The 1,128,529-nt window shown below is 30.3% G+C and overlaps 88 protein-coding genes, 31 long non-coding RNA genes and 3 other non-coding genes across 280 annotated transcripts; 54 read left to right on the forward strand and 68 right to left on the reverse strand.

Annotated features, from left to right (window-relative positions):
* Positions 1 to 7,398: 7,398 nt before the first annotated feature.
* LOC107992867 (uncharacterized) lies at positions 7,399 to 40,629 on the forward strand. Of its 2 annotated transcripts, XR_009832329.1 has the most exons (5): positions 7,399 to 7,500; positions 11,372 to 11,660; positions 34,529 to 34,762; positions 34,859 to 36,511; positions 36,603 to 40,629. It is a non-coding gene; the product is annotated as an uncharacterized LOC107992867 (long non-coding RNA). The 2 variants fall into 2 exon arrangements; XR_009832330.1 differs by lacking the exon at positions 34,529 to 34,762 and having other exon boundaries at positions 36,603 to 36,732.
* On the reverse strand, positions 9,712 to 30,721 carry LOC107992869 (uncharacterized). Of its 2 annotated transcripts, XM_062083519.1 has the most exons (4): positions 30,589 to 30,721; positions 13,740 to 13,853; positions 13,352 to 13,662; positions 9,712 to 11,830 (listed from the first exon to the last, which is right to left on the reverse strand). In XM_062083519.1, exons 3-4 carry the CDS (start codon positions 13,640 to 13,642, stop codon positions 11,324 to 11,326), a joined length of 798 nt encoding a protein of 265 aa, XP_061939503.1. In that variant the 5' UTR covers positions 13,643 to 13,662; positions 13,740 to 13,853; positions 30,589 to 30,721; the 3' UTR covers positions 9,712 to 11,323. The 2 variants fall into 2 exon arrangements, with proteins under 2 accessions (XP_061939503.1, XP_061939501.1); XM_062083517.1 differs by having other exon boundaries at positions 13,352 to 13,853.
* A 1,151-nt stretch (positions 40,630 to 41,780) lies between the features above and the next one.
* LOC133667154 (uncharacterized) lies at positions 41,781 to 62,617 on the reverse strand. The gene is made up of 2 exons (XR_009832345.1): positions 62,247 to 62,617; positions 41,781 to 42,277 (listed from the first exon to the last, which is right to left on the reverse strand). It is a non-coding gene; the product is annotated as an uncharacterized LOC133667154 (long non-coding RNA).
* Positions 62,618 to 62,633: 16 nt separating this feature from the next.
* Positions 62,634 to 199,767, forward strand: LOC107992818 (class A basic helix-loop-helix protein 15). Of its 2 annotated transcripts, XM_062083531.1 has the most exons (6): positions 177,825 to 177,966; positions 178,648 to 179,215; positions 189,747 to 189,905; positions 192,497 to 192,685; positions 194,407 to 194,543; positions 198,155 to 199,767. In XM_062083531.1, exons 3-6 carry the CDS (start codon positions 189,777 to 189,779, stop codon positions 198,309 to 198,311), a joined length of 612 nt encoding a protein of 203 aa, XP_061939515.1. In that variant the 5' UTR covers positions 177,825 to 177,966; positions 178,648 to 179,215; positions 189,747 to 189,776; the 3' UTR covers positions 198,312 to 199,767. The 2 variants fall into 2 exon arrangements, with proteins under 2 accessions (XP_028520139.1, XP_061939515.1); XM_028664338.2 differs by lacking the exons at positions 177,825 to 177,966; positions 178,648 to 179,215 and adding an exon at positions 62,634 to 63,033.
* Positions 65,279 to 69,960, reverse strand: LOC107992801 (uncharacterized). Its single transcript, XR_001764983.3, has 2 exons — positions 69,102 to 69,960; positions 65,279 to 66,037 (listed from the first exon to the last, which is right to left on the reverse strand). It is a non-coding gene; the product is annotated as an uncharacterized LOC107992801 (long non-coding RNA).
* LOC107992802 (uncharacterized) lies at positions 85,070 to 98,399 on the reverse strand. 2 transcript variants are annotated; one of them, XR_001764984.3, is made up of 2 exons: positions 97,946 to 98,399; positions 85,070 to 86,024 (listed from the first exon to the last, which is right to left on the reverse strand). It is a non-coding gene; the product is annotated as an uncharacterized LOC107992802 (long non-coding RNA). The 2 variants fall into 2 exon arrangements; XR_009832342.1 differs by lacking the exon at positions 85,070 to 86,024 and adding an exon at positions 92,214 to 92,641.
* On the reverse strand, positions 106,522 to 106,603 carry Trnas-cga (transfer RNA serine (anticodon CGA)). Its single transcript has one exon. It is a non-coding gene; the product is annotated as a tRNA-Ser (tRNA).
* LOC107992736 (uncharacterized) lies at positions 152,462 to 157,128 on the reverse strand. The gene is made up of 3 exons (XR_001764950.3): positions 153,846 to 157,128; positions 153,379 to 153,478; positions 152,462 to 153,254 (listed from the first exon to the last, which is right to left on the reverse strand). It is a non-coding gene; the product is annotated as an uncharacterized LOC107992736 (long non-coding RNA).
* On the reverse strand, positions 170,564 to 171,595 carry LOC107992821 (uncharacterized). The gene is made up of 2 exons (XR_009832346.1): positions 171,329 to 171,595; positions 170,564 to 171,171 (listed from the first exon to the last, which is right to left on the reverse strand). It is a non-coding gene; the product is annotated as an uncharacterized LOC107992821 (long non-coding RNA).
* LOC107992819 (uncharacterized) lies at positions 182,972 to 189,749 on the reverse strand. 2 transcript variants are annotated; one of them, XR_009832332.1, is made up of 6 exons: positions 189,505 to 189,749; positions 186,099 to 188,945; positions 185,893 to 185,993; positions 185,603 to 185,746; positions 183,671 to 183,890; positions 182,972 to 183,520 (listed from the first exon to the last, which is right to left on the reverse strand). It is a non-coding gene; the product is annotated as an uncharacterized LOC107992819 (long non-coding RNA). The 2 variants fall into 2 exon arrangements; XR_009832331.1 differs by lacking the exon at positions 185,603 to 185,746.
* Positions 196,923 to 198,209, reverse strand: LOC133667151 (uncharacterized). Its single transcript, XR_009832341.1, has 3 exons — positions 198,072 to 198,209; positions 197,718 to 197,993; positions 196,923 to 197,643 (listed from the first exon to the last, which is right to left on the reverse strand). It is a non-coding gene; the product is annotated as an uncharacterized LOC133667151 (long non-coding RNA).
* Positions 199,768 to 205,817: 6,050 nt separating the features above from the next.
* On the forward strand, positions 205,818 to 209,646 carry LOC107992872 (protein KRI1 homolog). Its single transcript, XM_017048988.3, has 7 exons — positions 205,818 to 206,356; positions 206,432 to 206,517; positions 206,658 to 207,047; positions 207,113 to 207,871; positions 207,935 to 208,195; positions 208,283 to 208,440; positions 208,530 to 209,646. Exons 1-7 carry the CDS (start codon positions 206,245 to 206,247, stop codon positions 209,146 to 209,148), a joined length of 2,385 nt encoding a protein of 794 aa, XP_016904477.2. The 5' UTR covers positions 205,818 to 206,244; the 3' UTR covers positions 209,149 to 209,646.
* An 814-nt stretch (positions 209,647 to 210,460) lies between these two features.
* Positions 210,461 to 214,427, forward strand: LOC107992731 (leucine-rich repeat-containing protein 40-like). Its single transcript, XM_017048776.3, has 5 exons — positions 210,461 to 210,625; positions 210,916 to 212,258; positions 212,418 to 212,590; positions 212,717 to 212,796; positions 213,122 to 214,427. The coding sequence occupies exons 2-5, from the start codon at positions 210,918 to 210,920 to the stop codon at positions 213,301 to 213,303; spliced, it is 1,776 nt and encodes a 591-aa protein (XP_016904265.2). The 5' UTR covers positions 210,461 to 210,625; positions 210,916 to 210,917; the 3' UTR covers positions 213,304 to 214,427.
* Positions 214,428 to 214,693: 266 nt separating this feature from the next.
* Positions 214,694 to 221,468, reverse strand: LOC107992841 (uncharacterized). 9 transcript variants are annotated; one of them, XM_062083652.1, is made up of 8 exons: positions 218,397 to 218,536; positions 217,495 to 218,292; positions 216,785 to 217,025; positions 216,289 to 216,595; positions 215,873 to 216,070; positions 215,186 to 215,494; positions 214,929 to 215,032; positions 214,694 to 214,851 (listed from the first exon to the last, which is right to left on the reverse strand). In XM_062083652.1, the coding sequence occupies exons 2-8, from the start codon at positions 217,546 to 217,548 to the stop codon at positions 214,715 to 214,717; spliced, it is 1,350 nt and encodes a 449-aa protein (XP_061939636.1). In that variant the 5' UTR covers positions 217,549 to 218,292; positions 218,397 to 218,536; the 3' UTR covers positions 214,694 to 214,714. The 9 variants fall into 9 exon arrangements, 8 of the variants coding, with proteins under 8 accessions (XP_061939636.1, XP_028520153.1, XP_016904428.1 ...); XM_028664352.2 differs by lacking the exons at positions 217,495 to 218,292; positions 218,397 to 218,536 and adding an exon at positions 221,339 to 221,468; XM_017048939.3 differs by lacking the exon at positions 217,495 to 218,292 and having other exon boundaries at positions 218,397 to 218,534.
* Positions 218,367 to 220,596, forward strand: LOC107992843 (uncharacterized). The gene is made up of 5 exons (XM_028664354.2): positions 218,367 to 218,510; positions 219,080 to 219,305; positions 219,822 to 219,892; positions 219,963 to 220,104; positions 220,189 to 220,596. Exons 2-5 carry the CDS (start codon positions 219,256 to 219,258, stop codon positions 220,421 to 220,423), a joined length of 498 nt encoding a protein of 165 aa, XP_028520155.2. The 5' UTR covers positions 218,367 to 218,510; positions 219,080 to 219,255; the 3' UTR covers positions 220,424 to 220,596.
* LOC107992708 (uncharacterized) lies at positions 220,871 to 222,605 on the forward strand. The gene is made up of 4 exons (XM_017048733.3): positions 220,871 to 221,081; positions 221,366 to 221,600; positions 222,057 to 222,215; positions 222,325 to 222,605. The coding sequence occupies exons 1-4, from the start codon at positions 220,871 to 220,873 to the stop codon at positions 222,455 to 222,457; spliced, it is 738 nt and encodes a 245-aa protein (XP_016904222.1). The 3' UTR covers positions 222,458 to 222,605.
* A 2,947-nt stretch (positions 222,606 to 225,552) lies between these two features.
* On the forward strand, positions 225,553 to 234,483 carry LOC107992824 (facilitated trehalose transporter Tret1-like). 6 transcript variants are annotated; one of them, XM_062083625.1, is made up of 8 exons: positions 225,714 to 225,771; positions 225,857 to 225,930; positions 226,794 to 226,862; positions 226,939 to 227,020; positions 231,251 to 231,443; positions 231,879 to 232,045; positions 232,628 to 233,076; positions 233,423 to 234,483. In XM_062083625.1, exons 5-8 carry the CDS (start codon positions 231,421 to 231,423, stop codon positions 234,266 to 234,268), a joined length of 1,485 nt encoding a protein of 494 aa, XP_061939609.1. In that variant the 5' UTR covers positions 225,714 to 225,771; positions 225,857 to 225,930; positions 226,794 to 226,862; positions 226,939 to 227,020; positions 231,251 to 231,420; the 3' UTR covers positions 234,269 to 234,483. The 6 variants fall into 6 exon arrangements, with proteins under 6 accessions (XP_061939600.1, XP_061939605.1, XP_061939616.1 ...); XM_062083623.1 differs by having other exon boundaries at positions 226,948 to 227,020; XM_062083629.1 differs by lacking the exons at positions 225,857 to 225,930; positions 226,794 to 226,862 and having other exon boundaries at positions 225,715 to 225,771; positions 226,948 to 227,020.
* Positions 227,751 to 230,446, reverse strand: LOC107992826 (globin). Of its 3 annotated transcripts, none has more exons than XM_017048904.3 (4): positions 230,064 to 230,440; positions 229,366 to 229,683; positions 228,535 to 228,760; positions 227,751 to 228,210 (listed from the first exon to the last, which is right to left on the reverse strand). In XM_017048904.3, the coding sequence occupies exons 2-4, from the start codon at positions 229,521 to 229,523 to the stop codon at positions 228,079 to 228,081; spliced, it is 516 nt and encodes a 171-aa protein (XP_016904393.2). In that variant the 5' UTR covers positions 229,524 to 229,683; positions 230,064 to 230,440; the 3' UTR covers positions 227,751 to 228,078. The 3 variants fall into 3 exon arrangements, with proteins under 3 accessions (XP_016904393.2, XP_016904392.2, XP_061939750.1); XM_017048903.3 differs by having other exon boundaries at positions 230,030 to 230,440; XM_062083766.1 differs by having other exon boundaries at positions 229,366 to 230,446.
* On the reverse strand, positions 233,849 to 237,805 carry LOC107992729 (deoxyhypusine hydroxylase). 4 transcript variants are annotated; one of them, XR_009832364.1, is made up of 5 exons: positions 237,526 to 237,805; positions 237,137 to 237,457; positions 235,595 to 237,018; positions 235,277 to 235,504; positions 233,849 to 234,818 (listed from the first exon to the last, which is right to left on the reverse strand). XR_009832364.1 is itself a non-coding variant. In XM_017048773.3 (3 exons), the coding sequence occupies exons 1-3, from the start codon at positions 237,803 to 237,805 to the stop codon at positions 236,708 to 236,710; spliced, it is 912 nt and encodes a 303-aa protein (XP_016904262.1). In that variant the 3' UTR covers positions 233,849 to 236,707. The 4 variants fall into 4 exon arrangements, 1 of the variants encoding a protein (XP_016904262.1); XR_009832361.1 differs by having other exon boundaries at positions 233,849 to 235,504; XR_009832362.1 differs by having other exon boundaries at positions 235,277 to 237,018.
* LOC107992825 (uncharacterized) lies at positions 234,560 to 236,307 on the reverse strand. The gene is made up of 5 exons (XM_062082501.1): positions 236,138 to 236,307; positions 235,837 to 236,053; positions 235,679 to 235,774; positions 234,752 to 234,818; positions 234,560 to 234,642 (listed from the first exon to the last, which is right to left on the reverse strand). The coding sequence occupies exons 1-5, from the start codon at positions 236,305 to 236,307 to the stop codon at positions 234,560 to 234,562; spliced, it is 633 nt and encodes a 210-aa protein (XP_061938485.1).
* Positions 237,806 to 238,027: 222 nt separating the features above from the next.
* LOC133667167 (small ribosomal subunit protein mS23) lies at positions 238,028 to 239,182 on the forward strand. The gene is made up of 4 exons (XM_062083788.1): positions 238,028 to 238,170; positions 238,511 to 238,672; positions 238,775 to 238,874; positions 238,995 to 239,182. Exons 1-4 carry the CDS (start codon positions 238,127 to 238,129, stop codon positions 239,079 to 239,081), a joined length of 393 nt encoding a protein of 130 aa, XP_061939772.1. The 5' UTR covers positions 238,028 to 238,126; the 3' UTR covers positions 239,082 to 239,182.
* Positions 239,183 to 239,636: 454 nt separating this feature from the next.
* Positions 239,637 to 241,780, forward strand: LOC107992813 (oxidized purine nucleoside triphosphate hydrolase-like). The gene is made up of 3 exons (XM_017048892.3): positions 239,637 to 240,023; positions 240,771 to 240,916; positions 241,272 to 241,780. The coding sequence occupies exons 1-3, from the start codon at positions 239,872 to 239,874 to the stop codon at positions 241,463 to 241,465; spliced, it is 492 nt and encodes a 163-aa protein (XP_016904381.1). The 5' UTR covers positions 239,637 to 239,871; the 3' UTR covers positions 241,466 to 241,780.
* Positions 240,142 to 249,840, reverse strand: LOC107992812 (leucine-rich repeat serine/threonine-protein kinase 1). Its single transcript, XM_017048891.3, has 2 exons — positions 249,701 to 249,840; positions 240,142 to 249,621 (listed from the first exon to the last, which is right to left on the reverse strand). Exon 2 carries the CDS (start codon positions 249,611 to 249,613, stop codon positions 242,231 to 242,233), a length of 7,383 nt encoding a protein of 2,460 aa, XP_016904380.1. The 5' UTR covers positions 249,614 to 249,621; positions 249,701 to 249,840; the 3' UTR covers positions 240,142 to 242,230.
* Positions 249,841 to 249,949: 109 nt separating this feature from the next.
* On the reverse strand, positions 249,950 to 255,974 carry LOC107992726 (nuclear pore complex protein Nup85). Of its 2 annotated transcripts, XM_017048770.3 has the most exons (8): positions 255,086 to 255,974; positions 254,359 to 254,785; positions 253,880 to 254,259; positions 253,404 to 253,723; positions 253,112 to 253,329; positions 252,756 to 252,974; positions 252,569 to 252,668; positions 249,950 to 252,501 (listed from the first exon to the last, which is right to left on the reverse strand). In XM_017048770.3, the coding sequence occupies exons 1-8, from the start codon at positions 255,113 to 255,115 to the stop codon at positions 252,297 to 252,299; spliced, it is 1,899 nt and encodes a 632-aa protein (XP_016904259.1). In that variant the 5' UTR covers positions 255,116 to 255,974; the 3' UTR covers positions 249,950 to 252,296. The 2 variants fall into 2 exon arrangements, with proteins under 2 accessions (XP_016904259.1, XP_061939590.1); XM_062083606.1 differs by lacking the exon at positions 252,756 to 252,974.
* Positions 255,975 to 255,992: 18 nt separating this feature from the next.
* Positions 255,993 to 314,237, forward strand: LOC114578270 (uncharacterized). 2 transcript variants are annotated; one of them, XM_062083706.1, is made up of 4 exons: positions 256,025 to 256,503; positions 302,361 to 302,553; positions 305,157 to 305,301; positions 307,528 to 314,237. In XM_062083706.1, exons 2-4 carry the CDS (start codon positions 302,362 to 302,364, stop codon positions 307,797 to 307,799), a joined length of 609 nt encoding a protein of 202 aa, XP_061939690.1. In that variant the 5' UTR covers positions 256,025 to 256,503; position 302,361; the 3' UTR covers positions 307,800 to 314,237. The 2 variants fall into 2 exon arrangements, with proteins under 2 accessions (XP_016904389.1, XP_061939690.1); XM_017048900.3 differs by lacking the exons at positions 302,361 to 302,553; positions 305,157 to 305,301; positions 307,528 to 314,237 and adding an exon at positions 283,846 to 288,123 and having other exon boundaries at positions 255,993 to 256,503.
* On the reverse strand, positions 291,552 to 294,277 carry LOC133667169 (uncharacterized). The gene is made up of 2 exons (XR_009832388.1): positions 292,309 to 294,277; positions 291,552 to 292,127 (listed from the first exon to the last, which is right to left on the reverse strand). It is a non-coding gene; the product is annotated as an uncharacterized LOC133667169 (long non-coding RNA).
* A 3,714-nt stretch (positions 314,238 to 317,951) lies between the features above and the next one.
* On the reverse strand, positions 317,952 to 327,370 carry LOC107992852 (uncharacterized). Its single transcript, XR_009832384.1, has 6 exons — positions 326,845 to 327,370; positions 325,777 to 326,477; positions 324,415 to 325,002; positions 324,212 to 324,338; positions 318,566 to 324,148; positions 317,952 to 318,478 (listed from the first exon to the last, which is right to left on the reverse strand). It is a non-coding gene; the product is annotated as an uncharacterized LOC107992852 (long non-coding RNA).
* On the forward strand, positions 322,964 to 346,180 carry LOC107992851 (uncharacterized). 12 transcript variants are annotated; one of them, XM_062083752.1, is made up of 8 exons: positions 322,964 to 323,103; positions 327,606 to 327,815; positions 327,895 to 328,281; positions 328,677 to 329,313; positions 330,110 to 330,793; positions 331,349 to 331,516; positions 337,114 to 337,373; positions 338,190 to 346,180. In XM_062083752.1, the coding sequence occupies exons 6-8, from the start codon at positions 331,349 to 331,351 to the stop codon at positions 338,287 to 338,289; spliced, it is 528 nt and encodes a 175-aa protein (XP_061939736.1). In that variant the 5' UTR covers positions 322,964 to 323,103; positions 327,606 to 327,815; positions 327,895 to 328,281; positions 328,677 to 329,313; positions 330,110 to 330,793; the 3' UTR covers positions 338,290 to 346,180. The 12 variants fall into 12 exon arrangements, 3 of the variants coding, with proteins under 3 accessions (XP_061939736.1, XP_061939714.1, XP_061939703.1); XM_062083730.1 differs by having other exon boundaries at positions 327,895 to 329,313; positions 330,110 to 330,710; XR_009832373.1 differs by lacking the exons at positions 327,606 to 327,815; positions 327,895 to 328,281; positions 328,677 to 329,313; positions 330,110 to 330,793 and having other exon boundaries at positions 322,967 to 323,103; positions 338,190 to 341,365; positions 341,456 to 341,647; positions 341,808 to 346,180.
* Positions 333,367 to 334,725, reverse strand: LOC114576860 (uncharacterized). Its single transcript, XR_003696334.2, has 2 exons — positions 334,166 to 334,725; positions 333,367 to 334,092 (listed from the first exon to the last, which is right to left on the reverse strand). It is a non-coding gene; the product is annotated as an uncharacterized LOC114576860 (long non-coding RNA).
* Positions 346,181 to 347,063: 883 nt separating the features above from the next.
* LOC107992810 (ubiquitin carboxyl-terminal hydrolase 36) lies at positions 347,064 to 352,563 on the forward strand. 2 transcript variants are annotated; one of them, XM_017048887.3, is made up of 8 exons: positions 347,064 to 347,242; positions 348,065 to 348,609; positions 348,717 to 348,824; positions 348,971 to 349,197; positions 349,295 to 349,693; positions 349,767 to 350,713; positions 350,796 to 350,932; positions 351,460 to 352,563. In XM_017048887.3, exons 2-8 carry the CDS (start codon positions 348,114 to 348,116, stop codon positions 351,798 to 351,800), a joined length of 2,655 nt encoding a protein of 884 aa, XP_016904376.2. In that variant the 5' UTR covers positions 347,064 to 347,242; positions 348,065 to 348,113; the 3' UTR covers positions 351,801 to 352,563. The 2 variants fall into 2 exon arrangements, with proteins under 2 accessions (XP_016904376.2, XP_016904377.2); XM_017048888.3 differs by lacking the exon at positions 347,064 to 347,242 and adding an exon at positions 347,252 to 347,482.
* A 1,269-nt stretch (positions 352,564 to 353,832) lies between these two features.
* LOC107992811 (uncharacterized) lies at positions 353,833 to 355,118 on the forward strand. Its single transcript, XM_017048890.3, has 4 exons — positions 353,833 to 353,898; positions 354,176 to 354,385; positions 354,534 to 354,743; positions 354,837 to 355,118. Exons 1-4 carry the CDS (start codon positions 353,833 to 353,835, stop codon positions 355,116 to 355,118), a joined length of 768 nt encoding a protein of 255 aa, XP_016904379.2.
* A 351-nt stretch (positions 355,119 to 355,469) lies between these two features.
* LOC107992809 (vacuolar protein sorting-associated protein 8 homolog) lies at positions 355,470 to 361,282 on the reverse strand. The gene is made up of 15 exons (XM_017048885.3): positions 361,126 to 361,282; positions 360,534 to 360,812; positions 360,159 to 360,452; positions 359,866 to 360,084; positions 359,611 to 359,790; positions 359,289 to 359,534; positions 359,068 to 359,208; positions 358,558 to 359,013; positions 357,705 to 358,450; positions 357,035 to 357,419; positions 356,780 to 356,947; positions 356,566 to 356,713; positions 356,154 to 356,394; positions 355,859 to 356,072; positions 355,470 to 355,760 (listed from the first exon to the last, which is right to left on the reverse strand). Exons 1-15 carry the CDS (start codon positions 361,204 to 361,206, stop codon positions 355,659 to 355,661), a joined length of 3,900 nt encoding a protein of 1,299 aa, XP_016904374.2. The 5' UTR covers positions 361,207 to 361,282; the 3' UTR covers positions 355,470 to 355,658.
* A 1,837-nt stretch (positions 361,283 to 363,119) lies between these two features.
* On the forward strand, positions 363,120 to 367,419 carry LOC107992866 (uncharacterized). Of its 2 annotated transcripts, none has more exons than XM_017048983.3 (3): positions 363,120 to 363,754; positions 364,503 to 364,691; positions 364,812 to 367,419. In XM_017048983.3, exons 1-3 carry the CDS (start codon positions 363,503 to 363,505, stop codon positions 365,046 to 365,048), a joined length of 678 nt encoding a protein of 225 aa, XP_016904472.1. In that variant the 5' UTR covers positions 363,120 to 363,502; the 3' UTR covers positions 365,049 to 367,419. The 2 variants fall into 2 exon arrangements, with proteins under 2 accessions (XP_016904472.1, XP_016904473.1); XM_017048984.3 differs by having other exon boundaries at positions 364,866 to 367,419.
* Positions 364,392 to 364,885, reverse strand: LOC133667191 (uncharacterized). The gene is made up of 2 exons (XR_009832445.1): positions 364,743 to 364,885; positions 364,392 to 364,674 (listed from the first exon to the last, which is right to left on the reverse strand). It is a non-coding gene; the product is annotated as an uncharacterized LOC133667191 (long non-coding RNA).
* Positions 367,420 to 367,788: 369 nt separating the features above from the next.
* Positions 367,789 to 369,080, forward strand: LOC107992767 (endonuclease III-like protein 1). Its single transcript, XM_017048823.3, has 2 exons — positions 367,789 to 368,439; positions 368,650 to 369,080. Exons 1-2 carry the CDS (start codon positions 367,789 to 367,791, stop codon positions 369,061 to 369,063), a joined length of 1,065 nt encoding a protein of 354 aa, XP_016904312.2. The 3' UTR covers positions 369,064 to 369,080.
* Positions 369,068 to 371,027, reverse strand: LOC107992707 (nucleolar protein 12). Of its 2 annotated transcripts, XM_028664364.2 has the most exons (5): positions 370,895 to 371,027; positions 370,344 to 370,380; positions 369,871 to 370,049; positions 369,676 to 369,781; positions 369,068 to 369,619 (listed from the first exon to the last, which is right to left on the reverse strand). In XM_028664364.2, the coding sequence occupies exons 3-5, from the start codon at positions 369,957 to 369,959 to the stop codon at positions 369,128 to 369,130; spliced, it is 687 nt and encodes a 228-aa protein (XP_028520165.1). In that variant the 5' UTR covers positions 369,960 to 370,049; positions 370,344 to 370,380; positions 370,895 to 371,027; the 3' UTR covers positions 369,068 to 369,127. The 2 variants fall into 2 exon arrangements, with proteins under 2 accessions (XP_028520165.1, XP_061939983.1); XM_062083999.1 differs by lacking the exon at positions 370,895 to 371,027 and having other exon boundaries at positions 370,344 to 370,699.
* A 162-nt stretch (positions 371,028 to 371,189) lies between these two features.
* Positions 371,190 to 382,411, forward strand: LOC107992766 (alkyldihydroxyacetonephosphate synthase). The gene is made up of 6 exons (XM_017048822.2): positions 371,190 to 371,332; positions 371,882 to 371,971; positions 377,570 to 377,850; positions 380,077 to 380,365; positions 380,813 to 381,122; positions 381,347 to 382,411. Exons 1-6 carry the CDS (start codon positions 371,244 to 371,246, stop codon positions 382,118 to 382,120), a joined length of 1,833 nt encoding a protein of 610 aa, XP_016904311.2. The 5' UTR covers positions 371,190 to 371,243; the 3' UTR covers positions 382,121 to 382,411.
* On the reverse strand, positions 382,146 to 390,742 carry LOC107992764 (TATA-binding protein-associated factor 172). 2 transcript variants are annotated; one of them, XM_028664363.2, is made up of 15 exons: positions 390,518 to 390,742; positions 389,933 to 389,982; positions 389,435 to 389,682; positions 389,011 to 389,360; positions 388,596 to 388,941; positions 387,903 to 388,525; positions 387,041 to 387,816; positions 386,403 to 386,973; positions 386,024 to 386,318; positions 385,641 to 385,942; positions 385,254 to 385,567; positions 384,406 to 385,156; positions 383,991 to 384,269; positions 383,270 to 383,908; positions 382,146 to 382,910 (listed from the first exon to the last, which is right to left on the reverse strand). In XM_028664363.2, exons 2-15 carry the CDS (start codon positions 389,941 to 389,943, stop codon positions 382,713 to 382,715), a joined length of 5,703 nt encoding a protein of 1,900 aa, XP_028520164.1. In that variant the 5' UTR covers positions 389,944 to 389,982; positions 390,518 to 390,742; the 3' UTR covers positions 382,146 to 382,712. The 2 variants fall into 2 exon arrangements, with proteins under 2 accessions (XP_028520164.1, XP_016904310.1); XM_017048821.3 differs by having other exon boundaries at positions 389,011 to 389,363; positions 390,518 to 390,739.
* Positions 390,743 to 391,424: 682 nt separating this feature from the next.
* Positions 391,425 to 394,006, reverse strand: LOC107992735 (putative ATP synthase subunit f, mitochondrial). 2 transcript variants are annotated; one of them, XM_017048786.3, is made up of 4 exons: positions 392,316 to 394,006; positions 392,140 to 392,238; positions 391,676 to 391,792; positions 391,425 to 391,590 (listed from the first exon to the last, which is right to left on the reverse strand). In XM_017048786.3, the coding sequence occupies exons 1-4, from the start codon at positions 392,434 to 392,436 to the stop codon at positions 391,562 to 391,564; spliced, it is 366 nt and encodes a 121-aa protein (XP_016904275.1). In that variant the 5' UTR covers positions 392,437 to 394,006; the 3' UTR covers positions 391,425 to 391,561. The 2 variants fall into 2 exon arrangements, with proteins under 2 accessions (XP_016904275.1, XP_061940010.1); XM_062084026.1 differs by having other exon boundaries at positions 391,425 to 391,792.
* Positions 394,007 to 394,234: 228 nt separating this feature from the next.
* Positions 394,235 to 402,471, reverse strand: LOC107992857 (divergent protein kinase domain 1C). Of its 2 annotated transcripts, XM_028664323.2 has the most exons (5): positions 398,361 to 398,689; positions 397,287 to 397,423; positions 396,127 to 396,287; positions 395,043 to 395,730; positions 394,235 to 394,800 (listed from the first exon to the last, which is right to left on the reverse strand). In XM_028664323.2, the coding sequence occupies exons 1-5, from the start codon at positions 398,392 to 398,394 to the stop codon at positions 394,570 to 394,572; spliced, it is 1,251 nt and encodes a 416-aa protein (XP_028520124.2). In that variant the 5' UTR covers positions 398,395 to 398,689; the 3' UTR covers positions 394,235 to 394,569. The 2 variants fall into 2 exon arrangements, with proteins under 2 accessions (XP_028520124.2, XP_016904460.1); XM_017048971.2 differs by lacking the exons at positions 397,287 to 397,423; positions 398,361 to 398,689 and adding an exon at positions 400,542 to 402,471.
* LOC114576858 (uncharacterized) lies at positions 396,171 to 396,929 on the forward strand. Its single transcript, XR_009832459.1, has 2 exons — positions 396,171 to 396,309; positions 396,463 to 396,929. It is a non-coding gene; the product is annotated as an uncharacterized LOC114576858 (long non-coding RNA).
* A 23-nt stretch (positions 402,472 to 402,494) lies between the features above and the next one.
* LOC107992741 (glycogen-binding subunit 76A) lies at positions 402,495 to 526,301 on the forward strand. 11 transcript variants are annotated; one of them, XM_062083898.1, is made up of 4 exons: positions 402,609 to 403,018; positions 461,420 to 461,841; positions 464,271 to 464,592; positions 469,633 to 482,351. In XM_062083898.1, the coding sequence occupies exons 2-4, from the start codon at positions 461,738 to 461,740 to the stop codon at positions 472,057 to 472,059; spliced, it is 2,853 nt and encodes a 950-aa protein (XP_061939882.1). In that variant the 5' UTR covers positions 402,609 to 403,018; positions 461,420 to 461,737; the 3' UTR covers positions 472,060 to 482,351. The 11 variants fall into 11 exon arrangements, 10 of the variants coding, with proteins under 10 accessions (XP_061939882.1, XP_061939909.1, XP_028520100.1 ...); XM_028664297.2 differs by lacking the exon at positions 402,609 to 403,018 and adding an exon at positions 426,571 to 428,668; XM_062083896.1 differs by lacking the exon at positions 402,609 to 403,018 and adding an exon at positions 456,508 to 456,803.
* On the reverse strand, positions 412,737 to 426,671 carry LOC133667204 (uncharacterized). The gene is made up of 3 exons (XR_009832474.1): positions 426,532 to 426,671; positions 422,244 to 426,451; positions 412,737 to 413,342 (listed from the first exon to the last, which is right to left on the reverse strand). It is a non-coding gene; the product is annotated as an uncharacterized LOC133667204 (long non-coding RNA).
* On the forward strand, positions 434,496 to 443,453 carry LOC114576846 (uncharacterized). 2 transcript variants are annotated; one of them, XR_009832446.1, is made up of 3 exons: positions 434,496 to 435,236; positions 435,415 to 435,600; positions 435,664 to 436,136. It is a non-coding gene; the product is annotated as an uncharacterized LOC114576846 (long non-coding RNA). The 2 variants fall into 2 exon arrangements; XR_003696321.2 differs by adding an exon at positions 440,791 to 443,453 and having other exon boundaries at positions 435,112 to 435,600; positions 435,664 to 435,990.
* LOC114576848 (uncharacterized) lies at positions 436,343 to 438,305 on the reverse strand. The gene is made up of 3 exons (XR_003696324.2): positions 438,151 to 438,305; positions 437,548 to 437,682; positions 436,343 to 437,369 (listed from the first exon to the last, which is right to left on the reverse strand). It is a non-coding gene; the product is annotated as an uncharacterized LOC114576848 (long non-coding RNA).
* On the reverse strand, positions 442,961 to 445,973 carry LOC133667194 (uncharacterized). The gene is made up of 2 exons (XR_009832449.1): positions 444,638 to 445,973; positions 442,961 to 444,151 (listed from the first exon to the last, which is right to left on the reverse strand). It is a non-coding gene; the product is annotated as an uncharacterized LOC133667194 (long non-coding RNA).
* Positions 452,170 to 458,710, reverse strand: LOC107992746 (uncharacterized). 4 transcript variants are annotated; one of them, XR_001764958.3, is made up of 5 exons: positions 456,235 to 456,472; positions 455,856 to 456,113; positions 454,384 to 454,501; positions 454,144 to 454,309; positions 453,699 to 453,984 (listed from the first exon to the last, which is right to left on the reverse strand). It is a non-coding gene; the product is annotated as an uncharacterized LOC107992746 (long non-coding RNA). The 4 variants fall into 4 exon arrangements; XR_009832463.1 differs by lacking the exon at positions 456,235 to 456,472 and adding an exon at positions 458,484 to 458,710 and having other exon boundaries at positions 453,782 to 453,984; XR_009832460.1 differs by lacking the exons at positions 453,699 to 453,984; positions 455,856 to 456,113; positions 456,235 to 456,472 and adding exons at positions 452,170 to 452,555; positions 458,484 to 458,710.
* LOC107992743 (heparan sulfate 2-O-sulfotransferase pipe) lies at positions 483,988 to 535,325 on the reverse strand. Of its 3 annotated transcripts, none has more exons than XM_028664304.2 (9): positions 534,975 to 535,324; positions 534,287 to 534,723; positions 524,861 to 525,009; positions 496,483 to 496,556; positions 487,596 to 487,802; positions 487,390 to 487,469; positions 486,491 to 486,772; positions 485,704 to 485,858; positions 483,988 to 485,382 (listed from the first exon to the last, which is right to left on the reverse strand). In XM_028664304.2, the coding sequence occupies exons 2-9, from the start codon at positions 534,343 to 534,345 to the stop codon at positions 485,186 to 485,188; spliced, it is 1,203 nt and encodes a 400-aa protein (XP_028520105.1). In that variant the 5' UTR covers positions 534,346 to 534,723; positions 534,975 to 535,324; the 3' UTR covers positions 483,988 to 485,185. The 3 variants fall into 3 exon arrangements, with proteins under 3 accessions (XP_028520105.1, XP_061939970.1, XP_028520106.1); XM_062083986.1 differs by lacking the exons at positions 534,287 to 534,723; positions 534,975 to 535,324 and adding exons at positions 527,673 to 527,937; positions 528,382 to 528,963; XM_028664305.2 differs by having other exon boundaries at positions 496,483 to 496,553; positions 534,287 to 535,325.
* LOC133667207 (uncharacterized) lies at positions 488,156 to 490,023 on the reverse strand. The gene is made up of 3 exons (XR_009832476.1): positions 489,460 to 490,023; positions 488,813 to 489,027; positions 488,156 to 488,580 (listed from the first exon to the last, which is right to left on the reverse strand). It is a non-coding gene; the product is annotated as an uncharacterized LOC133667207 (long non-coding RNA).
* On the reverse strand, positions 498,008 to 502,733 carry LOC133667196 (uncharacterized). The gene is made up of 4 exons (XR_009832453.1): positions 500,756 to 502,733; positions 500,027 to 500,274; positions 499,532 to 499,868; positions 498,008 to 499,202 (listed from the first exon to the last, which is right to left on the reverse strand). It is a non-coding gene; the product is annotated as an uncharacterized LOC133667196 (long non-coding RNA).
* On the reverse strand, positions 508,230 to 523,802 carry LOC133667193 (uncharacterized). Of its 2 annotated transcripts, none has more exons than XR_009832448.1 (4): positions 523,791 to 523,802; positions 510,078 to 510,153; positions 509,762 to 509,974; positions 508,230 to 509,680 (listed from the first exon to the last, which is right to left on the reverse strand). It is a non-coding gene; the product is annotated as an uncharacterized LOC133667193 (long non-coding RNA). The 2 variants fall into 2 exon arrangements; XR_009832447.1 differs by lacking the exon at positions 523,791 to 523,802 and adding an exon at positions 510,230 to 511,907.
* On the reverse strand, positions 514,974 to 520,141 carry LOC133667195 (uncharacterized). 3 transcript variants are annotated; one of them, XR_009832452.1, is made up of 3 exons: positions 519,910 to 520,141; positions 519,072 to 519,751; positions 518,836 to 519,009 (listed from the first exon to the last, which is right to left on the reverse strand). It is a non-coding gene; the product is annotated as an uncharacterized LOC133667195 (long non-coding RNA). The 3 variants fall into 3 exon arrangements; XR_009832451.1 differs by lacking the exons at positions 518,836 to 519,009; positions 519,910 to 520,141 and adding an exon at positions 514,974 to 518,780 and having other exon boundaries at positions 519,072 to 519,903; XR_009832450.1 differs by lacking the exon at positions 519,910 to 520,141 and having other exon boundaries at positions 519,072 to 519,903.
* On the forward strand, positions 529,011 to 544,369 carry LOC107992742 (protein artichoke-like). 3 transcript variants are annotated; one of them, XM_028664303.2, is made up of 3 exons: positions 529,035 to 529,149; positions 539,797 to 540,017; positions 542,114 to 544,369. In XM_028664303.2, the coding sequence occupies exon 3, from the start codon at positions 542,123 to 542,125 to the stop codon at positions 544,010 to 544,012; it is 1,890 nt and encodes a 629-aa protein (XP_028520104.1). In that variant the 5' UTR covers positions 529,035 to 529,149; positions 539,797 to 540,017; positions 542,114 to 542,122; the 3' UTR covers positions 544,013 to 544,369. The 3 variants fall into 3 exon arrangements, with proteins under 3 accessions (XP_016904282.1, XP_028520104.1, XP_028520103.1); XM_028664302.2 differs by having other exon boundaries at positions 529,057 to 529,149; positions 539,730 to 540,017; XM_017048793.3 differs by lacking the exon at positions 539,797 to 540,017 and having other exon boundaries at positions 529,011 to 529,149.
* On the reverse strand, positions 537,859 to 539,730 carry LOC107992744 (uncharacterized). The gene is made up of 3 exons (XR_003696319.2): positions 539,339 to 539,730; positions 538,935 to 539,226; positions 537,859 to 538,722 (listed from the first exon to the last, which is right to left on the reverse strand). It is a non-coding gene; the product is annotated as an uncharacterized LOC107992744 (long non-coding RNA).
* Positions 544,370 to 547,055: 2,686 nt separating the features above from the next.
* Positions 547,056 to 548,029, reverse strand: LOC133667208 (uncharacterized). The gene is made up of 2 exons (XR_009832478.1): positions 547,875 to 548,029; positions 547,056 to 547,778 (listed from the first exon to the last, which is right to left on the reverse strand). It is a non-coding gene; the product is annotated as an uncharacterized LOC133667208 (long non-coding RNA).
* Positions 548,030 to 550,466: 2,437 nt separating this feature from the next.
* On the reverse strand, positions 550,467 to 553,633 carry LOC107992734 (uncharacterized). 6 transcript variants are annotated; one of them, XR_009832480.1, is made up of 6 exons: positions 552,320 to 553,633; positions 552,059 to 552,240; positions 551,756 to 551,942; positions 551,540 to 551,673; positions 550,908 to 551,414; positions 550,467 to 550,821 (listed from the first exon to the last, which is right to left on the reverse strand). XR_009832480.1 is itself a non-coding variant. In XM_017048783.3 (5 exons), exons 3-5 carry the CDS (start codon positions 551,877 to 551,879, stop codon positions 551,253 to 551,255), a joined length of 420 nt encoding a protein of 139 aa, XP_016904272.1. In that variant the 5' UTR covers positions 551,880 to 551,942; positions 552,059 to 552,222; positions 552,320 to 553,633; the 3' UTR covers positions 550,467 to 551,252. The 6 variants fall into 6 exon arrangements, 4 of the variants coding, with proteins under 4 accessions (XP_016904272.1, XP_016904270.1, XP_016904271.1 ...); XR_009832488.1 differs by lacking the exon at positions 552,059 to 552,240; XM_017048783.3 differs by having other exon boundaries at positions 550,467 to 551,414; positions 552,059 to 552,222.
* A 119-nt stretch (positions 553,634 to 553,752) lies between these two features.
* Positions 553,753 to 578,271, reverse strand: LOC107992773 (putative uncharacterized protein DDB_G0271606). The gene is made up of 9 exons (XM_062084127.1): positions 578,134 to 578,271; positions 566,758 to 567,012; positions 557,018 to 557,251; positions 556,604 to 556,779; positions 556,183 to 556,480; positions 555,492 to 556,001; positions 555,093 to 555,323; positions 554,317 to 554,566; positions 553,753 to 554,093 (listed from the first exon to the last, which is right to left on the reverse strand). Exons 1-9 carry the CDS (start codon positions 578,251 to 578,253, stop codon positions 553,999 to 554,001), a joined length of 2,169 nt encoding a protein of 722 aa, XP_061940111.1. The 5' UTR covers positions 578,254 to 578,271; the 3' UTR covers positions 553,753 to 553,998.
* Trnal-aag (transfer RNA leucine (anticodon AAG)) lies at positions 554,663 to 554,744 on the reverse strand. Its single transcript has one exon. It is a non-coding gene; the product is annotated as a tRNA-Leu (tRNA).
* Positions 557,258 to 566,533, reverse strand: LOC107992775 (uncharacterized). The gene is made up of 3 exons (XR_009832490.1): positions 561,274 to 566,533; positions 560,153 to 560,376; positions 557,258 to 560,043 (listed from the first exon to the last, which is right to left on the reverse strand). It is a non-coding gene; the product is annotated as an uncharacterized LOC107992775 (long non-coding RNA).
* Positions 578,272 to 579,660: 1,389 nt separating the features above from the next.
* Positions 579,661 to 585,119, forward strand: LOC133667210 (uncharacterized). 2 transcript variants are annotated; one of them, XR_009832498.1, is made up of 5 exons: positions 579,661 to 579,975; positions 580,618 to 580,828; positions 581,563 to 581,753; positions 582,704 to 582,858; positions 582,945 to 585,119. It is a non-coding gene; the product is annotated as an uncharacterized LOC133667210 (long non-coding RNA). The 2 variants fall into 2 exon arrangements; XR_009832493.1 differs by having other exon boundaries at positions 582,704 to 582,793.
* A 2,453-nt stretch (positions 585,120 to 587,572) lies between these two features.
* LOC107992774 (RNA-binding protein 1) lies at positions 587,573 to 593,292 on the forward strand. Of its 12 annotated transcripts, none has more exons than XR_009832544.1 (7): positions 587,626 to 587,786; positions 588,450 to 588,665; positions 588,797 to 588,889; positions 589,441 to 589,488; positions 589,617 to 589,664; positions 590,747 to 591,320; positions 592,112 to 592,233. XR_009832544.1 is itself a non-coding variant. In XM_062084239.1 (7 exons), exons 1-7 carry the CDS (start codon positions 587,701 to 587,703, stop codon positions 592,584 to 592,586), a joined length of 582 nt encoding a protein of 193 aa, XP_061940223.1. In that variant the 5' UTR covers positions 587,626 to 587,700; the 3' UTR covers positions 592,587 to 593,292. The 12 variants fall into 12 exon arrangements, 9 of the variants coding, with proteins under 9 accessions (XP_061940248.1, XP_061940269.1, XP_061940261.1 ...); XR_009832545.1 differs by having other exon boundaries at positions 590,747 to 590,923; XM_062084239.1 differs by lacking the exon at positions 590,747 to 591,320 and adding an exon at positions 592,583 to 593,292 and having other exon boundaries at positions 592,112 to 592,198.
* Positions 593,293 to 594,503: 1,211 nt separating this feature from the next.
* On the forward strand, positions 594,504 to 598,386 carry LOC133667239 (protein kinase C iota type-like). 5 transcript variants are annotated; one of them, XM_062084312.1, is made up of 4 exons: positions 594,504 to 594,721; positions 595,251 to 595,336; positions 596,194 to 596,411; positions 597,513 to 598,386. In XM_062084312.1, exons 2-4 carry the CDS (start codon positions 595,281 to 595,283, stop codon positions 597,527 to 597,529), a joined length of 291 nt encoding a protein of 96 aa, XP_061940296.1. In that variant the 5' UTR covers positions 594,504 to 594,721; positions 595,251 to 595,280; the 3' UTR covers positions 597,530 to 598,386. The 5 variants fall into 5 exon arrangements, with proteins under 5 accessions (XP_061940296.1, XP_061940313.1, XP_061940289.1 ...); XM_062084329.1 differs by having other exon boundaries at positions 597,559 to 598,386; XM_062084305.1 differs by having other exon boundaries at positions 597,810 to 598,386.
* On the forward strand, positions 597,904 to 614,312 carry LOC107992828 (atypical protein kinase C). Its single transcript, XM_017048906.3, has 8 exons — positions 597,904 to 599,433; positions 604,026 to 604,076; positions 605,562 to 605,647; positions 606,852 to 607,137; positions 607,353 to 607,805; positions 607,927 to 608,399; positions 608,815 to 608,930; positions 609,363 to 614,312. Exons 1-8 carry the CDS (start codon positions 598,644 to 598,646, stop codon positions 609,448 to 609,450), a joined length of 2,343 nt encoding a protein of 780 aa, XP_016904395.1. The 5' UTR covers positions 597,904 to 598,643; the 3' UTR covers positions 609,451 to 614,312.
* Positions 611,202 to 619,154, reverse strand: LOC107992732 (lipase 3-like). 2 transcript variants are annotated; one of them, XM_017048777.3, is made up of 8 exons: positions 618,704 to 619,139; positions 618,251 to 618,458; positions 616,728 to 616,842; positions 616,407 to 616,650; positions 615,723 to 615,878; positions 615,126 to 615,213; positions 614,911 to 615,056; positions 611,202 to 614,792 (listed from the first exon to the last, which is right to left on the reverse strand). In XM_017048777.3, the coding sequence occupies exons 1-8, from the start codon at positions 618,809 to 618,811 to the stop codon at positions 614,616 to 614,618; spliced, it is 1,242 nt and encodes a 413-aa protein (XP_016904266.1). In that variant the 5' UTR covers positions 618,812 to 619,139; the 3' UTR covers positions 611,202 to 614,615. The 2 variants fall into 2 exon arrangements, with proteins under 2 accessions (XP_016904266.1, XP_016904267.1); XM_017048778.3 differs by lacking the exon at positions 615,723 to 615,878 and having other exon boundaries at positions 618,704 to 619,154.
* Positions 619,155 to 620,263: 1,109 nt separating this feature from the next.
* LOC107992860 (sorting nexin-25) lies at positions 620,264 to 625,803 on the forward strand. Its single transcript, XM_017048974.3, has 11 exons — positions 620,264 to 620,635; positions 621,396 to 621,706; positions 621,874 to 622,043; positions 622,114 to 622,508; positions 622,595 to 623,018; positions 623,277 to 623,581; positions 623,704 to 623,961; positions 624,046 to 624,176; positions 624,264 to 624,503; positions 624,971 to 625,253; positions 625,377 to 625,803. Exons 1-11 carry the CDS (start codon positions 620,378 to 620,380, stop codon positions 625,431 to 625,433), a joined length of 2,832 nt encoding a protein of 943 aa, XP_016904463.1. The 5' UTR covers positions 620,264 to 620,377; the 3' UTR covers positions 625,434 to 625,803.
* On the reverse strand, positions 625,794 to 633,487 carry LOC107992859 (dnaJ homolog subfamily C member 16). The gene is made up of 12 exons (XM_017048973.3): positions 633,237 to 633,487; positions 632,433 to 632,499; positions 632,163 to 632,359; positions 631,783 to 632,063; positions 631,484 to 631,674; positions 631,067 to 631,401; positions 630,291 to 630,594; positions 630,060 to 630,208; positions 629,614 to 629,838; positions 629,320 to 629,533; positions 629,105 to 629,212; positions 625,794 to 628,984 (listed from the first exon to the last, which is right to left on the reverse strand). Exons 1-12 carry the CDS (start codon positions 633,485 to 633,487, stop codon positions 628,859 to 628,861), a joined length of 2,448 nt encoding a protein of 815 aa, XP_016904462.2. The 3' UTR covers positions 625,794 to 628,858.
* Positions 633,488 to 634,632: 1,145 nt separating this feature from the next.
* On the forward strand, positions 634,633 to 635,699 carry LOC107992730 (MICOS complex subunit Mic10). The gene is made up of 3 exons (XM_017048774.2): positions 634,633 to 634,773; positions 634,861 to 634,908; positions 635,441 to 635,699. Exons 1-3 carry the CDS (start codon positions 634,701 to 634,703, stop codon positions 635,581 to 635,583), a joined length of 264 nt encoding a protein of 87 aa, XP_016904263.1. The 5' UTR covers positions 634,633 to 634,700; the 3' UTR covers positions 635,584 to 635,699.
* A 992-nt stretch (positions 635,700 to 636,691) lies between these two features.
* Positions 636,692 to 642,792, forward strand: LOC107992856 (AP-3 complex subunit beta-2). Its single transcript, XM_028664320.2, has 11 exons — positions 636,692 to 637,209; positions 637,708 to 637,783; positions 638,047 to 638,628; positions 638,720 to 639,016; positions 639,179 to 639,446; positions 639,870 to 640,577; positions 640,674 to 640,967; positions 641,197 to 641,468; positions 641,552 to 641,916; positions 642,040 to 642,139; positions 642,238 to 642,792. The coding sequence occupies exons 1-11, from the start codon at positions 637,076 to 637,078 to the stop codon at positions 642,352 to 642,354; spliced, it is 3,213 nt and encodes a 1,070-aa protein (XP_028520121.1). The 5' UTR covers positions 636,692 to 637,075; the 3' UTR covers positions 642,355 to 642,792.
* Positions 642,793 to 643,104: 312 nt separating this feature from the next.
* Positions 643,105 to 644,901, forward strand: LOC107992720 (large ribosomal subunit protein eL6). Of its 2 annotated transcripts, none has more exons than XM_017048762.3 (4): positions 643,105 to 643,234; positions 643,835 to 644,038; positions 644,125 to 644,398; positions 644,504 to 644,901. In XM_017048762.3, the coding sequence occupies exons 2-4, from the start codon at positions 643,835 to 643,837 to the stop codon at positions 644,848 to 644,850; spliced, it is 825 nt and encodes a 274-aa protein (XP_016904251.2). In that variant the 5' UTR covers positions 643,105 to 643,234; the 3' UTR covers positions 644,851 to 644,901. The 2 variants fall into 2 exon arrangements, with proteins under 2 accessions (XP_016904251.2, XP_061940216.1); XM_062084232.1 differs by having other exon boundaries at positions 643,204 to 643,273.
* Positions 644,902 to 645,291: 390 nt separating this feature from the next.
* Positions 645,292 to 650,937, forward strand: LOC107992781 (two pore calcium channel protein 1). 3 transcript variants are annotated; one of them, XM_017048844.3, is made up of 13 exons: positions 645,342 to 645,641; positions 646,003 to 646,217; positions 646,383 to 646,547; positions 646,609 to 646,734; positions 647,603 to 647,910; positions 648,006 to 648,286; positions 648,397 to 648,615; positions 648,694 to 648,810; positions 648,894 to 649,233; positions 649,314 to 649,411; positions 649,550 to 649,615; positions 649,817 to 649,923; positions 649,986 to 650,937. In XM_017048844.3, the coding sequence occupies exons 1-13, from the start codon at positions 645,539 to 645,541 to the stop codon at positions 650,220 to 650,222; spliced, it is 2,382 nt and encodes a 793-aa protein (XP_016904333.1). In that variant the 5' UTR covers positions 645,342 to 645,538; the 3' UTR covers positions 650,223 to 650,937. The 3 variants fall into 3 exon arrangements, with proteins under 3 accessions (XP_016904332.1, XP_016904331.1, XP_016904333.1); XM_017048843.3 differs by having other exon boundaries at positions 645,292 to 645,641; positions 646,102 to 646,217; positions 649,314 to 649,615; XM_017048842.3 differs by having other exon boundaries at positions 645,297 to 645,641; positions 649,314 to 649,615.
* Positions 650,938 to 651,359: 422 nt separating this feature from the next.
* Positions 651,360 to 652,834, reverse strand: LOC107992778 (mevalonate kinase). Its single transcript, XM_017048838.3, has 2 exons — positions 651,950 to 652,834; positions 651,360 to 651,719 (listed from the first exon to the last, which is right to left on the reverse strand). The coding sequence occupies exons 1-2, from the start codon at positions 652,832 to 652,834 to the stop codon at positions 651,462 to 651,464; spliced, it is 1,143 nt and encodes a 380-aa protein (XP_016904327.1). The 3' UTR covers positions 651,360 to 651,461.
* LOC107992780 (uncharacterized) lies at positions 652,831 to 656,451 on the reverse strand. Of its 2 annotated transcripts, none has more exons than XM_017048841.3 (3): positions 656,305 to 656,451; positions 653,120 to 653,214; positions 652,831 to 653,030 (listed from the first exon to the last, which is right to left on the reverse strand). In XM_017048841.3, exons 1-3 carry the CDS (start codon positions 656,344 to 656,346, stop codon positions 652,943 to 652,945), a joined length of 225 nt encoding a protein of 74 aa, XP_016904330.1. In that variant the 5' UTR covers positions 656,347 to 656,451; the 3' UTR covers positions 652,831 to 652,942. The 2 variants fall into 2 exon arrangements, with proteins under 2 accessions (XP_016904330.1, XP_016904329.1); XM_017048840.3 differs by lacking the exon at positions 656,305 to 656,451 and adding an exon at positions 655,830 to 655,959.
* Positions 653,983 to 655,969, reverse strand: LOC107992777 (dolichyl pyrophosphate Man9GlcNAc2 alpha-1,3-glucosyltransferase). The gene is made up of 2 exons (XM_017048837.3): positions 655,830 to 655,969; positions 653,983 to 655,734 (listed from the first exon to the last, which is right to left on the reverse strand). Exon 2 carries the CDS (start codon positions 655,642 to 655,644, stop codon positions 654,001 to 654,003), a length of 1,644 nt encoding a protein of 547 aa, XP_016904326.1. The 5' UTR covers positions 655,645 to 655,734; positions 655,830 to 655,969; the 3' UTR covers positions 653,983 to 654,000.
* A 66-nt stretch (positions 656,452 to 656,517) lies between the features above and the next one.
* On the reverse strand, positions 656,518 to 660,801 carry LOC107992779 (uncharacterized). Its single transcript, XM_017048839.3, has 3 exons — positions 658,806 to 660,801; positions 658,476 to 658,577; positions 656,518 to 658,320 (listed from the first exon to the last, which is right to left on the reverse strand). Exons 1-3 carry the CDS (start codon positions 658,935 to 658,937, stop codon positions 657,988 to 657,990), a joined length of 567 nt encoding a protein of 188 aa, XP_016904328.1. The 5' UTR covers positions 658,938 to 660,801; the 3' UTR covers positions 656,518 to 657,987.
* A 555-nt stretch (positions 660,802 to 661,356) lies between these two features.
* LOC107992776 (uncharacterized) lies at positions 661,357 to 677,100 on the forward strand. 2 transcript variants are annotated; one of them, XM_017048835.3, is made up of 3 exons: positions 661,357 to 661,823; positions 672,674 to 672,884; positions 672,995 to 677,100. In XM_017048835.3, the coding sequence occupies exons 2-3, from the start codon at positions 672,700 to 672,702 to the stop codon at positions 675,228 to 675,230; spliced, it is 2,421 nt and encodes an 806-aa protein (XP_016904324.1). In that variant the 5' UTR covers positions 661,357 to 661,823; positions 672,674 to 672,699; the 3' UTR covers positions 675,231 to 677,100. The 2 variants fall into 2 exon arrangements, with proteins under 2 accessions (XP_016904324.1, XP_061940173.1); XM_062084189.1 differs by lacking the exon at positions 661,357 to 661,823 and adding an exon at positions 671,778 to 672,090.
* Positions 676,711 to 687,021, reverse strand: LOC107992706 (D-galactonate transporter). The gene is made up of 10 exons (XM_062084201.1): positions 686,822 to 687,021; positions 681,642 to 681,753; positions 681,186 to 681,309; positions 680,741 to 680,893; positions 679,830 to 679,940; positions 679,083 to 679,245; positions 678,743 to 678,941; positions 678,150 to 678,428; positions 677,784 to 677,981; positions 676,711 to 677,656 (listed from the first exon to the last, which is right to left on the reverse strand). The coding sequence occupies exons 2-10, from the start codon at positions 681,745 to 681,747 to the stop codon at positions 677,466 to 677,468; spliced, it is 1,524 nt and encodes a 507-aa protein (XP_061940185.1). The 5' UTR covers positions 681,748 to 681,753; positions 686,822 to 687,021; the 3' UTR covers positions 676,711 to 677,465.
* A 1,726-nt stretch (positions 687,022 to 688,747) lies between these two features.
* On the reverse strand, positions 688,748 to 689,267 carry LOC133667248 (uncharacterized). The gene is made up of 2 exons (XR_009832565.1): positions 689,126 to 689,267; positions 688,748 to 689,036 (listed from the first exon to the last, which is right to left on the reverse strand). It is a non-coding gene; the product is annotated as an uncharacterized LOC133667248 (long non-coding RNA).
* A 763-nt stretch (positions 689,268 to 690,030) lies between these two features.
* On the forward strand, positions 690,031 to 697,844 carry LOC107992874 (UNC93-like protein). Of its 2 annotated transcripts, XR_009832562.1 has the most exons (9): positions 690,031 to 690,172; positions 691,862 to 692,233; positions 692,543 to 692,967; positions 693,053 to 693,258; positions 693,338 to 693,729; positions 694,266 to 694,398; positions 694,482 to 694,619; positions 694,790 to 695,277; positions 697,080 to 697,844. XR_009832562.1 is itself a non-coding variant. In XM_017048990.3 (8 exons), the coding sequence occupies exons 2-8, from the start codon at positions 692,042 to 692,044 to the stop codon at positions 695,008 to 695,010; spliced, it is 1,707 nt and encodes a 568-aa protein (XP_016904479.1). In that variant the 5' UTR covers positions 690,031 to 690,172; positions 691,862 to 692,041; the 3' UTR covers positions 695,011 to 695,742. The 2 variants fall into 2 exon arrangements, 1 of the variants encoding a protein (XP_016904479.1); XM_017048990.3 differs by lacking the exon at positions 697,080 to 697,844 and having other exon boundaries at positions 694,790 to 695,742.
* Positions 696,644 to 723,602, reverse strand: LOC107992705 (proline dehydrogenase 1, mitochondrial). Of its 2 annotated transcripts, none has more exons than XM_062084355.1 (11): positions 722,752 to 723,602; positions 705,559 to 705,767; positions 704,929 to 705,110; positions 703,548 to 703,612; positions 703,038 to 703,222; positions 702,541 to 702,736; positions 701,894 to 702,004; positions 701,681 to 701,812; positions 701,147 to 701,346; positions 700,809 to 700,897; positions 696,644 to 700,682 (listed from the first exon to the last, which is right to left on the reverse strand). In XM_062084355.1, the coding sequence occupies exons 1-11, from the start codon at positions 723,055 to 723,057 to the stop codon at positions 700,477 to 700,479; spliced, it is 1,881 nt and encodes a 626-aa protein (XP_061940339.1). In that variant the 5' UTR covers positions 723,058 to 723,602; the 3' UTR covers positions 696,644 to 700,476. The 2 variants fall into 2 exon arrangements, with proteins under 2 accessions (XP_061940339.1, XP_061940348.1); XM_062084364.1 differs by having other exon boundaries at positions 702,541 to 702,715; positions 722,752 to 723,555.
* A 1,134-nt stretch (positions 723,603 to 724,736) lies between these two features.
* Positions 724,737 to 726,944, forward strand: LOC107992832 (uncharacterized protein F58A4.6). The gene is made up of 3 exons (XM_017048912.3): positions 724,737 to 725,859; positions 725,925 to 726,039; positions 726,170 to 726,944. The coding sequence occupies exons 1-3, from the start codon at positions 725,483 to 725,485 to the stop codon at positions 726,431 to 726,433; spliced, it is 756 nt and encodes a 251-aa protein (XP_016904401.1). The 5' UTR covers positions 724,737 to 725,482; the 3' UTR covers positions 726,434 to 726,944.
* Positions 726,945 to 727,172: 228 nt separating this feature from the next.
* LOC107992831 (bleomycin hydrolase) lies at positions 727,173 to 729,990 on the reverse strand. Of its 2 annotated transcripts, none has more exons than XM_062084462.1 (4): positions 729,729 to 729,990; positions 728,954 to 729,267; positions 728,048 to 728,875; positions 727,173 to 727,512 (listed from the first exon to the last, which is right to left on the reverse strand). In XM_062084462.1, exons 1-4 carry the CDS (start codon positions 729,736 to 729,738, stop codon positions 727,297 to 727,299), a joined length of 1,368 nt encoding a protein of 455 aa, XP_061940446.1. In that variant the 5' UTR covers positions 729,739 to 729,990; the 3' UTR covers positions 727,173 to 727,296. The 2 variants fall into 2 exon arrangements, with proteins under 2 accessions (XP_061940446.1, XP_061940440.1); XM_062084456.1 differs by having other exon boundaries at positions 728,954 to 729,270; positions 729,729 to 729,964.
* An 818-nt stretch (positions 729,991 to 730,808) lies between these two features.
* LOC107992847 (polymerase delta-interacting protein 2) lies at positions 730,809 to 734,369 on the reverse strand. Of its 6 annotated transcripts, none has more exons than XM_062084494.1 (7): positions 734,088 to 734,350; positions 733,541 to 733,696; positions 733,373 to 733,472; positions 732,770 to 733,111; positions 732,399 to 732,479; positions 732,224 to 732,302; positions 731,564 to 731,770 (listed from the first exon to the last, which is right to left on the reverse strand). In XM_062084494.1, exons 1-7 carry the CDS (start codon positions 734,177 to 734,179, stop codon positions 731,715 to 731,717), a joined length of 906 nt encoding a protein of 301 aa, XP_061940478.1. In that variant the 5' UTR covers positions 734,180 to 734,350; the 3' UTR covers positions 731,564 to 731,714. The 6 variants fall into 6 exon arrangements, with proteins under 6 accessions (XP_016904440.1, XP_028520120.1, XP_061940478.1 ...); XM_062084490.1 differs by having other exon boundaries at positions 732,384 to 732,479; XM_062084506.1 differs by having other exon boundaries at positions 733,406 to 733,472; positions 734,088 to 734,336.
* Positions 734,204 to 741,271, forward strand: LOC107992848 (required for meiotic nuclear division protein 1 homolog). 2 transcript variants are annotated; one of them, XM_062084469.1, is made up of 6 exons: positions 734,204 to 734,343; positions 735,424 to 735,589; positions 735,713 to 735,827; positions 740,080 to 740,299; positions 740,406 to 740,763; positions 740,978 to 741,271. In XM_062084469.1, exons 3-6 carry the CDS (start codon positions 735,722 to 735,724, stop codon positions 741,137 to 741,139), a joined length of 846 nt encoding a protein of 281 aa, XP_061940453.1. In that variant the 5' UTR covers positions 734,204 to 734,343; positions 735,424 to 735,589; positions 735,713 to 735,721; the 3' UTR covers positions 741,140 to 741,271. The 2 variants fall into 2 exon arrangements, with proteins under 2 accessions (XP_061940453.1, XP_061940451.1); XM_062084467.1 differs by lacking the exon at positions 734,204 to 734,343 and having other exon boundaries at positions 734,520 to 735,589.
* LOC107992846 (glutathione synthetase) lies at positions 737,310 to 739,842 on the forward strand. Its single transcript, XM_017048950.3, has 3 exons — positions 737,310 to 738,123; positions 738,234 to 738,640; positions 738,712 to 739,842. The coding sequence occupies exons 1-3, from the start codon at positions 737,498 to 737,500 to the stop codon at positions 739,134 to 739,136; spliced, it is 1,458 nt and encodes a 485-aa protein (XP_016904439.1). The 5' UTR covers positions 737,310 to 737,497; the 3' UTR covers positions 739,137 to 739,842.
* Positions 741,272 to 742,045: 774 nt separating the features above from the next.
* LOC107992770 (synaptotagmin-like protein 5) lies at positions 742,046 to 749,087 on the forward strand. 2 transcript variants are annotated; one of them, XM_017048828.3, is made up of 10 exons: positions 742,046 to 742,303; positions 744,479 to 744,625; positions 744,840 to 744,978; positions 745,283 to 745,753; positions 745,846 to 746,390; positions 746,451 to 746,644; positions 746,825 to 747,084; positions 747,178 to 747,324; positions 747,884 to 748,307; positions 748,787 to 749,087. In XM_017048828.3, exons 2-10 carry the CDS (start codon positions 744,546 to 744,548, stop codon positions 748,912 to 748,914), a joined length of 2,388 nt encoding a protein of 795 aa, XP_016904317.1. In that variant the 5' UTR covers positions 742,046 to 742,303; positions 744,479 to 744,545; the 3' UTR covers positions 748,915 to 749,087. The 2 variants fall into 2 exon arrangements, with proteins under 2 accessions (XP_016904317.1, XP_016904319.1); XM_017048830.3 differs by lacking the exon at positions 742,046 to 742,303 and adding an exon at positions 742,508 to 743,006.
* On the reverse strand, positions 748,323 to 751,367 carry LOC107992771 (translation initiation factor eIF-2B subunit epsilon). Its single transcript, XM_017048831.3, has 2 exons — positions 750,678 to 751,367; positions 748,323 to 750,444 (listed from the first exon to the last, which is right to left on the reverse strand). Exons 1-2 carry the CDS (start codon positions 751,365 to 751,367, stop codon positions 749,203 to 749,205), a joined length of 1,932 nt encoding a protein of 643 aa, XP_016904320.1. The 3' UTR covers positions 748,323 to 749,202.
* Positions 751,368 to 751,949: 582 nt separating this feature from the next.
* Positions 751,950 to 753,689, forward strand: LOC107992772 (large ribosomal subunit protein bL28m). Its single transcript, XM_017048832.3, has 6 exons — positions 751,950 to 752,091; positions 752,354 to 752,520; positions 752,729 to 752,987; positions 753,052 to 753,195; positions 753,287 to 753,462; positions 753,572 to 753,689. Exons 1-6 carry the CDS (start codon positions 752,068 to 752,070, stop codon positions 753,624 to 753,626), a joined length of 825 nt encoding a protein of 274 aa, XP_016904321.1. The 5' UTR covers positions 751,950 to 752,067; the 3' UTR covers positions 753,627 to 753,689.
* LOC107992768 (probable phosphorylase b kinase regulatory subunit alpha) lies at positions 753,528 to 760,657 on the reverse strand. 4 transcript variants are annotated; one of them, XM_017048827.2, is made up of 14 exons: positions 759,810 to 760,657; positions 759,282 to 759,727; positions 758,862 to 759,177; positions 758,570 to 758,783; positions 758,366 to 758,475; positions 757,455 to 757,602; positions 757,070 to 757,248; positions 756,855 to 757,005; positions 756,230 to 756,450; positions 755,131 to 755,686; positions 754,979 to 755,031; positions 754,746 to 754,904; positions 754,185 to 754,442; positions 753,528 to 754,113 (listed from the first exon to the last, which is right to left on the reverse strand). In XM_017048827.2, exons 1-14 carry the CDS (start codon positions 760,290 to 760,292, stop codon positions 753,886 to 753,888), a joined length of 3,522 nt encoding a protein of 1,173 aa, XP_016904316.1. In that variant the 5' UTR covers positions 760,293 to 760,657; the 3' UTR covers positions 753,528 to 753,885. The 4 variants fall into 4 exon arrangements, with proteins under 4 accessions (XP_016904316.1, XP_016904314.1, XP_016904315.1 ...); XM_017048825.2 differs by having other exon boundaries at positions 756,230 to 756,522; XM_017048826.2 differs by lacking the exon at positions 757,455 to 757,602 and adding an exon at positions 758,129 to 758,276.
* A 430-nt stretch (positions 760,658 to 761,087) lies between these two features.
* Positions 761,088 to 767,075, reverse strand: LOC107992721 (uncharacterized). The gene is made up of 2 exons (XM_017048763.3): positions 763,769 to 767,075; positions 761,088 to 763,629 (listed from the first exon to the last, which is right to left on the reverse strand). Exon 2 carries the CDS (start codon positions 763,622 to 763,624, stop codon positions 761,507 to 761,509), a length of 2,118 nt encoding a protein of 705 aa, XP_016904252.1. The 5' UTR covers positions 763,625 to 763,629; positions 763,769 to 767,075; the 3' UTR covers positions 761,088 to 761,506.
* A 220-nt stretch (positions 767,076 to 767,295) lies between these two features.
* On the reverse strand, positions 767,296 to 771,045 carry LOC107992725 (beta-1,4-mannosyltransferase egh). 2 transcript variants are annotated; one of them, XM_062084449.1, is made up of 3 exons: positions 770,442 to 771,045; positions 768,010 to 768,818; positions 767,296 to 767,917 (listed from the first exon to the last, which is right to left on the reverse strand). In XM_062084449.1, the coding sequence occupies exons 2-3, from the start codon at positions 768,811 to 768,813 to the stop codon at positions 767,330 to 767,332; spliced, it is 1,392 nt and encodes a 463-aa protein (XP_061940433.1). In that variant the 5' UTR covers positions 768,814 to 768,818; positions 770,442 to 771,045; the 3' UTR covers positions 767,296 to 767,329. The 2 variants fall into 2 exon arrangements, with proteins under 2 accessions (XP_061940433.1, XP_016904258.1); XM_017048769.2 differs by having other exon boundaries at positions 770,647 to 770,963.
* Positions 771,046 to 771,264: 219 nt separating this feature from the next.
* On the forward strand, positions 771,265 to 772,812 carry LOC107992728 (large ribosomal subunit protein P2). The gene is made up of 4 exons (XM_017048772.3): positions 771,265 to 771,505; positions 772,071 to 772,243; positions 772,449 to 772,550; positions 772,647 to 772,812. The coding sequence occupies exons 2-4, from the start codon at positions 772,072 to 772,074 to the stop codon at positions 772,715 to 772,717; spliced, it is 345 nt and encodes a 114-aa protein (XP_016904261.1). The 5' UTR covers positions 771,265 to 771,505; position 772,071; the 3' UTR covers positions 772,718 to 772,812.
* On the forward strand, positions 771,920 to 771,994 carry LOC114576867 (small nucleolar RNA Me28S-Am982). Its single transcript, XR_003696357.1, has one exon. It is a non-coding gene; the product is annotated as a small nucleolar RNA Me28S-Am982 (small nucleolar RNA).
* A 202-nt stretch (positions 772,813 to 773,014) lies between the features above and the next one.
* LOC107992803 (clathrin heavy chain) lies at positions 773,015 to 784,760 on the forward strand. Its single transcript, XM_017048867.3, has 13 exons — positions 773,015 to 773,654; positions 775,863 to 776,070; positions 776,143 to 777,990; positions 778,074 to 778,393; positions 778,511 to 778,776; positions 778,865 to 779,099; positions 779,283 to 779,665; positions 779,845 to 780,142; positions 780,605 to 781,045; positions 781,176 to 781,738; positions 781,835 to 782,057; positions 782,129 to 782,204; positions 782,436 to 784,760. The coding sequence occupies exons 1-13, from the start codon at positions 773,613 to 773,615 to the stop codon at positions 782,567 to 782,569; spliced, it is 5,037 nt and encodes a 1,678-aa protein (XP_016904356.1). The 5' UTR covers positions 773,015 to 773,612; the 3' UTR covers positions 782,570 to 784,760.
* A 536-nt stretch (positions 784,761 to 785,296) lies between these two features.
* On the reverse strand, positions 785,297 to 786,810 carry LOC107992835 (ribonuclease P protein subunit p29). Its single transcript, XM_017048917.3, has 4 exons — positions 786,674 to 786,810; positions 786,454 to 786,593; positions 785,910 to 786,300; positions 785,297 to 785,841 (listed from the first exon to the last, which is right to left on the reverse strand). Exons 1-4 carry the CDS (start codon positions 786,687 to 786,689, stop codon positions 785,705 to 785,707), a joined length of 684 nt encoding a protein of 227 aa, XP_016904406.1. The 5' UTR covers positions 786,690 to 786,810; the 3' UTR covers positions 785,297 to 785,704.
* Positions 786,811 to 787,854: 1,044 nt separating this feature from the next.
* LOC107992833 (bridge-like lipid transfer protein family member 3A) lies at positions 787,855 to 798,261 on the forward strand. Of its 5 annotated transcripts, XM_062084547.1 has the most exons (19): positions 787,855 to 787,994; positions 788,451 to 788,652; positions 788,862 to 789,053; positions 789,162 to 789,387; positions 789,498 to 789,664; positions 789,732 to 789,891; positions 789,949 to 790,206; positions 790,280 to 790,519; positions 790,638 to 790,664; positions 791,297 to 791,389; positions 791,495 to 791,682; positions 791,793 to 792,030; positions 792,103 to 793,304; positions 793,388 to 793,522; positions 794,096 to 794,107; positions 795,353 to 795,724; positions 795,845 to 795,992; positions 796,201 to 796,214; positions 796,720 to 796,900. In XM_062084547.1, exons 1-19 carry the CDS (start codon positions 787,951 to 787,953, stop codon positions 796,720 to 796,722), a joined length of 3,921 nt encoding a protein of 1,306 aa, XP_061940531.1. In that variant the 5' UTR covers positions 787,855 to 787,950; the 3' UTR covers positions 796,723 to 796,900. The 5 variants fall into 5 exon arrangements, with proteins under 5 accessions (XP_061940531.1, XP_016904403.1, XP_016904404.1 ...); XM_017048914.3 differs by lacking the exon at positions 796,201 to 796,214 and having other exon boundaries at positions 796,720 to 798,261; XM_017048915.3 differs by lacking the exons at positions 794,096 to 794,107; positions 796,201 to 796,214 and having other exon boundaries at positions 796,720 to 798,261.
* Positions 798,262 to 800,328: 2,067 nt separating this feature from the next.
* On the forward strand, positions 800,329 to 815,439 carry LOC107992763 (zinc finger CCCH domain-containing protein 11A-like). Its single transcript, XM_062084567.1, is given in 7 exon segments — positions 800,329 to 800,394; positions 800,396 to 800,535; positions 800,783 to 800,882; positions 801,428 to 801,547; positions 801,635 to 801,809; positions 802,401 to 802,517; positions 811,227 to 815,439. Coding segments are annotated over 7 exon segments (1,692 nt in total). The 5' UTR covers positions 800,329 to 800,343; the 3' UTR covers positions 812,216 to 815,439.
* Positions 815,440 to 816,095: 656 nt separating this feature from the next.
* On the reverse strand, positions 816,096 to 897,759 carry LOC107992760 (paired box protein Pax-6). 4 transcript variants are annotated; one of them, XM_017048815.3, is made up of 10 exons: positions 896,767 to 897,759; positions 890,754 to 890,877; positions 873,954 to 874,119; positions 873,627 to 873,807; positions 858,172 to 858,362; positions 857,876 to 857,985; positions 822,173 to 822,432; positions 821,289 to 821,587; positions 820,670 to 820,980; positions 816,096 to 819,451 (listed from the first exon to the last, which is right to left on the reverse strand). In XM_017048815.3, exons 2-10 carry the CDS (start codon positions 890,764 to 890,766, stop codon positions 819,357 to 819,359), a joined length of 1,626 nt encoding a protein of 541 aa, XP_016904304.2. In that variant the 5' UTR covers positions 890,767 to 890,877; positions 896,767 to 897,759; the 3' UTR covers positions 816,096 to 819,356. The 4 variants fall into 4 exon arrangements, with proteins under 4 accessions (XP_016904304.2, XP_016904305.2, XP_028520128.2 ...); XM_017048816.3 differs by having other exon boundaries at positions 820,586 to 820,980; positions 821,289 to 821,614; XM_028664327.2 differs by having other exon boundaries at positions 821,289 to 821,614; positions 896,767 to 897,758.
* LOC107992762 (uncharacterized) lies at positions 836,952 to 840,057 on the forward strand. Its single transcript, XM_017048819.3, has 3 exons — positions 836,952 to 837,549; positions 838,142 to 838,564; positions 839,467 to 840,057. The coding sequence occupies exons 1-3, from the start codon at positions 837,544 to 837,546 to the stop codon at positions 839,881 to 839,883; spliced, it is 846 nt and encodes a 281-aa protein (XP_016904308.2). The 5' UTR covers positions 836,952 to 837,543; the 3' UTR covers positions 839,884 to 840,057.
* An 8,429-nt stretch (positions 897,760 to 906,188) lies between the features above and the next one.
* On the reverse strand, positions 906,189 to 909,595 carry LOC114576864 (uncharacterized). 3 transcript variants are annotated; one of them, XR_009833441.1, is made up of 4 exons: positions 908,984 to 909,595; positions 908,638 to 908,780; positions 907,309 to 908,551; positions 906,189 to 906,745 (listed from the first exon to the last, which is right to left on the reverse strand). It is a non-coding gene; the product is annotated as an uncharacterized LOC114576864 (long non-coding RNA). The 3 variants fall into 3 exon arrangements; XR_009833440.1 differs by lacking the exon at positions 906,189 to 906,745 and having other exon boundaries at positions 907,067 to 908,551; positions 908,661 to 908,780; XR_003696344.2 differs by lacking the exon at positions 906,189 to 906,745 and having other exon boundaries at positions 907,067 to 908,551.
* A 6,273-nt stretch (positions 909,596 to 915,868) lies between these two features.
* On the reverse strand, positions 915,869 to 921,173 carry LOC107992704 (proton-coupled amino acid transporter-like protein CG1139). The gene is made up of 7 exons (XM_062087242.1): positions 920,939 to 921,173; positions 919,315 to 919,587; positions 918,599 to 918,950; positions 918,000 to 918,178; positions 917,710 to 917,897; positions 916,573 to 916,813; positions 915,869 to 916,397 (listed from the first exon to the last, which is right to left on the reverse strand). The coding sequence occupies exons 2-7, from the start codon at positions 919,527 to 919,529 to the stop codon at positions 916,394 to 916,396; spliced, it is 1,179 nt and encodes a 392-aa protein (XP_061943226.1). The 5' UTR covers positions 919,530 to 919,587; positions 920,939 to 921,173; the 3' UTR covers positions 915,869 to 916,393.
* Positions 921,174 to 950,030: 28,857 nt separating this feature from the next.
* LOC107992873 (pre-mRNA-splicing factor CWC22 homolog) lies at positions 950,031 to 953,141 on the forward strand. Its single transcript, XM_017048989.3, has 2 exons — positions 950,031 to 950,189; positions 950,290 to 953,141. Exon 2 carries the CDS (start codon positions 950,297 to 950,299, stop codon positions 952,511 to 952,513), a length of 2,217 nt encoding a protein of 738 aa, XP_016904478.1. The 5' UTR covers positions 950,031 to 950,189; positions 950,290 to 950,296; the 3' UTR covers positions 952,514 to 953,141.
* Positions 953,142 to 953,304: 163 nt separating this feature from the next.
* Positions 953,305 to 953,841, reverse strand: LOC114576857 (uncharacterized). Its single transcript, XR_003696329.2, has 2 exons — positions 953,702 to 953,841; positions 953,305 to 953,624 (listed from the first exon to the last, which is right to left on the reverse strand). It is a non-coding gene; the product is annotated as an uncharacterized LOC114576857 (long non-coding RNA).
* Positions 953,842 to 954,102: 261 nt separating this feature from the next.
* Positions 954,103 to 961,831, forward strand: LOC107992858 (ski oncogene). The gene is made up of 3 exons (XM_017048972.3): positions 954,103 to 956,503; positions 956,726 to 956,949; positions 957,045 to 961,831. The coding sequence occupies exons 1-3, from the start codon at positions 955,409 to 955,411 to the stop codon at positions 957,850 to 957,852; spliced, it is 2,127 nt and encodes a 708-aa protein (XP_016904461.1). The 5' UTR covers positions 954,103 to 955,408; the 3' UTR covers positions 957,853 to 961,831.
* Positions 961,832 to 962,731: 900 nt separating this feature from the next.
* Positions 962,732 to 965,787, forward strand: LOC107992854 (SH3 domain-containing protein Dlish). Of its 6 annotated transcripts, none has more exons than XR_009832621.1 (7): positions 962,732 to 962,849; positions 962,923 to 963,105; positions 963,581 to 963,816; positions 964,047 to 964,418; positions 964,644 to 964,914; positions 965,001 to 965,400; positions 965,490 to 965,787. XR_009832621.1 is itself a non-coding variant. In XM_062084900.1 (5 exons), exons 1-5 carry the CDS (start codon positions 963,057 to 963,059, stop codon positions 965,273 to 965,275), a joined length of 1,203 nt encoding a protein of 400 aa, XP_061940884.1. In that variant the 5' UTR covers positions 962,762 to 963,056; the 3' UTR covers positions 965,276 to 965,787. The 6 variants fall into 6 exon arrangements, 1 of the variants encoding a protein (XP_061940884.1); XR_009832622.1 differs by having other exon boundaries at positions 962,734 to 962,881; positions 962,949 to 963,105; XR_009832623.1 differs by having other exon boundaries at positions 962,773 to 962,922; positions 962,988 to 963,105.
* On the reverse strand, positions 964,642 to 969,816 carry LOC107992853 (uncharacterized). 8 transcript variants are annotated; one of them, XM_062084718.1, is made up of 6 exons: positions 969,478 to 969,744; positions 968,684 to 968,840; positions 967,897 to 968,170; positions 966,428 to 967,082; positions 965,771 to 965,993; positions 964,642 to 965,667 (listed from the first exon to the last, which is right to left on the reverse strand). In XM_062084718.1, exons 2-6 carry the CDS (start codon positions 968,744 to 968,746, stop codon positions 965,479 to 965,481), a joined length of 1,404 nt encoding a protein of 467 aa, XP_061940702.1. In that variant the 5' UTR covers positions 968,747 to 968,840; positions 969,478 to 969,744; the 3' UTR covers positions 964,642 to 965,478. The 8 variants fall into 8 exon arrangements, with proteins under 8 accessions (XP_061940702.1, XP_061940686.1, XP_028520094.1 ...); XM_062084702.1 differs by having other exon boundaries at positions 969,250 to 969,744; XM_028664293.2 differs by having other exon boundaries at positions 967,897 to 968,111; positions 968,644 to 968,840; positions 969,250 to 969,742.
* Positions 969,817 to 970,759: 943 nt separating this feature from the next.
* LOC107992727 (putative uncharacterized protein DDB_G0282499) lies at positions 970,760 to 975,069 on the reverse strand. Its single transcript, XM_017048771.3, has 7 exons — positions 974,928 to 975,069; positions 973,811 to 973,873; positions 973,519 to 973,656; positions 973,267 to 973,428; positions 972,809 to 973,106; positions 972,529 to 972,689; positions 970,760 to 972,428 (listed from the first exon to the last, which is right to left on the reverse strand). Exons 1-7 carry the CDS (start codon positions 974,973 to 974,975, stop codon positions 971,259 to 971,261), a joined length of 2,040 nt encoding a protein of 679 aa, XP_016904260.1. The 5' UTR covers positions 974,976 to 975,069; the 3' UTR covers positions 970,760 to 971,258.
* Positions 975,070 to 975,223: 154 nt separating this feature from the next.
* On the forward strand, positions 975,224 to 979,558 carry LOC107992703 (lymphoid-specific helicase). Of its 2 annotated transcripts, XM_062084669.1 has the most exons (7): positions 975,224 to 976,159; positions 976,569 to 976,933; positions 977,020 to 977,594; positions 977,669 to 978,327; positions 978,422 to 978,816; positions 978,975 to 979,233; positions 979,320 to 979,558. In XM_062084669.1, exons 1-7 carry the CDS (start codon positions 976,099 to 976,101, stop codon positions 979,388 to 979,390), a joined length of 2,385 nt encoding a protein of 794 aa, XP_061940653.1. In that variant the 5' UTR covers positions 975,224 to 976,098; the 3' UTR covers positions 979,391 to 979,558. The 2 variants fall into 2 exon arrangements, with proteins under 2 accessions (XP_061940653.1, XP_061940663.1); XM_062084679.1 differs by lacking the exon at positions 976,569 to 976,933 and having other exon boundaries at positions 975,821 to 976,159.
* A 193-nt stretch (positions 979,559 to 979,751) lies between these two features.
* LOC107992794 (SANT and BTB domain regulator of class switch recombination) lies at positions 979,752 to 983,687 on the reverse strand. 2 transcript variants are annotated; one of them, XM_062084661.1, is made up of 9 exons: positions 983,276 to 983,687; positions 982,326 to 983,046; positions 981,840 to 982,220; positions 981,401 to 981,667; positions 981,001 to 981,295; positions 980,640 to 980,868; positions 980,310 to 980,583; positions 979,964 to 980,145; positions 979,752 to 979,877 (listed from the first exon to the last, which is right to left on the reverse strand). In XM_062084661.1, exons 1-9 carry the CDS (start codon positions 983,358 to 983,360, stop codon positions 979,765 to 979,767), a joined length of 2,547 nt encoding a protein of 848 aa, XP_061940645.1. In that variant the 5' UTR covers positions 983,361 to 983,687; the 3' UTR covers positions 979,752 to 979,764. The 2 variants fall into 2 exon arrangements, with proteins under 2 accessions (XP_061940645.1, XP_061940637.1); XM_062084653.1 differs by having other exon boundaries at positions 979,752 to 979,880.
* A 579-nt stretch (positions 983,688 to 984,266) lies between these two features.
* On the forward strand, positions 984,267 to 993,547 carry LOC107992793 (rabankyrin-5). Of its 4 annotated transcripts, none has more exons than XM_017048858.3 (13): positions 984,267 to 984,618; positions 984,679 to 984,868; positions 984,954 to 985,063; positions 985,145 to 985,404; positions 985,496 to 985,645; positions 988,318 to 988,721; positions 989,044 to 989,760; positions 990,087 to 990,359; positions 990,488 to 990,929; positions 991,059 to 991,256; positions 991,382 to 991,622; positions 991,879 to 992,134; positions 992,220 to 993,547. In XM_017048858.3, exons 1-13 carry the CDS (start codon positions 984,615 to 984,617, stop codon positions 992,347 to 992,349), a joined length of 3,375 nt encoding a protein of 1,124 aa, XP_016904347.1. In that variant the 5' UTR covers positions 984,267 to 984,614; the 3' UTR covers positions 992,350 to 993,547. The 4 variants fall into 4 exon arrangements, with proteins under 4 accessions (XP_016904347.1, XP_016904348.1, XP_016904349.1 ...); XM_017048859.3 differs by having other exon boundaries at positions 984,290 to 984,618; positions 984,682 to 984,868; XM_017048860.3 differs by lacking the exons at positions 984,267 to 984,618; positions 984,679 to 984,868 and having other exon boundaries at positions 985,145 to 985,206; positions 985,310 to 985,404.
* Positions 985,924 to 988,006, reverse strand: LOC107992795 (uncharacterized). Of its 2 annotated transcripts, XM_028664277.2 has the most exons (4): positions 987,871 to 988,006; positions 986,784 to 986,969; positions 986,479 to 986,658; positions 985,924 to 986,401 (listed from the first exon to the last, which is right to left on the reverse strand). In XM_028664277.2, exons 2-4 carry the CDS (start codon positions 986,845 to 986,847, stop codon positions 986,127 to 986,129), a joined length of 519 nt encoding a protein of 172 aa, XP_028520078.1. In that variant the 5' UTR covers positions 986,848 to 986,969; positions 987,871 to 988,006; the 3' UTR covers positions 985,924 to 986,126. The 2 variants fall into 2 exon arrangements, with proteins under 2 accessions (XP_028520078.1, XP_028520081.1); XM_028664280.2 differs by lacking the exon at positions 986,784 to 986,969 and having other exon boundaries at positions 987,707 to 988,005.
* Positions 992,546 to 993,773, reverse strand: LOC107992796 (cytochrome b-c1 complex subunit 6, mitochondrial). The gene is made up of 2 exons (XM_017048865.2): positions 993,367 to 993,773; positions 992,546 to 992,850 (listed from the first exon to the last, which is right to left on the reverse strand). The coding sequence occupies exons 1-2, from the start codon at positions 993,454 to 993,456 to the stop codon at positions 992,677 to 992,679; spliced, it is 264 nt and encodes an 87-aa protein (XP_016904354.1). The 5' UTR covers positions 993,457 to 993,773; the 3' UTR covers positions 992,546 to 992,676.
* A 517-nt stretch (positions 993,774 to 994,290) lies between these two features.
* Positions 994,291 to 1,001,431, forward strand: LOC107992844 (histone-lysine N-methyltransferase SETD1). The gene is made up of 10 exons (XM_017048947.3): positions 994,291 to 995,349; positions 995,835 to 997,589; positions 997,687 to 997,962; positions 998,060 to 998,371; positions 998,482 to 998,760; positions 998,855 to 999,483; positions 999,593 to 1,000,229; positions 1,000,465 to 1,000,686; positions 1,000,768 to 1,001,025; positions 1,001,126 to 1,001,431. Exons 2-10 carry the CDS (start codon positions 995,865 to 995,867, stop codon positions 1,001,297 to 1,001,299), a joined length of 4,512 nt encoding a protein of 1,503 aa, XP_016904436.1. The 5' UTR covers positions 994,291 to 995,349; positions 995,835 to 995,864; the 3' UTR covers positions 1,001,300 to 1,001,431.
* A 147-nt stretch (positions 1,001,432 to 1,001,578) lies between these two features.
* LOC107992865 (mediator of RNA polymerase II transcription subunit 21) lies at positions 1,001,579 to 1,003,690 on the forward strand. 3 transcript variants are annotated; one of them, XM_017048982.3, is made up of 5 exons: positions 1,001,579 to 1,002,115; positions 1,002,192 to 1,002,635; positions 1,002,768 to 1,002,844; positions 1,002,918 to 1,003,023; positions 1,003,112 to 1,003,690. In XM_017048982.3, exons 3-5 carry the CDS (start codon positions 1,002,803 to 1,002,805, stop codon positions 1,003,483 to 1,003,485), a joined length of 522 nt encoding a protein of 173 aa, XP_016904471.1. In that variant the 5' UTR covers positions 1,001,579 to 1,002,115; positions 1,002,192 to 1,002,635; positions 1,002,768 to 1,002,802; the 3' UTR covers positions 1,003,486 to 1,003,690. The 3 variants fall into 3 exon arrangements, with proteins under 3 accessions (XP_016904471.1, XP_016904470.1, XP_061940917.1); XM_017048981.3 differs by having other exon boundaries at positions 1,001,579 to 1,002,311; XM_062084933.1 differs by having other exon boundaries at positions 1,001,579 to 1,002,253.
* LOC107992864 (translation factor GUF1 homolog, mitochondrial) lies at positions 1,003,607 to 1,006,584 on the reverse strand. 2 transcript variants are annotated; one of them, XM_017048980.3, is made up of 8 exons: positions 1,006,198 to 1,006,559; positions 1,005,859 to 1,006,004; positions 1,005,201 to 1,005,720; positions 1,004,893 to 1,005,132; positions 1,004,501 to 1,004,766; positions 1,004,202 to 1,004,416; positions 1,003,901 to 1,004,113; positions 1,003,607 to 1,003,830 (listed from the first exon to the last, which is right to left on the reverse strand). In XM_017048980.3, the coding sequence occupies exons 1-8, from the start codon at positions 1,006,269 to 1,006,271 to the stop codon at positions 1,003,705 to 1,003,707; spliced, it is 1,800 nt and encodes a 599-aa protein (XP_016904469.1). In that variant the 5' UTR covers positions 1,006,272 to 1,006,559; the 3' UTR covers positions 1,003,607 to 1,003,704. The 2 variants fall into 2 exon arrangements, with proteins under 2 accessions (XP_016904469.1, XP_016904468.1); XM_017048979.3 differs by having other exon boundaries at positions 1,005,201 to 1,006,004; positions 1,006,198 to 1,006,584.
* A 244-nt stretch (positions 1,006,585 to 1,006,828) lies between these two features.
* Positions 1,006,829 to 1,009,039, reverse strand: LOC107992723 (small ribosomal subunit protein eS6). Its single transcript, XM_017048764.3, has 5 exons — positions 1,008,451 to 1,009,039; positions 1,007,885 to 1,008,089; positions 1,007,599 to 1,007,744; positions 1,007,152 to 1,007,352; positions 1,006,829 to 1,007,074 (listed from the first exon to the last, which is right to left on the reverse strand). The coding sequence occupies exons 1-5, from the start codon at positions 1,008,454 to 1,008,456 to the stop codon at positions 1,006,877 to 1,006,879; spliced, it is 756 nt and encodes a 251-aa protein (XP_016904253.1). The 5' UTR covers positions 1,008,457 to 1,009,039; the 3' UTR covers positions 1,006,829 to 1,006,876.
* Positions 1,009,040 to 1,009,066: 27 nt separating this feature from the next.
* LOC107992850 (importin-11) lies at positions 1,009,067 to 1,014,186 on the forward strand. Of its 4 annotated transcripts, none has more exons than XM_017048953.3 (18): positions 1,009,067 to 1,009,239; positions 1,009,551 to 1,009,679; positions 1,009,889 to 1,009,989; positions 1,010,090 to 1,010,203; positions 1,010,280 to 1,010,686; positions 1,010,767 to 1,011,030; positions 1,011,102 to 1,011,257; positions 1,011,386 to 1,011,426; positions 1,011,528 to 1,011,710; positions 1,011,806 to 1,011,917; positions 1,012,026 to 1,012,246; positions 1,012,310 to 1,012,474; positions 1,012,604 to 1,012,796; positions 1,012,872 to 1,013,109; positions 1,013,177 to 1,013,273; positions 1,013,338 to 1,013,615; positions 1,013,696 to 1,013,837; positions 1,013,914 to 1,014,186. In XM_017048953.3, exons 2-18 carry the CDS (start codon positions 1,009,557 to 1,009,559, stop codon positions 1,014,016 to 1,014,018), a joined length of 2,940 nt encoding a protein of 979 aa, XP_016904442.1. In that variant the 5' UTR covers positions 1,009,067 to 1,009,239; positions 1,009,551 to 1,009,556; the 3' UTR covers positions 1,014,019 to 1,014,186. The 4 variants fall into 4 exon arrangements, with proteins under 4 accessions (XP_016904442.1, XP_016904445.1, XP_016904443.1 ...); XM_017048956.3 differs by having other exon boundaries at positions 1,009,069 to 1,009,239; positions 1,013,711 to 1,013,837; XM_017048954.3 differs by having other exon boundaries at positions 1,009,079 to 1,009,346.
* A 213-nt stretch (positions 1,014,187 to 1,014,399) lies between these two features.
* On the forward strand, positions 1,014,400 to 1,037,973 carry LOC107992836 (endophilin-A). 21 transcript variants are annotated; one of them, XM_017048921.3, is made up of 13 exons: positions 1,014,400 to 1,014,520; positions 1,020,509 to 1,020,616; positions 1,027,459 to 1,027,527; positions 1,027,755 to 1,027,971; positions 1,028,318 to 1,028,451; positions 1,028,609 to 1,028,675; positions 1,029,398 to 1,029,460; positions 1,030,098 to 1,030,198; positions 1,030,279 to 1,030,382; positions 1,030,559 to 1,030,677; positions 1,031,443 to 1,031,535; positions 1,032,167 to 1,032,282; positions 1,032,451 to 1,037,973. In XM_017048921.3, the coding sequence occupies exons 2-13, from the start codon at positions 1,020,572 to 1,020,574 to the stop codon at positions 1,032,568 to 1,032,570; spliced, it is 1,248 nt and encodes a 415-aa protein (XP_016904410.1). In that variant the 5' UTR covers positions 1,014,400 to 1,014,520; positions 1,020,509 to 1,020,571; the 3' UTR covers positions 1,032,571 to 1,037,973. The 21 variants fall into 21 exon arrangements, with proteins under 21 accessions (XP_016904410.1, XP_061940769.1, XP_028520090.1 ...); XM_062084785.1 differs by having other exon boundaries at positions 1,030,113 to 1,030,198; positions 1,030,559 to 1,030,656; XM_062084770.1 differs by lacking the exon at positions 1,014,400 to 1,014,520 and adding an exon at positions 1,018,983 to 1,019,400 and having other exon boundaries at positions 1,030,113 to 1,030,198.
* LOC133667286 (uncharacterized) lies at positions 1,028,722 to 1,029,368 on the forward strand. The gene is made up of 2 exons (XR_009832631.1): positions 1,028,722 to 1,028,872; positions 1,028,974 to 1,029,368. It is a non-coding gene; the product is annotated as an uncharacterized LOC133667286 (long non-coding RNA).
* Positions 1,037,974 to 1,040,933: 2,960 nt separating the features above from the next.
* LOC107992738 (SKI family transcriptional corepressor 2) lies at positions 1,040,934 to 1,066,675 on the reverse strand. 2 transcript variants are annotated; one of them, XM_028664335.2, is made up of 6 exons: positions 1,064,646 to 1,066,675; positions 1,063,970 to 1,064,262; positions 1,061,928 to 1,062,520; positions 1,060,330 to 1,060,664; positions 1,045,203 to 1,045,332; positions 1,040,934 to 1,043,596 (listed from the first exon to the last, which is right to left on the reverse strand). In XM_028664335.2, the coding sequence occupies exons 1-6, from the start codon at positions 1,064,859 to 1,064,861 to the stop codon at positions 1,043,490 to 1,043,492; spliced, it is 1,674 nt and encodes a 557-aa protein (XP_028520136.2). In that variant the 5' UTR covers positions 1,064,862 to 1,066,675; the 3' UTR covers positions 1,040,934 to 1,043,489. The 2 variants fall into 2 exon arrangements, with proteins under 2 accessions (XP_028520136.2, XP_028520135.2); XM_028664334.2 differs by having other exon boundaries at positions 1,063,970 to 1,064,271.
* An 11,899-nt stretch (positions 1,066,676 to 1,078,574) lies between these two features.
* On the reverse strand, positions 1,078,575 to 1,079,406 carry LOC114576855 (probable mitochondrial import inner membrane translocase subunit Tim17 1). The gene is made up of 2 exons (XM_028664322.2): positions 1,079,314 to 1,079,406; positions 1,078,575 to 1,079,142 (listed from the first exon to the last, which is right to left on the reverse strand). Exons 1-2 carry the CDS (start codon positions 1,079,404 to 1,079,406, stop codon positions 1,078,645 to 1,078,647), a joined length of 591 nt encoding a protein of 196 aa, XP_028520123.1. The 3' UTR covers positions 1,078,575 to 1,078,644.
* A 10,405-nt stretch (positions 1,079,407 to 1,089,811) lies between these two features.
* LOC107992740 (fork head domain-containing protein FD4) lies at positions 1,089,812 to 1,093,983 on the forward strand. Its single transcript, XM_028664328.2, has one exon. The coding sequence runs from the start codon at positions 1,090,479 to 1,090,481 to the stop codon at positions 1,091,712 to 1,091,714; it is 1,236 nt and encodes a 411-aa protein (XP_028520129.2). The 5' UTR covers positions 1,089,812 to 1,090,478; the 3' UTR covers positions 1,091,715 to 1,093,983.
* A 1,267-nt stretch (positions 1,093,984 to 1,095,250) lies between these two features.
* LOC133667288 (uncharacterized) lies at positions 1,095,251 to 1,098,286 on the forward strand. The gene is made up of 2 exons (XR_009832633.1): positions 1,095,251 to 1,095,967; positions 1,097,468 to 1,098,286. It is a non-coding gene; the product is annotated as an uncharacterized LOC133667288 (long non-coding RNA).
* Positions 1,098,287 to 1,128,529: the final 30,243 nt, after the last annotated feature.

Here is a 1,128,529-nt window from a genome sequence, read left to right on the forward strand (position 1 = left end):
GAAAAAAGGGAAGAAAGGCAAAGTAAAATATCGGCGACCGTTTCAAACGCGTCGATTCGTGGTTTTAAAAGTCCATCTAATAAGAGGATAATAGAGAGATAATATCCATTCGTCTTCGTTCGTGCACGAATGCACGACTGAAGTGGTTCTCTCGATCGATTAATCGAATCGCAACGCGTTAATCGAATCAGGTTTCTAATCCGCGAGGAACCGAAATCCTTCGTCTTTCTTCTTCGCGCGCTCAATCTCTCTTCTGTAGCGGGTTTTAATCGGAATCAGAGATCCGCGGGTAAGTAAAAGTCGCGCAAGGTTCGAGTTGGAGAGATAATTCGGTTAATTGGTTAGCGGTTGCTGGAAGAGAGTGAAAACAATTTTTCTTTTAATCATAGATCGAAGATAATATTTTTTCTTGCGATTTCTTCGTTTACCGAGTACATTAAACAGAATATATTTGTTAATAAAGCTGTTAATTAAGATATCGATCTTAATTTTCCTTCCTCCAACCATGTTCTCTTATCTAATGATAATAATTGGAAAGGGGGGAAACATGGAGCTCTTCCCCCTTTTTTTTCCCTTTCTTTTTTCTCTTCCCCTCTGGAAGAAAAATCGAGAGTAGCATTTTACAAATATGTATGAAAATCGTCGTCCCAATAATCTCATCCCTTGTTCATCGTTCGATAACGATAATCGAAGGATGTCGGTAAATTTGCTTCCATCCTCGAAATACAGGCAATGTTACGCTTGACGTTTTCAACGTATATAATTTATCGCCCGCTATATATTTATGCATCCTCCTTATGAAGCATCACTTAACGCAAAACGTTTCCCATTAAACCGCGCAACAACCGAGTCCCCGATTTGATCGATAATAATCCGCTCGATAATCGATAATCGAGGATATCCGCGAAATCTCATCCCCTTTAAAATAATAACAACACGTCCGCGATGACACGATCCGCTCGCGCGTTTTTAATCCCTCGACGAGTCAATCGATAAATAGACGAACACGTGAATACAATATTCGAATCGTATTTTCGACGAAAAAGTAATATTAATGATAATAATCGTATCCACATTCGTTCAGGAATTATAATTACCAGCAACAATTTATGAACGTATACCGCCCGCTCGGTATTAAATCATTTTATAACGGAGCGAAAATAGTTTAATTACGACATTACCGGGTGACGGTAATTTAACGTTGTAAAGGCGTGGCCCCCATTCGTTAGGGCGAATGATAAGCATTTCCTCCGCTCGCGGAATCGCCACTAAAAAACTCAATGTGTTAAATCCTACTAAATCACCTCTGCAAGCCAAATTAACGGTTCGTTAAAATTCCGCGACTATTTCATGTATATATGTACACGTATGTATACACCGAACCTGCCGTAAATGGAATTTATCGCGTGGAAATAGAAATACGTGGCGCTTGTCGAACCGAAGAGAAGAGAAGAGAAGAGAAGAGAAGAAAAGAGAAGGAAGAGATCTTCCTTCCTTTTTTAGAATCGTGGCAACAGGTGCCAGATGTCCCTCCCCCCTCCTCTATTTTCGCCGCGTGAAAACGATCCCGAGTCGCGTCGTAAAAATTATTAATACTTGAGCCACGATGCTCGAGATGTTGTTCTCTGTCGCGCCGATGTAAGTTGGAGAAGTTACGACTTCTTTTTTTCTTAAGCAGTGTTTGTCGTAAGTTGGAAGAGGAGATGCTTAATATCGAGGATAACTATAAAACGAAATTGATCGTACGTATGCGAGAAAAGGAGACTCTCGAGAGCTAAATGATAATTAAATATTTCGAGGCAAAGAAGGATTATAGATACGAATAGTGGAGAAGTGGCAGCTTGGTAAGTAATAGCTCGTAAATTTTTTTCATTCACGGAGAACATTGGAAGAGGATAGTTTATGAAGAAGACGCGAGACGAAAAGTGTACGGCTTTACGAAACGTATATAAACGTATATATAAAACGTAAGTAAGAACGAAAATGGAGATAAGAACTGGAGAAAAAGAACTTTTCGTCAGTTTAGTCGATCCTCTGAATTCAAATTCAAAACGTACCTCTGAATATATACCTTTCTTTTTATCAGACTGAAAGAAAGAAAGAAAGAAAGACACTTACAAATACCCGCTTGTAGGTAGGTCTATAAAAGAGCGAAAAATAAAACTTTAATTGGAACGTTTCGAATACCTTCACGGCTCGCCATAAATACTTTTAATTACCCCAAGAGATATGACCAGCGGTATAAATTCTTGCAAACCTTTTTTTTCTTCTTTTTTTTTTTTTTCTACACATCTTCCACCCGTTTGGGGAAAACATAGTTGGAAAAGCACGCGAGCGATCCCTTCTCCTCCTCCCTCCCTCATCTCATTAACCGACGAGAACGATGGGGTGATACAATAACGCGGGGTGAGTTCTAAATCGAATAATTTGTTACGGTTAATTATGATATCCGCTGGATACGTGGGACGTGGATTTATTATATCTGGCACAGCCACCGTGCGTTCGATCCCGATGTAAATACACGGAGGAGTCTCCAACAGCGATCTTCTCGTTTCTACCGGGTATTCGTCCCTTGATCAACGTGTTACGAGTTAGGGGACGTCGCGTTTCGAGCCATGTTTTCCAATTAGATAAGGATGAGAAGTTAGCCGGATGTACGATTAAATCAATATATATTTAATAATCGATGATGATTCGGTGTTGGTAATTTCGTTTGGAGAGAATTTAGGGGGGATGACGAATGTGCTCCTCCGCTTCCCTGCGATCTCGATGATTCTTTTACGTCGCATAATAATCCAATCCAATCTGAATCGTGAAGCTAAATAATAAATTTTTAAAAATAATAAATATCGATCGATTTATGGGTTAATTCTGAGTATGATTAATTTCAAACGAAATTTGAATAAGAACTCGTTAGATTCAATTATTTTGCCCTGCTTTCCTTAATCTAGATTATCGTTGATTTATCTTTTCTTTTTTTTTTTTCTAGATTTAAATGAGTTTATAATGAGAAAAAGAGTTCACGCTTGGCCCTTTTTAAGATGAAATACAGAGATGGGATTTCTGGTCCAAATGTCGCTTGTCATGCATCGCTAACATCTTGATACGAATGATAACACGGCCATTAATAATCATTCCACTCTAAAACCATTTAAACGATCCAGTTTAACGAGAAGGAGAAACATCGATCAAACATCGTGCATGCTAAATGACTGATAAATTATTATCCATCGCGATAATGTTGCCCTCCTCGTGTTTACAACCGAGCTCCTCTCCTCGACGATGATGATACTACGCTCGGTTGACGATGATTCGTAAAATTTTCACGCTCGTGATCGTGAAACGTGAGGTACGATTAAAAATAATTATCTGTGTACGAGAAAAAGTCCTTCCATCGGTGATGATCGAACGGATAATTTAAAGGGGGGAAAAAGGAGAAAAAGAAGGATTAGATTATTGGCGAAAGGAACAGGATACATAATAAACAAGCTTCGTTAAAAATAATCGTGAGTTGCAAAGCTATTTGAAAATAATCCCTTTAATTTTTCGAGAGAAAAGCATTGTTTTAATTATCGATCTAAGGAGTCGATATGATTGCATCTCGTACATCGTGGACAAAATTCATTTTTGAAAAATAAATATATAAGAATCGTACGTTAAAATTTTAACACAGTTTACAGATTAAAGAAAAGGATATAGGGAGAAAACTAATCAATTTCAATAGAAATATTCTGTAAATTTTTTAAAATTTAAATTTTTTAAATAGAAAAGTAACATTTACTTTAAAATTTGAAATTTTATTGTAAATTATCGACAAGTTTTTTTTTCATCACAGTGTGACGCGAATCCGAAAAATACTAATAATAAAAAATAAAAAACTAATAATTTTATATATCATTTCAAATTGTTCTCGCATTGTCTAAATACGTCACCGATTCGTGTCGTTTCTTTCGACCTTTATCGCGTCTTAAACGTATCACAAAACTCAAGAAAAAAAAAATAAATAAAACAGACATTCCAGCAACGATACCTTCCCAGAAGCGTCCAACTTACAACCCTCTCGATCTCGTATATCCGTCAACCGATTCCCCGTAACCAACGACATCTAACCGCCTCTGGAATAGAATATTTCATCGGAATAAAATCCTACAAAACTATCCAACCACTCGTAAAATTCTCTTTACCCGAGTCGAGAGACAAAGGGTAATAAACTTGTTAATAAGACCGTACCGATTCGAGACACGTGGAGGATAATTCGTTCGCCCAACGCGGCCAGAGAGACGAGGAGAAAGGGAAAGCGAGAGAGAGAGAAGAAGAAGAGGAAAGAAGATATATATTCGTATACGCGTTTGATCGAAGTTTTTCCAACGGAACGAGAGCCTCGATTCTAAAGCGATGTTGATCGTACGCGCGCTCTGGCGTAAGCGCGTGGCATTAAAGGTTCGCAGGCAATTCCCTCTGGTTTATGGTGTATTTAGTAGCGCGTTGTATGGCCCGTTTCATAGGCCGTACATCGCCGCGCCGCCACGCTTGCGCCTGCGTCGTAAACCGGGGAACACGGTCGAATCCTTTTGCCCAGTTTTTTCCTCCAACATTGTAGCCTTCCAGCCCTCGTTCCAGACGTACAACACCGCTTTCTCTTTCAATCCTTTGATCTTTCTCTACGTTTTTCGCTTGAGAAAAAGACGAAAGGTTCGATCGATTTCTGTTTTCGATTTATCTCTTTGGTTATTTGATTAAACTCGTTGGAAAGATAGGGGAAAGAAGAGAATATTATAGGAGCGTAGCGTTCACAATCTCTCTTCCGTCCCCTGGAAAATTCTAATTTTAATGCGAGGTTTTCAAAGGTCGACTTTTTTGTTCGAACTGGATTCACTTGTTGATTGGTTATTTGATGAGTTACATGCGCAGGATCAAACTGCGTCTCGTCGTGAAGATAGGGGAAAGAAGAGAATATTAATATACGAGCGTAGCGTTCATAATTTCTGTGGAAAAAGTTTTCTGTGGAAGCTTTTTGCAATTCGACGAAACTTTCGTTTCGATTCAATCCATTCGTGAGAGAGAAAAGTAGAAAGTAAACTTATTTGAATACACGTATAAAAAACAATTTTCGCATAAAACTTAACCCTTTACGCTGCAACTTGAACAATATTTATTTATGCTTGATTTTTTAAAAATATTTTGCAAATAGATTCCTAACCTCTTTACGTATAATTTTACGAGGTGTAGAATGATATATTAGACCGTGATCGTGAAGATGAGTTTGGCTTCAAAATTATCTTATTATCTTCCATAAATAGCGCGAGAAACGCTTAAACAGGAAGAAATAAGAAAATCGAAAAAATGTTTGAATCCTTCTCTCTCTATCTCTCTCTCTCCTCTACGACGCGAGCTAAAATACGCGAACTCTTTGGCCGCTCGCGTGTCAGCTGCCCGTTACTCGTCCGATCGATCGTTTGTCCCTCGCCGCTCCATTTTGCCTTCGTCGAGCTTCTTGGCCCACGATTTCCTCGCCTCGAAAAGTTTCACGTTTACGCGCTCCTCGACGAACGAATCGTCGCCCGCTGCGATTCGCCGCTTAATTGGCATACATACGTAGGCTCCGCCCACGCTCGCTCGGCGGGAGAGTTTTCCACGTCAATGTTGCCCGTGTCCCACGCCGATCTCTCTTCTCTCTCTATACTGTCCGTTTTATTTTCTTATTTTTAACCTCTCCCTTCCTTTCGAATTATCGAGTTGAAAAATATTTAATACGTTCTCCTTGGACGTGTGAACACACGAATTCCGTGTTCTTTATTAAATAAGAATATTTGATCCCTTGAATTCGTTCAAAGAGGACGTACACGATTGAATTCTGTCTTTTTTCTTGACATTGCGATTACTAGCTTGAAAGATATTTATAACTCCTTGGACATGATAAAGATACGTACGAATCTTGGAAGATTTCTTGTTATTGAATTCTATCTTTTTTTTTTTTATTAAACAATATAAATTATCGACTTCGAGAATATTTAATTTTTTGGATTCCAAAGAAGATGCATACGATTGATCGCAATTAAACGCGAAAAATATTTATAACTCTTTGGACAGGATGAAATTTTTTTCCAAGATTTTCTGTTATTGAATTCTATTTTCTCTTTTTTATTAAACGACGCTTGGACCCGTTCAAAGAAGACTAATTCACGATTGATCGCAATTAAACGCGATCATATTTATAACATATTATAACTATTTATAAATATTTATAACTCTTTGGACACGATGGAATTTTTTTCCAAGATTTTCTGTTATTGAATTCTATTTTCTCTTTTTTATTAAACGACGCTTGGACCCGTTCAAAGAAGACTAATTCACGATTGATCGCGATTAAACGCGAAAAATATTTCTAACTCCTTGGAATTTTTTTTCAAGATTTTCTGTTATTGAATTCTATTTTCTTTTTTTTATTAAACAACGCTTGGACCCGTTCAAAGAAGACTAATTCACGATTGATCGCGATTAAACGCGAAAAATATTGATAACTCTTTGAACACGATGGAATTTTTTTCCAAGATTTTCTGTTATTGAATTCTATTTTCTTTTTTTTATTAAACAACGCTTGGACTCGTTCAAAGAATCTCCTTCGAACTAAACGTTCCACCGATTATTTTAATATTTATTAATTTATTTTAATATTCCACAATATTTTAATAATCGCTGATAGTCGCAAGAATAATCTCCCGCATCATTTCCACCGTTTGTCACTTGCATACACCACTCTACGCAATTCGAATGTTTGGCGAGTAACGAGTGGTACAACTTGTGTTAAAAATTCTGCCCTAATTCGTTCCAACGTCGAAAAAAGAAAAATGAAAGAGTCGTAGCGAATCATATAACAGATAACAACTTTTCGTCCAAATTGTCCTCACCTTTCTATACAACTCATTTAAAGTTTTAAATAAGTTCTAAATAATTTTTTTAATAAACCATTTTTCGTATCACTTCTATAACAATTCCATAGTAATTTTATTTACACCCTGTGGAATATCTTTCCAAATATTCTTCGCAAAAAAAGTTGAGAACTTTTACTGTCACTCGAATATGGTAATCAAAGTGCGTTAAATATTTCTTTTAGAATTAAATTTTCTTGGAGAAGAATATGGAATACCGAGGAGTAGATAAAAGTAACTCTTATATAACACAAGTATTAATCACGAGTAATTTTCCTTCTCGAAACATTCAGAAATTTAATGATAGAATTTCGTAGAATTTCGCGTTGCGGGGGAGGATTTTTAGAACGAAAATAGAGATGGAAGCCCTCTTGCTGGCTTTTTCTTTTTTGTACGACACGTGAAGTGAAGTGCACTGTGCAACTTTGTGGGGGAGGAAGAATTTTTAGAATTGTCGTGAGAGGCGTGGGGGAGGGAGGGGGATGAAAGGAAGGTTTTAAGGGCGAACGGAAGGTTTGGGAGTTGGAAGTTGGCGAGGAGTACTCGAAGAGGCCATCACGGAGGAGTGAGAGTGAGTGCGCTTCTTTCTTTGATTATTAATCCATATTATTATAATCGTTAAAAAAATTCCAACCAAAAAAAATAAAGTAAACTTTACTCATCGAGATTTTAGATTACTTTTTCAATGACCGACATCATGGACAAAAAAATAAATATTCGCGATATTAAAAAAAATAATTACTTTATAATAATTACTTTAGCAAAGCTACTTGGACAATTTTTATCGTTCGAATAAATAATCTAAAGTAAACTTTATTCGAGATTTTTCAATGACCGACTCTCTTCCTTTTAAGAAAATAGAGATAAGAAGCGGATAAAAATAAATTCGTATTCGCGATATCATTAGAAAAAATAATGTTCCAATAATAGGCAAAAAAATTTAACAGTTATTTGAATAATTTTTATCGTTCGAATCTCAATAAGTAATCTATTTAAAGTAAACTTTATTCGAGATTTTTAAATTAAATTATTCAATAACCGACTCTCTTCCTTTTAAGAAAATAGAGATAAGAAGCGGATAAAAATAAATCCGTATTCGCGATATCATTAAAAAAAATAATGTTCGAATAATAGGCAAAAAAATTTAACAGTTACTTAAATAATTTTTATCGTTCGAATCGTGATCTCGATAAATAATCTACTTAAACTTTATTCGAGATTTTTAAATTAAATTATTCAATGACCGATTCTCTTCCTTTTAAGAAAATAGAGAAGCGGATAAAAATAAATCCGCAATATCATTAAAAAAAATAATGTTCGAATAATAGGCAAAAAAGTTTAACAATTACTTTAGCAAAGTTACTTACAGCACAATTTTTATCGTTCGAATCGCGATTACGTACCGAAAGATTGTACTAAAAACACGTGCTCGACTCGATATATTTCGATCATCTCGACGAGTAATCCGCTTAACTTTATTCGACACTTTTAATTAGTTTTCCTCTTTCAACCGGCCGGATTAATGGCACGTTGACCGTGACGTACCCGAGACACGAAACAATATTTGTACGCGGTGCAAACTTTTACATTCGACGCATTCATCTACCTCAACGATCCGCTTTCGAGTCAAATGCAACGAGATAATAAACACGCTCGAGCTACATATTCAATAATTAACCGCGTACATTTTAATTTACAACTCGAACCAACCTATATATATATATATATATATATCTCATATATATTACTCTCAATCATCCCGCCGATCTAAAAATAATTAATGGTATTATTATGCCTCGTAAAACGCGTAATTTATTTACTCATACGTGAGATATTCAGTAAAGCATATTTCGCAATAACGATAGTACCAACTGCGTTTCGATAACCTCAAAACGTACAGTTTCCATCCCTCCAGACAATCTTCCTCTTTATTTATGTAACTTTATCGTTCGTTTCCTTTTATTATACTCGTTATTTTTACTATCGAGATTAACTTATCTCGTTTATTATTCGCGATCGAAAGGGGGATGTTCGATTTAAGACGTTTTCGAGATATCGATCCCTCTCCTAATTGAACGAATCGAAATTAACGGAGTTGATTGGGTCCAAGTAATTAATAATAATAATAATGGTAATCGCGATTCCTCGAGTTCTGATTCTTCCACGCGGTTGGTCCCCGTTGGAGAGTTTAATTCGATGTAAATGTATGTAAGTCGTAAGCAAGGCGGTGTATCGGAGAGAATTATTGTGATACTTGGACGGAAAGGAACGGTAATCGGAATTCGAACGAGCGTGCTCTTCAACTGGTGTATGCTTGCGTATCTCTTCTATCGATTTCCAATTTAAAGATTGAAATCTTGGCGAATGCGAGCTTTGTAATTGGATACACAGCTGGTTGAACAGAGAAACGAAAGTTTTTCATTCGATTCGCGTGGAACAAGTGGCGTATCGATTTTCAATTTAGATCCCTGGAATGAGTATTGGAAGATTTATTATTTAGATAGAGGAAAATTTTTAATAAAATTCACGGCTGTGTTTCGTCGATTTCTCATCGTCCAGGATTCTCAAATCGGTTTCGAAGGATTTGTCGTGTAGGAAAATGAACATTTTCGGTGCAAGGATTGCCTGGAAATAATTCTTTTTGCAAGATTTATTATCCAGATGAAATGAAAATTTTTAATTTTCAACTCACCTGCAACGAGTATCTCTTGATATGACGTGTTTCGTCGATTTTAAGGATTCTCAAATAGGTTTTGAAAGATTTATCACCCAGAAAAAAGGAAAATTTTCAGTGTGCACTTTATTTGGAACATTTACTGGAAATATCGGCGAGTTAATTTATTATCTAGAATGAAACGAAAATTTATTTGTTACATCTCGATATAAATACCTATCGATTTCTCCTCGAGGAAGTACGTATAAAAGGATAAAAATGTTTAATCAAAGCGCGATTATCATTGATAAAATAAATCAGGGTTGAGCGGGATTCTTGGGTTAATTTATTCCCAGACTTCCGCCTCCGCCGTGGAGAGCACTAGCGCGTCGCGGTCACGTGTCGCATTAATAATTCATTTCCGCATATCGTGCGTATTTCACGTGTTACGCGAGTAATCGATTAACCTCCTAGGAAACAAATTTCACCGTGTCCCTTGCTAATAAAACTCAAACAGAAAACGCACGTGCGCCCATTTAAACTCTGTTTAACCGTCTTAAATTTCGCTTTTTCACCATCCGAACACGTTCCTAACCTCTCTCCGCCGAGATATTGAGAATCATATCCGCCTCGTAATTTTTCCTTTCTTTCTCTCTTTCTTTTTTCTTATTTTTCTCGATTTCTTTCCCGAGAAGGAGAAGGAAGCAGAAAGAAATCGGCGTTGTCGTTGGCCGAGTAAATTCACTGCGGACACACCCTGTATATACAGGTGGTTGCAACTACGAGGCAACTACGACAGGAAGTCGTTACTGGATACCGGTAACCGTGAGGCTAAGTCAAATCGATGCACGCGAGGCGCTTTCGAAACTCGCTCGCTCCTCCCACCGTGGAAAATAAATAATAATAAGTAGCCGACAGTTATTCGTGGGACGACGCTGTACGCTGTTCCACGCTGTTTTATCTACAGTCGTTTTATACTCGTGACCAACCAGTAATCCCCTTTTCGTTGAGAAAACAAAATTAGTGTTTTTTTCTTCTTTTTTTAGAATCATAAGTAAAACTATTATTCAATTTTAAAAGTATCGGAATAGTATGGGAAAAAGCATAGGAATTCCTTTTTCTTTTTCTTTTTTTTTTTTTAAGTGTAACGAGTCGCTTTAACTCGACGTTCGAATTAACTTGGATGCCAATATAACTCGATCGAGTTGAAAATTTGAATGCCACGTAATTCTTTTCGCATCTCGATACCCGAAAATATAATAAAAATCAGGAGAAACGAATAATTACTCGGTGGATATTATCAATTCCTTTCCAATTATTTTCGATGGAACTCGATTATCGATCGAAGGAGGATGGACAATGGCGGGTCGAATGGGAAACGCTTCGTTCGATTTCGGGAATGGTCGAGTTCCAATACACCCCTCACAGCTAAAAGAGCATTACGCTCTCGTAAATCAGGCTCGATTCCATTCGGCATAAATCATAATCGTGTCGTCGCCAACATCTCCTCCTCGTGAGAAAGATCCTCCTCCCCTCCCCTCTCCCTTTATGCGCCGTTAACCGCTTTTCAGCCTCGAGCATGCGCCGATGCTCTCTCTTATACATCCACGCGTGGAAACGGTTTCATCCTATCGTTTCATTAACAATCGCGAAATTCGAAGGATCCAAGAGCAAGCGTAGCTTCTGCTATTATTCGTGAATCTGAAATATGTTTAAGGGAAGAGAGAAAGAGAGAGCCGGTTCACTTCTTCTTCTTCTTTTTACCCTTCTTGGGCTTCTTTTTGACCAGGGTCGGGTCTACCAAGGGTGGCCTGGGCAGTTTAGGCGGCGGGCTTCCAAGGGCCAGGCGAGGCGCCGCGGGGGAGATGGCGGCCACGTCGGCCATCATGTTCCCGGCCGGGCCCTTGTCCAGCAAATCCTCCCTCACCGTGTTCTCCACGCTCGGCGACGATGGCCCGCCGTCCGTCCCGCCGCCCATCCTCGACGACTGGCACCTGAACTCCGGCCCATCCGGCTCGTTCTTGAACACGAAGCACTTCGGGGCCAGCACGTACGGCGTCACCAGCGCCCTGCGCGAGGTAAGTTGGAGCAAAGTGGGTCGCGGGCGGACAACTCGGTATAAATACCTTCCCAAGTTTCTGACCGTGATGTCGACGTCCAGTTGGCCGGCGAAGTTGTTCCCGGGATCCAACAGCTCGAACGGCCCTCTGAACACGTACGGCGTTGGGTCTTTGATCGGCACCTTCGCCTGCAAAATTACCGATAAATTTTAACCGGTCAGTTCCTCGATTTAGGATTCGCAAATTAACGTACGAAAATTTATCGAATATCGAAGCATATATTGTCATTATTTTATTAATGAGTAAAAAGTAGTTTTAAAAAATTGTTTATGTTGCAAGATATCGCAGATTTTTCTTCAACCATCGCTATTAATTTCTTTACGAATTAAAGTAATTTCAGTGATAAGCTCACCTTCACTCGAGCTAATTTCATTACCGTATTCCACGCTTACAAAACTTTGAAAATAATATTTCTGTTCAACACCCAAGATATCTATCTAATTTCATATAAGAAATCTATTTCACACCTCGTAAGATTATAAAGAGGAACTTATTTCTAAAAAACCATAAATAAATAAATAATAAAGTTGGAGAGGCTTGTAGGAGCGTTAATTGTAAAATTAACTAATTTCATTAGTTCCACGCTTACAAAACTTTGGAAATATTTCTGTTCTGAAACTCAGGCTAACACCCAAGATTTCATATAAAAAATCTATTCAACGATACGTAAAGAGGAATCTATTTGTATTCTAAGAAAGCATAAATAAATAAACAATAAAATTGAGGAGGCTTGTTGGAGCGTTAATTGTAAAATTAACTAATTTCATTAGTTCCACGTTTACAAAACTTTGGAAATATTTCTGAAACTCAGACGCCCAAGATGTCTATCTAATTTCATATAAGAAATCTATTTCACACCTCGTAAGATTATAAAGAGGAACCTATTTCTAAGAAAGCATAAATAAATAAATAATAAAGTTGGAGAGGCTTGTAGGAGCGTTAATTGTAAAATTAACTAATTTCATTAGTTCCACGTTTACAAAACTTTGGAAATATTTCTGTTCTGAAACTCAGACGCCCAAGATGTCTATCTAATTTCATATAAGAAATCTATTCTACATCTCGTAAAATTATAAAAAGGAACTTATTTCTAAAAAACCATAAATAAATAAATAATAAAGTTGGAGAGGCTTGTAGGAGCGTTAATTGTAAAATTAACTAATACGCTTACAAAACTTTGGAAATATTTCTGTTCTGAAACTCAGGCTAACACCCAAGATGTCTATCTAATTTCATATAAAAAATCTATTCAACGATACGTAAAGAAGAACTTATTTGTATTCTAAAAAAGCATGAATAAATAAACAATAAAGTTGGGGAGATTTTTAGGAGCGTTAATTGTAAAATTAACTAATTTCATTAGTTCCACGTTTACAAAACTTTGAAAATAATATTTCTGTTCTGAAACTCAGGCTAATACCCAAGATGTCTATCTAATTTCATATAAGAAATCTATTCAACGATACATAAAGAGGAACCTATTTGTATTCTAAGAAAGCATGAATAAATAAATAATAAAATTGGAGAGACTTGTAGGAGCGTTAATTGTAAAATTAATTATAAATTGGTGGGGAGCGTTAATTGTAAAATTAATTATAAATTGGTGGAGAAGAAGGAGAGGGGATGTGAAGGAGAGGAAGGTCTCTCACCATGTCGCAGGCGCAGCCGCTCAGATGGGTGAAGATGTGGCAAATGGGATAGGTGTCGTTCACTTTGAAAATACCGATCTTCAACAACGCCTTCTTCATTTTGTTGACAAGCTCCTCGGTAGGCATGGAGAAGTGTATGGCCTGGCCGCATCTGAATCCGTAAACGTAAATCGTCTCATTTTTCAACGAGCGTTCGCGCTCGTTGACCTCGGTCGGTGGGAAATTAATGAAGGCAACTTTCACGACGAGCTTCGCCCCGTTCGTGTCTATGTAAACGTCTTTGTTCAGCATCAACTGCTCCACGTAAATGTCTAGAAGGTACAATCCGATCATAATTGAAATTTATCCACATGTTGCGCGATTCGGGTTTATCTAGGTTATCAAATACTTGAGAATTTTCGATTTTGTGCGTGAAGTTGCGCGCGAATTTCCTCCCCGCCCTTCTCTTTTCGTGTGATAAAATCGGGGAACGAATTTTGGACGAATCTCTGTTGTCGAAATTCTGTAAAAAAAAAAAATGAAATGAAGTGAAATTCCAATGGCAAATGAAGAAATGGATAGGTGAATTGTAGTTAATTATTGTAGAGCAATACAAATTGTGGAAAACAAATTTTAGAGGAATCTCGATTCCTCGATTCCATTTCTTTATTGTGAAAAAATTCTATATAAAAATGAAATTGCAAACAAATTTTAGAGGAGTATCGATTCTTCGATTCTATCTATTAAAATTTCACTATCATCCTTACTATTACCTCCACTATTATTCTCTACTATTACCATCTTTCATTATTAAAATTCTACGTAAAAATGAAATTCCAATGGCAAACGAAGAAATGGATAGATGAATTGTAGCTAATTATTGTAGAGCAATCGTGGAAAATAAATTTTAGAGGAATCTCGATTGTCGAAATTCTACGAAAAGTGAAATTTCAATAGCAATTTTAGACGAATCTCGATTCCATTTCTTCATTATCAAAATTTTATGCAAAAATTCCAATGACAAATAGAAAAATCGATAGTTGGGAATGAATTGTAGCTAATTATTGTAGAGCAATCGTGAATTGTAGCTAATTACTATGAATGTAAAGCACGTTCTGCGATCATGGAAAACAAATTTTACGAAACGAATATCAATTCCTCGATTTCATTTTTTCATTGACGAAATTCTACATAAATTCTACATAAAATTCTACATAAAAAAAATTCTACGTAAAAATGAAATTCCAATGGCAAATGGAAAAATGGATAGTTATAGATGAATTGTAGCTAATTATTGTAAAGCAATCGTGGAAAACAAATTTTAGAGGAATCTCGATTCCTCGATTCCATTTCTGCATTGTCAAAATTCCAATAGTAAACAAATTTCAGACGAATTTCGATTCCTCAATTCCATCTCTTCACTATCGAAATTCTATGTAAAAATGAAATTCCAATAGCAAACAAACTTTACACGAATCTCGATTCCTCGATTCCATCTATCAAAATTCGCTATCAAAATTCTACGTAAAAATGAGATTTCAAACGCAATTTTACACGAATCTCGATTCCTCGATTCCATCTCTTCACTATCAAAATTCTATATAAAAATGAAATTCCAATAGCAAAGAAATTTTACACGAATCTCGATTCCTCGATTCCATCTTTTCACTATTCAAAATTCTATGTATAATTCTAAAAATAAAATTGCAATGGCAAATGCAGGCCACGAATGAATCATAGATCATCACATAAATACGAAGCATATGAACCTAACCCAAGTGGTTAGGAAAACAAATTTTAGAATTTTAGAATTTCGATTCCATTTCCTCACCGAAATTCGAAATTCCACTGTAAAGAATGAAATGGCAAATGCAGGCCAGGAATCGGGATTCGAGATGAATTATAGCCAGGTTAACCACCGTTGAATCTCTTACGGCGGGTTGAGCGTGCAGGCAAGTTGGAAAGAAGACGAAAGGGTTCGAGTTGTTTGGGTTAGGAACCGGTTTGAGAAAGCGTGAGTCAATGATTCGGTGGCCAAGTGATTTATAGTTGGACACGCCGATTGATAGACTCGTTTAGGATAATTGCCGAAACATCGTTAACTATTTATAGTGGGATCGTTTGTTTGCACTATTATATTGAAATATATATCGGTTGCAGTGGATCAAAGATCGCTCTAAAGAGAGAGAGAGAGAGAAGAAATCTCGCAGCAATTCTTCGAGATCTAATCTTAAAAAGTTTTTCTAGCTAAATATACAAATTCTAAAATTTATTTACATCCCTCACCCTCTGGAATAAATAATAGGAAATAAAACTAGAATCCGCACGTTAACAATCTTTCTTTCGAGCATGCTTGCATAAAAATAGAGCAAAGAAATTTGCGAACGATTGATTCGTTCCTTAACTCTTTTTAACAAAACTTTTCATTATCATCCGCAATATCATCACGATCGAAATATCACCACTAAATATTACCACCTAAACCTACAAAGCGACTTTTGAAACAGCCATTATAAAATACAAAACCGTGGGACTTGGTAAATTCTCGTCGACCGAACGTCGAACGAGGCAGAAAATCGCTTTTCCGCTCGTCTGAGACTCTTATTACACCTGTTAAGAGGCCCATGGCGAAACACTTTGCGTGGCAAACAGCTAATTATTGTTATCAAGACGTTGTGGAGTGTGGTATCTAACCGTATCCAATCACATTCTTTCCCCTTTATTCCCTGCAATTAGGATGTACATATCGTATCAGTGAATCTTTCTCACCTAATGTTTCTTCCTTTCGATGACTGCGCCGTGACAAGGCTTGTTATTTCCTCTTTTTTTTCAACGAAACTTAACGATCAACGAAATCGAAATCGAAATCGAAGTCGAAGTCGAAGTCGAAGTCGAAGTCGAAGTCGAAGTCGAAGTCGAAGTCGAAGTCGAAGTCGAAGTCGAAGTCGAAGTCAAAATCGAAATCGAAATCGAAATCGAAATCGAAATCGAAATCGAAATCGAAATCGAAGTCGAAGTGGAAGTAGAAGTCGAAGTCGAAATCGAAATCGAAATCGAAATCGAAATCGAAATCAAAATCGAAATCGAAGTCAAAATCGAAGTCAAAGTGGAAGTCGAAGTCGAAGTCGAAATCGAAATCTAATCGAAATCGAAATCGGATCGAATCGGATCGCGTGTGAGGTTGAAACGATTGAAACAATTTGTGGAATAGACTTTTTTTTTTAAGTGGAATTTAAATCAATTTGGAAGAGAGGGTCTGTAATTTTTAAAGTAAATTTCTCTAGTTTGCGTATGATCTCTCGGTTATAATCGATTAATTTGGATGTTCGAGGCGATAACGACAATGAAATTGGCCGGTTCGTATCGTCGTTGCTCTCCTCGTTGAATATCCAATAGAACGAATTTTATGTAGGCCATTGGTGAATGGTGAAAACGCTCTTGTATTTTTGTATATATAATTTCTTCGTTTGTTCGATGATCCTCTTGTGTTCGCGTTCCCGGGTAATTTTATGCGAGGAAATGAGTTTTTTTAACGAGATAAAAGGGGAAGGAATTCGATCGTATTCGAGATATTTTTACGAACGGATGGAATTTTTACATTTTTCTAAATTTTAAACGACACGGTGGATTAGGACGATGATGACTTCATTCAATAGTTGTTTTGTGATTCTTCTGTATATTTGTGAGACGATATGAGAATATTTTAAGAATTAGAATTATCGGTTGAAGATCGTTAGAATTTTTTCCTCTTCCCCGCTTCTTATTATAATTGTCATTGTTTTAATCTACGTATTGCTACGTCGATGAAGCCTCGATCTATTATAATTGAAGTATATTTAAAAGAGTTAGGAATAAAATTTATCCTCCCCTCGATTTCTCGCCATCCTTTTTCTCCAAAATCCTCCTTCGATTTGTAGAAAATTTTTCTCTAATTATCTTCTGCATACCACAAAAATGCATACCAAACGAATCATTTACGTATTATTTATTTTATATTATACTCGATTTGATCGTTTTTATATTAGGCGATATACAGTCAGTTGGAAAAATTTTCCAACTTTCTGTTTCAAGAAAATTCACTTTATCTTTCACGATCCTTTCACGATCCTTTTCGAAAGATAAATTTTATTTTTTCAAATACTTTTCAATTCCTCGAAATTCTACTTTTTTACTTAATTTTTTCACTTGATAAAATTCTATACACTCAAACTTGCTCTTTATATTGATAAAGAAAAAAAAAATACCTAAAATCCTTTTTAGGATCGATTTCGATTTCGCTGATAAATATATCGTGGTGATAAAAAAAATTCACAAAATTTCGTTACAAAATCGTTATCGTTCCAAGTATCGACAACACTTGCGAGCTCTCAGCTATCAGGTTGCTACGCGGCAAACTTTTGCGATCGACTGTAAACATTCCGAAGGGAAGGAAGTTGGTTCTCGATGGAAAAACCGATTAGCTATTCTTAATCGCTCGTTATAAATCACGATAAAAAAGATGGACAACAGGAAATAATCTCCTTCCCTCGATCGAGGAGAGAGAATTATTCATCGAAATTTCGACTCGTGCGGCGTCGATAATTTGATAATTCGAAGTAATCGTGGAATATCCTTGATTCATACATAAAGTTAAAATGGAATAAAAAGAATTTGGAAATTTTTGCAACGCGTTGAAAATTACTTGAATGGAGAAAATTTGATTTTTCAACGCAACGTAATTTTTGGCAGGAATGCGGAATGCAATTTGATCATACGTAATGGAAGCGAGAACGATTACTGTTTATGCAAAATCGTTGACCGAGCGTTGAATAATTTGCGGAAGGGGTTCGCCTATTTTTACCATCGATAATCGCCGGCAGAATTTTCTTGCAAAGTCTATACCTCCCGTTCTTGTTATTTCCATTAACCGAGATAAGTAATAGCGAAACGTTATTAGAGCGTTATTGGACGATCCATTGATTAAAATAATTTCCTTCCATTTCGTCCCATTCCTTATTGACTCATCATCTCATCGAGATGAATTTTATAACGACGATATAATTTTCGAAAGATGTTTCGTTTTTCTTGAAACGGATCGATATTTCGTCAAGCAGGTAAATTAACGTACAATGTAATTGAATGATTATTATTTATTGCACGACGTGTACAATATTTGAGAGCAAAAGTTTCTAGCTTTTTTATTATTTTCAACACAACTCGTTCGAGTAAAAGACGTTATGTGTGAAAACCGAGAGCCGAGGATAAAAATACTTTACTTTAAAAAAAATAATTAACACCTCGAACACCGTTACTTATCGTTCGAGGTAATATTTTATTCTCGCGTTATTACGCACGAAACTGGGAGGATCGTCTGGCAGGGTTAGTCTGGGAGGGGGGCGGCTGGAGGGGCAGCGTTTATCCTTATATTATTGCAGTGATAAACAACGTTGTTAATTCTCGGCCACGTTGGCGCGGACGCGAACCCTCTCCCCCGCCGTGTTACCCTCGGTCGATATGATATCTCAATGACGGTTGTTGAATTTGCATTGCATTAGCCACGAGGTGCCTAGATACCGCGATATCGAACGGCGACGGCCGCTTGTTACGTTAACAAGAGAAAGTGTTAACGATGGGGGTGAGTGTGCGTTAACGAGAGAATGACGCGGCAACTACGAGGAAAAATAGTGTGGCAGTAACAATAAACGCCTCTCGTAATTTTGCCTCTCGCGTCGCTCGCTCGTTAAGACTTTTTTTTCTTTTCCTTTTTTCCGCGCCGAGAGAGGAGAAACCGGAGAGGCGAGGGAGCCTCCTTCGGTTTCTTGGCAACGTTGTCTCCCCTCCTGCGCGTCTCGCGTTTAATTCACGTTTAATGGATATCGCGGTCAACGCGTTGGAAATTGAGACGAATTTTTTTTTCTTCGTCTCTTTCTTTCTTTCTTTCTTTCCTTTTAACGAGGAGTTTCGGTGTCGAACCGTTTGGCAATAATTAAGGGAGATCTTATCGCGGATCTTTGAAGAGAGATCGTTGAAATCGAGGAGTATGAAGGTTGTTCCAAGCTAGGAGGAGTTACTTTATTTTTGAAAAAGTAAATTGCAGAGAGAGAGAGAGATGGTAAACGCATCGGTCGAAAATTTAACTCATTGTTTTAAATCGTTACTTTTTATTATTATTTTAAATAAAGCGCGTTGCCGAAACGCGTTTCAATTTGAAAGGTTGAAATTATCTCGAGTCGGGCGTTAATTTTGGGGGAAACAACGCGATGTGGAGAGACGATTTTTTCCCTCTCTTTCTTTTTCCTCCTTTTCTTTCCCTCCCCGTTTTTTAATATCCATTAAATAGCGAACGTTTTCTTAAAGAGGACCTTTATGTCCCTTATTCCCCCGACTTGATTAAAGATAATGAAAAATTTTCTTCGCCGAGCTCGCAATAATAGAATGTACTTACCGCGCGAAACGCTATAATCTTCGTAAATGTTCTCAATTTCGCGTTATCAAAACCCCGCGGGTCGCGCGCGGGGAAAGAAGGGGGCGTACGAGCGCACACACGTGAAATATAATTGTCGGCTATCAATCGCGCGTTCCAACTCGCCGTGCGATTTTAAACGATCGAAACGATCGCGCGAGATGGCCGCATCGCATCCAAACCATCTGTTGCTCGCCTCCATACGCTTATTTGTAATAACGTTTCCGTTAACGACCCGGTTGAAAAGCAGCTCGCCTCGCCTCTGAGAAATCCCATCCTTCGAAAAGAATACACCAATTCCTGTGTATTTGCATTGCACGATGGAAAAAAAGGAACGGAACCAACTGGAAAATTCGATTCGCCTACGATATTTGGAATTTCGAGTTGGAAGAGAAAACCTTCCGAATCGTGGATAATGTTCGACTCGATTTAAATCGATTCGGATGGGAGAAAAAGAAAAGAGATCCTATCCACGATTCCTGAGATTCCGTATCGAGCGATATCGCTAATGAGCGACCCCGAGCGTCGGTTTCAGCAAACAGAGCAAAATTTTAATCGCCGATTAGGCGAACGCCGTCCAACGCGTCTTCTTTGCATCGACGGGGATGGGAACACGTCGCTGGCTCGGCTCGTAGATAAATCGCACGGGGGATCTACGCTGGAACGAGGGACCGTTGGAAAGTGTCCTTGGTCGCGAACGACCAATAAGATAAGTTTGCGCAGAAAATCGGCGATAACTGGAAACTTTGGGATCATAACTCGTTCGCAAGGCGAGACGATTATCGCGCGTGCAGCGCGATAAAACCTTACTCCTTTTTCAACTTCTCCTGTCCCCTTTTTAACCACCTTTCTTCTTTCTTACTAGTCTCCTTCTTTTTCCATGTACTTTTCATTATTTTTTCCCTTCTTATCCATCTCTCTTCCCCCTTTTTCCTTTTTATCCTCGTAGATCCTCCTCTTTCTTTCTCTCCCCCTTTTCCTTTCTCCCCTCGTCCTTCCATTTCCTCGCGGGCATCGCGAGAGGAGAGGAGCGTTTCGTCGATAACGAACTGGTTAACACGCGTTCGCGGCACGGTTTACGTAGGTATATTAAAGAGGCGAGGCGAGGTGATCCTCGACTACCTGCCACCGGCCACCTCGTAATCATTTCTTTCCCTCCTCATCCCAAAGTCATTAGATAGGCGATCGGTCACGCGGCGCCTTATCGAATTCCAATGGAACACCGGCTGCACACAGGTCGAGATCATTTGGATAACTAATTGGGCACCGGTTGCGCGGTATCTCACCTGCCGTGAGTCACCCCGATTCTATCTAGGTGTGCGGCCATCCAGCGTCGATTTTTGGACTCAGAAATTAGAGTTTTGGATTTTGTTGTGGGGGGGTCGATTTATTATGGAGAGGTTAGTTTATTGTGGAAAGTCATGGAAATATTGAAGAATGATTATATCAATGTAGATTTTTGGATTTAGAGTTTTGGATTTTATTAAGTAGAAATTCGAGTTATTTTAAGGTAAGTTATGGAAAGTATTGAAAATGCCGCTATACAGCGTCGATTTTTGAATTCAGAAATTAAAGTTTTGGATTTTGTTCATTAGGGATTCGAGTTATTTTAAGATAAATTGTGGAAAGTATTGAAAATGCTATCCAGCGTCGATTTTTGGATTCAGAAATTACAGTTTTGGATTTTGTTGTGGGGGGGTCGATTTATTATGGAGAGGTTAGTTTATTGTGGAAAGTATGGAAATATTGATCGAGGAAGAATGGTTATTATATCGGTGTGAGTTTTTGGATTCAGAAATTCGAGTTATTTTATGAGTTGGGGAAATATTGAAGAATGATTATATATATGTAGATTTTTGGATTTTTAATAAGTGGATTTTATTATTTTATTATGGTGAGTTGTGGAAAGTATGGAAATATTGATGGAGGAAGAATGATTATTATATCGGTGTGAGTTTTTGGATTTAGAAATTCGAGTTATTTTATGATAAGTTGTGGAAAGTCATGGAAATATTGAAAAATGGTTTTATTATATCAATGTGGATTTTTGGATTTAGAGTTTTGGATTTTATTAAATAAGGATTCGAGATATTTTAAGATGAGTTATGGAAAATATTGGAAATGTGGCTAGCATGAATTTTTGGATTCAGAAATTAAAATTTTGGATTTTATTAGGGATTCGAATTATTTTAAGTGAGTTGTAGAAAATATTGGAAATACGGCTATCCAGCGTGGATTTTTGGATTCAGAAATTAAAATTTTGGATTTTATTAGGGATTCGAATTATTTTAAGTGAGTTGTAGAAAATATTGGAAATACGGCTATCCAGCGTGGATTTTTGAATTCAGAAATTAAACTTTTGGATTTTGTTCATTAGGGATTCGAGTTATTTTAAGATAAGTTGTGGAAAGTATGGAAATATTGATCGAGGAAGAATGGATTACGAATATTGAATCGGTATAGATTTTTTAGAAATTAGAGAATGGTGAATTACGAAAAATATGAAAATATCAATTGGAAAGAATGTTACAAGTATTATATTAATATAGATTTTAATTGTATTTTAAAAATTTTATTGTACCGACGTGGATTTTTGCGTTTAATAAAATCAGAGTCACCCCACGATGAATTATAAAAAATATAAAAATAGTTCGGGGAAAAATTACTTGTGAATAATAATAAAATCTTCTAAAGAAGAATTGATTCGAACGGTGTCCATTTAAAAGCAATAAAGAATTCGTTTCAAATTTGATCCTCGTCGAAAAAGCCCTGGACCGAAGCTACGCAGTACGATCGCGTCCTCTTATGAGCGAACCTCGAAAGGAAACGCTGCCGCGCCTGTAAAAATCTACACGGTTCCCCTGCAACCTTGTTCCTTCGCTCTTAAGGGGACGGTCCACCTTAATCTTGGACTGGTGGAACGGCGGAACGGTGGAACAACGGCCTCTCCGTACATGGGCGGGAGGGGAGGGAGTAGAGGAAGAAGGCAGCATTAGCGTGCTAAGCAGATGCAGATGAAACAAATGGATTCGCTCGGTGACCGTCGTAAATCCACGGTATCGTTGACACGATCCGCACACCCTCGCACGAACCCGTGCTATACGAACTCTTTCTCTCTCTCGGCTACGACCTTATGCCTTCCCTGCCCTTTATCCGCTTCCCCGTATCGTAGAGAGAAACCGTGGCCCGTGCTTCTCCCTCCATCTTTCTCATTTACGCTTTATATACCAACTTATGCACGATACAATCGTCGTTGATCCCGAGGAATAATGGACGGGCGATATCTCGAAGAATTTTCAATTTCTTCTCGATAAGAATCCGGTTCCCGGGTGAATAATTTTCAACGAAAGTTTCGAGCAAAGTTTTGGCGGCGAAAAGAAAAAGAAAAGCAGAGTGAGAAACGTTTGAACGTTTGAACAACAGATTTTTCGCCAGCTACAGTTTAAATCAACTTTTAAATATATATAAATACGAAATTTCATAGTTTTCGAAGTTAAGAAATAAAGTTATTTCGATAACAGAGAGAGATTATATAAACGAGTGGATCAACAGTTATAAATGTTATTCGAGCGTTTCAACGAGTGATCGCTTAATCAAAATAAATTTCTAAATTCAATCCCAAGGACGGATAAACCGTCTAATACATTTCTATCGATATGTCCCTAAGTGAAAAAAATCGACTGCAGAGTATAAAAAAAGAAAAAGAAAAATAATAAAACTCGCTCTCGGAGGAAACCATTCTTTACTCGCAAGCAACGTTGGAACGTGGACAAAGCAAACCAGTCTCTTTAAAGTATCAATTAGCGGTCGGCTACCACGATGCTTTCGTAACGCATGCGCGAGAAAGCTTTATCTCGGGCCGCGGCTGGCCTAACGCGCAAATTAGAGCTGTTGAAAACGCGCAACGGTTAAATCGTTGGAGGACAAGCGAAATCACGCGGACAAACCGCGATTTCGCAAGCACCGTTGAACCGTGTCAGTTGATGCAACGTCGATTTTTTTCTCCCCTCTCTCTTTGGCAGCGGGAGGAGGAGGAGGGAACACCTGTAATAAATACGTTGTCTCAATTGGAATTTAATTAATGGAACGCAATTCCAACGCTTATCGCGATCGAAGGCTCGCGCGAGGTACACCTCCGTTCCATTAACGCGATTTACGAAGCATCGAAGGGAAACACGGTTACGCGGTATGAGTTATACGCTATATACGCGTTACTCGGATATTTAGTATTCCTGATCCGCTAAAGAAGAAGAAAATAAAAAGAAAAGATATTGAAGGTATTTCATAGGACGAATATATCTCTGTTTTGGGATATAAAGATGTTGGAAAGTGAAATGAAAATAGGAAAGTATCGAGGATAATTGAAATGGATATAACAAATCGTTTTATTCTTCGAAATGTAAATTTTTAAAACGTAATATTTTATTACATTAAATTCTCCGTCAGTGATTAATCGAACCAGAGAAGAGTTTAATAATTTTGAATAGTTAAAAGCGTAATTAAAAATAATTGTAATGCCGAAAAGCGGATCGAATAAACGTTATTCAATTTATTTTAATCGGCCCAACTCCGAATCGAAACGAAATAAAATCTTTCCCTATATTTCTTAATGCTCTTGACAATTTTCAATCCGAATCGAGACTTCCAAGCATAAAAATATATATATATGATTCAAGGTTACACGAATTGTGAATCACACATAGTAGTAAGTTATAATAATAGCGGTAGAATAAGAAAAGAAAGAAACGGCACGTGTTACCTCGCCATCCTCGCAATGGTCGAGCGTGTGGGGTAGGTCGTGCGAGAAAGAAAGGAAGAGCGCTCGAATTTACGATCCTCCTCGAGACGAAACGAGAAAGTGTTAAAATTTCCATCAAATAATAATATTGTAATTGCTCCAGCTAATACTGGAAGAGATATAATTAATAAAATAGCTGTAATAAATACTGATCAAGGAAATAATGAAATTTGATCATAATTTAATGAAAAATTTTTTATTATTAATTATTAAATTATTAAATTTAATGATCCTATAATTGATGAAATTCCAGATATATGTAATGAGAAAATAGCAAAATCAACTAATGGTGATGAATGATATAGATATGTTGATAAAGGTGGATAAACTGTTCAACCTGTACCTGGTCTTGGATAAAATAAATTTCTTAATAATAATATAAATAATGAAGGAGGTAATAATCAAAATCTAATATTATTTATTCGTGGAAATGCTATATCAGGTGAACCTAATATCAATGGGATTAATCAATTTCCAAGACCTCCAATCAAAAATGGTATAACTATAAAAAAAATTATTAAAAATGCATGTCTTGTTACAATTGTATTATAAATTTGCTTGTTGTTAATTCTATACGAATAATCAAATTTCGTCCGAAACTGTCGAACTATATTTTTATTATAATAAAATATGCGCACGATTGTCCAAAGATTGACGAAACGGTTTCGAATTTCGTTCGAATATTCGTATCGCGTAATATATAATTTTAAGTAATTTTAATTGATACGATAAATTTATCGTATTTTGAAAACGAATCGCGAAAGGATATTCCCTTAGATCGCATCTTGTTCCCCGCATTCCGATATTGAGAATCGGGCTGCCGATGCTCGGGCTACAATGGACGGAACAATATTGCAGAAACGGTGTCGAGAATTTACACGTTGCACGCACGCAACGTTGCGCGAATTACGGGGCCGCGGGCTTCTCTTCGAGACCGGTTTCTCTTGGAAAAAGAAAGAGGACGAAATCCCTTTTGTGTTCTTCGATATTATATTGCGCATCGTTTTGCTTCGTGATTCTTCGATTTCCGGTTTTCGTCAGATCCGCGAAATTGACGCCAAATTATTCAATTGCTTCCAGACAAAGCGAGAACTTGGTGCATCTTGAAAATTAATTTCGAGAGTTATCACGATAGTAGTAAAGAAAGAAGTTACTTTAACCGTTCACGATTGATAAGAAAAATCGAAAAATCGCTGAATAAACTATTTTTGAAAATTAAAATTCGCCGTCGAAAGTGCCGTTCAAACGACAATTCCTCCGATGTTCAGTTTCTCCGATACACGAATGCACACACGCGCGAACACACGCTCGAAAAAGGTAGAATTTTTCCCGTCCTCGGTCGGTACGAGTCGACGTTCCCGATCCGAATCGAAAAACATGGGCACGAGGAGGGACGCCATAAATAGCGAAACTCTGCCATTTCTACGCCACGTTCATTGAGATGCAAAATATCGGGGCGGGTATAACGATAACGAGCGGTGGAAAAAGCGTTTAGAGTTTCGAGCGCTCGGTGGGAGGGGGAGGGGGGAGGCCGGATGATTTAGAGGGCGCAGCGGCGCGTCTTGTTTCGATCCGCGTAAATCAACGATCCCTCGGCCGTCCACCGCCGAGTGTGGAGCAATTAATAGCGGCGCTCGTAATGCGTGGCTGGCATGCGAGTGGGGCCGCCTTTATTTACCGATCCGATGAAATATTGGACCCAGCGCGGATTCCAGCGGAATACCAGTGGAACGAGGAAATCCGCCGCTCCCCGACTAGTGCGCGAACGCAACCGCTCGAATTCTCGCGCCCCTAACGCCGCGTCCTCCTTTCGTGATTATCCGACCCTGCTCGACGAGTTTTTTTTTCCCTGCGTGAGAATGAAAGGATTTTTTTTTTAGTTAATCAGAGGAATTTAGTTTTCGTGCGTGGAGGAGTTGGAGAGCAATTTAAAATTAATTTCTTTCGTTACGAATTCGTGTATTTTTCACGGATCTTCGTTGTGATGATTTTTTTTTCCTTGCGTGAGAATGAAAGAATATTTTTTTTAGTTAGTCAGAGGAATTTAGTTTTCCAGATTTCGTGCGTGGAGGAGTTGGTCTAAATATTAGCGCCATTTATATAATTGGTAGAGTTAATTTTAAAATCTAATTATTAATCAATATGTTGAAATATTATTTGAAATCAGAAAATATTGAAATTTGTTAAATATATATATAAATATTACTTTAAATTACACAGGAATATTAAGTCAATTTAATAATATTGTTTTTATATAGGAATGTTAACTTTACATAATTAAAAAAATGTTCTAATTTTAATATTATAATATTATGTATAAAGAATCATTATTATAATTTTTTTTCTCATATTCTATCTTTTTAATGTTGAGTAAATAATAAAAAATTGAGAGTAATTAAAATTAATTTCTTTCGTAACGAATTCGTGTATTTTTATAATTATATTATAATATTAGCGCCATTTATATAATTGGTAGAGTTAATTTTAAAATCTAATTATTAATCAATATTTGAAATCAGAGAATATTGAAATTTGTTAAATATATATATAAATATTACTTTAAATTACACAGGGATATTAAGTCAATTTAATAATATTGTTTTTATATAGGAATACTAACAATGTCAACTTTACATAATTAAAAAAAATATAAACATGTTCTAATTTTAATATTATGTATAAAGAATCATTGTTATAATTTTTCTTCTCATATTCTATCTTTTTAATGTTATGTAAACAATAAAAAGTTGAGACTAATTTAAAACTAATTTCTTTCGTTATATGTATTTTTCATGGATCTTGGTTGTGATAATTTTTTTCCTCTGAGAATGAAAGGATATTTTTTTTTTTAGTTAAGAAGAATTTAGGAGTTGGAGAGTAATTTCTTTCGTTACGTTCATCGAATTCGTGTATTTTTCATGAATCTGATGATTTTTTTTCCCTTCGACTTTTAGATGTTTGGTCTTCCGAAGTTGATTCTGAAAATGATGCAAAAGCTTTGAAGAAGTTTCTGATTGAAAAATTTTCACTCGATCGCAATGTGTTCTTAACGATTATCAGCTCTTAGTCGATAATTTTTTTCAGACTTCAATCAAGAGTAGAATTAAAAAGGCTTATTTTTCGAATGAGAGGAATTAATCTTCCAGATTTCGTGCGAAATTAATTAATTATCGATTTTTCTCGATGAGTCGTTGATTGAAAAGAAATTTAATATTTAATCTTCCAGATATTAATTTATGTAAAATTAATTTTAGCAATGCGAAGAAGCTTTAAAAAGATTTTTGACATTTGATTCTATCAAAATGATAACTTGGAAGAATTAGAAAATAGAAAAATCTCATTTTAATCGTTGCAAAACGTAGATAAATGAATCTTCTCCTTCTATCTTCTTAATTATTTCTTAATCTTTCATACCTTATTAATTATTTCGTTAATAATTTTAGAGAAACGGTACAATTGGAGACAATCTCTTTTTAACAGACAGAGTGACGTATTTATTACGCATCAGAACGATACGTGAATAACAGCCAGCCGGAATGTACCACCTACAAATCCTAAGAATTCAGCACCCGTTTCCTTCTTGCAGAGGAATTCCTCGCCGATCAATTAGAATAACCGAGCGAAGCTCTCCACTAATCATCTCCTCGGCGCACTCTCGTTATAAATCGCCGTTATAATCGCTAAAATTCTTCGCAGAACTTCGGAATAAGTTGCTTCGATAACCAAAACCTCGAAACTTCTCGAAATGGAGGGAAGAAAGAATAGAAATATCGAGGAAGGGAAAAGATTTAATTTCAGAGAAACCGATTGCAGACTCAAAAATCAAAAAAATGTTTATCTCAGATTAATACAATTAATACTCGAATTCGACGTTTCCGCTCTGTGAAAATTTGCCAGGTTAAATAACGATCTAATAAAGTTATCGAAAAGAGAGTATGTTTCACGTATTAAATTGCAACAGAAGTCGACATCGAAGCACGAACCGAGCGGTGATCAGATCGCGTAATGATCGTAAACATACTTCAAAGGAAAAATTGAGATTCAAATATCGAGGCTTGTCCACGATAAAAGCGTAATCCGAGGTTGGATTCAGGGTTCAGAGGCTGGTTTCGTAACGAGAAGGACGAGAGAGAGAGCGATACGAGTGGCGATAGAAGGAAGTACGAAAAAGAGGTAGAAGTAGAATTTGCAATTTCACTTCACTGGAATTGCACCATCTAAATTCTCCACTTTTCCCTCGCGCTTCCTCGTGTACGTTTCCGAGCAAACCTGTTACGATTTCCTTATCTCGAACGGGGCCTTCTATATTGTGCTCGGGATGACGATCTTGTTGCAATAGAAACCTAGTTGCCATGGAAAATTCGCGTGTAAAAGTGTTTTACAATGGAAATATTCACCGATGTTTATTCATTGTCGTGTTGGATTCGAAGAAAAATCATTCCCCCCTCGTCAATTTTGGAGAGGCGTGTAAAATTAATTCCAAAAAAGAAGGAAAAGTATTTGAACGATTTTTGCACTCCAGCAACTATGTTTGTCGATAAATTATTAAATATCGATCGAGCCATCGAAATATCCGACATTTATAAATCGCGCGATAAATGCGACTACGATTTAAACGTAAATTTTCCATCGATTTATTTACCCCCTCCCGCAGGCGTTATCAATGTTAAAATTATTATTACGAACGATCCTTAATTGGACCGCGCATCTGACATATGCAGTCTTATTATAACTGGTCCAGCCGGGTTCGGATCTCCCCTCAACAATTATTAATAACCGATCGATCGACGATCGATTCGCTTTCCTTCCCGTAATGCAATGCGAAAAAAACTCGTTAATCCTTTCCGTTTCGACGATATAAATAACGAATTTAACGCTTAGCCTAGGAGAATATTAACAGGATTATAATTATATTTTTAAATTTGAATAAATATTCCCATCTCGATTATCATCAATCGTTCATATCCGAAATACACGAAGAATCTTTAAAGCATCTCTTCACCGAAACTCTGGTTGTGAAATCGAACGTGGACACGGATCAAGTTAAGGTTAAAAGTTTCTCGAGGTTGGCCTCGATCGTTATCGAGGGGAGGGGACGGAAGAGAATGGTCGCACAAGAGACGTCTTCCGGGCTCGAGCCGGGACGTATGATAATATCGGATGCCCGGTCGGTATCCACTATCCTCTTGTACGATAGCGACGAGCGCGGCGGGCAGAAAATGTCAACGAATGACGGGGCAGTGGAGAGCCGGCCGCGGAAAGATCACACGTCCTCTCCGCTCGCCTGGATAACAACGCGACGAACGCACACCACGAGCGAACGATCGTCTACCGATCTCCTCGGTCCGAAGTTCATCGGCCTACATCGACGGTGGCTCGATCGAGACGCGCCATTGTTCTATCACCTATGCGAAGGACAGAATTCTTCGGTAGGCATAATTGCATCCGTACGGGACCTTTCGATTAATATGTAAATCAAACTGTATTTTATTACTCGGGCGACTAACCAACACTTATCCTTTATAAATCAATTTATCTTTAATAAATGTAATAGCGCATTAATTTTAAAGTTCAAAGTTTCATTTACGGATGGAAATTTTCCTGCTGCTATATAAATACAAAATCATACTTATTATTATTATTATTATTAGCCTATAATATTTTTGCCAATAATAATCTCGAACGTCAAAATAAACTGAAAAGTGTTTACCGACTATCCATCTAATTAGTGTCATTAAAATGGAAAAAAAGATTAAGTTGAATCAGCAATGAACTCTCGAAATGGATATAAAACAGGGAACAAAATCATTGGAGAATCAATTATCTTGCTGAACGATCTATCCATTTCTCATTGTGCATTCGTCTAATGGCGGATAAAGTCTCTAAAACGAAGAAACACGGACACGAGGAACGGTCTAAAACACGGACCGATTAGAAAGCAGGAAGCGTGCTTTTTGTTCGCGAGATTCTAGGCTTATTAATAATTTAGCTAGTCTGCTCGAATGACATAGAACTCACCGATTAATGCTTATCATATTTTAATCGAGCCGTTCGTTTATCCCATACACGAGTTACTTTACGGACGACTAATTGCCCAACCGAGTGACTAAGCAACCCAACCGGCATATCAATCGATGGATATACTTTTTTTCTTCTTCCGTTTTCTTCTCTCCTGTTTTCCGTTCTCTGCCCGCGTTACACAAAGCGAGCCATTGGACAGAGTGCTGGCAAGGAACGAGGAAGCAATCGAGCGGCCATCGAAGTGAGCAATTACCAATCGTTAGATAATTAACCGCCCTGTTTTATCCTGCAACTTTGATTATTCGAACGGAGGCTCTCGATGCACTTCACAGCCACTTCTATGCATCCTGCAAAATCGTTTTACATACTTATTGTTCGTCATCGTGCTATTAACACTTTACGATGGTATTAGACTCGGTCATAAATGGATCCTAAATGTTCCTGTATCGATATGAAGTAAAAGGAAACTTGAATTTTTTTAACAAAGTTTACGAAAGAAATCACATAGTATCGCGAATTCGAAAGTGATTTTGAAACTTGGAAAAATTGGATATTTCGATTTATTGCGAGAAAGGAGATAAGCAATATCCTAGATAGTTAAAAAAAAACGTTATTTCAATTGGTCAATATTACAAACACATATTCGATAACAAAGATAATTATCGTTATTCTTATCTTCGATCAATCGCAATAAATCAATTGAAATAATTAATCGTACATTTATAGAGACATTACGATACTTTGTTCGAAATTACGTGTTATTATATACGTGTTATTATTATAATATGAGTACTGCTTTTATAACCTCGAAACGGTTTGTTTCGGCGTTGTTCCAGACGAATCTATTAAATTGTTATATCGCTATCATTTACGATGACGTTTCCCTTTATTAAAATATCCGATCGACATGGAAAGAGATTGGATAAACTAACCTGGATAGAAATGTTCCGTTTTCACGATGGAGAACGAAAACGAAGCTGAATCGACAATGACTTAGCTGCTATATAGAAAGATACGACAGGTATGCGCGGAGAGAGGTGCGCCGAGAAAAATCAGACCGATGGATATAATCCGAAACTTGATTACGCCTTTCGTCGTTTTCCGTTCAGCCGGCTGTTCTCTGCATGGTAAAAACGGGACCCGCGTTACCGGCGGACCTCGCTCGCATTCCGAGATCGTAGATTGGTTCACGAATCATTTGTAAACAATATGGCTCGGGACGAAATAATGCGAGATCAATCGAAAAGGTCGCGGACCGAGGAAAAAGTGTTTAAAGGAGAAAGTGATTAGTGTAAAGTTGGATAAAATTCGAAGCAAGTTAAAAGAAAAACAGTGGAATCTTTATATTCGTCGTTAAATTTTTAAAGAATATAGAATCAATTTTAATAGATAGAAGAATTAACCAAAGAAGGAATAATTGATTTTCAATCTCGAATCAGGGCTTAAATAAATAACATTCTAAACTGTAATTTAACTTTTGTGCCATGTAAAAGTGAGTGCAAAATGATTTTAGAGATTTCATCGCACTAACAATTCCAAAGTGATGTAACAATCGAGAATTAAATTTCGAGATGTTTAACTGTGAAATAATTTGGCCAACGATTCCCAGATCGATCAGCCGATCGAACGCGACCTCAGCGAAGGTATTTGGAGAATTCTCGTTCTCGTGGCGACCTTAGAAGGCCTTCTCGTGACTGTGTCGGCTCCCCATAATTTTCTCTCTCGCTTTTATCCTTTCGTATCTACCTGGCCGCTGCCTTTCTGACATTAGAGACCTGCAACGCAATCCGAGAGAACCGAGAGAACAGTTGAACGCGGTCAGTTTTCCCTCCAGATAGGATTTCGCAAGCGTTAAGCTCGGATTCCTATTTCGCCCTGTTGTTCCGTGACCTCTTAATTTTATCGAGTATCGAAAACGAGGAGTGTATTAAGCGCAATAATAAGCACGTGTTAAATTGCCATGCGCGAAACGCAAACGAGAAACGATACATATCCTTTGCATGACTCGACCTGACTACTTGACTGGTGAATTCTTGCGATATGTTCAATTTTGACCTCTATCGTGCAGATCTTTGTGAAACGATACGGGTTTCGCACTTTTGCGAAAAGATAATTCGAGCTTCGATGCGGATACAGTTAGATGCAGTGTTTTGAATAGGTTAGGTTAGGTTGAGTAAAATATGTGGACGTAAGTAAAGGGGTTACACGAGTTGAGAATGTGGGAAAATATTTTTGATTTCAAAAATTTGTAAGATGATAGTCACGATTTCACAAGTAATACAGAAAATATTAAATTTCGATATGTATTGTGTATACTCTTTACCAATTACTTATCTTTCGAGTTACGTAAACGTAGTTCGAGTTGCTGATTTATCGTTCGAACAAAATTTCCTGGTGCAAAAAAATTAAAAAAAAAAAAAAAAGAAATGAAAATTAGCTACTACTACAGAAGTACATTAGCAACTCGGAAGAATTTTAACGAACTAGTCATCCACGTATTGTTCGTTGGAACGGATTGACCATTCGCTCTCATTCATTTACAAGGGTTATCATTATCTCATCAAGCGAGTAATTACGAGAGAGAGAGACAAGAAACGATGAAGATGCAAGTAGGAAGAGGACGAAGGTAAAGAAAATGGTCTAACTGTTATCCGACTTAATAACTTGGACGTGTTTAAACGTGGCTTCGTAATGATGGGTTGGCGCGATTGCGCGACATAAACTGGATAAAAGGGTCCTTATTGTTTATCCGAGTAATTATAATCTTAATGAACGAATAATGGTAACGGTGCACGGGATACCGACGAATGGAATGCTCGCAAAAACAGGCTAGATCGCTTGTCGGACACTCGAACCTATTAGATTAAACCTCTACTCACGGGTACGAGGTTAACCTCGTGTCAATTGCGACTGATCTATTAAATCATAAGTGCCTCGCCTTCATTAATTACCTCGGTCGAAGTCGATGATCAAAGCAACTGTTTTCGTGTTCTTTCACGTGTCAATGTTCGGTTATGTTTTAATTATCGAATTTTAATTCTAGATCGAATAAATTTAAAAATTACGTAACTTATATATATGTTTGCTAATTGGATTAAATTAATTTGATTTAATCTAATTTAATTCTAATATCGCGAAACTTTGATCTCTCGTAAATCGTGACACAAAAATACCAGACAGATCATTCATTTATCATTCATTTTAATATTTTCGATAGTACATGTAGATCAATCGCATATAATTAATCGTGTAACAAGAGTCGTATCGTAAATCATTCATATTTAATTCGAGAAGTTCGAGAAGACTGCAATTTATCTCAATCTCGATCTGCCATATTCTTTCTACACCTTTGACATTTCACGCATGCGCACTTGATACATATTGTAAATTTTTCGAGCTATAATTTACGATTACACATTTCAAATTTTTTTATCGTTTTCGTAAGACACGCGATTCAATTATGATTTTTCTTTCTTCTTTTCCTCTTTTTTTTGTTATAAATTTACGGATTACATCTGATTCAATATGGAGTGCTTAAATATCGCAAAGGTTCGAACTTTAACGATAAAATTGCTATCTTCGTCTTCGATCGACCTCGTGTCGACGATGTAATATCTACGAAATAAACGCAGATCTCCGTTTAAATCGTCGAGTGGAAAGAAATGGATGTATTAAGGGATAGTAAAAAAGGGGCATAATTGCAAATTTTATCCAGGCTGATATAGTGGAAGATTATAGTCCGCGGTATAGTTAATCTCGGCCTAATCAGGCTATTACTATCATTACAGTCCATTCGATCTTAAGACTAAAAACCGTTTAAAATGGAAAAATGTATTAACGATCCATCCAAAGTTCTCTTAACCAAGGAAATGATATCGATCGCGTGTTAAAATAAATTACTTTTTTTGTTTCGTGTTGAAAACCTCTGCTCTTTTAGGTTAGCTGCCTACTCGAATACTGGTTTCGAACTGTCTCTGCTCACTTGAAAATGTTTTTGTGTTCACGTACGTTTTCGAATCCAAATATTAAGCGTAATAAATTCCCTATCAATTGGACGTTTAAGTCGATATTTCGATGAATGGATGAAAATTAATTTCAATCGTAATATTTGAAGATTCACCTACAATTCACGAACAACGAAACGTACTTAATAATTATAACCTCAAACAGAGTGAAGTATCAAATTATATTACTACTTTTACATCTAATACCACAAGAAGAGAAATATAAATACAAATAATCTTGCCCACTTTCTTTCTTTTTCCAGAAAAATAATTTTACATTTATCCAACGACGTATAAATATTTCCATTCCAACAAGATTCTTGAATTAAAGAAACGAAAAAAGACGAGATCACGGTAAGTTACTCGAATTCTCTCGTTTTTGTCGAAAATCCTTTCAATTTTGCTCGCGGAAGCTGGAATAACTAGAGAAGAAGGGTATTGCGATTATAAAAACTTGGAGGAAGCGGATCACGATAGAAGGAAGGCACGATGGGCAAGAAATATAGGAAGAGGAAAGGAGAGATAAAGCGAGTCGAGGCATAAAATGGCTCTCGGTTCTCGAACTTGTCGAGTAATGTATTTCTATTTGCCGACATTGGCACCCAAGCGGCCGGCCCGTTCCAAGCGCAACCGACTCTTATTTATCCGTGGAACCGCGAACCCGCCGACCATGCGAGAGCCAACAAATCAAAATCGACAAAGGGAACTGTCGGCGCTTCGCTCGTGGCCGACGTGGTGAAGAGTGGCCCGAAGAAGAAACATTTGTACGAGTAAATCAACCGGGGAATGGTACGTGCTTCCCGAACAATGGATACCTTGTCGGAGTAAGAGAGGGGAGGAGGAAGGAGGGAATTCCGCCAAGGAACGAAGCCTAAGAGACCTGTTTATTTCCGATTGATTAAAGGCGGAAAGCGGAGAGGAGTAGGAGATCGCGTGAAAAATGGAATTGGGATTACAGGTACAAGGTGGAGAGAAGGAGAGATGGTTGGATGGAATTATAAAGGTGTACGAAGAAATTTTCTTTTTAACTATTTTAAACAAAAGTTTTATCGATTTAACCGCTTCGAAATGAACCGAAATTTCGCTCAGAACAAAGAGGTATATTAACAAGATGTATTTCGAGTAAATCCTTTGGCTGTATCTATTTGATATTCATAAATTTTATATATTCGAAAAGATAAATTCAATCCGTTTACGTTAATTTCACTCTAAAATTCGTGCAAAAGTTAAAAAGAAAAATCACAATTTCAACTATCTACTTTCAAAATTATTCATACACTCAGTCTAAGTATCCACTTTACAAAACTTAAAAATTAATCTCCATCTCCATCTTATTAATCACCAATCATCCAAAAACATTGATGCACCATTAATTTCAGTGTAAGACCTGCTACTAACCTGCAAAAACTAAGAAAAGGAGCAGCCAAATTTCTCCTCAAATCAAAAAGGGTATAACGCATCGAACAAAAAAGAACAGAGATCAGAGAAAGAAGAAGAGGAAGAAGAGGAGAGGGAGCATTTGTTCAGACGGACGGATGAATATGGCGGAGAGCGTGCAAGCTGTGGTGGAGGCTCGATGTGGGCAGTACGGTAACCTTCCCGGACAATGGGTATCTTGTCGAAGGATCTACGGGTTAGCGGCAAGATAATAGAACGCGGCAGTGTCCGAGGTGGTAGTATAAAGCTGGAAGGTGGAGTCACCTGTAAAATGTCGGCACAATGCCCGACCACGTCACAGGTGTCTCGCGCCGTGAAAGTCCGCCAGGAGTGCGTCAACCGGAGCCCACGTATCCACGGGACAATGAGTAAATAGCCGTTGGATCGATTGGACGCGTTGTAATTGCCCCGCCCGATCCGATATTAGTCGTTTAATTTATCGACGATCGACATTTCAGCTCCGGTAATTCTACTCCAAGGTATTTTGCGATTGTTCGCTCTTTCGAGCTTGCTTTTTCTTTTTCGATCGTATTCTTGTCACTTCCAAACTTATCCATCCTTCCATTTCAGATCCCTGAAGAGCTGCGCTTAAAGATACTCATGATTTTCTCAACGAATATATATATAGAAGATTGATCATTAACGATTCCGATTTTCGAGCAGCTTAACTGTGGTTTATAAACTAAAATTATAGTCAAAGGCAGGTGTATATGAACAATATGTTAATTTTTGATAATATCGAATATAGGCTGTGGTTTAAATGCAACATTAAAATAGATAATCACTTTAGTGATATAATTTAAAATTGGAATGTATATATTTATTTTATATATTTTATTTTACTTATTGTTGATTGTAAAATGAACTACTATTTTTTATCCTACTTTTATCTTTATACAAGATAAAAGTTTCATTACTGTTCGAGTTTCTTTCAAAGTATATTTTTGTGAACTCTCTAATATCGATAAACCTTCTACTTTTTCCAGTTCCTCAAGAAAAAGGTTGATCAAAAAATATTGACGAATATAGCGATGAGGTTTTAGTATAAATTTCAAGTTTCTGTAATAACAACTTACACGTTTCATTACACTATACTTTCTATACTTCTTCTAATTTATACAATTATAATTATAATTGTACCGTCTATTACGATTTGATCTTACTAAAATATTTTTTTTAGATCTGTAAAGTAGCCGCAGTTAAAGAAAAGAGGTCGCAAGAGTTCCCTTCTCTCCCCTGTCACGAATTCAGAATCAGAAGCGAGATATCTCTTGGAGAGGAAAAAATTCACAAAGGGAAAGAACATTGGCCAGGAATCAAATCGTGGAAACGGATCTCGCGCGATGGCGATCCATCAAACGGCGGAGAAAAGAGAGAAAGAGGGAGAGACGGGGCCGCCTACCGTTACGTAGCATTCCAAAGGGAGTGTAGCAGCGGTATCTGCGAAGATGGAGGCCCGATACGCACCCGATAATACCGAAGGATGAATCATCGGACGGCGGAGGAAGTGGCCGGTGAAAATGTCCGGTTTAGGCGAAGGGGCGGGGGTGGCGAAACTCTTTCGTGGTCGCGCTAACGAAGAGGGTTCCCGGGTGCCGATAGACGATCTGAGCACGGCTGGAACGTCTCGGATCGAGCATCGCATCTGCCATTAGCATTCGGCCAACCTCTCCTCTCGCCTCGATGGTGCGACGTCCGCTGTTTAGATTCGATGCTCGGCCGGGTAGTCGTGCACGATTCCATCAAAACGTACCAGCTGATCAGGATGCGCTCACTCGTCCACCACGGTTAATTTATCTCGTCCTCTCCTTCTGGCCTCTGCCGGACGGCTACCGCCCTCTATTTCCGCCCCGGTATCGAGATATCGGATCAATGCTTTCTCGTTTTCGAGAGGGACGAGAATTCGTGATTTCTAACGAGAGGAGAATCGATGCTCGAGTTATTTCTATCAGAATGTTGACGAGCGAGGAGACAAACTTGTTAACCATTGATGAGATATGCGTTTCTAATGGAGAATCAGGTTCTATTTTTTCTTTTTTATCGGAAGAGTATGCCTGTGCTGGCGAAAAATAATTGGCCGAAATCGAATCACTCGAAGAAGACAATCTCGAACAAAGTATTAACTGAATTGACAAAATTATTGATACTTTTATAAGATACAAAGGAAATTCATTTTACAAATTTTTTTCATACGATTCTCTCTCTACAATCTCGTCTGAAAATATTACTACCAGAATAATAAATATAACAAACTTTTTTTCATGAACAAAATATAAGAAAAAATTCGTTTCTTCTCTCTCTCTCGAAAAAAGGAAACGACTGCTCGAAATGAAGGTTAGGAGAAGAGGTTAGGAGCAGTGCGCAACACGTGCGCGCGTGGAAAACGTTCCATTAACGCGATCCACGCGGTGTGCGCGGCGCGGCATAAAACCACGCCACGACGAGGCCCCGGGTCGAAGTTGCATCGATGCGTGGCTCGGTGAAACAGTATATCCATAATGCATCTACCACGCCCCGAGCAACTTCCATCTCGCGACCCGCGCCACGGATACCCGTCTCTCGATTCCACCTCGAATCGAGTTTTACACACACGTGCACGTAGCGTTTACACTTACACGTACGCGGGCCCTTCCTCGTGCCCCGATAAAAGCCTCGTTGCGCGCTAATAAACGCGAGGGGCAACGATCAGAGCCTCCTCAACGTCCGCCTCGGATCCGTCGATGTCGATGCCGATTCGACCAGCCCTTAATGGTACGTGGAAACGATTTGGATCGACCGAAGCGCAAGTTGATTCAATAACGAAACGCTTGTCTGGGGAGGGAATATGTATATGATGCTCGTTGAGATAGATTTTCAAGATATTTTATTCTGAGGTGAAGTCTCGAACGAAGAGAAATTGTGAAAATTCGTGCGAAGTTGGAATTGAGGATTGGAAAATTGAAGAGTTTCTTGGAGTAAATGATATTCAATTCGATTTTGGCGCTACGATTGTTAGTATTTTAATTAATTGTCGAGATAACTTTACTAGTAGCTATTTTATTTTGGCCATAGTTGGTGATAAGTAATAATGGAGAATTCGAATAATGATTCGTTTTGAAATTATTTTAATAAAATTGTATTTATTTATAACGGAAGTTTCCATCGAAAAGGAAGTTTAGAGAAAGGAAAGAAAAGTAAAGGTACACACATAAAGAAAAAGAATAATGAATTACGAAGATAATTGGTTGCATCTTCATTAAAGGAAACCAGAATGCGTCGTGTCTCGAGACACTTGCGAGCAAACTAAATTACATGGTTACAGTGTCGTTATTAATAGGCATTTTGCCTGTAGTGAAGTGTAATTTAAATGGGACGAAATTAATTTGCGGGATCTTTTATTATTCACTTTCGTGCAGATAAGATCGCGAAAGAGCGTTCCCTCTCACGAATTATCTCGTTAATCATAAAGAATCGGGGAGAAAGTAAAAAATAATTGGAGTCGATAAACAAGATAAATAAATATATATATATATAATGCATTTTTATACTATACGAATTTAATAGGATAACAATCGATATTTTTTTTAATAATAATTATGTAATTTTAATTTAGCGTAATATATATTTACGCGGAAAAATACGAAAATTGTTTTTGTAATTTATATTCAAATTCAATTATTGATATCGAACAAACGGTATGTCGTTAAAACTGAGGATTGTAAATAAAAATCCGTTTAAAATAAATAAAATTGTCGAACTACTTCTCGAATTTTATAATTTACGTGATTCGATGGTATAAATTTGATAGCGTAATCGAAATATTATTTACTTGTCAATAATTTTCGAATCGCATGGAGGGAAAACGTTGAAATTGATTTTCTCCAGTGCATATACATCGAAATTGCATCCCTAATTGCAACGATGTAATTAAAAAACGGCGAGACGTGGAACGAGACGAGTACAAAGTTGTGGCCGAAGAGTGGCGATTCTTGTCTTTCGAAGGGGTCAAGCGCAATTTAAGATAACGCGAATTTTTCTAATGCGGTTACCCGCATTCGAGTTGTTGCACGCTTATCAAACGTTGTTATCATCGTGCAATTATCGGGCATAGTTGCATGTCTACTTACAACTAGCACTCGAACGCTTTAAACTTTAATTATTGAAGGTGTTGGCCGAGCTCTCGACGATGAAGTAGCTATTCCAGCTTCTCTCGTATCTTTCCCAACCGGAACATTGACCGATGAAAATACGTATACGTGAAAGAACGATGGAAATTGTAAAGCATCGTATCTTTCGATGAGAAATAAATTCCGTCGAAGGATAGAGTTGGACTATTTTATACTCGTAAAGATTGATTTAAGTTTGGAATATTAAGTTAAAATTGGCCACAAAAGTACATAACCGGTTATTTAATATCGCTTACGATCGTATTTTTTATAAAATTAAGAAACTTTTTAACCTGAAAATGTCAAACGGAATGTAGAAATGATTTAGGTTTTTATTAATGAATACTGATAAAAGATAGAAAATATCGTTTACTTAATTTGAAAATGTATAAATCAACATTTATTTAAAAATCAATATTTTTGCAAATAAAATATACGAATAATAAAGTTAATCCGTTGTTCTATCATAAAAAAAAAAGTAAAATTTTATATATGCAAGTTAGCTCACTGTTCGACTGGTACGACAACGAGTGAATTTGCAACCTCTTTGCATTGGTAGATATAGGATTCTGCGCATCCATATAAGAAAAACAGAAAGCGGAGAATCTCGCGGCCACCACTGTAAGAATACGATTACTAGGCAAGAATGAACGTGCAAGAGGTATTGTGAAGTTTGCAAAATTGCAGATATTCCTTTTACCGATAGCAGTTTCGCAAATTAATTGAAAGATTCGAAAAGTAGCGCTAGCAAACGATCCACGTTCCCTTTACTGATAGTCAAGTCGGTAACATTCTGTAAATTAAAATAAAAAATGAATTATTTAGCAAAGTCGGAAACAAAATACGGAATAAACTTAATACTCGATGTATTTTTCGTTCTTTTTCGTTCTCGAAAAATATTAAACGTTTTTAACGTTATTCTCTTCTGTGATTTCGTAGATGAAGTACAGACAAAGAAAGGAATTAACGAGAAAAGGACAGAGATAGAATAAAAATTGTGCAATCAACGCCATCTCTAGAGTGGCGTCGACAAAACACAAGTATAGATAAGGAAAACAAGTAGAAGAAAAGATAGAGATAGAGCAAGACTTGATCGCTACCGCCATCTATCGAGCGCCAAAAAGACTTGTGCAAAAATATAACGAAATATTCAAGAAATAATGCTCGTCTTTAATTCTCACTCAGTCTTTGAAGATATGTTCACGATACTCGAGAGATGGCGTTCACTATTAAGTTTTAAATTATCTCTACTCTTTCTTTTCTTTTTTACCATTTATTTCGACACTCAAGTGGAAATTGATTGTATAATCCTATCTCTCTTCTTCATTCATCGTTTATTTTTCTTATCTATATTTATTATAAATTCAGTATCCAGAACATTTTATCCTTTGCGTTCTTTTAATTCGAAGAGTGCCAATCGATCGAAGAGTCCTTGACCGGAAGCAGAGCATCGGTCCAGCGATTCTTGCCACCGTTGCACGTAGTCGATAATTAGATAAGCGACGAAAAAATAATCGTAAAGATAAATTGGAAGGCGAAACGACTCGAACAGGAAACAGAGAAGAAAAATAATGGAAACGAAAGAGAGAACAGAGTAAAAGAATTTTATTTTTCGCTTTAATTTATGAATCGTATCTTTACAACAAACTTAATCTAATCGATATTGACCAATCAATATCTAATATAATTAATATATTCTCGTCTTTTTTAAAAGTTTGATTACCTATCCTTTTATCCAGATTCCATTAACATTTATTAGTAAATTGATCGAAATAATTGCAGCATGAATTTAGGTGCTGCAAGTGTTCTAAAACTCTTGATAAACAAAGTACATCTTACATTTCTAACATTTGAAAACATTTTTTTCTTCTCAAACGAAAAATTCGAAAAGCAATGCCAATTACGTAAAGATCATTACCCGTCTAAAAAGCTAGAAAAATAAAAGCAAGAAAACTAAAATTAATGATTAATTTAGAATGTTCGTGCAAAAATCTGCTACGTTGTGATCGAGAAAAGAGAAGAGACGTGCGAGTCATCGTTAGACGCGAAATTCATTAAGGCCATCATCGTGTAGGAGGATGTAGAAATCATGTAAAACATCTGTAACAATAAAGAAAATGGAACAAAACATAATTCAAATCACAGTTCGGTTTATTAGATTATTAAAAAACAAAACAAAACTCTATTAAACTATACATGATAAGTGAAATAAAAATTAAAACTGTATCCTTGAATTCTAATAATAACGAAAATCGAGAAAATCGTGTAAAAGCATCAAAAGATCCATCCAAACGTTGAGATAGAAGGATGAGAATTTAAATAAAATTAATGAAAGGTAATTACCTTCATTGACGTGATGGATGACTGTTTCATCCTCTTGAGAGAAGAAGCGTTGACTCCAATATGTGCTCGGGACAAATATTTAAAGAAAAAAAAAGAGAGAGAGAAAAAAAAGACCGTTAACGCAACCGTTTAAGTTATAATCGATGAACAAACAGTTGGGTCTAATTTGTTCATCCGTTATCCATCAAGGAAGGATTTAAAAAACTTTTTTCGCGAAAGCAAATATTCTACTACGACCGCATTGCTCGCGATTACAAAAAATATAATCTGAAAGTAAATCGTACTTTCGATACTTTTATCCATCCTTTTTCTTATCGAGCATTCGTTTTAGAGAAGAAAATATTCTGTTCGATATTTTAAAATAATTCTGAATGAATTTAATCGTTACCGATTCAGAAAAATTACGTTGCGATTGTTCAAAATCTAGATTATATGAATTATAAATATTGGAAATTTGAAAAGTATTGAAAAATAATCAAAGATCCAATGTGAAAAATACAAGTAAATTAGAAGGAATCTGGAAGAAAGTAGTTCGGGATTATTTCCAAAAAAACGAATTCTTCTAACAGGATCTCTTTATATATCCAATATTTTTAAATAATAATTTCAATTTCAAACGAAAACCGATGCCAATTATTGCCAGCTCTCAATTACGAGTCGAGGCTCGTACAATACAATAATATAATAAATTATTTAAAAATCAACAAATGAATAAATTTAAATAAATAAATAAATAAATAGAAAGGTAAAGAAAATTAAGTAAAAAGAAGTGTAAATGAATAAATAATATCTATAAATAAATATACGAAGGTATAAATGAGCCTAAATAATTAATAAAAAAATCAAAAAATAAATATTTAAAAATATAAATATGTAAAAAAGATAATAAAAAAAGCTAATCAAAAAACGAAATAAATAACACACGACACGAATGATTAAATGTTAAATTAGACAATTTGTTGAACTTATAAAAATTTAGAAGAGATTGAAAATTTTTGTGCTCGTTGAATTTACTCAGAGCGTTATAACAGCTTCGATCCATCGTATCAGCTAGGTCTGTTAACAAATAATCTCCCATCTCGTGGATTGGATCGATCAAAAATGATTTTTTCCAATAATATTTTTCGATAAAAGCAACGATCAACAATTTAACAATTTTCATGTTTCTATATATACATATCGTTAATTTATGGATTGGAACAATTTATTTCGCGAATTAAAGTTACATTTATTTACGGTTGATTAATTCTCGTTTTACTCGAACAACGATACGAATGGATTTATATTAACGTATCCGCAAATTCATCCATTTTTTTTTCTATTTTTAATTTCGTAATAATTGTGATACGATTGAACAATTGATATAATCAAATTGAATTTTCTTCGAGTGTTATTTTACGGAGAAAAACAATCGAGATGGACGAAGGAGAGGTTACGGTTTTTATCAAAAATACCAAGCTAACCTAATCGCAGAAAAGAAAAGATCCTATTTCAATACACAATAATTCATACGACGACTACATTGGAGCGTATTCGTACATACCTTTACTCGAATCGGGTTCTAACAGAAGTGGAGACCGGTTTAACGAGGCCACGCTACGAAATATCGCGTTCCTCTTGCATATCCTCCTCGAGGATAGCAGCCTCGAGGGAGCAGACTCCGCATAATTTCGCCTCGAACAGTATGGAATAATATCCTTCCAATTGTGCGCTTCTTCAAGAATCCGTGCGAATAGCTGTATATTTTCCACGAATCGATCGAATTAATCTTGGTTGGAATAATTAAGGGGCGAGAATTGTCGAAAAGGATTACGATATGTAATATTAAAAAATAATATTTAAGGTTATTCGTATCTTCGGTACGAATTCCCACGAAAGAAAAGAATTTATTGCGAGGCGGGTGGTGCAACGATAATGGCCGGAGCCGATTAAAGAAAAAGAAAAATGGCGGGCCGCTCTCGGTTCAACAAATCACTCGCATCGGTATCGTAATACCACTTTTCCTTTCCCTGCCACCGACAATATCGGCCCCAGACCAGACGGACGGACGATCGATATTTATTCTTGGCCAGTGGCCAAGTGTTTCTGAAAGATTCGGAATTCTCTTCCGACCGTCTGCTTTCGACAGAGACCCGCAACTGCTCGACCATTCGGGCGAATTATTCGGACGTATAAATAGCCGGAGAGGTTGGAAGGAGGTGTGTAATAATTTGTGGATAATTACAAGTAGATAAAAAAAATATTTTTTTCTTCCTCTCTGATCGTTCAAGTTGCATTTTCTATTTAATCCTTGATAATATATTACGTTTATCGACGTTCAAGTTGCATTTTCTATTTAATCCTTGATAATATATTACGTTTTATGTATTAAAGAATTGTTGTTCTTTTCCTCTCTGATCGACGTTTAAGTTGCAGTTTTCTATTTAATCTTCGATAATATATTATATATTAAACAACTATTGCTTTTTTCTTCTCTGATCGACGTTTAAGTTGCATTTTCTATTTAATACTCGATAATAGATTATGTTTATCGACGTTCAAGTTGCATTTTCTATTTAATACTCGATAATAGATTACGTTTATCGACGTTCAAGTTGCATTTTCTATTTAATCCTTGATAATATATTATATATTAATTTTATGTATTAAAGAATTGTTGTTCTTTTCCTCTCTGATCGACGTTTAAGTTGCAGTTTTCTATTTAATCTTCGATAATATATTACGTTTATGTATCGATGTTTAAGTTACATTTCCTCTTTAATCCTCGATAAGACATTACATTTATGTATTAAATTATTATTTTTCTTCTTCTCTGATCGACGTTTAAGTTGCAGTTTTCTATTTAATCTTCGATAATATATTACGTTTTTGTTAAAGAATTTTTCTTAAAGAATTATTGTTTTTTTCTTCTTTGATCGACGTTTAAGTTGCATTTTCTATTTAATACTCAATAATAGATTACGTTTATCGACGTTGCAGTTTTCTATTTAATTCTCGATAATATATCACGTTTTTATATTAAAGAATTATTGTTTTTTTTCTCTCTGATCGACGTTTAAGTTGCACTTTCTATTTAATTCCATAATAATTTACGTTTATGTATCGATGTTTAAGTTGCACTTTCTATTTAATCCTCCATAATATATTACGTTTTTGTATCAAACTAATTTTTTATTATTTTATTTTTATTATTTTTTATTATTTTTTACTAATTTTTTATTTATTATTTTTATTATTTTTTATTATTTTTTACTAATTTTTTATTTATTATTTTTATTATTTTTATTATTTTTTATTATTTTTTACTAATTTTTTATTTATTATTTTTATTATTTTTATTATTTTTTACTAATTTTTTATTTATTATTTTTATTATTTTTATTATTTTTATTATTTTTTATTATTTTTTACTAATGTTTTATTTATTATTTTTATTATTTTTTATTATTTTTTACCAATTTTTTATTTATTATTTTTATTTGTTATTAATTATTTTAAAATAATTTACGTTTATGTATCGATGTTTAAGTTGCACTTTCTATTCAATCCTCGATAATACATAATTATTATTTATGTATTAAATAACAATTTTGAAATTTTCCTATATCTAGAAAAGAGGGAATTACTTTTTCTTTCTCTCTCTGATCGCGACTCTCTCGAATTGCACTTTTTTTTTTTATTTAACATTTATTTAAAATTTTCGCGTATCACAGCCAATACATAATTTTATCCGATTAGAAATCAAGAAATGGCGCGACGATTATTCAACGATTATTCAGGAAAAGCGAGGAGATCGGCTTAAATTGGTTGAAGGATCGAGAGGAACATGGACGATTAATGCAAGAAAATAAGTTTGTTTGAAATTATTACGAGATTGAAATAACCATGAATGAACATACTTTTCAATAATTCGAAGATTATTTTTCTCCAATGTTAAAAAAAATAATATCTTATCTTGTTCCATCCGACTGGTTACATTTCAATAAACTTTCTATTCGATCGATTATCGATTCAAGAAAAGTTACAATCGAAATCCGTTTGTACATATATTCCACAATTTCTTTCTCAAATCATCTTGAATTAAACGTGTGTGCAGGATAGAAATTTCTCGAGCAGGTTTCGCGAAGCGCGAAACAAACCGAAATTGGAAAAGGGAGATCGAGCCGATTTAATCCAGATTTACTTTAGAAGAAGGAAATTTCCCGTTGCGGATGGATAAATCGTGAATTGTGTTTAAATCCACGTTTAACTCGGTGTAATTGATACGGTTATGATGGGATGAAAAATGATAGTAATAACAGGGAACGGGATGGGAAATAGAATCTTTGCGTGGAACCTTGGAAATATAATTTCAAATAACACACTCGCGATAACCCCAAGCAAAAAGTAATTCCCAAGCAAAATACTCCAAGATACCTGTGGTTGTACGAGATATATATATATATGTATATTATCGAGGCCTGTTTCGATTCAAATTGAGATTAATGAATCTGGCAATTATATTTTTTTTTGAATTAATAATCTTTGAATTAATGGATGGACAATGGGTTAAGCAAAATTTCAATCGTGGTTTCAATTTACATCAATGCTCGTCGTTTAAATACAATTTGCGCGGTTCTCATAAATTATATTTCTTCTCCTTCTTAATTTCAGATTATATAATTCTGTTTCTTTTCGAGAGAGAGAGAGAGAGAGAGAGGAGGAAGAGGGAATTGGAACGAGTAATTTTTTTCTAAATAAGTATTATAAATAGAAATTCAAGATTAAAATGTTAATGGAGGCTTTGAATAATATTCCGCTTCGCTGAACGTTCAATCATCTCGTTAACGAGAATTCTCTTCCTTTCATGGAATCTGCAGTGTAGAAATCCTTAAAAGATCATCTTTGTTGTCGTGAGATGAAAAGTATACTTCGGATCAAAAATTCTAAAATCACGTCTTTAATTATGTTTCCAAACATTCCCCGAAGTAATTTCGTGGGAAACCTCGAGATTTAATTATTTACAATCAATTATCTGTATTTATTTATTCAAACAATTTTCTACGCTTCAATGACGCCATTCCAATCCGACTTTTCCCACCCAATTTCGATATTACTTTAATAAATTTCAAAAGAATTTTCTGTCAAATTTTTGCGGAAAAAAAATTGTCCACGTTAATTTTCAATAATTACAAGTTTCCTGCTGATTTCAAACTTCGTAATTAATATCAAAGATTTCGAATAAATTTTACTATTGAATAAAAAAATTACGTTGACTTAACTATCTTAACTTCTTTTTCGAATAAGGAATGAACGAATTGGAAGCTTTTGCTCGCGTCGGTGTTTTACATTTTAAAGGGAAACGAGAGAAAGAGAATTTCGAGCACGCATTGAAGTCACGTTTCCTCGGTTTCACATAAACGGCGAATCGACAATTAGGCCGGTATAATGCGCTCGGTATACGGAGGAGAGTGACGGGGAGTGGGGGGTGGAGAGTGGGGAGTCGGATCCCAAAAGCAGACGCTCCTAATTACGACGATCCATCTACGATGAGGTGACTGGATCGCGTGACTGCGCTCGCCCGTAGAAGAAAGTTTCGTAAGTTTAAACTCCCCCTCCTTCCCCCACTCGCCGAGGAGCAGGAGAGGGGGAAAAGAAGAAGGAAGACGATGGAAGAGTGGGGGAAGAGGGAACGAACGAAGCAGAGACGGTTTGAATTTACTCGACGTGGATAAATTGAATGCGCGTATCTACTGGAAACGACGGTTTAATAAGATAGATCAACGTAAGATTTCGTCGTTTCATTCGAATAAAATTTTCGTACGTTGTAAATGGTTCTCTATAATGGTTCGATTATAAAAGAAATTTGTCTGTCCATTATCGTCACTTTGATCCTTTCGTATTAATACGTTCTCGATATTGCGTTTGATTTCGCGAGAAAATGTTTCGAATAAACGATATGTCGAAAAAAGTATTCTTTCTTTCTTAGGATAATTATGAATTATATCTCTAAAGAAGATTACTTCGATTCGAATCCTTCTCTCGTAGATTTCACCGCGAATTTCAAATTCGTGTTTATCGATATATTCGAAAGGAAAAGAAAAAGAATGCAACCAACAAAAAAGTGTGAAAATTATTTCTTTTATACGAAACGAGAAAGAGAAAATCAAGGCGATCTTTGTGTGCACATATTATATAATTAAAAAAATGTTACTTAATTCTCGAAGAGAGTTGCGGGCGAGGACGCGTTTCGAATACATTCGATCCTTCGTCGAGCACGAGTTCGGTTTTCCGATCGCGTAAAAAAAAAAAAAAAAAAGGAGGAAACGGTGGTTTGGCGGTTTATAAAATAAATTGCACGAGATGAAGCACGGGAACGAGGTCGACGAGTAACGTTGGTCGCCGGCCAAGAGGAAAGTAATTACAAAAGCGTTATAAAGCCGAGTTGAATTATGCATTTCCCGCAGAGAAACCCTGTCCCGCCCTTGTCAACCTGTCGCTTCGTGTCAACCTTCCTCTCGAGATTAAGCTCGTTTTCGGGTGAAACGTTCTCGTCCTCTCTCTCTCTCTCTCTCTCGAGCAACTCGTAACTCGCGTTTTATCGCACGTTGAGATATATTTTTCTTTCATCTCAGCAGTTTTCAATTATTCTTTTTATCTTCCCGTGAAATATTTTAATTTGGTGAAATTTAAATATTAATCTAGGCTTTAACGTTCGATCGTTATTGTTAAATAATAATAATTTCGAAAAATAAAAAATCTTCTTTTCGATTATTCGCGTAAAATTGATTAATTCGAAAATATATTTATATATCTCAATATCGTTGAGATAGTTTTTGGCTTCAAAGATTCATTTTATCAATTCTGCGATGATAATTCACGATGAAAAAAAAAAAAGAAAGAAAGGAAGACTCGTCGTGCCTTAAATTCTATAATGGCGATTCATCGAGCTAGGAGAGAAGAAAAATAAATGAATAAATAAAGAAAAAAGCGGAAGAGCCGTCCTGCCTACACGAAATATTTATCCATTGTACGCGGGATCATAAAAATGATGGCGGCACGGGTCAACGACCAGCCGATGAAACATTGTGAGGCGTGAAAGATCAAACGCGAACGCATACACCGACGACGCGAAAACCAGTTTTATCGATCGTAAAAAAAGAAAAGAGAAAAGAGAGAAAAAAGAAAAAATGTCGTTTAACGCGCCGTGTCATTGCCATTCACCCTTCGTTGCGCCATCTGAATAATCTGAATCGAAGAAAAGAAGAAAATTATTTATACCCGTTAAAAAATTCCTCCGCAATTCTATTTATATCGATCCCTGAGACTATTTGAAACTGTCGAACAAGATCTTTCAGAGTTATGAAATAAAAATTCGCGAATAATTGCGAGGGTAAAAAGAAGGAATAGATAAAATATTTGCAATTTGCTTCGATCGAACGATCGGCATTCTCGGGATTTCCGGTTTTCACGGGTGGGATTTATCGGTTCGATTTCGAACCGAATACTTGCGAGAATTATGATTTTCCGTTGACGTGCACCGTGTGAACGTGTACGATCGAGTACCTTTCTTTCTCTCGCCGTTGGAAACATTCTGATTTCCCCCTCCCCATTCCCAGTTATTTAATTAATTGAGCAGAAAACGGCACGGAATCGCGCTCTGCGCGCCGATAATTCTCAAACGAGTTTCAACGGCGACGATTTACGAGCGAATTTTCTTGCACACCTTCGTCGCGTTCGAAATGGAATTTTTTTTTTTTTTCCCCCACCAAACGTGCGATTCATTTATTGAAAAATATCGCGAAATAAACTTTTACACGTGTGCGTATAAACAACGTGTGCGTATCGAGAAGGAAGAGTTGTATTCTTTTATTTCGAAAGTGGTACGAGTCAATCATTCGGACAGCACTCGAAAAACGCGCTCTTATTATATTCTCTCTCGTTCAATATTATTAAACGATAAAGTTCGAGCAACTTATTCCATCCAACAATACGAAATAAAATTACTCCTTCGTATGTTATTTCTAAAAATAAAAGCAAGAATAATAGGATTAATTCGTAATTAGATATTATTTCTCCTTTTTCCTTCTTTCCTTCTTTCTTCCTCCCTTTTTTATTATTCCAAAATAAACGACGTCGCGCTCGGGCCACTTTCGAACGAACGAAAGAACGCCCACTAACCGCGCTTTCCCTACTTCCAATCTTTGCACCCGTTCAACGCGCTCTGACCGCTTAATCGTTAAAGGATCTCTTCATCCCCCCCCTTTTTTTTCTCTTCATATTTCCGCGACTCGGTCCCTCTTTCGAGTTATAATACATTGATACGCGTGCAAAATTAGCCGTTATTATTTTTTTTTTTTTATCAATTTTTCGAAGCTCGAATTCGTTGCTTAATAAGTTTCGACCGCGACTCGGTCCCTCTTTCGAGTTATAATACATCGATACGCGTGCAAAACTAGTCGTTATTTTTTTTTTTTTTTATCAATTTTTCGAAGCTCGAATTCGTTGCTTAATAAGTTTCGACCGCGACTCGGTCCCTCTTTCGAGTTATAATACATCGATACGCGTGCAAAACCAGCCTTATTTTTTTTTTTTTATCAATTTTTCGAAGCTCGAATTCGTTGCTTAATAAGTTTCGGTGCGAAACTGAATCTTAAATTTAAATTTAATTTAAAAGAATTTAAAAGTGTTCGGTCTCGCGGCAAATGGAATTTTTCACGGGTTATTACGGCGATTTATAAACTGAAGGGAAAGTTTTTTTTTTTTTTCGAAACGCCTTGCAATGATATAATAAATACACGTAACTTAAATTGAATAAGAGTTGAAAATAAGAGAGACTTGGCCTTTTTTAAAAAAGAGTAGAAAACGTATAGTAAGAAATCGTTGTTTTAATTAATCCTCAAATTATTTTAATTAATTCTCCTCCCGGAGAAAGACAAAAGTTTCGATCCAAATGGCAAAATGACTTAATTGAATTAAATTATCGGGGATTCATTTCTTGAACTACGATCGAAAACTCGCGTAACTGGAAAAAAGGTAAAAATTCCAACGAATTACGGTCGAGATGCCAAAGTCACGTACGCGCAAAAAAGTCCACGAAGATCGTGAATGGGTTCTCGAAGGAATGTGGCGAAATGAATCGACTCGTCGGAACGAAAAATTGATCTGTCCGCGGTGCAACAGCTTTTCGTTACAAATGTTATACGAGGACTTTCCAAATGGACGAGGAAAAATGGACGAATTTGTTAATTTTTCAATCGACTATTCCTCGATTCAGAGATATCGTGGATCACGATTCGTCGAAATTGGGAATTGATCAATGTCGATCACTCCGTGAAAACTAACGAAAATTCGTAGGGAATGGCGTCGAGGAGGAATGCTGGAGCGATTCTTTACTCTTCCACGAAAATCTATTCGAGAAGGAATGCGATAAACGGTGATTTACGAATCGATTTCGACGGCCGTCGAAATTAAAAATCGATTAACCGCGATCGCTCCTCCTTCCTCCATGAAAATTAACGAAAAATCGTCGAGATTGCGCGGAGGAATGTGATAAACGTGATTTGTGGCCGTCAAAATGAAAAATTAATTGACCGTAGCGTCGATCTTTCTTTTTTCTCTTCCAGAATCTAGGAAGATCGTAGATGGGGTCGAAAACGCGCCGAGGAATGCGATAAACGATGTGATTTACGAGTCGAAATTAAAAATTAATCAACCACACAACGTCGATCTTTTTTCCTCCGTGAAAATCAACGAGAATCGTAGAAAATGTAGTAAACAGTGATTCGCAGTCATCGAAATGGCAGTGCAAAATACGTACAGGGATACACACAAAAAAATAAGAAGGCTGTTATAATTTATTTATCACGATCATTTTTAAGACTAACGTGTATATTTCTCTTCAATTCGTCATAAAAATTCATGCAACAGAGGATTAATTGACCGCAGCGCCCATCTTTCTCTTCCTTCTTTCACGAGAATCTACGAAAATCGTCAAGAACGCGATAAACGATGAATTACGAGTCGAAATTAAAAATTAATCCACCACAATGTCGATCCTTCTCTTCTCTCCCTCCATGAAAAAAAATCAATCGTAGAATCGTAGAAAACGTAGTAAACAATGATTCTCATTCACCTAAATGAAAATTTAATCTACCGCTACGTCGATCGCTTCCCTTTCCCTCTCACTCCTCCGTGAAAATTAACGAAAATGACATAATAACGAAGGAACGTGATAAACGATGATTGGTGGCCATCGAAATGAAAAATTAACTGACCACTTTCTCTCCCCTTTTCCACGAGAAAATCCACGAAAATCGTAGACAGCGTCGAGAAAATGCGATAAACGATGATTTACGGGTCGACTCTTGTTCGCCGTCCGAATGAAAAATTAATTGGAACAGCGTCAATCTTTCTCCCTGTTCCACGAAAATCCACGAAAATCGCGAAGGAATGCGATAAACGAGTGATTTACGAGTCCCACTTGTACACCGTCGGAAACGAAAAATTAATTAACCACAATGAAACGGCATCGATTTACCGCCGCCTTTTTTTCCCTTCCCTCTTTCCGTCCACTCCAGCTCGAGTCCACTCCGCGGCGGGACACGTGTCTCTTTCTCTTTCTCTCTCTTTCTCTTTCTCTCTCACTCCTCCACTTACCCCTCGCGCCGTTTTCTTTCTTCGTCTGCGCGAAACAGCGACGCGCGCCACCACAGCCACTGTCATTAACTTACGGCCGCGGCGGTGTCGGTGTGACATTTCAGAAATGCCCGCTACCGCGAACTGGGTTACCATAAGCAGGCCTGGCCGGCAATAACGCGTGCGCACACGGTGTTTGTACGGTGACCGGCGATAAATCGTGCACAGGTGGACTTTCGAAGCGCGGCACGATTGATCAGCGAGTATTTTTAAGAGCGGGGTGGATGGATGGATGGATGGATGGATGGTGGAAGGAATTTTTCCCCTCGTGTATATTTTTGTGATCACGGATCGTGGTTTTTTTTCCCCTCAACGATCGTTGTTAAGGGGAAAGGAAACGAATGTTGGCAACGTTGGGACGATGTTTATCCATTTTTTTCTCCCGCTTCGGCAATTCCGACGAAACTTGTCGATCTTTGTTCTTCTTTTTTTTTTCTTCCGCGAAAATCTAGGGAAAAATCTCTTTCTCTTTTTCTGGAATAGAAATTGATAATAAGAAGGGGAGGGGATATATGTGTTTCCATGAATCCAATTTTTCCGATGAATATGTTAGAAAAGAGACAAGTAATGAGCATTTAGTTAGCGAGTTGAATCGTCTATACCTTAAATAGCAACCAGGATCGTTAACGTAACAATCTCACTCGAGTAGGGAAAAAAGTTGCATACATCGATCGCTTAATTTCGATCGTTGCTCGATTTAGAGATATCGAACGTGAGATTTTAATTCGCGTCTAATTTACGCCATGTATATATAAAATAAAACGCTTTAAAAGGAAAAAATCATTCAATGATCGGCTAAAACGTTTAGGGAAAAATTCGTTATTTACGACATTCAAAATACATTCCACGCGTCTCACAATATCCGTACATTTACATTTCAACGCGAGAAATCCACTTATATATATATAAAAAATTTATCCCTTCCCCCTTGTCATTCAAATCCAACGAAACGCGAGATGGAAATATTTACGATTGTAAAAAGCCCACCGCTCGTTTGAGAAATGCGTAAATCCTCTCTTGAATATCATCAATTCTCTGGAAAAATGGTGGACGAGAAACACCAACGCGCGTGGGCGTATCTAATGCGCGAATCTCGAGGAAACCTTTTCTTCCCTTAATAATCTTTCTCTCTCCTTCTTTCTCTCCTCTACACCTAAAGAGATAAATTTAATTATAATTTAGATCGAGGAGTAGCCTTGGATCGAGTAAAAAAAACCTTCGTTTTATCGCGCAGTGGACGAAAAAGAAAGAGAGAGAGAGGCGGTCGCCGATAAGGCAAGCCGGCCAGGACGAAAAACAGGACGTGGCGAGACAAGGAGATTCGTGAAAGGTGGGAGTGCGAGAAAGAGACACGGCGTGCGTGCGCGTGCGCGTGTGCTTGGCCATTCACGGTTGGCCACCGGTCCAGTAGGTCCGCTTTAACTCTCGTCGAGTTGCGAAACCGAGCCACGGGGTACGCCCAGGGTTACCGCTTTATCCTGTATCAAAAGTGCGAGAGAGATTTAAAAAAGAGTTTCGAGGATTTTGAGGATATTTTTTTTCGAGGAATCGGGTTACTCGCGTCGCCGGCGTATTTTTATTTATTGGCTGAAGAGAGGAAATCGAAATAAAATCGGTGAAACAAGGATCTGAAAATTTTTGCAATGTGCATTCAATATTAATTTCGAATCATCCTGATGATTCATGTGACAAAGAATTTTCATGTTGTATATTTGATATTAATATAATAATTTCGTATCGTAACATAATTCATTAATGACATATTTGAGGAAAGGAATCATGAATGTAAAAATTGCGGTTTCAAGTACTCTTCACGAATATTAAAATTTTTTATCGAGAAAGACTTTTCTGGAAGGAATCAGATGAAGCTCTTTTTCGATCCCTTTGTTCGCGCAACGAGAAGATTCTATCCTTCTTCTATCTTTTGTATCTGATGAAGAGAAACGTGATATTTATGATGACAGAGATCCGTAAATCGGGAATTTCAGAATCGGAGAGGAAAAATACGTGACAAAGATTCGCGAGAAGACTTTCGTTCGACTTGACAGGATACACGGTTGAAATGTGCTCAAACCGATGAGATAGAGATTTTATGTCGCCTCGAGGATGATGACGATGATGATGAAGTGTGAAAGCATGGAATACGTTGAACACCGATATATATATATATATATAAATATTTTTATCACAATTGTACATTCCCTCTATACAGTGCAAGTTTTGCATGTACAACATTTTTTCATATTACTACAAATTCAATTCAATTCAAGATACACACAGCCACCCCGTATAAGAAAAATATATATAATATATATTAAAAAGGATAAAATTTAAAAAAGAGATATTTTTCTTTCCATACTTCTTTTTAAGAATCTTCGCAATATGAAGGACGAAGGTATATGATGTATCTTTGAGGAAGAAGGAAAACAAGCCAATGTTTACATCTTTTCTTCGTCTATCTTTATGCTTACTCGCTTCCTCGTTAACTGCCGTCGTCCTCGTGAGGACAAACGTAGTCGTGTCCGGACGGCAACTTGTTGACAAATATACTTATAACAAACCGTCTCGGAAATTTAACGAGTTGTGGCGAGAACATTCGTCTCAAATATCGCGTAATATTCGTCACTGTTGCCGAGCGTAGATTAAAATCTCTCGATTGAAAATTATCTCGCACCGTGGTTGAACGGGTACGCTTGCGGAACTCGTGCAAGCGTGCCACGAGTATGTAAATTTAATTTTATTAAGTACCCCCTTCCCCCCTCCTTCCTCTTCTCTCCTGCGTCGATGTTCGCGATACGCGCGTTAAATGCACGCAATTTGTTCCCGTTCCCGTTGCAAGAGGAGAAGAAACGGTAAATTAACTAATGTTATCTGTACTTGTAACACAGAGCGAATGTTACGTAGATTATTGTTGCGATAAATCTGAACGAAATAGAAAAGAAGATGTATCGAGAATCTATTATCTGGAAAGTTTGAGAAACTTGAGTCAACTTCTAAAGAGAACAGAATTTAATCGCGCTTTTTCTCTTAAGCGTGGATGGATCTAATTATTCGTTTTTAAGGACAATGAAAAGTATATTTTATATGTTATATAGAAATTATATATTGGAAATATAGATATTAATTAATTATTAAATCGGTATTTCGTATCGCTAGCTCAATGTCGTTCGGTAAAAAAAGATTACACAAAGAAACTTGAAAAGGTTTCGAGTAAGATAATAATACTTTGATACGATTATACCACGATAATCTTTATTTACGTTGTTCAAGAGTATAAATTATTTCAAACGTTTGAACATTCTTTACACATATCTCCGTATTAATTTTTTTCCTTTTTAAACGTTCGCCGTAATTTCTCGTGCCCTATAATCCACGATATCTTTTTAATATCCACCTTCGTTACAGCAACAACATTTCGTTATTTGATTTTTACAATTTATATCCCTGTTTACCCATTCTCTTTTCTCCTCGTACTTAATTTCTGTATCGAACGAAATCAGATATATTATATATATATATATATCCTTGGCAATAATAATAATCATCAATACAATTTTGGCGAATAATCTTTATCTTTACAATGATATAGTAACTGGCGAGTGTAACTGATTTCACTGGGTGATTCGTGAATCGACTTTCGTTCGTGCTTACTGTAATTTCCAACTCGCTCGAGGAGGAAAGTTGTTGTTTCTCGAAACAAAAATGAAAAATGATACTGCCAATCAAATTTGAGAGGTAGGCCTGTCCGATTCGGCCTCTTTAATGCCAGTCCATTTATTTCTATTTTTTTATTCTTTTTTACGACGTATCGATATTTAACGAGCGAGTTTACAAAATAAATATTTCGATTCGAGACGAAATAATACATTAAAGACAACACGTTTTTTTTTTTTATTGACGAGTTAGGTGTCGTCGTCAATTAACGAATCGTTGTAATTTTCATCACGCGAGCACGTGAATGTTTGCTATAATGATCACACTTTTTCTCAATGGTCAATAATATTGTAATCGTTACCAATAATAATATTTACAAAAGTCAAGAATACAAACTTTATTTCTTTCTATATTTTTTTAGCTGCCTGCAAATTCGAAGAGGATTTATTATCGATCAATAATAATATCGATGATAATATTTACTCGAGAAAAGTCAAGAAACAAATTATTTCTTGGTAATATTTTCCCTTCTCTCTTTGACTTTCGTGCGAAAATTCAAAATGGATCCATTCTCAACTTAAATCTCGTTGCATCAATTATTCCTAATTCCAAACATATTCACCTTTGGGAAAATTTCAACGTGAAATGGAAAACAATAGAAGACGTAGAACAATCGAATCTGGAAGTCAAAACCTTGATGAATATTCATCACTCTCTTCCATCCTACGCGTCTTTACACGTCCAACTCTCACGCCGTCTCGTAAATATCCTCTTCTTTCCTCGGCTGTGCTCGTCTCAAGTCGAAACCGCGCCACCGTTGTCCGATCGATTATGTAAATCTCGACTCGAGACACGCTACGAGCGGAGCAAATTCAACTTGTCTCTTCACCAACGCGTCTTCTCCCCAACGTGACGCGTCGAAAAGATGGCGTGAATAACGATCGAGAGATAATTTAACCGATCATACTGCGGATGAAAATTCATCGAACCGGTGCCGGTGACGATCGACAGGTTCGTTTAAATTCCGTGGCGAAAGATGGAAATAATTCGAGCCCAAGTTTTCTATCCAAGAATCATTATTCAAATTTTAAATCCTTCCAAGAGGATAATACTTTTTAAAATAAAATTAATAAAACGTATATATTCGAGAATGAATTTATTACGATGAAATTCTTAAGATGACCCTTAAAAAATAGAAAGATATCCAAATAAAGAAGAAAAATTTTTCCAACTATTCCTCTGCTGTATTATCACTGTGCTAGACTACGTAATCCACGTTTAGTTTCTATTCTTCTCAAAAAAAGATGCATCTCTCTCGAGAAAAAATATTAAACAGCGGTATTAATAAATGGTGCGCAGCACGTGTAAGCCGGGAGATAAATTGAAGGAGGGACGCGGGTCTTTTACGATCTTTTACGAGCGTCTGGAACGGCGCCCGACAGGATCGTTAACCACGGCTGTCAAGCGTCGAGGGATCGACGAAAATCGGGGCCGTTTTCGGCCACACTTTCGAGCCCGATTCGATCAAGGAAAGCCGGGCTTATGATAATGAAACCTCGCCGCGAGCTCAATTTCGCATGCGCCGTGACAGTGTAATTACAGAACGTTAAAACCGGTGAAATGACAATCGATTCGAAGCGAGGCCGTCCGCGTTTAATCGCGTCTGTTGAAGCGAGCGCGATGACGCGTAATTATTTTCCTGTCACGATTTTTCCACGCGAAATCTCCACGGTTTTGGGAAACGAGGAACGAAGTTTTCGATTTTACGTAATTTCTTCTTTTTCTTTATTTTGGAGATTATTGATGTATTAAATGGTAGCACATATTAAATAGTTATAACCTATTAAATAGGTTGCCGATTTTGGATTAAATGACGATCAACTCGTTACTTGTAAACTCGACTTATATTTCGTTTATAGTATATTTTAAGCTTATTTTTCGAAGAATTATTAATTTAGAATATTATTTCCGCAGTATCGAAATATTGGTTTGGAAAATCTTGAGAATCTTGGAAAAGTCGAAATCCACATTAAATAAGGAGAGCTAGGAGATGGATAAAGCGAAAAAAATTGAAAAAGCGCGCCATTCGACGGAAGATCAAAATGGCGCCGTTTCGAAGCGTGGTTATGGCGCGAAACGAATCCATTTTTGAATAGAATTATAGAGAGAAACGATACTGCACGATAATATTTATACATATATTTATATAGATTTATATAAATATATTTTTAAAATTAATAAATTCATTTTCATTTAATTTTCAATGAATTTAATATCTAATTTTAGAAATATTTAAAATATCTTCTAACTTTATAACAAGATTTAAAATAAATATTTATCAACAAATTAATAAACTATTTTATATAGTTACATAAACAATATATTTTTAATATAAATATTTATATAATAATATTTATCAAATAATATTAAAATAATATACAAAATGATATTTATATATACGCGATGATTGAACGTTAATGAAAATCTTAAACAAATGTCGAAACCATTACGAGAAAAGTTATGGTGACTGTATATTGATTCGTAAATGGAATAATTCCTTGTTCTTCACTGAAACGAGGAGATTCAGAAACATCCTATTATTCTTCTACAATAATTAGCCGATTAATGAATTAAATGATTATCGCTTGCTCCGCCAATTATTTTTAAAAAATAAAATATTCGACGAGAAGCTGTCGAATCCCAGCGTTCTTTAGAATTTCTTTATAATAAAACCATGAAGTTTTATAAAAATGTTAGAATTTAGAATCTCTATAATTTCCAAAATATATTGTTTTTCTTCAATAAATAATTCCATACAAGCAGAAACAAAGATGTTCATCCATTATAAAAATATTAGCAACAGAGTCGACAGGAAATTATAAAAATAACAACAACAATAATAATAATAATATATCTAATCCATCAGATTAAAATTTTACTCCTTAAATCTTACATAAAAATACGCGCGTAACTATGAATTGAAAAAAGGAAATAAAAATTCATTCTCGACCCGAAACAACTTTTTCCCTTAATTATTATCTTAGCAGATCTCGAATCGCGTACGCTGATCACTTTGTACGCATTTAGGCGCTTTAAGAAGATTTAAGACCGATTATCTTGCTACTACAAATAATCTACCCTCGCAATCGATTTAAGACCGATTATCTCGTTTATAAACTCGTGTGTTTCGAATACACACTGCCTTATACACTTATTTACTCGTACAAAAATATATATATATATATCAACGTTAACAATAATAAAATTATCCGATAAATAATCTGGACAAGTTATAAAGAATCGAACGTCCAAATATCTAAGAAGCGGAAAAAAAAAAAAAGGAAAGAGTCGATGTTAATCGAGATCCATCGAATCAGGCTGCATATGGGCAGCTTAACGAGCGCACTGGATTCTTACGACTCCAAAAATCGGCGTCCTCCGACGTTCCTCATCCACGAGCACGTCCACGTCCGTTTCCAAAGCGAGGCACGCGTGATAAATTAGCAAGAATCGGGATACGTGATCGAGCCAGTCGCTGTATCGCTGCACGTGCGTAGTTCTATTCTAGAGGCGATTAAATGGAAAGTAGCGGCTAAGGTAACGATCTTCGTTAACTATCCGCTGTGCCTTCTGTATTTCTTCTTCTTCTTCTTCTTCTTCTTCTTCTTCTTCTTCCTCGAGAAAAGCCGAAGCAACGAATCCAACCGTAATTTCCAACTTTCCATTTTCCAACCGAGTCCACCTTTCCCGGGCAAAATCTTTCTTCCCGGCCGATCCATCGATGTCGACGCATTAACGAGAGAAAATTTATCACGTGCCCTTACGTGACCGTGCTCCCGCCAAATAAGTACTTCCTTCTTCTGCCGCAGAGAGAGAGAGAGAGAGATTACCGGTTTCTCGGAACCTCCTAGAAACGATCGTCCTTGCCACGTTTTTTGATGGAATTTTAGCCGGATCCTCCATGGATTTTTGCATTTTTAAAGAGAGTTGGAAGTGGCTTCGTTTTCACGATTTTTAATAGCAGGATGAATCGTGGAAAATCGTAACGTGCGATGGATTTTCTTTTTTTTGCGAGAAAGAGATTAAAGAGAAATAAGTCTGATCGATTTGCACGGTGATATCTATTCAAGTGTGCTTAAATTTGTATTTAATTGTTTATGCTCTCGTCGTTATATCGATCTTGAAATTGTGAATTATGTGCAAATACGTAATTGGATAAGGATCTGTTCAGAAACTAATTTTAACGGATATTTCATTGGTGCATGATAAAATTAGATTTTTGCTGTTCTGGTGTTCCGATATCTAATTCGTCTGGAAGATTCGAATCTGGGGAGAATCACGTCCGACGATCTTAAATAAATGTATCGATTTATATTCGATGAAGAATATCGCAAAAGACGATTTAATATCTATTTATGTCGAAATACACGGTAAATTCTTGAAGATAAGATAATGAAAAGAAAATCGAATTTTAATATCTTAACTGTCTTTGATAATATTTATTTTCATCTTGACGATTTTTAAAATAAATTTAATTATAAGATATAATTGAAATATATATGTATAATTTTTGTTACAACGTAAATTGATAATTCGTTGTTTTTTTAATGAGAATGCAAAAATTTAGATTGTACGGTTGGAATACGATAAAAATTGCTGAAAAATTATAATTCCGATTATTTTTCAGTTTTATCGAGTAGAAAAAATAACCATGACATAAAAAAAATAGATTAGTCATGGCAATTATTTGTGTTAAAACTAGATAAATTGAGTAATTTAAATTTATCTCTATAAAAATTATTATACACGTTTCGATTACTTTTACGCGATTATTTTTATATCAAATTGATATATATGTAATAATAATATCGACAAATACATGTACAATGTTTTTTTTTAGAAGTTTTTAAAGAATTTTTTTAAAAAAGTATCATATAAATTTAATAGTAATGATAAATTTTAATGTAATCCATGCGACATGTTCGAATTACTACAATTAAATGCAAATATATTAGTCGAGCTATCGAAAATATAAAAATTTATGTAAAAATTACAGAATAAAAGAATTATCCCCTTGAATTTTTATATTTTTCTATACTTAAAATATTAAATTTATAAGAAAATAAAAACAAAATATGAGAAAGAACAAGTATTAAATGATATAATTTCAAAAAATATTACGAACAACAATAAATGTAATATATAAATACACACGCCAATCAACCTATGCTTCGTTAAGGTTAAGATTCACTTTGTTAATATTACTAAGTAGATTTTATTTTTTAATATTTTTCGAGTGAAGTTTAATTTAATTAAATCAGACCAAAAAAAGTTGATCAATTTTTCTTTTACGATTCATTCGACATAGATACACAATTAGAAATACAATACTCACACATTCGTTGCTCGAAATCTTCTCACGAATGGTCGAGAATCATTTTCACCAATAGGAACGAATCTCTCTCTTGTATTTAACGAAACGACTAACTTCATATCGAAAGTATGCGTCATAAATTTTTTAATAAATACTTAATTCTCAATGCTTCCTCGTCCTTCGGTAACTGCCTTCTCTACGATCCTCGTTTGTTGGTTAGAATTTCTTATTCCTAATAAGTAGCTATAGTATACTCATAGCTGGTTCCTAGCTGGGAGCTTATGACGAATAAATACTGTAACTCGATCTCGAAGCGAGTTTTGCGCGTGATCCGCGCGTGCGCAAGATCGGTTAACCAAAGTCTCGATATCTCGAACAGGCTCGTCAAACGCGCGTGGAAAACGTCAAAGAGCGGCCATGCTCCAAATCGATCGTTTCTTCTTTAAACGAAATCGTTCTCCCTAAAGAAAAATCGCGTTGTGATGTTGAAATATCGTAAAAGTTGAAAGCGTCGGGTGAACTTGGTTAACAGTGATCGCAAGGAAACGTAGAAACACGGGACCAGTGATCGAATATTGAGTGATCGAGTAGTGAATCGCGTTCAGCCCGAAGGAGGAAAAAGGAAGGAAAGCGAAAGGTGTGGGACGACGAAGCGGGGAAATGAAACCGATAAGGCAATTCGAGGCTAACCTTCGTGGCAGAGAAAGAGAAAAGTGAATTGGGGCAAAGGTCTCTGACATCGTGGCTGGCCGTGGGAGAGAAACAAGCCGGAGAGAAGTGGTACGACCGGCTGTCAGAGGGGAGAGAGGTAACTGTTAAGATCGAAAGTGCTTTTACGCGAAGACACCTGTTGGCTTGCGCGAACAGTCGATCGATCGATATGCTCCATCTCGATTTCGAACCGATATTTTCATTTGATCCGTTTCTTTTCGTATCATCAAAAGAGACGAGTTTATTTTAATCCTTAATTATTTATATAATTATCGCGAAATCGAAATATAATATTTACTTTATTATAATATTTACTTTCTGATGGAATTTTGAAATATTTAAATAAAAAATAAAGCTCTTGTAATTCGAATCTCTTTGAAACGTCCATATCGTTAAAAGATATGGATTTTTTTCTTTTTTAAACAATTGCTATAATGAAATGGAAATATAATGCATAATATTACGTTCGAAAAAATATTATTGCGGATATTTCTCAATTTAAAAGTTGCAAATATTAATATTATAAAAATCGATGTTTAAATATTCAATCAAGATTTCTTTTTAATTATGTAAATTTTTGGGTTAAAAATTATGGGGAATGATGTATACTTGATTTTAATGAAACCTTGAATATCAATTTGAGAATAAAAGATTTTGATTTTTTAAAAAGTTTTCAAAATGTATATATTTCACATATGTATGTATAAACGTAGACAAAATATTTTAAATACTTTCTTAAATTTAAATATCGTTAAATTAAATAAATAAAATTTATAATATAATCGCAACGAGTTTCAATAAAAAAATTTAAACAAACGAGGAAAAAAAAATTTCTAAAAGATAACAACAATACGATAATCTTCCAACACACTCGAAGTTTTTATCTCGATAAATAAAACTTTATAAAATTTATCAAGATTTTTGTTATTTTAATTTCATTTACTTTAAATCGATCCACAATGATGTGTTTCGAAGTTGTATCTAATAACTGATCGAGCAATTTAATCTTAAACTATCTAATCGAAATCGAGATGTTTATTTGTGATTTTGATGTGATTGTGATTATGGAGATGTATGGATGAATTTTTGAATTTCTGAGTTTCTTTACCAAAATACAAGGATAGAGAATCGATACAATGCGATAGTTAGACCGTCGTAATTGTCATAACAATAATAAAACGATAAAAATAATCATGACGATTTTCGTCGTTCAAAGACTTTGACATTTCACGTCAATTTGATCTTGAAATGTATTGTCAAGGTCGTTACATATCTTTATACATTACATATTGCTCTTTTAAAGTATTTGAAATAGATTTGGATTAGACTTCGTAAAAATATACATATATTTTTTTTTTAAAATTCAGAATTCGTCGATTTAAAATTTTTTTTTTTTTCGTTTCTGATTGAAATATCGGCAACAAGAGATATAAATTCTACCAGGAATTAAATAAATTTTTATCATCATTATCTTTTTCTTATTTTCATTTTTTTTTTTAATCGAATCTACGTTTGATATTACGTGTGCATATATGTATAAAGTATCGAAATGAATGATATTCTACTCCCTGCGTTTATAAATGCATTAGCATAAACCACAACGAGAATTGAATATTTAATAAAATGTAAATAAGATTGATATTGGAATATAATTTAATTATTCCTCGATTTAAAAATATATCCATGAAACTCGATATTTCATTGTATCCTTGGAAATTGAATTAATACGAGGAAGTTAATGAACACTACAATCTTGCAACGATATCGTTTCGTTGATTATTTAAACAAATCGCGTAACGCTTGTTGCGGATAGGAAAAAAAAAAATAATAATCATCCATTTTTTTCATTCATTATATAAGTTCGCATCATATCGTAAACAATTTTTTTTTTTTTCCTCAAACGAGGATCTGAAATTATTCTCGAAACTTGGCCAAATAAACCGCTTCAACGTGTAAGAAAAAAGGAATTTCTTCTCACAAAGAGTTGCGCTTTTTTTAAAGATTTTCTAAAATTTTCCCCCTCCCCTATAAGTGGAGAATTTTTTTTTTTTTTTTCAAAATCATCTCCGTTCCTTTAAATGACGCATCTCGAAACAACGCGGGCGATAATGAAATCACGAACAGTTCTGGCAGGTGTTTTCCGGGAATGTGTAAATAATGTTATTCAGAGTGCGGTGCGATTGCGCAAGTTGGCGATGTATACAGTGTGCCAATAATCGGCCAAACCTCGATACCTAATTGTTTTTAGGATTCGTGGATTCTCTATAAGAGAGTTCGTAATTCCGCGCGAATTACAAAATAAATTGGTAAGGATTTCTTGTAGCAAGAAAGGAATGGATACGTTTTTAAGCGAACGTATATTTTATTAAAATAATACGGATAGTTTTATTTTTACCATTCTTATTTGTCACAAATTCTCGGTATTTATTATAGAATTGGATAATTCAAATAGCCAAATTGTTCTTTAGAAACAAAATTTCGCAAAAGAACCTTTCGTATCGAGATCGAATAAGAAAAAGGAAGGATAAATTTTCTCAAGAAAATTCAAGATCACAAAAGGGACTGGTTGCGACCAAAGTCGAGCTATTCGCGTGTTCGTCGATGACCAGTCGAAGCCGAGATAAACATTGTACGATAAATCCAAAACGAGATACGTGTGTCGCGATAAATAACAGTTTTAGAAAGCATTATAGACATTCGCCTAAGTTCTCGACTTCCATTAGCTCTGTCTCCGTTTAATATTCCTTTGGAATAGCGAGGAGAACTCGAGGATTATCGTTCATCTTTTTCCTCCGTTTTTTCTTTCGTTTTTTTCCCCTCCATCCTCGAGAACTCGGTCTAAGAGGGAGAAAGAGAGAAAGAGAAAGAGAGATGAAAGAACGCACGATGTCCGCTGAATATCCATGTTCGTATACGCGTTTCTTTTCAAGAGGGACGCGACAGCCATGCTTGCTTCCATTGCACGTCTCGTTTCTGCTTTTACCTTGTCGGGATTCGTTGACCCTTGAAAAGAATCGACTTCAATTTTTATCAGGATCGTATCGCACGAATCGTGTGTCGTAGTTTAGTGAATCGGTCGAGGTCGTTCCTTTTCCTTTTTTCTGAAAAATTATTAATCGATTTTAGATAAATTTTTCCGTCGGATTCTACGGGAAAGCAGATCAGGATTTCTGCTTTCTCGTAGAGCTGGAATTAATTTTTTACATTATATATTTGTCGTTATAAGAAAGGGATTATTTGATGGAAGGAAAGGTAAAAAAATTTTTCCACCTGAAAAAATTCGTAAAAAAGAATTGTTTTTTTAATTGAAGGGAATCAAGAGAATTTTTTCAAGTGTCAGACACTCGATGAAAACATATTAATTCCAAGAGTCCCGTTTCATCCTGAATTTAAAATATATATCGCACGTGTCAAAACAAGTTTTATTTTTATAAAAATGTTACAAGAAATATTACAATTATCACTCGTTGAAAATGTTTTATATATATATATATAAATTATATAAATTCTTTGATAAATATCGCCAATTTTGTTTTCCAAAGATAAGATTACTTCACGTTAACTTTGTATTTCACGTAATAAAAAGTTTATATAAAAAGGAAAAAAGAAATCTTAGATAACAAATACGATAAACGATCCATTTCTCTTCGATTTTCTCGTTTTATAAATTTACTACACATGAACGAAAATTACAAATACGTTCTCAAGAAAAGAAAAACGATTTAGTTCGCCCAACTTCGTCTTTTTCGCTAAAAAAGGAAAAAAGAAAAGAAACATTTCAAATGCACAATTAAGATTAAGTCAATCAAAAATTAATTTTAATTTTGATGACGTGTTACGCGAATCGGTCTTAAAGGATTGTTAACCTTGTTATCGCTTCGACACCTGTGCAATTAACGATGCAATCTATGTATCTGCTGTGTGTACACCAAACAGGCGAACGTGTCGTGGACGCACGACAGATATGCAGGTTTTATCGGGAACGAGTATGCCCACAAAATTGAACGATATCATTGTTACTCAACCTTTCGCTGAAACACGACCTACTTTTCCAATAACCGAATAACTTCCAATCCTTTTCGCAATTGATCTGATAAAAATACTTTTTCTTTCCTTTTTTTTTCTTTTTAGAATTAAAAAAATCCATAGAGACGAAGCATTGGGAAAAATTTATTTCTTAAATTCTTCTTCGATTTGCAGTCTCCCTCTTCAATTCATTTGCAAAATTTTCTCGATGAAAGCATTTGAAAAAAATATTTTATATTTCGACCTAAGAGTTCTATAAACGAGCATCATAATCTGAGTATATATTTTTGACTTAAACTCGAAGCTTACGCGGAAACATATCGTTGATTATATTCCATTAATACACGTTTCAATTCTTAAATATTAATTGTATATATATATGATTTGATATAATGAATATTTTTTATTCATGGGTTTTGATAATATAAATCGAAAAGAAATTTCTGCTGGAAATTAAAAAATATAGAGTCGAAAATTATAACACACGAGTATAAGAAATTTGCATAGATATCGGAGGGAATGTTGGCTCGCGCACAGCACGACGCGATATTCTAAATTAGCACGTGCATAAAGCGATAACTTGCGGTATAGTTTATTAATCAAATTCGCCGATAGAATTTAAAGAGAAGGAAAAGTGAATCAAGGATAACGACCAGGTTGGCTAGCTGGATTAATTTATTCCGGTCGAAATTTATATTCCGGAAAATCGATGCAAGTCGTTGAACGTTCGCACGTTGGAAGTAACTGTTGCTTGTTGTCTGTTTTCGAATTAAATAAAAACTCCTCGTTTAATAGGAAACGAGTTTAAAAAGAGAAGAAAAAGAAAAAGAAAAGAAAGGGAAGGAAATAAATTCGAATAATTTTTATTTCCACGTATATATTCGTTGAAATACTCGTTAAGTTAATTAACGTGGCGGGGAGAAGAAGTAATGATCGACGCAGAATGAAACGATAAACAAGGTGGAGGGGGGAAGATAACGCTGTATACATAATTCCCTCTAACAAACTTTCCTGCGCTGTATAATTTGCAAAAATTATACCGAAAATATACTCGCCCTTTCTCGCTCGTTACCGAAATACTCAAGTCAAAGTGTAAATCAAAGTCGTATAATTCAAGATAATTCAAGCCTCGATAACACGAAACACGGTAAAATTAAAAATACCATCACGTATATATATATATGTATACACATATAATTTTCTCTAACCGATTTACAAAAATTACGGCAATATTATTTTTTCAAAATTATTCCTATCGATTATTTCTCCAACGGTATGCATTAAACCAATGACAAGAAGTATTTTTTAACGTATAAAAAAAATATATATGTATATATGGAAAAAAAGAGAGAGTCCTTTTAAAGATCGTTTCCAAATTATTCTTTTTATATCGTTCGCGGTGGATGTGATAAATTACTAGAGAACGGCGCATGCGTGGATCGAGCACGAACACACGTACGGTCAACGAGCTGTCATTATCGGCGAAAAAGCGAAGGAAGGGAGGCCCGTGTGCGGGGAGGGGGGAGGGCAGGCTGCATTGGACTCGAGATCGAATCGATTTTTAGGTCGCGATACCCGCATCGTATCCTCGATTTCATTTCGTAACGTGTCGTGTCGTTCGCTTATTTATGGAACAACACTAGTTGATTAAATAGAATAGAAGAAACGGAGGCGGGTCATCCCCGATTAATTGGTCAATAAACAGTGAGTTATGGGTTGTCGCCCATAATATCGTAAATAAAGGCGTAAGAAGCAAGATAAGGATAATGCGCGACAAGTTTAAGAATAATCGTTGTTTATCGAGCTATTAACGCTTAACTATAGAAGAGAATTACACATATTTTACAAATCGAAGGATACTAGGTAGAAAGATGTACAAAGAAAGTGTTTTTTTGATTCTCTACGATAATCAACGTGGATAGATAAACGTTTTCTTTCGCGAGATATTTTGGCAACAATAACGAGGAGAATTTAACAGTTGAATAAAGTTATTTCCATAGATTGCTTCAATAATTTATTTGTTTATTACGTATTCTAAATCGTAATAGTCGAGGTTACGTGAAAAGTAGATTAAATATAATAAGCTACAAGTAAATGTTACTTTAATTAGTTGAAATAACTTTATTTTTAACTACTTACTTTTTCAATTGTTGGGTTAACGTTCAACAGCGAACAGTTGAAAGAGTCTAAATATGTTTGTTTATGTACACATCGAATTCATATTGAAGCTAACCTAACCTAACGCGCGTTAAAAACGACAACCGTCCAAAGTGGCCAGTTAAGTTCCCTTCTTAATTAATCTAGAAAACCTAACCTAGCCTCAACCGAAGTATTATGTAAAAAGCGATAACAGTCGTGGACGTTAATTTTTCTTGTCAGTAGTTGTTTCGAAATAAAATTTTACTATCGAGTTAAAAAAAGAAAGCAAAAGAAAAGAAAAAGAAAAAGAAGAAGCAAGTTTCGATCGAGCGAGGAATTTCGCGAGACCGATTTCACGCAGTGGCATTTAGGAGATGCAAATTCATCGGGCTGACATTTCGCTCGGTCTCGCGCCAGATGTCACGTTAAACCGCGAGTCGTTTCTTGATGCCTATGAATCGCGGTTCTCCGCGGCTAAATAGAAGGGAAACGATCTTTTCACTTCCCGTTTCACGTCAATTAACGTGCGTCCATTTTTCCTACGTTTCACACACGTCCACGTCTCGCGCACGATACTTGCACGATCGATTTGAGGTTAAGTGGTCGAAATCGTACTACACGTTAAAAGGGGAACACCAGTATTTTCGTTACAAGGATTATTTTTTTTTACGTAAAATTATTGTAAAAGTAATTTGAACAATCCGTGTTGTTATTTTAAAAAATTCTTCGCGTTAAATGTATTTGTTTAAATACAGAGTATTTTTTCTTTTTTTCAAGAGTCGTAAACATGGTTAACAACTAAGTGATATCTAAGCTATATGCAACAGATATTGTAATTCGTGTTACCTAATAATTAAAAGTTCACTGATTAGCAACCAACTGTTACGATAAAAATAATGTTATGTTCGTTGCTATCAAGTTTATGACATTCGTAAAAAGATGCGTATATTACATAGTATATCAATATCAATGTTATTAAATGAAAAGCGTTGATAGGGTTTATTATCATCATTCGTTTCTTGCCGCTATCTCTTCCAATAAAAACATGGATCTGTGATTAACTTCTTGAAACTCCAATAATTTAAAAATTTTTTTCTTTTTTTAGAACAAATTATAAGTAATAATAAAATTAATTATATTTTTTAAATACAAACTTTTGATAATATTTTGACTCGAGATATTAATTTTAAAATAAGACCATCTTATTTTTTTTTATATATCCATAATACATTCATCATAATTGGACGATTTAAAGAAAATATCTCGTAAAATAAATTCCCGTGTTAAATCAAATCGAAATGTAATCTGACCTAATTAAAAACTTCTTTTTTTAATTTTAATAAGCCACTTTATCGAATATCCTTTGCATAAAAAGTACGGTATATTGAAAATTTATTATATCTCTTCAAGGGAATCGAAAGTAGGATGCTTAATAAGAAGATGGCTGCGTGTTCCCTCACGTTAATTTCAATCGTTGGTAAAATTGCCCCCGTAATTTGTCATAACAATTTCACGGTTAATTAAAAAATATCGATAACACGCGAATGAATTAAGAGAACAGCCAGGGATTCGAGGGATTCAACGAAGCTTTTATTTTTTAAACGAACGTCAATTTCGGTGTTGCGTTTAAGGAGGTTATGTTTGCGATCGTAATGTCAATGATGGAGGATAAGCGCGCGCCACAATCGCAACCTTAAATTGACCAATAATGATCACCTTCGATCCCGTAACTTTCTTCGAACCTGTTATTACAAAGAATTCTTTTCGACGCCAATTTTCTCGCGCCAACATTTTTCTTCGTTCGTTCACGAACCAACGAAAAACGTTCCGTCAATAGCGTAATAGTTGCTTCCAGATTTTATGTGGATAAAAATAAAAAGATAACGACGAATATTTTTGCAATTTTTATTTGACCAATAAAAAAATGTGTATACGATCGTTTCGTTAATAGTACAATAGTTGCTTGCAAATTTTATATTGATAAAAATAAAAAAATAATAACGAATATTTTTGCAATTTTTATTTGAAATAAGAAGACCAGATTTTATATTGATAAAAATAAAAAAATAACAACGAATATAATTTTATTTGATCAATAAGAAAATGAAAAATGTGTAAATCGTATATGATCATTTCGTTAATAGTGCAATAGTTGCTTCCAGATTTTATGTGGATAAAAATAAAAAAATAACGAATTTAATTTTATTTGATCAATAAGAAAATGAAAAATATATAAATCGTATATGATCGTTTCGTTAATAGTGCAATAGTTGTTTCGAGATTTTATGTGGATAAAAATAAAAAGATAACAACGAATATTTTTGCAATTTTTATTTGACCAATAAAAAAATGTGTAAATTGTATACGTTTTGTTAATAGTACAATAGTTGCTTTCAAATTTTATGTGGATAAAAATAAAAAAATAACAACGAATATTTTTGCAATTTTTATTTGAAATAAGAAGACCAGATTTTATATTGATAAAAATAAAAAAATAACGAATTTAATTTTATTTGATCAATAAGAAAATGAAAAATGTGTAAATAGTATACGATCGTTTCGTTAATAGTGCAATAATTGTTTCCAGATTTTATATTGAGAAAAATAAAAAAACAATTAATATAATTTTGCAATTTTTATTTGACCAATAAGATTCGTTCATGAAAATCGTGTACGATCATTTCGTTAATAGTGCAATAGTTGCTTCTGATCTTTCAGATTTTGTATTGAAAAAAAAAAAATAGAAATAAGAAAACAAGAACGAATATAATTTTGCAATTTTTATTTGACCAATAAAGAGACGTTTTACCTTTGTGCGTACGATGAAATTAAAGTTTAAAGTTGAAACGTGGATTGTAATTTTAAGCTTTGCTTTTCGTTCAATTATTTTTCTGCTTCGAAGTGATGTAAAGGTATTTTAACGAGGACAGGCAAAAATTGTATTAAAATGTAGTCATCGCAATATTTTCCAAACCCGTTTTCCTTCACACAAGTTAATTAAGCTATGAATCGTGAATTTTACGAGGCGTCATTAATTTGTTTCCATCGTGGAAAGTTTGCCTAGATATTAAATTAAATATTGATAAAAAATTAACGATAACTAAACAAAAATACAACGTAAATATGACATTAATCGCATACAGGATTATGTCTCGAAAGCTGGCATCGAAGACAATGTTTTTTTTTCAAAAAAAAAAAAGTACCTCAGGAAAAATATTAATTAAAAATTTTTAAATTTTAAAAAATTCTGAAACAATATTCTCGATAAATTTCGAATAACAAAAGTGTATAATTTATTATCCAACGAGTGATCCCCAAGAATAATTCTAATAATTATGGTAACAATTGAGAAAATAATCAGGCTTGAAGAAAAAAGAAAGTATAAATATTTGTTCATTCTCATGTACAGAATTTAGAATTTCTTGTCCCCATCTGTGACAATATTTTTATCTGTATTTCAATTTGTAATCTATAATATTTAATTGTTTATTTAATTTTAATTTTTCCTCCCTTTTTTATATTTTTTTTTTTTAGTCCAACATTATTGTTAACTTATTGTTAAACTTAAGATTCAAAGCGAGGGATGTAAATATTTAAGAGATATTTATTTTGCGATACCGTTATTATCTATCGCAAATCTGATAGGGAAAAAAGAAGAAAAAAAAAGAAAATAAAAGAAATTCATAAGAGAGGCGACGAGGGTATAATTTGAATTTAAATTGAAACTCGAGGTAGTAAACACTATGTATATTTATCCTTTCAAATCATCGTGTAATTTTTCTCAAACGAGCCAACGCTACAAAACGTTAGATTCTTGAATAAGGGGACAGAATATAAACTCATTCCTTCTTGTTACACTCTATTGAAAAGGATTGTTGCAGAATCATAATGCAATTAATAACCTTATAATTATATTAAAATATCTTAAAATATTTCGATTATTGTCAATTAATTCTTCAATCGATTGCAATTATTGCATTTCGAACTTTCTTTTCTTTCTTTCTTTTCTTCACATTTTTATTTACTATATTAATTATGGCCATCTCTATCGTTCACCGTTATACCGTTCAAACGTGCACGTAGATTAAATCCGTCGAGAGACAGGGGTGGCCCTCTGTCTTTAAAACAACGCACCAGTTCGCCTACACCTCGATCGATTTTTCTCCGCCTTCATTATTAACGCAGCGAATAAGCGTACATTGATTGGTGAAGATTCATTCTCAAGTTTGCAAAGAATAATTGTTTCGATGCAATGTATATGATAAAATACAGAAGTATTTAAATTTCAATTTTATGACAATATTTTAATTTAAATTATTACAAATTATCGACAAGTTTCTTTCTTTTGTTTTTCCTTTTTTTTTATAAATTAATTATTTCGTATTGAAAATTGCGTTGGAACAGATTCGATTATCTCTCTTCTCAATTTTCTTTTAGTCATTGGATTCAGATTCGAATAGTGAATAAAATTACACAGCAACACTTTTAATTATATATATTTTTAATACAGTCCATATTTAAAAAAAATTGGAATTTTGTTTCGTTCTTTTCATTTACTATCCAAGTATATTTATATATCCTTTTACATATTAATCATATATTTAATAATATTTTTAACGAAATAATAAATTATAATGAAAAGAAATATTGTTATCTAAAAATTAAATCCCCGTAATAAGCTCAAAAACGGGAAGAAAATAAAATTTTGTCCAATTAATTCCTATTATTATCGTCGTATCCCAATTAATCGCTTTAGATTAATTATTCATTGTCCGAGGGATAATTTCTTTCCACCTTTTCAATTTATCAAGAACGATCAAAGAATTCTCTTATTCTAATTCCATTTTCAAAGAAAATATTTTAAAGACCTACATAGATACAATGATTCTACAAAATCTCTAACAAAAATTACCTTCACGATCGAAAGCAAAGGAGGGACAAAATTTTCTTCTATTTCGATATTCTGCAAAATTTATTTTGCCCGCCTACATATACACACACACGCGCGTTTATCTATTGCACGTAATAATTTCTGGTGCACGGACCATTATTCAAAGTCATAACAGATAGAACTGAAAAAAGGAAAAAAAAAAGTTATGCAATATAACAGCAGAGATCCGTTATCTCGACGTTAACAAATGACAATTATCAACGATGAAACGATCGTTTCGAGTAATTTTCATTTTGCAAATTATCCGAAATTAATATCACCACCCGATAAATAATTTTCACATTTTGATAAATATAGATAAATATATTTGGATTGAAAATTTGACGTTGATGGTCCTCGCATTAATTAATATATTAATCGAAAGATCGTGAATTCTTAATAACCGTATCCATATCACCCGATCATCGAATTATCTAATTGCGGGGTGAACGGACTCGAAATATCGCCCGTGAATTCCGAAACGAAACACGTATCCTCCCCGTATGCGTTCGAACCAACCGAGCTTCGAGCCACGTAGCCTTACGTGTCCGCAATATTAACGTTCCCCCTCCTTTTTCTCTCCTCCTTTGAAATCCCTCCTCAAAGGACAGCCGAAATTTTATCGATCCGTCGATTAAAAACGAGGAGCCTAACACGTGAGATTCTTCGTTATTATTTGAAAGGGGATTTATCGCGATAAAATTAATTCTCTAAAACCGAATCGATTCGCAAAGAAATTGGAAAGAATCGAAAGAAGAGAACGCATGGGTTTAATACGCGTTACAATTTTAACCGAGGAGATAGACCCGCGCATTCTTGTCACACGCGGCTCGGCAAATGGGTATGTAGGTGATAGAAACTCTTTTTCTTCTTCTTCTTCTTCTTCTTCTTCTTCCTCCACGTGCAGCGCTCGATGACTCACATCGAGCACGCATATGAAACGTTTATGGCATCCAATAAGCTATTTTTAATCTCGGTGTCGTGACATTCGAGAAAAAGGAACAATAGAAATGTATGGACGGTGGGCCGAAGCCGCGATAAAAGTTCGTTTAATTGATTAACGCGATTCGAATTTATTTATTTTTCTCTCCTCTTTTCCCCAATCGTATAGTTTCGCTCCGTGCTATACTTTTTACGGATTCGTTTACGGAGAGTCGATAGAGAAAGAGAGGGAGAGAGAAAGAGCGATGAGAGTCTTTTAAATTTTTAGAAAAAACAAGCGTGCCAACGATATCGAACGAGATAACGCGTCTTCATTACTCCGTTTTATTATCGTTGTTTAGTCAGTTTGCGTCGACGGTTTCGTGCAAGAAAAAGAATATATAGAAATATGATCCGATGACGTTTATTGAGAGAAAAAAGAAAAACAAAGAAGAATATCAAGGTGACCTTTCGAAACGTTTAGATAAGAGTCTGGCCTGCCTGCAATTTTTCTAACGAACCTGTTCTAAATATATACGCGGATTATAATATGGAAAACAATATTATGATAAAAGTTAACTTTAATATTTTATCGGTCCGTTCGAGAGTATTTATATCAATGTATAGATATATCCTAATCTTACTCTTACGTATTTTCTTATTATATATGCTTTACGTGTTTCATTGTGCCTTTTACAATTATTCGAATGTAATGCACGAATGTATAAAAAAAGAAACACGAAGTTTATTACGTGTGTGTAACGTATGTATACATGCGTAATAAGATAAAAATTTTCTCTAAGCGTTAACGTTAAATTACTAGCACGTTTGTGTAATATTTTTATCGCCTTCGAATAAATTAATTCGTGGATAATAATTGCGACACGCGCTTTTCGCGATCCGCCAGAATTCACGATATTTCTTTCGAATCCGTTAAAATAAAACCAATGTTTTTCATCTTCGCTACTATCGATGGATAATAAAATTAGATCGTAAAATTTATGCTCCCGTTATGTTTTCAAACTGTGTATTATTTCACTGTAGCTTCGTTTTTTTATGCAAATACAGAGAAAAATTATATATTCATATAAATATTGATATTCAACAACTTTCCTCCTATATTTTAATATTAATTAATTAACGATATTATAAATAATTTCATTTTCTTTTTAAGAAAACGACAGCAAACTCCCTGGAAAGCTAACCTAAAAATTCACTTCTCGAAAAACAGTTAAACCGACGCGAAAGAAAGTGCTTATCAAGGATACAAAAGAAACAACAAGTTCAAAAATATAAACAAAATATAAGTTAAATTATTTATCACAAAATTGGCAACTACAACCGAATAATAAATTTTCATAGAAAGAAATCGTCATCGAACGACTCCTTCTTTTTCTTCTTCTTCTTTCGAGCAATCGCCATCGTGAAATCCTTGCAAACGAATTCCGCCGCGACTCGAGTTTTCCTCCAACCTTGTTTCAGATTTCGTAGAGCCTCGCAGAGAGTTTCCAACGAACTTACCGAAAGCGAGCTCCGAGACCATCGATCATTAGCAATTGGTGGGCAATCGAGAGGTTAAGAGGGCGGGCGTGCGCGACCCCTCTGAATCAGGGGCACCAATTTCAGCATTCTTCCGCCTTTTGCCTTCCTTTCGATGCCTCACGATTTTTGCAAAATTCTCGAATCGTTTCGACTCGACCACCTGGGATGTCGCGATCAGTTTAGAATTCGATTGAGCTCGTTTTCGGCCAGAAGAGAAATTACATGGGTGATATCTGATGATCGAGAGAAATAATTGAATTTTGTTAAATAATGAACATTTTATATTACATATATTATATCGTACTTAATCGCGCATATATATATCTCGTCTAAATATAGGGCGGGACGACCGACGACCCTTTGGAAAATGCTTTATAACCCTCTTGACGGTTGTTTGAGGTTATAAATATGGAATGCGAGTTGAAAGGTGAATACGGGATAGGGTGTGGACGTAAGATGATTTTAACGCGAGAAGAAAGTGGGCATCTCGTTTTTCTTCTTTTTTTTTTTAAATTAAATTATTCGATTTGAAAGAAATTCTTCTCGCGTAATTGAATTTAAATTAAATTAGAAGGGGTTAATTTTAGGATGAAAAATGTTTGCTCGAAGAGCGCGAGTGGGTTGAAAAATAAATTGAGGCAGGATTGTACGCGGTAAATTGGAAGGAATTGATTTTAGGGGGTTGAAAATGGTCGTGGAGGGTATTGGAGCGTGGGATGTAGGGGGCGTAGGTGATGACGTGGGTGCAAGGGTGGAAGGCGAGCGCGTAGGTGGAAATTATCTGGCAACAGTGAATAATAGACTGTGGATGAATACGTGGGCGGATATTGACCGATACAAATGTCAAGGTTGCTCCATTGAAACGAGTGATCCGTTCTTTCTCTTCTCGAATTTTAGAAACGAGTAACTTTCGAATATTTGGATTTATATAATTTTAAGTTAGATTAGAATTTATCGAAATTAATAATTTGTTTTTCTTTTTTTAGAGAAAATTTTAAAAATCCGGTAATTTTAGAATATTTTGATTCACATCGTTTTAAGATTAGAATTCGTCGAAATTAATAATTTGCTTCTTTTTCTTCGAACAAATTTTAGAAATCGAATAATTTTAAGTTTGGATTAGAATTCATCGAAATGAATAATTTTTTATTATTTTGATTCCATCGTTTTAAGTCGAAATGAATTCTTTGCTTCTCTCTCTGTTCGAACAAATTTTAGAAATTGGATAATTTTCGAATATTTTTATTCATATAGTTTTAAGTTAGATTAGAATTCATCGAAATTAATAATCATTCTCTTTCTTCGAACATTTTAGAAATCGAATAATTTTAGAATATTTTGATTCACATTGTTTTAAGATTAGAATTCATCGAAATTAATAATTTGCTTCTCTTTCTTCGAACAAATTTTAGAAATTGGATAATTTTCGAATATTTTGATTCATATAGTTTTAAATTAGATTAGAATTCATCGAAATGAATAATTTGCTTTTCTTTTTCGAGCAAATTTTAGAAATCGAATAATTTTAGAATATTTTGATTCAAATTGTTTTAAGAATTCGTCGAAATGAATCATTTTCTTCTTTTTCTTTCTTCGAACAAATTTTAGAAATTGGATAATTTTCGAATATTTTGATTCATATAGTTTTAAATTAGATTAGAATTCATCGAAATGAATAATTTGCTTTTCTTTTTCGAGCAAATTTTAGAAATCGAATAATTTTAGAATATTTTGATTCAAATTGTTTTAAGAATTCGTCGAAATGAATCATTTTCTTCTTTTTCTTTCTTCGAACAAATTTTAGAAATTGGATAATTTTCGAATATTTTGATTCACATCGTTTTAAGTTAGATTAGAATTCATTGAAATTAATAATTTGCTTTTCTTTTTCGAGCAAATTTTAGAAATCGAATAATTTTAGAATATTTTGATTCAAATTGTTTTAAGAATTCGTCGAAATGAATCATTTTCTTCTCTCTTTCTTCGAACAAATTTTAGAAATTGGATAATTTTCGAATATTTTGATTCATATAGTTTTAAATTAGATTAGAATTCATCGAAATGAATAATTTGCTTTTCTTTTTCGAGCAAATTTTAGAAATCGAATAATTTTAGAATATTTTGATTCAAATTGTTTTAAGAATTCGTCGAAATGAATCATTTTCTTCTTTTTCTTTCTTCGAACAAATTTTATAAATTGGGTAACTTTCGAATATTTTGATTCGAATCGTTTTAAGTTAGATTAGAATTCATCGAAATTAATAATTTGCTTCTCTTTCTTCGAGCAAATTTTAGAAATCGGGTAATTTTAAAATATTTTGATTCACATCGTTTTAAGATTAGAATTCGTCCAATGAATTCTTTGCTTCTCTCTCTCTGTTCGAGGAAATTTTAGAAACGAGAGTAATTTTCGAATATTTTGGGGGGGTAAAAAATTTTAAGCTCGACGAATATCAACGATGGCTTGCAAGATGCAAGAACACAAAAGTATGTTCGCAAAGTGAAAGTGGAAAGTTTTGATTCTGGGATCACCGGGGATTATATCCTGTACCAGAACGTGTAATTAAGATCATTATTGTGAACGCGCTCGTTATTATTTACCCGTTTCTTCGGTGCACTTTGTGAAAAAATAATAAATTCCCATCGCGTATGAATGATGAGATTCAAATTACGCTTCTCTTCCTTCTAAATACGAAATTTCATTTTCGCGAGATTTCGTGAGATCCCCCCCACTTTATATAGAAATTTTTAATCGTTAAAAAATTTACTGATGTTGACACTATATTTATTTATATTTATATTTATCTACAGATCCATTACGATTCTTAGCCTTCCATTCATCAATGCAACAAAAATGTTGAATCTTTGTATTAATTTAACGCGAATCTATGAAATTTGTAGTTTAAATTGTATAGTCGGTTACGTATACTTTTGATTAAGTACACGTTCAAAATTTCGAAATGTAATATACGAACCTGTTTTAGAAACCTTTTTCTACACGTTCAACAGCCTTCCATTCGTGAATGCAACAAAAATTTTAAATCTTCGTATTAATTTAACACGAACGTAAATTCAGTTACGTGTATTTCTGAGAAATTAGAAATAGACGTTCAGAAACTTGGAACGGAATGAAAATTATATACACACATATCAATATCTATTTTTCTTCCATCGTTGCCAATATTCTTTATCGATACATCGTATACGACCTTTAACCCGAATCGCACTTCAGCTTATCTTCGACTTCACGTAGCAGAAAAATATGTCGAACATAGATCGAAAATAATCTCTCCTAAATTTAGAAAGTTATCGTCCACTTTCGAATAATCCGTTCAACGGATTTCTCGTACGCCATTTCGTACAAATCGAAACGAATCCCCCTTTCGATCTCTCTAAAATTCTCGATCGTTCGGAAATTAACGCTCCCTTCTTTCCCTCTTTTCCCGTGGAAAATCGAAAGAGAGAAAAAAAAAAAAAAAGAAAAAGAAAAGAAAAAACACCACGATTACGTAATTAACAACAACAAAGATGATGGTGGATGATGGGTCGATCATGTGCGGCCTTGTTGCACCGTCGGGACAGAAACGTATGCGCGCGCATCTGCTTTCTCTCTAATTACAGGTTGTTTCATCGTGTATAAGGAAACCGGCAGAGAGAGCCACTTTTCCGGCTTCCCAGTCCTCCGATTAACGACCTTCTCTCCTTTCGTGTTTACGTTTCTGCTTCTCATGGATCTGTTGTTTATTGCCAAGTCGATAATCCGACGAAAATACCGTCCGTTGACAATCAACTTCTGATCTGAGTAGTAATATGATTTCTCCCGAAACTGGGGAAAATATACGCGATACGTAATAATTAACGATGTTGCTGTTCTTTTATTCTGAAATGTACGTCATCGAATTTAAGACAATTATTTTATTCTTTTGAAAATATTTCGATCATGTTGATCGTGTTAATGCATTTATATAATAATTGAATTGATTGAAATTGGGGATAGCTCTGCCTTTTTTCTGGTTTTTTTTCTGATTTTTAAACTTGTATAATAAGCTTATGGATAGAAATATATATTGCATTTGTGGGGTTGAAGAATTGGTCGATAAAAATATCTCTTTTGTCGATATAAATAAAAATTAACAATAATAAAATAAGTTAGATTGTATTTCCTGAATAATGCTGCGAATAAAAGAATATAAGGATCTTTAAGTTGGATGATAACTTATTCACGATATACAGGGTGTTTATAAAAATGTGGAACAGCTGGAACTCACCCTCCACAAACATTTGTTCCTTACATTTTTATTAACAGCTTGTATTAGTTATAAATCCAATTTTATCCCGACGTCAGATAATATCAGGCGTGCAAATAAGTTCCTTTCCCCTTTTTTTTAAGATCTCGTCAAATTCGTATTACTTTATCGTTCGTGGCGCCATCTGAAAGAGCGTTCTTTTGTTTTTAAGAAGAGTCGCGACGAGCGCTCTGAGCGCTTTTCAGTCCTGTTCGACAATTTCAAGCGATATGGCGTGCATGGAGAAACGTCATTCGCGTTACTTTTTGCTTAGAAAATCGGCTGTCGAAATGGTTTGTGCGCGGCACTCGAAAGAGAACGCTTCTTTGCAGAATATGCAAAAAGTCATAGCAAAGATTTAAATTTGGGAATTTTAATTTGGAAAACGACGATTATTCAGGTGCATCGAGAAAGTTCGACGAGGAGGTGAGTTAGAGGAATCGCTCGAGGCTCGAAAGATATGGAAGACGGTATCTGTCCGAGCGAAACGATTGGATAATCTTGGTATATATACTGATTTATGTAATAAAATCTCGAATTTGGAAAAAAAGGGGGCGAAAAACTTATTTTCACATTCGTAATAAGATAAAACTATGCCAAGAAAATTACACTCTTTAAAATTTCAATAATCGACGTCTAAAGTGCGAGTACGCTTCTGAAAAATTAATTTTCACGCTGCTTGCGCCGCCTTCTCAAATGTGACAGAGAAAGTTGCGAAAGAATCGAACGAAAAGAAAAAGAAAAATGAAAGAAAGAATACGAGGAACGGATAGAGCTTTTATCCTAGACGAAAACAAGACTGATCGTCCTCCCCTTTCGATCAATCTTGTTTTCGAGCGTGAATCAATTCGATTTACTAAACGGTGTAATAGAAATGAAACGAGAAAGACATTTTTCTTTTTTTCCCTTCGATACGATAGCCGGTTCGATTAATCGTCGGCAGCGGCGATGGAGAAAAATTTAATGGTAAGAAGTTAATAGAATAATTGTGTTACTTCCACAATTTATTAAATTTATTCGAAACAATAATAATAATAATTGTAATGCGAGACGGTTGTAATGGCTACGAATAAACGTTATTCGAATATTTTATAACAAGTGGAACTCGGTTAAAGTTTAAAACTTTATTTGAAATTTTTCAACTAGTTACTTTTTCATACCCATATTTTCGATTATCCAAATTACGTGTAATTCACATGACAAGTTATCGTGAAATTTTTTTTTTCTATGAAGACTTTTATCATCTGACTATTACTTTATCACGTGTACAGTTTTTCATCAACCGTTGCTGAACGAGTCCATCATCGAATCGACCACCTTTCCTTCCATCGCCTCCTTTCTCGAATCCCTCAAATCCCTTGGAAATAAATCACTCTCCTTCCTTTCCCTCTCAAATCTCTCTCGATTCCTCGTCGATTTTCTTCGCAAGGAGAAAAAGAAAGGCAACTCGTTAAGTAGAATCGAAGAAGCATCGAAATGAATCGTAATGTATGAAATTTATCAAGTGTGCGATCGTTCCACGCAAGGAGGAGGACGACGAAATAAAAAGATGTTGACGGAAAGGAGCGAGAAAGACGAGAGAAGTTCGTTTTCCGTTGCATCGAAAGAAACCGAGCGACGGATCGACGGGAATGGAGGCAACCGCAGCCAACTTTCACCGAGTTTTCGATCGAGTCTGTCGATCAACCGGTAGAGATCTATCGATCGATAGATCGGCCACGGGACAATCTCCTTTCGACGAATGGATTCGTTCCCTTGTGCGAGAGAATCGAGAGAGTGAAGAGAGTGCATACGACGTAAGAAAGAATCTTTTTTTTTTTTTTTAATAATTGGAATCAATCGTAATTATAAAAACTAATTATTTCTTTTTTCTCTCTTCACGATTCAAATACCTTCAAACTTTGATCATTATTTTGAATACTTTGAATACGTGTTCTCGAAAAAGTGCGTAGTCAGAGAACGTTATTTTTTTTTTCTTAATGGAGGATCGTAGCTTCCTCTCGCGAGTCACATGATCAACAGGTTAGGTTAGCTTCCTTGTGATTTCATTACCGTCGAAACTTTTTTAACGAATATTTGGAAAGAGCGATGTTAAGAAAAAATTGTGAGAAATTCAAATGTGTGAAATTCATTCTTTGTGAATTTGTATCGGGGAAAAATGACAATTCCTGTTCTTCGTCACAATTATTTATTATCGAAACGTGTTGACATACGTTCGTTCTTGCTGAAAGTTTTAAATAGAAATTTTATCACGAATATTTTTTTCAATATACCACGAGATCTTGTAGAAAAAATTGTTTCGTACGAAAATCGTACGGAATATAAACTTTTTCTTACGAGCAAAATTATATTTTTTTATTTTTTAAAATTTTCCGTTAAAAATCATTAAATAATTCTTTTCTCCAGATTTTTTCGAAACAAGTCGGACATCAAGAAAAGCGGTCGATAAATTCGACGACGTCTCAGTTTCGGTGATGAATTCGAGCGCGATAACAGAGAGAACGATGTTAATTTTTTTTTCTTGCTCATTACGCATGAATGAGGCTCTTCACCTCGACAACGAGGCGAAGTAAAAGAGATTTCGTTGTGGATATTGAATAATTGGATAATAATACGTTCTATAATTCATAAATATTTTGTTTAGAGCTCAGAAATTGATTATCGAGGAGAAAATTAAGATCTATCGTGCAAAAAAAAAAAGAAAGAAAGAAAAATTGTTCGCGATCTTTGTAAAATATTTCGAAATCAGAAGAGAGGACGATAGCTTTTCTGCAACTTCGAAGCTGTCAATATTTACGTTCGAGAATACCTTTCTCGAGTGGGCATCGCAATAAGAAGAACGATTGTCCGACAAATTGTTCGGTTCTCGTCATTCACCGTGTTTCGAAATCGTCGAAATCAAAGGAGGAGACAGCTTTTCTGCAACTTGGAAACTGTCGATACTACTTACGTTTCAAGAATATTTCTCCACCATTATAAGAATGATTAATCTGACAAGTTGTTCGATTCTCTATATTTCAGTATCGTCGAAATCAGATACGAGATTTTGCAACTTCTCGTAAATTTATTTATTTATTTTAAATGCAGACTCGATAAGAAAGTGATTTATTATACTTATTTAATTAAAAAAAATAATATATTTTATGTATTAATTTTTATTTTCATTCACGGACGAAGAGGATGATTACGTATAAAACGTGAGCAATTAGATCGACTCGCCATATTTTTATTTATTTATTCATTTTAAATGAGAAAACGAGCGATTCGTTTCGATATGTAAATTTTGAATTGTTTTCGAGAACGTAAGTAGCAAATTGGACAAAATAAGGAAACAATGGAATAATTGAAGGAACTGAAGTTTCGCTTCTATATCGATCGAAGAAATATCCTCGCGCTATTACACGTAGATAAGATATCGAATTCGTGACGGGTTATCGTGGAAGCCATTATCCAGTGTATATAATAGAAATATTGATTCTACGAATTTTTATCAAATTATAAACCGTGAAGTTTATCTATTAAAAAATTAATATCGAAATCGCTCTTTGTACAATGATAATTTTCAAAATTGGTAAAATAAATTATCCTCGAAATATATACATATTTCCACGGCGATGAATCGTTCGTGAATGAAAATATTCTTTAACGCGATTAAATCCTTCCGCGAACAGAACTCCTCGATGTTTGTTCAAATTTTTGCTAATTAATTTATTCGATTCACTCTTTCTTTCCATAGTAAAGTAAATGAATCGAATCGTGCGCATATCTGCGAATATTTTGAAAATGTTTGCCGGAGAAATTCTTGTAAAAAAAAAAAAAAAAACCAGGCGACTATTACGAAATCATCGATTCTTGCAATTCGAATCGATGTTTCGACACTTCGTTCGGTTAAACTTGTAAATTTTATGCCACCTGCTCGAGATAACGGTTCGAGATATCGAGGAAAGGAGAGAGAAAAATTATAAATAAAAAAAAAAAGAAGAAAAAGATTTGATTTCCAGAATTTTGATCTTTAATTAACACGTTCGTTTCGAGAGTTGTTGAATATTTATTTATCTTGTTGGTAAGGAAGTTGCCCGAATTATCTGAAGATAATCATATTGATTTTTGGATCCTCAATTCCAGCCGATGTACGAGGCGAATAAATAAATCAATTCGTATCGTTAAATTAGAATGCTTGAATTAGAATCGAAATATTTATTTATAATATCGATTATTTTATTTAGCAAGTTTTTAAAAAAAAAGTTTAAGTGGATTAAAATTATAATTGAAAGAAATATTTAACAAAATACCTTTCGAATTTCGGTAAATTTATTTCCAAATCAGTTTTATCGAACAACATATTCGATGCTATATATATGATATATATATATATAATAAATAATATAGTAGATAACAACGTCAGTTTGTAATGTATTTACTTCGTTAAAATGATTTAACACCGCTATATATTACGCAACTGACAGCGCCACAACAAGTAGATTAAAATTATCATTGAAAGAAAATATTCGAAATACCTTCGAATTTCGATAAATTTAATTCCACAGTATTAACAAGAATCAATTAAATAACACATTCGATGTTATTCAATACTATAACAACACTATGATTTAATAACGTTAATTTATTTATAACGGATGTGTATATCATTCAATTTCAACGTTATTTCTCTTTACTTTAAAACTTTAAAATCTTTTAAAACAATTTAATACAATATCATCGAAAGAAAATTTCAACGAGATACTTTCGAATTTCGATGAATTTAATCCCATAGAATCACTCTCCAAAACTACTGAACAAAAACATCGGTTCGTTTACAATGAATGAAACGTACGACGGTTGCCGCTGTAGTCGAGTGCGATGCTACGAAGCTTACGAAACGAAAATAAAAATAAATTAGGACGTATTGATAAACGGGCGATTATTTGTAATATTAATTGGACACGCGTTGTTAGTCGGTGAGCCGCGTACGGTTTGAGAACAAGCTTTATGGGCCATCGATCGCAAATCGATTCGATCATCCGTGTTCACGGGATCGTGTACACAAGTGAAAATAAACGGCAACATCGTACGTCGAATCGGCGTACGGAATCGATTGACTTATTCGCCCCGCGAAAGGGAAATCACGAAGCGGTCGTAAAACGATGTTACTTTGCTCTTTCGTTTCGACACTGCACACCAGGACGCCCTCTCGGCTAATTCCACTCCAACGCCATCTATCGGCCTCCACCGCTCAGTGTTTTCCTAAAATTGACGAAAGGTGAATCATTCGTTCCTAAGCATTGGAATTATTTTCTTTTCACGGTATAATATAAGAAAAAAACAGTTATTATGATACAAAGTAAAGTAGATGAGTGAAAATTTATCATTAAAAGTAAGGTAAAGAGATAGAAAAATTTTCTTTCGACGGGAAGAATTCATTCTATTGCCGCGGAAGAATCGGAATCGATTATTCGCGACGAGATATCGCGTCCGTGAAAGTCGCGTGGCCGATGACGGTTGAAACGGCCGTTGGAACGGTTATGGAAAAATTCGAAACGAAAGTGGCGACTCGATGAATGCGAAACGAGGGTACGGTGGAAACGAAAGTGGAGAGATGAAAGATCAAGAATCAGAAATGTTTTACGATAAAACTTATACGATTACAATTGATATTTATTTTTTAAGTGAAACAAAAACGGATTAAACTCTAAAGATATTTATTATCTTGCAATTTCAATTGGTGAATCGAAGAAAAACACGAGTCGCGGGGGAAGAAGAGTGAGAAAGTCGATCTTTAAGCGGGATTATATAGCATATCGGAGCGGAGCCGCGTGAAATAACAAGGCAAGCAATTCTTGCAACAAAGTTAATGGTGATAATAGCCCGATTGCGTGTTGCGTTTGAATCGGCTTCACGGCACAATCCCGTAAATCGAAATCTCGCGACGTTCCAGATAGGTAATTGGCTGGATCCAGAGCAAAGGACGGCGCGCAAAGTAGATTGTTGGGAGCAACGCAGCCATTTTTGCATGCCGATTTAGTCATGCATTGCTACGGGGCCGAGATTAGAGGCGATGTTTCGACACGGTTATTCGTCACGGTTTATTATTATTCTATATCGGCCAAAAAAGAAAGAAAGGGAACGTTTTCCAAAGATTGTTTAAATTTTTAATTTCAAAAAAAAAAAAGAAAAAAAAACGTTTCTTTTCGCTTATTCGCCGCTATTCCAAGGAATAAATATACGATATTAAGATGGTGTAAGAATGAATATTAAAATATTAAAATAAATATCAGTCGATCTTTAATATGGAATAGAAATTTATTTATGAAAGATTCCTTAAATAATTAAAAAAAGAATAACTCGCAATGGTTCTTTATTTTATATTTTGACACATCTCGCTTCAGATGAAAATAAATATCATCGATATAAATTGTGTGCAATTAAAAAAAATTGCATCGTTGAAATAACGTTAAGGCGAATTCGTAAGAATTATATATATACGTTTTTTTTCCTTTTTTTAAAACAAAATCATTGTAAAGGGAAATTATACTGATTCTACATAATGAAGATTGATATACAAATTTCTCTTATTCGGATCATTTATCATTACAAGTAAGCAAGTTTTGCAAAGTATTTAATTTACGAGATTACTCGATTGGGCGTTATTAAAAATGGGAACAGATGGGAAACGTAACTTTTTAAAGTTTTACAACTTCTCTTCGAGTCATCAACTTTTTATCAGTGTCGATCTTAACGAAAACTATATTTCATTCCGAGCAATGAATATGCCACTTAACGTCACCCAAATACTTATTATGGAAATTAAATTTCAAGTAAACATTCGTCATTCTTATCTCTTTTCAAAAATGATAAATTTTTTTTTCTTCCAGCTTTGAAAGCTTTTATCTTTTATCCTCCCCGTCTTTCCTTCTTCAACCGCGTTCCGTACTTAAAAATTTGCGAAAGAAACCACTTTGCAATCCCAACTTCGATCAACTCGAAAAGAAAGCATTACTCTAATTGGGCAAATTTGAAATAATTTGAATATTTTACGAAATATTTTACATAAATAATTAGAACGCATAATCAGATCCGCAAATTGGGAAAACACTACTCTACGATTTTTCCTTACGAAATATACGTGAATGTTTCCAAAAAACCCCACATAAATCGTCCATAAATTAACAAACTCTGTTCTACGATTTTTCCTTTCGACAAATTTGCGTACATCTCGCACATTTTTGCAAATGAAGAATAACCACAACGACATTTCCACGAACCAAAAACCTTAAAACTTTTAAAACCCGTTTGAAAATCGGTTCCAAATTGCCGAAGTCTTCGATCGAGATAAAGATCATGGGGAGGAGGGGTAAATATCACCGTCTCGAAAAATGAAAAATACTTGATCGAACTTATTTACGATAAGAAAGTTGTAACAGAACTGATCGAGAGGCGACACGAAGGGCAGAAAAGTGATTCCCGATGAAAGGTTTCTTATCGAGGCTCGAGGATTCGCACGCTCCACGAGGGACCCTCTTCCCAGCAATTAACGCGAAATGTAATCAATGTAATTTCGAAATAAACGGATCGGATGCTCTCGAGATCTCTAACGCAAAAAGTTTTATTTTTATCCGCCTCGAAATCGCGTGTACACACGTTGGAGGAAAACATTAGAAGAGAAATTGGTCGAGAGATGCGAGAAAAAGCGGGGAGAGGAAGAAATTTTTGTTAATAATTTTGTTTAATGCGAGGCAATTTATTAATCGATGTTGATTTTGAACAAACAGTGATCCCGATTTTTTTCGCGAAGAGAAAAAGTATTATTGATAAACTTAATTTAGGTCGAATTAGGTTATAAACGTTAATCTAATCTGATCGAGATTCGATACGAATTTCAGAAACGAAATAAATGTTCGTTTCGTATGATAAAGATTTTTCTTTAGGAAAGAAAAGAAAAAAAAAATGTTGTGGAAATATAATATTCGAGAGGATATGTACTCGTACGTTTTTAAAAACTCCTTGAATTCACGTTGGCAACACGTGGTATTTAACGCGATGACTTTTATTGGCGCGTGGGCAACGATACGTTATGGCGTAACCGCAAACGATGTCTCGTCATTAGAGGTCGTGTTCTCTGGGCATCGTCGTATCGAGCAAGAAAGTATCGAGGCACCGTTCGTTCCTCCGTGGTTCCTGCCCTCGATGTTTTTGCTTCCATTAAACGCCAAGTCTTTCCAACCGTTTTAACCGACCAGTATCCCCCTCGCGCGCGATTTATTCGCATGAAAACCGTGCGTGTGTATCTTCAGCAGAGAGAATTGAACATCGCGATCTTTTAATACAAATATCTATCTCGGATATCAAAATGTTTCGCGATTTATGTATTTTTTTTTTTTTTTTTTTATTAGAAAGATATGTAAGCATCGTAAAGATTAAAGACGAACGGTATATTTTATACCGTTTGCTAATACGTAATATCGCTCGCCATGAATGTTATTCTCGATGAAGGATTCGATCGGAAAAAAAGTCCGTGGAGAAAGTTGAAAAGTGTGGCGCTCGTTTTAAACGACAAGTTTAGCAGGCAATCCGATTTTTGTTTTTTTCGAAACTCTCAACATAGAGGAAAAATTGTATTCGATCGTCTTGAATGCGATTATAATATTAAATAACTCGTTTTATGGAATAAAACAAATTTTATTTCGAGTGTTTACGAACCACGGGAAAGGATATTAAAGAATATGAAATATGCAATATCGAAATGTTGTTTGAAACGATAGATTCGTTTGAAATGTGTCCATCCAGTAAGCGGCGCGTATATATTTTATCGGAGACGTTAATTCCATGGGAACTGGCGGGAACCCGAGTTTCCAGGTGTCAGATCTGTGCGGTTTCACCCGATTTGCAAACGCGATTAATATTTATACGCCGACCCATTGTTGTTATCGTTAATGTAACAATGTATCTCCAGGACCGTTGAGAAGCGGGGAATATTCTCACGGTGAAATTAGTGTCGAATCGATGAATTCGATAAGAATTTACGAGAATTATTCTCCAAGAATTTAAAGATAAATGGACCAGTGACGGTAAAATTGTTCGTTCTAAATAAACCGATTCATTCGAATTAATTCGAAATACTTTCGATCATTCTTGTTCTTCGAGGAAAATTCTTCGAACGAAAAATGGATAAACTAGCTTCCAATTTAATTTATACGATAATCGAAACGCGTGGATTGTAAACATTCTATCTCGAATTTCGATCTATCTATTTACCTGGTTAATCCTTCCCCCCTCTCTCTCTCTCTCTCTAAATATTATTCCTGTTTCGGAATAAGTGAAACGAGGTTCTCAGGGCAGTCGGAACGCGACCGTGAAACAATTCGCACATTCCGAATTGTAAATTTCGATCGTGAGAAGTCCCCCTCGCGTTTTAGTACTTTGGAAAGTGAATCATCGTTACTATTAGAAATCGGCGTTAAGTCCTCCGTGTTTTCTGGAACGACTCGAACCAGATCAAAAAATCGAGTCGATTATTTTTTTTTTTTTTAACTTCTTTTGAAAAAGATTAAGACGAAAAATTCCAATTTTAATCCCTCGCAAAAGGAAAAAAAATGAGATTTATTTCGAAAAAAATCCTCGGAGAGGAAACAATTATCCTTGAGACTTTTAATTAGAGAAATGACGGAACGGAACGTCAATGACAGCTGTGGAGATAGGCTCGATCGAAAGAGATTGTCGATATTCGTCCCGAAGGAATATGGGCCTGCGTTACAGGTGGCACGGTATTTATATACGATATATTTCTGATCGATGTTAATTGCGCAGATTACGCGCCACGTTATGTAAATGCGCCATTTCCGTGGCAATCTTCCAAGCTTGTTACAATATCGATAATAAATTGTTCCACGATCGTGCTTATGCTTCACGGTTCGGTATATCGTTCAACCAATTAGCCGGTATCGCTACTTTTAATTTCCGTTTCTTTTTATTTTTCCCTCTCCCTCCCTCCCTCCCTCTCTCTCTCCTCTTCTCTTCTCTTCTTCCCTTTCCTTTCTTTCGGTTATCAATTTTTGCTTTCTAGAAATGCAAATAAAGTGTGTTTTCCGGTAATCTGAATTTTCTTTTTTTCTTTTTTTATTTATTTTTTTTTTTATAAATTTCCTTTCTTTCGGTTATCAATTTTTGCTTTCTAGAAATGCAAATAAAATGTGTTTTCCGGTAATCTGGATTTTCTTTCTTTCTTTTTTTATTTATTTTTTTTTTTTTTAGAAATTTTGTTTCTTTCGGTTATCAATTTTTGCTTTCTAGAAATGCAAATAAAATGTGTTTTCGGTAATCTGAATTTTCTTTTTTTCTTTTTTTATTTATTATTTTTTTTTTTTTAGAAATTTCTTTCGATTATCAATTTTTGCTTTCTAGAAATGCAAATAAAATGTGTTTTCCGGTAATCTGGATTTTCTTTCTTTCTTTTTTTATTTATTATTTTTTTTTTTTTTTTTAGAAATTTCTTTCGGTTATCAATTTTTGCTTTCTAGAAATGCAAATAAAATGTGTTTTCCAGTAATCTGGATTTTCTTTCTTTCTTTTTTTATTTATTTTTTTTTTTTTTAGAAATTTCTTTCGATTATCAATTTTTGCTTTCTAGAAATGCAAATAAAATGTGTTTTCCGGTAATCTGAATTGAAGGACCGGTTGGACGAGCCTATAGTGATTTCTATAATATTTATAAATCTGAATTTTCTTTTTTTCTTTTTTTATTTATTTTTTTTTTTATAAATTTCCTTTCTTTCGGTTATCAATTTTTGCTTTCTAGAAATGCAAATAAAATGTGTTTTCCGGTAATCTGAATTGAAGGACCGGTTGGACGAGCCGATAGTGATTTCCATAATATTTATAAATCTGAATTTTCTTTTTTTCTTTTTTTATTTATTATTTTATTTTTTTTATAAATTTCCTTTCTTTCGGTTATCAATTTTTGCTTTCTAGAAATGCAAATAAAATGTGTTTTCCGGTAATCTGGATTTTCTTTCTTTCTTTTTTTATTTATTATTTTTTTTTTTTTAGAAATTTCTTTCGATTATCAATTTTTGCTTTCTAGAAATGCAAATAAAATGTGTTTTCCGGTAATCTGAATTGAAGGACCGGTTGGACGAGCCGATAGTGGTTTCCGTAATATTTATAAATCTGGATTTTCTTTCTTTCTTTTTTTATTTATTATTATTATTTTTTTTTTTTAGAAATATTGGATTGGTAAATAGGATATGAAGTAAGCTCATTTATTTGGAACAACGTCGTTTCGCAAGCGTCTATAAATGAACCCGATATCGTGATAATAATAAAATAAGTTAACACATCCTGGATAATAACATTTACTTGGATCGGTTCGAGTACGATTTTAATTTCAAATAATTCGAAGTATCATTTCGCAGGTGAGTGATAATAATTGTCATAGAATTTAAAGTTCACTGAAATTTTATTTATGGTTTTATTATTCAACGTTGCTAGTACCACTATTTCACAGTTGGCACTTATTTGTTTTTCTTAGATACGCGTAATTCAATTGTTTTCCAAACAGATACGCGCAATAATCAAAATACATTCATTCAGCAAATTTATATTTACATTTATATTTATTGTTATTTATTGTTTTCAGTGTCCAGTCAACAGTAATAGATCCTGAATAGTAACATTTATGAAAATTTACTTGGATCGGTTCGAACACGATTTTAATTTCAAATAATTCGAAGTCTGATTTGGTGAATGCGATATTAATAATTTAATATATCCTGATATTTATAGAAATTTTCTTCGATCGCATTGAATTTAATTAATTCGAACAACGTTGTTCGCAGCTGTCCGCGACATCGTGATAATAATTAATCCTGAAAGAAAGAAATAACATTTATGAAAATTTTCTTCGATCGTCTCGAATACGATTTTAATTTCAAATAATTCGAAATATCATTTCGCGAGTATCTGTAACATTTCAATAATTGATTTCTCAATATACATTTCATAATCAAATATTATTGTAACAATTTTTTTATAAATAAACTTATAATTATATTTATAAATAAAAATGATATGAAAAATAATTTTATTTTCAAATAAAGTAAATTTATAAAAATTAAATCCTATAATTATACCTAAAATTATTATTTTAAACACTAATAATTTACAAACCAATAATATATTAATTCTTAATAAATTAAAATTTATTGAATTAAAAATTAATTTTCTATCAAATAATCTTAATAATATTATTATAGAAATAGAAATTGCTATAATTAATATCACATCTTGGATAGTAACGTTTAAAAAATGAAAATTTTCTTCGATACAAATTGAATACAATTTTAATTTTAAATAATTGAAACAACGTTATTTTACATATATAATAAATCAATAAATTCTTGAACAATAAAAATTTACGAGAATTTCCTTCGATATAATTCAATAATATGAATTTTATTTCGAACAACTTTGTTTAGAAATTGTTACATATTTAACTATAAATTTCGTTTATTCGCAAAAGTTGAAAATTTTCCTCAAACCCTTCTCTATTGATCCCCTATTCTAAAATTAGGCGTACATCGAGATATGTGCATGCTTCAACATGAAGGATTTGAGAGAATTGGTACGTGTGTGTCGATTATGTTTGAGATCGATTATGGGTGATTGGGGATACGTGTACTGCACACGTGTTCTTGATATATCGATCGTTGACACAGTTCACCAGGAAATTAACTTTCATCTTCCCCCATAAATTCCTGATATCTCGCGATATTATTCTATAACGCTCGATTAATTTCGAAATATCCCGCGAAACATTATTCGAAACGGGTACGTTTGCCCCAAATTCGATAGGAAACATCCTTTTCAATTATAAAATTATATTAAAAATTATTTCGATCATTATTACGTTATCGATGACAGAGTTACTAGAAGTTACTAGAGTTACCAGAAGACTATTATCCTACGTAAGATAATCACGACGAGTCGTAATTTTGTATTGTTTTTTAAATTAAATTAAAAAATCACGATCTTCCTTTTTCCTTTTCTTCCGGTTTTTCGGCGAGAAAAATTCCCCATCGATGTTTACGATCGCGAAAATAAGTCGCGTAACCGCTCTTTGCTTAATTGGAATTAGAGTTTTCCAAGTGTTGCGGAAAACAACGTGTAAATATGTTTAATTGCATTCCGGTTCTGCTATGTTGCGCATTTGGGGAATGCGTTAGGGAACGTTGTTCCTTTAAATTGCGCGTGGTAGCAGAGAAACGCTGGGGAATTTATAGAAGTCCTCGGAAACCAAACTTCCAATTCGAGACAATTTTTTTCTAGTTGTAATTATTTTATTAATTGAACATTATCGTACGAAATATTGTTGCTCGAAATTAATTCCAATAGCTTGACGACGTTCTTCCTTCTTTCTTCGATCGAGTTTAATCGAATCTTCTTTTTACTAATCCAAATTTACAGGCCGATATTAATATCTTTTTTATCTATCGATGAAGTTTATTTGAAATTAATTTATCCTTTCGGAGTTTAATAATTAATCAAAATTACGTGAAATTTATAGCTTGTATCATATACATTTTCTATAAGAATATTAATCGAGTTGAATCGAGTTATTTTTGTTATTAAAAATAATGTTAAAATTAATATAAAAATTATTATTAAGAATAGTATACAGTTTATTTCTTCATATAGATTTCCAATATCTATATTTTTAATAGATATTTCACATAATTTTCTGTCTTTTGTTATATAATCTGATAATTTTAATGATAAAATGAAAATAGTAAAAATTCTATAAACTAAATTGGCTTTTAATTTTAATGGTTCATTTATTAATGAAACAAAATAAGAAAATATAATTAATATTCCTCTTAAAAAAACAACACTCGATACTCGATCTATCAAGAATCGTTAAAAAAGTTCTAATATAAGTTTAAACTGAAAGACTTAAAGATTTATCCCTTTTTTAAACGAAAATTAAATTGATTGTTCAGAGGATAACAATTATCCCCCGAAAACCGAGAATAATTAATTGACCGTGATTGGGGCGGTGATTTTCGTGGAAACGAACATGTAACGCGAGAGCTAGGCCGGTCAACGGCTTTGAGCATTGTTCGTTATACCGTGTAATTATGTGCAAATTTATGACTCACCGTGGACCTTGGCTTTAAGATAACGGAATCACCGTGCGTGGCGGTGGTTCTATGAGAAAAATAATTAAAAAAAAAGAAAATATATATATATATAAAAGCATGTACAAGCGCTGGTATAACGTATTGAAAAAAAGAAAAAAAGCAAAACAGGCTTCTGTAACTGTAACGTGCGTAATTGGTCTTGGAAAGAATGTCGTCGGGCACAATGTGTTACGATGGCATAGTTGCTTAATTGTATACGAATATATACATTTGTTTCGCGTTATGAAATGTGTCTTTGAGATAACGAGACACTGAATAATTCAAGCAATTCCCCCTCCTGATTTTTTAACCGTTTTTTAAAAAATACAAAAATTCTTCTCTCTCTTTCTTTCCTTCTTTTCGAAAATAAAAACGAAATTTAAAAATCGACGATTATTCGTACATGATATCAATATAATGTAATATTATTGATGTCACGTGCGTGATTCGTAAATGGAATTTAATTAAATTAACGTAATTCAAACAAATCGTATATAAAAAAATCGAGAAACGGTGGTATTTGCTTTTTTTGAGCAACGACTAATGGTAGTGAAACTTGTTGCCAAAGTTTCTTCTTGCACTTTTCGTATAATTGCCAATAGTTTCTCGAAAGTTTTAACTCTCTATTTTTATTTTTTACGAACGTAACGATTGCGTATTTGACAAGCCCGCTCTGGAAAAGTTCGAATCGCTCTGGATCGATGCGCAGAGAGGGAGGGGATGAGGGAGAGAGTAGGGGAAGGGAGGGGAGGAGCGAGAAAACGCTTGGCGATTTGTACGCGAGGTAAGAAAATCCTGCGGGGAAAGAATTCTCGTTTCGTGAGAGGTCTCGCGTCGTGGCTCGGGGATCCTTGGAATCGAAATAGCTGTTTAAAGGACTCGTTGCACACTTGTGCCTCAATATCTTGTGAATATCAATAGCACGCACGTAAACATAAACATGCGCGTTGTACAAGGTGAAAGAGCGACATCTCTGGCGGAGCAAAAATTGAATTTTCCACGCCTGTTTCGAGCAGCGCAAAATTTATCATATTTCCATCGCAAAAGAAATTCTTCTTTGATATCAACTCGTGTTTCGGATAAATTAGCGAAAAGATTCGGGCGTTGAGAAATTTAGAAATTTAAAATTGTCCTCGTTTTAAATTTAAAATTTCTCTTCGAGAATGAATATTGGAAATCGTTATACATATATATATATATATAGTTTCGCAACGTTTCAGATTTTGAACTTTTCTCGTAGTAATTCCCTTCGGGTGGAATCGAGATTTTCTTTTTCGAATGGATCGTCGATACCTCTTAACCCGGCCATTTCGCTGCTTCCCCTCCTCCCCCCGTGGAATTTCGATGGCGTCGATTTGGTAAGCGGTGCACGGCTCCCGTGTCTGGTTCTGAATACAATTTCACGTCCGGCCGACGATTTTTGGACGTTGGTTCGTCTGAGGTTGGGGTCAACGATCCGCTTCCTAATGCAAGAATGCCATCTGACGCATTCTTAATTTCCCCCTCGTGTGATATAACACGTATCTCTCTACCGTGCTCTTCTTTCTTTTTTTTTTTTTCGAAGCGGAAATATAAATAAATTGCTCGATTGATTTCAAGAATTTTTCGTCGTTTTTTTTCTTTTAAGTTTGAATGGAAGAAGAAAAGAAATCGAAATATTTTCTTCGATAGTTTTACGATTTTAAAGAAAAAAGAATAGCGATAAAATTAAAAAAAAAAAAGAAGAAGAAACAATTATTAATTGCGAATAATGGTGTGATCGAGGATTATTTATTTATCGGGTGAAAAAATGAAGCAAAAATATCGAAATACTTTGAACGAGTTCCGGTTATTCTGATTAATATCGCATCTTGGAAGAGAATTACGCCTCTTTAAGAATTTCCGTTAATCGTTTAAACGGAATTTCCTAGCCGAGCGTCTCGGAGAGCTGACGCAAGCATATTACTGGACGGAACTTTGTAACGTCGTAAAATGCAACGAGATTGCATTCAAACTTGCCACGATATAATAGTAAATAAACTTCTTGTACGTGCAAACAACGGTTTTTAATACTTGCAAGTTTACTACTCCTCCATTAAAAGATTAATTATTCTTATCCTGTTTAATTTTATTCATTTATGTAGATTATGTAGAACACGAGTAAAAGTAGATAACGTACACCAAGTGCTCGACGCGAAGATCAAATCTGATTAAATAACATGACATTTTACGTGGAGTATGATAATTACACGCGTTACTTTTTTCATTGCACATTTTTTTTTTAAATTCTTATTTAAATTTTAATTTTAGCAATATTAAATTCTCTTATTAAAACGTAACGTTTACGTTAATACTTGCGTTCTGGACACCTTTGAATTTTCTACGAACGATAACATTTACTCTTGCCCTACGTCACACGCCTTTTCCTATTTCTATCACAGCCCTGTAATGAATATCGACGCCACTCCACTTTCGAACAAGAGCAGAATGAGAAAAAAAGCACATCGCGCGTAAAACGGAACGCTGTCCTTTTGCAATTTGCATCTGTTTCGTAATCGATCCGTTCAGTTTACCGCTAACCACAACATATTTCGATATTTGCTAATAGCGACGCTACTTTTTTCTCCCTACTACATTCTCTCCACTGTTCCACGCGTCGTTTCGTAATTTACGTGTCGAACATCGCGAAACTATTATAAGCACGTTTTAATCAAACAGAAAATCGTATCCATTAGGAGTATCGTAATTATTCACCCAGTCTTCACTGATGGAAGTCTCGCGGAAGGAATGTGGATCTGATCGATTAATTTTGAAACGCCTAGTTTCACACGTATTTTTGTTTCTATTCCATGATATTCGTCACGTACACCAATCCAAAAAACGTATCTGTATCTAATAAGTTAATTTATCGTTCAAAACATAATAATTGGAAATATTTGTAATGCCAAACGGTTAACGAAAAACGAATAATTACGAACAAGTGTTATTCAAGTATTTTAATAAGTAATTACTTACAAGTAACTTTATTTGAAATTTTTAACTAGTTACTTTTTTAACGAGTTAATGCTCAATTCTGCTACTATGTAGGGTTAGGACTGTCAACAAAGCGTCTGAAGTGGGGATAGGCGGTCCTAGCGATGGATCCCTCTTGCCCCTTTGCCGTCCCGCGAGTCTTCTTTCCACTAGTGAATAGTAACGTGCGATGCACTCTGTGCATTTTCAATTGTTATTATGTTATTAGAGCAACTTTGTTATTCCAAAAAGAAAGAAAAATACATCTATCTTTTGAATAAAAATAAAATAAAAATAAAAATAAAGTCGTGGTCATATTCAACATAAATTACTAGAGTAATGTGATGTTTCGAGAAAGATCCGGTAGATGGACGAAAACGCGTTAATTAGCACGCTCGTTTCAATCTTATGTCTTTCGTAATCGAGGAACGAATAGCAAAATGGTGGAAAGGATTCGAGAAATAAGAGAATTCGTAGATTCCTTTTGAGAGAAAGTGGCATCGTTGCAAATATTCGCTCGTTCACGGCTATCAATCATTGATTCTTTTCTTTCGTTTCAAATACCGACAATAAAAATCTTTTATTATAGTTAATCTGGATCAATCGGATTGTTGATAAAAAGATATTTCAATTCGGAACAAAAGAATTGTGAATCGAGGTTCTAGGAATCAAGTGCTAATTAACTCAATTGATCGCAGTGTTTCTCAATGTATCAACTTTCTTTTTTAATTCCATTTCTTCAAGAATCCCAATTTTTCAAGTTGTCTCGTTCTTTTTCATTGGCAATATCGGAAATAAAAGGTGAATAGTTATTTTAAATAATAATAATATTTAATCGCAGCTAATAACTTCGATTATTCTAATTGTTGCGTGCTTTGAATAATGAATTAAGTAAGTTATTAAAATAATTTTATTCCTAATTTCAACTCTTTAAAATTTTCACGCTTTTTTTTCTCTCCTTGAGAAATTTCAAATCGATCGATGCGAGTGATTTATTATTTGTTGTAAATTCGTAAAGAATCTTCGTTTCTCCTTATTAAGACCGCTATTTTCGAACTTTACGTTCGCGCAACGATATTAATATTTCAAAGATAACACGCGGCCTGAGATAAAACCCGAGGTTTTCAATTACCTAGAAATTTATTTGCTCACGTTTGAAAAGTGGACATTCTCCGCCATCGAACAGCACACGGTCGATACACGCTGGGACAAAACAAAGAGCAATAACCACGAATCGAAACCGTTCCTATCTACCATCGGAATTCGATCGTGTGCGCCATTCTACATATATCGAAATATTATCACGGTCGAAGGCACGAAATCACGACGGTAACGAGGACAAGAATTTGGTTTTGGAAAGGCCAGCGTGCAATCGAAATTCTTCCCTCGATTCTGATGCTGAGAGATTTCGCCTTGATTTAATCGCGCCTCTCGCGATTCTTTGTACACAGTGTTCCTTAGAATGTGAGAACACTTTGAGAATAGGTCGTGCGACGCAAACAGAGAAATGAGAACTTTGAAAATATTATTGCAAGTTTAGATCTTTCCAAAATAATTCGACGTTATCGAGCTTTAATTTTTTACATAAATTGGAAATTTTTTGTTACGTATTCGAGAAGAATTTGTAAGAAAATATCGATGATGGGTAAAATTGAATGATCAAAGTTACGAATGAAATTACTTCGATAATTTATCAAAACGTAATAATAATCACAAATAATTGTAATTATATTGGATCAACTATAACAAACTTTACTTTATTCGAGATTTTTTTAAACTTTAATTACTTCTTCCAACTCTGCTACGCATATTTAATCTTTAGACCTTTTAAAAATCCGTACATTCAAAGTATACTCGTTTTGAAAATGTAAATAATTCTTCTCAATTTCGAGTGGACGAGTGGAATGGGCGAATGAAGAGACAAGTAGGCGAAAAAGGGGGAAATGATCGTGAACAACTCGCGTAACTCGTTACTCGCGTGTGCACAATGTACCCGGCTAATGAGCACAATGATTCCTTGGAATGTACTTACATCTAAACTGGTATCCGCGGCTCGACGCATGCGCGCTCCCGTACACTTCTTCGTGCGCGTTAAGGCAGTCCTTGTTTCTCGCGCGTGTCTGCCATTCGTAGCGGAATGAAATGATATCAAATGGAAGAGACGCAAAGAGATTTAAGTATAAAGGGAGAAATGAAAATTAAATTTTTATTAAAGTTTTCGCAACCAATATCGGATTTTTTTTTTAATAAAAATTTCGGAATATATCGGAATTTTTTCAAAGTATCGGAATATAAGAATGCTTTTCGTTTTATCGTTCGCATGCGCGCTCCCGTACACTTCTTCGTGCGCGTTAAGGCAGTCCTTGTTTCTCGCGCGTGTCTGCCATTCGTAGCGGAATGAAATGATATCAAATGGAAGAGACGCAAAGAGATTTAAGTATAAAGGGAGAAATGGAATCATGAAAATTAAATTTTTATTAAAGTTTTCGCAACCAATATCGGATTTTTTTTTTAATAAAAATTTCGGAATATATCGGAATTTTTTCAAAGTATCGGAATATAAGAATGCTTTTCGTTTTATCGTTCAAATATTAATACGAGAAAAGGATTCTTTAGGAAACTTTTTGGAACTCGAACCAATAATACAAGTTCTAACTGTTTTCACCGCAGATTTTAATCTTTCTCAAGCATCGATTCATTTGAAATTTCTCGAGGAGAAATATTTCGTATTATCGATAGTTAAAATTTTAATGAAAGAAAGAGAGAAATGTGACAAATTATGATTAAATTTGAACGCAAGGAAATCGAACACGATTATTTTAATTTCGTTCACGTGAAAAAATTGGAAACGCAAGGGAACCCGTGTATCGTGGGAAGACAAATGAAATCCTATCTAACGTTTCAAAAGATAACCCTCCCTCCGATACGGGGGGAGCTATAACGTTAATTGAAAATCCGAGTTCCAGCTTAATTGAACGTTTGTCAACCGAGATGTTGGTACAACCGAGAGTTTTTAAACGAAACTCTCTTATTACATTGTTTCCCCCTCTCCTCCCCCTCCTCCCTCTCCCGGTAACAAAGTTCTGCTCGCAAGGATAACGTCGTTTCGAACCCGATTCGGGCCGGCCGACATCGGATGGAATTTAATTTCCTTCGGTTAATTTAATGTGTGCGTCGCGCACCTTTTATCGGCCCGCAATTTATTCGATTTCGATCCCGGGATAAATTACCGGCCGAGGTAGCCGCCGAATATCGCCGTGTGATTTATAAAACCTCGATTGCTCGAGACGGGGGTGGGTGTAATCGCAACGAGACTCTCTTAATTGCCGCTCGATAAATCAATTATCCCCTCGATCTTCTTGTTTGTGTGATAATATCAATGTGCCTTGTTTTTCTCCAAGTATATATATATTTTCTTCTCGTATTTCGTACTTTTTCATGCTATTGATTGGAATATTTGATAACTTTGATACTCGATTAGATAGATAATTGTTTTTGATATTTTTAGAACGATTGCTCCCCAACTGCTGAGCTATTTTTAAACAGCGATTAGAAAAATTTAACAATTGGAGTTACGAACAATAATTCAGCTATTCGAACACTTTCGATAAGTCAATCTTCGAGTGAACGTTAACCAATTTTTCCAAGAAAATAGCGAAATGATTGTATGTAAATAGCTCGAAGAACTCGATTACGTGATCTATTTTATTAAAATCGCCTCGAAATAAAATTGCAAGAAATCGTTGCCTCGTCTTTGAGAAACTCCCACTGTGTTTCTCATTGTGTCAGGGGAAAATAAAAAGCTCGACCCTTATACTCGATCCCTCTTATCGCGGTATTAATCGATCTCGATCCACGAGCGTAAACGAAAATCCGTGTTACATATTTTCGATCGATTCCGTAGAAACTTTCTCCGTGTAGAGGCGATGTGTGTACACATGTGTGACGACGAAGAAGAAAGGGATTCTCGTATTTTCGATGTTTTTATTTTTTTGATTGATGAATTGAAAAATTTTTTTTTTTTCGTATATTTGCGCTCGAGATCGATCTCGACTTTCGTGAATAACGAACACGTGATAAATGAAACGATTGATCGAAGAAACGTTTGAAAGAAGAAGGGATTCGAGAGATCGGAGACGAGTACGTTGTAGATACGAATCGAATGTTAATTTAACCACAATGATTTCTTCGGCTATAATTTTAAATACTATTTTAAATTAACTTAACAACTGGGTAATAATTTCACATTTTCATTAATATATGTGTATATATCTGACGTACTATCTATGAAATTGATTGAATTAAATACTAATTTAACCGCAAGGATTTCTCGTGAATATAATTTCACTTAAAAATTAAGTCGATAACTAGGTAATAATCTTGCATCCATCCCCATATTTCCATTCGTAGGTAAATATTTATAAGGATGAAATCAATTTCGAAGGATAATTTTAAATTGAATTTTACTTAAAAAGTTAATTTCACAACTGGATAATAATTCCATCTTATATACAATATTTGTATATATAAGAAACAAGGATGAAATCGACGATTTAATTTCTTCAATTTTGAATACAATTCTACTCAAACGACTTTTAACACCTAATAATTTCCATCTCCATATTTCCACACACACGATCTTCACGAGATATTTTATATTATATTTTATATTATTAATTTATTAATTTTATATTATATTATATTATATTATATTTATATTATATTATATTTATATATTATATTTATTATATTATTATATTTATTATTATATTATTTACGAGAAAACAAGGATGAGATCGGATGCTGATTTGAGAAAGATTTGTTTTCAATCCTTCAAACGTAATTTTAACGCTGCATCGACATTTCCATAACCGATATCTGACGTAACATTTGCGTTACAGAGATCTCAAGGTGGACGATAACTTAATATCCAGCTATGGTTAATAGTTTCTAATTCGAAATCGGGGCTAAAGATCGCCAAAGAAAGCCACGATATCTCTGATATCTCTAATATCGGCTTTTAAACAAACCTCGCGGAGAAAACGCTTCGCCATTGTCTCTGAAACCCTCGAGGAGAGGTCGTCGACGTTTCTGCGACTCAGCTTCGTCGAGGATCGATACAAATAATCTCTCTGTCATCGGGACGATATATGTATTTCTGTATATTTCTGTATTTGTCTGTTTGGTTTTAGAGTCGAGGATTAAGATGTTGGAGAGATTTTTAAGGAGTTTATTTTTTTTTTTTGTCAATGTTCCTTTGGAATTTCTGTATTTCTGAATTTATCGTCGTGTTCGTTCGAATTTAATTTTGAAACTGGTTAGAAGTTATTTTTTAGTTTCTTGTCAATATTCCTTTGGAATTTGTGTATTTCTGAATTTATCGTCGTGTTCGTTCGAATTTAATTTTGGAACTGGTTAGAAATTATTTTTTAGTTTTCTGTATTTCTCAATTTATTCGTTTGAATATAATTTTAGAGTTAATTTTATTCAAGATTAGATTTTTAAAGAGAAGAATTTTTTTCTTTTTATTTTCCGTTGGAAATAAAGCAGGCAGGATTGTTATCAAATAATTCATGTTTTTAAAAGAGATATTCGCGATTCGAATTACTTTTGATCGAAATTAAAAATTGGAAAATTGTCGTAAAATTATGTCGCCGTTTGGGAACAGGATTCTCTTAATATTAGAAATTACAATTAGATTTCTCTTGTAATAGTTGTGCAAAGTGTACTTCGTAGAATTCCAATTCTACCTTGCTATTAGAAGTTTCATCGAATTAGATTCCTGTAGAACTTCACAAGTTGTTCAATTGAATACAGATTTTTATACACGAAATTCACGAATTACAACTTTCCTAAAATTTTTTCGCTCTATCCATATCTTAAATTTACCATTTAAATATAAAAGTTTGAGAAAAAAAAAAAAAAGAACGATCAAATCACAATAAACATTCATAAAACAATCGTCAAAATGGAAATCTGAGTCTGAAAAAATTTTGCAAACCGAGCTAATTACAACTTACCTCCACTTATTAACGAGTCGACTAATTAACGTTTGGCGCTTGGATATACCAATTAGCCTTGCCGAGTATCGAGTGTGCGGCTAATTATTAAATATAATTAATCACTTAACCTGTTAACCGTGAAAGACGTGTTATCTGATCGTTGGAGAGAACACCTCTGCAACAGAAGCGATCAATTACTTACGCGATACGTAAAATAATCGCTGAAAGAAAGAAAACATCGTTCGTCATCGTTTCAACGCACTTACCCTGCCAATAAACCTTATAACACGTTACCCTCGGTAGATAACCGTCGCGTCCGTATAAACTTTTTCGAAAAGAAATAATCGCGGGATGAAACAAAACCGTATAAATAAAAGCACGAAAAGCGTGTGTCCAGCTCACGATGCGCGAAATCGAGCGAGATGGTGGAAAGGAAGGCGCGGAGAAAGACCGTTGACCCATCGAGCCGGGAATCGAGCACAACCGGATGAGTCAGCGCCATTCCCACTAGCGTGGCAATAATCGAAAACCGCATTGGGCTCGGTGAAAGCGCATCGGAGCGAGCGCGTTCCACGCGAGATCTAAACGAGATCGGGGGAGGGGGGAGAAGAAGCGGGATAAAGAAGCGAGACAAACGCTTCTTCTAGCTCGGATTTCCGGGGAGAGAGAGAGATGGGAATTGTCGGTGTCTCGCTCTCGTAGCCTACATACGAGGCGACGTTAATGGGCGAACACGTGACACAAGGCCGTGCGATCACCTTGGGTGCCCCACACGCCTGCCGAGAGACGCCTCGTCGTCCTTTTTCCGACCAAAGGAATAGCGGAACTCGCCATTTTACAGTTAGTCACGAACCGGCGTGCTTCGTGTCCGTCACCGTGCTTATACGCATGATCCGCGCACTCGACCTTCGATCGTGGATCGATATTCGACTCGTGCCGATTATTCGTAGCTCGTGCTCGAATTTAGGTTAACTTGGAGGTTAGAATTGGAATTTTCGGATCTTGCCTCTCGTCGGATTAGGTTAGTTTTCGAACAAAGTTTAGATTAGGAATTGAGTTAGATTTAGTAATTAGTAGATATTCGAGTTAGTTTTTGACCTCTTAAGATTTGAATCGGATTTGATGTACAGTAGAGTTCAATTTAAATTCGAGGGAAAAAGTAGATTAAATTTGAATCGAGTTTAGAATAAAGTTTCGAGTTGAATTTAAATTAGATTCGAGGTAAGCGTAGATCAGGTTTAGTAATAAAGTAGATTTGAGTTAGATTTGAATTAGGATCTGAACAGATGAAAAATTTGAGTAAGTTCAGATTCGAAATAAATTTCAAGATTAGGATTTTAAATTAATTAAAAATCGCACATATCGTTTCTCGTAGTCCTCGCTTTTAAAACGCCTACATTCCCACGAGACGAATTGGAAGAGGCATCATATGTATGAGAAGCGTGAAACGCGTGCCGTGACTGCCGCTTCCTGTTAAGGTCGGGGTCGAAATGAATAAACGAGCTCGGGAGAATAAATTCGATGCGAGCTGAATTTTAGACGGTTGTTGCTGCAGCTCGTTAACCTCTTTACCGCGCTAGAGATCCACGAGCGTCTCGTTTCAAGTTCTTGTTGTAAAAAAACTTTGTAAAAAAAAAAAATAAAAAAAAGAAACAATTATCTCGAGATCAGGTTGAAAAAAAGCAAGAGATCTTTCGCTTCGTTCGCTTAAATATTAATTTATATAAATTCAATATGTCAAATTTATATAAGTAATCTTTATTCGAGAAAATACGGTCCGAGAGAGGAAAGAAAGTTTTCACCGGTAGAAAGCGGTCTGGGTTCCCTCCTGTCGAGAAACGGGGGTCCCGGCCAGGAAGGATCAAAGCTGGATCAATTAACGGCAAGCTATTCCATTCATTACCCGGTTGGACGCGGAATGCGACTGGAACTATTAAAGCCGCGAGGAGAGAGATCGGCGACGACGTTTTGCTTTTGCCGGCCGGCCATTTAACGGTCCGCCATAATTGAGCACGATGAAAAATTCCGCTCGAATTACCGGCCGGATCTTCTTTATTCATTGATTATTCGCTTCTTGCCCCGTTTCTTCCCCCTCCTCCCTCGAATTCCTCCATAATTCCAGACTGGCAAATTGCAATTAATCGTTATTTTCCACGTATACATGTGTGTATGTGCGCGTGTGTATATATATACGCATCGCAGGTAGCGTTAAATGTCATAATCACACGTTAAAAATCACGTGATTAAATCAGCTGCGTCGACCGAGCTATTCAACCTTTTTTACCGACCGAGAAAATTTTATTCCACGTGCCTCGAATCTTCGCATCCGATACAACATTGAACGAGAGAAAAATTACGTTTCCCTCGAATGCAGCGCGTCTAGAAGAGACACGTCTATCTTAAACGTCTGTCTTTCTCAACAAGTAAAATTCGCACCAAGTAAAGCGAATCGTGGACAACGAATGAATCGATAAACGAAGTGTTTATCGATCGGGCAATTAGTCGACGTGGATTTTACGTAAAAGTAAACGGATTTCGAGTCGCGAGCCGCCGGAATGGGAAGAAAAAAATATCCTTCGCAGCCGGTAGGATTCGAACCTACGCTCCCAGAGGGAATCTGATTTCGAGTCAGACGCCTTAACCACTCGGCCACGGCTGCTCACCCCTTGTACGTTCGTTGCGCGCTGGGGGTAAATTGGGGGAAACCACCCCCAATATATTTAAACAAATATCGAACGAATATCAAAACATCGTTTTTCCACGATATCTCGCGTGAAGCGCGATTTCTCTTCTTCGTTTTTTTTCTTTTTTTTTCACTGATAAGAAATCTCCAATTAACGATCCATCCCGAGGAAAGATTTGGGGCGGAAAAAAGCAGGGAGGGGAGGAGACAAAGGAACATCGAAACGTATCGATGTTTATCCTCCAATAAATCGTAACGAGCTTGGAAAATTTTACGACTGACGATGTCTGAAAGATAGGATCGAAGAAAAGTTTATAATGGTTGAATAAAATGGCGCGTGAATATCTATGTGCGATGAATCTTTATTTCTTCTTTTCTTATTTCCACGATGCGTACCTCCAATTTCTCTTCTTCTCTTCCGTAAAGATTTTTAAAAACGTTGAAAAAAGGTCGTTTCGCCTTTTTTTCTCTCGTAAATAAGGATATACTTCTTGCTTACTTCAAAGAAAAAATTTTCCCTTTCGATCGATTTTTTTTTTCATCTCTCTCGATAAATAAATATTCGAAAACGTCAATTCGAGTGAAAACGCAGAATATATATCTTCGAACGTGATTCATATGAGCTTTATAAATCTCTCACGACGATTTTATTTTATTATATCGTGGAAAAGACGAGAAAATTCACAGAAAAAAAAAAAGGAAGAACGATGGAAAGAAGAGAAAGAATATTTAATAACCTTTGATAACACACGCTCTGTGAAAAGTAAAAGTTCGCTCTTCACTCTCTGCTTCATATTATAGTAAAAAAAAAGAATAATTCTCAAGAATTTTCTCAATAATTTTATCAATAATTATCAATATTCAATAATTCATAACCATTATGTGTTTTAAGAAGCAAGTCTGAAATTGGTTCCAATCACTGTATAAAGTGAAAAATCTTAATCGACCTCGTTGCCTCTCACTCGATGGAAATTCCATTTGGCTCCTCGTCGACGGCGAATCGTGCATTGTTCTAGTCGAGCGCGCGTTTCTTGAAAGAGAGAAGGAAAAAGAAAAGAAAGAAGGTCGGTTGTTTTTCACAAAGGCGAGTACTTTCACGAGTGGCGTGCAACGGAAGTAACGGTAAACGTACTTCGGATCATTGATATTCCTTTAATTGGATGGAATGCGTCGATTTCGTGGTTCGGATTCTTTTGGCCGGGCAGAAAAGTGTACCGTTGCCTTCCCGTCCGTGAGAAAAGTGTGTCAGAACGTGTGTTTTTTCTCCTTTTTTCTCTCCTTTTTTCGCGTCTGTCTTCTCCAAGCGAATCGAAACGTTTGATCACGATACAATGCGAGTTTTTTTCTTTTTTTTTTAATTTTAAATCGCGTTTCAGAGCGAAGATCGCTAAGGATAATGGTGGATAACGAGAAAAGAAAAAAATATTGCGTTTCAGTTCCCTTTATTTACATTAAATATTTACAAGCGGGGAGTAGACGTTAGATCGTATGTTATAATTTTGATATTATCGAAAATATTATATAAATAATATATAAATATTATATAAATATTATATAAATATTATAAAAATATTATATAAATTTCGATATTATTCGATATAATCGAAGGAGAAAATAATATTTCAAGAAATATTACGGACTTCACTTTGTATCGTGTATTTGTAATTGGAAAAGTATAAAAGTATCCGTTATTTCTTTTTGTGAAGATGATAACGATTGATTCATTTATATTAATCAGTTAAAGTTTTATTATTTTTTATTGGATATTTACAAGTGGAAAATAGAAAATGTATTATTTATTTATGAAGATAATAGAATTCATTCGTCGATCGAATTTGATATCGGAGACTATAATTATATTAGGAAAAAAAATACTTCTCGAAATACTTCACTTTATATTAGATTTATATTTACAGGTGAAAATATTAAAGTATCTATGTTATTTATTTATGAAGATGATTCATTCGAAACTTACATTAAATAATTTACATTAAATATATCCCTTATTTATTTATAAAGATAATAGATTTTATTCGTCGATCGAATTTGATATCGAAGATTATAATTATATTACGATTGATTTTCGAAGGAAAAAAGATACTTCTCGAAATACTTCACTTTATATTAGATTTATATTTACAGGTGAAAATATAAAAGTATCTATGTTATTTATTTATGAAGATGATAACAATTGATTCATTCGAAACTTATTTACATTAAATATTTAGAAAAAAAATATTCGTTATTTATTTATAAATTATAATAGATTTCGATCGAATGATTTTGGAGAATTTATTTGTCGATCGAATTTGATTTTGGAAACTATAATTATATTACGATTGATTTTCAAAGGAAAAAAAATAATTCTCGAAATACTTCACTTTATATTTACAAGTGAAAATACAAAAATACCTATTTATTTATGAAGATGATAACAATTGATTTATTTATCGATCGAATGATTTTGGAGATTATATCATTATAATTGATTTTTGAAGGAAAGAAAGAAAAGAAATACAAAAAAAAAAATTTCTTGAAATATTATATTTCACTCTAATTTACATTTTAGATATTTACAAAGATGATAAGAATCGATTTCATTTATCGATTATCGAATGATTTTTGAAACTATATCATTACGATTGATTTTCGAAGGAAAGAAAAGAAATACTTCTCGAAACTTATTTACATTAAATATTCAGGAAAAAAGTATTATCCCTTATTTATTTATAAAGATAATAGATTTCGATCGAATGATTTTGGGGACTATAATTGTATTACGATTATTTACATTAAATATTTATAAAAAAAGTATCCCTTATTTATTTATAAAGATAGATTTGATCGAATAAGATTGATTTTCGAAGGAAAGAAAAGAAATATTTCTCTTAAAACTTATTTACATTAAACAAAAAAAAAGTATCCATTATTTATTATATAAAAATAATTAATTAGATTTCGATCGAATGATTTTGCAGATTATAATTATATTACGATTATTTACATTAAATATTTATAAAAAAAGTATCCCTTATTTATTTATAAAGATAATAGATTTGATCGAATGACACTATAATTACGATAGATTTCCGAAAGAAAGAAAAGAAATATTTCTCTTAAAACTTATTTACATTAACCAAAAAAAAAGTATCCGTTATTTATCATATAAAAATAATAGATTTCGATCGAATGATTTTGGGGACTATAATTATATTATTTACATTATTTACATTATTTACATTATTTTACATTAAATATTTACATTATTTATATTAAATATTCAGGAAAAAAGTATCCCTTATTTATTTATAAAAATAGATTTGATCGAATAAGACTAAAATTATATACGATTGATTTTCGAAGGAAAGAAAAGAAATATTTCTCTTAAAACTTATTTACATTAACCAAAAAAAAAGTATCCGTTATTTATCATATAAAAATAATAGATTTCGATCGAATGATTTTGGAGATATTTTATATTACGATCTAATATATTACGATCTATAATTATATAATTATATTACGATCGAAGGGAGGAAAAAAAGAAAAAAATGGCGGATCGCGAACACCCGTTATATATATCGGCACGCATGCCGTTGCACCCGGCAAGGACGCAATCTGGAACAGCCGCAAACGGACTTGACTGCTTGAGAGATTGCTGATTGTGACTGGTTGCTAGCTCGCCGGTTTCTACGTCCGGATTCTACCGAGAATAAATGCAAAACGACTCGACGAGGAAGCGCGCTCCATTCCTCTTCCTCCCCCTCTGCGGTACGATATTTTCCAATTTTCATTCTCTTTTGTTATATTCAAACACGATTATTATTATTATAAGGAAAAGGATACATTTTAGAATTGTTTCAGAATTTGAACTCTCGTTGCGCGATCGTTCGAATAAATTATATTTTTGGAAGGGAAATTTTAATAAGCTAATCTGAATTTTGTCAGTTTTGTTTAATATATAATATGGAGAAAAATATCGTGGACTCCGTTTACGAACGCGATTTTTATCTTTCAAAATCTTCGAAACGGTGTTTGAATCAATAAAATAAAACGATCAGTGACGATTAATTCGTAATTTAATTCAATTGGACGGAACGTATTGTTAAGAAATTGTATCATCGAGAGTGTTTGTGAGAAAATTATCAATTATTGTAAACGCAAGGGGGAATTGTGTCATTGAAAAAAAGAGGAAAGAATATAATTAAGGCCTTACCTACATGCAGATTCAAGCGTTCATAACATTTTTATAACTCTTTCTCGAACAAACGATATCCAACGGAGAAATATAATTTATTTATTATTATTTTTTTTTTCTTGATGATTAACGACATTTTAACGAAAGACGACATTTTCATCTTCTACGGTTGTACACGTATCGTGTTATTTAACTACTCTCGTGTGATATTACTCCCGTGTTATTACTCGTTAATTGATCCATGAATGTACACATCATTTACAATTTGTAAGGATGGGGTATCGATTGGAATATTTCAACGATCGATTCGATGAATGATCGATGAAGAGTTTGAGAAAATATCTTAGTTAGGATGAGAAAAACTGATGGGATCTGTTGGGGGGGACGAAAAGGGAAAAGTTTCTTTCTTTCTCGCGGAAAATTATTGTTACGCAGGTATGATTAGCGACAAAGTATTATGAATTATTATTAAAAATACAAATTTTGGATAGATTTGTTCTTGCGAACGTATTACCTGCATTAATTATACTTTTTATTAAATTAAATAACGAAGCGATAATAAAACTCAATCTAACTTAACCTATATAATTAAATTCAACGTATCTTTTGAATTGATAATTCAAAAAACCAGAGTATAAACAATAGATACTTTATTATTCACGTTGTTCTTTTAATAAAGATATTCATGATTCGAAATTGAAGAATAATGATAAATGAAAAAGATAAAAAGACTTAATTCGAGTTAACCTAACCTAGATAATTAAATTTATTACTTAACACTTTGTTGTCTCAATTAGGCAATTACCTTTTCAATGGAATAATTGCAGAAGTGTAAATAATAGATAGATTTGTCCTTGATTATTTACACCATTATTCTTTTAATAAAGATAACTAATTATACCCAGGTTATGATAATGATAAATGAAACGATAAAACTTAACCTGACTTAACTTAAATAATTAAATTCAATTTAGACAATTATCTTCTGAATTGATAATTACGAAAGTATAAATAATAGATAGACTTTGTAACATATTATTTTACATTGTTCCTTTAATAAACGTAGCTTTAAAGATACAATTAGGTTAGATCATACGAAACGATAAAAAATCTAATGGAGATAATTAAATTCTTTTCTTTCCTTTTTCTCTGCACGAATTGGACAATTATCGTTTTGGGCGCGAAAAATTTGAAAGGTGGAAACGGTGGAAAAGGGAGGAAGCAGACGGGGTAAAGAAAAAAAAAAAAAAAAAAAAGTGCAGCGAGTCGTGGCCGACGTTTCTTATCTCGCCATTTGCCGTGAAACGTAACGCGAACCTTTGACATTCACTTTCTAACGGAACTAATGTGCGCGTTGATATTGTGAAAAATCGACGCTTGAAAATATGCGAGTCGAGTCGACAACGAAACGTTGAAAAAAACCGCTGGGAAATGTTCAATGGGGTGGAAAAGTTGGTGATAAGAAAGAGCTCTGTAATCGTATCCTTTATTAATAAACACGCACGTAACACGTGCTCGGATTTAAAAATCTACATACAATACGTAATATTTGCAATTTATATTAATAATTATGAAATATCACCACCATCTCTTGAAATAAACATAGCGATATATGTAAATTATATATTTTGCATAATATACGTTATATTTCAAATTACGGTAATACCCTTGTTATCGTTTAATAAACGATTTTACTTGCAATTCCTATAATCATAAATCGGTATTAAGTAATACGTGTACGCTTCGCTATCCGGATTGTTCGATTATCCGAGCCGAAATATCGGATAAGCATTTAGATAATTCGCCGTGTATAAAATTTAAAACCAATAAAGAGACTCGAAATGATCCTTTGATCATCTTATATTTCTACAATTTGTCCTTAACGGATATTTTCCAGGAAAAAAAAAAAGGAAGGAACTAGAGAGAAAATTGAGCGATAAAAACAAATTGTATTTCCAAGTACGTATCTTGTAACAAACTGTACCTATGAAAAAGTTAGCAATCGTTCAGGATACTTTCGAAAGACGCCATTCGTACACGTGATACATACGTTCCAACTCCGGCTTTGAACGATCGCAGACAGATGGATAGGGATAACGTAGGATAGGATAGACAGGATACGACGGTATATATTCTGTTCTGGAATCTGCTCTCGACGCTGTTGTGGGTGAGAGTCGGAGAACTAGGACTCGCGTACTCGCTAAGAATGCGAATCTAACGGGTGAACCGCGATTCACTGCTCGAGCACGTTCACTTTACGTTCGTCTTGCCGTTTCCTTTTCCTTCTTCTTCTTATACTAAAAGATAATACATCCGTCCGAAGTTTCGCGATTGAACACGAAAAATAATATATCGTATAAAATTTTTATTGCAAAAAGATAAATGTAATTTGGAGAATTAAGCAGATAATTAATATCGTTTTATCTTAATATCGAATCTTTTAACAACCGTCCCCAATTTTGCCAACTGAATTTTAACCGGGACAAAAAAACGCAGCACACTAGAAAATATATATATATATATATATATATATATATAAAGGACGCTCGACTAGAAGCAAAAAACGACATAAAATAGGCCATTAAACCTAAAACTTTAAGAGACACGATAAAAATTCAGACGATATTCGAATAATCGAGGCCATTCTTTACAACGTTGCAGATATAATACCGATAAGTGAGAATAAAAAAATTATTCTTACAACTTCTAGATCCAAAAGTCCAGAAATATCCAGAAATTCTAATTCAAATCGTCTGAGCATCGATTTTCAAAGAAACGAATCCAATCTACAATTCTCCAATTATTTTCTATAGCTTTCACCTCTTTGAAAACGTCGAATTTGCCTGGAAACCTTCGTTCCCCTCGAAACGAACAGAATTGTTTGCATGGAAACCGATGGTAGCAGCGCAGCGTGTCTCCGCCGCGCCGATCCATTTGCAAAGAAACGAAATAAACGATCCCCTTACTCTCGCTATGGCGAATCACAATGGTAGCAGACGTGTAAACGGTGTGTGCCTCGCACGCCGCATGCGCCACGAAGGAGAGGAGAAGAACTAAACCGTTACTCACTCTTACTTACACTTACTTCGGACGAACGAACGAACGGTTCTCTCCTTTGATCTCGAGGGATCGTAGCAACGCTTTCGCAACGCAGGATGCGCCGTGCCACAGGCGTCCGCGATCCGATTGAAATTCAATTACAAAACTATTTTCGATGCCGGCCCCGATCCCCGTGGACAAATTTCCACAGTGTGGCCTGCGTGCGGGCACAGGGCCACGGATCCCATTGCCAGGCCATCCTGCAACCGCGAGAAAGGCGCAGCTCGAGGAGAAAGTGTTCTTGTCCCGCGAGTAGGATGGGATAGTAGCGATGGGATCGAGCGTCTCGCGAGCAACTTTGGATGGAACAACTTTTGTAATATTTTTTATATCCGAAATTTGTTTGGTTTTTCTATGTTTTTACTTTTGTATTTGATTATTCCATGTTTTTTTTATGATTATTTCTTTTGATAACAAGGATTGAAGAAGAGTAACTGTTAACTCGAAGAACGATAGTTTAAATCTAGAAATTGGAAGCATCGGAATTTAAACGCTTTTGAGATTATTGGAAATTGCCAAATGATGTTTGTATTAACAACTCAAAACGAGGATCTATCTTTATTAAAAATGACTTTAAAAAAAAGTACTCATTAATCACTTTATGACGGACGGTGTAAAATAATCAATATTTTATGACGGCATGAATGAAAAAAAAACAAATTATAATTTTCTGACGTGAAAAATGAAACACGATTTTTAACATTAAGAAAAATATACCGATCGTAAATTTGAAACAATATTTTTCCTTCTTGTTATCGTATCACCTGAATATTAAATTTCCCGAATCAAAAAAAAAAAAAAAGGAATAAATATAAATTAATTCAAAAATGAAAAAAAATAAAAATAAAAATACACGGAGTTAAAAAGAGAACGAATGTTTCGACTTCAAGAATGAGAAAAGCGAATGGTTGGGTTGGAAAAACAGGCGATCGAATGCAAAGAGTCAAAGCGCAGCCACACGCTTCATTGAATTTCATTGGCCGAACACATTCAATCTCCGTACATCAGTTTTCGATGAGGAACAACGGGATCCGTGGCATTCTAGGTGCGGTGCCCGTTGTATTCACAGGCCGTTTCTATTCGAAACTCGTGCCGGGGCCAACGATTCTACATGTTCTTACACCAGCCTTCCTCGTGAAGATGAATGCTCGAGTAAGTACTCCCTCGATTCATCGCTCCGTGCTACGAATAACGTCCACCTTTATGTATACAAGGTGTGCATTAAGGCCTGAGTAAAAGAATTTTCGATAATCCTCCAGATGGAAATATGAAGTTGAATCCATCACGAGGGGAATGATCAAATACGTGATAATTATGCTGAAAAGAATCTACGCTATTAAGAGCGAAAGAATTTTCGCCCTTCCATACGTGAGTTCCGTCGATAAACGAAGAGAATTATCAGACGTAATAACGTATGCTGAAAAGAGTCTGAAATTATTAGGACGAATTCGTTCTTTATAATTCGTCCATTTTCGTGTCAAGATCTGAAGAAGGAATTTCTCCCCTTCCAAATGCGAGTTCGTCGATAAATAAAAGAAATGAATAAGAAGATCAAAAAATATAATGTGTTTTGTTATTTTCTGTGCAGCGCGTTGACGTTGTAAAAATACTCGTGAAATATTCGTAAAAATATATTGCAGTCTTAAAATTTATCGATTTTACGAGAATAAGAAAAACCGTATCCGCATTTTACAATACGTAAAGTACAAATAAAACGTTCGAATTTTTAATCGTTGCAATAAAAATTTATTTTCGAAAAAATAAAAAAAATTGTGCGAGTAATAAATAAGTTGTAAAAAAAAATATATATATATATATTTATATATATTTTTAATAAAAATTGTGGCACAGATAGATAGAATCTCGCGTTTTCTTTAATAAAGTAAAGAATCACTTATCTTTATGAAAGTAATCATCGAGTATTTTTATTATCTCGCACGGTTCGGAAGTTTAAGAAATGGAAGTTATAAAGTGGAAAATGTACATTTTAAGTACGTTTAAAACTATTTTATCAATGCATATAAATGAATATTATAATGTTAAACGTTATTTTTCAATGCGCGAATACAATTTCCTTTCCGTATACATAATATCCTACATGAATTATTTATTTAAGAATTCCTAATGGCGAACACTTTTCATTCCTTTCATAAATTTAATTCGCAACATTAAAATATACTTTCTTGTAATAAAATGAGAAGAGAAGACTCGTAATAAAATTCAGTGGAGAAAGACAAAAAATAATTAATTAATTTGTCTAAAATTATATATATAAAAAAAAAAAGAAGTTTCAAAGGATCCGTGTGCAATCTGAAAAAAAGAAAATTGACCCTGAGTCAATAAAACTACCAATTAATATTTTCTTATACCATCGTTAAAATGAAATACTTCCATTTAGAATATCAATTTACATATAAGAATGGGGGGGGGGAAAAAAAATATTGTTTTAGGCTCGATATAACGAAAAAAAGAAATTACATTTATCACACAATTAATGGATGCCGAAAATGAGAACGAGCCAATTATTTCCAAGGCAAGCATTATAATACGGATAATGTTCTATCTTGATCGTTAAAAATTAATTAATTTCCATCCTCATTTCGCTATTTTTTTTTTTTTTTTATCCCGCTATTCTGTCATTTTCGCGATTGGGCCCGCATAAAATTCAAATTATCAAGCTATTCGAATTATTTTATATCGTGAAAAAAAACACCATTTAATATATCTTTTACACAATGATGTCCCGAGGCTTTCTCCACAGAAAATAATTTCTTGCCATTCCTTTTTTATAATAATTTGATAAATCACGATGCCTCGTACTTTTCATAATTGCATAAAAATGTATAGAGTAAAATAAATATATTAGTTTTAATTTTATAAATTAAATCACATATAAGATCGATGAAATATTAAAATATTATTATTCATTATATTACTCATCAATAAATATAAAATATAAAATCTATTGTACTGACACACTTGTACTAAATATAAATGTCGAGCGACGTCTGTTTGGTGACTTTATTTATAGACGCGTGGAACGTTATTGTACGGTTCGTGTTATTGCCACGACTGTATCGTAACCACAGTTTCGTTCGATCCGTAACGATGTAAAGACGTATTAGGCGTTTAGCTAAATCGAAATTTACGTTTAATTTGTATTGAATAGATATTTTATTTTTTTTATTTAAATCAATTCTTTCGAAAATCTCGTATACAAAAATTTTATTCTACGTTTCTAGAACACCGTATATTAAATTTACACAATGAATTTTTAACATTGTTTCAATTTTTACTACTAGTTATAATTCATTTTTTTATTTATTGTCAAACATTTATGTATAAATTGCACATATGCGATAACCGTTTAAATTAGATCAGAATAAATTAAATCAGCTTGTATCAAGAAACACGATTTTTCGATAAATTTACGCAAACGAATATAAAATTTTTCAATGCGCAATCTTCTATAAAAACATGTGCAAAAATAACTACAATTTCCAAAATCTGTTCGCGATTCTTAAAGATTAAAGAAGAGCTACTTTCCAGTTCTATTCGATATCTAAATCTATAAGAGTAATATTGCATCTGAACAATTTGACGGTCCATAGTATCTGTGGATGATAAATTTTTATCGGTCAATTGCTCGACCGACCTGTCGACATTTATTACTCGCTATCTGGTACCGGTTGGCGAACAAGCGGATCGCAATGCAGACCAGTATCGAGAGATGAAAGGAAGGAACGGAAGGCTATGTTAACGCGTCGGAGGCGACAATAATAGAGTTCTGCGTTTCGATTTATTGTGGGCTGCCTGTTAAAGGCTTATAATTTATCGAGCTGGAATATTGGAATTGTTCGAGTAACCTTTGACGTCTTCATTGCTCTCGAAATTGCACTCTTCAACTTATACGATTAAAATTATCGTTAGAAAATTAATGGAAATAATGTAAGAAATAAAGATAAATACGTACTTTTAGGTGAAATGCTACTGTATGTTCAGCAAATATATTTCAAAACGAAAATTTCATTTCATTTCCAAATAAAGTTTCTGTTGTTAATAACGATCATCAATAATCCATCCACATTTAACCGTATATCACAAATCCAGACGTCTAACATTCAAATTTATTATTCAACCATAAACCAACCACCGAACATAACCACCATTATATTTTAACTACCTTCCAATATTTCACGACTCTCCACGGTTTTCCTCTCACTCGAGCAACCATTTTTTCCCACCTCGGGGCGTGATCGCATAGGTGTACCGACACCCGATTTACATGAAAAGAACGCGCGACAAGGAGCACCGCTTGTTGTATATACGCAATCGCTTGGTAACCGAGGCGCGCACGTCTGAATTATACGGTGTTGCTGTTGAATAGAAGAAAAGAGGAAAGAAAAAGGAAAAAATTGACACGAGATTCGAGTCTGGTCGATTGAAAGTTGCCGGCGAATTTTTCCTCCTTGTTAATTATATTCTCCGCCAAGGACTTTTTACACGTTTACACTTTTGCTACATTCCACGCGAACAGAGGACGCCGCTTCGGCACGGATATTTCGCGCGCATGCGCCAACAACGGCCGACATTTTTACCCGAATGGCCGCCGGCAATAGTGTCGCTTCGATCGAAAAGACGACACCTATGTATTCGATTGGAAAATTTAGAGGATAGTGGCGGATTGTCGGGGCTAAATCTCGTAACGATTTCGACGTGTCGATCTGTGGTAGGCACCGGCGACGAAGGATAAGGAACTCGTCCTGCGCGTACAGGACCTTTCACTCGCGCTGGCGCAGATTACGTTCAACTAGACAGGTTCATAAAGAGATTTATCGATCCCTCGATTTATAAAGTCGCCGATTTGCCACCTGTTCGCTGCCGGATTGTACGAGTTGAAAAGGTGGTTAGTACAACTTGCCTATGGTACATGTAATAGTTGTTCTTAGTTGGTTTGTTGGTTGGATAAATGAGAAGGGTAAAGGTTAGGTTTTAATATATTGGAATTTTTAATACTATTACATGTAGGTTAATGGACAATTTTTCTCTTATATTTTCATTAATAATTCATTTTTTAGCAATTTATTAAAAAAAAATGAGAAAAGATTATTTAAAGATTTATTAAAAAAATAAAAATATGATACACTAATTGTCACATCTAGATTAATTTATGAAGACATTTATTGAGTTTTTGATTTATCATGATTACCTGTTTGCCAATAATTGCGCATTAAAAATAATAGTTAGAATAATTCATTTCTTCTAATCCTGAAGATTTTTTTCTTTATCGCTTTTTTTAGAATTAATCGGAAAATATTCAACAAAATTTAGTATTCTCGTAGCATCAAGATCGATTCGTCGAAAGAATAAACACATCTCGATTCCCGATCGAACGTTCAAAAAACTTTGTCGATCACGAAAAACAATTCGGGTCTCGGGTTCGAGGCGTTCCGCATGAGGGGGCCGTAAATTATCCACGAATCGAGACGAGATTTATGTCTCTCGATTCTGGCCCGTTAAACGTGCCCTGTTAAAGCGCGAAAGAGTGTGTCGATGACGGTAACCAACCGACAGAGATTATATCCACGACGACGACAGGGCGCAACCGAAGATTTATAACCACTTTCTTATCCAATGGGATATTGCTCCCTGGAAAACCGATCTAAGAAAACCGATGTGTTTCGCGTTCAAAGAGGTGTGGATTATTTCCACGTGAACAGGTTGCAATGAAATTTATACAGCCGTATGCTCTATTCCCCAATGAATAATACCCGTTATACGAAGTCTTCTCGAATAAATCGAGTTGAAAATAATTTTCTGAAACTAAGTAGATCGTGTTGAAGTTTAAAGCGACGTGTGTGATGGAGTGGATCGTGTATAAGTTCTGACAACGAAGTTCATCGTATTAATATTATTACGTGTTTATTTTTTATCAGCTTTCATCTTTAAACTACTTGTACACGTTCGTGTGATACTGCGATACTACTGTGTACGAAGTGATTAAGAGTGAGGTGAGGAGTTATTGAATTTTCGAATATTAAATGTCTGATAAGAGATTTGGATGAAATTTGCGTTTAATACCGGTCTAATTTTTCGTGAAACTTGATTAGAAAGTTGTTTGAAAAGCTTTAATTAGTAAATCACTCGCGTGAAACAAATATTAAGTCAGAATTTACCTATCGATTTTCCTAATTCTTAATTTTCTAAAGTTACCTCAAAATTGATTTTCGAAACGGTAAACTCTGTAGAACAAATATATTTCGATAAAGATTTAAAGTTTCGAGTTTAATCGAGATGGAGGTTTTTTCGAGAGAATTTCAAGTATTTGATATTAAAATTCTGCAATGAGAATTCGAATAACACCACCTTGGAATTAAAAATAAATCGATTTATTCGAAATTAATCAAAACGAATTCCGGTAATAATTTGTAAAATATTTGCTTCATTCTTTATCTTGTTTCGAAGATTGGGGGAAAAAAAAACCACGATATCGTTGCAACAGTAACATTACACGCCCGGAATAAAATAAACTACGTGTTTTACCGGTTTGTTTGATTGGAATTCTTCGCAAACGTGCGAAATATATTTTATCGTAAATCTGTCATCGCGAGAACCGTGGAATTATTTAAAAACGAACCGTGAAAAACACTCTCTCTCCGTCTCTCTCTACTTTTTTTATACCGTGGCGAATTCGTATTCCATGCGTTGTTTATGTCCTGTTCCTTTCGTTTGACGCACAATTCGTTCTCGCGTTGTCGTGGAAAGAGATAAATGAAACTGTGAAACGAGATCGTAATGCCCAGTATAAATAAAATATATATATACGCTCTTTTACATAGAAATGTAATTGATTTTTGTCGAATCGGCCTGGTTCGACGGGCTTTCTCTTCACCATACCTGGACCAATTTTGCTTGAAATTGAAATGAGATATAACTACTTGAAATCATTTATTTTCATCCGTTGCTTTCAATACGGACTTTTTCTCGAAAATTCCCAAATTCGATGTTCTTCCATCGACCATTTTAATCTTACAGAGCGACATTATTCATCGCGTGATACATCCAGCGCGCCTTTTTTAGGTTGTACAAAAGATTTATAATATACTTCTAAACGTCCATTTTTTATTCCTTTTCCTCTACGATTGTATCGATCTTCCTGATTCCAAGATTCGCTTAGATACCGCTTAGATATGGAAAACCTTTTATACCACCGCGAATCTCAATGATATCTTTATCGATCGGCCACCATTAGCACGTCCGACTGACCGATAGAATGCACTTAACGTTTAGCCATAAAGTGAAAGAGGTTTGGGACGGCCATGACTTTTAGCCGCGCAGCTGCTCGAAATCGCGATCACAATGTTTTCAATTCGTGTTGCCCGTATCTTGTGGTCGTCACGCTGCAATCTTGTCGCCAGGAATATAATTCAAGCCGGGAATGATGCGTGATTTACGACGTAGATCGTCATGTGTGAAGAAACGGGGATGTCGAGCACGCGACGCTTTGATGTTTGAGGTTAGGTGGGAAGAAGTGTGGAGAGATTTTTGTGTAATAATCGTAATTGGAAATTTTGACTATTTTAAATGTACCATTTTATCATGTATTTGATTAAATTTTTTTACTTCTCGAATAATTGAATTATTCTTATCTTATCTGGCAGTTAACTCTCGATTGCCCATGTAACATTTGATATTTTTGTATAATATTTAAACGAATCATGAGAGTTCGTATACTTTCCTAAGAGTATTAAAAATTAATTTATATATTATAGATAATATTAAATGTTAGTACCTTGTATCAAATATGTAAACAAGATATTCTTAATATCAATATATATTAAAAATAAATCGAAGCTTGAAATTTTTTTCTTAAAAAAAAAAATATCAGATTTTACGACGTTTAAATGACGTTTTATTAACTCGAACATTTATTTTTATTCGACACTCGTTTTAACACTGCATCGAAAATACATTTCTTTTTTTTACTGTTACATGATCATAATACCAAATGATACTTCAAAGGAATACTTCTCGAAACTTTAAACGACAAGAATGAAACGAAACGAGATGTTATTAACAAGGCTGGTTAAAATATCAATTGAGACCGGTCGAAAAACGGTAAGAACGAATTATAATGGATCGAGGGTAACCGGTCGAATAAAAAAGGTGAAGGAACAACCGGCAATGGAGAGGAATCCGCCCTCGCCCGGGGCGCAATTTCTCCCAACCGATTCAGGTCGAAGCCTCGGGAGCAAAGGAGAGAGTGGCGGGAGGGGAGGGTCTCCCAGAGGGAGACACCGCTCCGTGGAACCAGAGGTCTCTCCAGAGAGAGAAACAAGAGGAAAGAGGAACGAGTGAGAGGGTTCGACGAAGGGGGATGAGGGAGGATAGATGAAGAAAGAGAAAGGAATACGTAAGAAAAATAATTGCGTGGGATAAATATAAAGAAGGGGAGATAGAAATTTGAGGGGGGAAATTGTTGGATGAATCGAATTCGAAGGTTGATGATCGAGAAGAAAAGAGACATGTATTCGGTAATCGGAGACTAAATTGTTAGTTAGAAGGAAATAATTGGAAAGCTCGTCAAAATTTTCTTTCGTTCTATTTATTTTTCATTGATCATTAAGATACTCGAATCTCTCCACTGATCATCGTATTAATTAAAAATTTTCCGCAAAGCTGTCTGATTTAAACGAATCGTACAAATTGTTATTGTTAGAAAAATATTCCTCTCCCTTTTCTTAAAAAGAAAAGAATCTTGATGATACGAAAGCGCGTCACGCGAAAGATGCGCGCATAATACGAGGATAGAAAGGAGAAGACGGAGAGGCCGGCCGAGTGAAAAATGAAGCGAACGATGGGTGATTACGAGAAGAGCCCACCGTGAGCCGATCTGCGCACGCGTATATATATCTTCATTTCGCAACGAATCTCCCGTATGGTTACTCGATATACGAGGCAATAGCCGGCGAATAAAATGCGGCTGCATCGTCCGTTGCATGCAACCAAGATTTACATTGGCTTCGAATACCTCGTCGCCCATTTTTCCCCCTTTTCTCTCTCTCTCTCTTTCGCTCGCTCGCTCGCTCGCTCTCACTCTTTCTCCTCTCGTTTCGTACGCCGTACGTACACTTTCCTGCGGCTTCTTGGCGGCTGCAAGAAACACGTATCGATCGGCCTTCTCCAAACCGTGTGGATCGCCACGGAACCAATCCACCACGCGTCTTTGAAACGTCTTCTTGATCTATATGCTCGCTAGTTAGATTCCGGGTGCGGAGCAATATCGGTCGAGCCTTTACCGACGTGTTCTTTTGTAACCGAGAAACCTGCCGACACGGAGAGAGAGAGAGAGAGAGAGGAGGAGGAGTGGGGGGAGGAGAGATGTGTAACAGTGGTTAGGAGATTCACTGCGCCTATTTCGCAGGTGAACGCGATCTGGAACGATTTACAAGCGCCATTTTAGATATATCCCGATTAGATTAGCGCGGACTCTATCCATTTTCCGATACTCGATCTCGCTGTTCCTTTACGTGCTCTATTATTTTCTCACCCGCTTTAAGAGTTTTTCAAGAAAAAAAATAACGCGTTCTTCTTTTTCTTTTAATTCCTTTCGAAACTGAGAATCGCATCTTAAATCTCACTCCACCAGGAAGATTAGATTAGATAATCGCCGGGACAAATAAATCGCCAGACTGCAAACAACAGAAAAGTGTGGCAAACCGACTTTAATCTCCGTAATATCCTCGATCGAGTATAGATTTTTTGTTGCAAGTGTATTGAGTACACGATAAATACACGATAAAAAAAAAAGTTAAAAAAAAAAAGAATGAAAGATAAAAGTTCTCATCTTCTTCCTTCTCTCTCAAGATATTGTAAAAATCGTATTGCGATTTCCGCGTAACGAGAGATAAATATTTCGTAACGAATCAAAAAAAAAAAAAAGAAAAGAAAAGAAAAGAAAAGAAAGAAAGAATTTCACGTTTCCCTTTCACTTTCGTTGAATAAAGAATATTATTTACCACGAGCGAAATCGGACGATTTGCACGATCGAGTAAAAATGGATCGAGTCGTGGGAATGATGTGGTACAGAAATCAAAGGGTAATCTATATTTTTCGATGAAATGAAAAAGGAGGAGGAAAGGGGAATATTTCCTCGTTACTTTCCAACTTTGTTACGTAATATCCAATTCCCGATTCGCTCGATACGCAAAAGGGAGACGAATTTAAATATAAAAGGATCTCCTTAACAATGGTGGACAACAATGGTGGAGACAAAAGGGGAAAAAGTCGAGACGAAACGTTGATTCTCTTCTCCCTTTTATTAAGGGGCGCGCACATGATCGTTAACCGGTGGAAAATAATATTGTTAAAAATATTCACGGGATTTATACTTTACACGTGATTTGATCGATTATTAAAAAACTCTTGGACAAAATTTTTGCTCAAACGATGATTAGATTATTCCATAAAAATCACAATTTCTTTCTATTTTCTTTTTATAGCATATTGTATCATAAAATTTCATTGATTTCTCATTAATTTCTTCTGGGATAATCGATGCATGTTTAATTTTTTTTCTTTTCAAATTAAAATTATTCCAAATAATAATAATAATAATAAAAAAAGGAATTAAAAATCTGTCGAAGCATTGACAACATTTTATATTACTTGACGATCAATGCTTTCATGTTCTTCCAACGTTTCTGAAAAAATCGAAGTAACTTTCGAGATCATTTTCTATGCATTCCGTTATAATTTATTTTGTTCAAAGATACATTCAGTGTACGATTCTAAACAGTAAAGCAGATATTTTAATTAATTTTTTAAGATTGCACACTTTATAAGCAAAAAAATACGTAAAACATTGAAAACAAAGAATATAAAAAAAAAAGAATAAGGTCAAAAACATTGGAACAATCAATTATAATCGATTAACGTAAGCTGTCCCCCTACTTGATGCAACTTTCCTCTCGGATATCGACGATCGCACGATCCGATCGATCGTGGTGTGCAGGCCCCTTTACGCCTTTACGCCCCGTAAAGAAATCGTGTCGTGTCTCAATCCTCTCACGGCCAGTATTGAATTAAATCCTTGTAAATACTACTAGTCCTTTGGCTCGTGAACGCGTGATAGGCGCGTGATAGGCGGGGTGGGGAGGAAAAGGAAAAAATGGCGCAACACGTAAAAACCGATACCGCGATTTCATGGCAGACGGCGGTCGAAATCGACTATGGTAATCCTAGACAGTGGAAGGTGAGCATTACGTCTCCATTCGGGTTAAGCAACACTCCGCCTACTGTAATTTCAAGATCCCTAATCGTCTGCAGCCGTCTAGCTTCGAGAAACATTAATCCTGTCCCGTATTAATGATCGATATGCTACGATTTATTAACATCTCTATTCCTAACCTGCCCGTGTAATACGTTTAAATGGGCTTGCGTGTCCGTTCATTTTTCTTTCTCCGCTTTTAATTGTTTCTTTTTCGCTTCTCTCTCTCTCTCTCTTTCTCTCTCAACCGGGGGTAATTTTGAATTTCGCAAGGATTCTCGAAAGGAAACGAGAAGAACGTTCCATTTTTGAATTTTAATTTTTGAAAAATTGGGAACAAGATAATAATTGATTTTCCAACAGACAACAGGAGAGCTAAGGGGGAAAGTGAGAGAGGTACGATTAGGTTAGGTTAGAATCTCAACCGGGGGGTAATTTTGAATTTCGCAAGGATTCTCGAAAGGAAACGAGAAGAACGTTCCATTTTTGAATTTTAATTTTTGAAAAATTGGGAACAAGATAATAATTGATTTTCCAAGAGACAACAGGAGAGCTAAGGGGGAAAGTGAGAGAGGTACGATTAGGTTAGGTTAGAATCGGATGTTCCAGCGTAAATCTTTTTTGCCAGAATGGAATTGTTCATTCGAGAAATTACTCGAACAGATATATATATATATAGAGGAGAGGAGTGATCAAGTTTGAAGATTTAAGAAGCGATTAGATTAGATTAGAAGTTAGGTTAGGTTAGTTTCTACGAAAATCGACAAGTGTACGATAAGGTTTACTATCTCGTATGTTTCTTGCTTCTTATTTTTTCGTCTTCTCGCACGGGACGCTCGAGACGGAAGCAGAAATCGATCGCGGGATTTTCAGCTTGTTTGCTTAGATCGCCCACAACAAAAAATCCGCTCCTCGAGTGTCACGATTCGATTGACAACGGTGGATGATCCGTGATCGAGATCGAAAACCTCGTCGATTAAAGTTATATCTCTCGAAGATATCTTTTCCTAATTTTTCCCTTCTCTTAATAACGTAATTGAAAAACTTTCTATTAATAATTTATTAATTCAATGAATGTGCATGTAACGAAATTCGCATAGGAGATGCAATATTACATTATTTTATCACACGGATAAATATCTTAACAATGCCTGTAGTACTTAAAAATTTTATTTTATTGTTAAATAATTAAAACGATAACACGTGATAACAAATAGGTTATATGCAATTATATTTCTGTCTCGATAAATTATGATATTAATTTTCTCGAAAAAAAAAAAAAGAAAATTATTTTGTTCCACCTATTAAACAGCATATAAATACGACCAACGTGACAAAAATACACGCTATCGATAAAATCGACTACATAGCCGATAAGATAAGCGCAGAGAAAAATAAACGAAATTAAACGATCTTTGAGATCAAAAGCAATTAATCGGTTTACAAAGAGTAATCTATATTCCTATAAAGAAATATACGGAAGCTCTTCCCCCTCTCCCTCGCGCTCCCTCTTCCAATCGTCTCCTTTTTATCCTTATCGAGCGCGAGCGACGTCCCTTTTTCGCCCGATCCTCCTTTCACCCGGATCCTTGCCAAGGAGGGAACGAGGTGTTGGAACGAGAAGGAAATGGAAAGGTGGAGAGAAGCTCGCGCAAGGATTCCTTGGCGAGAAAAAAGAAATTCTGCTTGGCCTCCTCAAGTGTACGAAGTCGTTCCAAAGAAAGTGAACGGCGCCGATTTCGAAGAGGAAAGAGAGCCTCTTCGCGGCGTTACAATGCAAAATCCGTGGAAACGAGCATCGCTCGATTAATCATGCGACTCGCGTTCACACACGATTCGACGACGATGGGTTTAAGTGATTTCACGTGGATCGATTTCGATTTCTCCCTTGGGAAAGATTGGATTGGATCTCCGTAAAGCAAATTGATAGAATAATAGAAATTTTTATTTGTATTTTCCAATGTATTTTTTTTTCTAACTTGCGTGAATACTGTGCACCAATTTGCTCGATGTTCATCACCGTTGTGAATCGAGACGAATAGGTTTTTACTATCGAATAAAATGTATAATTTATCAAACGATAAATATGTAAATTGAAGAAACGGAAAGCGAAGATACGTTAATTACGGAAAATGAAAAAAAAAAAAAAAAATATTAGCACGGCTGTTTATTTCGAATGACATTTACTAATAGCATTCCGTGCGAGTACTTCAACTTCGAGAAATAAGAAAGGTGCCATTCTCCTAATGACGATTTTCGCGACAATGATTTATCGCGTGAGAGGACGATTTCTTGCGGATTTCACGGTTTTAGAAAGAAATCTATTTTACACGATAATCGCGTGTTCGAAAAGTAATTTAAAGTAAATTAAAAGAATCGTTATGAAATTCTTGGTATTATTCAAAGTGTATTCTTTCGACGTAAATCGCTCGATATATCGTGTCGTTTCTTAATAATTTTCGTGTGAAACATTTTACGTTTCGATATATTGCGCTTATCTAACCCGCCAAGTACTATCAAAGGATAGATCGAACGATCGTCGAAGGATTATGAAAAAAACGTACGCTATCCGGCACTATCAGCTGCAACGTCAATCACGTTATTGGCATAATCCCCCACCTTGGCGTCAAAGGTTGAATGCAGCGAAGGCCGACAGGACGATGATACAAGGGAAATGTTAAACGAACTGGGAGAAAAAGGACAGCCGTGGAACAGCATTTATAATCGTTATATTAATTACTGCTTTCTACTTCACGAGAAAACATATTCGAGATACGATAAATCTTTGAAAAAAATCTTTGAAAATAAATGATATTCTTGTTTCTTCGAGCGAGACGGGATATTACAATAAACTTTTCTTCGAAATTGTATTTTTTTTACAAACAAAAAGAATAAAGAAATGTAAAGAAAAGAAAAGTAAAGAAATAGGTAAAGAAAACGTACGGTAGAAGAAACGTAACACGTACTGTTTACTTTGTTGAAAAAAAAAAGTCTTGGCGGTCGGCGTAGAAGCAAAAAGTGTCCTTCGCTTAGGACTGCCTGCCCCCACTTTGAACGCTTTGTTGACAATTTTGACGCTATACGCTACTACAGTAGAAGAAAAGTTACAATTTGAATATTCGTAAAAATTATTTTCATTTATAAAGTTACGTTACAATAATCATTTAAATGGAAGTTGAAATATTTTGGAAATTATTAATTATTTTGATATTAATATACGTACGTATTTATAAATTAAATTATCGTTAGAAATTATAATTTACACATATTATGAAAACTAACAAAATTTTTAGAATATTCTGAATTCTATGTCTATGCTATGCATCGAGGTTATATAATATAGATCGTTTTGGATTAGCATATGTGACAAGCATCGTGGAATAGAAACAAAAATATGTGTGAAAAACAGGCGTTTCCTTTCAAATTAATCGCATTCCTTCTTTCTATCATGATGAATAAATATCTCATTTCGAAAGTCGATCAGTTTGATGTAATAATACGAATAATATTATTGAAATGTAATAATATTTATTTATTTCAACTTATTTTTCTCTAACTCGCGCGAATAAACTATTTAGAATCGTAACTAATTATTAACCGGTGTCGTCGATCCATCCTACGAGACTTCGTCGGTTACACGAAGCGCGAAGTTATGTTTAGAAATCGAGATATAGTGTTTCAAACTCGAAAGTGGCATTATAACTTGTGCATTAATCATCGTGATTACTAAGAAGTTGATTTCTGAACGCGTGGTGAACGAGACAACTTTGACCACCATTACTTTCGAATTAGAGATGAGAATATCATTGCATTTTCTCACTTTGAAACTTGATCTTGCGATTGAACTTGTGAGAAAGAATTTTTCCAACAGATGGAACAAGATATATAAGTTTAAATATAAATTTTCTTTTGAAAGGTCAAAGACAATCACATTTATATTATTAGGGAAAAAATTCATAGCTGAAACGATGAAAATTTTTTTAACTCTTTCCTTGAGATTCCTAGTTTCACTATAATAAATATATCTTGAATAATTACATTCGAGTCTATAATTTTTCATTTTACTCGGCATCTCGACTATTTTGATTCTTTAAGATTCGAAACGAGGTTTTGACGATTTGAGCTATTCTTTGAGATCCACTGGACGAGTGTCCTCGAAACGATCGAAGGTTTGAAAAATTAAAATAATCTTTAATTTTAAATTTCGACGATTTTAAAGAAGAAACAAAAGTGATCCTTGCTCTGGACGAAATTCGAGACGATTTCCGGAAATCGGGTGCACACCGAAGCGAAACGAAAGTCTATTTCCACTTTCTTCGTTATCCACGATTCCATTCATCATTCTCTTCGTTGGGAACGCATTATTAAGATTTCCACCATCGTGTTTCCTAATCCACCAGCCAGCCCCACTACATGGAAACCACGCGAAACAATGAGACTCGATTTTTTCCACTGGTGCGCGCATCATTTTTCACTTCGTCTCGGCTCGAATCGTCCGACGTTATGATTTGTCGAGAGCGATCAAAGCGGCGCACTTTCGAAATGCCAGACAAATGTCAAACACGCAACACGTGCGTCTCGTTCCCCGTGCGCCGTTAATCGTTGGCGATCGAAAGAATCCGATCTCTTAAACCGATGTCGTTTATCGGGTCGGTTATCGATCATCGAATGTTATTTAATTAGAAATATCTTATTTTTGAATTGGCGAATCGAATTGAAATTGTTTTTAATACGATTTTGTTATTTATGTTACTATGCATATTTAAATGTATCGTTAAATTTTGAGATGCTGGTATATTTATGCAGAATTTGAATGTAAAGATATAAAATATATCCGTGGATTCGTTTTAGAATCGATTACCCAAGAATCGTGTACCCATCTATGCTACTATGTAGTGCGTGGTGTCACGTTCGTCAACAAAGCGTCTGAAGTGGGGATAGGATCCATCTTGTCCCTATACCATACCACGTGACTTCTTTCCAGTAGCGAACAGTATACATGCTTGTATATAGATCATTTGAATAGAAGTAATATATTATTTTAATTATCAAATTGTTTTTAAACGAAACGATCGTTAAATTTGTAATGTAATGTACACGTATCTGATCAACTGAAATAACCGTATCGATTATTAATGAATCTGTCGAAATTGTTTTATAACGTTGTACGATCGTTGAATCGTTCGTGCATACATTGTGCAATCAGGTATGTATAAAATTTATTATTTTAAATAAGATCGATTATGCGGTTTAAGCTTCCCCCACTCCCTCTTCTAGAAATTCTAGTATCCTTAAACTCCTCAATTTTATTACGCAACATTTCTTCCAGAATCTCGCCTCACCAACTCTCCTACGAAACGCTTGCGAAATTGTAATAGCGCGTTCTTAGATCCGGATAAAGTAAAACGGGCAAAACGTATCCTCCGTCTGATTAAGTATGTGACGCGTGATTAACTTGTCAACATGAAAGCGGGTGATTGCGAAATCGGCGTAAAAAGCAGCTAACGAGCGTTATACTCTCGGTATAGGAAATGCCAATTTATTACCAAAGTTCCATTTAGTACCGCATTCCGCCGTTCGAGGAAAAAAAAAAAAAAAAAAAGAAAGAAAAGAAAAGAAAAAAAGGAATTGGCGAAACATCAAACACCACGTGGCAATGGCCAGAGCCACTCGTGGTCGCATTAGTCAGTTTAGTATCGTTTAATCGGGCTGACAGCCAATTATGCGTTTCAATCGCTTCGGGTATGGTCGAATTTATTCTTATTCTTAAATTATCTCGAAATTCTTAGTAACCAATTCGATCTTGCAACCAAGTGACTCACAATTTTCTCTTACTTTACTTTCTCCGCGATAATATTCGAAATATATATATTCGTTTTTAATTTTCACGCTCGTTACAAGGTGTCGCTCGATCCACGACTGAAAGGTCACGAGCAAATCCGGATACGAAGGCTGGTCACACACGAACGAAAACAGTACGCCGGAGAACGGTATCGCACGTAGCCCTGTTTCTTTCCTTTCCGCATTCGCGGCTACGGAAAAATCAATTATACAGCCGGTCGCGACCTATCTCCGCCTATGATTTACACTCGTAGTCGCGGTTTCTTTTCCTTTTTATTTATCGATGCACCTTCTAATGTAATGCTTTAAGCTTTAGCTTTTCGAAATTCGCCCAAGTATAATTTATATTATTCCTGTTCTCGTTAGAATTTTAAATTTTCTCGTTTCATTTACCAGGTCGATTTAAAAAGTGAATTGAACGCGTCTCCGAGCCAAGATATAAATAATAATTTTATTATCGACAATAAAATCCAATTCTGAATGATCACGTTAGAATTTTTGTTTCCATTTCAACACGCATCGAAAACGTCTCGACTTTCACTCTCTCTCTTTTGAATGTGGAACGACGAATTAAACGAGATACATGATAAATCAATATAATAATCGCGATATCGATCGGCGAGAAATTCACTCTCGTCTCGTTGTGCGACAATAAAATTCTTACTTGCATTATTTTCCAACTGTATCCGAACTGTGAAATCAAATAAATTAAAATAATATTCGTATCGCGTATTTCGCTCTCTCGTTGAGCACATATGATAAAAAAAATTTTTCCCCGAGCGATAGCGAAACTCGAATCACGTGAATCATCCGTCCGGGACTGGATATCGTTATATGGCCGGGGAAAAAGGAGAGGTCGATACTCGCGACGAGGGTGGTCGTAAATCCGAGGCTAACGAAATGGCGGCTAATTTATCGACGGATGAGAAGAAATTCCTCGATTCCTCCTCCTTCCTCGCTCGCTCTGCGAATCCTTAATATCAGGAATCGTCAGTTGGAATTATAGATTGCACGGCTCGCGTGTGTAATCGCGTGTGGAATAGGTGATTGATAACTTGTAAGCGGCGCGGACGGAGGGAAATTCGAATTGGCGATAAACATGGATCGCGCTGTCAAGAGGCGAAAGTCACGGATTGCGCTTGTAATCGTGATTGAAAGAATATATTTTTTTTTTCTTTATTACAAATTTTTCGTGTATATTAAAATTCTTTTATGGCTTCGATACTTTCGAATAGATACTTTAATTGAAATGGAATATTCGTTGGGGAGGGGGGAGGGAGAGAAGGAGGGGGAAGATGGCGATGAATATTGACATATCGGAGAGAGGTTTGGGGAACTGGGATTGGTGTCACGAATGGGTTGCAGTATAGTTCTGTCACAATGATTTCGCGTTTAACCTTTACAAGCTGCCAGGCGACAATAGAGACGTAATAAAGAACGTGTTTTATGACTGTAGGCGAATATAATCGGTCTCTATTTACATTGTAATTCTTTTGATACTTGATTATTCATTCATCTTTTTTTTCTTTTTGCTTTTTCCCTTTTTTCCCCTTCGCTTCTAAGTATAGTGTCCGCTTTTCGTTATCGAGCTTGATCACAGAGTAATGGCTTCGATATGATGCCTGTTATGAGATTTAATGATATGTCTTCCCTAGGCTATATCATAAAGCGAAGGATTTCAAATATGTGTTTCTTTACATCTCTCTCTCTCTCTTTTTCTCTCTCGCGAATTTACTTCCTGTTACCAAGTGAATGTCGTTGAATTCCTCTCAGAATTTTTTCGATTTGGATTCAAAATTGGATTATCGAAATATTTCAACGACGGAATGAAAAATCTTGTCGAATGATTCTTAAATAGGAGTTATATCGGAAAAATAAGCGACAATTCTGAATTGCACTTTCACTCCTATTTTCTCGCGAGTATTATTTACTTCCTCTCGTTCCTAATATTTGAATTTGCCGCCATTTGCAATATGGCAGGATAACAGTAACGTAAAAAATGCATAATAAAAGAAGATAGAGCAACAACTCAACATTAATCAGCCATTATTTTCAACTAAGCAACGAAAATGAAACAACAAAAATCATATCTGTTAATCGAGTGAAAAAAGAGTAGAGTGATGCTTAAAAAACGATTATTAACATCAATCGGCCAACATTTTCAACTAAAATGCGAAGGAAGGAGCGAAGAGAGGAGCAAAAAGTTGCGAGGAGTTAAGAAAATGATCTAGAAAGTAATGGCGGCGTACGTCAGATCGTCGGGTGAAACAAGTGCGATGGCGTGTATTACGTAAAAAGGTTGGCGTAGCAGAAGCGATTACGGTACGGTTGCATGCTTGGGCTCCTCGCGAAACATCCATCCGAAAGAGGAGGGAGCCCTTCCCCTCTCCCCCTCCCTCTCGCCCCAGTGTCCGGAGACACACGTAGCGATGTGGAGAAATTGCGGTTAGATGTCACGCCAACCGACGGCCGATGAAGTTTCAATTGCCAATAATTCCTGGTGCGCATCGCGCGTGCAAAATGGATTTTCGCGCGTGTCGAGTGGCCGACGTTAAAGCGATTTTAATCTCTCCTCGCGAGGAGAACAAATTCTCTTTAACGCGAGTTTTCCTTCCGCGGCTCGCGCGATAACCGATTCGAGAAAAATGCGGCGCGATCGATGAGCGCTCCCTCTGTCTTTTCGGGATGAAACAATGCAGACGAGTAAGAATGTGCGAGATAAGAATTTTTCTATAACGATAATTTCGAGCGAATTTTCTAATAATCGAAAGGTATTAATAATCATCGCAGTTTGAAACATTACTTTTACATTAATGTGAACGTTACCTTCAATTAAAGGATAAAATAAAAAACAAAGAATGGGAAAGGGAAAAAATATAAAAAGTATATCCTACCGAGAAAATTACTAAAAGAATTGAACAAAGGAAGGAACTAATTAAGGAATTGTTATTAACTTGGTTTGAGAAAATTCGATTCCATCTCGTCCAAGATAAAGGAAAAATAAAAACGAAATATGGAAGAAGGAACAAAAAGTATAAAAAATACGAAGTGAAAAATATTATTTCTCGAGAAAATTAATAAATAACTAAATTCGTTTGAAAAAATTCCATCTGTCCCATCCAATCGTTGGAACCTATACGTACATTCTATCTCACTCCGTTCGTCTTTCCCTCCCCCCTTTTTTTTATTACCTGGTGGCACGAATGCGTGGCAACAATTCGCGACGCATCCTTCGTGAGGTTAATATAGGTTTGTAGGCGCTTATTGAACAGGCAGAGTTGACACCGGTCGGCGGCGGCGATGTTAAACGAGCCGCGGTGCAATTACATGCCGTTGTAATCACCGTACCATCGATGCTGACTCACAATCAGCCTGCTCTCCGAGCCGTACGTATCCCTTTGCCATTTAATCCTGAACGTGGTAATTTCGCAGCCAGATCGAACACGTATATGCAAGTATACGTGTTTCTTTTCCATCCGCGATCATCCGAATTCTGAGATATAATCCGCCTATAATCGCTTTTACCATTTTGTTTTATCATTGATAATAAATTATTTCTTTGAAGATTAAGGCAAGAGAATAGAAAAATGTATGGATAAAATAAAATATTCGAGTGTAATGATTAGACGTCGAATGAAATTATTTAATGTTAGATTTAATATCAATATAATAATTAAAAAATAATTGAAAAGAATCATTAAAATTATTCGGGATTACACGTTTAAAGTGATAGATTTTTTTAAAGAAATGAAAGCTGATGCGTTATAAAATCGCATCAAAAATACGAGACGTAAGGAAAACAAGATACTCGAATATATTTTTATCTCTCTATTACAAACACCATTACCCGATATACTAACTACAACCACAAACAGGTATCTCGGTTAAATCTTCCAACTCCACGCAACGCTGCAACGCGAACCCATTAAAACAACATAAAAACGAGCACCGCGGACGATTCTATTTAAACTCGCCCCCTCCATTCTCTCCTTCATCCCGGTTGCCCTACTTTAAATCATGCGATCATCCAACTACGAGAAAAAAAAAAATAAAATAAAAGAAGAAAAAATACTTTCCAACTTGGATACAACAAAATGAATTCTTTAATTACACGTTTGGCAAAGAAAGTGACGCTCGCAACGAAATCAAGAAGAGGAAATTATCGATGGTCCCGATCGAAACTTGGGCAAGCATTTCTAAATGTTGCAATTTGAGAATAAATTGCCTCTGGAACGAGCGATCGTGAAGTTGGCTGCTGCTAGTTATTGCGGTAATAGCGTTACAATTTTGTAACTCGTTCGACCTTTTCCCACTTTCTCTCGGATCGTACTGAAAGGACAAACGTGTCGTGAGCGCGGTGACAGCTCGCGCTGCCAGAACACGTACGGCCTTGCCGAGGAAAGTTGACCACTGGCTGCCTATACCACGCCCTACTCTGGCATTCTCCTCGCCGTGCGCACGCACCCACACGCTCGAGTATCGTGTATATGTGTGTGGTGTGTGTGTGCACGCGCGCGCGTGGGGTACTTGGATAGGATATTTGCACCGGTTGCGCGGCTGTGCCTTTTGACGTCATTCTCGGTTTTTATTATAATGAAACACTTTTTTCCATGTTCATTACTAGTTTATGTTGTATTCAAGATGTAATTTAATCCTCCAATCACTGGCTTGGTGAAAATCAATTTTTCCCATGTAGTGTTTTACCATGCTGTGTTCATTTTATACGTATTATAAAATATATTGAAGAATGAAGCTTCAAAATAATTTTCATTTATCGTAGAGGATTTTATTTTTTTTTTTCTATGTATAAATAAAATTAGTCGAGGTTTTTTTGTAAATTGCAAAGTTTCAATTACGGATAATCTTATAATCAAATAATACGCCGTTGCATTGCCATTAAAGAAAATGTCAAATCTATCTAGGTCAAATCTAATTGATAATTAATATACTGCAGATTCTTGAGAGAAAAGAGAATAAAGTTTTATTATTATTTCACTCGATGAGATATTTAGAACAAATTTTTCCAATTTACATTAGTATTTAATATATATATATATTATAAATATTCAAAATATTATAAATTTGAAAATGCATCAAATTTGTTATCAAGTTTCAATTATGGATAATTTCCATACTTTCAATAATACATTGTTACCAAATATTTTAAATGTCAATTGAGGACAAAGTTGGCAAAATTCTCTATCACCATCGATCAAGAATAAACAAGGTATCGATAACATGAATCTTTATTACTATTTTTATAACGATATTATTATAACGGTATAACGATAAAAAAACAATAATGCAGAAAATAATACAAGTATTAAAGAAGTATATTTTTGAACACTATGTATATATGAAAGTACGATTACTTACGATATTAAATCCAATGTTGCGGATGGATTAATGGTCAAAAAGTAGGATAAACGTGGCGATCGGCATCGCAATTTCGTTTCTCTTTGCCGCGCCGCTCTTTCGTCCGCCCACGCGTTCAATCTCGAGCGTGACAAGCGGATTACAAGCGGAACACGATTCTCCGCGCCTCGATAGGCCGATACGAGTTTCTCGCGACGCGAGAAATTTTTAACGTGCATCGTTCGTGGATCTGAAGATCGAAATTTGTCCGTCGCCCACGTTCTATCGAATCTATACTTTAATACTATTAATACTCGAATCTCTCTCTCTCTCTCTCTCTCTCTCTCTCTCTCTCTCTCTCTCTCTCTCTTTTCGAACGCATATTATTCCTTCGCATATTAAACCGTTAAAGTTTCCACGAGATTGCAGAAGTTGGTAAGGCTGCCTTATATAAAGTGGATCCATATACTAGATAATGTAATTTAAATTTTTATAACTTCTCGAGTTCGAGCGTGAATAAATATAAGAGGGGAGAGCAAGTTTGCAAAATATTCTCTCCGAGGGGGAAAATTTTTATTCGGTTTGTCGTGAAATCGTTTGTAATTGTTTACATCGAATTCGACCAGTTCCGCAAATTATCGATCGAACGTTCAACGTTCTGTCTAGGGGAGAGCAAGGCGTAGCGGAATTCCCTAGCGAGAAAAGTGAAAAGTAACGAATCGGAATCGTTTCGAGCGCTCGCTTATTATCCCCCTCCCGCGGATTAAGAAATAAAATTGCACGATTAATTCGTTTCCTTTCGAATAGGAAACAACGGGATACACGTTCGCAGAGAGCTGGTCTCCTTCTGGTAAAGATATATAATTTGCCACTCGTAATTACGCGGGTGACCGGTATATAAAAAAAAAAAAAAAAAAAAGGAAAAAAAGAAAAAAAAAGATCTCTCTATCAACGGATCGCTAACTGCATCCGTGTAACCCGTTTTGCACCGTGTAGAAACATGTTCTCCTCTTACAAATTACACGTTTCGTTTCACGGACGTCAACGAGGCCGTTTCTCGACCGGTGATAATGTCGTCAGCTGGCAACGGCGTTTTTCTTTCTTCGAAGAAGAAGAAGAAGAAGAAGAAGCGGGAGGATCTATTTCTTGATTATCTCTCTTGATTAATCCAACAAAATGGATTCGTCGATGCACAACGTGATTCTGTGGAAGAATCGTATTTCTATTTTCTCACGAAAGTTTTTACAAATCTGCAGTTCATCGCGAATGTCTTTTTTACGTATTTTTATCCTAAAATATATATATTTATTTATTTTTGTCAGTAATAGAATATTTTAATATTTCATTTTTTTTGTAGTTTCTTTTACAAATGTTACGCTGCATACGTTTTCCCGTAAAATTGTTATTTGATTGGATGATTTAAATGACCTGAGATTAGAATATATAAATTTTGTAAACCTTAATTATTTTTCAAAAATGATCTCGATCTACGAATCATCCGAATCACCCACGATCTACGTAACTCATTAATATCCTTTGATTAATAAAAAATTTTATTAACGCGCAATATTTATTTTAAAGCCATCGCTAAAATCATAAGCGGAAAAATATAAACTTTGGTTTATCGATAAACGATTCGAGTCCTACTCGATGCGGATGTTGAGAGGCTGCTTGGATACTCGCTTGGGTCCCATCATTACTCGCGGACAATCGTTGGGAGCCGGAACACACACGGCCTTGTCGAGGATAGTTTAACCACCACGCCCTGCCCCGACATTCTCCTCGATTACGCGTGCAATACACCCACACACGAACGAGGACTCGGCCGCAGTCCTCGCGTGGGCAGACTATTCACCCGCGGTGAAAACGATCCACGCTTTTCCTTTTTCTTCCCCTCTTCTTCTTCTTCTTCTCGTTTTCTTTCTTTTTTTTTTGCGTTCGAAAATTGTCGTTGTCGTTGCTTGTAAACTCGCTTCGAACGTGCGCGGAGGAACGAAATTGATCGTGAGATAAGCTGATCGCGAGTTTTCTTGTTCGATGGACTTTCGGATTTTTTTTTTTTCAGATTTTTATTTCGTATCCGCTCGTTTCTTCGAACGACAAATTGTCATATCGGATTTTTAAGAGATCTTTCTTCAAATTGTTTTCGCGAAGGAGAGGAAGAAGAGGAGGAAGAAAAGAATTTAAAGTTTTTTAATTTTGGATTAAAATGAAATTTTGGATTGAAATGAAAAATCAGGGAGGGGGGAATTTCGTTTTGTAAAAGTTAAATGATTTGATAATCGAGAGCAGTTTATCGACGATAAATAAATTATATGTAGGTAGATTTCAGGGAAGGTGAACCGTCGTAGTTGCGGTTTTAATCGCGGTCTTGTGTTAGAAAGTGGCTATTATATGCTTCGTATATCTGATTAAATATCGAAAAGATATTATTGATGACGAAGCGCTTGTTAGTTAATTTTCTTCGTTTATGCTCACTCAAAATTCCTTGGATGGAATATTTATGCTTAGTTTTATGCCTCCATATTTTTTTGATATATATATATATATTCGATTAAAATATTTTTCAATCTTATAAAGACCATCGAAAAAAAATAAAAAATTAATGTAATTGTATCTAATGTTACATTTGTGAATAAAATTTGAATTTCGTTTGTATAGAAACTGAATTAGTTTATACATTTAGAAAAAGGAAACATCGGTAATTTTCGTTTTAATCGTTGCCTAGTAACGTATTATTATTACGAGAATCAAGGATTATGCCCTGCACTTCGAAAGATATATCGTGAACTATTGGCGATTAATACTATCAGATGACAGAATTAAACGTATAGAATTGCTATTTCCTAGTTATCACTCCGAGAATTATTGCACAGAACGATAAATTAAATCGTACAAATAAGTTGTAATTAATTTAGGTAAATTTAATTATCGACGTGAAATCGAATTATTAGTAGATAACATCTTTAATTTTCTGTAATTTACATAAAATTCTCAAAAAAAAATTCATGAAAACAACGAACGTCGAATCGAAAAAAATAACATATATTTAAATATACAACTGCGCGAATGTTTAAATATCTCTTGATATTTTGTAAAAAGTGATCCGTAACGCGAATGTCATCGATTAAACTACAATTTTCCAAACAGCTGTCACAGAGACATTAACAATTATCAATGTCACGAAATTTTCAATACTAATTACTCGCTTCTGCAATTTCTTCCATCTCACTCACTCGAAGATAAAACGTTATAATCGTTTTACGTCATGTTTTTCACGTTCAAAATATTTTTCAATAGTTTTTGTACGAACGAATGATATTATATCGTGATAAGACACAACATTAATCCATTTTTGAAAACTCGTAAAATTGAAAATAATTTTGAAAATATTCATTTTTCCAATTATTAAAACGAGTATCATTTCAATAGTAATTTACTAATATCTATGGATACAACTTTACAAAAAAAAATCACCGAATCATGTTGATATTCATGGAAGAAAGTAAAAAGAAAATGTATTTGAAGTTCGAAAAGGAAAAAAAAAAAAAAAAGAAAAAGAGAAAAGAGAAAAAAAGCGGAACGAGTCGTAAGAATTTTATTGCACTGATGCCCGGAACGAATCGATGCTCATACTACTTATCCAACGTATCCGTGAAACACTTAAAATCTACTTTCTAAAATTAAATTTCAAACGCATAATTGTTCTATTTCCATATTAAAGATTATAAAATGCGATATAATTCCCGATTGCTGCACGGTTACACTGTTGCAACTACGTACGTGCTATGCGATTAGACAGACTTGCCAACTTGTTCGACAAGATTGTATCAATATTAACACAAAGCGTAACGAACAATTAGTGTTAACCTGAAAATGAAATTCGATACTCTGTCACTTCTTTGCACTTCTGTTTCCTTCTATTTCCCGGAATATGCACGTATCTTGAGTCAAGAATAAGTTATTTCGAAAAATTAACGAATTTGCGCGAGTAATTGCGGGAAGAGGAAAGATGGTCGTAACGGTAGGTTGTTAATCGACCGACAGATGACGTCGTGGTTTGTAACAAACGGTTCAAGTAGCATTCGAGCAAGAAAGAATCCAAGATGGAGATCAGAGCGTGCGTTTGCACGTGTATAAACCGGGCTATCGACCCGGATGTTTTGTTCTAAAGGATGCTCATTTTGTATACGCTGAAGTTTCACACATTTATCGATAATCCTTACCGTTCTTGGATCAAATGGAAAATAATCTTCATCGTGATCAATAGATAGGATGGATCAGTGAAATGAATACGAACGAAGAATTCTTTTATCTATATATGAACTTGTTGGAAGAAGACAAAGGTAATATAATTAAATTCCGTAATAAAAGTTCATTGATTTCCTGTATCCTCGTGACATTTCGTCTTTTCAATCGATGCAACGTTTTATAATTCCGTTTGAAAATAGAGATAAAATAATATTATATGCTTCATGTTTCGAAATTGTTGTTACGAAGACAATTATATACGACACGAAGAGAACGATCGAAAAAGTTTCAAGGTCTGGATTGAGAAATCGTGCAGTGATCCATCATATGTGTTCGTTATCCTGACAGATTTACAACTCTCTCTCCAAGTTTGCGAGGGGTACGATGATAGCAGAGAGCGTAAGATAATATCAGCCACGGTACTTTTTAAAGTAAACTTTAAGTGAATTTCGTAAAAGGTAGAGTGAAAAAGTTAATCGAAAATTAAAAAAGATTCGTAAAAGCTATGACTCTATAGCATATAACTTCATTTAATGAAAATTTTCCTCCATTCTCCTATTAATTAAATAATCTTTTTACCTAAGATTAAAATTAAAAAAAAGAAAAATTAATAATTATTCTTGATGATTTTTCTAATATATTGCTATTCTAAATAGTGTTGTAAAGATTTTACTTATCGTTAAAAAAGTTGTCAATTTTAGAAAATCCAATTTAAGTTGGATTAATCGTTGTTTACTAATCGATGATAATACGTATATAAAACATCAAGATTGAAGAACTTGATAAATAGCTTTTGCAAATGTTTATCAAAAAACGACGCTCTTCCGTAATTCGAAATTCGACTTATTTTAATATCGAGATATTTTCAAAATTTTTCGCCGTCAATCGTATTATAATCTTTGATATTGGATTTGATTTAGATTTATAAGCGATACGTATTGAACTTGATACCATCGATATAAACAATGGACCGAATTGCTCTCTCTCTCTCACACACACACTCACATTCTCCGCTGATATTCAAGGCTGTACATATCCCTGCGACAATCTCCTCGGCAGAAACACAGTCGGCACGATAAATCGATATCGATATAGAGGAATAATAGAGGGTGGAAAAACGGTGAGTAATAAGCGTGTGCAATGAAAATAGGCGGAATGCGTGTCCGCATAAATTGCGGATAGCAAAGCACGCGTGAAAGATAAAGCACGCCTGGACTGTTCTCTCCTCTTTTTTTTCTCTCTCTCTCTCTTCTTTTTTTTTTCACAGTCATGCAATTACGCGTTTCATCGACAATCAATCCGTGCAAAGGAGAAGAGGAAAAAAGAATGGGCAAACGAGTTTGTGAAAAGAACGACGCGTGTTGCGTATGTTTGCAAAGTATGTTTAAAATCAAAAGTATTGGAAATAATCGTTGGAATGAAATAATATTCGTATATATAGAAATATATTTGACCCACATTTTGAAGAATATCGGTGGAATTGCATAAAAATAATCCAACGGATTCACGAGACAATTGCATCTAATTTACAACAAACAATGGTTACGAATTTACGATCGACAGTATATATTTTTATCTATTATATCGAATTACCACGCAGCATCGTTTACGCAACAGAGTGTAATAATTCATTTCGGAAATTAAAGTTTCTTCCATATGACAATGCAACTTCTTCTCGTATCAAAAATACATGCACAAAGTTGTTTCGAGGTAAATCTTTGATGTCGTAAATCTCGATGTCGTCCAAGTAAGAAGGGCTCGAAAAAAGAGAAGGGAAGGAAAGGAAACGGAGAAAAAAACAAAAAACAAAGCGATGATCGACAGAGGCGTGAGAGAAAGCGCGGCGAGTACGTAACGTGTGTGCAAAGAGGACGAAAACGAAGCTGTGTACAGAAGCGATTCTCGATAAGTTCCACGAACGATCGGCTTTTATGCTGGGAAGCGCTTGGACACGGTAGTTGGACCGTGACCGAACCAAGAGCATAATTAATTATGCGATGCGATCGTTGGCCAGTTGGTGGCAAGGAACCAGCCACCGTTCAGATTGCGCTTGGCCGGATGATAAACAGATCTGGACCGGAGGAGAAAATTTCAGATAAATTAAACCGAGATGTGTTTCCATAAATAAATATTATTTGAATATCTTTTTCGAAATAATATTTATTTATTGTTCGTACGTGGATTTGTAGCGTGAAATGAAATATCTATTTTCCGTTTAATCGAAATGTGTGTACACTACTGTGAAAAAAAAGGTTTGGAAAATAATTAAAAATTTTATTTTCATTGCACAAAAGTATATATATATATATATAAAATGATGCGAATTGTTGTAAAATAACTTTAAAAATTTGTTGCAGATTTTATTTTATAATAATTTCTCTACATCTTCCAGAATTTGCACGTCTTACAAAGAAGTTAGAAACTACTTACCGAAGAATACTTTCTAAGTACTTTGTAACTTGATAATGCAAACGCATAAATTTGTGTACTATGTAAACGGAAATTTCACAGTAACAACTCGAGCTAAAACTAAACATTGTATAAAATCCAATCAGGTATACGTATATTTATATATAAACAGCCAAGTTATCGATCGTATATTTAAATATCCCTTTTTCCAAAATTTTTTTAGCGATATGTACTTTTTTTTTTTTCTTATAAATCGATATATACATCGTCAAATATATATTATATTAATTATCTTTGTGATATAGCAGGTTTTCACGAGGATTTCGACAAATAAATCAAAAATAAATTCTAATAAAAAAAACAAGAAGAGAAAAGAAACGGCGACTTATCTATCGTTGATCTGAAAGCAATCGAAAATACAATGATCCATATGAACGGTACATAACGAATAGTTGTATCGAGTTATTACGCAATAAAGGACAATGTTGGCATAGGATTTGGCCCCAGGCAAGACTTTTAATCATATTCAATCGTATAATAATTAATATTCATTCTTGCGCGTTAATATTCAATCTTGCACAATCAGGAATCGACGAGCGATTTTCAGACAGCCGGTGTCCCGTTAAGAAATTGCATTTGTATGCTATCGAACGATCCGATCTCCTCTTGGATAGCTTGCTTGTGGCACGATAAATAATGTTATATGTGTGCCCCCCACTTTTTTTTTCTTCTCTTTCCCTCCATTTCTTCTCTTCGTAACAGTAAATTCGTTTCTTTATCTTTCTGTCTTTTCTGTCGAGTTGGAGAAAATAGATTCTTGAAATTGATATTTAAAGGGAAAGTTTTCTTCCTTTTTTAACCAATATGAAGCATATTGTGGATTTCATTTCAAAAAGGTGGGGTAAACATCCCCCAAATTTGGTAAAATGATTAATTTAATACAAAATCTAATCCAAATCATATTCAAAAAAGAAACTTATACGATATGAAACACATTGTGAAGTGAAAATATACACGTAACCTAATCTAAAACAAATTCAAAAAGAGAAAAGTATATGAAACACTTATGAAATCTAATAATAAAGTGAAATTAATACATTAATAAGTAAACCTGATCTAACGCAAAAACACATTCAAAAAAGGAAAAATACGTATCCATGAAGCGACATCTGACAACAAAGTGAAAATAATCTAACCCGATTCAACTTAATTTAAAACAAAAAAAGGATAATACGAAACGCTTACAAAGTGAAATTAGTACATATATGTAAGTACTTCATTGCTAAATGTCATTATGGCCCATATCTTGAAAACGGATACTTTCTATCTTCAATTTGTGTACGGATATTCCATAATTTCTAACACTCGTTTCAATCTATTTCAAAATCTTTCCAGATCGATTTCTTGAACGTTATTATGCGATATCCAATTGTAATCCTCGACAAGAGCAAAAGCTTCTTGATGGCGCGAGAATTCTTATCGCGATCGTCATTAGCCTGATTCGAGACCTCCCACTGGCTGGCAGCTTTCTACGGGTAAGCGTTATTTATTGGAGGATTAATAAGCGGCTGGCTAACCGGTGATTAGAGGCCGCCTTCTCGAGACTTTCATTATCGTAAAACGTGTCGATTGTGATTGTGCCCCCGACACCGATGAAAAAAACTATCTTTACCACGGACGCCGTTCCTTTCTTCCACTCCTGGGATGAGCATCAACAATCATGTGGATTGATTATAAATGGAAGATTTTACATTTTTAATTTTCAACGTTACGAGGACGTTTCGTGTAATTGGAATTTAGATAAGTGAACTCGAGCGATACACGTGAGGAGGGCTCGTTCATAAAGTTGGAATTCCAGTTCTGTGATATTTTATTTCAATCCTTCCTTTCTCTCGCGATGAAGACTATTTACAATAATGTATTGGATTGATCATGAATGGAAGTTTGAAGATTTTTTTCACATTTTTAACGAAGGCGTAATTGGAGTTTATATAATCACATAATCACGTCTATTATGTAAAGTATCGTACGTATAAAATACAGTTCCGTTACATTCGCGAGTATTCTTCATTTCATAGACGCCTCTTTCTTTTTAGCCGGTGATTAAGACGAAGATTAACGTTGATGGAAATTTAAAGATCTATTTTTAACTCTCTGAGGATCAAAAAGTGGCCGGATTCATGGATACCAACTATTTAATTGAGGATTAATTATATTATATGTAATTGAAGATGAAATCACGATTCCATTTATATTAAAATTCGCGTGTTCCACCAGACTTGCAGATTCACACTCTTCCACCATTTTTCAGAGCTCGAGTACAAAAGGCAATTTACTGCGTGCTTCCCTGCATAAACCATGAACTACGAATAAACAAACGTCCAATTTCAAAGAAATGTTATCTCGTACACGGGTTAACCGATAACCATAACGATCGGTGGATGCGGATATTTCGTGAGATCCACTTCTCCGTAAAAAGGTTTGTACACGTTGAACGCGATTACCTTATCGACGTACAAGGGAAGAAACCTTTCGATCGTCCTTGCACGACAGGACGGCGAAGACCTTTGCCACAATGGCGACGCTCCCACTCACGATTGGAAAAATTTCTCGTTTCCTCGTCGATGGCCGCAATCATGCTGAACGATAACTCTGGACGACATTTTAATATTTGAGACGATTAACGAGTAATTATGATGAGTGATGAACAACAGTTTTGTCTCTCTGGTGTCACCGTTGTACGTTATTACACGTTGTTCTCTTTGAAGCTTGGCGGAATGGTAAATCACTATAATTAAGAAGTCTTATGAAATAGAATTAATCCCTTGCTTTGTATTTCAAGAGATATAATTGGAACAGAGGAATTTCAATTCAGAGGGAATATTAATTTTAGGTTCTTTTCCTGGGAAATTTTGATTTTACAATTTCTCGAGATGGCCGAATAATGATGGTGGAGAGTCCGTTTCGTATGAACGTACGAACAAAGAAATTATATTCTTCTAAATTTTTTCACTTTCTCTCTTAAATTAAAAAGAAAAATACGGAGTGATATAGAAAATATTTTGTTGCGAGTAGATTTCAATTTTGTTAATTCAAATCCACGTGGAAGATGCTCGAGCGATTTAAAATTTTGTTCCAACGTTATATTATCATCTTCATTTTTAAAAATGACAAAACACGCTTTCACTAAATCCAAACATATCGCGTGAACGAAGAGAACACGATCCAAATTTCTCCTCGATTCGAAGAACCACTTCCTGGTTTCTATTATGATTCAACGGAGGACGAGAGCGAGATAAAACGTATTAATATTAATCACGTATCTTGTCAATCTGAACAAGATCGATTCTTGTTAGAACAATTTCGAGCATCGTATCGCTTAGATTCTTTTTTCTTTCCTCCTCTTTTCAATTTTTCTTCTCCCTCTTCTTAAGGTTTCGAAGAGAGAAAGAAGAATCGAGAGAAGAGAGACGACTTTTGTATAGCGGCACCGGTGGCGAGGATGGAAGGACCAAGCCCTCGAGGATAGAAATATACCTTATTCGATGGTGTCGTTCACCTTCCGGATAACCGTAAGCGAAGACCGGTCCAAAACGGAGCGGAACACCGGTTGAAAGAGACTTTCTTTTACAAGATCCTCGATTGTTTCTTCCTGGATTCGAAACGACAGTGATCTAATGGAAATTGATCGATCGACATTTGTTCAATTTAGTAAATAAGTGTAAAGTGATTTAAATTTCACGAGAATTTTGTATCGATTAAATTTAACTTGATATGAATTTTAATACAGATCAACACTTTTGATTTTTGATTTACAACAATCATGTAAATTTGTATCGATTATATATGATAATCGATATCCATCCATGATATAATCATTACCGATACTTTTGTAAGAGATCAGAATTCTTTGTGAAAGAAGTCTAATTACATTAATTTCCATTTCTGACGCAAGAATTCGTGTGACATCCCTGATTGTATGCAACCACGCGTGGCCATGCCAACAAAACAAATGAAACTAGATTAGCACTAGATTATCGTTTCAACGAAATCACATGGTGACGCCAAAAGGAACTAGACCATCTTCCAACGAAGATAAACAAAAATAATTTGAAATGGGCACTACGATTACACGTAATCACAAACAATAATATCTAACTGGCATTTCCAATGTAAAAATTCGTATTACTCTAATTATAGACAATCACAGGTGCTCAACAAAATAGTTCGAACAATTGTAATTAACGAAATCATATGGGTTGGTCAAAAGAAACTAGGTCAAGTTCCAATGAAAATAAAATCACTTGAAACGTCACGAAAGGCGATTAACTCTTTATTTCCACTTTATTAATACAAAAATTCGTATGATAATTCCTAACTGCAAATCCATGTTAAGAAAACGGCAGCAATTTATAATTTCAACGAAATATACGATATGGTCAAAAAAAAAACTAGACTATCTTTATATTTATAGATAAACGAGAATAAAGAAAAGACAGGACTTGAAGAACAGGCGGCGATTAACCCATTACCACTTTATTAACCGCGATCACGTCAATTCTTCGAGCAACAATACATTTAACACGCGTTTTACGTTTAATCGAACGATTGCTCAATCATTCCCGCCGCGTCGAGAGAAAGAGAATTAATTCAACGGGAGATTTATGGACGAACGCGGAAGATAAAGTTACATTTGATCAGATTATATTTTATTACGTATTGCGGAGGTGTGGAGAAGGGTTGCAAGCACGGCTATAAAATTAGAATAACGCGTGTAAAGAACAACCGATGCTCGACAATAATGTGAATGTACATTGACCGTCACGTCTGCCGGTAATACATGTTTCGATTTTAAAACTGCTACGTTAGAATCGTTGGGAATGAAGAGAGTGGAAACAATTTGTAACGATTAAATAAATTAGCTTCTAATCGAGTAAATAATATTAAAATTATATAAAAATTTTATTTATCTATAATATCAGGGGGTTATCGAAAAAAGATCTGCGTTATTTTCATACGTAATCCAAAAGTACAATAATTCGATGATCTATCTCCAACAACAAAATTGGAAACGTAGATACGAGTGAAATCAGCAACCAGAATTTTTCGAGTGAAAATTTCTGTCAACGAAAAGTGAAAAAGTATCTACGACAAACTTTTACGATCTCACGCATATCATCGCTGACTTTCTACAACAAAAGTTACTTAACCTAACTTAACAAGCGTAGCTCGCTATTATCCATCGAGTATCCTACATCGAATGAAAAATATGAAAAAAGTTAAAAGAAGGTGGCGCTCTAAAACGTAAACGTAACCTGATCCGCGACTTGAAGCAGGATCGAATCGAATCGAAAGTGACTTTTCAGTTTGACGAGAGCACTTGTACATGTGCCAGGACCTCTTTCGTTCGCCTGTTCCGCCAATCTGCCTAATTATACGTTGCATTACACGTTACATGCGTTCGCGTGCACGCCTATAAGGATAAAAGCGACTTTCTCACGAACTTACCTTTCCTGTCGGCTAGAATATCCTTTTGCTACAGTTCGTTATCTCAAAGAAGACGAAAGCTCGTCGATCAAATTAAATTCTCATCGTGAGAAGAATTGATTTCCTTAAAATTGGAAAAATATAACGCATATAGCATGATGATGGAACGTATAACATTGCTCGTATTAAATTTCTCATTTGTTACTTTATTCGATCAAATTAAACGTCAAGGATCGAAAGAAGAAATGATTTAAAATTGAAATTGGAAAAATATAGTATTTACAATTTTTGATTTAAATTTGGAGATCATTTTTGGATCGCCGAAAATTATGGATATTTTTTTTTATTTAAAAATTTTAGGAATTATTCAAACGCATTTAAAATATCAATATCATATATTTTCGCGAAGTGAAAAATTATCAAAGCGACGCGATTTATTACAAAAATTCTTCGATTACAATTTATATTTTTTTAACGATCCAAAAAAATTTCCAAAATGACAAATTCGAACTAAAAATTTTGCTCAATATCATAATACAACTTACTTACATTTAAATTTTAATAAAAAAATTCTATAATAATAAAAAATAAAATAAAATTAAGATACATAATCGAGAAAAAAATTAAAATTTCATCGAATTTTTTTCTGTATCACATTATACCTGCTTATTTTTATTAGTATTTTGCTATACTAATTTAACGAAAATTTTATCCGCATTCGTGCAACGCATCCCGATATTTCGAGTCGATAAATTAAAATTTAAAATTAATCATGATTTATGGAAATAGGTAAGCGACCACAGTACTTTGTATCCCGTTACGCTCGTAGTGGTAGGTCTCGATCGAATCGAAAGAAAAGCGATCCTACGCCGTGGAATCCGAACACGTGCAGTACCATGTGCGTTCGATGCAAATAGCGATGCGCTAATTTTTTTTTTATTAAATTGCAAATTAATTCTCTCAATTCGCATGAATCTTTTCTTTACGAAAAATTCAAAGAAAACCGTGCCTCGAAGACAACGTGTTTAATTAATCTATCGAGAGATTGAGCATAAATCACTGTGAAGTTTTATTCGACATTTGGTATGAAAAAAATTCAGAAAAAGATCTGTAATTAAATTATTTAGAAATTCCATAGAAATCTTCTTTAGATTCTTCAAGTTTCCATTCTTCGTATCGATCGTACTTGTACGCTTGTAATGCGTTGCATTAAATCAGCTGAGAAGTTGAGATATCGCTTGACGATAACAGTTTACAGAGAAAGAATTTTCTTCAGATGTTATCTCCGCGACTTCGCGATGTGTTGATTTGATTGAATGGCCAAGAAACGTTTCTTAATCGCGTTAAAGACGTATGTTAGAGACGTGATCTAACCTAAAAGAGATACATTTTCGGTGATGTGAAAATCGACCGATTCGAAGTTTGTAATTTATAATTTACATTTCACGCGATCGAATGGATATGTTTAGAAATGGATATGTGTAGAAATTATGCGGTTGTGCCAGGTATATTATTATTATATCGCATAGATATAATAATATCGTTGTCAATGTACGGTAAGTATTAATCCATATTGCGTCAGTCGATCAATGTAAACATCGTATAATAAACGCGTCCAAGTATGAAATACCATTGCATATCATTATTATAAATAAAAAGGATATATAAACGGTTTCAAAACCGAGAGAATAGACATTTTCCTCTTTGAAAATTTTTTTTAAGTCGAATTATTGGCAAGGAACAATTATATATATACATATATATATATTTGTTAGATTTGTGGATGATGTAGTTACGTATTTGAAAGGAAGAAAAAAAACTTGATGGGAGAAGGATGACACGGATAATCGATAGGATGGAACGCGTGACAAGTGAAACGAACCTTTACACCTGAAACAATAGATCGTTCTAAAACACGGGCGTGATCTCATAAAGAGTAACGAGGTATCCATTTTGGCAGATGCTTATTACACTCTCACGGATTTGTGCGGTCGTCGAAGGCGAGGATAATGGACGCGGTGCCCGCAGCGTTCCTTTGACTCGGCAAGAATTTAACTCAAAACGTTACACTCGGTGTACACACCTATTTTCTGCATTCTAACGTTCCACACGATCGTCCTCGTGCATCTGCATACACCACAGCCACGTGTTACAGCGATCTCAAATCGGCCGCTATTTACCAACTGTATTTAATGTATTTTTTATTTTGATATTTATCATGACGCGATGCCATTCGAATACACGATATATTCTGTCCATAACCGAACATTGTTAATTTTAAAAACAGAGTTAAGTGATTTTGTTTTTACGCGAGGTGATTATATTCGCTTTAATTTAATTGTTAATAAAGATAACTTCGTTAATTCTGAAACCGGTATTCGGATAATTGAAGCCTGTTGAACGGATGTTAAACGGAAATTTAGAAAATTCGTAAGGATTTGTCAATGATTGAAATGATACAATGTGGAATAGAATTTTATAACATAATTGAAATATAAATGAATCTAATACTACGTAATTGTATACTATAACTGTACGAAATAAAATATTCTTTTTACACTTTACACTTCTTTATTAATGCTTTAACGAATGATATCTTGTTCACTTCACTCAGTTTGTATATAATGAAATCAATTCGATAAATATCCTCGAATAATTTTAGACAAAAACCTAACCTCTTTTTTATAACCCTCAACTCGTAGATGAATCATAAGTATATATATTACAAATATATTTAAATGATATATAATGATATATAATAAAGAAAATTTGTTTTCTAATAATTTTTTGCAGTTTCTAGTACATTTACACTTTTTTGTCGATGCTTTATGACAGCTTGTTTACAGAAATCAGTCACTTATGAATACCCTCGAATAATTTTAGACAAAAACCTAACCTCTTTTTGATAATTCTTAACTCAAATGAATTTAAGTAATGTTTAATATATAATATTACTGTATTAATATACTGTACCTAAATCTATTACGAATAATAATTTAAACGAAATACAACAAATGAAATTTGTTTTTTAAATTTTCACAGTTCTTAGCATGTATTTACACTTTCCTAGAGATCGATCAATTCGCATATAACGAATACCAATTTAATAAATATCCTCCTAATAATTTTAAACAAAAATCTTTACCTTTTATCTTTTTATAACCCAACTCGTTAATGAATCTAAATTACCGTATATACATCTAAATATTTCTATCGATGCTCCACCGAATGACAGAGGTTTTCGTTCGTCAGTGATTGGTCAATTCGCGTATATAACGAATATTAATTTAATAAATATCCACAAATAAATAATTTTATAGAATTTCGTAATTTTCTCCGAAGGCAGAAACCTTTACCTCTTTCTACCAGCCCAACAACGGCAAGTCGTTAATTGCACGGAAAGGACATTAAATATACAAGTTTCTTCGATCATTTTCTATGATTCATAGAAACCCTGGAGGTTGGACAATAGATAAATCCGGTTACGTCCATCGGCTGCGCTCTTTCAGCCGCAAATTGCGGCATGAAATCTCTCGTGCGCAGTCATGCACTTCTTTGAAAATAGTTTCTCCGATTAATCGGTTTGCCATCGAGTCGAATGTAACGGAAAGGTTATGGCTGTTTTATTAAGAAAGAAGGGTGAGGGGGAGGGAGGGCATCGATCAGAGAGACAGTGGAACATGGCGAATAAAAAAAACTCGAGTCGGGAAGAATTCGCTTTCCAAACTATCTTTGCAACAGTTTCTTTGCAAAAACTGTTTATAAAATAGAATGTGTATATCAGACTACACATTCTATTTTCCATGTTCTTTACCTTGCTATGTCATCAATTACATGCAAGGATAAAAGCGTGTTTCAAAAGTTCAATTTTCTTATTTTAATTATGAAAAAAGACGGGACGTAGGATTATAAAGATTTGAGAATATTTTATAATGTTATATTTTTTATTTATTTATTTTTTTCTATACAACTAATATGTTTCTCCCTTTTTCTTGACAAATGAATTCTGAATTTATATTTTTCTCATTTATCGAGAAATAATCTTTAAAACATACATAATCAGAATCCGTTTTTCTATACAATTTATATTGATATTCATGAATCATCACAGATTGTGATCTTGATTTACCGCGTTCGTTCAAAGGAACAATATTATCATATACTATACTATATACTATAAGTTGCCATTTAAAAGACAGAGACTTTGGCATTCTGCTAGTGAAAAATTCTATTTTCCACTTTTTATTGTAGCCTCGGAAAGAAAACAGATTCATTGAAAAATCATGGACAATCGATAATCGCCTTAAATAATTATCCAACAGCGTGAGTGTCGTTAATCATCGGTTAATTGAAATGAAATGCAATTTTCAGGAAAGGCGTGCGCGATCCACGCACGTTTCTTTTTTTTATAAACCCCAAGGATCGAAAGAGAGAAATGAGTTTTTCGACGTTTCTCGATGACATTTTACAACGCGTATGAGGACGCGTAATAATTTCCTCCTTTCGTAATCGGTGACAAGATGGCTCGTGTCTCCTCACGCCTTCTTTATTTCCTTTTCGATGCAACCGATGGGCACGTCGCTTTTATGATTCAACCGCACGCCCGTTTTGCAAGTATTGGGACGTTGGCTAACGAGGTAAGTTAACCGATGGCCAATTAGTTTCGAAGAACTGGCTTCGATGGAAGTCGAGAAAAGCCAAGGAGAACAATAAGAATCCTGTAATCGAGTAAATAATTGATCCTCGGCCAATATGGAGTGTTAATTTCGAAAATTTTATTTTTATCCAATTTCTTCATTCGAATAATTTCGTTTGGAAGTTTTTAAATAAGAAGCTTCTTACCGTTATTTCTTCATTGCACTGATTTTTTTATTTGTCACATATGTCCGTTGAATCTTTATTTTTGATGAAAGTTTAAAGAAATTTACGCCTGTTTTTCTTTCTGGAATCAAGAAAAGAAAATTAAGACTTCAAATTCTCTCTCTTTTAAATTTACAGTTATAACAACATGTGAATATATTTATTCTCCTAATCTAATGTACTTTCATAATAAATTTAATAACAATTATAAAAGAATATTGAAATGCACCGCTATTTAAGAAATGTTAACTCGTACGTAATGTGAAGTACTTCTTTCTAACCTCTTCAGGAACAGTTGTCAAGACATCAAAGACAAGGTTAGGATTCAAAATACTGATGTTCAAATAAAATAAAATATTATCAGTTTTTTTTTAATTATTAAAAGAGTTCTTCAACAGATTTTAATCTCTTTATAATCTCTTTATAATAAATATAAACACATACATTACCTCGATGATAAAATAGGATTGAAATTGGCCGATACGAGAAATGAATCTGTTCTCTCGTTACACGAGAATCACTCGAAATGAATAAAACATTGGAAAGGAGCAGTTTTCTCGGAGAACGAGCCCTGTTTTCCGCACGGATGGCCGTAAAACGCGAAAATGCAAATTCGCGCTACCTAAATGCCGTCCATTCCGTTGCAAATTTGCTCACGGTGTGGGCTGGCGCGGTGCGGTTACGAAGAAATTCGCTTGGGACACGTCACGGTGCTCGAACCAGCCTTTCGACATCGCTATTCGTCCGTTACAGGTGTAACCGTTCGTTCGCTCCTTCTGATGCAACCGACTCTGATGCATTGTTTCCATCGCGGCCAAGATGATTCCGAGTCGCTACTGTCGCTGATCGCTCATCGAAAAAAAAAAGATCGAACTCGAGGTGAACTAGGTAATCGGATTAGAATACAGGTATCGAGATTTGTTTTCCTTGGAAAAGTAATTTCTCAAGAATGTGATGATAAGTTATGTTTAGAAAAATTTTATGCGAAACAGGAGAATTTTCTATTTTTAATAATACAAGAAGTAGAAGTGTTTTATATAAAATGCACGAACAGAAAAATTTCACGTAAATTAGGATAAAGTTTAAAACTATATATATAATAATATTTACAATATACATTCGTAACAGTTATAATTGTTATCTGCTTCGGATAATAAATTATCGAAGCAACATTATACTTAACCTTTAAAATTTTTTTCAATCATCTTTTCAATCATTTATTATAGCATATATAAACAAAAATTAATAATATGTTAGAGTTCATTTTGAATATATAACGACGAGAAAAAGAAAAAAAAATAATCAGAAAGTTATCGGCGAAACAACATAAATACTGCCGTATATATTTTTATCGATCTACCGTGATGTCAAAAAAAGAAAGAAAAGAGGACGCCGAGTCGAGGTTTCCAGGGGAAGAGAAGCAGTGTTTGTAAACTTTTCCAACGAATAATGAATTTTTTATCCGTGTACGGTATACGAGGATGAATATGCATGAGCATTAAGTATAACGGTCGCAATCATCGACTTATGCCAGACCGAAATGACGCGGGTCGTTAATTTATCTCGATAGCCCTTGTGCGTATACACGTACATACGATAATTTGTAGCAAGCAATATTTGGTCCGCGAGCTTTGGAATGGTAATAAGGCAACAGGCTTTATCAAACGTCACGACCGACTCGGTAGATCGACCAGCCTTTCACTCGAACTCGAAAATTCTTTAGAAACAACAGCACACCTGATAACCTGAGTCCCTGATCCGATATTATTCGCTCGGCAATGCCTTTCGATTCCTTTTTTTCCCCTCGATATCGTGAATCGTATAGCAACGCGCACTCCCGTGAAATTCGGAAACGAAGAAACGAGTTGGGCGGCGACGCGAGTACATTGTAGCAAAGTCGTTTACTATATTTCGTTTCGTTTGCTATATTTCGTTTCAGGAATCGTTTTACGAAGGAAATTATCGTACTTCGTTGATCGCACGCACATTATCCTCAAAGAGTTCGAAAAAGTTGGAAATTTGAAGCTGTTTGTCAACTTCTCTATTTTGGCACTCCGATTTCCAGTTTCTTTCTACGAGAGAAATCTTGAACTCCTTTTAAAGAAGTTTTCAGTCAGCAAAGAAGAAAAACTGTGTTGGAACGTTCTTTTCACCGAGCTAATTCTCGATATTTTGATGACGATTCAAGAGTATCTGAAGTATTCCGAACGTCATTTCTAAGATTGTTCAAGATACTTTCTTGAAAAAAAAAACTTTGAACGTGATCGAGAGTTAGGTTAGGATTTTCGAAGTTGGAAAGAAATCGGTGAAAATAATTTTTACCCGATATTATTGAGCACGCGTTTGCACAGATACTAATCTAAATATATAATCGGAAATGAGCGTGTCGACGATCTCGTGAGGTCAAGACTGCCCCTCTTTCCACGGGACCTTGGCGAACGTCCAGCCTCGTGCATAGTTAAACTAACCTCGCCCAACCTAACCTCACCTTGCGCAGACTCTCACCTTCTGCTTTCCTTCTTTTCCCGTTATTTCACCGCGGAAGAGGATACCGTCGCCCGTTTCTGCTCTATTCTAAGCTGTTGCGCCTACTTTTCTGAAACCTCTTGTCGATTTCTTCCTTTGTTCCCAAGTGCACTTACTTTCGCCGCGCTTCTTCTCTTGAATAATCGTAATATTATTGCTTCTCTCTTTTTTCGAGCTCCTTTTGTAATTTTTTTTTACAAATAACATCTTAATACCTTTTATTTCTATTTTTCTTTTTTCTTTTTTTTTTTTTCCTTGTTTTCGAGTCCTTGAAGAGGGAGAGTGAGTTTTTTGTTTATTTTGAATAATTCTATTCTTTTTTCCCTCACTCTCGACATTCCTTTACTCGAGTTATCTTGTCTCGAACAGAATTATTTCAATCCACATCTTTTTGTTCGATAACAAGTAATTGTAAACTATTGTGGATCGACTGCGTGCTCGAGTCAATCTAGACGATGAAGCATCGAGAGATGCTGTGTCGCAACTGCTCGCAATTTCTACGAAATCGGTAAATTTACTTCAATTTCCTTCCAATCTATCCGTCTATCCATCGATTGCAACTCTCGATTCTGAACAGATGCGCCTGATGATCGTTTCGAATCTCAAATTGGATTGGACGATGAACAAGGAAACAATCAGAGAACATCTTCCTCGTTCTTTCGCCATTCTCTTATTATCCGTAATATTATTCTACGTATACGATAATTTTAAAAGATATTCTACGAATTTTAATTCGTCGATACCTTTAATCGCGACAATTTCTACTCTCCTTTACTTATCTAATATTTTTTATTATTCTTACTAGAATTTTAAAAATTGAACGATTAATAATACGCTTTTGAATCAACTAATATCTCGTTTTATAATTTAAATATAATTTAAATATAAATAATGGAAGTCACTTGATATAATAAAGGAATATATTTTCTGTATTTCGAATAATATTTACATCTCCATGTGACTTTAATAAAAATATAACGGCATATTTTCTTCCTGATTCGTGTCACAGTTCTTCATCAAAGATAAATAATTGAATCTAAAACGATAACAAACTCCTTTAAAACGATGGGACGAAAATTTCCTTCCAATTACTACCAATAATTAATAATTAATAATCAATACAACGTCAAGACGTATACAAAAATTTTACGAGGATGGAAAAATACGAGGAAAAGATTTTATATAAATTTACAAAAAAAAAAAAAAGAGAATTAGCAAAGAAATGGCTACTCGTGTAACAGACTCGAGCTCGTCTTCGCTCGGTTTATATTTAAGGACGAATCCAATCCGAGCGTTAGAGTGGAAGGGAGGGGAGAGAGGAAAGGAGGGGGGGACACGTCGAGAGTCGGTCAAGGCCTCTCGTCCCTTTTCTCTCTTTCCCATGCTTCTCTTCTTCCTCCTTCCATCCGCTTCGGCCAACCTCCTTCACCTTTCATGGTCTTCGTGCCGTCTAATTACGTATTGTCTAACGGCTCGTAAGTCCACCATGCCCCCTCTTTCCACCACTTTCGTGTCGACCGGATTGTCAACCGACAATGCGTGATTACGGTAATACCTGACGTAATATTACGTCAACACCGTAAATGGCGGCCGCGTTTTAATAATGGGTATCGATCGGTCGCGACCAAACCGGAAGTCGGCGAACTTTCGTCGCCCCACGGAAACAGAGTAGCTCGTTCATCGGGTTATTATTCATCTCCTCGATCTTCTCTCATTTAAGAGAAGAAATTTTAAAGAGGAACAATCGTAAGTCGAATCGAGCAACTGTATAAATGTATACACAAAAAGATGATCTTTGTGGATTTGTGCACGGAACGCGCGTGATAATTGTCGCACGAATCACTTGAAGAATGGGAAATGACAGGGAAATCGGATATATTTGTAGTTTCTTAATTTGTAGAAAATATATTGAAATTGTATATCGAAACAATTGAATGTGTATACGAGAGTAATGACTGGATTGTAAATTTTTTTCATGCATATATGCAAAATATTTGAAGAATATGGCACAGAGTTTACATGCCTCTGTGTAAACTCAATTTCGTTATTTGCATAAAAATTTTTTAAAGCAATCTTAAACAGCAACCTAGAGAATTTTAATAAAAATTCACGCGCGCGTGAAGAATAAAGATAAAATATTTTTCGTTGACTGAAAAAAATTTTTTTATAACGGCGCGACGGGATATTAAAAAAATTAAATGCTCATTTTTCTTATCTCGCGCTATTAAAGTATATGTTTCAGTATCAATTTCGTGATTCATTGTATATTGGCAATTACGATAGTATATATCATGGAAATGATTAAATAATGATTATTCGTCCGTTCGTTGTAAAAATAAATATTAATTCTCGAAATTAATTCGCGAAAAAAAAAAGAAGGAAATATTTGAAACTCAAATAAAACGTTCAAAGAATTCGAAAGACGATTTCATTTTTTAATTCTCAAAGATTGAAATTATTGAAAGAAGTTAAAAGTTGTGTTCGATTGCGTTGCATAAAAGAAATTACCGTCCCGATCGTGCAATGGATGAATTCCTTTCTCGTAAAAAGCGTGCAAATTTTTTTCCTTCCTCTCTTGTGATAAATAGTCTGTTTATACTGTCACCGTTCAGTGCCTCTATTTATGAATCATTGGAGAACGCTTTCACTTCCTCACAGCCAGAAGAATCGTTTTTTCGCTCTGAAAAACATTGACCGTTGCACCAAACTACATTAAAATGTTAGTTAACATGCTTCCACGCCTAATAATTATCGTGGAGAAAGAGAACGAAGGAGAAGAAGAAAGAAGAAACGATAAACTTTTTCTTCCAACAAAAGTACATTCTTAATCAATTCTTCAACTTTAAATACGTGAAGATCAATTTCAATTTGAACGCAAGTTCCGCCAAAAGAAGAGAGAGAGAAAAAAGAAAAAGAAACCATTAATCCGCTGAAAAAATAATTAGATAAAAATTTCGAATAAAGTTACTTTAAATAATTACTCAACTAAAATGGTCAACTAAAACTATAATAGCTGATTCGCTTTTCACATAATCTCGGCCGTTTACGTATTATTCGTAATTATCGTTATGTTTTGAACAATAAATTGTCGAAGTAACTTAGACTATTAATAAATTTTGCCCGCCACCGAAAAGAAACTAATCGAAGGTCGATAAACTCGAGCGAACACGCGTGTGATTCGGCCCCGCCTTCGATCCAAGCCTAGATCGGACACGAGTGACACACGATCGGCCAGATCGCAGCCCGATTACGTTGGACAATACGTAATTAAGGAACGTAAATAACGGAAGGTGAAGGAAGGCGGCTGGGCGTAGAGGTGGAACGGATTGAGGGAGGGGAGGAGAGAGAGAAAGAGAGAGGGAAAGCGGCGAAAGAGAGAAGGATAAAAAACGTTGGTAGAGAAGGGCCTTGACCGAATGCGATGCGTGACCATCGGCCGGTATAGACAAACGTACGACAGAAGACCGATTCATTGGGCCAGGAATGTCTGTATATACCGTTATAGGACGATCACTTGTTGCGACCGCTGTGACGATCGATAAACGGAGTTATTTTGACCAGTCGTTCGAACGAATTTTCTTCGATTCAAAAAGTTGAAGAATTGGTGGAAAGGTTTTCAGTTTAATCCTTTGCCATGGACGAAGTATTGACTCGATTATCGACGGGTAATAAGAGTGTTTTAACGAAATTGTAAATTATAATCTAAATACTAGGAATGAAAGGAAAAATCGTTTCTACTATTCATCATTTTTTGTCTATTAATAGGAGAGGGTTCTCGCGCGACAGTTTGAGAACCTCTGTTCTAATCCACACAAATTACGAAGCGCGATCATTTTCCTCTCGGTACCGCGATTTACCGACGCTTGGGAATAAAAATCGTTCGGCGTCTATCAATTTATTAGCCTTATTAGCAATTACCGGGGAACGTAGAGAAAGTTGGTTTTAATTCGCCAAGGAAATTAAGACCTCGATTTCGATGGATTCCTATTTTTTTTTTTTTCACATCGACGAGAAGAGGGATTATCCCTCCTTTTATCATTCTCGAGCTTTTTAGAAACAATACTCTCGCCAATAATTTGTTTGTAATAACGATAACCGCAGGTCTCACCGTCTCTACACTGTGTTTCGTCGTTTCACGGAAGTTATTAAATTACGCAACGAAGCTTGCGCTTCCTGGTTCTTGATTAACGTTGAAAAACGAGAGCCCGAATATTGCGCGCCTCTAATAAAAACTGTTGGATACTTTTTCGATCTCTCTCTCTCTCTCTCTTCCTTTTTGTTTTGTAACGTTCGATCGGTCAGGAATGTTGGAGCAGTAAAATTCCTGCCTTTCGTTAATGAATTATTTACGCGTTGCATTGGAAAGATATTGTTACGAATACCGAATAGATTTCACGGAATAGTTTGGCCTCGAGCGGAAATCCAACGACTACCGGATACTACCCTCGTCGACCGGAAGTATCGATCGATTCCTTGGAAATTCGATGGAAATTGGGTTGACAGTGTGCACAGTTTGTTTTTTGAAGAATGGAAAATAGAAAAGAGCGAAACAATCGTCGAATAAATTTAAAATTTGGAAGGGAATTTCTCGATTCTGAAATTCTATCCAATTAATTAACTCTCGATTACGGTGTTTATCCGAAAATATGGATTTCTTTTAAAAATAACATATCGCCTCGAGTCGAAAATATTTTTCTAAAAACACGATACTTTTCGCAATACTTTTCGCGTATACCACGAAATATGTAAAAATTTATAATAGATGGGCGAAATTCGCCGTGAAATTAAAACGCAAATGGATAGATCGAGCGATTCGCTTCAAAGTTGTTTACTAACGATCGCTTGCGAAAAAAACTTTTTAGAAATTTGCTCGTTTTAAATTTTCATTTTTCAATCGAAAAATTATATATAGAATCATACAAATATTTGCACAAATTGGATCGTTGCAAATTAGATCACTGTTCCGTATAAATACGTATATAAAAATCCTGCAATTCCTTTCCCCCTCAGAGAGAGAGAGAGAGAGAACTCCAACTTAAAATTAAAAAAAATAATTTATTCCCGGCAAAATTCGAATTATTCCTTAAACCGAAAAGGAAGGAGGTCGCTGAAAAGAATACTCGAAAGCTGTCAGTGGCCCAGTTTCGTCGGTCGTGCAACAGTTCTCGATCGTTAAAATATGATTAGAAAACTAGCAGAGCGCCGAGTAGATTAATATCAACGATTCGCCACGAGATTCGCGCCTCCTGTGCCAGCCAGCCAGCCAGCCAGCCATTGAAATCTTCCTCTCTCTCCCTCTTTCTCTCTGTCCTCCTTCTTCTCTCCTTCCCCCTCCTCGCCCCTCTTCAACGTCGCACAGAACTTATCTCTCTTTGCAACAGGTTGCACACCAATTGAACAAACATTATTTTTTCTCGAATTGAAGAAATGTTATTTGCTCGTTAATAACAATACACCGAACGTATCGAAGGTCGAGATCGATTCGAGAATCGAAAGTGGGGCAGGGAAGAGGGAAGTGGGAGCTGAAGAGCGTAACGATGATATTTACGAAGGAAATTTTGAACTTTGTTATTTTTTTTTTTTTTTAAATAGTTTACGATTATTATTATTAGGGTGTCTTTTAAACTTTATTATTTCTTTTTTTTTTTTTGAAGTTGAAGTTAATTTAACGATGCTTATTATCTTATTTAAACCGAATGATAAAGTTGGACAGTTTTTACACGCACGTGTATATTATAATTTTTTTAAATGGAATCTGGATAATCTTTATCGCAATAATGGACGCGGTTATTTTTTTATAAAGGAATAATATTAGGCTAAAAGGTATTTTTAACTTGAAATTCGTAGAGATCGTGAAAGAGGAACGATATATTGTACGTCTTTTACATAATAACGTGTTTTACGAACTTTATAAAATCGACGTAAATAATATTTTTCTTTTTCTTTTATTTATTTTTTTTTTCTGTAAGAAATAACGAATTGCATCCATTAACAGGCGAATGATTTCCATAAAAAAATTATTTCAATTACGAATACATATCTCGAAAAGATTCGAAACACTTTTTTCTCCCCCGTATCGTAAATCGATAGTTTTGATCAGCAAAAATTCACTTTAAGCCTCTTGCTAAATTTGAAATAGAAATATTATTTTATCCGAATTAAAGCAATATATTATTTGCCCTCGTTAACCTTGTTGGATTTTTAGAATAATCGAATAAAAAATGATGGACTCTGAAATGTACGAAATATAACAGGAAGGTGGGGGGAAAAAACAGAGATCGAAACGTTACTGTGATCCACCTGCACTTAATCGCATTAACACGATTGCGTTTCCACCGAGCTCTCATCCCAGAAGCTCGGCTTCCTAGTAAATCGACCGCTATAATCCGAACAATTACCGGTTATCCAAGAATCGCGATGGCTCAAGTTCGACAATCAATCGTAGAGGAACTTAGTGAAAGGAGAAACTCTGGGGAGAGAGATTGAAGTGCGATCGAGAAAAGAGATAAGAAATTGCTTCAAATTGCCGCACTTTCGCGTATGTGTGTGTGTGTATGTACATATAACTTTGCACGATATATTTAAAATGAGATACGCTTCCTCCTGCGAAATTATACGTCCTTTTTCCAACAAAATGGATCCTTTTTTCTTCGCGTAACCGTTTAGATTACATTCGTTTTCGATTAGGTTAGGTTAGGTTTGAATCGGATTTTTATAAAATTATATACCTTGATAATTTTTGAATCATCGATTATGAGAGAATGATTCACTGTTTTATACGATAATAAGATATATTCTTAATTTTTCTTTTAATACCTATAAAAAAATTATTTTCAATATATATTTCTATAACAATATCTTAAACACGATATTTCGAAATATTCGCAATCGAATAATAATGAATTCATTCGAAATGTATTCCTCGCAAAACTATAAAAAATAATTAATAAGTATCGTAATAAATAATTTTCAAAGGATATAAACACGTCTATTAAACCCACATATATATATGTACGTATATAAAATTAATATTTTTATCGCTCTGAACACAAGATGAACAAAAATAATGAAATTGAAATTCGATAAAATTTCGATCCAAAAACTAAATTCCAAATTACATTAATATTTTTATCGCTCTGAACACAAGATGAACAAAAATAATGAAATTGAAATTCGATGAAATTTCGATCCAAAAACGAGCAACGAAAAATTTCTATATCCTAAATTGCAAATTACAAAAGCAAAAGAGAAATGTATTAAATTCTGGAAAACATTAATCAGAATGGATCATCCACGCGACAATTTCTCGATCGATCGAATAAGCCAGAGTGGTCGAAACGAAATCTTTTCGATTTAAGAGGAGGAGGAGGGGAGCGTGCACAGGTGGGCTGTCCGCGCGTGGGAATGAGTTTCCACCTCTGTTCAACCTGGTTCTACGTGATTATCGGTACGAGGCGCGTGAACGATGCGCTCGCAGGTGCTCCCTGGCGATGGCTACGAACGGCTCGCGAGACGAAACGTGAAGATATGCGGGCGGCGCGCCGTATACCGCAACCGTTTGATCGTGATCATCTCGCTCGGAATGACAAACAGGAGTCGCTTTCCTTTCCGATTTCCGAGAAAGAAAGCTTAAATCGTTCGCTCTTGAATTCCATTTCCCGAAACGAGCATTATTTCCATCGCTTTCGAATTAGAATTTTCACTTTCCACGAACTTAATTTCGAATAATCGGTTCCAGGTTTCAAGGTTGGGAATTAAGGCTCGTGTCGAGGATCGATTTTTCACATTCGATTTCCCTCGAAAATTAATTTCATTAAACGAGAAAAATACAATGGAATTGAATGACTCGTAATGTTTGTGAAAAAGTGTTTAAACTTGATTCGAAATGTCTCTCGAAAATTTCCTTATTCATCGAGAATTAATTGCAATTTAAATCCGCACGCAAGCTCGATCGGTAACAGTGAGAGAGTAATAAAACTCGATACTCTGGAAAATATTTCGAGGAAGTATTCAGGGAATATTTAGGACGAGTTTTAGTCTCGAGCGATAGTCGAGTCGATATAATCGCATTCGGTACGCGTACGAACGCGTCCTTTTAACCGAAAATTCTTAACGGACCACCACCAGCGTGAGACAATGTTTTACCGTCGTCGAAATTACCTACCGAGCGGTTAAATGTCGCGCGAGAATTTCTCGTTTCACACGTTTACTGACTTACGTGAGAACAGTTATGATCAAACAGGGCGAAAGAAAAAGAGGAGGAGGAGGAAGAAGAAACAGTTTCGTAAAGTTATCGCGATGAGCCGGAATTATAATTATCATTTACTGCTCCAATTGCTCATTAGAGTTTCCCCATTTTCTTCCATCTTATCTCGATGAAAATGAGTATTACGAAATAAATGTAGCAACGAGGATAATAATATTTATTTTCGTTCGTTTATTTCGAACGAAATTTTTCCAGTCTATTTTCTGTCGACGACGATCAACAAGGAATCCAGCATGGGTGCGTAAAAACCTCTATTAAGGTTCTAGAGGCGTCGTCACTAAAATCCCTATTTTACGGTCATCCTCGTGTTTCTAAAATAATCCCAAGGAATCTATCGGGTTCAGGGTTCGTTGACTTCCACTTTAGAACCGGTTCCCATCCTAAATTGGGGGACTTGAACTGTCTAAGATGGCTATTTAAATCGTTTTCTTTCCTCCTGTTTTTTTATTTCGAGGAAAAACTTAACTTAACGGATTGTTTATCCGAAAATTGAACGAGCTTTTTGTCCTCTAATTCGATAATATACTCTTTTTTTAACTATTCATGAATTCTAACAGCGAACAAAAGTTGTTTTTTTTTCGAAATTTTTCAGATTTTCGCTATCCTTTCATATCGATAATAATCCTCCATTCTTTTTTTTCAATCGTCATTCCTATTTTCTATCATTTTCCTTTCTTTTCTTTCTTTTTTTTCTTGCTCTCCCGTTTTATGAACGTATAATAAAGTCTTACCTCTTCTTCCTTTCTCCTCCTTATCTCCCCTTCGTTTAGATATCTCCGACTTTTTATCTAAAATAATTAGTGCGTGAACACGGCTACATTCCAGATGTGGCTCTAGCGCATAGAAGAAAGTTGGTGGTCAGTGATGGATGTGCGTGTTACACGAGAATGAACAAAAAAAAAAAAATAAGCGAGGAGAAAACTTCATTTTTGCGGGACCATGGTTACACGATCGTTAAGATAACGATCAGGTTTTACGTATTGCAAACTTGTTGAAAAGGAAATCGCGTGTCTTTTTTGGGACGTCTTCATTTCCCGATTATCCGATTCCATCATGCGCGTCGTTTAACACCTGGAAATTAAAATATTCTTCAAAAAAGAAACTGTCGTTATCGAAAAATTATCAAGAATGGAGAAATTGTAATTTATTGTGGGTGCACGCCTGGAGGACGTACGAAGGTCAAGTTCGAGTTTTTGTAGAGCAAAAATCTTGTCGATTAACATCCTGGAAATTGAAATATTTTTTTAAAACTTATCAAAGAAGAAACTGTCGTTATTAATTATCGAAAAATTATCGAAAGTCGAGAAGTTGTAATTTGTCGTGGTGCGCGGCTGGAGGACGTGCGAAGGTCAAGTTTGACTTTTTTGCACGTTGGCCGCTCAACATCTTGGAAAATAAAAATACTTTTAAAACTTATCAAAGAAGAAACTGTCGTTATTAATTATCGAAAAATTATCGAAAGAAGTTGTAATTTGTCGTGAGTGCAGGCTTCGAGGACGTTGACTGAAGGTCAAGTTTGACGTCTCGTATTCAAGATTGTATTCAACATATCCTCTATCCAAATTATACCCACATTAAAATTAAATTAAATTACCTTATTAATTCATAATCGTGTATAAATTAAACGTGATTCGCAACTAGAACTTTTCTTTAAAACTGATATTTCCCTCGTACGATAATAATATCTTCAATATATCTGCAAATACCTCGAAGATATTTCTTTTTATAACGATAAAAAAAAATGGAGAAAGAAAAGAAAACACCTCGATCGAATTACCTCGAGTATTATTCAACTTAGGAAAATATTCCTGTCGCTGACCAACGTATATAGCGCGCATGTGTACCGCTACACGGGAAAACGAATCTATCTCCAAGTGTTTAATAGACAGTGGAGAGCGTTTAACCTGCTCGAATATCGTAAAAGAGGGAGGGGAGGAGAAGGAGAAAAAGGAGAAATAAGAGAAATTACGCTCGACATTATCGTGAATCATCGATTCGAGACGAACGGCTCTCGACAACCACGCCTCCTTAATTTATTCAACCGGACACGAGGGAATGCAACTTTCTTGGCGTTCGTTAAGTCCGTTTAAATCGAATATGATAATTTTATGCGAATGTTTCGCGTAACGCCGGTAGCTGGCAGCTCCAAATATTTCGTCTCTTTTGCTCGTAGATAGAAAGAGAAAGGGAGAGAAGAAAGAAAGAGAAGGAGGAGGAGGAGGAGCGAGAGAAGGGGAAGCAGAAAAAGAAGAAGAAGAAGAAGAAGGAATCGAGAGAATACTTTTTGTCGCTTTCTAATCGCTGCGTGCAGTGAGAATTACGCTTTTTGCTAGGTTAGCATTGTGGAAGCGTTTTTTTTTTTTTTTTTTTTTTTGTAAAAGGAAAAGGGCACGGGACACCAGTTCTACAATGGATATTAATAAGCGCGGTTATGAAATGCGCGACGATTATTCCGTTACGTAAAAACATGTCCTCCTGTCGCATAATACTTCCTCTCGTGACGATCGTTTCGTTGGAGAGCAGGTAAACAGATTTTGCGTGTGGCAAGAAAGATTACAGCGTTTCGGTCATTAAGCGTTAAAAAACGTGATATAATTAAATATATAAAATTATTCTCTAAAATAATTACTCTCTTTTTCTGGAATTTTCACAATTTCCCCTACCATTTTGCATCTGTTATCAGATTATTTTTCATTAGTTTTATACTCATCAACCGTGTTTCAAGGATTTTCGAACAATAACGAAGTAATTTATTGTAGAAAATTATAGAAAATTATAGAAACGATATTTGAATATATCTATTTATCTCCGTGATATAGCAACCGTTTATATGTAAAATGAATGGATATTATAGGTAGGTTCTAGTATTAAAAACATCTATTAATCACCCATTTTAATCACCTTTTATCCTCCATCGTAACCATGGTAATCTGGAACAAAAGGAGGAACGAAATAATCGCGCGTGTTGGATCGAATTAAATCGTATCAACCCATGCGGCGATAAACGAGAGGCAAAATTATCGATCTGCGGCGGAAAAAGAAAAGAGAAACCAACGAATCGCGAGAGAATCGCGTCATGCGGGTCATCTTTGATCGTTATCATTCGGGGAATAGAAGGGTGAATAATCTAAAAAAAAAAAAAAAAAAAAAAACGAAAGAATAAAAGAAAAAAAAAGGAGAAAAACCGGTTTCGCTATCTTTTTCAAAGTGATCGTAATTATATCGTAAATTTAACAACGAGTGGAGCAGCATCGACTCTCCGTTTATGGTTCCGGTTCGTTAAAACTTTCCTCGAAATGAATTCCGAGCGAACGATGCTCACGTAACGATCAAAAAACGATTGTACTCCCTGTTTCGCGATTTCTCGTAATCTTTTAATCTTGAACTTTCACTTCTCTTTTTTCTTTCCTCTTTCCTTTTCTTTTTTCAATCCCCGTTTTTTAGATTTCCTGCCTCGAAACTCGGGGCAGAAATAAACCAGGGCATCGTCGGAAATGTGATTCATCGGGTTCGATAATTGAACGAGATACGAGTTGCAGCTGGAAACGCGAGGGCGAGGAAGAAAAAGTGATGCACCGATTTTGTGCTTTCGAGTCGAGAGGTTATTTTTTCCAGCCGTTTTGCGCCAGATTGGCCGCGAAAAAGTTAGTTTTCGGCGTCGCGGTTGAGCGTGGAAAAGTTAGGTTATGTTTCGTATCGAACTCGAAAAAGTTAGGTTCAGATTAAACGAGAATTAGAAAATCACGCGATCGAGCGCGAAAAAGTTAGGTTATGCTTCGGATAAATGGAAAGGAACGAGTTAGAAAATCACGCGAACGCGAAAAAGTTAGGTTATGCTTCGGACAAATCAAAAGGAACGAGAATGATTAGAAACGTGAAAGTTACGAGTATTCTTTACGAAGTTAGAGATTTAAGTGGTTTAACTCGGATAACCTGGTTTAAATACCACATTATAGAATTTGAATAATCTGGTACTTTAGAAACTTTATTTCGACTTTGCTCGAATTATTGGAACATGGAAAAGGATCGTAATAAAAATAAATATTCGTGAGGAATACCAAGATATTCTTCGCGTGTGCACGATGGACTGGCGGTTGACAACAGGTTAAAATAATTATTACGATTAACCACGTTCCTTTTTTCTCTCTCTCTCTGTCTTTTTTGCCAGCTTTCAGCCACGGCAACGAGGCACAAAATGTGTGTAAGTTAGGAATTGCCGACAGTCTGAGCACGCGATAATTGTGCGGTTGCGCAACGATCGTTAAGGTTTCACGAGTTGCTTGTATTTCATCGAAAAAAGGAGAAGAAAACTAGGCGAAAGAAAACGAGAATGATTTTCCATTTCACCAGCTTCTGCCGCGAAATCGTTTTGTTCGCGGTGACTCCACGTTGTCCGCAGCTCGAATAAAAATGTCCGGATGAAAGTTGCCCGATATACACGAGCCTGATGCGAGCTTGCCCTCCATTTGTTTCCAGAACGTTGCGAACGACGGATATTGAATACGTTCAATTATCATTTGGAAGAAACAAAAAAGAAAAGAAAAAAGAAACGTTCCCAAAAATTGAATTCCAGATTGGCGACTACGATGATCCATCTTCTCCATTTGGATCCACTATTTTTTATAGCCTGCGAAAAAAAGTAACGATCATATATAAAGATATTTCTGGTTATTCACAAACGTGTGCAATAATCCATCTTCTCTCCATTTGGATCGACTTTATTGATCATCAAGAAAAAAAAAAAAAAGTAACGATCATCTTCCATAAAAACGTTTCGAAATAATATTTCTCGTCGTTCCAAAAATTGAATTCCAAGCATCCGTAATAATTCATCGTCCCCATTTGGATTTTTCGTTTATTAATCTGCAAAGAAAAAAAAATAGCAACGATCCTCCATAAAAATATTTTCATAATGCGGATCAGAATTTCTCGTCATCCCCAAAAATAAGAGATCGATCGTTTTCGCGATCTTTCAAGGATCGACGAAGAATTCGTGTTGTCGAGACGTATTTTCTCATACCATGAATCCCGGGATAAACTTTTCCCATAATACTTCCACGGCGTCGTTACATTGTCAGGAAGAACATTTGCATTGACATGGCAAAGCCGCCGCAAATGGACAGCCGAGCGCAGAAAGTGGCGAGGCGTTGGCCGCCGTTTAAGAGTTAACGTTACAGCGAGTTCGCCGCAAAAAGATCTGGTTCACGTCGTTCCAAGTAAAAAAAAGCATCGAATGCTTATATATATATATATGTATATATATATATATACCGAGGTGGAGCAGAGCTCGAGTGAAATGTGGCGTAAGCAGGCCCGATAACAACGACACACGGTTGGGCCCATGGGCCAGGACTTTTACGCCGAAGGACATGCCCCTTCGAGTTGTGCACGCGCTTTGCAAGTTTCTCCTTCTTATCGTTCTTGTGTAACGCACGCCACCGTCTTCTTTTTTCCTTTTTTCTTTGGGAGGAGTGAGAGGGGAAAGGAAGGGAAGGTAGGAAAAGGAAACGAAAACTATTAGTTATCTCTCGTCTCGTTCGATTCGAGTACTGCTATCGTTGCGCTGCGATTGAACGAACAATGCGCATGTGCGCTGCTGCGCGTTGTGAATTTGCGCAGGTTGCAGCCTTTCAGAGAGAAGAATCGAGGATGATCGAGAAAGAGGTTAGGTAGGAGAATTTAGATGATCTAGATGTTGATTGATTGATAAACTTTTAATAAAATAATATATGTAGGATGAAAAAACTGAAAGGCTTAATAAATTGTTAATAAAATAAAAACGAAGAAAAAGAATCCATGAAGATTAACTTTATCTTTTGAGAAAATGACGACTGTCAAATTGATAGTTTGTATCTCGAATTAAGAAAGCTACAAGTATTAGAATCCTTTAGTAAAACGGAACCATTGCCAGGTCGGTAAATCAGTATCGGCTCGAAACTCTCGTTGCCTCGTTCGTTATATAGTATATCAGACTACTATGAAATAACATCGTCGCAGACAATCACGTTCACCTACGTGGACGTTGTAATCGTAAAATATGGGGCGTCGTGGCACAGGATCTAAAAGTTATTGCTTGTCGTGCTGCTCCGGTGACTTTGAATGGAGCTGGAGTCAAACGATTGGATAATTATGCTCTCGGTACTTGAATAATTCGAGGCCCTGTTATTATATATCCCGTTATAGCCACTCGATTATTTATAGATCCACCGTTTCTATTTGCCTCTGTAATAGCAGATCGAGGATTCCAGAATTATCGGCGATCAAAAATCAACTTTGTCGTTCGATCGTTCAACTTTTTCAACTATAATAAATCGATCCTGGGACGAACGATTTTTTCCCATTCTTTCTCTGAAAAATGAATACGAAGAATCGAAATAATTTTTGACAATATATTTTGGAATACAAGCAATTGAAATTGTTAAACGAAGCAACATTATGGTATGATAGAGATAGAGCTGTCTAATCTAACCTATACCAACGTATTTGTGTTCCTTTCGAAGGTGTACCACGAATATATTAACACTCTGTACATAATTAATCACACTTGAAACAAAGGCTTGAAATAATAATAAATGTTCAAGTGTCCTTTGAGGTATGTCTTTTTAGGATATCACGTAATATCAATAGTATTTAATTCGACGAGAGATGAGTTGAAGGATCAATAGGTATTGTACATTGTCTTCAGAAGCATGTCACAAGTTAACTATGCTCACGACCGAGTTAAGAATTCACATCACTTAACAATTACCAATTTCATACATTCACCTGTGACCACCCACGCTAACATTAAAGTCGATTGCCATCGACAAGTATGCATTCGAGTTTGAATACCAGCCTGTTATTAATAATATCGTTTACACGTTTTTTTTTTGCAGTGTTGACAACATCAGAACTAACGTCTCTTTATAATTCGATTCGATTATAAACGAGCCGATCGTTTCATGCCCTTTTAATACTTTCCAACCGGAAATTGATTGCCCAACCTGTTTACCGAATAAATTATTATATAGTTACGTTGCAATTTTTGAGGTTATGTAATCGTTGTATTGATTTCTTTTTTAGAAAGACTTCTCGAGCATTGCATCGTATTAAAAAATATAAATTATATGTAAATACACGTAGAAAATTTGATAAAGATACCTCGTTTAAGTTAATTTATCCTCGAATCGTGGATTTTTCGTGCGTTTTATCAAATAACTTTCAATTTGCTTTCCTTCCTTTCTTCTTAAACCATATATCTCACGAAAAAATGTAAATTATACGCATTAGTACAACGACTTTTTAATTTAGAAATAGCAAAGGAGAGATGTTATCGAACTTGATATTTTCGACGGATCGAAGCCTAATATCGTTAATTTGTCGTCAAGAAAATCCAACGAGAAACGAGCGGACTGTACGCGACTGATTGGTGCGCAAAATTTATATATATATATATATATGTGTATGTTAGAAAGATTGACCGGCTTATAATTGTCGGACCTTATTAGAAAAAGCATATTTCTTGAATAATTAAATAATAATAAACTTGATGGATGAGAGTTTTTTTGCGGTTAATGAAATCGTGAAAAATCGATCGGATTCTTTTTTTACTTGGAGATATAAAAAATTCTTTAATAATTTGCCACAGAGAAAATATTTTCAATTAATACGATACTTAAGTCTAAAGAATTCGATAAACTCCTTAATTGCGTTTATGCCATTTAAAGCTCATTTTTACGTAACGATAATACCAACTGTTAACGATAATTATGTTTTCACATATTTTATACATTTTACTTGAACGATAAAAATGCAAAATTATTCTTATTTTTATTTCAATTTTTCAGCCGGTATCGGACAAATTTTGAATATTATTAACGATCCGTCCATCTAATAATCCATCTGGTTATTTGTCAAAAAAAAAAAAAAACTTTTACGTCAATTCAATACGTCTAATTTGAATCTTTGGACGGAGTTATCTTCGAAATTGTTGTTTCACAAAAAATATTTTCAGATAGATTTCAATTTCGTGATATTTATCTCTTCTCAAATCGAAATATGGATGTCAAGAAGATGGTGCGGATTAATCAAATTGTCGTTTGTATAAATCTTTCGAGGGGCGACGATTTATCGCTATAAAAATTAAAAACACCAGCCGCGTTTTTTCTTTTCCAAGATCACCGCGCTTCTCAAATTTGCTTGACACGAGCTTGAAACGGTTGAAGCTTGAAATAATCAAACTTTTATCCGTTACGGCTATTATTGTAAATTGTGAATCACTCGGCCACGCAGCGAGGTGACAATTCAAATATTCCTCCGCTCGGACTCTCGAGTCGTCGCGACGACGAGTTGGAAAATTAGGGGATCGGTGGAAAAAGAATTTTTCTTTTTTTTTCCCGCGAAACGAATTCCCATGCACGATTAAAATGATTGAATCAATCGATCGAAGTAATCGAACGAAGTAATAAAAAACGGAACGAAAAATGGAGCAACACGCGAGATAAAAATTCGATTCGATGTATAAATATAATTGCAATGATATTTATACGGCGGCTACAAATTATATTTCGAGTTATTTTCGACGATCGCATTGAAATACGCGGGACAGATTAAAAGCAATAATTCATCGCGCATAACGAGACGCTATCTACAGACGGTAATAACAATCTAAACTATAAAAACGTGTATACACGCATAGGCCACTGTAATTGATGCAATTAATTACAAACTGTTGAATGACCAAACGTCACTACGGACAATGCGATTCGTGTTTCCAAACGCGATAACATTATCTCGGTGTTTATTCTAAGCAACGAGACCGCAGAAACGTCGGCCTTTTAAGAAAGAGTTTTCGTGCGTACACAACCGCCTCGACACAACCGACGCTTGGGATAAGGAAATAAAGAAACGAAAATACAAATACTCATTGTTCGTGGCGGAGGATACGGAATATCGGGGAAACCGGTTATCTCACACTGGCTAACGTGATAATTATAAAGAAGATTCGTAGATGAACACGCTAAACGAACCGAGTAGTCTTTCCTAGTGGTCTGGTGGTAGAAATATTGTCACTTATGATGGGATCGCCCAATGAAAATTTCGATAAACTTCCGAGACGAAAAGTAGCGATGGGATTGAGCGTGGAAATATTTGAACATTGATCGATGAGAAGTTTGATAAATTTTCGATTCGAGAAAAGCTGCCGATATCGGTTACAAGTAGCGATAGGATCGAGCGTATGGTAGGAACGTTTGAACGTTGAATTGATCGATGAAAGATTTGATAAGTTTTCGATTCGAGAAAAGCTGCCGATATCGGTTACAAGTAGCAATGGAATTGAGTGTAGGAAGATTTAAAATATATATATATTCAGTCACAAGTGTTTATATGTTATCTTACGAGAAATTTACTTAATTCGAATATCTTGGTTTTAATAAATGTTGACGTGTTTATGATGGTTGTACATTTTTTTTTCTTTCAAGTGACGAAATACAAAAGAAATTTCGAACTTTGCTCGATTCGTACGAGGATTCATATTATCAATTTCGATATTGATAAATGCACAGTTCGGATCCTACTGTTTGGCCTACCGAAAGTTTATATCTATTATCTTTTTCCTATGTTTGACGAGATACAAAGCAAACTTTGCTCGATCGGTATCAGAATTCAATTTAAATACCTATTACTCGATAAGCGCGTAATTTCGACGTCCGATATTTGCCCATCCGTTCAATATTTTCTATTTACTTGTACCGCCGTCAAAATTCAAAGGAAACTCGAATTAAAATATATCCACGCACGATTTCGTTGGCCAATTTTCGATCCGTTATCCAAGCTTTTACATCGGCGCGCGCGTGAAAAGAGCAGAGCACTGGTTCGCCCTTTTTTCGTGGCGAAGCCGGTTCAAGGTGTGTGCGTTTGCTCTGTTTGGATTCGGGGCTCGCCAGTGTCGGCAGCAGGTGGAAACCGCTTCTGAAGCGGAGCCGGCGAAGGTGGAAGAGTGGCATCGAGAACTGGTTTCAAGCGGGAACAGAGCTCGGTGGCGTTGCGCGGAGCGGCGTGGCGGATGCCAGGTGGTGGGGGGCGATCCGCTTCGCAGCCGTGGTGGGGGAAGGTTGGCAGCGACAAGTGATGGTTTACAGTTATAGTCAGTCCGGATCGGGCGTTCGGTGAGGCGAGATCGCTTCGTGTCGAGCGTAGACCTCTCTCCACACAATTGATCCCCGATTTGTCGAGCCGGTGTATCAAACGCGACTATTCGCACCACGGATTTTATCGAGACCGTAGTAGACTTTAGAGAGAGTTCGAGAGTGAAGTGTCGTCGTTCCAACCTCGTTTCCAACCGGTTTTCCATTTGGCCAAGGCTTTTCCTTCGATCCTTGGGATTGTTCGCTCTTCCATTCGAAGATATCCAGCGCGCGACTTGTCTTCTACAAGCGAGACTCTCCTGGCCCGACTATATCCGAAAACCTGGTGGAACTTGACGAAATCGAGCACAATTAACGGTATATAAGAGACTGTGGCGGAAAGCAATCCGCGCGGACGAAACGACAGCGTCGGGGAATAAATATATATATATATATATATATATATGTATGTATATATGTATATATATATATATATATTTATATATGTATATGTGTGTGTGTAACACGTCATCGCTGCCGTTCCTGGGTTCATTGTGCACGATTTAATTGGATACGCTTGTTACATCGTAGTCATCGTTTCTCTATATACCTTGGTCGAATGTCGAAATTCGTGCGTGTTTTTCCTGATCCTCCTATCTACATCGATCGTGAGAGTCGGTGAATCGGATCGTTCCGACTTTCTTCTCGGTACGATAGTGTGTAAAAACATTCCTTCGTTCTTTTATCTTAGATTGACGGAGCTCGATTCCAGATAAACCAATCGATAGAAATTGATATTATCTCGTCTATCGTTGAAGAAATAGAACGTTTGAGAAAAATCGATCGAATTTTTTTTTCGAAATTTGTTTCGACTTTCGATTGAGTATCGCGCGTAGACGCTTCAGAAGAACTTACACGCGGACGAATACGGTCACTCGTACGCGGATGTGACCTCGTAACACTCGGCGAGGAGTTGGAGACGATGGAAATGGAAACGCGAGAAGATAATCAAACGTTTCGTCCACTCGTTCCCTAAGAGTGCGGATTTTTCTTTCCTGTTGTTTCCTCCGCAAGTATGATATATTCGTTGATTCAATCTGTTGCGTAGAGGCGGGGAAACAAAGAATTCCCCGAAAAAACGTTCACAACTCATGGGAATGAGTTCCGTTTACGATATCAAAGCGAAATGTCACGCACGTGACACGAAATGTCTTGCTCATTCTTGCGCTCGTGCGAATCGTTTTTTTCCTTTTTTTTTTTTTTTTTTTTGAACATTTTCTCTTCGCGCTTACGGATTTTGATACTTTTTCGGAACGATGATTAAATATTAATTCGTTTCAAGAGAGAGTTACATTTTCTTTTTCTTTTCTCGTTTCGAAAAAAGAAGTTTGTTTTCCGCTCGTTTCGACGGATTTCGAGACTCGTGGCATTCGTTTCGAAGAAAGGAGGATCGGAGAGGAAAAATTAAAGGACGCGAGTGTTATTACGGTGAAAATGATAGTCGCCGATTTAGAAGGCACGGTGAGAAGAGAAAATCCCTCCTCTCCTTTTCGTTTTCTCCTCTCTCGTTTCCACGAAGCTTCAACTTCCAGTCCAACTCCCGTTCCGTGTACATCCGTGCCGTCATCGTTAAATTCGAGATGCTATTCTTTATTCGAGAGGTGGATTTTATTACCGCCGAATCTTTTAAATGTAAACGAAAAGAAGCTTGCGCGAATATGCATAGGAACGAAGTGAACGGTTGGTCGGGGAATCGTAATTTCGGTGTTTAAATATCACTCGAGATATGATTCGCGCTCTGCTTCGAACCAATACGAGACTCGTCATTTCTAAAAAAGTCGCAAACTTTAGAAAGATGTATCTTTTTTTTTCACCCATCATTTTTCACTCATATTTCCGAGAAGAAGAAAAAATAAATAAATAAAATACCGATTTCAATTACATCCAAATATTTCTCGGTTTTCGAAATATTTATCGCCGATTCGAATTAAGAACTTTTCAAACATTTTCACAATTTTCTTCTCTCTCTCTCTCTCGTTTCTCCAAATTCGGTTCACAATTTTTCGAATATATCGATCGAAAAAAGTGCATTTTCTTTTTTTTTATCAGACAAAAGATAAAAAGTGCTATCGTTTTTTTTAAAAAACATCGACTAGACTCTCCAGCGCGAGCCAATCGATCGTTTCTCGTTTCGATATTACAGTTTATATACGCCAGTTCGGGGCGAGATAAGGAAACTAAAAATACCGGTGGAACGTTTCAGAGGCGTTTGTGATAGTTGGCGTGATGCTGTGATAAGAGGGAAAAAGAGAAAGAGGGGAAAAAAGCGAAAGGAGGCAATAACGGCAGGGAGAAAGGAGGAAAATCCCGCTAGCCGTACAACTCGTTTCTTTGCCTCGTCTCATCGACGAGGAGTTTCTTCTTCCATTCATGAATTCGAATCGACAATAACAAACTCGTTGATTCGGTCGCGTGTGCGCTATTAACTGGCGTCGGCATCGATCCACTTCGTTTTGTTCGCGTTGCGTGGGTGCGAGAAAGAATTAATCATCTCTGTTTATTTTTTTTCTTTCTTTTTTTTTATATGTATATACGCGCTCGTGTTGCGTAACGGATTAATTCTTTTTTATTTTTTCCTTTCTTCTTTATCTCCGTTGGAAAAATTCGATTAAAATTAATAATAATAATAATGGATAAAATTGTCTTCGGTAAACAAGTAATTATTGTATAACTCGTGATGAAGTAACGAAGTTTTCTTTTTTTTTATCTCTCTCGAGAAGAAGCTGAATCGAATTTTCCTCCGATTCAAATGTTCTCTGGAAATATTCTTAATTGGTCGCCAATTTCGTTTTACAAAATGTATTTCATCGTCGTGTAGAATTTCTCGAGAAAACTTTATTTAATCAAACTTTGAGTAAACGTGATCGAATAAACGAGCAGAATAATTTAGCGTGCGTTATATCAAATTTACCAATTAAAAATCATCGTTCTTTGGACAAAACGTACTCGAAATTATTCTGCAATTAAATCGAATAAAATAATCCTGAGATTAAAATTTCATTCAAACTTTAATTCCACAACTCGAATTTCTCCTCCTTTCTAAACACGAAACACGATATTAGAAAAGCAGAGTAACAAGTAATTCCCTTCCTCTCTTGAACCTATAATCATCGTAGAGATAATTAAATCACTTACAAATCCTCTTTGGAAAAAATTTTCCTTCTACATTCGACTTTTCACCGCACGCATCATCACGTTCCCCTTGCAGCGTAAAATCGACGATGGACCGCGCAACAGGTATCCACCCACGTCCAACTCCCGAGAAAGAAATGGCTCCCTTCGTGGCGTCAACGATTCCGCTCGACTCCGTCCGATTCGTTTCGAAACGAGCCACTCGATCGCGATTAATGAAACTTTCGATCTAATAAGCGAGCCGATAATTGATCCAACCGTGTTCCAAGCAAGCAACAGTCGAACTATTGGTAGATCGATGGCTAATACTGGATGTCGATTAGCGGGAATGACGAGTAAATTTAATTACTCGTGCGTGATTGGAACATGGATGCGTTTTAAACAATGCGCGGATCCACAGCGATGTCGATTAATTAAAGAGCGAGAAGCTTAAACAGCTTCGTCATACGTGACGCGCGTGTGTGTTTCAATTTTCTTTGAGTAAGTGTATGTGCATCGTATCTTATTTATTTTCATAAAGCTACACACACATATACATATATATATATGTATGCATAGACAACGATGAGAAATTATCATTGGTGTAGCAACATTGTTTTCGATTAGACTCTGTAAAGCGATTAATATTTTATGCGAATTGTAGAAATCGTGAATGCTTTATTTTTCTCGTATACAAGAAAACGATCTTAATGCTGCGGTTTTAATCCAGGCAATTCGCTTTAAGCGAAAAAAAAATTAATTTTCTAATAATTAATACCAGATAATGATCATATCATAACGTTAGAAAATCTAAGTTAACTCGATTAGATATATCATTTTCGAAGCAGTGATTAGTTAAAGTAAAGAGCGTATTCCTCGAGTTCGAATTTTAATTTTTTTTCTCTTTTCTTCTTTTTGGAACGATTTTAATTTAAAGAAAAAAAGAAAGAAATCAAACGTATGCATCTTTAAACTCGCACTCGTGTGTCAAGTCGGATAAAATATACGTAAAAATTAAAAAAAAAAAAAGAAGAAGAGAGAAACGAATAAAATTCGCGCAAGAAAGTCGTTTCGTCCGCGGCCGTCGGATAGAGACAGGGAACAGTATTTTCCTCCCTCCAACAACAATACTTTCTCTCCTTCCCCCCCTCCAATCAAATATAATTTGCACGTGTTGCGCAGATAGAGAGCACTCTTCCTCCGCCGGCGATCGAAGGTAATTTGATCGGGCGCCTCCGAGATCCAGCTCCGGAATCCCCGAAAGAAACTCAGAGGCGCGAGTTATTGATCAACTCTGGCCAGCGCCAGACAGAGAAGGAGAGAGAAGGAGAGGGAGAGGGAGAGGGAGAGGGAGTGAGAGGAGATCGTGCACGACGGGGAGCCGTGAGTGACGGGGAGGGGAGGAATAAACGTGTGAAGCGGAGAGGGGGAAAAGTGTCGTGCGCGAGTATATGAAAAAGGGGAAAAAGGGGGAAAAAACGTGGAATCAAGAAGAAGGGGGGAGATTGATCGTGACACAGGGGGGGGAGAAGAAAATTTCGAGGGAGGAGATAATCGAGATAGCGTACAATAGTTGGGCAGTGACGAAAGTGTCGAATGAATTTTTCGTGTCGGGGAGAAGGTTGCTCGGTGATCGGATGTATAACTGAAGAAAGGAAGAAAGGAAGGCTTTTGGGTTCCTTTCCTTCCATGGACAAGCGCGGTAGAAGATAATCGAGCGCACCTCGAGCCAGGACCGCCGACATCCAAGGTAAATATAGCACCTGTTTCGCCTCCTCCTTCGTTCCTGCCTCGCGTTCGATGCCCACGCGTTTTCTTATGATCGAGCAGAAATACGCGTGCATTCACCTATCCGCGTTTTCGCACAGCGTTGCGCATTTTTGCCAGCCACGGGACTCGGCTCTCGTTCTCGGTGTCGTCAGTGCCGCGGGGAAAAATACGTTGAAATATGCTGGGAAAATTATACGAGTAAGGGAATTTTTTTATACCGCGAATAAGGATAGCGTAATTTTTGTTGTTCCAAGTATAGTATATATACGATATATGCATACTATAGTATAGTGTATAGTAATACAATATAGTAATATAAAAGTAATACTATATACTTTTTACGTATTTAAAATACGTTTAACTTGGACCAATACTTTTTCAATAGGAATTAATGAATCGAAGAAAGAAATTGAATTTGGATTTTGGATTTTTGAACGAAAGGAAACTTTGTTTCAAAAATTATATTTGATAAATCTAAATTTGCGTGATTATAAAATAGAAAAGAACAGAAAAAGAATAAAAGAGAAAGAGAGAGAGAGAAGCGCGACAGTGTCAGTTTTCCTTTTACTCGTGCACAGCAAAATGTAAATGACAAATGAAACCGTGATACGGCAATATTGAAAGGAGTACGCGCATAAAAGTGCAGTTTCCGAATCGGATTCGCTTTCGACCGATGAAACATTTATATTGGCTTGGTTATCCCGCCACTTCGTCACACCGTGTCACAATGAAATGTTAAACCAAGATTACTGTATCTATGTGATAGATTATGCGCACCAGCGATAAGTCGTGCAGTCGAAGGTTATCGTTCGTCTGGTAATTACTATCTTCGATCATTCATTAAAATTGGGACGAAACGCAAAATTCTTTTTCTCTCTTTTTTTTCTTCTCCCATTATTATTATTAGGGTTAAGACGAAATATGAGAATGAGTTTTTTTTTCTTTTTTTCTTATTCGAAAATTAAAATTGAATGATTTCGTATATAATTTTGACTTTTTCGTTTCAATTCTATCACAACGTGAAATGAAGACATTATCCTCTCTCTGTTTCTCTTGATTTCTTTTCGTAAAAATTAAAATAGCAAACAACTTTCATTTCACGAATATTTTTAAAAGAATTTAAATTTGATAGTAAAAAAAAAAATTATTTCGATTCGCAATTAATTGGGATCACAATATATTAGATTTATCCACGTTTATAATTTTCTAGCAAAATATTTCATTCGTTCGCGCGTCGATTAATAAAATTTCTTTACGGGAAGATATTGAAGGCCAATTGCACGAGATTAAAATATTCGATCTTTCTTATTCTCGTATTTCGTATTCGCTCGTCGTTAGAACGAAGATATCGATTATTCGCGGAATATGGATTTAGAAATTGACTTGACAACTCGTATATCTGACGTTTCGAAAAATCGACTCGCGCCGCCATGCCTGCGATTTGCTCGACTTTCTCCGACAAGCCGGCTCGGATGCGCGCTGGAATTCGTTCCACGGATGTTACTCTAAGGAGTTAGAGAAATTTAGAAACCGGAACTCGTAGAAAATACGTATATAAGTACGTATATATCGATCTCTTTTTCTTTTTTTTAAATATCACGATAGATTATAAGTGTTCAGATTATTCGATAAAAAGATTATTTGGTCAAATTATTACAATTAATAATAATGGAATTTAAATATGGAGAAGAATATAGAGGAATACAGAGTTTAAGAAAAATTGGCGTACAACAACGATATCATCGTCGAATAATTTGCCAAATTGATTTGCGTGAAAAATCAACTTTCCACAAATTATTTTTAAGTGGTTATTATCGGCGAAACCGGGAGGAAGGTGAAAGGAAAATTTCCTATTTTAAAAGCATCGTGTTATCGTTCCTTATGCGGAATTGTTATCGTTATCGCGAACAGCCAGCTTTGTTTATACAAATAAAAGAGGTGACTAGAGGTAGTAGCATCGGGAAGAAAAATGTATTAAGTCAAAACTTAATCTAAAACTTATCTAGCTTAGATATATTATAGATTTTCCAAGTTGGCGGGTGTCGACGTTGTTGTTTTTTCTATCGATATCGACGAACACGGCCAGCCCATTAAAACGAACACAGGAAACGACTTTTACCTCAGATTAGTCCCCAGGGATTTGCATATAGAGCACTCATTCCATCCCGTCCGTCGAGGTGTGCAATAATACATTCGTGTTTTAATTCATCGTTGGACGTCGTAATTTATCTTTGGCGTTAAAGTTTTTTGATCCGACAGACATTTACCTTTCTCATCAATTTTATTATAAATTTTAAAAATATTCATTCGTCGCGCAATTTTTCTAACCTAGAATATCACAAAAATAGGAAAAATATTTTTTGGTAAGTGTAATACGTATGAATTATGTGAATATATATAGTAATTATATGATATGATGATTTTAAGTTTATTGTATATAGATTGATTCAAAAATCACTTGATTTAATTTAATCGTCATTGGATCCAATCAATCCAATTTTAGCAGAAATATTCATTCGATGCACAATTCTTCTAACCTAGAATATCATAAAAATAGGAAAAATATTTTTTGGTAAGTGTAATATCTATGAATTATATGAATATATATAGTAATTAAATATAGAGATTTTAAGTTTATTATATATAGATTGATTCAGAAATCAGTTGATTTAATTTAATTATCATTGAATCCAATCAATCGTCTAATTTTAAAATATTCATTCGATGCACAATTCTTCTAACCTAGAATATAATGAAAATAAGAAAAATATTTTTTGATAAGTGTAATACGTATAAATTATGTAAATATATATATAATTAAATATGGAGATTTTAAGTTTATTATATATAGATTGATTCAAAAATCACTTGATCTAATTTAATCGTTATTGAATCTAATCAATCCAATTTTAGCAGAAATATTCATTCGATGCACAATTCTTCTAACCTAGAATATCATAAAAATAGGAAAAATATTTTTTGGTAAGTGTAATACGTATGAATTATATGAATATATATAGTAATTAAATATGGTAATTTTAAGTTTATTATATATAGATTGATTCAAAAATCACTTGATCTAATTTAATCGTTATTGAATCTAATCAATCCAATTTTAAAAATATTTATTCGATGCACAGTTCTTCTAACCTAGAATATCATAAAAATAAGAAAAATATTTTTTGATAAGTGTAATACGTATAAATTATGTAAATATATATATATAGTAATTAAATATGGTAATTTTAAGTTTATTATATATAAATTGATTCAGAAATCACTTGATTTAATTTAATTATCATTGGATCCAATCAATTGTCTAATTTTAAAATATTCATTCGATGCACAGTTCTTCTAACCTAGAATATGATGAAAATAGGAAAAATATTTTTTGATAAGTGTAATATGTATAAATTATGTAAATATATATATATAGTAATTAAATATAGAGATTTTAAATTTATTATATATAGATTGATTCAAAAATCACTTGATCTAATTTAATCATCATACATTGGATATTATATCTGAATTCGCATAATTAATTAAGTATAATATTTTTGTAAGTAGATATTAGATATCTTTTATATAAAAAATAACACATCATGCCATATTACCTATAGTTCATCATCTGGTTAAGAAAATATTCATTCGTGACATAATTTTTAAGGTGAGGAATAATATTTTTGTAATTAAATGTAGATAGATAAATTTGAAAAAATAAAAAATTGATAAATAGGCAATACTTAAGAATTTTATTTTAAAGCATACATTCTCTTTATCTTTTCGTTGTACGAATAAAATGTAATCAAATGTAATGATGATTTCTGGAAATAGATTGGTTAGTTCAAAACTTACCTGATCTTAATTTATTATCTCATAAATCGATCTTATTAATTAATTCACTCGACTAACAATTTTTTTACGATCTGATAATTACGGTCATCACACTTTCTCTTATCGTTTCACTTCGATTCCTCTTTGCGACACACCGATAAACAATTTTCAATAAAATAAATCTTCCTCTCAACAATTTTTCTGCGAACTGTGATAAAATTAAAATAAGGAAAAATCCACGTATTTCGTGAATCATCGCGCGATTCCCTCGTTCAATCGTCGATCATCGTTCCACTAAATTTATTTATTTAAAATAGAAAATTAAAGGAAAAGTAACGCGGTATTTGAAGAAAGCAAACCTTCGCCCTTCGTCATTTCCTATTTTCCAATACACTTTGACGATCCAGTCAGAAGATCCGCCACCTCGAGATCTATCGCTTCTGCTTCCCTAAAAATAAAATAAAATAAAATAAGATAAACCTCGTGGAAACACCAGCCGATCGAAAGTTGAAATTCACGGCCCAGCCTCGAGCGTGGCGCGCCTTTCACGAAACGATCCGCTTCCATTGAACAAAATTGGAATAGAATTAAATTTTACCCCTTGCATTTTCGATCGATCGGTTGTAAAATCAATTTCGACGTTTTTAAGTTTTTGTTTAAACGGCGGCGAGGTTGAATTTTTGATCGGTGTACGATTCGTACTCGCTGGAAAGTGGGACGCCCGCCGTGTTTTCACGACATTTTGCGAATCTCGTCCCCCTGCTGCCGCACAATTTTTCCAATTGGTGCCCGATTCCATTCCATTCTCTCTCTCCATTCTGGAAGAAGATTTATTTATTTATTTTTTTCCAAATAAATTGGATGTTGGCTAAGCGGAAATTGATAATTAAAAGAAGAAACGAAGCCATTAATAGTTTAAGGATATTAACTCGATGTTCACCGAGATAGAAGCAAGCGGATATGACTCTTTTTTTATATATTCTTTTTTTCATTCGCTGTACGTGTATGTGATGATTAAATCGACGAGTCCATGTGCTTGATTTTATCAGCGTGACGTTATCTTCAGCGATAATTAATCAAACTTGGTAATAATTCGTTTATTGAAGAATTTCTTAACGGAGTTACGATGAATTGTCTGGTCAAATAATAATATTCTTTCGCTTATTAAATAAAAACTTAATCCTTTCTTTATCGAGCTGTACTCGTTTGTCTTTCGATATTTAAAAATTCGAATCAATAAATTTAACAAACTTATCGATCATTTCAGATATATTTTAGGATATAAAATCTCATGATTATTTGCTTATCAATGATTTTTAGAGAAGGAGAAAAAACAAACAATTATTTCTCCCCTGTTTCTGTTATAATTTTTACGCATGGTGTAAAAAAAATCATTAAAGATCGAATATCTTATTGGCTACGTATCGATAATTCTGAGATAATTTCCAGATAATAATAAAAAAAACTCTGATTCAATTTAAAAAAACTTCTATGACCAAAAATTAAAATTCATCCCCGCGTAAAATACTTTTATCTTGGAGGCGTGAAATTTACTTAGAGAAGAGGATTTTATTTAAAGAGAAACACGCGGATAATATTCCACAAACGTGCGATTTTTCGAGGGAAGGAAAACCGAGGAGTATTTCCTGGTTAATTGCAAGGGAGAGATAAAGCGTGAAACGAATATTTCACTGTTATTTATTTCAATAAATAAATTGGGAGCAACGTTGAAATATTTTTCATAAAACGGTTCGACTCGAAGTGGAAACATTGGCGTTTCAGTAACTGTTCCTTCAGGCGTGTCGCGTTCGGAACAGTTTCGCATCGTGAACACGGATTGCTTTCTAAAATTCCACTTACGATGCTAAGAATTATCCAAATAACTGTGCATAAAACCGTGCGCACAGATATTGACGAAAGTATCCGTCAGGAAACGTAATACGCTATTAGAGATGCCATTCGATTCTATCGGGTAATCAAGAAAGACTTGTGCCGTTTCGTGAAACAGTGGTATCGAGCGGTGGAAAACATTCGGGTTCTCACATTTCTTTCTCGTCGAAAAGCTACGAAGATTTTAAAAAAAAAAAAGAATAACAGAAAATATTCAAACTGTTGGCGCATGTTGGGATGAAAAATCGTGGAAAACGAGAATAAGAGAACGTCAGATCGTGGATTCTTATGTAACGTTCGAAGAAACATTTTTCTTTTTTAATTGGTTTAACGACACGTGCACGCCGATGGATCCGTTTCCATTAATCATAAATATTAGAAAATTCGGGAAAGCAGGGTGAGAAAAATTAGAAGAACGAGTTTAACTAGCTAGAGGGAACAAGAAAAGACGATGCAAATTAGACGTTGGAAATTTCCACTTCCAGGAAATAAGGTAGGAACGTTATACTCTGAAAAAAAATCGTTGTTAATCTCGTATTGAAATTTTATGTTTCCATACGCGAGTATAATATCGTAACGTCTGCAATTTGTCGAAACAAGAGATTGGTATATATACGTAAAAAAAAAAAAAAAAACACACCAGTTATTCCAAGAGAAACAACAAAGCCTCGGTAAATATTATATCAAGCGAAATAAATCTCGTTATATTAACTCGAATCCTCTTGCGCAATTGAATTAATATTATTGGTAAAATTTTACATGTCGCAACTTATCAATTTCTTCTCTGAAAAATATATATATATATATTTTTTTCACAGCTTTTACAAGTGAATTTTACGAATTGTATTTGTTTCTACTTGCCAATTCGGTAATATTATTAGTTATAATAAATAAATAAAAAGAATAATAAAATTCCTTAAATTCTTGTACCTGTAATTATCTGCAGTTGAATACTAAGTTCATATCTAATTTCCATATTCTTGCACGCTCTCTATCCTTTTGATTCGGCTCTTATCCATTCAATTCCTTTTCTTTTGTTTTAAAAAATAAATAGTATCAATTATAATACAAGATATAATTAAAGTTTATTAATAAGAGAATAATATGAGATAGAAAAAAAAAATAAAAAATCTCACCAAGGTCGAAAGTGTTAAACCCCACGTAATGCTCCACGTGCGAGGGATACTCTGACGAAATTTTCGTACACGATTTCACCAATGCACCATTTATCTTATCAATTTAAACGAAACACATACATACATACATATATATACGTGACCGTATTACATTTTCAGTTCATATCAATCTCCGGTAAAAATTTTTCAAATTTCGAACCAAATGCTCCTTTTTTTTCTCTCCAACGCGTATATGGCCTCTCAAATGTATACGGCCTCTCGTGTATGGATAATAACGTAATTCGATGCATTATATCGCTAATGAATAGACACACATCCGACTTCGAAGGACTTGACACAGCGGTACAACTTAGATAACTTTAGTAACGTGTATACATACAACAGAGTCGTATGTTCACGGTGTAATGGCCCCACGTGACACACCGCGTCCCCGTCATTAATGAAGTCGCAGAATGTATTTGCATTAAGTTCCATTACACGTGAGTTTCGAGCATGCACTCGGCACTGAACAACAATACCTTCTGAGAATGTCGTTGAACGAGAGACTGTCGGTCGATAATGAGGCCTAAAAAAAGAAAGCAGAAAATATAGAAGAGATATCCTTTTTCCTCGATCTTGTAGTTCACGAGTTCTCGATGGAAAAGCTGTTCTGTCGAGAAATTATTTTCTTCTGATCGACACTGCAATTGATATTAAATTAGAAGGATCTATTGACGAAGATTAATATAGAAGGATGCTCGAAACCACTTTACGAATCGAGTGGTATATCTCATAGTTGAAGCATGCGCAAGAGATCTTGTTGTGACATCCAATAGTAATGCTCGTTTAATTATCTTTTTTGCGTGTAATTGTGCTCACCGGTTTGTGGAAACGAGTTTTCGAATGAGAAATCTTATTGGACGTTTGTTTGAAAAATATTTTTAAATTTGTCGACAGAGATAATATTGCTGTTTTATTGACTTTTTTTGACATGTATATTTTTATATTTTTTTTTTTCTAATCGATACCAATATTATTGAGAAACTGTTCTATATAAATAAACAGTTGATCAAAAAAATATGGACACTGATATAATTTTGAATTTTATGTTTTGTATGTAGAATGAATATATATAAACAACGAAAATATGTAAAACTTAATATATAAATCTTAACAAATAAAAAATTGACTCGAAGACAAGAAGAAAAATAAATTTTTATGTTGTACTCTATATATATATATATATAGTTACAAACTATTTATAAGATAAAATTGTGCATAAATTAATTTAGTTTAATCTATGTTCTAATCTATGCGATTAAAGTGATAAAAACTTTTTTAATTTTTAAATAAAAATGTAAAAGAAATTGCAAAACTGTCGTATAAATTGTTTTATATAAAACAAAGGAATATTTAGATGTTTAAAAAATCAAATCACGAAATGATGAAAAAATGAAGAGTAAAATGTCAGAGGTTATAAAATTTGAAATATACAAATTATATTCCACGAATATATTTTTCAAAAGGAAGCGATAAAATTCTTTGTAAATAACAATTCATCCATTTACAACTCAATTTTGAATGAAATAATTCTTTTTTCCTTTTCACTTCTTCGTTCACGAGTAAAAATATTTCAATCTTTTTCGAATAAAAGTATTTCTTTACCGAGGAAAAAAAATTCGCAATATTTTCTAATTCTTTGTATCGATACGATTATTATTCCATCCAATAATCATTGTAATTATTAAAAAATATATTTAATTATAGTTTCTAAATATAGTAATAAGTCGTCTTTCTAACCTAACCTTCCTAACTTAACCTATTCGCATTAATCTATCTAAACATTATTCACATTAATCATAAATATTTTTTAATTTAATATTTTAAAATTTTCTATCACATACCATGTTGGTATATTAAATACAATGTTCATTTTTCTGTATCCTGAAACGTTAAGTTTCCAACAACTTATGATTGGGACTATACACAATCTGAATATTTAATGCTCCACAAGATAAATTCTACAGAAATAATAAATGCCTTTTGCTAATTTTTACTGCATCGTGCTACAAAACAAAACGTTGCACGAGCGACTACACTTTAGAAACAATTACAACAACAGGTTATTTTGCAGAATGTATAATTATTTTCACATGATCATAAGTAACTCGCTAACGTAGAACATCCAGGGAATCGCAAATTTTCTCAATATATTATTTCGTAATTACTAGTCTTGTTTATTTCATGCAGAACGTTTGAAAATTATTAGTTGCAATGAAGTTTATTAGTCGAAACACTGAACGTTGGAATGTTTTAAAACGTTGAATGCTTTAAAAGAGTTTGATACATTAAAGTAATAAAAACGCAGAAATATTACAAGTCAGTTTCCCCGACGAGAAAATCGAACTGGACAATCGAGAAAGAAACATCAGTCGGAGCAGACTTTCTCTCCATATTTCCCTCGTTGTTTTTTCTCTTTGAGGTTATATTATGGTACTTGAAAAAAGTACCATGTTTGTCTCTTTAATTCAATAACATGTGTTTGATCATTTTTATTATTTTGCTTTTTGTGAATGAAAAAAAATAAATAATTAAGAAATAAATGAATATTAAAAAATCAAAAGAGTTTATTGATTGTATATTTATATCATTTCTTCGATAATGCTCGACTTATAATTACTCATGTACTTACGTACGTCGCCACAATGATATATACAATTACTTAATCGCAGATCGTAAAGCACAGAGAACGTAATTGTGTGCGAAGAATTCTTGGCATTGAATCAAGCGTAGCCAGGGAAAACGGGATATCCCACTTCGATTATCTCGTTTAGCGCACGTTTCTCGTGCCAATGTTTCTCAATTGTCCTGAAATGTTTACATTTGTACCGATTGCTGGGAGATCCCACAGTATTTACTTATCTTTCACATTAATAATATATGCATCGGTAATTCCCCATTTTTTTATGTTCTCAAAGATTTTTTGCACTCGAAAATCTTTCGGAAAAATTTCAATTTAATAATTATTCTTTGATTAAAAGCGAATTTAAGATAAAAATTATATATTCGTGTATGATGTATGAATAAGAATAATAATATTTTATCGATTTATTAATGGATCGAAATCTGAAACTGTAAAGTTTCGAGGGAAAAGTTTAAAAAAAGATTATCTTTGCTACTTTCATTTTTTTTTTTTTTTTTTTAGGAAACTGTCAAAAATGGATCAACACTCGTCTTGTTTACAAATCTTTCAACTGATTCATATTAATAGAATCCTTATCGATTTCAAGACTTTCAATACTAATTCCAACACTATCAACTATTTTCTCCCACAAATCAAACACACATGCTGTCACGCGACAAAAAGAACCTGTTAGACAACGTAATTCGATAAATATTCTAATCGATCAATCGTCGAATCACTTACCCATTCGATAATTAACGATGAGATTATACAACGAGATTATTGATTTTTTTCTCTTGACACTTTCTATGAAAGTAAAAAAAAATAAACTCGAAAGAGATCGAACGTCTGAATCACATAAATAACGATGAATCGATGAATATCGCTTATAAATGATTCATCGAGAAATTAGCAATATATAAACATACACATTATATTTTCAACCGATCGACGAAGATTAATATTGCAACCGTGTGCGATTCCAGGGGGTCCAACGCGTTACTTTCCTCGGGATAATGCGAAGCCTGGAGAGGTTATCGGGTAGCGATCAAGACTGTGATCAGGAGATGTATATCGACCTGGACGACGCTTCCGTCGACTCGCTTACCGGAAAACGAAGTCGCCATCATGTCGTCGGCGCGGAGGTAAGGACATCTCTTCTATTTTTGGTGCAACTAAATGCGACATGTCGGTGAACACGTTTCGTAGCGTAATTAATCGAGCTCTAATTAAGTTAAAATAAAATCTTTATTTATTTATTATATATTTGCATTTGAAAGTTTCCTGCAATTTCTCATCATGCTGTCCAGAAGTAAGAAAATACTAAATATTATTGATAATTAATTATATGTTTTTTAAAAAGTTGATATAATTATACACACTTTGTTGTTAAAACTATTGATCAGTTTATCTTCTAAGCAGTTCAATTATCAATCATGTTATAATTTTATCACAATATATCAATATGAGAATTCATTTTAATTCATTTCTCATATAAAATACATAAAATAATATATTTTTAGAAAATTAATCAATTGTACATTTTATAAGATAAATCTATTGATGTATCAATTTGATTTGAGAATAATTTCCCAATTTTTTTCTCTTTTTCTATAGAAATTATAGAAATTTTTGAATTTCGAAATTTTTTAAATCTAATTTTAAACGAAACTGTATAACTTTATTAAAATCTGCAATTAATTTTCGAATAAATTGATAACGAAATCTAGATATATAGAAATGAAATATATCGTTGTAGTTATATTATTGTTTGTAAATTTCTCTTGATTTTTTGGATAAGTAACGTTTATCGATACATATCGATCTATCTATCGATAATTATGTATCTTATTTAAAATGAATTGTAATATCACGAGTTCTAAAATATTCTAGATTGATAAAAAAAAAATCAAAGTGCGATAAATACATTGAAAATAAATTTTGATATATTTTATTTTTGATAATTACAAAATTATAAATTTAGAAATTTTATTTGTGCGTGTACTTTTTAATTCGTGCAAAGATATCGAGTATTCAGAAATTTGAGTTGATAGAATCAAAGGTTATATTTTATTTATTATACAAAGATTAATTAAAACAAAGTGCTGGCTTTTCGTCAACAATATCGAGTGTTGATTTTCAGATATCAATTATTATCGATTATTAATCGAAAAAAAGCATCGATCAAAGTATCAATTATTAATTACATTAAAGTAACATTTATATAAAATGTATGCAATGAACTATAATCACTGCATACATGTAGGAGTTACGTATAAAAGAAAATTCAAAGATAAGGTTATCGGGCATTGAGATTCGTAAATGTTCTGAACAACTTGTGCGATTATTTTAAGCAAAACTGGTAGAAAATATGCACAGAGATATGCAGTAGCAAAATATTTAGAATAATATATATTCAAATGGAATCTGATTTAAAAATACAAGTGTACTCTCTTTGTTACTTAAACACTTACGCTGTGCGTTTAATAAATATTTCATATTTAAAACATTTTTCTTTTTTTAATATTTTAGAAAAAAAATTTTTCTCCTACCAATTTGTTTTCATTGTTTTTTCCAAGGTTAGATTTAATAATAATGATTTTATTTCCACAAATGATTCAAAATGATACAAACTTAACGTTATCTCTCTTTGATCAAAGATAATATTGTTGTTATAGTTTCAATTCAATTAACCATAATCGATATACAAAAGTAAGTGCTCACGTAAGTACCTACTTTTTACAAACAATGATAAGAAAATTATACGTCTGAACAATATATATCTACGATTATTGCATTTCCTGGAAATGTCACTAATGCAAAAGTTGCAGATGCATATGTATATTCGATCTTTTCGAAATAGAAGGAAATCGAACGAAAATTTCTGATAGCCAATAAACAGAATTACACAGATACAATTACACACTTGCGTCAATTTTAATCTTATCTTTTACAAGAAACTTGAGTTTCCAACTAATATTAGAATATACGATTCGTTATATAATCTCGGGAATACACAACGTTCACAATGAGAAATACATGATCAATGAAATACAAAGATCGATCTTTCAATTTTCGATCTTCGATCGAAGAACAAAATCACTTTCAATCAAACAAAGTTTATTATTAAAGTTAAAGGTACAGAGGTGATCGAACAATTCGAATAAAATTAGTTTCTCTTTTTTATACTCGAATTTTTCTCTTCCATTGATCATCGTATGTACATCCCGTGTAAATCATTCGTGTATCTTTTCTTTATACTATCAAAATAATTACTTTTCGTAAAATCGTAAAATTCTTTTTTCCCCTCCCTTTTTTTTTTTTTTTTTAGTTGTTGAGCAACCAAGAAAGTTTTGCAATTTTTTTTTAAAAGAAAAATTCGAGAAGGAAATTTTTTTTACTCGCAAATTAAATAAAAATATAAAAACTATTTTTACTCTACACTTAGCACGGTATGCGCAGAAATGCATAATTCTAACTGTTAATCCACCACGTATCCAATTTTAAGTCGCAAAAATCGTTTACAATCGTTCGTAAAACAACGGATACTTTTCTAAATCGTAAAAATAACGATAAAAACTTCCTTGGTTACCTAACGTACAATATTGGAGGGGAAAAAAAAAAAGAAAAAAAAAAAAAAGGAATGAAAAGAATGACGAAACGAAATCGTGGAATGAAAGAGGATCGAGATCGAGAAGGTTAATTTAGAGAAATATTTTTAAAAACGATTGAAAAGGTGGGCGAGGAGAGCGACAGCAGCGGGAGCGAAAGAAGCCCTAAACAGGCTAAAAGAAGGAATCGTGGTGGTCCACCGACGACGAGGAGGCGAAAAAGCGGGATCTCTGCGCGGGAAAGGAACCTGAGGAGGCTCGAGAGCAACGAGAGAGAAAGAATGAGAATGCATTCCCTAAATGACGCTTTCGAGGTAATTCTTCACGCGTTACAAAATACCTAACGATTCACGGTTACCAACTTTCCACGACACGCTTAAATCCCCTAAACCACCTGTTCAAAGAAGAAATGCTTGATTGCAATTTCGAGCGAGAAAAATTTTTCTCCAAGAATTTATCGATTTCGAAAATCAATTCGAATCTCGGCTCGCAGCTTGCGCGACATTACGCACATAACGCACAGTTTTCCACGCGTTACAAAATAACCGTGATTCATGACCAACTTTCCAACGACGACACACTTGCGTAGGTCGCAAGCGGAAAACTCGTTTGTTCAAAAATTTTTTAAATCCGGAGCCTGGGATGAAAATTTCATCTTCCAGATGATATATCTAGTTTTTAGCTTTAGTCTTCTTTTTACGTTTTTTTATTCGCGTTATGCAAATTATTATTTCGTTTCGTATCTTCGTCCATCGATATTTTGATAAAATCTTCAATTTTCTATTTTCAATATATATTACGTTATTATACATTCGAATGTTATTATTCATCGAATATCGCATCATATTTTATTGTTAATCTTCCTCTAGAAATTTAATTTCTTACGCTCTACTTCGTTCAGTCGTTTTTCCGTTTTCTCTTGTTTATTTTTCCGCCATTGCAACTTTGCTTTCTCTTTTTCCCTCTTATATTTTCTATTATATTTTATCCCGAATTTTCTTAACTTCTTGCTCTACTCTCGTTTTTCTGTTTTCTCTTGTTTATTTTTCCGCCATTGCAACTTTTCTTTTTTTATTTTCGTATAATTCGAATAGACTATTGGATTAACTACATATATATGTATATACACACACACAAACACTCGAGCAGATCGAAAAATTGATTAGAAAATTGACCCTCATAAATTTCCACGCTCTTCGAAAATTCCAATTTTCCACTCCGATCTTTTATTCCGTGCCCACGATATGCAAATTCTCGTTACTATTTACGATATTTACGATATTTTCAAAAACTTTCGAATCTCCATATCCTTCGATATACGAATTTCATTTTTCCGCGGAACAGAATTCCAAGTCCTAGCAACGATCGAGCACGCGACCGGCCACGATCTCGTTATATCGTGGCGAAACGCTTTTTCCGCCATGCCCCGCAACAATAGCCGGTTCGAGGGCAATAATAGAAGCGTAATATCTCGTGGATGCAGTAAATGCCGGATCTAAGACGAGCGTGGGCGACCCGTGCGCCGGTTCAGACGTTATTTAAAGGGTGGAGGGGGTGTGAAATAAGGGAATTCAGAGTTGTAAAATTCATATGGTAGCTAAGCTCGTTCGAGCGTTTATGCAAAAGTCATCTTTTCGCAACGAGGTCGAGGAGGAATAGAAAGACGGCAAAGACATCGCGAACGTAGAAATTGAAAGTTTTTCCAACGAAGAAAAGTTCCGAATCGCGATTTTTTCTTTCTTTCTCCTTCATAAAATTTCGAATTATTATAAGAGTTTTTCGCGAAATTTTTTTGGGTATTATATAAATTTGAGACGAATAAATTTATTTTCGCTGCAAAAGAATGTGTTTGAAATTATATTTGATCATATTTATATTGCGAAATATAATTTTGGATATTCGTTTTGAATTTTTAATCGAATATTACGATGAACGGAACACATTTTAAACATTTTGTTGGAACAATTTCTCTGCGATTCGATTCTTCTTCGATTCGAGTGTTCGATTTTATCGGGAACAATGTTATCATTTTCAGCAACTACGCGAGGTGATACCGCACGTAAAGATGGAGAGGAAACTCAGCAAAATAGAGACGCTCACGTTGGCCAAGAATTACATAATGGCCCTGACAAATGTCATATGCGAAATGCGTGGGGAGGAGCAACCGTACACGTAAGTAAATCTTATATCGATCTCCACCTCTGAGGAGATTTCTTTTTTTAAAGGGAAAATTAAACGAAGAGGAAGGAGAAGAAGAGAAATAATAATATTTGGCATTTTACAGTCTCTTATTGCGAGAGGGAAGATTATTATAGAAAAAGATGATCATATTTTTCGTCACGTTCACGCTCACATTTCTTGGAGAGGAGAGAAATAAATTAAAAGAATCGTAGATCGTAATTCGATGAAAGGCGTCGTGCGTTTAATTGATGGATTTCATTCGATATCCCCTTTCAAATAAATCGACTTTTCGCAACAACCGTTTCGAATGTCGTGCACGTAACCGAGTTAGAGTACAATGTCCGATTGGCATTAAACGGTCAAACATAGCCCCCGCTTTTTCCTCATTTTCACCGTTTCATTCAACGCTTCGATGCTTTCTCGCCCGTTACATCGCCCGTATATCCAAATATATTTCGCCTCCTTCCTATTCGTTCTCCCCGCTCAATCGAAAGAAACGATACAATTTTAATTTATACATATATATATATATATATATATATATATATATACATATATATATATATATATATATAAAAGAGAAAACCTGAAATTTCTATCTTTGCAAAAAGAGAAATTTATTTTTGGAAGAATTAAAATATATACAATTTTACAATTATAATTAATTCTCTCCCTTTTCGCAAAGATGGTAAATTTTTCTCGATCTCAGAAAAGAAAAAAGAGCGAGCACTGTACAAACGCTTCTTCCTCCATCAACGGGTACTGATACAGGTGCTGCCTCTCTCGACTTTCTTTCACGGATTGTAAATATCCACGCTTATTTTCTAATTGCAAAACTAACTGGCGAACGATGGTTCTTAATTCCGAGTGGAAGGTATGCATACCAAGCGAATTAGTTACGTGAACGATTTTATATATTCCGTTCCGTTGCCGAGAATCGTTGCCACAAATCTCGCATTTCACGGCGATTGCGTTGCGGCAGACCCTAAATGGTGCAATCGAAATGTCTTCATTAACGTCGAACGTTACGTCGGTAAATACGAATCGACGTTCGCTGCATCAGCCTGAACTTCGCAACAGATCACACGCATGCGCGGGGATACGTACGAAAGATATCTCGATGAATTAAGTAAATGCGTTTTGCAGAAATTAATCGAAAATTAAGATTCTTCTTTTCTTTTCCATTTCGAAAGATTTTTTTAATAATAATTCTCTTGGGATTATTTTGAATTAGCCTCGAGAGGATAATTTTTCAACGTTATTATTTATTATAATGTTCGCGTTCGATATCGAATTGACATTCGAAAGTGAGGACAGCATATTATCGGCGACCTTTGCTTTATCCACTGCCTCGGAATACTTCTCTCGAATGTCATTATCTTTCTCTTTGAGCCACGAGTTTAAATCAAGTTTCGATTATAATATTTTTATTTTCTTTTTTTTTTTTTTCTTCTTTGCTTCGAAATTTCTCTGCGCCAATCTTTCTCTCCTTCTCCTTTCGCTCCCTCTTCAAATTGATCGATTGATACGTTCGTACGGAGGAACTGATCGATACTCGATCCGAAAAGAAAATGTTATTTTAAAAGCTGCGAAAAGGAGAGAATATATCGAAATTGCAAGATAACTCGTAAGCGATAATCAATGAGCATCGTGTCGGCTTAATAAATTGCATCATCACAGTCATCGAGGTTGAAATGCACTGTCAGTAAATAATTAAAGAAAAAGTAATATAAAGTCGGTCGATATAATTCGATTAAATTAGGTGACAAATAATTTAGTAACAAATACATTTGGGAAGCCAAAACTCTTGAAAGTTTATTTTCACTCTCGGTATTATTTTTTTCGTCGAAGGATATAAATAAAAACTTTCAAAGTAATTGTTACAAAAATATTTGTCGAAAGCAAAAGCCTCGAAATTTTTATCGTCAAAATGTAAAAGAACTTCAGGCAATTTCTAAATCTTTGCAAAGTTCGCTCAAAAAAAAAAAAATAAATAAATGAATAAAAGATACGCGAAATCTCACAAATATCGCAACGTATCTCGAGAAACGAAGAAATGTTAAGTGATATTTTAATAAGGAGAACGGTGAAGTTTCTTTTTTTTAATAAAATTCAACAATCGCCTCTGCAAAAAATAATTATCAACACGGTGCATTGACTATTTAAAACATAAAAGAAAAAAACTGTGTGAGAATTTTTTTTTGCGCTTCTTCTTTCAAACAACAAAGTAAAGGTAATTAATTGTGATTCGTTACGTATGCATATATGTGACATAAATTACAATTTACTCGGTAATTGCTGAAAGCAATGATCAATATTGATGCCAAGTATCGATGCAAAGGATTTTTATTTCGAGAGAAAAAAAATATATATAAATTTGTCGAATTCGTTGAATCATTTATTCAATTATTGGGGAGGGGAATTAGGGGGAAAAGATATTATATGAATTCAATTTGAATATTACAATTGTATTCGTGAATAACAAGATGAAGCAAATATTTTAAATAAATCTTTTTAAAAAAATGCAAAAAATTTGCATTCATTCGAGGAAATAATTTTCTAGAAATAAATCGCGCAATTATCTCTCTCACCGTTAGAGATATACGAATAAATGCTTGAGATAAAAATTAAATATCTTTATAAAACGAATAAAACGTAAAATATGTTTTTCTTTTTATTTCGGCTTACTTGAAAATTATGTAATTCATATTTTTGAAAAGCTCCGACTCGTTTGACTTGTTCAGATATTTTATATGATTAATTGTTTTTTGAAAAAAAAAAAAAGAAAAGAAAACATACGTCTGTTTTTAAAATATCGAATTCTTCTTCGACATAAATACAAATGTATAATTTTATTCGTAAAAAAAATATTGACGATTGTAATAAATGTAAAACAGATACATTTTTCAAAAATAATTATCACCGACTCCATAATATCGTTTAACGTTGACTTCAATAATTCTCCATATCATAAGAAAATAAAGTTACGTTAAATGATTTGTTTTTGATCATTGCATGCATACGATGTTCACTTTGAAAGTCTCAAAAGACCGTGAACTTTATATCTCAATCGGTCGATTAAACGCAAAGGCTGCAATTATGCACATAAATTTAACGTTTCAGCGTTTAAATTAACACAAAATAAAAAGAAAAAATAATTGTTACCTTCATTAACAAAATATCGACAGGTTTGTTCCATTTTTCTCATCGAATAATTTATATTTTACATTATATTTATTATTATATCCATCTTTTAATCTAAATAATTATATCGTTATTGAAATATCATAGGATATTGCGAACGATTCATTTCACTGATATTATCTTCGTCGATTAACAACTTATTTTGTCAATAATATGCCTTTTTTTAATTAATCAATTAATCAATCAAATTTGAATACTTTTTTTCATTATTTACAGTTGAAAAGTAAATATAAAAGTCTGGAAAAAATATATCGTTTAATTACTCTAATTTTTTTCGAAGGAATTATAATTAATCGATAATTAAATTCGACATACCCTTCCTCGAAATCTTTTTAACGAACGAAAGACTGGTTTCAAAAAGGAGGCAATTAAAATAACACGAGACAATTGAATTTCAGATTCGTCGATGGCGAATGTGGCTCCAGCAGTGGCGACAGCACAGGCCAATTAGAATTAAGCGGCGGTGAGCAACCGGAAGAGGCATCACCAGCATCGATGCACGAAACCAACAATAATAGTCTGCTCCACGAAGATTTAGAGCGTAGGATACCATAGCTGGTCTAATTGCGCCCTCTACAATCTGATCGATCCTCTGTTGATAAATACCAATTCGATGAAGCGTGAACTTCATTCGAGAACCGTCTTCCCGAAACGAATAAAATAAACAGAAGAATCAGCCACTGATTAAATTTATAAAAAATAAATGAAGGAGAGAAAAAAAAAAGAGAGAAATAACAATGACAAGAGAAAAAAAATAAAAAAGAGAATAGAAAACTTCATCGAACTTAAGAAGGAGAAATGAGAATACTGAACAGAGAATCATCGTTGTCGAAATGGTCGTTAAAATAGCCACTTGAGATTTATTGAAGAAGATGCAATTCGGCTTTTACGAAATGATCCGTCCCAAGGTCGACCTCTGGAGATCTTTCGAAGGCCAACAAGGTGCGAGGTTGACAGAGAAAGAGAAAAAGACTGACTTTACGGCCAATTCGGCTGGAGAATTCTCTGCTTCTTTTTTTTTTTTTTTCATCTCTGTCGCGAATTATATTTTTTTTCTTCTCCTTTTTCCGATGATATCGTTACCTTGAAACATCTCGGATGTTTCGATTACATAGTCGGACACCGATATAAAATGGCTCACACACATATCGATTGTCGCGATTTCGTATTTTAAGTGTATCAGTCATGTGCCAAAGGTATTCGAACAGAAATTGGAAATAATGATATATCGGCGGGGATAACTCGGTCGATAAAGAAGCGATCGAAGCTACAAAAACTCGCAATTCAAACGATTTTTTTTTAAAAGAAGATGATAATCGAAGAAAGAAAATTCTCGTGATGGATTGGCCAAAATTTGAAGCATCTCGAGGTCGACGCCGTAAAATCGGATCGCATTGACAACGATAAATGATCAGTGTACGACTCGATGAAAACAAAGTGTGTGAGAAACTGTGATAGAATTTCGTATTAGAACCTCGTTGCACATTGTCCCGCGCGTGACATCGTGCTTAAATACTTTTATTTTTTTTTTTTTTTTCTTTCTTTGTGGTAATTGTCTTACGGTCTGCAAATTGGACAGGAAACAATGGAAATGCTCGTCAGACCGGAAATGGCCGTCTCCGAAATGAGATGACCGATTGAGATGAAACGACACGACAATCGCTGTTCCAACAACGTAGAACGACAACGAGAAAAAATTATGGAAATGATTGCAGCGAAGAAATTATCTGGCTCGTTTTAACGCGATTTAAACATCAAACGGAAATACAAAAATTGAAAATTATTGTTTGATTTAAAATAATCTACAAAAAAAATTTAACATTTAAATAAAATAAAGTGAAAGAAATGTCTTATGATAATACATCGACAAGTTACAGATTATAGGTTAGAAACTTTTTTTACTAAGAAATTTTATAATTTCTTCATGTATACATGAAAATATTTTCTTATCTCGTATTAAGTAAAAGTATAAAAGTCTAACAAAGTATATACTATACAAATATTATAAAAATATCGAAGATTAATATTAATGTAGAAAAGATCAAAAAAAAAAGTTTCGTTTAATGTTTAAATCGAGTAGAAAGAAACGGTCGTAAGTATGTAAGTATAATTAAAGATTTCGAAGAATAACGCGTACCTTAGACATTATACATATAATATATATATATATATATATTTATATATATAATATGATAGATATATATATATTATATATATATATATATATATAAATATATCTACATATTAATATATACGTGTGTATTAACACGTTGGTGATTAATGTAATATATGTTAATCACGAATGTGATAATCTAATAATTTACTGTATTATTTCGAGAATGGGGGGACCAGAGACATCGATTTAAGTTACCAGATCTCGTTGAAATGCGGGATACACGCTTTGACTAGCTTCGTTTCATCGATTTCCGGAGATTTGCGCTTATCTCTTCGGTAAAAGAGCGAGAGCAATGCATTTAATCGATTATGTCCACGGTCGATGCACGGAACTAGTCGCGTACAATAGAGCGGAACGAAACGAAAATTCCTTTTTATTATTTGCGACTTCTAATAATGAAAAAAAATTATTTAAATAATTTATTTTATAGTTTCTTTTATTAATTTTTGTCTTATATATATATATATATTTTTTTTTTTGAAGAAATTTGAATTATATTTAAAATACATTAAAGAAAATTTTAAAATATAATTTAAAAAAAAAAATTCAAAAAGAAACTTAATTAAATAAAATAATTACGAAGACTACGTATTCGTACGTTAAATATAAAAGATTAGAAGCAAATATTTTTCATTATTAGAAAATAATCAAACAATTTTGATTTTTTTCGTTCCATTCTTGCGTACAATTTTTATCTTTCGCCTTAAACTCGTGGGTGTTTTTCTTTTTTTTTTTTTCTCTTACTCGACTCATCTTTTCATTTCTTTTGATTCGAGCGTAAAACATCGCTTCCTTCCGACCATTTTTTCGTGTAATTAATTATTGTTCGATTATTGTGCGTAATGCGATCATCGAGCATAATTGAATTTTATGCGTTCAAGTTAACAAACGGGTTATTACCCAATGAAGTGAAAGTAAAATTAATTAAGATGGACGAATTTAATAGAGAATTCATATGTTATGCCTGAAAATTGTGATACTTGCCTTGCTCTGGAATCAATGTTTCAACTTTGAAATAAAAAGAAATTAGAGATTTATAGATAATCGTCCAACGAGGCGCTCGTAGCCTAGGATTTTTGTAAATTAACGAGAGCTGTGTTTTCTTATAAAATATTTCTTTGTTAGAATATTTCGTAAATATTTTTTTTTTTTTTTTTATTAATCCTCCAATTATCAACTGTCACGATATCATTTTCGATCTTACTATCTTTACTTAAATCATGCATGCAAGAAGAATATTTGAAAGTTGGTGAACTTCATCGTGAATTTAAAAATACAAGCGAATCTTGCATCTGTGTGTGTGTGTATGTGTGTGTATGTATGAAGCTTCCAGCATATTTGACGTAATATACGATTAATGTTTAAGAGAGAAAGTGATATGCTTAGTTAAATCCTTAGTAATTGATAATGCCTTCGATCTATTCATCTAACGTTGAAGAATTATTTTTTACCGAAATAACACGTTCATTCGAATCTTTTTTCTTTTTGAATTATTTTTTGTTTGTTTGTTTGTTTTTTTCTCATCACACAGAATTACTAAGGATTTCCAAGCATACGCGACTAACTAAGTACCATAAATTACCATAAAAATAATACGAATAAATATATATAAATAAAAAGAGTGTATATATATATATATATACTTGAGTTATGTTTCTATATGTAGTATATATTATGTATATGTACACACATACGCAAAATTATCTCTATAATACATACATATATATTATATATATATATAGAAATATATTTTCTAATTGAAAGAATTTTATAAGTGACCATATTTTGCATACGCATTTGTATGCAATTGCATTGTGTTGTGTATGCACACACCGCGGTTGTGCGTGTATACATGTATATCGTCTAAAGAAAGAGAACGTAAGAAATAATATATGCATATGTAGATAAATGAATGTAACGAAGTATATATATTACGTACATTATATTCCATTCAAGTAGTTACACAGCCAATTATATCTAATTGAATAAAAGGAGAACAGAAAAATTCCATTTTTTTTTTTTTTTTAGATTACTGTTTTTAAAAATTTAGAAGATTTCATTTTTTTCGAATTATTTTTAAATATTGAACTTTAAGAAATAAAGAATTATTATGATTGAAAGCAATGAATCCACATAGAAATTATATTTCTCTTTGAAAAATCGAAAAATTTGAACATTTCTACATTTGATCTTAACATTTTTTAAAACTATCATACTTTGATGAATTTTCGTGGTTTTATTAAACTCAGGGAGAAGGGATCTCGACGAATTCAATTCGCAAATCAACTGGAACTAATTTTTTACATTTCAAATAATTTAATTTATTCACGTGTATTTTCTTCTACAAGCCATATAATGATGAATCGCCATCTTTTCAGCTTCGATATTATTGATATTTATTTATTATTTTGCCTAAATAGCGTAGAATTTCACAGAATAGAAATCCATATTTTTACGAATCCAATGATTTTCAAGAATCATTCTTCTAGAACTGAAATTATGCGAAAATATGCGAAAATTTTAAAAAAATTTCGGTCGACGAATGGCAGCTAATATTCGAAAATATCATTACATGTTAAAACGTTAAGACGTTTGTCACGAATATATGTTTCTTCCACCTGCGATATCTAAGAAATAATTGGCTGTGTACAGTTAATCCGGATGTAATGTACAAACACACAAAGACACGTACGTGCACGACGAGTTTGTTATGCGCACACGTACATAAGCATACGATTAAATAATAGACACGAGTGACGCGAGAAACGGAAATTGTATTGTCTTACAATGATGAGTCTCAAATGCGGGAACTTCCTTTCGTATGTAAGAAACGAAATTAAATTATCGCGAATTTAAAATATTTTAAGGGATCGATTTCTATTCGTTTAGAATTTTTATATACGTAGCTCTAATTTATATTCTGTGTTCTATTATAGGACAGTGAAAGTTGGATAATTGTTCGAAATCCAAGCCGAGACGTTTGCTGAAACGATGTATAAAATTTAACGTGGGAGTTTCTCTTCTTTAGAGTATTCTCTTCATGGAAAAGGATAGAGAGAGAGAGAGAGACCAAAAACTAAGATAAATATAGTATGGATGAATCGAATGAATTTAAGAATCGAGTTTTACAAAATTTACACTTATGGAATAGTAATATTGAAATTTATCATAACTGTATATCGGGAATTCTCTTCGTATTTTGTAAAATATAAAGAAGTACGATGAATCAAAATAAATATATGATAATCGTTACTTCAAAGATTAGTTATTTCAAATGGAATCATCCCAAAGGATAATTATTGAACATTTATCCAATATCTATTAAATATTCGTTCGTTGATATTTTAAAAAGAAAAAATTCCTCCCAGTGATAGGAACAATTATCAAGCATTTATATTGTGAATAATTTTGATCCATATCCAACTTTTACTGTAACATAGAGGAGAAACTAATTGTGCAATCTTATTGAACATTAGGAAAATATGAAAAAGTTCCACGCTTATATCTTTCTATGGTTCTTAAATGTTATATTGTACTCTTTCGAAGAGATATAACGATCGAAGCTAACGGTGATACACATTTACCATCCATTTTAAACTTTCATACTCACGATCAGAATTGCATATTTCAAGAGAAAATATTCCTATGCCACATATTAGTTTATAATGCGCACCATATTATTTGTTATGTCGCTATGATTACTCTACGATTTGTATTATTATTATTATTAATTATTATTATTATTATTATCATTATTATTATTATTATTATTATTATTAATATTATTATTATTATTGTTATTATTATTATTAATATTATTAATATTTTATCGCTATAGTTTAACGTCACGTTAGTACAATTCTTGTCATTTCGAGTCGATCGATGATGTACCATGATAATGCCTCTTTGTTTCATGATGATGATGGATCATGATATTATTTATCGCTAACAATTAAAGGAACTGAGTAAAGATAGTATTTGTAATAGAAAATAATAAGCGATAAGCTAAACCGTTTATTTGATAAAGATTTGAAATTTTTTTTCAGTAATTTAAACGTTAAATTATGTTTTTTTTTTGTTTTTTCTGTTGCATTAGAATTTGTAAAAAATTTACTATTAATTATTTTTCTATATTGTTTTTTTTTGGAAAAAATTGTTAAAAAATAAATATTAATCAAAGTATAAAAAAAATATATATATCAAAGATATCTAAGATGCAAAGATTTCTATTTCGAATGCTATTTTTTTCCCGAGTCTGGTAACGAGTTTAACAGAATTTTACTAGCGTACCTACATGGACGAACGAGGGAAACAAAATTACGATTGCGATAAGAAGAAAGATTATTTTCATTTCACATACTCTGTTAATAGAAACTAAAAAAAGAATCATCGAAGAAAATTTGAAATTAGATTACATTTATCCCTCGATCGAGCAACTACTATACATCTAACATTTCAACACGCATGAAATACGCGCTCATACGTTTTGCGATATAAAACGGTATGGGAAACGAATTTTTTAAGCGAATCGGTCTCGTTCGCTAATATTACTACGGTACTTAATTTCTGAAAACAACAGGGTGCAATTTTCTACGGCATTTATTCAATTCTTAATATTCTACAATTTCAACGAAACTTTCTTGATATTATATATATACAAAAAAAAAAGTTATTTTGGAATCGGATGGAAGAAATTAGATAAAATTTTTTAAAATGATCAGAAGAAAAGAATAATTTCGAGTATCGATTTTGTTTGAAACAAATATGTAAATTTCGTAATTGAAACGCGAATGACGAAATATATTATACATAGAAAAATTTAACGACGTTCTAAAAATTGTATACAGCGCTTTTTAAATATATATATATATATATATATATATGTATATGTATATGTATATGCATATATATATATATACATATATATATATATACATATACGTATACATTTGTGTACAAAACAAAAATATAAGCCTTCTAAATAAAATGAGCTGGCCTCTGCAAGCCCTGTTTTACGTAAAAAAAAAGTCTTTTTATTTCAATTTTTTCCTTTCAGAATTTTTAGAAACAATTTAGGTAATGAGAGGATTGATTCTAATTACTTAATTATAAAAGATATACAAAAATTTGCAATTTCGGATTCATAAGTTACAAGATTCGAAAGTAAGAATTTTATATAATAATATTTAAAAATTTTTAAAAATTAAATTTACAAAGATAGAAATTTCGAGAGCAAAAGTTTCAAAAATAGGATTTTTACAAATAAGAATCAGAAATTTTAGTTATGAATTTCGGGAATAAACCTGAGAATAAAAGTTTTAAGAAACGATACTCTAAAGATAAAAATTCGACGAATATGAATTCTAGCGAATAAAATTCTATAAATTTTAGAAAGCTGTTTTGATAATAAAATTTTCTTTGACAAGAATATTGAAAACAGAAATATATAATAAATTAATTTAGATTTAAAAATTCTTCTATTAATGAATTATATAATCCCTCTATAATATATATATCTATAATATTTCAATTTAATGTTTATTTATTATCAAAATAGATAAATTTATTAAGAATAAAATTAAGAATACGAATTTTGGATATATGAAAATTAAATAACAGAAATAAAAAACAGGTTATTATTTAATAGCTTAAATATTCTGAATAAATAAATTTAGAGCATTAATAAAACAGAGAAAAATAATTTTACAATACATAAATATAATTTATATATATAAATTAAAATAAAATTTAATATTTTATATTTTTTATACAAAATTATTTAATTTCTAACAAAAAATATAATTTTGAATAAACAATAATAAACAATTAAAAATTATGGAATTAATAGTGATTTATAAATTATAATATACATTTGACAATATTTCAAAAAATTTTAATAAATACGGATAACCTGTCAAAATACTAGATTTTTAAATAAATAAATTTTATAAAATTATCTTATTTTGCTCATCTATTTATTAATTAATAATCTAATATGTTTTATTCCAAAATAAAAATTTGTTTTACAATCAATTAAATAAAGTCTTAAGTAGTACTTAAATTCTTAGAAAAAGATAGCATGTGCATTTCTATCCGCGTAAACATAACCTCTTCATTCTATTCTATTATTTTATATTATTCCAAGAAGAATAAATTTTATTTTTTATAACTTGCAACAATTTTTATTTGTAAATAACATTAAAACTTTTTTTGTTATTATTTTATATTAAAAATTATAAAATATTCAAAATTAAAGAAATCTTAATAAATTCTCATTATATGTTAGCTAACTTTTGATGATTCGTTGAAATAATGCCTAATTTATTTAATGGCGATAATTCCGATTCTGAAAAAGAATTAAAGATAAATACAGATTATGCCAAAAATTATAATAATTGGCGGCAAAAAGAAGAATTAAACAAATGTAAGTAATTATACACATATATAGTATAATTCTATAACCTTTTATGTCAAACTATTTTTGTCTTTTATATTTCAGTAAAAACAAAATACGGAGATATCAATACAAATGCAATATCGGATGAAAGTTCTGAAAGTGAAAGTTCTGAAAGTGAAGAAGGAAATGTATAATAAAATTTTTTCACATTCATAAAAAGTTTTATATATATTATATATATTATAATATTTATATATATTATATATATTATATTATAATATTATAATATTATAATATATTTTATGTCCTAATTAGATACTTTTTGTAGGAACTGACAGAGCAATTTGATAAAGACTTTTATAAGACATTAGCTCTTTTAAAAAATAAAGATCCAAAAATTTATAATCAAGATGTAACATTTTTTGACGATACCAACAAGACACAGGAATTATATTCAGAAAAGAAGAAACAAAAAACTAAAAAAGAAAAAGCTATTTTTTTAAGAGATTACGAAAGAAATATTATTGTAGAAAGAGAAGGAAAATTTAGTGATAATGAAGATGAGAATACTCAAAAAAAGAATAAAGAATTTGAGAAAATCACATATGCTCAAGAGCAGAAACAATTAAAAGAAAGTTTTAAAAATGCATTGCGAGAAGAGGAAGAGGAAGATGATTTATTAAAACCAAAAATCAAATCTGAAAGTGAAAAAGAAAAAGTAAGTAAATCTTTTCTATTTTTTATAAAAAAAAACAGAATTGTTATTTTATTTTTATTGTTTAGGAAGAGGCTGATTATAAAGAATGGTTAAAAGGTCAAAAAACAAGTATAAATGAAAATGTACAGGAAGTACTCAAACCTTTACGTGATTTTTGGATAAATCCTAATTTAGATGCTAATGAAAAATTTTTAAGGGATTATGTGCTCAATAATAAATATCTAGACAAAAATTATACAGGACCAGATGACATTAGTGAACATGAAACTTATGCAATTCACGACAGTGACGAAAATTTATCAGAAGATGAAAGAAATATTGAAAAACAAGAACAATTTGAACATAAATATAATTTTAGATTTGAAGAACCTGATCAGGAATTTATTAAACGATATCCACGCACTATGGAAAATTCTTTAAGACGAAAGGATACTCGTAGAGCTGAAAAAAGAGCAGAAGTAAAAAAAAGAAAAGAAGACGAAAAACTAAGAAAGAAAGAGGAACTTATGCAGTTAAAAGCATTAAAGAGAAAAGAAATTGAAGAAAAAATAGAAACATTAAGAGAGATTACAGGAAATGATGATATACAATTTAATAATCTCGATTTGGAAGGTGATTTTGATCCTACCGAACATGATCGAAAAATGACACAAATTTTTAATGATGATTATTATGCCGTCCCCGAGACAGATGTTAAACCTGAATTTCCAGATATTGATGATCAACTAGAAATTGAAAATACGTGGGATGATTATGATCCAAATACAGAGAATTATGAAGAAGAAGAATATAAAGAGCCGCATTGCGAAGATGCAGATTTTAATGTAATTTTATTTTTAATTATTATTAATTTCAATAAAAGAAATAAAATTTAAATATCATTTCAGATGGATGCAGATTATGATCCATTAAAAAAGATTCAAAAAGAAATAGAAGATCCTAAAAGAAGAAGACGCAAACGAAAATCTAAATTTGCAGAACTTATGGCACAAAAAAAGCCAAAATTTGATCCGCAACAATATAAATCCTATGAAGAATATTTTGATAAGTATTATTCATTGGATTATGAGGATATGATTGGTGATATACCATGTAGATTTAAATATAGAAAAGTTGTACCAAATGATTATGGTTTGACTATGGAAGAAGTAAGAAATTTTCTTTATTCATTATTTATTAATTATTATTATTAATTAATAAATTTTATTGATTTTAATTATATATTTTTTTATCAGATATTAATGGCTGATGATAAAGAACTGAACAAATGGTGCTCTTTAAAAAAAGCTCTTCAACATAAGCCAGATTATGCGGAACTTAATGATGTTCGAATGTTTAAACAAAAAGCCAAAAATGAAACACTTAAAAGAAAGATACTTAGTAGTTTATACAAGTAAGAAAAGAAGAAAGAGAAATATAATTTTAAGTATTTCTTTAATTATATTTTTATTATTTACTTATTTATATTCGATGTTTTTTTAGAGAATCTGAAGATGAAAAAGAAAAAGATATAAAGCTAACTAACACTATTAATATGGAAACAAAAAAGAAACCTCAAGAAAAGCAAAAAAATATACAAGGAATAGAAAACAACTTATCTATTGCTAAAATTAATCATGAAACATTAACAGATAATAAAAAGCATGACATTAATGAGAAGAAGATTATAAATAATATTGATGAAACACAACAAAAAAAATCAAAGAAAAATCTAAAATCTAAAGAAAAGAAAAATCAACAAAAACAGTTTGAGCAATCACAGCAAAAGAAGTTGAAAATTAACAATCTCGAAGAATCTATAAATTCTACCAAAAATGAAATGCAAAAAGAAGTTACTGATAAACTTATTAATAAAAAATCTATGTCTAAAAGAAAACTTAATGATCAAAATCATAATGAGTCAAATGTCAAACATTTGAAAAAAGAAAAATTAAAAGAAAAGATTATAAAGAAAAAATTCAATGAAAAAAAGAAGAAAAATTTAAAGAACAAAGAAATCAATAGTGATATTACTTCATTAAATCCTGAAAGATTAAGAATGTATGGAATAAATCCAAAAAAATTAAAAAACAAATTAAAATATGGCAAACAGAAGCAATAGTTATGAAATATTATAAATATATATATAATTTGTTATCAAAATGAATTGTTTTTATTTTTTATATTTTTTATATTTTTTGTTTTTCTTATATCATCATTGAAATAAGAGTATGTATTTATTCAATATCAATAAATACATCTTCAAATAGATATAATTCTATTTTAGGATAAATATTAAACAAAGTATAGAATGGATCTAAAATTTAATATATTTTAATATATTCCTTATTGCTTCATATTCAGAATTTCTTTCTACTTCATTTGTTATCGGATCAAACTTTCATTTATTTAAATCTCAATACTTATTGGAAAACTCGCATCAAAGTATACTATCCTTTAAAAAATATCGGAGATAATCAAAAATGTCTATATGTTTGATATTAAAGATTAAAACACATTGCACTTTTGAAAGAAAAATAATGAAAATATGATAATCGATATCTCTGATTTCATTTATCGTTACGCGCCAAAAATAAGTATAGATAAGAAAAACAAAAGTGGCAGAAAAGTAAAAAAATCAACGCCATCTCCGAAATGTTTAAATGAAACTAATATAAACTAATAATTTAAAATAAATAAACAAGAAGGATAAAGTTATAGTATAGGAATTAGCGCCATCTTTATTCTTTTTACATTATATGTTTTACTTATTTATATTTAGTTTTACTTACGATACTCTGAAAATGGTGCTAATTCTTTAATTTTTACATTATTTTGTTTTTTTGTTCTATTCTGCATTTTTGTATTATTTATTCTTCTTCTCTATAAACTAATTTCATTTGCAATATTTTAAAAATAATGCTTTTTCTCTTAAAAAATATAATAATATCTTGTTAGAATATTCCATTAAGAAAAGTCAAAGAAAATATTTTAATAATTTCTACTTTCAAAAAAAAAATCTTTTTTTATTTTCTGAAAAAATATGTTCCTTTTTTTCAAAACGTTTCATCATAATATCATATTGCGACTATTTTAAATCATATCGTAAATTTCATAAAGAAAATAATATAAATATAAATAAAAAGTAAATTAGTGTTATAAGTTACTTTTTAAAAAATATAAAAAATAAATATGAAGAATTGTATAAAGTATTGTATAAAGAATAAATATAAAAAATAATATATTAATATAATATGAATATAATAATCATATATTCATGTTGTTTTAAATGGAATTAATTTGAGATTTTAATTTGTAATAATTTTATTAATTATATATATTTTGTAATTATATTCTGAACTGATAATGCAATATATAAAATATTCATATTATATAATTCTCTATTTCCGGTAATAAAAAAGAATATTTTATAAGAAGTTTATTCTATCTACGTAATCTATGGTAGAACTACTATATAATAGATATATGATATAATATGTTTACTATCAGATGATGTCACTTTTATGCAATTTTTAATCTAATTTTTTGCATATAGTATTTTTTTTTATAATTTATAATAAATTTTAATTTTAATAAAGGTAAATAATAATTGATAAACTATTTTAAAAATAATAAATATAAAATACAAAATTTTAGATTTTTATATATAAGAAATAATTAAGAATTACAATAATTTTTTATTAGGTTATATTTATATTGAATAAAAATGTTTTTTTTATATATTTATTGCAAATTTATTTGGAAAATAGAAAAATACCAAAACACAATTTCCAGATATATAAAATCTTAGTATAGATACTATATTTTATATATATATTTCATAAACGCAAATTAAATATAAAGTATATTATTTTAAATTATTTTTTAGATATGACAAAGGAACAGAACTCAAGAAATTTATCAAATAACACATTATTAAATGCAACAGCACATAATATAATATGTGAAAATGATTTGAATATATTATTGATACAAGGAACTGATAAAGAAATTATAAATATGACAAAAAAAGAAATTATTGAAAATTTATTTTTATTAGAAAAACAATCCCACATAGAATATTTTGTTACTAGACCAGTTTTAAAACTTATTGATCTTAATTTATGCAATAGTCAACTTTATGATATACCTAATTCTTTAAAGATGCTAAAAGAATTACAATATTTAAATTTAAATAATAATTGTTTATCTTTCTTATCAGATGTAATCTGTGAATTACATCAATTGAAAAAATTATATGTTTCTCAGAATAAATTGAATCAACTTCCCAGTAATTTAGGAAATTTATTGAATTTAGAGGTTTTATCTTTAAATACAAATTATTTAACAAATCTTCCAGATTCATGTGCAAGATTAAATAAATTAGAAATTCTTTATCTTAATGATAATAAATTTAAATGGATTCCAAATTGTATAAGCAAAGGAATGAAAAATTTGCAAATTCTTGAATTTTCATGCAACATAAATTCAAAATTGGATTTTTATCCTCTGAGTACTAATTTAACTACATTTTATGCAGAAAAAAATAATGTCTGTCTTTCATTTCCAAAATGGATATTGAATTCCAAATATAAAAAACTTGAAACTGTATCACTGAATGAAACAAGATTTCAAACATTAAATTTGCCAAAGAAATCATCTATATCCTATGTTAAAAAATTATTAATGAAACAATGCAATCTTAGCACTGAAGATATTGAAACCATAATTATTGGAATGACAAATCTTGAAGAACTAATAATTGGAAATGGAAAAGTATGTTATCAAAATTTTTTTACAACTATGCCTATTAATACAAAAAAAATTTTATCTAGTCTCAAAACAATTGACATATGTAATACGGGACTTTCAAGCATACCTGAAATAATAAACAAATTTACCAATCTATCTGAACTAAATTTAGGTTACAATAATATCTTTTTCTTGCCAGAAGAAATTTGTTCTTTAAAAAATTTGAGTAAATTAATAATAAATAATAATCATTTGACAAATCTTCCTGAAAATATTGGAGAATTGACATTGTTAGAAGAATTAAAATTACGTCATAATTATTTAAATGAATTACCTGAAAGTATAAAATTATTGCACAACTTAAAATATATAGATCTTTATAACAATGAATTTGAAATGGTACCAGAAATAATATTTAATTTACCAAATCTGAAAGGATTAGATTTTGAACAAAATTATTTTTCAACTGAATGTTTATGGGTAAGGACATAAGTACAAAAGATATGGTTTCATGATTAAAAACTAGCCAAATTTCATTTAAGATCACCTTGTTAAATTTTTTATCTAATACGACAATTGACATTGCTTATTTTTAAAAAATTATTATGGATGTTCTATATTAATGGATCAAATCAATAGTACACTAGGTGTCCTAATTATAAAGATATGAGAGATACTTTGAGACATTATTGGTTGGATCCTATATTTGGCTATGAATCTCCTTGTGGATCGAAAATGAAATCACCAACTGGAAGTGAAAAATGTTTTTCATCATCAAGCTCTTCATTAGACGAACGTCTTTTATACGTATTGTAAGTTGGTATTAAAAATTTTTAAAATCAAGAAAACAAAAGTTTCAGCAAAAGATTAAATTACATTAAATTTTCCAATATATTATTAAATTGATTTTACTATTAAATAAAATAATATTATTTTAGACCAGAAGAATCTCATAACGAAATATTTGATGAACATTGGGATAGCTCTGAAGATTCGGCCGACGAATTTGATCCTCACGGTAAAAAAAGATACATAAATTTAATATTTATAGTAAATCAGAATTTAATTAATTGATTGAAAATAGTCATTTTTTTATAACATTCAATATACTCATAAATATTCATAATTTCTTCTATATGGTATTCATATAACACAAATTCGTTCGTAGCACAAATAAAAAAAATTGAAAAATAATTAATATTTCTTTTAATAATTTAAACATAATAAATTTAGTATAAAAACATACATAATAGTTTTAATAAATATATTTATTAAACTATAGTTATTAAAATAAATGTCATAGATATTAAAGGTTAGATAAAGTAGTTATGTTTTTGTTTTAGAAAATAAAGAACCAAAAAGGCGAACATTTCCGCCATTCACATTTTATCAGCCATTTGAACAAATATATCGTCCTGCGGATTTCCATGAGGATCGAATTATGACGCGAGTTTTAAAGATGTTACAAAACGGGACTTTAGTTTGGCTATCTAACTACGAGGAAGGTCAATTCGAAGATCCTTAAAGAAGATTGAAATTGAAGTTGCGTTTGATTTGACAGTTGTATAAAGTATAGTTCAATGATTTTTTATTATTACAGTTAATATATTAAACAATTTTAAAAGAATATTATCTAGTTAAACCAAATATCTAGTTTAACATAACATAATATATAAGATAACAATATATAGCTTCATATAATATATGCATTATATGGAATATATAATGGAAAATGATTTGATAATTATGATTTATTAACTTTATTTTCATAGTTTATTATTGGAAAAAAATTGAATAATTGATTTTATTTATGACTATATTTTTTTTATATATATTTTTTTTAATGACTTAAGTTTAATTAAGTTAAATTATTGAATACAAAAAGGATTGCTAATTAGATCTCTATTACAAAAAATCCATAATTAAAAAATTATATTTTCATATAAATAAAATGATTAAACATAAATTAATAACTTTTGATGAATAAAAAAAAACTAAAAATTTAATAACTCAAATAATTTAGATAAAATCAATTTATTTAAAATAATAATCTTTATTCTTCATCCAAATTTATATCTGATTTTATGATATGTGATTAAAAAATGATAGAAAGAATTACTAATTTATATAAATTATTTCACAAAAATATCATACAAGAATGCTATTTTTCATTTTATTAATGTTTCTATACATTGTGATATTTTATTTTGACTAATATATGAATAAATAGAAATATAAATAATTTTTTTTTGTATAATTAATATGAAAAATAATCAATTCTTCTAAAGTTATTAAAATAATTCTAAAGTTATTTAAATAATTATTTATTTTACATACCTATTAAATTAAGCATACTTATTTAGCATATTAAAGCATATTTTTATAAATAATTTATAATTTCAACTTCAATTTAATATTTTCAACTGTGATAAGAAATATACTCCACAGATATATTATTATCCATATGCAGTACACAGATTAATATTAATAAACATTTTTATTGTAAATAATTTTAATATCAAAATTGTAACATGATATTTACAATCATGATTTTCGTTATTATATATCTAATAAGTTATATGTAAATATTTCAATTTTATAACAGATCTTTTTACAATTAAAAATAAATAAATTTTATAATATAACAAATTTTTGTTAATGAACAAAAGAAAAAATTATTTTTCAAAAATGCGCATGTTATAAACGATACCATCGAATTAAAAATCTTATTAATTATTATTATATCACATATAGTTACGATAATGTGTTCTCTTTTTTAGTTGTTTTAATCGTAATGTTATTTGATAGTTTATTGAATATTGATATTTTTTATCCAATTATTTATTATTTTATTATTATTTTATTTTCTCCTTTCTAAATCTTTTAAATATTTTAAATAGTAATAAAAGCAATTAAATAGCAAATCAAGCAATAGTTTATTTACATATATCTCTGAAACATACATTATTTGCACGTAGTTCTGCTTTTCGCAATTTTTCCTTTTTCCTTCTCTTTTCTTCCTTTTTTTTCCTCGCTTTCTTTTCTTTCGCTTTCTTTTCACGTAATATTTTATCTATTTATATATATAAGTTAAACATAAAACGAATACAATACGAATTTAAAGATAGTCAAATCTCGTCATAATCATACCTCTAATATACACAGTACATTTACAACATTTACAACATACATCATTTGGAAGCATTGGTAATAGTTTTTCATGTTTCTTCATCATCATATTCTCCAAAATTTTCCTTGATTCGGAAAAAAAAAATCCATTATATTATTAATAACTCTATAACAAGATGCATCACGTTATTTGAGATAAAATTATTAGTATAAACGATCGTGATGCATCTTGCTTATTTTTAAATTCTATCGTACCAAGATTCCTCCTTTTTACGCACTTCCTATCCCGATATTCCTGTTCCTTTTCCTTCTTCTTATTTTGACAAGAGCTTTGGAAAAAGGTAAATCGTTTTCTTTTCTTTTCTTTCTTCTTCGGTTTACGCACCACAAAATTCAGTTCTTTGATAGAATCGTCGCTGCTACTAGTTCGACGATCTATCACGTGATGTTTATAATCATTTTCTTTGCATAATGAACATTCTCCCGTGCAACATTCCTCCATATCCGTACATGAACAAATAATTTCGTCCTTCCATTCCAAATAATCGGTGAAAGTATCTTTGTCCTCTTTGGGTCGCCGCATATGCCTAAATTCGAGATGTATAAATAATTCAGATAAAATATTAATAGAAATATGCAATATATAACTGAAAATAAAAAATTAAGAATAAATCGCGATATATTTGAAATCAATTCGATATCGTGGATTAAATAAATTTTGCAAATTTGTGTAAAAGGATATTAATTTTAAATACTTTTTCATGATTATGCGATTTTCAATCAATATTATTATATATATATATAAACGTAAAAGAAATGATAAAATTTGGTTGCAATGAAATTGATAAAAAATTAAAATTGCAATCGCATCGTGAAATTATTAACTTGATGATGAAAAAAAGAAAAAAAAAGATACGTTATCAAAAAAATTGGCAGATTATGCTTAGTTTCTCTACGATAATTACTTGAATCGCGTACCACGTGCCTTCGTACTATTTCGCTTGTAAAAGTAGTAGGCAGCGACAAGGCAAATGGTAATAAAGAATAGAATAAGCAAAATTGAACAGTACATCGATGTGTGTGCGATGTAATTATTAGTACTATTATTAGGCTGTCTTGAATGACGATTATCTTTCTTTTTTAAGTCATGATGATTCTTGTTACTGAAATAAATAAATATGACTAGTTTAAATAAAATTTATTGCTTTAAAATTATTTCATTGAAAAAAATTATTTTATATAATAATCATATTAATTTATACATAGACTTGAGTATTAACAAAAAATCGCTACTCGTTTACACAATCGTTCATTTGATATGTGATTAATATGATTTAAAAAAAAAAGAAAAAAAAACATGGCAAGATTGAAAAATTGTTACACTTTAGCATGTGCTCCCGTTGCTGCAACTGCTTTTCCAACTTTTTTATTTTGTGTTTTAGAATTTTTCTGCTTTCTTTTCTTTTTTTTTTTCTTGTTTTTTTTATGAGCTTGTGCATTTTTATCCTTTCCCGAGGTATGCCTTTTCGACACTCTGTGTCCTGGAAATTCTAACGTATCTGCTAAATTCTCTGTATCGAAGTAGTCAATACTCTCGCGATTTTCTCTCACGTACTTTGCCAAATCTGGTCGTCCTAACCATCTTAATATCATTTCCATCGTTGTCCTTCCACTTGGTCTCGCATTTGCTACGAAGAAATTATTTTTCATGAAGAATTTAAAATTCGATTAATTTCTTTAATTTCTTTTAAAAAAAATAGAATGGACTAATTATTGAAGATAGTATAATAGGACACGATTAATAATAATAGAAAATAAATAATACATCAACGGATATGTTCACCTATCTCTACATCTTTGATTCTAATTATTTTTACTTGGAAAATCTTGGCTCCACTCTTCAAGATTAAGAAGACATTCTTTCGACAATGTCGACATTCCAGTGAAATCTTTATTCATTAAAGTTTCATACTTTTTCACTCTACGTTCCGTTTTCATCGGAGTTACTTCGTATATAGCTTGTACAAGTTGCAAACATTCTACAGGGTTTAACAAGTTCGACAGATATATGAGTTCGTTCTCTTTTATATTGGCGATACATTGTACGAAAAATTTTTCCTTAAACATTAATTAAAAATGAAATTAATTCAAACACATGATATCATGTAATTTTTGCAATATAACATCTTTTTAAAAAACAATTATATAAAATATTTCAAATTAATATTTCAAATTTCTAATAATATTTATCCTTCTTTCTTGAAATGAATTACAAAAATTTCATATGAAATGATAATTAATATTGCAAAAGTTACAGTTAGAATTGTAGAATTGTAAAGATAATAGAAATTAAAGTTAAAGAACAAATATAACAAATTCTAAAAAATTCCTTAAAGAGGTGTATGATTCAAAACTCAAAGGGCGCCAAACATGATATTGTGCAGTTAAAAAATCATTTGATTATCTTCACACTGTCTTATCACAATGTGTCGTCAACGTGTTACGCCATGTGATATGATAATAATTTTTATTAAATCTTGTAAAATTAAACGATTAAACAATCATAGATATTTTTGTAAAGGCTCACCTTGTTTTCGGCAAAAATCACAAATAAAATGTAAATTGAGCATATAAATTTCATTCTAAAATGGGCATGTAAAATTCGTATAAATCGGTGAATTACATTTTGTTGTCAGACGAGAAAATACATTTTTGACAGATCCATAATCGACAGTCGTTTTAATGCTATCGATTACTCAAGCGACTATATCTTTCCTCGGTTATAAATATTTTAATGAATTATTTCAAAACCTGATCTATTTGACAAATCATTTTTAATTGCACGTATAATGTGAATTAAACTATGTTCACGTTGTACACATAAGTATTGCAAAACGGATTAGTTTGAAATATGAAATTGATGGATGGAGTTGCTCGATTGAAAATATTTTAAAATATTCTGTTTCGTCTGTGTCGTTTCTTGTGTAGTATAGTTAAGGAATTGAAGATTATTCTATGTCACTTTTTTTTTAAGCAAATATCAGGTTATAGGTTATGTTGGATAACGTACCAAACGAAGTTTCGTTTTTAAGGTTTGAATTTCTCCATTCACTTACTATATTTCTGCCACCTTTCGTTAACCGATCGATTGTATTTATTACAGGATATTTAGCAGATTTGATTTGAATATAAAAATCAGACAATCAGTGTTACTTTACTCGAAGAATATAATGCATTAATTTAAGAAAACTAGTATTAAGAATCATTAAAAAATGTAATTGAATTGTATTAATTCCTTGGAAATCTCGATGAACTTAAGAAACGCATTAGAAATTGCACTGATTCTTCTTTTACTTTACCTTATCCCTTCTTTCCTCCAGGTATACTTCATTTCATGAAATGTATAAATTGATCAGGCAAGATAAGAATCTCGCTCAAAAATATTTTAAATAAGTAACTTAAATAATTGTAAAAAAAAAAATTATGTACCATCTTTTATTTATGTGAAGATCATTACCGAAGTTGATGTACCAGAACTCCAGCTGTTAGCGTCAAACTTGAAGCCTGAAGAATGTGTCAAACTTGTATCCTTAGGTTCTAATTGTAAGTGAACAAACGTTATTGTTCTCCCTATTTAGAATTTTGAAAAAATATTTTCTATGCAGAATCACGTACACGTGAGATATCTAAAATCATTTCTCATAGACTTAACAAAAATGATTCAATGACGTCTTTTTAAATGGGCCATATTATTATTCGACAAATGTCTCTAGCAACACGTATCGACATTAATATTTATTAAAAATATCAATACTTCATACATGACTTACAATTAAATTATCGTTTTATTTATATCTACTGTTGGATTCTAAATATGATTAAATTAAAACTGATACTACTCTAAAATGACAAGATAAATATACGTGTAACACGATTACATAGTGTTAGTTACCATCGTGATTCATTTCCAAGATGATACACTTTCGATAAAAATACAATCATCATGTCAAAGATAATATCCATGTCCAATATAATAAAATTCTAATTATCACATCGAAGCGATATATATCGCTCGATAAACAATGAACAAATTCCTTTTTATATAAAATAATAATAATTCGATAAAAAATAATTCGAAAAATAAGGTACATTATTACGAATTATTACGACAGCTCCTTTATCGGAAACGCAGATACAAAAATTAGCCCGAGATCAAAACTGTTTTCGAAGACTCGTAAAATGGATATGCCAATTGAGAACGGTTACAAGGAACACGTATCCGATTTTGAACGATCATCTTAAACGAATCGGAAGAAGAGATTTGGTCGCATGTCTCGCAGAATTCAGTATGAAAACTACGAATGCTCCAAAAGTGATTCGTCAAGTTCAACCTATTGGGTAAGATATTGATATTTGATAATGATAAATAAATTCTACTTCCTCGAGAAATAACTTGAGGAATCTTGATGTTTAAAAAATCTTTGACGTTTAATATTTGTTGGAAAATAATCGATAAAACTTTGACATATTTTGTTACAATATAGATATTACAAGCTGTTCCAAACTTCAGACTGTCCGCCAAATCTTGACATCAATCTTCATAACAATCCTCATGACAATCCTCATGACAATCCTCATGACAATCCTCATGATAATCCTCATGACAATCCTCATGATAATCCGTATGTATAAAAATACTAAATTCTTTATAAAAAGAAACGTTTTCCTTTTCGTCCACCATGCATTTAAGCTATTTCAGAGATTTTTGCTAAATATAAATGTGATTTTGCTAAATATAAATAAAACTAGAGAAAACACATATGTTCCTAGAAATACTATTTGCGACATCTAGAATAAACAGACGTAAGTTTCCTAATGTTTTCTTTATTCTGTAACAATTTTATGATTCTGCAGAGACTATGATGAATATCAACCACCGAATACAACGCCAAAACCTAAGTTCCCGAAACAGATCGAAAAAATCAGTAATAAATTTTTCTCGGCTATAACAATTCTCTCTTGATCGTGATAAATAAATATTCTTACCATTTGCAGGGCTTACCACTTTCACATTGTCGGTGCAAACTGCAACAATCATTGTTATTTCAATTATATTAATTACATGTTGTTGCACTCTGTTTATAAAGAAAAAATTCGGGCATCTGTTTGATCGATTACGAGGAAAGAAGAAAAAAGGGTAATTATGAGTGTGGTTAATTCGAAAATATTTATTGTAATAATAAACTCAATGAATAATAATAATAATGATAATAATTTCTAGTAAATTGATCATGATCGAAGAAGAGGGAGGAGATATATCTAGAAGTTACTTTCTTCGAAAGCCACGAAGGAAAAGGAAAAGGGCGCCATCATACGAAATGGTGCACACTGCCACACAAAACGTTGCAGTTCCTGTGACGCCTGCGAAAGAAGTGGAAGAGACAACGAAGTCACCAGGTTGCCAAAGATGTTTCAAGAAGAAACGAAAGAGAACAGCGAAAAGACCGCATAGATAAAGCGTGTAATTAAAAAAATGTGTTGAATATATTAAATTCAACACACGAATTGTATAAAGCTCTCAAATGTTCACACCTGTAATTTTATTTTATATTAAATATACTGAATTATCGGAGTATATCTGTATAATGTTATAAAAACGAGAATATTAGAAAATCATGAAAATGTTTAATTTGTACAATTATTTTTATAATACAACTCAATCTTTTAGAAATATTTACCGAATCAATGAATGGTTCCTCTAAATCTACATAAACTAACATAATTTCAATAATTATCGATACTCGTAGATCACACAATTGATCGAGCTTTTTTAAATTGTGAATCCCTTTTAAAAATCTTTCGTGAAATTTGGCACACACATTAATTGCATCCTCTATGAAATTCGCGAGAGCCAATTTCTCGCGAAACGAAGAGAAAAGAACGGTTATTTCATTAATCTCGCGATGAAAGGATTATCGAAAAATGGGCATGAATGGCCCACACAGTTAAGCTTCATTGTTATTCTATTGCGATACGATGCCCTCGCCACGATCGATGTTAATTTAAATGAATTGGAATATTTAGCCGCTCGTCTTAATCACTTCGAATGTCGACGATTGATAGCTGCACTTCATTACACCACTTACGAGCTACCAAGAGATCTGGCAGGTGCTGGTAAATCGACTAATGATTGAATAGAATGCATTAACGATTATTTTCTCTTCTATTTGTTGGAAGAAATATAACGTATTCATAGAATCCATCGGAAATTGAATTAAATCCTTTTCAAATGTGTGAACAAGTACCTATATTACCTACATTCATAGAAATATCAACAATCAAAATCTTGATTTCAATATCGTGATTAGTAAATAGATTATATCGTGACTATTCTATTATTTACATTCCAACATTTATGCACTTGAACCCACCTATCTATTTTCGTTTGTTTTTTCAAGAACGTAACGTGGATGAAAGCATCCCTTGTATTCGACATCTCGTGCATTGGAATAGTGCTCCAGCCGAGGGCAAAGGCACCACTCATGAAATTTTGACTCACAGACTTCGACAATTAGGTCGAGATGATCTGGCAGATTGGTTAGGAAAATCCACTTTTAAACAATTAGGGAAAGATCTTCAGAGAGCGATGGTAACGACGTTCGAAGAACTCGGAAAACAGGAAACGGAATTACCGTAAGCACAATAAAATTGAAATGAAATCTAAATATATTGGTTAGGAGTGTGCAAATACTCAATGCTTCGGGCAGATTCGGAAGAAGTCGGGCTTAAACGGATATTCGGGACATTTGAAACTTGCATCTCAACTCGAGACACACCCGAACTTGTCCGATTTTACCCGAGTTTGCTCGAATGCTTGAATATCCACACGCATCCAAGTATTAAAATCATCCGATAATCTTGATGAGAATTTTTCGAATAACAATCGTTCAGATAATAAACATTTTTTCGCATCAAGTGTATTTTTATGCAATTGTGAGAAGAGAGAGTAAGTTCTTATTATATTAAAAAAAGAATTGATGTCTTAAAAAGATCTAGAAACATTGAAATATTACATTTCTAAAAATACGATAACATAATTCTAATAAAAAATTAAATACATTAAATTAAATATTTTAATTTACTTGACAGTCATCCCGTAACTCTCGAACCACGTAAACGTGAGAAAGAAGATCCTTGGTTACAAATTGACGTTATTCTCATAGCAATTTTATTAGCATTATTAGGAACTTTGTTAACACTTATATGTGCCACCGTTATACAAAGAATAAGACATAAAATCAAATACAAGTACGATTGTTATTATATTTTTATTTTCATTACTTTTTTTTATATTATTAACTAAGATATACGCAAATTTCGTTATCGAAAAATTAAAAAATTATTGCTTACATCGTAGAAAAGTAAAGCAACAGGAAAACGAGAATGTAAAACAAAATAAAAAAAAAACAAAGAAGAAATACGCCGAAAGCACTACTAGCGGAACTACTGATTATATATATCTAGAAAGCGATTCGGACACGGATGTATAAAAGAATGTTTATTTGCAAACTCAGGAAGAAGAGTTTTCGATTCCTTCGAATATTTTTAAAGGATATCAATCCCAAGCAGCTTCTACTTCAATGTAAATTTCGATTTCAACGTGTCTTTCATTACTTCTATTATCACTCCTTTCATGTCCTGTAAGATAAAAATAATATATAACAAGCATGAAAGAGAATAATTGTGAGCATATAACGTTATATGAATAAAATGTTGAAAAAAAGCTTCTCATACACATTAAGCACTTTAAATGAATTTGTTAAATGTTAACAAATTAAAAAAATCTGTAAAATTTACTGATACAATCGTTATCTTATAATATTTATTTTGAAGAATAATTGTCGATGTTAAAATATTATCATTATTTTTCATCAGGAAATCTTAGTTACTGATCTCATTGTTATAGATTACAAAATTTAAAATATCTCGAACAACAACTATACTATGTACTACATTTTATAATTAAGATATCAAAATATCGCATCACTATAAATGCCTTTAAAGTTATCTTTAAAGTTAAGAAATTATGTAAATATATTATAATTATGTATGAATAAATTTTATTAATAAATAGAAAAGTATATAAACTCTATACTAATATAATGGTCGATATTGAATAAGCAATCAATATCAAATTACAATTTGCACTTATAAAACTACTCATTGTTCTATATATTTAATAGTCGATATTGAATAAGCAATCAATATCAAATTACAATTTGCACTTATAAAACTACTTATTGTTCTATTCTATTTCGCTCGTCGATAAAATCAAACTTGAAGTTATTATTATCAAGAAAAGAAATGACCTTCCTCGAATCCGGAAGGCTATTGTCAACTCACGTTGAAAACTTCCGGGTACAAGTCTTGACCTTGTTTCAGAAGAATCTTTCATCATGTGTCGTTTCAATCTTTCCCTCGTTTCAGTTTCAATGGATTTTTTTAAGTTAACTTTTTAGCGTGAATTTATTTTAAGTAGGAATATTTTTGAATTTTTAAAAATTTGTTTCCCCTCTTCTCTAAGAATCTGAGAAACATTAATTTTATTTCACAAAGTAAAGAATTTTTTTTTTAAATTTATTTTTACTACGTAAAAATAATTGATCATTGTACTGATATATATAATAATTCGTGATTAATTATTATTTTTATTTATATAGAATAAACGATATGCGTACGTCATAATGATAAAATACTATTCAATGATGAAGATTCCAAAGATTCATTTTTGTTAAAACACAGATAACTATCAACTTGTGCAATTTATTTAATCGAATTTCTATATCTGATAAAAATATCGATAAAATATCATTAAAATAAACGAAGCATATTTAAAAATAGGATTAAACTACGTAGAATTCAACAATTTATTATTACGTATTTATTAAAAATCTCAAAATTAATAAACTAGAGAAGGGATCGTATTATGAACGAATATTATGATTATTACTATATAAAATCATTCTCTTCCTTTCATCGTATACAATTGCAATTTACTTAAATGATTGCGATAATCGCTTAATCATCGTCAAAATTCAATTTTTTTTTAATTAACTTTTAATTATACATTTCCAAATAATATCCAATTTCCTTTCCTTTTATGCACAATTCAACGCAATTATATTACGTTACGATTATTATGATGCAATGAAGATTAATGTTATCAATTAACATTTCCAATTAAAAATATTACAAGCGAAAAGAACGAGCGAATGCGGCAGTAATAAATCGCACGAACTTACAATAAACTGTTGCCTATCCTGACCTCGTCGGCCGTGTCTCTCGCCAATGGTATGCAATATCGCTTCCATTAAGTCAACATCGTCCAAAGCATCGATACAGCCGCTCGCCGTATTTTGACAATGAGCCTCGAAACCTTTTATTACACGATAACTCATCGGTGCATTCTTAAAAATGGGGAACACTTTTCGATATTTGGGAATATTTTCTGAAATAACTATTGAAATACGTCAGATATAATTTTTAGAAATAAAAATATTATTTCAAAAATTTTATTTCGAGGAAAGAAACTTGTGGAATTTATTTTCTATAATATAATCGTTTTAAATTAACTCATACGTTTTCTAAATTGAATATATATATAAAATATGAAACGAAAGTACAATTCATCGACTTACCGTATTATAATAGCGGTGTCTATCGAATGCACACGTAATACGGCCCACGTCTCTCTCACGAATCTTCTCTGGGTAAATCAACTTTCGAATCGATACAATTGTCGGAAAAAATAAATATAGAATTTTAACAATTGTCGCGTATCTTCAGATGTATCGATATTCGATCTGTATAAAATCATTATTATTTTATAGCTAAGAATTTATTGTAGCTTCAATATTATTGTAACGCAATTGATTTATCATAGAGGCCACATCTCTGTTGGTATATATATATATACGTATTGCATATATTTAAATCAACAACACAAGATGCACTTAGAAGGTTACTATTAATTAAAAAATAAATCACCGGTATTACTTCGTGTTTCTTGTATCTCTCTCACTTGTCACGTCATGTAATTTAACGTAAATGTTAGGAATAAATAATATTGTTTGTTTTTATCCACAATCAAAGAAACTGGTTTCGAAGTTATCACTCGAAACGGCCGTTCTTTGGACCAAAGGAACATTGTCTTTATAAGCTGCATGCTGTTGTAGTAAATATGTAAATATTCGTGATTTTTTTATCTTTTTTTTCATCCTGCACATAATTCATCGTTATAGAAATACCTATGACTTGATAATACCTATGAAATTAGCAATATCTCTTAATCTATTTGTTTGTAAATGCCATTTTTTCTTTATATTAAAGTTATTTACTTACGATTAATTTCAATTCCTCGAACTCAATCTCTTCATAAAGATTCCTAATAAATAATTAATCGAATGAAAGAATAAATAACGAAGGTAATTGGCTATAAATTGAAATTTTATAAGATCAATATAGATAAATGGATGGAAAATTTAACAAATGAAAATTTTTTTATCCGCTCAAGGTGATTTCATTCGAGATAAGAATTTAAAATTATATATATATATATATATCTATGTATTATATCTAATAGATAATGCTAGATTATTAATATAAAAAGTGAAAAGAGAAAAAAAAAAAAGAAATATAATACCAGCAATGATGATAGACATAAAAGATACAACTAAACAATATTATCTAAACAAAAAGTAAGATAATTTTATTGTTGATTATGATCAATCTATATATTATAGACAACGGGTATAAATCTTGTTAGAAATCGGCTGGAATTGTGATGTCAACTTCGTTACATGAAGTGAGTAAATATTATCTGATTAGTAATTTTTGAAGGAAAAATAAATTGCAACTAAAAATGATTGATTCGTAATAAGTATTTGCAGTGGTGTAAGGATCATCCAGAAGAGAAAAATTGTGATACATACATATGGAATTTTAAATTTCATCAAAATATCAAGTAAGTAATTTATACTTTTATTTTTTTCTTTTCTTCCCCTCCCCCCAACTTTTTTTTTAATGATCCTCGAATTCGTGTTTAATTTATCAAAAGTGTATCGAAACAATTTCCATATCTCTCTCACTTGTCACGTCATGTAATTTAACGTAAATGTTAGGAATAAATAATATTGTTTGTTTTTATCCACAATCAAAGAAACTGGTTTCGAAGTTACAACTCGAAACGGCCGTTCTTTGGACCAAAGGAATATTGTCTTTATAAGCTGCATGCTGTTGTAGTAAATATGTAAATATTCGTGATTTTTTTATCTTTTTTTTCATCCTGCACATAATTCATCGTTATAGAAATACCTATGACCTGATAATATCTATGAAATTAGCAATATCTCTTAATCTCTTCTATTTGTTTGTAAATGCCATTTTTTCTTTATATCGTTAAAGTTATTTACTTTACGAGTAATTTCAATTCCTCGAACTCAATCTCTTCATAATGATTCCTAATAAATAATTAATCGAATGAAAAAATAAATAACGAAGGAAATCGGCTATAAATTGAAATTTTATGAGATCAATATAGATAAATCGATGGAAAATTTAACAAATGAAAATTTTTTTATCCGCTCAAGGTGATTTCATTCGAGATAAGAATTTAAAATTTTATATATATATCTATATATTTTATTGTATCTAATAGATAATGCTAGATTATTAATATAAAAAGTGAACTAAATTTATATTATTAATGTAATTATATATATATATTATATTATTAATTATTAATATAAAACATACAACTAAACAATATTATCTAAACAAAAAGTAAGATAATTTTATTGCTGATTATGATCAATCTATATATTATAGACAACGGGTATAAATCTTGTTAGAAATCGGCTGGAATTGTGATGTCAACTTCATTACTTCATTCATGAAGTGAGTAAATATTATCTGATTAGTAATTTTTGAAGGAAAAATAAATTGCAAGTAAAAATGATTAATTCGTAATAAGTATTTGCAGTGTAAGGATCGTCCAGAAGAGAAAATTTGTGATACATATATATATGGAATTTTAAATTTAATCAAAATATCAAGTAAGTAATTTTTACTTTTATTTTTTTTTTTCTTCCCCTCCCCCTTTTTTTTTAATGATCCTCGAATTCGTGTTTAATTTATCAAAAGCGTATCGAAACAATTTCCACGTTTCACGTAGATATCGTTTCTATTTCTCGTTTGTTTTCGTTCCACCGCATTTCCAAGTTGAAAACGTTCGATTCTCGTATATACTGGCTTGAAACTTGTGCACAACATTTTTTACATATCGCTTTCGAGTAGGTCACCTCGAATATGAATAGTCTTCTAATAGAATTCTAGATGACACTTGAACCTTCTACTCCGGAACATTTTTGATTACACGCGAAACATATACGCGTCTCGTCACGTCACCGTCGTGTAAGTATTTTACACCCACCATCTATTCGCATCTGCTTCGTTTTTTATTATTTTCGACGAAAATTCTCGATATCGCTCGTTTAAATTCGATCGATCGATCCTTCCTTCGATCATCCACCGATACTTATGATATCCAAAAAATTGGGTTGGATCCAAAAAATCCATAACCCAAAAAAATAATCCACAATAATGATAATCAATTTCATCAACTTTGCAAATTATATAGTTCGGACGAATTTCATGTAATACGAAAAAATATTTAGAAACTGATGAAAAGAAAAAAAGAAGAAAAACGATAACGAAAGTTTAAACGAAAGATAAGAAAAATTAGTTTTTTAAAACTCGCTCATAATTCAATTCAATTCAAATAAATTGATCTTAAACAGTTGCGTATTTTTAATTAAAAATGTATCAATTTGTTTCAACGTTGTACACAACGTAAGGTACACAAAATAAAACAATATTCGTATATATATATATATCCTAATATTATTATTAATTACACAGAAATCATTTTAAAAATATATATTTCCATATACGCGAATATCAAACTTTTAAAATATTTTTCTCTTCTCGTTTCTTTCAATTTCTCTTTTAATTTCGCAAGTAATGCGTTATTTATATATATATATATATGATACAATTTTTAACTGACTAAATTAGAGAGAGAGAAAAAAATAATAACGGATAAACTCGTTCTTCAAGAAGCGAAAACCTGATATATTTTCGCGAACATCATGTCCAAAGTTTTGTTCCACGCCTCGGCTACTTCCGGCGTGTATTGCTTCCCCAACGCTTGGCGAAGAACTTCCAACATTACTTCCTTCAAGTTCTGGAAATCGGGAAAACAGAGACTTGTCAAAAAAAGGATCTTCTTCCCTTCTTATTATCATATCTTTTATATATATTCACATATATATATATATATATTTGTTATATCGAGCTTGCTCTTCCAAATTTCCAGATATAAAAAAAAAGAAAAGAAAATGGTAACGAAATATTCGACGAATATTCGTTGATATTTGAGAGAAAGAGAAATCGTTATCGAAAGATGTTCCATCTTAATTCTTCATTCCGTGATGAAAGTCAAAAGCAATCTCTTTTCGCTAGTTATATATATATATCTCGCTCGATTTTCTAATTTTCACTCTCGTACCTGGAATTCTTCCTTCGTTTGGCCGCGTTTTTTATGCCTCTCGACCAAACCGATTAGGCTAGCCTCCATTAATCCTGGGTCGTGCAAGAAATCGATAACATTATTTAAGGCCGTAATTACGCTGGCACAATGAGCTTGAAACCGTTTATTAGCCGGCAATTCGTTCAAGGGAGTGTCCATGAAAGCGGTAAAGTATCGCTGATATTCCGGATATTTTTTAAAGAATCTGAAATTCGTCATTCGTTGAAACGTGGGGATAAATCGATCGTCAGGGGGGAGGGAAAGAACAGAAGAATTTAAGAGAGGAGAAAAAAATTCATATGTTCGGGGGAAAGCGCGATTAAAAGGGTGAATTGTGAAAAATCATATTGATATTGAAGATAACGAGAATATCGAGAGGGGGAAAAAAAAAAAAAAGAAGAAAAGAAAAAGGAATAACATGAAATTGCAGCGATGAAGAATAATTTTATCTCTCTTATTTTTTTACATTATCAATTTTTTGCACCATTATTACGACGAAGGTTATCAATATTACAACTTCATGTTCTCGAGAGACATGTTTCTCGAGATTAAGAAGACAGAAAAAAGAAAAAGAAAATAAAAGAATAAAAGATAAATAAAACGTTTACAACGACTGGGAGCTCAAAAGAGTTTCCATTCGAGCGACTTCTCTTTATTACGATACGATCGCGATACGACAATCGATTTTACGAATAACGATAATAATAATAATAATAATAATAAAAGAAGCATACACGCGCGCGTGCGCGTACACACGTACACACACGCGTGCACACACGCTTACATCCCGCTCTTAAAAGCGAAACTTACGCGGTCATCACGGCAATCCCGGAAGCTACCTCGTCCTTCCTGACAACTGCCCACGTGTTCTGCACTAATTTCTTCTGCCTCTCGGTCAATCCTGTCGCCTGATCGATCCTGTTATCGTCCGATGACGAAATCCCGAGGAAACGTAGAAACGTTCCCATCGCTCCTCGTCTGTTGGGTATCGTCGTTGCGACGTGCGTCGGGCGAAAGAAAAGAAAGAAAGAAAAGAAAAGGAAAAAAAAAAAAAAAGAAGGAGCCCTTTCGAGTCAGAAATAGGCGAGGAATGAGTCTGCTTCTCCTCCTCCTCCTCCTCCTCCCCTCCTACGAAATCGAAGCCAAAAAAGAAAGCATTCGGTACGAAATGGAAGGAATACGCTTGTCTGATGAAATTATACCATTATATACACACGTGACGCTTTATCTTTAAGAGGATCGACGAGAGGGACAAAAAAAGGGGAAAAAAAGCAGAAAGAAAGAAAGAAGGAAGGAAGGAAGGAAGGAAGGAAAAGGAAGGAGGAAGAAGAAGAAGGAGAAGAAGGAGAAGAGAAAAAGAAGAAGATAGAACGAATGGCGGATCTTATTTAATAATAAATCGAGAGGTTCGGTGAGACGTCATGATCGCCGGTTATCAAACACGGTCGGGATACAGCGAGCCACCACAATTTACCGTAATTCTGTATGATATGTCACGTGCCACGTACTGTCGTTTTTCAATTCGCTCAATCGCTGACACGGTTGGACGCCGACTACTCGTTCTTCGTGCCCGACTGACGGCCACTGCCTATCTAATGCTATTTTAAATCCACCCCCTCCGCCAACACGCCTCCGCCACCGGCTAATGGCCACGCGGTTAAATGATTAAAATTATTAAAGCCTCTCTTTACACGATCAGCGGCCAACCGGTTAAGTCGGTTAACCGATTATTCGACTTGGTTAACGCCTGTTTGGTCACTGAACTCTCGTATACACATATATACACACACATATATATATATATATATACATTTTCTGTTTCGAACGGTTCCGAATCGAATTCGATCGTTCGATCGTTGGAGCTAAAAAAAGGCAGGGGAAGGGGGGAGGGAGGGGGGGAGGAGCCGATGGCCAAGCCCTCTCGTTTTAACTCCCCAAATTGCTTTACGATCCACCCGGGTGACATCCGGTTAATTAATTCGTATCGAGTTATCTCGATATGGCAGCCTCGTTAGTTTTAATCGATCATCCTTGCGCGGATGCATCGATGCGCTATCGCCAACTCGTTACAACGCATCCCCTTCCCGTTTCGATTCTCTTTCCATTCCTTTCATCGAAAAGTGGGGGGAGGGGGGATCGAAAGGATTTTTTTTTTTCCTTTTACGATCAATTGTACAAAACACGCGATAAAATTGAGGATTGTCATCCGTGAGATAAGAGCCGCGAGACGCGGCTAAAAAAAAAGAATTAATCTGGAGAAAATTATCTGTTAGATCGTTAAAATATAGGTGTCGTGATTGCGCGATAAATTCTCGCGTAATCGTTGAAATATTATTAATTTATCTCTAGCTCTTAAATATATCTTCTTTTTTTCTTTCTTTCTTTTTTTTTTTTTAATCGATGATTGAAATCAGTTTTCCGATGTTGTATGCCAAGTACTTATCGTACTTTGTTCAAAGACACATCTTATATCTTATTATTTTATGATTACTCTTCTCGTGTGGGATATCGCGAAATGTTTTTCTCCTTTTTTTTTTAATTATATTGGTTATTGGTTAAATGCACGTATTATTTTTCTTTTTCTTTTCGCTTAATAAGAACAAGAAGGTTGCTTCAACTTTTGATAAACGATAAACAGTATTTTATTTAAAAATTGTTGTAAATTGTAAGATTTAAATCGATCGATGGATTCCAGCTTCCTTCTTAAAACTGGAAGAAGAAAAAGCGAAGGAGAGGAGGAACATAACGTTCGTGATCGATGTCCGTATAATCCTGACTATAAATTTCCATCTCGTTGACGTCATTCCGTGAACTATATCGGGACAAAAGCTCGATCGTGCGAGAGGCTCCCAAAGGACTATCGCTATGAGAGAGAAAAGATGTAAATTGTAGGTCTTTAAATCGTGGGGAAATAAAATAATACGAATGAGAGACAAATATCGAGATGTGTAACGTGTGTCGAATGCGAATTTAAAGATTTAAAGTATTTAAAGATTCTTAAGACGATAAATCTTTAAAGAGGTCTAAACGTGCATCGATTAATGAACATCTTCCTTGTAACAAATGAGCGCTTAATGCGCACCTGTCAGGTGGTTGAAAATTGCAACATCGCTTTCCATGCGATTCACGTACGTGGCGCAAAGAAAAGATTACGAGGCAATCGCAGCGCGAAACGTCCTTCTTCGAAACGTTTCTCGAAATTTTTTTTTTTTCAAAATTTTCCTCGAATTTTTTGGTCTATACTTTATGACCGATCGGATTTAATTGGATCTTTGGTCATCGCGTAATAATAATGGAAAATTTCACGTTATTTTCTTTTTCAGGAAAATAAAAGAACAGAAAATAAAGGAAAATATAAAAAACGATAATAAAGAAAATAATAAAGAAGATAATAAAGAAGATATATTAATTGAACCTTGTAATAAAATGGATCCAGAAGATAAGAGCAAAAAAAGCAAGATTCATTTACAATTAATATCAAGTTTTATAGGTATGAATCTTTTTGTTTGTTTGTTTGTTTTTATTATGAAAAAAATTTTTAAAAATTGAAAAAAATTTCGTCGATTTTTGAAATTTTAAATGCAAATCTTTTTTTTATTAATTGTGCAATGGCATACCGGGATCTTTCATTATCTAAATAGGACTTGTAAATAGAACTTGTAATTTTGGAATCGCGTGATTATATGATTTAAAATATAGGAATCTGAAAGCATATCATTGATTTTTTTCAAAATTTTTTTTATAAATGTGCCAAGAACAAAGTTAAAATGTACAACTTCGAACATAGCTAGAGAAAATGTGAAATAAGTTAAAATAGATATTCCCACTTTCTTATATACAATAATAATATTAAAGTTATAATGTTTAAAGTTTCATCATTTAAAATATTATATCTCTATTTGGAAAAAAGAAAAATTTATTCGTAAAATCATCATTATCATTGAAAGGAATAAAAACGTATTTATCCATTTTTGAGTTCAATTAAATGAAAGAAAATTTAATCACGGTCTTGATGAATGGATGAATATCAATTTGAGAAATATTTTAATTGTATCTCTTATTCTCATTCCAGTTAATCTAGCATTATTCTCCGCCGGAATTTCCGTCGGTTGGCCAACGATCGCTGTTCCAAAGTTGGAAAATGAAAGCTCTTCCAATATTCATATAAGTCAAAATGATGGAATTTTAATAATTAACGCGATACCGGTAGGCGCCATTGTTGGATCAATTTTATCCGGTTTATTACTGAACGTTGTCGGCAGAAAATGGTTTCTCTACGCGACCAGCGCACCATTCATAATCTGTTGGTTGCTCACTTATTTCGCAAATTCTTGGATTGAAATTTTAATAGCGAGACTGATATCTGGTGTATCGGTCGGTGCCTTGTATTCCATGGCCCCATTGTATATAGGAGAATTGGTGGAGCCAAGAATCAGAGGAGCGAGTAATGCTATGCTATCATTCATGTTTAATCTGGGATGCATGTTCGTATTCGGTCTTCAACCAATTTTAAGCAAGGAGGTAAGAATTATTTATCTTTTAAAATTTTTCATCGAAATCGGAACGGGTATCGATTACGTTAAAATATTGAAATCATAACGATTGTTGTGTATTATTGTATATTATACGACAATGTCTGAGAACGGGTGATGCAAGCGATATCAATTTTCTGAAAAAGGAAAAAAAAAATGAAATTGATATATATGTTTTCGCTTGTATCGATCAACTTGCGACTTCGTGCAAATTTATCTACTATGCATTGCATATTCGCGATAAATTTAAAATGACGTAATGTTTAAATAGTTTTGTTTGTATATGAAAATATGTAAAAATATGTAATCATTAACGATATTCTATTTTTTTCCAGATTCTGTCATTTATCAATTTAATACCGATAGTCATATTTCTCCTAACTATGCCATGGTTACCAGAATCGCCTTATTATTATTGCAAAAAAAACAAGATAGAATCCGCAGCGATAACTTTGGTATGGCTAAGACGCAAGGAGGATAACAAGGAAGAGTTAAAGGAGATAAATGAATTGATAAGCACAGAAAATCAAGATGGCTTCAAAAAATTCGGAAAAGCACCATACGGGAAAGCACTGATGCTTCTACTACTGCTGATGGCGGCTCAACAATTGTCAGGATTTGCAGCCATTTTATTCAACAGCGGCGAATTGATTAAAAAATTCAATGTACAATTTGAACAAAATTATCTCCTTCTTATAATAAGCGCGATATCTTTAGTTGCCAGCTTATTATCCGCGCTTACCGTCGACAAAATCGGCAGAAAATCTGTTTTTCTAATATCGACATACGGCACTGTTCTATGCCTTCTCGTGATTGGTGCCTATTTCTTTGTCGAACATATAGGGATAAAAGTCAACAGTTATTCCACGATCCCATTGGTCGCTTTTGCGATTTACTTTATTACTTTCTCGTACGGTTTAACCTCAATTCCATATATAGTCTCTTCGGAAATTTTCCTGACAAACATGAAAAATTGGGCAACCATGTTCTCCAACATTTTTGGATTCATATTGTTCATAATCGTATATAACGTTTATAGGGTTTTGAGCGACAAATATGGATACGTAATATTTCTTGTCTTTGGCGCTATCGAGTTTCTAATTGGCATCATCTTAAACATAGCATTACCGGAAACATCGTCCAAATCTTTTAACCAGATTCAGAATATATTGAAAGGATAAAGACGAAATAAAGGAAAGACAATAAATGATTTGCATTCTATTTATTCAATTTTCATCTATGGTTCTCTTTATATCGTTGAAATCTCTGTTTCAAATTGTTGAATTGCCTAGACAAAAACTTTCGAGAAAATAAGTATTTCAAATGTATTCGCGTCTATGAATTTGATCAAAAACAAATTTCAAAAAGAAATGTTAACACAAAACAAAAATAAAAATGGAAGATAGAAAAGATTTTTAAAAATTATTCACACATTTATTGTAATTATATAATTTGTGTGGCTTACCAAAATATTACATTAAAAGTTTATTAGAACGCTTATTACGCATTCGTTTACGTTCTCTTGGTGTCATCTTTATCACTTTTTTGATTGCATCTTTGATATAAAAAAATTTTATCTTACAATGTTGGATTGATGGATAATAAAGGAAGAATAAAAATAATATGAAAATCAAGTTATTAAATATATAAAAATATATTTATACCTTCCAAAGAGATTTGTTGTCTCGTTTTCATAACATAATCATCATTATTATCAGAGTCATATCTTATCTAAGAAAAAAATATTTACGCTAATACGTTTCTTTCAGATATTATCCTTGCATAAAATATACATAAAATAATAAAATATCATTTATATAATAAATAAATAGAGAAATATAAAAAAAATTTATTCTATTTCTTGAATAATTTCCATAGAAAAAAATCTGAATCTAAAAGCAATTGCTTTCATTTATTAATAATTATGAAATGATTCTCGCCAATTGGCTCATATATTTTTTTTTTCTTATTTTACTAGTTATCTTTTTTAACGATAATTAGAATAGAACATTCAATTAAATCATTCAATTTTGTTAGTAAAATAAGATAAAATTTGTAATTTTAATAAAAGCAAATTCAGATTAAAAAAATTTAAATTTTAAGTTCTAAATCATTATCGTAATTAAAAATGGCATAAAATGGCTTAAAATAATTATGTTGTGTTATTCATTCATATGCACCGAACTTACCTCTTTCTTCGATAATTTTTTTTTTAATTGTTTCTTACGACTTTTTTTATCGTTTGTAAAAAATTTTTCATCTTTTGGTACATTATAATGATTAAAATTAATTATATCTGATTCCAATGATATCCATAAATTTCTCCTATCAATCCAATATTCTTTTCTAGATTCCCAATAACTTAATGGATGGCCATATAAAATCAGTGACATTGGATCAATTTCACCCTTAAAACACTATTCAAAGTTCACCCTTAATTTTACAATATGACAAATAAGATAAGATGATACAATAATATAATAAGATCTTTTAAAAAAAGAGCATACTTTTTTGGATGTATGGTGTACATTTTGCATTTCAAGTATTTTTTTACTATTTTTGTTTATAAATTTCATTATCAATCTACATACATCGTTATAACATATTTTTTGCGCGATAATGTGTTCTTTTGTCATTATTTGTGGTAATTCTTGTATTAACATATCTAATACATCTGATGTAAAATTCTGTAAATGAAATTTAATTAATTTAATTTTTTTATCACGTTTATATATATAAATTAACAAACTTCGAAATCAAAAACTGTTAATCCCATATCTTTATGAATCATAGCAATGTAGCCAAGAAAATCATTTTTCATTGATGTATTGTCATAATTTAAAAATAAAGCACACAACATTTCGCATATATTTCTAAATTTTTTTTTAAGTTTTGCTTCTTGAACGAAATATGGAAGTGATGTATCTTCGAAATATTTCACGTATTCTGGATGAGTTTTAAAAATCCTGCGAGTTCGTTTAGCTTATATAAAATGAATTGATAAGTATATAATTATATTTGCAAAAATTACATTGTAACATTATAATTACATTGTGCATAGTGCAAATCCATAATACATGCTATCCTTCTCTATAATCGACCAAATTTCTTTCATTTTTTTGACATCTAGTGTAAAAATACTTTTGACATACTTTTCTTCCTGCCATTCTTCTTTCCTTTTATAGAGATACGGGAATGGATAAGTAAGCAAATTTCCCATTTTGAAATTTTTAAATACTTGAAATATTTTGATATTTTGTGACACATGTGATATTTATACAACTGAATATCACTTTTAACCTGTTACAAACTTTGGGTTCATTTTTATCGTAATTTCGTTCTCTTCGAATCTTTTTAAAAGATTCCTTAATTTTCAAAAAAATACAAAAAGCAGTTGTAATATGCATATTTTCTTATTTTAATTGTATGCTAAAATTTCCTTTTTTTCAAAACTTAAAAATTCTTATAAACAAAAGAAAATCAATAAATTTTAATATAACTATAATATAATATATAATAAATTACAACATTTAGCAATTTCATTATGTTGACTTTAAGCAAAATTTATTTCATGAATAAACTTTTATTTATTTATAATGAAATAAATATAAAATACAATTTTAGACCATAACTTTTCCTAATGTATTAGCATACTGAAATTCTGAACTATTTTCATATTCGCACATATCCAATGCAATTACACAACTTTCTCTTACAACTCTCTTATTATCACTTAAATATTTGTTTAAAATATCAAAACAATCTTGAGTAGCAATGGAGCCTAATGCTTCTGCACATTCGTGACGCACCATTTCATTTTCTTCTGTATTTTTTAAGGATGCTTCTAAATGTGGGATAGCTATCTCTTTCTGAAGTTGTCCAAGAACAAAAGCTATCTCATGTTTGAACAAAGCACTTCCTACTTTTAAACCTTTTGTGCAATAAATTTTTACATTTTTAAAATTATAAATTATATTGGTAAAAAAGGAAATAAATAAATAATTATTATAGAAATCATTATTATAAAGAATAATGAATCATTATTTTACCTTCACTAAGAGCAAGAATACTTTCTGGAGTATTTATATTTCTCAAGGAGAACATGGCTCTGTATCTTTCAAACAAAGAAATATTTTCATCTAAAAGAATATCTTTTAATTTTTTAATATCGGTAATATTTGTTGGCGGTGCTGGATCTATTGACATATAAGGACTTTTTTGTAAATTAATTGAATTATTATTTGATTTTAACCATTGTATACGAGATAATGCCAATTGACATGTTTCTGCAACTTCTAGTACATAATCTTTACTATATTCTTCCAATATAGGTATTACAATTGAATCTCCAATTGCACCTAAAGCTTCACCTATTACAAAAAAATATATTTTTAGTAAAAATAAACATATGATATCTAATCTAATATATAATAAAAACCTGCTTCATGGCGAACCATTGGTTCTTGTGTAGTATCTTTTAATATTTCAATAAGAATTGGTATAGCACGGGAATCTTGCATTTGACCAAGACAATATGCAAGTTCATGCTTTAATAGAGCTGATTCATCTTTAAAACAATTATGAATTTGTTGAATAGCTTCTGCTCCACCAATATTTTTTAAGGTAAATAAAGCACGAAATCTTTCTTTTAGTGGTCGATTTTGATTGTTTAAGACATGGCCAATTGCAGAAATTTGATTCTCATTTACTTCCAACATATTTTTTAAATCAAATCAATTAATGAATTTATTAGTATTTTATAAAACTTATTTCATATAATTCAATATATACGATGTCACTTTTTATAGTAATTTTTACACATGAAATTATATATTAAACTACTTTTGAGGTTAAGTATAAAAATGAATATATCAAACAGTAAACATTTCTGAAAAAAGATAGCACAAGATCGTAAGGCCTATACTTATATGCGCATTAATTATTAGTATACATATACATATATATATATATATATTTATAATAAGTAGAAACTTCCATATATAAAATTAGCTTATAAATTATAATTCTATTTTTAAAATATGGCGCAAAGTAGAACAGAAAAAATTGGAACAATTTTTACAAGGTAAAATTTCTTTTAACATATTTTATGAAAATTTAAATCTTTATAAAATAGGTTAAAATTTATATTCTTAAATTATTGATAGATAATTTATTATTATATAGTTTATTTAACAAATTATAATCAATTATATGTTTATATAAAACAATTAAAATAAAAAATGAAAATGTATTTTATTAAAAATTGTACAAAGTCAAAATCTTATTATTTAAAAAAAAATTAAATTTAAATTTAATTACTTTACGATTCTGAAAAAATAAATTCATTTTAATTAATTATTATAAACTATTGCTAAATAATTTTTATATAATTTTTAAATAATATATTTTTATATTAATTTTAGAATAACAGCATTAGTACGCTCAGATGTATTAGATCCAAGTAATTTGCCATTATGGTATAATATATATAAAAGCTTTCCTCCAAAAGATGAACCAATTTTTGCTAGAAAACCATCACAAAAAAAAATACAAGATATATTTTATGCTGAAGATATTATAAGAGCGTAAGTAAAAATTTCAATTTTCATACAAATAATTCATATAAATATATTTATTATTAATAAATAAATAATTTATATTTACATTTCAAATATATATTTTTATAGAAAATTTCACAAAGATATACAGCTTTCTATGATAGATATGAAATGTAACAATGTTACGCAAACTCAAATTTTTTTATCTTTATATAAAAATTTTTTAAAGGTAATATGAAATACAAATTTTATTACTTTTTCAATATTATTATATTTATTTTTATATAATTATATAACAGTTAATTTTATATAAAAAATCAGATAAAAGCTATATATTTATTTTAAATAGGATAATATTGAAGAAGAAAAAGCATATAAAATGGCATTGAAAAAGTATAAAGTAACTTATACAAATAAAACAATACCTAAATCATAGATATCACATGAAGACTTAACAAAAAAATAACAAGAAATAGAATTTTGAATAGATTATATTTATAATAACATGTTCTAAAAATAAAAAGAAAATTAATTATATGTAATATATATTTATTCTTCATTGTTTATTTTTTTTATAAATATTCTTGTAGAAATATAAAGTTATTTTATTATTATTTTAATTATATATACAATATAATATAATTAATTTAATATATAATATTAATATATAATATAATATATAATTATATATAATATAGTATATATTATATATAATTAATTTAATATATAATAAATTAATAAAAATGTTTAATTTTTATCATTTTACTTTTCATTTTACTCTTTCTCAAAAAAAATAAATTAAATTAAATTAAATGCAAAATTTAATTTAATATTAAAAATATTAATAATATAATAAATTATAATATAGTAAATAATAAGGGATAAATCAAATAAAAATAGAAAAAAATTGCATAATTATAAAATTTTCCATGATTTTCGTAAGATAGAATATAGTATATAGATTCGAAAACTACCCTTAATAAGTAAGTTCTATTTAGCGTTCTTTTAATAGCATAACCTAGCAAATATTTTTCAAATTAAGACATTCAAATTTACATTATAATATCATATTATAATATATTTTTTATTGATAAGTTGATTTTTATTTAAATAAATATAATTGTAATAAATAAATATTATTAATAATAGTTTTATTTAAGTAATAAAACTATTATTAATAATTTTTCAAAAGGAAAATTAAATTTCTGATAAATTAATTAAATAGAATGTCTGTAAGAAAAGCTTTTTCATTAGTTTTTATTAGAAAATCAACAGAAATTTTATTGGGTTTAAAAAAACGAGGATTCGGAAAAGATAAATGGAATGGTTTTGGCGGCAAAATAGAACCAGGAGAATCAATTTTACATGGAGCCATGCGGTAAATAATTTTTAAAAATTTATAAAAAATATCTGCAACAATAAAAAAAATATAAATTAAAAATTAATGTTAACTTTTTTTAAGTAGAAAATATGTTTTATATATAATAAGTTAAGAATTTTATATTCAACAATATTTTATATTTCATAATAACCAATACATTAATAACAACGAATTTCAACAAAGATTTTTATCGTACTATTTAACAATATATAAGATGATTCATGAAAAATCTAATTAAAGCTGAAAAAAATATTAGTTAAATTGTATATTATTTGTAAAAGCATTTTTATTAAAATAACAAAAGTAATATATGTATTACATATATATATATGATTTTTTACTTTAAATTTTTTTAATAATATAATACTATATTATTGCTATATATAGTATATATATAGTAATTAAATTATCTTTTTAATTTTATTTAAATCTATATTTTATTATTTAAAAGAAATTTTAAAATATTTTTTATGAATCATCTTGTATATACAGGTACAGTTTTAAATAAATATAAAATATATATATATATATATGTCTAAATAAAATTATATGTGATTAGTAAAAATAGTATAAAAAATATTTAAGCTAAAAGTATAATGTATGCTACATAATATAAATATTACGTATATTATTTCTATTATACATTATATTATGTTGAAATATTTCTATCACAAATAGATAGGAATTAGAAAGTAAATTTCAAATCAGTGTATATAATAATTAAATAATATAATAATTTTATAGCGAATTAAAAGAAGAATGTGGTTTATCTGCACAAGAACTAAGAAAAATTGGAATTCTAGAATTTGAATTTGAAGAAAATGAAGTTCTATTAGAAGTTCATGTTTTTGAAACATATAAATATTATGGAGAGATTATAGAATCTGAAGGTATTTAAATTTTAAACAATATTATTATAATATTAATATTATAATGAAATATTTATTCTAATTAGTAATAGTAATTATATTTATTTTATGTGCAATTATTATTCAATGATTCTATATATTTGTTTATTTTAATCATGTTGAAATTTTTATTTAATTATAAGCATAAAATTGCATGTGACTGCTTAAATTATACAAATTGTGGAGATCAATTAAAAAAACAGAAAAAAAACAGAAAATACATTTGAGCAAAATAAAAAACTTTAAAATATATATATTACATGCAATATAATCTAATGTGTATTTTTTTAAAAATATAATAAATACATTGTAATTATATTTTTATTTTTTTGTTCAGAAATGCGACCAAAATGGTATAATTTGAAAGATATTCCTTTTAAAGAAATGTGGCCGGATGATGAATATTGGTTTCCTTATATGTTACGAGGGCAATTTTTTAAGGGATATTTTTTGTACAGAGGTCAAGACCTAATTCTGAAATATAACATTGAAACTATGGAAGAACTACCATCTTTAGATCATATTTCTTAATATTCTCATTCATAATTTTCATACATTCCTGTTTTTTTTACATATTCATAATCATAATTATTATTAAAAAATTCACTTTCGCTTTTATTTTTATAATTATAATAAAATTTGGCTTTACATTTGATAACTTTTTTAATAGTAAAACCATTATCATTTTGGAATCATTATTTGTTATCACTTATTAATCTTAGATTATATCGAAAGGAATTTTAAGCAAATATTGTACAAATATATTACATTGATACTACATTAATTATACCTGCCTGTAATTTTTAATCAAATAAAAGCATACACAATAAATTATCTCAAATAAAATATATAAATATTTAATGGTATATCATATAGTGATATTTCAGAGATCATTAAATAAATTTTTCTGATATATTGCAAAGCTAATAAGTTTTTCTAATTTTTTTTTTTATCAAATAATTATATAACTATTTTAAAAATCTAAGTACTTATGATAAGTTATAAAACTATACTGTGATACCTCACATGAAGATAAAAATATTCTGCTTAAATTATATTATCATTTCATAAATAAAAATTTTGCAAATATATCAATCAAGCACCATATAGCTTGGACCGAATAAAGAATAAATATTTTTGTCTTCAGTTCAAAAGATATAAGATGAGGCAAGATTGAAAGCTTAAAATCTACAATCTAAAATATGGACGTATAGAATTGTCAACCACACACAATTATATCACTTTTTGCACCACAAAGCACTGGCTTGGTTTTACTTTATCATAATTAAATTATGATTAAGCAGCTGACCAATGTTCAGATCTCCATAAAAGAGCATACATACTATGTTTAAGATCTTCTGCATCTAAACTATCAATCAAAAAATCTGTATATCGCGAAATTAAACTTCGGTAACCTTGACCAACAGTTGCCAGTACTAATTTCTTTTCATCTGTTGATTTAAATGATATTATTTGACAAACCTTACCTTCAAAAGGTCTGAAAACAGTAATAGGTCTAAGTGAATTACATTCAGCTACTACAATACATCCCCAAGTAGTACCAATATACAATTGATTCCTACAAGTTTCCAGAGCTGTTACTTGGCACTTTTCTGTTGATAAATTTTCTTCTATAGAAATGGATTTTAAACTCTCTGAACAAGGTACTAATTTAGACATATCTAATTTATTTATTATTTGTCTAGTATCCACATCCCATTGATACACAATGCATCCAGGATATGTATATGATAATACAGAATTTTCTGCACTCAATAAATGTGTAGCAAATAAATTTTTAATAGCTGCCTCTCCAGTTACATGAGAAACTTGTGCTGTATCTATTAAATTATTGTCTCTTAAAACGTAAATTGATACTTTACCAAAACTTTGTCCAATCCATAATTCCAATATGCGCTTTTTTTTATAAACAGCTGCTAAAGAATATGTCTTTACATTGTCTTGAATATCAGTCGTAATTTCCATTTTTTTCATTTGTGTAAATGAATTTGATAATAAAAATGTTTTTCCACTATGCAGTGCTACTGCAAAATGTTTTATTTGTTCTAAATAAATTAAACCTACTATTTTAGATTCTATACTATGATCAGGTTCAAGATTATAACTAGCAACACAACCAAAATTACTGCCTAAATAAACATGTACTTGTCCTATATCATCACCAATCCATATATATCCATCTACTCCACACATTGCATATGGTATTATAGGAGTTTCAATCCTAACATGTTGTAACCAACCTTTTTGTGTTCCTAATAACATATCAACTTCACCATTATTATGTCCAAACCAAATTTCATCTCCATTTAAATTTTCTTCTATAGTTCTATTTGTCATAGTAATAGCAGTTACTTGAGTTCTTTCTGTTAATAATATAACATCTATAAGATGTGTAAATTCAGGTGCTGATGCAATAGAAACTATTTGACTTGCAGTAGGTCGATCTTTTGGATTTTGAGCCCAACATATAACCATTAAATCAAGAGCATAACAAGGATGAAATGTTTCTCTATATGTTAATGGTGGTCTTCCACCTTCCAAAATACATTCTTTAACTGCTTCATGACCCTCAAATGGTTGTCTTAAAGTAATTAATTCATATATAAACATTCCAAATGAAAAAGAATCAACTTTTTCAGTATATTCTTCTTCACCATTATATTTAATAATTTCAGGTGCCATAAATCCTTCAGTTCCACCAAATCCTTTAGCACCAGTTGGTAATGTAAGTCTGGATATACCATAATCAGCAACCTTAACATGAACAGGATGTTCGGGATAATCTTGAAATGGTAAAGGCATCTGCCAAACTAAAACATTTTCTGATTTTAAATCTCTATAAATTACATGTTGTTGATGAAGATATTCTACTGCTTTTGCTACTTGAAGAATTATAGCTTGTAATGTATATGGATCTAATTTAGCACCAGAACGTCTATAATTTTTCAGTACATTATCCAATGCACCTTCTGGTGCTAAATCTAGTACTAGTGCTAATGGACTAACTACTATTCCAATTAAAGGTACAATATTTGTATGTCTGAGAGTCAACAAAATGTTTAATTCTTGTCTTGCTGTACAGTAAGCTTTACAAGCATACTGTAATGGATCTCTATCCCATTTACTTTGAGCTGCTTTATAAGCAAGAACAGCAGACTGTTTTGAATTTGGACCTGGTGGAACTGGTTGTAACATTTTGATGGCAACATCGATCTTTTGATAAGTTCCTGGTAATCGACAAACACCTTTAAATACAAATCCAAATGCTCCTCGACCTAATAACTTTCCCAATTTAATATCTTCTGATTTTATTAAATGTTTTGATCCAAGATCCATAAAAATTATATCGGGAGCTACATGTGATAATGGTATATCAGAATGTTTAGGACAACTTATTGGTTTATTACTATAAGCAGATAAAATACATTCTTCGACCATCCAAGAATATGCTAAAATACCTTCAGAATGGCTATTTTGTTTAATAATATCTGGATGACCTTCTAAAGATGGCATTCTGCTTGATGTTAGGCTATCATATCCCACACCACTATCACCATCAGATTTATAACTATCTTGACTTTGTCTTTCTTTATTTATATAATATTTTTGGATATCTTCCGTTAAACGATCATTATCGCTAATTTCATTTTCATTTTCTCCATTATTTAATAGACAGCGTGGACATGGTATCAATCGTGTAACTAATAGTTTACCTTCAGATGTATGCACAAAACGTGTTCCTAATGTAGGATACCAATCTTCTAATAAAATATCGATATGATCAACTATTAAGGCCAATAATTGTGGCATACTTTCTGGTCGAGGTTCTACTACAATTGCTTGATAGCCCATTGGTTCTTCTTCAGCTGAATCCGACATTATAGGTTGTTTTATCACCAAAGTATCAACTGGAAACCAAATTTCTAAAATTGCAGAATTTTTTAAATCTACTGTACACCATATTCCATCCTGTTTCAATTTAAATTTAAATTGTCTATAATCATATGGCGAATTCTTTAAATTATAATTGACTTCTTTAAGACGCAATAAAGTGATATTAGAATATTTTAATTCTATTCCTGTTTGCCAAAGTATCCATTCTGCTTGTGTATCTAACAAACTTGTAAAAATATTATCATCAACAAAATCTTTGAAAGGCGCTAAAAATGACATCACAATTTCAACAATAGCATCGTCGGCTAAAATTCTAGTTATGAGCCTTGACCAAAAACCACTAGGAAAATAAGACATTAAAAGTAATCGCGTAACAGAACAATCTGGTTGTGATCTAGATGTCAATACACATTCTGTATTCGATTTATCTCCAGAAGAATTTTGAAATGTTATCATTGGAGATGTAATTTTTTTAGAACGTATATGCCAACCTCGTGTTTTTACAGGAATTTTGATTATTTGATTATTTCTTAAAATATCCTCTTCAGTTGGCAATAAAGAGGGAATTAACAAAGTACGATAATCCCAAGTTAATGCAACTTCAAACTTATTTAATAAGCTAACGATATATCCTTGCGTATCTATAGATGATATAGTAGAAGATTTAAATACATGTTGAATATCGTCTAATTTCATTATACCACATCTGGCAAAAGGATTAATTTCACGTATTGTTACTACGTGTGCTAACATGTCACAAAGCCATTGTGGATCGAGAAAATATAAATCTTTCAAAGTAGCATCATCATAATGTAAAATAATGCCATTTTCATGGAGAAAAAGTGTCGCTTGATGTAATTCAGCAGGATCTCTAAATGATCTATGCAATTTTTGAAGCTCATTATTTACTGCCGTATAATATTGATCAGCTTTCAAAACCGGATCCGTACCTGATAATTTCCTATCATGTGCAAGCTGTATTACCACATCTTCCAAGGCAAGATAACTGGCAGGAACTTTTTGTTCGAGTAATAATTCTTTGCTTCCAGGTGATCTTAAACTAAATACAACATCATATATTAAATTACACAGCATTTTTATATTATGCTTCGTTTTACAGCTCACTTCGATAGTCTCCATCACTTTTGGCAAACCACATTTTTCAGCATCAACTACATTTATAAATTTATCACGGATATATTGCTGTAAAGCCTCGCTATGTTCGTATGATATATCATAATGAGTGCCAACGATAATTACAGGTGAATTAGGAGCTCTGCTTTGGATATTTACCAACCACTGAAATATTTCTGATACACCTTTAAAACCATCTGTGATTCTCCATACAACTAAATATAAACTCCGCTTAGATAAAAAATATTGATGTGTTGCATAATATTCTCTTTGCCCACCAAAATCCCATGTTCTAAAATAAACTGGACCATGAGATGACTGTCCTCTCACTTTTTTCTCGTAAATCCAATCTCCAATATCAACGCCTACAGTGGATATTGTTGTTCCTCTGGCAGTCTTTGCATTAATGTTTTTATTGCCCATTCTTTTCGCCCAATGTTCTGTAGCTTTTTTTTTATTTGGAACTTCACCTTCTTGTCTCAATTGTTCTAATAAACTAGTCTTACCGATACCTTGAATCCCTACAATCATTAATTTCATACGTGCATATGATTTAGCATCCTCTAAGATTGATTTTAAATATCCAATCACATCCATCGTTTTATATTTTTTCGATTCAATCATGGTTTTTAAAGGTTCTTGCAATTTACAACCTTGAGTGTTTAAATTCCACAAACGAGAAAGTAACCCCATTTGTGGTGGCAATTCGATAATGTCCGGATTACCGCTTATATTTAGAACAGATAGATTATTAAGCTCATAAATATTTTGTGGGATCTCTTTCAACTTGTTGTTACTAACATCAAGCATGCTGACATTAGGGAACAGAAGATACAATTTTGAACCAGAATAATTAGTTTTTGTTTCCCTATCTATGTTCTCTTCTTCTAGATTTGGCATTTCTCCATCATCGACCGACGTCAATTGTATTCTGTTCAATAAATTATTGGCAAGAATTAACGTTCTTAAATTTTCTAAACGTAAGTGACGTCTATGCGTGCAAACCGACATGAGAACTACGTCGCGCAAAGATGTAGCTGTTTGTCTATTGCTGCCCGGAACAATTGGAGATTGTACATTCGTTGTAGGGCAATAACACGCAGTATTTGCTTGTTCCATCAAATCGGCACCGTCTACTTGTGGCAAACTGGGCCATCGAGAGATTTGATTATTGGATAAATCTAATTGTTTCAAACTTGCCGGATACGATGTTATATGACTCATGGATCGAAGAGAATTATAAGCCATATTTAATCTCACTAGATTAACAGCTAAACATGGTAAAGCTACTGGAATGCTATTGAATAAATTATGCGCCAAGTTCAAGGACGTAAGCACTGATCTTGCTCCACCTTCGTTATCATCTGAAACTTTTTCCGATACTTGAACAGATTTAGTCCAAACATGAGGTCGATCCATCTCTATGATTTGTGCATTTGCTATTTTAGTAAATGATTCAAATTCTAAAGAATCTTCGCGAGAAATAGCCAATTGCGATGCTAAACTTCGACTGCTAGGACTATTATTCAAACAATCTTCTCGTTGTGTTTTTCGTGAAATATTTTGAGAAACTTGACTTGGTAAATCTTTTAATAAATTAAAAGAAACATTCAATTCTTTTAATTTTGGAGCTCGCCATAAATTATCCGGAAGACACTGTAATTTATTATTTGAAACATCCATAATCTCCAATGTAGGTAAGCTCATTATGAATTCTGGCAATTGCTCTAATCGATTGTCTTGAAGATACATTTCTTCTAAAACTGGACACAATTTATCTTTAGAACTTTTTGGTTCAGCTGTAAGAGTATCTATTTTATTTTGAGCCATATTAAGATACCGTAGGCTTTGTAAATAAAATACAATAGATGGTACAGAAGTAATGGAATTATGAGAAATATCTATCCTCGTGATAGCATATAATACCAAATCGTTATTTTTAGCGCTCAATTTTTTATTTACATGTAATACAGCATCTGTTAACCATTGAGCCCGTATTTGTGAGAGATGACATTGTTGATTATGCCAATTTATCATTGTCGGTGTATTTGGAAATAGTGTCGAATATGTGACATTGCCAAAAGAGGATAATGCAGAAAAGTGAGATGTTTGAGTACATTCAGTCATAGCTTTTTTATTGATTTTGTATTCTGAATCAGGATAAGCTTTTATAGACAATAATTTTGCTGTGAGAGCTTCGTCACGGTTTTGTGCAGCAATTTTGATTGCTTTACATGTATTATCCACGGCACCATGTTTCAGTAAAAGATCTGCAGTTTTTATGTCACGTTGTTGACAAGCTATAATTAACGCGCTAGAGTAATTATTTTCTGGATCGTTCTGATCGTAAGGAACTTTCACAGACAAATTAGGATCAGCACCTGCCAATAATAAAGCGCTAACTACTTCTGTATGCTTGCCTTTCACTGCTGCATGTAAAGAAGTTTCAGTGGCATTATTGCAATACAAATCTAAATTTAATGGGCATATCATATTGTCATCTTTTTTATCGAATGCTTTACTTCTAAAATTCAAACTAGACATCAATCTTTGTATTCCACTTGAAATTTTTCTTTTCGACATAGGAAGTGGCTGTGCCACTCCCATATCTTCCTCTTTAATTTTTCTCGCTTTTACTTTATAATTCAGCAATAACTCTACGATTTTAATATTTCCAAGCATACTAGATATGTAAAGAATATTTTGTCCTGTTACATCTTGAGAATTGATATCAAATGGCATTTCGTATTCAAATTCTCCAGATGAGTCTTTGTAGCGTTGATACGTATGTTGTGGATATTCAAATTTTAATAATAAATCAATAACTAAATGATGGCCATTTATAGCTGCTACATGAATCGGTAACCATTTTTCAACAGTTAAAGATTGCACTTGTTTAGGAAAATGTCGAAGAAGCAATTCTACTATTTCTACTTTACCATTGTAACAAGCTATATATAATGGACAGTATTTGGTAACAGGATGTACTCTACAATCTGCACTATGTTCTAAAAGCAAACGAACTATATCTTTGTGACCCATCTCACTGGCTATAAAAAGTAGAGTATTTGCGCCATTTGGTGCCATATTGATAATGCAATCTAAATCTGACATATGGTTTTGAATGATATTTTTAGCTGCCACAAAATCTCCTTGAATACATATTGCACGCAAAGAAGCATGTACAGCAAGTTTTGCCAATTCATATTTTTCAGCTGCTGATTTAAGCAAATTTATACAAACATCTTGCTTAGCTTCTTCAGCCACATCTAATGGTCTCTCACCGTTATTGTCTTGAATCATTAGACTAGCATTAAATTTTAAAAGTTTTTCAATATTGGAACTATGACCGTGTTCTGCACAAATGTGTAATGGTGTTCGATAATGACCTCTCGGTCCACATGGTATATTTGGATTTGCTCCAGCAAAAAGTAGTACATCTAAACATCTTGAATTTTCAGTAATAGCTGCAGCATGTAATGGTGTTCTACCCCATGAATCTTGACTATTTATATATTGTGCATGCTCTCCTCTTAAAAGATCTTCTAATAATTCTGCATTATCCCATAAAGCAGCTTGATGTAACAAACGACCAGGAAAATCTTCATCAATAGGAGTATAATCTTCCATGATGTAAACTATAAACATTTACATTGTATTGTTATATTAGTATATTTTACAATATTTTTCTATGTAATAAAAATATTTTATACTTACTAATTATATCTTGAATATAATTATCTTGATTACATGATTATAAATTCATTCGATCAGTTATATAGTCATACTGTTGATACACTCTTCTTTTATGATATTTTACATATGATTTTTTATTTTCAATTTGATCAAATTTGAATGTTTTCAATTCAATACAATTTAAAATATAAAAGATTTTATCATTCTTTATAAATTTCAGATCCACTGTGTTCAAAGTGGAAGTTAGATACTTGAAATTATTTATATACATTTGTAAAATTTCGATTATTATTTTATTTATTTTTATATTAAAAATTGTATACATATGTTTTGAATAGAATTTTTGACTTTAATGTAATTTTAATAAGATTGTTCTTTTCATTATAAAATTTCTTTTCATTATAAAAGAATAATCTTTGTGTATTTGTGATTTAAAATTCAATGCATAAGTAGAAAAACTTACATACATATACATCAAAACACATATCAATCGGAGCACGATTGAATATGTTACAAAAATCATGTTCGATCGATATTTTTTAATTTTTCGTTATTCACTGTACATATATAATTTTTCTCCATGTTTTTTATGTATCTTTTTTGCACTGACAATTACAATAACAATTCGTTTAATTTGAAACGAAAAACCAGTGCGATACTAAACATAACTCTTAATAATCGCCATTTTGCCAGTTCTCTTTATCGACTGTATACATCTTTAGCTATAATTTTATACATGAATAATATCGGATCGATTTAAATAAATAGCATTAGCAAAAACGAGATATAGAATAGATCTATCAACTTATAGAACTTCACATTACACAAACTGAAATACCGATCGTGTAAAAAGAATTTTTTATGAATCAAAGCAATGAGGAGTATAATTTAAGAGTATAATCAATCTAACTGCTAAACTTTGTAAAGTTAGTAGTAGTAATAAAAAAATGTTTTCTATTGCACTAACACATAAAAATTTTGTATTGTATATTGTATTGTGTGATCGACAATGAAACTAATGAACTGTCGACACAATTTGTCGTGCCAGACGAATGACGAATCATTCACGATTAAAAAATGATTCTCGTATTTCTTAAAATATAATAAGAAAATTATTAATAGATTCAACAATATGAGATGATAACGAATTCAAATTTTATTTTAATTCCGTATTATTATAATGCATTTTTGAACAATAAATTTATAATAAAAGAATATTCATACATTATATATAAATATATATGTATATATAAGTTTCAGAAAAACTTAGCAATTCACGAATAATGATTCAAATTTTATTATGATATGCATATATATATATATATATATAATATATATATATATATATATATATATATATAATATTAAAGCAATTATATTTTATAATATTACATATATATAATATTATATATTATTTTATAATATTACATATATAAGCGAGTATAAGTGATATATATTAAAATTATATAAACAAAAAATTATATATATACAAAAATTGTATTCTACTTTGAATTATTATTTTTTCCATAAAAAAGGAATACATTTATACTTATATAAATTTGTTCAGTTTGCATTTATTTTTCATTTCATATTAATTCTAAAAAAATTTATATGTAAAATAATATTAATCATAAAAATATTTTAAAGAATACAATGATATTTTTATAAATTTATAAAATGTTCTTTTAAATTTTTTTAAAGAAAAAATTTTTTAAAAATAATAGATTCAAAAATAATTATAATTATTTATTTAATAATTATAAAATTGAATGATAGATCTATATTATATCTTGTCTGTAAAATTATCTGTATTATCTTTCTCATTACATAATATGATTATTGATCTTTCTCTTCATTTGATTATTATAATGCCATGTTACTATGATATTATATTATTATCATAAAAACATTTCATTTAAACTTAACCATAAATGGGGTAAACAATTTTTTTGATTAATTACCTTAAATATTACAATAAACTATATTCTGATATATATGTGCAAACTATAATTTCTTTTTTTATAATAATACATATTTTAATTTAAAAATAAAAAACATTGTAATAAATATTTATGTATGTAAAAATTTATTTATTTATATTAGAAGATTATAATATAATCTTCTATAATATAAATATTAAAATTTTAATATATTTGCTAAGAATATATTGTGGAAAAATTATCAAAAAAATAACAAATTTTCATTATAATATATAATATATAATATATAAATATTATTAATGTTATCTTATTTATTATTTAATGTTATCATTTATCTTAAAAAATTCATGTAAAACCTAATTTTCCTTTATTTAATTTTAATACAAAAATTTTAATTATTAATTACAAATGTAAATAAATCTTGGTCTCAATATCATATATATTATAACCAATAAATTTTTATGTGCAAATCTTGTCAAGTATTCAAAATTTTTATATTTGAATATATATTAATAATAATAAAATATATATAGTTAAAAATTTTTAAATCAATATATGTACATAAAATATATGTGTATGTGTGTTTTAATGGATATACTAAGATTATATATAAAGATTTTTTAATTAAAAAATTAGAAAATTCTTACATTATAAAATGATAATAACATTTTAATGTTTCATTTTTGACAGCCTTCAAGACTTAATGCTCGAGCTAGATTTCTAGCAACAGCTAATCGAAAGATATCAATTTCATTTTGAAATTTCGGATCATCGCCATGTGCTTCTACACATCGTAATAATTCATAACAATCATTGGAAGACAAAATTACATCCTTAGCTTCCAATAATGGAATAGCATCTGATAAAAGTATTGACCAAAAACTGAAACAAATATTCTCAAATATAGCTTTTAATTTAAATTTAAAATATATTTATATTTAAAACTTACTATTTCGGTGTTAAATTTGAAACCAAAAGAGACACTAACAAACTTGCTGCTTCTTTAAATTCTCCAATACCGTACATTTGATGAAATTCGCAATATTTTCCTAATTATAAAAAATAATAAAAATTATAATTGACATTAGACATTCTTAAAAATTGTTTGTAATTTTAATGTTTTAAAATTGATTCACCTAAAAATGTTAGCCTATCACTAGCCATCATACAAAAACCTAAATTTTCTAATAAATCACGGCAATCCAATTTTCCATATTCTACATAACGTTTCAAAAATTGATCTGCAATATATGTTATAAAAATACTATCTTGAGCTTTTAAAGCCCATGCAAGTGCATTTCCTAATCTTCCTTGTTTCATAGATTTTAATCCTTGAATTTTACAAATACTAGTAACTAAAAAAAAAAATTTTTTTTTAAATAACCAATAATATATATATATATTTATGATATATATTAATAATATATATTTTAAATATATATATATATTTTATGTTAAATATTTAAATAATATTTTAAAAAATAATAGTAACCTATATGATTCATTTTATTATCTCGTGCTATGTCTAAAATCTTATTTACTCTTGCTTCTGACCCCATTGGTAATGATTGTAACAATATCTCTAGTCTAGCTAAGCCTTGAGTAGGACAATGTATCAAATAACTTGCACCACATTGCCACAAAGAATGATGTCCCATTAATGTGTTACCATATTCCAATATAAGAGATTCATGAAGCTGATTACTGACTCTTAAAAAATAAAAGTTATCTTATCAAATTTTTTTATATTTGTTAAATATAATATAAATTATACAATAACTTACTCTATTTGATCTTCATCTAATATTTTAAGTTTTCCACAAATATATAATAAATCTACCAAATGAGCAGCAAACCATCCATTATCCCCCATATATTGTATTTCTTTAATAACAAGATGTAAGTTACTTTCCATCAAAGCACGTATAGCATTATCAGAAGGTCTATTAGCTTGCCATCTTTTAGAAATATTATTAGCATGATGAGAAAGCTCAGGTTGTTTACAACATGGAGAAGTATAAAATAATTTTGCTGCTAATAATTCATACCAAGCATCTGTATATTGTGAAAATTGCCACAATATATCTTGTTCTCCTGCAATTAACTATATTAAATGTTTTTAATAATTTTATTAAATTTATTATTATTTTATTGTTTTTTTTAAATTTATTATTTTGTTATATTTATAAATGAAAGTAATTATTGAGAGTTTTATTTTTAAATATGTATGTATCTTAATATTATATATTATTATAAATACCTTCATAATCATTTCTAAATTAGTATCAATAACAAAAGCTTTACTATTTAAATTTGAACATAAATCTAATTGCCAATGTTTCCAACACAAAGTAAATTCATTTATAGAATAACCACCATATACATTATATACAGGCATAGTTTTAAGAGCATTTTCTGCCATTACAAAAGCAGGATGATCTGCTTTACTATGTAATGCTAATAAAGCTCTTACTAAATCTAATTTTCCATGTAATGCACAACCTATTACAACTTCCCAATAATTTGGATATTCCAAATCAGCACCAATAGTCTTTTGAGCTAATATTTTAACTGCTATAAGTTCTCTAGATGGAAAATGAAATTTAATCCATTCTAACAATTGTGGTAAAACTACATCACCTAAATTTAAAATATTATATATTAGAATTTTTTGATATAAATGTCATACATTTGATATAAATGTCATACATTACATTTTTTATTTTTAATATAATTTACCTGGTATGACATCTACGTAAAGAATTTCCACTAAGTGCCATACACATTCTATTTGATAAAAAATGGTCAAGAAATTTTCTAATGATTCTCTTTTTTCAGAAAGACATTTTCCACATATATCTTGCAAACTTTCTATACATGCTCTCAAGATAGATCTGTATTGTTTACTGTGTTTTAAAAGTTCAAGTCTAATATCTCCAGAAAAAGATTTAAGTTTTTTAATGGATAAAAAAACACCATTACTTTCATTTACTAGTTTACGTAATTGTGGTGAAAATAAAATTACTTCTGGTTTTAACATATGTACTGTTGAATCATATTTCTTTAAACTTTTTTCTTTTGTAACTTTAGTAGTATATATACTGATTCTACTACTATTTATCCACTTTCCAGCAATAAGATGATCTTTAGAAATATTTGGAATATCCTAGAAACAAAAAATATTTTTCTTAATATATTTTTAAAAATATAATATAAATTATTATATTTATTTATTATTTAATTAAGAAACTATATCATGAATGAAATGATATAGTTTAATTTAAATATATTTATATAATAATATATAAAATACAAAATATAATTATAAAAATTATTATGTCTCTCTTTTACAAAAAATATTTAAAAATTTATGATATGATTTTATTTTTGAAAATAATAAAAATTAAATATTAAAGAGAATATAGGTTAAGTATAAATTAATATATGACTAAGTTTTATTGCTTACTACAGTTGGAGGATTATCGATTTCGTCCATATTTGATAATATAGAAAAAAAGAATTTTATTTCAAATGTATTTTATTATATAATAATATGCACATCAATTTTTACATTCCCAGTTTACTTAACTTTATGTATTTTAGTAGATTAAATACATATGCATATACAGTATTATCGATAACTATATTTGATTGTGAAATAATCGATATATCATAATTCTATATCATATCGATACTCGAAAGATGCTATTAATAATATCGAAATATTTTATTGAAACATACATACTCTAATGTCGATATTAAAAAAAATTTCAATTTTACTTCAGAAATATAATATAAATAAAGTTTCTAATTTATAATAATTCAATTTATATTTATTTTATCTAATAATTAATAATTATAGCTTTTATCATTCATATTTTTCATTTTTTAAATAAGAATAAATTAGATTTTATATAAAGCTATCGTATTATTAAAATTTAACCTTCATATTTGACATTTTTGTAAAAAATCAATCAAATCTTTTCTATTTCAAATATATAAATTTAACTTGATTTATTATTGAATCATTGTACTTAATTAAATTATATATCACATATTATCAAATATATCAAATTAATCTAATATTCATTATTCAAATATCAAACGTAAATGAACATTTATATCTAATAAGCCATATTACATATTATTCATAATCATAAATTCTATTTACAAATTAAAACATAGCAATTTTGTCAAAATGCAATTTTCAGAATACGATTCCAATACCATTAATATCATATTCTTGTTATGGATTTCTTGAAAATTTCTAAAGGTATCCCATAACATTTTTCTTTTTCTTTGCGTCAATATGTAATCATAACAAAGCACAAGTCTGTCCTATTCATACGAAACATTGCAGGTCGAGTTTACCATTGGTGGCCGAACATAGCCGAGGAAACACGACCCTTAACACGACTATGGGGACCAGATTCCGCACAGTCTGAGCTTGCGCGGTGCTTTCGAAAGGTGTATCCTGGCTCGATCATCGGAGCCGCGGTTGGGCTTTTACTCGTCAACGAGCTTTCGTACTGGAGTGTGCGTGTCTCTAGCGAGAAAGAAAAAGAAGGAAGAAAGAGAGAAGTGGATCTTGTTCGCGTCCGGCCGGGTCGCCACGTACCACTTCTACAAGTAACAGAGACGCCGCATCAAAAAATCCTAGATATAGAATCGTCTTGCACGCGAAAATGTAACGATCTCAATAGTGAGGCCAGTTGTCTGGAAAATTGGCTTAAACAGAAAAAGAGAAAGAAGTGATATCTTTTTTCCTGTGTCACACGGCTTGTGAGTGAAGCATCTTGCAAAGGGAATCCATGGCGTGAAACATCGGCATCGTTTATTCGTTGAATTATTTCTCTACGAAAGCTGAAACTTGAGAAAAATCAGGTATGTGGTCATGTAAATATATTTTATATATCTCATTTATTCATTTGTTTCTTGAATAATTATCAGAATAATTTACGATTTAGTAGTAGCTTCACTGTTTGCCTTGCTATACCGGCTTTTTTAAATCTATTTGCTGGTTCTCGAGTATATAGATAAACGAACGTTAAAAATCATCCATTAAATCATATAAAATTTTATCAAAATTGACAGTAAATTTTGTCGGATTGAATTTTTGCAAATGATATATAAAAATATTAAATAATTGTAAATACGTTTTTGTGAATTTTTAAAAATTATATTGACGTTTTACGTAAAATTTATTCTAGTGTATTGTCGATTATTTGTATGACGTAGTATGTATGTCTCTTTCTTTTCATCTTTTGTTAAGTATTTGAAACACAAATTTAATTACGAATTTTTAATATTTTTAAACTTATTGACTGTAAATATCAATCATGATTTCAATGATCAGATATATCTTCTTATTTTTATCACATTTGTATTTAATTTTTTTTTTTAATATTAATAAGAATTTTATTTAATCAATATATATATATATAATCTTGTATAGATTTACTTCAAATAAATATACATATTTTCTATTGATAAAGAATATATATATATATATATATATTCCTTATTCAAAAATATTCTTTAATTCCATTTTACATTCAAAACAATGTTCTGTTTTTACTAGTTGATTATATTATAGGTCAAATTTGTTTGCCAGCTTGCGTTTGTATAGAAAGACATTGATATGTGTAGTATATGGATTTTTGCAACAGGTTATGTTTGTAGAGTTCGAATACGCAAGAAAGAATATGTAAAAAACAGTGTATAAACCGCAGCAGACAATATCCGTCAATACGCTTCATAGAATAGAACTAGTTAAATGAAATCACAAATTTATGTATTATAACTGATATTTAGACATTATAGGAATTAGGTAGAAATCATTGCTAACTTAACAAATGATTATAAATATTTTTAAATCATATAAATAATTAATTCAGAAAATATTAATTTATATAAAAATATTTTTTAAATTTTCTATATTTTTTTCATTTTTACGTTTCAATTAAATTAGTAAAAAATTAAATTATAATATTAAATTATATTTACAATGATTAAAATTAAATCAATTAATTTAATTATTAAAAATTTAATTTTTATCATAAAAATCAATCCAATATAAAATTATACTTCATTCAAAAATATATTTATTATATATATTATATATATTATGTATTTTGTTTTAATTGTGAAAAGGAAAGAAAAGAAAGAAAATTTTTTTACTATTTAATGTAAATAAATCACGTATTTCTGATGCAATCTGAAGATGAAATTGCTTTTGATCGAACAGTCTTTCCTTTCCTCTCTTCAAATTAAAGTAAAGGGCAGATTAAAGATATCTGTATATGAATAAGTCGAATAAATGTAAACACTATAATGTACTTAAATACTTCGGTCGATGACTGATCATGGCGAATGAAAATAATATTTTATGCTTTTTTCTTTGTTTTGTTGAACGATTGATAATTTTTTTTTTGAATGTAATTGAAAACACAAATTCTTAATTGGATTTAGATTGTTGCAATAAAAATAATCTTCCAAAATTTAATTTATAATTAAATTATAATTTATTAATCTTTAAATGATTGATTTATTATGCCATAAATTTTTAACTTTATTTTATCTTATCCATCTAATTTTTTGGGTTTCAGTGACCCAAAAAAAATCTCAAAATGACAAATTTGAAGTAAAAATTTTGCCTGAGCAGATATTAAACATAAATATTTATTTCTATTTATTTTATTTCAAAAAAATAAAATTTATGATCGCTCATGTAAATGAAATGCTTATTGGGTCGAAACGAAAAATATTGAAGATTCAATGTTATTCCACATTATTCTTCCGATCGAGTGTTTTTCTTTCTTTTAACCATGACACGAACCCTGTTTTGGTCCCGTTTGATTTCATGTATTTTTTATCAATTGGTACGCGCTTCTGTGAGATGCATCGTATCGATGTGATGGAACGCGATGAATCCTGCAATCAAAACAAGCAGGACTCGAAAATATCTCGAATATAGCTGAGTTTATCGATTGCTTTAAAGCATCTTTCTCCTAGAATATACACTTTATTGTTGAATGCAAAGGTTTTGCAACTTTCTGAATAAATAGTTTCGAATAAATATTTCGATGGGAAGTAAACGATCAATAATCGCGTGTTCAAGTATCAAATATTAAAAAATATACACGTAAGAAATAATTATCGACTGTTTTAACTATTTTTCCCTTAAAATACACGTCGAGTGTAAAAACTTCGAATTTCGAATAAATATTTCGACGGAAAACAAATGATTCGAAGTATCGAATATTAAAAAAATATCGTTATCGACTGCTTTTAAGCATTTCTAGAGCACATTTTGCAAATTGCAAAAAAAAAAAAATATTTGCATCCTTCTATATGTTTCGAGTAAAGTATCAAAAAATATACTGCGCATAATAGAAATGGTGTTTTGAAATTGGAGAACATATGTTGAATGTTGACGTAGTAAAAATTGGCATCGATATAAAAAACGAAATTGAAATGGAATAGTACCGATGAACCGCTTTGAAAACCTTTTTTGCTTCGTATACATTGCGACGAATATAAAGAGTTTTATAGATTTGGAATGGATATTTCATTCGGAAACAAACGACGACAATTATGCAGCGAATGAAGAGCATCGCGTGTTAAAAGACATTGAAGAGAATTGGGATTTTCGTTGAAATAGTTAATTTCGTAAATAATTTCGTAAAAATAAAAATGGAATAAGATGGAAAAATGGCAAGCTTTAAATTACTTGGTTGATACGGAATTCAGAATTTAATCGTACATCCGCAACAGTTTCAATGTTTACACGGAAAATATAATTCTTTTCCGATCTCTTAAAAATTATGAATTACGAGCTATGTGTGATGACGTTTATTCTATTAAAAATAAAACGCGTCGATCAATTTGCGTCGAAAATTCGTCGAGATCAAAACCAGTTATCGTGCTTTACGTATAAATCACGAATTTTCGCCACGCATTACGCGTATTTCAAGATGCCCGATTTCAAACTCACGCTCATCTGTCGTTAATAGAGAAACGCGATCGATTTTGAAAGAGCAGAACGATTGCTGCCAATTCAAAAGGTTATTCGCATGACCCATATTCATCTCTCTCAGCGCTATACGAATTTTCATACAGATGGAGAATTACGTGAATTCCGGGAACACGCATGATTACGAGCGAACTATGCGTATATTAAAAGGATGGCTGATCTAGCATCCATGTTCAATCGTTATAATTAAAGTGATGTGTTGAAAGACTCAAATATGCGAAAAAGGACATCCATCAAATTAATTTGAAATTTAAAATAAGAAAATATTTTATAATTGAAATATAGAATTGAAAAATATTATTAAAAAAAATAATAATAATTTGATTATCAAAAATTCATCATCAAAAATTTCTTATTGTACGATTCATTTTCCGAGAAAAATTAAATTTCTGTTATGAATTGTTATAAATATTTAAAAAGAATTTTAATTCTTTTTTTATTTAAGGTTCGAAGAATCGATCATTCTTTTTTCAGTTAATTTTTATGCAAAAAAAATTGATTTTATAATTGTCTCCAGAAACAAAATTAATAGTGAATATAAAGATTCCATTATTTTTCATCAAAAGTTTCATCCAAGAAAATAAAACTAGTTCGGTATATTTTACATTTGTCTTGTAAAACAAAACGAGAAAAATTTACAGTGTCAGACTTATTTATGTTGTTACATATCTGCGATTCTGAATGATTTTAGTACATCATTTTCAAGATTGTTTATGCAATTTCTATCTCCAAGACGATGTATCGAGATATGTGGGTTAATAAAAAAATCAGAGGCAGTATATTTATCGTTCATTCGAAAAACAACGATCTTTTCCCCAATTTCTATTTTCATTCGAATAGAATTCTTAGCAAAATTCAACTTGTGAATTATCCATAAATAAATAAACAAGCACACTATGTAATTTCACGTTAAGAACAATAGCTTGTTTAAGTTTCGTCATTTTTTCGTCAAAAATGAGATTTTTATTTTTTATTTATTCCTTTTTTTGCATTATTTTCGTATTTATACGATTTAATTTACTATCAAAATATAAGGACCAAATTGAATAAAATGAGTAACAATTTTAATTTCAATTTTTCTAGTATTAGCGATTAAGAACGATTTATTAAAAAAGATGTATATAATTCTTTCTAACTAAATTAATAAAATTAATTAAAGTTATAATTTATGAATTATTTTTTAACTAGAAATAACGAACTAGTGAATAATGAGGATATATCGATTTTCTTTAAAAACTTGAATTTCATAAAAGTTTTCTCTCAAGATCTAGAAATTGAAAATTTTTAGCCTTTTATTCCTTTAGATTAAATTATGCAGAAAAAGAAGATTTTACTTAGAGATTATGAATAATATTAACTGTTATCTGAATTGTACAAAATTTTTTATCACAAGATCAATATTTTCATAAAATAATATTATTGATATCACAAAAAAATCATATTAAAATAATAAAAATATATTTATATACATATATGGTAACTTTAAATATTCTTTTATCCTTTATATAAAAATAGCAAAAATATTTAAAAAAATTTTTCAAATTACACGATATTTTCTCAAAACGATATTATCCATATCGCAAAAAAAGAAAAAATATTAAGAATATTAATATTCATATGTACAAATTGCTTAGTGTATTTAAAAGTATACAAAGGATCTACAAATCATTGTAATTTTTAAAATGATATTATCCATATCTAAAAACTATTAATATTCAGATGCATAAATTACAAGTTCGAATTTTTCTTTGCTCTTCACTGATGCACGAAGTAAAAGATTGCACAAAGAGTATAGAAGAACGTATATCGTATATCGAAGACGGTTAATGCAAATCGAAAGGTATGCATCTGTCTTTCAAGAGATAGCACAATAGCAAAAAGGATTGGCGGCTCGCCAGTCTGAAAATAACGAAAAATAAGCGACGATCAGGATTTGCATAATAGTAAAAAGAGAGGAATCTTGTTCGTGGACGGAAGTTCGTGCGACCAACCTCTAAGGAATTACGAAATATGGTGCCAAGTAAACGTGGATACCTCATGATTTTGATGAAAAACATTGTGTAATTCGAAAATGTAAACCAGTTGGATTAGTTACGTACATTGATATGTTAATTGTAAATGGAAATCTCTATATTTGTCTTCTATATTTATCAAATCAAATATTCGTCGCATTTTTTTTAAAGAAAATCGATATTCGTTCAAAAATTCAATATTCGTAATCAAAAATTTCTTTTTTCATGAATCACAACTTTTCAACAAAAGTTGGATTTTTGCTTAGGATTTTATTTATTTTCTGAGATTGAAAATCAATTTTTTTTTCGTTAATTCTTATTGAAAAAATTGATATTCTGTAATATTATTTTGTCTTTCTTCAAAAATAGATTATAATAACGAGTATAATACTAACTAATATAATATAATAGATTATAATAGATTATAATAACGAGTATAGAGATCAGATTAAGTTAGATTAATATTCGTAAGATTTTTTCGGCAAGAAAATATTTCGATGTTCATCCAAAAATTCGATATTCGCAGTTAAAAGTTTCTTATTGCATGGAGATTGGAGTCAATTATTTTTTTTTGTTAATTCATATTGAAAAAATTGATTCTTCGATCTTCTTCCGTCTTTGAAAAACGGATTATAATTTTTTAACGAATATAGTGATTAAGTAAGGTTAGCTTCTGTTCTATTGTATATATCTTTTTATCTTTGATCAGTTTCAATCTTCCTTTGAAGATTATTCTGCAAAGCAAATATGTATCATCAGAAAATTAAAAAAACAATTAAACTTATTACAATTTTGCTTTCAATTAATTACAAATTAAGTTTGAAAATATTTTCTTTTTTATTTTTTGTATAAAATCATTAGTTTCAAAATACTTAAGACTCAAATCTTCTTAAAAATGTCGATATGTGTTCGCTAAAAACACCGATGTGGAACGCCAGACGTTTGTTATCCTCGTGCTAAAAGCGAATTTTGTTGTTTTACCGCACGTGAGAGATCACTCTGCGCGATTTCGACTCGTTTTTACGAGCGACTCGTGTTTTACAACCGACGCGGCGTTATGTTGCCAAGAATTGAAGCCGGGTCGAGGATATCGCGCAAACGTTCACCGATCTGGAACCACGTGGAGAATAATAAAAACAACGTTTCAGCAGTAACAGGAAATGAAGATCTTACAGATATATTTTTACCAACTTTAAAGGAAAAAGAAAAAAATTTTTTATAAAAGTCTTCGACTTAATGTTAAAGAAGAAATAATGCTATATAAAAATACATATTTTTATATGAGTAATAGTTGTTAAAATTATGTTTTTATTTTAGTTTTTGGCAAATTTTTCAAATTTGCATTTGCTTCAGATTCTAGACATGACTTATTTTTATTTATTCGAAGAAATATTTTAAAAATTTATTTTTAGCTCTTATTCAAGCTCATGCTTATTTCATCACTTTTCACTATTTCATTTATTGCACGAATTAGATAAAATAGAATAAATTCTTTATTATTTTCTACAGATTAATTGACATTAATTACATCGATTCCATCTATTATTTTAGTATGCTAAATTCAAAATTTTAATCTCGTCGCATGACAGAGATTTCTATATTATTTTTCCTGTTCACCTGTCAAATTTATTGATTTATCTCTTTCAATGTTAATATAGTTGAATCTGAAATAAAATTTCGCGAATGTCAAATGCGATTAAAATTTTTACGCGAAGTTTGAAATATCAAAGGGAACCAATGGATTTTCATTTTTCTTTTCTGTTGAATTTTCTTTAACTCGTTAACCCAATAATTAACAAAATTGGACAACAAAATGATCGTAACGAAAATTCAATTCATCCTATACGATATTATCAGCTCACAACAGCTCAAAATACATTCTCGAGGAGAAGAAAAAATTCGTAATATATTCGTGAAAGCGCATTTATCGCTAATAAATTGAAATACTTCAATAGACATTTTACGTCATCATCGTTCACTTTTAATTATCACAATCGTCTTGCACGATCCAGAAGAGAGACGATCAAGGATATATCCATAGCCACTTGAGCTTATCTATCTTTCAACGATCGCTTTCAAGAGCAGAAGCAACAGTTTTCAACTGGTTTTGTCTTCGTTTGGCCTCTTGGATGCGTGTGACAATGGCTCGGAAACTTTCTTCTTTCCTCCTGTCTCTCTGGCTTTGGCTCATCCTCGCCGATGATCGTTCGATAATTCGCTCGAGTTGTATCGATGGCTTTCGTGTGGCGCGATGTTGCACTTAATTTTCTTGATATATATAGGTAGATATCGAAGCCACGATGGCCGAACATGATCGGAGAAGGGTCGAGGATTGTTCAATCTACGACACGATAACACTTGACTTTGTTCACACTTGTCGCATATAAGTAGACATATAAGTAGTTTCATTCTTTTTTTTTAACTCTGAATATATCATATATTAATATATTCATGATACAAAGAAGAGTCTGGAAATCAAATATAAAAGTTACAATTGGCGACTTCGTTTATACTTCGTATTTATTATTATATAAACACGTAAATAGACATCTCAGTTATTTTATTTTTTATTTTTCTTTTTTTTGTATTTATATAAGATTATTTAATAATGGAACATTTCTTTCTAGAAATTAAAACAAATACACTTGGCGATTTTATTCATATTCATTTGTATTTATCTCCACGTGTATAAAGATTATTTTTCTACTTGTTTTCTTTTTTAATCCTATGTGAAACGTTAATACAAGATAATTCTGTCGTTTAGAGGAATCGAAGGAAAATCTTTTAACAATTTAAAAATCTGATATGACATGACGGATATATTTTAAATGTAATATTAAGCGTAAATTAATTCGACGAATAATTCTCAACTATCGTGATTTTTTATTTATAAAATAATCGAAAATGGTTTTCAGCCTGTAAATGTTTAATAAGCATTATCTTATTCGTGATGTTTAAACGACGAAATATTCGATATCAATTATCTCGTCATTTTTCGATCCACTAACGAAAGAATCATTCAATATATTCGTAAAAAAGATCGATTTTACGAATCGAAATACAAAAATAATACATAAAAATTTCGATCAAGCTTTAAATAATTGAATTTTGCATACGAAAAAAAATGAATTTGCATTATTTCAAATCTTTGCCTCGAAGTACAGAATTTTATCGATGAAAATTTCTCGATCCGTGCATAACTTCTCGACAGATATTTTTACCTTGTTCGTGATTTTCTGCGCTTTATTATTTGTTTGTTCAAGGAAAAGAACGATTTGGCGCGCGATCGGCCTCGATCGGTACCAGTGTCGAGGAACAGTTTTCGTAGTGAAAATAAAATTGCCGGCGCATGCCGGCAACCGTGTAAACTGTTTCCTCACTGTCAAAATACAAAGATAAATTATTCTTCGTTTCGTCACGTTCGTTATTTTCTAATACTATTAGATCGGATGTAATTTCGAACTTTACTTCTTCTTGTTTGTTTTAACTGACTAGATTAACGGCGATATACTGCATCGTATGTTTCCATTTATTCTTTATTAGTCAGGGGTGGTACATATTATGATATAATACATGGTGATCGCTTTATTCGAGACATATGCAGATTCATCATAAATATTCAAGAATTCTCTGATAGAAATCGTAAATTCTCTTTCGCTTGATCATTCTAAGATTAAATTTTTATTATTAAAAACAGTCTTTTATTTACTACGAGACTTTTTAAATAATAATTTTTTTACTTTAAGCCGATATTCGAATATTTTCAAAATTTTAATCTGCATCAAATATTTACAGGATGTTAAATAATATATTTATGTGACACATTTGGAAATTGATATTAGAAGTTAAAACAAATATAAAAGTTGTGCAACAAAAAATGTAGATCGTTAAATTTGTATTTTTTTATCAGCATTATAAAATATAAAAAAAAAATATGCAGTGATATCATCTTCAAAAAAAAACAAAATACATTTATTAATGGCGTGAATATTTTAGATAGTAATTCTTATTTACTATTATATATTATCAGTCAAAAGTTTTCTTAATTCTATTTACGTTAAATTTTTTTTTATTAAAACAAAATATATGCGAATATCAATAATAATTTTACTTATTTGAACAGATTTCTTGCAATATAATAATATTTAATATCCTAATCAGTTTATTTTTTTAATTTTAAACTTATGTAAAGAGTTTTAGTTTTTTCAATTTATATTTCATATTAATGAAACTTTGAAATTTGTTAAATGCGTTAATAATTTTTTCCAAAAATATCCAAATAAAATACAAAGTCAAAATTTTAATAAAAGCATCGATTATTTCTCTTTCTAAGTGTTTCTTAAGTGCTATACGTCTCTGAAATAAATAGCTTATTATTCCGTATAACATCCTTAGTTCATAATCTTGACTCGAGATGTCGTATCATTAGGTGCTCAACGAACTAAGTTTCAAGATGGCACGCGGAAATTGCTCAATTTGACCGGTTCTGTCGTCTTTAAACAAATCATATTACAGTGTTTCATAGTGATACGTTTTCCTTCAAAAATTTGTTTTAATATTTTTTCGTTTGATATGATTCTATATGTTATAAAATATTTTAATGTCGTTAATTTATTGCAATCAATATAATATTTAACATAATAAATAGAATTGAATTGGATAGTAAAGAATATACATAAAGACACGAAAAATTGAAAAAGAGAAATGTTTATTTCATTTTGAAGGACAGAAACTTCCTTTTATTACATGTGTTTTCTATTGCATATCGATTTTTTAGTGATGTTTATAAGTAGATTTATATTTAAGGTTAGTGAAACATGATATTTTCTTATAGTAATATGGATAATTAATATCAACATTATATTAAATATTTCAATTTCCATTATTATAATAAATTATTTAATAAATTACGTGAATTCCATTATAATTAGAATATAAAAATATATATATTTTCAAAAATGTTATGCCATTCTTATTGTTTAATATTTAATAGATTAATCATACGGATAATTAATGAAAATATATCAAAATCATAATATCCACTTGTCAATATTTTACCAACAAATTACATAAATTTCATTCGATAGTGAGAATCATTTGTCATTCTCTTAATCTTATAAGTAACGATAATAATTAACTAACAATAAATTAATTGAATTTTGTTTAAATGGTAACTCTCGATTCAATCAATGTAGTTTTTCTCAAGTATATTCTTTCTCGCAACAACCATGAAACGAATAGTTTGCCAATCAAGTGAAAAAAAGCGAATCGCTAGTTCCAGAATTAAACTCATGTCTTCGAGTGAATTCAATGCGACAAAAGGCAGCTTACGTTGAATCGTTTCGACGTTACGCGATCTCTGCTGCTCATTTCCGGTCGTGCCTTCCGATGAATAGGTTCACTTTCTGCTCATAAAGCCGATTTCACAGTGACTACGATAGGGTAATCCCTATTCTGTGAGTTTGGTTTAATCTTTAATTACATTACGGAGACAACTGTCGCGCGGCAAATAGATCAGTGAAGATAATAATGCCGTTTATTTAAACGCATTCAGTGTGAATTTAAACATCGTTGACTAACATGGCCTATCGAATATTCGAACGAAAATTTCCATTTTCATGGAATTGGCGATAGCTCTTTAAATAGATGCAATTTATTTTACATAATGAAATATGATGTATTATTTTTCTTATTTGTAAATATTCATTTAATAATCGACTAACACGTATCTAATTTAATTTTATGTATAATAAATATTGAACTATTTTGAAAATAAGTTTTATCCGAAATAATGAAACAAAAATATAAATTTTATTTAAAATTTAATTTTTTTTTCAAGTTATAAAGTTTTCTTTCAAATACGAAAACTTTTATGGCAAACTACGTTTCGAAATATTAGACATTTTAACTAAGAAGAGCAGATAAATTAGCAAAGTATATAAATAAAAGTACATACTCGATCGAAGAAAAGAAGAAATTCATTGCTTCTTTCGTAACTTAATTTTTTTAGGTCGAGAATCTATTCGAATGGGTTGAATTAACTCGGATTTTACATCCTTCAAAGCAATCGTACCAATTTCAACTTCGACTATCCACTCTCTTGACATCTCTCTCTCTCTCTTTCCTCTCCTTTTTAATTCATTATTCTTCGAATCTATATTTATCAAATATCGATTAAACGTGATTGAAAATATTCAATGATTTTCCAATTACAAAAATTAAAATATTTTAACATGATAATTATTAATTGATATATATTCGTATATTATTTCGTTTAGTTTTTGTTATTTATATATTCTTACAGTTATTCATTATTATATATTCAGAAGATGAATTAATTATTGCGTTAGTGTTATCATTTCAGTAAATACAAACACTTCTCCACACAATTAATCAATTATTCTTACATTTGAATCTTCGTATTTTATCCATTTGTATTTCTGATTAATCCGCGTGGAACATTTCGAGACTCTGTTTGAACTGATGATTATCGTATGAATTGGAACCACGAAAATCAACATTTGTTCACTTTAATCGCCCTTTATTAGCATAATAATTAATTCACGGCATAGCATTGTTTCAATCCAATGTTTCTTACTTGTTCTTGATCGGAATTTATTCGAATAATCGTGAAATTCTTTTCGACCAAAATCGTGTGAATTAATAGTTAATGATTTTCAATTTTTTCGACATTTGTTGTTTGTTGAACAAAAAAAATTTTAGATATAATTATATTTTTTATATAATTAAAAAATATATATATATTATTCTAAATATATCAAATGTTTATTACTCTTTTTATATTTTATTTTTTAAAAAACATGAAACAACGTTTATTCGACGATAACATTATCGACCTGCTGGTTCAGAATATTTTTCAGCGGTTTCTCGACTCAGTAGCTCGTTTTTGGGATAATATTGCTGAGCATCCACAAAAAAGTTGCAAAATTTGCTTGGATAAACTTGATAACATGGCCAGTTTTTGGCCAGCTCATAAAATTTGGAGATGAAAAATTAAATCAGTTAAGCTTTTTTATATTAATTTTACAAAACAAAATTTTTCTTAAATATATTATATTGATACATTAAATATATTAAATTAAATTCAGAATTCTTTATCAATAGTATCTTTTTTCAATATTCTTTGATTATGAATATAATAAAAATTAAAAATTATAATTTTTCATTTTTCAGCGTGAAAAAAATTAAATCTTTTTCACTCAGAAATGCCAATTGAATCGATCTTTATATTTTATGTATTTAATAATATTGAATTTTTTAAAAGAAGAATAGAATTGCAAAGAAAATATATTATTATTAATTTATATTATTGATATATATATATAATACATTTTCATTTATACATATATTATTTAAGTATTATTCGGATATGAGAATTCTCATATACAAATTTTTTCAGAAAATACATGATAATTTCCTCCCACACGAATGTATAATTTTAAGAACTTTAAGATATTACATTATGTTATCTGCATATTTTTTTTTATTAAACTTCCAGTACATCTCAATTCTATCTCCATTCTGCTATTATTAATAGCAGGAATGGAACGCTCGAAACCTCGAAACCACGAAACTCTGGAAGTTTCGAGTTCCTAACCTAACCTCGAAACTTCTTGCAATTTTTGCGATTCGGAACAATTATTGATTGAGTTTGTGTTTAGAACTTTGGACTTGGTATCAATTGACACAATTTACAATAATTTGCTTAGATTTTAAATCAAAATTAAAAATACACAAAATAAGGAAAATAAAATGATTATATAATTTTTTTTTCTAATTTCTTAACTTCTTATCCTATTATTTAATTTTAATTAAATTTAAATAAATAATGTGCAATTTTCTATTTTTTTTTCTTGCTAACAAAAAACAATTATATTGAAATTCATAGATGAGATTTTATATACCACAACAAAATGTATTAATATGATAATTTAAGCAAGAGAATCAATGCGAATATTCCAAAAAAGACTCAATTTTTCAATTTTTTTAATATTCAATGATCGAATAAATCAAAGAACGATCTTTAACGATACAAGGTTTCTTAACATAAAAATATTCTACAACAAAAGGAAAAAAAATTATTTATCTTTTTTCTTCACTTGCAAACGAACCTTAAAACAAACCTGCCTCATTTTATTTTAACCCAACAGTATAGTTAAATATTTTCGTTGCACAATCAAATTCGACATCCAATGACTCATGAATTTAAACACAATCGAACGAACTTTTCTCATTATTCTTCCCCACAAACAATTAATCCTTTTTTCGAAAATTTTTGCACGATGTACAATCGACCAACGACAATGAAAGGCATTTAATCGTGAAACGCGTGAGGATAGGTCCATTGTCGAGGCGTGGACCAAATATGGAATAAATAGAGAGCAATAAAGATGATCGATTTGTCGTGCAGACATCCGCCTTGCTCTATATCTGAATTTTCCGGATGAATAGAGTTCGTCGGCCAGCCATCTTTGTCGCGCGTGCAAGTCTCATTTTCTCGGTTGTATTTCCATCCTTTTTTTTTTTTCACGATCGATTTTCCACGATAACGATAATAACAGATATTGTTTAATAAACGCGAAAATTTCAAGTCTCCGTATCTTTTAAATCTAATCCGATCTCCATTATTTTTATCAATTTAATTGTGATTCGGCGTTGAAATATTTTATTGCAACAGTTCAAAATACGTTTGGAACTAATTTTAAGCGCGAAATAAAAATTATATACGAAAGTGTTGTACAATCAAATTGTTCGAATGTAATCGCAAAATAGATATTTTATGCCGGTTTGATCAAGTGAAAATTCGATCTTTTATTTGGCTCTTTTGAAATAGAGCAAGCTCGCGTAAAATTTTCATTTAAAACTGATGAATCAACTAGAATTACTGTTATACATCGTGTAACAGGATTAATAACACTAATTTCACGAATTATTGAAATTACGCGAGTACTATTGCAACGAGTTTGAATCTAATGTTGACAAATTGTGGGGCCAATTAATCCTAACTATAGTCTTAATTTACGTTACACGCAATCAATTATTAAAATTTAACTCACAATTAAGTTAATAAATATCGTTCTCACGATATATTTCTATAAATTCGAGTCAGAATATTATAAACATTCGCTATAAATTATTTGTCAATATTTCAAAATTCTTTCGATTCAAATATCGAAAAGAACCGTATATCGTTTCTTTTGTATAATAATATTTCTCGCTAAATATTATATTTCTAATATTTCATAAATTTTTCAAGTGTTCGTCTCGCATCTTTTACGATGGAATATCGCAATAATAAGATTCTTGTGTATTTTTCACGTGTATCGAATATCAACGATTGATACGATTCAAAAAGAAAAAAAAAAGTAGGTTTTGCATGGATTAAATATCGACAAACGAGAGAGAGAGAGAAAGAGAGAGAGAGAGAGATCTGGGTCAGTAGCTTGAAAATCTCGATCGAAAAATCGATATTTTACAAGAGAAACTATCCAATCTAAATATCCCTAGATTTTAATGTTACTTTGCGTGAGTACAGAGCACGATGAATTATGCAATACGAGCAACACTTGTTTCCTCGCGGAAATTCGTTTAAAAAAAAGATGAAACTGTACACACACATACACACACGCTTTGCAAGTTTAATGTATACAATTTTTGTTACAGTGAGAAAGGTGCACGTGTTTAAAATTTTTAATTCGTTAATTCCCCTCTTTTCGCATATCACTATATCATATGATAATACGTTTCTAGAAATATAAATATATTTTTTCGATAAATTGCTTAAACCTGTTGTTGGATTTTTTAATTTGTCGTCAAATTCGTCACTTTGAACAAAAAATTTGAAAATTTATCGTTCATTGAAAAATTACTATCAAAAAAATTTCTACTCGAAACTTTTTAGGTTAGGTTAGTTTTAATCAGGCTTATTGCTACAGACAATTGATGAATTGAGAAAATTAATCTAAACCGAATACAAACCGTTAAATCAGTTCGAAATAGAATTAAAATTTTTTAATTCGACGTGAAATTAAAGGATTAAATTAATTGATATTAAGACAAAAATTTATATCACTTCGTGTAATTTATATTAGACTCGAATCAGATTAATTTGTATTAATAATTTTTTAATAAATAATCTAACCTTATCTAAACTATTAAACTATTCTTGTTAATAACTTTTTTTTTTTTGCACACAACATCCTTCCATATGACGACCTTGACAACGTATTAAAATATTATCGAGATCGAAGGCTGATAGTATATCCAATATTTTTTCAAAAAATATTTCCTCTCTCCTTTGAACAAAGGTTTTTTTTTTTTTGACAAACTTCCACCCTATGTTTACTTCTCGAAATTGACCAATCTCGAAGCGAATATTTAATCGAAAGTTCCAACATAAATTGAGATCGTTTCGCAGAATGGACCATAGAGATCGATTAAAAACGAATAACCCTATTAAAGCCTTGTCGATACCGATAAATCGATACAATGGCGCATTTCCCGTAAAAGATACAGAAATAACGTGGAATTAGCTGGATAGGTAGAAAAAAAAGAAGGGTGGAAAAAAGCAATAATAGCTTAAGTCTCGTAAAAAGGAGAGAAAAAAAAATGATAAATCGAAGACAAACGAAAACGACGTCCGTGATAATCGTCGTTGAGATATTAATGGAAACGAAGAAATTAGAGATGGAAGATTATGGATAATTGTAATGCCGAAAGATGGATGGTAAACGGTGGAATCATCGTTTGATAAATCGAGCTTGTCATCTTGTCTTCTTTCATGAACGATGAATTGATTACGTACTTCAAAGAGGTGTCGAGGCTACTAATTTAAAAAAAAACGATCGAGTTAGTTAAAGTATGGAGAGCAACGAAACGTGAAATATTTCCATTAATTTAAAAGAAAATATTCTTTTATTTATAAAGACGATTCTTATATAATTTGTTTCGATATTTTTGTTCGATTATATTTGATAGAATTTGAAAAAAATTGTAATTATTTCTTTTGACGAGTTTTGACAGACGTGAACGAATTCGATAATTCGTTTAATTGATCCGTGAAAAGCAACAGTTGCTCCAATCTGTGAAAGTTGTCGAGAAACAAATTACCTGTTTCAGAACTTCGATTTCAGAATTGCTGAACTAATTGTTGCTTCGTGACATGAAACGAGATATCAACTGTATTACGATTAAACGTTTACAATGTTATGTTTTGTGATCGAGTAATTCTATTCTGCATTGATAAATTTAATTTTATTTAATTTGAATTTAAAGATATAAAAAAAATCTTTTTTCGAAGAAAAAGAAAATTTAAATTTTAATATTTATATCTTGTTCTTAAATTTTACTAAAGTAGTCATTATAAATTTAATAAAATTAAATTAGTTATATTTTATAATTAATAAAATTTCAAAGAAAATACAATCAATATAAAATTATAAAGATTAATCATAGAGAACTAATATAGAGAACTAATATATTTTTGGAATATTTTTGAAGAATCGATTCTATGTTAAAACAAACACAAAAATTCCAATGAAGCCAATAAAAATTATCTATTTTATCATAATTATTATTAATCATATTTTTACATGTTCTTATGTACTCAAAATAATTCGTTTAATTCTATTTTTTTTTGTTTAGAATTTTTAATATATAAAAATATTAATTGAAATTTATTTATTAAATTATAAGTATAAAAGTTCCATTAAATAAAATAATTATCTACAATATTTTTTATCTCTAGATTCAATTCTTCAAAAATATTCTAAAAATATTTTAACTTTTTTTCATAAAATTTTTCACAAAAATATGAAAAACACAAATCTATCTCTTTTATTTTATGACTAATACGACAAAAAAGCAAATCGACCAACATTGAATGACGTCCAACATAACCTCTTCACGTGTTTTTGCTCAACACATCTCTGATTTGAAGAAGAATAGTTCCTATCCCCATTATCTAGGTTTATAGCTCAATAAAAGGTATCGTACGAACATATTAATCTATACAAAATTTTTCATACAAAAGACACAAATCTATTTCATCGCTTTTTTATCTTATGACCGACACGAGAAGAAAGCAAATCGACCGATATTGAACGTCGTCCAACATAACCTCTCCATATGCTTTGTTTAACACATCTCTAATTCAAAGAAGAGTGGTTCTTGCCCCCATTATCTAGATTTATAGCTCAATAAAAGGTATCATATGAACATATTAATCTACACAAAATTTTTCATACGAAAGACACAAATCTATTTCATCGCTTTTTTATCCTATAACTAAGACGAGAGAAAAAAAAGACAAATCGACATTGAACGTCATCCAACATAAACTTTCCACGTGTCTTTGTTTAACATATTTCTAATTTAAAAAAAAAAGTGATTTCTATCATCATTTATAGTTCAACGTATCAACTTATACAAAATTTTTCACGTGAAACATATAAATCCTAGTTGTTCTTTTTTATCCTGTGAGAAAAAGAAAAAGAAAAAACGAATCGATCGATATTGAACATCGTTCAACACAAATCTTTTCACGTGTTTTAACACATTTCTAATTCGAAGAAGAATGGATCCTGCCCTCATCTAGGTTTATAACTCAATAAAATATATCGTACGAACATATTAATCCACATAAAATTTTTCATACGAAAGATACAAATCTATTTTATCGACATTGAACATCGTTCAGTAACATGTCTTTAATTCGAAGAAGAATAGTTCTTACCTCGTTTATAATTCAATTTATAAGAAATTTTTTATACGAAACATACAAATCTATTTTCATCTTTTATTCTATAACCGAAGAAAGCAAATCGACCAACATTGAGCGACATCTAACATAACCTTTTCAACGTGTTTGCTTAACGCATCTTTAATACGAAGAATGCTTCCTATATTATATTTATAGTTCAACGTATTATCTTATAGAAAATTTTTCGTACGAAATATACAAATCTATTGCATCGCTCTTTTTATCCTACGACACGAGAAGAAAGTAAATCGAACGATATTGAACGTCGTTCGAAGAAAAGTGATTCTCTACAGTTCGATACGAAAGAAGACGAAGACAAAAAAAAGAAAAAGAAAAGAAAAAGAGGAGAGGAAGAAAAGATCGATGGTGGGGAATCGAAACACCCCGAGGAGACTGCGTTTCGCATGGGAATTAAGGTCATCGCAGAGCGTTAATTTCCTGGTCGTGTTCATAGCGACGAAGCGTCGCGGCGCCTAGCGTCCCACACACGCTCACGCAACGATGCACGAGCACATGTGTGACCCGGTTGCGCGTACTGCGCTATCCCAACCCGTGTACTTTGCGTTTGCGTTCCGCAAAAGGGGATGGTTTATTGATCGGTCGTGGAGGAAACGATTCTGCGTCCCCGCGCCCTCGTGATCGCGAAAACCATCGGTCCCTATCAATCTATTTCTTTCGAGGAACGAGAGTGTGTCGTCCTCTCTTTGACATTTTTCTCGTCCCTTCGGCCGAGAAGGCTGAACGATTATTTGCTTCCTCGTTCTTCGATCGAACGATTTGCGAATCGACGGGTATAGGAAAATTTAATGGGGAGAAAATTTTTTTTTTTTTTTATTCTTTCAGTCGATGGAATGTAGAATATTTGTACGTATGTGCAATTGAATATGATGATTATTCGTATCTTTCGAAGAAGGATGGAAAATTTAGGGAAAGAAATTTTTCTTTCGATTCTTGGATTATGAAATATTTGCATAAATATTTGTGTAAATGATGATTATGAATATTTGGACTTTCGAAAATTTAACGAGAAAAATATTTTAACTTTTTTTTTTTCGATTCTTGATCAATGTCACGTATATTGAACAGTTATAATCGATATGATGAATTATGCAAATCTGAAATTTTCGAAGATTGAAAGATTAAATTTGATAAATAAAGAGTAAGGATATCTTAGATTCAATAAAATAATAAAGATAATAGAGATAGACATATTGAGGATAAAGATTGAAGAGAATGAGATAAATATCCTTTTGTTTTAAATTTATAATTCGCGATTCAAAAATCTTTATATTCTTTCCATTAATTGTAGGCGTGATTCTATCTTTAAAAGATATGATCTATGAAATTATCCTATTCTATTTAACAGTCAGAATATTCAATTTTGTATGCTGCAATTTCCAATGAGAGATTAAATCAACAGAAATTTCTCATAATGAAATATTCATCCGAGTAACGAGACAGAGAATTATAACATAACTTTTCAACTTCGAATCTTTGTTTTCAAACTTCTAATCGGTGCTAATTTAGAATCAAGTCAAATATAACTAATTAAACATTTCTCGTGAATAATTTCCCTTGACAATATTATTTATAATTTATCCTTATTATTAATTCGAATCATTTTTGCAAATATCGACTTATTATGTTCAATGAATTTTACGTTGAACAAGTTTTCAAAATGATCAAAATGAAAAAGAAATACGAGACGAATCCTCCACTTTGATATTATTTTTCCTTATTCCTGACTATTTCTTTCATGTAATTCAATATTTTATTCCTATATTATAAAGAATCACAAGTCGTAAAATAAATTTCATAAAGAAAAGAACAAGAATTCAAAATTACAAAAAATCACCAAACGATCCTGTATATATTAATTATTCTTCGTCATATCTTTCGCTCAATTCAATATTTCACTCCTGAAACAATCACAATAAATAAAGTTATCTTGAGTAAGAACGATATCGTAGAAATTACAAAAAATCACTAAACGATCGCTAGGAAGTAGGAAACGACAATGAAAAAAGAATACGAAACATCTTAATTATCAATCAATTATTCTTCATTCTTCATTATTCATCTCTGAATTCGTCTTTTTCTTTCGTACAATTCAATATTTCATTCCTGAAACAATCACAAGCGATAAAATAAAACTTATCTTAAATCTCACGAAAAAAAAAAAATGAACGATATCGTTGAAATTGGAAAAAAAATCACCAAATGATCGTTAAACACGAAATGAAAAAAAAAAGGAACGAATAAAAGATCCGTTAAACTCTTAATTACTCTTCGCTTGCTCTCGAGTATTTTCTTCCTACGATTTAATATTCTGCAACAAATAAAAGTTGCGCGAGAAAGGATTGTAGTATATTGCTATTGTGAAACGATCTCGGGGTTGGGGGGGGATGAGACGTTTTTAATCGCCGACGAGCGTCCTTTTAAATTTTCAAGACTTTTGATACGAACCAACGGTTGGTAAGTGCGCTCTCGCGAACGTCTTAAATCGTACTCCGGCAAAAGGCAAGATATACAGGGACTCTCGAGCGATGCACGAAAGTGGAAGACGTGCAATTTTTCATCGTTCGCAGAGACGAGAGAAACGAGGCATAATAATTTCTGGGGACCGAGATTCGATGACCGGTTTGTTTGATCTATATATTTTAATAACCGTTGAATATTTTGCCCGACGGAACGTCTTCAATCAATCGTAATTCCTGTGTATAATTATATACAGCGGAATATCTTTGAATATATTTGATCGGATTCACGTGATTGGAAGCAAATTGTTTTTGAATAGGATTTATCCGGGAGTAGTTATATATATTATAAATGGTACTTGGCTTTCTTAATTGGTTTGGTTATATTTTAATTCATCCATTTAATTACCACGCGATCCCTTCGAGTCGAGTGGAAAATTTGAAAAATTGGAACAATGAAATGGATGTAATTTATTTGTATTTGTTGTATTTGAGGTTGTATGTACATTTATTTATTTGTATTTTGTTATATTTTGATGGCGCGAAGAAGGAGTGGAAGAAGAAAAAGAAGAGAAAAAATGAAATTCAAAGGCAAAATTTTTCTAGTAAGATATCCTTGGAATATTATATCATATTGGAAGCTCGTTATTTTGAATATAAATAAATTTATAAGATCAGATCAATTCAAATCAAATCCAAAACTATTCAATTGCAGTAGAGCGAATCGATTATCTGGACTAATTGGAGAATGGGTCGAAAAATCGAGTTGTCCGGATAATAAAGCATGAGCGGACTTATCCGATTTATAATCACAAGAATTACATTTAAAATTACTTATTAAATACAAGAATATTATTTCTGTACTTTGAAATATATATATGTGTGTGTATATGTATATATTATCCAAATTGTTATATATTGATTTCAACAGACGATGGAGAAAGCGATAATACAAAATGTCAATACTAGTTCAAATAATTAACAGTTCAGATAGTCGAAGTTTGGATAATTGATATTCTATACTAACTGATTATCTCTAAACTATAAAGTTAGACAATCCATATCAAAACTTATCTTCAACTTATTCCAAATCCAATTTCAAATTTAATTCAACTATAATACCAATTCGATTGAATTAAAAGACATGACAGTATTCAGATAATTGAGCAATTAACGCACTATTGACCAACTAACATATTTTAACTTATATTTCAAATGGATTAAAAAAATTAAAAGACACAATCTACGTCTAATCAAAACTTATTTCAAACCTAACCTCTCAATCTATTCCAAACTTGACTCTACATCTCAACAAAATAATCCATAAATATAGCGCAAATATATCCCAAAATTTCGCAGAAAATATTTATAAACCACACACATCTATATACGAACGATAACAAAATCCCCAATTTCACGAAAGAACACGAAGTCTATGAACCACTGTAATCCCCTCGGTCATCGATCGCGCGATTAAATGCCACGAAATCCGCATTCGTCTCGCGCTTCAACTTCCCATCCGAACAGAGATATCTCGTTAACCAAAGAGAAAGAGAGAGAAAGAGATAGAGAAATACCAATCTGCGATACCAAGATACGATCGAAAGGAACAGGATTATCGTTATTTACGACGGGCCAACAAAGCTACCAAGATAAAAATCTTATCCCCGCTTTTCCTATCGTAGAGAAACTCGACCTACATTTTTCATTTGGTTATAAATATAAACGCGCGTTCGAAACACTCGTGACCGAGAGATAAAGAAACTTTTCAGCAAAACAATCGAGCGTGGCTGCGCGAGTTGGGTGGGGGAGTTGGGTGGGGAGGCGTGTCGATGCGTTCTCGAACGAACGCGTCACGAGAATGCGCCCATAGTCGTGTGCGAATTCACGAAGGAAATTACCTTCGGTTTAGAGGCGCGAAATTGAACTTTACAAAGGGAAACTTTTTCGTGGAGGATGGTGCTTGGGAAGAGGGGTATACCATTCTGTGAATCTTTGAAAAGATCGTAGTACTGGAGTATCGAGTTAATTTTCGAACAGGATTCGAACATTATTTCGAACGTTACGTTCGATCGAGAATTGAGAAGATGTTGTTGGAAGGGAGAGGGCGTTAAATTCGAGAGATAGAAAATTATTCGTGTCTGATGCAATATTTGAAGAAATTTGTTCCAGTATTGAGGGGAATATTTGAAATATTCGATTTAATTTATTATTCTTTATTCTTCGAAAATTGGATTGAAAACTGGGGGAGCTTGTATCTCAGATACGTTGTTGGAGGAAGGATTAAATTTTGAAGAAATTGTACACATCTTATATCTTAAAGAGAAGTCTGTGCAATTTGAAATGAAAGAATCAAGTTCGAGATTGTATAATATATCTCGAATTCATCTTGCGTAATTCTTTGAAAGGAACTAGAGATTTTTACTTTTAGACGGAACGAATCGTGTATGCATGTTTGAAAAGAAGTTGAAAAATTAAATTGTGAGATGTTGAACGTTGCTTCATTCATGAATATGAATATGTTATAAAAGAAAATATCTAGTTTTTGAAGCATGCTGGTATCGAGTTAATTATCATTTGTTGCGTGGGAAAGGATTGGTATATGAGATACTTAACAAGTTGAAGGAAGTTTGAAATGGAAGAATTAAATTTTCAACCGGAATTAGTTGAGCTTCGTTGTATAAAATTTATCGATGGTGGAGGGAGGGGGATGTAAGGGGATTTTCGAAGAATATTATTTTTTCACTTGCTAAAACACGAAAACTAGTTTGGCTTTTTGAATATGGAACGTTTCATTATACTGGAAGCGATTTAATAATAAACTTATTTTTAGTTTATCGATTCCACGATACCTCGAGTTATAAAATAAAAGTGACCAGTGTTTGTTACATGAAAAAGTTAAAAATATATTTCTCGAGAGTGTTTTATATATACTTAACTCGAATTAAAATAGAAATCATAGAAATATGAAGAATTTAACAACGTTCGAACGAAAACAAATCGATTTTATTCGTTAGAGAAAAAAAAAAAAATTAACGTAAGATATGATAAAGATGCAATTCTTTTTTTTTTTTTTTATAATATCTTTCATTATTAATATGCATCGAGAGGATGCGAATCGATCTCTTTTAAAAAAATAAAAAAAAAAATGAAAAAAAAACAAAAAGAAAAAGAAAGGCTGACTAAATCTCGAAAAGATAAATATATCCAGCTTAGAAAGGAGCTTAGCATCCCGAATAGAATTAATGAGACGAATCAATATTGGGATAAAATATGAATATGCAATCTTCAAAGATGATCTCTTGGCAACCCTGTATCACGAAAAAAGTAGGTTGAATAATTTAAAGAAAGGCATAAAGGAGTTATTCTGTTCTTCTGTGTAATTTTATTGACCTTCCCAATCACGAAAGATTGCATCCAACAATATATCCAAAAACGTAATTAAAAGAAAATTGTAAAATTTTTAAAAATTAAATTTAAATTTTATATTATAAAAAATGATAAATACATTTAAAAAAAATAGAATAGAACAATTTCAATTTTTGGCTAATTTCGCAATGCTTCTTATTAATCTTCTTATTAATCAACCGAGCCAGATCATTTTTGATCCGTTCCATTTCTCGCTATATAAATGACATTTAACACCTACAAACCTCGAATATGGATCAAAAATAACTAACATCATTTTTCGATCGACGATACGAAGTTCAAATATATTTATAACCTTTCAAAACGATAATATTCTAAACAATTGAATTTTGTTAAGTATGGTAAAAATAGAATAACAAAATTTCAATTTGAATTCTTATCAAAAATATCTTTATATTTTATTTTTTTTTTTTCAAGAACATAATAAAATTTGAAATTTTCTCGTTAATTCTCCCAGATTAAATTTTATTAAACATCTCCAACATCTTCTTCTTTTCTCAAGAATCAAATAATTTCATATCTTTATTTCTAAGAAATAAAACTTTGAGGATAAGGAATAAGCTCTGCGAGAAAAAAAAAAGATTCCTTACGCCGTTAGCAACTCTCTTACACGGGAAATATGGCGAGCTTTCCGGGAAGATATGTCGCCACGTAATGCAGTTTGCAAGAATCCTGGCTTACGTAAGTACGTCCCAGGGACGGAGAGGATGGAGAGAGAGCAATGTCGAAGGCTCCATTAAAGGAGCCGTAAGAGGCAGGGGAGGCTAGCCGCAAAGGAACGAGAATACATTCTTCTCGGTTCGAGAACGGAATCCCCCCTCGAACCGACGAAAAATGTTCTTTCACGCGGCAACTGGTGTATTTATTCCTCTCCCCGTTGATGAGGAAGCACTCGACGAAAACGATCAAAATCGTGAAGTGTTAAAAGAAAAAATATTCAAATATCGTAAGTGATAAATTAGTTTTCATCGTTCGAAAATCGTTTCTATATTTGTACAAGGATATTTCGTGAGAAACGAATGTAAAAAATTCAATTTCATCGCATTCATTTCTTGAATAATTCTAATTCTGATGGGATAAAATTTATATTTTCTAATAATGAATCTTGAAGATATTTTATATTTGTATCACGTAGCACGATAATGTTCCCTTCAGAGAAAAAGTGGAACATTTGTTTACATAGAATTATGCGGAAAAAAAAAGTATGAAAGGTATGGAAATTATTTAAAAAGGTTTTTCTTCTTTCGTTTTACAATTTTATAGAATACGTGTATATTTACGGTTGAAGTATAGTTAATTATTCGGAAAAATTAATTTTATAAATTAAGATTTGTATTCGGGAGAAGTGGACATTTTCTACGTTATATAATATATTATTTATGTAATATTATAATATTCGTTTCGCCTTAACGAATTTTCTTTCTCGCGTAAATTCTTATTATGAGATTGATTTGTATTGCATCGATTTTTTTTTATTCTTAAATGTTAATAAAAAGTGGGAACTCAATTTTCGATTTCTTGAAATGAATTTTTTTTTATTGCCTTTACGTGGTGAAAAAAAGTTAAACCATGAAAATTAACACTGTGGAAGCACTTTTATGAAAGCACCGTTTGCGACCGTAAAAGCAAATATAATGATATTATAGAGAAGAGAACATTGTAAAGTTAATATTAAAGAATGCTTTTTAACTTTCTTTCAACTTAATTTCCCGCAAAGTAATAACCGATACATCAAATTATTTCGTTCATCTTTATTTAATACAATTACCTCATCGTTATTTCGTAAAGAATATTTCGTATCTTTTTCACAAGAATCTTTAAAATATAATTTATATCTATTATATCATGTTTTTTTAAAGAAAATTTTATTTTGTTCAATTGATTAAATATTATTTGATGTCTTGTTATTAATTATTATTATTAAACGATGCAAAAATTTTTAAAAGTTTCTTTTTTTATTCGATTAACTTATCTCGTAATTTAAATAATAAATTTTGAATTAATTAATTTTCTTAAGAAAAAATCGTTCTTAGATTTGTGAGATTACATTCTTTTTTCAAATCTATAAGTATGTTTACTAAAAACACATCAATTCGAAAGTTTCTCGCTTCGATTTTTCTCTATTCATATTTACCGACCAGACATCAGTCGGTAAATTGATCAACTTCCAACATACATGCATGAATCGGAAGTCGAAACAACGTCACAGAACAGAAAAGTCGGAATTGTATTCTGAACTGAACAATACGAGAAAAATATATTTTTTTGAAACGTAGAGATAGAAATAAATTAATTTTTGACAAAGTAGAATCGAAACATGAATAAAAAACAATATTCATTGAAATATTGTTATAACTGATAAAATTATAATTAACATTACTATATTTATACTAAATATAATATACGATATAATAATTTTCGAACAATATTATTTCCTCTCGACTTATTTCAAATTTTTCTCCATTCCTCGTCCATTAACTTGCACCATATAATATTTTCAACGATCTTTTTTCCAACGAATATTCACCGTAATACGAATCAAAGAACGCGATATCGATTCAAATGTTTAACGAAGATCCAACTATTGTACTCGTACACAGGGACCGAGAAAAAAGGAAATGAGGTGTAACAGAATAATTAAAAGTTCCTTACAATGGACTTCTCTACCCTACTTCCTTCTACTTTGTTCTCTGCAAAAAAGAAGAAAAAAAAGAGAAACGAAATATAAGAATTCTTTTTTTTTTTTTCACTCGCGCAAAAAGAGAAGAGCCATAGCAGCCTTTTAACTGCAATAAGGACACATTCATCTCATCTCCTTTTTTCCATATCGACCGAGCACATCGCACAATGGAAGGACGAGAGAGAAGGACGATGTCCGACAAAGAAGAAACGAATTTTTCCACAGGTACGTCGACCACTGGTTGGCCACACGCTCGTATTGGTAATCGAATTAGACAACTTAGCGAATATTACAAACGCGGCGATTCTATCGCAGTGCATCCTGTGAACCCTGTGAACGAACCCTGTACAGCCTATTAGAGCGCGTTAACCGACCTACCGACCGATCGATCGAACCGTTGGACGAGCATCGTGTCGCACATTCGAAACCGGATATCATTTCTGTCTCTTGTTACCTCTTGATAACCATTATTATACAATTGCATACGATACAATCCTCCTATCCGCTTTTGTAAAAAAAGAAAAAAAAAAAGAACATAGTAGTGGATTAGGCGCGTAACAGCATGCGAACGCATATATATATACACACACATATATATATATATACATATAGAGAAAACTAGATTAGTTAAAATTAGCGTATCCTTATCGCTTTGAGTGAATCGCGATGCTCGTCTCGCGATTCGCGCGTCGTATAATAGCGTTAAAAGTGGTAGTCGGGCAAATAGGGAGAGAGAGAGAGAGAGAGAGCGAGAGAGAGAGAACGAGTTATGAAAGATCGACTGAGCAAGGGTTGTGTTTCCGGTGTTGCAGGATGCACGCGGTTGGATTGCACTCGGCGCTGGCCATCAAGCGTCAGAGAAAGCGGCGGGACGAGCAGCGTCGTGCCCGCGAGCGGCGCTATAGCGCGCAATCGGGCGAGAGCGGTCTCACGTCGCCGAGGGCATCTACCGGTTCTTTGGATCATCAGCCGAGGCACAAGGCGGGCCACTCGAGTCGCTCGGCCGGCCAGGGTATGTTGGACTCGAAGGTGGTCACGTCGGTGGGGATGCTTCACATAGGCGTCGTTTTCCTCGTTTTCGGCGCTTTCCTCCTAATGAGCGGTCTTCTGCCGGGCGATCTCGCCCGTTGGGGCACCAAAGCGTCGGGCGGTTGGTGGAACGAGTTGGTCGCAATAGGCTTGTTCGCCATCGTGTTCGGCATATTCCTGATCGTGTTGAACAAAGTGATCGCCAAGAGAGAGGAGAACGATCTGGAGGAGTACGTGCAGAGGCAGTTGACCAGATCCAAGTCCGGGCACAGGTTGGAGAGAGACGCGGAGACAGGCGGTTTGACCACGAAACAGGCGAAGAGGGCGAAGCAGATGCTACAACAACAACAGCAGCAAGAACAGCAGACCGACTCGATCGAGACGCACAACGAGAAGGACCCCGACTCCCCACCCAGAAGCCCCCCACCTGCTTACTCCCCTCCTGCGATGAACGGCGATCACCAGACCGTCCAGTCGTCCCTCTACCTCGAACAGATCACCGAGGAGGAGATCATCAGTGATCGCGTGGAAACCTCGACCACGAATAGCTTGAGCCCCGGCTCGCCCAGCGAGACCAGAGAATTGTTGCAAAATCCTCGTTACTCGAAGCAGAATGGAAATCCTCAGCAGATTCATCGGTCGCTCTACGTGTCCAGGATTTAGATACTCTGGAGGGAGGGGTATGGTTGGGAGCCTGGTTTGGCTCGAATGTTTAATTAGAGGATCGCGAGGATCTCGTACGTATTGAGAGGGAAAAGGATCGCCGTGATGGTTTATGGAGATGATGACGAGGTATTTCGAAGAAAAAGAAAAAAAAGAAGAAATCGTCCGATTAATCGGTTTTCTTTGGAACGCGATTATCGATTATCGGTAATATAGGTAGTTTTTTTTTTAACTTGTCGAGATCTCTCAACAGTAATAGCCGTTTAAAACGTAACTTTTATCCGAGGATTTCGCGTTTAATTTAACTCTCCATACGAGTTTCCAATTAGGAAGGCAAAGGGGAGGAGGAAGCTGGCTTTAATTGTTCGCAGAAGAAAACTTGATTGAAGTGGGACCAAAGTTTCTTTGCAAACGTTACATTTCACTTAAAATCAATGCAAAACAAATACAAAAAATAATCGTTGATGAACAGTTTCTCAAAATTCGAATATCAATATCGATTGATACCGATAATCGATCATATTTATTTTGAGAGATCCTAGATGGCGGAATCAAATTCGGCCATGAAGTGAGCAATTTACGATCGATACCATCTCGACAAAAGTGTAAATCCACGTGGTCGAATATTTCCTCTGCGCTAATTTCGATCCGAGCCTTTTTATCTCTTCGAAAGTTTCGTATTGTCGCAATACTCTTTTATTCATTATTCTATTCGAGGATCGAACTCGACCAATTTCCTGCGAGGAAATCCGATAGAAACGATATCGAGTCTCTCTCGTCGAGGGCAACAAGTTCCTTTTGTGTTACGTTAGGAAAAGTTGGACACCTCCTCCTTGGACACCCGGTAGAAAATCAATTTCCTCGACGAATTACACCGGCATTGTCGATTATGAGAGGAACTCGATCGAGATCTCGATAGTTTCGGTTCAGAATCGTGGAAATAACGACGATACGCGTGTATTTCTTTTTTTTTTTTTTAACGCTTTGCAAAGTTTAAAGGTGAGTTTATGCTTGTTAAGTATCGAGACGAGGTGATGAAAAAGATCGAAGAGGGGAAAGATCGATAAACTGAGAGATGGGTAAAATTTGTTTGTTGTACTTGAAGCAACGAGGGAAGGAATTTCATTGGATTTGTAGGTTTTATATGGGTAAGTAAATTGATATTCTCATCTCGTCGAAAAATGTCAAGAACGAAATAATACATCGAGTTATTAAAAATTAAGAAACTTGATCCTTTGTCAAATTTTTCAAATTAATAACACGATATTAAATTAATTTGTAGAAATTTCATTTCTATTCTCATTACTGTTGAATGCAACGGATCACTACAAACGCCAAGTACAAACAAGTGTAAACTCACCTTAAGAGTGAAATCTTCCGTGACGATACTCGAAATTTACGATAAGATTGCGAGTGAAATGGCAAAACTTTTCGTTCATTAAAGTTTCCGGTTAGAAACGACGATTTCTTTCTTTCTTTTTTCTTTCTTTCTCTCTCTCTCTCTCTCTCCATCTGTCTTTATCTCGAGAGAGAGAAAAAACTTTAAAGAAAGTAAAGTTCTTGACCAAAACCGATTTAATCCTTGTTAAGAGTGTAAAGTAAGCGCGATAGAAAAATCGAGCTGGAAGAAATTTTTCGAATTCTCGTGCCTCGATATATCGCGTGGAAATAATATAGGAGGATATTTCAGGATCGTTGGTGGATTTACCGCGTGCAAAGGAAGTACGCCTTTTAGGCGAGAAAATATGTGGAATGAAATATTGGAAAGTATCGAAAGAGGGAGGAGAAGGTTGAAAAAGGAAGTTGAATCGATTTGAAAAATATAAAAAAAGAAAAAAAAAATCATGCACTCAAGGACCAAGATATAATTAATTCGAAGGTTAATTCTCGGGGTAGACAATTTTAAGGAAGATTATCGCGGGAAATGGCGGATTCTGAATGGAGGGGATGTATGGCAAAAGAGGGGCGGTACAAGATAATCGTAATGACTGATGATTTCTGTTCGATGGAATCGGTGGAATATCAGTGAAATATCAATGGATTAGATTCCGGTTAATCATAATCTATAATCGATCATAATGTAATCTGAGAATTCGATTTAATAGACTCGTAAGAAATGATACGAAGGTCTCTTCGACGCCAACATATTCATTACTGTTTAAAATGTAAATTCTTAAGAGGAAACGGACCCGATTTTCGGGACTGAAGGGCCCTTTTTTCGGGGCTCTCGATTTAATTTTAGCTCGATTCATTCGAGATGAATAATGTCCTTTAACGTTTAAGAAAGTTAAGAAAGAAAGTGTCCCGGTATCGATGGTCTGATATCAGTCATTGTATACAGATTTATACGTGATTCGATGTGGAAGGAGAAAAAAGATCTGCTTCGCAATTTTTAATTAAAAATTTCTTTACCCGAGTTTCGTTCTTATCGGGTTTTATATAATCGAATAATGAAGTTTTTAACGTGGTTCTAATTTAATAGCAACTTTTTTTTATTTCGTATCGTATAATATCTTGGTAATTTTATTTCATCATCATCATCTCTCTCTCTCTCTCTCTCTCTCTGTCTGATACATTTTATTTTTTTCCACTTTTGTTCTTCGAAGTATTTTTCTTGTTCTTGCGTAGTATTTCCATTTTTATAAATACAAATGAAATATGTTTCATCAGATTTTTCTTTTCTTTTTTTTTCCATTTATTCATTTTTTCGAATTTGTAATACAATATGAATTAGTACGTTCAATTTTTATCGTATTTGTGTGTTCGAAAACAATTGTATAAATTGTCTTTTTTTTTTTTTTTATCAAATCTCATGTAATCAATTAGTCAAAAATGATAATTAATGGGAGGATATATAATCTTTGCTCTTCGATTTTCGTTTTTTAAAATTGCATTCCAATTTCGCATTCGATTGCATTACAACCAAACATTCCATTCGAATTAACTTACAAAGTCTTTAATAGCTTTAAATCGTCGAATTTTACGATTTACTCGCGAAAGAATAATCGAATTTGTAGGGAATTTAAATAGAATATCTAGTCGAGAGAAAATATTTGATCGTAGAGAATATCTTGAATCTCGAGCAATTTTTGATTTTAAAAAAATTTAGTCCAGAAATAATACAAATTTTCTATTGCGTTCTAAAAAAAAAATTTTTTTCCTTTCCTAAAAATGTCAGTCGCTTAAGGCCACTAAGACGCTTTTTCCATCACGTTATTTACTATCTACTTATTTACTTGTCTCTCCTCTACGCCTTATGAGGATTTAAGAAACGAGATTTCGCCTTAAAAAGCGACTAAGGATAAAGAGTAAGAGTATATACTTAACACATTCGAGGTCAGTGAGTACACAGTATTTCGCAGAATGATACAGAAACTTTATAAAATACTTTGTTGTACTTGAACAAAATAAAATAATCTCAAATAGTGAATCTTATTTTTCGTATATTTTTTTTTGAACAAAAATGTTTATTGCCAATGTAAATCAAATTAATTTTAAAGTAAAATAAATAACACGTAAAGATAATAAAATGAAAAATTCTTTTCTATTATTGTTTACATTGGTATTTTATAACTTCATAAAAGTGTATATTATTACATTTTAATTTAGTGAGTTTTACATTACAAAATCCGTTAAATAAGAAAGTACAAAGTTATATTAAGTACAAATAATGACATCTACATTTAATAGATTGAAATTCACCCTTTGCCTTATAACATCGAATTACGTTCGATATATTATTATCGATCAATTTCAATAAATAGAAATTAACCTCTTCGCTATGATCATCGAATAAACACATACGACCGATCGTCGACTTCAGTATTCGATATACGCGGCAAGCGAATGTATCGAAGAGATTAAATTAAAGAATATATTTGTAGCGATAAACCAAAGTAAAAAACCAAATGATGGTGAAGACCCTTGGAATTTATCCTTAAATACTGACCTCGAATTAGTTAATATCTAAAGTGAGAGAAAAGACTGCGAGACGAGTTAAAAAAAAAAAAAGAAAAACAAAGAAAAAAAGTATATATACATATAATCTATGATGTATTGCAACCAAGTTGAGACATCTAGCGTACTCGTAAAAATGGGCGTGGTTTCTGATGTATTACGTCCGTGGCGTGAGAAGTGACCTTGAACGATCAAAACATTTAGGAAGTACGACGACTAAAAATCGAAAATTGCGTCCAGATTCGAACACTATTATACATCTTGACATTTTCGACGCTATCCTCGGTAGTTTCGAATTAATTGCATTTACGCAATGTATATTACGTGCCGCTTTTCTCTCATGAAACGAAATAAATGATCGAAATACGAAATCATACAGGTTATAATAACTTAACCAATAATTAGTGGAGGCAGCTTGAAATCTTTTTCGACGTCCCTGTTTTATCGATTCGGGATGTTGTCCAGTGTCCAGTGACTGATAGCGCTGTACTTACTATTAAGATAGTTCATAATTTTAATATGCTATATTCCATTTTATAATACCTTGGGTATTTAATTACATATGCTAGCTTTAGACGGCGAGATTTTCGAAAACGACCGATACACGGTCGACGTTTACTTTATCGTATCGATTGATCGGTAATTGCATTATCGATAAAGTTGTGAATGAAATGGTTAGATTCTCGAATAGAATATCCAACTTTTATAACGTTATATTGAAAATAATATTAATTAAAATATGATAAATAAGAGTTGGTACATTTTGATCATAGAATGAAATGAAAGCGTGTATATCGATTTTTTAAATCGACCATTTCATATGCGACAATCTAACAATAATCACGTGAATGGAGCACGATAAAAAAAGATAAAAAAACAATATATCTTTTTTCCACGAACAGCAAGATTTTCTATATGTGTATTCATATTCATGGCAGGTCGTTTTCGAACGTCTTCAAGAAGAAATTGCCACGCTCGGGCGCTATCATTCTGTGATCCAATGAAAAAATTAATTAATTAATTAAATCTCATACCGAGAAAAAGTGAATAATGTTCTTTCGAGGAATCTTACTCTGTATATATATTATATTATTATATATCTCTACCTTTTTTAAATTGGGACACCGTGTATTTATTAAGAAGAGAAAACTAGAAGAAAAAAAAGGAAGGAGAAAAAAATAAAAAAAAAAAAACAGCCAAAGAAATCATATGAATGAAAGAAGAAACAAGTGGTGTCTCCACTTTATGCATTTTGCGCGATTCCAACTTTTTGTAATGCTCTTGCAAAGCTGGAAGAGAATGAGAGCGAGAAAAAGCGATAAAGTACGTATGAAAATATGAGAGAAGGAGTTAAAGATAGAGAAAAATGTAAATTGAGTTATGAGAGAAGTGAACTTAAAAAAAAGAAAAAAAAAATAAAAAATAAAAATAAAAAAAGAAGAGAGAAAATTAAACGAAGCGATTTGGTTCGATTGAATGTTGAGTGAAAGTGCCTTTTGCGATGTGTTTCGTAATTCCGTGTAGCTTTTCGGTGTTGAAGGGAACCAATTGCTTTCGTTTAACTTAATACGTATAGCGTTTCCACTTGCGACGATCACGATGAAATTGGGAATTGTATCGATAATATATATTAAAGATTCAACGGAAGATGGAACGTTTAATTTTTCTAATTTTGTAAGTTTCGATCGATCGATACATCGATCGTTATGCACACTATTTTTTTGTTACGATATATAGGATGTTTTACAACGAATGATACAAATGATATTTACGATTTAAAAAGTTTTCTTTTACTACTTTGAAGTTTTCAAAGTTTTTGAAACATCCTGTATATGTTTAAAAAAATGAACCAGTAATTATCATAGTACGAATTGCGTGGAATCTTCAAAAGATTTTAAGAAAAACGATTTAAAATTTCTTGAAAAATAATTTGAATAATTACTGCTTCGTATTTTTATATTTTTATCTTTAGAAATTATTTACTTATTATTAAGATCAATGATTCAAATTGTAAATCGATTGATTTCATTCTTCCATTTCATTCCCTCGAAACTGAAAGGCTGAAACCGCAGATTAACTTTAAATCATAAGTATACTCCTGTACTTTTCTCGCGTTTATTTAAACGATCTATATGTACATCTATCTTCTTCGAAAGGTGGACTTACTCTATATATCGTATCAGATTGTAACGTTTTTTATCGCTGTACATTGTAATCGATTTTTAACGCACGATCTCCCGTTAGGAATACGTTAGGAATGCGTATTCCTGTATACATGTATATTCTACCATTGAAGGTTGGAGAGGGCGTTGCAGTCGAAGGCGACGGGTTCCACGTTAATTTCAGGTACAAAGATATATCTTGAATTATAAGTGGTACAATCACTTTTACGTAGTACACATTTGTGCACATTTATAAAGTAAAAACTTTAAAACGAGGAAAAGAGGAAACGAAACTTGGTGATCTCGAGGATCTCTTCGAAGAATTAGTTAAAATATATGAAAAAATGAGAATTTTTGATTTTGTTTGCATTATGGAAAAAATAACGAAATGTTTGATGTACTTAAAATTTTATTTTTAATTTCATTTTGTATTAATCATATCAATTTATAAATTAAAAGTTATAATTGATGAAATAAGATCGATTTAATTCGAACATCCATACATTTTGTCAGAAATATTTCAGATAGACTTGAATCTCTTATACGGAATACTAATTTGTTTTATGTACATTTCTCGTTAAATATTTATATTATTTTTCTTCTTGCTTTTAGTTATTTATTTCTATTCTAGATATTAAAGAACTCGTGTAAAAATTTAAAGATTTTTAATATTTACTTGCTAAGAGGAATAAAAAATATTTAATGCATTTTTTAAAAAAGATATTTTTATTTACTCGTATCTTTTATAACGATATAATATTTTCTCTTGTATTTTTTAATTCGTATCGTTTTATATTATTCATAAAATCAAATATAAAATCAAATTTGCCTTTTTAAATTATCATTAATACGAAACAAAATCGCCAATTTTATCAATTAAATTTTATCTCGGATGAATTGATTTCATTTTTTTTTCGAAACATTTTTCGATAAATTTCTTTTCGACAAGCCTTTTCTTGCTTTCAATTACATTCAAGAAATTGTTATATTACCACGTTTTCACTTTTTTCACATTTTGAACGATAAAAAAAAAATGAAAGAAAAATTTATAAAAAGTCAAGTGAAGAGAGAAAAATCACAATCGGCATGGGCAAGTGCTCTTGAAAGAGGTCCTCGAACACGGCATATTCCGGAAGAAATTGCAAGGCCTTCGCGGAAATTCAATCGACCATTTTCTACGGCAATTTGAAAATCGAGGCTCGTAAAGAAAACTCTTGGGATTAATTAATGAACGGACGTGTACGTCGACGATATGTCATCCGTAAATGTCGATGATTGTCGAGCTGTAATTTCAAAAAAAATTCTCTCTGGTGATTCGATGCGAAATTTGTTGAACTTTAAATGTAAAATTTTAGCTTCAATTATTTATATTATATTTGGCTAGAATATTTATATTAGTTTTCGAAATATTAATGAAAAATTTTCGACATATATCGAAGGTTGTTTATATTACTAAACACTTACTATTGTTTCATTGTCGCTATAGTGATCTTATATTTATAAGATATTCTGTAATCTGATTCTCAAGAAATTGAACACAATTAATCACGTTATCTCGTTCAAAAAGAAATAAAATTTGTGAAAAGATATTGGCAATTATTGTTATCTTCGAAGATTCCGTATATTGATATTAAGTTATGAATTGAAAATTTAATTTAATTCTTCATGGAAGCAATTGAAGGTTAAGATACCAAGATACTGGATCGTTTGATGACATGTTGCGACATCTACAGCGAAAATGGTTGAATTAATCGCTGTATGATTCGATATAATTCACAAAATTCGATATAAATTATACCGAAAAAATTTTTATCGATATCTATTTGGAAACTAAATGAATAAATTTCCATTCTTTCTCATTTCGTATTGACCAGAGGATCTTTAATTGGAACTTTATTATATTTGTTATCATCAATTCTTCGAACACATCCATGAGTCGTTTTGCTCAGAGGAGAACCTGATAAAACTCCTGTTTTATTTGCCGCGAGAATGGTCCCATAGGGACGATAATAGAGCGACGAGAAACTTCTTCGTTCATATCGATTCGATAAGTAGAAAAAAAGGTGGAAAAAAAAAAGGACTTAGGCCAGTGAGGAATTCTCTCGAGGCATAGAATTTTGTTCTTTAGTAATAAGGAATCCGTCGTATCGCTGAGCAGATTGAAATATGCATCGCTGTTCTCCTTCGTTGGACGCGTTTCCAACTTGTGGACGAATAACAATTGGAAACGGACCTTTATAAACGGACGTATGGTATGTTTACTTGTAAGGAAAAGTTTAAAGGAGGAAGGAAACGTGAATCAACAGGGAAAACGTATCATTTTTTCAAGCGGTGAAAATGTGTAATGTTCTCCTTTCAAATTGTGTCTCTTCTTAAAATTTGTTGCCTGAAGAAGAAAATTATAACTCTTTTTTTACTTTAATTTTTAATTTATAATTACTTCTTCATTAATTGTCGTTGTTATTAAAGAATGTTTGGATCGAAGAAAGTAAAAAAAAGAAAGCAAAATGTAAACAATAATAGACAAGGATCTAAATTAAATAGGAAAATTCACACATTAATTAATTATCGCATAGAATTATAAAAAAAAATATGAGTAAAAGAAAATTTTCTCTACTCTTTGAAACCGAGATCTTATCTAACAAGCAAGTTTCTATTATGAGAATGCACTTTGACGATTAAAAAAAAAATACGAATAAAAATTTGTTCCTTGAAAATGAGATCTTACGAATATTTTCTCTTACGTATGAGTGAAATTAAATTAAAATTAAATTGAATCGACCATTCATATTCTTTATGATTGAAACGAACATTATCTACGTAATCAAAGAGTTATTTTCTTCTAAAGCAATGAATTTTGAATTATGTGAATGGAGGAGATTATCAGAAGAGCAGAATCCAATTCGAAAAGAATTCGTCGTAATCTATTCTATACTTATTGTAAGTACTTATTTAAGTTCTATTAGATCATAAGATAAGTGATAAGAATTAAAAGAATACGTGTATGGCTGACGACGATGATAATTATGATTATTATGATGATGATGATGTTGGGCAGCGACGATTCTTTATCATTGTTAGAATTATATATAGCTCTTGCATACATTATGTCTATTGCATACATACTTGCAATACATATTATTACTGCATATTATTATGAATTAGGAATTAATAAGCTTTCTTATGCCGTTTCTCTATTGTACCACTTATATACACCTGATGCACGATTTTTCGAGAATAAATCTTTATGAAACGCTCCAGTCTTTGTAACTTGGCTGTTCTAGAATCTTTTATTTCTTTCTTTTTTTCTTTTTCTCATACCCTGATACGCTTGTTAAAATCAGAGACCAGGTTGCAAAATTTTCGATTAAAAGTTGTACGAATAAAGTTTACGATAATTTATTTATATAATTTAAGAAGATGGAATTTTTATACAAATATAGCAATCAATTATAAGCAACTAGGAATAAATGTTATTATTCGATATAAAATTTTAAAAAAATTTGTTATTTTAACTTTCACACGAAATTTATAACTTATAATTAAATTTTTCGGCCCAACTCTGGTTAAAATTTCGCGTTTCAGTTTATCACGTTGTTATATACCTTGCTTTGAATATGAATTCGAAAATTAATTTAACTTGGCCACGTCAAAATATATTAATATTAACTCTTTCAGATAAAAATCTGGTGTTATAAGCCTGTCGACTGATGTGATAATGTTTAGCTGTATTAAACATTTTTTTTTTAGAATAAAAAAGTTGAAAGCATATTTTATGAAATATTCGTAACATCTTTCGAAAATGATGCAATAAAATTAAGAAAAGAGGATTGTTATACGCAGCAAAATTCGTTTCATTCCATCTTCTTGAATTCAACTTGACTTGAATTAATCTGAACGAGATTTTTAAGGTTATACGCTACGTTATATTGGAATTTCAAACGTGAATCGTGTTTAAATAAAATAATCTTAAAATCAATTTTCCATGGAGAAAACGTGTTCGACGAAAGACTTAGAATTTCTCGAGCATTTCGTATACCAGTGGTTCTCAATCAGTGATTGGCCACAATTATCAAGAAGAAAAATACGACTTATTGTTTTATCTGAAGAGTCATTATAATATTTTTAAACGACGATCTTTGATATATTTTTAAAATTTATCTTATTTATACAAGAAAGAGTTGAGGATAATCGCAAATTATTTGATTATATCAAATTCGCAACTGTAAGAAGGTTGAGAAACGCTGTGTTCTATGTGACAGACATGATCGAACGTGACGTTTCATGATTTCTTTATGTCCACAATCTTTGAAGTTTTCATTCATCTTTTCGTTTTTAGAAGAAATATGTTCCATCGAAGTGATTCTGGAATAATGAATTTTTATCAGAAAAACTCGTTTGATGTCAAACTCTCAAAATCTCTTGAAATCTTTGAAACTTAAAATTGTTTGAAAACAATTAATGAATTAATAATACATATTATAATACATATAATATATTACAATTTGTTAATACAATTCGATAAGATGTGGATTAATAATAATTTATTTATTTAATTAATAATCATAATCAAAACAAATGTTCTGTACCTGATTAATTAATTCGAGGATAAAAGGATAGGAATTATTACTCAAGTTTAACGGCAAGAATGAAAATTAATTTTAATTTTAAACAATTAAACTTTTAATCTTTTCTGACTGTTTCTTTTGTTATATCTTGTAATACTTTTTTTTTTTAATACGTCTTTTTATAGAACGAATTATTTAAATAGAATGTAAATATTAAATGGTTTATTTAGCTCTGTTTATTTGACATAATTTTTTTAAACTTAATTTACGTTTAAACGTGATAGCATTTATCGATCGTTTATAATTATTCTATAATGGCATTTCAATCTCATGATAGAATTTCAGACATTGATTTAACTGGAACTTAATAATAAAGTAACAATTATTTAGCACACCACTTTGATCCTATCCTGATGTTACGTTACTTTGATGTTCTTCTCTATGTCATCTTCTATGTCATCTATCTTATTAAACCAAATATCGAGTAATATAATAATTCTATCAAGAGTATTCATAATTTAAATTATTTTATCGAAACTAAAATTAATTGCAACATTCATAAAAAAATTTTAAAATATTTAGAATCATTTTTATAATACGACACGATATATTATAATTAGATCATAAGTCAAAAAAAAAATGATAAATTTTCCTTGTATTAATAACGACCATTTTCAATATTATTCAATATTCAATTTCAATTTCATTTTCTGGCAATAAAATTTCAAATCGATAATAAATGTCGTTTAACGAATAAAATTTACGCACAATCTTGTATTTACCAAACAATTATTATTAATTTTTCCAATCATTTCAAACATTGAAACATAAATTTTACCTTTGAATAATTTGTGATACTAATGGGTAATCTTCAATAATAATAACTATCCCTTCGAAAAGTCACTAACAAAATTATTACTCAATATTTAACAAATATTTATTTCATTTTTCCCGTATTAATTCAAACGTAAAAATGGGATTTTAAAGCAGTCTTTGAATAATTTGTCTCGATACGTAATGGACAGTTTCATCGACATGCAACGAAAAATAAGGATCAGATACAGTTATTTTTTCCTTTTCCATGATGTTTGCGCGCGATATGGATTTTTGCTCTACTGCGCAATGAGACAAATTCAACGACCTGAATAAAAAGTTGCTTCGTTCACCGACTCGTACTTTATTATCGGCCGAGCTCGAGCTCGAATATGCATGACATCCGATTCTGTAAGATGTTATATTTTTGGCACGAAATATTCAGAGAGAAAGAGAGGTTGTCTTTAACGAGAAAGATTTATGTCGAGAAGTGACTAGTTCCCAATTGCTTCCTGGTATTCTTTATCGCGTAAAATATATTGCAATGGAATATTTCAGACAGTTATTCTTCGCATAATAATACATATTCGTGACATATTCTTCGTGTGCCAACCAATTTTATGTAAGATTATCTTTTTAAATATGATAATTGTTATATCAATTTGGCAAGTAAATGAATTACTAGATATATCGATTAAATTTGTTTAAAAATTAGGAAGGAAATATAAAATAAATAAATTATTATTATTAAATGGAATTATTATATTCTTTTGTGCCAAACAAATTTTACATATGGTTATGTTTACGTAAGATTATGTTTACGTAAGGTTATGTTTTACGAGTGATGATTGCTAATTGATTATATTCATATAATTTGATAGTTATTGATGATTGATTTTTTTAAAATTAAGAAAATACGAAATGATAAAATTGTTACATTTTTAAGGTAAAAATAAAATTTCTTTTTTATCTATAAAGATTATTCCAATGATTTCTTTTTTAGAATATAGGAAATATTCTTCTGCAAGATAACTTATTTATTATTACTATTATTATTATTATTTTTAGAAGAAATTCAAATTATTCGAAAAGTTTCAAGTGATTTAAACAATAAAAGAAAAGAAATTTAATAATGCATTTGTATATATACTATTCAACTAAATAAAAGTTTTATAGAATATAAAAGAGAATATAAAAGAATGAATATTAAAAGATTGAAACTTTTATGAAAAGCAATTTTCTCTCAAATATAACAATATAATCCATATTTTAAAAATTGAAAATAAAAATTTAAATTAATGGAAACGATTCTGCATAAATATATACATTTATTCTTATACATATTTCTAATATTTTTTTTTATATCATAATAATATAATTTATAAAAAAGTGAATTATAAAATTTAAAAAAATATTAATTATCGTTATAAAAGTTATGAATAACTGAGAAAAATAAATAGAGCATACGAAAATACTCGATAAAATAAATAAAAGGATTAGTTTTCCCAATAATTTCAAACTGTTCGCGAAATTTGAGAAGAAAATGGATTCAACCTTTTTATCGATTTATATCGAAACGATCTAATAATATTTTTAAATGAAACTAAAAAAAGAAAGGAAAAAAAATAAAATATATTATTTTATATTTCACGTTTTCGTTACAACACTTTCAATCTCACACCTGCATTTATGGGACATTTTTTTTATTTGTGAGAGAGATATACGTTTCATGCCAAATATTTTCTTAAACGTTCCTGTGTAAAAATTTGATGGAAAAATATTTTGAATTTTATGACAACAACATAATTTTTAACACATAGAGGAAAAGTGAACAATGTAAAAGAGAGATTACTGAATGGAAATAAATATTTCGTGAAAAAATATTTCCGTTTTTCAAAATTCAAAATATTACAGTTTAAAATAATAAATAATAATAACAACAAAAAAAAGAATTTTGAATGAAAGAAAAAAGACCGAAACTTAACATTATTTATCGGGGGAAAAAAAAAAGAAAATAATGGAAATATATGAATATTTTAAGAAAATTGAAATTCAATAAGAAAAAGCAAATTTACTACTTTATTTTTTTTATTACGTTTCATATTATCGAATGTTGCCATTCCGAAGATAGAATTACGCTATAAAAAATCATAATGTTCAAAAGATGATTTGCCTGTAAATAATTTAGAATTATTTTATTTTATTAAATTTTCTCGGTATTGTTGCAAATTAAACACAGTACTTGAACAAGTATATAGTAATATTTCATGTTTTATATAAAAGTTTAATTATGGTAATTAAAATTATATATTTGAAAATTTAATAGAAGAAAATGATCTATTAAAGTTTATCTTTTATTTTAATCTCAAATTTTCTTCAAACATTGTCGATTTTCATTAATAACGAAATTAATTTAATAACGATAAATCTAATGAAATCAAATTTTTCTTATCATTTATAAGAAGAGCATGCTAATCATTAAAAGCAATATTATAATTCATCGAACGATATAATCTTGTTAGATAAACTATCAATAATTAAACTTAAGGATAAAGTATCTTTTATTACCTTATTCCTCTTCATAAACGGTCAAGATTTTTAAATAACCGCCGATATCGAGTGGATATCATTGTTAAACAAGAATAAAGCTCAGATATCGATAACTTTGCGCTTAGATAATACCATGTAATACTATCTCGACGACCTACTCTAATCTCGGTTCTCCTCTGTTTAACAGCACTATCATATTCCCATAAATTTTTCTTTTTTTTCCCTTTTCCTTCTCTGTCAGTCAATCATCAGAGAAAATTGCAAAATCTGTAAAAAAAAATCAAAGATAAAATGTTCAACATAATAAACAATATTCAATGACTTATATTCTAATCTTCTCTGCTTAACAAAACAGAATTCCCACAAATTCTTTCCTTTCCATTTTTTTTTCTTTTTCCAATCAGAAAGAATAATTGCAAAATCATCGAAAAACCTTAAAGATGGAAAGAACCAGTAGTCCAATTTTTGTTTAATAAAACGCTCAAATGTTCATAAATTTTTACCCTCTCGTTTCTTCTTTTTTCCTTTTCTCGATCGATGGAAAGGAATAATTACAATAAAAATTGTCGAGAGAAAATTTTTTCGAAGATGAAAAATGGTTTGAACACGAGGAGAAAGCCATTTTCCACACCTTGGATCCTTCTTTTTATTTATCGTTTCACAGGCATTTAACAAAAATCCCCAGGATTTCTCGTAATGGGAGCATATATATGTATATGTACACATAGCAGGGAAACGATTAAAAGCATCGCAACCTCGTTTTTAACGTCGATCCGCGCAACCCCATAGAACCCGGCTACGGTTCCAGCTAGCTGGTGAGCGACCAGGGCGAAAAGGGGGGCGGATGTACTAACGTATCGACCGACGGGGTCATCTGGGGTCACTAAAGTTCATAGCGCGTCTCCTGGTTCACGAACTCGCCGAAAACGCGACCGCTATTACTATCGATAGAGCAGCATTTCGACGAAATCGAAATTCTTACCTGTTTTTTGTTTCAGTTTCTGCGAGTTTCGACTTTAAAATGTATATAATTTATATATTAATATATTTCTCGAGAGATCGATCGGTTATATACATTTTGATCTGTGAAAATTATTTATTATTGGTCGAGTAATTTTTCGGATCAAAAGTTTTGAAATCTAACCTATTCTCTCTGTTTCACGAGTCTTCGTGAACGATCGATATCGCGAATATCGAATACGTTTTTCGATCGACGAATATAACAGAATGACCCGTTTTGATTTGTGAAAGAAACTGTGAATCTCTATCTAGATTATTATCGGTGAAAAGATTTTTCGTGTCAAAAAGTTTTGAAATTGGAACTTTTAACCTGTTCTCTGTTTCACGAGAATCACGATCGATATCACGGTATCGAATACATTTTTCGAGAGATCGATCGAATGTAACGGTGTAACCCATTTTGATCTGTGAAAGCAATTATTTCTGTCTACTGAATTATTGGTTGTTCGAACGATTTTTCAAATGGGATTGTTTCCAAGTCAAAATTTATTTGGTAGTTCTAGTATCAAGCCATTTGTAACAAGGTTATTTGTTATTTAGAGGATATTTTAAATTTATATTTGAAAAATTTAAAAGATAAGGGAAACACTAGGCTATTGTGTTTTTTATTTTTCATAGGATAAATTCTATAAAATTGAAGATAGCTTCTAATCTAGTGATTTTTTGTTTAGTAACTTTTTTTTAAGAAGTTAATTACCAAACTCACTATTTATATTTATTTGAAATAGAGCAAGTTCAATTTAAAAAATGTTGAATAATAAATATTCGAAATATAATTTTATATTTACGGATAAAATTATATATACGTGAATTTTAACTAGATATTTTTGAGATATTTAAAGAATATTAATTTTTTGTCGAATACCGATTTACTATAATAAGATAATTGATTTGTTTGTTGTACAAATCAAACTTAATGTTAAAATAACAATTCGTTTGCGATACAGAACAGAGTTTAATTACATTGAGAGATATTCATTTGGTAGAATGTTGCAAGAGAATCGTATCGTGTTGTTGAATCCAATGTGTCTGACTAGTTACTAGTTATTCTACTGGCAACTGTGTTCTCATTGTAATCAAAGTAAACGAAAATGAGAAACAATCGGGTTTGTACATATTTATAGATCTCTCTGCACTGTTAGAATTTGTACTATAATGCAATGTTTCAAATACATGTGAATCGTTCCTTTAAATGTTATTTAAAGAAATAATTATTAAGACTCGATTATTGAGATCTTATTAAATTTTTTAAAAGTTTTTTATACTATTTTTAATACGATAGAAACGAATATACTTGTAAATTAAAAATAAAAACAATATTTTTATAAATTTATAAATAAATATTTATAAAAAAAATATTTATAATCAAATAAAATAATATATGAAAAATAATTTTGTCTTTGTCTGATTTATAGAATATGAAATTTATTTAGTTATATTATATGTAAAATTATATATAAAATAATTTCTTCTGTTATCATCATTATTCTCTGAATTATGATATATCATTTTTCATGCGTCATATGTGGAAGATAAAACGGTAAAATCTTGTGTAAACTTTGGGAATTGGGGCAAACAGATTCATCGACACGCGTCAGGTACTTTCACACTTGAAAAGAAGGGGTAGATGAATTATAGTATCGAACATGGAATTTTCTAGTGGGGCGTATTCAATTTCTTTTGAAAAATATAAGAATATAATATATTTTTACTCAATTGAACTATCATTAGTTAAATAAAAATAAATCTATATTTTAACGATAAATTTTAATAAATCATTTATTTAAATTAATATATAAAATATTACTTATGTTATTACCTACTGCATAGTTACGTATAAATTATTTTTTATCTCTTTTTCGAAAATTTTAAATTCTAAAATAACAAGTGTTTCAAAAACTTTTTTTTTAATTTTAAAAATTTTCAAGATTTTGAATGAGGCACAATAATAAAATATTTTTAACCCATTCATTCATTATTAACACAGATATGTAAAAAAAAATTCGAAATAAAAAACCCTAAAAAATCTTTCGAATTTTAAAATATTTCGAAATTTCAATTAATCTCTAATTTTTTTTAATCTAACTGTTCAAAATAAAAATCTCAAAAAATCAGTGAATCAAAATTTCAAAAAAATAACTAAATAAATTTATAATCTTAAAAAAACAAGATTACAAAAAAAAATATGAAAAATATCGTTTCTAGTTACTAATATTTAAAGTAATTCCAAATCTTTCAAAATCTCAAGATTCAATCAATCAAAATTATAAAAAAAAAACAAAATACCATTTTTAACTTATCTTAAGCTACCAAAAAAAGCTATTGAAGCTATTTTTTTTAATTATTAATATTTCGAAATTTGAATTAATTTATAATTTCCAAATTTCAAAAATAAAAATCTTAAAATCTAATAAATCAAAATTACAAAAAAAAAATACTTATACTCACTTTAAAAAGATAAGATTGCAAAAGAAAAGAAGTGAAAATATCAATTTTAATCTCGAGCTACCAAAGTGGAGAAGTTTTTTTTAATTATTTTGCTAACTTTGCCTCGCTGTTTTTTAGGATGATCGGTGCAATGCCAGCGGTGGCAGTTCGCCACGAGCGTAAACGGCAGGAAAAAAGATTAAAACGTCCTAGTCAGCTTTACCTGGGGGGCCAATGGATGCCACCGCCTCAAGGTTCGCCACCCACACCCAGCCCTCATGGCCACAACAGCCACCTCGAGCCTTTGCCCGAACTGTATCTCTGTGGCAAGGTAATTTCTCGACATATGTCGCAATGACCAACGTCGTCGTGACCATTTTATCGATCTCGATACGCATCGTGGGTGTGCTTCGTGATAGCACGAATGTTCGATTTTTGCACCCTGTCCAATTATGGGCAGTGTATAATGAATAGTAAGCTATCTGAATGTTTGAAAAATTATTGAAGCTATTATTTGGATAGTACGGTTAATACGGTGAATGAAAAAAAGTATTTGCATTGCATATTTATATTTTTTCAATGAAATAAAAGAAAAATTTACTGTACACGTATAGAAATATATAACTCACAGAATGAGTTTAGTAATATGATAACTTCAAATAACTTGTAAATTATAATAATAAAAGTTGTATGGTATAGAAGGAGATATAACATATAGTTATTAATTTTTTTTGCTAGTGGACATTTGGAAGGACATACGAAGGTCAAATTCTTTTTTTAATCATCGCATCTTTTAATCAATTAATCGATGCAGATTATTATTTCTATAAAAAAATTACTAAAATTACTTATAGTAAAATATTATTATTTTAGATATTATTAGATATTTTAATTTGAATTTTATAAAACTTATGATATGAAAGAAAAGGAATACGCAAAATGGTAATTTTTTGTTCTTTTTTTGTCTATTTGTATTATATAAAATATATATTTTACTTTTATAGTATCAAATTTTTATATAGAATGTACTTTTCATAAGAATGTACTATTAAATGATACAAAATTTAATATATATCTATATATATCTTGATTTAATTAAGTAAATGATATGATAAATATCATAATAATGATATAAAAATACTTTTTGTATTCACTGTACTTTTTAATTAGTAAAAGTAATAATATAAATAATATTAATTAATCGCATTTGAATACTACACAATTACGATCAAAATAGAACTATTTTTATCTCCATATAATAGTATAAAATAATGATATAAAAATACTTTTTGTATTCACTGTACTTTTTAATTAGCAAAAGTAATAATATTAATTAATCGCATTTGAATACCACACAATTACGATCAAAGTACAACTATTTTTATCTCCATCTCTCATCTAACAGAAACATTTCTTATAAGTAGACTGCGGATATTTATGCATTTAAATGCGATATTGTACATAATGTGCAAAAATGTAATATTCGAATTATAACGCGCATTATGATATTTGAAGAATAAGCCAAATCTTTATTCCATCTCGTTACTCACGTTCATAAAAATTTCATTTCGCACAAATATCCATGGCTACTTATAAACTCATATACAAAGTATCCCAAAAATATTAGAATATCTGTGAAGATTTCTGAAATAATTTCAAGCAATATTTTCTTTTGCAAAAGCTTTCGTTACGATTTTATTAACAAATTATTAACAATACAATTTATTATTTCGAAGCGTCTATAGTGTATATAATGACAATAGCATTAGCTATATATTACCGATTAAATATGAACAAGTCTAAGCAATAAATCTCGAAGAAAGTATTGGATATTATAATGAAGTATATATTTATTTATTTATTCATTGTTCGTAATATAATTCGATATAAATTTTTATCGATAAAAAATTATTTATTATATCCAATACATTTCTTCAACATGATTGTGGTTGCTCGTTCGTGCTCGGTCGATAACCAACGTTACTATCGTGGCTCTACCAGGTTATACGCTCCGTTAATAAAATCATAACGAAAGTTTTCGTAAAGGAAAATGTTGCTTGAAATTACCTACAGTTTATGAATTATTCCAACATTTTTGGGACACCTTCTATATATAATAAAAAAGTCTCGACATTTTTGCATATCAACTTTCACATTTATTTTATCTCTCGTATAATCGATCTCTCAAAGACTAGTTCCACAAATATATTGTTCACTGCTGGAAAGAAATCTCGCGGGACGGCACAAGAGTAAGAGGGGTCTTTCGTTTAGGACCGCCCACTTCAGACGCTTTGTTGACAATCCTGATATTACTATACACTATATGGTAGTAAAAGAATTATAATTTGAATATTCAAAATCGTAAAAGTTATTTTTATTTATAAAGTTACGTTAGAATAATCATCTAAGATTGGAAGCTGAAATTTTTAAAACTATTAATTTGATACAATATTAATATATCTATAGTATGTCTATAGTTTATTCATATTCGTACAATTATTATCTTAACTCGAATATAAAATTACATTTGTAAATTAAACTATAAATTTTATAATTATTCTACGCATATTATGAGAAATGAAAAAATTTTTATATTATATCGATATGTTATAATTCTCTTGATTCTATGTCTACGCTATGCATAAGATACAGATCGCCGTTTTACTGGATTAGTATATGTGACAAATACCATGAAACAAAGATGCGTGTGAAAATAGGCGTTTCCTTCCAAATTAACCAATCAGATTCGTACATTCGTTTCGCGAGACTTCTTTCTAGCAGTGAACAGAAGTATGTCAACGTTCTATAGAAACGTTTTAAGAAGAAAAACGAATAATTCAAATTTCTCGAATCCAAGAAGAGGAAAATTCGTACGATTCGCAAAAGTTTAAAAAATTTGTGGAAATATTTAAATGGAGGCATCGTTATTCGCAGATATCTGGGCTGCACGCGGTTGTGGTTTGCCTATTGTTGGGTGCAGTGGTGTTAGTCGTCGGTTTGGTACAACTTGCGCCGGGTGCGACGACTACCGATCATAGACTCGCTTTGCTCGTTGCGGGTTCTATTCTACTTCTTCTGGGTGAGCCATTTTTTCCCTCTTCTTACTCTGTGAAACTATACCAAGAAAATGTTGAACTCATGCCAGAACGATTCGTTCCTCCTTGACGAATGGGAAAGGAGAATGGATCAAGAAAATATACCATTCTTTGTTTCTGTTTGATTTCGAATAAAATCGAAAAAGAGGAATAAATCGTTAAGAGGATATCGTGAGCAGTGCAATTCAATAATTTAAAGTATTGCAGGATTGATAATGATGTATGTGACATGTATGGGTGTTACATAAAATTTATTTATTTTGATGTGTTTTAAAAGAATTTTAAAGTGAATTGTGATTTGAATATATAGTATACGATTTGACAAGTCTATAATAAATTATTGAAAAAAAAATTTTACTTCGCTCTCTAGAAATAAAATTTCTATTATTTATCTCATAGAAGTGAAATACTTGGACAATGAGAAAGCTTGGAAAGATCTTTCTCATCTTTCTCGAAGATTTTATAAACCAATCGTATTTCTGCCGTTCCAAGGTAACCAAGTTACTGTTCAGTTAACCATTGTAATTGCGAATAAAAACGATGTCTGTTATTGACTCGACCAAGAGAAAATTTGAATAACGTGATTTTCATTCCATGAAAATTGTTATTACTTGTTTATTATCGTTATTGTTTGATATTTTGAAATGGAAATGTTTTAATAAGATTCTTGAAACAAAAATTTAATTCTCATTATGTGGATAAATCCTTTTCTCTTTTTCTTTTTATCATCTAATTTCAAATATTATATGTAATATTATATTTTATGATGATGAAGCAAAAATGAGTATATGAGTATTTACAAAGAAATTGGAATAATTTCACATAAAAAAAGTTTTAATTGATTGAATCTTTTTCCTAATTTTAAATGAAATTAAAAATTTCTTGGTATATCTATCCATCTTTGTATAAAAAAATTAATTAATTAATTTGTTAATTTTTTTTACTAAATTATTAAAAAAATTCTATTTTTAATTTTTTCTTTTCTTTTTCAGATTCATTTAATTATTTATTTAACATTGTATATTTTTTTTAAATTTACAAAAATTTTACACAATTATCAGATCTCGTATACAATATTAATATATTTTGATGAAAGAAATTAAAATATTGATTATCAAAATGTGAAAAAAAAATTATATACGTTTATCTAATTCGATGATAGAACGTTGTTTTATTTCTAACCATGTTTAAATGCAGATGCAATTAAGAAACTTTGTAATATTTGCATTCATTAAAATATCTCGATGAAATTCATATGCAACGATTATCAAAGCGCAGTCGTAAACTTAACGATGGAGAGAATTAAATTCGAAAAATATACTTCAAAGCACATTAATTATACGATATTAATGAGAAATAGACGAATGGTTAACATAAATTTTCTACGGATTTTCGGAAGCTCTACATAAATTTTGATCGGATTTGCGTAAACTAATTATGGCCTAACCTATGAAAATTATCGCAACATAAACCACAGGTGCTTATTTTCTTTATTAAACGAAGGTTTAAATTAATAAATTTGAATATATATTCTTGTATTATTAAATTAATACGTAATTAAATTTCTGAATTAAATACGGGATATTTGTCATCGTAGAAAAATTTATTTATTATTATAAATATTTAGATAATATAAATTTTAAAAATGAATTCATTTAATAATAAAACTTTTGCGAGTTAATTATTTTTATAAGTCAATGTGGCAATTACTTTCAATTAGTGAAACAATTAGTGTTTTGAATAGTTAATGAATAATTCGCGAAAATTTTACTTGCAATTACATCTTCAAACAGTGAATAAATATATACGTATAAATATAACAAAAATTTATAGAATATTAAATTTCTAATTAAGAATATCAAAGAATTTGATATACATATAATATGTATGCAAATGTACATTTATTAGTAGTGAATCCAAATATTTAGTCAGACATTCATTACTTTATTATTTGCTTCTATATAATATACCTTAAAAATATGAGAACATAACTTAACTGGAAATTTCTAATTTTAATTATTTCTTTGGCTGAAACTTTTCGTTTTTTGTACTGAATTATTATCAAAAATAATAATCATTAGTCAATTAGAGACGTAGATTCTGTATAAATAATTTTCTAATACGGAATACTTTCATGCCTTTTTTTTCTAAAAAAAACAATTTGAAAAATCTCTTTAAAACATAGTATAACAAAACTTTATAATTTTTAGGCATCATTTTGGCCGGTGTCAGATGCTACGTGTTGCACTGCGTCCCATTACCAACCGAGTCGCCCGTAGCGACGCCACTTCCACCTCCCACCAATGATCAAGCTGGACTTCCGCGAGGCACGATGGATCTTTTGGTCGGTCATCAGAATCAACCAGAGACCGACGCGTTAATGCACCCTGAACATCATCATCAGCATCATCAGCATCATCATCATCACCATGGCAATCACAAGAAACGCAGTTCTCAAAGCTCTCATTCCGACGAAGCCTAATAATCGATGTTAGAATATATCGGCTAATTAAATGGATTCACTTAGTTATGAAAGTATATATATATATATTTATATATATATATATATATATATATATATATATATATATATATATAGAGAGAGAGAGAGAGAGAGAGAGAGAGAGAGAGAGAAAGAGAGAGAACTTCTGAATCGTTGCAAACCAAATTACAAAGAGAAAGAAAGAAATATAGATGAAGAAAGATTAAAGAGAAAATTGCGAAAAAATATAGGTTAAAGCTTCTGAAAAGTAAAATGGAGAGTAAACGGAAAAGAGTCTGCACGTGTATATTATACTCGATTCTTTTATCTTTTGTAACTTTCTATATATATATATATATGTATGTGTATATATGTATATACATCATACACATACTATATATATATATATATATCTATATATATATACATATATATTATCGACATGCATACATGTACTCAGTTTGAATCGTCGCTGAGGAAAGTGCACTTTTCTATCTTGTACGCTTGGTGTTCGGACTTTATCTAACCACGATAGGGTTTTATTGATGTTATTACTCTTCTTGGATAAAGAATATTGTACGATGGTTCGTAGTAGATAGAGATTCTTTCGATTACTTATAAATGCAAATAATGGTTGAAAGATCTTGCATGGGAAATAAGGAGTGGAATAACTTTCTTATCGCAGTTTCAGAAGACAAAGTCGATCAACGTGATATAAAATTTTATGAACGAACCTTTTATATATAGAGAGAAAATTTTTCTTGGAAGTTTGCAATCTTGTTTTAACTTTAAAATCATTTAAAGTTGAAGGAAATAAATGTTAAGCGTATTTTAAATAAGATTTTTTTTTACTTTATCTCAGAAAGTACTGAATATTGTTGACAATTTATGAATGTTTTACTTAGTTTTATTTTTTTTTTTTTTCAGAAATATTTCATTTCTAAGTATATTGATTTGTACGTAATAATGTTAGCAGATTAGAAATCTAATTATAAGGAAAATAGTAATTATAGTTGAGTAATTACAGTTCTTCCACGACAAAAGATATATTAATTTATAACACAAAATGGGGGAAAGGAGAAAAAAAATTCTCAAATCGAACACCTTGCATGCAATTGAAAAACTGTTCGTTATCATTATAAAAAGACTAACTCCTTCTTTTTCAAAAATCAAAGAAAACTCTGTACAAAAAATATATAACAAACATGTTGTATACATAGAATAGATGCATTATATGTATATTTCTAATGCGATTAAACGGAACGTTCTACGCACGAGACAGAAGATAAGAACAAATAAATTCTTGAAAATACGCGAAGAAGAAGAAAAATCTGAAAAAAAATATTCAAACATCATCAAAGGAAAAATAGATTAGAAAAATCAATGAAGTAATGAATTTTAACGAATCAATTATTAACAAAATATTATTCTTGAATTCAATGAGAAAAAATAATAATGGAAATTGTTAGGTATGATTTTAAGTGCCAATTTAAAAAATTTTTAGATCGTTCAGTTAAATTTATAGTAGTGGAAAAGAATATTATATTGTAATACTTCCTCGTGCACTCTCTTTTCATAACGCTGCGTTCCTCGATAGTTTGATATATGTTGATCACGATATATACGCGCACATGTGTGTGTGTAAATACAAATTCTAATACGATAAGATACAATGTTAAAAAAGATGTTAGAAATCTAAAAAAATTGGCCTAGCTTCGGTAGTTTTACGAATTTATAATCATAAATCATCTTCTGAATCTCGAGAACCATCTATTTTCTATTTTAATTGAATTCTTCTAATTTAAAGATGTCTATATTGTTCGACAAACATATTTATTATCTTGAATGTTACCTTGAATGTACAAAATGGTCCGTGATATCTTGCGTTAATTGTTAATATGTACGAATTAATATTTTAAAGTAACATTTTGATTATTTGGAAATCTATAATAATAATTTACAAGATAAAAAAATCAATCTTTAAAATATATTATTGTATTTTGATTATAGTTGATAATATTTGTTTAATTTTTTTGTTCTTAAGACTTTAAGATACAATAATATTTTACATGGTTATGATATATGGACCATTCTGTACACGTCAAAACTAGGGCACAAAAATTTTATTTAGAAAATGTATTTTATCATATCGCACTATAAATCATAATACATTCATAAGAGGTTAAGAAAGTGAAAATTCAAAACTTATCTATAAAAAAGAATTCTATCTCGACTTTATTCTGATAATTATTCAACGTTTTCTAACGTTGGAATAATTTTTATACTGTGAAATCGAAGGGACTTTAAATTTATCTCTTTCAAATATCTTTTTCTCTAAAACTAAAAACTAATCAAAGAGTTAATACTTCAATTTCTCTATATACCAATTAAATATCGGTTAAAATTTCATTTCATTCATAGAAAATTTATAAAAATGATTTTTCTTTCTCAAAAGTTCCTTCGACGACTCGTGGTATTATTCACAATTTCGGGAGTCTAAAGTTGACGATATGATTCCAACTCTGTCTTGCACTTTTTGCCTTTCGCGAGAAGCTTCTGTCTCGACCAATCGTGTGTGCGCCAGGCCTATTTAAAACGTATTGTGGTCGTTCCGTGAATAATGAACAACAAAAAAACAAATTAAACTGGTACTTAGAATGTTCGTAGCACGTTGATATTCCGTAGAAATTGTTAGATTGATTTTTATATGTATATCGTTATATCGATAACTTTCTGTCACGACCAATTAGACATTTACAGGAACCATTTTCTATATTAAATTCGACCATATGATTTCTATATCTCGATACATCAGCGTATCGATAATTAAGCGAATATATTGAAAATTTGATTTTCTCGAAGAAATTGATCTCTTAAAAAAGACTTCTTTACTTGTTTTACACTTTAACCCATTAAGAATCAATGATGCAACATCTTTTTGTAGATTTACTTGTTCAATTTAATATTTTAGCATTGTTAGATGAAAAATAGGATTTTGCGAATTTTGAGGAAATTAATCTCGTTCTCTTTTACGAGTTTGACAAGACATAAATAAATAAAGAGAATTTGGAGCTCTGATTATATTATACCATCAGGAATTTCAATATCTTTACTATAAATATTCACTGTTTGAAAAAAAAATACAAAGAGAACTTTGATCGAAATTCATTTTCAATGATTAAGTACACAATTTGAATCTTGATTTTCATGCATCTAATTTTTAACGCATTTTGGTCCATAATGGGTTAAACAGATGTTTGGGTCATGATGAACATGATTAAAAAAAAAAAAAAGAAAAAATAATAAACTGGAAATCTCGTGCCTGTTCGTAGATATGAAATGTGGCAACACGTTGATAAAAAGAAGACGAATAGAGCTAGAAATCGACGACTTTTTTAGAAAACGACGTGTCTATGTTAGACGATTTATTCGCATCTTTCTCGAAGAGCCTTATACTACACAAAAAAAAACCGGTGTTGCGTTCGATTCGAGGAAAAGAGGAAGGAACGATTTGATAGAATAAAATAGAAAAAAGAAAAAATAATTACGGGACGTCACTATGAGTATTTACAACACCTTGTCGATAAATGTAAACTCAGCACCTGCACCCATCTTCGATGTTATTTTTTCGAGGTGAAATTTTCAAAGAGGAAAAGAGAGAGAGAGAGAGAGAGAGAGAGAGAGAGAGAGAGAGAGAGAGAGAGAGAGAGAGAGAGAGAGAGAGAGAGAGAGAGAGGAAATCGTAGCGAGTATGTAATCTTCGATGATATTACGGCGCAAATGCGAGAAATGCGATCTAGATGTGTCTTTCGAGTAACAAATATTTAAATTATCTATTTACACTGCAATATTTATACTTAAAAAAAAAAAAAGGGAAAAAAGGTAAAAGAAAAAAAAAATAAATAAAAGAACAGTTACAAATTCTTCTGTGCCCGTGTGTCGAGAAGACTTTCGTGGGAATTGATATCTTTTTACAAATATATTTCACGACAGAGAAAGTAGATAGTGCGTAATATCTATAGATCTTTTAATATCGATGATATCTTATGGCAAAACTTTTTAGAATTTTATGGACTGTATGGTATATATCGTATTTTTCAAATAGTTAGGCACAATTAAAATTGTATTACGAACAATGGAAAACAAGTCAGATTTTTATTGTTATCTCTGATTATAATTATTTAAAGTACCGTTTATTGTACTTAACTTTGTATACTTATACAATGGGATATGGAAAAAAAAAGTTTGATACAATACGTCATTGTTATTTTATAAAAAAAAAAAAAAAAATAAATATGAAATGTGAGAAAAAGAGAAGAAAGGACAATATTCAACGATAATTTTTATTATTTTGTAATTCAAATTTTTGATTCTCTTTTAATCGCATAATATTTATTCGGAATGATATCATGAATATCATACAATATAAATAATAATAATAATTTTTTCTTTTGTCTATCACTGTACATACATATATTTATATAATATATATATATATTTATAATTTTATTTTAAACGAACAAGTATATTCACATTATTAAGAATTTTTATCAAATTTATACATCAAACTACTGAATACATTAACCATATTCCTTCACTTTTAATCAATACCATCCAAGACAATGTAAAAAAAAAAAAACTGATAGAAAAGCATTCTCCCAACTTAACAATTAACTTAAGTTTCTCCCCGTAAATTTTCACATTCAACTTGATAATTATAAAATCTTAATATTGAATAAAAAGGGGGGAAAAAAGAAAAAGAAAAAAAAAAAAACTCTTCTCGAGGCATAGGCGTGCACGTTCGACTACCGTTGGGGTCCACTTAAAGTTATTACAAAAAAGTTACACCGATTATATATGTATATGAGAACAGTTGTAAGTTATTTTACAAAGCGTTGGGCACTAGGTGAATGAGGAAGGAATTCCACGAATGTAACCTGTACCATGTTTTTCAATTCTCACTCACCTAGTGCTAGTGATATATATATAATAATATAGTATATTATATAATAATATAATATAATATGATGCATATACATAAAGAAAACAAAAAACTATATATATATATATATATATACATACACTCTAATAATAATAATAATAATAATAATAATGATACACGCACGAGTTATCTCTGAACTAACTAAGATATCTGTATCTAATTGTAAGCTGCTAAGCTTAAGTAAAGCGAGAGACGAGCACGTGTTTAATAACAAGCTCGACAACCTTCCGTTTGATGCGATCAGTGTAAATAGTTTGGTAAATTAATTTAAGCTCGTTGAATAGACGCGCCATTCAACTTTTTCTATGCGCGTGCGCTAACTTCGAACTTTTTTACCGTTTCGCGCTCTTTTTAAGATTCGATACTCTCCCGAAAAGATCGTCTTTCATGAATTGAGGAACGGATGCACGGACGCGTTCTTTATCAGCCGAAATATACCGGATTTAATTTGCAATTCGAATTGAGATTCTTTAATTTTTATTTTCAAAAGGAAAAATATTTTTTTTCTTTCTATCAACGATATTGTTGAATATAAATAATTGAACGACATAATCTATTGCATAATTTTAGAATCATTAACATTAATTTGAATAATCGAAGCAATTAAATGCTTACCTTCAAAAATTACAATTAAAATATATATTATATTATAAATATTACATAGCGAAATACGAGATCCATTTTGATCCTCAATCGATGATCGACGCTGTTACGAATTACGCTTACTTGAAATTCATTGTTTTCCCGCGCTAATTTCGCCGATCTGTTACTCGAAGGTAAATTTTGAATAATTTTTAACAATTGCGATAATATTGCTGTCGTCATTGCGTCGTCGAAACCACTTTTATAATCGCGAACAACAAAAAATGAGGTTTTTTAAGGTCTCTAAACGATATAACGCGTATTACGCTTATTACGATTGATTACGTTGCTGCGGTGTGCTTCGTTGCGGAAGCTTCTTTGTTCCTCGTCAAGAATCTCTCGACGCTCTCGAGGGGCGTTTCTCTTTTTTCTACGGAACGTTTCTATTTTCTATTTTCTATGGAATTGTATTGTCTCTGTTCAAAATCGATTCATCCGTCGAGGTTATTTCTATATCTCTGAATTTTTGCAAATGTAAAAAATAAATATTAGGGTGAAACGAAAAGAAATTGCACGAATAAAGAAAAACTTTTAACCTTTAAAATTTTGGAATTAAAAATTCTTCCGAAATAAATTTTTTTTCATTGAATCTACAAATTATGAAATGGAAAAAAATGCATCTAAAAAATCTCTCTCGTTCCATTCTAATACACGAAAATAATAAAATAATATAGAATTTATTTCTTATCATAACGACCTCGAGTGATCGATCGATTTTAAACGATAAAAAAAAACCACTGATTTTTAATGATTCTATCTTATTAATTAAGATTAAAGATTGTTACTTTAACTTCTTTTACGGATTAATTCATTTCGAAATCTGTCACGATCAAGCAACATTTTAATATTCATCTACATTGTACATACATACTTGTTATCATTTACCATCACGTGAGAATTTAACCACATCCTACATGTTTTGTTTCGTTCTGGATTTATTAATAGCGTCTTTCGTCCGAATTAGATAGCTAAGAAGCTACGTTTAATTTACGAGTTCGTAATCTCTAGGAATAACTGCGTTTTAATCAAATGTTTTCTCACGAAAGAAGAAGAAGAAGAAGAAGAAGAAGAAGAAAGAAAGGAAAAAAAATGAATATAGCGTAAAAACATGTTGCGACAAATATAGTCTATGCCTATGTATGGCGGAATATCTTGGACCGAATATATACATTTCTAATCGACTCTTCTAGTTGATACGTAGTTAAACGAACGTGAAAGCAATAATCGTGTTTAACATTTAGCTTTCCTTTTCACTCTCGTCCACGTGGCTGTATTCGCATATACATCTGGATTTTGATTAAGAATACAAGATCCAAATTTTGTTTTTACGCGACAAATAAATTTTTGCGAAATTATTGTGCAAGGAATTATATTTAGAAGAAAAATATGGAAATATATTTGGAGAAATATTTGGGAATTAGGTCGTTCTGAATGCGTCGTTGCGAAGAGAAGAAAATATATTGGAAAATAATTTTATTCTTTGCTTAATAGAAAAAAAAGGTAAAGGGAAATGAACAAGTCTTCTTTAATTCTAAAAATAATTGTCTAGATTTGATAAAAATTACGTATATAATAATCTATCTGATAATAAAGAAGAACTCTTTGAAAGAATCTTGAATCTTGTCACAACTTTTCCAAAACTAGCTTCGTTAAATTCATTGTAATTATGCTGAGAAATGTATAATTCCAAAGTTTCATCATACGTTCAATTATAAATTTAAATAATCGTTTGTAGTTGTGGAATAACGTTATAATTTCTACAATGTTTCTTCGTTTTATTATATATTTTTCTATCATAAAAGCAACAAAGAAATTTTGTTAGTTACGTAAAAAAAAAACATGTTCATTATACATATTGTTCAGAATTCTATTTCTCGTGACATTTAGCAATTATTTTAATTTCTAAAAAATATATTGTATCTAATTTAATATACACAATCGTAAACGTTCAACAAACTGAAAAGTTACTGAAAAGTTAGGTTATAATTTGAAAATATTTATAATATGAATTTTATTTTTATTTTATTTGTCAAAACGGAATTTAAAAGAAATTAATCTTTATTTATTAATCTTAAAGAAAATCAATTTACGAATCATCAAATTGGAAATGAATATTTTCCAGTTAAGAAAAATGGAAAAAAGAGATAATCAATTAATCTTTCAGTTGAGAAGGAAAATAAATTTTTGAAATTTATCGAAAAAATCTATATGTATACATTATATTAAATTATTCTCCTCGCAGATATGAACATTTTTTATTTTTTTAGATTCCGAATGTTACCAAAATAATGAATAGTTATATTTCAAATTGTAAAAGCAATAATTTTCAAGACTTTTAGAGAAATTGAGTTAATCTGAATTCGAAATATGGAGACGAAATGACACACTTAGCACATTAACAACACAATTAGCAAATTATTATTCGAAATAAGTTTAAATTTCGATTTAATAGAAGTTTCCATATATAATAGAAATAATTCTTTGCGGACGAATAATATCTCGATCTTAATTTTTTGTAGATCGAAAATATTTTTTACATAAAATAAAATTATAAATTAAAGATATAAATATTAAGAAAAATTATTTCGTGGAAATTTTATTTAATTGTAATTTTGATGAATATTCGCCTTCAAAGGATTAATAAAAATCTTTTTGTTTTCGAGGTTATGGAAGTTCGATTGTATATTAATTATTTTATTGAAGAAAACGCGCACAATTTAATTTAAAACGTTATATATTTTATATTATATATTAAAGTTTAATTAAAAACAAAATATTCTAAAATTTTTGAGTGACAGTATATACGTATATAAGTACAGGTTATTTCTTCTGTATAGTGTGTTTACTATACGTTTAAACACAAGATCGTTTGTAGGTATCGTATGAGAGTTAGTTTCGTGCAGGTTATAATTATCGTTGAACTTTCTTATCGCACACTTGCCTCGAAAATTACGTGGTAATATAATGGGACTTTGCATGCATGAACGACATGATCATTTTTCTTGTCGCATCCAAGCTCGTCGTAACTTCGTGTGTGAAGTTTCGTGACAATACTCGGAAATCATCAAGACCTTTGATTCCGTTTTGATTACACGATTTTGCGTGATATAATGTGGACACAATGAACTTTTAATAATAATATATATTTTTCAAAATTTTATCCTGTTCTTATGTTTAAAATTAGACAGAATTTTACGTATAAAATGAAGAGATTATCTTGTTTGGCAATTGTTTTTAATAAGAATTTTCTGTAGATCTTATATCGAATAATAAAGTTAGAAAATCAAATAAGGAATAATTTTAATGAGCAAAATTCAAATAACACGGACAATATCGAATAAGATTCGAGTAATTACGGGCAAATTCGGGTATTTACGGATAATTTCGGGAAACATCGAGCAACCACAGACAAGAAGCAATATAATAAGTCGAATAAAACGTAAAAGCACAAGTCTATTTAAGACTCTCGTCGCTTACAACTTGTTTTCTTACCATGAATATTTTTAAAAGCAATTTATAAAAATTTTACTCGTAAATGAGTTATATTTTAGGATCTTAGTCTATCCTTTAATTCAAGTAGCTTTTAGCTTTGCTTGTATTATTGCTTGTATATCAATGTCCACAAAATAAAATTAAATAAATGCTATTGCGGGAGGAATCACATAAATTTAAAAGAATTCCAATTTTGTCCGCGTTATTTCGCGCTATTTTTAATCTAAAAAAGAATTGAAAAAGAAAAACTATTTATTTTAATTATTATATTTTATTTTTTACAACTTATTGAAATTATTTGATAATTATTTACTTGATAGTGATATTTTAGCTTGAATTATTGAATATTTCTCTGATATGTGATAATAATTTTTCGAAAGACTGAATTATTTCTTGAACGAAATAATGAAACGAAAACGTAGACACGAAATTACGACGAAATTTATCATGATTATTACGTATGAAGGGCCTCAAGTACTGTATAATCTTGTATGTGATTCTTTAGTGAAAAAAAAGATCGCAAATAACAGAAAAGAAAAACTCTACTGCTATTGTAACTTTCAGAGTTTAATAAAACGTTTTCACACAACAGAGAATAAATTTCAATTACAATAACCTTTTTGTGAAATAAAAAAATATATTGAAAAATATTCTTTGATTACTTTTTTTTCACAATGAAAACTATTATATTTTTTTTCTTGTTATGATGATGATAACAATTTAAATGAAAAAAATTTTGATATTATTTTCATCTCAATTACATTTGCTATTTCAATTAAAAATATTTTTTTAATTTCAATTTATTTCAATATGCAAGAAAATTATTCAATAAAAATGAAATATTCAGAAATATTTGAAAATAGGTCGAAACTATGTATTCACTTATAAATTAAAAAAATAAATCGAAAAAGAATTTTACACTAATGATTAAATTTATTATTACTTTGAAAGATCAATCAAAACAATTAAATCAAGAAAAATTGTTATGCGTTTACATCTCTTGTATTTCGAATATCCTCGATAAAATCAATGAAAACGTTCGATGTTTTTATTGAAAACAAAAATAATAATAATTAAAGGTAAAATTCGATAAAATATTTCGAATAAGTTTAATTCTAAATTCGCACAGAAGATTGATTACAAGAAACAAATTTTTCTAAAATTTTTCTTTTTTTCTAGAAATTTAGACAAATAAATTATAATTATTTTCATTTCCAAAGAAAAAAAATAGTAATTAAAGTTATTATTTTGGGATTCATCTATAAAATATTATTTTTTCTTAAAAAAAAAGAAAAAAAGCAAACAATTTGTTTTGAACATACATTATTGTTTTGGAAAAATAACTAATTCTTTTGGAATAATAATTAAGAAATAAGATACTTGGACTATTTAAGAGAATCTTGATTCTTGTTTGTGCTAGTTTCACGAGTATACTCAAGCAAGCGTTCACAATTGTCCACCAACGCATTTTATTTTCGTTTACGTCAGTGGATGGAAACGGAGTCTCTCAATACACCATGCAAATTAGGATAATAAAATTTTCCTGAAATAGAATACGTCTTAAAAGACAGAAATCGAATTGTAATATATTAAATCATTCCATAAATAATACTTCTAAGAAGTTACTTACTAGATATTTTGTAAAATTAAATCAAATTTACACAGTTGCAATTTACTTATTAACTGGATGACGCGCAAACTCAATAAACAAATGACTAATATTTTCAATATTAGTATTATGCACAGTAAAAACAACATTAAGAAATTAAATTGATACTCTATAATATTTTCCATCAAATTCTTTTGACTCTAAAACCAACGAATCATTTATTATTTTCTTAGTTAAAAAATTTTTTAAATGGCAAAATCTTCGAAAGGAAAAGTACATTAGTTAATATTATCTTTAAAAATTGAAAATATCAAAAACTATTAAATTATTTCATAGTATTAAGAAAGCATAAGATTGTAGTAGAAAAAAGAATATATAAAAAATTTGTTTAATGATTAAAATTTTACTTTACACAAATAAATACACATCGTTTTATTCTCTGAAAAAAAATATCCTTCTGAAAAAGTTAGCGTCAAATTCTAAGTTTGAATTATAATAAATTTGAAATATTAATCAGAATGCAAAAATTATCTTATCATTCCCAGAAGAGTGACGACATCACATTCTTGTTAAGTATCTGTTATCCATATTTCCAAGGAACAATTCTTCATTTTGACACAAATCAACGATCAATTTCCGAGAATGGAGAATATTTCACCACTTTATCGATTCAAGGTTAATTAGGCAATTTCTTCGTATCAATGGACTTTCTATGAATATTACAACGCATTCAAATTCAAACATTTTTCTAATTTTCAACATAAATACAACAAAGTTAATTTTTCGAAGAAACATTGAGAAAAAACAATAAATTCATTAAAAAAGCTTTAAAAAAGTCACAAAAATAAATAAATTGTTTATAAAACTTATTATTATTTTTATTTTTATTTTATTATTATTATTTTGTGTTAAAAAATGCATTGATCGAACAAAAATATTCCACTCCTCGATTTAATTAATATTCGAATCGAGACAAATCGTTTATCAAATATCGATGGATCATCTTTCGATAAAAATCATCGTCCATTTAATGAGGACATTTGATGTAGAAAAATATATATTTTGCTCGATATATCACAACCAGTTAAACTTCGATGCTTAAAAATAGATGTTAAACGAAGGTTCTTGAAAGCTGTCCGAAGTTGTTCGATTACAAAGCATGTACTTGGTGAAAAGATATATCGATATGTTCTTAAGACGCATTCGATATACTTATATACTCCCTCTGCTGCCAAACTAACCTAACGAATCACTCGTTACGAATGATTTAACAATCGCAAAAAACGAAGAATAAAAGTAAAAATCAATCGATTAAAAGAAATTATTCCAAAATTTTTCAAAAAATTCAAGATTTTTGTACATTTTGTAATCCGAGAAACAGCATTGAGGTCGATTAACTGAATCTTCATTAGATTAGAACGTTATTATTGGTTACTTAGTGCAAGGTTAATTACGAAATTAATTATTGCATCGCGTTAAGCTCGAATGGAGACCGGCAACCTTGTGGAGAAGGTCTCATCGATATTTTATCGATAGCGCAACACCTATACTACGTTGAAATGATCTAAAAATAATCACTCTGAACAGTACGGACAATGTGAAATCTGCGTCTTACATTCGATGTTTATGGAAACCATCAACGTGACTTTCCATTTATGATCATTGTATAAAAGTTACTTGATCAAACTTTTTTTTTTATTAGTAATCACATCTTTGCCATTTATGATGAAATGAAATGTAGAAATTGTAATTTATACCTTTAATCAGAAGTTTTGAGATATTTTCTGAATAATGCTTTTTTAGCATTTAGATGTTTAAATACAAACATTGATTATTCGAATGATATTGATCATTTATGATTTATTAAGTAATCGTCAAATTCAAAGGATAAGAAATCTCAAGCATTTTCATTATGATAGTTATAATTAATATATTTAAATTTCAATATTTAGCAATGAAAAAAAAATTAATAAAAATATCGTGTGGGTGTACGCACACGCAGACCGATGTTTCTGAAACTTTGTACAATATTATTTGTTTTGCAATTGCAAAATACCATATTACAAGTATGCAATGAATGTATATGCAAGTATGTAATGAAGTAAATGCAATCAATTTTAAATATAACATCTGTGAAGGTATGTAATCAAAGTGATTTTTCTTTCATCCAAAATTATAATATACACAAAACAGTTAAAGTGTTTTCCTTTAAGTGTTTTCCGTCTTTTTCAAACTTTAATAATTCGAAGTTAAAGAAATTACAAGCGGAATAAAGTAGAGTAAAACATAATTTATCAGACAGTTGTAACAAATATCAACAATTCTTTTCGTAGTCTTGAAATGATGTTCGAATGAAAAAAAAAATGAAAAAAAAAAGAGTACGCATTACTTGGAAACATCAAATGGTTCGCCTTGCATTGTAAAAATGTCAGTGGGTGAGACTAAAGGTTAAAGGTATGTTAAACAAAAAATAATTGCACAGTGAATAAATTACGATATGTAATAATAAGATGATAATATTACAAGACAAATCAAAGTATTCGAATTTATAATTTATTTTCCCTATTGTTATCTGCTATATCTTCAATTGCAGTATTTATTGTTTCACTTTACATCATTTTAATATAACGATTAATCACTTGTTTGCTTAAAATGATTTTTGATTCGATTCACGAATTTTAATCATTTATCAAAGTTGATGAACGTTCTAAGATAATTGAATATTGATGCAGATAATAATTTTACACATGTTGGAAGCTGTATTAATATCTGTTAATATCTGTTATTAAAACTTTAATTTTTTAAGTATCTTTATGCCTATTTAAGCTCAAAATTTAAAAGAATGAACATATTAATCAAAATGCAAAATTAGTAGGCGTGCCAATATTTATTATTAGTTCTTCGTGAATTCTCTAATATTTATCTTCATTATGCATGCGTGAAAACAATAACAAATTATCATGTACACTTATTGAAAAAAGAAACAGATTAAAACACAGGAAAATAACGGTCAAATAACATCAATATGCAATAAGCTTATTTGCATATCAAATAAAAAAATATAAAAAAAATTTACATACAATTAGTAAGTGTATTCAAAATTTAAACTTTAAAATTACATTTCAACTATTAAAAAGAAAAAAATCTTACATTTCAGAGAAATATTTTGGTCAATGCGAATATATAAATAGCATGTTTATATTTCCTTCTGTCCACTATTGTATTTCTAAATATCACGAGCTATATTATAGCCGAGCATCTGAAGCCTAACTGACTTGAATTATACAAACATATGCATACTTGTTGCATCGTGGATCTCGACAGAACGCAGGTAATAACGAGCATTACATCTAGGTTCAATAGTCGGTGCATGATAAATAACAAATAGAGGAAGGCAAACAAACGAGAAGGACGACAGAGGAAATCGAAGTTCAAATAGACGTGAGCAAATTGCACGGCAAATAGAAAGAATAGCCTCATGGAACGAAGTAATCTAAAAGGTTAAAATTTTGTTTCGAACTGTACACTGCATGTATGAAATAAACGCGCGCGCGTGTGTATGTGTGTGTGTGCGTGCGTGTATGTATTGTATATTTTCAATCTATGTATCGTTCAGTTTCGCAAGAAGTTCGCGAGATAATTTTCGTCATTATAATCATTTCCATAAAAATTTTTACTAAAATTTATGTATCTTACAATTATGCTTAAGATTTGCGTTAACTTATTTTAATTGATAGAATTTCACATATACATGTGGTACAAATTAGAAGTATGTGCATATGCATGCAAATAAGCGATACATATCTATTATGTATTTCTAACAAATCACAAGATAGTTTTCGAAACATCATTACATTCATTTTTACATGAAAATTTTTAATAAAATTTATGTATCTTATAATTTGTATTTAAGATTAATTTATATTAATCGATAAAATTTCACATAATAAATGATCATTATCACACTTTCATTACTTGAATGATTGCAATTTCAAAAATCGAAATTTCTCAAATCTTTGATTCTTCACGAAACAATACACTCTGAATTTAAATCCTTAAACTTTTCCATTCAAATCCAAAACTTCCCAACTCTGATTCATTATTACACATTTATTAAAAAAGAAAAGAAGAAGAGAATTGCATATAGTAAAATTGAGAAGCACTATACTACGAAATGTACATGATCAGTGAATTAAAGGGAAAGGTTAAAGGTGCGTTCGAGGTTTAGTGTGAATGCACGCGAATCCACGTGAGGTGGCCAGCGCAGGTGTGATCGTACCTTTAGTGCGAGTGGGTGGCCAGAGGGGGATGGCTTATCGACCAGGATGCTCTAGGCTCCAGAAGCTCAGTATTCGCGGGACCACCACCCCGTCGAAGCGATCTCCTCGTTCAATCGGGATATAAACGAACAGTGCTTGCTTACACCTCTTGTTCCATCGTTATATCATACCGATGTACCGTTTGTCGTGAGAACGAGTCTTCTCACCTGTCACCGGTTCTATCCTCCTCGCGAATCGACGTTTCTTCAACGGAAGCTTTCGTCGAACGCAATAATCAAAGTAAGTGTTCTTTGTTTCCTTTTTTTTTCTTTTTTGTTTCGTTTCGGCTTATTTTGATAGTGTCTTTTTGAAGGAATAATTGATTTGATCGGGAGTGGTTCAATTATTCTTCGTCGAAATCGTCAGAGTAAATCTTTCGCAATCTTTTTGTTTTGCTTTTTTCGTCTCGAAATTTGGTTTAAGTTTATTTTGATGGTGATTGGAATTTCTTGGATAATTGAATTTTGCGATTGATAATTGGGAGTGGTTCGATTATCCTCCTCGCGGATAGACTTAAGTTTCTTCGTTGAAAGTTCGCCGAATGCAATCCACTAAATCTTTTACTTTTTTTGTTCAACATTTGGCTCAGGTTATTTTTGAGAAGTGAAGAGAATTTCTTGAAGGAATATACAATTGAATTTATAAGATAATTGGCAAGTTTTAATCGAGAGTGACTCAATTATCGAGGATAATGGATAGTGATGAATATAGTGTAAATACAGGCGGCGTCTTGTGACTTCCGCGACATTTTCTCGGAGAATGGTGGGTGGATTGAGATATATATTGTGTTGTTAATGGAGGATAGTTCAATTAGATTGGCTCGTTTGTCAATTGTTTTCCTCTTGGCGTAGGTGTCGGGTAAATAACATTTGATAATAAAGATTGTTGTGCTAAATCTTGGAAGCGATATAAGATAATGGTGGACGGGGTTTCTTCGATAGTTTGTCACTTTTGTCGTCCATTCTCGCTACAGTCGAATGACCCAGTTGATACTCGAGTCGTGGATACGTGAGATATTGCCCGACGACCTGCGGTGACCCATTTATCGATTCTCCAGATTGAAATGAACTATTTCCACGATTGTTTTCATCACGTCCATCCTTGCGCGTCTCGCGCATCTTCATTCAATAGTTCCTTCACTTCCTTCTTGCCACCAATCCAATTATTCGTTCAAATTTTACTTAACCGACCAATTTTTTTTAAAGAATAGAACGCACAAAGTCTATCCTTTATCTTCGTTTCTATTTCTTCCAATCGAAAATTAGAAAAAAAAATCTTCTTCTACCTGAAAAATTATCATGTATTATTATATATATTACATATTTACTATAAAAATTATCATTATTACATATTAATGGACATTTTTGCAAGGCACAATTTTTTTACTCCCTCAGTACATTTCTCTATCCTATCTTTTCCTTCATCTTCTCCCTCCTTTCCTCGAATCGAAAATTAATAAAAAGTCTTTTTTCTACCTGAAAAATTCGAAAATGAATGAAGGATTCTCATTGTCGAATGAGCACTCTCTCATATAAGATACAATTTTCTTACCTCTACTCAAACGTTCCTCTATTTCTCGCGCATCCTACTTTTTTCCCTTCGCCTTTTCCTTCCTTTCTTCGAAAATTAGATAATCAAAAATTAAAGGGAAAATGTGTTCTTCCATCGGAAAAATTCGAGTGGATCGTGATCGAACATTGTTTCCGGTCGTCGGGGCCAAAGTTCGGCGAAGGGGTCGCGCATTTAAATCACTCTGCAAATAGATAGAGGCGAGATGAAAGGGTACACTGACCTCGATTACCGAATCCATCGAGGCGGAATACAGTTGTACAGAGCTGGAACAGAGCCAGGGGCAGAGTTGCAACTGCATTTAGCACGGCTGCCAGCCCGTGAGTCAATGTACGAGGAATCTCTTTGCACGAGGATACGACACATCCGTAAATCAATGTTGTGCTCACGAGGATCCCGGCCTTTCCACCGATCGATAATTAGGTCTCGGTGAGAATCAAGCCGGATATTCGATTCCGCTTCTACACGTTGCGAGGAAGGGCCTGGTGGGAGGAGGAGCCTCGAGCTTTAAGGTAATCGCGTTTCCGCTCCCGCCAAACACGGCCAATCGAGAGAAGAGAGAAGACGTCTCTAGAAATGATATGGAAGATTTGTAGTTTGAGAAGAAAATCGAGAAAGAGAGAGAGATGAATTGGGTTTATTGATAATAGGAAGAATGGATAGAATGTGTGAAAAATATGGAAGAGAATCTGTGTCGATTTTGGAAGAGAAAAGAATAATAATAAGAATAATGATAATGCGTTTCAGAAAATAGAAATTACGTAAAGAAATATAGAAATTGAAGATTAGAGAAATTCCGTTGATTAATTACAGAAGATTAGTTTTATTAAAGTAAATTATATAATCTAGAATATATATGATTGTGCAATACGGAGGATTTATGCATCAGAATACTTGTGAAAAATTAAAAATTAGAAGAAAAACTTTTAAAAATAGTTGAAAAATTATGTACATGATTAGTTGTAAAATATAAGAGCAATTTGTTTAGCGAATTAGCCAAGAACCATTAATTTATGAAAAAAAAAAAGAAAAAAGATCATTGTCGAAAGTATATCTGAATGATTAATTAGGGTTGCTGGAAATGTCGGAATAAATTTATGAATTACGTTGAAATTAGATTTTAGATTCGTTTCTAGAGAGAGTGAGACCAGTGGTGGTCGTTATGGAACGCTTATTTTCACGCAATGCACGGAACACCCCTATAGATTGGTACCTTCCGCGAAAGGGTGAACCACCTTCGTGTCGTGCCACCTTCGATAAAGTTGATTTGCATGTACCATGCAAAGGCGCGTATTTGCATAAATACTTCCCAAGTTATTTTCTTTTATCGTTAGGACTACACACCTTCCACGATTCGTTCAATTAGACCGCTTTAATTCTGGCAAAAAATTCGCTAGTCATTGACCTTCTTTTTGCCATTTGGTTTCAGTCATTTCGATGGTTTTCCCTAGAAATTATTTTATTTGAATCAGCAATTGTAATTAAAATTAGAAAATTCACTTTTTTTGAGTGAATTTTAATCAATATTTTTTGTAAAAAAAATATACAAAAATGTGAAAAAATATACAATGGAACACACTGAAATACTAATAAAATAATTTTGGTTAATTTATTATGAAATAAGTGTAAATATAAAACTTTTTTTGAATATTTAACTTTATAATCTTTTAAATTAGATTCATATGTTATGTGTTAAGTATCTGATAGAATTTGTATATATTTTATACTGTATTTTCTAGAAAATCGAATTGAATCGCACGGCGTGGACGTGCAAAAGCCGTTTATCACAGTCAACAATCTGTTTACTAATTTTTACTCGAAACTCGTGGCATGTCCTGTTAATCCAATTTTACAAATCGATTATTTTGTCATGCATGAAATAGATTATCGATCGTCCTCCAATTATTTACATTTTATGATCAGGGACTGGATCTTGTGAATATATATCAAATATAAAATATAAAACATGTATATCACCATCTGGACACGAATCTTTTCTTTATTTCTGTTTTTCTTTAAACACTTTAAAATATTATTATATAAACCTAGAAAAATTAAGTTAAATTAGGTTAGGTTAGATTAGATTGACAATTCGATATACTCGAAACATTTATGTTAGTATTCATTTCAAAAATAATTTTCCTTTCAAACTTGTAAATATATCAACTTTAATATGTCAATAATAAATGTAACATAAAACAACATAAATGTAAAAAGTGTAATCATTTTTTAACGACTTAGAATCAGATTGAGATTATATAAAATAAAAAATTTCCTTTATATTTTGATTAATATTTCTTCTATTTTTTGACAATTTATACACCAATTCATTTAAAAAATAAATAATAAACCTAGAAAAATATTTTTTATAAATTTTAATATAAAAGAAAATTAAAAGAATTAAAAGAATACCTTCGAATTATTTAAAAATTCTCGATATGTCACTAAATTCTTTTAAATAAATCATTTGCTTCGAATCAAAATTTAATACCAACGAAAAAAATCATTCTCTTTTGACCATCACGTTTTATCTCAAACGAACCGAAAAAATTGGAACGAACCACGGCAGAAAACAGACGAGTCCACTCGCATAACGCGCCCATATTAATCCCTATGTGTGTTCCCTTCTTCTTTTTCCTACTCTTCTTTCGTCGAGAAAAAAGGAAATACCCGCGAGTTTTTGGCAAAAATCCAAGACAGAGTGGAGTACTGGTTGCATATTCGGCGCGTCTATAGCCGTTCCACTCTTCTGGCCGGTGCACATGCAGCCGCAGCCATGACACCGGGAATCAGGCCACTGTCCCACTTTACGCCTTTCCGACCGATAAAGGTTACCCGTTCGTTCTTCGTGCACGTAATACCGACTCGATTGCGAAACTCGTACGATTCCTGGCTGGAAACGAAAGAGGTTGAAGTTCTTACGAGGAAAAGAACCGAATCGTGTATAAATCAGGGTGACTGAGTGCAATAGACTTGACCAATCGGTATCCTTGGAATTTCGTTTAGCGACACATAGCCTATGTGAAAAATTGACAAGAATTGAATAGAATGATCCTGAAGAGGGCAATTTTAAACTTTGCGATGAAGTTCTTTGAATTTTCGAATTTATTTCGGTTTTTTTTTAATTGTAATATTTCTATTTATGGTTTTTTTTAATTTTATTGTGATTATAGATACAGTATAGAGAAGGAATAGGGTTAGCTTGATAATTGGAAGATATTGAGAATTAATCGTCACTTCGAAGGAAAATTTTACATGGATCTTAACCTAATCATGCTAATTCGATTAATTATTAATTAAATAAAAAATATATTTCTTTCTAATGAAATAAATCATAAATAAATGAAAATATATTTGTATAATGTATAAATAATATGTATATAGTAAGTAATATGATATATTTATTATAGTATAAGTAAAATATCAAAATAAATTTTATTCTAAAAAGATTTAATTATATAGGTAACACATAATAAAAGCTTGTCTCAATTTAAATGAAGGTAGAACAATAAGATAAAACAAATTTGAAGAACGAATATTTTCAAGTAGAAGACGCAATAATCTTTTCGTCAAAACGAAAGAATAAACACAGGAAAATCTTAAAATATTTATAGTTTTCTGTCTGATTTCTTCGTCCGTTCAAGTTTTGCTTGGTAATCATGCGTGTGATGAATGTCCTGAGTATGCCACGCATGGTAACAACCCATACTGGATCGCGTGTCGTTCATCTCTCGTCCTTCGTGAATGTAACCGTGGACACGCGAGTTCGTGTTTATCATTAACACATGTGCAGAATTATTCTTTTATAAGATTAATAGTGACATACAACAAATGCTGCCTTCCTATAACGTAAATAAAAAAAAATTTTCAAAAATTTAATTCTTTCAATGTATTATGGCTTTCAAAAAAATTTTAATGTTTTTTGATTAAAAATTATCATGAAATCAAATAAATCAAATAGTCAGTTACATCGCATAGTTTTAATTTTTTAATACTGAAAATTTTTTAATAAGAAAGCCAAAATACTATTATTGAATATTCATAATATCAAATTATCAATTTTTTTATTTAAGAAATTTAATTTTCAAACAAAGAACATCAAAGCTTTAATGTACGAAATAATTTTTCTAAAAATCAAAACAAATCTATATCTCTAAATTATGTCAGTCTTTAAATTTAATTTTCTCGTGAGAAATACTAAAATCCTAACCTAAAAAAAAATAAAAAAAATAAAAATGTTTCAGTATTTCAAAATTATTGCATAAAAAGCTTTTAAAAACTGGCGAGAGAAACACGATCAAACGAATCCCTTCAACGATGACCTTAAAAACATATCCTGACCGAGATATCGATTCCGTGCTACGAAACTGGATCATTTAAATCATCGATGAAGACGAGGCGACTTGTCGGTGTTCTAGACGTGGAAACGTCTCTGTTGGCCTGTTACTAATTTCAACACGACCGGTTGATTTCAAGAGGATATCGAGAAGGACACGAAAAAGGGGTCTGTGATAGTTTTCTAGCCGTGCAGCTGCACCCGGTGCAAGCTCTGCTGTTCGATAACCGAGGTGCAACGGCCGTCGGCCCCAAGAACGTATCTAGGCCACCGGCACCAGCATTTCCACCACCACCAACCACCACTGCTAGCACCATCGATATCATTGCTACTTCCACAATCATCGCAAACTATCGTGTATTAAAATACTGTGATATCATTCTATTGTTATATATATGAAATATTTGGAAATCAAACTTGGATCAATTCCAATTTTATGAAAAATTATTTATTTTATTACTAAATATGATTAATGTTTGATTTTTTCAAGAATCAATGATCGATGATTACATTGATTCGCAATAATTGATTAAATTGTTTTAAAGGTATGATATTCCATTGTTTAAAAATTAAATTGATTAATTGTACTTTTTAAAAATAGGTGTTTGATTTTTCAAGCAAAATAATTAAATTTGGCTTCTATATGATTCATATATTAGATTATTTTTGTTCTAAATTTTTATGATTTAAGTAGCTGATTTAAGTAGCTTTAATGCAATTATAGGATTATAATAAATAATGCTTTATCAAGATTCATCATTATTCTATTTAATGTATAATTATGACATTAATTTACATATAATCTAATCAGTATATACTTTATTAATATTATTAATTGTTAAATTTTATTAAAAGAATTTTAATCAAAGAAACACATGTTGTCCTGGAAAAGTGAATGTCCTATCATCATTAGGAAGTAAAAGTAATAAAAAAAAAGATTGTATATTTTTTAAATTATAATCACCAAGTTAAAAATAACTTTTATTCTTTTTCTAAATTGTTTAATTTTTTTTAAGAGTTAATATTATTTAAAAAAAAAAATAAAGAATTATATGTCATGTTGTAAATTTAAAATAATTACTATCAGAAATTGATTATATTGATTATATTACATTAATCAATATGAAAGGTCACTACTATTTTTTTATCAAACGTATGCACTTTGATAAATATTGCGAAGCCAAAGTTACGTATTTGTTTTATAAAATTATTTTTGCATGAATTATTTTTGTAACAGCAATGACCCTATCCAAAATTATTATCAGAAGTTCATATCGTCTTTTAAATGCAATAAAAAATTTTTTCTCCGCATTTTGATTAACATTTCTTTTATTTTTTCAGAAAAAATACTAACACGAGAGAAATTATAAATAATATATCAAGTTCAAATTATCAAGTTCTTTTTAAATTCTTATTAAATAAACCAAACAAATCCAATTTCACCGTCAATCAACACTATTTTCACGGTAAAAAGCAGGCAAATAAACTTTCATACAAAGACTTCGTGCCAAGGACGCGATCATTAGTCGCACTTGGAGACACAAGTTTCCATTTAACATCAACGTTCTCATCACCGCCTCTAGCATCGATCGTGATAAGAAATAATAATAGTAAAAAGAATCGGAATAATATATTTCTTCAGAAGAAGAAAATAAAATCTACTATATATGTAAAAGGATATAACGATTGCCACGTGTTGAACGATAACCTCTTTGCCATGGAAATGCGACGCGCTCGGCTCTTCTTTGTAAACGTGGTAGAAAAAAGGGATGCTCGCGGATTGATCGAGAAAATTAAAGCCAAGGACAGATTGCAACCTATCTTTGAGATCGTAGAAGAGGGTCGCGTTATTGCTGTTTTATCCTTTTTGCCGTGGCTACTCAACAAGGGGGTTTCCCTTGTTTTTCTCGGATAAGTTGCTGAACGTTACGAGTGAAATAAGGTTAGAGAAAAGTTGTGCGAGGACGACGACGACGATTCGAGGTGATAAGTCGAGAAACGAGAGACAGCTGGAGAAATCAATATGTAATTTTATGTGAAGTGGTTTAACAAATGAATGAAAAATATTCGTGTACGATAACGACAATGACATATTTTCAGATAACGATAAGAATGTATCTATAAAATTAAAATTTGTAATTTAATGTAATAAAGTTTCGTTCAAGACTTTGAAACAAGTATGTAGATATTTTTTTTTTAATCGAATTAGTAAAGTAAACTTTGAATATAAGCGAATTATGCTATTAAGATAAATGCATAATATTAAATAAACAATCTTTCTTAATGCAAGAAGGAAAAATATTCAAAGACGTATTATTAAGAATTGACACTCACATTCCATACGAAAAGGAATTAAAATTGCAAAAGTTCGCTGATTGAAAGGATATCATGTGCATCGTGGAAAATTATTCATTATTGATCGATTGGCTTTTCTATAGTTTCTATCTTTTCTCTTTTCTTTTCTACCCTTCTAGACCGTTGTTCTAAAGGAAAATCGATATCCGGTTTATTGGAAGTTTAATTAAACATCGAGTCGAACGACGAGAATAACGAATTCGTTGTGTATGTTTTTTTTTAAAGATGATAACGGCGTTGCCAGTACCCTCCGTGAAGGTCTTCCATAAAACCTATTACCAGGAGAAAGGATCCAGGATAGGGAATAGTCAACCTGGAAGCCCTTTGGCCGAAAGCGAAGCAGTGCTGGCGTTAGTTGATAAGGAACCCCCGGAATATTATTTCTGCGGCAAGGTAAGAAATATTTTATCGATGAACGATGAATTTTCAAACTTTTAAAAATAATATGATAATATCCTTTGTCAAGGATCTAGACGATACTTTCAACTGTAAAAGGTTAATCTGATGTTTATTACACATAATAATTAATCGATATAGGTCAGTCTATTTGTCTATTCAAATCTATTAAGAAAATAGAGAAAACGATATTATTGAATACATATATCTCACTTTTCAATTTATATGGTATCTCAATTGATTTCCAAGATGACTCAAAGTTTCCACAAGGTTTAAATATAACATAGCACAAAGATTACGAATCGATCCCGCAATTCAATGATTTACATTTCTTCCTGAAAATACATGTTATATTTTTCCAAGAATTCATTTGTTAGTTTGGAACAGATCAGTGATGAAATATAAGCGAGAGGTTCGAGTAAGCGATAAAGATAAAAATAGTAAATGATCAAAAATTATCTTTTCTTTAAACGACGATATCTCGGGAATCAAAAGTTGTATCGGAATAAATAAAAGAACGTTTTGAAGAGCAAGATTTCACGTTTCTAATGATTGTTGATTCGTTGACCAAAAATTATTATCTTCGGAATTATAACGGTTCAAAGTTTCTCTAATTTTAATTAGAATTTAATCGATATTGAAGCATATTTTTGGAATAGATATATTTATTTTTGAAAGAATATTACTTACAAATCTTATTAACAATATATTGGAGTTTATTTTAAGTTAATTAAAAATTTCTTTGATTGAAACGAAATTGAAATGGATTTTCATTCAACTCGATTCGTGTTTAATTATGTTGATCAGTCAAAAAACATATATATATTTATAAATTCCATAAGTTTTAAATATTTATGTGAACGAATCATCTTGTACTTATAACATTTATAAAATATGCAAAACAAAAAATATATTATGCGTGTAATATGAAAAGTATGCAATTTACATGAAAATTTAATCATTAAAAAAAAATAGTAGAAATTTATTAGAAATGCGATCTCTGAGTGGGAGTCCTTATTTATATAATTTATTCATACAAAATTCTTAATTATCCCGAAGAATATGGGGCAAAGAGCAAAAAAAACGAACGATTCATCTCGCAATGAAGTGAACTGAAAAAACGTTGAAAGGACACTTGGATAGAGAAGTGAAACATTGAGTCAGCGTTGCACAGCATAACCTATAAGTGATCGTTTCTTGAACACGTTCGACCACACGTGAGAGCCCTCCAATCGAAAACTTTCCTCCTCTTCTATAGCGAGGTGTAAGAGTCTTTGCAGGAAAAAAACTGATTCGACAGAAAATTACCGAATAGAACTGATCGCAATAGCAATTCAAAAGGTCAGATCTTCGCTGTAATTCCTGTATCTCCCTCCCAATATACCTACGCGTATTTTTTTTTTTTAATATTCAGATTAAAGAGAGAAATTGTGTGTACGCTTTGTCGGATTTTTTCTCACACGCTTTTTATAAACAGAATTTCGAAAGTATACCAAGCTCGGCCGGAATACACAATGGACGTGATCCGCATAAGGAACTCGCAAACATACGTAGGCGAAAAATTGACCGACGCGAGGGAAAAACTCACACGGCGAAGAAAGGTTGGCTTATGATTAATCGTTTATGAATTTCAAATCATCTCTGCTTCGAGATCTCAAAGGCAAATTAGCCGCGAAACTTTCGATCGTTCCGGGTATTTTGGATTATATATATGTATATTTTATTGCTCGTAGGTCGAGAGGAGGATCATCGATGAAAGAAGGAATCTCGAAGGAATGCGAAGAAATTCGGAAAGATTTATCGAAAAATTAGAGAGAAAAAGAGAAGAAAAGGAGGGATTGAGAGAATTTTTCATGGAAATGCTATTATTGAATATATTTTGCAAAATGAATTATTCTCAAAAAATTGTGGAAATTTCAATCATATGATTGAATTCTAATGCGTTATTTTATATATAAATATACGATCGTAAATATGATCCATTATTTTAGAAAAATATAATTATGAAGATTCAAGGAAAATATTTAAATTATATAAATTGTTTTTTTTCGAATTTGTTTTTTATCACTTACTTTCATTTCATTTTAAATATTCACTTATAATCAATATAATATTTATCAATTATAATAACAAAAAGTGAAATCTAATGGAGAACAATTAATTATAAAAATATAAGATTCAAAAGAGGATACAGAGTAAGGAATAAGAATGTAAATACATTTGAAAATAAAATTCTTTCACATTTGAGAATCACTATCGAAAGTTATTTTTGTTAATAAATACTGGCATAACAATGAAAATTCTCTTCATAAAGTGCCTTTTAAATAATTTCCAATAACAATTTTTAATACTTTTACTTTAAAATATACTCATATTTTTAGTACACAGGAGATGCCGAATAATCCAAGGGCTCCAATATATATTTCAAAAAAACTTTTTTTTAATTTTCTTTATCTCTATTCCTCATCTCTAATTTTTCTAAACTTTGCCAATGATAATTAAATCTCTCGTGAAAAATAAGTCTCGTGAATTTAATTTTAAAATTCACATTCGAAGATGTATTTTCTCCATTTCTGAAAAAAGAAAAAAAAATACTTAGACAGAAATTTCTACGAATTTCATTATCCATTGAAAATTCTCCAATACTTTCTGAATTTTGCTTGTATTTATTACTGCTATCCATGCTACTGTACAAACAATTCGATCACGAATCGATGAGAAACCGCTCCTCTCTACCAAATCGGCCGAGCAAAAGTTTCGAAATTAACTGTGAATTCTCCTCCGTTTAATTGTCCATTGGAAAACATGGATGTACCGCGTTTAACCGTGGCAAATTACCGGGATTATTTCGTCGGTGTGTTGGTGAGTGACGTCATTGGAAACTCGTGGGCGTTGTGAACACGATAAAAGAAGCGTACGTAGTCCTGTTTGGATTATTTATTTTCGCCTCTTCCCGCCTCTTACTCTTCGCATCAATCCGAACTCGATTTTTTTATCATCGTTCCCCCCCTCCTCTCTCACGAGTCGACACTAAATTTAGTCTCTTTTTTTTTTTTCCTTTACACACTGGAATAAGTTTCTTCGTTGTTGATACAAATCTTATAGAAGATAATAATAGGACGTGGAGAGGTTATGTTCACTTAGATCGATTCGACTTGTGTTTTACTCGTGTAGATTCTAATTGGACGATCGTAAAAGTGTGATACAAGAAACCTATATGAAGTAGTGAAATCTAATAACGATCGCTCGCATTAAACATCGTGATTTTTCATTTAATTTCTCTCTGATTCTGAAAATTATTCTTTTTCCCGTTAAATCTTTCTTTAATAAAAAATATATTGATTTATTCGTTTGTAAAGAATGTATATAGAAATTTCCATAGTCTTTCAAAAAAAAAGTTCAATTTCTTTATCTATTTAGAAGAATCGATTCGAAGCTGAGAATTTCTATATTCGTTTGTTCTATAGGAATTTTTTGAGGAAAAGGTTTTCACTCTTTCAATGAATTAGATCCTAAATGATATTTTATCATAATAATCATGTATAATATAAACTGTATTTTTTTTTTTTAATGAAAATAATTAACCTCAATGAAGTTTGAAAAAAATTCGTAAAGGATGATTTCTAATACTGAGAGAAAAATAAATGATTTAATTGACCGATTATAAAGCTCGAGTATTTTTTTTTCAAGAGATTGTTTTACAAAAATTAATTTAAAGATTAAAAGTCAATGCGGATCAAATGTTGAAAAAGTGAAGGGAAAAAATCGATATCTAAAGGAAGATTTATAATAATACGCACACAGAATTGAGGAGGGTGTAAATGAGTTTTATTTGCCGAATAAATAGAAACGTCAAATAGAAGTTTCCAGTGTTTCACGCGATAACGATAATCGTGTGGAAGTAGGAAGCTAAATTTAAATTTCTGCCAGTTAACTGAAAATGGTGCGATTCTAAGGAATTAATTAAAATCTTTAAGCCTTGAAACTAATTAAATTGTTTGAACTATTACGTGTACACGTGATACATGGAGAGGTAGGGAAAAACAGATAGGAATTTTCGACGTATCCTTTTCCTTGAAAATTCACTCGCCTTGAAAATTCAAAAGCAATCCCAAGGAATCCTTGAACGAATAGAAAAGAAGTTTGAACAATCTATCAAAGGCTTTTATGGAAATTTTTTTTTTTTTTTTAACAAACTTACCTCACTTTACCCGATTGAAAATTATTGCTTGTTAAAATTTTCTTCAAAGGCAAAATAAAGTAGGAAAGTTTTTAATAAAAAAAAATAACGATATTGGTATCTTAAAGGAGAAGAATAAGTGATTGGTAGTATATTAAAGAAAAGTGCGGTAAATATTTTTCATGCGCATCATCTTTATTATGCAATCAAGATTAAAAGGTTAAAGTGACTATATAACAAAAGGCTCAAAGGACTTTTTGTTTCTTATTCATTAACTTGCTCGCCATTAGATGCGTTCACCCTTAATGTTCCATGCCCTTTTATTCATTATGATTTTCATACAAATAAAAATCGATACGAAATAACGTTATTTCGTTGTAATTTAATTAGCAGCAACTCTTTTCATAAAAGCAAACATCTCGTTACAAAGCTCTTCTGCAAAGCAACTTCACAAGTTGCAAGAATATTTCAAGAATCGCATTTAATTAAGCCGGTGTTCAATGTGCAACAACGTAGTAGAAACAATGTTTGCTTTTGTTAACTCCGCACATAAAGGAGAGCTTTCTCGGAAAGAAGGAACTTTCAGAAAGTCGAAATTCCATTTAATATATTCCTTAATTTAATAAATTAATGCAAGAAACAAGAAAGTGAAAGAAATCAAACATTCATCGTATTTCTTCAAATTGTTTGTTTTTCATTAATTATATTAGTCTTAAAATAATTATACTTTTGATCAAGACTTTTTCCTTAATTTAATAAATTTAAGTTTTAATTACGTTTCATTATTCCACCAATGACAGTAATAAACGGATTAAAGAATAAAACTGACACTAATGATAAGATAAATACATTTTTTTTTGTTACATATATTATTTTAATTTAATAAATTAATATAATAAGAAACAAAAACTGAAAGAAATCACACATCTATATTTCTTTATTTTTTCATTTTATTTCATTAATTATTCTATTCTTAAAATAATTATATCATTGATCAAGATTTTCCCCACATTTTCTCACATTTAATATATTCCTTAATTTAATAAACTAAACTTCCAACTAAGAATTTCATTATTTATAATGATTTCTTAAAGTGACAGCAATAAACAAATTAAAGAATAAAACCGATGAGTCTAGACTAATACTTTTTCTATATTTTTTCGCATTTATCCAATATATCCCATAATTTAATAAATTATACTTCAAATATACATTATTAATTAATTATAATACGTCATTAATTATTCTACTCTTAAAATGACAGCCAATAGACAGGTCAAAGAGTAAAGCTTATACTATTGATCAAGACTTTTTCTACATTTTCATTAATTATACTCTTAAAATGACAGCAATAAACGCTTTAAAGACGATAAAATCGAGAATAATATATTGATCAAAATTTTTTTCTTCAAAGGTCAATTCGTTGCACGTGGTGGTCGGATCATTGCTGTTGGGCGCTGTGGTGTTGGTTGTAGGCTTGGTGCAACTCGCGCCCGGGGCAGAAGCTGCACAAAACTCGACCGCCCTCATCGTCGTTGGATGCAGTTTGCTCGTGGTCGGTGTTTTCCTCGCGCCCCTCAGAGCGCTGTGTATCAAGAGACAGAAGGCTGCGCAGAAGGATGGGACGCATCAAAGAAGCGTCACTAGTATAGACATGCTGTTGGCTCAACACAGGTGAGAGCGTAGATGCCAACTGTTTATTGCTTCTGTAAAATTGAAAATCATCGAACAACGCGTATGTTTTTCTCTCGTTTGTTTCCTCTTCAGATTTCGAAATCGCGTAACGATTCAATGCTTTACACGTTCGATCCATTATATTTTGATTGGATTATACACATGTTTTTGTTTGATTATTTTTGATCATTTATCGAGAATAAAAATATCTTTGTTAATTGTATTTTTTATCGAGATACATTTATTTATTTATTCTCATAATCTTAATTACAATTATTTATGCGCAAAACAGATATATTAAATGGTATTTTTCTGATTAATTTCTTCATCTTGCTATAAGAACATACATAAAACGATATAGTATGTTTACGTGTATATATAGTATGTATACATATGTATAGTATGTATACATGTATGCATGCAGTATTCAATTTTACGTAGGAAGTTAATGTCTCGTGCGTTGTTCGTAAAGTTATTTGTAACACACGAGTAAGATGGCCGACACGTTGGCCATCTTATTTATGGAATTTTGATTTTTTTTTTTAAGCAAGCAGCCATCTCGTGTTAAATAATCGTTCCATAGGTAAAAATATATTTCATTCATTATTCGATATATAATTAATCAATTAATTAATCGCAGATAATTAATCCATAATTTAAATTCGAACGGTTCGAACGTAATTAAATATATAATAAAAATACTTTTGTTCTAGTATATAGATAATTTTTAACCGTTACTTATACGATCGTAAAAAAAAAAAAAAATGTAGAAAATAATTCCTTTAAGAAAATTCTTTTTTTTTTTTTCACAAACAGAGATTTCACGGTCCTGACACCGGACGAGTTGGAGGATCTCGTAGGCCGGCCGACCTCCGCTCTCGAGAACAAAATCCGCAAACAAGGCCAGAATACCTAGGTATTGCCGGCCTCGAAGAAGGCCCATCCATCCTCGCCATCGTGCTCGAACACGCCATCGTCATCGACGTCGCCAGGAACTAGCTCATCCATCCTCTACACTCATCGTTACGACTCTCGTGAACACAGTCTGGTTTAAGCAAGAAAAGAAAAGAAAAGGGGGAGGGGGGAGAAAAAGAAACAGAGGGATAAAAAAAAGAAAAAAGAAAAAAAAATAGAAAATGAAAAATAAATACAAGAAAAAAACAGACAGACTGGCGTACTGGTGTCGGTTCGTTCAACTTTTTAGACAGAAAATTCAATTCTCGATGCAACACCCGTTTCCCTCTACGAAGATGTGTCTACGCTCGCCTTCACCTTGGTGCGAGGCGAAAGTTGAGGAGGAAAGAAGGAAAAAAAAAAAAAAAAGAAAAAAATATCCTTGAAATTTTGGAAATTTCACGGGCGCAAGAACGAGGTGTATGAGTTTTGTCCTTTTAATTGATAAACACTCGCGATAGGAAATCGCCTAAAAAAAAAAAAAGAAAGAAAAAAAAAACGCCAAGTTCTTTCCGGATTGTCGTTGCTTCGCGGACTCGGGGTCCAATTTTTCGGAATATATTGCACAAAAGATGGATGGATCTTGGAAATGGGATCGAAGAAAACTCGACGACAGGAAGATTGCCAATTGTTGATCAAGTTCAAGTCTTGATCCGCGTGGAGAAATCAATAAGACGATGATGAAGAAGAAAGAAAAATGAAGCAAAAGGGACCTAATTATGCGGCTGCCTTCCTTTCGATCGTCGATTTTTTAAAAATCTCTCGATTCTCACCACTTAGGATCTTTTCTTCTCGAGCACGTGCGGATGTTTCTTTATTTGTTTCAACTGGCACGCTTGCTTCCTTGCTCGCGAACGATCCTGTGCGAATGTTTTATCGAGGATAATATAGTATAGTAAGTGTGTTAAGTATACAAAGTCAATCTGAAAGTGGTCGTTCGTTGGCACGAAAATCGTTGAATAATTGTGGAAATGGATGCATGTTTCACGAATTACGTTTCAGCTTTGCATTTAAACCCAATCTGCGAGTCGCGGTCAAGAGAGGTTAGATTTTTTTTATCAATGACTTATTTTTTCACTTGCTATATTTTAACGTATAATTTCATTAACCATTACCATATTTTAGAGATACGATAATGCTCTCGATTTTACTTTATGGAGAAGAAAGTATCGCAAAGTATCGTTCGAAGATATTTACTATTTATTTCTATCTTTTTATTCTTTTAGATTGCTATATTTTGCGTAATGATATCATCAGGACGATTTCACTTATCTTTCTTATGGAGGAAAGTATTTTTTATTTTTATTTTTCTACTTTTCCTTATTTTTATCCTTATTTATTTTGTATTTTTCTTTCCATCATGTGCGAGGAGGGCGAGTTATTTTGAATGTATCACGAAATTGGATCGCAACTCGGGAAAAGATTGAAAAAAAAACGCTGCATTAAGAGGTAAAAATAAGAGTAGCGTTTTCGACACGTGAAAAATATCTCGTACGAAATCTTAAGGTATCTGCCTTTCTCGTTGCACTCTCTCGTTCAAGACTGTACCAACGATGAAACTTCGATCGTTATCGAGAAGTTCGTATATACACAATTCTTCGAAGAATCTTCGACAATGGGAAGAAATAGAAGAAGAAGAAGAAGAAGAAAAGGAAAAAGAAGAATCACGAAATTGTCCGTGAGAGAGACAATTTCGAAGGCTGCTTCACGGCTAACGAACGCTGAAAATTTTTCGATTGTTCGGGAGAAGCATCGTTTACCACCAAAGAGACCAAAAAAGCAATTTCGTTCTTCGAGACTTCATTGTGTTCAAATCGCCAAGATACAAGTCTGATTCTGAAGCACGTTAATTAATCGTTTAAACGTTATATTAAAAAGAAAAAAAATAAATAAATAAAAAAAGTAATATAATAGATTGATGATGTGCCGCTGATGTGAGAGGAAAATTGTATAATCAATCGCAAGTTTTTTCTATGAAAATTTAGATTAATTGATTACTTCATTGCAACAATCTCATTTCATGGAAAAAAATATATATACACACATATATATATATATGTACATATATTATGCATGAAACGAAAGAGGATAAAAGAAGAATGGAGGAAAGGGAAGAACAACGATAGAAGTGATGCTTAAAATTTGCGATTTGGAAACGATCAAGTGAATCACGTATGTGTACGTAAGTAGCTTGGAGCGGCCTTGTTATAGTCAACAAACACCCTGCAGAAATTCGCAGAATATTTTTAGTCGGGTCTCGATGCACCCGGTTCACTTGCCAGTAATAACATTTAAACGAATAAATTCTCACACTAACGTATATCTATCACCGCATGATGTATTTGCACATATCTTCGAAATATTAAGTAGTAGCTGTAAAAACAAATTTTCGAGGAAAAATGGGGGAGGGAGGAGGAGAGGATATTTTGAAAAGTGGAACAGTGTGACGAGAGTCGATGTGCTCGAAGAGGAGGCTTCTTAATCGAACAGAATAATCATATCCAATTTTTGACATTTTGATCCTGTGAAATGAGAAAGAACTCGAAGAAACGAGTTACAACTTACTTCATTGAACCATCGTTTAAGATAACAATGATAATTTAGCATTACCTTGAATAATTTCTTTGACATCCATCTATAAATCACGTAATCATAGCATAGAAGAGCACAGTTACTTTCAAATATCGAGTTCCTGCTAAATTATCACTATAACGTCTTGTCAATACTCTGTCTGTGTTCGAGACAAGTTTTCAAAAAGAGAAAAAGAATAAAAAAAAAGGATGAGAAATGGGTGAACAAAAGAAGTCTATATATATATATATATAGATTTACTTTGGTAAATATAATATTTGGATAGTATAAAAAAAAAGATAAAATATAAAAAAACGTACCAAGTCGATCTCAATCGAGATAACTTTGTGTACGTTCTAATTAATTAAGCTAGTGAATTTTACGAGCGACGATATATTTCATAAAATATTTTTATGATCGACGAAATTATTCGAGGGAAGAATTTAAGGAACAAAGCGAGAAGAAAGGTTTGCGATATATACATAAATAATATAGACATATACGTATACGTGTGTCTTTTAAATTAGTAATTAATTTCACGGACTGTTTGTATACAGATATATGACGATTACGATATGCGCTTGGATCGAGTGCACAGGATTTTATGTGCTTCATTGGAACACCAAGATTCGTTGATTCTTGATTCACGACACATGTTTCCATCGTTTTCATTGAGGATAGGAAACTTGAAACTTCGAAACCTATGTAATATTATCTTGATCAATATACTTAATTTCACTTTCATCAAGGTAAGATATTAAAAGACGTTTACTATTGCCTTACTACAATTTAAAGAATTTTTCAAATCAAAATTTGTTATGTAAGGTTTTAAATAAATAAAAATTGACAAAAGAATTCTTCTTTAAAAAGAAAAAGAAAAGGATAAAAAGAATAAAATAAGTATTTTAGGTTTCTGAGACCTTTGAGAGTTCCACTTTGTCAAATTTCGAAATTTCAATTTCTAAAATATCAAATATCTCAAAATCATCTCTTGGCATTGTTAACACGATTTTCTTCATCAAAAAGAGATTCACCATTGTTTTCAAAAATTCTTCATCGTGTAACGATACTTATGTTATAACAACGAGGGATGATAGAGACGAATGGAACACGGTTCACCGTCCAATGAATGGCAATGTGAACGAAATCGTGGAACAATGATATATAACGTTCTATTCCAATAGAAGGAAAATGAATAAAGAAACTCGTGGTTTCCGTTTGAAGATATAAATTATTATCACGTGTGAGTCAAATTATTATGATGGACGCGTCACGGGCGAAGAATGGAGGTCGCGAATGTTTGAAACATACAGGAATATTTAATAAATGATGTGCTTCATATTACGAAACATAAATCGATGTTTAGGCTTAATCCGTAGGCGTTAAGGCTGTTCTCGTTCGTGTGTGTTAAAAAGAAGGGAAGTAGTGAACGAGACTCTCGATTGTTGGATTAAACGTATTGTCAAATTTAGGGATAATTGCTCGAGAAACGATCGTGTCGATCTCAGAAAGGCTGTTAGAATCATATTTCACGTTTTCTATTTCATAATATAAATGGTAATTATCATAAGAATCTGGATTCGATTCACTTTATACGCCCAGACTATTATTGATGATTGTTTTTTTATTAAATGATTAAATATTGTATGATAATTAAAAAAATTATATCTTATCTATTTGAAAATATATATATATAATTAAAGAATAATTAATATATATATAATAAATTCTGTTGCACTGATCAGAAATACATTTATAAATATTAAAATACGAAACGGATAATATTGGAAAATATTATTACAACAGAAATGAATATGTATGTGTCAATATCTCTTAAAAGATTATAAATATTTGATTAAAATTTGGCTTACATCTACATAAAGTCATCAAAATATCATAAAAACGTGTACATACCAATTACCATAACATCAAAAAAAAAATCAATCAAATCATCTTTTTACATGTATCCATAATGTACCTCTTTTAAAAATTATTTAATATTTAATCTATTTGAGCGTCAATTGATAATCATTGTCTGGACGTGTTGAACGAATTCAGCAACATAATCATCATATATGAAATATCTATATCGTTGTCGAAATTTTTACCAATTTTCTCATTGATGGTTAAATGATAATGATGCGTATGATGTTCTTTCCAATGGGGCAAAAGAAAAGGTGACTAATTCGCGCTTGTAAATGTAATATTAAAATATCATCATTTCGAGGATACGAGTGAACGCAGCTTAGTTAAATAATCACATTTTTTAACGTAAAAATCACTGAATAATTGCGATCAATTTCATTATCAGTGATCATTAATAATAATCGTAACTGTAACGACAATGTAAGATTAAACGATAACATTACATAACTAATGTAAATTGATATAAATTAAGGAAACATAGAATGTGGATAGACAATGTAGCGTTCGTTTCGAATAATTGTCGAGCAACAATTCACGCAACATTTATTTCCTTTCACAGCCAATCAATGATTGATGATTTTTAAATCGAATCCTTTTTTTTTTTTTTTTGATCCTCGATTAATGAACTCGTAACATTCTACACGAACATGTAACAATAAATACATAATTTAATTTAATTTTCACTGTTTCGCAACAAATTGATTAATATATAAGCAAAAACAATTGATTTGTTATATAAAATGGACATTATCCGATAGATTATCCGATAAAAAAAAATATTTTTCATTTCATTAATTAAGGATCAATAAAGTAAAATGAGTTTTTTTTTCCCCCCCTTTTTTTTTGCAACGAACGATGAATTTTAAAGGAAACATATCGAGCAAGCGATACGTAGATAACTATTTTTTCATTGCCATTAATATATATAGTTGAGAGCAGTAAAAAGAAAAAAAAAAGAAAAAAAAAAAGAAAAAGAAGGGAAAGAGCGATTAAAACGACGCTAGAGATTTTATGCTGCTACCGAATATTTGTTTATTGTCGATACGATATCCCATTTCGCTGAGGTTTTCTTCTACAGTGAAATAACGTTTGCCTTAATTTGTAAGATGTTCGTTTCCTTTACATATTATATGTATACCTAAATATGTATATGTTAGGAAAGTTAGGGAGGACGAATAGTTTCGATGAAGAATAAGTAATATGAATAAGTTTCTAGGCGAGCAAACAATTATTTTCGAACATGAGATAATTTGTAATAAAATAAGGAAAATGCGATGGAAATATTTTCGGGAGAAACTGTGGTGATTGCGTGAGATTTGGATTCATCCTATGTTCTTGATGAATATTCGTTTATTTTTGTTTTTGATAGAAGATTATTAAATATCGTCATTGCAGAAATTATAATTTTTATTTTGTATATTTATTATTTCAAATTGTAAAGTTATCGTTTCACATTTGACGCTTCAGTAAATTAATGTCATGAATGTCTTAGGACATTGTATTTTTCTCCCCAAAATATTACTTACATAGTAGTACTTGATATAAAGCGAATTTGGATAAAATGCAACAAGGAAAACATTATTCTTAGATAGTTTTCTTAAAATAATTTTACCTTGAAGAAAAAAAAATCTAAATTTTTTTATAATTCGTATATATAAAATAGAAATTTGTTTTATAATTGACGTTCATATTCTTATAATTTTTTACTTCAATTTATTATAAATTCGTCAAAATTAACAATCGTATTTTTATTTCTTAAGAATAATTCTAATGATAAAAGAAACAAATTTCTTGTTGCATATTGATATCCAGTTTAATATTAAGTCATTCAACGCACACACTTAGCTGTAAGAATTTTTATAATGGTGCTCTATGAGATCATCTCTGCCGTCAAATGCCGATATCATCACACGTCACTTTTTAATGTTAAAACTTTTCTTTTTTGTCATTTATGAAAGCTAAAAGAAGGAATCGAAAGCATATTGCACGTAATACATCTTCGGCTTATTCCATAGAACACCATGGTATACGCCGAATATTTTTATTGTAAATATTAAGATACATAATGAAAGATGCGAAAGTGATAAAAAAACAGGGATAGAATGAATTAATTAACGTGAAATAATAAATTTTGTTAGTCATCATAAATATTCGATGATCATAGAAAATAATTTTATTATTTTTATTATAAAATAATAGTTTAATTATAAATTTGAATATTGAAATTTATTAAGATGAATTTTAATTAAAATTATCCGTGAATAGTTTTTAATCCATGTTTGATAATAGCAATTGCTATCGAAAAAACTTAAAAAAAAAAATTTATTAAAATATTTTATGCATAAATAATTAACTTCTATGTTTTTAATTTTTTTTATTTAAATTAAAATCAAAATTGTATTGAATTGAATGAAAATATTAGTTTCATTAATTATAATCCTTTTTTACAATTAGAGTTATTTATCTATGCATGCATATAACCTGTGGCTGAATTTAGTCACGAAATTCAAGATTATTAGATACGAATTAACAGGCGCTATACGTCACTCAGAAATTTTAAGAAAAACGGCTTAATGCAAAAAAATTTTGTAATGGCATGAATTCGTATTGTCGATTAATACACGTAATCGAGAAAGTTTTATCGATAAGCTTAAAACTAGAGATAATTTATGGAATAATAATAAAACGTTCACGATGGCGTAATTTTTCATCGTATATTCATCATAAATCTACTTATATTATTTCACTACTAATATTATTTCCATAATTCAATTATTAATAGTTAAATATCATTTCATAATGAATTTCAAAGATAAAAATAATTTCAAATTTATATGTATATATATACATTTTAATTTTTTATTAATGAGTTTCTTTTCTAATAATTCAATAATATAGTCGAAGACTTATGATTAATAAAGATAGCTCTCAAGAACCAACTGGGATAAAGCAAACTTTTGTAACGAAAAGTTTAGTCTGTTTTATCACTGCCAGAGAGTATTTGAAAAATAATATAGGCTTCCTAAAAAAAAAAAATGCAAATATTGATTACAAATGTAATTTGTTTAGTGTATGCATGCTTGAATTTTTATTTTATGTAAAATTTTGTGCACAAGTTATTTTGGTATATAATTAACAAAAAAATAAAAGTAAAAAAAGAAAGTAAAAATAACCAAATATCGATGTTCCCTTTCGCCATCGTAAACGTATCAAAACTGCTACTAATGGCTATTATATATTAAAAATATTTTATCTGAAATATTATTATCTTGTCGCTTAACAGTTATGTTAATCTGTATATTTTGTAAGCAAAGATTATCAATAGCAATTAATAAAGATACTATTATGACAGAAAATATGGTTCTAATTGTCAAAAAATGAAAAAGTATTAAAAAACATGAAATACAAGCATTTAAAATTTAAAAAATTAATAATTATTACTTAATATAATGAAATATTTATTCGAAACAAAAAAATTTATTATTTATTACATTTCTTAATTAAATGTAAATGTACGTTAAAAATAAATTTTACTATAAGCGAGATTAATAATTCATCAAACCTAATTACCATAATAATAAGAATTTCAATAAATAATAATATTTTTGTCATTTACAATTTTATTTTTTACAATATAAATAACATATTATTTACACATTTTTAAAACATAATATAGAAATTAATATTTTATTTTTTCAAATAAATTTTGTTTTTCATAACTATAAACTATAAGTTTTTAATTTAAAATATTATATTATATTATATATATATATATATATATATATATATATATATATATATATATATATATATATTACAATAAATTAATTTTTATTTCATATTTTGATATTAAAAAATATAAATATTTTTAATAATTCTCAATTTTTATTATAAATCGGAAATAAATGAAATGTAAAACCTTAGAAATATTTTGTTTTTTCTCAAATAATTAATCTTATTTATATATTTTTTATTTATAATAAAAATATTAATAAATTTTTAAATATTTAAGTTTATTATTTATGTTTTATCTTTATTAGTTATTATTATTTATTATTTAAGTTTTTATAAAATTATGAAATAAAAACTCTAAATATAAAATTTATATATAATTTATAAATATAAATTAATATAAATAATAAAAATCTTAACAATTATATAAATATAATTCCAATACATGAAAACAAGACCTTGTATTTTAAGCACTTTCGATAGGATTATAGAATCCAACGGAAAAAGTTTAATGGCTACCGATGTAATTGCAAATGGCTGACATGACGATAGAGGATGGGCCTTGATTTCGCATGCCCAAAACTAATAGTTCTAAAAATGTCGTGTAATATTGACACGTGCTAATTTTAATGGTGTTTCTTATTGAAATTATTGTCACTATTGTACGTGAATTAAACTTAAGTGGGGTAAGTGTAACAAAGTACGCGGGAAAAAAATGACTCGTGGCCGGAGACACGCGCCCTCAGTTAAACTCATCCGGTAACCGTTTCGAGGCACGTAAGCGCGTGGAATTTCGAATTAATCGATAGCATTGTGTTTGTACGTGGTCGTGATTGGAAAATATCGTTTATAATGTGAAATGTGTTACAATATTATTGGGAAAAAATATTTATATAAGCTATAACGTACATAATCATCGGAAGGAGGTAAACAATGAATCTGTTGGCGCGGTATCTATTGCACGCCGCGTGCTTTTAGTGTACTTCGTTAAAGGTTCGAGACGTTGTCGTGTAATTACAAAAAAAAGTCTCACATAATTTTATCTATTCTTACTTCATATTGAATAATTCGTATATTATTATTTACACTCGCTATTAATAATATTATTATAAATTATTAATAAAATTAACCCTTTTGCTTCAGTATGTATGAAGTTATGCATTCATAGTAGGTATACATCTTAACTGAGGAAAAAGAAAAATGTGTTATTTTATCGCAGATTTTGTTTATGTTTATGTAATAATCATGTTATATATTATAAAAAAAACAATTTATTATATTTTCAACGACAAAATTTGATAAATTTGTTATTTATTTTTGATAATATAATATTATCGTAAATAATACTAAAAAATGAAATTTTAGTTTATTTATTAATGAGAAAATATTTATATAATATAAAATAATGTTTTATTATAATTATATATTTTCAAATATTATATAAATATTACACAAAATAATATTAAATAATTATATTATATTTAATATTTTTTTATATTTTTGTACAGGAGAATTACATAATAAAACTTCTCTGTTAAAAAATAAAATAAAATAAAAATGCCTGCTGTAAGCATTTGTGACCCAGTTGCGGCTACACTTCGTCGTACTTTAGACACTAATCAGTCCAAAACATCAGATGAATTGTCTACAAATTTAGTTACCAGTGCTTCAAGAATTCTTCAGTCAGAAATTCAATATAAAGAAGTGGATGATTATCAAACTACGATTTTAGATCAACTTAAAGCCAAATACATTGTATTAAGTTTACCAAATTCCGAAAGTTTAGATGAAAAAATAAAAGATGGAGTAAACTACACAAAAAAGAATGAAAGAGGATGTAAAGGACCCAGTTTGCCAGAACCAACTATTACCTTATATTCTCCAAAGAAAGTTAGCTTAGGATGGAAGGGTACATTTCCAGTTGGAGCTGGCATGTATAATGTTGGAAATACATGCTATTTAAATAGCACTCTCCAAGCTTTGTTTCATGTACCAGCTCTTGTTAATTGGTTATTATCAGATTCTCATCATACATCAAAATGTGAACAAAATGGTGAGTTATAATGATATATACCTTATTTTTTTACATTTTTCAAATATAAAATATAAGATTATAATTCCATAGTTTTGTATCGTATTTTGATAATAGGTTAGTTTTAGATGGAGGTGGAGAATGCCTTACATGTGCAGTGGCTAAGACTTTACAATTCAGTCATCAGAAATCAGGATGTGCCATTAAGCCATTCTATATATATAATAAATTAAAACGTAAGTACATAAAATATTTATAAAATATTAATAAATTATTAAATCTTAAGTTAAAATTGATATCTAATCTTAAAGTTGTTTAATATTTAACAATACAATTAAATTATGTATATACAATTATGTATTGATTTTGATTTTTTCATCAGTTATTTGTCGAACCATGGTACCAGGACAGCAAGAAGATGCTCATGAGTTTTTACGTTATTTATTAGAAGGCATGGAGAAAGCTTATTTAGCAAGACACAAAGCTAGTAAATTAGACAGTTATTCTAAAGAAACAACGCCTATTAATCAAATTTTTGGTGGTTATATTCGTACTGAAGTGAAATGTTTACAGTGTCGGCATGTTTCTACAACTTTTCAACATTTTCAAGTATATATATATATATATATATAAAACATATAATTTTTTAATAGCAACATCTTTAATTACAATAAAATAAATAATGTAATTTTTAAAATTTTCATAGGATTTATTGGTTGATATACGTAAAGCAAGTACTCTGGATGAAGCATTAAGTAGTTATTTTAGTCGTGAACAACTAGATAACAATGATTATAAATGTGAAGCTTGCAAAAGAAGAGTTCCTGCTACAAAACAATTTAGCTTAGAAAGACCTCCTAAAGTACTTTGCGTACAATTAAAAAGATTCAGTGTTCTAGGAGGAAAAATATCTAAACATATAGGTTTCAAGCAAACTATAGATATGGGTCCTTACCTTTGGAAAGAACCAGGAGAATCATCACAATCACTTACATACAAACTTATGTCAATAGTTACACATATGGGTCCATCAGTTAATTGTGGACATTATACTGCAGTTGCTAAAGTTTCGACAGGCCAATATTATTCCTTTGATGATTCTTGTGTACGTATTAACAACATTAATAATAATAATAATATTTGTGAGAATATCTTATTACTAAAAATATTTCTTATAGGTTCGTCCACTTAGTTTGAGTAATGTACTCAGTACAAATGCTTATATAATGATCTTTGAAATGGAACAACAAACACAATCTCAAATTCAAGCACAACAGACTCTTAAATTAAATGGTACAATGACTGTGAACAACACATTATCTTCATCAGGAAGTTCTATGAATAAAAATATAGCTCCCAAAGCATCAACATCTGGGTTACTCTCATTAAATGGATTAATTAATGGTACATCAGCTAATAAAGATACTACAGAAAATTTGGAATCAAGTATGCAGATATCAATAAATAATAATTCAGGACTTCAGTTTACTACTCAAAAAAATACAAATTTTATCGGGCCGCAATTACCACAAAAATTACAAGATAAATCTCAACCAAGATTGATTATGTTGATTAAAAATGGAAAGATTTTAAATGGGAATAGTTTAGTACCTTATGATGGATCTAGCGAAGAAGAAGATATTAATTCTATTGGAACATTAAAAAATCATACAAATTCAAATACTTCAGTAAAAAAAAACATTTCTGTTAGTACCACTAATGGTACACAAAAATGTTCTTTAGTAAAAAGTAGTTCACCTACTGCTAAAATAGTTCTTAATTCAAAAGAAGTACAAAAATGTACATCTAAGACAAACGGCAGTAATGCTCAGAACCAAACAAATATAACACAATGTACAAAAACACAAAATGGTTCTAGCTGTAGTACCATTACAAGTACAATAAAATATCAAAATGGTAAATCAGAAGCAAATGGTAAAACAGAAAGTGGTAGTAATAATAGCAAAAGTAAGTGGCATCAATCAGTTAGAGTAAAAACAGGACAAGATGACAAAGTGATTACAAAGGCTACAAGCAGCAGTATAAAAGGTTGGCAAGTTTCAAAAGATACATCATTCTCACCTACGTCAACTGCAGCACCAAATGGATGGTCTGTGACTGATAAGTAAGAAATGTTCTGTTTTTGATGTAATATTACAAATATTGTAATCATGATGAACTAGCATCACCTTTTTTATTTTTCATAGAGAAGATGTTCATAAAATTAATCAGAATAATAACACACCCAGTGCTGCAGCTTTAAGAAACTTTAATGGAACAAATCGTTCCGATACTGTTTCTCATTTATTAAAGATGTCTCATCGTGGTTATGGCAGTTCTTCGGGTCAGTACAACAAAAGAATTTTATTCAAGAATCCATTGAATCCAGCTCCTTTTTCCACAAAGTCCCCATCAACCCATTGTGCGTCCATGCGTCTTAAATCAAAAAATTCTACATAAAACAATAGAACAAAATGTACAAGAAACGAAAATTCTTGTTTGCTAAAATGTTCTAAAATTAAAAATTCTGTTTATCTATGATCTTAACAAAAAAAATTAATATTTCAATACTTTTAATATTTTAAGTTTATAAGCTTCCCAATGATAAATTGTAGATATTACAAAACGTAAAGTTTTGAGCTATTGTTAATTATTAAATTGAAAATATTTGCTTTGTTACACCTCTGTTACGTCAGTAGTAATAAAAAAAATATATTTTGTGATTTATTGAAAAAAATTATGTGAAGTGTTAAATAACACTATTAAAAGACAAAGTATATTAAAAACTGTGTATAAATATTTTTATTTTAAGATTATCTATATAATAAGATTATTTTTTTATAAAACGAACTTAAACTTGTTTGTTTACAGTTATAAATTGGAACGGCAACAGAACACACTTAGATAGAGAGGTTGATAATGATAGAAGAGAAGAACGTAAACGACATTTCAATGCAGATGATGAAGAAATAGATCGTGGTCGAGTAAAGAAAGTAAAAGATCATCGAACATATGAAGAAAGAAGTAATGCAGGATATAATCCTTTCCAAGAATATCAAAATGGCAAAACGTGGAATCGATCTCTCGGTGGTTATTATCGGAGACATTATTATAATACTTCCAACAATGCACGACCGCGACATGGTAGAAATTATAGGCCTTCATATTACAGATATCATAATCATTCTCGTGCACATTGGCAGCGAGGGTAAAATAAAAAAGATAAGTTGTTGAAAAAAATTTTCGAAAGCAATCTGATGTCGAAAGACTTCGTTAGTTTTCAATTGCTAAAGCAAATTATAATTTTTCAATACATTAAAGTTAAAATACAGGTGTGGCAGTGCTGATTTAGGTAATTAATGTTGAAAGTAACTGTTCAACATTTTGCGTAATGAATCGCTAAACTGCATCATAACAATCTTGCATGTTCCTGACAGAGTTTTCATGTGCTCTATCATTGCTTGTAGCTTACATATGTCTATAGACATTGTGCTACAATATATGAGGGATGAGTATCAACAGCTCTGCCAATCTTGTGTTCAGTATGAACAAAACAAAATTTGTTACAGAATTGTACTATATGTGCGATGTTAATTTAGAAATGTGTTTAGAATGTGTATTAAGAAACCGTATGTATGGATGCAATGTTTAAAAGTTTTGAATAGTATATTGTTAAGAGTTTGATAACTTTTTAGGTAAATTTTGTATGTTTTAGTTATAATCGTAAAATTATGTTCTTATTATCTATAATTTGTATTACGTAATTGTAGAACAATTTAATATTCATATAGTAATACAAAAATCTTTATCTAATCAAAAATAATTATTTTATACTAATTTTATGTTATTTGTATTACATTGATACTATTGTTGAATTAAAATTGTAAACGCGATGTCACATGTAATAAGTGTCCATACATTTTCAAACAAAAGAAATATTAATTATCAAAAAATAAAATTATGCATAAAAATAAATTAGTTTTAAAATTATGATACCAAAATTAAGTGGAAGATATATTTTGAAAATTTTATGTTAAAGAACAAATTTCATTTATAATATAATAATCCGTCCTTATTTTAATTAAAAAAGATACTCCTCCCTCTTTGAGCTGTAACAAAAAGATTTAAGATTAAGCAGTCAATCTTGCTTGATCATAATCATTGCTTACTGGAAAAAAATATATTCATAATAATTCCAATGATTAAACACAGTAAGCAAATGATTTCTTTTCAAATATGGTGAATGTGCATATTTGTGAATACACATAACTTCAATTCTCTTTTTTTAACATATTATATACATATATATATATATATAAATACAAATAATTCCAGAGCGTTTGTGAAAGTTGTGAATAATCGAATGAAGAGTGTTTAATGGTAATGAAGTAATAGTATCAAGTTATTGAAATATTAGTTTAAAAGAAAAAGAAGTTGTAAATTACATAAATAAGTGTAGAATTTTAATATTATGGACTTTTCATAGAGCATTAAAAATTGCGAAGCCATAGATAATTTGTTAAGCTAAGGATAAAAAAAGCTGGCTTTTTCGCCTGCTCGTTATATATATAATACCTCGTTGTATTATTCTACAAATTAAATACTAGCCAAAAGAAAAAAGAAACAAACATACATTAAAATCTGGTGATTATTGCAGATTTTATGATATCCAATGTTTTTCAGAAGATACATGATTTAAATGTTGGACTATATCTTTATCCTAATATTAGTTGCAATTGAATAATCACATTAGCTTGATATTACGGTGAATATAATGTAATTACCGTAATATAGCCTTAAATTAAGCACGATGTTATTGCATCCGCTAAAATATAATAATAATGGTTCCGACATAATACAAATTCATGTGTCGTTTGAAGAATGAAATTCGAAGTTTGATGGAATTAGTATATCTTATATAAACATATGTGATATCGCTCTGTATATTAATAAATGACAGTAAACGCCAGATTTAATTTATGTATTAAATACTATGAATAAAACGGAAATTGTCGTTTGTACATCATTCGAACTATCGATATGAACAGAGTGAATAGAGAATAAATCCATAGAAACCAATTCATTTATATTATAAAGAAAACAAAAAGACTATCGCATTTTCGAGCGAAGAAAATGTAATCTCTAAACGCATGTAATCCATTTTTATTTTCATGTCATATTCTTATAATTTATTATTAAGAGTTAATTATATATATATTCGTTCATCAAATTTATTATTTTTAAATGGAGCTTTTGACGAAAAAGGAGGAATCTTCATATAGTGAACTCATAAAAACACTCGAAAGAAATGTGAGTAAACAATTTGACCCTTTCATGCTCAAAATATATTCCCATTGATTAATTATCATCAATTTTATTTAAATTATTGATATAAAAATATTGATTTCTGAGATATATTTTTCAATTGCTTAGCATGAAAGAGTTAAAAAATTAACAACCATGATTGATAGTTATTAAAAAATAAAAAAAATTTTAAAAAATGGAAAGTGCATTACTTGAAGAATTAATTTAAAAAGATGTAAATAAATGAGCAACACAACACAACGCATTGTCAACATTTATTTAGGTAGCGATCTTACGAATAGAAAATCACTATAATTTAAAAATCAATTACGAATTGGATATTAAACTCATGTGGTTTCATAATATATCACGTAGTCTCACAGATAAACTTAATTCTTTATGGAAATTAGCTGAAGCATATCAACCAACAGAAAATGAAATAAAACAATTTGCCGATCAAATTTCAAATTCGTGGACTTGTGTAAATCGTCAGGTAATTTTACTCTTAAAATACATTTTTTTATTGTCTAAATTCTATATCTTCACTTCCTTTAATTTAATCTATTTTAATTTCAAAATAACAAAATTTTGTTGAAAAAAAATATAAAAACTTTTAAATCATAAAATACATATTTATCTAGATTTATGAAAAATATTCTAAGATTCGAATGGCTAGTCGAACATTACATGGAGTACCATTATCATTACTTCTGGATAAGATAAAAAAAGAAATTTTTCTATTGAAACAAATTTGTGAGTCTGCTTATGATCATGAATATATATTAAAAGGATACAAGTTAATTAACGAAAGCGAAGAACTTATAAACATTTTAAAAAAGTGTGACAGCAAGGTAAAAAGCTTGCTTACTTTATTAAAAATATAGATATTAATATTTAATATAAGTTATAGGCAACAAAATAATAAGGTATTTTTCAAATTACAGTTACAGCAATACTTATCTATATCAAATATTACTCCACATTTAATAAAATTGGAATCTGCAATTGACAAATATGTTACCAATGTTGAATTATTACCTACAAAAAAATCATTTTTACCTGACTTAAGTATTTTTTCGTTAGTTGCGAAATTATTGACTGGTGAATTACTCGGTTATGAATCTATAGATCCTAATTACGTTCTAATCGAAAATATGCCTAAAAAACCGGTTTTTATTATCAAAAATGTTAAACGTAAAACGATTTATCCATATTATCCAACATAAAAATTTGTAATATGTATATAGTTTTAGATTTAAAATATTAAAAATTTTCAAAATAAACTATTGTATGTCTAGATGTATATAATTCTTAAATAAGGATGAATTTATTTAATTAATTTCTTTATTTATTTGACTGATATTTGGCAACTGCACACTGAACAAATGAAATTTACATCAAGTAAAAGTATACAAATTTTTTATCTATACTATACATAATGTAATTATATTAATTTACAATATATAAACATATAATATTTGAATCCTGCCAAGAAAAATTATTTAAATATACAGAAGTCTGAAAAGTTAAAGATATAATAAAACTGGATGGCATATTTTTATAAAAGGAGCCTCTTAAAAACGATTATAATTTAATTTTTCATATGAAATATAATAAGAGAACAATGTATTATATTCATGGAATGAAAAGTAAAAAGTCCAATGTAATGTACATGTATAACACAGCAATTTTTAACTGTGTTAACTAACAAATCATTACACATTAGTAATGAATGTAATATCAAATTTTTATATTCAAAGACTAGATTAAAAGATACCCTCAAGATCTGGTAAAGAAGTAGGTGGTGCAAGTCTTAAAGAAAGATCTTTATTCCGCATAAATTCTGGTGGTAGAATTTGTTTGTGTTCCTAAAAAACAAGAAATTTCAATTTGAATATACTTAATTTCTATATGTATTTTGATAAAACAATATGAAAACGTAATGAAAACAAAAAATATTATTTACATGGAATGATTTAGTAGTATGTATAATATTAGTAACTATAGGTGCCCATCCTTTAGAATTTAAACATTTATAACAAGATTTAGGTTCTCCTAAACATTCCGAATGAAAACCATGTCCACAACTGAAAACTATTATATAATCTGTACATTGTGATAACAAATGTCTACATATTGGACATATTACTGATACACTAGCACAAGCTTTTCCCGCGTCTCTATAAAATAAAAATGTTAGTATTAAATAATTATTATTTTTAGAATTCTTTATAGATATAATTTTTACAATTATTTAATACCTAAGTGATTTTTTCAGTGCTTTGTGAAGTTCCAAGCTGACTAAACGTGCAGTAGTTTCAACTAAAGTTTGTTCATATCGAGAATGTGTAAGTACTCCAGATAATAATTGTCTTATATCACCTATTGTTCCACTTGTTGCCAATGGATGCTTTAATATTTGTTCTAATACAGTCGATAATGCTGTTGTACCACTAAGAAATTCTAATGCAATTCTTAATAACTTTCCACTTAATTTTTCAACTGTAATGTATACACATTACTATTAATTAGTATTATTAATTACTATTATAATAATATTATTTTATATTTTACATATTAATATTTATCATATAAGTTTATATTTTTATAATAAAATGATATAAATGATTAGAAACTATTACCATTGGATATCGACATCAAAATATAGTATACCTTTTTCATCATTACTATTTGAATGTGTTTGAAGTATAGTTTCCACAAGTGGCATCCAATCTAAATTTCCTGCTGATCGTCTGCATATTCCGGCAAGTTGTATTGCGCTATGAATCGGTACATTTTCTGATACTTTGTTTTGACAATACTAAAAATAAATTTTATTAAAATAGATATAATATAATTAATATTTTATTATTTTTATAAAATATACCAATTCCAAATTATGTTGAAATTCTTTTAAAAGAATATCAAATGCATCTTGATAATTCCCCAATTTTTCTAACATTACTGCTTCAGCATCTTTGTGATTTGCTTTTTGAACTATTTGTAATGCTTCATTCAGTCTACAACCATGAAATCCTTGAATATGTTCAACAACCTAAATTAAAAAGAATAATTAACATATAAATTAAAATTAGTAATTAATATATTTTAACATTTTGTTACATTATAAGATTTTACTAACATGATCTGGTTGAAATTCGCACATTAATTCTAAATATTTTTCTAACATTTCAGTCGTAAGCTCTAACGTGATATCTTCTTCTTTATATTGTACTATTTGATATAGAGCTTCTAGTAAAGCATATTGCAAATTTGGATTTTTTAATTTTTGTAATATTTCAGAAGCTTTATTTTGTAAATGTGTTGCTATCAATATAGCAAATTGATTTGCATTAATTTCCACTAGAGCTTCTGCATTTTGCATTACAACTTCTTGCAATGAATTTGAAGAAAGATGTTTTAACCAGATCCAAATATCATGATGTCGAGATGGATGCATTATCATACATTTACAAACTGCAATCCAATCTTCTCTAGCACTATATAATAATTCCGCAACACGCATACTGTAACATTACATACTACGATACAAGTTACTATGTATAACTATGTATATACTATATATACTATGTATACTATATATATTTATTAATATTAATAATATTATTTTTCAGAATATTGAAAAATATATTATAATTTTTTCTATTATAAATATATTCTATTTCTATCAAATATTTAAAAGATATAATGCACAATTTAATTTAAATTACAACATGTAACACAAAATTTAATACTGCATCATATTTATAATATTTTTAATTTTATATATTTATATTCACATATATACTTACAAATTAGCTCTTTCTGCCAAATTAAGTAAAGTATTATCCGATATATTACGTAATTTTTTTGAACGCAATAATCCTAATATTGCATTTTCTTTATCAGTCTTAAGCTCTTTTGATGTTCCCATACTTGAATCAGTACATAATATTTCTATCATTTTATTTAACATACTAGGTTCTAAAGTAACAGTATTTTCTGCAACTTCATTAGCTATAAATATAAGAACTAAATTTCTTTGTTCGTCAGTAATATAATCAGGATTTCTTGGACTTAATGGTGTACTAGGCATAATAATATTTAATAGTATATCTATGAGTCTTTGCCGTTGTCTGAGACCCATTTCAGATGTGAATTCTGGTTCCTGGAAGGCAATTGCTATCACATCAAGAAATCCTTTTGCATCAAACTGTAATAAAGTTCTGAGATAAGGATATTGCCTTTCTGTATCATTAGCCAAACTTGAATGTTGTGAAAGTAATGCTCTTAATACATCTGTTTTTGCTCTCTGAGACATACCCTCAGGGAGTTCATCCCGAGGAAAACCACGACCAGCAAGACAACAACTAGCATAAACTAAAAGTGCATTGCCAAGTTGTATACTATCTCGAGTTAACGAATCTTTTGAATTCGTTAACATACTTTGTAATATCGGTACTAATTGATGAATTGAAGCAGTAAAATCACCTAATGCTGTCGTTTGAAGATGTATTAAAGCTTCCCAAAGACCTCGTTGCCGACAAAGTATCGTTACCTACGATATTTTTAAATAATTATACATATTTTCAGAACTAATTTTTATAAATAATTTTTTTTATTTTATTTAATAAAAACATTAAGAAAATATAAATCTTTACTTACTTGGTGAATATCTAAACAATCAACATCTAATAACACTATAATTGCTTGAAGTGAATCTACTTTTCCTTCTTGATCATAAAGCGTAACTAATTGTTGAGCAATTAACGGTGGTAATCGCGGTCGTAAACTTCCATCCAATAATGGATTTTCCAGGGCATGTAAATAACTCGCTTTTAATCCCTCGGATTCCGAAACTAAGTCCCATAATTTTCCAAATAATAAATCTGTATTTTCTAATTGTATACAATAATCTACACAAGTTGTGACTATTTCAAATTCTGCATTTTCATCTACAAGACAATGATTCAATTCTTCCATATATTGAATCAAAACTTGACATACTTTATCACGAGCTATTTGTTTACGACGTTGCTTTGAACCACGAAGACCAACAACTGCTTTTCCTTTATCTTGATAAAAAGAGAGTCCTAATGCTAATGCTTCTGGAAACCTTCTCTGAAATCATAAAAAATGTAATAAAATAAAAAATTATATAATTTCAATACAAACCTGCATTGTCAAATGTCTCAATCGTTCAGTCCATGTTCGTATACAAACTACATGTAAACTTTTAGTACCTAATAATAAAAGTTGAGTACCAAATGTTACTACAGTATTATAACATGCTCGTTCACCAGCCAATGCCATTGCCTATAATCCAAAATCAAAACAATATGATTATTAATTTAAATTTAATAATTACTTAATATAATAATTTAATTAAGTGATACCTTTGAAACATTTCCACCAGTAGACAGACCTTTAAAATGGCTAGATGCATAGGAAATACCGACACGACTCATATCTAATGTTTCTAAATTATCCTGTGCTCTTACATCTAATAAATGTAATCTTTCTTGAGTATCTAATACAGCCAATGATCTTGGATTTAACCATCGTAAGTTACTTATTGTATAAGGTAGAGTCATTCTTCGTAAGGGAGATAATTTTACTCTTGAACCAGCTTCAGTACATACCTAGTGAATAATTTAATTAATATAAATTTATTTATGATATAAGATAAAAGAATTATATCTTATAAAATAATAATACTTGATAAAAATGAACCACATCATCTCTTGCAAGAGCTAAAACAGGATCAATTACACGAGAAGCATCTGCTGCTTGTATAACGACAAGTTGCCAAGATAGTTGTGGTGGTGCTATAGGAGCACCAGATAAAGGATGAGTTAACACAACACGCATTCTAGGTCTTATACATACTACTATTACCTAAAAAATTTAAATAATATAAAATTATTTATATATTTAATAAGTTTTCATTTTTTTTAATGTTAAGTAAAGAACCTTTGATAATGTTGCCATTGCCACTAAAGTATAATTTTTCAGAGTATGTGATGGCAGATGATTCAATAACAAAGGTTCTAATGTACACACTTCACCTCTAGATCCACTAAATAAACACCTGCTTTCACAGCCTCTCACTCCCATAACTCTTGTAAAATTTAATTCAAAAACAGATCCACCACTATCACTACATAATGCTACTTTAGGTGAATCTGTGAACTATACAAATATATATCATATTAACCAAACCATATGTTAGATACTAAGATAAATATTATATAAATTGATCTCACTTTAACATGTAATACAGCTGTATCAAGAGGATGAACATCAGTAAGTGTCCTTAATACTTTTCCATTGGAACTATCTATCATTAATATATGTCCTCTAGCAAAGCCAGCTAGTACTCTACTTCCATCATGATTAAAACATAATGCAGATACTGATCCTTGATGTCTTGTTTCTTGATCACACCATCTTAATGTTTGTGAAGAATCAAAACTTAATACCAGACCATGACTAGTACCAACTACTAACATATTCCCTCCTGCAGCAACTGCACTTGCTAAACCAGCATTGACTTTTTCCTATATAAAAATATAATTAAAAATAATATACTATAAATTCATTGTAATTATAAAAATCTTTTAAAAAAAAATTTTGCTTACACTAGCTGATACAATTTGTGATGATATTCCTTTTAATATAACATGCCTTAAAATAGCACCAGAAGATGTTGATTGTGAAGTTTTATTGATTTTATTCAAAGAGTTTAATGACAGATGACTTCCAACACTTGTTGTTTCACTACTTCCTAATTTTTCACCTTGTGTTAAACCAAAATCATCATCTGTTCCAGATAATGATGCACAGTCAGGTTCTGTTAATATACTTTCTAAGGAGGGTAATTCTTCCACAGCTGGTATAGCATATTCTGTGTTATCCAACTAAAATTATAGAATATAATATTAATTTTAGTGTTAATAGCAAAATTATGTAATGTAAGCAATAATACAATCAAATTTATTAGATTTAAACAAGAATTAAATAGAGTAAAAACATATAAAATAAATTAAAAATAATTAAAAAAAGAATCTTAATATTAATAAAATATGATCTAATATAATAATTGCATTTAATATTATATATTATATTTATAAACAAAATAAGAAAATTGGATATTATAAGAACATAACCTAAAAATTAAAAACTTTGTATAACTTATATAAATATTTTTATATAATTAATGTAATTACATACTTCTTCAATATCTAAATTGATAACCTCAGTTGCGAGGTATTCTTGAGACCCAGCATCCGACCCCAACCCATTTTCAGCCATTTTTTATCCCACCTGTCATTCCACAGCTGACATACGTAAATATAGCGGTGTCTCGTTAAATTATAGGATATAAACGATATATATATAAGACTAGATTTTATTCTATTTTATATATATATATATATATATATATATATATATATACATTTAAATAAGTTCGAATTACAAACAAGATACAGAAGAGATCTAACATTTAATGTATTTTTTTGTTTTATATTTCGGGAATATATGATTACTTTATCATTTTAATATAATTCTAAATTGGCTTAGAATAAAATTGCAATGTTAATAATAATTGAAATTGAAATTAAATTTCAATATAAAATTATAAATAAGAAACAAAACAAATATTATTTGTTAGAATATTTTGTAGACGTATATGAAAAAGTATATTTTATAAATATTTTATATTTATATTATCATAAACAAATACTGTTAAGTTGCCACAATAATTTCGAACAGTATTTGAATAGTTAACTACATATTTTAAAAATGCTTAACAATATATAAATATTAAATAGATTTGATAAATGAATCTTCTATATTCAATAGAATGCTTAAAAATTTCTTTTTATTCTTTTTATCATCGAAAGACTTTCGTTCATTTAAATCACATCGTTGTCGTTAAACGGTGCCTCGTATCATATATCAAAACATATGTTTTGTGAGATTATCGTCTTAAAAATATAATCTATATTTTTTACATAAAAGTTAAAACATATTCTAGTTTTAGAAAGAGAAATAATGAAAATGTATTCCATTGATATATTTCATTTAATATTATTAATCTTCTTTTATGTTATTATTTTTATGACGTTATTTAAAGAAAAATATTTCAAATGAAAAAATGAATTCAAAATGATTATGTTTTAATATTATTAATTTTGTATGACATAAATTAATTGCAAAGCTCTTTTTTTAAAGAAATTATATAATTTTTTATATATCAATCAATGAATCAATATATTTAGTATTTTCTATAAAAAAATATTAGATTATAATTCAAAAAACTATTAATTTAAAAGATAATTTAAATATAATTAAATCTCTTAATTATTTTTAACTATAAATAATTTAGTAGTTTTTTATAAAGAATAATATGTTTTATATTCTAATTTCTCATATATTAAAAAATAATTCTATTTAAAAAATAAATGTTGAATTTCGCAAGTTTTTTATGTCTATTTATAGAAAAATAAATAACATTAGAATGTAATACTTATGAAATAATTTTATTCGAAATATTTTTTAATGGAAAACAAATGAAGATTTTAAATATGTATAAAGTTACATAATCCAATATTTTTCAAAATTGTTAAAAAAAAATGCCAAAAAATGTAATTCTTGCAAAAGTTATATGATAAATATCAAAAAATAAATATTTTAAGATAAGTAAATATCTTAATAAAAAAATAATTGAAAAAATGATTCAAAATCCAAAAAAATTAGTAATATAATAGGTAAATATATAAATAATAATTTATAATTAAATATATAAAAGTTTCCATTTTTAGAAATATTAATAAAATAATGCATTATGTTTTAATCATCCTCTTGATATAAAATCGAAATTTTTGCTAACAAATAACCTTTAATTCTGCTATATTATCACGAATTAATCATTTTTTGACAGTTTTTTTTAATTCTAGGCAATTGAGAAATATATATAGCGTGTATTATTTAAAAATAATGAAATGTTTTAAATATTTTTTTTTTTAATATAGGACTATGTTATCAAATTATGAAATATTTATACGAATGTATTTTTAAAATTAATTTGTACTTATGAAACATTATTTTTATATTAACAATATTAATATATATATAAATATTTATATCTAATATATAAATCGCTTGTGGTGCCATCGTACGACTATAATAATCAGTAATTTGAAGTACATACATTTTGTTACTACTTGTATGTCTGTAATCCACGATATCTATGACATTCGTAAAAGATTTTTAATACGTAATATCTAAGTGTCTGTATGTCATATTGTATCTGCATTGCGAATATATGTATATATATTTATATGCATGTGAATATATACCAAGAAAATTGTGAAAAATTAATATTCCAGTGCATGGAATAGAAATTTAAATATAATTATAGACATTAATCAGAATCTGTCACATTTATATAGTAACAAAGTATTATCTCTTACATTGCGTTGAGCAATACTATTTTTACTTATCTCTTTTTAATAATTTTTTAATTAAAAGTTTTTCGTAATTACGAAGTGCCCATTTTTGGGCTTAAAAAGTTATAAAAATTGCGTATATTTCACGAGAAGATATGCCAGATAGTGGTGCTGTTTATCAACCTACGACAGTAGGTTATACATATGATAGCGGAGGTGATGGTGCTGGAGGTGGTGGCAGTTTAAGAAGTGGTTTCTGGAGGATCATATCAAGACATAAACTTAGCTCTAGAAAATGGTTTGAATGGGTATTACTCTCAATTGCTTTATCATTTTTTATTGCCGGTTTAACGACGATGTTGGTCAGTTTTGTATCAGATGATACATCACAAGAAAATAAAATAAAGGTAATTAAAAATAATCTTTTAATATTATGACTTTTATTTTTTTTATATGAATATTTTTTTCAGGAATATATGATAATAATATGATATATATTTAAATGAATTTATTGCATTTGCGATAAATATTATTTTTTATATTCAAAATAAATGCATGATAAATACATATGTATTTATTTAGTTCTTTTAGTTATTGTTGATTTGATATTTAAAAACTTGCAATAATTTTTATTTCAATGTAAAATATTTCATTTAGTTTATATTTTAAAAAAGAAGTTTTTTATTGTTATAAATAATATTTTATATAATAATAGTAATAAAATATTTGTTTTATATTTTTATAAATGACAAAATTAAATATTAAAATTTCATTAATCTTATTTTCATTTTTTCTCTTATTATATAAATTTAGATAAAATTTAAAATATAAATTTGATTAAGATGAAAAATAAGAAAAAGATTATTATTTTTGCTATATATATATATATATTTTATTTGCTTAATTATAAATTTTTCTAAAAATACATTTATAAAATTTATATCAGTTAATTTCATACTTGAATATGATAAATTATCAGTATTCTATATATAATTCTATATATATATATAAAATATTATTTATATATATAGAAATTTTACTATATTATGTTATTGTATTATATGTATTTTATTATATATATCTATATACATATAGAAATATACTCATGAAATATATATATATGAAATTAAATTAGAAAATAATTTATATAAAAAGGTAAATGAACATCCAACAACATCTGCAACAAGCATTGAAGAACATATTGAAGATGCAGCAAAAAGTTCCATAGCCTTAAGTGCTAGCATGATTTTAGTAGGACTTCTATTGGGCTTTGGTTGGGCTTGGTTGCGTTTCTTCCGTCGTGGTAAATCTCCAAGAGGTGGAATGGCTGGAAGTAGTGGTCAGGTAAGCAATACATTTTTAATATATATATATTTTGTGTTTGGTTTTATTTACCGGAAGTCATCCAAGTCTTGGCTCGTACGTTCGTTTCTTTATCTTATATACGCGTTGCTATGAGGAAAGATGTTGGGCGGTTTGAATCCATCAACTGACTTGCTGGTGGGTTCCACTTCGCAGTACGGACCAGTACTTACGGAGCTCCCGAGTCAACTGAAGCTGAAGCAGACAAATTCTCATGATACTCCAGCAATACCACTTTCGGATCAGGAAGAGGAAACGCGTACTTTAATGCAGGATTCTACAATTCCTTCGGTTCTTTCTACTGGTCCTAATACCATTACTAATCAAATTCCAGGTTGAGTACAAAGGTTAAATGCATTAATGTATAGTAAGAACACATGATGTGAACACTTATAATTTTACATGAATCAAGTTTGAATTGTAGTTTTTGCTATTTTGCAAATTGCGTGATTTATTTACTAATAGGAAAATTATTTTTTTTTAATTTTTTCTAGTAGTAATTTTAATTAATGTTTATTTTATGAATTTATTTGAATTTTCTGAATGCCTGCATTTAAAGTATAAGATGATTTATTTCTGTAAATTATCAGCACAAATTTTAGCATATAACATATCATTTACCATATTTTTTTTAAATTTTATTCATTAATTTTTATGTATACATTCCTCCACTCCGTCCATTATCATTGATAATATATTAGTTAAGCATTGAATCCAGATAATTAATAAATAAAAAAATTTTTTTAAATTTATTTAAAATATGGTACTTTTAGATATTATTTTTATTATTATTTAAATATAATATGGCTTAATAACATTAATATCAGTTGTCTTGATATGATAGTAATTTAGTAATTAGTCTGATAAATATTAATTGATCTGAATTGATCAATTATGAATATATGTATAAAAAAATATTTTATATTATTCTGCCCAGTTAATATAATGGCAGTATTACATGTGACTGACAATATTTGTAACAAAGTATTTGCTCATTTATATATTGAGAGAAAAATGAGCTCTAATACATAATTGTCTTAGCAAAATAAAGGGATATGTATATATTAGGATAACATATAAAAATTATAATGCAAAGCAATTTCCTTTTTCAAATTAAATTGGAATGGATGTGTGAGATATGGAACAGTAAAATACATTGCACAATTTTTGTTATATTACTTCATTTTTTTTATACTTATGTTATTTATAGTTAGTTTTATATAAAAACAATTTAATTAATATATAAGATGATTCTTGTAATTAGAAATTGTGTCTTTATTTGATTGTAGTTAGAAGAAAAGGATAGAAAAAAAAATGAATAATTCACAGAAAATTATATTTATTAATTATTTATGTCGTAAGTTTAATGATACATGTATATTTTGCAATTATGTTATTTTTTATATAAGAAATATACATCTCAACCTATATAAAAAAAAAATAAAATAAAATAACAGTAAAAAATGATTGATTTCGATGTTCAAAAAGAATATCTTTATCAAAAAAGATAGTCAAATACTTTGTGATTTACTTTTGATGTAAATTCTTTACATCAAAAAAGAAGATCTATCTATATTTTTTATAATCAATATTGCCAATATTTTTTTATAATGTTCCATTATAAAATCAAATAATTTAAGTCAGATTTAAAATATTTTCAATAATATGATTCTAATTACATAATCATATATGATATAATATAATGATAAATATTTCATTATATATTTTTTGATAACATGGTCAGCATATTCATTCGATTTAAATGTGAACATTTTAGATTTTATGTTTAAAAAATAATATATATTTATGTTTCTAAACTCTGTATAAGAAAAATATATTAAAATAATTGCAAAATAATAACTAAAAATTATTATTCAGTTAATAATTTTTATTAATTCAATTAATGTTGAGAATGTAAAAAAAAATGTATTTTAATAAAGATATTCTTTTAAAATATTTCGCAAATTAATAATGTTTTACTTATTATTTATAACATTTATAATATTATATATTATTTAGAAAAATTATATCATTTAAAAAAAATATGGTTGTGAAAATATGTCCTTTTTGAAGCATTCTTTAAATATTTTCATCTAACTTCAACCAAAAAAGATATACAAACTGTTTCAGTTATATGTATAATATATGTATATTCTATATACATATATATTACAATAAAAATACATTTTTATAAATATTTTAAAGTTTTGATGAAATTTTGGACTCTGTTTTACTAATTTTTGGTATATCAATAGACTAATATTGTGTATATACATATAAGATAATCTGTGGTTAAGATGTTCTGATTATCAGGTACAAATTTTAAATAATTATTGAAATATTTTTAAATAATATACAATTTTTATTTATATGTAACTTTATTTATTATTAAAATTACATTTAAGACAAAAAAACAATTTTTTTGTGTATTAGAAGTACAATTATTAATGAATAATGTCATTTAATTTTTCTTTATTATGAATATTTTATTTATTAAAAAATCTTATGATTATGAATATTTAAAGCATAAAAATTAAACAAATCTTAATTTTTCTCTGGATTCAATGCTATCATAGAATGAATATAAATTAACAATTATTTCAATGATTTACGTGAAATCCGTACTATTTTAATTATTGATTTATTCATTTATGTAACTATTCTTATTACATGAGAAAAATAAACGATTAAAAAATTGTATTAATATAAACTTTTTTATTCCACTTTTTTCCATGTACGGATTTCTAAAAATATAATAAATTTAAATATTTTTATATTTAAAATATAGTAATTTTATCAAATTATTTAATTTATCGAAATTAATATTTAAATAAAATTATTTAATAATGATGTTATAATAATAAATAAAAATTACATAATTAATCTATAACATTACATATTATAATTTATAAATTATTTATAATTTAAAAAGTAAATGTTAATCCATATTTTTATACTAATTTTTGTGTTCATTTCAATATTTGAAATCTTTGAAGCTTTTGTAATATATCATATCAATATTTGTATTTCTGCGCATGCACATAGTGTGTAGATAAGTTTGTATTAAGCACAAAAGGTTATGTTATCTTCGAATTATATTACCGATTATCGACATAATATAATTTTTATTTTATTTAGAATTTTAATTTATACAACATTATATAATAATTTTTGTAAAATGAATAAAAAATTAAAGTTAAATGATACAGTTATAACATCAAGATCTTTACGATCAGAAAATAAAGATCACAATAAAGATATATCGACAACATCAAAATATTTTAACGATAAAGTTGTTTCACTAAAAAAAGTTGAAAAAAAAAAACGTACTCCAGTAAAAATTAAATATGAAGAAATGAAAAATACTGATTCAAAAATTAATAAAATTGAAAATTTACAAGAAGATACTATAAAAGAAGATATAAATGTAATAGATAAGTGGGAACCATCAAATTGGGAAACTATTGTAGAAAATATTAAGGAAATGCGGAAATATAAAACAGCACCTGTAGATGAAATGGGTTGTCACAAATGTACAGATCCTAAAGCTACTGCTAAAGTTGCTAGATATCAATCATTAATTGCATTGATGCTTAGTAGTCAAACTAAAGATCAAGTAACTCATGCAGCTATGCAGAGATTGATTACTTATGGTTGTACTCCAGAAATAATAGTAGGTACTCCTGATGATACTCTTGGAAAACTTATATATCCAGTTGGATTTTGGAAGGTATGTACAATTTATATCTTAGTAATTAATTTAAAAATGTTTAGATTTAATATCTAATTATAAGATATATTATACAATATAAATATTAAGATAAATATGAAATTATATATGATATTATGGAAAAATTTTTAATTGATTTTTAAAAAAGAATATTTAAAAAAGAATTATTTAAATATTATCTTATGTATTCAATGAAATTTTATTTTTCAGAGAAAAGTAGAATATATTAAAAAAACAACAACTATTTTAATTGATAAATATGATAGTGATATTCCTAAAACATTAAAGGAATTATGTCAATTATCAGGAGTGGGACCAAAAATGGCTCATATATGTATGCAAATAGCATGGGGTGAAGTTTCTGGTATTGGAGTGGACACACATGTACATCGTATTTGTAATAGATTAGGGTGGGTAAAAAAACCAACTAAAACACCAGAAGATACAAGAATTGCAGTGGAAAAATGGCTTCCAAAAAATCTTTGGAGCGAAATAAACTATTTACTTGTTGGATTTGGTCAAGAAATTTGTTTACCAAGATTTCCTAAATGTGATGAATGCCTAAATAAAGATATATGTCCATTTATAAAAAATACAAAAAATGGTATGAAAAAAAAGATATAATACATACTATAAAACTATTTATTACGTGCTATTTACAATATTTAAAAAGAAAATTTTGAAAAACCTAACAATTTAATTTTTTTTTTGATTTTCCAATACGTTTTTGAGCTTTTTCAATTCTTCTACGTTTTCTCATACTTTCTTTTTTATTTTTCTGACGTTCTAATTTTTGTTTTTTTTGAAATGCTTTACTTTTTTTTACTTGTTTTAATGCAGCTTTTTTTATTGCTTTTTTAAAATCTTTTCTATTATCAATTTGTTTATTTTTTATATTTTCTTTTGAACTTTTAATTTGTTCCTTTTTCTTTATAGACATTCCTATAATTTCTTCATCATTTTCAGAATGATTTTTGTCATTTTCTATTTCTTTATCCATTTCTGAAGTATTAATACCTTTATTTTCACCAATTAATGCATTTTTTTCTGCTAAATCATCAATATTTAATTCTAGTATACTAACAGTATGTCCTTCCGTTTCATACTCTTGCTGAGATAATAATTGTTGAATTTCAGGAATATCACGATTTGACAATAACTTTTTGTAACGTTCTCGTGTCTGTAAAAATAATAATTTATTATTGCACATCAAAATTTACATGTATGTATACTTTCCTCATGTTTAATTCTTTTTCTTTCTTCTTTTAATTGTTGTTGCAATTCTTCTTTAGCTTTTTGTTGTCTTTGTAATTTTCTTTTACGAAATCCTTTCAGAAATTCTCTATTATAAAAATATAAGATAAACATATCATTTATATATTTTAATTCATAAATAAAATTAATGAAAAACTAATAAAAAGTAAAAATTACCGTCTTTTGTTCTCATCAAATACAAGATTAATTTTTCTACGTTTTTTTGGTTGACTGGACATTTTATTTATATCAAGTTTTGGTTGCATTTTTGTATCTAGCGCTGTATATACGTAAGTATTTTATTTATAGGTTATGTTTATAACCTATAATTACTTCATAGTTTTTAGTTTTTCTATCTAATATAAATGGTATAACATATATTAATATAAATTATTTAAAAAAAAGAAATTCTTTAAATTCTATTATTTTACTCATTATTTAAAAAATGATCGTATAATAACATTAAATGTTAATATAAATCTTAAATTATACATATAATGCCACTTTAATTTATCTTATTAATTTATCTTATTTATAAAGAAATAAGATGTGTTTAAAAACAAATATTACGGAATTTCTTAACTTGTAAAAAATAATATTTTTTGATCAAAAATAAAAAATTAAATATAAAATGTTTTCAAAAAACTTACCATGTGCTCCTGGTAATATTTGATTGATATTTATATACTATTTGTCATCATAAAATATATATCATTATAAATAAGTTTTATTAAATATTATAATAATATTAAAATTTTAAACCATAAAAATAAATATATATGTACATTTATATTTATAAAACTGTTGAATTATATAAAAAAATCTTTTTTAAAATTATGACAATTCATAAAAGATAATTCTCATTTAAATTAAAAATAATTAAAAAAAAAGAAAAAATAATATATTTTTATTTGAAATAAAAGTAAAGTATTTTTCATTCAAAAAAATTTATTAAAATAAATAAATTAAATGAATCAAATTAAAATCCAGATCAACTAACATTGTATTACTGTATTTAGGTTATAATTTAATTACATTAATATTTTTCTTATATTATTGAAATAAAAAGTTCATAAATATTCTATAATATTTAAAATATCATTATTATATAGTTTAATTATATTTTTGATAATTATTTTTATTATAAATGAGTAATACTCGACAAATATAAGACCAACTATGAATTCTTTATATAGAATACCTAATTGCGCATGTGTAAGAAATCATTTTCATGAAAAGAATCCCTCATCTAGTAAGATGTAACATCAGAAAACATGTTGAATGTAGTGTGTTGATTTACTGCTAAGTGGAAATTGTTCGTTATTTACGTCGAGAATGCATCGAGTGTAAGTGATTGGTTCTTTTCACGAGATCAGTCGGTAGGTGGGTAGTCACAGGGCGGGGGCTCTATTGATTTAAATTTGGTTTGCCGGTGCGCGTGTCAATACTTAACACAGTGCCGCGAAGAGCGCGCGCTCAAGCATCTACAGTTTTCTGGTCGTGTTGTGCGGATCGAAAGGTTAGGCCCTTCGTGGTGCAGTTAATAAGATATGACGACTAATCAGAAAAATGAAACAAACGAAAATGTGAAGAATTTAAATGGACCCATCCGTTTTGAGAGTATTGTTCCAAAAGAAAGGTCAGTTTTGTACCGGCAATTTCTAGTTTGTGTCAGTTCATATAAATTCCGGCGTGCGCTCTAGAAACAATATTGTAATAAATTGTCACACAAGAGCTACAATCTTGATAAATTAGTTATTGCCACGCCTTGAGTATTAGGTGACTCATCGACAGATGTTGCGAATATAAAGCACCCTTCGTATTCGAGCATGAAAGAGAAAGAAATCGATCGATAAAATTTGTCATTCGATGACAATTATGATTTCATGCTCAAATATCATAATTTATTTTTGCAACAAATGACGAAAATGTCGGAACGGTTAACTTCTTTTATTATTTTTGTTATTAGATAGTATTTTTCCAACAAAATTTATTTACCGGGTACTTGCTATCTAGAGACTAATGCTGTTTCTACCGATTGGTTGCTCGATCAGTCACGTGGTGCAAAAAACGCGCGCGCTAAGGGTGTTACAAATCTTTCTTCGCAAACTCTTTCATTTTTTTTAAAATAATTTAATTCCAAATGAGAATATATATTAAATAATCATATTGTTTTGAATTTTTAAAGACAAAAAATACTGAAGTGGAATGGATGGGGATATAAGGATTCCGAATTTCGTGTGACCGAAAATAATATTATTGAATTTACTGGTAATAGGTAAGTTTTATATAAATATTTATATATTTATCTTTGATCGATATAATTTAGAAGATTTTAATATTAATATATGATAAATGTTTTATATATCTATATTTTGAATAAATATTTTATATTATGGAAAAATAAATAAATTTTAAATAAATTTATAATAAATAAATATAATATAATAAATAATAATAATATAATATAATAAATATAATAAGTAAATAAATATAAATAAATTTTAAATAAATTTATTTTATATGTTTTATATGTTTTTATATGTTTAATGAGTAAATTATATATTTTTTTTTATATTTTTAGAATAAATTATATATTTATTATATAAATATTTCATTCTAATTAAAAAAGAAATTATATAATATGAAAAACATTAATGATATACAAAATTGAAAAAAAATATTATAATAATATAATATAAATATATATGTGTTATATATATGTATTTTATACATATATGTATATATATGTATCTATTATCACATTAAAATAAAAATTAAAATTAAATTATTTCCTTTTTATTATAACTTTTTTTAAAAAATGAAAGTTGATATTGTTTTTTATATTGATATTAATATTTTTTTACTTATATTTACATTAATATTGATCATATTTTCAGATTTTATATTTTTTATATTTATGTATATAATATATATATTTTATATTATTCATATATGATTTTAATAATTAATTAAAAAATAAATGTTTACTTTTTTTTATTATTAATTTTATAATAAAAAATTTGAAGAGTGCATATGAAATTGGATATATATATATATATATATATATATATATATATATATATATATATATATAATAATATAAAAACATAAAAAAATATATAGTACATTTAATTTTCTTATAATTTCCCATCAGTTAAAGACAGATTAAAGTCCAACTACTATTTGCAAATTCATATTTACAGATTTTTATTGCATATCAAATAACATTTATGTACATTATATATTATTTATTTCTATTTAATATTAAAACATAATTTCTTATTTCTCTCTTTAATTTAATATTAAAATATAACTTTATACTTTCATATATAAATTTAAATAATACTTATTAATATTAAATATTATATAAATTAAAAAAATTATACTCAATAAAATATTTTTTTATTTTAATTTAATAATAATATATATATATTTTTATATATATTATATTATTATAATCATATATATAAATATAATATATATAATACATATAAGATATATAACAAATATTTTTTCGATTATCTAATTATAAAATAATCATTTGTTAAATTTTTTTTTCTTTTTTAAAATAATTTAATTCTTTTAGTAATTTAATTTGTTTATTAAAATGTAATAATTTTGTAATTTTTTATAAGGATTTATATTATTTAAATAAATATAAGTTATAATTAAATATATGATTATAATTTAAAAATAAAAATCAAGTTTATGGTTTATGGTTAACATAAATAAAATTCAACTAATATGTAATTAAAAATAATAATTTTTTGTAATAAGTAATAAGTAATAGATCGAGGATAGAGGGAAAATTAATAAAAATTATTAAATATTTTCTATTGAAACGAGTTTTCATTTCTATTGAAAAAAATTTTAAATATTTCATTTAATGATTATTTTTAAATTAAACTAAAAATTTTAATAAACATTTTAAATTTTTAAAAACTTTTTAGATGTTTTTAAAAACTGGAATAACAAGTCAAACCCATTAAAAAATTTAAATTATCTATCACATTTGAAGTATATATATTTACTGATATACAAATGATTATTATTATTCATTAGAATTAATTTATTTAATATTATTAAATTAATTTATTTTAATAAAATCATTAGTAAGTATTCTATAATTAAAAATGAAATAATAGTTTAAAGTTACTGATTCGTGTAATTATTCTGAATTCAAATTTTTTAGCTCTTTGAATTCTTCATGTTCAATTTGATGTCAACACAATTCGTTGTATAACAGGTTAAAAAATTTATACGATAAAAAAAATTATAATATTAGAATCTAAAATTTGCGCTATTTTAATGTAGACATTTATCAGAATAAAATTTGAATTCGTATTTTTGTCAACACAATTCAATTCTACAAAATTTAAATTTATTATTCTAAGAAGTGATAATTATATTTAAAAAAAAAAAAATAAATTTAGAAATTTTAAAAATAAGTATTATTTGAATCATGTTAAACCAAAATAAAAGAATAATTTGATATATTAAAATGAATAAAAATTTAAACAAACGAATATTCTTTTAAAACTTAAAGCTTATAAATAATTTAATTTTTTTGATGAAGGGTAATACAATGGTACAATGGACAATGGTAAAATGAAAATTAAATTGCTTATAATTTGAAAAATAAGCTTTAATTTTTGTATAATTTTGTGTTTATTTTAATTTTTAAAATCATTTAATCATTAAATTTTTTTTTCTTTGTTCATTTACAATATTTTATATTATTCTCATATGTTATATTATTCTTAACATATCGTTTATTTGTTGCAATAATGATATAACTTGAAATTTGAAATAAGTATATTATTGATATAAAAAAATCTTTATTATTTATATTTTTCATTAATAAAATTTAATGTATAGTTATATATATATATCTATATCATATTATTATCATAATATATCCTTAAGCCATTTCCTAAAACCAATTTTTTATTGATTGCATCAAATAAGATAAGAATTTTTATACTGATATTTAATACTGATATATTCAGAATTTCTGCTAAAAAGATTATTTATTTATTAAATATTGAATTTATTAATATAACTATTATTAAGTGAATAAATTATAAATATATTTTTATTTGAATTTGATATTATAATATTTTTATCTACATTCCATATTTATCTACATTTTATCTACGTTATACATTATGAAATTTCTTCGTACTTATTTTCTTTTTATTTTATTTATTTTTTTTTTATTATATTTTCTTTATATTAAAAAAATATACTTTATATTAAGATATATTCTACATTACATGCATTGTACGAAGAATATTACAATGTATTAATTTATTGTTATACATTCTGTCTAAAACTCTCTCTTATATTTATTCTATTATTCATCTTTTTAAAAAAACATTTTTAATTTTTTATTCTATTCTATTTCTTTATTTCTTTCATTCAATGCATATAGAAATCCGATGCATCTACACGATATTCTTCAATACCATACCATCTCATTTATGCTACAAAGTCAACAATCTATATCAAATATAATATATCCATTCGATATTTTCAATCATGATATCGTCTTTTAATCATTTGGTATTCTCAAATAAAAAAATATCGATATTTCAGAATATAGTGGTACTGATAACGATGAATAATAATATATCATATATTCTATTATATTAATAATTGAAAGCAATTTTTTGGAAAAAATTATATTATATTATTATTATTTATATTTATATTTTATTTTAATTTATTTTATTCAATATTGATTTATATATAATGTGAAAAATTATTCATGTGAGTTCAATCAATATTTCAAATTTTTAAAAGATTATACTATATGTATTATATCAATGAAATATTCCTTCGAATAGACATGCATATAATGTATTACTAATAATAATATAAATGTGGGTATATTATGTATATATTATATATATTAACCTAACTTAAGTTTTATATATATATATATATATATATAAAATATACATACCCATACATATATAAATTGTATGCTATATCATATTATATTATTCAAGAAAATTTATCTAAGAATATTTTCTTCAGTTCTATTTGCTTTGATCTTAAAAATGTGATTGAATACATGTACCTGCTATTTTCCATTCAATTGATTCTAACAAACTTAAACAAACATAGAACAAGCAAAGTCTAAAATAATTTTTCAATATTTTTTTTTTTGCATTGTATTCTTTATTTTACGTTGAACATTGTACTTTGTTCTATATAATCAAGACAAAAATTTCTAATACAAAATGATAATAAAAAAATCATTTTTTCTTATAATTTAAATTGTAAATGTAATTTTAATTAATCCATATGTAAATGTATGTAAATATATTCATAGATATTTACATATATATATATAAATTTTATTTAAAATATTATTAAAATAAAAAATTTTCATGAGTACTTTTTATATCATATAATTATTGTATCTATTATTATTAAAAATATATTCAAATATCTTGTTATTTGTATATTTGTATATTTGAATATAAGAGTCATATTTTAATATATATTTAATTTAATTATTATATTTTATTTAATTGCTACATTTTATAATTAATATTCAAAAAAAAAAAAAAATATTGGATTTTCTTATTATTTAAATCGATTAGTACTTTTAAATCCAGATTGCACAAATGTTAAAAAAATAAGATATGGAAAATAATTGTAAAAAAGAGTCATATTAAAAATGATCGATATATTAATACTTTTATTAAAATTTATAATTTATAATTATAATACTGTCGCGGATAAATGCTGGTATACCAATTCCAGGGCCTCTTTTTTAGCCATGAAAATCTTGAATGACTTTAATTTCTTATTGATTACCAAAACTGATTCTTTATCAATGTTGGAATAATAACATTACATTTTTCTTTTTCACGTTTATCGTAGAGTTATATACATTACATTAGTACTGTGTAGCAAACAGCAAGGCAATATATATAGTTTGACCAAATAGTTAGACCAAATCTAAAATTTTAAATTCCCGTTCTACTAGTTTCATAGCTATTTATTTTGCTCTCAGCGTTGCTCGAAGACAACTATGATCAGTAATAAAATATTATGATGTAATACAAAATGATAAAGTATAATGTTAGGTTAAAAAAAAGGATAAGTCCATCTTTTTCATATTCATATAACTATGATATAACGATTATTAATTAATTTATTGCGATACGTAATATATGCATACGTTAAAAAATTCATCTTATTTTTTTTTAATTACTGATGATTATTAATGATCTTAATCTAAAAGACGTTCATGTTTTATTTTTTCTTTTAATTTTTATATCATTTTGACATAAAAAAATAATGATGTTAATATTATGTTAATATTAATATTTTCTATGAATAAAAGAAATAATAATTTTCTAGCAAAAAATATATAAAAAGCTAAGGAAATTAAAATCTGAAAAAACTTAAAAAAACAGAAAAAACTTAGAATAAAAAAGTTAGAATTAAAACAAGAAAAACATGATCAATATATATTATAATATATAATATAATATATTTAAATAAAAAAATTATAATCAATATATAATCGTAAATGTAATAATTGACTGATAATTATGAAAATATTAAATTCATGAAAAATAAGTAAATATACTTAAACTTTGATAAGGTATACTTAAACAAATCCATGCATAACATTTTAATATGATAAAAATTTTCTATTTTAAAACTTACATTCGTGAATATCTTTGTAAAATTATTATTATTTGATTAAATCAAAAATTACAAAAAAAAAAAAAAAAAATAATTGAAATTTAAAAAATAAAATTTCTTTATAATTATTATAATTGAATCTTTTAAAAATTTTATTGTTGTTAAATATTCCAGTTTTATTATCAGTAACAAATATTTACAGATATCCCATTGGTAACACGAAACTTCCATATTTCACAAAATGGGTACAAACCACATTTGGTATAGATTTATCCGAGAAACGGGAATCACAATCTATACCAACAAATCTACCAGAATCGATTATTTCGCCGGAACAATTGCAAGCAATTCAAGAACTAAAAATTGAATATTCCTTAAAAGGTATCGATCGATTGATTAGAGCGCACGGACACACACTTCGGGAAATATATCTCCTCAAGCATGGATCGCTTGATCGAATACCGGATGTTGTGCTCTGGCCGAGTGAGTAATTTATAATTAATCTTTTTTATTCGTTTGTTTGTCTTATTATCTTGAAGTGATTCTTTTATATTTTTAATATGCAATGGGAAATAAGAAAAGATAAATTAATACGTGTCAGTAGCGAATGCAAAGAAAAAAATTTCGTGAAATTAAAAGAAATCGACGAAAAATTAGTAATTCAATTTTCCATAGATGGAATACAAACAATGTTGTTTCAGTATTTTTAGAACTTATAATACAAATTGTAAATATTCTATTCTTAGTATGTTTCCATCTTAACGGTATATTTCTCTATGATATCAACAAAAAATCCATATATATTATTTTATATTCTTGTTATAATTGTTATAACTTTTTAATTTATACATATATATCATTTTTTTTATTTTTAGAATAGTATATGTGCTGATAAATTTTTGTATATATTTTGGAAAAAACTTAAAATATTTTTTGCTCATTAAATATTTTTTATTTTCTTATTTTGTTTCTTTTAAGAACAATGTATATTTACTAATTCTGTTTTGTGTATTTAACATGTGTTTAATAAATATGTAATAGTTTGTAATTACTTTTACATATAGGTTTAGTATCAGCTTATGTATTATTATTAAAATTTATTGATAAGAAATTTTTTTTTAAATTTAATTTAAAAAATTATTCATTTAAATTTCTAAAAATATAGATACATATTTTAATATCTATAGTTATTTACAATATAATTATTTAAATATCTGGAAATTAGATAAGTTCTCAAACCTTGACTTATATTATTTACTTTGTAATAGCCAATGTACAATATATGTTTCTACTTTATAATGTGAATTGATAATTTAAACACGAGTAAGTAATATTAAATAATATTAAACGTAAATAATACAATGAAAACGTTTATATAATCTTTCCTTTCAAGTATTTTTTTAATTATTATACGTACATGTATTGTATATATTTACATCATTTTTATATAAAATTACATTTTTGTTATATATATGCTATAAAAAAAATCATTGTTATTACATTATATATTTCTTTACATATTTATAAATAATATTATTATTTATTATTTGAAATAATCGAAGATATTTTAAAAGAAAAGTTTTGAAATTGATAGGATATCTTTTTATATATTTTATGATATTTCTTTATTGTTATTTCATATTTTATAATAATATTAATTAATTGAAACGGTTATAATTTATATTTTGTTTTAAATATTTATTTTAAATATTAATAATTCTTGTAAAGAATATTAAATTCTAATTTATACTATATATGATAATTTATACGAATATATATGATAATAATATATTCTAATATATTAATATATTCTAATTTATATTATACATGGTACAATTTATATATGCCGTACATATTTAAATTACTTTCCTGTATCTTCAATCAAACTTATTTATACAAATATTTAAATATTATATTTAATGTAAAAGAATATTAGAATTATTTTTTATATTTATTATAATTTAATATTATTTTTTCTTCAAATAGAAATTTGTTTTGCGTGAAAAATAAATATTTATTTATAATTATCGTAGAAAGCAAATTATGATAACAGAAACTCGAACATACACATTATTACATATCTTAGAAATAATAATCTAATAAGTTTACAAAAAAAAAATTAAAAATTAAATTAAAAAATTAATTAAAGTAGCATGTTTGTTATATTATTTTATATAAAAATATAAATTTCATTTATTATTTGCAAAAAATTATTTTTCACGTAACTGGAAGTAATTAATTATGTATTTTTCATTTTTTTTATTTTTACGTTTTATAATAAATATTCATTGTGATAATTTTTTTTATGTAAATTTATTCAATGAATTATAATGAATTATAATTTTCACTATTTGAGTAATTTTTATGATTTGCATTATATATAATTAAAAATATATACATTCTATTAATTCACGATAAAAATTATTTAAATGTTTTAAAATTGATATGATTTTTAAAAATAATCAATTTACGACAAAATAAATATCTAATTAATGTTAATATATTCACAGATAAAAAAAATTCTTTTTTTAATTCTTGGTTTCCGAAATATTTCAAAATATATATTTTCGATTTCTAATTTTCAAAATTGTTTTTATTTATGTTTTTTTAAATATCATATTTTCATCAAATTTGTTAAATCTAAACATTAATTGATTAAAATTTGATTTTTCGAGAATTATATATATATATACACGTTTGCATTTCTAGAATGCCATGATGATGTCGTAAAAATAATTAAATTGTGTGCTCAATACGGATTGGTTTGTATTCCATTTGGCGGTGGAACAAGCGTAAGCGGTGCTTCCTCTTGTCCGGCAAATGAACGACGAACAATAATATCGCTGGATACATCGCAAATGAATAGCATATTATGGATAGACAGAGAAAATTTAATTGCCTGTTGTGAAGCTGGTATTATCGGTCAAGACCTTGAGAAACAACTTCGATTACATGGTCTAACTTCTGGTCACGAACCTGATTCCTACGAATTTTCTAGGTATGCGATATTCTATTATAATGAAAAAAATTTTATTTTTCTTCTTTCTTTCATTTTTATGTGAAAAATAAATCAAAATTTTAATAAATATTAAAAAATAAGTTTATTATTTTTGTCATATTTATTGCATGAAATTGAAAGGTGCGAATAAATGAAGTTCTCGATAATATTAAATATTACAAAACTATCAAATGATAAAAACAAATAATATTTTCTTTAGAAATAGATAAAAATACTTCGCAACATTTTATTTTCACTTAAAAAACTAAAAATTACATTATAGTTTTGTACGAAAGTAGTTTAGTGTTTTATTAATTTTATCCTATATACATACGTACATACATAGATATAGGTATATATATATATATAATAGTCAAATATTATATATTATTTATGCAATTACAAGGATATTAGCTATATGATCGATTATATTTTTTGAAAGAACAGTTTAGGTGGATGGGTTGCGACGAGGGCAAGTGGCATGAAAAAGAATCGATATGGGAACATTGAAGACCTAGTTGTACGAGTGCGAATGGTCACCGGTAGAACGGAAGATCCAGAAATAACATTAGAAAGAGGTATATTAGTACCAAGAGCTTCTTGTGGTCCTGATTTTGACCATATGATTCTTGGTAGCGAAGGAACTTTGGGCATCGTTACAGAAGTGGTGATAAAAGTCAGATCATTGCCAAAAGTAATCAAATATGGTAGCATAGTTTTCCCACATTTTCAAGCCGGTGTATCAGCGTTGCGTCAGGTAAATGCTTATTTAATATTTATTTATTGTAATATTTAATATGTAATAATATGTTTTTGATGATTCTATTGTGACTATTTTTTCAAAAGTTTAATAAAAATTCTTAATTATTTAAAAAATTAAAAAATTTGATTACTATAAACATTTAATATTTTAAAACTAATTTAACTTTATTTCTCATAAAGTTTATCATTATATTATTACTTTACATTTTTATGAATCAGGTAGCTAAGGCAAGATGTCAACCTGCTAGTATACGATTGATGGACAATGAACAATTCCAATTCGGTCAAATGTTGCGACCTGAATCTAATTGGGGTGGTTTAATTCTACAAGGATTAAAAGAAGTTTATATTACTAGGATAAAACGTTTTAAATGGGACCAAATATGCGTCGCTACTTTATTGTTCGAAGGTGACACAGTTGCTGAGGTGGCAGCACAAGAACAACAAATTTATAATATCGCGAAGCAACACAATGGTATTCCAGCAGGAGAAACAAATGGTGAACGAGGTTATATTCTAACGTTTGTTATAGCATATATTCGAGATCTTGGTCTTGATTTCTACATTGTGGCTGAATCATTTGAAACATCTGTTTCATGGAGTCGTACATTGTCATTGTGTAGAAATGTGAAATCACGAGTGATAAGAGAATGTTATTCGCGTGGAATCGATTATTATCTTATCTCTTGTCGTGTTACACAGACTTATGATGCTGGTTGTTGTGTATACTTTTATATGGCGTTTAATTATAAAAATATTTCGAATCCGGTAGAAACATATGAAACTATTGAACACATTGCACGTGAAGAAATTCTTGCAAGTGGTGGTTCTTTATCGCATCATCACGGTGTAGGAAAATTACGTTCTTATTTTTATTCAGAAGCAGTAGGAAAAATGGGAGTATCTCTTTATCGTGCAGCCAAAGCACATTTGGATCCTCACAATATATTTGCTGCTGGAAATTTAGATTCATATTGTGTATCAAAACTATGAAGTGAATAACATTGAAACATTGTGATAGCTTGGGACTTACTAATATCAGAAATCATTTTATTCAGAAGAATGGTTTCTATTCAGAAAAATTTAGAATAAAAACAGGAGGAAGAAAAAACAATTGATATTATCATTTTTATCGTTGTTATGTGTGGTGGTATAAAGTAACAGTGATAAAAGAGACTAGTATAATATAAATAAATGTGACTCATCTGTTGTTTGGTACAAATACGGAATTGTAATTGTATCGACATTTTTATAAGTTATTATAAATAAACAAAACTTACTTAACTTCTAGTACTTAATCAATATCATCCAACTTATTTATCTAAGTTTCTTTTTATATATATAGTATATATATAATATATATAATATATATATATATATATATCTATAACTAATTTAAATCTTATATTTTTATACATTCATTGAATATTTGTTATTTTCAGTCTACAAAATTAATAGAATCACTGTTTTGCTATCAGGTCTGATTTACATATGTTCATTTTCAAAATGATAAAATTTTAAATATGTATTAATATGTTATTACATTATTATGTCATTGATGATACTGATGTATAAAATCATAAGCTCACAAGTTATCAGCCTTTAAAGTAGACAGAAAAGAGTCAAAATCATATTCATCATCATACTGTTGTTGTTCCCATAATTCAGGAAGAATTTCTAGGACAGAACGACTAATGCCTGGAACCCCAGTAATTTTGGGTATATCATCATCTTTTGCTTCTTGTTTTTTTCCTTTATCATCCAATGAAAATAAATCTAGTAGCTAAAAATATATTATTAAATGAATTTTATTATAAACTGAAAATTTTGTCAAATTTGTCATAGAATATGTCAGAAATCTTATAAAATATATTTAATATTATTATCTCATTTTCAGTTATATTCAATTATAATTTTAAATAATTATTTAAAGATTATTAGATTTAACGATACTTTATTTTTAATACATAATTAAAATAAATTTAATATAATATCTCTTTGAAACTTAAAAAATAAACTGTGAAAATAATATTGAGAAATTGTATTTAATAAATTTTTATTAAAAGATAAAAAATTTATTAAAAAATTATTATTATAATAGCTATAATTATAGAATTTAATATAATGATTTGTATATATTACCTGATCAGTTGCCATTGTTTCCAAAGATGCGTTTTCTGTTGAAATTACAGTATTTGCAGTAAGAAGTTTGAATTTCTGTAGTCCCATAATCTTTTCTTCTACTGTTGATCTTGTAATTAATCTATATACATTTACTACTTTTTTTTGTCCAATTCGATGTGCTCGATCCATAGCTTGGAGATCCTTCATAGGATTCCAGTCATGTTCTACAAATATAACGGTATCTGCACCAGTTAAATTTAATCCGAGACCACCAACTTGAGTTGTTAACAAAAGCACATCTATAGATGGATCAGCGTTGAAACGTGCTACTACGGAATGCCTTTGTGCCGCTGGTACACTTCCATCGAGACGAAGGTACGTAACCGTTGGTAGATGTATACGAAGAAGATCTTTTTCTACAATATCTAACATCGCTTTTAATTGACAAAAAATAAGAGCTCGATGTTGGCTCACTAATTGTTGCTGTTGCGGTGGTTGATTATCTGGAGTACCACCAGTAGATACAGAATTACGACTTTGTTGTTGTTGGGGTTGTCCTATGCCACAATCTAATAATAATTGTTTTAATGCAGGTAACTTAGCTCCATGTTCTATTTCTGCTAAAGTACTCTTTTGTTGTTTCAATGTATTGCATATCTAAAAACGAATTATCAAGTAAATAAATAAATAAAACATGTAAATAAATCTAGATATAATAGATATAGACATTTATACTAACTGTTGTATATAATGGATGTCGTTGATTCAAGACTAATTTAGGATGATTGCAAACATTACGTAGATATCGTAGAGCTTCAAAAACGTGACCACCATGTGAATCATTTCCTGTCGAACTACATGATGTAGAAGATAACAAAGCAGCAGAATGTCGAGTACGAAAATCTTCGTATAACATACGTTGTAATGATGATAAATCGCAATAGTAATCTTGTGTAATTTTGGGTGGTAAATCTTGAAGAACATCTTCTTTATTTCGTCTAAGTAAAAATGGCAAAACCTGTATAATATAAAATTATAAGAATTTATCTATGTAATGTGAATAATGTAATGTATAATGTAACTATATAAATATAAATAATAAATATGTTCAATTATAATAAAAAAAAATATAATATATATAAAAAAACAATTACTTGTCTATGAAGTGCTTCCATAGCAAGAGCTCCAGCCTCTTGTTCTTTTGGACCAGCTTTTGGTTCTCTACAAGCTAGAATAGGACGTGAGTACTTTGCCGCAAATTGTTTTTCAGTGCCTAGAAAACCTGGCATTAAAAAGTCGAATAAGGACCATAGTTCAAGAACGTCATTTTGTACTGGTGTTCCCGAGAGTATAAGTCTATGATTTGCATGCAATCGTTTAGTTGCCTTTGCACTTTTTGTTTTTCCATTTTTAATAACATGACCTTCGTCAAGTACACAATAATTCCATTGACGAGTTTCAAAGTAATCGATATCTTTACGTACTATATCATAACTGGCCACAACAAGTCTGTGATAAGTAACTCTTGGCCGTAATTTTTCACGTTCAGGTGGTGTCCCAGCATATTGTAATACCGAAAGATCTTTGGTTTCGAAAAACTTTTCTGCTTCATATACCCAATGACCAGTCAGAGTTGGTGGACAAACTACTAGACTTGGTGGAGCATGAGGATTGCGATGATGATCTAAGGCTAATATACAAAGAGTTTGTAATGTTTTTCCAAGACCCATATCATCACATAAAACTCCATGAAGTTGATAACGATTTAAGAAATTTAACCAATTTAAGCCTTGTCTCTGATAAGAACGTAATTCGGCAGCTACTAAAATCGGTAATTCGGTATCTGGAATACTACGTGGATTTAAAAGTTGTTCTAAGAATCGTCGCTCTTGTGCTTTCTTTTCTCTAAAAAATTTTACAAATGCATAATACATAATTTTTATTGAATGCATATTAAATTTATGTTCATTCTCTTTCTTTCATTAATAAAATTTAAACTTACACTAAATCTGGTGGATCTGCAATTGCACCAGGATCAAGAGGTAATAATTGTACAAGTGTTGCAAATGTAGCACTACAAGCTAATCTTACAGCCTGATTTTGATCACTCATACGACCAAGTAAAGGAACCATAAAGAGTACAGCATATGGAACAATATTAACACCTAAACTTTCGACAAGGCACGTTAATGCTTCAGCTCCACCCTGTCTTACTGTATCTACTTCACTCGGTGCTACTACAGTTGTTGAATATATTTTTTCTCCACCAGTTGCTTCTAGAAGTGGTATTATTCGGCGCGTAACATGAATCATTATCTGAAATAAAATTTTAATATAATGATAACAATCAAGAATTAACAAAATATTAAATAAAAAATAAAAATAATACCTTTTCAGTATCTAATGTAGCTAATACAGCAATACATCTTGATGCCATATGTCTAACAGCTTTGTAAGGATGAGCCAATAATTGACACAAACATGAAAGACATTCTAGAGCGGGAGGCAGTAAAGCTTTATCAAGACTGGGAGCCATAATTTCTAAAACTTGTAAACCAAAAATTAACTGATTTACTTCTTCTTGAGTATTTTCACGACTAACGATTTTATCCTCTTCACGTAATATATTCGGTAAAATTAATTCCCAAAGATGTGGTAAACGTGTAGGTAATTGTGAACCAAATAACGTAGCTATAAAAATAAAAAAATATATGAATTATAAATTTGCATAATTTATTAATATTATATTTATTAGAATTTTTTATTGCAAACCTATAGCAGTAAGTGCTAAAGTAGCTCCACGACGACGAGTTCTAGCAGCTTTAGCTTCAGGTTCCTCACAAGCAAGTAATTCTTCTAAAGGAATTTCAGTTGTTGGCGGTCGACCAGGTCCTCTGCTTCCACCAAGTCCACTATTGGCGCCTCGATTATAAGCTATTCTTTCAGCATGTTTTTGTCTATTGCTTAAAGTAAGAATTCCATCAAATAGATCTGAGTCTGTATTACAATTTACACGAGGTGTAAATTCAATATCCGAACATAGGAATGTACATAAATTGGTCGATATCTACGACATAAAATTATACTAAATTATTCTAAAAGAACATAGTAGCTATTTATATTAATAATTTCAGTTGTTTTGTAATTATACCTTTGCATTAGGAGAAGGTTTTCTATCTACACAAAGATCAACTAGATATGACAAATGCTTTGCAGCTAACTTTTGTAATTCTTCGTTTTCTTCACGTTTGATAGATTCCATTAATGGTTTTACCAATGGATTCAAAGGTTGTGGGGACGGAGGAAGACAATGTAACATCGTAGCAGCACCGGCAAGTGCCGCCATTGACATAACATTATACGAAAGTTGCTGAGCTGCTGTATCGGCAGCACCTATTTCTAATGCTTTTCGTCTATCTTCTAAACTTTCGATCAACTTTGGCTTCAACTTAATCGTACTAGAAGAGCCGCTAATATTTCCACTCGATCCTCCGGAGTTTGTCCCATTGCCCATGGCACAAAGTTCTGAAATTGGCTTTCCAGCAAGATTTGCAATTTGATCGAGAGTCATTACTCCCGATGCATCTATTTCGATAGGAACAGGCAATTTATAATGTTTGAGAGTAGCAATGTAATCACGACTGTCGTGTAGTAGACGAGTAAAAGATGTGGCGATCTCATCATAGTATACGCATTCGTTCAAACACTCCAATAGTTTCTTCCTTTTGAAAACATATTATTATTATATTACATTAACTAAAGGTAATATAGGAAGATTTATTTTTATACCTTAGAATATCTGGTATTGTAGGAGGTTTCATGTTATTTACAGTCGCCCAATGCGACATCGTTAAACCTGCAACAGTGCGTTGCAATGCTGAGCGCGAATTAAGATGTGCCAGTAATACTTTAGCATAACAAAGTGAAGGACTAGGTACATCTGGTGTGTAAGTAACACCTGGTGCGGGTTGTACTACGTAATGTGATAACAATCCTAGCATTCGTGCAGCTCTACAACGAGCCTGAATTACATTTGATTTTCTTATATTTTGAGCTACAGTTTCAATTCCACCAATATAAACTTTTAATTCAGATATGGATTTTATATTTGTGCCGACATTATTATTTCCTCCATTATTAGTAACATCTGATTGTCCATCGCAAATACCAATAACTTGGTTACTTTTAGCTGCTTTACTAGAACTTATTATCATTAGTAAGTTCGGATTAAATGGCACGTGTTCCGGTTGCATAGCAAGACAGAGCCAAGTGCTGACAAGAGGACACGCAGCATGTAATAAAAGTTCGAGATCACTTTGTACGACTAGATTTTCCCAAACACGTTCAGCTACATCTTGTATGGCAATTACATGTTCTATCAGCACGCGTTGAAAAACATGACGAAGAGCTTCTTGCAAAACAAGTCCACCTCCTTCGCCCCATCGTTCTTTTTTATTTTCATTATGAACACCGTCATCTCCGGTTAATGTTTGTAATGTTTGTAGAGTGGCTTTACGTACACTCGAACTAGAATGACTAAGAAATGGCCACAATCGTGGTAAAACCTAGAATATATTCATAAAAACTATATTATATTAATATAAAAATTAAACATTATAAAAAATAGCAATTGTATTATTCTAATTTTTACTTGTGACAATGGTTGAGGTGTAAGACAAGCACGTGCCGAAGGTAATGAAAGTATAGCAGCAAGTAATCCCATAAAACTATTACATGCTGCTGCTAGATCATCTTGTTCACGTAAAAGTTCCCAAAGACGAATTACAATTGCTTCCAATTCTGATGGTTTTAATAAACGTGGTAAAGCAGATGCTACTGGTATGAGTGCACTTGCTGCAGCAGCACCTACATCATCAACAGGATCAGAAAGACCTTTCATAGTAGCTGGAAATATTCTCGGTAAAATGTCATCTAATAGATCATCTCGTACAGCAAGCAAATATTTAAGTGCAAGTAATGCACCATGTCTAGCTTCCCATTCGTCATGTTCTAAAAGTTTTAGCATAACTGAAAGTATTCCTATAATTCCTCCATTTTTATTTTCATTATCATTTTTATTTGGCACTAATAATAAAAGAGAACCTAGTGCTTGGGCACATGTTTCTCGTACAGGTGCAACTACTTGATCAGAAACAAAATCGCCAAATCTATCTAGTCCTAAGACACATAATAATCGCAGAGCGGCATCAATAAGCCACTGATAATGACTTTCTGCCATTTCTTCTATAGTTTGATCCCTTGATTTACCTGCGCCTGTTAGATTTTAATTAATTTTATTGTATAACTCTTTTATTGTAATTTATAATTGTTAATATTTTCATACTTTTCCCATGAAGTTTTATGAGTTCTCGTAACGCAGTTGCTGCTCCATGCCTTATTTCCCATTTTTGACTAAATAAATCTTGACAGAGATTTTCTGTAAATGATTCTAAAGGCCAATCTATCAAAGTATCTGGCCAACAACCAGTACTATCTGGTACTCCATTGGTTGATTCAGTCTGTGTATAATTAATGCCAATTTCTGATGAAATTACTTCCTCTAATTTAATTTTTTTATTTAACGATTCTCCCGTACTAACGGGAGATTGAGCATTTGAATTATTATGATAATCTTCGTTGTTACGATGGTCATCCGATTCTCGTGAACGTTTCGAAACCGATTGTCGTGCCTATTTAATAAATATTTTAAATAATCATATTTTTGATAATAAGATTTCAATGAAATGATTATATATTACCTTACGTCTAGCTCTATTCATTTCACGTCTACTAAGACCACCAGATTGTTTTAATGTTTCACTCAGAGATACTTTAGTTTGTATATTTGAGGTAGGTGGTAATACTATTGGAGTAAGATCTTCAGCTGTAAACAATTCTGATGTATCAACTCCTATTAATTGTGGATGAAGACCTAACTTAGCAGCAATTTTTTCTTCTTGATTGGGAAGTAACATTTGTTCTCCATCAACAGCAATTAAATCATATTCACTGCCTTCTGATCCAGTAAGATGTGAACTACGTGCTAAAATCTTTTCCATATCAAAATCTTCCAAATTTAATTTATTATTTGATTTTTTTATTCCACCATCTTCTACCAATTAAAAATAATATTATAAATAAAATATAATAAATTTAAATAACAACAAAAATAAAATTAATTACCTGTATGTGTTTCTTTTTTTATAGGTAGTGGATCCCAAACAGGGACTTGAGCAAGTATAGCTTGTATAGCTTGTGCAGCTGAAACTCTAGTATCCCATTGTGGAGATTTTAGTAGAGTACAAACTCTTGCTAATAAATGATGTAAATCATGAGGATGTAATCTTTGTGCTTCTCCTAACTGTTGTGCTGCAGCTCTTTTAGTTACTGCATTTGTCCCTGTTTCTAATAATATGAATAGCCTATCCAGCCTAGTAGAAATGCATTATAATTGTCATAAAATTTTTTTTATTATTATATAAAGTTATAAATAATAATCTATTTTACAAAAATATATTTAAATCTTAATAATAATTCTTAATTATTAAATTGTATTCATTATTATATCATAATAAAATATGATTAATAAAATAAGATATTTATTTTTAAAATTGTAAATATTATAAACATTAATATTACTTTATATATTTTATTTTAAATAAATAATTATCAGTATTTTACCTTGATGTCATGTTTATAAGTAATGTTGATCAATAAACAGCTATAAATCCCTAAAATCAAAATAAGATGATAATATGTATACATAATTTATATATAATTTTTACAGATACAAATGAGAGATTATTATTAAAAATTATTATATATAATATTAATATTTACAAGGAAATAAATATAAATATATATATATAAAGTATTGTTAAATATCACAAAAATTTGATTGAAAATATATGGAAATATACCAGCTGTGCAAAATAAAATGGAGTACAGAAAATATCAAAATAAACAGTATATTATTTATTATTTATTTAATAAAAAGAAGAAAATGATCTAAATAAAAAAAATCGATTGTCAAGTTTAAGAACGAAAGTTTGTTGCAGTTTGATTAATAAAGAAAATGATAGATGACATCTGCGAGAATGTTTTTTAATCGATACAAAGTTTTGAGATCTATATAATGAAAAAATTGGGGAAAATGATATAAGTTTTAATTAAGAAAATTAAGCATAACGTCATATTTTTTGAGATATTATAAAAAACACAATATGGACATATAAATAAATAATCATGAACGGTCGTTCAGTATACCTGATTTTAAAATATAATATATTTAATTGCTAGGTTTCAGCTAACCCGCATAGCCGTTTCCCACTCTATTGATTCCCCGAAAATCACATTACGCTGTATATTTCGAAAAAGTCGACAGCTAGACAGACTACTTGTCAAATTTTTCGGAGAGAAACGCATGTTACAAGCATCAAATTTATACTGACAGCCATGTTGCAGAGGAACCTGAGTTTTGTCCCCCAATTTTACTCTCATTGGTGGATTATTTGCATCTTATAGATCGATGAACCAATCAACGTTTTCTTCGTGCAATGATCACATTAAGTTGCACATGCTTTATGCGTAGGAAGAAATTATGCCGCGTACACATATGTTCTAGGAGCGCTACTTCTTTTAAAATTATTTTATAATTTTATATTTTATAATTCCTTTATTAAAGATCGCATATGTATGCTTTTTGTTATTCTCTTACTTTTTAATAATTCTATTCAATTCAATTATTCATGATTCTTAGGAAATTCTTTTTTACATTTTTATACATCGTTTTAAAAATTTTATATTTACTTATTTAAAATTAAAATTATATAATTATATCATTTTATAAATTCTAATATATGAACAATTTTTTATACACTTTTTTAAGTGTAAAACTAAAATTTAAGTTTGAAATTTCGATATAAATTAAAGATTAAAATAAGAATATATATGTAAAATAATAAATATATGTAAATATATGTAAAATAATTTAAGATATTCATTATTTTTTCTAATTATTACATTGATTTCATTATATATTGATATTATTTAATTTATGTTTATAATTTTAAATAATAGAATTTTTTTAAATGATGAAATATAGAAAATATAAAAAATAAAAAATAAATTATAAAATATTAAACATTTTTTTATATTCTATGATTACACATAATTAAATGTTTGAATAATATTTATTTTACATTAAAGATGTCTAAAATTGTTGACATTACTTTTTTTAACTAATCATTACAATAGTATTTCATTTTGAATACATTTTTTATATGTAAAACACTGATAATATATAATATTTTAATGATATTTATAATTTCTATGTCCCCCTGAAAATGAAAATGTACAATATGGTATTAATATACTAATTTTTATAATTTCAATAATCAATTATAAGATTGCATATAAACTTACTGAGACGCAAATAATTTATGCAATAACCAAATACTGAACCTAAAAAGGCAACTTGATATAATGGAGCCATGTTTGCTTTCCTGGGATGTATATATTTTAATTGCCAACGCCAATGTGCTGTAATTTTATTATAATTAGAACATATTTTAATATTTGTAATAATATAATAAATTTTGATTTTATATAATAAGAAAATATTAATAACTGATATATATAGATTTTTATGAAATTTTACATAGTTTGATTTCAATGAATTATGTGAAGTTTTATCAAAATTTATATATTAATCATTAATATTAATTTATAAGTTAATTTTAAATATTTCTTTGAATATATAAAAATATGTAAAGAAATTATTTCAATTGATTTTCTTGATAATATTATGTACATATAATGATAAAAATTTTAATATAAGTATTATATAATTTGTGAACTATATATATATTTATAAAATGATTTTATACCTCGAGAAATTAAGGCTGCAAATTGTCTAAATCCTTTTTCACGTCGACTAAACCATGCTGATAATTCACCAAGTTTGACATCGCCAAATGGTGTATCAGCTACAAGAATAAATAATAATTAATATATTTAATTCATTTGCACTTAAAGAAATAGTTGAAAATGATTTGTATCTTACGTTTCCCATAGTATCGAGAAGGATCATATGGACCATGTTCTACAGGATTATATCCTTCAGGATAACAACCCCAGGATTTAAATTTGATTAATTCAGTGAATTTATTTTCTTTAATCGTCATTATAAGATAACTAAATTATTTAACACGTACTTATATTTCGGACGTTTCAATGAATAAGTAAGTAATACCGCATATAGGTTATTTCGGATACAGAATATACAATCACTTAAAGATAAAATCCCTAACTATGTAGTTAAATTATTATATAATGTTTTTGCTAGTGATTTTATAAAAATTTAATAATTATATTATTCATAATAATCTTGAATTTATTATACATTTATTTACAAAATGAATTGTGATAATAATATAATAAATATAATGTTAATTATTAAATTAAATTTTATTCAATATAGATCAAGAAAATTTTTAAATTTGAAAACGCATGGTTTTATATGCATATATCTAATTTTAAAAATTTCATTTATTTAAAATTTTTATTATAAGATTTTATTTATATTAATATTATGACTTAAAGTTTAAATTTTATGGAATAAATATTAAATACACATATTTAAGATAATAATGATTTAATTTCAAAATAAACTTTCAGTAACTTCATTAAAATAAATAACTAACATGCATAGAAATTATTTTTTATTGAAAATTATATTTTGTCATTTGCTAATTAATTTTAAAATCTGATATTAAATTTATAAATTATCTTTTACATGCAAAATTTATATTGCAGTAAATATCAAAATCCTGACAAAGATAGAATACAATTCTACAATGTTTTTTTAAAATAGTATTGTTAATTATTAAAAGTTACTAATTATTAAATTATTGAATTCTTATTTAATAAATTCTCAAGCCGTAGGCGTAAATACTAAAAATAATATTTGTATATCTTCGATTTCTATCTAAGCGTATTGAATTTTTAAGTTAAAGTATATATGTACGACTATAATTACATGTAAAGTAATTGATATTTGTGCTCGTTGTTGATCAATTTATTTCTCTATTTCTTATTACTATCACTAGCCTCTAGTGATCATTAATTTTATCATATTTTTATATTCTTCAGATATAAAGATTATTTTTCTCCCTGAATCAGTAGAAAGTTGGAAAATTTGCGATTATTTTTTTTTTTATATTCATTTTCGATTCAATGAATTTATGTTATAAAGTTTTTCTTGTTAGCTTCCGAAATAAATCAATTTTTAAGTGACGGAAATCACTTTTCAAGATTGAAGTGACAATGAAGCTTAATAAATGACATTATAAATGTCGCTCCTTCAGAGATTTGTTTTAATTCATAAATATATGTCATATGTCAGACACTTTTTTATTCAAACAAGAGCGAATTTAGCTTCGTCTTGTAAATATAGTGATTCTGAAATTTTTAGTATTTTTGTTTCAAAAGTTACATATTTAAATAAAAATAAAATTGCTCGTTTAAAAAATTGTTTCATTTAATTATGGAAAAAATTTCCCATTAAAATAAATAATATGTTATAATAAAAATATTTATCAGTTTTTTAAATATGTATAGCTATTCGAATAAGTTTAATTAATAGATTGCGGATATTTTATTATTATTATTAATTTAAATTTAGTTTTATTATATTTTCATATTTCTTATTTATTATATTATCATATTTTCAATTTTTTATAAATAAATGAAAAAATGAAACCTGAAAAAAATTTGTATTTATTACGATAAATATTTTACTTTGGATATTTTTCACATTTTTGTATATTATATATATTTTACAAATATTCTTTTGCATTTTTAAATTTCCCATAAATGCAAATACAAATATCCGCATTCTATTGATAAGTTTTATATTTTTCAAAAAGTTAAATTTATTATTATTGTTAGGACTTTAGAAGGTCAATAAATTCTAAAAATATATATATTTCGAAGATAATTTCACATTTTATATTTTTTAAAAAATGTTAGATATATGAATTTCTTGAAAAATTTTAATAATAATTTAACTGTTTTATTAAATTAAATTTTTCAAGAAAATTTCATTGATTATAATTTTCCTATTTTTATTTTCGTTTTCATACTTCCAATTATTAGTATTTTTTTTTTTAATAAATTTTTTCATTACAATAAATTAAATCTTGCAACATCTTTCATTATTTTAACTCAATGCTTTTGAAAATATATATGTATATCTGTTTATAAAAACCAAGATTTTTAATATTTTTTAGATTTTTGGTGTTTGAATTAAAATATTTTTAAACGGAAGCAGCAACCTCCTGTTCCATTTCATGTAGCATATTGTATAATCGTGTTTTGAGATTGTCTGGTACTGCAGCACGTGGTAAATGCTCAATATCACCAGCTGGATTCGCACATTGTCGCAAAAGAACCGCCAGTGAGCTGGTAGTATGCTCTGACATTAATAGTCCAGGAATTATAAGAGTCCCTGAGAGAGTCCAACCGAGAAATATTTTCTCGCATATAATCTGAAATTGAATAACCGTTTAACAATAGCAATTAACTTTTCCGATATTAATTTTATTATTTTTATAAGTTATATTTAATCTATAAAAAAAATATATATATATATATGTTAATAAAATATGTTTTAACTGTACATATATACATTTCAATTATTTATAATTTGAGAATTCTGAAATAAAATGAACGAGAGAATTTTTTCAGATTAACTTAATGATTCATTAATCAAACTATAATTATTAATTACTTGTAAATTATTGTTGGCAACCGGTGACTCGCATCGTTTCTTTTTCGAGCAGAAAGACCTGCAATCAAAATAATCACAGTCCTCGTGTTTTTCACAACTTTTGCTGTCCGCAGTGATACGGCTGATAATCGTTTTAGGAAATACCGCGTCCAGATCGAGGAACTTGAGTTTTTGCCCGCCTAAGGGCAAACCGAAATGGTTTATCTTCACATCACACAGATGTATCGGTTCGGGAAAGTTGGTGTCGAGTTCTTCGAGCAAGTCTAGTATCATCACGGCCAGCTTCAATCGTTTCGCCCATTCCGGTTTCGAATCGGAGAGCGCGAGGACTGTCGTGGGTGTTTCTATAGGTCGTACGTATTCAACCGCGTAGAATGTCCCGCATGTGCCAATCAACTGTGGAAAAATGTCCCTGTCCTCGTACAGAATGCTCATCAGATACTCGTTTTCCTGTAACAACGGCCACAGATTTTCCATCTCGAGCTGTCGCCTTCTGGGCTCGGTCTCGACACGATGCGTACGAAGTCGCGCTAGCCTCTCTAATTGATGCTGAGACAGCGTCACGTTCAGCTTGCTAACGACCAGATCTTTGATCATGGTGTTGAAGTCCGTCTCGGACGGGAAGTGCCTCGTTCCGCTCGTGTCCGTCCAAAACAACGATTCGAACTGCTCTGACGGAGCTTTCGTTCTGAAATTGCAATCATTATCATATATATTGTGTATATTTCCGTTATTTATATATGATAAATTGGCGTATAACTTTAATCTTAATTTTAAAAATAACTTTAATTTTTCAGAATTTTGATAAACATTTTGATAATAAAAAATTTTAGAAAATCCAATCATCGTTTTTAATTTATAATTTTGAATTTATATAACATAAATCAAGATGATTTTCTTACTAATCGATTTAAAAACAGTTACATTTAATGGCAATAAAAAATTAATTAATTTTTTAAATATTTCTTATATAGAAGAAAAGAAGGTCACAAATAATATCACAAAAGAGGTTTTGAAAAAATTTGGAAAATATTGTTGAAAAACATTTGATGTGACATATATCGTGAGAGAAAGAAAAATGAACCTTGAAGCCTTGAACACGAGTCGAGTTGTCTCCCAGTGAGCCGAGAAGACTGCTTCTTTGCCCGCGTGCAGCGTTTCGCAGGCAAGCGAGTGAATCCTTCTTTCCGCGCATAGTGGATCGCAGAGAATTCCTATTGCAGCTCCTTTTTTGTGCGTGCTGCACTGAAATGAGAATAATGATCAGGTACCGTAAGAATAATTCGCAAAAATTCTTTCAAGTATAATCAAATTATCATCAATTCATTATATTTCATTTTTTAAAATTTAAAAATTTTTTTACAATATGATCTCGTTACTACACCATTCTCCTTTTTACATATTTTCCATTGATTTACAGTATTTTTACGAGCATTCTTTTGACAAAAGGGTTATGTCAAAAACTCGATAAAACGTCGAACTGGAATAAGGAATTTTTTTAAATTAATTTTATGACTGAGGCGAAATTTTTCGTAAATCGAATTTCGCCAGTAAGTTCTTTAAAATATTATTTATTACATATTTATTTTTTGCATTATATTCACTGATAGTTCGTCATCCCGTTTAGCATATAAATATAATAATTTAATATAAACAGGATAGCAAGAACACGCATAAACTGCTTTCTTTAAAGCAATATAATTTTACTTTCTCTTGTTTCGAAACGTTTGTGCTTTATATATGCTATATATATAATATTTTTTTCTTATATTATAAATATATTGATATTTTAAAATAAATAATAATAAAATGTAATAATAATCTATTGCTTTAGAAAATTCGTTTATACAAAAGAAAATCATAAATATGTATCGTTTCTTTGTGCAATTTCCTCAATGAAATCAAGTTTCATTCAAGATACTTGGACATCGATTACGACAACGGTATTTGAATCGCTCGAGCGATCTCCGTTCGCATGTAAAAGTCACAGTTTAAGGGATATTCTGTTTGAGAAAAGTGTATAGGTTATGTTTAAGTATCATATAAGTTTGTTTTCTTACGTTTATTGCGAACTCGAGAAAACAGATTCCGGCGAGAGTACACTATCAGTCAAAAGTTTTGAATCACTAACATAATCCAAAATTTTAAGAACCGAAAAAAAAGTTAGGTTAGAATTTTATTGTGTCGAAAATTTTTTCATGAAGGATGTAAATTTATTGATATTTATAATATTAATATACTCACTAATAATAAAATTGACGAAGATTCAATGTAAATATATAACTGGAAAAGAAATTTCAAATTTTTGATTGGTAGTGTATGATCTACACCTACGAGACATGTTACGTTCTTCGTTATGTTATTTTCTTCTAAAACTCGTTCTGGAATGAAGTAAAGTTATTGTGAGAGAAAAGATACACTGTTTAGGAGGTCATCATAAACAAAATAAAGAAATTGTGAGACTAGCCAAATAATGGGTTAATTTTTTTTTTCAATCATTAGAAATCATTAACACTTAGAAACTTGTTTATGAACAATAACATGATTTATATTGATACTGTCTAATCTAATATCTTAATACTTAATACTAAACAAATCCCATTATGATCAATTATGTAATATGTGTTGCAAGCATTAAAGATTTAATTATAATGCAAAATATATTATTTGATAAAATTATTCAATTCTTTTTAAAGACTAATTCAATTTATATTTTATATTATATTTATATTATATTTATGAATTTTATATTATTATATAAATTCTTTCATTTGATGTTTCTGCAATATATGTATTTTTCATTTAAAATATTTATAGAATATTCAAAATTCATGAAAAAAAGAAATAATCCTTATCATTGTTCCAGAATCACAAGTATGAACACTTGAATAACACGAAAAAAAAAGAGGATAGAAGTAGAAAGTTATATATAAAACGAATTACGGAATCACTACTTACGAAGCTTCAGACAAGCAAAAGAAATGAACCTTCAATGCAATACAAAAAAAAAACAAGTTTGCAATATTGCTAAAAAATTGTTAATCGAATTCAGATTTTAAGTTTAAATTTTATTAATAATTTTTTTTCTATTATTAAAAATTACAAATACTAAAAGAGAATTTTGCCTTTATTTTGTTTTTTACTTTCAAAAATTAAATAAATAAAAAAACAAATAAATATACATTTTAATCACAAAAATAGAAATTTCGTAAATAGACGCTTGAACATTGATTTCTATTGCTCGAATTTTTGTGTTTGATCCGTGAATGTTCAAGCATCGGCCGGAATGAGAGTAATAAAAGTGAATTATTCTCTTACTGTGTGGGCGATGCTTGGTTACATACAACCACATGTATTCGCACACGTAACTCGTTTCACGTGCGTACAATACAAGTCTGAATCCTGTACGTTGACTATGCAGACGATATTTTTAGTCGACGTGAGCGCCATGATGAGAGGATTTCTTGAGTAGAAGCGGCCCCCATAACGAGCGTGTCACGCGCCTTTATGTATCGTAACTTTATTGTATCGGATTGTGCTTTTTCGAAAGCCATCGCTTTTTAACTGGGCCATCCTTTATTATCGATCGAAGCTGAGATCCTACGTTTTTTTTGTATGTGTTTTCTAACACATCCACAATTTGAAAACTGCGATGGAAATTTAGGACAATATTAAATAAAGTAACAGAAAAATTTGTTTTGTATTATTTATACTTTAAATTATTTGGAATTCAAGATCATAAAAAAACTTCATAAACATCAAGTTTAAGAATAAATTTTATCTAGATAGAAGATAAAATTCATAATTCATGATATATAAAATCTTATGTTGATAGTTAGAAACATTTGTTCAAAAAAACATTTGATTAAAAAAATTGATTTAAAAAAATCTTTTATAATTATGAATATTCTATTTAATTATTATATTATATATTTTTTATATTATATTTATAATATAGTCACAAAATATCAAAATAAAAAAATTTTATAAATAATTTATATAAAATATTTTGAATGATATTTGTTTAAATATATATATATATATATATATATATCATTGATTATCATTATAAAACATCATTAATAATTATTATCTAATAATAAACAATTAATTTATTTTTATATATATTAAATATTATTAAAAAAAAGTGATAATTTAAACTAGTGATAATTTAACGGGAGGAGTATATTTAAAATATATTTAAAAATATTTTTTTTATGACCTCGAGTTAGATAATGTATTATATAAACGGTTTTGTTTTTAATATTCCAACATGATAATACTGGCATGAATATAATGAGTAGTGACACTAAGTTGGCATTCGATGCTTCGTTACATCGATGCAACCAGTGTCGATAAATTGAATTTATAACTATATTCGATGAATTTTTTCTATAGCACAAAAATATTAATTCACTTATAATTATCTTTGTATTCAATCATAAAAAGTTAAGCGATTATAACAGATGTATGAATTATTCTTAGTCAAAATAATTTAAGAATTATTTATTTTTTTAAGAATATTGATATCGTTTAAAGGATTATTATTCGTATAAATCTAATTTCTGTGGAAGACAAAAAATTGCAGTTACATGATATTAATCTACTTATAATGAAAATTTACGTAACTGAAAATCTTTTAAATTATTTAAGTGAATATTTCTAATATCTATAACAACCATACGAAGAATATATAAAAAAAATGTATAAATTATAAAGAAATTTATTATAATTTTAAAAAATAATATTTTATTGCGATATGAATATATAAAAGTGATATTTTTAATATTCATACTCAAAAATAATGAAATATATCTTTGTTTATGATTTTTAATTTCTATAAAATATAAATAGAATGCACTATTCTCTTCATAATCACAATTTCAATCATTTCTCACAAAAACTTAAACAAAAAAAAAAAGAAAGATTTCACAGTTAATTTTCATTATTTATCACTATTAACGCAAGTCGAAAGAATTTTCTCTAAACAATCTATTAATGGAAAATCTACTTTTCTATTTAGTTAATAAGTTAATACACATAGAATGGACGTACTAATTCAAATGTAAATAAACGAAACTGCTGATTTGTAGAGACGAGAACATTTCCCCCTCCACTTAACCGATGATCGCCAAATTCTAAAAATTTGATTGGTTGTATCAAATAAGCATTAGAGAGAAGTCGATAACGGTTAGAAAACAAATGACAATGTAAACTCAAGAGGTTAAAGATGAACGCAATGAACTAAATAATTTCTATCCGAGTTTCGTAGTTAGATATACACGTGAAATTGCATCTTGGCATAGAATCAGTCAATTTCGTACACGCCGTGAGGGCGCGTGCGTCTCCTCATTCCCTGTCCCTTTCTCTCTACCCTCTTTCTCGATTTCACCCCTTCGAGAGCGTGTCTCCTGAAGTGTGATCCTAGCGCGACCTGTGTATACGCGCCTGTACGCGCTGCGTGTACTGTGTGATTCGAGTATTCTCTTTTTCACTCACCACGTTGGATACGTGTCGCCAGGCCTCGAGATTCGTGCACATAATACCCCAGTGAAGGAGTAGATAGATGACAAAAAGCATGGTCGTGAAGAGGAGCAGAGTGATCACCTTGTAGTGGTACATGAAACCAGGGAGCCGTCGGATATTCATGATCCCGAAGGCTACTTCTATCTTAGGTATGTCGATAATTATTTATTATTTATTGAGACGAGAACGCGATCCTTTTGTTTTCTTTTTTTTTTTTTCAACTCTTTTGAAATATTCTTCGTCGTTGTTGTCGTTCGATATATTTGTCTCTCACCAGTTGTATCGTCGACGACGTCCGCGACGGCGCATCATGAAGACGTTTCGCGTTTAACCTGGCCGCGATCGGTTCATTACGTTGATTTTTTTCGACGTTTTTCCCGACGACACGATCGTCGACCGACCGGTGCCGTACGCTTGTGGCAATGCGGCATAATCTGCGGCACATGCGAGCGTCGCGACGCCGCGCCTCTCGTGGCGAATCTCTCGACAGTGTGTATTGCGCAGGCTCGTAAGTATGTATTTAGACCAGTTCACGGAAAAATTCGAATTTCGCTCGATCATCACTTAAATGTTACGCGGACAATCTTTTCGTACAAACGATAATCTAATATGTATTGAGTAAGGAGAAAATAGAATGAGAGGTTATTTTCGATGCGTTTGATTTAATTATGAACTCAATATTGGTTGTATCTTAATTTCCGATACACATCGAAAATGTTTTATTACACAAATATATTTTCAGATTGAAAAATTTAGCAAAATTAATTAAAATTGTATTCGATTTATCGTTGTTTGATTTGAAATTGACGGATTCCTAGCGATTCTATATTATTATTCGCGATTTCGCAATTGTTTCTTTACAAAATAGTTTTCAAGTAGAATCATCTTTTCATATTAAACACACTCAGCACGTTTTTAGGAATTGATATATCTTTATTGAAGAGAATTGAATTGCACTAAAAAAATCCTCGCATTGTTTTAAATTAAAAGTCATTTAAATTGCGTTTAAAGATTAAGAAATATTCGACTTGAGAAATATTTTACGTTCGCGCACGACATTCTATCTTCAACTGTTCTACATCTACATTTGCTGGATGTTTTATTTTTTGCTTGTTCATCATCATTGCGGATGTGTATTATATAGTAGCTGTATCATAGTATAGCTTGTTTCAAATGAACCGGGGGAGCTTTTAATTGGAGTCCATCTAGTGCTGCCTCCTTTCTCGTGCTACGAGATATCTACGTACTTACAATTAGAAATAACAAAAACTGAAATCTTATGATCAATAATACAATGAATGAATTTTTGATAAATTTTTTTCCCATGCAAATTTAAAAAAAAATACATAAAATTCTTCATTTTGTTCATTTATCAAATATATCAGTAAATATCATCAAATTAATAAAAAGAAAATTTTAATTAATTTGTTAATATATTTATACTATAAAATTAATAAACTACAAAAAATCTTTTAAATTACGGCAAATATTTGAATAAATTTTATAAAACGAACAATAATAAACATTCTAAATAATTTACCAATACCATCATCAACCAGATAATATAATTTTATCAAATTATCTTATACAATTCTTATAAAATTCCTAATGATCGTGATCTTTCAGAATGATCGTCACGATCATTTTCATTTCCACAATTATTTCCCTCAAAAACAGTCTTTGCAACATTATTTATCTACACACGAATTTAGTTAGGGTTGAAAATTAGGGTTACAGATATCGCCTTTTGAAACAATCACAATTGCTCGATATACCCATAATATCGTATTATTCACAATCTATATTACATAATCTAAGAAAGATCAACCTTCGATCCATCTCTAAGCAAAACTATCGGTAACCTATCGACGACGCTTGTCGCTTCGACCGCTTTTACATTCCTATCCCTATCCCTATCCCCTCCCTTCGAATCGCTTGGCGGTCGCGGCGTTTGACACGGGCGGCATCTTCGCCCGAACGAGATTGGCGTAGCACCGCGTTTCCAAATCGCGCGCTTGTATCGCGAAAGAGGGACGCACCTGCATGCCGCCTCGGCGCGCAGCTGCGACCTTCGACGCCCTTGTACCAACGGTCGTGCTGTGCGACGCCCGTCCTCCTCATTTTTACGCCGGACGCACGCACGGTCACGCGCGTGGATCGTTTCTCGCATCTCGCCCACTCTCTCTCGCTTCCAGTCTCTCGCCTGTCCCGCGAATCCATCCCGTCTTCCTCTCGCCCCTCTTTCCTTCCCGCGACCAAAGGACGATAGTGTGATCCTGTGAAAGGGGTGGGAGAAAAAGTGTGATTCGGTGTTTCGGCAAAGTTCGGCCGTTTCCGCCGGTACGTACCGGTGGTACGCAATAGAATCGGTGTCGTGTCTCCGCGAGTGTATTACGGTGATCGGCCCTCTGGAAGGGGCATCGGCGAAAGGATCGACTGGCGGAAAGTCGGTGAGTGGCGCGCTTCCACCAACACGCGTTCGCTTCCACGCTTCTTCCTGTTTACTTTGAACCACCTGCGCGACGGGGGTGGTGAAGAGGGGTTGGCCGCTCCCATGTGAAATCACAGGAGTAACTCTCAATGATAAACTCGGTGTGAAATTCAATGTGTTGAGAAATCAGTGAAATGAAAGAGTGAGATTTGGTAATTTTAGAAATGGAATTTAAAAAAAAATCGCTTTAAAATCGTGGTTCTTGATCTTTGTCGAAGGTCAAGGATGTGTGGTGTGCATTTTGCAGGATATCATTATTTTTGGTTTTTTTTGGAGGGAGGAGGGAGGGGAAGGAAATAAACAGTCGATTGTAACGAATGAAGAAAGAGAGAAAGAGAGAGAGAGAGACAGAGTTACAATTAATATAGGATAGAACTTTAAAAATTAATCACAATTGAACGAGTATTGAAAAAAATTGCTTTTTGAACGAAATCGCTGTAAAATTATTGTGAAATCACGTGAACGTTAAGGATCACTCGAGTGCTTTTCCTTTGAGCAGCCAACCCCTTAGATAAAGATTTTTGTAGAATAAACTGTAATTTATTTAGAGCTTTCTTGCACGGTTAATATTATTAGAGATGTTTTTCGAATAATAATAAATTCTTGATAATTTAGACTCGATATTAAATTTTAAATTTTAGATTAATATGATCAATAATGGATTAATAATAAGAATGATAACAATATAAAATAAGCGATAGTAATAAATTTGTTTGGATTTAAGTTTAACAAGCAACAATAATTTCTACTAACTATAAATTTATCCATTGTTTAATTTCACGTAAAAATATTCAATAGAATATTTATTACAATTTCTTGATTTATCATTAGACTCAATTCCCATGTATCTTGACATGATCTTCTCAAGAATTGCTTAATCATATTGGTTTAATTTCTATTTGTTTATAGGAAAATTCGAGATAAAGTAGTGGCAATAGTGGAGTAAGAATCGTTACAATTTTTCCATAGTTTAATGTTTCAACTTTTGATTTCGATTTTTATCGATTATTTCTCCTTATCGCGGCAAATTATAAAATGCAAAATAATAGCAAAAGCGTTTGAAATTTTGTGATTGAAACTACTATTACGATGCCAGTGGCATAGTTAACTTTAATGAAACTTGTGTTAAGTATTTCTTTTTTCATTATTATCGGATCGAGTTTAGATTACTTGAACTGTCTTGAAAGAGGGAATCTAATTATCAGTATATCTATTCTATTTCATCTAATTATAATTATTTCAAAAAATTGTATGCATATTGTGTTAGACAATCAAAGTTGTCTCTCTTGATGATTTAAATTGGAATCGAGTAATTTTACATTTTTAACCAACACAACGTGATCATTATCTTCTTCTTTTTCTAATAAATTTCTGTTATAAAATACAAAAAAAATCACATATATATTTATATTTTCTTTCTTTAATTAATTATCCTTCATCAAACTTCTTTTATTTATATCAGAAACAATTTCCAGAGACAATATTCCATATAGAGTCGAGCCTCTTTATCTTTATTTTATTCAATAATTTAAATCTTTTTTATCGACCATTAAAAAAAAAAATTCCAAATAAATATTCCAAAAATATTCATCGAATATTTCAACTCCCGTCCCACATGTAACGGAAAGATATGTCACGTTGTGTTTTTACCGAGGAGGAACTATAAATAGTTAGCACGAGAAACACGCTCGTGATCAAATCTATGTATACTTTCGCGGATATTATTATTTCAATGTTACGCAATAATTATCCTCCTGGTGCATCGCCGATGATTATTTGTTGAACTTATCGAAAGCATCGGACAAAATTTACCAAATACGTATTTATGCTTTAAAAATATCATCAACATTATTATTCAATGTAATCGTACGAACTGATCTATAAAATTTCCCAATTAAAGTTGCGCGAAATATATTTCTCTTAAATTATTATTTATTGGCCAATTACACCAAAAAAAAAAAAAAATAGTTGGAACTTTTTCAAACTTATCAGATTCATTTTCGTTCTTTATTAAAAAAAAAAAAAACTGGTTCAAATACATAAATATATATATATACATATACGTGCGCATACCTGTGCTTCTGATCCACTTTCGAATGCAATCGAAAGAAATCTAATAGATTGCTGCAGATTCGTATCGCGTTACAACCCTCTTACAAGTGTGAACGCGCGTATCGCGTTTCGATACAGGAGCTTTCTCAAATATCGTGCAAATTAATGCAACTGATAGTAGGAAATGTTACGTGGCGTTCTTGTTCCGCTACGAGCCGAACCTCTTATCGTCCACTCTACAATTTATTCGACATTGGTCGGGTGTGACGTCATAGCTCGCGAATCAAAACAAATTATAGAATATTCGACGTTTTCCGTTGTTTCAATTGATCGGCACTCGTACCCTCATTCAACTTTAAACTTAAAGCCAATTTCTCAATAATCGAGTTTCGTAGTGGAATTTCGTAGTAGTTCTGTAAATTTTGCGTTATTTTTCTTTTTTTTTTTTTTTTTTTAGGAAGGATTTTTTTATCCACAAAATTATGAATTTTATATATATATATATTTTGTTTTTACAATCATTCAGAATATATTTGTTCATTAATTGTTATAAATTCTGGCCTACGACCACTAATTGAATATTATTTAATATTCATTAATAATAAATTTCTTTTATTCGCATTAATTAACGTTTTATTAGAGATATTTGTATTGTCATAATTTTCAAATACGAAATTAATTTCCAATTAGGGATAGTTGAAAATGCGATTAAAAGTGTCGATTTGTTTTGCGAGCGAAGTGGAGGATCGATCAATGCGCTTGTACAATCCAACGATTCTCCCTCGCTTTTCCTCTCTATCGATTCGATTAAAACGTTCGATGCTCCTTCATTGCGTTGCAACGTTTAGCGATGAGATCAAGTTCAACACGTACTTGTAAATCAAATTCAAAGGGGAAAAATTCGTTTCATTGGGAAACGTTCGATTATTATTATTATTATTATTATTATTATTACTAAGAATAATAACGAAGATATATTTCGTTTTTAGTGAGGTATTCGATAAGTTGATTCTGAACTTCAGAATTGATTATAAGTTTTGAAAATGCTTAAATATTACATAAAAATATTAGATAGATAGAGAGAGATTTGATCGGATTCTTATTTCATTATGAACTTAAGAAAATTATATTTGTGAGTATTTTGGTGCAAAAAGATATATTAAAAAAATTCACGTTCAACTTTGAACAAAAGTTAATTAACAAAAGTCTTTGCTGTTTCAAATTTGTTTTCTGAAAGAAAAGAGAAGAAGTCAATTTTATTAATTGCGAGTTTAATTCATTCTTGAAAAAAATATGACATTGTCACTTGTTGCAATAAACTACAGATATATCGATTCTAAAATTGATCAAATTTGATCAAACATAATATAACGTTATTTAAAACCTGTTAAATTTCTTATAATTTACATCATCTTTGATATATTTATATTAGAATATTTTTCTGAAAATTGAAGATTAATCAATGAAATTCGAAAAATTACAAAGTTAACATTTTATCTGTCGATTATTTTAAATTTCTGAAAGGGAAGATTCGAATCTGAACATTGTCAATGTGAATCTGTTCAAATCTTACTCGCGATTCGCTCGATCCCATCACTAGCGACACGTAACGACCGCGTGTCGCTCCTTCCAATGTATACGCGCCACGATTGTTTAAATAATAAATGAAGATAGCATTGTTACCGCTATTCTCGGCTGCTCCGATTAGCAATCGGGATTTTCCTAACTTGTAAAGTTGCCCTGCTTCTCGCAGATGTTCACGCTTACTAGCTCGATTAGAAAATATAATGTTGCATTTTTGGTTCAACGATATCGCGCTTGTTTTCCCCTTTTGCACAACTCTTGTACAACACAGTTTCGTATAATTGTACCGGTTTCGTGTTAATAGTTGATAGGCAAACGTTCAAAGAAAGTTAAATAATATTGAATAGTGCATTCTATGTATCCATTTAGATAGTTTCTTTTTTTTTTCCACATCAATAGATACGCGTTATGATAATATAATAACGTATATTATGTGAAATCATAGTGGAATTTGAGTCACGTACAAATTATTTTTTTATACGTATACAATTATTTTTAAATTGTGATTATTATATTAAAATAATATAATAATTTAAAGATTTAATTTAATTTTCTTTATGATTTTCAATCTTCAATATACTATGTATTATATTATATGATATGATAAGTATAGAATGTGTATATGTTATAATATTACTGTTGTTATGGTACGGTTTTTATTTAATAGATAAACAGTTAATTTAAGCAGAATTAAATAATATTGGATAGTGCGCGATTCTATGTATCCATTCAGATCATTTCTTTTTTTTCCACATCAATAGATACATGTTATGATATATTATGTGAAATCATGATGGAATTTGAGTCACGTATAAATTATTTTTTGTGTTTATTATTTTGTACATTTTTAAATTGTGATTAGTGTAGATTAAAATAATACAGTAATTCAAAGATTTAATTTTATTTTCTTTATGATTTCTATGATTTTCAATCTTCAATATGCATACGATTTATTATATTGTAATATGATAAATACAATACAATGGGAGTGTATATATTAATATAGTTAATATATATAATATCTGTTGTTATATGGTACAGTTATCATCAACACGAGTTTGAAATTATACTAGTAGTCAGTCGGTTTGAATAGGCGTTATTGTACGATACTTTACAACAAGGGGGACGACGTTTATTTGTAAATATAGAAATCATATCGAATTTGATTGTAAGTTATGGTAGCCTTATGTTTTCGTTCTTATTCACTTTTAACTATTTCCGTCACTGATATACATGTACGTGTTATTTTCTTTGTCAAATAAACAGGATATAGGTTAGAGATTCGTACGATACGAGTGGAGATTCCATGGCTCGAAATAAAATCAAAAAATATATAGAATGCAATTCTTTCATTCGTTTTCGAGTAAAAAAAATGTGAATTTGATTCTCGATTTTTCAAATGCGAGTGAAATTAATTTAATTCTCGAACTGTAAATCGTTATTCTATGAATAACCAAAAAATAAAATTATATACATACGTGTTATTCTTTTTGTCAAATAAACAGAATATAGGTTAGAGATTCGTACGATACGAGTGGAGATTCTATGGCTTGAAATAAAATTAAAAAATATATAGAATGCAATTCTTTCATTCGTTTTCGAATAAAAAAAATGTGAATTTGATTCTCGATTTTTCAAATGCGAGTGAAATTAATTTAATTCTCGAACTGTAGATCGTTATTCTACGAATAACCAAAAAATGTAAAATAAAATTATATGTATATATATATTAATTGATCAATAAGGATTTCAAATTTTTATGAATATAATTATACTTTATTATTTGAAGTTTTGTATTTGAAGAAAAATCGTTCAAATACAAATGAAATTAGCTAATTCTCGAAATAGAAATCGATAAATGATCATTCCATACGTGAAAACAAAAGAAAAATTTGAAATAAAATTATGTATCTTAAATTCTCATTTTTTAGATTAAATAAATATGAATCTTCAAATTCCATTTTCTTCCCGGAACTAATTTTTAATCGAAAGAAATATATTTCTCCTTATTTTCATATTTACAATAATTTCACTCGAATTTCTAAACTCAAAGTTTCAATAATTATTTTTAATTGTATGCAAGAAAATTAATAATTACATATTTTTTAGAAAAATAAATATTCGTTGATTAATATTGACTTACAAAACGTAAAGATACAATAATGAAATTTATTTATATATATAAAAAAAAGAAATAATAAAATCTAATTAAATATATTTTATTTAATTCTTATCTCAAGCCAAATATAAAATCTCGATCCAATTTGTACCACGAATCTTGGATCATCCTCTGTGCATTCACAGTCGATCAAAGTTTTGAAATCTTGGTTTTATTCTTCTCGATCATCAAGAATTAACGAAGAATTTTCCAGAGTATAACTCGTTTCATCAGATAAGTTCCTCGCGCGTATTTTTTAAATTTTTAATGTTTATGAAAAAGTGCAATGTTTAACCATAGACGAGGCGTTTAATTTACTTCAACGTGTGATTATACTCTGGTCATTCATTCAATTCTTTAACAAGAATTTTGTAATAAAACTAATTTCCTTTTCGAAACCGAGAAGCGAGACGATTAACAATTCGATTTTCTAACTTTTTAGAAACCATGTATGTATAATTTTCACATACAGTGTATAAAATTTTAATTTAGGTGTTACTTATATAAATGTATAATATTCAAATAAAAATGAAAAATTTCTTTTTTTACGAGACAATTTGATTTTCTGATTTTTCAGGAACTATATATATAATTTTCACATACAGTATATAAAATTTTAATTTCGAAGGTGTTATTTATATAAGTATACACGTTTAAATAAAAATGAAAAATTTCTTTTTTACGAGATGTACAAAGTTGTTAAAGATAGGTAATTAAACGGATATTCGTTATTTCTCGGAAATTATGATCTTTCGAACGCGAATCGTTTCTTCAAATAACCAATTAACTCCACGCAAGAGACTTATTAAATCATACTGTCTCTCAAACAAAATGTTATTATGGTTATGGCCGGTGCACTTTGCAACTTGGCATCGTTAATTTGCCAAGAGGTAAAAAAGAATAATTTCACACGTAGAAGGGACACACACCGCTTATTACGTATCCACTAGTGACTAAATTTTTACCAACGTGATATCCAATTTCTTGGTAAGTTTCCGCTCGAACACAGATAAGATAGCTTGGCCGACATTGTTAACACGAAATTTATTTATACGAAACATTTTCACAAATTTATTACGATGAAGGTGAACCGTCCTTTTTCACGTTCTTTTTTTAGATTTTAACGAAACTTTTTTTTACGAATTTCACGTTTCATCTTCCCTTTGTTGTGAAGAGAATTAATTACGTAACGAGCGGTTATTTTAGGTTAGGAAACTCTCTATTAGAGATCCAATCGTTAGTATGTAGTAATGTTTTTATATTTTTGACAAATCTAAGGATCGAAGATTTTCGAGAGTTGTTCTAGAAAGTTGTTTCTTATTAATAGATATTATCTCGATACTACTTTCAATGCAGTGTTCATTCAGATTCTCTAAGAGCAATTCTCGAAAGTTATTTTTTTATTAGTGAGAATTATTATCTATAATTAGTTACCAGTCAACGCAATATTTATTAGGAAAAAATAACTCTTGAGAATTTTATATTCAACTAATGGATATTACGCCGAGAATTACTCTTTTACTCTCGAATAATTACTCTCAACGCGGTGTCCTAGGAAAAAACAACTCTCGAAAGTTTTACACTCTCGGTTAATGGATACTATGTTAATAACAATTACTTTCAAATAGTTTTAACACACTGTTAACTAACTCTGGCTAGGCGACCAATTCTCGATCTTTACTCTTCGATACTTTTATATCTTACTTTTATATTATCTTGAGGCACATCGATTAAATCTCATCTTATCACGATTGTTCATCATCGAAATGTTGAAAAAAAATTAAAAAAACAACTATTAGATCGTAATCATATGAAATTACCAGTTTTAGAATAACAACTTATTTTGTTTAGCATATTTTGACTTCTTATATATTTCCTTTGTGTAATAATTTTTTTTTTATATTAGTTTAATTAATTTTTGAGAAGCAAACGAATTTAGATTATTCCTATAAGAGTTTAAGGCGAGCCACGGTGCAACCGAAGCGTATCGAAATATTAGGTTAGCTTTCGATGAGAAAATTTTATCGATAAGAGGACGGTTCGATAATGATTTCAAAAATTCAGAAATGAGAATGTTGAAAAACGAGCCGACCGAAATCCATATCGAACAAAGATAAATCGAAAGTTAAAATAAAAGCAGAGTTATCACGAATCTCGAATGATAATTTTCAGACATTTGGACACAATGGATAAAGTGAAAAAATTAGAAAAATACATACCGCGCCATCTAACAGAGAATCAAAAATTGTGGCGTTTTAAATAAAGTTTATTTTTAAATAAAATTATAACCCGTGATGAGAAACGAGATACTACACGATAATCGTACACGATCTAGACAGTGATACGTTAGTGAAAATTTTATTATAATTTAAACAAATATCGAAACCAGTATTACGACCGAAAAAAGGTTATGGTGATCGTATGATGGTCTATAAAGGAAATAATTCGTTATTCTTTTCATCGAAACAGAGAGATAACAGATTAAAAAAATATCGCTGAGAAAATGATTAAAAAACAATCCGCATTTAAGTCAATAGACCTATTCTCCTGCATGACAACGCTCTACAAAAATTAACTGAATCGAAACATGAAATCTTAACCTATCCATCGTATTCGTATTCAGATATTTCCACCAATCGATTATAGCTCGCTTCGTCTTTTACACTTATTTTTAAAAGAAATAAAATATTTCGATACTCGAGTAATCGCAGCATTCGAAGAATTTCTTCGCAATAAAACCATAAAGTTTCGTGAAAATGGAAACATATTAATTGAAATATCTCGTTGGGAAAAGATCATTATGAAGATCGAACGAAGATCATAGTTTCGAAAATATATTCTTTCTCTTTCGATCGGTAAAAACAATTTCACGTAATACGACCTAATTAATCAAATTAACTCGATTAACTTATTCGATATTTCGAATAATAAATTGTATTCGGGTAAAACTTTATTCTTAACTTTCTCGATCTATGACTTTATATATCCAATAATGCAGCGTATCGCAATAAAAATCAAAATTTTCCCGTATCCACGACCTACGATCACGTAAAGGTCGCTTATGGAATTCCTGCAGCCGATAAAACCGGTAAAAACGAAAAGAGCGAGGCGATAGTCTTTGATCTCGGCGGTGGGCTTCTCGCTTCGACCTCTCACCTCCTGCGTGAGTTCACGCTCGTGTCCGCGGAGGTGGCGGCCTCGATTCGAGCTTCGAACTTCGTCGTGTCGACCATTCGTCGACCTTTTGGATCGCGATTCGTCATGTGAACGGCGTGGATAGGTCGTGTGCAATTTGTCGGCTACCCGATTCTCCTATTATGGAAACGAGAGGTCGCTCAATCTTTCTCACCTTCGAGACGAGGATGGAAATAGAAATTTTCTCCAATCGTTTCTTTCCCTTACTCGATTTCTAATTAATTTTTAATTATGAAATAAGACGAATTTGACGTATAATTATCTATAGTTGTTTCTACTCGAGTGATAATGAGCTGGTTATATGTTTTTTCGCGTTTATGTCGTATTAATAATGTCGTAATAATTGAGAAGGTAGCTAAACACGTAGCTAATAGGAACAATGAAAACATCACGACATTGCGACAAGTTATGACATTTACAAATATAGGTATAATAATAAGCGCAAAGAAACGCCTAACCTAACGATTCTATCCAAATACGCACGCGCGTAAAATTTCAATAATCGATTTTCAATGATCAAAAAAATTGTTTTGGATATTTTTTACATTTTCTTTTTTTATCCGAGAACTTATCACTTTATAAACTTCATTTTTTACTCACTTTTACTCGAGAATCTCACCATCATCTGTAAGATATTCTCGTAATCAAAAATTGTCCCGAAATAATAAGCTTCGACAAATTTTTCACATTTTTGATTTATTTTTACTCCCTCTCGGCTCGTAACATCTCAAAACTAATAAAAAAAATTATTAAAAAATATCAAGTTTCATTTTTCCAAAAATTTTTCTCGTTTTCTTTATTTTCGAAATTTTTCATCCGATAAAAAGTGAAAAAAGTTTCGTTCCAACATCATTTTCCTCGCCCAATAATTCCCATCGTTCTTCGTTCAGTGGCTGCGATTACGTCAGCGAAAGTCACCTTGAACCAGAGGGTCGCCGCGTTCGATCCGTGTGGATTTTAGTTCCTGAAAGTGAGCCTGCGGCGCAAGCTCCTCCCAGAGTCAGGCCTCCGTGTGGTTTCGCTCGTTTTTTCCGCGCGTAACATCCGTGGAAAGGTCATTGGGAAGAGGTCGTTCTCCTCCTCGTGGATCTATCTTCTTCTCAGAGGAAAAAAAAAAAAGAGAGAAAAAACAGTGGAAAAAAGAAAGGACTCGACGATTTAACGACGCTGAGATTTCGTTTATCTATCCTGGCTCGTGTTCCTCTTGCCACTTTGATCGTAAAATCTCGCCCAATGGCTTTCTAGTGTTCCTAGTGTTTTACGTTGTCCTCTTGAAAGGAGGAAGGAGCTAGAACTTTGAGAAAAATAATTTTACGTTTTTTTTTTTCCAATCATCAAAGTGTTGTTATTCATCGACAATATAACGAGAGAAGTGTAAATTAATTTCCTCGAGAAGACAAATCAATTAAGTCACTGAAATAATGATCGAAACAATTTTTCAAAGATTTAATTGATTTTACAATCCTTGGTATATCAAAGTCTACGACTCAAAAGTACCGCTTAAAATCTTCGATTTTATAATCTCTTTTACGATCGTAAAAGAAGTACGCGGTAAAACAAGTTGGTGCTCATGTATTGTGAAAATATTTAAATAAACAATTTCAATTTTCAAAGCTGTTTAACTTATCTGTAAAATCGATAATGATAAAACTTGCAAACTCTGCTATCTTGATATAACAAGTTAACAACTTTTTTTTACACATCTAATCTTCTCTATCCCCCCTCCCTTTTTTTTTTAAACGAGTATACGCGAAACGAGTCTCTTAATCTCGTCTCGTTGTGAAAAAAAAAAAATGTAAACGTAGATCGAAGAGCAAAACCAAAAAAAAAAAAAAAAAAAAGAAAAAAAAGAATTCAATCCCCTGATCGCAGGATGCTTTCTAATCGTTCCTCGACAAATTGACCCGCGTACCTAGTGACCCGGAGCAACGGTAATTACGCCTCTTAATCGCCGTTTATATTCATTCAGAGGCCGCGGTTAATTAGCCCTTAAGAGATGATCGAAAAAGAAAAAAACGAGCGAATAATAATAGCGGCAAGTAGTTCGATCGCTCCGCTCTCTAACCGTGCGCCATTTTATTTTAAAACCTCTCGCGCGTCTCTCGACACGTTTTCCTCTTCTCGATTTTTCGATCTCGATTTTTTCTCTTTTTTCTCTCCCCTCCTCTCTCTCTCTCTCTCTCTTTTCCTCCCCTTCCTCTCCGTCTCTCGAACTTTTCCGTCTTAGAATTGCGTCGATGCACGTAGCAATGTGACGATCGACCTTTCGACGCCGCCTCCAGAAATAGATATCTGTGTGAGAGGCAGGGAGGGAGGGAGGGAGGTGGTCAAAGACATTTTGCGCTCGATCGAGGTCCAGTTTTTTTTTTTTTTTCTTTTTTTTCAGTCGACAAAGATCGATAATATGATAATTCGAACGATTTAGATCGATCGTTGATTCGAAAAAGAGTTTTGTCTCGTGACGTGCCCCATTTCGAGTATGGTTATGCGTATTTTATACGCATAAGTCGTACAGAATAAGTACAAAGTTATTCGTTGTCTGTGAGAAATTTTTGTTTCTTATTGGGTCAAGTGTTTATTGGCTCGTTGTACGTATTGATCGTACCACAGGCTATCGAATGCTTGGGAATACGCCGGGCTATAACGTAAGATTGAAGCTGCCTTAATGCTCCATCTCTGTTTCATTAATCTCCATTTCTGTTTCATTTATCTCGTTTAAATTGGTTATTATACATCGGGGAGTTTCTCATTTAAATGTGCATAAGTTTATCGCGTATCTTATATTTAGTTTAATGCGATGATGGCATGTGCTTCGATTTGGTCGGGAAGAATAACAATTTAGAAAATATAATTAAGTTTGTAATTGAGTTTTTTTTTTTACGCATGTTGAGTTGTTAAAAATACATTAATTAATATTGCGGTTTGTACGCTGAAACTTTTAAAGTTTTAAAGCGCGCGCTATTCTTCTGCACACTATTTTTAGCGCACTTTGATCGCACGATCTCGAAATGTTGGTGGAAAGTTACTTTGGAAACTTTTTTTTTTATAGAAACTGTGTTATTCTTAACGAATTTACGATACACACAAAAAATTGAACTATGTAATAATTTGTGATTCGTGCGTAGCGGATTATTTCATCGTTAAAAAAAAAATAATCTTAGAAGGATACTAAATCAAACCAAGAGAATCAAGCAAGAAATAAAACAATCGATCGAATCCCTCTTTCGATCGAATAAAAAAAAAATTTATTCGACAGACGCCATCTCTTGGCAATCTATTTTCTTCTCACCGAAACCAGCCACGGAATAAATACTTTACTCGTGGTGGGTACACGTGCCTATGAAAAATCGCGACAACCAGACACTCAACATATAGGTTCTAGATATTTTATATCTACCGCCATGAATCTCACCCCCATGATCAATTATCGACGGTCGATGGTACGCACAAAATCCCTGTAATTAATCGTCCCATCTAGTTGCGCCAATTAAGCCAAACGGCTTGGTGCGTTTCACTTAAGTTTCCCTTAAGGCGGATCGTCGACGAGTTAATTTTTCGTTATTTATGGTAGCCGGTAATCCTCATAAGTAACACCAATTACAAGAGCGCCCTCTGCGTTTCCCCCTCCCTCGACCTTTGCTGATCGAGGGTTGAGAGTTGTATCGCATGCACGCACGAGATTTGCACTCTCGCGCGTGCGCACACGTCGCATACACAATACACCGAGTGCAATGACTTCTGCTTTAAATCCGGTCCTTGGACGCTTCGTATGCATGAAATTAACGGGTCCCTGACCAGAGCTGGGAGAAATTGGAAGTAAGTTGAAGAAATAAGGGAGAACTGATATGTTTTCGTAAGCAGATGTCATTTTTGTTATTTATTGTATCATGAAAATCATGATTGAATACTGTTTACCATTTAAACGATTTTCTGACTTTACAGGACTAACCTCAATATGATCGATTCGCATGGAATGAACTTGAACTTGGTTTTTAAACTTTGGTTTGAATCGCATGAAGTAATCACATTATCCGTGTATACGTACATTATCCGACTGTTAATCGTTCAATCGATTGTTAACGCTTTCAGTCTATGGTATGTTATGAGAATGACAGTTCAATTAAGTGTTAATCAGTGGCAACGACTTTACGCGATCGATACACACGATTTTGCGATTTTATTAACTAATTTTTTACCAATTAATTACATTATCGGTAATTCGTTCGAATATTTTCTATGTATCGTTACAAATAATTGTGTAACTTATACGACGTATCACGAGCGATGGATACGGCCCTGGGACATGCGTACATGCGTACGAAGCGAGGGCATTACCAGACGTTTATTTTCGCGGGAGATACAGGGCTCCCTCGAACTCGGTGAGGTTGAAATACGATGCGTTACGCACGATAATGTGTTTTAAAAGAGCAACATGATTTTTCTCCCTTTACGCCATAGGACCACACCCTCGACCAACCGTATACCGGGTGTCCCCATCAACGTGAAACCGCATAATTCCAACATAGGATGTGCTTGACATTAATAAGCAAAAACAGAACCATTATTAAGCATGCAAGTTTGCCGCAACTGCGAGGAAAAGTACGATTGGTCGATAGGCTATTGCAGTCGATAATACATTTCTCGACAGGATCGTTCTCGTTTCGTTCTCGTTTCATTTTTTTCGCTTCATTCTTCTTTTTTATATTTTTTTCTTTTCTTTTAGTATCTTGTCGTATCTTTGTTTTCCTTTCTTTTTATTTCGCTCTTTATAACCACTCCTTGTTCTCAATTATATCGAGCGTGTTTGCAAAGTTGTGAGAATTCAGTTCTCTATCGTGATGCGACGATATCACGCACGATCGTGTGCGACACACGACGATGTGCTCGTTGATTTTTCCTGTATAAATCGTCTCGCTTGGATGCACGCGTCGAAAGTTCTTCGTAGTTTTTTTCGTTTCCAGAAATTTTCCTCTATTACGTTATACTTTTTCCTTTTCTTAAAGGATATTTTCTACTTTATCAAAGAAAATAATTTTAATATATTTAAGTAATATATTTCAAGAATAAGAGAAAAAATATTACGAGACAAATTTTATCGAAAAAATTCAAGATTAACCGTATGTTTAAATAAGTTATGATAGATTTAGGTTAGATAGGTTAGTTCCACGCGAAATCTTTTCGTTCAATAAAAAACATTTTTATAATAAATTTTTTCTATAGAAAAAGTTTAAAATCAACAATAAATTTCGATAGATCAAAATAGAGATTTGGATTCAGTATCGTGTGAAATCTTTCTGTTCCACAAAGAACGTTGCTACAACGCGTTCTCTATAAAGATTCTTTTCTTTAAGATATCCTACCATACGTGGAATCCATACTGTGACGTGTTCGACTCTTAAGAAGTTTCATTCCTGCCCTATAACGAGAGTGAATGATACGGATGAAACGGGTCATGCCACAAGCGGCCTCGCGAGTGTCTCACCTTGAGGAATGCTTTTTTTTACACGCCATTTAAAGGAAACGATTATTTTTAGCATGGCGCCCGTTGTTGCGCTCCTCTTCAAACGCGGTTGTAACCGGTGATATTTCTGCGCTTACTTTTTGCTTCCTCGAGGCGAGTTTCTGGGTGATCGCGAATCTTGACCTCTTGGCCGTAACAGAACCAGTGTTGGAAATCGGATTAGGGAATTGGCGAGACGTTTATAGTTCGATGAATACGGTGTATGGAACGATATGGAAGATGTTAATTTGCTATTTCTTACAGGCTTGAGGCTTTACATCCTGTGCTAATTGAGTTTCTGATTGCGAATAATGGGATGAATTATTGTGTATAATGATAGAGCGAGAAAGCTCTGTCTTCGTTTAACACTTTATCTCCGCCTCGCTTTAAAATTATTTACGATTTGAGAAATAGCTCAACCGATCAATTATTAGCAATAATGTTAGTATCATTATTATTGATAATTATTTATCAATTTCTCCCTCTCTCTCTCTCCGTGTTTTTAATCTCTAAAACAACTTCTCAAATTTTCTATTTCCTTCGAATGTTATTAACACGATGAACTCGATTATTGTTCATCGTATAAAATTAAGAGATACTTAAATAATAATAAAAATAATCGAAACGTGGAACGATTATATTACAGTAGATCACGTTTCTCGCTTATGTGCTTCTCTCGAAGCATAACATTGTTTAAGGTCGGTTAAATTAAGGAATGACGTATTCCATGAAACCAAAAGCAGGAATATTAATAAATCGTGTCTAAAACTGTCCCAAGCTGTGATGTCGATAACGACTTATTTCCCTCCTGGTCTATCTATCTAATCATAATTTATTACTACCTTCGAATTTCACTTTATAATAAATTATTCTTCGCAATTTACTTTAACATTATACTTTTGATTGATTTATGAAAAAATAAAAAAGATAGAAAATAGAAAAGGTAGGTAAAATTCAAACACGCTTTCTCAGCAAGTAACTTACAAACTGGAAATTTATCTCGAGGCGATAAACTAATATTATCAACACGAGGCCATTGACATTTCGATAATTCGCGCTGAAAATATGTATATCCATTCCGGTGGTTCTATTTTGCGAGTTTTTACCACAAGATCGGGCCAATATTTCGCGTGGAATATTTAACAAGTTAAGACGTTGTTGCGGAAACACTTATAACTCGGTGGTGAATTAATAATATATCACTGGTGGAAATAATTTACGGGACTATCGACAAACGGGTCTTTGTCCTAGGTGGCCGCCAACCGTCTGCCGGTTGCGATGAATTGTAATTGTTCATGCGATTTTAGCGTGAAGAGTTATACACGCGAGGTGCAAGGATAAAGTTTTCAGAACTGCGTTCTTCGTTGAAGTTGAGTAAGAATATAAATATTTATTTCGTGACGGTAGTCTTGATGTGTAGAAGATAAATAATTTCATAATTCATGTATAAATATAATAAATAATTTTTTAATCGCGATACATGTCGACAGAAATTATATTCGAAAACGAAATTCGAATTTGGATACTCGAGTATTTCAATTCGGATTGGGATAATCGAGTTGCTTGTTCAAAATTAATTAATCGATTTAAATTCGAATATTCGAGCATTCTAATTCAAATATTCAAGTTCGGATATTCGAATGGTCGAATTCGAGTTCAAATAAAAGTATTAAAATACTTTTCAAATACTCGAGTATTCAAATTTTAATTCAATTAAACTCAACTCCTCAATTATAACTATTCAAATTAAAAGGTTAAAATTTAAGTTCGTATATTTCCGAAATCCAACTTATTCGAATACTCGAATATTCAAGTTCAATTTCAATAGATACTCGAGTGGGCAAAAGGCAAGTTCATGTCTCGAGTTTTCAAGTTCACGCACTTTACTTTTCACATTCACGTTTGGAGATACTTTTAACGTTCGAATTCGAGATCGATCGATTCGAATTCGTACGCACCAGTTCTCAACTTCGAATACATCGCACAATATTGTCATATCGTTTGCATTTGTTTTCGGATTATTTTAAAAAATAATTTCCGCTTGTGTATACGCGTTGTGTATACGAGCGAACGATCGTGTGATCGATGACACGCGTTATAAGCGCGATGAGATAAAATAAGAAGACGCGTAGTGGCAGGTATACGGATTATTTTGTTGCCTCTCGGACCAGCCTCGCGCACGATATTCGCCCGTCTCTCCACGTTTCGCCGCCATGAATTATCTTTATTGCTCTTCTCGTTCTCCTTGCTCGCACCGGGCACCCACGACACGCACTGTTCATGTGACGATCAACGTGCAACGATATCTCTCTCTCCTCGAGTCTTACGACGATGGTGATATCGTTTCTCTCCCGTCTACTCACCAGGATCACTGCCTCCTCCTCCTCCTCCTCCTCCTCCCTCCCTTTTTTTCTTTCCCTCTCTCTCTTTCTCTCTCCTCTTCTCGCAACGGGGTTAAAAGATTCCAGTTCCACGGCTTCGGAACTCGGTGAAATTGTCCTTTCCTTGTTTATCGACCTATTCGTGCCAGTTTCTCTAGACGTTTCGAAGGAAATTTCGACAGCGGTACGAATTTGCTGTCGAACGTCGTTGAGATTATTGTTGGTTTGAAAAAATTTTGAGAAAAATTTTGAAGCATCGAGATCGAGGTGGAAAAGTTGAATCGTTGTTATTATTATTATTATTATTGTTTATCAAATTGTTCTTTCTCGTTTATTAGAGAGTTGTAGATATTTGGAAGATAATATTGTCACGTGATGTTGACAAGACTTTTGGAAATTGCAGGTTTTAAAGAAAAATTGAAGTATTGAGATATTTAAAATATCTATGAAATAAACCATTCGAGTAAACCGTAAATGTTAGGTTAGGAAGGAATGTCAAGAAGGAAATTGCAATTTTAGAGAAGATTGAAAAGTTAAACCATGTTAATTTAATTGAATTAAAATTATATATATATATATAATCCTTAAATTTAAATTATTATATAAAAAGAAATTGAAGAATTCTCTGTTACAGAATCTTTCGATAAAAACAAAAGATTCAAAGAAACGGATAATATCTTATTTTAGTTGACGATCGCTGCTTTGAAAGTATATCTGAAAATTGAGCAAGTTTCAGGAAGGAATCTCGAATAGCTTTAGAAAGTTTTAGTTTCAGAAAAATTGAAGTATTGGAAAACTTATGTTCATGTTTTCGGTAAATCGTTTTAAACGATTTTCGAGGATTAATATTTATCAGAGTTAAGAAAAATTGAATTTGCGATAAAATTTCCCAATTTTTTAACCAATTCAACTTTCTTTTAATTGAAATATCGTACACTACGTGTCTACTGCGCATCTCCCGATCGTATCCGAAATTGCAGAAAAACATTCGTCATTTCACAGGTATGAAAAGTTCAGATTTTGTCCTTTGCCAATTTCTCAGACATTTGGCATCCTCTCATCCGCTTATCCAAGAATAGTTCCTCCTCAACTTCTATCTAGGTCAATGCGTCTATTTGCTTCCCAGGATTTTCTTCTTCTTATTCTTCTTCCCTTCTCCGTGTTGTGTAAGACAACAATAATAAATTTATCCAATTTTCTATTCCACTTTCCAAAGAGTAAGAGTATCATCGAACACTGCCTCCGCTCGATTCAAATTTTCACAACGTAGTTACTTATCATTACACATAAGTAGATCGTAGATCGTAAAACGTGCGAAGAAACGTTGAAAAGTTGAAACGAGAGAGCGAGGAAAGGAAAGGAAAGAAAAAGAAAAAAGATATTGAACGTATCTGTACGCTATTTCAATTGTAATTTTAATTCATGAAAATTTTGTATCACCTTTTTCACGCGTGTTAAATCTTTTATCTTATATCTCGACAAATTATCAATTATTCAAACGATCCGAGTGAAAATGCCGCGAAACATTTTCAATTACTATTCCCATTCTAAATGCTGTTAATCGATCGGCTCGCTTCTGTTTTCTCTTCTCCCGTTTCCGTTTATCTTCTCTATCATTAGAAATTGCTCATTGGGCCGCTCAACGCGGTGAATAGATTCAATCAAAACAGAGGGAGGGGAGTGGAGTGGAGAAAATCAAGCTTAATGAATATTAATGAGCTTCTAATTTAAAGTATCAGCGAAGGAAAGTTCAAACAACTTCTTGAACGTTGATTTTTTTTTTTCACGTGGAAAACCGATATGAAAAATTCAGAGAGAGAGAGAGAGAGAGAGAGATTACGAAACGCATCAATTAATGCGCAATATTCGTAAATCGCGATGAAGTTAAAATTAGATATAGTTCGAATGTTTTTAACGCTATCTTCTTTGTGACTTGATTTAGGTCAGCCATTATCGTCTACCTATTTCGATAAGGTATAGGAATGAATGAAACTTTCTTCTCTTTTGCTCGAAAATCGAAGTTATCGCTTCTATTGTAATCGTGGATTCGATACCTATTCAGAATCGATATTATTATACTTATACTAGATGCGTGAAAAATATTTTTGTTTTAATACGATTTTTTTTTTACGTATTTAAATTTGATAGAATATATTATCGATTTTGCCGATTTTCATTAGAAGATTCAATCTTTTTGCTTTATCTTTGACTAAAAAATTACCAATTGTCTTCTTTTCGAATTTCAAAGCCATACTGTGTAACAGTGTGTACAAACATATATTAAAAAATAGATATATTGTCGTTATAAGCTCACCAATCAAGATAGATGATTCAACTACAGACGATAAAATTTTTACACACAGCAGTGTACATCTTCATCCTCAACCGAGTTGATATCTCCTTCTCTATTGGAAGATTACAAATATTTTATAAAAAATATAAATTGTCACTGTAAACTCGCCCATACAAATTGTTATTATGTTATCAACCAAGATAGATGATTAGACGATAAGACTTTTATAAGGCATTCTATATCTCCATCACGAGATCCAACCGAGTTGACATCTTCTTCTCTATTAGAAGATTCAATCTCATCTGCCAGTCGCCCAATATATAACTCATATAACTCGGAGACATCGTTGGATTCTCTGGCGGATCTCTCATACATGCACGTTCCTCGGCTGAAGCCGGGAGGCAACCGTTCTGGAGGCAGTATTTACGCCTCATTTCGTTATTTGCGCGCTCGAGACTCGCTCGTGCTTTCTCCCTTTATCTCGGCCGAGAAACGAGGTTGCCTAGGCGTGCAGCGTGGCCGTGTTGGCGTAGGTCGTGTTCGGTCGAAGCCGAAACACATTACAACGATTACAAACGCGTAGGCGTTTCGTACTGTCGCGATAAGATCGATGAAATCGACCGATAAGATCGATTGCAGTTCCACGGTCGGTAATAGCAGGAATCGCGCATGCGCATAATTTAATAATATTGCATCCTCGCTTGATTTACGAGCGTGCGACGCATCAAATGGCCGCGCTCATTTCTTTTTAAAACTGTAAAATTCGCCGGTTTACGAGCTGCAACGGTTACAACGCACAACTTGTCCCCGATTTCGTTTCGTATTTGATTATTTGGATTGTGTCGACAGTGAGGAATACTTTGGCTACTCGATCTATGGCGAGATAAAATCGAAGCGAAAGAAGTGTAATTAGTGATTTTTATTCCTCTTTTTACGAAACAGCGATATCGGTTATATCACGATACAGCAAAACCAGTCGAATGTAAAGTAATACCAGATATTGGAATTGATGTTTTGACAAATTTGTGATCAGATAAGGATCTTAATCTTCGAAATTTAAAAGAGAATGTAGAATATGATTTTAAATGTAACATATTGCACTTCAATCAATGTTTTTAATACTTTAATTTATGATCTCTTATATTGTGGCTCTATAATATAATTGTGATTGTAAATAATTCTAAATTATTTATTTATAATAATATTCATTTTATTTCTTCGAAATTAGAAAGATAGAGATATATATATATATGGAGAAATGTAAAGTAGAATAGTGAAATGCCAATGATATTTAATATCGATGTTTATAATTATAAACGATTATTATAAACCATACGCGACTTTTGAGTTTTTTTCATTTATATGTAACATTATATATAATTTATATATAATCATGCCAAGCTTGTTTTTAAGAATATATCTAAAAAAATATATATAATTTTACAATATATTTTTCTAAGCTTTTTAATTTTTAATAACTTTTCAAATAATGTAAGTACCATTGTTAATGTATATTATGACATTATTCATCAAATGCTTTTTTTAATTTTAAATAAATATTATTCATTCAATCTTAGTTTCAAGAATCTTAATGATTCATATACTTATATATAATCTGATAAATAACTTTCAAACACTGCTTATCATTAGTTTCAGATGGTAACACATTAATTATTAATTTAATACGACACATTTTAATTTGCACGTTAATTATTTTTGTTTCACAATGATTCATACATATTCTTTGCAGTTTTAATACATAATAATACATACTTTATTTTCATATTTTTAACATTAAGTAGATTATAGAAACAAAATTCATTTTTTTTCTTCTAATAGCAAACAAAAATTTTTATTTTTTCTTAAAGATAAGTTTTTCTCACTATGTACATTTAAAAGTTTCAGAATCAGCTATTTTACACTATTTATTCGAAACATAAAAAAAGCTTAACAATTAGAAGAAATGATAAAAACACTACACTATGCTTCATCTGACTTGATATATCACGTTACAAAATAAATAACAGTCAATTTTAAATTGTACGTAACGATCTTACATAATATATAAATCTAATATTTATAATCTCCAATCTCTGAAAATCAAAGTTATTTTTCAATTAAAACACGTATCTTAAGACTTTTGACTGTAAAAGGGGATGTACGTAATCGATCGTATAACTTGTACGTAAAATTTTCACTATTCATCCTTTGTATAAATTTAAATTTGAAAAAAATTAAATTAAAAAATTGTTCAACTCAAATTCATCCTTTCTTCTTTAGAGAAGAAGGCACTCCTTTATTTCATTTAACCGTGCAATTGGGAAAAATTGTTTCTCTAGGTGGGAAAGGTTGGTAATTTCAGTCGGTTGATTAGCAATTCAGTGAGCGTAACGCGAGGAATAGCGAGGAGAGTGTAGTATGGGAAATACGATTCACGGTGAAAGCCACGTTTCAGCACGTATTGGCGACCTATCGTTTCCCCGAGAATTTATCACAAACTTATGGGAATGGTTAAATATAGAAACCTGAGGTATGAATGAATGAAAACGCTTATGGGCGTTCTCCCATCGAGTACAGCGCGAGTCTCTGCGCGCCTCGTTTGGAATTGATTTTCACGTGCACGGGTGCAAGTGGCACGCCGAGTTTTGTAACAAACTAGTAGTGTGTCACGAGAGTTCATAATTTGCATAATCGTGCCGCGTGAAAGATAATCGAAAAAATTGGTGGCGCAATTTAAACATCGCTATATAATGTGTTTAATTTGCATGATCGGTTCTTTTACATAAATCGTTTGTTATTAGCATAGAAAGGTTATTTTTTTCGTCGAGCATTTCAGCAATAATTAATTAATTTTGCTTTCGATATTTCTTATTAATTTCGTTAAGATTATTCATGGTTGAAGCATTATATTCGATCGATTAATATTATGATTATATTATGAAAATTTCATTATTTTAAAATGATGTGCCGCATACAAGATTTTTTCATGTTCTTTGTATTTATTATTATCTTCGAAAAAAGAAAATTACGATTATTTTATTGTAATATCTAATAGTTCATTGTGGAAAACAATTTCCATATAAATTATAATAATGCAGTAACGCAATATTCGAGGTATCGTATCATTATTCATCATCGTATAATGTTATAATAATTTTTCATCGATAGAATATAATAATTTTTTCACATTACAATTTTAGTCTCTTTAGACATTGACATATATATTTAAATTTATTTAAGTTAAAATTATTATTATATTTTTTAAGTTAAAAATAAAAAAAAAAAATAAAAGCTGAAGAATTCTTCATTACAAAATCTTTTAATAATAAAAACAAAAAATTCGAGGCACTGATATATAAATGATATATATTATAATTAATATTATTTCTAAAAATTTTTCATCAATATCATAATGTAAAAATTCAACAAATATCAATTCTTATTTAATAACACAACTAAAACTAATGAAAAACACTATTTATAATAATTCTCTCAACAATAAACATGCTTCGTAAATATTCAAACATCCAGCACAAAATTAATATCATCCAAAAATTATTATTATTAATACACAACTAAAATTAATCAAAAACGCTATTTGTAATAATTCTCCCAACATAAATATGCTTTGCAAATACTCGAACATCCAGCACAAAATTAATATAATCAAAAAATTTACTTGTCAATGCATCGTAATGTAAAGTTAAAATTCAACAGGGATCAATTCTTGACTTGATCCAAAGCAAGCTAAAACTAATCAAACACATAACCTATAACGAACAAATACCCATATCTTTGCGAATCACTCGAACATTCACCACGAAATAAAAAAAATACTCTCGTATTAATCCCGAACAACAAGTCGTTTCTACGCAACGAACAAAAACAAATCGATTGATCGAAACAACAACGAAAAAACAAGAAAAGAAAGAGGAAGAAAAGAAAAACCTACCACAGACATCGAACACGACACTTCAGTTTCAACGTAGCCTCTCCTTCCTACTTGGACTTTCTACGGAAAGTCGTGGCGCCACGCGTGAAAAATTCCCTCCTGCTTTTCCCCTTCTCCCCTCTCCCTTCTCATCTCTTCCCCTTCGACGACAAAGGAAAGGAAAAATTAACCGATACGGAAGGTTGGCACGAGACACGCGAGGAGAATACACACGAAAGAAATAATGGACGCGTGTGGATGGAACGGTGGCACGCATCAGGACCGCATCCGTCGATCCCTAAACAGAATGCAAGAACTTATCAGTCGTCTTACGAGCAGTTGCTATGCGTTATGGAAGGGGTCCCTGGAGTCACCTACTAGCTCGACCAGTCAGAAGTCAGTGTGTGTAAGCCGGCCGGTCGTGCCGGCTCCTTTTCTGTCTTTCTGCTCTTGCTGCGAGCCTTCGTTTTCCGAAAAATTGTGCCCGTTTCGGCCACGTTTCGTCCAGCTGCAAGCCGCTTCCAACCGCCAGTACGTTCCAAGGGTGTGGACAGGCCGAATTTCCCCTCCCTTCGCACAGGCAAATCTGAAAGGAGGGATTTGGAGATAAAAAAAAGGGGATTTTCGATGCGAGGGAATCGCCGGTGGCCCCGTTAAGGAGGGACACCTTGCACCTTATTCTCGCGATTTTCTTCCCATTTTTTTTCGTGTTGTGAATTTTTCCACGATCTCGAGGAAATTTTGAACGGAGAGAAAGGAAGGGACAGAGAGAAAGAGGGGAGAATTTTGTGGAAATTGATCGATCGAAGCCTCTTGAGAGAAGAATCGGTTGAATCGGTTGATCGAGTTTTTGTGGAAATTTGGGATCGAAGAGGAAGAAGGATCTTGAATTTTGACAATTTTGTGAAAATTTGATCGAAGAAGAGAGAAGAGATCGAAAGAGGTTTTGAGGAGAGAGAAGGACTTTGAATCTTGATAATTCGATTTCGTGAAAATTTTATCGAAGTAGCGAGAAGAGGATTTTGAATTTTGATAATTCTGCGAAAATTTGCTCGATCGAAAAGAATTTTGAATCTTGACAATTTTGTGACATATTTGTTGATTCGAAGAAATTTTAAAAAAAGAAGAGAATTTTGAATTTCGAATTTCAATCATTGAGAGAAAAGTGGAAGAATTTTTAAATATCTTTATTGAACTCTGATGAAGAGACGTGAAAATTTCATTGATCGAAGAAAAGTAAAAAAAAAAAAAAATTATATAAACATTTTGCCATTGACAGTGCTGAAGCTTCGAAAAAATAATAATAATTAAAAAAAAAGATTATAAATATTTTTGTGCACTATAACGAAAGTGCGGGAACTTTTAAAAAAATATGCATATGGAATTTGGACGAAGAAACGTGGAAAGTTAATCAATAAAAAGTTAATCAAAAAAAAAAAATCTTGCAAAGAGAAGAGATTGTGAACGTTTAACCATTGACAGTAGAGGAACTTTGAACACAGAAGAAAAGTATACTGAACTTTTAAACGTTGGTAAACGTTTGTTTCGTGATAAGAGGAGAAAGAGGAGAAAATCGAATAAAATTTTCTTCACAATTCACCAATGAAAAAGACAGAAAAGAAAATAGAGACATGTTCGAAATAATATTAATGAATATTGTTGATAAAAAATCTTGATTAAGAATTATCTTATCTTATCTTTTAATTTTAATTATCAATAAAAGATCATTCAAAAAAAACGATTTCTTTCTAACATTCTCGACAATTATTCATACATCGAGAATATATAAATTCTACAATATATATATATATATACACATAAAACACATATATAAAAAAAAACAGACGAAAAATCGTATTAATTTACAATTTTTGCAAATAAAACGTTCGTTCAAAATAATCTCAAGATTTCAACGAGTCAGAGCTGCGAGACTAAACAAAATTCAATACGAGATTAACAGAGCTACGACATACGAACAACTTATGTTGATGCACAATAACACGAGTAATAAAATAAGGCAAAATGACGTTTTCCACACTTTTATGAACTTGAACTTTATCGATTGTACTTCTGAACGGAATGATAAACGCAATATAATCCGAAATATAAATAAAAGGAGAGAGAAAGAAAGGGAAAGAGAAAAAAGAATGAATTTCTTCGACGAGATACGAGAGTAACACTAACGAATTGACGTTGTCCCTCTGATCGACGCGAGATATCGTTCGAGATATATCTGCTCGAAATTACATATCGATTTGGCGCCACATTCGTCTCTTTCGAGAAACTCAAGTGCATGCATATTTGGAGAAACGATCGTTGATCCCATTCTTTCGAAAAATGTGAGGATAAAAATGAAAAAGACTCGACGCGAAAAAAAGAATCTTCATTGAGGTATAACGAGGTTTACTTCGATCTGGTTCCCATTGATTTCGCCACGATTATGACGCACACGGAAGAAATATCGACGACGTTCGAGTCGAAAACACCGACCGAGCAAATGAATGGCCATTCAATGGTGAATACTTCTGTTTCTTAATTCGAATTACCAATAATTATTTCTTGGAGGATACGTAAGTCGTATTTGATAAATTAATAAATTTTTTATCGACGATCTTCGACCTGTGGACACGTGATTCACAAGGGAGAAATTTTCTTTTTTTTACAGAGCCATTGTTGTTTCTAGCTTGATGAGCTTTTAGCTTTTATTTATTTTAACTTCGTATTTATCTTCGATTGTTGAATAATTTCTACGCGAATAAAATATTTTAAAAGCGTATCAAGTTTAATTTTTCAACTATCTAATTAATTTATTTAATTACCGAGATAGTTAATTATTTCGTAGCAATAAAATTTTGCTTATTTTTTAATTTTTTTTTTAACGCAAGTTTTGAATTTTATAAAAAAGAAAAAGAAAAGACTCGAAGAAAGTTAGTAAAATTTAATATTTTTAATAATAAGTTTAAATTACAAAGTGAAAGTAAGATTTATAACAATGTCGATGAATATTAACATTGAGCGTGACATCTCGCTCATTTACATTGACATCCATTGACTTATCTCGGTGTATCAAAAAAGATACGTAGAAACGTAGATAAATTTATTTGTTCTGAAATTAAACGTCCATATCTACCAGCGCGTACATTTATATTTAGTTCGCTCTTCATATCGCGTATAACTTTCAGCATTTCTCCTTTCTCGTATCGTCATTTGTTTCCTTCCTCTCGTCACAATTGTCTTAAATTTTTAATTTAAATTTACAAAATTTACATTAATGCCTATACTTGATGATACATCTATACGCATATTATATTTGTACCAAAGGATTTATAGGATAATATTATCGCGCAAGATAATTTTCCTTCCCTTTTCACTTCGTTATTTCGCTTGATCTTTATAAATGAAAAGAAGATACGTTTACAATAACGTTATATCGCATCGATCGAGGAGAGCGATTTTTCTTCGCGTTTTCAGAATACTCCGCTATTACGTATCGCAACATTTATATCAATCCTAAAGAATTTTTGTTATCCGCCATTAGAGGTAATCAGGTAAAACAAGAGTAAGATTCGTAACTAAATCAATGCTCGTTATATCGCGTGTAACTTTTTTTCTTTTTTAATCAAAAGCCACGAAGGCAGAAAACAGAATCTCGCCCCTCCCTTTCGTTCCACTCTATTAACGTTCCCCGTGCACAATGTGCGACCGGCTCGAGCCGGTATAATCGATCGGCCCGTGACTCGAATCAAGCTCCGATTTTTCGAGTTTTCGGGATATTATCGTTGTTACGCGGGTTATTCCCCTCGCTTTATTCGCCTTCGATCCGATGAATGAAACGAGTCACAAAGTTTACGAACTACGTGGGACGAAGAGCGGGCCGGTAAAAAAGGAAAAAAGGAAAAAACGAAGGATGATCGATTCTGGTACACCTTGACACCGAAAATATCGCGAACGAACCGGCTGTATTCGGTTGCAGCTCCACTCTGGATCTCGACTCTGAACCGCATCGTCTCGAGCACGCGATAAAAGTATTTATGTGTAAGGAGCGTGTGCAGGGAAGGAGTGAGTACTCGCAGTACTCGATCCTACGAACGAGTATCCATCGTTCGCGCCGAGTCCACTCGTAATTTCGCTTCATTCTGGTATGTAACGAGATTTTCAGTAATTTATACCGTGGGGGAATAGCGGTTAGGTGGTTAGGTTAGGAGCGAAGATCGTGAAGAAGAAGGAATTTCGAGAGAGTTTGAATGGTTCGAAGGAGATTTTTTTTTTCCGTTTTTTGTTTCTTTATCAGGATTTTAATAGTTGTGTAATAATTTCGTATGCAGGGTGTATAGTATAATTTATGGCAAGTTTGTTCGAAGAAGGTTCGATGAAGATTTTGAACGAGTTTGAAGATACTTTTTGTTTCGTATTTAAAGATTTAATTTGTGTACTCGTGTAGCGTATTTTTAGTTGATTTACTTGAGTTTGAAAGAGTTCGAAGATAGTTTTCCATTTTTGTTTTGTATCGAAGTTTAAGCGATTTGTAATTATGTAAGGTAGTTTATTTGAACGATACGAAAGTATTTTAACATTTTTAGTTTGCACGAAGAATTAATTATTTTTTTCGTTTTTGTTTTGCATTTAAGATTTGTGAAGAGTCGATTATGTTTCTACGTACTTTTTATCTTTCAAAAAGAAAATTTTTGTACTTGTTTACTCGATATTATGAAATTCTGATAATAAATTGTTATTTTACTTATCAATTATTTATTTTTCGTAATATGGATGTTTTCTCTCTTTATATTTTTTTTACATCGGTACTTTTCTAAAATATTTTTCTATAAAAATTAGTAAAATATACTTTTTCAAGAATAGTATTCTTAGTAAATATTTTCTATATTTGGAGAAGATTATTGCAAGCTTATTTATAATGTAATATAAATCTTTATATTACATTATCTCTTGATGTTAGTTAATTGTTGTGGAGGAGACGTTAAGATAACTAGGGTAACTAGATCGTTTACCCTAGTGACTTATTAGGTTACAATACTGGAAAATAACATCCATATTTATTTTATCTTATACAATTACTCATATATCCAGCTTCAAAATCAGTTGAACTTTTTGTTAATACTCTTATCTAATCTCTTATCAAGCTTTTTTTTATTCATGTTCAATAATTAATTCGATCATTCATTTTTAATTGGCAACTTGTCAAAATTTATTATTCCAATTTAGAAGATCAAAATTTGATAAATCGATATATTTACACGCAGAATTCATTTCAACAAGTCTAAGAAAAAATTCACTAAATTATCACGAGAATATCTTTTTTCATAAAAAAGATATTTATTTTTCAAAATTTACATAGATTTACATAAATATCTATAAAAAACAAATGATAAAAATTATTTATGTGCGACTTTATTGTTTAAACGACGCGTTAATTTTTATGATTGTTGTAAATCTATCGTTAATTATATAATTAATAAATTAAACTCGTGTAAACTATATACATTTCCCCGACAATAATGAAGTATTCATAGAATTTTCCATATGGCAGTTAGTCATCGTGCTCCTCGACAGCTGACAATGAATGAACGAATTCTTCTTTTCTTCTCGAGCGAGCGTAGAGCACTTGGTCCGAGATAATTGTGCAGATTTATTGCCAAGCGAATGCAAGAAATATCGATAACACCGATAATTGCCTTCTCCTCACTCCAAATAGTATTGTTATTATTATTATTAATCTTGATGTGGAAAATGAAGAATTTTCTAATAATAGCATGTCCTTTGCCAATATATTTCTCTAAAAATTCTATTTCCTGCATATCTATCTTTTATAATAACTCTTATATTATGACAAAAATACGTAATCATTGGATATATATATTTACAAGCACAGGATGTTTAAATCAATCTGCTCGAATATCTCTTAAACCTAATTTACAATATCGAGGAATATTTTCGATAAATCATGTACGTGATTAAAGTTAAAATGATCCTTTGCCTTTGAGATTAAAATGGAATAAGCGATACGATTCTTTTATAAGAAATGACTAACCGTTTAAAAAGAAAGATAATATTATTTAAAGAGATAAACGATTTCCAAATCCATCTATATATATATATATATATATATATATATATATAATTTAAGAAAAAAATCTTTCGAATTAAAGTGCTGAGAATGAAAAGTCGTATGGAAATTATTTTGCAAAGTTTACATTTAAGAATAAATTAATCGTTCGAAAACAGAATAATTTTCTACATTCATTGAATACAATTTGTAACTTAATACGAATTAACGACGAAACTACTATGATCCCTCCCTATTAACAAAACCGTATCCATATTTTTCGTTCGAAATATTTTTCAACAAATTTTTCAAAAATATCGATCGAAAAAAATTTACAAATTTTCATTCCTCTTCGCGAATGAATAAACGCGATAAATTTATCGAAAGAGAGAAAGAGAGAGAGAGAGAGAAAGAGCAGATTATTGACCGTTTCACGATACAAAGCAGCTCAAGTTTCTTCATTTACGCGCGATTTAATATTGAAACGTCGTCGTGGTCGTCGTCGTGGTCGTCGTCGTCGTCGTCGTCGTGGTCGCCGTCGTCGTCTACGACGATAACCTTGCCTGGGTCGTTCGATTGGGTTATTAATAATTTCACGTTGATTTCGTGCAAAAACAATAGCACGAGGAGGAGACGGCCAATGTCACGGAGAAATCGGGCGCATCCACGACTTGCCTCCTCCTCCTCCTCCTCTTCCTCCTCCTCCTCGCTCCGTGAAATCACGCGGTGACAAAACGCGGCATTGCTTCATTCATCGTCCTTGCATTCTTTATGAATACAAATCTCTTTGGTAAAACAGCGCCTTCTTATGCATCGTCTTATGGTCGTATTTTTTTTTCTTTTTCCCCTTTTTTTCATTCCTTCGACTCGGCGATACGTCTGTTTTACGTAACGAAATTCAACAAGGATGGAACGTGGAGCGCATTCCCTTTGCGAAATTATTTATCTTGAATCGGTCCATCTTTTTTTCCTTTTTGTTTTTCTTACGTTGAAAAATTTAGCTGTCTTGAAATTAAATTGTGATTTGGGGAAAGATCGGAAAAGATGGAATATATTTTAAATTAGTCCATCTTTTTTTTTTTTTTTTGTTTTTCTTTAATGTCGAGAAATTTAGTTATCTCTGTGTTTTTGAAATTTAATTTCGAACGTATTTTGGATGATTGGGTAATTGGAGGGAAGATGGAAGATGGAATATATTTTAAATTAGTCCATCTTTTAGTTATTTTAGATTGTAGATTGAGATTGTAGGAAAAGTAGAACGTAGAACGTCTTTTGCTTTTGTATATTTTGAATGTATCTTGTGTAAAATTGTGTTTTAAATTGTTAATAACTTTTTTTTCTTGCAAGAAAAATAAAGAACTTAATTAAGTATTTAAATATTATTCGAGGAATGTGATTATCTTCTTCAATTCTAATTCAGTCATATTTCTTACTCTTTCTCCGTTCATTCTTTTCTTCTTTTTTAAGAATTATCAGTAAGTTGTTAAGATATCTCTCGTCTCGAAGAAAATATTTAATATTTGCGAACTTCTTCATTATCTGGAAGTAATGTTCATTTTGGAAGTAATGTTTCATTTTACGTAACGTGGAATCGGATTCACAACTATCTTTGAAAATATATATTTTTTTTAATTATTCAAAACGGATATCTTATTAGCGATTCATTTAATTATCGATTGTGTTGATCACGTAATAAATGAATTTTTATTGCTAATTTTATTAAAAAAATTTTATTCTAATAAAATTAATAAGTTATGTGAATATAAAATCAATGTTAACTCTCTAATTTATATCAGTACTTAGGTATCATTTACTTAAAATTAAATTTAAAATTTGTTATCTTCTCTAAATATTATATATAAAAATTATTCAAAATTGGATCATTATTACTTTTCTATTATTTATTTCTATAAATCTATATCTGAAAATTACAATTTTATTACTAGAGATTTATTTTTTATCGAAATAAAAAAATTTGGTATAAACATAAGCATTAAATTAATTTAAACGTATAGCCATTAACTGACATATCTGTTATCGATTTAAATTCCAAGATTACATTTTCATTTCCAATTCAATTGAAATAAAAAATATATTAAATAATTAAAAATATATTAAAAAATATATTAAATAATATTCGTTTCAAAAAAATGAAGAGATCGAGAGTACTCGAATGCCCCTGTTTAAATCAAAAGTTGCGCGAAAATTTCTTCATACATTTCGCGAATGCGTCGACACTTTTTATTATGATTGCAAACGATGGTAAGCGACATTGAATCATGCGCGCGTCGCAGATGTTCCGACGATGAAACGCATTAGAATACACGCGTTTATTACCCTCTTTAAACACACATCTCTTTGTCGAAACGTGTTTACACGAATGTATAACGAGTTTGATAGTCAACTGTGCACAATTTAACGAATGCTTTAGCGACGAATATTTTTAGCTATGTATATGATGATAATAGTACATAATATGTTTATAACGCGATATGGAAGGTCGGTAAATGTGCTTGCAAAGTGCTCGTTACAGTGAAACAATGTTGCTTGGATCTGTTATATATTATTTTTTGTTGAGCCAAAAGAAATTTGGAATAAGTTAAAATAAATATATCGAGAGATTAAATGTTTCCATAAGCAAATATTTATAATAAGCAAATTGAAGATAATGCCTGAATCATAACCTAATTTTAAATACTTACTATTCACATTCGGATTTGATTTATAAATAAAATATTTACTCTTTATTTAATATTATTGAAAATTATTTAAATATATAATAATGAATAAATTCGAGAAATAGTAATTGGCAATTGTAATTTTCAATGAAATATTCATTTCAAAATAATATTTGCACGAATTGATAAATATTAAAATATATATTAGAAGTAGAACAAAATTCCAAAAATAATTTAACATAATATATAATTTAATCATTAATGAAACTGATAAGTGAAATATTATCGAGAATGAGAAGAAAGAAATGAAAAAAATGCGTTTATCAGGAAAAATCGATATTCAGGTATGGTTACTATCACTCGAAGAATATAAGATTTCGTTTAAATAATCAACCTTTATCGATCTTCATACCTTTATGTTCACTTACGAAATAAATAACACCATTTAATTATGTCATCTTGCATACTTTTGCGCCAAGCATTTTTCCATACAGCTTAATTTAATTTACGATCGATTCGCAGTGATCACATCCATATCGTGCTATTTAAATTATGACAATACTTAGATACGAAAATACTTATCACGCTAAAAGATACGATATCTAAACACAAATACTACGCATGATTTATTATGCGTGATTTATAACGCTAAAATATTAACATTCGAGATCTTGGAATGAGTGAAAGCATTTTATCATCTGATAAGAGGTAAGCAATTTTCGTATTTTTTTTTTCTTTACCTTCGATACAAAATTCAGATATATCCAACAGGGTTAAAACAAGGAGTCCTGCGAAGAATTCAGGTCACGATGGATAAGATCGAAAAATTATAACCTAGGTTTATTAAACCCGAGACAACTTTCTCACAGGTTTAGGAGTCGCATGGTTCATGAACTTTAACGTTAAGTTCAACACATCTCTTGCAAACTCGAAAGATGTACGCTCATTACGTTCTTCTTACAAAACAAATACGAGCCAACTAAATTTCTAACCTTACTTGACTATATTGCCGTTTAAATGGCGCGGGAAACGGCACAGTCACTTTCTTCCAGCCAATCGGTTTTTTTCGATGGATTTTTAAACTGGATTGGTCGTTAAGTAAGAGCTTTTATCTGTTAAACAGTTTTATTTTATTTTTTCTTCAATTATTTTATATTCGAATAAAACGTGAAGTAATTTTTTTGTTAATATTAATTATTATTAAATAAATTTCACGTAATATATTATTCTATTTATTATAATTTTATTTACGTTTAAGAAAAACACGAAAGAATTTTTATATTTTATATTAATTAAAGTTAAATTTAAATTAGAAATAACATATTCTGAAAAATAATGAGTTTCACTTTAGTAATTACTACTTTAAAAAACATTCAAGTGATAAAATTACTATTAACAATATGATTATGTTTTTATTAGAATAGAAATTTAATTATATATACATCTATTATTCCTATCGAATTAATATTTTAATTACAATAGTTATAGCATATTTAAGAATAGGTTTCCACAAGGCAATTAAATAGAGGAATAAAAAATTTCGAAGTACATATTAGAAATAACATCATCGATAAATTTATTAGAAATGAATTTAGAAAAAAATTTGAATATATTAACTATATCATTACACGAACTTCAATCCCATCTAATAAAATTCTATACAAATTACAGTTAGTCATAAAACTTTTCATATATCATATACGCAAATTCAATTAATAAATTAATAAATTGTGTTATTAAAATCAAAGATATTTCTGTTTTTTATGAAATTTATTGTGACTATGATATTAGACTATTCTTTATTATCCTGTACTTGAAAAATAAAGAAAGAAAAAATATTTCTAACCGAAATGCGTACGAAACAAAAATGAAAAAAATTTAATCGATTTCTCGCATTCAAAGAGATTTTTCGAAAAATAAATTGCTTATTACAAAATTACGAATTCAAAATTTTCATCATAAAATTTTCTTATAAGATATACGATATATTTTCGCGGTTGACTGTACTTCTCAACCAAGCACTAATCACAATTGCATGTAAAAATTCATGGAATGCATGTAAATATTCTCTACTAAAAGCCCATTGACGATTCACGTACGGCGAACAGGAAGTGTACGTACAACGACGAAAAGAGTACTTGGAGTGAAAAGTGTCACGGGCGTAGAAACGACACTCGACTTGGCCGATAGAAAAGAAACGATGCACTTCGGTGGACGCATCTAACGGTAACCGCTTCCTTTTACGAGATTAACGATCGCGATCCTGTCGTTTTATTATCGAAAATCCAGCGGTGCAGCGCATCGCATCGAGTCACGCCGGATATGGCGATCTAATCTTCGAGAAGACGTACGGCCGCCGGATTTATTCGTGATATAGCTTTTATCCTCGTTCAACCGGTGACCATGAGACGTTAAGTCGCCTTTTATAAATCGTGCCAAATTCCTTTGTCGCTATAGTTTAGAGGACCAAACCTAACCTAACAAAAGAATTGATGTAAGTTTGTCGAAGTCATTAAAAATGAACAGTTTCTAAATAGACTTTTATTATATTTCGTATTTGGTTTTATTTATTTTTATTTATAATTTTATTTGTACGAGGTATCTGCATTATTAACAAACATTTCGTAGATTTATATTACATATATTGATACGTACCAATGAAAATTGATTAATTGAATTTGTTCAATTATACAATCAAAAATATTTCCATTAATTTGTTATGTTGTTACGTTGAAGAAAATCTGTGTTATATAAGATTTGCATCGAGGTAACTTAACTGGTATTGAATTTCTGAAATAAGGAAGATGAGATTTTTTTACTTCTTATTATATTGTTGCAAGATTTGTGTAATTAAAATATCAAATGATGTCGTTTATATTTAGTATTGAACATATTAATTTCAATTTATATTATTTTATATTATTTTAAATAATTTGTATATCATATTAACTGTCATTCCATTATAAATGTTATAACAACGTTATACCGTGTAATATAAAGAGACACAAAATAGAAAGTAACTAGGCTCAAGTAGAAAAGGATCGTCTGTTGTCAGACATAGCTTATTTCATCCAAGTTACTAACAAGCGTTCTCCTGCTCGCGGATACACACCCCTTTTGTAGCCGTTTCGCAGACGAGGAAAAAAAAAGGTATACCGACACACCACGAAGAGCGGAGAGAAAGAGATTTATCAACGAACCAACGCGAGACTAGGTATCCGATAGACGTGTAGATAGGCCGTTGTTTAAATAAATTACCCTCGAAAGGCTTGGCTGCCCTCTACATTCCTCTCCGTGAGTCGCTTAGCCTTTAGGTTACTTGCCGTGTAATACCTGTTGCTACACACCCTTTCGTGTTTCTCGTGGTTTGATCCAGTTTTAAACTGTCGTTGTTCCTCATTCTTATTTTATCTCGATGCTTCTTGTGAATAATTGGTATTATCTTCTTATTTATTTCGCGTGGAATATTGGTTTATCGGATTATGTTTATAATAAATAAATTAGTTAGCTTTGAGGTTAGTTTTTTATGGTATTTGTTTTACTTTATAAATTGATAATGATATTATTGTCTGGTAATACTAAATACATGTCTTAAACCTGATAATGACTTATATTAATATTGTGCAATAAGAATTGACTAAGTTTAAATTGCTTTAGTAAATTTTGAAATTAGTTTTTGTTTTGTATAAATAGTATTTATTTTGTGTTGAATTAATCAATAAACATTGTCTATAAATAGTGTATCTTAAATTTTGAAGTTAATTTTATGATAGTTTATTATTTTGTATTGTAAATTAAACAGTGAATATTACATGTGGATAATATATGTTTTGAATCTTACATTGATTCATATCAATATATTATGGATTAAAAATTAGATTAAAGTATTAATAAAGTAATATTGAAGTTTGTACTTTGAATTAATCAATGAATATTATCTATGGATAATGAATATATATATTTTGAACATTGAAAATTTAAGTTAGCTTTTGAAGTTTTGTAATATTTGTTTTGTGTTATGAATTCAATGAATATTGTCTTTAAATAACGAATACATGTCTTGAATCTTATGCTGATATGAATCAATTTATATTAATACATTAAAAATTGGCTAAATTAAATAATTTTGAAATTAGTTTTATAGTATTTGTTTTATTAGTCAATGAATATTATTTATAAACATTGAACTTCACAATGGCTTATATTAATACATTATTTATATATTAAAAATTATATCATTGTATTTAAAAAATATGTTATTAATTTGTAAGTTGAAAAATATTATTTGTATTAAAAAAAAGTTTCAGAGGACAAATTAATTTTCTCTATTTATTAATTTTGAAAATCAATTGTATAAAAATTAAAGTAATAATTTTCTGTATGATAAAATAAGAATTATAGTTGATTTCATATCATTGTATTATTTCATCATTGTATTTCATAAAAATTAAATTTTAAGATATTTTTTTTCGTTGCATCTATGGATAATTGATAGGGAATATTTTTTATTTTATCTATTTATCTGCTTGTTGTCATTTTTTTTTCACTAAATCGTCAGTTCCTGCCAAAATTTTTACATATTTAATGAATTCTTTTTTTCTCGACTCTTCGTGATTATTATCGAAAAAAAAACAAGATTCAAACGAGATACGTTTTATCATTATCCATTGAATAAACACCACTGTGCTACTTTACCTATGTTATCATTGCAGGTATTTTTACATTATGCGTTATTATCAATTCTTAAACTTTGGTATGCATTGAATTGTGCAATTAAGTAATATGTAGAGTTAAAATTAAGCTTTTGATAATTATCTGTTACATATATGTTTATTTATATTTTGATTTACAGCAAACAATTATTTATTTTTTAATAATTAAATTTAATAATTAAAAACAACCGTAATATGAGTGATAGATTTTGAAATTTCTTGAAAAGTTTTAAGAATAAAAACTTTTATTTTATATTTTCGACTTTTAACTTTCTCAATTTTTTAATTATTTATTTATTAAAATAAAATAATATATATTAAATGTCTTTATATTTAGTAAAATTTTCACAAATATTGATTTGTTATAACAAAATGTATTGTAAGCGAATCATAACCTCAAAATTTAGAAAAATTTCGAATTTACAAAGTGTATTTCATATATATCTCTTAATTATAACTCTGTGATACACAAATTTTATTCTCCACTCCGCGTTTATCCATTGGTGTCATTGTGCCAAACATTCATCGTTTTTTTTTCTTCTTTTTTTTTTCCATTTCAATTAACGAAGAATCTTTCGAAAGGCCTTGCACGAGGGGTTATCATGGCGTGATTTGTAATAAACTACTTTCGATTGGTTACGTACGACCGATCATATCTATTTTCTTCGTAATTAACACGTTAATTAAGATTCGTTCTTCTTAAAGAAGGTCGATATGCAGAACTTGATAAATATATTGTGGATTTTTATGTAGTTGAAATCGTATTCAAATATTTAATATTATGAAAATAAAGTATTTGTGTTGATCACTGTACTTTTTAAATTAGAATTAAATTGTTTCAAATTACTTATTTCTATACTATATCTGTTTCCAATATACATTCAGAATATAATTTAATATTTTTTTAATGTTTTCTATCGATAAAATTTCCTTATAAATAAAATATTGAAATAACCTCGAATGAAAATGAAGATAAGAAATCATTTATGAGCTTTAATTATTATATATTCCGGAATAGTTAGAAATTATTTAAAAAGTTAATTACTTGTAATTGAGTAGAATTAGAATTTAATTTATTATAAATAGAATTTACTTATTAAGTACAATGTAATTTAATTAAAATTTTTTTCTTTATCTCTATAAAAACAAATATTAATCATTACTAATATGATAATATCTGTTCTAGTTCAATTTATACCATCAAAAAATAAGGATCAACATGAGAAAATTTCCAAACCTGATCGATCGAAAACTCGCCATTAAAAAATTAATATTCTATTTTACTATTATTCATAGATTGTTAATTTTTAATTCTTATATAATGTTGCAAATGATTTGTGTTGCAAATACAAAATGTATTTCTTCTCAGCCTTGTGTTATTTTTAATTAATCAGACTAGGTCAAGATATGACTAATAGTCGAAATGAATAATCAGAGTTTTAATTTTCATTTATGCACTTTTTTTCAGTGATACCGACAACTCGTTATAATATTTTTTTGAAAATATGTATTTTTAAATTTAATTTGAATTACGATTACTTTTATAATTTTTTAAGAAGAATTTTTTAATAAAAACAGTTTCATTAAAAAAACTAAAGGTAACTCTGTTCAACAAATATTCTCTGTAACAAATATTCGAATTGTTAAATAAACATAACATGTGTAACCAAATCATGCATTATTTAACTTGCCAACTTCAATTTGTTTAATGAAATTTCATTCTAATTTTATCTTAATTTTCTTGTATAGAAGTATAAAACACTCTGTATATTGAGACTAGACATTTCCATCTATCCGAACGAGACGAATTCTATTTCAGATTCGCTTGAACGGATCGGATTACCTACGCCATTCGATATTTTAATAGTTACGTCGATAGTACAGCGCATCGATTATCTAACCCATATCCTTATAAAAATTAGCCGTGGCTTGGCAAACGCAATACAATCCTCGCGATCTCGGCCGTGGCGATGCGTTATTGCGTGATAACTTGTGTCGAATGGCAAATGTTTGATTCACACCTGTGTCTTTCCTTCTCGTTTACATAAAATGTGTACATGTTGATGTTAAAAATTATCAAGATGTGTTCATTTTATGATTATGATTAACTAGTCACGTTTTTTCAACTTTTCTCGATTTTTTGTATAATTATTAACACTTTGTTAGGTTAAGTATGATTAGGTTAGGTTAGGTTAGGATAAGATGTTTAATTTTAATTTTTTGACAATTGAGCATTCGAAATAGAAATTTTTGCAATCTAATTAACATTTAATTTTTAATGATCATTCATTTGAAATTATTTATATTGATTTGCATGATAATAATTCATATAGAAATAGATTAAATTATTTAATTTCGATTTTCCATAATTTTTCGATGATTGAACATTCGATCTTATAATTTTAATTAGTTTTTAATGTTCAAATTATGTTTTACATTGATTTACGCCAATGACAATTTATTAAATTTAAAGGAGATAAATATAAAATTGAATGTATTATATCTGTACAATCATGATTAGCTTACTGAATTTTCAGCAATTGTTTCCTAGCTTGTAATTCAGCTCATCTTATGTGCCATCATTTACCTTGAAAATATATTTCCTGCGTATATCTTTTCATTTTTTGAACATCGAAGTCCGGTTTTGTGTAAATTTTAGTATTTTATGTCTTTTGTAACCATAAAATATATACTTTCATGTTTCATAGACTTTTGTTACGTACTTCAATGAATTTTTATGTTCAAATTTTTTTTTGTAATATTTAGGAAACTTAAAATCTAGTTGAATGTTAACTAGTTGTCGTAAATTTTAATATTATTAAACTTTATAGAGTAGAATTTTTGACGAATTTCAACGATTTTCAAAATTACTATCATTTTATTCTAAATATTATATTAGCGTGTATCATTGTCTAGAGATACGATAGAAAGTAGAAACTAGAATCAAGTAGAAAAGGATCGTCTCTTGTCAGACATAGTCTATATATATCTACATAACTTATCAACAATTATATTATATATTATATATTATTATATACTTTATATTATAATTATATATTCTCTTATAAACTAAATTATTCTTTATACAAAATTTAGTAACAAATAATTAAAATTTTCAAATAAAATTAATATAATGGCATTTCTATATTCATCCTAAAAAATAAGTTTTTTTCAATAAGAATTAAAAAAAAGAAATTAAAAAACAAAAAATAATTAGTTCCCAATTTTAAATCAATATTGAAATACTTAAATATAATATAATTATAAATAGAAATTTAACTTTCAATATCGAAAAACCATAATGGCAAAAAATAAATTTTACTAAAATTTTATATTAAAATTAGAAATTCCAGACATTTTAGAGACAATGTATTTATTATTTTTTACAATGATTCGATTAATACAGTGTTTCTCAACCTACAATTTACATTTAACATATAATATTTCACCAAATGTTCAAAATTTGAAAAAAAAAATTATCTAGAGCTAAAATATTAATTATGGAGTTCTCCAAAAAGTTATCCATCGTTTTGTTATTCTATCTCGAATAAACATAATAAATCGCACATACGAGTAATCGCAGCTGGCAGAAGTGTTTTGTCTGAAAGCATTAATGACTCGTTGCAACCCCAGGGATACCGAGGCACGTTTTCACCGTGTGCCTTTCCGCTTCATCCCAATCTACTCGTTCGTAATAAGACGTGGAAATACCGGTTGACTCTTATTATTAACCCCTTCCGCGACTGGTTGCTCACCTCCTAGCGAATTTCACCTAACCAACTCGCAATTATGCGGTCGCATATTATCTTTCAGACCACGATGATAGAGTCGCTCTTTGTGCGGAAAACCTTGACAAAATTCTACGGAATTGACGACTATAATTATATTTTTCTTTTCTTTTTTTTTGCAATTTCTTCGCTTATTTATTTCTTGATGTGTTTGATTAATTTTAACATCAAAGATTCGCATTGCATTCAAATCACGATAATAGAGGTGCTCTTTATGCTCTTTAGGATGGAGAGCCTTGATAAAATTCTAAAGAAGAAATTCTAAATGTAATTATATTTTTCTTTTTTTTCCTTTTTTTGTATTTTATTTGCCTTTCTTCGGTCATTCTTTTTCTCGGTTTCTTAACATGTTTGCTTAATTTTAACATCAGTTTTATATCAATTATTATTGACCATTATATGTGAGGAAAGATTGCAATGGAATAAATGGATAGAGAATGGTGTATGTATTATAGTATTTTAGAAATGAAAATTTTATATTGGATACCTTACTTGATTTTGATATCTTGATTTTCTTATTTCTATCATTACTCGATAACGAGAAATGTTTTACATGAAAGTTAAATCATTATTAGTATCATTATTTTCATTTGTTTATCTTGAATAAAAGTCAATTGAATGTTATCTTTTTTGTTTTTTTTTAAATGGATATATAAATATATATATATATATATAAATACTTGATATTTTTATCTCAATCAATATAAATTAAGAGCCAGTTTAACAGTTTACATTTTTGTCATTTTTATTTTTAGCAACCTGTAATAAGAAAATTAAAATTGTTATTTAAAGATTTAATTTTATTACATATCTTTTTACTAAATTTGAGAAATCAAAGACAATCTTTTTTCACAATCTTTTCTTCTCATAATTATTCAAGTTTGATTTTCTCATTCTTCATTCTTCATCTCTATTCATACTGTGTATAATATATATTCAAATATTTTTACACTAAATGTCAATTAAATTTTATCCAATTGAGACATTCGAATTCATTTTAATAGATGATCTACAGTTTCAATAGATAAATGATTCTCTATTTAATTAATCTTGTTGCACGTATACTATTCAAACTTAATTTTAGAAGGAAGAAAGAGATAATCGTAAAGGTGTGATGAACTGGTTTCGATAATAAATTTTCATTTATGTAAATCGTGACTCGTATACAGCGATAGCTCGTGTATGCAAATCAGTCGAATAAATGATAAGCATTATGGCGTGCTTGTCTACTTGCTAAATACGTACATAGATTCGTATCTTCCATTCTTGCACGAGACTTTTATTATTTTGTTATTCGTCTAAATACGTACTTCGATAAATGCGATTTATTCGTGCAAATTAATTTTTGAGAAAGAAAAGATAAAAAATTAATTATATTTTGTGTAACGTTAATTAAGTCGTTAATAGTTTAGTATCACTATTTTGTACCACGTGATCGTCTGAATATAGGTGAAAGAAAACATATTAATGAATAACTCGTTTCGTAACTCGATCGATAAATTATATCGATATTTTTATTATTATAAAAAATTTTCTGAAATAAGATTGAATATTATTTTAATAAAATCTTAGGTTCATGACATAATTTATTGAAATAAACTTCTTCTCTAATTCTTATTTTGTAAGTTTGAAAACTTTGAATTCGAGTTAACCTAAAATTGAAATTTCCATCCAACATTTTTAATGTTTCAAAATATTAAAATTTGAAAGAACACTTTTCATTAAATAGCTCTTGAAACTATTTTTATAGATATAAAAACTTTCAATACTGCATTAAATATTTGAAAAAATAAAATATTAAAAATTAACTCTGAAAAATTCTATTGTAAAATATATTTGCATTCTAAGAAAAATATTTACAGACACGAATCTTGATACGATTATTCACAGTACGATTTATCTTAACCTCTGCATTAATATTCGACTATCCACTATCTTTACAAATCGATCGATTAATGATTTTAACCACCGAAAATTATTAAAATTAGGTAATATCCAACAAATTTTGCTATTGATATAATAAAGATTAATAAAAATATTTTTCTCATTAACATATATACATATAAATTTTCCTGGAAAAATTAGAGAATTAAGACGAAATTGCAAACAACATTCGTAAATTGGTCAGCAATCATGAATCACTTTAAAACGACAGTAGAAACGATACAGACCGCAAACGTGGTTAAATAATCTTCGAAACGAAGAACCATTGAAATTATATCTAAACACAGTGAATCGAGACTCCGTGTTAATCCTCTCGTTCCATTCGTCGTTTCCTGTTTCGTTATCAGTTTTTCTCCGCGCAATCCTCTCGGAGCACAAGCGCACTGAAGAGAGATCCAGTGTCGCGGGTCGCAGGATCATTTGCCATTAATCTAATGATATCTGCCGCGATTACTCCGTTAAGATTCGTTGGTGGCACGGAGAGATTTATCCAATGGGCCGTTCGAATAAATTTTCTCATCGCTCGTTCTTTCTCCACCGGGGTTAGGACGATTACATCTGCGTCTCGTAAGTCTCTTGTTAAATGGAAGAAGGATATTAATCCTCGTTACAGAGGGAGCCTCGCGTGAGCTAACCAAGTCGCGCAATCGTTTAAAGGCCGGTTCGCACGGGCAAACAATCGGGCATCAAGATTCGTGTCTTATATACTGTACTTTATATACTCTCTTCTTAGAATACGAATATATATATTTCAAAGTAGAATTCTTCGGAGTTAATTTTCGATATTTTATTTTTTTCAAATTTTTAGCGTCTTAAGAATGAAAATTTTTATCATCTGTAAAAATAATAAATCTTTTTTTAAATTTTAAATAATTATTTTTATTAAAATCGTTTCTTATTAGTGGATAAATGTTGAGAATAAAGAATGAAAAATACTTATGAGAATAATTTGTAGATTTTCTTTCAAATTTTTGAAAATTTTTTGTTAGAATTATTTCTTACTAGTAGACACTGTGTTGAGAATAGAAATTATGAAAAAAGTAAAGAAAATATCTTCTTTTTAAAATTATTAAAAATGTCAAATTTTTTAGAATTATTCTCAAAAATTATTTCTTATTAATAGACACTGCATTAAAAATAATATTTTAACATAGTCACTTTCAATGCAGTGTCAAATTTGTGAAAAATACTGTCGAGAATAATTGGTAAAAAATCTTCTTTTAAATTTTTGAGAATTATTAAATAATTATTATATCGAAAATTATTAATAAACATTGCGTTAAGAATGATGGTTATTTTGAATTACTCTCAATGTAATGTCAAAAAAAAATTGTGAAAATTTTTATTTTCGAAAATATTTCATAGGTTTTCTTTCAAATGGATTCACATTTTTTAACATAATTAATAGTAAAAATACTATTATGAAAAATTAACTTAGTCTAAACAATTATTCTCGAAAAATATTTCACGAATTTTATTCTCAAATGTAATTACGCACTATTCATACATAACCTACAAAGATAAATCCGTAAATAAATATTGGCGAGAATTTTGTCTTTGTTGAAATAGAACTGGAATTTCCACATTTTAAGTAGGAACGAATGTCAATGAAGAATTAAAAAATATTTTAGCATAGAGAATCTCTCATATTTTTTATATTTATAAAATTATCCGTAGTCTTCTTCTATAATATTTCACTAAAAAAAAGCATTTGTCAATTTATCATTTTAATAAATTATTTAAATAATTACAATATTATTCAAAGCATCAAGTAATCACAGTTAATTGTAGAGCCGAATAATCATAGTTACAATTAGAAAAAGCAATATACATAGTAGTTCTCAACGATAAATGATTATTCAAGGATTTAAACTTATTAATATATATTATGACTATATTTGAAATTTTAATAATTCGAAAATAATTAATTTATTAACTATGCTGTTGTTTTATGAAATGGCCTTAATGCTGTGAATATTCGAAAACCGATACTTGTTTATTATTGAAACGGTAATACGCGTAAGAATGTGTGACCGTGAATTTTTTCCTCATCTTTCCATTAAGCATTGATGGCAGTAGACATGTTCCATGTTCCAACAGGTTCCACGTTGATCATATTTCCTCAATTTTTGTTTCCCGATTTTACAATTTGCGATCTGCGAGAATGGGTTATCCTTCAATGAGATGCAAATTAAAGGGACGCGCTCGATTGCGTTTTATTCATTTAGCCGGAGGTTTGTTTCAGTGACAGATGCTGTGCACGAAAATTGTAGGATATGGGATATGCAAATCACGGTATACGCACAGAATGTACGTACATAATATTGTATTAAATGGAAAGTTTTTTTAATCAAGATAATTTTTATATTGGGTAATTTTCCATCTCAGTTTTTGCATATAAATTTTTTTCTTCGAGAAAGCAGATAATTCGTGATTATTCCATTATTGCTGCATGTGATTAATATTTTATATCATTTTTTCGTATTATTTGCAAATCAATATGAAAAATCTTGTTTCAAAAGCTACAGAGTCTATATATATAATCGTAAATATGAATTTCCAGGAAAACAAGTAATTCATAATTACTACGGCAACTATAAAATCAAATATTATCGTAATATGTTTAATCTTCTTAATAGTGGAATCGTAATCTAATGTTAAATGTCGAGTGAAGTACAATTGTATTGTACCTCAACGTTCTTCAATTGTTACTAAACATAAGTATTAGATGAGAGAATAAATATGTTACATCATACTACGATCATAAATTTAGAAAGGTTTAGAATGCCTTGGATACTGATTACATTATGCACAAGTCTCGCGACTTTCTATCTTTACTACTTGTACAGAGGAAATATCGAATTCAGATTCTTGTATTTCTTTTATTCCATTCAAAAAAAATTCAAACAGTTAACATTTAAATTTCAAAACAAAAAATGAGTAATAACCTAATTAATCTAACTTCAGTCTAATATAATTCTCTGATATTAAAAATCACAAAACATTAAAATTTCTAAAGGATACAAAATTATTCCAAAAAATATAATTCTTAAGAACTAAATAATCGAAACAACTTTAAATTCAAAAAGAAAAATCATAAAAATTTATTTTTAAAGATATATCTGTATTTTACTCGATATTATAAAATTTAATATTTCATACTATATTTCTATTATATGTATAAAAATCTCTTTTTTTAACTTAACTTAACCTAACCTAACTTAACCTAAGAAGCACCAATAAAAGAAACCATTGAGTATATGCATGACCATTAGCCATTACCGAGAAAGCAAACAATTGGCAATTATTTCTGCAAATGCGAAGGCAAAGTCTTTCAGTGATTATTTTCACGGGATTCAAGTGGACGAATGTCAAACAATGACGAGAGGCGGAAATGCAATAAGTTCCATCGGTATTGCACGCCACTGAATGCCAACCGTGCTGTTTCTAAGACAGCAGAGAAAGTCGGTGACAAGTTCTGCCACTGAGTTATTTTTAAAATCATCGCGGGTTATTGCAACACCGAGAACGATCATTTTACCGATCGATGAATTAATTAAGCGCATCTATCCCTATCGTTTATTTCGTTGATTCACTCTATATAGAAAGAAAATTATCTTTCGATAAACATTTCTCTGTAAAGAATTCATCCTTTATCATTCCATTGATACATTTCTTCTAACTATTCGTAATTTTAAAATTTATTTTTGATTAATCTATGATTGAATTTTATATACACGAATGAAATTTTATGAATCTGAATTTTAATTTATATGAAAATATTTATAATGTGATATAATTTGTATCTTTAATAAAATAAAATATAACTGATTTGTTAAAAAATAAAAAATTATTGTACTAGCAAATTTATTACTAGCAAGAGGGAATATTTGTAAATTTATTAAATAGTATTATAAAATATATTATAGAATATAAAAATTATTAAAAATAAATAATACATTAAATTATAGCATGTATATTTATACATATTACAAATATTATTTATAAAATTTGATATACATATAAATATTAATTTGTAATAGATATATATATATAAAGTTTTTAATATAATCTAATTTTCTATATAATATAAATTTATACTATATATATATATATTACTATAATTTAATTAAATTATTATAATTTTATTATTATAATTTAATTTAATTAAAGATAATCAATTAATTTAAAGTTAAACTATTGAAGTTATTTAATTGATTTGTTAAGTAGAAATTTAAATGATAAAAAAATTTTTAAACTATAAGTCATTTTCAAAAAATTAATTAACTTACATTGAATTTTTGAATTTTCCAATTGCAAATTTGTAATTCATATATTATTGCAATGTATAACTACTATCTGAAATAAATATGAATTAAAAGAATTTTTCAAAATATCTTTTTTAAAATGCAACTATTACATATTTCAAATACAATAACACAATAATTCTCTTACATTTAATAAATTAATTTTCAATCTATCATCTATTTTATACAAATGCAATTATATTACATTATAAACATTTTAACATAAATGCAATGATGTTCAGATAATCAGATACAATCTAAAACTTCATACAAAAAGATTTCCAATCATTCAATCAAAAAATATCAATCATTAAATCAATCAAGCCCACCTTAGGTCTTTCGTTCATTTCCTCGATTCATTCTGTAGAAAGTTGGTTATCTTTTTATAGTAACGTTCAACGCTCCCTTCTAACAAGTTAATCCTTTATTGCACGATTGACGTTCCTTTCTTATCTCAGCCGATGTAACTGTGTTCGCTTTATCGAAGTTCGCCCTATTGGAGGTGGTGATCAAATAGTGAAACTATGATTCAAACCTGTTAACGGGAACTCGTTCGTTGAATTTACGACTTGGCAGACGTCTATCTGTTTGAACCTGATCGATAAGTATGCTCGACGTAAAAGGGAAGAGAAAGTGGCGAGTACGATTTGAATGTAACCTAACTTACAACAATGCTCGCTCGGTAAATGGAGAATATTGTTAGGGTATTAGCACGCCTTTGTGCATGGTTTATTAAGACGTTGGAGAGGAAGTGTGTACTTTATAAAATTGAGGCGTTAAATCTGTTAAATAATTCTGATCTTTCGTTTGTAAAGATTTCAAAGCGTCGATAATTTAATTTTATTGACGATAGATGATATTCTAATCGAAATTTTATATAGAAAAAGAAAGGAACAAGAATCTTATTTACGAGATTAAAGAAAATGGATCAAAAATATTTTATTTATTTTAAAAGCAGTGTTTCTCAATATGAATGTATACAAGAAAACAATTTGAATTGAACTATTTGAATACTATCTACTTATAAATACTATTTTTAAATATAATATTTTATTTAAGTATTTAAAACTTTGAAAGATATGAAAAAATGAATTTTATAATTTTGTTTTTGTATAATTTTTAATAAGTAAAAAATTTAATTTTAAATTCTTATGAAAAATAAAGCTTTAAATATTTTAATACTTTTTGAAATTTAAAAATATGATATTTTTTAAGAATAAAATATTTAAATTACATTTCTCCAAAACTTGGTTAATTATTATTAGAGGGAGCAATAATAAACTTTAAGACATTAACATGAACGAAATTACTGAGGATAGAAACAATTCTTCTTCGGTGAATAACATTATCCTCATTGCCACTATCACGTGATGACCAGGTTTCCGTCAAAGCCAAGTTTCACATTATGACACGTGACATGCTTTAGATTAATCTAGCAATAATTTGATGTCATATTTTTTCCTATAGAAATTCACGGAGAAGAATATTATTATTATTATATTTAATAGCAGAGAAATAATTATCTTTTTCTAGCAATATTAAGCGTAAATCAAAGAATATTGAAAAACTGATTGACAGATTTATTAATTTTGCTTTTCTTCTAAAATTTTGTTTTTGTCATATATACACTGTTTCAAAAATGTAAGAATATTAATTTTTCAAAAGAGAAGATTAGTGAGGTAATTTTAAAACATTTTCAAAAATTTTAAGGAATTATTACAATAAAAAAAAAATACTGACCAATCACAGATTAGAATAGAAATGAAAAATATCGATATGTCGTATATATGTATAAAAAAGATATTCGATTTTCAATAATAAAAAAATAATAAATGAAAATCGATCGATACATTGTATGAAATGATTGTTTGTTTCACTAAGAATGTGTAGCCTGCAATATAGTTGGTCCGTATACTATAAAAAAATAGAGGATTTCTCAATGGTCGCATACGAATACTTTGCATGCTAACTTGTACATTGAATCAAGTTTTGCGGCGAGCGAGGATGGAGTGGATTTTAGAATGCACGTGCCAGTGAATAGTTTATGCATATATATATATCTGTTTCGCATTCATTGCCAAAGGAGTTCTAGAGATATATCATAGCTAATAAAATGTCATTCCGCTTTTATCCTGTTAATGAAAGAGTTACACGACATGAATTACACCACTACATTTTGTCTTTTTTCACATTCCATTTACCTTTGCTGATTCTAATTTAAATATAAAAATGCGATTAAATTTTTTGTATTCTTAATAGAAGTTTTTGTAGGAAATTGTTGAAGTATTTCAAATATAAAAAATACGAATGTTAAATCATCCATTTTTAAATCTTTGACTAATATTATGATTATAAATATTATATTATTTTAGAATCGTTAATTGTTGGATCATCTTTTATTCATATCTGAATTATATTAAATATTATTAAACATTAATTATATCAGGAATATGAGCAAAAGTGATTCCTTGAAGCGTTAAATAAAAAAATATGCGATATTTAGAATATATGGATGTAATACGGGAGTGATAAATCACAAAATTCTTGAAATTTATTATTACGGCAAAGTATTATGGTACATTGCATGGAGAAACCTGTATTAGTCCTTTATCATCTCAATTGATTTTTATAATGACCATCTATTGCTGAATATATAACAATTGAATATATAAAAACGATGTCTTGAAACGCAGTCACGCCGTTACAATTTTCATCTTGGCTAAATATAAATCAAGACTTTATTTATTCTTGGCAATGAGTCGCATCTTCGTCAGAATCGAGGCCTTGCATAACAATGTATTCAAAATGTATCGATGAATTATTTTTACTATTTTTTCTTTCATACTTCTTCTTCATAATAAAAAAATAATCTATCAATCACTCATTGTAAATCAATATCGAAGATGAATTCCCTGCAAACAAAAATGAAATATTCATGAATATTATTTCTTTTTCTATTTAATGAATTACTTTAAAGATAATTTATTCTAAATAAATTGACCTATTACGATATTTTCAATATGGTATGCATAGCGTAAGTCACGTAATTGAAACGAGTAAATACATAATACGTTTTGTTCGATCGAAGATAAAGTTTACCTTCATGTCATAATAATGTAGAGACTATACAATGTTCAATATAAGTTTGCAGATAGAATACTACGGATAGTCGTAACCAGTGTTTCTCAACTTATATTTGAAATAGTCGAAACAATTCAAATTGTTTGATTCTTCAAAGTTTTGAACTACTGTTCAGCAATTGCTCGTATCTATAGATAGAACAATTTTATAGCAAAGGAAACTCAAAGATAGTACAATTATAGAAAACAGTTATAGAAAACAGATAATATAGTAGATTCTATATTTAAAATCTTAAATTAATTTTTGTTTTTAGATTTGCTTTTAGCATTGTTTGTAACAAATAATATAGTAAGTTCTATATAAGTCCTATAGAATTTAAAATCTTTCAATATTAGCAACTATTGAACAGTCTTGGTTTAAAATTTCAACCAACTTCTACTTTTAAGTTTTGTAATCTTTAGATTTTAACAAACAATGGCTAGGTACTGTAAAGTCTAAAATCTTAGCTCTCTACTCCATTAAATTCGTTGGCTATAACTTTGCTCTTATCATTATCCAGAACAATTGCTGAACAGTATTGATTTAAAATCTAAATCTTCCCCTGCATTAGTTTCGTTATTCATACCATTATCTGCGAATAACAAACAATATAATAAGTCTCATAGAGTCTAAAATCTCAAACTTCTATTCCATTAAATTCGTTATTTATAGCTTTATTCTCAATATTGCCTATTTTCTTTCAAGATTATAAAGAATTAAAATTTGAAGAACTTATAATTTTTCAGTAGTTTAACTTTGCTCTTAAAGCAATCAGGAATGCTTATATAAAGTAAACTTAACAGTATTAAATTCTAGATTTTTCAAAAATTCAGAAAAAATTCACAATTATTTGAAATTTCTACTATAATGATAATAAAGTGAAACTTTTTAGATATTCAAAATCCAGGAATTTATTACTGAAATTATTTAATTAATTATCTTATCTTTTATCTTCCAATTTATTGAATGTAAAGAAACATAAATTCATTTTTCTTCGAAATTATTTCGAAGCAATCGACCAAGCAATAAAAACTTTGCGAAAGTAATCTTGAATCATAATCCCAGAGATATATCGCGATATCTTTAGAACGATAGATGTTTAACGTGTGACTTATGGCGATCCTTATCCGAATTTGTTGATATAACTCCAGATAAAATTATTCTTCGAATAAGATAATTGGATATTTATATCCGCACTTTTATTTGATATCAATACATGACCTAGACAAGAAAATTATTTTTAATAAAAATAAAAATTTACTATACAATTAGAAAAAAAATTTCTAATAGATTACATATAAATTACACAAATAAATATCAATGACGCGAATTAAGATTAAGAGAAGGAAAAAAAATATATAATTCGCAATATATACATACTTGGTTTTAGACAGATAAGGCGCGAACAATCGGAACATAAAGAGATAAAAGAAAGGTTGTTGACTTGGCTGATCGGTGATGCATCGTCGATGGAATGTTTCTCGAGGTGAAAAAAATAATGGCGTGGTCGTGGAACGATAACCTAAGCTGCAGTTTATCGGTGTCTCTGTGCAATTAATTTTCGATCAACGCTGGATTAAGTAACCGCATGGACAATACCAACTAACCAACAATACCCACCATTTTCATCGTGAATTCTTTTTTTCTTTTTTCTTCTTCCTTTCTTCCTTTCTTTCTCTTTTTCCTTCTATATTTATATTTGTGAAATTGGTACTTGAATCGGTAATAGATTGGCTGACTGAAATAAATGGTGAATTGTGTGATGAGATAATGAAAGATTTATTAATAAATTATTTGGATTTTTGTGCAAATGTTTTTTGTATATATTTTATATATTCTTCAATATGTATGATAATTGAATATTATAAACGGATTTAATATTCATATTTTGAATAGTTTATTCATAGAAACAATAAGATATCCAATATAATATTGGAGCTAAAATATACTTATTACATTTATGAAACAATTTCTCTTTCTAGCTTAATTCTTCCTAATAAATAATATATTATTAGAAAATCATTAGAAAACTTTTATATAATTAAGCATATATAATAAAATCACTTATTTTGCAAATACTATTAAATCATTAATTGAATATTTAATTTTGATTTAGCTTTATTAAAAGTTAGTCTATTTATTAATCATAATTTTTATTAACATTTTAAATATATATTAATTTGATATTTAATATATAACGTTATACAAATTATATAATGTTTTAAAATGATCGATTATTGAATAATTCCTAAGAATTTTATTTTATTTATAATACTCATTGTTACTTTGTAATTTCTTCGTATTTTATCAGGTCGTTAATCCTTTGAGATTATTAAGAATGATAATAATAAATCCCGCGGATTATTTAGTGTTATACAAATGTCGATAATATCATAAGTATTACATTGTACTGCGAATTTTATTTTCGTCATAAAAATATAGATCGTTTGATTAAGATTAATGATTCTAGTAATATTTCAGATAACAATCCATAACAAGAGTCGATAGCTTGTATTTTACGAGGAAAGGCAATTGAAATGTTCGATGATTAATTGAATATATAAAGAAGAATTTGCAATGAAATACTAGTGTTTTGATATTTTAATATTGAATAAATAAGCTTTAAAGTATAGTTTAAGTAAGTTTAAGTAAAAAATTTTTTATATATATATATTTTTTATATAAAATATTATTTTTATTTCTAAATATCTTCATTTTCCTAAATTTTCCATCTTTTTAAATTTAAAATTTGGATAATATAGTAAGCTTAAATCAAATTATATTTATTTCTAAATATTTTCATTTTTTCTAAATTTTTCAATTTTTCAAATTTAAAAATTAAGTTATAAATTTACATGTATAGCATTGTTTTCCTATAAATTAGATAATATATCCAATTAGTTAACTTTGACTGGACAATAAAACTATAAATTGAGAAATAAGAAGACATCTATCATTTTGTCAGTTAATTTCCAATAGTATCAATTCAATAGAGCCCATAGAAGATAATCTATCTATAACAAAATGATCTAACTTCCCATTTAAAATAATGCAATTGATTTATGTCTCATGAAATCTCGAGTTCACCTTACCTATTCCCATTAAAGTTTCAAAGTAATGTGGAACAGAAACTTTCTAAAATGTTCTCTAGACATTTCGTGCGTTATATATTTACTAGTCGTGACTGTCAACAATTGCAAAATTTAAATAAACAATATTCATACTTTGAAATCCATTTAACAAATTCTTTATAAGATTTCTTATATATCTTTCAGTTCGAATTATTTTATACAATGCGTTGTGTAAATTCAATTTTTTGCTTTTAATCGTATTCTGATCCCTTTCTTAGCCTAAAATTTAAAAATTAATGTTAATAAAGACAGACATAATTTTCAAAATTCAACGATGAAAAATATTTCATATAAAGTTTTACAATTTTATCACATAAAAGATTAAAAATAGAAACATAACCTTAAAATTATGCATTATGTGCAATATCATCATTTCAAAATAGATACTTTTTTTTATCTGATTAAATTCGAATTAAAAAATTCAAAGATGAGAAATATTATATTACATATCTCATATTGGAAATTTCTCAATTTTGTTTTAAAAAAAATTTATTTAAAAATATTATGACAACATAAAATACGGCGCGGTGAAATCTATGTTTCGTTTCCACAGAAACGTAAAACGGTAAAAGCACAGTATTTTCTCCATAGATTTAGCCCACGCGTAAATACATATATACATATCGTCGAGCACACGCGTAATTCGTTGCTAATCAATTAGAGCAGGATCTCAACGTTGATTGGCTGGCTTTCTTGTAGGAGTATAGTGATAAATCTGTCACGATGAATTGCGAGACTGCCCTAGCCGAGGGTCAAGTAGTTCAGATTCAGACTGTGTCGATGGATAATCGGTAGAAAATAAAACGTCACTTTTGCACAATGAAATTAATAGTAGAGAATAAAATCTATCTAACAAGATTATATGAAATTATCGAGCACGTGTGAACTAATCGATACAAAGCTATTCAGGTAATTCGCGATCAATTATTCCTTTATTCCTTATTCCTTTATTTATTTATTAATAAAAAAATTAAATACGAATTTTGAAACAAGATTTAATTTATGTCAATATTTGTATTTACTTTTGATCATTTAAATGTTATCATTAAATGTTATGTTTGTTTTTTATAATTGAATGATGGAGATTAAATAAATAAGACATCGTTTATAATAATAATAATAATAATAATTGATAATTAAAAAAATTAAAAAAGATGAATAAAAATATTATTTTATATTGGATATTTTGTGAAAAATTATATTTTAATAAAAAAAACAATTAGATATTAATTTTTGATATATAGAGCGTTAATATATTCATGAAATATTTTTGAATGGTCGATTTTAAAAAAAGTGGATATATTTGAGAAATAATGAATTTGATAAATAAGCTTTAATTAACATTTTTATTGTCTCACATGTTAACATCTTATATTTATTATTTAATAATGATAATTTAATTTTTTATACAGAAAATAGAATATATGGTTTGTTTTAACTTTTTTTTCTATAGAAACCAATGTAATAAGTAAATTCTCAATATACACCATTAAACAAGAAATTTTCTTCGTATCTTACTTCGTATTAGTTCCTTTTCTCAGAACATGTATCCACAACCTGTTAGCTTATGGTTTGCAAGAAACGAGTCGTTTAAAAGCTGCATACAGATTAAGAACAAAATAAACAGTCTCTCACATGTTTCTTAAGATAGCTGCCCGAGTAAAGGAACATAATTCTTATTAAAATAGCGTTTACAATGATCTCGATTCGATCGTTCAATATGTAAGACAGACTTTATTTTATTACTTTAGTTTAGTACTTTTAGTTAAAAATAAATAGACCATTAAAAATAAATTTACCATTAATAAAGATCAGTTATTCTGTCTAATTAATAGTCATAGTTTTTACTACAAATATATTGGCAAGATCATTAAGAATGATTATTATGTCATGATTCTTTAATGACTATCAAGATTGTAGCTTAATCTTTCATTGATATTTATTTTTTTAATTTATTCTTTATAAAAAATAAAAAAATATAAAAGATGTTGTGTATATTTGTTACTTTTGAAAAATCGATTCTAGAGATTAGAACAAATGCAAAAGTTAGTATTGATTGAGAAAAAAAATATTGATTGAGATTTATTTATTAACATATTTAATATAATTTAATAACATATATAACATATTTAATAACATATTTAATATTAAATGGATGACAAATATAGCTTTATAGAAATTTCCTATTTTATGTTAATTATTGTATTGTGTATATGCTTGCCTCATAATTTTTTTTAAAAGATGTAAGAGTTTTTCATATATCTATTTTTTATACACATATTCATTATATATTTTTCATTATTTTATGGCTATTTTTTGTATTTATACAAATATCTGTCATTATAATCATAATTCTTCAATTTTTAGTGCCATATTAATATGTTATGTTATAAGTAATCCATCTTTTCATATGTAATCAATTGATATTTATTATCTTCTTTCAGTTCTAACCTCTAGAATTGACTTTACAACGAATATATTAACGCTTTCTAAATCGCGTGCATAATCACGAATACATCTAATATGTCTATCAAGAGATCAACGAAATTTGCATTTGCAATTGTATATGCATATTCTTTTCAATCTCACCTTTCTCGATCCGAAACTTCATTGAAAACAGAGAATGCTAAGATATCGTATTCCAAAGATGTCGTTCATCATCTCTTTGCCTTCAGTTTTAATTATTCACTAATCACGTGCAGCTCTCGATAAATTCTTCTCCGTAGAATGTGTCCAACGTCGGACATAAGCCATTTTTACATCTGGTTCATCTTGTTTCTCCCCAGTGCAACGCTTGCGTGGGCATGTACACGATGTGTAACGAGTCCTACGCATGTTTAAATGAACGGTTGGCTGCCCTGTTCATAGGAAAGCGACGAATACAAGCGACAAAATCGCTATATTCCTATAACGAATCGCCAAGAATTACTTCTAAATTGATATCGAATCTTTGATTGCCGAATTTAACATCAATTGAGTCAATGTCGGTTTGTAGTAATGATTTGAGTGAAAAATATTTGGATAATATCTGTTGTAAAATAAGATTATTTTTAAAAATTTGTATTTTGTCATACGATGAAGAATTTTTGTAACATTATTTAAGAATATCTTTCGTAAAATAGGATTATTTATAGAATTTTATAATTATAATTTTGTAACAATTTAATTGATAGTAATAATAAAATGTTGAAGAATGTTGTTTCTAGAAAATATAAATTTTATAGCAATATTAATTGATAGTTAAGAATGCTATTGCAGAATGTTGTAAAAAATTTGTAGGAAATTATTTCCAGATTTTTCTATAAAATATTATATATTTTTTTATAAAAATATTAATTATAATAATTTAAGGTTATGTTGATGCAAAATATTTTTCGTAAAAGAGAATTGTTTTCAGAAAAAGTATTTAGAAATATTCATTCGTAATTTAAAATCATTTTTAAAGTGTATAATGATTACATATTTCTATAAGCATCTGGTTCTATAAATTTCGATAGAACAATCGAAAGTGAAAAAAATTTCAAGATTTCTCGTTTTCAAGATATAAAACACGTAGTATATTAGCCAAATGTATAATTTAATCACGATGGTAATGCTTCGATATAAAACAGTACAACGATTTTTTCAATACAGTGAATAAAACACGTGCACCGTTTTAAATAGCTCGCTTGTATTACAATGTTCGAAACTAGCGATTGCAATGGACTAAAATAATAGACTACATATTTCTCGCTTGTACGAATCAATTCAATATCGTAGTTATTATATCGGACAATGAGAAGAGGCGTCTTCAGAATGCAAATGCGCGATGTATCAAATAGTATTTGCCTGTTTCAAAGTTCAAAGGTATCGGTGCATTGTTGGTACATTGTCACCAATTTTTTCATCATAGATTCGAGTTTGTTTCAATATTCGATATCTCGTTCGATACTGTTCGAATTGAACATGTGACTGTGAACATGTTTTGATCTGCAAGGGCGTATAATACGGAATTTAATACACGTAGCTTTGAATATAAATGAATTGCAAATAGATAATATTTAATCATTTTTAATTCTAATATTGAAGTAATTTTATTTTTAAAATAAATAAAAACATTTATACAATAATCGAGCGTAATGAAACAAAAATACGTTCATGATCAATATTCTGTCGAGTTCTTTATATATATATATATATATATTTCTAGAATCCTTTCATTTATGAGGACATTAATATATAATTATTGGTAAAGATCTTAAATTTTTTTAAAAAATTCTTCATCAGTTTAAATTTAAATTTTATATATAATCCATTTATTTTTTTTTAATACAATCAAAATATTTTTTAACGATTTCCATTTTTAAATTCAATATCCATTCTTAGTATAGATTGAAAACCGCTGCTTGATATTTTATTATTGTACTTTAATCTTATATTTAATCTTATATCTTAATATTTCAAAATATGCAAAAGTAAAATGAAAATCAATTAATTTCTATAAAAATGATGGAATATTTCATCGAATACAAATATGCTAATGTACCAAACAATAATTATTGGTTTGTTCAATTAAGTTGGAGTCATTATGGAACACAGAAACACAATTATTGCCGGCTATATTTAGTGTAGAACATCAAGGCACACCGCGAGAATATTAAATTTTAAAAACAGTATCCTTAGTATCATGTATCGAGAAGTTATTGCGAATAATTGATCGTACCGTTACCGGGCATCACGCGAGCGAAAATATAGCGAAAAAAGTTTTGCATTCGAATATTCAAATTACACTGCGAATGCTTCGATCTCCTCCATCATTATAATTCGTATCGTATCGTAACGCAAATTCAAAGATCCCTTCCAGGCTCCGTTCATCTTTTGAATTACTCAATTATTGTCAAGAATACTCAAGTCTGTTTACTCTATTTTCTCGTTTCACAACATGATAAATTAATCGTAAATTATAAATTTCAGAATTAAAACATTTAGAATTTCATGGCGCGAAATTCAATATTCTGATTCCATTTTTAAATATTTTGCCTTTTTACTTTAAAATTATATTTAATAAATAATATTTAGATTCATAAGAAACAAAAATTAAGTTTTGAAAAAGAAATGAAACTGTAATAAGTACTCTTATTATAAACACAATTGTAATTTGTAATTGTAATTTATTAGTAAATTCGATTTCAATAAATTTAAAGTATATTCTTAAGTATAATTAATTAACTTTTATATATATATATATATATAATAATTATATAAAAATATTTTTTACTTGCAATTTGAATCATTTAAATTTATATTAAATATTAATTCAGATTTAAAATTTGAATTCAATAACGAAAGATAATTTAATACAAAATATTTAAATCCAATTAAAATTCAAAAATTACTCGCGAATCAAATCCATCATTAATCGAATTGTTTTTCGATTTCAGAAAATTATGAGAGAGAGAGAGAGAGAGAGAGAGAGAGAGAGAGAGAGAGAGAGAGAGAGAGAGATCGTTTTATCTCTATGAAACATCTGTTTTTTCTCTATATAGAGTCTTAGAGCTGGAATGTAGCGTGCGTGTGCACCACACACAAAGTCGATCGTCTATCGGAAGTCTAGGCGTGCGTGATAGATAATCATTATGTAAGAGGAGGCTCGAAGGCTATTGCCGCCAGACTCTGACGTGTAACGAACGTCGCATGGAACTGGGGAACGCCCTGACTCTCGAGGGGCCCGCGAGCCACTTGGTGAACTTCTTTTTGTATTTATGATCCAGATAAAGAAAGTTTACGATTCAGATAGGATCGGCGTTGTCGGCGGGGCCGAAGTGGTAACCTGAAGCTGCGAAACAGAGGAGAGAAGCGTTTGCATGCCGGAGGCGCAATACTATGCCTTTCTTGTTGCCATTTCTGCGCGTAATAATAGAGCGAGCGCCCTCTTCCTAGCTGCTTGTACACGACCGTCGTCGTCCAGGTGCGTAATTATTTTGGAACGACACGCGATTCGTTTGGACTTTAGTAAGAGGGAGTTTTCTTAATTGGTTTTTAAAAGTGATTGCTATAGTGGATTTTCGTAATTAGATCTCTATCGACTGTGTTTTTTTTTTTAGGTTAGTGTACGTGCGACTCGCTTTTTTGATATGAGTTTTGATATGAGAGGTTTCTTAATTGATTTTAAGAATAATTGCTAAATTTTTTGTATCTATTTAGTGATAGTGATTTTCTTTTTTTAGAATAACGTAATAGATTTTATATTTTATATTTTTTTTTACTGTTTAGAATAGGATACATTTTTTCGATTTTAAGTATTTGAAAGTTTGGAATAGATTTAGGTTAATTTTGAATTAGCCATAGAATTGAGATATTTACAGAAATATTTTCTATGCTATTTATATTTATAAATGTTGAATGTAGGTTTGGATTAGATTAACCTAAATTTCCAAGATATGCGTAAAAAATATTCTACGTTGTATATTTGTGAATGTAGTTTGAAATAGATTTGTAAAAAGTTTAGGTTAGATAGGTTTGAATTAAGTTTGAATTGTGTTTGAGTTATCGCAAAATGAAAAAAAAATATTCGTATTATTTAATTTTTTTCTCTTTTATATCTTTTTGTTTATTTGTGATTTAGTTAATACTACAGTTATTGTTCAAATTTCATAATGATGAAACATCATTAACATCAGTTGTATAAAATTCGTATTTGAGACAAAATTGTCTCAATGATATCACGTGTCATAAAATCATTAAGTCAATTTAACTTTCGAATTGTGGCGTACTTTATGCTTGTTGCCAAAACATATTTAATTTATCGTTACAAGCTATAATAAAGTCTCCCACGTCTTTGTATATTCAGTCTTCGTGTTGTTTGACCGGATTCCAAAAGTATTTTTATCTTGGAAACTCGTTTACTATTAGACCTAAAAAATGAAAAAGGAAAAAAAAAATAAAAATCAAAGAATTCTGAAAGAACCGATAAATAAATAACCTAATTAATAATTTTAAGGATAAATATAATAGGTTAGAAATAATATTTCTAATCTGTTGATAACAACCAGTTTATTTAATTAAAATCAGATTCTATAATTATGTAAATGATTCCATAATTATGATAAAATAAATATATTACGTAAATATTTTAATAAATGTATTGGAATGTATGCAGATGATCGAATACAAGAGATATAAAAGAAGATTCGTATTAAATTTTTCATAAATGAAGCTAAATGATAGATTTAGATTATATCGTAAATATAAATAATTTGAATGTGATAAATTGTTATAATAACATTTTGCTTTAGTAATATCATAAATTTTATTTGATAATTATGTAAAATTCTTGTCTTTTATTTAAACTTTATTAAATAAGACATGAAATAATTCTTGTAAAAAAATTCAAATATTAAATTCTAGCTATTCTTAACTATGTGAAAATATAATAATATTAGAAACTACAAATTGATTTAAAATGGATTAAATAAATCAAATGATATAAAACTATAAATATCAAATCATATTTCCCTTTTGTTTTTTTTTTTTTACATAATAGTGCATAATTCATAAATTTCTTACAATAATTGATTTCTTTTATTCAATTTTTGTTATTTCAATCGATAATTCGTTTATTTACCTTTTAACTTAAAAACTTCTTGAATCATAAATGCAACGAAAGGTAATGCAATCCATAGAATCATATTACGAGTTATCTAATTCGTTGGTTTCTTTTCTTTCCTCGTTTTGTCTTTTTCATTCTTTTTATTATACTTTGTATCACATGCTTTTTATTCATACGTGCACATTCGAATATTCATAGTCGTCTTGTGATTAAATTGTTTTTATTGTTGATGGGTGCCAAAATATAAAAGGTCAAAACGTAACGGTTTTTTCTGACTTTTATCACTCTTCAACATCTCTCATATAACAAGATATTTTCGTTTTTTTTCATTTTTATTTTTTTTTAAATGGTTCATTATAATTCAGGTTTTTTTTACTTTGATAAATTATAGTTTTTAAAAATAAATAGTTTATATATACAATGGAGTTCAATATTAAATTCAATATTCGTCATATTTTTTTTGGCAAGAAAATATTTCAATATTTAATATCCAAAATATTCATTATCCATATTTATCATCAAAAATTTATTCAAGATTTTTAATGAAAATTATTTATATAATTCAATTTTTGTTTTTAAAATTTTATTTATTTGAGATTTGAAAAAATGATTATTTCTTTTTTTATTAACTTTTCTTGGAAAAATTGATTGTACATTCGTCCATTTCGATATTAACAACAAATACAGAGATTCCATTATACATAATAAATAAAAATAAATTTATTTCTATTAATAGCACCTATCATACGAGTTCCTTGATTTTAAGAACACTTCGAATTTTTACACAGGAAGTCGAGTTCCCCATATCGATTAAATATCGATGAATTGACGATGTATCGACAAGATCAGCCAGTGGAATCATGGTGGTCATCACGCTCCATTTCTTTCGACCAATTGCTTTCGATGATCGACTATGGCGAGCTCGGCGCCAAAAATAATTGCCAGACCTCCGCGATTGCAAGGCAGAAAGCGAAACGAGAGCGTTTCTTCCTCCTCGCTTCATGTGTATACGTTACGCGACTGTGTTGTTGCCTTCCTGAACCCATCCTTTTATTGTTTTTATTTTCTTCGCCTTGCATGGAGCGGTACAGTGGTAACTTCAAGGGAAAGGTGAGAACGTAGAAATTTTTTGTTTATTTTGGTACTTACCTATACAAAGGGTAATAAGTACCTTTTCTTTTTTCTTTTTATTTTTTTTAATTGTAAGATACAAATTTCTGCGTTACATTTTTTTTTTAGGATTTTATATTATATATATATAGATTAGAAAGTAAATTGTGAAATATAAATATTGCAAATTTTTGTTTGTACCATATTTAATTTTAGAAATATTATATTTTTTTTAAATTATTTGATAAGTTATTTGGTCATTGCAAATATATTTCCATAATTTAATTAATTAAAGTTTAGAATAGTTTAGAAAAATATGTTGAAATAAATTATGGAACTATTGAGGTTCAAAATTTGTTTATTTTCATCACTGATTATGTCGATAGATTCATTATTGTATTATAACATAAATGTAAGAAGAGATTTTCGTGTCGTAAGAGCAACTTGAGAGAATGTTTTGCGCGTCACAATTTCAACACATAGGTTAGGATGACGATCATCCACATTTCCTGTGTTCGTTCTTTCTATTAACAATTTTGGCTGAAAGCCAAACCTTGTGATCAGTGTTTCAAATTTCTCTTCGATGTCATTAACGTGAATTTTGTCTTCTTGTTTACAAACAAATCGATGATTGATATGGATAATTAAATTCACAAATCTAAATTAAATCTCTTTCGAATTTTAGAAATATAATATGCAATGTTGAAAGTATTTTTGACAAAATATCTAATCCAAATCTAAACTAATATAACCTGAACTTATTCCAAATTTTACTCGAATCTAACCTAAATTTGTTATTCAATTTAATCCAAACTTAATTCAAACCTTAGAAATATAAAAATAAAAATTATTTTTACATGTATTTAAATTTAATATAATTGTACTTAAATTTAACCTATACTTCAATCCAAAAAGTATGATATTATGGATATAATGTGCGAAATATTTTTGCATATATTTCGGAAACGAAATAGCTGTTATATATAAAAAAAATTATTCAAAATAATGAGATTATTAATGGAGAAAAAATATATGGAACGTGTTTTATGAACACTTAATATTCTACAATTTTTAATGATTCTTTGTTTTTACGTAACGTAAAACGTAAGCGATAAATATAGGCGGACAGCTGAGTTATATCATTAATTCAAAAAGGTGCAACTTAATTACGGGGTTAACTTCCAACGAACCATTAATAGATTTTTTTTTTGTGCAATCAGACTCATCAAGGCATATTAAGAATATATAAATCACTTATATACGCCATCTTTAAATACCTCCTTTTTATCATATTAACCTATCATTGAATAATGAAAATACATAAATGAAATGTATTATTATAGCAGTTATATATATTATCTATATAATTAAAATTTCTAAAATTAAAAAAAAAAAAATGAAATTCTTTACAACTTTTGAAATTCTTAAAATTTTCTCTCGAATTTTCAAAGACAAAATACAACTTTTTTCCGGAAGAATTAAATCTTATACAATATTCGAAATTCTTAAAATTTTCTTCTCGAATTTTTAAAATTATTTCATTTAGAAATTTTTCCTAAGAAAACGAATATTGTATAAAGCTCCTAAAATTTTCCATGACGCGAAGGTTGAAAGGGAATTCAAAATAATCTTAAGGAAGGCCAATAAATCCAGCTTATAGAATCGAAATGATTATAAAAATAGGAAGACTCGAGTTATTTTCGTTCAAGGATGTTGCTACGTAGGATTACACGATATACGATGAACGATGAACGTAATTCGAAGCTATTACAACAACAGCGTTGTAATAGCGGTTGTAAGTTTAACTGTGGCGGATAATAATATGATTGTGCGTCTAGTGCTCGACCCCGGGAACCGTTACAACCGCTGAAGAAGCTTCACGTTCACTGCTCTTCGTCGACGTGTCGCTAAGCTTATAACGAAAAATAAACTTTGTAATTGACGAATTTCTTTTTAACATTAATATTTTGGATATTGTCAGTAAGAACTTTTTTAAAAAAATGGACGATATAGACAGTCAACTGTTTTTTTTTTTTGTATTAAATTGAAGTTGATTGAATTATTTATTTAATTATTATTAATACGGATTATAATTTTAAATAGAAATATTTAATTTTAATAATTTAATACATATTTTATTATATATTGTATTTTTAGGTTTAGAATAAATTTGGATTAAATTTAGATTATATAAGATAGGTTAAGATTGATTTAAGGTTAGGGGATGTAATTTTAAATAAAAATATTTTAAATATTAAATACCTTACTTTAGAAATTTGAAACAAGTTTAGAATAGGTAAAGTAAGTTAGGATTAGGTCAATTTTAGATAGAAATATTTCAAATGCTAAATATCGTAATTTTAAGCTTTGGAATAGATTTGGCTTAGATTCAGGAATATAGATAGATAGGATAGGTTAAGATAAGTTTAATTTAAGTTTTAATTTCATGTACGACATTCGCTTATGTTGTTATAGATTATAGATATTAAAGATAAACTCAATCAATCTATTCATTTATTAGATTGACTAAAACCGACAATCGAAGAAGTTAATATGTAATTTACTTTAATTATTTACTATTATATAAATATTAAAAAGGAACAAAAATTTTAATAAAATCACCTATTTTTACACAAAATAATAGTATATGTTTCTAAATTTTTATTTATCTAATTTTTCTCTCTCCTAATTAATTAAACTATTCAATATTATATTAAAGTATTTCCATTTTAACATTCGTAAATTCTAACCTCACTAAATTCTTGTCACGAAATTTTTATCATCTAATTTTCCTCTAATTTTTTTTTCTCTAAATTTTTCCATTTATCATAACATTCAATATCCATTATACTAAATACCATTGTTCCATTTTGTCCCAAGGATATTTGAGCAGAACTGGGATTAATTTTTTTGAAAATTTCGTGACCAAGATAACGGTGTATCGTTCATTAACGCCACCGCGTAAATTCGTTTCTCAGGTTAGTACGGGAAGGTTGGCGGTCGTGTATCAAGCGGAAGTGAAAGATTTACGAGGAGATACGTGCAAATGGCGAGGAGATGAGAAAATTTATACTACGCTGCGCCTAAGATTCGATCCGTTGGCCGCGAATTGTATTCAAATGACGATCGTGAACCCTACGCGACCCCTCGCGTGATTACGAAACTATACAGAGGACACATCGACTATCGCGCCACGTGAGATCACATACTATCACGTATTGCGTATGAAATCTGTTGGAAACAAATTGTTACGATCCTGATTTCACGTCATTATGCGCGTTGTCACTCGTGAAAGGGTATCGTGGTTTTGTTCTCACGTTTCCTACGGATGAAAATAATTCTAACCTAACCCGATGAAGATTCAGGAAGCTAAATGCAAGATATATTCCGTGAAAGTGAATTGATTCGTGAATTTCATTTTCAAGAAATTTAATTTCTAATCATTAATTCATATTCTATCATTTGTAAATTTTATAATTTTTCTTTCGTATCGTAGTTTTATTCTCAAGTTTCGTATGGATAAAAATAATTTTAACTTGATGCAGGATTCAGGAAGCCAAATGATGTATATTCTTTTGATTGATTCGTGAATTTCATTTTCAGAGTATTTTATAATTTGGAATAATTAGCTTGTATTCTTTAAATATATTTATTGATGAAAGTTAAGAAATAGATTATATTGTTTATAAATTTCTTTACATTTTATATCTCTATTTTACGTTTATTGTAAACATATTCGAAAAAAACTTATCGATATGTTGACTGATTTTGTTATTTTTTTAATTTCAGAAAATAGTAAATATAAATAAATTCGATTAGTTTATTTGTTCTAACTTTTACTTAGTATATATTTTTTAACTATTGAATAACTACACTACGAATCTTTATATATTTTTGTAAAATTCAAGTATAAAAAATTTTTAAAAATTTTAAAATATAATTTATATATACAAAAAAGTACAAAAGTATTCAAAGTATATTATGCATTATGTTTTTTAAAGAATATAGACATATCTCTTTGTAAGATTCCATTTCTTCGATCATACTTGTAAAAATTTTATTTTGCACAATCATAATAACAACACGTGATATGATATTATATTAATAAACTTCTACTTAAGATCGAATTATAAATTCGAATTAAAAATTTCTTATCATTCTATTAAAAGAATTTTTCAAAACCAACCGGATCATTATTTTCGATAACATTTTTATTGATGGAGAATTATTAAAATCAAAAATTAATCGATGTTAAAACTATTTAGTTGAATACATATTGCTATTAAATTTACAAGTTTTCACAAGAAAGTTTCTCCACTAATGTATAATTAATTTTCCTTGTTCTTGGCTCACTCTATCACGCGGGTGACTTCAGTTAAATATATGGGATAGTTCGCTTTAGCTGATAAGGAACGTGTATTGTGTCAATTAAGCAAAAGATTGAGAAGTTAAATTTATTTCTGCATCGAAGATTTTTTTGAAAAATCGGCGACCATATTTCCTTATAGCAACACATATATTTTTTAAACATCAATAGATTGATAAATGCAAACATTTCATAATTCTGACAAAATAAATTATTATTACTATCAATTTAATTGGAATTTCAATTTTTTTGCTTTTAAAAACTTAAGACATGTATCTCTTTCTCTCCCTTTACACAAAAAAATACTTTCTCCCCAGATAACTGATTCTACTTTCAAACATTCCACTTTCAATTCTACCAAACAATTATCCATACACTGTTGTATTATCAAAATTTCTTAATTCAAATTTTCTTTTCTAAACCAAATTCTCAATATACATACATTCCAAATAACTAATTCTACTTCTCAAACATTCCGTTTCCAATCTTTCCAAACATTCATCAACATGCACTACATTATTATAATTATGAAAAATTCACAATTCAACTTCTCTTTTCTAAATCAAACTCTCACAAAACGTCTCGGTCACTTCTGAATGCTAAGATTCAAATAATAAGAAAACAGCGATGTAACTAGCAATCAGTCAAATAATGAAATTTGGGTAAATTTGCAGGCGAGCACCGAGAGTCGAGAGGCGGAAGAGCAGGGTAGCAGCACGACCTCGCCCTCGGAGGGCAGGCACGCCGACGGGACATCCGGCTCGTCCGTCCTCGAGATGGGCAGCACGGATTCGGCGGGCAGCGCCCACAGTGGCGGCCCTTCCTGTGGCCTGGTCAGCTCCCTTTTTCCGAGCAGCTGCCGTGGACGAGCCGAGGCGTTCGCGAGACGCCTCCACCGACGGCTCACGTCCCTGGGTGGCGAGAACAGTTCCCAACGAAACGAAGAATCCCCCTCGTTGCCCAAAGAGACATCCTGGTTGCGCTCCACGACGACGGCCAAATCCATCATGAACAACACGACCAACAATCACGTTCTCCAGCACCAACCGCGCCACAATCCTGATACGGATCTCTGCTACGACTTCGATCTGGAATTCGAGGATGGCCTCAGCTCGCCCGCGGAGGAAGCCACCGCGGCAGAAGTGGCGGATCTGGTGGTGAACCAGGAGGTATTGAAATCGAATCATCGCAGCATCCATCACAGCTCGCCCAACGGATCCAAGGCAGTGCTCTCCAGCATAGATTCCGAGTCTGGCTACGCGTACGCGTCCCCGTTGCTAGGCACATCCCCCGACAGCGATTCCTCCGACATCTTCTTCGACCCAGAATCGTCCGACGTGGAAAAGTCGAAGAACGAGATGTTCTTCGATCCCGTGACCACGTCCGACAGCGAGATCACCACGTCGAATCTGTCGAATGGATGCGACACCAAGGCGAAGAACGCCGCCTCCTATCGCAGGAAACTGGACTTCAACGTGATGGAACATTCCGAGGACACGTCCGAGTCGAGCGCCTCGTACAGAAAGAGCAACGCGGTGTGCGACGGCAACAAGGAGGCGAGGAAGAACGACAGCTCGGTGTGCAGCTCGGAGGATTCGAACGACAGAAATTCGCAGGAAACGTCCACGTCGCCCAGCCACGAGTCGCTGTGGAGCACGTTCGACGAGAGCACTGTCTCCCTCCAGGACGAAAGTCCCTCCAAATCGAATATTCCTGGCTTGAACATGCAAAATCGGTTGCCCAAGTCGCATTCCGACTCCGAGATACCCGTAAACGGATCGAGGATCGTGATCGGTTGCTCGTTGAACAGGAGAGACGAGACGGTGGTGCAACACGCCGATGGTACCGACGAGGTCGATTTCGTGAACGGTTTGTCGGAGAATGGGAAGCTCGAGGACATCAAGAACGCTAGGAATCTTGCCAAAGAGGAGTCTCCGGATTCGTCCGATACATACGAGGAGGATCTTCCTTACGACGAGGAGAAGCCGCAACATTCGAACAACGTCCTCAAGTTGGACGAGATCGACGGTGGAAACGAGACGGTCGACGATCGTTCCACGTACACCGCCACGAACAGTATCCCTGGTGCTTTCACTCTGGAATATCCCGTATCAGACGGGATGCTCGAGACAACGAAGAACGAAGTACAAATAGAGAACGGAACCGTGACGAATAGCAGCGACGAGGACAAGATGTGTCTTCTGCTGCACAAGCTGGCGACCAGTCCAACTGTGAAGGACGACGTTCGCGTCGTGGATCAGGAGCCACGGGAAGACAACATCGAGGAGGAGGAGGAGGAGGAGGAAGAGGAGGAAGAAGAGGAGGAGGAGAGACCACAGAAGATCAGACGAAGTTCTTCTTTAAAAACGGGTAAAACTCCACCAGGCACTCCTGGCAGGAAGAAAATCGTCCGATTCGCGGATGTGCTAGGCCTAGATCTCGCCGACGTGCGCACCTTCTTAGACGAGATCCCGAAAATTCCCAACTCAGCGTATAGCGACTTGATCTACGACGATATCTTCCAAAAGGACACTAGCCCCGTCAACACCTTACCGAATTCCAGCCAATGGGGAGCCAGATACGTGGAAAGCAGGCGTGGCTCCGCATGCGCGATCCCTCCCCGTAAATTGGACAGAACTTTGGTGCCTCTGTTCCAGCAGCCTGGCGGCCAGCCAAACTTTCTCGATCTAGTTCGGGAGCGTCGCGTGTGCCTAGAGAACGTACTCGTCCAGGATCCCCTCACGTTCTGCATCCAGGGCACAGTCCGCGTGATCAACCTCGATTTCCACAAATCGGTGCACATCAGATACACGTTGAACTCGTGGCGTAATTTCAGCGACCTGCAGGCCACCTACGTGCCTAACTCGTGCGACGGTTTCAGCGACAAATTCTCGTTCCTTCTGTACTGTCACACGTTGCCAGTCGGCCAGAGACTCGAATTCGCCGTTCGATTCCACTGTAAGGGAGAGCAGTACTGGGACAACAATGCTGGTTTGAATTACTGTTTCCAGTGTTTGCCAGCTTCGCCGACTGTTGGCTATATACCGATCACGGCACAAGCGAATCAGCATCATCACGATTGGTCACCCGTGTTCTATTGATTAGCGATTGATTATACGATTACCCGTGCCCGCACGGGTTGCATTGTGGGTGTTGGTCGCCACGATCGGAGACGGAGTCTGAACTGGGGAGGAAGAAGGTTAACGACAGAGGTAGACGATAGAAGAAGTGGAGCAGTCGATAGAGAAGGGAAGAGAGAGCCTATGGTTGTATAAACGTTCCTAGAGTACATATATATACATATATATATATATCTACTGTACATATTTGTCTCGCGTCGATCGAGAAGGAACTGTAGCAGCATCGAAGAGGGCAGCACTGGCGTCAATTATTCCTTCCTGCCGCGTGATCGCGTGGAAACTTGATACACTCGTTATAGACTGATTTTTTACACACGTTCGTTGTTCCTTGTTTTATGAGAATTCGCAATTACGATTATAGGTGGTGGTTTTTTAGAAGGGAGGTATTCTTGGAAAGAAGATGGAAGGCAAGCATGAAACATTCGAACTTCGTCCACGAAGAGCATGATGATGAGGATTATATTTTTCACGTTCCTAGAAAGTACCTAATATAATTCTACAAGATTTCACGCCACAACTGAGCCTAATGTGTCTAAAAAGGGCACACACATCGACTAGAGTTGGAAATGTTATCGCAGAAGTCGTTAAAAAGAAGACTGTTTTACGAAACGAGACGTTCGTTGGAAGGATTTTTGCTTTGAAAGGTGGTATTGCTTCGAGGAGGCTCTTTTTTCTTCTTTTTTTTTTTCTCCTTCCTATTTTTTTTTTTTTTTTTAATATTAAACGAGTATCATTGAATTGATTCGCTAAGGTTTGAACAAACCTCTTTCGACAAACTTTTATCTATTATATACAGAAAACATATCTGCTCGGCAAATTTTCGAGACTATGATGCGGGTTCTGTTTGAGATGAATGTTTCGTTTAGTTCAGTGACATAGCATACTTTTAGCAACGATAAATGGTACGAATACTCGAAAAATAATTGAAAATACTTGGAAACTAAGTATTCAAGTATTTGATCAAAATCAATTCGACCTGTGCCAATCTGATTTAGTGCCATTATTATGAAATTGGAAAGAATCGCAAGAATCGGGATAATATATCATCGCGTCTTGTTCGTAAGAACGTTTAATGAAATGTGATAATTAACAATTGACGAATATTTCTTTCCTGATTCCGAATTTCAACTATGTGATCGTCGTAAATCAGGGAAATCGAGGCCTGATCTATCGATAGATACTATATCACTGTATAAATCGTTGAAATAATGTCAATAACCGATCAATCACGATTTTATTTTTATCATGCACATGAATTTCTATACTTGCCAGAATGCCAGAAATGTGACGAAAATTTGTTATGAAAATCTTGTTATGAAACGGAGATTTATATACTTTGAACAATGAATCCATCTTTTTGTTTCATTACTAATCAATTTTTAAATTTCTTTATATTGCAGATATACTAATAGTCAAAAATTTAAAATCACTAATATAAAGATCGAGATGCAAGAGTTGAAGAAAAGTTAGGTTAGAATTTTTTTTATCTTGAAAAAGTCTTTTGCGAATAATTGTAATACCTATAATATTAATAACGTGAATGCAATTGAAAAAGAGATTCCAAATATAGTAATGCACTTTACATCGTGACTTAGATATAACATCACCAAGATACTAATTTAATAACGAACGATGAAAGAAAAATCGTTGGAACTGATAGAAGGCGCGTTGCTTGGCAACGTGACGTCATCATAGGAATGGCATTAGTGTATCTTATTGCCAAGTAACGTATTCACCATTCTCCACTATGTCACTATCTAAATGATATCTGACGTAGATATTGAGAATTGTACGGTTATCCTCTAATTATCTAAAAATATTTCTATAAATAGATATTGTTGGAATTGATGAATTGAAATATAATTAAATATTGCATAAAAGAAAAGAGACGAATGAATGAAAATGTTCGCTCAGTGAAAATTTTGAAAAATTTTGAAAAGGATGTTTCTAATTATCGATTAATTCCAATTTATGCTAATTAATTATTTGACTAATAGTGTTGATAGCAGGAAGAATAAAATAAAAAAAATTAAAATCGATAATTTGCTCGATAATTTCGTTCATTTTTGTGCTTTCTGGCATAATGCGTGAGTGATGATTCATTTTCGTTAATTCTCACAGTGTGCTTAACCTATACTGTTGTGTTGTCTGCTTGATCCAAGCTAAGAATTCGAGTCAAGCCGAGGACAAGATTATTCTGAGGACATTTTCAGCGTTTTGGCAACGATTCGAAAATGGTGAGTCACAATACTGAGCACATTGTGCATTAAAAGAAGCAACATTAGCAATATTGTCTATTGTCGCCTGTCCGGGTTTCGCATTTAGAAATGTGATCGTGTTTTATTCCGTTTGAATAGCGAAACGATAAGTGACAACAGTGATTATTAACTAAACTCGATATCACCTAAATGATTAATAAGATTACGAGAATAATGAACCAATTTATAATTGATGACCTTTTATCCTCGCGAGTGTATGTATATGATCGAGAGAAAAAGAAATAATAATCGAATAGCATGCACAATTTGAAATTATATGAAATAATATATATATATATATTTAGTATTTCACATCACGATATTTTTTAATAATGTTGAGTAGAGATGGGTTGAAACCTGATTCTTGGATAAAAATCTATAAAAATTTGTTGAAAAATCGTCAAATTCTCGAAACTCGAATAATCTTTTTTTTTTTGTTTTTTATCGAAAATTAAAATTTTAATAAATTTTTGTTTCTATTCAAACTCAAAGTAAGTCTTTCGACTAGCAAAGTAACTTGTCAATTGGACTTTAACTATCTCTAAATATTCAATATCTTTGAATGGCAATTGTCAAATTTTAGATTTTAGAAATTTAATTTTTCTTTCTTTATAAATTATTCAAATAAAATTTCATATAATGAATTTATTTGAGTCTCTAATTCAAATTTATAATCTGAAAAATTTCCTTGGATATTTCAAGATTTCGAATATCATCCCATCCCTATTTTCTAATATTAAGCGTTTCTTTTGTAATTTCGACCACTGTTACCACATTTGACCATCGAAGGTACAATGATTAAAGATTAAGTAGCAACAGCAATATAATGTTATAAACAAAGAAACGAACAAATGATATTAAGATTACACTATATATATATATATTCTTAAGATATTTTTTGTAACAATTTTCATCGTGAACAAGTGCTTTCTATACAGTACACATAGAGAACATTATATAAATTGTACATAACTGGCATCAGTATTGGTGGCAAATGTGTCTCGAGAAATAGATGATTGTTTTCTGTACAAATTAATCAATTTTTAATCATATATATATATATATTATAATATTTACAGTTTCTCCTGAAAGTTTATTATACGCAAGTTTTTATTGTATATATATATATACATATACGTATATATCGATATATTTTAAACAATGATATATTTACAATACGATTATTGAATTCTTAATTATCGGATATCGTGTTTTATTTTTCCGTGTTTCTTTCTTTTTTATATGGCCAATATGGATCTTATCTAATTTTTATATCAAACGCATGGATATCATTGCATTGCTATTTTATTTTCTTTTTATTTTATATATTATTAATACAAGGGACTTATTAATCGATTCATTCATGTAAATGTTTTTTTTCTTCTTATTCTTGTATTAATAAGAGAAAATATTTTTAAATTTCTTAAAAGAGATACTTTATGTAGAAAAATGAAATTTTTTCTTTTTTTTTAAATATTTGTTTCTTTTTTATGTGTTTTAATGAAAACATTATTTTTAGCACTTTTTTAAAATTACTATTATTATTACATATCAAAATTTCATATTAAAATTATTTTATTCAATTTTTATATAAAATATAGATTCATGGCTTAATTATTAGATAAATTAATTAAGAATGAATTATGCTATTAGTGATTTTTAATAATAAATAAAAATTCTAATGGTATTTTAAAATTGTGTTATAATATAAGCCATTAAGGAATTATTATTTTTATTGATTTTATTAACTTTTTTATTAATTTATTTTTTGTCCCTAACAACTCTCGAGAGTTTCACTCTCAAATGTATTCATACCTTAATGTCTGTTAAAGAAATATCTACAATTAAGTTTTCTGATCCATATTACTGTTCAAAAGTTTGGAAGCAATCATATTTTTATATGAAATAAAAAATCTTAATAAATAAATATCATATAAGTAATCACTAATAATAAATATTAACATTTTCTTTCAACAAAGAAAAATTAATAGAATGCCCAATTTATTAATTTTAAAAATTTAATTCTAGTTTGTATTTGTTTTTTATTTTATTATATTATCTACCAAGTTTTGATTTATTTTTTATTAAATTTCTTATTATTTCAAAAATTTTTTATCAATAGTGTGTGAAAATAAGAATGGATCAATGAAAACTTTTATTGAAAAAGTTAAATTTAGGCGCATGATAACCACCATTATTGAAGCCCTTTACATTATCAATACAAAATCTATTAAAAGGAAACCTTTCCTATAGATTATCCTTTGTATATAAACACATTTTAAAAGAAAAAAGGAAAAGTTAAATTTTATTCTGGTAACTACAGAAAAAATATTCTTTCATTGTATTAGAATGATGGTTATCGATATTTATAAAAACAATTATATCAAAGTCATCAATTAAGATATTTTAATTATATGTTATGAAAAATAGAGTTTGATGTGCAAGGTATTTCATTAAATCTGTTACAAATATATATATATACATACATACATACATACATACACACACATATCTTTCATATCTTTGTAATATTTTTAATGTCTTTTTTGTGACTCCTGTTGTGAAAATTTGATATTTATATTCATAAAGCACAAATTGTTCAAAGAATAACACAGATGAAATAGGAATTGAAATAAAATTGCATAATAAAAGAATAGTAATCTTGAATGGTGTGAAAAATGAAATAAGGAAAGATAGTCTACTGCCAAGATACTTTTTGTGTTCAATTCAATAGAAAATTTATTTCTGTAATTTTCACTTCAGATGCATTATTCTGAAAATTTCTCTAAAAAAGATATATGTATATCATTCAAAATATATAATAATATTGATATTATAATAATATCATTCAAAATATTAATGAATAATTTTTATAAAAATATTTTATTATTCATTAACACAAATTTTAATTTCAAATAATAGGAAAGATTCTTTAAATCTTTTATTATAAAATTTCTGAAATATCTTACACATCAAACTTTAAAAATTAAATATTATGAAATGAAAGCAGTTTATATTGTCCATAATTGTTGAAACTTATAGAATACATATTATAAATTTTATAAATTTCAGGATGTCACTTAAAAGAGGAATGATATAAATTTTTTAACGCAATTTTGATCATTGTAAAATTGCAACAATATAAATGTAAAAAAATTGTTATGATTATTATGAGCATGTGACATCTTGAATAAACTGGATACGAGTTATTTTTGTTAATCTTCGTTCGTATTTTATATATTGTCGTCATCTCATTCGTAAGATTCTTCATTGTGTAATGAGATCGAATTCCACCATTTTTTTGAGAATCTGCGTAATCGAGAAATCGAAACACGTATAATCTTAGTCTCGAACGTAGAAATACATTTTAACATCGTGCCATTTTTCTTCGTTTCGTTACATCATACGTTTTCGTTATGAATCCCTTTAATGTTTATATACTTATGATGATAAAAAAATTTGTTCTAAAATTTGTTCATAATTTATATCTATTTAACCTTTGTGTTTATTCTCAGAATTTTTATTCAACTTTTTATTAATCTAGTAATTTCCAGTAATTTTCTAGTGATAAAATTTAAAAAAAATAAAAATGGATGAATAAAGTTTAGTTTTGAATAAAGAATACTTGGACATCTGAATAACTAAATATTGACGTAAGGATTAAAAAAAACGAGAAAATTGATTAATCAAAAATTAAAACATAAAGAAAATTCTTGTGCTTCCTATTAAGTTAAACCTTCTAGTCTTTTTAATCAGTGTGTAGTCAAGGAAAGGAATAATGATCATTAAATCGCATGAATATTTCTATTACAATGGAAAAAGTTATAGAAAGTTTTTGAAATCTTGTTTTGTCGTCGAAAAGACGATGTTCTACGTTCGAGATTGAACGAAGGAAAAACCCATAGTTATAACGGTAGTATATTTTTATATTCTAATGTACATGTAAGAATACAAGTTGCACCTCTAGTCCGTAGAGCCGTGAGCTTTCGTCCAATTACCGAGCCTTTTGCAGTTTTTAACAAAAAATGAGAAGAAAAAAAGGGAAAATTAATTAAAAAAAAATTAAAAAAATCTACATTACTGAAGTGTTAAGGTGCGAAAGAAAAATAGAGAAAGAGGAAGAAAAATTATATGTATATGTATGATATGTGTGTCTATATGTTATGTGTGCATATAAAGTGTACGTAGTTTGAGAATGAAAGGAATGAGAGAGAAGTAAAAAAGGATGGAAATATTAATATGGATCTTTCTGTTTATTTTTAATAGTTATTTTTACTTTATAATTTTAACTTGCTACTTTTAATCATTTACTATGTCTGTTTCTTTCCTTTTTTATCTCTGCCTTTTCTGAATCCTCTTGCATTATAATTTATTAATTAGTAGTGTCAATAAATTGAGATTATAGGTAACTGGATTTTTTTTCTCAAAATTTTATAATATTCAATCAAATTGAATTCATTAATTTACGATTAATAAAAGTTTATTCAATCAAATTTGTTACTACAATGCAATAAAAAGATTTCACAATCAAATTTATCTTTATCAATTTTTTTTTCTTTTAGAAGAAAAAAATTATTTTGAGAGTTTATATATAAAGATTTAAATTTTTTTCAAAAAAATATTTATTCTGCTAAAAGTTATAATTATATTGATGAAAAATTTTGTTATGAATTCTTCAATTATATTACTAATTATTACTAGTAAATATTAATAATTTTTACTTTAAAATTCCATTAATTTCAAAATTTTATTAATAATATTCAGTTCAATCATGTAGGAGGACACAGATCTGAAAAAAAAATTCCTATATATTTATTGAATCATCGTTCTTTGCTTATTACTTTCGTTTCTCTTCCAAACTTCTTTTTCCTACGAAAAAACACGCTTAAAGGATGGACAGCGCTTTTTGCAAGATTAATTGCAATTTTTTTCTGCGAATAAGTTTTATCTTTTTATGAATGATCATTTATCATTATTCATAAAGAAAGTTCGAAAGCGCGGATCTGTGGATAGGTGCTTGAATCAGAGCCAAGACTGACCGACACAATTTTCATAGACTTCTGCTTTTTTTTTTATTTTTGTCGCATAAATAATTGTAAATAATGTGAATTCATTGGGTTCGTGAACAATACTTATGATTTATGATTAGACTGCGTATAATTATGCAAATTTGTATAAATATAAGTGAAGATGTGGAACTTAAATGTCGAGTTAGTTTAACATTTTGTATGTTGTTTATTATGTGCCCCTCTGTGTCCATAAATGCATGTATTTGTATACGCAGTCTAATAATTAAAGGACCAACAGGAAGAAAAATTAATTAGCAGACTACGGATGTTCGTGCAAATTAAAATTTTTCATAAACATAAAATAAATATATCATAATATACTTCACTTAATATACTTTGTATATTTTATCTACTATTTTCATATAATATGTATTTGTACATTTTTTGCATATCTAAAATGCATTAATATCCGCAGTTTATTGATGAGTTACATTTTTCAGTTTTTACAAAAGAATATTTTTAATGCTCATGATTAAAAAGTAATTGTTATAATATTAGATTACATATTGATCACTGGTTTTATCAGTTCTTTTTAACTATATTAAATTAAAAAAAAAAAATGGAAGATCAATAAAAATGAACTCATCAATTTTCTCTTCTTCTGTGCTTTTCAATTATAATTATACGATTCATTGAAAAGTTGACAAGAGGAACAAGAAAATTAAGGGGAAAACCGCAAAGAGCGATGATATTTCCGTTATTGATCCTTATTTTTATATAATTATTCCATTACACAAGATATAGCGCGATTCGAACTAAAAATTGTTCGCCATCTTGTTTTCACAAAATGTTCCAGGAAATTTCTTGATTATTAAACTCTGTATTATTTCATCAACCATTCGAGTAGAAAATTATTATCTTCGATATATTTTGAATCACGCTATATCTTCCACATTGTTCCCTAAATATGAAACAATAATACTCAAAATGTCTGTAAATGTCTGTATCCAAAATCTTGTTTTACAATTTTCATTTCATTTGTATTTCACGATGCAACATTTCTCTGTAAACGAGCCTATTTACATAGCTTTAAATTTCAAAGAAGGAATAATCTTATGAAGAAATTCGTCATTGATAACAATGTAATCGTTTCACTCGATATTTTCGATCGGTCGAAGGTCGTGGTAGACGGTAATTGCGCTCATCAAAACATTTTTTTTTTGTTTTTTGTTCTTTTTTTTTTTTTTTTATATCTCTATAGGGCCTGTGCGTAATCTGTACGATAGTATAAAAATAAAAGCGTCTCTTACTGTGCCTCCCTATCTATCTACATTTTTAATTACTGTTTTGATTATTTGCGAAAGGTCAGTGATGTTGTATAGATATGAAATATATATGATTTATAGAAGAATAAGGTTGAAAAAAGAAAGAGTGAAATTGTTATTTTCTGCGTATTATATTTATATTTATTTTGTACAGGAAAAAAATACGAGATATTTTTATAAATTTGTTGAATCGATATGGTTATATGTATATGGATTTTGAACGATGAATTTGAAATACGGATACGATTATCGTTTATTCTCTTCGATGTTTTGCATTATTTACGCGGAAATACGTGATAGAAATCATGTTTCTTCTTCTACAGTTCCTTTGTAACATGTGAAACAGTGGTTCTCAACTTTTTTCGAGACGAGACTTCCCTTTTTTAATATTAGAATTATTTTTAAGCTCTTCCAAATGTATTTCACTCCTTAGAATAATTAAAAAATAACTTTAGAAACTCTAAAAAATGATATTTTAATTCTTAAAAAGGAAATTTATTCTTAACTTTGATATCTGTTTGATATTTTAATTTTTGTAATAATGAAAAAATGATTTTAGCAAAAATTAATATTCTAACAGTTAAGAAGGAATATTTCAATTCTGGTACCTCAATCCTTGTATTCTAACTTTTATTAATGCTATAATGACAATTAATATTCTTAAAATACAACGTTTGATAAAAAATATTCGATTATCTTTTTAAGTAGTATCTTCTTGAAATTGGATCGAAGAATTTTTTGGAAAAAATATCACTTTAGAAGGATTATTTTATTAGATACGCACAAAAAAACTTTCTGCCAAGTAGAATCATAATTTATTATAATTAATAATTATTAGAAATTATTATCAAAAATAATAAAATCAAAGGGATTATAAGTCAGTGATTCATAAGTTGAGAACTACTGATATAAAGAGTCATTTGTGCTGCTCAATAATTTGCGTTATGAAAATTACTTAAGAAAATTATCACGTTGCTTGAACAAGACTTAATTGAATTTTAACTGGACTTAATTGAACTTTTCATTGATCAAAAGTTAATTCATTAACTCCATCTCGTTTCACAAATAAATATCAATTATTCTTTTGTTTTCGAAAGTAATATACAATGTCTGGATAATGTAAATTTTAAATGGAGTTAATCAAAACTGATCTTTGAAAAAGTTTTATTACAAAATGAAAAAAAAAGCAACGTTGCTTCAGACTGATAACAACAATTGCTAGGATTTTACGCACTTTTATCGAAAGAAAAATTAAAAAAAAAAAAAAGGAAAAAGAGAGAGAATGTCATATGTGTATACAACAAAAATATACGTATGTAGCTGATGTAATGATCAGTTCGATTTTATAAATATCCCTTTTCCTTTTTTTTCTCTCCTTCCGCCATTAATACGTCGACGAAATTCTATTTTTAATCTCATAACGTTTGTTTGGATGTTTCTTGTTAGGTTAGTTTATATTAAAAATTTTATTGTTACGTAGGGATGAACGTGACGTGGGTGATAGTAGATTGTAATGGAAGAGTTAATTGCGGTAGAACGCGATGAGCGAATGTTTGATGGAGGAATGAAAAAAGTATATCTACACAAGTATAAATAGAGACGTATCTGTAACACATGTTCTATATATGTTATTGAGACAATAAATGGAAGACCGATCGACAGTTTCTTTTTCTTTTCTCCTTTTGATCCTTTTTATATATCTTTGAAAAAAATTATTTTTTATGGGATAAATCTTTCGGACCACTTGGAATACAAAAAATAATCTAATGTATCTGGTATTGTTATCTTAACGTCGTTATTTTTCTTCATAGCAAAAAATGTTTCAGATAAAAGTTAAATGATTTCGAGAGAGTATAATGTGATGCAATTACTTTCTTAATAAAATCATATATTTTGTAATGCATCTGTAAATGTAGAATATTCTTTATAAAAAACTATTAAAATATTTATAACCAAGAATTATATTAGTTTAAGAGATATTTAACATTAATATTTTCAAAAATAAGATATTTCAGATAGTACAGTTATATGGGACACTAAGTATAAAATAATTTTCAGACAGCATTCTAAAATTACAATGATAACGAGATTAACCTCACATTATCTTTCATTTTGCATACATCACAAAGAAATTTTAAAGAAAATTTCTTTCATAAAAAATATCTTTTTGTTAAGCTCACCTGTTATACACATTGATTTCTGATCGTCGTAATGTGTTTACATAGTTTTTGTTAAAGTTTTAGTGAAAAAGTTTATTTATTAAAAAATTCAATTTATACGTGATTTCTTATTATTAAAATATTTTATTTGTATTTTATGTATAATCAATTAATGATTGCAAATTACGTAAATCAGATGCAAAAACAAGAAAAATATTTTTAAATGCAATCATGCAAATTTGAGAATTATTATCAATAGATGTGACCTGGCAATCTGAGGTTAGTTTAAACCTTTAGTTCATCACTTGAATTATAGATAGAATGAAGTGCCATATAGTATCATGAATCTCACGATATCGACAATGTTTATTTCAATATAATTTTTCTTTTTTTTTTTTATATTGTCTATATTCAAAATATCTAAATTTGTAAACAAATATAGATAGATCGATTTATCAATATTTTGAATTTTAATTATTTTATTATTTTTAAATAACTTATAATTTTAAATTATAATTTATAAATCGTATTATCTGGAAAATAATTTATAAAATGAAAAGTAAATTATTCCCTATGTCAATCAGAAAATAATCGAGCGAATAGCTGAAAATAATTGAACTATACTCCTTCCGGTTAGGCCAAGATGCCTTGTATATTTTTAGAAAATACTTAGCGCTGCCAAAAGGGAAGACAACTCGTGTATCGAGTTTGCCATTGTTTTGCATTGCATAAGAGGTAGCCTTTCAAAATTTAATCTATATTTGTTATATATATCCACTGTTTTTCAACGAATTTTATTTGCAGTCGTGATTTTTGGTAATCGAGAATGACGAAATTATTGCCGATTGCATTACATCATTTTTTTATATCATTAAATTATTTGCTATCAATTCTTGTTCATTAATAATAAGAAAAATTACATTTTATCAAAAAGATATAGCGTCATGCACAATTTATCAAATATGGGCAGATACTTTTTGAAATTGAGTAATTTGAAATATTATTTTATTTACAACATATTATTTTATTTCATAATTTTATTCAAATTTATAATCATTAAAGCGATATTATTTGAAATATTAGTATAAAAAAAAAAAAAGAAATCAGTCAATTTGTTCGGAACAAAAAATAAACAATATTGTTCAAAAATGGCAGCTGTTTATTACGAAAAAAAAGAAGGTAAATAGTGGATATTAAAAAAACGACTTAAGTTTACATTAAAAATAAACGGCTATGTCGTTTGGAAAGCAATATTTTAATGCAGTGTTTCTCAATCCGTAGATTAAGCTAGACCCAATTTTTAAAAATAATTGTACATATAAATAAGATACACATAATTTTATTTATAAATAATAAAATATGCATAACTTTATTCATATAATTATTAATTCGTATATTTACACTCTCAACGCAGTAAGTTTTTACAAAAAAGATTGAGAAACGCTGCCCTAACAGTTACCCTGTGTGCTTCAGTTAAGATTAATTAAGTATCCCTCGATAAAAAAGCAATCTCTGTCTTTCTGATCAGTCTTTACAATGTTCTTTAATTATCATCTGTCAATTATCGAAGAAAGAAAGTGATCGAAATAGCGCCATGATGTCGCGCGTTCACAAACACGTATCATATTTTTTTCGCAAAACAACCGATGACATCCCGTATTACAATAATAAATAAATATATTCTCGATGTCACACGCATCTCTTCGTAAATATTATAATTTCACGTTCAAGCGATTTTATTCGACGATCACATCGTCTTACAATATATAGGGGAAAAGATCACAAAATAAGAAAATAGGCACTCGGATTGAAGCGTCCCATTTGTGAATTGAAAACACTCCATTCGTTTGTGAATCACAAAAGATATTGCTTATTGGAACATTCGTTGATTCATCACATTTCGATCGATTTAATTAATTTTATAATTATAAATTGTGATAATCTTCTATGATTCTCTCTTAAATTGTTAATCTTTCTAATTTCTTTCGCCATCCATGTAAATGGATTTTTTGATGGATATCTAAAATTTATTGTTATTGTCTACTCTTTACTTTTTTTCTTTCTTTCTTATTTTCTATCAGTAGTAAGTAAAGTCAAAGTTTCTTGACACTTAAATACTTTTAAATACTTTTGAGATTCTTCCTATGTCGATGTATATCGAAAGATAATTCGACGAATTATTTGTAATTAATAGAAGCCAATATTTTTAACATTTTTTTTTAAATTGAAAAATTCAACGAATTATCTATCGTTTTCAATGTCCATGACACATGTTTTCTTTTTTTTAATCGACGCTCTCGTGAGAAGAAAATTCGATGAATTATTCATATACACTTTTACAAACTATTGCTTTCCAACAAAGGTGTAGTTTTGGTCAATTTCAACGCTCTCAACTGTTTGTACAATCGTTGTCTACAAAACTGATAAAATTCGATTTCTCTGGTGAAATTGCTCCGCACCATGTCTTTCACTTCTTCGCTGACAGGTGGTTTGAAGAAATTCCGGTTGATTCTGGTAAACGCATTCACCTCGTCTAAAAAATAAAAATTATTTCGTCATTAATTATTTACTAGACTCCTGATAGTTGTGAAAAAATTTTTTTTATCCACCACAATTATTTTTAATTATTTTTAATGATATATTATTATATATTGAAATATTATAATATATTAATAAGGCTCAAAAAATAAAAAAAAAAAGAATTTAAGAAAAAAATATCATATAATGAGAGATAACTTTCTCTTAAAAATTATCTTTCTTTAACTTGACACGTACAAAGCACGCTTAGTTCTGTGATAATTATCGCTTGATTAAGATTTACAGTTATATGCAAATAAAGGAACAAAAGAATTACCATAATAGACGTCAGTGGCGCCTCGGAAAAATCGGGGTATATAATTTTCCAATACCGTGAGAGTGCTATTTACGTCCTCGAGTACACCAACCACTGCGTAGTGTTTCTCCACTGCCATTTTTGCTCGTTCCAGGGCACCCATCGTGTTGAACGGGCTTCAAATAAACGACAATTGATAAGTGTGACAGGTGGTTGAATGATGAAAAATAAAAACGTGGAACGATGAAGATATGAATAATGTGTAATGGATTGAAAGAATTTTTAGGATTTTTTTTTTTAAATATTGTATTATGATTTTGAAAAGAGTAGAATTAATTTTAAATTAATTTTAAAATTCTATTATTTACTAATTGTAATAATTTATAATTATAATTTTTTAATTTAAAGGATTATATTATTAGAATTATTTATGAATTATATACACACTTTGAAGTTAACATCTTTGGAAAATAGATTCTAAATTAAATTCTAAATTCTAAATTAATTAAAATAGATTCTGATTTAAACATTTCACTAAAATTCATTAAATTTTTTCACAGTCCAATAATTTTTCACAAGCAGAAAATAATTAGATAAAATATAGTATAGAATTATATATTTTTTAATGAAAATTTTTTACTAATTATATATATTAATTTACTAATAGAACTCTTCGCAATTTAACTGCATTAAGTATAATTCATTCCAAAATAAAATTTCCATTAAGGAAACGTATAATTTCTTCCATCCATCCGTGCATCTCTGTATACACAGGAAGTTAACAGTGGAATTTCTAGAGAGGACCTACGTGCATTTCTCGCTGTGGCCGCAGAAAAAAAGCGTTTGCCTGCGATGATCACCGATTCCCTCGTGAATCTCACCCTCGAGGTATCTGCATTCACGGTCCGCCTTAAGTACACAGGACTCGAAGTCCTTCTTCAGCCAGTTCGGATCCGGCAGTGGTAAGTCTGGAAATATTTGCTTTCTCTCCACGTAATACCAAGGTGCTCGCACGTAATAGTACCAGGATATCACTCTCTCAACAGGATCCCGGACTATGTTGATGTAAATTGGCTGAGGCAGGTTGAATCTGCGAGGAAAAACAGTCCTATATCAGATGTCTCGTGGGAATTTGGCTCACGTTACTTTCAGTTACATTAAAAATTGAATAATTGCATGAAATTCTCTTTAACATATCACGAAAAAAGAATTTATTGATCGTTTATATTTGATGAAATATAAAGGAAATGAGCGATATTTGATCAAGACATATTAGAGTTAAATTTCAATACCTCTATTCCATAAGTGTATAATTTGATTTTTAACTTTTATTTAAGGTTTATATCTACATATCTATTTTAATTTTTCTTTTAATGTTCTATGATGAAAAAAATTCTGAACTTAACAAAAGAATTAAATTATATTGAATATCTATATCTTATAGATGTTCAATTTTGAGATTTGATTTTCGATTTTTGTTTATTTTAATTTCCAATTCTCTGATTTTTTTCAATAACTATACTTTTCTATGTTCAGTAATGTACAAAGGAATTTCTAAACTCGATTGAATCATATAGGAATTTAATTTCAGTACAATACTCCATATGCATCAATTTTGTATCAAAATTGTATCTACTTTGTTATTGTCACGTTATTTAAAATTATAATTATTTAATTATAATTCATTTAATTTTTTAAAATACTTACTCTGTAAAGTTTGTAAAACACACGTGTTTTATATAAACAGATGGTTCTGAATAACTGCTAACCATCGTTGCAAGTTGAAGCTAAAAATATACATATGTATAAATAACAAAATCTCTCAATTGTAACAATTTTATAAGTATTAGATTAAATGATATATTAAATATTTTATAAATGATAATATTTTATGATTAAATGATTTATCGTACTTGTTCAATAGGCGCAAGTCGTATTGTTTCGACTCTTTGTACACGATCTCTGTTGAACGAGAAGCCATTCCTCAGGGATAACCTCCTCAACAATTCCATAAAGGTCTGAGAACCCACTTTTGGTACGCGATTGAAGAACAAAACGCTTCGATCCGCTCTTTTCGTGTTGTTAAGCGCATCGATGTCCAACACTTCAGTTTCTTTGTACTGAAATCGATAAAAAAATTTTAATATTCTTTCTGTTGTTCATCTTTTAATCTAATATTGAAAGATCATAAATCTTTATTTTCATAATACAGTATCGAAACATTAATCTTAATTTTAACAATAATTTATTATATATGAATTATATATCTAAGATTTCTTTTAATTTTATTATCATCAAATTACATTCGAAATTATTAAAAATTGGATGGAAAAAGCAAATATTGATTTTCGATAAAAATAATTATAAAAATGCAATCTAAAATAGGATGTGAACATTGATAACGATACTTATATTGGAAAAAATTATTTTTCGTATTTTTTGGAATAATTGGAATAATGTGATATATCAACTGTTTTCATTGACTGCAAAAGTCAATAGCAAATATATATTATTATAATTTTTTCATACTGATATTAGCATAGTTAGTTAATTACAATTTATAAATTGAATAAAAGTCAATGTCAATTTTTTATGAAATAAAAATACTTTAATGGTTCATTTCAATCTTAAAAATTGTCATGTTCGAATTACGAAAAATTGGATGGTAAACAGAAGAGAATTGTCACGATTTTAATCGTTTGTTTTCCTTTTTCATCAATTCAATTATTTCCCTATCCCGGGGAGAGTAGTTCTCATTCCATTCCCTTTCGTTGAATAACTATTTGCAATATCGGCAAGTCATTCCATGGTACATGATGAGCGTGTAATTGCAAATAGAGACGCGAGTAACGAATACCTCGTTTCACCTCGACTTCCGGGTAGTTTTTGCGCTCAGTACTAACGATCGAAGAAAGATATTAGATAATTGAATCCCTTAGAAGCAGCGGTGTAAAATAATTTTATTTTGCAAGATTCGTTTTTGAAACACGATAAATAAATAAAAAAAAATTCTGTTAAAAATAGAAATGGATATATAAAATACTTAAAGAAGAGAATTAAAAATATCATAAGGAAAAAATTAATTTTTATCGATTAAAAATAATAATTGTATAAATATTATCTATCGAACCTTCGTTTCGTTCCATTGCTTTCGATTCAGCTTGCTTCACTTTATGCAATCGAGTCGATCAGAGAAACATTGAAGCTTTACTTCCGCAAGCTTGTCGATGATATATAATTCCAATGTAGAATTCCACTTTGTAAACTGTTTGATTGATCTTTGATTGTTCATTTCGATTCGAAATCTCGAATCTTCTTTTGAAATGATAAGCAACTTCTCGTTTGCTTGTTGATTTATTTTATTTCAGATATGCAAAAACATTTTTTATAAGATTTATAAGAGACAAGACTAAAATTAATATTATTTAATGAATAAAATATTAAACAAAAAAGAAATTGTTATAATAAAATAAAGAAGTATATATATATATAAATTATATTATAAATAATATAAAATAATTTCATACGTTATATTTGTCAATAAGTAAAAATAAAACCAAAGAATAAATAAACTCATCACTCTTATACTATATAATGTTCGATTATATAAATTTTAATTATTCAATCAACAAATAACATAAAAAATTAAAAAGTATAAACTTGTTGATTGAACTAAAATCAAAAAAATCTATCACACATCATTCAATTATAATATAACAAAGTTAAATTATTCAGCCAGCAAGTAACATCAAAAATCAACAAGAATAAATCCATTACGTAATATTTCATTTGATGTTCAAGTACAATAAAGTGCAAACAGCGAAGCGTTTAATCCCCTCTTCGTTAGAAGCTGAGCAAACAAACTGACGATTCAACGATCGTGTACGTACTAACCTAACCTAACCTCTATCGCAGTGTGTACATGGCGAAACAGAAACGTCAGCTTGTCTTCTTTTTTCTGTCCACATTCTCGTAGCTTGGCATTATGCCACAAGCACATCACATTATTACATTATTACTAAACACGTTTACTTCCTTCTCGATTATAGATTTCTCGATTTGCCTATCTTCTCGATGTCCTTCTTTTTCGAATTCTTAGGACGATTTACGAATCATTCTTCGGTTTTACCGTATTAAAGAATCCAAACGTAATTTATATCGTTATCTGTGTAGTATACGAGAGAATATAATAATATCACAAGAGAAATCTTAAATTTATTTCTATTACTATTTCTCGATAACCATAATTTAATAATAATTTTAAGAACTTATTCTCAATCTTTTTTATCCTTTCTACTTTGTATTTTTAAAAATAAATATGTCATGAAAAAAATTTTGAATTTATCCCTATATTATTATTGTCTAATGATCATAACCTAATTTTGAAAATTTTTTTCAATTTTTTCTATTTCTTTTATTTTATATTTAAATTTATTTTCATTAAAATTTTGAAAAGAATTTTATTATTTTTTTATATAATAATGCGGTGAGTTTTATACTTGTTGATCCGTTATTTATATAATAATAATAGAACTGTGAAGTTACCGTTTGAAAACACTTTTTTCCTTTGCACTCTAATTCTTAAATGGATTTCACTAGATAAAAATTCTTGTTTTTTTTTTATTAATACAGTTATCTAATTAAACTTGCGAATTAAGCGTCTATATCATCTGAATGATATCACATTGAATATATTAACTCGTTCACTAATAAAATAAATTCTTCAAATTTTTTATTTTATTATTATTTATTGAAATATTTTCTTAAATAATTAATTTAAATAATAAAATGTTTAAATTTTTATTATTAAATTATTTTATTAATTTTAATAATTAAATTTAGTAAAATTTAAAATTTAAAATTTATTGAACGATTTAATAGTTAATTTTATTATCAGTAATAAAAATAATTTAAAATTTTTTTAATCGAGAAGAACAAATGACTTTTCATATATTAAATAAATGTGTGCGAATAAATAATACATATTTGAACTAGTGCGTAACAAATAATATAGTAAATCAAATATAACCTCTTATACCTAGGGATATCCTCTTTATGGGTCATTTGGTACTTTATTGTAAATTTTTGCGAATAACGGTTAATATAGAATAAAATAAGAGTAATTTAATGATTCATCGTAAAAGCAAAGAAATTCTTGGCGCAAAATGAGCTTTAACAACGTTTAAATGATTATGACAACACTTGAAATAGACTTTACGAAGAACAGAAATTCTTTTTCTCGTTCTTTTACCGTATTTAAACTTATTAATAATGAATTTACATTCGTCGTCAAATTATTCTATTTTTTTCATAGTTCACAGTTACAAATTCATTATTCAATTTATTATATTTTTATAAATTAAAAATTATGACAAATCTAATTATGTTTCATTTATTCATATCGTATGAATATTAACAATTAATTTAAGATATTGATATTTAAATAGAGAATTATTAATTAATTTTATTGTTTTCATTTAGATTAAAATTTCATCGAAACAATAATGTTATTAGAATTGGTGGTTTTACTTGGATATCCGACAGTTATATAGCGTAATATAAATTCAGAGTAACATTCACGGTCGACGTGTTTAAGCGATTAATGGTTAGGCTGAAAGGCAGCAATCTATTTCGCGGTTTCACGCATCGTGACCACTATAATGTTTCCAATGTGTTATTTTTCCCTTCTTGCTAGTGACCGTGTTTCTTCTTCAATCTCTTTTGTACAATGTTAAATCTCCGTGATTGTGGATATGTAATCGAAAGTCAAACAAAAGTTACAAATTTCTTTTATTTCTTTATTTCTTCCGTTTTTTAAACATTCATACATATTTAGAAATTGTTTCAGTTCGTCGTTTTTGAAGTGAATTTTTAACTCGAATTTTATTATTTATTTTATTATTATAATATTATTATTTATAATATTTTATTATTTTATTATTTATTATTTTATTTTATTATTGAATTTCGATTATAATAAGTTTATATATATATGCTTATGCTTCCACAACTTCTATAATTTAAATTCATGTTCATGTTTTTTCTTCTCAAAAATCAAAAACCATTTGGGTTCAAAAGACTCTAATTGACTAATCAAAAGTTAGAAACATTTTCCACTGCCATTAAGACTGAAAACAATATTATAAATCAATATATAAATTCTTAAAAGAATTATTTTAAAAAATTATTTTATTAAAAATTTATATTATTTATATTATTTTAAAAAATTATTTTAAAATAATATTTTATAAAGAAAAATCCATATTCGTATTAGTTTTATTATTAAATTGCAGATATTTATATATTTTTCATATACAAAAATGTACATGATATATCAAAAGATATATATAATACCTAAAATGTAACGCGAATCATAATATTTAAAAAATAATTCAAATCTCTATCTAAATCTCTTTTCTATTTTCAAAAATAAAAAAATAAATATATTCGCATATAATCATTAATAATATAAGATCACCTACAATTTAAGAAACAATTTGCAAAATAATTTGAACTAAGTCCAACCATACTACCATAACCTCTTAACTTTATTTCACACCACGGAATAGATCAGTTGGATGATTAAAATTCAAATAACGAAGCTGAATTGGCATTCGTCGATTAGATTTTCGTTGCTTTTAGCTCATGAGACAATGCAAGTTTGTGACGAGTATTTTACCGTTTCTCAGGTGCGTGTTACACATATAACGGGTGGATTCAAAATAAGGCCGACTGCTATAACGGATAACAACACGAATCGCTTGGTTTTCAATGTTTTTCCAACGACCACCGCCGTGATTACTCTTCTTGCACATCTTGTCGCCCGCATCCTGCACCGTCACCGCATTTCGTTCCGATTCTCATCATAAATGGTGATGGAACTACGTTAACTTTATAGAATTTCGTTATTTTTATTATATTTCTTTCATGTTATTATTTATTAGTTGGTTGAAATATTATTTGTAATAAGTTCGTTGATGTTTCTTTATAAGAACATTAAATGACGAAATAATATAAATAATTCATTTTTAGTTTTAAATAAGACATCTTGTGTCTTTTAATTGAAATAACATCGAAAAATTTCGATATAATAATTATTAAAGAAAATTTTAGATAAAAATTAAATAGTTTCAAAAAAGTATTTTAAATAATTTATATTTTTTTTTGTAAGTGTAGACGTAGAGAATACGTGAAGATCAATTTTGTTCATCTATATTTTCAATTTATATCACAATATTAAATTATAATTGTTTTAATTGAAATGAAACTTGTAGTTTAGTAAAAATACTTTGAGAAATATAATGTAATGGATAATTATTCTGGCGATTTATTTCAGAAACTTAGGCATCTTCTGCAATAATTAAGAAACATGCACTTAAAAGCAACTTGCTTTAGTAATTATTTCAGGGAGGTCATAAAGGAAACGGATGTGTGTAGCACTATTTATGTTTTAAAAACTAGCTCTTTCGTTTATAACCGTACAAAGACAGTTCATTAAGTAACTATTACAAATTGTATAGCACTTACTTCTACACGGTATTCTGATACATAGATTCTTTAAAGGGTGAACGAACTTTTCATATATGAACTTGAAACATGTGAATAAATATTTAGAAATATGCTAAATAGATAAAATGTTCGGAATAAATTAAATTTAGAAATAAATTTTAATAACATAAAAATATTTTCTGATAAAATAATTCAGATTCTGTTAAATCGAAATTCATATTAAAATAATAATTAAAAAAACTTAATCTAACCTAAACATGTTCAAGACAAAAAATAAGAATGAAAAGATGAAAAATGAAAAATGAAAAAAATTTTTTTACATATCGACTTTTCTTTTGTATCTTGAATTTTATTGCACTATTAACTATTTTTTTTATTCAAAATCAATATTATTTTTTGATTTCAAATATATCAAGATGATTGTCTGTGATTCACTTTGTATGCACAATAAATACAAACATTTATTATCTTTTTCACAAAATAAATCATATATCCTGGAAAATCATCGAAGCAAAGAAACTCGACTTCTATTTTCTAACATTATCGATGTTCTGACAAGAATATAGAAAGAAAAAAGTAATAAATGTCTTCGATACTATATCGATCATATCGATACTTCTTGCTCGAACATATGATCTGTTCCACTTGTTTCGCTTGATCGCGGCATAAAGCCGCGTTTCCATGATCCGCTAGCAGTCGAAGGATCATCACAGGCAGTCTCTATTTCTATGCGTTATCCGATTAAGGATTTTCCGCGTATTCTCGTTAATGCGAACTAGATCCTAAATCTTTCTAGTGAATATCGAGAGTTTGGTTGAAATATAAAATTAATGGAAAGAATATGAAAAAATTTTTGATTTGAAATCTTTTGAAAATCACGATTGGAAATATTTTATATGATTAAGTTGATTTTTTAATTTTGTTTTAAATGATATAAAATTTACGAAATTTATTTGAAAAAACTGTAGGATAATTAAAAAACAAACTTGGATTAAAATTTAGTATTTGAAGAATTAATATATAAAAACTATAAATTTTTTAAGGTTTATTAAATTCTACTAATCAATATTATTATAAAATATATTACATATTTTGTTTTTGTTTCTTCATATATAAGACTAAAATCATGTATACATTACATACCTAAAATACATATAAATATAAGTTAAAAATTATTTCTATTTATGTTTCTGTTAAATTATATTTAACTTTACAATATTGTATTAAATATTAATAAAAAAAAATAATATGTATCATACTATAAAATTATAGAATCTCCAATCCATTTGAGTTATTATTCCATTATTAGTTTATCGACAACACATTTCACAACAATATTCCTATCAAAACATATATCTAACAATAAATTTTGGCAAAAATATAAAAAATTATAGAAAACATAAAATCCAGATTTAAATTCAAACATAAAACAATTGCATAAAAATATTTTTCAATGTCTATTTTTGAATTTCACGATTTCATCTCTATTATGTAAACTAATATATTCCTAACCTGTAAACTCACGAACGATTTTGATACGAAACTGATATGAAATGTATAGAATGAGATTCCCAAGAAAATCTTTTTTCTTAGATAAAGTTAGATAAAGTGTTGGTAACTTGGAATAAACTTCCTGAGGGGAAGTTGAGCCATCTGTCTGCTTGGTTGATCGGTCAACGTACTCTTCGACAATGCTCACTGTTTATTCGATAGACATCGCGTATATACGTAGATATATGCGTACATGTCAGATAGAATCTAAACATCTAATGACGATCCATTATGCACTGGATTCCGAGAATTATTTCACAGAGATATGAATAATATTTTCAGCGATTCAATGGAATTAGTTGTTGCTGGTTGGAATAAAATATTAAAAAACATTTTCAAAGAAGACGAGACGATTCAAAAAAGAAGAAACGTATTGATCTCTCTAAAGATAGATTATGTAAAATTTGAATTATGTATAAGTGGATTTCCAATAAAATCTTGCAAAGGATTTGTTTTGAAGAAAGAATTGTTGGAAATTTAAAATGTTAGTATTGAATAACAAAATGCTTTAATCAGATTTAAATTATCAAATAAATGATTATTATTACTATAAAATATATATATAAAATTAGATTTAAAATTAGATTTAAAAAATTTTAGAAAACAAGATTTAAGTTCTTAATAAAATAGATTTAAAAAAAAAAAAATTAAATAATAATAAAAATAGAAAAGTAGGCAAATCTTATTTCATCTAATCTTATTTAAACACTTTCAAAATTTCTACTTGATATTACATATTGATATAAAAATACGATATGATTGCTTTTATATGATAATTGAAATTGCGTACAAGAAAAAGCGGAATTAAAACATGGCAACCAATTATTGTATTTTAAACCCTTCTTTTTCTCAATTTTGAATAGTAGATAGGTATTTTAAAATTCGAAAGTTTCGAAATTTGTAAAATTTCCGTATCCCATATTTAAAAATTAGATTTTGATCCAATTAAATTTTATTACTAAAAAATTCTGCATAAAAACGAATAAAAAAACTTTAACAAATATTTTTTGAATTGAAGCTACCGTTTCTATACAGATTTCGTTCCAATTTTCACCCATCTTTAATCACTTTAGTTCAATGTTGAAATTATCATTAACCTGATTTAGATACGCATCATCAAAATCAATTGCAACCTGATTTCTGGATTTTAACATTGCACACACGTCTTATCAATCGTGGAGAATTATTCTCACATTGGGGGAAAGAAAAAAAAAAGAAATAAAATACAAGAAGGTCGCTTTGGAAATGGAAGCAAATTGAAAAAGAAGAAAAAGAAGAAGACGAAGAAGAAGAAGAAGAAAAAGAAAAAAAGATCGAAAAAGATTTCAGTGTCGAGCAGGATTTTAATTAACGAGTTGGTGCATAATGAGGGAAGTGATACTGGACGATGTTGTCGAGAAGCATACTAATTGCAATTTAGTGCATCCCGTGTTTCTTCTTCTTCAATTTCCTCCCGATTATGCCTCTTATTAATCTTCTTACACGAACGTTTTTATTCGTGAACTAATTTATTTCAACTAATTTATTTGAATGTTTTTCTTTTCATAACTGATGAATAGTTATTTGCAAGGTAAGTTTGATAGTGATAAATAATGTGAATATTTATTTAAAAAGTTAATTTTTTATAAAAATTATTATATATACAATGAAAAATAAATATATGTTTTACCTTTTAAATATCATAATTATGTTTTCAGTTTTTAGTTTAATCAATAATAATTTCTACACGAATTCCCATACCTTTATTGCAAAGATACGATGTCTGTTTGGATAATGGACGATTCCACTTGGACTAGAATCAGTTTGCACTCCTTCTGGAACGAGAAATAGAATTTATGTTGGTACAAAATAATTGAAAAATAATTGAAAGAAAAATATATAGAATAAAGAACCAATACTGATATTTCAATAAAATTAATAGAAGATCATTGTTTATTATAAAATATATAAAGGTAAATGATCTTTTGTGCGAACAGTTCATAATTTTTCAAATCATCTTTGTTTTTCTTGCAAAGATAAAAGTTACGACCGCTTTTACGACTGTTTCAAAAAAATATTAAGTATGCTTGGGTAATGCAACCATATTTTCAGCCTTTATTGCCACAGGTTTAAACGAGGTATAAACTATTAATAGATTATTTTCAGTTCGACACTTTAAACAAGTCATTTTACGATCTATATATATTCAATTATATCATAAATTACTACAATATTATTATTATTACATATTTTTTAGAGACTCTTAAAAAATATAATTTTAAAATTTCTTCCAATTTCTAAAAAATAAAAATCTCGAATAATCTTTTTCAAAACAAAAAATATAATGCACATAATCATTACAGTATGTATCTTTATTAAGCATGAAAGACTAAAAACTCACTGAAAAGAAATGCAGCAAAGAGATGAAAAATTGAATCTTCTACTCTTTTATTTTTTAAATCCATAAAAGATAAAGATGATGAAATTTGAAGGTTCACATTCCATTATTACTATTGATCTTAATCGAATATAATTATTATTAAATTAAATAAATTAAAAAAAAAATCGACAAGTTAATCAACATTCACCAGGAAGAATCTGGTTGATATTTCTAGGGAAGACTTTCTCCTCTTCATAAGAAATCATGTGTTATGGTTTATGATCAAAGGTCAAACACTTCAGATTTGATTATTGAAATGAAAATCGCAAATCTGGTGTAAATATGAAAGTTAAACGAGTTTCACTTCTTCCTAGTTTTTCGTAATCAGTGTCTTCGAACTCGTCCCAATCATTTTCACACGGGAGTTCAAATAACATGGAAGTTAAAATAGTGCAAAGCATAAATGTCGAAAGTATTTGAAATATCTTTTTTCTCTCTTCTTTTTATGTAACGTTTTGATATTAAACTTTCAACAGGAGATTTGTACACCTTTGCACGTTCATTTTTCAATGATTAAAAATGCATTAATAATCCGTTCTCTCTTCCAATTTGAAGGTTAAGAGGGGGAAACGAAGCAACAATTCGATTCTATGATTTTTTTTTCTTTTTTTGTTAATTTAAATTTATTAGAATCAAGTGATATAAATCGTAATATTACGATCATAGAGAAAGCAGATATTAAAATTATGTGTAAGAAATATTTATTTAAATTGTAAGAAAAAAAAATTTATATTTATAGATAAATATAAATTGAAAGGAATTGGTTACAACTTCTGACATGCATGATTCAGGGTTAAATTTCTTTTTCCTAGGAATGAAGAAGGCTTGATTTACGCAACTGTATAATTTTATATTTTTCATTATCTTTGAAAAAATTTTATTAATATTTATAATTTATATTTATAATTTTACAACATAATGGAATGATAATGGATGAATATAATTAAATGAAAACATTAAAATTATTTATATAATTATTTTCTTAATAAATGTAAAATATTTACATTTATCTAATTTTCCATTTATATAATACGAAAAGGATAAATATCTACTTCAAAAAAAAATCAAATTTACAACAGATTAGCTCATTGATAAAATTTGTATAAACATAATGCATAATACGTAATTTCTATTCACAACTTATATGTATTTCCTAATTAATTGCACTAACTCTTAAATTAAACTCGTTAATTAGTCTCGATCAATCGATTCAACAGAGACCCTTAACCTGTATTTAAATGATCTCCTTCTATTCTAAAACGATTACCATGAACAGTTGTAAAAAGTTTCTATTTACAAAACGAGTCTCTCTAGCAATCGGGTTATAAGTAGTAAGTTATTAGCTACTAGCTATCAGCTAATGTAACATTGAATCGTGATGAAGACATTATAAGACAGAAACGTAAAACACGATGCAATGTGTATCTCTGTCGATACTGTTCGACATGATAATACCGATCGGGAGCAATGTTAGTCGAAGCTCGTTTTTGATCAGTTTTATTTCCATCGAACGAACACGTGAAACTGAAACTATTACAAATGAATTATTTGATGAAAAATGCATTAGAAATTTCGATCAAAAAGGAATTGATTAATTTTATATTAATACTTAAAATTTTTCACAACGTTCCAATTTTATTTCAATGCGAATGATGCGCATTTGTCATAAAATCCTCAAAGAGAATCCAGTAATAAAAAGATTTTGGAATTGGGAATAAAAATAAGATAAAAAGATAGAAAAAAAAAAAAAAGAAATGCCATTAGCACTTTTTTTTAATACATCGAAAATCGGATTAACGATGGTGGTGATTAAGAGGTCGGCAAGATTCTTGGCCAAGATCAATGATCTTCCGAGGTGCAATCGAAGGCCCTCGAGGTTGCCGTCGATCATCTAGAAAGTTGCCGCTCCCATCGTTACAAAAAGAAATAAAATGGGAGATGGATCGAAACAAGAATCAACGTCTCCTCGCTTTTTTCTTTCTTGTAAACTGGCTGTTTTTGTATCATCGTACTTGGAATACGTAACATTTTTGTCATCTCCCTGAAATTTATTTATTTTTCTTAAGACATGAAATAGATTATAAATTACAGTAGAATTCTATTTATATATGTAAAAGTCGACAAAGAATGAGAAATTTATATGATTATTTATATATGATAGGTTCATATAGTAAGAATCCACTATTTTTAAATTTTTGTTCAAATAACTAAAATTTTTGTTCGAATAAATGGATATTTAGTCATCTTATCTTTTGGATTATATAAAATGTTAAAATATTTAATACGTATCTTTGAAGAATTAATCGTGGAGGTCAAAACAAACATGAAAGTTGGTATAGAAAAATTTCGATTAAGATTTGTTGAGTTTACCTTAGATGAAGCAAGATAAAAATAGAGTATACGGTATTATAGACAAAGGAATCTCACTCTCCCTTCATCTCTTATTTACATTCAATAGCGTACAAAAAATTTAAAAAAGATATCCAATGGTAGATATTAATTTAATAAGTAGAAAAACTTGTAAAATGTAATGGAATCCAAAATATGTATATTAATGACAACTTATAAAATCGAATTTTTATTCAAAAAGAAAATAGAAAATTTGTACGATTTGTAGTTTCACTTAGTTATATCGATGAAAATTTCGTTTCAATAAATAGTTCTATTTTAATTATTTTATAGCGTTTCTTCGAATTCTAATTGATTTCTGAAATAAATAAAAATGTTGCCACAAGTTAAATTTAAAATTAATGATAATCAATATTGATATCATAAATAGAAATTTAATTATCAAAATCAATTCGTTATAATAACTTTAATATATTTTATACAATAATTAATTATACAATAATTTCATTTTATTACCTTAATCCTGTATTTAATCGTGCAATCTAATTGTATTTCTTCTTCTTATAAAAATAGGAAGTAAGAATTTCAATCTACTGTTTCTATCTTCAGACTTCATTACGATCTAAACACTTATTCTTTCACTGTATATTTATAAGAACTTTAATACACAATATATGAGAATTAAATTACACATTTCATTATTTCAATTTCGCATCAACTTAGAACGAATATCTTTTTTTCTCAAAGAACATAATACACTTCCTCTAAAAATAAAAGAAAGCCATTGCAATCGAATATATCAATATTTTAAGATTTCATCATTCTTTATTATTACATATTATTTTTTTAAAGATAATATATTCCACAATAATTGGAATACATTATCTTTATTAATTAATTAATTAATTAATATATGAATGTTTTTATTTTCTTTTTTTTTTTTGCTATTCTTCTTTCTTAATCTTCAATTCTTTCTTCATAAACATTAAATAAATAGTCATAAAATAATAATATTCTATCTCTTTCTCTCTCACGTGCACGTAACGAATAAATCAATTTTTCAAATCAGAATTTTTTAATCATTATCTTTAATTTCTATAAAATTTAATTTTTCTAAAATTATAAAATTAACAAAACATAATACGTAAATAATAATATTCTTTAAATCATAAAATTCAAATATAATAAAATTCAAATATTCTCATTTCACGCAAATAATAACAATAATATTTAATTATTACATACATCACAAATCATACATTACGATATAACAAACAACTTTCATCGATTCGATGACGAACAGTTATTAAAATTCGAAAAAATAAAACATAACCTCTATCATAATCTTGCATCTTCGCCATGGGTGTTTTCATCGAACGGTTAATTTCGATTCCGTTAATTGCGAGGATAGAGTTGCAACATGAAGTTGGTCAGCTTTCATGGCCTCAAGTATGGCAGCAATTGGTTATCGAATTAAATCGATCTCGGTCGAGACCGGTAACGACCTCTCGATCTTTGTTGAAAGATAATTAGACAGATTTAATCGTGCGAAACGCAGAATTTTGAGAAATTATAGTGGTCATTAAAGAAAAATATTTTATGATTTAATTAAAGGTGGCTTGAATTGGTTTTGCTTACGCGAAGGATCCTCTCTTTTTTGCTTTCTCCTTCGTTGGATCAACCATTCACCGATCATTGAAAATTAGCACTTTCCCATGAGGTATCTAGATCTCTAGTTTCCTGATTAATAGGCTTGTAAGATATTTTTATTTATTATTATGAATTTTTTATTTCTTTTCTTTTTTTAAACTGTATCAATTATATATTTTTTTTGTCAAAAATTTTATTACTAGAAAATTACAGAAAATTACTAGAAATAAAAATTGAAATATCTAAAATTTTAAATATTAACACACGTTAAGAATATAAATTACAAATTCAATTACATTAGCAAACACATTGTAGCAAACACATTTTTGCTACAATAAAAAATCATCGCAACAATAATAAATGTAAAATTGATTTAACATTTTTCGAAAAAGATTTACGAACCTGGTTACGTTAAATAAATTACATCACGCCAATAGACTACTGAACCAAGTCACAGATCGTGCAGGATACGAAGAATGCATTAACAATTTCCTGTTTAACCTTGCTACATACTCCTTGTTACAATCGATTAACCTTTCGTTGAGATCTCCTTTACGCAATATATACATAAGTGAGTAATTACGGAAAAAAGATTGGGAAGGCAATTATCATTTTCCCACTTATCGAAGTGAAAGATTACCTTCCGTCGGTTATGAAAATTACTGATGTTACGGATATTACTGGTTTCGCTGTGTTATCCTTTTAATTGCCACTGCTTTACCATTTAATTATATACATTTTAATCGTGGTTCATCTCGCAGAAAATTTTTTATTCTCTACTCATTTATTATTTTTAATATAATTAAAAATTGATATTTGTTTTTAAATAATTTTTATATTTTATAAAATTATATTATATAAGTTTCTATTTATTATTTTTTTTCGTAAAATGCATTAATTATTTAAGCAAAAAAAAATTTTTGCTAGTTCACGCTTATGAATAATTGTATGTTGCTATCATTTTTATTCCTTAATAACTCTTTAATTTTATAAATAAATTTTATCTTTTTTTGAAAAAAGATATTATCTTGAATTATTTCACTTTCAATTCTTTGTATATATATATATTATTTATATATATTAATTATATATATATATATATGTAGAGTGTCAAAAATATATAAATAACATTTATTATTAAATTGCTGTTGAGTTAGATAATTTTTAATAGATTAATTTCTTTTGTATAAAAACAAATTTTCTATTTCTATTATAACATATAAAAAAAATTATAATCTATAATTCACGTGCCGTAGATATCTGTGCTAGATCTATCAAATAAATTGATCATTATTCTCCAACGAACCATTTTTATTCTAGTTTCACAAGAAAGTTACAACATCAATTTCTAAATCTTATCCAATAAAAAAGAAATTTACTCACTGCAAAAGAGATAAAAATATCTTCATCAAGATTTCATTCAACAAAATCTCTCACGAAGTCGATAAAGTTACGTGTTACTATATACTTTATTCGTAACGGAGTAAAATATTTTCTGGAAATATTGGCGGCACTCACGGCACAAACGAAGACTCTCATAAATTAAGACAGAAAGTGCTAAATATCGAGAAACTCTTACCGATTCCAGTAGATTAGATCAGCTCGTGATCAGACTTAACTTGCACGACCATGAAATGTTTCACGTTCTTCTTCGAGAGATTGGAACAGATCGATTAATGATAAAAATTCTTGGAATTCGATACGACTGGTCATGGATCTTACGTATGAAAGCACGTTTCCTTTGAAATTTTATGGATGGACAGACATGCCTAGAAATACGTATAAAATGTTACTCCTTTCGAACACATTTTGTTGTATGTTCTTATACATTACACGGGAGAAAAAATTAACGAGACTTAAATTTTATCGATTTTCTTACATGTTCTTTTAGATTGGTTTAGTTGAGAGGCTCGAAATTGAAAAGTTGAAAAACTTAATAGATTTCAAGATGTAATATCAACTTATAGATTCTCATATAAGGATATATATCTAATATATATCATTATAGATATCTATTTTAAGGATACTTATTTTAAAAATCGAAAATTAATTCAAAAAATTCAAAATTCTTTTCCCATCTTGAAGTACCATTAATTTTTCTTTTCTTTACAATCACAAATATTCTGGAAAACATGAAAATTTTTTAATTATAAAAATATCATATCTTCTCTTTCCTGCAATTTAGAAATTTTAAATTATCAACAATATTAAATTTTAATTGATTCTTCTCTCATCTTGAATTTCCATTTTTCTTTTACACAACTATTTTAGAAAACGTAGAAATTCTTTACTAAAAATTTCTCAGTCTCTTTTCTACTTAACTTCCAACAACTTAAGAATTTCATATGCTAAATATAAATTCTCATCGTGACTCAACACCATTAGACAAGCAATTAAATATCCCTTCATCAAAAAATATTAATCTTGGAAATGCATCCTGCATCCTCTAAACTCAACGTTTCATTTTTTTATCACAAACAACGATCGATCCTTGGCATTAATTATTTCAGCGATATTTTTCTCATGATCTCTCACCTTCCACAACCACATTCTATTCTCGAACCACCTTGAAATCTTCGATCTTGAGATCAATCCACGACGAAGAAACGAGATGTTAGAAACGAAGGACGTGTTATTTCGATCATGATGACGAATAATCGAGGACACATTATTCATTATCATCGATATATAAACGAATAAATACTGTTTTTTTTTTCCGATCGAGAGAACTCGCCGTTTCGAACGACACAAATGGGAGGATCGATGCTCGACGCCCACGCCATCGTGAGTTCGAGCACGGCTACCAACCTATCTCGCTGCTGAATCCGTATCTGTATCGGTCACGAAACTTCCTGTCACGATTAAGGTCGACGCCGATCGATGCAAAGGGTCAGCCACCGTGTGCGAACGACGAACAATGAACTTTAATTAGAGAAGAAGACGATATTTGTTCGATTTTGTTTAAGTTAATTTCAATTATTGTAACAATTGATTATTTTTTTGTCGGATAATATATGCGCAAACATCTTTATTCTTTTTTGAGATAAAATCTTGAATATATGAATATTAAAAACATCGAGGTAATTTATCAAGATTAATTATTTTAATAAAGAATTATTTTAAATAAAAAAAAATTAGAGAGATACAATAGTCCAATTTTTTTTAAAAATAATAAAAAAAGAATGTTAACTTGTATCTATTCAATATTCCATTATTATTATTTAATTTTAATATAGTATAGATATATCTTATTATCTATCAAATTTGCAAACAAATATTCTAATAAATAAATTCAACACGAAATCTTTGATACTTTTTATATTTTTTCCAAATTTTTGAATGATAATGTATTCACAATTATAAAAACAAAACTGAAAGAACCTAACCTATGAAGGCACGTCAATTGAAAGGGACGGATTGAAAACAACGAAACGCGAAAGTGGCTCCTGCCGTTCGTATTGTTCCCGTTCAATGCTAATCAGGTGCGGCTCGAGATGTGCAAACTACATTGGCGGATTTCCATAACGGCGACGGAAGTCCCTTTAAACGGATGTGGGCGAGCGCGCGCCAATTCAAAGCGGAAGAAATCGAAAAAATGGAAAACGTTCATTGTTCCAACCATGGAGGGAAAGAAGGGACGATAATCGTTCGAGTGAATGGCCAAGAGAATCGCCGGTTAACAATATCCTCGCAATCACGACGCTTTTGTTTGATAGACCAATAATAGGCGATTAAACGATTTTGGACAGAGATATCACTTGTGCATCGTCGACGAGATATCTCAATTATTATATTTGTTAGATATTTTGAATAAAATATTCTACGTTTTTTTTCTATTTCAGATTTTTATGACAAAATGACTATAAACAAAATTTCAAATGCGTTTGGTGCCTAGAATCGAATATCAATCATTTTATAATCATTGAACTAAAATTTTGATTATAAAATATTCTGAACTTAACTTTTTTATTCCAAATTTTGAATATGTAACGAAAAATATTTTAGCTTTTGTTCTTCTGTGTTTAAAACAATGAATATCACTGTAAATTTTTGTGATATTAGTGTTTTGAACAAAATATCTTGTTTCCTTTCTTTTAATACTTACAATTGGATGTTACTGGATTTAATATGCCGTATCATTTTGCAAAAATCTTGCTTGATACAATTCCAATCTCATAAAACAAGAGAAAATTAAAACATTTTTAATTCTTTCAACGAAGAAATTCCCGTAGAATCATTGTAAATAATGTTAGGAAAATAGAATCGTTTATTTTAGAGAAACTACAAACAAAACGCGAGAAAGCTTATTATCGACGATGTAAAAGCACTTTTATGATATATTGTTTAAATTTTCGCGTTGAATCGATTGCCTTTTATCTATCAAGAAAGTTGTAAATTTTTCCAGAGCATATTTACAAATTCGTTTACGCATAAAAGTATTTTCTCTTTCGTTCTTGTCTTTATATTAAATTGTCCACAAGTTTCACTTTTGAAAAGTGAAAATATTTACCATGAAAATTCTAATTATAACATGTAATATAGTTTTTCAAAGAAAAATGATAAACAACTTGATGAAATATTTTTAATTTCGATAATTATTTACAAAAATGTATCATCTTAACAACTCTTGAATAAACAATGACAACTTGAATAACATCTTGAATAAACATCTCTTTTAATTTAACTTAATTTAAAATGTGTCTGAATGTTAAGAACAAGTGCTTTTTTTTTTAATTTAACAACGATTACCAACTAAAATTTTTCCAATACTATTTAATATGATGACGTTAATAATATATATTGAAAATATTATCGAGATCCCAAGATGGGTAATTAAGTATTTATCTATAAATATTAATGTTATGATTAAATATATCATTTGCATCAATTTTTGATCAATTTTTCACAAAATATAAAAAAATGACAACGTTACGTGAATTATCCTGTACACAATCACCAATTCATTTAAAAAAAAGATACGCATAAATCCTGATCGCGAAAAGGTCGGAAAAAGGATGTCAAGCGGTGAAAAGATAGATATGCGAAGGTAAGAAAAAGAACAGACCAATACGAGCGATTGGATTCGCTCGTACGCTATCTGGAAGACCGACCAGACAGCCTTTTACTCCTGTTTTGGTTCAAGTCGAGGAGATGGAGGAGAGACCCGGTGACCTAGAACTTGGGAAAGCGACTCGAAGAACGCGAATGTTCCTCTCAAGACGATCTTGCGCTCTAATTGCTTGTGACGATTGTGCTTGCTGGCAAAATTACACAAACTTTCATCTCCACCGAATGCTTAGAGATTGCAATACACTATAGAAAACATGGTTTTCCATTGATTTTCCAACTTTTGCGAACTTTCTTCGGCGAAATTATCCAATGGGAATTTGATCGATCGATAGAGATGGAAGAAAATTGATTTGTCATTTGTTTTAATTGAACTGTTGCGATTGTTTAGATATGAAGGTACACTTTAAGGCGAGTTTCGAACTATTACTAATGGTATATTGTGCTTGTTGATGCTATTTGTATTAAATGTAACCGAACTTTATGATTGTTATTATTATTGTTAGTAAGTATATAAAATGAGTTTCGAATCAGTAATAAATGTATTGTGTTTTAAAATGATTAATTATTTTAATATTATTATTGTTATTATTGATCAATATCGATTAGTGCAATTGTTAATAGAGGATATATAGTTTAAGGTGAATTTTGAATCATTAATACACTGTGATTAATACATTGATTAACTGAGTTGTACTATATATAGCTTTTATCAACCTAATTTTAATCTAATTTAACTTAATTTACCCTAATTTAATAATTTAATTTAATTTTTATTTAATCATGGATCTATAATTTTAAATGGATTATAAATTATCATTAACAATAATTAATTATTTTATAATTACTAATCAATATAGCTCATCAATTTTGATTATTATTAATCAGTATCATCTGGTACGATTATATAATAGAGCATTTGTTTTAAGCTGAATTTCCATCACTGAATCTCATCTAAATATTAATCACAATATATATAATCGATATAATTTAACCTTAATAATTTTGAATATTAAGATCAAAAAAAATTATTCTAATTCGAAAAAATTATTAATATATATTAATTATATATATTAATATATAAAATGATATCCAAAAAGAATGTAACATATTTAGCTTATAATTTTTTATTTTGTGATTCATAATAGACAACTATTATGGTTCAATAACCGTGGACCAACAGTTTAAGGCTAGTTCATAAATGATTATTCTTCGTATTTTTCCGATATCGAGAAAACTGTTTGATTTATGTAATGTGCGCGAAAAGGAAGCATCATGGTAAAAAAGAAATTGGAAAAAGTCGTTCGACAACTTTCGAACATTACAAAGATGGAATATGTAGGTCGCGATCGAGAGGCCTACGGAGATTCTCTCGAGAGGCTTGGACGTATTCCGGTGCACGGCTCGAGACACGCGATCGATTGCTGGTAATGTGTGTCAGGAATGCGGAGGGGAACCATGCTTCGATTTGATGGCGAATTTTATATAGTTGTGATGCGTAATATCATATTCCGTTTCGTTGCTCACCGAATGGAATCATTTTGTTCTTTGTTCAATCCATTTCGTTTGGAATTTATTTTATCTATTTTACAAATAAAGAATGCATGAATATAAAGTAGAAACAAAATAATTTAAAAAATTTTTAAACCATAAGTTTCGTTATACATTCTTCATTAATAACAAAATAATTTAAAAAATTTTTAAACCATAAGTTTCGTTATACATTCTTCATTAATATTTATATTTTATTTAATTCCGTCTAATTTCTTATCAAAATTTTGGTCGAATATTAGTTAATAATTATCATAGTATTATTCTATATATAAGAAGAAATATAAAATATAAGATAGAAATATAAAATAATTCTCTTTCGAGCTATAAACTTCATTTCATATTTTTCGTTAGATAACCTGGAAACCAAACATTTCAAAAAGAAAATAATTAATTAATTTCGATGAAATTAATCAATACAATTTCTCTTGCTTCAAATAAAATTCTTCAATTTAATCCCAAATGTACGAATATTATATTTAAACTTTCAAAAAACAAATAATTAACCTCAATGAAGTTTAATAATCATTTCAATTTTTCATTATTAAATATATTACTTATCAATATTTATATTCTTCATTACATCCTTCATTAAAAAAATATCAAAACGTCTACCATATTTAGATTCGCAATTAGAATCATTTAGTTGCGATTCTGCAATTAAGTCACAAAGACTCATTTCTTATATAAATTGTAATGACGACATGAGCAAAAGAATCCACGATATTAGGCAGTAAATTCTCTCTCCAAGGTTCATTAACTGCGCAGACTTTAATCACTGTAATTTACATGTGACGAGAGTCGTAAGGACACGATTAATAGGTTCTAGCTAGTTGTCGTTTTGTTTCCGTGTTTCGCATTCCATCCATCGTCCACGATGCACGACGTATAACTCCTAGGCTAATTGTATCGAACACCATTGTTGTCTCTAACGAAATCCCATAGCATTAATCTGTCTTCCATTTCCGCGACAAGAAATATGTTGGGAAGAAGAAGAACATACTGAAAATGGATAAAATCGATTTTGTTTAAAAAAGAAGATGGAACGGATATATATACTATTCTTCTTAGTACTATATGATAATTTAAAATATTTTAATGAAAGTTTATGTATATGTAGAATATAATAGATAATTTTTTTATTGGAATTTCTATTGATAGAACATTCAATTCTAAAGATTTTATAATTTAAAATGTAGAATTAAAAAATTGAAAATAATTTTATCTCGTTAAAGTATTTCAATAAAAAAATTACTTGTGTATCAAAATTCAATTAATCAATAAAAAATTTGTTAAAAAAAATTAAAAAATAGAAATTAAAAAAGATTGTTGAAAAATAGATTAAACTAATACGTTAAAATAAAGATTAGAAAATTCCAATTATTATCTAAAATACAAATCTAACAATTAATTAAAAATCTTAGCAATTAAAATTAGCAATTATCCATTAATCCAAATAACAATTTTTTCACAATTTTTTTTCTATAATTTCATCTTTAAAAATTCTTGTCTTTCATTCTTGGCAAAAATCAATTAGTTCGACAATTAAGAGACAAAATCTCTTAATTAAGAAATTCATTATATCGTTATTCATTAAATCGCCAAACGATCTTTCCATGTAAAAGATTAATGAACCAGACCGATAAACCAGTGGTCCGAGTATATCGGCAATGCATTTCTTACGAATTCAAGTGAATTATTTTGTGTCTCTATACTGGTTACTAAAACGTTTCACGTGCAACCACGCGATAGCCGCCGCAACATGATAAAATTTCTTTGGGATGGTTGTTCAAACATTTATAAGATTCCATGATAATAGTATGGCTATAAAAGGATACGAAAGGTCTCACCCGACCTAAGTCCTGGGAAAAACTATAAACCAATGTTTACGAGCATCTGGAACTGGGAAAAAGGATGAATTCCAAAAGTTTCATAAAACTGTTCGAATAACACCTCGAAAATGATTATTCCATAGAGACTTACTTTTACTGTAGTCCTTGTTTTATTATTTGATGAAGTTATATTTTATGTGATCCTTCGTGATTAGAATATGTGTCGTATAATTGTTGTTTTATATTATTGTCGTTATATAAAATATCACAATTGAACTTCGATAACGAGATTCGATAATTTATAACTTGAGAAGAGATATAAAATAAGATTTTAATTAAGGAGATTTCAATTTCTCGAAATTATCTAGTTAGAGAGATTTGATTAATAAAAATTCGAATCACATCTTGTGAATCATAGATTCTCCAATTATAAACACTAAGAATAAAATAAATATATAAATACGTACGTATAACCTCAAAATTATAAGTATTTTTAATTCCAATTTTTCCACTGCATACGATTTTTTTTTAAAGAAGAACCACCTAAAATAAGATAAAAGAAAGAATAAAAATATAATACAAAATATAATTATTAAAATATAAAGTAAAATAAACTAACAATCACTTATTATTTATCTTATGAATCAAATTCTCAAACTATAGATCATTCCAACATATAATAAAATAAATATATAATACATATGTATATATTTTATTGTATATATATATATATTTTTTAAATCTAAAAGACCAAAAATAGAATTCTTTCCACTACTGCAAACCAATTTCGATTTCTTTTTTCATCTAAAATCGCTTCTTCGTAAAAGGGTTAACACTCGCGCAATGCGCAAGACGATTGGAAGCAGATTGGTCGGTAATTTCGTCAAAACGGAGCATGCGTTAAATCTATTACGATTCTTCCCATATATACGTGGCCACGACAAAGGTCTGGAAAAACGCGAGCTCGTGATAGCCTAAAGGGCAGATCGTGGCCAGCAAGATGCACGTTTTCTCACCGCAAAATACAGGAAGAAGAACTCGAACTGGAAACGAGGAATGGTCAGTACTTGATTCGCTTTCCATTCCTGCCCATTTGAACATATCGTGAAACGAGGCCGATCGGCCATTAATTTCTATACCTCTCGCCTCGAGTAACCGCTCAGAGCTTCGTATCGTTTTCATCTTCGCGCTCCCGTCTAGGGATGAATGCAATCCCTTCTTTTTTGATTTATCGGGTTTTGCAACCGTTTCTGCAATCTTTCGATTGCTCGAGGAGGGAAAAAATAAGCAAAGGTGAGAATTTGGTGAATTCTTACTCGATTGCTGGATTGGAGAAATTATAGATGTACTGTGAATTCGAAAAAATAAAATTTTATTGATGAATTTATTAATATTTTGTAGCAGATGATTGATGACTAATCTTAAAGGAAATTGTGAATAATTGTAAACGATTATATATTATATTGCTGGAGAAATTCTGAATCGATTCAAGATTCAAAAAAAATAAATTTTATCGACGAATTGGGATTTTGTGAAGAATTGGTGTGTAGAAATTTATTCGAGAGAATTGAAATTTTTAAACGTAAATAAGAAATGAAATGAGGAATATAAATTCGGTATGTTGATTTGATAGATTTTTTAAAGAGTTTTCAAAGTTTGATGAGTATATATTACATTTGAATAGTACGAATAATTATATAAAAATCTAAAACAAAGAATTTCAATAAATAAAATCACGGTGCAACGAGTTAGAAAAGTACAAATTTCGTATAAGAACGCTTTTGATGAAAGATGAGATCATTATTAACACAATTCCCAATACTTTTTATAATTGGCCGATAAACATTTCATTTGTTCTATGCTCACGTGTACAATATTAATCACAGATCAATTTCTTCGATCGTTCGAGAAAATGAGCCACTTCCTCAATTACGAATAATATTCTGATTTCCATAATAACTATCGCATCTGCACCAATTTTGTATCCGTTGGATATATCGAGATACGATCCGACCCGTGTTAATACCGATTATCAGATCTTTCTCCAGGCGAAGAATGGAAACTCTATCCTCGATGCAATCTGTTTCTGATTCGATATGCTTTTCCTAGGTCGGGAATGAGGATGCCCTGAAGACAGATGTTCAACGATGGACGAACAAATGTAAAAATATTTTCCCTTAAAATTTGATCTTTGGACTCGTGATCGGAAATTTAAAATTGTATATTCGCATTTAAAATTTTTTTACATTGATACGATTTTTATGCATCTATTAAATATATTTTGCATATTTTTCACAAGATGAATGAATATACCAAGCGATTCATAAATTATGACCAAAGAAAAATATGAAAATATAGAATTTTTTTGTTAAGTTCAAATCAAGTTTGATAATTTTTCAAATATAAGGGAAAATTATTGATTTCTGATAATATACGAAATTATAATAATTGTATTAGTCCATACCTAGTTATCTTTTCCATCTTTTAGTATTTTCAAATAAAAATAAAATATACTGAAAATCTAAAGAACAAACTATGATTAGAATGAAAATAGTCCCCTTATTATTAAATATGGCTTAATTTTCCTCTTGCGAATTTCCATAAAAGGATAATACGTGATGATACATTATCCTCATGGGTATTACTGAATTAGATAAAGGTACGTCATGTGATCAGGCTTCCACCAATGCTGAGCGTTCCATTGTGTCACGTGATGTACCTAATGTAGCAACAGCAGTGGGAATAATATGACGTCACTGTCATATTAAGCAAAATATCAACATATTTCCGTCAAAGTATCATATCATTAGTTCTTCATTTTACATTGCACGTATATAAGACAATATAAAAATTTATCGTTTTAGATAAAGAGATGTATATGATGTGTTTTTGTTTAATCAGTATAAATAATATCATATGGAAATTCACCAAAAAAAATGGAAGAGTCTATTTCGTCTCGATATAATGAAAGAATCCATTAACAAGTAACATTACTGATTATACCTTCAATCTTTTATTATTATATTATTAAATATAGCATAATTTTCTTCTTTTATCACGTTCTTTAATTTTCTCTACATTAATTTTCTAAAAATGAAAAATCTCCTTTCTCTTTCACTGCATAATCTCTTTCCATTTCTTTTTTTAGTGTTAATAATTAACCAATACAAACTCACATAACCAAGCTAACAACACTATTCTCCTTTTTTTTCTTAAACATCGTCGGAGGAAGCCATTACACAAGAAGCTATTAACACATAGCAAGAAGCAAATTGAGGTTTCGTTTTCAATAGAAGAACGATCGAAGAGGCGAACCGTTCCGTCGGAATTATCAGGCTTTGATCGTATCGTCCCGGCTGCTTCCTGATTCCACATCATCCTCGAGTGGCTCGCTTCCTCGTTTCTCCATGCCGCGTGAGCGGATCATCTCGTCGTTCTAATTAATCGGCACGCTCTCGCGTTGGAATGATATCGGTTAACGACACACCGCGTAACGAACCATTCAACCATTCGAAAGGAACGTGAACTCTGAGTGCTTGTAAAACAAACACTGGTAATGACCATCATTGAGCGATCGGTTGATGATCCAGGAGAGATCGTGAGAAGTGTGTTCGAACAGTTGGTATACAGTGTAATTAATTAAAAGAAGGTTTGTAAGTTTTTAGAATGGCACGGTAATTATTATTAATTGAGCGAGCTCATCGAAAAGCTAATTTTTCTTCTTGGTATATAGTGTAATTAGAAAGAAGGTTTTACGGTAGAACTTGGTGATTATTACCAAAATTAGTTGAACGACTTTGTTGAAAAGTTAATTTTTCTTAGTTTTTTTTTCTTCTTGATACTGTAATTAGAAAGAAGATTTCTAAGTTCTTAAGATATTATAATAGATTTATTATTAAAATTATTAAATTATTTGTCGAGTAACCAATTTTTCTTCTTAATTTTCTTTTTAGTTGGTATATAGTGTAATTAGATAGAAGATTTGTAAATTTTTAGGACAGATAGTACAGTGGAAATTAATTACAGTGGAATTTGGTGATCATTATTAAAATTAGTTAGTATTATTATAAGTTTGACTAAACTTGGCGAAAAGTTAATTTTTCTTCTTAATTTTCTTCTTAATATATACTGTAATTAGAAAGAAAATTTGTAAAGTAAAATATTATAGTGAAATTATTAAAATTATTAAATTAATTTAATAATTTTCTTGATTAATTTTCTGTTTAATTTTCTTAGTATGTAGTATAATTAGAAAAAAGATTTGTTTTTAAGCTAGATAAAATGGAACTTGATAATTATTATTAAAATTAAAATCGAATGAATTCGTCGAAAAATTGATTTATCGATTAAAAATCGATAAATTTGCTTATCGAATTAAGCAAAAGAAGAATTTAGCCAGTGTAAATGCAGTTCTTTCAATATGTATTTTTATCATGAACGAGTTTCGATAAAATGTTTTGTTAAGAATTATTTTAATATTCTTAAGTTACGAAATTAACAAGAAGAAAGGACTTTCAAACTTTTGAATCGTAATGTGTTCTACGAGAAAATTCATTATGGATGGAAGTTTGCCATTTGATCGATAGAAAGAGTTTTTTTTTTTTAAAATAATAAAGATAAAAATCACGACTTTCTGATAGACTTTTGTAATAGCGTTATATCCTATTATGCTAACGATAATTACGAACTTACGATATTTATCGTTATATCATATCCATTAATTAATAAAATATACAATAAAATTAATGTAACTGCGATTTTCAATTTTCTTTGCAATTTTCGAACGATCTTATACCGGTTTTGTTTATCATCTCCTATAATTTGAAACTAAATAATTAAAAATGGCGGATTCAGAAACGAAGAAAGATAAAGTTAGAAACAAATAGAAACTTCTTGCAATTTTTATAATTATCATGAGTTAAAAAGTGGGTCAAACCTATTTATACACACAAATTATACATTTATCATATCAAGATTTCATTTCGTTCCTTTGCAATTAAAATGTGGAAAGTTACTCTTTAAATGTTAATATCCAACATTCCTCATAAAGAAAATCGTTATTAAAGAAGATTATATTACATGTATTGAGATTTAATTAATATCGTTATATTATTATAAGATGAAATTGGACTGCGCAGCGTACAAATAATCGCAGTAATTACACGAGCTAATTAATTTCTCGGAAAAGTGAAATATCGTTTAGTTTAGCTACTGTTTCGTTACTGTTCTCTCATAGAAGACACAACTGTTTAACTTCCTTTATGTAAGAATAATTATAAACGCAAGACAACAATATTGTGTCAAGAAAGATTTTTCGACACTCTTCTTTAAAAGCATGCAATTTCGTTCTACAATTGGATGTCAAATTAAATTCGATGTTTATTAGTTCTTCGTTTTACATGCATAGAACAAAGTAGAAATTTATCATTAAACTTATGTGACAATCTCGTTAACGTCTCATTATTGAGACTTCGTACTGTGAACAAAAGATATTAAAAAGTGTTGAAAAAGTAACTAGTTAAAAATTTCGAATAAAATTACTTTAAATAATTACTTATTAAAATGCTTGAATAATATTTATTCGTATCTATTATGATCCGCTTTTCGTATAACCACAACCGTTTGGTACTACAGTTATTTGCAATTATTATATTTTGAACATAAATTATTAAAATAATTTAGCGAAGTAATTTCAACCTATCACTAACGAAGTGAATGGAATAAATGGAGAATAAGTAGAATATTATGATCAGACGTATTAATACGTTTCCATTTTCATTATTCTGTTATTTATTTTTTTTTATTATATATCCTTGTTTACGCAATGAAGGAAACAAGTGTTACATCAATCGATGATTGGTTGAAATTCATTTTGATTATTCGATGAAAAGTGGACAAAAGATTTAAGCTTTGTTTACATTAAAAAATATTCAGTCGATTAATTAAATTGAATTTTACAATTTTATCTAATTGAAATATAATATACAGGAAAAATTTTTATCAAATTTATCAACAAGGTTATACATATTTTTATTATGAACAATTATTTATAGCAAAGATTCAAATTTTTATGATTCATGTATCATGTATATATCTAATACAAATCACATATAAAAATTTATCATGATTATAATCATTGGATTGATAAAAAATTAGTTTTTACATATTTTTATCATATTATTTATACTGAAAATTCGATCGTAATTATGGATTAAATCAAAAAATACTCAAAATAAATATAACTTTTTTACATATTTTTATCAATACTATTATTTTCAAATTCGAATATTTTCTCCAATCTCATATGCATTAAATATAACTCATAAAAACTGTTATTATAACTATGAAAACCAGATCAAAATTTAATATAATAACAAATACAAATATATTTTACATATTTTTATCTTTATTATTATTCACATTATTATTCACAATATTATTCACCAGAAAAAAGATTCGAATACTTTTTCGATCGATAACAGACCGAACAAAACGGTAGTGGCCATGAAAACTCGCCTTACGATCGTATAAGCCACGTACAAACTATCGACGATAATAACGCACAATGGAAAGTAAGTAGTTGGAATTGCAAAGCAATAGGAGCACGATCATTTCCGTTGTGTCGTTTGTCAGATCGTGAACCGTCCATCCGCGATCTTGATTCGTAGCGAGGATATGGCCGAACCACGTGGACACTTTTAGAATTGCAAAACCGCGATTGTCCGCTTCCATGAGGCCATGATATACTCGAGCCTCTTTTATAAAAACGGAACAATGAGATTCCCAACGGATAGTACTAGTTCTTTGTCCCTTCGTTTCCTCGACTCTTAAATCGTCGTTCTGCCTATTTTTATCGCTAATATTTTTCTCGATACGAGAGAAAAAGAGACAGAGAGAGAGAAAGTGAAACCAATTTACTCAATATCGATGTTTTTAGTTCATAATACAATTTTTATTTTTATATGTATGCATATATTTTTTTTTAATCTGAATATATGTTTTGATTTATACGTTTTATGTCTAAAATGAAGACAAAACAATAGATATATTTTGCATGTATTAAAAATGTGTTTTTCAATCTAACCTAATCTAACATAACCTAGTTTTTTTGATTGGCGATATACCATGATTTTTAGGATGAATGTTATTTGTTTAAAAATATGTGAAAGTATTAAAAAAAGATTTTTGATCTTTGATAAAATTTTAAATAACAGAAGTTGTTAAAAAATATATTTGATGTGATGTAAACAATGTGATTATAAACAACAAGAAAAAAAAGTGATTTGCAAAAATATTCAGACTGTGATTGTTGAATCCAAAATAAAATATTATTTTTAAAATATCTTTAATTAATCATTTTTAACAGAACAAATTTAAGTTAATTTTTCACTAATGATAAATTTTCTAATTAAAATTACTCAATTATGCATAATTTTCGCATTAATTTAAAGAATCATTATCATAAACCAAAGAATCAAGAATTATCATAAACCATGACTAATTATTGCATTAATATTTAAAAGAAGAAAATATGAATTTAAAAATACATTCTTAACAATAAGTTACAGCTATTATAATTTGATCAGAAAAGAAGCGAATAGAAATTAGAAGTAAATAGGGAAAACTTTTTTTTTCTGGATATCGAAGTATAATTCGTCACGTTTGGTTTTAATCGTCAAAAATTACGACTCTCTAAACTTTCATCCTATTTCATATTTAACCTTGGAGATAGTGAATTGTGACATACTTAATAACAAATTTCTTAATTCGATAGAAAGTAAAACCGCTAATTCGTTATAGAATAGAAAATCGAATAAAATCTTTGAATTTTTTTTTTTTGGATAACAATGAAGATCGAGAATTTTTTTCTTTTCAAAAATGAATTTCAATGACATAGTTTATAATAATTGTTCGTTTCTCAGACAATCAATCGGACGAAAAAACTTTCTTAATTATGTTCAAAAATGGATTATTAAATATCTATAATTCATAATTATAAATATTTCTATATAGTTTAAAAATGAAAAGAAAATGAATTTTTCTTTGAATTTATAATACGTGATGAAAAAAAATGATATTAATAGTAATTAAACTGAGAATGCCATAATTAAGATATATTTACGAGGTTTCGTTGCGAAGGGACACACCATAAAACATCCTTTAGATACCAAACTTGACTACAAGGAAGTCACGTCGTGTATTGGAGACATCTCAAGAATTATGTTCGCTTACAAAATAATAGCCAAGAGAAACGTGAATTTTTCACGTTTGTAATAATCGTAGAAAATATAAAAATTTTCTTAAATCTCAAAATTTTCGAAATTTAAAGTTTTAGTTTTTCTTTTCTTTCAAGTAATGTCGGTTCTATAAAAGAGCAAAAATCTTAATAAAATCTGAAATTCTCCAAAAATATAAATTCCTCCGAATTTCAGAGTTCTAAAATTTTCCAAAAATATAATAAATTACTCTTTCTCTGAATTTCAAGAGAATTGTAAATTTCTAAAATTCTTCAAAAATATAAATTACTCTTTGTTTGAATTTCAAGAGAATTTCCAAATGTCTATAATTCTCTAAAATTAATAATTAATTCACATTTCTAAATCGCAAAAATAATAACAAAAATTTCGATATTTTTTCCAATTTCTGAGCGTTCAGTTTCTCTAATTTCTTTCATAGATTCTTAAAAAAATACGAAGATTCGAAAAGAAGAGTGAGAAAAAGAAAGAAACGATGATAGGTGTAAAGGGAGCGTTTTCCGTTTCCGCATTCGAATGGTATCCACGATCGGGAACAGAAGGCCATAGCTCATTCTCGATCTTGATCCTGGCCGTGAAAAGGGCAATGCGAACGAAGGAGCGCACCAAGCGGACGTATTACCACTTGTGGACTCGGTGATTGGTATCGTGAGCGAAAGGTGCGAACGTAACTTCACGGACAAGTGAAAATTGCCTCGTTAATCTCATTCGATTTATCTCATAAGAATTTCGAGTTTATTTCTTTCTTTGTTATTTCAATGTTGATGGATTTCGTTTCACTTTCGTTGTCTCTGCTCGTCGATTTAGACGAAACTATTCAACTAAACTATTTTAACGAGGATTCGAATTTCCAAGCGAGAAGAAAATATACGAATAATTCCTTTAATTCGATGACTATCTTTCATATGGATTTTACTGCAAATGAATTTAAAAGAGATTAGTTAGGAGAAGATTGTTCTTTTACGAATAATTTTGTTTTAAGCAACGATATATTTTTATAAACAAATTTGAAATGCATAATATACATATTGAATACAATAAATATACAATAGAGTCTATGAAGAGATTTTTCATAATCTTAGAAATCGACTTTCCAGAATTATTTTTAGAAATCTTCCTCCACTTATAAATCACTTGTAAATCACTTAAAAAAATATATACATATATTAATATGATGTTTCTTTCTATAGACACAAAGATATTTACCATTTTCTATTCTTTTGTTAAAAATATATAAGTTTCAATCTTCTCCTTTTGGTTTGTCCTTCTTTCGCACAACTTCAACTTTGTTTTAATCTGACGATGAAGACAAAAGCGTACTAAAAATTATCGTCAAGGATTATCTCGGCACATAATTATTGTGAAAGCTTAATCAACTCGATCATATGCAATTAAAACGATTCTCCTTTCCGCTTGCAATCTTAATTGGAACTAAGGAAGATTCATTCGCTATTTCTTTCGTCCATTACCTCATAAATAATCCATTCTTTTTAAAAAATTTTCGAATATTAATCGTGCCATTTAATTTACAGCTTTTGTGCACTATATATCAATAAGAATTCAACGATTATTCATCCAATAATCTGGAATTTCTATTCTAATTTCTTTTTTATTCCAATATTCTACCAAAAATTATCTTATCCTGTGTATAAAATAAATATTTTTTGCGTTGAATTGCAAAAAAATGACGTTTACGATTTTTATATTTTATAAGTCGCAGAATTTATAAAATTATAAAATCAAGAACCATTTACCTACACTTTCATATCAACATCACATCAACATTCTTTTGATGGCCAATATTTTTTTGCATTTTACTTGATTTTCAATAATATCCTTCAATAAAGTATAATTTTCTTCAGCATTTGTTCTATCTTCTTTTATGGCTTGTAAAAATAAAAAAAAATACTTTTATTCAAGATGTTACAATATTATAGCTTTCATAAATTATAAATTGTAAAGACGAGAAATTAATTAACCAATCGATCTTTACATAGAATTAACAAACTATTTCGACGATAAATCCTTACTGCTCTATACCTACAATTTCATTTCAATCCCAGCGTATACAATCAAATCAAGGCTTATCCTATCTTCTTCTATGCCTTATAAAATCGTATTTTTACTCGAGAGTTTTATAGTATTGTTTATAGCTTTTATAATATATTACAAATCGTAATAGTTGATCATAAACAGCTATTCACTTATACATCAAACCAACAATCTTTTCGACGACCAATCTTTTTTGTTTCCATGTTCATTATTTCCTTTCAATCTGATCATCTCATGGATACAAGATTCGAGGCTCATCCTGTCTCTTCTTATGGCCTTAAAACAAAAAAAAACAAAGAAAAATAAAATAAATAAAAAGAAAGAAAAAAATTCTAATCTCCACTTTCATTCGAGACACGCAGGAACGGGCCATTAATCCATTTCTCCATTAATCCATCGTGAAGAAATATTTTATTCCGTCTATTTTCCATTCCATCCCTGAACGTCTTCCTTTCACTTCTCTCGACCATCTGTGCAATGGATTATTTCGCAGATCTTCCATTTTCTACCAGGCAGAAGCCGACCGTGATATCCTTTTCTTCCTATTTTAAAAATTTCCTTTTCCCCCTTTTTTATTTTATTCTCTTCCTTTTACGATTGCTCCAACTTTATTACGAATCGAGTGGGATAAAGTTGAAATTCACTTTCTGGATGATGGACAATGAGAATTGAATTTCGTTGATCTTTTGTGATCTTGATTTCTCTTCTTATTTTCACGATTTTGCGATTTAATTTTATTAAACAGATTTTCGAGATGCTGCAAATTATTTGAAAAATTATTATATTCGTTTTTGTACAATTGTTTAATTTTTCTTTTTTAATATATTATAATATTTGTGAAATTTATAATTTTGCGTCGTAAATAAACTTGAGAATTTTTTAATAACAGAAACTGAACGATTGATCGAATCAAAAACAAAGGATGTTTAGCAAGGCTATTTAAAGAAAATGTTATAAAATCTTTCCTAAGAGTAATCCATCTTTCATAAGAGTAATCGTTTCACAACTTCTAACGAGATTCTTCACGTGATTCAACATCCTTTTGGAAAAATGATAATTTTTTAAAAACAATTAAAATTTTTATAATTTTCGATCAAAATATTTGTCACAATTTGTTAAAATCAAGCTCTATCTTCTTATTTGATATTATTATTTCTTCAAGAATAGAATTTTATCACTAAAAAAAAATTAATTAAGATTAAAAATAAAATAATTCAAAAAATTTTTAGAAAATATCGTTCGTAGTCACGATATATTATAAATGTTTTATATATTATATATCATTATATCCTTGTTAACATTTTAATATAATATAGATATCTTCCTGTTATAACGTTGTAATATTAAGTCATAAGCTTATATATAACCTCAAAATGAAAACTCGTCCCACATCACGATCTTAAAAGCATATTTAATAAATTCATGCTATAATAATTCGTAGTTCGTGTTCAATATATCTTATTATACATCATCGATCTTTATCTCCCGCTAAACATAACCTAGACTTTTCGTTTCCCTCCATTCAGATTATTAATATTAGTAATATTGATTGAATTTTATTTGCAAAATTGAATTATGAATTGAATTATCAATAATTCTTAAAAATTTATGAAATAGGTATTACAAAATTTATTCAGGGAAATTCAAATTTAAATATTGATTATAATACTCATATATTCAAAAGATAATATTTTTTTTGATATATTCACAAAAATATAAATTTAAGTAAATATTCGTAATAATTATTATTTATCTTCCAACTGATTCATTTCACTTTTTGCATTGCAATAAATATTTTTCGTTACGAATTCTTTTTTAAATGTTTTTCTTTCTTCTAGATATATACTTATCGATCATTCGCGATTCATTTTTTGAAATTGTTTTAATGAGAATGGCGCATAAAAAAGACGCGGTAAAAAAGAATTCTCTTCTCATTGACAATAAGTAGAACGCTGAAAATGAGGTCAAGAGGTATGAACTCTGAGTGAAGCTATGCATCCATTCCCTCCAGCAACAATATAATATACGATAAAAAGCTACATTTACATGAAAGTTAAACTGAATGTTTCACATTTGTGTGAAATCTGCTTTTTCATTTCAATGATATATTTCGTTCATTTTTACTACTTAAATTTATATTACATGTATCCACACATATACATACTATGTAATAAGCTATGTTAATGTTAAATATATTATAATCATTTTGTAATTGTAAATAAATCTTTGTAAAATTTTTATAATTATGACAAAATTTTTTCAAAAATTATATTTTTATTGAATTTATTATTCTTTTAAATTAACTCATTCTTTAATGTATGAAAGTATCCATTGTATTAAAAAAACAATTATAATAAACAAGTATAATGTAGAGCACTAATCTTTGTCATATCATGATGAAATAAATATTAATTGCACTCACTATATCTTGAGAAATAAGGTACGAGCGATTAACCTTCGATGATTTGTGTTCAACAGAAGATTGATCGTTAACCAGTTAAAAAACGTACAAACCGATTTCTAAAGCGATATACGATTCTTCGAACATCTATCAATTCTCATCGCTACAAGTTCAATGACCTACAACTCGAGCATGCAATAGAATATGCTACTGATTGGAAGCACGAGGGACGAAAAGTAATCCATCAACATCTTTCTGCTCTCCACTTTCGATTTCCAATACATATCTCGTGAATTACACACGCTTTCGTATGTCGCGTGTGTGCATACTTATATAGAATATCACTAATAATTATACAAATTGTGCAGTCAATGTTATGTATCTCGAGAGAAGATCGTTGAATATTTTTCGTTCCATGGCAGACACTCAATTATGAATATTTATAACCCGGAGCTATTTCGAAAACTTTGTTCCACAACTTTTTCTTTTCCTATCGTGACATTAAAATAAATCTCTTTAAACAAAGATATTCCTTTACACGAATTTATGAGATAAAAACTGAAAAATATGAATTTTGCGCAAGATATTCGATGTTAAGAAAAATGATATAATGTTTTATAATTTTTGCAACTCTCTTTTGTTTTATTATTCAAATAATTTCTTCTTTCTATATAAGCTGAAATCTTTTTGCACTAAAATTTTTTTGTAAAATATTCAATTTTTATTTAAAGAGTTTTATATATACATATATATATATGTCACATGCATGAATATTAAGAGGTTAACACGGTCTTACTGCCGAACAATAACTAGCAATTAAGGACGTGCGAGCAAACTAATATATTGAGTACATTCGATCGTTCGGGTCGTGTCGGAAAAAGTCGGGTGAATTCGGGTGAGAACTCGTAATATATGATTTAATACAAACATTCGGAAAATTTGATATGATTTCTCGTAATTATTATTTTATAAAGAAAGTGAGTAAATTAAAAAAAACGATACTAGAAAAAAACGATAAAAGTATTTATTTAAAAATAAATTTTTCCTACTATTTCATGATAAAATAAGATAAAATTACAATTATTCGGAAATTCACAGAAATAAAAATTATTCATAAGAAATTTCGAAAGAAAATTTTTTAGCTTTGTTTCTTTATCAAATATTTCAATATAGCGAATTAAGAAAAATATCCTGTGAAGCTTAACTAACCTTATCGAAGATTTTATATCTGTTTCTAGAATCAGGAAGAAGACAAACGATTAATCGATCTTGATCGCTGAACGGAGGCTACAAATTGGGAACGGTAGCGGCATTAAGAAGGGAATCAGAACGACTCGACGAGGAGAGAAGGATCCAGTATGGCTAATTAGCGTGTTACGGGCAAACGAGGGCCCCGATACCGTTACGTATCTCGCAATGCAATGCAAAATGGTAAGAGAGCTGAAACGATAATGATCTAACGATATACGCACATGTGAAACAAACCACTCTTCCGACGTCGACCGTGTGCTTTGACTCTTTGTGAGTTCGCTCTCACACCTTGACCTTCTTCAACCGGGAAGTCCTCCCTTCAAGGATATTCGCAAAGAATGTTATAAGACAAAATTTCTCAACTTATAATATTCAATTTTCAATCCTTTTCGGTTCAAATTTGTTTAAAAAAAAAAGCTTTTTTATTAATTTTTTTTAAGGAAGATATAATACGTAAAATTTGAAATCTTTAGTATTTAGTTTCTTAATAAAATTAATATTAATTAATTGAAGCATGAAAAATGAGTGAGAATATATGTACCTTGACAATTTTAGATCTTTTAGATATTGTAATTAAGTACTCGTTGAGAATGCGTAACATTGTGAGTTATTTTTTATCTTTTAAAACATTTTTCTCAGACAATTAAAATTATCTCTTTTTTAACGTTTGTTTTAATTACACGAGATTTAATGATTCTTTTGATTTCTTGATTTTCTGTATTTAATATTTAATGAAGTTGGAAATACTAATTTTAAATAATTTTTATTTTAATTCTTAAAAATTAGTAAATATATATATTTTTTATAACAAATTAATATTAAATTTTTTTTAACTTCGATGCATCAAAATGAATAAATTTTTTATAATAGAAAATAAACAAATATATATAAAAATAAATAGAGAATAAACTCCAAACTTTAAAATTTGCAACTTATAATCCTAATATAATATTTAATTTTCATTAGAATAATTTATGATTAAAATTATTACATTATTATTAATACAGTATATATCTTCTATATCAATCTAATCAATCAATCAAAATTAATTTTTCCCATGAGAAAGTTAACATTCTACAACATATATAAATAATCACGAAGTTTCGCTTAAATCAACTTTCCAACCTAGAATGTTAGTTCTAGATTATCAATAGTTCTAAAATAATAAAATATCATAGGATTGATCGAACAGAAGTAACGTTTTCGAATCGCGTATCAACTCTTAAAAGTACATAGGAAGATTATATTATAAGAAAAAGTTCAACAAGATAGAAAAAAATGGAAAACTCACCGGATGAGAGTTGATTCGCTGACAGCATTTCGTCTTCGCCAGGTTGAAGGCGAACTTCCATTTTTCGTAAACGCGAGTGCAGCTCTCTGGTGTGCAAAAAGAGGAACAGAGTGCTGGAAATGGCGATCAGCGCAATTAGCTCGATCGTCCTGAAAATAAATATTAGGTTCATTAAAACAATTGTTTTAATGAAAAGGAAAAAAAAAAAGATTATATTAATTCGATACAAAAATTATCCTTTTAATCCTTATAAGTAATTTTAATAAGTATCTATGCTTTTAAAGAAAAATCTTGTCATCATTTATGATAAATTTATTTTTTTATTATTTTGGATCTGTATAAATCATTCGGATGATCAATTATATAATAAAAAACTTCTGTTTTTTTGAAAAATTTTAAATTTTAATATTAAAATATTTAATATTTTAAATAAAATAATTAATTTAGCTTCTATAGAAATTAGAAATTCTCTATATAGAGATTAAATTAATATAATATTTTTATGTTTTAAAACTTCATTATATTTACAAGCTACTAAAATTAAAATATTTAATTGTTAAAACACAAATAAAATATTCATTAACATTAACATTCTCAATTTATTTCACATAACAAAATGCTTATATTTTAATTATACTAATTCCAAATTCTTTCATCTAACAACTATTTACAATGTAGACAAAACTATTTACATTTCTACTTTCAAGATAGTCAAACATAAAATTACTATTGCAAGAAAAAACTTTCCACTAAGCAAATAAAGGAAAAACAGCAAAATATTTGAAAAAACATGAAAAAATACAAGAAAATATTTTCATAAAAATTTATAAATAAATAAAATGCAATTAGATCTTTTTGTATTAACATTTTCAATTACTATTTTTCCACTTTTCCATTTTAGCATTTTAAAATGCTAATATCAGTCTTAAGTATTTTCTTTTACTTACAACTATACAATGTACAATGTTACGACTGTTACAATGTAAACACAAAGCAATTGCTATCTACATTGGCACTTTCAAAACGGTCAAACATAAAATTACATTATTTCGCGAGAAAAGACTTTCCATCGAGCAAATAAAGATAGAGCGGCCAAATATTTGAAAACGGATGAGGACGCTTGTTTTCCCAAAGTGACATGTTACAGATTGTCTGACATGTGGGTTGTCGTCGCCAGAGGAAACAGGGCATAGCGAAGTCATCTATCCCGTAATTGATCATTCTGTTCGCGGAGATGTTTCACGTGCGACCTGGTTTCAAGCGATCCCTCGTCGACCGTAAAAGGACGACCTCCACTGAAGAGACACAAAATTGCACTTCTGATGATATCGTAGGCTGCTGCGTTTTCTTGCATGCACAATGTTTATCTCGTAACTTTGTGGAACAAATATAATTGTAAAATAAAGAATTTAGAGAAATTTCTCCGAAGAATGACGATGAATTAAAGTATCTTTTCTCTACGTTGTCGACAAGTACGTGCACGGAAAATTCAAGAATCGTTTCTTCGATGTTTGACTTTCATCGTACAGAGAAAATTCAGTAATGTCGCTGTGAAGCCATCGTGCATTTTATTGCGGTTTAACATCTTGAATATCGATTTTGAAAAAACTTTTCACATAAATCCGGTTTATGTTTCTTGTGCATAATAAATAATTTTTGTAATTCTCAAAATCTAGATAAAGAATAATTTGCATAAATAATATTTTTTACAAATCAAAGAATAACTGATAAGTTTCAGTTTAAGAAATTCCAAAAATTAAAATTAATTAAAATTTTAATCCTTGATAAGTATAATCCATTATACTCTACATACAACTTTCATTAAAATTAAGTTAAATGAATTTCCGTTATTATAAATCAAAATCTATTCTTCCATTTAATTAAATAAATTCAATAACTTTATTAAATTTCAAACAGATTAACTGTTAAAACATAAAGATTGTCGTGTCGATATTGATCTAATTCATGAATTTCATTTATCCGTTATAATTATTAACAGTTATAGCGAATCATGATGGCTTGATAGAAAAATAATCCATTCATCGCGTCAGGAGTTCTTTTTCCTCCTGCGCAGGAAGTAATCTCGTTAAATGTCGGCTGTTTGAATTTCTGCGATCGATAAACGTTCTGCATCTCATTGAGGATGCCCCTTTAGAAGCAGTATCCTGTCTACATCGTATCGATGAAACGTCATCCAAGATGACGTCCCTTTTAAACCGATCGGACATTGACACATATGCGTGACAGCATATGTCACGGAACTTCATAATGGTTCGTGATCGGTGAACTAGAAAAATCATTGACCGCCGGAAATTCCACTAGGTAAGCGATTTCTTGTATGGTCAAGATGAAACAAGGTTTGCAGAAGGAGGCATCTTTTTCTGTTAAATAAACTGGAAACTTGCATAACGTTACTTTATTTGTTTGAAAGTATTTTCCGATTTAATTTTGAAACCTGAAATTTTTGAAACTCAGAATACTTATTTTCTTCCGTTTTTTTTTTAATATTTTATTTTAAAATTTAAAATTTTTAAAATTTCGAATATTCTTAATCTATAACTACTCGATTATGCAATTCTCCCGAAATTTTAAATCACAAAAATTTCAAAAGTATGAAATTTATTAAAAAAAATTTCAAAAAGTTTCGAGGTTTCAAAATTTAAATTTAATTTGAAATATCTCTAATATGAATTAAGTTGTTTCCTTACATGTTTAGATAAACGAGATTTTATTATATCTCGTAAAACTTTCAATAACTTTCATTTAGTAACACATAATTTAATTTAGACTCGAAAACTGACTGCGCACAGACCTCATGGAAATAGTTAAGAAGTTGAATTTCCAGATATCCTCATTATGCGCAATGGCCCTTCCCGCATTCCAAGTTATTCCATGGTCCTAAGAGCTTACGGTTCCCTCATGTTCGTGTGTCGTTGACACCGCGTGTCGCGACCGATACCGTTCGTTTCTTGTTTTCTTTTATCTGGACATGCGTCCATTTCTCTCGGCATGATTGTCTAGATCGCTTAGACATCCAAATGGTTTCTATACAGTAGATAGGATGCGCTTCTTCATGCCTATGGAACGTGTAACAGAGGAAAAGTTATGGTAGTTCGCCGGTTAAGAACGTCTAGCATACATTATTCTGTATAATGGTGATGAAAATGCATACAAATCTTTAGTGTCAGTCATTTTTAGAGAAGAGATATTTTAAATTTCATATTTGAAAAATTAATAACTTGTGTATAAATTATCTATATTTCTTATACATGCAGCACTATGCAATGAAATGGTTTTGATATGAACAATACCATAATAAAAAGATCAATTAATAAAGCTGATTTTAATAAATATTTATTAAAAAACATTTAATCTATTATTTGGATTGATTCCTAATTCTTTTCAATATGAATTTAAAGAATAATTATCAAACATTAAATCGTTTCGTGTTTCAAAATTCGAAAAATTAAATCAATGCAATCTAAACCTATTTTAACCTAAAAAAATAAAAAATTCATTACCAATAAATAAATTCAAATTTCAATCCAATCATTTCATTTTCTTAATTGACAAAAATTTTATTCTCAAGTTTTTACGATTTGATATATTTTCCAGTTTATTTCCAAAATTGTTTACAAATGATTTCTGAGCACAGTGAAATATATTTGCAAGATTCGCTCACATCCTCGTTTTTTCTTTCATTTCTACTACCGTAAGAAGATCGTAGATAACAAGCAAATTCGTTTTCCTTGCTCAAGAAAATTGTCCGTGTCTAACGCAGGTGCAAACATTACAGAAGCTTCACTATGTATTTTTTTCCAACGAACGAATGCTTGGCTCGCATGTTTTTAATGGCAGTGAGATGGTTAGAACACCGCGAAAGCGCGAGACTAGCTAGTCGACATGCGAGTTACTTTAACATGAACTATATAGTTTGAATCTCGCGCGATATCATAAAAAGTAATAGCAACTGTTCTCACTTGAAAATATTGTTGTTCTGCGATTTAACGAAACAAAATTTATTGTAATTTTTTTGCATTCAATTATTCCTACTTTTATTAACACGTCTTATACGTTTATTTTATGTATGTTTCGATTAATTGATGACAGATGTCACTTGTGCATTGAGTGATATTTGTTCATTATCTTGTGTCCTCTCTTGTTCTTTTCTATTTTTGGATGCGTGCGCATAATATATGATATCGTAATATATAGTTACGCATACATAGACTTAGTACATAATCTTTGAAACGTGAAAGATCATCTTTTCCTCTGCAGTAATATTATTGGTAATATTATATACATTTTATATTAATAATATTAATAATAATATTATATTAATATTATATTAATATTATTACATTTTATAAAATTCTGTGTTTCATCAATCCATTACTTTATGATTACTTGTGATTATTTATTTTTTTCTTTTTTATGAGTTTTTATCTATTAAATTGTTTATAATATGTGCATTGTTTATAATATAAAAATCGTGAATATAAAGACTTTTTTCGTTCAACGATATTATTTTTTAATTATCATATGACAGTTTATTCTATATAAATCTATTTATATTATTTTCTTAATAGTTTAATTATTATTTGATCATTCTACTTATCACTTATCATTTATTATTTATCATTTATCACTTATCAGTTATCTGAAAAAGAATTGTTTTTTTCAAATTAACATGTATTGATATTGATTGTTTATGTAAGTAGTTAATAGTGAGAAATCGTATTATAAAATTCAAAAAGTTTTGAAATTTTCTTAAATTTAACCATATTATACCTTTAAACATCAAAATACAAGTATTATTGATGATTAAATACTAACACGCGAAAGATTAATAGCGAAGAAACGAAAATACTCACTATAAGCAAATCAAATTTTGGTAGAAATTTAAATTATAAAGTTCTAAATAGATGTTTCTGATTATTTTTCATTTCAAAACAGCTGATATTTAAGAATATTATAGAATAAATAATTTTATTGTAATATATTTTAAATTATATTGAAATTTAAATTGTGTTAGAATTATTATAATTGATATAATTATAGTTGTAATTATTTAATACATGATATAAATATATTTAAAAAACCACTAAATATTATGTATATCATTTTATTCCAATTTATTCCAAATTAATAAATTATTATGATCTAATTTATGATTGTGTATTTTGTTGGCAATCTAATGATAAAGAATATTAAGAATATGAAATAATATTTAATGATGTTTTTTATTAAAAGTAATATTTTTTTCTAAAGAAAATAAAAACACAAAGTAAACCATTTTAAAGAAAGATTATACTCATTCTCAGTTACAATTGAGATTCACACGGATCAAATGATAAAAATCATGCTCCGATCAATCCTGTGGTTTTAGTTTTCCGGATTCCTATTTCGTTCGTGATGCAATCTCGTCGTCAATTTATAACAGACGTTCTCGATCTGTTAGACTGATTCAGCGAAATATTAATTATCGAATTTTTTACCATAACGATATTGAAGAAATTAAATTATAAAATCTACACAATTACACAAAATTTTTCACTTCTTATTTCAAATATATTTGATAATATGTCCCTTTTCTTTCTTATTTCTTCTAGCTTTTACAATTTAAAAAATATTAACATAATATAATATTTTCATATGTAGTATATCTTCATATTTTCATTCATATCTAACTTAAATCTAAAAAAAACAAACAATGCAAATAAATTTTTTTATATCCTTTTTAAATTATTAATATCCAGGAATGATCTTAGCACAAAAGCAATTAGCTAACAAGTTATCGTGAGGTTGGAAAATCGTATCCGGTGAAAACACGCAAATGGTCAATGTCGGTGAAACGAATCGGTCGTGATTGAAAGTTTAGACATAGTGGCGTCACGTTTACCACGTTCAGTGAGAGTTCCCGGTAATAATAGTGTATAACATTGTTGCCTTGAAAACCATCATTCTGCGTGATACTGATATGCTATGCACGACTTTCGATTCCCGTAAATAGCTAAATTAATAAAATAATAATCGTGTTCTCTTTAGATCTGGTCATTGACCTTGAGAATCGAAATAACTTACAAAAACGAATTCCGTTATTTTCATTACGGGTCTTTCGTTTTATTCGTAATTTAATTTCTAATACTATGATATTTTATATGCATTTAAAAATTTCTTTCTTTCTTATTTTATTAATTTTATCTCTTTTTTTTATTACGAAATAATTTCCTTTTTCTTGTTTTATTTATTAATTATAATCATGTTTTTTATGAGAAAAATTATTAATTTGTATTTTTATTACTTAAAATATTGAAAAATTAACGATTGATGACAATTGAACAAAAAATATAAATGCTTTTTATTTACGGAAAAGTATCTCACAGAAAAGTACAATTAATCTAATTTATCGCAGGAACATAGATAATTTTATAATTGTTTAAAACGTTTTATTCTAGCTGACTTTATTTTTTTATTTTTTGAACCAATAAAAAATGTAGTTGCTTGCTAAATACTAAAAATTAAAGCTTAATAATTCTATTTTAAAAATAATTAATTTAATGTGTTTAATTGAAAGTTGAGAGAATTGAATATTTTAAAGACAATTATGGGAAAAAACTAGGTTTTTTTCGTGAGAAATCCAGTCAGAGAAATTAAATGTTTAAATTGATATCCCAATGACAAATGAAATGACTTTAATGAAATTCTATTGTTCTAAATTTTCCAGACGGTTTTATATATTTATTATTCTTCGATAAGAACTATTTTAATTTATAATTGAAAATATTGAAGATTTAAAGATAATTAAAAAAATAAAAATAATAAAAAATAAAAATTGAACTTTTCAAATATATTCACATCTTAATGATAATAAAAAAAAAGAATAATTAAAGCTATGTTACTGTGATGTCAAGCGACTTACATGAATTAATGTGAAATTCCATGAAAAAATTTAGTTAAAAAGGAATGTCGAGGTTTCTATTTCAGTTTTATGATATCATCCTTTTTATAATAACTCGTTTAAAATTAATATAAACTAATAAACTTGTTTACATTGAATTTTCGAAAGATAATGTTTTTTGATTTTTTTTCAATTCTTGCTTTTGCAATTTAATTTTAGTTTCTTTATATCACTGTAAATAATAATAAATAAATTATAATATTATCATTGAAAATAAAATGAAAAATTATAATAGAAAATTATAATAGAATATTCAATATTATCTTTTTCTAGTTTCATTTTAATATTATTATTAAAATGAAACTAAAATTTTGTAATTCTGAATAATGAAAAAAAAAACATGCATGTTATCGTCTAACGATCATTAAATTATTAATTTATTAAAAAAGTAATTTATTAAAATAACTAAACAATATTTTTGATAATATTTCAATTTTTTAACGTTATTTCAAATTTTCTTCAATTTTGTTTCTCAATAAAATTTCTTTTAAATTTTTACAGAGATTTTATACGAAAGAAAATAATATCAAATTTCCAAAAGACAAAATAGTCAATCGATTGTTCATGATTCTTCCATAATTTCTATTATTTCAATGTTCAATTAATGTGATGGATCATGATTTGTTCTGTGCAGTTACACAGGCCCTTGTAAGATAATCTCCAATCCATTACACGATGCCTACCGAAGTGATGCATCTAAATGTCACTTAGGAATACTTCGATCCATCTCTCGTTCAATCCATCTCTCCTTCGATCCATTTTCGATGAAAATTTTTTAAACGAGATTTGAATAATTATTCTGCATGAATCCATTGAGTAATGGGGCGAAGATTTCGTATTAAATCGTAGACATCGTGGGAACAAGGCTCGTTCTAAATAGCTTCCGGTTACATCCTTTAATAATTATTCTCATCAAATTTTAAAAGACGTATTAATTGATAAATTAATTGATAAATTATTTGAGTAAAAAGGATAAGTCTAGAATTAATCTAATCGTTAATCTTTTTTTTTAATTTTAATTCTCCAAAATTTAATATTTTTATCTTCTAAAATTCAAAAAAGATCAACTAATTATAATAATGAAAAATTAAATTTTAATTAATATTAAGTTTAAAAAAATATAAATTTTGTAAATATATTTATAATTACTATTTATTTAACATAATTTATCAAAAATATTCTGTTATACATGTACATATATTATAATGAATCGTAGTAATCGTTGCATTATTAAATCAATTTTATACAAAAAATATTTTAAAAAATTTTATATATTCTTATTATTAAATTTTAGCCATTTATTACTTTTATAAATTTTCACTATATCAATAGAAAACAATTTTCTCCATTATATATATAAAACCTAACCTTAAAAAATACAAATCGATCTTTTCTATTGCAGTAATTAAATATTAATACGATATATTCAAACAAATTTACAATCACAATCTTGAAATCGAAATTCTCTCTTCTTAACACTTCATTAAAATTTCAATCGATTTCTCTCTATAAGAAATCAATATTATCGACATTCTTACTTGTTATTCCTTATTAAATCATCTTCGTCCGTTAGCTACGAGTTCTTTCAAGATAGAGTTCACAATAGAGGTATATCCGAGTTGTTAATAATTTACAAGCCACCGAGTCAAAAGAAGGAAAAAGCCAATTCTCTACTGTAAATCCAACTCATTCGATCGCGAGTAATAGCAAAAGAGACACGTATCTATTAACAGGAGCCCGCATTTGAACACGTCGGTATTTCGAAGTTAAGTATTTTAACGCGTCGAATACCCAGTTGATAAATCGATTTCAGGCACGAGATCTCTAATCTCACGCTTTGTACTTCGATGACGCGATTCATCGAACGTTTCGATCCTGACAGTGTGCAATTGAAATGCGTATATACATATATCGGGAGATTAAGATGTAAGAATATTCAATGAGTTATTTTTCGATTGCATCACTCCAACGAATTATCATAATTCTAGAGCTGTTTCTATTTCTAGAATTTTGTGGCATTGAATATTCAAAATGAAATTATCGGAAAATTATTAAAATTGAAATTCGCAAAAACTTTAAATATTTTTTTTATTATAATTTTATTATATTATTATTATATTTTGTTATATATATATATATGTCTTAATTATCGAACATATTTTATACAATGAATTATCGATTATAATAAGAAAATCTTTCAATAAAATTTAATCAATTCTCTTCATAAAATTAAAATTTTTTTTAAATTTAAATTTTAAAAATTCCAATTCGATAATTTTCGCGAAATATTGTTAAAATATTTTTCAATTTGTTTTATATAGAGAGAGTTTAGAAGTCAATATCTATTTCCTTTTATTGATTTCATCGATAATTAAAATCACAAATTCAAATAAACAATTCTCAGAGCGAAATAAAACAACGAAATAATATCGATTAAAACGAAATCGATCAAAAATAAAACTCACCTCTTCGGAACAGGCACCCGCCTGTGCTTCCACGCGTTATCGTTCAGCATCATGTGCATGCGCGCGCCTCTTCCTTTTCTTCACCTTTGTGCTCGAAGATCGATCAGTTAACAATGGCGCGGCCCTTCGATCGGATCCTCAGATCCGAGACGTCCGAACGCGACTCATCAAGCTGGAACGAGCGTCGATCGAACTCATGTAAGCGGGCGAGGCAAACGTTCTTCTTTCCACCGGTTAACCGGATCCACGCGGTTTTATCGTTACCAATCGATCACTGAAACTTGCAACAGCCACCCTGCGATTCTATCGATCTCGCACATACGTTATTTCGTTAATTATTTATGCTCGATCAACTTGAATTTCGATTTATTTCACTTTGAACAGTTCTACGTATATTATTGATATTCTTTATAAATAAACAAATTTGTAGCGTAATCCTGTCGATTAAATATATATATATACAATCGATAGTATCTGATTAATTGTTGATCTTAATTCTAATTTTTTAATTCTCTTTAATTTCGATTCTTTTCAATTTTTAAATATTGATATATGCATAGAATTATATTCTAATAATACAATAAGACTTCTACGTATAATTTTAAAATAATAATAAAATTTCCAAAGAGTAAATAATAAATTCGATAATGAAAGATTTTTACAGAAATTCAAAGAATCGATCACGTACACGAGATTCGAAATAATTGTACAATTTTTTACGACGAGTTTCTGTGATGAATTTGAGAGAATGGGTAGAACGCGAGACACAACAGCTGACTCTGTGACGGAGAATAGGAAGAAAAGGATTGAAGTGGTATATAGGAACGACCGGCTGGCTGGTCAGCACGCGACTGACGAGCGGCAAGAATATTCCGCGCGAGAACACCGCTCTCGTCAACGAGGAGACGACACGCGATACGCTCTGCTCCGCGCCCGCTCCGTTACTCAGCCCGCTCGTAATGCGATTCTACTCCACATTCGCCCGGTGCCGCCGCCACCGCGCTGGCCCTCTCCAACGACCTCTTTTGCCACGAGAAAGGCGCCACTTTCCTGGAAGATCGCTGCAAAAAGGTGTTCGACCCCGAACTTGCCTTCGATCGTAGAAATCCGACAGAGGTTCGGGATTTCCCACCGTTTTTTTTTTTTTTTTAAATAAGCAAAAATCTAATCTAATCTAATCTAATCTAATCGAAAAAAGATCCTTTTTTAATGGTCTTTGAAAGACTAAGATTTTCGATCATTTTTCCTGAATCATTTTCTTTTTCCTTTTTTTTATTATTAGATAAATGTTTCATTTATTATAAAGGAAATATCGTTTATAATTTATATGAATATTTAATTATTTTTCTTACGGTCTTTTTGAAATAAGAATTTGTAATTCAATTAAATCACAGGATGTTTGATTGAATTTTAATTTTTTACGAAATTGTTTGTGAAAATTTGATGAGTTCTAACGAAACGTTTGTATATTAGATTATGATTATTCTTGTGCCACGTTGTCCTCTTTAATTTTTTTTATTTCTATTTTATTTCTATTTAAAAAATGTTATATAAATATTACAATTTTAGAATAACGTTACTCTAAAATTGAACATATTATTCTATCAAAACTTAATATTCGACGATCCTGTTTTTTTATCACTTTTATATTTATCTAAAAAAAACTAAAACTTTTAATTAAATTCTCGTATTTTTATAATAATTATTTTATATTTCTATATTAAAATTTATTATATTCCATTTCTTTTTTATTCGAAGATAGTATAAGAATAACTAAATTATACTCCTCTATTATTTTTGTACTTGAAAATATCAATAAGATTTCAGCTCCCTCGAGATTCGATTATATCAGAATTCTTTATTGCATTAGATAGAAAATATATCGAAATTCAATTAGATCTAATATGATACTTTTCGATTTTGTTAGCGATGCCATAGAGAATCATCTCGTCTTTCAATCAAATATAATATTGACAATTACAAAAATATTCTTTTTCTATTTCTCTTTTCTTCTTTTACAAATATAATTGATTTTTTATACTTTTTACCACATACATCATCACCATCTATAAGAGTAACACGAAGCAGAACGAATAGTCAATAAGAAATTTTCGTGCATCCATGCTTGTCGTGATTAGACATGATTAAAATTAATGTGAATGACGGTGATTGCACGCTACGTTAGAGCTCTTAATAACACATCTGTCGAATTATTGAATTCACCGTATACCACATGTATTTCGTCTTTTTTATAAATCATGTAGAAATTTTTAGCCACGGATAATTAACATTTCCAATATAAATCGCAATTCTCGTTAGCCGTTTTGATCGTAGTAATTATACCAATTAGATTCGATTGAAAAGTAATTAATTAATTAATTAATTAACAGAATTATTATGAAACAGAAAAAAATTCATCGTATATTCGTAAATTTTACAAATGTTGAATCAACTTAAACAAATAGGTCAAATTTCAAATGAATGAGCAAAATTTTAATAGTTGAATTAAGAATAAATTTACATCAATAATTTATTAATCAAAATATTGAATAATCTCGGTAAACAGTCAAAGTTATATGAAAAGCGAATTCAATTATAATAGTTACAAATAAATATTATTCAAACATTTTAAACAATATTATTATTTATTTAAAATTTTAACTAGTTATTTTTATTTTTTTTGAGTTAGTATCCAAATTCTGTTTCATAGATACAATGAAAAATATCAAATTACAGAAAATTTTTTCATTTTATAGGTTATGAACGGTATTCGATATTTTAAATTTTTCAAAAAAAAAATTAATCAATTCTTTACAAATTTTAACGCGAAAAAAATTATTCAAACTAATTTAATTAAATTTAAAAAAATTTCAAATCATCGTTCATCTTGATCATTAACAATATTAGTGAAAATAAAATAAAATAAAATTTTCTCGACTCATTCGAAATTCATTGATTCTATTTGTCGATTGTAAAATCGATTTGCACGGATGTCGTAAGAAAAACGGGAAACGATCATTGGTGTAAAATAATTCATGTATCCTTTCGGTATTCGAAGTCTATCAGCGGTACACTCATGCACTGTATCCGATCTCGAAAAGCAGACGTGCAAATTTAATTAACTCGACGCCAACTAAAAGTACAATTTTTTCAGATATTATGTACACACTACGTACAAGGTAATTCTTTCTTAAAGAGGCTTTTGAACACAATGCTTAGTATTTATTCTTTCATCTTCGTTTAGCTGTGCCATTACGAACTATAACGATTAGTTTAATAATTATAATGTATATACTTTATATATTTTTTCTTTCATTCTTTTCTCAAAGAAAATTTTTGATGGCATTTAAATCTATTTTTAACTCTCAATGAAACTATTTTGATATAGGTTAATAACAATAACGTTATGAACTTTAGAATATACAGAATATTTCTCTCTCTAGAAAGAAATGCTAATGTTTAAATATTAAGACGATAATTCTTTATGTATAGTGATTTTTTTTCGATAATGAAATCGATGAAAAAAGTGATTAAAATCATTATTTTATCATCAATTAATGGACAATAATGGCTATTCTTAATGGAGACGATTATATTTGCAACGTTACGAACTATATACAGGGTACTTTTCTCCTTACTGATCTCGAAATTAATTACATCACGTAACTAATATAATAATTTTTTGTATACAATAATTCGTCGAAGAAAAGATCAAAATTTCTATTCTCTAATTTGATTGCCAAGATGGCTGTATTTGTAACATTCAAATTGTATAAAGAATTCTCTAATAAATTCTAAAAACAATATTCCATATTTTTACAATTCTTTACATATATAATGATTTGTCGATGGACAGACCAAAATCATCATCTAATTGACAATGACTATCCATTAGCAAAGTTGATTTTATTTTGTTACAGTTATTACATTTGTTTTCGAACAGAATTCGAGAAAATCGTTTCGTACGTAACCGTGAGAGAACTACGAATCTCAAAGCTTTTGCCTACCCTTGTAACAACGTAATAACCGCGATCCGCTGGAATCCAGTGGTTCTCACCTCCGCGACGCGCAAACATTTTTTCCAAGTTCCGGAAGTACATCGACCCCGTTGGATGGGACTTTACCGTCTCCTCCTGCCTGGTCACGAACATTTCAAATTGGTCGTAGAAATACCGTGTGCCGTCCAAGGATTTATCTCTCCTGCAGGAACGAGTATACCTTCGAGGATGCTCGTCGAACCAAGTCAATTCACTTGACAATACGATGGAACGAAACGTAGGGCGAAATTCTATTTGCCATTTTTCGTAACTTCCAGTGAGGAACAAAATTATTTTAAAACATGAATTTTTATAATCAATAAAAATTATTTTCATTGATTTTATTTAATAATTTACGATATATAATTTTTATTTTTGGCAAATAGTATTATATTTTACCTAAAAAATAAATTTATTTAATATTTTATGCATTTTCAACTCTTTTAGAGAAATTGGAATATTTCTATCTTTTAAATATCCGATTCCAAGTATGATCCATTCCGTTATGATAAGAGATCAGATTTTATCAATTTTCATATTCAAATCGAACAACTTTGTATATAGGGAATACTCGTTTATCGAATCTTTCCACGTAACGATCACAAACGTACCTCGATAAAGGAGCAAAAGAAACTTGCCGCATATGGTATCCTTGTGTGCATACACATCCATTTCTTGGCGAACTTTAAACGCATCTGTATTCCAAACAAATTCCACTATACTTGAAATATTTATGATCTTCACTTTACGTTCGAACCATTTCGTTACGAAACTCAAGACCACACAATTTCATTAACAGTTAACACATCCTTTGTTCGTAAAAACAGTATTTGTCACTTTTTATTCGAAATAAAAATAAATGCAAAAAGAAAACATGTGTACATGTTAGAAATGAATTCTTATCTAAAACAATTTTAATTTTGTTCAGACAAAAATGCTTAATAGCAATAGACATAATTTAATACGTTGCGTAGATAAATAAACTTAATTTAATATATAACTTAATCTAACTTACTTAATTTTTTGTTAGTCACTAGTCTATTAACTATATTCTTTCTCTTACTCTTTCCGCATAGAGAATTTTTCTGGCAACTTTGATCATGGCCCACGAATTGAAACTTAACCTCAATTTTTTAATGAATCAATCTTCATCCAATTGAAACAATTCAAGGAAAAATTCTGCGAAAAGAAAATCGTCAAAAATTCTCATTTTGAATAAATTGCAAACCTCACAAAGACCGAGTTCCTCGAATAGATTGAATCAATAATAGATTCGATTCGATTCAAGGATGGTCGCGAAGCCCATCTCTTCCTACTTCATGACAGCCGATACGTGACGAGATTTCGTCTCTAATAGCTAACCACAGCCAGTTTTAACAGAAGTTCCATGAACTTGTTGTTTGCAGTTTCCTCTTTGTCCTTTTTACCACCGCCTCCCACTCGAACCGTTCAATCGTCTTTACATATATCCAGGGTACGTGTGCGTACATGAGGATCTATGGAATCTTCGCGAACACACGCGAAATCCACAGGGTATAAAAGCTTGCAAGACCTGTTTTCGCGATTGCTCGTGTTCCAAGGAATCCTGTTGCGGGAGAGCCACATCCTAGGGAGTGGACAGTTCAGGACAGTCCTTTTCGGTCTACAGTTCTAGGTACACCGTTTCAGGAATTCCCATTGCTCGCGTGACTAAGGTAAGGAAACGTATTATTGACAAGATCTTTCCTCCGTGATGTAACGTTGTTTGCTATGCTCAGTGGCTAAGTGAAATCTAAAATAGAAAAAAGATTATATAGTTAGTAAATATAAAATAGTTCATCATTTAAAAGATTTGCATAAATCTTATTGACAACATTTTCTTTCTGTAATGTAACATTTTTTTTTTGTTTGCTATATTTAAGTAGCTAAGTGCATTTTAAAATGCAGACAAATAGTATATAGTTAATAAATGTATAACAATTCATAATTTTAAGGATTTACATAAATTGTCTAATCTTAGTAAAGAAACATATTGACAAGGTCTTTTTTCTATAATATAATTGTTGTTATATTAAATTGAATATATTCTAAAATAGATATATGGTTAATAAATATATAATAGTTCAATTGGATAATCTAAATAAAAAAAAATCTAAATAATACATTATTGATGAATTTATTTTATGATGATTATTTAGTTTTTCAATAATTATTATAAAATAGATAAATAATACATAGTTAAATATATAATGATAAAATAGTTTAAAGATATTAATAATTTAATAGTGTTTATGTAATCGAAATTTAATCATTGGATCTTTTCTCTATGATGTAAAATAAATAAATAATATACAATTAATGAAAGTTATAATTTGAAGGATCTCATGTGAATGAATTAAGAAAACATTGGATCTTTTCTCCATGATGTAAAATTGTTTACTGGCTATTTAATGGTTAAGTCTATCTAGACACAATTGAGTAATAAATTATACATACTAGTTTGATAAAAGATTGAAGATAATAGAATTTAATAGTATACTTGTACTAAATATGTAATAGTTACTTTCTTTTACTTTCGACTAAAGTTTCTCAATGGATTAATAGAGATGTCTTTTTTCTTTTTGCTCTATTCATCTGGAAATAAGAATTTTAACAGTAATACCTATCGTTTTAATACGTAGAATATCTTTTAGCGAAATTTAATATTATTCAAACTTTATTTTAATATACTTTTCGAAAATTTTCAAGACATTTATTCAAATATTAATTATAATATAATAATTATAGTCAAGGAATTTTATCAATAATATTTAATTCTAATTTTTAATTTTAAATTTCCATCATCTTTCGATAAATAATTAGTTTCGGAATTAGATATTAATTTGATAAAATATAATTAGAATTATAATTAGAAAAAAATTCTATCGTAAATAAATTTTATAATTCTAATTATAAATCCTTCAATACTTATTTTTCAATAGCAATTACTTTCCAGCGTTTAGCATCCCATCTTACCACCAATCCTATTCGTGCCATTAAAAAAAAACAGTCATTGAAAACAAATAAACAGGGCTTCATAACACTCGATTTTAAGAAGTAGTAGAACCGGTTATACTATGCACGCAGTGATGTAAGTTTCCTTCGGAACAAAGGATGAAGGGTTATGATAATTTCAATAATCTCATCATACCGATTAGATCTAAAAAAAATTCGTTTAAAAAAAATTATTATTTTTCAAATTTCGGAACGTATTAAGCGTTCGTTTTCTCCTTTTCAATAAAGCTTCATGTCAGTGAAATTATTCAGTATATATTCACTGTACGATGATTTTGCATATTCGTGCACGTAACGTAAATAACGTTTGAAATAAATTTTCACATTTTTGAAATAAAAGTGAAAAGAAATCTGTAGTGTAGTGAAATATCGATTAATTTTATGATTATTTTACTCTTCATCATTTATATTAATTATTATATTAGTATTCAATTTTTTTATCTGTAATTTTGTTTTATGTAATTAGTATTTTTTCTCGTAAAATATAAAGATTTATACATTATTTATTCATTTCTATTGTTCATCATCTATTTTTTTTTATCGATCGATAATTATCAAATCGTTATATAATGATTAATCTAAGAAAAGAAGAACTTTTTGAATTATATACATAGGTACATGTTTTATTTTTATTTTTAAAAAAATTATAATTATAGAATACATTACCAAAATTTAACCATCTATTTCTAAAGCACATCTATGTACCAAAAATAATAAAACGAAGCCGTAGAAACCATAAAAGTTATTTTTTCTCCAGGTATTTACGATGTTATTTATCATACTATTCCTTCCTTTGGTGGTTGCCGCGCCACAAGAGCCAACCCGTGAAAGTTACATCCTGGATATCAAGAATGGAACCCTAAGGAACGTCCTATTTCACGGCACACCCCTCGAGGAACTCGATTTATCTGGCTTAGGGATTCGTCACCTGGAAAAGAACGCCTTAGACAACGTATCCACGTTAAAATGGTTGAGCCTCGCCAACAATTCTCTCGAATCCCTTCCAGAGTTCATGTTTTCCAATCTCTCGAATCTGGAGTACCTCTCCTTAGCGGAGAACAATTTGAAGAACCTGGAATACCTCTTCGTCCGCTTGGAGAACCTTCGAGTGTTAAACATCTCTTGCAATCCCGTGCTTCATCTTCGCAGAGGACATTTGTTCGGTCTCACGAAATCGACCACCATATTGATCGAAGGAAATAATCTTTGGAGTATAAGTACCGGTACGTTCACGAATTCGTTTCTGAAAGACGACGAAGAATTAAAGAATTTGGAGAAGATGAAGACCGAGTTGACCATGATCCAGACGACAGAGAGTGCGGAGACCGAGATAGAATTAGCATCAGAGCGCAATGCGTTGAATGGTAACATGCCGACCACAAAGAACGAGATATTGAAAGGTCAGAAGTTGAAGTTGTGCATGCCGAATAACATAGTCCTTTCTATAGAGCCGCTCGAAAATAATTCAGTGGCGAATGGATGCTTGGAGATACCTGTGAACAAAGAGAAAAGATCGGTCAGTTTGCAAGGACTAGGAATCAAAGGATTTCACGAGAAGTGGTACCAGTTACAATATCTTCCGATAATTTCCTTAGATTTGTCCAACAATGAGATCACGGAGATCACGAAAGAGTTGCTTAACGATCTTCCTGAAGATTTGATTTACGTGAACCTGAGAGGAAATAGAATCAGATGTATATGGAGCCAGGTGATCGAAAATAGACATTTAAAAATCTTGAATCTTAGCAATAATTTTCTGGAGAAGATCGAAGATGGTGCATTGGCGAAGACGAACCTAACCTCTTTGACGTTCTTCGAAAATCAATTAGAAAGCCTCTCGTTCGTTTCCAGTTTGCCCAATACTTTGCAAGTCCTCATATTGGCAAAAAATCGATTCTCTTCCATCCCTGATAGAACATTCGTGAATCTGCCTAATCTGATTTATCTGAATTTGGTTAACAATCAGATCGAAAGACTTCAGAATGATGTTTTTAAAGGATTAGATTCGCTTCAGATTTTGATCATCACTAAAAACAGGTTGGTGGAGATCGAACGTGATGCATTCAACGGTCTGAAGCAATTGACTACTTTGAATTTTTATCAAAATTCTTTGAGAGAACTTCAAAAAGGAACTTTCTCGGGACTGGAAAATTTGAAAGATTTAAATTTAAGTTCGAATAAGTTACAAAAGATCACCGCCGATATGTTTTCAGACTTACCACAAAATTTGGGATATCTTCATATCGATTTCAATGAGATAAACAGTTTGGAAAAGGGAAGCTTCGTCAATGTTCCCAGATTCACATTGTCTTTAACTGGAAATAAAATCTCAACCATCCCGAGTGGAACTTTCGATTTACCTACACTTAGAGATCTTTATTTAAATAATAACACTTTGACGATGATCGATGGTGACAGCTATGAAGGATTGCCTCAGTTGAAACATCTTCTGTTGATAGAAAATCAGATTAACGAAATATCGAAAGGTTCTTGCAAGAATTTAGCCAGCTTGAGTATATTGAACATCTCGAGGAATCCGATTCAGAAACTGCAAAATGGAGCCCTTTACGGATTGAGTTTGGCAAGAGGAAATTCTATATATATTTATGAAAATCAGCTAAAAGAAATCCAAGGTGCATTATTCGAAGATATCTAATGGAATGACTCATGAATGATTTGATTAATGACTTGTATATTCATTTATCTTAATTCTTATGATTTGTGTAAAAGTTATAATTCAATATCAAAATATTGAGGTTAGGATATTCTTTCATACGAAAGGATTTCTTTTTGTGGTTTTGCTTTGAATATACATGTAAGTAGATGTTTCTGATAGTTGATAGTTTCAAGTTTTTGCTGAGTTTCTACTATCTATATTAGAAAATATTTGTAATTATGCATTGCTTTATACGTCTATAAACTTCGTTGATCATCACTGTACGATGAATTATTTTTCGAAATATAAGAACTGTTTTTTTTTTAAATAAAAAAATATAAAAATTTTTAAAGATCATTAATCGATATAATTTTATAATTATACTTAATCTAAATATCTTCAAAATCTTTTTTAATATAAATTCTTTTACAATTGTTGAATGGTAGCAAAACAATTTTTGTCTAAACATAAAAAGTATATTGCTCTATATCTCATCTAATCCATAAAAAAATCAAAAGACAAATAATTAAAAAGAAATAACAATTTAATACCATATTAATTTCGATGAAACCAATTAAAAGACAATATAACCTAATTCACTGATACACGAACAACAGATTTCATTTTTATTATGTAACACCTTAACGACATGATTCGTAATTAGATTTACAAACAATAGCTATATATCGAAACGATGGCAGCCTTGTATAATAATACATAAATCTTCAGATATAATCACATAAATTTAGTCTTAATTGCGCGTAAACCACTATAAAGAAGAGAAGTAATCTCATTGCAACGCCATCTTCGTTTAACGACGATCAAAAGCTTTCAAGTTCGGCATACGTGTTCAGCCGTGAAAGGCGACCATTCGATGGTCATCACTGGTAATTTTCATAAACTGGTTACTCGGTGTATTCGCTTTCTCCCAAGAATACGTTTAAGTGCGCTACATTGATGGACGTATTAAATGTAAACGCACTATAAAATATTGTGGTTTACGACCGGTTAACCTTGACTTCTATGAGAACTTAGAATCACAAAGTGATGACCGGATTTTGAGGAAAATCGACACACTTCTCGCAATCGTTTTCAATGTTTTGCTAAATGATCCGTGGGAACAGGAGCACAACATATTTATTGTTTGAATTTGATTAGAGGTGGGTTTAATATTAATTTTTATGTTGTTAAAAGTCGAATTCAATTCACTTTGTAAGATTTCAAAACCTAGGAACTTTTTAGAAAATGCTTTTATTTTATAAGAAAACAAAATTTTTGATTAGGTTAGGTTTCAAAGTTCAAGAAATCTATCTCTAGATTTAACTTTGCAATGATATATTGAAGTTTTTATTCATTTTCGTTATTATTGCAAAAAACTTTTATGCAAAAGATAATACAATAAAAATTAATTCGAAATAATAACTTTCGAAATAATAACATGTTTCCTGCAATTAAAAAATTATATTTTTGAACAAAAGAAAAATTATTGTTAAACCTCTTAATCAAAATCAAGATGTACTATTGTATTATTTGGATTATTATTACGATTTTTGATGGATCAACAACAATGCCGCAGAAATCTCGCTTGAAAAAGTTGTCATAAAGTTTCTTCGCGAAAGAATGGATTCTGACAATATCATAATCACCATAATAAGCCAAGTTATTACAGGTAGATCTCTCTTCTGTCATTTCAATTGTTACAAAAAAAAGACAAAAATAATACATATAGTTGCTATGGAAATCTCTATTTGAATGTATTTACTTTGATTCTTATATTTTTTATTTAGTAATTATTATCTTTCATTTTCAAATATTCGAAATAATATTCAATTCTAATAGTAAAAAATCTCTATACTTAATAATCGTATAATTATTCATTTGGCATTTGCTCTTCTCAATCAATCAATTTAATTATCTATGATCAGAAATACTCGATCTTTCAAATTTAATTGTAAAAAAAACATCTATTTTATAATTAATATTTTGAAAAATCGTAAAGTATGATCAAGTATGAAGATTTTATTTTAATTAGAGGAAAGAAAAATCGTAGATTACTGATTATAATTATATGAATATATATATTATACATTTAGAAATATTACTTTATAACTCAAAGTATTTCGATTTCTATAAATCAAAGTTATATTATATTATATTATATCGGTTCATATTTTTCTCATCACCATTTTTTTGAATTAATGAAAAAGAACTGATTCGTTCATTTGCATACTGGCATTCGTTCCATGGGGAAGGTCCCAAACAGTTGCACACTCGTATATTTTCCGCTTCTGGTTTTAATCAACGGTAATCTCAAGGTTATAACGTGTGTCTACCAGGACTACCGTTTCATCTCTTGGATATATTCATGAATATATAAATATATTCATGTATATACAGAAATCAGAGAAAATCTTCGACTAGTGATAGAATCGAGTATATCGTAAGTTTGAACATTGATTTTATAATCTTCTATAAGTATAATGAATAGAAGACTTCTAGATTTGAATGTAAAATAAAATTATATGTAAACCAAATATTATTTTTAGTTACAAATGTAAAAATAAAGATAAAATTATAAAAATATAAGAATTTTTTTATGAGATAATTTATTATATTATGAGTTTAATTATCTATTTATTGAATAAATATTTTATAATGGATTTGATTCATATTTATAAGTACTATTGAATTTGATATCACTATTTTCGATTAAATAATAAAATTTGTTAAATATTTGTCAAATATCTTTTATAAATTTATTATAATAATATATATTTTAAATATCACATTTTTTCATGTTAATTTGATATTTAATTAAATTTATATTTTACTTAATCTTATATACATTCTTTATTAAAAATTTTGGAGAAAGAAAGAAAATATAAATTCAAAAAAAATATTGAACTACTATAAAAGAATATATTTAAAATATATCTTTTCATAACAATTTCATAATCAATTACTAATTTGAAACTATTATAAATTTTATATATAATAATTTTCAATTAAAACAAAAATTATCACTAATGTATGTATATGTATGTATGTATGTATGTATATATATATATATATCAATTTAGAACATATTCGCATGTATAGATAAGATTGGAAGAAATTAAGCGGAAGTAAAATATTGAAAATTAAGTAGGGCACCGAACTCATGATTAAAGCACAGAAAAAAAAGAAAGGATGCCATCGAATCTCGAACGAACATTGGTCGGAGAAAATGTATAACTTCGCGGGAGAAAGGTCCAAAAGCCGGGTTCGTTGGCCTTCCTTCTTCCGAACATGAGTATGTAATGTTCATAAACCATCTCTTAGTGTGTAACATTCAAGATTTAATGCGAATGAAAGAAAGAAAAAAAATATATTTCATGAAAATAGGTATTGATCGTAAATATTGCTAAATGTCAATTCAATTAAGAATCTTTGAAATATTTAAAATGTTTTGCACCAAATTTCAATTATTCATATATATATAAAATTAAAAATAGTATATTATGTATTACATATAGTTTCATTCATAGAAAATTTTATGAAATATCTATTTTACGAGTTTGATTTTGATCTATTTTTCCACTATTCATAGTACATAAAACGATAAACAATTCTATTTTAGTGAATAAATAATTCATATGATTTCATCTTCTCGCGTGGGTGAGGAAAAGTTCTTCCGCTCTTTCATGAACAAAAAATATCTTATCATTCCGGAGAGACACAATGTGAAATTTGCATGATGGAAAATGCGATTAGAAATAGATGGAATCTGAAACAGAATAATATTAAAAGTATGAAATAATTAAGAAATATAATGATAAATTAAATTATAATTTTATTTGTAAATTATCTTTTAAAAACTAACCTCACTTTTGTCAATTTTTAATTGACAATTTTTCAATTGATGATAAATATCCTTAATATTTAATTTTTGAAAGAATAAATGAAAATAATTCATAATAATATCATATAAATAATTTTATCTACTGAAAAAGCTAATAATTTTTTTTATTCGTGTAAATTAATTAGTTTAATTTAAGAAATCATGTTAAACATCAGTATTTAATTTCTAATTTCAAAATAATTAAATAGCATTTAATATATTAATTTTAATGAATAAAAATATTATTGTGCAATTAAATAAAAATAAAATTTAATCCATAAAAAAATGCAACCTATTTATTTATTTCAAATACATATAACATGAGCTTTCAACTTATATATTGTGAACTTCAAGGAAATTGCAGGTTATTTGCCTACTATCGTATCGTAAAGAGGTCATATCTCAAGAAAAATTAAGAAACATTATACTGCATAATAATAGAACATTGACTAGGGTGGTGATAATCAGAACGATTCAAAATGTGGTGTACAATTTTTTTATAGAATCGCATATGAAAAGTTGTCGTCCTTTAAATGTAATGCGAAACTGCTTGCAAAACTCTTGTCCGGTATTTCTGTACCAGCAAAACTGGACTTAAGCTTAAATTACACCAGACATCATGTTGTATGATTTCCGAGATCGTAATGCATGTTGAACATCTAATGAAATATACTTCCTACATTTATAAAATTTTGTATACGTTTCATTTAGAATATATATATATACACATATATTTTATATATATATATATATATATATGATATTTATTTAAATCATTTTTCTATTAATACATATATATATATATGTTTATATATTTTTCAATAATCAATATTACAAAATTCATTTTTGTAAAATTTTTGAATTTTAGCTTGTTACTTTGAAAATTTTTTCAGAAATTTTACAACAATCAAATATTAACTTTTGTAAATACTTAAAAAAAATGTAAAGATAGCTCTTCATGTTTCAGCATGACACTAACATGAAATTTTGCAATCACTTCCGCATTCTTTGATCGTGTACCGTGGTATAGGATTACGACGAAAGAAAAATGTGAATTTTACGGTAATTAAATAGAAACAATGAAAACAGAGATATGATCGATCATATCATTAGCTATAGTTATATTTTAGCACACTGTAAAGATTAATAACATGCAATATATTTTCATGTATATTCATACATACGTTATACATTTATAAATACCTTTTTAGATATTAATATATCTATTTATTATGAATATTAAATTAAAATAATATATAGGTAAGATAAATAAAGCATGAAAAGCTATTTTCTACAAAATTATTCCATTATATTAATATTTTCTTTTTAAATTAAATCATTCGCAGACTATTATTTGGAGTATTATTATTTATCTATTATTTCTTTAAAAATTCCTGAAAAAAAACTGTAATTATAATTTTTCTACTCTGCAGAATAAAAAGTTATATAAATGTTCTTGTATTTAAAAAAATTAATATATCTTTCTGTTTAAAAAAATAAAATAAATGTTTTGAATATTAAAGAGTATTAAAAATTTATTATATAATTAATAAATAATTAACTATGTGAATTTAATTTAAGAAAATAAACTTAATTAAATAAAATTAATAAATAATAATTTAATAAAATCGATATTTTCATTCATTTATAAATGAATGAAATTATTTATAAATTTAATTTATAAAATTAATTTCAAAAATGATTTTTATAAATTATTAAATTTATTGAATTATAATAAACATTTATATCAAGCAAATATGCAATCTAATAATTAAGATAATAAAAAATAATTAAGATAATAAAAATAAAGATAAATAAATGTAATATTGTTATTCAATAATCACAAATTAATATGAATAATTTTCTCTTATTAGAAATTTTTATTGTGATTAATTTTAAATTTTTGTAAATTCAAACTTTTATAGACGGTGTTGTGTTTCTTCAAAAGAAATTTTTTCTGTCATCCTACACGCGAGTGAACCTACATAATGTCCCACGCTAGAATTACTTTCGAACTCATGTTTGAAAGTGAAATCGAATCATGTTGAATCGAATTTCGAAGAGTTTCTGTAGAGTCGACAACCATAACGGAATCAATTTGTATTTCCCATCATTTGCATACATTGCACTCATTTGAAAATACGATATTTAATTACAAGTATAAATTTTATATTAAAATATTTCATCGAAAAAAAACTAATACTGCATGAATAAAAGAAATTAAAATTTATTTTTTTAATAAGAAAAAAATTATTAAAAAAAAATATTAAAATAAGATCCTATATCTTAATAAATCATTCATAAAGAGATTAAAAAAATTTCATCATATATTAAATAGTTATATAAATATTTATAATTTATAATTACAATACAAAGTACAAAAATTATTATAAAATTTCAATGTAATTTAATTCGAAATAGTTTAAAAAAAAATTGATTTTTGTTCAGAAACATACATATAAAATGAGATACAATATAGTGTGACAAATTATTTTCCTAAAAATTATTAAAAGTAATATTAAAAGTATATAAACATATATAAACATATATATTTGATTAATTTATAATTAATAATTTTTGTATTTAATTTTGTATTTATTTTTATGTTTATTCTTTTATTACATATGCATTAAATAAAATATATGCCATTTAAAACTATATACAATAGTTAAGTTCATACCTGTAATATATATTTATTACATTCAAAATATATTTTCATAATTATAAATTACTTTTGTAATTATTTAAAGTTTATTTTAGAATATTTCAAAATAATGTACAATAAAAATTATGCAATGATAAAATTTCATCATTGTTAATTTAATCACATTTCATTATTGAATATTAACACATTGTATATATTTTAACAAAATTATTTATATAATTTATATAATTTATATTAAAATTAATTCCATTTTTAATCTTTTATCTGAAATAGTAATGAAGTAATCAAATAAGTAATTTTTTTCAAAATATATTTAATATATAACACTTAACTGAAAAAATATTACGTACCATGTATTTTTTTCTCTCTTTTTTCATAAAGTTTTATTTTTATAATAAAATAAGATTTATAATAATATTAAATAAACATAGTAAATTATAAATCATCCTTACATCAAAATAAAACAGAAATATAGATCATAATGGCTACAAATTGAGAAGCCATTTGGAATGTTTTTTCTTTATATATATATATGTAAAAAAAATAACAATCAATGTTCTAATGTTACTACCACAATATTTTTTGAAGTATATTTTGTGATTTTGGCTGATAGATGGAAAACTGAATTAGATGTTGGTAGCAAATTAGCACAAAGTGCTATTCTACAAACACATCAACTACACTCAAGTAGATATTCACGGAGGTTGTGAATTATATCTGTTATTGTCATCTGGCAATATTAAATTAGATGCTGGTTCATCTTCAAATATGCCTTCATCTACTTCATCATCAGAAATGGTAAGTTCATCGAGATATTTATAACTATTACTTAGTTGACTGGATGGTACCACTTGTTCCTAAAAAAAAACATGCAAGAACAATTCAAGTGAATATAACACTAATGAATATATATTATATAAAAGTATATATTATTAAACTTAAGTTAAAAATAGATAATTATTATCATATTTATTGATCATACCTCAGATTCTGTATTTATATCTTGAAATGAAGTATCAACTTCATAATCAAATAAATCTTCTTCTGGTTCTTCTAATGGATGAACTAGTAATTGTGCAGAACCTTCGTTTAAATTCATAGTTACTTCTGGTTCTCCTATAAATTTGCATAAATATATGTTAGTTATTAATTATTTATTGGAAACATATAATTTATATTTTCTTGTATCTTTACTTACGAAGTGGATCATCTAAACGATTATCCAAATCAAGATATGCTGTTAACCTGTTGCTATTATTATTATTATTGTCGTATCTACAGTGGATCAGATCATTATTATTCTGATTTTGTAATTCATCCATGTCTTCTGTTATTTCAGTTGATAGTACATTCAGACTGGATCGTCTATGAAATATCTATATATACTAAAAAAAAATTAATATGATTAATATAATCTGCAAAAATTATGTTATAGTATTGAATGTTGGGTGAAAAATCATGATCATGTAAGAAGCATTTAAACACGAATTAGAAAATTTACTTTGAATTGTTATAACTAGTTGTTGCAAGACAGCAACAAATATTTCGTGATGATGAGGATCTTGTAGATCCTTTTTCTTCTTCAAAATTCATCATTTTGAGCAGATGAGTCCGATTAGATTGACGATATCAGAATTCTTCGTCCTTCTGTTAAAACTCGTTAATCTATCACACAGTTTGTTTCTAAATAGAATTATGAAATCTAAAAATGTGCTACGTCATGACGATTATCGACATAATGTATTCTCTTAAACATGCTCACCTTCAATGATGATAACTTGTCCTTTTTTTAAATAGCGTGAAACGATATAAAATTTATTCAAAAACTTGTATCACTATTACAAACAAGAACCATAATGCAATAACGTTGAGACACTAAACAACCGCTCGGACGTCGTGAGTTGATAGGTTATACGCATGCTCCATTCGTGATTATAAGCAGCTGAATAATGTCATGTTCAATAACAGTTATAAAATTATTCAATTTACTATTATTATTATTTGTAATTTAAATTTAAATGTATTTAAAAACAATAATAATATTATTATTTTTAATAATTTATTTATTCAAGTTGGAAATATGTAAATAGATAAAATTGAAATATTTAATTGACCAATTGTATTTGTAAAATTTTGTTATAAGAATTCTAAAATCACTTATCTTATAAAAATTTTGCACAAAAAATATCAATGTATATTTTATGAAATTCATTTATATTCAATAACAATATAAAAGTATTAAAATATTAGTATTTTTAATTCAGACGCAATATTATAATAAAATATATATGTTTTACTAATCTATGTTAAAAGCTTTTTATTAAAAATATTTTTTGTGTATAATTCTTTTAAGATATCTTAAACGTGTATGATGACTAAAGAGTTGTTTAAAGAAAAGAAATTAAACAACATATTCATAGGATACCGAGTCTAAACTAATAATTTTGTCACTTTATTGTCATGAAAAAAAATATATATATATATAAAATATAAATATATAAAATATATATATATATATGTGTGTGTGTATATGTAATACAGAAAATACAGAAAATATCCATACCTTAAAAACAATTTAGGATAAATATAAAAGTTCGGATATAAACATTGGGAAAAACGAGATTGCAAGTACAAAACAAGAACAATAACATACACGCTGAAAATTAAATTTTACGGAAGGATCTTTATAGGTTATTTTCATTTCTTTAAAAAAACAATCAATTAAAAATAACCATATAAAAATATAAATGTTAATCGTAGAATTCAATAATACATAGCGGTCATTGAGAAATATTATGAACTTGATTACTTAAAAAATTATTAGTTTCTTCTTTTTTTCTTCTTTTTTAATGAAAATGAAAGAAATGATCACAGATTTATCCCTGTCTCCCATTTTTTTTTCTACATGCGATTATATTACTAGGAGAAGAAATTATAATAACAAACCTCCCGTGAAGACGTGTTAATTTAAAAAAGAGTATCACTCATAATAATTGGGTCTTCTTCCCTTCAAACGTATATGTCTCTGTCGATATAAATGTCTATTTTCTACGATATTTTCTGAGCCACGTTGCCTTTCTTCATTTATTATTTTATATATATTTTTTTTTTTACCGTGATCTATAAATAGCCTAAATAAAATACATATGTATATCCGTGGCTTTGCTGCTTCATAGCGATATAATACTACAAAACTTAACAAAACGCTTTTAATCTCTTCGACATACGTCCCATTTTGTCTTTTATATTTGGTCTAGTTTACATTCATAAAATTTTTATAAAAACGTAAAATTGAAAAAGAGAATCATTTGCTGGGATGGTAAAATGTTCTTTTGAATTATGGGAACTCGTCAAATATATTTCAAGATGCTTTTATTCTTTCTCGGGCATCCTCTTTGACTGGGACGATGGGAATTTCGATCCGATATGTTGTAACTGAAATTAACAAGCGCAATCACAAGCGCAACGGCGCACACGCTTCTCACGGCGATGAGTGAATGCTTCTGGAATGGAACGCACTGAACGTGGTTGGACATCTATGAACAAAATGAAAAACAATTTTATTCAATATATGTACATGAAATTGTAAGACATATATCTAATATAACCGTATAATGCAAATTTATATCGCACTTTATTGAAATAAATTTTATTAATAAAAATGAAATTGAAAATTTATTTATAAAATAAATAAAAATTAAGATAAGAATTAAAAACAAGAAAATAAAAGCATAAAAAATATAAAAATTATTTGCTCACAGTGTGGGCGGCTTTCCTCTTCTTGCTCCTGTTGCTGCTGTTGTATTTGTTGCTGTTGCATCATCATATGAGTTGTCTGTTGTTGTTGCTGTTGCTGTTGTTGCTGCTGTTGTTCTTGCTGTCTTTGCTCCGATTCTTGTTCAAGGCTTTGACTATCAGAAACTTCAGCACGAGCTTCTACAGGTATTTCCAGAGATTCTACAGGTCTTAACGGTAGAGTGAATCTTGGGAAAGCATTACCTTCTACAACCTAAAAAATTAAAATAAATATCGATAAATTAATCGCACATAAAAATTAAATTATAATATTTAAAACTAAAGATAAAAATGCAAAAAAAAAAAATTATGGCAGCGGTGGGATTCGAACCCACGCCTCCGAAGAGACTGGTGCCTTAAACCAGCGCCTTAGACCGCTCGGCCACGCTACCGGTTGTTACTACGTTGAAAAAATGCTGATCCAGCGGTTCTCATTTGTTCTTATATAATATTTATTATGATAAATATATATTTTAAATATTACATAATGCGAGCATTCTTAAATACGAAATTTGAAACTAAAATGCAATCATTTATTTATATGTAAAAATATGCGAAATTCATGTAATATTAATAAAATAGCATATTTAAATTTTATTCAGATTAAATTAATTTAAACAATTTGAATTCAAGTAATTGAACTACTTTATTAGTATAAATATATTATTTTATTTAAATGATATGAAATTTATGTCTAAAAATTAAAAATTTTTTAGAAAAATAAATTAATTCTTTTTAACCTGGTTAATTATATTACGAATTTCCGCTGGTAAAGGGAAATTTCTTTCCTCTTCACTGTCGTCTTCCGGTCCAGAGAAAGATTTCGCTTCCTGTTGTTCGCTGGAACTATCCGACCGTTGACGACCCTCGACATTTCCATGTTCCAACAGATTTCGAACTTCGACGGGAAGTGGAAGTCCTACAGGAATAGGTTGAGCTCCTTCCGGGAACGGCTTGAATTCTTGAACGTTCTAAAAAATAAAATATACAATTATTTGAATATAATCTTTAAAATTATATTTAACAAAACAATCTCATTTATATAAATTTCATTTTTCGAAATGTTTATATTTATATTTTCTTCCCTTGATTTCCTTATTTTCTTATTTCCACTTTATTATTGCAAACAAATTAATTACCTCACGGCGAGCGCCTTCAGGTATTTGCATAGGTATCGGTCTTGCTTCGCCAGTAATATGCTGAATTATATTTTTGATTTCCAAAGGCACTTGTTGAATAATCCTTCGAATTTCGAACGGGATTCCTTGGAAAGGTGAACGTTGCGTCTCGGTAACTTGAGATTGCGATTGTGGTTGCGGCTGAGGCTGAGCTTGAGGCTGCATTTGAGGCTGCATTTGAGGTTGTATCTGAGGTTGCATCTGAGGTTGTATCTGGAGTGGACGTTGCTCGGTTTGCGGGATCAACATATGAGGAATAATCCGTTGCTCGTGAACTTGAGCTTCTGGTTGCGGGGCTGGAGGAGGCATCATCGCTGGTTCTTGCTCCTGGTTGTAAAGTCCAGATGTTTGCTCAATTTGTTGATACGTCAGTGGCACTTGTTGCGGTTCTTGGGGCATCGGTGGTCGCATACCTCTCATAGGATTCGCCGGGAAATGACGCAACTCGATGGGAATCCGACGTATCTCGACCTTGAATAAAATTATTCAATTACAATTATATCTTTCTTAATTAAAATATTTTGAAGATATATTGCGAATACTCGATTGAAGAACTTTATTTATCTCAATATAATGTGAATTATTGCAATGACATTTTTTTCATTTTTTTTTTTTTGTCTTTTTGACTTTGTTCGTAATTATTAACACTAACTTGAGGTCCCATCGCAGGAGCTTGCGGTCCCATCATGGGCGTTTGTGGTCCCATACGTGGAGGCCTCATTTCCATGGTTACTTGAGGGATATTTCGCAATTCTGGGGGAAGGACACCAGGTGGGATATGATTGAGTCCACGTGGGTCGCTAAGTGGTAACTGTTGCATATCAGGAACTTGATACTGAGTGTGCACTTGATATTGATGGTAAGCCGGGTTCGGTTCCTGGGATTGAAGTGGTACTTGGACGGTTCCCAGAGGAATGATGATTGGCGTGAGCATTTCTTGATCTTGTTGCCTTAAAAATTACATTTTTTTTAATCAGTATCACACGTACAATTTTTAATTTTTTTTCTTTGTCGTAACGAAATGTTCATTCTTTTTTCTTTTCGACTTTAATAATTTTTTATAATGTACGTACTCTTGATGAGGATTGCCAGATTCGCACAAGATAGCGACACGCTCTCCGCTCAATCTTTGGTAACGAGAGTCAGTATTATTTTCAACATTATTGTTATTAGCACCGTCCATCACCTGATCGGCTCTTCGTCTTTCGACCACGCAAGAAACTCTGCTGCGTGCCTCTTGGATCAAGGTCTAAACAAAAAAAAAGATAACTAATAAGTTTTTATTAAAAAAAATATTCGTAAATTTTCTTCGAAGAAGAGTCGAGATGAACGTCATTTTTTTCATTCTTAAATTCATTTTATCACGACTCAATAAAAATCTTTTCCAACTTTTATACATGCATATATATAAATTATCGAATTGCATAAAAGGAATATAGATTGTCAAATTATGGAAATGTTATCCTGATGATATTAAATTAACTTACGCCCGCGATTTCGTCGAAATCGAATTGCAGGGGAAGTTTAATATGCACGGGAGGAAATTCGTCGTCGTCGTAGTCATCGTCGTCATCGTCATGGTCACCGCTTTCGTTGTCCGACTTCGAGTTGTTCTCATTCTCCTTGTGAACTTTGACGTCCTTGGTGTCCGGCTCTGCCTCTTTCTTCGACGGTGTTTGCTCAGCGAGAGACTGTTGAACCTCCTTCGTATCGCTGGTATCCTGCGCAAAGATAAAATATTCTCTTTGAAATATCTTTTGAACGTAGAGAGTGATAAGTGACAAAAATATTGTTCTATATAATATCATTAATTCCTGTAATAAAAATTTTTTAAAGAAAATTTCATCGATAACGTAAAATTAGTCGTTAATTTCAATATAAAAATATCCAACTCGTCATATCGTCATTTATAATACGTATAATCTGTAACTCGTAAATTTTATACATATTATTAACATACCAGGATTACGATACGCTATTTAATTATTTTCCACTGTTTTATTGCACTACGAACGATATAAGTATACCACTAAGCAGTTTGAACGTTTCTAACGTTCATTTCAACATTAATAAATTTTTCATTATATTGATAACGATGTAAAATCAATTACCACGATTATTAGAAAATTATTAGAATTGCAAAGAAAAAAAAAAAAAAGAAATGTTTGGATAATGGATTGAAGTGTACATAAAATCCAATTCAACGTAGGTATTACATCTCTAACGAATTCAGAATTAAAATGCAAAAGTTTTCTTCCGATGTACATCGCGTAAACGTTCCTTTCATAACTTTTCTCACGGAATCAAACAAAATAAGATACCATTATTATTATTCTTATTATTATTATTATAAAGAACGAATATTTAAAAAATAATAATAACAATAGCAAGTATCTCGACGTTATATCGCTTTGTCACGACTATTATTATTATCATCGATAACAAACAAAATTCAATTAATAATGGTATAATTAAAAAAATGTAACTAACGGTTATACAACGCGATTGAATAATATCTACTAATTCGCTTCCCACGAATGTTTCTCCAAGTTGCAAAAACTTGAAAGATAATCCTCAAAGAGGAGACCGCAAACCGGAGACCGTATCGGTCCTCGAGCTATTCCTCAAAACTTCGAAAGTTAAATAAATATCGCCGTAGCAATCATCCGTTGATGCAACTCGTTTTCTTCCTGGTCGCGAGTGAAAGCGGACTCTCCTCGCGTTATCGCGCTGTAACCTCAGCGCCAGAACGATAGAAATCGAACGCGGGCCGAGGATGAGACGCTCGATTTAGCGGCCATCATGGATCCTCACACTGCGATAAGCGGTATACAACGATCATTCGTTGTGTATAATATTTTTAAAAAAATTTTTTTTTTAAAAATATTCGAGTAACTTTGAGCAAAGGCAAGAAATTGTGATTTTAAGAAGTGAAAAAGTAAGAAGTAAATAAGAAATGAAAAAATAAATGGAAAAAATAGAGAACAAAATTTGAGACTTTGTTTTCGAATATAATTGAAATGATTATTTTTTGATTAGATGTTAATGAATTATCCATTGTATTTCATTGTTCGTGTGAAAATGTAAGTAAAAAAAGATATTATGGATTCTCTCAAAGGCAAAGATTTAAGATACGATTTGATTCTATATTTTTTTGTCTATTTTCACACAATGTAATAATCAATTATTATAGATAATTTATTTGTATCTAATTGAAAATGATTAATTCTGTAGTTGAAAAGATTTGAAACTCGTTTTCTTTGAAAACGAAGCTTCAAAAGTTTCATTCCTATCTTTTCTTATCTTTTTCAGTTTTATATTACAAGAAATTTTTGCATATTAGTGCATATATTAACTAATCTCAATTGACCGATTACTGAAAGTCGAACGATTTCTACTATTTCTACGCTATCCAATTATGGAGAAAGGCAGTAAGTGAAGAAAAATGAAGAAAAATATGAAACGAGTTTTTTTTCTTGTTTTTAGATACTTAACATTTTGCATTTTGCTTTTATATTAAATAATAAAATATATTTGTATCAATTTATGATTCGAATGGATTCTTCGCTTAAGTGCTTTCTCGAATTATATTTAAATTAAAAAAAATTAAACGTAGACATATTAACAAGTCATGTTCGTCAATCGTATTCAGAGTTGGTTATTTTAATATTTAAAATGAATAATGTTTATTCATTACTTTTTGCAATTAATTATAATTATTTGAATAATTTGAATAAACTTTGAATAATAAATTATTCGAGTAACTTATTAAAATAAACCATTAAAATTTTGCCCATCACTGATTACGTTGCGTACAACACGACATTTAAATTATTAAATTCAATTTGTCAAGAACATCTAAAATTGGATTACGAAGTACATATTGTAAGAATATATTATGAAAACGTGAAATACGTGTTTAGGAAGGAAGTTGCCTCTCGCGATACTTTCGAGAATCTAATTTGTGATCGGTCAGCAGGAAACCATTATCGTGCAAGAAACGTTAGTTGCATCAAGTTTCTGACTGGGCGAAAGAGAGAAGGCCTCCTCCAAGTGACAACTTTCTAGAATATCGGTGAACGTAATGAAAGGAATGGCTACCGACCAGCTTCTGGTTGCAATTCTACACTGGGTCCAATAAACCTCGCTCTTCCATTCAATGCTATCGTTTGATCGAGCATTTTACGAGAAAGTCGTGATTACTTCGTGTTTTTGCGTTTGAGTATCGTTTCTCGAGTTGCATTCAGATTATTGCACGTTTATATATAAATTCAACATATTTATTTTGAATGTGTATAAATCACATACTGTTCCACTGTTCCTTAAACACGAGGTTAATTAACGTATCTCTTGCAATTTTTCGCTTCTTGCTCTGCACATTCAATTCTTCACCATCCAATTCTAATTCTATTTATTTATAATTCATAGAAATGAATCTTATCGTGAAAATTTATATAATAAATTTTGATAGAAAAATTATACAATATTTTCTTTCCTGTTGGAATAGAGAATGCTGCCAGAGGAATAAAAATATAAAAAATTAGAATCTGTTAATTATTTTTTCAATATTTTAAATAATTCCAAAATGTAAATTAAAGAATTTAATTTTCTTAATCACTTACATTCTTTCCATATCATTAACCATCCATCGAAATCTTCCATGCAACACATCATGCATATCTATTTCAATTTTACTTTCGAGCCGGTCGAAGAAACTGGGCCAACTCGTAGAAATATACATTTCCAAAGTGTATATCTCGCGAGGAAAAGGAAATCGATTGGATTTCGCGATATTTTTTTCGCGAAAGAAGAGGGGATACGAAGAAGAAATCGATGTACTGTGCGACTAAAAAGAGAAGAAAAACATGAGTTCACGACCACGGACTTTCTTTAGAAATCCTGGCCAATCCTTTCTTACGAGGCTGCCTATCAATTAACAGTCCAATTATGACGGGTAATCATCGCAGTTAAATGACTATTGCACACTGTCAGAGTTTTGCATCGCAGGACATACATTCTCGATAATGTGGATTCGCGTTCGCATACCTTCACCGCTTCGAAGATCAAAATCAACGGCATACTTTTCGATCTTGCAGTTTCTTAATTAAATGTGACTGATTCTCATCGGTGTATTTCAATTGTTTTAATGAGAATATTTTTCGTACTAACGTGAAAGTAAGAATTTTAATCACGAGTGTTGAATTTTTCATTAGTTGAAACGAATTAAACGAGATTTAATTGATATTTATATATATACAATAAATAATATTTTAAATAAACCTGAAATAGTGAAACTGATCATTGATCATCGAAAAAGAAAAAGTATACAGAATCGTATGAAATTTTTATCCAAGAGAACATTTCAACTTAACCTAACCTATTTAATGCTATAAGAATAATATAACCTGATCAAATATTAAAAAATAGATGTAATGAATAGATAATATAAATATATGTAAATAATTTAAATAATAGTTACATCGAGAAAAAGTGAAATTTAGAAGATTCTGTAATTCTGTGAAATTCCGTGAGAATTTTCTATCACTGTACAAACACGTGTTAATAATGGAAAAATACGCGGCACGATGTCGAGATAGATGAAAATCGTTCTTGATAATTGATAAGGAGCAGTTTCTATCGTCAAAGTGATGCAGTATGCGAACACAATAGCTTGAGCACGACAAACAACGAGTAACAATACAGTTAAGTTTGCAGAGAGAAAATCTTTTTAGAGAACGTTCACCTTGTTGCCGATGCGTGCAACGGGCAACCCACTTTCCGTTGCGCCGTGTATACCTTTCCATCGAGAAAATAAAGCGCAGCATCTTCTTTGTATACTTTCGTATCGATGTAAAAATTCTATCGAAAATTCTGGTGACGGAAAGAAAAAAATAATTTTGACAAAGGAAAATGAAAAATAAATAAATATATGTGAACTTACTTTTTCAAAATTTAACATTCCTAATTGGTGTATCCATTATTGTTAATATCATATTTAAAATCGATGAAATAGTGAATTTTCATAACGAATTAATCGTTAAATTATTAATGTCAACTTTCAACGTACATTTGTAGAATGGCATTCAGATTCTTCTCAAGTCACTAGCGAAGCAGAAAATTAAAATTATCGTTGATTATTGGCAGAGGATCGAGTAAATACACGTGTACATATTGTACGTAGGTATACGTATACATAACCTTTTCTGAGAACTTTCACTTGTTAGCAGGAAAAGAGAATAGACGTTAATGCTCGAGGTATATAGTGTTTAACTTTCAACACGTGATTGATTAATTAGCATGTGCAAATTTTCTCTCTTTCAAATCACGTTTGTGAACAATGTGATATGAAAAGAAAAGAGAAAAAAAGAAATTCCGCGGCAAAATTTTGAAGCACAATATGTATAAAAATAGTAATATTAACAAAATGTTTAAAATCTGCAATAAATCATATTTTTAATATTCATTTTATAAATATTTCAATTTATGAATGTTAAAATAATATAAGATGGATATAGTATAATTTTCAGTTGATTTGAGGCAATTGATAGAAAGTAAGATCAATTTATGCAATTGGAATTGGCAATCTAAAAACGTAATTTTATTTATGCGATTTTAATGCAAAATAACTATAAAATAGAAATTGAATGAAAAATTAATGAAATACATATGCAATTATGTATATTTAGATTAAATATAATTTGGAAATAAATTTGGAAATAAAAATTCCTTGAATAAGAAATAAAAATAATATAAGAATATAATCCAATTTGTAAACATTCTAAAATTAAAATTCTTGAATAATGCATTCCTCTGAATCCAAATATTATTTCCTTCCATAATTTTTATAAACATAACAAGAAAATAAAACAAGAAACATATTTCTCAAAAAAATTACCGTTTCTTAAGATATATTACTTAATCATCAATATTTCATACAAATATAATTAAATCTCGTTAATTTTTTATACCACGAACAATTTCATACTTCGCTACTTTGAAATTAATTTTTTTTTCTTTCCTCTATAATTTCAATGTCGTTTAAAAGTCAAAACGGAAAAAAAGAATAAAAAACTTTCCACAGAAATAAGATTTATAGTTAAAAAAAAAACGCTTAATATCTCGAGTATCGATTCATTATCCTTCATTATTTTGATTTTGAACACTCGTTACACCTGTATCTTGTTGCTTATGTATCTTTCAATTTATTTATTTATTTTTTTTTTTCTTAACTATAGCCAAAAGAACACCAGTAGAACTTGTTCTACCGGTCCCATTATAGATCCTAAATGGAAATTTTCTACAAGTTTCATTTAAATCGACGATGATCGTCCTTGCCTCATACACGCAAGAGTTTTTGCTCGCTCCGATTGGTCCGAGAACGTCGTCCTCATTTTAACACCGTAACACGTGTACTTTTTATCACGTGTTAATAATAATCACCTCGTTTTCAATGTTCAACCTCGAAAAATTATGGCGCGCGGCCATTTAAAACGATTAAAGAGCGTGTAAAATTAGAATAATAACGATCTTAATTTAATAATAAATCTTCACATACGAATGCTAAATACGATACGTTATTAATCATTATTACATATTTAATATCTAAATTGTATTTTTATAAATTTTACAAAAGTTTCTTTTATACCTTTTAATATATACCTTATTTTTTCCATCTTCAATTTTCAAGAAATAAAAATTCAAATTGTGTTCCAATTTCGTCGGACGTTCAAGTTGAACGATCTTCCATAAATCCTTGAAACGGAACGATGCCGAGATTTGCTAGTGGAAAAAAGCAAAAAAGGTGATTTCCTGTTTCGCGTTAAAATCATTTGTACATCAAAAGAACGTAACCCGAATTACGTAATTCTTCGTTTGCTGTTCTCCTTGAACGCAGTTCCTAGCACCGGTGAGCACCGTTTCTGTGCGTTTCGTTCACCGCGCTTTACTCGCCTCTTTTCTTCACGATGGAGAATTAATTATCCTTTCCTTCCTACTGATATATTCTCCGTGTCATCTTTTCACTGCATAGTATTTACTATTGAGAAGCGTCTCCCAGTAATTTATGAGCGGGAAGAGCGCATGCGCGTATCTCGAACACAAATGCGCAGACGCGTCTTTAGAACGATTAATCGATATCAGGCATTGAAATCTCCGGCGATCGATCGAACGCGCGACGTTGAATAATTGAATCTCGTCGCGCTCCATTAATTCACACACCGTTTCCAAGAATAGACAAACCTTGATAACTTAAGGTTTAAATATTATTATTTATTCGTATAAATTATTGCAACGATATCTTCTCAAGAAACCAGTTTCCTATTTCATTTATCATTATACAAGCAGTGTTATTTTGACCTATTCTTGAAACTCATTATCACAGATATACGATATATACGACTTTTAGTCGTAGTTCACGAGATGACTCAAACATTATACTTGTCCCCATTTTAATAGCAATTAAACGTCAATTAAAATTGTAAAAGAGACGTATGTAATGATCTGAAAGGAATAATCAGATTTAGAACTCGATTCTAGCAAAGTTGATGAATTTTATTTCTTAACAGTTATCATAATCATAAATATGATATCTACTATAGCAAATAAAAGTTCTGGAGGTTGCATAGATGCAACAAATAAGAAAGATAATTCCACGCTTTCTAGACTTCTCACTTTTTTACGTTTAATCCACTTATTAATGATCTCCTTGGACTATTATTTTCACGAATATTAAAAGTGATTTAAATGAATCAAAAGCGTGGCGATTAAAAAATTTAGAAAAAAATTTTCTTCGCAAAACATTAACAATCAAAAGTATACGTGTATAAATTATATAAAACTTGTTGCAAATCTCTTCTTACTCATCATCCTGTTATCTTATACTTTCCAAATTAAAATATACAAAAAAAAATATACAAACCATGCTTTCTTCTCTCGTTTATTCACGAAATAAAACTATATTACAATCTTTCCACAGAAGATATCATCTAATTACGATGAAACGTATTCGATGGCGATCGATAAAAGCGTAAAATCTCGATCGAGCAACGACCGTGTTCGAAATCAGGTTTCGCGGTTTTATGGATGAAAAAGTTCGCTTATAAATCATGATAAATCGCGGTAGTTCGTTATTCCAGGTAATATCCAATAAGTGAATACCACAAAAGAAGGGTGTGACCGTAGATCGAGCACGATTCTTTCTTTCCATCGAATGCCGTGAGAAGCGATTCTTCTTTGTTGTCTCATCATAAAAGGCGCGTTTTCAACGTTGCATTTAAAATTCATATCGGAACTGTCCATGAACTGACCGAACATATTAAATACTCGAACGTATGATCGATATGATTGGCAACCGATTTCAAAGTGAGAATAACAATTTGTATCGCGTTTTCTCGCCTCTTACGTAAAATTAATTATATAACAAATGATCAATTAAAACAATATATCGATAATATTACTACGGTGAACATTCCAAGATGAAAGTAATTTCTTTTTTTTCTTTTCTTTTCTTTTCTTTTCGTAGGAAAGAAAATTAACAAAAATGAAAAGTTGTTTCGAAAAAAATGGAAGAAAAAATGGGAGATTCAAGCCTCGATCGTATATTTTTATATATTGAAATACAATGAAAATTATCAAATCCTCGATCTCGACTTTCTGCCCGATACCTATCGATTTCTTTTCATAGTTTTTTTTTTTTTTTTTTACCATTGAAAAACTTCTTCGCAGCAGAGAAATAACCGCTTTCTCATTCGACTTTCACTTTCATTTTTAAACATACTTTTACTTGGCTTTTGCATCTCTTGCAACTGCACGATTATTCGAGCGTAATGTTCAATATTTCTTAAGAAATCAATATCGATTCGATCATCATCTACCTCACAATATTAAACAAATTTTAAATTGCCAGTGCTAATTATTCACAAATTAAATAATTTATTTCATTGGTATTTACGTTGATTGATTGTAAAAACTGTAAGAAAAATCACACAAATTTATAAGACAAATGCTAACATAGACACAGTGTGATAAATTACATTTGTTTGAAAATTTGAGTAAATTTTAAAATTCACATTGTCATATTTATTCGAATTATTCATTGTTTTCCATCTCCTTAAAAATATTTCAAAAATATTAATGATCGCACTGCAACATTATTTATACGAATAAATAATCTTTGAATCTCGATGATGCGTTTTAAAATTTTCCAATAATACAAAATGGCTGAAAAACATATATTTCGTTTCTTCCGTTTTTATTCCCGATATTAATAATTCTCCATAATTTTCCATCCATTTCATCCATCTCACGTAGTGGAATTGGTTTTCCTTGTTCAACGTGTTAATCGTATTATCACGTTTCCCCCCTCTCTTTTCATTCGTAAATTGAAAACAGCTCCGTTCGACTGGAAACGATCGATTCTCGAACCGATCGAGATCTTTTACAATCGATTTAAAATCGTGGTGGTGAAAATTTAGAAATCTCGAAAGCTGGTACCGCTTTGAACGAGAAGTGAAACAAGACACTGCGTCGGTGACAGGCTGATTCTCGTTATGGAAGTTTTATATATAAATATATATACACACACATATATATATACGTACATACACACACACACACTCACAAAAGCATTTTATCGTTAGTTTTTAACATACAATGTTATTACTGCATCCTGTTTTCTTTCCTTAAACAATCGGATGTTCGTCGTACAATTTATGCAAATTCATATATTCTTGCGAACACAAGAACGATATAATAACGTTTGTTTCGATCGTTAAAGCATCCTGACGAATATTTTATTTCACCCATCGTACATTAGGAATACAAAAAGAAAAATGTGACTGGATAATGTTGCAACCAAGTTAAAAATTATATTTTTTTTATTACTCGATTTTAATTCTTGCATATATAAAAAATGATGTATTGAAAAGAAATTGCTGGATAAATGAATTTAACGAATTAATTTTATAAAAAGTAATTGGCCACCAAAGGATTGTTCTCTATGAAAAATCAACGAAAAACGATCGTATCTTTTCATAATTCGATTTTTAATTCTTGCAAATATAAATAAATCAGCTTGAGTTGAGATAAAATTCCTCGTTGGAAATTGGATTAATCCTTAAAGAGGTAACAATTTACAGAAAGATATTATTTCTTATAAGAGAAATCGTATGTCTTAATTATAATGTCGTTCAGCGCATCAGTTTACCTAATTTTTCCTTCGTCGACTTACCTGGACGAGAGCTTCCGGTTGCAGATGTTTCAAGAATTCAGCTTGCTGATAAGAAACGGAAGACGGTTGCTGTTGCTGTTGCTGCAATCTAAGTTCGGCTTGCATCGCGGCAATCGATTCGGGGGTGCAGGATGCACGAGCCTGGACCCAGGACGCTGCAAGGATGAAGCTTCCGAGGACCACGGACATCGTCACCAACGTGACAGCCGCGATTCTAGCGATTTGAACCGCCGTACTCTTTGGCCTCATGTATGCCTAACGAACGAATAAACGAATTAGTTGATATCGATAATGATGATCATCGAAATTTTTCTACGTGTTTTTAGACAGAAAAGAAATAAAGTAGAATCTATATGTATTCGTAAATAATATAAAAATTGGTATTTCCGGAACATTCTGGCATTCGTTATTATTCATTGGTGAAAAACGGACGAATGTCGGAATTTTAATTTTAATTTTTGTTCAATAAGAAAAGAATAATTGACGAAGACCTCGAATCGAGAATATAGAGCGTCATATATGATAATATTCGTAAAATAATTATTTTTTACGTGGAAAATAGGAGAGCGAATGTAGGATCAATTTTTTTCAATGGAGAAAAATAATTAACGAATAAATGGAATTTTAAGGAGAAAAAGTTTGGCGACGAATATATTTTTTGAACTAATAATCTTCTTTAAAAAATAAAAATACGATTTGAAATGTGATCGCACAAATTCTAGCTAATAATATCCACAAAATAATTATTTTTTAATTGGAAAATGAGAAAATTACAAACAAATCCACTAAAAACAATATTTCTTCAATATTCCGTTTTAACAAGTATTAAAAAAGAGATCTCTTGCAATCTCAGAAATCTAATTACTCGAAATTTTCAATCGTTATTTTCGTCGTATTCCATTTTATGCTAATCAAACGTGATTATATCGCGAGTTGTTGCGGCCATAGATGAAGAAAGGAATGGCTAAACTTGACTTCCGTGATGATCTCACTACGTTGAAATAAGCCAGTGGCATAAATTTAATTACCATACTTCCATCAAGGTATTTTTAATCGTCTTATTCCCATTGTTAGCTTTTTCACTATATATATATATATATATAAAATTTTCAGAAATTTCCTATTTCGAAATCGATTTCGCTACTTATTACAAATTTTAATATAATTCGTTCGAATACGCAATGATATTTAAACATCCTATCTTTCTCTTTCCGTTATTTCTAACAATAATGTTACAAACAAAAAGTATTAAATAAATAATAAAATTAATTCGTAAATATCAGGAAGAATTTTTATTTTATTAAACGTAGTTTGATATCGTTATCTCTTTCGTCTCGCTGATTTAAAAAAAAAAACATGATTCTTAATACATCAAAACTACGCAAATGTAAATAATATAATTTAAATGTAAATAATATAAGTGCGAGTACAATTTTTTTCCGCATGTTTTATCTCTTATCTTTTTTGAGATCAATATATCATTGACTATGAAAAAAAAAATATCTCAATCACAAATAATCATTTCTAAAAATAATCGTTTAATAATAAATCAACGAGCATGAAACGATCATGAAATGTTTCTCGAATCCTAAAGAAAAAAAAAAAAAAAGAAATAAATATGATTAGATTAAAAAACGTGATTAAATCACAAAATCATTTTTAAAATTAATATTTTTCATTCATAATAATTCTAAAAAAAAAAAAAGATGACAACTTTCTAATTCCAAGTGTCGTTTATTGATACTTCGAACAAGAACAATTTCTGCAAATATTGGATGGATCGGTTGAACACGCGCACAGATCATTAGAGGATAATGTAGTCGATGCGAAATGCGCACGCAAGCGCACAAACAGTACATGAAACTTCATGCTGGCTAGCCAACCGAGTCGAGGTCTTTTGTCGTGTTTCACGCTCTCCTTTCGCGTGGTCTCGCACCATTCCCACTTGACGGGATAATATGCAAAGTTAATCGCGGGAAAAAGTGAAATATTGGAATGGAATCTTTTTTTTTCTTAAACGCGTGTGTTTTCTCATGTTTTTACGGGGAAAAGTCACCGTACAATCCTATTGGGAAAAAACTTTAATTTTTTTGTATTCATGTTGCAATGCTTTCTTATCGTTTCAATTTTGCAATGCTTCGTTGTGATTTTAATTTTATGCTGTGATCATATGCTTTAATAATTTATTATCCTATTTGATAAAGTTTAAGTTAAATTGTAATGGTAATAAATTTATTATCTGAAATTTACGATATTAACCAAATTTTCCCATGGGCAAGTTTTAGGTTAGTTTAGCAAGTGTAGTGCGTATTATAGCAATGCTGTATATAATTGTGATTGAAATTCGATTCTTTTCTTTTTCTCTTCAATTCTGTTCTGAGCAACTAAACACTTTAGATCAATGACCATGATCTATAAAGAGATCATCGATAAAAATCCATAATAAACTCATATCAGTCATTTTCTTTGATGGATTAACTCATCGTTAATTTCTTTTTTTTTAATTTTTCTTTACACGAGGAGATCGTGAATAAATTAAATATCGCAAAAAAGTTACTCGACTCAGAAAAAAAAAAAGAAACATCGACCTGCTTCTTCGATCTATTATGTAAATAGTCACGGATGAATATCAATATTATTTTGATGTTAATAATAGCACTTGTTTCGATAATTAATTGCCAGTGATTTCATATAGATATTCTAATCGTATTCAGTATACGATAAGTCGTATATATGCTTATTAATTAATTTTATAATCGCCTGAATATCTAATAAAAATATGTATTTGGATAAATTTTGATATTCTACGCGAATAAATTGGAAATTCATTAGAATTATAATGACATAAGATTTCATAAAACAAAACGGTTTGCATTTATTTTTCTTAAATCTTTCGCCAATTTAAATTCTTTTGATGCACACCTATACATGCAGATCAAAAATATGGAAAGACACACGCATAAATATTAAACACTTTTCGTAATTTATGATGTAATATGTATATAAATAATTCTATATATATATATACGTCATCAAATATCTTAAGTGATTACTTAACCGTTAAAAATCATTTATCTAACTGAACATGCAATGGTTCTTTAAAAGAAAAATTCCATTGAAAAAATGAATTGAAATTCTCGCGAAATTTTAATTTAAAATTATTATTATTATTATTATTATCATCGATCGGAGAATTAACAAAACGATTCGGAATTCAAGAAAGTTATTAGATTAAAGATACCGTGTCCGCGTTGGAAAACAGAGATTTGAAAGGTACTTTTACATTTACCCGTGGCTCTCATCATCATTTCGACATCATGCCGCGCTACGTGAATAATCAGGAAGAATCTCGCTTGGTTATACTGTAAAACGACGGTACCAGTTACCGTAAAGATAAATCATCGTGGTGCATCATCGTCTATCGTCCAAGAAATTTACAACTATAAACTGCGTGTATCCCTGCAAGTTAGTTCCAAGTCCCCGTGTCAGTTTATACTTCCGATCCCGTAATCCGATCGTTCGTTTCATTATGAATCGATGCGATACCGCAGTGTTTTCCAATCCTCCTTGGAATCGCAACTCTCTTTTGCAATATTCGTGTAACCTGCGACCACAAAGGATAGAGGTTTATTCCTTCTATGAGGAAGGGGAAAAAATGAGGAGAATTAATATTAACGGAAGTTAATTTCTGGATCGGTATTTTTTTTTTTTTTTTAACTTTTCTTTCGTAATATTCATACAATAGAATAAATAAAATTAAAAAATATAGATTAGTATTTTTTCAGTCTTTGTTTTCCAATATTCCCATAACTTTCATCTTTATGAATTAGAATAAGCAAAATTTTAAAAATTACATTTAATCTAACCTAATCGAATTTAAAGTAATCTAGAATTTTCTAACTTTTTTTTTCGAATTCTGACAGAGAATAGCAAAAGAATCGTACAGCAATGTAATACAGCAATGTAATTATATCAAAATAAATATAAGTGTTAAAAATTGGCTGTAGAAACGCAATCGATGAGTTGAAAACCACTGACTATCGAATTGAACTTAATCTAATCTAACCTAAAAGATTACTTAGACCATCATTTTCCAACTTTTTTTTTTTCTCTTAAGTCTCGATAAGGAAAGAAACCCCTTTTTCTATAAAGAATCATTCCTACAGAATGTAGCATACAACATAATTATATCAAAATAAATAAATACTAATAAAAATTATCAACTAGTGGAAACATGATACAGCAAAAAACATTTTGCAATTGAGAATCGTTGAACAATCGAATAAAAAAAAGAAAATCCTTCATTAACAGACGAATGCTATCGAGAAAAAAAATTTTCACATAGAAATCCCTATATTAAACGCGACAATCGACGACACATTTTCTATAAAATTTTTCTCATGGGAATTCAGATGTCTGGTTTCGGACGGTCTGCCTGCAATCTCGCCTGTCCGTTTTTTAATTGGTTTTAATTAATCGAAAAGGGCAAATTTGTGACACGGACTGTACTTGTACGTATTTGTAATGACCTCGATGTGGATGGACGACTCTAAGGTGAGAGGCCTCGAGGAGATAGTAGGCCATCCGAGGCTGCCTTTATGCTGCTCGATCTGCCAGACAAAAGTAAACAGGCACTGTTGCCAGGCACTCCACAGACCAAAGAATTTATTGTATTTACGCACATATGCACATATGCATGACAAAAATTGTTGAAACGTGTCCTTCTCGACGTGATTTTCTCATTGTTCCTTGCGATATATTCGATCCAAGGATTCTGAATTACCAATCCAGAATTCAAGCAGAATTTAAGAATTCAAGCGAATTGATTTCGAACATTTTTTTCCTTGCGCACTATCGATCAATGTGTATTGGTGTTATATAGAAATCTCTAGTAAATTAAAGTGAGGTTAGAACATTTTCGTTGCGAAATATATCGAAGGGAAATTAATATTAATGTTTGTTCCACTAATTTTGAAATTAATCCAAACTTTCGAACAGGCTTACGTCCATTTCAAATTTGATGAGAAAAAATAGAAAGATTCTGGATTGCCAATCCACGAATTTAAGAATTCAAGCGAATTGATTTCGAACATTTTTTTCCTTGCGCACTATCGATCAATGTGTATTGCTATTATATAGAAATCTCTAGTAAATTAAAGTGAAGTTAGGATATTTTCGTTGCGAAATATATCGAAGGTTTGTTCCACTAATTTTGAAATTAATCCAAACTTTCGAACAGGCTTACGTCCATTTCAAATTTGATGAGAAGAAATAGAAAGATTCTGGATTGCCAATCCACGAATTTAAGAATTCAAGCAAATTAATTTCGAACATTTTTTTCCTTGCGCACTATCGATCAATGTGTATTGGTATTTTATAGAAATCTCTAGTAAATTAAAGTGAGGTTAGGATATTTTCGTTGCGAAATATATCGAAGGGAAATTAATATTAATGTTTGTTCCACTAATTTTGAAATTAATCCAAACTTTCGAACAGACTTACATCCATTTCAAATTTTTGAATGAGAAAAAATTAAAAGTGTTAAATTTTTAGTCTACAGTGTACGCCCACGCACGCCTACTGTACCTACTTTTGAACATAATAGATACGATGACGTATCGTATTTAAGAATTCAAAAAACAATTTTAACACGTAACATTAAAATTAAATATTTAAACGCAATTTAATCAATATGTACAATTGATTCATTATTACGATGAATTAATATTTAAATGATAAACATTCGGCAAATATTAAAGAATTAATAGAAGCGGAATAAAAGGAAATAAAGCATCGTGTAAATATATTTAAAAGCAAAAACTCGTAACGTATCGTTTTGATAGATCGTAGTTGAAGAAATCAACTAGGATGACTCTGTGACAGTGTACGGGACTTTTTAACTCGCAGCTATAGCTGTTACGTCTAATTAAAATGGAGGAAGAGCGATCAGAAGCGGTCGTCGTTTCTTCCGCGATCCAAACGTTTCGCGTTGGTGGACGATGAAGGTATGCTTGGAAACACTGTGACAATTAACTTAATTATCTTCCACTGGCACTGCGGAATTAACAATCCATCCGGGTTTGCACCCTTCTTTCTCAAAATACACCTTTAAAACGCATATCTTTAATAAATATATACATTTAAATAATAATATTGAAAATTTGCGTGATATTTCTTTGTTTAACATACACGAAAATAGAGAATGAAACAGATATTCGTTGTCAATTAAAAAAATCGAGGAAAAATATTAGAAATAACTTTTGCTCTTCTGCGAAACGAATGTTAAAATATATTCTCATTTATATAAGAAACGTTAATTCGTGCAAAGAAACGTGACGCTAAGAGCAAATATGTGAGAAACCGATCTATAAATTGTCTCGAGATTTTACGCAGAAAAATTTAAATTTCAATTCTAAAAAAAAAAACAAACGTTAATTTATATAAATATAATAATATTTCACTAAAAAAAGAATACGTAAATTTATGTACTGTATATATATATATCAGTTGTTTAGGAAAATTTTCTCGTCTTCTGCGAAGGAAAAAAAATGAAATTTATGTTTATCTGAATTTTTCCTCTATATTTATATCATCTTGAACGTCCTTTCCTTCTATCCTTCTATCCTTAAATATATACAGTATACATATGTATTGTAATATTGGTTGAGTAATATCGTAAAAGTTAAAAAGAAGACTGTGACGAAAGAAAGGATATATCGTAAATGAATATGTTATATAATATTGCAGGATATTCAAGTTTCAATTACTTGCTATTCAAATAATAGCAGGATGGCCGTATTATGAAATGATTACTATCCACGGTTCGTGTGCTCTCCTAACTTTATCCTGTAAGCAACTGTTAACCAGGCATTAAAGTCTCCGGACTTGGATAGTTGACATGCACTGTGTGCGCGTAGTATTCGAGATTTAAACTTTTTTCTCTTCTTTTTTTTTCTTCAATTAAATTCCTGGCGATAATAAATATTATTCTCAGCGTTGATGTTGATAGAAAGGAATGGAGAAAGGGGAAAATACGACGAACTTGTTGTCCAATCTAATAAATATAAATTGTTGAATCGAATTTAATGTGAAAAAAAAAAGTGAATATGTACAACGAAAATAATAATTTGTAGAAATTTAAAAAAAGATTATGACCATAAATATACATTCGAGGATAAAATTTATACTTGGTCTGTTTCGTGATTACGAATATAATCTAATGTTGCTACTACATAAAATTTACAAGCGTATATGTAAGCAAATTACAATGTCGTTTCTCTCTTTTTAACTATTTATAAGCGTGGATAAATATATCGGCAAGTATAATTTTACGGTGCAACGATATTTAAATTCCATACTTGTAAATTCCGTTCGATTCAATAGTTGATTCCAGTCACGCTTCGATTGAAAAAGAAACGCAGTTTTAAATCGCTGCAGGTGAAATCTTACAAATGTTTTCAATGGACGGTATTTACCTCTACGATGATGGGCTGATAAGTATTTACGAGATAATGCACCGATTGGTATTTACATATCGTGGTTATCGATCGAGTATCGCGTTCAAATTCTCCTCTAATTAAATTAATTAGAAACAGGACCATTTTATCATAAAAAAAAGAACAAGAAAGAACGTGTTTCCGTATATGTATATTTATAACAATATACTTATTCATCTTCAACCGTTGAATTTATTCGCTTAAAATAAAGTGATGCGATACTTTCGAACTTGGAAATCTTTTCGATTTTCAAGAAGAAATTTTTCTCGAAAATTTTCTCCTAAATCTCCTCAAACCTCTTTCCAATATATTGTGACAATCGTTTCCAATCGTTTCTATTCACGATTAGTAATTCAATTATTATATCCTTCTCCTTTGTTTCAACTTTTCGCACGAAAATATCTCTATCCTTCGAGCAACCGATTTAAAATACACGCTGATGTCATCCAGGACACGCGCCTTTTTTTTCCTCCCCCTCCCGAGGACGAAAATTTTGTGCGAACGTTCGAATTCCTCGAAAACAATCTTTGGGAATAAAGAAACAAAAGAAATGATTAAACGGCAGCCATGGAAGTTTCTAATGGCGGAGAACGGCTGCGTTCACGAGCGGATAGAAAGTTTTTAATGAAATGAACGAATGGAGAGAGGCCGAGAGAAAGAGAGAGAGAGAGAGATGAAGAATTGGCCGACGACGTTGAAAATGAAACCACTGTCGCGTATGATTTGCCAATGTCACGTATGATCGAATATGAAACTTCATTTAGCCAATTGATATATGTATGTGTATTAATAAATATCTTGATAAATTTTAAATCGTAAACAATAATTGTTCCAAGTTATAAATCTTCTGAAGAGATTGTTAAACAAATTCTAATTTTTTATTTTTCGTTTAACAAAAACGAAACGTTTGTCATCGTTTTTGAAATTTGAAGAAAAAATTATCGTGGTGGTTATGATAATTTTTTGCGATATTAATTCTAAGCTAAATGTCTTTTTCGTTGAGAAATTACTTATCAATGACAGCGCGCTTATTTACTTGAAACGGATGCACACGAATACGGTAAACATGAATTATGGATATTCGTAGTCATTTACGTCATCCAGGTATCATCCATTTCTCTGCGATTCCCTCGAAATGGAATTGTATTTTCAAACAATTTAAACGTCAATTTCTTTTCTTATAATTCTTTAATTCGTACGTTATTTCCTATACAATTGGAAAATCTATAATCTTCAATCGTTTGATGGTCGATCAAAAATTAAAAATAAGTTTTATTTCCCCGACGTAAAATTTTTATTTTCAAAAGTAAACCTTCGACGTGACGCGAAACGAATAAAAATAAAAACCAAAAGTTTCGTAAATGTAAAAAAATCAGGTTTCGATCTATGACTAATCAACACACACATGTTCAAAATGAAGTTTCTCTCGTAACGAAATGAATCTAAGAATCTTGTGCGGAGATACGATTAAAATCGGATAAAATAATATCTTCTATTGAAAACAACTTGTATATTAATCTTATCTTGATAATTATTATAATAATTATTCCAACATCATTGTCGGAGAAAGTTCATCGTTAAATTCTAAAACTAATTAAATTCTTTCACCCATGCCACTCGTTTCGTTCCACGAAGAGAGATATATCTAGTCTCGAAACACCAGTTTCCAGCCTATTAACCTTATCCAGTCCCTATAATAATATATATATTGTTGAAATTACGAGATACTAAACTTGATACTAAACTTGACAAGGTTAGGTTAGGTTTTACACTTCCGTTTTTTACATGCAAGTTTCGATCGAATAAATAAACAAGTGTACGTGTATGGAAGTACGGCTTGTGCAATTAAATTTATCCAGAAACTTTCACGGAAGTGCGTAGCCGCACGGATTTCCGCACTCTTTTATGAAACAATTCGAAATATGTATCGAACAACGATTTTCGTACGAGGTGTAATTTATCGTATCCGTTCCACGACAAAATATATCTCTATCTATCTTCCTCTATCCTGTAATTTATAAAAAACTTAAATTGATAAGCAAAACTGATAATCAGTCTCTTATGTAAATTATTGTTCTTTGATTCTTCGCCTTATGTAATTCTTTTCATTTGTTTCCGAAGAGAATTCCTTCGATTTATTTCGGATCTGTATCCTTTTAATTCCAAAATAGATTTTGCCACAGATAGATAAATGGAAATAAAAATATTTAACATCTTCGAGTAATACTTGATCTTGCAAATAAATTTTTGTTTGATGTAGCAGTTACGTAAAGAAATAATATATGTTTTAATATTATAACAATTAGTAATCCGACACTAGCGCCACGTGATTGTTAAGCATGATACTACAGTATTCAATTCAATATACTTATAATTATTTATTACTTTTGTTTTTTCACTTTTCAAATATTCGAATTATTATATTTTTCTACAAACTTTTTTAACTTTTATATTACACGCAGGATGTTTGGATTCTAAGAGAAATTTAAAATATTAGGATTTTGCAATGACGATTGATAATTTGCAAAAATGTTTGTTAAAGTTACGAATTTCTCGTTTATTGGTAATTTTTTATAGGTAACAAATTTTTTCTACGAAAAACAGAATATCGAATGTATATTGACCAACTGTATGTATACATAATAGTATGTAGTATATCAAAGGAATTTTTATAACAAACGATTATTAACATAATTTTGTAATCACAAAGTAATTTTAATCATTAAGCAAAAAAAATTTTTTTTTTCTCATATGTTATAATCACAGCATCTTAAACGGAAATGATATTATAAACTTATTCATAGATCCATGTCCTTGTACATATTCTTACACCTTGGTCGAGACAATTGCATTGGCCTTGCTATGAAAAACACAGGCAATCGTAAATCTAATGTAATGTAACTTATTCAATCGATATGTTGGAAATATTATTATGGAAAATTATATTAAACACTTTTATGCTTAAACACTTGTTTATTTAATTATGAGAGAGGTACAAATTTGAATATTCATAAGAAAATCACAATTCAAAAAGAATTGGAAAACACTGATCTATGATAATGAAGTTTAAATTATGTAACATACTATGCTAGAAAAAAATGCTAAGCAAACACTAATATTAAAAAAAAAATTAAAATTGCTAATTACATACTATTTCTATATATAATTGTCTGGATAATTTCATTTAGTTAATTATTAAATTTTCTTTTTTTATGAATTATTTATATTATATTTTTATCATTTAAAAATATTGGAATGTATGTATATTTTGAACAATGTGAATCGTAAATCACAAGAAAATATTTAGAAATAATCAATAATCATCCATCGTATTAATATAATCACTAGTACCAATGAGTTCATTATTTATAGAATTCCATGTTCTGGAATTACGTACCACGTCGAATCGTTTTTAAATTGTAAATTGATATGTCGATTGTTTCCCAATAAAGAATTCTACTATTTACACCAACTGTTTGAGATTGTAATCGAATATTTTATAATAAAATGAATTTTTTGAATCGTTAATGGATAAAATCATGATTCGATATTTTTAATTTAAAAATTGAAGAATAAAAAAATTCATATTTCAACAAAACTTTGAACATAAAATTAGAACGAAAAATTTTTTTTTAAAAATGAAACAAAAAACAACAAACAATAAAACAATCAGTACATAATGATTTTTTTTCCTAACCTAATTCTTTAACATTTTTTTATTAATTAAATAATTCATAATTTATTAAGTCATAAATTAATTCATAATATTATTAAGTAAACTCATAATTTCAATCAAATCTAAAAAATTAAAAATTTTCAAATTTATCATTTTAAAAAAAATAGAAAAAAATTTTAAACAAAAAAAATTCTGAATACTTACCGGTGGCGGTTCGGTAGAAGAATACACCTCGCTGGGCGCGTAATTACTATGAGGCGGATGTGCCATCTTTTCCGAGACAACTGCCACAGTTGCCAAGGAGTCCGGTTGGTCCTTTTCCATCTTCCCCGGTATGTAGTCTAAAAACGTCTTTCTTCTTCCTAGAGCACTGGTCGATTGATTGATTCTCGACTCCGAGCGATGTTTGGTACCCTCAATGTTTTGATATCTCGAAAATCCTCTCTCCCTTAATCGACAAGAACACTCGATGTCGATCGCTCGACGAATCGACGAGCAGTGAGCGGGCAGCGCCGTCTGACACCGCTAGCTTAGGGTTACCCCCACCACCTGTTAAAGAGTTACTGAACCTTTTGGTATATTACCTCTCCGATGGGTATGCCTTCTGGTACCGAGATATACTGTGTTCTTGTGTCGGACTTTCTAAACAGCATAACGTGTACATTCCCGTCCGTGGGCGAGACCGAAATGTGTATATGTATACCACTCATCTATGAGGAAGGCGGTAGCCGGAGAAAAATGTGAAACGAGTTTTTTCGTATTTTTAGATAGTTGTTAGCATTTTGCGACTTGGTTTGGTGCTAAATAACGGTGAGATATGATATTTTGCTAAAAACAGGTTAATCATTGCCTTTAAAGGAAATGAAGGTAATATAAATAAGAAAAACAGTGATTATAGTATTCTTTAAAATGATAATGGCTAAAGTTGACAAAGATTACATTGATTCACAAATAAGTTTTTTAATTATTAATTTTATTTATTTTCGTTCATAAACAATAATATAAACAATATATCTATGTAGAAAAACTGTACCGATTGCTCTGATGATAAGTTTTTTTGTTATATCAAATGTAAATTACAATTGATAAAAATATTGAAATATTGAAAAATTATCATTTTATAACGATTAATTATTCGATAAATAAATTTTTAAATTTGATTTAATTTTAGATATTTAATTTACAATTAAAAATCTACGATAAAAAATTTATTGAATATTAATTGACAATTCATGCCAATTCAATTCTGAAATAAATATTGCAAAAATCTCAATTTATAATATTTAAATTATAAATATCAACAATTGCATATTTTACTTCTGATAAGAGAAGGATCATACAGTCTCGAAGTATGTCATATGGAATTACTTATTTGTTTGTTATTTCATATAAAGTATTAATATCTGGTGGGAGAAGTGAAAACTAGCTTTGGTTCATACCGTACGACTCTTCCCTGTCCGTCCAACTATACACGTGTGTGTGTGTGCGCGCGTGTGTATGTGAATACATCAATTCAAATACATTCAAATACATCCGTCATTTACGCATTCAATCAGTATGCGTATATCTCAATGTGGAGATCAACGTTCGAACTCGAAGTTTTGCAATGTTTTTCTCATCCCCTCCACTTCTTCCACCTGCTTCTTTACCTCCACCTCCTGCTCGTATTCCGTTTCTCCTCCCCTGCATCGGTCAAATTGCATCAACGTGACGGACGTATGTACGGACGAATCCTGGAACGAATAACAAGACTGTTTTTGAATGTGGAACTCTCACTGGCTTTTAAAAGGACACATGGTTATTTGGCGCATGCGCATGCGAGATGCATGCGAAGTAGCTCGTTTCAGCAGGAGCGGCGTAATTGGAAAGGCGATTTTCGGGAAAGGCGATTAAATATTTTCTCCTTGGCGGGATGTAAATCGCGGTCGTGTGATAGCGGTGTAAATAACGGCGTTACAAATACGTTGTGGCAAATAGGAATGAATATATTAGGATAAAACCAAATATAAAAGTGAAATTCTATTTTGCAGTTCACAATTTTTAAGGGTAAATAGATTACTTTTTAATAATAAATTAGTAATAAACATAAAAGTTATATCTAATGAAGAAAATTTTTTGTAATCATAAATTAATTAAAAATTATTACTTTTATTAGCTTTATAATTATTATTGAATTGATTTTATAATTTGTTATTTTGATACAACCACATATCAATTTTATTATCAATTCTATTTATTAATCTATTATTATTTAATATGAAAAAGAGAAATTATGTAAAAAATCATATTCAATGTTATTCATTCATCGATCCATGAATCGCTTTAAACATGTACTTAAACATGTACTTTGTAGCAATTTATATACATACGAACATTTTTTTATTGTGAAACTTAAGAAGAATTACATTTTGACGTTATCAGATTTTAAAAAACAATCAATTTAAATATCAATCTATCGCCATTCTCAAAAATGAAAAAATAAGAAACAACTTAATTAATAAACAACATTCGAAATTTACACATCAATATCATTAGCTTAACTTTTTTATATCAATTACAATGATACTTTTTCATTATTACTACTAATTAATTAATTTTGAAAAACGATTAATTTTTCTAATTATATTAAATTGTTATTATTTTTCTTTAAAAATGAAAAAAAAATGAAAGAAGCCTTTCTTTTTCAAGTTAAAATAGATACAATGCACATTGCAATGAGACGCGTCGTTACCTGTATACAGGAAGTAACTGACCAGAAGAATCGAGGAAGTTCATATTGTAATGTTTGTTAATGGTGGATATCTATGCATGACAGTGAACGCAATGAAGGGCCATCGAATAAAATGATTGAAGGAAGCGTTGAAAGTCTTTTGTTTATCGACACCCATTTAAAAGGCAAGTAATAAGTACTTTCGAAATTTCACATCGTTAATTCTGTTTCTATTTCTATTGTGATTTAACAAAGAAACATATTTCACTTCTCTTATATCGTCTGCAATAAACATAACCTACATAAGTCAAATATTTTATTTCTTTCCTTAAAATTCGATTATCTTGAAATTTGATTGTATAAAATTATTAAAATATAATGTCATTTTTAATAACTTATAATATTTATTTATTTTAAAATAATTACATTATTATAGTTCTACAGAGATCAGAATAATCCTTTTTCTTATTTCAAACGGGAAAAATTTATATTATAAACTCAATATTAATTATTTATCTATTTTACGTTATTAAAATATTAAGGTGTAAGAAAATATTTGTGTTAGGATACATTTATAGATTCGAATACCCGCACATAACATAAATTCGAAATGCAAACGTATGGTGATATCTGTTTAACATGTTGTTATATTATAGACTGTGCGTCAAGTTAAAGATAAAAACAAATGGTATGTGATATGAAATTAAATTATCATCTAATGTCAAAATTATATGTATATACATATAAAAGATAAACATAGTTAATGAACGTGAAAAATACTAACATAATAAAGTTATATCTTTTATATCTATTTTCATCTTTATCATAATTTAATTTTAATATTTGTATCATTTTAACAATTTTGTTTTTTTTTTCGCCATAATATACATAAATAATTATTACCAATTATTAATTTCAGGCAGCATTTATGAACACATTTGTTATGCAATTGCTTACAACATCCAAAATAAAGAATAAATTTTTTTTCTCGATTTTGAATATCAATCGTTAATCAATGCATGAAAATTTACATCTTCCGTTTAACATCGTTTTCACATAATTGATATTTATGCAGATCATCCGTAAATTGTGAACGACGAATGGCTCGCATCATGTATCCTTTATATTTCTTCTTTTCATTTTTTAACGACGCGTTTACCTTGTTTCACTAAATGAATATATTGCTGAGTATTTTACACAACGATATATATCTTTCGTATAAATATAACCAATATAACCAAATATAACCAAATAAACCAAAATGTTTCTCAACTTGTTTGCTACGTGGCTCAATATATTTGTTTATGCATTATGCATAAAATATATAAAATATTACCGTGCCATTATTGTATATTAAATAAATAATATACATATTTGAGTTTATTTTAAATAATTAACAATTAGAGCATTTGAGTGACTCGAATATTTTATCAATATTGATTTTATTAATGGTTATATTGGTTAATTCAATATGATTAATTCAAATGTTATTCAAAATGTTAATATATTCGTAAAACATCTTTGAGAAATAATTTTTAATGAAATCAAAACAAGTAAAAAAAGTTGATAAAAATATCAAAGATTTTAGAATCAATCATCTAGGTTATGTAACACATTAACACGTTACATAAAAACAAATCATCGTAATTCTTAATTTCTCTCGAGAACTTCGATTGTTCGAGTTATCAGATGTTGCATTTTTCATTTTTTTTCTTCGTTATTTCTTCTTTTTTTCTGAATAAATAACGTGATCGATGTTTTTATGCACGTTTCATGTTTTCTTGGAAATATCTAATAGTAAATATCGATTATTGCCAGACGGAAAATTTTCTTGGCTCAATGTAGTGCCAACATTTCTATTCTTCATACTATAAAAAGACAAAATGTGATGCATTTAAAGAATTATTTTATAATAGATCGATTTGCATAAAAATCGTTCTTCTTTTTTTTTTAGAACGATGTCTTGTTTTTGAAAGTTCTGTACAATATAAAAAACAATATAAAAATTTTGTTGGAATTTCTTCCTTACCTTAATCTTTGATGATTTTCTTCTGGTTTTCAAAGATAAAGAAAAAAAATTCGAAAGGAGAACATTTTGTACAGTTTCTCAAGGAGATTACTCTGAACGTGACCACAATGATACTCAGGAATGAAGTACGTAGTAATTTTACCACAGAGTTCGCTAACTTTATTCTCAGACCTTGTATTATATCAACAACGTGCGTGCATTTTAATATTTTCTATCTTTTATCGTTTTACCATTTGACATTAATAATGCATAAATGTTTGTTATGTTAATGAACAGATAAAATGGTCTCTCTCGTTTTTCATATATGTACAGACGAAGAAAACTTTTAAGGAAAGTCGAAATGAATTATTTCGATGTTAAAAATCTATTTCGGTACAATGTGACATGGATAAAAGAAAAAAGGATAAAAGAAATACTTAGATATAGCTGTTACCGACAAGAATTCGAAAGTGTCGCTAAGCATCTTTTTATTGACAATTACATAATAGGAAATATGGTAACAAATGCAATCTCTAACTTCCGTAATCGAACAATTTCTCTTATTGATTTATTGATGAAAATAAATAAAAACGTCCAATCTTTTTTATTTAAAAAAAAAATAATTTATATCAGATTATATCAATGTTCTCAATCTATGGACCAGAGAAATGCAAATTTTTCATCAATATTTTCATATTTTCGTATTTTTGTATTACTAGTTATATTCTTTTTATCGTTAATATTGAAAATAATTACTCAAAAATGTCAAAACGTATGCGATAATCTTTACACTTTCTTCTTTTTTCGCTTGAAATGATCATAAATAATTTATATAAAATTTTATAAAATATATATAAATATATGATCTCAATAAATTTATTATATTATTTTATCGTTTAAATTAGAATGATTGTTTTTATATACAGAAAGAGTGAAAAATTTTTTAAATATTCAATCAAATAACATATATTATTCTATTCTAATAATATATTAATCTAATATATTATTTTATATATTAGTTTGATCATAATTCAAGCATTCGATGAAATAGATAAATACATATTCTTAATATTGCTAATAATTTGCATTAAAATTTGTTTATAACAAATCGATCATTGTGATAATATAAAATATCATATTATTGAAATGTCTTTTCTTCAAAAAAAAAATAACAATAATAATTTGTAAAAACCATGTTTTTATAAAAAAAACCATTATGCTTTCACTCCATTTCCTGACACGCTATCCACGCTTATGCTACTTTAGAACTGGTTAAACCGTTTAGAAATGAAAAGATGAGCAAGAATTATAAATGATTGTAACAACATGTCCACGGATGATTCGTGGAGAAAGTGGGAAACGCAGATACACCCGCGGATAATTTTACGACTGTTAAATATCCTAGTCGTATTATACGATTGTTGATTTCAAAATATACAGATAAATTTCAAAATACATTTGAATGTCTCAGAAAGCAAAATCGATCAACTGCATTTTTTTAAAATTTTTTAATTTTATTATGTCAGTATACAATTAACGTTCAATTTCTAAAAAATAATAATAATAATAATAATTAACTCGCATTAATTTGTAATTTTGCAAAAGAAACAGAATAATCGCTATAAATGTAATTTTCATAATACTACATGTGTAATCGAGAACAGAGCGTGAATGTAGTGTATTCTTTCTGTGTGACCCGATTCCAACTGATTCGAATATGTGAATGAAACTTTCTCTGGTTTAAATTGTCGTATGAAAATATGAAAATACTACTATATTACATAGAAATCATGCCTTTTTCTTGAAATTACAATTATTTGATATAAACAAAGAATCTCATTATAAAGAAAACGACTAATTTTTTTTTTTTGTTTCAAATTATAGTTGACTATTGTTTTTTTATCACATTATAATTATATCATAATTATATATGTATGTATATATATATTTGATATTGCATTATAGAAAGATTTAAAAAAATGAAAAATTACTTAATTAAAAAAAATGTTTTTAAAAAATTTTAAAAAGAAAGATATGAGTATTCAAATATTTGTTAATAATCTTTTGAGTAATTTGATCTAGAGAATCGAAGTTTTCGTTCAAATATAAAAAATTTAATATTGAATAGGTTTGAAAGTTTTAAAATGAAAAATTAGAATGTTATATTAATCTACTACAGACTACTTTGTAAACTAGATACGAGAGAAAAATGTGTTTTCACCGCACGATGAATGCACACCGATGCATAAAGCACGTAATCGTATCACGTTTAGAATCTTTTCATCTTCTTCGCATATATGTATATTCTAACTACTTGTGTCACTATCGTGACTAGCGCTTTCTCTAACAGTAGCGTACCATATTTTTCGATACCGAAGAATCTAATTAGATCCAAAAATTTTTTAATTTTATTTATTATATAAATTATAATGCATTAAAATTAAATTACAAATAAAATACAATATATTCTTATTTGATGATTTTTTATTATCTCAAAACGTTTTAAAATTTTAAAGTTTTGATGTTATTTTCAACATCATCGATTTATAAAATAATAAATTTAAACAAGGAAAACTGATAAGGAATAAGATTGTGAAATTATGGAATCAGCGCCATCTTCAAAATATCTAAATTAAACATAAATATAGAAGAGAAGAATAAATAAAGAATAGGAATAAGATAAGAATTGATCTTTAATGCCATCTTTTGCCATCAAAAATATTTTTCTATAGACAAGTTATATTAGAGTATTTACGAGATGGCGTTGCTCTTCTTATCTTGCATTTAAAGAAATATTTTTTATAATCGAGAGATAGATGATCAATTCTCGTTTTAGCTCTGTTCTACTTTCATTATATATTCTTTTTGTCTCTTTTGACCAAATAAAAAAAATCTTAAAAGTAAATATGATACTAATGATATTGTGCATTAATTTTTTTATATCATAATTGTTATATAATATGTTATTATATTATAATAACATATATCGTATATTAATATCGTATAATAATATTAACATTATGAAGTTAAAAATGCAAAGAAAATAAAAATGTTATGGAATAGAAAATATAGAAAAAGTAGATAAATATTTTGTTTCAATATCTGGCAATTCAAATTGACAGTCCGTGGTTTACCTTCTATTAAATACTTAGTTCCAGCTTAGGAACTCCCAATTCTACTATGCTCAGAGAGAGTTCCATAACACATTTTAATAACGCCATCTATTCGATGATATGACCTATATAGCATTACAAAATAGTTGATAGATGGCGCAATCAAATTTCGATAATTGTTTCCACTCTATCATAATATTATAATATGTCAGTTAAGAGACTACACGCATAACATCCCTCTCATCGAATAACTCTTAATCTCAACAAGATTGAAATAAATATTTTTTGAATTCGCCTTTATTAGAAAAATCTTTTTTTTTATTTTATTATTTTATTTTTTTATTTTATTTTATTATTCTATTAAAAAATCTTTGTTAAATTCGTCTTTATTTATTATCTATTTCTTTCATTTTCATAAAAATATAAAATATATAATTTCGTAAATTTAAAATTATAATACTTGTATTGAAAATATAATTAGATTAAATAAATATTAATTTAAAATACATTTAAATTATTTTGCAAAAAACTTTTAAAAATAAATAATAAAGCATAAAATATATAGAATAATAATAGAAAAAAACAAAAATTTTTAATATTAAATAAAAAGGATCATTGACGAAGATATTATTAAAAAATAGTAAAATCAATTAGAAAAAATTGTTAAAAGACAATATTATAATTTTGATACATAAATATATTCATACTATTATTTAAAAAATATGATAAATTCTTTAATAATTTATTTATTAAATGTTTCTCCTATTTAAAATAGAGAAAATATTTATTTAGCCTGAAGACTTTCTTAATCGTATTTACTTAAAAATTTATTGCAAAAGATAAATTAATATCCATAATAATTTTGTAGAAACTTAAAATAAATTATATATTAGACCAATAAATTCATTTTCCAATTATAATATAATAAAATAATATAATATTATAAAAAAAGAACATTATTATTAACATAATAATATGTGAAAAAACATTAGACCTTAATTAGTATTTTCTAAATAAAAAATTGATAAATTTTTTATATAAAATAATAAATAACAGAAATATTAAAATTTTTGACATATATTCGTAAGAATAAAATGAAAATTACAATATTTAAAATATTTAATATGGATGAACAAGAAAAAATATTTTGATATAAAAAAATATATTTTAAAAATTATATCTAATAGAATATTATAATTTAGCATAAAATTTTTAATATAAAGTATAAGAATATTTTTTAAAATATATATTTTTGAAAATAATTGAATTTTAATAAAATTTAAAAAATTGATTGACAATAGACTTGTATAATTTATATAAAGATTATGAGTCAATATAGCAAGTACATTATATCTACTTAAGTCATTTAAAATTTCTTTTATAGAGTTCTATATAAATTTAATTTATTTTATAATTTAAATTATGTAAAAATAAAATTATTATATTTGTCATAATTAAATTATTTTTTCATATTTCTATTATAAATTTAATTATTATTACGATATAATATCCGAAAATATAATACATATTTACTCTACATAACTGTCTACAACATGAGTCAGTACAAAGTATTTATCGATTTTCATGAAAAATTTGATATTATATTTTTCTAAATAAATAATAAAATATTTTTATCAAAAATGTGTTACTATTTAATGTGATAATTTTATTGAATGATATTTATATTTAATTTATAAATAAGATAAAAAAAAGTATTTCAAATTCGTATTATATTATAAAATATGATAATCCAAATATTATCAAAATAAATAATGTTTTAAAAATTGTTTTAATATTTTTAAAATTTTTTATTGTCGATATAATAATATTGAAATAACATTAAAGTTTCATTTGACTAGAAAACAGAAAGTAATGTACACCAATGCCATCTTAGAAAGGAGGCCACGGAAGAAGATTAACGCTACATACGCCACCATTTTATGAGCATTTCTACTTGTGCAGTTGAAGAGAACACTTATATATGTTACGAGATTTTTCTATTTAATAAATCAACTTATTTGAAAATGTAAGTAAAATATATTTTGTTAAAAACAAATACATTCAATAATTTGTATTTGCTTTTAAAATACTAAAAGCAAATATAATTTCTTCAAAACTTCTGTAGCGTCGGTTTCGATTCTGATGTATATTTGTACATTTATGCAAATAACAAAATAAAATAATCATTATATACAACAATAATATTGAAAATAATTTTTAGATAAATTTGATATTATATAATAACTTTTTTGATAAATTTAAATATTTAAATTGATATAATTAGTTTTTATTACTGCAGTAAATTGTGAATACAACATGGCGGTATGCTAAATTTCCTTTTTCAATATAATAGATTAAATTTTATGATACGCTTAACTATACATTTTTGAATTCATTATATAAGAATAAATTATTTAAAATCAAGAATGCTTACGATTTGCATCACTTTTATGTTATAAATATTGTATTTAATGATATTATTTTTGTCATCAATCGATATTTTTTTTTTAGTATACTGACAATGAATGTCAAATTTTCATTAGATATTGAGATTCATTAAAAAAATTATTTCTATAAAAAGAATATCTATTTATACAAAAAACTTTAATTTTTGAAATATTTATATTTATTACAAATTAATTAACTATAATTTATTTTTGTATTAATAGAAACATTTTGTCAATTACAGACGCAAAATGTCACGTTATCGTGAATGGGATCTTTCGTGTAAAGTTTATGTTGGTAATCTAGGAAATAGTGCTAGTAAACATGAAATTGAAAGTGCATTCAGTAAATATGGTCCACTTAGAAATGTGTGGGTAGCTAGAAACCCACCTGGATTTGCTTTTGTGGAATTTGAAGATCCACGAGATGCAGAAGATGCAGTTAGAGGATTAGATGGAACGTAAGTATTATAGAATAAATAATATATTAATAAATATAGAAAATACAATATATAATAGATGATAATTATAAATTTTAATATAATTTTTTATAATTTTTTTTATATGTTATCTTTTTTTATTCTTTTTATAGACGCTGTTGTGGAACTAGAGTAAGGGTAGAAATGTCTTCAGGAAGAAGTAGACGTGCAAGTGGTGGACGGAGACCAGGTCCAAGATACTCCAGGTAAGGAATCTTAGTGTTAAATATTAATATTTTACAGCAACATTTGAGCTGCTGCAGATGGCTAAGTGTCTTATCAAGTAGGTATTATAGTGCAGTTATCAAATAAGGATGTCAAGAAACGATGCACGGGTTTCGGTGAATTTTTTTATGCACAAAAGATATTTTTTAAAATTATTTTATATAAGAATGCAGATAGTATATATATATTATATATTATATTTATTTGATTTTATTACTCTTCTGGCTAGTACTCTTATATAAAAAATATGAGAAATTAAAGTTTTAAAGATTAAAATAAATAATTGAATACGAAACGATATTAAAAGAATAATTTTGAGAAATATTTTTATGTAAAAGTTCATGAGATTAGCCGAAGAGTTACTAAATACACTGCATGGGAAACCTAAACGGGAGATGCTAGGGCAAAGTTTTGGTTATGGCAGATGTAGCAATTTCATTTATAACTCATTTTTTTCCCCATTGTAATTTCCTTGTGATTATGCTTAGCGAACAAGATTCACATACCATATATCTTTTTGACAAACTTATAGGTCCAGATCTCGCAGTCCTCGAAGGAGATCACTGGGTCGCTATCCAAGGTAAGATTTTCCTAGCCCTGCAATTTTCAGGTGCGAGTAAACAAAAGAAAGAAATCAAAGTGAAACACGGCGATCAGGAACATATTAGCAGTCTGAAACATACAACAGTTTTTCTTAATTTTTTTTAGGTCCTATTCAAGAAGTCCACGCAGATCGCCGATAAGCCGATATTCCAGGTAATTTCTTCTTATTTCATAATTTTATGGAATTTTCAGGGCCTTGCCAAGAACAACAAATCTACATATTACAAGTAGGTATTTGCAAGTACCGCTTGTATTGTGATCATCGCAACTTTGCACGCAGAATCACAATATATCATATAAAACATGTAGAGTAATTTTCTTTGAAATATATAAAACACTATTGTTACGATTGGCGGTCAAATATTTTTAATTTTATAGCATAAATTAAAAGAATAGGTAAATATAGGACAAAGAAATAATTTGAAATATTAGAAAAAAAAATTCAAAATTTAAAGAATTATTATCATATTAAGAATTAATAATAAATGTAATAACATTGGTGGCAAATAAAAATAAATATAACAATGTTTGGTGTTAGTAGTTGAAAGCAATTTATTTCTAATGCTTATTGTGATCTTATTAAAAATTTGATTGATAACTTTCTTTGACAATACTTGAAATTAATTATTACTAATTATTCAGTATTTGAAGATTAATTTTAATAAATATAAAAATTATTAAATTATTTAATTAAGAATTATATTTGATTTTATTTAGAATATTTTTTAGCTTTGTTCAAAAATTGAATTTAAATTAAATAGTAAATTTAATTAAATATTACCTTATATAGTAAAAAATTTACTAACGTGCAAATAGCTTAGAATACACTTTGTATTTTAATCATGTTTATTTATCGTATACGCATTGAAGCAGCTTTTAACTGTGCTAATTGTTATATATATATATCTTTGATATTATTTTTATATATTTAAATTTTATTTTATATACTTTTAAAATATAGATTATATTACATTAGTATACTGCATTATGCGTTGCGATAAGTACATAAAAGGTAACTTGATTTTATACGTCCATCATATAAATTTAATCAATCAGCTGGAAGTAAAGTCTTTTACGCATTAGAGTGGGCAGTCTAGGATAATAATGATATTATCATTACTGAGTGAAACATATGCAATTTTGTGAATTTGGATTAAAAAAAACCTCGTGTATACCAATAGTGGCCAGGAGTATGATAATTTTGATGGTTATATTGCTAAAACTGACGTTTGCAGATTCTACCAGCGTCAGCTCCTAGCTCTGCTCGTCTCCCCGCCACTACTACTACTGCTACTACTACTACTACTACAGCCACCGTGAAAAAAAGTCTAGCAATCAAAACTGAACAAAAAAAAAAGCCTGCCTGCCCACTAACTTCCCAACCAGTCACCATCAGTCACCACCAGTCACCGGTAGGAGCCAAGTCGTCCGTCAGTTGACAGTCCGATGCTGTCCGTCAGTCCGTCAGTCCGTCTGTTCCCCTTCAAAAAGACTTCTTCGGGCTACCTCAACCTCTAGCGGCTAGGAGCATCGTGAATCCATCGAACAGCCAACGCGATATGAACAAATACTTCTGTCAAACTCTCGGCGCGTCAATCCGTCCGTCCGTCCCAACTTCTACTACTACTACTACTACTACTACTGCTACTACTACTACTCGTCAACCATCACGTTAAACTTAGCCAACAACGCGACCGCCACTTCTCTTCGACTGAGCAAAGCAAAATGATCACCACCTACACACCATCCCACCACCACCCAATCAAGTACCACCACCACCAACCACCACTACATGTTCACAGTTATCTGGTATTTCACCGATTTTCAAAGATTTTTTATCTTTTTTTCTTTTCATTATTTTTTTTATTTTTTTTTATTTTACTTAAATTTTTTTTATTTTATTTTATTTTTTTTATATATTTTTTTTATTTTTATTTATTTTTTTTTTCTTCTAATCAAACGGTGTCATGTTCTCTGTAGTCCAATGACAATTTTTGTTAATTACATTTTATTCAATAGATTTTTAGCAAACGGAACGCAAGACACTGGTTAATATTTATCTGTAATTATTTTAATAATATATTGGTACACACATTGGACCAGGGAATTGCCGCCTGTTGCATAATATATATTTTATCAAGAGATGTAATGTATTTATTGAGAGTATCTGTAACAATTACTTGTAAAGATTTAATTTAACTAAATTAATCCTACTTTCGTTTATTGGTTTCTCAGTTATTGGTGAGATGTCATTTTATATTAATTATTGTGTCTAACTAGTTTTATCATCCCTTTAGGCGAATAGGAGTTAGCCAGTCCTAATTCTATTATGGTTGCCTTGCGATCATTTTCGTATCTATGTGTTTAACATACGACATTCTGTTTCGTCTCATATTTATTATTCACATTTTAATATAATCACGTTTAATTTTAAGACATGCATTCGTATAATATTTCAGAGAAATATAAATATAAAAATATAATTTTTTTTAGATAATTCTAAAAAAATTAATCACATCATATTTAAGACGAAGTAGAAAGTCGTGTATTCATAAATTGTTTTCTTTAAAATGATATAAAGTATTTTTTTAATATTTTAGGTCAAGGTCCCGTAGTCCGCGCAGGAGATCTCTGACCCGTAGCCGCAGCCGAGACCGCCGTTCTCGTTCGGATTCCCGTGACAGACGGTATTAATATTAGCACAAATTAAAAAGCAAATTAGAAAAGAAATTGAAAAATTAAAAAAAAAACTGAGGTTAAGTTCTAGAATATAAAGAAAGTATATTTCTTTAACATGGAATAAAAAGATACGTTTCGTGATCGTATATAAGAAGATAAAAGAAACAAAGAAAGAAAATAGAATTATTTTAATTATTATATTTTAAACTAAACAAGATATTTTTGTTTGGAATATCATTGTAAAATCTATAATATTAAGTATCAAATAATATTGGAATAATTTATTTTTTTACGTTTTCTTATATTAAATATCCTTTTTGCAGTGCAAAATAATGAAATTAAATTAATGATCAAATGAATATTTTCTAAGTATTTTCTCTATTTACTTACAGTTAGGTGCTAAAAGTGTTCGAGAGAATGGACCGACTAAATGTGGCGGAAAGAAGGCAAAAGAAAACTTTTATATGTACATAAAAAGATAATCATTACTACACATACATATTCGGTCGAAATAATGATTATAGTAAAAGAAAAAGACATTTATAAGAGATACAAAAATAACATGTACACGATGTTTAATATTTAAATTGTTAATTTTGTGCACACAAAGCGTGTATAAAAGTTAAACACACACAAAAAAGTGCTTGTGAACGACCACACATGCACAATTTCATACATACACAATTTCATACATACACATATATACACATAATACATATATTATGTACAGACGCATTTTACACATACAAAATTTTTGTGATGTAAACCATCGAGTGCAGTGGATCTTTTAACAAGATGTGCTCATTGCTTTAGTGTACGAGTGAGAAAAAAAAATTCCATTGCAATTGAGGACAATTATAACGTTTAACATAATGGTGAATGTTTAATTGACGGTAAAATATGTCGACTTAGGCCAGAGACGATTTTGGTGTGAAATTTTTGAAGGAATAGAAAACCGTCGTTTTATGTTGTATTAATTATTTTGTACTCTTATGAATTTAAGACTTCAAAATAAAAATGTATGCTATAATTTTTTTGGATTTCCTATTGCAAATAACAGTTTAATGTTTATTCATAGGAATTAATAAAGTAGTGAATATAATGTATTAGTTTTATTTTTTATCCTATTTTAAATACTTCAGAGAATTACATATTAAAATAATTATTATCTCAAATATCTTGTCTTTGAAATATTTAAATATGTTTAAATGTTTAATAATATTTTAAAAACTTAGAATTAAGATAATATAGAATGATATAATTAATTATATAGTAAAATATATTGATTTTGATAAACTTGAATATATATATTATTAAAGTCAATATAATCGTTACTAATTCCAGGAAAAATTTCAATTAAATTTATATAGGTTAAGATTATGTTCTGGCATATATAATTAATAATGATACAAGAATATGAAAAAACTCAAGATACTCAATTTGAATCTATACCGTAGAAAGGTTATGTTGATATTAAATTTTATAATATTTAAATATACCAAAATAGTTATTAAAAAATAGAGTTAATGAATTAAAATTATAAATAATTATATTGATCTTGATTCTATTGTATTTTTTCCTTCGACTTAAAGTTACGTGAAATAAAATATAATTATATTAAATTTTTTATTTATATCTTTTTCATAATTAATTATAATATAATAATGCAAATTTATATTGTATATTTTATGAATTATATGATACAAATAAAACTGATTTTCATTTTTTTGTTTTACTATTATAAATAGTGCAAGCAAATATGTGTATAAAATGTACAATGATTCATATGTTCGTAAATATATAATGCAATCATATATAGATTTTTATATTAAATTAAATTAAATCGTACATAAGTATTATATATATAGTTAAATATATACATATATGTCATAATTTCAAAATACGATTAATATTTAAATATAATATATATAATACATATTTTATAATATATGGTTATATATTTACATTACATATAAATATATTTTTTATTTATTACATTATATATAAGTATATATTTTATATTATTTTTAATATATATTTTTCAAAATTATAAATTTTTTTATAGAAATGATATTATATAACTATAAATTTAAAATTAAAATAAATAATTTTCATTATATCTATATAAACACAATCTTAATTTAATTATAATAAAATAATTTGGTTGACTTTGATTAATGATAATTCAAATTGATATCAAAATTAAAACTATAATTAAGTTTTTAAAAAAATTTTATAATAAAATTTTGAAAAATTAATTGTTTTACTAAATGTAGTAGATAAGTATGCGTCATTTTATAGGGAAAATAGAGATTTCCTTATGAAGGTACATATCTAATAAACATGGCGACTGCCAAGTGACAACGCGTTTTGCTGTATTAATTGCTTTTCAATTTTGAGTTTATTACATGATTATATCTAGCAAGTAATTTATAAAATAAGACAATTTTCTATTTTATTATTTCAAAGGAACATAGCAATTAAATAATAAAATAATTTTTTGAACAAAATCATCGTATTGAAACAAGCTTGTACGTGTGTTAAAATGAAGACAGTTTATTGGATTAATTTTTACATATATTTTAGTGGCTTTTAAATACTCTTATATACAAATTTCTATTAGTTTGTTTAATTTTTATAACTTTTTTTAAAAAATATAGGAAAAATCTTTTTACGAATAGTTATATCTTCTATATTTACAACCGTATCGTTATAATTTTCACAAATATTTAATGAATTTATCATAATAAACTTTTATGAAGTCTATATATTATAGTAATAATATAGTTATAATATATTTCTATATAATATGAATTTTAATTATATATATAATAATTATTATTATTTTAAGAAAAAAAGATTTAATTAAAAGAATTTAATAAATAAATAATATATTTATGAATAAGAATTAATAGAAAGATTTATTATTGTATGATTTATTATTCATAATATATATTTATTTTTGATGATATTTCTTTTTTTATAAAATATTTTTAAAAGAAAATATTTATAAATTAATAATTTAATAATTAATAGTTTAATAATGTAACTTTTTTACAGAAAAGAGGAAAATACTTAGATTGAATAAAAATGCCTACACAAACAACAGAAAATGATGATATTCGAGTGAAAATTATTTATAATGGGTAATATAAATGATTTATATGAAATTTTAATTTAATAAATTAGTTTTACATGAAATAATAACATAAATTGTTATATATTTAAAAATATAAACATATAAAATTGTTTCATAAGAGTTAATACATAAACATAATCAATAATTTACTATCAGATTCAGATATACACTTCAGATATTTATTACAATTGAAAAATTTATGCAATTGTAATTTTAATATTAAATTACAAAAAGAACATTTTGTAAAAATATTCAACATAAAATAAACATATTAATAATAACAATAATAAACATAAAATAAAAATATTAAATTATGCTTACAAAACTTTATTTCTATGATTGATTTATTTTCAATTTTATGAAAATAATTTTATTTTTTAAAAATTGAGTGCTGCATTTAGGTGATAAAATTTATTTTTTATTAAAATATTTACTTAATATTTTTCTCATAAATAATAAGTTTGTAAAAAGAATAAAAATGTTAAAATAAAAAAGTTTTAATATTTCTTATATGCAATATAATGGATATTTTTTTTTAACATGTCATGTCTTGAATAATTTTGAGATTATAAATATTCTTAAATTGATAATTCTAATATTGTTTATATTATATAAAAATAATTACAAAATAATTTTATTAATATATAATAATGTAATAAAAAATAAAGCAAGAAGTTAAATTATTAATTAAATTATTTAAAACTAAATAATTTTTTAAATTCATTTTATTTTTTTATTTTTTATTTTTTTTATTCTTTTTTTCAATTCTAATATGTATATGTATAATAATAAGAAAAGAATTAAACATATTATTTAAATTGTTAAGAAATCACATAAGATTATAATGACTTGTGTTTGTATTAGGGAAGTGCAGATTACGTATATCACTCCTGGCATTTCAGTAGACACCTTACGAGAAGAAATGCGTACAATATGTGGATTTGGTGCTGCAGGACTAGATCAGTTTACAATGAAATGGGTTGACGATGAAGGGGATCCATGTAGAATTGCTTCTCAACATGAACTGGATGAAGCATTACGTCTTTATGAATTAGAAAAGGATACTGAAATTACTATACATGGTAAGTATTTATAAATTTATAAATATGTATTAAAAAAATAAATGTTTTTATATATATTTGAATGTATGAATGGATCAAAATAATTATTTGATACATATATACCTTTTATATTCCTATTTTTTTATTACTTTGACAAATTTAGAAATATTCCAATTTTTTTTGTATTTGAACAAAATGTTTATGTATATTTATATAAATATAAATATAAATAAAACATATAAACATTTTTAAAAAAAAATAATTTATATATTTATGATATATATCTTTATATTTACAGTTTAATTAATATAAACTGATTTTATAAGTTATAAGTATTATAAATTATAATTATTGGAAAATATATTTTCAAATTGAATAGTTATTATTAAAGAATTTTAATGAAAAATTTGAAAAATTTTTATTTAATTTTTTTATTTAAAAAATCATTTAAAAAAATTAATATTAAAATTTATTTTAAGATTTTTAATCTGATAATAACAATTTCAAAATATATGATAAATAACATATCAGATTAATATGATACAAATATAATAGTTTTCAACTTACATTAATATTATTATTTTTTTTTTATTTGTTTTTATTGATATATTTAAATTATTTATATATAAAAATTGATTTTCATAAAATTAAGAAATTATTATTTCCATATTAATGTTCATTATATATATTAATATATATAATTAACATTATAGTAATAACATCTTTCTATTCCATATATTTTATAATTTTTTTCATAAAGTATTATCTGTTCATAATTTGTGCGTCTTCTAAAACATTACATATTATTGCGTATTATATTGCAATGATATAATTGTGAGTTTAATTTAATTTAACTGATTAATTTGACTAAACATATTATTATTTATTTTTATACTATTTTCTTTTGTGATCGAATTTTATAAATAATTATAAATGTTTTCATAATAAACGAAAAACGTTATCATAATTCGAAGATTGTTATAAATATTTCTCTTATATAAATTCATTCTGTACATCATATAATTATTTTAATAATTATCTTAACATATTATATTAACAAACACTTCATTTTATTACAAATATTAAAAATATTGAAAAAAATAATTTAAAATATTAATAAAGAACAAAAAAATCATTAAAGTTGTGAAAAAAAAATAATATTTATTAGAATAAAGGAAGTACGAGTGATATAAAAAGTGACAAAAGTGACAAAAGTGATAAATAAAGAAAGTAAACGCAATAAAAGAAAAACAATAAGAAGACGAAAATGAAAGAGAATATCGAGAATAAAGCTAAAAAAGAAAAGATAACAAGTGATTATTGAAGATAAGAAAAATTTGAAAATGGAAAGAGAAGAAGCACAGGAAATGAATAGGAAAGAAAGAAGAAGGATTGGATAGTTTGTCAAAGAGAAATCAGTTCTGTTTTTCAGAGTGTGCCTTTATTTTAGCGTTTGCGCATTTCATGGAATAAAGCGCGTCGGGCGGCGGCGGTAGTTAACGAATCCCGCGGCAGCAGTCGATATTCTTACGCGAACTGATTAGCCACGAAGTTTTCTCGCGCAAGTATATTCAAACCGACTGTTAAAACACATTTAAACGTGAGAATATAATTAAAAAAAACATCTTTTTAAAGAAAAAAAATAAAACAATAATAATAATAGTAATAAAAGAAAAAAGAAAACAAGAAATAAAATAAAAACACGAAATAAAGAAAAGAGAAATATAAATCGAAGAAAAGGAAATATAAATCGAAGGAAAAAAGAAATAGGTTGATTAGCTTGAAACATTGATACGATAACAATATTCTGAGGAGAAGTTTGCCATAGACTATTTCAATAGTCGGTGATTTATGTCGAGAGGTTGTGACAGCATACCTTTAACAATCGCTGTTGTTAGTGAAGAGGTTGCAAAAGTGGCGATAAACCAGCATCGATCGCGCTGACTCGTCGCATTCTCAGCCGGGTTTTCCTGCAAGAGGTCGGGCTACGGTAAAAGACGAGGATAGAGAACGGTAAAGGAGTAAGAAGGAGAGAGTCTGAGAGAAGATAACCAGACAGAGTGAGGCAGAGAGAGAGAGAAAGAGAGTGTGCGCACCTACCCGTAGGAAGGAAAGTAGGGAAAACTTGGGGTGGGAGATAGAGGGTAATAGCGAGCAAAAGACGGGAACCAGTGGTGTACGATTGTTGGTGGACGATATTAGACAGCCAGGATAGAAGATATTCGAGATAAATACGGTTAAATTGCTCGCGAAATGGCGTGGGGATATTGGAGCGCAACGTCAGTCAGCGATCGGGGTCGGTCACCCCGTCGTGACAAGGATAAACAACAGCATCAGACATTGCATCAGCAGCAGCAACAACAACAATATCATCAAACTGAAACGGGAGTTTCACAGGGGATGTACGGTGTACAGCAAGTACAAGGTGAGCTTGCCGATGTCAGCTCCTCCTCTGCCGTCTCTACAGGGCCTGGTGTTAGTACCGGTGCCGCAGTGGAGGAACCACCCTGCAGTATAATGATACAGGGTGGTTCCTTCTATTCTTATTCGGCGGCTACGGCGGCAGCTGCGGCTGCGGCTGCTGTTGGGCGTAGAATACCTTCCGCCGTCGAAGGAGGACCTTCTACTTCTTCCACGGGTATACAAGTTTTACCAAGGGATCGACCGATTAAATCGAGTACTAGCACTTATCCACCATCGCCGAGCAGTGATTCAGCCGAATACGAGCAACCGATCGCCGGTTTACGAACCGAATGTTCGCCTCATAATAGTCCTCACGACGATATATTCGCACAGCCTGGCACCTCTTCGTCCAGGATTAAACTTTTATGTGACAAGGGTATCGACGATACATCCGAGGTTGATATTGATGAAGTAACCGCGACGGAGATGATGTACGCGACCGCTAATCGAGTTATAGGGACTAGTACGTGTCGTGTTCATGGACCGTGTAATCCACTGCCGGATTCTGCACCACCTATGCCGCCTCTGATTGATGATACAACCGGATCCTCGGAATTTTGGTTCAACGACATCACCTGGGGTAGGTCTTGACCTAGCTCCTCGCTAAACGTTATTGAATTTCGCCGATTCTGCTGCAACGGAGCACGATATTAGCAAACGCATCTGTTTTTATTATTAGCAGTCATTCTCTCTCTCTCTCTCTCTCTCTCTCTCTCTCTCTCTCTCTCTCTCTCTCTCTCTCTCTCTCTCTCTCTCTCATTTTCTTATCTGATTTAATATTGCACGTATATAGTTATGATTGAAACGAATAGTGGAATTTTTTTTTTTAATCATTACAAAATAATCTTAATTTTACCTGCCGATTCGATTGTTTGAAAAGAAGTGTCAATGAATATCGATTATGAAAAATTTTGAATATTTTCAATATATAATACAATAATTAGATATACTTATTTAATTCTCTATTTTTAAATCTCTCGTTGCATCTTTTCATCTCTATATTTATATTCAATTGTTTTCAATTTTTATTCACTAATATAAAAATATATATATACATTGTTACATTTTAATAAATTTAACAATATATTTTCGCATCCGAAACTAATATATTCAAAATCGTTTCAAAGTTTCTTTGTTTATATTTTTTTTTCATAAATACTTCTTATAATTAACATTTATTCTAAAAGTATATTTCAAAACAAATTATAATTATGATTGATTGTATTTTTTTCATATTAATAAATTTTTTTTTATTAAATGATTATAATTAATTATTTTTTTTAGAGTGAATTTATTAGAGTTATGCTGCTTTAAATTAATTCTATATTTAATAAAAATAAACAAAAATATGGAAAATAATTAACTTCTCATAATTGCATTAATATGTGATAATTAACACTTTCGGCTTTACCTGTTAACCTTCATTTTTGTTAGCCTTTAATGTACAAAACTAATATCTGAAAGATATTTTTTTATGTGTTAATATAGTTATAGAAGTTCGTGTAAATTTTTTAAACTAAATTATCTAAAATCAATATTAAAATAAAATATTGCGTATAGTATTTTTAATTTGTAATTATTTAAAATTTAGACAAAGAATTTAAAAATGAATTTAAGAAAAATTTAAAAGTTTAAAAGTATTTTATATTATTTTGATAAATAATATAAAAATTTTATATATGAAAAATAGAATAAAAATTTTAATTTTAAATGATTCACTAGAAAATTAAATATAATTTTTTTGAATAATGAAAAATTTGAAATTTTTATTTATTTTATTTATTAACTTATTACTAAATATTATATAAATAAGACAAAAATATATACACAAAAATATTCAAACACTAGAATATTAAATAATAAAAATATATGTTAAACTTAAATTTTGAATAATATAATTATTGTAAGATATATTTTATATCTTTATTATATATAATCATGAAGCTTAGACATTAATTTTATTAAGCACTTATAGTCTGAAATAAGTAGAAGTAATAATAAATTAAATAATAAATTAATAAGTAACAAATCCTTTGTGATAACGAAAGATTATTCCTTGTGATAACGAAATATAAAACAATTTATAAGTATATGTAATTAAAAAAAACATCATATCATAAAAATTATTAAAATTAAAGATGAATCAATTATAAAATAAATAAAAAATCAATATCAATATGTTCGAATATTTTTATAATCTTTTTTTTTTACAAATATTATCCGATTTACTTAATAATTTTATATATTAATATTTATATTTTACATTACTTTCGGATTTTTGTTGAACACGTATATTTTCATCATTCAACATTTTAGTAGCAAACGTTCGAATATAATTTCGTGTATACATATGTGCATGTGCTTGTTACGCTAGGATATTTCTTGCTTATTTTATCTCTTTAAATTAGTCTCTATTAATTCTCATTTCACTTCTTTTTCAAAACAGTCCGCGTTTCTGTGTGGAAACTACAACTAAACGAACTGCAAGAATTTATTTAATTCTTTGGAGAATAGGTTCGGTTCGATAGTTTCGAATGATCGATTATTGCGCCCGTCGAAGCGAAATGTAACGGCGGACATTGAAAACAACGTTGCAGATACTCTTGCGTCTACTCAGACCTATGCCGATAAAAGCGATAACAATGATCGCATCAATTGAATTCAATGTTATCCGTTATCGGGTCGTGTTTTATGATCCAAGTTATGGAATAGAAGTAACAGTAGGGAATATACTTTGCGACAGGCGACGACTTTTGAAATCTAATATAGATCGTTATCTCTGTACACGATTTTTGGTAGACCGTGAGTACTAGAATACGTTACGTATATAGCACGCGGTATATAACCATCTCAACTTCTAAACACCTTTACTCTATTCGCTGTGTGAAAGGCAGGCGTAATATTATGACGACGTTATGCGTAGTGCATGATCTATGTTAGTATTGGTATTTATCTCTATATATAATACGAATGTTTGATTTTACTGTTTGCGGTTCAAGTCGTGTTTGATGTTTTGTTTAAGCGAATTGATCGTTTAGTTACTTTCGAAACGAAGCTTTATCGTATTTTACACGTCATATACAGATCTTAGAAACATAATAGTATATATGTTCCTTATAATGTTTTAAGTTTCTTTCATAACTATTGATTTATCTTTTGCTATAAATGTATTAGAAATTGTCTAGAAACTTACGATTATATTGTATTATTATATTACAATTTAAAAATTGAAGATTACGCGTTATTTTGTACTTATAAATAAAATTACTAGTTAAAAATATTTTGTTTTTTAAAACTATATTTATATTTATTATTTATAATAATATTTTACAATTATTCGTGTTTTATATTTATTTTTAAAATTTATTTTGACAAATTTGATGTATATAACAAAATTTTATGTTATTTATTAAAATAAGTAAGAAAGTAAATTTTTGAATAATATAAAAGAAAAAATTATTATTTTTGGATAATACATAATTTCATAATTTAAATTTCAATATGATTAAATTAAATCAATTAAATTAATTCACATTGAGAAATAATTTAAAAAAAAAAAAAAAAGAGTATATTATGATTTTATATTTTATACTTTTTTATTTCATTATTTGTAACTTCTAATTAAAATTTTACGATGATTTTAAGAAATATAATATATTCATATATTTATATGGAAAATTTTAACGTTATGAAGATGTATGTTACATGTTTTATGCTAAGATCAATAAGAAACAAGATGAAATAGAATCACAAAGTGCGATCCATTTAATCCTCATTATAGCTAGGTCACTTTTGACCCAGTAGACTTAACATTCGACAATAGAACTAATTAAATGATAAAAATTAAATAAGTTTAGATCTACTGATATGGATTATTATTGATCCAACTACATCCTAACCTGTAATCCGAGGAGATACGACATTCTTATTTTGTTTAATGCAGTTTTCACATTTTTTTTCTTTTGCATTCACATATATTTAGAAAAATATAGCAATAATAAAAATTTTAATTGTGACGAATTCTTCTGTTTCATAATCGAAGAATATAAAATAAATTAAACAACATTGCGCAAGTTACATATAAGTATATTATATATTAGCGTTTTTACTTCTAAACTGTGCGAATGGAAAATTTGCGATATAAAATTTTTCTTTTTATAACATAAATTTATCAATTAATTTATATTAAATATAATTTTTAATTTTTATAATCATATAAAAGTATTTATATTTCATATACTTGTACATTTACGTATATATTTTTATGCCTCATTTATAATATTATTTACAATATTATACAATGAAATATTTTTCAATTATTAATACTGTTATTAGCTCAATGTGTTTGTTTTAATTTTATTATTCCCTTATAACGAATTCTTTTACCAATTATATTATATTTCATCGTTGCAATATTTAAAATTTGTCGGCATGAAATATAATTGGTACGCAATTACTATACCAAAAAAGAATAACTAATTTTACTAATACTTAATAGTAATGATATTCCCTAGCATGTAATTCATACTTTTAGAAAATTAAACTTAGCATTCGTTTTAATTAAATTTTAAGAATTTTCTTTTTATTTATTTATTCATTTACTTGAATGTGCTGTATCGTTTTAAATAGTCTAATAGAAGATAATCTTAAACGTAACCTCAAACTAAAGTAGATATCTTTCTTCTTATAGATCAAACAAATGTGGCAAAGAAAGTTACGTTAACCGTTGTAAATGTACGTAACTCAAAGCGTAATTAATTTGATCGAAAATATATATATATGTTTATATATATATATTAACGAATTAGTTTATTGAAATGAATGGATTCCTAGATTGTTTTTGCATGATTGGATATTCGTAAGATATTCTTTTCGTGCTTTTCAGCCTGATTCTTCGATTATTTTCACCTCGCTATAATAAATTAGATATTACGTGTATATCAAGCTCATCGTTCATCGTTCATTCCTCGATTTTTAGGGGATACGAGTAAAAAAGAAAAGTCTGATCATTTGAAGAAAATTTGTATGGCGAAAAGGAATAGAATGATGTTCGTTGTTAGTTGATGTTCGATCTCAAACTTTGTGTTAGTTTAATGTTAATGGAAACGAGAGAAAGAAAAGAAGGAAAGAAGGAGGAAATAATATGTCACGTGAAATTTGTTTCTGTTGCAGTTTTTCCTAACGTGCCACCTGCGCCAGGAATGCCCTGTCAGGGAGAAGACAGTGAGTTTTCATCATCAAAACAAAACTCTCTAACATTACATTACTTACATACAATTTTCACTATTCAACGATTTTCAACATTATAAAAATAACTAGCCAGCGAGTTGTTCGATTAATGATAAAGATTTAAGATTTAAGATTTAAGATTTTGTTCGCGAAGAAGAGGTGCGAGTAGCCTGGCTAATAAATCGATATAATTCTTCATCGTTGAGAAAAGAGAAAAAGGGAAAACTAAATTAAATGGGAATCGTTTCTCTCTATCTCTCTCTCTCTCTCTCTCTCTCCCCTTCGTCTCGTCGCTTATTCTTTTCGAACATTTTGTATTGCTGCATTTAAACTCAAGCAGATTCGTTTTAGTTTCTCATGAAACATCGATGATCTTGCGCGCTTTTATTTTAATTTTTATCATTTACATACAATGAATTTATTACGTACAACTGATCTTTAATTTATATAATAGAATTAATACGATGATATTGCGACAAATTTTCTATTGATTTTACGAATTCTGAAAGATTTTTCCCTCAAACGAATGATATTAAAATATTATCTATATCTGAATTTCACTCCCTTGCATTATTTTATTATTTCTCTTCTTATTAAATAAAATTTAATATAGATAGGAGAGAAGAATATAAATAGAAAGTTTATCGATGAATGTATATATATTTTGAAACATTAGCGATTATCAGTTTAATCTGCACAAAGAAAAGAAATTTTTCTAAAACGTCGATTATTCATCATATGACTAATTAAATTATTGTACAAGATATAGAAATACACGAACAATTATAAATGGATAATTTTATCATATCCCTTCCAAAAAAAGAGAGAAACACTCCACGTGCTAACTAGGATTAATTACGATTTCTTCGAACACTCTTCTCCATCTTTTAAAATATCGTATAAATCAAGGATCAGTTGGTATACTGATATATCCACAAAATTCAAAGAGAAGAAACGAAAAAATAATATTTTCCGTATTTCCGTATTCAAATATCGCGGGTCCCCGAAGATCGAGATGTTCTTATTGTGTTTACAAAATGCTATAACACGTTTTGCCCTTCTCAATATTATACGTATGGTTTTGTTAAACGGAGAAAGTATGGAGGAGCTTAGAACAATGGCAGTTTTACTGCAGAGTTTTCATTACGGTATTGGGATAGGAAAACATATTCATTATTTTAACTTTAAGACGGGACACGAATTTTTCTTGTTGTAATTAAAATAAACATTATTGCAGATAAAGATGTATATTCTAATAGAATGTAATGGGATGACACGATTCATTCTCGATTAATTAATGTTAAGTCTATGGTAACGTTTCGGGTGATGTGTTAGAAAAGAAAAAAAAAAAAAAAAAGGGGGAAAAAAAAGAAAGTAAACTAGAAAGATAAAAAAGAAATAATTAAAAAAGTCAGGACAGATTTTGAAGATCGACTGTCTGGTTCTTTCGTGATATTTATGTTTTTTCATTTTCCAAAGGAAGCATCTACAGACGCGGCGCACGTAGATGGAGGAAGCTGTACCGAGTGAATGGTCATATATTTCAAGCGAAACGTTTCAATCGGGTAAGCATCATTTCATTCAAGTTATTGCTCCACTATTACCATGTTTTTTTATTTTTCCTTCGTTTTTTCTTTTTTTTTTTCTCTCTCTCTCTCTCTCTCCTTTGTTTCATTTTTTGGCTCATCCGTATTATTTTTTTCCATATATTTGCGCCAATCACGCACGTTACGTCATATCACAACGTTCCAGACACAACAACATTTTACCCGTGATGGATAGATTCCTGATCAAAGGAACTTGCTGGCTAGTGAACGTTAACGATCATTTTGTAGTAATTTACTCATTGAATGACAATTCTCCGTCAATCATCCGTCCCTTGAATGCTTAAGAATGAGAATGTTCATAGTAGGTTCATGTTGTTTGAATGATTGTAGGTCATTTTCAAAGGTGAATGGTTAAGAATGTGAAAGTTACTGTTGGTTGAAGTTGGTTGATAACTTCACGTATAAATAGTAAGCTTATTATTTTATTATAAGTTATAAATTTTTTTTTTTTAAAGAAGAAGAATAATTTATGAGAGTAAGAGTAATTTATATTTTATTTAGACGAGAGTAGAATTATTTGTAGATATTTTGTGTGCGAATAAAATTCGGGTATGGACACAGTAAGACCCTCGTATCGTAGCAAGTATGTTGCATAATAACATAATAATGATGGAATAGCATGTAATTTAGATATAATAATGAATAATAATTTCAATATAATAACAGGAAAATAAAAATATAATAATTTTTTTTAAATTAACGACGGATACAGAGTCTTACTGCAATGATAATCTGATTAAAATCGAGAAAAAATTTTTCATTAATAAATTTTCTATTTATATATATATATATATTTCAATAAAAATGTATTTAGATATTCTATATAGTTTAAATATTAAAAACTATAAAATTTATACGAATAGGTTATTCGTAATAGGTTATTTAATATCTATTATAAAACTTAAATTCCAGAATTCTCGTGTTATTTGTAAAAGAATTTAAAAAATAATAAATTTTAATTTGATTATTTTTGATATTGATAATAATAAGTATAATAAATTATTTTTATTCTTTAAACAGGATATACAAAGATTATATTTTTTCAATTACATTAATTTAATTCTTTCTTATTCTCAAGATTTCATACGATAGATTCATCGAGTTCTCAAGAATAAATATAAATAATTATTTTTATAATTAATTTCTTCTCTAACTTTCGTAGCGAGCGTTTTGCGCATTCTGCCAAGATCGGATTTGGGGGCTAGGTCGGCAGGGGTTCAAGTGCATTCAGTGCAAACTTCTGGTACACAAGAAATGTCACAAGGTGGTGCGCAAACCATGCTTGAGTGTACAACAACAACAGCAACAACAGATGCCAAGCACAGAATCGCAAACGATCGACAGGAACGGCGATCAACAACAGCTTGATTCTGTTCAATGCAGCCCCGTAGCTCATCTCGAGGATGAGATCTCAGAATCGGCAATTATCGAGGAGCATTCACGCAATCGTAAGAATATTCGGATATTTATCCGAAAAATTTTGAAAAGAAAATAAAATTTAGTTCAATTGCTTTTTACCATTAATTATAAAAAAAAAAGGAGAAATATTTAATAAAATTTGATAATGTTTGTTATTAAAAAAAATATTGAATATAATATGAAATATGATTAAAGATATAATTAAATCTGATATCGATGTTCTAAATTGAAATATGTTTTGTAGGAACCGGAAGTGAAGAAAGGGAGGAATTGCCACTGGATACATTAAACGATGCAGATAATTCAAATGATATGCAGAGGCAATACTCGTTAAATGATTTCGAACTGATTAGGGTAATCGGTCGTGGTTCCTACGCGAAAGTTTTGATGGTAGAGTTAAAACGTACAAAAAGGATTTATGCAATGAAAGTGATTAAAAAAGCCTTAGTAACGGACGACGAGGACATCGATTGGGTTCAAACGGAGAAACACGTGTTCGAAACCGCCTCGAATCATCCTTTCCTTGTGGGACTTCATTCATGCTTTCAGACGCCTTCTCGTCTATTTTTCGTAATCGAGTTCGTACGCGGCGGAGATTTGATGTTCCATATGCAGAGACAACGCCGTCTTCCTGAAGAGCATGCTCGATTTTATGCAGCCGAAATCAGTCTTGCTTTAAACTTTTTACACGAGAAAGGTAAAAGAATGAAAGAAATAATATCTTTGAAAAGAACGAAAGATAATTATTCTATCAAACTTAAAATGATAAAAATATGTAGTAAAATGAGAATATATTGATTCATAATTTTTTTCTATAGGTATCATATATAGAGATTTAAAATTGGATAATGTATTGCTTGATCATGAAGGACACGTAAAATTAACTGATTACGGAATGTGTAAAGAAGGCGTTAGAGAGGGTGACACAACCGCCACATTTTGTGGCACTCCGAATTATATTGCACCCGAAATATTGAGGGGTGAAGATTATAGTTTCTCTGTAGATTGGTGGGCGCTTGGTGTACTTCTGTATGAAATGCTTGCAGGTCGTAGCCCGTTCGATATCGCGGGCGCATCAGAAAATCCAGATCAAAATACCGAAGATTATCTGTTTCAAGTTATTTTACAGAAGACAATTCGTATACCAAGATCATTATCGGTCAAAGCAGCATCAGTTCTTAAAAGTTTCCTCTGCAAAGATCCAAATGAAAGATTAGGCTGTGGCAAGAGACCAACTGCTTTTCTTGATATTGTTGCCCATCCCTTCTTCAAAGCCATAGATTGGGAAATGGTAATCCTTCTCTAATTACAAAATATTAGAATATTAGAATAATTGTATTGTAAAATATATAGTTGGTGAATGATGTAATGAATAGATAAGAATAATGAAGAGATAAGAATTATAAGGAATTAATTGTAATACTTATAATGCTTTTGTAATAATGTGTAATGTAACTAAAAAAATTAAATTAAATCTTTTTGCTTATTGTCATTTTAATAATAGATAAATAATAGATAATAGATAAAAATGGAATTATAATTTAATCTAATAGAAATATTATTTTTCAATATGTATAAATTTTTTATACGAGAAGCTTAAATATTTTGTTATATTTTATTGAATAATTATTATTTAGCATGATAAAAGATACTAATTAGTCAAGATATATATTTCGTATTATCAATTATTATTAATAAATTTTCAGTTGGAGCAAAAACAAGTAACACCGCCATACAAGCCAAGATTAGATTCTGATCGTGATTTAGCCAATTTCCCACCAGAATTTACAGATGAACCAGTACATTTAACACCAGATGATCCGTAAGTTTTATTAAAAAGATTTATCAATTTATTCTAATATTTTAGAGTAAAAATGAACAAATTTTTTTCTTGAAAATATACATTTTAGTTTTATTGAATTTTCCAAAATAAAACAAATTTACTACAAACATTAATTTTTAATTTCAATTTAAATGAATCTTATATTTATTTTATACAAGATTTATTAATTGATTTAATAGTTTAGTTTATTTAGTTATTTAATTTAATTATTTAGTTTTCTGAAAAAATTGTTAGAAAATTGTTAATTTGAAATATCTTATTTAAAATTTTTTATTATAAGAAATACTATGTTACAAGATTTTTTAAATCTCTAATTTTTTAAATTTATTTTTTTCCTAGACTAAAATATATTTTCCTAATAAAACTGAGAAAATAATTATGTGATTTACGAAAATAATAAATATTTTCCAGGAGAGTGATCGACAAGATCGATCAAAGTGAATTCGAGGGCTTCGAATATGTGAACCCGTTACTTATGTCTTTGGAAGACTGCGTGTGACAAGAACCGCTTGTTATTGTGCCACGTCACACTCAAAATCACCAACAATTACATTCGTGTTATATGTATGAATTACAAGATAAATTTGCGAAACTCCGAATCGATCCCCTTTTAAATATCAGCTCAAGAAATCGAGGTTATCATAACAATGTTTTTTTAATGACATATTCTGAAGAGAATGAGAACGACAATAATTATAACGAATATCGGTTATCACCACCTTTTCCATTTCGATACGAAAATCCGATATGCTCCAGTTCTCTAAGTATTACAGACGTGACGTACGGCTTTAGCAATAATAATGAGATCATTAGTAACTATGATGAACACAATTATGACGATGAGAAAGATGAAAGTCCGAAGAAAGGACTCTTAAAGCAAATGTTTTGCCTTCCATTAAATTAAGCTAAATAAGGCTTATTTAATATTACGAGATTGCCTCTAATCAATAGTTAATATAAATTTTGTAGATTGCAAGAGATTTGTAACCTGCAATGGTTAAAGTTTACAGAATCCTTGTATTAAGTATTGGACGAAAAAGTATTTAATTTGCGCCACATATTATACATGAATCGTGTTGAACTCTTCTTTCACATGGTGCTGCAACTTAAACGTATTAATGGGTATTATTTCCAGCTATTTTTAGAAGAGAAATTAATTAAAATGGAAAATGTACCTGACTGCTTCGATTAATCTCGTAGATAATATGTCATTCCGTTGCGCAGTCGTTCTATTAATATTTACAAGCATTGTATGATCTACTATATTGCTTGCATGAATGTATTCACTAAAAACCATAGCAACAAAATATTTCTAACGAACTTATATCTATTTAAAAAAAATATTGTATATTATAGATTAATTACGTTTGAAAGAATACTATACATATAGTATTTTAAATATATATATATATAGCAAAAAAGTAGGTATACAGTTTCTAAAAAAATTAATTTTGTTTTGTACATTTTTTTTCTTTTATAAATATATATATGAACAATTTAAAACTATGATATATTAGTGAAAAACTTTTAAAAAGAAACTGTTGGTCACAATGTATATTATATTAAAAAGAAAAAAAGAAATTATAATCACATCACAATATAGTATTATACATTTTATCGGATATTTTTTTTGTGTCAAGGATGTGAAAGATACACAGTAAATGACTTTGGTATAAAAATTTTTCTTAGAAAAAAAATTATATATCGTATTTACAAATTTGTTAGTCTATTTTTAATTATAAAATATATAAAGTACATGTGCGAATGTATATTTTATTCGTACTTTATAATTTATTTAAATTAAATTAAAAATATGATGTCATAAAATGTTAAAATTGCACAAAATGATAAATATTTGGTTTTATTTTAAATAATCTTACTTAATTTCACTAGATTAAAATGAAATTAATAATTTTAATTTCACAAGATTAAATTTTCCAGTTTCTATTATTATTTCCATATTTTTAATAGAAATTACGTATTGTTTTTATAAATCTATATTCATAATGATATAAAATAAAGGTCTTCCACTGCCATATTTTTTTTATATTTATTGCTTTCATTTATTACTTTCATAAAAAGAATAAATTCAATATGTACTACTATTTTGTTAACACTTCTTAAAATACACTTGTAAAATATAATAAACAAGATTAAAAATAGAATAAAATTAATTTTTAATTATTATATATATGATTTGATTTTGTGCAATTTTACATTATTACTTTAAATTTTAAAAATGCTTAATCATTTTTTATTAATATATTGATTAACTTTTTATTTTTAATTTTTTTTTATTTATATATTATACCAAAATTATTTACTGCTGATAATTGTTCGCTCCTGTGATTATTATTATATATATAAAGAGACATTAAAATATCTTGGAAAAAATAGAGGATTATGAAGATTTAATATAAAAATTAAGATAATCTAAAAGGAATTTAGAATAAGGATACACACGAAAATGAAATTACCAAAATGTTATATAAAAATTTTTCAAAAATAATTAATAATTTTTCTTAAATTCAAACATGCCAGATATGTATACTATACTATGCAGAGTGAGACATTTTGATTCTTATAAATTTCGATTAAGATAATTAAATTGAATTAATTAAATTAAAATAAATTTTATGTTGAACAATGTGAATTGTTCTTATTTCTAAAAATATAATATTTATCTTTTATTTAGATTAAAGAAAATCATCATACATCTATAACAGATATCTACAACAAAAAAAATTATATTATTTTGTTTTCCTGAATTTATTATAATGAAATTAAATTATCTCTGCATCTAATATTCTTCTTTCACAATATCACCTTTCATTATGTTTATTTTAAGAGAGCATATATTTTATTAATATTATTTCAATATTGCAAATATTGTAATCAGTATCTTCATACACATCATATAGATATCTATTTATTACATAATTAATTAAAAATCAATTATTTATAATATAATAACGCTTAATAAGAATTTTAATAATTAAATAATTCAGATTATTTTTTGTAACAATTAAAATATCTAATTAAACAAGTGATTTATATAATTCAAAAAAGAAAAAGATATAACATTATAAGTAGATTTTAACTAACATAACTTAATGATATATGTATATTTTTTTAATAAAGAATGCAATAATTAGGAAAACACATCTGTAGATTTTAACTATTAAAATTTTAATTTTATAAATTCTAATTACTTTATCACATATTTAGTTATAAATATAGAAAATGAATAGTTTTATTTTACTTGAATAGTTTTTTTTTCTAAATAGTATAAAAATATAAATAAATTTAAATTTCATGATTTTTTGCATGACTTATATTTTTATATTAACTTTATAATTATACTTATTTACCGAATATTAAAATGTAATTATAATAATTCAGTAAATTTAAATTATTTTTAATATGATTAATTGTTGAACAGTAGTTATTTTAACGAATATAATTCCAAATACAATTTTATAATTAAATGTATAAATAACAATATTTTATTCGTAAATAATTTTTTTTATCATAAGAAAATGCATATTACTTTAGTATCTATTATAATAATATGTTAATAATTATTATAAATTATAAATTATATATATATATATATCTTATCGTTATTTTATTCTATTATTCAAATTATTCAAATTGCTTTTTTTTTAATAAACTTGAATGATTTAACAAATTTTATTACTATTTATAATTATAAATATTATATATAAATATACTTATATTCTTAATAATTAATAAAGTATTATTTTAAAAATATATATTTATTTGCAAAAAAATGAAACATATCAATAAAAATTTTGAAAACCAAAATTTCTTACATATGAAAATAAAATGTACAATGTATACTTAAATATGTTTGCATATTAAAATAAAATAAAAATATATCTCCAGGTTAATATTTTATGTAAAATAAAAGCAGATTTTACGTGTTTATATAACTGGTATTAATTATTTTTATTCAATATATTCAATTATAAATTAAAATTTTTAATTATCATTTTATATTTAATATAATAATAAAATATAACAATATATAACAATATATAAATGCTAGTTTTATAAAGAGAAATAAGATATAATAATTTAATAAGCATTATTAAAAATATAATTTTATTGCTTACATTTTAAGTGCCTCGCCCTGTATACTAAGTGTATATATATTTATGCATGTAAATAATTTAAAAAGAATATTGTACTTCATTAAGTGTTTCATTTTAAACATTGTAACTATTTTGTAAGGTAATATTATTACTTTATATTATTATTATTATTATTATTCAAATTAATAGCATTATTTTCGTTGCAATTTTGTTGTTGAAACAAAATTTAATCAGAGATAAAAATTATTACTTATTATTTTTCATATTGCAATTATTTATATTTTATCTATAATTAATTTTTTATTATTCGATTAATATTTTGTTTTACAACAAAAATTCTTTTTCGTGTGTTAGAAAATGTTCCATACGGCAGTTCCAAGAGTTAAAAAAAAAGTATATTAAACAATGATGGCTTTTGCTGCAAATAAAGACTATGAAAATAAAATTATAGAACTATGTTATTTAAATATTCTATTGTTAGCGCTCAAAGTGAAAAGAAAATGCTTGTTATCATTTATAATATATATATATGTATATGTATATATGAGAGGAATTTTACAATGTATGCCTTGTTGTTCAAAACTCAGTTTTCTATCGTGCTAAAATTATCTTTGGTCGAAAAACGAGTTTGTATACTGATGTAATTATTAATCTGAATTAATAACATTCGAAAAGTATTTGATGATAGATTAAAATATTAATTGTATAATCAGAATGCAGATATTGTGTAAAAGTAAATTTTGTTTTTGATAAAGTGATCAAATAATTAGTTATATAATCGAAACTAAAATGAAAGTTTTGTGTAGTACGCTTTGTTTACAACAAAAAATATAAATAAGTAAATCAAATACAAATAAATAGAAGTGAATTAATTTCTTCGATTATTGAATATTGAATGAATGACTGATAAATCAATTTAAACAATTCCTTTCATTTTTATAACGATATTGTAGCGATATTTAATAATAATACTAATAATTTATTAACACTTATTTTAAATTGTTATTTGAAATGTTATTATTTATGACAATATCTTAGTAGGATTTTTATAAATTTTAACTTATATTAATATTAACTTACTTTTCCTAGAGTCTAAATATTATCATTTATCCAACATGCATATACTGTATAAATAAATTTTAATAATATAATTTTAAATCGTGCGTTGTTAACTCATGTTATTCAAGTAATATTGAATATTTGAGTTTTTAAGAATTATGAATAAAATATCTTAAAAATGGAACTTATTTATATTCTTTTAAAGAAAATAACAATAGAAATATTAGAGTTATATATTACAATCGAAAATTGAATATTTGAATATTTGAATGTTTATATAAATATATATATTTTTCAATTGATCTTTCTATTGTTAACTCATTCGGTTTTATTGTTATTTTCGATCTTTTTATATTTAATATTATATCGTATTAACATTGACATTATTTTTTTTATAATAATAAAAATTTTTTTCATAAAATTTTCGAAAACGAATAAAAATATATCATTTTTTTTCTTTCTTTATCAAGTATTTTTAGATATCGCATTAATATAATACATGTAAAGGATTTTGCTCATAAAGAACCAATAAGTCTAAAATAGGTTTAAATACAACTGATGTCGAAGACGGTCCCCATAAAAAATCATAATGGGAGAATGATTTAATGGATATTTCTTTATGGAACACAAGATTACCAAGTTTATTTTTCAAAAGATTAACATCCTAAAAGGGAATAAAACTTTTTCTTTAAATATTATTCAAGGATAATAAATATTTGAATTACATATATCTTTCATGAATGTTTGTTATATAAAATAATTTAATAAAAAAATTTTATTACCGTTTTCGTTGCAAGTAGATCATCGTTACTGCTGAAAAGAGCAATTGGTGCAATTATTTTGTTCAATTCGTATTCTGGTGGTTGTACAGAATTGTATATTCGATAATTTTTTTCATCGTTACCATAATCAAATTGTCGAAATTTGTCTAAAATTAATAATTATTAATTTTTTTATCGTTATCATTATCGTTATTTATAACTATATAAATATCTACCTGGATATATGTATCCTTGACCAAAATGAACTAATTGTTTCCAAGAAGCACCTGCCGGGATATGATTCATAATCGATGTCAAATTTATCTAAATAAATCAAATTTAAAAAATATACAAATGTATAAATTTGTTTTTTTAATACATTTAAAGTATACAATTTAATTCATATTAATTTGAAAATTATTCTGTAATGATAAAAAATAAAAATAAACAAAAACTATCGATTTATCTGATATTAAAAAAATTATAGGAAATTTTTTTTTTCAAAATTCAACTTAAATTAATTAGTCAGTCATTCAATTTTACTATTAATTTTTTTAATTCATATTTACGAAAAATTTAACATGCTAACTTTATTTTTTTTTAACAATTACTGGAATAATTCGTCAAAATAATTTTTCAAATTAATTAATCAGTCAGTAAATTTTACTATTAATTTTTTTAATTCATATTTACGAAAAATTTAACATGCTAACTTTATTTTTTTTTAACAATTACTGGAATAATTCGTCAAAATAATTTTTCAAATCTTTTAATAATGTTCCATCTTTTTCTTTTTTTATAAAAATAAGAGAAAATTAATCGCTTCTTTTTACCGCACTCAAATTTGTCTGATTAAAACCAGTGACCAAGAATAGAATGTTATTGCAAAAGAATTGAATCGATGTATCTTGACAAAAAACATTCGAGACAAACTTTTCCCAAATAGATCTTGAACGTAATTCAGGATAACCGAAAACTTCACCTATCCGCTGCAATATAAATAAATTTTTTTTTTGTATTAACTATAAATAACTTCTCATAAATTTCAGTCGTAAGAGCATAAAAATTAAAATCTAGGGTAAAATAATTTTATTATTTTCAAGAAAAAATTTACATGTACTTGGTCGTAATCGTTTTAACGAGTCAAACTATAACACTGGTAAAGAAAAAGTATAACACATCGTGGATTAATGATTTCTAGCACGGTCAATAGATTGTAAAATCTTAATTGTCTGTAAAGTAGAACGAGTACTATGAACGAGCATTTTAAAAAAAATAAACACTATTGTTACTTAAAATATTCAAATCGAGTCTCTCTGTTCAATAATTTATTCTTTTTTAATTCTCTTTCTTTTTCAATTTATCTTTAAATTTTTTTAAAGAAAATATATCATATATATATATATATATATATATATATATATATATATATAGAATCATGCTATATTTTATTTAGAGGAACACGAATCATTCTTCGATATTAAATATTTACAAAATAAAATTTTTCAACAACTTACCACGCCCATGTATGTTAATTTAGCAAGTTTTGTAATCGGTCCGCGTAAATTACCGGTAAAAGCTACAGGCGCAAGGCCAATCATTAATTTAATTTTTGCGTTATAATCTGGTTTTTGGGACATTGTCACCCAAAATTGGGTAGTTCCTTGAGAATGACCGATATAAAAAATTTGTTTACAATTCGTTTGATGGATTATATAATCGATTGTTGCCGGGATATCATAAATACCGAGTTCGTGGTAACTGAAATAAAAAAAAAAAAACCGAAACATTAATAAGACGTATAAATAAAAAAGAAATTAAAATTTTACTTCGTATACCTAAAATTCCAAAAATATCGTTCCGTTGGTAACATCGAAATATGATTTCTTGAATAAATGTTTCCTCTGTTATTTCCAAGCCATACATCGTATCCTGCATCTGCTAACATGTATGCTGGAAACATGTACTCCATATAAATTACATTGAATAGTAATTTACTTTAAAATTTTTATTTTAAAAATAGAGATTGATTTTTTTTAGAATTGAAAAAAGTCGATCATAATTTCTTTTTAAATTAATCTTACAGCTGAAGAATTTATCAGTTTTATATTTTAATCATTGTCATTGTAATGAATGTTTAAAAATTTTTTTTATTTTTTACAGAATTTATAAAAATGTAAGAAATATCGAGGTTTAACATATTAAGGTTTAAAAACGATCAAGATTACGTTCATGGCGAAGAAAGTTTAAATACATCGAAGTAATTATGTATTGTATTTAAACTTTATTTATGTCAGGGATGTAATTTTCAACCAGTTTTTACAACTAAAGATGACATCATAAGATAAACTAAGAAGTGTAAACGAATTTAGAAATAACTTTCATGATGTACGACCTTGACGCCAATTACATAACAATGATATAAAAACAAGAAAGAATATACATGGAAAAATTAATTAAAGATAATTGTTGTACATGTAGTTTTAAAATGTAATTAAAAAGAAAGTTAGAAAGTACTTATGTAAAACATATTTTAATATCAGTGTTCAGATTACGATATATATACAAATGTATATCTGTATAAAATTTTAATTTCTTTAAAAGTCATCTCTTTATTATTTTATATATTTATTATTTTATTTTTTTAATTTATTTTTATATATTAAAATTAATTTTATATGTTTATTATTAATGTACGATTTATTTTTTATTACTATTATCATTAACTTAATATAAAATATAATGTAAAATTATTAAGTTAATAAAATAATAATATAAAAGTTAATGTAAAATTAATTTATATATATATATATATACATATGTATATAAAAGATTTAATATTTCATAATATTCGAATTAATTAAAATTATATTTAATTCTATTTATTAATGTAATTTCTTATGTTTATAAAATACATAAATCTTTATAAATATCCTAGTAACTTTCCAAAGTAATTTAGCAAGAAAATTTCTACTTGCATTTTAAATTATCAAGAAGAAAGAAGAAATTACATAAGTCATTAAATTATATAATTCATTTAGTTATGTTATTCTTATTTTGTCTTAATATACAATAACAATAAATTACAATAAATTGCAATTAATTGGAATATTCGGAATTACAGAACAAATATAATTTTTCGAAATATTTTATAACAGATTTATTGGAAAAAATCTCATACTCATTTAAATTTGATTATACATACATATATGTATACAGACAAAACAAAAAAAATTTTAAACTTTAAATTTTTGTTAAAAAATAATATCAAAATCTTATTTTTTCTATTTTTAGAAAAATATATTATTCTTTAATATTAGATTAAAATTAATATTAAATTAATATTCGAAATTAAAATTACCTAATGCTCTTCCTGATCCCATAAGGATCCAATCCGCAGAACTGCCCGCTAATCCATGTTGAATTAAAACTGGCCGTTTCGCGTTTTTAAAATTCCTTTCACCATTGATACGTCCGTATGGAAGTCTATGAATTTCTAGAATATAACCATCTTCTGTCACAATATTATGAATTTCCACCTGATATCCATGGCTTTTTATCAATTCTGGCTGTTCAATAAAAATAATATAATTTATATTCATTATTTTAATTTTTTTTAAATTGTAAAATTTTCTCTATAGAAATATAAGTCTTATTAAGTCTTACTATTTAATCATTCTCACACTAAATATATCTCTCTTATAAAAAATAGTAAATATTGAATTTATTATTCTAAATAATAATTAAAAAAATATAAAAAATATTAAAGAATATAAATAAAAATTGCAAAGATATAAAAATATATTGAACTTACGGTTTTAAGTGTAAAGTTTAGTTTACGGTTTGATGTATGAATTGTTTTTGCCAAAAGAAAATTTAAAATAAGAAATTGCGATACTATAAGACCATAGAATGACGACATGATATTACGTATGAAATATATCAATGAAATTAAGAGCGTGAATATATATATATATATGTATATATATTTATATATAAGAGAAGACTATTTCGCGATAGATGATAAGAGATGCTTATAATGCATGTTTCATTTTACTTTGTGTTGTTCCGACCTTTAACGAATATAAAGTTATACTATTATTGTATAAGTGAAAAGTAGCTACGATAGGGGATTATTGTTCTGTTCGCGGGAAATATCTACTGAGTAATGACTTTCCCATTCTGTTTCATGCATTTGAAATTGAGAATTTTAATGTAGTAGAGGGTTCTAACGAATACTAACGAGTTTTGTATCCTTGTTGATAATGTTAATGCATTTTTTATGATTCATTTTGATGATCTTTCTTTATTTTCATTTATAAAAATTGATATTACTTTAGATCGATGTTTCTTATTTATATACGTATATAATGAGTATTAATTATATACGTATGATATGTAATTTATAGTAATTAATAATTAAAAATATATTTATTTTTCTAATTTTCTTTAAATTAATCAAAATGTTTTAATATATTTATTTAAATTTCAATTATTTGTTATAAATATTATAAATATTATTAAATGATTATTGAAATCTTTATGTTAATCTTATTAATTGGATATAATTAAACTGAATCTGTTATTATAAATCTGCACTTTATAAAAGGTATAATCATCCTATTAAAGTTTAATAAAATCATTTTTTGAAATTTTTATATATATATATGTAAAACAATGAAAAAATAGACAATTAATAAATATTATATTGTACATAAAATGTTTTATATTGAATATAAAAAATTATTGTCTTCAATTTGTTAAAATTATCATACATATATATATATAATTCAATTATTATATAAAATTATTACAAAAAAATTTTTTTTTTTAGATTAAATATTAAATATTTATTTTATTAAATAAATTAAATTTTATTAAATATTTCCAAAACAATTTTCTTAATTTAAAAATATTCTTTTTTCTATATCTGATTCGGATATCTAATAAAATATAATTAAAAAATAGTATTTCATTTTTATATTTTTAATTTCATATTAAAAACAAATGAAATTTAATAGATAAGTAATAAAAAAAGATTATTAAAATTATAAATATTCATAAATAAATATATTTTTTTTAAAAAAAAACCGCATCGCACATTATTTATTTAATTTTATTAAAGATAAAATATGTGTAAGAATAATATATGAACATTATAAAGGAAGAACCAATATAGATATTATAAAAAGATTTACTATACAATAAATAAAAATTTAAATTAGAGATAAATTAGTAATAAATATTATTATATAATAAAATTGTAAATATTAATGAATATTTATTTGAAATGATTATACATTGTGCGTACAAATTGTAAAATTAAAAATTGAAAAAATTTTGTGAATATAATTTTTCCAACTAGCGTTAGTTATAGTTTATGGATTCGCAATGGCGGTATTATTGACTCAATGCGCACCTTTGCGTTTCGATATATCTTATCATAGTTTGCATGATGTAGTCGTACAAATATGAAATTGAAGATGTAATGTTCATTGTTATGCAACTAGAATCAAAATTCAATATGATGTGGTCTGGTATTTTATATATTCTACCTATAATCGGATTCTTTTATTGGAATAATTTATTATGGTGTTATCTATTTGGCATATTAACTATATCTTGCTTTTTCTTGGGATGTTTAATTGTTATGCTCATAAATATTGCTCTTTCTCCAAAACATCAAACTGGTGCTACTGCTATGAAAACAATTGCAGAAATGGATGCTTTTCATAATTTATTAATGGTTTGTATTATTATTTTAATATTATTTATTAATACAGTATTGTTTATTGTTCATTGATATTGTTTGTAAAATTTAAATTTCAATTTTTTATTTAAAAGAAAGATTCGATATATCAAAAAATTAAGATGTCTTCGTTTTGATTTTTATAAAGATATAATTATACATATAGATAAGATAATAAATATTAACAAAAATTAATATATTATTTATTTATAAATTTTTATTTAATCTTTTCATTTTATGTTAATTTAGAATAACATTTTTTAATATTTATATTTTATTTTTTTAAAGATTATCATTTAAATTGTAATTAAATGAAAAAATTAGTCTAATATCTCTTATAACAGATTTTATTTTCTTTGCTGATTATTATAATATTAATTTTATAAAAAGCAATTTTATTATTCTAATTTTTATATTTTTTTTTATATATTTTATATATTGTGTAAAGAGATCCTCTTGTGTATAAAAAATATTTTACAAATATAAATATTTTTAAAAAATAAAAATTTGGTTGTAATTTTTCGCTTACTAATTTTTTTGTTGAATTTACAAAAATAATATTTATATTATTCATCATTATTATTAATATTATCATAATATATTAAATTTTTTTATTGAATTAATTATTATTTAAAATTTTAATTTTAAAACATAAGTAAAATTATAAAAATATTTTTAAAATATATTAATGTATTAAATATTACATATATTATGCATAATTACAAAAAATCATCAATTATTTTACATATTATTTCAGAAAGGATATGTAATTAAAGCAACAAATACTAAGAAATATGTTAAATATCCATTAGTTTTTACTCGTATGGTGGATGGAGCTTTGCAAAATTTGTTAGATTTAGTGTTTCAAGACTTCGTTGGTCTTTGGCTTGATGAATTAGCTTTTAATTCTGAACAAATAATAAACAACATGAAACAAGATATATGGGGAGCAATTCAAACACTTCATGATCGCTTATCAAAAGTAGATCACACAAAATTAGTTGTTTGTAGTATAGTGAATAAAATAACATTTCATTTTGAGAAAATTAGAATTGCTCAAACTGCTTCGTAAGTTTAACTATACTTTTTTTTTATTTAAAGTTAATTTTCTAATGAAATTTTTACTAAATATTATTATATATTTTGTAATATATGAATTTTTAATATCAATTGTTTAAGTAATATATTATATAGATAATATAAAAAATTCTATTTTGTTAATTGTATTTAAATAGGGCACAAGGTGATGATCCAGTATTTATTTTATCTACACATTTAATGTCGCCTACAGCAGAATTAGATTATTTGAAGAAAGTTAGTGAATTATATATTTTACTTTTATTACCACCTTGTTATTCTCTTGCACCAATGAAATATTTATTAAGAGAAATTCTTGCATGTAAAAGTAAGTATGTATATATATAATTATAATATATACAACATATATTTATTTCATTCTTTATATCTTTTATTAGTTTTAAAACCTGCAATAGATTTAATAACAAATCCAGATTATATTAACCAGAAAATTTTATCATATATTGATCAACAACAGCTTGCAGAAGCAATGCATAGAAAAACATATGAATATGCTGAATCATTTGAGGATTTTATTCGTATGATTAAAAGCTCTAAAGATTTAGAAGTTTTGAAACATATTAGATATAATATTGTTACTGAAATTATGCAAGCTACAACAATACAAAATATTAAAAGAGCCCAAGGTTTAGATCCAGATAATAATGCATTTGGAAAATCTGATGCCATTCAAGCTCGAAAACTAAAGAGGTACATCAGTCAATTGACATATGCTAAAAATACATGTGAATGTCACATGCAATCATTAGGATGGAATGGATATCCTGTACAGGTTATAAAATCATTTTCATTTAAAACATAATAATAACTTTAAAAATAATTTTTATATAATAAAAATATTTAAAAATAATTTTATAGGCTAATGATGTTACTGATGCAGCAATGATTACAGAAGAAACAATCTTTCCATTACAATATATTTTAGATAATGTAACAGGTAGACGATACTTGTCACAATTCCTTGAACAAGTTGCCAGTCAAGATTTGATTGGATATTGGGCAGCTGTGCAAGAATTACGTAATGCAGATAAATCTAATTGGCATCAATTAGGAGCTGAAATTTTTTACACTTACATTACATCTCCAACTGCTGAAATAAAAATTGATCGAACTATTCGTAAAAGAATGGAAAGTTTCTTATTAGGTGATAAAGGGCCAAATGTATTTTATGAAGTTCAAGATAACGTTGTTAAAACTCTAGAAGAAAAGTATTATCCTTCATTTGTAGTTAGTGAACAATATAAAAATATGCAAGAAGCACTTCTTAATGAAAGAACAGATGGTTAGTGTAAATATTTTATATTTAGAAATTTATATTTTTATATTCAATATAATTTTATATTTTTTATATTTAAAATAAATTTATAAATAATTATATATATATATAATAAAATTTTTTATAAAATTAAATATAAAATTTTATATTTCAAATTATATTTAGTATAAAAATATAATTATATTTAATATGTAATAATAAATATATTTTATGATTATATATATATATATATATATATATATATATATATATATATATATTTAGATTTAGTAGAGGATCGACGTATCGGAAATGGAGCATTATCAGAAAATATGTCTTTACTTGTTGGCGAACACTCAAACTATGCTCGTAGTAAATTGGATCAACTGAAAGAAAAATTAAATAATAAAATGCAAGCTTTACAAGCATTAAAATCTTCATTAAAACCAGAAAGCAAGGTTTTAAATTTTTTGGCCAAAGAAGTTGAATTGTTACAAAGTGAAAAAAAACAGTTAGAAGCACATTTAACTCATACAGAAATGTGGGCAGAACATTTAGGTCATTGGAAAGCAGAAGTACAGAGTGCGGAAGTAAATAAAGTTTAAATTGTTTTTAGTTTAATTAAGTTTAATTAAGAATTTAACTAAAAAAATTTATTTCATATTATTTAATTTTAATGAAAAATAATTGTTATTTTAACTTATTAAAACAGATACCAGATAATGGAGAGTCCCCACAATTTGTTTTGGTTGTTCATATGAGAGAAGATGAAGACAATAATGAAAGTATATATAGTGGTTGGGTTGTATTAAGAAAGTTACAAGATTTTCAAGATCTTCACAGAAAACTTCGTCAACTATGTTCTAATGTGAAAAATTTAGATTTACCATCACAACCTTTAAAATTTTTTGGAAAATCTGATAAAAATACTTTAGACAAAGCCAAGATACAAATACAAAAATATTTAAATGTATATTTTAAATGTATATTATAAAACATTACATTTATATAGTAAATAATACTTAAATTTAAATTTAATTATTAATATTTTTAGTTTGTTTTAGAAGATGAAAAACTGAATCAAAGTGAAGCTTTATATACATTTCTTAGTCCGAGTTCGGAACATTTGAAATATCCTCCTTCTCCCAAAAAATCACGATTTTCTTTATCCACATTATTTAAAACGTAACTAACTATATTATTATATATTTATTATAAAAACTTTTATTTGAAAAATTTAACTTTTTATTTTATTTAAAAAATTTATTTTAGATCAAACAACAATAATGAACTTCGTGATAAAGAAGAAGAAGAAGATTATTCATTACTATTAGATGATACCGATAGTGCTCGATCAGCTACAGATGGATGCTTGAATATTAATAGAGATGCAATAGCAGAACCTCTTTATACGCTTTTAGGTGAAATTTTCGATCTTCGAGGTGTATTTCGATGGCTTAGACGTTCATTAATTACTTTTGTTCAAATTACCTATGGTCGAACTATAAACAGGTTTGTTTATACTTTTAAATCTAATTCATTGAATCTATATAATGTATCACAAAGCTATGTTAATTTATACATAACTCAAAATTAAAAATAATTGAATTATTGCATATTTTCTACATTTATAGTTCTAATAAATTTCGCAAATTCTTATTGTTCTTATTTTTATTAAGTTCTTATTAAATATTTATTATTATTATTCTTATTAAATATTAAATATTATTATTAAATATTAAGATTTTTTTTTTGATTAAAATAATTATTAAAATATATTATTATACAAAAAATGATGTTCTTATTTATTGGAACATCATGCATATTATATTTTTCAATCAATATTATAATAATTGAAAAAAAAACATGTTTTGTGAGACATGTGTTATGTTTAATATGCATCAAAATAATATAAATATTAAAATAAAGTTTCAAAATATTTTTTTTAACATTTTTAACATTAAATATATAATCATCAGACAAATCAGAGATACTATTGCATGGGTGTTCTCAGAACCAATGCTTCATTACTACATACAATTGTTTACGAAATCATGGTGGCCAAATGGTCATTTAGTTTCTGAGACAATTTCTCGTTCAGATGAAGAAAAACTAAAGACTCGAGGAGAAGCACGAAGACAATTTTTAAATAATATACCCGATGTTTTAACAAATTTAGTAGGATCACAAAGTGCACAACGTGGTGCAATTAAGATTTTTGACTCTTTACAAAATGTGAATTTAAATAAACAATTATTTTATGTAAGTTATCTTTATTAAATTAATATTTATATAATATTTATAATATAATTACAATATATAATGTTCTATATAAATATATAAAATTATATAATAAGATATTAAATTAATATTTTTTATTCATAGGATATCTTTGAAGTTTTGATGTATGAAATATTTCCAGAATTTAAAAGAATACAATAAATTTTCAAATAGTTATACTTTTTATATATGTTAAAATTGAAAAGAATCATGTTATTATATTTTTATTATATATGATTTATTCAATTGAAATTATTTTGTATGATGTAACATAAAAATATATGACGCAAATTATTTAAAATCTTATTAAATATAAGAAATCTTAAGAAATATTTTTAATAAAAGTTAAATAATATTATTAATTATTATTGTAAAATATTTATATTATATAAAAGTAATGTAAATTATGTAAATTATTTATATAGGATTTTAAATAATAACAAATGACATATATATGTAAAAATGTGTATTAATAATTAAAACAAATTGATTGTAACTTTACAAATTAATACAATATACATATTTATTCATATATCTTTATTCAGAATATTTTAAATATTTTTATAGAATGTATACACAATATAAACAATTTTTTATATATAATTTCCTCCCATGCATTTAAAAATTCCCAGGATAATTTCTGAAATATGATCAATGTATACTTAATATAAACTGTTCCTTTTGCATTCAAGTCATCTCATAAGTTATGTCATTTCAATGGCATTATTCAATTATAAAAACTATGGTTTGAAGAAAAAGAAGAGAAAGAAAGAAGAAGAAACAAAAAAATGACTGTAAAATTTTACAGCGATTAATTACTATTCTGATAAATTAATAAAAAATCAATAAACTTGGGTTTTCTTAATAAATATTTTAGATTATTTTTATAATAATATATATCAACTTGTCAACAATCAATATATAATATATAACAATAACAATTTAATATTAAAATATAAAATTACATAATTTAAACAATCTTAATAATTAATTTTTAAATATTAATATTTGTTTACTGATAATATGAATTGATATAAGGAATATTATGAATTTAAACTAATAATTATTTAATTTAATTTATAAAAAGAAAATGTAAAAATATCTACTATTTACAATATTAAAATTTAAATTATAATTACATTTAATTATTGTTTAATTATTATAATTATATAATAAAAATCTGCATTATCACATTATTTTCATTAATTTTTTTAGAAAAAAACAATTGCGTAAATAAAATAATTATTTTTTTATAATTCACTTAAATTAATATATTAATATGTTATAATCAATACTTCAACATTTTAAAAAATAAAAATTAAAAAATTAAACCGTAAATTTTATGATATAAATATAAAAAAATTTTGTAGAAAAATCTTTTTTGCAATTATTAAAAAAATAACAGAATAACATAACAAAATAATATTTAAAAATTTTTCCAAAAGATTATATATATTCTTAAAATCAAAACTTTAATAAAAACGTTAAAAAGAAATTTAAAATAAAAAAAAATAATTTTTAAATAAAAGTATAAAGAAAGATTCATATATAATATATAAAAAATTGAAAAATATACTTCTTTCTTAAATTTTTTCAATATAAAAATGATATTACTTATGTGATGACAACATTCAAATGGATTGACAGAATACAATCGTATTATATGAATAATAATAATAATAATAATTATTCAAAATATGATCTAAAGATATTGATTATTTATATATTCATATTTTTAAATGTAGCTGAAAAAGAGGGACTAATTTTTATATTATTTAATAATATTGTTCTATATGAGAATATTAATTATTCTCTTTCCATTAACTATAAATTATTTATTATTATTTATTTGCATATGCGCTGTATAAAGCACGTAATTAATTATCATTATTATTATCATAGATTTTTCATCAAAATTTGTATTAACAAATAGATAAATATCTAAATATTTTTGTTGCCAAAATATTTATAGGCAAACAAAAATACAAGAATATACAAATTTAATTTATTATTTAAGTATCTATTTAAATAGAAAGAAAAAAAAACAAAAATATATTCTTAAATATTAACATTATATAAACAAAAAAATTTGATAAAAAAAATAATTTGATTATAAACATATATAAGAATATATTTTAAAATTTTATCATAAATAATATCTGCAGAAAAATTATATACTATTTTAAAAATGATTAAATTTGTATCAAAATATTAGTAATATTCTAAACTTTGTAATATAATAAATAATATATATAATATTGTAATGACATTTGATTTTTCAATTGAAAAAAAGATATTATAAAAATTGTAATTAATAGATGAAAAACACTAAAAATAATCATTAAAAATATAAAAATATTGATTAAAGCATCAAAAAAAAAATTTGAAAGTAAATTTAATAATATTTTATTATATATTAAAAATTAATCAATAATTTTAACAATAAAAATGATAGAAATAATGTTATAATAATTATGAAAATTTTTATTTTAAATCAATTAAAATAACTTTTGTAATTAAAAATTTACACAGATTTTTCATCAAATCTCGTATATGTATAGAAAGTAATAATAATTGTAATGGTAAAAAATAACAATACCATATAAATTATGTTAAAAGAAAAAATGAAAATTATTAATATATTATAAATTTATAAATATACAATGCCTAATATGTAGACATATAATATAAATACTGTTATGTCTTGGCATTGACTAGAATTATTTAAAAAATATTTTTATCATTCATAAAAATTAATGCAAATAATATAATTTTATATTTATATGTTAAGAAACATGTGAAATATTTTTGGAAGATCGATTCTAGACAAGAAAACAAAAAAAAAAATTTGTAAATGCAAAAATATTGATTAAAGCTTTTTATGTTATATTTTTATAAATAATTTAATTTTGCATTAGATGAGATGATATAGTAAAAGAGTGAAACACTTGAATTGATCAGTCTATAATATTTTATTATATAATGTTACGATTGTCTAATCGGGTCTTAATAAAGAACTTAAAAAAAATGTATTTTTGCATTTCATATCATTTTAAATGCTATAGAAATTTTAATTAAATAGTACATTAAACTATGTTAAGATACGTATATTCTTATAAAAAGAATTTTTTATGTTTTATTTTGTGCATCTAAAATAATATAATACATTCTCTTTAATATCTTTATAGATCCGGTTAGGTATAGTAATATTACCAATTAATTAAAATTATTTAATTGCTTATAAATTTAAAATAAGCTATAATTGATTTTTGTATATTAATTTTTGAGTTTGCTCTTTCTTATGTTTCTTAACATCTTGTATGAAAGATATTTATCAACTATAATAACAATTTACAGAATCCATTTTTTAGGTATAATTAGAATATCTAAATTTTATATATAAGGAAAATCGCGCGTGAGTTAATAAATAATATCTCACGTAGATATAAATAAACTAATTTTTATAAATTAAAGAATGATTTTTTAAATTGTATAGAATTTTTAAATATGTGATATTGTTGACTAGTTGGATCCCTTTTTCTATTGCGAAAAGTATACACATTACCAGAATGTATACCAATTCTCAATTATTTGGCAGTGAACTCGGGCCAATAATTTATATAGTAACGATGTGTTAAACCTTCAAATAACCTATCCAGCCACATTGGTAAACCATCTAGAAGATTATCCTGGCATAAAATATTATTTCCATTCTGTAATAAAAATAATTCGAATAATCATTTTAATTTGAAATATTTCTTATATAATTGTATTATAAATCATATCACTATCATTAAAAAATTATTATTTCAATAATCATATAAAAATCAAACCTCTTCTTCAGAAACATCAGATTCATTAGAACTATCAAAACCTATAAATGCACCCGCTTCCGCATCATCTGTTTTTCGAGTTAACTGCTTTGTCATTCGTTCTATTCTCTGTAAAAATGTAAAAAAATATGATAAAAGTATTTGTGCGTGTTGATTATTTCTAATATTTAATAAAATTTTTTTAATTTATATTTTATTAATATTTTGATATATACCTTAGAACCTTTGCCTTTTATACATTCTGGATGTTTGGCATGATACATACAAAAATATTTACGATGTCCATTTAAAGATAATACAGTGCCAATACAGTTCTTGGCATTTATATTTAGTTCCTTTTGTTCTGGTAAAGTAAGAGATAATAATTTTTTATACCATTCTAATCCTCTTTCAAGAGACAAATGTCCAAACATAAGAGTTTTATTCTTCCTGTATATATTTATTTTTAAATTAGAATCTTTATTTATGACATATTAAAATGACATATAAAAATAAAAATATAAATTTACCTATAAGGCCACACAGCTTTATGAAAAGCTGGTAATAATTTTAGTCTACTTTGATCATCGACTAATAATATAATAGTTCTACAACCTGGTTTTAATAACCGAACTAAACCATTATATTTCTCTGCCCGCAATTCATGTAATCGTAATTGTGGTTGTGTCGGAGTTGGTTTACTGTTATTCTTACATTGAGCACGTTCAGCTTGAATACTTGCTTCTTCTAACTTTCTGCAATGACATAATTTTAAAAACTAATATAATTAAGTTTTTTTTGTAAATTTTATTTACGAAATTATTTCAAATAATTCAAATTAAATTCAAAATTAAAAATATAAATTATACATAAAATAATGATAAAATATAAAAAATTGAATGTTCAAATTTTCTAAATTAAATAAAATATTATTTTTTTAAAAATTATAATTATTTTTAAAAATAATGTTACTTACGCTAGATATGACATTCCATATCCTGCAGCACCAATTAACATTAAAGTAGCAATTACTGATACTAAAGGCAATATTTGCTCTTTAGTAAGACTATCTGAAATATAATCTACAGCTAATAACGCTTTTCCAATAAGTTTGTCTACAGTACCCTATATAAAATAAAAGTTTTAATTATGTATAATATAAGGTAATGTAATTAACTAATTTTTTTTTAAAAATCAAGATATGTACCTGTGCATGTTCATCTGCTAATTCTCCTACAACTGCGGCATATGGTAAAGCTTCAGATGCACGCAATAATCTTTGTATAGTTTGTTCTAAGTTTCGACGTGTTTCGTTCCATTGACTTTCATCTTGAGCAGCTTCAATCCAACCAGTAGGTAACCATTCATATTTCAAATGATTTGCATCCCTTCTCCAAATAATAACAATATGTAATAAAGGTTCTAGAGGACTACCTTCTCCTGTTGATAATGCTGATACAAATTCTGGTTGCGTATCTTTAAATACGTACGTATATCGGACTCTTTCAGTACTGTAAATTAAATATTATAAACTATTACAAATATTATAAAATATTACAAAAACAGCAAAATTTTAAAATTATAATGATAATGTTTATAAACTAAATTTTATTTTTAACATTCTCTTTATTTATTCTCATTTATTAATTGCAGATATTAAAATAAACTTAAACAAATAAATTTAATTTAAAAATCTTTTTTCTTTTATGAGAATTAAGAAAAGATTAAGATTAGAATTAAAAAAACTAATATGGCAAAGAAGAATGTTTAAAAAAAAATCTGAATAATTTTAATATCTATAACTTTTATCTGATCTTAAACTGATAATTAATATTAATTATATATCATTATATTGTATAATTTAAAAAAAATTACATATTATACAAAAAATCAATTAATTTTTTTATATATATTTATATAAGAATTTAATATTTTAAATTTGATTAAATATCAATGATAATTAATTACTTGAAATATTTTTACCTATAAGATGACTCTAAAGCGGCTTGTCTAAATTTGTGTCTAGCCAAATCATGAAAGTGACTATTTTGTTGTGATATTAAAACTGCGCATAAACGTTTTTGAGGTCTTAACCATTCGGGCGGACAAAGAGAGTCTAACATCGCTTGATTTGAAAGTCTTGGTAAAGCAAGAAATTTATTATTTGAAATAACATTGTGCATTGTGTCACTAGATATATCTTTCATACTAACGGATGCCATAGGTTTTTCAGAATTTTCATTAAATAACAATAAAGTGTCTAAATCAATAGAAATTTTATATTTCGTCACAATAAGTTCAGTTTCTGGTTTTTCCATCTATAAAAGAAAAATTATAATTAAATTAATTAAAAAATAAAAATAATTCAATAATCATATTAAAAGTAAAAATGAATGTTACCTGAACAAAACCAAATGCAACACGATCTCTATAATAAAATGCAACAAATAAATATCGTAATCTTACAGATTCTTTCTTATCAAATATTAAAGCTCGAATTCGATTATCTATCCATCCTGAGAGAAAACTGTCTATATTATTTTTATTTATATTAGATATTAATTTATATGGAAATTTGCTTCGTAAGAAGTCTGTAAAGAAAATGAATTCATTTTTTATATTATTAAATATAAATATGACTGACACAATATTAATACTAAATATAATTATATTAAAATATTAATAATAAAAATACGTACCAACAATTTTCTGAATGCTAAAAAGAGATTCTTTATATACACTTGTACGACCATCTATTATAACAACAAGACATGGTAATGAATGAATTCCCAATTTCCTTGCTAAAGCTGATTCTTTTTCAGCATGTGCAGTTGCTAAACCAAGACCCAATGGTTCTAATTCATCAATCAAGCGTCGCCATGTTGGTTCTATTTGCAAACATGCAAAACACCAATCTGAATAAAATAATATCAGATAAGGTGTACGAAAAGTTTTTGGTACTATTACATTTTCAAATGACCTGCAGAAAATAGTACATTCACATTTAAAATAATTATATATGTTTACTATTAATTTCAAGTCTTTAATAGGCTTTTTTAAATTTTTAAGTGAAACAAACCGATATGTGATGCTCATCTTATAAAAAAGAGAAATATCTCGATTTTGATAATGAAATTTGAAATTTCTGGCAAATAATTCTTCCAATGGATCAAAAACGTTATTAAAGTGACTATTATCTCTTCGTTGTCTAGAAATATTTTCTTCTGTAATTCCATGATTATCAAATTTTTTTCTTCTTTCTGGATCTGTTAAAATCTAGGAACAAAAAATATAAAAGATTTTTGATAAAAAAGAACTTATATTATATTATTTATCAATATTATTTTACCTCATAAGCTTTTGTAATTTCTACAAATTTATTTTCTGCACCTGGATGATCAGTTTTATCTGGATGCCTAAAGAATATGAACATTAAGAAAAAATTATCTTTAAATATATAAATTCAAATAATTATACTTTTAATATAAATATACATAAAATATACATAAAATAAGTCATATATTATTAGCTGTTTTTTTTTAAATTACTATATATATTGTATTATATTAATATAATATAATACAAAATAATTTTTTTTATAAAATAACTAAATAATATCAAATTATAAATAATATTTAATAACATTCATTTGAAATATTTCTTTCTACTCAATATAAGTAAAAAATTAAAGAAAAAAATATTTATAATAATCCTAAAAAAAAAAACTTTGCAACGCTTTATAACTTTCTTTGTACATATAACTCCTTGCATTATTATATATATTCATAAGAAATATGAAAATTCTTTTCATATTATAAATAATATAATATAATATAAGTATAATATAAGTATAATATAAGTATAATATAAGTAGAATTAAATGATCATTTTAAATTATTTAAATAAATAAATATAATGTATATAATATATATAATCCTTGAATATATTTAAATAATTTATGCATATTTTAATACATATAATAATTGTATATTTTAATACAATATGAATAAAATATGTCATTTTAAATAAATGTATAGAATTTCCTTTTTTTTATAATATATATTTTCAGTATATTTATTTGCAAAATATAAAAAAATTAAACTAGAATTAATTTATAAAATAATAATAGAATAAAATGCAATATAATATTCACCATTCTTTGACAAGATTTTTGTATGCTTTTCTAATTTCTTGTAAAGTTGCACGTTTGTGAACACCTAATATTTTATACGGATTTCCCAATGACTCGCTTCCACTAACCGATGATAAGAGATAAGTTGTTACAATAAAAATCACAATAAGAAATGAAAACTTCATTAATAATTCTGTATAACTTGCTTTTCTATTAATATTATTTAATCTTTTGTTTATTGACTCAGAAGTTAAAAAATTAATCGATAACATTATTTGCGACGCAATTTTAACATGAATATGTATCTATTAGATTTACAGCACTTTAACATGAAATCTATATTGACTAAAACTATCCTTTTTTCGATTTGCAATATTTAACAAACATGTTCAACACAATTTTGGTTTATTTTTGACTCGAAAATTCTTTTATTGTAATATTATAGTGATGTTTCTGGACAACCATGTTGTCAAAAAGAGTATACACAGTACACAGTGAAATTAACTTTTAGAATGCTCTACTAGGATAGAATAGAATCGATTATAAGAGGGCGTTAAAACATGTTTTATTTTTTCAATATTTACTTTTTTTTTAATATTTCTATACTTTTAAAAGATAAAACAAAAGAAATACTTTTATTATATTATTACAAACAATGTTAAATATATAAAAATTGTTTTGAAATCAAATTATGAATGTTAATATAAATAACAAAAATACTTGTTTTAATAGATTATTTTTTCATGTTATCAGTTTGTAATTTATTATTATTTTAAATTAAATTTTGTTTTTTTAGCACCGTAAAAAGAATTATTAATGAAATAGAAAAATAAAAATAATAATTAAGAACAATTACATGTTTTTTAATTATATTTTTTAAAGTTAATCATTCAATTATGTAAAATTACTTTTATATAAAAAATTTTCTTTTTATATGTAGTTAGCAATTTTTTACAAGAATTTCATGTAGTAAATTATGAAACTAAATAGTGATTTTATTTTTTAATCATATGAGTTAGTATAAATTGTTACTATAAATTGTTCGTATCGCCATGAATGGTTTAAAAATTTATAAAATTTACGAAAATCAAATGATTTTCGATAAAATCAATAAGTTTATAGAGTAAATTAATTACTTATTAACAAAAAAAAAATTTTTAAAAATTTAATAATATATAAAATTATGATAAAATATTGTTTATACATTTTGTCATAACCTAAAGCAATATGTAATAGCATATCCCTATATACTCTCTTGTTTGATTGAAATGGAAACTACATAATTACATTGATTTCGTTGTCATTAATTATATTACACATTCACTTATAGTATTGAAAAAAATATTGCTCATCAAAAAAATATTGAATCCCTATAAAGTTATTTTCACAAATAATCGATAATTTTATTATCATTCTTTCCCAATGATCATAGACTGTTATATGACATAACATTCAATATCATAGATCTACTTTAATGTAAGAAAAATGGCTACTTGGGTTGAAGACGAAATTGGACGAAAGTGGGATCGGTGTTTTACGGATGCTATATTTAAATTTGGTAATTATCATCTAGTAATTAATCGATGGATTTTGAAAAGATATCAAATTTATTTTTTGTTGGTTAATAATAACGACATTTCCATAGGAGGAGGAATTCTTCTTGGTGGAGTATTCTCCTTATTTTTTTTCAAACGTAAGTTTTAATCTATTTAAAAAAATTTTTAGAATAAAAATCTTTATATATTTTCTGATGTTAGTTAAAATATTTAATATGATAATAGATTTAATTAATTTATTTTTTTAATAGCAAATACAATTTTGAAGTTAAAACAAAAGTTAAAATAATGTAATTTTTGACTGAAAAATATAGATCATATAATATTATTAATTTAATTTCGTATAATTATTTTTTTGATAAATATTTTTATCAATTTTTATCAATATTTAAATAATAAAAATTTTTTCATTACGAATATGAAATAGGTTAAGTATTCTAAGTTATGTTCTTTTCATAGTTAACGATTTGAAATGATAAAAAGAAATATAAATATTAAATTAAAATTTTATAATTTATTGCATATTATTTATAATTTATTTGTATATATAAATTTTATTCGTATTATTATAAATTTTTTTAATATCAACAAATATATAAATATATATATTATTCATTATATTTTGTTTCATTATAAAATTATATATATATTAATTTTTTTTTTTTATAGGAAGAAAGTGGCCTATCATAACTGGGGCAGGTTTTGGATTAGGTATGGCATATGCTAATTGTCAAGAAGATTTGAATTCAGCCATAAGACAACAACAAAAAAGGGATTGTAATAAAGTAGATGAAGGAAAAAAAAATTCTTAGCAAACTTTCTGTAAAAACAAATTGTTATTCTGTTAGCAGGCAACATACAATATATCAATAAACTAGACGAACTTGTATTATAGTGTCATACAAAATAAACTTTTTCATAATTTTAACCCTTTGATTACTGATGGCATCTATTTAAGTTTAGTTGATGCTAATATTGTACATTAGTACTATATATTTTTTTATATTATACATTCTATAATTAACATTATTTGTTTTGTGAATATAAAGCATTAAAAAACACTTTTAAAAATTATACACTTTATTAGTAGATGATCTACAGTCAAAGGGTTAAATTAAAATAAATCATAAATAAATAAATTACTTTGTGAAATATATTATTATTTATTATTTATTTTATTATTTTTAAAATTTAAATATAAATATTTAAATAAATATTAATAAAAAATATTTTATATAGATCAAATACAAATCAATATATATTTTAAGATATTTATAAAATTGTTGCATAGCAAAATATAAAGTAAAAATTCTGAATGATAATGATGAGATGAAAAATAATATAAGAAAACTTCAAAATTTTTTTTGAATATTGTAAAAATATACAATCTTCATTTCAATAACAAAGAATTTAAATAAACTATTTATATATTTTTTTATTTATATATTATTTAAATATATTACTTTAATATATTATTTAAAAATAATATATAATATATTATCTAAATATATTATTTTTATATTTTTATATAAATTATTTTATATTATATAAAAAAATTTTAAAAATATGCATACAAATAATAAGAATACATTATAAAATTATAATATTTTTTTCATATTGTACATTATTTAACATTTTGAAATTAAAATTATAATATTATAATATTTTAAGAAAAAAATGTATATTATACTACATTCTTTTATAAATATTTAATTGCATTTGTTTATTTTTATATATATTAATGTTTAATTTTTAACATTATATATAATTTTATGATATTAATATATAATAATAATCTTTGTAATAAAATAATAATAGCTACAAAAATAATAAAATAATTAACAATAATAATAGTTAAATAATAACGATAATTTTTTTTATTTTAATTTAATATTCCCGCTCTTGAATAAAAGATAAGTACAGTTTCTAGTAACTTATACGTAATGCGTGTAACTTCGTGACAGTTTTATTCTTTCAATCATTATTTTAGAAATGTTACAGTTCTTAATTTCTATAAAATAAAATGAACGAAACCAAACAATTTGCAAACAATTAATAAAAAAAACGATTATATTTTTTGTTTTATTTTTAAATATTTTTATTCGATATATTTCGATATATAAAACAGGAATACGTACTGAGTAGCTCAAATCTAAATAGATCTAAGCAACATGGGTGTCTGTTAATGTTTACTGAAATCATCTTGTAATAAATTTTTAAAGATTTGTTCGTGTTAGAATAAAGTTTGTGTAGTTGGAATAAGAAAAAAGAACTATTATATTTTAAATAAAAAAAAAAAAAAAGATGTTAACTGCTGCTGCGAACTCATTATCAAATAACGGAGGATCTTACAGCAATGATAGACCATCAAATACAGCAGATGCAGAACTCGCAACTGATCCTGCTTCAGGTGGATTTTTTCATTCGGATTATAAAAAGTAAATATTTTAATGATAAACACTGTTTCTAAAAAATATGTTCATATAATAATTTTTTAAAAAATATTTATTACAGAAAAATTTAATATATTTTTGAGTTAACATATTTTTTTTTAAATAATTTATTTTTTGTACATTTTAATTATTTTAATTTAAAATTTATAGTATTTTTAATATTTTTTTTTTACTATGTTCAAATTTATATATTTGAAATATTATGAAATGAAATTTCATGATATATTTATAAAAAAATTTATATATTTTAGCTTTATAATCCTTTCTATATTATATTGTTATTTTCTTGAATTTTATATATTATATATTTGAAATATAAAAAAAAATATATATATATTTTTAATTATATTATGAATTTTTTAAATTTTATTATTAATATAAAATTGATTATTATTAAATATATTATTCATATAAAATATATTATTAAATATATTAATACAGAAATAAATGTAATTGCTTATTTAAAAAAAATATTTTTTTCAGACATGAAGACTTGAAACAAATGTTAGATAGTAATAAAGATGGACTTAAGTTAGAAGCTATGAAACGTATAATTGGGGTAATAAATTTTTTATATCATTAATTTTATTTATATTATTTCATTTTTTGTAATTTTTTAAAGAATTATTTACATAATATACATATAAAATAATATTTTGAAATCCATGAGAAATGAATAATTTATGATTAAAATAATCATGTCATTTTATTGAAAAATAAGAATATAAATATTTTTTATAATTATTATATATCTGATATTTAATTTTTCAATCTAACTTAATTTTATTTTGAAAAAAAAAATAAAAGTAATTATTTTTTCAGATGATAGCAAAGGGAAGAGATGCATCAGAATTATTTCCAGCAGTAGTAAAAAATGTTGTTTCAAAAAATATTGAAGTAAAAAAATTAGTTTATGTTTATTTGGTCCGTTATGCAGAAGATCAACAAGATCTTGCTCTTTTATCTATTTCTACATTTCAACGAGCATTAAAAGATCCTAATCAATTAATAAGAGCCAGTGCTTTAAGAGTACTTTCAAGTATACGAGTTTCTATGATAGTGCCTATAGTGATGCTTGCTATTAAAGATTCAGCAAGTGATATGTCACCATATGTTCGAAAAACTGCAGCACATGCTATTCCTAAACTTTATTCATTAGATTCTGAACAAAAAGAAGAGTTAATAGGCGTTTTAGAAAAGTTATTATCCGACAAAACAACTCTTGTTGTAGGTTCTGCAGTGATGGCATTTGAAGAAGTTTGTCCTGAAAGAATAGATTTGATACACAAAAATTACAGGAAACTCTGTAATTTATTAGTTGATGTTGATGAATGGGGTCAGGTTGTTATAGTCAATATGCTTACAAGATATGCAAGAACACAATTCATTAATCCTAATGTGGATGTACGTATATTTTTCAAAATTATGAATTAATATTTATAATACAATAATAATCATATATTAGATTTATATTTTTTGAAATCAATTGTTATAGAATATAGAAGATGATGAAAATCGTCCATTTTATGATTCTGATTCTGATTCGTCTAATACAAAGAAACCAAAATTAACAATAGATCCAGATCATCGATTATTATTACGAAATACAAAACCTCTTTTGCAAAGTAGAAATGCTTCTGTGGTAATGGCAGTATCTCAATTATATCATCATACAGCACCACGAAGTGAAGTAATGATTGCTGCCAAAGCATTAATCAGATTATTAAGAGGTCACAGAGAAGTTCAAAGCATAGTTCTTCATTGCATTGCTAGCATATCAATTGCCAGAAAGGTAATGTAAGTACTAATATAATTATTGAAAAATAATTTTTCATAAATATATTGTAACATCAATTTATATAAATGTTATTAAATTAAATAACAACCTATCTTTTTTATAATAAAAAAATTGATTTTTTATATAATTTATGATTTTTATTGTTTACATATACAGGGAATGTTTGAACCTTTTCTTAAATCATTTTTTGTGAGAACTTCAGATCCTACTCACATAAAGCTTCTGAAATTAGATATTTTGACTAATTTAGCAACTGAAACTAGTATTGGAGTTATATTAAGAGAATTTCAAACTTATATCTCTAGTAGTGATAAAGAATTTGTTGGAGCAAGTATACAAGCAATTGGAAGATGTGCAAGTAATATAAAGGAAGTGACTGATACATGTTTAAATGGATTAGTTTCATTATTAAGCAATCGAGATGGTAAATATTTATATAAAGTGTTAAGAAAGTTATGTTTATATTTTATATATTTATATATTTACATATATTTATACTACATATCACAATAATAATACTTATTAAAATAAACAACAAATATATAAAATATATATATAATTTTATATATAAAATATATAAAATTTAACTATTTTTTAATTAAAAATAATTTTGTTAATGATTTATATATTATTATTATGTTGAAGTAATATCATATTGATAATAATCAATAAATTTCTATATATGAGGTTGAACAATTATATGATGTCTTTAATTTTATAATTTAAATCTATTAATCTTGAAATTTTTTTTTAATATTTTTATAAAATGTAAAATTATACATTGAAATGTAGTATTTAATATAATCATTTATATAACAACAAAAATTAAAATATATTTTTTTTTCAGAGGCTGTTGTAGCAGAAAGTGTTGTTGTTATAAAAAAATTGTTACAAACTCAATCGAATGAACATAAAAATATAATTGCTCACATGGCAAAATTAATGGATTTCATAACTATACCACAAGCTAGAGCATCGATTTTATGGCTCTTAGGAGAATATTCAGATAGAGTACCTAAGATAGCACCAGATGTGCTTAGAAAAATGGCCAAAAATTTTGTAAATGAACAAGATATTGTAAAATTACAAATATTAAATTTAGCTGTAAAGCTATGTTTAAATAATCCTATTCAAACTAAACCATTTTGTCAATATGTCTTCCAACTTGCAAAATATGATCAAAATTATGATATTAGAGATCGTGCACGTTTCTTAAGACATTTTATTTTTGATGAGGATGGTCATAAAAAAAACCTTCCACAACTTGCAAAAAGAATATTTTTAGCTCCAAAACCTGCACCAACGTTAACATCGAGATTCAAGAATTCTGAATATCAATTAGGTACATTATCTCATTATTTGGATATGCCATGTGCTGGTTATCGTCCTTTACCACCTTTCCCTGATGTAGCTCCTGATCCATCTCTAAGAGATGTTTCAAATAGTACTATGAGAGATACAAGGGATGAATATTATAGAAAAGATAAAAAAGACAAAAAAGGAAAAGAAAAAGAGAAACCTTTTTACAGCGATGAAGAAAGTGTTCAAGCAGATGGTATATTTTCAAATTATTAAAATTATAAAACAATTTATTTAAATAAAAATTATATTAATTTTATATATATTTTTAATATAATATATTTTTTAATAGAATTGAATAATGAAAATGAGTCTTCAGATACTACAACAAGTGATTCTTCAGATGAAGAAAGCGATTCGTCTGAATATATATCGGAATCTGGAAAATCTGAAACTGATAGTGAAAAAAAAAAATCTGTAAAAATATCTGATGAATCAAATAGCGAAACTGAGAGTGAAGAATCAGATTCTGAAGATTCATCTACAAATTCTCAAGAAAGTAAAGAAACAAAATATAAAACTTTAAATGAAGAAGCAAAGGAAAAGCCAAAAAGCAACATTGATCTCCTTTTAGACTTAGATGATGGTAAAATATAATACTATAAAGAAAATAGAAACTCATTTTGACACACAATATCGGTGAATTTACATTTTATTTTTTCGACTGTATTATTCTCGATTATAGATGTTTATTTTGCGAAGGAAAAAATTACATATTATAATAAAAATAATGTAAAAAAGAAAATAAAAGAAATATTTATTATTCATATATTTTATATTATAGATTCATTGAAAATTTTATTTGTTAATTTCAGTGATTCCAATAACACCAATTATGCCGTTAAGCACAGGTGGTCTTCTTACACCTATCAATTTGAATATTACAAATGATATCAGAGAAGTTTCAGCTTCATTTATACCTATAAGGAAATCTGAATTATTAAATAGCATTACAGGTCATGGTTTAAAAATTGAATACAGATTTACTAGATCACAGCATTTAGTAAGTGCTTATTTAGTTACTATTGAATTAACATTTTCAAATGAAGGAAATGAACTTGTTAAAGAAATACAAATGGGGGTAAAGGTAAATTTATATTATATAAGAATGAAATCATTATTTTTTAATTTTTTACAAATATTTTCAATTGTATTTTGCTTCCTTTACAGAATTTACCAAAAGGAATGCTCATACATGATTTTACGAAAATACCACTATTAGAAATAAATTCAAATTTATCTTCTACATTAGGAATTAATTTTAATGATTCTACACAACCAGCTAATTTTAATATTGATTTTATAATTGGAGATGACACAAATTCATGCCCAGTTATTATTAAAGCTCCGATTGGAGAAATAATAAGAGCCGTACTCTTGCCAGAAAATATGTTTTTAGCTGAAAAAACTAAATTAAAGGGTATGAATGAACATGTAGCAAAGGTGCAATATTCAGGGAATAAGAATGCTATTTCTCAAAAAATTTTTGAAACTGCAAATGTTGCAATGGTATCTAGCAATGATGAAGAAATCAGGTAAAATAGAAAATTTTATTACATAAATAAATTAATTTTAAAAAAAGTTATTAAATAACATATTAATACGATGAAATTGAAATTTTATTTACATTTCAATATTATTCCTTTTAATTTTTGTAGATTTGCTGCCTACACTTTAGCATCGAAATCCTTGGTATTAGTGACAATAAAAATTATAAGTAATGAATGTCTCGAAATCTGTGTTAATTGCGAAAAAATGGTAATAGGTTCTATCTTGTTAAATGAATTAAAAAGTAATTTAAAAATTAATTAAATATTTTATATTTATAATCATGAATTAAATATATCTATTTACAGTATTTGTATAAGATAAATGTAAGACTCATAATGATTAAGAACATATATGTATGTTCAACTCTACATGGATATACATTATTTAAATATAAAAAATTAAGTATAATATATTTGTTATGAGATTATTAAATTTTTATAATAAATCGAAATTATTGTTTAGTAAAAAAAATATATATATATAAATTCTGTAAATTATATTGAATAAAATTCATTATATTGTAATTTGTATCTTTTCAAATAAATAAATTATTCAAACAAAATATTTTAAAATTAAATAAAATTAATATTTTAAAATTAAATAAAATTAATTATATTTATGTATTTTATACATACAAAAAGAATTTTTATAATAGATATAAAAATAAAAAATAATTTATAGTAAGAATTTAAAAACAAAAGAAGAATTTAAAAAACTGAAAAACACATTTCTCTAATAAATGGAGATAAAATTACCAGAAAATATAATGAATTTTTATCTTTTTTATTCTAATATGTATCTTTTAATATTTTTTTTTATTTAAATAAAAATAACTAAATAAAATAATTAAATAAACAGTATTTTTTTGTATTTTAATTTATTTTCAATAAAAAATTTGTTATTTATAATAAATTATTTTTATATAAATATACAAATTATTTTTATAATAAATTATTTTATTTTTCAATAAAATTCTTATATATACATAATATTTATGAAAATGTGAGATAAATTTTGAAATCGATTCTAGATATCGAAAATATATAATATGCAAATTATAATTTAATTTATTGAAAGATATTGAAAGATATTAATTATTAAAATATATTAATTATTATAAAAATAAAAAATTATGTAAATAATAACATATTGTTTAATAAATTATGTTTGAAAATAATAATTATCAAATACAATCGATAGATATATCGATATATTTATCGATAGATATATATCGAGTTTAGATACAGCATACAGCCAATAGGTAAAGATAGAACATAGGTTCTTTTAACTGCACGAATTACGGTAAGATGGAATGAGATCAATGGATATAATATTATCAAAGTAATCTTCTATTATGATAAAAGAAAAATTATATATTTTATAAAATTTTCTGTATTTTAAACATTTTCTTTAATAAAATTATTATATTTTTTTTCTTAATCATAATATTTCATGAAATTATTTAAGTTTCAAAAATTTAAGTTTGAGGAGATTAAAATGACACTTTAAAAGAAAAAATAATATATATATTTTTAATTTTAAAATCTTAACAATATTTTGAAAAAATTTTATTCTAATTTTGTATTAATTAATTTTTTATAAATTTTATACTAAAAATATAAAGCTATAAAAACAAGACATAACCTTTATAAAACACGACAAATATGTTTGATAAGAAATTATGTTAATAAAAATACAATTAAAGAAAGTCATATTTACATTTATATATTATATTTATTCATATATCATATTTACATTATAAATATATGATATATTTTATTACAATATTTCTTTATTATTTAAAATAAATATTTAAATAAATTATACATGTTTATCATTTTATTTAAATAATAAGTAATTATGTTATAATTAACTTATAATTAACTTATATTTGTTTTTTAGATGACTGACACAAAGGAAATAAACGAAACAAAATTAAAATCTCCTGAGAAGAAAGATATTTCTTCTGTTAAAAAAGGTGAAAAGAAAGGTCGAATTAGACCAAGAAACTATGACTTAGGAAATGGTGTTTATAGATTTAGTCGTACTCGTATGTTTCATAAAAAAGTCATTTACAAGTTTCTTAGCAAAAAAACTCCAAAAAGTGTATGTTGTTATTATATAATTTTTTATTCATTTTGTATTTTATATACTTTATTGAATATACTAATTAATTATAATATTAATATCAGGTTAAACCTAAGAAGCCAATTACTATTGAAAAAAAAATTAGTGGTGACAAAAATGGAGAAAAACGTATTGTATTATTAAAGAAAAGGCGTGCAAATTATCCTACTGCAGATCCAGTGACTGTACATCATGCCAAAAAATGTTTTCGCGATCATCGTCGTTATTTGAGACCATCTTTGAAACCAGGAACAATTTGTATTTTACTTGCTGGTGCTCATAAAGGAAAACGTGTTGTTTTTTTAAAACAACTTAAGAGTGGTTTGCTATTAATCACAGGTAAATTATTTATATTATATTTTTAGATTTATTATTTTTATATTATAGATAGATATTATATTATATTATAGAATTAAAATTCTAATGAAATATTTTTTAATATAGGTCCTTTCTTGATCAATGCTTGCCCACTTCGTAGAGTTAGTCAAAACTATGTAATTGCTACTTCTACACGTATTAATATTTCTGGTTTGAAAATTCCTTCTCACATTAATGATGATTATTTTAAGAGAAAACGTGAGAAACGTGCGAAAAAAGAAGAAGGCGATATTTTTAGTAAAAAGAAAGATGAATATAAACCAAGTGATCAGAGAAAAGCTGATCAAAAAGTGGTTGACAAATTTGTGATTTCTGCTATCAAAAGAAACAAGGAGAAAAAAATGTTATTTACTTATTTATCGGCGATGTTTGGCTTAAGAAGTAGTCAATATCCACACAGATTAAAATTCTAATTTTTTGTGACTTGAATACACAAATACAAAATAAACAAAAATTAATATAAAGTATTTTCTTATATCCTACTTTAAATATAAAGATTTATAATTATTTCAAAAAAATTTTTTTTTATTTTATTTCAATTTGATTTTATTTACATTTAATTTCATTAATAATTCAAATAATTTTGAAACAAATTTATATTATTTTATTTCATATACACATATGTTAACATAGTATGTGTTGTATATATACAATTAATATATATATATAAATATATTTAATTTAGAAAAAAAAATGATATAAAAATATAATTTTCATTTTATATAAAATAATCAAATTTATATATATTTATTTAATACATATGAAGAATATAAAAATAATACATGAAAAATAAAAAATAAATATATAGTATACACAAGTTTATTTTTTATAAATGCGCATGCGCACTACAAATTAGAACGTCAAATGTAAGATCGAATAATATTGTAATACTGTAATGCGAAATATCTTTCAAACAAAAATATGTATATACTATCATATATTGTCATCGTCAATATTTTTGATCTAATCCAATCAGTGTATAGCTTGTAAATAGTCACATAGCTGAACAAAATTAACCAAAATATACAAATATATACAAATATTTTAATACAATAAATGTATTGTTTTTTTTTATATATGTGACATGTGACATATTCTCAAATGTCTTCTCCTAAAATTACTGAATATTCAGGCAATTATCAGCATTTTAATGATGGTGCAAATATATCACTTGAACAAGATATTTCGCATCGATCATGTCAAAGTAAGTTTTAATTTCTTTCATTTTATCTTTTATATACATATAAAATGAAAGTTTTGTATTTTGACAACTGTATTGCTATGTATTACTATTGTCATTTTTTTATTAGATATCTTTAGCTTATAATATTCATCAAATTATACTCTAACAATTAATATGCATTTTTTAATTTTTGATATAAATTATATAATAATTTGATTAAATATTTGAATTATTGAATTTATATACATGTATAATGTTTAATATTATCATCATAATAAGAGATATTATTTATTTTATATTATTTTTTTTACCATTTAAAATTTACATATGTTTTTTTATATTTTTACATTATATATGTTTATTTTTTGTTTATTTATTATAGAATATGGATCTATGTTATCATGTTCTTCTACAGAAAATCATGTAAATTCTCCTATTGAAAATATAAAGACTGATCACTTTATTCATAAATTTGAAACAGATGATGTGCTCAGAGAAAATATGTCTGAAAATGCTGTACTTCCATCACATGATTCATTAACAGATCATGAGTTACATTGGGAAATGAATTATCATGAAGCTGCAATATTCTTAGAGGTATATATAATATTATCTCCTTCACATTAATAATATTATTTAAAATATATATAATATATAATATATAGTTTAAAATATATATAATAATTTCTGTTACACTATATAATGTATTTATAATGATTATTTTAAATGTAAAATATTATTTACAAGAAATTATTTTGATAGGAAGGCAGAAATAATGAAAAGTTTGATTCTCATCCAAAACATCCAGAAGATTTACCAGCATATCTTTTAGTTCATAATAATTGGTATTATGGATTAGATTTATTAACTTCCCTTATACTTTTGATTTTAGCTCTTGCAGAAGAGCCAGCAGTACCAATGTTTCAAGTAAGTCATTAATAAGAAAATATTTTCTTTCTATTACACTATTTATTTATTTTAATTTTAGATACCAGTATGGGTACATGGATCTATAGAACTTTTTGCTTTAATAATTATAGGCATAGAATTAGCTTTAAAGTTAAGATGGATTGGGTGGTCAACTATGTTAAAACACAAACGAACAATGTTGAAGGTAAAACAATTTAATAATTTATATAAAAATTTTATAGAATTTAATTTAAGACTTATACAATTATATCATATAAACTTTCTCATATATTTTATATTTTGATATAAATTATATTTATATTTAATAATTCTCTTCTAAATTGAATATCACAAGATTGAAATATTTTCTTCCATTACTTTGTAAATATGTCAATATAGCAGTTGCATATATTTCAGAATATTGATACAAAAAATGTGAGGGTATTAATGAGAAGATAAGTAACATAGCAACTACAGACTATTTTAGATTACATTTTTAATGAAATGAGATAATGATAATTGTGTTAATTATTCATTTATAATATAATAATATCTTTATTGGGGGATCTTATAGAAGTAATATATATATATTAATTTTAAAATATATAATTTTAATATTATATATGAATATTATAATGTTATACATTACTATATTTTAATGAAAAACAAGAATATTAATGTTTTCTTAATATTTTTATTTAATATAAAAATTATATTTTTATTATATAAATTATATGGATTTTATAAAAATTATCATATAATTTTTCTCAACTGAATATTTGAATATTTCAAAGATATGTGCATTTAAATATTTACAAATGTTTGATTTTTTATCAATAATAGTTTTTTTTTCTAAATTAAAAATTGCATTAATATTAAATAAAGAAAGACATATGAGAAAATATATAAAAATAAATTACTTTTTTAATTAAAATGATATTATTTCTTATAATTATATATTTTTGTATATTTCTATTTCACTTTTAAATAAAATGAAAAATTTATGTAATGAAAGTTTTTTGTATGCTACAATATATAAGCATGAAAACTATATATTTACATCATTTTTACAGTGTATCACATTGGTCATCATGTTTTTAGAAGCGATGACAGTATTAGTACGACAGTCATCACACTTTCGTGTAACACGCGCTCTAAGGCCTATCTTTTTAGTAGATACTAAATGTTTTGGAGGTGTTAGAAGATTTATTAGACAAATACTTTTAACATTACCTCCAATTCTAGATATGTTAGGCTTGCTTTTATTTTTCATAACACTTTATACAGTATTGGGATATTATATGTTTTCCGAAATGAATAGAAATTTTTCTACATTACAAGATAGTTTTGTGAGTTTATTTGTTCTTCTTACTACTGCTAAGTAAGTATTCTTTTATAATTAAATTTCTAACAATATTTTTAATTTATTATGCTTTTAATTATAGATTAGATTTTAATAATAATTTCGGTATTTAGTTTTCCAGATGTAATGATGCCTTCATATTCAAAAAATAAATGGTATGCTATATATTTTGTATCTTATTTATCTACAATGTTGTACGTAATGATGAATTTGATGTTAGCAGTAGTTAATGAAACATTTACGGCAGCTGAACGTGATAAATTTAAAAAATTGTTTTTACATAAAAGAAAAGCATGTCAACATGCCTTTAAATTATTAGTTTCTAAACAAAGTCCGGATAAAATGCGATTTCGTCAATTTGAAGGATTAATGCGATACTATGCTCCAAATAAAAGTATGTAATATATCTACAGAAATTTGTTAATAAAATAATATAAGTTAAATATAAATTATATATAATATAAATTAAATTTAGTACTGTATAATTATATAAATTTTTCATAGATGTAAGAGATATTGTTTTAATGTATCAACATTTAAATGCTTCTGGAAGTGGAGTTCTAAGTATTGAAGAATTTTTAAATATTTATGACACTATTATACTTCAATGGGAGCCACAATATTCTACTGTGCCTTGGTATCACAGTACATCACAACCTTTGCAGATACTTTGCACAGGAGCACATGCTGCTATTAGATGGTCTTATTTTGAAACTTTGATGTGTAAGTTTAAAAAAGAATTATATTATATTAATTTATAACTTATTTTTATATTTTTTAAAAATTATAAAAAACATTTAGATATAATGATCATTGCAAATGGTATTGCTATGATAATAAGGATACTAGAGCCAGCTAATAATGTTCATAGTACACTTTTGTTTGCTGCATCTTGGGATACTTTTCTTTTTGGAGGAAGTGAGTAAAAGTATATATTATTAAATAATATATGAATATATAAATATGTAATATTATTTTTGAAAACTAATCATTTTTTATAGTATTTGTTGCTGAAGCATTGATAAAAGTACTAGGACTTGGTACAAGACGATATCTTAGTTCTGGATGGAATCTTTTTGATTTGGGCACATCTATAATGACTCTTGTTGCTGCTTGTATTTTATGTCTTTTTCCTACAGCAAAATTTTTTGTTTTATTCAGACCACTTCGATTATTGAGATTGTTTAAAATGAAAAAGAGATATCGAGATGTATTTGGCACACTTGTAATTTTAACTCCATTAATGTCTTCTACTGCAGTAGTCATGCTTGTTTTATATTATTTCTTTGCGATTATTGGAATGGAATTATTTGCAGGATATAATATGCGAAATTGTTGCAAGTAAGTGTACACATGGATAGTATTTTTTTATAAATTATATTTTTGAATTAAATATTACATTATAATATCTTTGAATACAGAAACACGACAGTTGAAGATTTTTATAAATATTCGGCTAATGAAAGTACTGCATTAGGATATTATTATCTTAACACTTTTGACAATCTTATAGCTAGTGGTATGACTCTTTTTGAATTAACGGTTGTTAATAACTGGTTTATCTTAATGAATGCATATGCATTTACTGTTGGAATGTATACACGAATATATTTTATGATATTTTATTTAGTGACTATGATTGTTCTAACTATTGTAGTATCTAGTTTCTTGGAAGCATTTCGATTTAGGATACATTATAAAAAATCAACGTCTAAACGTGATGGTAATTATATTATTATATTCTTAATTATAATCTCTTATAATATAAATAATTATAGTATAATATAAAAATACTTATATATAATAAATAATATAAAAAATTAATTTTTTTGAAATTGAATTGAAATTAATTTTTTTTTGCAATTATTATTATAGTTTAATATTTTTTATTGAATTTTTTATTAATTTTCTATAAACATTACAGAAGAAAAAATGCTTCATGAAGAAGTAGAATTAAAATGGGATGAGTTGCAATATATAATAGAAGATTTCCAACTTTTAGAAAAATTACGGCCTTCACTAATAGTTGGGGTAAATTTTTTTAAGTAGAATATATTTTTTTAAATTACTATAATCATATAAAAATATTTCAGGGTACTACTGTTTTTATTGGATCACGTCCTCGAACTAGAGAAGTTTTACAAAGAAAAATGTATACTAATGAAATTACTGAGTGGATTGCAGAAGCAAAACAAGTAGAAAGACAATTTTTATCAAATACTACTCATAATGTAGACGAAAATCATAGAGAAGATGCAATTTCTGAATCAGATTATATAGGATTAACAGATTCTCGACAAATACATCGTAATACATCAAATATTGTATAGTTAATAAATTAAATTTGCATTTATTGTCATATTGCATTCGTTCATAATATATTAAAACAAGTATCAAAAACTTACAATATAAAAGTTTATATATAATAATAATGAAAGTTCTGACCAAAAGCATAAAGTAAAAAGAAATCGATAATATATTTAATTATGATATAAGAATAAAACTCTTTTATTTCGAATTATGTTTTGATATAATAGAGACAAATAATTTTATTAAAATTATTTATTTATTAAAAATATTATAATAATATGATGTTACAATAAATTTTTTTCATAAATACAGTTTCATAAAATTTGTCAATAACAAAATTAATTTTCTTCAAAATAATTATATTTATATTTAAATAATTATATATATATTATATATTATAGTTTAGTAAATTATAATTTTTATATAATACATATCATAACATATATTTAAATATAAGTAATATATTTTATCTAAGAAAATTATTTTTAAATTTCTTAAATGCTTGAATAATTTATTAAACTATTTAAATTAATTTATTTCTTTCTTAATGATTTTTGATACATAATTTAATATATTCTTTTTAATTTAGAAAATGTGTTTAAAATAATTTTATTATTTACATTGTAAACTATTAAAATAAATAATTCAAATATTGTTTTATATTATAAATAATATCAAAATTATATTGTAAGCAATTGACCAATTATATTTAATAAAAAACATTAATGATGATAATTAATATGACAATTAATTCATATTAATATTAAAATTGCAATTTACACTTGTATAAAAATTATTTATGTACCTAAAAATTATATACTCTATTATTGTTAGTAATTATAAATTTAAATGTGCACAAAGGACATAACTAGGAAAGCTATTTAGAGAGATTACAAAAATTTTAGATTAAATAGTAGATTAAGTAATCATGGATCTTCAAATAGTCTTCAATCAATTTTTTTTCAAAATAACTATTTTAAATTTATATTTGTTTTTTTATATTTAATTTTTTATATTTGTTAAGTAGTTTTATAAAAACTTTTTAATTTGATTTCATTATAAATATATAAATCTGTTATTATTAAAATTGTCAAATAGAAAAAAACAAGAAATCAAATAATTTAGGAGAGGAAAAGGAAAGCAATGACGGCAATAAATTGCATTTTGAAATATTGAATAAATTTCATCCTAGTTACGATTATATACATAAATATCAATATTTCTAATATTCAATGTATATAATATTTATAATAATGTCATTAATTAATTTGTACACCAGAGCACCCCAAAGTTGTTAATTTAACAGTAAATCCGTCTGCAATTAATTTTCGCGAAATACTTGAAATAGTTTCTGGTTGTGTATCTGGTAATAAGAGAATATATGCATGTCCGCCACCACCGGCACCTGTAAGTTTTGCTGCTAAACCATAATTTTGTGCTTCTGCACAAATTCTATCCAAAGATGGATGAGAAATTTGACATGTGGCTAACAATCCTTGATTCATGTTAATAAGTATCTATAATAATAATATCTATAATAATATCTATATAGTAAAGTATCTATAATAAGTAAATCTTTAATAAAAAAATTTTAATGTATATCAAAATATCAAATTTTTTTATCAATCAATAATATTTTAATATATTTCTAAATTTTAATTCATATAAATGTTATTTCTTTAAATAATGAATTAATTTTTCTATTTTAATTTATCAACAATATATTAAAATTTAATAAAATACTAACCATTAATTGTTTGTATCCTTCCAAAAAGAACTCATTGGTATTTGAGAAAGTTTTTAATTTTTGAATAATTTTAACTGCTTCTTTTGATATATTATCTATTGAATCCATAATCAGATCAATAATAACTGGATATGTATGTTTTAATTCTAATACTTTTTCAAGTAAAGCTTTAGTACTTCTATTTACTCTTGTATCTACTAATAAAATTTTCATTGCCTGTATATTATTTATTGGTTGTATATAATTACCCTTTTTAAATTCTATTATTGATCCATATGTACAGATACAATTATCTATTCCAGATGGATTACCATGCATAATTCTTTCACAATTTAAAGCATATTTTGAAATAACATCTAAAGTAGAAAAATCAAATACTTTGTAAATATTTTTTTGTAAATGTGACCAATGTACAAAACATGCAGCAAGACTAACTGCAAAAGAAGCAGAACTACCAAGTCCAGAATTAATTGCTAATTCTGTATTTAATTGAATTTGAAATGGTTTTATTTCCATTTCTTCTTTTTGTGCAATATAAATAAGAGTATAAAAGAATGCTTCTAAACTTAATTTTTGTTGAACATTTGCATAACTAACAATACAGACAAATTCTTTTATTTTATTATAAAATATTTCATAATTTTCTATAAATTCCACGTTTTTATTAATAAAAAAGAAATTTTGTATTTGTTGCAGAGGTATGGTAATAAATAAATTTACTTTAGAGAAACATATTTTAACAACTTGTTCTGCTTCAGGTAATTCTGTAAAATTTAGAACTGTACGTAAATCTATGCTAGCTGCAACAGCTGTTTTTCCATATACTACAGCATGTTCTCCAAAAAGAATAACTTTTCCTGGTGCAGATACTTTAAATTGAATCATTTTAAATCTTTTGTATTTTATTTATAAAACTTAGAAATAAAACAATTTCTTTTATGAATAAATTATAAATAAATTGATTATTAGCGAAAGATATTTTTTTATCATTTCCTATTTTTTCCACTCTGCTGGTGTTAATGTTTTTTGTGAAAATGCATGAATTGTTTTAAGTTCTTTTTCTAATATTGAATTTACCAATCTGAAAAATTAATATAATAAATATATAAATATATTTGATGTTAGAAGAGTAATATTAATAAATTTTTTACAACTTTAAAAAGATAATACCTATGTCGTTGAAGTAAAGATTTGCCTTCAAAAATAGGAGAAACAATTGTTACAGAAAACTTAGCACCACAACCATCAGATTCATCTATAACTTCCTGTAACATTTAAAGATAATATAAAAATTAATTAATAAGATAGAATAAAGTATTAAAATAAAACAATTTTTATTTTTCTAATATTATTGAAATCCTTATCTTCTATGAAATTTATATTAAATGATATAAACATTATTTTGTTTATAATAATAAAGTATAAAAATATAAAATATAAAAATCACATTTTATAAAAATATTAATAATTCATATAAATGCATATATTATATAAATTTTTTTAAAAAATTAGCTTTTAATTGAACGAAAATATTCTAAACTAAACCGATTCTCCACAACAATTTTACATAATACAAGCAATAATATTTTAAATGTGCTAATCACAAAAGCTTAAATTTGTATGCCCAATATTATTATATTAATTTAGTAAATTATTTTACTAATTTAATTTAATTTAGTAAATTATTATTTAATAATAGGGAAAAGTTCAAATTCTTATAAAATATTATATAATTTATTTAAAAAATGCATTTATCTATGTATTTATTAATAAAGATAATTCATAAAAAATGTAATTATCTAATGTTTTATTCTAACGAACATAATGAAGAATTATATAAATAATATTATATATTTATAATTATATATAAATATTAAATATTTATGTACAATTTATATTTATAACATGTTCCTTATTTGTAATATATTGTAATTTTTTTAATATCATTTTTTTAATTATATTTGGAGATAAGATAAATTTTAATAATTTATTAAAATTTTCGATATTAAGGAAAATAGTAATAATATAACAAATTATATTGTCTTTTTGGTTTATTTTAAATTTATATTTGTTTTATATACAAATTGTTTATAATTAAAATACAAGTAAAAAATAATAAAATGTCCACAAGAATACATAGATATTAATAATGCAAAGAGATCTGGATATTTATTAGGAGGTTTTAAAAAAGCACTAATAAGAGAAAGTATTATTATTCCTAGAATTGAGCAATAAAATAAAATTGTTTTTGAGAAAAACGAATAACCTAATAAAATAAAATTATTTTTATAATTTACAATATCTTTTTTTAGTTTTATAAAAATTGATTTATTTTTAATATTTTTTAAGTTTGCTTTAATTCGTTTTTGATTGGTTAAAATACATACATTTTTTTTCGAATTAGCATTATTTAGTAATTCATTATTATCAAATAAATTAGGATGCGTCCAAAAAACAATAAAGAAATAAAAAATTAATGTAACACAATATGCCATATATAAACCATCTTTTATAAACAAAGGTAGCATGCTAAAATGTGAAATTATTAAGAACCAGAAACAAGGAAATGGATTGCTTTCAAAATATAATAAAACTGGAATTGCAACAAGCAAAATTGATTTTTCATGAACTTGAAATGAAAATAGAAAAAATGCTAATGCGCAATTAATAAGAGAAATAATAAATCTTTCCTTTTGTGGATTTAAGTATAAATTTATACAACTTGGTAAAACTGAAAATGTAGTTAGTATTAAACAAATTTTAGCTAATTCTTTATTTGTAAAAGTATTACGTAATTTATAAATCACATTGATTGTACACCAAATATTTGCAACTTTATCTTCAAATATGCCTCTAGAAACTGGAAATAATCGAAAAACAACATTTATAAATGTTTCCCAATCTTTAATAAAAGGTAACCATATGATAAAAAATGTAGAAACTACTGTAATAGCTATACATAATAACATTATTAAGTTAAACAACCAAAATTGTTTTTTTATAGGTGAATATTTTCCAAGTATATAACAAAAAATTGATAATGCATGATAAAGTTCCATTTGTTTATAATTTAATGCTGTAACAAATAGAAATGATCCAATAATAAAAGAATTTTGTAACATAGCTGTAATAGCACTAATAAATAATCCTAATGATAAAGAATTATATTGAAAATGTCCATGATCTATTAATATTAAACCTGGATAAATCAATATTATCAAAAGATTAATATGTTTTCTTTTTAAATTAAATATAGACAGTTTTTCTTCTTCAAAATTTTTTGGTACTTCTTTAGTTAATATAAAATATATCACTGATGGTATATATATCAAAATATCTATACAAAGAACACTGAGCCTCATAAAATATTTATGATCTTCAGATGAAAAACCTCTAGATTCATGTAATTTTACATAAGAAGAATTAAGTTTATTAGCAACATAGCCCATTGCAAAACTATGATAGGCAGTTAATGGTGGATAATCTAATCCCCAATATTGTAAATCATTGTCTGTTGTATTTATGTACCATTTTTCAATTGGAATATTTAAAGTTATTTCTTGCCAATGTCGTTGAGCTTCATAATCTCCAAACATCGGAGGTTTTCCTTGACCACTATAGGAATGATATGTAATACACCATCTCAAAAGAAGGGCAAACAATGAAATTAACAGAATTGGCACATTTTCTTGCATTTTTAATTATATATGTTGATAGACTTCAATAATTTATATATCAAATATATTCTTGATTAGGAAATATTTTCAGAAATAACATCTAGTTACCTGGGTTTATTGTGGAAAAGTCAAGGTTAGAATGAATGCAATCGAAAGAAATAAGGAACATGTATTTGATATAATAAAACTTATAAAATACATACCACATGTGAAGCGTTTAATCCTTCAATTAGCTTAGTTTGTATGTAATTCTCAGTATATGACATATTTAATAATTAAATTTTTAATTTGAGTCTTGTTTCGCTGCTTCTTTGAATACGTGGAGAAATGTTACTATATAATTAATTATTTTTATTTATTAATCATAAAATCAGTAATTATTTTTATAAGTTTAGAATTTATAAATAATAAATGTATAATAAGATTCACTATTTTATTTATTTTTTGTAATATAATTTTTTTAATTCAAGTAAATCGTTGAATTTGACTTTACATTAGAATATATATACTTACGTGTACTTATTTTTTAAACTCGTTAATATTTGATTATGACGACTATTGTTATTGATGATTTTTAAAAATTCGATTAATTAAACAATTTTAATATTTTTATATGTTTTTTCACTATTTTTACTAGTATTTTGATATATTTAATAATTAAAAATTAATGCTTATTACCTTGAAAATGCTGATATTAACGGAAGTTCTTTCTAAAACCATTTGCTGATACTGATATAAAAACGAGATTAAAGTCTATAGAATTAACATACTTTTTGAATTGTAGATATTGAACTTCATTTGCAAATAAATTCTATAATAAATTTATTTTTAGAAATACTTTAATATTGTTTAACATAAAATAGATACGTATTATAAAATTATAAAATAACATTTTTACATTTCTTAAATACCAATTTATTTATTTAAATACAACTTGTTACAAGAATGAAACTCATTATATCATTAAAATTAAAATTTTTGATATTAATTCAATTTTTTTTAGTGCTGGTATAAAATAAAAAAGAATTTAAAATAAATTTAAGAATTACTCTATAGCATACATCATTATAAATTTTCTTTTATGTTAATCATAAGAATAAAAATTCATTTTTTTTTAAATAAATTATTTTATATATAATATATTAATATAATATCTGATTTCATATTATAATATAATATTTATATATTATAATATTTATATATTCATAGTAATAAATTATTCATAACAATTGTATTTTACAAATTTATTTCTATTATTTTTTTTATATTATATTTTACATTTATTATATTTTTTATATATTTCTAATGTTAGAAAAAATATTTCTCTATAAAATTATCTAAAATATATTTAATTAATGAAATTAATATTATACTCTCTCAAATAAACAATTAACACTATGTATATTTAAACGTTTAATATATATTCATTTTAATATGATGTAATTAAATTATAATAGTTTATAAAAATTATTACATGTTTTCATAACAATAACAATTGCATAATAATATAAGCTCATTTGAGCTTCCATATGATTTATATGGAATTTATATGGAATTATTCTTAAAGCAATTTTTATAGAAAATGTATATATCTTTAAATAAGTAAAACATTAAGAATACGAATTTTTATAATATAAGAGTTGTATAATTTCAATAAATAAAAAGAGAATTATTAAGGTTCTCATAACATATAAAAAATTTTAATACAAATAATTAATATAAATAAGGAACATGCGATGCAATTAGAATATATAATCAAAATTAATAGTTAAATAAATTTTATTATAATATTGATTTTAGATGCTAATTATTTTGATATTTGTTTAAAAGAAAGTATTTTTTAATTTATTATAATTATTATAATAAAAAGTTTCAATTATAAATTTTATATTTTAATATATCACATTAACTTAATAATAATATTAAAAATAACAAAAAATAATAACCTGATGTAAATATTATTTTAACATTTTCAATATTTTTTGTTCAATATGTTTTTCTTATTTTGGAAAAGTCAATGTTTTACATGAAAATATGAATATGAATTCTAATATATATATATATTATGAAATATATTATTATGCATTTAATATACAATAAGCAATCAAATAAATTTTTATTTTCTTAAAATGTAAAATTTTCCTTGTATATTTGAATATATATAATTTATAAACATTTTAATAATTTAATTTTTTATATCTTTTATTTTACTACCTTTTTTTGAACATTTAATATAATATAAATTTTATTTTATATAATTTTTTAAGCATATTAATAGTAATAAATAAAGTTTTAAATTTATTTGGAAGAGGCCTGAGAAAAAGAGTATTAGAATAAAATATTATTTTTGCATATAAATTATTATTTTAAAAATTTTTTCATTTGTTTTGTTTGAAATTGCATACTATATTGTGCATTTTCTGCTTTAGTGATAAGAGAATCTAATTTATTCAAATGAGATCCCATTTTTTTATTGATATCAATTGCTTTTGATGTTGCTGCAATAGTTTCTGTATTCTCCATGTGTTTCTTATCATCAGATAGTTCTACTATTAAGTTTTCTTCATTTATAGATGTTTCAGGATTAATGTTCTTTATCTCATTATGACTTTGTTCAGTTAGTTTATGATCTGGTGTATTATTTTTAGATCCTACTTTTACTTTAAGTAAACTACCCAAACTGCCACAAATATTCTGTAAAATATCTTTATTTTACAAAGTCATACTCCAAAACATAATATAACTAGAAAACTATTATAACTAGAAAATATTTATTGTGTTTAATAATAATTACTTAAATATAATTCTTACTACTAATTTTATTAAAAAAATATATTTAATTATTTAACCTTAAATCTGTTAATTTTTTTTTGAGTAACATTGAGTATACTGTTTAATTCATCTAGTCCTCCACTGATTCGTTGTGCAGTTTCACTAGAAGAATCCAAGTTCTATAAATTATATGAAACTTTGAAAATATTTGACGATATTATGAAATTATTAATCTTTCATTTATGTAAAAAATAATTTTGTCTCATTAACTATTATTATTTTCGTACAATAGTAAAAATAAAAGTTATAAAAACTAGAATTTTTAAGAAAATTAATATTGCATTTATAAATAAAAAAAAATAAAATTCTAATTAAAATTTTATTCAATAATAAAAGAGAATAATTACTTGAATCATTGCATCATCGTCATTATTAACGTTTTCTTCAGACTTTTGCGTTTCTTTCCATTCTTCTTCACTTGGTATTGGCAATCCTAATAATTCCGCCCTTTCGCATGCATGAATATAAGCTTGAGACATTGTATCGATTATGTGATATTATTAAATAATATTTGATAATATTTAGAAATAAAAATAGATTTATTTTATCCTAGATATTCTATGAATGTTATAGTTAACAGAATATTAGAAAAGAATGAGAAAGTACGCTATTTAAGGAATCTTAAGATCTATGTTGAGAGAAATCGTGCGCATACTCCATTAAAAAATAAAGTTTTTATTTAAAATATCGAATATTATAATAAATATTAAATAAAAATAATAATAATAAAAAATAACAGTTTATAAGTTATAATATAGATTACAACAATATATATAGAATTTTTTAATTTGACAAAATTATGCGATTTTGTAAATATCTAAAATTTTGTTTTAGCATTTCAATAAATATATAAATAATTAATTAATATTTTTCTATAAGATTAATCATAGATTGATCTAAATAAATAATTTTTTAAATGAAATAAAATAAAAATAATAATAAATAAATTATTTCAAATAATAGAAAAAGTAAATCAACTATGCATACATTTAAGGTTATAATACTTTTATTTAAATTATTTATATTCATTTGAAATTTAAATATTAGTAACGAAGAAAATAAATTTAAAACATTTTTAAATAAAATATTAGCGTTGAAAAATGGATAAAAACAAATTAATACAAATGAAAGAAAAATAAAATTTAAATTTCAAAATATATTTATTTTTAAATAAAAACAATATATTTCTTATATATATGTATATATAAATATAAATTATAATTATTTCATACAATTATTTTATATAATACGATTATTTTATGCAATTTATGTATATTATTCTATATTATGATTTTCTAAATAAATAAATAAATCGGAATATTAAAATAAATGATTTTAATAAAATATTAAATGTCTTTAATAATTATAAATACATATAAGATTTTTCTTTGGGAAAAATATTTAATACTTGAATAAATAATATTCATATTGTAATTAAAACAAATTATAATGTTAAGTATAATAATGTTTATTTTTACATGAATATAAAAATCTAAATTTAATAATATTTAATTTATCGCAAAGTAATAAATTTAGTATCACAAAAAAAAATTTTATTTAAAATGAAATATTTTAATACTTACTAACTGAATAGAAAGAATACAATATATTTTCATTAAACATAACTTAATATTTATAATAAACATATAATTTATAATTAATCATAGATTCTTATAAATATTTTTAATAAATATTCTATTAAAAGAATATCTTCTTAGATAGACAGAAATAAATAGAAGGCGGGAGAGAGAGAGAGAGAGAGCGAGAATGCAATTGCAATTAAAATATGAAAAATCTAAAATATATTAAAAGTTATTTAAGTTGTTTACAATTTATAATTAAAGTATAATATATAAAATATGTTTCATATAGAATATTTTTATCGTTCATTTTAATTAATTTTTACATATGAATGAGAATACAGTATATTCTATTATATACAAAATGCTTTAAAAATATGGGAATAAAAGTTAATTAAAGATTTCTAAAATAATTTCAAGTAACATTTTGTAAAAACTTTCATTACAACTTTGTTAACGAGTTATTAATAAAAAAATACTGACCAATCACGAAGCGTATAGTCTAATCAAGCCATGACGGTAGTGTTGGTTATATGCTGCCAATCAAGCACGAACAACAAAATCCATATAATATATGTCAAAAAAAGTGTATTAAATATTATAGTTTATTCAATGTTCGTGATATAATTTGATATAATTTTTTATCGATAATAAAATATTTAATATTTAATATTATATTTAACATATATTGTTTGAATTTGTATGTGTTTGATCGATAATACATAACTAATGCTACAATCGCGACTAGAGCACGTGCTTTGTGATTGGCCAATGTTTTTTGTTAATAACTTCTTAACAAAGATATAATGAAAATATTTGAAATTACCTTAAGATTCTTCAATTAATGTGTTCCCATATTTTTAAAATACTTCATATATAAAAATTAAATTAATTTATTTTTATATTGTGAAACATATTAGTATTTTAAAATCAAAAACAATAAATTTATTTAGATTTTATAATTAAGATTATATTATAATATCTCAAAAAAGAATAACAAGAAAATGTTAATTAATCAACTTTATTATATTAAAAACAAATTAAATTAGAATTTTTTTGGAAATAAGATAATGTATTTCATACACACATTTTTTCGTGTTTAATATACCTATATAAATATGCTATTTATTTATATTATTGTTTAGTTAAAAAAAAAAAGAAAAAATCAAAAATTCTATAAAGATACAAGCTTAAAAATTAAATTGAAATTATCGAAGTTATCAGTCTTACATGTTATTATATATTGTTATTTTTAATCATATTACTAATAATAAATTCAGGAAAATATGTAAAAAAAAGAATAGAAAGAAAATTTTGTCCACTGAATTAAAAAGAAAATGAGCCAATCACAATATAGTAACGACCAATGAATCGGGAGAGTTCGGGTAAGACGAGATACGAACGGTTCATTTCGTGAATCTTTCGCAATTCGCTTTAGTTTGCCACGGGGGAAGGAACGTTTGTTTCGCGATAGAATGTTTTTTCATGCTGCAGTTTATATCTATCATATATAGGCAGCTTTAGCTAGGTGAATTAACATGCGAAATTATTTATTTTTTACACCTAGCTGTTAATATATTTCCTATGGAAATATGCATGGTGTATTAAACTTTAATCAGAATCTGTGTTTGGCGATGCCGTTTGACAACTTAATTCTTTTTTAAGTTTGAAATAAATTCATTTTTTTGACTTGATATAATTGTTAAAAAGATCCGTAAATTATATGCCAATTGAAATCTACTTCAAATGGATTGATCTTTTCTCTTGATCAAAGAATTTTGTTCGGTGAGTGTTTACTTTTACTTTTCCATTGAATGACACACACACACACACACAAAATAATTTGATGTTGCTTTACATAAATATTTGAGGAGATTCAATGTTTGAATATTCCGTTTTTTGTTTTACTATTATTGAAAGATCTTATATTAGAGTTCATATAATAAAAAAAATGAAAAAATATAACGGAGTATTTATTTCTTGCGTATATTTTTTCATTCATTGAATTTAAATTTCATTGTATTTATTTTATATTAAGTTTTAATTTTTTAAATATTATTAACTAGCTATCATTATTCTCAGTTTTTAAAATGATTTTAAAGTAATAATTAAATAGAGTAATTTATTTATTTTGATCGAATTTAAACATTTATATCGAATATTTGAATCTTATTTATATTTAAAGAAGAAGAAAAATAAGATTTTTAATAAAGAAAAATAAAATTTAATAATATTCTTAATAATTCTTGAATGATTTCAAATTATGATTATTATTTTTTTATACAATTATAAATATTAGAAAAATTTTATAAGTCATTACAAGTTACTAATTAATAAATTTTCTTATATTTAATAAAAAAAGTATAATAAAATGAATAACATTTTATAACTAAATTAAAAAGATATTATAAATAATAACTATTGTATTATTATCATAATATAATTCATTTTGCTGCAAATACAATAAATATTTTCATATCTATCGAAAGTGATGCAAGCATAATTCTTTGTATCTCATTTGTTTTTAATAAAAATTTTGCTTAGTTAAAAATTCTACTTTTGATTATATATGAAAATATTTTTTTTATTAATTTTGTTATTTTTTTCTTATTTTAATATTTTTTCGAAATATTTTGTTTTATATATAATTTATAATTTGTAAAATATTTTTTTCTTTTTTGTTATAGAATTCTATAATATTTATAGATATATATATATTTATAAGAATTTTTTGTTGTCTTTTTATAATTAAAAATTCTCCATAATGAACGTCATAGTTGAAAGAGTAGGTGATTACTCAACATTTTAGTAGGCGTTGTATGATTGATGAAATCAATCGTTTAAATTATTGAAAAAATTCAATAAATTCGAAAAATTTTTGTAATTCGATAGTAAAATTTTTCAATAATATATGCTGCTTTGATATTTATTATATTATTATAATGTTAATATTTTTATTTATATTTAAGATTATACTAATAGCTTGAGTTGATCATTAACCACAAAACAATGTGATTAACTAGTATTTTCTTACATCGAAATTTTTTATATCATAATTTAGAATAAATTTTTGAAATTTTCATTAATTCTCAGAATACCGATTGCGAACAAATAGATTAAAAATGATCCATATCAAAATATAAACTTATTTAATTTTCATTATTGGCATTATCACTGATTGTTAAGTAAAAATAATTCAACCATTGAAACACGAGAATTAAATATGGATGCAGAATGGTAAATGAATTGTTTTTTTTGTAAAAAATAATTATCTTTATATTAATTAACGAGTTAATATATAACGAATTAATTAACGAAAACTTATTCATATTATTCTCTTGTGAAAATATTATTATAAAGTAAATTATATCAAGTACTGAAGAATAAAAAACACTTTTTATTTGAAATTGTTTACAATAAATGTATTTACTAATTAATATTTTGACAAATAAATTAGAAATATTTATCTAACAAATAAAATAATATATCTAAATGAAATGCATGCAGAGTATATGCAAGATATATAATTAAACTTGACAGAGTGAAAAACATCTCAAGTAAATTTAAAATCAGCATAATATATTGTTTTAAAATCTAAAGTTCAATTAAAACATATTTAAAGTTTATATTTAAAATATGTTTTGAATTTCATTGTATGAATTCTATCTAATGCCATTATCATTGATTTGCTATTTAGATAAAAATGAGTTTATTCTTTTTTACATTATATATTATATATATATACATTACATATATATTATATATACATTATATATTCAGAGAATTTGTCAAAAATTTTAATGAGCTTGAAATATATTGTTAAAAACATATACATAACATAATATACATATCTAGTTTATTTATTTAGTTTAACTAATAAAAATGCAATGATATAGGTTAGGTCAGAAAAAATGCAATGATATAGGTTAGGTCAGAAAAAATGCAACCACATATCAGAACGTTAATAATTCTTTGGACTTTATTCATGATAAATTTATTCACTTTGTTAACTTATATATATATATATATATATATAGTCACTTTCATAAAAGTCTATTTGTTTAACTATTTTAATGTGTTCTTCACAATATTATTTTGTTAGGAATTGCATCCACTGTAAACTACAGCTGAGTCAATCCGGAAACTATAAAATCTAGAGTTTTTACTTACATTTAACTATTTTACAATTTTCTAACGATGCGTTTACGAACATAAATCTTTAGAACTTCTGTTATTTTTCTTCCTTCATTCCAATCATGAGTATTTTCAAAGTGAAAAAAAAAATATAATTATCATGCGTGAATACGCGAATCTGTTGAATACACTCGAGAAGTAAAATTCACTGATTCAGATCCTCGTGACCGAAATCGTGACCATTATTTACAACGTATATATTTAAAGTAACAGATTGGTTAAAAATTGACGTTCTGTTTGCTTTTTGCGCATTAAAAGAGTAAACTTCTGAAGAAATATTGATTTTGAAAATATCACGGTTTCGTCGATACGTTTAATTTCATTTAAATAAAAAAAAAAAAAAATACATGTATATTAAGAAACGTATATAGAATAATTCTTTTGATTTACTTATGCATATATTGTTGGTTTCGATTCAATAATACACTAAATCGATGAATCTTTTTTAACATCAATTACAATAAAAATAAAGTAAAAGTACTATATAATGCCATTTTTTTTTAAGAAAATACTGATGAAACATTTTTTAAAAAGAAATAGTTTTGAAAAAAATTTTTTTCAAATAAGATAGTTTTTTTCTGAGAAGTTTTATGACAGAACCGATAAATAACAAAGGTATGTCTATATTTTTCGTGATTCAGGCTATATATATATATATATCTATATATATAATTTAAATAATTTACAAATTTTACAATTTTTTAGGTAATATTATGATCTATATAATATTAATCGCTGTCTGTGAGGCGTTATTATTATATATATTATTAAATTGTATAATGACTTTTTATAAGCAGCATGAATCATTATTCGGTGCAAAAGGTTAAAAAATATCAGATATCGGTTGGATTTAACAAGAACTTCCATTCTACAGATAAAAGGAGGATTGATCTGCTAAAAATATGTCACCAATGTTAAAAGTTATCAGAAATCGAGGATACGAAACTTAAGGAACTTCCTAAGATTAAAAAATTCGCATTTTTATAAATGTTTCTGATGAATAACAAAAATTGTACATTAATAAAGTATGTACAAATATCTTGCTTATATATTTCACGGATTTTATGTTATATAATAAAAATAATATGTATATTTGGTTAGTCAAATGCACAAAATCAAATTTTAACTTAGTTTTATTTTTATATGATGGGTATAATGAGATTAAACTTATAACAATCAAACTGTTATTGAATAATCGTTTAATGTTTGTCTTATGTCTGTGTCTCATATTTGCTATTAAATAACTTGATATTCGTTTTAATGTGAAATTTTTTATATATACATGTAAATATATAATAATATATATATTTGAAAGAATGAATATATAAGACAAAATTGGAGGAAATGATTATTCAGAAATTATATATTCTTTTTTAGTTGTAATAATGAAAATTTATTGATATATTTCTTCCATAAGTCTTTTGATTTTATAACAGTTTTAATACATACTTGACATACTTTCAACTAATCTTAAAGTTTAATCTTGCGAAATTTGATTTCACTATGATTCAACTCAAGCGTATATAATTTCAGCAAAGAAACATTTATCGATCAAAAAATTATAAACTGGAAAATTTAATAAAAAAATATTTTATTAAAATAATGTAGAAATTATTAAATTATCATTACACTGATGATATAATATTAAATAAGATATGTGCTTTGAACCTACAATCATATTAAAATTAACAGTTCGTGTTCGAATGATTTATTCATGCTCTCTCCATATCTTTCGACAAAAGAAAAGAACTTTGAAACCGCACATGTATACCGATGAGTTGGCAGGCTAACAGTTCGTTATATTACAGTTGCTATACGCATAATAATATGTATACAGGATGTCCGAAAATAGATGGTATAATAATATGTATATGAGACCGATTGTTGCAAGAGAAATATAAACTGCTGGAAAAAAAATCATTTAGAGTTAATTTTTAAAATCTACAAGAGAAGAAATATAGACTTAAAAATCTTTCTAAACGAAATAAAGAAATTTATCAAAGCTTGATTATAATTAATTATAGAAAATAATTAATTATCAGAATTATTAAGTATTAAACAATTTAATAGAATTTTTATTCATATAATTTAATTGTTCATAGTTTCTAATTAAAAATATAAAATGCAATATAAAATATATTCAGAATCCATAGATTGGAAATCACTGTTAAACTATAGATAAATTTTATATAAAAGAAAAATATTTTTTCAAAAAAATGATTTTTATCAGAATTATTATATGTCATTTTTTTTAATAAAAAAAACACATAAGATATTTTCCTTAATGGAAAAGATTAACAAGTTACGTAGTTCGATGTGTTTCGAGGTATGAATACTTTGGCATATATACATATTCTTGAACATATTTGTCGTATACTAATATAACTTTTCATTTGCTTAACATTACGATTGAATACAAGGTGTAAAACTTTTGATTCAACTTGTTTGTAACGTCAAAACCTTTTAAATTGAAGTTTGCGTCATTATTCGCGGTGTATGAACCAGGAACCCGTATGAAACATAGTGCGATGTCTGTTCTTGTGTTATTTATCTTTCTTTCTTTCTTTTTCATTCGTTACGTGTCTAATTTTCAATATTTAAACGCAGCCGGAAGTAGAAATCCTAATTTATATAAACTACATTTTTGAAAAAAATTATATAGGTTAAAAATTATTGAAAAAAAAAAATCAAAAGTTAACATTTCTATCTTCCAATGGTGGGGATGGCTGTCGGTAATTTGTCATAGGGCATAGATCGTTTCAGTATCACCTATTCAATCTTTGTCGTATAAATATTTTTAAAGAAACGATTTCATTTCAGAACAATTTCATTTTTGTCGTTCAGTGAAAAAATTGAAGGTTATCTTCTCTCGATTCACGTTGTCTCGAATAGTCGGGAACCGTGTTTCTCTTATCTGTTCGATTGTTACTTATGTATAACGATTTTGCAAATTTCATCGAGTCTACGTCACGAGAAATTCTTTATACTGTGTTCTTTACACAAATTCGATAGAATTGTTAATTAGAGTTGAAAAAACGTCTATGGTAATGGATAAGCTGAAAAATATTTATTGTTATTGTTTCATGCGTATCGCTTTTTCATAAAATTGAATTCGTCCTTTTCAAATTCAAGGAAAGTTGGTTGCTTGCAATAAAAATAATAATTATAATAATTGATTTTATCATATAAATATATGCAAATTGATTCATTAGGAAATTTATTTAAGAAATATGACAATAAAAGATATATCTATTCAAATTAATCTTTCCAGAAATCAATATAATATCATGTTTAATTAAAAATTGTTATCGAAATATAAAATACTCTATTTTTTTTACCATTTATATTGATTATATATTCAATTTTTCGAGATATTTTTTTATCAAAAAAAATATTTAAATCATACTTACTTATTTTTACTTAATCATACTTGTTTTCATATAAAATAATTTTCATTTTATCAGATCACACCAAAACAATTTTTTTAAAAGTTTTTCAAATTTTTTAAATACTATATGTATATGAAAATTTTCTAATTATAATATTAAAGAAGAAGATGATATTTTCTAAATATTTTACGAAGAGAAACATAAATCGTATTTATTTAAATGTATTATTTAAATAATTTTTTTTTAATTTAATAATTTTTTTAATTTAAATAATTAAAAGTAATATAAATATTATTTTGTTTACATTGATAAAAATTTTTATCCCACATCAAACAACAATATACATATTTATGCAATACAATGTGCCTATAGTACGAAAACTTGAAACCCAGATAAGATTTCAGTATACTTGAGAATATACTTTACGCTCATCAGATAACAAAGCAATAAATCATTCTCGGGGTTAGCTTGCATTTTAATCTTTAATAAGCTTTGAATTTAGAAGAGATTTAAATTTAAAAACCATTTAATCAAATTTCAATATGGATAATAAATATTTTTAATTTTCATTCTTTTTTGTTTTGTTGTTCATATTTGAATACAACAAATTTACATTATTTAAATATTTTTATATATTTTTTTATTATTATTTTCATCATCAATAATTTTATATATAATTTAAATTATATGGAACTGTATTTATTAACTTCAAAGTTAAATAAATACAAATATATTATTAAATAAATATATAAAATAAATAAAAAAATTTTGTATTTATGAAAATAAATACAAAATTAAATAAAAATATTTACATTGTACAATATTCTATAATATAAAAAAGAAATGAATGAAATGTATATAAATATATAGAAAATAAAAATTATTTTTTAATATGAATCAATATTAAATTATAATTTTTATGTATTATATATAATTTTAAAAGAAAAAAAGATTATATAAATATATATATATAATATAATACATACATACATATATATACATATATATATATATATATATATATAATAAATATTAGCTTTTTTTTTTATGGAATTCTCTTGAGGCAATAATTATTTTAAAAAAATTTCTCAACATAGTGCTTAATGTGGATATACAATTCAACGTGATTTTTAAACAATATAAAAACATATTCGCATATTTTCACAGCTTGACGTCCTTAAAAACAAATATTTTTACTCCTTTTTTTTTATTTTCTGGTTTTTTCTTGGACTAAATTCATCACGACATTTATAAAAATACTGACATATTTTTGGGGAATTTTATCTGTCTTTGTTTGTTATCTATTATTTTGATGTCATGAATGCGATGGGAAAATCACGTTTTTTTGTCTATTATGACGTTATTATACAGAAAGAAAAATTCTCGTTTGTAAAATCGCTATGATAAATTTAAAAATTTTTATATTGTTCAATAAATAAGAAAATGTATTAATGTATTTTTTTTTCGACACGAAATATTTTATTATTTTCAATACTTCAATTTATTTTAAGTCATAGTTAATTACTATTTTAGCTTATCATTACTATTATTCATTTTAAAATAATTTATTATATAATTACTTATTTAATTACTTATCTACGTAAATATTTTTTATATTTTCTAGTTGTAATGTATCTATATCTCTCGATGTATCGTTAATATATGCATACGACGATATAGCGCATATAAAAATTCTTTCATACTCAAGCGATGCATGTGATCTGTAATTTTCACGATTTATCGTCTCGAATAATTTTAGCTGTAATGAATTGCACGTGTTCCATTAGTGTCGAAGAAGAAATAATCTGAAAAGCGATCAATTTTTCTTCTTGTTTTATCTTTAAAATGTCATTAAATGATTATACATTGAGTCTATTTAATACAAATCAACAGTTGATCTGAGTTATCTATTAGGATTATCTATATATATAATCGAATAGAATCATGGTAATTTCCATTTTATTCATTCGTGATTTTCATAAATCGAATGGAATGGAAAAATTTGAAAAAAATTATTATTATTATATAATTAAAAAATACAATTTGATATTAAAAAAAGAATATAATATATTTGAAATTTTTAATATCGTTAAATTTATAACATTTTTAAATTTATATTGCTTGAATTTTTTATTATTTAATAGTCATTTTTTTTTTAAATATTTGCGAAATTTTTGAATCAATTGAACTTCATCTTTGTTGAAAAAATGATTTTAGTGCAGATACATAATACATTTTGAAGATATAATATTACTGTAAACCTTTAAAAGTTATATATATTATTATTATGTAATTAATGTTTCTAATTGCTTAAAAAAAATTCGAATTCTAATTTTTTTTGATCTTGATCGTAATGATATTTCATTTGTTTTTTTCGATTTTTTTTTCTTTTACAGAGAGATAAGTTTTAACATGAAAATTTAATCTACGTCAAAATTGCTTATTCTACCTTGAAGATAATAACATTACATTGAAACAGGGATATTGAAATTTCTTCCAATGTTCGAACTCTCGTTTTTTCTTTTATAAGATGTTATATCTCTTTGATTGTTATTAGCAAAAATTAAATGAAATTAGAATTTTGTGTTGCAGTTGTATAATTTTTTCGAAATGTGAGTTTATATGTATATAACGAATAAATACTGTATCATATAAATACTGCCCGAAAAAATGATGGAGCAAGTATATTAGACAAATGATTTACATGTAATATTGCTCACGCGATTATCACTAAAAATGAGAGTCAATAAAGTTTACATTTAGTGACATTCGTTTCGAATCCACGCATGCGCCATGATCTGCACAATTTTAAGCTCTTCCTAACCTGACTGCTTTAATTTTCCAGCTATATTTAGATATACATTGTTTTTGTGTGGTAGTAGTAATAAAAGTGATTGCAACTGGTGATTTATCGGCATTAATCTTACAGCTCATACATATGTTACGGACGAATGAGTACTTGCCGAATGGAACATAGCAGTACTTCTTTCGTTTTAAAACAAATTCTATTGATGTGAATTTAGCCATGTATATATTGTGCGATCATGAATAACGAATTATGTCAGAATATCTATCTTTATGATATATAGAATAAACCAATTTTAACTTGAAGATAATAGAGTTAATTACTTGCATAACTCAAATAAGATTATATCTTTATAATTATTTTCTTTCATTTTTTAATGTAAATGTTAATTTTCTTTTTTCTAAATAAAATCATATAAAGAATTAAAAAAAAAATATATTTTTATATCTTAATATATATATAAATAAAACAATGATATAAAAAATTTTAAAAAATGAATTTTAAAATTTATTACAAACAAAAAATAAAAAAAGAATAAATTACTTCTAACTTTCTTTATTTTCTGATAGAATAGAAATCAGCATCTTTTAAGAATACGCAATTGCTATGAAAAAAATAATATTCGATTATGCATTTTTATATATTTTTTTTTTTTAATGAAATGAGCAATTTTCATTTTTATTACGTTTTATATTTTGTTTTTTTTTAAATTTAAATAATTCATTGGAGATGTTTGAATTTTTTACGAAGTCTATTTTCTTTCGAAATAATCTATAATCTATAATCGTCATAAATCATACGAATCAGAAATTAGAATTTTTTTCTTTTTCATTACATAAAAATGATAAATAATTGAATAGAATTGGGTCATTTTTGATCAAAACTTTTTAAAAATCCTGAATTGTGATATCAAATGATATCAAATGATTCTTCTTAAATGATTATAGCCGCATATATTTATTTTTAGCATTAAAATTTAAGACTGTAATTTTTTTTTTTCGAACAATATATATATTTATCGATATATATATTTTAAGGAAAGGAAATTATTTTAATTCGTCTGTGTAACTGAATCATATAATTCAAATAAGTTTAATTTATTTTAATAAATATTATTTTAATATGAAATAACAATGAAAGATTTTTTATAATTTTCGTGAATGCATTTTTTATAAATTTTCGAATTATTTATTAATGAATCAATACATTACAATTATTTATAAAATTAAATTTCGTTATTTATATGAATTACAAATTCTTGAATTTTTTGATACTATGAATTTTTAATACTATTTTTTGAATAAAATTCTAACGATTACTACGATGCTCAAACATCTTGGATGGATTAGATATCTTAAGAAAATTATTAGAGATTGTATTATTTTATTTTAATTATAATTGTTCAATGATTTCCTGATTGTATGATCTAATTATATAAAAATTTGAGTAAGAATGATCTTAAGTAACTGTATCAATTATGAGAAATACTTTATTCTTTTCTTATGAGATTTTTTCATTTCTTTAAAAGAATTATGTTCCTTTATATTTTTAGTTTTTATTTATTTAAAATCTTGATAAAATTATTTTCAAAAATGGAAGAAGATATTAAATTAAACATTTACGATCATATTTGACTGTCAATATAACAATAATCGAGCTCAAGGTATGTATAGTTCTTATCCCGTGCACTGCACAGATATTTCTATAGCACGTGTCTACGGGAAAATCCGTTAAGTCTAAATATAAGTTGACGGTAACATTTCGTTGTCATATTACATACATATTGAGGTTATGCGTGATATTGTAAAAAAAAAATTTGACCTATTTTTCGATTCCGATTTCTCTTTCATTTAATTCCATTCATTTCTACTATCGTTCAACTATCAATAACAAGCAAATTGCAATTTTTTTTATTGAAATATATAAATATATATATTTATATAATTGAAAAATAAAAATAAGAAATGAGGAATGTTATAAACAGTTTTATTAAAAAATTTAAACTTTAATATTTTAATTTATATAATAAAGAAGCAGTATGCAAATAATTTATTGAACAATGAAATAATAATTAAATGAATAATTTGAAATAATTATTTTACGATAATTATAATTTTGCAAGATGAAAAATCAAGAATGTAGACATTCATCTTGTTTTTCAGTTGACCTTTGTAATATTTGAATAATACGTAATTTTGAATAATACAAATCTAATTGACATTTATAAATTCTTCTTATCGTTTCAGAATTGTGTAATATTTATTATACATGAATGGTTGGAGATTTGCCAGACATCGTCGGAGAAGGATCGATTTCAGATCTAGGAGATCTAAAAGGATGGTGGAATAATCACGCTATAGTAGTCTGGAGCTTTGTCCTTTTCGGCTGTTTCTTACTAAATGTCACGCTTCTATTGGCATTCCTTATACGTCCGTCATTACGGACTATTTCCAATAGGTTCGTTTCTATTTTATCATTATATAATTACTATGTTGATGTACATATAAGCATTTGAATACTATTTTGCATAATTCCTTTAATATTGTGATAATTATTTCTGTTTTTAGGTTTGTCATGAATTTAACAGTGTCGAACCTGTTGGTATGCGCCATCATGAACCCATTGTTAATTATGGACGCTGCTTCGACATCGTCCAATTCTTTCATAGTCGAATCTCAATCCATTGGAAGTATTTGCGCGATATCAGAAGGTGCCGTGGCTATTGTTACCACATCTTCAGTCTTTTCGGTCTTATTGATCGCCGTGGATCAATATTTTGCCGTGGTAGATCCTCTACGTTACCGAGCTCGCGTGGACAAACTGAAATCTGGAATATTGATTATTTCAACCTGGTTCATCTCTATAATTTTTGGCTTCCTCGCTTTTTTTAATCCAAACCCTCAAAGTTTCTGGCAATCTTGCATATTCAGAAATAAAAATTTGTCTTCCAATATTTCCTTCGATTTTCTAACAGAATCAACAATTACTATATTAGATAACAATACCAACGATCTGAACATCAATGGAATTTCTGAAATAGTGGAAACTGTCAAATCTATCAGACTCGACGAAAATATGGATCTCATAGAGAATACTACTACTGTGATCTTTGATACGCTTACAAGTGATACAATTACTTACGGCTTTGTCTATGCTATCGTGTATAGTATATTCGCTTATTTTATCCCATTTGTTGCCGTTTGCTGGATTTATGTTAGCATCTACGTGGCTGCACATAGAAATTCGGAAAGGACTAGAAAGAGTGGATCTAGACCTATATTATCGTCATCCAGTTTCACAGAAGATCAAAATGGTCCACCTAGGCTTCAACGTCTTCAGGCGGATACCGTTGAGGATTTTCGCAAGTTGCCGAAGATATCGAGTTTATCGTCAATAGATGAAACAAGCGAAACTATGCAACCGACTGGTCAATTATCTCGAAGACGATCATTTTCATCTTCCATGAATATAGAAGAATCTTCTCCTCGTTTGGATGATAAGACATCTTCAGGCATTGTCTTCACAGTCAATTTACAAAGAGCTGAAGTGACTCAATTCACAAATGATGAAAAAAATTGTAAGAATGATAATTTGTACAGTGATTTAGTGATTGACCAAAAAATCGATCAAAATAAGCATCGGGAGCAAGATCTGCAATCTGAGAAAAACGATAAATTATCGAAAGATTTGAAACAAAATGAACAAGTAACGGATAATTGGATGTCAAGAAGTTTGGATGTCGAGGAAAGCAATGAATCTGAAAACGAAGTTCGTTTTGATTATTTCGATAATTTAAACGTTCATGATAAAAAGTTTTCCTTAGCTCTTTGTGATAACAATTCATTAAAATCATTGAAAATTTTTCAAATGGAAGGAGAAGAAAGTTTAAATAATGAAGTCAAGCAAAATGAGCTAAAAGTAATTCATGAAATTAGTGATCAAAGAGAAGAACATATATTACAAGTAGACGATGACTTGACAAATCAATTATCAAACCAAGAAGATTCTAAAATATCACTGAGTCCTTCAGAAGTGAGACCAAACCGTAGATTATCGACGTTCTTTAATACAGACACTTTGCAGAACACATGTGAAGATAGTACCAAGACTGAGAAAGATAATAATTGTAGCAATGTTATTATAGAATCGTCCTCGTGTCTGCTGACGCCAATAGTGACGATTACACCGGCTCCAAGTAAAAACGATAGCTTGCATCGTGTGTCAAGCGTGAGGAGTACCTCGAGCTACATAAATTCGTTGAAAGACCGGATAAGCAATGGTTCTATATTTAGGCACAGAGAAGAGACCAGAGCAGCACGAATAAGCGCTCTGGTGATTGTGATGGGTCTGACTTGTTGGTCGCCATATGTAATATTGTTGGTAATGAAAAATTTACCTCGATATACTGACCAACATTTGTCTCATAAATACGACATACTGGCCTCCAGTTTCTTGATTCTGGCCGCCTATATTACTCCATTGTTATTCGGATATCGATCAAAACGAGTGAAACGTGAATTGAGGAGGTTCTTCTGCTTCAGGAGAGAATTATCTTATAAAAATAATCGAAGTTTGATGGCTAAAAAAGTGTTGAAAAGACGGCATAGTAGTAATCTTAGTCATTTCGAGGTAGATCATAAATACAATATATTTAATTGTATGTACGGAAGGAATCGATGGCCGAAGGAAAAGGTTCAATTTGTTCAAGTACCAGACACAGCGTTGGTTGTAGAAACTTGTAGGAGCAGTTTCTCCAGTGGAGCAAGTACTCAGATTTCGAGCACTTCGACGGAGGAATGTTGACGCATATCCATGACGTTCCTAAGAGTTTGATGTTCGTTTGAAAAGTAGTTTTTTAGTAATGTCTTTTATAAAGTACTTAATATGCAATTATAATTATATATCTTTTTAAAATTGTTTTTTCATGAAAGAATTTCAGATAAGATGTTGATAAATAGAGACTGAACGAAAAGGATTAATTGTATGAGATAGTTAAAGAAAATGGTCAAATAATTTAAAAATATGTAGAGTTCATTAAATAATTTTAGAAAGATAAAAATCAATGTTGAGGAAATGGGCAAAATGAGATTCTTTTTCAAGTTTTGATTTTTCATTTTCCTTTTTAAACTTTTTGTAAATAAGTAAAATTTGTTTTTACTTTTTTTTTCAATAAAAATTTTGAGAAAAGTGTAAGAGATAGTTGTAATAGACATTTTTGTTTTGTTTATTTTAATGTATACTTCTTAATGTATGTTTTCAAATTATTTGACTTATTTTTTTAGATCTTGCAATATTGATTGTTATAATTGATTATACGAGATAATAATTCCTCTAACGAATTTTTAAATAATCACAGTAAGATAAGAAATATGTCAAGGATCGTGAATTACATATGAAATACACAGATAAATTTGTGTAAAACAAACCGTTATGTTTGTTTCATCAATTTTTCATTTCATTTTTAAGATGAGATATCATTAGTATTATATATGTATAAGTTATTTGATATATACGTAACATTTAATTACGTAATTTATAGAATTAAATTAATAATATTATTAATGAGGCTGTATCAAAGATAAATAGATTCTTTTTTATTCAAGTGGTGACATGATTTTTCACCACGACATCTATAAAATAATACGTGCAATTTCATGCATCCTTGTGTTCGCATAAACAATTACTAGAATATAATAATAGTTATAATAGAAATAATGCTTATAAATTACAATAGAGGCCATAAGTATTGATTGATCTAGTCGATTTAAATCTACTAGGATATACAGTATAATAAGTTCCAAATCTCTTTATTCCTCCATTAAATGAATTATGCTTCATTTGTTTTTTTATCTAATTGTAAATAGATTATTATTTATTTGTTATAAACTTTTCACTTATTTATATATATATATAAGTTATATATATAAGTCATAATAGATATCTAACAATAATTTTCCTCTACATATATAAATTTACAATAATATATTTAAAATTTGAAATTTCTCTATAAACTTAAAATCACATTATAACTTAACTCACAACGACCGGTTTAACCAATATTTATGAATTTCAGTGTAATATGCATGAGTGTAAAAAATATACTTGTGGTCTCTACTTGATTATTGGATCATATAATTGAATTATTTCACATCAATACATGCGTGACAATATTATCACACGAGTAATATCGTGCGATGCACAAAACATTACATTACTTTTGCGCATTGAGTAATATTTTATGTGAAATATGTGGCGCGATTTAATGGGGAATTATTCAACGACATTTAAGCATATAATACTTGAACTATTTATTATTGATAAATTTTTCAAAGTATTTTCATAAATAAATATATGTATATAAAACATATATACATACACATCTTTAAATATATTATACAAACAATAATAATATTTCATAAATCTATTGAGCCTTGAAATATCAAGGATGATTTACCGACTATTTTGTACATTACAAATAAAAGATCTTTTTTATTTATATTAAATAATTTGTACATAAAAAAATAGTATAATGATAAATCTATCATATACCGCATATTACACGAATGGTTCTTCGTGTATATATGTTCGAACTTGTATTTTTGTATGAAAACACGTAAACATATGTATATTTAACAAATTGTCTTTTAATAATATAACAATAAATAAAAACTTATTTTGGACTTTTTTTATCAAAAAATAATTCTACAATATTCAAAACCAATTATATTATATAAAATATTATTTTAACTAAAATCAACACTAAAATGATATTTATGAAATTAAAATTATTACAAAGATCTTCTAAAAAAATATTTTAAAAAATATTTTTATAATATAAAAATTCAAACATTTTAATCTCTATTACTTAAAATTGTGAATATTATGTAATTCATATTTCATAAAAGAAGAATCAAAATGTATTTATTATTGAAGTCGAATTCATTCGAATAAATATATTTTAATCACTTAAATTCACGAATGGATTTTTTTCATTTCAATCATTTATATACAATTTGGATTTTCGGAAATGATATTTTTCTATAACTTAGAATTTTCAAATCGATGTGGTGGTGGTGGATATAATCGGGGAAGTTCTAAAGTCGATACTCGTCCATCGTCGTTAATGAATATGTTATTATCATATCCAAATTTATTGTTAATTTCTGTCTTTGGTTCTTCTTTAACAGCTCCATCCATCAAGAACATTGTCAGAAAGAACATGATAGAACCTGAAAACAATTAAAGTACGCTTATTAATTAAATTAAATTAAAATAACTGTTTAATATGATACATTATACATTGATATCTTAATATAATATCTTGATCTCTATTATTGAATTTACTAAAATACTTACTAATACCATAGAAACCAGCGTAATAAATATAAAGAGATTCTCGGAAACCGATAACCATTCTGGTTGGTTCGACGAGTATTGGTAAATTTCCACCGATATTGTTCATAACGAATAAGAAAGCACCAACAGTGGTCGATCTAAAGTGAAGAGGAACTATTTCTACAACCACTGCAAATACGATTCCAAACCACATTTCGGCTGCAATTAGTACGAGATACGTGTAAGTGATATATCTATTTTCGTGGTTATACATATAAGAATTTCATTTAAAAAGATCGTTAATATTTTAATTATTTTGCTAATTGAATCATTCCTATGATAACATTTAAAAATATTAAAATTATAAAGTAATGAATGTAAATTTACCGAAAAAATAGGAAATTCCAAGAGTAATGATAGCCCATAAAGGATTGAAATATACAGAGCCAAAAGCAAACGGCGTAGCAATTATTTGGCTAATAGCTAGAACAGCTACCCGCGATCTAATACCCATTTTCGCAACGAATTTATCGCTAATTACTCCACCGACCACAACACCGATGCTACCGATCACTATAGTAACTGCGAACAACCACCAGCCCAGATCGTAGTCGGGGAAGTAATCTCTATAGTAGAGATCGCAATTGTAGGCGAAACACATACCACCTAGAAATAAAAAGTTTCCTTTAAATGATCAGAGAAAAAAGGTCTTATAACGTTTTGTGAACAATTAAATAAGTTAGCATATAAAAAGAAGACTCTTCTTTCAAAAGAATAGCTTATTATAATTTAAAACAGCACATTGTGTAAGATTAATAAGTGAAAGTTAGAATTTTGAGAAATAATGTAGGTAATAAATATTTCTAATTTATATATATATATATAATACTCAGAAATTTTTCTGGAGTAACCAGATAGACTCTAATATACCCTTGAAGAATGTATTTTTCAATCCTTCGCGTCAAGGTATTGCCCTTTACCGCAATGTCTGATGCTGGCAGCAAAGCATAATAATATTATCCTCGGCTGTAAGATCACTTTCCATATTGGTACTTTTTTCCCATCGGCATTTGCTCCTTCCTCGCCGATCGTCTTCCTTTCCGGTTCAGAAAGAGTAAAAGTAAGAGCAGCTATGATCAATCCGATTATACCAGCTCCGTAGTAGCATGCTCTCCAACCCTGTTTAAATATTTTATATTATATTTTCTTAATAAGATATTAATCTTTGAACGAAACAAGTCAAAATTTTGAACGAGTTTAATAATAAAATCAATGCTTTCTTTTTTTTTCTTTGTTTGAAAAAAATATATATGAAAATACCAAATTTCCAATGTTTAATCCTGGAATATAACGGCCAACCGGAAATGCAATGCCATAACCACCATAAATGCCCCAATTGAATATTGACATAACGAGTCCTCTTTGTTCCTCTGGGAACCAATCAGAAAGCAAACCCGTAGCCAAGGGATTGCATCCTGCCTCCCTGTTTATTATATATAATTAATAGATATAATTGATAGATTATGATCGATAATGGATCTGTGGCGCTGTAATTTGCAAGAAAGATTTGCAAGAAGAGAAAAGAAAGAAAAGAAAGAAATGTTTCGTCGAATCTCGTCCTCCTCGTTTCATTCAATTCAATTCAATAACTTCATTGATAGATTCTAATATCTTAGATGCCAAAAGAATAAATTTGAAATTTGGTTTCAATGTTATCAATGTTAATTGACACATAATTAAAAATAAAGAAAAATTAATAGATGAATTCTTTAATCATTATTTGTACGCGGAATATATTAAGATTATAGTAAAATATAAAATGATAAATATGTAAATGTATAGAATAATTTAGCGTTTTCTTCTTACAATTATCGTCAAGAACAAAATATTTAATGCATATAAAACTGAGACAGATAAAAAAGACATAATCGTTTTTTTTTCAACTTGTGCAATCTCGACTTTATAAAAACTGAATTAACGAGCAATTACATTTGCCAGAAGATACTCGAAGGTAATGAAGAACGCCACAGATCCAATTCGAGGAGAAGCATTTTACATTCAGCTTACCCCGCTGCTAAAACCATACGTAGAATAACCAATTGCCAATATTCTTTTACTGCTCCCATTAAAACGATAGCGATACTGAATACCAGCGTACAAATGGTCAATAATCTCACTCTGAAAATGAAAAAACATTAAAAAATAGAATCGATTTTTCGTGTTTCATTAATGGTGTAAACTTGCATCGAATTTATTAAATTTCGTCATCTACATTTTTCAAAATGTTTTTATTTGAAATTCTTAATGCTCGTCTTAAACATTGTAATATTGTATATTCAAAAAATTAATTAATTGATTACCTTATCTTTTTCTTTTTATTTCAAAAATGTTTCAATGATTTGTATCAATGTGACATTTCGAAAAATCCGATTCGTTCCATCAATTTTTTTTCTCTCGCAATTACATTTTAATTTTATTCCAAGAATATTCATCGAGTAACGTGCGCGCGCGCAAAAAAAAAAAAAAAATTGTTTAATTATTCATCCAACATTATTCTATTTAACGGTATACGATATTCAATCTTTTCAAACCTTTATGAAGTAGTAGTAACGATAACAGTAGTAGTAACGGATATATCCACGCCTACAGTAAGTATAGAAAGAGCAAATGACGAAACTCTAGTCATGATAATGTTGATATATCTACTGGAACGTATCTTGATTGAGGAGAAGAAAAAAAAACTATTAACATATTTACCACGTATATTCGATACGTTTATGATATGCAAAATGCGATGAGCATTACTAAAACAAAATCACGTAACTTGGAACAGAAATATTTGTTTTAAATGAAACAGAATTTTAATAAAATTTTTTAAAACAATAAAAAATAACTCGATCGAGATTGAATTAAAAGAAATATTTAAAGATCTCAATATCCCAGAGATTTAATTTTTATAAATAATACACGTATCATACCTATTATATTTATCGGCCGCGACACCCAAAGCAACGCCTATAATCGTGAAAACGGCGATGAAACTCGGACCAGCCAGTATTTGATAGTCGAGACCAAGGCCGTTATAGTTCCATTCGCAATAGCTGGTCCCATTCAGTTCCAGGGACACACAACTGTAAAATAAGATACATTCTAATGTTATCTAAGTTGGTTCTAATTCGATCACAGTTGAAACGGATACACGAGTTCGCAAATGTAATCGACAACATGCATATTAATGGTAGAAATGTTAAATAGATGTATAAGTTTCTACTCTATTTTTCCATTATTTATATAATAATGTACAGCACATTATTAGATTGTCTTTTCGGATAATAATACATGTACATTTTGGTAAAAATTTAAAAAACGAGTTATTTCGTGATATATCATAATAAATCTTTAAAAATGTACGAGGAAACTTACAAACTTTCATTTTTGGCCACCTCACATTGAATCGGTAGATCAACAATCGCTAACGTGGTCGAATTTAATTGACAAGAAATATCACCATAGTGGAGATCCTCCGCTGTCGCCTTGCTTGTGACACCTTCAAAATGATAAGGAAATTACACTGATACACGAACATTCTCTGTAATTTATTGTGAATTATCCAATTATATCCGTATGTCGATAAACACGCGTTTCGTGTAAGAATTTACATTGTATATGAGAATATAAGAATCCAACAGAATAGAAAGAAACAGAGGAAAAAAGAAAAGAAAAAATATCGAGATATCCATCTCGGAATTATATTGCGCGTAATTATATCTCGAATTGACGATTTTACGAGGATAATTTTGTTTTTTCTTCTTCTTTTTTTTTTTTTTTTTTTTAAGGAAAAGGAAATATGAGAAACGGAACTGAATGTGCATTACTTACCAATTAAGTAATGACCTAGCTCTCCAAGTACGTATCCAACTGAAACTATGGCCAACGCATACGGTTTGTACAAGAATTGCAATTTCTGTGCTATTGTGCTCAACATTGTGCTCTGAAAAAAAAAAAGAAAGAAAAGTTAAATTTATTTTTATTTATTAAACGATCATAATTAACCCATGGACAAAACAAAGTTAGGATAAAAATAAAAATGGAATCATCGCTGCATCATGATGCATATTAATAATATTTTTTTTTATCTATTTCTTATGAAAAATATTTCACGTTTTATTTTTTAGACATATTAAATATAATTATATAATTATATCTCATAGTGTATTTTAATATATTTTTTATGTATTTTAATGTTTTTACATGCGTAAAACAGATATATAGCTTGCCATTAAATTGTATAATGCATCAATATATACAAGTATTGTGAAAATTATCTCTCATAATTTTTTATATATTTCCATTTGATTGTAAATGTATGATTATCAATGGATATCTTCAGCTTCTATCCTAAGTATTAATAGGATCATTATTTTTTTGCATATTCATATGTCCATTATTTTGTATCGAATTAATACAAATAATAATTAAAATTTTCACAACAAGATTAATGATACGATAAAAATGAATTGCTTTGAATATTTTTTCACAGTTAAATAATTTATGAACAACTAAAGTAAATTTATTATTATAATAGGGATCACAATTAAATAAAGTAAAGAATTTGATAATTATGTGAATCTATAATTTATATGATAGCTTAATTCGAATTAAAATAATAATTAATGACCTAAGTTACTATTATATTAGTTAAGTTATTATATTAATAATAAATTTTATCTATTTTTATTAATCAATGCATAAAATTAAATAAAATTGGAATAGAATTCAGAATAATAAAAATTGGAAAATTTGAAGAAAGATGATTAAAATATATTATTGAATTGTTTCTTAAATTGTTTAATTACGACTATAAAATTATAACGTTAACATTTCCATAGTGTTATGGTAAAAAAAAATAAAAAAATTATTATAATTATTAAAAGATATACCATACTAATCGATAATAAACCTGAAATCAAAAAAATTAATTTATGTATTACAATTAAAAATTATAAATATATACATATATAATCAATTGCATTCTAAATACATTAATGAGAATTATTTATTCAAGGTTTGTCTGTTTTGTATTACTATGTAATTATATGTACAATAAAAATAAAATTTAAATACATGTACATATGATATCACTTTATATGTACAGTTCATGAATAACAATAATGAAAATAGAAAGACTAAAGTTGTTAAAATTAATTTGACGTTTCTTATTTATCAAGTTCAATGTTCGATGCAATTTATATTTATAATATCGCTGATACCAGATCATTCAAATTTTTTATTTTTTAAAAGAAAAAAAATAAGCTAAATAATTGATTATTGAACGAGTGAATAGCTAATGTTTGGTACAAACGTCAATTCACTTATCCATAGACTTCTAGCACGTATATCATGCAACTTGGTCACCTTGAGCCAAAATCATTGAAACGTAACGAATATTATCCTTTTAATAATGTTAATTCCATCACTCGTGATAATCGTGCCTTAATACTATATTGGTAAAAGAATTTGGTGAATATTCTATTTCCTTTTCTAAGGATTCCATTTCGAATTAACACATTACACATTTTACACAGGATAAAAAATTTGGAATTTCTCTTTCAATTGTATTTACACTGAAATTTTTAATTAATTCTAATTAATTGTTCTATTAATGAGTGTATTAAATTTTTATTATGAAATTTTCCAATATAACACGTTTTAATGGAACATAAGCTTTTTCAAATCTTCTTTCATTATCGGAATTTAATTCTAAAATAAAAAAATAATTTCTTGAATTTATATTTTCATAACGAAGATATTGTTTTTATAATCATATTTTTTGTCAAAAAACCGCATTTATACGCACGTGTATATTTTATCTTCCAATTATTCGCATGTGATTACAATGATTATAGTTTTAATGATTTGTTAAGACATATTATTCATAATGACTTTACGCCAATTAAACATTCCGGCCAACTGATATACATTGATGCATTTTATAATGATATATTATTAACTTGTTGAAGATGAGATCGTGGTACATTGGATTTTTAAACAACCATAGATAATCCTTTAATGGAGAAAATTGATTGTAAAATCAACGTAAACTAATTAATTATTATCACTGATTTGAAGGGAATTTTTGAGAATTATATTTGAGATGCAAGAGTAAAAAGTCATTTATTTCTTATTAAAATTGCATTAAATTGTATTTGAATTTGTCAAAATTAAATTTAATTTAACTGATAATTAATTTTTGTTTATTATTTTAAGTATTTTTTTTTAAGTATTCAATTCTATCCAGAATAATTTTTGATTAAAACATGATATACAAACCAGTTAACCTCTAAATTATTTATAATATTTCTTTCATTTATAATATTTCATTTTAATAATCAAAAATATACTGAATTAGATGTTTATACATTGTCATCAAGAATACGTCGATTTATTATACATATATCGATTTATCTCGTTTTCACATATTCATCGTAAAGCATCGAGGAATTGCATAATCGATAGAAACAGAATCGATTTGCAATTCGAACAACCGGATGTATGGAATCCTTTTTTCTTTTTTCTGTAAAACTACGAACTTAAATTAACGTTATAAAATGGAATTTGATAGAGAAGAAACAAGAGCAACGGTGGCACGATGACAGCGTAATATAGTTTTCTGTAAGTAATTACTGGTTGATGATAAATCGAAGGTTGAACGAGCCTTATAGGCGTATACTCAGTAGTCAAGAATGCTGATTGGCGATTGGATATGAATATACCAGACCCTCCATTAAGTCACCTTATAAATTTTTCTACTATTATAAAATCATCAGTATTTATAATGATATGAATAACGATCAATCTTATTTGTAATTCAATTCTAATCCATAGATATTTGTAAATGTTTATTATTTGAATGATATTAAGTGAATTGACGATTGTATGGTTTCGGTATTTTTAAGACAGATCTGCACTTTATTATTTATATATATAACAATACATAAGATGGGATTTACGTCAACTATATGTAGATAAATATTTTGGGAGTCAGAATATTTGTCAATTGAATTAAATATTGTAATATTAAATGAAAATAAATTAGAAAAAAAAAGAAATCGCGAAATATTGACTTTGTAGAGACAGTTTTAGAAATTGATAATTCTGCATCGGTTAAGAATGCAAAAATTGCAAAAATTAACTATATGCATTATTGTATATACTTAATCTTTATCAGATATAAACACTTCATGCATGACTTGTCTTCAAGTTATTGCTTCACGTGAGGGCTGAAATATTTTTATTATAAAATGAAAAAGTAAAGTTTTATGCAGTTTTATAGAAATTCCATGATATTTAATTTTATCATTCTGAAAATATATTTTCATCCTATGTGATGAAAATACAATTGTCCTGTCAAAGATATAATAAATAAAATAACAATTGTCATATTATAGATAACTTACGTCTGATAAGGGTCATATGATACACATTTGTCATGTGACCTATATAGCATGGTTTATATTTTTTTTGAAAGAGATATTTCGCAAACACTGCAAAACAATGTTGAAATTGCGGCTCGATCTATTAGACGTTCACTGCACCTACACACTGGTGTCTTAATATACATAATTATAATATACATTATAATTGATTCAGATGGATATATAGTTATATCAATTGAATGTACAATAGATTATTTAATACAGTATTAAAAAAAAACAAAGAACAACATACGTAGTATTTGTTGGTATTTGTATTTATTTTATTGTATTATTATGTTTTGAAAAAACGAAAATATATGTATAATTTTGCTGAATCATTAATTTTTAAAATAAAAATAAAAATTGAAAATTTTATTTACAAGAAAATTGATTTGAATTTATGTGTATTACTTTATGTATACAATTAATTGTCTCTTAATATGTCTCAATTTAACGAATCATATTGTAGTGTTTATATGTTTATGTTCATTTTATCGAGTAATAAAGCGATACATAATGAAACAAAATAAAATTTCACACGTGCATAAACAAGACATTTTATGTATACCTCGTAAATCATTCAACTCATGAATCTGAAACACGAAACGCGAAGTTTTTTTGTAAGAAATCCGTATATGAATCGTACGGTTTGGAATGAGTTCCGGAATGCAAAACGCTCATGTTCGTAATTATATGGCACATGTATAATTATTATGTGTAGGAAGGCGTTTGTTGTTCTTAAATACCACTTGTAATAGATAATTTTTCATTCATGTCATTGAATTTTTATACTTAACTATTAATAATTATAAAAAGATTATTTTAATTGAAAATTGCATTAAGTTTTTTTTCATTATTTTACTTTTTTTATTGAAGCATTTATTAAAATCCATTAAATTAATATTTTTGTTATTTTTACAAAGGATATAATTTATAATCAAAATAATTTAAATTTTCATTATTTATGATCATTATAATATTGTAAATAAACACCTAATATAACACTTTTGCAATATATTTAATATAATTAAAAAAATTAGCTTAAAAACTAGAAAGAATAAAAAAATGTGTAACTTATAATATAATGTAGAAAAACTAATAATAATTAATGATATAAATCGATTTATGATTTGTAATTATACACAAATTTTATTTTAGAATGAAAGTAAGGTATAACGAATGTTTATTAAAATAAATGAGAGTTTATATTATATTATATAACATTACGATATTGAATATTCGTAAATAATAAAAATTAATTTTATATCAATTATAATTGACTATAAGATTTATATTCATTATACATTTTTTACTTCTCTCGATGAATATTATAAATCTTTAAAATTCTAGATTTTTTTTTCTAAATTATTGGATTAATATATCTCTATATTATTGGAATATTTTTTTCAATTGCATTTACTATCTATCCATAGATTCTTCACAAAAAAATTTTTTCAAATAACAAAATTCTAACCTAAATATTTTTTAAATTTCTAAAATCTAAGACCAAGTTCATAAATATTGTTTATGTTTGATTTTATCTCAATTATTATAATTAATTATTTATTATCGTCAATTACTTACCTATTTATCTTAATCATTCAATGTGAAAGAATAAAATAATTAATAAATCACTATCAATTGTGCACAGACACATTAAAATAAAGAGATCGAAAATATTTGTACGTGGCCGAACGTACACATGAAGATCGATCCCTCTGACTATGAGGGATGGAGCGTTAAATGAGAAACAAGCTAATGGTCAACCTTCATTTATAAGAAAGTGTCCAAGGATCGAACCTTCCTCAGACTCTATCGAGGAAGGGGCAATAACAGAGCCTGTGCATTAACAAGTATTTGAGAGTATTCGTTACTTGGTGGGAGATACATAATACTCTTGATCTTCGATTTCCAAGGTCCTTTCTATTAATCGCTTGTATTTTCTTTTTTAAAATCAAAGGTTTTAGAGATAAAAATTATAAATAATAAATCAATTTTTCATTCAAATTTCAGAAAATTTTATTTTGATTTATTATTATTATTTTAAATTATTAATATATATTTTTTTATATTTATTTGATAAGTATAAGTAAATAATTTTAATATATATAATATAATTATAAGTAATTTTGTTTCTCAAAAATAAGAATTTTTTTATTTAATAAAATGTGAAAAATTTTGAAATATAATTCATTAATTTTGGATATCAAAAATTATTATTTTTACGAAAATATACATATCAGAATAATAAATATAATGACAAAATCTTTTCCGAAGGTTATTTTTTTTTTTTTTTGCGATTCTAAGAGTAATATCATGTTTTTGTAATTTATAAAAAAATTATCTGATATTGAATCGTTTCAATTATTCGCTATTAGAATCATTCAATTCATGTTTTCTTATATTAATAAAAAATCTATTCATGTATAAATTAATGAAAAAATATAAAAATATAAATTGTCATACACTTATTAATAATAGAATGTTCAATATATCAGATTGAAAATAACTAGAAAAAAAATCTCAAATTTTTGGTTTGTATTATGTTATGTAAATTATACAATTATATCTATTTTTAAATATACAATTTTATAAGGAAATGATGATAACAATTTGAAATATCCATTCCATCTGTCTACGAAAGATATAAAGTGATATTATCGATTACAATCCTTGAACAATAACAATTACATATCCTTTTAATGAGAAACAAAAGCCTGATTCCGAGGTGATTAACCCGTATAATAATTAAAACGATATGTATGGCTTTTACATGCTGCATTATCGTTTTAACATTGACACACTTTAACAGATGGATTCTCATGCTATTTAATACTATAATATGGAATAAACAAAGTTCAAAGATTTTCCTTGAAAGATGTTATTGTAATATGACAATTTCAATAGTACACATAGAATGTGATTCCATGATTCAAGAGAGATAAAGTCACAAGAATTTCTTTATGTACATTATAATTATCAAGTTTCCTAATTATTCATAAAAACAATCCGATAAGTGTCAAATGAATAAATATGAAAGTGAGAAATTAATAAGCAACAAAATTTTGAATGAAATATATGTACATATATTATATCTCTCGCGAGAATATATTGAATACGCTATTAATAAAAAATTTAAAATCTCTTTTCCAGTTGTGAGTTTATATTAAAACTTTTGTTAATTTAACATTAGTTTTATTATTTTTTACACTAGTTTACTATTATTATTTAGACTCTTACATATACACATGTATATGTAAATGAATATATATAATTACAGCTGACATAAGTTACAAATTTTCCAAAGTATTTCGAATACAATATCTTTGAAAAATTATTCGGCTAAATCATAATTTATTCGTGTACATTTCTATATAGTGATTCAAATTATCGAAGATCAATATTCACAAAATACATATTCCGGTCAAATTCTTGGCAATATCGAATCGTTCAGATGGAAACAAAGTGGTATAAATTATCATAAATTGAAAGAAATCCAATAAGCGAATATTTATTAATTAAAATTATTATAGTTTATTATAATTTATTAAAATTTTAATAAACAATTTGATTATAAAATAAATCCTTTACATTTGAAGTATATACGTACATACGTATAAATATATACTTGAAATATTCTTTCTCCTATTACAAACAATGCAACAATATTTTGGTATTCCATAATAATAAATCAAAATTTTATATATATATCCTAATCTATCTATTTTTTATAAAAATATATTTACATAAACATCTTCAGTCTGTCATTTGGATTTTCATTCTCTTTAAACTGAGGAATCTGTAAAGAATCTTATATATTGATACGAAAGTGATGCCACCTATCCAAGGGAACAGACTATAAGTTACCGTGCACCTTTCCATACCAACCTTCCCATACCACACGTTTCTCGTTTATCCCATGAAACGCAATTCAATTCCTATATAACAGGAAAAATCGTTTACGCGATTTGTGTCGCTCGAGATTCACAGGAAATCAAGGAATGGAAGGATGCAGTACGCACTCTCCCTGTTATCGACCATATCAAGATTAAAGCAAGAATCAAGGGAGAACGAATGATAGCGAGTGATACCGAATTCACCCGAAGGGTTAGTCGTGTTCAGTGTTGTACTTTCCACGAATATTGGATGAATAATACTGCAACTCCTTTGCACCATTCGAACACATTATCAACTATATATATTTTTCAACATGTTTCGAAATTTCATCAAAGAATTAACCATGTGTTTGTGAAATTTTAAATACACAATGGATTTTCATTTAACTTGAAGTTTATTTAGGAAGACATTTATTGGAAATGTAATCAAGGATTTCTTATTGTATTACTGAAAATAGAAAAAAATATATTATAAAAATTGTTATGATACGAATATGATCAAGAAAAGGATTAAGCGATAATTTGAAGAAATGTTAAAAGATTTTATTATCATTTTGATGATATCAATTCAATTTCTATAAATAAATAATAAATGTAGAAAATATAAGATTTTCAATGTCTGGTGTAGTGCTTGCTCGATGCTGCGGTTTCTCAGTTTAACGTGGTTATCGATCATGCAACAACATGAACATAACGGAAGTACAAGTGATATAAATATATGATAAATGATGAAGAAAGAAAAATCAATGGATATCTTAAAATTGTTCAAATTAATTTTCTGGTGAGGTGAACTTTCGAACTTATATGTATGTATTTGTGTTTTTCTCGCTATTTTTATGGAGAAAATTAATCAAAAGATCGAAACATGCGTGTTTCGAAAAAAAAATTGTTTCATGGACTGGATTTATTGTTACATCATTAAACAAATTGATATTTGGTGTTATTAATTGTATGAGAATAAGAATGATAGTTGCTAATTCATTCATAGATGAAGAACCATGACGAACGTTGGTCAATACTACAACACAACTGTAGAAAAGTAAGTTTAATTTTCTTATTGTTTAATTTTTTATTGAAAAATTTTTATTTAAAAATTCTCTTATTTTATAACATCTCTTTTTTTATTATTATTCTATAAAGAGTTTATATTTTATATTGAATAAAATGAGAGATATTAAATAAAAGATAATATGTATCGATAGATAGTAATTAAAAAAATTAAAAATTAAAAATTAAATAATATATGTTTCATTTGTTCATTTTTAATAAAAATGTGATTAATGTGATACGTTATTATGCAGGCCTGTAAATATTATTGTATATATGTGTGCAAATTTAAAAATTTAATTTAAATTTTTATAAAATAATAGAAATGATTTAATCAGAAAAATACATATATCTTTACATGTAATTATACTATTATTATGTATTACGTTATTCATATTTATATACAATTATTAAATATAAAATTATATATTAAAATTATACATCAATACAAAAATTTATTTCATTATATTACGATAATTATTATGATTATTTCATATAATAAAAATTAGCTTAAATTATTGTCATAAAGTTATCTATATTTATATTTCCAATAAAATCAATAGGTCTGTTGTCGACGACATACAGGATAAAACAATCTTATCGATTTCGTTGTATTATATTAATAAAAATTATTATTATATTAATAATTGTACATATTAAGAAAAATTTTAATAATTATTAACAAAATATATAGATTCGAAATCATTATATAAAACTTATTGACAATTATTAATTAATTGATAATGTTTTTTATGATTATATTATCAACATTCGAAAAAACATTCTTAATTTCTCGCTGAAATGATTTTACATCTTTTTTATATTTGTAACGACACGGATTTTAGTTATATAATATTAATAATAAAGATTGATCAATGAAATAATCGACTATTCATAAATGAATTGCGGTTATGTTCATAAAAAAAATATGATATTTAATTCAATTACGATTTATTGTAGAAGAAAATTATTTTTAATTGGTATATTCATTATTCTTATCAAACTTTTTATATATATAAATAAAATTTTTGAATTATTTCTTAATATACCCTTTCATCTATTTATAATTTTTATTTTTTAATTTTGATAAATATCATTTTTAAAATATTTTATATTTTTCGAACAATTTTTTAAAAATCTCATAGATAATGTAAATCAAACTGAAATAATGTGATTCATATCGATTTGCATTTTCGATCTAATAACAGTCTATCAAAACATCATCACGATTGGTCGAAATCCTTCCACAAATCAAGGTTACTATACATTAGTATGCTCATTATATATAATAGCAATTCTCCTGTTGTAAGTTCTCGTTCAAGGTTCCTTTAGCAACTACGGAATTTCTATCTTCATTTGTTTCTTTTTCTCTCGCTCCTTACATATTTAACAAGATTGCAATCTGAGAATTGCTACATCATCTATGCAAAATGTTTGCATATTTGTCAATAATACATATATCGCAAAAATTATGAACAATTGATTATTTTATACAACATAATAACAATTCTTCGAATTGATAATAGGCAATCAAAATATTGTTTTAAATTAAGAAAAATTCGAAATGTTCGACTTTTTAATTATCTTCAAGAAATAAATTCTCTTTACTTTCTATTTTTCTTTTTCGATTTTATTATTTTTTTACGTTTCCACATTATTCAATAAGATTATTTTTTGTTAGATATAGGTAACCGGCAAATAAACAGATGGAAGGTGAAAGAGCAAAGAAGGAATTTCAACGATGATAACAATCATATATTTTTTTGGCAATGATTTCCTCCGAAACTGAAAAAGTGTTTAAACGAATTTAAAGAGATAAATCTAACGAACTAGAGCGAAAAAAGGGCAAGAAATTACGACCATGGGCTCTCTGCCAAATTTACACGAATTGTCAAAGGATAAACTCGAAAGTCCTGCTTATAGACCGGCTCCGATCGGTGGTTTAGGACCCATACGACTGCCAGCTCAGCCTCCGCCGTTAGCACATACTCATAGACGCGCTAGAAGCAGTGGTCATCATCATACCTTGTGGGACAATGATGCTATGCTCGAGGTATATTATTTATCATATGTTTAAGTTCAAATTCTTTACCTCCATTACTATTATGTATTTCTATCTTCATTCTTTATTAGATTCAATGATAACTATTTAAATATATAATAAAAAATTAATATTTCATTTCATTTAAAAATATAAGAGCGGCATTTCTTTAATTTCACAAAATTTATCCTCAAATTTTTATTCTATTCTAGATTAATTATATACTATTTAATTTAAAAAAAAATTATGTTAATATCTATAGTAGTTTAAAAAAAATGATTTGTAATCATATAAAATATATAAAGAAAAAAAATTCTACAGCATATGGCAGCATATTCCCCGATTTCCTGCCGATCAACACGAACGTCGGCATTGTCATGGCGTCGACGAGACTCGATGAACTCATCTGCAGGAGCATCATCTGTTCGACGGCTGATCGCTGCGGTGAGGACAGCTCCTTCCGGTCCAAGACCTCCGAAAAAAGTGATTTTGAGGCATTGTGCTGCTCTTCTCTTTGGACACGCGAGCTGTTCAGCTGCTATGCTGCCCATGTTCCCGTTACAAGCTGGCCTCGGTACTTTCAATCTTCATCTCGGACCGATGTTGCTCGCTCTTCTTTATGCAACTGCGACGATTACTAGTTGCTTTGCGCCAATTCTCGTGCAAAGATTTGGAACTAATCTTGCAATAAGCACTAGTCATATGGCCACCACCGTTTTCGTTGGATTACATTTATATCCAAAATGGTGCATATTAATTTTTAGATAAATTGTTTTTATCGAATGAATTATGATTATGTACTTATAATACGTTATAATTATGTATTCTTAGGTACATACTATTACCTAGTTATGCAATGTTAGGCGCTTGTATAAGTCCAAGTTTCATAGCAAGAGTTTCACACATAAACACTTCAGCGACAAGTTTAGCTTTGGTATGTGTCGATCCCGAGGATCCTGATGAAACAAGACGCGAGTGCCTTCTGAGAAGACTTAATCGAGCAATTAAATTAGCAGAAGACATGGGTCTCGCACTGGGTATGAAAATTATGTATATATCTTAAAAATTATATTATTAAAATATTCTGTTAGTTTAAATAGATAATCTTATTTTTAGGTTGTTTAATCGCTGCCGTACTTGTAAAACTAATAGATTCAAAACCTCTCAATACAATAAGCAGTGAAATAAACGACATGTGCGGAGCAGAATATTGTCCGGAGGAAATTTATCTTTATAATGGCACAACTAATTTATCGACATTATCATCTGGTACATCAAAAATATTGGTCAGCATATGGTTAGGTCTTGCTGTTCTAGGCTTAAGTATATCGTGCGCTTTTCTCGACTCCAGAATGAAAGAACCGCAGAGTGTAAATGAAAAGCATAGTATACAAAATATTCTCGCGTCTGTGAAAGCTGCATTTCTGGATCCTAAGTTACAGCTGGCTGCACCATTAACACTTTTTATCGGACTTGAACAGGGTTTTATCTATGCCGATTTTATAGAAGTAAGTTTAAAAATATTCAGTAGTATCAACAGATGATTTCAAAGTAAATGGATCATGATTCTAAAAATTCCTAGATTAAATAATAAATATATTAGATAAAAAAATGTTAAGATATTATTCTTTAAATTAAAATGAGATAAAAATAAAAAATTAAAAAAAATTATATTTTATTTTTTAGTTATTAATAATGAAAATCAATGAAAATATTTCTGCACGCGAATAAATCACAGTTTTTTTACGAGCAATTATCAATATATTGTTAGATTTAAAGACTATTATATTTTTCAATTTATAAATTACATACATTCATTCATAAAAATATAGTCATTTTTTAATTTTCAACAATTAAAAAGTAAAATCGAGAAACTTAATTTTCATATTATTTAAATTTAAAAATTAATTCTTATATTTTTAAATATTTTAAGCCGAACGTTTTATATCTATGTAATAACTATTTTTTTGTGGCAAATTTTATAATATATATATTTATTTATTATACTATGACACATCATGAATATTTCACTATTATTTAACAGGCATATGTAGTTTGTGCTTTGGGAGGAGCTAGCACTGTAACTATCAGTTTTTTAGCTTTAGCTTCTTTACAAGCTCTCGCTGGTGTCACTTTATCAATGTTATTAAGGCACATTAAAAGATATTTCGTTGTAGGTAAGTAAATATATTATCATGAATTTTATTTTTCATTTTATTTAATCATTATTAAAAATTAATCATGATATTTTTTTTAAAAGTTGTAGGATTTGTATTTCACGCATGTTTATTGTTGGTTTTAACTACCTGGAGACCATCCGGAGATGATCCAGCACTTTTTCACGTTATATCTGCTGCCTGGGGAGTTTGTAACTCCATTTGGGAGACTTTAATATACAGTAAGTTATATTATAGACAAAATTTAATTGCATTTAAAAACGAAATTTTATATACAAATATTGAATTTATATAATATAAATTTTATATACGTATATTAATCTAATATAATAAAAATATCATATGTTAATTGCATTTTTACTCATATTCCATTGATTTGTTTAATTTTTAGCATTAGTATTAGGTTTATATCCAAATTCTTGGCAAGGACCTTTATCAACGTCTCTCTTTTGGAAATATCTTGGTCTCGCCCTCACTCTTGGCTTACATGGATTGGTCTGTACACGATTTCGAGTACTTGGTCTTTCCGGTGTGCTACTTCTTTCAGTGCTTCCTTATGGATGGTTAGAAATTAGATTGGCAAAAAGAGGAAAAAGCTTGGCACCATTGTGACTGGGAGATCCATCTACAAATGATCATAGATCAAGTATCAAAACAGAAGCTCGTTATAAAGATTGAGATAAGTTCGTTCCATTCGGCTTAAGAAGGACAAGAAGACATAATAGAAGCAGAAATCCTTTCATGGAACATGCTTCAAATATTGCAAAGTTACGCACACGAAGAAGAGCAAACAGTGTTGCTTTTGCTTGTAATATTGAACAAAATATAACAGCAAAAGATATTGAACCGCAACCTTCTTCATCTGCAAATGATCATCGAGTAAGTATTACAAATCAAGACGGTGGTGTTTTTCCTATTTCTTAAGATTGGATCTTACGTAATTTTAGAAATTACGTAATTTTTCTATATTTAAATATTTTCTATGTTTAAATATAGGTTGGGATTAAGTAACAAAGACAATTTTTAATTCAATAAATTTAATTATATTTTGTGTTTTTTTCCTTAGGTGTTTAATGTTTCTAAATATTCAAATTGAAAATTTTAACTTTATAATCATTACAATAGATATATGAAATTTCTTTCATATACAGATATTCATTTATTCAAAAATCCAGTAAAATGTAATATCAATCAAATATTTCTATTCATGTTCTAATTCAATTTTAAATATATCGTTATTATTACACTTTAAGGAATATTTTAGATAAGTATTTTTTTTTATCAAATTTATGTTTGTTGTTGAAATATCAATTCATTATTTTTCATTATTTTACAAAGAAAAAATTATTATAAAAATATATATTAAAAAAATATATTATTATATATATTATAAAAATATATATAAAATATATATTTATAATAATATTAAAATTAAAGATAACAATAACATAATTTTGAGGAATATAAAAATATTTATCAAAAATTCGATGAAAAAATGCTTTTTATATATTATTAAATAAAATTTATAATTTAAATTTTTTATTTATTATTTATTATTTATTAATATTTATCAACTTAATATATATTATGTTTAAATGAAAATACATGTCAATGAATTTTTAGTAATATCTTTTATAAAAGCGAAGATAAGAAAAAAAATATCTCATACTCAGTAAATAGAAATTATGTTCCAAAATATTGAATAAATAGAGTCTTTCTTAAAGTTGAATGGAACGATTATATTGCGCATGAAATAAAATAAAAAATTTTTTCATGTAGCAAAAAATATAAATAAATAAATGCTCTTACGAGCGATTTATTATTCCGTTGTGGTACGATCGGTTTGATAAATCAGCATCGTACAAGACTGAGCGATAGCAAAATATACATACTATTAACAATTAAATATAATTAAAGTAGTATTTCTCTGACAAATCATTATTAACTGGCGTTCAACCGTCGAAACGTACCTGATGTCTTTCAAAAAAACCAAATTAATTCTAATCTTGCGGGAAAAAAAGAAGATTGTAAACCACATCTGCCCTATATCTCACAGAATCGAAACGAAATAATTATAAGATATTTAAATATAAGTATTGTTATATAGTTTAATTATAACTACATATTAACAATATCAATATCAAAGTTTATCATTCATATGAAAAAATTGAATAAGAAATTAATCGTACAAATGATGAACACACATTTTTGATTAAAAGAAAGTTAAAAAAATAAGACGCTTCAACAAAAAAAGCAACATATATATATATATATATTGATTTTTATCTTGACACAATAAAAGCGTTATGATTATAAATTTTAAAAAGAATCGAATAATCCTAAGTCAATAATTATTTCACAATTATAAGAAATATAAACGTTAATGAAATTTTTTTCACTATATGTTCATGTATATAATTTTTCTATTTTTCTGTATTATTATTTATTATTTAAATAGCATATGTAATCCATTCTGTCCTGTACATAACGACCAAACACATAAGTGTAAACACGTGGAAAGCATCAAAGTTTCTCGACATTTATCGTATTTTTTATGACATTATCTTTCAATGTATTCACCATATCATGAATATACATTTGATTACGCTTTTTATAGAAATTTTCGTGTATAAAAATTAACTTATATGATTCTATTAAATAATAGTTCTGTTTTATTACAGATTTTAAGATAAAAAAGTTGTAAACTAAAGAACTTTAAATACAAATTAACACATGTTATCTTGAATAATTGTTATAAAATGAAACATCAACACAACGTTTGATGATAATTTATATAGCGCAGACAGATATTTATATGAAATATTTCCCAATTGATAAAACCAATGGGAAATACAAATAGCCGGACTATTTGTAAATTTTTCATGAAAAATTTTCAAATGCAAAGTCACTCTTCTTGTTGCCATAATTTCCAATATGTATGACTGATAATAATTTGTATTAATATGATAAAATGCATTCAAACAAAACATAACCAGCATAAAAATTAATTCATATAATATCATGTTTGTATGTATATCGATATATTTTGCAATCTGATAATAAACTATATACTTATAAGATTCATATATAAGCAGCGATATAAAAAAAAGAAACTTTGAAAAGTTTTGATGGAAAATGCAAGAAGAAAAGAATATTGTTGATTGTTACACAAACTAGGACAAGAAACAGCACTTTCAAAATGAAGTATCTAATATCAAAATTTTCAGCAATAAACTTGCTCATTTTGATTTCGATGTAAGAAAAGATATTTCTAAATATTTGACCTGAATTTATAAATTTAATTATGGTCAATTCTATTTTAAAAAAAGAAATAAATGGAAGTAAAATGTTCGTGTCCTAGTATATAAAAGCATGGATTTATAAATGATATTGAAAAGGCATAAATTAATTGTATTTCATGAAATAATAAATATTATCTTATTTTATATTGATCATGTTTCAATTAATTTTCCATTTCGTCATCTTTATAATCTATATATACATATACATATGTATATATAGTAGTCTTTCTCTAAAAGAAAGTAAATCTCACGAAAGAACATTATTATAGAGAATATTATTTTTAGATTACATTTATGTGAACTACACATAAATTGATACTAATAACATCCAGTGTTGAAAACAACGTGGTATACACTGCATTGCATTACTTTCATTATAAATATATTATTCACACACAAGTAAGTATTTGTCATATTCGAGCCAAGAAAAAGTATAAGTTTATTCTGGCAGTAAAATGTACGTTCTTGCAAACGTTATTTTGTATATTTATATATTGACCCATGCAATATCGCACGAGGATAATAATTAGTTTTTTTCCTTCTCTATTCACTTTTTATTAATCTCGTGTCATTGCCCTGTATAAATCCTACCTCAATGGTGATGACAATTCAATCCATCATGGTATACAGTTTTATACTTATGGCATAGAAGTTTTTGTAACATTAACTACCTAAATTATTGTCATCATCACGAGACATATAGAAGTTATCAAAGTATTGACATAATAGTCGAACACTAAGATGTAACAAATAGAATTATAGCTAAATCACTCGCATTCAGCATACCATTAGCCACATAAAAACATTTAGCTATAGCATGTATAACTTTAACAATGCCCCTTTATTCATCGATTAAATTTTTCTCTTAGGTTTGCAAATGTAACATGATAATCTGATATTTTTCTTAATCTCAATAAAAAAATCACATCTTTAAGAAACGTGGACTGTTCTACATAATATAATACTTTTTTAAATAATTGGAAATACAAACTGCGTACACGTTCTAAACGCAATTACAATAAAATATAATAACACAAGAGATCATAAAAAAATGTATGTTTGTATATATTACAAAATTAGAGATCTGTTAACAACAGACATAAACTTTCATGTTTAGTAAAAAAGAAATCCTGCAAAACAAAAGCACACTATTCTGATCTTTATAAAAAAATACTGATAAGAAAATATCGAAGTGTTATTCAAAGTGTTATACGTGAAAATTATTCACCATAGGTCGAATTATTTTCATTGCTAGCGATAAAAATAATATTTTTATCGAATAAAACTTAACAGTCTTCTGGTTGAATGATGAAATACTGCAGAACAAAAAAGTGTGTTAATATAAAATTAAATTTGTGTGAATATATATATATATATATATATATAGCGTATATATATATAGACACGTTCTTTTTTGAATAAATATAAAACAATTTTTATTAATTGAAACTCGACAAAAATTTATTGTTTATAAATTATAAAGCTTTCTTGGTATTTAGTTTTCTTAAAAAGAAAAATTATTAAGAATATATAAGCCATGAGATGTAGAAACAGCATCATGTATTCATGAATATTATTATCTCGTCTATTGAGAAAGCAATATTAGGCTGAAACGTAGTGAAATAAAATGCAATTCTCTACGTGTATATTTTCTTTCAATTCCGTTTCATAGTTTATCATTGTTCAGTCCAACATTACTTAACATGCGTAGTAATTGCACAAATAAAAATGGCTCTTACATTATTATTCATCCATACCAGAAATTTAATAATGTTCTTCCAAATATTTCCAAATATTTACTTATTAACAAATTACGGAAGAATTTTTTTCTATCTTTTATTTCTTTTTCTTTTTTTTTTCTTTTTTTTTTCTTTTTTTGAATAATGAGCAAATATTTCTGATTAAACAGAAATTCATTATGACTCGTAATTTGCCAATACTAGCAACTTTGGTAATATCTGTTTCTGGTAACTACGCACAAAATATTATGAAACTAGAAGCGAATGTTCATTCCACGCGAGTATTTTAACTTAGTTAAATAGAGCTATATCGATTTAATTTTATGTTTGTTTATACTTTCATATGAAAAATCATATATATACATATATAATATATATATATAATGATGAAATATATATATATATATATAATATATATATATAATATATGTATATGTAAACAATACTAAAGTATATAAACATATATTCAAACACTTTCGCTATAAATAATCGTGCACGCACGCACTACGAGATTCTTAAATAAAATATAAAACACAAAAATATAGTAAGTTTCAGACAAAGGAGGTATATTTTTTTAATTAGAAATATATCGATCTATAATTAGAAATATATCGAGCTATAAAGCTACTTCGTAGAAACAATTTATAAAAAAATGATCAATATTAAAGATCATTGCTAATAAGATTATTTTATACTAATTCTCGAAGTACCCCAATTATTTTCTTTTTTTGTAAAAAAAAAGCAGTATTAAAAAATATACATTAAATAAAACATATTCAAATATAATATTGAACATACACATAACGAGCAATGAACATAGTTCTACCACATGGTGCGATATTGAGCAGTTTGCACTTGATAATATTCACACTAAGGCAATTTTGTATAATGAATAACACTGCATATTTCTTCCATTCACTCTCACGCGCGAGCATTTGCTCTGCGTACCACATAGTCTTTTTTCTTTTGAATAATTTACAATCACTACTTAAGTTTGATACTTAAAATCTGTCTGTGCAAACGAAACGACCAGCTGCTCAGACGGGAGTATAATTTCCCTTCGGTTTGTAAAATATTTGCCCACTCGCGAAACGCCTCATAATTTCAGTTAATAACAGACGTTTCTCTTTCCTAATTTTTTTAAGTATACCTCGGTTTTCTTGTGCACGCCGAGAAAGATATGGTAATACTTCTTTGACTGGACCATAAGGAATATATTTATATGCTGAATATCCAGATTGACCTAAAAATATTATAAATTGATTATAAAACATTAAATATCTTACATAATAGTAAATTAGGAAAAAATTTTTTTAAGATAAGAAAATAAGAAATTTTTTTAAATCTTTATTATAAAAAAAATACATACCTAGTGGAAATGTTATGTAGTCACACATTCCTAACAATTGGCCAAAACAAATCACTTTATCTTCTGGCGAGATTCCTATCTCCTTCATTCTATTTCATGATAACATATATTTGGAATTATATCATAAATATATATAATAATTTAATAAATTTAATAAACAGTAATACGTTTAATATATATTTTATAAATAATATTATATATATGTAAATAATTTTTTTTAATTATTAATACATTCGATGCAGCAAATGTTTAATTATAAAGTTTCAAATCTTATTGTTAAGTCAACAAATATTAAAAAATATAAAATAATGATATAGAAAATATTTCATAGTACATACTTTTCTATCGCAAAGCGTACTGTATCTTCATTATGTGATGCAACCATAATTCCGATTTTCTTTGGATCCTCTCCTTTGTCTTTGTATTGTTTCATCCGCCTTAAGCATTCCATTAAAGTTCTATGATAAGAATCAGTTGTAGCTTCATATGTAGGATTTGTTGGATCGGGATAACCCATCGCTGCGGCTCTTGCTCTTTCCTATATTAAATTTTTTTTAACATAATAGTATAATATATAATTTCATAATAATTAACATTGATCAATAACTTTTGTTGTCACTAATTTAAAACTATGTCTTTTCTTAAATTATATAGTTTTAAATGTATATATATGTATGTATATATATATTAAATTTATATATTTAATTTTTGTAAATATATATATATATATATATATATACATAACTATTATAGTTATAATAGTTATATAATATTTTAAACTTTAATTATTTTTTTCATTTTTGTTAATATAAATTTTGTCATAATTAAAATTAATTTTTTTTTGTACATAAAAAAAATTTCATAAGAATTACCTGTTCAATGTACGCGCCTCGAACGAGTTTAGCACCAAAGTAGAAGTTCTGACGTTCAGCCTGTTCTAGATCCGTTTTCACTTCATTAAAAGCCTCTTGCAAGTATGTCTGGTACGTATTGAACACCACGGCCTAGGAAGTAGACCATTTGGGTTTAGACCACTGAAAATTTACTAAGTGATAATATCACATCTACAGAGACAAAGCATTTACCTTACGTGTATTGTACTTGCGCATCATCTCCAACGTTAATCGCGATATCGCAGGTTGGAAATACGTTTGTTCGGCATCTATCATTATACGTACGTCTAATTTATCGGCCACCTGTAATAAAAGTTAGCAATTCTGTCTTTGCTAACAAACTAAATTTCTTCTTTACTTTCTAAGAGATAAAAATATTGAGAGCTTTATTTTCTTAAACACAAAGTATACTATACAACGAAAAATATTAAAGAATAGAAAAATATTAGTTTGAAAATTTAGATAAAATTTAATAATTTTATATTCTTTATGTTATACTTCTATGTTACAAAATATAAATCTTATTATATTTTTTTACGATAACATTTTTTATTTTTTATAAATATAGCACTCAATACTTTTTACTCAAATATTTTAATTCTTTTTTAATATTAATAAAAAATTATATTATTGCATCAAAAAAAAGATTTAAATATATAAAAAATACAATTAATATAATATTGAATAAAATATTTAACATAACATAACAATATAGAAAATTTAAAATCATTCAACTTTGTCTTAAAAAATATTTTATTCTATTTTTAATTGTTTTAAAAATATCCAATTATTTGGCATTCCATATTTCATTCTTTTTTTATATTTTTATATATTCATACCGTGACGATATTATTGAGACGTCTTATCATATTTCGGAACATTTCCTCTTCTTTGGACGTAAGCTGTGACATAAGCCTAACCATCTTTCCTGTTTTAATATCTGGTACTTGGAACGTTTCGCTGAGCTCGTAGTTCTCATCTAGAATACCACTCCATGGGAACAAATGAATGACACTATAAAAGAAAATGAATTTTCTTGATTTTAAAGAAGAAAAAATGTCATTAAAAAATATACATAAAAAAATATTAAAAAATAAAAATTTTAAATTAGGAAATGTGTACGAAAACTTTTATTGGAAAATAAAAAGAAGAATGAAAAAAAAAGAGAAAAAATAGAAAATAAAAAAAAAATGATAATTTATATAAAAATTAATACTAATAATAAATAACTATTACATCGATAGGAAATAAAGAAAAAAAATATTAATTTATATATAATTTATATAATATTTGAATAACTTTTATTTTCTAAATAATAACAATTTTCATAAATTACCCTTCTTTATCCGATTGAATTTTTTGTAAAAATTTTTGTACTGTTTCTTCATCTTTGATGTGTGCTTCCTCAAATTTTTTCATAAAATCATCTGGCTTAGCATGATGAGTTAAAACAGCGCCTTCACCACCAACTACATCCGACATATATTGTCGCGCTCGCATAATTACTTCTGATAATTGAAGCTAAAAAATATACAATTATTTGAAACACTATTCATTCATTCATTTTTCATAAATATGTGAATAATAAAATATTTAGTATTCAAAGATTATTTACCTATTCAATAAATTTTGAAAAAAATTTTATTTGAAAAATTATATGCGTAAATTATATTATTAATATCTATTATTTTAAAAGATAAAAATTTAATAAAATATAGATTTCAAAACTAATTTCCGTCAGAAAAATAAAAAAAATTATTCAATCAATATAATATTAGAAAGTTAAAAAGTTATTTTTTTTATATTTATCAATAAAAAATTTTATTTGTTAAAAAAATTTATTTACCAATAATTGTGGACGGCCAAGAGCAGTTAATTTAACAGCGGTAAAACCAACTCCCATTGAAGCACCTATATAAAAATGAATTGATGAAATAACATTAAATAATATAATATATAATATTAAAATTGATAGTAAGAAGATTATTTCAGGAAAAATGGATAAAAGGATTAAATAAGGAATTATAAAAGAAAGGATTTTTTTCTTCTTACCAATTTTATCTTGCAATCAGTTGAAATTTAGAATTCAAGAATATTAGGTTCAGGATTTTCTGAATGATTCACTTGATTCTCTGTAATTAATTTATTTTTTTATAAATAATTTATTTATAAGTTTAAAAAGTAATCTTTATTTTATTTTATTGAAAAAAAAAATATTTTTTTATATTTTTTCAATGAAATTTATATTATAAATAAAATATTAAACAATTCTTAGTTATTTTTTTAAATAATTAATATATTTTATTAATTTACAACAAATGAAATGAATAATCTTTTTTTATTTTCTTTCATTCGAAGAAACAAAATAATGAATTTATCAATTTGTAAAAATAAGACAATTATTTCAGACTAGAGTAACTACGCAATTCGAATGATGAAAAAATTTTTTGGGTAAACCACCGTTAAGTCACGTTATTGGTTGCATGATTGAATAAAAGATTCTCTAGAGATATTTATAGATAGTTTTCGAGGTCTTGACTTATAACAAAATTTTAGAATTCCATTGCTAAAAATTTATCTATTTATTATATTCTTATCAATTTTTTAAAATTGTTGTTAACTTATATTTCTAATATAATTAAAATATTAAATAATAATTGAAAATTATTATAAATTAAATTAATAATTAATAATTATAAATTTTTTAAAAATATATGCATAAATATAAGAAAACGATTACAAACATATAATTAATTAATTATATTTAATAATATAACTAAATTAATTATTATTTAGAAATTTTAAAAATCAATATAATATATACAATATAATAATCCAATTGGTTATTTTTTTTAAATTATTGTAAATTAATCAATGTTCAATATTTTGTATCGAATTCTTTCTTAAGTTAAATTGCAATGATTTATGAATTACCAATAAATTCTTTCGCGATAAGCGTTAATCTTGAAAATTTATAACGTTTATTAATTTTATGCAATCGATCATAGAAAATTGAAAACAAGTACGAGAAAAATTGAAAAAAATGTCGCTTTGAATGAATTAATCATTCAAGTATTTATAATTAATTTCTTTTTCTTTTCATTGCATTCTATGTCATTCTATGAATTTTAAAAGAATAAGTGTATATTTGATTCGATACATTCGTATATTGCGAATAAATTTTTCTATTTGAAAAAAGAAAAGCAATATTTTAATAATTGACTCACCAGCTACAGACTCGAGACATCTGATGAATATGTCCATATTTCGTTCACAATTAGCTTCGTTAAGATAAAAGTATGTTCTTGCCGAAGATACCTTATACCGACGATCCGCAAATGGTTTTGCGACATGATACTTTTTTAATGGACCTTCCCTTTTTTCATCTCCAGCTTCTGATACAGAACCTCTGTAAATTACAATTATTTATATCATATCGATTAATTTTCATTTATGATTTTTTTTTTTTATAAAGAGATAATAGAAATAAAAATATCAAAGTTCTATTAATTTTTTTTTATTCTTCTAATATCAATTCTTTTCCTGAATAATTGAATAATTAAATTCTTGAAATATTTTTATTTAGTATATAACATAGTATATACTACACAATATATAACACTCAAATTTTCTTTGTTAAAACATTTTATATATATATAACGTTATATTATGTATTTTATAATAAATTACAAATATATATATATATATAAATTACAACTAACAATGAAAATAAATTTTAGACTGAAAAAAAAAATAAATAATAAGAGACATGTGCATAACGGTGTCTTATAAATAATGAGAATATATATAATGAGAATATTTTCTTGATCTAATTTCTTTTTACATTGGATACATACTGCATTTCTCGTCGTTCCGCTTCCTCTTGCGAGATATCTTCTTCGACGGAATAATCAAGAATCGGTTTCACGCCGAATTGCCGTAACCTATCTAGGACAGGAGTGATTTGCTGCTCGTCTTCGCCGGCGACAAAGTGGCCATAAAAAGTTGCTCTCATAAATTTTGTAAAAAGTGTCTCCCCAAGTATTTGCTTGGCAAATTTCATTAACTGGAATAAAAGGAAACTTATGAGAAAATTTTTTTAATTAACAGATTAAAAACAGATCAAAAACAACTATAACTATCATTATATTTTCGTTATATTATACTATCAAATTATATTTTCAACAGAAAAATTTTATAGATGATTTATATTTTATGTAGATTGTAGTTTTATAAATGAAATTGTTTTGAAATAGATATTGATACAATTCTTTTTTATTCTCAACTTATATGATAGATTTGTATCGCATAAGTTATGTAGTGCAAATCAAAATGATTTTCGTCCCTTTTTTTTTTATTATATTGAAATGTAAATAAAAACTAGTAATATTTTTTTGAAAAGAAAGATTTTTATAAAAAGAAATTTAAAATAAAAAAAAAGAGAAAAAAGAAGATTTAAATTTAGAAAAGAATTGCTACAAATAAATTTTGTTGAAAAATATGATAGATTAAATTGATATTTTAATTAAACTAGAAAATATTTTTTTCAAGATATTATTTGTTCGAAAAACAAAACCTTCATAACCTAGTTCATCACAAATTGCTATGCATATCGTTCTACTAAATTTATTATGTATTTTTTGTTCTTTTGTAGATAAAATTGCAAAAACAAATTGTTATAAAATATTTATTCAAATATCAAATAATTTCAAAAATATAATATAATAAATATATAAAAATAATATAAAAATGATATAATTCATCAAATTACAAATTGTATAAAAAATCATTTATAATACCTTTATTTTGTATCTCTACATAAAATCACGTGAAATTGCAAAATACAAAAACGATCATAAATGTCGAATTGAAAATAGTGATACTAATCTGAAAAATCATAAAAGTGATATACTACACATTTTATTCTTTGAAAAATTCGTTTGCGAAATTGTTATATAAGGTTAGAAATTACATCATGAATAATATTTTACAATGATTATTATACTGTGGTTAATTTCGCAATAAAAATTCACGTTTCAGTATGTTCAATTATCATAAAAGTTATTGGTAAAAATTACGTGTCATGTCACTAGATTATATTTTTTCGAAACTGCTTAATTTCTCAGTCAATTTTTCATAACAATATTTCTAAAAATGATAAATAAATAATAAAAGATGACGAATAGATAATAAAAATTCTAAAATAATAATAATGAGTCCAAAATAATCATGTTTTTTGAAATTGGAAATTTTTTTCATTTTTACTATGCTTTTTTTACTTTCTTTCTTTTAATTAAGAAATATTTTACGAGTAATTCGTATTTATATGTAAATTGAAATTTTTCTGTATATTAAATTTTAACTTAAAAATTCAAGTCTAACTCCAATTACTAAAACTGTTTAGAATTCCAATTGAAAAAAAATGTAATTTACAAGTTCTTTGTAATATAATTTGCACAAGTTCTTACGTAAGTTTCGTATTTACGTGAAACAGAAGTAGATAGTCAAGAACTAATTAAGATTTTGAATGATATTCTTTGTATTAACAATATTCCTGATATTTTATTCAATACAAATGTTTCATACATACATATATATATATACACATATATATACACATATAGAGAGAGAGAGAGTTGAAATTTTAAATTTTTTTCTTTAAGAGAGTTGAATTTTGAAAGTTAAAACATAATGCAGTTTCGTACATTAAAACAGGAAATTAAAAATTTGAAAATTTGAATAAAATTTCTATGATATTTTGTGTAATAATTTTTTTTTGTTTGATAATAATAAATTTAGCAACAGTATTTTTTTATCTTTGACGAATTTTTTATTATTATAATTATTAAATTTAATTAACTAATTTATTATTTATGCAAATTAAAATAGAATAAAAGATGATACATTCTTAGTAAAAATTCGATTTCAAGCGAGCACAATAATGATCTGATACTTGACACAGAAATTCCAAGACGTCATTCTATAGTGATGTAATACTTGATCTTTAAATGATCTTCTTATTGAATGAAAGGTTTTAAAGGTTTAGAATTTAGAGCATGAATTTCCAATCTATAGATCAGAGAAATTGTGTGAAGTAGTTTTAAAGGATGGTTATTTGCAATTTTTTATATAGAATAATGAAAACTATTAATACTTATATAAATTTTACTAAAAAATTAATTTTTTGTTTAAATTTTTGAATACAATAAACTATTTAATATCAATTATTCATAAATAAATAAATCAAATATCAACGAGCATTTGTTGATAAATTATCATGATAATTTAATAACAAATGAAATTAATCTCATCAGACAAATGCACAATGTATTACAGCTGTAATTACAGGTGCCAAACCGAATAAAATATGCAGTATAAAAATAGCTCCAGATCTATGAATGATATAGTTAAGTAATCAAAAAATGTTATGAAACTAGTTTCATTCTACTAACTGGAATAATTAAGTATAATAATAATTAATTTGTTTGACCAATATGCTAAACATTTTTATTTGATACCATACCAAGAACAATATTTTTGTCATGTAAAAATGTTTTTGAACCAAATGTCTTAGTGTCGATACAAAAAAGTGATAACAAGACAATAAAAGTTACCTTGAAACATATACTACTGATAAAAAATTTGTAATTATTTTTTTCACATTTATAAATGAACAAAAATAATAAATTAGAAATCAATATTAAAAATAATTTTTTTTTAATTCGATAAATTTCTTTACGAATTTTTTTTATATAAGATTCTAACCTAACTTTTTTCAACTTCAATTTGATCAAATATAAAACTTTAAAATGATCATTTTGATTATTGAATATAAATAATTTTTTTTATTAAGATTATTAAAGATTGTAAAAAATTTCATATTTACTAAAATTTCAACACACAACAATATTACCAATATATACATTCATCAAAATGCGGACATTGCTCTCGAACCTGTACAGTCGATTTCGTCAATTCGTTTCCGCTAATTTGCATAAACACATGATGGTGAAGGTTCCATATCAGGTTTATCCATAAATTAAAATTCCTGATGTGTGTAATTTGTTTATAACAAAAATGACAATTTTAAATGTTGTAAAATTTTATTGAGATAAATATTAATAATTTTATCAAATATATTTCGATATTAAAGGAGAATTTGTTGTTGTATTATTTAATTTCATTATTGATGAATATTATTAATATTGCAAATATCAATAATTATTTCATTTATATTAACGAAAAAATTTTTAAATTCTTCTTAAAAAGAAAGAATTCTTTGTAGTGACAAAATTCTAACCTAACTTTTCCTTTCTTAAAATCCTGGACTATGTTAATGATTTTAAACTTTTGATTTGAAAAGATTTGAAACAGACGACTTTTAACTTTTGAACAGAAGTGTAATGCTGATATCCAATGCGAACAGGACATAAGCTATTGATTAGGAAGCATATAGCAGGTCTATGTGAGAACATCTACTTTCTTTACCAGGATCAATACGGTCTTGGCAAAAACGTTCATCCTTAAACATTAATCGGTAATCGATAACCATTTTTACGTAATTAAAAGATACGTGACATCATCTTAAATCTTGACTTCGAATGCAAATATTTGTATGAAATCTATTATTCATAGAATCTTTCTATAGGAATCATGCTAATAATTTACAAGATCAGTGATTGCTATTTCTCAATTGATGATTCCATCTTTGTTTAACTTCATCCAGCGTAAAATTAAATTATTTATAACTTAATAAATAAGCACTAATCGACATATTTTTATATATTATATTCATTCATACGTTATATATTATCATTCATACATTTGTATTCTTTCTTTCAATATTCTTCTAAAAATATCTCATAAATATATTAACACCCTGTATATATGTTATAGATAATAGAACTGTTAGTTAATCAGAGATTTATATACATTTAAAAATAACTACCGTTAACCCATTAATGTAACAGCAAGTGTACTAAAAGATTGATGGAATATCGAAAATACGTAATAGAGTTTTTCAAAGAGCGATATAAAAGTGATACAAAATGGAAGAAACAATAAGCTCATAATTCGAGAAAAAGTAATTAAATAACAAGAAATTAAAAGAGAAGTAATAGAATAATTAATGGATACTGATAAAATTCATACGAGTTAGCCGTATAACAAGAAACGTAATTAGTGCCTAGAAATAAAACCAGACGATGGTTGTGTGTTGCAAACGAAAAGGGTTGAATGTAATTACGATCGTGTTTCCACATCGATCTGATTCCGCTAGGTTTCACGGGATAATTCATCGTTGAAATCGTAGGAATCAACTGTCAAAAGAGGAATTTCCCAACTGATGAATACTCTATTCAATGTTATTTCACAGCCAGTAATCACGATTGTTTCAAATTTTTATTACGGTGACTATTAATTTCTTTGAACATCTAATGAAAAGAAAACACTTGACTATCCGATGGAATGGCATACAATTCATACGCATGTAATGAAGATAGAATAGAATGGTAGATAGGTGGAATCCATAGTGGAATCATTATTCCATAAATAATATAATATTAGTGAAAAGTAATTCGGATAAAAGTTGGTTAGAAGAAATAAATAGCTTTTTTATAAATAGATATTTTTTTACATTTTGCAACATACAATGAAATTGAGAATAAATTAATAATAATAAATAAACACAATGATTTCTGAAGAAATTATAAAAAAACAAAATTGTCAAACAATCAGAAGAATTACATATAATTAAAAAAAAAAAAAAAAACAATCTTTATACTATTTTAATATTTTTTAGAAAGATTTCCATTATTGAGGCAGATATAAACATATATTAGCAAATATAAACATATATTAGCAAATATAAACATATATTAACAAATATAAACATATTATTAGCAATATTTATATTAAAAATAAACTGCATAATATACTTACTAATGTTTTGTTTATGTAACACTGATAAGAAAGTTTTACGAAGATTATTAGAGTTTACCAATGTTATATAGACATACTGATAAGTCTTACTATAAAGCCATTGAAAATATTAGAAAAGAAAAAATATTTCAAGTGGTATATGTCATAAAATCAGTGATTGTAGAATATTAAATATCAGCCAAGAATTATGAATTTTGTATATTAATATATTTTTTTTAGAAAAAATTATAATCAATTATGTGATTATGATTCGAACAATGACGATTAAAAAATATCACGACAATACTTCTATTATATCAGCGCAAACATGAGCGATACGGACAATATACAGAGTGTTCCATAACAAATAGGAATTATTTCAAATATCTATTTCAATATCTTAAAATAATAAATATAAAATAAAAAAAATAATAAAAAAAATAACGGAGATACATTATTTTATAATAAAAAATTTAATTTAATTATAGAATGCATAATGGAAATATGAGTCGATGAATTATCGAATTCATTGGACTATTATATTCATTCGTGATTTAGATTTAGAATCAAATTCTTTGTCAAGTATCGATAACTTTAATTGTTTATGAAATTAATGAAAAATTTTAACGAATATTCCGCGTTTTTTTTTATTCTATCGTTATAATAAAAATAAACGATATTAAATGCAATCCATAACAATTTTATCATCATACAACAACCAACCAGTTATAGCATCTATTGTAAAAGAAAGTGATAATTTGTTATTTTCATCGTGACATTATTGGTGAAAATTTATAACAAATGTTTCTATTATTGTGATAAAAAGTTATATACCATTTAGACTTTGACATGTTTTAGATGAATGAGTGACATTGTTCATGACAACAAAGAAATGTACAGGATGTTTTATATAATTGGATATTCTGAAAAAAAAGAAAGGGGAAGCATGCGATGAATGAATAGCTGAATATTATATAATATCTGAATTATCCTTTATCCTTCAGAAACAAAAGCTTCTGTTTTTTTCTAAAAATTTTAAAAAAAGAGAAAAACTTGTCCTTCAAACTTTCACCGTGACTGTGGAAAACAGTTGAAGTTTTCTCGAATACCAAAGTCTTCACATAAGAAAGAAGATATATATTATTATCTTATAGATTTATTGCAACGATAACTCAAAAATTTTTTCTGGGAAAATACAATTTTGAATAGTTTGAATTGCTATTTTTCAAGAGTCTTTTCTGAGTTATGGTCTTCTTTTGTTATGTATTCGAAAGCTTAAAATCTTTCCTAGATAAGAAAACCTTTCCTTTTTAAGGTAAAGAAAATTAAGCATTTCTAAAAAAGATTGTTAGGGACCAAAGATTCCGTTGCTAAATCTTTTTGAAAGGAATTCTTATTTTTATTAAAGGAAGTTTTAGAAAGTTTTTTTAAAATTTAAAATAATAAAAAGATCAAACTGAAAATAAAAACTGATGTTTAAAACATATTAGGATAAATATATTAAGAAAGAAATTGACAAAATCTCAAATAATTAATGATATTCAATCTTCTTATATTAATTTGATATTTTGCCATATTTCATTTATGATTTATATTACTTCAATACCTCTAATAAGATCGTAAAAGATTATTAAGTTTCATTAAATACACAGATTCCGCATCTTCTCTTTATTAGTAATATTTGTTGCAGTAACAAGACTTCTAGCAAAGCATTTCAATGAAATCAAACTTGATTCATTTGGACGCAACGAAAACTTGCGCTTATCGATGAGAACTGTACCTGCGAATCTAATTACCACTCCATATCATAAAGGGAAATTGTAACTTAAACTCTTGAATAGACGGCTTGAATTACCATAAATTGTTAGTATTATTCCAGGAATGCAGATTAAGAAATTTGAAACGATATAGTGCGTATTGTGTGTAAATATGTTCATCTCCTTTTTATCAGATAATCAAGAAAGTTCTATCATTTCTTTTAGAAGAATATGTACTAAGAAAATAAAGGACCATTTATATATTATAACTTATATAGCGGTTGCAAATGATTATAACGAATTTAAAATTGCAATATATATGATGGATTTATAATTATTGCCTATCGTGTTCAATTACAGTGAATTCAAAAAATATTTCCAAAAATTTATCAAAAAATAAATGAAATTTTCTTAGAACAAAAATAATCATTTTAATGAATAAAAATTTTTTCTTGCATTTCTTGTCCTTTTTTTTCATTGCAAAGAGAAAAAATGTTCACTAATCACCTGGTAATTATTAATTTTATCGACATATACTTATATTTCAAAATAAATGAATAAATAAATCGTTATGTTTCTGAATATATTTGAATTCGCTCGCAATCAAAAGCTATAACGAATAGGATATTGAACAAAGTTACCCGCGAAAATGCTCCCGACTTACCAATCAAAAGATTTAATGAACGAGAGGATCGAATAGGAGATTTCCGATGTACAAGATTATTGTACGAGCATTTCAATATATATATGATAATAATTCGAATGAATTCAACTCTTTGCATTAGGAAGAGTTTCAATGTTTCGTTATAGAAAAAAAATTTAATATCTTTCAAATATCGTACGTAATTACATAAAAACAAATAAAAAAATTTTATAAATAATAATTGTAAATAAAAAAAACTATGATTTTCAAATTAAAAATCACTTTGAAATCTCTTTTTTTAATATTATATTATGTTAAGAATTTTATATATCGAATATATCGAATTAAATTTGATAATATTGTTCAATTATTCAATTATTCAATATATTCGATTGTCTTGTTCAATTATTTCTAATTTTAGCATATACAATTATAGCATATACATATTATGCTATAAGAAAATATTTTATTGGTATCTACGTGTTAGAAATTGTACAATATGATGACACATGATGAAACACAATGAAATTTTATTAGAGATTTATTCTCGAGAAATGCTACTTAGAAAAATTGGTTCTAAATGCAAAATATAATTTTACTATCGGTAATTAATCATCGATAATATATTCATTAAACTGCAAAAATGTGTCTAGCATAATATCCTTATTGTTCGATCATCCGCACTTTTACTGAAAGATCAAGCTAATCATTTAAAGTTTAGGTTCATTATGCACTGTCGATCAATTCATTAAGTAATCAAAAACCATGCGATTAAGCGACTTGCCGATTAAAACTCAAAAATTGTCAATTTCAAGTGAATATGAATATCGAAAAATTGTTATAATTATAAAGTTATTTAAAAAAAAAAAAAAAAGAAAATTTTTATTCTTCTATCGCAAATCCATTCATTTGCAAATACGTTAATAATTTTTTGTTATTATAATTTTTTAATTTGTCGATTGTCATAATCGTTACAAGATAAATTGCAAATTGCGTCTCAGAATTCAATTTTTGAAATAAATTTTTCCAGTATCAAAGGTTATTATTATTGTACGTCGAACTGCCAGTTGCTATAATTTGTGAAAAAATAGCAATTAATAAATCTAGTTATCGAAAACAACAACTTGATCATCGGCGTCTAATAACAATGCGTAATGAGTTTTATTATCATTGTGATTTTGTTATATGTATTTACAAAAACATAAATCGCATACAATGTAAATTGAAATTAATTAAATTTATTAAATTTAATACGATAATTTTTTTTAGAACTTTACTTTGTTTTCATATTGAAACATATAGCATTTTTACTTATTACTTTAAATATTGATTATATTATTCACTATTAATTACAATATTTTCCTATTATGATATTATCTGTTTATGATCTATTTTATAATAAAAAAGATTTGCTTTTAAATAATTGTTTCCTTTTAATTCAGTTTATTCAACAAATAGTAAGTTGAAATAAATTATATTTTTAAAAAAAATAATTTATTTTAAAAGTATATGTATTGCAATATATTAAAAAAAAATACCATGCTAGTTTATTTTATAATATGTAAATATGTATAACGAACTTTTAAATCTTTATGCACTGAATAATAAATAACTACCAATAAATAAACAAAAATTTTTATAGAATCAATCGCAAGAATGAATCAAATTATATTTTTTTTTTCAATTTTTTTCAACATATAGACATTTTTTATATATAAATATTAATGAACATTATAATTCTATTACTTTATATTTCACTCTTTCATATTTCATGTTTTCTCATAAATTTCATTATATTATGAGAAATATCTTATGAAATATTTATTTATTTAAATTTTTTATTATTTCTTTTTATTTTTAAAATATTAAAAAAGCAAAAAAGATTTTATTTTTTAAATATATATTATTAAAATTATATATTTGATATTTTATTTTTGGGAATATAAAAAAAATCTTTGAAAATTAAATGAATAAAAAAAATATTTTAACAGTTATTTTTTTTCACTAGCCAAAAATAGAGAATATTTTGATGATATTAATGATATCAAGAAGAATACAAATACAGCTCTGAAAACTATTTTATAAAATTATTTTCAAAATTTTTTTTAATGGACAACACATTAATATTAGTATATAAAATTTCCAAGAGAAATATTTAGAGATGAAGTTTTAACAATAAAGTATATAAATAATTTCATTACTAATTCAACATTTTCTTATAAAATTTTGTAAAGTAATTTACATTAGATATTTTATATTTAACTTTTCTATATTGACATAATAATATCATAACAACATCAATCCATATTCTAAAACTATGAAAATCAAGAAAAAAATTAAATAATCATAATATCAATATTTACATAATTTATATTGATTCTTCAAAGAAAGCTTTTTTTAAAATTTTATAAATTTTAAATTATAAATTTAATGATTTCAAATTCTTTACTAGGTAAGTAGCTAAAAGTTGATATTGATATGAATATTTTATATTTCAAGTTTCTCAATAGAATACATGATACATTAATTCAAGCAATTTGCAAATGTTCACTAACTAGACATTAATCATATTTGAACTATTTTTTTGTTACACAATGTTAATAAAAACGCATACAAGATCTTGCCATATAAAGAAGCATAACCAGAAAGCAATGTTCGAAATTTCTTCAAAAAAAAAAGTAAAGATAAAAAGAATAGAATAAAAAATAGTAATAAAAAAAATATAAAAATTTGCATAAATTTAAAAGATGGAATGGAAGTAAAAAAAAAAATATAATCTATAATCATTAATGAGAAAAGTTATTGTGGAAATAATTCCAGTAAGAATCATGATTCACGATTTCTTTTGCACAAAGCTGACCCCTGCTATAAATGCGGTAGCTTCAGACGAACTAGTCGGCCTTGAGACTACTTATCACGTGTCGTTTCAGTTCAATCCAATGAAGAACATTGGTCCGCTTTCTCTCTTTCATTTACTTACACTCGTGTGTACAAGATATACGATAAAAGACAACAATTATGTAATTGACAAAATCGAATGAGTTTTTTTTTATCTATTTTAAAAATAAATAATTATAATTATAATTAAAATTTATCACGTTTTAATGTTTTTCAATTTTTTTAAATAATATCTTTTATTTATTAATAATTCTAACATTTATTATAACGATTAAAATATAAATAAATTATTATTTTATTTTTTGTAAAAATAAAGAGTTCAAATTCAACTCTGCTATTACTACTAGATTAAAATTCGTAATATATTTAATAAAAGAAAAATCATTCGAATTCTACTATGAACACGCTTGCGCACGCGCCATGTACATCCGTCGCATTTATGCGAAGAGCATAGCGATGCAAACGTGCTATTAACACGCGATTCGATCAGTATGTGCAACGCGGCCGTAGATACGCCGTTTATGGCAAGATTTCGAAATAGTGTTCTATCGTCTGGTAACCGTCTGAAGCAAGTTTATAGCCAAGTACTTTGAGTGCGATTCACTGCACTTTGTTTTAACATTTCAGGATTAAAAAACATTGCGTAAATGGAGAAGTAAACATACGACGTGAATTGCATAGTGCACTAACCATTCTTCATTCTCCTTCTCATATATTATTTCACGCTTTCTGCATAACAACACTGTTATAATAATATAATAATATAACAATCTCTATTCATTCATGTATCATAAGTTAATAGTTAAATTTTTTGTGTTTTGTGAATTCGTTAAAATATTTATGGAACAAATTCACGTCATCTGAAAAATGGAACACAATGTAATCAGTCTCATAAAAATCTATTTATTTAATTGCTCTAACGAATTTGTAAGAATATTGATTCATTAAAAAATGCATCTATTATATATATATGCAATTTAATAATTTAATAAGAGAAGTTAATATTCATTAAAATAAAAAAGAAAAAGACAAAAATGGTAAAGAAAATTGAGTTATATTGAGCTATATTGAGATTATTAAAACTGATTAAATAGTTTACTTAGAACTATATATATGTACATATGTAGATATTTTAATATTAATTTAATATTATTGTATATGCATTAATCTAATTAAACAATATCATTTAATCTTTTTTAATTCTTTGTTATATACAAAAACATGTAAAATAACAATAATAAGAACATATAAAGTAAAAACAATTTTAATATTATTTTTTGAAAAAATTATGAAAATAAGATAAATTTATAACGTATATATTTTATATTTTTATCAGATTTAACTGTTTTAATAATTAAACAATTTAACCGTTTTTACTGTAATCTACAGTTTATTTATATTTTTATAATATTTAAATAATTAAAAATATATTTTTATAATTAAAAAAATTTAATGCAAATAATGTAATAATACAATAAAGATGCGATCAAAAAAATATATATATATTATAATATTATAAAAGATACAAATAGAAATTATAAAATACATACAAGTTTTCGAAAAATGTAATATAAAACTTTGAATAAAAAATTCTTAATTTGATAAATTTTAATTAATTATAGTTTTTAAAAATTTTTAATTTTTCAAATTGTTTCTTAAATTTTTATATTATTATTTAATTATTATATATATTAAACTTATATATATTAATTTATATAAAATATATTTTCATATTCAAAATATTATTTAAAATTTGAATGATAACTATTCGAATGAATTATTTCAATTAAATTACTATTTCCATTTTCTATATAATATTATAATAATTCATCATATAATTATAAATTTCTATTTATATTGAATATGAAACATTTAGAAAAATATTTAATTTAACAAAATTTATTATAAATATTATGAATATATATAATATATTTTATATATATTACATAACATAAATTTACGATAATGATTTCTGAACATTATGATAATATGCATCATTTTTAGATTTATATTATATTATATTACATAATATTATAAATATATTATAAATATATAATATTACATAATATTATAAATATATAAATAACAATGTATATATTATGCAATATTTCAAAATTATAAAATAATGAATTATCATTATTATTTAAAAGAAGCAGATAAAATAATATAATAATATGATAACAAAAAAAAACAAAATAATATTATATAATTCAAAAAAACATAAAAATAATAAATCTGATGTCGATGAATACTAATATAAATAATTGCATAGTAACAAAAGATTTTATTAATTTAAAAATAGAAATATTATTTCATTTTGTATTTCAATATTGAATAAAAATGACTTAACTGACTTATTAAGCTATTATGACTTAATTAAAACTATTTCTTGAATTAAAATAAACATTTAAAAAGCTTTAAAATAAAGATAGAAATCAAAAGATGAAGATTATCTATAAATTATATGTAGTCATATACTAAATTCTATTTGATCCACCACCTTTAATTTGCACTATTATCAAAGATACATATTATAATATTACGAAATAATATCTTTTACACCTTCCCAATAATCATTTTTTTTTACTTTTTTTTAATATATCAAATTAACGATGTTTTTGAAAATTATTAGTTTACATATAAAATTAATAGTACTTCAATAATTTGTTTAATTTCTTATCATTATTAATTTAACACATGAGTGCTGAACATTAAATAATATAATATTTTCAAGAAATATATTTTCAATATTTGAATATGCTTAAGCTTTTTACTAAAACTTTTTAATTATAAAATATTAAATTTTTTTAAAAGAATTTTTATTATTAAACTATTAAATAATACATATAAAAATTTCAAAAAATAAAAAATTTAATGATATTTCATAATATAATTTAAGGAAAATATATAGCAGACAAATAAAATATGTGAGATGATTCCTCAAAAAAAAATAAAAAAAAAAAACAAAATAATTTTTGAAAAAATTGAATTTGAAATTTTCGCGCATATATGCAATTAAGACTAAAATGTAATTCACTGAACAATGAATAATGTCTACCATGTTTGTAAACAAAACTTTGCGGCTTCATAGTCAAGACATTGAAAGTAATGATAGAAATTTCTTGTAATTCTTGGATTCTAATTTTGTGAATCTAAAAATCAAGTTTCGATTCTAATCTTTAAACTGATAATCGAAATTAATTAATACAAAATACTAGTTATATGTTTAACAGATATGCACAATGATAAATTAAAACATGTTATCAAAAATTCATGCGTTTATATAATTAGATAGATATAATAAATAGATATTGCATATGATACAAATAATCAAATATTTTTATAAAAAAAATAGAAATTTAAAAAAATAATATCAGTTATTAGGATTAAGATATTCATACGAAAATTATTAATAAAATTTCATAAATGATCATGATGTTATTATTTTATGATTTAAATTAAATTACAAGATTAAAAAAGCAAAATCAATTAATTACGTGCATATAGAATTTAGAGAATTTTTTATCTAACTGACATATGACAATGTATCGAATATCTGAATAATTAGTTTATGATGACATGTTAATTTACATGGATAAAGTGAACTTTTGATTTTTATGTTTCTTCGACGTTAATGAAAATATTTAATAATATTCACAAATTTTATGGTTTAATGATTGGATTATTGAATTAAATTTAAATGAATATTTTCATCTTTTAAATTGTTGATTTTAAAGAAACCTTTTTTCTAAAAAAAAGAATTGACTGTTTTTCTTTGACATCAAATATATCCTAACCTAATAAATTTTTTTATTAAATTTGAAACATTAAACTGAAAAAATGTTAGGATTAAATTTTTAAAATTTTTCCTTTATTTTGCAAAAATAAATAAATAAATAAAAATTTATAGTGATAAAATAAAATTTGTTAAAAGAAAGATTAACGTCAAATAAATAAATTAAAAAGAAATCACTATATAATTATTGATTATATTTAATTTTATCATTTCTGTTACGAAAAAAAATCCATACATATTTTATATTAGATATTTATTATTTATTTTGTTTTATCAATGCAATAAATAAATTAGATATTTACTTAAAAATTGATATAAAAAATAAATATGGCACAAATATCAAAATAAATATTATTCGAATAATTATATTGTAAAAAGACAATGCTTGGCTCCGTTATCCAAGAGTCTGAAACGAAGACGCTAAAGAATCATGTCGCACTTTAAAAATCAATAATAATCAATAAAGTGTGGGAAGGTTTATATATTCAGGATAGGAAGTGAATCATCAAATATCTACATATATATACGCATTCTTCTATTAATGCATTAATAAAATAGCGTACTATAATTAAATGATAAATTAGTTTTTGTGCAATGATTATATATATATATATATATATATATATGTATATTTAGTGAATGCAATAATAAAACGATTATATTAGCAATATACATGACACTTCGACATCATTAATAAATAAAAATAAAACAAAACAAAAAATTCTAGAATTTTCACTAAAATACAGAAAAAAATATCATCTAAAACGATTGATCTCTCATTTGTAATCGTCATCTTACATATTGTTATAACTTTTATATTGATATAATATAGGATTTTATATTCCGAATTTCATGTTTTTTTTATATCCTACAATACAAAATTTATTATTATTATTATTATTATTATTAAATTATATATAATTTCAATCCATATTTAACATTAACTTTGAAAGATTTTAATGATTATTTTCAATAATATTAAATAGTAATACGATACTTGTTAGTGTTATAGATTAACACTTATTGCATATTTTTAAATATCTCTATCACATTAGTGTATTAGTAATGATATTCAGAACAGAACTTAAATAATCCTGTCCTCAAACAAGCATAAAGCCGATGTAAATTAAAATCGATATGATGGCAAAGACAGAATTAACGTGTCATATAATGGACATAAATATATTTCAGTTTATAATATTTTATAATTTAATAAAATCCTAATTAATTCCAATAAATATATTAAACATAACAACAAGCATATTTCTTATTCATTACACTTTAAAAATATACTGGATGAAAAATTCATTTTCTAAATAAATTTCCTATATAAATATTCTATATAAAAGATTTACAACTTAAAAAGAAATACACATTTTTTAATATTATTAAATCTAATAAAAATTCATAATTATATAAAAAATAAATTATAAATAAATTATAAATTGAAAAAATATTCCTATTATTACAGTTCGTTCAATTGTTTTATTTAAATTGATCACCAATAAATAGAAAAAAATATTTATATTTTATATTTAATATAATAATTATAAATTATTTTATAAAATTATGTGAATGTAGAAATATTTTAATAAATAGTAAGAAATATTTTATATATAAATTTTTGATTATATTATATTATTATGTTATTATATCATGTTATTATATTATTTGAAAGTAAATTAATAAATTTAATTATACTAGAAGAAAAAAATTTACGTTTATACAATAGTAACATATCAACACCTTACCAATGAACTCACATAGATTTTTACAATCCATTATACTCGACCGATTTCTTTGGTGTTACGTAATTGACTACTACATAAGTTTGCGACAAAATTGTTAGCTCAATTCAATGTATTAAGTATTACTAAAATCAATAATGCGTCACGTCGTCATATAAATTGTCTACGAATTCTGATGCTATTGATAAAAGGTCACTATTGATAAAAGTTTCACCTGATAAATAAAAATTTTTTTTTATGTAAAAATTTAATGAATAAAAATTTAGTCGAAATATACTCGAAATGCTATTTCTATGAAAAGAAATAAGAAATCGATTAACCGATGCTTCCATTTTAAATATATTTTACTATTTTATTCAATCGTACATTCTTCCGACATCTATACATATTGTGTAACGAACAAGTAGAAACTCTATAAACGACTTCCTTCCGGTAATATAGAATAATATATAAATCTTATCTGCATAATTTTTCACGAAAAATTAAATTTTATTCTTAGAGTTGAATGTAATTTTATTAATATCTAATTTTATATGTATTTCATCTTTTTCATCAAAATAAAAATATCAATTACAATTTTAATTATTAAAAATTCATTTTCAATTTCATTGATTGATTTTTCAATTATATATGTAATTCATATAAAGATAAAAAATTTCATTATTTAGTTCAAAATCATTTTAATTAACAACTACAATTATTTTGATATAATAAAATATTTATGATGAAAATCTAAGTTATTTTAATAAAATATTAATATATATATATAATTTATGTACGAAAAAATTATTTTAAATATAAGTAATGTAAAATATATAATAATATGTAATAATGTAAAAAAATATAGAAATATCAAATAAAATATAGAAATTTTTCATTGTTATGCATTATGATTATATCACATGATCTAAATCAATATTTTATTATATTAAATATTATAGATTAAAAATTTTTAAATGATAAAGATTTAAAAATATTTCATTCAAGAAAAATATTTTTAAAATTATATTAATAAATTTATCTATGCATTTTTTTGACAAATATAAAAAAATACAAAATTTTATAAATAACTTTTTAATGATAATATAATATAAGATATTAAATATATTAAATATCTAATTTATTTTTAATAACATGAGGGAAAAAGAAAGAAAATTCTAAAAAACAAGCACATGTCATACTATTTCATATCATTGTATGTCATATAAATAATTTATATCTAATAAATATATAATATGTAATTTGCAAAATAATCATATAGAATGTTAAGTATGATATTAAGAACTTACCTTCATATTGTTCTCGACAATATATTCGATCGAACATAGTTGATAAACGACGTAGGCACGAAGCAGTTCTTTCGTGGTTTTACTTTTAAAAGCAGCAATTGGATCGTTAAACTTCAAATCCAAAGGATCAATCTGCCGTGGAGCCGGCTTCACGTCAGTAGTAGTGCCGGTGTATTCACGTTCGTGCACCTGCACTAACTGCACCGATGGCTTCGTTATGTTCTCGAGAAACCCAATAGGAAGTGGTAAACACTTCCTTAACTTTTTACCGGCACTGCAACGCGGCACCGTTCTCAAAAACGCCATACCTGGCCGTCGCGTGTCTAATGTAAGAAATGTCAGCAATGAGACGCTCTATTTAGAAAATTCGCAACCCGCCTACCGCTATAATTTTTGTCTTTTGAGTTTCACTGAAAAAAACTAATGGGCAGAAATACGTAAATGTTTCAATTTAAAACGTAAATTGGGCAAGGCAATTTTCTTAGTGACAAACGGGGTAAATCCAACTTGCCACGATCGAGTCGGAGACCCCAATACCAATAGAGGTATCTCGTCAAAGTTTAGACCGAATCACAAGGTGGGGTACTTGTAGACATCCAACGACGTACGAGTCAAACGCTTATCTTCCGACAATACTGTTTGTAATATAAAATCTATACAAAATACTTGCTTAAAAGCAACTTTAAAAAGCATATAAATTTTTCAAAAGAGATTCTTTTTTATTTTGTTACAAATATAATGCGATTAAGTGAATTTCAATTGTTGTACGTTGCCCCAATTACCATACCGTAACAATAGATACTAGTTCTCTGATTGGTTCGTTGCAGAGGTGTGTTCAGATTGCTGTTCATGACTGGTCGGTTAAATTTTGGGAAATGCCAATAACTGCGCTATCGTATAACGCGCACAGTGGCGCAAAACATGTTTTATATTACCCTGAACTACATAATATAATTTTATTTAATTGATTACGATATATATTCTAATATTTTATTTTAATTCTTTATTTATTCAAATTATGAACAATACATAAAATAATTTTTTTATTTTTAATTATATAAAAATATTTGAATAATCAATTTTTAAACATCGAATATTATGTAAATAATTAGTTGTTTTATAATATTTATAAACTAGTAATTAAATAAATAATTATTCAATAATATATATATTATATATATTATATATATTATATATAAAAATATATTTTAAGACTATTGATTGATAAATATATAAGTATTGAAAAGGAATGAAAATAGAAATATATATGATGTAAAAGAAATATAAATAATTAATAATTAATTATACAATTCTATATATTTCAATTAAATTTTTCCATGTAAAATTTATATGTTTATTGCAGCACTTACATGAAATATATAAATAATAATTTGTTTAATAGTATATAAAATAATATAAAATGATCAAAATATATTTTAAATTATATAATTTATGATTTATATTATTAATTCAATAATTGTATAATTAATATGTGTGTGTGTGTGTATTATTTTGATAATAATTTTTAATTTTAAATATTTTATATTATTTATATTTATTTTATATTGTATTATTAATATATATTATATCATTATACATATATTTCGTTTACGTTGATAACCATTGATGTATATACAACAATAAACAACCAATAAGATTGCATCATTTAAAATGGTTAAATAAAAAAAATGAAATAATATTTGTAATTTATTAACAAATATTTTCAATATAATAAATTTTTTAAATCATGTTGACATATATAAATATTATGCACAACTATTTTTTAATTAATCTTATTTTATTATTTTTGTTCTTTGCATTACAAGATATATACAATTTCTTTTTCTAAACTATATCTTTTATTTACCAAAATGTAATTTAATGTAATTTAATCTAATTCACTTTATTAAAGAATTATTATTAAAGATCGAATAATTCCTATTGTGAATAATTAATAAATAAATATTTAATATTTTAAGTGTTATATATAGATGGCATCATAAATATTATGTATATATTTGTACGTCGATAGAAATTTAGATTTTAATAAATTTTATAACTAAACGTATAAAAATAAAATTATTATTGTAATTATTGCCATTCGAAGATACGTATGTATATTCTAAATAATATTTAATCAATTATATTGAAAATTAATATAAATAGGTATATTTTACATATTTCTTATAATACATTTAATAGGAATTCATAGTCATGTCATAAAACATATATATATATTTATATATAATGTATATATAAATATATATATAAATGTGTGTAAGATACTTAATCTTAAGTTTAAAAATTAATGGTTTCAAAAATGAAAATGCTATTGTTTTAATTTTAATAAGTAACTTGTATCATTTTAATGTTATCATCTCTACCATCTTGTTATCATTAACACGCGTATATCGAATCAATTTCTAACCTTAAATTGTTAACTCAAAAATTTGTGTAAAAGACAAGACATAAAAAAATGTTTTGGAAATGTTAAAAATAGAAAAAATCAGTACAATTTTTTTACAAATTAAATATTGTCATCAAATTTATTTATATAAAATTTATAACCAATATTTACAAAAAACGTATAGTGTTAGTGGAAACAATATTTGTGATACAAATTTTTAATATGTATAATTTATATTATTATATAGTAATAATTCCATATATAATGAAGCAATATTGTCATTTATTTAAAAAATCATTTATTGTCATATACTGAATAAAAAAAATGGATGATTCAATAAAATTAATTATACATAAAGGCAGCACAATTTTCGATAGCATTATTATTACATATTATTCTGTGATTAAATACGAACAAAAAGCAAGAGAAACTAAAAGTATATATCAAACAAATATTAATATGAACAATGTCAATGAAAGTAATGTAGTACAAGTAAATAGAAATTCCTTAAACAGAAAAGGATTTAATGCCTATATTATATCAGCATATATTACAACATTAATAAATTCACAAACATATCGAAAGGCTGCATTTAAAAAATTATTGCAATATTTAGCATACAAATTATTAAATAAAGTAGATTCAAAAATAATTCTAATAAAATTGCGAATGCCAAGAAAACAATTCTTAGATTACAAATGGTAAGATTTCAAATACTGATTTAATCAAAATTTTTTTATTTCAATGTTATAAAATTTAACTTTAGGAATCAAAGAATAACACAAATAGCAATGGAAAGAAGAGAAGTTGATCATGCTATGTCTTGGTTATCTACTTTAGGTGGAGCATTTTCTGCTTTAGGAGAAGAATTTCAATATTGCGTAATTTCTATTTTTATGAAATATATTAAAAAATAATAAATAAAATTTGATTGATTTATATAATAATTTTTGGAATAATTTAAGAAAAAATATAAAATTTTATTTAAACATAATATTTTTTCTTATGCAGGCTGAAATAGCAGGAAAAATTTCCATAAAACAATTTGAACTGGCGCTTCGTCTTAGAGATCCTTTTCTAGTTGCTCGTTGTAAATTATATATTGCTTTAAGTTTGATTCAACAAGGTCAGTTAAAAACCCCAAAACAGATAGTAAAGCATATTTATAAGTTTTCTATAAATCAGAATGATATTCGTTTACAAAATATGTGTCAAGGTATATGGGCAAAACTCAAATATTGTTATAAAATACAAAAAGAACGGCATAAAACTTAGTAGTCAATATTAGTTTCATAAAATTTTTAAAGATAGTTTAAAATTAGGCTAATTAAATTTGATATTTATGTTTAAAAATAATATAAAAATATTGTTTTCAAAAATGTATTTTTTGTAATTATTAAATAAATGTTAATAAAAAATAATATTATATTCTGTTAAATTAAAACTAATAAACATATATATTTTCAACATTTTTATTAATCCTCATACAATTATTAAGTCTTTTTAATTTGCAAACATTTGAAACAGAAATATAATATATGAATAATATTTAAATATGAATTTAAATGCTACAAAATTTCTTGAAATTTTTTAAATAAATTTCATGGCTTTTATCATGTATGAATATTTAGAATATTTCTATAATGGAATTTTTAATTTTTTTGGCTTCTCTGCATTCTTAAATATATTTAACTTACATATTTGTATTTGTATAAATGTGTGTGTGTGTGTATGTGCACGCTCGCGTGACATTTAACAAAAAAAAAAAAAAAAAAGAAAAAAACAACAGTTATTATTTGTAAATATATCTAAACTATAAGTTAAAAACGAAATTATACACATGATCATCTTAAATTTTAGGAACTATGTTAAATATACAGTTTTAATATTTTATTAATTACAGCAATATATATTATTTTATATTTGAAAGAGCATTAGATAATTCAAATCATAATTTAATTCTCTAGAATTATTTTAATTGTTGTTAATGAACTATAAAAGTGTTAAAGTCTTATTTTATTGTACTTTTCTGTACCAATGTGCTTAAAATTTTATTTGATGTTCAATTTTTAATATTATATACACACTTTTGTTAACTAAAATATTCCATCTTGAAGTAGTTTAAGCTTACATTATTATCAGTGAGCAAGTGTACCCATAGGATCCCATGCAGGTAAAGTTATAGGTTCTTGTTTAAATACATCCAAAACATTCTCGGGTACTAGTTTTCTATCAATGACTGCTTCAAAAACAAATTCGGAAAACCAATCAGCTGTTAATAATAAATATCCTTTTTGTCCTTGATCATCACCCCAAGAATTCTCTACTCGAAATTGTTTAATTTTACCTTCATTCTAAAAAAAAATTATAACTTATATAATATTACAAAATTATAACTTTCAATAAATAATTTGATATATTAAACATGAATATGTATATATTTCTTTAATTTTTAATAATATTAAAAAATATTTGATAAATAATTTAATGCATATAGTTTAATTAAAAATTTATCCTATACTATATTTGAATTATATAATATAATAATAATATATAATTCAATAATAAAAAAATACAATTATATATATATTATAAATAATATAAAATTATAGTAAATGAAATTTGTAGAAAAAAATAAAAAAAATTTAATTTTTTTAAAAAGATTTTACTTTACATAAAATTAATTTATGTTTATGTTAATAAATAAGAATATAATAAATATTTATATATTTGATCTTGAGTTTTAATTAAATAATACACTATACAAATGATATAATATATATAACACACTATACAATCTTTTTAAAATAAAAAAATTTTTTAATATAAATTGATTAAAAAAATATTAATATATTTGTATAAATTTTTCATAAAAATTTTTTAACTTACATCAATTGAAACAGCTGTCAATGCCATTGCATGAACCATCATGGAATCTCCATAAAGTAATCTATCTGCTTTTGTAAGATTAACTTGGATATCAGTTCCAAACATTAATTCAAAATCATATGCTCTCATATCTTGAATACCTTGTTTAGCTATTAATCGTTTGTTTACATCACATCCAAACCATACAGGTTCATTTTGTTTTATACTTTCTGCACATAATTTCATTAATAATTCAGGTGGTTGATTATTATACAGTGTAAGTCTTCCACCCCAAACATTTCCTAAACAATCTATGGTATAAAGTTTTCCATATGGATTAGATGGTCTAGGATCAGTTACTAAGCATACTTTATCATCTACATTATAATAAGGTTTCACATATTTTTCATAAAATTCTACTGGTGAAATAGGTCCAATGCAATTATAATTCTTTGCCTTATCATAATATTCCCAAGTAATTGTTTTTGAGGGGATACCTAAACAAATACCAATTATTCGATAGATTACAACCATTTGTTCCAAAATCTGAGCTTCTAATTCTTCATCTGTTGCACCATGAGATACTAAATCTCTTAAAACTTTGGAATATTCTCTCAGTTTACTCTTTAAAATGGTATTCATGCGTGAACTAGACTCGCAATTATATGATTCTGGGAAACAGATTTTAGGAACAAGACCATGTCTATTTATAAGATTGACAACCATATCCCATTGACCTCCATCACAAATAGGATCATGTAACAAAAATGAAACTAATCGACCTTCTACTGGTTCATTTCTTTTAGCAGTTTTTACAATATTATGTAAAAAATAATTACACCGTTCAATCTATATAATAAAAAATATATTTATAAATATAAAAATTTATATGTATATTATGCAATATTATTAATATATAATAAAAACCTTATCCCAAAAGAATAAATAAGCTTGGCTAAACTCAAACTCATCTAAATTGTATTGCTTCATAAAGGCACTTCTTATAACATTTAAAGTAGAAAATATCCAGCATCGACCAGAATTTTTTTGATTTGTAATAGGTTTTCCTTCTGTTGCAATCTTGTGAGTAAATACATGTTGTGTTTCTTGCAAAACTTTTCGGGAAACACAAACTTCCAAGGGATTAGTTCTTGTACATACATTTTGTGCCAAAGTATTGCGATTATCTTCATAAAATTTTGCACGTAATTGATTTAAAATTTCTGATGTTAAAATACCTGCTGCTTAAAAATAAAATTAATATATAAATTAATATATAATATATATAATATTTAATCTAATTAAGAAAAATAATATTTAATTTTTTTCTTAACAAAATATCTTAACAAGTTTCTGAAAATATATGTATCTTAATGTAAAATATTTATATATTTTTTATGGAAAATATATTTTTAATTGAGAAATTATAAATATTCTAAATATTTAAAAAAAAACTCTTTCATTTAAATATTTAAAATCAGAAATCAATTAATTTTCATATTTTTGAAAAATAAACATTTTATTAACAGCATTTATCAATATCATAACAGTTCATAAAAACAGGGAGTGGCTAAACAAAATGTAGAACTTAATCTTCGCTACGTCGAAAAGTTCGATTTTTTTATATATGTATTACACAAATATCATATTAGAAAGAAATATGAAAATTGAATGTATAAATATAAATAAAAAGATAACTCACAGGCAACCATCGTTATATACGAATCCTTCTTGCTTTAATTTTAATAGATTCGATTAAGAATTTCGACCAAGTACTATACAAAGTTCAGAAATCACAGAAGCATACCACTTTTGTTACATGCATTTCATTCGTTTGATAGACGGAACAAGAAAGATAATATTATCTACTATAAGGAACTAGAAAGAAGTCCGTGAGACGGCACAGAGGCAAAGGGAATATTCCCCTCCTTTAGTCACTTACACACGATGTTATATGATCTTATCTATAGATGTGATACTTTTGACCAATATGCGTGTCTATTTGTACGATTGTATTATCCTCATTAGAAATAACCAATCAAATTTGTATTTCTTTTAAAAGATTTCTTTTTCATATTAATTTATAAATTTTTAAACAGATCAAAAATATAATATAAATATAAATATTTAAATAAAAATTTATATTTATAATTTAAATAAAAATAAAAATATATTATAAACCAATTGAAAAATGAATATTTATATTTAGTACAAAATAACAGAGAAAATAAAAATTATGATTTAGTTTTGGCTTCAATTTCCAAAACAATTTAAAAAAAAATATAATATTTTAATATAATTATGGGGAAAAAAGCTTTAATTTGATATATAACATTCATACATCAGTTAGAAAATTATAATTTAAATTATATACATGAATGTATAAGTAGTCAATATTTGTACAATATATGTATGTATTTTAACCTCTTCTATTCTTTTAATAGTTTAATGAAAAAATTTTTCACTAAAATTGAAAAAAAAATATAAATTATTGACTATATTATTGAATATATAATTTTTTGAAAATTTTAATTTTTTACATAGGAAATATTAATTATATTTTCAATATAAATTAATTCAATTAAGTATGAATTAATCAATGAAATTTAATTTTTTTTTGTTTTCGAATATATAATCATATTTAATTTATTAAAAATATTACTTAATATTAAATATTTAAAAATTTAGCTATATATATCATATATTTATATATATGTCAGTATAAGCTTAATATACATAAGATTTATTAATCTTACATTGACATTTTATAAATTTAAAAATATTTAAAGAAATTATACTTTTTTTATTCTTATATTAATTACAGGATGAACAGAAAATGTATCTATACAATTATATTTTATTTATATGTCTATAACTGATCTTATCTAAAATAACATGTTAAATAATACGAAAAAATTGTTTGTTATAAATTTACTGTATACCAAAAACTACACAGCTTAAATTCTACTCATAGTATTTATAATCAAATAGTACAACCAATATAAATATTACTATATAAGAGTCATATATATTAAGTTATATTGTTCATTAATTTTCAGTATATCAAAATAATTATTACTTCTCATGGGACGTTACATAATTAAGAATTCATATTTGAAGGTGGTTTTTCTATTTTTGATTCCAAAGAAAATGGTGGAATTCTACAATCAAACGCATATCCATCTTCTCTTTCCATTCTAAATGTACCCCTAAAATGATATCATATAATTAAAATTTGTTTTAAATATAGAATTAACTTAGAAAATTTTCAACAATTTTATTTTATATTTTCTTTTATATTTTTATAATTAATATTCTTTTTTTCATTTAATTAACAGTCATTACAATATGTTCTATGTAAAATTAAAAGAAATAATATTTTATTAAATTTGTTATTTTATTAATTTTTTTAATTTTTAAATGAAATGAAAAAGAAATTTAAATACTATTGATTATTTTTAAAAAATAATAAAATATAGAAAGATTTTTTATGAATTATATATATATTATGAATCTAAAGTATTAATAAAATACATACCACATATGTCCACTTGCAGCTTGTAAACTCACATGACTACTATATTGAAAAGCAGGTAACACCTTTGATAAAATAGGTTCCTGACCAACTACTCCTCGTCCTCGCACAGTTTCTAACGTACCAGAAAGGCTAAATATCCTCCAATGTCTTTCACGTAATTGTACGCTCAAATCGCCCAAATTTTCCAGACGAATGCAATAACGCCACTAAATATTTTATTTAATCAGTGTAGAATTATTTATCTTAAGTCTGACCAACTCGCGATTCACGATATATTCATGTGAACTTTATAACATTATATTTATAATTTTATAACAGTGAAATAACAACTCTATAATATTAAAATAAATTTACTTTAAAAATTAAATAAATACAATAAATGATGGATATTTAAAAAAGAAATAATATTGAAATGAGTGAAATTATATTATTTTATTTGATTATTTTTATTTTTTTAAGCATTATTTCATAAATTTTTTTTTCTATATTTTTATATTTTTTTGTTGTTCGTGAAATAATTAAAGTTGGTCAAACTTAACTTACATTTTGTATTATATAATATATAAAATGTTAAAAAAATCAATTTAGAATATATGTAATAAATAGTATATAATAAATTAAATAAGAAATCCTTATAAATACATAGATCAAAAACTCACCAGTTTTTGAGTTACCAACAATTTTGTATGTATATAAGTAATGTAAGTATCTTATGAGCTTCCATATGTTGTATGCAGCCTGAAAACAAAGAATTCTCTTGCAAATTTTTAATATCTATCAAAGTTATATCTTATTCTTGAACTTCCATATGTTGAATACCTTATAACTACTTACAGAGCTGCAAAGTTTTTCAAATTTCCGAGTCTTTAACAAGTTATTTGATAAGCATCCCAGATCTTTTAAACCTAAACATATCTTTTAAACCATTTAGTGAAGAAGAAGAATATACTATTTTTTATAAAATTTTATAAAAATTAATTCAGTAAATTTAAATTGAAGTATGAGAGTATTTTCAAATATAGAACATATACTTATATTATTAGTATACAAAATTATTGGTAACTCAAAAACATATGAGTTTTTATTCTATATGTTTGCTAAAATATTTTCTTAAGTTTTCTGTTTGTAAATTATTATATAATTTTAATTTTTTAATATTTTTTGTTTTAATTTTATTTTTTAATATTTTGTATTATAATAGTTACCCAATGTGCAGCTGTAGCTTGATTTCCTCTATAACCCATATAAAATGGAATAACAGTAACACGAATATTTTCAGTAGTTTCTTTATGTACATCTGATAATTCCAACCATGGATGATTTTTTTTTTGCCATGCTCTGAGTGTTTCTTGTGCCACAAAACATGGCTCTTGATTTGGATTATATGCTAAGAATTTGTCAAATAATTCATGCTGCAATGCAGTTTTTTCATTTGTAGTATAGGGTAAAATATCTTCATGAGCAACATAATCCAATCCTGGTACTGTATATAAGCTATGACTGCTTTCGTGATTACTCAAAAAGGTTACAGCTTCTGTTTGAGCACGCTACACATGTAAATATGACAATGATTTATAATATTAATTTTTTTTTTATATATTTAAAAAGATATTCTACTCTAGAAAATCTAATTTCTATATTTTTTCATTTTTGTGTAGGAAATATTTTTAAAATATTAAAATGAAAATATTAACTATTAATAAATATATTAAATTTCTTTATATGATTTATTTTTTTTCCAATACTTGATTCAAAAATAATTATCTAGATTAAAATATTCTTTTGTTATATTCATTAATTATACTTACTATAAAAGGATAATCTCTTTGGTCAATTAATACCTGATAAAATGTATGAGTTCTTCCTTTTACTTCTTTTCCCACACTATTGTAATGGTCATTTGTATTTCTAAATTAAAATAGAATTTTTATATAGTTTCTTATAATATAAATTTAAATATTAAATAAAAAATTTACCCTTCTTTTTTATTTGGAATATCTCTGTCATAAACCCGTGCAGTCCAAGGAAACAATATTACACCACGATAACCAAATACTCTATGTAGAATTAATTGACCAGTTTCATATTTTCCTTGTAATTTTGGTGTTTCCAATTTTCCTACTTCTGCCAATCTATAATAAATATATTATATATTATATATAATATATATATATATATATATTTATATTTATATATATATATTTAATACAATCAATTAGTCTAATTTTTTTTTAAAACATATAATAATGTACTAAATTAATATTTTTTATTTTTGGATAATATATAGTTATATAATATGTATTTATATGTATATATATGAAATAAATTAATATAAAACAAAATTATTACAAAAAATTATATATAAAATTTTTAATTAATCAAAATATCTTTAAAAATAAAAATTATATAACATTAACAATAAAATAATTATAATTTAATTTCATTGTACACATATTTGAAAAAAATATATATATATTTAATATTTTACTTTATTGAATTAATGAAGTAATTTATAACGTTTACCTAATATGCCTTACGTGATACAAACAAATTTTTTTCGGTACTTTTAATAAATAGCATTTTAATTTACAAGTAAGATTTCGTGTAAGTGCCATACTTTCTTGAAAAATATGTTTAATAAAATATAATTTTTAGTTTAGATTGTGCGATACTCGATCGAAAATACATGATAATGTCTTCTTGACATTTTGGTAGTTTTTTTACTACGTTACAACAACGAAGATCATGTGTTCTGTTAGATACGCATTTAGAAAAAAAGGTGACTTCTCATGAAAGCATAATATATGTTCAAAATAATGTAATATTCTATAAATATAAGTAAATATAAATATAAAAAATAAATATAAAAATAAAATATAAATATAAAATAAAAATATAAATATAAAAAATATAAAGAAATGTAAATATAATTACTTGAATTTAATTATATAATATTTATTTTAGTTATTTTCACTATAGAAAAATTTGATATGATAATAAAATAATGAAATATAAAAAATATAAAAAATATAAAAATATAAATAAATGAAAATAATTTAAATAGCAAATGTAAAATATATTAATAAAATAAGTAATAATTTTTCTATTAATTATAAAATTATATAGAAATAATTCTATATAGAAATTATATAGAAATATGTAATAATTATTTTTATAATATTACAATATTTTTATAATATTGTAAATAAATTTTAGTCCAAGTATTTTATGTTAAAATATCAAAAAATTTTAATATTTTTTATTATAAAATTTCTTATAAAAATAAAATCTATTAAAAATATATATATATATATATATACATATATAAAATACAATTTCCTAAAATGATAAAAATTTTTAATTATTACGAATGATATTTTAAAATTCTTAATCAAAATTATGTTGAACATATTTGTAAAAATTATTTGTATTATAATTATTTTAATTTCTAATATTCATTCTTATTCTTATTTAATATTTTTTTTAGTATTGTACATATTTTTATACTATACTATAGTATGTAAGTATGTCACGTTGCAATTTATAAACTCACAAATTCGTTTATTTCTAACATAAATATTATTAAGTTTATTATTAAAACTAAAGCATAGATATTCAATTTTTAATTGAAATAAAAAATAATAAAAAAAATTAAATGAAATATTTATTATTTCATGTTTGTTAAGTAAATTAAAAAAAAACTTGTAAAAATATTTTTTAGAATGAATTGCATGATACATAAATATATTACTTCGATATGTAGAAATAATATTAATTTTGATACCTATAGAAAAATTAATACTGTTTTCATATCATGTTATGATGCTTTAACAACACATGTATTTATGACAAAATTCAGTTCACAGTTATATCATAAAAATTCATTACATACTACCAAAGTTCGATTTAAAGAAATTAAGTCTAATTTAAAATTATTTGAGAATCAAAATAATTATTCTTCTGTTCAATTGAAGAAGAGACCGAAAAAAAGAAAATCCCTTTCTTCCTATGAAGAAATTAATACTGTAAGTAAATATATTTTCTAATAATTGTTTTCTATAATATGTTTTCTAAAATATCTCAATGTCTGATAATAAACTTAATAAATTAATTGAACTGATAATTTAATAAGAATTCTATTTTTGTAGTCATATCGTATGAAAGCATTGGCTACTTCAGAAGAATATAATTTAGAATCTTTAGTGGAAGGTCTCATTGAACAAAATTTATACATACCAAGTAGTATAAATACATCTACAACTTGTGAGTATATTAAAATTTATTTTTGATAAAAATTTACAAATAAGAATATATATAAATTATTCTTATATTTTAGTTATATATTTTAAAATATAGCATTCTTTACAATGATATAATAAAATATTCATTATTTTATTGATTATTTTATAATTGTTTCATTTTAATAATTAAATTATTCTTTAAAATATATAATAATATAATAATATAAAATAATAATATAATAAATATAAAATATATAATAAGGTGGATTTAATAAGAGAAATGTGAGAAATTTTTTAATAAAATAAAATTATAAAAAAAATTTTTACTTAATTATAATTGAATATATATAATAAATAAAATTCTTAATATATATAATAATAAGTTAATAATTTTTACGTTTCTTCTTAAAATATTTCATAAATATACTATTTTAAAAAATTAATAATATAAAATTTTATAATTAAATTACTTAATTCTTTAGTTCTTTTATATCTTCCTAAGATTATTTATCATGCATTTAATATGTATGTAAATTAATGTATTATATATGACACACACACATGCGCGCGCGCGCGCGCGCGCACACACACACACACCACATCATACAATACATATAATTTAAAAAAAATTGAATATTAAAAATTTTTTTTATAATATATTTATTTTTTAAAAGTGATTAATAAATAAATTTCTTGCTGATACAAATAAATTATTATATTATTTGGATAATATGCTTATTATTTATATTTATATAAATATAATTATATTCTTACTATATTAAATAAAATAAATAAGATTTAAAATGTTAATAAGACTTAATGATTAAAATATTATAATAATAATAAAAATAAATTAAATATAAATATAATATAAAATATAAAAATTAAATATAATATGAAATAATAATTTATTTAATAAGATGAATTATTGATAGATATTATTAAAAGATAATTTAATTTGTTAAAAAACTATTTTCATTAAAATAAGAATTATTATGTATTATTACATTTATCTAAAATATTTCATTATATGTATATAGGAAATAATAAAGAATATTTAGATTTAAATAAAGTTAAAAAAATTAAAATATTGTATTATTTATTAAAAATCTGCACTTTATAAATTTTTGAATTTTTTTCTTATTCCTTTGTTATAACGTATAAACATAACAAGAAAAATATAATAATATTAATTCGTTATATTTTAATAACCTCGAAAAAGAATGAAAAAAAGTGTTATAGTAATATTAGGTTAGGTTTAAATTATTTTTTAATTCTTCGTTGTCTAATATTTTATTATATTAAAGTATATTTTATAATTTTTTATCAGTATTTCTATAATATTCTTAAGATTTATAAATATAAAATTGCATAAAAATATTATATCAGAATATATTTAAATTATATATATAAAATATCTATGTAAAGTAAATAAAAATGTTTGAATATTTACAGTTTTATTTATTTACAAGTTTTCAACATCAGGCCCGAATATTATATACAGATGAATTATTTATGATATATATCTACTGTAAAAGTCACAAATTAGTCACATACATATATATGAGTTGTAAACCTAATACAAGAAGTAAATAAGTATGTATGTATAATAATTTAAATTCATATAATTCAAATTTAAAATCTATAATTTGAATAGTTTTTTTAAGCATTTAAATTAAGAAAGAAATAATTATGGATTCAACATTATGTTTACCTTCGTCTAAAAAAGAGATTGAAGAATTAATTGAAAAAACAAAAGATTGGGCGCTCATGCATGGAATGTGCATGAGATCTAAAGAAAATTTTAATAAAAATGTCTTACAATTTGCACCATTCATTCTAATGCCATCTCCATTTCCTAGAAAAGAATTTATAAATGCTTGTCAGATTCAAGTAATATTAAATATGCTTATACATAGAGTTGCTCAAGATTATAATTTTTTAAAAGAAACTTTAGAAGAAACAATTAAAGTTGATAATTTTACTAAAGAATTATTTGAAATTTGTAAAATTATAAACAATGAAGGAGGTTCAGTACAAAAAATATCTCTTGGTATATTACGTTCAGACTTAATGTTGGATACAACTTGTCCAGAAAAAGATAAAAATAAAAATATATATTGTTGTTGGAAACAAGTTGAGATAAATACAATTGCATCTGGCTTTGGTTGGTTAGGACCTGCTTCAACTGAATTACATAAGTTTGTTTTAAAAGAGCTTGGTTACCATAAAGAAATAAAAAATCTTCCAGAAAATAATGCATTACAAATAATATGTTCAAGTATGATTAAAGCATGGATGATGTATGGAAATCAACAGTATGTTTTTTATTAATATTTTTAATAATAAAAAATTGAATTTGATATATAATTAAATTTAAAAAAAAATTTAATTAACATACTTTAATATTCAATTTTATCTCTTACAGAGCAGTAATTTTGTTTGTCATTGAAGATATTACATATAATATTTGTGATCAACGTTTTCATGAATTTGAAATTAGAAAACAAAATCCAAATGTCAGAATCATTCGTAGAAATTTAACACAATTAACAGCTACTGCTAAATTGGGCTACAAAAAAGAATTGATAGTAGATAATTATATTGTAGCTGTAGTGTATTACAGGTGTGGTTATGAACCTGGACAATATCACACACAAAAAGAATGGGAAGTAAGATTACTAATAGAAAGATCTTTAGCAATTAAGTGTCCTACTATTCAGTATCATTTAGCAGGAACTAAAAAAGTTCAACAAACTCTTGCAAAGCCAGGTGTAATTAGTAGATTTTTAAAAAATGAAAAAACATGTGCAGAAATTACAGAAATATTCACTGGTAAGTGAATTATTTTATTAGTAATATATGATAATGAAACATGAATTGAAATATTATGTTATTTTGTATAGAACTTTATGGATTAGACTTTGATGAACATGGAGATGCTGCTATAGAAATGGGAATCTCAGATCCACATCGTTTTGTATTAAAACCTCAACGAGAAGGAGGTTGTAATAATAAATATGGATTAGATATAAAACATTTCTTAGAATCTGTAAAAAATAAACAAGATAGAGTAGCTTGGATTCTTATGGATAAAATTCGTCCTCCAATTCATAAAAGTTACATGGTTAGACCTGAAATTAATATAGATACTGAACTTCAAGAATTAGTTTCTGAATTAGGAATTTTTGGTGTTATAATAGCAGATGAAAATAATGTATATGTTAACAAACAAAGTGGTCATATGTTACGAACAAAGTTAGCTACTGCTAATGAGGGTGGTGTTGCAACAGGATTAGGTGCATGTGACAGTCCATTTTTAGTAGATTAAAAATGAAATCTTAATTATTAATAATACATAGAATAATACATTAAATAAAATTTTATTTTATTATAATGATTATATTGAACCATTAACTAATCAAATTTAATTAGTTTATATAGCATAATATTTATACATAATATTTCTAATATTTATTCTAACATACATTTATATCATAAATAATTATTTATATATAAAATCCCCATTTAAATATTTTTTATACATCTTTTCTTTCAATTAAATATAAAGTTAATTTTTTTATGTTTTAATTTTACATTTATATTTAATACATAATACATAATATATTATTAATATTTTTCTTCTGGGTAATATATATATGTATTTATATATATTATATTTTTTATGTTTATATTTATATATTTTATTTGATTAAATTAATTTTTTTAAATATTGATTAAATGATTATAAATTTATTATAATGGATTATAAATATATTTTATTATATCCTTTTAATTTTATAACATTATTATTATATTTTCGTTAATAAAAATTTTTATATTAACGACATGTTTCAAGAAATTTATATAGGCATATAGATAATAAAATATTATTAATGTAATTATATTAAAATAATTAAAATTATATTAAAAAGCAATATATAACAAAAATATTTATTATATATTTAAAAAATGTATACTTTGTACAATTATATAATTTATATAATTATATAAAAAAATATAACAATTTTAATAAATTTTTGTATTTTCAATGATATGATGATTAATATCTTATATATTATAAATTTTATATAATTCTTAAAATATATATATTGTTAAATATTTGTTTTTAAACAAATATATATAAATATAATTATTTATTTTATTTTTTTTTAAATCCTATATTTCCCAATCTAAAAAATCAATTTAAAAAATTCATTAAATATATAAGAATAATATCATTAGGTTTTACTTTATTTAGATTATTTTTACAGCTTTACCAGATGTTATACATGCTGTGGCAAAGTACGAAGTAAACCATGAACCAAGAGAAATTTTCTTTTTTCGAGAAGGTACCATAGTAATGTGGAATATTTCTGAACTTGAATGTGAAAATTTATTAGAATTCTTAAAAAAATATGAACAAAATCGTTACATGGATTATGATGTACAATCTGAGAGTGAAGTGATGTGTTATAATTATGCAGAACATGGGTAATAATTTAAGAGATTCAAATTTCATTATTTTTATAATAATTTTATAATTTTATTTTTATATATGTAAAAACAGTATATTTACTTAAAATAAAATATTTTGCAGAAAAAGAAATCATATAAAAAATGGTAACATTATTTTAGCATTAGATGCAACAAAATTAGATAAATATACATTTTCTAATGCAATTGCACAATCAGTGAAATTAGGCATATGGGAAGCATCTTTAGATAATTATATAGATTCCATAGAATTTGTTACTGAAGATTTAAAAGCTGGTAAAAAGTTAAAAATGACTCAACATGAAGTATTAAAAAAGCAAGGGGAATTATTTGCATTGCGGCATTCTATTAATTTGAGCTCAGATTTATTAGATACTCCAGATTTCTATTGGGAAAGGGAAGATTTGGAACAACTTTATCAGGAAACTTGTTCGTATTTTAATATTGCAAAACGCACAAGAGTAAGTATAAAAAAATTATTAAATTAATTATTTAATATAATTAATATAAAAAATTAATATAAATTTATATATAAACTATAAAAAATTGTATAATAAAAAATAAGTGATTCTTTATATCAAAATAAATATGAAATATAGAATGAAAAATTTTTAATTATGGTATTTCAAAATAAATATTTATATAATGTAAAAATAAATTAATTTTATTTTATAGGTAATAAATGAAAAATTAAATCATTGTGTGGAGCTTGTAGCAATTTTATCTTCACATTTAAGCGATCGCCATCACATTCGTTTAGAATGGATGATTATTATTCTTATTATGGTTGAAGTTGTTTTTGAAATATTACATTATATTGATAAATATCTTTCATAATGTGATTATATACAAAAAAATAATTAATAATAATAATTAATAGCAGTCATTGTATATTTAATTGTAAAAAAATAGATATATATTTATAAAAATAGATATATAAAAATAAAATTTATATCATTGAAAAAAAAATTTTTTAAATTTTATAAATTGTGTATTTATTGGTATTAATACATTCATTTTATAATATTTTTTTTATTTGTTTGTCTTTTTATTGTCTTTTTACTATTATGATGAAATATATTTGATTAAGTTAAATATAAATATTATTTTCAACATTTACGTAATAAAGATTTACTTAATATCAATAGGTTTGAAATACAATGTGTCAATAATAGAATTGCAATATAGAACATTATTCTATATTATGTATGTTATTCAATTATATTCACAATTATTGGTATGTACATTTACATTAATGAAAATTATAAAAATATATTTATTATATTATTTATTATTAATCAAAATTTAGGTTCCATAATTTTTATAATATTTTAAAATAACACTATAATATTATATATAATATATAGTTACATATGTATATAAAAAATATATATATATATATATATATATAAAGTATATATAAGTATATATAAAATAATTGAATGAAATTTCTAGTTTTTTATACAATATAAATTTATCAAACATTTTTTTCTTTAATTTGTGTTTTTTTATTTAGTTTAAAACTTTCAGAACATGTATATAAATGTAAAATTTCTTTCACGAATAATATAAAATGAATGAAATTAAAAATTATTTTTACGCAATTATATTAATTATATAAAAAAAAATAAACAAAAAACAAATATCTGTTGCTTTAGTTTTTGTTTTTTTTAATTCATTAGAGATACTGTATCATAGGTGAATTTTTTAGTTAGATACATCCCTGTGAATTGTACGCACCCTTCTGCGCTTGTATCGAAAGTGAAGCGGAATTGTAAAGCCAGTATCAGCTATAATAGTACCCACTTGTCGGATAGCTAGTACCGTGGCAAGTTCAATTCTGTGCTCATTTATTTCTTCATCAATAATATCTTAGACAATTATTGAAATTATATTATGCATTTTGTAATTCTTTATAAATCATTTAATTATTTATGATTATGTTAATTCGAAGCAGTTATTCACTTATAAATTATATATTACATGTTAAAGTATATTTACGTAAGTATAAATATTCACATAGTTTGAAATAGTTTCCATGTCAAAATTAAATTTCACTTATAAATAGTTATGATAAGCGTTTAAATTAACACATAAACGAATCATATTAATTTAAAATATTAAACATCATATGTTTAATTTACGTTTGTTTTTATCTCTACATGTATATATTCAAAATTATGCGGGTCTAGTAATCATTATTAAACCATAAAAAAAAAAGAAAAAAGAAAATTGAATCTTTATTTTAATTTTTTCTTCTCTAAAATTTCCTATATATTTTATATAATGTATATAAATTTAAATAGAAATTAAAATTCAAATCAAAATGTTTTATGTTAAGCATATCATTAAATAATAATATATTAATTAAAACTATATGTAGTTTATTGCATTGATGATGAATATATTCATGTATACTCTTTGTGTAAAAGAATTCTATTACCGCAATCCTGTGAGTAATAATGGCATGCGTCACGAGCTTCGATTGATCGCCTGTTAACGTAGGACTTCCGCGCTCATTTTTTTTTATTCAGTTACGATACGATTGCCACGCGTCACAAATTTCTTCCTCTTTGTTCCACTTTTTGTATTTTTGTTTTCTTTCAACGAATGCATTACTATTAGATAACATATTATAGTTAATGGACCAACTTTTGTTAATTCATTTATAACTTTTTCTTTTATTATTCATTTTTGTTTTTATGTAAGTACATATATTTTTGATTTATTTAAAATAATAAATAATTACATTTAAGAATAAAATAATTCAAAAATAAAGAAATACTACATTTTATAAAATCGTAACAATTTTAGATATTACAATTTCTCGAATTATATTTTTCTAGTAAGTAACTTTATTTTCTATAGCAATTTCATAAATTATTTATTCGCTATATTCATTTTGTATTTTTTCTTTTGAATATCTTATGAAATTAAAATCTTTTGTAACTTTAATATATTGTTGCGATATGTTAAGAAAGTAAGAATCGTTGTAGGTATGAACCACATTGAAATATCGATTTAGGTCCAAATATAGTTTCCCTTTAGCTACTTAAATAATATAGGAACGGAAGTATAGCAAATACTTGTTGCGCATCTATTTTGAGCGGAAACTGTTCTTTTAAACTTTAGTTTTATCTAAGTAGTTTTTCCATTATACGTTATTAACATTTTTCAATAATCAATATTAAATTATAATTAAATAATTAGATATTTAATAAATTATACATATAGAATATTTATAGAATAATATTTATTCTATAAAAACTAATTTAATTCTTTTTATGAATAATATTTTGATAATAAAACTTTTGATTAAATCAAATTTTCATAAATTTTTTGATATTATTAAATCAAATAATAATTTTATTTTATTAAAAAATTATTATTAAAAAAGAAATCGAAAGTTGAATTATTAATTATTAATATAAAATAATGTAACTTCTCAATACAATTATTTTTTCCTTACATATATATATATATATTTATTTATTTATTTGCTTTAAATTTTTTTTTATAAAACAGTATTAAATTAAAAAACAGCACTTTGATATTTAAAAAATATGTAAATATTCAGCTAATTCTTCAAATTTTTTGAACAAATCGTAAGAATTGAAAAATGAGAATTACCCAGATATCAGGAATTCCAATATATAATGGAATGTAAAGAATTGTTAAATATAATATGAAACGTACAATTTTTAATTTGAAAGCAAAAATTTCAAAATTTATCTAAATTTATTTAAACGGATAGAAATATTAATTCAATACAAAAAATATATATATAGATGTAATTGAAGTGATTCATATATATCACAAAATTTATTAATAACTACTTTTTATAAAATTTAAATTTTTTGATACTATATAATATCATTATAGAAAATTTAATTATTTTGAAAATTATTATGAAAATAAATCATAGTATAGCATAAAGATATTATATTTATAGAGTATATCATTTTATAGAGTAAAAATAATATATATAAAATATAATATATGATATATCAATCGATTCGTTTTAATGTATAGATTATGAAAAAAATGTAAAAATTATTTTTCAAAAATTAATATTATTTATTATTATTCAAATTAAAAATTATTTGATTAACTTTTTTTATACATTATATTCTACGATTCTAATATCTAATAGGATTGTATATTTTTATTCTCTAGACTGATGTATATTACAAAATATTCATAATATATTTAAATTAATTTCAAAAGCATATTAAATTGAAAAATGGATATGACAGTAAAGGATATAAGTGGAGGAACCAGATGGGTCTGTCCAAATGATAGACATTTATCACTAAGAGCAAAGTAAGCATCAATATATTTTTAATATACATATCTATAATGTATATAAATATATATTAAACATTAATATTTATAATAATTAAATAGATAATATGATTTATATTATATAATATGAATTATTTTTCTATTTCATTTAAATTTTTATATTAATGATTTTGTTAAAAACATATATATATATATATATATATATAATGAATTAATAAAATAAATGTAATAGATTGCAAACAGGTTGGTCTGTAAAAACTGCCTCTCTAGATTCAAAATGGGGTACATTTTCTAATTCTTATACAAGTGGCACAAATAGATGTGCACAATCATTTGTACTTAGTGAAGAAGAACAACAAACAATTATACAGGTAAGTTTTATAAATATAACTTTTTTTTTATTTTAATTTATCATGAGATAAGTTAATGAGATTTAAGATCAATGAGAAATTAAAAATATTAAATATAAATATAATGAAATATTTAATAAAAATATTTAATATAAATATAAATTTAAAATATTAAAAATATTAAATCATACCACTTTTTTTTAATTTTTCAATAATTGTTCTTTTTTAAAATATTAATCCAAATTACATATATATTGATTTTTAATTTTATTCAATTTTTATAGAATATTCGTAAATTTATTATTTTTATTTTTTGACAATGTAGGTAATTCAGAGAGCAGAAGCTTTAAATTTATCAGAACAAGAAAGAATTGGCCGATTAGTAGAAAAATTAGAGAATATGAAACGCAATGTTTGTATTGTAACTACAACAAGATTAAATGAAAAGAAAAGATGTAGTAGCAGATGTTTCAATAGTACACACTGCGTATGTTCTTGTGCCCTTTGTGGTGAAAAATTTGGTGCAGTATTAGGTGCATCAGCAAATCTTTGTAAAGATTGTCGAAGATACATATGTCAAAAATGTGGTATCGAATTGAACTCAACATTTTCGAATCTTTCCACAACGAGAGAAAAAATGCAAGAAAAAATAATTATGCAACGAATCGTTAGAAGATCGAGCAGCAGTCAAAGACAATATCTTTGTCGAATCTGTGCTGAGACGAGAGAAATGTGGAAAAAAAGTGGAGCTTGGTTTATTAAAGGAATGCCAAAGTACATTTTACCGGAAAAAAAGGTGACAAATGAAAAATGAAAAGAAAAAAATTCATCGAAATATTATATATTTATTACAATATTACATATAATATGCATTTCTTAAAATTACAGGAACGAGGATGGTCACGATCTATTCATAAAACATCTACTTGGACAATCGGAGGTAATAAGTCTTTCGAATCTACTGAATTACAAGATTCTTCTTCTGATGAAGAAGCGACAAGACGGCTTGCTTTAGCTCAAGGACAATCTAATTCATTTCTTAATTTACAAAAAAATCAAGATAGTAGTAGCAAAACTCATTTAACATTATTAAATTCTATTCAAACAAACAATAATACATCCAAGTCACCGGGGCAACGATCAAACGCTTCTTCACCATTAAATAATCGAGAAGAGCATTCAGATCAATTAAATAGATCTACCCTATCTATTATCTCTCAATGCAGTCGTCTTTCACCGTCTCCTACTAGTCCTCGTTCACGGATAAATAGAAGAACTAATTCCAATGAGTTTCAAATTGAACAACACGTATCATTCGAGGATGAAATTATCGATGAAAAAAGCAAAAAATTTGATGACATTAACGAAACTGGTCATAAATTAGAGTTCAATTTATGCGATCAATCAAAAAGTTCTCAGGTACAATCTTCCAGGTATGTAAAATAATAAATAAAAGAGTAGAAGTTTAGGTGATATCAATTGATACTTTACAGATCAAATTTTACAACAGTTTCAACGATACCGACAACGACAATTACGTCAACGGAACAAATTTCAGAACAATCTCAGATCCACGAAAAATATATAGATCTGAAAAAAAACCGATCCTATTTAGAACAAGACAGTTTTTCACATCATCGTAGTAACAATCAAACCGAATTAATACGACAACAAATACCAGATTATGGTAAATATATAATCAAACAACTTGTGAATCGCAGTAAAAATCTTGATAAAGTCTAGATGCAGCACGCGAGTCTTGAAACTATACATTCATGATTACTAATAAACAGCTTGAAAAATGAATCAGAAAATTTTGTTTAATATCGATAAGAATAAAGTAATAAAATTATATTTTTCAAAACAGAAACGAGACAAAATTATGGAACTCTCGAAATTTCTTTACGATATGATCCAATAATTCAGTGCCTCCAATGCAAAGTAGAACGAGCACGAGGTTTACAGCCAATGGATATTTATGATCTCGCTGATCCATTTTGTAAGCTCAATATATTACCAGTAAATTCAATTGCGATTACAAAACGGCTTCGAACGAAGACAATCCACAAAACGCGGGATCCAGAATTTAACGAGACTCTCAACTTTTATGGAACAACGGAAACTGATGTATGAAAAGTGAAAATTCTTCAGATAATTAAATAATATGGAAAATATCATGAAATTAAATGAAAAAAAAAATAAATTAATATTTCATGATAGATATGGAATGGCAAAGCATTGCACATCTTGATTCTTCAAGACGATCCAGCGGGTCAAGATTTTCTAGGAGAAGCAAGATTTCCTCTGCATGAATTACAACCGCATCAAATAAAACATTATAATGTTCCATTACAGGATCACTATCCAGTATGTATAAAAAAAATAGTAAAAAATAATATTTGTCTCCATGGTATTATAAAAGTTATTCTTGATCAAACGATGGTATAGATCAATTTATTTTCTTATTAAATATTTTATAACATTTGATTTTATAATATATATTAATATTGAGTATTATTAATATTGATTGAAATATAATTAAATAATAATTATAATAAAAATATAATAAAAATAATTAAATTATAATAAAATATTTAATAAAATGTTAATCTTTAAAAGTAAACAATTTAATTTTGCCATAAAAGATTATTACGAAGTTTATATTTGATGAGTTCTTTTTTTCAAAAACTAAAAAGAAACGAATTTTTTAATATTTTTTAATATTTGATATACCTGATAAATTTTCTGCTTCGAATTGATATATTTTGTTAATTATTTCCTTTATATATAAAATTTCATTGATTTTTAATTAATGATCTTCATAAACATAATCATTTTTCGCGTTATAAATATAAATTTTTCGCGACGGTCGACTTTACTTACGTTATTGCAGACACTAAGATATAAGAGCTCGACGTTGGCATAGGTGGACAACGAAGAAGCAGCTTGGGGCGTATTTTCCAGTGGACGAGGACAGATTCAAGTGAGTCTAAGTTACTGCACAAGGCGACGAGCATTGATAGTTACAATTCATCGAGCTATAAATCTTCTTCCTATGGATAGTAACGGATTTTCTGATCCATTCGTCAAGTTGTGCCTTATAGAAAACGTGACAAACAATCATCGTCAACGTATTTTCGATTATTCAATTGCTCGTATTACCGGTAAAAAGCTAATATCAAAAAAAATCACAAGTCGTAATGCGCAAAATACAACAATTAAATGGAAAACATTAAACCCAGAATGGAATGAAGAATTCACTTTTACTGCTCGATTAACAGATCTTATGAAATTAACATTATATCTCACAATATGGGATAAGGATTTTGGCAAGAATAATGATTATCTTGGTAATGCACTACGTATTTTTTTTTTAATTTAATAATTTTATTCTTAGATATATTGAAAAGAAAAAATTTATACAAAGTATGGCATGTAACTACTTTGATCATTTTGTAAATAATTTTAATAAAAAATAATTTTCTTATAAGAGTTAAATTTCGATTTTTTATAAAAAAATTACTAATGGAATCGATTAATATAATAAAAAATATATATAATAATATATAATAAAAAATATATATAATAATATATAATAAAAATATATAATAAATATATAATTTAAAGAAACATACGTAATCTTTATTTGTTTGCATTCAATTATAAAAAAATTATTTATGTTAAATTACATATTCTTCAAAATCATTCAACTTTTAATTGAAATATTTTTCATTAAAATTATTACTTACTAAATAATCAAAATAATTTTAGTTATATGCCTTATTCTATATACGTTTATTACAGTAATATCTTTTATATTTTTATTTAGGTGGACTTGAATTAAGTCGTAATAGTAAAGGAGCACGATTACGACATTGGATAGATGTAATCAAATTTCCGGATCATCGTCATCAAGCTTGGCATAATTTAATTGATACTATTTTGCCTATAGAATAATTTATATTTCTATTTTTATTATATAGTATATAATTCAAAATGTTTTAATAGAGTCAGTATATTCGATATGCATAATATTCTGCAAAATAATTTATTTACATATGATCAATAATATTGCTCAAAATGTTATTCAAAAAAAAAATTAACACAAAAATAAAATATTATATTATATATGGGAAATGTTATTATTTTATATTTTATATTTGATTTAATATTATTATTTTTAAGAAAAATTTATAATAGAAAAATTAAAGAGATTTCATTTTTTATTATAAATTTAATATATATTTAATCATTTTCAGTTTCACTAGAATCTTCTTCAGCTTCTTCCAACCATTTAATAAATGGTTTTATTGCAGTTCTCACTTTATTTTTTTGAAATTCAAGAGAATCAATGTCTTTATCATCAGATTTATACCATTCTAAAATTTTTTCTTCTGATAATATATCTTTATCATAAAGCATATGCAACAAATGTTGTAAAAATGGTAATAATTCTTGAGTTGTACTTGCTATCTCCTCTATTGCATTTAAACAATCATCTTGCGCATCTTCTGTTTTAATATAATTTGAGATAATTGGATAAAAATATGTTACCATAATTTTTAAATTTTTTTGATAATTTTGATTAGTCGTAGTTTCTTTCTTCTCTGATAGATAATGAAAAGGCAAACTTAATATGGCTTTAATAACATTATATGTTACTTCGCTCATGGTAATATTGTATGCATATCTTGATGAATTTATTTCTAAAATTAAATTATCACAGTTAAGTTTATCTTGAAAACCTCGTAGTAAACTATCAATAACTTCAGATAAGAACATATTTGTATCATCTGGAATTGGTGAATTACATTCTGAAGCTTCATCAATACTTGATGTATCTGTAGAATAATTATCACATTCTATCATATCATAATTTTTGAAAAATTGAAATTCATTATCTTTATTAATTTCTGATATTTTTTTTATAGAAATTTTATTATTCTTTGATTCTATAATAGAATCAATATATTCTACTTGAGTATCAATAATTGTTTTAGGACATATTATACATCCATTTATTTGCACATTTTGTTTAATAATACAATCTGAAAATACTATACTGTTTGTAATACAACAATTATCTTCAATTTTATTATTTAATAAAATATAAGAATTCTTAATTGTTACATTAGAGCCAACTAAACAATTATTTCCAATAATTGATCTTGTAACAAAAGTATCATTTCCAAGTATACTATTTTGGCATAATATGCTATCTTTTTCTAATATACAACCTTTAGCAAGAGTTGCATTTCTATGTTTATATGTGCATCTTGGCATATAAATAAAATCTTTTAAAAATGGAATAGCATTTGGTGTAAGTGGAAAACTATGTCTGTTCAAAATATCTCTGTTCAGAATGTGATATGCATTCCATGATACAATTGGCAAACTATAATCTTTAGGATTTAATTGTTGCCAATAAATTCGGGAGTTCAAAATTTCTTCATTTATCAATACTCCGCGAATGAAATCTTCCATTGTCTGTCAATAAAAAATATAAAAATTATTATTTATTACTCTATAATGTTTCTTTTTTAATTATATTTATAAAAATTTAAACAAATATTTAATATCATATCATAAATAGATTTAAAAGAAAATTTATTATAATTATATATCATAATTATATATAATTATATCATATATATATATATATATATATTTAAAAAAATTAATTTTTTTATGTATTTTAAATTATATTATATATTACTTACTTGAAAGTCAAAATTATCAGAAAATAATGGAAGTACAGATGGAGAACATAAATAAACATGAGTATCCAAAAAACAAGTGTTAATTTCAATTTCATTATGATTCAAAAACCAATTTAATTCTAGTTTTACTTTTTTTTCATCATTTCTTAATTTACTATAATGTAGAATTTTTTTACTGCTTTTATCAGAAACTATTAAACATGTTTCCTGCTTTAAAAAGGATTGATTTATAGAACCAATATTTCTTAGTACCATAGTCATTGTTGCACCTTTATCTTCTTTTAGTTTTGTACAATGATGTATTAAAAGATTTGTAAGATTAGCATTAATAAATGCATCTCCTCTTATAAGTATAAAATGACTACGTATTGAACCTTTTGTATCAATGTCTCTAAGAGCATCTCCAAGAGAAGTACAAACATCTGATACAATTAAAGAAATTGATATTTTTGACCAATTTTTATGTTTGATATATTTTTTTATTAAATCCACATATTTACTGCAATAAAGAAATAATTCTTGCACTCTAGATTTAATAAGAGTTTCCACTAAATAATCTAAAAGTGGAATATTTATTATGGGCATCAATATTCTTGGAAATATATTTTGTACTGGTGTTAAATTTGTTAAAAAATCATCTGCAAGTACTACAGCTTGTACAATTTCTTTCTTTCCCATTTTTGTACTCATTTTATTATTCAAATTTTGTGTAATCTTTAAAAAATAATTAATACAAGATATTCATTATATAAGATACAAAATAATATTATTTACTAAGAATTTTCAATTATTTGTTTTTATATTCTTTTAAGTATAAAATTTGTTCTATTTACTTAATTTATAATTATAAATAATTATATATTTCTTCTTTTTTTTATTGTTATTTTTTATTGTTCAAAATATAAACGACTCGATATATAAATCATGTTTAATATAGATCTGTCATCACTGATCATTATTATTATTAGACCATTGAAATACAAAATAATACAATCTTAATGTAAAAAGAAAGACTTCTCACAATTTTATAAAATATTTATTTATGACATTTAAATTTATTTATTTATATTTAAATAATTAAAATTTTATTCTAACCTATTATTGATGTTAATATTATTTTATATTATTATATTGTTTGGAATTGATATTAAAATAGCAAGGAAAGTTACGAATTCTCAAGGCATGAAATAAAAAATATATTATATAATAAACTTATTTTATACCACACTTTAAAATATAAATGTAACTATTTCGTGAAAGTAACAATTACAAATTGCAGCCAATGTACATACACATATGTATAATTTATTCTTCGTCTATGTTTAATATAACTTTTTTAAATTAAATATAATAATTATTCTATTTTGAAAAACTTATTAAATCGTGAAATATGTCAATGAAAGAACTGGCTAAGGTAATTTTTGAATATTGTATTAAAAAAATTAATAATTTTCTGTTTAAAATTAACCTCAAATAAATATCTAATATCTAATAAATATCTAATATAATAATATTTATATGTTATACATATACATATTTATTTATTATATTTGTAAGAAAAAAAATATTATTTTAGAATTATTTCAATAATTCCAAAATATTTTATAATGCTAATAATTATATATATAAGTTTTTATGAATCATACATGAAAATATTATAAAACTCAAAATTTTAGCGTTTATATTATATACCAAGACCAACTCGATGGTCAAAAGGAATTGGTGCAGAATTACCACAAGAATATAAAAAGTTTTGGAGAGAATGGAAAATACAAATACCGACTGCTGTGCATTATATAAAACAAGAGGGCAAATATGTAAGAAATGAAGAAACAGAAGAAGTGTAAATAACTAATGATATATTAGTATAATAATAATAAATTTCTTAAATCTTTTCTTTAATATTGATTAAAATTGATTTTCTTAAGTATTGAATTAAAATATTAATATATTATATATCAATAATAATTTTTTTCTTATATTAATGATATTTAATATCTTTATTATTATTATTATAAACTTAGTATTATTAAATAAATTTTAATTTTTAGATATCCTGTCCAAAATGTACCATTACCATTATTATATCCTAAAGAATTTCATCAAGGTATATGGGGTGGTGAAGCTGTAATACAAGGTTTTACAAAAAAAAATAAATATGCTCGTAGACACCCTCATTTTTGGTTTCCTACACTTAAGAAATCTGTGGTTTATAGTGAAGTATTAGACACATATTTGAGTGTTGTTATCACCAATAGAACTATTGATTTAATTAATGAACATTATGGTTTTGATCATTATTTATTAAAGGTATATTGTTTACTTATAAGGAATATTTATATATTTCAAATATTTTATATTTTATCGTTTACAGACTCCTGCTTGTGATTTAAAATCTGAACTAGCACTAAAAATAAAACGTCAAATACTTTTGTCATTGGCTGACAAAACTTTATATCCAAATGATATTGTTAAAAGAGAGGAAATTTATACTAAATATAAAGAATATTTAACACCAGTAATTAACATTTAATTAATTAAAATTATTATTTTAATTAATTTTTAATAATATTTAATTAATATATTAAATGATACATGTATATTTGCAGTATACACGAGAAGAAATTGAATGGTATGGTTTAACATTTAAGGAAGCTTGTAAAAAATGGATAAAACAGAAAGAACAAGTAAAGAAAGTACAACCTTTAAAAGTTCAATTTAGATCTGAATTAATTGCTAAACTTAAAGAAAAAGAAGTTGAAAAAGCAAAAAAAACTTTAGAAGAGTATGTTTAAATTATGTTTTAAATTATGTTTTATTTTATATTTAATGAAAAAAGGAAAAAAATAATAGAGTTTTTTATTTTATTTTATTAATGAAAGTTATTTTCACAGGTCTTCAACATGGAAAATAAACTGGAATCCTTTTACAAATCCAAAATCGGAATAATATATTACAATTATTTATTACATTGTATAATATAATTAAATAAAATGAGAGAATTTAATTATAGAGTAATTAGTAAAAATTAATTCATTATATCTAATGCATTAAAAGTGCTGATAATTTCATTATAGAAATTAAATATTTTTTTTTTTTAATTAAATTTTTATATTTCACAAACAAATTAACATAAATATAAATTATAAGATATAGATGTAGATATAATCAACTAAAAATTTATTATTTATTTTTAAAAAATAAATAATTATGATATTGAACATTCTAAATCACTATCTTTTGGTAAACAATTTAATAATGTAGCTATTGCTCTTGTAATATATGTCATTGTTCCAAAACTACCACTTGGAGCACTATCATAAAAATGTTGACAAACATATGCTGCTCCACCGCAAAGTAGATTTCCCATTGCAGTTGTTTCACGTTGTTCTTTTGGTTTGGCACAACATAAAGTAGCATCACCATCGATCTTCATCTAATTATTTAAAATAGATTCAATGAGTATACTTTACTTCATAGCTATTATATTAAATATCAAAATTATACCTGATCATCTAAAAAAATAGCATTAGCCTTATGAACTAATTGTTCAACAGCAATAAGTCCACCTAGGGAAGTTACTACATTATATTCAGTTATTAAAGTCAATACCATTAAAGCTTCAACTATTAGTTGACGATATTCTGGTTGTGGTATAGTATTTAATACAGTTTCTACTGCTAATGCAAATTTTAATTCTCCTGGTGTCATTTCCTGTGTAAGATTTTGAGGTAGAATTCTACCTTCAATTGCTAAACCTTGGCACTATAAAAATTGAAATTTTTAATGAAAAATTTTAAATATAAATTGTCTTAAATTTTAACAAAATTTTAAAACAATTTACATAAAATTTAAAAAAATTTGAATTAATTGTATTCATAATCTAATATGAAAACACGTTAAATATCTATTGTTAAATATCTTGATTTAATTAATCATTAAATAATATTCTTTATATATATATTTATAAATATACATAAATAACAAATAGGATTATATATATTATCTTGCTTTTCAAATTTTGAAAAAAACTTTATTCATTATAATTTAAAATATAAGTATACTTACTCGTTCGAGTACTTGCCACACTCGAGGATAAAAATCTCTTGGTACTCTGTTTAATGCACCATCTAATCTTCTTCGTCGTAACCATTGACCTTGTCGATCTGGTTCTGCTTCGTTACCATCAGTTTGATCAGGACTTAAGAAACCTCCAATTTGTGATTTCTGAAATATGTAAAAAAATATTAAAATTAAAAAAATATTAAAACTAATAATCGTCATATTAATAATTTTATTACCTTACTGACTTTACTAGATTTGCAACTGATAACAGAAAAATTTCCTCGACCAACTAAAAATGAAAATATATAATATTCTTATTTTATTTTATTAAGTAAATTAAGAATATAATAATTAAAACTTAAATATAATAAAAACATGATAAACATACCACTACTAATAACAAATTCTTTTCCACTCATAATATGATGTAAAAGATTTTTCATTTCAAAAGGCGATAAATTTAGCAAATGTTCAGATGCTTCTTCTCCAGTACATATTAAAGTTCTTGATAATTCAGTAGCCATTACTTGAATGATTAAACCTACTCTAAGTCTAAGCATTTCATGAAACAATTGTGGTTCAGTTCTAATGAACATCGCTAAATATACAAGTAATTCCTGTGTCAACATAGCAGTAGATTCATCATCTCCATATGCTTGATGAATTAAAGTTCGCAATTCATTTTCTGGCAATGGAGCAACAATAGTATGTTCGTTAGTTGGTGGCATTCCAACCGTAACTTGTTTCTGACGAACTAATAAATCAGTAACTGCTTTGGCTAAATCTTCGACTCGTTTTCCTAACATACCAGCTGTATGACGTACAATACCCCACATTTTTTGTTGACATGCTTTTTCATACAAATCTTTTAGTAAATCTTTTATCAAAACTGGATGACCTTCTTCTACCATGCCAGTATTGAAATATAGACCTTGAGAATCAACCTAAATGTTTAAATTGAAAATTATTATTAAATAAAGTTAAAAATATCTTTAATTTTTTAACAAATACTTACATAATTTTTTTATATATGTTATGCTTATATTTAAAGTTTTGTAAATAATTTCTGTTAAAATGTTCTGTTTAAATGTTAATTAAAATAAAGCTATTTCATTTAGAAAATATAAAAAAATTGGAAGTAAAATTTTTTAATTACACTATTATTGTTATATTTTTTTTAATCATTTATTTTTAAAAAAATTATATAGACATTAAAAAATTAAAATATTATATATTCAATCATTATTAAAATAATTTTTCATTATTGAATTAAGAATAATTATATAAAGAATTAATCATATGTTATATAAAAAAGATATATTGTTTTATTATTAATCATTATTTTTTTAATACATCTCGTAAAAAATTTTTAAAATACAGATTTTAAATAAATAATTCTCTATATTCTTAATTATTTCTATGCAATTTTAATAATCTACTATTATATATAATAAAATATTTTTTTTCTTATATTAAATTATACTTACAAGATATTGTAAAATGTCTCCTTGTTCTTCTAAACTTTCTGTTTCTCGAAGCATAGTTAACAATTCTTCAACTTCTGTATCTGCATATTGAGTTTCATTTATACCTCTATGTCTATGTAACTTAGGAGAATTTGTCCATGATAATAATTCATTTGTAGGAGAAGGTATTCGATCCATTGAAGTTGATTGCATAGGATTAGAAGTTAATGTTGTATCTGTCACTTCAATAAATGGGTTTGTATTTAAAACAGCAGAAGGTCTTCTATCTTCTCCTGCCATCCCAAGAATTTCAGCTACAAATTATATAATTACTTTTTTTTTTCAAAAATTATTTTATCGAATTATTTAATGTTATTACATTGAATTCAATCTGTAATAATGTATTTAAAAAAAAATTTTTTATTTTTTTAAAGATGTTAAATTTTTTGTTCTTATATTTTCTCTTTTATTATTATAATTTGGAAATTAAGAGTTAGTACACTTACATTCTTGTAGGATGGTAGGAACCATAATATAGGATCATATTGTATAAATATTTAAGGATCCACTTTAAGTAGCATGCAATAAGAATGTTAAAAAAATTAAGTAATTTGTAATAATAATATAGAAAATAAATATTACTTACGTTCTATAGCAATTGATCTTGTTTTTTTTATAGCTCCTTTTACCGACATTTTGCGTCTTAAATTTTTTCCACTTCTAATTATAGGTCTATTAAGGAGACCTGTACGATGTGGGAATGCACGCATCAAATGTTCTTCTAAATATTGTTGAACCTAAAATGTGTATAATTTAAAAAAATATCAAATTACATTAATTTCTAATAAAAATATTATTTACCTGAGGATTTAATTTATCGGGTCTACCATCTTCAGAACTTCCTAAGAAGCTTAGATTTGTAATGCAAGATGTACTCAAAAAATCATTTAAGTTTCCTAGTGAAACTCGAGTACCATTAATATAACCACTTTTTAATTTTTTCATAGTAGTTATCATTGCTAATGGTATCTTTCCTTGATCTGAAATAACAATCATGTATTATATATAATATAAAAAATATATAATATATAATATTGATTTTATTGTCAAAAATAAAAGAAGCAATGTGCAAATTTTGTATATTGTTTCTAACATATTATTTTTAAAAAAGTTCTATCCTATTTTTAGTACATATTTTAAATAAATTTTTATCCTGAATGATGATCTAAAGCTGCCTGTGGCATACCTAGATGATTATGAGTAGCAACAAGTGTTATAGTTGGCCTGCCGAGCATTTGCTTCCAGTTGATGGTGAGGAAGGCCAAGTTGGTTGTAAAAGTGTTGGCAAGGAGGGCTGCATCATTTGTCGTGTAGTACTCCTCCGCGTCAAAGTTCTAAGACATGCAACAAACGCGCACACCACCGCACACATAAGCTGTCTTCTTAGAATGTTAGATTTTATATTGAAGAGAAAACGGCCTTTCCTCAATTCCTCTTTGTTTTTTTTAAACTATTTTATTTTCGTTAAAATATTCAACATTAATTGATTTTGCTCATGATGAAGACAATAACACTTAATTTATTATACGATAAAAATTAATAATTAGCAAAACATTAATAATAGCTAATCAAATTGCATTAAGACCTTCCATAGCCATTAAAGCAAAACTGATAACAAAAACAAATGCACGCATGCAGGCAGACATGTTAGATGTTCTTTGGATAATGTATTTGCATAATTTCAGTAAGGAAACTTTAAAACTGCAAAAGGAAATTTCTTTATTTAAAAACTATACATTTTATCTCTGTTACTTTGAAATTTTATAATCATGAAATTTTATCACTACAATTTTTTAAGTAATAGACAAGAAAAAGTAACACAGATGAAAATTATAGTTTTTAAATATTAAATTACTGTACCTAGATGAATGTTCTTGAGGGGCATGACCACAAGAGGCCGGCCTAACATGTTCTGCCAGCTAGACTTCAAGAAATTAATTTCGCCTTTGAATATGTCAATCATGAGCTCATAGTCCGATGCGATGTAGAAGCGGGTCATGTCTGTCAACTAATGTTTGATGCAAGAACAAGAGGCAACATAAGAAAAGAAATAAAAGTACAGAGAGATGACAGTTCGATAAATATCAAAATACCTACCTGTGGAGTGAATGCAAATATTTTATCATTCAAGGAATATAATTTACTGGTACTCAAAATTCCTACATCTCTTGATTTACGCCCAGATAATCCTAACTTTTTATTTCGACCTAAAAAAAAACGTTATAAATAAATACAAAAACAATTGAAATTTACAAAATAAATGATAAATTTATGACATTGATAAATTTATTTTAAAAATACCTAGATATGTATATAAATGACTAAGAACTTTTGCTGGCTGCACTTCAATTGGTGCAACTTCTGCAATTGTTTGTACATGAATATCGTGTTGAGCTATTTTTTCTCTAATTTCAGCATCTTCTGCTAAAATAACAACTTGTACTACAACATCTGGTTTCTTTTCACTACATAAACGTCTGTTTAATGGATCCAATTCTCCCACAGCAAGAAATCCCTATTAATTAGAAATACGATTTAAAAAAAATAATTAAATAAATTTCTACTTTTATTTTTCCTATATTTATATACTTACTTCTTGTAATAATTTTCCTAATATGTAAAGAGATTGAGCCCACATAAATGGACATCTACCTAATGCAATACGTTTCTGACTACCTGGTTCAGCATATTCAGCTGATACATTTGCAGTCTCCACAGAATATAATTCAGGTACTAATTTTATTCCATCTTCTGCTTTAATCATTATTTGTTCTAATTGTTTTGTATATTCTGTTACTGCATCTTTATTGCCTTGGAAACAGTAGTCCACAATTAAATAACAAAAAAACAAAGGCCATTCACATTCTATATTTTCAAATATACGTAATTCCCATGGTTCATAATAAAGTCTAATATGAATTAATAAAAATATAATTAATAAAAATTGATTAGTAAATTGATTAGTAAATATTAAAAATATATACAAAAATAAAATTTAAAAATTTTATTTTACCTATTAGGATCTTCTTTTGGCGTTTTATATCCATCTCTCAAAAATCTTTTACATCCATAATGGCCTTGTAATTTTTTAGTAATTGCATCTCTTGTTAATTGAATTAAATTAGGTTCATCTACAGCAAATGCTGGAAAACTTATAACAGATAATAATCCACTATCTAATTCCTTTGAATTTGATTCACGTGGTAACATAGATTGTAAAACAGCTTGACATTTTTGTGCTTCATCTGCTAATACATGAATTACTGAGGTAGGTCCACCTCTTGCACCAAATAAATCCAATTCATTCATTGCTTCCATTGCAGCTTTTGCCATTCCAATACTACTAGCATTTAATTCTGGCAAACCATGATTTGTTTTATCTCCTCTTTCCCAAATTCCATAATCAGGAGTACAATAAGCTGATTCTATATAAAATACTAAATTTTGAATGAATGCAACCTAAAATTAAATTTTATATATTTAAAAATATAACATAAAAGAATATTTTATGTAAAATGAATATTAGTTATAATGTATGTACCTCATCCAAATTGAAAACAATTTGTAAACCAGATGCTGTCATTTGGGCTAAAATTAATAAATAAAGAGATATAGCATCTATTTGAAGATGACCCCATTCTGTATCACCCACAACAGTTTGTCCATTAACAGAGCTATATTTAGCATGTAAAGCATCACAGGGATTTTGACTGGATTTAAATTGTTCAACTTTTTCTTTTTGTTGCATCATTGCCATTAATAAACCTCTCATTAATTTTACACAACTTTGTTCAAGTTCATATGTTTTGGCTCTATCTTCATCTGCATCAGCAATCTTTTTATATGCCATTGAAAGACCCCAAACAGCGAGAATACAGTATACGTTATCACGAACCCATGCATGATTATTTTCAGGACTAGCAGGAAAAAGTCCTGTAACTGCATTCTGATGTTTCATAATAATTTTGTGTACAATTCGTTGATAATAATCCAAACGAACACCAGAATTACTACGACTACGCATTTTAAATATATATATTGAAATTTTGAAAATATTTATAATTCTATTTTCTTAAAAGTATATTAAATTTTTATAATTCAAGTATATTTATTATAATTAAATATATTTATTATCATTCATTGCATTTAGTGGTTATGTTTGAATTATTTCTTTATACAGTTTTTAAAATACTTATTTGCTTACTAAAATATGTACGTATATATGTAAATATATCATATAAAAACTTATTATATGCACATTTTATATGATATCTAATATACAAATTACAAAATATGCATGCAAAAATTTTATATACAATGTGAAACGAATGTCAAACACAATAGACCTCTATATTACCACTAAAGAACTACAATATATATATATATATATATATCTTGTTTGAGATTATAAGAAAAAGACAAAAGTATAGACAAAAATAATAAATAGTGAGATAACGATAGAAATAAATTAAAAATTATATATATATATAAATGCTATCTTTAGAATGTCACAGATGAAATAAATATAGACAAGAAAAGCAAATAATAGAAGGCTAAAAAAAAAGAAAGCTAAAAGATAGAATAAAAATCAATTATTAGTAGCATTTTTTGAATGCCAAACATCTTTTTAAGATAAATTCTAAAAACGTTAAAGAGATAGCGATGATATCAATTTTTACTTTATCTGTATTCTTTTATTTATTATTTTTTATTTATATTTATTTCATTTGTGGCATTCTAGAGATAGCATTAATCATTTTTGTCTTTTCCTCACTATTTACTTTCCTTATCTATATTTATTCAGCAAAATTTATGCAAATTTATTCAAAAGATTTATTTTATTTGTAAATATATTTTACATAATATATCAATTTGTATTCTATTATGATTGAAAAAATAAATTTATATAATATAATGATTTATAAGTATCAAAAAATTATTTATATAAATTTTAAATATATACTTCATTTATTTATGGATTTTCTAAAATATATAGAATTTTAATATATTAAAAACATAATTTGTTAAATTTGTTTAAATTCTCCATATTGTTTATTTTGCTATTCATAGATCAATTTATTTAATATATTTTTAAAGAATATAATATAAATAAGAAAGAAATTTAATATTGTAGTTTATATGATATCAATAACTTCAAATAACTCAATAATTTAACAAAATATAGTTATAATTTAACAAATATAGTAAATATAGTTATTTTGATCTTTTCCTTACAAATTATTTTTTTTTAATTTTAGGAATTTTTCTATTTCTATTTCTATTTTTTACATTAGTAATTTCATAAAAATTACTTCCAATTTTTTTTCTCTTATTGGCTCTTTCTATGGCTCGTCTTTGTTTACTTGTTAATTTTTTTTCTTTTTCCATTAATGATTCCATTTTAGAAGATATGGAAGAAATTTTAAACATACCACTACTTGATATAGTATTTGTGTTCAACATTTCACTATCACTAGAATCATATTCTTTTTCCACTTCATCATATATACTTTGTAATAAAGTATCTTTTTCTAATGACAAAACAATATCATCATCAGAATATTCTTTATTTATTTTATTTTTATTTTCTAAATTTTGAGCAATTTCTTTATCTTTTATTGTTTCTTCAAATGGGGTTTCTTCATTCTTATTATCTAAATCCGACAAAACTGATCCAATTTCTTCCATATCATTATTTTTTTTGTCAGAAGAATTAGATTCAAGATATAAATCATTTTTTATATCATCATCCGAATATGGTAAACCAACTTTAATTTTTCGAAAATCTTGTACTACAGATAATTGAAGAATTTCTTTTGATGGATTTTTATTCTCAATTGATGTATTCTCAATTTTATCTATATTAATATTATTATCTTTTTTAATATTATTTTCAATTGCAAATTCGTCAGTCATTATGTTTATCAATGGCTCTTCAAAACCAGGAGGTGGAACATAAAATGGCAATTTACCACGTTGCCAATCATTTAAAATCATTCGTGAAATAATAGTGATATCAGGTTCTCCTTTTTTTAATAATTTCCCACTTTTACGTGCCAATTTTTCTAAAAAATCAATATGATTATCCCATTCCATAATTTTATAAGTCTTACGAATATAATCTTCTTTTACTCGTGATAATACTTCGGAAACATAATCTTCAGGATTTTGAACAAGTTCTACTCTTACTACACCTTTTAAAACTTTTTCTGTATCTGTTTCTGCTGATGGATAAACTACACCTGGACAATCTATTAAGTAAATACGTCGCATCAAAGTAATATATTGCCATACCTTTGTTTCTCCTGCTATTGGTGCAACCTTACATACTTTTTTTGATCTTAATGTATTTATAATTGAGCTTTTGCCTGTATTGGGATATCCTATAAAACCTACACTGATTTGTTTTTTATCAATATGAAGTTTTGCAAATTGACGCAGCAAATTTATCAAGGAACCTTTACCAAATGGATGTGTTATAGAAGCATGAAATGCAATTGTTGGATATTCTGTACTTAAAATTGCAACCCATCTTTGTGTTACCCATGTTGGAACAAGATCTACTTTATTTAAAATAAACATTAAATGTTTATGAGGCTTTTCTGTTTTGAGATATTTTTCTATTTGAGGTGATCTAGTTCCTAAAGGATCTCTGGCATCTAATACTTGTAAAATAACATCAGATGAATCTATAACTTTATATAATTCATTCCAAATTCTTTTACTTTGTCCTGCAGACATAATCCAATCTCTTTGAGCTTCTCTAATACCATCATCTGTACGTATAAGATCAATATCTTTAGAATCCTTTTCCATATTGTATGTTTCTTCCTTTTCTTTTGCCAATTTTTGTAATTCATCATATGATGATATTATCAAATTTGGTTTCTTTCGTATTTTTTTTGGACCAAAAACACTTTCAAAACTTTCTGTATCTAATAAATGTACTCTTGCATTTATAGCTTTTTGTTGAAGTAATGTTATTGGTAATTGTGTAGGTTTCATAATAATATTGTAAGGATCTTTCATTGCTTTTCCTAATTCATTTTGAAACTTTTGTAAAGCATTTTGAGAAATAACTCTTGAATTACCAAACCATTTTTGTGAAGGTTCTACACGAGACATAGTACCAGATGGTTGCCAACCTTGAAATGGTGCTGGACTAATGATATGTCCTTTACGATCACGCTTTGGTTTTTGATTACGATACATTTGCAATCTTTTAATTGTTGCTTTTGTTCGTACTTTTGCTACACCCTTTAGTCCTTCTATAGATCGTTCAGGATTCATACTGTGTCCAGAACGCTTAAATCCCTCCTTTCTAGGAGCTTTATTTATTACATGAGATTTTGCCATTTTGTCTGAAATAAGTATATTTATATATATATTTATAAATATACATGTATCAATTATAATAATTAATATTTTTTAAATTTCATTTATATTAATTTTTATATTTCATTATATCTTAATATTTATTCAAGTTTTTCTATTACTTACATTTATAATCAATTATAATTATTATAAAATATTATTAACTAATTAAAAATTAAATTTGAATAATATTTATTTTTTTCATAAAATTATAAAAATTTTTATAAATTAGTTCTCATGTGCATAAAAAAATAACAAAATAAATCTTAAAAATTTCATGAAAGATTAAGGTTAAATATCTACACGTTACATGTGTACAATACTATAAACTATAGAATAAAGTATTTATATGTATACTATTGATATATATAAGATATAACATATAATTGCATTATATACACCGAAATATCTAACTAATAAATTTTTTTTTTTATATTCTCTCTTATAGAATAAGAATTTTATTACAATATATTTCTGAATAGAAAAAAATATTTTAAACTATATTAGCTATCTAAACAACGAAAAATTAATATATCATTCAATTTAAAAAAAATGAAGGCAATTTTTTAAGTCTGAAAATAAAACCTGCTAAAAATTCATTGAATTATTGATTCATAAAAAATATTTAAACAAAAAGAATATTGAAATCTAAAGTAATTTCGCAGAAAATAACTTTTAAAATAATTTTTATTTTATTCTGTACATATTTAAAATTAAAATTATATAAGAATTATTCTAAATAAAGACAATTATATTTTGGAGATATATTTTATTTTTCAAGATATTATAAATTTCAAATTACAGACATTGTAAATATGTATAAGTAATTATATGTGAAAGGTATTTATAAAAATATATTTAATAAACACATTTTCTTTAAAAAATCTTATATTTCTTAAAAAAATAATAATACATTATGAAAAAAATGATATATATTTATAAACATTTTTATTCCATTTATCAAATATAGTTAAATATAAATTTTCATCGTAGATTAAATATAATATAAATAAAATAATATTATACATATAATTATGTATTTTTATTCTTAATAAAATATTATGTAGATAAAATTGATCATGCTAATAATAAAAATGTATTAGAATATTATATAAGTAATATGATTTTTTACGATTTATTTTTAATAATTTTTTTATTTATCTATTAATTTTTCAATTCTTTTTTTGATTTTTTTAAATTACTAAAAATTATAATTATCTATCCATTCAGAGATTTAGCATTGTATATGTTACAAATGAATACAATTATTTGTCAAAATTTTATTAATTAAAAACTTAGTTCAACATAATATAGTTTAATATTTTAAACAAACTAATATGTTTTTTTTGTAAATTCATAACTTAATTATTTCTGCCACTTTAATTTATTAATTAACACCATTATAACAAAGAAATTAATAAGTTTTTTATTTTATTATTAAACTTTTTGAATACTTGCATTACTTATAGAATAATTGATTAATATATAAATATGAATATATAATTATAAAAATAATTATAAATATATAAATTTATAAATATTTATAAATTTTTTATTTTTATAATAATAAATAACATTGTTATATATTTTTTTGACTAGACAAATTAAATTTGATTTAATATAATTAAATAATTATAATTATATTTATTTAATATATTAATTAAATAATTTAAAATACATAAAATATATATAAAATGTTCCTTATTTCAATGTTAATTCAGAAATATCATTGATACACTATCATTATTATAGTAAAAAAAACCAAAAATAAAATAGACTTTTTAAATACAAGATAAAAGATCTTATATTCAACAAAAGTAAATTTCTAATCAATTTAAAAGATTTTAATAATTTCAAAATCCTAATTATAAATTAATAAAAATTTCTCAACATAGATTAAAAAGTTTTTTCAATAATATTTAATATTTTATAATATTTATAATGTATTCTAATTAAAAAATGGAATTCTCTCTAATTAGAATATTAATATATTTGTGATTTTTAAAAATTAATTTTGATAAAAATTGATAGACAAAAATATCAATCAAGATTTATTTATTAAATTGTAAACAATTTAAAGTTTGTGTTAAACAAAACGAGATAGAAATAGAGTGAAATTACTCTATCTTTTTTATGCTCTCATATTCTGTTGTCATCTTATTTTATCTAATGTGAACTAAATTGCTTATAATTTAATAAATAAGCTTTAACTGATATTTGTATTGTTGATACTTATATTATTACTTTTATTTGATCTTTAGAATTGATTTAGAATTAATAGCATATTAAATTTTAATTAATAAATAAATAAATATATATATATGTATGTATAAAATACATATAAAATATATTTAACATATTTAATATATATAAAAAATATATATAAAAAAATTTTCAATAAATTTTTAAAATTCATTTGAAATTTTTATGAGAATTAAATTGATAAATGAAAAAAAATAAATTTAACATGAAAAATCACTACTTACAATTATTGGTTCTGCAGAATTTTATATATTATAATCAATTTATATGATGAATATATGATTTTATAATTATTAAATTTCTAAAATTATTTATTATATTTGAAAGATTACAGATAAAATAAATAGATTTTTATAAAAAGAATTATTTACAAAATTATGTTAATTTGTAGAAATCTTTAACTTTATATTTATTTTACAAACTTTGTCGTACCTGTATATAATTTATTACATAAAAATAATTATATTGTTTCCATTTATAATATTATATTTTTATTGTATTGTATTATATTAATTTAAAATGTGTAAATGATTATAGAATAATATTAATGCATGTCAAAAATAATTATTTAATTTTTTTTTACAAAATTACTTTAAAATTTTTTTTCATAAGTTTTGGATAAACATAAAATTATAAACTGTTTCTTTGAAACTATTACAGATATTAATTTGCTTTTTTTTTAATTAAATAGAATAATTAAATATATTTGATAATAAAAATTTGAACAATACAAAGATTCCTGGGACAATAAACATAGTTAAATTTTTTTTGAAGCAGAATTTTTTTTTTTTATTTGGATAATTGATATTAAACTTAGCCATATCTAATTAAAGAATTATAATTGGTTGTATATATCATTTGCAATGTATCATTTATCTAATATGATTTTATTCAAAATAATAATTTAATAAAAAAGCAAATTAATATTTACAATGGTTTTAAATGAACACAGTTTGTAACATCTTATATAGTACTACTATATATATTAATAATAGATAAAAATATCAAATTGCAAATTTTATATGATTTATGACATCGCAATAAAATCATTTTTTAATCAATTTTTAATTTTTTAATTTTTATCATTGAAACAAGAAACTTTTTAATTTTTTTAATGATTTTTTATTTATTATTATTAAATTTCTAAATTAATTTTTTTAAATAAATAAATTAAAAAGTAATCTGAATACTGTGAATACTTATATATATATATGTATATATACATATACATACATACACATATATTCTCTTTTTTGAATATTCTAATCATTACTAGTTAATTTAAATAATGTAATGTATATGTTAAATAATATACATTATAATTAAAATATTTTATGATAATGACATATGAATTTGTTTCAACTTACAGGTACAAAAAGTGCATATGAATATTCTTTTAAATATATTGGAGATTTTAATACTTTTTTATACTGTAATTGGTTCCTTATTTACATCATGTTTGTACTCCTTATTAACAACATAAAATTTATATTTCTTTCCAAACAATCCCCATATAACCGCAACATTTTCAATGATTAAATTAAAAGGAATTGTTGATAATGCTCCACATATACATAGTATAAATCGAGCAATACCAAATCGAGATAATGAAAAAGATTTAACTACACCAAAAATATACATATAAATATTTACTGCACCAGCAAAAGCACATAAAAAATCCATAAGTGGAGGGCAAGTAATAGGATAAATTCCAGCTAATATAATATTTGAAGTAGAAAGAGGCATTGTTACCCATGAGTAACAAGATATACCTAGGAGCAACTTTTTATTTAAGGGAATAGCTTTGGAATGTACAACAAGTAATATACCTTGTATCCATCTTTTTCTTTGTTGTATGAAGTCCCATAATGTAAATGGTGATTTTTCCCACATTTCACCATCTACAAAATTAAATGAATACCCTTGGGTAAATGCTTTCATTGCAAAAAAACAATCTTCTGCAATAGATCCATCTAATCCATTGTTAAAAGAAACTTGTTTTTCTGCACCCATCTGTAACAATGAAATTATTTCTATGATATTATATAATATGATTATTACTAAGAATATAAATCATATATATAATTCAAATATATAACAATTACTTGACTGACAACATAAGAACCTTTCATACTAAAGAAAGGTTTATGAAACATTGTAAATTGTAAACGTAATTTTCCCATATCATCTGCTACTCTAAAACTATCTGCTAAAGTAGTAATCCAATTAACAACATCTTCATTTGCATATGTTATTAATCCTTGTCCAAATTGATGCTTCCCATCCAATACAAAATTTAATATTCCACGAATGGAATTTTCAGTAAGTAAAGTTTCTTCATCAAGATGTACAATCCAATCATTATCTGCTAATTCATTTACTGAATGTTCTAAACAATATTGTAAAGCACGAGCTTTAAATAAAGCACCACTACTTGTACGGTAATTCGGTGGTACTATAACTTCTCTAATTCTTCTATGAGGAGTTAATCCAATTGGCTTATCACTAACTACTTCAATTTGAAAATTTTCCAAACCAATTTCTATACACTTATCTAAATTTCTTTTCACATTTGCTTTTACTAATTGTGGATAATCTCCACGTGTTACTATTCTAATACAAACAAATGGTGCAAGTAATGGTGAACCTTTTAACACAATTTTATCTGGGAATGCATTGTATATTATTAATCCAACAAAATTAAATAAGGCTTGTGGAAAAGAAAGAAATGTAAGAGTCCGTAACAAGTATAATATAAGTGCACCAAGAAATCCATATTGAACCCATGGATCAAATATTTCTTTCTTATTATTATTCCACCTAAGTCCTCCAGTGATTAATTCAAATACAATTATAACAATAAATAATAGGGAACAATGCAAAATATGTTTTATTACACTGTTCAACATTATTCCTGAAAAATAGAAAATTAGCAATTATAAATATATAATATGTACATATTTCTAAATACATAGAATGTAATATTTTCATGGAGCATCTTTACATTTTTTTTTGATTTTAAAAAATAAAATAAACATAAAGATTGATATATAAAACTATCGATTGAAATTTATTTATTGAATTATAAACAATTTAGATCTATAAGATAAAACAAAACAGAAGCAGAGTGCAATGATATAATGAAAATGTATCAGTTTCCTTCTATTTTTTTTTGTTTGTCTAAAATTTTTATTTATAACTTAATAAATAAATCTTAATTAATATTTTTTATATATTTTTATGTTTGTTTTGGTTTTCAGAATTGACATTTGAAAAATATTTTATAAATATATAATACCATATAAATGCATATAATCATAATTTATAATATATTAGTAATTATTACTATTATACATACTATTATTACTTAATATATATATATATATATATATATATATATATATATATATATATATATATATATATACTTTTATTAATATTTTATAAAATATTAATAATTGTTAACTTAATAGTTATTTTTTGGTAAAAAATAAGAATATTTTTTCAAATATATAACTATTTCATATATAGCAAATAAAAAATTAATTAATGATTATTAATAATTATATTTATAATAAATAAATATTAAAAATGAAATTATTATTTTATTTAAATAAAAATTATAATAATATCTTATAATTCAGAATTGATTTGAACCTAATCTTAAAAGAGATGGTATCAAATATTCAATGAATTAGAAAGATAAAATAAGATAGTGATTCATACATTTATCTATATTAGATATATTAAAACATATATTAGATATTGGAATAGGAATAAAGAAGATTAATTAAATAAAATTCCAAAATATAAAATAACATATATTATATAAGTATTATTATATTAAATTTTTACAAATTATTATTATCATTATTATATATAAATTTAATAAAAAAATATAAATTTCATATAATCATAATATTTATAAATATTTTATTATAAAAGTTTAAATATATTTAATAAAAATAACAAAAAATTAAAATTTATATAATCTTGTTAATTTGTATTTTTATATTTTAATTACAAAATTTATATATCTTAGTAGATATCTTACTTATATATCTTATTATTAATAATTTAAGTTTATAAAACAACGAAATAAAGATCTATACAATTTTGAATAAAATATAATTTTCTAATAAATAAATAATAAATATATTTTCATGTGATAAAATATTATTGCATACTTTTGTGTATACTTTGTTTTCATTTAATTTAATATTTTTAATTTTATAAATCTTAGCAATATTATAATCTATTTTTTCACATGAGATTGAATTTTTAATTTTTATAAGTTTATTTTATGAGTTTATTATATTTATTATATATTATTATTATAAGAAAAAGTATATAATTTAAATAATTGCAATTTTAATTTTTAATACACAATTATATATATTATATAAATTTTTATAAATATGCAATAACATTAATGTCTAATCTTGAGAATATTTATTGTTTACTTAATATATTTAAATTAAATATATTAAAATTATTAATAATTAAAATGTATTAAAATATTATTTTATTTATGTACCTTTTTTTGTGCAGTCAAATATTAATGTAATATATTAAAAAAAAAAATTCCTTGCTTCATTGTTCGCAGCAACAATAAATATAAATATAAATTAATTATAAAAAAAAAATAATTTATATGGTTATGAATCAAAAATATTTTTATAACTTCAATAACGCGTCACTATCAGTATTACTGATTTTCATTGATTCAAAGAATGACTTACATTCTAACATTCTTCAATTGTTATACACAGAAATGACTGATTATCAATACGAGATAAGAAAACCATATCGATCTTTGAAATTGTAATAAATATTAACATTCAATATCAAGGTACTACCAGTTCAATAATTATACTGATTATAATTACTTTTTTATTTTCCAATATAATTCTTAAAATAAATTTGTATGATTGGTTAATGTTGTTTATATCTAAATAAAATTAAATTCATAATTTTTATATATAATATTTAGTATTAAATATTATATATGAAAATATCGAATATTTATCGCGTATTACTTTCAATAATATATAAATATGTCTCACAATAAAAAATATAAGTATATGTTAATAATAAAAATAAAATATGAAATAAAACAATTTATATATCAATAAAAATTTTGGATGGATTTTCAATAAATTTGCAATTATTAATTATTAATGTTAAAGAAATTAAATTTAAATTAATATGTAATTTATGTAACGTATAATGAATCTATTCATTTATTTATACATAATAAAAGATATATAAAAAAAATAAAATAATACTTAATTTAATAATAATACAGTAAAAATAAATTATACTTTTAATAAAAAATTTTTATATTATTAATATTATATATCAATTATTTATTTAAGTCTATTATTAAGTTTATTATATTAATAAAAATTATTAGAAATTGGAAATTTAATATTAAATTTTTATATACACATTAGATGGCACTTCAGTTGCTATCACTGTATAGATGTTTCCCATCTCTATCATTTAAAGTTTTGCATTCTTTACCCTTTAATAACGCAACTAATCGAACGAATTTTTCTTGTTGAGCGTGTACCACGTTTCGTGTCGTAAGACTTAAAGGTAATTATTTATATTTAAATATAATTTATAGTAAATAATATTATATATTTTAAATATATTATGTATTAGTATATAAAATAATGCAATTTATTTTTAATATAATATATTATAATTCACGATGATTTACGATACGTTGATTATTATTATTCATAGCGTCAATTTTTCTAATATGAAAAAAAAATATATTTATTTATTTTTCATTATTTTATTACCTAAATATTGTTTAATTGTCTGTAGATATTAGATATAAATATTAATGAATTCATTCAATCAATTTTAATTTAAAATAATACATAAAATTTAAAAATAATATTTAATAATGAAAAATTAAGTAAAAAATTATATTTATATTTTCTTTGATATCTGTTGTATTTTAAACATAGATATAGTATGTTTTATTTTAAATATATTCATATTATATGATGATTCAAATAATAATCACCATCTTTCGACTGAGAACTGTGATGGTAATTTTTACTGAAAGCAATTGATCAATATATGCAATTATAAGTTTAAAACAAATTATAAGTTTAAAACAAAATTCAAACTATGTTTTTTATTTCAGAATGCGTTACGTGGCCGCTTATCTTTTAGCTGTTTTAGGAGGAAAAACTTCTCCTAATCAAAATGATATTGAAAAAATTTTATCATCTGTTGGAATTGAAACAGATGCTGAAAAACTTAAAAAAGTTATCGCAGAATTAAATGGAAAATCAATTGAAGAACTTATTTCGCAAGGTATAACTTTTTAATAAAATTCAATATTAAATCAATATGTAAATATAACATATTTACAGAATATTATATTATAGAAATTCAACATATCAATTATTTACACTAATAATAAAGATTTTGTTAAATTTAAAAATTAATCTTTAATTTTTTCTTATTTCTTTTTTTATATAAATATGAAAGATTTTAATTTAATTTTCTATTTTTTCAGGAATGGAAAAATTATTATCTATGCCAGTTGGTGGTGGTGTTGCAGTTAGTGCAGATGCTGCACCAGTTGGAGGTACTACTGCTCCAGCTGAAGAAAAGAAAGGTATATATATATTTTATAATATATTATATTATATATTATATTATATTATATCATATTATATTATATTATATTACTTTAATACAATTTATATTTTAGAAGAAAAGAAACCAGCAAAAGAAGAATCTGAATCAGAAGATGATGATATGGGTTTCGGTCTTTTCGATTAGATAACTCATAATAATATCTGTATAATAACTATTTGTAAAATCTATATTATACAGTTTTGACAAGATTATTCGAAATAAATTATATTTTTAATTTATTAATATGTAATTTACTTTTATATATATATATGAATGAAAATTTCTTATATGGTGGAATAATTATATATAGAATTCAAAACGATTTTCTGAATGAAGATGCAATAACCTCGTTAATATATATATTTATATGTATTATATAATATATATAATTTACTCAAAACCTTCTAATTCTTTTAAAATCAAGATATATTTTAATTTTATTGTATTGTGTAGATATAAGTTATAATATAATTAGATGCAAATTCTTACGTAAAAAAATTCGTAAATATACAATGAACAACATATATTGCATGTACAATTGTGCGATTCTCTGACTTTATTCATAGTAAAGAGTGGGGGATAAAAATTGAAGAAAGGAAGAAATGTTGTTCGAGAAATTTATTATAAAATTGAGTTATCTGCTTTTATACTAATGAAAATTTAAATTAATATAATAACAATAATTATTATTATTCAATATTCTATTATGTATTTTATATATCGTTACTATTTTGATGTGTTTACAAACGTTTAGTAATATCAGAATATAGGATCGATCGGAACACTTTTGTACTTAAGGAACTATTTTTAGACAGAGGGGCGGTCATTGGCGGCCATGATGGGTGTCAGCGGCAAGTAGTGACGGCATTCACTTTGCGTCAGTTGGTTTTGTGCGCTGATAGTTGGACTGAGGTTTTTTGATTGAGAAGCGCACCATAAGCCAAAACAGTTGTACATAAGAAATAGACAGCCGCGATAGATTTTTAATTAGGTAACCGCGGCTGGAAAACCTCGAAAAATTTTGAAAAACATCAGAAAAATGACGCAGTTACTACCCATAAGGTTTCAAGAACATCTCCAGGTAGGTGACCTGCTTTCATATTCAATTCTTCTATTTTTTCGATATGTCGCCAAACATTTCTATTTATATAAATTGTATTTTAAATTTTATTTTATATTTTTAATGTTTTTTTAATAAATGTCTGTATTGTCATTTATTACTAATAGTAAAGAGATGTAAGTTCCGTTAAAATCATTTCAAATTGACATTACTTTGACAGATATAATATGATTGTATGTTTCTTTATTTATATAAATTTTAATCAATTTTTACATATTTTAATAATCAAATGCGTACGTAGAGGTTAACTAATCATAGTATTATTCTATATAGTAATGTTGGCGAGAAAAATAAATTGATTTTTTTTCTATCAATGAGGCCACGTCTACTCGGCATATACGCCCCTTATTTCCGTTTTTATATATCATGAATTTTATAATTAAATTGTTGTTTCTTTATGATTTTATGATAACAATATGAAATTGATTTGGGATTCATTCCTTCAACTATCAGTTTTTTCATAATAATGAGTTGTGAATTTTCATGAAATATATTTTGATTATAATTCGTTATTATATATTTTTTATTCTAAATTTTAAATATATTATATTTATTTGACTTATCTATTTATTTTTATTTATGTAGAATTTATGTAGAATATTTTTATTTATAAATCACAATTCTTGATAACCTAAATAATATCTAAAGTACATGTTTTATGAAAAAATATTTTATATAAAAATTATATGATGTCAAAAGGAATATATAATGCTGAAAAGATTTTTTAAATAACCTATTTATACATAAAATATCAATGTGATCTTGAATTTTTAAATAGAATATGTATTCTTTCATATTGAAATTGAAAAAAGCAATAAATTTTTAAAAAGAATTTTTAATTAATCATTTGTGTTACATTTAATAAATAGCAAAAATATTTTTTATAATTGCAATATGATTTTAATTATAATAGACATTTAAAGTGAAGCTTATTATCTTTTTTATATTTATGCAATTTTTTAATAAAAGATAGAAATTTGCTTTTTTATTATTTTTTATGGTTTGATTTTAATTTGATTGAATTTAATTGATTTAATTTTTCTTTTTATTTATTGCATAATAATTTATTTATAATAATAATAAAATGTATTGGAATATAATACGTATATTGATAACCTATTATAATTAATTATAAAGTATTAGGTTAGACTTTATTTATAAACATCATTATAGAAAATTCAATATTCTTTTATAACATATTTTATTTAAAAAAAATTCAAGTCACATTAATATCTTTAAGAAAATATTTTATTTAAAAATAATTGTCTTAATATCATATATTTTTTTAAATTTTTTTTTCTTTTTATATAATTTGTGATTATGTGATATTTTTATACAGAATAGATATTTTAGAAATTATTTTGAATAACAAGTATTTATTTTATTTGTTCATTTCATCAAAATCTATGAAATTTATAATTAAATAATTTGAGATAGTTTTAAACAGATTAAATTAAGCTTTAGCATAAATGAATTAGCTTAAATTCGAATAATAAATAATAAAAATAATTATAATTTAATTTAATTGAACTTTATAATAATTGATTACAAAATCTCATTAATTTCAATGGTTTTGATGCATTGGCAATATTTTAATTTTTACCATTTGATTTTATTTTCAAAGAAATACAACTATACTAAATTATTGTTTTAAAATAATACAAAATAAATTAAAATTTAAAAATTTCCTAAAAATTTTTAATTTTAAGAAAATTTTTTAAAATTTCTAAATTTAATATTACTTTTTAATTATTATAATCTATATTAAAATTTGTAATTTTAATTATTTGTAATATAAAGAAATTAATATTCTTTATCTATTTTTTTATTTAATTTGAAAATTAATATTTTAAATAAATTATTTTAAACTTATTTAAAATAGAAAAAATAGAAAAAAACTAATTGTATTGAATGAAATATAACATAAAATATTATAGTTCGTTTTAGTTTTGATACATTAATATAAAAAATAAAATAATAATAATTTCTATTTTAGTAATAGAATAAGTTTATATATTATATATTATATATTTTAGTAATTAACATTATTTTTAAAATAATCTAAATTTATCTAATTAATTATTTAATCTAATTTTTAATTAATTAAAATTAATTAAAAATTAATTGTTTAATATTTTTTAATTTGTATGTATTATTTTTTTCTTATAGCTTACAGCTGTTGGGATTAATGCTAATAATGTTAGCTTTAATACACTTACAATGGAATCTGATAAATTTATTTGTGTTCGAGAAAAAGTTGGCGATACTGCACAAGTAGTTATTATTGACATGAATGATTCTGCGAATCCTATCAGAAGACCTATTTCTGCAGATTCTGCAATTATGAATCCTGCGAGTAAAGTAATTGCTTTAAAAGGTAATAATTAATATGCTTCTTTAACTTAAATTTAATATTAGACTTACTAATATATTTTATTTTTATTTTTAGCAATGAAAACTCTTCAGATTTTTAATATAGAAATGAAATCAAAAATGAAAGCTCATACAATGACAGAAGATGTAGTATTCTGGAAATGGATATCTTTAAATACTTTGGCATTGGTAACAGAGACTGCAGTTTATCATTGGTCGATGGAAGGAGAATCAACTCCGAATAAAATGTTTGACCGACATTCTTCATTAAATGGCTGTCAAATAATTAATTATAGAACTGATCCAAAACAAACATGGTTATTATTAATTGGTATTTCTGCTCAGCACAATAGAGTGGTTGGTGCTATGCAACTTTATTCTGTTGAAAGAAAATGTTCTCAACCAATTGAAGGGCATGCTGCTTCTTTTGCCCAATTTAAAATGGAAGGAAATGCAGAACCGAGTAATTTATTTTGTTTTGCTGTTAGGACAGTACAAGGTGCAAAACTTCATATTATTGAAGTAGGTCAACCTCCTGCTGGTAATCATCCTTTTCCAAAGAAAGCAGTAGATGTTTTTTTTCCACCAGAAGCTGGAAATGATTTTCCTGTTGCTATGCAAGTTAGCTCAAAATATGATGTTATATATTTAATAACAAAATATGGATATATACATATGTATGATATTGAATCTGCTACATGTATATTTATGAATCGCATATCTGGCGAAACTATTTTTGTTACTGCACCACATGAAGCATCTGGTGGTATAATAGGAGTAAATCGGAAAGGTCAAGTATTATCTGTATCTGTTGATGAAGAAAACATAATTCCATATATAAATGGAGTATTACAAAATTCTGAACTTGCATTACGAATGGCTGTAAGAAATAATTTGTCAGGAGCTGAAGATTTATTTGTAAGGAAATTTAATTTACTTTTTCAAAATGGTCAATATGCAGAAGCAGCCAAAGTTGCAGCAAATGCTCCAAAAGGAATACTTCGAACTCCAGCAACTATTCAACGATTCCAACAGGTACCAACTACGCAAGGACAAACATCGCCTTTGTTGCAATATTTTGGAATACTTCTAGATCAAGGACAATTAAATAAATATGAATCTTTGGAATTATGTCGTCCAGTGCTTGTACAAGGTCGTAAACAACTTCTTGAAAAATGGTTAAAAGAAGATAAATTAGAATGTAGTGAAGAATTGGGTGATTTAGTGAAACAAGCTGATCCAACTTTAGCTCTTAGTGTTTATTTAAGAGCTAACGTCCCTAATAAAGTTATACAATGTTTTGCAGAAACTGGTCAATTCCAAAAAATTGTATTGTATGCTAAGAAAGTTTCGTATACTCCTGATTATATATTTTTGTTAAGAAATGTCATGAGAATTAATCCAGATCAAGGTGTAGCATTTGCCCAGATGTTAGTTCAAGACGATGAACCTTTAGCTGATATTAATCAAATTGTGGATATATTCATGGAACAAAATATGGTTCAACAATGTACAGCATTTTTATTAGATGCTTTGAAAAATAATCGACCAAGTGAAGGAGCTTTACAAACACGACTTTTAGAAATGAATCTAATGTCTGCTCCACAAGTTGCTGATGCAATTTTAGGAAATCAAATGTTTACTCATTATGATAGAGCCCATATTGCACAATTATGTGAAAAAGCTGGTTTATTACAACGTGCTTTGGAACATTACACTGATTTGTATGATATTAAGAGAGCTGTAGTACATACCCATTTACTTTCTCCAGATTGGCTCGTTGGATTTTTTGGAACATTATCGGTTGAAGATTCTTTGGAGTGTTTGAAAGCAATGTTAACTGCTAATATAAGACAGAATTTACAAATTTGTATTCAAATAGCAACAAAATATCATGAACAGTTAACTACTAAAGCATTAATAGGTATTTAAAATTCTTTATATTTTATTTTAATCATATTAACTTATATTAATGGTTTATTTATTTAATATTTTTATTATTTTTAGATTTATTTGAAAGTTTTAAATCATATGAAGGATTGTTTTATTTTTTGGGATCCATTGTTAATTTCAGTCAAGATCAAGAAGTACATTTTAAATATATTCAAGCAGCTTGTAAAACTGGCCAAATTAAAGAAGTTGAACGAATTTGTAGAGAAAGTAACTGTTACAATCCGGAACGTGTAAAAAATTTCCTTAAAGAAGCAAAATTATCTGATCAATTACCTTTGATCATTGTTTGTGATCGATTTGATTTTGTACATGATCTTGTACTATATCTCTATCGAAATAATTTACAAAAATACATCGAAATTTACGTTCAGAAAGTAAGTTTCATTATTCATATCTGTATAATTTATATAATATCTGTATAAATTTTATAATTATAATAAAATTATAATAATTTTTTTTATTCTTATCTTATAACTTCGATTTTATTTTAGGTAAATCCTTCGCGTCTACCTGTTGTAGTCGGTGGTTTATTGGATGTAGATTGTTCAGAAGATATAATAAAAAATTTAATTCTTGTGGTACGTGGCCAATTCTCTACTGACGAACTTGTAGAAGAAGTTGAAAAAAGAAATCGTCTAAAACTCTTACTTCCTTGGCTGGAATCTCGTGTTCATGAAGGTTGCGTTGAACCGGCAACGCATAATGCATTAGCAAAAATATACATTGACAGTAATAATAATCCAGAAAGGTTCCTTAAGTGAGTACATATAAATATTTTTTATGTGATATGAAAAAAATATTTTATATAAAATTCTAAAGTTTTTTTATTAATTAATTAATTTTAGAGAGAATCAGTTTTATGACAGTAGAGTAGTAGGAAAATATTGTGAAAAACGTGATCCACATTTAGCATGTATTGCATATGAGCGTGGTCAGTGTGATCGGGAATTAATAAGCGTATGTAACGAAAATAGTCTTTTTAAAAGTGAAGCTAGATATTTGGTAAGACGTAGAGATCCAGATTTATGGGCTGAAGTTCTCCTTGAAAGTAATCCTTATAAAAGACCATTGATCGATCAGGTTAGTTCATGTTATAAAAAGATAATAAAAATACAATAAATAATAATAATAATAATAATTTTCTTAAAATATTTAATAAAAATTTTTCTGATTTTTATATATATATATATATATATATATATATATATATATATATATATAATTTTATTAATTATTATGAAATCAATATATTATTTTTTATAGGTTGTACAAACAGCTTTATCAGAAACACAAGATCCTGAAGATATATCAGTTACTGTTAAAGCATTTATGACCGCTGATTTACCTAATGAATTAATTGAACTTCTTGAAAAAATTGTACTTGATAGCAGCGTATTTAGTGATCATCGTAATTTACAAAATCTTTTAATTTTGACGGCAATAAAAGCTGATCGTACGAGAGTTATGGAGTATATAAACCGACTGGATAATTATGATGCTCCTGATATTGCTAATATTGCTATCAATAATGAATTATATGAAGAAGCTTTTGCTATCTTTAAAAAATTTGATGTGAATACATCTGCTATTCAAGTTTTAATTGAGCAAGTGAATAATTTGGATAGAGCTTATGAATTTGCTGAAAGGTAAAGTATAATAAACAAAATTTCAAATAATTACTGAAAAAACATAATAAAAAAATAATATAAATAAATTAAATACAATATAATTAGTTGAATTATTATAATTTGAGAAAATATATAAATAATTAGTTGAATTATTATAATTTGAGAAAATTCTATAAAAATAATATTTGTTTTCATAGATGTAATGAACCACCTGTATGGTCTCAATTAGCCAGAGCACAATTGCAACAAGGTTTAGTTAAAGAAGCTATAGATAGTTTTATTAAAGCAGATGATCCATCAGCATATGTAGATGTAGTAGAAACTGCTCATCGAACTTCTCATTGGGAGGATTTAGTTCGCTATTTACAAATGGCTCGTAAAAAAGCACGTGAATCTTTCATTGAAAGTGAATTAATTTATGCATATGCAAGAACAAATAGACTTGCAGATCTTGAAGAATTTATTTCTGGTCCTAATCATGCTGATATACAAAAGGTTTCAATTTTTTATATATATTTTATATATTTTATTTATTCATATTATTTTCGAAATAAATAAATTTATATATAGAATATTAATATATTCTTTGAAATATTGATTCTAGAAACCAAAATATTGGTATACAAAAATATTTAGTTAAAACTTATTTATTAAGTTATAAATAATTGAAGCATTAAATAAAGCAAAACAAAAATGAAATGAAATCAATCACTATTTCTATTATATTGCCATTGTTATATTCCCGTTTTGATTCATATAATATGAATTTAAATTGTTTATAACTTAATAAATAAATCTCAATTTTTTAAAAAATATTTTTTAATATTTTTATATTTGTTTTAATTTCTAAAATTGCCCTTCAAAGATATCTCACAAATATGTTAATATTCTATTAACATATTCACAAATATGTTAATATATATATAATTTAAATTTATATTTTAAATTTATTTTTAGATCGGTGATAGATGTTTCGATGATAAAATGTACGATGCTGCTAAACTTTTATACAACAATGTATCGAATTTTGCACGACTAGCCATTACACTTGTTCACTTAAAAGAATTTCAAGGTGCCGTTGATAGTGCTCGCAAAGCAAATTCAACTCGTACATGGAAGGAAGTTTGTTTCGCTTGTGTGGATAGTGGAGAATTTAGATTAGCACAAATGTGTGGATTGCATATAGTCGTACATGCTGATGAACTAGAAGATTTAATCAATTACTATCAAGATCGAGGGCATTTTGAGGAACTTATTAATTTGTTAGAAGCTGCATTAGGGCTTGAAAGAGCACATATGGGAATGTTTACTGAATTAGCTATACTTTATAGCAAGTATAAACCTCAAAGAATGAGAGAACATCTTGAACTTTTTTGGTCTCGAGTTAATATACCAAAGGTATATATTATTAATATATATTATTAATTACATAAAAATTTATTATTAATTATATATTTAAATATGAAAAAAAATAAAAATATAATAAAAATAATAAATTTATTAATATATTCATTAATAAAATATACAGGTACTTCGTGCTGCAGAGCAAGCACATTTGTGGGCAGAACTTGTATTTTTATATGATAAATATGAAGAATATGACAATGCAGTTCTTGCAATGATGCAACATCCTACTGAGGCATGGAGAGAAGGTCATTTTAAAGATGTAATTACTAAAGTGGCAAATGTTGAACTTTATTATAAAGCTATACAATTTTATGTTGAATATAAACCTTTACTTTTGAATGATATATTACTTGTACTTGCTCCACGCATGGATCATACGAGAGCAGTTGCATATTTCAAAAGAACAGGACATTTACAACTTGTAAAACCTTACTTGAGATCAGTTCAAGCGTTAAACAATAAAGCAATTAATGAGGCATTAAACGGTCTACTTATTGATGAAGAAGATTATCAAGGACTCAGAACATCGATTGATGCGTTCGATAATTTTGATAATATTGCACTAGCGCAACAATTAGAAAAACATGAATTAATTGAGTTTAGAAGAATTGCAGCATATTTGTACAAAGGAAATAATAGATGGAAACAATCAGTAGAATTGTGTAAAAAAGACAGATTATTTAGGTAAATTTTATTAAAATCTTTAAAATTTTATTTATATGATTTTTACCATTTATTTTCTATTAATTCAATAAATTAATTATTATATTGTTTAAATAGAGATGCTATGGAATATGCAGCAGAATCTCGTAATCCCGAAGTTGCTCAAGAATTATTAGAATGGTTCTTAGAAAGAGGATCAAAAGATTGCTTTGCAGCGTGTCTATTTCACTGTTATGATTTGCTTCATCCAGATGTTATTCTAGAACTTGCATGGAGACATCGTATTTTACATTTTGCTATGCCATATCTTATACAAGTAGCACGGGAATATATTACTAAGGTAATATTTTACTTATAATATATTTAATTACTGTTTTAAAATTATATTAATGATAAATATTATTTTAATAGGTCGATAAACTAGAAGAAGCTGAAAGTCGACGTATAGAAGAAACTGATCATCAAGAACATAAACCTATGATTATGCGTAAGTATTTATTTCTTTTTTTTTTTTTTAAAAATTTCATTTTGAGAAATTAAAAATTAGTTACATTTCTTAATAATATAAAAATTACTTTAATAAATTTAAAAATTATTATTTCTTCATTTTCAAATTCTTAAAAAATAATTTTTAATTTAGTAAATAAAATAATTATCTTAACAGTAAATATATTTTATAATGTGTTATTAATACATTAATATATTTTAAATTTTATAGCGGAACCTCAATTAATGCTGACAGCAGGACCAGGTATGATGGCACCTGGTTATGCACCACAAGGTGTATATGGCGCACCACCACAAAGCGTTTATGCACCAACTGCAGCAGCATACCAAGCTTATGGTATGTGAAATACAATGTGCTTCAATAATAGAGATCAACAAAATCTACTTTTCTATAATATCTAGGTAAAAAAAAAAAATATTTCAATAGTTCACAATTATTAAATGCTAAAATGATATCATGAAAAAAATAATTGCTGCAAAATAATTGTAACATAAATAAAAATAATGAATTCAAAATAAACAAAATATTTAAGCGCGAATTTCTAGAGTTTATGAGTAAGGTTTATAAAATAATTAATTTACTGTTAAAATAATTAAAAAATACACATTGATCATTATAAAAAATACTTAAATATTTTGCAAATACACATCATATAACAAATTTTTAAACAAGAATGCAATAGTAATTTTAGTAATTCATATTACATTAAAATATTCTATCGATTAAATTGGGTTATATTATATTATTTTATAAAATAACTACACATAATTTCACTGATATATATCCATATATTGTGTACGTACGTGCCTTTATTTAAGTATCGAAAAAAATTTTAGTTTAAGATAACATAAAATTAACAATCTTAAAAGAAATACTTATTGTAAGTTTCAATTTAATAAAAGTGTCACGAAATTACAAAGTGCTTCCTTTTTAATAAAAAAGAAGAAAATTGGACTAGAAAAATGTGTAAGTGACTATTAAGAAAAACAATAAGTACTCGAAATTGATATCTAATAATATCTATCAATGAAAAATAAAATGTGGTAAAAATATTATTCTATAATTTGTAGTAATAAAAAAGAATCTATTTATTTAGATTCATTAAAGATGTTGTTGTCACAATCAAATGTATAAGCCTCAAAACAATTAGTAAGATAAATAAAATGAATGGCATATATCAGTACATCAATATAACAACAATTATAACAATAAATAAAATAATAATAAAAAACAAAGCTGAAAACTTTGTAAACTGTATGTAATGTATCTAGAAATTTAAATATAATAAAATATAAAATATGTTTGTATGCCTATCATTATACATTTAAGTTTAATATCTGTGTGTGTTATTGTTGTGGCATGGATAATAACAAATTTAATAGCATTTGTTCAGATAAGTATAAGCAGTCAATGTGAAATATAGAATAGTAATATTATATGCTCTTCTAAAAAAAAAAAAAAAAAAGAAAAAGAATAATACTGAAGGTAGCTCTCTGATATATTCTTATTAGACAGAGAAAGTATTTATTCCGTTGAAAACAACAAACTTTATAACGATCTCGTCATATTGATGTATGGATATATGTATCAAGACTTGTTTATGCTGGCTTACAATATTATTTTATCTTTTTTTTTTTATACATATTAAATTAAAATATCGTAACATTTGTAAAAGTTCGAAAGTGTTATAAAGTATATACATTAAGTAATAATTTTGTTTCTTTTTATTAACGTGTTCAGTTTTTAGAAATATAATTTCAACTTTTTTTTTTATATTTGATTTATACAATATATGTATAGTATTCTATTTGGATGTATTGTTCGTTATATCATTGTATTAATGTATAATGAAATTATGATACAAGTATTAATGCAAATTGGGTAGTCAGAGTCCAATGTATATGTAGAAGATATGACAGAATCGTATTTGTTGACGTTTCTGCTCGTTAAATGATTCAAATTATCTGTATAAAATGCTTTACTAATAAATCAGGATCAATGTAAAAGATATATTAGAAAAATAGTATTTTTTCTGATATATCTTATATTCAATGTTCCTAAAATCCTACATTATTGCATAACATATTTCAAGTGACATTTTCTTTTGTCACATATTTCAAAAGGAACGTGAAATATATACTTATAAATTATTCTCATTATTCATAAATATAAAACGAAAGTTGGAAATTAAAAAATTATAATATTATAATGATATTAGAAAAATATATTATTATACAAATATTTGAACAACAGTTTTTATTGCAATAGTAATATTAATTATTGTCACTTTCGTTTGATATTTAATGATTGCAGTAACTTTAGCTGCATATATTAAATAAAAAATGTTAAAATTAGAAGATATAAAGAAAAATCTGTAACATTCCCAATAATCATTTCACTTTCATTGAAAGTATATAATGAATGAAATTGTAGATTGAAAATTGTATCTAATACTATTCTGTAAACAAATAGTAATGTAATTGTATCATTGTTTGGATATTGTGAATTAAAATAAAATATTAATAAATTTAGAAATATACTTCTCTTCTCTTTCTAATATTAATCTAATATTAATTAATGATATATATATATATATATATGTGTATATAAAAAGAAAGTCCTTATAATTTTTATTATTTTGATTTTAAATCAAAATTCTAGTTTCGATTAAGTTGGTGTTAAATTGCATTGATTTTGTATATATATTGTATATAATTTTAAAGTGCATTTTTTAAAGTGCTTTGTGAAAATGTGATATTAATTTTATTTTCAAATTAGTTTTTCTGATTTTTTGAAAACATAATGGACAAGAAGCAAATTCAAACAATTTTCCTATTCCACTTCCAGAATTCCAGAATTTTATTTAACTGGAATAATAAAACTGTTTCTCATTGGCAAAAGTGCATTGATTGCAATAGTCTTTATTTTGATTATTAAAGTTTCATTTGAGCTAAGATGTGTGCATTTGAATTTAATAGTTAAAAACTGCAAGAACTTTCTTTTCAATTTAATATATATATATATGATCAAAATCATTTATAAAATGTTGAAAATCAGTATAAAACCTGAAATATTTATTATTAAATTTATTTTAATAAATAACTATATAATTTACAATACATATTTTTTAAATTAATAATAAAAATTTAAAAATTAATTTTATATTTTTATGTATATCTTTTTATAATTTATTAGGATACAAATTTTTTGTAAAACAATTTATTAGTAATAAATGTGATATTTAAAATTTTTATATTGTTACTATTATGCTTAGTATATTATATCAATAATATATCAATAAATAATTTACTTATTAAAATTTGTATTTCTTTATGCTTCTTTTTTATTTCTTTAAAAAATATACTTTGTCTATTAACACATTTTTAATAATGAAATAATTTATATATTATATAATTAATTTATAAATATTGAAAATTTTATTTCACAAATTTTACAAATAAAATTTGTAATAGATTTTATTATAATTCATATATACGTCCACACTTAAACTTTTTTATTGTTCGTTCAGTAGGTCGTATAGAAAGATCTTTTCCAAAGAATTCTAATTTTACTTCCTTTAAATAAATATTCATGATAATAACATCTTTGGGTATTGCTGAAAATAAATATAAATTATTTGCATTCATTATAAGGAAAAAAAATAATAGAAAAAATATAAATTACTTCGTATAATATTATCTGTTCCACAAATTTTGAAAGTATGTTTTGTATCTTGAATTATTATGCCTTTTAATCCAACCAAACTAGGACATTTTGATCCAACAATTGAAATTTCAGCACCATGAAAATCTACTTTAACTAATTGTTGATTAATATTTTCCCAATTTGGATCAATAGGATCTCTTGGAATGTTAGTAAAAAACTTAATCCCAAGTACTTGTTGCATATAATTTAACCATAATTTATTTAATGGTAATAAATCTGTATATTTCATATCACTATTGTAACTAATTTTACGTAAACCAAGTTGCATTCGTTTTCTATTAGTTAATAATTTTCCTTTGCATTTTTTTTTTTTGTCCCATTTACTTCTATGTTTTGCAAGTATCAGTGACTATAAAATAATTATAATCATGTTTTACTCCATAATTAATAAATAAAATGTTTAATAATTTATATAAATATTTATTATTTTAAATTGCATATTAAATTTAATATTAAATTTTTTATATTATTCTTTATTTTTTTCTTTTAAAAGAAATCTTACTTTTCTTAATTCATCTGCTATTGAACCTATATCAGAAGAAGGTAATGCATTTTGTAGGAAATTTATAATATGTTGTTCATTATTTTCATGTGTACTAATTTGTTTTGTTATATTATTTGGTAATGTTAAACATATATTTCCTATAAGATTAATAAAATAAATTAATTATGATAATATAATGAGCATATATTAATTAATTTAATATTTTTTAAATACTTACGATTTTTTTCGGTCATTTTTGATAATTACAAAAAGACAGAAATGAACTAATTGAAATTAATTTATTTCACTGTATATTAAATTATAATAAAGTTATTAATTATAAATGATTTACAAAATATAATCACAAAATATTATTAATATTAATGTATTTCACTTGGAACTTTTTTATATAAAAGTTTCTATATATTATTATATTTATTTGGTATTGGAATTAAAATATTACAAAATACAAAATATTTTTTTAGGTTAGATTATATTGAAACATAGAATTGAAACAAGAGTACGATAAATTGCAACTATATAATGATAATTTATTATATATGTGATAATATATTAATTTAATTATAATATATCACCGCATAACATCTCATTAAAATCTTAAAATCTAAAAAAATTTAAAACAAAATTTATAAAAATGAGATAATACGTAATTTTATAATATATATGTACATGTACGATTAACCAATTTGATTCATTAATATTGGAAAAAGTTATAGGAAAATGAGAATTTATTTATATGAAATAATTTTATAAATAATATAATAATTTTCCTTATAAACTACAAAAAAATTAAAAAATTGAAGAAAAATTTTTAGACATGAATGTAAGTGTACAATATCTTTCCTTTATAAAGTCATAAGTGGAACAATTTACTACTTTCATCGTAAGTATATATTTACTCATTTATGTTTTAAGTTTTTCATGTATGTATTATGATTTCTAAGTATAAATATTTTAAAATAGATTAATATAAAATTCAATTTTATTTTATATATTATCTACTTTACATATATCATATTTTTAATTTTATTTATTTCATTATTTATTACATTTAAAGATGTAATTTGAAGAGTGATCAACAAATAGATTTTATTTGCGTATAAATTTTGTAATACATTTTGTGTGCGTACAAATGAAATTAACTTAACATTAAATAAATGTATTAAGGTATGTGTTAATATAGGTCAATTTTATTTTTATTTTCATGAACTTTACTCATAAAATTATTTAAAATAATTAAAAATATAATTAGATATATTTTGTTGATCCTAGAATTGAAAGATTAGAAACTCTGAATAAGAAAAATATCGAGGAAAAAACCAATAAAAACAACTAAAATTCAGTAGTGTAATCTACTTATTAACTGACTACTTGAGTCGAAAGTCATCAGTCATCGACAATCGTGGCATGTATGAACGTTCGTGATTACTGTAAATGTATAGTGTCAAATTAATCATGTTGAACCATTTATTTGAAATTAATTGAAAATAAAAAATGGTGTCATTAATAAAAAAGCAATTATTAAAACATTTATCGAGGTAATTATATGATTTGTATGGTTAAATTATTAAATCAGTGTATCATTATTTTTAGTTCAATATAGTTAAAAATTATATTATCCTTAATAAGTTAAACATTTTTACCTGTAGATCATTTCATTTATTTTATTAACTATTTTTATTATTATTATTATTATTATTATTAATGTGATAATTTCTTCTTTATTCATAATTGTGAACAATATGTAGATAATTAAATTTTGATAAAAAATTTTTATCAATTTTATTATATTTATTTCATTTTTAAATTTATTATTATAAGTATTTTAATGTTACATTTCATGTTACATGTAATGTAAATTTACATAAATATATCAAATTTATTATAAAAAGTACTAGAAACGTTATATTTCATTAGGAAATTATTATAATATATATATATATATATATATATATATATATAAATTATAAACATGAATTTATATAAATTTATAGGTTTACTAAAAATTTATCAGCAGATAAAATAAATTTAAGTACATTTAAAGGAGAAGGTGAATTGACAAACTTAGAACTTGATGAAATAGTTTTGACCGATTTGTTAGAATTGCCATCATGGCTTAGATTAACAAATGCTTGGTGCAATAAAGTTTCATTTCGTATACAATGGACCAAGTTAAGAAGTGTTCCTATTTTTTTGGTAAATATTTTATATATAAATATTTTTATATATAAATACATTATATATAATTTTATATATTTTTCAATTATTTATCAATATACAAAATATTTGTATATTTGTATATTTGTAATATACAAAAAATTTATTGTAATAAATTTTTGTAATTTATTGTAATAAATTAATACTTGTTTTATTTGAAAATTTTGATTAAATTTTAATATTTATAGAGTTTGGATGAAGTTCATATAGAAGTAGAAACATGCGAAGATTTAAGAGATTTATCTTCTTCACAAGGATTATCTTCATATACTGGTCCTGCAAAATATTCTTTTATACATAAAGTAATTGATGGTATAACAGTAACTGTTAATACAGTATCAGTTACATTCAAAAGTCCTGCATTTATTGCTTCAGTTCAGGTACATAGCAAAATAGATTTATTTTTTTATAGAAATGTTTTCATATTCATTTCATATATTATATTAAATATATTATTTAAAAATTATTAAAAAATTATTTTATTATAGATGAATCGTATTATTGTTGAGTCAAAGTCTGCAACTTGGCAACGATGTGATTTGAGAACTACTAGAGTAAAAGATCCTGATCGTGGACAATTACTTATTTTTAAAGAATTAGAATGGCAGACAGTTAGGATAGAGGCACAAAGTACTAAAGATAAAAATCTTACACCATTACGTTTACTTACAAATCAAGCACGCTGTCGAATCACTATTAAAAAAAGAATATCAGGTTAAAAATATTTAATAACAATATTAAAAATATTTTAATAATATATATATATATTTGTTATTTTTTTTCATTTTTAAGTATATTAAAATTATATAATTATTACATTTTAGATTGTTTTGTTATGGGATCAAGACTGATTCTTATATTAGATGATCTCTTATGGGTTTTGACAGATTCTCAGCTTAAAGCAGCACTTCATTTTATTGATTCTTTAGGTGGTCTAATAGAAAAAGCTACAATTTTAGAACGTAAAACTAAAGCAGCTAGAAAATTAGAGGTTTGTAAATGTAAAATTAAAAAAAAGTAAAAAATAAAAATTTTCAATTATATTTTCATATTTTAAGGTATTACCAGAATATCAAGCACAAATATCTCAGCAATCAAGAACTAAAAGTCAATATAATACTGCTATTTCTAAAATTTTCACTAGATATGATGTTGTAGAAACATCATATCATTTTCTTTGTCAAAGAATTGATTTACATTTATGTGATGATGCTGGAAGTAAGTAAATATAAATAATAACAATAACAATCATAATACTATTTTATTTTTTTTTAGATGGTAGATCTTCTCATCCAGATTTAAAAGATGGTGGTGCATTACAAATTTCACTAGTTAGTTTTCAAATTGACTATTATCCATATCACTTAGCAATGTCTGATAGAAAACATTGGGCTAAATATAAAGAAAATGCTACACCTCATAGTCAATGGTTGCAACAATCATTAAGTTCTTTTCGAAGTCAGTTTATGGATCTTATTGATTCTGGTAGAACACAACATTCTCCTTTAATTAGAAGTCAAGGAAATGTTACAGGTTTGTTTTTAAAATTTTCATTAATCATAGCTTTTGAATATGAATAAAATATATTTTTTTTATTTTTGTTTAGTTAATAATACAAAAGGTATAGGAGAAAATTTAGAAAAAAATAATCAATCTCAGAATATAAATGCAACTACTCACGAACAAAAAAAATCGCAACATCCTAGTGGTAATCCAGTAAAAAATTATATTTTAGAACAGCTTGCTAAATTAATGACAACATGTATTATAATAAGAATTGATGATTTCACTTTATATAAAGTAACCACAACATCTCGTAATCCTATACCAAAAGAATTTGTTACAGGTGTGTAAATTTTATAATTTAATTGAATTAGTTATTAGGATTATTTTTTAAATAATCCTTTTTAAATAAAGCCAATATAATATAATACCAATAATTATTTCGTTTAATAATTGCACAGCTCAAACAAGGAAGAAACATATATCAGGTACAGATTACAAAATAGTTGTAGTACATTTATATTAATATTATATTAAAATATCATTTAAATATAGTTTTATCTTTAAGAAGTTTTTTTTTGCTATATTTTATGTTATTGTATATCTTACATATTATATAATCAAGCATTAATTTATAATTATGGTGTGAAATATTTCTAATAACAATTTTAAACATATGAATAGTTAATAATATATGTATAATTAATCCAAAATGCAATCATGATATAATAAAATATAATCATAATATAATTTCCTTTTTTAAAGCAAATATCCTATATAAAATTTTTATTACTTTTTTTAGAATAGTTAATTTTACTATAATAATTAATATTTTTCTAGGTAAAAACTTTGAAATATATATATATATATATATATATATATATATATCAGTTATAAATAAAAAAATAGAATATTTTGTGTTTCTTAAAAAAATTTATTATATTCATTATAGATTTTAAGAATTATATTATATAGATATATATATAAATATATATAAATTTGTATGCAATCATTGTGATTTGCATTTTGCCATATATAACATTATGTGAATGATATATTCATAACACATGTATATTAAAAATATTTATATTTCTATCATATTTTATTGAAATATTTTTAGGTGACAGAGATAAATTTTGTCTTCCAGAAGATGTTACAATTGTTCATGCTGAATTTACATATTATTATTATCCTGGTGATATTACATTTCCATGTAAGTAAATTTATAATTATATTTTTGTTATTTATTATTGAATTTTTATTTAGGTTATAAATTTTATATTAATCTAGAACTTTATATATTTTATATTTGTTGTAGTGCCCCCACCAAAATTTTATGTACAACTAAATCCTATTCAAGTAAATTTTGATGTCTCTTCCTGTTTATGGTTTAATTCTTTTGCATTAAATTTGTATTATTCTCTAATGAATAAGGATAAACAAACTACATATACTTCCACTACTTTAATGTATTTTGATGTTAAGATTGAAGCTATACTTCCAAGAGTAAGTGTTAAAAATTATTTAAATTAATTATTAATTTAAATAATTATTAATAAAATTATTAATTTAAAATTTCATACTTTTATATTCATTATATAATTTATTATTTTCAGATAGTTTTTGAAAGTCCACAAGATTATCCTAATCAAAAAGATAGACCAAAATCTTTGCACATTCAGACTTCAAGAGCATCAATAACAAATGTTCGATGTACAGAAAGATCTTCAAGAGCAGATTTAGCACAATGTGTAAATGCTTTTCAAATGGGTCAGATGTTTTTTAGTACAGAATTTCCAAATAGATCAAACGATTTTCATGTTCTTACAGATAAATTTTTAGCACATTGTGCAGGTAAAGTTATATATCAGCATATTTTTTCTGTTAATTTTATATATATACTTTAAATATATTTTTTTATTACAGGAACTGATAATATTCGTTATCCACCACCTAATTTTAGTAGTAATTCCGTAAATGAATTAATTCGTCAATTGCATCGAGAACTTTTATGGACTGAAGCTAAAGATGTATGGTGTTGTAATTTAGAACCTGTTTGGGGAGATTTTCTTGGTGCCCGTGCAGTTGGACAAAACCGTCCTGTACCATTTCTTGATGCATTTCCTCTAACTTTATGGTGTTATATGACGATGAATTCGTTAGATAAAGATTCATCAGAAAAGAAATCTACTGGTGACATTCATGGTCTTGCATATATAAGCAATTTAGTTAGTGTTCAGATAAATCATTATCAATATTTGTTTTTATTGAGATTGTCGGAAGTTTTATCGGAAATGGCAACATATCTAACTATCGATTCTAATAAAATATTAAAAGTCGATTCTGGTAGTTCACTTGTTATTGGTGCACTAATACCTCAAGTAGAAGTAACATTTGTTATGCCATCGCATACTCCTGGAAAAGAAAATTCTGGAGGTGATTTAGAATCTGTTATGCCTGATTCATCCAGCATAGCAGATGATATTGCAGGTTCATCTATTCCTTGGCAAAGTACAGAACGAATTGAGAGTAATGCTAAAAAAATTAATATAAATAATGATATAATAACGCCACAAAGTGATGTATCATCGATGTTATCAATGGATTTTATGCATTCTACTAATCCAACTCAAACTGTTGTCACCTTTAAACACAATGATACGAATAAACATGATCAACAAACAAAAAATATAATGCACAATAGACAAAGTATTGGTGTAGAAGAAGAAAAAGTATTACCTCCCTTGCGGTATGCTCTTGATACCACACATAAACATAACAAAGGAGATTCATCTTCAAATACACCGTTCATTCCTAATAATTTTAATGTTGGTCTTTCTTCTATGAAAAAAGGATTAAGTAATTTAATGACATCTATTGATTCAGCTTTAAAAGCTTCTCCAGAAGATGGAAGTAGTGATACTGTATCTATAAGAAGTGATGTTAGTTCTGATAGTGAAAACTATGTTTTAGTTAGTCTTCAAGATCAAGAAAAATTAGATACTATGTTTTCTGTTGATAATTCAATTAGAGTAGCAGCAGTAGAAGAGGCTAGTGAAGTAGTTGAAGAAACTCCTGATACTCAAAGTGAAAAATCTATGGACAGTGTATGTAAACGAAAAGATATTGTAAGTTTTTGTTTTACAATAATGAAATATAAAGTCGAATATTTCTGAACATTTTAATCAAATATCTCAATAATTTTTTTCAGGTATCTATGATAACATTCAAATTATCTAAAGTTGAATTTATTCAACAATCTTTTGGATATGCATCTTCAATTAAAATTCAGATTTCAAATATTGGTAATGATGAATGTTCATCTATCCCATGGGACGAATTTCAGGTAAGATATACTTTTAAATGATTTTTTTGTTTGCTGATTACATACAATATGCTACTTTGATTATTAAATAGATTTAAATATTGAAATTTTTAAATATTGCGGCAGACAAAATTGTATTGTTCTTTAGTATTTCTATCATATTAAAATTTTAGAAAATTTTAACTTTTCTTATATATTGTACAAAATGCTTTTTATTGTGTATAAATTTAATAATAGATTTGATATAATTTTAATTGATACAAATTTAATAATCTATAGAAATATTATTCTTAAACTTACATTCATTAATTCATTAATGTTTCAAGTATGAAATTTAATCATACATTAAATATTTAATTTTTTTGTATGAAGTTCTACATTGGAACATATTAATGATTAATATTTTATTTCTAATTAAATACTTTCAAAACTTGCCAAAACTTTCAATTTTATTTCTAGCTTTATATCACATACATTACAAACATTTTTATACTATATATGTATATTTATACAATGTTTGTCTTTAACTTTTTTGCATGCTTCTCCTGCGTCTCTCCTTCTCTTGTGAATGTTTTTATGTGGCACTTGTGGCAGGTCAAGAAAAAGGTATTGGCAAAGTATTTATATATTTATTTGTATTAAGTGCCTTGTATTATGAACATTTTATTGCATGTTTATTTATTTCTTTTGAATTAATTATATATATATATCATGATAATGTACAAAATGCATTTATATAAATATTTTTATTTATGATTTTATTTTATATTATAATTATAATTATTAAATTTTAATTAAATTATATAATATAAATTAAAAAAAATATTTAATAAATTTAATTCTGACTTCTTAATTTATTATATTTTAATTATTAATATATAAATGAACAAATTTGTAGATAATATAACAATATGTAATATAACAATATTTATTAAATTAATATTTTATTATTTTTATTTATATAAATAAATGAATTATATAAGTTATATAAGTAATTATATAAGTTTGTATAATTTTTAAAGTATATATTTTTAATTTTATAATAAAAGCTTGATCTTTTATTTTATAATATGTCTTTTTAAAGTGTAATGAGTTTATGTAGCATGGTATGAAATAATGCTTAGCTGGAATGTACTTGAGAAGCTTTTAAATGCTATTATAAATATATATATTTTTTATAAATTTGCAGATATTCTAAGATTTATATAAACTGTAAAAAAATGAAAATATTCTTATGTCACAATATAATATTATATATAAAATCTTAATAATCTTTTTATGTAAAAATATTCTAATTTAATATACATAAATATTCTAATATTTTATATATATATATATATATATATATATATATATATATATATATATATATATATATATATAATATATAAAAAATAATATATAATACTTAAATTTTTAATTAAATATAATGAAAATTATATGAGTATAATTATATAATAAAAATTTATACAGAAGTAGAATATATATTTATATTAAAATTCTTGAATATATTAATAATAAAAAGAAAAGTTAATATTAAAAAATTGTTCTTAGGAAATATTATTTTTTTATTTAATATATATAGATAATCTTTTATTATTATTATTATTATTATTATTACATTTGAAGAATATGATTCTATGATCTTATAATTTATTTTTTATAATTTTAAATTTATTTTTATAGCTTTATTTTTCTGAATAGTCTTCTTAAAACATTATCAATTTATTAATAAATAAGAGAATACTGTTAAATTGTAGAAATATAAATATATCTATAATATAGTTCAAAATATATATCAATATATTTATATATATATATATATATTTTTCAATATTTTTTGTTTATTAGACAAAATTCAGTGCACGATCTCGAGGCTGGGTTGAATTACCTTCAGATTCTAATTGTGGATCATGCATTAAACTACGTTTGGATCATGATTTAAAATGCAAATCAGATTCTTGGAAATTGTCTCAAGCAAGTCGAACTATAAATAATAAAAATCTATATTTATCTCGAAATGAAAATCAAAATAATATAACTGAACAAGATGTAGATGTTTGCAATATTGATGTTCATAATAAACAAAGTGTTTTGGATTTATTTGAAGATAAATTAGAAGTTATAATTACTAATATATCAATGGCCTTGTCTATGAGTTCAGTAAGTGGACTTACAGACTTAACTGAAGATGAAATTATACCTAGACCAATACCATTGCAGGTATATCGAATTTTATTATATCATTTATTAATTTTAATATTTTAAATAAGATTCTTTATGATACTTTATTTTATTTTATAATACTTTATTTTATTATATTTTATTATATTCTTATTGTAGGTATATTTAGAGAGTATATCATTGCGCTTAAATGAAGATCGTCCTCCGAATAATATAACTTCGCCAGGACCAATTCCTATAGATCTAAATATTGCAAAACTAAAAATAATACGAGATGCAAATGGAGTTTTTCATATTGAACCTGTTGGTAAGTAACAATAGAAAATGATTATTTTATTATTATTATTCGCCACTTATTATTTTTATGAAAAGAAATATAGTATTTAATATAGCGTAGTAAAATAACTTTATAAGTACATTTATAAAGAGTATATTTAAGTGGCAAATTTTAAAAAATTTATTTATTTTTTTAAAATTAATATTATACATTGTGCAATTATATTCTCTGCATTCAGATGGCCTTTCTAATGTGAGCATTTATATAAAACAATTAGAAAAATAGTAGTAGCATTTGCTGCTTTGATATAATTGTTTAATCTATTAATATTATTTAATCTAAATTTTAAATAAATAGAATTTTAGATTTGCATTTAATTAGGCATGTTTTACTTTTCTTCAAATTAAAAGAAAATAATTTTTGCTTATTATATATGCTTAAAAATTTTTAAGAAGTATGCAATTTATAAATTAGCATGAGTGAATAATGTATAAAAATATAAAATATAAGACACTATTATGTTGTTTTATAACACTGCTTATTGTTCACAAATAAGTTAGTAAAAATATCTTTTAGTAATAGTTTAGATCATAAAAATTATTCATCATCTATTTTGAATAAAATATATTTAATTTCTTAATTTATCAAAGCAATTTTTTATTAGAAACACACAATTTTTATGTTAAATTACTATAAATTATTTTATTATATATTTTTATTATTAATCTAATCTAATTAAATGAAATTTTATTTTTAGTAAACCTATTGAGTAGAAGTAATTCTCTTGTGACACTCACAAGTAATGATACTCAAATAGCTCAAAATATAAATCATGAAATGGAATTAAATGTTTTAAGACAGTCTAGTAAACAGTTAAAATTAGATAATGAACAACTTCGAAGTCGTCTCAATGCTTTGGAAAAAATATCAGAAGAAAACGCAAAATTGATACGTATAAAAGAAGAATCTAATGTAATAAAGTCTCATTTAAGTGCAGCACAAGAAGATATACAATTACTTTTAAAGGAGAAAAGAGCCTTACAAGAAACTATAACACAGCTTGAAAATCGAATAATTGGAAGTGGTCTTGGCAGTGGTACTCGTGCATCTTGGTCATCAAAGAGATAGCATACTAGTTGTTTTGATTGTTCCAAATGTTGTAATTCGAATAAGTCATAATAATATAATTATTAAATAATTTTCATATTATTAAAAATGAAAAGTTCATACAATTGAATTCATACAATATGTTTTCCTAGCATTTAAATTTAACTAAAGAAAGAAAAAATATATCATATAGAATGCTTAGATTTTCATTATTATACAATTCTAATATGTTAGGATTACTATAAAATTTTATAAAAGAATGATATAAATGATATGATTGTGAATAATATATTTACTATAATATGTTACAGACTATATTTTTTTGAGTTTATTTTGTTTTTTCTACATTATCATATTTATCATATTTATGCTAGTAACTGCCGTTTAGCTATTCAATAGTGCTGTTATTGAAAGAATATTTAGTTCTATAAGATATTCTTATGTGAAATGTACTTTTCTTTTTATTATAAGCAAGTACAAGACGATAAATAATGGCAATAGTAGTCAGTGCTTAGCATTTTCATTAATAAAACAGATAATGAAATTGATAACACAAATATGATGTATTCGTACGTACATGCGTATTTATTGCATTCTCAATATGTATATGCAATAATATGTACGTTAAAGAATAATGTACATAAGAAATTGTTAATATTTGCACATATATTATATTTGTTGCGTGCACAAAATGTACACGACATAAATTATAGTATGCTAGTCAAATTATTGCAATATATATTTGATTTTATAGCAGTGGTTGTTAGCTAGTTTAAAAACAGAGAATTGAATATAAATTTTTTACTAATATTTTTTTTTCCGCATCATAAATGTTTTGAAAGTTATATAACTTTTAACAAAATGGAAAAATACAGTAATATAATGAAATAAATATGAGATATTAATGAATATTGAATGGTAAATTATTCGAGCCTACAGATAGATTATCTAGCTTGAAATCAATAAGGAGGAATCGTTTATATTAATGTATGAGATATATACATATATACATAAACACAGTGATTTAATTAATTACGTGATAAATTTGAACTGTTAAAAAAAATGACTATAATATACAATATAAAATAATAATTTGGAATGTTTTGATAAGACTGTAAAATTGATGTTATTATGTCATTTTCTGTATTTTCATTAAATTAAGAATATACATTGATTAATATTTATCATCTCACCTTAGAAATTAATAATATTGGTTATTATAAATTAATAATTAATAATATAATTATAATGAATTAATAATTTTTTCATAATGTATTATTATATCTTTACATTTCATTATTTGTTACTGTAAATTTATTTTCTAAGATGAATTGCTGGTCAATCCTTTTGTAAAAAAAATATGATATTTTTCTAATGTGTATTAATGATAATTATATTCTTTTCATATTATGAAATTTTTTTCAAAAAAAAAAAAAAACAGTCTTTTCTACTATGATATATTTATTAATTTAAAATAAATATAATTTTTATAAAATTTTGTAATTAATACACATTATGATGTATCAGTAAAAGAATTTATTATTATATTTGATGAATATATTTACTTATTATGCAAAATATTTGCATAATATATCCAATATTTACTTATTATGAAAATATTTATGTTCTATAATATTTTTGTTACTGGTTTTAAATATTATTATAATTGAACAAAAATATTTAATAATATGAATAATAGTATGAATCTAACTTTTGATCAGATTCAAATTTTATTACTTTGTTTTTATGACTAAATGTAAGTTCTAGTTTTATATTATATTTTTTAAATTTTATATACAAATTTTATTATCAAAAAATTTTTCATCATTTTTATATACATCAAATTAAAATATTATGGAATATAAAGAACAATATATAAAAGAAACATTTGATTTTGTTGTATGAAAATATATTATACATATTATAGTAGAATGGACTGTAAATTTATAACTGTATTTACATATCTTACATATCTGAGTATATAACAAAATTAAGTGCAAATTTTTTATACATTTTCATCAAATTTGAACATATATATTTTTACAATTATAATGAAATATTCAAGTTTTACTTATAGTATTTTTCACTATAACTTTTTTTATAAAATTATATATTTTTAATATTTGATAAAACAATCTTTGAGTTTTTTAAGTATTTTATTAAATATTATTATATTCCATAATGAAATTGAATGTTTTTGTTGAAAGGTGCTTCCTATGTACTGATATTTTATTTTTTTCTTCAAATATCTTCATTAAAAATGTTTATATCATTATGTATATAAAATGTATATTTCTTCTAAGTTATATATGTAATTTAAAAATAGTAAAAGTTAAAATTATATGACTGAGTATAAGTTATCTTTATATAATGAAATAAAATTTAAGAAAGAAGGGGAGAAAAAGAAAGAAAAAAAAAGAGAAATTATTTTTAATAGTTTTAAAATATTACATATTTAAGGAATTATTCTTTTTAGTTGATTTTTTATTCTTTTTATTTTTATTTTTTTATTTTTTTTATTTTTTTGATTAAAATTTACATTATTATTAAAAAGTTGCATTTGTACTTTGCAAAGTAATTAGTTATATATTTAATTAATTATTTAAAAATATAATTAAAATTTACTAATTTCAGTATTAAAATATATTTAATATCAAAATTTATTTTCGATTTATATTTAAAGTTTCATTATTATTTATTTATATTATTAAAAAATATTTTTTTATAAATTTATTTAAAATTTTAATAAATTTAATTTGAAAATAAATAATATAGAAATAATACAAATATTACATTTCTGTATAATATTATTATACAGAAATTCAAATATAATAATATTTTAATATCTCTATTATATTTTGGTACCGTTATTATTTTAAATTGCATTTTAATTGCAAATTATTAACTTAAATATATTTACTGATTGATATTTTATATAATTTTTTAATAATTAAATATAAATTTTATAAGCTCAAGAATTATTTTTTGATGAATATTTGTTTGTTTTTCCTTTTTTTCAAATAAACATTACAATAAAAAACATTAATTTAACAAAAAAATTTATTATAAAATTATAGATATAAATAAAATAATAAGACTTAGATATTTAATTTTTTTTAAATTTTAGATAAAAATTTAATAAGTCTAAATTTAATATATTTATTTATTAATAATTTATATATATTATATATATTATAATTTTATAAACTTATATACATATATTTATATACTTGCTATCTTAATAATACTACTAAATTTAAAAAATGGCGCGGAAATGGTCGTGCATTTTCGTGTATTCTCGAAAATTTCCGCCATCATTTCTGTTAGCGAATAGCGTCTTCAACGAAAGGGGCGACAAGTGCCACGGTCGAACTATTTACCTGAATCTGTGTGCGAGTCGATTAAGTGTGTGGGTCAAAGCGAAGAGGCAAAAAAGAAGTCACCTAAGAAATCACTGCCGTCACACGTAAGTAATAAATATATAATTAATGCATAATGAAAGAAAAATTCTTTTCGTCGATGTTAATATTCGTATTTGCAAAAACTCTACATTCAAGTTAATTTTCGATAACATTGGAATTGGCGGTTGACCACGATACACTAAAATTATAATTATATTTTGCACAAAGTGGTAACACGTCTGATCATTCTCATATTGTCTATATCAAATGTCATTTTTAATCGTGATGTGTTTAAATATTTTCTTTTTTTAGTGAAGGACACGATCATTCATCTTTCTATCAGTTCTTGCAAATGGAGCACAGTCATAAGAATACCGACTGTTATTTTTTCTATTATTCAACGTGCACAAAGGTGTGTATTTGCAATTAAGAAAATACACAAAACATTTGTTATATCTAATCGTCATCATAAAATTTTAAATATTCTAGATTTGTTCCATATTGTTTCTCTTATATATTGAATTCGCGAGGTTATATCGGCCATGTTGTAGCCAGATTTTACGATATCCTTCGTTTTAAAATAATTAATAAACTACGTTATTCATATACTATAAGATTATTTTTATTCATTGATTTTGTAATTAGTTTAAATTATTTATTTTAAAAGATTTGATTTATACAGTTTGTTTTGTATATCTAAAACAATTTTTATTATTAATGATAATATTAATATTAATTAAAATAAAAATTATAATATTTACTATTATATATAAATAATTATAATTTAATTATATAATGTAAATTATGTAAAGAAATTTTAATTATAGTTTGCAGTATTTATACTATATATGAGCACTGCAACTATTAATATTTTTTAATACTTTATTAAATATATAAATATATTTAATATATTTATATCATTTTTCATTTTTATTAATATTGTAATTACATTTATAGGGTGATAATTGTCCATTTAGACATGAACCATCTGCCTTGGGTTGTGAAACAATGTGTGTATATTGGAAGCAGGGTAAATGCCTTGATGAACATTGTAATTTTAGGCACATGGAGTTAAGAGTAAGTATATTATAAACAAATAAAAAAGATAAATTATTAATTAAAAATTGAAATAGATTAATATTTTATTTTTATATGTTTAAATAGAAAAATCGTAAATCAATTCCATGTTATTGGGAAACACAACCTGGAGGTTGCAGAAAACCACACTGTTCATTTATGCATAAGAATGCTCGTACAATTACTAGTGATCCTATTAATCCAGTAAAAAATTTTGATTTAACATCAAAAACAATGAATCAAGAATGGTCAAATCGTCAAGGTAAGAATATTGATACAGGATATTTTAAACACCAAAGTATGTTAATTTTAATAACACAATTACAAAATATATAAATATAAAAAATTCTTTTATTATATAAATTATTTTATTTTATAATAAATTAAAATAAATTATTTTATTATATAAATTAAAAAAATTTCATTAAATATATTTTATATATATAATAGCAAATATATAATAATGTAAAATAAGTTAGTGATGTTTAATATAATCTGTTTGACATAATCTGTTTATTTTAGTTATGTATATTATATTATAAAGATATTATATATAATTTCTATTATTATATTATATTATAAAAGAAAGAAAAAGAGATATTTATTTGATTTTTCTATTTCAAAATGTCAATATATAGTTTGTAAATAATATTGTTAAAATATTGTTGATTTATTTATCTATATTGTGAAATATTGTGATATAATAGTATATTATATTTTTATTTTTTAATATTTTTATTTATTTTTATTTTAATTTTTTAATTTTAAAATGTATTGAATACTAGTTTAATAATATATTAAATTTTTGAATTGATGTTTTTTTTAATATTACAAAATGTCTTTTATTATTTAGATGACACAAAATATGATGGAAGTAGCACAGAATCAGATCAAGGTAGAGGAAGCAGTGAAGCAGGCAGTTTTATTGGTAGTCCAGCTGTTGATCCTCTTATCGTCAAATTTGAAGAAGGTATGAGGCTTTACTAGCCCCCATCTTTCAGCGTACATTACCTTACGTCGGCTACTCTTTCTCTTCCACATAATTTACCAACAAGCCTTCCACATAATTTACCAACAAGCCTTCCACATAATTTACCAAATATTCCAAACGCACTCAGTATTCCAAGCAATTTGACAATCCCTAATAACGTATCTAACAGTCTCAACATACTAAACAATATTAACATTACAAACAATTTGAATATACCACAAGCTAATGTACAGAATTCACAGACTTCTCCTTGCCATCATGCATTATCATTTTCCCATCCACAAAATCTACATTCACATTCTCCTGGTCAATCACTATCTCCTTTACAAAATCAACAAAATTCTCCTCTCCTTCAACAGCCATCATATTCACCTATTCATACTCAGCAAACTACTCAGCCTCAAACATCAAGATTTCCTTTTCCATATCTCGAAATGACGTCATATAGACGATTTTAAAGTTGTCAGGAATGCTTTAATTGTAACAATGTAAGTTTCTATTGACCAATAACCAGCATAAAAAAGTATATTAATGAAATACTACTAAAACAAGAGAGAAAAACATATATAAAATTATATAAAACAACTATGAAACAATTTGTTCTCTAAAAATTGATGTAAAGTATTGTATAAATGTATAAATATATACAATACTTTACACACAAAAATGAAGTTATACTTCCTATATTGCAGTAAAAATTATCACAGATTTTCATATTGATTGAGCACCAGGAATGTTAGTACATTTCCGATACTTAATCGATCTTTGCTTAATTTATTTCATTCAGACATATAAATTAATATAATTAAGTTATTAAAAAAAAAAAGGAAAAAAAAAAAAGAAAAAAATGAATAAGTGAAAAAATAATTAAGATCAAACTCTTTACAAAATAACAGCTTAAGCTGCATTAATGTCATTGAAAACTTACATAATATTTTGCTAATAGTAATGGCTTTTAATAGTGTCAGATACATGTTGATGTATTGTAAATTTTCACAAAATACGTTTTAAATTTCCTCTTCAATAATAAAGACTGCACTACTTAAAATTTATTGATAAATATAAAATATATTAATAGTTTTTATTTAGCTTACATAAAAATGAAAAGAAATATATGGAAGAAAATAAGTGCAAGAAGATATTTCATTAAGAATACATAATAAAAAGCAATAGGTGATCTATATCGTTGTCTTTATTATTGGATAGAATAAGATTATAAAATCATATTGATATATGAAGGATTTCTTTGAAAGATCGTTCTGAACATTTGTGTACATTACACTTTAAAATTATAATCAAAGGTGTGTGTTGTTTCAATATAATGTTTAATTACATATATAATTTTGTATGCACATACAGTGTATACCTTGGGGAAGAGGGACAACATGCAACATTTAGATTGATTCAGTAACACTGTGTTCTCAATGATATTAGTTTAAGATTACAGATTAGTCATAATTAGAATTAACATCTGTATCTGAACACAGTTATGATTATATTATAATATATTATTAATTAGAAAAGTTGAGAGTAAGTTGTATCATCAGACAAAGAAAATGGTGATCAAATTATAAGCTAAAAAAATTAAAAAAAAAAAATAAAAAAAAAAAAATAACAGAATAAAACGAAAAAAAAAACGTAGATTTGAATATCAATTTTTGCAGGGCCTGCTATATCTAAACTTTGCCTGTAGCCCTCTAACTGCCTATGGCTATCTTTCTCCAGCGGCAGCGCGATGAGCCTTGAATTTTCCCGAATGCCGCATAATAGAAAAAAACAAGATTGAAGTACTCACGTCTTTTCGTTGTGCTATACTAACGAAATACAAAACTATACCGGATGAAATAAGAAGATAGCTATGGGTCGTCGCTTTGCCACACACACACGAATTGAACTCGCACAGATTTCTCGATAACCAATTTCACATCTGGTTTAGGACGAGCAGCATATTTAGTTTTAATGGAGATTGAGTTTTGATATGTCTGATGTTTGATTTGAAAAGAAGTCGAAAAAAGGAATACTTTTTTTGTTAAAAAGATTCGCTTGAAGCATAACCTGTTCGTGCAAAGTGTAAAAAAAGGAGGGGGAGAGGGGGGAGAAAGAAAGACAAGAAAGATTATCTTTCTAATGCGTAATATATATATTAATTTCTTTTGTTTATGATTTTTAATATATGGTTATGCTTTGAGTTTGATAAAATGTAAACAGAGAGAAGAAAATTATTCGAGTCGAATACTGCCTCAAATATACGCGCACACACGTGCTTTCTTTGTAGAAAATTGTACGTATCGTTATATGTGATTCGCAACATTTTTATTTTAAAAAAAGAAAAAAAGAGATAAAGGTGAGACGAATGAACAAGAAAAAAAAACATGTTTTCATTTATTAGGGATAAGCAGTATCCGATTCACCGTAATATCCCAGCCTTAATTTACATACATATATAACGCGTACAAACGTCGAATATGATAAAATGCCTTCATATGTTTTGGCTTCAAACACGAATTAGCGAGTTTTAAAATGGTATGGGATAATAAGAAAACAAATAACAACAATAAAATATTCGTGTTTATTCAAAATTTGTTATAGTAGCGTGCAGATTATTGCCTGCAAATTTTGTTGTGTTGTATGAACAGAAAGAAAATCAGTCGTGAATTTTTAAATGTATAAAAAAGGGAAACGAATGTTTCACCGAATCACGCTGCACGAGACAACACGAATCATGGAAGTATCAAAATATAAATTCTAACAAGTTTCTTTTCGAAGCTTGTTTAACTTTTACCTTGCAGCATGTTTCGTCTGGCGTGAAATTTAAATTATTCGAAATGTGAGAAATTTCCATGATGAACGAGAACGAATGATAATTAAGTTAACAAATATATCAGGATAAAAAATTTTTCTTTCTAATGATTTTTTAAAATAAGTTTTGGAAAATTTGTTGATAAGTTAGTCTTAATCGTTCGATCTCGTTCGAGGAAAATTTTATAGGTTAGGTATATTCCGTTTTTTCGCTAATAATATCTTTTTATTTGATTTTGTTAGATATTCTTATAAAATACTTCGTTCTCTTTCGATTAATAGAGAGCGTGGAAATAAAATGGAAGTAAAGTGTGCGAATATCAGATGAATGATCGAACAGTGAAGTATAAGATTATATAAATACAAAAGCTACGAGTATAAATATATAAATATATATATACTTTTATAAATATATATTTCTATATTTATACACGAAGATATGCGTATATATAAAGAAAGATATGAACATTTCCGCTAAAATGAGAGAATTCCTAGAGGAAAAAAATGCGACTTTATATCACGTATTGCATGCATACACAGATTACATATTTACATATACGTATTCTTAAAAAAAAAAAGGAAAAAAAAAAGAAAAAAAAGCGGAGCTTGGTGGAATAGTACATATACATTTAATTTCAGTGTGATTAAATAATATACATTGCTTTGTTTATTATTAGAATATCAAAAAAAAAAAGTAGATCTTTTTGACATAAAAATATTATAGATCCCAGTGGAAACAAGAATATGTATGTATATAATATACATATATTCCTTATTTTTATTACGGAAATACTATTTGCGCCTAGATCCGCACGAGAGATGTAATGAAAAAAAAAATATTAAGTGTATGTAATCTTCATTACGTGACTACCGTACAGCATGATGAAGTAATTATATTCTATTTAACTGCTAATGATATATTCATAATCGAGATTAATCGTCGCTGTGTCTGAATGTCATCATCGATCTTGCGAACGATGAATTCGGGATTATTATTAATTCTGCGATTTTATACGGGTAGAATTATACGTTCTAGTGCCTAGACTTTCGTCTTCACCTCCTACTGAATTTCTCTTTCTTATTTCAATGAAAGCAACAATAAAAAAAAAAAAGGAAAGAAAACAAAATGAAAGCAAAGAAAAGAAAGAAAAAAGAGTAAATACATAAAATATTCGTTCGTTTGAAAGTTAATCGAAATATTTGAAAGATTTATAACGCGTGACTTTAAATCTCGAGATAACGTAGCAAGATCTTTTCGTTTTCTATATAATTACGGAACGTAAATATGCGAAAGAAAAAAACTTGTGATCTAGATCGAGAAACGTGAACGGGGGAGGGAGAGGGGATGAAAGAAAACGAGAAATGCGAATATATGCATGAAAAAGAAAGATTGTATATTATATGCCGAAGATTAGAAGACGATGTATGTGTGAAAGAGATAGAATGTATGCATCTGTGAGAATGAAAATATTTCTTAATTTTTCGTTATTATTTTTTTCCTCGTTATTATCGAGTCTTGCCAGAAAAAAATATTAATTTAATGTTTCAATTCAATCGTGTCATATCATTCGTGAAATTTGATCGATTTTTCTCTCGAGTTTAAAAGAAAGGAGTAATACCGTTTAAAAGAATATACATACAATTCAAATTATTAACAATTATCAATTCAGCAGTTCTTTGTAATTCTTAATATTGTTTCATGAAATCATTTTTCAACGGTATTTCACAATATATTCGCAATTAAAAATTGGAAAAGTAGAAAATCGTGTTTGACAAGAGTTAAAAAATACAGAAACTAAAGAGAGAGAGAGAGAGAGAGAGAGAGAGGGGACGATTAAGAGGATGGAAGATTTTAGAGAATGATAAAAGATGCAAAGAAAAGAAGCAAATAATATTAACAGGCATAATATCGAAAACGGATATGGTGTACATTTTTCTAAGTTGAAATGTGACCATTTTAAATGCAACAGGATCGTCTTTTGACGCGTTCTCGTGCAGCAAGTGCAATTATCGCTTGTTCTCTTCTTGTAACGCGTGTCACCTCTTCGCGAGTGCGTGTGTGCGTGCTTATTGAGAGAGATGAAAATAGTTGTAAAAGTACTAGAACGTTTAAGAAGCAAGGAAAGAAAAGAAAACGAGAAAAGAAAAAAAGATCAGCAGCTGGACTCGTGTCGCCGGCGACGACCTATTTAAAATCGCTATTTATTGCAGCCAATAACTAGAAAAATAATGATTTTAATGTGTCATTTGTTCCGTTTGTGTCGATGTTCAGCCAACTAAATGATGCAATTAACGTTATTTATTATGATTACCGTAAGAATCAAAAGATCGATTATAAAATTGTTAGAAACATCGTTTATTGACGATTCGATTATTTAATGTTCGTTCGAACAATTTATGTTTTTGTTTTCTATTGTATTTTAGAAAAAAAAAAAAAACAAATTTCTTAGTGGATCATTGCAATTCATATAGGATTTAATATAATTTATAATCTTTTCTTTTTTCTTGTTTCATTGGATATACAGAGTACCGAAATTCTTCGGAACTTTTGGCTACAATTATTAAATTATTTCTTTCCCCCCCTCCCCTTTTCGTAAGTTACGTGTTTTTTCTTGTTCTTTGTTTTAAGGGATGTTCAATGCTGCCCTTTTTTTTTGTTTTTCTTTTTTCTTCGATCTTTAATCTTTTTTTCTTAATTGTTGATTTTCGAGTGCGTCCAGCTGCAATCATTGTTCTTAATCATTGTCCTCCGAGCGATGGACTTCTATTTGAATTATATTATTTCGTCGATCTATAACTTTTATTCTATCTTGTTCCTTTTTCTTTTTTTTTTTTTTTTTTTATTTATTGTTATTGCGGCCATCGCGCGGTAGTGCGACCGTTATTATTTGTCATCCGTATCTTTGTTGTATTAATAATTGTTACTTATGAAGGCATATATGTCTTTTTCCTCGAACTGTAACGCACGTATTCCACAACAGTTATGTTTCGGAACTCGTGTGTGATCCCTTGTTCAACGACAATTTTCGTGAGTTAAATGTTCATCTTTTTCTTCAATTATCATTAAATGAATAAAAAAAAAATGCAGATTAACAAAAAAAAAAAGAAAAAGAAATGTAATTGTATCTTTTAGAATGTTCAAAATTAAAATGGAAAAAAAGGAAGATAAAATTAACGATCGAATTATTTACGAAAAAAAAAATTAAGAAGTACTCATAAAATGAATAAAGAAAATTGTCGTTGCATTTATTTACACAAAATCTCGTAAAACTTTTTGTTTGTCGAGCAGGTTCCTTCGATTTCATAAAAAAAAGATTTGATTGAAAATGAATGAGAGAGAGAGAGAGCGAGAGAGCGAGCGAGCGAACGAGAGAGAGAGAAAGAGAGCGAAAGTGAGAGAGCGAGAGAGAGGAGAGAGAAAGTGAGAGAACGAGAGCGAGAGCGAGAGAGCGCGAGAGCGAGAAAGATTATGCTGAATATGCGATAAATAATTCCATACTAATCAATGTAAACGAATGAAAAACATTAATTTTTACCGAGATAATTATTTGGATTTCAATAAACTTGATGCCATGAAACGAAAGGAAAATTAATACCAGTGTGACAAAGACGATTTTTTTTTTTACTTTCTTATTTTGAATTCATGAAAGAGCGATATTTTTTGCGGTTCACTGAAAAATTGAATTAAAGACTAATCGTCTTTTCACGCTGGTCGATTTGTTCTTGAGGGTACTATTTCTTTGCATTTATTGTATCGAATATATTCATTGAGGTTGACAAGGGAACTTCGGAGAGGACTTTTTTAAAGCATTAAAATTATACACAGTTTATATATATGAAAAAAATGATTGGAATAAATTTAGTGGTTTTATGTTGCTTTATAAAATAATGAATGAAAATTTTAATTTTAAATATATATACAAAATTATTACAAATGCGGATATGTGTACGTTGAACCGAAGTTCCGTTGTAAGTGAAACTATTGCAAATAGCAAATGAATTTCATTCTAATTTGGCGCTATTTTTGCATTAGTCCAGACCAAAGAAATATATATAGATATATTATTCTTTCAAGGTGTCGGATATTTTTGTGAAAGGATTTTAATATTCAATTTCATTTTAATTTCATTTTTTTTGTCTATGTCAATAAATAATTATTAAAGAAATTTTTAATGTTGGAATAATTATTGCATTTGTGATAGTTTTTCTTTCAAATTGGCGACATATGTTGCGTTCCCGTCTTGTCTTTTAAAATCTCTTATCACACGTTGCGAAATATCCAATTTTTAATAATTTGTTGTTTTGTTAATCAATTTGTTCAATATCCTTTTGCGTAACAATTGTACATGCGATACTTGAAATTGTGATTTTTCACATAATGATATGTTGTGTGCAATTTTTCAACACCCAATTGTTGTCCAGAATTATTATGACACATGTGGCAGTAAGTGGATGACCTATTTAATTTGTAAACCGTTCACAAACATTGTACCGAATTAAAAAAAAAAAAAAAAAAAAAAAAAAACGAAAAAAAATATATGACATAAGAAAAGAAAAAAGATTTTTCGACGGACTGTTGAAAAAAAAACAAATATTAGACGATAATTTTGCTGGAAATTTTGCTTTTCTAATTATTTTTTCTTCGTGAAATTTTTTCCTTTGCACAACGTTGCTGTTGATGAACGATTACTTTTGCCGTGTTGTGACATTGAGGCACGTGTGTGACTACTTCTTATTCTTGGTAAACAAAAGAAAAGAAAGAAAATGAAACGAGAGAGAGAGAGAGAGAAAAAGAAGGATTTCTTAATGTTCATGGATGGTTTGTGAAATACTTTTCAAATTGTTTTTTATCAAACTTGGAGATAGAAGTCTGGAGAGATGAGATTAACAAAAACATAGAGAAAGAAAAAATCCAAAGATGACGAATTTTCAAAGAAACCTTTTGATGATGATTGATTAATAGACATCAAAAAGATATTTAGATAGAAAAGCAAAGAGAGAAAGAGAGAAAGAGAATAAACGAAAAGAATATGCAAGGAGAGAATGACGACGATGATATAATGATTCACTTATTGAAGAATAATAATAATAATAATATAAGTATAGGTCAAAAATATGATTTAATTGCCTGATTGCAAAGATTGAAGAAGTAGAACTTACAAGTAGATTTCTAATATCTATAAAAGATGTACTAGTTTTATTTGTGACTTCTGTAGGAGAATTAAATTGTAGGAATAATATATATATTTTTTAAATGAAAAAAGAGAATAAGTATCGTATAAAAAGGAGAGAAAGAAAGAGAAAAAAAAAGGGAGAGAAAGGCAGAGTTGGTTGCAGGAAGAGAGGCAAAAATGGATCACCCAATAGTTTCATATCCAAGGAATATCGATCAAAGTATTGGAATTGTACTACATACGCTCTCCTTATTTCTACTTTGAAATTAAATTTTCTAGTTTAGAGAACTCAAACGTCCCCCTATAAGTTCTGTGTCTGTATGGAAATCAAAGACTACTCAAACCTAAATTAAAAATGATAATAATAACAAATAAAAACAATAAATAATAAAAGATAATAAAAAGAATATATCATCAGAGATATAAAATTTGACTTAATCTACAATTACAACTTATTATCAGTTAACTAGAGTTAATTAAGGATCTTTTGATTAATTTTAAAAAAAAATATAAATTTGGAAGGAGTTGAATCAAATTCCCAAATTGAATAAAAAAAAAGAAAAAAAAAACTAAATAAAAATAGAAAGGATATGTTACGAGAAAGATATCTAAGGATTCTTTAACAACATCGTGGTCCATCCTCGTTCGATCGATCAAAAAACAAAGAATTTAAACAAAGATATCCCTGCAATTTCGTATGATATGTTTCTTCCAGAGTCGGACAATGAAAGTGTACCGTCTCCTGTAAAGCCGCAGCCGAGGGTTCCTTACTGCAAGACGTATGAGGAGATTCGTCTGGAGGAGATACAAGCTGAAAGTGCTGCCTACTATTCTTATCAGACCGAGGACTACCAGAGCGACGTCAGTGGTGGTAAAATCAAGACGTGTAGGACCAAACGGATCTGCCTTTATCCTTCGATGATCAATAAAGACAAGAATAACGAGAAGGGATTGGATTTCGAAGTTCTCACATTGGACGAAATTCGTCGTCGGAAGACACATAAAGATCTTGAAAAGAATCTAGTAGAGACTAATAAAAGTATAGGAGTCAAGAGAACAGAATCGAAAAGTTTAATCAACGAAAAAGAAGAATTGACGACTACAGAATTTTTGAAAGAAGCCATGAATACGTTAACCGAGACAATTTCCGCAAGGGGGATAAAAAGACGATTAGAAGAGGATTGTGAGGAACAAAAAGACACATCTAGGCGTAAAGTGAATTGTAATGTTGATCGTACTTTCATTGTTACTAGTGCGCCACCTGTTAAACTTAACCGAAGATCTCCAAGAAGGTTTATCTCGCTCGATAGTGATATCGAAAATCGAAAAAGTGTGAACAAAACAGTGAAAACTAGCCAAGAGAAGCGGATTGAAGAGAATAATGTGGAATCAATTATTGGAAGAAATAGTCCAGAATCTACGTCTGTGGAAAGACTGAATTCTGAACAAGTGTGTATGAATAATAGAACTAGGAAGAATGAAGTGGAAATTAGGTTATGCGACAGTAGTACGGATGAAGATCAAATGCCATTAGAGAAGAACGAAGAGAAGAAATCAATCGGCACATTTACTGTAGAGGATTCGAAGGAAACGTGTGACAGTTTGTTGAATATAAACGAAGAGGATTATCTAACACTGGACATGGCGTCAGATGATATATTGAAAGACATCGACGCGTTACTTAAGGAAAAACCTTCTGTTTGAGAAAGAAGCAAATAATGGATTGACAAAGGGACAGGTACTTATGAGAATTCGGTTTGATCGTTTCTCTGTCGGTCGTTTATTGATGAATAACGAGAAGAAATGTTTTACCTCGGTTTGGTTTGGTTTCCATACAACTTCGAGGGTGACAGGAAATGTTTTATCTATTTTTTTTTCTTTTCTTCGCATATAAAGTGTGAGAAATGGTTCAATTTTTGCTAGAACATCGATAGATTTTTCATAGACTGATAAACAGAAAGAATTTTTAAATAATATATTCTTATCGTATTATGCGGAGATAGTGAACGAATATATATTTATTCATTATGTGCTTAGCCATTTTTTGTCTGTGTTTATAGTGAAAGGAATCATCATATCGAAAATGGTAAACCATTAAATTTTGTCAAATATTTGAATTCAATTTTATATAACTTGAATGAAATTTAAATTAGAATTGTGACTATTGATAAATATCGATAATATTAATATATTAATATATTGATAATATCGTTAAAATATCAATAATGGATAAAAATAATTGAAATTTTTATTTTTTTTTATTCAAAATTATTATTAAAAATGTTGCTGTTAACGATTATTTATGGATATTTCATTGAATTTTCGATATATTCAAAATATCGTTATCTATAATTAAAATGCTTATTTATTTTTATTGAAACTTATTACAGATATTTATTACAAACATTTTTAATGTTGTAATAATAATTTTAAATAAAAATATGAATTCTAATTATTTTTATTCATTAATTGTATATCTTAACGATATTATAATCGATATATCAAAAATTAATAATATATCGATAATCGATAATCATAACTAGAATTTGAATTTTATCATATACTGAATTGTAAGCCTATAACGAATAAATAGTTATATACGGTAATATTTTTTGTTCGATTGTTTCGAATTTATATTTGATTAATGCGATATCGAATTTGTTTTTGAACAAATAATAAAATTTTAGGTACAAGTCGATGATTATCGATCGATATCTAATGATTTCATATTCTGTCGAATGTTCTAGCGGAATTTATATTCCTGAAATATAAAATTCGGTTTCTGCTATAATCCTATTTCTTTTCTTTAAGGATTATTAGAAATTATTAAATGATTAGAAGAATTCAGAAGAAGAAAGATCAGATTCGTGAGAAAAAAAATTATTTCGATTTTAGGTTAAATAATGGTTCATTAATGTTGAATATTTATTATTCTAGTATTTTTTTCTTTCGATAATAATATAGTTTTAATATAATATATTTTATTTGATGCTTTTTTACGTATAGTTTCTATGTTATAGCATTTTATCATGATATAATAATTATTGAAAACGAATGCATTTCTTCCTTTTAGTGTAAATTTTTTCGGATAATTATGTGCATTTTATTCACTTAAAGTAATAACAAGATTGAAATTCTTGTACGTCATTGTACGTATTATATTTATATACAGGATATACAAAAATAGAGATTTAAAGCTTCTTAGGGCTATTTTTAAATACCCTGTATACATAGAATGATTCTAATTTGACTACAGAGAATTTGATCACGTAGAATTTACCTCGTAAAATTTGTTTATTATATAAAAAATTGTTTTTATGATAATGCTATTTTTCTTTCATTCTGTTATTTCTTATTATTACGATCTATCTTATTTTAATTTTTCGTATCAACATGATAAGTTTTGTAAAAATTTAAATTTCAGAGTATCAAACATTTATTACATAATTATTATCGCATACAATTTAAAAAATCGAAAAATTAAAGGTCTTAATTAGAATATTTTTCAACAACTAAGATTTTGTTTTCTCATAGATTTTTTTCTTGCAATTTTTATATAATAAACGACTTACGAGTAGTTTTGTTAGAACGTATCAACAACATTTAAAATTTTAAACGAGTTAATGAAAATATTTTATCCTCATATATAGAATGAGATATATAAAACAGTAACATTCGAATGCATCTTTTTTTAGATTATATCAAGATTCTTATTTCTTTAAAAATAAGTTATTACAGACATATTGATTTAAAAAGTATATTTTTCCGTTAGCAATTTCACTTCTATACTTTATTTTTTATCGAACTTATTTCTATTTTGGAGTAATATTTTTCGTGGTTCATAATCATAACATAATCAATAGTAATTTTAATTCTTATTATATTTGCACGACGTTTAGCAATTTGGGATACGTTGTAAATAGATATGAAATAAGAAAAAACAAATTTTTAGTAAATTAAGTAACATTATACTGATTAAAAGTATAAAAAATATTAAAAATAAAAATTTATTATCAAATTAAAGAAATTGATAAATATTATCAATTACAATCTTTGCTATGTAGAATGATTTTAATAGAATTGAATACTTTAAGCAATTAGTTTAATTAATTATTATAATAAACATCGAAATAAATAATAGTCTGAATTTATAGAAAGTGAAATTTTATTTACAAATTGATGATTTTTTTTATCGATTTTATCTTTTAATTTATTTCAAATTTTTCATTAAACATAAAAGTAAAAGAAATAAGAATAATTAAATAAGTAAATTTTAAGCAATTTTTTTAGCTTTTTTATTTAATTTATAATTATCCAAATTTCGAAGAGTTCTCTAATATTTCACTACTACTATTATAATTAACATTAAAATAGGATAATAATTCTTCTATTCATCGTTAATTTAGAAATATCATTAAAAATTCGCTCAAAAAGATACAAATTATATTAAGAATATTTGTAAAATATTGAAAATATAAATTAGTACAAAAAGTATAGAAAGTTCAATTTAATCGAGAAAAAAAAAACATAAAATTGATATTAAAAAAATTTTTCAAGTGATAATTAATTGATTATTATGTTAGGAATAAACTAGAGAATTTATTTAGTATATATTTCTTTAATTTTTGAGTAATGTTCAATTCTCTTTTAATCAACTTACATATGCTTAGGTGAATAAAATAAATTTTGGGATCTTTAATTGTTGCGTAAATTAGATTTTTCGTTTTGTCATAAAAAATTAGAGGAGGTAGGTAAGTTTGATATCGTTTCTTAGACTTCGTGAATTATTGTTTATTCTGCAGTCGGTGTTTCTACAGATAACTTTCCTTTCTGGAAACATAGAATAAATCGAAGTACCTTTTGATGCGATTGTGTCAATGAAAAGTATTAAAAAGGAATAAATATACGATTGTTACATTTGCAAACTACTAGACGTTATTTTTCTTTATCCCTCTTATCAAATCTGCTGTCGATATAAATGAAAAAGTGAAAATTTTTTTATATAAACAGTAAAAAAAATTATATTTATTTTTTTATTCAGTTCATTTAGTGCAAAATTAAATTACTTCTAACTTGGAAAGTAAACTTCTACGAATATTTTTACATTATTATTTTGCATATCGACTTTTGAATATTTCGCTTTTGAAATTTTCGTTTTAATTTAGAAATCAATATTTACAATTTTTTTACAAAAAGAATTTCCTATAAACGTAAAATTCTTTTATGTAATTTTTTCTCCATAGAGATAAAGAGATATTATTTTTCGAAATTGATACCTCTCTTTAAATAAAAGGCTATTAATAAAAGTTACTAGATAGTTACTATAGATAGAGAGATGTTCAATATCGATAATTTTTAACCTAATATAAATTAAAAAAAAAAAAAAAAAGGTAAAAAATAAATAAACACGTGTAATTATTAGAATTTCAAATAAATGTGAAATATCTACTATTTATTTTTTTCTCTATAAATGAACGATCGAGAAAAGTAAGTAATAAAGATATATCGTTCGCCCATACAAAGTATTTTATACTCTAATGTGTAAAGGTGAATTGAAAGGTAAGTGGTGAAGATCATAGATAACTTAAATGCACACACTATTTATTTCGAATGCATAATCGTACGGTTAATATACCTGATTTCGCGTCATTCTTGTTGATGTTGAAAATCTTGCACCGGATATAAATTATGAGTCGAGTTTCGCTTTTTAATCAGATATTTGGATGAAGTGGGGGGGGGGGGGGAATAGAATCAACTATAATATAAATGTCGATATCTTTACGGTGTACACACAACAAACGTTCAATTATTCTTGCTTCTCCCCGGCTCCTTACACGAATATAAATTAATATCGACTTAAAAACTATTCTTCTTACGCTCTCTCTCTTTTTTTTTTTTTCTTTTATTTTATTCGCCTATAGAAATTACGTCTAAGAAACTGATTTAAAATCTCTGCGAGATTTTCTCCATTGCTAATGAGTTTTCTCTCTCTCTTTCTTCCATCGATATCATTCTTTCTTTACTTATATTCTTCGCCACAAAGAAATTAATCCGCGAATGTGTTGTACAATTTTATTTTTATTTGTTTGTTTCTTTTTTTTCTCTTTATTATCATTTTTATACAAATTCTTTCTCTTTCGAATTGCTCGCTGTTCTGATTCAGATATGAATTTTTCTTCCTTCCTTTTTTTTTTTTTTTTCCTTTTCTTTTCTCATCGCTTTTAATCTACATTTACAATTAATGAAATCGGAATCAGAGAAAATGGTGGTACTCGATTCGTGACGAAATTAAACGGTTTGCATCGAAGGACGAGATATTTTGATTCAAGCTTCTTGTCTCTCGTATTTTTATACAAAAAAGTTTTCTTGCGAGAAAACACGTCGGATGCTGGGAAAGTTTTGTTATTTATCAAAATATATATGTATATTACATCAGTAAATTTCTTTTTAAAGAGAATTTTTTAAGAAAAGAATGAAATAAATAGATAATTTTTATTTATAAAAAAAATTATGATGAAATAAAAGAAATTATTAGTAATTTATTATATTTAAAATTATTGTAATTTTATGTTAGATACATTAGACGATTGATGTTGATCACGATAAAATTTTACATTTTACGCGTATGAATGTCAAAAGATCTTTTTTAAAAACAAAACTTTTCCAATATCCTAAGTACAGATATATAGCTCTAATAAACGATTGAAAAATATCTACAATATAAGGATTGAAACGATTGAACGTGTCTATTCCAACACATTTTCAATTTTTCATAATTTATTCGCAAAAATTATATCATATTGCCGCTTTTAACAAAACGTTTTCAACGTTCATGGTGAACGGATGCCTCGATTTTTAACAATTAAATTATTTTCACTGGTCGATGATAAGGTATTACACCGATACTTTATGCCTATTATTATATAATCATATAATTACGAATCGAAAACAATTCGTTACATAATAAATCATGCTAATAACGTATTAAAAAATTTCGGTACCTAGTAGCTTCATTACAAAGAAATTTCTCCTATGGTGTCGTCATGAATCATCATGGAGAACTAGATTTCATTTTGATTCATTGTTAAATGATCTTCATCGTAACTCGCGATATACAAGATAAAAATGAGGCTTCTTTCGAGACAAAACTGCACACATTCTGAAAAATATTTTATTTCTTATACTACAGCCAAAAAAAAGAAATTGCTTTGTCAAGAATATATCTTTGAAAATTATCGGCCAAAAATTTTGGATCATTCCTTTTCTCCTTTTCATATTGGATATTTTTCAAATTTTCTCATTTAAAATTAGTGTTTTACATATATATATATATATATATATGAATAGCAATTCCATTTCAATGGATTTTTCCAAGATTAATTATTTAAAATAAAATTAAAAATTTATCTTTTTATCTCAAAAAATCCTCGAATTCAATTTGATGATTATTACGTTATATTTGCAAAAAAGAACTACTTTGTAATTTAACTTTTTGATAAAATTGTTGCTTTTAAAATAAAAGTTTGATGAACTTTTTGGTATCTAGCATGAGAAAAAAAATTCAAATAGATTAAGAAGATAAACGAGATCATTAGGAGATAATTATTGTTTACAGTTTAAACATTACGTAACTATCATTTGTTTGATTATGTGGATTTTCTGAACAATTTGATTAGTTCTCCTCTTGCAACGTCGATGATACGCAAGTTTACGACGAAGTTGTTCTTCTTGTGTGTCAATTGGAGGCAAGAGTGTATCTTTTTTGATCACACCTTAGGCGTGTACGAGTCTTAGAATCTTGAATTTAATGTGTCTGCTATAAATACATTAAAAAAGATTAGCTTTTAAATACATTTAAAAAGCGACGAAAAAATATTGAAAATTTAGATCCATCGATCGAGGAAAATAATCTTTTTTATATTTGTACAATTTATATTCTACTTTCTTTAGCTTTCTATTTAGCATTTCGAACATGTGTGAAAATTGAGAATTTTTTTTTACTATATTCTTCGTTCAAGAAAAGATAAATTAAATTTGATTCCAGATCTCTATAAAGTACATAAAATTTTCTAACTTTATTTAAATGTATCAAAGATCATTAGATTTCTAGAATTTATTGTTGAAAAATTGTCGTAATTGTCAAAATAAATTATTTGTTTTTTTAACAAAATCTCAGTTGCTTAGATTTGCGATGGAATAATTTAAATGTGCGTAAATGAATCATTTAAAAGTCAAACTTTTATTTTATATATTATTAATAATTTTATTTTTCATTTCCAAATATGCATAGATAACGTTTAATTTTTCAAATACCAAATAAATAATCTCTGTACAATTTCACAAGAATACTAAGCACCAAAGATTCAAAATATTAAGATATATCTAAAAAAAAAAAAAAAAAATGCTAGATAGAAGATTTTAAATAACGATTACTATACCATTAATCGTACACGCCTATTAATTTACAAAAGCTCTCAATCTCGCGCGAAAGAAACGTTCTTAGCGAGCAAAACTTATTCTTTTTTTGCCGTACGATAAATTTTGCGTCATTTGTGACGTTTATTTTACAAGTTTCCACTAACATCCTCGTTATTCTCCATTTTTCTTTTTCTTCGAACGATTTTTACGAGACCGCCTTGGATCGATAATCGAAGGCAATCGATAATCGTCGAGGACAAAAGTATCGAATCGATTCCATCGAACGAATTGCAACGGCTGCTCTTTTCATCGATTTCGAACGTCTTCTCCTTGCGTTCCCTCGTATCTAATCTCGTTCGTTAAGACTAATTTAAGTCAAAGAAGCTCGAGCCTACGGAGAGGATGTCGACACCGATGACCACCACGGTCACTGCAGCCTCGGTGACCAGTATTGGGCCGCCATATCTGGTGCTGGTTGGCCTGGTACTGCGATCGGCACGCTGACACCTGGCGATATCAAGCCTGGAAATCAATTTCAAGTTTATTATAATATTTATCCTCTATCGTGAAAACAAAAGGTAGAAGGTATTCGCAAGAAAGTGTAAGTGAGTGTGAAAATTTGGTAAATGAGATTTGAAATTTATCCAATCGATGTCTCCTTTCAGTATCGCAAAGGAAAAAGTAAGGTTATGATGAAATATCATATCTCGAAGATGAATTTCAATATTTACTCGATCGACATCCTCTTTTGAATATTATAAGAAGAGAGTAAAATACGGTAAGAAGAATATTTTAATTTTTAATATCGTTATTTGTATAGTTGTTTGAATATGTAAGTACGAATTGTTTCTAAATCAATAATTATTACGTAGCGTGTAAGTGACTATATTTTCATTATTAACTTACGACCTTTTGCGACCTAAAATGACCTTTTACCATATCTCTTTAAACTTATATCTCATATTCTATACTGAGAATAGAAATATATATCGTATTATCTAAAAAAAAAAAAAAAGACGGTCACCTTGAAGTTTGCAGATCTTTACGATAGAACTACTTTTATCGCGTTATATATCACGAGCTATATTATTTTCACTTTGTGATTAAAAAAAGGGAAAAAAAGAAATCGGAAAAAAGTTGTACCGAATGTAGATAAAAAGTTCGATCCATAGAAGAGTGTAGTAATAAAAGTGCACGTATATAACTTCTCTTTAAAATTCAAATATATATTCCATTATCAATTAAAAAAAATATATCTTACGAACAGTTGTATTCAAAAAGACGGAAAGATCAGAAAGAAACCTATAATCGATTTTATGCATTCCACGAGTGATTTTCAACTAGTAAAAAGCATCATGCTCTAACGCGCAAACTTTTATTAAAATATTTTTTTATTAAATGAGCATTGATTTACTCGATCAAATACTACAAATACCACCGCAAGCTCTGTCTCGATCCTTCTTAAATTACAGGATAAACCAAGCAGTAAAAAAGAAACCTTGCAAGGCATAAAAAAGCCATAGTGCAAGAGAAAAAGAAAACCACTCGATTCGCTAAATTCCACTGAAAGGGAGGCAGAGAAGAACAGCGTGAACGACCGCGTGAAGAAGAGAGAGGGCCTTGGGTAGACGCAGAAGCGATAATATAATCCATTACCGGGAAGCTGGATAGCGTGTTATCCGTGGTAGTCCGTCGGCTAAAGTGCAAGCAGCGAGTGCAGTGAGTGCGGTAGACACTCACCGGTCGAGCTGGTGTTCTGATTATACTGGTTCAGGCCCGCGGTGTGGTATGGCTGAGTGGGGCTGCACGTGGGCCTTGCCCCGTATCCGAGGTGAAGAGGTTCGTAACTCGGTGGACGGGCGACGCCGCACGAGTAACCGTTGTCGCGTTGCTGGAGGCACGCGCCCGGGCTAGGGCCCACCGTCATGCCCACGGTCATGCCCATCGGGCCCATCCCACCGCCCGTCGACAACGATGACATGCTGCTCGTCGTGTGCTGGTTCTGCTGGCCACCGCCCGACATCGTGAAACTCGGCATGGACGTCATGGGACTGGAACGGATCGATCCCAAATGCACATTTATCGAGATAATTATTCGAGAATGGTCAACTTTCCAGAACTTGAAGAGATTTGAAATTTGCGATATAATAAATCCTCGTTGGTTTTCTTTCTTTTTTCAAAATACATAACAAACCGGATTTAACCGATTTCTTCATATCGTGTACTACAACAACTCGCACGAATTAATAAGCCAAGTTTTGAAATAGAACTCGAAACTCTGCAGAGTCGGAGTTGCTCATTCCCGGTTAATTTGCAGGGAACAAGGGTAATTTCGGTAATTATTCAAGTTGCTTCTCACCTGTACGAATCAGGCATGCTGGGTATTCCGGGGTAAACGGCGGTGGGCGCGAAACCATGATGTATCCTAGGTGGAGAGGGCGGCGCTTGCGGCGGTGGTTGACCAGCCAAAATACCCGAGGCCGGCGGCGGTGTCGGATGACCAGCGGTGACCAGACTCACCCCTCCGGCGTGCTGCTGCTGCTGTTGGGATTGCTGCTGCTGCTGCTGCTGCTGTTGCTGTTGCTGCTGCTGCTGCTGCGACTGCTGGTGTTGCGGGTTGTCCCTCCGTTGCGTGCGCAATTTCTCTTCGCGCCGCCACTTCGCCCGCCGATTCGAAAACCATACCTGAGTTAGTGAACGAGAAGACAGACGAAGATACAGGTCAATCGCTAGGCTACAGGTTCTCCGTTTAATTTCGCTTCTTTCCGAGTTTCTCTCTTTTGTTTTCTAATTTATCTCACTCTCTCTCTCTTTTTCTTTTAGCAAAAACGCTATCCATCGGAGGATCGGTCATAATTCGGCTTGGACAACTATTAACGATTACGATATTTACGTGATTATTAATTTCGGTAAACGAGAAACCTTATTACAAGTTTAATGGATTGTTGCGCGATAGAAACGAATTCTACAATTGTTTTTTCAAATCGTAATAATTTGAAATAAGTTTGTACATGTAAAATTGGTAAATTAAAATTAGATTCGAATTGTAGGGAAAAAAGTTAAATATACGTACGAATAGGCGATTCACCCGTGATTGTTTTATATATATATATATATATATAAAAAAAGAAAAAACGAAAGAGAAGAAGGAAAGAAGAAAAGCACTGGTAATCGCGATATAAGTATTTCACGCTTGGAAGCTTAAAATAGTGAATGTATATGCGCATAAAATATAATAGCCACCTGTATTCGAGCCTCGGGCAGACCGATCTTTCCGGCCAATCTCTCTCTGGCGAAAACGTCTGGGTAATGCGTCCTCTCGAATTCCTTCTCGAGCGCGTCGATTTGCTCGTTACTGAAGCTCGTGCGATTCCTTTGAAGCTTCCTTTTTAAGCGAAGACGCGCCTGATCATCGTCCGTGCCCCCGGACACGCTCCCTGCGTTGCTGTTGTCGCCGCCGCTGTTCGTCTCGTCCGAGTGTGCACCGCCCTCGAGTTCCGCCACTGCGAAACGAAGAGCAGAACAATTTCATCTCGATCGCGCGAGAAAAAGCGGTATTTCCTTTATAATAAGTTTCTAAAACTTATTTTCGAGTTCGAAGGAGGGAGTATCGGATGAAGAAAAATTCGAAAGTTATTTTACGAGATCGGAGGATTTAAACAAAAGAAAAGGAGAAAAAAGATCGAGGAGATCGTTGGCAAGGTAAGTCGATTGGAAATTATGAAAATTAACAGGAGTTTCGATATATAGCGATTGACACAATGATTCTTGTATTTCAACTCGAATATAGTCTAATTATAAATAATTGATAAATGAAACAACGGAATCGATTTAAATTAATTCAAACAACGTACGGTATGTTCGTTTTGTTATATTTTAAATTGCCTATCCATTAATAATTCTTTACGTAATTCTGATTACAATTTTTACTTTCAAAAGGAAAATCTCTTTGAACGATTATTTGCTTCGCTTAATAACTTATATGTACATATGTACACACAATTCTCTTTTCAATTCAACTTAAAAATAAAAGAAGTCATCACGATAAATATCTCTTTTTATCGAGATTGGTTTAAAAAAAATCGCCGGTCCCAAAATTCCGAAATTTTCGACTCAAACCGAGCCTCGCAAAAAGGAGAAAATCACGGGGAAAAATCCTTGATAGATTGGCTTCGAAACTCGATCGATCGTACAGACGCCTCGAGTTTTTACCGACCCTGCTCTCCCCATTCCCCCTTTCCTTTTTCCTTTTTCAAGGGTCGTCGAAAGAAAGAGAAAGAGGGAGGCTCTTCGTCACTTTTCTTACATAAATATCCCACGTGCGTGCACGAATCTCGTGCATATACGTACACGTGCATGTATATATATATATATATGCACGCGTTCATCTACACACGATGAGGGAGGGGGCACAAGGGGGTGGAAACGGAGGTAGGCAGGCGTTGCTGGGTGAACCTTATCGTCGGTTTCTGGGTGAGCGCGTCGAGGCGTCACTGGGTTTTGGCTCGACGACGAGAACTGCTTGCCGCGCGGGGAGGGGGAGGGGTGGGAAAAGCTGGTGGAATGGCCAGGATAGGGAGGAGGGTGTAGATTCGAAGGGGGATGCCACGATAAGACGTGGAGCGTCCCGACGCGACGCCAGCGTCCCTCCTCTCCCCGCAACGACGATACGCCGCCTCTGTCATCCGTGGAAAGTGCCACCCTTCTGCTTTCCTCTCTCTCCCTCTTCCATCTCCCCGTTCCCAGCTATTGCTACCGTTTTTCTTCCTCCTCCTTTTTTCTCCCTCCTATCTTTCACCTTCTCCCTTTAATTTTCACCTCGAACGTTTTCGCTCTTCTTTGTCTCACCCTTCTCTCCCTCCCTAGGTAATCCTCGTTTCTCTCGCGCTCCGTTAATGGAAACCTGATAACAACTTCTCGATAGAGTCTCTTACCCTTTGCCTTTGCGCTTCTTTCCTCCCGATACCCTCTCTGCCTTCCTTCTCCGTCCCCCTCTTTCTTACTGCGCGGAAGGTGACAGGCAGATGTTAAGTGGTCGAGTTTCGCACTTTTTTTAACAGACTCGATTCTTTCGAAAGTTCGAAAGCGGAGGGAAGAAGCGGTGGTGTATTTCAGTCGTATTTGAAGGAAATGGTGTCCGAAGGTGTTTCGAATGTACGATTATTTACGATGTATTTATAACTCACTTCTGGACATTAATTGGCATTTTCGAGTCGGTTAAATCGATGACAACCTTTGAACTTCACTGTGTTACCATAATAGATACTTGTCTAACGTTATGTAAGAGAAACAGGATAACGATGAACAGATTGGTGGATCTCTTCAGGAGTGGATCGCAGTTATTCTTTGGGAAAATAAAAAAGAGTAAATGGAAAAGCGAGAGAGAGAGAAAAGAATGTATATTTCGCACATGGTCAAAAGGAAATGACGTAAATGGATTATCCATCTTTAAAAGTCATCGAAACGAGCGTTCATTGTTCCACGGTCGGTGATGTATTATACCGCGCGTCGTAAAGGGGAGGCGATGGTTTTCATAATGATAGCTTCGAGGAGGGAGCGAGAGAGAACTGGAGAGATAATCCGTGCCCTCCCTCCTTTCGTGGATGCGGTTAAGGTTCATCGTGGATGCTGGCAAGGAGCCCAGCACTAAACTTCGAATCGGAGGGCTGTTACACCCAAGTTTCCACTACAGGATGTAGAATCCAGAACAATGTGCAACTTCCACCTCCTCCTCCTCCTCCTCCTCCACCTCTTCGTCCCTCGCTATCCTCCTCTCGTTGCCTGTAGCTTCCGCCTCCGGTTAGTTCTACTTTTTCTCTTTTCTTTTTTTCTTTCTTTTCTCTCTCTCTCTTTCTATTTTTTTTTTTCTACTCCTCTCGCAGTTTACACTTCGTTTGTCCTAGTTTCCCTCGTTTTTATCCAGCCGATTGTTTCTCTCGATTATTCTGCGTTTCTTTTCTCTCTCTCTCTCTCTTTTTGTTTTATTCTTTTTTATTCTTTCGGCTCGTGTTTTGCGAATTTTCGAGCTTGAGATTTTGCTTTTTTATTTTTTTTTTTCGAATATCGTTGGTGTACATTTAAGCGATAATCTTTTGTATTTCTCTGAATTATACGTTTAAGATTACGGAAAAATCGCGGAAAAAGTAAATTTGAAAGAGAATTTGGAAATTTATAATTATTTTTAAATGAACCTCGATTTCTTTTTTTTTTTTGAGTTAAATATATCGAGGAAAAATATAATGTTCAATTTTTTAATAATAATAAAATTAATTCGTTGACGTATAATTTCTATAATTTTGTTAATGTCGTTAATTTTTGTACAGGATTAGAAGTATTTTAATTAGAAAAGAGGATGGTTACGCGTTAGTAGAAGCACGAAGATGAAGTCGGCCATCGCGCTTGAGCGGGCTTAAACTCGGGTTGGTGGATAATACGTTGAACAACGATACGAGAGATTTGGTTGGGGCGAAAGACTAAGAGAAGCTGGATGGATGGGACGGATTCCCCTCCACCAACGTTACACTCTTCTTCTCGCTTCCAACATCTGTCGCTGAATCTTTCCTTTCTCCAGACATCGGGAATATTACGCAAAATGAAAAAAAATTATTTCCATTCTCTAAGCTTTTAAATACCTCGATTCAAATATATAATGTGCAATATACGTAATAATATCAAACAATTACAATTTTTACTCCGCTTAGTTCAACTCCGTTCATTCAATCCATTTAGAAATTACGTTTATTATTAGATAAAGTATAAATTTTAAAAGCACGAGATAAAGATCATTGCAAAATCACGAGTGAAAAACTTCAGCTTTTCTTGTGAAAATAAAGTAAAAAATTTTGTCATCGAGATCCATTTAAAAAGTAGACGAAGCCGTACCGTTGAAATCAGTTTTTGTTTTATCCCGTTATCTCAATTCGTTGCCAAGATATAACGATTCGAAGTATCTACGTCTAAGATGGTGTTAATATTATGAATGGATTCCGCGCTTTAGTGACTTATATTTTTTTCTGGAAACGCGTTATACGTTTTTTACGTGTTTTTACGTTTGTCTGACGTTTCGTTTAGGGATAGTGAAGCGAGTGAAACGAGGCCCGAGTAAACGAGAAGATGGCAAACGATCAAAAATTACACTTTTCTTTACACGACGATATCTCGGGAACCGGAAGTCGTATCGACATAAACGAAAAAGCGTTTTAACGCGCAAGATTCCACGCTTCCAACGATCGTTTACTCGTTGACCGGAAGTTATTATCCTCGGAGTTACAACGATTCAAAGTTTTCCTAATTTTAATAAGATTCAATCCGGTTTAAAGTAAACGATTTAAAAATTATTTTGTCTTTGCGCGATGATATCTCGGGAACCGGAAGTCGTATCGGGATAAACGAAGAGACGTTTTAAAGTGCAAGATTCCACGCTTCCAACGATCGTTTACTCGTCGATCGAAAGTTGTTATTGTTCGAAGTTACAGCGGTTCAAAGTTTTCTTAATTTTAATAAGATTCAATCCGGTTTAAAGTAAACGATTTAAAAATTATCTTGTCTTTGCGCGATGATATCTCGGGAACCGGAAGTCGTATCGACATAAACGAAGAGACGTTTTAAAGTGCAAGATTCCGCGCTTCCAACGATCGTTCACTCGTTGACCGGAAGTTATTATCCTCGGAGTTACAACGACTCAAAGTTTTCCTAATTTTAATAGAGTTCGATAGACTTTTCGCCGGGTAAAAATCCGCTTGTTTATCGATAACAATAACAAATCTTCGATATCACGATCGTTCGAGCCGTTGGCGAGTAGAATTTCTCGCGAAGGAGGAAGAAAAATAATGAGGGTTCGTAAAGCTTGGAGTCGGGTGTAAAACGGTCGTTCGCGAGACCGTTAAAACCTTGAGGAGGAGAGAGAGATCGAGGAAAGCCGAGCTCTAAAGTCACGCAGCCGGGTGAAGCAACGACGACGGTGAAAAGAAAAAGCTGGCGGATAATGGTCGCGAACGCACGAGTGGCGAACGGCATTATTAACACCGATAATGGCCGCCGCACTTAACTAAACGTCGCCACTTCCTTCGCTAGGGACTTTCCAATCGTTCTCGACTCGCCACGAGTGTTACAATGCCGAGTATACATATGCGCCACTCGCTACCACTTTATATTATTTCCCTTCGAGTAGCATTCGAGAAATTGGCCACCGCGCGAACGATTATCGAAACTGATCGGCAACCTCGAAGGGATTAGCAACAAAAGAAACTCTCTCGATCCTTATACGCGTGCCTTTCCGCTTCTTCCTCGAGAGACACTCGAATGGAAGGAGAGGGAGAAGGAGGGGGTTTAAAAATAATAGTTTCTCCTCCCTTCGACCTCTCGATCGGAAACAATGCTACACTTTGGCCGCGCGTACGCAACAATAACCATCGAGTCGAGTTTTTGAACTCGGTGCTCGGTGGCTCGGCTCGTGTCCGATTCTCGCCCATTCGGAAAACGATATACGAGTCGAGTGCGCGTCTCGACTTTTTTTTCGACCGGGGAAAGTTTTTATTGTTCGTTATTAAGCGGGATAAAGGATTTCCAAGTGGCACGCGGTTGTTTCGTCGTTGAAACGTTTTTAATAACGCTTCGGTTAGTCCTGTGTCGTTTTGCTTCCTCTTTGTTCGGTAATTGTTGTTGGCCGCGTGGTCGGGCGATGGAAGCTGCACCTTCCTCCACGACCCTTCTTCGCCACCCGTATCGACGAATCTTTATACGATCTAAATGCCAAGATAATTCTAAAAAATAAGAAATCATGGAATTTTTTCCCCCTCTTCTTCCTTTTTACGTATCGTCCCCATACAAATTCCCGATAACCTACTAACCCAACCCAATCCACACAAAAATACCGTAAATACTGTATCGCCAACATCCCATATTACATCATACATAACACGACGCGCCATCCGTTCAACCATTCCTCCCTTCCCTCTCCCATCTCTCACCCCGTCCCGTCGATTCTTTCCTTCTTTTTTTCTTCTTCTTTTTTCTCTCCCGGTCCGGTCGGTGAATGGCCGTTACCATCAAACGCATCATGGCCGGCTGGCATTGTCACCGCCACTGGCTTTTCTACTCGATTTCAAAATGATAATCGCGACTCGGGCTCGGGAGGGTGCGAGGTGTCGCTCCGGAACCGGGGACGTGCCCGATGTGCCCGATCTTTTTTCCTCTCTCTCTCTCTCTCTCTCCCCTCCCTCCCCTCGAGAGAGGGGTGCACACCGATCGCCACCCCTCGAGCACCAGGAGTAATCGTCGTCACCTATGGCGTGTCGCACAAGGCTTATTATGATTGGGTTGGCCCGCGACCGAGCGGAAAAGAGGAGAGAGAGGAGAGAGAGAGAGACGGTGGAGGGGGGAGGGGACGACAGAAATGAGAGAGGGGAGGGAGGAGTGGCGCATTACGCGTTATTAGCCGACCTTTAATGCGCCCGTTCCTCGCCGAATTTTCGTTTCGACGATGACTTCCTCTCCGCTTCGATGAGCAACGGTAATCCAGCTAACATCTGTATCATCGCCACCCATTCTCCCATTCGACGCGCAACAGAAGAGCATCTGGCCCCCCCCCCCTCCCCTTTTCGCGACGAAGCTTCCTGGAAGTTTGTCCTTTTCTCTGCTCTTCACCGTTTACGTTGTGTGTTTGAATATTTTATGGGGGTAATTAATATTAATTAATGATGGGGTAATAAAATTGGGTTGTTAAATTAGATAGCGATAAGATTTTAGTTTGAAAGAAGTAAGTTGTAAATAGTCAAATGTGCGAGTAAAATAAAAATATATACTTCTTCCTTTTTCCTATTCAAAATATTGGAAATGCGATTTAATAAAAAATCCACTTTCTCCTCAAATTAGAAAATTTCAAAAAAAAGAATTTTTCCTACTCAAAATATTGGAAATGCGAATTAATAAAAAATCCACTTCCTCCTCAAATTAGAAAATTTCAAAAAAATAAAAATTTTTCCTACTCAAAATATTGGAAATGGGAATTAATAAAAAATCCACTTCCTTCTCAAATTAGAAAATTTCAAGAAAAAGAAAATTTTTCCTATTCAAAATACTGGAAATGCGATTTAATAAAAAATCCACTTTCTCCTCAAATTAGAAAATTTCAAAAAAAAGAATTTTTCCTATTTAAAATATTGGAAGTGCGAATTAATAAAAAATCCACTTCCTCTTCAAATTAGAAAATTTCAAGAAAAAGAAAATTTTTCCTATTCAAAATACTGGAAATGCGAATTAATAAAAAATCCACTTCCTTCTCAAATTAGAAAATTTCAAAAAAAAGAATTTTTCCTATTTAAAATATTGGAAGTGCGAATTAATAAAAAATCCACTTCCTCTTCAAATTAGAAAATTTCAAAAAAATTTTTCCTATTCAAAATATTGGAAATGCGAATTAATAAAAATCCACTTCCTCCTCAATTTAGAAAATTTCAAAAAAATTTTTCCTATTCAAAATATTGGAAATGCGAATTAACAAAAATCCACTTTCTCCTCAAATTAGAAAATTTCAAAAAAAAGAATTTTTCCTACTCAAAATATTGGAAATGCGAATTAATAAAAAATCCACTTCCTCCTCAAATTAGAAAATTTCAAAAAAATAAAAATTTTTCCTATTTAAAATATTGGAAGTGCGAATTAATAAAAAATCCACTTCCTCTTCAAATTAGAAAATTTCAAGAAAAAGAATTTTTCCTCCTCAAATTAGAAAATTTCAAAAAAATAAAAATTTTTCCTACTCAAAATATTGGAAATGGGAATTAATAAAAAATCCACTTCCTTCTCAAATTAGAAAATTTCAAAAAAAAGAATTTTTCCTACTCAAAATATTGGAAATGCGAATTAATAAAAAATCCACTTCCTTCTCAAATTAGAAAATTTCAAAAAAAAGAATTTTTCCTATTTAAAATATTGGAAGTGCGAATTAATAAAAAATCCACTTCCTCTTCAAATTAGAAAATTTCAAAAAAATACGAATAATCAGTCATCAACGATACACCTCGTTTCCCACAAGAAACATTGGTCTCTCGAAACTTTTATCTTGCACCCCTTCGCACATCGGACGAGATATCTATCGATCATCGCAATTCTAATTAAGACGAACACCCTCGGTAAGTTTGCGCGAAAGTCAAGCCACTAATGCACGGTAATCGTTCCACCTCCTCGATCCACGGGGAGGGGGATAGATTTTCAACTTCGTTTCGAAACTTCTCGACGCGCGCGCGCATATTCGGTATTAAGAGAATCCAATAAATTTGTCCGTGGGATTAGGCATTAGACCGAAACGGATTATACGTCGAATTTCTATTCCGCCGTGATCGACCCCTCGTCGATCAACCCTCTCCCCACCCCTCCATATATCGCGGGATGATCCTTCTCAACTTGTTCTCAATCGTTGCGAGCCACTCCATATCCCCCCCTCTCGCTTTCGCGCGACACTAACCACGAAAAAATATTAAAAGGATACTTGGAGAATTTTCCGACGGAGAATATATATGTGTGTGTGTGTGTGTGTATTACGAGGTGCAATCGTTTTTCGATAATTCGATCGAGGGTTATTATCTTTTTTTTGCAAACTATTAATACGATAGTGTTCGCTCGTTTGTTTCTCGTTGAAGGATAATTGTAAGTTTTCAGGGTTCTTCTAAGTGCGTTTTTTCTTTGTTTGTGGAGAAACGTATGTATGAAATCGTATGTAAAAATCGTTTGTTTCTTTCGTGGGATTGAACATCGACGATTGTGAAATTTATTTTCTACATATTCGTTACATATTTTTCTATAGAAAGTAGGCGGAGAAACGTATAATTCGTCGTACGAAATGATCATCGTATATTTAAACACGAATTTTTCAATCTTCTACAGTAGAGTAATTTTATCTCTGAAAATCCATGCCTCTGTTTTAAATGTTAATTATTTCGAACGAGTAACGAAAAGTATGATGAAAAAAATTCTAAATATCGCGTATCACGTTTCGCAAAATTTCCATTATAACGTTCTCCACGGTAAACAGCGCGAACGAGCGACACCCGATGTTAAACGGTCGGAAAGAAACGTGGGATCATCCATTTCGTCCACGCGCATTCAATGAACGCGTTAGCAGTGTTTATGGCGCTACCTACCGCGTATGAATACAAATAGATTACACTTTGTAAACGGATCCATTCGAATAGACGGGACACGCGCATGCGCTTACGGCCATCAAAGACCGATTCATCAAACGTAACAACTCGATGAAATTAAAAACCTACTTTGTTATTCGTTCGTTAAAAAAACGAGATAATTTATCTACACCATTCTCTTCTCTACATTACCCGAAGGATAACCTTTAAAAATGGGGAAAAAGAATCTCGAGAGAAAAGTCCAGGGACGGGACAGGTTTGGAAAGCTTCGGCCAGAGCGTTTAAATAAAGTTAGGAGAGGCAATTACAAGGGTGGCAAGTGTCGCGTAGGTGGTGAGTGAAGCTAACGAGGTAACGACAATTAGCGCGCACCGCGTTGCCGCGGCAAGAGGAGGAGGAGGAGGAGGGGGAGGTTTAAGCGGAAGGAGTTTGGCAATCGATCAACGGTGAGAGGAGGGGGAGGGGCCGTGGAAGGCGCGCAGAAGGGAACGGAGAGGAGGGAGAGGAGGCCGACGGAAAGGAAAATATTGGAAACTCCATTAGGAGTGGTGCAACCATCCGTGCACCGGAATACGTAAGCAGCTCTTCCATAGGGAGGAAACGAAGGGGAGAGAATCAAGCGTCCGCTGAGGGGAGGAGGGGGAGGGAGGAGGAAAGAAACCAACAGGCTACAGAGGTTATTACGCGATTCATTTGAAACCTTTCATTTTTCGTTGCCCTCCTCCTCCTCCTCCTCCTCCGTCTATTCCTCTCCTTCGACCGTGTTTCCGCTTCTTTTCCGGATGAGACGCGTCTTCAATCGGTTTCCATTCAACCTTCCTTTTTTTCCACTCCTTCTTTCATCGTCCTCTTCGTTTTTCTTTTCTTTGAATATTTAACCTCGGTATCGATCTTGGATCGTTACTAGGGGGAATTTTTGGAATTATTATATAAATGAATACTTTTTTCCCCATCGCATAGCAACGCGAATCACGGCGTTGCTACTTCAAGTCGAAATTCAACGATTCGTTTTACTTTCGATTCGAAAGGAGAAATATTTCGACGTACGTTATAAACGTTAAACGAGCGAACGAGGGTAAAAACGATTTCTCTCCGTGCTCTGTGCCCCGACGCGTCGATCAACGAGTAGATTCTCGCTTGCTCTCGCGTAATCCGGCCACGATGTAATTAGAAAGTAACGATCTCGATATCTTAATTCTTCTTAATTCGGGGCGGTACAGTTGCGGTAGACAGCCACTAAATGCCGTGAAATCAGCCGATGATAACGTAGAGATCCGCGCCGCGGAGAAACTCACGCGATTACTTCCGCCCTCTTGAGCCCCGATGTACTTTTGCAAGTTTCGCCTTGAGACGCCCAACCGCAGCTCCGCGCCCCTTTCCAACAACCCCTTCGCGCCATCTCCACGACCTCTCCGTTTCCTTCTCCGCTTATCGCCAACCTCAGTGCTCCTCAACTTCCACCAAAGCCAAAGTGCTTTCTCCCCTTTCCACCTTTGATTCTCCCGCTTCTTTAAACCGGTGTCCAACTTGTGAATCGCGTCCCCTTATCGCGAACCGGTGATTCTCAACTTTGAGGGCGTTTTCCAGAGTGTCTCTTGTGACCTTTTAAAGTCAACTTGTGAATCAGTGATTCTCGACTTTGACCTCGTCCAATGTTTTCCGGAGTATTCTTTTTGATTCGTGATTTTTTAAAGCGAGCCAGCGATTCTCAACTTTGAGATCGTCGAACTTTTTCTAGAATATCTCTTTTGACTTTTTTAAAATATAATTCTCAACTTTGAAATCGTCGAACTTTTTCTAGAATATTTCCTTGGTTTGGTTCGTGATTTTTTGAAAGCGAGCCAGCGATTCTCAACTTTGAAATCGTCGAAATTTTTCTAGAATGTCTTTTGACTTTTTTCAAACAAGTCAGCGATTCTCAACTTTAAAATCGTCGAACTTTTTCTAGAATATTTCCTTGGTTTGGTTCGTGATTTTTTGAAAGCGAGCCAGCGATTCTCAACTTTGAAATCGTCGAAATTTTTCTAGAATGTCTTTTGACTTTTTTCAAACAAGTCAGCGATTCTCAACTTTGAGATCGTCGAACGTTTTATAAAATGTTTCCTTGGTTCCCGTTTGGTTTGTGATTTTTTTAAAGCGAACCAATGATTCTCAACTTTGCCAAATATTTTCTAAGATATGATCTTTCGATTCGCGATTATTTTCATAATAAAATCTTCACATTCTGTCGGAGGATGCTACTGTTATTTTCGATCGACAATTTTCATTTTAAAGCGACGGTTCTCAATTTGTAAATTGCTACTCTCTTGCCTTATACAAAAATAGTAACGATTCTCAATCTACGATAAATATCTTTCGCTTTTCATCACGCCTCGAGAATCTCCTCTCTAAATTACCAAATGATTCGTAAGACATTACAATCTGATTTCAATTATTCCTGATCTTTGAGAAAAAAAGAAAAAATTGCGAAACACCATCTAAAAGCTCTCTCCATCTCTCCCTCGCCTCCTCCACGATCCTCGTCATCCTGTTTCAACTCTTGTTCCCTGACTCGAGGTTAAGCTTAAGTTTACGTTAGCAGAGTTTCTCCACGCGATCCCCACGATTTCCTCGGGGCTCTCGTCGCAATCTCCTCGGTGAGAACGCCTTTCGTCGATTCGCTGACTGAACTCGACGGCCAGTTTAAAGAGATTCTCCTATTAACGAACTCTCTATTCCTTATTTACATCCGTGAACGATATACAAATATCTCCTCGATTGATACCGAGCATCGCGATTCCCTTCAACCTTCGCGTGCGATATCAATCGTCATCGAAGAGTAGCTAAAAGCAGGGAAGGGACTGGCCGCCCCGATCCTCTCCTCGGCCCAATTAATTAACGGGGAATCGGCGGTTGATTCGAATTTTTCGGTGGAAGCGATTGACCAATTTGTAACGCGCGCCACCCCCGGCTGCGTTGAAACCGCGGATGCAAATGAACGGCGGGGCTCACCCCCGTTCCGGGGGATGAATGGCCGCGTTGAAAGGCCCTTAATTCGTTTACGACTTGTAAAACGAGCCTTTTGGGAGCGCGCAACTGGTAGCCAAACAATTTTCTCTATCAACGTTGTTACACAACCCCGTCCCGGGGGCGCCATCGTCCAAATAAAATTCGCCGCGGTCGTCGAGGGAGAGGATACGGACGATAGCGCCGCATGGAGAAGGTGGAACGAGTATCGGAGAATTGTATCACCATTTCGTTGCTTTTATTTCTATCCTTGTTATTGTTGTTGGAATTATTTGTCGGAGCACACTTTTCTTTGGAAATTTCTTCTTCTTCATGAAAATGTTCCAATCGCCAATTCCTTCAGCTTCTTTCAAGAGAAGCAACGAGAGGATAGTCTCCGTCATCTTGATTTCTTGGAATGCGCGACAATCCAATGATCGACAGTTTATGAAACGATCGATCTTTATGGTGACGAATTTAGTGATCATCGGTGAAAACTAACGAAACGGATAATTGCCAAACTCGTCGATATTATATCATTAAGGATACGCGTTGACGATTAATCGACTCTAAAACGTAAATAAAATTTCACGACGAAAGAGCACGGATCCTCCCCCCTCTTTCCCTCCGGAGAACAAGACGGGGATAAGAGAGGGAGTAGTAGGAGAAACATAGACACGTTGTTTCGTTATTCCCCATGGGGATCTGATTGCGAACGAATGCGGCCGGGGCTCGTAGTCTCCCTTCATAGACGATTAATCCAGTTTACTCGCAGACGTTGCCTCGGTATGGGGTTCCTGTAAGCCGAGAATCCGCACAAACGTCCCTCCCGCGCTTAAATATATTCAATTACGCGCCCTCTCCCCCCTTTACACCCAGCTTTGCTTCTTCTTTTTTCTTTTCCAACCCCACTTTCCAACCCCTTCCTCGGCGAACTCGAGGATTCGTTACACTTTCTTTCAATCCTAGATATATATATATTTGTGCTTATTTAGTCCAACTTTGCGATCCTTTCATCGTTCAATTTTTAATTTCACCAAGGATCACCGCGATCCTTTGGTCGATTCGATAACAATTGGAATATCGAGATATCGTCACCGATGCTTAATTCGATGTATAGCGATATATACGTTAACATCCATTAATCCTATCCCGCAAAAAGGTGAAGGATACATAGATTTATATATATATATATTCAAGCACATGCAAATACACATCCACAGGGAGGAGAATAAGGGAGAAAAATGTGCGCAAAGGAGACAAAGATGGAAATAGAGGACGAGAGAGAGAGAGAGAGAGAAGAAAAAAAGGAGATTTTAAGCCTGCAGGCTGCAGGCAAAGGTATCGGGGCACTGGCAAAGCGAAAGCAGAAGGGAGACAGGCATCTCGCCCTTCTTTTGTCCCTGGGCCTCGGCCCGATATTGAAATGGAGTCGTTTGAGTGTGAATAATTTGCTTTAGCCGCCCCACCCCTCCGCTCCCCTCTACCCCCTCCTCCTCCCCCCTCTCTCTCACTCTTAGCCCTTCGACATTGCCACATTCCGCGAGTCATGCACACACCGATCTGTCTTTTTTCCTTCTTCTTCCCCTTTTTTTCTTTTTTTTCTATCTATCTTCATTTTGCATCTATCTTCGAGAGATTGAAATAAAATTTCAGAAAACAGAATTTCGAACGATTAGATGCGATTCGATTTAAGAATGTTTCTCCAATATATTGATCTTTGGTTCAAGTTTTAATATCGTCCAGAGAGAGAGAGAGAGAGAGAGAGAGTTTAATTTTTCTTAGTCGAGAGGACTCGATCGGGGAATCGGCTCGCGTTCGAATTTTATGCGCCGAATTTTTAGAGTGAGATTTCTCCTCTTCTTTTTCTCCCGAATCATCGACGAACGGAAATACAAAGGCGAGTGATCGACGAAATTCTACTTGCGTCCATTTCGATTCGTTGTTTCAAAAAGAGAGAGAGAGAGAGAGAAAATTAAAAGTCCTCTTCGATGGGATCCCCCTCGCAAATTATCGACCCGATTACATGCGAGCGAAAGGAATCCATCGAATTTTCCACGCTCAGCGCGAATCGTCGATCGCGAGGATGGACAGCGCACGGAAACGAAGAATAGTCGAACCACGAAGGAATCTTTGTAATCGTTTCCTAACAATTTCGATCATTGTGACAAAATAATATGATTAAAATTCCACGTTTCCTCCTCCCAAATTCTTTCTAACAATTTCAACGAATAATATAATACGATCGAACGATGTTTCTTCGAGATCCTTCTGATTAAATTCTTCGTCCAAATCTCTCATTCTCAAACGAGAATGAAAAATCGAAAAAGATCGAAGGGAACTGAAAGGAAAAGTGTCTACCAAATTCCCCGATCCCTAACAATTCCAGTTATTCCAGAAGAAAAGGGACGGGCAGAGAAAGAAAAGTAAGATTAAAAATCCACGCGCGTCCGATTTTTACGCGAGGAGTTTCGTCGCCTCGAGATCCTCCTCCTCCTCCCCCTCCTCGCGAGATATCCTCGTGAATCACTGACAGAATTGTATCTGCCATTATAAATTCCGAGTGATGATCGCACGCTCGACCCTGACACCCCTTCCCCCTTCCACCCTCCTCTTTCCCTGATGCTGCTCGATCGGGAACAACGGTTGAATTTATTAAGCGCGCGAAAAATCATCATAGTCACGCCGCGTGCAACGGATCGATTAAAATGGCGCGAGCGTGTGTGCCTCGACAACGATTTTGAACAGACGATCGTAGACGTAATCGATGCGTAATCGCAAGGATTCGTTCGATGATCTCGTGACGATGATGAACGGAACGGAATCGGCCATGGACGAAACGATTCACGTGGGATTTACACGTGGAATGAGAATTAGGGAAATTCGTACCATTGGCGTTTCGATATTTCCTTCGCTTCGTGGATTAAATAATTCTATTCCATTCTTTGTGTTTAGTAATGCGAATTTATTTAATTTATTCGTTGGATTTTAACGAGAAGATAAGACGGTATTGCATTTTATGATGCTCGTTTGTACAAGTTACTCGAAATATTATGTACATTGTAAATAATATTCGAAGAAGGAGGAAATTTGTTGTTACTCCGTTCTAAATCACGAAAAATTTGATTTTGCAATGATTTTGTTGCTGAATTATTCTTGGATTATTCAGGGTAAGGAAGGCTAGCGTCGAGTGAAAATTATTAGAAAAGGCTAAGAAGATTGGTTCGTCTGGTACGTGTCTCGAGACAGCGGCGAAAGAAAAGAAAAGAAAAAAAGGCGAAGGTAAAACGCGACCGGATGGTGAGCCAACAATCACGATCGAGGATTCATCAGTGTTTTAGGAGGTCAATGTCGCTTGACGGCCGCCGCCGACTTGGATCTTCTTAAACATGCAGACCGCATACGAAACCCGGTGTATATAATCCAAGCTGGTCGACTTCGGAAATCAGTCGACTCGACAACTCAGCCGTGTAACTTATCGGTACAACAATGAAGGTAGAGCTTGCGAAAATCAAAAATTAAATTCTCCATATAGTTCCCAAAACGATTATTCATCACTTTTCGAATCGAAATAATTAAATTCCAATAAACGTTAGATGTACTTGCAAATTATAAATTTGAATATTTTTACATATACTTTTAATTACACTTTCATCGAATAAAGTATATATAATTTATTCATTTCCAAAATATATTATTTTTAACAATTATATTAGGAACTTATTTCATAATTATTCAACTAATTGAATATTTAAATTCATATTTTTGTTTCAACGATAGAATTTTATATAGCTACGGGATTTCATGGTCTTCGTGTATTAATTGGAGTTATTTTTCTTTCTTTGTCAGTTTATCGAATATCAAAAGTTCATTTTTCAAATATACATAATATAAATTTTGAAGTAGCAATTTGATACTGACATTTTGTAGATGTAATTTGATTATTTTTACATTCGTTTATTTATTTATTAATTCAAAAATATTTATTTAAATAATAAATAATTTTTATGTAGATATATATATATATAGTATAAAACTATTACATTTAATTTCCAATTAAAAAATTTAATAAAATTTAATAAAACAGGGATTCGTCGCTTTCGCTCTCTTGATCGCTGCGGTCGCCGCAGAGCCACCAAGATACCGTCCCCAAAGACAATTCTTCTTCGCTAGACAACAGGAGGAGCCCACCACCACGGTTTCCAACGCCCCCTACGCGCCTTCCGGATGGAGACCGAGTGGACCGGCTTTCAATCTACCTCAAAGGCAATACGGAGCACCTAACGCGCCTCAACAACAGTACGGCGCGCCCAACGCACCTCAACAGCAATATGGCGCGCCCAGTGCGCCTCAACAACAGTACGGCGCGCCCAGCGCACCTCAACAACAATATGGCGCACCAGCGGTTCCCCAGCAACAGTATGGGCCACCGCAGGAAGCTACCACTACCGAAGCGCCCAGCAGCACGGAGGCGGAGGATGCTACTACTGTCGCAAGTGTCGAGTCCGAGGTGAGAGAGTTGAGAAAGAATGTTGAGAGGAAGAGAAGTTAAAGAGACGAAAGATTCGAGAAATGGAACAAGTCGGAATTTCGTGGATCGGTTGTTGAAACGCCGTGTTATCCCACTTGTTATCGTGTTATTTGTTATGAGGAGGATGGAGAGATAGATAGAGAGAGGAGCGAGGTTTCCACGGAATTTTAAATCTCTCGCCCCGGAGAATCGTTTTTCCTATCTCTCTCTCTCGCTCTCCTTTTTTCGCCCGTCTTAACGACATTAGTATTCGGCTCGCCGTTTACTTTCGATCGGTGTGCAGGCACGCGCGCGCTCCTACCAAATTCGAACGCGGCGTGACACAATCCGTGATGCGGTGATTTCAATCCTTCGGATCATCCTAGATATATATATATATATATGTTTATTTTATTTTGGAAGTTTTTTTCAAAGATTTCGATTATTTTCATCATTCGCGATGATAATTTCTCTTCTTTTTCGTTTTTAATAGTAAATTCTCCATCTCTTATTTATTTCCATTAAAAGAAATCTCTTCCCTTAAAGTTCCATTCTTCATCCTCAAATTATCAATAATTTTAACAAATCTAAGAAGAATCTTCACGGAGAAAAAGAATTAATCTGTTCCTTTAAAATTCCACTGAAATTATCGATAACTCCGATAAATATATTTTCGAATATATTTCTCTTCGCACTATCTCTTACGAAAGAAAAATCCTCGTGAAAGAAAGAATCAATCATGCTCGAATTACCGATAATTTCAATCTCTCCCCAACTTCCTTTACTCTATCCCTTTCCATTAAGAACAAATTTTTTTGAAAAAAAAAAAAAAGAAAAACCTCTTCCCTCTTCTCATTTTTTCCAACTTTTCACTCCCAACTTTCTTCGTTCTTTGTTTCCAGTCCGAGCCCGTCAACTCGGTGAACGAGCTCGAGGACGAGGAGGTGGACGAGCAACAGCCCCAACAATCGGGCGAATATTACTTGGCACTGCCGGACGGCCGTCTGCAGCGCGTCCGCTACGTGAGCCGTCAGAACGTCGAGGCGATGAAGTACTTCGCCAAGATCCGGGCCGAGAACGTGGAACCGCTCCGCGGCCCGATCTACGCCTACGCGCCCCTCCAAAAACTGCAAATTTTCCCAGCCGGTCTCCAACTGGCCGTGAGCCCCGTAGCGCCCCAATCGAAACCGCAAAAACTCGAGATCGAGCCCGTCGCCGCCCAAGTCCAGTACCAGTACGACAATCCGTCCGCGGTGCTTCCGTTGTCCGGCTACCAGGCGGCCGCAGGTGAATCCAGATATTTGCTCACGTTGCAGTAGGAATGAGGCAATTATTCGCGTTATTCGTTATCTGTATGTATATATCTTGACGAGGATCAACGAAAGCTTCTTGATCTTAAATTAATCGTAAGGATTGATCGTGAGCGTAGGTAGAAAGAGATGAGTTGTATTTTATGAGTGTTAAGTAATAATAAAGATTATCGTAAACGGTTATCCTTTTAGTTTTATTTTAGAAAATCGCCTTCGAAAAGGAGATTACTCTTCCTACGTAAAATGAGATTCTCTTTCGAATCTCCAACAAAGATCCTTTATTTAACGATGAATTCAAAGCGGAAATTTTATAATCGTTAATACCAATTTACAGTGGAAAGCACATTTCTCAATCCCTTGGATCGGTCGGCGAGTTATAAATATCGAGGAATAACGATAACCACAGTTATTAATTCCTCTTTTTCCCTCAAACAACAAACAAAACCAGAGAAAAAGAGAGAGAGAGAGAGAAATCGATTACGAAAAGTTACACCGTATATACCCGCATACTCGAACCAGCCATATACACCACCAACCATGAAAGTCTCGAATCAAACGAACCGCCTTTATTCGAGTTACGTTCCGCACGTACACACGTATAAGTAAACGAGAATAGAGAGAAGACTAGGGAGAAGGCGGTGGTATCGAGAGAACGTAATGGGAGAAATCCTGCGAAAGAATTTTCTTAGCCACGGCACGTGGACGCGAGCGAGCGAGCGAGCGAGAGAGAGAGAGCGCAGAAACGCGGATGTGTGTTGGTTGGCATGTCGACGCGCCTAACCGCAAAATTCTAGAAATTTAATATCTCGCCGAGTCTGGCGGGGTTGGCCGTTTCATAAGTTCACTCCGACACACAACCAATCCCTCGTCAGGAGGATCCTCCTCGAAATTCTACGGCCAACGGCTCGAAACCCGCCCGAATGTTGTTCTCCCTTTCTCTCCTCGTTCCTCCTCGCGCTTTTCATCCTTGTGCACCGCAGCTACCGCCGCGCCGCGGCCAGTTTTCTTCCTCCCCTCCCCTGCCCCCCGCTCCGTCCCCGCTTCTTCCTCCGCCGAGCGATCAAGTTGGGAAGAGGACAGAAGAAAAGGAGAGAGAAAGACAGAGAGAATTTCGTTCGTTTAAGAATGACTCGACTCGACTCGTTGCGTTTGCAATAATTGCGAATGTAATTCAATTTCATCTCGTGATACGAATTAGGCAATTTTCATACGAAATCGGTAATTTACCGTTCGTACATTGTGATTATACACGTTTTATTGAATGATTGGAGAAAGGGAGGCAGAGGGAGGAACAGATTTGAATTCGTTTAACAATAATTGTCGCGATATCGGTTTGAGAATCGTTAAGAGTCAATATTATATGAATTGGCGTAAGTTTAATTTTACGAGAGGCTTATTTCTTGATAAATGTAATATCGATCAAGAATTGTCGATACAGTTTGATTTTATTCTTGGGAGAGACGAGTTTATCGTTGTACTTATCAGAAAAATAGAGAAAGATACCTAATTCACAAATAAAACCGTCTCGAGCTCGAAACAATTCTACGAAACGGAACAATCGGTGGGCCAAGCCGAAACTTTCCATTTAAATGCCCGGCTCTCCGTTCCGTTGGCTTCTCCCAAGATTCGTGGCCACGAATCGAGGAGGGCCAGTCACGAAGAAACCGAATTTTCGGATCAATTGCCAATTACTCGGACCGGTCAAGACCAATTAAACTTCCTGCCTCGAATCTCTTAAAGGGGAGAATCGATAAGCGGAATTGTGGTCGTTTCGCATCCTCCCAGCTTCCCTCCCTCTCCCTGCTAAATTCTCCTCTCGAAAGATATCCGTTTCCACGCTGGTTATCCACCGTGTGTAACAAAAGGGAAATAGGCGAGGCGGAATGGAGAAAGGGGGGAGGGGGAAGGGAGGGCCGCTTTCGGAAAACAAAGTTACCCGACTCTTCCCCCTCCTCTCCCCTCTCGCGATTCTCGTCACAAGGGAGAGACGTCTGCACTTGAGCCAACAGCCGGTGCACCGTCCCCTTCCCACGAGATATTAATTTTTCCGGAAGTAACCTCCGCCACTTTTCACTCCCTTCCACTTCTCCCACTTCGCCGCGACAAAGACGATCCCTAGCCTTCTCTCTCTCTCTATATTCGTCTAATGGCGGAAGAGAGAGGTGTTATTTTTAACGAAGAAGAAGAGAGAGAGAGAGAGAGAGGAAGTGACCAGTCTGCTTCCTGATGAAATGCTTATTATTTCCTGCGTTGAGAATTAAGTTGTACGGGAGAATCGTGTTTACATTTGGAACGATCGTGCCTCGCTCCGTTGACCCGACGATGGCTGGATGGGCGAGTTAAGATAAGTTAATTAACCGAGGGTAATAATATCGTCGAGTTTTGGGTTATTTAATTATTTATTAAGGAAGGATTTTGAGATTTCCTTTGAATAATAGTTTAGTCCGGCACTTATTATTTCGCCTCGAACAGAGATGGGAGGATAAAATATTTATACGAAAGAGTTCGTAACGCTACGCTCGTTTAAAACAAATTAAATTTTCACAGGATTGATCGTTTCACGTTTAAACGCACATATATATATGCACAACTAGCTCACCCTACGAAACAATGGGAAAGATGGCGGTGTTGCAGCTGCGGCTTTCTCAATTAACCACGAGATAAAGACACGAGATTCGAGATAAATGCGAGTTTGCATTGCAGACGAGCAGGGAATTCAATACGCGAACATCCTGTGGATGATTGTATCAACGATAAAGAAACTTTACGTCGCACTTTTCTTCTCTTCTCCACAAGCGATAAAGAAAAAGAAAAGGGAACAAATTGCGAATATCAAATTATCTTTTTCTCCTTCTTCCATTCCACCAACGTTTCTAACAATAACTTGTAACGAGAGTATAAAAACGGATCATCTTTCTCTCTCTTCCTCTCTAATATCTTCAAGCCTTAATCAACGTGGCGAATGATCGAAACGAAAACCGACGAAAAATTTACATCGAGTAACGCACGATCTAATGTCAAGCACTCTCGAGAGAAATTCAAAAAAGGAAAGAAAAAAAAGAATTTCCAGGTTCCCAGGCGTTCGTAAGAGGGAATCCTGAGAACGGCAACGAGGAAGAGACTAAAAAATACGCGCGAGTAAAAAAAGAAGAAAAATAAATTAAAGAAAAAGAGAGGCGATTCTCGAATCGTTCCAATAGGGGTTTGTGTATATATATATATGTACATAGGGGTGAGAAGGGGTAAACCGCCTTGGACGAGCACCGCGGGCATCCTGGGCCCTCCCCGTGTTTTTTCGTCGTTTGTCTCGCCTCCGCGAGCGTCGAGATCAAGAAAATAGCGGGAGGCCCCCGCGGTGCCTGTGGGAACAGCGACCAAACACCGTGTTCCTCCGCTTGCAGTGGGAAATTTCGTCCAATTTTTTAATCTCCACACTTCGATGCGGACTTTGTATTTATATTATCTTCTTCTCTCCCCTGGAATTTTTAAAAAAATTCTCACTTAACCGAATATATTATTATCGACACAGAAGGCGTTAAATTCTCTTTTCTTGAATTCGTAAATCATAGCGAAGACTATCGCGAAAAATTCTTTTCTACGCGAAAAAGGTCAAATAACATTCGAGGAAACATCGATCGAATAATCTCGTGCAAAGAAATTAATTAACGTTGATTGATTTCCTTCTTCGATCTCCTGGTCAACGATGTACATCTTCTTAACATTATTCTACTCCATTATTCTACTTCCTCGTTAACGATCCCAAGAAAACCCGATCGAATCGATCCTCGACCCCCTCGAGATCGAGAGCCCTGCAATCTCTCGTCCTGGAGGAGTCGCGCGAAGAAAAACAATGAGCGTGGAAGAGAAAGAGGCGGTGGAAGTAGTTGATGCTAGCTCCCACGTATACACGACGGCAAAAGCCAGACGACTCTGGCCGGGTTTCAGGAAGGACGGTGGTGATTGCAGATCCCCCGCCGTCAGCCACGTCGAACTCTTTTCGACTCTCTTTTCGAAACTCCGGCACCTGCTTTCACCGCTCTGCCTCGCAACGAGAAACCCTTTGTGATCCTTCCGTTCCTCCGCGCACTGCACACATATATCTATATATAGGTATTATATATATATATATAGTCAAGTTTCTGCTCGAGAACGAGAAGTTTTCAGAATATTTGCGCGCTCGAGAGCGGTCTACGTGTGTGCAGCGTGATGTGCAACCAGTGTATACACGCATTGCGTCACAGGGCACGTCGATATTAAACCGGAGGGTACGAAAACAATAAGGTTCCTACTGCGCTTACATTGGTAAGCCTTTGTACGCGAGAACTCGCTGCTTGATTAATATCGCCGAATTAATATGGAAGAGAGAGAGGGAGGGAGGAACGATCCTCCTCCTCTGGTTCCTATGGTATCTCGAATTTTTGCTCCTTCTTTCTTTCTTTTTTTGTTAACGATCGGGAAATAAATGCGAGCAGGCACGCGGATCGATACGGATTAATTTTTTTTTTTGATTTTCATGGTATTTTTGGTGTACTATTATATATATTAGGTTAGGTTAAGATCGTAGGTGAAGATTTTGGATTACCTTTGAAATTTCTGTTACCGTTTTCTGGGTTTTCAATCTTTATGCGATGATGTAAATAAATAATATGAAGGGATTATTGCATCGCGAGTGAGAGAGAGTCGATTGTTGTTATAATGTTTTAATCGCGGTTTTCTTTTTTTGATATACGTACGATGTTATAAAGTTTATATTTTATAGATTACACGTTTCTTTAAAAGAAAAATTAGAAAAAAATAATTAAAATATAAATCGATCGAACTTGAAATTGAAATTTTTACTTGCCATAAATTTACACATTATATATTTTATTATTTAATATTATATAATTTATATAATTTACACATATTATATTTTATTATATATTATGTTTGTAAAGTGAAATTTTTTTGTTCTCGAATTTATTATAATGTTTTAATCGCGGTTTTCTTTTTTTGATATTCATACAACGAAGGAGTTATATTATAAAGTTTATATTTTATAGATTACACGTTTCTTTTGCTCGTCCAAAAAGAATTAAAGAAAAATAATTAAAATAATCGATACTTGAAATTGAAGTTTTTACTTGCCATAAATTTATACACGTTACAAGATGTCGAAGATATTGGATGTTCTTTGAGCATTGTGGAAAAATTAGAAAAAAATAATTAAAATAATCGATACTTGAAATTGAAATTTTTATTTGCCATAAATTTGTACACGTTATAAGACGTCGAAGATATTGGATGTTCTTTGAGCATTGTGGAAAAATTAGAAAAAAATAATTAAAATAATCGAAATACTTAAAATTGATACTTGAATTTTTACTTGCCATAAATTTGTACACGTTACAAGACGTCGAAGATATTGGATGTTCTTTGAGCATCGTTGAAAAGAAAAATTAGAAAAAAATAATTAAAATAATCGAAATACTTAAAATTGATACTTGAATTTTTACTTGCCATAAATTTGTACACGTTACGAGACGTGGAAGATATTGGACGCAGACGATAGTTTCTTTGAGCATCGTTGAAAATTTTTATTTTCTACAAATTTATAAGAAAATTTATTTTGCGCTAATTTTGTAATCGGACTCGGCCGTATAAATGGTTAGGAGTTAATTCACTTTGTCACTCCGATCCCTTTCGATCCCTTCGATTTCGTAACGAAAAGTTTTTCCACCTTCATTCGAGTAAGTATATCGGGCGAAAGAAAATAAAGAGGGGGCGAATGAATAAAACAGTTAGCCGTCGCATTTGCATTAGTAAAAGCGAATCGGGGATATTAGGTCGAGCGTCGAGCGAAGTCATATGAAATTCTGCCCGCATCGGGATCATAATTCAATCGTCTCTAGCACGATGAGCATGCTCGTCCGATTGTGCAACATTACGCAATCGGCCGGTGATTGATCCACTCTGCACGCGGCATATTGACTTGTGTAATTGATAGCTTCGATGCCACGTCGAATATCAGCCCTCCTTTTTCCATCCTCCACTCATCCTCCCTATAACAATCTCTCCCTTTTCCTCTATTTCCTTTTCTCTCCAATAATACTCGAATAATATCCAATCTAACTTCCGACAATTTTACTCAATTTTAATCTTACGTTTAATTTTCTTCGAACCTCTTATCCTTTGAAGATTGTTCAACAAAGAAATCTGTCCAAATTCTCGCACCTAAAAGTCGAGGGAAGAAAATCGCTCCTTCTTTCTCTCCTCGAAGAAAGAAAGGAGAAAGAAGAAGAAGAAGAAAAGTTGCAAAGGGGTTGTTGACGACTCCCTCCAAAGCTGCGCCTCCTCTGACTCCGCCCACTCGCTCGAAACACGGAAGTCGCGGCACGGAGTGCCTTTTACACACCGGATTCTCCCTCTCTTTATACACACGTAACACGTACTTGACATTATTCATACGCGAGTCACGTTATATTCATCCCCTACGAGACACCGGCTTGCGTTTGCCACGCTGCACCTTCACCACCCGTGTGAACGTCGCCTAAAGGATCGCTCTAAGAAGCTTTAGCGGCGACACGTTTGCTTCGATACTTCTCGTTTGCTTCCTTTCTGCATGTGGAACAAATCACGCGAGTTTTTCTTTTCTTCTTATTTTTAACGATTTATCGAATCGAGCGATAAATTATAAACAACGATTTACTCATTTATTTATTAATTTTACTTTCGAGATATTTAAATAACATTTATTCGATTAATTATACAATTCTATATTAATTTATATCATTTAATTTAAATAACCTCGCTAAGAATATTTATACTTCTATAATCATTTCTCGTTTAAATTCTCCAATTTCCAAACGAAATTTCGATGAAACGAGATCAAACTAACTAAACAAGATCTTCGTTAACCTTTCGTGATCCCACTGGAGCACCCGACGATATGGAATAAAGATCATGTTAAATACGTTCTGGTGGAGGAACTGGGGATAACTTTTTAGCGTGTATCGATTACGAGGCGGATCGACCTCCTCCTCCTCCTTGCTCGAGGAAAGAGAGAGATCTTATCCCGTTCGCGGCCGAGAGACACTTTGTCACCCTCTTCGAGCAACGGACCGTTCGCGAAAAGAGTTAGAAAGAGGCGGGACGAAGACGGATGGATCTTTATTGTCTCGTCTCCTCGCCGGAAAGATCGATCGATCGCGGGGGAAATCGTTTTCGCCGATATTGGAAACTGTTTGCCAATCGGAGGTGAGGATCGATCGATACGGATTTCGAGAAATTTTAAACAATTTCAAACTTGTTCAAACGGATTAGCTCATATTCGGGTGACGCTTATTTGACTAGTTAGAATCTAAAGATTACCAAAGAATCTTAGTATTTGGAAAGATATTTAGGTGGGGTGTATTAAATTATTTATCGTAAAAATAATAAAAAGATAATTCATTAAAAAATTATCTCGAAAAATTTTAAAACATTGTATAAAAAAGTTGATCCGGACAATTTGAACGAAAAGTTAAATTTTAAATTCCTTCGTGCGTTTGATAATTTGCACGCACATTTTTTATTTATAGAATTATCATGTTTTGACGAGATCAGATAATGCTAATAATTCTCTAAATTCTCTAAAATCTTCTATCTTCTTTATATTTCTTTTAATTTTGTAAACTATTAAAGCATTCACAAGTGAAATCCTTAGAAGAAGTTGAATATCAAGTTTCGATCCCTTTTTTGTAATTGCACCGGCGTAAGAAACTATTATCGATATTTCCATCGGACGAGAACAGTAATGGAAATAAATGACGCGAGATAATTCATTCTTGCAACGATCAGCGCGTGGCCTGAACGAGATTTCGTTACAAATTATCGACGAGTCTTTCGCTTCCCCTCCTTCTTCCCCGTGCAAAATAAACTCCAAGTTAATTATAATCCACACGTTAGAAATTCGCAATGATTCAACAATTAAACAATTATATATGAAATTTTGGTTCAATTTTAGGAATTTTCTTAATAATTCAAATTGTATCAGGTTTTACCTTATCAATACATTATCGTCCAAATATTGATATTGCATTTTGATCAATTACTAATATTACAAAAGATATAAATCTTTTATTATATACTATAAATTATTATTACATTAAATTTAGTCCGTTAACAATATCAACAAGATTATATTTCTCATATTCAAATAAACTTATAATTTTTGAGTGAAGTATTCACGCGTTTAACTCGATAAAATTCTTTATCATCAATAAATTACAAATCAATTAATACTTATTTTTCTACTCACAATAATTTTTCCTACAATTATCATTCACACGATTAATTACTAATATTATAAAAGATATAAATCTTTTATTATATACTATAAATTATTATTACATTAAATTTAGTCCGTTAACAATATCAACAAGATTATATTTCTCATATTCAAATAAACTTATAATTTTTGAGTGAAGTATTCACGCGTTTAACTCGATAAAATTCTTTATCATCAATAAATTACAAATCAATTAATACTTATTTTTCTACTCACAATAATTTTTCCTACAATTATCATTCACACGATTAATTACTAATATTATAAAAGATATAAATCTTTTATTATATACTATAAATTATTATTACATTAAATTTAGTCCGTTAACAATATCAACAAGATTATATTTCTCATATTCAAATAAACTTATAATTTTTGAGTGAAGTATTCACGCGTTTAACTCGATAAAATTCTTTATCATCAATAAATTACAAATCAATTAATACTTATTTTTCTACTCACAATAATTTTTCCTACAATTCACACGATTAGATATACAAATTTAATAAAATAATCCATTTTTATATCTAATAAGAAAATAAAAACAGAAGAATCGTAAGTCGAGTCCCCGCTACCTCTTCTTATCCTCTTCACTTGTACGCAACGCAAGATGCGCCCCCTACACGAAACCCGAGCCACGAATCCCATCCCCCGATGCATCCATCGGATCACGTATTTGCACCGGCCGCGGAATTTCATCTCCGAATTCCGCCCCCCTCCGCGAATTTTCCAACGCGAGATTCGAACGAGAAGAATTTTTCCCTACCATCGCCATCGATTTCTGCGGATAGCGGTCGGGAATTCGTAATAGCGCGGCGTGGAACCGCGGCTGGAATGATTCGCGCGTGCACGCACGAGAGGGGGGAGGGGGGAGGATTGGAAAAGCGAAGCGCGGAGAAAGACAGGGGCGTTCGTTTATTTCTCTCGCACGAACGGTGTGCGTGCACGTACACGCGCAGGTATATGGGCTAACTTTTCTCTCTGCGGAAGACCGCAGAGCTTCCACGCGCATGGCTCACCGCAAAAGCTCGACGATGCGTTTTGCACGATCCGCCATGCGAGTCACTCGATGATATTCGCGCGTTTGCCCGCTCTTGTTCTTCCCCCTCTCCCTTCTTCCGACCGGTTTAAAGGAATCGAAAATTCGCTTTCATTTTCCTCGATATTTCGATCGGCATCTGGGAGAGAGGAAGTTGTACTTGTTTGGAAAAGAATAGGATTTTTAATTTTTTTTTTAATGATAATGCTACTTGGAATTATAAAGCTAATCGATTTTATAAATATTCTTTTAAAAAACTCCTTTCGAATCCTCCTACGATCTCACGGATATAATTGACGAAACGGAGGGAATTTTGGAAAAGGGAATGCGAGGGAGATAGGAGGAGGTATTTACAAGGTGTTCCCTCCTGTTCCCTTCTCCACCCTCCTCGGGAGGAGAGAAACTCTATGCATTGGATTCGCAGGTCAGTGGGTTGTCGCGTCGAGTCACTCAAACCGGTGTCACCGCCGCTCGATTTATCGTGTTCGTCAATCTCGGGAGAGTGACCTCCCGCCGCGGCTCCGGTTACCATCCACCTCGACCACGACGTGCGCGCACCACCCATCCACCACCGCCCCCGTGTCTTCTTATCCGCCTCCTTTGTCTTCCGTTCTTTCGTTCCGCCGATCGGCCGCCGATCGATATCTGCGCCGCCGAGCGGATAGATAAAAAAAAACGCCGCGATCGCGGCAGCCAACTCTCCTCGAGTGCCCCTCTTGCGCGCTGCTCCCCAACGCCGTGCGGCAACAGCGAGCGACACCGCGAACGAGGGGGGAAGGGGGAGGGGAGAGAAGAGGCGCGCCTCTTGGAAACGGATCCAAGTTTTCCTGCTCTCGTGGGGATACGTTTGTCCTTCCGCTCCTTCTTCTCGCGATTCGCTTCCGAATTTTTGGAAATTTTCGATCGATCGAGTCGAGGTAATATTTATATATACGTGTGAAGAAAGTGATACGAGGTTAAATTGGATTCTTTGTGTTTGTACAATTTTTGATCGATAGGGAGTAGATTGATAGTGCATAGATCGTGGTAAATTATTTATCTTTGTATTTGTAAAAAGAAAGGGAAATTTTTGGAAATTTTCGATCGATAGTGCATAGATCGTGGTAAATTATTTATCTTTGTATTTGTAAAAAAGGAGATGGAAAGGGAAATTTTTGGAAATTTTCGATAGAGTCGAGGTAATATTTATATATACGTGTAAAGAAAGTAATAAAAGATTAAGTTGATCTCCTTGTATTTGTAAAATTTTTGATCGATAGAAAGTAGATTGATAGTGCATAGATCGTGGTAAATTATTTACCTTTCTATTTGTAAAAAAGGAGAGGGAAAGGGAAATTTTTGGAAATTTTCGATAGAGTCGAGGTAACATTTATATATACGTGTAAAGAAAGTGATAAATTGGACTCCTTGTATTTGGAAAATTTTCGATCGATAGAGTGGATAGTGGATAGATCGTGGTAAATTATTTATCTTTGTATTTGTAAAAAAGGAGAGGGAAAGGGAAATTTTTGGAAATTTTCGATAGAGTCGAGGTAATATTTATATATACGTGTAAAGAAAGTAATAAAAGATTAAATTGGACTCCTTGTATTTGTAAAATTTTTGATCGATAGGGAGTAGATTGATAGTGGATAAATTATTTATTTTTATATTTGTAAAAAGAAAGGGAAATTTTTGGAAATTTTCAATCGATAGAGTCGAGGTAATATTCATATATTTATATATACATATAAAAAAAGTGATACGAGGTTAAATTGGACTCCTTGTATTTGGAAAATTTTCGATCGATAGAGTGGATAAATTATTTATCTTTGTATTTGTGAAAAAGGAGAGGGAAAGGGAAATTTTTGGAAATTTTCAATCGATAGAATCGAGGTAATATTCATATATTTATATATACATATAAAAAAAGTGATACGAGGTTAAATTGGACTCTTTGTATTTGTAAAATTTTTGATCGATAGAGAGTAAATTGATAGTGCATAGATCGTGGTAAATTATTTATCTTTGTATTTGTAAAAAGGAGAGGAAATTTTTGGAAATTTTCGATAGAGTCGAGGTAATATTTATATATACGTGTAAAGAAAGTGATAAATTGGACTCCTTATATTTGTAAAATTTTCGATCGATAGAGAGGATAAATTATTTATCTTTCTATTTGTAAAAAGAGAAAAGAAAAAGGAAATTTTTGGAAATTTTCGCTAGAATCGAGATAATATTCATATATACGTGTAAAGAAAGTGATACGAAGTTAAATTAAACTCGTTGTGGTTGTAAAAAAAAAAAAATATATATTATCTATGAAAAAGTATGACACAAAGTTTAATTGGATTCCTCGTATTTGTGAAAAGAAGAAGGGGAAGGGAAATTTTTAATAAAATCTGATCATCCTTTCGACAACTTTCTTCTCGACCAGCTTGGCAATTTCTAGAATAATTTTGGTAAAGTAATTTCTTGCTAATTTCCACAATTTTTAACGATTACAATAATTTAATTAAAATCGTTCAGAAAATTTTGAGCGAGCCAGAAAGAGACGTCTCGCAAACGCGAAGACCGCGATGGGAAAATCTTGTGGTCCAATCGAATTTCAAGTTTCGAAACGGAAAACGCGACGACTTTCGACAACCGATCCGCTGTTGCTTCGAATAATGATCCAACGAGCGACGTTTCGAGTGGATCATGCCGAGAGGGCACCGCCGAGTGGTTCTTAACCGACGTTCGCCGATTGTCGAGGAGAAAATGAGGAATCGGATGGAACCATAATGCGCGTATACGATATAACCGCGTTTTCCTCGAATAATGTTCGAGGGGCCGTGCTCGAGCGCGAAAATAAGAGAAAATTAGAAAAAGAAAAAAATATATACACGTCGCTGAAAATTGATCGTGCTTAAGATCTCTCGTTATTTCCCTCCATCCCTCTTTTCCCCCCTCCTCCTCCAAATTCCTCACCTCGAGAACGACGACGCCCAGATCGCAAAGAGCGATTCGAAACCTTTCTCCCTTCCGAACCTCGAACGAGTAATAATAACAACCACAAAAATTAAAAAAAACAGGAAAAGCGACGCGAAAAAAGAACTTCTCTGTTTAAAACCCGAAAGAAAGAGAGAAAGAAAAGAAGGAGAGAGAAGCGAGAAAGAAGAGAAACGTTAGGATCGTACGTTACAAAAGCCATATCGTATCGGGGAACCATTAATACACCGCGAGGATAGTGGCGCGAGACGACAACGACAACGACGACGGCGACGCACAACGGCCGTGGAAAAAGAGGAGAGAGAAAGGGTTGCGCGCATTGTCCTGCCCCACGATGAAAGGTTTCGCATCGTTGCAACGTGCTCTGCTCGGGACGAGGCGAGGAGGAGGTTCCGGAAGGCGAGGTGGATTTGGAGGGAAAGAGAAGGGCGAGAAAGGGAAAGGGGGGAGGAGAGATGCGTATCGAGAGGAAAGGAAGAAAGGAAGAAAGAAGGGGGAGAGAGATCGGGAGATAAAGGAGGTCGACGATAATGCCGCGGTGGTACGCCCCCTGGCGCAGGGGGCGCAGGGCGGCCATTATATCGTTTTACTTTTCCGTGCATACGCGGCTATCTCAGCCGGAGATCGCGACCGTGTGTGCGCACGCTCCAACGACGACGGAGCGGAGAACGAAATCGCAGGGGATCCGCGGATCCGACGAGAGAGCGTTATTCGTAACGCGAGCCAAAGCTCTGCGTCTCCACTTTTGCTCTACGCGCGTTAAGGCTCTGCTTTCACCTTTCCCCGATTGTTCATCGGTTTGCCTCACTTTTGCTAATTAACCCTTTGAAGGAGAGGAACGGGGAGAAAGGTGATGACCCAGATGTTCGCGCACAACTTTCTTCTTCTGCGCGAAGAAGTAAGCCTTAGTAAATACTAATGTTTTCGTTTACTGCTGCAGCATTAAAGTTACATCTACTTGGTTATATCGATTATAATACAGTAAATGTTATTTCAAGCCAATTACTCTAAAAATTCCAAACACGGTGATATAATATAATATTTATTATGCAAACTCTTCGCATACGAATTCGAGCGAAAATTGACACGAAGGATAAAATGGTGTACCAACGAAAATAGATTAAACGTTTCCGATCGAAAGATATATATATATATATACATCCACGCGTATATTGAAATTCTAGGATGGCATTCAGGATCCTCTTTCTTTCTTTTCCTTTTCTTTCTCCCTCGCAGCACCGTAGGACCCGAGAGGTGAAAAAACAATGGGCATACGACCCGAGCCCCCCTTCGCTTCGATCGAGCACGGAGAGTCTCTTTGCGCCCTTGTCTCCTTTCTTTCTTTCTTGCCCTCTCTTGTTCGCCGTCTCTTGCCTCCCCCTCTCTCTCCTCGCTAGCTCCATTCCTCTCTCGCCCACCACCCTTCCCTCATAGAATTCTTGTGCACGCCGGTGGCGCGCGTCTCGTCTCGCCTCGCCTCGCCTCCCGCGCCTCGCGTCTCGTGCAACGGCACAATGCAACTCGGGGATGCATTGTGGCTCGGCCTCGGCAGACGCCAAGCCGATACCGACCACCGACGGATCTCTCCACCAGGAGACGTTTCATTCGCTCTTCCAATTGTTCCGCCTTTCGAATTCATACTTCGAATATACATATATATATATATATCATTGGAAAAAGTAGTTTTGGCGTAACAGGATCTTAGGAATAAGCGACGAAAATAAAGAAGAAGAAACGATCGGAGCAAGAGTTCGTTATGCACTCTCTCGTGCCACTGTAATCCTAATGAAGGAGGGGGAGCAAGGAATACGTATATCGGTTTATTGCGACGAGGGAAAGAGAGGAGGGAAGGGCGCGATGATTGCGGCGTAATCTGCTTTCGCTTTGCGCCACGAAAAAGGGGGAGAGGTGGGTTGTCGTTTTCTTCGATTGGCCCGGGGGTAGGTGGAAGGAGAGCCGAGGATCCGAGGAGGAATGCGGGAGAATAGGGGGAGAGAAATCAACCCTCTCGATACGTATAAACGGCGGCAAGCCCCCAGCTACGCGTGGAGAGAGAGATAATCCGGCCCCCGGGGCCCGCGTGCGGTTGAGCGCTCGCAACAGTTACCATATTTGATTGTATCCCTTCTCTCCTGCAGGAATACCAAATAATAACGCGTCCTGCACAGATCCAAGCCCCGGTTAATGACGAACCGGTTGCGCGGCGGAGGTGGGCAGACTAGTTGAAGAAATGATGTAAGAAGTAAAAGTTAAAGTTGTTGACTACGTCCAAGTGACCTCGGTTGTTAAATTTTGCCCGGCGTATAACGATAAGCTGTTCACTGCTGAAAAGAAGCAAAACTATCTATCGTGCATCTCCTTGCAAGAATTCCTCGAGACTTCTTTTCACCGCTTTGATACTTGTGTAATTATAATACTGTAATAATAATATATAATAATACGTTTAATAATCTTATTTATTAAACGATTATATCGAAGTAAGGTCGATTATTAAGTTTCGCTTATGACGATTTAGTTGAGAAAATAACTAAAAATTAAAGTTGTCGATTATATCCAAGTGACTTCGATTGTTAAATTTTGCCCAGCGTATAACGATAAGCTGTTCACTGCTGAAAAGAAGCAAAACTATCTATCACGCATCTTCTTGCAAGAATTCCTCGCCCCGCGAGACTTCTTTTCATCACTTGTATAATTATAAGACTGTAATAATAATATAATAATACGAATCTCAACAGGGAGAAACAAATGTATCCGACCCAGAAATTGAATTCCAATTTTTTAAAAAAGTTTAAAAGTTAAAAGATCGAAACCCAAAATTCGCACGATTTATCCGCGCGCACGCAATCTTATTTGTTAAACGATTATATCGAAGTAAGGTCGATTATTAAGTTTCGCTTATGACGATTTAGTTGAGAAAATAACTAAGAATTAAAGTTGTCGATTATATCCAAGTGACTTCGATTGTTAAATTTTGCCCGTATAACAATAAGTTGTTCACTGCTGAAAAGAAGGAGAATGTAGTGATCCGATTTATGAGAGGCAGCAAAACTATCTATCATGCATCTCCTTGCAAGAATTCCTCGAGACTTCTTTTCACCGCTTTGATACTTGTGTAATTATAATACTGTAATAATAATAATATAATAATACGTTTAATAATCTTATTTATTAAACGATTATATCGAAGTAAGGTCGATTATTAAGTTTCGTTTATGGCGATTTAGTTGAGAAAATAACTAAGAATTAAAGTTGTCGATTCCGTATAATTATATCCAAGTGACTTCGATTATTAAATTTTGCCCATCGTTGTAAATTTGGATTTTGAAATTGATTATTAGAAACTGTATAATAAATAAAAAGAAGAAGAAAGAAATTTCTCACGTGCGGTAATCCGATTTGACATAGACAGGCAGTAAATCCGTATCTAAATCTCTAATGCATTAGTAACGCAACACAAAGTAATGTTTCTTCTTCTTTTCACTTCGATACTTGTATTATTATAATAATAATAATAATCGAATCTCAATAGGGAGAAACGAATGTATCAGAAATTGGATTCCAATTTTTAAAAAAAGTTTAACTTACATTCACTGCGACCGAAATCCAAAATTTGTTTATTTCTTCTGTTGACTGGCCAGTGAAAACAATAAATATAAATATACGAATTTTTCTCAATGAATACATTTTGATTGTACGCCCGTCCGTTTACAATTGAACCATACGTATCTAAGAAAGAACAAATAGGTGGCAACTGCGAGGCAATGCCAGCAACATGTAGTAATAAAACGAGAAATAAAATTTCAGCGAACTTTAAGTTCTACAACACTTTCTCCCGAAGGTGGAGAGATTCGTATGCGCGTATACGGAGAATAGGAGAGGCGGAATAGCGGCGTTTTAATTAATTAATCCGTCGGGCGAGGCGATACTAATATCAATGTAATTCCGGGTCCCGCCGCGGTTTCCCGCATGCGTGTGCACCGCTTTTCCGGTAATAATTGTTACGTTTAACCGAAGGACACAGACGAAGGGGGGGAGGGGGAGGGTGGTGGTTGCAGCCGCGACCGACCAACCCGCGCGAAATTGTAACTCGACCGACGCAGCGTCCCCCCTTCTCTCTCTCTCTCTCTCCGTTTCTCGCGCACTTCCACCCTCCATTTCCTCTCTTTCGTCGCGTGCACGCGCGCGCCCTCCCTTTGGCGGCGACATCAAACGCGCGATTTCTTTTTCGGCCGCAAGGGTGGCGGCCAGGGTGTCACGAGCAGCGAAAAACAAACGCCTGCGACGGGGGAGGAGGGGTTGTTCTCGTTGTTGAGTCTCTGGGGTCTCGCGGTGGGTGGAGGAGTGTTGTTCTAAATTAGTAGAATTGGAATTCAATTTTTTCGAGGAATTTTGAATATTTGGAAGATTTCTCTCTTCCCTTTTTTTTTTTTATCGAATATCGGGTTGCGAGTTTTCGTAGGTACAGGTTTAGGGAGGAAGGTATTTATTTGGGAGATTCGAGCTTCGAAGATTTGTTATTTTAATTTTTAAATGTCGAGTTTAAGTGCGATTCGTATATACTTCGTGTATTTATACGCGAGTAGAATGTGTTTGGTTTCTATTTTGATTTCGACACAGCGAACTCAGTCGAGCAAAGGCATCGGCACGAGCCACGTCTATATAACGCGGTTTATTCTTATTTCGTTTATTAAATATATTCTTTCTTACTGTTTCTAGTTTCACTTATTTTTTTATTAGTTTAACTTATAGTTATTAGTTGTAGTTAACTTATAGTACATATAGTTTAACTTATTTTCTAATATTAATAAGGGGTGTTTTAGTTTGGATATTTTATATACTTTCCTTTTTTTAAATATTACCCACTGTTTAATAGTGTATCTTTTTGTTGTATGTTTTGTGTTGTATCATAATTTATTTCTATTAATTATTCTTCTTTAATAATTCTTCCTATTTCCTTCATTAAATATATTCTTTCTTACTTTTCAAGTCATTTTACAACATTTTACTTATTTCTTAATATTAATGATAAATGTCGTGGTTTGGATATTTTATATACTTTCTTTTTTTTAAATATTACCCACTGTTTAATAGTGTATCTTTTTGTTGTATGTTTTGTGTAATTTTGATATTTTATATATTTTTTTATGTATCATAATTTTTCCTATTTCTTTATGGTTTTGGTCAAACCATTTCCCTACTTATTCCCTAATATTAATAAAAGATGTTGTAATTTGGATATTTTATGTATCATAATTCTTCCTATTTCCTTCATTAAATATATTCTTTCTTACTGTTACTTTTCAAATCATTTCACAACTTATTTCCTAATATTAATAATAAGAAGTTTGGATATTTTATATACTTTTCTTTTTAAATATTACTGTTTAATAGTGTACGTTTTTGTTGTATTGTATGTTTTGTGTTGTAATTTGGATATTTTATATGTTTTTTTATGTATCATAATTCTTCCTATTTCCTTCATTAAATGTATTCTTTCTTACTTTTCGAGTCATCTCACAACTTATTTCCTAATATTAATAATAAGTGTCGTGGTTTGGATTTTTTTATATACTTTTGGTAACATTCGTACGGTCTAATTACAAGATATTACATCAGTTACGAATTTGATGTAAAACGAGTGTAATGAAATTTCGAGATGAGCGATTCTTTTGGATTTCACTTACCCTTCTTCGCGTGCAGAATGTCCGCAGGATCCGGTGGCAAGGCCGTACAATGACTCGGGCTCAAACTGGGTTGCAGGGATGGAAATGGGCTGCCAGCTCCAGATGGATACCTAAAGTGAAACAAAATTTAGGAATGGAAAGATCTCGACTTTAATCCCACGACTCCCTCTTGCATATAACAATTTTCTAATCTTCGAGAGAGAGTTAATCTCATAAAATCTCATAATTAATTCAACAAGTTGTGCCCCATCAACCTAATTTAATCTAATTCAATTAACTGCAGGATATAAACCCACCATGGATTCGGTCTCGGCCATCCAGTGGTTTGCCCATTGAGTAGTCTCAATTTATCGTAAACGCTCTCGGCCGGGCTACCAGCGCCTACCCCGACGCCGACACCGGCCACACCTTGCTGCTGCTGCTGCTGTTGCTGTCGCTGCTCCTTCTGCGCCGCCAAATTTCTCAACACCCTATTTATGGACGACACCTGAAAACCCACCAAACGCTCATTTATCCGTCCAATCTTCCTAAACCATTTCCCCGATAACTTAACGATCTTATCGAACGAAACGCTTGTCGAAATGTAAGAAACGAAGGGAGAAGAGAAGGGAACGAATACGCTCGATTCTCTGCTTTAGGGGAGGAGAGGTGGCTCGAGAGGTTCCATCGGATTTATTATAAACGCGAGGCATCGAGGCTCGAGGAGCTGAAAGCGTAGACGTAAACTGTGCTGGGAGACGGGGGGAGGGAGAGAGGTTCTGCCCGATGAAACGCGACGAGAGAGCGGTAATTAAAACGATGATGCGGCGGCGTTGCGTGCCCTCCACGAGGGAGTTAATTACCTCAGCCTTCGATTATATCCGTCTCGCGTCACTCCAAGGGGACTTTGCCTTGGAGAAGCAACCGCGGACCGAGCCCGCTTCCGACGAGGAGAGATGAGCGCCTGTCGCGATTTCCGTTTCGTTAAAGGGATATTTTGGGATGTTTTTTCACAGTTCTTTTTGGAATAATTATTGGAAATTGTCGTTGAAGTTAATGGAAAATTTATTATAGTTGAGAGCTTGCGAGATTTTCGGAATTAAACGTACGAATTAGATCGCATTTGCCATTCGACCCTCGAAAGCTATTACCTAGCTAATCGTAACCTAACCTCCACTCGCGTGAAAACAGTGCACAAAGGGTCCTCTCCTGGGGTTATAATGAAACTGGAGGAAAATGAAAAATAGAAAAGCAGTAGAGCCGCCAACCACATACCGATTTCAAACAACATGGACAAGTGGCACTCGCGATAAAGCGAGCGGAAAGGAAGCATTGTGGGATCGATTTCTTAGTTATGGTTACGATTGTCACTCGTTAACTACGAGGGTGACATTTCGGTCGGCCGTCGGAGAAAAAGGGATATCCGCGATGAATGAGACGAAGAAGAAAAAAACGGAGAAAAAAGAAAGAGGGAGGAGAGAGAGAGAGAGAGAGGGAGAAGGGGCAAACAGTCAGGACACTCGATGTCACAGCGGGATTGTCGTTTGACTGGCACTCCCGTTCTTTCGAACGTCGCCTTTGTCGCGGAAAGAGCCTTCCTTGCCGCAACGACTTCTCTCTCATTGTGTCGTCGCTCGTGACGTCGAGGAGTCACTCGACGTGACCGCTTTTGTGCGTGTCGTTGCGTCGCGTTAAGACGAAACAAATCCATTCCATCCGTTTCCTTTGATTTTCGATCTCGGATGGGAAAGTAAATCCGAGCGTAAATAAGAGCGAAAATATTTCTCGAGCTCTGTGATCGTGCTTCCTGTATTTCAACCCGATCGATATCGAAAATGTTATTCGCATCGATATTTGGAGAGCAGTGAAAATGTGGATAGTGTCACTGTAGAATAGAAAATTTCATTATTATTCTATCGAATGTATCAATCTGTCAAAATCTTTAACAAAAGTGATCGAGTATCGCCTATCTTCAAAATTACATCTTCCTCTTTATCGAGATATTTGTAGTCAGAAATACAAATGTCGGTTAAAGCTTGTAATAAAAGTATCCAGGTCATTACTTTACATCTTACACTTTATCGAGGTATTTACAGGCAAAAATCCAAAAGTCGATCAAAGTGTAATAAAAATATCCAGATCATTATTTTCGAAATATTATCTTCGATATTTAAGGAAAATCGAAAAGTATCCAGATCACTATTTTCAAAATTACATCTTCGATATTTAAGGAAAATTAAAAAATATTCAGATCACTATTTCCAAAATTACATCTTCGATATCTAAGGAAAATTAAAAAGTATCCAGATCACTATTTCAAAAATTACATCTTTGATATTTAAGGAAAATTAAAAAGTATTCAGATTAAAGTTACATCTTTGATATTTAAGGAAAATTTCCAAAATATTATCTTCGATATTTAAAGAAAATTAAAAAGTATCCAGATCACTATTTCAAAAATTACATCTTCGGATGTAATTAAGAAAAATTAAAAAATATCCAGTATCACATTTTCGAAATAACATCTTCGATATTTACCTACTCGAGGAAAATGAAAAAGTATCCGGTTGATCGTGTTCGATATACTTACACGTAAAATACATATATATATATAAGGATAGAATTAAAAGGAAGGAGAAGGCGGAGGACGTCGGGGGACGTGGAAGGGCGAGAGAAGAGAGTACACGTCTGTTTCGTGTTTGGAACGCGTTGGTGATAGCCGCGCACCGAGGGGGATGACAGTGACTCCGCTCGTGGGTCCGAGACGTCACCTCGCTTCAACGCTGCGGTACCCTGACACCGGCTCTAACAAACCTCGGGGAAACGAAAATCTCCCATGGCCAATCTCCCACAACTTGCCGCGTAATCCTTGCTCTCTCTCTCTCTCTCTCTCTCCTCCCCCGATCCCAATATTTTCGGATATTTTCTCGCCTCCTGCCACATATTTAACGGGGGAAATGGAGAAATTCTTCCATTTCTTGAATTTGTTTGAATTTTTCGTTTCACTTCTGCTCGTTCCAAATATATATATATCACCGATTTATTTAATCGAGTTGAGAAGGGAAATTTTCAGAGCTTTCTAAAAATTCTCTTATATATATACGTGTAAGCTTTTCAACAGCAGTTGAGACAATAATTGTTACGTGCACGAATAAGCTGTGTCAAAGTAATTAATAGTTTCGAAAATGGATCGTAAATGAAAATAATTTTTTTGAATATTCGAACTATAAACGTCTTAAGAACCATGCCGTCTGCGAGACCGCGAGGCTTCTTTCCTTACAGGTGGAGGATTTAGTTTCAGAGGATCGAAAGAGATGGAGAGAGAGCGAAGAAAAATTGAGATAATCGTTGGATAATTCGATAATTAAATCGACGGTTCGAGGAAATTTCGAAGGGACGGGAGAATGATAAATTTTTTTCCCCTTTTTTCCACAAGCCGGGATTTTCACGTGAACGTGAAAACGCGCGGAAGGAAATACAGAGGAGAATAAATTGCGGAACTATCGGCAGCAGGAGGACGTGGCCCGGGCTCGGTCGGTGGGAATTCTTTTACGACTTGGCCGGGATTTATACGAGCTGTAAGTGACAGAAGCGAGGAAAGCTGGTTGGAGGATAAATAAAAGATACGAGGCGCGCTTTCTTCCTTCGTTCCTTCGCGCCTCCTTCGTTAATCCATTTGCGTTCGTAGGTGCGATTCCTCCAATTTTCCATCCGCTGATACAGCAATGGTGTGATACGATCGTCGAGCTGTGCGTAATTTATCGATGTTCAGAGTTGGAAAAAGGAAAAGGTGAAAGATTTCGAATAGAGTAATCGTTTGAGTTAAATATTGTCGAATTTTAATCCGTTGAAAAAGAAAGTTGAAAATTTGGGGTAAGGTTAGTTCGAGTAATGATTAAAATGTCATCATTTTTATCCGTTGTAGATTAATTTTTCACTATAATCGCGATTATTATTATGTTTCGAATGATAAATTATTCATGTAAGTTTATTCCAGGTTATAAATGTTTCAACATTTTTAGGATATCCTGTATATATAGAGATCTGTTTCATACATTTACCACGAATTTTCTGAAACAATTTTACTCAATTTTTTACAAAATTAAAATATCTAAACTATAATACCAATACACTTTTAAACGATAAAAGTTTCAAGAGCTACGATGCGTTCGTCTCGAGATAATAAAAATTGAAATATCCAAATTCAATACCAGTTTTTAAGCGATAAAAGGATAAAAAGTGGATTGAATTTTTACACGATAAATCGTTATTTCAAGAGATAATAAAAATTAAAATATCTAAATACCAACGACTTTTGAACGATAAAAGAATAAAAGTTGAACGGAAAAAATGGATTGAATTTTTATACAAAAATTATTTCAAGAGATAATAAAAATTAAAATATCTAAACTAAATATCAACGACTTTTGAACGATAAAAGAATGAAAGTTAAACGGAAAAAATGGATTGAATTTTTACACAAAAATTATTTCAAGAGATAATAAAAATTAAAATATCTAAACTAAATACCAACGACTTTTAAACGATAAAAAGATAAAAGTTGAATGGAAAAAATGGATTGAATTTTTACACGATAAATTGTTATTTCAAGAGATAATAAAAATTAAAATATCTAAATACCAACGACTTTTGAACGATAAAAGGATAAAAGTTGAACGGAAAAAATGGATTGAATTTTGAACGATAAAAGAATGAAAGTTAAACGGAAAAAATGGATTGAATTTTTACACAAAAATTATTTCAAGAGGTAATAAAAATTAAAATATCTAAACTAAATACCAACGACTTATCCTTTTAAACGATAAAAGGATAAAAGTTGAACGGAAAAAAAGAATTTTTACACGATAAATCGTTATTTCAAGATTTACGATATAATCGTTATCGGATCGTTTCGGAATCACGCGAGGATAATATTATGACGTCTCTATCCGGCCACCCTTTTCGTCGAACGGCCACCCTTTTCACGGTTCATGCTAATTTCATCGATCCACCGGATTCTTCTTCGCTCCTATCGTGTTCTCGAGCCCCCCCGCCGCGTGTCGTCCTCCGCCACCCTTTTGTGCTCATTATAACGCGCGAATCGTCGCGAAGCACGCCGTGGAAAAGAGAAATTCGATCATTCGCAATTGGATCGTCTCTGCGATTTCCCTTCTTCCTCGATCGATAATAAAAACTCGGGGTAGAAAAGAAAAAGTAACCGTTACGATTCTCTCGTTCGACAATTTTTCGCAAGATTAGAACAATATCTCAATCTCTACTCAGCTACTTCGAATTTACCTAGCTCGAACAATTTTATCCGAAATTACAGATGGAAAGAAGAATTTGGAAGGAGATGACGAGTCCCAACATCTTTGGAAAGGTAACACCGCTGTTTGCTCGTCCCGTCCACGGCGAGGACAAGTGCAATTTTTACGAGTGCTTATCCGCGCTAGTCGACGTATTTCCTGCTCTCCTCCCCCTCCTCCTCCTCGATTCATGCGAGCGCACGAAGGGCGGAAGAAGGGTGGCGGCCTCCGACACTCCTCTCCCCCTCTCTATTCACCTCGCTTCCGTTATCCCCGGGGTTCTGAACGAGCTCCTCCATACATCACGGCTTTATTATGACGAAAACATCCTGGAATACAGTAGTTTCTCGATCCTCCAAATAACCAACCTTTTACGAGGGTTATTTAAAAGTCGTGAAGAGTGTTTGCCCGAGGACGCTTCTTGTCTTTCGCCAATCGAGAGAATCGTTTCTCACAATTCGTAAAGGATAATTGTAGTAAGAAAATAGTAAGAAGTGCTCCGTAGATTTGTTATATTTATATGTAAATTATTTTTTCCTTTTTTTCGCAAGACAGAAATAGCGAACGAGTATATATTTTTCAATAGTACGATTAAACGCAATGTCAATTTACTTGTATCTTCATGCTTTTTACACACATGAAATAATACAATGATGAAAAGCAGTAATTTATATATAACATCTCCACGGACTCTGTTCAATCAAAGGTCGAAACTGAATTAATTTTATCGAATATTTATCGTTCCCTCTTCGACGTAAAGATTGATACTAAATCGAGCAATAACAAACACCAAGGCGAGTTACTCTGTTCGACGAAACAAAAAAAGGGGGAGCGAACTCTCTTACGCGAGGGACACAAATCCTCGTGGATTGGATGGAGAGTTTAATTAAAAGAAGAAAGGAAGCATTAAGCTCGACTCGCATCGCGACGTTTCGAAACGGGATACGACACGTGCTACCGCATCTCGTCCGGCGAGAATCGCGTGGAGAGCGCAACCTGTCGTTAAATCAGCCTACTCGCGGCGAGAACCACAGCCGTTGGTGGCAGAACCTAAATCACGTGATTTCCACGGGATCGAGCGTAATAAGAGTGTATCGTGTTGTGCGGTTTCCGCTCTTCGACGATGATTTAACGCTTTCTAAAACACGGGAGCCTCTCTTATCTCGTCCTTCCAATTTCCAATCGCCTCTTACTCGCTCGGTTTGTCTTGGAAAATGATCGAAATTATCATCGGGTTAAATGAGAATAATAATAACGCCTTTCGTACGAGTTTATGTTACGGGCAAATAAATAAATATAAACAAGTACAAGTTTTGCTTGCAAGGAGTATTTTAATTATACGTATCCAAGAAAAGCAAATAGCTGCCAACTATGGAGTAGTGGCTAGCTGAATAATGAAACCAGTGAGCCTCAAATTCTTCGACGGTTTAAAGAAGAGCAATTCTTTTCGAATTACTTGATAATTCGAAATAATCAACGTTGCTCGATCAATCCCCCCTTCCTTCTCCCGGATCGAACATCTGTTATCCAAGCTTATCGTCTCGCCCCCTCTTCTCTCCCTCTGGCGCGCGAGTCGAGAGATATAATCGAGAAAATGGTGCACGTGGCCTCGATTCTCGAAGGCCGTGTCGTAGGAATCCGCGGGGGAGGAGGGGTTGCTGGTGGCGCGTTCTCCACGGTGCGTGCACGGCAGGCAATAACGCTCGACGCGTGCCGCCCACCCCTCTTCTCCTATCGCTCCAGGGGACCCCCTGCCGCGTTGCTAAATACCGCATCCCCTCCCCACCCTATCTCCACCCTGTCTTGGAGGAGAGCGGAGCCGAAAACTCTAACCCTCCCTTCGCTCCCCCGGATTGAAGGCTGTGATTATGCGCGGCATCGGTTTAAATGTACTCTTTTTCCCCCTTCTTTCTCCTTCCTTCTGATTTTTTCCTGCTTCCAGAGCGGGAAGAAGAGGGTATTTGTATACTCGTTGTCCTCGATTAGGCGATTAATTAATAAAGTTTTATTTTTGGAAAGTGTTTTTTGTCAAATCATTGACGAATATTTTTTAGAAACGGAATTATATCTGAGAAACGTTTACGAGAGAACGTGCAGTTTAAAGAGAAACGAAACGCGTCGTCAACGCAATATATTCGAAAATTGTTGAGTTAGAAATGGACAACCGATCGATATATCCTCGGGATAAAAGCACGTATCGTAGATCATCGTAGATTTCGACGAGGACAACTTCTCCTCCACCCCGTGAATCGAGGCATCAAGATTTTCGCTGTCGGACAGGGGGGTCGTATTCTGTTTCATCTCCATTTCAGAATCGAGCTTTTCGCCTCTTTCCTCCTCTTCGTTTCGCTTTCTTGTTTTTCTTCTCTATCCACCAGGTTTGCCAGGTCCTTCTCCCTCCTCCCCCCTCCCCCACCGCCCCTGTGTCCGTTTAAATTGCGAATGCCGCGCGTTCCTCGACTTCTATTTAAATGTAATTTGTATCTTGCCCGCGCGATCGCTACCATCCACCCCTTTCCACCCCCTCCCCTCCCTTCCCCTCCTCTTTCTTTCATTGTTCCAGCGTGCTCGCTCACTGCGCAACCAGCATTGTACTCCCCTGTTCGTCCACTTTCTTATCTTTCGCCTTCGAATCGATGTAAATAAGTGCGAAAATCGGATCGATTCGTGTTCCATTTGTATATACGGGATAATTCTTCGATGCGAATTATTATGTGTGTGTGTATAGATGCGTGGAGATTCTTTTGGAGAAGAGATGGATAAAATTTGCGTAATGTGTACGTAGCTAGGTGAATATTTTATGCGAATATGCTTCGATTCTTAATAAGAACACGAGATTAATAACAATTGGCAAAGCATTGGTCGAGCTATTAATAAACGAAGATAAATATCTATAGTTTAATCTAAATTTCTATATGCTTCCCAATAAGAATACAAGATTAATAAAAGGTTTACGCACACTTCTTCCAAATTTCTGTATGCTTCGATCCTCGAAGGTTAATAACGATTGGCGAAACATTGGTCGAGCTATCAATTCAATGAAATGAGATAAATAATGAGATTAACAATTTTAACAATTGGCGAAAAATTGTCGAAACATTGATCGAGTTATCGTAAATACTGAGTAACACAGGTAGTGAACGTGAAGTGCAGATTTCTTGCATCCTTCAAACTTGTATGTACTTTGATTTCTAGTAAGAATACGAGGTTAATAACAATTGGCGAAACATTGGTCGAGCTATCAATTCAATGAAATGAGACAGTAAACGAAGATAGATATCTATGAATTAATCTAAATTTCTATGTGCTTTTCAATTAGAATACAAGATTAATAACAAATTTAACAATTGGCGAAAGATTGTCGAAGCATCGGAACATCTGTCGAGTTATCGATACACTTGTATGTAAACTGAGTAATACTTTGATTTCTAATAAGAATACGAGGTTAACAAAGTGCGAATTTTTATGCGAAATAAAGTAGATATCCGTGGTTTAACTTCTTCCAAATTTCTATATGCTTCGATTCTTAATAAGAATACGAGGTTAATAATGAGATTAATAATTTTAACAATCGGCGAAAAATTATCGAAACATTGATCGATTGTAGACTGAGTAATTTGATTTCTACTAAGAATACGAACTTAATAACAATTGGCGAAAAATTCAATGAGATGAGGTAACAAACAAAGTGCAGATTTTTATGCGAAATAAGGTAGATATCCATGGTACATTTAACGCACACTTCTTCCAAATTTCTGTATGCTCTGTATGCTCGAAGGTTAATAACAATTGACGAAACATTGGTCGAGTTATCAATTCAATGAAATGAGATAAATAATGAGATTAACGTTTAACAATTGGCAAAAAATTGTCGAAATATTGATCGATATACTTATATTGTAAACTGAGTAATACTTTGATTTCTAGTAAGAATACGAGGTTAACAAAGTGCGGATTTTTATGCGAAATAAGGTAGATATCCATGGTTTAACGCACACTTCTTTCAAATTTCTATATGCTTCGATTCTTAATAAGAATACGAGGTTAATAATTGGCTGAGCTATCAATTCAATGAAATGAGATAAATAATGAGATTAACAATTTTAACAATTGGCGAAAAATTGTCGAAACATTGATCGATTGTAGACTGAGTAATACTTTGATTTCTAATAAGAATACGAGGTTAACAACTTTCCTTCTACGCTTTAATAAGAGCGAAGATAAAATTATATATTTATCAACGACGATACGTTTCAATCCGCACGCACGCGTAATCCTTAACGATTTAACCCAGTGGAGCGCAATCCAGAGATCGAATCGGGGATATAAATTAACCTGCCGGCTCTATATCGAGTCGCGGAAGGAGGTGGGAACCCAATTCCAGCCAACGAACACGATCTTTTCCCGTGTATCGTTATCTATCGCCCCATTATTCCACCAGTTATCGCTATCGCTTTGATTTATCGCCCGCCAAGAACAAACCCACCCCCTCCACTTTCCACCAAATTCCCGGAAAATCGAGAGAATCCAACGCAACCCTTCCTCGAACCGGTCGAAATTCCATTCCAATTCGAAAATTCGATCGGTCCCTCCTCCGCAACGTAAGATGTTCCAGAAGGAACATTCTGAGAGAGAAAGAGAGAGAAGGAATCAGGACACTTTCCAAAGAAGAAGAGAAAAATAGAAGAAAGACTCGCTCGACGGAGACATGGTCGCCCTTGACCCCTGAGAGCGAGAGCCGCGTCCATTTCGAAGGAGGGGGAATATATTCGGTCGGATCGAGTTAACCGGGAAGGAGCTGGTTAATAATAGAGCTGTCGAGTTTCTCTTTCCATCTCTCTCGACCCGGGATTTCCCACGTGTGGGGCGGATCTCGAGCGGGGCAGCAAGATTTATATAGGAAATCGGCGTATCGACGCGTGCCACCCGATTCTGATTCGTCGCGATCGTAATTGGGAATAAATCGGCGAGAAATTATCGCGTTCGTCCCGGGATTTAATCCGACGATCGATCACTTTCAAAAAGATTAACAAGCTTAAATTTTCCTTTACTTTCATCCTCCAACTTCCAATTATTAGATACGTGTTCATATTGTTGAATCAAGATTTACAATTTCTCCGATCGAGATTATATGAATTAAAGATCTACCCATCAGCGATGAGAAAGAGGCTGGTAAATTGGCGAGAGGAGTGAAACGAGCAGTTGTCGAAATCTGGAGAGGAAGAAAAAGGAAAGGAAAGAGAGAGGAATGAAAGATGCTACAGGCCCAAGAGATGGAGGCGCCCGATAGGCCGTTAAGAGGGGAACGTCGAAGACAATCGGTCAACCTGTAAACCGATATCCTTCGGCCCTTGCGTATACCGGTCCATGTACAGTTGGCCGTACAAGCCTCGTCCCCGAGATGACACACGCTCGTTTACGCGCGTCGATCGCCTCTGATTGGACGGGACAGCCGCTACACGGTGGTTGAACTCGAACGACCACGGTGTAAGGTTGCCGGCCCGGTTAAACTTGACGTTAACTGTTTCGACAGTGGCGCGTATCTCGAGCCGAGGAGAGGCCTCGAGATGCTTTTCTCGCTTCGCGATAACCAATGGAACCGTCCAACGATTGTACGTTTCACAAATTTTACAACTCTCCTCCGATTGCGTACCCTTCGAGCAAAATGATACAATTTCCCCTTCGCTCTTGCTCGAGGAATTAATTCGAGAGAGTAAGACTCGATTAAGAAGAGGAGGAAGATGGAAATAAGGGTGGAAGGTATCTGGAGAGAGAGAAGAAGGGCGAGATGGAAAAGGGCGAGAGTTAGTGGCGAGAGAAATACATAATGCAGTAGCCGGACGTCTCCGACACCCTCTCCTCGCTGGCCACGGCGCCCCTCCGTGTCTGGAGGAAGAGAGCGGCGTGGGAGGGGGTGCATTGATTTACGCGGCCAGGCCGAGCCGAGGGTGTCTCCAAGGCGGACGTTCAGAGGGGCCAACAATTCACTCGCTTCTGCTTCCACCGGCCATCCATTACTTCGCCTCTTCCACCCAGCCTCGGATCCACTCCTTCCAGGACGATACTTTCTGTTGCGGTTTTCCTTGCCGTGCTTCGATTAATTTCGCCCGATCGAAGAGAAATTTTTCGTCGCGATTCCAAGCTTTTTCAGTTTGTCTGTTGGCGGGAAATTTTTGCAAGATGGAGAAGATCGAGGAGAGGAATCTTCGAGGGAGAGGATGAAGTTGATCGAGAGGTATATACACAGCGATCGCTCGTGACTTGCAAGTGTTCGTCGGGGTGAGACGTCAACGTCGACTCCCGGAAAGAACGATCCCGGTCAGCCTGGCCGGCTCGACCAATGTAATCTCGTTTCACAGTGGTTCTCCCTTAATTTGGAAAATTTTATATATTTGTTACGTATAATTATACGGGTTATTTGAAAGGGAGTGGTGGTAATTTTTGCGCATGTATCGAGTTGAAACGTTCATACGCAAGATATCTTGGGGTATTGAAATAAAGCGTAATAAAGTTTGTGTAATTTAATAAGATTGTAAAAAATTCTCTTTGGAAAAATTGTTATCTTGTCGGGGGAAAAAGTACTTTGAATAACTATTCAGAAATCCTAGGAGAACGGGAAGCAAAAAAGATTTCGTAATTTTTCAAAATTAATACTTTGATACTCGAAACTTGGAGGATAAAGAAACAAACTACGTATTCGCAAAAAATCCTGTTTGAAGAGGAAAAATTATTACATATTATAGTTCAAAAAAACAAAATTCCAAAACTAAAAGAGCGATACCGTTTGGATATTCAAAAATTGGAAGAATGTACGATTAAATAAATAACCCAAAAATGCTGTACGAAAGAAGGGCGAAAAGTCGTCCTCGTTTGAGGGTAGAAAAGAAAGAAAAAAAGGAAAGAATTTGCCGAAATTAAAACGGGTGAGCGATACCTTGGAGGATCGGTCGAGAACCACTGATAGTATTCCGGAATCAGTGGTGCGAGTAAACCAATAACGCGTCCGCCACGCCGGGTGCCAGATTCAAATCCGTGCGGGGACCGAAGCGGCATTCGACGAAACGAAACGGATAGCGAAAGCTTCACAGGACATTTCGAATCCGACGCCACGTCCTGCACCCGTTTCGGGTTTGTCAAATCATTGTCCATTCGATCGTGCACCCGTCCTCTCTAACAGAGAGAGAGAGAGAGAGAGGAAAGAGGACGGTTCCATCTATTTGATTTCGGTTTTTTCTATCTCGTTAGTTCGTTTTATTCTCTACGTGCCTCCTAAACAGACCGAGGTAATTGCACCGCTTTTATTTTCATCTATTTTTATTCGTTTCCTTTTTTCCCCTCCCCTACGTTTGCGTCTTTTATTTTCTCCTCAAAACCTTTGAAATTCTTCCGTGACAAACTCGCGATAATTTAATCGTTGCCCCCCTCCTTCCTTTTTATTATCGTCGCGCGCAAAATATCAGGAGAAGGAGATTTTTGTACGCCTCGCAATATTTCACTTTCGCGCGAATAACTGCGAAAACGCTTCGTAACTTGTCCGTCGTTACATATCTGCTCGAATTAAATCGAATAAGAAGATGAGGGGGGAATTCCACGAGACGAGAAAGCAGCCCGTACTTTGGAAAAATTTCTTGGAAAAATTTCGAGAGACAGAGAGGGAAAGGAAATTTGGATTTCACGGGATGGGAAAAAATTGGAAACGTTACTCGAATTCGAGAGGGGGTCGCGATCCATTGTCGCGGCAAGCTCGAGATATTCAAGGATATCCCCGGTCGTTTCACGGGGGTGTACGAAGCGTATCCAATTTGATGGCATTACAATAACGGGGGTAATGTCTGAGAATAATGAAATTTCCCTCAATCACCGCGACCCGCTTCGAATACATCCCTCCGCGTTCCACCACGCTCCTCCACCCCCCTTGTTCCTTCCTCCACGGACACGAGAGAAACGCGAGCACGTTCCACCGAATCAATTTCGCTATTCCGCTCATTATCGAGCCACGAGCGAAACCAAGCAGCGCCTCAACCAACGCTCGGCCTCGTTCGATTCTTCCTTCGAGAATCTTATTCTTCCGAAAACCGAGAAATACCAGAATTTATACATGTATGTACAAATAGAGGATCATTAAGTCGTTGTTATATCATAATCGAGGACTTAGAAAGATCAAAATAAATACGATAAATTACAAGTAAATTACAATTGATCAAGCGAGGTAAAAATGCTGACATATAAATACGAATTAAATTCACGGATGATCAGTATAACTAACCAAAGGAATAATGTTCGAAAGAAAAAGCGAATCATTAGAGGAAGTGAATCTCCGTGAAAACCGTCTGGAAAGAAGAAACATCGCGTTTCCATCGTTTCTCTTTCTTATTTTCCCGATAGCTCCTCCTTCAACCCCTTCCCTTGCGGAGACGTCGACGCAATAATTCTCGAGCGAACTGTACATAATGGAATATTACACGGGCCATTAAAGAAACGTTAATCTTGGCCACAACAAGTTCAGAAGCGCTTACAGGATGCTCAAACGCGGCCTGGGATTATACTTTGTACACCGGCTTTGATCCTCCGCAACCCTGGAGGCTCTCTACCCCCTCCTCTCCCTCTGCTCGACCCTTCCGTAATTTGTTAAAGCGCTAAATTCCGCGATCGTCCCGAAAGAGAGGCAAGATTTTGCGGAACTCGCGTTGATCGACTCGAGGAGAAGCTTTCTTCTCAGGGGGAGAATTAGAAAGCAACGCTTTCAAGGAGGATCCTCGAGGTGTAAGAAATTTTGTAGAAATTATATTCTGAATTTTTCGATACGTTGAAGAAATGGAAATGACACGTGTACATTGTACAAATTACTCAAAAATCCTTATCCATCGTCCACCGCCAAATATTCAAAGGAGAAAAAGAAACGATATTTCTTACCTATTCGATAAAATTAGCTGTCGAAATTCTCGACGATCCGAATGGACGTAATCCTGCGACGTCCGATATTGCAACGATATGTTCAACGACGAAGAGAAAAAAGAACACCTGTTATCTCTTTTTTCCTCCGGAATTCCTTTATCCAAGCATCTTGGATACGCGCTGTACACACCTCGAAGCCATTATCGAGGGCGCGAGGGAAAGGAGGGGAGGCGAGAGAGGAGGGAAAGAAGGGTGGAGGGCGAGGGGGAGAGTGGCGAAGAAAGGCGGCGAGAGGAAAAGAGAATTTAGCCGACCCTCTTTCGCTTTTTACCCCCCCAGGAGCGGGAGCAAGAGTCGAGAGCCCCTTAGCCACCGTTTATTGGACGCATGCAAATATCCATGGCAACGAGGGACCACCATGAGAGGCGACCCCCGTCGCGAGCTCTTTTTGCGTATTAGTGGGTGGAGTGCGCAAAGTCTTCCAAAGATATCGCGGAGGGAGGAGAGGAAAAAGGAAGCTCGAGCCTTTGGGAAAAATTTCCTTTTGATCCGCCACCTATTCCTCCCATTTCTTAATTCCTTCCCTTTGTCTCGCGAATTCACTCGAGCAAACGGAGGATTGTTGCTCGAAAAAAGGAAACAATAATTCCACAGCTATCTAATCGGCTTCAATTTTTCATTTTAAATTTACGAAATTGTCTCGCATTTTGAAGAATTCTTTCAACTCGATCAATCGATCGTATTATGAATCATTTAAAAATCAAATCCAGGATTCAGTGATCAGCTCGTGGTTACTCGTTTCAATCGGTTTATCGAAGCGTGGTTCAAAATAAAAGTTTCTTTTCTCGATATTTAAAAATTCACGTAAAAGCGGAATCATTTGACATCGTAGAAAATTTATGTGTAATTTCATTATTTGCCGCGCAATTTTTTAAACGGAAAGAGGGAGAGAAAAAGGTGAGGTTCGGAACACGAGTCATCGAATCTCGTTCATTTCTCTCGCGATCGTAGTTTCAAATGGGCCGACAACGATGGAATTTCGCGTCGTTTCCGTTTATACACACGGCTCGCATAAACACGGCCGCCTCGCAAGAGAAAACTGATTTCCATCCACACACACACACACACACACACACACCCTCCCTCCATGCAAATGGCCCGCCGTGATCTCTCTCTCTTCCTCTCCGTGCACCCGAAAGCAGCGTTGATCGCGATACGCTTGCGCGCTCACTACGACCTCCACCCTGCGAAACTCGGCCTCCATTACGCGCGTGTTTTGCGACACGCTTTATAAACCGTCGCCCTTGTTACCGTGGAAAGCGTCATTGAGCCCCCGCCTTTTTTGCGCCTGTTTCGTTTAATGTTCCGTTTAACGCGGTCCTTCCAATTCTTTCGAACCGGTCCTGCAATTTTTCCCCTCTAGCAACGACTCGAGCCAAATTTCTCCTATACCTTTCCTCGCGTTTCGAAATTCTCCTCGAAGACTTTCTTTGATTTCCTTTCGACTTCGATCTTGGAAATCGGTTGGCAGTTTTTCTTAAAATAGGTCTCTTCTTTTCAGGAGTACTCACACTGGGAATGTTGTCGTTCGTGCACACGCCTTCTTGGAGCAAGCGGTCTCTGATCTCCCAGGCGAAGATGGAAGGGCACTCGCTCTTGTAGAGGGAAATCTTGCTCACGACCTCGGCGGTGGCGACGCGGGGCTTGCTGCCGCCGATGGCTCTGGGCCTGATCGACCCGGTTTCGTAGTACCTGCAATAATAATAATTTGCGGTACAATACGGTACACACGGCAAGCTTGGAAAGCAGTCTACGCGGCTGTTTTCGTTTCTACGAAATTCGTGAGGAAGGAGAAGGGGGTTTGGGTGAGGGAAGAAACGAGCAATATTTCAACCAACCTTCCAAGGATCTTGGAGACGCAGCCATTGCTAACCTGCAGTATCCTGGAGATGTCGCAGGGCCTCGCGCCGGAATGAGCCAACTCGACGATCTTTTGCCTGGTCGAGTCTGGAAGCGGTCTACCGCCGACGAACACACCCCCGAGCTGATTCACGCCACTGTGACCTGTTCAGTTGTGCAATCGGACACACGTTTGTACGTTAAATGGATACGTTCGTTACTCGAAAATCGAAAGAAATTGAAGAATTTTTTTAATTGTTTCTTGAACTTTTTTCCCAATCGTTTCGAAAGATATTATTTGACAAAGATATCGAAATGTATTAATTTTATTCTAAATTTTAGTGATAGTTGAAAGATGAAGTTGGCCAACTGAAGATATTAATATCTGAGAAATTTGTTATGATTTATTTCGAAAGATCTTCAAGATATCCGATATCAGTGATTATAAATTTTAGGCCAAAGATATACTTATGAAAGTGAAGTTAACCAATTAAAGTAGATTTTTAATATCTGAGAAATTCATTACGATTTATTTCGGAAGATTTTCGAAAGATTTTCAAAATATCTAACATTAGTGATTATAAATTTTAGGCCAAAGATATACTTATGAAAGTGAAGTTGGCCAATTAAAGATATTTAAAAAAATTTTCAAAATTTCTAATATTAGTGATTATAAATTTTAGGCCAAAGATATACTTATGAAAGTGAAGTTGGCCAATTAAAGATATTTAAAAAAATTTTCAAAATTTCTAATATTAGTGATTCTAAATTTTAGGCCAAAAATATACTCGAAAAGTGAAGTTGCCAACTAAAGATACTAAATCTTTTAATATCTGAGAAATTTACGATTTATTTTATATATTATTTATATTATATTATTATTATTTCGAAAAATTTTCAAGATATCTAACATTAATGATTCTAAATTTTAGGCCAGAGATAAACTCGAAAAATGAAGTTGATCAATTAAAGATATTTTCAAAATATCTAATATTAGTGATTCTAAATTTTAATCCAGAGATATACTTGAAAACTAAAATTAACCAACTAAAAATAGATTTTTTAATATCTGAGAAATTCGTTACGATTTATTTCGAAAGATTTTCGAAAAATTTTCAAAATATCTAACATTAGTGATTCTAAATTTTAGGCCAAAGATATACTTATGAAAGTGAAGTTGGCCAATTAAAGATATTTAAAAAAATTTTCAAAATTTCTAATTTTCTAATATTAGTGATTATAAATTTTAGGCCAGAAATATACTTAAAAAATGAAGTTGGCTAATTAAAGATATTTAAAAAATTTCCAAGATATCTAATATTAGTGATTCTAAATTTTAAGCCAGAGATATATTTGAAATCAAATCCAGGAGATATATTTGAAAAGTAAAATTAACCAACTAAAAATATTAGATCTTTTAATATCTGAGAAATTCGTTACGATTTATTTCGAAAGATTTTGAAGATATCTAATATTAGTGATTCTAAATTTTAGACCAGAGATATACTTAAAAACTGAAGTTGGCCAATTGAAGATATCTAACATTGGTGATTCTAAATTTTAGGCCAGTGATATACTTATGAAAGTGAAGTTGACCAATTAAAGATATTTAAAAAAATTTTCAAGATATCTAATATTAATGATTCTAAATTTTAGACCAGCGATATACTTGAAAAGTGAAGTTAACCAACTAAAAATATTAGATCTTTTAATATCTGAGAAATTCGTTACGATTTATTTCGAAAGAAGATATTTGAAGATATCTAATATTAGTGATTATAAATTTTAGGCCAGAAATATACTTAAAAAATGAAGTTAACCAACTAAAAATATTTTAAAAAATTTTCAAGATTTCTAATATTAGTGATTATAAATTTTAGGCCAAAGATATACTTATGAAAGTGAAGTTGGCCAATTAAAGATATTTAAAAAAATTTTCAAAATATCTAATATTAGTGATTCTAAATTTTAATCCAGAGATATACTTGAAAACTAAAATTAACCAACTAAAAATATTAGATCTTTTAATATCTGAGAAATTCGTTACGATTTATTTCGAAAGATATTTTCAAGATATCTAATATTAGTGATTCTAAATTTTAGGCCAAAAATATACTCGAAAAGTGAAGTTGCCAACTAAAGATATTTAAAGATATTTTCAAAATATCTAATATTAGTGATTCTAAATTTTAATCCAGAGATATACTTGAAAAGTGAAGTTGGCCAACTAAGATATTAAATTTTTTAATATCTGAGAAATTCGTTACGATTTATTTCGATTTTCAAGGTATCTAATATTAGTGATTCTAAATTTTAATCCAGAGATATACTTGAAAACTAAAATTAACCAACTAAAAATATTAGATCTTTTAATATCTGAGAAATTCGTTACGATTTATTTCGAAAAATTTTCAAAATATCTAACATTAGTGATTCTAAATTTTAGACCAGAGATAAACTTGAGAAGTGAAGTTGGCCAATTGAAGATATTTTCAAGATATCTAACATTGGTGATTCTAAATTTTAGGCCGGCGATATACTCGAAAAATGAGATTGGCTAACTATATCGATACTCGATTTTTTAACGTTCGAGAAACTCGATTATTCGATTATTTTATATTTTTATAACACAATATGCGACAATATCTCGTCGTACTATTAGAAAATTACATACACTTTTTTAGAATTTTTCTCAACAACGAGGAACACGTCGTAATTCTTTCCACTTTTTCTTTCTTTCTTTCTTTTCACCGTTGCTCGAAACTGTCGATAAAAAAGAAGAAGAAGAAGAAGAAGAAGAAAAAGGAAAGAGGAGGGGTACGTCTCCTTTCTTCTCGAAACTCTCGAAGAGGGTGAACGAGGTAGGGGGTTGGCTGCAGGCGTTAACACGTTAGCGAATCCCGTCGTAGATAATCTTCGACTCATTGTGTCGATGACACGCACGAAACCTTCACCCAACCTTCCTCGCGAAATCTTTTATACCTCCACCGGTGAACAACACGGCGGCCACGCCCTTCATTTTTTATCCCACGATAGGCAAACGCCGGTTAACCAACGCGACAGATACAAGAATCGTAAAAATCGACCGAAAAATCCTAAGAAATCTATCCCTTTTGGATTTTTTTTCTTCTTCTTCCTCGAAGGAGGAAGAATTGTTATCCGAGAAAAAAAAAAATTCAATCGAATTTAATTCGAGGTGAATGAAAACTGGAGGAAAATCGACGACACGTGTAAAGAGGAGGATGGGAAATGGTCAAGCAGGTATTTTTTTCTTGAAAGATCGGTTGGAGAAGAATTTTCCAGACAGAGTTAATTCGACGCGTCGTCGTCATCGTCGCCGGCTACCCGAGTTATATAAGGGAGATTTATGAGCGTATTGCGATTGACGAAAGGGGGGGGTCTCACGGTCGATTGACTTTCGAAAATGGGCCTGCCGCGCGCGATTCGCCGACCACCGACTCCTAGACGCGTATATATATATATATATATGAGTGTTCCTTTTCATTCGAAAAGGACCTCTTCCCCTCCCCTCCCCGAATCTCACCAATCGAGAACGCGTAAATTGGTTAAACGTTTCGTGCACGCGCGTTTCGCCGTATTTTATTATAAAACGAAGGGATGGCCCCTTGGGAAATGGATTCTTTCTCGCGAGAACGTATTTTTTTCCTCTTTTTTACTGCCTTCTCCCCTCTTAAATTAATCATCGAGGAAAAAGAGGTCTTTGCGTTTAATAAAATTTAAAAATTTTTGGAAACTGTACATTTTGACAAGAAATTTCGTATCGAGTTGAGCGATTTGTATCGTCGTTTTAATATTTGATTAGAAGAAAAATCGATCAGATCAATCGAATAAATAACGTTCGAAAAAGTGAACGTGTAAAAAGAGAAAAGAGAGAGAGAAAAAAGGGGGGGGATACCACCTGACGGATTCGAAGCAGCGGGGAACAAACACGGAAGGGCAGAAAGAGAGAGAGAGAGAAACGGGGGATGGGCTAATGAAGTCCTAATAAACGGAAGGCTTTAGAGTCACCACCCTTCCTACTGATATTTAATACAAACGTTACAATATCAAAACACGCGCTCAGCTCGCAGAATGGCCACTCGAGCGCACCCCTTGGTCGCGCGCGGGGCTAATACGCCGCTGGATTATGCTCTCCGCCTTTACCTTCCACGGTATACTACCCTTCACCCACTCTTGTAGATAAACAGAAGCGAGCGCCAAAGCTAAATCGCACGATCCAGCTAATAATCCCCCTTTCATCCCTCCTTTCCTTTCATTCCTTTTTTTTTTATTTATATTACAGAGATCGTAAAGGACGGATACTATTCTTTCTCTTCTTCCTCTTAATTCGATGATTCCGTTCACGCGCTTCTCTCCTCCTTATTTTTCTTTCCGATTTTCTATGTTTCTCTCTCTCTCTCTCTCGGTTAAACGGAGATTTACAATGGGAACGTTGAACGAGAGCAGAAACTAGCGCTCTAGAAACACAGGCTATTTGCCCGAGTTATTATCGCTCGTTAAGGACTGGCATTCGAAACTCGACGTTTCTTCCCTTTCATGAGAGGGGCAGAGAGAGAGAGAGAGAGAGACTCGGCGACATTTGCCCCCGTTGCGTTTTTTGTTTGTTTCCCTTTGTTGCGTAGCCCTTTCTCTCCCTCGATTTATGAATGCCGATGTGTTAATAACTCGACTATAATCGACTACTACGCGTCGAATCTAGATACGCTTGGCCTTGCTTTCCTCGAAATGCAAAAGACAATTTTGCGTTTCTTTCAAATTTACAACGCGTTATTTTCGTAACACGATTATTATTATTATTATTCGTTTATGCAACAAATTTGAGAATTCGATAATCGAAAGTTCGGATCGCGAAATCCGTAAATTCGGAAAAAATCTTCCCTTCCACTTTCTGGCAAGGGTTGCATAGAGAGGAACGATTAACGCCGAAAACTTCCCCCCTCCCCTCCCCGGCTGTTGAACGCCGACGAAAGATTCATCGTTGGCCAAGACTTTCCCTCGACATGACACCATGATAAATTACGTTCTACGTAGAATCTCGTTTAATCGATAATTGATCACCGTTCTCCTTTTGTTTTTCATGATACTCCCGATAACGAATCAGCCCATTATACCGTTACTCTGGAAAACGAAAAATCGAGAAAAACTCTTCCTTGGAATTTAATCGAGGACGATGGCTCGTTCATATTTTTTTTTTCCCCCTCCTCTCTTTTTTCCATTTCGTTTTTTTCTTTTCCTTTTTTTTTTCTTTTTTTTCGTTCAAAGATAAATGGTCAGGCTCGTATAAACAAAGTGTAGATAGAACGTTCTTCTTCCTCGATGATAGGGCACCTCGAGAAATGGCTGGTGTATCTATGCAGACGGGAGAAAAAGAGGGGAAGCTCGTTTACAAACGAGAAACAGAGCCTCGGTGACGCGACGGCTCAGACGGCACATTCATCATCCGAGCGACTTCTTATTCCGACGTCCTTCCTTTTGCCGCTTCCTCCTTCCCTCCTTTTTTACTCTTTATCCAAGTTCCAGGTGGTCCTCCCGTTTCACGGTGTAATGTAATCAATTACACGGGACGATGGCGCGAACCGGCCGAGGTATTGGAATTTAGGCGACCCTTTGAATTTTCGGCTCGAGCGTTAAGCGGATACATCGTTTTAATTGATTGTCCCGATTCTCGCCGATAAGCTTATTATACATATTTGCCAGTAGATTTTTACTTCTTTTCTTTCCGCTCTATTAAAAATTTTAAAAACTTTGGACCGCAGTAACCTACGAAGATAACGATTCTTCGTCAACGAACGAAAGCCCGTTAGAAGCGCGATGCTTTGCGCTTTCAAATGCTCTTTCGTTTATCTTAATACGACTTCCGGTTCCCGAGATATCCTCGCATAAAGAAAAGTTAATTTTTAACCGTTCACCTTAAACTCGCAATTTTACATCGAATCCTATTAAAATTAGGAAAACTTTGAACCGCTGTAACTTCGAACGTAATAATTCGTTATCGACGAGCGAACGATCGTTAGAAACGCGAAATCTCGCTCTTTAAAACGCTTCTTCGTTTATCCCGATACGACTTCCGGTTCCCGAGATATCCTCGCGTAAAGAAAAGTTAATTTTTAACCGTTCACCTTAAACTCGCAATTTTACATCGAATCCTATTAAAATTAGGAAAACTTTGAACCGCTGTAACTTCGAACGTAATAATTCGTTATCGACGAGCGAACGATCGTTAGAAGCGCGAAATCTCGCCCTTTAAAACGCTTCTTCGTTTATCTTAATACGACTTCCGGTTCCCGAGATATCCTCGCGTAAAGAAAAGTTAATTTTTAACCGTTCACCTTAAACTCGCAATTTTACATCGAATCCTATTAAAATTAGGAAAACTTTGAACCGCTGTAACTTCGAACGTAATAATTCGTTATCGACGAGCGAACGATCGTTAGAAGCGCGAAATCTCGCTCTTTAAAACGCTTCTTCGTTTATCCCGATACGACTTCCGGTTCCCGAGATATCGTCGCGTAAAGAAAAGCGTAATTTTCGATCTCGTTCGCATCTCGTCTCACCGACCCATCTCAAATTCCAAACAAACAAACGACTAGACATAATTCCCTAGAGAAACGTATTATTACGGATTTCAAGGAAAAATAGGTCACGAGCCCGTTCGTAATCTCCATTAGACAACACGTTAGACGCTACGGACTAAACTTTGACTCTTCGTATCTCGGCAACGGAACGAGATATCGGGATGAAACAAAAACCGACTTCAATGGTATAACTTTTTCCGTTTCTCTCGAGGATGGATTTTTAACGGCAAAAATCTTGAATTTCTCGTATACGAAAAATCGAAATTTTCGAAGGATCGAGAAGGTATTCGTTATCGCGTTTCGTTCCATCCAACTGGGCTTCCTCTATCCAAAGAGGGAAAATTCGCAACAAGCGTGGAAGCGACTTGTAAAGTCCTTACAATGCGTTCTGTGACAAACGGTTAGCGGGCTATTAAGGTCGGTTCATCTCTGGTTGGTTGGTGTCTCAATCGGGTCCGCGCACAAGTGTTTCCGGGGAATGAATGAACAAGACACCCCCTGGAACCATTTCAAGCCGCTCAACTTCTAAGAGGGAGAAGCGAGAGAGAGAGAGAAAGAGAGAGATCGAGCGAGCGAGTCAAGGGATGCCCACTTGGCCTCGAGTACCTTCGCGGTGCCGAACGTTTCTACACTCGGCGAGGATAATCGCTCGAGAGGATGAAAGAGGAAACGACCGATCTATATATATATTTGCTTTTCCGATTTCGCCGATTTTAAATGCAAACTTGGAATAATTGGGGTCAGACTGTTATTACTCGAACGAGATTATGGAAACGCAAACGAAAACTTGTCTTTCTCTCCCTCCTTTCAATTCGCACGGATTGAAACGAATGAAATTTTGTTTTTGCAAATGGAAACGAGCGTGTATGTAAAATATGATAAAAAGTAAAAAGAAAGAAAGAAAGAAAGAAAGAAAAAGTCGAGGAAAATCTGATCTTGATCGAGGAAAATAAATCAATCTTGCACTCGTTCTCCTACGGGGAAATAACACGAGTCTCGATACCTTTAACAGGCCGATCTATAATATTCCCCTTCGGCCGAGCCAATACCAAGAGACCACCGATTCCAATCTATCAAGCTACGACACGAGACGCACAATACAAAAATAAGCGTGTATCGTCGGCAAAACTTCTTTCCGTTCTCTCTCTTCGCGTACATCTTACCTACTACCATATTGAGACACCTAACACGGTTGAAGAAAACGAATTGACGAGGGTCAAGCCAAGAGTGACCGGCAGGTAAGAAACGATTCTTCGAATGTTTAGGGAAAAGCTTTGACAAAACTGAGAAGAGAGAGAGAGAGAGCTGCGATCGCAATAATAGTCTCATTGTTGCGGACATGTTTTTGAAAATGAGGAGTTGTTCACGGAATCCCTCTCTCTTACCATCCCCGAAACCATCCACCGTCCTCGCGAATAGGCACAATGAGGAACTCGAGTATTTGTTGTGTCGCTTGTTTGTAGCCAATCTGCCGCGTGCTTTGACCCACGTTCCAAAAGGCGCTCTTCCTTTCTTCCCTCCCTCTCCCTTCTTTTCTCGATCGAGAGAGAGGAGGAGCTTTTCACGAAATATTCCAACACCGCCGACAGTTATTAGCGTTATTAATGGCCTCGCATTGACAACTCGATTCGTCCGATTCGATCGCCTATTTGTAGCTGGGGGGGAGAAGGATCGTGCGGCGGCCAGATGTACGCACCTTCTGCCGCGAGGGGATGATGATTCTTCGAAAGGCGTCGACCGTGAACACGAGTGTTGGGCCCCGTGTACACGAGAGGTGGTCGGTCTTGGTCAAGAGTGAGACGTGTTTTTGTAAGGTGGTTTCGCTCGATGACACTCGAGATTTCTACTTTGTACGGGGATGTTTATCTTTTCTCTCTCCTCTCTTTCATCGTCCATTCAGGGATCGATTTAAACGAGAATTTTCAATTTGCCTTTACTTTCTTCCTTTTTCTCCCCTATTAAGGATCGATACGAAAATTTTAAAAGTTGAATTTACCTGTTAGACCTAGCCTTCGACAACACTGAATCCTTCGTTCCAGAGCAGAGGCCGATTCGGGCGAGGAGAGAACGCAACAACTCTCTTTCTTCCGGAAAGGAAACAGGAAACGGCGAATATTTTCGGTTAATCGCGTTCCCTGCTTCCCGAATTATCCAATTACCTGGGGAACCAACCTGCGCCTTCGAGCTCTCTCTCTCCGCCTCGAACAGATCTGGATCAAGAGGGGAGAGGTGCAGCGGGAACGGTAGCACGAGGCGGGCCAAAGCGGAGCGGACAAAGAGCTCGTAAACGCGTTATTCCACGCCAACGGATCTGTCAGAGCCGCTTCTCCGGGTGCACCTTGTGGAAAAGGCCCGTCCACGGCCTTCCTTCTCCCACCCAGCTTCGTTATCTTCCGGCTATCCTCGCTGATAACCATTTCGAGCACGATTTCGCTGACTTTGTTCGTTCGTTTGTTTGCTTTTTTCAGATTTAGCATCCGAGTGTTTTCTATTTTAGAACGATCTCCTACATCTTCAGGAGGATATTTCAGATTTTCAAGTACATTCAAAAATAATCATGTTATTTTTTTGCCAGATTTACATAAACAACAAGCTTACACGTGTCAGAGATAAGAAAATTTTCCAATTATCGATTAATTAATTCCACGAGTGATTCCACTTCTTTCCACGTATAATAACTCGTAAACAGAAACATCCGATTGTATATTATTCCCTGCCGAAAATCGAATCGAATCGAATCGAATCTTTCTCCAGATAAAATAAACGAGAAAACAGGAAACCACCCTTAAATAGAGAGAGAGAAGCAAGACCCAAAATCAGCACAATAAGAAACGACATATGTTCCGTGTCGTAATCCGCGTGCGATGTCGCGACCCGCGCGCATAGGAGACGTAGAAAATCCTGATGACGGGGGGGAGGGGGGAGAGAGCCCTTCTTTTATCGCGAAAAATGTGGAAAAAAGGTGGACGCGGAAACGCGGGAAGGGGACGACGAGGGGGCCGTTGAAATAAAGGGAGGCGAGAGAGGGGAGAGCGCACAATCGGCACAAGGTGCACAATGACGGTCGAACGGGTCTTGGCATTGTGGCCGCCGTGTTGTTCCCATGGGACTCGTGTCCGCGTCCCCCGGGGAGGGGGAAGCTTTTGACGTAATTAGCCCACGTATCGGAATGATCGGGTGTGGGAAATGGGCCGTCCAGTTTCTGAGTCGAAATTTTGAAAGATTTTTCGAGGAGTGGAAGAATTTGTTGGAAAGTGGCGATTTTATTATTGAACCGCTAAATAAATTTCAAATTGTACAATGATGTTTACATATAAGCGAGGGAAAAATTATCGCGACGAGGAGTATGGTTATATCGGATATTATTGGAATATCGTTCGCACGAGTGGTGACGAAGAAGTCACTGTTTTTAAATTTTCACAATTCGCGTTTCAATCCATCGATTTATATCGTTACGTAAGTGGAACAAGATATAGAACAAATCTATTCTCGATTTGGCAGCATGGAGAAAATGCTGCGAACAAATCTCTGGAAAGCCACTCGGGGGATGGTGTTGGTCTTCGTAGGACGCGTATGTAGGTCAGGGCTGTTGGACGAGATCGGTCGACTCGCCAGGCTCATCCTCGAGGAGGCTGGCGTGCCGTGCAGGTGCGCGGGTGGAATGGTTATTATTGTGCGCTCGTACAGCGGCCCAGAACCGTTTCACAACCGTGAAGTCGAAGGACCACTCGAGGGTTCTTTCTTTCTTCGGGGGAAAAAAAATATTTTCACCACTCCTTGCCTCGCGCGAGGGAAGGGAAAAGGGTGAGGAGAGACGAAGGTTTCGGAAAATCGAGTCGAAAAAATGGCGACCACGTTCATTATCGTCCTGTTAACTCACATTCGTTAACGACGCATTTCCTCGATCGTCGACGCCATTTTTTTTTCTATGCAGGAACGATCGAGGCGAACGAAATTTCCCCTTCCAGGGAATTCGAGGAAAGTTTTATTTCAACGACACTTTATTGCATCGACACGTTGAATTATGCGATACAGATTTGCCATCGAAACCAATTTTTATACTTGCTTCGATTCGCTTTTAATTTCATAATTAACGGAGTCGATTTAATTAATCGATCGCTTCGAATTTTCCTCTCGATCTTCGAACTTTGATATTTCGTTGAACCTGGTATTTTTTTTTTTGAAACGAACGGGATTTAAACTATCGTTCAAAGGGATCGCGCTCGACGACGCGAAGTGTTTTCTCCCTGACGATTATTTAACGATCTGTCGTTAGTGGAATCTGATCCAGTTGACGATCCACCGATGTATATATATATAAAAATTTACGTATCGCAAGTGGCGTATCGTGCAATTGTTCTCAGAACAGATTCCTACGTTTTACAACAGTATTTCTCAACCCATCCTTTTCCGATACTCGAACAACTTTATCTTTAGGGAAGCAAAAATAAATCTCTAACGAAAATATCTTACGATATTCTAAAAAAAAAAGAAAATACGATAGAGAAACCGGGTGTTCCTTCTTCTCCTTCAATTTGACGAGAAATTAAAAAGGAATGGAGCGAAGGCCAATGTCGATTGTTCGATTGGAATAAAAGAAACGAGAGAGAGAAACCTAGCCGAGCTATCCACCGAGTTGAGAACCAAAGACTTTTAGAACGTCGGCTCAAGGGATCTTGTTAGGAGGATGAAAAATTGCCAAGCTATATATACATATACGGTGTATCGAGTTATGACTGGGAGTAAAGAGTTTTCTAAACGAAGTGGATCGATCGAAGTTAGCGATGCGTCGAGTTAGAGGTTTCTTTTTTTCTTTTTTTGAGTCAAAAATGCGGAGAGGAAAAATAATTGATTCGGGAAACGTTGATAACGGCTTTTACATCGTCCCATCGTACGTCTGCCAAAAGAGGAGTGGATAGAAATTCCAGTTTAATTGACAATCGACGCGTGTGTTAACGAAAATGAAGGAAGACGACTTTTCTGGCGTGTTAACCTCGCAAAGTTCAAGGTTCCCCGGGAAATAAAAAACGTGTCTTAATAATACTCTTCACATAATATATCACAATTGGAGGAGGAAAGGAAAAACTTGTTCTCACGTTTCCTTCGATCGAGAAGAAGATTTCCTCGTAATGAAAAGACTCGATAACAATATTGGATTTTTCTCTCCCCGAGCAGCGGGGAGGATCATTAAACCTGGTGTATGCGAAATAAATAAAAGGGGGGAAAAAAAAAAAAAAAATAGGGGACAAGGTGAAGGACACTCTCGGTTTCCTCGATGGAAAAAGTACACGGATCTCGGTCGGGTAAGGGCGAATCTTAGGGGCCGGCACAATGAGAATCCGATGTAATCTCCGGAAATGTTTCGGGGGGAAAATTAGGCCGGCAGTTGTCGACGTACCCATGGCTACCAAAAAACCATTGCCCCCTCTCGAGCGGTTTGTCAAAATATTTATTCAGTGCGCTATCCACGTTGGATCGTTCCTTTTGAAAATCCTGTCCACTTCCCCCACCCCGCGTTTTCCTCCGTTTATTTCACTTTTCGTTCGTCCTGTTGCGCGATTATTTCAAGTAAACTAGGTGGGAGGATAAAATCGTTTTATATTAAAATTACGTTTCGTTCCCGATATCGATCTTGTTTACAAATATCGTCTCGATTTATATTTCAATGTAAGAAAGAATACCCGCGAGTAAAATATTGCGCTCGTTTCAAGGCGTATCCATTTTTTTGCAGGGGAGAGGGGAAGGAAAGTGAAAAGTGGGAGGAAGGAGGGAGGGAGTGGTGCATTAGCGCGGAAGCTCATTAACGGGGCGAAAGAAAAGAAGGGCGACCCATTGTCAGCACGCGAACCTATTGCGATGGGAATTTCATGGATTCTTCACGGCCGTCGCGATCGTTTCACTGATTTAGGCGGGGGAGGGGCAGTGTCCCTTTTAACGCTGCCCTTTCGCCACGAATCCTTTCGTAAATTATCGACACGACACGTAGAAAAATAAGTAAATACTGAAATTTACTTATCTCTCGCTCGAAAATTTTTATACCCGGGATTTGGATTATTCGTATTCGATCAACCTCGGAATCTCGTAGGAAATTTTGACGTGTCGGGAATGTAAAAATCTTTTTGTCTCCGTATAAATGTTAATTAAATCGATATTCGTGTTATTCGTATTTCAATTATGAATAGTATCGAATAGTAATTAATGGTTTCTTGGGCGGTCGTTCTAACTTCGTGAAATGAAAATAATTTTTAGGATTTTTACGAATGCTCCGAATGGTATTTATAATTGAATGGTTACCCGAATTTGTATTCAAAATTTTTCGAAATTACTCGATAAATATATTACGTTCAAAATAACGGTGAGGAGATAAAATTCGACACTACGTATCGTTGCTTACACAACCGTCGGCATCGAGAAAAGCTACTCTACTTTCTCACGAAAGAATGCGAACCACAGGAAAAATATCGTTTATCGTTAAAACTTGAGTGTATATCGTTCCTCGAAATTTTTCTCAGCTATTTCATTTCCACGTTGTTCATCCATCTCTCACTCAGTGACAGGGAAAATTTAATAGGCGAACTTATACCGATAATTTGTTATTCGAAGCAATTGTAATAGGCCAAGATTATATGATAATCGTTTCATTTTAATTTTAACCGATTACTCGAAAAGAATCTAATAATTTCGAATATTATTCCAAAAATTCCCCACTCGAAAAGAGAGTAAAGTTTATTATTCGAAATTCTTAACCAATTACTTCTTCTATGGGGTGATTCATTTTCTCTAGAAAAAAAAGAGTATATATATCTCTTTATAATTTCCAAGATTTTGAATATCCTTTACCTTGTCGCGCGAAAGGGAAAAAGGATAGTGGAGCATCTCTTAAACGATTCGTACCTTTAACTTCTTTAAAATTAATAAAGCTAATTACTTCCCCAACGAGTCGATATCTTCTCTCTGGAAAGAAAGAAACTATCCGACCCTCCCCTCGAGATTGATCAACAATTTTGAATAACTCTCACCTCCCTGCAATCTCGATTGACACAGTATTCCTCGTCCACGCGAAAGAAGAAAAATTAAAAATTCTCCTCCCGTTTCGTTATCCCAATCTCGTTTCTCACTTTTCTCCATTCAAAAAAATACATGTCCTGCGGACAGTTACGGTTTTCGAAGGAGAGCAAGATCCAGCACTTTTACAGCCCGAGCTAATCTAATCTATCGACCCATTTCGTACGTGTGCCGCCTTGTTACAACGCTGAATTTTCTCCGCGGTGTGCAACTCCCGGCCTGGCTTAGGAATTCCTCTTGGGTCACCTCCCTCCCCTCAAAGGCCTTCTCATCTTTTCCAACCTTCGGACCGTAGCCGGCCAAATGTGCCAGCCACCCGTTTCTGTTTGAAGAGGGAATTTTACAGTCGAATACACTTGATGCAAGACTGTTCGCCTCCGACTATCTTCGTCGGTTTACCGTGTATATATATATATATGTGTGTGTGTATAATATGTTGGATTCGAAGGGGATGCTTCGTTATTGAGGGAGGGAGGGGACGGGATTGTCCTTCGAGAGTCTCTGTTCTTTGGATCAGATTTTTTCCAGAGATGGAGAAATTAGCCTCCTCGATCATCCGCTTTGTAACGATCGCTGCGCGAGAATTAAATATTACGTGACACGGTTGGAGAAGAGGTGGAAAAAAAAAAGAAGAAGAAGGAAAGGAAGAAAACTGGAATCTGAGGAACGGGTGGCCGTTTAAAATGGCGCGACAGTCGCGTAAAACAGATAGAAAGGCTTCTTCTTTGATCCCCCTCCCAGCCATATTTCCTCAGCCGAGAGACGGAGCAATCCCTCCCTGTGTCATTCAATTAATTCGTAACTGCCCCCTCTCCGCATAAAAATACCGACACCCTTTTTTATTTTCCCTCCAGCGCCTCGCAGGGGAAAGGGGTGTCGCCGTGAAGGAATTTCAAAGCTCTCTCTTTCCCTTTCTCGCCTAGAGAGAGATGGATCCTCCGCTTCTTCTTCTTCTTCCTCCTCCTCCTCCTCTTTGTCTCTGTTTTCTCTCTCTTTTTCTCCCTCTTTTTTTCTTTTTCCCTTTTTTTCTCCTTCTTTTACTTCGTTTAACAGTTAGAAGAGTCGTCGGTGGAAACGATGTGTTTGCACAGGGAACAGTTGCTGCTCCCGTTTCTTAGTCGAGGCGAAGAAGAAGCAGCTCGTTCCTTTTGTACCCTGACGCTTCTGCAAAGAGAGAGAGTCTCTTTCTCGGCTGTTGAAAGCGCTCGTCTCCTTATATTTCTCGAGAAATACTTGGCGATGATCATCGCACGGGAATTAGAAACGGTGTTTTCAAACCGTTTTCGCCGTTTTCATTATCCGTTAAAGGAGGATTAATTATTGCCGAAGCATCGAACTATCCTTCGTTTAATCTTCGATTTATATTTACATTCTTACGATATATCTTTGATCTGGGAATATTCTCGAATACATTCTGGAATTCGCAAGAAGGAAGGAAAGAAAGAAAGAAAACTGGCGACGTCTCTACGCGGAATTCAGAAACGATCGATGCCTCGAGCCACCTCCCCTCCTTTTTTTCTTCACCTCTCCCCCTGCTTACCATACAAGAAACGACGAGGATTCTCCCTTTTATTCTTATTTCGAGTCCTCCACCCCCTCTTTAACTGCCGCCGTTCGCCCCCACGAGTTCGTCTCTCGACGCGTCTCCATCGCTTCCGGAAATCGTGCGACGCTCTCGGCTTCCGCCCCTCTCCCCCTTCGCGTGTTTTGGTTAAAGCATATGACCTTCTTTCCCAGTATCGAATTTTAATCGCTCGATTGAAGATATTTGTGACATGTTTATTTATTTATTTTAAAGAGAAAAAAATGTAAGCATCCTTCGAAGATTCCAATTTAGTTTATTCCAAGCTCCCATTCGATCGTTTTCACCAACGAATTCTACCCTTCTTTCGATTAATCATTTTAATAACATTCGATCAATTCGACTCCGAATCATTCGAATCTGCCGCAGAATTTATCGAAATCGGCACAAAAGGAAAGAAGAAAAAGAAATCTGGAGAAGGAAAGTGAAAGATGTCTCTGAGAGGAGCAATTTAAAATTTCGAATTGGAATGAAAAGCCAGTGGACGATGGTGGTCGATTCGACGAGCTGAACTTGACGCCTCTCTGAGTCAGATAACTCGTGGATTCTCGCGCAGATTCTTCCACGATTTAATCCCCGTCGACCATTTAACGCGTCACCTTGCCATCCCCTGCAGCGAGAAGGGGAACCTTAAACCCGGAACGACCTAATTTCTCCAGATCGTAAAACCGAGCAGGGATCCATCGCCTCCTCCTCCTTATAGAAAGTTAGGAAAGTGAAAGGGTTAACTCTCTCCGTATTTTTCATTATTTTTCGGATAAATTCTTCCCTACTATTCGACAGATTTGTATTTCAAACGCGAAGAAGATGAAACAATTCGAATTTGTTTATTCGATGGCAAAATGGAATTGCTTTCTCTCCTTTTCCTCGCAACGAGTTGGAGTATCGTTGGAAACGGAGCGAGCTTGATCGAGTCGCAAAGAAGTCCGGCGGAGGATTTTCGGCCTATGGCAGGGAAAGAGGGCGAAGGAAGGCGTAGAAGAGAATGGAAATCAATACGTGAAGTGAGCAGCAGCCAGTTTCACAGGGCAGGAGCCGGTTTGGAAAGCCTTGAGACGTCGTCTGTTCATCCTCTTCGGACCCCTTTTCCGTGTTAAGAGGGGAGGAGGGAAACTTGGAAAGGCGAGGTGAAAGAGAGAGGATCCCGGGTGAACTTCCATTCAGGACTAATGGGGTTAAACGCCTTAGCCATCAACCCCTCTCCTCCATTCCTCGGACGTTTCGATTCGGCTTCACGGCTATTTCCTGCTTCCTCCTCCCACCCTCTCCTCCCAATCCAGCTAGCGCGATATTAATTCGAACGTTCTCTAAACGCGAATTTGAAGAAAGGACCGAGTCTTTTTCCAAGTTTCGTTTACAAGCGCGTTGGATTATTACAAAAAGATCTTCCGAGAATAAATTTCAGATGATCCGCGAGTTTCTAATTATTCTCCCTAGAGGGAGGAAAAGGTGAAGTTACGCGTCATTGTCGCACTTTGGATACTCGTTTCACACTTGTGCGTGCGTTCCAACGCTTGACAATACTTTTTTCAATTAAAAAGAAGGAAGGAGTTTACCTTTGTGTGCCATGTCGTCAGCGGTGACAGAGGCTAGGAGGCCGGTGGCGCCCGGCCATGGAGCGACCGCAGCGCCCAGCTGCTGCGAAGGCAGAATCTTCGGGCCTTTAGGCACTTCCGGTCACTGGAACAATCAAATTTTCGCGTCATCCACCTTCCAATTTCAAAATTCCCAACGCGGCGAACGTGTAATTCTCTTCGACACTCATAAAAAGATAAACGAAACTACGATAGAAAAAGTAATTACGATTGGCGGGATCGAAAGGAGGAGCGCGAAGATCTTTCCCCATTTAACGGCGTACGACTTGTGAGATATTAGTCCCGTGCTATTTTCAAAAATATACCTCGTATCATCGCCACCTGTGTAAATCTATTTTATCTGCGAGACGCGCAAGTGTCGCTATCCCCAATTCTAATCTTCTATTCTTCTCCGACCCAGCTATTTCCAAATTTATCAAAAATTCCACGTTCGAGTTAACGAATCCAGTAAATAAATTTCAAGAAGAAATGAAAAAAAAATTACCATTAACTTCTTATTCCTCGGAAGGAAACTCGCCACTTCCAAAAATTGTTTCGCTCGAGAAAGGATAAAAACGAAGTAAATAACAACGCAAGCACAACTCTCAACTCTCAACCTTCCCTTACCCTCGCCCCATCCACCCCGCTGAATATCACGCCTAATTAATAGACGTTCGTATTAATCCGAATGGGAAGAAGAAGCGGCTCCCATAATTACCGCGACAAACATTGAAAAGGTGTCCCTCGATTCTAATTGGCTCCATCCGTGTAACGAGTTCCCTCTAGAAAAGCCACGACTTGTTGAGCAAAAGAATCGCGCGCGAGAGAGAGATGGAAATGTAAATAGATAGAGAGAGGGAGGGAGCTTAAGGGAGCACAATGCGTTCCTCCGCGAAAATCCTTTTTTTTTATTTTTTTTAAAAGCTTAGACACCCATACACGTGTGTACACGCATATTCCCTTATTTTCGCAACGTGACACGACACGACGACGTCGCGTCGAGTGCTCGTAATTACCCTCCTCGCCTCCCCGTTGACGCATCGCGCGCAGCGTGTGGAGGAAACCGCGTGCGGATTTGAGAAAAAGAAAGAAAAAGACAAGAAAAGGAGGGATAATTAGCGAACGAATCGAGGATCGATCGAGGAAGCTTCTTTCCGATCGAACGAGAGGGGGTTGCTCTCGGGGGATTTCGAGAGGTATATCTTATTCGTCGGATATTATTGTAAAGGGATTATTGTAAAGATTTGTCGATCGTGCAACACGTACTTTTGAGAGGAGGAATATAAATAAACGTTGTAATATATATAGTAAAACTGTTAAAGATATCTTATTTAACACGCTTCAACATTTACAATTAAATATATATTTTTAATCCAAGTTTTCGGACGGAAACAGAACCTGAAAGGTTCGAGGGATCTTTCGTCGATCGACGATTGTCAGTTCTTCCGTGACGAATAAGATATACCAATTTTTCCAAAAATATTATTGGTAAAATTTTTGATTTAATTCGGACGAAGTAGAATTCCGGGGGTGGAGATTTACGGAATAATACGCTTCAAAGTGTCTTTTGGGGAATAAATGAGACGAGAAGAGGGAACGGGGCGAAAGAATCTTCGTCGAGCGAACAATGATTCGTTTTCGTTCAAAGGAGAGGGGGATGTAATCCGCGATAAAGCCAAAGTTAATAAAAAAAAAAAGAAAGAAAACGCGCAAAGTGTCTGTCGTGCACACGCGTTGCTTTGTGAGCCGCGACGAGATGAAAAGACGAGGGGGAGGCGGGGGAGTAATGAACTAATTAGGACGCAATAAATCCTGAAATCGTTATTTTTCAGCGGAGCTGTCGGAGCACACGAGCGACAGAGGGTGGTCTCAATGGGGCGGGTTGCGTGGAAGGGAAAAAAAAGGAGAAAAACGAAACGCGAAACACGGTTCATCGTCGCCGACGGCCTTTATTCGAGACGATCGCGGCCGCTACGAGCGTGAATCGACGATTTTAATCCTCCGTCGTTGTGAATAACAGCGTCGAACAGACGATGATTTCCATGGGTCGAAAGATTCGGATGGAGAAAAGTTGAGACGAAGTTGTTTCATTTCGCGAAAGAGGAGAGAGAAGCGACGAATAAAATAATAAATACATTTGCACGCCGTCTCGATACGTCGAAAAGGCTACGATCGGATTTTTGATAGAAAGGAAAAGATAAGAAGAATAAGAGAGATAAAGGGAGATAAAGGAAGGTATTCGCAAGAGGATTACCTCGGATTATGCGCAACTGAGCGCAAACAAGATCGCGCTTCTGTTTACAAGACACCAAGTCTGTCGATTTACCGCCCTCCGATTCTCGCTCACCAATTTCTTCTATATCTGTTGTACCTTCACACGAATCGTTCCATTGTATCTCCAAATTATCGCACCAAATTATTATTAGTACATCCAATTAAAACCTAATTGAAACAAAATTATATTACTTTCACAAGTGAAAATAACAGCGTGAACGATAACCTGATCGACGATAACCGAATATATTTGGAGGAGAAAAAGACTTGGAAAATCTTGCGCCTCCTCGAGTTGTTGAAACAAGAGGATCTCGTAATAGGTCTCGTATTATGCCTCACATTTCCGGCGGAACGCTGTTAATGGCGTGCAGCATCACCACCGGCAAACCAGCGCCGCTCTCCGATCCACCCCCGTGTAATACACCCGCGGGAATTAACTGCTCGCTACGCGCTCTGACTTCCTGCCGCCATTCTGTCCCGCTTACGCGCATTAATTAATAATACTAGCGGCGGGGAAGGGTGGCGAAATTGTGAATTTATCCGAATTTAACGCGATTATGTCCTCGCCCCTTTGCTTTTTTTGCCATCGCGGTTCCAAAGCTATTTCGCGTGAGAGGCGCGGCAGGTGTGAATTTCATACAAAAAAATGCAGGGGAGAGTTGCAGGGGAAATCTTGAAATTTTTATTTCGTTAAATTTTGTTATTTATTCTAGAAGGAAAGAAAAATTTGTAACCGATGAAATTTAGAGGGAAGGGAGGCGCCATTTTTCACATTGAGTCTCGAGGTGTGAAAGAAGAAGAAAAGAAGAAACGGGAGTAGGAGAATTTAATGAATTTAGGGTAATTTATTTTCCTGTAATGGCAGTTTTTATATATAAAATAAATCGGTAGAACGGTCCATTGATCAACGTTAATGCACATGCATATGTATATCATTTACACGATATCCACGGCTGCTTAACGACACGTTAATAATACGTATAGTTAACTGGCCGTTAAACGATTATAGATCTTATGGAAGCCACTCGAGGCGTGTAAAACGATTTGCTTTAATGCAATTCCGCTCCTCCAGGAGGAAAATCTCTACTTACATATGTTCTTACAACGTTTTCACGAATCGTGTTTCGCCATGAATCGTACCTTTCATCATCCGCATTGTCTCCCTGAAATTTCACCCTAAATTCTCTCTCCAGTTTCGCTCCTCTTCGTAACTTTTTCAACAGAAACTCGAACACGAAATAACCAGTATAATAATTTCCAAATATCTCATTTTATACAACTACAAACTACTCGCGCCAATTTGCCCATCTTCGGCAACCGAATCGATTGTTGGGGACAGATGGAGCATAAAGGGTCGTAGAATCCAGCTCGATCGGCTCTCCATCTACGAAGGCCTCGTGTGGAAAACAATTTTTAAGCGTCGAAACGGAGCGAACCGCAGGCAGGAAAGGCTGCGCGAACGAACAACGAACCCTCGACTCGAGGAAAGAGGCAGAGATCGCACAATGTGTATGCTTCGAATGTCACCGCGGGGTGTCCAACACTTGTACATTCGAGGCATTCACCGCGGAATATACGGGAGCCCGTTTCGCTTCGCGAGCTTTGCACGCCCGAGCCGTGTAGTCTATTGCCTAATTACACCGTAATAGTGTGCCAGCAACGATGAAAGAGACGCCGGGGATATGCAGACAGATATTCGTGCGAGTAGACGTAATGTCGAGAAACTAGGAAAGGATTTGTCTATCCGGAGATAAATGTTTTTTCTTATTGATAAAGTAAGGCGTGAGACGAATTAATTACGTGATAAAACTTAAAATAAAATTAAAAATTTGAAATTGATAATAATCTCGAATTAACCAGACACATCGTTACGAGAAGTTAAATGCTAAGTTCGCAAATATTAACATAATTCTTCTACTAATGTCGAGAAACTAGGAAAGGATTTGTCTCTCTGGAGATAAATGTTTTTTCTTATTGATAAAGAAAGACGAATTAATTACGTGATAAAACTTAAAATAAAATTTGCAAAGAGAATATTAAAAATTTGAAATTAATTAATAATCTCGAATTAACCAGAGACATCGTTACGAGGCAAAAAGTGGGTTTTTAAACAATTTGTTTTTCCGTCGGATCAAACGGAACAGAAAAATCTCAGCCTGGAGTGGAATCGGTGGGAAAGGGATGCGCGGTTGGTTGAAAAGCGGGAGAAACGGAACAGAGACAGCAGGGCCCAACGTAGCGTTCAATCACATTTATCCCTGATATAGCGCGCCCATAGAGGGCGTATTGTGCCTTAAGCTGTATTATACGCTACGTGTATGCAATCTGCATCCTCGCACACGCACCGCGTACTCGCGTTCACCGCTGATACTGACTATTAAGCGGCAAGACAAGCGCGAGGGTTGCTTCCTCCTTTCGGCGACGCGCCAAGGGGTGAGTATTTAGCGGAAACGCGTGTTACACCAGAGAGAAAGAGAGAGAGAGAGAGAGTCACGTTTCTCGAAAACCGATTACGCAGGAGAACATGCTTTTCATGCGAACGAGAGACATCGTTTAACGATGGAAAGGAATGATGAAAGAAGAGAGATTTTTCTTTTTGCGTAATACCGATTCGGATCATCGTGTTTGGGAACGGATTTTTACGCTACTTTGAATTAAACGTTGTTTTGGTATCGTAATATTATCGAAGAGTGAGAGAGAGTAATAACGAGAGAGAGAGAAAAAATTTAGCAACGAAGAGTATATTTTTAAAAATATGATTTTTTATACGTAGAATATTTAATGGTCAAAAGATACGTATATTCTAATTGAAAAAATATTTACTTTTATTATTTAAAAAAAAAGTATATCGAGAATCAATAATCCGTTTGAAAAGTAAATTATTACAAAATCGTGTTAACCTAAGTAGAAGAAGATTTGCTCTCGTTAGTTGTTTTTGAACAAGGTTGAAAATTCGATCAACTGAATTAATATCTACTTCTCAAGAGTAATAAAGCAATTAACTCGGGTTTTTATTGCTCGATCAATTAATAACTTCTCGATTCAACATTAATGATCTGAATCAAGTAATTTTCTATCAACTGATTATTGGATATGAACATAAGAGAATCCTGATTTTAATGTAAATTTTGTTTGTTTCTATTTCTCTAATAAGATCGCAAAAAACTTTGATATTTTTTCGATTTTTCCAACATTTAGAGAGTATAATTAATTCTATTATTCGTAATTATTGAGAATATTTCAAGAATTAAAATATTATGACGTGAAAAACATTTTCGCAATTTATCGATATTTTAATATTTTTCTTAGATCTTGTAATAGTGAAGTAATATTAGATGTTATTCAAAAGATTTACGTACCACAGAAATACGAATCATTGAAATAATCGTATACTTCGTACTTTTAAAAGTTCCAAATTAGATTATTCGTAAAACGTCTTTCTCGAATCTCAAAAAGATAATCCAACGAACAAATTCAAGCAGAAATTACATAATTAACGAGGAAAATGATACAACGAACTCTATCGAAATTCTCGATTATTCATAAATGATGAAACCTAACTTCACGTTCGATTTTTAAAAGATCTTTACCAACGAACTCTTTACTGTATCGATACACATTACATGTAAATATCGATCAATCTTATCCCGTAGAATTGCAGGAAAATTGTTAAACAATACGTAAACTCGATAATAACAAACAAAGTCACGTGATTACGTACCAAAAGCTGCCGTCGGCCGACGCTGTCCTCCCAATCACCGTTCTCAGAGAGTAGCACGATGAATCCGGAATAGGCAACGTGGTATCGTCACACGATGGTGCACTTTGGTACAATTTTCACGAAAGCAATCACGTGACGGCGTGATGTTCGGACCGCTACAGTCCACTCTCACGTGTCCCAAACACTGTTACAAAATCCCGCACGCAACTTTTCCTCTCGACGAACAACACCGGATCAAATCGGAACAAACCGAGAGAGTGCGAAGATCGATCGATCGATCTCTCTAACCGGCGAGATCGATATTCCCGAATATTACGCGTATTTATCGATCGTACTCGAAGAATTCCAAATAGATCGCGTTCCCCATATGCACTTTTCTCCACAGATCGAATCGATTCGATCCAAGACGAGCAATATCGAATCGAGATATATATATATATCGATTATCGAGACCGTGCTCTCTCTCCTTTTCGATATATCGCGAGGAATTGATCGTTCGCGATCAACATCCAACTTGGAACCTGGATCTCTGAATGTGCACGCAGAAATATGTAATGTACGGGGGTGGCTCGTACGATCCGTACGAGCGCAGCACACGTGCTGCTCTGCAGCGTGATTCTTCTGCTTTCTTGGCTCTCTCTCTGTGAAGAGACCCCCGTGCGAACCTCCACACACGGGGGTTATAGAACGGTCGTGAGCGAGACAAAGACAGCAGCGACAGAGCGGGATAGAACGAAAGCGAGAGACAGATAGATAGAGAGAGAGAGAGACAGAGAAAGAGAGAGAGAATGAGACAGAGAGAGAGAGAGAGAGAGAGACAGAGAGAGAGAGAGAGACAGAGAGAGATGGAGAACGAACGAGAAAGGGCGAGAGACCAAGAAGCCGGGAAAAGACGAGAGAGAAGCGGCGGCGAGCACTAGCGGGCACTGCTGGCCGTGGAAATATTATTAGGTAAAGCACACGCACGGACTGGCACGCAACGACTTGCGGACTCTCGTTGGGTCGTGCTCGCGACCCGGCGATTCGTGTTGGTACGTCGAGTACGTTGGACCAATGGGCGGAGGGCAACGTTGCCACCACCACCCTCCTCTGTGTGGAACGGTGGGGATGCTGGCTCCGCTTCGTGACATCATCGATTCTGAATGGTGGAAATGCTCAACCGTGCGGAAGGCTCATCGGAGGGCGCGTGTTGTAGCGGAGCGCATGCGCTCAACCCCGAATCACGCAGCCCGGCGAAAAGGGGTACGTGCGATAAGTTCGCGCCAGATGGAGACCGACTGCCTGCTTGCACGCCTCGGTGTCCGCCTTCGAATTACTTTCATGGGCCGAGATCCTTACTTTTTTCCGTCGCATTTCTCTTTTTTCCCTCGAAACCCTTCTCTCTGCCTCTTCCCTCGGACAGCAATATATTATTTTGCGAGAGGATCAGCGATTCGAAAATTGGATTTCGACGATTTCGACATATCGAGATTGGATTATTCGATATTTGTGAAATAGATGGATCGTACGGAGAGCAGAATTCGAGAATCACAATTCCACGCACGATTCCTCTTGCGGGTTTGCTACCGAAATTCCACCTCCCCGGTTTCACTTCTTTCAAATTCTTATTAATTAAAAAATAGAAAGAACGAAGCAAGCAGCGAAGAAGAGGAGGAAACGTAGGAGAAAGCTTAAACTTAAAGTACGAATTCGGATCGTTATTATCGCATCGTTTTCCTCGATTCGATTCCAATTCTTGGTTGATTTATTCTATCATCGTTCGTCGCATAAATATAATAATCTTGAAACCCGATCTCCCCAATGTCTCAAATCCGTCGCCACGAGCACGTTCACACCAGTCTCATTATCTCACCTTGGAGTTCCGCAAAGGAAGGCACCGTGAACGTATTAAAATCTAATTTCCAGTGGCCCCCTTTGCTTGAAAACGGTGTCTAGTCACGCGTGGCTCGGTTGTGGGTGCTATGCACTTGAAAGTACGCAGCGCACGCAGGGGGTGAGTCACCCTCTCTTCTTCTGTCACGAGCTCCCACACAGCCTACCCCGCGAGCCGCTTCGCGACGAGGGGTGGCCCGGTGGGGAAAGGAATAACTGCATCAACCCCTGTCAGTGGCGCGCGCGTTTAGGTCCTCCCTTTTGCTAAGAAACAAGCTCGTTTCACACGAAACGCCTCGCGTATAAACCGTGGATTCTTGCTCCTCGAACGTTCTTCTTGCCTCCGTTTGTATTCGAGGGTAAACTTATTTATTAAGCAATTTGATCTTGGATGAAAACAGAAACGTAGTTGAAAGAATTGGAAGAAACGTCTATCTATGAAATCCGAGTTCGTTTATTTTGCATTTACAAATTATGATAATTTATCGAGATCAGTTACGATTTAATACAGTTTTTGGCAAGAAGGTATTTTTATTTTTTTAATGGGATAGAAGCAGCTTTTACGTTACGTGTCAGTGTGCATTTTAACAGAATCATTATAGTGGAGCAATGACCAACTGTTCCGTCGCTTGCGCGCAAATTAGATCAAATAAAATCAAGTGACTCGTGAAGGACGAGATCGATGAGGCCTTTCTCTCTCTCTCTCTTCTCTTTTTCTTCTTCGATGAATGATATTTTATCGATTTTCTTTTCGTAACACAATTTTTAATAGAAACAGAAATAATTTCTAAGATGTAAAAATATATCTTTTGCGATTATCCAATTTTAGATATCGATCGTAAACGAACGAGTTTGAAGCAAGGTCTTTAATTTAGATAAGAAGTTTTCAACTTTTTGACTTCAGATTCTTTCCTCAATAATACACCTGTGTAACCAGCTGACTTTTATCTCTGAAATATTTTTTCCTCGAGTAATAGTCAATACACGCACGATAAAATTGTACGGCATCCTGCACTCGAGTGATAAAAAAATTGTTTTCGATCCATTCCAAAATTATTCTCCTTATTTCCCCCTCCTTTATCCTACAATAAAAAATGCATCGAAATCATTCCATTTCCTCCTCCTCGTATGCACATTTATAAAAAAAAAAATTTGGAAGGAACGAAAAAGAAAAATATCGAGTTTTAAGTTTTTCAGAGGCTTGACGCGCGTAGGCTGTGCGGCGGAGGCTGTAAGGAGGCTGCAAGTCACGATGTGAAGCCAGCTTTAGGAGATCCACGCTGTGGAAGTAACGCGTTTCGATTTTGCGTTAGCTCAGCTACGCGTGAATCCAGCCAAGGTCAAGTCGTTCCCCGTTTCCGAGCATCCCTCCGCCGCTCGGCTAAGATCGATTCTAACGAATTTCATATCTAGGGTGGATCTGCATCACCGTAGGATAATATTTCGACGTTGGACGCGGATTAGTCACACCTTCCTTCCTCCCTTTCTTTCTTCCTTTCTTCCTTCCTTTCTTTTTTGCGCGAGATAAGAGAGAAGTTTCGTGGTTCGATTAACGCGATATTTAGATTATTTTAAGTGGGGCGACATTGAATATTTTGTATATGTAATGATTGTTCATGCGCGATGAACAGAATTATTATTCGGTAAAATATTTGGAAATGTGCGCCACCGTAAGCGAGTGTAAATATATGTATAGGTGCGTATCTTAATTACGCATTGATGAATTGTAAATTGAGAAAAATATTTTCTGCGCTTGAACTGATATTTACATTAATCGATACAGCATCGAAAGATCGATAAGAGATTATGTAAGCGCTTTTTTTTTTCTTTAACAAATCTCTTTTCGATATTCGACGATAAATAGCAAACCTTTCAAACTTGACTTTTCTCGAGTGCGTTTCGAGGAGGGAAAACATTTCGAGAACACATTTTTGTAGTAAGGGAAAAGTGACTGTTCAAAAGTGACTTTCGCTCTCGACGTCGAGTGTCCATTTTGCGAAAAATGACTGTTCGAGGGAATTTCAAATTTACGAGATACTCAGAGCATTTGCAAACTCGCGTAACAACACGTTAACCGAGTTTTCTCGAGCTTTCAGATTCGAAATTACGTATCCGCGCAAAGGAGAGAGAAAACGTGGATGGATGCGTATCCCCGCTTTTTACGTATATAATACTCGAAATAATAAATAAAATACTCCCACGAATCCGAGAATCAAGCGGAACAAGAACCTCTTGCTTAAAAAAACTTTCCAATTCCAATGTTACCAATCGCTCTCGTTTCTCATAGAGAAAAGAATCTTTTCGTCCGTCTCCCTATTAAAATTCCAAGTTTCACAATGCCAAAAATCCTCAAAATCCATCCTTTCCCATTCACCTCCCCGACCCGCTTCCTCCATTCAAACGTTCCAATTGCAACCGATTACAACTTCTCCTCCAGCAACTGCAGCAACTCTGTCGAGTTAACACAATTTCACGAGCGTTTTGATAAATTTTTACTCGGTGCTTAGCGCTGCGGGAAGAGGAGGAGGAGGGGGAGGAGGAGGACAGGTGAAAGGCACGAGGCAGGGCGCCACGGCGCGAAGAGAGAAGGAAGGGAGGCGCGAGCAGGGGGGAGAGAGCGGGCGGAGAGGGATAAAACAAACAAATTAACGTCAGAGTTGGTTGTTTATTGTTGGGTGGGGACACGGTAACCACGCCTTTGTCAAGCACGCCCTCCGGAGCGTTACATTCCCCTTTTCGCCCCCCACCACCATCAACGCCCCTGACTCACTCAGCTTCAACCCCACTACGGGCGTGCAGCGGCCGGTGGTGGAAGTGACGTCAGTGTACGCCGGCATGCAACAGGCGGCCGCCACGAAACACACACCGTGCCTCCTATAAACGCTTCTTCCTATCTGGAGACATTGCCGCTCCAATAAGTCACTTTTCTTTCCTCCTTTCTTTCTCGAAAAAATATCTCAACGAAGGAATTTTTTTGCCGATGGACCAGCTTGGCGAAACGGTGAAAGTAGACGTTGCCAATTCTACATTTCACTCCATTCCTTTAGGACGAACCTTCTTTTTCTTAAAGCTTCAAGTTCTTGATAATTATTCATAACTTTGCGATTGGATTGGAGTAGATTCGAGAATTCGGTTGAGAGAGAGAGAGGAGAAGGAAAAATGAAAGCGCGATGCCGATAACGACGGAAGGACAGGATGATTTCGTGGAGTCAAGGTGGAAGGAGGAGGTTTCCAGCGGGCGAGGAACCCGGCACGGATTGTAAATTATACCGGGCAGATAGAGAGAAATTCATGCTCTGATGACGCAGCGTTAACCACTCTCCGGTCATGCGATGATCAAAGGTAACAGTAATGGCCCGTGAGAGGATACCCGCTTGTATTTCGCCTAATATACTGCTGGCTAAATGCTGACGCGATTTCGAGAGTTGCCGTGGAAGACGATAGATTCGCTGGCAGGAGAGACAGAGAGAGAGAGAGAGAGAGCGAAAGAAGAATTGAAAAATATCGAGATCAAAATTCAATTGTAAAATAAATTTTGCTATTTAAATTTTAATATATTTAATTTAATTTAATTTGGCACAGAAAAAAAGATGTTCATTATTACATATTCATGCATATTTCAAACTACAAATTCATTCCCCAAATTGTTCCACTTAAAGCTAGTTAAACGTGTGCCACGTTTTGTTATTTTATTTTATAAAGTCTACTTGCGGATTATTTAAATATCAATTGTAATAAGGAAGAAAAGAAGAGATCTATTGTATGGGGAGTAGAAGAAAATTCGAAAATATCACAGAGAAAGAGAGAGAGAAAGAGAGCGAAAGAAGAATTAAAAAATATCGAGATCAAAATTCAATTGTAAAGTAAATTTTGCTATTTAAATTTTAATATATTTAATTTAATTTAATGTGGCACAGAAAAGAAGATGTTCCTCACATATACATGCATATTTCAAACTACAAATTCACTCCCCAAATTGTTCCACTTAAAGCTACTTAAACGTGTGTCACATTTTCTTGTTATTTTATAAACAGTTTACTTGCAGATTTAAATATCAATTGTAATAAGGAAGAAAAGAAGAGATCTATCGTACGGGGAGTAGAAGAAAACTCGAAGAATCGAATTATGCAGGGAGGTAAAGGAATATCACAGAGAGAGAGAGAGAGAAGGGGATGGAAGATCATAAATTGTTGGAGCAACGTGTGTACCTAACGTGGTGCACGCACGGTCGAGCGCGAGATCGCGCTTAGCATGCCTTTCAAAAATTTCACACATTACCGATCTTCCGACTCAGCCACCACTCTGCAAGTCGATCCATCATTTCGCCAGTTTACCACAGGAATCCACGAAAATTATCCGATAACGCGCCACCCATCTCTCGTTTGTCTTTGCCGGCCGTCTATCATCCCACCGTTCCTCTCTCTCTCCTATTCCACCCTTATCCCTCCTCCCTCCTGCGCCATTTTCTGGATGATGGACGCCGCTTCTGGATCGGTTCTGCTCGAATCGACGCGGCAACGGACGATTAACAGCTAAATCGTGGAAAGAATTTTGAACAAGTTGCAGCGTTTTTCACGTTTTTCTTTTCGATCGATGCGAAATATCTGTTGCGTGCGTGAGAGGGAGTGTTTAACTTCGCCGAATTGAATCTTTCCTCGATCATAAGAAAATATCCGTGAGTACATTAAACAACGAACGGATATTCCAAAATCTAAATACGCGTGTGTGAATAATCTGAACGCGGAATCGAAAAATCGTAAAATCAGCAGAGAAATTTTGAATTTATAAAATCTACGTTATACGTTCGACTATTCGATAAATAATTACAACAAAATAGAATTCTCGAGAGAGTACATGGAACAAACTTACTTTTTCTTTTCCAATGATAAAACTCCAAATTTGAAGAAATTAATCGGTGATTGATCGAAGGGATAAGAATTAAAGTATCGGTTAAATCGACCGTCCGCCCCCGGAAAAAAATCTCTGCAAAGAAATCTTCTCACAGACGTGATACACGCGCATGTACCCAGGGCGAAGACGAACTTTAATAAAGCATGAACAAACGCCGGTACATGGTGTACTCTGGGGTGTCGAATAATGGGGTGTTCGGGTCCGGTATCGCTATAATGGTGTTTCTCCCTCTGTCTCTCTCTCTCTCCCCCTCTTTCTTCCCTGCTGACAATAGGTCGGCCAGGTCAAGTGTGCGTATACTAATCATGTCCCTGGTCAGGGCCGAGGTCCGAAAATGTAGCGAGGAAATGCCAACTATGCACGAGGCACAATGCCCCCCTCGCACTTTCGACCAGATGCCATGGATATTCGGACCCTGGCCGTAGGACGCGCTGCCTCCTATCCTCGAGAAATACACGAAAATGATAGGATTTCTCTCTCTCTCCTCTCCTCTTAATAGAACTAAGAACTACCAACAGAGAATTTTTAGTGGAAAATTGGAAATTTCGATGGATGGATTGTTATTCAAAAATATATGATTGGGATATTTTATTCGAGGCGAATTTTAATATTCGTATCGATCAATTTATTACGTTTAGAATCGTTGAAAGAAATGTTGGAGTGGTGGATGTTACTCGAAATTCGTGTATTAAATATAAATATATGGACAATGAATATAATCGAATATACTATATACTCGTTCGTTTATTATTCAAATATTGGGATTGGGATTATTGCTTTTCATACAAGGCAAAGTTAATTTACAGAGAAATTCGCGTTATCAAATATAAATACAACGAATGTAATCGAATACTCGTTAATCGCTTGTTACTCAAATATTACGATAGTTGGAGCTTTTTATTCAAGGCAAAAATTAATTTATTAAAATCTTATCATTGAAAGAAATATTGGATTAAGATATTCGTGTATCAAATATAAATATATGGATTGTGTGAGATACAAGGAATATAATCGAACACTTGTTAATTATTATTCAAATATTACAATGGTTAGAGGTTTTAAGGTTTCTTTTGTTCAAGACAATTTTAATATTTGTTATCTTGTGTTGTAATACAGAAGATACAACGAATATAATCAAATATTTCATCGTTTATTATTTCAATATTACGATAGTTGAAGCTTTTTATTCAAGGCAAACCTAATTTATTAAAATCTTATCATTGAAAGAAATATTGGATTAAGATATTCGTGTATCAAATATAAATATATGGATTGTGTGAGATACAAGGAATATAATCGAATATTTATTCATCGCTTATTATTTTAATATTACGATAGTTGGAGCTTTTATTCGAAGCAAACCTAATTTATTCCACTTAAAACCTTATCATATTCAAAACTCGTGTATCAAATATAAATATATGGATTGTGTGAGATACAAGGAATATAATCGAATATTTATTCATCGCTTATTATTTCAATATTACGATAGCTGAAGCTTTTATTCAAGGCAAACCTAATTTATTAAAATCTTATAATTAAAAAAATATTTTAGATAAAAATATTAAGATATTCGTGTATCATGGATTGTGAGAGATGCAACGAATATAATCGAATATTTATTCATCGTTACTCAAAGCAAACCTTATCATATTCGAAACTTGTGTATCAAATATAAATATATGAAATATAAGAAATATAATCGAATATTTATTCATCGTTTATTATTTTAATACTACGATAGTATTAGATAGTATTGGAGCTTTTATTCAAAGCAAACCTAATTTATTAAAATCTTATAATTAAAAAAATATTTTAGATAAAAATATTAAGATATTCGTGTATCATGGATTGTGTGAGATACAAGGAATATAATCGAATATTTATTCATCGTTACTCAAAGCAAACCTTCATATTCGAAACTCGTGTATCAAATATAAATATATGGATTGTGTGAGATACAAGGAATATAATCGAATATTTATTCATCGCTTATTACGATAGTTGGGGCTTTTTATCATTAAAGGAAATATTGGAATAAAAAGAGATGTTACCTCGAAACTAGCTCGAATATAAATACGTCGAGGTTAAAAGAAAAGTATTGTCAGGAAGATGAAGAGGCCGAGATGTCCGTAGCATAAGCTGACGCGGGCAGAAGGTAATACCTGGCATTCTTCGAGGCGAAATTCGAACACTGGCCCAAGTTTCCCACATCCTCCCTTTCGGAAGAGGGGGTGGATCCACCTTGGGCGAGATGACAACGAACACTTTCCTCTACGGCCTCTATTACGGGATCAGTGTCGAGAAGCAGCGAGATTAGAGAAAGGCGGATGGTTTTATGCGATGGCGTGGCGAGGAGGTTGAATGTCGCGTGGGATCGCGTGGGATTAAAATCGAGTAGCAGCCTCTCCTTTGCGAAGGGTGGAAATCCATTCCGCTTCGAAAACCCTCTCCAAACGTAACATTTAAACCTTCTCGAAAAAAAAAATAGTATTCGAGTCGCGTAGATCAGAAATAAAGTGCACGAACGTATGTTCTCGAAACTCAACACCGAAAATGAAACTTTATTTGTCATCATTCTGAAAAAAAAATTATCCTCGTTTACCAAGTTAAGTTAAAGCCATCATCCAAGATTATGAGAGCTAAAATTTGAAAATTACAAAATTAACAAATCAAACTATATACCAAAATTACAAATCGTGATTAATATATTATGAGAAATAAGAAAATCGTTTTGAATTACTGTACGCGATAAACAACAAAAATTTGTTTTCACCAATCTCTCCACAGTGTTGTACTGTTCCCAGTGCGAAAATAAAAAATTCGGCAAGGAAGAATATCGTCGACGAGAAGGGAAGAAATTCGTCGCCCCTTTATCCTCTCGTGGCGCGAATCGCGTTTACGCGCGTAACAAGGCTGGGATCGCGAAACGACACTTTGAAACGTCGCATCTGCGGTTTCAAGAAGTCCAGCGGCGGCGAGCACCGTGGAAAACCGGCACTGTCGCTCTGCCGTTTAATCCCTTCGCCCCCCCGCGTCGCTGTCCCGCGACCGTAACGCGATTTGGAGCGAGCAGATTTTAAATCCGGGAGGTGCGCGTGCATTCATTGCGAGCCGATTCATCCCCCTCTTTTCCGTGTCTTTGTGCACCGTCTTCGACGAGGTGGACGTGGATATTGTGGCTTTCCTTTCGCCCCTGGTAAAAGTATTCCTTGGTTAAGTGGGTATTTTGCCTCGTCGAGTGGTGGTTGTTCGGGGGGAAAAAAAGAGTGTTTTGTCGTGTTTTGTTGCGAGAGTTGTCTACGGTATTGAGCGTGAGTGGAGAGGGTTTGGGACGTTGCGTGGGCTTGCTTCGAACGGTGAATTGAATGGTGTACGGGTTTAGAAGGGTAAACGCGGGATTAGGTTTGATCTTTCTCACGGAAATATTGTGTCGAAACGTATAATAATAATAACAATTCAAAAAAATTTGCAATAATATTATCATTTACCAAAATATCTTCTTTTTTATTATATTCTGAACAATTTATTCCCTATAATGAATTCTGCTTGTATAACAACGATATAAGGCTACTGATATAAGTAAATTGATCCTAACCTTATTTTTTTGTTTACAATATCCGTCAAATAATGAGAATCGGATCAAAGATCTGTGCGTATGATTATTTGTAGATTTGTATAATAAATACATCCATCGAACAAGATAATTTGATCGCCACGCGTTCAAAAAAAAAAGAAGAAGAAAAGAATTCCGCATACCTTAACAGCATCCGCTGCAACCTAAACCCCTCCCTCGGAGGATTCCAAAGTGGTGCAAAAATTCTCACGGGATCGTTCTTACGTGGAAAGAGCGATCGGCACACGGGACGGTGTGATTTTCATCGTCGTGGACATCATCGAAGGTGGTCCATTTCCCATCGACGGTCATCTGCCATCCTTGGAGGATGTTAGGTATCCTCCGGTTGGATAGCGTGTCCTCGTTATTCAACGGCAGGTGACCGGTCGATGGGTCACCTTATACGCGGTGCCGCGCGTTTTTTCCTTTCGAGCAACGTGTCTAGGATTTGCACGCCGTTTACTGCGCCTGTGAGAGAAGCGCGATCCTCCTCGAGGCTAATGTTACGCTCCTAGGTGGTTCACGGTTTCACCTCCCTTCTTCCTTTTTCTTTCCTTCTTTTTTCCTTCCTCTTCTTCTTCATAACACGAGCCTCGAGATCGTTTACACGCGGCTAGTCTTCCTTTTTATGCGAGAGCTATGGTGCAGGGCCGGTGTAATTACTTTGAAATTCTTCGCGACGGATGATCGTTTGGATACGATTCTAATTTTCAATGTTTTTCCACTAGTCAAAATCGAGAGTTCATTCGAATAATTAAACGTGTGCTCCATATGTGCGTTCAGAATCGAAAGATAATTCGTATTAAATTTTTGTGTAAGAATAACAATTATATGGTAAAATTATACTATTCTAAAAGTTATAAATATATTATCCTGTCTAATCAAAGAGATCGAAACGAATTAAAAAGTGTACGTATATATAACGAAATTACGTGTTAAAAAAGGTTAGGTTAGGTTAGGTTATATTTTTCGTAATCATCGGCCGTATCGTAAAAACTTTTCCCCGCTTTTTAATCTGTTTAAGACATTTGCAAAGTCTATGAATATCGGAGTTAGGTAATACATGCCGTGGCACGTTAAGGTACATGCTTGTTGGCGTCTGTCGCGTGCATATTTGCGCGCAAAAATCGAGGCACGGTGTTCGGTTTCGCGAATGTCTGCTGAGTCAGGAACCCGACCATCGATCACTTATTGTTAGCGAGCGAACACCCGTCGTATCGCGACTGCACTTATTTGCTTCGACACCCTTTTCGCCGACACAATTCTGTCATTTCCCTAAAAAAGTACCGATACTGATAGATTCGATTCCGCTTCGCCGATCCCCACATGTGATCTTACGATTATTATTTCTCTCGTCTATCGAAGTGATCGTCGAATTTGCTCGCACTGAAATGGAAAAGAATTATTTGTAAATATATATGCTAGATCTTTCATTTGTCTCAAAATTAAAATTACATAATATATATAATTACGTATATCTGTTAACAATCATAACCTCTTTCTAACCAAAATTATACGTATATTTGAAAATACGTCGTAATCGATCCAATCGCAATCCCTTCCATGATACATCTAGTCATTCTCATTATTCGCTATTTCAATTCTAATCATCGACCTAAAATGATATATATATATTTAACCACATGTATACAATTCACTAATAATCTCGTAACCTCGTAAAGTAACTGCGTAAAATGTTCAATTATTTTCGTCACAATCTTAACTTTTTATCATTTCGAAATTAAACTAATCATTTCTCCGATATATCTACTTATATTCAATTTCAATAATTCAAAACGCTTGGTCAACAATTATAACCTCTTCGAAATCGAACGGCACGTTTTCCAAAACGCGTCGAGATCGATCCAACAGCCTCCTTCTCTCCTCGAATATTACCATTTCACCCACTTTCCCGAAAAACAATCATCGTTCAGCTGCGAATTCGTCGCGGCTCGAGCCGATCCCATCGCGAACAATGAGCGGGATTATAATCGGCGTGGACGAGCAGCACGCGGCGAAAATTCACTCGCTCCGTGTACGCAGCACACGTCACCGATTCGAACGCCACTCGATCCTCGGTGGCGACACATCGGCCCGAGACGAATCGCGACAAAAGTTGACGTCTCCATCTCTCACGATCGAAACGAGCAACGACACGCGGTAGTCACGCCCATGTCGATCCTTTTGTCGCTCGGTAATGTTGTTGGGCCGAGATTTATTATTCGAACAAGGGTGCCTTGTCGTTATACACGCTCGATTCGGCTCGTATTTAGGAGGATTATTCGCGTGCACCGTTTACCTCTGTTTCGTTCGAATCGACTTCTTTCCTTTGCTCCGTTTTGTTGGTTCAAATTTACGCGTAGATGTACGATAGTGTTTTCGTTGCGCGAGTGGATTGGTGAGAGATTTCTAGTGGATTTAGTGATTCAACGTTAGAAGGTTAGAAGTTAGGTTAGAATTCTTTCTTTTGCTTCGTTTCGTTTTGCACGTATAGATTTACCTTTTTCCAGAGATTCAATCATCTAATGTTAATTAGGTTAGAATCGTGAACCTGTTACTTACGTCTTGATAGATACACGATTATAATTGTGATATAATGGATGGTTTATATTTCAATACAAGTAAACTTTGACTACGTGTCTGTGCATATGTTTGGAAATTGCAAAAATAAAATCAAAAATAAAAAATCTATAAATTCGAGCATTCTTTTCTCTTACATTTAAAAAAGTTTCATACTCTCAAACGAATTTTCATTCATTCGTTCCGATTTCAAGGAACGATCTCTTTTTCACGCAATCGGTTATCGCGCAAAGATTTCTCGCTCTTTAATCCAAACACGCCAAATGTCTCCCCTCGCTTGGACTCTTGGAGGAAGAGAAAGAAAAAGAAAAAGAGAAAAACTTGGGAACAGACGACCGACGAAACGTCGAAAGAAAAAGAAAAGAAAAGTGGAAAAATTGAAACGAAGGCGAGAGGCAAACTGGAAAACGTAAAAACAGAGAGACATAGGTTGCACACATACGCGCGGCGTTCGTACGCGTGACGAAGACGCGACAAAGGAGCGCGGGTGTTGGGGGCGAGGGGGGCGGTTGATGCGGGGGTGGCGGCCACGGTGGTGGTGGTGGTGAGGTGTAGTCATGACGACCGCAGCGACCAATCATCCGGAAGTAACGCAGCGCGAGATAACTCTGCATCCAATCAGGTTTAAAGCGGGGACGGGGCTGGCCATCCCCCGCAGAAAATCACCCCCATAACGAAATTTCCACCGTACGAGGGTAGATATACAAAACGACAGACGTCTCTCTCTCTCTCTCTCTCTCTCTTTCTCTCTCTTTCCGCCCTCCTTCCCTCTTTATCTCGTTCACCCTCGTCGATGTGGCCCTCGCCCGCGAGTCGAGGATAAGAGGAAAGGGATGTCGCCTCTTATCCACCCTCACCTTTCTTTTTTAATTCATAATCTCGGACCCCGTCGATGATAACCTGCGCCTCCAAGATAAGGATACACCTAGACGTCTTCGAAGGATAAAGTTTTGGGGATAGTGAATCCGAGGATTGCGAGGAAATTAGAAATTGTTTCGATCTCGAAACTATGATCCCTATGGTTTCCAAAATGCGATTATCGAGAAGAGGAAGAGGAAGGGGTTTGAAAATTCTGATTTCAAGGAAGCGAGGCAATTGTCGCTTTTCGATGATTATTCCGACGTATTCCCTCGTTGAATCGTTCCGTAAAAGAAATTTGGAATTTGGATTCGTGAGATAAAAAAAATTCGATTCGTCAAATTACACATCTCGTAATTTTTCCTCCAACATTTTCACATTGATCGATATGGCTGCCTCGTCTCGCGAGGATCGCTCTTCCAAAATTTACGCGGATCGACGAATGGGCACAGCACTCGAATCCTCCTCGAAATATTTCCCGCCACCTGATAAAGCGAGGCACTCGATAAATACAGAGCGGGATCGACATTTACCGCGTAAACGCGTCAGAATGCCCCGTATACGGGAAAAGATGCGTTTATGGGCTGGCACGGAGCCGATAAGAAGGCTCGTAAAACGAATGGCGACCCATAAGTGTTGGGAGCAAGTTGGACCATTCCCTTAGACGCGATCGGTCGTCGAACGGTGTGTATAACCTCCCCCCTCCCTCCCTGCATTTGTCACGTTTATCGACTTCGCCATGTACACCGCACAGTTTCATCGTGGCACAGTTTGACGGGCGAACGAATGGCGCGTTCCGCGAGAGGGGGTGGACGCGGGGGTTTAACGAGCATCCCTCCGTGAAACGAAACTCTCCTCTCTCAGGTGTGTTCAGAAAGGTGTTGGAAAAAATTATAATATTTATCCAGATTTCTCCTTTTGACTCGTCTTCGTTTGAGTATCGTTGTTCTCGAAATATCGATTGGAATGGAAAAATTTAACGATCGGTTTTTAATACAAATATTCTTCGTGGAAGTTGTTAATCAATTTTTATATAGGATTCGAGGATAATATAACGAAAATTTTCTTTCTATTTGGAGAAGCGTTTTTATGAAGATTTATATTTTTAAATTGCGGAAATTAGCTTCTCCGTAACGCGCATTCCCTTCCTCGCGAACAATTACAACGCGCGTTCCATCTTTATCAAAGAGCCACGTAAAACTTAATATTAATAAACTCGTCGTCCTCCTCGCAAACAAACTCTCCATCAATGGATCAATCACGCGTCAAAACATCTAATTTTCGCTCCTGTCTAAAACTCTCCTAATAAATTCGTCGACCACGATAATCCCAATCATTCCAAATCAATTTCGAACACTGGTGCGTGCATATACCAATATATATATATATATATATATATACATGGGAATCCAGTATTTTTCTCAAATCAATCGAGAGGATATTGGTCGGCCTCGCGGAAAATTTCCTTCGGCCGGTCCATCCTGGAAAAAACCTTCCACGATATCGAAACTCGCTAATCCACCTCGCGCCTCCTTGATTACGATACACCGGCGAATGGAAGGAAATAAAGAGAGGGAGGGAGGGAGGAAGGGAACGGGGGAGGGAAAAAAGAGATTTTTCTCATCATCCACGCTCGCTCTCCCCGCGCCCCTCCATCTATCCTCGCCTCTATCGCCCCCTCCCCTCTCGGGCGGGAGTGTGGGTGGATGAATTCCATCGTTATCGAGTCGCACCCCCATTTTACAAACGGGAAAGCTTCTCTTCCGCCCGCAAAATCCCTCGACTGAACGTGCATATTTCCATTTGACACGCCTCAACGATCGCCTGATTTTATTAAAAACCCCCGTAACCTGGTTCCATCCCTTCCCTCTTCCGCCACTCCAAGGGTTGAAATCTTTCCTCCAGATGCCTTTATTGCGCGACCTCCCCCTTCCGCGTCTTCCCCTTCTGATATTTCGAAAATTCGTGCTGGATTTCAAATTTCCCTCTTCTCAAAAGTTTGACATGTCCTCTGAGGTCGAGGAATTTTTTCCACCGGTGTCGGTCAATTTTGCAAATCGCGAGGAATCGTAAACTATGGAAACGACTGAACCGTCGTATTATATTAGATTAATTCAACTTGATCCGATCATTTATAATTTTCCTGTTTAACTACGAGACGTGAGAATGTATTACACGTTGATTCGCGAGTGAGATTTTACAGACCGAAAGTCGGCAATTGGCTCCATCAATCGTACTCGAGCTTCTCAAAGAGACATCTTCCGAGAGAGTAATATATACATATTCTTAATTTTCGAATTTCACTCGGCTCTCCCTCCTCCGTTCTCCGAAGCAACGTCGGAGGTGGTTGCTCGCTCGTTAAGAGAAAACCGTCGACAAATCGACTCGTTAATTCAAATATTCAAAGGTAATCGCGTAACACATTGGTCGATGAGGAGAGCTCGAACCCCCTCCCCCTTTCGATAACAACGACAACAGCTCGTTACGCGCCGACCCCTCTTCCCCTAATTTTCAAACTCGTCCGTCCGCTGTCTTGTCTGTCGTGGCAGAACGTATATACACCATCGTGTACGGAAGAGGGATCGAGCGATAGGGAGAAGAAGAAGGAGGAGGAGAAAGATGGAAGTCGTAAACGAGGTCGAGTGTCGAGGCAGCGTATAATTTCGATGACAAGCAAAGGGGTGGTTATATCTCGCCCATTTCTCTCCGCTCGCGTGTTTCTCCACGAGTCGGGCTGCGAGTGGCGGCTGCGAGCCACCCCTGTGATTGTATTAATCCAACCGTACCCCTCCAACCATTTACTTCTCAGTTTCTCCCCTTCCCCCCGATCTCTTTTCGTCCCGCCGGGAGGAGGATGGCCCTCGCGTCCTCCTCTGTCATCCGACCACCCACCACCGACGCCCGCCGACCCTCCTAAAGCACGACTTCCGGAGGCAAACGAAGCGTGCGAGCGTCGTGTATAATGAAGCGCCGCTCCTTCGTTTCCTCGCCGTTGTTCCACCCGTCGTCACCTTCCTCCTCCTCCTCCTTTTCGTGAAGAATATGGCCAAATTTAAAGCCCTTCTGCTATTTCTATTATTTCTTCCAATTCTTGGATCGTGCCTCGATCTTTGGAAATGCGAGAATATGATCGAGAAACTGTGATTTTCAACCATCTTTGGACACGATTTCTACGATTAATTGGATTAATGAATCAGAAACAGTGTTCCTTGAAACTTATATAAGAATTTGGAATTTTTCAACTCTTTTAATGCTATTTCCCTAGCACGGCATTTGGCAACGTATACTTTGCGAATAATATATATATATATATATATATGATATTCTGCTTTAAAAGATTCTTCTAAATTATTTGTGAATTATATTTGGTCTACTCTTCTCTAACCACATTTCGCGACGTACACTTTAAAAATAATCTTAATATATTAGCGAAGGATCATATTACACAACATAATATCTCTATACGAGAGAAAAAGAAACCTTAACATATATATATATATATATACACACTTTCGACAAAAGACAGACAGATGTCACCCACGTCGCTCGCTCGAAACTCGCAACAAAACTCGCAAAGTTCGCACGATATAAGCTTTTGCCGCGATATAAGATTTCGGAGAAGAGGAGAAAAATGTGAGAAACGAGAGGAGTCGGGGAGATATCAGAGGAAGGGGGAGAGAAGGTACAAGCCGTTTAGCGATATTTCACGGGGCTCTCGTTCGTAAGGGTTTCTAGCCGCGCACGGTATTACCGGAGCCAGTCTTGCAAACTCGAGATAAGGGCGGACCCGGTTCCCAGTTCCCGACACCGGCAACCGTCGTAGCTAAGGAGACGAGGTGCATTCTCGTGCACGGGGCAGAAGAGGACAGGAAGATCCTCTGGGAAGAAAGCCGCTAAGAAAGCCCCATTCCGGGGCCGCCACGCACTGCAACGCCTCGTCTCGCGCCGTCCCTGAAATGAAATTGGTTAATATCCCCCCTCCTCTTATCCATCCTCGCCGTTCATTTCGCTCCCTATCCTTGAAAAATTTCCTTCCACTTCTTCTTCCTCTTCTTTCTCAAAATATATTCTCTTTTCTTTTTTTTTTTTTGATTTGGCAATATATATCGGTTAGATAGATATTGTTGGAGACAGTTAACGGAAAGATGGTTGTAATATATTATCGCGACAATAATTGTAAGATGGATCCTTTTTCTTTTCTTTTTTCGGAACGATCGCAGCGCTCTTGTTACGAGAGAAGTTAGGAGAGAATCGATTCCGAGTAACCGGTGTTCACGCTCGGTTAATTAGCGACCATTTAAGTGCACGTGCACCTCGAGCCTGCAGCTAATCCCTGCAATTTTTGCCGAAGGGAAGGACGGGCCAAGCCGTCCTACCAATTAAAAAGAAAAAACCTCAGAGACACCCTTCCCTAAAGAACTCGTTATTTACACCGCAAAAGAGGCGCACGTGCTCGTCCAATTCTGTTCGCCCGTAATCCTCTCTTAATCACTCGGATGTGCACTAACAGGTGCAAACCAATTGTCCATCCCTTCTCTTCGTTCGTACGAGAAGTCACGCGGACGCTCTTCTTTTTTCTTTTCTTTTCTTTCGATATTATTATTTTAAAGAGAATTGTTGCAATTTTTAAATTAATTCTATGACGAATTAAATTCGTTGGAAAAGATCAGGTTAGAGAAATTTTACTTTAATTCGCATCTTATTATTATTATTATTATCATTATTATTATTATTATTATTATTATTATTAACACAACTCGTCGAACTTAAAGAAAATCGTTTCTTACCTATTGTATTTTATTATAACTCATCGAACCAAAACGCTCAAAAAAAGATTGGATCAGTTGTTCCACTCTCGTTCGCTGCGCAACCCCTTTTCAAACTCGGTTTTCCATTAAAAAAAAAAGAAGAAGAAGAATCGCCAGTTGTTCGAGCTTCCCCGACAAATTCAAACAAACGAAAGAAAGAAAAAAAAAAGAATTTCCGAGTTGTCCAAACTTAGGAACAAACTTCAAACAAGGCTGGTCAAACACCGCCCAATATTGCACCATATTCCCATCTCTCGAACAGATCCAGACAAACTTTAATCGCGTGCCTCGTCTTCGAAGAAAGGAAAGCAAAAGGGAAGGAAAGAGAGAGAGAGAGAGAGAGAGAGGAAAAAAAGAAACTTGTCCAAGCCCCTCCCCCCTAATAAAAAAAAAAAAGAAGCAAACGAGGTTTCGTCTCATTCCACCCGTTATATTCCACCCACAGTAATGAACGCGACCACCTTGAATTGGCAAACGGATGAACGACCAGCCAGAGTCGGTCCGTAAGAGCGAACTCGAGCCGAAGAACACAAGAGACAAAGAGACGAAGAGTTCCACAACTCGGAGAGAGAGAGAGAGGGAGAGGGAGAAGAGGAAACGAGAGGGTGGTAAGAGGGAGCCGCCAAAAGGGGTTCCTCTCTCTCTCTCCGCTTTTGCCCTCTCCGAAGGGACTCTCCCACTCACTCACGTTAACTCAGGCATTCGTACGCGTGCACGGTGACACGCGTCCCTGCATTCGAATGCCTTTGCACGCGTGTCCTCGTCCTTCATGCGTATCTGATAAGCCATTGACGGCTGGATGATCTGACGCGATTATACGGGGCCCTCCCTCCTATTGTGTCCCATCTCCTTCCCTCCTCCTTGTGCATCTTCTTCCTTTCTTTCATTTCTTTTTTTTTTCCTTTTTCTTCTCTTCTCTGGAAAGTTTTAAAAGATTGCCGCGGCTAACTTTCAGATCGACGAGAGGAACGTCTCCTGGTTTCTACCTGTGGAATAAAGTTTGTGAAATTGTATATTTTCGTACGCAGAGACAAGTGGTTTTATGGGAAAGAAAGAGAGAGAGGGAGGAGGAGGTTGAATATTTGGGTGTTGGACGTGATAATCTTGCTCCAATCCGTGATTCGTAGGAAGAATGGAATGTAGGATAGAAAAGAGCTTTACCTGTTTTTGAAAAACTCGATGATCAAGGTTAGATTGACTACGATCACGTAGGACGTGATGAAGCAGACAGCGATCAGCAAGGACAAGCCGAAAATCAGCTTCCATTTCAGCGTGCCGTAATTGTTGTGATGCACCAGAATGTAGAGAAAGGCTGGGATGATGATCGATAAAGTCGACGTGCCAAGTGCCCCGACCACAGCCATGAATAAATCCAATTTAGGAATTATCGCCGCCAAAATACCTGTAATTTCGGTTTACGTTTCGGTTAAATTTCGCCTCCTTTTCTTATCTTTCGAAACGCAAGCACGAAAGACGTATCGTGTAACACTTTTTTCAACAAGAAACAACTTTTGAAAAGAGGCGAAATGAAATTTATGGTAGCTCTTCCCAGCTGGCTAATGTCGTTCCGCCTCTCCAAACTTTCAAACTTGAATTATTCATGGAATTATTTGCATTTCCAGATTGTATTAATTAACAATCCCACCAATTTCCTTTTCTCTCTCTCTCTCTCTCTCTCTACATGCTGAATAAATATCATTCCAACTACACAAATTAAAATTTTTTCCAATTTCTCCAATTCGATTCAGAGTTATATCGTTCGACAACAATTTTCTCTGCGTTTGCGTATAATTGTGCCCGGCGATATTTTCTTTTCCCCGAAATTTCGAACGTTCGAGCAAGAAAAAAGTCGGGGGAAACGTCGAACAGGAAGGAAATTATCTCGTTTTCCCGGGGAGGAGAAGGAATCGATCGAAAAGAGGGAAAAGTTGGGTCCATCGAACCGTCCCTTATTAGAACCGATGAATGCTCTCGCGCCAAGAGTTTCTCTACGGGGAAACTAGGCTATCCATACTAAATTTCCCCAAAATAGATTCTCCAACTTTGGTAATATCTAGCTTGCGATCGATCGATCGATCGATCCTCTTCCTCCCTCGAGTTTACCTCGAAAGGGAAAGGAGAAAAGGCCAAGTTTCGACCTCACAAAATTAAATCCACGTGTCGAGATTTGAAGATATTTGAGAAAGGAAAGAAATTGCTCTGCGAGTAATTCAACTTTTGGAAAGATTTTGCAAACTCGTCCGTAGAAATACATCACGAATTTCATTAAAAGTTATTAAAAAGATAAAATATACGTACACGTGATGAAAGTGACGATCAAACGAATCATCACGTTCCAGAAGATGTAAATTTTACCACGGGGCTGGTTATCCTCGTCTCCTGGCATGATGTACTGATCCAATAAAATGATTATCGGCATGTAACATTGCAGCCCGTACGTGAAATATATGGAGAGGGCTTGCATCACCAGCGCCAGTATCGTCGCTCTACAACAAACGTTTTCCTTCTTTTTTTTTTTGTCTTCGTCGAATATAACTTGTTGGAGAGTGCGTAGAAAGTGTGTGTATCGTATCAGATCAGGAAATTACGGATCGTTGGTGGTGAAGTTTCGAATGAAATTGCCGTTAGAGTCGGGGCCAAATTTCAAATAGCCGATCACACCGACGAAAGTGTGGAAAAGGGTAATGTGCATCATACCGTGGTTCAACACCCCGGTGAATTTCGTGTAATTCCACGGTTTCTTCATGTCGTGCTCCACTTCCAGCATCTAAGCAACGTTAATTTAATTCAATCTTCGTTACAAAATATTTTCTTTTCTTCAAAAAGATCGCGCTCGAAATCTTGTAAATAAAATCTAAATCTTTAAATTTCAAACAGCAGATCGATACCGTTTGATTAATATTATTCTTTAATTAATAATGTGTCATCGTCAATTGAAAAAGTATTTCATCTATGTCTATAGCACATATTTGTTTTCGAAAAATAATAAAACTACGGAAAGATCAAGATGAACGGACAAGTAATAATTTTAAAAATAACTGCTCAAGCTCGACAAAACATTCCACCAAATTTTGAAGATTTAATGGAAAGAAAGGTTGCCGAGTTTCCTCGAAAAAAGAAAAAAATTAAATATTTCATTAAATAACGTTCAATTGAAAAAATGTTTAAACGCGGATGGAAGACTCACTATTCCAGGGGAGCTTATGCTGAAGAACACGGTTCCGACGAATTTTGGATAAAGGCCGACGTTCTGGTTGATTATAACCCATTCACCGCCAATCCCGTCCTTCAACGCGTATACAACGGCTATCACAGCCGCGACGAACAGGAACAAGTTTCCGATAATTGAGATGATCGCTATGTCGTTTAAGTATTTCATCATGTTCATCACGAAGAAGAATGGGAACAGAATCAACACTATGTATTTGTGATCTATCCCCTCGAAATCGTAGAATTCTTGCACGATCCCGGATATGAATACCACGTACACGGCGCCCACACCTATGTAACACATTATTATCGAGCTGTCCACCAGACATCTGGAAAAGAAGATTAGGAGTACGATTAATTCAATATCCAAATTACGTGTGTTAATATAATATATATTATTTTATATCATTTTCACGTAAGAATCGTAGCATAAAAGAAATAAAATTTTCCGTTAACTTTTATTTTATTATATATCACATCGTGATATTAAAGGTAGAAATAATTGTTAATTACTTTTTAAAATTAAATTCTATTACTATAAATTTTATAAATACGAAAAGAAATTAACGTTGGTGTTGAAAGAACGAATCATTTCGTTCAACGGAATCGTTTGTGTAATTAAATATTTCTGTGTAATGCGGAGAATGGAGTGGAATAATATTTTAAAATTGATATATATGTAAATTTACAAACGTCGCAATACGGGAGGACAGCCAAGGCTTTTTGTTGCCTGTGGTCAACGTGGCGACCACCACCTCGTCGTAGTTCAAAATCGGCCTCCTCAAACGGATGCACATCTTGCGATGGATCTTGAGCAAAATGTGGAGGCATCCCGTGATCAGCAATCCAATCAGAATCGTGCCGGCCACTCCGATCACCAAACCGACACTCGCGAACGCGTTCGGCATCGCGAACAATCCGGTCCCGATCACGCTTTTGATCAAAGTCGCCAGAGATTTGAAGTTGCTGGAAAAGATCGGTGCACACGAATCCTTCGTATACGCGAATATTACGTATGCGTGGTCAAAAGTTTTCTAGAATATTTTTATCTGTACTCGAAAATTTCCAATCTTTTATAATTTAACTTAATCGTAACTCTCGTCCACAATTTTTCTAGTCGTCGTAGAAAAATTGTGTGCGAAAAATTTTTGTACGCGATCTTCGACTCACAATCTCACAAGTTTTCTAGAATATTTTAAAATTGATGACTGTGAATATATTCTGAAAGTACTCGAAAATTTCCAATTTTCTATAATTTAATTTAATCGTAACTCTCGTCTACAATTTTTCTAGAATATTTTTATTTAAATGTGTCGTAGAAAAACTGTGCGAAAAATTTTTGTACGATCTTCGACAATTTTCTATAATTTAATTTAATCGTAATTTCCTCTCACAAGTTTTCTATTAATTATGAATATATTCTGAAAGTACTCGAAAATTTCCAATTTTCTATAATTTAATTTAATCGTAACTCTCGTCTACAATTTTTCTAGAATATCTTTATCTCGATGTGTCGTCGTAGAAAAACTGTGCGAAAAATTTTTGTACGCGATCTTCGACAATTTTCTTTATAATAATTTAATTTAATAATTAATTAACTTCTCCTCACAAGTTTTCTAGAATATTTTAAAACTGATAACTATGAATATTCTGAAAGTACTCGAAAATTTCCAATTTTCTATAATTTAATTTAATCCTAACTCTCGTCTATAATTTTTCTAGAATATAATATAATATAATATATTTATCTAAATGCGTCGTCGTAGAAAAACTGTGCGAAAAATTTTTGTACGATCTTCGAGAATTTTCTATAATTTAATTTAATCGTAATTTCCTCTCACAAGTTTTCTAGAATATTTTAAAACTGATAACTATGAATATTCTGAAAGTACTCGAAAATTTCCAATTTAATCGTAACTCTCGTCTACAATTTTTCTAGAATATCTTTATCTCGATGTGTCGTTGTAGAAAAACTGTGCGAAAAATTACTGCACGCGATCTTGGACAATTTTCTATAATTTAATTTAATCGTAACTCTCGTCTATAATTTTTCTAGAATATCTTTATCTCGATGTGTCGTCGTAGAAAACTGTGTGCGAAAAACTTTTCTAGAGACGATCTTCTAAAATTTTCTAAAATTTTCTACGATTTAATTTAATCCGTAAATCCGATCACAAAATTCGAAATTGTAACATCAATTTTCGTAAATTTATAAAAAGGGATCGAAGCGAAAGAGAAACGGAACGATTTAAAATAATTGATTGATTATTTTAAGAGCAGTAAATTTTAAGAAATGGTAAAAAGAAATGGTTTTTACGAGACTGGTTTGGCTGGCTTTCGATGGGCGTAAGGATCGTACGGCTCGTCCTGGATTTGTGAGAACACTTGTGGCTCGTCTATCTGTGTTGCGGATCTAAACGTACAACGTTTATAAATAATTTAACGTTGGATTACGCAGAGAAAGAGATTTTGAGGAAGAAATTTAATAATAATAACGAATGAAGTAATTACAGATCGTATTGTTCATCCTGAGTTTGAAAGAATTCTTCGGATTCGCTTATCTGTGCCCCGGATCTACGCGTACAATGCGAATAATGATAAACGATTTAATACGTAAAGACGAGAACGAATAAAATGTATTTACACGTTATACAGTTCGTACACTTCGAGATTTTCAGAAGATTTTTCCGCTTCGTTCGTCCCTGTCTCGTCCCTACGACATACAACGTAAATAACGTAAACAGTAAGAGGGACAAGTTAAGATTAATGTGTGTATATATTCACTGCTTGTACGGTTCGTCGTCCTCCTCCTTCCTGTTCAAGGAAGATCCCTCTGATTCTTCGCTCATCCTCGGATCTAAATGCGAAATAACGACGTATTTACAGGTTATACGTGAATCGTTTATTACCAGAGTCGATCGATATTTAAATTTGAAAAAAAAAAAAGAGGAAAGAAACTTTTGAATCTATATCAATCGATGAAATAATAATTTCCAAACGAAAGTGCGATATCGTCTTACATTTTGCGATCCAAAGTTAACCAAAAATAACCAATTTGTCCGGGAAGAGATATAAATATACGTAAATACCTCCGAACTTGTTTACGATGTCTTAAATGCGAATCGATTAATCGTGATTAAATTTTCAAAGCTCGATTCATGAAACGTTCGGAAGGAAAAAGTCTTGAATCAAATGACGAAATACAAGAAGATCTAAAAATTAATTATCCTTAAATTCGATCGTTAAAAATTTTCTTCAATCGAAACGACGAATTTCCATCAAAAAATCGCGATCAAAAAGATACGATTTAAACATTCTCAAACACTTTCCAAAAATTCTCTTCGAAAAACTACTTCATCCCATAAAAAAACTCCCATCAACTCCATACGAAATTTCAAATTCTTCACAAACTTACACAACAAGAGTCACGTATTCAAACATTCTCAAACATTTTCCAACAAAAAACTACTTCATCCGATAAAAAAATTCCCATCAACTCCAAACGAAATTTCAAATTCTTCACAAACTTACACAACAAGAGTCACGTATTCAAACATTCACAATCGTTCGATTCAATTCCAAAATAGATTCCTCTAAATTCCTATAACACGAAACATTTTCCAACAAAAAACAACTTCATCCGATAAAAAAACTCCCATCAACTCCAAACGAAATTTCAAATTCTTCACAAACTTGCACAACAAGGGTCACGTATTCAAACATTCTCAAACAGAAAAATCTTCTTCCTCGCGACGATTTCCATTTCCAAAAAAAAAGAAAAAAAAATCGCGAACATTTCTATCAAAAGAAAAGAGAAAAGGGAAGAAAAACATCCTCGAATCTTCGATCCCTCTGACAAAAGGTTCACGATTCAACGCAACTTGCTTCGCCTTAAAAAAAAAAAAAAGAAAAAAAAATACCGTTTCAAAAAACGGTTTACAAACGACCGCGCCTCTTTCCCGAGGAGAGAACGGTTAGGTCCGATCGCTCGACATTAACGCGAATTTATCGCGCAACTAATTTCCAGGGAGGAGGCAGGGACAAGGTGGAAAGACGGAATAAGGCTGGATACCCCCTCCCCCGGTCCCCCCGGCCCCGGGTATTGTGATCCTCTCGGTCGGGTGGACCGAGCTGACCGACTTAGCGGGAACGCGAGTTCAGTTACGGAGATTTCCTCGGGGGATTTAACGCCTCGCGGCTCCTCACGGATTGGATAAAAGGGATCATCGGCGTGAGCTTGAACCCCGGTTGAATCGTGGTTAAGGCCACGGCGACAAACCGCTTTCTTTTCAACCGGGTTAACCGAGGGGGAAGGGAAGGGAAGCGATGACTGTATCATCTTCGTCTTCCATCGAAATTACACTTGCCTGAGCTTCGCGATACGAGAGTGGTGTGATCGAGACGATCTTGTTCCACCTTCTTATCTCGTCCGGATTAATTAGATCAGTCGATAATGCCAGAGTTATTGTTGGTGTTCCGTGAAAAGGTGAGAGAAAATTAGAGGGGATGTTTTCTTTGGATCTTTTGTACGTGAAATGAAATCGAGGACGATAAACTTGGTGAATTTCTCGAGTTGTTTAGGTAATGGATCGCAATCGTATTTTATATCTGAATGTATATATTTAATTGTTTTATTCGGTGAGAGAATTTGAAAGGGATTTTGTTAATATTTAAGAGATCGGAAAAGGTCGATTATTATTAGCGAATGTTTTCCTGTTTTGAAGAAGAATTACATCTAATGTATGTTCTCATAATTCTGATGCGATAATTAAATTAATAGTAAATAACTATTCGATTATAGATATATTTTTAGCAGAAAATAAAAAATTAAAATTAAGAAAAAATAAGTATAAATAATAATTAATAGTAACAGTGTCTTTTACGTTATACATTACAATATTATTATTGGAAAGAAATCTCGTGAAACTTGCACAAAGAGAGATCCTTCCTTCTCCACTTTGTTAACAATCCTGACACGCTGAATAGTATCAGAAGAGCTACAATTACCTTAGAATAAATCGTCCAAGAACCAAAATATTATATATATTTTATTACCTTAATTCTTGAATACATGAAAATTGTTAATACATTTATAAATTAAACTCGTCACGAATCGTAATTATCCTAGTTTCCATATCGCATAGATACACGGTTAGAATTCAGATAATTCTACGCTTTGAAGCATCCAAATACTTCAAATACAGATCGTCGTTCATTACACAAAACGAGAATTACGCTAAAAAACCTCCTTGTCGTTAAATTATCGAGAGGAAATCGATGGAAGAATACTATTATACGTATTATAAAAGTTTGGTGTAAATACGTTGGACGCGGCATCGTGAAAACGAAAGCCGCAAAGAACGAAAACTCGACGAGCGTGTTTCACCGAGGAGAGTGGGGATAGGTTGATCGAAAGGGAGGAGGGACGATAATGTCGGGGCGACGTCCCGCGGCGCTAGACTGTGACTAAATCCGCGGTGCCCATGCAGTGTTTACACTCGAGATGATGCCTCCTAATGCTAATACGCGGTCTCCCGTACCGGTCTCCACCTCTCTCTCTCTCTCTCTCTTTCTCTCTCTCTTTCTCCCTCTCCTCTCTTCGGGTTTCTTAATGCTCAATCGCAATCCAATGAAAAGTGTATGAATGGCAAGCGATTATCAAGTCGAACGGTCGGCCTCAATGTGTCCGACGAGGCGTCCGCGGCAACCCCGCTGCGTTAACCGACGTCCAATCCGGACCAAATGCCACGAATTCGCTTTCCCTCTTTCCCTCTCTTTTCGATTCCTCTCCTCTTTCGCATCTCTCTCTCTCTCTCTATCTTTGTGTTTTCTCGTATGTTTTTATCTTTTGTTATTATTATTATTATTATTGTTGTTGTTATCAGTTTTGGGATTCAGTTGTTCGAAATTTGTAAATAAAAAGTGTAATTATTATTATCGTTGGAATGGAATTACGCAAGATTCTGAGGAACTATTATTTGATTCGCGTTGATCGAGTCGATCAGAGTTGGGTATTAATCGAGGAAGGATGGTTCTTTCGGTGATGACTTTACTCGAAATGGTTAAATAATAAGATTCATTCGCACGACGATAATTAATCCCGGGGAATATGAAAATTCTCTCGTTTGATCAATGTATTATATTCACCGAGGAAACCATCTCCTTCCCTTCATTTCGCGCAACAATAATTATTCTTAACAATTAACCGACCAATCAAAGAACCTTCCTCGAATCGAACGAAAAGCGAATTGACGTTACCTCTGTTGTGCGCGATCGCAAAGGAGGGGGGGAAAAAACGAAGAAGAGAGAAAGAGAGGGAAAAAGACCAAGCCAAGTTTCAAAATTCTCATTCGTCAATTATCCCGCCGAGCTTTCCTCACTTTTCCGTGCCGGTGCTCGGCAAAATGGCCGCAAAAGGCCACCATCTCCCTCCCCCCACCCATCCCCGCGAGCCAAGTAACATTTTGACACGAGCCGTTTATCGAGGCTTGCTGGAACGGAAAACGAAACGCGCGCGCACAGAGAGAGACAGAGGGAGAAAGAGAGAGAAAGAGAGAGACGCTCAGAGATTTCGAAAAAATCGTTGTCCGCGAAAAAGAGTTGTTGCCATTGACGTGCGCGCAACCGATCGATTCGGTTGGAGGAAGAACGAGAGAAAATAAGGGGGGGAGAGAGAGAGAGATGAAAAGACGAAAGGGCCGGAGGCTGGACGCAAAACCAAAACCGTTCCACCGAGCGATTCTGTTTGCCGACACGCACACGTTCAACGAGAAGGATCGTTTTTCGGAGTCAGTGATTCGAATCGCTCGTGCTACTCCGCCCGTTCTTTCCCGATGTCCTGGAGGGTAAATTTTGCACGTGCCACGCGAAGAAATCGGGTCGCCGATGCTCGATCAGAGGATCGAGTCCTCGAGGATCCTCGGACGATTTTTCTTTTCTTCCCATTCCGCGCATCCTGGGAAATCGTTTCTGGTCGCCGTTTCGAGCGAGAGATGATAGGTGAAAGATTCGTTTCTTGGTTGAATTGAAATTGGTGAATTTGAAGGGTATTATATAATTATTGAGCTTGTCAAATTGTACACCTTTGGTCGAGCAAATTAATTCCATAGAGAGAAAATTTTTCTCCATTTTTATCTCGGTTCGAAAAAATATTTTTTAAAATTCTTTTCTGAAAAATCCACGACTTATCTGCGAAATAATTGATCGAGTTATATTCGATTATACTCGATCGAGCTTGTACGATTAACCAACAGTTATGGTTGGTACGTTAGAAACCTCGAAATTTCGATTTTCCTAAGATAAAAACGAAACGGGAGTTAAATTTGGTTAGTATGATCTCCCGTTTAATTGTGACGCGTTTAAGCAAATTCGGATCGCGGGAACAAGAGACGCGTAGAGGGTCGTGTCATTAAATTATTCCGCAATGTGAGCCCGGCGGGTGTCCTCGATCGGTTTCTCTGCGTAATTCGACAGAAGAAATAGCTCGGGGCATATGACTCGCGCCACTTTTTTTTTTTTTTGTTTCTTTTACTCTGATTTCGATTATCGATAATATAATTCGCTTTAATTTCGGTTTTTCGTTAGGCCATCTCTTGGACAATTAACGAATCTTTTCTCGAGAGAGAAACAAATTTAACGAAAGCATCGTTAGAAAATGTTGAACGAACGAAGAAAAATTCCTTCACTCTAATAAATTCTCCAAAAATTGAAAGATAACGTATGTAACGTTAAAAAGACATCGAACTCTTGGAGTATAAAAAAAATTTCTCTTTCGTTATAATGTCCAAGAACTCCGCCAAACTCACTTTCAAACTTCCAAAAATAAATAAACGGGATCGAAGACACGGAACAATTACACTCGTCGCTCTCGATTGCCTCTCCTTTCCATCCCATCGAAACGTCGTTCGCCGGATCCAGGATATTCCGCTTTGTCTCTCCGCGCCGGCTTTGACGTGAGCGTCAAAACCGCGGGAATTACGAGGATACAAACGGAACGAGTGCAATGGAAAAAAACGAGGGAGAAAACGAGTAAAAAAAAAAAGAGGAAAAAAAAGAGAGGAAAATAAAAAAAGGAAAAAAACGTGCAGAGAGGATAACAACGGTAGGATGAGGCGGTAACCAGGAAGCAGAGAGGCAGAGCGAAAAACGGAGGAAGAGAGAGAGAGAGAGAGGCGAGCGAACGAGTGCAGGAGCAGCGGCGGCGGTGGTGGCGTCGAAAACCATAAGAGTGTGAAAATGTTTTGCAATTTCGAAATCAGCCGTGGCCGCCAGTTTGCGCCAAAGCGCGTTACCGGAACTGGCAACCAGTGGGCCAGGCCAAACCGCCGCCGCAAAAGCGGATTGCGGTTCCGCCGGGTAACACGCGTTAAAAACGCCTCACGCACATGCTGCCCGCCATACTCTGTCCTCCTCCGCGCTTTTAAAGGATAAAAAAGTGGAAACAGAGAGAGAGAGAAAGAGAGTTTCCAATTCTGCTCGTTCCTTTCGCTCTCTCTCTCTCTCTCCCTCTCTCCCTCTCTCTCGTTTCTTTCGTCTTTCTCTCTTGAGCTGTACGCTACAGCGGGTACAAAAAGTATTTGCACGTACACAGCTTGTTTTCCAATGAAGAGTTCTCTTTTTTCTCTCTCTTTTTAATCGTGTTCTGAATTACGTTTTTATATAGTATCGAAGATTTGGATCGCGTAAAGTTGCGTAACAGGTAATTTATTATTCAATTATTAATTTTGATAATTACACTTAAGTTATCGTCGTTTTTAAATTTCTTTATTGTCAGATAGATGTGTACATTTAGATATACTTGATACGAATATTTGTTTGTTCATTCGTTAATATCTTTAGATTTCGTGTCGTTATACGATATACTTTATGATATTTTAGAGATATTTCGTTTTCATATTCGCGATATACTCGGATATTAATAATAATAAATACAAGGGTATTACGTAAATACTTTGTATTTCTCCGTTCTCATTCTCCGTTCCCTTTACTTTTATTTTTCTCGTCGTTTTGCACTCAGTCGATCGCGTAGAGTAATTTCTGCATGTTGCCAACGCCGCTTATTCGCGCGCCATCTGTTAGAAAGAACAACGTGAATAGGATTAACGCTACCGGTGTAAACCCGTCCAGTTATACGTTCTGCTCTCCGGTGAAATTTACTTGTGCGGATTAACGGTTTATTTTTCGATGCGAAACGAAAGATGGATCGATGAATGGCACAAGTTTTTTAAAATTATCGTTATCCTCGTGTATTTCTATGGAATATGATTATTATTAAACGCTGTATTACGAGTAATTTAGAATTCGCGGATTACGAAAGTGAACATTTGATACGAATATAAAACTCTCGAGAATAAACATTGACGATCTTACTTTTAGATTATAAAAATCCCTTTACAAAATGATTCATTCCCAAATCGTGACCATCCACCGCGAATGAACGAGGCGAAAAGTACATATAGGGAATATTTTATCCCCACCTGTGACCACCGCATCGTATCCATCCATCTTGGCAAATTCGAGAAAGAGATGGCGCTGCAACGAGACGCGTTGCAAAACGGTAACGCGTAAAAAAACACGGGATGGAGGAGGCGTAGGCGCGTCGGTCCTGCTCTGGATCGTTAAACGGGGGTGTTTAAAAGAGAGAAGGAATTCTCTTTGTTGTGTAGACGGTGGGCCACGGTGGTGGAAGGCAGGTCCGGTAGTGGTGTAAAAAGACGAGGAGACGTATTATTAACCGGACGAGGAGCGGCAATAACACGCGACACATCGGATCGGGGACCAAGGCGAGACGACGGTGACGAGCAGTCGAGTGAAAATCACAGCGGGGGACCAGACACGCGTCGTCCCTTTGACGACGATCTCGTACAGAGGGATGACCCTTTCATCTCGCCGACAACATCTTCGGATCCCGTCCTTATGGCTCGCTTCGCGAATATTTTCACGTGTGTAGCACATCCACGAATGGGGAGGATAGTCTGTTTTCGAGTACTGCTCTCTCGTTGCTCACTTTCTGTTGCCCTGCAAGGATAACAGAAATTTCTTCCGCTCTGTTGTCTGGTTTCTAGTTTCATCTTTTTCTTCTTCTTCTTCTTTCTCTTCTTCCTCTTCTTCTTCTTCTTTTTTATTTCGCATTAATTTTCTACTATAATATAATAATACTTTGATCGAAAGTAAATCAAAAGCATATTAAGCCCTGCGAGTAACAGGAATTTCTTCCACTCTTCCATTTGATTTAAGACAAATAATTTTGTCTGAACTACGAATCAGCGAATCTACATCGAATTATTGAAATTATTATTTTAAATGCTATTATAAATTGTGCAATACGATAGATAGTGAAATTCGATGGCTACGAACTCGTTCATTTTTCGAAGCTCCATTAAATTCCAAAAATTCCTTTACATTTTAAAAAAAGGATCGAAATAACGGCACCTAACATCGCCTAATACACCTATACAAAATTAAACGGAGCCGCCTCGAGCGGTTCCTGCCCCCTCCCTCGTGGAGCGAAGCTAACAATCGGCGCAAATCGTTTCCCCGGTTAACAAAGACGCGATTGCCGGTTCCATGGTCGGTAGCAGCGCGCACGCTTCCCTGAGAACGTTTGACTTCTTGGCGGCTGATTGCAGGGTGAATTTCTCGTGAGTTTGCTGCATTGTCGCCGAAGAATAAGGCGGGGAGGCGCTGCGGCCGTGAGGGGTGCCAGGGTTGTTTCCCCCTCCGCATCCACGGCTTCCTCCCTGCGAAGATTTCAAATTACAGGGTCCAGGAACGGCGCCCCCGTCGTGGCCCCACAACCCCCCCCCGTGGGGGGCATCACGAAAACTTGCACGGGGACACCCTGCCACGACGCCACTCGGCGCACGTGATTTTTTTTTCTTTCTTCCTCTTTTTGTTCCACGCTTTTCTCCCGCCATATCTTCCGCTCCACTTGCCGATATTATCGACACGGCCACCCGATCGTGGGTACCGTTTCCTTTCGAGGAAAAAAAAAAACTATTCCCGACAATAATAATAATAATAATAAACCGAGCCCTCGATCGGCTCCACGATCTTTCGGAAGTCTCTCTGAAAGAAATTCCTTTTTTTGCTTCTTCTTCTTCTTCTTCTTTGCTTCTTCTTTTCTCTTGCGTTTCTTTTTTCTGAAGGAAAGGAATTCGGGATTCTTTTTCGCCACTTCGTTCTCGACGAGAGAAAAGTACGTAATTAAATGTTCGGTATCGCGTTCTCTCGGTTTGCCAGGAGGTCGGTGTTCTTGAGAAGTGAGTAATGATTATCGATCAATTTATCATCCTGTCGACGAGGCATTCTGCTCGCTCAATGCATTTCCAGGGCCCGCATAATTTTCGAGAGAAAAGTATACCGTGCATATATGCACTTTTTAACTTACATTTATAAAGTATTCTCAAGTATTACTGCATATTTCTTATACGTCCATTTTAACTGTTTGTTTTAGAAACTCGAAGCAGATTCTCCTTTATTAATTTACAATTATATTCCTTGTTCCGTTCAAAGAGCAGTCTTTACATTTTTTGGAATTTATCGAGTGTTTTTAACGCCCTGAGTGGTCGATCGAGTCGAAAAGACGTTAAAAACGAGACTCGGGTGTTCCCCTCGAGAGGAGAATTGGAAGAGTTTCGCCTGGAACGAGAGAGTTTTCGCTTTGGAACCGGGTTAAACCACGAAAATTGATCCGGCCGCGATCGAGAACGCGTTTTTCGCCGGCGTGGACGATTTATTCGCAGCGGCGGGTATCGATCGCCGCCGGTAGCCGCGTAGTAAACCTGGTTATCGCATTATCTCGGACACCGGAGACCTGCACGAGGGAGATCTATTCTATGGGGAACTTGCATTTCGCGTAGTGGGGTCCGATCGCCTCTATTATACCGACCGAGCATATCGCTTCGTGTATCTACGTGCCCCGCTCTGCGGGCCTAGGCACCGATAACATTCACGTATACCGATAATTTTGTAATATCGCCCTTCCCCCTCCGCGCGCCTCTATCAATCGACCGTGTACAATGTGTGCGTGCGAGTTTATGGATGCCATGTCTCCTGTATTTCCTGCCTCAATTTTTCTTCTTTCCCAAATATTAGTAACAATGAGTTGAAGTCGTTTGGAGAAGGTATAGAAACTAGCTTTTTTGGAGTTCGAATCGATCGATGTTGACAACGGTTTCTGGAAGAGTTGCTTCGTTCGAAATCGCGATCAGTTCACGATCGATGTATAAATCGAGTGGAGAAAATCGGGGAAGGGACGAAAGGGAAGAAGGAAGGAAAATTAGCAGTAGAGAATTACGGAGGCGAACGGCGGAACGAGAGCACTCGAGGATGTTGACGGACCAACAAAGAGGAAAAGTGGACGCGCGGGGAGGGTGGTAACACGAGTCGCCATCGTGCGACGATTCATCGTCGAGTGTCGAGGATCCGATAAGGCCGGTTTTTTAAAGTCCTTTAAAAAGCAATACGTCGAGGCGATGGAAGGCGGAAGAGAGGGAGAGAAGCTCTCGATAAATATCCCATGGATCCTGACCCGCCACGCGGCCCCCTTATCCTCTCGATCTTAAATAGTTGGCCGCGCGTGCCGGTCATTCCGATCATCGCGTTAACTCGCACAAATGATCCCCTGTTATAACCACCCTGCCATCCATCCATTTTCCAATTATTACAACTTTTCCAATATTCTTCCTGAAAATTTAAATATGTAAATTTTGAGATGTAAGTATTTCAAATTATTACAATTTTTCCAATCGATAAAATATTTTAAAAGTTGTATTTATATAAATTCTTATCGCAAAATTTCTATATATATATATATATATATATGTTGTAAATTATACATTAAGATGAAGAAATTTCTCGAAATTTGTGACGTGATAGATGGATGAAATATAAAATTTTCATATACGAAGATTTTCGATATAGATATGCTATCGAAACGCTTTAATATATCAAAAAGTATTAAATATCCAAAATTATTTAAGCTCTTTTCCTCTTCCAAACTTTGTATTTTTCAAATTATTTTTCAGAACCATCAATTTCTAGAATTTATTTCTAGAAATAAATATCCCAAGTTAAAATTTAAGATTCATCGTTTCATTTACTCTCTTCCAAATTTCGTATCCAACAGATTATCTTTCGAAACTAAAATAGCAAAATCCTCGTATTTTGTATTTTTCAAACTATTCTTCAGAATCTTTAACCAATTTCTAGAATAGAAATAAATATTCCGAGTTAAAATTTAAGATCTAAGATCCACCGTTACTTTTCTAAATTTCGTATGGAATCTTTCGAAATTAAAAATCACAATTTGTAAAAATCCTCGTAACTGTCCTTATTCGATCATGCCAAACAAAAGGATTTCCAAATTTCACATCAAAATTAAAAATCACAATTTGTAAAAATCCTCGTAACTATCTTCATTCGATCATGCCAAACAAAAGGATTTCCAAATTTCGTAAAGATTTCCAGATTTCGAAATTAAAAATCACAATTTCTAACTATCCTTATATATTATTCGATCATGCCAAACAAAAGGATTTCCAAATTTCGAAATTAAAAATTACAATTTCTAAAAATAGCAAAATCCTCGTAACTACCATTTTTCAATCATACTAAATAAAAGGATTTCCAAATTTCGTATCGAAATTAAAAATCAAAATTTCTAAAAATCCTCGTTCTAAAAATTCGATCCTACAAGAGGATTAAAAAATCAATTACGAATCATGGAGAAAGCAGAGCTCGTTTCCACACTTGCGTCTCCACAAACGGAAACTCATCCGCGGCTAAAGGGCGTAAGCGCGGAACCGCGGCTTGCAACGACAATTTTCCAAGATCCCCGGGGAACACGTTGCCACTACACGATTTCAGACGAGCTAACGCCCGTGTTATGGGGTTGTCAAAGCACAGACAGAATGACATCTCTATTATCACACGAACAGACCATGAAGCAGAAGAGGGACTGGGACTACGAACCAACCATCCAACGAGAGAGAGAGAGAAAGACATAGATAGATAGAAACGCGTGGCACAGAGATAACGTATCTCCCTGATGATGACAATCCTCCTTGGTGGCGTCCGAGGGGCACATATGGACCAACCCCATGACTGTTAAATAGACGCTAGTCACTCTTGTAACGCTTTATCTCCAAAGATCCCACTCGATAATCTCGATCCCTTCCCCTTCGAATAGTATGGGACCAACTAGCACAATTTCTTTCTTCGCAATTTTCCTTTTTCCTTTTCTTTCTTTTATTTATCTATTTCCCTTATAACACAAGGTAAAATAATAGAGTTACTTGTTGCTCGATCATTCTTCACGTCGATTTGAAAAAAAAGAATACACGTAGATTTTTCAATTTCTCCTCGAATTAACATCAGACCTCCTTTCCATATATATATATATATATATAAGTAACAAGTAATAAGAAAATAGACTGATTCGATCGTGGCACGCGTGTCGTTCGACGAGGCAATTCGACAAGATTTGATGAGAGAAACAAGGTGGAGAGAAACGGGGGACACTCGTGGCAGGCAGTGGCCGGTAAGGCTGGAGCTTCCGGTTCGCTGCCACATAATTTCGTTACTTTGAACGAAATTGGATTAAGGGGTTCGTTAAGGGCGCATTAGCGCGCGTTACCACGTTAGCACGATGACCCTGGCTCGAATTACATTGTGGCGTTTGGTCAACTTTCAATGGGCCATGTCCAACGGCGAGCCCGGCTGGAACTCCGGAAGTAACGCAGATCCCCCACGCCTTTCACCACGTCTTATTCCAAACGCTTTCTCGAAAAATCGAAAATTCGTTTCGCCCCTATTTCGCTCTTATTACGTTTTATTCAAAAGGTTTACGAACAATATACTCGTCTTCGATATTTTCACGTCTCTTTTTCCCAAACCGAAGTCTAATTCTCTAAATCTTATTATTATCCTTTCGCAATTACTTGCAACTCTTCTCAAACCCTCGAATCTCCTCGAAATCCTCGCGTCTCCCTCGAGTCCCACCGGCTTCTTCTCGCGACGAATGAAAGGAAGGAGAAGAAACAAAACTGTAACAATGCTCGAACGAGACACGGCACAATGTCGCAGCACGCGATCGAGAACGGGTTCGCAGATTTCGGGCGGAGGACGAAGATCGGAAAAGATGGACGGAGGATGGATTAATCGAGCGGATCGGTCGCCGTGGGGTGTCGCAAAAGATGGCCGGCCGAGAAGAAAGGGGTTCCTCTTAATTATAAAGGGGCACCGGCCGATAATTGTCGTGTAGTTGGACCAACATTGTGATTGCATGTTTTCCCGCCACGCCCATCCCGGTGTTCGTCCCAGTGGTCGATCCTTTTCTTCGTGTTTGCACCTCGCCCCCCGTGGGACCTTCTTGCCCTTCTCGCATCTTTATTAACCCGAGATCGATTACAACACCGATTTTTAAATAACTGGCATCGATCCTATTCGAGCGAATAGCTCGTGAGAACCTTTCTCGTTTTTTCTCTTTTTGTTTTTTTTTTTTTGGTGAGCAGGATTTATATTTATTCGAACAAAAGTTTACACGAATCTTTATAGAAACAAGTTGAGTATGCGTAATATTTTATAATAGATGATTCGAATAGACTTCATCTTTTGATTAAAGTCTTTTTTGTGGATTTTATGGAAAAGAATGATACATTTCGAATAATGTATCCGAGGTGAAATTTAAGAATAATTTCTTGAGTTTCGTGAGTGTTCCACGAGGGATTAAAAAAAGGATCGATCGTAGATTTGATCGAGAACAAGAATTAGAATCTAATCTAAGGTATTGAGAGAAAAATTTGGAGAAAAATTTGTGACAACAGGTCCGGATTCGCGCGTGAGATCGTCCACAAAGGGACGTCCCTGCTGAGTCAAAAAGTTGAGTAAAGAGGCGTTTGAAAGAGGCGTGCTCTCTCGAGGATTGTCGACGATTTAAAAACTACCCCATCGATTTTGAAAATAGAACTGGAAAGAGGAAAGAGAAAAGAAAGAGAGAGAAATTTATCTCCGTTCGTGGAAACTCGATAGTCAAAATATTGAATTTCCTTCTCCTCTTGGATGCTAGAAGTCGCGCAACAAAGAGGGTGACTCTTTTCACCTCGACTTGGTTCCTCACACGCGCCGTCCTCTTCATTCCTTTCCCTTTCTCTCCTTTTCACGAGGGTGAGCTAAGAAGAGGAGGTTCCCCTCGAATTACGCAAGAAATCCTGCGGCGAGGCCCGATTCTAATCGATCCTTTGATTCCGCCACGTTTCAACTCTGCCCCACGGGCATCCTTTTTAACGAAGACGTTTCACCTTTCCATTCCTCCCTACTTCTTTTTCCTTTTCTTTCCTTTTTTTTTCCTCCTCCTCCTTCTTCTTCTTCTTTCCATCGAATTTCCCCGTTTTGCGCGAGTTTTATTTTTTCTCTTTCTTTTCTCCTTTCTCACTCTTACTTACGTGTGGGAATTTTGGTAATTTCACGTGCAATTTAACGTAGGATTTAACGTAGGGGACGTTTACGAGGTTAATAATAAAATCGAACGAATGGATGATATTTATATTTTTTTTTTCCTCTCCTTCTCTTTTCTTCTTGGAATTTATGAATATCGATGATCTTCCCTTAAATTTGATAAATGAAAGCGCGACGCGACGAGACTCCCTAGGAGTTAACAGAGCAGAAAATCGTAAATTACTCCGATGATATCGATTCGTAGATAGTATGGGCGTAGATTTTGTCCACTTTCGTGAATGTATATATCCTTTTTTTTCTTTTTTATCATCGACAATCATGTTCAAATTATCAAAGCTCGGAGGAATCGAAACTTTTCTTCCCCAAAACTGATCATTTCTCGTCCTTATGCTTAATTCTTTCCAAAGGATATCGGAAATTTTTTCGTTACTTGTTAAAAACATGATATATCGAACGTCTGTGCCGCGACGATGTTTATCGATTCGTTTCGTCCCACGAACGAGAGAAGGGAAAATGGCTGAGTCGTGTCCGTTAAGAATAGAAATATTGGCCTCGCGCTAGTTCGAGACGAGTTTCCATAATGGCCCCCCGCGAACAAGGGAATTCATAATCAGACTTTCTATTCCGTCAACGATAATTGCGTCTCTACTGTCGATCCTCGAAATAAGGTAATGGAGAACTCGCGAAATCGGCTTGAGGGGTTAAATTGAAATTGAAATCACTCGAAATTACTCGAGGACTATCGAGAAGGTTGATATCCCTCTCTCTCTCTGTCTTTCTCTCTCCACAATCGAATATTACCCCTCTCGAAACAATCCGTTCCAATCCTTCGATCCAAAAGGACCCATCTCTCTTCTCATTCTTTGCGTTTATTTTCACGGTCGTTCGATCGAGGAAAATCGTTTAATTAACCGCATGTTGAACAGATAAATAAATTTGCAACGTGGGCCGAAAATTTGAAGAATAAAATTTGGATACAATAGGAAATATCTTATTAATTACAATTAAATCGATATAAGATCGTAATTAGAATTACCACAAGTGAATTTTGAAAAGTTCGTATATTTGAGAAAATATAAAATAATTCTGCCGAACGATCAACACGTGAAAATTAAAATTCCAATCTCCGTTACCTCGAAAGAAAAGGAGAACGTACGAAAATCCTTCCTTTTCCTCCTTCCCTTCGACCAATTGATCAAACTAACGATTGCCAGCCACCTTCGATGTGCTCCTTTTTCGAATGCACTCCCCTGTGTGACAGTTTCGTCGAAAAACAAGGTTGAAGGAACGGGGATCCTTGGCATCAGAAAGGCTTGAATTGGAGAGGTAAAAAAGGCGGCGGAATGGAAGGCGTCGCGGAAGGAAGAGGTGGATTCCCCTCCCCTCGTTGCTGGATTTTCGGCGACGAGGGAAGCTGAGCCGAGGGGGTGAGAGGCGACAATAACTTCTCGGCTCGGCGTACAATTTGATTTTATGCAACGCTTGGCACGCCTCTTAGCGCGAGATATCACTTATAACGTTTAACTAGATTGTTATGATTGTTGTCCCCTGCGCCGTTCCCCATCCCCTCTTCGTTATGTACGTGCGCACTTATGCGCGCGTAAAACGCGCGGAAAGAGAGACAGAGAGGGGGTTGGCGACGAATTTCAACCTTCTCATCCCTTTGACCGTGCACGTACAAGGCGCTCCAGAGGTGAGGGCCAATTGGGCAGAGAGGGTTTGTTAATTCGCGCGTTTCTTATCTCTAAATTTATATTATTTGTATCTTGTAAATTTGCAGAAATGTCGTCTAGTAAATACGAGGTTGTGATATGGGATTTATGGAAGAACTGTCTGAAAAAATTGTTGCTTTTTGGAGAGAATAGAGTGGAAGGAAGAATAGATATTTTTCCAAATTTCATTTTTCTTATTCTTTTCGTAGACAATGCTCGTCAACTTTTGAACAGGTTCGAAGCGAATAACTGAAACGTACTGTAGATATACGTGTATAAATGCAGCGCGATTTCTCTCTTTGCACGGATACGTTCTTGCTGCCGTTGTGTACAAAGATAGCGGTGCATAGCCGCGCTTCGTTTCCCTCGCAAAATACTGCCGCATTGCAGCTGCTAATACGATAACCTGTTAAACGACGTAGCGCTGCAAAATATCTCGAGACGCTTCTAGCAATCAACTAGAGAAAATGTATTTACCATTGATTAAAATAAATTAGGAAACGACTTAAACGAGTATGTCCAAATTCAATATTAACGGTCTCCAATAATTGGAAAAATATCGTCGAAATAATACACTCGCCCCTTCAATAAGTTTGCTTCGATAATTTATCAATTACAGTACAGCTACGAGTAAACGTCATTCGATGACATTTCGATAAATAATTTCAATAACTTTGTTGCAACCAACTACTTACTTCTTCAACGTTAGAACTCTGACTCTTCCAATAACAAGCTCACCTACTACTCTCTCCTCCTTTCTATTCCTCTCCGCGATCGGACAGCAGACCGGACTACAAACACGGAGGAGCAGTCCAATCAACCAGAACCCAACAAAAACAAACCCCACCCGTTTCCACCTCGATCCAAGTATCGACATTAGACGAAAGCTAATAAAAAGGCGCGAGCTGTGGTGGAAATCGGTATCCTCCTCCTCCTCCTCCTCGAAGGGCAACGCGCGTGTGATATTCATATTCTTGGCAGAGAGTCCGCCAAGAGCAGCAGAAGGTTGAGGGGGAGGGTGGCTCGAGGAGAATGGGACAGAGGGAAGAGAGGAGGAGGAGGATGGCGGAGGTTGGCGGTGGTTGGCAGAGCGTCGAAGCCAGTGGTGCAGACCAGTGGCCCGATGGAGGCAACTCTGGTATTCTAACCCCCTACACAGCCAAGGGGGTCTCTTCTGCCGTTGCTCTGCTGATGCTGCTAGCCTACCACCGCTCCAGGTACACTGTCTGCGATGCTGGTTGCGCACAGCGACAAAGAATGTCGGTAACACGAGCGTGGGAGGAGGAGGGGGCCTGGTAGGCCCTTCCGGAGCTGGAATACCGAGTCTCTCTCTCTCTCTCTCTCTCTAGATATTTCTTATCCCAGCGCACGTAACCCTCTAACAAGCTAGCAAAGTTTACCAATAAATTGTATGACGGCGAGCTCTTGGCTGGGGATGCTCTAGCGAGGCAGGCCGCCATAATCGCTGGTAACGCTTGCACCAACCTCGCTTTCTCTGCCTCGAGAACAGGGGTGGTGGTGGTCGTCGAGAATATTTTGGAAGGATGTAATTGTAGGACGAGAAATGGGAGAGGATCGAGGAATATTGGGATCGATATTTCAATATTTTGGGAATTGTAATTATATATATATATAATTTAAAACATTTTTTTTTTCAGTTGAACGTAACGATAAGGAAATTTGTGAAATATTAAAAATTGTTTTTCTATATGAGGGATGGGAGGAGCTTTTTTTAGCAAGGTCGACGCACGCTTCGCTTTTCTCCGCGTTTCCTTTCTTTTTTACTGGTGACGCGTAGCGCGAATTCAATGTCAATGAGCGCCAAATGTCGGGACACATTGGCTATGAGCGGAGGAGAGGGGAAAAAGGGAGGCCGACGATTATATTGAATGGTATTTCGTTGACATAATGCGACACGCGCGAGTACACTTTATAATGGAGTCACATCACGTCAGTTACACAATCACAATACTAATCTGCCATAATGGCTACCTACTTTCTTGCCGATTGCACCAAAAAAAAAAGAAAGAAAGAGAGAGAAAGAAAGAAAAAATTGCGAGCCGTAACGATTCCTCGAGAGAAAGGATCGTATGGTCGATTGAGAGATTAACGAGAGAAACGACGTTCCTTTCCAAGATATAAATTTCTCCATCCAAAATTATTTCTAACAACGAACGTACCCAACACGATTAAATTATTAAAAAAAAGATATACAAAAATAATAATTTTTACGTTATTTTTAACCTCGAAAAATTTTATTCTAATTTCTTCGTCGAATATTATATCTAAAACTTCGAAAAATCGTATATTTTCGACAAAAATATAATAGATATTAAAAATTGCACGATAAATATATATCTACACTACAATTGTACAAGGTTTGTTCAGTATTGGGTTATAAAGAATTGATCTTAGCTCTGAAACGGCATGCTGAAACGGGCACGCGTATCTCGAATTCCCAACGAGGCGAATTAATTTAAGCGAAAATCGGTGGCCGGTTTCCGTAAATATTGTACGGTTGTAGCCACGGGTGGCCAACGAGCATTCGTTCCAAGGGATGTGTTCCACGCTCCTTCTCCTTCCCTCCCTCCTCCTTCTCTCTAACGCTCTCTAAACACACTCTAACCGGTTGCAGTTGCGGCGTTCACGCGTGCCTTCTTACCCCTTGAAGTGGGTTCGCGCGATATGGCGGAACAATCGATTGCACACGAGGAGAGAGAGAGAGAGAGAGAGGGAGGGAGGGAGGGAGGGAAACGTTTAAACTTGTTCCAACTACTTCGCGTTTCCTGTCGAGTTCGCGCAAGGTATTCCCGTCGATCTTTCTTCCGGAAACGAATTTACGTACGAAGATAAATTTCGTAATTCTTTGGTGGACAGTGGACGAAATGGAGATGGTGGCTCGGGTTTAAAGTCACGCTTCGTTAGCGACACTCCTTTTCGCAGTGGTAAATCGTTTGTTTCTTCTTTTTGTGGATCGTGAGTGGATCGAGATTATTCCGTATTTTTTATCATACATTGTTTTTAAAGAGAATTTTAGGGATGATAACAATCGTAGAATTATTGAGAATTGGTGTTATTAACGTTATTAAACGAGTTTCTCTTTTCTTTTCTTTTTTTTTTTTTTTTCTTATATTCGAGTAACCACAATGGATAGAAAATATCGCTTTATGTAACAGGAACTGCTTTTAACGCTCTCTCCCATCGTCTATAAAGTGGGGAAAAAGGAAGCTAAAGAAGGAAACGAAAGCACTTGACGTTAAAATTCGTATGGGTTCGATCCCATATGGGATGGTCAGGTTTTTCCTTTCAAGATATTTCACGTAGAAAAATGCGAATGGTACATATTTGCTTGCGACGGATGCTGAAAAAAAAAAAAAAAACATTATTCATAAATCTTTTTTCCTATTCTTCTCTTTTCTTCCGCAACAACGATTTTACAACGCTTACTAAGACTACACAAAAATATGCAAAAGATTTGTGTACGTCGATGTACATCTTGTTTCCACATTTACACGCAAAGCGACTCCATTTCTTTCCATCACGTGCAATCTCCCCTCTCCTATACGATATAACACTTATACGAAGAATTCCCTTCAACGCCGCTTCCTTCCTTTCGAACAACGCTCAAAATTCACTTACGAGCGCGCAAACAATTTTATTACGCTCGACAACGAAGTAACACGCGTTCCTTGTTAATACGCCGCCCTTGGAAAAGTTACAAAACCGGGAGAGATCCACCTTACCGCTCCTTATTAACGAATTAGCGAGTTGAACGGACGCAAGGCGTGGAGGGGGAAGTGGAAAGAAGATGGTCGAAGTAAGAGGCGCGCAACGTTTAATTCGTTGTACTGGACGCGTATATAGACGCATGTACGTGTGGTCGGAGGCGGCGTATTATTGGAGTATTTTTCAGACGCGAGAAAAAGGGCCTGGTCGTTGGAGGTTGTTGGAGAGGCGGGTGGAATGGTGAATGCGCTCGAGTATTGGCGGCAACGAGTCAGAAAACCCTCCCGCGGCTCGCGTCGCTACAATATTTATGGGGTTGCTCGTGCGAGCGAGCGATTCCCGTCCGCGCGAGTTCGCCTCGTTGCCCGCTCAAGGTCCGAACAAGTCCTGGCTGAAAGCGTGGTGGCGCTCGCGGCGCTCGCCTAGCCACTCGGGACGAGGCGGGGACGAGCGTGAAAAATTAATGAGCGAGCCGCACACCGGCAGGCATAGAAAAACTCTGTGGAGAGGGAAAAGGAAGGTTGCGAAGGATGCGTGGCTGTGAGTGAGCGCGTAACCGTGTGCTCGCCGACCTGTGGATACTTTCTTTGAGCGAAGTGGGCCGAATCGTTCAAGGACGAATCGATTTTTGGGGGGAGGGGATGGTAAAAATTATGGGATTGGAAATTATTGTTGGGCCGATTAGAAGGTTGGAATTATTTGGATATTTTTGGGTAAATGAATCTTGGAATTTTTGTCACTTTTGTAAGAGGCGATGTAGAGAAGATACGTGCAAAATGAGCCGATGATTTAAGGATGAATGGGACGATCAAAAATTGAAATTCTTTGAAACGTCTTAGAATTTTTTTGCTTTTTTTTTTATTCGTAAGAGATAATGTAAAAAAGAAGCGAAAATACGTCTGCGGATAGAACGAACCGGCTTTCTTTGAGCCGACGTTCAAGAAGGTCGTTATAAATGGGATTGGAAATTTGTCGGTGATGGTGGACGATTAAAAATTGAAATTCTTCGAAAAATCTTAGTGAAACGAATCTTAGAATTTTTTTGCTACTTTTGTGATTTGCAACAAGAGGCAATATAGAAAAGCCACTTGCGAAGATACGTCTGCAAGCAGAACGATAGCGAATCTTTCTTTCTTTGCATGAAATGGATCGATTTTTAGGTGACGGTGAAATTGATTTTGATTAAAAGATTGTTGGAAGAAGAAGAAAGGGAATACGAGAATTTTTTCAAAATTCTAAAAATTAGATTTCGATTCATCTCTCTAATTCTTCTTATTTGCACAAGGATAGAATCGAATCGAATCATCGAGAAGAAAAATCTTCCATTTGCGTTACGTAAAAATAAACCGCTATACTACATAGGTACATATCCTGGTGAATAAAAGGTGCGCAATCAAAGAACGAAATTTCTTTTTTTTTTTATCCTATTCTTTCGTCGATTCCCTCTCCGGTGGAAAGAATTTTTTCGCCGACGTCGGAAACGAGTGATGGATAAAAGAAAGGGAAAAAATCGGGCAGAGTCTCGACCGACTAATCACCCGATCGTCGGTTTACGCGCCTTTTCCATTTTCCCCTCTCCTCCTCCTTCTTCCGTTCCTTTTTGTGCCCAACCTACAAAATTCATAAAAAGGATGACAGTCGAGTTTTTCTCACCCTCCGTCGCTCGCGATTCGTGGCTCTCGAAACTCGGAATTCGATTAAATTATTTCTAATATTCCTATTTAACAAATTTACGTAAACTCCAGGACTAAATGCAAATTAAAGACTCGAGAACGAAATCCTGTCTTATTAAATATCTTTCGAAAAATAATTTTTCAACGTGGTGTCTCAATCTATCAAAATCCATTGTAGTATCGAAATTTAAACAAAGAAGCAAAAGTCGATCGCGATACGATTAAAAAAAAAGAGACTGCGAAGAAATAAATAAAAACGAGGCGAATGAAGAACGAGAGAGGAGGAGGAGGAGGAGGAAAAAGTGTGCAGGGAGAGAGGAGAGCGAAACGAAATCGTTCAGCGTAGGGTAAATAAAGTTTTAAATTTCCGCAGTTCCTTTCGCATTTCTCCCCGGTTGGCGCCTCCACTATCTGCATAATATATCTCTAATGTGACGGAGGGAAAAGAGGGTGGCAAAAGTTACCTCCACCCGATATAATGTAAGGAGAACGAAGGGGGTTGGGCTCTGCGGGCAGGAGACGACGACAACGAAGGAGGGATAGAGAGAGAGAGAGAGAGAGATGGCCGCAGGAGGCACGGTGCTTAAATAACGCGAGTTTGGATTTATAGTAATACTTTTATGAAATAATGTTAGTGGCGGATATTAAGGCAGACACTGGGAGCGTCTCTGGCTGAGCGCCATCCCTTCCCTTCGCCCTCGATTCCTTCCACGATCCTCTCCTTATTTTCCCTCTAGCGCACTCCAGTGAAAAACTTCCGGCGATCCCCTCCGCCTCCTCTGTCGGTAAGTTTCATATGAATTTTCTCTGGTTTACGGATGCATCGGATGGGGAACGTCGGATTGTCGAGAAGCGCGAAAGGGAGCGCGAGAACATTCCTTGTTTAGGAGTTTCGAGTGAAGGGAATTTTGGAGGAGAATTGCGTGTGGGTGGAACGAGGATAAGGAAGGAGCAGGATAATTTCAAGTTACGGTAGACTTGCAGCTTGTTAAATATCGATGATGCATTTTTGAGAAATAAATAGGCGATTCCGATCCGTCGTTCGAATTACTCTTCATTGCTTGCATAGGATGACTTCAATTTAGTGGCAAGTGGATGTACAGCTTGTTAAATATCGACTAATAAGGATGAATAATATTAAAAAAATCTCGCATCTACTTTCGTCGATTACTCTCGTGATCCATCGTTCAAATTACCCTTCATCCTATCGCTTACAGAATATAAATAAATTTTCTTTACCCGGTGATGAGATATTAATAGTTACTTGATTTCGATGAATCGTCGCGATTAAAATGCAATCGAATTCGAAAATTCGAGCGAGAAAGACGTTTAAAGAGAGAAAGACAAGAGTTTCGATCAGAGTTTCGACCCACCAACTCTTCCAGTACGACTCGAAATGTTTTAACTCGTGTCGTTCTGCCCCAGATCCTCGTAATTCGTAACCATCGCGATCTCGCGAGACGAAACACGGCTCGTTGTTCATCATCCAGCTAGTCTATTTTTCTTCATCCCGTGCACCGTTCCCTTTACCCTCGATCCACGCATTGAGAATCATTCGCCTATCGCTCTTTCCTATCATTTCCCTTCCTATATTTGTCCCTCGTTTACATTACACGTTTCAGAAATTACACGCGTCAAAAAAAAAAATATCGTTCATATCATTCGATTCTCGATTGATCAAAGAAACATGGTCACGTCATTTCGTTATCTCGATTTCATTATCTCGATTCTAATAATTTCTATTTCTATAGTTCTGTGTAATATTTCTATATTATATTACTTATACTCATTACCATATACCATATTATCATATTTCTTCGACGATTTAGCATGATTTATGATTTTATTACCTGAGAACCTTATATCGTTCCAGGTATCGTCATTATCTGAGGATAGAACCGAAAGACATCTTCCTTTTAATTTTTAATAAATAATTTTGTTCGTTTTCGACTTTAGTTTTTATTAATTTTAACGTAATTTCCACCATTTTTCAGAGAAATCTTATCAGCAACAAAAAGAAAAAACATTGGCCGAATGAATTCCAACATTCACACCCTACGTCAAGTCGTAACTCGTTAATTTTCAAGATTAAGTGTACTCGATAAAAAAAGAAAAGAAAAAAAACAAAATCGGCTTGTTTCCCTCTTTATTTATTCACTTCGATCGTATAAATTCACGATTTAAATTATACAATCTCGAATCATCTTACGATCTCTCCATTTTCTTTTTTTTTTTTTTTCCCACGTTTCAATCTCGTCTCCTTCGGTCCAACTCCAACCAAACCAAACTCCAGCCCCTCGACGATCCGCGAGATCCGTCTCGAGAGAAGCGCGATCGGTCGCGAACGGAAAATGAATCGAGAATAAAATGTGGCACAAGGTCTCGAGGGGAAAAGGGTGGCGAGGCAAACGGGCCGTGCGTAACGAAGCGAGAGCCGCGTAAAATTCGTAGGCGAATGCTCTTTAATTAGCACGCCGCGTTAGGCGCCCCGGAGAAGCCGCGCTGCACCGTCAACTTCTAAGGGGTGGGGATAGATGGAACGGGAGGATGGAGGAAGGAGGCAAGGTACGGTGGATGCGTACAGAGGAGGAAGACGAGCATCCTGTGGATGGATGGATGGATGCAGAAATTTGCGAGAGAGAGAGAGAGAACGAGCGAACGATCGCGATATGGAGAAGGAAGAGCCCAGTTGTCCCAGTGGTGGGATATAGATACGGATACAGTATTAGAGAAAGAGAGAGAGAAAATTGGTGAAGGCGCACGAAGAAAAGAAAGAAGCTATCCAGTTGGGATAGGTGGAGAAATGACGGTGAGAGAAAACGAGCTCGATATGCGAAAGCATGCGAGAGAAAGAGAACGAACTCGGTAAATGAGCGAGTGGAGGAGCGAGAAAGAGACTACTGGATGAACGAAGGAAGGAGAAAGAGAGAGAGGAAGAAGACGAGAGCAGTGGACGAGTGTAGCGGAAGAGAAAGAAGAAGAAGACGACGACGACGACGAGAAGTCGAATGGAAGAGGAAGAGTGTGTGGAGCATGCAGGAGGAGAAGGAGGAAGAGGAGGTGGAGGAGGAGGAGGAGGAGGAGGATGGAGTTAGGTGAGCCGATGAAGGCGAGGAGAGAGACTTAAATAATTATCGTTTCGAAGGGGTGGCGGCCTGCTTCGCGCGAAACCAGGAGCGAGCTGAGGCCGCATCTGTTTCTGATTATTAATTAATATCAACCAACCCGGGGCCGTGTTCGCATGAGCGACCTCGTTGCTCTCTCATACGTAGTCGACACAGCCATGGAAAACCAAACCGCTCTCGGTGTTGTGCACGTGTGTGCCGGCCTATACACCCGTATTTCGTACAAACAGGCGCGCAGGCCTCATACAGATCGTTTCAGAGATGAGGATCAATTGGCCGAACAAACGAATAATAAATTTTCCATTCGAGCTGACCACTTTCTCTCTCTCTCTCTCTCTCTCTTATCTCTCCTATATTACTTACGATACAATGGACGAAGAAACGAAACATAACGATTTCGTCGAGTGCCAGTGTGAAAGGTTTAGAAGAAAACATGCTAAAAGAAAATTGAATCTCTAGATGTTTCTCGATCTCTTGAAATCAATATATTCCCCAAACAAAAATTTCATTCTTCGTATTTCTCTTATCAACTTTTCAATTTACATTGACTTATAATTTTGAAAAATCCGATAGATTTTGCACACCACAGAATTTCGCGTGTGCTATTCGCTGATAGAGAGAGAGGATAGAGATAGGGGAAGAAAGGGAGACAGAGAGAGATAGGCGAATCCCATATTCATATGTTGCGCAGAAATGAACAGAATGCTCGGCGGGCATTAAAATTAATGAAACGAACGGAACACGCGTTTTAACGAAAATGTATGTGGGCGATCAGGCGGAAGTATACCCTCTCGGACATATATATATAGCGGGGAACGTACAAACGCCTCCGGGTTTCGAATATACGGTTGATCCCAGAAGTATCCGTTCACGTTAGATATTCGATATGTTTTATGCAAAATTGTTCGTATCGATTAAAAAAAAAAAAAAAAAAGAGCAACTCGATGATAATTTTCGACGCATTCGTGATATGCATTCGTCGTTTTTTATTCTATTATCGCGTATTTCGCGTGATAGCCAATCGTTTAGAAAATAGAAAATGCGAATAACGAGTCACATGTACGAAAGCTTCGTAAGTGTGAGACATTAGAATACTTTTTTTTAAAATCAAATTGCAGGAATATGGTTCAAGTGTTCGTTTAAATGCGATGGCCAGGCACTGCCTCTGTATTATTGAATAGTGCAAGAAATGAAATTTCTTTCTGATCTAAAATCGTGTAAATAGAGAATTAAAATTCAGAAATGATAATAAAATTTCAATAAGAAAATAAATTCGTTTAACACGTAAATAAAAAAAAATATATGCGATATCACTTTTTAATCTTATTATATCAAGTAATCATTTCTCTCTTCAAAAATTTCGCTTTCAATTCCTCTTTATTTTTCCGATAAATATTTTTCGAGCAAAATATAAAAACAAATATATTTTTATTGCTTAAAGGAAATTCTTTGAAAAATTATTCCATGAAGCGGACAATGGTAGACCGAAGGGAAGATTTCTTAATTAAGAAACTTGACTTGATCGTAAATGAAAACTTCAGATGGATCGAAGTGTGTATACGTTAGATATAATTTTAGACAGGGTGACATTTTACCAACAGGAACGAGTAAACGCGCGAATATAAATTTGTCCATTATCCAATGATTAAATTTGTAGAGGGTTGCTTCCTGAGCCCTTGCCAATCTAACCCCAAAATATTCCATTGGTAAAAGTCGCTTGATTATTCGAGCATAGCCATTAGCATATAGTTTCAAAATAAATGATTATTTAAAGCAAATTATTTTTAGTCTATTGTTCATCCATTGATAAAATATATTAAATTACAGAATTATTAGTCAAAAAGAAGGACGAAACATAGGAATAAAATTCTTTTTTATTATTCATGATTTGTAATGAAAATTATTTTCTAATCTAATCGTCATTTTATTTAATTTAAACATTGTTGACAACATTTATTTGTATTTATAAAGATTTGTAAAAATCAATGAAAATATAAATTAAATAAAATTTATTTAACGTACACTGTGATTTATAATTTATATAATTTACTTGCAAAATTACGTTTTTCTTATCGTCAAATTTTTCTTTTTCTTTTTTTACAAAATTTTATAGAATATTTTATAGAATATTTTATAGAATAAACTATATTTATCTATAGGGACCTATGGAGGGCCTTCTTGCCCTTACCGCTAGAGGGATAAACACAGAAACGTTTTCTCGCTAGTGCTCGGTACCTACTTCGTTTTTATAAATAGATTTCGAAAACCTATTTTCAACATCCCAGCGTCTAAGGCAGGGGCCTGTCGGTAAGCCTTACTGATGAGTCCTATGGCAGGCCCCAGGACGAAACGCTTTTCCTTTCTTCCTCTTCCCTTCATCATCTCTCTCATTCTTCTTTCAAGTTCACACCGGGATATGTACGAGATACAAGAGGAGAAGGGGGGACCATTATCAATGGTGAAATGGACATAGACGGCCATTATTCGCAGGAATTCGTAATTCCTCTCCTAGGATGGTCAACGGAGCCAATCAACCGCCGATACGAGTCACGTCCATCAAAGCCATATCCCAATAGAATTGGACCGAAATGAAGACCAGGCTAGGACAGTTCGAAATACGACTGCTTTGCTTGCCGCAAACTGTGGGAATCGCGTATGGACTATATTACAAGACCTGAAAGAAGACAATCGGCTACAAGTCGGCATTTTAGCATATTCTCGACAGGCCTTCGATATGTGGTAACACACTCGTGTCACATCGTTCTAATCTACGGCTTACTTACTACGCGTCTGCTGCAATTAGGCAATTGAATGGCACTCTTTCTTACTATGTCCATCATCATCAGAAATAATAATCTCTCTTGTGAATGCCTCATGAAAGGCGAGAGAGAAAGGACAGAAACTAAAAATGGCAACCCCCCCCTCCTACTGTAGTCTCTCTAATTTAGACAGATTTGGAACAACACGACTTCGTGCAAATATACCTGTACTCCCTCCATTCCCAATCGTCTAAGGCGAGGGTCTGTCAGCAAGCCTTACTGATGAGTCCTATGGCAGGCCCAGGACGAAACGTTTTTTTTTCTTTTTCTTTTCTAAATCTCGAAATGTACGTAACTTTTGTTTCATATATTTTTCTAATTTCGTTTTTGATTTAACTTTCTATTTAAAAAATAGTGTTTCTATTTAATATTATTTAATGAATGTTCGCATGATTAAATTAATTTCGAGAAACTGATTAATTCGGTATTTCTAACTGATAAGATCTTTGTTCATATTTCTGTTTAAGAAAACAAAAAAATGAAATTCGGAAAAGTCATTAAATTAGAATTATCATTTGAAATCTATGGCGAATATATTAAATAATGACAATTTATTTAAATTTTAAAATTTTTTAAATCTAATTAAAAAGATTGTAACTACAAAGTTCAATATATAAAATCAAATATAACATATATATATATATATTTAATTTTTTAAAAATTAAATTAAAATCTAGAATAATTATACTTTTAAAAATTTATAAATTTTAGAATGTATTATTTAAATTGTATTCAATTTATTTTACTAATCTTATATGGATATTATTATATGTATATTATACATATTATATTATATTATACATATTATACATATACATTGCTTGAATTAATCAAAGAAAATAAAATTAATTAGATATTGAAAAAAATAAATAATGCAAGAAAGATAGAGATATGTTAAAAATGAAATCATTACCATTTTTAAAATATCACAAATGAAATACGAATATAAAAAAGAAGAAGTAAGAAAAGAATAAAATATAAGAGAAGAATATAAATTTACCGTTAGCGCCATCTTTTGAAAAGTATTGATATCTTTCCAAAGCTAGGATAAAGTAAAGCATTTAAGAGATAGCGTTAACTTTCAATTCTTATTTTATTTTATCCTTTATATCTTCAAAAATATCTCTAGTATTTAAAAGATAACACTGGCTAATCAATTCTTATTCTATCTTTATTCTTCTCTTATTATTTTTTCCTTATCTATATTTGTGTTTAATTTATAGCAAAAATGATATTAATTTAAGTTCAAGAATGATTTTTTTATAATTTTATTCTCTTCTTTACTTAAACTATTAATTAAAAATCTTAATAAAATCTATTAAATTTAATTTTTATTATTTTACATTATGTAATTTTTATATTATTTTTATTACCATATTTATTTCCCGCAGACAAAATACAATTATTAATCTCATCAGGATATATGATCAAGTTAACGACGGAATTTATTATATCGACATTTAGATAAATCATTAAAAACAAATTTTAAAAACTTAGTTTATTTTGTTTGCAAAGAACTTTATATTTAATTATAAATAAATATTTAACGCAAATATCATAAAATATCTTAGAGAAATTTTAAAATATCTTATATTTTATAATATTCGTATACATAAATACATCTAATTTAAATTTGTTACATAAATTATGCATTATTAAATTCATTAAACAATTTTTGCATTTGTGTATATGTTATATTATATTATCTTTCTTGCGGCAACAGAATACAAAGAATTTCTTGAAAATGAAATAATGAAATTTTCTTTCGCATGAAAATTTCAAAATTTCTATTATTTTCCATTTTTTTTCATAATTTCTTAGAATTTTACTTTTAACATAATTTACGAAATATAGATGTCGCAATAAACGTATTGTTTTGTAACGCCATCTTTCTCTATGATAGGGAATTTCTTTGACAAAACTGACAATACAGTTACAAAATAACATTACATCTAATCGGAGACGAAAGGGTGTTTGATTTGAGAAAATTTGTGAGGTTATTTTTATATAGTGACTTGAATTATAATCTCAAAACATTAAGATCAATAAAATTAAGTAAGTATATTTTATTCGCTTATTAAATTATAAAATAATTATAAAATTATTATTCTAATATTTCTAAAAGTGTCTTATTGTCATTATTTTCAAATTTCAGTTACAAAATGAAGAGATCGCGTTCTACTCGAGACAAAGATAATTATGAAAATCATAGACATTCTAGAGAAGATTATCGAGATCGAAATAGTGAACGTAACCGTGATCGAAGCCGAGATCGAGATCGCAATCGTGATCGTTATTATTATGATGATAGAAGCAATAAAAAAGACTTTTCTTATAAAAGACATCATGATTTTGATGAATCCAATAAAGAAATACAATCACATGATCGACATAAATTAAAGAAAACAAGAGATCATGAAAAGGAAAATAGAAAAAAAACGGAAGAAAGTAAAATTACAAATAAAGAAATGGAAAATAAAAAAGAAACAAATGTTTCTGATGCAGCGATTGAAAGACAAAATAGAACTGTTGAATTATTAACCTCGAGAACAGGTGGTGCATATATACCACCTGCAAAATTACGTTTAATGCAGGCAGAAATAACTGATAAATCAGGAGCTGCATATCAACGTATTGCATGGGAAGCTCTTAAAAAATCTATACATGGTTATATTAATAAAGTTAATGTAAGTAATATTGGACTTATAACTCGAGAACTTTTAAAAGAGAATATTGTTAGAGGTAGAGGATTACTTGCTAGATCTATCATACAAGCACAAGCAGCATCACCTACATTTACATCTGTTTATGCAGCTCTCACAGCAATTATTAATTCTAAATTTCCAAATATTGGAGAATTAATATTGAAACGTCTTATAATACAATTTAAACGTGGTTTTAGAAGAAATGATAAACCTCTTTGCATATCTTCTGGGACATTTATAGCACACTTGGTAAATCAAAGAGTAGCTCATGAGATTGTAGCATTAGAAATTTTAACTTTATTAGTGGAAACACCAACAGATGATTCTGTAGAAGTTGCAATTGCATTTTTAAAAGAATGTGGAATGAAATTGACAGAAGTTTCAAGAAAGGGTATTGAAGCTATATTTGAAATGTTACGAAATATATTACATGAAGGACAATTGGATAAACGAGTTCAATACATGATTGAAGTAATGTTTCAAGTACGAAAAGATGGATTTAAAGACCACGAAGCTGTTGCAGAAGAACTTGATCTTGTGGAAGAAGAAAATCAATTTACTCATTTAATAACATTAGATGAAGCAACAGATTCTCAAGATATATTGAATGTTTTTAAATTTGATGGAGAATATATAAATAATGAAGATAAATACAAACAATTGAGTAAAGAGATATTAGGTTCAGATATTAGTGATTCAGAAAATGAAGAAGAAGATGACGAAGAAGAAAGTTCTGATGAAGATAGTAGTACTGCTGCAACAGAAGGGAAAGAAGGTGTAATTGTAGATAACACTGAAACAAATTTAACAGCTTTAAGACGTACAATATATTTAACTATACATTCCTCGCTTGATTTCGAAGAATGTGCACATAAATTAATGAAAATGCAATTAAAACCTGGTCAGGAAACTGAACTTTGTCATATGTTCTTAGATTGTTGTGCAGAAATGAGAACATATGAAAAATTTTTTGGATTGTTAGCTGGCCGTTTTTGCGCAATTAATAAAATATATGTTACACCATTCGAGCAAATTTTTCAAGATTCATATCATACAATACATAGATTAGATACAAATAAATTACGAAATGTGTCAAAATTTTTTGCTCATTTATTATTTACTGATTCTATATCATGGGAAGTATTATCTTGTATAAAACTAACTGAAGAAGATACAACAAGTTCTAACAGAATATTTATTAAAATTTTATTTCAAGAGCTTTCTGAATACATGGGATTATCTAAACTTAATCAACGAGTGAAAGATATTACATTACAACATGCATTTGAAGGATTATTTCCTAGAGATGATCCTAAAAACACTCGTTTTGCGATAAATTTTTTCACATCTATTGGTTTAGGTGGTCTTACTGATGATTTAAGAGAGCATTTAAAATCTCATCCAAAACCTATTATAATACCTACATTAGAACATAAAAGTGAAAGTGCTTCACATTCTTCGCCAGATTCTTCTTCTTCTAGTTCAAGTATAACATCATCTTCATCCTCTTCAAGTAGTTCTGATTCTGATGATTCTGATGAGTCTTCAGATGAGAAATTAAAAAAAGAAAAGAAAAAATTGAATAAAGAACGAAAAAAGAAAAAAATGATAAAAGAAAATAAAAAAAAATATAAGAAGAAAGAAAAATCTAAAAAAGTAAAAAAACTCAAATAGAATTTATGTGAATAATAATTGTTATTATTTTTCATAGATTCATGTTATTATTTTGAATGACATGCTAGAAATCAGCATGTCATTATTATGTGGTATTATATGATTCTGAAAAAAACAGTGTTAATATAAGGAATATAGAAACTAGAAAGATTTGTATATAAATAAAAAATAAGAAAAAGATATCATAAAAATAAAATAAAATTCTTAGAAATATTAGAATATAATTTAAAAAATACACACACACACACACACATATATATATATATATATATATATAAATTTATGTATATATGTATATATATTTTTTCATCTATATTATATAATTTATTTTAAAAAAATTAGTATTTTGAATATTAAAAATAAGTGTGTATAAAAATCTATTATAAATATATTTAATTTGCTATTTTGATACAATTTTACTATATTGTAAGTATACTTTTTATAATACTTAAATATATGAGAAATTTATAAATAAAAAATTGTTTATGTTACATAAATGATTTTAAACATAAATAAAAAAAGTTTATTGAAATTATAAATAAAAAAATTATTTTTAACATTACGTTTAATTTAAGGTCAAATAAATATTAATATCTATTTTAAAATAAACGATTATTAGTAAAATTTCATATAATGATTTCTAGAAGTTATTTTCTATAACTATATTTCGTTTCTTAAAATAATTGTTTCAAGAATTTCTTCATATATTAACAAAAAATAATATTTATGCCAATATATTTCATATAAAATACAATTTTATTTTATTTAAACATATGATTTATATAAACTTATTAAATCTGTGTTATAAAGAAACTTTTATTTTCTATACAAAAAATAAACTATTATTGACATAACGAAATCGTAATGTATATGTACAACACGTGTTAAGTTTGCCCTGACAATGAACGCGGAATAAAAGCACTTCTGTCCATGTGGGTGTAGTAACATGTAGGCTATTTTGACGGGGGGGATCACGTGATTAAATACTTAGCCGTCGCCACCCCGCCATCACGGCTGTCGTCCGATCAACCGATACTATGCCACAACCCATAGATACGCAGACAGAACCATTTCACATCCTTTGGAAGCGAACGCGATTAACCGAGCTGATCTGTAACGTGCATACATATATACATGTATATATCACACACTGGTTTGATAGATAGGAAAGTACGATAGATACGAAACTGCTAACGTGGTAGGCACACAGCACGGTAGGAGGCCGAGCGTTAAGCTGGCTTGGTGGAAGAAGCGGTGTTAGTAAGGAATATAGTGAACTTCGCTTGACGACATGATACTTGTGAAAGAGTATCAGAATTCGTGTAAAGTTTATGATAATTGTACGTAGTTTAAGCAAAAATATGAGTGCTCAAGACAATTATATACACAAGCATACATATATAAAATTGTATGTAATTAAGAGTACAATGCTCTGTATGGTTATAAAAGTACACAATGATACGCGTATACTCCTTTAAGAGTCTTATGCTATCTTCTTGTGTTTACATACGCGTACAGTTATAGTGTACGTGTATAGGTGTGTAAAAAAAAAAGAGAAGCAAGGTGGAGTATTTGTACCACAAAAAAAGACATACTGTAGGAGGGTGGGAAGAAGGAGAGCGGGAGTGAGGGAGGGATAGAGAATACACGCATGCAATCGACGAGAACGTCTTGTCATAAGAAGTGCGAGTATAAACATTAACATTGAATTGAACTAACGTATCGTCAACGAATGATTGCAGTGCATATAATTAACATTGGTTTGACATTGTTTGCAATTGACACTTGTATGATGCCATGAAAAATAATATCTTTTTGAGTGGTTCTTCATTTCTCACTCCGTGTGCGATCAATATTAGTCGGTCGTGGCATACTGAGTCGATCCATTGTCTAATAGTGTCACTCATCATGGTGATAATATTCATCAATCGAACGTATTATCAATTTTATTACTGTAACAAATAGCATTAATAACATAGTTATTGATTTATCATTGGTGATCGTCATAGTGAACGACGGTAACGACGACAGTGTAGTGACAGTGGCGACGACGGTGGCGGTGACTGTGACGGCGGCGGCAGCGACAGTGGTGGTAGAAATAGCTGTGGCGGTGGCGGTCGAATGGCGGTCGCGGTAGCGATCGTGATAGCGATTGTAGCGACGATAGAAACGATAATATCAAAGACAGTGAGGATAGAAACGAACAATAGTGATAACCAAATTCACGAAACAATGAATATGCATTATTTGAGGAAATATATAACTCGTATTAAAATAACATGAAAGATAAAAAAATATGCAAATGAAATCAGCAAAAGGTAGAGAAAGAAAAAGCAATCGCGAATAATTGTGTTTCCTTCCAAGTGTTTATAAGGAATTCTTAAGAAAACGAATAAAGTGTGATAAATGGAAAATTAAACAAGAATAAGATATCTTAATTATATAAACTCATTCAAAGTGGCATAAACTTGTTCAAGAACGAATTATCATGTACATGGAAGCAACGTTGCAATGGACAATAGATTGCGGATAATAGTCAGATCGTTGAGTTGAATATAATATTACAGCAAGGGGAATAGACATAGAAAAAGACACATGAACGGGTTAAGCTTGCTCTCGATTCGCGTACTAAAAGAGAACGCATTGACTAAAATGAACGCTTTATATTTTTCCTTACTTAGTGCTATTTTTCTCTTATAATCAGAAATATGTGCTAAATGAACAATACTTCGAATTAAGTGTGGCAAAGTGTAAATTTCTTATATTGTGGATGTAAATACATCTGTATTATGAATTGTACAAAATAGCGTAGTATGTCACAAATTGTCTCGAAAATTTCATACAACGATCGAATCTGTTTTATTCTCTTGACTCTTTTCATATACCATAAAAATAATGGAGACATTATTACCCGGCAATACGAACAATCAATCGTATAGCCCACAATTGAAGACCGTCTTAAAGACATATCAATTATCAGCTGTGAAAAGTTTACAGGGTCCGAGTTCGGCCCTGCTTGGTATGGACTGCAAAAGTCTATTACAAGAACAAACACCTTGTTACTCTCCTTCAAACCGGTCGAGTAATTGTGCCATTGATTCAGTATCAGAGCAGATTTCAATAAAAGATCCTGAAAAGGATAATTCATCTATAGCACCCATCAGGCCTTGTAAAATACGCAGAACGGATCAACCGCTGGAAGATTCAGATGAAGATCCGCAATTGGAACGGTCGAAAAACATTTGCGAAAAGAGAGAATTAGAATTTCAAATACCTATCTTAACAGCATCTGACCAAAGTTGTTCTGAAAGATGTGAAACAATTTTAGAAGGCGAAAGAATATCATGTTTTGTTGTAGGGGGCGAAAGGAGGTTATGTTTACCACAAATATTAAATACGGTCTTGCAAGAATTTTCCCTTCATCAAATTAATCAAGTTTGCGATGAATTACAAATTTATTGCTCACGATGTACACGAGATCAGTTAGAGGAACTTAAGCATTCAGGAATTCTGCCGCGCAATGCTCCTTCCTGTGGCCTTATCACTCAAACAGATGCTGAAAGACTTGTCAGTGCTTTACTTTTACGGACAGAATCATGTGATCCTTCTCAAATTGGTCAAACCCAAGATAATATTGAAAAGAAAGTGTGCACTAAAAATGATAATGATGAAGAATCTATTGTCAAATTTAAAGTGTATCATGAGTGTTTTGGAAAGTGTAAAGGCATTTTTGATCCAAGTTTATTTGAATCTGATGATTCGGTGTGCATAGAATGCATTGAATGTGGCTGTCAATTCTCACCTCAACGTTTCGTTAGACATGCTCATAGATCTCTTGAAAATCGTACCTGTCATTGGGGCTTTGATTCTGCAAATTGGCGATCATATCTATTACTTTCACGAGATCAAGAACACTATAATAAATCACTTACTTTATTTCGAGAATTAAAAGAAAAACATCTTAGATTGAGTTCCAAGCGAAAATCAGAGGTATTATATATCTCATATTATTTTCATATAAAACTATTAAAAAAATTTTCAATATTTTTTATGGATTATTTATTGATAATTAAAAATTTACAAATATAATTGGAAAAAAAAAGTTTTATATGTTAAATATAAACTAATATTATGTATAATAATAATATTATTATTATAATATTTATGTATTGAAAAATAAAACAAAAATAAATAAAGAACTTTTTTCTGCAGCATGATTCAGAAAAATTAAAACGAATTAAGAAAGATATAGGAAGAGAAGATTGTCCTGCAATTTATAATGGAAATGGCTTAGGCATATATCATCCTGTATCACAAGTAGCCAATGCAACTGATCCATATCTACAAATGTCATGGGCAGTTTTTGAATTAGCAGCTAGAGGAGCATCAGCTTTTAGACCATGGAATACCACAAATACATGCAAGCATAAAGATAAGTAAGTATATTAAATAAATACATTTAGATTTATAAACAAAATTTTTCTTTATTTATTAACATTTTATATATATGTCTATTACTTTTTGTAAACAGTTCATCATTAGTGCCTGCATATCTTAGTCGTGGTCCACCTGTACTACAACATCCAGAACATGTGGTTCCTCTCTCTGAATGTAAACGTTTTGAACCACATTTTCAACCAAATGTAGCCTTAGCACCTATACCTGCACCATCTGTGCCTGTAGTACTTCCACCATCTGCTCATCATCAACGGCGACATCATCATGAACATAAACGTTATAATCAACATTCATCAAATTCTAATGAAAAGAAAGAAATTTTATCAGATAGTGTCAAATCTGAGAAAACATCTCCTAGTTCTGGATCTAGTATTGGCGTATATTCTGCATTCCCTTCTTATGAGTCTGGAAATAATCAAAAAGAACTGCCTCATAAACCTAAACAAGAAATTGGTGAAGAAGAAGAAAGTAGTGCTGCTGTAACATCTTCTACAATAAATATAGAACCCCCTTTGGCTGAAATTGGAACTTCTTCGCTAGAAAGTGATTCTGATTCTGAAGGAACAGCAGCAATAGATTTAGAAGAAAGATTGTTAGCCTTGGAAGTACCACAAGATGTTCTGGAGTTAGCACGGCGTATAGTTTCAGAAAATGCACAATTACGACGCCATCGACGTTCAGACGCACGCGAAATATTACGATTACGTAATCAATTGCAAATGCAACAAATACAATCATCTAATGATGGTGATAAAAAGGAGGAACCAGTGAATGCAGCAAGTGCAGCAGATAGCACAGAAGGTAGTGAAGAAACAGAAGCTATATTGCCATCAAATAATAAAGAGTCTGAACCTGTTGTTCTAGCTGTTAGTAAAGAATAAAATTAGTGATTAGAGTTTTTTAAATTATTTAATACAAAACTGCTCAGCAATTTTTTGCAATGCTCATCTTTTATCAGATAAGCATGCATTAAATTTAGTAATAGCTATAATGATAATGATAAATTCTAAATAAATAAAAACTGTTTAGGTTATGTGATAAATAGAAAGCCTTTAACGTTGTAATCATTAATTTGAAATTTTTATTGTAACCATATTTCGATTATGACGATTTTAATTAAAATCGAATGTAGATATTGTAATATATAGAAAAATAACATAAGTTAATTAAAATTTATCATGCCATTTAATAACTATACTTAATGGTTTTTAAATAAGTTTTTGTGTATATTAAATATGCACATCACAAAGATTTTTATGATCATTTGTTTAATTGCTAAATTAAACAGCGATCAGAAAATAAGAGATTAGATTGCTTTCCATTTACTTTTTTTTATAATTATGATTGCATAATGTAAATATGATCCAAGTATCATAGATGTATGTTTATATTGATAATATTATCATGCAAAATATTGCTAAAGTACAAAAAATCTTTAGGTGCTATATTATTATATTAGGAATGTTCTAAACAGAAATCTAGGTGTATTTCAGCAGTTCGTATTACACCATAATATCAGAAATCTCGATTATATTTTAGTTATGATCTTTATAGCGTTAAATAATGAAATTTTATTTTTCGCTAATAAACTTAATTTGAGTGATTAAAAATAAAATCCGTTAATTATTTATATATTTCAAAATCATTAAATTATATTTAAGTAATATTATAATAAATCATTGAAATTTAATTTATATGGAAGGTTATTAATTTTTTTATACGTTGAATATTTTTCGTTATCATAATACGAAATTAATTTTAAATTCTTAACTCTCAACATTCATTACATTATGAATTGTTAGATGAAAATGAATATTATTATAAAAAAAAATACATGAAATCATGTGATTATGTTCACTTTTTTTTATTTTTTTTATTTTTTTTTTTATTATTATTATTTTTTTTTTTTTTTGATATGAATATTTATTTGTGACATTGTATCTACATATCATTTTAGTTATATATAAAATTTAAAAATTTTGACCCTATGGGTTTTGGAAAATTAAATGTGATTTATTAAAAATATTTTTACATGATCAAAAATTAATTTGTATGAAAATAATATAATTAATATTTATAGAAAATTCTGTCTCTAAAATGAAATTATAAGCACAAGTGATTTTTATTAAATGTTATTTTCATTTCTGCTCATTGTAGTGGCATGTATATGCAATAATAGAAGCAACACTTTTTTCCAAATATCCTTAAAAAAACCAATACTGATTTAGAGATATACCTAGATATTAGACATCTAAGCATGAAAGAACATGAGTATGAAATATAAAGATATAAAAAATATATATATTTATATATGTTTTCAACACATATTTTTTAATCTTATTAATTTTTTCTTAAACGTTTGTGTATTCCTTTATTTTTTTAAATTTTTTTCATTGTCTTATTTGTTTCACATAATTCAAAATTTCTGATATTTGCATAATTTGAATATAAATTCTTAAATTTGAATCGAAATTCAAGATATAGTTATTCATATCGTATATAAAATGTAAATTTGTTTTTTTAAATTTATAGTTAAATATTTCGAACATATAAAATATTGAAAAAATTAAATATAGAAAGGTTGTTTTATAAGCTTTAAAAGCTTTTTGTATCAAGTATATATTAGAACAATATAATATAAATCTTAAACATATTTACATATGACGTAGCAAGAAAATATTAATTATACAGTTGTGTATTTAAAATATACGTATACACATATTTCGAGACTGTTTCTAAGATCTCGTATCACATACATTTTTCTAACATAATAAGAGTGCCAGTAATTCTTGTATCATAAAGCACAAGACGTAAAATATTTCCATTTTCAATTTTATTATTCATATCGCTCGCTTTTTAAATACAAGTAAATCATAAATTTTCAAAGCAATCTGTTAGAGAAAAAATTGATAAAGGTGTATAATATAATTGATTATGTAGGATAAATACATTCATTATTATACTCCATATAACACTTGGTCAATATATATGACATGTATGTTACATCGTATTGTTGTAATAATATAAGCATCCCACCTAAGGTGAACAATATAATAATTTATGATTTTCATATACTCAGTTTATTATGGGTATTTAGAATATGTGGTAAATAGTACACGTATAAATCGCATACAATTTAGTTTTTTTTTTGCATATATTTGAGATCTGCGTATAAAGTTTCGATAAGATCATGTAACTGCCATGACTAAAGATTATTTTAATTTTGAATTGTGTGTGTGTGGGTGATGTATTTTAAGTTAAAATGGGAATTACAAATAAATACATAATATGCGACGCCTGACTTTATTAACATTTATGCACGATACGCAACGCGTTAATGTGGATTTCGTTCGTTCGAATAAATATTATTCTGCCAATTGGCTCTTAATTGATTAGGGTGATTTATAAAAATGAGATGTTATCAGAGTATTCATAAATAAGAAATATCGTTATTGTTATGATATATTTAGTTCAATTTTAAAAAATGAAACGCGTGCGCGAATAGTAGTTAGAATAATTATTGCATTATTCTACGCATACGCTCAATATTTTATACGATATTGTATTCAATATGCGTATATTAATGCATTAATATTTTCAAAACTTGTTCGATTTTCATTTCAAATATTAGGCTATAATAGAATTCTGTGCTCACATTAGACATAGAAGTATGAAATATTAATCGAACGAGTTTCAATATCTTGTTTTGTCTTTATCCATGAATCGGAATTCAAGAAAATAAACTATTGAGTGATATAAATAAAGCGTTCATTATGTAAAATATTCAAATGCAATAAAATATTATATTCGCTGCAAATTATTTCATAGAATTAAACAATCTTATACGTGATATTTATAAAATAGAGTATGCGTAAAATATTGCTTCATGGGTGAACTTAATAATAATATTTAGTGTGTTTATTGATCTTGATAAAATATATAAGTAGGTGCACACTTTTTCAAATATAATAGAATGTTTTATTTCAAATTGACTTTGATATCACGATAGATTTGTTTCATCAATGAGATAAATAATAACTAAAAACTATTGATTATTTTAATGAATTAATAATAATATGAAAAAATTTTGTATTTGTATGGGGACGTGGTATGTATTATGCTAGTAAAATGTCCCGAGATTCGGGTGTAAATTATCTCGTGCATGTTCTATCAATAGTTTATTTTCTTAACTTATTCTTACTCTTCAATAGATGACATAATAGATTTAGAATAAATGTTTTTCGTATACTACATAATTAATAAATATTTTTAAGAAATTAAATACATAAAAGAAGTGCAATATGAAAGTACAAAATTTAATGTTTCATTTGAATTTTATATATTTTACATCAAAGAAAAAAATTAAAAAGAAAGAATATATGGATGTCTTTTCCAATATTCTAAATTTTCTTAACTATAAGACTTTCGAAAATGTTTTACTATCAAAATCTTTACTATATGTAAGACCATGTCCCTGATGACGTACTTATATAGCGTTGAACTTTTGAATAATATTATCTACTGATAAAAAAAAGCGATTTAGAACCATTTAACGTTATACAATTTTCTAATCACTTTAACGTTATTCTGAATTTTGTATAATCGAATTTCTGTATTCGAACGACGAATTCCATATTCTTATGAATCGATATTTAATGATGGATATGAAGTAGATCCAGTAGTGATCTGATTTTTGGCATAATTGTAGGGTAAATGTACATATAATTATTTTCCAAAAAAAAAAATACTCATTGTTAAATGTATATGAAGCGAAATTGTTATAGATAAGGCTATTATCGTCATTTATATTAATTGAGATAATAAACGACGTTTCGATTAAATAAAATTTTTTCATGTTAATACTTTGATTTTTTTTTTTTTAATTTATTCATTACATATATTTCTATATAATATATAAATTTATCTAAAAAGTAAAACAATTTTTTTCATGAATATTTTAATTAATTAGATGATATCATTTATTAATTATCTATTATAGTTTATTTTAGAAAATGCTTATTGTAAGTAAATTTTGAAAAAACTATTATTATTCACATAATTATTTTGTTTTTTAATATGAAAAACTGCAGTATTAAATATTATCTATTTTATTTAAAAATTTATTATATATATTTATATTCTTATTAATCAAAATGATAAAAATTAATTTAAATTTTATACTATTTTTAAATATTGGTAAAAAAAATTGAATAGCAAATTATTTAATTTTTAATACAATATTACAAATATAAATAATATGATTATCTAATAAAATGTATTAGACTAAAAAATATACATTAAAATTTTTAATTGTACAAAAATAAACATTGCAATAATTTAATAAAAATTTTAATAATAATAATAATAATAATTTAATAAAATTTTATATTAAAAAAAACACTTTTATTTATTATACATGGCATCATAAATTTAATAATAAATGCAATTATATAATAATATATGTATATATAATTATATACATATATATTAATTTCAAATGCATTTATCAAATAATATTTTTATATATTTAATAATCCATAATAATCATTGAGTGTAAACAATAAATATTTATATATTCAAATCATTATTAACATTATAAATAATTTGTTAATAGTAATAAGTTGTTAATAGTAATAATGTAAATCATAATTATAACTAAAATTTTCTTCTTTTTAACTTCTTTATAAAAATATACATTTTTAATAATGTATACATGTACATTATAAGTGAATGTTTTCATTTGACATACTGTTATAGAATATAGCTGAAGCGCCGTCTACCTGTTGCATTTACGACTACAAATATCTATATTTCAGTTTCATCAAAAATCCTTCAAGAGAACGAAGGACTAATTGGATTTCTGCTTCGAGATTTTACCGTTATGTCGTTATTGTATATATATTCATACTTGTAAATATTAAAATGTATTAAATATTAATTTTAATTTTAAGGTATGAGAAGATTTCATAATTTTTAGGATGTTTAATATGCCTCTGCTTATTATGCATTGCTCTAGTAATATTTCAGCAATCTTAACGATTCATGTTCTGGAAATGTAATTTTGCTAAGCTTTAAAAAAATCAGAATGGCTTTTTTGTGTCCGGTTCGTATACGACGAGGAAAGAAAAAGAAACGTAAGTAATAAAATATTAAATTGAATAGAAGAAAAACTTTTCAAATTTAAAAAATTTATACCAAAAATTATATAAATATGTACACATATAATATATTGTATATTTTAAATTACATTTAATATGATTGTAATATATGTATTATTTATAATATATATACATTTTTATAGTTCTATATCTTTTTTGTATATATTAAATATTATAAAAATATATTAGATAAAACTGTTGAGAAATAATATTAATAAAATATTAATAAATAATAGTTATTGTATATATATTGTAATATATTATATATAATTAATTATATATTATATTTTAAATATAATTAATTAATGAATAATAATTTATAATAATTTTTTAATATATTATTATATTTTTACAATATATTTACAATATTTTTTATATATTTTATAATTCTTTTTCTCATTTTTAAAAATAAAATCTTTTTGAACAATAAAATTTTAAATTTATGTTTTAGCTGGAGTACATAATTTTAATTTGGAGAAAGATTGTACTGGAACAGGAGGCACAGGCCTTGGTTTGGGAACAAAAGTACCATTACCTCCTGGTCGTATAACAGGAAGTGCTAGTATTGAAACATTAGTTAGAGTAGGTATAGAAAAAGAAAATGGTCTATCACCAGATAGTAAAATGGTTATTGTTCATGACTTTACACCATGTGTTGATGATGAACTTCAAGTAAAACGGGGTCAGGTTAGCAATTTTTTTCTATTATATATTTTTTAAATAAGATTAAAATATATATATATATATTTATTTATTTTAATTTTATATAATTTTATATAATAATTTAATTTTAATATAATTATTTCTCGTATTTGCTTTATGTTAATAAATATAAGTTTAACTTTTTAATTTTCTTTCTTATATTGAATGCATCTTCATCAGTATTATTTTGTTTTGTTTTCTTTTACATGTTTTAGGTTGTAAATGTTTTATATAGAGAGAATGATTGGGTATACGTAATAGCGGCTGATACACGTATGGAAGGTTTTGTTCCACATTCATATTGTGCACCTTATACGTCTCAGCTTGCTGAATTAACACTTGCTACTCTTAACAATGTAAAAAAAAAATTGCCAAGATCTAATGAAACTGATTGTGATTTTACCGGTACAGGTCGTTCACAAACAGTAGATGCACAACAAACTGATACTGGATCAGCATCAGACTGTGAAAGTTATACTCGTAATATTACCACTGCTGATGTAAATGTTAATAGATCTAACATTACACAGTCTCAAAATTCTATTCAAACTATATCCTCTCAGCCAGATGTACATCCTTTTTTTAAGGTATACATACAAATATTTTTATTTAATATTTAAATAAAAATAATTTATTTATTAATATATAATATATCTATATAATAATTTTTAACTTAATTACATAATAATATTTTATTATATATATATTTGTAATATATTATGTAATAAAAGATACTGGAAATATAACAAAATATAATTTTTATAATAATTTTAAATAAATATTACATCATATTTGTATCACATACATTGTAGGATCCATCAGCTGGAAGGTATATTGTACTTTACACTTTTGTGGCTAGAGATGAAAATGATGTTAGCGTAGAAAGAGGTGAATTTGTAACTGTACTCAATCGAGATGATCCTGATTGGTTTTGGGTACTAAGACATTGTGATGGTAATGAAGGATTTGTACCATCAGGATTTGTCTATCCAGGACATGTTCTCCATTCATATGCAACTACAACTACTACAACCACTACCACTACTACTGTAGCTACTACATCTACAGAAACACATGCTTTAGGTTGGTTTTATTTTTTTTAGTAGAAATTAAAATTAATAAAACAGAAAAATTTTAATTTTTATATTTAAATATTATTTCATTTCAAGGAAAAGGAAATAACAATATGTCAGGAAATGAATCATTACAACAAAAAGGTTTACGAGATTTTCGAGATGAGACAAATGGCACGGAATTAGTAGTACTTTACGATTATAAGGCGCAGGCGCCAGATGATTTATCTGTGAGAAGAGCTGACTGGATATATGCGGATTTAGGAAATCAAACTGTAGATGGGTGGCTGTGGGCATACGCGCCTAAAACTCGTAAATATGGATTTATTCCAAAAGCGTATGCTCGGCCTCCTGCTATGACGAGTTTATAACATATCAAACATACTTTTCTCTAACATTTTATATATATATTCAAATAATAATATACTATTACATAGTATTACACTAAACGATACCCAAAATTTGGATATATATCAAAGATATGATTTTTTTCTATGTAAGTATTATTCCCGCCTTTGATAGACGTTTTAATTAATATTGAAATTTAATTTAATATATCACATTTGTAATATATTTAATGCACAGTAACATTGACATTGAGTGTAGCACAATCTGATGTAATGTGACTGAGAAGACCTTCATGCAGAACTATGCAATCACCTGTTGAAAAAATGTCTTGAGGACATTGAGCAGTTCTTAATGAATTCACTGGACCTGTATATGTTAGGCAACGTAAGCCTTCATTATCAATCTTGTCTACAGCCTGTTATGAAAGTAGTCGAATATGCATATCATTTATTATGTACATAGATATTAATCATTTGTTTAACTAAATATTTGTTTATTAGCAAAATTATATAATATACCTGAATACTACATAAAAGTTTGTTTGTTGTATTTCCAATATCCAGCCCAGCAACCCAAGCAATAATTATATCTTTCTCATGAAAATTTTTCTTTTTATTAATCTTGTCATTAGATATGCATTGATCTGTACAATGTAGTCGAGCAGCTAATACTGGTAATGGTAAACGATTTCGATATTTTGGGTTGATTTGACTACCATTAAACAATCTCGCAACAGGTTCTCTTAGTGTAAAAATTTAATATTAAATTGATTGCATTTTTAAAATACATGTCTTTTTATATATCTAAAATCTTGATATGTCTAAAATCTTTTTATTACTATTAACAATAAAAAAAATTTATTTGAAAAGAATAAAAATTTTAATTAGAAATTAGAAAATTAATTCAAAATTTCAAAATATATACATAAGTCATAGAAGTCACTTCAATATAAATACAATAAAATGATATAGTTAAAAAATATATTATTCTTCAATTCTTTTCTAAATTATTTTTTCTATATTGTTAATAGTGATAATGATTTTTTTAAATATATAAATACTTAACATTCATTTTTATTTATTTATTTTATATTTGAATGAAAAAGATTTATTTCTATAATAATAACATTAAATTTTGAATATTATATTAAATGAAATATATTTATTTATACTCACGAGAGTTTACCGGAAACTAAAAGGAGAGCCAGACATCTACTAGAATTGGAAGATAGAGCACTAAAACTGACGATGAGTGTACTTTTAATACCTGGCTCTACATTCAGGATAGGTACTTCTGGATGATCAAAAATGAAATGATGAGTTAACGCTGAAAAAGCTACATTTATGGCACAATCAATTCGTGGACAGCGAATCGGTCTTCGAGAACATTCTGCGCTAATTTGTCCGCTAACTTTTGCTTCAGACACATATGATTCTGTATTTCCTTTTTTAAATAAATTACAATAACTTTGTCGTCTCTGTTTGTCACAATTTTTATTTCGTTGTTCGCGCATGTTATTTTGTTCTTTAATTTGGTCATAATCAGATATCTCTTCAAAATAATCATTGTAATATCCTAATGTATTTCTTTCAATATTTTGTGTTGCACATGGATAATTTTGATTCCAAGACTTGTTATATGATTGTTCAATGTCAATAGGGATGTATTGCTGTAAATGTTGATGATGCTTCGAATAATATTCCAATTGTTGTCGTGGAATTTGCATTCTCTTTAGATGCGTATATATTGAATTCAAACTAACATTACTTTCTCGCGATAAATTTATATTTGATTGTTGATACTGTGCATGACAAAGAATACAGCCAGGATCTGCAATATATAATTTTTATCTCTATCAATTTTATTATTTTTTAATAAAATGATATGTTTCGATAAGATGTTTCAAGATGAATGATTTATTACTGATGGTTACTCAAAATTATTCAAGTTAATTAAAATGAGAAATAAGTTATTTTTAAAAAATAATCAAACATTATTAATAAATTAATTAAAACAGATTAATATCGTTTGTTATAGCAAAATCATAAATGAAAATCATATCAACTTTTTTCACTTTCATACTGTACATTTCGCAAAATGAATATTACAAATCCGTACTTTGTTCGATGATATATATATCTTAAAATAATAACAATATTTGTGAACAGATATGAATTTTAATTTATAGAATATGAAGTTTAAATACATGTTATTGTATATTATTTAAATAATATTATTTAATGATTCTTATTCATAAAATAATTATAAGAATGATAACAACGATCAATGAAGACTTTCTTAAATTAATATATTTTCTTATCGTAATTAACTTTTTTTTTCAAATAACCATTAATTAATCACCATTATTCATTTGAAAACATTGACGGAAACTGAAAATTAAATAAAAAAAATTAAAAAAAAAACAAAATTATTCTTTTTACTTTTTCTATAAAAAATTGATTAATATCAGATTATAAATATATAAGTGTTTCTCCAAGTAAAGTTTAATCTATATCTTAATTTATCAAAAACTTTATTTTTATTATCAAAAACATGAAATATTCATAATCATATTCCCGTTTTATATGTTTTTGTATACTAATGATAATTATTTTGTTAATTTGAAAAGATTATGTTAATTAACCTGATTGAAGCGCAAAGTGTTGAATACAACGTTGACACACAGCATGACCCTTTGAACAAGGAATATATTGACTAAAATTAGAATTTATATTTCCAAGAGCAAGATGACAAATAGCACAGAGTCCAAACATCGTATTTCCATGTGGTATCAGTAATTCTTCATCTTCTTTCATATCTTCTTCGCATTTTATTTCTTTCTCCTTGGTTGTTCCGCTTCTAAAATTTTTGTTTTCTTGTATCTTCTTTTCATCATTTTGTTCTTTCAGTTCTGCACGCTGAAAAAATTCTTTCATGCTACTATTACATATAATCATTGTAAGTTATAATTTTTAATTTGGATTTTATCTGCCTATCACACAATAAAAATACTACTCAAAATATAATCTCTCTTTAATGGATTCTATTCCGATTTACGTTAAGCTAAATATACATATCTTAAATTATTTTCAAATTTATTCTTTAAATATAACAAAAAATCCACTGTACTTCAAAGAAATTATGTTTTAATCTAAATGTATTTTCAATTTATTTCCAATTTCTCGATATTATAGCGTAATTTTATTTAAATAAATTATGAATTGTATTATGTAGATAATAAATATTTTTTATAAAAAAAAGGTTTTTTTGAAATATGTAAAAAAATTTATTATATATTTCAAATATAAATATATGATAAAATAATTTAAATTATTCCTTAAAATAGAATATTGATGGTAAAAAATTAAAATGGATCAATCTATTTATTCACAATTTTGAATCTCGTCTCCCTTGAATACTAAATCACGTGCCTCGTTCTGATTCTTTATCGAATTGCAGTTTGCTTTGTTAACTCGGTGATTTTCTTTATCCATTTTCTTTTCTTTGGATTCTCGGGTCAGCTCGTATATCACTTTGAACAACTTTTTAAATGTTTGTCTATTGTATGTAATAACGCACTTCTTGTTACTGTAAAATGTAACGAATATCATTATAAGTTTTATTAATTTCAATTTTTTATTTTTTTTAAATATTTTCCTAAAATAATTTTTATTTTTTGTAATATTAAAATAAATATACAAATATATTTCATAAATTATATTTTTTCAATATATGTATATGAAGCAATGATAATTTTTAAAATTTTAGCAAATATATAACTAGAAAAATTAAGATAAAATAATTATTTATAGAATAATTATTATTTTTCTATCTTTAAAATAGATATATATAATTAATGAGTTACTATATATATATATATATATATAAATTTTATTTTTTTTATTTATATATGAAAAATAAAATAATTTAATATATGTAATATGTGCATAATTTAAAATGATGATAGATTTTTATAATGAAAAATTTAGATAATTACCAGATTAGAAAGTATTGTCAAATATGCCTTCAATATCGTAGTCACAATAATTATTTTTAAATATGAATATTTTTCAATTCTCTTGATTTTAATAAGTTTAGAAATAATATAATAGTTTCAATAATATTTTCAAATAAATAGATAACTTGAATGTGTATATAAAATGTCTATTAAAGTTTTTGTGTTTTTAATTCGCTACAATTTATTACTTAAAAACGTTTTACGTACATTGACGAGATAAACTGCGATACGTATGATTTGCTTATTACATTTGAAAAACCATTTTGACATCTATCTTCTTTGTCACTTTTCGATACCTTCAAATATTTGAGAACTAGGCTTTGAAAAAAGCATATTTTTCGATGATTAGATTATTATAATTTTTTCTATTTTTATTTATTTATACTTATATTATTATTTCTATTTATATTTTTTTTATTTAAACTTTTATTATTCTAAATCTTTTCTTTTCAAAGTTTTATCAAAAGAATAATTCAACTAATAGATTAGAAATTTATATATGACAATAAATATGAAAGATAAGAAATTTAAATATATTATTTTATTTATATCATCTGCAATTTTATTATATATATGCAAAAAATTAACAAATTAATGTTATATTTTATATAATGTTTATGTAAATATCTCTATTTAAAATTCGGCATTAAGATATAAATCTATCTTTGTCCCACTGTTAATTACATTTATATGTATTGATTTTTATGTTTACAGCTTATAACCCATTGATCGTTGATAACTTGACATATTTGTAAATATGATTAAAAATAATATAGAATATATTATTAGAACATATAGATAATATAGAATATATATTATATAATAATATATACAGAATATATATTATATATAAGCTAATTAATATATCTTATATATAATGCATAAAATAAATCTTATTTATTATTTTTATTAATAATTCTTTGTAGTCTTTTTAAAAAATACATAATTAAAATACAAAATTATCATTAAATGTTAATTTGCAATAAACATTTAATATATATGTAATAATTGTATTTATTTTTTATCATATTTTTGGAAATATAATTAACAAAGGTTTTTTTCAATATAAATATTAATTCTTTTGATATATATATAATATTGCATAATTCAATTTAAAATATCAATATACAGAATTTTTTAAAGTTAATGATATAAATAATAATATTAGCAAAATTAAATATCTATAAAAATTTTTTCGGAATTTTATAAATACTTTAATAGATTTTTCCAGTATTATAATAACATTCCAAATAATAATAATAATGTAATAATAATAAAATTAATAATATAAATAAATTAAATAAATTCTTTAATATAAAATTTTATTATTATAATGAGAAAGAAATTTAAAAAAAATAATATAATGTTTATTATAATGTGAAAATTAATATGTGAATATATACAATTAAATAAAAAAAGTATATATAATTAATAATATAATTTTAAACAATTTTAATGAAACAATAATGAAAAATAATTTAATGCATAATTAAATACAAGTACAAATAATGTATTTGTTACAAAAAAATATTATCATAAATACATAATTTTTTTGACATAACTTCATTTCTTATATGTACATATATAAAAACATATTGTACAATTTTTAAATCAATTGCAGTTAAAATGCATGAGATTCATGTTTTACATTAACATAATATAATTATTTAATTTTTTTTTATTTCTCTTTAATAAATAATTTATATTTATACTTACTTTATTGGGTATTCATTTGAATTACTTTCAACATAGATATCTTGAAAATTCAACCCTTTCCCCGAAAATATATGATTTTCGAGATATCGATGTTGGATGTTTCCAAAAGAACATCCTATACACATATAAGTTGTCAAATAAAATTTATATAATATTATTAAGCTTTTTATATAAATTAAAACGAAAAATAATATATTTTAATTATGTTTAAACTTATTAAAAAATTATATGAAATATCAAATATATCACATTTATTTAATTTGATTATACTTTTAACTTATAAAGTTAGAAAATGAACTATCTTTTAAATTTGGTAACATTTCTGAACTTAAAGTTTTTATATTATTTAAATGTATATCATCCCATGATATAAAATTCTTTTTTTCACTTAAATTAATCATACTAATACTTTTACTATTGACCAATAAATTATCTTTTTTAAATAATGATAATAATGGTAATTCGTTAATAATTAATTGTTTTTCTGATAATTTTGAAATAGAATATTTACTAGAACAAGATAAATTTCTATTTAAAGATTGTTCGTTTGGTAAATATACAGCTGATTTTATTGGTGATGAATTAACGTTAGAAGGTAAGAATTGTATAGAATTAGACCTAAACCATTTTTTTTTTGATATTATATCTCTTTTTAATTGTAAATTTACGGTATTAGAATTGATTAATTGTGCATTTTGCAATTTTGTTGCAACATTTAGGCCATTATCATTGACTTCTTTAACTATAAACGATTGTATATACTTTAAATTTGTAACATTATCTTTGAAATTCTCAGTCTTATCATCTATAATATTATCAAAACTTTGATATTTTTCTATAAAACTGGTATTAAGATTTGAAGATAGATTAAGATCACTATTACTTTGAGATTTATTATTACTAAAACCAAAATTGAAAACATTATTTGGCACATATTTTGCTATTCTCTGATGTATGTTCTTTTCCATGAATTTCGAGCTTAAATTAAATATATTTATTTTCATAGGACTATTATTTAATGATTTTGATTTACTATCTTTTATATTAGTTTTATGTTTATTTAATTTTGAATCGTTTAACGTATTCTTACTTGATTCTTCAAAATATGTCATTAAAGATTTATTTACAAATGGATTTTTCAAAGTTTTAAACAGATTTTTCGATTGCTTTAAATTTTGAATAGAATGATTTTTATCTTGTGAAAATTTATAATTTAATTTTTCTAAAAACTTATTTGATTTTGAATTTTCTTCATTATAAAAATGTAAATTGGTACTTTCATTTTTACTATCATGATCAAGTACAGAATTCTCAAGAGATAAATTATTCAAATTTTCTAAATTAGCTTCTAGTTCCAATTCCCATTGAGAAGATATTGCTTCGCTTCCATCAACTGATCTTTTTCCAAGATATTCTGTATCTTCTTGTAATTGACAAGAATTCTGGAACATAACAAATTGATAAATTGATTAATTAGTTAATATTGATATTTTTAAATATATTATCTTTTATTACAAGAAAAATTATAAAGTTTTTACTAACATCATAATCTTGCATTCTATTATATTTCATTTGATTATTCATAATATCCTTTGTTCTATTGCTATTTGATTGATTAAATTCTATATCATAATTTGAAATCTTTTGTGGACTAACTAATTCTGCACCAACACCTGGTTCTCGCGGTCCATTAGCTATAAAATCTAAAAGTTAATAAATATAATTATTTAACAGATATAATTAATATATGTATAATTTTAATCTAAAGTTATAAGATTTATATGAAATTATTGATTAAAATAATATTAAGCAGTATATGTACCATAATCCTGACGCTGTTGATGTATTTGATTACTAATTTCTTCTAATCTACGAAGACTCGTGGCATAATTAGATTTTGCATCTTGTATTGCTTTTTGTAAACATTCAACTCGTTCTTTTTGAGTTGCTAACATCTGATCGCATTGTGCTTTAACTTCAAAATATGGTCGTGCTTTTATTATGGAACGATGATGTTTTTCTTCTAATTGTAGTAGTTTTTTCTCAGCATCATTAAATAATACTGCTCTTCTATAATGTTCTCTACCACATTCTGCTTTTTGATTTTCAGCATCCATAACCTATGATATAATTATGATACTAACTAATTAATTTTTTAATTTTTTTAATTTTTCTACTTATTTTACTTATCATATTCCTTTTATTATATTCATCATCATATCATATTTTATATATATTTTAATATATAATAATTTATATATCAATTTATTAATAACTTACTTTAAGAGTTGCATGATTTAGCATATCCTGCCAAGCTTGATCAAAATTCCATTCATGTTGATGTGACATAAATCTACTTTCAGCTAATGCTACAGTTTCTTTTGCTGCTGCATGAATTTCACTTGCTCTTTGAAATAGTTGAGCTTGTTGTTGACATTTTATCTACAATGATATTATACAATGACATTATATCTATTAAAAATAAGATTTCAATTATTTTTCAAAATTTAACAAATATTTTTAATATCTCACCTGAGCTTGACGTGCTATTTCAAGTGCTTCATAATAACATCTTGCTTTTTCAACATAACTATTTCCTACTTTATTTAATATTTCTTTTAATCTTTTAGTGGTTTCAGATAATAATTGTCTAAAAGCAGTATGAGCTTCCTATATAATAAATATTATATTTTGTATTAATTTTATAAACTATAATTATTTTTTTAATGTTTTATATTAAAGTATTAGTTCAATATGCATTATACATATACATATATATATTGTGTAATGTAAAAAAAAAATACATAAAAAATACATAACTTACATCTAATTCAGTTTCAAGTTTATTTATATCATCTGTTGCATCATTTAAATTTTCCAATTCAATCTAAAAATGTTAAATTCATTAGATATTTAAAAACAAAATAATTTATATTAAACAATTTATAAAATATTTAATATCAATATAATGATAACAAAAATGATAATAAAAAACATGTAAAAAAATAACTTATGTTTAATATTAATTTTTTTCAATATTTTTCAACATGTATTTTTAAATTTTGATTCAAAAATTTTTATATGACATGTAATTAAAAATATAAATAAAAAATATATGTAAAACTATAATAAAATTGTATATTAATAAGAACATTCATTATACATTTAAATAATAATTTTATTATATAATATTATTTAAATAATATATTATTTAATTGATATATAATTTGCATTGGAGAGAATTATAATTATCATTAAAATATATTTTATAAAATATACTTTTTTTTATAAAAATAATTTTATAAAAATACTTTTAATTATTGAAATTTTTTTGTACTGTATTGTTATAATAAATATTTAAAAATAAGTAAAATAATATATTATTTTTATAATTTATTTTTCTCTATTATTTTTATTAATAGTCTTTTACTTAATTGCAAAAATAAATATCATGATAAAGAAATGAATAAATTTATTTTTTTAGTTTTTTGTATTTCAATTTTTTTAAAACTATATAATAAATTCTACTATTTTTTTTACTTCTTTCATTATTATTATTATTTTATTAACTATTAACATTAACATGTATATATAAAATTAATTATTAACATTGAGCATAAAAAAGTATACAAATACATATAATACATTGTTTTCAAAAATAGATATGCAATAAACAATTAAAAATATATATTATTAAAATAATAATTTACAATTAACTAATATATATAGAATTTTTATACAACGAAAATGAAGTGAAAGTAAAGTGGAACACGGTACCAGTCTGTATTAGACATTACTATTGTATTTAGTAATGGGTTATTTACGTATATAACCTATAATAAGCTTTATCTTGTCTGTAACCTATTTTTCTTAAAAAGACATCTCCTAACAATAAGAGAATGAACATGAAGAAAAAATGATTTTTAAATATAATTAATTACCTGTATGCGAGGATCTAAAGATCCATCAGCATTATCCGTAACATCCATTCTTTAATTATTGACATTTAAATAACTTATCTCATAATTATAAAATTCAATTCATTGTGAGTTTTTATGAATATATATAATTCTTTTAATAATAAATAACTTTTATAATAATTAGCATATAAAATTATCTGTTGTCATTCATATTTTAAAAAGAAAACGTTAAACAATTACGCACATTAAGATATGGAATATAGACACTTCTGAATAGTAAGTACTAAACTGAATTGTTGTAAATGTAAGTGTAGTCGTGTGAGTAGTACATAGTAGTATATATATATAAATACGTATACATAATATATATTAATAGTAATTTTTTTCTTAAGGAAAATATGTATTTAACAAAAAATATTTTTTTGTTTTCGCTATTTTTTGTTGATACTATAGTTCAATATAATGTTATAAGTTTAAATAATTTTAAATTTTATCTATAATTTTATCTTTTCATTATGTTTTTAAAAATAATATGCTTTAATCTAATATAAAATATATAGTTATTTTTAAAACATATACATATATGTATATACATACGTATGTACAATAATATATAAATATTAACAGAAATTGTTATTTAAAAGAAATTTTGATTAAATATTAATTATTTTTTTTTTAAGTAACTTTAAAAAACGATATTTTATTAGTTAAAAATTTATTTTTTGTTAAAGAATTTAAATTTAATAAATTGTTATTAAAATTAATAAATATAAAATAAACATAAAAAATATTTTATCTATATCTTCTTTTAATAATTTCTCTTGTTTTTAATTTTAAGCATTAAAATAATCTATTATTAATTTCTATGTTATTTTTAGAATCTTAAAATCTATTTTTAAAATCTATTTTAATAACTGTCATTATTTAAAATAGTTACATAATTTATTAAAAAGGAAAAAATAATGCTATTATGTCATGTTTCATGCGATAACTTTTGTAAATAAGATTTTTTTATATTATCTTTAAAACTAACGGTGAATTTAAAATAGTGAATGTTATTGGTTCAAGTCGATCAAGTTAATGATTTAGCGGGATTTAGTATTTACACGTGAAATATTCACATTTATTTCTGTTTTAAGTTCAAGAACTTCAAATATCATTATTATTTATTAAATAGTTAATTACTTATCAAATGGAAAATAATAATTGTGATATAAAAAATGATATTTCGAATGGTACGACTTTGGTTACAGGTAAAACTTTCATATTAAAAGTAACAATAAACTAATCACTCATAATAAAATTTTGAAATCAAATTTATATTAATAAAATGAATTTTAAATATGAAATTAAAATTTATAATATAAATTTAATCTTGTATGAAATATTAAATATCTTTTATTATTCTTTTATATTTTATATTGATTTCTATTTTATTATGATTTTTATTTTAAAATAATTATATTGAAATGATTAAAAAATTTTAATTTTATAATAATTATAAAATATATTTCTTTTTCTAAAAAAAGAATTTGAATAATATATATAATGAACAACTATACAATAATAAACAATGATTTAAAAATATATATCAATTTTATATTTAAGAATGTTTTTTATTAATAATTTTTATTATTAATTTTATTTTTTACATATAAAAAGACAATTCAAAAATCATTGTGAACAATGTAAAATTTAACAATGAACCTTTAGAAACTTCTACAATAAGTGAAAGGAAGAGAAAATTACAGGAAAAAGCTAAAAATAGACAATTAGCAGAAGAGAAATATAATCTTGAAATTCAAGAACAACAATATAAACGATTAATGCATTTATTAAGTAGAAGCAAATTTTATGCTTCATATATTGTTAATAAAATTGACAATAGTTTAGAGAAAGATATTAATAAAGCTAATAAAGCCATAAAAAGAGATATAAAAAAAATAAATTCTATAGATGAAAATAAATTACCTCAAGAAAAAGAAAAGAAAAAGAATCGTAATTTAGAAAAATATATATCCAAAAATGTAAATATTATAATGTAGTATTTCTTATTTTTTTCCATATTATTTTTTATTTTTTTAATAATTTATAATTTTATATAATTTTTTAGGTACAAGAAAAAATTAATATAAATAAAAATAATTTGAATTTAAGTGTAGAAGAGATTGAAAATGAATTAATTAATGACTCTGAAGATGCTGATAATATTGTTGAAATACCAAAATATTTTAATGGAGATTTACGAGATTATCAAAAAGAAGGACTCAGATGGCTAAAAATTCTTTATGAAAATGGTTTAAATGGAATTTTAGCTGATGAAATGGGTCTTGGAAAAACAATTCAAGTTATAGCTTTACTATGTCATCTTATTGAAAAAAAACAAGATGGACCATATTTATTAGTAGCTCCTCTTTCTACTATACCAAATTGGGTATTAGAATTTGAAAGATTTGCACCAAAATTACCTATTGTAGTATTTCATGGAACACAAGAAGAAAAAATAATATTAAAGAAAAAAATTAAACAAAAATATAAAATTACAGAAAGTTACAGTATATTACCAATTGTGCTTACTACTTTTGAAGTACCATTATATGAGAATAGTTTTATTAAATCTTTAAGTTGGAGATATATAATAGTAGATGAAGGACATAGAATTAAAAATCATGAATGTCAACTCATTAAGTAAGTTAATTAAAATTTAATCATTTGTATTACAAATATCAAATTATAAATAAGATAATTTATTATGATTTTAGGCTCTTGAAGTCTTGTAAGTCTATGAATAGACTTTTATTAACAGGTACACCATTACAAAATAATTTAGCAGAATTGTGGTCATTATTAAATTTTTTATTACCAGAAATTTTTGATGACTTAGCTGTATTTGAATCATGGTTTAATGCGAAAAAACATCAGGGTGATGAAGGTGCTAAAAAATTCTTAAAATTAGAAGAAGAAAAACGTGTATTATCATCATTACGTGAAATATTACAACCATTTATGTTAAGACGTGAAAAAACTGATGTTTGTTTAGAAGTACCACCAAAAAAGCAATTAGTTGTTTATGCTCCTTTGACAGAATTGCAACACAGTTTATATAAAGCAGTATTAAATCATGATATAGATCAATTAAGTAAAATTGAAGAAGAACCAATTATATATACAGAAGATGGTAATAGACCTAAAAGAAAATGTGTTTTAAGAAATATGAATAATATTATGAACTTTAATTTTGAAAATAAAATATTATCAAATAATTCACTTCAGCAAAGTGATGAAGATAATGACGAAGAAAATACAAAATCTTGGAAAGAAATAAGATCTGGAAATAAAAACGATTTATCAATGTGGAAAAAATATACTGATGTTACAGAACGGAATCGAGATTTTTTAATTAACGTTCAGACTCGCAATCGTAAGTTATTTATTTATACCAATCATATATAAATCATTCATAACAAATAAAAAAATATTTCATTTTTACGTTTTTTTTTTTTTCATTATTTCAGTTTTTTTATATAAAAAAATTGTAAATCATCCATATTTAATACATTGTCCACTAGGCCCAGATGGCTTGCCAAAAATAGATGAAGAATTAGTTACATCATCTGGTAAGCTTCTGGTCTTAGATGCAATGCTTGCAAGACTTAAAAAACAAGGGCATAAAGTTTTATTATTTTCTACCATGACAATGATATTGGATGTTATTGAAGATTATCTTTCATTACGTGATTTTAAATACGTCAGATTAGATGGCTCTACTAAACTTTCAGTCAGAAAAGAAAACATTCAAAATTTCAATACAAATCCTGAAATATTTCTATTTCTTATATCTACAAGAGCAGGTGGTGTTGGATTAAATCTTATTGGAGCAGATACTGTTATCATATATGATTCTGATTGGGTATATTAGTTTTTATATTTGTTTTTTTTTTTATTATTTTTCATATTTTTCATTATTATTTTTCATTATTTATTATTTTTCATTATTATCCCTATTAATAATTATAAAGATTTCTCTTATTGATTAAAAATAATTATTAAAATAAATCTTTTTTATAGAATCCTCAAGTAGATATACAAGCTATGGCACGTTGTCATAGGATAGGACAGACACGTCCAGTAATGATATATAAATTATGTACCAAAGGAACTATTGATGAAGTAATTATTAATCGCGCTGAAGCAAAACGCCTATTAGAAAAAGTAGTAATTTCTAAATGTGTTCAAGGAATAAATATTAATAACAAAACAGATTTGTTGAAACTGCAAAAACTTTTACAATCAAAAGAATGTCAAATAGTTGCATCAAAAAATGAAGGTAAATCATTAATGTTTCTTTACATAATTATACGTATATTTCATATGATTTTAGTAATAATTAATTTTTAATATTTTTCAATACAGTTTTTACAGAAAAAGAACTTAACAATCTGTTAGATAGAACTGAATTATATAAGAAACAAACAGAATCCTAAATATATATCTCAATTTTTTTTTCTAAAAATAGTATTATACAAATAATATAAGTATTTCTTCTAGTTTTATATTATTTTAATTACTACATAATATTTATTTTTGTACCATTTATTCTAAGATTTATTTAATTTTGTAACAAAATCTTAAATAAAGATTGAAAAATATTATATATATTTTTATCAATTGTATATCTTAATAATTATTATAGAGATATATAATTTTTAAATAATTTTATAAATAAATTTTAGAAATAAGTTAAATAAATTAATTTTAGAAAAATATATACAAATTTGTTCATTTAGTATAATAAATATTAATTAATAAAAGTCCAACATACAAAACATTTAATAACAATTATACTAGTCTGAAATACTTATGATTTATTTAATTTTGAACGTAGAAAATACTTCCCAGTTATATTTTTATTTTTATAAGATTGATTTAGTTGATCACGAAGTTCAGTTTCCAATTTTGTATAAATCCCTCCTGCTTTAAATAGTATTATTTATATATATATTTATTTATAATAAAAACTTTATATTTTCTAAAAATATAATATTTAATAAATATACCATTTAATTGTTTTTTTATCCGATTATGTTTATTAGATGATTTAAATAACGAAGAAGAATCTGCAGATATTCTTTTTGTTAGAAGTGCTATCATTTGTAAAGCTGCACTTTCTTCGAAATCTCTTTGATTATCTTGATTATGTCTTACATTTAAATTACCACTCCAAGATCGACCATTATTTCTAAAATTAATTTGATTTCTAAAATTATTTATAATATATAAACATAATAATAATTATAAAAATATAATAAATATATTAATAAATAATTTAATAAATATTATAAATAATTTAAATATTTTAAAACAATATTATAGTATGTATTTTTTCTACATGAGATATATCACCTCCACATTATTTCATTTCTAAATTTTTTTTTAATTTTATTTTTTGATTTCAATGAAGACCATGCATGAGATTCTTCACTTTGATTTGATTCTTCATCAATACTAGTATTTTCATAAGTTGTAATACCATCATCTATATCACTATCTGTTATTGAAGATGTAATTGATGAAGTATCAGTTGTAATAGAAACTTGCTGACGAATTTTTTGTAATGATTTTTGTAAATCTTGCATTTGGGATAAACGTCGAAATCCTGATCCGCTCCAAATTTTTCCTAAATATTTGTTATTGTTATTATTTTTTTTATAAAATTAAAAAATATTAATTTACCTAAAAGTCCAAGTCTTGGTCGAGGTGGAGCAAGCTCTAAACCAACCCACCACATTACATCTTTGCACATTAATTTTCCTGGTTGAAGTGATACATCACGAGCTACCAATCTAGTAATTTTTTCTGGGAAAAATAATTGTGGTGGTTCCATAACTATTACTTCTCTATGTACTGTAAAAATATTCAATATACTTATATCTCTTTGTGTCCTAATATCTGGGATATGTTCCTAAAGTGAAAAAAAAACATGCTATATGGAAATGCAATAAAATAATTTAATATTACATTATTACTATAATTATAAAATTATATTTTTAAAAGCTTTTAAAATAAAAAAAAAGTGATACTAACAAATGCTTACCCTATACCTACAACCTTCGTGATTTGGTAATACTTCAAATTTATATGCTCTTTGACTACAACAAGGATATCTGCCTAAAGGAAATGGTATAGGTCGCTGTTGTTCATTAATAAAAAATTGTGGAAATTCTGCATGATAGCAGCACCATTCATATTGATGAATTGGAAAATATATATTACACTGTGTACAAAATAAAAAATGACAATCACCCCACAACCTCCAATAAACTTTACGCCAAGAACGTAACTCCGTTCGAAGAGCAATAATATAATCATTTAAAGTCCATGTTAAATCTCTAAATAATATAGATTTTATTATAATTATCTATATAATTATTTTATATAAATCTTATAGTGTTAGTTAATTTTTTATATCAGTATAATAATTAATATAATTATACCTTATGTGTTTACTATGAATATTTCCATAATTATCAATTTTCATTGCACTTGAAATACATGGTACATAATTAGAAACTGATTGAATAATATTTTTCTCACATTTGCTACATTTAAATAATGTTGCTAAAGAACTATAATGTCCTTTTTTATTATCTGGCATTACTTCAACAAGAGACATAATCAATTTGCAAAATAATTTACTTTGAATTTTATCTTTTTTATCTTTCAATGCTTCAACATCTTCATTTGTAAATTGTTCCACTAATCTGAAAAAAATTATCAACTAAAAATGATATATAATTAATCAAAAACAAAATAAAAAAAATAAAATTTATAAACTAAATAAACATTTATTATTTTTCATATATATTTTTTTGAATAATAAATATTTAAAGTATTTAAAATATAGAGAAATAGAATAAAGAGAAAAAAAGAAACCTTATTAAAAGATTATCATCTAAACCAGTTAAAACTGTTGATGTTTTTAATATATCAGACATATTATCATGACAATATTGTAAGCAACTTTCTAATAATGGTTCCATTTGTAAAAAAGATGCTGACACCATTATTGGAATAACATTATTAATTTCCAAAACTGGCCATTCTGATTTTTTTATAATATCTTTTTTCACCCATCTCATTAACCAATCAAAAATTGTAACATCACAATGAACCGATATATCTATTTCTTCCAATTTTTGACCTGCTGTCACATCAGCAAAATAACGCATTTTTTGAATAAGAAGTTTTTGTGGGCAACGGAAATTTTTTTTAATATTCTTTTCTTCATCACAAACATGAATTTCCACTTCATTGCTGTACAAGCGTAGAATAAAAACTGTTATTAATTCTATAAAAAATTATTTTTAATATCAATATTAAATTTAATTTAAGTTAATATTAATTATTAATAAAACTTACTCAATTGATCTTTTACTCAATTTCTTATCCTTTTCTTTATGTGCAATATTTGTAATCGCTCTTGTTTCAATATTATTACTTAATGAATTACTTTTCTTTACTTCAGTATTTGTAATAGATTTTTTAATAATAGGTTGTGAAATAGTAGGTTTTGGAATCATATATGGCAATACAGAATCTAATAAACCTTCATGCAATACATCACTTAAATTTGTCTTCATTAAGGTAATTAACAAATTTTTAGTTGTATCTACAGATTTTATAATCTTTGCATCTTCTACTTGTAATGAAGTTTCCCCTACTTGATTGCATTTTTCAAAATCAGTTATTAAATTTTGATTATAAATATCTATTGGCTCATTTTTAAACTTTGCATCTGAAGGTACAATGCAATGTACAGAATATTTAATATTGGTATTATTTGTTTCAGATGAAATTTCTTTTGTTGCATTAGTACTTTTATGTTTCTGCATGACATCACTATTAATATATTTTTCATCTGTGCTATTATAATTTTGTATAGTACAATCTAAATCAATTTTTGCTAATTTACTCCAATCAATCTTATTTATTGAAGTCAATATTGTAGTTAAACTTTCACAATTATTATTAACTTGATATGCAAGTTTCATAAATTCAAAAAACATTCCAATTGTCAACTTTGATTGATTACAATCTTCAAGTTTACAGAATATTTCTGTCAAATCTGAAGCACATATTCCTGTTGCACATATTTATATTGAAAAAATAATATGATGAATTTATAAGTGATAATTTCTTTTAACTTTTTTTAATTGCACATTAAATGTATTCGTTTGAAAAAAAAACTTATGTAAATATTATGTGAGAATTATTATGAAAATTAATTAATAAAGATAAAATGAAAAGTAATAAATATCAAATATGCCATGACTTGAAGTTGGGCAATATATGAATTAATTTATAAATACCTTTATTAGTTGTTGAAGCACACATTTCTAATAATTTATGTATATTTTCTTTCAATAATAAATTATTAATTTGATTTATTTCCATTTCTTTTAATAAATTATAATTATAAAATACTTATAATTAATAATAAATTATTATAAAATACTTAAATAAAATAAATTATAAAATACTTATTTTTCAATTATTATAATTAATCATCCCGTTATTAAATATGTAAATATTATAAATGTAACAATAATTATTTATATAAATTCATTTACTTTATTCTATAAATTTATAGTAAATATTTTTAAATTTATAATAAAATTTGACTTAAAATTTACACAATATTATATTTTAAATTATATTTTTGTAATACATTTATTATTATGATAAATTATTTTATTTTATATTAGAGTATAAATATATAAATATATATATAAATAAATGTATAAATAATAAAAGTAAATATATATATATATATATATATGGGATAATCTATACAATTATTTAAAATTATAACTTAATACAATTATAGCAAAATTTTAGAGAAAAATGAAACTTAAAAAATATTAAATTTATAGAAACATCATATAATTGAATAGCATTACGCATTACTATACTGAACTATAATTGTTCATTATAATCTTGTTTATATGATTTACCATGACAACAAATATATTGTTAGAAGCAAATATTTTATAAAATTGCGGGAAATTGTAAGAGTTAGAAACTAGTAATTTCTAGTAACTTGACTAAACTATATCAAGTCTCAAGTCAAGTTTGCATATTGTTGTCGATATTTAAATATCCAAAGTAGTTGTGATTCATTTTTCCTTTACAAATTATGCTGATAAATTCATTTTTAAAAAATGAACACACACATATACACACACATATATATATAACAATATAAGAAATTTAATTATTAATAAAATTGGATTTCTATAATGCCGCTACTAAAATTTATAATCTTTTATTTTAATTAGATATAGGAACTTTTTCTGTCTTTTAAAAGTGTGGCTACATTTTCTTTAGAAAAGAAAATATATACATATCCTACGTATGTGAATTACAAATGTAATGAATACTGTATGTGGGCGTACGATATGTGTTAGAATCTTATTAATATATTTTTTTTATATCAGTGAAATCGACACTATTTTCGGAAGTTTTCTACTAAAATTTCTGATTTTTATCTAATCTATAGTATCATATATTATTATCTAATTTTTCTAATATATATTTTCATAAAATGGATTATGTGAAACAAATATAAATTAGCATAAAAAGCCGAATAATAATGCAATAACTTTTAAATTATATTTTAGAAAAGTGAAAAGAATTATTCGTATAATTATGGGTAAGTATAAAATGTACTTTTTTGTTTTTTATTGATTATTTTATATTTCAAATCCTTCAGAAGATTCTACAGAAGCACAAAAGTGGCAACAGCATTTATCTTTATTGCGAGAACAGTATGTTAATTTATACAATACCAATATAGAACTTCAACGTGAATATGCTATTGTTACTGCAAATAAACAGGATACTGGATTTATTAGTAGACTTTTGACAACTATTGCATCGTTATTCAATCAACATCGTTATAGGTTTATAATTACTTTATTATCTATTATTTTATATTATCATGATTTATAATACAAATTTGATCATTAATAAATATTTATTTTTTAGTGACATAACTATTAAATTGAGGGATCAGGAAATACCAGCACATAAATTTATATTGTCTGCTAGAACAGATTTTTTTAGTGAATCAATATTAACCGAAGTAACTATTTTAGGTAAAACATGAAAAAATATATGAAGAAAAATTATGTATAAATATATATATAAATATAATAAAAAATATTTATGTACTTTAGATTGGACTCATTTGGAACCAAATGTTGGATTAATATTATTGAAATGGATATATACAGGAAAGGTGTTACAAGAAAATTTAACATTAGATTTAATGAAAGCAGCATCTAATTTTCAATTATTAGATTTAGTTGATCAATGTGAAAGATATTTAATTGGAATTGTAGGACTCAAAGATTGTGTTCAATTATATGCAGCTGCTGAAGAATTAGGTGCTCAGAGATTAAAAGAGCATTGTAGTTCTTTGATTTCGGCACATTGGGTAAGAAAAGTAGAAATAAATATTAAATTATATAATTTCAATTTCCTTTTAAATGCTAATTACAATATTCATCAAAATTTCATGTTGTTAGGAAGATTTAACAGGAGAAGACTTTAAAGAAATGCCTGGCTCTTTGCTATATAAATTATTACAAACTAAAAGTAAATATCCTTTACATGCTGCTGTTCGAATAATGAGGGAAGATGTCGTTTTTTTATATTTAGTAGAAAATAATTCAGGGGTAAGTTATATATTTTAAATTATATGTATATTTATTTATTTGTATATAATAGATTTTATTTGTAAATAGATTATAATAGGTTATAAGATTTTGTAATAATAATTGATATAGTTTTTTATTCTATTATTTTCTTTCTATAAATAGTAAAATAAAAAAAAATATTTAAAATTTAATTAATTAAATACTTTTTTATAATAATCAAATATATTTCACAAATATTAATAATATCAATATCAATTTAATCTTATTCTAATTCAATAATGATAGTCAATGCAGAATTATTATGTTATCTATTTATTCAGATGTTTCTATTAATTTACAATTTAATGATTGATGAGATATAGTATTATAAAAACAAAAATTTATTTTTATTTATTTTATAATAATTTTTTTTTAATTTTTTTTTATACTTTTTTCAAATTATTATGAATACATATTTAAAAAAATGTTTCTTATCACAATAAGTACTTAAAGAAAAATATCATAATAATGTTATAAATAGAAATACTGTTATTAATATAAAAATATTATATATATTGATGGTTTCAATTGATTGTGATGAATTGCATAAATGATGACCACAAAAACAATATTCTGGTGGACCTGCTGGTGCTCCCCTATCTTCACCGATAAAACAACCTTGTTTGTAAGCGGATGTTACAATTTCTTCTTTGTTTTGCCACTTATTATCGCTATAAATTCGTACTGTACGTTTTTGAGGAGCACAGTCCCTTTCTACAGCTGTGACTAGAGATGCTAAAAGAAGATGATAAAAAAAAATAGACATTAAATAATATATTATTTTTTTCAATTTATATGTAACAAAAATTTACTTTTAAATTTGGAATAAATTGTTCTTTTTCTACAAAGTGTAGATGAAGGACAATGTACTTGAAATCGAGAACTTCCATCAAATTGAGAACATAATAAATCAGTTTTTTCATGTCCAGGTTGTGATGCAAGACATTTGAAGCATGTAATACCTTCTGTAGTTATTGGCATTATTATCATACCTAAAAATATTAAATAATTTAAAGATATAAAATTTAAATAATTACTCATGAAATAAGAAACTTTTTAAATATTAAAATTTTAATTATATTATATAAAATTAAAAAATTTTTAAAAATAAACATACATAGAAAAATTATAGCAATTAGCAAAATTCTGTTTGATTGTTTAATTGATATTTGGAAGATCATTTCATTTATAATTAAATAGAAATCACACAATTAGGATAGCTGATATTTACATCTATTTTGACATAATTTTCATTTACATTTCTTTATATTAAAGTTCAATTCATCATCATCATTATGCAAACCTAAAACAATTTTATTTATTAACAATATAATTACTGAGTATATTTGCAATATATATATATTGAATATTGAAAATAAAATGAAATGTTTAAAAATAAAAATAATTCAATATAAATATTTTTAAATGAACTATTATTGTAATAATTAGTATATTTATATGAAAATGTGTAACTATATATTTTCGTATTAGAAATAATATTTTGTATTTAAATTTTTATCTTTAATATTAAAAAATAATATTTGTATAAAAATAGTTGCAATAATTTACTTGAAAGTATATGATAATATTCTGTACCTTTCTTTTTCAATATCCCTATTAGATAACTATGAAATATTTAAAATTAAATAAATTACTATAATATAGCGTTAATAAATTATTATAATGATTTTTATAAAAATAATAATAAAATAAATATTATTATATAATAAACTTTAATAATCTTTAATATATAATATATATATATATTAATATTACACTATATAATATATATTAATATATTGTAATATAGTGTAATATTATTTTAACATAATTAAAAAAATTTATTATGCATAAATTATAAAAAATAAATTTTATTTAATATTTATTTAATAATATTAAAAGTATCAAATTATAATATAAAAATAAAATAATTCATAAATTTTGCATATAAATAAATATTAATTAAAAAATATGGGAATAATTTAATAAATTCATATTTAAATATTTAAAAATTAATATTATGAGGAATTTTGTATTTACGTTTAATTTCATCACATAATAGATTATAATTAATCAAATATTTTTACACATTCTTAAAAACTCTTCATTAATATTCACTAAACATCACATAGCGATCACAGGATTTCGATTAACTGTTTTTCGTTGTGCTACAATAAAATATATTCCTTTTAATAGAAACTGACTATGGTTAGCTGACTCTATCACACGCCACATTATGGTTATTCTATTCTTTATAAACCACTCTTCCTGTTGTATGTTGTATCAGAATCTAATCTTTACATTCTTTTTTATTTAATCTCTTATACTGCTTATGTATTTCTTAATACTAACTTATAGATAGCACAAATATATATGTATGTATATCCATGCGCAAGTGTTCGCTGGGCGTACGCATATAATATACTTTGGCATAAAATCAAAACAGTGGTTCTCAATCAAATTAATCTAATAAAAGTTGTAATTTTTAAATGAAATTTGAATATATGAAATTTCATTATTGTAATTTCATTATATATAATCATAAATTATATAAATTATTTATCGATATTATATGTATTACATAATAAATATATAAAAGATATTTAAAATATATTTATAATAAATTATTTTATTATTTTTATATTTTTCAGTTAACAAAAGCTGTTAATGCTTTGGATCATAAAGGAGAAACGCCTTTAGAAGTTGCTTTAAAATCTCGTCAACCATCGTTGGCGCGTACTTTGGTTGAACATGGAGCTGACTTAAGTACAAAAGATTTGAGAGGTTTTTCTTTACTTCAAGCTGCTATTTTTAAAGGAGATTCTTATGCGGCTGAATTCATAATAGAGCAGTTGGAAAATAATAAAAATATAAAAGAATTATGCGAAGTTATAAAACTTACTGCAAATGTGCGGGATATAAAAAATCCTGAAGAACTCGAAGGATGTACTGCTTTACATTTGATAACAAAACATAATTCAAAAGATATGTTAACAGTTGCATCTCGATTACTTCAAGCTGGTATCGATCCTAATTTACAAAATCATAGAGGATGGTACATATATATCATTTGAATATTTTTATATATTTTTATAATTAATTCAAAATCAATAATTTATTTTAAAAAGAAATAAATAATAATAATCGGAAAAAATTAAAATAATAAAAAAAATATATAAAAATTAGAATTATCATTGATTTAAAATGAATAATTCACCAAAGATAATTATGAAATGTAGTTTTATGTTATCATTTGAAGATTATTTTATAATAAGATATGAAATAGGTTAAACATTTGATTAAAATTATATACATTTAATTAAAATTATTGATTAAAATTATATACATTTTCTTAATTTTGATTTTTATTTTTACAGGACTGCTTTACACAGTTGTATTCAAGAGAGAAATGAATTACTTTTTGATATATTATTAGAATGTCAAAGTATAGACTTGGATAGAACTACTAATGAAGATGATACTTCATTGTGTATTGCAATGAAAACAACAGATCCATTCAATGAACTTTTTGCTAAGAAACTTTTAAGTAAAGGTGCAACTCCAAATCCTTTATATAAAAATACTGGAGACACTTTACTACATATTTTAATAAGAGAATATAAAGAAGAAGCAGCATTATTTTTAATTGATTACTGTAAAGATAATTTGATGCAAAAAAATAAAGAAGGATATTCAGTTTTACATGAAGCTTGTAAAGTTGGGTCAAAAAATTTAACGCGAGCTTTATTAAAAACTGGTTTTCCAGTTGATGAAGTTACATTGTCTACAGGTGATGCGCCAATACATATTGCCGTTTTGAATTTATATTTTGATATTGTAATAGAATTATTAGATACACCTAATTCAAATTCCCAATTAAATTTAAAAAATAACGCAAATGAAACACCTTTGAGTTTGGCTATTAAAGCTCCATTTAAAAAAGGCAAAGATATAGTTTTAGCGTTAATAAAAGCTGGAGCGAATATCAATCAATGTAATAAAGAAGGTTTAACATTGTTACATCAAGCAATATTAAAAGAAGATTCGGCAACAGCGATTTTTTTATTGGAAAATGGTGCAGATATGAATATTAGGTAAACAGTATTACAAGACTTTAAAGAGAGAATCATATTTATTTATTATATCATATAATTCATTTAATTGAATATTATTTAATATTAAGTATTGCAAGAAACTTTATATAAAGATTCATAAAAATAATATATTAATTATAATTAATAAAATAATTATAATTATTAAAAACAAATTATAACTAGCAATCTATCAGTATAAGTGAAATAATCATTTATGATAAAGATCTAAATAATCTTTAAATAATTTAGATGAATATATTATCTATATAAAAATTGTTGTATAAAAGTTTTATTAATTATAATTCAATAAAAATTTTAATTATTAGGACTGCAAATGGGGAAACTCCACTACAACTTTCTGTACATTGTAGACTTGGTGAAGTTGTAGAATCTCTTTGTAAAAGGGGTGCAGATACTTCTATAGGATGTCCATTATGGGATGCATTAGATTCAGATCAAGAAGATGTAGCATCTATTTTAGTTAAATATGGAGCAGATACTGATTGTTGGAGTTCTGGTCCAGATAATTGTCAACAAACATTATTACACAGAGCAATTGATCATAACAAAGAAGATATTGCACAATTCCTTATAAGGAGGTAAATATATATATTTTTGTTGACAATAACAAAATAAAAAAAACATTTGACATATTTTTATTAAATATCATTATTATTAACATTATTATTAAATATCATATTATAAATGTAAACTTATATGTATGTAGCGGTTGTGATTTAAATGCACCTAGAAGACCTGGTCCAGATGGTACTGGAGGTGATGAAGGAAGGGATGAATGTACTCCTTTACATTTATGTTGTCAATGGGGTTTAGAACAAGTGATACAAACACTTATTGAACATGATGCTGATGTAAATGCTCGAGATGTTGAAGGAAAAACTCCAATTCACGTAGCCATACAAAATCAACATTCGCAAATTATTTCTTTATTACTTTATCATCCTAATATAGATTTAAATATAAGAGATAAAAAAGGTTTAACACCATTTGCAACAGCTTTAACATTTCGGAACAACAAAGCAGCTCAAGCAATATTGGAACGGCTTCCCAAAGCTGCTGAACAATGTGATAATAAAGGCAGAAACTTTTTACATACTGCTATTCAAAAGAATGATATGGAAAGCATATTATTCTTGATGTCTATACAGGTAATCGTTTTTATAATAATTATGTAACAATACATTTAAATTTATATTTATCAAAATTTGAATAAGTATTTGAATAAGTATTTGATAATCATAAAAAATACATGTAATAAAATGATTTTCATTTTGTAGGTAGATGTAAATTCCAGAGTTCATGATGTTACACAAACTCCACCTTTACATCTTGCTGCAGTTTCTGGAAATGAAATGTTAGTAAGAAGTTTAATATTGGCTGGTGCCCGTGTTAATGATACAGATGCAAATAGAAATACTGCATTACATACTGCTGCAAAAGCAGGTCATGCATCAATTATATCTGCTTTATTACAGGTGATAAAATAATTTATATATATATATGTATATTTGATCTAAAAAATATATTTAAACAATTTTTTGAAACAATATATAATATTTAAACTAATTTAATTTAAAATAATTTTCTTTTTTTATTTTAGAACAATATTAATTTTGATGCTATAAATGCAGATGGTGATAATGCATTGCATGTAGCTGTAAGAGAAGGTCATGTATCAGTAGTAAGAACACTTTTGACTGAATGTACATTGGATGCAGAGGCTGTAAATCTTAAAGGAAGAAATCCCTTACATGAATTAGCTAGATGTGGAAAAGATAATGCTGCAACTATATGTGAACTTTTTTTAGAATGTATGTCACAATATCCAGTAAATAATGCAGGTAAACACATAAAACTATTTTACTTCAAAATATTAGAATTATGTTAAAATATTTATTTAGAAAAAAATAATTTTTTCTTTTATTTACTTAAAATGGAATAAAAATTCTAAGTAATTTGATAATAATTTGAGTTATTATTAAGTTTATATTATATATTTAAGTTATTATTAATTCTTTTTTAACACAAAAAATTCTAAATATTATTTAAAATAATATTTTATTATAAATTGAAATTAAAAGAAATATTTTGTTCAAGATTTAGATGGCAATACTCCATTACTAATAGCTTATATGAAAGGAAATGGTCAACTTTGTCGTACTTTGGTAAAGGCTGGTGCATGTTTAGGTTCTATGAATAAAGAAGGTATTACAATTTTCAATTATCAAGTAGCAACGAAACAATTATTATACAGATTATTAGATTCCTTGACACAAGAAGCACCATGGGCTGATAAAGATCTTTGTTTAGAATGTGGTACAAAATTTTCTCTCACAATGCGAAAACATCACTGGTATGAAAATTATGAAATATTTATATAAATTTATTTAATATTTATATTAAATTATATTAAAATTAATTATTTGTACAACTTCTAGCCGTCATTGTGGTCGAATTTTGTGCAATAAATGTTCTGATCAAGATGTTCCAATCGTAAAATTTGGATTAAATAAACCTGTTCGTGTTTGTGCAGTATGTTTTGATGTATTGCAATTAGGTGCTGAATGAAAAAAAAGCCTAAATAAATTACATATTCATATTGTAAATAAAATAATCATTCCATATGCATTTGTCATAAAAAATATACCAAAAATTTGTATTATTTTGAGCAAATCATTATATATACTTTGCTGTATTATATGATTATTCTTGTTGAAAGTTTGTTAAAAAAAAATTTATAGGTATTAAATTTTAAATGAAAAAGTATCGATAAAAATTACTATTTATTGATATATTATCATTTATTCCTAACATTACATATTATCTACAATGTATTGAATTAATTTGTAACATGTTTTATAATAAAAATCACACATTTTTAATAAAATCATAACCTTATTTAAGCTTGGTGAAAAGCGTTTTTGCTACACAATGATCTATACATTCTACATAATCAATTAATTCTTCCATACAAGTTTCTTCAGTTTGTTTTCTTGAATTAACACGGTCATTACAAGTGTTTAATTTATCTTGCATAGCACTACATTTAGGTAGTCTTGAACATTTTTCCTAAGAAATAAATAACAATATATTCTGATAGCATAAAGAAATGATTTTTAAAAGATTAATATTTATATTCATAATTTAAATAATATATTATATGCATCAATGTATGATTAATAATATTAAAGTATTATTAATAAATTTAGTTCATAAAAAATTGATATAGAATATTATTTTAATTAATGAAAAAAATTTGAATGGCAACAAATTACTTAATTTTTATATTATTTAGATACATTTATTGAAAAAAATATATATCAAAATAAGATTTCTTTACATTTTTAATTTTTATAAAAGTTAATTACAAATTAATAATATTATTAATATAATTTCATATAAAATTTCAAATAAATTATATTTTATATTAGGAATAAATTAATTAATTATAAATATATATACATTTATAATAAAAAAAAATAAAATAATAAATTCAATAATAAATATTAATTATGAATGTAAAACATTGAAAAATAAAATTTTGAATTATTGTAATACGAGTATTATATAACAATTTTTGCTTACACGAAGTAGTTTTTGAGGATCAACTATTTCTTCATCTTCAGCCTTTACAGTTGGGATGTAACGTTTAAAAATATTTTGTAAGAAAGACATATTTTTATTTAATTTTACACAGATATTATAAATTAATTTTGAACATGCACTGAATTTCCGGCTTGTAATATGACTGTTAATTGGTAGAAAATCTTAACCTGGGTTGCTTGTCTTACAAATGAACTATATTTGATGGCAGTTGTGTTAGAAAATTTACTCAAAACTTAAGTACGATTTCTATAAATATCATGATATATGATAAAACAAAAATGCTTAAGAAATTGTATTTTATAACAAAATAAAAAAAAAAATTATTATATTTAATGAAAACAGATAATAATATATAAGTTATCATTTTTTTAATTGTGCAATAAATTAAAAAATATAATCATATTAAATTTAATATATATAAATAAGTAAATTATAAATTAAACAATAAAAGTATTGATAATTTTGATAATTAATATAAATTTTATTACAATTTAAAAAGTTTTCATGAATTTAATTGTAAAGATACCCGAATAAAATTTCAAAACAATTAATTATAATTTAAGCTATATTTTATATAAATAAAATTATTAACAATTAATAAACTAGATTACTAAAAGAAATCATTATTTTGTCATTACTCTATCTAAATTTTATTTATAAATTATGAAATATATTATTATTTACTATATTGTATTTATAAATGTCAAGGCAAGGGTATTTGCAATTTCATTGACGATATTTATTTCATAGGTAATTAAGTCTTCCATTCTTAAATTTACGTCAATGTTGAAAATATGTGATATTTAAAATTTTATTTCGATATGAAGTATAGTATTCATGTATATTTTCGTGTGCGCATGATAATGCGCAATTTTCTTTAAAAGCAGAAAGTTGATTTGTTAATAGGTAGCCAGAAAATTCTCTTAGATCGCAACTGACCAATACGTGGATTAAATACTACAGATTGTATGGGAAGAAGATTTTCAGCAATTATTTTGCAATACTGTCGTTAAACATTTAATTACCTTTGTAAATTATTGGTAAATATACAGAATGCCAGCGGTAGGCAAAATTTTCAACTATTTTTTCAACTGTACGAAAATTTGTGAATCAAGACAGAGTAGGAAACGAAAAAAAAATGTTGAATATTTGGCTCTGTTATCTACTTGGACTTTCATTTGGGATACTTTAGCGTAACAATTTTTTGGAACAATTCTATTAATATTGTTTTATGGATAACGTAAAATATCTATTCTTATTAAAAATATTAATATGATTTATTTAGTAAAATGATTAAAAGGACCGTCATGTTCTTTGTAACAAGGATGGCGTCATCTGAATCTGTTCGCATAGTTTTATTAAAGCTATAAATTTGTTAAAATACAGTAAACGTATTCTACATATAAAGTTAAAGTGGAATAAGTTTCACTGAATTAGTTAGTTTGCGTACTATTGTTTGTACTACTGATTATTAGTTGTGAAAAATTAGGAAAATCGGGGCGCAGTGCGTTGTGCTTAACAGTCAAACATTGAGGTAGTTTTGCGCTGGTCGGAAAGGTAGTATCAATAAACCTGTACTTTTTTCACGAAGAAAAGTCAACGAAGAATAAAGAAAAGTCAAGTATCAAGGCTGATGTATAAATAACATTCATGTAGTAAATACGACATTATTCGAACAAGTTGAAAAATTACAAGTTTTTGAAAAAACCGGAACATACTTGTACAAAATTTAAGGACTGTGTTTTTCACAAAAAATCTTCACTTGATTGGAGTTTATACAAAAAAGTAAATTTAAAAGACATAATATAAGAATTCTTTTTATGAAATGATTGTCATAATATTTCTTCGTACTAAAGTCCAACCTAAAACCTTCGAAATGTTTGAGGTTATGTTTTATTGAAACATGAATTTCTTATATTAACAATCAAAGCAATTCACCAGAAAAACAAAAACAAACTGGAAGTAAGTTAAAATTCAGAATAAATCTTTTTAATATATATTAAGTTTCATATTAACAAATAATATTCTTTATATTATTGTAAGTTTTTATATTTTATTTTAAGAAGTGCATTTTGATGATTGTATTTAATTTTATTTTACTTGTTTCATTTATATATTTATTAATTTTTTTTAAATATTGAATACTTTCATAATTTTATTGATTCAAAATAATATGTAAGAAGTTTCAAGTCTTTAATTAATAATATTGTTTTTAATTAAAATATAATAATATAACATTTTATATATATTAATATTTTTCAAATACATAAATGTTTAATTATAATATTTATATATTTTAAATTATGTAAAATATATTATTTAAATATTTATTATGTATTTAAATATATAATGTTATTTAATATTTAAAAAAATTTGTATTTTTTTTATATTTTAACATCTAATATGATTCATATAGTACAATCATTATTCATAAATTTAATTTGCAGCAATTTATGAGTGGATAATGCTTGGAGGCAATGAACGGAATGGAGAGACATGGGCATGGACATGGACATTCACATACACATTCACATCGTCATCGTCATTCACATGGAAATTTACAAAGTGTATCTCAAAATTCAAGTCAATCATCAAAACATAGCCATACCCATGCATTGCATTTACAAAAAGATACACCTGTAGTTCAAACACCTCAGAAACCAAGAAATTATAAGCTATTAGTTGATCCATTCTTGGTAAAAGGTGCAACAAAATTATATAGATATGATGGCATGGTTCCAGGAGATCCAACTTATCCTGAAGTTCAACCTAGAGATCCAAGATCACAATTAACAAGAATTTGGACTCGTTTAGAACAACTTGACTTACCTGTACCTAGATTTAAAATTGACTCTAATTATTGTGGTGAACCCCCTCCGCTTGAAGTGACATTTTGTCATTTAAATGACAATATTGATAAAACTTTTTTAACAGATATGGTTCAAAAATTTGGAGCTGTAGAAGAACTCATTGTTTATTATCATCCTGTAACTAATAAACATCTTGGAATTGCAAGAGTAGTGTTTGAAACTACAAAAGCTTCAAAAGCTTGTGTTGAAAAATTAAATAATACATCTGTGATGGGTAAAGTTTTAAAAGTATTTCTTGATGCATTTGGAGAAGAGTGTAAAAAAATTTACGATGAATTAACTACAGAAAAAAAGCCAGAAAAGAAAATAGAGAAAGAAATAAAGTCCGAAAATGAACAAGGAAAACAAACTCCAATTGAAAAAATGATTAGTGAAGAAAGAGATGATTTCAGAAGTAGTAAGAAATTGATATCTACTGTAGAAAAATCAAGAGATACATATATAGAAAATTCAAGATACAATAAATATAGAGATTATCCTACTCCTAGTGGCAGTGCAGGAAGCGATTTAGGCTATGGTACTGCACCTAGTGAATTAAATTATTCTAGTAATTATTCTCAAAATTCTACTCCAGCTACAAATTATGATTTTTATTATAGTAATTATCATCACCAACCTCCAAATAATTATTTAGCAAATATGCCACAAAATGTATCACAAAATCTTTCAATGCAGCAAAATTCAAATATATGGTGGGGAAATAATACAGGAACAGCAAATTATGCATCATCTTCTATGTGGCCTGTTCAACATGGGACAAATTTAGATAATCCTAATTCTAATACAATTCCAATTTCTAAGACTTCTAATGTAAAAATACATCATATACCTAAAAAAGAAAAAGAAAATCAAAATGTTACAAAAAATTCATCGCGAGATTCACCAATAGAAACTCGTAAAACATTAGATTTGGATACTAGAATTGCTATGTTATTGAAAGACAAAGCAGGAGGAATGGCACCACCTTTCTTGCAGTTTGGTAGTGATTCTGAAGATGAAAAAAAATCTGTCAATGCAGATAATGAAATGCTTTCAGAACCACCAAGCCCTTTTCTATCTCTTGAAACATATAAATCATGTTTTGAAAAAATTAGAGAAAGGAATAAAGAACGATGGAAAGTACATGAAAATAGCATTAATCAATTCTCTGTTGATGAAGATTTAGGAAGTGTTATAAGTTCAAGTGAAGATGAAGCATTATTGGGTAGTTATAGTCCTGCACCAGATGAAATTGAACCAGAACCTCCAAAAGATCCACCACCTCCACCTCCGCCTGATGATGATAGAATGTCATTAAGTCCATTAAGTTCAGGAGATGAAAAAATTGAAGAGGTAATAATAAAAATATTAAGTGAATATAATTATATTTATTTATTATATTTATTTATATTTTATTACTGTTTATTTATATTTTATTACTTAAACATAGGTTATAGCTCAAACAGAACCCACGAGTCAGTTATATCCAGGAGCTGGTTATCCTGGACATTTAACTCATTATCCAGCCAGTGATATGTATCATTGGCCAAGACCAGCACAATATCCATATCCCTATGGAACAACATATTTACAAAGTCATTATCAACCAAATACTACATCATTTTCTGGAACAGTAGGAAATCATCAAGGAGCAAATTATTATCCATCTTTTCAATCAAGACTTCATGCTATGGCAAATCACAATATTACAAAAGATAATCCACAAGTATGTATATATACATTATCTTTTAAATAATATATATTAAATATATATCTATTATTGTCAATTTAAATATTACATAATTTAATTTTTAAACATTTAGGGTCCTACTATTAATGGTGTATTAAACAGAGTTGTAAATGAATTAAAACAAATTCTAAAAAAAGATTTTAATAAAAAAATGATTGAAAATACGGCATTTAAACTGTTTGAAGTATGGTGGGATGAAAAGAAGTCGGAAAAAAATCGAAATCAAGAAGGAGAAAATACCACTGTTAATAACAGTAATAAAGAAGAAAGTCAAAAACCTCAAGGATTATCATTACTTTTGGAACAAGGAACTCCACTTGGATTTAATTATGATGGATTTGGTTTGGGCATTAGAGCTAGCATGCCAAAGATGCCTTCTTTCAGGGTAGAATTGTTATTTTTATTATATGAGATTTTATTTCTAATATAATATATGAATATTTAATAATATAATATAAACTTATTAACTATAAAATTCATTGTTTATATTATTAGCGCAAAATTAAAGCTCCAAGCCCATTACCACAAGATGAAGATAGTCGTCAATCTGATCACGCTGATACAGAACTCATAGGAAGCGATAGTGATCTTGACTTAGCATCAGTGCAAAAAGTTAAAAGACCAATTACTTCTCTTCCAAGTGTTTCTTCATCATCTTCATCATCATCTGCATCAAGTGAGAGTAGTAGTGAGGAAATGAGTTGCAGTGAATCTTCTAATAGTTCAAGTGAGAGTTCCGATGAAGAAGTATGTTCTGGAAATTTTGAGGATGAGGTATATAATTTAGTAAATCACAAATAATTTTTGTAAATATACATTTATCTATTATATTTTTTTATATTTTTTTAAAAATAATTTTTATTTTCAGCAAGACACAGACAGCCATTTGTCAGATCATCAGCCCTTGGCTTGCAACAGTGAAGATCCTGATATTTTAACAGAACTTGCAATTCAAAGATCATTAGATTGCCCAACTCCTACTGGCAGAGAGACACCAATACCTAACATTAAAATAAAAGATGTAAATTCAAATGAATTCCCACAATGTGATGATGAAGCTAGCCCTGTATTATCTCCATTGAAGTATGAAAGTGATAAAGAAGATAATGAAAAAATAGATGATAAATCTGTGGATAAAGAATATCTTGAAAATATTCGAATAGTCAATGAAGATACAGAAACAAAGAATGTGGAAGATGAAGTACAAAAAAAAATAAAAAATACTTCAATAGCATCAGGTAAACAAGAATCATGTGATATACAAAAAATGGAAAATTCTGCAGCAGAAGCTTTAATAACATTAGCTGGCCAAGATAATATTATAAGACATAGAAGTCCGGGACCTGTACAACCAAATATTATTAGAGCTCTTCAAACTATGTCTGCTAAGTATATTAACGATGAACCTATATTAAAAGAATCAGAAAAAATTGAAATGTTTAGTGAGATACCTACTACCGATTCGGAGGAAGAAAGCTTAGAAATTAGAAGATTACGGTTCGTAAATTTAAATAAAAATAAAAATATATTCATTATATATATTCATTATATATATTATATGTAGTATATAAATTAACATAAAATTATTCCATTTTGCATTAATTAGGTATCAGGCTGAAGCTGATCTTCGACTCAATAGCCAACAAAGTCCAAAAAATTCACAAGCTTCACAAGTATTCATGGAACATTCATATTCATTGCCACCAACACAATCAGAAATTGCAAAATCTGTACTTCGTACGCCTTCAGCACCAATAAAACCTGTAAAACTTAAATCTTCAAAAATTGTAAAATTATCTAAGAACAAAGACAAAACACATAAAGTAGAGAAACGAAAATACAATAAATATACTAAAATGCGTGTTCATCAAAATCATGAAGGAGAAAAAGAAAATATCGAAAATGAATATATTTATGAGAAATATCCAAAAAAAGTGGAGGAACCAATAGTTACATACAAAGAACGTGATCTTATGTCAGAAATGGCTATTTTGTATGAATTTTTAACTAGAGGAATAGATGCAGAGGATGTGGAATATTTAAGACGAAGTTACGAAGCTTTATTAGCCGATGATAGTCAAGGTTATTGGTTAAATGATACACACTGGGTCGATCATCCTCCAACTGATATTCCAAGTCCTGCAAAACGAAGAAAAAGAGATGAACTTAGATTGCATACAAGCGGAAGTGCAAGGACGGAAGGATATTATAAAGTTGATGTACGTGAAAAAGCTAAGCATAAGGTATATATTTTTTATTTTAATAATTATTAATATTTAATAATCCTTAACTACTTATTAATATGAGATTTTTTAAAGATCAGATTTAAAAAAAAATGTTTTTAAAAGTTCATAATAAAATATATATATCATATTTCCGTATTTAACTTTCATGATTATAAATTAATATAAAAAGTAATTTTTATTAATTTTTATATAATTATTAATTTTTTAATTTATTAAAATTTATTGTTTATAGCATCATTATGCGCAAAGTATACAACGAAGCAATGACGTTGAAGATAATAATGGCTCTTATGTCTCTGGTGATGGAACAATGAATGGTCCAAAGAACAATACTAAAGCTTTAACTGGTAAAATGCAAGCTTTATCTCGCGAAGCTCGAAGTAATCAACGTCGATTATTAACAGCTTTCGGTATCGATACTGATAGCGACCTTCTTAAATTTAATCAGTTGAAAGTAAGAATTTAGTTGTTTCATTTAATCATTGATTATAAACTATATTTCAAAAAATTTAATGTCATTTATTTTACTTTATAGTTTAGAAAAAAGCAATTGAAATTTGCTAAATCTGGTATACATGATTGGGGTTTATTTGCTATGGAACCAATTGCAGCTGATGAAATGGTTATCGAATATGTTGGTCAAATGGTTAGACCAGTTGTTGCTGATTTACGAGAGTCTCAATACGAAGCTACCGGTATCGGTAGTTCTTATCTTTTCCGCATTGATTTAGATACAATTATTGATGCAACAAAGTGTGGAAATTTAGCACGGTTTATTAATCATAGCTGCAATGTGAGTACTATACTAGTGCTTGTTTCATTTTCATAGAATATATTTTATAAATTTATATAATAATCCGAAAGTTATATTATTAATTTTCACTTATTTTTAGCCGAATTGTTATGCAAAAGTAATTACAATTGAAAGCCAGAAGAAAATTGTAATCTATAGTAAACAACCAATAGGAGTTAACGAAGAAATTACATATGATTATAAATTTCCATTGGAGGATGATAAAATCCCTTGCCTATGTGGAGCTCCTCAATGTCGGGGTACTCTCAATTAAATCGTTTATAAAACTATATTGTTCATCCCTTTTCCTATTCTACATTTCATCATACCCTACTCATATTTTTGTAAATATTTCCCCATGTAAACATTTTATAAAATGCAATGGAAAAATGCTAAATTAAGTTAATATGAACTCCTTTTCTTTTTTAACTTCCTTCTCATAATTATAATACGTTAAATATCTAAACGAATTTGGAAATCGTTATAATATTTATAATTTACAATTGTTTTTGTATATACATGACTTAAGATTTTATTCCTATTATGTTTCTGTTAAAAATAAAATAATAATTTTTAAAAGTGCTCATGTCGATCGATATAAGAGAATTTCCATTTTTAATTCAATAGAAATTAAGAAATATATATATATATATATATAACAACAATATATATATAAAATATATATATTTGTTTTTAAATTATATATATTATATTTAGAAATTTCATTTTAACTTCACTTGTGTGCATTCATGAGCCATGATCATGTATGCAATGATGTGAAGTATTTACATGAATAACATTCAGTTTGTACATAATAATTAATATGTCGCCTGTGTATGTCGCTTTCATATTTATAATTTCTAATAAGCAATATTTTTAAAATAATCGTTTAAATGATATATAATCAATTCAAATATAGAAATAACATAAAAATGAAAAATTTTATTTATTTTTTTTGTTTTTCATTTTTTATCGATCAAATATATAATTTTGGAATTGTTTGAAATCTTTTTTTCTTCATGCTGGCCTATTCTGGATACAACTGATGAGAATAAATTTGGCAACAGTGTACATCGATATAATTAATTAAGTTATTACAAATTAATAATTTCGCATTTTATAAATTTACGAGATTTCTTGCGATTTTATGAAATATTTGTTTTTAGCTTGATGAACAAGAAGAAAAAGTGAAATAATTATAATTCAATATAATAATGTGAACAACAATGTAATTTTGTTTACAAAATAGTTTAAATTTATTAATACTAATATTTATTTAAATTGATGTAAATATTTTAAATATAAATATTTAAAACTACAATCTCATACAAACTTGAAATTTCTATACTTCGCTTCTTTACTTAATTTTTAACATTCTATAACTTTTATTTATTAAATTTAATTATTAAGAAGATTATGTATATTTAGACTAATTAAAAAGATATTAGTTATATCTTTTTATTTACTGCAATATTAAAATAAAGTTTCGAGTATATATTAGAGTAAATATTAGAGTAAATATTAAAATAAAGTAGAATACGATTCAAATGAAAGCGATGTTGCCATATTCAACATCATAAATTATATTTAAAGCTGCGGTAAATTTTAAGGTTAGTTAAATTAATCTAAACATGAACGTTAATTTTTTTGAATGAGAAATTTCATGATTATATTTCATAGTAAAATTAAATATTGTATTTAAATAAAGTGATGTTAGAATAGTATTATTGATTATATTATAGGAAGAATATAGTTATAAGAATTATATTTGAAAAATATGGCAGATCGTTTAACACAATTGCAAGATACTATAAATCAGGTAATTGATTATAAAAATTATTTATATATAATTATAATATATATAATAATCTAATTTATATTTATTATTTTAGCAAGCAGAACATTTTTGTAACAGTGTGGGTATTTTACAACAATATTCAATACCTAGTAAATTTGTTGATCGTGTTGGAACTCCACAGCCACATCAACCTCAAGAAGGTTGTATATTTATTTTTATATATAATTCATTTTTCTTAATTTTATGTTGATAATTATTATTATTTTTATATAAATATTTATATTTTAGATTATGCAGCTTTGTTTGCAACACTTATAGCAAGATGTGCAAAAGATATTGATACTTTAATAGAAAGTTTGCCAAGTGAAGAATCATCACAAGAATTACAAGTTGCAAGTCTTAGTCGACTTGAACAAGAAAATCAAGAAGCTGGTGAACAGCTAGAAGAAGTTGTAAAACAAGGAGAAGCTCTTTTACAAAGGATTCAAGCTGCTCTGCAAGATATTGCTCAAAGTCAATTAGATATGCAAGATCCAGCATCCACATCTAATATTAATCTTAATACTAATTCTACTTTTAAACAAGAAAATGTAAACTCTGTAAATACTTCAAATAATACGCATCAATTGTCAGACCCTATACCTAATTCTGTAAATCAATGATATATTTCTAATATAATATTAAAAAAATTAATTTCATTAATGATATATATTATATCAAAATATTAAAATGATAAACAAATTTTAAAAAATATTTTATATTTGTAGAATAAATAGTAAAATATTAGTTATATAGAAATGTATTTAATAATTTTCTTTAACGTGATTATATCTATAATTACATTAAATATAAAAGTTAAAATGATAATTTTTGTATTTTTATTATTGTTTAAAAAGATTTATAAATGTTTCTCTTGATATAGATATTCTTCCAATCATCTTCATCTTTTTTTTTCCTTCTGCTTGTTGAGCTAATAATTTCATTCTTCTAGTAATATCACCACCATACTAAAATGAAAAAAATTAATAATAAAGATATGTAAAAATATACAATATTCAATAAAAAAAAATTGTTTACCAGTTTTGCAGTTACATCTTTTTTGTATGGTTTTAAAGTTTCTCTTGCAATGATCTTTCCATTAACAATTGCTTGAATTACTACTTCAAATAATTGACGTGGGAGAATATCTACTAATTTTTTACATATTTGTCTGCCCATTATCTGAATTTTGCTAGTATGTATAATAATACTAAGTTCTTCCACTATATTACCATTTAAAGCAATATTTAACTGTAAAATATAATTATTAATTACAATAGAAATAAATTATAATTTAAATATAATATTATTATATGAATATTAAAATAATTATAATTACTTTTACAATATTTGTAGATTCATAATCATGGTCTTCATAATCAAAAGTACCATATCCCGAAGTTATACGTTTCAATGTATCATGAAAATCAATAATAATTTCACTCAATGGCAGCAAAAATTGAAACAATGTTCTATTATGACCAATATTTTTCGTGAAATGTTGTACTCCTCTTTTTTCAAAACATAAACTCATTATTGTACCCATGTACTCATCTAGAAAATAATTAAAAGATATACAATTTTTTTTTTTAATTTAACTATATAAGTTATATTGTAAAATTTGATAATTATACATACTTGGTGCTATAATAGTTCCTAATACCATAGGTTCATAAAATTCTTCAACAATATGAGGATCAGGAAAATTTGCAGGATTATTAAATGAAATCATATCAGTTTTATACTTTTTAATATTTTTTTTACCAATAATTTTTGCTTTATATGTAACACTAGGAGTTGTAACAATTGAAAGTGCACCATATTCTTGCTCTAATCTTTGCATAAATACTTCCATATGTAATAAACCTAAAAATCCAATTCTCCAACCTTGACCAAGAGCTACGCTAAAATAAAATAAAAATTTTAAAAAAATGTTTAAGACAAATATATAAAATTACTTTATATTCAGTATTTATAAGCCTTTTTTATCTAATTTATTTAATAGATTCGAAAAATATCATAAAAAATACCTAGATTCGAATGAAACAGAAACACTACTATCATTTAATGTTAATTTCTCAATAGCAATTTTTATATTATGAAATTCTGATTGATCAATTGGATAAACGCCTGAAAAAACCATTGGTTTTGGTGATTTAAATCCTAGTAAAGGTTCAGTAATTTGATTTTTTATATGTAATGTATCTCCAATAAATATTTCCTTGGAAGATCTCACATTACATGAAATACATCCAATTTGACCTGCAAATCTAGATATCATATATAATCATTTTCATATATATTAATATAATTAACATATTTTTATAAAAATATTTACAATTTATTTACATATTCTTCAGAAGGTCTCAATAATGAAAGATTTCTAACTTCATAAGATTTTTTAGTATACATTGTAGAAATATGTTCTTTTATAGATAAAGATCCTTCTTTAATATATATCAATAAAATTACTCCTTTATATTTATCATACCAACTATCAAATATCAAAGCTCTGAAGGCTTTGTTTCTATATACATTAGGTGGTGGAATTCTTTCAATTATAGCATCTAAAATCTTATGTATTCCAGTGCCTAATTTAGCAGATATTTTTAAAACATCTGATTCTTTTATGTCAAATAATGTTTCTAATTGATTTATAACTTTAGCAGGATTGGCATATTTTAAATCTATTTTATTAATTACTGGTATTACAACTAAATTGTGTTTAATGGCTAAATGAAAATTAGCCATAGTTTGTGCTTGTACACCATCATTTGCATCTATTACTAAAATTACTCCTTGACAAGGAGCTAATGAACGGTGTACTTCAGCAGAAAAATCAACATGACCAGGTGTATCTATTAAATTAAGAAGATAATTGATTCCATTATATGTATAATTAAGGGATGCTGTTTGAGCTTTAACTGTAATTCCACGTTCTTTTTCAACTTGTAGTTTATCTAATATTTGTTTACCAGAATTTATTTTTATCGCACCTGTTATTTCTAAAAGTCTATCAGCAAGTGTGCTTTTACCATGATCAACATGTGCAACAATACTAAAATTACGAATATTTTCTATTGGTATTTCATATTCATTAGTAACTTGGGAATTTGTACAATAGAACTTATTAAAATGTTTCCTGTAAATAAATATTGCGTATGCTTAAATATATAAATATTAAGTATTAAATAATTAATTAAATAATTGATATTAAGTATTAAATAATTTTTTATTTTATTTAAAATATTCTCTTCTCGTTTATTTTATATTTAAATATATAATTAAAATAAACAATATTTTAAAAAAATTAATTAAAACTAATTAATACTAACCTTAAAAGTATTTGGGAAAGATTATAATTTCGACAAGAATACCATATATAATTAATAGATTTTTTTATCTTCATAATGAACTAATAATCGTTGTTTATTAAATATTTTTAAACATTAAAATTATATTAAAATATATAAAAATTTAAATATAATAAATTGTATTTGTTATGTTTTTTATTGATATAATTATTATTTTTAATTTTATACAAAATAAATAACATATTTTAAATCCTAATTTAAATTTTAATATATTTACATACTAAAACGAATGTATTTCCGTTACACCATTATTTTATTCTCCATTTTGTTTTATATAAGTCAAATCAATAAGCTATCAATAAGCTTCGACATTTTTGTAAATCAACTTTTATATTTCTTTTGGCTTTTAGAATTAACATTGTATAGTTAATCCTACAAATCCAAATATAATACAAATATAAGTAATCATTTTGGAAAAGTTAGAAATTAAAATACATATATGCTTAATAAGTTTAATTCAGTATACGAAAATTTGAAGTTTCCGATATATTTTAATAATTTTTAAATATTTTCGCACAATAATAATTTTCTTAAATATTAATAAATAAAAATAGGTAAAGCTTAAAAATTATAATAAATGTAACAATATAAATAAATTAAAATTTTTTTATTTAATTGTAAATACATCATTGTAATCATTTCATTTTTGAGTGGTAGGTGCTGATTGACTGGACGATTTAGAATCCCGCATAGAAGCACTGCGTCTTCGTTTTAATTCTTCTTGACGTCTATTTTTTGCTTCTTTTTGTCTTTGTGCCAATAATTTTGCATATTCAGCTGCTTGTTGTTTGCGAGCCAAGCTACGCCTTCTCTTCAAAGCTAATCGATGTCTTTTTCTCTGTAAAAATATTTTTGTGTTATAATTCTAATTTTCTAAAATTAAAATAATAAATGTATATATATGTATATATGTACCTGCAAAGTAAGTGGGGTAATAAGGCGTTGTATTTTGGGAGCTTTAGAACGTGCTGGTTTTCCTTCTTTCTGAATTGGTCGTTTTACAACAAATCGACGTACATCATCTTCTTTAGATAAATTGAACAGTTTACGAATTTTACTTGCTCTTTTAGGTCCCAAGCGTCGTGGAACATCTTTATCAGTTAAATCTGGAATATCCTATAAAAATTTATTTAAAAAAAATATGAATCAATCCTTATATCTATATATATATATAATTCAAATAATTCATTAATATATGTATCGTTTGTACACTGAGAAAAAATATAAATCATATAATTTCTCAAATCAAGAAGCGATATTTAATATCCCATGTCTACGATAATATCATAAGATAATAAACAAATTCTTAGATATACCCTAGAACATGGTTATTAGATAAAGAATAAGAAAGAAAATTAATACTTTTTCTCCTTTCTTGACAATAACAAGTGCAAGTACTGAGAGATTAGAATCAACAATGCATCCACGAACAGATTTACGTTTACGCTCGCCATCACGTCTAGGTCTGTAGCATGAATGTCCTTTTGAAAGTAATAAACGAACACGTCCTATTCATAATAATAACATATTATTAATATTTCTATAAGTAATAATTTTATTATAAATTTAATCATTAAACTAATTTACAAAATATAAAAATTTATAGAGCTGATATAATAAAAATTGTAATAGAGAATATTTATCTTACCATTTGTTAAAACACCTTGTTTCATAGGAAATCCTTGTTTGTCATTACCACCAGAAATGCGAACAACATATCCTTTCCATTCGTTACCTAAAGCATCAGCCTCAACTTCAGCGCCCATGCGCTTTTCGTAAAAAATTCTAAGTTTATGTTCATCTGAGATTTCAAATAGTTTCTGACATCCTGTTGCAGGATAAGATACGTTCAGCTAAAGAAAATAAATATTGTATTAAAACAAAGATGAAGTTAGTTTTATCAAATTAGTTCTATAGCTATAATATATTAATAATGAAACTCATAAATTTATATATTTTACGTAAAGGAAATTTAAATCATTTTTATTTTTGACATATATGATTTATTTATTTATTTATTAATAATATTAAAATTAAATAAAATTACTTATTTTATATACTTGGATAATAATGTAGGTATATACATAAATAGATATTAGATTAAAATTATATATATATATATATAAAATTGTTTATAATATTTCAAAGTATAAATTTTGTTATTAATTATTTTTAATATTTATATAGATTCTTAAAATATTTTTGGATACATACCTTCATTGTGACAAGAAATCACAAGCCATGAACAGAAAGAACGTTCATCACCTTAGTGAACACTAGAGTGCGCATATCGGATATCCGGTTTAAATATAATAAAATTTTAAAATGAAAATAATAATAAATAAATTTTAATAAATTTCTAAATATAATCACATTAACATTTACTTATTTATTGAAATTTTAATTTAAATTTTTAATATTTAATTAATTTATTAATAAATTATATTTATTTTATACATATAAAATTATAAATGTAAAATTAATAAGTTTTCTTTAAAGAATTCATAATCACTTAACATATTATATTATGTAAAAGATAAATAAACACAAAAACTTTATTTTTATTTAAAATATATAGTTATGAATAAATGTTAAGATGTATTTTATCAATGATATGTTATATGCTGGTCTATGAAAATAATTAATTATCTTAATAATATATTTAAAAATTAAATGAGATTTTCTATTTTAGTATAAATAAATAATTTATTAATTGAAATAGATTATAATTTATAAAATAGTAAAAAAGAAATAAATTAAGAAAAGAATCACATCTTACGCATAATAAGGTGGTTCACACTACACAATAACTGTCACCACCGTATATTATAAAAAAAGAAAAGAACAGGAGGGGGGCAGCGTTCTGAAATGCCGACTTGCGGGCGTGTGTGACATTTTGATGTAGAGTGTCTGATGATTTTCGTTATGTATCGATTTAATACATAGATATTTACGATAAATGGAGTTTACCGAAAATAGTTCTACAACCCCCATATAAGATAGGTAATATCTGGATGTGTATGATTAATATTCTCTTGTAGGTTAGGAACTGTTCACCCGGAATAAGGGAAATGATAATTTATTTGACGAAAATAATATAACAATAGAAGGTATTTGATTTCGCGCAATGATCTCTTTTTTAATATAACTAAATAGAAATAATATTTGTGATTTTTTATAATAAAATTAAACATCAGAAAAGAAGATATCATTAGCACATGTTCATTAAGTTCAGTTGATACTTTCAAAGGAAAACAAATAACAGTCAGTAATTTAAATTTAATATAAAAATAAAATATAATAATATTTTGTAGGAAGATATGGATGCTGCAGTGATAGAAATTCTTCAACAAGCGGGTAGTCAAGATCCTAATATTTTAAAACCAGCTGAACAAACTTTAAAACAATGGGAAACTGAAAGAGGATTCTATACTGCATTATATGTAAGTTATAAATAAATATTAAAAAATAAAAAATTTTATTATATTATAAAGTTTTATTTTTATATTTTTATAATAATAAATTATATTATAAAATATTTATATATTTATTTATTTATATAAAATTAATTTAGGTTATGAAAGATTTTATATTTATAATTAATAAATATATAATAATTTGATATCAAGTAAAACATTAATAATTGTTTCAGAATGTATTTTCTAATCATTCCTTGAGTATCAATATTAGATGGATGGCTATTTTATGTTTTAAAAATGGTGTTGATAGATATTGGAGAAAAAATGCTCCAAAGTAAGTATTCTTTAATGAAATTAAATTATAGTACTATGATATTAACATTTTAAAAATATTTAAATATAAATTAACAACAAATTAATATAAATTATTATAGTGGAATTGCAGATGATGAAAAGGAATTTCTTAGACAACGTTTAATAGCAAACTTTGAAGAACCTGTAAATCAAATAGCTGTTCAATTGGCAGCTCTTATTGCCAAAATTGCAAGGTAATTGATATTAAATAATTTGAATAAATATTTATTTTGGTATCCAAAGCAAATTAAATGAAGTAATATTGTACAGATATGATTGTCCTAGAGAGTGGCGTTCGTTAATTCCAACATTATTAGATGTTATAAGAGGACAAAATCCTTTGGCCCAACATCGGGCACTGTTAACATTACATCATGTTGTTAAGTCTTTAGCCTCTAAACGTTTAGCTCCAGATAGACGACTCTTCCAAGAATTAACCATTAATGTGTTCAGTTTTATTCTGAATTTATGGAATACATACACAGAATCTTTTCTTATAATGGCATCAAATGGAGCAGATACAAATCAGATACAAGAAGCTTTAGAAAAAGCATTACTTCTATTAAGAATACTTAGAACACTTATTGTAAATGGATTTAATAAGCTTTCAGAATCTCAGGATGCTATGTCATTTTTAGAAATTGTTTTTGAACGTGCAAGAACCTGTCTTGAATGCCGTTAGTACTTTTTTTTTTATACAAACTATAATAATATATAATATTTTCTTCTTTTAATAATAATGCAAATATAATTGTAGGGAAAACATTAATATCAAGAGGAATAGAAATGGAAGTATGTGATAAATTCATAATTCATTTGACTAAAGTATTAATAGGAGTATTAGAAATGCATCCGTTTTGCTATGTAGAACTAATACCAACTTCCTTAGAATTTTCTGTTTTTTATTGTTTTACTGAAGCGGGTCAAGCTTTAGCTTTTGAAAGATTTGTTATCCAATGTTTAAATTTAATGAAAGGCATTTTGATATCTTCTTATTACAAACCAGCTAAAGTTCTTGAAGGTACATATAATGTTTATTATTTTGTAAATTTATGAATATAATTCATTAAACTTAGAAATTTATTAATATAGATACAAAAGATCCATTAACATTAAGAGCAAATCAGTTGAGACAAGAATTTTTTACTCCTGAAACATTAACTGAAATTTGTTCAAGACTTGTAACACATTATTTCCTTCTAACTCCTGCTGAATTGGAATTATGGGATACAGATCCAGAAAATTTTGGTAAATATTTATATATGTATATAATGATATGTATATTATATTTATATTAAATTATATTAAAATTGTTTCATATTATATACAAGATATTTACATTCTTTTACATTTTTTGATTATATTAAAATTTTCAGTTGTTGATGATGGTGGTGAATCATGGAAATATAGTTTAAGGGTGAATATTTCATATTCTATTATTTATAAATATTTATAAATAATGTACAATTATAAATTTTATTATAATTTAATATTATTATATTTTAATTTATTTTTCAGCCTTGTACCGAATGTTTGTTTGTAGCAATTTTCCATCAGTTTGGAGAAGTACTTGTACCAATTTTAGTTGAATTAATGCAAAGACATCATCAACCAGTTGATCCAAATAATCTTCATGCTATTTTAGTAAAAGATGCAGTATATAATGCAGTTGGTTTGGCTGCATTTGATTTATATGATGAGGTAAAAATGAAATATTATGATGAAATAATTAAATTCAATCATGGTATCAATTATCGTATTTTTATATTTATATATTTTATACTTATACATTTTAGGTAAATTTTGATCAATGGTTTTCAACAACTTTAAAAGAAGAACTGAAAATTCGAAGTAATAACTATAGAATTATTAGAAGACGAGTATGTTGGCTTATTGGACGATGGACAAGTAATTAAATTTTAATTTTTTAAATAGATAAAATAAATAAATAAAATTTATTATGTAATAATTTTTATTCTTATTATGATTGACTTAAATATTTTAATAAAATTGTAGCTGTAAAATTAAGTGCAGAATTGAGACCGGAATTATATGAACTTATGGTTGAAGTTTTGAGTCCTGAAGAAGATTTAGGTGTTCGTTTGGCAGCAAGTGATGCTTTAAAACTCGCAATAGATGATTTCCAATTTAATCCAGAAGAATTTTCACCATATTTAGAACCTGCATTTTCTTTATTGTTATCTCTTTTAAAAGAAGTAAAAGAATGTGATACTAAGGTATAGTTATATAACTTTTAAAATTTTGATTTATAAAAAAAATATATTTTAAATTATTTTTAGATGCATGTGTTATATGTATTATCATTTATGATTGAACGTGCTGGTAGTGAAATAAATCCACATGTTGGAACTCTTAGTTCATATCTACCAGCACTTTGGCAACATTCTGAAGAATATAATATGTTAAGATGCGCTATAATTTCAACACTTGTACATCTGGAAAAGGTATATTCTTTATATGTATTATTTATATATAAAATTAAATTAATATAAATAATTAAAATAAATAATTATACTTAATTATAATTTTGTTTAAGATTTTAAAAAATGGATAATATTTTGATTATTTATTAGGCTTTAGGTCCTGAAAGTATTGTTATAGAACCTTTGGTAGTAGCTGTTATTGCTTTAAGTTGCGACGTAAACCAAGATTGTCATGTTTATTTGTTAGAAGATGGATTGCGATTATGGTTAGCTTTATTGGAAAACGCACCTGCGCCAACACCAGCTATAATGGAATTGGCTAAAAATTTACCTGCTGTTTTAGGTTAGTGAATAGTTTTAAATGAATTTATTAATGATTTTCATAAATTTGAAAATTTGAAGATTTTTATATTTTTAGAACAATCATTTGAACATTTAAAATTATGTTTGTACATAGTTCAAGCATATGTAATATTAAGTCCTCAAGAATTTTTAAGTCAAAGAGGAGCAGTTATAATTGAAACGCTTAGGTCAATCTTAGGAGATCTGAATCCAGAAGGAGCAGTCATGACAATGACAGTGTTTGAACTATGTTTATGTGCTTCGCCTCGACAAGGTGCAGAACTTATTAAACCTGTTTTAATAACTATATTTGAGTGAGTATAAATGTTTATATATATTATAATAAATTAAGTATGTTAATGTTTATTTTAATTTTAATAGGAATATGTATAGAGAGGAAGAAGTTATGATGACAATGACTATGTATTTATCTATTGTGGCAAGAGTTCTATGGTTTTATAAAGATATTTTTATACAGGTATTAAAATTTTATGCATTGTATAAGTATTGATTTAATTATAAATATCTAAATTATTGTTTAGGTAATAAGCGAATTAACCAGAAAAATGGGTAGAAATGAAGCAAGAGAAGATGCTGTATTGGGAGAAATAATACATATATGGGTTAATCGAATGCCATATATTTCTCAGTTAGAAAGACGTAAATTATTAGCTCTTGCACTTTGTTCACTTCTTGGAGCTAATAGTCCTCCTAGTGTTTTTCAACATTTTCCACTAATAATATCTAATATTGTCGGAACTCTTAATGATATTACTAAGTTTGACGATGTAAGATGCGAACATATTGGATGTGCTATTGAGTACGTATTCTTTGTAAAATATAAATAATTACAATAAAAAATAATGTATGTATAAAAATTAGCATTTTCACTTAATCTAGGTCTTTGTCAATTAGTGGACAATCTAGTCCATCCCAATACGAGGATGAAGAATATGGAAATAAACATGAACAGCGGAAAAGAAGACTTGACTTTAGTGATCCTTTATCTAGTATATCTTTGAAAGATACATTACAAAATCAGGTAAAATGTTAGTTTTTTATTGTAGAAAATTTATATTTATATTATGTATTAAAATTTCTCTTTTATATTTTTTCAGTTACTTACTTTACGAAGATTAATTGGAGATAACCAATTTAATCAATTGATGTTAACCCTTCATCCAGAAATTGATAAAGAACTTAAACTTTATGTATCTTTATGAAAGAGGAGTAAGTCTAATTAAAAAGAAGAAAATAATATTATATTAAACGCGATACGTGTAAAAAAAGCTTTATGGCGCTCTATTGTAAAACGGCACTATTTTATTGTATTATATTAGCTGTTTCACTGTACTAATAATGTTGATAATAAAAGACCTGTCATTTCAAAATTATTCGCTATTTATTTATTTATAAAGTATATAATGTAATTATTATCTATATTTTATTATATTTATTATTAAAATCATATTCAATATAAAAATCTAAAAATTTGAAATTTATAATTTATTTAAAAAATAATCACTAAATTTTATATTGCATGTAAAAATAAATATATGATAATTTTTCCCGCTTTCCGATGGTTATGATTTACATACTGTTAGAAGAGCAATCTAGCGTTACTCCTGGAAACTTCAAACAGCTGTCGTCTGTGTCAAATCATAGCAGGGGGTTTGTCCATTTGCAGTTTTAAACAATTTCCTGTTCTCACTAAATTGATATACGGTGAGTATTCTTAAACAAGTAATAACTATTATTTTTTTTAGAATTATTAATTTTTGTACTTTTTATAAAGAAACGTTTGAATAGATTCGTTTATTCAATACATAGATATACTGTATGTACATTCGATAGGTTTAATATTCTTGTTTGACATATTTGTTGAGTTTATTTGTTTTTGTGCATTTAATAAACAAAGGCATGTATAATTAAAGTGTGGTATTATATACTACGTACTTACAAATTACAAAATAAATATAAAGTAAAAACAAATGTTGAATTGACGCCATATTCATTTCTGGTTACTAACAGCAACATTTTGTGATTGGTGGCGCGATATCATTATTGTTATTTTTAAATTTCAGTAAAATATAATAATATAAATATTTAAAATTAAATGTTTAATATTAAAAAAGTTTATAATAGAAATTAGTATTTTTTTTTTAATTATATATTAATAAAGTCTTTATTTTTATTAAATATATAAAATATTATTATTCGTTACTTTGAAACAATTAATAATAATTCACACACACATATATATTTGTTAATAATGTTTAATTATAATAATTTATATATTAACAATGCATTAATATGAACACATATTAAGTAGACATATTAATATATATTAAAAATTTTTTTTTAATCGAAATACTTAATTTTTTTTTTTTTTTCATGAATTTTATATATATAATTTATCTATTTTTATGCATATTAATATCTATATTATTATATTATATATGTGTATATATATAATGCATAAAAGACAATGCAAAAAGATTAATGTAATAATGCAATAATGTAATTAGTAATATGATATATTTTATGTTAAATTATTATGTCGAAAAAAAATACAATTGAAATTAAATAACAAATGATTGATATGTTTATTATCTATATATTATATTTTTTTATAAAATTATAAGTAGATATAGTTTCTCTTGAAGTTATCTATAGATTTTTTTTACATAGATTTTTAATAAGTGATTAAATGATATTTATAAGTGATTTAATAAAAACGTGATATTTATTTTTAATCTGTATGTATATTTATTATAATATAATGTTTTTTATGTAAAAAATAATAGTGAGATTGTAATATAAAAAATGAAATAATATTAAAATAAAATATAGTCATAATAGATAGGTTAGTTTCTCTTGTATGTAAAAATTACTATTACTGACAATCAATTTTTACTCTAATTAAATAAGATGAATCTTTAATAAAATAATTTAATTAATTTATATGATTTATTATCAATTAATTTATATAATTTCTTCGTTTTAAAATTTATATTCTAATGAAATGAAAATGAAATATCAATTATTGATTGTTTCAATCATTTTTTTGTAACTTATATTTTTATTAAACTAAAGTAATAAAGTCATAATAATAAAACTAATTATTTATTTGTGATAGGAATGAATTTTCTCTTAAATAATTTAATAATAAAAATGTTGATATAGAACATGTAGAATGTTCTTAAAAATTTTTTACATTTTATTGCATTATCATTGTTTCTTTCTTTGTTTCGCAATTATTTTACAATTTATTTTATTTTATTATTTTTATATTATTTATATTATTTATTTTATAATTGACAACGAAAGAGTATAACAAAAAATGCGTTCATAAGAAAAATGAAAGTAAAAGTTGGCTTAACTTGGTAGATTAATGTCTCCTGCTGGACTATTATATATTTTTAGAAATATTTTCACGAAGTCTGTGTGGGGGTGGTTTATACAACGGATGTACACTCAGCTTATGGGGGGCGTACAAAGCGACAGAATGTTATCGAATGATAGCAGTACCATGACCTAATCATAATTCTCTGATAATTATTCACTGACAAATGTACAAAATTCACAGAATTTTAAAATTTCTCTATTTTTGATAGATTTTTTGTAGTAATATCATTTTAATGATTGATTTCTTCATCACTTTCAAATATATATATATTTAACTTGTTTCCAATTTTTTTAATATTTCCATATTTTTTTAATATGACTTTTAATATAACTTTATTTTTAAATAAAAATTTATTAAAAATTATTGTGAATTTTTTGGATTTATAATTATTTATTGTAAAATTTTAATTGCAAACAATATAAAATACAACAACATTAAAACTTAACAATAATAAAGATAATAAAATTAGAATTAAAAATTTATAAAGAGTTAAAGAGATAATAATTTTTATAAATAATATTACAAATAATGTTATATGAGAAAACTTCTAAACGTTTTAAAATATTTTAAATTTTAATTATTATTCATAAATGAAAAATAAGAAAAAACATAATGTTTTCATTTTATTGAAATTTGAATCTTGAAATAAAATTATTATTCTTAATCAATCAGAAAATTAATTCTTAATAAATCAGAAAAAACATGATGTTTTCATTCTATTGAAATTTGAATCTTAAAATAAAATTATTATTCTTAATCAATCAGAAAATTAATTCATTTATAAATATTCACATATAATTATTATAAAAATATTTATATACAATATCATGCCTTTTTTCTGCTATCTGGAGATAATGAGTTTTCAAATAATAAAAAATTTTTTCATGCCTCTTTCGTTACATTTAATACCGTGACCTTTTCATGCAAAATCCTTTGAATCTTTGTTCTCTCAGGTCAATTCTAGTTAAGAAACAATACATGATATACATTATTATAATATAAAAAAATTAAAAAAAAATTAACAAAATATATGCTATGAGATATAAATATAGTAGTGCGATTTTACAAAATTTTTTTTATTTTAAGAAATCATTTATGTACTTATAGTATTTTGAATTTTGTAAATTTTATAATATAATTTTACAAAAAAAATTATAAAATGATTTATTTACATAATTATTACTAAATATATTCAGATATAAACTAATTAAAGTTAAAAATAGAATTTGAAGAGAATGGCAAGAGTCCAAAAAAATGAAGATCAACTCTTTTGTCCTTGCAAACTTCTTACTTAATTTTACTCACAATTGACAAATTTAATAATATTTTTATACTTTTTCGTATTAATGTTATAGTAATTTCAATATATAATAAATTTTAAAAATATTTAATAAAAAAATTACCATTTCTTTACAATTAGAAGAATTTTATCGAGCAGAAACTGCATAGTGCGCAACTTTTTGCCAAGTTTCGCTATTTCTTCCTTGTTATTGATCGAGTTCTTCGAGATTTAATAATTAATGTATGATTTAAAAATTATTTAGTATATTTTAAATATCTTTGTTCTTTTTGTTAGTTTTTATCATTTAACAATAAAATATAATAATACATTTACCATACCAATAATAAGTGTTATAATTTAATATTGATATTCTCAATTCTTGAAATAAATTTGAAATGATTATAATAATTTTTATAATGATCAAATATATATATATATATATATTTAACAGAACTGATATAACATTCATTCATGAAAAAAATAATTTGCTGGAAATTATTTTATTTTTATTTATTACTATTTATTTATTCTAAATGTTTGTATTTTTCTTTTGTCTTATTTTTTTCTAAAATCAATACGATACAATCAATTTCAGAAAAAAAAAACAAATATTCATTTATGTTATTTAAATCAATATTTTCCTAGATCTAATATAATAATCATACTTTGCATGTTAGTAATATATCTATATATCTGTATATCTTATATCTAAAAGAGTAGGGGAAATAATTATTGAAATAGTTTTGTTGAAATGGAATAATATTCGAAGGTTTATTTTACGATCATGGTAATAATTTTTATTTTTTTTATCTTTTTGTTTCTCTAATATCCAATACTGTGATAATATAATTAACGCGTTAACGTGTTATCATTTGTTTCATCGCTATAGTCGAAGTTTCAACATCATTAAATATATAACGTAGTTTAATCCAAACCCTTCCTTTATTATTCCAAGCGTTAACTCCGTGGAAATATTGTTTCTTTCTTCTCGGCGATACTTTCCGCTACTTGACTCTGGTTGTCCCCCGAACGTACAAAAACGCGTGTGGACAAGTTCGCGAGAGGGTTGAGATTAGCCGGCGCGTGGGCGAGGGAAATCCAGTAGCGGCAGAAAAAGAAAGCAAGAAAGCGAAAGAAACAAGGGAAGGAGGGAGTGGAAGCGAGGAGTAAAAAGTGCGCGGCACACACTTGAAATCCGACCGGGAACCTAGGAAAATTCAGAGTGAGAGAAAACAGAGTGAAGAAAGGAATGAAAAGGGAATAAGGGAAAGTGTAGTGTGAATATAAGAGAGCTTGGAACATTTACGGGCAAAGTGGAGGTAGGGATCGCGAAGGAGAAAAGAGTGCAGTAGAGGAAGGGGGGAGGAGGGGGAATATGAACGATGGAAGCGTTCAGTGGCAAAAAGTTGAACAGAGACTCGGGAAGGGAAGGATGGGAGCGCGAAAGAGAAAGATGAACGAAGGGAAAGGAGAGAGAGAGCGATGCGACGAAGGTAGGGGAAGTTGGCGAGGAAGCAAGAAGGAGAAAGGCAAATGGAGAGAGAGGAAGATTATACTATATTCTACTATGTTGGTCGGAGCGAGCGAAAGGGAGCACGGTGGGAGGATAAGGATGGAGTGGATGCCGGGTATCGATCGGTCGGGCTGAAAACTACCCTTCGAGGAAGAGGCGCAGTGTGCAAAACCGACCACGTACGAGTCGGTGGTGCTCGTGGTGCTCGCGGTCCACGCGGATCTCTACGCTCTCTCTAACTCTTAGACTTTTTCCCACTTGCGTGTGCCTCGCACGACCGCGATTGTCGTTCGGTATTCCCACAATTCGGTGGGATTACCGGTGCGCTACGAGGCAACCGATTGCCACGATTTTAACGAGGGTGCTATAAGGACGTGCCGTTTCGATCATTAACTCTAGAGGTGAGAGATCTACTCTATCGTTGCATCTGTATCTGTTAACGATTCCTCTCTTCTCGATAGATTTGATTTATTCCATTAAACCGTGTGCGTACATCTATTCGATACATGCTTATGCATATTGTTTTTAATTTGCGATATTTGTAAAAAATGAGGGAATCTTATCGGATACCGGATCGTCAGAATTTTCTTTTAATTTTCCAAATTAAAGAAAGGAAACTAGCGTTGTGTTTGATAAATACGAGTATACATTCTTTTTTTTTTTTTTTTACGTTTTTAACATTCACAAAGAAAAGGAGAGAATAGGAACGGCGCTGGTATCACCAGGTCAATTGGAACAGAATTTCGACATTATTGTGTGCAGCAATTGTATCGTTCTTTGTTTATCGATGTTACACCATTACCAGCCTTTATTAGCTTGTTATTAAGTACATAGAACCATTTTTCCCTCCGTGTAACCTTTGCCCTTATTCGTACGACACTTGTTCTCTTACCGCTCTCTTCTCTTCTCGAAGGAGCCGCGCGGCTTATTAAGAGGGACGGCATTCGTTAATTTCTCTTTATGAGCGTGACACTCTATTTTTGGAGCCAAGTCGTCTTTGTTCCGCGATGGAATGAATATACGTAAGAATATAACGTACGTATAAGAAGGGAGCGTAGTCAGTCGAGAAAGGAAAAGATGTATGATGTAATTTTCTATGAGTAAGCCGGACTCTTGTTGGTATTGGTACATCAGTATATACAGTCGTTTTCATCTGTGAAATTGGCGAAATTATCGCAAGTAGGTTTCTGTCCGTCATATAAATATATATATATATGCATACGTATCACATACGTGCGTAGATACTGAAATATCGGAAAGGATTAAACATTGACCGTGTGTGTACGTGAGTCGGCGATTATTACATCAGAAGTAAGTCATGATGCTGGAAAACGTGGTCGATCGATAACATTGAAAATCATCCGTCCGTGGATGGCCGGATCTGGCGAGCAGCCAACCGGCCAGTCATAAATTCAAACCCTTTCTTTGTTTTTCGAAAATTTGCCCCGATCGTTTCACTACACGCATCGATTATATAGTATTTTTTTTCTTTTTTTCTTTTATTTCCAGGTTCTCTCTTCTTCTCGTGTTTCTGTCCAGAGGCAAGCCAGAAGTGTTACCACCACCAGCACCATGGCGTTCGCGGGTTTGAAGAAACAGATTAACAAAGCCAATCAGGTGAGTTTATATGTTTTTATCTTATATTTATAAGATTGTTTTATTTATGTATAAATAAAATGTCACTATGTATATATACATTACTATTTTATCATAAAATTATCGTACGATAATCAACGTTCGTAATCGGCCTTCTCTTATCGACGCTCGTTTATCAATATGTCATATAAGCGCAATTTTTTTTTTTTCTTTCTCACGACAGAATACCCAACGATCACAAAACTTTACTCCTACGATTCTATTTCAAGTTTATTCGCAATTCCTCGCGTTATGAAAATGAGACGAGCCAATCGTACCGTTACATTAATATAATCAACAGTTTTCGTTTCGATGCGTTTCTTTGGCTCATCATTGGTGTTCCATTCAGGACACGGTGGAGTTTCGTATTCGAGGAAAACGATTCGTATCGGTCGACTCGGTTTATTCGGGCAAAAGTAGAGTGGAGGGGGGAGATAGAGGAAGAGAAGAGGGTGGTGGTGGAAAAAGATGAAACTGTCAGGAATGTAGCACGATCCACGTTGCCTTTTCCACGATTGAATATCGCGATCCAACTTTTTGACCCGGTTTTAAGGCTACCCTCTGGCGGAAATCTCCTACTTCCACCACCACCATCATCAGGAATCGCGTTGTAATTCGCTGCCGGCGACCGCGATTGCCGATAGATCCTCGAAACTCGGCCGATATTCAACGTTTCTTTTTCATAATGTAATTACGATATGCTACAGGCTGTAGAATCGTGTTACACCCACGCACGGTTAACTGACCGAGATTCGCCAAGTTTTTCGAGGCCAGATTTTTAAGCTTACCTCGCTACAGGGGGAATCACGATTCTCCTCTTTGTAATCGTGGATATTTTGCCGAGTTTTACTGGGTCATGCCACCATTTCAACCGTTTTATTCCACCGTTTGATAAATCATTGATGAATGCTCGCATCGAATACTTTTCGTTTCTTCCATTTATCGTGAAATCTCGATTGCATTAATATCGTTAGGATTATATTATTAAAGGAAAATACTTGTGCATGGAATATTCTTCTATGACGAAATTTTGATTGGGTTTCACAATTTGATAAATCATTAATCTTGGGAATCTTGCGCACCGTTTGAAGAGATCTGTGAGGAAATACTTTCTCTTTCCTTTTTTTTAAAAAATTATCGAATTTCGTCGATGATTGATTTTATATCATCGTTAATCGACACGACGATTGCGTAAAATTTTATTATTTAAAATTCGATGGAAATGGAACAATTTTAATTCTGAAAATTTGTTAAATTTAAAGAAATTGATAATATAAATATAGTTAGAAATGATCTAACTCGTGCTGTACGGTAATGACGGTATCGAGGAAAATGTGATATAACAATATTGGAGAAATTTTTCAATTAAAAATGATTTAAAATTTTTACTTAACTTTCTATTGACTTTCTAATTATTTGAATTTAATATTTGACGAAATTATATAATTTATATTTATAATTACAAATAACGTGAATTTTAGTATCGAACCATGTAATAGATTGGCGATTTTAGTAAAGATGTACGCATGGCTCGTGAGTGATAAGGATTATACAATGCAACAAACTTTCATCTTATGTAATTATTGAAGTGCGAATTGATCGTAATGCGGTAACCAACCTGCAGAGATAGATTTTTAAAATGCACTATTGAGGTTTCAAATGTAGGTTCCAGTGGTATTTTTCGTTTCAATTTTAAATACAGATATATTTATTTTAGAAGCGATTTCTATCATTTTAATAAATTCATCAATCTGCAAATCAAATTTATTTTTGATAAAAAAAAAAAAATTCGAGCAATCTATATAGATTAAGAAATGGCGCAAATATAGAATGATAAATAGCACAATGAACGAGCATTATGGAACAATCCATATCGTACCTCTAATGATCAATTTACCAGTATCCTAAACTGTTTATCCGTTCTTGTCGATAATTAGTTTTAGATACTGTTACACGGAGTTTTATCGTGGAACAATGCTGTGCTTTCATATTATGTTCGTTGAAATATTTGTGTGATAAAACATTTTGCGAAAGTATTTTAATTAAAAAACAAAAAAAAAAAAAAGAAATTTTTTTTTTTTATTTTAACATATATATATGTACATATATACGTTAATAAAATTTTAAATTAGAAAGTAATCTTGGATAAAAATCTATTTATATCATTTTATATAACGTTATATATTCAAAATTAAAATTGTGAATGAATTTTTATATATATGCAAAATTATTATGTAAATTATATAAACTTTTATCATAATTTTCCATTATAATAATGAAATGATTAAAAAATATTTAAAATATGAAAAAGAACTAAGGTTGCATATTTTAGATATATCAATATTTTCGTATATTATTATTAAATGATAAAAATAATTAGTAAATCTTATTCCAAATGTATAAACATTTTTCCTGATTGAAACTCAATAGATTGATCTGAAATGAAATATTTGTTTTTCTCGATAAAGCTTAATTTGTCAAGTTTATTATTATCGATAACGAGTTATGCTCGTCCTTCTCTCGATAAAGTTCTTCTCTCTCTCTCTCTCTCTTTCTCTCTCTCAGTTTTCTCAAGCAATTATAATGTTTCTTTACTTATGCTGATTTTATATTCATCGAGGATCAAAATTAATATATATATATATTTGAGTTAATTTAATCTTGAATATCGATTTCTTTGTTATTCCATTCAAATATTGCACTCGAATATGTTCCAGATTTATTATACTAATTTTTTTTTTTTACATAAGTATATATCAATAATTTAATTCGTTAAATATTTCGTTTATAAATATATCTAGTTATTCAAATTACAAAACGAATATCATTTCAAATATTCAAATGAAAAGTTCAATATTATTTTTTGCAGAATATTTTTCACGTCAAATAATTATTATTCATCTTACATTGTAGCTTTGGCTCGATACAATTTTTAAATGGAATAGCAAACAATAGCTGTATCACACTATTATAATTAACTTTATCAATTGTGAAAATAATTTGAAAACAATTTCAAAAATAATCATACTTGCTTATCGATTTCTCTGTCCATCCAGCATAATTATTACCAAAACTTCCTCTACCACATTTAATTAGAAACAATTCCCGATTACGTATCGATTGACGTTCCAACCATTACTACGGTGTTCTGACCCGAGAACAGAGGTCTCGTTTGCCTCAATGTGCCTCGAGTGGAACAATTAATTCCTATTTCGGCTGACACTTGTTTCAATCCGAGATGGATTCTTAAAATAGTTTCTGAAAAGTTAAAAATAGATAGAAGAATTGTTAAAATATACACGATTTTAGTGTTAATCCCCGCCCCTCCCTCCTTCTCTGACAGATGTTATTTTAAGTCAAAGACTCGATACTAAAATCAATGTATATTTGATTTATCCATTAACTTAAAATAACATCTTATCCGTAAGTTTCTTTTAAGATATCTCATAAAAAATTTGGGGACAGTTTTATATAATTTTACAAATTATTTATTTGTGATTTCAATTTTCATTTTCACAACATTATTAATAACTTTGAATATTCTTATCCTATTACTATTTTATTAATTACCATTTTATCTTTGATTGATTCATATGGGAAATTTTGAAGTCAAGTAATATTAATCTGTCATTTGAATTATAGAATAAATGATTAATGACCGAAGCAGAGTTATTTCAACTGTTTTCAAATTACACAGAGCAAGAATCTAATGTAAATATAATTTTATCTTATCAAAAATATCGAATAAGGAAATCATACTATTATTTTTACTCTTATATACGTAGTTACAGGATAACGTTAGACTTATATAATTTTCGATAATTTCATATCTATTTATCATCCCGAATTAATTAATCATCCTGAATTTCGTTCTATAAAATTTCTTGCCGCAAAATTACCAATCATTCTCTATGCTCGACGTATCGCAGAAATTATTTTGACTTTTCGAGATGCAATAGTGAAATATCAACTACGTTATCATTGTTATATAAATTTATTACAAATTAGAAAACAAATTTTGATCAAATCGTAGATATCGTCCTCCCTAACCATTCATCGTTTAATAAAAATATCTATCTAATTTAATTATTTAATTCCTAACTATTTTTCTAACTACTTTTTTAAACCTAATCATATCGATGATTTTCGATCTGCGCCTGTATCCAGACACGAAAAAAAATTATTCGATTATTCGATCTCACCTGTTTCGCGATAATAATTGGTTATCGGCAGTGGCACAATGGGTTTGACGAGCAATTTCATCCGCGCGTTTGGCCGTCGTAACGTTACCTACAATCGGTGCATAAATTCGAATGAAACGGCACGTGACGTTGCAAGTACCGGATGTGGGTCAGATTTACTCTAGGACGACGTGTAATCGGCAACGCTACCTATGTTCCTGCGTGCGGTACCGGCTCTACAAGTGGGTCAATGTTAAATATAGGTCACGGTCGAACAGGAACTTTATCAAATAATCGTGTTGCTTGGCTTTTGCAGTTTTCAAGGATCACGGTATATTGTTGCTCCGGCTCCGTGCTTCGATATCGATGATGCGATTATTACAGAATAATACCGCAATTGAATATGAATTTTTTTTTTCTTTTTCAAACGAATCTTTTTACAAAGTCTTTTTACAAAACCATCGGATATTGCCTCCCCACGATACGGGGAAGGGAAGAGATGGTGGATTCTTTCGACAATTTTTTATTTTTTTTTATTTTACGTTAAATTATTCGATGAATAGTTTTAAGTTTAACTTTGATTTTGTGTTCGATGAAATTGAACGTATATCTGGATTGTGTTGAAAAGAAAAGTTTTCTTAAAGAGAAATCCATCGATTGGTCTTCACGATGATCCCGTTTTTTGTGTATATTTTTATGAAGAAATCTTTCCTAGGAAAGTACACGTACGCAATTATTTAAAAGATCCTGATACTAATCCATTGTCTGTAGAAGTAAATGAAAATAACGATAATTGATTCGCGGCAGATGTAAACAGATATGAAAAGAGAGAATGATCGTAGATGATTCACGATAGGGAATTTGTTATTATTATGTAAATGAATTGCTTTTCGTTTCGCGTTATATTGTTATTGTGGATGATTCATCCTCTTTGGGAGGAGATGTCTACGATATTGCGCTCGTAATAATTGCGAAAGGGTGCGTGGTATAATGCTTGCAATTCTCATTCATACTTGGATAACGTTTTCATTGAAATTGTTCGCGTGTTTCTTCCAATGAGAAGAATTGAGATTCGTCGTATTTCCTATTCGTGCATGTTTTGTGTAAACGATGAACAGCTACAAAGCGATTTTTATTAAGAGAATCGAAATTTTAACGTTCTTTTTGCTCTTTTAAATGAAGAAATAACTACTAATTATTACATCGTGAAATTTATACTCCAGTTACGCATATAAATATCGCAAGGAAGAATAAATAAAAATAAAAACGAATAATGGAATGTAAAATTCATAATATTGGAAATATCCATTTCTATTGTGTGTACTTTACGTTTTATTCTTATTTATTTTAATTCGATTAAAAGGATGAAATTATGTTTAATTGGATTTTTTTTTTTTTACAATTCTTTATTTCAAGTTTACGTAATATAAAGCATATCCAGAAAGAATTCTCGCATTTTCCATTATACTCCGCTCTTTGGCGATTCGACACGATTTTATTTTCATTGGATTTGCAAAATTAAATTTATCAACCATCACGCTATTTCTCTAATCTCCTATTCTGTTCTCTCGTTTAATTTCTTACTTTTTCTTTTTATCCATCGTATACTCTTAAATTTCTTCTGTGTATCGTAACAGTCGTCAGACGATCATTGAATGTATAATTCACAGTTTCTTTTCACATTTATTGGCAAAATTTCAGAGGCGCATTACTTCACATCGAAATTCACTGGGAATATTATCGATCCGGAGGAGGGGAGAGGGAAAGGGTATCCTTTCTGCCACTGGCATTTTCTCCCCTTTTCAAACATCTCGCCGCCCGTATCCTTTGCCCTCAACTCTGACCCTCACGGATATTTCTCGACCGTAGGAAATCTCGTTTCGTCTTTCAAGATGATCTCGCTTTACGAGCAATTAACTGACATCGACCAATCGACTACCATCCCTACATATATATATATATATGTGTACCTTTGAGATTTTTATGATATCTTCTCTCTTTATAGGGATGCAACGGGACAATTTCCGGTTTATCTAACTATAGAGTGGATATTTTTCTTAATGGCTCGATAAATGGGATTTATCATTTTTTTTTTAAATTGGAACTGATAAAATTCACACAAAGAAGAGTTAGATCACAAATTGGATAAAAAAAAGAGATTGTTCGTTCTTATGAATGAATTGAAGAAAAAAAAAATATATTGACGATATTAATTCTCGAAGGAGAAGATTATAGTTGATCGAATTGAATGGATATTTAAAATATCATCATTATAATTTCAGAAATTTATCATTCTGAAAATCGTGTTGATCCATGTAACTTACGATTTTTAATTTATGCAAAATAAATTCTACTTATTTCGTCTTTCGAAGTAACGAGTAGTTTAGAAGATAATTATACGTTGAAAGTTTCAAAATGGAGCGCTTTTGTGTATCAATTTATCATTATAGAGTATATTTAATTTTCAATCCCTCGAAACGACTTTGACCCCGATTAAAGGCAGCGAAAATATGTGGAATTTAAAAAGAATGATACAAAAAAAAAAGAAAACGAATCGAGGAATAAACTACTTTTTCTAAAATTTTTCTATCACCTATTTCTCTCGTGGATTTTATCGTTTGATCAACTTTTATTTTTTTTCAGTATATGACTGAGAAGATGGGCGGAGCTGAAGGAACCAAGCTCGACGTCGACTTTATGGATATGGAGAGGGTGAGTATGTGTTTCTACGCTTTTAAGGTTTCCACGAAGTGTTCCTGTTTCATTCATTTAACCTTGAATCGATTTTCCGATCGTTTCATGAAATTTCGTTGTTGCTTGAATCCCTTATTACTCGAAACTTACGGGCGAGGAAGCTGGAGAGAAAAGAAATAAAAATAAATATTGTATTATCTGGATGGAACTAACTAATGTACAGGGTGGTAAAACTTTGATCGTAGAAAACGGACGTCACGTACGAGCTGGTGGAGGAGTTACAAATGAAAACGAAAGAGTTCCTTCAGCCAAATCCCACAGCAAGAGCGAAGATGGCCGCGGTCAAGGGCATCAGCAAGCTCAGCGGTCAAGCGAAAGCCTCGACTTACCCCCAGCCAGAAGGTGTTCTCGGCGATTGTATGCTTACTTATGGAAAGAAACTAGGGGAGGATAGTATTTTCGGTACGTTCGTTTGAAATTCAGACCTGGCTTTATACATTCAGATGCTTCGAGCCACGGTTTTTTGAAAAATAACGTAACGTCGAATTATTTTGAATAATTCTCAGGTATAAAAAAAATATCCTATATTCGAAGATACAAATAGTTCTAGATCTACTCGATATAAATAATTTGAAGATTTTTCGTTATCGATAATATCTTTTTACCTTTGCTCTAACTTTAGAAGATTTACGTTCACCGATACAAGTTGCAACTTCTTGCAAAGCAACCGGCAAAGTAGACGCATAAGTATGTATCTAAACGCTGACGAAGATTCGGCTCATTTATCTTTTCTAATTCCTGTTTACAGCTCAGGCACTCATTGAAATGGGCGAGGCGATGAAGCAGATGGCAGACGTGAAATATTCGTTGGACGACAACATTAAACAAAACTTCCTGGAGCCTCTGCACCATTTGCAGACTAAAGACCTGAAAGAAGTGATGGTAGGCTGGTGGTGGTTATTAAAAAAAAGTTCCCTTTCTTCTGCTCCGTGGAGTAGCGCTGTCCCAGTTTAACGCGACAAGAATACGACGGGACCAGAAGGAAGGAAAGGGAGAGAATATTCGTGAATGGAACTGATATATAACCTTTTGTTTTCAGCATCACCGGAAAAAACTTCAGGGACGAAGGCTGGACTTCGATTGCAAGAGAAGACGTCAAGCGAAAGGTATACTTGGCCGCGAGTTGACTTTATCTCTCCGCGACGTTTATTGATTTATTTAAGCACAACACGTTGGGGCCGTATACATTGCGTCCTTGCAACGAACACGAAAACTCGACGCGTGCCCGTTTGCAATTATACACATATACGTATATATTCGTGTCTTTCCGTATTACGAAGATAATTCGTCAAATTAGAGAAAGGTATCGCGTAAAAAGAAAGAAATGTTGTTCCATCCAATGATATTACACGCGTTCTTCCTTTGTTTGTAATTCTCTATTTACGAGTCTCTTTTATTTTACAGGCATTCCATTCGCATGTTCTGCTGCATGTGCACGTTATCATAGATTAATTATATTATTGATTATATATAGTTGATGGATATCATCGTAAAAATAATTTTTTATTTTATCAGGTGGCACGTTTCGTTTATAGGTTAGAAATTTTTACCATTGGGTACAATTTGAAGAATATTGAACTTAATCTTTTCAATTTTTCTTTTAAATTTAAGTAATTGGATTTTAAACGATGTTTTTGTTACGTATAAATTCATATGGAACAGATGAAATATTTTTGATATTACACTCAGATTATAATTTTATTCATTGTAGATGATTTAATGTAAAATATTGATTATCAGAATTTTAATTTTTTGTTTTGTATAAAAAGCAAAGATAAACATTTTTCATTTTTCGTTCATTTATCTGCATATTCTTATTAATTATTAGCCGGAAAAAGATCTAGCAGTCCTCATTTTGGAAGTCCAGCGAAAAGTTCATCACCGTACGCTGGTGCGTGATTTTTTCACGTACAATAATTAGTAAATTTTCCGTTTAGTTGCTTTATATAGTGATAGTCATAATTAAATTCAACATTTCAATTTCTTTTTAAATTTTTAAAAAATATATTTTTTAAATTCTCATTAATAGTAAATGCAATATAATAGTAAATAATAGTAAAAAAGTAGTTATGATTTTTTTAGAATAAATTTTTTTCTCAGAATACTTTTTTTCTTTTTTAGATTTTGATGTTTACATATATTTCTTTTTAAATAGATACATGTAATTTTACATCGTAGTAATACATGATTACATTAAATAATTCAAATTATATCATGAAAATACTAATAATAAATATATTAAACGTAGTATGTAAGAAGTATAATTATGTTCATATATGCATCAAAAGTATTGCGAATGTTGAATGCATTGTATTCAATATAGTTTATATAAAAATTTAATATTTGTACATGCTTGCGTTTAGAGAAGGAAGGAACTTGTACAACTAAAATTTAGGTTCACACGGTTTAATTTTGCTAGTATTTATTCTTTTTTATTTGTGCTATTTTATTATGTATCGAATTTAGGCATTGAAGCAACCCAGTAGTGCAATTTTTAATATTTTCACCGGCGCAAATTTTGCGAGCAGGTTCTCACGTTTCAGACGACGAGATTCGTCAAGCCGAGGAAAAATTTGCTGAAAGTCTCCACCTAGCACAATTGGGCATGTTCAATCTTTTGGAAAATGACGTGAGTGAAAAATAAATTGACAACATATTATTTTTCATTTTCATTTAAATGAATGTAAACATGAATTATTTTATTTTTAGGTAGAACAAGTGGCACAGTTGGCAACATTCAGTGAAGCTCTTCTGGAGTATCATCAACAGTGTACTGAAATTCTGAGAACATTAACAGAGACACTTTTAGAGAAGTATGTGTCAATTAACTAATGAATTGAATAAATTTATGTAATCTAAATTAGCTATAGACGTTATATGAATTCATTTTTTTCAATTTTTAGATTAAGAATTTACTATGAAACTATTTTTCATTTATTATTCATGTATATAATTATTTTATTTTTGATATTATTTTTAAAAATTATAGAAAAGACGAAGCGGCGAATAAACCAAAACTGGAATTTGTACCGAAAACATTGGCCGATTTGCACGTCGATGGATTACCTACATCGGATGCTATGAACGGTGGGAACTTCTCCCTCCATGGTAAAACACATTTCACACATACATATACGAAATAATGATACTTGCGGGTGGATTGGCTGTCTGTTTCTTGTTCCCTCTGTCATGCAACATCTCTCTACATGTTCTGCAACTATACACTATTGCCGTATACGTTGTCGTACTCTTTCCTGATTGAATTTCCCCTGCCATTTTTCTAGTTGTCAGATGGACATTAACTTTATTTAATCTTGTGCACTTAAAAAGATATATACACATACATTAACGTAATTAGGAACAATGTTTCATATAATGAAGATGACAGTAAAGTACAAAAGTTGACAAAAATCATATTTTAACTTCATTATGGAAGTTGATCAAAATAAAATTAAGATCAAACTAATTATACATGTTAGTGATCTTGTATATAATAACAATGTCTCATATTAACTTTGATGTTTAATGATAATTTTAATTTTTGTTTTTATTTTTATTTTTTTTTGTTTAAACTATTTGAAATGTAAAAAAGTTATTCAATTTAAAATAAAATCTCTATGCGTATTATCTATTTAACTCTTTAAATATATTTTATTTTATTTCTCTTTCAAATTAAACAAGTTTTACAAGGAATAACTTTTTTATATTTTCAATAATTTTAAAAGTAATTATATGTACACTTGTGAATTGTGTACATATTGATTTACGAACTGTTTTATTAAGTTCATCTCTAACACTTTCATACACGTTACTCGATTGTTGTGTGTGTATACTTTCGTATACTTGAATGTCTGTCCTTCTGACACGATGTAGGGGCAAGTCGAGCCGGGTCTCCAATTCATGTGGAGGGGAAGCGCTCGCAGCTCGAGCTATTTCCAGCAGGAAACCCGCCACAATCTGCCAATGGTAAATTTTGCATGGGGTTGGTTTTTCCTAGCGTAGGATTCGATCGATCAATTAATTATTCAATTTCGATTCTATCGCTTTTCGTGCACCGCAAACAGGGCAAGAAAGTAATTACTGTTTTGCCTTTTGTATATTATTGATGTATTCTAATTTAGCTATTTAAAACGATCATTTATTCGCATGCTTTGATCGTACTTTCTTTTTATGTGTGCTATCTTATATATTTTATACAAAAATATTGGTAATTAGCTAAGTGATTCACGATAAAATTTGAATATCACGTTATTATTTATTTTATTTTTTTAATGATACACGATGTTTATTAAATTATTAATTTATTCAGATATACGTTATATATATATATTCAAATATTAATGTGATTCGCTGTAATTGTAACATTGTAATTTTATTTAGATTTTAGTGAGCAGCAGCTGTTTAATTTAAGCGTCAAATATTACATTTAATTTTGCATTAAATATCTCATTTTGTTGAAGATAAAATTCGAATCATCGAGCAGATGTTTAAATACGTAGTGTTTTAATTTAAGCTATCGCAGCAAGCCTCATGTCTTGTTTCGTCTGTTGTATTTTTATTATAATTGTAAGCTAATTATGATTCTAATATTTTACAGCTTCTCCCTTACCATCTCCAAGCAAATCGCCAGCCAGGACTCCGATGACAAGACAACCATGTTGCACAGCTTTGTACGATTTCGAAGCAGAAAATCCTGGAGAACTCGGCTTCAAAGTAAATATAACGTATATTCCATTAAAATTTTGTCTATCGTTTCCATAATAATGTAAAGACACTTAAATTGAAATATCTTTGAGTTAAGATTCGAGCTATTAATTTCGCATATATAAATATATATTACAATCATTTTGAAGAAACTAACGTATCATGTATTGCTTTCAGGAGAACGATACGATCACTCTGACCAGGAAAATCGACGAAAATTGGTTCGAGGGTACCTTGAACGGTCGTACGGGTTATTTCCCAGTAACTTATGTGCAAGTCGTAGTGCCATTACCTTAAGGAGACGCAATGCGTCTCGTAACCAAAGACCCTGCATTCGTTCACCAGCGTTTACCATGAGAATTATTATCTTATGCTCCGAATAGCCTAAAAATCTCTTTCAAGACTACTCTCTATTGAAATTACTTACGTTAATGGTTCCCGCTTGTTCGAAACGGATGGATCTTCATGTTTTACTCTATTTACTTGTTTTATTTTATTTTATTTTTTTTTTCCCCTCTTGTCCCCGAGGATAGCTCTATACGCATGTTAATGTACATATATAATGTTATAGTGTCTTTTATCGACGTAAGGACCTTCGCGCGCGCAGATGCATATATTATATATATATATATAGGGTGTTCAAATATTCGCGAAACACTTTCAGATTTCGAAGAGGCCAGAGAACGAAACTAAAAAGAGAAAGTTGATGTGCAAAAATGTCGGTTTATAGATTTATTTGTTCGCGTTGGATAAAGATAGAGAGAGGCAGAGAGAGGTAGAGCTCGTTTCGCATCATTCAATGGGACGCATAAATTACTTATAACTTGACAAATAAATCGATAAATGAATAAAAATGAATCGACATTTTTATATATGAACTTTTCGTTCGTTTTTCGATCTTTAGATTTTTTTTGAAAGTGCCCTACGAATATATCAACATCTTAAATATTACACACGACTTACACACTATTGCGATTAAGTATGAATACACGTATACACGTATACACGAGAGATATTATACATGTACACACATATTATACGTCGTAAAGTACCTACGATGGCAGTCCACTGTCAAGGGCGGCTCTTTTCTCATTTTCTATTATCGTCTCATCATTCGTGTCATCTTTGAAACATTGTCCATTAGTTTCCACACCAACGTTTGATTGCACAAAGACGTCAGAGCGCCAAGACTGCATTGAAATTTTTTCCAAGGACGTTCGAAGTACTCTTTAACCTCAAGTGTTTCCCATTTATTGAAACGATCTATTTCAGTAATCATACTTATTCAGTAGTACGTAACAATCGTTGTGTCATTTTTATAGGTGGTGATGATCGAATCTACTCGGAATCAAGTTTTAAAGTTTCCGTTTCTCGCGAATAGAATTCCAAAACTTTCGAAACAATTTTCTTTTTTTACATTAATCGTTCTTTTATTTTCATCTTTTCATCTTTTACACGTTTGTTTTAAAATTTTCGTTAATTATTCCTCACGTTTTTCAAGCGCACTGTTATTGATACGGAGAGAAAGAGAGAAAGAGAGAGAGAGAGAGAGAGAGAAAGAGATAGAGCGCGTGAGAGGGAGAGTGAGAGAGAGAGAGAAAGAGATTATTCATTGAAATCATATTATCCGTTTTGCGTTGGTCCGCACGGCGCAGCGAAAAAGAAACCATACAAGTCGTATTATTAACGTATTCGTACGTTGTATAGTAATTCGTTTCCATTCCCTTGTCGTTTTTTCGACGTTTATCTCGTATCGTTTGTCGTTCTTTTTGATCATTTAGAAAGTGACCGAATAGAAATTTAGGATTTAATTTAAGTGATCTTCAAAATGGCGGCGAACCTCTTCCACGAAGTCGTCGATTATTAACAAGACGAATAATTAGAGATGATCCCCATTCGTGTTTTCCATTGTGACTATTTCGAGTTGATAAATGACGTGTAACAAACGTAATATTTAATTTAATCGGTTAATAATTAATTTAGAAATCCTTTATTTTCCTATCGTGATTATATATCGCTTTTCATCATTTTTTTTCTTTGTTTTATTTTTCTTTTTCTCCAATCGAATTCTTATTTATTCTTATTAAACGAATATTAAGGATAAATTGCCGATGAAAACGTGAAATCTTCGGAATGAAATAAAAATCTTTATCATAGAAATCCTTAGTACTTATTAATTGTGTTTGCGGTTAGAGATTTTTCGTTTCTATCTTGGACTTTGTACGAGAGTTCAACCGCCAGAACAATGAAAGTAATTAAGGAAATTGGTTATTTGTTGCCACGTGGATTTTAGGTAAATCTTCAAACAAAATATTTGCTAAGCATAATATTATGATAATGTTAGAGTATATAACTTACTTATTATATATAAAAAAAAAAATATATATATATATATATATATACACATATATATATATATGTTGTCGATGACGGCGACAACGGTGATGACTACGACGATGGCATTATTATTATTATTGATACTCGCATATTTTTCCATTTACTATTACGGTAAAATATTTACACGATGGAAAACGTTCTTGGCCTTACCTTACATTTCGAACCGTTCCAATGGCAGTTTCGTATAGTTGGTGTATTTTATGAATTAAACGCGGCACCCTTGGAACAACGTTGCAATACGAGTGGGTTTTACGATCATAAATTTATAATTAATATATACATACACACACACACACACATACTAGCAGCTCTATCTGTCATCTGTTAAGAAATTATTACGAAATTAATAAAATCAATATTGTTATATAACAATCGATATTATTTACAATTATCGATGTCGTATTAATTGTTCAGAAATTAGGAAGCCTTTTTCTATTTCTGCTTCTATATCTTATAGCTAAATGAACTTCCAGCTCGTAATGTTTTACTTTACGAGCGAAATTAGTAAAATACTCAAAAGAGAGAAAAAAGTTATATTATATTTTAATCTCTTTACGAGCCTGTCTTTCTAGCTTCTCACTCTCTCTGATCACACATCGAGCAGGGATGAGAGGAGGAATGCGGAGGAACTTGTTGTGTTGACCAGGGTTGATATTTAAATGTTAGGCATTCCCGTTCAATTATGATCTCAAGTAACGTACAAAACACTGTAATATATATTTTCTTTATTGTTAAACGATATACAAAAACATGTATATTTATTAAATTGGAACGTTGTTCTTGGCGCCGTTTTAAAAATTGTCAAGAATGAAACTTAGGATTGATTTGCCGCGAAAATGAAAATCGTTGCAAGTTATCAACCGGGGTATTCGATTGATAAACCGTTACTGCTGCTACCGTCATCAGCGTTCAGTCATTGCGAATACGAAACAGAAGAGGGAGAGAAAGAGAGAGAGAGAGAGAGAGAGAGAGAGAGAGAGAGAGAGAGAAAGTTTGAGGAGTTTAAAGAAGCAAGAGAAGAAGAGATACATTGATATAATTTTATCTATCGTATAATTCATTGTGAGGTGTATGAAAAACATTTTCCTGACAAAAAAAAAAAATTGAAGTGTTATCGATGTTGTGCAATATTAAAAGTTTAACGTCACGCTGTTTAAATGATCATGATCGCTGGATCAGTGTTTCTCAAAAGCACGATCGAATTGGAGAGGTATATTGAGGGTATGCCAAGAGTACGTCAAATTTCGTAGGAGGTATAAATAGAAATTTTACCACCACCTGGTTTTCCCATGTTGGATGTCGACGGCGTATTTTCGAAAAGGAAAATTGTCATGTATTTTTCTTCTTTCGAGCAATTTTTCGGGGAACAAAACTCTCGTTCTTTGTGATTTTATGACTTGGGGGCGGATCGACGCGAAGAAAGAACGTAATAATCGTAGGCGATTAGGTGCCATATGGAGGAACACACGAGGAGATATACTTCATAGACCGAAAATCGAAAAAAAAAAAAAATAATAATAATAACACGAAAACGTAACGAAGCCGATAGGAAAGAAGTAATAAGATCAATATGATTTTCGTAGCTCTATATATATATATATATATATACAGGTTGTGATAGCCTTATGTTCTTTCGAGCGTTAACCGTTGCTAGGAATTTCGTCAATTAATAAGAATTAACGAGGCGTGAGTTTCATCTTCCAAAGCATTGTCGAGAATCATTGAAAGAAGGGTATGCAATACAGTAATATACAATACTGAATAAGTATAATCAATCAACGGGTAATCAAAAGGGAAAATCGCGTGACGATTTTTGGGAGTCCTGTAACTTGCGTCCACGTGCAAACGATAGCAATATAAGTATCCTTTTGGAACGAGAGACATATCATCGAGATTATTTTTCTTGCAATTTTGAGAAACACTGTACTGGTACGTACAAAATATGTTTAAATAAGAGAGGGGGAAAAGGAAGAAGAAGAAGAAGAGGAAGAAGAGGAAGAAGAAGAAGAAAGAGAAGGAAAGAGAAGAAGAAGAACGAAAAAAGAAATCACGAGGGACTAATTCTCGTCGCGTGATATTTATTGTTGCCCTCGCGGACCTGTAACAGCGACCTCTGTCAACTATAAGAATATAATATGATCGACCGATCGTGAAGGAAACAAAAGAAGAACGAGATAAAACGAATAACTTAAAGGAAAAAAAAAACAAAAAAAAAACAAAAAAAAGAAAAAAACAAATCGGTATCTTACTCTATAAATGTTGGCTATTGTTAAATGTTGAATATTGTTCTGCGGAGTGCTTGCCTCCTTTTCGAACGATGAACCGACGTTACGAATTTTCGACCGAATCGACGATTTCAAGGATCATTACTTTGATTGATGTTTTTATTTCGTTTTTTTTTTTTTTAAATAATCGTTGTTGCCTTTCCTCTATTTCTTTTCCTTTTTTTTTTTTCTTAATTTTTATGAACGAACGAGCTTTTCACATGTTCCGTTTTATATATATATAAAATAATATTTCTCATAGAAATACGTTATTTATATTGTAGATAGATTTACTTTTTACTAAACGTATTTTTTTTAGTACACAATGGAAGGAAAAGAGAAGGTAATCGCTATACACGAGCGCGTAGAGTCTCGTTCGAAGCGACAAGCTCTCCGCATTTTAATTGTAATCTAACTATTTCGGGGTCTGACAGACGTCGAATCTATCGCTCCCCGCAATCACTGAGCATCCTTGGTCCGGAAGAATAGAATTACGGACGCTATTCCACCCTCCCTCCCCACCCGCCCCCTATGTATCGCTTATTATCTCGTTTCTTCTATAATACACGAAGCACACTTATTTTTTTTCCCTTCCTTTCGTGTTTCTCGTAATTCCTGCCCACTTATATTTTGTAAGCGTTAGAATGTCTGGAATCGATCGAGAAACCCAAGAGGAAGCGAGGATTATTAATTTTTCTTCCTTGATCATTGCACGCTTGTACTGCTCGGTTCTCGGTTTTTTCGATTTTTTTTCTTTTTTTTTTCCCCCTCTAATTCGATCTCTGTCCCCGTTCCGTTCCCTTCTTGATCCTTTGTTCCTGTTGTTCTTGACGAAACGCGAAGGGACGACCAGTGGATGCAACGCAGTGATACTTTCAGACAATACAATTACAATTAATTACACTTATATTATAATAAATTAATCTATTATTGAAACTCCGATCGAAGAAGAATATACGATATGTACTCGATATTCGGTCAATGCTAAATAATTATTATCACTATAATTAAGAAATAAAGTGTGCTCTATGTCATGCTACGTTCTCGTTTTCGACGTTCTTCTACTCCTTTCGTCACTTCCAATCTAAAATAACTTCGTCGCCCATCCGTGCAAAGTTCGATAAATACCAATAAATTAAATCGTTCTTTTAACTTGCCTCTGAATATTCAACCCTCGAGCTTCGTTCACACGAGTTTTCCAACTAACCGTCTCCCAGAAACGTCGATCGTAAAACACAAAGGAAGGCCCGCCTTAGTTCGGCTCAGGCGTGATTCAGCGGATCATTTGCAGAGTTAACCAACCCTGCGACATGATTTACCGAGCATACCAAGTTGCATCCATAATGCATATCTTCCCTTCCGTGGACATAATTGTATACGATATTACCCGGGGGAGCGGGCTTCTTCCCGGTAACAAGGCATACCATCAAACCTCGCCAGGGACCCTCGTAAAGCATGCTGCTCTCACCGCACGTGGCCACGCGCTGGCTCCTCGCGCCGCGAGATCGAGCCTCCATCCGCATCCGAGGATTGTTACGAACCCGCGCAGCCAACCCTCCCCACCTAACCGCGGAAAATATAGCTTTTTCATGCCCAATTACAGCGCTTGTTTCTCGTTATGGGACTTCTTTTTCTCCTTTCTTTTCCTTTTCTCCACGATGAAGATGGATCTTTGTATTTGGTGTTACGAGATTAATACTTTTTTTTATCGTTCGATTTGAATTTAATTCAAAAATTGAGAAAATAATTTAATCTCTTGTAATAGGAAGATAGGTAATTGAAAATTGGTAAAGTTTTTTTTTCCCTATTATTTCTTTAATTTGAAAGAGGTTAAATATTTTTGGAGAAATTTGAATTAGCAAATAATAAAACTAACTTTTCGGAGATGTTACGAATAATTTTAACATGGATAAGATGAAATTTCACTGTGGATGGATTAATTTTTTTAAAAGAAGAAAGAAAAAGGAAAGGAAAGGAAAAGTTTTTTACAAACATCGAGAAGAAATAGCCTTAATCGCATCGAGAAATTCAACGTAATGCGCTTCTTAAATCGAAAACGATTTTCACAACACAACTAAAATCCTACTGAATTTCTCCCCCTTTATTGTTCCTCTCTCTTTTGAGTTTAGAGAAATATTCGCGAGGAGACGTTTTTCTTCGAACGAAAAGTCGAATTACTTTCTCGCAGATACAATACCAGCTTGCTGGTTCGCATCCCATAACAGGAGGGTCGTTTTTATTAATGCACGAGAGAGGGGCACGGGTAAGCGGCTTAGCTCCTGCAATTAAAATGTTTCTTTAAATACCCAGCTTGTCGACTTTATTGTAGATGACTGAAAGTTGTGTTTAAATCCTTGCTCGTTATACTGGTTCTCGATATCATCGCTGTTTAAAAAAAAATGCCTCCCCACCCTACTTCCCCCTCCAATGCATATCATACGATTCAAAAGTTTTTTAACGATTCAACGCTGGACGACACATTCTTTTCATCTATTTGAATTCCTCAAATGCTATTTCCCTCGCTTAACGCCATCCACTGGCGGAAATACGCTTGTCATTATTATACGTTTTTCAATCGAGCATCGAATAATCGAGGAAAAAGATTGCATCTGATTAAATTGGGAAAGAGTCAAATTTTCGCTCGGAATCCCTATCTGTATCGATTATGGCCGATCGCGAACAGGAGAAATATCAATAATAGGCATCGTTGAGGAAACACCATCTGCGGCTAATGTTCCGGCAAATTGGCTTCGCGAATGGAGACACCGTCGCCTCCCGGGAGGAATCTACAAGTACGAGTGGCTTTCCTTCAGCGCCGACTTTTCTCGTAACTACCTCACGTCCCGGCGATACACGTAAAGGGTCATCCAGACTCCGAAACCGGAAGTATTTGTAACAGGCGAACACCACCGGGTTCCCCTCACGAACGCGCAATATTTCGTCCAACGTAAACCATAGAAGAGAATGGAATAAGATTTTTTTTTTTTAGTTATTAAATATCTTTTATTATCATCGAAGCTTGCTAATTTTTTTTATTGAAGGAATAAAATTTTCTTCTGGAAAAAGGGAAAATTCGTTAAAATTTCGGAGAGAAAACTCGTGAAGGAAGCGAAATGATGAAAATTTGATTGACAGAGGTAAAGGTCGGATCAAATTCCGAATTCAAACAGCAAATTCGAGTTAAGGTGAGCTTGGATTCGTGGAAACTTTCGCAGAGGAGTGCGAACGAAGGAAAATTTCGATCTTACATATGTTCCAGCATAACTGTAGTAATATTTTTTGATTAAAAGAAAGCTTACGCGATTCTCAAATTTTTTCTTCTCCTCCAAAAATATTATGCTCAAATTTTCCCTTCCCATCGTTAAAGATATCGTAGGTAAAAAAAAAAAAGAAGAGGATCGAATTCTTCCTATTTCTTTGCCGGTTCGTTCACGAGAATAGCATCGTAAGTACCATATGTGGTCGAAATCTGAAATTTTGCTGACGATCGTCCAGGGACTGGAGGCTGTATCCGTTAAGGGTTTCTGCTCATTGGAGCGTCCTTGTAGTAGGCGGGAGCGCTCCCCAAGGATTTCACAGCCGGGATACACATCCAACGACCAAGATTACACGGTGCATTCTGCTATACACCAGTTTCTTCAGTAATTGAAAAGGATTTATTTCCCTACTTCTCCAATCTGACGTAGATTTGCATTCGTTATCGTTTACGTGATTGCTTTCCATTGCCTCTTGCTTCTTTCTCTGCCTTCTAATCCCATTTTCGCGATAGAATTTTTTGCCCTTTTAATATTTTTTAAACCTCGAAAAACCTGTGTCCGAATACTTCGTAATATATCTTGTAAAAAAACCCTGGAAATTTGGATAATCTTTTCCCCCGATATCGTTACGAAAAGAAAAAGTTTGACACAAAAAATTAACCACTTAACAACAAAATCGTATGTATATAAAAAGTAAATTTTCTTTCAAGAAACCGCGAATAAAATAGGAAAGAACGTGATATACACCAGTGATCAGAACTTTTATTATTACTCGGATTACACATAGTGTTTCCAATATATTGCGTCTCCTATACACTTGTTACTTTTACTCGTTTTCGCACAATCTACGCGGCATTCCTTACAGCTGTTTGCGTATACACACCGGTACTCTACGAGAATAAAAAGCAGGAGAAGTTACTTCTGTCGCTTCGAGACGCGACGTTCGCGCGCTATTCAGATTTCTCCCCATCGATCGATAAATTCTTCGCTCGATATTACAGGGACGATTTTCGATGGAGGATGGAATCCGCTATTTTCTTTCTTTTCTTTTTTCTTTCCTCTCTTTCTCGTCATCCACCATTACTCCACCGAACACCCGCCGTTTCGAATATTTCTCACGATCCTCCCTTTGTCCAGTGGATCGCAAGCCATTCGCTCGGCAGGCTAATAACCGTAAAGAGAGTATATTGCACAGCATATCGACTCGCGCCGAGAAGCCAATTTCAAGCTGCATTGGCTCCTCGTTTCACTAAGTGGAATAATTATTACAATGCAAAAGGAAAGAATTAGCGTTCTTCAGCGTGTGGCCGGTTCTCGAATCGTGCTCATTAATCCTGGAACTCGTACGTACGTTTCAATTTTCTATGCTATAATATAGAACAGTGTCTTCCAATCTTTTTTTAAAAAAGAAGGATTAATTAACAGACTGGATGAACTGGATGATGGCACCGCTTTTGAGTTAAGAGAGAAAGAGGATCATCTTGATACTTGGCGTAGAATATGTAAAATATAATTTGGTGACCCACTGTGCTATAATATAGGGGGTGGGTGGGGGAGAATTTAGTAAGAGAAAAGTGGGAAAAAATTTGTTCTTTTAATTACAAAGGGTGGTTACGAAGGGATGATACCCGATTTATGATATCTGATTTGATTTAGTTTACTCGACTCGTGTGCGTATCAACGTAAACTCGATCAAGCGTGAACAACTATGCGCGACGTTTGATTTATTGAATGAAACGATGAACGTGGAAATTTATCGAAATTCCGCGTATCCGAATTAATCGAATTAAACGCATTGAATTAAACCTCGGAAAGACTGATTAGGTTAAGTAATCTGATTAATGCTAGAACTACCGACCTACATATATATACGTATGATTATATATATATATATTTATATATGGATTTTATACGTTATACACGATGGACTGGATTTAAAGTAGAATTATGGCTACGTTGCTACGTTCGTACTAAAATTAATTAATCGTTATCAACAATACTTATTCCTCGGTAATCGCAAAAAAAAAAAAAAAAATAAAAACGAAGAAAGTTGGAAAAGTCTGGTAGTTCTAGTTTTTAACAAATAGTCATTTTTTTTTAAACAATATCATACAATTACTACAATTGTCGGTAATAATAATTCTTCTAAGGGATCGAGTGTCAATCATCACTTTTCATAATCTGTGTTTCTTATATTATATTATTTTATTGAAAGTTCGTTCAACTAACTGTATACATAATATCTTTTCTGGCCATTTTACACGCGCACGCGCGCGCAACATTTCTCTCGTAAATGTTTCGTTACAAAGATATGTCTTAATATAATATGTCCGCTTCCCTATGTGCATTTGAAACTTGATTATTATTGACGCATCGCGTATCACGTCAACGAGATCGTAAGTAGAATCGAAAATAAATATTTTTTTTTCCTTTTTTTCGTTTTTTTCTCTTTTTTTTTTAATCTAGATACAAGATTTGAGCGAAATTTCTTTTCTCCATTTCGAATGCTCTCTTCGAACGCGATATATAATTTATGCTTGCGTATCGTGGAAATTAATCACACGAATATTTATAATAATGTTTCTTTGTGCGGGCGGTAATTAATCTACAAAATTAATTCACGACCTTTTCTCTTCTTTTTCTTCTCCTTTTCTTCTTTCCCGTATCCATCCGCATCTTGTCGTACAAAATACGTTAACATCTCTTCTTATGTATCCTCGATCACGATTATCAATTATCGTTTCGTTTAAAAAGATCGCGTTGAAACGACTGTGATAGATAGATCTCCAAATCGCTCGGATGCTTTAAATATTCTCAAAGAGAAGAACGAAAAATTACGTTTCGAGAATTTGGAAACTTCATTCGAGCACCTACTTACTTATCTCCATCTTAATTAATTCAAATCTTGCCATCGTTCGCTCACACTTGGAAGTTGACTTGGAGGGTGGAAAGGAGAAAGGAATGGAAAAAAAGGAAAAAGAAGAGGGAGGGGGGAGAGAAAAAAAATAATTAGAACGCGTAACCGTGAGATAAACGCGCTTTAAACTAATTGGAATTCAACGAATCCAGGCTGAATAACTGACGGAGACCCCTAATTTACAGTGTCTTTTTGAATTACTCTCCACCTCTCTCCCCCTCCCTCCCTCCTTCCCTCTTCCACTCCCTCTCCCGCCGTTTTCCCCCTCTTCCTCCTTCCTACCTTTGTCCTCCTTCTTCAAACCCCTCCCACCCCGCCGCCGCCGCCGCCTGCTCCTCTCCCCTCAACTTCTCCTCCCGCCAACGCTGCATCTCGTGCCGATTAATTAGTGGGCGCAGACGGGCTATGAATCTGGCTGTAAAATATTCCTCGCGGAGGATGGCAGGCGGAACAATCCGTCGTGCCCGTCCTCTCGGCCTGCTCCGCGCCTGCAATCATGCATTGTTGAAAATTAACAAAATTCGGTCCGTGGCCCGCGGTGGAAAATCAAAGGAGAATCAAACAAAATGGAAAAAGCCCCCGTTTCATTTATTCATTTAAATTGAATGGGTAATGAACCGCGTGCACGGGTGAAATTGAAAAGTTATTCGAGCACGGTTGTGTCCGATTAAAGGTGAGCTCGTTCGATCGGTTCGGTTCGGTTCGGTTCGGTGATATCGATTGGTGATTTTTCTTTTTTTTCCTCTCTCTCTCTCTCTTCTTTTTCTTTTTCCATCGAGAGGAATTTCGATGGATATTTCGTGTAATAAAAATTGGATATCGCTCGAATATAATTATGCGGATAATAAATAAATAATTGGGCGATATATCGGCGATTATTTCTTTTTGGAACAGGAATTTAATGATCAACGCAGCGGTAGGAATATATTGTGTAAATAAATAATAATTAGATATTCGGAGTTGATTGGAAAAGTGTAGAGATATTTTTTCGCGAAATTCCAATCTCGAGCGCTCGACGAGCGAGGCAAACCGGTTATCTCGTTATTTTCAGCTTATGGCTGTTTTCAATTGCTTCTACTCGATGCTCCAACGACAATGCTGCACGTATTTTCGCGCAAGCGATCCCTATGCACGTACGTGCATCTTCGAAACATCTTTTCATTCGTATTATTCCTAAAATTTTAGTTAAAAGATTTCTCTGTATTTACAAATTAGCATACCGTAGCTTGAGAATAAATATAGAGGACAGAAAGAAGGAATAGAAGTAACAATTTCCCTTTTCTCCGCTCGGTCAAAAGCTTGGTAAAATCTTGATCTAGTTTAATTTCATTCACAAAAAAATTCACAAGGAAAAACCCCGATCCCTCGTTTAGTTGGATTTATCAATGTTTACGAGTGAAAGTTTGACCAAGTTTTATAATTTTTCGCAAAAATACCGCCGACTATTCCCTAGCTATCCTTTAATATTTAGAGACTCGAGGTTGAAATAACTCGGGCCAACGACGACAAGGGAAGGAAAATTAAACTTGGGTGCAACGTTCCACACGGGCCATACTTGAATTCCTGGGACGGGAGCGCGCAAGCGTCATCGGAAATCACGCCTCCTCGCCGAGAGAGGAGTTTCGCCCGCAACCCCTTTTCCGTTATTACCGACTCCAAGATCCACCCCCGCGTCTGATATTGAGGCAACCCTTCGCTCTCACAGTTAACACTCCGGTCGCGACTAATTACTCTAATTAATTTAATCTCACGACCTTCTCGTCGACCACTCGTGCCCCGCTAATTACCAATTGCTGATAATAACGCGTCCGAATATCAGAACGGATTAAAAAAGGACGGTAGAGGGACATTTGTTTGTTTTCCTCCGACGAACAATCGAAAATATCGTTCAAAATGTTTCAAGAAATTATTTCGAGTTTCCCGATGTGTCGTGTCGCACAAGTAAAAGGGAAAAGCGACGACAGCGCCATTTGGAATAAAACTTGAGCGATAAAAGTTACAAATATCGTGTATCGTTGGTTCAAGAGATTTAAAAAAAAAAATCCTTGATTCACGATTCGTTATTTTTTTGTTTAAATGTCGGTTATTACGTACCTTTTATTGCATTCAGATGTCGGTAGAAGTTGTTTCCCTGCCAGGTGTCGGGACTTCTTGCGGGTTGAAGTTCCGGTTTAACGTCGCGCATAGCTGCCGCCTCTTCCGCTATCTTTTCAGCCTCTCGTTCCTGAAACAAAATTATATATATCACGAATAAATTATTAATTATTGCAATACTTATAAACGTTCCGTGGCAACTCGATTTTTCATTGAGAGAATTTTACGATGAAACGATGTGAAAATCCAGACGATAAATGATAAATATAATGCATAGCAATAACGAGAAAGCAAATCTTTTTCTAGATTTTTAAGCACGATCTAATCGGTTAAACAAATTCTTTTTTACTAAATCGTATAATCAAATATAAAAGTTGGCAACAAAGCGGTTCTTTAATAATCCCACCGAACATAATCCTTTCCAATCCTCCAAAGAGGACGAATTTATTACATCTAATATTTTCCTCCATACATCATCCTCCATACATCATTTATCTTCCCATCGTCAAAAGGGTTAACCATTACAATTAGCTCCCATTGTAATCGAGTCGAGGAGTGGACGAATGCTGTTAACGTGAATGTTAACATGGTATGAATGTTGGCACGTCCACTTTTTCCCTCCCGTGTAATGACAAGTGGCTGGTAAATGGAATAAAAGGAAAACCGGCCATCCAATCATCATGAACGACCACTCAGTTATGCAACGATGGCCACAATCCACGTTGATGTTGTTGTGACCAACGTCGGTTTACTCGACGCAACCCGATCTATAATCTAAACGCGGCTACCTGTACAACGCGGTACTTTATTTAATGTTTCCGCCGATAGCGATCGTCAAATTACTTAAATTAATTTAACCCCTCGACTCGCCGTCGATCGATCCGCGCGAATTATTCCCGCTTCGAGCGGAAGTCGATGTTTCCTTCTCGTGAAAACGCGAGATCCCGAACCGTATGGAATAGAGGAGAATTGGAACATTTATGTATACCATTCAATCCAAGTTTGTTCTGAATATGAATTTAGAAAAAGAAATGGAAGAGGGGTGAAGTCGAGATAAAGCCTTTGTCGTATTTTAAAATTTGTTCTATTGAAGAGCAATCGAAAAGTTATCAAAGTTCTAGGTTTCTTTTGCTTTTTGAGCGAAGGAGAAAGAGGATAGAGAGTTCTTAAACTGCGAGCAATCGAAACTTATCAAACTTATTTTAAGTTTCCTTTGCTCTTTGAATGTGAATATAGAAAAAGATAATGAATGTAGGAGAAAGAGGGCAGATAGTTATTGAAACTTATATTATTATTTTTGTGGAATTGAGAGCAATTGAAAAGTAATCAAAGTTTTAAGTTTCTTTTGCTTTTTGGACATAGAAAAAGACAGTGAGTGAAGAGAAATTCTTATGGAATTGAAATTTAATACGACTTGATCAAAGTTTTAAGTTGAAAGAGCAAGAGGATTGAAAATCAAAATAAAGCTCCTTGGTCTTGCTCTTATTGAATTGAAGTGGAATTGAAATTTGTTGTTACTAAATTAAAAGTTCCAAGTTCATTTTGCCGAGCATAGAAGATAAAGTTTAGCTCCTATTATCCTTGGAACATATTTATTACGATTTTTATTAAAGTTAGTTGAATTAATCCGCCATGCTTATGATTAATTCCGCGCGACAAGGGGATCCATTGTTATATCGTGTAACAATAAAAAGGACGGAGAATATAAAATATAACGATTCAAATGTTTTTACGAAACGAGGGCAAAAATTGGAAAGCAACAGTTAATAAACGTCGAGTGGTTGAAATTACACGTTTTATTTCGACAATGTTATTCTGTATTATAGTGGACCGTTATTATTAATCTTTTATTCCATAAAAGAGGAACAACAAATGTGAAATATTATATTAACTGATTAAAATTAATTGATTATACCGTTTCCCCCGATGCACATTTAAAGCTTTTAATATTCGTCGTCATGAATTTTATCGTTTTCCCCTGCAATTTTACGATCTTCGTTTAATGCAGTTGTATCGTAAAGATAAATCGATATTTCATTATTTTTATGATACGCACAAGAGAGAGATTCAAGCATTCGGAAATATTATAAATATTAATTGCAATTAAAATTGCGATCGTTCATTCCCTATAATATTTCGCGAGCTTTTAATCATTTTCTTTTGTTATTTCATTCTATCGTTTTAGCATTTTGCAACATATATCGGCACGTCGATTTAAATAATGATAAAATAATTATTTTTTCAAATTCGATTCGACTCCAACTCCTTCCAGTTTGATTACACTGTCGAATAATTAATATCCATTTATTTATTTTATTAAAAAAATCTTTACTTCGACAAGAACGAAAACGAAGTGGATATGCGACGTAATTTTTACCGACGTGATTTTAATTCATCCAACGTTTACGAACAATAAAATGAAACAACAATTCGCGTTATACGGGAGCGCAAACGCTCGAAAACCTTTTAAAAAATGCATCCTCGCGTGTCGTATTCTTACTTTTCGTTATTCCTACGTCACGAAAGTCAGAAATTTACGCCAATTTTTAAATAATGCCCGTCACGCGGCGCTCGCTTCATAGAATTGATTTAATCATTGAATCTTATCGCAAAAATCGATGACTAATTGCGTAGCGTTACGAGCAAACCTGCTCCACATATAATATTCGGCTATCTATCTTCGCTAACTATTATTATATTCAATATTAATCGTACGCTTTTTTTCCCACTTAAATAAAATAAGGAGTTAATTTTCTTACGCGCAAATGAATATTAATTTTTCAAGGGGGAGTCTGTGGCTATCCCTGACTCACGTCTGACTGGTTATCGTCCGATACTACTTAATCTCGCACAACAAAATAAAAATTGCTCCTTATTTGATTCGAATTGAATAATTAAAAATATTAAAATATTTATTAACCAGTAAAAATTTATAGTTAAAAAATAAAAAAACGAAGATAAGTCTATCTCTAAAGATACTTTATCTATAATATTTTTATTTACAAAGTTTCTTCCTAATTTTTGTAATAACGGAGATATATTCAAAGTTTTTTTTTCACGGCAAAACGAAATCAAGTCAATCGGTCTTCCAGAATATGATGCATTTTTAATATTGGAAGGAAATTTTCAAAAGTCATTCTTACCTTCTTTCGGTAATAAAAAAGTAAAATATATCAGAAATGCTCCTTTGTCTCTATTATCACTCACGAAAAACACAACCGTACAGAATCGAACGAATTTTTCCTACAAATAAACCATGAAATTCTCAAATCTCAAAATACATAATAACAACGCTGGTCTAGAACGAAGTTAGATAAACGATTCGACACTCGCGTGGAAAAACGGAATTATTTTTCGAAACATAATTCTAACGAACGCAAATAGAATTATAAAATTTAACAATTGGATAAAGTTACTTTAATAATACTTTAATAATTTATAGTTCATCGAATAACCGTGGATCAACTGCAATATCTAGTAATAGAGCAACAATACGTTATTCAATCACTTAACCTTGCACGAAATTTTTACCAATCATTTTTCAAATAAACGTGATCCAAAGTGATCAAGAATTATTCCGTGCACACCTCCTGCATAGATATTCGGATAACTTCACTTTCACTGCGTCACGAATTACCGTTTGAGGAAATTAAATTCGGTCGCGTGTGGAGAAATCATAGTTTGGGAGGAGAGAATGACGCGTTATGTGGACGTAATCGCGGCAATCGCGGCGATTGCGAGGCGTAACGCCTCCGTCACCCTCCAATGAAATATTCAAGTGCGCGGTGGAACGATTACATTGTCACGTAAACGTGACGCCGATGGAAGCCATCGTTTCACGTTTACTACCTTCCAAGATTTTCTCGCCTCTGTTCTCGATCGTGAGATCATTGATTATTTTCAGAACCGTTTCAATTTTCTTCTTCTAATCGGAGAAAACTCCGAGAAAGGAAAGGTATCGATTAAAATCCACCCTTTGATATAACGCCTCGACTCGTTGAATTATCTCACAATAGATAAATCGACCCTCTCGTCTCCCCCCTCCCCCTCTAGGCGCGTCTTGTCAAGCTCCTCTGTACACAAAACGTAATTACTCGAAATCCCAAACACCATGAAAATTTTATCGGCACGGTTCGCTCGTCACGGCCCATTATATCGCAAAATGGAATTAAAAAGCTCAACCGAGGGAGGAGGAATCTTTTTACACGGAATACTCGAATTAATATTGTTACGATAAAAAAGAAATATCATGCTTGTAATTTAATATTTCAACGTGCGTATTATTATTATTATTATAAAATGAATATTCGATTTCGATTTATCCTTGAATCTTTCATCATTCAATAAATAGTAAACCTGGTTTTCCACTCGAAAACGTTGCGATCACGCGACGCGAAATCGCTCAATCTCTGTAATTCTTTATTCCATTTAAATTATCGTCGGCGCATCTAATATTTAAACATATTTACTTATTCACATTGCTCGGATGATAACGAGTCAATTTATGAATTTTCCCGTTATTTATGAACGAGGCTCGCGTATAATTGCGGCTAGGCAATAACGATAGCTCGATAACATCGTGTGATCGATCGAGAGGCGAGCACGTATACGCGAGGTTTGAGTACGCGGCAGGTGTTGCAGGGGTACAAGATAGATACCCTTGTGCATCCTTGCACATATGTTCCTCCGTAACATCCGTGCAACCTCGTTTGCAAACCGGCCGGCCAAAATATACACCCCGAACGGTGTACTTGCTCTCCTTGACAGATCGATTCGTTACGGTTGAACTATGGATATATCAACCCCATATGCTCTCCATAACAAAGAACGAAACGATCGAGCATTTTTTTTTCTTCGATCGTAACGGGGATTAATTGCTCGCGTAATTTGTGAAGATTTGCGAAACGTCGGAAGGAGAAAAAGAGGAACTAAGAAATGCTATCTTCCTTTATTCTCGAAATCGTGAAAATTTTTTCTCCAAAACGTTGAAATTAAGTACGTGCAATAGTTGAATCGTAAATATATATATCTATATATATATATATATATATATAATAATCTGATATCTCCTGTCCACGTTTGGAATTCCTTTCACGCGCGGACGAAAGATAAATAACTTCGTTTTATCACCGGAAGAGGAGATGCGGTAGAGCGACAAACGTTTCCGATTTTTCTCCAACTTTCCTCCGCACGTTCTCGCGTAAAAATCCTTGCTAATAAATCGTCTCAATGATGGACGGAGGATAGAGAAAAATGGACACAATTGCTCGAAAATCCCGCACGAATTTCCCACCGATCCTTCCAAGTAGTCCAATTATCGTATCGCGATACTTCTTCTTTACACACATAGATAAAGAGAACGAAGAGAGAAAAATTCGATAATATTTTAAACTCAATCGGTTTTTTTTTTTGAGAAACATATTCATCGTACATATACTTTATTTACTAAATACTATTTGCTATTACAGATTAAATTCAGATGCAAAATTCTTTGCAAAAAAAAATAAATTTCATCGCTACAAATTTTTCCAAAATTATATTTATAATTGTCGCTTCGATCGGGATAGAATTATCGTAATTATCGATTTTCTCCACGAGCGGCGCTAGCAATCAAACACTGTCACCGATCGTGCGAATGAATCGAAAGAGAGAAGAAAGAAAAACTGGATGAAATTCGGAAAGAGGAATCACGACAAGAAACATATTCATCGCACGTATACTTTACTAAATACTATTTATTATTACAGATTAAATTCAGATGCAAAATTCTTTGCAAAAAAAAATAAACTTCATCGCTTCGATAGGGAACGAATTATCGTAATTATCAATTTTCTCCACGAGCGGCGCTAGTAGTCAAACACTGTCCATTGTCACCGATCGTGCGAACGAATCGAGACAGAGAACGAACAGAGAGAGAGAGAGAGAAGAAAGAAAAACTGGATGAAATTCGGAAAGAAGGAATCGTGAGGAATCACGACGAGAAACATATTCATCGCACGTATACTTTACTAAATACTATTTACTATTACAGATTAAATTCAGATGCAAAATTCTTTGCAAAAAAAAATAAATTTCATCGCTTCGATAGGGAACGAATTATCGTAATTATCAATTTTCTCCACGAGCGGCGCTAATAGTCAAACACTGTCCACTGTCACCGATCGTGCGAACGAATCGAGACAGAGAACGAACAGAGAGAGAGAGAAGAGAAAGAAAAACTGGATGAAATTCGGAAAGAAGGAATCGCGAGGAATCACGACGAGACAGGGTGGCGATCCAGTGGCTACGGCGAGACAGCGGAGAACGAACGAAAACACACTTTAGGGGGAAGAAGGCACACGGGGAATCCCCTTCTCGCGGATGAGTTCCGCGTTCTCCCATTTGTAACTCCGTTCAGCCGGAGCAAAGTAGGTAGAAATCCTTTCCCGCCCCCATCATCGCATCCTGGGGGCCCGCTTATACCATCCCTACCATCACCTCCTCCCCCAACCGTCCACCTCTCCACCCTTTGCCTTCGCCCATCGGCATCGCCAGACCGAAAACCCGACACGCTCTCTCGTCTGCCCCCCTTCCCCTCCCCCTCCCCCTCTCTGCACCATCGTCGAGCCCATCCTCGCGTTATGGCTCGCTCAATTGTTTCAGCCCCGTTGATCCAATAAAGGATTACGGAGAAACAATCGTAGCGTGCGCCAACATCCCCCTCGCCCTCCTCCTACTCCCTCTCTCTCTCTCTCGCTCTCGCTCTCTCCTGGTCTACCCCGATTGCCGCATTGGTTGCTCGTGTTCCTGTACAGGGATGGATTTTTTTTTTACCCCCGTGTAAATGGTAAAACTTTCCACCGATATGGATATACATGTATATATATATATACATATATATGGATATACATGTATATATATATATATATATATATATATAGTAGAGGTTTTTTTTCCTTCGATCGTGAACCGATTGTCGCGCAATCGAGTCGCGTGCGTACAAAGAGAAGGTTGTTTTATTTTCTCTCTCTTTCATTTTTTTTTCGCGTTTCAGGAGAGCGAAGGGTGACCGATTAAATTCTCATCTAGATTCGAAGGGTTTAATTGATAGAACTGGGGAAACTGGATTCACAGGGAAGGGAGTTGCGCGATCCTCTGCTGCTTTTCGAGGGGATCTTTGTTTTTTTGCGCGATGTTTTTAGCTTTTTTTTTCCTTTTTTTTTTTTTTTCATGGTCGTTACCACGATGATTCGAAGCGAAGGATATATATTTGTGGTCCGATGCGAGGTTTTTTGTTCGATATTTATCAGATGATTGTACTCGTTTTCTTCTTTCTTTCTTTCGATGGAAAAGGGAGACGCAATTTTTATTAGTCGAGATAAGTAAAATCTCTTATCCTCCGACAGATGGTGCGATGATCTCAGAATCGGGATGATCGAAAGTAAGGAAATAATTTTACTTGATTTCAGTGCCAACGATAATCAAATCGTGATGTGATAATAACATGAATATCGACATGTATTATTTCCAAATTCGAAAGAGAGAGAGAGAGAGAGAAAAAAGAGAAGAGAGAAGATATATTCGGGGCAAATTGTGGGGGCGATCTTTCTCTCGAGGGGGTTAAAATAATGGGATGTAAGTGAGATTTGTACGAGTTTCGGATCGGGCGGATGCGAGCCACTCGTCGCGTGCAAAGTTGGTACGCAATCGTGTTAGTCGAATCGCTTCCGGTCGGCCGATCTTGACCAAATTCATACCGTGTTGCGGAATTATGCCGGGGAATTGATTATGCTGCCTATAATGTCGGCTTTATTCGAGGGTCGAGTTGTTCGCCCGATCTCCCCCGCTACCGCCAACCATCATCCTCTCTGTTACGTCTCTGTTATTTCTTTCTTTTTTTTCCATCCAGGAATTCTCTTAATTTCGCGCCAATTTCCCCTCCTCCCCAAAACGCGATCCTCTCCGGGTGGAAAAAGTGGTGGAATTTAAATTTTGCAGAAATTTTTCCGAGTATAATTGCATCGGTTTTCCATCGATCGATTAATTTAGAACGCGAGTATCCCTGTCTCTAGGTTTGCATCCGTGAAAAAGAAGGAGAGGAAATTTGATAATTTTTTTTGAAATCAAGGAATTAATTTCGTGCCAATTTCTCCTCCTCCCCAAAACGCGATTCTCTCCAAATGGAAAAAGTGGTGGAATTTAACGTTTAAATTTTGCAGAAAATTTTCACAATATAATTCCATTGGTTTTCCATCGATCGATTAATTTAGAATGTGAATTTCTCTAGGTTTACATCTAGGTGAATAAGAAAGAAGGAGAAAAATTTTTGATAATTTTTTGAAATCAAGGACATTTCTCTTGGAAATAGATTTAGATCTGTGAATCGTTTAATTTTTTCTTATTTTTAATAGGGATTGTACAAGGTGGCGACAGATCTGTCACGACCAACTTATTTATTCCCATGAAAAATGATCGCTCGTGACACGTTTTGTGCCGATTAACTCGTCGGTCTAACGTCTCTCTAAGTAATTTATATGGATATTTCAGGGATGATTTTTATCATTCTTGGAACTTGGATGTACCAATTTTTCTTTCTTTTCTCTTTAACGCAACGTACAACGACTTCGATCGATTATATTTCTACTTTTTTTCTATTCGATTATCGAAAGAAAATCTACTCCTCTCTCATTCTCTCGCGGGAGTGATATTTTGACAAGAAATATACTCGACGCGTGATTTCATATATTTGCAAAGGGAAGAATACATTTTCATCTTGACAAATGGGCGTATATGTGGATAAATGCGAATTGCAACGGTATATATTATACATATATATATATATGTATTTTATATACATGTATATATAAAATACATAATCGCTTATCGTGGCGTAACATTATTTGTAGATTCTCAATTTCGCGTGCGAGTTATGAAATAATTTTTCCCCTATAAAACCCTCTTATTCAGACAGCTGTACTGTGAACACAGCACCGGGGTTAACGAGTTTCATCCTCGATGCACCAAAATTTCGTCGCCTTTTCATCGATGCCCTCCCCAAACGCGGTCATTTATTTTCGCCGCCAGTGTTCGATACACAGGGCTGTCCCCGTGTTTTTTACATACCGATCGCCAATTTTGAATCGATTCAAATCTAGTGGAACGTAAAATTAAAAAAAAAAAAGAAAGGAAAAAATTAAAAAAAAAAAAAAGAAGAAAGAGAACGCATAGATTCGTCCAAAATGAGATTTCAATCCGTTAAAAAAAAAATGTTATCCCTTATTATTTTTTCCCCGAAATTTTTAAAATCAAAAATTTTTAAAATTTTTAAAATTTCCATCCAATGCCAATCTCTCGATTAATTTAATTCCAAATAAAAATGCTTTCTATTAATTTATTTAGCTATCGTTTGAAAAAGGAGAATGTTTATTTAAGAAATTAAAAAAAGAAGAAGAAGATTAAACCTCTTTCGAATCGAATTTTTCTACATCTAATCCAGAAGGAGCCTTTTCAGAGATCGAACTTTTATTAAAAAATAATTTACGGAACTACAAAATCATTTTCCATCATCATTTTTCAACATACGTTTTTAAATACTTCTCTATGGATATCTTTGATGCAAATTAATCGTCGTGACGAGAAATTAATCGCTAATCGTTTTTCCTGTGAACGAGGAGAAAATTATATTAAAAATACAGGAGACCTATCTACGCAAATGTAAAATATTATCGGATAGAAAGGCGCGAAGAGAGAGAAAGAGAGAGAGAGAAAGAGAGAAGAGGGGAAAATAAAGGACAGAAGTTGGGTCGAATTCGAGGGTGCTGGGCGGAGCTGACGATTATAATTAAATCAACAGTCACCGCCCACGACTTCCATAGCGGACCTTCATTTCATCCTACGATGACATTTCTCCACCGTGGCATCTCGCGCAAATCGCATTAAAACGAACCACGACATAATTCGTTCCGCGAAAACGATGCTGCCGAATAATTTTTTAATAACGATTTACGATATAAATATATATATATCCAAAGGGATTCCATTTTTGGATGGAATTTCGTTCATCTCTGATTTTTTTCGCTTGAAAATTTTTTCCCTCTTTCCGTTTGGTCAAAAATACAGGATTTGACATCGAATATCAAGTCTGGCGAATTTTTTTTTCCTTTTTTTAATCGTCGAACCGATAAAAGAATCGTTTTGGAACTAACGTTATTATTTCGATTTTTTCACCTAACTGTTTCAGAATTATTTTCTTAAATCTTCTCTATTTGTAATTACACGCAAGAGCGCGTTACAAGTATCACTTAATAAACGAACTTGAGTCAATAAGATCGACAATATTCCACGTTGTCGTCAAAGATCGATTCCGAAACACGATGATTTTTATCCTCGAGCATCGAATCGAATATAATTAACGAAAAAAACGGAGAAAAATACATCCAAATACATTCGCAACCTAGGATCACCACCAACCTAAGAGTTTGATCCCTGAACGAGTTAAAATTGGATTCGAAACGGGATATCCCTCTTTTTTTTCGGGTGAAAAGTCGATAATTAAGGGAGGAGAGGAGGGGAAGAAAAAGAAAAGAAAAAAGGAGAGTGCCTTTTCAAGAAAGATGCGAACGCGCAAATTTCTTTCTACCAAGGCAATGTAGCGGCCATTGAGACGGTAATGACGGATAAAACCGGGGAGACGGAGGGAAACGTTTGATGTATTGGAGCGCACAGCGGGGAATAAGGACGAGGCGATTATCAGGGTCAGCTCCGCGACGTTCAATTCCTCTGGTCAATTAAGATCCTTTTTTTTCCAGGTCGATCGTGATTAACGACGAGCATCCCTCTCGCCTCCTCCTCTCATCCTTCTCCTCCACCAGGCGGCGGAGAGAGGAAGTGGAGAGGAGAAGTGCGCGAAGAAGACACCTCCACGCAGTCGACCTCCTCCAACCATCCATTTAAATGCAATTAAACGGAGTCACGTAGAGGAGGGGGCTGGGGAAGGGGGAGGAGGGGGGAAGAAGGGGCCGGGAAACGTTTAAATCAAACTCCGACTGGTTTAGTTAGTTTCGACCGCAACTTTTAATTGCGCTTCGACCGTCTGGAGAGCCATTAGATTTTCGAAGGGGCGGGAGGGGAAGGGGCGACAAATTATACTTCTTTCAGACTTCTTTGAGCGAACGAAATACGCTCGATTTTAAGAGTGGTCCTCCTCTTTTAAGAAGAAGAAGAAGAAGACTTTCTCGTTTTTCTTCTTTTTTTGGGTAGAAAAATATGAGAAGGATAAATAAATTGAGCGTTATTCGACACGCGACGTTCAATTGTCATCAGTTAATCAATTACTTAAGGTCCAACTGGCATTTTTAAGTTAAAGTTTCCTCCCCCCTCCCCCGCCCGACGTTGGAGAAATGCCAACATCTGACCTTTCGCATCCCGCGGAACCCTTCGGGAGGCTCTCTTGTGATCAAATCGCAACCGTTACCAACGTTCTCTCTCCAACGTTCACGATTGTATCTTTAAAAAAGTTAACCCGGTAACATTTCGCCTCGATATCATAAACCCACGTATCCTCGAGAGAAGGGAGGATTCTCATCTATCCTCGAAAATATAAATATATTTCGACATTTCCATCATTTTCCACGATTTTTCTTCTATATATTCCCTCTTTCGATCGGACGACATTCTACAGTTACTCTCTTATTTTTCTTCGATTTTTCTTTCACATATATCGCTACATTTTTCTACTTTTCTTCACTATCCAACACATTCTTTTCGATTCTCGATCAAATTCTCCTTCAACATTCCACATACTTTCTTCTTATTTATTAAAAAATCGACTTTTTTTCATTATCCAACACACTCTCTTCGATTCTCGAATAACAACGTTCGATCAAATATTAAAATTCTCTGTACGGTTATCTCTTTCGATCGAAACCACGTTACTCTCCTACTTATTAAAAAATCGACAGACAGATCCTCCCCCTTCGATTTTTGACGCTAAACGATACTTAGAAAGGAAGAAACTTTCTAAGAAAAAAAAGAAAATAGAAGGTTGAGTCTGTCTAAGGAAAGAAGGTAACCTTTGCACGACCACAGATGCGCGGCGAAAATGAAAATACCAAATCCCCGCCAAATTCCTTTCCTTTCCTTTCCTCGGCCCACCCGTCCAACCGAGAAATAACTGCAAATAACGTTCGGGGATTACTTAGTTACCGCGATACACTTGTAGCCCCCTCCTCTCCCCCGCACCGACTCTGTGTCGCTTGGTTGCAGTAACTGGGTTTTCCACTTCCTCTTGTCCCTTCGTCGAGGATATCTATGGATACGTGTACGTGTACACAGCCTCGATGTCGTCGAGAAAGAGAGAGAGAGAGAGAGAGATTTTGGCGAGTCTGTTCACAAAGTACGGATCTGTCCCACTCGACACGTTCACCAACAAGGGGGAATTGAAAAGCTGGCTGGCAATCCGGATGGCTTATCCCGCTCGAACCCTACGTCCGTCGCTGTCTTTTCCTCCCTTTCTTTCGTTTCTCTCTCCCTCTTCGACCCCTTCATTTACCCCCTTATCACAGATAATTATTGCTAATCGTTCCTTCTTCGTTTTTCCTTTTAAGCGATTTATTTATATCGCGAGCGTGTTTTAATTTTGACACTCGAATTCTTCAAAGTTAAGGTAGTTAGGTAATATTATTTCTGCTTGTTATATCGAAGAAATATTTTCATTTCGGATCAAATAAATTTTCGACTGGCTTATCTCGAATCCTTGTGTCACTCCCTTTATCAGAGTAAAATTTTAACGCTCGAATTTTCATCCAATTTTTTATTTAAAATTACTTTTCATTTCTCTGGCTCATCATCGTATCGAAGAAATATTTACTTCGCAACTATTAACCAAACAGAAAAGAATTTTCGACACCTCTCGAAGAATTTCCACCCCAATAATATTTCCTCCCCCTCGTCGTTCCTACAGCTCGAACAACCGTCGTCACCTCGAGTCGAGAGAATTCGAAGTAACTCTCTTTCTCTCTCCCCTTTCAACTCCTAATATCCTAATATTAATGATCGTTATACAGGAATTCCCCGCTCGTTACCATCGATGCACCATCGTCTACCCATGTAAATCGTGACACCAAGAAATACCAGATACCAGAGAGAGAGAGAGAGGGAGGGAGAAACACGATAGCCAGATCGAAATAGAGCGAGAGAGAGAGAGAGAGGGATAATAGAGAGGCTAGGACAGGGCGAAGAGGGTGTGAGAGTTTCCTGCCACGTAATACTACTCGACGTCCCTAGAATTTGCTCTGCGGTCTGACTGCTCGTGCGGCTGCCCCCGTCAATTGCGATAATTATTGTGTCAGTAAATACTCCGTAACCATACGAACTAACGGGCTCGCGCGATCGACTGGACGTAATATGCTCACAGAGTAATATGTGGATATACACTTATGCCGGCGATATAATTAAATGAACGACCGCGTTCATAACCGTGTCACGCGACCACCGCCGCCTCATCGTCGTGCCGCGGCCAAGAATCGAGCGTGCCGGAAATTAATTATTGTGTCCTTGGCTGTCGTAGCTATCGCCGCGCGCCAATTCCATTTCACCATGATGATTTCGTCCGTTTCGTGGATTTCGAACGATCGGAAAGAGAGGAACTAAATTTTATTTATTATTTGATTATCGAAAAGTGAGGTTATTTTCGTATGTGGATTTATATTTCGAAATTTTTAATCAAAACGCGAGCTTCAAAATGGGCATTTTTATGAAACGCATTCGTGGTTTTGCGAAGGAATCACAGCGTCGAATATTTTTTAAAAACAATTGTAAACAATCGAAATGTGTCTATCGACTGCTGTTACGATTTTGATATTCGATATTCCTTCTATTTCTTTCGCTTTACCCAAATGTGAGATACTCTGCCTTTCGATTTAACTTTCTTCGATATGGATTATTCCACATCTGAATTTTTGAAATCCATCATCGAAACGATCCCTTCATCTTGATGGAATCTTCTCCAAAGGTTAATTCCAAATTAGCTTCTCAAAAAAGAATTAAAAATACAAAAAATTAATTACACAAAGGAGATCTGATTTTGATATAAACAATCTCCTCCCACATCTTTACTTAATTCAATTTATTTCTGCACCCCATCGAAAGACGATAGAGAAAGTATTTAAGACATTTATAATTATCGTTAATTAATACATCGATGATAATAATAATAAGTATACATTTCTTTTCGATCGTGAATTAATGTAGAACCCGGTTTAATTCGATTAACCCGTGTTTGTAAATTTGTTTGCCAGGTATCACGTAACTCAAAGTTATCTCGTTTTTCGTTTACAGAAGGGGGACAGTACTCGGCAGTACTCGGGTGGAGCTGCTTTTTCTCCCAACATAAACACACTTGGTTATTGAACGATAAGAATATATAGGTTTATTCACTACTCAATGATTAAAGATCATGGCTGACGCCCTAATGTATTACTTTCTACGGATATTTGTCGATGGATGTATGCTATATATATATATATAAATTTATTTTCTCAAGTATATCTCGGGATATATAATAATTGAACTTCCTCTTCGTCCATTTTTTCTAATACGTTAATCGAAGGGACCAGAGACAACAAAACTTCGTTTCCTCGCCTCTTTTAACCGTTTGTGTATTCTCGCTGCCACGTGCACGAATATACACCATGTCGAGATTCGAATTGGGGCGCGATTGTTGCGAATATGTTTGCGCGAGGTGGTCGACGTGCGTTTCGAGGAAACGTTTTTTTCCGTGTCAAGTGTTTGCCGACCTATCGGCTCGTGATAATGGCGAAAAAAGATGGGACCTTTGATATACAACTTCGTTACGTTACGAAGGGCGCAACAATGGGCACGTGGCGTCCTTCGAGAAACATTACACTGTCACGCTCTCCTCGGATTAATGGAGCCTCGATTAATTGATAATGCATCGCGTTCTTTCCTTTTTTTTCCAACATACCCCTCGAGCGACCCCTCCTCCTCTCAGATCTTACTTTATTCCTCCCTATTTCCTTATATCCAATTATATATTTTAATTACACTCTCTCTTTCGGTTTCGATTCAACGAATCGGAGGAAAAAGGTTGAAAATAAATTGTCGGAGAAGAAAGAGAGTGATCACTTACGGTTTCTCTCGGGGGGCTCCAGCACTGGGGCGAGTTGCGGCCGCTGTGACTTCCGCCGGTTGCGGAATTCGAGACGGAATGATGAAGGTTCTGCGGGGCGATGTTGAGGGGCGTGACCGAATCGTCCTCGGTCGTCTCGATGTCCACCTCGTCGTCGGAGTTGTCCTCTTTGTGGGACGCGGGCGTGTGTTCCGAGGGGTGTTCCTGGGCGACGGGTTCGACGATCGGCGGGCCACGAATCACGGGGCGAAAGGCGGATTGATGCAACGACGGGTTCACCGTTGGTATGAGCGGTTCCGTGGGGCTGGAACCGCTTATCGGCGGTGGTAGAGGGCCTGAACAAAGGGGAAAAAATGGACGTTACGCTAATAATAAGATGAGGAAATTCTTATCGTTGCTATCTCCTTTTGGAAATTGGAAAAATTAGACGGGTGATTAAGTTTTAACGAAATGAAAAATCGAGGATCCTTATAAAAATGGAAGGAAAGAGCACGGTACATTCTATCACAATCTTTCGAAATATTTCGTGTATTTTATAATTTTGTTGGGGAATAAACGTGATACACGCGGAGGATACGCGTATATTTTCAATAATCCTGCTGGTGCAATGAATTCGAAACATTAACTAACGATATTTGTTCCGGTTAAGCTAATCCTCTAAATAGCGCGTTCATTTACGGCTAAAATTTGTTCCGAATAACTTTTGCACGCCACTCGAATTAATACATATATATATATATACAGGTAAAATTTTGTCTACTATTAGTTAAAATATATTTTAACCGATTAATACAGGTAAAGTTTGCCGTGTAAATCGAAACAGGGAACAGGAATCGATCCAGTAGTGGGGAATGTAGGGCCCCGTATAATGAATAATTATTATATCAAAGACCATTATTTTACACGCACAACACGATCGTCACTATTGCACCGATTAATAATATTCACATAGCACTCTTCACATTCATATTTCCCCTGTAATTATACTAATGAATCCCGCCTCGGCAATGTATAAAATAATTTATGCTCGCAACGCGCGTAATCCGCTTTATTATACATTACCGTCTAAACTATGTAATACGTGGATATTAAATATCCGAATATGAATTACGTTTATGCCTTGTTTTCGGGGCGAAAATTTATCATTAATTATAATTTGAAAATTCTATCCCCATTTAACCTTACTTCTTTCTTATACAATTCAAAAATCGAAGTCCCATCGATTTTTTAAAAAAAATCATATCACCTCACTTATTTCAAATTTTCTGCTTCGCTGAAAAAGTTGATCGATTTTTAAAAAATTATAGAATCATTTATCTATATTCACAAAATCCATTCGTTAACAAAGAAACCTCCGCGACTCCCTTTTGGCTAATTTCATAAATTTATAAAAATTCACAAAATCATTAACTCCACTTCAAATTTTCTATTTACATTACAAAATTCATTCCAAAAATCTCATGGATTTTTAAAAAATCAAATTCCGCCCAAATCTATTCACAAATTACTCAGAAAGCCTGTACAACTCGCAGGACGAATAATAATTTTATCAATTCCAGTCTCATAGAAACTTGGTAAAAGATTGGCAAGAGACTCACCGGGGAAGAGGACCGGTCCCCTCTTGGCCAGCCACGGCAAAGCGTACGGGGAGAATGGGAATCCGGGCGTCTTTGCCGCCGCGACGGCGGCGGCCTGTTGATGCTGGTGCCACACGTAGTCCATCACCAGGCTCCTCGACAGCGGTAGAGGCAATTCCGGGAACGGGGGCACCCGTGGATGGGTGGGGGAGGGGACAAGCGTGGGTATCTGAGCGGTGGGCGAGGATCTCGGCTGCTTGGCAGGGCTCGGCGACTCCCTCGAGCTCGGGTTGTTGAGCAATCGTTTCCTGGTCCCCCCGTTGAACATCGCTTTCACGTCCTCCCACGCGTGCACCACCTCGTCCGGCGGATTCCCGGACAGCTTCATGTGGCGCCGCCACGAGTTGAAGTTGGCCGCGTCCGGTTGCACGTACTTGTCCGAGGGGCCGATCCTGTGCGAGTGGAAGATGAACTTGTTCGGCGAGAAGAAGAGGCCGCAGTAGGCGCACTTTATGCACTTGGCGCGGGAACTGTTGTAACGGGCCGGCAGGAACGCGCCCCGGCAACCCCACGCGCACTCGTGGTGCACCGAGAAGGCGAAGTCCTCGGGTAGTCTTCGAACAGATGAGAAATTTTCGGGTTAATCGAAGGATTCCTTCGTTCCGGTACATTCGATGTTCGAATAGTATTGGCTATTGATATTCCAATTTATAATCAAATGTATTAGAATCAAAGGATCTTTCGATTAACCCAAAACTTTCTCCAATTACTATTTCGTTTTTCGAAATTATGTGGTTTATTTCTAAGAAAGATTTGATTCTTTTGTACGTGGTTCAGATTCTTGTACGCGATAACAAAGATGAGAAACTTTTGGGTTAATCGAAAGATTCCTTGATTCTAATACATTCGATATTCGAATATTTTTAGTATTGGCTATTGATACTTAAATTATTATACGTTTTTTGGAATTCGTTTGACTCTTCTATATTACGTGATTGATTTTTTCACGTGATAAAGATGAGAAACTTTCGGGTTAAACTTTCAAGAAAAATTCCTTGATTCTAATACATTTGAATATTCGAATATTTTTAGTATTGGCTATTAATATTCAAATTATTATACATTTTTTGGAATTATGTGGTTTATTTTTAAGAAAGATTCATTTGGTTCTTCTGTACGTGGTTCAGTTTCTTTTACGTGATAACAAAGATGAGAAATTTTTGGGTTTTGGGAATCGAAAGATTCTTTGATTCTAATACATTCGAATATTTTTAATATTGATACTCCAATTATTATTCCGTTTTTCGGAATTCCTTTGACTCTTCTATGCATGATTGACTTTCTCGCATGATAAAGATGAGAAACTTTTGGCTTAATCGAAAGATCCCTTGATTCTAATACATTCGATATTCGAATATTTTTAATATTGATACTCCAATTATTATTCCGTTTTTCGGAATTCCTTTGACTCTTCTATGCATGATTTATTTTCTCGCTTGATAAAGACGAAAAAAATTCCTTGATTTTTATACATTTGATATTCGAATATTTTTAGTATTGGCTATTGATACTCAAATTATTATACGTTTACGGAATTACGTGATTTATTTGTAAGAAAGATTTGACTCTTCTATATGTGGTTCAGTTTCTCACGCGTGATAACAAAGATGCAACCAGCATTTTTCGGTATATTTTACTTTTTTATTATCGAAAGAATAGGTGAGAATACAAAGAGAGAACAAAACTGGTTTTCAAAATTGTGTTTCGACGTTAAAAATACTCCACGTTCCGGAATACCAATTCGAGAATCGAACAACAACTCGAGAAAATTGCCTCGAATTTGTTATTGAAAAAGTGTTTCATCATCGATATTTGAAATACTCTGTACTCCGATATCTCCTAATTTATACCTCGACCGCATCATCTCGGTAAATTTTATAAAGTCGGCCACTTGATAGCGTTGTATACGCGGAGAAGAAAGATTCTTCCTGTCTTGAAAGCCTCGAATTTCGAATTGTCTTTGGTTCTTCTTGATGAGAATTTTGGAAGGAAGGTTAACCAACCTGGGTGGCGCATTGTCGCCGAGGAACGATTTGCAGAGGCGCTCGGCTTCCCTCCGGGTGATCATCCCGCATCTCCTCGACGAGACAGGCATGGCACCGGCACGGCGGAGGATTTCCAACTGGACGGGGGTGCATTGGACGCAGGTGATGCCCAACGCGACCCTCCGGTTGTGGATCTCGTTGTAGCTGAACTGCTTCAACAACGTGTTGCTGATCTGGGCCAGGCAGAGCCTCTCCTGGCCCTCGATCACCAGCGACACGATGTGAATTCCGTAAAGGGACACGGTGCCCACCTGCAACTCCTGACGGTTTAGATTCACAACGTGGCCTTCACGATTTACAGCTATAAAATCGAGTGAATTCAACGTTTCCTGTTTTATCTCTTTGTTCTCTCGTATTGATTTTGACAACAGGATTTCGTTTATTTATTCTCGCAAAATGGAAAAGTACGTTAATTTTCTGCCAACCTAATACAATTACTACTCGTGAAGAAAATTAAGAATAATATAATGTTGATCGTAAAATATTAGAGACGAATGATGCTATTTTTCCTTTTTTTTCTTCTATTTGAGCGTTTCATCTTCTCTATAAATGGAGAATACAGAAACACGGCGAATAATCCGTTGTTGGACACGATTATCAAAATCCCATGTAATATAAAAAACACATACGATACCTGATTGGATTTCGAATGCGACTGCGGCTGCGGCGATTGTGCCGATTTTTGGGGCGCGGTTATCGGCGGCATCGATAATACCGCCGGCCCGTCCATTCTACTGCGAAAAAAAAAAAAAAGAAGAGAAATATTCGAGAAATAACGATCAATTTTCAACAAACACTCGCCACCATCATTATCATTTCGCAAACCCATCTCTCGACGAAAATTAAACATTTTCTCGAAAAATATATTCAAATTTCGTTCCAGTTACGTTCTTACGATACACGAGAGAACGTACTTTTTTTTTCCTTCGTCGTCTTTCTTCCTTTTCTTCCATTCCCATTTTACAATTATACTTATCAACGCTCTATCGATCGCTCTCGTCGATCAAAACCGAGATACGGATATGGATATACGCATTCAATTCGATTAAATCGTTTTTTCTTCGGATACTGCTGTTTGTTCAGTTAATTAATAACTACAAAGTTGACCTCGTTGCACCTCGTGCGTGATTAAATTCAATTCTCGGAAGATCGTTCGTTTTTTTCGTTACAAAAAAAGGAACTATAAACTTTTTATACAACTAATAATACCGTTTTCTTAATTCGACATCATTTAAAATTTTCGTTACAACGTTTATCATATTCCGTACATAATAAGGAGCAATTTGGCATAAAGCAATGATTTGCAATCGATGGAATCTGAATTCTACCCCATCAAAGGTGATGCGCGCACCACGGAGGGCGAAAAGACAGAGAGAGAGAGAGAGGGAAATCGGTGGCGAAAGAAAAAGGTAAGCGGGCGGCGAATCGACGAGGAGAGACGGCAAAAGGACCGAGAATCGGGTTCCTTATCCTCTTAGACGAAGAGAGAAACGTCTCGCAAGATGGGAGGCGAAATACCGACAAATAAATGCTCCGGGACCGATGGACCAACCTTCCATTAGTTTAACGCGGCAACAAGATTTCATCGGGAGTCGTGAGATTCGTGAATTTTTCATGAGGGGCAGTCGCCGGGGTCGGGGAGGGAAAGAACGAAAAAGAAAAAACAAAAAAAAAGAAACAGAAACAAAGCAACTATCGAAAAGGAGAGAAAGAAAGAAGGAAGGAAGAAAGGAAAGAGTAGGAAACAAAGCAAAAGAGAAGAAAGAAACGGGTATATAATAACAAAGAGAAGAGACAGAGAGACCAACCGAATACGAGACAAAGAGAGAGAGAAAGAGAGAGAAAGAAGAAGAAAAAAAAGGAGAAGACTATTTTGCGCAGGTACGAGAGAAAGAGACAGCGTGATCGATAGACGACGTCCAACCAACGACGGAACTGAGACAGAACGGGAATGGAAGAGGGAGAAGAGAGAAAGAGAGAGAGAGAGAATACGAGGCAACCCTCGGTGTTGATTTTAATTGAAAACGCCTCCATGAAGGTACAACGTGTACATCGTGCACCGCTACAAACCGTGGAACGGTGTGCACGCGGATAAAACCCCATCTACAACGAACGGGGGATGGTATAGCCTTGACGTAGAAGCACAGAGAGCGCCAGCGCTCCAGCAAACGTCCCCAGGGACCGTGAAACCAGGGGGTAATTCAATTTGACACCCCCCACCCACGCTTAAACAAGGCAGCACCCATCCGTCCCACTTCCTCCTTTTCCACTCCTATCTTTTCCTCTCTCTCCCCCCGTTTTCCACCTTCCTTCGTGCCAGCTCCCTCCTTCTCCTCTCTCTAGCTACCAACTATCCCTCTTCGTCGTGCAAATTAAATTCTCATCCACCGTGAAACAATGCCGGTACCCGAGCCGGAACAACCCCCTCCCCCTTTGCGCCACCTCCCTTCCTCTCCCCTCCCCACCACGTAGCCAGCGGCCCACCTGCAATCCCCGTGTCTACAACCCTACCCATTCAACTGCCCCTCCTCTCCTCTCCTCCTCTCCACATTGGCTCCGTTGGATGCCGTTGGTCAGCGGTTCGACAGATCGGACTCGAATCGACCGCATTAATTACTCGCTACTTACAATTAGTACAAACTAGAAACGGCCGCGTACATTCTACTAATGGTCGCGGCGTTGTTTGTTTCTCTATACTTATGCGCCGTTCATTAGCTAATTGAGCGACGATGATTCGACGGCCAGCCAACCTCTCTCCCCTTTTCTTCGATTCAATCGTTTCGGAAAGAATCGAAAGGATCTCTCGTTTAAGTTATTCTCTCCCCGATATCGTTTCGACAGGGAAGAGAAGGATTTTTTAATTCTTTATTTACCAAATTGCTCCATCATTCCCGACTATTATCACATTTTCAAATCATCGAATTGGATTAAACTTTTCATTTTTCCACATTGAAAAAGTAGAGCCTCGAATATTTCTCGCCAGAACGAAACAACGGTGAAAATTCTCCTTCTCCTCTATTTACTCTCTTCCCCATATATATATATACACACACGCGTTGTAGATGTATGGAATGGAAGCTGCGTTTCCCGTTTCCACGGGGAAATAAGCGCGCGGGAGTTGCATAGGCGAGACAAACGGACACGATACAAGGGTGTGTGTGTGTGGAGGGTAGCGGCAGAACGAAGTCGCGAGGATAAGCGTACCCGCGGGCTCGCGGATTATTTAAATGCAAACACAATGTTGTACCGAGGCGCATTGTTCCCCTCTCGGTTATTTTACAATTCAATCTGCGATCCTCCGGCTCCTGGAGGCGGCGGCGGCGGCCGCCTTTCGAGGGTCCAGGCTACGCTCGTTCGTTCATTGTAACGTTGTTAAATCTCTGCGCTTCCATTATGACTACATCGTGCTCTCGTTTCGTATCTCCATCTCTTTCCCCTCTCCGCGACCTTCGCTCCTTCCTCCTCCTCCCTCGCTCGCCACCAACTCCTCGTCTTGTTTTCCATTTCTTGATCCTGATTTTTCTATTTAGGACGTCTCGTCGAGATATTTCGTTTCCCATTCTTTTCAATCTTGTTTCCTGTATTCTTTTTGTGTCGCGGATTTTTTCGGCGAGAGAGAGAGAGAGAGAGATTCTTCTACAAATTTCTCTTCTTGATTCTTGTGAAATTTGATTTATGCTCTCACGAACCAAAGATAGAGTGTTAAGAATAATGGATCGTTCAAGGGTGATCTTTTGGCAAAATTTGTTGAAGTTGATTTTTATTTGAGATTTCTACATTGCCGTAAATAATCGGATCATTATTTTTATTATTCGAATTTTCAAAAGGAAGAAATTTGGCGATGAGGTATTAAATTTTATTCAACCAGGGCAAAGTTATTATTAATCATCTCAACGAGCGAAAAATCTCTCATCAAGTTAAATTAAAGAGTTAAATATTCCTTTGCCACGTCTCTCCCATATTAAAATTCATTCAAGAAACTACACTCGAAGTGGATATGTTTCTCGTCGCAGCAATCTGACAAATTGTGTCCTTTTGTAGTCGGAAATATTTACGTTATCCTAAACGAATTGCATTTTAATCCCTGTTTACGAACGTCAAAAGATGACTCGCGTTCCCTCGACAATCTCTCAAGAAGATTACGTAATTTAAACAAGTACCGTCCATTATAATCCACACCCTTAACGTCATCCATATCAAAGTATCCTTTCGAATGAAAACAAATGTAAACAAAAAAAAAAAATCTAAAAATACATTTTTACATTCCTTTCTTTTTCTATCTTTTTTATCTAACCGGTCAAATCATATCTCAATATTTTCAATAAATAAATTCATACAAATTGTATTTCGACAGTTTCTAAAATCAAAAACAAAGAGAAAGTAGCACGAATAATTATTAATTTTCAAAGCGTATAAATATCGAACAAAAAACAAACAGAGGAAAAAAAAAAGTAAAAAAGCGATTCGTATGCGCGCGAGAAGATGGCCGACATATTTCTGAAACGATCGTTCGACGTCGGTTCACGAGAAAGAGGAGCAATCGTTCGCGAGTAGCCAAGCGAAAAATTACTCGAACCGTCGAACTTTAGTAACTCGTGAAATTGCTCCCAGATGCTTGCGACGCCGGGTGAAACTTTTCCACTAGCCTCACCTGAGCCCCCGGATCGAGGTGTTGCTATTATATTAATTCCTCTCCCCCCCTTTATTACAGACAGGTTGTTGTTCTTTAAAGTGTTTCGCGAATGAAATTCAAAGGCGACGGCTAATCTCTGGACAAACAGTTTATGGTGTTTGCCCGGCCGCCCTGCAGCGCACGGGGGAGCCAACCAACCCCCTTCTGCTCGACGTAAGCCCTCGAGCTCCCGCGGGACCAGTTTATCCCCGACTCGTGAATCGGCTATCAATTTACTTAGAAACAGCCGTGAAGTGACCGGCAACAATTTTTACGGTGCTTGAAATACCGTCTCCGTAACTTGTACTTGTTCCTTTCTTCTTGATCTTCTTGTTATAAACGAAGGAACAATCGAATATTTTTATCTATTTTTCTTTCCCCCGTTCTTTCCGGTTAATTGTCGGGTATAATTGATATTATTTTCATCAAATCAAACGTTTGAGTCAAATTGTTATAAATTTCGATATAAATCGTTGATGTGTACGGTTTTGATTACGATCTTCTTTTCATTTCGAGATTTTAGTTCGAGCAATTCTTGGAAAGTTTTTGAAAAGTTTTAAAAAGGAGTAACGAGAATTTATTTTTCTTCGATTTTCTTACTTGGAAATGTTCGAGAAAAATGCATCATTTACTCGTATATAGATCAAATTCAACAAAATTGGATCGTTTTAATTGCATCTTTCGCGATAAAAGGGGAGCAATCTGACACTTGTCGAATCAATAAGCGAACTTTAAGAAGAGATCACATACCGCACTATCAATCAATGTTACATAATTAATAACTCTCCTATCGTTTTCGTATTCCAATAATTAATTTCTATCTAATTGTTTCACGAAATATCCCGAAACTTTCGTACGCGACACAATACGAAGAATATTAATCGAATCTTCTCCTACGAACCCTCCCTCCCCCCACCCCTCCCTCCCTCGATCTCGTCAAACTCTCATTCCTTCCAACATATTCAAACAGTCGTGCGAACAAACTTGAACCTTATCGTCAAAACACGTGTGCACACTTCTCACATTCTCACATCCCCTCACAACCCTCCCCTTGCCCCTTCACGCACGCTTCAACTCGCCTCATCCGAACGAACGGTACGTCAACGATACGAAAAATACCTGTCGGATTGATACCTTCCCAGATCCCTCCTCCCCTTCTTTCCCAATCAGTTCACCTACTAATCTTGTCACGAGGATCCAAAGAAACCTCTCCTCCTCCTCCTCCTCCTCCTCCTCCTCCTCCTCTTCTTCGTGGCCAAGAAATATTCACAAGGAAAGAAGAAGAAGAAAAAAAAAAAGAAAAAGAACTTGTCGAGAAGGACGAGTAATCTCGCGACAGAGTGAACAGTGGAACTGCGCGAAAGAGAAGAGACCGTCAAGGGTGACTACGAACGACTGTCCGAGGCCAACGTTTCGCGACACTTTCCCGAAACTCTCCCTCCCTCTCTCTCTCTCTCTCGATGTCGCGGCGACAATGTCGCGGAGAAGGGAGACGAGGACGGAGATAAGGGTTGATCGAGTGGAACGGACGAAGAGGGAAGAGGAACGAGGCCGAGAACCGCCCCCGTGCGAGCCAGCCGCGCAGCGACCAACCCCATGGCGACGATAACGGGGATGAAGGCGGAGCTTCGGTCCTCCGGCCGAAGGGGGTGGCTGGCTTGCCTCAGGGGTAACTACAAACACGTACTTACCGAACATTATGATCATACTCGAACTCAAGCCACGCACACGGACCCGGGAGGGAGAGGGGAGAGGGAGGAGGAGGGGTGCGCCGCTGGATTCTTTTCTTGCCCCGTTGAAAAACGCTTGGAACGCAAGGAGAACGTCGACGATGTTTTCCCAAGTTTGTGGGATACCGTGTCGACCGTGTTTCACCGTGTTTTCCCTTCCGTGGGTTTTTCTTTTTCTTTCTTTCTTTCTTTCTTCCTTTTTTTTTTTTTGAAATCCATCCACGAGAAAAAGTCTGTTTTATTTTAGAGATTTCTTTTTTTCAGGATTTTAACTCGCACGATTTGACGGCGGGGTAACAAGGTTAATTCGTGTTTTGGATTTTGATTTTTATCATGGATGGATGTACGGGGTTTCTTCTTTTTCTTTATCTCGAAATTTGTCGTTGTTATTTTTGTTTAAAGGAGAGAAAAAATACACGAGTATATAGCGAAAGTATCATTTTATTCATTTTATTCTTTCTGATTCTTTGTAAGCCTCGAGTTTATCAGTTCCCTAATTTCCTCGCGTTGGATTCACCATTTACATACCGAATGGGGCGCGGAGTTACATCCTGGTAAATAAAAAAAGAGAAAAAAGGAAACTTTATCGAGAAAGAGGCAAGAAAGCAAACTACTTGCGATAGGAACAGATCGCGTATCATCATTCTTTAACCATCGAGTCGTTGACATTAATAATATAATGCAGTCACGGATTTCGGGCCACTCGAATGGGGGGAGGGGAAAAAAGGGGCGAGGGGCGTGAAACTGAGACGCGACCTTATGTTCGCGCGTCGTCACTGTGTCGTCTCTGAAAGGACGCGTGGCAGAGAGAGGGAGATGGAGAGAAAACGAGACAGGATAATTGTCAGGGGTCCGCAACGATATTTATTACACGTATGGGGGAGGGAGGGAGGGAAAGGAAAAATCATAATGGCCAACTGGGGTATAAACTGCACCAGCCTCTTTGCGGTTCGTTAAACGATGTTTCGTCAAAGGAGGGGAGGGGAATTGGGCCCTGTTGATGAAAAAGACGCGCATTGACCTTTCTTTTTATCGCGCTTCCCCTCGTTCCTCCTCGCTCTTTGCCTTTTCGTTAAATCGAATCCTTGGGATCTTTTATTTAAGATTGACGCAGTAATGTAAATTTGTTGTGTATCTTCGATATTTGAGGATTTAATAGAAAAAATTAATTCGTTACGCATAAGATACTTCAATTAATTTATGAAAATCAAATGACAAATTGGCTCTACAAAAGATGGTATACGATAATTGAGATGGTGTTATATATACCTAACGTTAATGAGTTGATGTTAAGAACAAGTTTTTCAATTAATCGAAGTTCAAAACTTCCTTTACGCAATAAAAATCCAATATCATTATTTATGATATCCACACCAATTATTTACATTTTCATATTTTTAAAAATCGATAAAAGAAACATCAAAAAAAAAAATTCTTATTAACAATTATTATCAATTATTAAGAATATCGTCTCACAGTCTTTTCATATCTAAAAAAGTACTTCAAAAAAAAATCCTCATCAACAATTATTTCTTTGACACACTTAATTATATAAATATCGACGATTAGGTTAAAAATTATGTTTCACATTATACGTAATAAAGATCAAAATATTCAATCGTTCCACCTTTTTATATCTAAAAAAGCATCAAAAAAAAATTTTCATCAACAGTTATTTTTCCGACTCTTAATTAAAACAAATATCAACGAGTTAAAAATTACATTTCACGTTATAAATGTTTCACAAAATAAATGTCCAAATATTCAATAGAATATCGTCCCACACCAACCTTTACATATTTAAAAAAAAGATCCTCATCAACAATTATTTCTTTGACCCATCAAATTATACAAATATCGACGATTAAGTTAAAAATTATGTTTCACGTTATACGCAATAAAAATTGAAATATTCAATCGAATATCGTCCCACATCAACTTTTTCATATCTAAAAAAGTATTCCAAAAAAAAATCTTCATCAACAATTATTTCTTTAACCCACTCAATTATACAAATATCGATTAAGTTTCACGTTATACGCAATAAGGATCGAAATATTCAATCGAATATCGTCTCACATCAACTTTTTCATATCTAAAAAAGTATCCCAAAAAAAAAAAATCCTCATCAACAATTATTTCTTTAATTATAAAAATTAATTATAAAAATATCGATTTCACGTTATACGCAATAAGGATCGAAATATTCAATCGAATATCGTCCCACATCAATCTTTTCATATCTAAAAAAGCATCCAAAAAAAATCCTCATCAACAATTATTTCTTTAACCCTCAATTATACAAATATCGATTAAGTTTCACGTTATACGCAATAAGGATCGAAATATTCAATCGAATATCGTCCCACATCAACCTTTTCACATCTAAAAGAGACACACCCCCCAAAAAAAAAAAAAAGAAAAAAAATCCTCATTAACAATTACTTCCTCCGTGCCGGTTAATCGCCTAATTATAAAAATATCGGCGGGTGATCGGAGGATGAGATTAAACTCGACTGGAACTTCATTTTTGCGGAGTGGATGGTTGGGGTGGACGGCGTTAGCCGGAGCAGAGTTGTACCGCAAACTAGGTCCCAGACAAAGGAAGATAGAGTGGTTAAGTGTAGCCCTCGGTGGATACTATCAATACCGAAAGGATCGCTTTGATGATGAGGCCGTGTGCCGGGTATTAAAGCTGGCTTCCCGGCTAAACGTGCGGCTGATTTGTTGACGAGACACGGGGCTCGAGAGGGTTCGCGATACCGATCGAATCCACGCGTGACGATAAAAACCGCTCGCATAAATACACTGGTCTCCAACTAGGATCCCTTCGATTTCCTAATTACTCGACGCTTACGTAAGTAAGAGGAATCGAGAGGATTAATAAGAATCTTGGCTCATTTTTCAATTCGATGTTATCGCGGAAATAATTATTCGCACGATGCTTAAATATCGATTAGCTTCTCGTTCTTTTAAATTAAGGTTATTCGTCAGATAAATAAAGAAACCGGCCTATTACGAGGCATTTGGCATCAGCATAACTCGGGTCTCGATTTCGAGAGATCGTTTTGTTCGGAGGCGACGATGCGTAGGTAATTTCTGGACGAGGGTTGCTCGTCCAGACGCGAGCTGTATACATATGGGAAACGTAGAGACACGATCACGCTCGTGTAAACCGTGCGAGCATCGGTGCTGCGGCCACGACGGCATACTGTGCAGTCAATTAGTTTAATAGGCCAACAGTTGTCGTACACTGTTAGCGACTAGGAGGAAGTAAGGGCGCACGTACGAGGAAGGGTGCCATTACCGCCGATTTATCGATTCACCGAATTGTATTCGCTTTGATTTCTCCGCTTTTTTTGTCCTTAAAGAACGTTGCGATCGTTGCAATTGCATCGTTAACTCGAGACTCGAAAACGCCCGGATAAGAAGAGGAAATATGCGGAGGAAATGAAATATTTCGATATCCAAATAAGATCTGATAATTACGTTATTTTTCGGGAGGAAAAATAAAAAAAGGAAAAGAAGATCGTAGGATGAAAAGTTTACAGCGTGGAGGAGGATAGGAGACGTCTTATAAGCAGGGAGCGAGATTTTATTTAAAGGGGAGAAACAAGGGAAAGCGAATCTCGGTTCGAGATTCGTTGCGCCCAAAGCGTTACGCATAATGTTACTCGGCGTATCTACCGTAATAAGTGTAATCCGCGCATCCTCGATCCTCTCGACACTAATAGTCGACGGATAATACAGATTATAACCCCCCTCCGTTCTTCCCGACGAAACTACCCTCCCTGCATGAAACCTGCCTTCCTCCGAATCGAACGTGTTTGCTCGAATAGCAGCAATCTGAAACAATTCCGAGGCAATCCGTAGCGGCATATCGCTGTAAGGTATCGCCGTGGTCAGCATTCTTCCGTTTCGAATCGATTATTCGAAGGGAACACGAATTTTCCAACGAATTTCCAACGGGCGAAAAAATTGGGCCGAGTGATCAGGGTTTAAACGGATGATACTCCTTCTTTTCTCCTTCTTCCTTTTCTTTTTATTTTTTGCCATCGTTTCTCTTTTCAGAATTTTCTAATGTCCAGGAGAGGGAGGTGGACACTGGATATTTTTCGGTAAAAGAGGAAACAAAAAGAAAGAAAGATTGTTTGCGTAGATTATACAGAGTTGAACGAACAGAGAGGAAAGGTTTAAAGGGAGGATCAAAAGTTTGTTTACGATCGTTCGAGTGCTGGCCTCCTCTCTTGAGGCTTCGATTGTTCATAGGGTGGGAAGGGTGTATTTTGCCACGTAGCAAGGGGTTGCGAAAGGAACAGGGTTTGTTGGCACAGTTAACACTTAACTGGTTAGGGTCGCTTCCCTGTTCTCCTCCTCCTGTTACGCACCTCTCCTCCTCGAGGGCGCGACAAGGATATCTTCTAATTATGCAATTATACACGCGGTTAAATGTAATTGGCAACGCCACGAAATTGTCGGACACGCGAGTTTCATCTCTAAACGAGAACGTCAGAGAGGAGAAAATTTGGGGAAAATAGTTGGCGGCAAGACGGGGATAAGGTGTTTCACCGTTTTGTTCGTGGTTCGGCTCGTAAAGCTCGATATATAATAGGTAGCGGCTACAATGGAATATAACCATCGGTGGTGAATTATGTGGGGCACGTGTCCGGGCGTAACTATAAAGAGATCGGGCCAGCCTTTTGTTCGATTCATTTGAGACCATGTCTCGAAACGTGTCGGGACGAGACGTAAATGTCTCGATAATAGCTTTATTATGCGTGTATATTTGGATATTTTCAGGGAAATCTGCTCTGTCAGGGGAATATTAGGAATATTAGCTCCGGTCTATGACGATTGTCCCATTTACTCTCCACGGTATATGTATGGCATCGTTTCAATAATTTTCATATTCTCGAATCTTCGTCGATGTTCGATAAAACGTTAATATTGGTACCGGGGAATAAATTTCGTATTTCTATTCTAATAAAATATTTTTAAAAATCGGAGAAGAGATAATCATGCGTGTTAATACGATTTATTTTAAAACTAGTTGTATCTAGTTGTATAACTATGTTTCGCAAAGCGTTCGATCTTGTATTTTGTTTGTGGTTATGCGCCAAGACAAATATAGACAAGGAGAATAAATAGTGGAAGAAGGATAGAGATAGGGTAAAAATTTGGGAATCAGCGTCATCTATAGAATACCGCTGAAACACAAGTATGGACAAAGAGAGAGGATGTTAGAGAAGGACAGAGATAGGATAAAAATATGGAAATCAGCGCCATCTCTAGAGTGCCGCAAATGAAACATAAAAATAAAGGATAGCAAATACATAGAAAAAGATAGAGATAGAATAAGAATCGACTGTCAACACCATCTCGTGAGTAACAGAGATATTTCTTCGAAAACAAGATAATGTAGAGTAAGAATCGAACAATGGTGCCATCTCTCGAGAATTAAATAAAAGATACTTTCCAGAAATATTTAAGAGATGGCGCTGATCTTCAAAGTCCACTTTGCGTTTATGTTTAAAAATCTTTTCAAGAGATGGCGCTAATAGTCAATTCCCTGTCCATGGTAGTTTCATTTGCGGCACTCTGAAGATGGCGCTGATTCCCTAATTTTTATTTTATCTCTGTCTTTCTTTTATCATATAACTCTCCTTGTCTATAACCATTTCGCAAAATATTTAAGAGATGGCGCTGATCTTCAAAGTCCACTTTGCGTTTATGTTTAAAAATCTTTTCAAGAGATGGCGCTAATAGTCAATTCCCTGTCCATGGTAGTTTCATTTGCGGCACTCTGAAGATGGCGCTGATTCCCTAATTTTTATTTTATCTCTGTCTTTCTTTTATCATATAACTCTCCTTGTCTATAACCATTTCGCAAAATTTACGCGCTTGAGAGAGGTAATTTTTAATCCATGAACATTTTAACTTATTTATGAATCTGTTCATAGAGAAATTGGAGATCTATGAGTACAATCCAATATATACAATGCATAGAAATATTTACGGAAGAATATAAATGCCAAAAAAATTATTTTTAAAATTTCTTTTTAACTTTAACAAACATTTATGATCGAACACAATTTATGCATTCAATCGTAGAAGGTACACCAAATATATCCACGGTTGATAAAGGAAAAACGTGACACAAATCTCACATATGACAATAGCGAATTTGCCTATCGTTATGAAATAATTTTATAAGTAACGAATAAAAAAACCCCAATGAAGCTCAAAAACTTTCTAAATGTATAAAAAAAATATACATCGAACGATTCTGTTCATTCTATGCTCATTTATTTGTGAAATTTATTCAGTCGATAATCGTAAAAAGATTCTGACGATAACTCAAAGGATAAAACGGATATTAACCGTAAATTAGTAACTGTCTGCTATATCTCTAAGATGGACTTATCCACCAAGAGTGACCTACCTACGTTTGATCACTCACACAAATTTGCATATACAAAACGAATCGAACATTCCTTTCATCGATCATCGATACGATATTTCCACAATGTGGAAGATCGTATCTTTTCCCATCTTCTCACTGAAAAAAAAAAAAAAACAAAGCAACTTTCCTCTCACTATCTTACTCGCATTCGATTAACAAGAACACGACCATGGGATTCTCAGATAGGCTACGATAATCCAATTGCGAATTATCCACGGTTCAATTGAGGGTAGCTTTCACGCGCGTGCATCTCGTTCGGTCGAGCACGTTACAATAACGAACTCGAATTCTCATATTGTCGTCATTCAACGCTTCATTCACGTCTAAATACCCACCCTGCCATGAAAGAGAGAGAGAGAGAGAGAGAGGCATCCCTCGTTGAGGGATCAAGGACCCCTCTCGAGACGCGTGAAAAATCGTTTAGAAGCACACAGCCAGTGGCCTCCTCGACTCTCGCGGAACACACGGGTGTTTCGAGTGGGTTCGAAAAAAAGGCTGGCTACCGTGTAAAGGGAAAAAGAGAGGGAGATGGCCCCCTCCCTATTCAGGCGAAATCTTTCTCTCGTGAATACTGTATATGTGTGTGTATGTATGTGCACTGACTCAATCGAGAAAGGGTTGGAAGGATCGGCTGAGCCTACGTTAATCCACGGCTTACACGGGCTCGAGTGTAAATATTGATTCCAATCTGGTGTCGACGACAATGGAGGCTGGAAGAGGCACTGTTCCGGACCGTCCAGGACGGTCCGAGCGCGAGCCGCTGTCAAAACAGTCATTACCACCTTGCAACGAGCGATCCTCTTCCGGCTTATCTCTGTCCGGATCTGTGTCCATCGATGGAGAGAGAAAGAGAGAAAGAGAGAGAGAGAGAGAGATAAATGATAAGGGGCTTGAGTTGGTTTCTCGAGAGAGTAATTATGATTTCAACTTACTTGTGTAGTTTTAATGATAATATTTATAGATAGGTAATATATGGTGTAATATATGGTGGAATAAGTTTTGTTTCGATCTTTTTTCGTTTTTTGTTTTCATAGTTATTTATTTAAAAGTTGTAATAATAACTTCTACTATAATCTACGTTACGAAAAGTGCGCAATTCTCTCGATGGTTTCTTTTTTTTTTTATACACGATAAAAAATCTTAGTTTACACTTCGTACAAAAGTGGAGGATAACATCGAACGTGTGGTATATAGGTGTATCATCTTTTAAAAAAAACTCTTAAAACTCGAGCAAGATTTCAATATCCACAATACAAAAAAGGAGTTCGAGTATCACATGCATTTCTTTTTTTTTTTTTTTTTCCGTTTCTTTCTAAAATTAAATTACCCCTACGAAAACTCAACTCCCTGGTTTTTTTTTCTTTTTTATATCGATAAGTTGTAATAAAATTTCTTCGTATCAAAACTTAAATCGAATAATTCCCCTCCCTTCCCCTCCTCGTTTATCACGAATGATAAAAAATTTACGTTACAAAGATACAAGATTTTCACAAAATACAATTTCTTCGTATCAAAACTTGTCGAACGGTTGATTACTCCTCCTTACTCGCACGATTCACAACATCACGCCAACAAATGTGATAAAAATTTACAAAGATTATCATTACATTTCAAAAGATACAAATACAATTTTTGTACGAATCAAGATGCAACTGTGTAACGCCAGCACTATGTGTATCCTCACCGGATAACGGTGAAGGATGCCGCTCGAAAATGGAAATAGACAAGAGAAAGAGAGAAAGAGAGAAGAGAGTTAAAAAAAATCCAGTCATCTACCCTTGCTAATCCTATCAACCTCCATACCATTCCCATTAACCTGCCTCGTCACAGTCACACTCTCCGTACTTACAGGCGCCCCGGTGAAACCTAATCTCGCCCTGGGCGGAAGTCCGTGAAATTCCGGAAGGTTCTCCATCTCGTACATCTGCATATGGTGAGCGAACGCGTCCGCGTGAAGCCTGGTCGCCATTATTCCGAATCCCTCGACGAGCGCCAAGAAGATGCCGCCGACGGTGGCGCTGCCTATCATCGATGGAATTCCAGTTCTGGCGGCCAGAACGCCACCGGTGAGGGCGCCACTCAGTATGGAGTTCCATGGGTCCTCTTTCGAGCGGAAATGTATCAGGGTGCACTCGATCGCTGAGAATAAGCAGCCCCAAATGGCGAAATTGCCGGATATTTGTGGGACCCGGTTTTTCACTGTCATTATACCGCCGTAGAATCTTCGTTGGAAGCCCGATGGCGCGTTCCGAAATCCTATGATACTCTACGATGGCATGGAAGAAGAGGTGTGGTTTCGATTTCTATTTTGAGAATTTTATTTTTCATGATATATAAGGATTTCACGATAATAACGTTCTGTTCGATCGTTTTGGTTTTTTTTTGAAATTGTAAGTAAAAAAATTGGAGGAGATTCGTCGACGTAAAAGATATTTACTTGAAAAAGCGTGCCGCAAATGGCACCCATGGTGAAGGCACCACCGCAATCGTCCATTATTCTCCAGGGGCACGGTTCGCGGTTGTATTCCATATTTTCATATCACGAGTCCTTCTCCACGTATCGTACAAACATAATCTATCAAAACTATTGTTAGTTATCTGTTTCTACACAAATTTATCGCTCATGATTTGATACAATATAGTTATGGCGTTCATAAGTCCTCTTGTAATTGTCGTACTTGTAAAAACTTGTATATCGATGCAAAAATATTTTACTCCTTAATTACCGTGAAATTATCAATACTTTGAACCTATTAACGAATTATTCTCCGTTACATTTCCTCCATTCCTATCGAGAGATATTACGATTCGCGCATATATTCACCTTTCACGATTGGATTGAAACGCCTCTCTCAAGTATACATTAAACTCTTAAACACTTAAATATATATATATACACTTACCATTTTACTTACTTATCATTTTCGATATCATAAAATATATATCGTACTCTTTTCAGGATAAAAATTTTTTTTACAAAAAGAGGAAAAGAGAGGAGGAAAATTCGCAAATCCAAAACGTAATGGAATAAATGGTGGAAAAGGAGCGACAAAAGTGATCCAACCCATCTACACGCTGGATATATAAAACATGTTGGATGTATTTTCGCGTAACACTTGTTCGATAGATAGACGTTGGCCGAAGGGGTAAGTGGACAAGTTTCGGGACGAGGCGCAGCGGGGAATAAATAGTACGTGAGCATCCTAAGTGAATAATAAACATCTCGGTGGGGTTAGATATTCGGGGTTCCGCGTTTAAGGTGGCCATATTGGTCCCCTAGCCTCCGGCCTCGCTTCTTATTTATCCGAGTGGCGTGAGCCGTGGCCGACCCCTCCTCGTGCGAGTGATTATTCGGCTATTATACGATGATTACCCAATGGTACGTGGGTGTAACACGAGAAATAAAGTGTGCAGTTTCATGTCGCCGACCCGGGATCCGGTGACAGGCCGAATATAAAACCGTTGTCGAGTGTTACCGCGTATTTAACGCCACGTCGAAACACATGTTCGTACATCTGCACCATCGTATTCTCCTTATCAATTCCCCTTTTGCAAATAATCGTATCTTACGCTCGGTCTTTCAGTCATTTTGCTATACGAATACGAACCTAATATTTATTTTCCTAGGGACGAGATCTTCGAATTATCGAGAGATTTGGTTTTAAATTTTAGATTTAAATTTTTGGAAGAGTTAAAAAAAAAGAAGAAGAGAAAGAAGGAAAAGGAAAGAAGGAAGATTTGGAACATTTCTTGATATTTAATCGGTTTTCGGAAAACCAAGGAAAAAAGAAGGAAGAAGAGAAAAATTTAAAATTTTACGAATACACGAAATGAAAAATGTCTGGAAGGAGAGAGGAGAGAGGCGTTATACGTGTGTGCGCGCCAGGCTTTCCGCTACTCTTTTTCAAATTGAATCTCACGAGCCGACGTGGTTTATGGCATGCAAATTGGGTTCGACCACCTCTGCCACCCTTTCCGGCAAATCCTAATCCAATCCGCTTCTACGTAAAGTCTGCCTGCCCTGCACTTTTGTACGAAACACCAAGCTGAAGCGCATAAGCATCTTACAACCTTCATATGACAACTGTGTTTCCACCAATTTCTAAACTTGCTAAATTTCATTTTTACAGCTGCTCTTTCCTCGTTTCTTCAATATAGAAATATATACATATATATCTTTATCTTAAAGTATTAAACGCCTGTCTTTCATACATATTCGATACAAAGGAGACAGTTTAAAATTATTTTTACATCTACGAGTCTCGTGATTGAAACCCTCTGGTTAGATATCCATATGATTCTTCAGAATTCTTCTTTCTACCTCAACTTCACCGATTAAATTCTGGATAAATAATACGCATTCCAATTTCTCTCTCTCTCTCTCTCTTTCTATATATATATATATATACATCTATCCACGTAATATTTCAATCTCGTATTCTATTACAAAGAATATTATGCGTGGTTTGGCTCAACCCTGCGATACGTCCGTTTACATGTACATATTTAACGTTGCACGTCGCACAAGGACCCCTTTCACTTTCCATTATGAAGAACGATTAACAAAACAGAGGGGAGGGGGGAAGGGAGGGGGGGATCCCCTTTTGTTGTCAACTTCGGCCACGGAGACGACCACCGCCGCGCGCCACGCGACAGCTGCTCGATAATATCGATGTCCTTCGATCTCGATATCGGCATCTCCACCGCAAATTATTATTCCTTATTGTCATATGTCGGTTTCCTTTGTCCGTTTCAACTCCTTATTGTACGCGCGTTTCCCAATCGTTAATCTTCCCTCTCCCCCTTTGCTAGTTGTATTACATTACCGTTTCTTCTAACTTTAAATTAACTTGTAATCGTATTACAAGTTCACTCCACAGTTTATTTTTTCACAGACTTAAACCCCTAAAAAAAGTCGAGTCTTGCGCAATTAGGTATTTTATATTAATTCATTATTTAAATGGATATATAAATTTCGAAGAAATTTATAAATAAAATTATATAAATATCGATAATTCTCAAAATTATCATTTTTTTCTTAAACTATTTTTATTAAGTAGTATTTAATTAAATTTTCAACGAATTTATTATAATTTTGGTTCTTTCAAAAATTGTAATATCAACAAAATTATAATTTTATTAATTTATTTAATTGTACGTTCAATTTCTACAATATTATCCTCGAAAACTCCTCGAATGTATCTTTAATGCGTGTACAGGGAAAGGGATTGCCTTTCAACATTCCATTTTATATATATATATAACAAACACATATACGAGATACGAGAATAAATTGATGGTAAAAAATACGTTTTCAATGTGTGAATCGAATTGAGGAGCGGATGGAAAATCGAATAGAGATAATAATTAAGCAATGGAGGTTCGATAAGGTGGAAGCGTGATTTATAGCGTGCACGGGAGCCACCCCATTTCCAACTTAACCAACCGCTTAAGCACCTCGCGCGAGCGGCAAAAGGGTTTCATCCCCGAAAGTACCGGACGTAGTACTGATAGATTACACAAATGCTCTTTGCGGGAACAACATGCGGGGAGGGTTGCCACCATCAACGGGATCCCATCGACGGCGGTTACCCTGAAATATTCATTCGAAACTTCGCTCACGTCGGCGACATTTGGACGTTAACCATGACGGTGGACGGCAGGCTTTGATCTCGTATTCCTGATTATCGATCACGGATGGAAGGAGCCTTGATTTTTTTCCTCCCCCTCCCGCTGATCGCTGATCGTTGATCAACCGCTCTAATGGCCGTTCAAAATGAATACGAAACTATCCGCCGTTTCATAAACGGATGCGCGATCAGGATCTTTTCTTTTTTTTTTTTTTATTTTAAGCAGAGATTAAGAGCGTTTAATCGAGAGAAAGGTGTAAATTCAAAGTAGAGGAAAATGAGTGTAGATTATTTAACGGATTGATGGCAGGTATGCTCTGATAAGCGTTTTTTCAAATTAATAAACGATCGAAAAGTGTAATGTTTTATTGGAAATCAAATAAGTATATTTGAGGATACTTTTATAACGTGTTTTAATGTGATATGCTTGAAAACTGATCTTCCATTTTTGACTACCTCATAAAAGATCTTCAAAAAATTTTTTAAATTTTGATAACTTCTTATTAATTTTCTTCTTAATTTAAACATGTAATGTTTGTTTTATTTAACAATGGTTAACATTTTTTATAAGATATCACATGAAGAATGCAATATGTTAATAAAGAAAACCTTTCTTACAACAATCTTGTATCGATTAATGACAAAAATATATTTCCATAAAGAAAATATACATATTTCTTACCCAAATATATATAAATATATAAATATTTCTTTTATCGATTAATGACAGAAATATATTTCCACAAAAAAAGATATAGAATTTAAAATCATCAAAAGCTATCATAGCTACGTATGTTTAAGTTTATGCAATATCGAAAAAGAAATCGCGATAAAAGGCGATTAATATAAATTTAGGGGAGGAGGGACGGATCGAATGAACACGTTCAACAGAAATTGTTATTCTCCACGGACTTTGGTTACCTCTCCATTGACACCGCTCACCAACTGAAGCTCCACCAAGCTTCGTATTTAGAGAACCTAGGAAAACACTCGAGTTGTTGCGACAGCCGTCTCCACAACCGCGTCTATGTTTCAAATCGCTTCAACCGCGCTCAATGTTGTCCATTCCCGAGCCTTGCTTGCCACGGCTTAATAATAACCCATTTCGTATTTACCGTGAGGCGGTGTCACGATTCTTTCGAACAATCCGCCCATATAACCCGAGGAGCAACAACCTTACGAGAAGACGTGTCATGCTGGGAAATGAAAGCAAATTACCGTGCTCCACAAATTGGAGAATCTCGCCCTCCTCCCCTTTCTTCGCCCGGAATAATTTCGGGATAATTACACGCATTGATGGTGTACCACCGCACTTAGATACTCGAGTGACCGATTATTATTCAAGTTTTTTCAGATAATTATTTCGAATCATATGAAAGATATAGTTAGCTACGATTTACCGTGGTGTATAGAATCGATAATATTTTTTCTTCCACGCGTTGAAACTCTACTCCCTAATTGTCCACAATTGTAACAAATTTCCCCGAAAATGGAAGTAAGTACGAAGGAAATATGAATCAAAATAAAAAAGAAGAAGGTGCTTTTTTTTCTATTTGAGTGGAAAACTTGGAGGACGCGGAAGAGGGCACCGCAAAAGTGCGGCAAATTCGAGAGTCATCGGAACGCGTGCAGCGGAAAATTAAGTAAATCGGAGGCCCCCTCCTTTTGTGGGGCCGAGGAGAAAGGAGGGTGTTGGAAGAGAAGAAGGTGACCGGTTCCCTTTTCAACGACTCCACGCCCATCGTTTCACGCGACAATGGCCAGTGTCCCGCGACAAAAGGCTAAACACCCAAAATATTGGCGAAAATCCTACTGTCCTCCCCTACTGGACAGAACGCTGAAGTGCGGAGAAAGAAAGAGAGAGAGAGAGTGGACGGACACGAGCGGGGGTCGGGGGTCGAAATATCTCGAAATTTAATCTATCCCCCTTCTTCTAATCCTGTTACACGGCCAAACGGTCACGTTTCAACCTGGATCGCGGAATCGAGAAGGTGGCACTCGAGATCCTCTCGAGGACTTCCGCTCGAGGACGCGTCCACGCGGCAATCTCTTTTTAAAGGTCGGTCGTATTATCGTATTATTGTGGGGCTATTGTGGGATCGGTCCTTTTTCGCTCTTCTGAACGGCGCTCTCGATAATACCTAATTGTACGAAAAATTATGAAGTGGCGAATAAGGAATAGGATCCAATTTGCTCGCTTGTTTCTTTATTTCGATCGATATATCACAGATGATAAACGATTGTACTTTAAACTACAAAAATCGAACAACTTTTCTATTTTCCATATAATTTCTCAGTAACGAATTCTAATAATTCTAATTAGATTCTAAATAAATTCTAATTAGATATAGTATAAATTATATTTATTTTTAAATGCAATTTATATGTTATGAATTAATATCCAATTTATTAATTTAATTAATACTGTAAAATTCAAAATTTTATGCGCTTAAACACCAAAAATAAAAATAAATAAATAATTAATTTATGTAAAAATTTTTAATTTATACATAAAACCTGTAAGCTTTATTTAGATTATTAAATATTATTTTACAAATAATATAAATAAGTTTAAATTTTAAAATTTATAAATTTGTTTAGAATTTATATTATCTTTATATTATAAATATAATGTTATTATAACTATATAAATTAATTAATTTGTTTGGGATTGTTTCATAGAAATGTAGATTTTTTTAAATCTTGGTATAAAGTTAGAAGCTTTATTTAAAATATTTCAAAATAATTTGTAAGATTAAATTTAACATTAATAAAAATAATTTATTAATTTGTCATATTATTCATGAAATTAAATATATAGTTTAATATATTAGCATAAAAATTTGTATATATGTATTTAAATTTTCCACTTCTTTTTGCTATTCCAAGCATTGCGTTCACAATGGAGGGAGGGAGGGGGAGGGATACTCGATCAGTTCGACCACGAGCGATTCTTCTTCGATCGCGTTTACCCCGAAGAGTCTATCATGCCTCGTTAAATCTCGAAAGGCCGCTGGTGTAAACACGAATGGCATCCCGCGGAGGGATCCCCTCCCCCCTCCCTTTTCCAAGCTTCCGCTTTCAAGTGGCGCGCATTCGTTATTTCGTCATTACGCGCGTCATCGCCTTCTCGAGGGCACTTCTCGGTTGAACCCCTCGAGAGTGGTTCGACGCCACTTTTTCACGCCTTGAGAACGAATTATCAATCGATTACAACGCAAGGAGTTTCCTTCCTCGGCGTTCTCAACTTCCGTATACGGAAATTCTGAATTCTGAATTCTGAATCCTGGTAATGATCCATCGTGATCTGTATAATATCGCGAAGAAATTTCTGATGGCGAAAAATTCTGGGGAAGAAATTTCTCTGCCAATGTCGCGGCGCTTTGCGCTTTGCAACCGTTTCACTCCATTACCGAAAGAAGATCCAAGAATCTGATGAAATCTCATGCCGGGGAAACAGGGAAGCCCCCGACGGGAGCGGGACGATAGAGTTTATAAATTATGAATATTTAAGCAGTTGGAGCTAGTAGGAGTAGGAGGGGGAGGGTCTCTCGATGTAGCCAGAAACGATATTTTCCTATCTCAAGCGCAATAACGTCGCTCAGTGTAAAAGGGATGCTTAGGAAACAGGATGGTACACGTCGCTAAAACGGTAGCATCCCTTTGAGAGGCAGCGTCAAAGCTAATGGACCTTCTCTCCTCTCCACGGGGTTCTCTCTATCGTGTTTCTCCTCGCCTTGTACCGGTTTCTCTCCTCCTTCTCCCCTCTTTGCCTCTCCTCACTCCCCGGCCCCGCCTCCCCTTTCTCCCTTTCTTCCACTTTCTTCACCACCATCCATCCGTCCATCCGTCCGTCCGTCCGTCCCTCTCCTCTTACAAAGGAGGTCAGGAAGGCAGAAGCCCTGCTAATGTTTAGTACCAGTTGATTGCAAGCTCGTTAGAATATGCATAAAGCGCGCTCGTTGTTAAATGCTCTTTCTCTTTGCGCCTCTTACCACCAACCACTGTGTGTATTCGCTGTCGGGGCGAATTTAATGGATGCGCTGCAGCCTTCCTCATTCTTGATCCGTCTGAATACGCGCGTGCACCCGCAAATACGTGCCACTCAGGGGATGGGGGGATCTCTTGGGTCGGGGAGGAGGGTGAAAATTAATTAGGCGCGGTGGTTGTATGGGAAATAATATATCTACGATCTTTGAGATCGTCAAAGGGCGATGTTAGACGGTTGAACGGGAGGGGAGATTGGAAAAGAAATTTGCGAAATTTCAATTTCGCGTGTAAAAGGAACTTCGATTGTTCGTGTAAAAATCGTGTTGTTTTCTTTCTCGCGTCTGCCATTTATATATAGAATAAAATAGCGAACGAAAAATTACTTCTTTTCTTTTGATCTTGGGGTGGAGCGAAAGTCGTATAGGGATAAACGATCCTTCATTCGACCGGAAGCAATTATCTCGCAAGTTGCAGCGATTCAAAGTTTTCCCAGAATTTTTAATAGAATTTCAATCCGGTTCGAAAGAAGTATCCCATCTTCGAAAATTTGTCTAATTTCAATGAGGCTTCGATCGAGATAAATTGATATTTAAAATCGACGCGTAACGATCCCGAATTCGAACACAATTTAACCCCTTAATTGGTATCGTAGATCGAATTCCGTGCGAGTTGAAAAGCCGGTTCCCGTCGCGTCGACGTGAACGGCGAGAAATCTTCAAGTTTGGTTTATCGGATCCTACGTTCTCGCGAGCGTTTAAGGGGAGTTTGAAAACCGATTAGGAGTGTATTTGGAAGCATCAAAACTAACGGATACCTCGTGCAATCCCGGTCCACGAAACTCCACCGTCCGTTACAACGGAGTTGGCCGCCACCACGACACATTTATTAACCTCGCCGTATCCGTGGTTGCCGAGTATCCGAGTATTGCCTCTGGATTATAGCGGAGAAGTATCGGCAAAGCCGAGATTAACGTTACGCGCAGTTTGACGAAGTTATAAATGGATCGGCATTAAACCGGCCGATAAAATTCGTCGCTCGAGGTCGTGCTCTCCGAACATTTTTGAAATTTGCCTAACATATTCGTTCGTGTCGAGCCAAGCTAATATTTTTGAAATTTACGAGTAAAAATAATTTGAATACATTGAATCACCTCTTTTGAATCCACAGGTTGACGGTTGAGGATCGCCTTCACAAAAGTAAAACCGTTCTATTTTCACGTGACAAGCTTGAAATCCTTGAAAAAACCTCGAAATACTATTTATTCAATCCCGATGTGTTCCAGTAACTCTATATTCGGCCCGATCAGATACGATTGCCCTGGCGAGTAATAAGAAACGAGAGCGAGTTCGAGCGTCCAATATTTTCGCAGGGAGGAGGAAAAACTCGTTCGGATAAGATCGGTTCTCTTAGACGTTAAGGGAGCAAGCGTGGTTCGGTGGCCACACGAAACCTTGGTGTCAAAACACACAATAAAATCGAGACGAGAGAAGAGGATTTCGCTCGGGATCCGCGCAATACGAAAAAATTTGCTCGTCGAACGTGTGTACGTGGGTGTGTGTACGCACGGCACGGTGTAGGCCGAACCAGTGTATATAGATATCGGCCCATTGTCGTGGCGTCGGTGAAATGCTCTTCTCGAATAATGGCGATAATTGTGACGAAATGGAGCGTCATTGTGGGGAAAAAAAGGTGGTGTAACGATCGAGCCGAGTAAGTGGCAGATGCATGGCCCTCGATTGACAGCTTCTCCGATTTCTTTCTTCTCCAGCCTCGCCACCAGATTCGTATTCTTCCTTTAATTTACCTTCTCTCGAGCACCGTCCACTATTTCTTTCGTATTTTCACGCCAACTAATTTCACACAAATTTAGCCCGGTACGATAACGTTACGATTGCATAGAGAAAATCGAGATTGAAAGAGAAACCACCTCGCCTTCGCTTTACACTCCTTCGATCCTGCTCTATTCCCAGGCGAAATGTATTCACAAAATTTTCCCTCAAAGACGCACGAGCAGCGAAAGATCGAAGGAAAACTAGGACAGAAACGGAAGTTAGTTGGAAAACGTTGGAGTCCATTGGATATGCATACATGTGTACCGTGTATACCAATTACATCGCAGCACGCACACGGTCCAATTGACACGGGGGCCGTATTTCCCGTGCACGATACAGAGAAACGGAAGAGCGCGGGAACACGGTCGAAGGGGTGATGGGATCGCGTGGTGGGGGGATGGTTGGGGCGCGGAGGGGCGCGAAGCTGTTATTTGCAATGAAACGCAACAATTGCAATCGGAGTCGATGCATGGCCCGTCGACGTATGCAACGTAAACGCGCCATATTGCCAGCTGGGCCGGTCGTGAAAAATAGTGTTTTTGTGCAAGCCGAAACGGCAGATATGAAACCAGCATGGCGGATGCTTACAAATAGTTGCAGGGCGGCGCCTCCATATAAATGCCGCGTACTCCGTACTCTCTCTTTCTCTCTCTTTCTCTCTCTCTCACTCACTCACTCTTTCTCTATTTTACCCCGCTTCGCCTTTTGTTATTACGGCACGGAGGAGAAAAGGATTCCGTGTGAACGAACGAGAGGCTGGCCCTCCCCTTTCGAATTACCCCGCCGACTAAATGCGCCGAGGCTTGAAAGTTCTCGAGGTTCTTTTCATCGTTGCTCGAGGTTTTGAAGGAACGGATTCTCCTTTGTTGGGCAATGGTCAAATTAAGGGAATCGTTCTTTTTCTTTTTAAGCGTTTGGTGAATCGGGAGCAAGCATCCGATCGGCATCTATCGGATCGACAGGTATTATTGGAACCGTTCTCCCGTTTCGATATACACGAAAACATTCGTGATACGTTGGAAATTCCAGAAGGAGTGCACCGACGATCAAACGCCGTTTCCACGTTATCATCGAGCGCAAAGCGAAAAAGAAAAAGAAAAAGCGGAGCAGAAGCGAAACGTGTTCCCGTTCTTCTATTCGGAGAGGACGAGTGAACAGGAGAGGCTCATAACCAGGCTCATAGCGAACGGATTCCCGGACACTCGAAAACGAGGCTGCTATTAACCGAACCCGAGCAAACTAGCGCTCTACTCTCTACAACGCTGGAAGATTGGAAGGGCAGAGGAGGAGGAGGAGGAGGGAGCGAAACGCGTCGCGTCGCCGCTCCGCACGGTGTACGAATCGGCCCGCTATGATATCGAGCTTCGTAGAAGATAAGAGAGGAGCGACGTCGAGCCAAGAGCGTGTCGGCGGCGAGTCTCGGGCCGGCTCCCACCACCCCCGCGCGCCTAGATTACGGAATTCAGGATCAATATCCATGGTGGTAGGTGTGGCGGTTGGCAGAGGGTTCCATCTTCGAGCCGTCCTCCCGTTGCTTATTGGTCGGAGGATCGGCACACCGGTTCGAGGGAGCGCGTTTGCCTGAACCTCGTACACCGTTCTCTGCCGTGGACGGGCGGAGCTTGCCACGTTTCTCCCCCTAGGAGCTAGTGGGGGAGAAAGCCATCGGTGCTCTCCTGGCGCATCGGCCGAATCGTAAATCATGACCAGTCGGTCGCACGGAGCGCATCGTGACAAACAGGCTGAAAACCGTTTTGAAAACATCGGGGCCCCCCCGAGCGCGTGAGAGTGCGTGATCGATCCATCCGCTCGCCGATCGTCCCGATCTCTCCGATTTCGTCTCGTCGCACGCGCCCGCCGCCGCCTCCTCGTCGATCCACGGATCGTTCGTGCCCGCGTAATCGTTCGTCACATCTCTGTCCCTCGTCTTTACGATAGTGACATCGTGTCCTCCTCCTCCTCCTCCTCCTCCTCCGCGCCTCCCTCCCGCCCCTCTCCCCCAAATTTAATTCGATCCGCAGCGTAAGGCAACGTACCGCGAGAGGATCCGTGCAAAAGTTTGATGTGGAACGTGAAGGAGGAGAGAGAGGAGGTTAACGAAAAGTGAATCGAGGGATATTAGTTGGTTGGGGAGAGGATTCGAGGAGATCATGTGCAGCAATGAAAGCCCGCCACCGGCCAAGGAACCGTTGGCCGTCGGTCTCGGCAACCCGATGACCGGTTTCTTGCCAGGCCTCGAGCATTACCGGCTTCAATTGTACCATTACGCGATGGCCGAGAGATTGAGGCTTGCCCAGCAGCTGCACCCCCAGCACCCAGGTGTCGGCCACCCGCCCTCCACCGCCCCCGCTCACCTGGGAATGGGACCGGGGTTCCCGGCCCCCCTGCCCCTGTACCCGGCGGCGGCGGCCGCGGCCGGATACCCGAGCAGGCTGGCCCTGTCCATGGCGTTGCTCCACCCGCACCATCAAAGAATCCCGGAGGAGCCGAAGCCGCAGCACAGTTACATCGGTTTGATCGCAATGGCGATCCTCTCGTCCCCCGAGAAGAAGCTGGTCCTGTCCGACATATACCAGCACATATTGGAACATTACCCTTACTTCCGTACCCGGGGCCCGGGCTGGAGGAACTCGATCAGGCACAACCTGTCCCTGAACGACTGCTTCGTGAAATCCGGGAGAAGCGCGAACGGGAAGGGCCATTACTGGGCGATCCATCCCGCCAATCTGGAGGATTTTCGCCGCGGCGACTTCAGGAGGCGCAAAGCGCAGAGGAAGGTACGAAGGCACATGGGTCTGGCGGTGGACGAGGAGCCGGACAGTCCAAGCCCGCCGCCTTTGCCGGCCACCCCGCCCCCACCGGCCACGCTCGGCCCGCCGGTCGCTTCTCAACCGATGACGGGAATTTGGGCGCCCCATCACCACCATCCTCACCACCAGCACCAGCAACAGCAGCAGCAGCAGCAGCAAACGTTTCAGAGCCAAGCTGTGAGGCAATCCTCGTCGTTTCAACCGTCGAGGAAGAGGCAGTTCGACGTTGCGTCTCTCCTCGCGCCCGACGACCAACACCAAATCGAGTCGGATCTGAGGTCGGCCAAGTCGAGGAGATTCAGTTGCAGCGAGGACGAGATGCACGATCTCCAGGAGGCCGACCAAGACGAGGAGGACGTGGACGTGGACGTGGTGGCCGAGACGAACGCCCTCCCGTCGCCCAACACGCCGTCGGCCAGCCCCGATTCCAAGCTCGTCTCGCCGACCACCACCCATTGGACCAATCAGGGTATTCAGAGCACAGGCCAACAGTTACCCGGCTTACATCTTCAGAATCACTTGCAAGCGAGGAATTATTACGTGGTGGCAACCTCGAGTGCCGGGCCGACCGTCTAATGGACTCTGCTGCACGAATAATAATAATAATAATAATAATAATAATAATACCGTGGTCCCAGTGTTTCACCCTCTCGATTCTGTTCCTCGAAGAACTGTTTCGCCTCCCCTCCCCCGAGGCGGTGTTCGACGATCGAATCGTGAAACGTTGAAAAGCTGCTGGAAATTCGCGCGAGCTACTTCTAGAAGTGACTCTCAGGTGACGGGAGGGAGGGAATTTTTTCTTTCTTTTTTCTCCTTTTTCTTTTTCTTTTCTCTCTTTTTCTTTGGACGATCTCGCCATCTTTATTCTTGGATCGGTTAATAAGCATCGATCGATCAGTCGATGAACGTTTTTTACGCTACGTTCTTACGTCACCATGTTGGTGGTAACTAGTCGTGCCAAATTGCGAAACGATTTTCTACCATTCCTTCTTATCATTTGGCGATTCGAAACTAATAATATTTTATTTATATAAGATCAGGGCCCTATTTGCATGACAATTTATCAAAGATTAGTTATTTTCTTTCCTTCTCTTTAATAATTCTACGTTGTAATGTTCTTCCAACCACTTTCTCCATCTTTTAATTTATTCTTAATTATTACAAGTTGGATAGATATCTCGATCATCTATCAACCCGTTTAGTTTGAACCTTCTTTGGGGGGCAGGTATACGCGTCGTAAATCGGTCACGAGTCGATCGACTTATTCCAAAAACCATGTATTCTCGGCTCCAACCGTTAACATGATGAAATTTCAGCCCTCTAAAGGAGTCAATGATTATGCGAAAGGGTCCAGATTAATGTAATTAATCTATTTGTAAATAAGATCTAGTTGCTCGATGTTATCGATTTATTGCGAGTGAATAATACGCTTGGTAATTTTTGTTGTTGTCGGTGTTTATTTTCTTTATTTTTTTTTTTTTTTAAACAACGAATTCCCCCGTTTGCTCCGTTCGCCTTTCAATTCAAGATGGTGGCCCCGTCGGTATCGAACCCGATGTTTCTCTCAATTCGAGTCCGGCACTTGAATCCATGTATCGTGAAACACGTGTTTAGGGAACGACTTTATATATGTATTGTATAAAAAATATAAATGTGTAAGGAACGTGCATACGTGTAGTCGGAGATATAGAAGAATTTCCACACTCCACATCCGTGATTTTGAGAAAGATACGTTGATGATTTGATAATTTTTTTGGGGGGTGGGGGGGTCGTTAACCTTTTGCCAAATGATTTCGAAATAAGGAAAATAAGGATTGTTGATAAGTGAATCGACGTTGAAAGGTTAACGATGCAGATGTGTAACAAGTGTAGATACATTACCACGTGATAAACCAGGTTCGAGATCCGATTCGAAGAAGAATTCGGTGAGTTTGAGAGTGTAAGGAGAAATTTTATAAACGGTTTTAGAGAACAGAATTGAATACAATTTCCGAATAAGATAGATTACTTTAGATCAGACTCGTTAAATTTATTAGAGAAAATTTCAATACAAGCTAATAGATTCTAAATATTTAAAATTAAAAATTTATTTCGACGATAAGCGACCTAACTTTTGATTCGACGTAACTAATCAAAGAAGTAAATTATTAAAGGATATAAAGTGGTACTGCATCTACACGCGATATCGATGCGAATCGATGTTACTCGTGCCAATCTGTGGGATTCTGTTAAGAGAAAATTCTTTGTACATAGATAGAGAAAGGAAGGAAAGCAAAGCGTATCTGTCGCGATAGGCATATGATATAATTTCCAAAATTTTTTTCCCCCCGCAAAATATGAAATTCGAATGCTTGGGGCATTACATCAGACTGAGAAACGGACCCTGTTCAAAGTGTAATATAAATCGTTCACGAAGGAAAATTTATCGATAGTCTCGTCTTTATTATATTACGTATTGTATCGTCTCGAACGATACACAAACGAATAATATTATTCTGTGCAACCCATCCTCCTCCCCTCTGTATGTATGTATGTATGTATGTATGTACGTATGAAAGTATGTATGTATGTATATGTACCTATATATACGTGCCTACGTATAATTGAGATGTATCACGATTAACTCATACACACACACACAAACACACACACTGCATAGTGGATATATAAACGGACGGATAGATCGTGGTACGATTGCGAAGAGACATACACGGAGGAATATTACACGGTTTTTTAAAGATTACCTCAAGCAAAAATACAGATGTGTCGTCTCTCTAGATTCTCAGCGCGGAACTGCCGCATCTCGATGCAATTGAAGCTGAATAAAATTTCTGTTCCCATGAATTTTGATCATTCGTTTCATTCTTTTCATGTCCTGTCCTGTTTCGTTTTGATCGGAATTGAAAGAAATTCTTCCATGTATCTTAAGATCGAACGTGTCCTTTTATTTTCACGCACCGATTCATTGAATCAACCAGCTTCGTGATTAACGTTTAATCAGATGCACGTGTACACGTACTTACTTACTTCAACAACAAACTTGATGTTACCTTTCGCATCAATGTGAAATTAACTCGTTAGAAAGGAATAATAAATAATGATAAATTAATCGATGAGTTATTCTTAATTGAATCGTTCGTTTGGAGATTTTTCAAAGGAAAAAGTGTCATCAAACATCGAACGATGGAATATTTTACGATCCAACAATGTTCCGATAATTCAAAGATATTACGTATAATTTATTTTTCTCCGCTATTATCCTATTAAATATGTATACATACATTCATTCTAAAATGGGATTAAAACGTTGAAAGATTGATTGAACACATTTCACGCACGATCCGCATAATAAATCATCATCGGTTAAATAGCTTCTAGATGCTAGCTATTGAATCGCTGTGTATCGTAAAATATTATTTTCCAACAGGAGGGGACGAATCACAACTCGTCACTGTTTAACATCGAAAAACAAATCACGCACAATCGAGTCTCTTAACACGAATACCTTCGTGTTATTTTTCCTTTTTTTTTTCTCTCTCTTTTCTTCTTTTTCTAAACGTATATCCTCGTAGCGCGGAGAAAAATGCAAAAAGTTGACACAAACATTCCATGTACATTCGCAATGGAAAAACGCATATTGATCGAACATTTTATTTGTCGTAATAACAAATGTGCTTCCATCGTGCCCATTTAGTAAATGGACGAGAAAATATACGTACATCTTGTTGATTGTGTCTTATGTAAAAAGATTGGATTTTTTTTTTTTGCAACGTTGAAAGTTTTGCAAAGCGTATTGAAAATATGTTAATGAATCGGACATGATTACAAAATGAGGTTGAAAATGCCAAGTTATTGGTGTAGAATATGAATATTTGAGATAGAAATGACAAATACGAAGAAAGTGAAAATGAAAATCTTTATTTTTATTTTTTTTTTTCGAGTATCACGTTTGAATTATAATATTTTTTATTAAAAATTTATCTTATAAAACTATTCATTTTAAAAAGATCGTATCTTTATTACATTTAATCGTCACGATCGAAGTTGTAATATCCTTTTTCGTAATTTCACTCCTGATTCGACGATGATCAAATGTAACAAAGATCTTTTTAAAATGATTATTTGGTATTACAAAATAAATTTTTAAATGAGAAATTTTCCAACGAGTGATTATTTACAGAAACTTTATTTACAGAATAAATATTATTGGAAAAAAGGATTAGTTTATCTGATCTATTCTATGACACCGCATCAACGGCTCCTTTTATTTATAACGTTTATAAATAGATATCAAACAATTCAACGGACATATAAACATCGTATATACTTTATGTAATAACGTATCTACGTTACATTTTTTTTCAACATTCAAACTTCTGGTACGAGTCGGTTGAATTTGTTATTCAGAGCAGAAAGCGAGATAAACGGAATAAATATTGTTGTATCGCATAACGAAAATTTACATTCGCTTAAAAAACGGGGAAAAAAAAAAGTGTGTCGACCGATTCTTGATATTTCTTTCTTAATAATTATGCGAAATCGCGACTAATCTATTCGTTCATATTGCTTGTTTCAAAATACGATAAGCTGAATCGGGATACTCGGATAATCGTATATAAGAGCTCGATAAGAGGACGAGAAATTGTGGGAGGAAAAAAAAAAAAATATGTTTTAACGCATCAAATCAAAACGACGTCTTATCACATATTTGAATTCACCGCGTAATGAATTCAAATGCAAATGAAAACGGTTGAAAACAAATTCTTCTGTATCATAATAATTTTATTTAATTCTTTATATACATAAATGACGAGAACTTGGCGAATACGGTAAGTATCAAGAAATATTTATATTTTTTCGTGAAGTGTTTTCCGAACATTTTTTTTTCGATTCTCTCTTATAATAGTATAAATAATTTATGAATCTTCGTATTTACACGAAATAAATATTATCGAATCGAACGGTACAAGCACAGAACGAAGAGATTAATAAAATTCTGAAAATAATAGTGGAAAAAGGGAGAAGGAAAAAAGAAATCGATAAGATCTCTGTTTCGAAAGAAAAGAAAAATAACGATTTCGATGATTTGAACGAAGTTCGAAAAGGGAAATAAATAATTGAATATAAAATTCAAGGAAAGAGGCGTCTAGTATTTTTCTTTTCCCTCCTTAATTTTTCATTCTTTCGAGGATGATTATTATTATTATTATTATGTAATGCACGTTAATGTAGTTTAATAATCGGGTTTAAAATTGATAAAAATCGATGCTATTTTGCAGGTGTTTGGTAATGATAATGCGACGGTGTGATATTAGGCCGTGCTTAAAACGCACTTTCAAGAATATATAATCATTTTGTTCGGGCACTCGGCTTTTAGCCGAGTTTTTGATTTTAACGGTTCGCTATTAAAAGTTTTGCGAACAATTTAGCCAGCGGAATCGCGTTCAAGATACAGCGTTAAAATTCGTAATTAACCGAGCTGCGGCTCGTTCCCGACGCGTTAAATATGAAATCTCAGCTGCCATTTGAATTTCAAGCAAAATCGAATTCTGTAGCTCGTGCAATTTTAAAAAAAATTGTACAACGTTCCATTATTTATTACATTCCTGTCCCCCTTTTCGATCGATTTATTACACGGATCATTTTTATCTTTCGTATTCCGTTATTTCCAAGTTGTTTCTATATCGTTATATGAGGAATTTGATCAATATCGAACATTTCTACTAGAATCGGAAAGGAAGAATAATTTTTACAAGCGATTTGAAGGACACGTTTAACAATAAAATCACGTTGTAATATGTTCGTTCGAAATGATTAAAAAAAATTGTCAATGATTTGAACCGCTGTAATTTTAGAAAGAGATATATATAACAATCGTCTATCAAAAAGACCAAGTTTCTACTATTTACATGCTTGGAGCGAATTTTCCCTTTTGAGCACGGTTTCGTATCGAGAAACTTTTCTGTGCACGGATATATTTATCCAAAGTTACAGCAAAGTTCAAGGATCGACAATTTTTCGACGATTCGCCCTTTAATTTTCGTGGACGAGTAAAAATGTAACATCTTCGTAATATCGTTATATCGTGGATGTAATAATCATTCGGAATTCTGAATCGAACGGAAAGGAAAAATTTGTCGAGAAATTTGCAAGAGAACGAGAGAAGGATCTCGTGCATCTTGGTTTATTTTAAAATTATTCCTTCGAGGTTGTATACTTACCCAACAGACCTAAATACCCTCTATCCTCCTATTTGACAACTTTCGATCTGTTTATCGCAAATAATGCTCTCGGAAAAATGTCTCTAATGAGAAATACATTTGTTCCAGGTTGTTGGCTGGAAATCCATAAGACAAATCCTTTGGTCCGCTAAACTGGATAATCTGTTTTCCTTGAACGCTTCTTAACTATTTCATCCCCGTAATGACCATGATTGTTTCCATTCATAGATGAACTCGAGTTAGTTCGTTTCACGAATTCATCACCCCTTTCCCCTTTCAAACAACAAAGCAACATTTTTCTCGACCGAGTTCATCGAATATTAGAAAAAAAAAAAAAGAAGAATATTTTAAGTTCGAAATTTAAACTTGAAAATTTGCGAAAGATTGTAAATCGTGGAACGTTTCGAAAGAAAAATATTGTTTTCCACGAAGCGAATTTACAATTTGAGAGATGGACGCTTAGATCAGGAAATGAGACGATTGCTGGTCCCAGATTCAGACTTTCGTGCGCGTTCTTTGCACCAGCGACAATGCAAGATTCATCGAATTTTGCGGCAAAGTGTCCCATTGTCTCACGATTCATCAAATGAAACCTTAAACGGCCGCATTACGAGCGTCAACTTAATCCTCAATGACACACCGGCGCAGAGGAGAAGAAGCCCCGATCGTGGAAACGAAAGCAATTTGTTAAATATTGCTTCCGACGATGACAAACGACACGGATACGGGATCCAGGATTTCGTCGATTCAAGGAGCGGGGAAAATACTTAAATTTCGCCAAATGCAATTTTGAAATATAACAATGATAACAATTCTCTCTTTATTCGTTCGTTCATCTTTGGACAGATAAGATGAAATAAAACTACAAAGAAAAAAATATATGTACACGTATACTCGACAGTGATTATATTAAAAGATATTTTAAAGGATTAATTTTACTTATTTAGACATTTCAAAGGGAAAAACTTGTCTTTACGAAGAAGCGAAAGAAATTTCGCGTTGACGTAGGTCACGTGAAAATTCTTGCTCGAACTAGTTCCTCGTGATCGACATTCCCAGAAGGCTGCACACCGTGTACAGGGTGTTGAAGAAAAACAGTGAGGTCGGCGTTTGCCCGCTCGACGGCCCATTCGAGCTATGCAAACGTCGCTCCGGTTTGTTGTTCCAAACCGACTAAACCGATCTATCGGCCCGAGTTTTCGAATATTTAACAAATAATGACGTAGCAACGTTAACCGTGAAACGAAATCACGAAGACTCGAAGATAGATCGTGGTGAGAAACGTGCTTGAAATGGATGGATCGAGCTCGAGTTCCTTTATCCCGTATATTCAATATATTTTTCCTATCTCACTTTTTCAACAGCACCGAATCTTCGCTATTCACTATTTCCAAGTTACGAACTTACCCTAACCTAACCCTTTTCAAATCAAATTCCCGTACAGATTGAGCGATCTCGAACTTGGACCGATAAACACCACGCCTCCCCTCCTCCTCGCGATCAATATTCAAATATTCAAATTGAATTTTCAACAAAATTCGAAAACTCTTCCCACTCCTTGCCAAAAAATCTCTTCCCGCTCCGTCGGATCCGCTCTATTTTCCACCGAATTCCCCCCTCGACGCCTCGAATCTCTCGGTGGAAAGATGAAAAGAAGCAAAAAGAAAACAAAAAAAAAAAAGAAAGGAAGGAAGGAAGAAAAAAACGTTTGGAAAAATCGGATGGAAATCAGCGTTGGCCCCCGGGACGCGTACGTATATCGCCGGACGTATTTAGATCAGATTGCCGGATCTCGACCGCGTCCGCTCGCGTTGTTTGCCTATACACGTCGCGCGTATACACGTCGCGCGTATACATGCGCATAACCGATGACGGACGGGCCTCTGTGCGGCCGGGTGTGCGTGTAACTGGCTAGGATGCTGGCTACGCCGCGCCACACGGTCGGTGTCATGCACACCGGATGAAGGGACGGTACACACGGTTGTGCAGTATTGAGGAGAATGCACACGTAGAGAGGCGCGTGCACGTCACGTAGTAGACGCGTAGCAGAGAGCGTTCGATCGTAGACGGTAGGTAGGAAGGTAGGAGGGATCGCGCAGCGGAGCAGAATCGGTTGATCTTGTTACCTCGATAGTTGTTACTCTGCAAATGGATTTGCGGCTGCGCGGATTAGGATCTAGCCTATGGCATCGGGCCGCCGATACCAAGAATGCTTTCCGCTTCCCTCGTCAGGAGATTGGCCAGGGTTTTGAATTACGAGAGCTAGACTATATCCCCTGGCCCTCTTCGCCACCGTTCGAAACCGTTCGTTTAGGGAGGATTTTCTCTGCTAAGGAACCGGTGGTTTTTGATCAAGTTGGGATCGAATTTTCGGATGAATTTTTTAAAAATTGGAATACTTTGGTTTTCGCAATTACATTTCAACGTTTAGGAGGATTCTCTGTTAAATTATATTCGAACGTTTAGAAGGATTCTTTGTTAAGGAATGGATGATTTTTGATCGAAGTTGGGATCAAATTGAGATGAATTTTGAAATATATTCGAACGTTTAGAAGGATTCTTTGTTAAGGAAAGGTGGTTTTTGATCCAAATTGGGATCGAATTTTCGGATGAATTTTTTAAAAATTGGAATACTTTGGTTTTCGCAATCATATTTCAACGTTTAGAAGGATTCTTTGTTAAGGAAAGGTGGTTTTTGATCGAAGTTGAGATCACATTGAGATGAATTTTGTAATATAATTTCGAACGTTTAGAAGGATTCTTTGTTAAGGAACGGATGATTTTTGATCGAAATTAGGATCAAATTTTCAGATGAATTTTTTAAAAATTGGAATATTTTTTGCAGTGATTCGATACATTCGAATGTTTAGAAGGATTTTCTCTGTTAAGGAACGGATGATTTTTGATCGAAATTAGGATCAAATTTTAAGATGAATTTTGAAATATATTCGAACGTTTAGGAGGATTTTCTCTGTTAAGGAAAGATGGTTTTTGATCGAAGTCGAATACTTTGATTTTCGCAATTACATTTGAACGTTTAGAAGGATTCTCTGTTAAGGAAAGGCTGGTTTGTGAAGTTAGGATAAAATTTTAAGAATTTTAAGACTGACGAATAAAGATTGACTTGTTTTTCTTTAAAATACTTCGATATTAGATACACTAGAATCCTATTAAGGAGAAGATATTCTGAAAAGTGGCGTATTAATCGTACGATAGGAATGATTCTGAAACAAAAGTATATATATAAAAATTATTGGTATCATCTCCTAATTTTTCTAAGCAAAAAGAAAACTCCAAAAATTCTGTACATACATTTGAAAATAAAAAAAAGGAAGAAAATTGTTGGACAGGCAAGTTTCGATTTCATCGTTAGATAGCTGTTGGCGCGCGCAGTTTCCCGTGGGACACGAAGAAGGAGGGCGAAGGGCCTCGGTCAACACGTTTGTTCCGTGGTACGCAGGTAAAATATTAGCTAAACTCGGTCGAGACAGCGAAGAGGGCGCGTAAAATGGGATCTCCTCTCCTCTCCTCGGATCAAAAAATCGGCCTCTCGAAAATGCTTCTTGCCATTTTGAATTCGGACCGTCCTCCGCCTCGCCTTTTCTCCCCTTCGCGCCGTCAGGTGTTGGAACGCAATTCCAACGCCTAATAATCCATTTATGGGGAGATCCCATTGTCGGCGACGCATGTTGTATTTTTAGGATCGAGCCGAGCACTCGAGCAAAATAGATCCGTGATTCGAGAATCGATATTCTGAAGGGACATTCATCTGCCTACTCGCGCGTTTCCGGTACGAGGACCGTCTTTTCACCGTGTGTCGTAATGATGAAACGAGAATGGGGTGGCGAGTGGGTCGAGATGATCGGGAAAAGAGATGGGAAAATAAAGTGGTTAAACATTTTATGCCGACTCTCGAGAAGAGGGTGATTTTTCGAAAAGTATAGGACGGGCAATTTCCGGTCAGGATAACGGAAATCTTGGAGAGTTTTTGAAATAAATTTCTCTCGAATATCCATCTGCTTCTTCTCCTTCCTCCAACAAATGATTAAATAAACCTGTCTCTATTTTCCCAAGTAATCGCAAAATTTATCGAAAGAAAATTACTTTTCCCTATTTCTCGACTACCATTCGAAGAAAGAAAATGACAAGACGTGTACTTGTAACTCGAAACGAAGTTCATAATCCCTCAACGTTTGATGCACGTAACGTTTCGAATCACAATATTGTTAATTGGACGCGTTGAGCCGAGAAAGCGGCGAGGAGAGTTACAACGTTCACGCGTGGCGGCCATTGTCGGCCACGGGCATTAACATTCGAATTTCGCGCAATTATTTTTCCTCCACAGTGATTTTCCTTGCCTCGGTACCTCCGAACAATCGACTCGTCCCCCGAATTCCTCGCACGGGGTGCTCGCGGCGGATCCCGCGGCGACGCCAGCTGCCTCCCAGACGAGGATATTTTCTTCTCGCGCGAGATACAAATACGCGGATACAAGTAGCTACAATGAAACATTTAGAATCGAATTCTGTTCGACCGGTTTTGCGCCAAACCACTTTATTATAATTCACTCGTCTCGAAGTAATTTCGCTTCCCCTTCGCTCCTCCACTCTTCGCAAGCGAGGATTTGCTTTGAATCCGATTTTTGGGAAGGAAGGAGGGAAGGAAGGATATCCGGTTTTGAAATAATTAAAAATTTCGGTTGTAATATCGAACGAGAATTACTTAATTCGCGTTTAATTGCATCCAATTCCCCGTTATTTAGAGACGATAGAAAAGTTTCCATGTAATTTTACGGCACGTGTATTTACAAGTTTCGTTACTGTTTTGTTACACGGTTATACGCGCCGAACGTACGCGCGTAATAAACTGTATTTTCATAAGCCGTTGCTATACCGAGGCTAGCCATAATTTCATAACAATAGTTCCATGCTAAATTTCCTCCGCATGGGGGAAAATCGCGTTCAGCAATGGCGCACAGCGAAACTGCGTGCATTATCTTACAGTCACCAATTTCATCACCCGCATAATTCCTCTGCGAAACGTTACGCGCGTTACATTTCGTGTATCGAAGAAATAACAAATGTAATACGTATGTATATTTCAAATTCGATTCCATCGATACAAATCAAGAAACGAATTAATATATCGATTGTTACTCGATCTTCCTTGCGAGATAAATTCTCTGAGATTAAAAAAGTAAAGAATTTTCGAAAAAGAAAAGAATAACAACTATTTAAAATTGGGGGGATATAGGAATACGACTGGTGGGTGGCTACTAGTGCACGTATACGCGGTTCGATAGAAAAAACACGCAGCCCCCTCTTTCGAGGGGTGCATTAACGCGCGGCGATAATAGGCGCACACAAAGGTTTCCCTGATTTGAAAACCAGTCCGGGTCGCGTGCATCCTGTGTCAAAAGTTGCACGCACAGGATACACCGGCGCTGTGTGCATTGTCATGTGTCGTGGACAAATGCGCGTTTCGAATTGAAAACGCGGGGCCCATTGATTGATTCGCCGGCTACAAATAAATAAACGGCGCCCGATATATCGTGGCACGCACACACGGGACATTGTTGGAAAATACGGAAAATAGCCGAATTTCTCGCAAAATGCGACGTTTCATAATGCGAATGTCGCTGGAAAATATTTGCTAACAGCGTCTGGTTGTATAACGGTGCTTGTCCGGGTGGAGATTTCCCCGAATTTCGCCGATTCCCGCCGATGGAATCCACCGGTTAATTTCGTTATAATTTTATCGATTTTCCCTCCCCATCCATGTTTTCATTATATCGTACAGATTCTATTATTTCACTCGTTTCCATCTACTTTTTCTCTTCCTTTCCTCCCACAATCGTCCATCTCTCGAATAATCTATCTGTATTTATACAAATACAGATAGATAAATTATATACGTCTCCGTCCGGACGAAAACGAGCAAACTCTAACGATCTGATGATAAAACGACACTTTACTCGTGAATTCGTAAGATCATTCACAAAAATATTTTCCCTTTCTTTCGTAATTTAAAATAGGCAGAGACGTAGAAAGAAAGAAAAAAGAAGAAGGACGCGTCTGAAAAATCAAGAGGTGCTAAACTAATTGGAATTTCTCTTTCATAGCTGTAACCACGGGAAGTGGGCACTCGTGAGGCATTGGAGGACACTCGATTGGCCACCGTACTTAAGGGTGTAACCGAGCGCATGATCGAACCGTGGCCCCCTCTCCCCCTCTTCCTCGAGCACTCTCCTCGGCCGGTCGAATAAATCGGAAACAAATTCAGAGGAGGACCCCTCCCCCTCCTCTGCTCCGCGCTACGGGGTCCACACCGGCACGGATTGTCTCGTGCTCGTCATAATGACATTCGGCCGTGCGTGAAGCTCGCTGGCTGGATTCAAAGTGGCCCGTGGAAAGCGTCTCGAGAGGGCAACACGCCGCAGGCCCGATTGCCCCGAACGCCGCCCTCTATGCAGCCTGAATTTCCAATTCCCGTAAACACCCCAGTGTATTAAGACGCCTCTACGTGCCCCGGCGGCTCTGTTCTACTGGGCATTGGAGAAAAGGGCAGCGGATGATGACGTGTCACGCCATATCCCTCCAACGAAAATCTTCGCAGAGCCAATCTCACCAACGATATTCTCCACCGATGGAGGAGTTTTCAAAACTTCAACTTTCTGACGCACTGTTTGACGATACGGATGTTTAAAATTTCAATACGCTCTCTCCCGTTCCTCGACTTGGAAGCAACGTGTCCACTCGATGCGATCACACCGCAAAGCGATTAACCTCGAAGCCGAGAAATCGATCGGCGCGTAACGGATCGGAGGTCTGTACCGGCCGATATACTCGAGACGTTTCAAAAAGCGAGCAAAAGACGGGGGGGACGCCACTTGATACGAGGATATACCACGGTATAGGTATACGCGTTGGGCGCGCACGAGGAGCGAGGAGCGCGCGTTGCTTTTGCCCTAATGTTTGCCGTGCGGCTCCCGGTAGCCGTGCAATCGAGGTGTCTTCCACGGTATTTCTTTACACACGCACGGCTTTCTTTGCCCCTCGAGCGTGTACTTTTCCACGCGCTCCGAGCCGAGGATCGAGAGGTCGAACGTAACCGCGTGGCCGGCTAATGGACGCCACTCGAGACCACTTTGGCCGCGGCAAACATCGACCACGTTTCTTGAAAACCCATCCGCGATTCCCCCTCGCCGTCTCCTCCTACCTTCTCGCTTCCTGGCTTGTGCACCGAAAACGCTTCACGGTTATACGCGTAACCAGGCTACCTCCGTCCATCCTTCCTTCCACGACCTCGCTCTGTGATATTGCATTATTGGAGAAAAGAGAGGACGATCCTTCCCCTCTTTTCCCCCCTTTTTCTCTTAGAATTAATTAGAAGAGGAAATTAGAAGGACGTTTTGTTTAAAATCGTTGGTTGTTGTTTTCGAAATAAATAAAGAAATAAGGAACTTTTCTTTTGAGAGTCTTCCTTCGAATTTTCGATTGCAGAACACGGGTTCGACGAAGGGCGAAGGGCCGTTTGTTAGGTTTTGCCAGGTTTCGGCCTGAACGAAACTCGATAGTTCGAATCGAGGTGGCGATAGGAGAGTCCCCTGGGAAGATGGTTGCCGGCCCTTCGGGCAAAATTTTATCCTCCGCTCTTTCTCTCTCCCGGGACAAGCCGAAACGGGCATTTAGCTCGCTAATACGCGTATTACGGCAGCCTCCCTGCGTACCATTCTTTCAGCCTCTATGCCCCGCAGAATTAACCCTTCCACCGAGTCGATTTTTTCCAGAAGAAACAACACGATCGTCTCCTCTTCACCGGTGATTCGTTTCTTTTCTTTTTACATTTTATCGAACGAGAATTGTACATCTCGTGATTCAACGTTTCGTTCGTTGCTTAATTTGAAACGGTCGTGCGATTAATCGTTGAAACTTGACGTTAAGAATATTTCAGAAAAAGAAATTTCGTAACCATAACTATTTTTATATAAGCACTGTTCCCCCTCTCGACCGAAACTAAAAATAAACTGCCGTTTCCTCGTAGGTTATTTACTCCGCGTCATGTCGAGGAAAAAGAGAGAGAGAGAGAGAGAGATCAAGGTTTCCTGAAAATGTTCAACGGATGCGCATCAATCAAACAACATTTGCAATACAAACGTTCGCGCCTTAACATTTTCTTCGAAGACTTGGCAGAACACTCTCACGATGACCGTTAGAAAAATAATCCATTTAACGAATGTCGAAGGGAAGATATCAAACAAATGTCGCTTATGAATATGAATAATCCGCCGTTTTCTTAATCGATAATCGATTGCACCATCGTCGCACAATTAATCGATTCAATGTCGTTGCACAACGGAGAATAACGCGAGACGCGCTTTGGTGTAACAGTCTCTCGAATTTTTCCGTATAAGGAAAACCTACTCGACGGATAATAAATTAAAAAAATAAAGAAACACGCGTACGAAAGTTTTGTCGTCGCGTAAAAGACGAAATTATTTTAAGAGCGAAAGAATCGAAAGTAAAAGACGAATCGATCGACATTGATGAGAAGAAAGTTGTTCAATCGGACTTGCCTCGACTTTCCCTTCTCCGCGCAAATATATTCCATCGTAGTAGCGATCGAACATCGGATTTAAATTATCTCGAAAGCACACGGTCCTATACACAAGCCCGTCCAAACCGGTTGTAAGCTCGCCTCCTATACAACGTATCCTTTATTTCTGCCCAACTCTGTACGCTCGAACGATGTTTCCCCGAAACAATAGGCGAAACCGGCGACGGGCCATGCCCACCCTTCCCAAAAGGTCCGTGTACAGTCCTTGCACAGCGGCGTCGATTAGCATTGGGTCCACGTAGACTCTCCCTAAACACTATACCCTATTTAGGCTAACTTGGTAATCACCGAGGGACTGCTAATCGCTGGAGGGAAGGAGAGAGGGGGGTTAGGTTACCCTGTACCAGCCTGCGGGTAATTACAGGACCGGTGACGTTGAATAAGCTCATTAGATTTTTTCTTTTCCTCTCTCGTTCCGTTTCTTTGTTGCCTCCTCTCCTTTCTTCGAGGAACACGCGTCGCGAGAGATGTAAAGACGTTAATATTAATTACCTATACGTCACTTTTCTCGAGAGAGAGGGGGGGAGAAACGCGATTCTCCCGCGTTGCATCTGCAGCAGGTGCGAATTTCGTTAGGATAAGGTGACAAGCGCGTATTTGACAGGGAAGAATGATCGATGGATATTGCGAAGAATTATCGAATTTCAATATATAATTCTCGTACGGGCATCAATATCTATCCCTCGTTCGATTTCGGAAAAAGAATCCGAGACAATTACGAGCGCAATTTAATTCGAGCCCGATGACGAGAATCGAACATCATCGAGCCGTTGTCGATGATGGCACGCTCTGATCGCCGAGGCGCGCGTATCATCCTCTTAGAAATTCCGTTCACGTGCAAGATGGCGGCTGTAGTTTGCTCCTGACATGCACCGCTCCCGACTCTGTCTCCGCCGTTTCCGTCCTCTCCCTCCCCATCCTCCACCCTCTCTCGCCGCCCTCCCCTTGCCAAAGCGGCCTTGCCCTTTCCAAGACGATGGTGACGCTCCGTCGCGACGCCTGTGTCGTCGGTTAAGCGTCCCAACAGTTTACCACCACCACACGCCCATTACACCGGACCTTGCTTTTCGCGACGAAACGAGTCGTAGTCGTGGTCGACGATCGTGCAACACCCTTCCAGTACCACCATTAGCCCACACCTATTTGCCGGGTCTTTGGAAAATAAACGCTCGCGGATAAGCCGTTGAATACTAATTCCGTCCGATCCCCTAGCGCCGAATCGGCCCTCGATTACAGGAGCCCCGATTCTCTTCCACGATCGAAAGTGGAAGAAAGAGACGGAGAATAAGAAGAAAAGCCAATTCTCCTTCGGCTTTTTCTCGTTATTGGTATCGATTATGAACGATCAAGACGTGGGTGTTTCGAACAATTGAAATTTTAAAAATATATTTTCCTAATATTTATTTAAAAAATATTGGAAAGTAACTCTGGAGATTTTTAGGTACGCTTCTGTATCCAGATTGGATTAGAATAATAACGTGGCCATATTGACTAGCTATGCCAGATATATATATATATATATGTAAGTAAATTTCACCTAATAATTTACACAACCTTGAACAATAACCGCGAAGGTATGTTAATTAGTTGACACAAATTCGGTAGTCATCCTCGAGAACAGTCTCCAAGCGAATCGGCCGAAACTCGTCAAGTGGACGAACGTCCAAGTTTTTGTAAACGATCCAGCGGCTCGTTGTGTGTACCCGTCGAGTGTACACGCGCACGAACCTATGTCCAATAATGATCTTGCCTTCTTAAATTGTATTATTAAACTTCTCTTAGGGATCGAAGAACGAGAAATTTGGAAAAAGTTATTTTCTTTTTTTTTTTTTCTTACTATTTCTCGAGGTGTATCGAAATATTCGTCTCTCTCTCTCAACTTCTGTGGAATATAACAGAAAGCTCGTACGAGAGATTTGCAACGAGAGAAATTTAATTGGAAAAAACTGTACGAATTTTCCGAAAAAAGATTTAGAAATGTTCAAATTTACGTTTCGAAACGCTAGAGAGAAGATTTTAACGAAAGGAAGGAAGGAATTGCGCGTGCACGAGAGGTCCTGGTCCGAAAATATGACAGTGTATGGAGCATAAGAGCACACAAGTCCACTCTGAAACGGTCGGTTTGTCGTTTTCGTTGCTGCTACCGCCGCGTAATGGAGTGTCCACACTTCAGACTTTGTGAGTTGCTCCACGGGTATATAAAGAAACATTATCAGCGGTCTTTGCTTGTTCACTGGACAAAGGTAGTTGGTTTTGTTGCGGACTATATAGTGGTTAAAACCAGTCCTGTGTAATAGTATTTGAGAAATAAGAAATAAAAATATTTGCATAAACTACATATTTCCTCGATTGTGTACTAGATACGATTAACACGAAATAATAATTTTCTTTCGAGATAGAAAACGACCAAACTTCAAATACGAATTCACCTCTATTCCTATTAATATTAATTTTATATTTTATATAATTACAACGAGAGATATCTCGTTATAATATATTATAGTTACATGATTACTTGATTTTTCAAAATAGTCTCATACACTCTCATACCATTTATCCAACACGACTAATTCTTTTCAACGAGCCAACCTGTGGGATTAGTTTTAACAACGGTGCGAGATCTCCTTAGAGGTCCTTACGGTTGGTTAGCTTCGTCAACGTTGATCCTTCTTAAGCCGCGACAAGAAGCTGAATATAATCTCTTTGCTTCCGATTTTCACGATTTTCATAGAACGAGCGCAAAACTGTTTCACCGCTATAACTATAATATTAATATCCTTTGTACCATTTGAATAATTTTTTCGAAAATTTTAAATCTATTAAATTTCACACGAGATTACAAACAAGAGTTAAAAGACTTTCGTGTTCAAACTTGCAATTTTCCAACGGTTATTAAATTTTACCATTCTCTCTCTCTCTCTCTGAGAATGAATTCATCGTTCGATAAGAGCTCGATGTCTTCTCCTTTTCGATGAATAGCGCGCAGCATTGTTCGGATTTCGATCCGCGTGTATACGCAACAGTGTACAGATCGACGAAGAGTGACGTTGGAAACTCGTGAGTTTGATACGCGCATCGTGGTTTGTTAGTTAAATAAACACCGCGTATGTTGCCTCGCGGTCGACAACATCGATTCCATTGTTGCAAATCGCGCTATCTTCTCGATGGCAAGGCGTCGTGAAACATCTCGCCGTCCATTGATATCGTTTTCCTTCGCGTAAGAACTTTTAAAATACCACAGGGGACTGGTGTCTCGCTGACGGGTTTAGTTTGGAGATCGTGGAGATTAAAGCGTCGATGGTGCGAGCGTAAGGAATGCCGAGAACAAATATCGGCGAGGGAGCGTGTTTTTTTGAAAAAAAAAAAAAAAGAAGAAGAAGAAGAAGAAGAAGAAAAGGAAGACATTGACAAGTTTTCATCGAGGAATAGAACGGTGAAGCAATCTTTTTTTTCTTATTGAACGATCTAAAGAGTTCGATGCTTTCTCTAACTCTGTCAAATTTCTCATCAAATTTTGAGATCAATTAATTACGGATCGAAGAATTGTTCTTATTCGATTGATTTTCGGATCCATCTTTTTTTTAAAAATTAATTTTAAGTATTTATATCGAAAATGAAATTATTTCTTCCCAAACAATATCAAACCAAATATCTCTAACTTTATGGAACACTTTCTACGTTGGAATTCCTCCTATTCGAATCTAACTCTAACAAATTTGTCACAAATATAAAAGTGTTTCTCCCCAAACGATATCAAACGATATGAAACGACATCAAACCAAATATTTCTGGCTCTACAGAACGCTTTGTACATTGAAATTCCTCTTATTCGAATCTAATTCTAGCAAATTTGCCACAAAAATGAGATCGTTTCTCCCCGAGCAACATCATCAAACGTCATCAAATCGAACAGCCCTTATCCGAAGATCGAACGATAATTCGGCTTCTAAAATTCCGCGGCTAATAACAGGCGAGAGCAGACTGGTGGCATTCGGCTTAAGATCGAGATTAAAAGAGTATGGATAATATCATAATTATACGTGGTAAATGATACGACGTTCGAAAGGAGTCATGCACGAAACCGATCCGGACAACGCGTTACAATAAATCGTCGAATCACCCGCCGATATATTGTTCCGTTGTTATTTTTATTCGAAACACAAGCACAAGACAGATTTACAGAGAGAGAGAGAGAGAGAGAGAGAGAGTACGGCCGGTATTTCTAGCCATTCTCCATTGTGGACGGTTGAAAAGCGGGCTTATATCAGTGTCAGATCGGGTGGCCAGGTACAATGGAACGGAAAGAAAATTTCAACTAATTCGACGAGATGGAACCCACTCGACTAGGTAATTTCGCGCGATGAGTCGGTTGGTTCTGCTCGGTTTCGAAACGGTACTTCTTCATCCTCTGCCGTCCTCTGCTTCTTCTTTATAGTTCCGTATATTCCGATTCTCATCCTCGGAGAGAAACACTCACTCTCTCTCTCTCCCTCTCTCGAGTCTTTGTGTAAATGTCGTAAACACCTCTCGAGATGATTTTCGTTGTTTCGAGTCCGTTTCGCTGTGGAAACTGACTCGAGTCAGGAACGTGAAGAGAGGACGAACGACGATAATCTCGAGTTCTTTTTTTCCTTTGAAGAAAATTTTCACCCGTTTCGAAACACGCTTGGAACGAGGATTGGAAGAAAGAATCAATTGAATTGAAAATTATTACAGCCGAATCGAAAAAGAAGAAGGAGAAAAAAGACCGATAAAAACCATTAAAATTTACCCGTCTTGAAAGAGAGATTTCATTAATTCTAATTAATCCCTATGATAAAGATACGCAGGAACGCGATGGGTAGTAGGACTCTCTGTATTAAATATATCCTCTATGCATGAGGGATAAATGCGTACGTTCAATTATAATGGCGGCTCTCAGGAATTTGTCATTCCGTTTCTTTCGCGCTGGCCGGCGAGGAATGAGGCAAATAAAAAATAAAGGAGAAAAGAGTTGGGAGAACAAAAAAAAGAGAGAGAGAAAATAGGAAAGGGGAGGGGAGGAGGGGAGGGGTGAGATTGCACGACACGAATACGCACACACACATGTATATATGTATGTAGCATGTACGCCCACGCGCGTATTATCGACTATACTTGCAGCAACCGACCGCGAATTCGCCGGTTCGTCAAATGCAGCCATACAGTCGTCGCGGTTTTAATCAACGCTGCTGCAAATCCCCTCGCGTCGACTCTTTCATTTCTTCTCCCTTTCTCTCTCCACCTCTCCCCTCCTCCCCCTTCTCCTTCGCATTTTTCCACCACGCTTTTCTTCCCTCCCCCCTTTCTTTTTTCCCCCTCCCCCTTTTGCTCTTTTTCTTTCTTTCTTTTCTTTCTTTTTTTTTCTTTCTTTCTTTCTTTTTTTTTTTTAATTTCATTAGCGAACAGCAGCCGGATTACGAGGCAGCGGACACAGGATCCCTCTTCGGGGATTATCAAAGCTCGGAAAAACTGCGAGCAAATGCGAAAAATATGCGGAGGAACGAGAGATATGCAGGAGAACGAGAATAGGAGGACATTCGTAGGATTCGAATGAATTGGAGAAATTATATCCGCAACCGCGCGTCGATGCGACTTTATCGAGACGTGGTAATTGCGTGGGCGAATTATTGTGAGTATTGGTGAAGATATTATGGTGGACGTGTCGTTCACGAATTCAGATGTTTTCGTTACACGAAATTCCTTTATAAAGAATGGAATTTAAAATACGATTTTATCGTACATTTTTCTTTTTTTTACATCGTGTACCAATTCTTTCCTCGATCAAAAAGAATTTTGATATTTTCGTTCAGAGAAATTGTACTCCAATCTTGATCATTTTCCTATACTTTATCTTACACAGGCATAAAATCTTACTTATTCTAAGAGAAGATAATTCAACTTCGGTTAAAGATTAACCGCGAAATTCAAACCAAAAATCAATAGAAGAAAAAGAAAAAGAAGGGAAATAAGTATCTCATTATCACCTCTTATCGTCGATCGTCGTTCATTCCCTGAACGAACGCGACGAGTTCGAAAATACCACGCTCGATTGTTGAGACTTTCGAAACGGGCACCTCTTCCTTCCCTCCCTTCCCTCCAGCGAAGAACCCGAAAAAAGGGTTGAATGGCTCAACAACGATTTTCCGGAGCTTTTTTCGTTTCCCACTCGGCGTAGAGACGTAAATATGGCGGGCGAAGTTTCATCCCCCTTTGTGTCCCGGGGGCAGCGGCCCCGCCCAGCCTGCTATTCCATCCCTCGGCAAAAATAAAGGAACAAACGCTACGGCACGCAATCGTTGAAACATTTTTGATGCTACCACACACACTCTCTCTCTCTCTCTCCCTCCCTCCCTCTCTCATACACCAGAGAAGAGAAGAGAGAGAGAGAGATATGGATGTAAATGTTGGAGAAGCGGGTGGAATCAAACGCGGGCTGGTGTAGAAGGAGGAGGGCAGCGGTCGAAGAAGGGTGAGGAAAAACGCGGAGAGGAGGAGAAGTGGGACGGGGAAAGGAAGAGAGAAAAAGAGAAAGAGAGAGAGAGAGATAGGAAGAAGATGGAAGGGAGGGTGATGGGGACGAGACGAGGAGGGAAAGATACACGGGATGGGATCGGTAAAACGCGGAGAAAGCCGATGGAGGGTGGAGGTGCGCGAGCGAGGCGGAGGTGGAGGGTGTTCGAACGAACGCAATTTGCATGATTTTGCATGTTTTAGCGCGTCCTGGCTGCGCCCATCGGGTTTCAGCTTTCTGCCTACGTTTTCCGCTTGCTTTTCTGGCTGCAGTCACCCAGCCACCCAGGAACGAGGGGGGAGGAGGAGGGAGAAGAGAGGAGGAGGAAGGCGCGAAGGGGTTGCGAACCGCTGCAAGCTCTTGTGCGGGGGGCGGGACACGAAATTATTTTCCTTGGTTTTTCTCGGCGAAACAGTGGAATATCGAAGAAAGGAGGAAAGGAGAGTCGTGGTAACCTTTCGAGGGGTGGGTCTTTCGGGGTGGAAGGAAATTATCGGGAAAAACTTGCCTTACCGTCACGTACGGATGACGAATAATTGGAATGGCGAAGCAGCACCTCTGTTCCGACTGCTCCTTTGGAAATTAGATTTAACGAGGATTTGAGGGTTTTTTCTTCTTTTTCTCTCTTTCGGATGATGATTAGACGGGAACGAGAGATGGAAATCTATTTGCAGATTATTCCACTCTTAAAGTTCCTTGGAAGGAACCGAAAAGGGAAAAAATCTCAATCGGATCTCGGTGACAAAAATAGGTTCTTAGCATCTCGCACGAAGGCGCGTCAACAAAGGAAAAAGAGAAAAAATGAATTTTCATAACGCATCGCGTTCGCATCCCTGATGAATGGTAGGGGTTTGCGTAGGTTGCATTAAAATCACGGATCGTTGGAAATTCGCCTTTTATCATTCACCGCGGATCCGCGGGATGCGGCATTTGGGATACGATTCGGTCGGCGACAAGTCGAAAAAGGACGAGTCGTCACCGATGCGGTGGAGCCGGTATCACTCCTCGCCGCAGTCGGTAAGGCCGTTCCGGCTCTCTCACCGGCAACAATAGGCCAATAGCGAGCCGATAATGAGCGACCATTGTCACGAAGCTGTACCCACACACTAGGATCGGTCACGACCTTCCCCCATCAGAGATCGAGCGTCATTACAGGTAATCGTGCAAATCACGCGCGAACCGCCCTATGTGCCACGATCCAGAAAATCGTGCCGGCCGCTCACCAGTTTCCAATCTTTCCTCGAGAGCCTCCGCTCTTCTACCGAGTTTTATTTCCCCCTCTCGTCACTTCCTATCGCTTTCCTATCCTCTATCGTTTTTTTCTCCTTCCTTTTTCCCAATCTTACATACAAAGTTAAATCTTAGATCCGTATATTTTTAGGTATCATTTTTATGTATCGTTGAAATTGCAATTTTTTTTCTTTCTTTAAGTTGAACGGTATGATTTTAAATTTGTTATCTATAATATGCAATTCATCGTGCGAAATAATCTCATGCGAGTATCTATCTACGAGTAGAAAACCGAGTATAAAAACAGAACGATTATACGCTATTTTCCTACTTGCACGCGTTCTTCCTTCGTTCGGTCTGGAGGCGTATAACTTATCTGGAATCTCGAGCATTTAAGGGGGAGGGGGAGCGAAAGAGGCGAGGAAAGTTAGGAAAATTAGTAAAATCCGGATCAGAAGCTTCTTTCCCTGTCACTAGTGCCGGTGAAATGAGGTTTGTTTGCTGGGTTACCTCTTTTAGATTTTCCGGGGCGACTCATTGTTCCCGGGCCAAAGCCGATTACGGGGCAGATTTAATCTAAAAGGGCGCGGGTCATCCCTCGTTACGAGAAACCCTTCGATCGCCAGCCAGGTTGAGGCGAGCGCATTTGCGGCAGGTACCGTTCGTCACTGCCTCGTGACATTTCGATACTGGCCCGCATTACAAACATCTTAGCCACCACCTACGCCGATTCGACAGGTGCTACTCCAGATTCACGCCCAACCTCTCCTCCAAATATCAAGTATAATATAGTTCTCTTGCTTCGACAAATAATCTCCTACATTTTTTAACGTTTCGTTCCAAATCGTTACGTGTTATTTAAATATCACCGTCAATCACAAAGGTTCGACAGGTGTTACTCTCTTTTCTATTTTTCAAAGTAATCTCTCCTTTATTTTATTTTAGTATCTTGTTTCCTTTCGATCCCAAAGTTTAATTATCTTATATTCGAATCTTTCTTTCCCAATAAAACGAATCTCAACCTATTATTTGCATTTCCCCTTTATTAAAAACAAAAGAACACGTAAATAATCGATAAGTGATTCCTAAATTTAAAAACCTGTTTCGTCTTTCGCCTTTCTAAAAGACGTCTTACTTAAACTTGAATCGAAACGATTGAAAATGATCGATTCAACCAAACTCTCGGCACGATCTCTCGATCATGATTAGGGGAGGGGGAAAGGTTAATGACGAGCGCAGCGGCCATAGCACGGATCGAACGAAAGGTGAAGAGGAAGAAGAAGAAGAAGAAGATGCCTCGTCTCACCTCTCCTCTCCTCCCACGTCGGATCTTCCACGGTCAGAAACGAAAAGAATGACTTGCGCCTCGAACAGTGGAATAGAGGTGTCCGAGATGAGAGGGCGGCGCGCTGCGTTTATTTATCCTGCCTGCACCGACACTCGAATCCTGCGCCTCCTCCATTCTCTTCCTCCTCCTCCTCCTCTTCATCGCGCTTTTCATCCCTCGTCCCTTCCAAGTTTATCCTCGTCGAGTTCCTCCTACCGGCCCTTTCGGTCAACCTTCTTCCCTTCTCCCTTTCCTCCTCTCCGTCTTCATCGATCGTGAGGGGGGAGGGGGCTGACTGGCCCTTCTTCGCACCGCTTTCTTTTTCGGCCTCTCCCCCTTTCCTCCTCCTCGCCGCTCTGATCCACACCGAGGCCCTCTTTCGGCTCTTTCGACACGCTCGGCATTATGCCCCCCATTGTTGCTTCTCGTTTTTGCTTCTCGAGTGTAAACTTTGTCTTCCGTGAGAGGAGAGGAGGGGGGCTGGGTGAATAAAAGGGTTCTCGATTATTATACAGGGATGTCGAAATTTTGGGGACGTACAAATGTTTCCTCGTGGAAAACTTGTTATGGAATAGCTTCTATGGATGTCGTATCGCGGGAGAGATTCTGGAAGGGGGGAAACTGTTGGAAAATTTACATAATAAGATGTCTAAACATCTCTCCCGATATAATTCGAGGATCGTCTTTTTTCCCTTTTTTTTTTAAGTCGATTATCCGGTAAATTTTAAAAATTTCGTTCGAAGGAAACAAAGAGGTTGTTAACGCGTCTATCAAATTTTTTCAATACTCCTTTGATGAATCACGACGTTATGTCGCCGCGCGAGCAACGGTGTCTCTTGGACGGCGGCATCGCCAAGTGATTACAGGCCTCGACTCGCTGATTGAGTTGCAAGGTCGAAAGCTCGGCCGGATTCAAAGAAAGAGAGAGAGAAAAAAAGCGTAAGCAAGCTCGTCGAGCTGTCTGTGGAGAAAGGCGGACGATGATCAAAAATCGTTTGATGATACGAAAGGAATTTACGCGAAATGGGAGGAAAGGTGATTTACGTACGAGTTATAATTACAGTTTATAAATATCACTTTGAGGATAGAACGTACGTCTGGCTCGACCAACCGTGTAAATGACTTGCCATCACGAATTAGTACTCGTTTTCCCCGCTCGAAGGGGGGAATAATTGATTCTCAATCCGAATAGCCACGATTTAACGAGGCGAACATTCCAAATTGAATCTAAACCATATATTTGAATTTCTGTATATTAAATCGAATGCGAATACAAATTTTTACAAAATTCGATAAAAAGAAAAACAATGGATTTCTACGTGCCAAAATATCGTGATAAATAATAAGAAGTAATATAAAAATTAATTTTTACCATACACGTTGTACATTATTAGAAAACACTTATATATATATATATCAATCGTTGGAGAAATGGTGGGCCGATGATCAGATATCGACCAAGGAATTTTATTCTTTCGAGAAGAGAACAAAGGAGGGGGGGAAAAAGAAAGGAGAAAAAAAAAAAAGAAAAAAATTCAGAAGCAGGATGCTCGGATTGCTTTTAATTAAAGCAATCCGTGGATTCCACGGTGTTCCTTTTTCCCTCTCTCTCTCTCGATGGGACGAGGAAGAGCAGAGAGAAGAAGAAGGAGAGGAGGAAGAAGAAAAGGAGGAGGAGAACGCTTCGGGGTTTCGAGAGAGGATCACCGACCAATTATCTGCTTCGATATGATCTTCCGCGTCTTTGCTCTTGCCTCTCTCGCCGAATGGGCTTTTAAGCTCCCGAGGGAAATAAAGCTCCTCCGGGTTTCCTCTCGTTATTATACACACGCGCCACCGATCGAATCGCCTCCTCTCCCCGCTCTATTATATCCTTTCTGAATACGGTGTGCCTATAATATTAAGAAACCGTTGTGGTTTCGCACGATTAATAAGATCAGAGGATGGACCCCGCTTATCCGTCCCAGGTTTGGATATTCCTCTTTTCAACCGCGCACCCGAATTGGGGATTTGTTTGATATTTCGAAGTAACGGGCCGGATGATTGATTGGATGTGGCGATGTTTGCTTTGAGGTTTTAATAAAAAAAGAAAAAGGGAAAATGAAAATCGATCGATTCGACGTTATTATCCATTCGAAATGTAAGATATTTTGTAGATCGTAGCTTGCGTCAAAAGTTACGTATAATTCGTTCGCAAAGCTTTCTTTTTCCTTGGTCAATCGATCATCACGTAATAGTTACGCGTAATAGGAAACAACAGGATAATAGTTCGACTCTTAAGCTACAAGTTAAATCGAATCTTCTCAAAGTTACTCGATACTCGACGACTTTTAAAAATGCAACGCGTTTCTCTCTTTATATTAACCCTCAATTGATAACTGATCCGAATAAATAATTGTCTCGCTTAGCCAAGGCCCAAAAATCGTGAAAAATCGAAGATGAAATCTCGACCAAAAAGAAAAAAAAACACGCAACGAGAAGAAAAATGAGGCGATCTTTAAATTGCCGATTTCGTCCTCGAGCGGGATTCGTTCGTCAAGTGTAGGATCGGCGTGGCACGCGTTGCAACACGGGGGGAGGGGGGCGGGAAAATGTCGGGCGGTTGTGCGTGGTTAACATGGAGAGACGCGCGCGACCATCGAGAGGGAAGCGTAAAGACTCGTGAAAGCTTCCGGAGAGACAAATTGGCGTGAAAACGCATTTCGAGGAGGAGGGGGAGGGGAGGAGGGCAGAGGGGAGGAAGGGCCGCTTCCAGAGGAGGGTGCGAAACGCCACCTATCTATCCAACGCCCGCCCTCCCCCCTCTCCCCCTTTCTGAGCGCTCGCTAATGTCAAACATTTAGGTCGAAGCGTTCGGCTAAATACACTCACTCGTTGCTCGCCTATCATTCCGCGCGATCGCTCGCGAAGAATAGCGCGATAATGAGCGAAGGAGGAGTCGCGACCGGTTTTAAGACTTTTCCGTGTATGAAGAGTTTCGAAGGGGGGATGCGTCCCCGTCCCCGGGTGGGCGAAAAAAAATTCGCCCAAATGCTTTCCGCTTTTCCTCTCCCCTCCTCTCCCCCATTCCTTTCGCAATTCCTTTCGCTCGTTGTATAATTTACGCAAACAACGAACGTGGGAAACGTATATTCTTACAATTATTCTTGATTTCATCGTTACAGGAATATGAATACTTCGAAGTTGATTTGGAAGGTTGATCGGAATTTTTTTGTTAATTCAGGGGGTTCGAGATTTATCGTAAATGCGATGCGATTCATTTCTAAAGGAAGAGGAACGAATTATGAGCAACGTTCTCCTCCTCTGCGCACCGATTAAAACGATCGAAATCCCCTCGCCCCGTTCCGAAACAAGAGGGGAGGGCGAAATTTGCGCGGCAGGAAGAAGACGAACGGGCGATGTGTATTTAAAGCTAGCGGTGCTATCTCGAGATACATGGGTCGTAGGAGGGGAGGGTGGCAGGTATGGGCCAGCGCGAGTGACCAAACGAAGCAGGCGGCCGAGGGGGTTGGCCGAGCATTCGTCCGTGTCTACCTCTCGGCAGCCATTAGTCGCACCCTGCAAATTGAGTGGCGCCTGCTAGATACGCGCCTGATTCCATTAAAGACATCAAACGGGCAAAAATTACATCAGCAGCCACCCTCCACTCTACGCGGCTACTGTATTAACCTGCCATGCAGGCATCCTCGCCGAACACACGCGCTCGCACACGCACGCACACACTCGTGCGATGCAAGTACAGAGACGGACGTTTGTTCAGCCTTCCGTGTCTTCGCGCTACGTTCTCGCGTACCGACTCGTGTACCACTCGTGTACCACCCTTCTCACCTCTCTCCATTCCCTTTATCTCCGTCGACGCGGCGCGAGCTCGCGACCAGAGAACACGATCACGTTTTTTCCCCCTCCGAGTATCGAAGAGGCCAAAGGAAAATCCTTTCGACGACTCTTCTGCTACGACCGACGTGAAAAATCTCTGTAATTTTTCGCCTCACCGCCGCCCGAGTGGATAGCGGTCGTTCCGAAGGAGTTAATTGAAGAACGAGAAGGGGAGGAAAGGGGAAAGATGAGCGAAGTCGAGTGATTTCCTCGAAATTCGCTCCGACCTTCTCTTCTCGATTCGATTTGAGGTATTATCGAATTTTCTATAATCGTTCTCTGAATTTTTTCACTCACAAGTATCGTACAAGTATACTACCGATACTCGCGTATCACGGCACGAGAAGGGATCGCATCTTTGCGTGTAAATAATTTTTCCAAGAAAGAGGAAGGAAACCGCTTTGCTTTACCTTCGAGGAGGGAAACGATGTCCAAAACGAAGGGGGAAAAACGAAGGCGGTGGATGTCGAATTAGAATTATTCGCGAGCGTAGTGGAAGCTGAACGAAGGTTTTCGCGCAATTTCCTCGGCGGGAGAGGCGGGGAGAGGCGAGGCGGTGCACGCCGTGATGCGGAGAAAGAGCCCGGCAAATTTAATTCCCGCTCGCTTTATTTGATCATATTTTATATCGGCTTTTGACGCCGCCCTCGGAAGGCACGCTTTTAAAATACATTACACGTTGGCAGGCCGAGCTGCCGTGACGGAAGGAGGGAAGGAGGGAGGCGGCGGAGTGCAGAGATAGCAGACGTGATAAATACGCTACGTTTGAGGCAATAATTTTCGCGGCTCTTCCATTAGTCGCTCCCTAACGACGTTATTTGCCCTTTCTGCGAGGCCTTCTCTCCTTCCTTGCCTAGGATCGCGATCGAAAAACGAGGTGAACAAGCGCCAGCTGGGATCGAATTAGAGAGAGTTCTATCTCTCTTTCTCTCTCTCTCTCTGTTCGATGAGAGAGCACGCTGCTACCGGGGACAAAAATGTCCCCGGGATTAATTGCGTTACCACTTTGCGACTTGACGATAATTGTCGCGAGACGTCTTTTATTGCGATAAGGGAGAGGGAAGGGGAAGGGGAGGGGGAGAAGGAAGGGGGAGGAGGGTTAATGAATCGGTTGGAATGTTTTTATTTGCGAACGGTAGGATGGTTATGTTTGGTCGAGATTCGATTGCATCGGTTTGTCGAGTCGTTTCTTCTTCTGTTCTGGAAGTGTTTGCGTTTCATCGGGTATTATGATTTGGTTTCTTGGTAATTGGTGATTTTAAATAATATCGTAATTTGTGGCGCGATAACGAAACGAGATTTCTTTTTTTTTTTTCTTTTCGAAAAGACGTTTTCAAAATATCACGGAATTTTTACTATTGCATAGCAGCATCTCTCTGCAGATCTTTGTCAAGAGCGGAAATCGCTAAAGTTAAAAAAAAATAATATTCAGTTTCACCCAATAATACTTTTATAATCCCGCAAACACCTTATTAATAATCATCAACGATACCATCTTCACGATATCTTTTATCACAATCTCCTCCGGCATACTTCCCCTATCCCCTAAACGATTTTCAAAAACGAAAGAAACGTAAAATAGAAAAAAAAAAAATTCCTCGCAAAGCGACGAATCACGATCTCCAAAACAACTTCCAAAAAGAAAACGAATGAGAAATAAAATAGAAAAAAGGGAAAAAAGGACATACATTTTCATCATGGCAGAAATTCTTGTTCCGACAAACGAGGCTCCAACATAATTCCCCCATATCGCCGCGAGTAAGCCAATTAGCCGGTGTTTTACCGCGTCAAGTCCGCTTTAATCGCGGCGAGGAGGGCGTCCCCGGTAAACGACGCCGGCCGTCCCGTCCGGCGGGCGTGTACGCGCGAAAATAATATTTTATTCATACACCGTAGCGGAGAGGACGCGACTTTCGTTGGCTCGCCTCGAGGCATGTAACGCCTGGGGAACCAGGCGGTCGATGGGTTGTGCCCGACCCATCCCGAGATGCGGCCCCCCTCGATCTCGTCCTCCGAGAAGTGTGAGTCGTGTGGGCGCGCGCGTGTGTGCGTGTGCATGCGCGGACCGCGAGGCGAGGGAAGGGAGGAGGAGAGAGGAAGGAGTTATAAAATGTTCTTGCCTGCTTTGTACACATTTGCATACTGCGTACGTAAAAAGGGATGTGCGAAATCCGACTCGCGTTGTGCTCCTTCTTTTAGGTGTGTTGTATTGTCTCGTATTTGTCACGATTGCTCGATTTTTGGTGATCGAAATAAGAAGATGAAATTTAGAAGGAACGATGCGCGCGACGAATTTATTCGATATTGTTGGGAGAGAATTAAAACTAATTTCTGGTGAAATTGAAAGCGGAGTTGTTTAACTCGGATAATCGAAGGGAGAAGTTAAAAAAGAAATTATTTTAAATTTTCCGTTCGCTTTATAAACGGTAACCTTCGGATTATTGGCGGACGATTAATATTATATCATGAAATGCTGTAATCCCTTAAAATCCAATTAATTCAAACGGAATAATTTATCCAAATTACGCGTTTAATCATCGTTAAAACATAAACGATCAATTTCACTGGCAAAGATTTGATTCATCGAAGGAGAGGTTAAAATTTCATTTCTCGAGGAGGAAGACTTGCGTCGAAAGATCGTCGTTCCAACGATTGGTTGGCAAAGAAGAAATCGGCGATCGGTAATCGGCGAGATGTGGAGGGGGAATTTTGGCTTGGTTTCGCGAAACGTTACATGGATGGAATGGAACGCTGATAGAGAAGTTGGATATGCCAGCTCGCGGTCGGGTTTTCATAAGCTGGGGAATAACGGCTGGCAAAATGTTCCAGACACTTTGTACACATTTGCATACTGCGGCCCGTTTATGCGCGGCATACATAATTTAACCCTTGCTCTCCATTGACGGTTTTGCATTCGCCAAATACGTATAATGCTAGCGGTGGAGCAACTGGATTGTCGAATGAGCGTTTGCTTTCATGATGCTACGCGCTGAAATCATTGCTCATCTTTTATTTTTTCTTCCCTTTTTTTTTTTTTTTTTTTGTTTGTTGAAAATTTCCTTCCAACGATACATCAACGTTAATTTTCATACTAATTACATGCTTCGAATTTCACGTGATGGATAATTTTATAGTTTTGTATTTTACATGATATTTGCCGTTAAAAATATTAATCTCGTTGACTTTTAAATATTAAATCATAAAACTTTATCTTACTCTCTGAAACAATTTTATCATATCATTTAGATTTCTAGAAAGTTAAATTAATTCCGATTAAGGAAATTAAGAATTTTTTTCATCGTCAATTTTGTTAGTAATTAATACTAAAAGGATTTTCAAAGTTCATATACATTCTAACATTCCGCTGTTTCGCAAACTTTTTGTATTCAAGGATATCCAAAGGATATCGCAAACATTATCAAATAAATTTTTCCCCAATGAAAAATTATACGAAAGACTCTCCATTTCCCCGTTCAAAATTATTCAAAAGCAAAAATAAATAAATCCTACTCGAGTTTACACAAACGCAATCTATGAATTTGCAATATTTATAATCAAAAATTACTTATCTCCGCTGCGACATCTCACCTACGCAACAGCCCTTTGTACTCTCCTTCCCCCTCCCCATCTGATACCCTACCCGCTGCATTTCAGAAAGCAGAAGCGACTATCTCGGCATCGTTATCGCGGACCATCGAAACAAGCGAATTAAGTCGCCCCGCCGACTCTCTTTCTCTCCACACCCTGTTCCCCCTAGTCAAAAGTGTGCGAGGGGCAAAGAGGGCGAGGGTAACTTAGCATCGGCGTCTTCCGGTTCCGAGAGGAACTGCCTAACGAGCGGGTAGACGCTTAGAGACGCTCCGCAGAAATGAAAACGACGGTGGCGGCGACGGCGGACAGAGGCGGAAACAATTAAATGCTCGCGCTCCACCAGTCCCATTGTTCCGTCCTCTCCCGCGATTCGCTCGATCCCTACTACTCCACGCGCACACCATCCTTCGCTCTGTCCATCCCGATCATATGATTTTCTCGCGTATTATGGGTTCGCCAAACTAATTCGAGACGACAGCGGAGACGTCGTAACTTTACGCGCGGTTAAACTGGGAGGAACGGGGAGGGACGAAAGGGATTGGATGCGAAGAAATATGATACGAGTTGTGCGCGAAAAAAACTTCGCCGTTTCTGGAAGAAGTTTACGTATACGTAGCAGTTGGGCAATTTAATTTAATGGGCTGGTTAATTTTGTTTACAACGACGAGTCCGTTCTCGCGAAATTCGAAGGAGCTGCTGATGCGATAGTAGATGCACGCTGTGGATTTAAATTTTCGAGACGGGATGAATTATTTATTTAATAACGTGTAAAGAGAAGATGGGTGATAAATATGGATCCGATAAGAATCCATCCAACAGATACGTAGGAGTCGACATATGTTCAAGATATTTGAAAATAATTTGCAAATTTGTACGTAGCAATCTTATTTGAGCAATTGAATTCTAACGAATCGATTCTAAGAAAATATATGTATAGATTATGTATATATACATATGTTGTACAAGGTATAGATATCCGCGTTGCGTTATTGCTATCGAAACGTGCGCGTCGTGAAACATGGGTCCTTGGGAAGCCACGTGACACGGTAAGCTTAATAGAACGAGATCGCTATCACGATTTTGTAGGGTGCTTGTGTATACCTTGACGAACGACGTTTCGATCGTTTCGAGGATCAACATTTCATACATTGTTCCGGCCACGTGTTCCTTTTTTACGGTTAAACGCGTGTTGCGCACGCACGCGTTATTTATCAAGCGAGAGTATACGGAGATGAAGTTTTCACGGATCAGTGACGCAAATTACGTCAGCCTTTGACTTTGTTCAGAAATGATCAATGTTGCTCGATCGAAATCGGGTCAGCCTATCTGTCGATACAAGTTCGAAATATATTTTTTACCAGCCGATCGAGAAATTATGTAAGTTTGTTCAAATTTAATTAGCAGATACAGAAAGTTGGTGCGTAAATAGATATCGGGTTACGTCTACTTTTTATCGTCATATTTGTAATATTTGTTATGTGATGCAACATATGATAATAATTTTAACCTCGCAAACATAAGTTGCATTCGTTTCAAATTCAAATATGCAAAAAGAAAAAATTTGCGCGATCATCGTTATAAATAAAAATGATGTAAAATAAAAAAAATATTTAAGAAACCGGAAAAAATCCATTTCAAAAACTAGCATTAGCAAATCAAATATCGAACTATTGTATTCAACCATTTATCACCAAGGACTGAAAATATTTAAAAACCAACTCCAAATTAGAACCGACCAGAATTATTATTTAAGAATTATTTAAAAATTCACCGGCTCGAAAGATTGCATAAATAATTTTTTGTAAGAGATAACGAAACTACTAGACTACTACAAAATCAAGAAATTAAGAAAATTAATGAAACATTGACCTTATATATCATCAACATTTTCTTTTCAAGCCGCAAATCGACGGAAAATCGAATGCAAAAAGCTCAATATCGATTCGATTTAAAATTATTACCAACGTTGAAAAAAAACTCGAGATTGAACCCATCAAGGAAAATTCCCACTACTCGAAATATCGTCCCCGAAAGCAAGAGTTCCAAGGCGGAAAACAATCAGGACCGATCCTCTCGATTTCGATTTTTGGACGATACGCGGCTGCCGAATCAGCCTCCCCCGGGATTCCCGAGATGGCTTCTTCCCGGCTTCCGTAATCGAGTCCGCGGAGGGCGCCTGCGCCCGCGCACGCACACTCGCGCCGCGCGCAGATCCATGATTCTATACATCCCTCAAATCCCGCAGACTGTGTATAACCCGTAATCCGCTCGTCTATTCTGCGCGATACGCCGCGGCTTCGTGTATCCTGACCCGTGTAATATACGTGCGCGGCCCATAATGTGGATACACGCCTCGCCTCGCCTCGCCTCGCCTCCCCTTATCCATCCGTTATCCAACACCGATTCTCGTCCTTTGAATAACGGTGTAGCGGAGAAACGGTGGAAAAATATAATACGCGGGGAGAGAAATTGAGAGAATCGGGAAATTGGGTTGGTCGAGTGTGCCGATTGGCAGAGAGGAAGTAATCGGATAATAGAAATGGATGGTCTGGTTAAGTTTCGAGGCACTTGTTAACATAACTATATTTTTGTAACTTCTATACGGAAGAAGATAGAAATTTTGAGCGATACCAGATTCAATTTCGTTATAATTTGCTCTGCGGATTATAGGCGGGCTTACTTAAACTCGCGTTGCGAAAAGGTAAAAAGGAAGACCCTGACTGATCCGCGTCTCCGGTTAGGTTTAATGCTAACCTGCCGATCGGTATGGCGGATCGAATAGAAGACTGTGATTCGATGTCCTCCGAGACTGCTCCATCTTTATCCTCCGTTAATCTTGTAGGAGGAAATTGAAATATCCGCCGAGGCATCGTAAGCCCAGGGATTCGTTCCAGCGGCGGCGGTTGTTGGTTGCGCGAGTCCTCACGACTCGATTCGATCGATTCGTGGATTAGTAATTGCGAACGGGATGTTTAAAGATTTCCTTTTTCGAATTAGTTTTATACCGCGTGGAGAAATTTCGTTAAGATAACTCGGTCCTGTTCTGACAAATGTCAATAAATATATATTCAATCTAACCGATATATCAATTATCCTTATTCAAAGCATCAAGTACGAAAGGATAAAAATACATCTAATTTTGTTAACACAACTACTGTCCCATTGTATCAAAACTCCTACATTCCTTATCAAAGCAATTTCCTAAATATGAAACACGAATATGAAAAAAATAATGTCCAATTATCCAACCTGACCAATCTATCAAATTTTGTCAACATAGTTCGATATTGCATCCCATTGCATCAAATATTCCTTACACATTATAGCAGCGCCATCTTGCACGATCGAACTAACACCACTAATTTATTAAATTACTCTGATGAATTAAATCTACCAAATTCACTTATCCAAAGTACCAAAGTACTCGTCTCATCTAATACTCATCGATCAAAAGTATCCTATCCAATGGCCACTCGGATCGTCCACCACCATCCAAATTCTCCCAACATCCGACGAAACTGCTACGCTTTCGGATGTTTCGAGCAACACGATCTCGCGCAACGATCCTTTTTCCCCCGAGACTTGGCCGGGAAACGGGGAAGGAAGATCGGTGGAACGGTTGAAATTCGTGATGGATCGTCGATCGATATTTTTTCCCTCTTATGTTTGCCGCGGTATCCAAACGCGGCATCTCTTTACGGTTTCGTTTCCACGGCCGCCACGATCTCCCCGATGTTGCGTGCAGTTTAAAACCAGCTTTGGATGATATCGACCGGCGCGCGAAAGAGGGAACGGGAGAACGAGAAGGAGAGAGAGAGAGAGGGAGAGGGAGAGGGACAGGGAGGGACGTGTAAACGCGTAGAGGCCGGGAATGGAAACAACATGGCCGCGGGTGGATCTCCATAACGAGCCCGGTGACTTGCACATTCGACCCAGAACGCATTAGCTGTATTTGCATTTAATTGCCGGTTGTTTGTTTGACGTCCGCGCGACCGACGGAATTAGGAGCGTCGGCCAAGCAACTGCGGCCGCATCCTGCGCGCGCTCTGTGATCTGTGCCAACCCCCGACCGATCATCGACCATCTTTCGCGCCCCTTTCTCCTTTTCCTCCGCGAGAAATTGCGCGAAACGTTTCTCCTTTTGAGAAAAGAGAGGCGCGAATCACTTTCAGATTCGAATTCGTTTGATTAAACCGTTTAGTTTTTCCGATTTCCCTTCCTGATTCCTGTGTCTCTCTTTCCTTTCTCGTTCCATTTATATATATATATTTATCGTTACCAACTTGCGCTTCAAAATTATCAATTAAGATTCGACGTACATTCGTTCTTCTCTCCGAATAATTGCGCACCGTTGCAAAACATATTTCGTCTTATTTTTCCTCTTCTAAAAACTACTTTCTTCTCGCGTGTACGAATCGAAACATCGACTATATCCATCTGTCAACAAGAAACCGTTCTTTTATTTCCCTTCCCCTTGCAGGACACGTTCGATTACAAGTTCATCGCTTACAAAGCATGGCTAAAATCCTTTCAAAAAATCTAACCCTCCACCCCCTCGCCACTTGATATCTGCCCTCCCAAAGGCATCATCCCCGGGTATCGCTTATCATTACGAAGTTGCACGTAGTATTTGGTCGGACGTCTAACGGTGGTATCGGTTATATAGAATCCTAACTGAATCTCTTCTCTCCGAGGAGATCTCTTCTCGTTGGATCCCTCCCCACTCTGCTTTGCCGTGCCACACGGCAACGAGCCTCTGTCATCTCCTTTCACCTCGTTCTCGCCGCTTTCTCCTTCTCCACCTCTCGAGAACCTTCTCTCCCTCTCTCTCCCTCTTCCCGTCTCTGTCTCACGCGATCCCGATCCGTAGACGTGCCTCTCTCTCTCCGCCGTTTCTAACCCCCACCCTCGTCCCTTCGGGCAACCAATCCTGAGTAAAGTTTGTTACACAACTCGGCGAACTTTCGAAAATGGTCTGCCTCCGCCAAGTAAGCTGTTCTTGGCTCCCTCGTTAGCCAGAGACTTTCCTCTTTGCCACGGGACTTGCCAGCTATCGGACAAAATATAGATATACAAGATGCGTGCGCGTGTGCGAAGGTTGATTTTCTTGGTGTTTCTTGGCCAAGAGTGTGAGATAGGCGAAATAGGTTGAATGATTCGGTGGTAAAAACGTGGGAGATTTACCGTGCTTTTTTTTCACCTTCGTTCGATATCGATGGATGGATGGATGGATGGAGAAATGGGATTGGCAGTGAGGCACGGGTCGAGCAGTGTTTCTCAATATATCTTTCGCAAATCGGATGATTCAAAAGTTTCGAACAATCTTTCGAATTATTTCACGCTACTCCATCGATTTCAATTGAAGAATCGTGTATAAAAATATATGCGTTTAGCAGCGTGAAATAATTTTAAAAGGAAAGTGTTATTGGATGGAATCGATCTTGGAGTATAATTGGAGATATTTCTTATGTAAAGCGTTTTATCTTAAAAGTCTTTGGAATATATGCGATAATATATTTATAGAGTATATACGATAAGATTTGGTTTGTTAAGCTAAGCAATTTTAAAATAACGTAGCGAAAAGAAATATTTAGCAAAAACTTCCATTTATTTACTATGCTCACTAGTGTATATCTTAACGCCGCGTTAATTGCAAATCTCGTGACGTAAAATGTCTCATGATTTCTGTACACGACACTCCACTCAACTCCTGTAACGCGATGCAAAAATGTTTTTGCGTTATAACAAAGAGCAAAAGCCAGCACCGTTGTGTACAAAGAAATCCCGTCTTAGCCACGACTCATCGAGATAATCGCCACTGCTTGTCATTAGCCAGGTCCTCGACCGATGTGCCCATTAACATAAGTATCAGATAGGTTAAAGCGCGTTTGTAGTTACTTTCATACTCGAAGCATTATGCAAATTGCATTTCGATGCACGGGGATATGGTCGATTTTCTTTTGCGATGCTTTCTAATTTTAGGCATTATTGATTTCTT

The sequence above is a fragment of the Apis cerana genome, linkage group LG1, assembly GCF_029169275.1.
Source record: "Apis cerana isolate GH-2021 linkage group LG1, AcerK_1.0, whole genome shotgun sequence".
Taxonomy (NCBI): Eukaryota; Metazoa; Arthropoda; class Insecta; order Hymenoptera; family Apidae; genus Apis; species Apis cerana.

Excerpts from the sequence above, each read along its gene's own strand:
- LOC107992869 (XM_062083517.1), bottom strand. The coding sequence starts at position 13,684 with ATGATCGGATTGTACCTTCTAGACATTTACGTGGAGCAGTTGATGCTG. Across the intron at positions 11,831-13,351 it reads GCGGCTGCGCCTGCGACATG|GCGAAGGTGCCGATCAAAGA; the intron begins GTGAGAGACCTT and ends GTAATTTTGCAG.
- LOC107992818 (XM_028664338.2), top strand. The coding sequence starts at position 189,777 with ATGCGAAGCCTGGAGAGGTTATCGGGTAGCGATCAAGACTGTGATCAG. Across the intron at positions 192,686-194,406 it reads CCCTAAATGACGCTTTCGAG|CAACTACGCGAGGTGATACC; the intron begins GTAATTCTTCAC and ends TATCATTTTCAG. Across the intron at positions 194,544-198,154 it reads GGGGAGGAGCAACCGTACAC|ATTCGTCGATGGCGAATGTG; the intron begins GTAAGTAAATCT and ends ATTGAATTTCAG.
- LOC107992872 (XM_017048988.3), top strand. The coding sequence starts at position 206,245 with ATGCCTAATTTATTTAATGGCGATAATTCCGATTCTGAAAAAGAATTA. Across the intron at positions 208,196-208,282 it reads ATGGTTTGACTATGGAAGAA|ATATTAATGGCTGATGATAA; the intron begins GTAAGAAATTTT and ends TTTTTTTATCAG. Across the intron at positions 208,441-208,529 it reads ATACTTAGTAGTTTATACAA|AGAATCTGAAGATGAAAAAG; the intron begins GTAAGAAAAGAA and ends ATGTTTTTTTAG.
- LOC107992731 (XM_017048776.3), top strand. The coding sequence starts at position 210,918 with ATGACAAAGGAACAGAACTCAAGAAATTTATCAAATAACACATTATTA. Across the intron at positions 212,591-212,716 it reads GAACGTCTTTTATACGTATT|ACCAGAAGAATCTCATAACG; the intron begins GTAAGTTGGTAT and ends ATATTATTTTAG. Across the intron at positions 212,797-213,121 it reads CGACGAATTTGATCCTCACG|AAAATAAAGAACCAAAAAGG; the intron begins GTAAAAAAAGAT and ends TTTTTGTTTTAG.
- LOC107992841 (XM_062083652.1), bottom strand. The coding sequence starts at position 217,548 with ATGAAATTTATATGCTCAATTTACATTTTATTTGTGATTTTTGCCGAA. Across the intron at positions 215,495-215,872 it reads GCACGTGGTACGCGATTCAA|GCATATGCGGCGACCCAAAG; the intron begins GTAATTATCGTA and ends TCTCGAATTTAG. Across the intron at positions 215,033-215,185 it reads CAGGAATATCGGGATAGGAA|GAAAATTTTGGAGAATATGA; the intron begins GTGCGTAAAAAG and ends TTCCGAATCAAG.
- LOC107992843 (XM_028664354.2), top strand. The coding sequence starts at position 219,256 with ATGAAAACTACGAATGCTCCAAAAGTGATTCGTCAAGTTCAACCTATT. Across the intron at positions 219,893-219,962 it reads GAAACAGATCGAAAAAATCA|GGCTTACCACTTTCACATTG; the intron begins GTAATAAATTTT and ends TACCATTTGCAG. Across the intron at positions 220,105-220,188 it reads CGAGGAAAGAAGAAAAAAGG|TAAATTGATCATGATCGAAG; the intron begins GTAATTATGAGT and ends AATAATTTCTAG.
- LOC107992708 (XM_017048733.3), top strand. The coding sequence starts at position 220,871 with ATGAAAGGATTATCGAAAAATGGGCATGAATGGCCCACACAGTTAAGC. Across the intron at positions 221,082-221,365 it reads AAGAGATCTGGCAGGTGCTG|AACGTAACGTGGATGAAAGC; the intron begins GTAAATCGACTA and ends TGTTTTTTCAAG. Across the intron at positions 221,601-222,056 it reads AAACAGGAAACGGAATTACC|TCATCCCGTAACTCTCGAAC; the intron begins GTAAGCACAATA and ends TTTACTTGACAG.
- LOC107992824 (XM_062083616.1), top strand. The coding sequence starts at position 225,751 with ATGTCAACTTCGTTACATGAA. Across the intron at positions 225,931-231,878 it reads AAATTTCATCAAAATATCAA|GAAAATAAAAGAACAGAAAA; the intron begins GTAAGTAATTTA and ends TTTCTTTTTCAG. Across the intron at positions 233,077-233,422 it reads AACCAATTTTAAGCAAGGAG|ATTCTGTCATTTATCAATTT; the intron begins GTAAGAATTATT and ends ATTTTTTTCCAG.
- LOC107992826 (XM_062083766.1), bottom strand. The coding sequence starts at position 229,523 with ATGGGAACGTTTCTACGTTTCCTCGGGATTTCGTCATCGGACGATAAC. Across the intron at positions 228,761-229,365 it reads GGGATTGCCGTGATGACCGC|ATTCTTTAAAAAATATCCGG; the intron begins GTAAGTTTCGCT and ends GACGAATTTCAG. Across the intron at positions 228,211-228,534 it reads AAACGAAGGAAGAATTCCAG|AACTTGAAGGAAGTAATGTT; the intron begins GTACGAGAGTGA and ends CCCGATTTCCAG.
- LOC107992825 (XM_062082501.1), bottom strand. The coding sequence starts at position 236,307 with ATGGGAAATTTGCTTACTTATCCATTCCCGTATCTCTATAAAAGGAAA. Across the intron at positions 235,775-235,836 it reads TAACAGTTTTTGATTTCGAA|AATTTTACATCAGATGTATT; the intron begins GTTTGTTAATTT and ends TTTCATTTACAG. Across the intron at positions 234,819-235,678 it reads AAAAAATATGTTATAACGAT|ATAAGATATGACTCTGATAA; the intron begins GTATGTAGATTG and ends TTTTTTTCTTAG.
- LOC107992729 (XM_017048773.3), bottom strand. The coding sequence starts at position 237,805 with ATGTTGGAAGTAAATGAGAATCAAATTTCTGCAATTGGCCATGTCTTA. Across the intron at positions 237,458-237,525 it reads AATGGTTCGCCATGAAGCAG|GTGAAGCTTTAGGTGCAATT; the intron begins GTTTTTATTATA and ends TTTTTGTAATAG. Across the intron at positions 237,019-237,136 it reads TATTCTTGCTCTTAGTGAAG|GTTTAAAAGTAGGAAGTGCT; the intron begins GTAAAATAATGA and ends ATTGCACAAAAG.
- LOC133667167 (XM_062083788.1), top strand. The coding sequence starts at position 238,127 with ATGGCGCAAAGTAGAACAGAAAAAATTGGAACAATTTTTACAAG. Across the intron at positions 238,171-238,510 it reads ATTGGAACAATTTTTACAAG|AATAACAGCATTAGTACGCT; the intron begins GTAAAATTTCTT and ends TATTAATTTTAG. Across the intron at positions 238,673-238,774 it reads GCTGAAGATATTATAAGAGC|AAAATTTCACAAAGATATAC; the intron begins GTAAGTAAAAAT and ends ATATTTTTATAG.
- LOC107992813 (XM_017048892.3), top strand. The coding sequence starts at position 239,872 with ATGTCTGTAAGAAAAGCTTTTTCATTAGTTTTTATTAGAAAATCAACA. Across the intron at positions 240,024-240,770 it reads ATTTTACATGGAGCCATGCG|CGAATTAAAAGAAGAATGTG; the intron begins GTAAATAATTTT and ends ATAATTTTATAG. Across the intron at positions 240,917-241,271 it reads AGAGATTATAGAATCTGAAG|AAATGCGACCAAAATGGTAT; the intron begins GTATTTAAATTT and ends TTTTTTGTTCAG.
- LOC107992812 (XM_017048891.3), bottom strand. The coding sequence starts at position 249,613 with ATGGAAGATTATACTCCTATTGATGAAGATTTTCCTGGTCGTTTGTTA.
- LOC107992726 (XM_017048770.3), bottom strand. The coding sequence starts at position 255,115 with ATGGACGAAATCGATAATCCTCCAACTGTA. Across the intron at positions 254,260-254,358 it reads TTACGTAGATGTCATACCAG|GTGATGTAGTTTTACCACAA; the intron begins GTAAATTATATT and ends TTTTAAATTTAG. Across the intron at positions 252,502-252,568 it reads TCAAATTTAACACCGAAATA|TTTTTGGTCAATACTTTTAT; the intron begins GTAAGTTTTAAA and ends TATTTGTTTCAG.
- LOC114578270 (XM_017048900.3), top strand. The coding sequence starts at position 283,847 with ATGCACGCGGTTGGATTGCACTCGGCGCTGGCCATCAAGCGTCAGAGA.
- LOC107992851 (XM_062083730.1), top strand. The coding sequence starts at position 331,349 with ATGATAACGGCGTTGCCAGTACCCTCCGTGAAGGTCTTCCATAAAACC. Across the intron at positions 331,517-337,113 it reads AATATTATTTCTGCGGCAAG|GTCAATTCGTTGCACGTGGT; the intron begins GTAAGAAATATT and ends TTTTCTTCAAAG. Across the intron at positions 337,374-338,189 it reads ATGCTGTTGGCTCAACACAG|AGATTTCACGGTCCTGACAC; the intron begins GTGAGAGCGTAG and ends TTTCACAAACAG.
- LOC107992810 (XM_017048887.3), top strand. The coding sequence starts at position 348,114 with ATGCCTGCTGTAAGCATTTGTGACCCAGTTGCGGCTACACTTCGTCGT. Across the intron at positions 348,610-348,716 it reads ATCAAAATGTGAACAAAATG|ATGGAGGTGGAGAATGCCTT; the intron begins GTGAGTTATAAT and ends GGTTAGTTTTAG. Across the intron at positions 349,694-349,766 it reads ATTCCTTTGATGATTCTTGT|GTTCGTCCACTTAGTTTGAG; the intron begins GTACGTATTAAC and ends TATTTCTTATAG.
- LOC107992811 (XM_017048890.3), top strand. The coding sequence starts at position 353,833 with ATGGAGCTTTTGACGAAAAAGGAGGAATCTTCATATAGTGAACTCATA. Across the intron at positions 353,899-354,175 it reads TAAAAACACTCGAAAGAAAT|GTAGCGATCTTACGAATAGA; the intron begins GTGAGTAAACAA and ends ACATTTATTTAG. Across the intron at positions 354,744-354,836 it reads TAAAAAAGTGTGACAGCAAG|TTACAGCAATACTTATCTAT; the intron begins GTAAAAAGCTTG and ends TTCAAATTACAG.
- LOC107992809 (XM_017048885.3), bottom strand. The coding sequence starts at position 361,206 with ATGGCTGAAAATGGGTTGGGGTCGGATGCTGGGTCTCAAGAATACCTC. Across the intron at positions 359,791-359,865 it reads CAATGGCAACATTATCAAAG|GTAATAGTAGTATGTATAAG; the intron begins GTTCTTTACTTA and ends TAAATTTTTTAG. Across the intron at positions 357,420-357,704 it reads TTGGCAGAAAGAGCTAATTT|TATGCGTGTTGCGGAATTAT; the intron begins GTAAGTATATAT and ends GTAATGTTACAG.
- LOC107992866 (XM_017048983.3), top strand. The coding sequence starts at position 363,503 with ATGCCAGATAGTGGTGCTGTTTATCAACCTACGACAGTAGGTTATACA. Across the intron at positions 363,755-364,502 it reads CACAAGAAAATAAAATAAAG|GTAAATGAACATCCAACAAC; the intron begins GTAATTAAAAAT and ends TTATATAAAAAG. Across the intron at positions 364,692-364,811 it reads TGGCTGGAAGTAGTGGTCAG|ATGTTGGGCGGTTTGAATCC; the intron begins GTAAGCAATACA and ends CTATGAGGAAAG.
- LOC107992767 (XM_017048823.3), top strand. The coding sequence starts at position 367,789 with ATGTTATCTTCGAATTATATTACCGATTATCGACATAATATAATTTTT. Across the intron at positions 368,440-368,649 it reads ATCCAGTTGGATTTTGGAAG|AGAAAAGTAGAATATATTAA; the intron begins GTATGTACAATT and ends TTTATTTTTCAG.
- LOC107992707 (XM_028664364.2), bottom strand. The coding sequence starts at position 369,959 with ATGCAACCAAAACTTGATATAAATAAAATGTCCAGTCAACCAAAAAAA. Across the intron at positions 369,782-369,870 it reads TTTGATGAGAACAAAAGACG|AGAATTTCTGAAAGGATTTC; the intron begins GTAATTTTTACT and ends TTTTTATAATAG. Across the intron at positions 369,620-369,675 it reads GAAAAAGAATTAAACATGAG|ACACGAGAACGTTACAAAAA; the intron begins GAAAGTATACAT and ends TTATTTTTACAG.
- LOC107992766 (XM_017048822.2), top strand. The coding sequence starts at position 371,244 with ATGACGACTAATCAGAAAAATGAAACAAACGAAAATGTGAAGAATTTA. Across the intron at positions 371,972-377,569 it reads ATTGAATTTACTGGTAATAG|ATATCCCATTGGTAACACGA; the intron begins GTAAGTTTTATA and ends AAATATTTACAG. Across the intron at positions 380,366-380,812 it reads GATTCCTACGAATTTTCTAG|TTTAGGTGGATGGGTTGCGA; the intron begins GTATGCGATATT and ends TTGAAAGAACAG.
- LOC107992764 (XM_017048821.3), bottom strand. Across the intron at positions 385,943-386,023 it reads TTTAGCACTTACTGCTATAG|CTACGTTATTTGGTTCACAA; the intron begins GTTTGCAATAAA and ends TTATTTTTATAG. Across the intron at positions 383,909-383,990 it reads GACATCCATTATATACAACA|ATATGCAATACATTGAAACA; the intron begins GTTAGTATAAAT and ends ATTCGTTTTTAG.
- LOC107992735 (XM_062084026.1), bottom strand. The coding sequence starts at position 392,436 with ATGACGATTAAAGAAAATAAATTCACTGAATTAATCAAATTTAAATCC. Across the intron at positions 392,239-392,315 it reads TTCTCGATACTATGGGAAAC|CTGATACACCATTTGGCGAT; the intron begins GTAAGATACAAA and ends TTATTCTTGTAG. Across the intron at positions 391,793-392,139 it reads TGCAGCCTTAATTTCTCGAG|CACATTGGCGTTGGCAATTA; the intron begins GTATAAAATCAT and ends ATAAAATTACAG.
- LOC107992857 (XM_028664323.2), bottom strand. The coding sequence starts at position 398,394 with ATGTGGTTGTATGTAACCAAGCATCGCCCACACA. Across the intron at positions 396,288-397,286 it reads CTTCGTCAATTTTATTATTA|TGCAGCACGCACAAAAAAGG; the intron begins GTGAGTATATTA and ends TTCTCATTTCAG. Across the intron at positions 394,801-395,042 it reads TTGCCAACAATAATTTACAA|ATTATATGCGAGAAAATATT; the intron begins GTAATTAATAAT and ends ATTCAATTTCAG.
- LOC107992741 (XM_062083898.1), top strand. The coding sequence starts at position 461,738 with ATGCCGGAGGCGCAATACTATGCCTTTCTTGTTGCCATTTCTGCGCGT. Across the intron at positions 461,842-464,270 it reads ACACGACCGTCGTCGTCCAG|GAAGTCGAGTTCCCCATATC; the intron begins GTGCGTAATTAT and ends ATTTTTACACAG. Across the intron at positions 464,593-469,632 it reads GTGGTAACTTCAAGGGAAAG|GCGAGCACCGAGAGTCGAGA; the intron begins GTGAGAACGTAG and ends GTAAATTTGCAG.
- LOC107992743 (XM_028664304.2), bottom strand. The coding sequence starts at position 534,345 with ATGCACATGATGCTGAACGATAACGCGTGGAAGCACAGGCGGGTGCCT. Across the intron at positions 496,557-524,860 it reads AGCGAATCAACTCTCATCCG|AAGGAGTGCAAACTGATTCT; the intron begins GTGAGTTTTCCA and ends TTCTCGTTCCAG. Across the intron at positions 485,859-486,490 it reads GGCCACAGCGAGAAATGCAC|CCCGTTCAACACGATGGGTG; the intron begins GTAGGTCCTCTC and ends GTTTATTTGAAG.
- LOC107992742 (XM_017048793.3), top strand. The coding sequence starts at position 542,123 with ATGTTATTTATCATACTATTCCTTCCTTTGGTGGTTGCCGCGCCACAA.
- LOC107992734 (XM_017048785.3), bottom strand. The coding sequence starts at position 551,879 with ATGGATGAATTACAAAATCAGAATAATAATGATCTGATCCACTGTAGA. Across the intron at positions 551,674-551,755 it reads TCGTTTAGATGATCCACTTC|GAGAACCAGAAGTAACTATG; the intron begins GTAAGTAAAGAT and ends GCAAATTTATAG. Across the intron at positions 551,415-551,539 it reads ATATAAATACAGAATCTGAG|GAACAAGTGGTACCATCCAG; the intron begins GTATGATCAATA and ends GTTTTTTTTTAG.
- LOC107992773 (XM_062084127.1), bottom strand. The coding sequence starts at position 578,253 with ATGGAAAAGGACCAACCGGACTCCTTGGCAACTGTGGCAGTTGTCTCG. Across the intron at positions 557,252-566,757 it reads AACCGGAAGCTCTCGTCCAG|GATACCAGCGATACGAAGGA; the intron begins GTAAGTCGACGA and ends ATCTTTGCGCAG. Across the intron at positions 556,481-556,603 it reads TCTGGCAATCCTCATCAAGA|GCAACAAGATCAAGAAATGC; the intron begins GTACGTACATTA and ends GTAATTTTTAAG.
- LOC107992774 (XM_062084237.1), top strand. The coding sequence starts at position 587,701 with ATGAGCATTTCTACTTGTGCAGTTGAAGAGAACACTTATATATGTTAC. Across the intron at positions 588,666-588,796 it reads GTTAGAGGATTAGATGGAAC|ACGCTGTTGTGGAACTAGAG; the intron begins GTAAGTATTATA and ends TTCTTTTTATAG. Across the intron at positions 588,890-589,440 it reads CCAGGTCCAAGATACTCCAG|GTCCAGATCTCGCAGTCCTC; the intron begins GTAAGGAATCTT and ends ACAAACTTATAG.
- LOC133667239 (XM_062084305.1), top strand. The coding sequence starts at position 595,281 with ATGCCTACACAAACAACAGAAAATGATGATATTCGAGTGAAAATTATT. Across the intron at positions 595,337-596,193 it reads GTGAAAATTATTTATAATGG|GGAAGTGCAGATTACGTATA; the intron begins GTAATATAAATG and ends TGTTTGTATTAG. Across the intron at positions 596,412-597,809 it reads TACTGAAATTACTATACATG|TTCTGTTTTTCAGAGTGTGC; the intron begins GTAAGTATTTAT and ends AAGAGAAATCAG.
- LOC107992828 (XM_017048906.3), top strand. The coding sequence starts at position 598,644 with ATGGCGTGGGGATATTGGAGCGCAACGTCAGTCAGCGATCGGGGTCGG. Across the intron at positions 605,648-606,851 it reads AAGCGAAACGTTTCAATCGG|CGAGCGTTTTGCGCATTCTG; the intron begins GTAAGCATCATT and ends TAACTTTCGTAG. Across the intron at positions 607,138-607,352 it reads CGAGGAGCATTCACGCAATC|GAACCGGAAGTGAAGAAAGG; the intron begins GTAAGAATATTC and ends TATGTTTTGTAG.
- LOC107992732 (XM_017048777.3), bottom strand. The coding sequence starts at position 618,811 with ATGTCGTCATTCTATGGTCTTATAGTATCGCAATTTCTTATTTTAAAT. Across the intron at positions 615,879-616,406 it reads AATTAACATACATGGGCGTG|CGGATAGGTGAAGTTTTCGG; the intron begins GTAAGTTGTTGA and ends TTTATATTGCAG. Across the intron at positions 615,214-615,722 it reads ATCAGACAAATTTGAGTGCG|ATAAATTTGACATCGATTAT; the intron begins GTAAAAAGAAGC and ends TGATTTATTTAG.
- LOC107992860 (XM_017048974.3), top strand. The coding sequence starts at position 620,378 with ATGTTCATTGTTATGCAACTAGAATCAAAATTCAATATGATGTGGTCT. Across the intron at positions 622,509-622,594 it reads GGAATGGATATCCTGTACAG|GCTAATGATGTTACTGATGC; the intron begins GTTATAAAATCA and ends ATAATTTTATAG. Across the intron at positions 623,582-623,703 it reads CAGAAGTACAGAGTGCGGAA|ATACCAGATAATGGAGAGTC; the intron begins GTAAATAAAGTT and ends TTATTAAAACAG.
- LOC107992859 (XM_017048973.3), bottom strand. The coding sequence starts at position 633,487 with ATGTTATCGATTAATTTTTTAACTTCTGAGTCAATAAACAAAAGATTA. Across the intron at positions 631,402-631,483 it reads TTGCATTTGGTTTTGTTCAG|ATGGAAAAACCAGAAACTGA; the intron begins GTAACATTCATT and ends TTTCTTTTATAG. Across the intron at positions 630,209-630,290 it reads TAGCAGATGAACATGCACAG|GGTACTGTAGACAAACTTAT; the intron begins GTACATATCTTG and ends TATTTTATATAG.
- LOC107992730 (XM_017048774.2), top strand. The coding sequence starts at position 634,701 with ATGGCTACTTGGGTTGAAGACGAAATTGGACGAAAGTGGGATCGGTGT. Across the intron at positions 634,774-634,860 it reads GGATGCTATATTTAAATTTG|GAGGAGGAATTCTTCTTGGT; the intron begins GTAATTATCATC and ends ACATTTCCATAG. Across the intron at positions 634,909-635,440 it reads CTCCTTATTTTTTTTCAAAC|GAAGAAAGTGGCCTATCATA; the intron begins GTAAGTTTTAAT and ends TTTTTTTTATAG.
- LOC107992856 (XM_028664320.2), top strand. The coding sequence starts at position 637,076 with ATGTTAACTGCTGCTGCGAACTCATTATCAAATAACGGAGGATCTTAC. Across the intron at positions 639,447-639,869 it reads ATTATTAAGCAATCGAGATG|AGGCTGTTGTAGCAGAAAGT; the intron begins GTAAATATTTAT and ends TTTTTTTTTCAG. Across the intron at positions 642,140-642,237 it reads GTGTTAATTGCGAAAAAATG|TATTTGTATAAGATAAATGT; the intron begins GTAATAGGTTCT and ends ATCTATTTACAG.
- LOC107992720 (XM_017048762.3), top strand. The coding sequence starts at position 643,835 with ATGACTGACACAAAGGAAATAAACGAAACAAAATTAAAATCTCCTGAG. Across the intron at positions 644,039-644,124 it reads GCAAAAAAACTCCAAAAAGT|GTTAAACCTAAGAAGCCAAT; the intron begins GTATGTTGTTAT and ends TATTAATATCAG. Across the intron at positions 644,399-644,503 it reads TGGTTTGCTATTAATCACAG|GTCCTTTCTTGATCAATGCT; the intron begins GTAAATTATTTA and ends TTTTTAATATAG.
- LOC107992781 (XM_017048842.3), top strand. The coding sequence starts at position 645,539 with ATGTCTTCTCCTAAAATTACTGAATATTCAGGCAATTATCAGCATTTT. Across the intron at positions 646,548-646,608 it reads CAGCAGTACCAATGTTTCAA|ATACCAGTATGGGTACATGG; the intron begins GTAAGTCATTAA and ends TTTTAATTTTAG. Across the intron at positions 649,616-649,816 it reads ATCAACGTCTAAACGTGATG|AAGAAAAAATGCTTCATGAA; the intron begins GTAATTATATTA and ends TAAACATTACAG.
- LOC107992778 (XM_017048838.3), bottom strand. The coding sequence starts at position 652,834 with ATGATTCAATTTAAAGTATCTGCACCAGGAAAAGTTATTCTTTTTGGA. Across the intron at positions 651,720-651,949 it reads AAGGATACAAACAATTAATG|ATACTTATTAACATGAATCA; the intron begins GTTAGTATTTTA and ends TTATTATTATAG.
- LOC107992777 (XM_017048837.3), bottom strand. The coding sequence starts at position 655,644 with ATGCAAGAAAATGTGCCAATTCTGTTAATTTCATTGTTTGCCCTTCTT.
- LOC107992780 (XM_017048840.3), bottom strand. The coding sequence starts at position 655,892 with ATGTCATATACTGAGAATTACATACAAACTAAGCTAATTGAAGGATTA. Across the intron at positions 653,215-655,829 it reads GATTAAACGCTTCACATGTG|GAAGTTATAGATGAATCTGA; the intron begins GTATGTATTTTA and ends TAAATGTTACAG. Across the intron at positions 653,031-653,119 it reads TCTTTACTTCAACGACATAG|ATTGGTAAATTCAATATTAG; the intron begins GTATTATCTTTT and ends TTAATTTTTCAG.
- LOC107992779 (XM_017048839.3), bottom strand. The coding sequence starts at position 658,937 with ATGTCTCAAGCTTATATTCATGCATGCGAAAGGGCGGAATTATTAGGA. Across the intron at positions 658,578-658,805 it reads ACGATGATGCAATGATTCAA|AACTTGGATTCTTCTAGTGA; the intron begins GTAATTATTCTC and ends TATAATTTATAG. Across the intron at positions 658,321-658,475 it reads AAAAAATTAACAGATTTAAG|AATATTTGTGGCAGTTTGGG; the intron begins GTTAAATAATTA and ends GATATTTTACAG.
- LOC107992776 (XM_017048835.3), top strand. The coding sequence starts at position 672,700 with ATGGTTGGAGATTTGCCAGACATCGTCGGAGAAGGATCGATTTCAGAT. Across the intron at positions 672,885-672,994 it reads TTACGGACTATTTCCAATAG|GTTTGTCATGAATTTAACAG; the intron begins GTTCGTTTCTAT and ends TTCTGTTTTTAG.
- LOC107992706 (XM_062084201.1), bottom strand. The coding sequence starts at position 681,747 with ATGTTGAGCACAATAGCACAGAAATTGCAATTCTTGTACAAACCGTAT. Across the intron at positions 681,310-681,641 it reads GCTAGGTCATTACTTAATTG|GTGTCACAAGCAAGGCGACA; the intron begins GTAAGTAATGCA and ends ATCATTTTGAAG. Across the intron at positions 680,894-681,185 it reads GTGGCCAAAAATGAAAGTTT|TTGTGTGTCCCTGGAACTGA; the intron begins GTAAGTTTCCTC and ends CTTATTTTACAG.
- LOC107992874 (XM_017048990.3), top strand. The coding sequence starts at position 692,042 with ATGGGCTCTCTGCCAAATTTACACGAATTGTCAAAGGATAAACTCGAA. Across the intron at positions 692,234-692,542 it reads ACAATGATGCTATGCTCGAG|CATATGGCAGCATATTCCCC; the intron begins GTATATTATTTA and ends AAAATTCTACAG. Across the intron at positions 693,259-693,337 it reads AGACATGGGTCTCGCACTGG|GTTGTTTAATCGCTGCCGTA; the intron begins GTATGAAAATTA and ends TCTTATTTTTAG.
- LOC107992705 (XM_062084355.1), bottom strand. The coding sequence starts at position 723,057 with ATGGCGTTTTTGAGAACGGTGCCGCGTTGCAGTGCCGGTAAAAAGTTA. Across the intron at positions 705,768-722,751 it reads TTGTCGAGAACAATATGAAG|TTAATGAAATTTGCCAAGCA; the intron begins GTAAGTTCTTAA and ends CTTTTATTCCAG. Across the intron at positions 705,111-705,558 it reads GCGGAACGACGAGAAATGCA|AGGTTCTGTATCAGAAGCTG; the intron begins GTATGTATCCAA and ends TGTAATTTACAG.
- LOC107992832 (XM_017048912.3), top strand. The coding sequence starts at position 725,483 with ATGGATGATTCAATAAAATTAATTATACATAAAGGCAGCACAATTTTC. Across the intron at positions 725,860-725,924 it reads CAATTCTTAGATTACAAATG|GAATCAAAGAATAACACAAA; the intron begins GTAAGATTTCAA and ends ATTTAACTTTAG. Across the intron at positions 726,040-726,169 it reads GAGAAGAATTTCAATATTGC|GCTGAAATAGCAGGAAAAAT; the intron begins GTAATTTCTATT and ends TTTCTTATGCAG.
- LOC107992831 (XM_062084456.1), bottom strand. Across the intron at positions 728,876-728,953 it reads ATTTATTCTTTTGGGATAAG|ATTGAACGGTGTAATTATTT; the intron begins GTTTTTATTATA and ends TTTATTATATAG. Across the intron at positions 727,513-728,047 it reads TGACAGCTGTTTCAATTGAT|AATGAAGGTAAAATTAAACA; the intron begins GTAAGTTAAAAA and ends ATTTTTTTTTAG.
- LOC107992847 (XM_017048951.3), bottom strand. The coding sequence starts at position 734,179 with ATGGCACTTACACGAAATCTTACTTGTAAATTAAAATGCTATTTATTA. Across the intron at positions 733,112-733,372 it reads AAAGAGATTATCCTTTTATA|CGTGCTCAAACAGAAGCTGT; the intron begins GTAAGTATAATT and ends TTACATGTGTAG. Across the intron at positions 731,771-732,769 it reads AAGCTACAGCTGCACATTGG|TGGCGTTATTGCATTCGTCT; the intron begins GTAACTATTATA and ends TAAAATATTTAG.
- LOC107992848 (XM_062084467.1), top strand. The coding sequence starts at position 735,287 with ATGAATTGCATGATACATAAATATATTACTTCGATATGTAGAAATAAT. Across the intron at positions 740,300-740,405 it reads TATAATTATGCAGAACATGG|AAAAAGAAATCATATAAAAA; the intron begins GTAATAATTTAA and ends AATATTTTGCAG. Across the intron at positions 740,764-740,977 it reads ATATTGCAAAACGCACAAGA|GTAATAAATGAAAAATTAAA; the intron begins GTAAGTATAAAA and ends TTTATTTTATAG.
- LOC107992846 (XM_017048950.3), top strand. The coding sequence starts at position 737,498 with ATGGATTCAACATTATGTTTACCTTCGTCTAAAAAAGAGATTGAAGAA. Across the intron at positions 738,124-738,233 it reads ATGATGTATGGAAATCAACA|AGCAGTAATTTTGTTTGTCA; the intron begins GTATGTTTTTTA and ends TATCTCTTACAG. Across the intron at positions 738,641-738,711 it reads AATTACAGAAATATTCACTG|AACTTTATGGATTAGACTTT; the intron begins GTAAGTGAATTA and ends TATTTTGTATAG.
- LOC107992770 (XM_017048828.3), top strand. The coding sequence starts at position 744,546 with ATGGATATGACAGTAAAGGATATAAGTGGAGGAACCAGATGGGTCTGT. Across the intron at positions 747,085-747,177 it reads ATGGAACAACGGAAACTGAT|ATATGGAATGGCAAAGCATT; the intron begins GTATGAAAAGTG and ends ATTTCATGATAG. Across the intron at positions 748,308-748,786 it reads CAAGAATAATGATTATCTTG|GTGGACTTGAATTAAGTCGT; the intron begins GTAATGCACTAC and ends ATTTTTATTTAG.
- LOC107992771 (XM_017048831.3), bottom strand. The coding sequence starts at position 751,367 with ATGAGTACAAAAATGGGAAAGAAAGAAATTGTACAAGCTGTAGTACTT. Across the intron at positions 750,445-750,677 it reads CTGATAATTTTGACTTTCAA|ACAATGGAAGATTTCATTCG; the intron begins GTAAGTAATATA and ends TTTTATTGACAG.
- LOC107992772 (XM_017048832.3), top strand. The coding sequence starts at position 752,068 with ATGTCAATGAAAGAACTGGCTAAG. Across the intron at positions 752,521-752,728 it reads AATGAAGAAACAGAAGAAGT|ATATCCTGTCCAAAATGTAC; the intron begins GTAAATAACTAA and ends TTTAATTTTTAG. Across the intron at positions 753,196-753,286 it reads ATAAAGAATATTTAACACCA|TATACACGAGAAGAAATTGA; the intron begins GTAATTAACATT and ends GTATATTTGCAG.
- LOC107992768 (XM_017048825.2), bottom strand. The coding sequence starts at position 760,292 with ATGCGTAGTCGTAGTAATTCTGGTGTTCGTTTGGATTATTATCAACGA. Across the intron at positions 757,603-758,365 it reads TATTTGCATTCACTCCACAG|AACTTTGACGCGGAGGAGTA; the intron begins GTAGGTATTTTG and ends TGCATGTCTTAG. Across the intron at positions 755,032-755,130 it reads AGAATTTGTTATTAGTAGTG|TTGGTCGAGGAAATTTTTCT; the intron begins GTATGTTTATCA and ends TTTCATTTTTAG.
- LOC107992721 (XM_017048763.3), bottom strand. The coding sequence starts at position 763,624 with ATGGCAAAATCTCATGTAATAAATAAAGCTCCTAGAAAGGAGGGATTT.
- LOC107992725 (XM_062084449.1), bottom strand. The coding sequence starts at position 768,813 with ATGTTGAACAGTGTAATAAAACATATTTTGCATTGTTCCCTATTATTT. Across the intron at positions 767,918-768,009 it reads GTTCTTATGTTGTCAGTCAA|ATGGGTGCAGAAAAACAAGT; the intron begins GTAATTGTTATA and ends TCATTGTTACAG.
- LOC107992728 (XM_017048772.3), top strand. The coding sequence starts at position 772,072 with ATGCGTTACGTGGCCGCTTATCTTTTAGCTGTTTTAGGAGGAAAAACT. Across the intron at positions 772,244-772,448 it reads TGAAGAACTTATTTCGCAAG|GAATGGAAAAATTATTATCT; the intron begins GTATAACTTTTT and ends CTATTTTTTCAG. Across the intron at positions 772,551-772,646 it reads TCCAGCTGAAGAAAAGAAAG|AAGAAAAGAAACCAGCAAAA; the intron begins GTATATATATAT and ends TTTATATTTTAG.
- LOC107992803 (XM_017048867.3), top strand. The coding sequence starts at position 773,613 with ATGACGCAGTTACTACCCATAAGGTTTCAAGAACATCTCCAG. Across the intron at positions 781,046-781,175 it reads CTCGAGTTAATATACCAAAG|GTACTTCGTGCTGCAGAGCA; the intron begins GTATATATTATT and ends TAAAATATACAG. Across the intron at positions 782,058-782,128 it reads CACGGGAATATATTACTAAG|GTCGATAAACTAGAAGAAGC; the intron begins GTAATATTTTAC and ends TTATTTTAATAG.
- LOC107992835 (XM_017048917.3), bottom strand. Across the intron at positions 786,301-786,453 it reads TAGCAGATGAATTAAGAAAA|TCACTGATACTTGCAAAACA; the intron begins GTAAGATTTCTT and ends ATTATTTTATAG. Across the intron at positions 785,842-785,909 it reads AACAGATAATATTATACGAA|CAATACCCAAAGATGTTATT; the intron begins GTAATTTATATT and ends ATTTATTTTCAG.
- LOC107992833 (XM_017048914.3), top strand. The coding sequence starts at position 787,951 with ATGGTGTCATTAATAAAAAAGCAATTATTAAAACATTTATCGAG. Across the intron at positions 790,207-790,279 it reads AAGTCAAGGAAATGTTACAG|TTAATAATACAAAAGGTATA; the intron begins GTTTGTTTTTAA and ends ATTTTTGTTTAG. Across the intron at positions 793,305-793,387 it reads TATGTAAACGAAAAGATATT|GTATCTATGATAACATTCAA; the intron begins GTAAGTTTTTGT and ends AATTTTTTTCAG.
- LOC107992762 (XM_017048819.3), top strand. Across the intron at positions 838,565-839,466 it reads TCGCAAGTGTCGAGTCCGAG|TCCGAGCCCGTCAACTCGGT; the intron begins GTGAGAGAGTTG and ends CTTTGTTTCCAG.
- LOC107992760 (XM_028664327.2), bottom strand. Across the intron at positions 857,986-858,171 it reads TGGCCGAGACCGAATCCATG|GTATCCATCTGGAGCTGGCA; the intron begins GTGGGTTTATAT and ends GTTTCACTTTAG. Across the intron at positions 822,433-857,875 it reads CATTCTGCACGCGAAGAAGG|TGGCGGAACTCGAGGGCGGT; the intron begins GTAAGTGAAATC and ends TTCGTTTCGCAG.
- LOC107992704 (XM_062087242.1), bottom strand. The coding sequence starts at position 919,529 with ATGCCGAACGCGTTCGCGAGTGTCGGTTTGGTGATCGGAGTGGCCGGC. Across the intron at positions 917,898-917,999 it reads AACTTCACCACCAACGATCC|AGCGACGATACTGGCGCTGG; the intron begins GTAATTTCCTGA and ends CGTTTGTTGTAG. Across the intron at positions 916,814-917,709 it reads GATCGTCACTTTCATCACGT|GTATTTTGGCGGCGATAATT; the intron begins GTACGTATATTT and ends CCGAAATTACAG.
- LOC107992873 (XM_017048989.3), top strand. The coding sequence starts at position 950,297 with ATGAAGAGATCGCGTTCTACTCGAGACAAAGATAATTATGAAAATCAT.
- LOC107992858 (XM_017048972.3), top strand. The coding sequence starts at position 955,409 with ATGGAGACATTATTACCCGGCAATACGAACAATCAATCGTATAGCCCA. Across the intron at positions 956,504-956,725 it reads GTTCCAAGCGAAAATCAGAG|CATGATTCAGAAAAATTAAA; the intron begins GTATTATATATC and ends TTTTTTCTGCAG. Across the intron at positions 956,950-957,044 it reads ACATGCAAGCATAAAGATAA|TTCATCATTAGTGCCTGCAT; the intron begins GTAAGTATATTA and ends TTTTGTAAACAG.
- LOC107992854 (XM_062084900.1), top strand. The coding sequence starts at position 963,057 with ATGGCTTTTTTGTGTCCGGTTCGTATACGACGAGGAAAGAAAAAGAAA. Across the intron at positions 963,817-964,046 it reads TTCAAGTAAAACGGGGTCAG|GTTGTAAATGTTTTATATAG; the intron begins GTTAGCAATTTT and ends TACATGTTTTAG. Across the intron at positions 964,419-964,643 it reads ATGTACATCCTTTTTTTAAG|GATCCATCAGCTGGAAGGTA; the intron begins GTATACATACAA and ends CATACATTGTAG.
- LOC107992853 (XM_017048962.3), bottom strand. The coding sequence starts at position 969,540 with ATGTCAAAATGGTTTTTCAAATGTAATAAGCAAATCATACGTATCGCA. Across the intron at positions 968,171-969,477 it reads TCGCAGTTTATCTCGTCAAT|CGTGCAGAACTGAAAGAACA; the intron begins GTACGTAAAACG and ends GAATTTTTTCAG. Across the intron at positions 967,083-967,896 it reads ACACTTTGCGCTTCAATCAG|ATCCTGGCTGTATTCTTTGT; the intron begins GTTAATTAACAT and ends TATATATTGCAG.
- LOC107992727 (XM_017048771.3), bottom strand. The coding sequence starts at position 974,975 with ATGGATGTTACGGATAATGCTGATGGATCTTTAGATCCTCGCATACAG. Across the intron at positions 973,874-974,927 it reads CTTTAGATCCTCGCATACAG|ATTGAATTGGAAAATTTAAA; the intron begins GTAATTAATTAT and ends TAACATTTTTAG. Across the intron at positions 972,690-972,808 it reads TCAACAGCGTCAGGATTATG|ATTTTATAGCTAATGGACCG; the intron begins GTACATATACTG and ends ATTAACTTTTAG.
- LOC107992703 (XM_062084669.1), top strand. The coding sequence starts at position 976,099 with ATGGAAAATAATAATTGTGATATAAAAAATGATATTTCGAATGGTACG. Across the intron at positions 977,595-977,668 it reads CATGAATGTCAACTCATTAA|GCTCTTGAAGTCTTGTAAGT; the intron begins GTAAGTTAATTA and ends TTATGATTTTAG. Across the intron at positions 978,817-978,974 it reads TCATATATGATTCTGATTGG|AATCCTCAAGTAGATATACA; the intron begins GTATATTAGTTT and ends TCTTTTTTATAG.
- LOC107992794 (XM_062084653.1), bottom strand. The coding sequence starts at position 983,360 with ATGGAAATAAATCAAATTAATAATTTATTATTGAAAGAAAATATACAT. Across the intron at positions 981,668-981,839 it reads GATGATAATCTTTTAATAAG|ATTAGTGGAACAATTTACAA; the intron begins GTTTCTTTTTTT and ends AATTTTTTTCAG. Across the intron at positions 980,584-980,639 it reads ACCAAGACTTGGACTTTTAG|GAAAAATTTGGAGCGGATCA; the intron begins GTAAATTAATAT and ends ACAAATATTTAG.
- LOC107992793 (XM_017048858.3), top strand. Across the intron at positions 985,405-985,495 it reads CTTTGATTTCGGCACATTGG|GAAGATTTAACAGGAGAAGA; the intron begins GTAAGAAAAGTA and ends TCATGTTGTTAG. Across the intron at positions 991,257-991,381 it reads TTATATCTGCTTTATTACAG|AACAATATTAATTTTGATGC; the intron begins GTGATAAAATAA and ends TTTTTATTTTAG.
- LOC107992795 (XM_028664277.2), bottom strand. The coding sequence starts at position 986,847 with ATGATCTTCCAAATATCAATTAAACAATCAAACAGAATTTTGCTAATT. Across the intron at positions 986,659-986,783 it reads AATTGCTATAATTTTTCTAT|GTATGATAATAATGCCAATA; the intron begins GTATGTTTATTT and ends TAATATTTTTAG. Across the intron at positions 986,402-986,478 it reads AATTTATTCCAAATTTAAAA|CATCTCTAGTCACAGCTGTA; the intron begins GTAAATTTTTGT and ends ATCTTCTTTTAG.
- LOC107992796 (XM_017048865.2), bottom strand. The coding sequence starts at position 993,456 with ATGTCTTTCTTACAAAATATTTTTAAACGTTACATCCCAACTGTAAAG. Across the intron at positions 992,851-993,366 it reads ATCCTCAAAAACTACTTCGT|GAAAAATGTTCAAGACTACC; the intron begins GTAAGCAAAAAT and ends TTTATTTCTTAG.
- LOC107992844 (XM_017048947.3), top strand. The coding sequence starts at position 995,865 with ATGAACGGAATGGAGAGACATGGGCATGGACATGGACATTCACATACA. Across the intron at positions 997,963-998,059 it reads TTACAAAAGATAATCCACAA|GGTCCTACTATTAATGGTGT; the intron begins GTATGTATATAT and ends TTAAACATTTAG. Across the intron at positions 1,000,687-1,000,767 it reads TTAAATTTAATCAGTTGAAA|TTTAGAAAAAAGCAATTGAA; the intron begins GTAAGAATTTAG and ends TTTACTTTATAG.
- LOC107992865 (XM_017048981.3), top strand. The coding sequence starts at position 1,002,803 with ATGGCAGATCGTTTAACACAATTGCAAGATACTATAAATCAG. Across the intron at positions 1,002,845-1,002,917 it reads TGCAAGATACTATAAATCAG|CAAGCAGAACATTTTTGTAA; the intron begins GTAATTGATTAT and ends TTATTATTTTAG. Across the intron at positions 1,003,024-1,003,111 it reads GCCACATCAACCTCAAGAAG|ATTATGCAGCTTTGTTTGCA; the intron begins GTTGTATATTTA and ends TTTATATTTTAG.
- LOC107992864 (XM_017048979.3), bottom strand. The coding sequence starts at position 1,006,271 with ATGAAGATAAAAAAATCTATTAATTATATATGGTATTCTTGTCGAAAT. Across the intron at positions 1,006,005-1,006,197 it reads CTTTCCCAAATACTTTTAAG|GAAACATTTTAATAAGTTCT; the intron begins GTTAGTATTAAT and ends ATTTATTTACAG. Across the intron at positions 1,004,417-1,004,500 it reads AGGAACTATTATAGCACCAA|ATGAGTACATGGGTACAATA; the intron begins GTATGTATAATT and ends ATTATTTTCTAG.
- LOC107992723 (XM_017048764.3), bottom strand. Across the intron at positions 1,007,745-1,007,884 it reads ACAAGGTGTTTTAACAAATG|GACGTGTTCGTTTATTACTT; the intron begins GTAAGATAAATA and ends TATTATGAATAG. Across the intron at positions 1,007,075-1,007,151 it reads TTACCCCACTTACTTTGCAG|AGAAAAAGACATCGATTAGC; the intron begins GTACATATATAC and ends ATATTTTTACAG.
- LOC107992850 (XM_017048953.3), top strand. The coding sequence starts at position 1,009,557 with ATGGATGCTGCAGTGATAGAAATTCTTCAACAAGCGGGTAGTCAAGAT. Across the intron at positions 1,010,204-1,010,279 it reads CTTATTGCCAAAATTGCAAG|ATATGATTGTCCTAGAGAGT; the intron begins GTAATTGATATT and ends AATATTGTACAG. Across the intron at positions 1,012,797-1,012,871 it reads AAATTTACCTGCTGTTTTAG|AACAATCATTTGAACATTTA; the intron begins GTTAGTGAATAG and ends TTATATTTTTAG.
- LOC107992836 (XM_017048921.3), top strand. The coding sequence starts at position 1,020,572 with ATGGCGTTCGCGGGTTTGAAGAAACAGATTAACAAAGCCAATCAG. Across the intron at positions 1,030,678-1,031,442 it reads TGGGAACTTCTCCCTCCATG|GGGCAAGTCGAGCCGGGTCT; the intron begins GTAAAACACATT and ends GACACGATGTAG. Across the intron at positions 1,031,536-1,032,166 it reads CCCGCCACAATCTGCCAATG|CTTCTCCCTTACCATCTCCA; the intron begins GTAAATTTTGCA and ends AATATTTTACAG.
- LOC107992738 (XM_028664334.2), bottom strand. The coding sequence starts at position 1,064,861 with ATGTTTAATTTTCGTCGAGAGATGGGTTTGCGAAATGATAATGATGGT. Across the intron at positions 1,064,272-1,064,645 it reads CGCATTCGAAATCCAATCAG|GAGTTGCAGGTGGGCACCGT; the intron begins GTATCGTATGTG and ends CTAAACCGTCAG. Across the intron at positions 1,043,597-1,045,202 it reads ACATCTGAATGCAATAAAAG|GCGCGGAGCAGGCCGAGAGG; the intron begins GTACGTAATAAC and ends GCATGATTGCAG.
- LOC114576855 (XM_028664322.2), bottom strand. The coding sequence starts at position 1,079,406 with ATGGAATACAACCGCGAACCGTGCCCCTGGAGAATAATGGACGATTGC. Across the intron at positions 1,079,143-1,079,313 it reads TTTGCGGCACGCTTTTTCAA|AGTATCATAGGATTTCGGAA; the intron begins GTAAATATCTTT and ends ATGCCATCGTAG.
- LOC107992740 (XM_028664328.2), top strand. The coding sequence starts at position 1,090,479 with ATGTGCAGCAATGAAAGCCCGCCACCGGCCAAGGAACCGTTGGCCGTC.